The 813,598-nt window shown below is 44.6% G+C and overlaps 30 protein-coding genes and 1 long non-coding RNA gene across 105 annotated transcripts; 15 read left to right on the plus strand and 16 right to left on the minus strand.

Annotated features, from left to right (window-relative positions):
• Positions 1-83,927: 83,927 nt before the first annotated feature.
• Positions 83,928-126,097, minus strand: LOC143352892 (uncharacterized). 2 transcript variants are annotated; one of them, XR_013082012.1, is made up of 9 exons: positions 125,960-126,097; positions 106,285-106,500; positions 104,675-105,341; positions 99,046-99,200; positions 97,141-97,387; positions 92,621-92,842; positions 91,075-91,270; positions 84,928-84,994; positions 84,804-84,857 (listed from the first exon to the last, which is right to left on the minus strand). XR_013082012.1 is itself a non-coding variant. In XM_076785912.1 (8 exons), the coding sequence occupies exons 2-8, from the start codon at positions 106,390-106,392 to the stop codon at positions 84,991-84,993; spliced, it is 1,599 nt and encodes a 532-aa protein (XP_076642027.1). In that variant the 5' UTR covers positions 106,393-106,500; positions 125,960-126,097; the 3' UTR covers positions 83,928-84,990. The 2 variants fall into 2 exon arrangements, 1 of the variants encoding a protein (XP_076642027.1); XM_076785912.1 differs by having other exon boundaries at positions 83,928-84,994.
• Positions 126,098-152,821: 26,724 nt separating this feature from the next.
• Positions 152,822-158,707, minus strand: Ctr9 (RNA polymerase-associated protein Ctr9). Of its 3 annotated transcripts, none has more exons than XM_076785725.1 (15): positions 158,589-158,707; positions 157,954-158,052; positions 157,637-157,876; positions 156,985-157,557; positions 156,790-156,909; positions 156,393-156,703; positions 155,793-156,318; positions 155,524-155,718; positions 155,336-155,452; positions 154,952-155,262; positions 154,550-154,881; positions 154,289-154,463; positions 153,694-154,212; positions 153,595-153,651; positions 152,822-153,314 (listed from the first exon to the last, which is right to left on the minus strand). In XM_076785725.1, exons 1-15 carry the CDS (start codon positions 158,628-158,630, stop codon positions 153,212-153,214), a joined length of 3,720 nt encoding a protein of 1,239 aa, XP_076641840.1. In that variant the 5' UTR covers positions 158,631-158,707; the 3' UTR covers positions 152,822-153,211. The 3 variants fall into 3 exon arrangements, with proteins under 3 accessions (XP_076641840.1, XP_076641839.1, XP_076641838.1); XM_076785724.1 differs by having other exon boundaries at positions 153,595-153,663; XM_076785723.1 differs by having other exon boundaries at positions 153,595-154,212.
• Positions 158,708-161,027: 2,320 nt separating this feature from the next.
• On the minus strand, positions 161,028-220,962 carry Ryr (Ryanodine receptor). Of its 15 annotated transcripts, none has more exons than XM_076785786.1 (60): positions 220,570-220,962; positions 215,935-216,364; positions 196,558-196,662; positions 195,520-195,618; positions 193,163-193,177; positions 192,536-192,613; positions 192,392-192,467; positions 191,851-191,963; positions 191,455-191,654; positions 190,922-191,104; positions 190,666-190,837; positions 189,866-190,035; positions 189,585-189,709; positions 189,123-189,493; positions 188,460-188,791; positions 186,927-188,035; positions 186,434-186,642; positions 185,523-185,622; positions 183,945-184,143; positions 183,278-183,654; positions 182,620-182,848; positions 182,516-182,536; positions 181,671-181,815; positions 181,258-181,553; positions 180,041-180,574; positions 179,636-179,868; positions 179,446-179,548; positions 179,217-179,387; positions 178,925-179,040; positions 177,670-178,215; positions 176,791-177,609; positions 176,557-176,711; positions 176,315-176,483; positions 175,707-175,984; positions 175,427-175,647; positions 174,721-174,811; positions 174,163-174,479; positions 173,778-174,081; positions 173,552-173,705; positions 172,691-173,482; positions 171,604-172,622; positions 170,772-171,143; positions 169,365-169,474; positions 169,187-169,280; positions 168,867-169,112; positions 168,678-168,701; positions 168,391-168,411; positions 167,465-167,876; positions 166,977-167,381; positions 166,689-166,905; positions 165,769-166,627; positions 165,496-165,701; positions 164,600-164,843; positions 163,877-164,173; positions 163,289-163,575; positions 163,159-163,219; positions 162,792-163,070; positions 162,541-162,697; positions 162,286-162,451; positions 161,028-162,064 (listed from the first exon to the last, which is right to left on the minus strand). In XM_076785786.1, exons 2-60 carry the CDS (start codon positions 215,986-215,988, stop codon positions 161,902-161,904), a joined length of 15,420 nt encoding a protein of 5,139 aa, XP_076641901.1. In that variant the 5' UTR covers positions 215,989-216,364; positions 220,570-220,962; the 3' UTR covers positions 161,028-161,901. The 15 variants fall into 15 exon arrangements, with proteins under 15 accessions (XP_076641901.1, XP_076641910.1, XP_076641900.1 ...); XM_076785795.1 differs by lacking the exons at positions 169,365-169,474; positions 185,523-185,622 and adding exons at positions 170,533-170,645; positions 186,090-186,189 and having other exon boundaries at positions 220,570-220,958; XM_076785785.1 differs by lacking the exon at positions 169,365-169,474 and adding an exon at positions 170,533-170,645 and having other exon boundaries at positions 220,570-220,957.
• Positions 220,963-223,469: 2,507 nt separating this feature from the next.
• Sra (RRM_RCAN_like domain containing protein Sra) lies at positions 223,470-225,759 on the plus strand. 7 transcript variants are annotated; one of them, XM_076785928.1, is made up of 6 exons: positions 223,470-223,613; positions 223,709-223,769; positions 224,051-224,441; positions 224,638-224,827; positions 224,932-225,084; positions 225,178-225,759. In XM_076785928.1, the coding sequence occupies exons 3-6, from the start codon at positions 224,184-224,186 to the stop codon at positions 225,303-225,305; spliced, it is 729 nt and encodes a 242-aa protein (XP_076642043.1). In that variant the 5' UTR covers positions 223,470-223,613; positions 223,709-223,769; positions 224,051-224,183; the 3' UTR covers positions 225,306-225,759. The 7 variants fall into 7 exon arrangements, 5 of the variants coding, with proteins under 5 accessions (XP_076642043.1, XP_076642041.1, XP_076642044.1 ...); XM_076785926.1 differs by having other exon boundaries at positions 224,172-224,441; XM_076785929.1 differs by having other exon boundaries at positions 223,481-223,613; positions 223,684-223,769.
• Positions 225,760-226,890: 1,131 nt separating this feature from the next.
• Positions 226,891-231,768, minus strand: Cul5 (cullin 5). Its single transcript, XM_076785869.1, has 11 exons — positions 231,682-231,768; positions 230,901-231,110; positions 230,597-230,776; positions 230,381-230,522; positions 229,992-230,306; positions 229,439-229,911; positions 229,082-229,345; positions 228,846-229,001; positions 228,295-228,575; positions 228,089-228,212; positions 226,891-228,017 (listed from the first exon to the last, which is right to left on the minus strand). Exons 1-11 carry the CDS (start codon positions 231,697-231,699, stop codon positions 227,823-227,825), a joined length of 2,358 nt encoding a protein of 785 aa, XP_076641984.1. The 5' UTR covers positions 231,700-231,768; the 3' UTR covers positions 226,891-227,822.
• Positions 231,769-233,734: 1,966 nt separating this feature from the next.
• Ero1l (endoplasmic reticulum oxidoreductin-1-like protein) lies at positions 233,735-238,150 on the plus strand. Of its 2 annotated transcripts, XM_076785916.1 has the most exons (9): positions 233,735-233,863; positions 234,356-234,629; positions 234,884-235,087; positions 235,155-235,312; positions 235,382-235,567; positions 235,651-235,697; positions 235,778-236,123; positions 236,198-236,491; positions 236,576-238,150. In XM_076785916.1, the coding sequence occupies exons 2-9, from the start codon at positions 234,504-234,506 to the stop codon at positions 236,625-236,627; spliced, it is 1,413 nt and encodes a 470-aa protein (XP_076642031.1). In that variant the 5' UTR covers positions 233,735-233,863; positions 234,356-234,503; the 3' UTR covers positions 236,628-238,150. The 2 variants fall into 2 exon arrangements, with proteins under 2 accessions (XP_076642031.1, XP_076642029.1); XM_076785914.1 differs by lacking the exon at positions 233,735-233,863 and having other exon boundaries at positions 233,896-234,629.
• A 3,129-nt stretch (positions 238,151-241,279) lies between these two features.
• Positions 241,280-244,251, plus strand: LOC143352833 (D-aspartate oxidase-like). The gene is made up of 7 exons (XM_076785732.1): positions 241,280-241,718; positions 242,230-242,442; positions 243,174-243,402; positions 243,577-243,644; positions 243,730-243,847; positions 243,918-244,019; positions 244,102-244,251. Exons 1-7 carry the CDS (start codon positions 241,534-241,536, stop codon positions 244,210-244,212), a joined length of 1,026 nt encoding a protein of 341 aa, XP_076641847.1. The 5' UTR covers positions 241,280-241,533; the 3' UTR covers positions 244,213-244,251.
• A 139-nt stretch (positions 244,252-244,390) lies between these two features.
• Positions 244,391-249,642, plus strand: LOC143352830 (tubulin polyglutamylase TTLL13-like). 3 transcript variants are annotated; one of them, XM_076785727.1, is made up of 12 exons: positions 244,391-245,217; positions 245,344-245,812; positions 245,870-246,026; positions 246,856-246,956; positions 247,025-247,153; positions 247,257-247,482; positions 247,641-247,822; positions 247,898-248,138; positions 248,207-248,398; positions 248,749-249,096; positions 249,313-249,426; positions 249,531-249,642. In XM_076785727.1, exons 1-11 carry the CDS (start codon positions 244,935-244,937, stop codon positions 249,379-249,381), a joined length of 2,397 nt encoding a protein of 798 aa, XP_076641842.1. In that variant the 5' UTR covers positions 244,391-244,934; the 3' UTR covers positions 249,382-249,426; positions 249,531-249,642. The 3 variants fall into 3 exon arrangements, with proteins under 3 accessions (XP_076641842.1, XP_076641843.1, XP_076641841.1); XM_076785728.1 differs by having other exon boundaries at positions 248,749-249,087; positions 249,313-249,532; XM_076785726.1 differs by having other exon boundaries at positions 248,749-249,532.
• Positions 249,643-250,052: 410 nt separating this feature from the next.
• Positions 250,053-257,633, minus strand: Pygo (pygopus family PHD finger). 2 transcript variants are annotated; one of them, XM_076785729.1, is made up of 5 exons: positions 257,338-257,633; positions 256,468-256,764; positions 255,360-256,379; positions 255,125-255,270; positions 250,053-255,025 (listed from the first exon to the last, which is right to left on the minus strand). In XM_076785729.1, exons 2-5 carry the CDS (start codon positions 256,681-256,683, stop codon positions 254,905-254,907), a joined length of 1,503 nt encoding a protein of 500 aa, XP_076641844.1. In that variant the 5' UTR covers positions 256,684-256,764; positions 257,338-257,633; the 3' UTR covers positions 250,053-254,904. The 2 variants fall into 2 exon arrangements, with proteins under 2 accessions (XP_076641844.1, XP_076641845.1); XM_076785730.1 differs by having other exon boundaries at positions 255,114-255,270.
• Positions 257,634-267,509: 9,876 nt separating this feature from the next.
• On the plus strand, positions 267,510-282,472 carry Csp2 (chemosensory protein 2). Its single transcript, XM_076785733.1, has 3 exons — positions 267,510-267,896; positions 279,649-279,838; positions 281,738-282,472. Exons 1-3 carry the CDS (start codon positions 267,879-267,881, stop codon positions 281,881-281,883), a joined length of 354 nt encoding a protein of 117 aa, XP_076641848.1. The 5' UTR covers positions 267,510-267,878; the 3' UTR covers positions 281,884-282,472.
• A 35,441-nt stretch (positions 282,473-317,913) lies between these two features.
• Positions 317,914-377,522, plus strand: LOC143352835 (lachesin). Its single transcript, XM_076785734.1, has 9 exons — positions 317,914-318,098; positions 324,602-324,729; positions 348,101-348,198; positions 368,752-368,998; positions 371,452-371,625; positions 374,592-374,720; positions 375,692-375,827; positions 376,040-376,197; positions 376,696-377,522. The coding sequence occupies exons 2-9, from the start codon at positions 324,603-324,605 to the stop codon at positions 377,034-377,036; spliced, it is 1,410 nt and encodes a 469-aa protein (XP_076641849.1). The 5' UTR covers positions 317,914-318,098; position 324,602; the 3' UTR covers positions 377,037-377,522.
• Positions 377,523-377,542: 20 nt separating this feature from the next.
• On the minus strand, positions 377,543-379,711 carry LOC143352839 (uncharacterized). The gene is made up of 2 exons (XR_013082010.1): positions 379,615-379,711; positions 377,543-379,392 (listed from the first exon to the last, which is right to left on the minus strand). It is a non-coding gene; the product is annotated as an uncharacterized LOC143352839 (long non-coding RNA).
• Positions 379,712-379,743: 32 nt separating this feature from the next.
• Positions 379,744-380,486, minus strand: Ksh (transmembrane protein 167A-like protein ksh). The gene is made up of 3 exons (XM_076785741.1): positions 380,306-380,486; positions 380,051-380,166; positions 379,744-379,955 (listed from the first exon to the last, which is right to left on the minus strand). Exons 1-3 carry the CDS (start codon positions 380,306-380,308, stop codon positions 379,850-379,852), a joined length of 225 nt encoding a protein of 74 aa, XP_076641856.1. The 5' UTR covers positions 380,309-380,486; the 3' UTR covers positions 379,744-379,849.
• Positions 380,487-380,880: 394 nt separating this feature from the next.
• Vap (RAS p21 protein activator vap) lies at positions 380,881-386,480 on the plus strand. Of its 2 annotated transcripts, XM_076785735.1 has the most exons (15): positions 380,884-381,521; positions 381,984-382,165; positions 382,277-382,458; positions 382,549-382,946; positions 383,226-383,371; positions 383,445-383,778; positions 383,934-384,277; positions 384,369-384,560; positions 384,641-384,790; positions 384,877-384,925; positions 385,018-385,236; positions 385,312-385,544; positions 385,625-385,766; positions 385,847-385,987; positions 386,093-386,480. In XM_076785735.1, the coding sequence occupies exons 1-15, from the start codon at positions 381,444-381,446 to the stop codon at positions 386,168-386,170; spliced, it is 2,868 nt and encodes a 955-aa protein (XP_076641850.1). In that variant the 5' UTR covers positions 380,884-381,443; the 3' UTR covers positions 386,171-386,480. The 2 variants fall into 2 exon arrangements, with proteins under 2 accessions (XP_076641851.1, XP_076641850.1); XM_076785736.1 differs by lacking the exons at positions 385,847-385,987; positions 386,093-386,480 and having other exon boundaries at positions 380,881-381,521; positions 385,312-385,549; positions 385,625-385,762.
• A 1,923-nt stretch (positions 386,481-388,403) lies between these two features.
• On the minus strand, positions 388,404-391,079 carry Ras85d (ras-like protein 1). 3 transcript variants are annotated; one of them, XM_076785738.1, is made up of 5 exons: positions 390,750-391,079; positions 389,861-390,051; positions 389,638-389,781; positions 389,257-389,463; positions 388,404-389,141 (listed from the first exon to the last, which is right to left on the minus strand). In XM_076785738.1, exons 2-5 carry the CDS (start codon positions 389,987-389,989, stop codon positions 389,037-389,039), a joined length of 585 nt encoding a protein of 194 aa, XP_076641853.1. In that variant the 5' UTR covers positions 389,990-390,051; positions 390,750-391,079; the 3' UTR covers positions 388,404-389,036. The 3 variants fall into 3 exon arrangements, with proteins under 3 accessions (XP_076641853.1, XP_076641852.1, XP_076641854.1); XM_076785737.1 differs by having other exon boundaries at positions 390,613-391,079; XM_076785739.1 differs by lacking the exon at positions 390,750-391,079 and adding an exon at positions 390,315-390,576.
• Positions 391,080-391,542: 463 nt separating this feature from the next.
• Positions 391,543-402,398, plus strand: LOC143352877 (leucine-rich repeats and immunoglobulin-like domains protein 3). The gene is made up of 14 exons (XM_076785852.1): positions 391,543-392,403; positions 394,258-394,329; positions 394,398-394,541; positions 394,618-394,755; positions 394,840-394,995; positions 395,083-395,370; positions 395,445-395,588; positions 395,666-395,904; positions 396,072-396,218; positions 396,388-396,705; positions 396,793-397,074; positions 397,173-397,448; positions 397,531-397,827; positions 398,401-402,398. Exons 1-14 carry the CDS (start codon positions 392,162-392,164, stop codon positions 398,523-398,525), a joined length of 2,868 nt encoding a protein of 955 aa, XP_076641967.1. The 5' UTR covers positions 391,543-392,161; the 3' UTR covers positions 398,526-402,398.
• A 505-nt stretch (positions 402,399-402,903) lies between these two features.
• Positions 402,904-446,316, minus strand: LOC143352883 (trehalase). 11 transcript variants are annotated; one of them, XM_076785878.1, is made up of 8 exons: positions 445,922-446,316; positions 444,146-444,281; positions 421,623-421,709; positions 413,425-414,207; positions 413,052-413,185; positions 411,765-412,318; positions 411,202-411,455; positions 402,904-407,091 (listed from the first exon to the last, which is right to left on the minus strand). In XM_076785878.1, the coding sequence occupies exons 2-8, from the start codon at positions 444,277-444,279 to the stop codon at positions 406,950-406,952; spliced, it is 2,088 nt and encodes a 695-aa protein (XP_076641993.1). In that variant the 5' UTR covers positions 444,280-444,281; positions 445,922-446,316; the 3' UTR covers positions 402,904-406,949. The 11 variants fall into 11 exon arrangements, with proteins under 11 accessions (XP_076641993.1, XP_076642004.1, XP_076641998.1 ...); XM_076785884.1 differs by lacking the exon at positions 402,904-407,091 and adding an exon at positions 410,008-411,075 and having other exon boundaries at positions 411,197-411,455; XM_076785889.1 differs by lacking the exons at positions 444,146-444,281; positions 445,922-446,316 and adding an exon at positions 441,422-441,907.
• A 146-nt stretch (positions 446,317-446,462) lies between these two features.
• On the minus strand, positions 446,463-452,567 carry LOC143352879 (histone lysine demethylase PHF8). 6 transcript variants are annotated; one of them, XM_076785864.1, is made up of 13 exons: positions 452,336-452,567; positions 451,855-451,940; positions 451,498-451,776; positions 451,286-451,427; positions 450,750-451,199; positions 450,473-450,674; positions 449,641-450,398; positions 449,441-449,491; positions 449,062-449,252; positions 448,741-448,943; positions 448,390-448,437; positions 447,805-447,988; positions 446,463-447,726 (listed from the first exon to the last, which is right to left on the minus strand). In XM_076785864.1, the coding sequence occupies exons 1-13, from the start codon at positions 452,431-452,433 to the stop codon at positions 447,647-447,649; spliced, it is 2,772 nt and encodes a 923-aa protein (XP_076641979.1). In that variant the 5' UTR covers positions 452,434-452,567; the 3' UTR covers positions 446,463-447,646. The 6 variants fall into 6 exon arrangements, with proteins under 6 accessions (XP_076641979.1, XP_076641978.1, XP_076641976.1 ...); XM_076785863.1 differs by having other exon boundaries at positions 449,062-449,261; XM_076785861.1 differs by having other exon boundaries at positions 449,062-449,261; positions 449,629-450,398; positions 452,336-452,566.
• Positions 452,568-453,304: 737 nt separating this feature from the next.
• On the plus strand, positions 453,305-457,686 carry Ova (ovaries absent). 7 transcript variants are annotated; one of them, XM_076785875.1, is made up of 7 exons: positions 453,305-453,327; positions 454,945-455,237; positions 455,350-455,490; positions 455,561-455,758; positions 455,839-456,027; positions 456,092-456,596; positions 456,708-457,686. In XM_076785875.1, the coding sequence occupies exons 2-7, from the start codon at positions 455,034-455,036 to the stop codon at positions 457,388-457,390; spliced, it is 1,920 nt and encodes a 639-aa protein (XP_076641990.1). In that variant the 5' UTR covers positions 453,305-453,327; positions 454,945-455,033; the 3' UTR covers positions 457,391-457,686. The 7 variants fall into 7 exon arrangements, with proteins under 7 accessions (XP_076641990.1, XP_076641989.1, XP_076641986.1 ...); XM_076785874.1 differs by lacking the exon at positions 453,305-453,327 and adding an exon at positions 453,771-454,085 and having other exon boundaries at positions 454,950-455,237; XM_076785871.1 differs by lacking the exon at positions 453,305-453,327 and adding an exon at positions 453,774-454,085.
• A 204-nt stretch (positions 457,687-457,890) lies between these two features.
• Pig-t (phosphatidylinositol glycan anchor biosynthesis class T) lies at positions 457,891-460,396 on the minus strand. The gene is made up of 8 exons (XM_076785904.1): positions 459,957-460,396; positions 459,697-459,874; positions 459,392-459,626; positions 459,154-459,321; positions 458,804-459,098; positions 458,582-458,734; positions 458,244-458,490; positions 457,891-458,165 (listed from the first exon to the last, which is right to left on the minus strand). Exons 1-8 carry the CDS (start codon positions 460,132-460,134, stop codon positions 457,907-457,909), a joined length of 1,713 nt encoding a protein of 570 aa, XP_076642019.1. The 5' UTR covers positions 460,135-460,396; the 3' UTR covers positions 457,891-457,906.
• Positions 460,397-460,697: 301 nt separating this feature from the next.
• Borcs6 (BLOC-1 related complex subunit 6) lies at positions 460,698-462,373 on the plus strand. Of its 3 annotated transcripts, none has more exons than XM_076784600.1 (4): positions 460,698-460,929; positions 461,056-461,586; positions 461,842-462,002; positions 462,199-462,373. In XM_076784600.1, the coding sequence occupies exons 2-4, from the start codon at positions 461,065-461,067 to the stop codon at positions 462,248-462,250; spliced, it is 735 nt and encodes a 244-aa protein (XP_076640715.1). In that variant the 5' UTR covers positions 460,698-460,929; positions 461,056-461,064; the 3' UTR covers positions 462,251-462,373. The 3 variants fall into 3 exon arrangements, with proteins under 3 accessions (XP_076640715.1, XP_076640714.1, XP_076640716.1); XM_076784599.1 differs by having other exon boundaries at positions 460,698-460,924; XM_076784601.1 differs by having other exon boundaries at positions 460,824-460,964.
• Positions 462,374-469,127: 6,754 nt separating this feature from the next.
• Positions 469,128-606,464, plus strand: Slip1 (SLo interacting protein 1). The gene is made up of 7 exons (XM_076785868.1): positions 469,128-470,308; positions 599,466-599,816; positions 602,356-602,526; positions 603,309-603,407; positions 603,503-603,538; positions 604,618-606,000; positions 606,121-606,464. The coding sequence occupies exons 1-7, from the start codon at positions 470,288-470,290 to the stop codon at positions 606,460-606,462; spliced, it is 2,403 nt and encodes an 800-aa protein (XP_076641983.1). The 5' UTR covers positions 469,128-470,287; the 3' UTR covers positions 606,463-606,464.
• A 260-nt stretch (positions 606,465-606,724) lies between these two features.
• Positions 606,725-612,027, minus strand: Ipo9 (Importin 9). Of its 4 annotated transcripts, none has more exons than XM_076785850.1 (15): positions 611,816-612,027; positions 611,427-611,526; positions 610,978-611,350; positions 610,626-610,859; positions 610,197-610,566; positions 609,882-610,126; positions 609,541-609,802; positions 609,148-609,467; positions 608,843-609,062; positions 608,399-608,670; positions 607,750-608,158; positions 607,479-607,627; positions 607,312-607,381; positions 607,033-607,240; positions 606,725-606,932 (listed from the first exon to the last, which is right to left on the minus strand). In XM_076785850.1, exons 3-15 carry the CDS (start codon positions 611,317-611,319, stop codon positions 606,725-606,727), a joined length of 3,309 nt encoding a protein of 1,102 aa, XP_076641965.1. In that variant the 5' UTR covers positions 611,320-611,350; positions 611,427-611,526; positions 611,816-612,027. The 4 variants fall into 4 exon arrangements, with proteins under 4 accessions (XP_076641965.1, XP_076641964.1, XP_076641963.1 ...); XM_076785849.1 differs by having other exon boundaries at positions 611,812-612,027; XM_076785848.1 differs by having other exon boundaries at positions 611,808-612,027.
• Positions 612,028-612,500: 473 nt separating this feature from the next.
• Positions 612,501-617,699, minus strand: LOC143352887 (tetratricopeptide repeat protein 39B). 7 transcript variants are annotated; one of them, XM_076785896.1, is made up of 11 exons: positions 617,410-617,699; positions 615,939-615,984; positions 615,819-615,847; positions 615,539-615,719; positions 615,331-615,463; positions 614,635-614,767; positions 614,448-614,547; positions 614,303-614,368; positions 613,513-614,234; positions 613,200-613,433; positions 612,501-613,114 (listed from the first exon to the last, which is right to left on the minus strand). In XM_076785896.1, exons 2-11 carry the CDS (start codon positions 615,960-615,962, stop codon positions 613,012-613,014), a joined length of 1,725 nt encoding a protein of 574 aa, XP_076642011.1. In that variant the 5' UTR covers positions 615,963-615,984; positions 617,410-617,699; the 3' UTR covers positions 612,501-613,011. The 7 variants fall into 7 exon arrangements, with proteins under 7 accessions (XP_076642011.1, XP_076642015.1, XP_076642013.1 ...); XM_076785900.1 differs by having other exon boundaries at positions 615,939-616,000; XM_076785898.1 differs by having other exon boundaries at positions 617,032-617,699.
• A 1,265-nt stretch (positions 617,700-618,964) lies between these two features.
• Tbc1d22 (TBC1 domain family member 22) lies at positions 618,965-623,915 on the plus strand. 6 transcript variants are annotated; one of them, XM_076785745.1, is made up of 9 exons: positions 618,965-619,390; positions 619,546-619,643; positions 619,854-620,027; positions 620,525-621,078; positions 621,154-621,284; positions 621,380-621,634; positions 621,707-621,956; positions 622,145-622,368; positions 622,552-623,915. In XM_076785745.1, the coding sequence occupies exons 3-9, from the start codon at positions 619,945-619,947 to the stop codon at positions 622,690-622,692; spliced, it is 1,638 nt and encodes a 545-aa protein (XP_076641860.1). In that variant the 5' UTR covers positions 618,965-619,390; positions 619,546-619,643; positions 619,854-619,944; the 3' UTR covers positions 622,693-623,915. The 6 variants fall into 6 exon arrangements, with proteins under 6 accessions (XP_076641860.1, XP_076641861.1, XP_076641862.1 ...); XM_076785746.1 differs by having other exon boundaries at positions 618,965-619,135; positions 619,391-619,643; XM_076785747.1 differs by having other exon boundaries at positions 618,965-619,135.
• Positions 623,916-623,973: 58 nt separating this feature from the next.
• Positions 623,974-641,722, minus strand: Apoltp (Apolipoprotein lipid transfer particle). The gene is made up of 25 exons (XM_076785742.1): positions 641,473-641,722; positions 640,818-641,017; positions 640,514-640,558; positions 639,427-639,973; positions 638,679-639,182; positions 638,035-638,395; positions 636,890-637,199; positions 636,308-636,807; positions 635,945-636,240; positions 635,368-635,872; positions 635,149-635,290; positions 634,906-635,079; positions 634,284-634,829; positions 633,751-634,180; positions 633,158-633,649; positions 630,179-633,077; positions 629,741-630,105; positions 628,232-629,619; positions 627,952-628,136; positions 627,723-627,877; positions 626,491-627,662; positions 626,200-626,411; positions 625,102-626,130; positions 624,413-624,856; positions 623,974-624,289 (listed from the first exon to the last, which is right to left on the minus strand). Exons 2-25 carry the CDS (start codon positions 640,900-640,902, stop codon positions 624,212-624,214), a joined length of 12,864 nt encoding a protein of 4,287 aa, XP_076641857.1. The 5' UTR covers positions 640,903-641,017; positions 641,473-641,722; the 3' UTR covers positions 623,974-624,211.
• Positions 641,723-645,032: 3,310 nt separating this feature from the next.
• Positions 645,033-648,676, plus strand: Rnf11 (Ring finger protein 11). Its single transcript, XM_076785749.1, has 2 exons — positions 645,033-645,737; positions 646,604-648,676. The coding sequence occupies exons 1-2, from the start codon at positions 645,609-645,611 to the stop codon at positions 646,991-646,993; spliced, it is 519 nt and encodes a 172-aa protein (XP_076641864.1). The 5' UTR covers positions 645,033-645,608; the 3' UTR covers positions 646,994-648,676.
• Positions 648,677-648,978: 302 nt separating this feature from the next.
• Positions 648,979-653,428, plus strand: LOC143352844 (OTU domain-containing protein 7B). 2 transcript variants are annotated; one of them, XM_076785750.1, is made up of 8 exons: positions 648,979-649,683; positions 650,086-650,317; positions 650,390-650,805; positions 651,303-651,674; positions 651,746-652,059; positions 652,225-652,383; positions 652,454-652,529; positions 652,592-653,428. In XM_076785750.1, the coding sequence occupies exons 2-8, from the start codon at positions 650,104-650,106 to the stop codon at positions 652,691-652,693; spliced, it is 1,653 nt and encodes a 550-aa protein (XP_076641865.1). In that variant the 5' UTR covers positions 648,979-649,683; positions 650,086-650,103; the 3' UTR covers positions 652,694-653,428. The 2 variants fall into 2 exon arrangements, with proteins under 2 accessions (XP_076641865.1, XP_076641866.1); XM_076785751.1 differs by lacking the exon at positions 648,979-649,683 and adding an exon at positions 649,796-649,928.
• Positions 653,429-654,049: 621 nt separating this feature from the next.
• Gcs2beta (glucosidase 2 subunit beta) lies at positions 654,050-658,165 on the plus strand. The gene is made up of 2 exons (XM_076785895.1): positions 654,050-655,292; positions 655,364-658,165. Exons 1-2 carry the CDS (start codon positions 654,218-654,220, stop codon positions 656,026-656,028), a joined length of 1,740 nt encoding a protein of 579 aa, XP_076642010.1. The 5' UTR covers positions 654,050-654,217; the 3' UTR covers positions 656,029-658,165.
• A 2,430-nt stretch (positions 658,166-660,595) lies between these two features.
• Positions 660,596-806,442, minus strand: LOC143352878 (uncharacterized). Of its 7 annotated transcripts, XM_076785856.1 has the most exons (13): positions 806,097-806,442; positions 789,311-789,470; positions 736,503-736,556; positions 726,079-726,289; positions 714,499-714,727; positions 711,093-711,243; positions 707,573-707,656; positions 705,918-706,004; positions 703,500-703,535; positions 701,241-701,297; positions 663,855-663,915; positions 661,589-662,955; positions 660,596-661,150 (listed from the first exon to the last, which is right to left on the minus strand). In XM_076785856.1, exons 4-13 carry the CDS (start codon positions 726,278-726,280, stop codon positions 660,731-660,733), a joined length of 2,694 nt encoding a protein of 897 aa, XP_076641971.1. In that variant the 5' UTR covers positions 726,281-726,289; positions 736,503-736,556; positions 789,311-789,470; positions 806,097-806,442; the 3' UTR covers positions 660,596-660,730. The 7 variants fall into 7 exon arrangements, with proteins under 7 accessions (XP_076641971.1, XP_076641970.1, XP_076641968.1 ...); XM_076785855.1 differs by lacking the exon at positions 789,311-789,470; XM_076785853.1 differs by lacking the exons at positions 736,503-736,556; positions 789,311-789,470; positions 806,097-806,442 and having other exon boundaries at positions 726,079-727,578.
• Positions 806,443-808,028: 1,586 nt separating this feature from the next.
• On the minus strand, positions 808,029-812,089 carry LOC143352845 (uncharacterized). Its single transcript, XM_076785753.1, has 7 exons — positions 811,330-812,089; positions 810,892-811,020; positions 810,633-810,819; positions 810,265-810,546; positions 809,474-810,190; positions 809,257-809,396; positions 808,029-809,170 (listed from the first exon to the last, which is right to left on the minus strand). Exons 1-7 carry the CDS (start codon positions 811,408-811,410, stop codon positions 808,925-808,927), a joined length of 1,782 nt encoding a protein of 593 aa, XP_076641868.1. The 5' UTR covers positions 811,411-812,089; the 3' UTR covers positions 808,029-808,924.
• Positions 812,090-813,598: the final 1,509 nt, after the last annotated feature.

The following is an 813,598-nucleotide window of genomic DNA, read 5'->3' on the forward strand; positions in this document are numbered from 1 at the left end:
CTCGAATGGCGACTCTAAGGCGCCACTAAAAATTGCCGTATCGCTATTCAAAATATTTTTTACATTATTGCATTTGTTTGTATTTAATAAATTACTGAACACTTCAGTATTGTACGTGTAAATTGCACCATTTTCATATGTATAACATTAAAAAAAGATGTATAGAAGGAAAATATCCTAGGTCGGAAGGAATGTTTCGTTTTGGAGTTAAAATAGCTTCGAGCGCGAAGGGTTAACAAAGTTATACGATTTTTAAAAGCGTCCGAATATTAGTGGGAGCCTCTGTATGTCTCGGGAGACAAAAACCTACGACCATTGCCCAGTCTATCGACGAGCCGAGCAGGATATTACCGGCGACCCCGAGAGAGGGTATCAGAAAATGTTATCCGGGCGTCACGCGGAACGACATCGATACTTTATCACGATCGTCTGGATCAAAATGTCACATTGTGCCTGAAAGGAGCCGTAATTGATGCGGATTCGCGGTGCGCCGGTGAACGGAGATTATAGTACGATAAAAACAAAAAAAAAAAAAAGAAAAGAAAAGAAAAGAAATGCCGGTCGAATGAAAATAGAAAACAGGACGAGGACAAGGTGAAAGACGCGGTGCGAAACGTTGCATCTGCGCGGTCCACTGAAAGGTTTCCTCGGTTTCACGCGTCCTCCGCAAAAATCGGGACGATGCCGGACACTCGAACGCTCGAAGAGTGCGTCGCTTTTACGTGGATTAGGGGAGAGATACGAGGACGCACGCGTATTCGATACAACGCCCTCGATTCTGCATAGATGATCCTACGCAGAAGTGGGGACAGAGAGGGGCCAGTGTACTCCTCGAGAGGCGTGAAATCCTCTGGAAACTCGGTACGTACCGCAGGATCCTTCGAGGATCCGGCGTATCAAATCTTAAATGGGGGACCCACTGTGCTCCCGACAAATCGTTCGGCCCTGACGCGGGAAATCGGCGTGCAATGAGTCTCGAGTCTCGAGACACGGCAGCTGCAGTCAGCCTTTTCGAGCTGTTCTCGAGCGACTTCTTTCACGCTGCGACACCGTGCCGTGTAAATAAGCCGCTCTTTGCCACTCGAGATCACCAGCAGCGTAGTTTGCCAGCGATCAATCCTCGGGACCGTCTTGCACGAAACTTTTCTTCGGCGAAATTGTCGCCTAAGTGCCTGGAATTTGAACAGTTACGGAACATTTTGATTGGCTTCGTTTAACAGTGGAACTACCGACCACCGAACGTGTCCGATGTACAGTGACTCCCACTAATATTCGAACGCTCTTAAAAATCGCATAACTTTGTCAATATTCGACTGTACTACTTGAATTGTTTTGAGAAGTTAGAACAATTGCATCGCTACATAACGTGAGAAAATTGTTTGATTAAAATTGCAATTGGTCGAAATTGCAGAGAAAGTACTAAAAGTTGTATTTTGCGACTTTTTTATGCGGGCTTATATTATAAACGTGTGTTTTATTCACTCGAATAAATTTTGGATCATTCGTTTACGAGTTATAAACGATTATAAGTCGAAAATCGAAAATCGTAAAAAATGGCAATTTTTCTCACTTTTAATCGTTATATTAACGGGTTCAAATATTCATAGACATTTAGTACTACACTGATTTCGACCATTTTGTTGGTGCAAGTGTCTCACTTCCCGTCATTTCACTGTGTAAGCAGGTAATCTGAATATAGAAATTGATAATGATTTATGATTAGATTTTACGCATTTATGACAAAAATGGGTAACCACAATTTAAAGCAGTGGACATATTAAAAAGATTTAGGGATATCAGCGTATTGATTTCAACTTAATAAAATAATCAAAAGAAGAAATAAGGTTTTATTTCACTCTTGCGACTTGCAATCGATGCACATTCTTTATTTTGCATAAAGATCCGCAGTCTATTTATGATTTATGTACAGTTTGTGTCTGTAAAATTCATATGTATCGACTTCTTTATTTTCTACAACTATAAACTGTGCCGCAACTTGAATTCCTTTAAAACACTTTTTCTCTAAAAAAAAAGTCATAAGCACATAGGAACCTGAAACGAGGGAAAAATGTTTAACACTAGGTTTACGGAGCACTAATAGTGACTATTTTACATTACTTTATAAAAATAACATGAATGCATCTATCAAAATTTGTAGCCACTTTTTAAAATGATATATGTCCAATGAAATCAATTTGTTAAATAATTCCTCATGGACGCATCTTTACAATCTCAATATTCGTAAATTAATTCGTAAAATTCGTAAAATTCATTTTGACGGGTCCCGTAAATCTAGTGTTAAAAAAAAATTGTTCGAATTTTACGAATTTTAAGGTTGAAAGATGCTCCCGATGAGTATGATATTTTATCAGCTATAATCGGTGTTGCAGTCTGATCCAGAATCGGTCTCGCAGTGATCCAGCTCACGCCTCGAAGGGTCGTTTCGTGACCTACGGTTCTGGCACGTCAGGCATTCGTCGGTTCGCGTTCAGAATCACGACATTACTGGCATACGAATAATTAAGTAGGTCAGGTCAGCTCCCACATCGATTATGAGAATCGTAAAACCGAAGAAACCAGGCGGACGTAATACCTGCTTTATGGTTCTGCACAGGTGCACCGCCGGCTGGTCGGATTAACTATAGTCAGGCAGAGATTTATTAGTTAACAGGACACCGATGACGTCTCTAGCAAGCTATTTGTTAGGGATCAGTGTAATGTAATGTAATTGCATAAAGGACGGTGAGCATTTGGGTCACGCCCGATGTGCTACTTGTTTCGTATTGTCATAAACACAGTCGAACACTTCGAGAAAAATTAATTCCTGTTATCATGGGCGTAATAGTTTCATCCTGATTGTTAAATAATTCATCCGATCGTAACTCGGATGTGTTCATTCTATTTTTAAAAACGAACTCGTTACGTACTCTCAATGAGCAATGGGAAACTGGTTTCTTATCTCTCGGTCGTTATTCGAAACTATTTATGTTATGTACTACGTAAGACTTGAAATTTCAGCTAATTGTTTCTGCTCACGGAACCGTTTGGCTGTAGACATTACGCGTTTACGTTATGCAGAAATATGGAAAGTAGAACGAAACAAGAAATTTCGCAAGGATGAATGGCTTCTCGCTTGTTTTTCAGTTAATGAAGTGCTTTCATTTCCGAGACACGTTTCCCCGTGATTCGAGCGGCGAAATTTCCATGAATATTGAATATTTATTATCCCGAGAAACGGGAGTTGCGAGACTATACTCTCCTCGGTTCAACGTGACGAGTCGGCGCAGATAAACAAAACACCAGCGCGCGTCCTTGGCTAACCGAGCGTTGTAATTTCGATTCTGTCCCGCCAGTGTCGCACAGATGAGGGGAGGGAGTACGAATTCAGGGGAAAAAAGTTACCCTCTCCGCGACAGTACCGGAGTATGCGTGACGGAGACGGAACGATATATTTTTATTATCGCTATATGGTGGCCGAGGTCAAGACGATTCCAACGACCTGTAATATTATGACCGTCACGTTACCTTGAGTTTGTTATCACCAACGATTCCACACCGTACATTTACACTCCATGGACGCTGGTGTACAACTTGTCGAAGTCATTTCGGGTTTTCAGTGCACCAATAATGCATATTATGTGCATTCGGTTGTCCATGGTTACAAAAAGTAGCTTCGTCAGTAAAGAGAACGTCATAAAAGAAATGCTCATTTCTTTGTATTTGCTGCAATGCCCATGTACAAAAAGCAACAGGATTCTCAAAGTCGTTGCCATGAAGCTCCTGATGTAAGGAAATATGGTACGGATGAAATTTATGACGTTGCAATATTCGGCACACACTTGCTTCGGAAATGGCTAAAGAACGTCCAATTTTTCGACAACTTGTAGTAGGATCAATACTGACTGTAGCCAATACAAAAGTTTCGGCGTCTTATCCAGTAGCAGGCTTTGATCGTTTTCTTTTCAGTGATTTAATACTCCCTGTTTTAGAAAACAATTGAACTCTGCGATCAAAACTTTGTCGAGGATGATTTCTCTTCAGGAAATCTTTCTGCGTAGAGTTGAGATGCTAGTACCGAGTTACTTTTAGCCTCACCATAAACTAAAATCATTTCTACCTTCTCTGCATCACTGTACACCATCGTTTCAGAGAAGTAACGTTATCTTTCACAATCGAATAAATCCCGATGAATTCCTTAAACGTACCGATTAGAGTCACCGAAACGAGAAGAATTTGTATCAGTGTTTACAATTTATTGTAAGCGAGTTTACAGTCATTAGTCAAGGTTCAGGAACATTTCTTGAAACCCTAGGGTGATCATGTCATGTTATTTCACTATTTACATCAAGTGCCCTACTTTTATGAATTTTCCAGACTCAATGTCACGTGAATGTCATAATATTACAGGTCGTTGGATTCGTCTTGACTCGGCCATCATACAGCGATAATAAAAATATATCATTCCATTTAAAAAGAACTTCGATGACCTTGAAATCTCAAGAAATATAACCTTCAACAAATTTGTTTGCCTATCATAGTATTTGCCCATCTGAACCAACTAATGTTTTTCTCTGAAATTTTTTCTATCATAAAAAACAAGCGAGATATTATAGATGAAGGTGAGACACCCTGTATATGTCGCCAAGATCTGGATGATAAACGTCGAGGAACTATCCCCACTACCGCTACCACTACCATGAGGGGCCACGAAGCTCGAGAGGCCTCGGACGCCGAGGAGTGTAAACATAACACTGTGTTGTTGACATATATCGAGAATTCACTGTACTGTAATTACCTTGACGATTCGATTAACGTCTACACTTTGAAGACTGTTAAGGTCGGATTCTCCAAAGTTGGTTTTACGGTCAGTAATTATACTCTTTCAAGGAGTCGGGTGAAACTACTGATCTACTTAATGAAAAAGGGGTGGGGCTGAAGAGGTTCTGCAGTTTACCTGCCCCCCGGTGTCCAGCGGCCAGGTAAATTGCGTCACAGGGACGCGTATCCAGGTATCCACCAGGTGTCACCAGACCCAGCTGGTAGGACCATTAACCATTCGAAGTCCCGTGCTCCTTGGAAACGTCTATCCACCAGTTCGGCCCCCACCACCCCTGTAACTGCGTTGGTGTTCCCGGCTGTGTTTTGCCACAGTGTACCGGCAAAGTTGCACGTTCCCAACAGTCCGTCTTTGTCGGCGGCACGGTGTCTCGTTGGTCTTCTGACAAATTAGGGGGAGACGAGGGTCACCGGTAACAGAGTGAAAACAAATTTGTCTGTGGAATGTCATTGATGAATCGTGACTCGTGGGCCCTTTCCAATTTGCCGCTGGAAACTCGTAATGCGCGGATATCAATTAATCATATCGATTCCGCTCGACGCGCGTCAATTGAACTGCTTTATGTAATTCACTGCGCTGCGTGGACGCAACCTAATCGCAACTCACGATCTTCTCTCTCTCTCTCTGTCGAAGACGTTCGTCGGTATCGATTGGTCTACCGGTATGGTGGTGAGGTAAAAATAAAATGTCATAATCCTAGAAATGTATCACAAACATTTTTTTCTTTTCGTGGGAAATCCGAGATTAGCTCGGCTGCAGAAGTCCGACATAAAAATAGCTGTCCGAGTGGCTCAGGCTAATATGTTTGAAGTTCCGGATTAACGTGACATTCTAGAACGATTGCTAGACTGTGAATTTTATGCATTCATGCCAGAAACGAGTAGGGCAAATTTAATACAGTAAGAAGATTAAAAGAATTTCAGTTCTGACATGATATGCTCGTATTAAATTAATTGCCATCAATTTCGCGCAATGAAATGCAGTGTTTATTACTCGATATACGCCCAAAACACGGGCTTAGTCAGGGGACATATATCGGCCAGGTGATACTAGTCTTTGATCCACGCCGTATGTAGAAAAGGACGGCGTTCGTGGCCCTTCACGGGGTATACCCCGCGGAGTGGGGATAATTTCGCGACGTTTATCATCCAGTCCTTGGCGACATATATAGAGAAATCACTATAAATTCCGTGCAATAAAATATTCCCGGTCGACACGTTCCGCAGGCCACAGGAACTTAAAGTGTCACTCTATACAAAACTGCCTGAACTTTCACGTCCACCCTGTTGTTGCTGAACGCGATCCCGATCGAGTCAAGTGCACCGAAGGGGAAAACAAAAGGGTAAAATTGCCGAGTGTGCTTCGCGCAGCTAATCAACCCCCTTCCGGAATTAGCGATGAGCCGATAAAACGTGAAGTGGTTCGAGCGACTTGAATGAACCCACCGATACCATTCCATTGGGAAAGGTAAGAGGCTCGTAGCGGGACGATAGAATTCGGAAGAATATTAACTGCTAATTTCTCCCGAATTAACCAGCGAAAATCAACTTTCTCGGTAATTTTCTTCGTAGGTCGATTCAATTTTCTAAATTAGCGGCGGCTCGGCGACGCTCCACGCAGCCATTTTAGAGCAGACCCGCTTTGGATTTTCTAGTCACATCGTTTTCGCGGATGATAGTATTTCGATAAGGACTTCCTGACCCCGGTGATAACGCGGAAATTGTCAGGGTCGACCGAGGAAATGGAACCGGCCAATAGAACGTTCTCGTCCACGGTAACCAGCTCGCAACCTTTCCAACGCGTTGCCACAGTATTTCGAGAGATAGGAGATAGTAAAACCAAACCGATAATACAATATATTCTAAATCACAACAAAGTAATTTATCGATTACCACAGTAAGTATTTTTCAGTTTATTTTTCTGCTCCCTCTGAAATTATGATTTTACCTTTAATGATCAACCAACCACCGATCACGATTCTCCGGTCGTCGAACGCTTACGTTAATTAAGAATTTCAAATAAGAACACGACAAAACGGAACTTCGCTCAGCTGTTTGGTTATTGCACATTTTTACATCACCCCGTGCAATATCGATTCGTTCACAGCGTGACAATAAAAACTCATATTTCTCTTGAATGTTCTCCTAGAAAATGGTGAACTCGATACAAAATGACTGTTCCATGACCTAAAATCGGTGTTGCCAACGAACGTTGCCAACGAGTGTCGCCAAAAGTCGTTTATCTCATTTTATAAGATTTTGTATACCAAGTGTGTACATGTGACCACGTAAAATATGTTTATACCAAATTCCCTACGGAAAGATGGATACACGAGAAGTCGCTTCGCATCGATTGCTTAGGAGAAAATACAGCTAGATGTTCTTTTGCCGCTCGAATTTTGAGTTTCGTCCAGTTCCACAGTGTCGTGAATGGCCATTTTAGGTGGAAAAAAGTCATGTCAGAAAATAGATATAACATTCATATATTCTTCTTTCGGAATGTTTACCGAGCCTAATTATACCCATAATAATTCATTTTATAGCGATATAAGTATCGAAAGGAAGGTGTGTTAGATCTACCTTGAACACTAGGTTTACGGGACCCGTCAAAATGAAGGGTTCTAATATTTTTCATTACTCAACAAATTTATTTCTTTGGGTATATATTATTTTAAAAATGGCTAAAAACCTGAATAGACACATTCTTTTTATTTTTATAAAGTAATGTAAAATACTCACTTTTAGTGCTCCGTGAACCTAGTGTTAACAAGAACTTCCGTCTAATCCCATAAGTAACTTAGTTGACAGCGACAGCCATATTAGCGAAGAATTATTTCTACATTGTTATATTTAGATATTATTGTTATACTTATTTAATATTATATTCTTTATTTACTTTTATATTTGTTTCTATAATTTATATAATATTTTTCAATATAAATAATATGTTTAAAGGTTCTATGTTGAATCTCATTTCACGACCTAACAGAAAATTTCAATCGGTTTGAAGGAGCGTGAAACGATCTATGATTTTTTTTCCACCTAGAATGGCCATTCGCGACACTGTGAGTTCGCGCGCTATGGCGATTCGGTTCGCGAGTTACGATTACGCGGAGCTCGTTTCGGATTTACGGACGACGTTCCGCGTTGGACCATGGTCCATCAGCAAACGTTTCGCGACCAGCTTCCTCTCTAATTGTTCCCTTTGAACGCTTCGCTGACACCTTATCGCTGAACCAACAACGAAACAAGGGCTGGTGCTAAGCCGTTAATGGCCCTCGACGAAATAAGTCGAGCGTTGCCGTGCTTAAATTGGAGAAACGGAGCAATTTGAAAAAACCGGTGGAATGTTCGGCACCGCGGCGCCTGTGACATTTTCCACGCGTCTACGTGCGCTCGCAATATGTTTGCCAACGGGAGCCAAATTGCCTTTAAAAATACACTCGTAAAGCAAGGTTTACACTTCGTCTAACGACAACAGCGTACAACTCCTATTCGGATTTTTGCATCAAAATTGGCCGTTATTGGCCCCCGTACGAGATTAATTTTTGTTCCATTATAAAAATAAGAAGACTGAATTTATTTATTTTATTACAATTAGACAAAAATTTAGAAAATTTTAAAAAATTGGAGAAGCGGAAGTTGCATGAAAATGAACAAGTAATAAACATTAAGAGAAATAAGAGAAGCAGAGGTTGCACGAAAATGAACTGTTTCTTTTGCACGTTTCAACGAGTCCGAAATAGCGTAACGATATTTCCAAATTCCTTGAACGTAATCAGTTTTATGTCGCGACAACGAATTTATCGCTGTCATTTATTTCCTCCGTGTGCAGCCATTTCGTTAACCTTCCCGCTTCGTCGCCAAGGCGAGTGATGTAACCCGTCTACAATAAAAATAGCCGGGCTTCGACAGCGAATTTCACTGGGAATCGAAAATGGCACAAAGGAAATTCTCGGCAGCTTCCAGCGGGATATCCCAGCCGTGGTTGACGAGCACCGATACATTTTTGCAGCGTTGACATTCAAACGGCGAGAATGAAGGGAATCCGCCCGACGACAAAGGGATTGGTCTTGGTTTCGCTCGCCGTAGACGAGGAATCGTCGAGTAAATTGATTCGCGAAACCTCGCGGGAAACGGTTCCTCAGGGATTTTCTTGTCGGCCGGAGAGATCGCGGTTTTATGTTTCCTGTCGGGGAATTATTATCTTCCGGGACAGATTAACTGCTGAACGTTCGCTTTGAACGACGACTATGTTGACGACGATACTAAAATTGCATAAACATCCGCAGTTTATTAAGCTAGTTACTGATCTGAGTTTTTTTCATGTTATTCTGGAAACTGTCGTCTATTTTTGGTGACATCTATAAGCTTCCAAAATTTATTACACAAATCTTGTACGATTAATATTGACGACTATACTTTTGAAACTTTCTCTTGAGTTTATGATTCACTGTTATATTTATTACACAAATTTTATACGCATAATATTGATGACTATACTCTTGAAACTTTCTCTTGAGTTCATGAGTCACTGTTACATTCGAGTGTGTTCGAGTATAGAGGAGGTTTCGATAAGATGGTCGTGCTATTTACATGCAAAGTATAACTGTTTTATTCCTTACGCAAATAAGAAATGATTAGCAGAAAAGTCTAATATATTTTAGAAACAAACGTATGTACAACCAAGTATAATTTTGCTGTAATCTTTGGTCTAAAATTAAACGGTAATTTGCTCGCAAATTGGCCATCTTACCTCACTATAGCTTGAGGTGGTTTACGTGCCGTGGCAGGATGATTCTATCGATTTGATGAATATAGTCCAGGCATGTGAATGGGCCAAACTCTGTTTAATGCAATAAGTGCAAAATTGCAATTTCTTCATGTTCCTTTTAAGTACAGTTCGTGAAATATTGTGCTTGAATTAGAGACTAACACTACAATGCTTTTCTCGCATGTATCGCGCAAAATCGTCCGAAAACGACGTAATATATTATTCAAGTGGCACAATTAGAGGAATAACTAGTATAATCTGAATCTCGAAACCAAACTAATTGCCTCTTCTCCTCCAACAACTTTAAAAACAATTTACCATCCCATTGTCCGACTTCCACAAAGCCGAAGACAGTTTCGTATTCGTTGTTTTCCCGCGAATTCGTGCGGACTGATTGTTACAATGGCAACAAATTCTGCACAGAACCGGAGCTCCTCGAACTGCGAAATTCTACGCTGTTCGCCGAACAAATCGACGCGACGCCGCGTCTCGAGCTACTTCAACAATCTATTACTCAATGTCGTTCGAGTCACCGAGCGCGAACTGAAAGGACTTCGGAGCTACATCGCGCGCAATTTTTCACGATAAATATTCCAAGATTCGACCTTCAGCTTATCGATACCGTGCCCCTGTAAGGTAACTTTCTGGTGCAACGACCTTGCTGCAAGTATCGAATACGACGCACCATTTGAGCAAAGTAGAACCGATATTTTCCCCGATCGAGGACGAAACACCAGGAGGGATCGGTCCTTGCAGTTCTCAAGGAGAAAACCGTTCTCAAGGAAAAAATACATGGAAATATACAAACAAATAAGAAGTGGATTTGTTAGCTTACAAAATGCTAGAAAAATTGTAGTTCTTGCTAAAAAGGAAAAGAATATGCAAATCTTATTGTTAGTTTAATAGCGAAGGAAAATATTAAAGCATAAAGTCTATTTCTTCTACAGGAAATGTGAACGTCAACGCTTTGTGATCAAAGAAATGCAGGAGATAAGAGTAGTATTTTAAAAAATAATACATTATTTAATCTTTATATCTTTATTTCCTCAATTACTTCATATTTTATTTTTTAATCGTCTTCATATACAAGGTACCATTGAATTAAATCAGTTAAACTTTTACCGAAGGACAGATGCTATGGAAGGTCAAGGTCCAGTGTTTCCAACAATACAGAGCCAAAAACTTTCATACACGGAAAACATTTTAGCCGGTTTTAAGATGCTATTCGAACGACTATATGTATTATAATCTACTTCTTAAAATCCAGATAACGTCGAAAGTTGAAGAAATCTACAAACTTTTTATACTCTTCTGGCAACTCGTTAGAACCTTTCTGAAAGTTGAAATTTTTTAAACTGTGCGTTATTCGCGCAGTTGCTAATACACTTACGGCATAACTAAAATAATGTTGTGATCCATATTCGGACGATTACTTTTACTTTCAAGTTCATGATCGTGTCTCCAGAATTGTTATGTAACAATAACGTTTTAATTAACGAAACTTTTAAGCGTTTTCGATTTAAAAAAAGGAAAACAATTTTCCGTATTGGGAGAGTTCAGAAATGGCATTCGAGATCATTGTGTAGGTTTATATTTCAGTAAAATGAAAGCAATTTTACGATAAACGCCAGCGCACAAGAATCGATTAGCATTTGCATTAGCATTTGTTGAACTTCGAGTTCCGGTTCGAGTGACCAATTTGCACTCACCAATGTCTGGAACTGTTTTTGAAAAACACAACATCACGGAGGAATCCGGACAAACTCGACGAGAAACTATCAACGTTAATATTCGAGGAGTGCACCGAATCCGATTACCAACTTCCCGAAGTCAATTCGCTCGTACACTTTCCGATGAATTATTCTGTCTCGTTAAGAACTTTCAGATTCTCCGATGATTTTTCGAATTTCCAGACACCGTTGGTTGAGAGACGACAGGCAGCAATTTTAAAAAGGAATTTTCCTCCTTCCCATGGAATTTTTAACACTTTAGAAACTTATTCGTACAATTCTAAATTACGAATTCACAATATTTTCAAAGTCATTCTAATATCAAACTTCAAAGGCGTTTTCAAAAAATATTTGTCTGAAAAATATAGCACAACGTCCACGTAAATAATAAGGAAAAAGGGTTTTAATTTAGTCGACCAGAAATAGTCTAGTTTAGTTTCCAGATTATTAGAGCAGGAATATATAAAAATGGGACTTGAAATTGATGTTGTCTAGGAGCTATAAAATTAGGCACAGGGTCAAGCCGAAAGTGCTGGGCCAATCGATTTGAAACTCCAACTATATCTTAAGGAAGAGTCCTGTTATCTTTCCATCTGCAATCAAATTCGTCACTGTTTTAGATGACCTTGAAATATGCTGTCAAGGGCAACTTTTCCCTTTTCCCTGTTTCCCGCCGCTCGACCTTGCTTTCCGAGGTGTTCGTGAAAAAATGTATTACAGCGAATTCCGCCATTTTAAACGCATAATAATGAATATTTAACTAATATTTATACTCAACGAATACATATATTTATATAAAGTAATATATATATTTATTTATATTTAACGAATATTTTGTACTACAGCCATTTTGAACGAATTTTGGTTAGGTTGCACGTGTCAATTGAAAAGGGCAGAATTTGCTATAGTGGCGAAGAATTTCCGTAGTTTTTTCCAAATATCTTGCAAACTTGTTCAGAACAGTGACCTTGACACCCTTTATTACTACCACATTTTCGTTTTCATAGAAGCGCAAAAAGGGCTCTGCATTTTTCTGGCCTAGTGCCAGAATGTGATCCGCATGTTTCAGAATTTTTTTGTGGACAGCGAGCGAGCGAGGCACACGAAATTAATTTTCCAACGGCTTAATTGTACTTTCGACGATATATCCGTATTTTTTTTATCTCGAGAGAACAGATGATCGGCGGGCTGGACCAGAATATCCGGTTAATGCGCGAGGTCATTTCGGGTTAAGACTGCTGGATATAGAAATTGGATCAACGACCTTCCGTGGCATTCCTTTATCCTTTCGCGTGGCAGCGGAGATTGGCGGATCGATAATGGGATTTCGATCAAAGGCGGCTAGATTGAGGCCAGCGGGGACAGCCGATGATCACGTGGACCGCGTTGAACGAGTTATTTTTCATCGCGCATCAAAATATTCCCTCGACGGCACTCGGATCGCTGACCTCTTGGCTCTTTTTCGAGATGCCACGGCCAGGACGGGATGAAAGCGCCGGTGGAGGGTATTGAATCGAAATAATGCTTTATTCCGGCTCTGATAAGCAGTGATGGGTTCTTCATTTATACGACCCTACGACAATGCCGCCGGGCCTTGGTGGCTGGAGTGGATAGATATCTCGCCCGATGACGTCCGCACACCGTGTATGTACATATTTTTGCGAAATTATCACCTGTACGACGGCTAATACGAAATCGATATTGCATTCCTAGCGTAGAGTTAGAAAACGGTAAGGAGAGAAAGCAGAGAAAGGGGGGAGGGGGAAGGGGGGGGGAGAGGTGAGCGCATTACAGATCCTTCGACGTTCATAGAGGCGAGTTTCCATTGAAAGGCGGAACACGTGTCCGTGGCCTGTAGTCTCCGGTCCAGGTCAGTCGATATGGGGATCTTTCGCAGGGTGCCATAAACCACCATAAAGAAGAGGAGAGCGATGCTTGGTCCGAGGTCTTCGAGGCTCAATGATCCCCGAGAGACCATTATTATTCTCGTAGTAAGTCGGGGCTGACCAGATGCTAACTCCCCCGTTCTATCCTCGACTTCTCCGGTTCGCCGGTATGGATTTCATTCACAAGATCCTTCGGTGGCTTCTCGAGCCGTTTCATTGTGACTCTCGAGTACCTGTAACCTAGAAGAGCCCCGGAGAACCTTCTTTCGTGTCCTCGTCTCGCCCACGTTTCCCCGGAGAAACGTAAAATTCAAATTTCCTGCACGGGGGGTGGCGACGCTCCGAAACTGCCCAGATTCTCATTGAGAAATACTGAAAGTGCACCGGACACAATGGTAAGATGCCGGATGGAACGTGCAAGAGGAGAGAGAACCGAACAGATATCCTTACGCCGGTCATTCATGAGAAACAGCACCGAGGTCTTTACACCCTCTTGAGAATGTTTTCTTGCTGGCGATCCTCTCGCGAAAGCCAACAGCCTCTTCCAGCTTCATTCAGCGATCGCCAGGATGAATGGGAACCGTGCAGTCCACTCGTAGGCGTTCGATGGAGTAATGTCATTCGTGAAGTGCCCGGACTCCGCGGGACGCCAGCCGAAAAAGCCGATTCTCCTTCGGCATGGGGGTGGAACAGACGGGTCAGGTCCTTGGAAGAGCGACGCTCGAGAGCTGAACCCTTCCGTGAAATTAGTAGGCTGCCACGGAATTCCTTTCTTTCGCTAATGAATTGACCATGCAATTTCACAGGGACCATTGCATCGCTCCTAAAAATTTCCTACCCTTACAGATTTCAAGTTTGATGTTATCCTTCCGATCAACCTTCTTCTTCTGGGGATTTTGTGGTAGCTGAAACAAATGACAATTATTTGTCAACGTGTTACCGAAACTGTAAATAATTTAATTTCGGAAGTGTCCGTTTTCAAAATGCCCGTGAAATCGAACGAACTTGAGCTCACGTAATTTTTCTTGGCATTAATTGCGTCGCAGAGAGAATTTTTCATCGTTCCTGTCCGTCGCGATCGATGAATCTTTCGATGGCTGGTCGTCGAGGCGAGGTAATATTCCGGCAAAGAAGTTACTGCGCGCGGCAAGACGATGCTCGCGCCGGAAATAAAGATGGAAAATTAATTTTAGAGTAATTAATACGCCTGTCCATCGCGAAACTTCTCCCGGAAAGCAAACGCCGAGGAAATGGGATCGAGTGACTCGGCGAGAGAAGAGTTCGACGAAGTCGCGCCATACTCGAGGATTTGAAATGAAAAGAAACAAAGTCGGGAGAAACGGTGACGAGGGCGAAGGTGAAGGCAAGGTTAGACGATAACCGGCGACATGGTATCGAGGACTCGGCCGACTCTTTTGCGCCGTGAACTGCCTGTTTCCTTTCAGAAACGGTTTCCTTTTGTGCGCTCGCGTGCGAGTGGTTGTGCCGGGAACTTCCCTCTCTGCGGTGGATCTTTTCACGACCGCGCTATAATTTGAGAAAACCTTTGGCAGCCCATATAAAAACACATTGTACGCAACTTCAGAAAAATCTCAAGGGTTAAGGGGAACGGCGACCTTGCTCGGAACCTCGTTGCGTCGTCCCCGTTCGATTCTTATGTCGTGAGTTAAAAATCCATTAATAATATCGAAAGCAATTCTTCCAACATCCGATAATGACTATCTCCATTTGTCTAATTTAACGTAAAATTAAAAGAACACACAGTGTGTCCCACGAGCTCTGTCCACTTGAATATCTTGGTCATTTCAAACAATACGAGAAAATGTTACTTACAGTAGGGTTTAACACTAGAACGACCGGAGCAGTCAAAATGACTGCTTCCTAATTTTTTCTTTTACAATTACTGAAATTGTAATGTTTCCATCGGAAATTTTTTAATGAACCTCTTCATTGAAGCACATATGATACTAAAAGTTGTATGAAGTCTGAATGGGCACAGTCTTGTCACTGTTACAAAGCAATATATATCAGTCGCATTTATTGCTCGGTCGTTCTAGTGTTAAGAAACTACATAATACGGTATAAATGATATTCTTGCAAGTGGAGGCGTAGAGAAGATATAGAGGTCACCTTTGTTTTTTTAAATGGAATGTCCAATTTTGTATGCTCGATTTTAAGCTCGATATTTGTCCTAAAACTTACCGTTGCTGAGACATTTGACTGTTTACATTCTATTACTTTCATTACCGAACGTATTCAAGGATATGCTCACTACGTCAAATGTAAACATTGGTAGGCGTTCGACGTCTCTCAGTGTCAGTCAGTTTCTCAGTTAGTGAACATAAGATAGTCAATATGAAATGTTCACTCCAAGAACAATTAGAGATGCTTCTAATTTACGAAGAAAGTAAGAGAAACGCAATTGTGGCTCGAAATTTGTACAGTGAAAGATATCCAAACCGCATACGCCCTTCGCGCAAGATTTTTGAAAGATTGTGTAAAAAATTAAAAGAAACTGGAAGTCTCGCTGTTCTGTAGATAAAGACTACAACGTTACATCGCTGCAGATGGCCGACATTTCGAACATTCTTCATGGAAACAGTCAAACATCTCAGCAACGGTAAGTTTTAGAACAAATAGATGGAACGCCATCAAGATACATACCACGAGTGGTGTTTTAGACAGAAATCTCTGCCACTACCTTCCGGTTTAAGATAAGTAGCTCAATTTTTCAGCAAATACTGCTTGAACATGACATAATAAAGTGTACACATTGTTTTTCTCTGTAAAAAGCGTAATATTAAATATTAAAAAAGTTTCTCTTACTTTTCAACTGTTCAAAAGCGTGCAACCCTATAATATTGTAGCTATTTGTACGATTATTATATTTCCAGACGCGATAAAAGAACGTCGCGATAACGAGCGTTAGCACGTATCTCTGGTGATGCGGGAAATGCGTGGGTGCATCGTTATTTTGCACGTGTGACACTGTACCCCTATGATCAAGCCCCGTGAAGGCCGCGCGACGACACCTTGTCACCTTCCACCTTGCACTCGGCGGATCTATCACGCGCACGTCCCAATAAAGATGAGATTTATTTTCATTACCCGGAAAGGAAACAGCAAAAAATCTGAAACATGAATCCGCTGTCTGAAAAAGGGACGCGACGTCAATGAATATTTCTTTGCCGGTGCGGTTCTACGAAACGTCGTACGAAAGTGTACTTACGCCGAGACTTTGTTCTGGCTTTTTGTCCTTTGCATTATGGCTCAAAGGAACCTTCTGCAGGGTAATAAATTCTTTCCGAGCGTCGTGTTTTTAAAAGATACGTTGTAGTCCGCGTTGTTGATGGAAGCACGAAATTTATTACGATGGAAACGATAGCACAGAGACCGGTGAACTGTAGCTATAAGATATTCCATTTCATTAATGAGATTGAGAAAGCTACAGTGCAGAAAGTTATATAGGGTATTTTAGAAATTAATTTGAGTCATAAGTAGACTTTAGAATAGTAAGCACATTAAATTCAGAAGTTAAAAAATCATACCACCTATCGGTAGAAAAACTTACTAATCAGCTTCGTCTACTGACCGTTCGCACGACCATAGCGTGACGATCAACTCCGTCAAGGCCGAACCCAATCCGGCCGGTTTAAAATCATTATCTTCAATAAATTAAAATAATTGAAGAACGAAAGAACTTTCTGTTTGGTTTCTTATTTCTTGCTTAATTGATGCATATTTCCCAGATCCGAAAATAATATAATATTGTCTATTTTTTTTTTTCTAACATTTTTTGAACGTAATATAGACCGAGGAAGTTTCTATTTTCAGTTTGTTAAGCTGTTAATTGCTTTTTGGTTGGGATAATCGGAGCATGGAAATGACGAAACATGCGCGTGGCATTATTAACGCATCCGTTTCCAACTAAATGGTGGGTGTTGACCATGAAATCGAGGTCGTCCAGAATGATCTTCATAATGAGTAGCGACGATGATTAAATGTACAGTCCGAACCGGGCGTATAATGTTGAATGAACTATAAGTGGAAATCGAGTTGTCAAATTTGCAAGCTCGAACGTCAAGCGTTGAGTTTACCCTTGCAACTTTATAGGCCAGCGATCCGTAATCGAGATAATGCGATATCTCGATAGGCTAGCCTGACCTCACTCACGGTATCATCCGCTGCGAAATTTCATTTAAATTATTTCGCCTCAGAGATGCTCGTCGCATGGATTTGAACGGCGCGGACGCTGTTGTGCGAAATTGTAAAATTCCCTGGAAATGAACAGGACAAGGCCTTCGCATTGTAATTGTATTAAACAGCAATCTACACGGTGATCCTCGTAAAGGAAGGATTTCGTGTAACTCGTAAATTATTCACCGTAAAAAAAAAATGTGAGCTTTATAATTCTGTTCAGTAACGTGTACGGGGTTTCTCATCTACGATAATATAGAAGCGTTAAAAGCGTGCGGTCCCGAGATCATTAAATACAAATTTGAGGGGAACAGTTTACGAGGGCTTAATTTTATTAGCAATATAACCGGGACGGTCTTTTGTTAGCCAGACCCGCCGGCACGCTTTCGCAATCGTAAATTTTTATTTGTCAGAAATTCTTAAGCCCTGCGGGTGATACTCTGCCATCCTCTCCCGCAGGTTTCCTTCTATTCGCGAGGCAGAGGTGCGCGCTTCGTTGGTTTCCGGCAACTCGAGATCTTACGAATCTCCTCCAAGCCAAGATCCATGCGGAAGGAGCCGTTTGTCGCTCGCGAACAAAATGTTCTATTCGCCCGCCACTCAGGAACATTTGCATCCTCTCCATTCGTGTCTGGCGCAAACTAAAAATTCGACGGGACCTTATGAATTCTTGAAAGTCGCGGATTTTCAAGTATCACCAAAACGCTTACAGAAAAACTGACGAATTTATGAAAAAAGGAGAGTCCTTTCAAATATGCTAATCACTTTAAATATTTTCATAACAGGATTAAAGAAAATTCCTACGATCTATTCGTACAAGTTGATAAAATTCTACAGGGTATTCATTTGAAAACTTCCCAGCCGAACATCTCGAGAAGTATGAAAGATATTTAAAAAGTGTAAAATACGTGTCCAAGGATTTCGAGAGGGAAAGAGGGCGACAGTATCAGTTTTTTATTTGGGTGACCCTTTCAATGTCGTTTGAAGGTCAACTTTGTTTTTTCAAATAGAGACCTAGAAAGACCAGCCATTTTCGTAGGATATTTTTTTTTATCCGCGCAATAGTTTCGGAGATATTTAAAGAGAGGTAGAGCAAGTCATACTTATACTGCGATCCTGTTTCCTTAAACTTTGCAACTAATTGTAACACTTACGTATGAGAAACATGTGCGTCAGTATGTCTCTCATTAAACGTAACAGCAGTTCGATGAGCACACTAATCAGCTCCATAAATAAAAGTTATTTCTGCTCGTTCTTCTGAAAAATACACCATTTTAATTGTACTACGATACAGTATCTCTTATTACGATGATTCACACTTGACTAAATAGTACAATCTTATATCGAAAGACAGACAACATAAACAAGAGATCGATAGAGGACAATTTTGTTTTCAAACGGTACGTGCTGGTACAACTGGAAAAAAGAATTTTACACAATAATATGCCCCGCTCTACTTCTCTTTAAATGTCTCCGAAACTGGTGTGCGGATAAAGAAAAAGTATCCTACGAAAATTGCTGGTCTTTTTACTTACAATAAGATCCCATAATAAAAAATATAGGTTTCCATTTGAAAACACAAAGTTGACCTTCAAATGACCTTGAAAACGCCACCCAAATAAAAAACTGATTCAAATGAACACCCTGTGTAAGAAAATAATGCTTACTTGTTTCCTACGTCACAAAGAATATTGTATTGCTAAATAATTTTCCTTTGGAAGTTGAAATTGCTTAATAATAAAAAAGTCGTTCCGTAAAGTTCAATCAAGCTCATAAAACCGGAGACTCGGTTTTTATTCCAAGCGTTTCGTCTTTATTTTTAAGGGAAAACTCTCGAGCCATTGCATTGGCCTGACAAAAATAAAAAATTCAGTAGCGAAAAGCCGTCGGCGGCTTATCCCGAAGATTTTCCGAATGCGGCAGTTACATTTCGGATCGACGTGTGTACATATTCATGCGACGCGTAGCGTATCGCGATACTCCCCACGCTGCATCTTATTCGTCTAAATCTTACGGACTTCCCTCTGACCAGCCTGCACACACTCGGAAATGTCAAGACAGATTTTACCGGTCTTAAATTTTTATTTATCAGACTTCCAGAAGCTCGCCAGATGTTCTCTGCTACCGCGTCAGTTCGCACTGGCTGGTGGGAATTCGCGCGAAAGTTCCCAGGCTCGCTGCAATCTCGAGGCACGGTATCGACGTGCTTGGCCTTTGATGTTTCACGTGCCGGCGCTTCTGCAGATCTCCGAGTCCATTCCTGAAGAATTTCAAGCGTCCTCTTTCGGCAGGATTTCATTTTTCTACCGTTCGCGCCGGTGATAACAACGTCCCAGGTGGCCGAAGCGAGTATTGTTATCGGGAAAATCTGCGATTTGTATTTTCACCGAGATAGCTCCGTCCATTCGTTAAAATTTAACGTTCATTCATCATTTCGCCGATTTTTGTTGAATCTAAATACAAGCTAATAACAATTAAATGTTGCTGGAATTACGTTCACGAGCGAGCAGACGATCAAATTCGTGAAAATTTTGTAAAATCGGGGACGGTTGCACCGATGCGCGTAAACGGGCCACAGAGTACAATTGGACCCAGAAGAGGTGCTTACGTTAAGCTTTTTGTTTCCACGTCGAAAACAAGCTGTTCGCGATGAACGCACTTTGCGTGGGCGAAGATGCAGGAAAATTAATCCCTCGCAACATTACGTATTAGTGGGAAAACAATTTTCTCTCTTCCTCCCTGCTGCCACACCTGAGCCTCTTCGGGGGCGAACTGCAACCATTGGCTGATTCCTTTTAGGAAATGACGTTTATTAAATTAGAGCCGGCGGAAGCGGTACGCTGGATGCAATTATCTTCGGTACAGCTAAGACCAAAAACATCGGGAATACGTTACGGGGAATCTTTGCGACCTGGTCGATAAATTCACAACCCCCTGGAATGTCGCAGTTCCGCACTATCGAACCAAACTAGGAGAAAATATTTTCCAAAATGTCTTCGCGATTGATTTAAAGAGGAATCACCGAACCACAGTGAATTCCCGATACAAGTCACTTGCGCGGTTCCGGCGAGTGACATTTAGACGAAATCTGTGCCTCTCGCCGAACGTTGCATTTGAAATACACAGTGCACGCTGAAAATGTACAAGTCACTATCCGTGGTGGTACGGGTAGTCCCAGTGACCTTTAAACGCGAGGCTCGCAGTGACTTGTATCGGGAATTCACTGTAATTACTACACCCAATAATTTTGATTATCATTTGATCCTGAGTTGAATTGTAATAAACAGGTACTGGCGGGAAAATCGGTTATCGGTTCGGATCATGATATTTGGTATCGGTTTCTTGTGGGGAAGTTGCGGACCGAGCCCGGTAGCCGAACTTCGAGGGAGTCGCTTAAAAGGATATTTGAACCGGATTCGATGGGATTCAATGAAACCGGCCGTGCTCTGGTCCTGACCCGAGGAATTAATATCGCATCATCGTAGATTCATTACGCTAAGAAACCGTGGAACCATCGGATAGCGCTGCAGCCGGTCCGCCACCGATATATATATATATGTATGTATGCATTCATCCTGCCTCGAAAACTAATAATTTCACGATCGTTACACGCAGACGTAGACGGCGCGGCCCCAGTTGGTGGCCGCATTAATCTTCCAGTGGAACTTTGCAGCCTTAATAGTTGCGTGATATGACAGTTTCGGCGTTACGGGGCAAATTCATTGTCTGTGCTCCGTCGTGGAGTGTCTCGTTACAGTTTCCCGGGTCTCGTTGAACAGATTCGGGGTCCTTGGTACCACAATTACGAGATCAAACACACCGTTTCGATTCCGAACAGTTCGAACGGCGCTCGTTTGATTATTCAAAGAATTTCAGACCCTACTTCCGGCTATTGGAACACTTTCTTGTTCAGGAACTTGCCGACCTATACAGATTTTCTTGTTCAGTCTTTTCTCGATATATGTCGCAAATACCTGCCTGATAAAAGTCGCAGAACTATCCCCACTACCGCGGGGTATACCCTGTGAGGGGCCTCTAAGCTCGAGAGTCCTTGGACACCGAGGAGTGTAAACATAATACGGGGCGGGTACGACGTTCAGTGGATTAAAGAATAGTATCTCCTGGACCATATATGTCGCTGGCAAGACCCGCCTTGTTGACATATATCGAGAAAACACTGTATTTCTACAACACGGGTCTTGCCAGCGTCGGGTATCGTCCAGGAGACATAACCGAGCCGTGTTATGTTTACACTTTTCGGTGTCGGAGGCCTCACAGGGTGTACTCCGCGGTAGTGGGGATAATTCCGCGACGTATATCATCCAGGTCTTGGCGACATGTATAGAGAAATCACTGTACTGAAATTGTAAAAATGTTTACATCAGACATTTTTTAATTAGCTTCTTCATCGAAGCACATTTTACAATACAAGTGACAATATCAAGGACAATGTTATCGAAATAAGTATGGGAATGATGTAGTCATATGTTTCGTGCAACGTGTCCTGCAACAGTGGAAACGCTTCAAGCACAGAAAATGGAAGCATCGTTCTCCTTTAACGGCATAAAGAGAAGCGCTTGGTGCCTGCAGACATGACGAAACACACATTCTCGCATATGTTTCCTGGAAAGAAGGGAAGAACGAATGAGAAACCGTATTTTCCATTTTGTAATGAGTATTGTCAGATCTCGCTTAACACGTTGACTGCCATATGTGGGTTACGGAATTATTTGTCTTTGTCGTTAATATATTCATTGTACCAAATTTGATTAGGAACTGCAAAATACAAGAAAGTTGAAGGACTATTCAATATCATACATTTAATTTTTTTCAATTTTTATTTTATTAAATAATTTACTTTGATTTTATGGAATTTTTAAGATTCCCAGTTTGGCAGTCAAAGTGTTAAAAAAGGCGTCGATATTTTTTTAATTTAAAAAATCACACGCACACAGGAACGACCACAGCGATTATAACAACGGACTGCGAAAATGATTCCTATAGGTTTCGAGATAGATCTCGGATAGATCTTCGTTCGATCCATGTTGTAAAATATCTGTATTTTCATACAATTCGTGGACGGGTCTACCCTCGTTGAAATGATCACTCTGTCATCGTTTACTGTCATCGATCTGGCACGGTGGTGCATTCATAGGTAAACAGAATCGAGAAGAAAAAAAACAGAAACATGTAATTTCGTTGTAGTTGCGTGCAGCTGACGACGATGATCGGTCGTGTACGAAATCGCGGGTTTTTAAGTAGGCGCACCACGGCTCGTCCGGGTGACGCGTGATATATCATAATTTTGTAACTGGTCCGAGAAAAAAAGAAGAGAGAGAGAGAGAGAAGAAGAGGCAGGGGTGCTCGGTATTGCTGATGGGGGGAAGAAAATTGAATATGTTTCGTGTATTCATAACCCGACAATGGACACTTGAACCTGCCTTGTTAAATGGGAGCGGTGAAGCGAGAAACTGGGTGGACCCCCGGCACCTATAGGTCGTTTCAGGATCCGTTGGGTGTTATTGATGGTCCTGCGAACGAGGGCCACCGAGTTCCTCGTTCCAGGACCAAATCGTTTGACGGATATGTCTCGATAACAAGGTACTTTTGTGGGCAAAAGGATTCGACGACGCCCAGGAGTGCGTCTGCTTGCCGATTCCCTTCGGCGCTAGTTATCCCGAAGGAACAACAATCGCGAGAGACTTTACCTTCGCATTTCAAACTTGGAATAATTCCTTTGGAGATTACAGATAATCGAAATATTAGAACCACGATTACGATAAGTTGAAGATATTACATTAAATGGTCAATTTTTAAACGAAAGCCTACAGACACTGAATTTTTGTAACTTATTGATGTTTGCAAATTACGCAGACAATATTATTCGTCACCTATTGCAAGTTAGAAGAACTTCCATTTTTAAGAATTGCCGTATTTATAACCTTCCTGCGAAACTGTGCTACATTTAACACTAGAACTATCGACTACTAAACACGACTGATATATGTATAGTGAATTCTCGATATATGTCAACAACACGAGTCTTGCCAGCGTCGTATATCGTCCAGGAGACATACTCGAGTTATGTTTACAATCCTCGACGTCCTCAAGTACAGGCGTTGATGACATATATAGAGATCACTGTATATTGTTTTATGATAATAACAAGATTGGATTTATTTGGGTTATGTTTTGAAACACTATTTATGTATTTTCTACGTTCATTTGCTAATAATTTTCCAGAAAATTCGTTTACATACAGAAATTAATAGTATTAATTAATCTAGATCGGCCCCACTTTAATTTCCCGATTTCTCTTTTGATGCTAAAAATATAATTATCTCGTTCCGTTATAATTCAACAGCATTCCAAATTGGCTGCCACGCGTAATCGCAACGCTCGAATGTCTACTCATTTTTGTCGGTTTCGGTAATGGAATATTCCCCGTTTAATATGGGACGGGAGTAATAATTGGTTAAACTCGAATTGAAGCGGACGGATAAAAGCAATTAGTGCAGTTACAATCACGCGAACCTCTGCTTGAATTTTCATCAACGTTATTTCCCGTACAAGAAACTGATATTGAGTAAAGACTTGAACAAAATGCGGATTTTACTTTGTTAGAAAGCATAACAGGGGCAAACTTTATTAACAATCAAGGCAAGTATAATCCTAAAATTCATCACGCATACAGAAAATGTTATTACAGTTACGAATGCGTTTATTTGTATACATAATTAATTGTATACAAGTATTTGTATATATATAAAGTACCTATGCAATGAAAAAATTTAACATTAATTTGAAGAAGGATTCAGTCATCCCCACGTATAGTAAAAATTTCTTTTGGCAATCTCTGTCGCTATTTTCATTGCCTGAAATATTAAAAAGTGTCCAAATATTTTGTATTTTGTACATCGTCAATTTTTCGCCTACTTCTCACGCTTATATTACCGAATATCTGCATAATCTCGGCAGCTCCTGACCAGCGCGCACTAGATTGAACCTTCCTCTTTCGAACGAGCCCTTTCCCAGCGAAAAATATTCTCATATAAGGACGAAAAGTTGAGGCACGTAAAACCATTTTTCGTCTATTTTTGTCGGTAACGTGGTCGCTCTACCTTATCGCGAATCTACGGAGTCTTCACTAGATTCGCGGGACCCGTCTAAATAACAGACTCTACGTGTTAAATTTACAATTATTAAGTGTGCAAGGACGCACTTGCGAAGAACTGTTCAATAGGCTCGTTTCTTTGAGCACTCATTACAATAAAAATGGCTGGAAATCTGATTAACTACAATTTTGTTATTTCTACAACGTAAAATAGTCACTTTTAGTGCTCCGTAAACCTACTGTTAAATAGAACGGCTTCTTTAAAATCCGACCGACCTTCCTGTTTCGAATGAGCCCTTTATCAGCGACAAAATATCCTTATATAAGGACGAAAACTTCAGGCACGTAAAATCATTTTTTAACGGTAACGTGGTCGCTCTACCTTATCGCAAATTTACGAAGACACTTAAACGCGATTATACCGTTCGCTAGATCAGCGGGGTCGAAATCGGTTCCATTCGACGGTTTCCGCTGTCATTTGCCAGGCATCCGGGAAATTAAACGCGGCATCGACTGACGCGGCGTCACCGTCACCCCTGACAGGAATGAATTTAATTCTTAATTAAACTACGGAACGAAAAGTCCGATTCGGCACGGGCCGCGGGTGCGACCCTTCCCGGGTTCTGTGGGACGCACCTGCACGCCCCCGTACACGTGGAATCCGTAGAACATTAAAGCGCATACCGGCCGAAAACAAATACGCGTCACCCCGGGCCCCGAGTCCTCGAACCGTACGCAATATGTGTCCTCGACCCTAAACTGTCGACTTGAAAAAAGATGAGGCGACAAGCTCGATCCGTACACACCTCTTCAACGATGCAACGGCGCCGCATTCGGGGACCCGTGCGTGCGACCCCTGTGCGCACCATAATGCACAACGCACTGTGGCCCGCACAGAGATTTTATACTAGTGAACGAAAGTAGGGGACGGTGGGGCAAGATGGACGGGTGGGGTAAGGGGGAAATCATTGTTTCGCTGAATTTGTAAGATTTGTAATTTTTGTGATTTCTCTATATATGTCGCAAAGACCTGGATGATAAACGTCGCGGAATTATCCCCACTACCGCGGCGTATACCCCGTGAGGAGCCTCGGACGCCGAGAAGTGTAAACATAACACGGCTCGGGTGTTGTTGACACATTTCGAGAATTCACTGTACACCTTGTAGTACTATAATAATTTTACAAAGCCTCTTTTCCATTTCCTTTTTACAAATTAATGAAATATATTACTTTAGTACTTTCTACCTTTTTACCTGTGCCATTAATACAAATTTTAAACAGCTTTTGTACAGCAGGTTTGCATATGTCAAATATAGTACATGTCGAAAATTTCATCGAAATACTAAGGAACATTCAGGCTAATTATATTCGAAGTCGCGAAGAACTGTCTAGAAGAAAATCTAGTTGATTGGCATAAATTTGTAAAATACGAAAACCAGGTTTTGTGAAAAGTGATTAGTCGATTATAAATATTAGAATTGCTATATAAAGATTAATCAGTTGTTTGATTACAAGCATTAACCTTTTGAATTGAAATCACCTTGGGTACAAGCATATAGTGGTAAAATTAATCTTCATGAATCAGGCTAATGTGTGCACATGCAAATCTGCAAACGCATTGTATGCATTATGCTTTGTATGTGGCAGCAGACAGACCACCTGGCCATAATTCATTTTATGTCTCTTGAGATCATTTCCACAAGGAACCATTCTTAATGAAATATAAATTGATAATTTACTTTGTTTTACAGTAAAGTAGATTTCATTTCGTTATATTGTTGTGGTTCCACGACCATGAAATAAATTTGATAAACTGAAGAATTGCACGGATTTTGATTGGTGGTTTGTTTCATTTATTTGTTTTTGGGTAGAATACAGTTTATTTTGTTACACCTAAATAATATTAACTCAAAAGATAAAGGTATGTTAATATTCCCTTTAACTTCGATTTCAAATAATATTTCAAATAATAATATTGCAAGTTAACAATTTCTAGATTTTACACTTTGATAGATTTTTATTTTATTCACAATATTGTAACTGAACTAAATTCGACGAATTTGCTATACATGAAACACATTTTTGAGATACATGATTTTCCAAAAAGTTTCGATAAGGTGAGAGTTCCATAGGCGCCAAGAATGTTATTCCGGTATTGTATCTTAGAAATAGATTTTCAGGAGATCTATTTCGTTTCGAAATTTGTATTTCTTATTTTCCCATATTAAACTCTGAGTATAACAGGTATTTTCAGGTAATTTCAGACATTTTCCGGAAACAGTGGGAAAACATTTTATGCAAGCAATAAATGAAACGGTATTTCCACGAAGTATTTGCATATGGAAATATTTCAGTTTTCAGTGTTGCGTCCCAAATCGTTTGAAATTCTCGCCGGGCAGGCTGTCGAATTTTTTCCCGAATTCTACAGTCCGCTGGAGCAGCGCGTTGCGGCGCCACTGGATGCAGGACACTAAAACGCAGGGTTGTGCTCGCACCCTCTCTACCGGCGCACGTGCACGATCGTAGAATTCGTCGCGGTTCTGGTTTCGAATGTGTCCTACAATAACGCATGTTAATAAGCATTAATGGCCGTTATATATGGGGACACTGTTTATATTGGATATCAGTTATCGGATATTGCTTCGCGCGATGAATAACGAATATCGGGTTAGCTGAATCGACACCCGATCTGTTTGATCTAAATTTTATAAATACAAGTCATGCGCGAACAGTAAATATTCATAGCGTACATGGAATCGAGGGAAACGGGTCGTCGAGTTGAAACAACAAAAAAAAAAAAAAAATAGAAAAATAGAAAAAAAAAATAGGACGAACGAAGGAACGAAAGTGGAGCGCCGATCGAGAGAACAAAATGAAAAATAGCATGACGAGACTGGCTTAAACGATTCCGGGTGTTTGCGTATCGTATCGACGATGATTGCGTACGATACGAAATAATAAAAAAGGGAAAAAAACATGTTTCCACGTAGAGGGGACAGGGCTGCGCGTTCATTGAGCTAAGAAAAAAAAAATTAATGATCCTTCTGTAATTCTTTGGAGGATCGCGTGCCTCTGTCGCGACGGAAATGGAGTCGTCATCGATTGTATCACTGGATACCGACAAATTCGTATTAATGACCAGGCAACTTTCTTTCCGATCAGCTTTTGCATACTCATCCCCGGCACAATATGACATAACAGTTGGGTCCGCAGTCGGCGCGAGTTTCTTTTATTGTCGATTCCGAATCATCATATGTCGGAGAGATCGTTCGTTTCGGGTCTGTCATGCAGATTCCACTGGCAGACGACACGATCGCGGATGCAATGTGCTCGTCTGCCGCTATAATTAATTTACCCACACACCCCTAGGATTATTAGCCGTTTCAACGCGACGAGGGTACACACGAATTTGCATGTTCTTTCTCCGCGGTGAGATCAACGCGACTGTTGGCGTCATTTGCGAGCAAGTACTCGTCGTTTCCGCTTTGATCGACGATCATTGGGAAAGGGTTCGAAAGCCGTGTTCGAATGTGTAAATTTACAAGTCTCAATTAAACAAATCTTTGTCGATGTAGTAACTTCAAAAGGTACTTGAACATTTTCCCGATATTCGCAGATTTTTAAACTGTTCTAACTTCGTAAGAACAAATTTTAAAAATATGAATCTCGACTCATTTCGAAGCTTGAAGCCTTCGCAATCTTTCATAATTTGTAATAACGATTCGATGTTTTTGTATGCTACGAGTTGAGACATTCGTGAAAACGTATTAATATTTTCGAAAATATTTTCGTTACGGAATGTACTACAGAGGATTAAAGCTGCCCTTCTACAACGACTCTTCAAAACTCGAAGTACGATTTTCCAAATGAAAGTTTAAATCTAAAGCCCAAAAAATTCGTATTATAAAGTTGACGTTTCCGACGGAATTGCGACGGCGCAATGTCAAGGATGTTTGCTTCATGCGCCAGGGGGGCGAAAATTTGTTTCCCAATAACATAATGGAAGCTTCAAGTAAATTAACGAGACGGATGTGAATTGTTTTCCGCGTTGAATGGTCCTTCACGTGTTTGAAAATGCTATCCTCGAGGGATTATTTCAGCGTTCCCAACGCGTTTCATGCTGCCAACAATCGATTCCAAATAATCCCGTAAAACAGGATTCACGGAAGGGAGTATCTCGAAAGGTCAAGCGTAAGATAGGGTAAGTTTCTTGTAAATATGTAGTATCCTGGATCCTTTATACCGAACTGGTTGTTGCGTGGAGTATCTCGACAAAAAGAAAAAAAGAAAAAAAAAAACGATGCTGTAATTAATTAACGCACCAATCTCGTCGGATTTCTATTTATGTAAAAAGTTATGGGGACGAACCACATCGTGCGGTGTAACGGATCTTTCTCTTCCAACGTAGATTTCATTTTCAAACAACGCAAAATGGGTGTTGGATCTTATGGGTTTACAATAAAAATGAGTGCACTTAGAAATAGTAAAAAGATTAAAAGAGTTTAAGCATTTCCAGATAGGGCAAGGGACCCAATTACTGTGAGGGTACCAGTTACTGAGCCTATATTAGTTATACATGTTTTTAAGGCATAATGAATATTAAAAAAAAAAGATATTAAAATTTTTCATTCAAATCAGTTAATATTAGACTGCGGATCTTTGCATTAATTACGAGACACGGGAGCGAAATAAAAATTTCTTTCTTCATTTAATTACTTTATTAAGCTGCAACCCTTAAATCTTTTTAATACGTCTACTGCTTTAAATGGTGCTTACCCATTTGTGTAGTGAATGCATAAAATCCGCAGTCTAGTTAATGCATATGTGATATATCTCTTGTTTAATATTCATTATGCTTTAAAAATAAGTATAATTAATGTGGACACAGTAATTGGCTCATTTACCCTAATCGAAGCTATTAGGCAAAGATAGGGAGAAAATGGCACTCGGTTCGAGTCTCGTGCAGTTGATATACAAGAAAATATTTATTTTGCATGAAGATCCTATCGATCAATTTGAACAACCTGCTATCCGTCAGCCCCGCTAATTGCGATAATCGTCCAGCAACCGCACGAAGCATCGTCGCTAGGAAAGAGTCTTTGATATCAATTTAGGTGTACAATCCCTTCGAAACGATCCCCTGTTTGTTTGCTACTCGTTATCTCGCGAGATTCCGGCTTTCGGGGACAGGGACCGGCCATGGATCGGGCGCATCGTCAAATAGGCAAGATTTTTGGCCATGGTTCCCCGTGGGACGATGCGCAAACACGCGCACGCACGCACGCACGCACGCGAACGTGTGCGCGTTCACAATCAATCGTAGGGTCCGGAACACGCAGCCGGTGCACGCGTCTTCGGCTTTGCTGCACAATCAAGTGTCCCTCATTATTGTTAGCGGTTATTTGTCCGGCGAAGTAGTCAATGAGAAGTGATTTAGTAAACAAGTAGCATATTGCCGATGGCCGTCCGCTCAGCCGTGTGATTTAATGTTGCGTGGTGGCCGACTGCGAGCGAATCGATTCTCCTGGCCCGACCGATTATTGCTGGGAACATGGGGAAGCTTTCTGATCTAAGTGCGCAAATGCCAAACGACTCGTCGCATCCACCCACGGCGAGCATGCGAGCCAGAAACTTCGCCAGTTTTGGGACCCGCAATCTGCCTCGCCCAACCGCGCTAATTGAAAACGGAGATAATTAACCGCCGGACGTCTCTCTTTCGCGCGGAACTTCCTCCGCGTTTCGATAGCTAGAACCAAAGCGGAGCTCGAAAACTGTTATGACATCGAACTCGGTTCTTGAAACAGCTACGAAATTTACTCTACGATTTTTATTCTGAACAACCTAAATCTTAGAGTATGCGATCTGCTTCAGTCACGGTTCTTGTATCAGCTTTAAATATAATCATTTCTTTTGTGTTTCACGCGCGTACCATAAATGCATAAAAATCCACAAGGCATAAATGACTGAAAAAGTCGCTCGAATCGCACGAACGATGTTTATTTAACGGCGTTTGTTGGCCTGATGCAAGTTCCGCCACGGTCGGTGGAAATTTAATGAATAATTGAGAAGTACCAGGAATGATAAATGTCCTGAAGATTAACGAGAATTGTTAAATGTAATTGCTGCACTGCCGGATTTCATACGTAAAACAAAAATGGGTCGGTGCGATGTAAAACAGGAGACGAGTTAAAATAATTGTAGAATAATGGTATACTATTAAAATTACTCAAGAAAGAATTAAACGTATAGCTGGCTTCCATCTCTTGAAATCGACGCGGACAATTTTTATCTCGCATAACGACCCGCAAGTCTGGTAATTACAATGCACCGGAATACATGCCCAACCCATATTGATCATCTAATGAGCTTGAAGTGATTGGATTGGGACGGTGAAATTTGGTTAACAACTTCACCACGGGCGCCGGTGAACAAGCCTGTTGTCGCACACTGACACATATAATTGGCAAAGTTAATTCCTCGAAGTGAGAATTAAGTTCGAAGACCTGTTCTGATTTCTACGTGTACGCCTTAGAAGCTCCCGATAAAGTTATTTGGCGATGCGAATTTCAAATTGACGATTCGCGGGGGTGGGAGTGTTCTAGCGTAAACGCGCAATAAAATTATCAGAAATTATTTTAGAGAAAATTATCGAAACTAGTAAGATAACGTTTCGAATGTACGTTTGTATATGTTTCGCGTAATGGCAGAAAATTATGAAACATTTCATCAAAAATTGTACAAGCTACGGCAGACTTTATTAAACCGGCAGAGTGGAAGTGCTAATAAAACTCGCAATATTAAAAATAATAATAAACGTGTCATATTTTGCAATTGTATGAAGTATCGCACGGATAAAATGTTGAACGAAACTACAATCATATTAAATGAACGCGATGAGATGAACACGATTAATAATTTATAGTGACAAATTTTTAAAAAATGTGCAAGCGGCTATCCTAAAGCAATAATTTTGTGGGAAAAGCGAGAAACAAAATGGAGGTATTTACAAGGAGAAACGAGTAAGAAAACTACGTAAAACTGTACCAGAATTGGAGATTATAAAAAAATAGAAGCGACGCTATGGTCATTAACAATAAAACTAAAATGTATTTATTTAGATTTTACTATTTGTTGCAGCTGGAAACTGTTGTTTTCACTTTTGTTGGTTCTGTTCCAATTTGTATAGCTGTACATTACAGTTTAGGGATAAATAACTTCTCCCATAACCATAACACAGATTTATATCGTTTCATGCAGTGTCGAACAGTATTGTACCAGTAGGAGTTCAAATATTCACATCGATTCGCTACCCTTGAATCATAAAGTGTCCCCTCTCGTGGTTTAGTGGACCGTGCAAAGTTTGTTTCTCTAATTCACTCGGTGCGGTTACAATGTTGACCAACTCGGTGAAAACTAAGCGAATTAATAATGCAATAAAGCATCATCGACTACGTCCCCGCGGTCAATTACGCACAATCCAATTTTTAACGACCGCTGGGCTTGATCAATCAAAATTGGATGAACCCCTCTTACGTACAAACAAATACTTCCGATACTATCCGTTTGCAAATACCGAAAACTCAATAATTATAAACCAGAGTTCCAAGTTTTCGAATTTCTGTAATTAAATCAGTGTTAATAAAGTTCCGTGTTATTAAATCCTATATAAATATGAATATTATACTTCACTCGAACACGAATCATTGAAACGAATATATTTGCGACAACATGGAGCACAGAATTGTCAAATATTGTTAAGTGGAAAATTAACGGAAGTAGCGATTATTAAAAGTGATAATTAATATTTTAAGAAATTCTCCAAATTACGAAACGTAAGACCTCTTCTAAAATGACGGTTGGAATTTGTAGGGAAGCGTTTAAAATGGATAAAAAGCCGGAGAAACGTCACAATTTTGCATAAAAATAGTGTTATCTTAATGGGCCTGACGGGTGGAAGGATTATTACCGCGATCTCCGGACAGAAGGAGTAATTACGTGTCATCGAATGGAACCACCATAATGCTTTCATTTCTCAAAAAATTTCTTCATTCCCGATTTTCTAGTTTTGAACCGTAGCAGTTCTCCGACCGCGTTTCTACCATGACTTACGGCCCACCCTGTATACATAATCTAGCAATTTTCCGGGACATTGGCCCTCTACAACTCGGTCTTCGTGGAATTCCTAGGAAGTCAGGTCAGTTTAACACCTATTTGAGAGGTCGATCGGCTCAGACCGATCTATTTCCAAGGCGTCATAGAATATTTTCGTGGATCCTCGATCACTGTGTCCCCGCCCACCGCACGCTCCAAGAACATATGTCAGCCCTTTGTGTACGCTTCCGACGATTTTCTGTCTGGATCTCACACACCGATGACTTTTTCTTCGCTTCCTATGTCCGGGTACCATTGACAGCATTCTCGACGCGATCGAATACCTTATGGTTGATCGCGTTAATGATCCGTGCTCGTGCCAATGATTCCTTTCTGCCTTTAAGCTGAAATCGGCGCCGTTCTTTCTGCTTCAGGAATTAGGGCGATTTTTTAAGAGGATTTTTTCCCATCACTGAATGCGCCGAAGCGGTTCTGCGTAATGTAACTTAATTGATTTCAGTAATTAGAACTTACTGAATCGTCGAGCAATCTCTTTCGCGTAATCAGTCTTCGGTATATACAGGGTGTCCCAGAAATTTTGTACTCCCTTGAAAGGGATAATTCCTGAGATCTTTTGAAGTAACTTTTTCCTTTGCGAAAATATTCTCCGTGACTTTGTTAAGCAGTTATTAACGAAAAACACGGACCAATCAGAGCGCAGCTATAGCGGGCGAGTTGTGTCGCGGTTGGAGGTCTCGCTGAGCGTAGCGTTGCTATTGGCCGAGCCGGAATTCGTCCGCTATAGTCGCGCTCTGATTCGTCCGTGTTTTTCGTTGATAACTCCTTAACAAATCCGCGGAGAAAATTTTCGTAAAGAGAAAAGTTACTTTAAATGGTCTCTAGAACCACCTCTTCCAGGGAAATACAACATTTTTAGGACACTCTGTCTACCTGAAGAATTTGACGTACATATTTAAAAGGAAAGAACAGAAATCACATTTTATGAGCAATAAATAACTTGTCTGTTTAAAAGCAAATAAAAAAGAAATTGATTGCACAGCAAATGGAGGGATGTATTGAAATTTGTGAAACTTTATGCAATTAAGAATTGAATAATAAATTGACAAGGAAAACAAATGAGTAAAATAACTTGTATATTATTTTTGCGAAGTCTAAAAATTGTGATTGTATAAACTGCATAAAAGGATCCACGAAAAGCTGGTTTATCACTGGTTTCTGAATACAGAAAATCTTTGAAATCTTTTGCAGCTACTACGTGAACAACAGAATTCAGTAACGTGAGTTTACCGGGGAAAAAAATGATGCAACGATGGGTTTTAAAGCTTTTAATAAGCTGATGACATTGTGTTCGCGAGATATCAATCCCGTGATAACGAAAGGGTTAATTATATCCTGCTGTCGTACAAGCACTCGGAGTTCCCTCGATGAACTGGTGTCGAGAGGCGACAATTCGGGGCGGCTATAGTCTCGGAAAGTGATGCTTCAATGGAGCCTCGCTTATCCGAACGTGTCGAACAAGGCGGTCTGGATAGTGGACAAGTTCTGATAACGGGAGCTGACATTGGGCGAACTGAATTTGAGCAAACAATTTTCGGGCCGAACATTCGATTGGTTGTGCAAAGCTGTATGAACACCGGTGTTGGTACAACTGAAAACACGAGCGGAGTTAATAGAGACTCTTTATGAATTCGGATATTCGCCGGCGAGCATTAACTTGTTTATAGAAGCGAGACGCGGATAAACAAGGTTTCGCCTCGAAAATTCGGAGAATATCCGAGCTCGTCTAGCTGCGAGATTTCACGGAAAATCCTTTAAAGTTTTCCGCGCGCGATGTCGACCTTCGAGCTTTTCCTTTGTTCCCGCTCATTGTTTTTACGTACTTTTATTCTTGTTTTTTGTGTTTTTTTATTCGCCACCTGAATCGAGTGTTTATCACACGGCGCGCACTCGACGAAATCCCGTGAATTTGAATGAGAATTCGTGGACGCCACCTGTCAGCTCACTTTCACGGGTTTTCCCATGCTTCTACGTGTCGCGCCGGATCGATTGGCATTGCACTCTACGAAACGATACCCGAAGAGCACCTCGATTGTTTCCGCTCTCTGTGTTTTTCCTCACCCCGAACGAAACACCGCTTATGTACGGGTGACATGCTCGTTCCATATTTTTCGAATCTATTCTGAATTCAGATCACGACCAAACAATTTGCAAACATACCGTAATCAGCTCGAACAAAAATATATAGATTTAAATAATAAATTATTACACCGTACGCTTGTGCTTCGACGGCTCCCCATCGTTTCAGAGAAGTAACGTTATCTTTCACAATTGAATAAACCCCGATGAATTTCTGAAACGTACCGATTAGAGTCACCGAAACGAGAAGAATTTGTATCAGTGTTTACAATTTATTATAAGCCTGTTTACAGTCATCAGTCAAGGTTCGAGAACATTTCTTGAAACCCTAGGAGGATCATGTCATCGTTGTTTCACTATTTACATCAAGTGTCCTACTTTTATGAATTTCTCGTACTCAAGGTCATGAATGTCATAATATTACAGATCGTTGGATTCGTTTTGACCTCGGCTATCATATAGCGATAACAAAAATATATCGTTCCATTTAAAAAAAACGTCGATGATCTTGAAATCTCAAAAAATATAACCTCGAACAAATTTTTTTGCCTGTCACAATATTTGCCACTCTCAACCAACTAATGTTTTCCTCTGAAATTTTCTTCCATCATAAAAAACAAGCGAGATATTTTAGATGCTCGAGTTAGGTGAAACACCCTGTATATGTCGCCAAGCTCTGGATGATAAACGTCGCGGAATTATCCCCACTACCGCGAGGTATACCCCGTGAGGGGCCTCGGACGTCGAGGAATGTAAACATAACACAGGTATGTCTCCTGGACGATACACGGCACTGATAAGATCGGTGTTGTTGAAATATATCGAGAATTCATTGTATGATCGATATATCAAATTTTTTGGTAACGCATCGACCTTATCGATATTTATCGATAACAGTATCAGCAGTCGGGGTCTCTACTTCGCGGTAAACAAAAAGCTATTGTTACTGCCCCGGTTAAGGTGGCGCGGTCACTCGGAGTATAAATAGAGTGCGTGGGTCATGAGCACGGCAGCGACATTCAGCAGAATGTAATCTCGGACTGGGGTAAAACTCGCGGCAGATGGGGGTTGAATTAGACGACACGCAAGCCAGAGCAAATCTCGTTGGTATTGTACACTTTGCCGCGCCGCGTTAGGTAACGCTCTGGGAGTTCCACTCATTTCAAGCATTACTCTACATAGATAATCTGATAGCGTTAGTTTACTGGGCGACTCAGCATGAACTCCCAAGTATGCGAGTGCTAATGTGATTGTAAACGCCGCCTAGGAATAGACCCTTTGGGGCAGAGAATGTTGTAAGCACATACTTGATCCTTGCAGTGGATGGTCAATCAGAATCAGAGATCTAGCCTGGTGCAAACGAATTTTTGGGAAACTTGTTTGGACAATTTATTGTGCCAGTTTTTCTGAATCTTTCTAAACTGAAGTAGCTAACAGTATATTTTTTTGTCCACAAAGATCCGTAAATGTAGTAGCGTTGTAGTAGCTTATTAGTTGGTTATCAAAACCTTGTATTTGCTGTACCTACTTATGATAAACACTCAAAATCCAGAAACATTTCTTTAGTTTATGAGTATGTGCCCACGGCATGAGCACATTTGTAGGTTAAGAAATGAAAAATTGAAGAAACACCATTGCTTTCGCCAAAAAATATTTTACATGTAACTGACTCTACTCGAACGGACTAATTGAATAAATACATTTTGATTTTTTGACGCCTTTTTTGCAGTATTATGGTAACCTCGAGTTTTTAAAATTACAATGCTTGCTGTTTTTATACATGACAGAATGACCCTTTAAGTCCTATTAATTATTCATTATATTTATTAATTATCTATTAATTATCCTATTATAGGTACTATTGTATGTATCCATTCAAGCTTACGCAACTACTATAGAAGATATCTCAGACCACTGATATTTATCGCGTTATCAGTAGACTGCGGATCTTTATGCAAAATAAAAAATATTTGCATCGACTGCAAGACACAGGAGCGAAATGAAAACTTCTTTCTTCTTTTAATGATTTCATAAAGCTAAAACCAAGGTGCCCTTAAATCTTTTTAATATGTCCACTGCTTTAAATAGCGTTCACCGATTTTTGTCATAAATGCATAAAATCGTTCTACCTTTGTATGCTAAAATTGTTCTACCTTTTTGTGTTAGTACTAAAGAATTTCAAGCGAACTTCAATGAGAATTTGGGGCACAGACGGTCTATAGTGGTTAATGGTTAACTTTGTTCAGGAATTTGTGTCGCCGAGCGCAACTCTGTGCACCGAATGCTTGGAAACATGCCCAAAAACTGTACTTCAAGTTCGTAGATACAACGCCGGCTCGAACGAAGCCGTGAACTAAGGTGCTCATGTTTTCTGCTTCATTTAGTGTAAATCACCCCGTGCACAGCGCGAGCAAATAACCCGAATGTTTGCCAGCGAGTTTCCCGGGGAACTTCACGAATCCTTCAAGAGGAACGCGAAGATGATACGCGTCGACGAACGATAGCAAACACCTTGGAACCGTCGGGGGTGAGTTCGCTATGTCATAGTTCCAACAGGTTCAAGAGCGTTTCAGTGAAAATTCGTGTTGCGAAAAGGGTGCGCGGTATGTCGGGTCTAATTAATTGTGCGCCAGCTTAATCGACTCGCAACGACTGCCTCAATTATGACGAGCGTTTCCAGATATAGTAAAGTCTTAGTCTGAGCGCAATCGGGTCCGTGACATAGATCGTGTAGGGCTACTACAGTGAATTCCCGATATATGTCAACAAAACGAGTCTTGCGTCATTTATCGTCCAAGAGACAAACCTGAGCCGTGTTATGTTTACATTCCTCGGCGTCCGAGGCCTCAATTAGGTAGAGGGGACAATTCCGCGACGTTTATCACGCAGGCCTTGGCGACATATATAGAGAAAGCACTGTATTTTATTGCGACCGCGTCGACCGCACTACATACCGTCAATTAAACCACTAAATACAGTTCAGATTGTACGGTGTTTAGTGTTAATAAGTTGGTGAAAGTCCCATAAAAAAATAATGAAAAATAAAGAGGTTTTGTGATTGGATTAGTAGTGGTTCACACCGATATACCCGACCCGATATCGGATTACGCGGCATGTTTACATTTTGCCCTCCCTCCCCCCCCCCCTGTGGAGGGGGTAGGCGAAGCGACTAAGATCACGTAGCCTAGTTGAGCTTAGATCAAGGTTTCACCGTACACCTGAAAAGTACATGTATAATAATAGGAAAGAGTTGCACTATTTATATGTATGAACCGGTTATGTTCAGTATCCCTTTTCATTTATTAATAAAGTGCAAGTGGCTTCTTCTCATTTCGGTCACAATTAAATCGTTGAAGGTAGAACATATTTATATTTACAACAGAATGAATTTCTGTTACAACATAATATACGTATGTTGGAATCGTTTTATTTCCTTGCTTGGGAGTTATTGTTTTTTGGCATTATTGTTTGCAGACAAGATTGTACATACCAAAAACGGGAGAACGGAGATTATGCCAACCGGGAACCAAGAAAAGTTCAATCCAAGCGGAATGTAGGACTATGGTTTCCGCAATCGGTATTGGGCGACCCTAGCAAATGGCGGAAGACCGGCAAGTGCCTGGTCCCTACGAAATTCTCTGGCCACGTGTGACAAGGCTTCGGCATCGGACAACGTTAATTGGACAAATAACCTCGTCCCCGTATTACCGGGTCCCGGGCCTTCTCTATCTTCAGGGATTAATCCGAACATTCCCAGGAGCGAATCTCCTTTGTCTGATGAGCGTTGCTCGCACGAATAATCTGCTTTATCTACCCCAGAGAGAAAACTGTATCTTTGACGTCACCGTCGACGAATCTGTAAGAAGCTCAGCATGAAACGTCGCGATGTATAGTTGGTGTATACTTGTATGTATACTTTTGGTGGTATGAGAGATCGGGGTCAAAAGTAATGTTACAGTCGACTCCAGAATATTAAGAAAAACAGAGGAGGAAGGAGAATAGAAAGTTGCCGAAGAAAATGGAAGAATAAGAAAAACAGGCGTAAACAATGGACGCAGAGGATATGGAATATTATTGCATTTTATGGCTCGACTCGTACAATTCTAGCGAACCGAATGAAAAATAGGTGCAATGTATCGAACGATTGGACGCATGAAGAATGCGCACGACGTACAGTGAATTCTCGATATATGTCACCAACACTGGTCGTGTATCGTCCAGGAGACATACTGATGGGGGTACCAATTATTCTGTGCCTATATTAATTATACTTATTGTTAAAGCATAATGAGTATTACAGAAGAGATATATAACATACATATCAACTGAGATTAATAGAAAATATTTAATACCTCTTTTTTGATATTCAATATGCTTTAAAAATAAGTTTAATTAATATAGGCGCAGCAATTGTTACCCCCACAGTAATCGGGTCCCTTACCTTACGTTTACACTTCTCGGCGTCCGAGGCCTCTCACGGGGTATATCGTGCGGTAGTGCGACATTTATCATCCAGGCCTTGGCGACATATATAGAGAAATCACTGTATACGTTTGCCACAACTGCGAATCTCAATGAATCCGAGCAACCTGCAATTACGAAGATTTACTTTTATCTTGTTGACCATTATTGTTATTGTTCACTATTATTTTATTGTCTCAGGAAATTTTTATTTCACATAAAAATCCGCAGTCAGCAGCATGCATCACGATTTAAATTATAACGTCCGCAAACAAATAGAAAGTTCGCAGTAAAGTACATGTAAATCTTTCGTTTTCTCCCTTTTTTCACAAATTGGTTGATCCACCTCGACTTTTAACATTAACATTGCATCTGAAAGTCGAGCCCGTTGAAAATGGTTCGTTTCAACGAATCCTTGACAACAATTGTTCCGGCCAAATGGAATTATCTTACTTACCAGGACTGTTTGCCATTTATGCTGTACGCGATTGTTCCACAACTACATTATTGTGCTCGTGTTCGCTCCGGTTGAATTACGCGCGACATAATTATCCTCGGGTTCTGCTCTTTGATTAAGAATTCATATTGCTTCAAAGGACACCTCCGACGCTGAGATATCGATAAAGAAGTGTGTACCCGTACGCGAAAACGACCGTGCGAAATTGAATCCCGCCTCGCGAATTCAAGAGGCATCCTAACCTTTGTCGTCGTGAAAACTCGAGGATTCGAGGAAGGACAAAACACGCTGTTACCAAGTAACAGGCTGAAAGGTATGCAAATACGACGAGGAGCTCGTTCTTCGCAGTTTTCTTACGTGCCATTCAAGTGCCATAATGGTTTGAAATCTGCATTCGAGACTTCCTTCTCGTCTTCCTGCTCTCCTGAATCACTCGTGTTGTGTATACATTCGCCATCGCTTAGGAGCGACTAAAAATATCGTCTGAACCAATGTTTGGATTGCAAACCAATTTTGTTTATTGCAAGTCAGAAATATTCGTTAGCCTATCCGCGCAAATTGAGGATTCGCGCCCATGCAGTAAATGGCAAACAACGCGTCCTCTGTGAATTTTTAAATTAAAATTGCTAAACTATTTAGTATAAGTCTTCTTGCGAAGGAATGAAAAAAATGTTAGTTGTTAAAATTGTAATGATTCTTTCAGAGGTCCTTTTTAGTGTTTTAGTTTTAATTATTAGTGAAAAGAGAGTTCGTTCATTTTTATTCGTGAAAGTTTATAAAACTTGCAAGAAACACTCCCGAAATTGTTTACTAACCGCGATTCATTTGATTTGAAGATTGCAACACAGGAGTTATCACCATTTACTTTCACCGGAAGAAACCCAAGACCTGAAATGTAATAATTAAATTCTCTATGAAATTCAGGAAAATTAATGGAAACCATTTCCATGCGAAATAAGATTCTGTTTCGTTTTCTGTACGTTTGTTTGTACTATTGTACTTTTAAACAATTCACACAAATATCAGCGTTGAAATGTTAAGAAAGAATAAGGAAAATAAGGAACGAAAGGTTAACCTATCATGAGAAATCACAGTTTGTTGTACACATTTCTTTTAAAAGAAACCTCGTCATTATCCTTTCTTAAAAATGTTTCCGCGTGACGTAAATTACGACTTTCGCCGCGGTGGCACGGAAAGTCGTGACTTTTGTTTTCCGTAAAAACTAGAAAACTCGTTGCCGTGGTGTTATAATTACAATTTTTCTCGTCATACGCTGCGGCTGTTTATTAACGTCTATTGCAAAAAGGTGGCAAAATATTTCCTGAAATGTGGCACCTATTAGGGTAAGGGACCCAATTACTGTGGCGGTACCAATTACTGTGCCTATGTAAATTATACGTATTTTTAAAGCATGATGAATAGACTGCGGATCTTTATGCAAAATAAAATTTTTCTGCCTGAATTGCAACAAACTGGAACGAAGTAGAAAGTTATATTCTTTTTTAATATGTTTAACAGGCTGAAAATAATGTAACAGCATTATTAAAGACATCTAATTTTTTACTGTTTGAAATTACACTCATTTTTGTCATAAATGCATAACATTCGCTGTCTAACGATGAATATTAAAAAAGACATTATATTTTTTTCATTAAAATCAGTTAATGTATTCTGTTATATATCTATTTTTTAACATTCATTATGCTTTAAAAATAAGCACAGTAATTGGGTCCCTTGCCCCATAGACAAACGCGACGAATCTTATTATTTAGCACTGTCCTCCCACGTTCGGCGCTGGCGATAGGAGATCAAGAAATAGCGTCTGTGCACGCTTATCGGCGACATGTCGCCTAACTCGTTCGACCGTGGGACACGTGTACATTTTCCGTTCAGCCGTTCGTCGCCTAACTGGAGCAAGAGCGGAAAAACACGGTAAGCTTTCCTCCGGAAAACTACGAAGCGAGGTCCGCCATTCGGGAAATCGATTAGCACGAGAGCCGGAGTTTTACGATCGTGCTCCGGGGGCCACGATAATTTCTAGCGAGTTTTCGACATGATATACAGTGAATTCTCGTTACGAGTCAGTTCCGCCGTTCTGGTGACTGACTCTTAGACGAAATCGGAGGTTCTCGCCGAGCGTCGCATTTGAAATACACGCGGCACGCTGGAAACCTAAGAGTCACACCCGTCTACAAGTCATAAAAGACCTATGACCACTAAGCGATAGTGACAAGAAGACTGAGAAAATGTCTTTCTCCGATACAATGTTGCTACTAATCCAATTGCAAAACTTCTTTGTTATTAATTATTTTTTTATGAGACTTTCACCAATATATTTGCGGCATTATTCCGATTAGAATGATACCGAACGCGATATAATTCGGATCACGTTTACACTAATTTCCCGTTAAGGTAATTGTTATGAGAAGACTTCCATCGTTCGTTACACAAGTAAATATCATCGGAATTATATCATATTTGGTTTCATTTTAATCAGAAAAATGCCACGAATGTGTCGGTGAAAGTTTCATAAAAATATAAAGGAGAATAAAGAAGTTTTGTAATTGGATTAGTAGTGGTCTCACACCGATATAGCCGACAATGTAGTGACGGCGACGGCTCCCGAGCTTCGGCGTCTCAACGCTGTGGTGTGGGTACTTCCAGTGACTCCAAACTGTAAGGTTGGCACTGACTCGTAATGAGAATTCACTGTAAACGGCACCGGCACCGGTCCTCTCGCGGAATTCTGCCCGTGGGAAGGGGTCGGCGAACAACCACGCGAGAATCCCCAGGAAACATGGAGGAGGGTGGATCTCCTCGAACGGGTCTCGAGTGGTTGGCACGCCGTGAGAAATTGCGGTGCGGTCATCCGAGGCTAGATATCAGAAGTCTCTTCGACGTGGCAATCATCTACGTTTTCCGCCCCTTGTTGCCCCCTCCCCCCACCACTCTGTCCAGCGATATTCCGATCCTGACAACCCGGCCCAAGAAAGGGAACTACTAGCCCAATGATAGCCACCCCCTTCCCTACCCCCCGACAGAGCGCGAGAACGAAATCAATAAAGCCTGGGCAAGTTTTGCCGACGCTCTTTCTCTCCCGGTTCCCGTTTCACGCCGACACGCTGTCTCTCTTTCGCACGCCTTTTGCCATCTTTGCTTCCCTATTTTTCCAGAACCTCGCCTCCCCCCTCCCCGCCCCTCCGGCCACTTACTTCGTCGCTATGTGTTTCCCTCGACGGTGTACGCGCAACGCAGCCCTCGAGTTCAGGTCCAGGGACCTGGGACCAAGAATAACAGTTACCTTGTTTTCATGGAAAAAAAAAATTGCTAACCGAAGCTGGTTTGTTATTCGAGGATAATTTAATTGTACGCGAAACGCGAAGAACAGTTTTTCTTTTTTTTGACGCCGGCAGAATATGGCTTACCGAGTTCCACGGAAATCCGCAATTCTTCGTAATTGTTCGTCGAACTTTTTTTTCTTTTGTTGCAGAGGGGTTTAAACATTTGGATAGAATATCACACGTGGATATTCGTTTACAAGGTATAATATATATGTACAGCAGAGTATTTTCAGGGTTTCTTAACACTGGAACTACCGGATAAGTCAAAATGACTTGCTCCCAAGTTTTTCTTGTAGAAATATTGAAATTATAAATACGTTTTCACGAGAAAATTTGTTTAATAGACTTCTAAATCGAAGAAGACATTTAAACACAATTGGTACGAAATCGAAAGGAATGCAATTTTGTTGTTATTATATGGCAATGTATGCCAGTTGCATCTAGAGCTTGGTAGTTCTAGTGTTAAAGTTCGAAACAACAGATCAGATCTGGGAATGGAGGAGGCATTATTGTCTAAAGGGTGTACGATTGTTATATGCGAAGTATTGTCAGGAGTATTAGAAGATGTACCTATTTTATAGTACGTTAAAAAGTGGTATGACAGCACGACCAATCGTTGGGGCGAACCTGGCAGTAATATTGCTTCGGGCCGGAAAGTCGAATATTTTTGGCCCGTTAATGAGCCATTAATGAAATACGGTTCGCTGATCGAGTGACCAATTATGCCGCACCAAACATTGACATTCCATCGGCGCGGCGTTGCTGGTCGATCTCACGAGGCCAATGGTGATTGTGCCCGGTAGCTCATATTTTTCAAATTTACTTCACCGCGATTTTTAATCGCAGCTTAATCATTCAGAAATTATTTATAAAATTTTACAAAACATTTTATAAAATCCTGTCCGAATTGTTCTTGATGGACTGTAATTGCTATTCTTTCATCAATCACTAAATTCGTTATATCAAAAATGTCTCCCACTATTTGTTTGTTGTGGTTTAAAAAATAACGCACACAAACTAACTCGATAGTTTAGGGTAAATAGAATAGTTCACTAATGTATTGTAAAATAATAATTTCGTGACTAAAGATCGAGATAAAAAATTTTGTAATAAATTACTATGGATTGTGTGACAAATAGGTACTTAGGTATTTGCAATAGATTGTTTAAAAGATACTTTGACTCTGATCTAAATAAATGGCTAATTTGCATGGGTTATGACTAGACTGCGGATTGTATGCATTTATGACAAAAATGAGTAGGCGTAATTTAGAACGGTAACAACATTAGAAAAATTTAAAGATACTGTTATATTAGTTTGAATCTATTAAACATAATCAGGAAGAAGATCCGCAGTCTAGTCATGACCGTTCCAATAGAAATCGCTCGTCTATTTTGTAAACTTTTTGCAATGGCTTATTTAGTTTTTGCGTTCCAAAAATTAATGTAATGATTAAAACACGAGTATGTTTATCTCTATTATTTCACTAGAGGATTCCAAATTTCCGATTGTGGATTCTGTCGAATGTGAGATCGTACAAATGCAATCTTATATTCAGGTTCATGTTCAATAATCCAGACATGCACTCGACAGAAATTCTGAATCTACATAGTGCATACAGATAAATAGAGTTGTACCATATGGGATTGAAAACGCGAAACGGACCGCCATAACGTTAGGAGATTGGAACGTAAGTTTAACATTTCAGTTTATTCTCTGTAAATGCTTCGTTACGATGTAATTACAGCCAGCGTGAACAAATTAATGCGACGCTTCGGATTGTCCTATACTTTTCAAAATAAAAGAGCGTTTCAACGAATTAAAGGGTGGAAATAAATGTAATCGAGCTTTTAATGAAATTCCACGTCCTCTATGATATACGGCTCGACAAATATGCGGGAGTTTGTTTTCACGAGTCTGATGAGCTCAAGTATATAGGCGTGCTTCAAATTTTTATTTCATTGGTTTAATTAAAAATACTTCATGCAGCGAAAAATGCCTTCGTAAGGTCAAAGGTGAAGTAGTGAGAAAGCAAACGGCGAACGCAACAGTATGACACGTATGTGGGAAAAACTCGTTACCGAAACTGTTTTGCATGAAATTTTTCAATATTAATTTAATCTTTGTTGTTCTTCGATTTATATCGAATTTAGATTCGTTTTTATCGGAAAAACACCTCCAATCGGCTGGTAATATTTTCATTAAGATATTTTTAATAATAAGGGAGTTTGGGTCTGGTTGTTCATTATTAGTAGGCAATTTGTTACAATGTTGCTTTTCGTACTTCCTTTATACTATAAACCAAACTTTTTTCTACAGGCAGACACGTTCCTTAAAAAATCTAGTAAAAAAATGGTACGTTTCCTATAGTAAAATGGAGGATACGCTCCCTGTTATCGAAAAACCGTGTACGATGAAATGAAGAACCATATTCAATTCGAAAAACTGTGGAAAAAGGTAATAAAAACTTAACTGTACAAGTTCTCAGATATGCATATATGCATTTGCACAATCAAACTAAAATCAAACTAGTCACACATACATATTTCAAAAAGAATGGGTAAAAAATTTTAAATAAAAATACTGGAAATAAGGTTTAGTAATTTTTCGTCGCCACTTGATGATAAGCGTATAAGTTGATGACGTCACGGACCAAAATCCCTGTCCTCGTTGGGAAGATCTACTTACCGTTTTCGCTGACTATAGGGTGTTGGCGTGCTCGTGTAGAAAAACTGAATCCGTATAAAAAAAGGGAGACGGTTTTTCAGAAAAAGAGAGACCGTGTTGTTTGAAAATTGTGTAGAAAAAGACCGCGAGACAAAAAAGTTAGGTGTATTAATTGATAAAACAGGTACTCGAGGTCGCTAGAAGGTAACAATTTCACAGTAATAATGTCAAATTAAACAACCGTTGAGAAAAATGACACAAACATTAATAAAATATCACTGTATCATTCGCTCCAGATCTTGAATTTTACAAATATATAGCTTCATGAAAACTGTGAGCATGAATATACACATATGTACATACACGTATAAAATATATGTGTTAAAGTAATATTAAACTCTGTTCCACTGACCACATTTATCAAATATACTCTTTACATACATTTTCCTGTTATCTGTAGTCTCAGTAAAATTTAATAAATTTTAACTCACGAATACATTACGGGATGTATTCGGTAAAATTACGTTAAGTAAAGTCCATAAAGATCACCTACAATCATCATTCTGTCAATATAAATCAGCTAACATTCTGTGAAATGTTAACTAATGAACAATTTTCATTCAGTTGTCCACAGTACACAGCTGTAATATTAACATTTAATTACTTAGTAACAACCTTATTCAAGCTTGAAATGTTTGTTTACGTTCTCTTTCTCATAATATTTTTTCAGTATAATAATTACCAGATGTAATTGATATTGAGAGGCAGGTAGATTATTGAAAATTACAGTTGCATGTTTACGCATTTATATTATTTATATTAGGGGTTATTTGAGCGAGAGAATAAACTGAAATTAATCGACATTAATTACTTTTACCTTTTAAAACAGTTTCCCTTCGAGTTTCTCCTTTTCGTTACCTTTTAGAATAGTTATAACACGGAGCGACTATCGTCTCCCATTTTTCACGATCATACTTGAGCAGACGGATGATAAAGCGAGCCGTTAGACAGCCGGCGTGTTTAAAATTCCGTCACTCAAAGGATTCACGGACACTTTTCGTGCGAAAGTTCGCTGCGATCCCGTGCTCCTCGCGTTTCCACAATCCTCTTTAATTCGATCCGCTCCGGACGAGCCAAGGTCGGACTATGGAAACGTTTTATCGGTCAGATTTCGAGTCGGTTGAGGTTACGTGCGAATACTCTAGCCGGTATAAATCCAGGTGAAATAGTAGGACCTTTGGTGTACCTGAATATCTCGTTTAATTAAAACAATGAAATGTCCGGTTTGTACATCCTGCACAGAGTGAACCACGGAACATGATCAGTAGACTGCAGAACTCTGTGCGAAATACAAATTTTCTAGATTATGGGACAGGAGTTGAATAAAATTGTGTTTCCTCTTTTAGTAATTTTAATAAGCTAGGGAACAATATACTTCCTATGCTTATTGTACTCCTATAATCCTCAATACTTTGTACAGTAAAGTCTCGATCTAAGCCGAACGGAGCTACACGATCTTAGTCACTTCGCCTATCCCCTCCCCCTTTACTGTACTTCACTTGTTTATTATTGCAACTCCGCAATCTTCGGGATTCTTCGGGGGTCCCCGGAAGATTACAATGACCTTCCTGGTAGCTTGCCTTCATTACCAAAAAATTGGATGTAACCTTCCGATGACCTCTTCGGAACCCAACTTTTATCGGAAACATTTTTGGAGAAACTGTGTTATTTACAAAATACTGACTTGTCTCAAGGTAAACCGATCTGTATACGGTCTTTTTAAGGAAGGTCTTGATCACGTTGCACGGGGATCCGCGGTGTAATTAAAACAAGTATTAATGGGAATCTGTGCCCGGGCCGATAATAAACCCGCGCATGATAATTCATGGGTGCGTGAACTGCGCTTCTCACGAGCGTGCACGAGCGCTCGCGAATGCAATGGGACAGGCGTTGCATCGGCGCGCGTGCAATCGCGAATATTGTTCTCGGTTATTTGTTCATAGAAGCGCTATTGCTGGCTTCAATACGCCGGAATTAACGTGGTAAGGGGGAGCGCCTCGTTGATCGGAAGAGAAACCTACTTTGCTCCATTCATGCGGTTCCTTTGAAATGCTATTCACGGTTCAACTATTCGCAATATGCATCATTGTGTTACGGCGAGTCAATTTTTTACTAGCGGTCCACGCTCGAACTATCGTTGTAGCCGGGAACTCAAAACAACAATTATCCCACAAGTTCTTGTGGATTCAATCAGCAACACGATTTTGTTTACTATTCCCGTCAACGCACATGCGACCGGCATTCTTTCTTCATTCATCTTCCTTTCTTACGTTCTTTAATATATGTTAAAATTAATATATGTTAATATATGTAATTTGTGAAACACAAAAATGCAATTTATATTACTCACAATTGAAAGCATTTTCAGCGCAAGAAATTCAATGTCTAAAGAATTCACTATGAAATCAGAACGGTGCATAAATGTCCACAGTCTAGTGTTACCATTACGAGGGAATTGTCTATAAGGGAAATTCTGCTTGTTCGATTGCTGTAGTTATGAAATAATGTCACAAAACAGTATTTTTCTCAGTGACACAAGATATCAATTCCAAGCTGAAAATTTGCTTGATCAAAGATCAATATTTCCGAGGATAACTGTCATATGCGATCAGAATACCAAATTTTGATTTTCCATTAAACCACGAAAAGCACTGTAATTTCACAGAACAGTTTCAAGTTCGTATCGCGTTAGCGGATAGCCGACGGGTTTAAAGAATATTCCCGCTGAAGCGTTGAAAAGGGCGAACGCGTTGAATCCTATCGGGTTCGCATAGCAGCTCGTTAGAATCGCACATCCTTGATAGAGCAAAAAACGCCTCGGCAGCCTCGGACATTCATTTACCCCGAGCGTTATACAATCTTTTTTTTTTCTTTCTTCGATTTAATCACTTCAACGCCAATTTCTCAATGCCAAGTCGTGACGCGCGCGCCATGACCATTCGACGAGATCAAGGTTCCCGCACGGAGGGTGACAATACAGAGGGGATTGATTGTTGCGGTCTGAAGGCAAACCCCACGGTAAAAAGTTCCGGTGGCAAACGGGACCCGGTTTTCCGGTTGCGTTGCGAATCGTCCGCGTGCGTGTTCCGTTCACGGTAGGCGTGCCGTGCTCGACAAATCGTCTTTCGATGTATGCCTGAGTGATTTCGAATAGAAGAGACACTCTGTTCGAGAGGGAAGGGACCATCTATGAGACACAGGGGGTTGGGACCATAAATATTGTCTCTCCTCTCGATTGTACGTTGCCTGCGCATTGGTCTGCGAGAATAAAACAGGTTTCTGCCCGTGATACGCGAGCCTCGACATTTATGCGCATAAAGAAGTGGGCTGTGGCACATGATAATTTAGTCCTTAGCGATTTCATGCTCGACAAACGAAGACGATGCGGTGTCTCTTCGGGCAGATGTTTGCGGAGACGTTTTGACTTTCACCAAATCGATTCTGAATTCTTCACACTGAACGTTGTGTCGAGATTTCTGGGTCGAAATGTATGCACAGTGACTACCATTAATATTCGGTCGCTCTTGCCTGCTTTGTAAAAATACTAAGAATATATTTATTCTAAACGTATTAAATAAATTCTTTATAAACTCGACTTTAAAGTCTCAATCATTACAAATTGGAAAAACCTGTCACATAAAACTGAAACGAATGTGCACTCTAATTAATAGACTGCGGATTTTATGTATTTATAAGAAAAATGAAATGGTGGAACTGGAAACACTGAAGAGATTAAGTGGTTTCAAGAACGTGGATAGGTTACTTTTCCATCTGATTTTAATTATTAAAGGAAAAAAGAAATATCTATTTAGCTACGGTTTCTCGCAATCGACGCAGCAAATTTTCTAATGAGTACTTGAATATGTTAGAATAAAATTAGCCACGTAGTACAGTAAATCAAATTTTTAATGTCTCAAGCAGTTATTGTCTGTTCAAACGTCAGCTAATTTTCTTGTTCTCCCAGAAAAAATTTCGTTTCTAGGACATTTATAAAATGCTAAAATTTAAAATGAAAAAGAGAAAATCGATTTTTCGATGACGAGGCGGAGTTAATAACTTCGTGGATCGTTTGCTTGAAAGTCTAAATTCCAATATGTCAGAAAATTCCGATATGTCAGAAAATTGATATTATATTAGAGAATGTACACGTGGTTAAAGGATCAGGTGATTCTCTCCGAAGCTATCTAAAAAGCGAACTGACAAATACCGCGAATTCGATTTCGCCGTTTTATCCTCCGCCTCCTCCGAAGCTCTTTATTGTGCCAACACCTCATTTAAGCACAATACGCACGTGCTGCGCACAAAATTAAATAGGATTCTGTGCATCTCTGTCCTTTCGAAAACAATTTGCCGCGAGAGATAGAATTCACGGGGGGCGAAACGCGTTTATACCATTGACGAACGGCCTTCTAACTGCTATATGACTGTTTTGCCGGTGATCCGACATTGAAAAACTTGCTCGCAGGCGCGAGACGTCCATTCCCGAATTAATTACCGAGTTTGTGAGCTGATTCAATTTACGCTTCCAATATCCAGTGGGACGGGACTGCGTTATACGGTCGGACGCGAAACTTTCATCCGGGTGACAGCGAACAGTCAAGGTGAACATCGTGCAAAACAGTTATCATGCCACGCGTGTATCACACGAGTACGAGCGAGAGAGAGAGAGAGCTGTTTGCGACTCGTATTCCCCTTGAACTCCAAACTAGCTCGACGTTGCGTTGTCATAATTGACCGTCTTTCGAAGTTCGAGCAGCAACTTCGAGTCGGTGCGAGAGCATTCGCAAACGGACGAACTCACCGGTCGAGAACAGCTACGCACGAGGCCCGGAATATACATGTATCCCGGCGGCGTAGATTCCGTTAGCGATGATCGCTTAATCCGCTGCCAGGTGTCTATTCGAAAGCAAAAATCCGACGCGAGCGCGACCGCGCGATCAAATTATTCGCTAACGAACGTTAACGCGCGCGTTAACAAGCGTTCCGCCGTCAAAAGTTGCACTCGACGGACGCCGATTTTCTGCAAACAGCGTGACGAGCAAACTGTCGAGGCCAATCGAACTCGATACACGAGTCCGACGAACCTGGCAATTCATCTCTGCCAACAATAAGTCAGCCATAGCTTGGCGTAACCGCATTTACAATAAACTCTTGCTAACTGATCGACGTCTCTTATCCTTCGACCGGTGAGGAACGACTTTCAATTGATAATAAAATTCCACGACGTTTCTTATGCACACTGAATTCTCGATATACAGTGTGTCCCACGAGCTCTGTCCCCTTGAATATCTTGGTTATTTCAAACAATAGGAGAAAATGTTACTTACAGAAGTTAAAGGGTTTAAGAAACTACATTATCACAGTACTCGTTATATAGTCTTCGTTAAACTTTACTGGTTCTCTCCCATTAACACCTAAAATCCTTTCGAAATGAATACCGTACTAGTCTTATTCGCATTATCACAGTACTCGTTATATAGTCTTCGTTAAACTTTATTTTAAGAAACTACATAATAAGTCAAACATCAAACATCTCAGCAACGGTAAGTTTTAGGACAAACACACTTTGGTACTTTTATACTCAGAATACGCCAATCGGTCGAAATCGAGCATAAAAGATTGGACATTCCATTAAAAAAAAACAAAGGTGACCTCTACATCTTCTCTACGCCTCCACTTGCAAGAATATCATTTACACCGTATTATGTAGTTTCTTAAACCCTACTGTAACTAACATTTTCTCGTATTGTTTGGAATAACCAAGATATTCAAGTGGACAGAGCTCGTGGGACACATTGTATGTCAACAACACGGGTCTTGCTATGAGGGTCATGCGAGCCGTGTTATGTTTACACTCCTCGGCGTCCTAGGCTCCTCACGGTGTATACCCCGCGGTAGTGAGGATAATACCGCGACGATTATCATCCGGGCCTCGGTGACATATACAGAGAAATCACTGTATGTCCAAAAACATTGTGCCACTCTTTCGCTTTCAGTTTTGGTCCTCGATTTCTAAGGAGAAAATTTTCTTATATGATTCCTCGGTGACATGTGTGGTAACGAGAAAACTATCGCGGCCAATGGATTCCGATACGCGGGCCCGATCGAGCAAGCAGTTCATCTGCGCCAACAACAAGCCTGTTCACTGTTGCCGGGGCAACCATAGGCTAGACTATCAGAACAAGCCTGTGCGCATTGTCGATGCCACGGCGCGTTTACCTGTTTTCTTACAATGTGTCTGGGCCCCTTTCAAACTCGATCCATCGACGGTCTCTTTGACAGCTACGGATACCAGGGCCTTCTTTTATCGATGTATCGAAAGAGGTTAAACGGTGGATCACGAAAGCAATCGCGACGCCCCATCTGCAGAGGTCTCGGATGAAAGTGTCGGCGGCGGATCCATCCGGGAACGGCTTAATTCGTTCCGACAACATCGTTTAAACCCTCCGCGTTGCGACCAGCCGAGTTCTCCACCCTGTCTCGGCGACTCTGTAACCGAATTAGAGTGCCCCGCGCTTCGGCAGATGCCTGATCGCGCGATAAGGCGGCACCGCACGGTGGCCGTGGTTCAAATGCCCCGTAAAATCGATTTTTCAAATATTTCGTGCACACGGATTTTCATTACAATTTTGTATCGGGTTGGTTGGGGCATCGCAGTCGAGAAACATTTTCTGTAAGACGCCATTATCGACATACGTCCGATTGCAGGACCGAAATTAGATCTTCGCGGTCCAAAGTTGTTCGACTTTTTTTCGTACCTCGGAACCTCTTTTTCTTCATAATTTTCACTCGATTTTTCTCTGATCTTCGTGACGCGATGGCGAGAACAGGCGGGGGGGGGGGCGTGACTTTTAAAAGAGTCGTGAGAAGTTTCAATTCTTTCGCGACAAGTTTGCCATATCAATTTTAGAGGCTTAACCATTCAATGACAGGAGATTATAAAAAAATCCCGCGAGTTAAATAAAATTTTGCAGGAGAGTCCGCCTATTAGTTCTATTAATCTTGATGCGTTTTGAGTGTTAACTATGAAAAATCAAACTTGTCGACTAATAAAACAGTGAGCGTAAGCTTTGAAGCCAGATTTTGAAATTCATTCTGACATCCTCGAAGAAACCAAATATTAATGGTCTCGGATTTATCAATTGTATGAATTTGATTCTGTACACATCTTTATATTCGACACGTCGATCGGTCAATCTCACCCCGCTAGATAGTATTGTTAATAAGTGGACTCGGTGCATGCTTGCTCGTCTAACCGAAGTTGCAGCTTATTATGGCGAGGAATCGCGTTCGGAGCGGAGGCGAGTACATTAAAACTGAACAAAAGGCGACGGTATCATTGAAAATGTTCAGCCGCTATTCACGGGGCAAACGAGACGCTCGATGGAGGTAGTTAATGGGCCATTAAGTGACCCGTAATAGAAAAACTCTCGATAGAAAGCGGAGCTTTATCTAGAGGTCCCGGGGCACGAGGTCGAATCGGTTGTTGCGCTTCGTCCAATATGGCGGTAACGCGACACCGGGCTGCATTACCTCTTTAATCATACGCTCCAGCGTATGTAATCTCCGACGCTGAAGAGGATATTAACTTTCGGCGATAAGATCGCCCCGTAAATTTTGCGCTGCTCTGCTCGGAGACCATTCGATACTGATTACAGCCTTGCCTTCCCGGCGACCGAAACTTTTCGCGAGCAACTTTCCTCGCGATTATTCACCTCTAATTGCAGGCGAGCCGGCTTCAACAGTTGGTCTACTCGCCGGCGAATCTTGCGAACCTAAGATAAAACGTAATAAGTGGACTGCGGATTTCATGCATTTATCACAAAAATGGGTGAGCACAATTTAAAGCAGTGGACATATTAAAACGATTGAAAGTCACCGGCGCATTGGTTTCAGCTGATAAAATAATCAAGAGAATAAAGAAATGTTTATTTCGCCCCTGTGTCCTGCAATCAATGCAAATTAATCGTTGACCGACACCGACTTTGAATGAATTAATACAACGGTATTAAATAGTATTTTTAAATGCTTCAAATGTTCGCACTGTTTCGCAGTTGATCATACTTCTGTCATGAATGCATGAAATTTGCAGTCTAATAATAAGTCGGATTATTATTCAATGTTTGTACTAAAAATCCGAAGCACTCGGAATTTTTTAAAAGTTCCGTGTTCTCTTTAATCAATGAATGCGATATAATTGAAAATTTTACAACGACGAGATTAACTTGGGAATATTAGGTGAAGGACGTGGTCTTGAAAATTATATTTACACTTTGCCGAGTATATTTCAGGACAAACAACAGGATTAATCGTGCCACGTTCCACGTATATGTTTCCAGGCTATCTATTATATTTGTCAGAATGAAGGGTAATTTCCGCGCCGAGGTACCGAAATTTCTCTAACGCATAATTTACATTTGAACCGTCGCGTTGACAGTGTTTCGAACTTTCGTCGCATCAACCTCTTACCGTAGGAACGTCCTGTGACGACAGCAATCTAGAAGTTGCCTGAGCTTGTAATTGCCCGTAACTCGTACTGTATATCATGTGTTTACGAAGCACGTAGAACGTCTTAGCAACGGAGAAAATCCGAAACTGATACAGTAAATAATCATACGAAAATTAACTGAGTGCGTAACCGCTAGTTGGACAAAATTGACATTAACACTAGGTTTACGGGACCCGTCAAAATGACGGGTTCTAATATTTTTAATTTACGATTATTGAGATTGTGAAGATCCATCTACGTGGAATTACTCAACAAACTTATTTCCTTAGGTATATATTATTTAAAAAATGGCTGAAAACTTGGATAGACACATTCTTCTTCTTTTTATAAAGTAATGTAAAATACTCACTTTTAATGCTCCGTGAACCTAGTGTTAATATTAACGGTACAGAAGAACTTGTACAAGGAGAATTGTACTGGGATATCTTCTGTACAAGGATTTCCAGAAAACCGATAACTGTTTCGTTACTTTCTGGAAACGCTTTGTACGATATATCAACGAAACAGGAAATTTTAAAATAACTGTCCTTCGGTTATTTTCAGGTCGGGGATAGAGCGGTGAATTGTTAGTACACGTGGAACAAGTGAAACAGAGGTGAACCATACAAAATTCCATCTTTCAAATCATAAAAAAGTGGTTTGAAAGGTATCCCTTAATTGCGGAGGCCGTATGTAAGCATTAAAAAAGAAAAAAACGATACGCTGCATACGTATGCACACGATGCACGTTATTGGATTTTTAATTTTTCCGCGGTTGGAATTAAATTGCCGTTTCTAGAAAACATTTTCACCGCAAACATAAAAAGCACGATGGATCACTGTTTCATATTCAGAGAGAAGTATCGGGTAATTTTCTTTTCCGACCCTTCCTCGATTCTTCAGGGTGAAAACATTCAGTGAATAGATATTACCAGTTACCCTGTTTCCCTGTACACTTTTATAGTAGATATAACTGAAATAGATATGAAGACGACGCTGCTAAATTAATACAAATTGTATGCTTGAATAAAACATGTCCTTCGCTGTGAAATATTTTCAACTTTCTGTCACGTGGAAAAATATGTAGAACAAATGGTTCCGAAACTCCCAGAGGAACAATTGCACTCACGCATACATGACGACTGACGAATAAACTGCAGATCTGTAGGCAACGTACAAATTTTTTGCAAAAATGGCAAGGTACCAAAACAGAAGCCATATAGAAAGTTCTTTCTTTCTTTAATCGGTTTAGCAAGTTGAAGATATTGTGCAACATATTTTTAAATTCTTTGAAGTTTAATTGTGTAGTATCCACGATTGTGTAGTATGTTCTGAAGGAATTGAAACCCGATCTAGAAAACACGATTGTCAAAAAGTAAGTGCAAATGGTAATGAAAGCACACATGAGTTAGGGATATCCTTACCGTAAGTAAAATACGAAGCGTTTACGCGGATAATTTTGGGGGATTCTTCTGATCTTGTCCACTGTTATAGGATGAGCAGAACGGATGGGAAAATCGATGGAATTTCCTCGGAATAAAGCGTCGGGATAACAACGCTCCATACCGCCGCGCCGAGCCGCTTGGCGATCGTCGCACGGGGCAGCTAACAATTACGCATCGGAATTACTCGATATCGATTCGAGCCAGTTCCCACAATTTTAATTGGTCGGCCGCAATAACGTACCGGCGGTACGATTAAATGGTTGTCGGGTGTTCGCGCGCGTATGCACACGTAGCGGCCACCTTGTTCGACGACAATTACCGCCGCCTCTTTCACGAATATTCTCCTACCGGACTCCTTTGTGCCCGCTTTGGGCTCGCTCCGTTTTATTTTTTCTTCTTCCCTTTTTCATTTCCCCCGAAGGTCGTGTGTCACCGCGATGAGAGAGTAGAATTGCCCGGTGGTGTTCGGAATCGTCGGCTTCGTCAAATGTCAACCCCAAAACCACTCGAGTTACTCGAAAGGGAAATACGAGTCCGCGGGCCGAACTGCACCGCTGCTCCTGCGTCGCCGTCGCCGTCGGTTCCAACGAATCGTTCGGGCCGCCATTTCTATATTCTTCTTTCGGAATGTTTACCGAGCCTAATTATACCCATAACAATTCATTTAATAGCGATATAAGTATCGAAATCAACACGTGAAAACTCCGAACCGTAATACGGCGAAATCGTACGTTTATATTTGTTCTAAAGAAAATTATGTCAGAGCAACAGATATGAATCTTTAAGCTTCTATGCACGATATTCTATATTAACATGAGTAAATATTTACATTAATGTTCACAAAGTTCGTTAATAAAGACATTTACAATAATTTTTGGAGATTTTTTAAGTACCAGTTTTCTATGCCGGTTAGTTGACTTTAATAGAGCGGAACTAGAAAGTCTCAAGAGATCCCATCTTGAAATTTTTATTGCATTAGGTTCAAACTATATAGAAGGGATTCTGACAAAAATCAACTGCAAATATCTGCTAACCTGCCTGCCACAATTTTTTAAAGTCTTTGTAACACCGTACGGTGGACCGAGTGAGCATTCTAGGAAAGCAGGAGGAAGTGGCTCCACAAATGATGGTAACGCGGCCAGACGTTTCTTCAAAAACTTTACAAAAACTTCGAAAGTAACAGGCATTAATAAGGAACTTGAACGATTTTTTTATATCTTATCTGCTCTTTCTTCAGGACACAACATTAATTTTCTAAATTTCGAGAAGTTTGTTCGCGAAACAAAAGATTTATATTTAAATTTATATCCTTGGTTTTATATGTCCGTTACAGTGCACAAATTATTATTTCATAGCGTAGAAATAAGTAAATCATGCCTATTGCCAATTGGCACGATGTCTGAAGAAGCTCGCAACAAAGACATAAGAAGGGTTAGGATTGGCCACGCAAGGAAGAATTTGCGTGTATCTACAAACTACGACTTAACAGCAATGCTGCTAATTACTTCTGATCCCACCATAAATTATTATATGATGATCATTATACGGTGATAGATCTACTTTTAACAAGAACTTCCGTCTAATCCCATAAGTAACCTAGTTGACAGCGACAGCAATATTAGCGAAGAATTATTTTTATATTGTTACATTTAGATATTATTCTTATACTTATTTAACACGTTGAACGCCACATCAGCCATATGTGGCTGACGGAATTATTTGTGCAGGTTTTAAAATGAATTTCTACGTTGATATATTCATTGTACTAAACTTAATTAGGATCTGTAACATGCAAGAAAGTTGGAGGATTACTCAGTATCGTACATTTAATTTTTTGCAATTTTTATTTCATTAAATAACTTACTTTGATTTTATTGAATTTTTGGGGTTTCTAGTTTGGCGTTCAAAGTGTTAATATTATATTTTTTATATTTTTTTCCATAATTTATATAATATTTTTCAATATAAATGTTATTTTTAAAGGTTCTACATATGTTGAATCTCATTTCACGACCTAACAGAAAATTTCAATCGGTTTGAAGAAGCATGAAACGATCTATGATTTTTTTCCACCTAGAATGGCCATTCGCGACGATTTTGCGAAAAAGGTGGGAGAAGAATCAAAAGATAGAATTAAATAAAGAGAAAAACGGACGAATCGAACTGTACAATAATTTTCAATTTCCAGAATAATTTTTCTATTTCTGCCCCGGTTTTCGCGCTTGTCGGTCACCGTGTGCCGCGGGAGTGTTTGATAGTGTCCAGATTTTCGGCACATGGGAATCGCCTGCAGGAACGGTTGCCGAATCGGGGAGCCGAGGCGATTCGACGGCTGCTCCCCGGGGGGAAGTTGGGAAACGGCGGAACTTCCGAGACTTTCCGAGGCTACAGGTCGAACAAATAAAAATTCAAATTGCGCCGGGAGATGCCGAAGAAACGGGGAGGAACGCGCGACGAGCGTGGAATATGTTCCGCGGGAATGCGCTGACCTTGAATTGCGAAGCCACGTTCGCCGCTGTTTCGCCCCCGAATAATGGACCTGCCAGCCTTGCTGGAAAATGCTTTGGGAATGGAGTGAACACGTCTCGTTTGGTTACTATTAGTTATTGGGCAATGTTCCTCGGTCATGTCTTCCATTTCGCAGGGCACGTGAAATTGCTTCACGTTCGGTTCGAGTCGAATTCTTTATTATGCTGAATTTACCTTTGAAGCATGGTTTCCAAGGTGTGTGTCGTTCATGAATGACATTACTGCGATTGCTTGGCTTTTGTTTCTAAGGGCTTCTTCGGAAGGCTGCCGATATCTCGACTATGCTTTAAAAAGCACAACATAAATGTTGTACACGTTGTTCGGTGTGCAAATTGATTCGCGACTCTCACAATTGATCAATTTAACTTTAAGTTTAAATCTTTTACTCGTCAAATTAAATTTCGCTTCGAAACCTCCATGCGTTTGGAAAGAACATCACTATATATTCCGAAACAAAAATCAAATAAAATTGTATACTTTCTCTTTTAATAATTTTAATAAATTGGAAACAGTGTAATTGTGTTTCGCACTTCATTTAATATGCATTTTTGTGATAAATGCACAAAATTCGCGGTCTATCGACGAAAATCATTACGAATTACAGGTAATTTAATTACAGTGAATTCTCGATGTATGTCAATAAGACGGGTCTTGCCAGCGTCATGCATCGTCCACGAGACATACCCGAGTAGTGGGGATAATTCCGCGACATTTATCATCCAGGTCTTGACGACATATACAGAGAAACACATTGTCACTCTTTCACTTTCAGGTTTGGTCCTCGATTTCTAAGGGAAAAATTTTCTACACGCCTAACGAATGGGGAAATCGTTGAGTGGACTTTATGCCAGTTCCACTACCACGAAAGTTGTTACGCATTCTAACGTTAACGCTTTCGTTCTCAGGAGCCCCGCGATAAGCGGTAAGTTCTTGACTGTGATAACGACGCGTAGTTTGTAACCGATTTTCGCATGCATTTCCCGGCATCCATTGGCATCCGCGCAGGTAATCCTCTTACTCGGCCCAGTAAAACGCGACCAATCTTCGGTTGCTCCCCCCTCCCCCCCCAGAGAAATTTAAGCGTCTTATAATGATTCCGGAAAAGTCCGCCCACGTGGAATTATTTCTTTCCTTCCGGCTATTGCGTTCTCCCGGCGACGAAGCTGAAAAGCGACTGCTTGTGGTCAAAATTATGGCTCACGTGTTGACCGCGGATCTTTATGCAAAATAAAAATCTTCATTCCTAATACAGACTAAAAATATCACAACAACAGCTTCAAATTCTTTTACCATTTTTACCGTTTCGTATTAACTCGTTTCTATCGTAAATGCATAAAATCCGCTGTCTGCTCGTATGATCTGTGTCACCAAAGTATAATAAACAGCACACGAACTGTGTGTATATACACTACCGCTGAAAAGTATCCGGACACTTGCGAAATATGTATTAGCATTGCGTAAAAGTCATTTCAGTGCCTAAAATAGTGACTAAAATCGATTTTTATTAATTTCTTATGAAATATCTAACGTTTTAAATTAAGAGTTACGTGTGTGGAACTTATCAATACTACACTAAAATTAAATACGAGATTCATCGACCTATCCACCGCGGAGTGTCCGGATACTTTTGAGCGTAATGTATATATTATTTTATATATAATTTTACTATTATTCGACATATTGGCTCATGACTCTTTTTATTCATTAGTCTTATTAAAGAACATCAACGTTAATCTCAAAGAAATGGGTTTCAAAATATGAGAAAAAATGGATGCACAAGAATTTTTATGGATTCAGCTTCAAATTGTTAAATTGTCAAAACTGTTTCATTTTTGTAGGAATTTATTTTGTCACGAATCTAAACCACCGTGATCTTTTCATAAAAATATTGAAACTGTGTTTTTGACAGATTGTACGATCTTCGGTATGTATTTCAACGGTATAGTTGAATAGCACGCACACATGAAGCGGCAGTAGTTCGTTTCGAGTAGTTCGGACAACTGGTATGGGAATACACGCGTGAGCACTTGCCGAGGGCTCAGAGTTCGCAAATAATTTTGATTGAAAATCCGCGTTCGCGCGTTTCAGTTCGAAACGAGCTGCATGCCGGCGAATAGGGAAAAACAATGCGTGCACTCTGACATTTGCCACCTACTCGCCTTCGATGGGTATTATTTTCGTGTAGAACGAATTCGAGGAAATTGACTTTCAGCCGGCCAGATACTGGGATTAGCACGACGGAACGTTCTCGCGAGCGTTTAGGTTTTTGCCGACGCTGATTCGCCAGGCAGTTCTTTCTATCGTGGCTGAAGGTTGACGGTAACCGACGGTAACACTGGATACGACGAACTTTCTTCTTCTTCTTCTTCTTCTTCTTCATCTCCTTTGCTTCCGGCTTTCTCGTTTTCCCACGCGAGTGCTTCAGGCAATATTTCCCGGCGCGTATTTACATTTAGATTGAATTCCGCATTTGCGAAAAACAACTATAATATATACGGTATAACGTAGCTCGACTAACTTGATCCCAGGCTCGACGGAAATCATCCATTTTCTCCGTTTCTCGAATTTGCTTTGCCTCCGTTTTTTTTTTTTTTAGCTGATTGCGCGGTGGGAAATTTTTGGGAGCGACGTAGGTAGACGAGCCACGAGGGATTTATAAAATTTCGGTGGCCCTGATTTTAATTGTATGCAGCACGTGTGGGACAGTGCGGCTAGGATCGGTCAGGGGAACAAGCAGATATTTATGTTTATTGCGGCCTCTGGCCCTATTGTACGATTTATTTACCCTGGTAAAATAAAATGAAATAAAGTCTGCGTATCTGTACAAAAATGTGCTTTAATTATTTGGCCGCAACATAAATAAGTTCGGTTATATTTTTATTTTATTTATTGACAAACTACAAAATCATATTCAATCCATTGTACAATCTCTGACTACAAAGGGTTTGTTGTTAATCATAGTTACATGCATTTGAAACGAGTCGTGACAAAGTTTATAGAATTAAAACGTGTTTATTTTACGATTTATAATTTTATACTGGTCGCCAAAATCGAATTATTATCTCGAATAATGATGTATTTTACTGGTCAATAAAATTAGGAATACTAGATTGTAGTATTTTATTTATTTACTATTTGAACTACTTCACGAACGACAAACTAGAAAAGTTAGAAAAGTTAGAGATCTTATCAAAATAATAATATGGTAGTAATAAGTATGAAGATATACTTACCTTTGAGCACCACGAAAATAGCGTGAAGATTAACAATTGAAAAACTTATATTTCGCAAAAATAGCATACTACTGATTGATAAGCATACAATAAAAGAGATAGACAATAGAACCACCGCGTCAAAATTATAGTCTCCTAATTGGAACAGTTCCTCCGCAGAATGGTGGTTCGGTTCATTAGCAAGACGCGCTGCTTGAAAATTTGATGTTCATTTGGTAACTAGAGTGCTTACCCATCAAAGCGATCATTATTTCCGGGCAGTACCTATTGTCTTTAGCATAATTGATCAGCACGATCCTATAATTCGCACACCATCAAGAAAAAAAGAAAAAAAGTTCAATAATCATAAAAATTAAACAAAATAAGTACTTTAGAATTTTTTCAGATTTTCGAAAAACCTGAAATAAGAAATTAAGCCTGGGGATGAAAGGCCCATTACACAGGCATGTTAATCAGCTGACTTATGGTTATAAATAATAATCTTAACAGACTTTGTCTAACCATTCCAATTAAAGTTATTAACATTTTTTCTCCATTATACTATAAGCATTCTTTTGTGCACAAATTCGATTCGAACTGACGATTCAAAAAGTGGTAAAGCTGCTTTCTTTAAACCGGCAAAGGGGTACACATCCGTACACTGAACTCATTAATGCTTTTAATCTCCCGTCTTTGGGAACTAATGGTACGGTTCATTAAATGCTTCAAATCGGCTGTGCAACGGGCCGGCGAGGCTGGAAAATGGACGGTGACAAAGGATCGTATTTTTCTTTCTTTTTTTGGCAAGGGTGGTTGCGGGTCCGGGGCTGAAAGGGATATACTCGGCGTACACCATGTAGACACTTTATTTTCTGTACTCGGTGGTTACGTTACAAATGGGTCACAATATGAGTCCACCACACTCGCTTACAATCATTTCATCTGACTGTTGCGCTCGCACGTAACGCGTACAATTCATAAATCTCCCGTCCTACAAATCGCTCTTTTAAATCTACGACTGCGAGCACGCATAATACCTGAAGAGGCCTATAAACGATCCAGCGAGCTTGTCGACGGTCCAAGATGCTACGCGATTAAATGTGCGTATACACAAAAATATAAATAAATCATCAGCTCTCTTCTGGTGTTCGACTTGTTAGCATAACAAACAACGTTCCCTCCAGACTTCAACGATTTGTTGCCGGGCGAAACAATCGGAACGAAGCGTGCGCGTACAAAAACGTGAACGATCATCGGTCCTCCCATTTTCTCAGCTTATGGTACAAATTTTCACAACCGGTTACCAACTAGGAATCAATGTCTCTCAAGAATTTTTCTCATTTCGAGCAACGCGTGTCCCGAGATGAGAGACTCGTCGCCGCACGTGCTCGCGCGAGAAGCCTACAGATGTTAATTGCAAATTCTCCGTCGACGTGCCATGCTCTAATTATTCCGCAAACAATCGGCACTATTGCGGAACAGGTGCCGGGGCTTCAAGCTCTGTTTCGCGTGTATTCAAGGCGCACGGACAACGGACAATTATGGATTATCAAGCACAGTCGACAAGCGCGATCGAACCTCTATGGGACACTTAACGATGCGTGTAACGGCGCTGCTCGATTGGTTGCGCGTTTCTTCTTCGCCGGTGCTCGTGCAGGATACAAAACATGTCCCGACATTCTTCTCCATTCTACCGCCGCCATTCCCCGCTACCCCTTTCCCGCATTTGTTCGCTTCTAACGGATGGTCGTGTACACAGAAATGCCACGTGCGCTGTTTTTCAATTAATCGAGCTGTTACTGCAATCCAGCCGAGAGACAATCGGCGTTAATTGACTCCCCTAAATTGCGTTTCTTGACTCTTTTACGACAAACCTGAGTCGAATCTTGATGTTCCTTTGGTTCTTTGCACAAACTGCTGGCGAAATGAGACATTTCTAAACCCTTATTTTCGATAAAATCGCCGAGCTAGCTAACCCATATAAATTTAAGCATTCAAGTAAGCGTAGACACGCAATAAATATAAATCTTTGTTTTTCTTCCGCGAGACTATCAGGTCCCGTTAAACAATTTCCAGTCGTTGTGGTGGTAAAGAAACTTGGTACGCCAAGGGGTTAACCCTTTGCACTCGAGTGGTGACTTCGAGGCGCCATTAGAAATTGTTGTGGTATTCCAAAGAAATTACAAAAAATATTACAAAATATTTGTTACATTACAAAATTTGTATCTAACAGATTACTAAACATTTAAATATTATATTATACGTGGAAGTCGGATGGGTTTCGTATAAATAAAATGAAAATATTCGAAGACGGAAGAAAATATCGCCGAGTGCAAAGGGTTAATATATTTAACCGTGAAATAATTTTCTTAAAATGTTCTAGTTTATTGGAAAATGTTCTAGTTTGAATGAAAACTAGGTCAGGCACAAAATATTGTAATTCGAGTCAAAAGAATCTTCATGGAGGATTATTAAAGTGACATCGTGCTTCTGAAACTTTTCGGCGGAGAATAAAGTGCGCAGGTGTGAACGAGATTTACGAGGGCCTTTCGGCTGCAGCAACGACACGATTAATTGCTAGACATTATAAATAGAATGCGCACAAAGCGTCCTATCGCGTTCCCCGTTGATTAGCGGCCAACGCGGATAGCGGCGCTGCATGGGTCCTGCTGGAGAGGAGCGCAACATGGTCCGGAGGTAATTTGATTGAACAAAACACGTCGCTCGATAAAGCGTGTACTGTTGCTATTGTAGCAGCCCTGTGCGGGGCCTGGTTGGCTGGCATGCGCAGATAATGCACGCCGGAATTCGACGGCGAGTTTATTTGAAACATCGAGCAATCGCAGGCACAACACTGACCGCCGCCGGTCATTACGCTGTCGTTCTCTCGCCCTGACATTGAAAACTTGAACGGGAGAGTTTGACACCGTGACGCTGACATTGATAACTTGATACGATTCTCGTCTGAAATGTTGCGCATCGCAAACAGGGACCGTGCTCCGTTCGCGGAAACGATTAAATTTTGATACGATACTGATTCAATTATTTAACGGTGTATCTAATTTTCTAGGCTCCAGGCAACCATCAATTTCAAGTCCCAGGTTCATAAGTTTCTGTTCGAATGTGGTATCAATCACGACTAAATAAAAAGTCACCTGTTATTTGTTGTATTGCTATGCTACCCCGCGAAATTAACCTGTTAACTTAAAAGCACGAGAATGCTCGGGTATTATAGTATAATGTAATACACATTTTTAATGATTATCGAGAAACTGACGATTTTTGAAGAAGTTATCCCTTTGCACTCGAGTGGTGACTCTGAATCGCCACTAGAAATTGTTCTGGTATTATTTCAAAGAAATTACAAGAAATATTACAAAATTTTTTTGCATTACAAAATTTGAATTTAATAGATTACTAAACATTTAAATATTATACGTAGAAATCAGATCAGTTTCGTATGAATAAAATGAAAATATTGTAAGACGGAAGAAAAATTTAGTTTTAGATTGAAACTAGCGCCGAGTGCAAACGGTTAAAATGATCCTAGTCGAGGAGAAAATTGTAAGGGGTTGAAGAGCCAGTTAATGGTCTTCCGGCGAGGACCACCATGATCGCCGGATAACGAATTTTCCGGGAAGGAGGATCGCTAGTAGACAGGGAGTTCACCCTAAATCTTTTCCCCGAATGGGGGTAGCGTTCAGTGTCAATTGTCTGCAGTTGTTTCCTTATCGCTGGCATCAGCCCCAATTACGTTCTGTACTCCTTTCAGCACGCGATACGCCCATAATAATGACATCAAAATAAACCCGCGAGGGGTTTGCATACGCTCGTAGGTGTACTTTACTTGAAAAAAAAAAAAAGAAAGGAAAACTCGCCCCCGATTCCACGATTCCCGACACGAAAGCCCGTGTTGCTCGGACTTAAACGTCGATCGGCGATTATGCAACTGAGGGGGTCAAACGGTCACAGGATTCGCGTTTGTATAACAACAGTTTCTTTGGGCAGCGATAGGACCAGGAATTGTGCGCATCCCGTGCGCGTTGCGCAACCCCAGGACGAACGCTGAACTTCTAGGAACGCGTCTAGTGACGCATCTGCTTCAGAAATGCATCTGCACTTTGTGCCCGAGCTCGGTGCACGTTGTCGCCGCATTCCTCTCGATGCAGGATGTATACTGTTGCGATGGAACACGCGCAGAGCTATGATCGATATACAACTACCACTGAAGCGTTACATTAACGTTACACGAGACGGCGCGGCGCGAGGGTGATCCGGAAAGTTATCGAGCGCTCCCTGGAAATTCTCGCACGGTTTTCCCGCGCTTCTACTCGCTGTGACCACTTCTAAATCTCTCTGAAACACTCCTGAAGATTGATTAGGATACATCGATGCCTAACGAGGTGTCTATAGCAAACGTATATCGCGCGAGGGTCAGCCAAATGTGAAACTTTCTCTACAATTTTCTATTTTTCCGTCATTTTTCAACCCTCGTACGTTCCTCTCCGTGAAAAAAATTACAAAATTGATTTCTGTTTGGATCTCTGAAATGTGACGCCATAAACGAAGCATAATTTTTGCAGATTTAACGCCTCGGTGACCACGTGTGTGCGTCGTACTGACTTTGAGGAATATTTCAAGATTGATTACAGGTCGGATGAGTGGGGGTGTGTAGCTTCGTAGTAACAACCCATCGTCGCGTCGTTCCTGAAGGGTTACAGTGTGAAACAAAAGTAGGTGAAACCCTACCCTACGATCTTTTCTGCAACTATCTCCGAGTATGAGAGTTGTTCCAGTATCTTAGAAAATAGATGATTGGGCCCGAAGTCAACTGCACACGAAGTGACCTTTTCGTTACTATCGAAACGATATCCTCCCGATGTCTATCCGAGCGATCCAAACGCTAATCACGCGATAATCATGCGATACACTTGGACAGTGTACGAGAATAGTCCGATGTAGTCTTCGAATTTTTCCTTGTGCTCAAACGCTTGCTCAACAAGCTCCCAAATGTTTGAAACGATTTGATTACGATTACTTTTGTTCCCCACGAAATCGAATACGAAACATTGCATTTGACCTTCCCCTCCTCAGCAACGACACCCCCAAACCTGGTACGCAATGCTCTCGTCACTTTACTCGCTACATCGTTATATGCTTTTGGACCTTATCGCTCGTAGGGTTACGAAATAATTGTATAAATTTTTTCTGGAAAAGACCGTTCCAAGAGGGTACAAACGTTTTTTTTTTATACAGCTTCTTGTGCCGCGTACCAGGCCCCGGGGTCATCGGCAAGATTACCTATTGTTAAGGACTTCGCAGCATCTACAAAAATAATTCTCGGCTTTAATGTCCTGGACGTATTTCAGTCGTTGCAACGTTACAAAATCCCACATGTCTCGAGCGAGGATCAAGCACGGCCGATGATCGCTCCCTTAAGGCGGTGGCCCCGCCGTGCATCCCCTCCCTAACTCCGTACGCCTACACGAGATTTGCAAGGGCACGGGAGGCCCGCTCTCATTTGTTAACAATGCAAAAATAGTACTGTTCTGTAGTCAAAATCGCTAGATAAAAGTTCAATCTAGGGTGGAAAGGTCCTCAGAAGTCCTACTTTTGCGTTTTTTAGCCGTAATTTAGGAAAGGTCCTACGAACTCCATACGATCTCTGAATCTCTCGATATTTACGATAATGTTACTCGACAAGCAGTATGCTGCTGAATATTGCAAATTACGGCTAAAAAACGCAAAAGTAGGACTTCTGAGGACCTTTCCACCCTAGATTGAACTTTTATCTAGCGATTTTGACTACAGAACAGTACTATTTTTGCATTGTTAACAAATGAGAGCGGGCCTCCCGTACCCTTGCAAATCTCGTGTACGCGTACGGAGTTATGGAGGGGATGCACGGCGGGGCCACCGCCTTAATTAATTCTCTCCGCGCGGGATCGCAGGTACGAAGCTCCCGAGAGTCCCACACGCCAACGCGAATAAACTGCACCGGCTAAATGTCGAACATTGTAAACGCTAGCAAAGATTCTGCAGATTTTCTGTCATGCTGTTTCGGTTTGCTTTGATCGTTGAAATTGCCCCCTGGAAAAATGACGACGTTCCTCGGATTTCGATTTAATTGGAGACGCACGCTACGGTGTGTAAGTATTTGAGACACTTAGTACCAGCTAATTGAGAGCTCTCTATCGTTAGTATGATTATTATTATTATTATTATTAGGGTTATTATATTTATTACGATTATCACTATTAGCGTGGTCAAGGGAGGATTACATTGTTTGAGAAATACGCACAGTCAAATGTTACATATTTAACAATCTATTGTTACTTCAGTAGAATTCTCAATCCCTTTTTTCAATCGCTGTTTCGATAAAAGAAGAACGATCATTTTGTATATTCCTACGCTCGAAATAGAAGAAAGTAGAATATTAATGGATAGAATAAATCAAAATAAATGAAACGGACACATTTCTCGGTTTGTCTATAACTATTGGTACCCTCAGTTAAACAAATTAGAAATCACTGTGTTTGTCAACAGTTGGTAACAAAAGATATACATCGTGTTCCAGAGAGAGTTGATTTGAAGAATGTTTTATATTACTTTTAGCAAAATATGTGATTACGATTGTTATCATGGTGGTCGTGTTATTTGGTTTAATACATCGATGTATTCCCGTACATGAGTCGTCTATATTTTCGTGTAAAAAAATAATCAAGACGTCGTCATTTTTCAGAATTCCGATGAGTTGATCAATGCCCAAAACCTTTGCTTATCGGTGTGAAATGTTTGAAAGTTTGCAGGTGCAAATCGCAAATTCGTCTCGTCACGAATATTCGAGTTGGTTCGTGAGACCGCTTAGGCGATGATGCGTACGGCGTACATTATGAAAAGCAGTGTCTTGTGTTCCGGAGGCGAGAAGAATAGTGTGTCGTCGGTAGTGCGTTAATTATGGAATTGCAAGCGATAATTGGACCCCTGGAAAATGTCGTCGTGGATACAGGTGATTTTGGGACGCGTCCATAACTTGTGTTTCGGTCATCTCGATTTGAAAAAATAGAAATTTACCATTCTGGAAATTGTTAATCAATAAATCGCGAGCAATTTTTTACCTATATTCTGACTCGAATAAATATCGGATAAAAACAACGAGTAAGATGAGTTACCTATGAATAAAGAATGGTTCTTCGTTGAATGAAACGGTGATTTATTGGTTACAAATAAATTCTATGGATTTATTCGTTGTTAGTACACTTGTGGACAAAAGTGTTCGTACGCAATTCGTTGTATTGCACAACCATTTATAAATATTGAAATAATTGCTTATATGAGTGTTTTATATGAATCTTTATCTACAGAATCTCAATTGTTTACACAACTAGCCAAGTAGAAATTTCTGTCTGTTGTTTATAATTTGAATGAGCTGAAAATAATACATAGATGTTCTTAAGCTCTTTGAAACTTTCTAAATGTTAAAATCAACGCATAAAATGCATAAAATTTGCAACATAATCTGTTTGACTGTCAGCTCCAGACGTCGAGGTGCATAATTGAAGCAGATCAAAAGTTAAATTTGTTAGGTATTTCATTTAATAACAGACAGTTTATTGATAATGGATGACGAAGTTGAATTAACGTTCTTTGAAAAGAGTATACATTTTTTCTTAAAAAAAAACTAGAATTTCTAGCTCAAAATATCCTTCGTCCTTCTGCTGAATTAACAAAATGCACGCCTTTTTATTAAATCTTTTAAAAACGCTGCCTGCATGTGGCGTTCAAAGGGGTAATATAAAAAATGAATGCAAGACTGAAGTGAACTAAATATAAATTAAATCCTCTACAATCTATATAATCACCCACTCATTTCCATGAGAAATACATCAAATTCGCAGTCTAGTTTCTATAGCACGCGGAATTATTATACTGTGCCAATATTTATAAGACACGATCCAATTCTCCCGACGTTATTAATAATTTCGGAAACTCGAAAACAACATACAGTTCTAGACTCTCTACAGTTTCAATTTTCACATGCTAATTCTCATTATAAATATTTAAAATCCGCAGTCTAGTGAAAATTTTGTGCACCACTGTATGTTCATTCGTTGAAATCGTCCAAATTTGATCCATAGTACTTCACGTGATTATATATTTTTCTCTAGATAGAACATGTTCGATAATGTTGTAACCCCCCTCCCTCACGGACAAACAATTCTCGGGAGAGGCGATAACCTACGGTTTAGCTACATTTTGAGATTTTGCAATTACAGTGTTTTCTCGATATATGTCAACAACACGGGTCTGGTCGGCGACATATAACGTCCAGGAGATACTATTATTATGTTTACTCTCCTCGGCGTCCGAATCCTCTCGATCTTTGAGGCACCTCACGGGGTATACCCCGCGGTGGTGGGGATACTTCTGCGACTTTTATCAGCCAAATGTTTGCGACATATATCGAGAAAAGACCGTACACCGGGTCGCGTTAAGACCGACGATGCTTACGAGTGCATCAACTGAACGCGGGAACGCGTGCCGTGATTCCGCTCGAACGCTTTCGCGAGTAACACCAGGTCGAAACTAGGGCTCGAAAAGTTATCTAATTAACGCGCCGATGAACCGTAGTGGCGGGAAGTTTGGTATCAGCCACCTGTCCAGGATGGCCCGGCGAAGTTTCGCCATTTCCTGGCCTGTTCGTAAACTCGGATTGTGATTCCGTGCGACAGGCCTCGACGTAAAAGCACTTCTCCTAATTATTTTTCAATTACAGAGCATAAAACGTTCTCGACGTTTCGAAGAAAATATTTCAAAGTTTCCGCCAAGCCACTATTTTTAATTGTTCTACCTTACGAACATTGTTTCCGAAGATTGAGTATTTCATTAAAAAATATCAGAACCCACGACACAACTGAAATCCGTTCGTAACACAGTTTCGGTGAACTAAATTAAATTCGAAAGCTTGCGTCTCGTTTATATATTTTTTGAAGATTTTCGTGCACGAAGCTACGCGTTATAACGGCGGCCGGCGATGCAATGTTTTTAAATTTCAAATTCCACGGAAATAAGAAGAGCAGAATAATATGGGGCGCGGTTGTTTCCACGACGAAGGAAGAATATTTTTAAATACATTTGAAATCGGTTTATGTCTGATATTTTACGAAACTTGCCTCGACTTTCGAACAGTCCGTCGACAACGCGCGCTTAAGTCAATTGCGTAGTGAAATCACGGCTTGAATTCGAATTACCCCGTACGATTCTCGACTGCAATCGAAGCTATACGTTGCAGCTGGAAGAGTTTTCCCTCCCAGCTGCGCGGCGAACCGAAAGGAAGAGGATAAACTGTTCTCCTGTTCTCCAAAGACCAAGAAAAATCAATAGCTGCACTCCGCTGACTAGGAATCGCAGTGTGCTATCGCGGACGCGTTTCCACGTGCAAGCCGAGCTACCTGGAAGTCGGTGTACTGTCGCACAGTGTCGCGAATGGCCGTTTTAGGTGAAATCAACCTAATTGTACCCATAATAATTCATTTAATAGCGATATAAGTATCGAAATCAATACGTGAAAACTCCGAACCGTAATACGGCGAAATCGTACGTTTATATTTGATCTAAAGAAAATTATGTCACAGCAATAAATATGAATCTTTAAGCTTCTATGCACGATATTCTATATTAACATGAGTAAATATTTACATTAATGTTGACAAAGTTCGTTAATAAAGACATTTACAATAATTTTTAGAGATTTTTTAAGTACCAGTTTTCTATGCCGGTTAGTTGACTTTAATAGAACAGAACTAGAAAGTCTCAAAAGATCCCATCTTGAAATTTTTATTGCATTAGGTTCAAACTATATAGAAGGGATTCTGACAAAAATCAACTGCAAATATCTGCTAACCTGCCTGCCACAATTTTTTAAAGTCTTTGTAACACCATACGGTGGACCGAATGAGCGAGAAGAATGATTTCTTCAAAAACTTTACAAAAACTTCGAAAGTAACAGGCATTAATAAGGAACTTCTTGAACGACTTTTTTATATCTGCTCTTTCTTCACGTCACAACATTAATTTTCTAAATTTCGAGAAGTTTGTTCGCGAAACAAAAGATTTATATTTAAATTTATATCCTTGGCTTTATATGGCCGTTACAGTGCACAAATTATTATTTCATAGCGTAGAAATAAGTAAATCATGCCTATTGCTAATTGGCACGGTGTCTGAAGAGGCTCAAGAAGTCGCAACAAAGACATAAGAATGTTCAGAATTAGCCATACAATTAGCTTTCCCTAATTTCGGCTTTGCAATACTTGAATGGTACCAGTCATTGTCTCGACGACCGATAATCGATAGTCCTTGCGATTTTTAATTGGTCATTTACAACATAGTGTGAACCACGTTGACTGCCACAAACTTGAAGATTCATTTTTATTGTAATATCTTAATTAAACTAAAGTTTGTTAGGATCTACAAGGTACAAGAAAGTTTGTCTTTTCCGTTCTTCTATCATTCAATAAATTATACTGATTTTGTGTGACTTTTACGGGCACACGCGTGACAGTTAAAGTGTGCAAAAACATTTCGTCATTGTTCGTAGTACTTTCGTCACATTTTATACGTTCGTAATTTTTCAAACTCTTTCAAGAAATAAGTTTCAAAAACCTATTTCTCCTTCTGCTCCAGTAGAATTTACCGGAGAACGTGCAAAGTATTTCGAAGCAATATTTAGACTGCGAATGTTCATGCATTTGTACCAAGTCTGAACATAATAAATCAGTAAATCTTCGTTCATTTCACCAAGGAAATTTTATTTCTCATACAGATCCCCGTGTATGTGCTGATATTTCGAAGAAAATCTGGTCTACATAGATTCATGCTGTCGCTAAAAAATTTCTAGTACATTTCAAAATGAGTACATATTATGACGCGTTCTTTTTTTTCTCTCTCGTTTTATTACAGTAGCACCGTGCATTTCAGGCTTTTGTGCTTAAAACTTTGAACATGGCGTTATCGCTGAATTTGAAAAATAAATGCTTCTAGTTAGTTAATCGACGCTCGGCAATATCGGTGAAATGTTGACAGTCGGGCTCGAATGGCGTCGGTTAGAGATGCATACCGTGTTTCGCGAATGGGGAACGTCACGGTCCTCCGCGTCCCAAAAGATATCCATTTTGATGTCAATTTCGCGCACAATGCATTACTCGCTTACATTCCGCGCGCACAAGCTATGTACCGGAACGACACGGTGTGCTTGCGACCGTGGTAGAATAGTGCAAACGTTGTAGAAAAATGTAGTCGATGTATGAGATAGGTGTTATCGCCGCCGCAAATATCGCTGGGAACCTGTGCCACCAATCTTCGTAACAATTTGCTCGCCAACAAAACGTTCGGTCATTACGAGAGGCGAAAGCTTCATGCATTCACGTTTGTATCGTTCTATCTGCGAATATTTCCACGAACTGTTCCCGACAGGTGGAATTCAACGAAAGAAAAATTCGTAGAAACATACGGGATAAATTCTTTGTTGGAACGGTTCTATTGCACAAGTTGCGTCAATTCTACAACGAAAATACAAAGAGAAGTTGTTTGTTACAATTCTTTTAGCACTGACACTTGGAAACTATCGTGGTGTATCGCTGTAACCCATTATATTAATTCTATAATTTGTTACGTATTTCGATACGTGCAAAAATCGATTTATGATACCCGGACTGCGGATTTTATGCATTCATGACGAAAATGGGTAGGCGTATTTTAAAACACTAAAAACATTAGAAACATTTTAAAATACGGTCACATTATTTTCAAACTACTGAACATTTTAAGAAACAAAATAAATTTCTATTTCACTCCAGTGTGTTGCAATTCAGGTAGGAAATTTTTATTTTGTATGAAGACCCGACAAAGATCTGATAGTCTGAATGATCGTATTATTTATATGAAATTATTAAGGTGCCCTCGAAGGGCCAGAAAGCGTAAAGATATTTATTACGCTGGATTCCGTATAGTCAAAATCGAGTGGAAATTTTTGCTTGGCCAAAATTGTTGCTCCGCTTTTCGTTCACGATTTCCAGCGTTATTTCCGGCGCGAACGAGGGAAACACACGAACGTGTTCGGAAGGGTGAACGCTACGTTAAAGCCTGGACCACAATTTGCGACATAGCGCGTGCAAATATCCCTAACCGCTACCGGATACGACACGACTAGACGCATTTCACGCTCCCCGGAATTGCTGTCCGAGAAGCGCCGCGCGATACTACTTACGAGACACATACACACGCAGACAAACCCACACACACACTCACACACGCGCGCGCATTTATATGTAAGTGTTACAGTTTCACTATGATGCGTATATACACGTACACGTAGTTAGTTAGCCATAAAACAGCTTGTTAATCGTTTAGAAAATCAACGTCAACTGATCGCGTGGTTTCAATCGTTGAACTGTGAATTAATATGCGAACTATGTTCCGAACAGCTCATTGTCGGCAGAAACACATTTTCCTGTACTTAGAACTCTCTCGACAAATCAATATCGGACTTCCGAAAATTAGACCGTCACGCGTTCCCATAAACGTTCGCAGTCCAGCGATTCCAAAAAGCCTGGAACGAGTCCTGCGGGCAATGATACAAACGGCCGCCGTTCCCGTTGTCGCGTGTTGTTCAATTAAATAGATCGGACTCTATAAAATCATCCAGTATAAAAATAAATAAGCTCTCTATTCTATATAAATCCAACGACACGTTAACATTAGATATATCAACAGAATCGTTAACAACTATAGCGAACGACCGAGAGCTGCTCAAAGGAAATGCCGCGCCTCGTCGACGTTGTCCGACCACGAAACACGGTTTCCCTTTCTCATGGATATTTATCTTTATATATATGAGTTTGTACAGTGATCTCTCTGTATATGTCGCCAAGACCTCGATGATAAATGTCGCGGTATTATCCCCACTACCTAGTATACTCTGTGAGGGGCCACGAAGCTCGAGAGGCCTCGGACGACGTGGAGCGTAAACATAACACGGCTCGGGTACGCCTCAAGGACGTTTCCGACATATATCGAGAATTCACTGTATCCTATATTCGGTTTGTCAGCCGTCGGGGCTCATGGAAACGCGGCCTACGAATATCATCGGTTAATGCAACGCATGAACGAAAATTATTCCCCTTCGCATACTATCGCTCCGATTGAATATTGGACTTCGACTGTCGATTCCAATCGAACGCCCAGATAGGATTCGAATCATTTCTCTTTACTCCTTTGTCGGCTCGGGTACCAGATTTGTTGGAGTTTGAAAGTACAGTGGCAGATGCGTACTTGTGAACATAATGTCGGTAAAATTGTAATGAGAAGTTAACTGGCCCTGGGCAGCACTTCATGCAGGATCAAGCAAAGGATCACAGAAAATTAAGTGAATTAGTAATAAAAATTGCAGAGTTAACGCGTCGAATGCCACGTCACCCATATGTGGGTGACGGAATTATTTGTCCAGGTTTTAAAATGAATTTTTGCGTTGATATATTTCATTGTACCAAGATTAGGATCTGTAACATGCAAGAAAGTTGGAGGACTACCCAGTATCATACATTTAATTTTTTTCAATTTTTATTTCATTAAATAACTTACTTTGATTTTATGGAATTTTTGGGGTTTCTAGTTTGGCGATCGAAGTGTTAAAGCGTCGTAACGGTGATCACTTCTTGAGCATAATCTTTCAAATTATTTAAATCCTAACGAAGTTCGCTTCAAGTATAACTATACTCTGTGAGAAATAAATTTTTAATTTGTTGAATACAGCGGAGTATCCTAACAGGCGTGTATAACATTTAAATGTGAGGGTATCGTGTGAACAGCATGAAGGAATATTAGTAGAATAATCAAACTAACGAGTACCTCAAAATACTAAAAAAATGGAAAATAAAACGAGTGATGTTTTTCTGTTCAAAAATGATAAGTACGCATTTATCGTGTTATTCATAAGTACAAAAAGCAAGTTATCATTGAAACGTACAGTGCATGAAAATTTTAAAACTGTAGCGTATGTCCGCTACTGTAAATAAATGGGTAAAACCAAGAACGATATTCGAGATTTTATAAAATTTTGGAGATCCAATATTTCGACTATTGCGTGGGCAACCTGGTACTCTAATCTATGATTCAGCATACAGTATTGGTTTAGCTGCCACAAACAAAGTCAGCAATCGATGCTCGTAAAACCGCGATGGCAGAAACTGAATGGTGCACAGACGGAGAGTAAAATGTCGTCGTAATGTTAAACCGACCGTAGCGCAAAAATTTAAAATAAAATGTTTTCAAGACTTCGACAGATGTACTTTAACGATATGCAATCATCGTAGCGTTACACAATCTTTTTGTCTTGCAAAAAAATGATCGGAAGTAATCTAAGATGTACATCTCAAAACTAGAAAACCCGTTTTACGAAGACATCAGAAATCTTCATTTTTGAAATACGGTTATGTCAATGTATATTTTCAACATAGAAATAGAAGAAACTTATTTAGACGTCTTTGCTGCCTGTGCCAGGACCAAACATTTTGTAATACTTTTTAGTATTGTACTGCTCCAACTCGGACTTCTTTCTGACACTGAACTACTTTACATTGCATTATGCAAATAATAAGAATACATCAATTTAGATTTTTAATGATTTTTAAAGCGATAGAGTTATTAAATAATTCTCCATAAATCTTTAATGGAGGTATGAACTAATAAATGTGACTTTACATTTTAAAAAATTAACCCTTAACTGTGGACTCAACATTTTTATAACAAGTATAGAAAGGAAAATATTTATATTATAAATTTAAATATTTATATTGTTAATTAATTTGATTTTTGCCGCCGTATACGCGGCATGGACCCAGTAAGTAAAAGTGCCATTGTATGGCGGCATTGGTCCGTTAAGGGTTAAAAAATAATAATTAAAAATTAAGAAATTTTGATCCCGTCATTTCGACGAATCCCGTAGTTTTAGCGTCAAATGCCTTTCCGACGTTATCTTTACTTCGATGTTGATGCTAAATTCCCCGTAGCCAACCTAAAATAGTTTACAAGAGAGATAGAAAGAGAGAGAGAGAGAGAGAGAGAACTGAAACGAGATATATCAGATCGATAGACAACGGAGAAGCTCGTCCTCGAAAGAAGCAACGTTTCCATGGTGTCCGACGGAATTCCGTTCGAAATGAGCCCAGCAGCCCTGGTCGAAATTTCAGCGAGGCTGAAATGTAGCTGTTCGTGTGAACATGCGTTCACGGACACAGGCCGTGAACGGTGAGAATGGCAACCGAAACAGTTAATCGGTACGCAGCGCGGCCGCGTCGAATCCACGAGAAATGGACTGAGCTCTACAAACATAAATGCATGCAGCTAATTAAAGGTAGCTCACCGCTAATGGAATCGCAAGTTTCGTTGATGTTTCGACACGATTATGAGCCGTGAAAGGTCCGACCGGTTGCTGCGTTCAAGCTCGTGATGCATTGCCGTTGGTGACCGCACAACGAAAGCTATGAAACGAGGATCCATGATTTTCTACGTGGGCCGTTCAATAACCACTCGGTATCCCTTTGTCAAATTTTGATCCATCTCGACGACGATAGATTTCTCTATCACACGGTTCTTCCGGAAAATCAAGCATCGTCGTGCTTAACCCATTTGCATCATTAGCGTATATATACGCTTAATTTATTTGTTCTTATAATGCTGAAATATGAAGTTCTTTCACTTTTAGCCATTTTGTACCTAAATATAATTAAAAAAAAAGGTTTGGTGATTGAAGGACTTCTTTTCATATTTCCTTACGATGCAAATGGGTTAATCAAATGGAGTAATAAACTCTACGTCCGTTTCCGTTTTCCGTTTTAAAAAGTATTTAACCCTTCTACCGGAGGGTGAGGGGTTGCTATGCCGGAGTCATTCGTGATCCGTCGCCGGTAGCGGTGAGGATAAGCTTGAGCGCGACCGTCGATGTCTACAGAGAGTTTCCTCTATATATGTCCGAAATGCCTAGCCGATAAAAGTCGCAGAAATATCCCCACTGCCGCGGGATATGAACCGAGGCCTCTAGAGCTTCGCTGTCCTTTTCTAGCGTGGATCAAAGTATCTCCTGGTCGATCTATGTCCCTGGCTAGACCCGTGGTTTGGACATATATCGAGTACACAGTGTACAGTTTTTTTATTCCGATATTACTCGACGCTGTTTATTTCAAAATAAGAAAATCCCTATCCCCTCTTTTGCTTTTGAAGTTGTTCGCTCGACACCGTTCAGTATGAGAAGGTACATATGTCATATTCTATCCTCTTCCAACGAAAGATATTTCCACTGTATAGTTTTCCGCTACATTCGAAATAGGACGAAAGGCGGTCCCGAGGCATCGTCTTATATCGGAACGAAACTGTATTATTGACTCCGGCATAGTCCTCTAGAACTCGCAGGAGTCCGAGGTTTAATAAAATTGTGTCATCGTTGCTTCGTGTTCAATGTACTTGGTGCAGTTCTCTTTTTAATGTTGGTCGAAAGGATGCGTTCGTAAAGTAGAAATCTCAAAACTGGTAGTAAATCCGTCGATAAAAAAGCGCACGTTGTGCATCGAAAGATCGTCGATAATGAATGCAAATTTCATCGGAACGTTCTCGCGGTACCGTTAACAGGATTAATTTCTTGGATCGAAAGGATCGAATGCCCCGTTCGAGGTTTCTCGATGGACATTCGATGATGTCTAGATCAGTCCAGAGTTTGCCGGGGCTCATTGAACAACCCACGTACATCCACCAGCGGGTTGATTCCGCGATACAGCTGCGAGCATTGTTGATGACGAGAATGCGGTGTGAACAAACGTGCTGCGGACAAACGTGAACTCAGTAACCTTCTCGCACGAGTTAGGCGTGCTCAGAAAGGGGCTTTACCGGCATCGTCTTTTGTCGACGATTTACAACGCCGAACCCGGGCGACGCTTAAACGTATCATTCTTAACTCAGGACGTCTCCGAGCACCTCTCACGCAAAATCTCACGTTATCCCTTCTTATCCTAGGAACTCGCTGTCGCAGAATACGCGAGGCTCTCCTGAAAAGTGTTGCCGTGCTCGGGATTTCCAGTTACAACGGTAATTCCCTTGATCAGGTCCCTTTTATCGTTTTCTTTTTTGTGCCCTTTGCGAACGAATTCAATTTTCCCCAGAATCTCCGTCTCCTCGGGCAGAGAACGCGACGCGCGCGACTCGATCCAATTTTTACCGGAAATCGAATTTTTTGCATTCAGAAAACCCTATGTTTACGGAAACGCTCGAAAGTTGTGTCGCAAGAGAAAAGGTACTTCTCGAGGGTCGAATCTTAGACCGGAAGAATCTTTTCATACTGTGTCGTCGACTTAGCGGTTGTACGCGAAATGAATATTAAATTCAGCTCGCTGTTTTTTCTTATACAAGCTGCGATTCGTTGAGCTTTCGGCTTTGCAATTTCCCACAGAGATTCTTTTGCGTTCTCGTCGATTGTCGAAGATGCTTCGACTCGTCCAACAGTTCTAGTGTTAACCGAGGAGTCGCGTTAGCTGTCGCGAAAAATGTCCCTGCTGTTTGTACTAGGTGTCGCACGCGTGACAGTCCCGCGAGTGCGTGCTCGTTGAATCGATTATTATTACTAGACTGCGGATTTGATGCGTTTATGACAAAAACGAGGTGTAATTTAGGACAGTAACCACATTAGAAGAGTTTAAAGATACTATTATTTTATCCTTAATCTATTGAAGATAATCCAAAAGAAATTAAACTTTTATTTCACCCCAGTTTGTTGCAATTCAGATAGAAAGTTTTTATTTTGTATAAAGATCCGCAGTCTAGTTATTACGTTTACCGGTCGCAGAATCGAGGGGAGTACAATGTTCCCCCTCTCCGATGACCACGGTAACACGTGACACGTTGCGCGTGCGCGACGCCACGCGGCACGTCACGTGACCGGTCGTAGTGGGGGACGTTGGAGTGGAATGGGATGGTGGAGGGGGGAAAAGGAGAAGAGGAGAAAGCTACTCGTTTAAGTGGCACTTGGCGACACTGACCGGCCGGTCGACTCCGGACAGTTTCGCGGAGCATCTTTTCGCAGACTTCGGCATCGTTCGAGAACGATTCCTTGAAAAACCATCCTGCAGCGTCCCGACGCCTCGAGACCGTTCTCGCACGCAAACGGACGTCACCTCGGGAAACTCGACGAACGAGATCTGTCGATCTTTCTCGTATAACTCTAATCGAACGCGATCGTCGGAGACTGTTGTTCAGACGAAGACGGTTCACACGCATTTACATCGATAAAATGGACACAATACGAACTGGTTACACTTACTGGAATGGACGATATAATATGGACCCTTCGAATTCACCCGCGCAGTCATGGATGACGGACACGCTGTTGCTCGCAGGAGTCATCCAGCCACTCTAATGATCACTTTTAAGCGGCCTCCTCTCATTCGGTTTCGGCAACCTGCTTCGCAAAAGTCTTGCGAGACTCCTCGGATGACGCGCGTTTCCTCCAGCCCGTCGAGATGAATCAATTAACACCAGGTTTACGGTACCCCTCAAAATGACGGGTTATAATATTTTTAATTTATTCCTTTGCGTGTATATTATTTAAAAAAAAATATAGCCAAAAATTCGGATAAACACATTCCTCTTATTTTCATGAAGTAACGTAAAATTGTCATTTTTAGTGGCACCGTAAAACTAGTGTTAAAGGAGTATTCCGATTTTCGGGGCGGATTTTTCACCAATTTTTAGCAGCTTTCTCAGAAAAACTACACACATTATATTGCACACATATGTCCGAGCAGTTGAAGCACACAAGTTATTTGTTTCAAGTAAAAATAATCAAAATTACTCGGGTTAGATATTGTTTTATGCTTATTCGTAATTAGACCTTGCTCGATCAAATTATCATCTGTTTCTGTTGTTTCAAATTATCGCAAAAATATCGCAAACATTGGAAAAGATGTCGACATATTTTTTCGAGAAGAGATTCGTCAGATGGCTGAAAAAACGATACAATTAATACTCACGTTGGATATATTTCAAATATTTATGAGCTTTCTGTAAATAAACGGTATAATTTTTTCTTTAAGAAGGTACCGAGTTAATTTCTAATCCCAATATACTTTTAGTAATGTTTTTGTTTTTATGAAACGGATTTATTATAATTTCGAACAACGACTACAGCTCTGGATAGATATGAAAGAGTGACGGACGCTTCAAGAATCACTTATGTCTACAAAGCTGAACAAACTTCAATCGCCTAATAATTTTCCGCAAAAGATTCGCATTCTAATCAGTTTATAATGTTTACTTTTCGTTCTATTTTTATTCTATTTCGTTTTCCAAGTCTCTCGCAACGAACGAGTACAAAAATGTCAGCCCCTTGCCGTATAATATTGCGTCAGTCTCGCGACGAATACTTCAAACAATATTAGCTCAGTGTAAAAGTTCTACCCTTTCCTTTTTTTGAAGCAGTAAAGTAAATGTACACACGCAGTAAATATCATTTCTGTTTGCCTCTCCAATGAATAATCAGAGAAGCTCCAATCATTGTAACCGCAAACAAAAATGTGCGGCAAGGGGGGTACGAAAGTATGTGTTGCGGATGCAAAAATTGAAATTCATATTGAGCAAATTCCACGAGGTGAACGGAGGCTCCCACGACCAACACGCGTCGCCCGACCATCCATCTTCCCATGCAAATGTAAATCCCGATTCGATGACCCGCGGCAAGCGAAACTGTCATTTGCCCGACTGCGTTCCGTGCTCCGTGTTATTCGCCGGAATACGTTTGCCGATCCGGTTCTACCCTTGGTCGATTCTTCGTTAACGATTGTTTTCTTTAGATACAAGTATACACTTATCTTATATATTTACACGTAGAATAAATGTTCTCCATTAACGAAGCCGCGGAATATAATCTCTGATGTGTTCGTGTAATTGACGCTGATCTTGCCCTTCCTCCGACGGGCCGGGCCGTCGCTACCCTAAACGCGGACAAGATCTGTTGCCCGCGAAGCGCCGACCCCGGGAAAAATAGTTTTCCAGCCCACCGACTATGATACTCTTATTAATAATAATAATAATAACGCGTTGACAACAAACACGAGCAGAATTACATCGTCTCTCGGTTGCGACACCGGTCACAACTTTGGCTTGGATCATCTCGCCAGCTTGATCCGAAGTGGTGGACACGATATTGACGAAACATGCAAGCGTCGAGGTTCACATTGATCACGAATGACTCGAGTCGGAAGAGGCCGTCAATCAATTTGCTCGGCTCGCCGAGATCGCCCCCGGAGAGCCCGGTGAAATATTCATGGAAAGAATAAACGCGGCCCGGAATAGCCGGTCATCTAGAGCTGTTTGCGCTTGCTTGCCCGTACGTGCATTTCTGTTCACAAGCATCGGGATTACTGCATTCGACGAAAATTACATGCTGCCATAGATCGGCGCGTGTCGCGCCGCTTTTGTTTAACCCCGTTTCGCGGCGTGACTATAGTTCCTTGAGCGTCGAGGTGCCGCGGTTAAACGACTCCCGTCACGACCATCGACGATTTCCCATTCTTATCCCCATTTTCCTTTGGGTCGGTCGTCCTAATACTTATGAACGAGAGAACGCGCGCACGCGCGATAGATTCGCGTTTTCCCATCGAGATGTAAATGGTCCGATAATTTTTTGAGCAACGACGTGTGTAAGTCAATCTTTACATTGTCAAGAGGCAACGCGAGTCGACAGAAATCTACAAAAGATCAGAAGACAGAGAGCGTCAAGTTGGGAGATTGAAGACTGGAACTAGAAGAGACTACAAGCGCCAAACGCTCGAACCGCAAAATATTTATTCGTTCGTTTGCTTGGTCGGATTTCAGAACAGAAACGTTCATCATTTTATCGCGATAACGTGCTGGCGCTGGACGTGTACAGGGACGAGCGAAAGTGTAAACACACTTTGCTGGTTTTACATAAAACGTGATAATACAACCCACTTTTCTAAAGCTTAGGTAATAATATTCATACGATGAATGTCTTAAACAAAACATAACAGTCTATGTTAGGTGATATTAACAATATCTATATTTTACGAAAATAAGGATTTGAAGCAATACAGTTTTGCAAGTTTCATCAGAAACGGTTAAGATAGTACACAAATGCTAGGGAAGTGAAATTGTCAACAAACACTGACAGCCAACTGTAGTAAGACACGTTTCGAGTGGTGTTTACACAATTTTTCACCTATTTGAAAGTTAGTTGACACGAGTAAGTCAAGATGAAACCACTTAGTGCAGATAAAAGAAACAGTATCATTTCATTGTGCGATAAAGGTTTTTCACTACGGCAAATTGCAGTAGAATGTGGTGTAAGTCATACGATGGTTGCAAGAATAAAGAAAACCTATGGTAGCGTGTCAACTTCTTCAAGAAACATGACAATCCACCTTCAGGTGTTCATGAATTGTGGAAAACGACAGAACAAGAATGGTACAACATTGAGCCGGAAATGATTAAAAATTTAATAGATAGTATGCCACGCAGGTTAGAAGCAGTACAAAAAAGGTAGAGGAAAATGGAGAAAATATTAATTTAAAGCTTTATTTCGACGAGCACGATTAAAGTGGAAAACTGTAAAAATTGTCTTCAATCCCTATTTTCGATAAATATTCCGTATATTGTTAATATTAACGAAAATAAACTGTTGTGTTTCGTTTATCCTATTCACTTTCGTAATCATTAGTACCTAACCATTATCATTCAATCGAAAAATAGGTTGTATTATCACGTTTCATGTAACACTAGCGAAGTGTGTTTACACTTTTGCTCGTCACTGTATGTGGAATCGTTAATTTTGACGAAAGTCTATTTTGAATAGATTTTATACGGCCTCGGACGTTTATCTTGGACACCCGCGGCTCTTTTCGCGTCCAGTTTTCAATTGTCCGATATCCCGCCGACAGATTCCAGATTTGACAGAGCATAGTAGGATTGGAAACGATAAATACGAGCTTATGCGACCGTCCTCGGACTGACGATCAGTTAACAGCTAAAGGGTACGCGACGTCACAGCGTTCGCCGGATGCGTATGAGCCGATACTGCAACCCGTACAGCAGACAACATGAATGAAACGCCATAACCACCGGTAAAACATTTATAAAAGGTAGATTGAACAACGAAATACATATCTACGAACGGATCTTTTGCACGTTACAATGAAACATTTCACCCGTTCGGGGGGGAATAGCGAAAAGTTCGATTGGCTTGGACAAAAATGCTGGACAAATGTCTGCACAAATCGCGACCACTTCCGGAAACATCGACAGGAATAACAGAACTGGCTCGCTTACCTTTCCGATCGATCTTTCTCGCTCGAACGAGTACTAACCTCTGCCTCAAACTGTTCCCTTGGATCGTCTACCAGCTGTTCGATCTCGTTCGGATCGCGCTCTGAAAATTTCAAATCTCCCGCGAGATGTGCAGTTTGTCTCCGAAAATTCTCGCCCGTCGTCCTCCCTGCCGTGTGAAGGTGTCGCACCTCCTCAGCGACCTCACGGAAATGGTTCAGCTTTCGTTTTGGGAACGTAGGTCGTGTTTTCCTCTCGCAATCGATGTACCTCCTCAATTCCTCGATGCGTATCCCGTGGGGGATATTCAAAGTTCTGTACTCGAGGGGCGATCAAAGCGATCCTGGAAGGATCACGATCGTAGCCCGCCTCGGCCTGGGTTTGGCTCGCGCTGCGAAATCCTCGGAAAAATTCCCAGAAGAGTGCAACGCGCCGAAAAGCGTCGCTTGCTAATGGAATGCTCGGTGTCAAGGTCCGGATCCACGTGGCGGTATGGATCCGTTGCGTCAACTTCCGTTCGTTCGTTTTCCAGAGAATCGATCGAACCGGTTTGTCGTGCTCGCCGGTAATCTCCCTGTTTTCCCCGGGAAAAACTTCCCTCTGTCTTCGCTTGCTCGCATTTTCCTTGGCAGCGCGGCAAATGGCATGATCCCGAGCCCGGAATACCTTTCGCTGATGTTTTCCGCCATTTTTCCGTCGACGGCTGCCAGAAATCCTTGGACTTGAGCGCATCTGTCCGCGATCAAACGAGAAACGAAACGATTCGTCGCGATTATCCTTCCTCGCTTTCTCCCGAGACACTTCTCTCTCGGTGTCTTCCGGAGAACCGTTTCTTTTTTTTTTTTTTTATCTTCCGTTTTTTGGACGAAAGTCGACCAACGAACTTTCGTTCTCCGTCGAGTCAACATAATTCTCCGTCGACGAGGATACAGAGTCTAAAATTCTTGCACGTGTCTTTTCTTTTGTGTGTGTGTGTGTGTGTGTGTTTTTTTTTTGTCGTTTTTAGAAGTTTTTTTTTTTGTTCGTTCTCTCTAAAAGAATGCTCATCTAGAATCTTCGGAGTAATGCGTGTCTTGTAATAAAATTTTCTTTTCTACCTCACGGTTCTCTTGTTGCTCTTAGCCAATTATCTTCTTCGTTGGTAGGTTAGAACTTCGCGGTTACCTGCGATTGGAAAAGAACGCGATAAAGCCACCGTCGATTATGTGGGACAGGTTGAGAATGAATGAGCACGATTTTTAAAAGAAAAATTGTCTGCATTAATCGATCGTTTTTTCTTTTTTTTTTAATAAGTTGAAAAATCGATTTTTCAAGGTTCTAGACCAGACGACCCCCTTTACCCTCGTCCGTCCCTTCTGCCAATTTCACACATTTTTCACCTAAAGGATGAGATGTTATTCTGCCATTTGTAGAACAATTTTTCTGAAACTTTGCGATTTGTATTTTTATGAGATGAATAGACTGCGGATCTTTACGCAAAATAAAAAATATTTGCATTGATTGCAAGGCACAGGAGGGAAATAAAAATTTCATTCCTCTTTTAATTATTTTATCAAGCTGAAACCAATGGTGACTTGAAATCTTTTTAATATGTCCACTGCTTTAAATTCTGCTTACCCATTTTTGTCCTAAACACATAAAATCCGCAGTCTAAACATGAAACATGCGCGAGCAACATATGGCGTAAATGTTTATTGCTTTATTGTCAGTAAGATAATTAGCAAAGTTAATTGTTCATCGTTTCGTTGAATTTGATGAACATTCGACGCACGAGGGACACATTAACCCTTAGCACTCGAATGGCGACTATAAGGCGCCACTAAAAATTGCTGTATCATTATTCAAAATATTTTTCACATTATTAAATTTATTTGTATTTAATAAATTACTAAACATTTCAGTATTGCACGAGTAAATTGTACCATTTTCGTATGTATAACATGAAAGTAAATATATAGAAGGGAAATATTCTAGGCCGGAAAAAATGTTTCATTTTGTAGTTAAAATAGGTTCGAGTGCAAAGGGTTAAACTGCGAAAATCAGGGACGGATACGGTTAAGCGGGCGCCATAGGTGGACCGATGAACGTTGCGCGTCAAGGACAGGTGTTTTCCTAGTTGGGGTAAGATAAAAACTTGCCCTTTCACCTGGCCAGCTTTCGCTCGCGGCACGAATGTTCGGATAAAACCGACGCGAGCGAAAGCCAGCGAAAACCAGCACACGGTCGATGCTGAAGCTCGCCGATTCGCGAATGCCTCGCGTGCTTTTCTCCCGCGATTCGCGGTCCGGAGGCGATCACGCGAGCCGATTAGGTTATCTCGGAGATAGGTGGAAACGGGAGGAACGGAAAAACCGGACGGTTTCCTACCTGGTGGCACGCGAGATCCAGGGAACGGGATTTCTCCGCCACAGCGTTGAGGGAATGATCGATTTCCCCAGTACAGTAATGCCTCGATACATGTGGAAACATCGAGACCGGAATTTCAAGCGTGTATACCGGAGTTGTGCAACATTCGAGTAAATTTTTATTCGTCATTCGGCAACAGTTTCTCAATCGTTATTCGTGCTACAGTGATTTCTCTATATATGTCGCCAAGGCCTGGATGATAAACGTCGCGTCGCGTCGCGAGGAATTGCAAAGCTCGAGAGGCCTCTGACACGGTTCGGGTATGTCTCCTGGACGATACATGACGCTGGCAAGACCCGTGACATATATCGAAAATTCACTGTATTCGTTTACGGTAGAGGTGCACGAATTCTGTAAATGTCCGAAACTTTAATCGCTTGTTACACGAGTAGTTATGATCGTAATTATATTGTGTTTGGTGTCGTTTTGAACGTAAAAAATGAGACGAATACGACAGTCAAAGATTCAGAAGAAACCAAAAATAAGGAATTTTGATTTTTGAATTTAGAAGGTTCAGCTGGAATCGAATCCTTTGATGTCTGCCGAACGCTCGAACCTCGGTCCCTCTTTCTGTTTCTTTAGGTTCGACACACTACGAAGAATGTAGTAGCTCTTCTAGAACTGTCGCTCGGCAGACCCGAAGATACGACAGTTACGGAGAGAATTCTGTAGTCTGACGATTAGCGACACCGATCGGGACGAAACTGCCGGCGTAGAGGTAATTAAGAAGAAAAAAACATGTGACACATTTGATACCGATTGTTTTAACAAACATATATTATTGAATAAAATTGATACGGTTTTGTTAGTTTTTAGAAGCTACCCATGAGTCGTGTACTAGTTCGCAGTTTTGTATATCGCTGCGTTTTTGAAACGTAACTACAGCGTTACACGAGGGATACCTGGATTTATGATCGCCGTGGCACGCGACTAAATTCGTTGACCTACTATTTTACATATACGCTCGATGAATGCCGGTGAGTACACACGTACACTAACCAGTCACCTGATCTCGCTCAATAGAGAACGTGAACTCTGGTTCAGGTACGAGTTTCTGCGAAACAGATTTAGGCTTTCTGTTCACGACGCGTTGTGTAGGCTGGACATCTTTTCAAACACACAGTCGAAACATCAATTGCACATGCAATATGGTCAAATCATCAAATTGAATTTTTTTCTAATCGTATCTTTAGTCTTACTGTTAGAGAAGTGGTTGTAAATATGTTCTGACAGACTGTACAGAAGGTGCACAATATAGAAATACTTAATTCCAATTTTTATTTCTATGAAACGACAAGCACGAACACTTAATTGCGAAAAATGGTGCAAAGTGCCTATTGTAGTAACGGAAATTCTCTCTGCGTTGGTAGAGAATAACGGATGTAATATCGAGAATCGCATATTGAAGTGGCAACTACCGAGGCTCTAATGTCGAGGCAACTACAGAGGTGATGAGACCAATCTGTAGGTGTAAGCAAATGCTCGCAATAGCCATTACCGTTGGTCCGGTACCATTTACTTTAGACAGAGTGGAATTAGTCGTACAACCATTGTATCTAACGTTACGCTTGGCTCATTTGTTTGCTTTGTCCCGACCCGTTGAATGAACACAGATTCTCTTATTCCGGTGTGACTTACTGTTAACGATACCGTATCTATTTTATTGCCTTTTCGTCGGAAATATTAGGGGTGGAACTTGGAAAAATTTTCGTCCCAGTGCAGACGGAGTAATACACCTGGCCACTATTTCCTAATAATTCGGTAAATAAGTTCCGTAAGGAATTTGGAATTATAATATTTAATATTAGAAACTCCCTATATTACAGTGATATTACGTCAAAAATCGTTTAGAACCGATACGGAAAAAGTGTCCTTTTAGGGGTGGAACTTGGAAAAATTTTCGTCCAAGTGCAGACGGAGTAATACACCTGGTCATTATTTCCTAATAATTCGGTAAATACGTTCCGTAAGGAATTTGGAATTATAATATTTATTATTAGAAACTCCCTATATTACAGCGATATTACGTCGAAAATCGTTTAGAACCGATACGGAAAAAGTGTCCTTTTAGGGGTGGAACTTGGAAAAATTTTCGTCCAAGTGCCGACGGAGTAATACACCTGGCCATTATTTCCTAATAATTCGGTAAATACGTTCCGTAAGGAATTTGGAATTATAATATTTATTATTAGAAACTCCCTATATTACAGTGATATTACGTCGAAAATCGTTTAGAACCGATACGGAAAAAGTGTCCTTTTAGGGGTGGAACTTGGAAAAATTTTCGTCCAAGTGCAGACGGAGTAATACACCTGGCCATTATTTCCTAATAACTCGGTAAATACGCTTCGTAACAAATTTGGAATTACGATATTTATTGTTAGAAACTCTGTACATGTTTAAATATATTATATGTCTTACTATATCTGTTTAAATATATTGTAATAAATCATCCGTTGCCTTTCGCATTTGACTCCATTCGCGACGGTGCCAATGCATGCCGATACCGAGTACTTTACCTTTTGAATACGAATCGAAACGAAAGAAACGAATTGGATCGCTCCCATCGCCACTCTGACGGTGTCTGGATGTCAGTGAACGCGTTATCGACGCGGGCCGTTCGATGACTTATAAACGCGAGCGTGCGTGCACGTTCCGGAGCGGCGGCTAATTGCTTTCTAGGCGCTACAGTGTTCGACGTTCGCGGCCGTTGCAGAATATTCGCGACGATGCGCGGTGACCCAGTACCCTCGCGAGTTCAACGCGTTCCGCACTGCTCCCGATAGCGGGCGAGGGGGAGGGGGGGGAGAGAGGTTCGTTTTTATGTGCCTGACAGACGTGTCGAGCGTCATGCTCGCAAGGAAAGGAGGTTCGTTGACGTCTCGATTATATGTATGTAGGTCGATCCGGTGAAACATTAAAGCGCGCTGGCACATAAACGATTTCGATGAAAACGAACGTTTCTTATGCTAGTTTGATCGAACGGCGCCCGCCGTGCTGCGCTCCTCCCGTTATATAACCCTTACCGTATTTACGACACAAAAATATTTCATTCATAAATGCGAGGCTAAAGAAACGACGAATCGCTATGCTTGGATCAAATTTAAACATTAGGGGGGCCCATAAGTAATCAATCATTTTGAAATCTAAAACAATCTTTGTAGTAAATTCAGTTTTTTATTTATTAATTTATTATATAATCTCCGTCATTATCAAGGACAGTTTGCCATCTTTCCTGGAAATTTTCAATCCCCCTCTTACAGAAATCCAGGGTTCGTGAAGCATAATATCATTATCATTATCGTCACTTCGAGGACAGTCAGAGAGATCATAATCACCAGCAGCAAACCTTCTGAACCAACGTTGACACTTGTTGACCTCCAACACGTCTCCGTAAACATCGCAAGTTTTCCTTGTTGTTACCGTTGCATTGAATCCCGCGTGAAAATGAAAAAGTGTGCAACGACGAATATGATCCTCGGAAGGTACGGACGCCGCCATTTTATAACAGGGTTGTAAAAAAATGATACTTTTTAGAATATTTTCAACAGAAGTTGCTTTAGCGAAAACTGTAAAAGAATACGTGTTTCCTCTTCGATGATCGGCGCAGAACTAAAGGCAAAACAAATTCTTTGCAAATAATCGATTACTTATGGGTACCCCTGATATTTGATGGTACGGCTGTACGCGGACACCGAACGAAAGTGCAATCGCGTGGCACTCGAACGGTCAGCAACTGCCCGTCCTCTGGTAATCGCCATAAAACGTTCTATAAAGTTCGAAGTTCACGAGCCGGGGCAATCCGGCAGGATTTAACCCCGTAATTCGTCTAAACAGTCAATCCGCTGTGCGAAACAAATCATTCGACCGTCCGCTTTTTTTTTACGTAAAAAATTCCACTATTTTTCGATTGGGACGGACTTTCTACTCTATTCTGTCGATAGCATTCGAATATGCGACACCCGAGATTAACCTGTCGAGTGCACGCAGCTCACGCGCGGATTCCCGGAGGCGAATCTGGGACGCCGTCGCCGCGCCGGTTTATCGTGTCGTTAACCACGAATCGCATCGGCCGAATTCCGCAAACTCCTGATCCCGACGGTTCACGACGTGCTCTATATCTCGGACGGGCGGATAGGTGGATAGGATACGGCTCGCGTTAATAGGAGAAGGTAGTAAGACGGTAATCAACGGGATACTGTCCGGTTTGTGATAGCGAGTTACGGGGCACGTTTGTGTTCGAGCTGCGACAAACGATCACGGCGAACCGGTGAAATTGGTTAGGTTGTTGCGTTCGAAATATCCGATTTTTCACTGTCACGTAAAAGAAACTTATCGATCGAAGCAAACACCATTCCGATCCATATACATTCTGTCAACGAATTGCGAATTTTTTGATCGTGTCATACGTAGAATATTTCTGAGCAGCTTTTATCACCGCTCGAACGTAAACGTACCCCCAGAAAATATAATTAGCGAATCGGGTTAAACTTCGCCTTGGCAACCCAGAAATTTTTAACTTTTCGCGATATAATCCTGTACATCTTGACCGGAAAATGCCAAAAATCGAGGTTTTAAGGCGAGGTATTCACTGGTTCAAAAGTTATGAGTGTTTAAAGTCGAACCTCCCCTCCCCCAACGACCTAATCCCAACCATCTTGGATTATACCTTCTCTTTGAGATCCCGTATATGATTCCCCATATTTTAATTACCTTTCGATGATAGCTTGTTTCTATTTTTAGTATTTTCACGAGAAGATGTACAGGATGATATGGTAAAAAGTTAAACATTTCTGGATTGCCAAGATGAAGTTCAGCCGCTCGATTGGACCTCTTACCTTCCCGGTAACCACCAGCCGATGAGTCTTAGAACTGCCATCACTAACATGACGACTATTATTATGAGAAAAGTGATGTATATCACATACAGGTGGACAATCGATAGCATGTACAGCCAATAGTTGCAGTATTTGTCCGGTTCATACCGCTTGTCGTCGAAACTGGGCCACATTATCTCGAGGATCCAAATGTTTCCTGCCACAAACGATCGGAAAAACGCGTTAAAGTGTGATAGCCTCGGATGTTCAGCTGGAAATTGAATCCTTCAAAGAAGAGGTGGTATGATAGCAACATTTCTGTTCGAGACGATGTTCAAAGATCAAGAACATCATCAAAGTATCGAGAACTAAAGATTGATAAAAAAAAAACTGGACTACAAGAAGCTGGACGACATCTAACAGACACAGTGGACGTGCATGAACGAGGCATCGTGATTGTTACAAGACAAAATGAATACATTTAATTCACAAATTTTACCGATAAAATCATTATTCACGAAAACAGCATTTTTTGGTTACTCTTATTATTGATATTGGTAGCTCGTAACCGAAACAAAATTTCAGTGACTTATATTGTTTACTGGTAACCAACGAAATATCGATCATTTGAAACGGTCATTCGTAATCAGAATATTCAAGATTAATATTTTCTAGTTACTTTATTTTTCGGAAAATTTCATCGAGATTTATTGCTGACATTCATTTTAATAAGTATTAAGTTTCACTGAATTACTTTTGCAAAAACATTCTGAAAACTGTTACTTCGGATACCTCTGGTATCAACATGTTTGGAAAGCTTCTGTTAATTTGTTTCCTTTGTGATTTCGCGCTTGCTTGCGCCACCGTCGCGTCGATATCCCGCGTTTCGATAGAGGATTTCGATTATCGAATTTCGAGCGAGCGTCCCCCGATTGATTCGGGCTCTTCCGCCTTCCGAGAGTGGCTGCGATCTCCGGTTTTACGGTTTCCCATTTCAGCATCTTTTTTCATTTCTCCCTCGCCCACGGTGGGCACTTCAACATCGACGGATAACGAATCGCGTAACTCGATTGCCCGAATACCCTATTCACCGGCAGATGAATATGGAAACTCGGCAAGAAACACGAAAATCAGCTGCCACTTTCGTACTCGTAATAAGGACGTCGTTCACCGTGACTGCAGAAGTAAAAATTAGCGGCTGGTTAGCCCGAGAAACCGACGCCATTACGTCCGCGAATACGTGTGGCCGGGCAGCTTGTAACTATGCGCGATCACGAACTAGAATTAGGTTGCATCAAAACAACTTATGGCCCACGTCTGCCAATTACCCGGCTGGCGAAGCGATCGATCGGGTTTTGCACGTCCGAATCGGATTTTCCTAATAAAATCGACTCAGTATTTCTGGATGGGATTACAAGACTAGTTGAAAATGTTAAAACACAGAATGTAGGAGCTGCTTCCGACAGGAAATAAATCCTGACCACCGTCGCGCGGAATGAAGGACATGGGGTCATGGAAGGTCTTGTTTGTGTTGTACACAGCATCTCGAATTTTGCGTCTTACTCACCCATTATGAACCACAGAATTAAGAACCCTGATAGCACTGCTACCACAACTGTCACGAAAGATATTTCCGATGTTGGAGGATGAACGGTCAACAGCTCCAGCCTTCTTGATCGAATCTGGGAGTAGGTGACCAGGAACATGAACAGAGCACCAAAAGCTCCCGCTATGATCATGTACGTGGGAATTTCATCTTTCGCGCGACACTGTCCTGAATATTCCCAGCCTGAAACAGAGGAGAATTCACTGAAATGACTTTCGAGACATGTCTGTTTGTGTATCGTCTTTTACTGCTTCCGATCGACGTTAACCCTTTGCACTATAGAGCATCGAATTAACACTAAATCTACCACGGTCAAAATGATAAACATTCGTTTAGGGAAAATAGAATAAATTTCCCTGTCCAAGCATTTGTTACATTGAAAATTAAGGTCAATCTCAATAAATTTAGGGTTGCCATTTTTATAAGGCAATATTTACCAGATACTGTTAATGCTTGGTAGGTTTAGTGTTAAACTCGTGATGAAGATTTCGATTATAATCCACTAAGTACAGTCAGCCGGAAAAGTATCCGTCCACCCTTTAAAAACGAAGAACTTTTATAATTTATTCGCCAACTTATTTATGGCATTTTTCTGATTACAATGACGCTAAACACGATATAATTTGAACTGTATTCAGTGGTTTAATTGACGGTATGTCAAATGCTGTCCCGTTTTCTACGTTCGGCGCGGTCACAAGAAAACAGCAGCCCTACACGATCTATGTCACAACACGGACCGGAGGATTGTCATTGAATGAATGATTACGCCTCGCATTTTACTTCAGCGGCTCTTGCCTCTAGTCGCTTTAACGATATAATCGATATATCAAAGCACTGGTAGCATACCGATATTTATCGATAACAGTATCGATAGTCACACCTCTATTTCGCGCAGCTTTCGATTCTGGCGGCTGGTATGTTCTTGAATCAACAAACGAATCGACGCAGATCGATATCAATAAGTTCTCGCGCGGTCTCTGTTGAATAATGTAACGCTAATGACGTTGCTTGACTTCCACTGTCTGTGTCACGTCCTATTTCGATATTTAACTAAAGGTGACACAGCATGCGAACCCTTCCATTGTCTGCCCGTCCTCCAATCACGACAAATGGATAAATGATGTGTGGTGAAGAAAAAGCTTATAAAAAGATTCAAGTACAAGAGAGAAGTAAGGGGTTAGACGAAATGGAAAATAACTGAAATATTTCCTACTATATTTCTCACGACAATGAATCAAGACAGAATATAGCTCAATTTGTAGCTGGAGATATTTTCTAGCGCGCGCTGCTCTCGATTTCATCCAGAAAACTCATCCAATGGCGTAAAAATGCTTGGATTCCACGGCATGCACATCGTCAATTTTTGGCGTACTTCTAACGCTTATGTTACCAAATATCTGCATAATCTCGTCAGCTCATGACCAGCGTGCGCTAGATTGAACCTTCCTCTTTCGAACGAGCCCTTTCCCAGCGAAAAATATTCTCATATAGGGACGAAAAGTTGAGGCACGTAAAACTATTTTTCATATATTTTTGTCGGTAACGTGGTCACTCTACCTTATCGCGAATCTACAGAGTCTTCACTAGATTCACGGGACCCGTCTAAATGACGGACTCGACGTTTTAAATTTACAATTATTAAGTGTGCAAGGACCCACTTGCGAAGAATTGTTCAATAGGCTCGTTTCTTTGAGCACTTATTACAATAAAAATGGCTGAAAATCTGAATAATTACAATCATGTTATTTCTACAACGTAAAATAGTCACTTTTAGTGCTCCGTAAACCTACTGTTAAATAGAACGGCTTCTTTAAAATCCGACCGACCTTCCTCTTTCGAATGAGCCCTTTATCAGCGACGAAATATTATATAAGGACGAAAAGTTGAGGCGCGTAAAACCATTTTTCACATATTTTTGTCGGTAACGTGGTCACTCTACCTTATCGCGAATCTACGGAGTCTTGACCGCCGTTACCCCATTCTGTCCTATTGCATGGGCAAACGTAACTTTATGGGAACAATCAGGACCGCCAAACTTCGCTTACTCCGGCCGATCGATTCTGTTGAAATGGTCATGTAAACGTTTCCCGACGGCGTGTCCTATTTCTACGTACTGCACAGTATTCCACGTATATCGATTACGTCGAGTTTAGATTATTCATCTATGGAGCAGCGATAATCTCGTAAAAGTGACGAGCGCTTACATGTACACCGGCAACGCCGGCGGCACAGGGATTGACCTAATTCGAACGATATCCGCAGTTAATTAAGGAGTAATTAAAAAAGGAAATTGAGCTCTCTCTCCCCCCGGTAAAATACACAATTGAGGGCTGCACACATCGGGGAGGATTAAAATAACGTCTACTCGTCCAAAGCGGTCTCAGTGAAATACAACACGCGCGCATCTCATCGGGATAGAGCGAAGTAGCTTTTGACTTTAACATTAATTGCAAAAGAGATTCACATCCATACTGCGTAATATTAACACAAATAAAAAAAAACGACGGGCGTTAGTTTTCAGTAGGACGCATTTGATGTTCACAAACGGAATTTTAACGGAATTGACGTTATAATTATCAAATAGCATGCGCGAGAGTATTCGACGATGATCATTTTCATTAAGTTTCAAATCGTTTTAACCGAAATGTTGTTTTGTTTCGCGAGAGCTCTTCTGTTATCTTTACTGCAGGGACGATTAACGGAGTGCCGTCCATTATTTACGCGTTGTTCAAGACACTTCGTCTAAATGCGAGTTTTATTCATTTCCGATTTACTGGGTACGACCGCGGACGTTTCATAAAAAGCCCTAAACGAAAGTGATCCATCAACGTCGCAGATCCGTTGATAAATGTACTCAAAAACTGTTTTCTTTTTATTACTGTCAACCTCGACAGTGCCTCCATGCAGTTTTCCCAGCACTGTTGCTATCAACCGCGTGCAACTCAATGTGTGAACTATAGTTATGCGCAGAGGATGAACAAAATAGTAAGTGACCAAATAATTCGTTATCATCCAGGCCTTGGCGACATATATAAAGAAATCACTGGACTTTGATTTCTACAATCCTGTGCAATTTCATAAGAACTTATGTCTTCGTGTTTATACATTTTCGATCCTACATACGTACGTGCACACACACACGAACTAATTTATACGCATATTAGTCTAGGTCTAGATCATTAAAACTTGTACCTTAAATGTATTGTGTCGCACCAATTATATTGTACAATCGATAAGCAATACTGGTTCAATCTATGTTTTGCGCTTTGCGAAAAGTAATTTCTGAAGCATAATAAATTATGAAAGATTATTTCATCAATAACGAACCCCACCGTGCGAAAGGTTAAAAGTCAATTTGTAGCTCGCGTACACGTGAAAATGGTAAACCATTGTTTTATACTAGCGCGTGATAAATAACTTCACGTATCGGAGAGCTCGAAGTGGCCAAGACAGTAAGTTTCCTAAGTCATTATAGAGCAAAGATATTTAACTGTGCGAAGCAGAAGCACTTTTTGCGAACTATGAAACTACGTGCCAGATAGAAGCTACAAGGCAGGGAGGAGAAACTCTCGACGGATTTAAACGTTATTATCGTCACGTTAGTTCGCTCCTTCGGGAGTAATGGGGATGGAAGTCAAGACACATGATTAATGTGTCCCGAGCAACGACAGCTCTCTCTCTCTCTCTCTCTCTTACGTTAATTATTGATAATCGGTTAGACGCGAGGTATTGATTTGGTCCATTTTCGTGTCTTAACCAAAATATTACCACCATCGGTTTACATTTTTCTACCAATTGTCTCCTTAGTTCCTCGAGTTTTCCTAAAGTTAAAATAACGATTTGCAACACTAGTCAACTATCGATAAGAACACCGGACGAGTCGAAATTACTTGTCTCTCATTTTGTCTTTTATAACTGTACTGTTTAATGCAAAAACTGTGCGAGCCAAAACAGTTAGTCATTGGATAATGGGAAAATCAGTAACGGTTCTGTAAAGCACATTAATATCGACGGATGTTACGTTTGTTTTGTGCAAACTACGCTAAAATTATATCACAATTATATAATTTAAACTGGCAAATATTGACTAAACTTGGCATATATCATTTTATGAAACACGTAAAAGATATTATATTTCGGAAAATGTATGCATTCCAAAATATTATACCGTATGCAGCAACTGTAGATAACCAATGATGTAAAATTAATGTGATTTTGTTTATTCGAGCACAACATCGTGGTCGTCATACTTGACTGTCAGACATTGACTTTTGTGCCAATAGTGATTCACAGTACGTGAATAAATCATATAGCATGCAAGAATGATTCTAACATTTCTCATATGGTCATCTAATTGAAAAGAAGGAGAAATACTTTAAAGGAGAAAAAGAAGGAGCGTCTAAACTGTTTAATACTACTGAGAATTGAAAACGGCCAAGAAATGTGGATGTGGAAATAATAATTGTCGGAGGGTCACTCACCGACAATTAGCATGAGGCAGGGCAAAAGACTAAGGAGCAGTAAGAACGCAGTGGCGATGCGCGTTTTGAAGACAACTTTCAGTGCCCTGTAAGCGAAATCGATCGTGTTCTTCGCTTCGACGTTCGCGTCCTTCAGTTGGAACACGACGGAACCATAAGTGATCCCTTTATAGTTGTTGGTGTCCGCCTCCACGTCCGGTACTTTGACACCGTTGTTGAAGAGCCGGCGCGACTCGTCACCTGAAAACTAGAAATCAACATAGGCTCCGTGTGATTAATTCAGCGCGCAGCCACGAATTTTACAGCAGGCTGTCTACAAGTTAACGGTTCACCGTCTCCGATGAAATATTCAGTTTGTTACATGTCAACCAGCAAAATTCAATTCCGGCGGAAAGCCCGAGTAAATTGTTAACGTGGTCTAATTCCTCGAAAGATTGTGGCATTACACATTTACGACACGGGAACTCTCGACGCCAAGAAATTATTACTGAAATGACCGTAACGCCCGTAATTGCATTGGGAATTGCAGCATCTCGAGTAACCGAAACGGGTCAATCAACATTTTCCCATAAACGTCGTAGATCGAACAGTACATTAATGCTCGCAGTAGATTAATTATTGGATCAGTGTGAAAAATTCGATGAATTTTGTCATTCCCAAAACCAATACACAGGGTGTCCCAAAAACGTTGTACTTGAAAGGGATAATTCCTGAGAACATTTCAAGTAACTTTTTCCTTCGCGAAAATCTTCTCCGTGGCTCTATTCAGGAGTTATTAACGAAACTCACGGACCAATCAGAGCGCTTCTATAGCGACAGCTCTCGCTGAGCGTGGCGTCGGCATTGGCCGAGTCAGAATTCGCCTGCTGTACCCGCGCTCTGATTGGTCCGTGTTTTTCGTGTATAACTCCTCAACAAAGCCGCGGAGAACGTTTTCGCAAAGGAAAAAGTTACTTCAAATGACCTTAGGAATCACCCTTTTCAAGGAAAGACTTGGGACACCCTGTACCCGCAAACTCCTTTTTGGAAATGAAAAAAGAACTGAACTGTAGGAAAAGTATTCTGCAACGAAGCTCACCGCGCAAATTCCGGGTGTACCGTTCCAATTTTGATCGATTCGGTCTCTTCGGGTTCATTCGGTGGAAAATTAAATGGAAAAGGAAGTAAAACGAATCTGTTTCCAAGGGAACATAAAAAAGAGTGCGCATGGGATTCGCACAGCCAGTTCCACCCGATCGTCTCGTATTTCGCGTTCACGGGTGTAGTATAGTCCGATAATTGCTCGTATATTCGTGGTCGCAGGCAGCCATTTCAGCTCGAACGATGGACCGCAGAGCCTCGGCAATTTTTCACGCGCTTGAACTGTATTCGGGTCTCCGAGGACCCGTCGCATTAATTTCACGCGTATCGCGCGGCCAGTTCGTTACGCGTTTCGGAAATTTCGTGGTGGAACTGGGGACGAAAGATATCAAACAGGATCAATCACGTTGACTAAATGGAAAAAGCGACGGGCAGGTACATTGCGAAGACCGCGGACTGCTATTATTATTACTATGCATATTATGCAAAACAGTATATACTACAAGAACTTTGCTCGAGCTTTAAATATCCGCACGCGGCTGCACCTTGCCCTTACGCAATATTGACTAAATTATGTACCTGCAACGTCTAGGTTCAGTAATTGTCTACTAAGGACGACATAATAACGCTAATAACATAGTGAAAAATAAATTTCATGCTGCAGTAGGCGAGACTCGGTTAGTGGAGCTAAATTTATGAAATTGTTATCATTAAAAGCCATTAAGTTTAACGTCGCTCGACTCGGATCCGTAATCATCGACTATAGTTTTAGAAATTCTCTGACGGAGGAAAGAACATTTCAGGTGAAACTAAGGGGCTTCGTACCTGGGAGACTGAACTGCTTGCTCGCCGAGACTCCTCGAAACTGCTTAATCCGTATCCGTGGGTCATCGTCGTTTGGTGCGCGTTGGCATCTGGTTTCTCGATCTTTTGTTTCGTCTTCTCCCTGTACGGAGAAGAATTTCGTCGAGGTGAGAAACCTGCGCAGAAAAGAAAACATATTTACGTGAAATTTACTTGATCGAACAGCGGTTTGTCGTCGGCGAATAACGGCATAAATGGCATGCGTAAGACAAATTTATTTCCTGGTTACTAGATTTAATTCTGCTGCAATTTTATTAGGTGTGCCCATAAGTAATCAATTATTTGCAAAGAATTTGTTTTCCCTTTAGTTCTGTACCGATCGTTGAAGAGGAAACACGTATTCTTTTACAGTTTTCGGTAAAGCAGCCTGTGTTCAAAATATTCTAAAAAGTATAATTTTCTTTTACAACCCTGTAATAAAATGGCGGCGTCCGTACCTTCCGAGAATCATATTCGTCGTTAACAACAAAGAAAATTTGCGATGTTTATGGAGATGTATTGAAGGTCAACAAGTGTCAACGTTGGTTCAGAAGGTTTCCTGCTGGTGATTATCATCTCTCTGACAGGCCTCGAAGTGATAATAATGATAATGATATTAATGATATTATAATGAAAATTTGCAGGAGAGACGACAAACTGTCCTTGATAATGATGGAGATTATATAATAAATTAAGAAATAAAAACTTGAATTTTCTACGAAGTTTGTTTTAGATTTCAAAATAATTGATTACTTATGGGTCCCTCTAATAGTTGCACTAATTGAACAGATTTTCTTAAATTCTAACGGTAGAATCTTCCTACTGTTTCACGCTCCACCACATTTTTCTCATAAACGAACGAAATCCGCAGTTCGCTAGCGACAATCTCCCAAAATCGATCCGTGAAGAATATAAATTCGCGCGAATACCTGCAGAGCAGGTAGCCGGGCGGAGACTGTGTCTCGGTTCCGTTTGATAATTATTTATCTGATTTCGAGTCGAGCTACAGCCAAAGTAATTGCAGAAAGTATTTGTGAAGCGCGGGACGGAACCTGAAGCGGAGATATCGATAAACAGCGGGCACGAATCAATCTTTTAAAGGGGGACGACGGTGCAGAAAAGAAGTTCCGAATGGCACGGAGTTATTTATTCTCGTCCCGAACCTGTTACTCGGAAAGTGACCCGATGAGCTGAGGGATAACTCGCGCGTAACGCGAAACGGAATTTGGTTACTCGAGCGCGCAGCTTCGGGGGTCAGTGAATTATTATCGGTGCGTTAGGAATCGCCGTGCACTTTGCACCGTCTTGCGTTTCTGGGGTAATCGACTCCTACCTTCCTTCCTTCCCGGTTCGACTCGGAGCACGGTAAATTGAAATCGTAAATTTACCCGCGCGGAAATAACATAGCGTCGGGGAGCCAGCTCATGAGAAAAATGAGCGAGTAGATCTCATACCGCCGGTACCCGTCTTTCAAATGAAACGGGATGACAGCGAACTGCCGGGAATTCTTAGATTACTCCCCGTGATTCATCCACGAAGTAATTAAAACAAATGCGCACAGAATAGTGCTACAGAAAGGGCATGTAATATCGCACATAATACAGTGAATTCTCGATGTATGTCAACGACACGGGTCTTGCCAGCGACGTGTATCGTCCAGGAGACATACCCGAGTCATGTTATGTTTACACTCACGGGGTATACACCGTGGTAGTGGGGATAATTCCGCGACATCTATCATCCAGGCATTGGCGACATATGTAGAGAAATCACTGTATTTTGGAAAAAGAGCGTCGCCAGAGATCGGCGAAATTTTATCGACACCGTTATCCTAGCAGACATTTTGTAACAAATTTCGACAGCGTGAAACACTGAGAGAATCTTTAGAAAACTTGTCGCTGTTGCACGTATAAAAAGGAAATCGACGAATATTGAAATATTTCTGTTTTCTAATTATGCCAAATGAACAGGCCTGAAAAATGAAAATTCGAAATTGAACCTATTGAAAGATTCCACAACTCTTTCGATCTCTGATTAAGAAGCTTAATGCGACACTGATACAATGACTCAATGATCAAGCCTATAGCAGGTCTATCGGCTTCTGGTTGGGTATTCTGAGAAACATTTGGGCAGCGTCCACAGGATACGTGTGCGGAACCGTGCGTCATTGGACGGATATGTAACGAACACGTTCGCGTGATTGGCTTAGTGGAGTTAGTACGGTCGTGTCAATACCGATGAAGCTTTGTGATGTTAACCCGGTTTTACCATTATACGCGGTGCGTTCGGCTATAATAATTCTGATGATCGATCGGGATCATTGGCACGTCAGGTATTCGACCTTCACGGCACAGGACGCGTTCAATACTCCGTCGGTCGTTGCTTCCTTTACTTGGAAAACGTGCCTCTTTCACTCGCTCCAGCTGTATGCTTTACGCACAAAATTCTCTCATTTCGAAAAATCAATTTTTCAAATTACTATTTACGCGTCAATCTAACTACAAAATATGTAGAAAATTATACGACCAGGAGACACGGTGGAGAGTTGACAGTTTTGACAATGATTCAACAATAGTTATAAATTAATCGAACGTTTTTACTGTTTCGTGATTCTCCGGTCCATTGTTGTCATAAACCCGTGAAATCCGATGTCTGATTACGACTAGCAATAATTTGTGAGGTAACGATTCACGGATACTAATTTCGACAAACATACACGGCTTAGGTGTTCATTCCCTGGGCAGGCCACCTTATAAAACATAGCGTTATTGAAAACAGAAATTTTCTAATGTAGGGGAGTACCAATTACTGTTCCTATATTAATTATACTTATTTTTAAAGCACAATGAATATTAAAAGAGAAATATTAATTTTCTTTCTTTAAAATCAGTTAATATATATGTTACACATCTCTTTTGGAGATTCATTACGCTTTAAAAATAAATAGAATTAATATAGGGAGAGTAATTGGTACCCCCACAGTAATTGGGTACCTTACCCTAACAGGTGTATTCGAGATTTCTATTTTCAAAAAATATAAATTTTCTCTCCCTTCCAGGATGTTATTAGAGACATGTTCTAATCATTCCAGCTCGAAGACAATCGTACAGCGACGGGGTTCGAATGGTTTCGAAAATGATTCAATGAAGAGGGGCACCAAAATAACTTTTACACGTAACGCTTTCAACCCTGGCCTCGCCCATTAATTCGGAAGGTTCCGAGGATATCATGAGCGCGGTTTAATTGCGTCTCGTGGTATCAAGAACCTAATGGTAATTCGATGCTTACTACTGGCACAGCTTGATGCGATGTCTCAAAGGAGCCATGAGTGTCGCTCGTTTCATTGAGACATTCTAGTATAGCGATCGTGGCAGCTTCGTTTACGACCCGACTGCCGGGAATTGAACCTGATAATGCGCCGCCTGACAGCTTCGACGTCAGATTATCGCGAGTGACGCGCCTCATTAGGGACCACGGTTTGAAAGCGGTTATATTAAGTGTCGGAAGAGGTTTCCGTCGCAGGTTCTTTTAGCAAATAGACGTTCTTTGTTCGAATAGAAACAATTCGAATTTTCCAACGTTATCTATAACCTTTCCCGACTTTTCACGTAACAATAATAATAATACTAAGTAATTCAATCATGAGATTATTTTTTAAGATCCCATCCAAGCAGTTCCAATTTTTCCTTGTCTGGTTTTGCAATGTATGGCCTAGCACTGTCATACTGAAAAACCACTTTGTCATGTCTTTTTGACTCTGTGAGTAGAATGAAGTAATGCGCAATTCGACATTTTCAATGTAGTGAAAACACCTGCTGTTTATGTCAGACTCAGTTGTCATACATGTTAAAGCTTGTTTATAGTACTATCTCGTACGTGCTGTACCATTTCATTATACAAGTGCTATTAATTCTGACATCTATTATTAAACGGCGGAAACCTGTTCAAGACACTTAATAATATCGGTTTCGGTTCTTAAGACGGTTGTGAAGAACATATTATCAAATATGGATAATATTGGTTCTAACTGAAATCGGTTTCGGTTCTTGACAGCTCGCATTACAGTAAAGTCTTGATTTAAGCCGATCGGAGCTACTCGGTCTTAGTCGGTTCGCCTATCCCCTCCACTGGGAAGTATACTCCGCGAAAGACCATAAAGTTCGAGGCTCGAGCTGCCTCGGTCGCCGAATAGTATATGTAAACATGCCGCTTAATCCGACACCGGGTCGGGTATATCGGTGTGAACCACTACTAATCCAATTGCAAAACTTCTTTATTTTTCATTATTTTTTTATGGGACTCTCGCCAACCTATTTTTGGAATTTTTCTGATTGAAATGACACTAAACACGATATAATTTGAACTGTATTTCTTGTGACCGCGTTCGGCGCGGTCGACGCTGTCACAAGAAAATAGTAGCCCTACACGATCTATGTCACAGCACGGGCCCGAAGATTGATCAAGACTTTACCGTATATATCGGTTCTCAACTGTTTTTGTAACTTCGTGCAAAAAGACCTCACAACTTTCTGCCTGTGTTCATTTAAGAAGGCGGAGTCCCTTCGCGTTCATGCCCTTCAACTTAGTTTTTTCAAGGACCCAACTTTGTAATAAAACAGTGTGAGAAACTGAAGATGCTTTTTTCTTTTTGAAATTCCCCTTTATCACAAACTCTGAAAAGTTAATCTGCGATCTTTTTCCAGTTTTCTCGTATACCTTAAATGGAAACCGTGCTACCAACATAACAAACATATAAAAAATAATGAAACGAGTACCTTGATTCGAACCTTAACCCATTTGCATCATTAGCGTATATATACGCTCAATTTTCCTGGTCACTATCACCGAAGATATCTCAATTTATTTTTTTTTTCTAATGCTGAAATATGAAGTTCTTTTACTTGTAGAAATTTTTCTATTTAAATATAATAAAAAAAAAGGTTTGGTGATAAAGGCCTTATTTCCATATTTCCTTATGATGCAAATGGGTTAAGATACAAATTTCTTGGAAATTAAGTACGGTGTAAAGCTTTGCAAACTAAAGAAAACGAGTCTCGAACGGAGATTGAAAAGGTTCCGACTAGAGGTGTGACTATTGACACTGTTGTCGATAAATATCGACCAATATCGATACGTTACCATCGCTTTCAGAAGCGGCAGAAGCCGATTCCGAGCCACTGTCGTTTCTCGAGACAAAACTGTATTTTATAATCCAGGTAGAACAGGACTGCTCAACTGGTGGCTCGTGAGCCACTTGTGACTCTTTCCCCTACCTTCATCTTTCGAAAAAAAAAACAACACAGTGTACGACAGGCCGGTGTCTTCCCAAAAACTAGGCAGTCACAGGGGAAAGGAGAATCGTAGGTGTATCTCATTTTGCATTTTGAGCTTCGGGGTGTCTCAAGGGGGAGAGGAATGGTGAAAGCGACGTGTGGCTCGCGACGGAAAAGAAGTTAAGCAGCCCTGAATAGAACAATAAACAGCGACAAAAAAAAATATTTAGTTAGTCCAAGTTCCTCTTTTCATTTGTGTTAATGATATTCTCAAGACAAGACATCGAAAATCGGTAGTCACGCCTCTAGTCCTGACTCCTGCAAAAAGAAGTTCTCACCTTGGTCTGCGGAAGCCCGCCTCGGATCCTGCGCCATTAAATTCGGTCTGTTTTTTTCGTCCGGTAGGCCACCCAGACTGCCCCTTTGTACTCTTTCGATGGGTGGTTCGACGTTGTAGGTCACCGTCTTCGCTTCGTTGTCACCGACGCCGATCAATTCTCTGCTACCGTCGTTCATGCCGATGCTTCCGCGCGGCGATCTGTTTACGTTTCTCGGCTGGTGGAACGTCTCGGAGACAACGGACTCTCGCGGACTCCTTTGCGGACTTCGATCCACCAGTTCCATTGTGCTGCCACGCGGGCAACGCGGCGAGTTCGGGACCAGCGAGTGTCGCGGGCTCTTCAGGGCCAGGTTCCCGTTCTCGGACATTAACGACGTCCTTGAGCCGTTCAAATGACTGATGCTCTTTCGAGGGCTCCGGTTGTACGCGACGTCCGGCAATAGTGAGTTTCGTGGGCTGAGCGAGGCGTCGTGAACCGAATGCCTCGAACCGTACAGCATTTCCGAGGATGCTCCGATCCCGGGGACCAGGCTGTTTTTTGGTCTTCGGCCGCCATTGCTCGGAGTCCTGTACAACTCGTCGGTGACCAAGGAGTTTCGCGAGCTCCTGCCCACGTTCAGCAGGTACTGCGACTCATCGGACATCTCTCGGTCCTGACGCACCCTCTGGTTGATAGATCGAAAGGTTAAGTCTCCCGGCACACTTGCAAACGGAATATGGTTTTTGAAAATAAGTTCCGACGATTCGAGCTTTCCTTTTTCTCAGATGTTGTAAGGATTAGTTTACTAGCTGACGTACAAGGGTGTAGTGCTTGACTTTTTCGACGCGATCTATGCGAGATTTCGATGAACTTTGCACGTGGTAATTATGCAATCGGAGTCGGTGACTTATCTTAATTGTCCCAGCTATTCAGATTAGGACGCGTCTACTTGAAGATTCGCAATTAGAGATTTGTCGCTAAATTTTTCAGTAGTAATTGCAATTACAACCACAAAACTCCATCGTCACAGAGAACATCCGTCGCGAATTATTCTTTCGTACAAAGTTATAAATTCTGTAATGAACACTTTGATGATTTTTGGCTCGAATGATTTCGTGCAGTGATTGCAGACTCTCCGATGCGTATGACTTTATTGTGACCAGTACATTCATGAAACAAAACGGTATTTTGTTGATAGTTCTGAAATATTACTTTCTGATGCAGTTGCACATCAGACGAAAGAAAGCTCGATGAACGTACCGAACGAAGCAGTGTTTAAGTAATGTTTATAGAAATTAGATACTATATACAACTGTGCCTCTTATGTTATATTTATCTTGTTTTCGCTGTTTGATTACAGAGCGTTCGCTCTTCCGCGTCGTTGCAAAGGTCACGTGAATATTACCTGTCGCTTTGGAAGGAACATTTCAGCTGTCAGTTTCATAGGATTTTATTGTGATCGATCAACAAACGGGTCCTAAAGTTTCTCGTAACATTTGAACAATTTCAGAAAATCGAGAATTTCTGATCAAGGATTTCCAAAACATGGAGCTGGCGTGAAATGTTCACTGCCCAAGCGAGACGCAATGGGTGCGCGATTGTAAAATTACGCGAGCAAGATTAACAACCTGCTCGAACTCCGTTTTCAAATCGGGAACCATCTCGTTTGTAAAAATCTCCCGCGGCGATCTTTGCCGCTCCATCGTCCCTCTAGGGCTCGTTTGCGGCAAATTCATTGGCCGGTCCGTTGCGACGCTTGCGCGTCGTCCCCTCGAACTTTGCACCGCAGCCGTTCTGCACCGTCTCGACGATGTGCTGCGGTGTAACGAGGCGATGTCTCATCTCTGAAACAAAAAGAAAATCAAATTCCATTCGTCAGTTGCACTCTAAAGATTGTTGGGGATGCGCAAATACGAGGGTCAGTCACACGCAGTCGGGCCTCCTATCACACAGGATTATATAAATAATTTCTCAGTCAGTGATCTCTCAATATATGTCGCCAATGTCTGCATGATAAACGTCGCGGAATTATCCCCACTACCGCGAGGTATGCTCCGTGAGGGGCCGCGAAGCTCGAGAGGCGTCGGACGCCGAGGAGTGTAAACATAACTCGGGTATGTCTCGTGGACCATACATGACGCTGACAAGTCCCGTGTTGTTGACATATATCGAGAATTCACTGTATCGATTCCTCATAGCAAAGTACGAGGGCCAGTCATTTCTGTGAGACATCTTAGACTGTGTGTATACCAAATAATTAATCGTTAAGGAGTGAGAGTATTCGGTTTAATAAGAATTATTTTTCATTTACTGGTTAGAAAGTCTCCGCGACCCTAATCTCTAGGATCGAAAAATCGGAAGAAACGGAAGTTACACGAAAATGTGTTTCTTCCTTTAAAAATTTCAACGGGTCGTAAATAGTGCATATTTGTAAATTCTTTTAATGTAAATGTTTCTTCTCCACTGTGTCGTATTTGAACAATTCAGTTTTGCTACACGCGCTTGCAAATCCGCGATATACCGATTCGAAGTGGCAGATAATGCGTTTCAAATGCGTATTTGTCCTTCCCACGAGAACGAATCAAGGACACGTGTTTCACGACCAAAATTGGAAGCACAAAGGGACAACCGAGGAAAACCAACGCATACCAATGCAGGGACAAGTTGATTGCGTGCCCTGGCCCGTGTCTGTGTAACGCCTTGCAGAAAATTAAGTCCATACGGACAATTATTTCATTCGCCCGAGCACAGTGTTTCGTGCCGATGAACACTTTGCATGCCAGTCGAGTAAAAATATTCCCCGAAATATTATAATGATTCGGAAATTAGACGAAATATATTCGGTTTGGAACTTGGCTGACTAATGGTCCCCGTCGGTACCTGCCATTCGAACGAAGCGACAAAACTGCAATTGTTCGAAACTTTCTTTAAGTCGCTGATTACACATTCTCGTGACATTCAGAAGGAAGCAAATTGTTATTCATAGACTGCCGATCTTTATGCAAGATAAAAATGTTCCAAGTATTCTTTCTCTTTTGTTAATGTTTCAAGGGCTTAACTTCACCTCAGGAAACCAGATATTTTTCAATTTTTCTACGCAATCCTGTAGATTTTGGCGAGAAAATGCCGAAAATCCAAGTTTCGATTCTAGAAGATTACTGGTTCAAAAGTTATACGTGTGTGAAACAAACAATTGTACAAACAGGCGGAAGATTTTAGCCATTATAATTAGAAGTCGTGCATGAACGTCTGAAAATGACCAAAATTTTTGCATACACCCAATAGTTCGACGAATATATATCTGTTACAGCAAAACGATTGTTTGATCGATGGTGCTTTATCATTTATTATTGAAACGGATAAATCATGTTCAGCCGTTCAATTTAAGCATTTACGTTTGCGTTCTACGTATGTATGTATGTATATCTTCTCATGTGAACTTGCAATAGGATAGCTTGTCTAATATGTCTGTCGTTGGTTATACAATGAGAAATCATTTATCACGTTGCGAACGCAAGAATCCTTTCCTCGCTTAACCTTCTAGCTACCGTATGCTACTGTAGTGGCTTTCGTCATCTTACTGAACGGTACGTCACTATAACGGCTTTTATTTAAGTCATCTTATTGAACGTTCCGCCACTACAGTGACTCACTTGTTATATATTTTCTTATAGAGTATGTTTTGCAAAACCTGTATTGGCGGAATTTTACAGCTCAAATTACTGATTTTTCAAATATTTTTCTTCCTTTGTAACATTTAAAAAATACGAGAAAATCGACGGATTTTTAAAAATTTGTATATATTCCTTTATATATATATATATTGTATATAAATTATTAAATATATTCCTTTAAGTATACTAAAAGGCTTCGTTATTTCACTCTTTACATCAAGTGCCCTACTTTTATGAATTTTCCATATTCGAGGTCACGTGAAGGTTATAATATTACAGGTCGTCGAATTCGTCTTGACCTCGGCCATCATATAGCGATAATAAAAATATATCATTCCATTTAAAAAACTTCGATGACCTTGAAGTCTCAAAAAATATAACCTTGAACAAATATGTTTACCTATCATAATATTTGCCCCTCTGAACCAACTATTGCTTTCCTCTGAAATTTTCTTCTATCATAAAAAACAACCCTGTACATTATAACAAAATGGCTAAAAATTTGGTTTGGCACGTGCCTGCTATTTTTATAAAGTAATGGTAGTGAATTTGATAGTGCTCCTTGAACCTAGGCGTATAAGTGCGGTGAACAAAAGCTGTCGAGGAATTTCACGGCTTTATTCGCGTGCCGACCATAAAATTTTGAACAATATCTCGGGCGATTCGACCGGCGGTGGCGGGGTGCTAATTAAGCTGACGATTCTCGGAAGTGCGCGTCGTAAAGCGGCTTTCCAGTGCATAGAACGAAAGCACAACAACGAAGCAAAGGTGTGCACCTCGAGTGAAACTTCGTCGAGATCTTAAATCAAAAGTTTCGCCCGGCCAAGCTGTTGCCTGAAGGGCGATATATAACGTCACCTTGGACGAACGTTATTCGCCGAAGAATCGTATTAATAAATAAATAACTCTCGAAACGCTGCCGGGTGTCGTCGAGTTTTATGAGCACAGCCAAGGCAAGGAAATGAACAGCGCTGTTGGAATTTCGAATTCGCCAAACTTCGCGAAAGCGCCGGATTGAATTTAATAATACAATTCGAGCGGATGGAACACGGGGATTGACAAAAGCGCACCAGTCCCCCTGCTGAATAAACATTCCAGCTTATGATTTTTCAATAAACAGGATCATCCTTTGAAGTACGAAACACCTTTTGATGTGATGGCCTTTTGATGCACCAAAATTGCAATAAATCTGTCATTTTTATTTCAATACAACTCTCTTCTGGAGATCGATACGCAATTGGACGAATTAACGCTCGACTAAAAAAAAAAATGGGCATGGTTAAATATTTTGCAGAGCACCGGTAAATAAAATTCTTAGTCGCTTGAATTTTTTTATGGATATTTTTAAACTGCACACTCTTGTGGAACAATTTCTAGATTTTATCCCTCAAAGTCGGTTTCATCCCCCAAATGGAAAATTTGAAGAACATGTTTCAAATATCACTATTTGCATCAAACAATGTCTTGAAAAACAGCACTTTTATCTTAATTTTTGCAAATAAATGTTAATCCATTTTCTCGAATATTTGTATGTGAGACGTGAATAATTTGAATTTTTTGGAAATTTGTTTTAAACGGTGACGGAAAATATGGATTAATGTATAATAATTGTGTTGAAAGAATCCTCTATTCTTTCAGAGGCAGCATTGTATTCTAAGAGAATAAATTTTGTCGAGCCCTTACGGAGAGTTTACCGTGCAGAGTTTCGCGAATTTAGTTGTTACGAATTGTAACCGTCCGCTGCTTCTATGAATGTACATCACGATCGCTGCACACGCTCCGCGTTGAATGAATTAATATTCACGGACAACGGTCACTCTCTAGTTCATTACGCCATCGGTTGTTGCGAGAGGAATCAATTCACCGGCCATGTCCGAGCGGAATACAGCGTGCGGGAATATACTGGAAAATTTAATCTAACGAAGATAATGATTGCGCAACGATCGATAGGTTGCGGTCGGCGGGTTATGGTCGAGGTCCGTTCGGTTTTACGAGAAATAAAAATCAATCGGACCGGTGCGTTGCGGTGCAGGAATTCTATTTCTTTCACCGGTAAAAACGACGTATTCGTGCCGAACGGCCGCGAACGAAAATCGTTAAGGACCAATCGTTCGATTCCTGCGAGGCAGGGGTGGGTTCTTTCGACCAGCGGTTACCCTAATCGATCGAGTGGACCCGGAGACCCGTATATAGTTCGTTGCCAAACTCTCCTGCTACGGTTTAACTGCTATCCTAAACCAACGACCGCCCACGCGTCAGTCACGTTTTTTCGCCACTTTGTTGCTCGACCGAAGCGGTGACCAATCTTTTTCCTCCGTCACAGTTTTCACGGGGAAGATTCGATTAACCGACGTTGCGTTCGACACAAGGGTTGTCCCTACCCACTCCTTTCTTTCGTTTCCCCTGCCAGACGATTTGACGATGGTTCCTTCTATCATTTTCTCCGAGATCCATTTGTTTCCGTCCGTGGCGGCTCGCCGAGGGCGTGGCGAATTTAACGGGACGAAATTGAGGCCAATTTCACGAAATAGTGTGGTCCCTTGGCTACCTACTCTGCGCAACGACTCCTCTCAATCTCTAAAACAACGGGATTACCCTCCAAGCTGGATCTCCAAGCTCACTGTAGAGGTTCCTCGACTCTGCATCAGGCTCTTGGTGAACTATTATTTTCTATCCCTTTCATAATTCTTAACTTACTCAGATTTTGTTTCATTAAATATACATTATTTGTTAGCTGGGCTAAAGGCTCAATATGAGAAACTGTATGAAAAGACACCAAGCGCTCTGAGAATTAAGTGCTCTCCCGTCTGACCATTGCTCGATTCTTCTACTTGCGTACGTCCTCTAACAAGGTAAATGTATTTCATAATGCCTTATAATGTTGCCTAAGTAGAACTATTATATTCTTGGATTAAAAATTTCTTAATATACATTGTTTGTTAGCTGGGCTAAAGGCTCAATATGAGAAACTGTATCAAAAGACACCAACAAGCGCTCTGAGAATTAAGTGCTCCCTCGTCTGACCATTGCTCGATTCTTCTACTTGCGTACGTCCTCTAACAAGGTAAATGTGTTTCATAATGCCTTATAATTTTGTCCAAGTATTATACTTTTGGATTAAAAGTTTCTCGCACTACGCATTTAATTTATGAAAATGTGATTTGCGACTAAGTGCTTATTCCTATTATTTTCAGACTGTCTTATAATTCCGATTATTAGTGTGCATCAAAGGACGATACCACGCAGCTGTTGCGCTACTGGACATTTACTTGGACAAAAGAGGATATTCGTGAAATCCGCGGTAGTTATGGAGATGGTAATGCGATCTAAGGGGCAGAGGAAATCGATCAAAGCTCTAAGCGCTTCATCCGCTAAACGTTCAAATGCCATTCTCCGTGCGAATGGGAGACCACTAATGACGAAAGCCAAAGCACCTGCACAAAATTTTACACCATCAGTTTTAATCTCCAAGATGGCCGGAGATGTTCATCCAACGCAAACTGCATTCATTTGCCTCATATCGAGAGCTAGATATCATCGTGAAGATGTATTGGATTCTGAAAATATTCATCATTTTGTTTTGTAAGAAAATTCTGTTTTGCAAGAAACTGGGATTAAGTGGGAATTTATTTCTCAGTTTTGTAGTTTTATCAAGTTGTAAACGATATGTGGGGATTGTTCGCTTTTTAAAACTTTTCTACTGTTTCTATTCATAACGAGCAGTCGTCCAATTTTATATTTTATAATTCTGGTAGCAACGTTTTACTGGGTCTCGAAATTAGAGAAACTTTCAATAGCAGGTTTTAGTTACACATTTGCAAACCGTGGTGGATTACAGACAATGAAATATTCTCTTGATCAATATTTGTTCCCTATGGCAACGATTTTTCTTTTCTTGGGCATTTGAAACCGTAACGGAAATTTGCTTCAGCTTACACGAGTACATTACAATTTGTATATGCAGTATGGATTACCTTTGTTTGCTGCAGCACCGAACAGCAAAATAATATTGGATTTCACGTTTCGCCGTGTTTTACGTTTTATTGGGTTATCTCAATTGTACTAGACGTGATATTCAATATCTCGCAGAGTTTGGTATCAAAACTTTTGAAAACATGCACGGTTGCAAGTTATTGTCACTGAAGCATTTTGTATGCACATGATACTGGGGATTTAAAAGACATTATTTGGCTGTTTAACACATTATTAGTTTATGAGTTTATGGCAAAAATGAATGAGCAATTGTACTGTATTTCCTCAAATATATTTCGTTTTGTATTACATTTCATTATAGCTTGCACTATATCAGGTAACATTTAACAAACCCCACCTGAGGAAAACAGAGTTAGCGATTATTTTTCAAATAATTGATTTCGATAATGATCAAAGAATCGGATGAAGCAATACCTGGTAACTTTGAGGTCCAGTCGACCCGAAAATAATGGTTCCCATCATTCCAAGTGTTTTTACGAGCGGGATTCCCCTAAACGTGTCCCTCGGACACAGTCGAGATCCTTTCTCTATTAGAATCACTTTACGTCGACCTCATTAAGATAAATTGCGAGATCCGGCGAAATTTATACGAGCGTCATCCACGTGTACAGTTCGAAAACAAAGCGCGAACGCGAGAATGAAATATCTCCTACGCTCCTATCTTGCGATTTCCATTTTTCGCATTCTCGTTCGAGCGCGCGCGCGCAATGAAACAAAGAATCATCCGTGCAGTCGAAAAGCGATGCGATTTACATTCGGTCAAAGGGTTGCAAAACAAAATGGTAAGCACGTGCCCCGGGACTATTCTGAGAGTTCATTCTCGAAACACGAGCTGCTAATCTGCGCAACACGATCCATGCACCTATGCGCTCGACTTTTGTTTTAACGATTTACAAAATAATCCTGCGTTCCTTTGTCCGTAGCAACCATTGTGCGGAACACATCGCTTAATACGCGCTGAATATTCTTATGGAAATATCGGTATTGTCCAGGTATTGGCGAGGTCCTTCTTAGGCCAATTTCTTTATTTTTCCCAAGTATTATATATATATATAATTTAATTATTTAATGTTTTCCCAAGTATTCCTGCGAGCACAGAAACAGATTACAACTGGCGGTTATAGTAACCCAGTACCTCCATACGAAACTACGCGGAGCTCTGACGTTACTTATTCAATTGTGACAAAACGACAAAGCCTCCGACGGCCGTGTATTAACATTAATATTTATTCGGTTTGTCTTCCTGTTTGGTGAACACTGCATATTTGCAAAAGCAATCGAAATTCGCAACAATCGAATTGCTCGTGCTCGACGTACGATATTTATACGGTTATTATGATTGATTATAACGAATGTACGGCCATTGTCTTGGAGACAAAAGCGCTCTCGCGTTACGCGTGTTTGAACCTTTTTTACACTGATTCAAATCAGGTTACACGTTTTACAACGACACTGCTTGTTCACACGCTCTCGCCTGTCACGTGGACAAACTTTCACACGTATTCGCGAGTATCATCGTATTTCAGTTTTTATTAATTAATCCGTAACAAGCTGTGTCCGCGTTCGGAACCGCAAAATTTATTATGTTACGATATCGTGTATACGTACAAATTGATCGCATTCTACATTCGATGAACAGTGTTTGTCGCGTGTCACACAGCAATTCGCATTCAATTTTCCTGCGGGGCACAGTACAATCGAGACCGAAAGGTATTGTAAAAGATAGGGCTCCTGTAACATGTTGACAGATTCGATCATGTTAATATCGCGCCCGGCTAAACGTGCAATATAATAGCATCACCCGAAACTTGTACCTATCTCCTAGTCGCACGAAGTTTGCATAATAATGCACCTCGGCGGCGCTTGGAATTTCGGGAACGTGTTGCTAACGATAGAAACGTGGATTGCTGGTCGCAGCAGATAACGCGACGTTGTGGATCATCGTGATGAACCGCCGCGTAAAACCGATTATGTGTCCGCAAAAATTTAGCGTTCCACAATTTTCTATAAGAACAACAACCAAGACCTAAGACTATACACTTTACCACAGTAATTGGGTCCCTTACCCTACTTGTTTTATTCATTTCAATGTCTTATCAGAAGTCAATGGTATGTATAAAGAGTTCTTCTTGTACAGTGATTTCGTAAAAAACAATTTTCAAGTCCAACGTTAACCTTTATCCACAAGAAATAAAATTTGTGTATAAACATCTACAGTCAAGGCATTATAATGAGTCCTAGAAATTACATATTTAATTTTCTGTAATACTAAATCTACGAAGCATTAACAGTGACTATTTTGCATTACTTTAATTTTGATCATACGTTCAGAGAAATAACATTGAATCCCGTGAATCTTTCCAGTAACGATTTATGATTTTCCAAGAAACTGCCGACAGAAACACGATTTTTTTCTATACAACAAACAACAGAGAGACGTTTGGTTATATCGCAACTATTGAAATGGAAACCTGATCGTTTCCCCCTTATTTGAAAACAATTACGTTACGGATCTCGCAGTGCAAGCTCGCGCACCGGAATGAATGTCACGTTCGCCTTCTTGCGGTGAATACTGAAGATCCCCATTGATTTCGCCGGGATTAGAAGATACGTTTTCAATTAGTTCCCCTGCCGTGCATGCTTGTAATTTACGAAGTTTCGTTCGAACGAAGAAATGTTTCCGAGCCGTTGCTAATAGCATGGCAATGCCCCTTTAGCAATATTAAGACCGCAGAAAAATTGAAGCAGATATTCGCCAACGTTTTTCCTAACCAATCTACTTTTCAAATACGTCTGCAAGAAAGACTCTGCGCTTATAAATCAGAATTTGGCAATTTTAACTTTGTCTTCACCAGCAATTTCATTGCAATCAATTCGATTTATCTATATTTCGAGGAACACTATATACAGAGCGTTCTAATAACCGTGCTAAGGTCTTTCACGAAAAAGTTCGTCTACAACTTAGGCTACTGTTTTATCATGCGATCGTTCGACCCCAAGATAAGGCAATTTAAAAATCAATTTGGCATGTCCACAGCATGTAACTGACAATTTCTGTCCATTTCACGTTAATCTCTATCAGAATAGCTTGTATATTTAACCCTCGGACTCCTGCGAATTATAGACCTATGCCGGAGTCATTTCTGACCCGCACCACTGTTTCACTACAGTTTTCTTTCGATATAAGGCGACGGCTCGGGACCGCCTTTCGTCGTATTTCGGATGAAGAAGATGGAGAGGGGATAGCGATTTTCTTATTTCGGAATAAAAAGCGTCGCCTTATATCGGAATAAAATTATACATATTGACGGTCGCTTGAGTTTATCCACACCGCACTGTCGAAGTTTTTTTTATTTATACTGTTCACTAGACTGTGCATTTTAATTTCGTTTGTTTCATTTGTGACTTGCTGAAACCAGTAGCAAAGAAAATCAAATTGTATCTGATTTTTGTTTCATTTTTGACTTGCTGAAACCAGTAGCGAAGAAAATCAAATTGTATCTGATTTTCGTTTCATTTTTGACTTGCTGAAACCAATAACAAAGAAAATCAAATTGTATCTGATTTTCGTTTTATTTTTGACGTGCTGAGATCAATAACAAAGAAAGTTAGGCTCGGAACTCTGTGAAAATGTAAATTTTCAGGAAAGAGAAATTTTCTTGATGACTCGATGTCTTGTGTGAATAAAATTTGTTGCACAATTTCGATTTATCTTTTTAGGGGAAATTATCCGTGTGACGATTGTATTGAGATATCTGGGATACCCTGTATAGCTCTCCAACGATGTACAGAGGATTTCAGACACTCGATAAAAAAAGGGCGGTCGTAAAAGCAGCGAGGGGAGAATACAATAGCGCACGAGGGACGATACTGAATGTTTTTGGGACGCTGTATCAAGAGGGTTGGGACTCTGAGTGGTGAAAAAGACATTCGGTCGTTTGTTTCTAGTGTTATCGTTCTCCATACCGGCAAAACTTCACTGGGTATCTTTCCGTAAACACTGACTCGAGGGATTATGCTCAGTTGGGAGGCCAGAAAGAAGTAATTAGTAATTTAAGTAATTTCAAAATTGGGGCTGGTTCAGTTTGTGGTTGGTTCAGCTTGAAACGCGTGCAACATACTGTATTCTCTAGAGCTTCGTTAAAGGACTTTTCAGGACTTTTTATTCAAGCCATACTGACGCATGTTTTAATATGAAGCTGCGATTTTTCATTTAAAACATCGCTCAATTTTAGTGGATGGAAGAAAAATGGTAATTAGACAAATATTACCGAATTGTTAACTTCTTTATGACAGGTCCTTGAGTAGATGGACCAAAATAATAAGTAAATACTTTTGGATAAAAAACAGTTTCAAATGTAAATTTCTTAATAGTGTTCGAATTTTCGCGAAAAAATTCCAAGAATTAATTTTTTTCCTTCTCCAAACTGGACCTTGACGGACAGATAATGATGCGAACCGGACCACAGACTGTATATTTCCAACTCGCAACGAATATCTGCCAAATACTGGTTACCCAAGAAACGAGCCATACGCATGTATACATATGCAAAGTTTAATTGTGGCAAAAGAATTTTCCCTTTGACGTGGAATGTCAGATAATTAATTTGATTTTCTTGTAGCCTGCATGCCTGCGAATCGCAATCACGCTTAATAAATATCCGATAACGGAGTTACATTGGTTCGTTCGTGATAGAAAATTGTCACTCGAAAAAGTCGGAGATTCTGAACTAGCACGAGGTCACGCATGGAACCATTCGATCCATGAACGTAACGCGCACGAGTGTTGCTCATTCTATAAATGAAAATTGGAATATTTCACGGAAATATAATTTGAATAATTTTAAGGAAAAATAAAGTCTGCTCTTAGGCGAAAGAAAGAGTTGTTTAAGCTCACGTGATCATTTTAGACAGTGTTCTAGTTGTCTGAATAGTGCTTGACACTTCTACTTACAGTGGCACTTGACAGTTAATTCTTGGGAATTTTATTTCTATTTTACTTAATGTATATAGCTAATATTCATTTAGAACAGAATTACGGTCTGGTATTCGCTTTTTGTTCAAGTTTATCCGATGAGACGCAATACTGTTTTAATGTCATGCCTATCCATGATTTTTCTACTTACAGCCGAATTTAACTGCATTGGCAATCAGCATGTAACTCTTGTGAATTTAATTACAACTTTATTTAACGTATTATTTTTATTTATTTAGACTAGGATTACAGTACGGTACTTAATTTTTTTTAGAATTTATCCGATGGGGCAGAGCACTATTTCAGTGTCGAAACCATCCTCGATTTTTCTACTTACAGTGTCACTTGACAGCATCGAATGCACATGATTTAGTGCAATGCAGCGTCACGATGTTGAAACACATTTACCTTACGAACAGGCGTGCGCAAGTAGAATAACCGCGCAATGGTCAGACGACGCAAGCGACGGAACACGAAATCCAAGGAGAAACTGACACACTTTTCAAATTATTTCGGGCACTAACAACAAATACGAGATTAAATTTACTCTATATTTAATTCTATTAGAAATTATCAAAACAGAGAGTTCTGTTCCCTGCAAATTGACTTGGAAAGTTCTCAAATTACACAAAGATCCGCAGTCTAATAATAACGATGAATATTTTTTTGTAAACATTTCTCAAAGATGTTTTACTTCGAAATCGGGAAGAATTTATCTCTGAAAAATAAAGTTTATACAGGATGTTCCAATATTGATGGTACAGCGGAGTGTTTCTACACGAGAAGATAAGTGGAATATGAAATAAATTTTTTGTTATTCGACGCCTCGTTTTCGAGAAAATCGAGTTTGAAATTTCGGCGAACGCGCGTGCTGTTGAATAGAAATCGTCTGACGCGTCTGTGCACGACCTACCGGTTCTACTTCCTCAAAACTCTAGGCACGCGAACTTCACGGATTTCCAAAGTCGATTTTCTCCGAAATAAATTGTCAAAGGAAAAAATCTATTCCCTATTCTTGACTAATTTTCTCAAGCAAAATCACGCGCTCCACATTCGCACTATCAATACTGGAACACCCTATATATATATGATTTCTCGCATTTGGGAAACTGAGCGTGTATATCACCGAGAACCAAAATGGTAGCGACTCAAGTGCTATGCTTTTGCCGGGGTACATATCTCGCGGCTCGTAGATCGATGATTTAGTTCCTGCACGTAAAATGAATGCCCGTTGACAGTGCTACTTGTAAGCTCATCCGGTTTGATGAGCCAACGTGCCCGCTTCTGGAATTTACCAATGTTGCCCGACGAAATGAGACAATTTCTAGAACGGGGGTGCATCGGTTCGTGATCGCGTTCGCCGCCTATAAATGCGATACGTGACTGACACTGCGCGACTCTTCGTGTTCCACGATCGATATCGCACAAACAGAAATAGACCTTGGAGCACTTATTTTGTCCAGCCGACCAGATGCAAACAGATGCTATAAAACCGTCGCCGGAAACGCAGTCGCCGCGGTAGTTAAAACGTTCCGCGTGTTGGCCGACGCGACGCGCTCGGAGGCGTGAAGCTAACAAAAGACAACCCTTTCCATTCGGATGTGCAAAGTGTGTTCGAACAGTTCGGGAACATCGCGCGTGGACGTCTGACGTGTACACGAATTTTGTTGATTAACAGAGATTCTTACAGAATCGGAGTAATTGAATTAACGAAAGTGAAACTAGAAATTTTAAATGTATTATAAGCGATGCTGTTTCAACCCTTTTGAATTCTAAAGATCTTAATAAAATTCGGTTTATCTGGATTATGTCACAATAAAAACGAATGTTTAAACCTAGTCAAAAATTCTTGTCAGTCGTATGTGACTGACATGGCAACAAATAATAACAAATAATACCGTACCGTGTATAAACGGCCCCGCAAAATGGCTGAGCTCTTTGCGTAGTTGAAATATCGCTTGCATGCAGGAACGGTGTTTCGCATCCTCGGTGGATTGAAATATTGAGATTGTTTCGAACAGTTTTTGAAAATATTTTTAAGAATTTTCAGATTTGAACGGACTCTGTACTTTTTCCCTGCTTGAAACGTTGAAGGACATTGAAGGACGTTGAAGGGTCGTCGTTTCGCTACGTGGGAGGAAATTATTGACAAATCCATGGAATTGTTAAATACAATTCCAGTGTCCGCGTGCCTGTCGGCTTTTAGAGATTCGGAAAAAATGCTTTCAGAAGTGCGCAGTGTCTATTTAAATAACTTTGGGAGGAAAATAGTAATACACAAAGTTCTAAGTAGCTGTAGACAAAAAGATCTCGAAAACAGCTCGACACGGAACGCGTTAATAAAGATGTCGGAACGTTAATAAAGATATGTCAACGTACAGTAGAATTCCAATAATCCGGCATCGAATAATTCGGCATGCGTGATAATCCGGCACGGGTCGCCTCATCTTTATTTATTTATTTTCTGATATTTATTATCTGAGATATTTTCTGGCGCGAGACTGTCGATGCATTGAATAGAAAAAATAATGAGCCTTCGTGTGCTACGAAGTGATTTTTTCACTAAAAAATTTAACCGTATAAACCGGAGGGTTATGCGAACACAGTTTAAACAAACTTAGATTACATTGTGGATTCAACGCGTGAATTGTCAATAAATTTATAATTGCAATAACTTTTAAAACATTTTCCTCGTTCGGACCTCATTATACGTAGATATATTCTACTGTGAATAATTCTATACAATGGCTTCTCGCAAGAGCACCTATATAATTCCGATAATTCCAAAATAAAAAATTCGAGACCACTCACAGTCCGGCGAGGAGACAAAAGCCGGCAGCGAGCGCCGTTAATCGCCTCTCGGAAATTTATTTTCCAGCACCGAAAACCCTCAGTTATTTCGAAAAAGATTGAAAAGGGGCGAGGTCGGTCGAGCGTACATACGAAGAAAACGTTTCTCAGTTCGTAATCCTAAGTGCCGGCATTGCTTACTAATTGGCTGGGATATTTCGTCGCGCTAATAATTAGAGTGATAAAATAGCAGGTGGCAAGCCGGCCTAGTATGCTCGGTCGAACATAATTAGCGGGCCGCGGGCACGCGTGTTCGAGATCATAAATATTTTTGCGTGTTTCAGATCATAAATTCGTAGCAACTCTCTGAACTAATAGGGGATCGCGCTCGCGAAAAACTAAGAGCTTTCCGGAGTCGAGATTGCGCAAACTTTGATGCGACTCGGGATTTCAGCCACATTATCGTTTGATAAGACCGATAATAACGACCGATCAAATTCGGAAACCTCTCTCGCCAGAAGCAACGCAAACACAGCGCCGCAAATCGAATGGGTCGCATGCACGAAAATAAGTGAATGCATACTGAATATCAGTGGAAGTAGATACCAAATGTCTTATGCATAATCCTTTACTGGTACTAGGTAGTAAATATTGGATGTTTAAAGGAATACTACTAGCTTTTTCTTTTTGTAATGGAGGAACCGTCAAATTTTGCTCTGATCGATAATAGAATTATATTTTATAATTTGAAATAGTATCACGTTCCGCGGACTTCTTAAAAAACATATTGCGAGTCCTTAACGAATAGAATCAATTGAAATTTCTTTTGAAATAGACCTCGATTAAATTTTCAACTTTAAATAGCATTATATGAATGGGAGCCGCCGTTTTGTATCATTTGTCTTCAAAAAACAGGGTGTTTCCGAAATAATGGTACCAGTGACCAGGTATACGTGCAAAAACAAGTCGAAAAGAAGGAGTAACATTTTTTGGTTCGGCGACTTGTTTTCGAGAAAAATGGGTTTGGTGTGAGCGTAGTATTTGCTGCAAGTAGAACAGGTCGGTCATGCACAGACGCATCAGCTTGTCTACTAGCGGGCGTATTCGCAGAATTTTCCAACTCGATTCGGAAATCAAATAAGAAGAAAATAAGTCAAATAAAAATATGTCCTCTTTTTCGACTTGTTTCTGCATGCAGAACCGCTGTCCGGTCGCTTTGTACCATGATTTTGGAACCGCACTGTATACACAGTACTGTTTTTCTTGTTTAATGCATGCCCAAATAATTCGTTGAACTTGATCTTCTGCGGTAGGGTAAGGGACCCAATTACTGCGGGGGTACCAATTACTGTACCTATATTAATTATACTTATTTTTAAAGCGTAATGAATATTTAAAAAGATTTTAATGAAAACAATTTAGTATCTGTTTTTTTAATATTCATTATGCTTTAAAAATAATTAATATAGGTACAGTAATTGGTACGCCCACAGTAAATGGGTCCCTTGCAAGCATTTCCTTCGAAGATCAATAGTGAAAGCTTTTGCGTTGTTCCATACACACATTGTAAAATATTTCGCGAGCTGCGTGGAATCCCATTTACTTTATCCGCGCGAGTGTTTACCGTGTATCGGTCAATTAAATGTAATTACCCTACTCGTCGCGAGCATTTCCGCCCGTTTAATCCAGCCGCGCCGGTGAGATGCAAAAACGTTCCGCCCTTGATCACGGATCGCGTACTCTCGGTGCATAAATTGAATCGACGTCGATTTTTTGAATTCGCCGACGACCGCTCACGAGTTTCCGTTTTTCCGACGAGCGCTGCATCGCACTCGCAAAATCTCAGCGTTACCGGTCGCCTAATTGCCTCTGTTGCTCGGGATATTATCAGGGATCTGCGAGAACCCGAAAATATCGGGAACACGGTGGTCGGGTCGAGTCGGGTTGGGTCGGGTTCCCGAAAATTTCCCGAAAAATCCACAATCTAGTTATCACGATGAGACTATATTGCGAACCTTGAACATGTAGAAAGACATGAACAATGTAAGAAAATGTTTTCGATAAAAGTTCTATGCTGTTTGCGTACGTTAAGAATATTTATAATCAGTGTTTCACAAGAATAAAAATGTCGGTCTTTATGAATTTTGAAAGTCCGTATTTAAGTTCGTTATTAAAAATTTGAGAAACCAGAAAACAGTTTTTTAAGTCAGCATAACCTGTAATAGCTCGCAATCAGATTGTCAACTCGACTTAAAAATTCGCAGCGGGTCATTGTCTTGACATGAACTATCATTCGAGAAAAGTTATAGTTAATTCGAGGGGCCCAAAAATGGCGAAAAAATCCCCCATTTTTGGGTCACTACTTCTGCTTTCAGCTACGTCGCGAGAGCTCGGTCAACGGAAATTAACACAATTGGGGCAAGGCTCTCTCGCAAACGCTTTAAGAACAGGGTCAACGTCCAAGCAGCGCCTTTGTTTACAAACGTCTTTAAAAAAAAAAAAAGGCGAGAAAAAATAGGAACAGGTCATCGCGCATGCGACGCATAATTACACTGCCGCGCGTTTCAGTTTCTTTTTATACTTCGATCGGCTTCAGAACCGCCTTTCAACCCTTTCTCGCGGGACATCGAAGAGGGGCGGTCTGGCTCGAGACGGAGAACTCGAGAGCACCCCGGGGGCTGCTCGACGGGACCGCGTGAAATATTTAACCCCTTCTATTTCGGTTCGCATGTCAATAACATCCCCGCAAAAACAGTACTCGCCGCGATAACTGCCATCGATTCGCCGCTGAACGTTAACACATGTCCCGACCAGCGTGTTCTTTGTTCATCCTTCTTGTCTATTCTTACACTTTTCTATAAATTGTGACTTCATCTTTCGCGAACCCTTCGACCGTTAAAGGCGTAAACATACGCCCTCGTAAGGTTATTAATATATACAAACAGTTTACACCCTCGCTCAAAAATATAACTTCATTTACCATTTCTATGAAGCTTGTGACGTATAATTTATTTTGTTTATTGTTACACGATGCTTGGTGTTAAACCTTGTTGGAATTTATTCTAAATTGTACAATTTCATTACACAAATCTTTTAACTGATTGAAAGTCTGCTGTCTTCTCGGGACTAATGTAAATATAAACTTTTGGAATGAAGTTATGAAGCAGGGAGAAGTGAAGTAGTGAAAAAATTAATAGCCAGGATACCACGATTGGTGAAAAGCGGTATTATTTATTATTATTTTCGAGATATCTAATAAAATACTGTAAAAATATCCCACAATACCAAAGTAGTTTAGTTATTGAAATCGGAAATAAAAAGTTCAAATGGATCATGGTGATTACTAATTTAATTCTTCTGCATGCTACGCACCCTAGCAAAATTTAGTTTAGTATAACACTTCGCATATAACCGCGTGGCAGTCAACGTGTCAACACATTCACTGTCCAATTGTCCAAGCTGAAACATGGAAGCTGACAAGGGCTTTTTCAGAGCCGATGACAACCGGCCATCTCTTGCGTAAATTACTGTGTTATTCTCCAAACTTCAATCAGGCTTTTCGTTAATATTGTTCATATAGCTTATTGCATTCGATTATATATAATTTATGGAATTTACATCTGAAATCTTCATGACCCATATATGTGGGACGAAGGATTGTAAACGTGTCAAGGTTCATGGATTATTTTAATTCATTTCGATTTGAAGATACGATAAATGTTTATGAAATGGGAGCCACCTTCCATCTCGATGATTATTAAAATTATATAACAATACAAAAAACTTTGCATCTAATGCCTCATCTAAATCAAATGTCTTTTTGAAAATAAATGCAGACAAGTAAAAATCAAAATATTTGAAACCCAGGATTAATAATTCTCGATAACATGAATTGTTGAGTTAGGGTTGTGCTAGATTTCAAATCTGACTTAATTTCATGATAAGAATTTTGTAGCATAAAGCCAAATCTCGTAGGCACACCCAACTATGTTTTTGCAAATATTTTAGAAACTAAGGTCGAGTGAGGTTACATTATATGTATGTACATGTGTAGGAAACAATTGTTTAGAATAACGTTCTTGACAACATACCCCTAAAAACATTGCAATCGTTAAGATGGAGCTTTACCACTTTCCCTTATCAATGAGGTTTTAATAAACAAGGATCACCAACCAAAACCTTCACAACACTACTCACTATGATGACCTTTACAGCATACTAAAAAATCCTGAATACTGGAGGTGTAAATATTTACCAAAGAAATCTGGAGTTATTTATATACTACAAGACACACATAACTAATACGACTAACATTTATCACTTGTGAAAACTCTTCACTTTCTTGCATCTGATAGCCCTAACCTTTTAATTGGTTCACTCCATAAACATTGATTTTGTATCTTGCGCAAAATGTCATTAGTGTGTATTACCTCGTGAATACAGATTTTTTAATCAATATTATCTCATAACTTTTAAGGAAGCATTTTTAAAACAAATCGGTAAAACAAAAAATATGAAAATTGTCATCTCACGGCCTCTGTTGACTAATTAAGTTCGAGCATTACACGCAGCAACAATTCATGTCATCCATATGTTGATTTTGTTCGAGAGAAAAATGGGGAAATACTTCCTCATTTATTATTACCACAGAAGTTTTTTGTGAAACACTACGCACCCACAAAACATTGAAGCTCATACGCCACGAAAACGTTCGATCAATTTCACTGTTAAACGCTGCGAAAGTAGTTCAAACATAACCACGATTCAACGGGATTAATAAATCCGTATTCAGTTCTACGTCGAAGCAGACGTTCAATTTCATTTAAACGTATTCAATTGGTCCGTACCCATATTGGCACAAATACATCATATGCCAGTTGCATTGTACCACACGTGCATCTCTTATCAACTTATCTATACCTTGCGAATAATTTACTAAATGCACCACGACACATTAAGATGCACCAAGCATCTTCTAACAGCTTTTTGTGGCTGCTCATTCTTTAAATACCGTTGCAAATCTATCTTTAAAAAGTAAATACTAATGTGAAAAACGAGATATTCAAGCTCTAACACACTTTCGCCGTCCACGCGAGATAAAAACCATAAAAATGCAAGTTGCGGAATGAAAGACCGGGAACACCTTGAACCGCACAGGCTGAACTCGAGGCAGACAGCATCCGTAAATGCTCTCGCGATACAAAAATAGCGAAGCACGTACAATAGCGATCGATAATTTGCTAATTCCAGAAAGAAAACACTTTTACTCAATAACTCGGATTGCTTCGATTCAACGATGAGAACGCAGGTTGGCGAACGAAAGACTGCGAACACCTTGAACCGCGGAGGGTGAGTTCAGAGGAGACAGTATCCAAAAACGTTCTCGCGTTATACTAAACGAAAACAGTGCTCAAACACTGGTGTCAAAAAAGAACGCACAAACTTACTGGACAACTGAAAATCTTTGATAGGTACAATCAATCGATGAGAACGCAGGTTCAAGAACGAAAGAGACCACGAAAGACGAACAAAGAGAAGAGACACAAAAATGAGAATCACATAGAAGATTGTTCAACCATTTCGAGAAACAACATTACACGTTGAACCACAGAGGGTGAGGTCGAGAAAAACATCACAGCCGAGAATATTCTCGCGATACAAGAATAGCAACCCCTCGTACAAAATAGTTCTCGAGGCACTTGATTCCAGAAGGAGGCATAATTATGCTCGATAAACCGAATCGTTGGATGGTTTCCAGCTTGGCCCATTCAGCATTCGATCGTCTCCGATTCGGAACAGCTCGCGCGCGTTGGGCTAACAACGTGCACATCGCGTAAAGGGTCAAAACGGTATTGTTTCTCGCCGACTTACCACCACCGTGTCCATCATAGGATTCGGTTCGGATGATTCGCGCCATTCCATTGGTAACATTTCGTTGAGTAGGGTTTTGCTTGTGTACCGGAGCTATTTCCGATGGCACTGTCGCTCGTCGTGCAACTGGTCGCAACTACGGCTCGAAGCAGACTGAACGCGCCCCCGTCGTTCGGCCGAGAGGATACCGCGACGCGCAGACCGGAGACGCTCGCTCTTATTATACGCCCGTGATTGCGGCCTTGATCGACCTTAGGCGTGATTCGTCGACGATTGCCGGAAAACCTTGTCAAACAGCACACATCTGCCACCTGGACCTACGCACCACCCGTTTTTCCATCGTTTGGACCACGATCTGCATCCCGTGACAATAAAATAGGACCCCCCACCCCTGCGTTTTCCCTTTCCTTGAAACCCAGCAACATCTAGCACGATTTTCCACGTACAGCGAGTTCTCGATATATGTCGACAACACGGGTCTCGCCGGCGTCCTGTATCGTTCAGGAAACATACCCGAGTTATGTTTACGCACCTCGGCGTTCGAGGTATACCCCGCGGTAGTGGGGACAACTCCGCGACGTTTATCATACAGGTCTTTGCGACATATATACAGAAATCACTGTACACACCGGTTCAACAGGATCAGAGTTGTCCAGAATTGAATTACATTGTAATTACTACAAACGGTGACATCTGTACTTTCATACTTTTGAAACTAGCTTTTCAGAAGGCCCTTTTTTTGCGATATAATGAAATTGGAAAACTGAAGTTACTTTTTTCAACAAATTTGTTTTCGCCCTGATGTCAATGTGACCTTATCACATGAAAGTATACCTTTTCTAATGACCTTTACGAAATTGATCTTACATTTTTTGTAGTCAAATTTCCACTGAAAAAATCAAAATGTCAAACTCGGACGAGACACCTTTTATGTAGACAATTTCAATAGTTTTTACATGCGAGGTTCGTTATTTATCATGGTTTCTTGCGACATGCACCTGGCCCTCCTGAATAATTTTTGCGAAGTTCAACGATTTTTAAAATATGGACTGCGCTATTGTTATGCACCGCAGTGTAGCTCGTAACAAGAAGTACGATTTTATCGGTCCGCATTATGTCAAAATCCTTCGTTTTCAGGGATTCTCCCACGCAGCCGGCTTGTACATTTCCATTTTCCCCGCGAAAAGTATGAAATAAAAATCATCTCAAAAATACTATGCACACATACGTGCGGCACAACAATATACTTGATTTAAAAATTTGAAAATCGTTGTGCGTGCAACTTTAGACACAGCCGGTCAAACCGTTCAAACAATCTACGGCTAGACTGCGGAGTTGTATGCAAAATTAAAATGTTCTTAATCTTAAGAAATGTATTTCTTCTTACCCCAATTATAATAAATCAAAAATAATGCATCGACATTCTTAAACTTTGCCTATAGCTTTACAGTTTTGTTTTTCAATCATCCAGTCTTGCCATAGATGCAAAGTATGCAATTCATGCATACTTTATTCGTTTTATTCATGTTACGTATTAAAATCTTCAATAACGGAGAAAATGAACAGCATGTACTGACCTTTTGTTACGTACATAATTAAATGACAGATATGTCGGCAATATCAAAAATTAAATGTCAACATTCGTCCTAGAAGGGTGAAACAAGATAATGGACAGCTTTTCAAACAAAGCATTTTCAATTAAAAGATCAATTAGGTTCGCGTGACCCATGTATTTGCAGGAAGTAGAACCGATCGTTCATGAACAGACGCGTCAGCGAATTCGTGTTCAATAGCACGCGTATTTGCTGAATTTTCGAACCCGATTTACTAGAAAACGGGGCGATAAACCAAAAAAAAATGATACTTCTACTTTGACTTTGGCTTGTACCATGATTTCGAAAATATTCTGTATAATAAAATAATTTAGTTTGACAATTTAAGGAAAGAAAAGATCTGTAAAAATCTGTCATAAATCTGAGAAAATAGTTCGACGCAAAAAATGTCTGTTTATACACCAAATCAGATAAAGAAGTAACAATTGGACGCGAGAAAATGTTTCGACCGAAGGAAAGGTGAACGTTCTATCAGTAGCACAATTTTTTGTGTCCGACATCGTCGTCGCGTGATTTTTGTTGCAGCATAGTGCATCCAAACTGGCTACGGTGAAATCACATCGGCGATGGGCCGATTCATTTTGTTTTATTCGTCCTTTCCGGGCCGTGCACACGCAATCCGTGTGCTCGCATATTTTTCCGTGAAGGAAATCCTGTTTCCCAGGTTAGCTCAAATTCGCCGAGCTGGAAAAAAGTTTCGAATTATTTGAAAGCTCTCCTGGACGAACGAGAACATTTTCGGAGCGGCATGAGCTTTTCATTCGCAATGAATTCCCCGCGGAAGCTGGGCACGTCAAATTTTTCGCGTATTATATACCTCGGACTCAGCTGCAATAAAATATTTTGCGAAATGACTAATAATTCCCGGTGGGTTGGCTCCGAGGCTCCGATGGCTCGTATACGTTATTTATAAATGTATTTGTGAGTATATTCGAATTTTCAACTTTTTAGTAGCTCCCCGAACTTCCGAGAAGTCGGGTAATTTCTACGAAACGAAATGATTTTAAAATGTATGAAATAAATCGCTCCAATTTGAACCCTTGTCTGTTGAAACTGAACTCAAGAATTTTGTATATAGGTGTACCACATTTGAATATTTAATTAAACACAAAGCAATGTAAGAATTGCTTTGAATTATGATATTGTAATTTTGAGTGGTGCCTCAGAGGTGTCAGTAGGATTAATATGCCTCGGGGAAATTAGAAAAAGTACTAGAGAAGGCAATATAAAATTTTAAAAATCTCTTGAAATTTAGAAAATTCCAAACATAATTGGACTATGCTATGCTAAATCATGGCTGATCTCACCCTGACAATTTCGGTCAAATGATCTTATGCATAAGATGCAAATCTGTTGTCTCGCGAACAGAATTTGTGATTATTTTTGTATTTTATCTTAATACTACAAATTCTCATGTACTTACTTTTACAAGTACATTTTCGTATTACAGATACAGATTAACTTTACAATGTGCTAAGTGAACCATTTCCTGATTTACTCTGTACACATGTCAATATATTTTGCACTTTCAAGAATTTAGGATAATTAAAAATGATCAAAAAGAACCCCTTCTTAGTTTCTTCAAGAAATCACGAAAATTACCTTATCTTTATTGCTCTGAATCAAGGTCGCCAGCTGAGACACGTGCAACGATTTTGTGGTTCAAGGTCGTATCTTGATGAAAATGTATAATTACGTCTTGCAACCACAAAATGTCCCCCACTGTGCAGCAGCGATTGGTCCTGCATGACATTAGTTACAGGAGTGCCCGCCACGTGGCTACTGGAGAAACAATTAACAACATCTAACACAATATTATAGTTCAGAATATGGTAGAAGTGTATATTACCAGCTACGAAACAAGCCTGAATACTTAGCACGAGATGAAAGAATATTACGTGTTTAATCATTATTGTTAAACTGCAGAAGACTAAAAATTCCGAAAGAGTCAAAATCACAGACACGAGTTTAAATAATAATAATAATTAGTGGTCGAAAAAGTCTGAATTAACTTGTTACGTAAACAAATAACTGTTTCTCAAATTTTCATGACAAGCATTATTGTTTTCGCTCCCCAGTTTTCGAGATATTTTAAAGAACCTGCTTCGAACCCGAATCTTTAGGGGCTGTTATCGCCTCTTCAACGCAGACGTCGACTGATAAAAAAAATATATGGCGGACATTTTTCAGAGAGCTATCTTAAGTTTCATAAAAATTGGCTCGCGATATATCTCCTGTTTAGGCGATAGAATGTCGCAAACGAATAACAATATTTATGTGCACCGATAAGTATACAAATCTTCGCTGCAATACATATAGAACGTCGATGAACTTTCTGAAATAACTTGACAACGTTAGAAAAACAGCGGAGCGTCGTTTGCAGTTAATGGAGGGACTATTTTTAAGCGACCTCGGTGCGGACATTTCGATAGTGAGTGAAGTCCGATCGATCCGGTTCTGTGAAGTACGCGAGAAAATTACCGTGAAGTTGAACATGCACGAAAGAGGAAGTGAACAGACCCGGCGGGGACGATCGTTAAAATCTAGCCGGGCATAATGCAGAATGTAGATCCTGCCAGAAAGTTCCTCGGTATAATTAAACAGAACACTATTTTTTGCTCCCGCTGTCATTATAGCCCGCCGCAAAGGAACGATGAAACGAACGCTGGTCTTGCTCAGGCGAGCCCCAAACAATGGGATAATTATGCGCCCCTTTACGATAACTTTGCGAACGCCTCTTTTATCGCGGGCCGCTTGAGATCATGGCGTATTCATCGCGGGGTCTTCGCGGCTAGGAAGACGCTAAAAAATTCTCATTGACTGCCGTCTCTCTACGTTCGCGCAAGTATTTCCACCTTTGTGACCCGGCCGACGAGCTAAAAAACATCTCGCTCTTTTTTTCCAGTTAAACCTCGGCTCCAGAATGCACTTTGATGAAGCCACCGTGTATTTTTTATGCGTGCTAACCGCGTTTCCCCCACTCCGCCGCGTTTGCTTAGAAAATTTCGAGTTCCTGAGGTACTTTCTTACACGTTGGTCCCTCATCTGCCGACGAATTATTTACTGTTTTGAATAAATCATGTGAAATTTTCATTTCTCGAGAGAATTTTTAAGGCTTCAAGCTTTAAACCGAGTCCTTGAACGTTCGAATCATTTTTGGACCCACTGTACACGTGAAAAATGTTTTATTTTTTACATGGGAATTATTCTAACGCTGCTTTCAAATTCTCTCAAATAATCGTCGACCAAAAGGAAATTATGAACACTTATTTGCGAACAGCGTCCGTGTTAATTTTATCGAAAATTCGAGTTTGTAGTCGTACAACAAAAATTTTTAACTAATATTCCGGTGCGCGTGGTACGTTGCCAGACCGGGTACCAGGCTAGCCAACTTTCACGATATTTTCCTTTCAGTAAGAAATAGTAAACTCTCCCCCAAAACATCTTGATATCCCCCCTAATCCCTACAAGTGGATCAACTTCCTGCGCAAAGAAAAATCCCCGAATCACAACATTTTCCTGAACTACAGCTGCTTCATAAACCGCACAAAGGTTGAAGCTATATAGAGGGTGAGTTACGTAATATTTAAATCTAACATATTTAATATATCTGATATTTCTATATATATATTTATATCCAATATATATAATATATATTATTTTTAGTGATACTACAGAATATTCAAGGAAAGGAATAGTTGTTTGAGAGGGGGGGGGATTTATTCTTTTTTATTACTTTTTCAAATAGGATGACTTATTTTGTGACTTTGTAGCCAACTCTAAGACAAATTCGACCACGTATAATATTTCGTTCTTCGAGTGCATTATATTCGATATAAGTAATAATCATTTGATGCAGGAGATCTGAATACTTAATTTTTATTTTATAAACATAACATTAATTTTGTTTAATGTTTAATTCGAATGAATAATTTCCAACTGATTGTTTATTTCAGTTTCGCTCAAATAAAATTCTTCAAATAACACCATTTCAATTTTATGTGCAACATTTTCATTTATCGAACTATTAGAAACGGTTCAAACATTGTGAAAATTAATTTCTGCACCACCCTGTAAAATATCTAGGTGATGAAAATGGGTGAATTCTCACCCCAAAGAAATGTACCAGGATTACGCAGAATTTGCAATCCATTTGCATCGTGTTTTATGAAGTTTATATTCAATTGAGTTTTAATAGGGTACGTGTACCTAACAGAATTCTGCGTGCTCTCGTACAGACGATAATACCTTGTTTAATTTCAATTTTACACAAGCGAGAATTCGCATCTCCGTAAAATAGAAATAGTTCTCAATGGGACGACTAAATGGTCGTTATCGTTATTTCGCAACCCGATCCAATTCGGATGAATGCAAAATTTGAAACGTGGCTGCCAACGCACGGTTGAATGGCGAGCAAAGCAGCGCCATAAACTAGGCAGTGATGAACCGACGCATGTTATACTTAATATACTTCGACATCCGTCTAACACTGTACCGTAGTGCATGGTACAAACACATTTGTACTGCATCACCTGAAAATTGCGTATTATCACGTTGTATTACGGGTGGAATTTATATTTATATCACGTCATACATTGCAAACCATTTGTAACGTTTATTTGGCATAAGGATCCTCTTGTCATCAAAACACTTATTAATAGGCTTGATTGTATGTTGACATGAGTTTGATGGTGTGAGCTGAGCTAGTTACGTCACAAAAATGAAAATAAAATTTTAATGAAACCTCTTTTAACCCTTTGCACTAGAAGCCATTTTAACTCCAAACCGAAACATTTCTTCCGACCTAGAATATTTCCCTTCTATATATTTTTGTTTCATGTTATACATACGAAAATGGTGCAATTTACTCGTACAATACTGAAATGTTTAGTAATTTATTAAATACAAACAAGTTTAATAATGTAAAAAATATGTTTAATAATGATACAGCAATTTTTAGTGACGGCTTACAGTCACCATTCGAGTGCTAAGGGTTCAAATTAATTCAGAAGAACACATAGACTCGTTAGAAGATTACTAATTCTATTTACTGAGGTACAACGAAAATGTTATCTTTCGGCAGTGCACACTTCTAGAAACGTGGTGCCACTCGGCAAAAGAGCGTAAATTTTTCGTTTCGTCAATCGTTTCGAGAAGCGACGTTACACCTCTTTCAAAACAAACGTAACGGACAAACGTATGCAAATATGCTTCTATCTAGAGAAACATAAGACGGCGGAGCATGGGCGGGAGTATACGGGTCGCATTTAAAACGCCCATGGAGAGCCCGAGGGGTACGTTTGCTCCCGTGAGGCTGCATAAACACCCCATATATTCCGGCAACACCGGGATATTCCTATCAATGAAGGTTACGATAAGAGAGGCGCATGGCAATTTGCACGTGGCGCCGGTAGATATCGCGAACCGCCATTGAATATTTAAATTCTTTTTGCCCACGCCGCTCAATATAAATATGCATCGGAGCGTTATTCGAAATCCATTTTAATTGAATCGATTGGTCGCTTCGGTGTACCTCTCTGCCGTGACCTTGCGAAGAAAAGAGGGGTACATTACGCGCGACCGCGTGCTCAAACGAATTTATTGTTTCTCCGAAACAAACTTACCGAAACTCTCGCCCACCTTCGTTAGCAACAAAGCCTGTCGCCGCCATGTTTTACTCGCTCTGAAACGCACCGCTAACCGGCTACATTAACACTAGGTTTACGGGTCCCGTCAAAATGACGGGTTCTAATGTTTTTAATTTACGATTATTCAGATCGTGAAGATCCATCTACGTGGAATTACTCAACAAACTTATTACCTTAGGTATATATTATTTAAAAAATGGCTGAAAACTTGGATAGACACATTTTTCTTATTTTTATAAAGTAATGTAAAATACTCACTTTTAATGCTGCGTAAACCTAGTGTTAAAACACAATTCCGTCAATTCTCTCTTCTATGGGCAAGTACAACGTGTTCGAAAATGCGATCAGCAGGAGTCACCCCCACCATGGAGTGTCCTCACCGCGAATAAACAATATAAAAACTGGCCAAGTGTGCAGGTGTCCATCACCCCGCGAGGAAAACCTAAAGTGAGACCCCTGCAAATATAAGAAAAACTCGGAAGACAGCCTAAAGTCGAATCACACATGGCGGAACTTCCCGAAGCTGCGGCAACAGAGGATGTTGTATTGGGCAGAGTTGTGCAGAATTACAATTGAACTACTCCAGGAATTATAATTATAAAGTAATTGAATTACATTGTAATTGAATCATATTGTAATTTATAATTCAGATCTTCGTTCAATTAAATTACGATGTAATTCGTAATTGCGACTGGAGTACAATTATAAAATACTTTGCGATTAAACTACATCAATTACGATGTAATTAAATTAAAATGAAAAATTAAAGATTAATAAAGTAATAGGTAATGAGAGGTTGGAAAATCCATGTGAAGGTTTCAAACAGAAGGAATTTAGCAATTGTGCAATTAAATTACAAGTCCATCACCCCGTGGGAAAAAAAACTCGGAAGACAGCCTAAAATAGAATAACACATGGCGGAACTACCCCAAGTTGTAGCAGTAGAGAATGTTGTATTGGAGAAACGACATCCGGGCTCCCTGGGCCCGGGCTACGGTCCTGTAACTTTTCGTCGCATCACGAAATGCGTTATTATCTAGTTTCTTATTCCCTCTAACGTCCATGTGAGAGCGCTCGCAGCCATTCTTCGCAAATGTCCTGCCAGAGGGCGGTCCGGTCCTTCGTAATTAAATGCTAGAGATTTCTCTCTAAATTTGGTGGGACCGTGGCAATTTTGCCACGTCACACATACCTAAGTGAAATACTTGCTTGTACGTACATCGTTTTACACTGTTTGGCTCGAATGGTACAATTAAGATGTTATTGCTGCGCATGAATTTGTCTTGAAAAATGCAAATTTTGAAAACAGATAGGGAAAAAAGGATAGGATATGTGTTCAAAAAATGGAACATACCCAAAGAATTTACGAAATTTGTTTAATATTCAATATTTCGTAGAGCCTCTTCTATTTTTTATCACGGAAATTATTCGTTTGGACAGAGATTTCTATAAGTACTTAATTGTTTTCTTAATCGGTGTCGTTCGTGTTCAATGCACTGTTTTAATTCGTCAAGGGTTGAATTACCAGAGTAAATACAGGTCACTCGAAACATTCCGGTCTACTAATGCAAAATTAGACCAACAATAGTTTACTGCCAATCGAAACTATCGCAATCGAATACCACGAAACCGCTGAAGGTTCACAGTTCGTGAAGATAGCATTTAGCCAATTTGGTGTTATTGCATCTTGCTTTGAACAAGGATGCAGTTAAATTGTTATCTTCTATCAATAGTTGCACAATGTGATGACCGTAAACCGGGTGTGGGGGGGGTGGCAATTTTGAGCAGCCTTCGACGTTCCGAGTCGGGAGTAAACTATGGATGCATAGTTTCGAGATTACTTGGATCGAAATTGTTAATTGAAATAAGTGAACAATGCACAAGTATGCTTAAACGACACTGCACAATCATTCTATGTAAGAATGATTACGGTTCAAGTAGAAAAAATTCTTCGAATGCAAAATTTGACTTTCTATCAAAATTCAATGTCTTGAAAACTCGCACAGATGAAGAAAACTGATTTTAATAAATAAATCCACTACTGGTTATCGAAACGCAAAATTAATATTGAACAACTGCAATATCACAATAGACATTGAAATATCAAAATTATTATAATAAAAGGTTTTTAAAGTAAGCTCTCATGTTAAATTAAACTGACTCTTTCAGAGAACGATACAGAGCACGGAAATGGACGAACTGCTGGACCAGGTAAAAGGACAGGCAGTATGACCGCAGAAGTGCATTCCGTTAATTCCCGATAATAGTCCAATTAATTAAACACGCTTTCAGCGAAACCAATTTTGCCTGTGATACGTGTTGTAATTTAAAGCTGTTAAACAGCCAATGATTTACAAAGGTACAGCGGTCTCGCGCGGGCTGTGCAACGCTGGTGGAAGTGTCGAGCACGGCCAGCCAATTAACCCGATTGACAATTATTTGAGACTTGAAATTATTTAGGAATTCGCGGTGGCTATATCGTCGCACTTCACAGTATCTTTCAGGGTTTGTTTATGTTCGAGCTGCAATGGAAAATGTAACAGCGTCGGTCAAAACTGCAATGGTCACATGTTACAATAAAAATTGCTAAGAATCTGAATAAATATATTATCCCTGTTACTTTTATAAAACAAAATAAAAGTTCGGATGTAGGACCTACTCTCTCAAACTTCTCGCAGCATGCAGATCCTAATCTTCGACGCTCGAAAATACGTTTTCAAATCTGGGCAGATAATTCACAGCGTTCCGCGAAACGGGAAAAGGGTGACACGCGCAAACATATATCACAGCTCATGTCTTTTGGATTTTGAGGAGGGCTGATCTGCTCGTTATCTCGGAATCACGTAGGCTCCATTCGTTCGAATGGGGAAAACTATACAGATTTCTCTGCGAGTCGTAAGTCCAGGGCTGGGAACGGATATTCAAAATTCATGCTACTTAGGACCCCGGTCACGCGTGGTCGGTAACCTCAGAAATTCGGCGCTGCAAACTGCTTTTCAGATGGGTAATTGAAATTTAGCCGCAACGAATATTGTCGCGGCACGGAAATTCACGTGTCGGGCCTTGAACTGTCCGCAGCAAGTGTTGCCGGGAATTATTATGGCGAAGCCGCCATGGGAAATACGTCGAGATGCTTAGGGGACGATCCTTCCCCGTACCTTTGAACCGTGTACACGCGCGCACAATCAAACGCGTCCCTCGAACAGCCGAGATTCGAGAAAAGCTCAGATAAATTGGGCTGCCAACAGGTATCACGTTTACTATACCGTGCTACCCTTCATTTTACTTAGAAGCTTACGTCCCCCATAGAGTTGTAAGACTCCCTTTATCTTCCTCGCTTAATAATTACTCTATTAGAACTCTTCTTTGATTCTTGAATAATAAACGAAAATTGATATTATTTTTTCCTGAATGTTATTTTACGTACATTTAATTTATTTATACCTACTGTTTCAAATGAGAAAGGAGATCAATTTTCTAAGAAACACGTCGTGAACAGTACTATACTATATAGACTGCTGATCATGATGCAAATTGAAAATTGTTTGCATCAGTTGTGAAAAACAAGAGCCAAACAGAAATCTCCTTGTTTCTTAACAATTCTAATCTTTTTAAATTTCACCTACTGCATTTTGTCGCAAATGCATGAAATCTGCAGTCTAACTATGTATGTGTAATAATGTGTTCTATTTCATAAGTTCCCGGGTTAAAGGATTAAAACTTAAAATTATTAATGATTTTAGTGTCGGCACGTAAACGTGATCAATAAAAGTCACTGTTGGTTGCCTAATCCTTTATCCCACCACTGTTCACATTTTCGTTTTAAGTCGCAGCTTACAGCGTAATCCGCGATGTAAACGTATTACAGACGCTACTTGATTATACGCGACATTTCGCTACTGCCTCGTGAATATTACTTTGAATATTTAGTTTCATGGACGACGAGGGTGTCGTTTATGTCACTCGAACGGAACAACCATGGATCCCATAAATGGACCAAATCGTGTCGGCCTTCGTTATCCCCGCGCTGGATCTGCCGATTGTTTTGCTTTATACTAATTAAACGTAATTAAACTAAGACACTTCAAGGGGTATTCAGAAGTAAGCTGCAAACTCGACGTAACAACGAAACGACCTCGGAAATTTCTAGAGAAATTTCTTAAGGAAACTTTTTAAGGTATCAGAATGTCACTTTCAGCTTTCACTTTCAGATTCGTTTGTTTCAAAATCGTATTTTGTGAACCATCGAGTGCATTGTGTACCTTTCTTATTTATTAGGTTGCTATTTATGGTACCTAATATTAAAATGCACCCTCTATATTTCTTGAAAATAATATATACATTACTTAATTTATGTCTTCACCTTACAATAGATTGTTACTCACAATCAAAACTAATAACGTTTAAATAATTAACGTTAACGTTTATTTATCTTGTTTCCATTAACGTGCCAGTTCAACAAATTTTCTGCTAGCATGCTGTCTGCCAATTCCATTTATACACTTTCTCGTACACTTTGACAAGTAATAACAAAGTGTAAGAATCGTCCTATTTCCTAGTACTCAATTTGTTAATACAAGTAAAGAAACAAGTGTAGAAGATAGAAATATTATAATTTCACATTAGAAAGATGGCGAATAGAGAAAAATGAGCAAAGACGAAGTAAATAAAAAGAATCTATGCAGTGAAGTCCTGATCTAAGTATAATACTGAGGTCCGTGCTGTGACATAGATCGTGAAGGGCTACTATTTTCTTCGACATTTACTGATCGCTGTGCATATCACGTGCACACACACACACAAAAGTGCCCACACACCCATCGGTCGATCGATGTTAATAAGATTGGGAAATCGCGTGAAAACCGGACATTTTGACCTGAACCGTCCACACGACGAAACAAATACAGACACGTGTATCGCGAAAACATTCCCTGTTTGATCCGTACGCTCGAGTTTTTGCGCGCTGTTATTTCAGTTGCTCGCGTTAATTGGCTTCGGGAACTCAAGCAAAAACTCGATCCATCCCGCCAAGAAAATTAGAAAATCAGTCCAGCAAATTCTGAATACCCTATTGTATCCATAATTATTTTTTGGTAGCTTATCAAGTAGAATAAGTTACTTGTTTATACACAAAAGAACTATGTGGACAATATACAGAAAACGTAACAAGTTTTACGACTAGACAAAAGCATTTCAGACATTGTTGAAATTAGTTTATCTGTAAAAATTGATGAAGTTCGTCGTGCTAATCACTTTAATTGATCTTATATCTGTGCAAGAGCTTGTTCAGCTAGCAAATAAAAATAAAAATAAATATTCTAGTTGTTATAACTTACTTACTATATCGGTGTTTATCTGAAAAATGAAAATGTACTTAAACGTCCACAATGGTCTGTTATTATAGATCTACGAGAAGACATAAGATTATGTTTTTGTACGTTGTATAGCTGGGATAATCCATGGGCGACAAATCACCGGGTTTCCAGAGACTCGTCGCATCAAAACGCGAAGGAAGCGACGCAGAAGGAAAACTCTTTTGTGGTCGAGCTACAGCCACGCTATCCGTCATAATAAAATTAATTAAAACTATCTTCGCGCACAGTTTCCCGTTCTTGACGTTTACTGTCTCGCGGAGGCGTCGCGCCGTTCTTGGTTGCTTGGCAACATCTCAATTTCCTCTTACGCGAGAGAACCGGTTTTAAATTTTAAACGGACCATGACGAACAATAACTAAATTACCCGGCGAGCGTCCAAGTTCCGGAAGAATTGTTCTGGATGTCACGAAAACGTGGGCAATTCCGCGAAACGTTGCGTTCCTGCAAATAGGTACGCAATTCCCTCGAAAAACTGGCGACCCTCGCGAATGCTTCCTGTCGAGCTTTAAATTCCTTTTAAATTCGAACCCCTTTTTACCACCTGGTGCGTCCACATTTTTATTTCTACTTTCGGCGGTACTATATTTATCTTCAGCTCGAAATTCCCTTTAATTTGACACCTCACATGATATTCAAGTCGTCGCGATTAAATTTACATTTCTGACGAGGTTTTCTTAAAACTTTATCAGTGAACATAACAGTGCAAGAAATTACAAATTTTCCGAATTAAAAGAAGTTGAAAATTCAGATCCCAAATTAAATGTTATATGTTTGAGTTCGAGCAGCTGTAACCTTCGTGAAAACTCATTTTTTTAAATCGGTTTGGACGGAGAAACGGTTTTGGAGAATAGTTACCACGTCTTTCTGGTTTAAAATATTTAGCTCAATTTTTCTGCAAGTACTGTAATTGTTTGAAGGAACATAATTCCGTATAGAAACAATTGTTAAATATTCAACAACCTCAAATAACCGAAGTTTGTATACCTATACTGGTGATTGGTAGTGGGATTTTAAAAATGGACTTCCGCTGCGCAACAGAAGAAACTATCGTTTCGTCGTTCTCTTTTGCGCTATTTTCGACCACGGAGTTCCATGGATCAGCAGAACGGTTTCTCGTGTTGACCGACAACGACGGAAGCCTCCATGCAGCTCCCGGAACGCTGCCATTCGAAAACATTTTCGGTCGAAGTCCATTGAACTTTCTCCGAGGCTCGTATTACCATACATATTGCAGTTAATGGAAGGCGCGAGAAGCGAGCCAGAAAAATGAATCTTTTGTTACGTCATCGAACAACTCTCGTCCCCGCCGAAACTCGATTTTGAATTCAATCAAACCCGGCCGGTGTCCTCTCGGTTGTCGTGTTTGCCATGAAAATGAGCTCCAAAATTAAATTCCAATCGCCGCGGACGGACAATCAATTTCCAAACCGTATTAATGAACTCCTTGGAAGAACCAATTCAACGCTATTTAACGAGTTGCCGTGCCCGGCTATTCTTTTCGCAGATTGCAACTCCAATAAACAAAGTAAATCACTACTTTGCCGTTCCAATTTTCTGTACCTGAAACTCGAGCAGGTATAGATGTCAACTCGTTCTCTTCTCGAACCGTTCATTTTTTAAATGGAATCTGTAGCAGACGATACTTTTTACATTTTTTTGTTGTTGTTTGATTTTATTCCCCCTACTCTTTCTTCCAATGGCGTACCTATGGTCCGCCAGCAAATGTTTGCAAAGCCAGAATCGCCAGATCAGACATTGTGACCCATGCACGGCAGAGACGAAACGCGTGAAGGTGACCGGGTCATCATGGTGGAAGCGTGGAGGAATGGCGTACGTAAAAGGGAAAGGTAGAGTGGGGGGACAAGTCTTAATCTGGCGACTCTGGGCAAAGTGTTTACGTTCTCACTCTGAACCAGTGACGGCAAACTTGCGGCCCGTGCCCCTACTTCCACGTCCCTTTTGCGGACCACAATATTTACGTTTTCGTTCCTACAATTCTGTTGACTTAAATATTGTGGATAATACTCGGTACATTATACATATTTACATGTCCAAAAATGTTGACATATTAAAATATTAATTTTCTTCAGTTTATGGTACCAAACGAGAAAAAATGTGTGATGTGCTATCTTTTTGTCCCGGAGTGTATTCTTCTGTCTGCCGATTCCCCTATTTACTTTGTGTCACAAAACGATAGCACAGAGTGGGAAATAATTTCCTCGATGGGGGAATCAGCAAAGTGGGAGAGCAGCTCGCGCGACCCACAGCGGAGAAGAGGCTTGTCAATGACACTTGTCACTCTAAATTGTTTAGAGTGAGAACGTAAACTAATAAAATCCCCTCGACGACTATATCGGAGGCTGATCAAATAATTCCTTTCAATGACGTTCGCCGATTTGATTGGCTTCGGATAACAATGAATTCTCTTCGCCGAGTAGGACGTATCGCGGCCATGAATGCAGAGAGCTTTCACGAGGCAGGCGTTTTTTCTGTCGATTTTTCGTCAACACTGCAGTTTCGCTTTGGATCCCGCTTTTTGGGACGGGATGCTCGAGCGATTTTTTGTTTCTCGAGATAACCATAACCGCGAAACCTCATTGTTCTTTCGCGACTCGATAACGTGTTCCGTTCGATGCGTGTCGATGCATGTCATCCGCGACTCGAGAAGATTCGCACGCGGATTAATGGCGCCGCGATATAATCTTTGTTCTCTTGTGATGCACGCGTGCGCGAGCATCTCGCCGATTCCTATGGAGTCAAATGCCAAGGACAGCCATTGTCGATCTCGAAATGTCGCGAATATTGAACAAAAAGGTGGCCTCTTGAACTCCGGTAACGAGTGTCTTATCTACCGGCTAACACACCCGATATCCCTCCGGGAACGAAAGCCATTCCCCCCCCGACCTATTTCCAAAACACATTTCTTCGACTCGCCCGTGAAACAGATCCTGCTGACCTGGCGAGGATCACTTCTCCTTTACTTTCCCATGCAAACGCTGCGCGGATTCTTTATTGAAAAATGCCGAGACGCGCCCAGGGACCCACGAGATTGGAAAGCGAACTATGTTTTTTTTCGGACTGTGACTTAACCCTTAGTCGACGGTCCCGAAGACGGTGCACGGTCCGCGTGGATCCATTGTGCTGGTCAATAGGGCACTTCACGTATACAGAGTGTCCCGTTTGAAAATTCCCACGCAATTATTTCCCAAACTGTGGCTCGTTGTGAAATTATTTCGAATAAATGTTACTCTGTTTCGGAAGAGACATGGTTTTTCCAACAGTGTACTATCTGTAACGTAGAAACGTTTCTCCAACAACGCAACGAAGTGCACAACAGCGAATGCAATGCATAAAAACGAGAAAAAGGAATTTCTTCCGGCTCGGGTTGGAGAACAGCACGAAAACCAGGCGGCATTCCGGAGCTCGAGGAGAATAATACGCGACGGCGCATAACGTATTGCCGTGTCGTAAGTCTGGCTTATTTAAATTTACGAATCACCAATTTCCCGCAGACACACTAACTACTAATTAAGGCGGTCCGAATAATTACCTTCCCTCTCGCCGCGTTTTTTAATGAATTATCATAGTTCACGCGTCGTAGCGTGGGTCTCGATGGATGCAAAACGCGGATAAATGGGACAATGAATTTCGGGGCCCACTGTTTCGGTAATAAACCGAGTCCAATCGCCGATAGTACCTTCAGTAATCCTGAAGCAGGATGCTCTTGTGTCCTAAAGTAAGTTCTAAATAATAGTTACGTTATTAGATGCGTTGCACCGAAAGCCCGTTTATCTCTCACTCGCCGCAGACCACGAGAACAAACAACAATTTAATTAGCTACCGTAGTTAATTGATAAATTGATCGGATTAGTCAGTGGGAGAAGTGCCACTCTGTTGACCATGCCATAAATATTAATGAACGGGACGGCACTCGTTGTATTCGAGCACATTAACTTCCCAACGCTGACGGAAATATGTACACCTATGTAAATCGGAGCGTAAACAATTTCTGAACGCGCATAAATATTCATGCTGTTCAAGAAACTGGGCACGATCCCGCCGAGCCGTGGATATTAGGCCGAGTTACATATACAGTCGGTCTCATAATTGGTGGCACACACTTTCAATCAGAATAACGAAGACGGTTTAGAGAGGCTTATGTGTGCCGTTACTATATCCCCGATTAGCGTACAATATTGGACGAAGTTGTGACTGGAATAAACACCTTTTAGCTTCCCTATCGTAGAAACGGTAATATACGTGTCGAATTGGGTCAACGTGACACCGCATTACATTGGCGTTGTATTATGTAGTACATTCCGACGCAAACTCGTTGACCTGGAAAAAGGTTATGTTTGTTTAACGTTACTGTTAAAAATCGGACATTTCATATGCATTTCATATGTTTATTCCGGTGTACTCTGGTTTATTCTAGTTTATTCTTGTATATTCTGGTATATTTTAGTATATTCTCGTATATTCTGGTATATTTTAGTATATTCTGGTATATTCTGGTGCATTCTGGGTTATTTTAGTATATTCTGGTATACAATACTATATTCTAGGATATTCTAGTATATTCTGGGTCATTCTGGGTTATTTTAGTATATTCTGGTATACAATACTATATTCTAGGATATTCTAGTATATTCTGGTATATCCTAGTATATTCTATCATAATCTAGTATATTCTGGTATATTCTGGTATATTCTAAGTTATTCTAGTATATTCTGGTATATAATACTATATTCTAGGATATTCTAATATATTTTGGTATATTCTAGTATATTCTAGGATATTCTAGTATATTCTGGTACATTCTAGTATATTTTGGTATATTCTGGGTTATTCGAGTATATTCTGGTATATCATACTATATTCTAGGATATTCCAGTATATTCTAGTATATTCTGGTTTGTTTTAGTATATTGTGGTATATAATACTATATTCTAGGATATTCTAGTATATTCCGGTATAGCATGGATTATATATAGTATATCCGGTGCACATATTGTAATATATTCTAGTATACTCCGGTTCTTTTTGTACATACCGTTCAACAAGTGAACGTATGCACGTGACCATTGGAGTACGACAGAATTGAGGTCACGATTCTTTTTTTCAGGTAGTTAACAAAGGAACCACACTGCTGTTTGATCTATCTGCCCCGACTCGTTGGACGAAATTCAGCTTGGAATCGGCAAGTATTTGCTGTAAGTTTAAACCTTTCGTTGTGTACATAGAGGTCGGTGACCTCGAGAAACTGCCACCAGCTGTATCCCATTCCACTGACTATTAGATTGCTCCGAAACTTCCTGGAACCATTCGTTTCTGTTGACAATGAACGACTGTCACTGAGCTTGCGATGCGACGGACACAAAGTTCAGTTGCACAATTAATTTCTCAGACAATTACACCTGGCGCAAGGATCAAGTTAATGGACGCAGCAACCTATACAGTAGCTTAAGCAAGTCTTGCCGAGTGTTGCCGACTTGTCACGCTTCTGTAAAACATAATAGTTTTGAAATGCATAATGCCTACATTTCCATTCTAGAATTCGGCGAAGCGACGCATGCGCAGTTTCAAACGCGGTTTTCACGAGACCTCATTTTTCTCGGGACTATATTTTCCAATTTAGCTGTCATAATTTCTCAATGTAGAATAAACCAAACTCTTAAAAATGTGACATATTTTTTTCATTGTTTAGTACCTATACTAAAAATATGCTTATATCTGTAATAGTTTTTTGTTTATCGTTTGATAAAGTTGTAACTATCGCGATGAAGCAGTTACACCAAAACAGTGTTTGACAGGAAAACATTGTTATTGCGCAACATTTCTTAACTGTAAATCGATCAAACGTTCATGTTTAACAATCGTAACGTATTGTCGCAGAATCGCATTCGATGTGTACGTACATTGCACACGGGGTATGCGCATGGAGACATCAATACCTGCGACTGGTCTGGTGACCGAACAATATTTGGAGTGGTGCTGCAACAGAATGGGCCGCATTGTCCGACTAATAACAGTTTTTACTACTTGCGAACAAGTTCTGAGCTGTATCACTGTAGAGCATCTGCACGCCGCGCCGTTACCACCATAAAGTACGAACGTTGTTATCGGTGCGATCGTACGAATAAAACACTACCGCACGGTTACGCTATAGCAATTTTTATCTGTACCAGTTGATCCACGCAGAGTGTCCGATCGAGTTATCTTTCAATCCGCCCTCCGGATGATTCGCACGAATCGATTGATTGCCAGATAATTCGATGGGTCGCTGTCCATAGATCGCTCGCATCTGCACCGTGTTCGACACACCGGAACTTGTGTCGAATTATAAACATTTAGCAACCACTACCAGGTTGTTGCAAATCAATTAATCTCCATCAACCTCAATGCTCTTCTTCTATCGCGACAAAAGTGAACCAATGCTCTTTTGGAAGAAATCCGGAGAACAAAAAGTAATAATAACTGTTTATGTAGCTGAATTTTTTTATTTACGATGGCAACAGATTTGGTATAAAAACAGTTGCAACTTTTTACATAGAGTGGATCACTTTCTGTTATTTATGGTGTCATGAAAAATATCCCCACTACGAAATTATATTAAGAAGCGCATGCAGGCAGTAAGGTTTTTTCTAAATTATTTTGTGCAAACATTTTTTGGAGATTAGGACCATTTTAAAGTCGTATTATTGTCCTTCGTTTCACATTATGGTTCCGCTGCACACAGAACAATTTTTATGAAGCCATTTTTTCAAATATCGAGCGAGTCGAGTTGAAACGCACGTACATGGAATGGTAATCAAAATGTCGACCTTGCAAGCGTATTTCAGGGCCAGCAAAATCGTCGAGGTATGCCTTAAAGCAAATAATTACCGCAACTAATTATGTTTCGCTTATCCCGCGATTAAATAACGTTGCTGGTCCACGCGGCGGCGTTAAATTCGGTAATCGTTGCTTGATTAATCGCGGCTACGATTTAAACCGAAGCATTCAAATCGAATTAACCCATCCTGTGACTATTTCAGAACCCGTTTCAATCAATAACCGACTGCTCCAATGTGACTAACGTCTATGCGGGCCTCGCCTAATTCACTCGTCCGGTGAATGATAATTTGAAACATTAGCGGTCGACGGTGGCAGACAAAAGACAGTTTAACACTCTACGTACTGGCAATTTTCTCGTAGCTATTTTCAAACCAAAGATCAACCGTTGAAAATTTTTTTCAATAAATTGTTTTTCGAAGCGACAGCGATTTCGTTCATACTTCAACAAATTTTTCGAATCAATGTAACGTGACAACTTCTTCTGAATTTGTTATTGAAAAGTTTCTTTTTCATTTATTTTACATACAACTTTGTCATTGAAAAGCCTACTGGTAGGCTTCCAGCAAGTAAAGTGTTAACAAGCTATACATACAATAGATACTACAATTTTTACGAACTGTTACATATTACAAAATCACGAAAACAAGGAAACTACAAAAACGGATAGAAAATTAATAGTTTAGCTAAAATAATGAAACATTTGAAGAACCGTCTAGTGCCAACAAGACAAGTGACAAGCCGGGCAACTGGCGCGGTGTCGCCAGATCAAGACTTGTTCCCCCACTCTAATTTCCCCTTCTACCGCCCTATTTCCACTTCTTCCACTTCTTCGTCACTTTCTCCCCTCAATTCTTGCTCCCTCCCCTCAACTGGCGACACTGTACTGGTGGAGATAAAGTCAAGCTAAGAGCGGTGCTGAAGAGTGGGAGAATCGTCAAATTAATGGTGGGGGTCGACTATAGATCATGTCCGTGTCTATCATGCTACGAAACCATACGAGCGAGCGGGGTATCAAGATTTCAAGGGAACGGGCGAGTAACGTGAATTGCTTGTCAAGTAAACGGTATCGGTTTCATAAAGTACATCGTGTAATGACGCTGGATCAACCAAGACCTCGGTGACGCGCGCCCGTGCGGCTGAATTATGTCATCGTTACATGATTGCGGAAGTCGAGTCTATTAGGAGCCGGTCAACGAGTAAAGATGAGATTTCTAAAGGCGTCGCGCAGTGGATCGGAATCGCAAAAATACTGGAGAGAATTCAGGTCTTTGTTAATTATACATTACTAATTACTAGACTGCGGATATTTGTGCATTTATGGCTTATAGAAATTTTCAAAACATGCAATAATATAAAGTTCGAGTGAACTTAGTACGATTTTTATTTGTTTTGGATCTACAAAGGCTGTTCCCATTAGGAATACGATTTTATTTCATTCCACTTTCTTAAAATTTGGGTATAAAAAATTCATCCAGGGCTCTCGGTACTGTGCAGTAATTAATTAGATATTTGTTAAAGAAGCGGCTCGGCCCGGCTAGATACGCTCGGGGACGATGGTCAAAGGAAAATACGGTACAATTAAATTTCCGGCCTTTGACGGGCAGAACGGGAATCTCATATTCCGCGTGCAATATCTTCGTAGCTTCGCGAAAGTCGCAATAATTCCGCGGCCTTCGAAGGAAATACATTCTAAATCGTTTTAGGCATCGGTGCACGCGCGGCTTCAATTTAAGTCTCGTTTCTTGCATACACGTTTGATTTTCGCATAATCACGTTCGTGGCTCGTCCGACGGCGAGAGCCACCGTCTCCGCGCGCCAGCCGAAATGGAAACACAAAGTGCTTTTAATCTTGAACTTTCTCGTCGACTTTTCCCCGAGAACGCCGACGGAAATCCTCTTGCGCGAACGTAAGCCGCGTCTCCTTTTTTCCACGACGGTACACCACCCTCACATTTCGCCCGTTTGTCATCCCTTCTATTTTTTTTTTTATTTCACTTCCCGCGAACCCGCTACATGATCGCGTTTTCATATTGCGACCGTGCGCACAGCGTGTAACTGAAACGGTGCCTGAACGACACTCGAATCCTTTATCCTCCGTGGCAATAGTGATCCCGTGTTGGTAGCGTATATCACCCCGTGGCTCGAAGAAGAATCGATAATGAAATGCACGCGTCTTCTGAACAGGGCTAACTTTCAGAAACAAAAGTTTCTCACGGAAAACTTTTACCTTTCGAAGATTGAGCGTTACTTCTCTAAGGCCTTCTCTGTACTAAGCTAATTTTGTAACACTATTTTACAGCCCGGGACGAAAAGAAGCAGCACACTTCTGATTTTTTACATGTAGAACGAATTTACACGTTTAATCCCTTCCACTGCAAGTTCGTTTACGGTTACAGTGATCAGAACTTGTTTGTCGTTCATAATGTTTTAGGAGCAAAAAGAAGTTTATATTTATGCAATAAAATACATCAATATGCGTACTAAATATGACTTAAAAGAAAGGATTAACTCTGCTGACTGGAAATTGTATGACAAGGGGCTACGGAGAGAATGACATTTCCATTTGTGACTATAAGTGACTTGAAGGAAGAATTTAATATATTACATTCCGATCAACAATGTCATGAAAGTTTGTTGAAATTTCCGCCATAGGAATAGTAAGAGGAGGAACGACGCCCTTTCGAAGGTAATCATTGGAAGAAACGCGCATCATTCAAACACCCTACCCTTTGCAAATGGGTCACTAGCGTCTGCATAAGATATTAATGCGTTCGGCATACTATGCACTCGCCTATCGCTCAAGTCTCCCCGTGCAGAAGAAATATTGCATTCCGCATCTTTTTAAAACCGGGTCGAACGTAGGCTTGGAAGTTGCACGAGGTAGAAGATACGAGTGCAGCAGATTTCAAGAATTTATTGTTATCCTGCCGGATATATATATATATATATATATATATATATATATATATATATATATATATATATATATATGTATAATGGAAGCATCGCGCTCCGTGAATAATGGACGCCGTTTCTTTCTTCGCGGAGAATGCTGCATTCGTTCAGAACTCGGTACTGAACCCAATAATATTTTGCTGGAAAATGAAAAAACAACCAGGGGGAATCATGAAGAGGATCTCATGATCTAGAGCGCCATCTTGTAGGTCTTGTTTGGAAGACCTCTTTGTCTTCAGGTTCTGTTTACATATTTCCTATCGTTTGGACTATACAATATAATTTTTCTCAGACAATATACTTAAAATCGTAGGCGTTATGGTTCCTTGAAGAGGAGCATATACAGTTTCTATTTTAAACAGTTCAACAGAAAAATAAAGTAGCATTTTAACTAGTATGAAATAAAACATTTCAATACATTACATTATTTAACAAAATGACGGCAATTTGAATTTCGAATTTTGGGCTTTTCCTTCACATTTGGCATAATTAGAAAATAGAAATATACAACTCCATCTTGAGATGTCAGCCATGTCGGAGAATAGGGTTTCGAGGAAAATACGTTTAACGTTTCGACTATTCGGTACAGTACTGTATTACAGTACTTTATTTAAACAAATCCATTTGCAGACATGTGCATCAAGAAAAAGCAAAAAAGGAACAAATCAATTTGTTCAAGATTTCAGAAAAGAAGACTTAAGGATTACCTGTGTCTACCTTGTTTACACGGCATGCGATTATAATGAAAATTCCGCATGCACGTCTGAACAGGTCCCGGTGAAGGTTACTTGTTCAGAACCAATTGGAAAGTAATCTTTTTTCCGGGGAAAGTTTAGGACGAGCTACGTGTTTACTGTCCAACTTTTTCACAGAGATCATATCGCAAAGATATTATAAGTACAGGAGAAGCTGAAATGCAAATGCACAAGGTTAATCAAAACTCGCAGCCGCGGATCTACTACTACCCTGTTGGCCAGTTTCAAGGCAACCGTGATAGTAAATAATTCTCGCCGAGGAGTTCCGAACTTGTCAAGGCAACCACTAATTCTGGAATATCCGTCATACATTATAAGTTTTTGCGAGAAAATTCTCGGAAACTAATTAAAATTTTTCAACGTGCTTGCTATGCAATACCCTCCGTACAACAATAAAAACTGGCTTTGCAATTGAACTTTCACGGGGAACTCGCGCAGGATGCGCATAATTTGTGCATAGTCATTCGAGAAAAATTGTGTGTAGTGTGGCAAATATGAAATTCGGTCATATATCGACTAGACGAGTCAAAGAAATATTTATCAGTTCGTCCGTGACGTTTGTAAACATAAATTTTGAACATAAGCCTTTCATCCTGACATTTGAACGTCTTTTTATCAATGTTATTGATCCGCCTAAAATGAAGCTCCACCTAGGACGAAGGTTTTTCACAAATCGTAGCCTTTTAAATTTTACCAGATACCAAATTTTATTATTACATGTTAGAAAGACAATTTGTTACGTCGCAGCATTTAAAAATTCATACCAGTCACTGTCCAAGTTACGATCGAATTCTGTTCGAGTTCTGTTCAATAATGTGACTGGGTTTCTTCATTATTACAGGAATTGACGTCAATGGCCAGGTTAATTAAAAGATTATGTAACAATTGGGAGGAAAAGATATTTTCCGCGTTCCTTTCTTTAATGATAATGGCGAGATGATGCTAATTGAGTGGAAAGAGCATTACCCAACATTGAGAAACATATAAAAATAGAACTGCAAAGAATAAGGAAAGTGATAATTTGATTCTTAATTTGGTTCTGATTGCTGAGCGTAATCGTTACATAACGAAAGGAAGTATCACAGATCACCAGAGAGATTGAATTACGTATATTTATAGTAATATTATCTATGTGTATATGGACGAAAACAAAGTAACGAAAAATCTGTGAATAAGCGTTAGAATTTCATCTAATAATATCACGTCATGATCTAGGAAAGACATTAGGGTTCACACCGTAAAAGCAATACATACTACTTTCTCTCACCCACACATGTTGACCTAGTTTTACAAATCTCAACTGTTTTTCTCTATTCTGAACGTTAATTTATGATTACTCGTCGACTGTTTTATCATATGAACTGGCAGACTGGAATATGTTTCTTTATATGTATTTATATATGGTAGAACAAGTAACCATTATATCAAGGAGAACCACCTTGAGGCGCAAAAAATAACTAAATTTTCCGAATTTTTTTCCAGGGATAACTACTAAATGAAAAATTCTCATTTTTTCGAAAATATAAATCACGGTTTCATGGTTCAATTTTTTTAAGTTAAACTGTTTGTTTAATTTAAACAAACGAAGTTACTCGTTTATTTCAAAACGTCGTTTCCTTGAACATTGCAAGCTACCATTATGGCCAAGAGCCGGAACAATTGAAGCAAAAAATTCCAATCAATTTACCAACAGAAAGATACTCGGTAAAACGTAACAAAGATTCTCAAAGGTTCCAATTACTATAAAAAGACCAGAACTTTGACGTGGAAAACCCTGCTTTTACTAGGAAAAAACCAGCTTTTTCTGTTCAAGAAGATTAAATAAATAACATATCGTAAAGATGGTATTATTAACTGAAATCGGATGTGTAATAATTTTTGTGTCAGCTATCCCATAGTTTTATAAAACAAGTTTACATGAAACTTCGAGAAAATGAAGTAAGATAAATGTTTTTAAACATTAAGGTAGTCCACCTTTTCAAAGAGGGGAGGAGAGTCAACATTTGTAAAACTGAACCTGTGTGAAGACTTACCGTGAGAAAGTAGTTCGATTCTTATCATTAACATTCTTCTTAGATTATAATATGCGCGATATCACTGGGTGAAATTCTATCACTTCGCAGACGTATTTTTAGTTGCTTTCTTAAGAATCAGCAGCGTGCCAATACATTGTTGCTTCACTGTATTGCATACACTTTTCGATTCACTGAGTCTTATGCAACATAAAGAACGAAGTAGCTGTAATAAATAAACCAGAGTAGCTGTTGGTTAGGAATTCTGCCAGCAAAATAAAGCGCACCGAATGCCTGTTTCGGTTCGATGAAATTGCTTAACAAGAATTCGATAGTGTGGGAAGGGTCGTTTCACTGGGAATGGCACACGATCTGCCGCGCAAGGAAACTGTATACGCTGGTGTCCCCAAGGGATGAAGCTTTAAACCGCTTCGCGTCCAAAACGTTTCTGCCACTGTATATTATTCTTGTGTCTCCTTCTACAGTTCACAGTCTTGCAGCATAAGTCCTCCCCAGTTCTACAAATAGGTTGCGAATCGATATAGACTGGCATACCAACGGACCGTAGATCTAGCAATGATAAATACCTTTTATCATCGCTAAACTGGCGGACCTTCATTCAAAAAGAAAAAAAAAGAAAAATTTTCTTCCTCGATTGCAACAAACAGGGACCAAACAGAACTTTCTTTAACAAATTCAATAAGTTCAAGACAACGCGTCCCTATTGTTAAATTCTTTTTATCTTCCCCATGGTCTAGATTTCACCTACTCATTTGTGTTATAAAAGTATAAAATCCGGTCCCTGTTCTATTGTCGATGTAATAAAGCAAGTATGCCATTGAAACAGATAAAAATTCTAAATTGTAGAGTATTTCATTTCTTAACAGTTTTAATTAATTTAATGGATGAAGTTGAATCAATCTTCTTTTTTAATTCCTGACAGAAAATTTCCTTCGTCCTTCTACTAAGTTAATAGAATGGGAGTAGCATAAATAGCTCACAGACAATGATTATGGACAACAATTGTATGGGGAAACGCTAGAAGTGATATAAGAATGTATGTGTCGCAGTGTCTGCCGTCTGTTCCCATAAAAACTCCGATAACCAGATAATGTATGGGGGTAGGGGGCCGTGAAAGGTCAGCGTATGCATAGACGCTGGAAAATTGGAGCTAAAAGCAGCATGAACGCGGTTGTCGATGACTGTAGTTGTGTCACTCACCTTAAAAGAGCATCAACAATTTATTTTTACGATCGATACCAGAATATCGGAAAGAGTACGCGATCGGAGAGCGTGCTTAAACAATCTGATAACGATAAAACATTTTGCGAGAGATGACAAACACAAAGACATGGTTTCTACAATACAGACGAAACATTTTGATTTTAATATTCTTTTTATTTAAGACTTTTTGATAGAAAATGATGCTTCGTTGTCGATACAACCTCGATATAGTTTGCTTGCATCACGATGACTGATGCAATCGAAAAGATATCGGTCACTGCATTCTTCTGTTTCACGTTTAATAATCAACTTCAATGTATAATATGGATTAAATCTATCGGTTTATTGTACAAAGTAACAACAGACCACTAAGAAGGAAGAATAACGCTGCTAACAAACGAATTAATCTACATATGAAATCGTTATGGTTTTGCGTAAAAGTACAACTTCATGTTACGTTAAAAAATGGTAGCACGTTTCAAGTAGAGTACCGAAAAATGAAAAGTTGATCAATCCCAACGTTGTCGTCGAAATTAAAATCGAACAAAATCTAAAAGCAGTCATTCAACAAAAGTTACGTTCACGCGCATTTATAAATATATTTTCGTACGCTGAACGATTCCGTAACCGTTTCTGGTCATTCTAAGCGCGCGTGTTTCTGAAGAATCTGAAGACGCGACCGAGTCGTCACCCGTGAAATCTTGCGGGAATTGTATATTTCATATGTAAATTCACTCTTACAAAAAGGTATATATATATATCTATATGCAGTTAACAGTGACAATGTACGTTTCACGTGTGTCGCCAGTTGTCTTCACCTGAGTGTCGCATTCATTCACTTTCACTACCGCCTCCACCACCACGGTCCGAACTCGAATGACGAGAACCAACATCGCTTCCCGACACGGATTTCCTAGATTCTGGAGTTGCGGATCTGAAACGAAAAAAAATCACAATTTTAAGGTTTTTAACAAAATTCGATTACACGTTAACTGAGTTACCAGTATAAGAAGCAAATATTTTAGAAAGAGGATACATTGCATTCGTAAAATTGTTAATATTTTGGACACAAGGGACCGCGACACTAACCCCTTGAGTGATCAGAAACGCAAAAGCTTAAAAACTAAAACCTCTAGAGTTAAGAAGAACTGAGGTGGAGAAAAGTAATGAATTAAAACAAAGAATAAATAAGGAAGGATAGCAAAATATATTACCGTGCCGATCCGCTGGGGCTGCGGCTTCGAGAGCCGGACTTCGACCTTGAACCGGATCGTGATCGTGATCGTGATCGTGATCGTGACCGTGATCGTGACCGTGATCGTGACCGTGATCGTGATCTAGACTTCGAAACAGATTTGGATTTCGATCGACTTCTAGATCTACGTTCATCCGGCGAGCCACTTCTCGACCTTGACCTCGACATCGCTTTCCTAGAGCCGCTGGGTGACCTTGATCTTGATCCGCTACGCCTAGATCCCGACCTCGATCTTGCCGGAGATCCACTTTTCCTTGAACCACTGCGCGATCGCGACCTACTTTTCCTTGAACCAGACCTTGATCTGGAACCTGACCTTGAACGTGATCTGCTCTTCGCCGAGCCTGACCTCGATCTCGACCGGCTCTTTGATCGAGACGGACTCCTAGACTTCGATCCAGACCGAGATCGAGATCGAGATCCGGATCGCGATCGAGATCGTGATCGCGAACTACTTCTGGAACGACTTCTGGATTTTGAACGACTTCTAGAACGAGATCGCGATGCTCGAGAACCTTCGGAGTCTGATGCGATTCTTCTGCTTCCACGTGGGCGACTCTCATTTCCGCTCTCGCCCCTGAAAACCATGTTATTGATGTAATGAATCCATTTCATTTCATCGATCAGATTGCTTCTTTTAGAATCCTTCTTACCCGCTAGCAATCTTAAGACCTCCTGAGTCACTGTCGGATTCGCTCGTCGATATTGTCTCCTTCGATAAGGGCATCTTACCCTTCGTAGTCTCAGCAGTGCTTTTCCGAAACTTATCTTTCCTAACAACGCCCATCTTTCTCCCACGTTTCGGCTTGGGTCGATCACTGTCGGAGCCTGAGCATAAAAGTCAGAAAATTTTCTTGTTTATTAAATGAAAGATTTATTATGTTCAGAATTGTTCGTTCGAGCGAATGTCTTACCAGTTTCGCCGCTACCCTTGCGTCGTCCTTTGCCCTTGCTTTTCTTCTCTTTACGTTCGCCACTGGCTTTCCTTTTCCGCGGTTTCTTTTCTCTCGGAGCTTCTTCCCTTCCTTCTTCTCTTCCAGAACCACTACTATCGCTAACGTACTGGTCAGTGCGTGCTTTCTTCCCTTTCCTACCGGACTTTTCTGATGGCATTTCTCCGAACACCAACACATTTTTCGTCTTTTCGACGTATTCCTGTCGTTTCTGCAGCATCTCTTCTTCTTTCTGTCTGCGCAGCTCTTCGAGCTTCCGTTGCTCTTCCGTTTGGCGCATTTTAAATGCTTGTCTGAAAATATTTTGAAAATTATTATCACGTTCGATATACTACTCGAGAGATTCGACTTCGGTGTTATTACCGTTCTTCTTCTTGCTTTCTCCTCAACATCTTCTCCTCCTCGTCCAACCTTCTAGCCCGAGCAACGTGATACTGTGCTTGAGACAACAGGTCCTGACACCTCCTGGCTTCCGTCTCTGCAAGCTGTTCCATTCTGTCTCCGTGTGTCGACAGATACTGAAAATATTTATGCGAAAGTCCTAATTCGTGAACCGCTTGCAGTACAGTAGTCAAAGTCGATTTTTCATCTTTCAATATCTGCGTTGCCAGGCGCTGAAGTACGAGCGCAATATTGTACAACAAAACTGTATCTTGCGGAGCTACTCGTCGTGCCTAAAATAAGTATGATTTCTTCGTTTATTCTCTAACTAAACGTCTAAAGTACTGAACAATTGTTTTTGCTTACCTTCAACAGTGTCAATTTCGCTTCCTTCAATTTACCTGCTTTGAAGTAAGCTCTGCCGAGGTATTGAAGGACTTCAACGTGATGGTATTTGTAAAATTTACGGAGGCAATTCTCATACTGTAAAATAATATTTATAAAGTAGAAAATTATAGACGGAGCGATATTTAATATGAAACAGATATCGTTACCATTTGAATGGCGCTGACAAATTGTTTTTGCTCGACATAGATGTGCGCGATGTTCAACCAGACATCACAAAAGTCGGCGGTTGCCTCTCGCACCTGAGCAAAAATATCTCTGGCTTCGTTTACACAGCCTTTATGCGCTAATACCGCTCCAATCCCGTTGGCCGCCCAAATATTTTTTGGATCGTTTCGCAAAACCTAGAAATTTCGAATACAAATCGTTACAAGTGTGAAAATCGCGCATAAACATGAAATATTTGCGACATTAATACCTGCTTATACATAGCCAGTGCTCTATCTTGATGACGTTTCTCTCTATCCTTGTCCTTTCCACTTTGATGCAGAGTTTGCAGCCAAATGTTACCCAAAGCAATCAACGAGTAAGCATCTGTACTGGTTGTGGGATTTTTCAAGATTCTTTCGAATTTCTTTTGACCAGGACCCCATTCCATCTTTGCCAAATGCAAATTGCCCAAAAGCGACCACGCGTCTGGATGTTCATTATTGATTCTCAAAGCATCTTTGAACCAATCGGATGCTTCATAAATTTGTCCCTTGTCCCTCGCCATACATCCAAGACGTAAATAACAATCTACATAATTCGGATGCTCCTTCAAAATGTCTTTGTACAACTTCTCCGCTTTGTCGAAGACGCATAAAGCTTCATTCAGTCGTGCTAAATTATACGTTGTTGTAACCGCGATAGAATTATAATACACAGAATCGTGTAAGGCGTCGGCTTTGGAACGCGCCAGTGATTCTTCTAAATTTTTTCTAGCCTCCTCTAAATTTCCAAGCCTGAAGCATAAATAAATATTTTGTATACGAGTGACGTATAAGATACGAAGTTCAGTAAACAATGGGTTACATACCTATAATGTAGAGCTCCAACATTATTGAGAATTTCAGGTGGTATGTCTGCTTGCACCTTCTCTTTTAAAATTCTAGTTGCAGTACCGTATGCATTTAAGGCTGCATTAAGGTCGCTTTGTTCTAATATTTGAGCCAGCTCAATCCATGCTTCCACGTCGTCAGGAAACTGTTCCGTCACTTTGCGAAGATGATTCTTGGCGATGTCGCGTTTCGATTGTGAACTCGAATTTGCATACAGCGATCCAAGGATTTTCATTGTCTCGTAATTGCCTGGTTGTGCTTTCAACACTTTTTCAAAACATTGTGCAGCCTGAAATGTCAACGCAAATTTCCAAGTTTATTCTATCCCTCGTTGAATTCATTAAGGTATAACATAAACTAAAATAGTATACGTACATTTTCTGCATCACCTCGGTAAACATACATCTGACCTAAACCGAAGTGAGGTAAAACGAACACTGGAGGTGCAAATTGTGTGGCTTGATAATAGTATTGAAATGCTTGGTCGTAGTCACCCTAAAACACGGTGATTAACTATTAAGAAAATCGTCAAAAATTATTGGGTTTCATATTATGTTGAATAAAGTTTACCTGAACGTGAAAAGCTCTAGCCAATTGGTAACAACTTTCTGCGCGCATAGCTTCATTCTCTGTGTTGTGGAACGCATGAAGTGCCAAGTGTTGCACTTTATTGTAATCTTTTTTAAAGAAAAAATGATTTGCCAAGTGGTTCAACACCATGGGATTTGTCGAATCAATTGTATAAGCTTTCGATAACATCTGTACTCCAGTTCTGATACTATCAGGCTGTTGTTGATTCAGTTTTAAAACAGACAGTCCAACTAGTGCTCCAACACATTGTCCATCTAATTGTAAAGCTCTTTCAAAGGCCAATCGTGCTTTCTCTTGATTATTTAATTTCATAAAACAATGTCCCATTCCAAGTCTCACAGCAGCTGGACAATTGGGATTTGTCCTCAAGGCTTTCTTATAGAACGCAAGTGCACCACGGTAATCCTTTTTGTTAAATGCTATACATGCTTTACCAAGTAGAGAGGGGATATTATTTGGAGATTGATTGAGTACAAAATTGAACTGTGCATCAGCTTGGTCCATTTTATCCCCTTCCAAGAGGCAAAAGTAAGCTCGGCCAAGTAAATGATTCTTTAACATAAATTATATTCGTATGAGAACTGTAGATATTTCTTTAATAGCTTATAATATCAATAAAAACGATATTTACCTGGTCGTACATAATGATCTTATCAGCAGTTGTATATAGTAATGTAGCTTTCGTAAACAGATCTCTCTTTTTGTCCTTATTTTTCTCTCTGTTGGCTTCTTGGACATAGTATGCCGCCAACATGTCCAACGCACGCATTTGATCTTTTTCATAGTCACGGTAATCAATATTAGCATCAATCCGAGAAGACTCAAGTATTTTAATAAAATCCTCAATTTTCTGTTGCTTATAATATTCAAGCTGTAACAAAAAATAATATGTTTCAAATCTGATGACACTCCTACCATAGCTATTATAACCATATTTTAGATACATACGGCCAAATTGACCCAGATGTTAAGTTGAGCATGTTCTTGTCGTAAAATTCCAAGAACTTCATCTCCATCGGGTAACTGATCAAGGTAGAGTTCTATTACCTAACAAAATGCAATGTCCAAATTAAAAAGAAGACTATACTTCTATGGTAAAGGGTGAAATAACATAATAGCATGTGACAAGGCATTTAACTAGACAGAGAATAGGTAAAAATTCAATTTATTTGAAGAATTTCAATTAACAAACGGCCAACGACCATCATTTTCATTTGTATGTTACAAACAAGACACACAATGAAAATAATTTCAACAAAGTAACGATAGAACAAGATTTTTAAAGATGATGTAAGATTTTCAATTCGATCAAATCAAAGGAAACAATAGTTGTCGAGATATCATATCGTAAAATAAATTTGTATATACACATAATCGAGTAACAATGTGTACAGTTACATCGCATGTACGACGCTTTATTGCACAAAATTCCACGTTGAGGTTAGGTTCACTAAAACATCTTCTGATCACGATTGCCGGAAAAATTTCAAGTTTCACCACACGCAGGTACAACAGAACTTGTATTATTTTCTTCTAGTATCTTAAAAATAGAAAATCTGAGAGTTAGAAACAGTAATATTCACCTCATCTGTGTCACGAAGCGGAATCTCTATAGAACTCGCCATTGCCGCATCGTCACTGATCGTCACTGATTCTCATGAAGCGTGGCCAACAGATGTTCGGTAAACACTAGGGGTGTTCGAGAACCCGAAATATCGAGAGCCCGATGGTCGGACCGAGTCGGGAAGAGGTCGGGTCTGGTCGGGTCTGGTCGGGTTCCCGAAAATTTCGAGATTCCCAAAAGAATCGGGTTTCCCGAAAATTTCGAGAATATAACATATGACATTCTTGAAAATAATTCGTGATGGACAGCATCCCAACTTTTTCGGGAATCCCGACACACTCGAGAATCTCGAAATTTTCGGGTATCCGTCCCGAACCCGAAAAAATCTTCTCGCACACCCCTAGCAAACATATATAAAGCATATTTATTAAGTGTTATAATTTACCACGTGATTAATCGCTAGGGATGAAATTTGCATGATTTTATCCAAGAACATAATAAATTATTGGATTTGTACCTATAACTTACATTTTTCGAAATTGTATATTGTATATAAAAATAAATATTAGGTAAACCGAACAATTTTATGGTTTTTAGTTATTTTAGTTTCTTTCTTTGATTTATGTGATTGTGTATGGGGTTTCTTTTATTTTGTTATACTTTTGTAGTTTCAGATGTATTAAATATATAAATATTTTCTTACTGTTTCTGTTGATATTAACTTATCAATACAGAAATTAACTAGACTATAGTGTAAGGTAAAAAACCTTCATTATCAAGTAGCTAACAATTGCTATTAACAACTTTGATTGCTTCTATAGACGAAATAAATAAAACTTGCGTGAAACACTAAAAAATACTGACATTTCAAAACCACTATTCTTAAAAATCGATTTTTATGTAAATCCTATTAAGGATCAAGTCTGGGTATTTGCTATTATACAAAATATACTAAGACCAAAAAATTGTTTCCTTTGGTCGACGATGGTCTTCGAAACATCCGGCTTTCAAAGAAGTAAACGTGAAGTTTGATTTTGAGGATTTTGGAAACGCGCATCTTCCTGTGATGAGAACATTACAAGGGTGTTATAATGCCAACACGTTGGCATTCATATACCGCATAAAAGAAAATCGCACAAAACAAATCGCACAATAACGAAATCGCATAGAAAAAGACCGCACAAAAACAGGTTTGACTGTATATCATAATATTTTCTATCGTGTAGCGGCCTGCGCAAAGGTACTCTTCATATACCGAATTCTTAGCCATTGCGTTTTTGGAAACGGCACGGTTGCTTACACATGGCTGCGGTTTGGGCCTGTCACCGTACTTGCGTTAATGGTTTTCGGTCCCTTTCTCGAGTCCCAGGATCAATTACCTTTCCCTGCGCGCCCATTGTGAGAGCTTTAAACAAAGTCAATCCTGATTCTCTCGCTTCGCCGCGGCTAGGTAATTAGACCCTGGTGGTTTATGGTTACGACAGGTTGGGTCGTTCAAGGTCAATGCATACCTCACAGGCCAGTCCGGCCGGCTCAACATTACAACCCTGGTTTTGTATCTAGCGTTTAGGAGCCGACAAGCCTGCCAGGCTTTGAAACCGAATTTCTTCTCTGGCCTGCCGGGTCTTTCCCAGATGACCTTTCGAGAGCGCGTTGACAGTTCCCTGCTATGCACGGCACAAAAAAAATGTTTTTAGAGGCTCCACAGCTTGTTAGGTAAACTATCAGTATCTCTCCTTTACAACACCATGGAGATAGGACACGTTCCTGGCACTTGGTGAAACAGCATCATCCTTATATGTATTTTATAATACGTAAATTATACACATCAAATTCTTCTTAAATAATTTATCATGTTATACGCAAATGTAATTTCTTAATTAAAATATATTAGAAACATCTTTGTTCAGCAAATTCTACCACCGGTTAAAGTGTAAAAAAAGTTTTTAAAAATATGGTCATATTCTACGATTCTTCCTGTTTGAAATTCCGTTTTTTAATTCGCGGAGTACCAAAAATTGCAAATATTGGTGCTGCGGGCGTAAACAGGTCGAATAAAATAAAATTTTAATTAAAAAAAGAAAAGAAAACGAACTTTGTTGTTGGTACAAATTAAAAAAAAAAAAAAGAAAACAAACTTTGTGGTTGGTTCCCATTTCTCGCGATCGATGAGGAAAATGTTTATTTCGCATAAAGATCCGCAGTCCATTAACACTAAAGCTACCACGGTCAAATGACCGGTTTGATATTTCGCAATTATTGAAATTATAAAAATTCATTTATGGAAAATAATGGAATAAATTTCCTTGTCCAAGCATTTATTATATGGAAAATTACGGACAATCTCAATAAATTTAGGGTTGCCATTTTTACAAGGCAATATTTACCAGATACTGTTAATGCTTGGTAGGTTTCGTGTTAACAAACGACGGTACCCGATGGGAGATAAAGGCAAAAGTACAGAAGTATGTCTTTCTTTATTCTCAGGTAATCTCTTCGTAGATCGTTATTTACAACGTATTGACATCTTTGATTATATCGCGATTTCAGTCGTCAATGATCGTGTTAAAAAGTTCTCACGTAGAGTTTCCTTGACACATTTTTTTTATATATAAACTTTAAACACGTTCAACTTAAAATAATTATCTTACTGTGTAGATCTCAAACATTACGTAGATGAATTGAATTATCCTTATGCACATAATGTGGTCGGCCGACGTATGAAAAGAAGGCAATCGTAATAACGTTCATGATAATGTAAGATTTGTGCAGTCGGTTCCCATAATCCAATGGCTCAACAAAATGGTCGCAGAATTGCCTATCTAAGGAGGAAACTGTTGGTTATACGATCCAGCCACCCATACAAAGTTGGAAAAATAGGTTGGAAAAATATCTTCACCAGTCTCCTAGGTTCTTGGTTGTCCGCGGGCGCGAACCACGAGCACGCATTCAGTCGGAACAATTCGAAACCGATTCGAAACGTGTGCGACCAGCTCGAATTCCTAGTGGCGACGTGTACAAGCCGCGTTCTTGAAACTTTGATATTTAAGACTTGGAACAATGAGAAACGTCGAATGTAAGAGCGTACACACACACACACGCACGCACACACACGTTCAACGTTCTAGCCTATATCGTCAACGTACGCGCGTTAGAACTATAACCCGATCTTTAGCAAATGTTATCCCCCTTCCATCCCCCTTCCCCGTGTGTAGAAATCGGAGACTACGATTGTTGAAGACGTTTCAGCAAAGTGTATCTTGTTTACGCGGTAACGATCGATTGGTCGTTCGTACAAGTATGTAATACGGTCACACGAGCCACGAAATCTTTTACTTCTTCTTCGCTTCCTCCTCTACCGCCTCGTTTTGCTTGCGGAAACAGTCGCCGACCGGGAAAAAGTCCCAACACCTTTGTTGATACATGTTCCACACGTACGTCTCCTGGCCGGTGTACTCGGTGTCGGGTTTGTTGATCAAGTGCATCAGGAAGAACCTGGAATCACGTGTCATTTTGTTATAGTCTCCTCTTCGAAAGAACATACCTGAAATATACCGCTCCACAGTGTCGGGAATGGCCATTTTAGGTGGAAAAAAGTCATGTCAGAAAATAGATATAACATTCATATACTCTTCTTTTGGAATGTTTACCGAGCCTAATTATACCCATAATAACAATCGAGAATTTGACATTAATCGAGAACGGTAAGTACTCACATGTAATTAGCAAGATTATGTTCCTGTTGAACGTGCGTATCGAAACCATGCGGAACCGTGTCGAAATACTCTTTACCCAACCCGCAAATGAAGCAATTGCTCTCCATGTTCGTCTTCACGTTTTCGAGCTGGTCTCGAAGTTCACCGAACGCGTCGATGATCAAACCTGAAGATAATTTGAATCGAGCAATTAAGTAAATGTCGAATAACTGAGAATCATACGCAGAGAAAAATCCAAAATCTGTTCCGATTTACCCTGAATAATAGCCAACAGAATGACGATAACGAAGAAGAAGAAAGTGATGTCGAACATGATGCGATAGACCTCGTAGTCGTCGCCATCTGGTTCACCGATCTCGTCACCGATTCCACCACCAGCTCTGACGCCCTTGTACAAATGGAACACGAAACACTGTAACATAAAGTAACATCAATATCAGCTTGTTTTCCAAAAGGGAACACGTGTGAAGGTCGTCGGGGACACAAATATTGTTCTTAATTCGCACCGTTAGCATGTCATGGCACTTCTTGTCCACCTCGTCGTCCTCCTCTTGGATGTAGAACTTTCTGAAGAAGTTGAAGGCGATGACAGTGTATATGTACACGACGATTGTTAGCAGCATCACCGTCAACACCAATTGTTTGCCGTTGTGTGTTACAGATTGCAAAATCGTCCGGAGCGTTTTGAAGCCGACCGCGACGTCCAGCAAATGGGCAGCGAAGAAGAAGTTGTTGTAATTCCCGAGAATCGAAAATATGAAGTACCACAAACTGTACAAAAATGCCTGCAATGGAAGTCGAATTAGTAAGTGAAAGTCAGTGTAATCTCATTTGTTATCAATACAATCTTATTCGGAAGTCGAGGTCACTCACGTTGTCGGTGATGGTAACGCCAGCTTTCCAGACTTGGTACCTCCAGTCGATATTCACGATGCTGAAAGAAATTAGAATTCTGTAAAAAAACAGTACCGTTGTAACGAACCTTTAAGATAACTTTACTCACAAGTGAACCAAACCAGACCCTTCTTCTTCTTGCTGGCTGAACGAAGTCTTCTCCATACCAAGCAGGTTGCTGATATAATCGAAATCGTAGGTCTCACTGTACTTTTGTCGGACCTTCTTCTTCACGAACTTATCCCAGTAATTCACGGGGAACGTTTTCGCCGATATCACCATCTTGTCCCAGTGCGCTTTGATGTCGTCCTCTTCCGGTGTCTCGGCAATGTACAATCCGTCGAATTCCACTCGTCGCGCAATCTCTTTTTCCCGTTTGAAAATGGCCAGCGGTACCTGCATTCATTTCCGAGCTTGTCATTAAAAAAGTACAATTTCAACGTAACCGCACTGAGAAAGAGTAGCCAGCTAAAAATCTGCTATCGGCTACTTTTTAAATGCAATTCTAAAAATACACCATGAAAAAGATTGATTTATAGGTGGTGGAGTTGTACCTTTTTTATATTGCCTTGAAACTGTATTGATAAAAGAATAGAATATGTTCTTTCAAACAATTAGTGCTTTGATCACAGGACCCTTTCAGAATCTGTGAGGGTGTGACAGGGACTATCACTATACAGGGATTTTGTTTCTGTACCTTTAAGTGGTAGTAAGCAACCAGCATGGCAAGAGAGACGATCGAATGAAGAGCTGCCATAAGCCTCATAACGTGTGCCATGTAATAGAAATCTTCCGACACCTCGACGTATTCCAAAGCGTAAGCGTCTTCTTCCTCTTCCGATTCGTTCTCCCCGCTGCCACTTCCTAATTCACCACCGCCACCGCCACTGCCACTTCCGGAACCAGACGGACATTCACCAGATATTTCCGCTAACATGTCTGACATTATCTGACCGCTACCCTCCTCGTCCGAGTCCCCAGCCAGCGACGATACCTGAGAAACCGACGATTTACAGTGTACAGTTCAAAAACTATTTTGTTCTTAATCATTTTTTAAACGAAACTTTAATTAACACATTTGTGACATTTCTCTGATTGAAATGACTCCAAACACGACACAATTTGGACCACATTTGCTTGTTTAATCCACGATACTGTAGAATCTCTATTATCCGAACCAATGATATCTGAATTCTGCATTCTTCATTGAACAAGCAAATATGCTGCTTAATTATGTCACGTTTGGTTTTATTTTAATCAGAAAAATTTCACAAATATGTCGATGAAAGTTTAATAAAATAAAAAATTAAAAATATAAATGTATACGTGCACATCTCTGTCAGACATGTCGAGACGTTACCGTATATTGTGACATGAGACGAGAGCCTCTCTCTGCCAAGAGTCTTGGCGCAAACCCTACCTTGTAGAACAGCAGCATGAAATTGATGCAGAACGCGAGAACCAGGGCGACATATTTCAAGTTGTAGAAGTTTCTGGCCAAGAATGAAACGATGCGGTGGGTGTACTCGGAGAAATCGATGCTCGACGACGAGGTTTCCGCCACTGGTTCCTGTTTCGACTCGGCTTCCACTGCGGCCATAGCTGCTTGCTGTGCAGCCGCTGCTTCGGCTGCAGCTGCAGCTTGAGCTCGAGCTTGTTCGCCACTGTTGATAAATGAAAACGTTCCGATAATATGTATACAGAGTGTTTCACCTAACCCGAGCATCTAAAATATCTTGCTTGTTTGTTATGACTGAAAAAAATTGCAGAGGAAAACATTAGTTGGTTCAGAGGGGCAAAAAAATTTGTTCAAGGTTATATTTCTTGAGATTTCAAGGCCATCGAAGTTTTTTTTAATGGAATGATATATTTGTGGGATCCTTGACTCGTGGGTCCTACGAATTGTAGATCGGAGTGCATGTCTATGTTATTGGTATGAATGAAGGCGTGAAGAGTCGTGCGAGAGGTCGAGAAGCGAGTTTAGAGAGAGAGAGAGTGAGTTTTGGAGTGAGAAAGCGATCGAGCGAGTTCATGTTGTTTAATTTTTGTTTTTCATAACCATATATATTCTGTATCATTAAATGTTGTTGCTTTGATTTTCGTCTTTGATCCCTATGCACCAAAGATCCCTACATATTTTTATTATCGCTCTATGATAGCCGAGGTCAAAACGAATCCAACGACCTGTAATATTATGACCTTCACGTGGGTATACCGCGCGGTAGTGGGGATAATTCCGCGACGTTTATCGTCCAGGCCTTGGCGACATATATAGAGAAATCGTAAAAATCGAAGATGAAAGGTGTTTTATCATACCCTAGTATATCAGCGAGGGATACAGGCTGTTCTGCCTCTCCACCTCCACCTTCAGCCCTCGCGCCATCCTCTCCGGTAGCTTCCTCGGGTGTGCTTTCGCCAGTTTCTTCGATACTCGATTGCGGAGTTGAAGTCGCGGATTCGTGAGGTGCTATCTTTATCGGGCCACCTTCCTCTTTCGTTATATCCATTCCAAACGCCTGTACCTGTGTATAAATTAGAGTCGCCGTTAGATTTTACTGCTACAAGGTCAGCTACAGCAACGAGTACAACCTGTAGATTAGATTCGTCCGGCGTCGGTGGCAAAGCGGGCAGATGTCTAGACGGTTTCTCCTCTTCCTCTTTCACCTCCACGACAGGCTCTTCCACGTGCGGCCCCCTCATCAACGTCAGCAACAACTTCATGAAGTAACCGATAACGCAGCCAACACCGAAGCCGGAATAGTAGAACGTGTAGAATATCATCTTGAAGAAACCAACGATGAGCTCGAGTATCGTCATCTGCTGCATCTCGGCGAACTTGGCCTTGATGTTGCTCGGGGAGAAGATGGAGAAGAAGTAGTAGATGCCGTCCTTGAACGTCTGTATGCCTCTGCGTATGGGGTCCTTGTTCCTCTCTTCGTCGTCGTCCGTCATGTACGTGTAAGAAGATTCCCTGGCCTTTCCGATTCCCCCGCTTTCCTCGACCGCCATCAGCGCGCTCGCATGTTGCATTTCAAAGATGGCGTCCTCGCAGAAGTTGATGAACGTCTCCAGCTTCTCCTTCTCGCCGGCTTCGACGACGGTGTTGTAGAAGTACGTCCTCTTGGACTCCTTGATCTGCGGCTTTTCCCACTGTTCGATGTTCGACTCCTTGATCTCGAAGTACACCCGCTCGATCTTCTTGTTCCCACCGAGGATCTCGATCCTGCCGAGGAACGGCTCGAAGTAGTTCAAGACAGAACCGGCTGTCTCGAGGAATCTCGCCAGTCTGGGCTCGTTCGGCATGTGCTCGGACAAGTTCGTCAACAGGACAGCAAGGTTGAAACCGATCTCTTTCGCTGGCTCGTGGAAACGATCCATGAACGCCACGTAATCGATTTTGCCGTCGTGATTCGTCTCGCAACAGGCCAACAGGAACTCGATCTCCTCGCTGGAACGATAATGGTTTCGTGAATCCTTGCGTCTCTCTGCGACCAATGTTCTCTACTTACTTCGTGTAACTCTTCTGCTGCTCCATCTTCTCCTTGAAGTCCTTAGGATACACCCAGCCGTCGCTGTTCAAGTCGACCTCCAAGAAGCTCGGGGACGACACCAGGTCCTTCAGCTTCAAGAACATGTCGAAGTACTTCAAAATCAGCTCCACGTTGCCTGCCGACTCCACCAGGGTGTCGACCATCTGTTTCCCGATCGTTCCGTTCACGACGTTACCTGCAACGACGAAAGTAGTCAGACACGGGTCACAGTGATTCACGCTGTAAGTTTGAACCGAAGAAAATCACCTTCAAGCATGGAAAGCATCATGGTGATCATATCCTTCTGCAGGTTCAGTAATTCCTTCAGGAGGTCGACCTGGCTCGAGTGCTTCGACAGTTTGTCCTGCATGTGGGAGAACAGGAAGAGGAAACCACCGACGGCGTCCCACAATCGGGAGTGCGCCAACGCTTGCTGATTCTGCGCGCAGGGTCCTTGAATGACCTCGGTCAGGGTGTTAAAGACTTGACTGGCGACGCCTATGGCTTTGAAGAAGTTAGCCTTGCCGGCTGGGTCGATCAGCTCCTTGCTGGAGTAGTGCCAGTAGAAGTCCATGATCGACTCCTGGAGTCTCAGCAGGTAATCAACGGTGCAGATGACCACGTTCACCGTTGTCGTGTTACCGGCTTGAGTCCTCAGGTAGTTCTGCCAGTCTGTCGGGAACGAAGACGCTCAACTGTCTTACCTTCTCAAATATTGAGACACAGAATCTTGAGAATAATTCGCAGGTACCTACCAAGATTGTGACCCTCGCAGGTGAGTTGGATGAACCGGAATAGAGCGCACGTGAACTCGGCGTCGTGCATGTTCTTCTCGCCAGCCGCGCCCTCGGAACCAACACCAAGACCTTCGGCTTTCGTGTTCCTCTCGAAAGCGTCCAGGTCTAAGACGCTGCAGGAGTTCATCAAGCCGGCGATCGAGGTGAAGAATCCGACGTCCTTCTTCTCCTTCAGGTGGTTCAGCATTCCTCGCTGGATCTCTATGTTGCCGCCGCGTAGGATGGAGATGCCCAACTCCAAGGTCTTCATGACCATCTCGCTGGGCAAGCCCTTGCAGGCAGATATGTGCAGCAGGACCATCTCCGCCACGCCACGATTCGCGAGGCGAGCTTGGTGGAAGAGCAGCTTCTGCTTCTCCATTTCTTGTTCCTGCGAAAATATTCTGTTATCTCGCTTGCCTCCGTAATTTATAGCTGGAATTTAAATGAACGATAAAACCTAAAAATTTCTACGAGAGAAATTGGAATGACTATGGAAATGGGTAGATCGAATACAAAACAATAAAAAGGTGTACAAAATTTAGGAATACACTGATTTCTCTATACATGTCGGCAAGGCCTGGACGATAAACGTCGCGAAATTATCCCCACTACTGCGGGGCATACCCGTGAGGAGCCCCGAGGAGCGTAAACATAACTCGGGTATGTCTCCTGAACGATACACGTCGCTAGCAGGCCCCGTGTTGCTGACATATATCGAAAATTCACTGTACTGTTGCGTCATTTTTATATGATTGGAATTAGATATTTAATAAAGGAGTAAATGTTATATACAAATTGCAATGATGCAAGAAATTTTTATTTTAAGTCCAAAGTCTAGAAATAACAGGATGGTGTAGGGATGATACCACTATACTTATAATATTTTGTTAAAAAAGTCTTACCATGAGTTTGTGCATTGGCCTCTTTACGAAAGCGTTGGAAAATCATTAGAATGTTAATTAATGACGTCGGGAACGAACACGATTAGGGTGAAGTGAAGTTCGACGAAGACGAGTGTAACGAGACACAGAAAGACGGTGATCGGGGGGCTCGTTGTTACAAAAATATTTACAGAATTGTATGTGTGTCTCTAATATAATATAAATATTAAACAGATAGTACAGTGAGACGATTGAACGAGCGTACGTATGGAAGCAAGTGAGTTACCGCAACGACTACTTATTCTTACCATAAGTAGCTTATGCGCCCGCTTCTACATTGGTTAGTATGTGAGGAAAAGATAGGAAGAAAGTTGTTAATAAGTTTTGAACACACAGAGAAGTTGTCCGTAATTTCTATTTTTCGCTATATAGTTTAGAATAGTCTTTTTTAGAGTTTCAGTAGTACAAATAACAACGAAATTTATGGAAATACTTACATGAATGGAGGCGCCTCCTTCTTCCTCGCCGCCCCCGCCCTCTTCTTCACCTTCCTCTTCTTCTTCGCCGCAGGACTTCGATATGATCTGGGCGTAGCTCATGTACAGCGGATCTTCTTGAAGAGCACCGGACCGTTCTGTCATGGCTCCGCGACAGAACGTTGTCACCAATTGCGTGAGCGGGTCTGGTTTTCCCTCGTCCTCGTCCTTGTCCATCTTCTTCAACTCCGCGTCCTCGAAAGATTGCTTTAAAAGGACAAAGCACGCGTCACAAAGCTGCTACCATTTTTTGCCTGGATTCATTGAAACTCAAATTATACCGTAAGGTCTTCAATCATCACTTCTTGACCCACATTCTCATCCTGCAACCAGAGCTCGTAGTATGTTCGCGCGAATATGTTTATAGCCCGATGCCTGGAACAACAAACGTACCGGTGAACGTTCACCGCTAGCCGAGCAGGATTTAACGATCGATTATACACCAATTTGTTACTTCACCTTCGTAACTTGTAAAGTGGTTCGCTACGCAGACATGCAATTGCTGCTCGCTTTCTGGCTGCACACAATACACGCTTCCATCCATCCCGAGATGGTGGAGGTTTTGTTGCCTTTTAGCAGCATGCACACACAACTATAATCGTTAGATCACTAACAAATAAATAGAAAAAAACGTCGTCGATGATCGTGTACGATTAGTACCGTTCCGCGAACTTCCGTGGAAAACAAAAACGTTGGAGTAACCGAATCACTGGTTAACGAAAACTTAATTTGTGAGCAGAGGTGGGTAAACTTTAATTTAAAAAAGGCACAAAATATTATGGAATATATAACGATAAATAAGAATATAGAAATCATGGTATGTTGATGAACTGAAATTTTAAAACATTCGTCTTCTCCAATTTTGTTAAAGGGAGTAAAATATTTCAAAATAATGTCTCTTCTCAGAAGTCTTCAAATGAAATAATATTTCATGAATTTTAAATATTATAGTTTCAATTCTTTCTGCTTAAGAGCCAAGGGTAGTCAAGTGACTTTTGCAGAGCCAACAGGTCGGTAACTGCTGTATAATTTCCGTCCACAGCCTTCAGACACTGACTTAAGATCCGTCTTGGTCTTGATCCGACGGGTCTTAAGTCTGTAACTAAACTTATCACATTTTTTGCTCTGTATTATCGATTCTATGAATTCTGACGCCAGGAACGTGCTTCAAGTTTCTGGCTTTATTGCGCAGAGAATCAAGACAAAATGTACAATAGCTCAATTTGCTTATATTCCCGAATATCTGTATAATTTCGTCAGCTCGTGACCAGCGCGCGCTAGATTGAACCTTCCTCTTTCGAACGAGCCCTTTCCCTGCGAAAAATATTCTCACATAAGGGCGAAAAGTCGAGGCACGTGAAACCATTTTGCGCCTATTTTTGTCGGTAACGTAGTCACTCTACCTTATCGCGAATCTACGGAGTCTTGGCTCTCAAGTTTCAAGATTTCTTTGTGTCAGTGTTTTACCTATCTCTGATGGTAAGATGAATGGAGTAGTCGATAACGAAACGCAAAGTTCAAGCGGCAAAAACACAGAAATCATACAAACGTATCGGTTTTGTGGCTGGTTAGACCCGAGGCAGACGGAACTCCACAACACAACGGAAATCAAACCAAAAGAGGATACCTGGGCAAGGAATGTAGGGAAGTTTGACGGAAACAAGCGATCACGGCTCGTTTACGTTGTATCGACACCACGGATCGATATTGACCCTTGCTCTGTTGCTGCGGATGATCTATCTACTCGAGAAAACAAAATTGCCAAATGAATCGATGGGGCCCACCGAAGGCGGCGACGGAGCTTCTCGTCTAAGAACTGATGAACGCGAGAAGCAATAGAGATCCGCGTGCAACTGTCCCACTCACCATGTGCAAGCCATAAAGAACTTTAGCCATGTCGGTGATTCTCGCGACCACGTCCTCCAGCTGTTGCGCTTTCACCGGTTCCATGACGTCCTTCTTCTGGCCCAGCTTCGAGTACAGATAGTGCTGCCAGGACATCTCATCGGCAGGGTCGATCTTGTCCGGCAGAGTCAGCTGCGTTTTCGCGAACTCTGCTATGTCGTATTCGGGCATTTTCTTCAGGAACCTGTCCTTGCAGTGCTGCACCAATTCTTGTTCACGACCGGCAAACAGGTTCAGACCAACCGGCAGTAGCCTCTTCAAGCAGGCCACCATCAGGGACGCTTGAACCTCTTTGTCCTTGTCCCTCTTCTTGTCGCGGTGCTTCTTCTTTTTCTGTCGGTCAGAAAATTTAGCTGATCAGAAATATGATTTGAAAATTGAAATTATTACTGTATTGAGGAAGTTCGTAGAATGATTTTCTTACTGCTATCTTCGAAACAAAATATTCTTTACAGTCTTGTCTATGAACAGACTAAGTTTCGGTAAATTTTAAAGGACAACTTTCAAGGAGATTCCATCGACTCGGAAGAGAATTGATTCTGTGAACTTTCTGAAGAGAGTAGTACAGCAAAGTCTTGGTCTAAGCGCAATCCTCAGGTCCGTGCTCCGACATAGATCGTGTAGGGCTATGTGACCGCGTTGACCGCAGAAGAGGACAACGCGTGTAAACAGTCTAGTGTGGGACGTTGGAGTGGAGAGGAAACAGAGACCCAAACGGGTATCACTTGGCGACACTGTCGACACTTGCGCTTGGATCAAGGTTATCAAGGTTTCACCGTATGACGCAACCAACCTTGCCTCCGCCGGACGGCGCAGTTCCGTCGGAAATGGCAGCGGGTCTCCGGGTAGCTGTCGGCATAATCAGCACCATATTGTCAATCTCGTTCGCCGATATGAAGTTCTGTTCCTCTCGCAAAAAGTACTGCGACTTGGACCAAATGTTGAATATCGCGGCCACGTGGTTGTACAGGTCTTCTGCCTCGGGGATGTTGTTCCTCAGCCAGTGGTTCCTCTGCAGATCTACGTACTTGATCAGCAGAGGATAGAACGAGTAGATGTCGCGAACCAACAGCTGCCAATCCTCTTGAATTTGCGCTTCGACCTGCGACGTGTCGTCCGTGGACGACTTGATGAACCCGCGGAGAGATTCTTCCTTGTGGAACATGTTGTCCGTACGTTTCTTGACGCGTTCAGCGAGGGGCAAGAACGGATCCTTCAGCAGCTCCTCCGAAGAGTTGATGATGATCTGTTGGGTGTAGGCTGCGATGCGCGTCATCCAAGGTGCATTCTCGTTGCCGATGTTCTTCTTGATCAGCTTGAGCACGTTCTTGAGAAGCTGATTCATGTGATCGCTGGTGACCATGCTGACGTACGTACCCTCCGTTGGGTTCACGTTGTCTGGTCCCTGAGCCCACCAGAACGGCAGGTACGAGCAGAGCAGAGGCAGAATCACGTCGACCACGTGGGGAAGGTCGTTGTACGTTTTCTCGGACTCGACGAACTGGTCCACCTCGCCTAGGATCGTTTCTAGAGTTGGCATGCTCGACTCCATTTTCGTCATGATGTCCTGCGCCTCCAGAGAATGATCGGCGATACGATTCAAGAGGGAGAACTGATTGTGCTTGTTCAAGTGGGGCTCCAGGAAAGCCACGGGGAAGCAGCTCGAGAAGGCACCTAAACAAGACCCTAAGTTGGGCTTGTGACGTTCGATTTCCGTCTTCAAATACTTCCTGTCGTGCGTCAAGGTCGAGTCCACGCCAAGAGTGTACAGAGACGCCAGCATTTTGTAGGACGCGACCTGAATTTCGTCCACTGTAAAAAGCGGAAGTTAGCACCGGTCATAAAATCCAAGAACGTTGAATCGAAGCGGATTTACTTACGTAGAAGATCGCTGCCATACTCGCAGGCGGCAAGGTGATCGAACATAGCAGTCAGAACCGGCAGGACAACGCTGTTGATGTACGACAAAGAGGTCGACGTTTTCAGATGTGTACCTCGAAGGTGGCTATACTTGCCCTCCTGGAGGTTCAAGATTGTGTGACCCAGATCGTCCGCAGTGTTGTTGAAGAAGGTCAACATGGAGGTTCGGATGAACTCGGGGCAGTTCTTCACCAAGCTCTTCGCGTCGATGCCCTTGACCAGCACTTGAAGACAGCGGACCGTGATCCTGACGTCAGGCCCGAAAGCGGCCAGCCTGGATCTCAACAAGCTCGCCAATTTGCAGAACAGGGCTGCCACCATTTCCTTCTCCTTCAAGGACGCAGCCCCGACGTTGTTGGTCGCCGTGGCCACCGCTATGAAGTAATTCCTGTGCGTGCTGAAGTACTTCTCCATCAACGGCAGCACTACCTTGCTGAAGAACTTGATGTCTCTCGTCGACGTTTTGAAGCTGTTGCGACGGCTGAACGTGTCGGACGGTTTCAGCAGCTTCATGTTGATCGTGGCCTTGTCCAGGTAGGCTATCAGTTTCTCCAGCAAAGAGTAGGCGAATCTTAGCTCCACCGAGGCTCCCGCTGTGGCGACCTCCGACTCTCCGCCCCGGTTCGGTTTGTGGAGCTTGTAACCTTGGTATTGCAGATACTTCAAGAATTCCTGGGAACGTTCGCGGTCCTTTCGTTTCTCCTTGTCAGTCAGAAGGTCGTACGGCACCAGCTGGGGATGGATACCACCTCCTGCAACAACAATTAAACAGGCTGGCTTAGATCAAACGTTCCTGTCGCGAATCCTTCGTTGGTACGAACCGCAGGTGATAAGCTCTTCCTTCTTCTTCTTAGCCCATATGTCGTGCGCATTGTCCGCAAGGCGTTCAGCCATGTTCTGCATTTCCCTGCTGAGCGTTAGATTCGTCATGTCAACCGGATGGGGATTATAGTTGTAAGGATTTGCTGAATCGCCCTGAAACGTTACAACCGTTTAGTTTTAGGTTTACCCGTGTGTACAAAAATATCTGTAGCATAGAGTACGCACTTGACTCTTCGACGATCTCCTCATGGAGCTGCGATTGGTCGAAGGTACGTCGACTTCCGCGTGTTCGACGCTCCACCCTATGGCCAACAAAGCTTTCAAGCTCTCCCTAACAGGCTCCTTGTAACGTTCCCTCTCGTAGTCGTTCAGCATGTTGTACGGTTTCAACCTTGGATGGGTTTTATTCCCGTCGGACCACTGCTCGCCGTAAGTCCAACCGTTCTCCAACTTCCGGCTAGCCCAGGCGTCGTGATAGTGTTCCGAGAACTTTTGTACTATCTGATTGAGGTCGTTGTTCAGCACCACTCTGAGGAAGATCGACAGAAAGAAACGTGTTTGAAAGTTGATCGTTGCTTAGTAACATTTTTCGGATCAGGAAACGCCATACTTGGAGGTGTCGATCGGTTGCGGATTGTAGGGTCCGTCTGGCGACTGTGTGGACGCTGATTTGCTACCGTACCACTCGTCGTCATAGTTCTTCGACAAGGAGTAGTCGGGCGGCAGGGCGCAACCAATAGCCGTCAAGCAGGGCAAAGCTTTTCCGAACAATTCCGGGTCGTAGTCCATTTTGGACAGGGAGTCGAATATGTTGCTGAAGAGAACCATGGTCAATCGCTTCTCTTCGTCGCTCGACGCACCGTACGCGCCTTGCCCTCCGGTTGACCCGTAATATTTGGCGCAACGGTCGTAATGCAGAGTCAGCAGCTGTCACAGAAAATATTGGATCTTATTGACATCAATACGCAAGGTTTAAATTCGATTCTGGTCAGAATGTTAAGTCTATTGTTATTTAGGGGGTCCCTAGTAGTTCCCTTTTAGAACATCAGACCCCCTTTAGATCCGATAGACCTCCTATCATTGCTGAGAGAGTTTCTGACGATATTGATTAATTTTTCCTTATCTTGTTCCTTTATTGACAAAGGAGATTCCAGAGCAACGGACTCACCCTGAGAGCAACGGTGGTATACTCCGACAGCTTGGACACGTCCACTGTCAACTTTCGGAGCAGCTTCAGCAGCATGCTGGGTTGCATTTGGCTAAAAAGAAAAAGGAAAGTTAGGGCAGTGCGATTCACACGAACATCCAACAGCAATATACATACGAAGATGTATGTACATACAGTGTGTCCCACGAGCTCTGTCCACTTGAATATCGTGGTTATTTCGTACAATACGAGAAAATGTTACTCACAGAAGTTGTAGGGTTTAAGAAACTACATAATATAAATGATATTCTTGCAAGTGGAGGTGTAGAGAAGGTATAGAGGTCACCTTTGTTTTCTTAAAAGGAATGTGACCTCTATATTTTCTCTACGCCTCCATTTGCAAGAATATTATTTATACCATATTATGTAGTTTCTTAAACCCTACAACTTCTGTAAGTAACATTTTCTCGAAATAACCAAGATATTCAAGTGGACAGAGTTCGCGGGACACACTGTATGTATTATACGCATATACTCTATGAACGCAATCGCCCTTATAGTACACATCGAACACATCGTTATTTACAACTGTGTTGGGGGCAAGGTAAAGCGGTTTAAGAAATAGTGATAGAACTTACGAGACATTTAACTCGTGGACTTCTCTTGTTAAGCAACAAAACGATTCCGTTAATTAATTTAATCGCGTCTCGACGAAGATTGTGTTTACCTGGTCAACGCCACTAGGAAGTCCGACACAGCCTCTCGTTGGCCCTTCGTCAGCATTCTGTTCTTGCTCAGCCTGTAGACGGTGTGCAGGGTCGCGTCGAGCAAACTGGCGTAATTGTCCGCTTCGTTGTAGAACTTGGAATGCTTGATCAGTAGAGGCAGGATGCTGTTGCCGATGTACCGATTCATTGCCAGCGCCATATCGGATTCGTAGCCGTCGTTCTGAAGTGTCAGAGTTCGTGAAAATGTGGAAAAGGAGTTAGCCTTACTAACTGACTCACCCTGTCCAGCATGGTAGCGGCACGAAGGTCAGGCAAGAAAGCCTCTTCGAGTATCTTGAAGAATAGCTCTTGAGTCTCGATGCCGTAAACCCGCTCCAGAAACAGGACAACGCTCTGCTTGTGTCCCGGGATCAGTCCAGACGGCGTGTCGCTCTTCGGCTTCTCCTCCCCAGCCGCGGGGTTCAGCAACGTGAATCTCAATGACAAAACACCCTGAAGATCGTCGAGAGGCACCAGCGATCGTAAAATAGCTCTCGCTCGCAGAGACTCGTTCTTCCCTGAAATACCATCCGCTCTTCAACACGTAATCCTGAAGAGGACAACATGTTTCGGAAATAATCGTTTGTTTCGTGTATATTACCAACTGATTCTGTAGACGCCTCTGTTGCTCGTTGAAGAAATAAATACACTATCATTAGACGGATCTCTCGTTGCGAGTTTCTGAGAATTTATGAAGAAGCTCGTCCGCATGAAGACAATCAACTCTACCTGCTGCGTCTAGCTTTGATAAGCCTAAGCCGGTGAAGTAGGCGCGATGGCGGCAACATGACGCTTACCGAGGCGGTTCGAAATCGTTTTGGAAGGCGTGCAGCTCAAATTTCACCTACCTTGTTCGATCACGGAAGAATCCGGAGCGCAACGACCCAGCAGGTCCACCAGAGTACAATAGAAGTTCAAGATCGCGGCGCCGGTGTCGATGTAATCCTCGTCCTCGTCCGATTCCGGAAGCGGATGCTCGAACTGCACCACGGACGTGCCTTCCGCTTCGTCGTGTACCTGTTGCCCCCGTTCGATTAATACTTCTTCATCTTTAGAAGGAGACATTGTAGGTTGAACCAGTAGAACTTACCTTTCGCCGATCAGCAATGCGTTCGGACATCTTATTCGCATCGATGATGGCCCTCAGCAGACCTTCACCCTCACCACGAAGTGCCGGACCTAGGCATTCAGGTCTTCTGATCAGCAAACGTATCACCAAGTTCGCGTTTTCCTCCACACTTTCACCTAAAAATGACGATGATAATAATTTCTTTAAAAATTGGATTCCGTGGGTTATTGATTGAAAATTCGACTTTAAACTGACCGTTGACCCAAACGCAGAACCTCAAGAAGTCCAAATACCGTTCACCCTCCACCGGGTCCCATCCGAGGTCAGGATAACCCTTCTCCACCAGTTCGGAATTGGATTGCAAACCGCAACGGGACAGGTAGATAGCAATCTTCTCGAGATAGTGTTCTCGAAGGGCAAGGGCAAGCTCCGTGTTCTCCATGAGCGACGAGTAAGCCACGTCCAGTGGCGTGGACCCTCTCAACGACGGCCTCGAGAGTAGAATGTTGCTGTTCTCCAGTAGGAAGTCAAAGTGATCGAACATGGCCTTCTGGTTCTGTCTGGACGTGCGACAGAAGTAGCAGAGGAATCGACAGCAGGCCACCACCATCTCGTGGGAAGTGTCCTTCTCCTTGGAGGCTGGCTCCCCTTCGGTGGTCTGAGCCTGCGTTTGCGCGTCCGATTGTGCTTGCGCTCGTCTGCCCAGCGTGTTCATCATGATCGCCATGACGTTCTCGTGGATCCTCAACACTCGGATCAAATCGGGGTGCTGGAAGAACGTGTGGTTGTTGACCAGCTTCCACAGCCTCTCTCTCACGAGCTCTTCCTCTTCCTGGGACATCTGTACGGGTAGCAGCGCTCGAATTTGGCTTAGACCGACCCACATCAACGCAGCGTCTTCTCTTGTCTTGCTGTTGGTCACGTAAGTCTTCTCCAGAGCTCTGATCAGTTCGCCCACAGTGTCATACTGACGCACCAGGAGGCTGAACATCTCCCGCACCAACTTCGGCGTCTCTATCTGGGACTCCTCAGCCCAGCTGACGATGGTCGATATGAGGACCTTCCTGAACACCTCTGCAAGAAGTCGGAACAGTTACAATTCGATTCGAAAATCACTGTAGAGGCAATTATTACCTTCCGGAGTTTTCCTCTCGGGTTCAGGCTCCGGCTTGGGCTCGTCCTCCAGCTCCTTCACAGCGTTGATGAAGTTGAACAGCCTCTTCATCGCGCCAGGCTTTTGAATTTCCTCTTCAGGCTCGTTCGCAGCGTTGGCCGCTACCTGAAGGGCGTGCAGGGACACGTAAGACATCAGATTGCTGTGGAACTCGTTCAACCGGTTGATCAGATCCTCTCCGCAGGGAATATTGTCCGGATCCTCGGAGAAGTCCATGTTCTTGAAGCTCAAGATCGCGTTCATCTGTTCTCGGGGCGGACACCTGAACTCTCTCGTCTTCTTCGCTGCCACTGCCGACGGCAGGTCAGACTGTTTGATCTCGATGTAACGGCGGAGCTGGTCGGACTGTAGGTCGCCGATGAAGTCGTGGCTGAAGGCGATGATCGATTCGACGCGATGGCGCAGCTGGATGTCGTTGAGATGATGAAGCAGATAGCACATCTGAAGCTTCGCTCCCTCTGCCATCTTCATGTGCAGCAGACCCTTTTTGTGTTCGTCCTTCCCTTCTGCAATTGATTATCAACGTTTTGTTACGGAGAAATTATAGTAGACAGAGTTAAAATGAAAGTAGATAGTGTTCTTTTAAATAATAATTTCTTACGGAATCGTTCGATTATAATAGTCGTACTAAAGAAGTCTCCACTTGCTACACTTTGAATTTTCAAAAGATTATCGAATAAGACGCGAAGCGTTAAACGTTATGATTTTTTAAAATTCTATATTCATAATTTCAATTAAAATTCTCTCATAAATTTAATTTACTAATAAAATTTATATTCAAATAATTCTTCAAAATTTACCTGGATAATTTTAATTCAAATTATCGAGGTAAATTTAATTTACTAACAGAATTCATACTCAAGTAATTTGTCAAAATTCCATATTCATAATTTCAATTAAAAGTCTCTTATAATTTACTAATAAAATTTTTATTCAAATAATTTTTCAAAATTCATCCCCGTAATTTTGATAAAAATCTTCTTATAAATTTAATTTAATAAATCCCACCCCCTAAAGATTTATCGAAAAAATATTAATTCAAATTAAACCCCCCTAAAATTTGATTTAAAAAATTTTTTTGTTCTTAAAAGAAGCCTCCTCGCCTAATCTTTTTGTTTTGTTACTACTTATTGTCCCTATTACATCACATAAGTTACTATTATAGGTTTTATAAATGTATTATTTTAAATTGATTACGATAAAAAATCGTAGCACCTTTATCGAAGGTTGGATCCCAGGTTTCAGGGTGAATCATGATAAGTAGCTTCATGATGTCCTCGTTTCGGAGCATCCCGACTAGCAGGAGCCTGTCAACGAGTTTCAAGAGCGGCCTGTAAACAGAAATCGCGTGAGTGAAGTGCATACAACATCGTCTGCGTGCAGCTTATAGCGTTAAGCGGCGCTTTTCATCCTGAAAGCATCTTCTTCTTGTCGCGATTTTCGATGACGAAGACTTTAATCATGCAGAATATAGCCCAGCCGTGCACGTATTCACAGTGTTACATACAAGAAGAGATTCTCATTGCTGCCACCGATAGGGTCTCGGTTGTGTACTTGATTGACCTCGACGGCCTCGTTTAGGGCCTCCATCACGTAATCCCGCACAACGTCCAGAGGGAAGTACGGGCTGTAGAGGCTCCTTATGTTCTCGATCGTTTGATCGCTGGAAGGAATGTCCCTTGATGTCGACTATTAGTCACAGGGTCTACGATCAAACTGGGATTGAGTTTACTTACCTGATGTCTGTCATCTTCATCTGCGGACGCACCGACTCCGTCTCCAGGTACCTGAGGCTGTGCCTCATCTCTTCGGATTCGTACAGGTCCTTCAATCCCTGACCTACAGATACACGTGACAATTAGACAGATAATTGTTGATAATTGTTTATCACACCATTTACTATTTCTCGAGGATGCAAGGCCTCACCTAGAGGAATAATGTACTCGTTCTTGCACACTTCCATCGTCGTCGCGTGCGACTCGAGATGCAGAGCGATCAGCAAGTCGTAGAATCCTTGTCGCAGGGGCCCGGACATGTATTCTGCTCGAATGGCGTATAACAATTGTTTCTGGTCGACGTGTTGGCACAGAGCATGAGCTGCTCTGTAGTTCGATTGGTAGCACAGAGCTGCGTAGAGGGTTAACGTGTGCGCGTGGAAGCTGCAAACATAAAACGATCGAACGTCATCGTCGGATTGTGGATCTTTACGCAAAATTGTACTGCATCGATTACAGGAAACAGAGGCTCAATAAAAATATGCTTCTTATTCGTCAATTCTTTCACTTTTCTATATTTCCATCGAAATTCGTCTTATCTCTCTTGAATTCTTACCTGAGCAATTTGTCCATTTCAATGAGCTCCAAGATATCAATGCACCTGTCCTCTTCAGGAATGTGCAGAGCCAGCATCGATATCGCGTCTTCGCACAGCATGGACCAGCCTCTGATGTCGGACAGCTTCAACGCGTGCACTTGAAGGGTCTGATTAGGCACTCTAGCCCACTGATGTGGCTTCAGACATTGAACTTTCAGCCTGGGCGGGAATTGAGGGATAACGTGACGTTCGGAATTCTGCAAAACAGCAGCGGACAGCGGCAGTGTAGTGGACGTTCTTCCGAGCTCGATTTGGAGGATCTCTTTGCTGGTGGCTTCTACGAAAATCGCGGGAAACAATTTGGTGTCCGGCTCCATTTTGAACTTGTGGCTCGTCTCTTTGCCCTCGCAGGTGAACGAGACCCAGCCGGTCGCCGTGTCCACGAAACAACCGACGAACATCCCTTGGGAAGCGCCTTTGCCAGACGCGTCTTGCGTCACCTCGTTGTACAGCTCGTCTGCCCTCACCATGTAGCAGCTTTGTCTGTCCACTCTAATCAAAATATTAATGTATACAGCGTGGAGCATTTGAAACGAGTTGTGAATACAATGAATTCTCGATATATGTCAACAACACGGGTCTTGTCAGAGTCGTGTATCGTCAAGGAGACATAACCGAGCCATCGGTGTACTCCACAGTAGGGGGTATAATTCCGCGACGTTTATCATCCAGGTCTTGGCGACATATATAGAGAAATCACTGTATTTCGCTTGCTGTTGTTGAAACGTGGCCGGTTTCGAAGGGCCTATAACTTGGCGTTACTGACCTCTTTTTATATAAAGTTTGTAAAATTTGATACAGAAAGACAATTCAGAACGATTCCGAGATTTTTTAACAAGAATATCGAAAGGTTATGAACACAACCTCGGTGTGATAATTTATGGACGTAAAGGTTCTTTTAAAGTACCATTATGTGCATTTATGTCTAGCGGTCGTGCCTTTGTTAACTGTCCGAGAAAACGCGTTTTTAGACGTCCTTTTTAGAAAACTCTTCGATTCATGAAAAACGAACAATTTAACGGTTGGAAATCATGTTTATCAATTTTTCCAGAAAGTTCATCTGCTAGACAAAATCGTATACTAACAGGATAATCTGGGTGAATATTTCAAAGTAAAGCGGTATTTTTCAAACTTCATTTTTCAGAATTCCGTGATGAAACAAAATTCGAACATACTGTTCAATGGGTCGGTCATAGTCGTCGGTGATAACCACCGATCCCTTCCTCACGCGAGACAAATTGAAGTCCTTGGTGTGCAGGTGATACTGGGACGTGACCCAGCCAACGTAAACGTGGGTTGGATCCTGTCCAGGAAAAATCCGCACCCCGTAGAAGTATTCGTTCATCAGCTTCAGACAGTCTGCGTCGAATATTTCGTTTCCAATTGCCTCGATGCCAGATCCGCTCAAGACGGACATCGCCTTCGGTGTGGTTCGTTCAGGGATTTGCGGCGGTATCACTTTCAGGTCCATCTGCGGCGGAGAACAATTAATCAAATGGCGTGCTCGCGTCGTAAGCAATGAATTTCTGAAGCGGCATGCTGGGTGGTACGAAAATAAATAAATAAATAAATAAATAAAGGATGTTACATTTGATATGCGAATTTGGGGAGGCCGGCTACTTGCTTTGTTCATCGACAGAGTTCTGGTGCTCATGTCGGAGACGTCGGAGCGAACCGGAGGCTCGGGCGTTTTCGATTTCGCGTCCGGTGACTTCGCTTTGCGGGAGAAGAACCTGTAATTGTTCGTTTCAAACTCATTTTCTATCGTTGTTTCAGGCTACATTGAAAGGCAACAACGAGGACGATTATTATTGCAGTTTTGTGGGTTTTTAGAAGAATTATTATGGTGAAAATTAATTTAGAGAAATTCTTATAATATTTAAATTTGAACTTGAATTTTCAAGTTTAAATTACATTTTAGAAGAATTATTATAGTAAAAACTAATTTAGAGAAATTCTTATAATATTTAAATTTTAACTTGAATTTTCAAGTCTGAATTAAATTTTAGAAGAATTATACCCATCACTTGGATAAACTGATCGTTGCACTTTTCCATAGGGATTCCCAACTATTATTTAAGCTAAAAACAATTTCAAAATTTCGGTAATTTCACTGTAAATCTGATTCTTTAAATCTCATTTCACCGAACACCGCCAAATCAAACAATCGAATTAAACGATGCAATCAGAATGATGCCGTGGCGTAATCCATCAAGAACATACTCTTACTCCTAATTTGAAAAAAAACACATTTCCATGTTAACACAAAGTAAGAGGTAGAATGTGAATTATTTGAACTAGCTATGCAACAAATATTTCCAGTGACGTCGTTTACAAATATTTCCGTTTCGTCTTCAATTCGAATTAGTTCAAGGTGCTATCGTGTAGAGGACATTTTAATTCTGAAGAATAGGGATTGTTAATTTAACTTACTCTCCATCCTCCGTCTCTTTACTATGTTCGCTAGGAAGGTTCACATATCAGAATCGTGGTAAAAGTAATTCGGTAGGAAAATTGATTAAACAGTTGATACTAACCGGAACGGCGAACGCCCGCGTTTCTTTTTGTCGTCTTTCACGTCTCCATTCATGTCGCCGTAGCCGTTCATATCTATCTCTCCAATGTTCTCCATATTTGCAGTTCGTGATCCATAAAGGGAACCTTTCCTGGGAGGTCTGACAGGCTTGTTCCTCTGCATCGGGATCGGTGACTCCTTCATCATCTCGTCTGCTTCCACTGCATCCTCGGAGTAGTTCCTTTGCAACCCTATATTGCAATAAAAATGTCTCCATTACACACCAGTGCATTTTGTTTAGTATCCACCAAATTTGATGAGAAAATTTGTTTCCCCATCATAGCATTTGCTCCTTTAAATTTAATCATGTTCTCCTCGGAAAGAGGAGACTGAAATTCGCAAATAATAATATCACTACGCCAATGGAGTACTGAAATAAAGCGATGGTAAATTTAATATTTTTGGGTCTGATTGTCGCTGTACTGTTTTCAGAAGAAAAAACATACAGAACTGAACGCTCCTTTAATGCGAAGCAAAAATTGCTTAATATTTTAAGCAATAAATTTAATTTAAATTAAATTTAATTGATTTTTATCTGATTTTTACTAACTCCGAGTACGAATTAATCGCGTTATAGGAGGGTTCACTGTATGTGTCCTTATAATAGGGCAAGTTAATACCTTTGATATCGCTCATGCTGAACCCAGACTTCATAATTTGCTCCATTTGCGCCGAGGGCACGGCTTGCTGCGAGGCTTGCTCCACCTGTTCGCATAACAGCCTACTCTGACGCATCTTGATCTCCTGCCACCTTCGGACTTTCTCGTTTTCCGAAATGAACGACGACAGACAGATAACCGGCAGGGACAGTCGAAGGAACTCCCAGTTCGCTTTCTCCATGGTCTCAAACGTGTTGTGGGAGATCTTCAGGCAGGGAGGAGTGTCGGATCCTGCGGGGATCCTGGCTACGTCTATTCTCGTGTCAGCCATGTCGTCTGTGTTCTCGAAGATCGGTTGGTCCTTCGTGTACCAGTAGGTTACCAGCCGGTTCATGTTTCTGTAATGCCGAGCATGAATGTCCGAGGACCAATCGTTCGAAGTACGAAGAAATTTTTTGGCACTACTTGAAAAGGTCCTTTCTCGAGTATCCACACGAATGTACAGCGTGCCCCACGAACTCTGTCCACTTCGGATTTTTCACAACTTCTGTAAGCAACATTTTCTCGTATTGTTTGAAATAACCAAGATATTCAAGTGGACAGAGTTCGTTTACAGATTTTACGCGTTTGCTCCTTCGATCGTAAAAGTCGCACGTATGTTGCCTACGCGTCCCGATGAGATACTTACACGCAAAAGGGTTCGTATCCTTCTTGCAAACCGCAGGTGGTGAAGAACTTCAGCGTGTTCACGTCTTGTCCGAAGGTTAGTTTCGCTTTTTGTCCTACGCCTAGAGTGAAAGCTGGCACGAAACAGTCGCCCTGCACATCGGCGAAAGACGTTTCACCGCCGAGCGCGTCCATCAACAGTTCTCCGTTCAGCGAGAAGCCTGGGACGCCATAATGTCGCATTAGCGGGACCGTTAACGAAATCCCCTCGCGTATAAATAATAGCTAGATTTATAGAAATCAATCTCGGCCATAGAAGACAAACAGTTATCTCATTTAGCGATTGGAGAATTCAATGGCACAGCACTGAAGCGTTAGAGAAATTTGATTAACTGCAACCATAATCGAGCAACGATCGTTAAAACACATACGTACAACACAACTACATAGAACTATGCAAAGCAAGTGCGAGAATTACTCGAGTATAGAATGTAACGTGCATGCAGATAATCGTAGTGTTAAATAATACAAAAAAAATATATATACATAAATAAAACGGTATTATTTGTTGAAACGTTTGGTTCAAAAAAAAAACCAGTGAATAAAATCGACAGGAGAACATACAGTGTGAAGGCGAAAAGGATTAGTACTTCAATTCCGGAGAGATTAACACTTTCAGGATTATTCTAAACGTTTTGTTTGCGAATGATTCGGAATGTATAGCGATTTTAGTTTGGTCTTAGCCTGGGTCGGTGGTTAGCGACTTCTATGAATTACTAAAGCGCTGCTGGCGTTGATCGTACAACACCGAGTAGAATACTGGATACGAATCACAGGCAAGAGAAAAAACGTGATTGCTGATCCGACCGTGTACGATCCGAAGACATACAACGGGTCGTTTGTGCGATGGAAATTCGATGTGTACGACAAGCGTTGCTGCGATGACGTGACAGGATGGAACAACAATTGTTTACAATGAGTACTTGCCCCTCTCAAGCAAGCAACTGCCGGAGTGTATTCATTAATTAGGCGGTCAAGCGAGTAACATTTAATCTCGACTGCACAAAGTGGGAATGGCTAGACAACGTGTTTCCGTTAACCCTTAACAGTACTAATTTCTATTATTGTCTTCTCACTACTGTTCCTGCCTCGCAAGAAGTCCCTCCGCCTATCCTCGCCGTTGACGTCACGCGCTGTATAGTATGTGCGATTACTATAGCTAATATGGCCGCTAGAGTCGAATAAAACGAGGCGTGCCCCTTCCAGTTCACGGGACTTCTTCCGAGGCGCGTACAGTATGTACATTTTGTTTTATCGAAATTTCCAGCGTGTCTTGAGAGATCAGGTATAATATGAAAAACAGTGTTCCAAGTTTTAAAATAATCGTCAAGAGCCAGAATTGTTTTTGGTCGGAAAATTTGAATCGTTCAATGATACGTCGTGTGATCACAGCCTCGTCTGATTCGGTACTTTCGTTGACATGTGTTTGCAATGTTTGCAGCGTCTGTATCCAGTAGTCTATCTCGTTCGATGAAACTGTACGTGTTGGTATATAGCTTATAATGGCAGCTGAAGCTTTCGTTTAAAGATTCCGTCTTACTAATCGTTCGGTCAATTAGATCCAGGAATACCCCGACAACGTCTCCAACCTGCCATTGTTTGCCAAACGTTTCGGCCGTGCCCGAGTATACTTTTTCCTCCTTTAAAATAAAATTTCACCAATTCAACGGCATTACTTTTCGGCTACGGTACGCGGTATCGACGACCCTATCGTGCGTATGCTCGCGGTAACGTGATTCGGACGAAAGGGGTGTTGGGGGGTGGCTGTGGTGGGCGAGGGCAGGTGAGGATGAAACATAGAACAATCGGCGGTAACACTGAATCGGTAAACTGTACAAGTAGAAACGATCTCCACAAGAATTCCTACGACGTCGATATGAAGTTAAGCCACACTGTCGAAAGGAATCCCCAATCGGTTCCGTTCGCCTCGGGGGTGTTGGTACAGAGGATGCGGAGTAACAGAAAGAAAAATAGAAAACCAAGTCAACATGAACGTAAACATATAGAGACAAAGACAACAATAGTGGACGAGAAAACTCCAAAGAAAAAAGAAAAATGTTTGGTGGACCGTCTAGATCGGTTTTGATTGAAATGTTTGTACTCTTACTGATCGTTCTGTCCGCGACGTCAATGAAACATCCAACCACGTCGCCCACTTGATATCTGTGGCCGAACGACTCGTGGCTACCGGCGTGTACTTTAGTCACCTGATGTTCACGATATGGGTATCAATTATTTTAGGCACCAGTTCGAAGGCTTGTGTTACACGTCTTATCGCGATCGCCTGAGAACGTTTTCGATCTACTCGGCTCCGCGAGAACCGCGCGCAACGTTAACACACCGTCAACATTCGATTGTTCGTTTCGCGTGATCGCGTCTAAACGCGACGTCTACTTTCGCCGGGGCTCTGTAATGCGAGTCGATAATGCGGTTCGCAATCCGAGAACTTACGTTGTAACCGTCGAACGCCCAGGTGCTTTCGTCGCTGCCGAGCATGCTGCCGGGCGCGCAATCAGCTTTCGCCCAGCCAACGCGCATTGGACCCGCGGTTAGCACCTCGAACTCGAAGTACCACTTGCCGCTGCTCACCGCGTAATGCTTCTCCACTCGATACGTCCTAAAGTATAATTGTCGCAACCGGCTGGCCTCCAAGAGCAGAGCTGCGCGGACAAAAACGCGTTCATCGTCAAGAACCTATTCTACGTCTCCGCTCAAAAAGATAATGTGCCGTCTTTAATCTCTCAGTGACGATCAGACCGCGGAAATTTCCTTGTGTGTCTAATGACTTTAATAACCTGGAAATAGTACATCAATATTTTTAAATTCTTCTGAATTGCACGAATATCCGCGGTCTAGCGATGATGCACAGTTAGAATATCTCGAAGTTTTATCTTTTTGAGGGGGAACGTGGATCCAAGAATGGAGCAAAAATTATTTTAAAAACCTTCGTGCTGTTCTCCAGTGGGCGGATCAAGCATGTACCCATGGACCAGCAGGGTCCTGACAGTCTCGCTAGCAGTGTCGCGATTGGCCTTCTTGATAGCGTCATCGACCTTCGGATAGGGTACCAGATGCGGGCTCCTGCGCATCTCAGAGTCCTCGTTCAACCCGTAGGTCCAGCCCTGGCTGATCCTCTCCTTGGCCCACAAGTTGTGCGTGTTCTCGGCTAGTTGGTCCACCAGTTCCTCCATTTTCGGCGTAAGCGTGATGGCAGTGAGGTCGAGAGGAGCTGGCTTGTATCCGCTGCTCTGCAGGAACGGCTCGTTCGGCAGCCTGAGAGTCTTTATCCTGGAGAGCGGCTTGTCCATGGTGATGTAGTAGCCCAGAGCCAGGATAGTCTTCAAGGTCTGCACAGCTAGCTGGGTATCGTAACGCTTCTCTGCGGCTGGCAGTCTCTCGAACTGAACGATGCACGGGTGAATCTTCCTCAGATCGTCCCTGTGCTCGCCGTAAGTCCAACCAGCCTCGATCTTGTTCATCGCCCACATCTCGTGGATGTTCTCGGCCAGTTTGTCCTTGATCTGCTCGACGTACGAAGACAGGTTGATCATGGACGTGTCGACCGGGGCTGGGACGAAAGCGGTGTCGTCCTCGACCAACCATGGTCCAGCCAAGACCACTTTGTTCATGTTCCCGAAGTAGAAGCACGGATCGAGGGACAGGATCTGTTGCGGCAGCAGACTCTCCACGAGAGGTGAAAACTCATCCGGGGGCTGGAACTTGAGGCGACCGTGGTCACCGCCTAGGAGGAATCTGCAGGACAGTTTCGAGGAGCAGCTGATCGCGGGGAAGAACATGCCGTCCAGGTTGAAGTTTCGAAACGATCCTAAGATCGGCGCTCCGTTGAAGGTGAACGTGATCACCGGCACGGTGAGGTCAAGGGCGCAACCGATCACGTCGCTTTTCCTGATGTAAGGCTCTGTCGCGTTGTGGACCACCTGGGTTTTCCTGCCACCTGTCCACAAATTGGCGCCGTCGAAACCCATCGAATACAGGTCGTCGCCTACACCATTGCCTCCCCATTTCTCGCCACCACCAGGATACGGCATGTACCTTCAATGAAAACATTGGCACAATCAATTTTTTACAATCACAAATACTTATATTTGGACATGGTGTTATAAGGCTGTCGCACGTCAAATATCTGATTCTAGAATGCAAATATTATGAAGTGTTTTGATCGAGAAGGTTTATTATACAGGGTGTTCGTTTGAGAACTTTCCAGCCGAATATCTCGAAAAGTATGAAAGATATTAAAAAAGTGTAAAACGCGTATCCAAGGATTCCGAGGGGGAAAGAGGGGGACAGTATCAGTTTCTTATTTGGGTGGCGCTTTCAAGGTCATTTGGAGGTCCAACTTGTTTTTTCAAATGGAAACCTATATTTTGTATTATTGTACGTAAAATTTAACTTTTATTTAGACAACTAATTCTACTCCTACATGAAGTTTATCTCAATGTAGATTTAAGAAACATACCCTGCAGTATTCGCCCAGCCGATTCTCAGATGCGGCATCATGTGCGTCGTCTGCTCAATATGGTCGACGGTGACTTCGAAGTACCACTTTTGATAAAGCGCCGAACCCTCGACTCTACCGACGAATATGTTTGGTCTAATGCTGGCTACATGGTCCACCAGCTGCGTTTGCAGCAGAAGATTCTTCCCCGGTAGAAGAAAATCGCAAATATTGTTCTGCGACGAGCGCACCGCGACGCCATTACCGACGCATAGCGAACAGAGGACGTCTAATACTTTAGGGTCCCTTCCGTGCTTCTCTAGCAGCGAGATGATGACTTTGATATGCTCGTCCTGCGAGGAAGAAGATTTTGTATCATTGAAAACCAATTTGTAAATTTTACTGTACTGTCACTCGAAAATACAATTTATACTTTAATTTAAAGTACGTCATTTAGATAATTTACCTACATCAATACTCGTTCGTTAAATTCGAGATTTTGAACATAATTTCACATTACATACAGAGAAAATTAGTATGTACCTCTAACCCATTAGTCAAAGCAACAGAACAGAATCGTAAATTATGACAGAATTTGTGCGCATCACTTTTTGATTTTGCAAGAAACATTCCCAATAGTATGCTACAAGTTTCGACGAAGAAATCAGCGAGTCATTTACTTACTCTCATCATGTTTAAAGCCTCGGGCGAGTCGATGAGAACGCAGTGAAGTACATCCAACATTCCGGTGCCCTCGCTGGAGGCTTGCGAGCCTAATCTGCTGAACAGCCAATTCAGGCGATTGCTGTTGGCGAATTGCGCGCAGTTCGTGTGATTTCCCTTGATGATCGCGGCCAACAGCTGATAAAGGTATCCGGAAATTTGGTCCCAGGCCTGCCCGCTCTCGTCTCCCGAAAGCGCCACGAGAAAACCTTGCGAGGTGATCACGTTGATTTTGTCGATGGCCTCCAGGATCAGATTCAATATGCCTTCCTCTTGGAACAGGTCTTGACGATTTCTCAAGGCACGGAATCTGTTCTGTTTCTCCTCGTGCTCTGCGAACGGTAATCGAAACCCGTGTGCATCAGTAACGACGATCATCGAAAGCAACAAAGCCTGATGGACCATGACAATTGAAATACTCACCCATGTCGTCCTCGGGTTGGGCAAAATAATTGATCAAGTCTTCCAGACACATCACCATTTCGTTCAGATTCACATTTTGGAAGAACATAGACGCTCTTCTATCTACTTGCAGCGTCTCTAGGCCTCTAAAACATATTCGGTCCTTTTAGCGACCTGCCTGCCCACGTAAACTTATCGTTTGGTTTGTTACGGCTCTGTACGGTTCCATCGAAGCCTCTACCATATTCAATTTCAGGTTTCAATGTGAACGAATCCAGTACGCCCGATCGTTAGACACTCACGTGATGAACTGGGTGAACAAGCTGCTGCATTTCCTGATCACGCGAGCCGTACGGGACTCTTCTTCTTGCGAACGGGAGAAGTCCAAACCGTCGTCCATTTTACCTTCCTCGTGCAGCACCGCCTGCTTCTCCTCCACTTTGCCGACGCCCTTCTTCTTCGTCTCGTACGACTGCACATCGAACACGCAACAATCAACGTCTTCTCTAAGAATTTTACTTTCGGTGAGATTCACACTTTCAATGAAATTAAAATAAGTCTCAACTTCGTGCTCTTTTTTCAACCAAGTTCCGATCAAGTTGTAATTTTGTGCGATTTTATCACTTTATCACATATTTTAGCCAAAGACTTTTTTGAAATTAGCAGCAGCTAATCTAGGTTGAAGATAAAAGCTTAAAGGTTTAAAAGTTCACAAATTCATTGTATAATTTTTGTCTATTCGACATTTGAAAATTAGATGCTCTAAAAAAAGTGAAAATGGAGCATGAGTTTGAGTTATCGTCTAGTAGTTCGATTTTTTGTATAGAGGTGCATCGGTGCAGTCGCACAGTGCATTGCAATGCCCAGTTCTTTAAACGAAACGCTACAATTGTTTACATTATTTGATTCTTCTTGTTTTGTGCGTCTTTCGGCACTTATTCTTTTACTTTTTTAACAAATGGAAAGCTAATGAGCTCACGAGAGATATTTATTCAATCACTGTATCAATATCTGCCAATCATTCGATAAAAGAGAATAAATTGATATTTTTTGGACCAATTTCTTGATTGTTGAAGGTCACTTAGGATGACTGGAAAGTTACCTTGTATGAGACCCAGAGACAGGTGGTAGCATGTTGCATGATAACAGTCGAGTCACCATATTTGATAATCGGCATTCCGATGACCTCAAGATCCTTGTCCTCGAGGACGATCTTTTGGTCGTCCTTTTCTTGCCTGAGCCAGAACGTCGACGTTTCAATCGTTCCTTCGTTCCTGTCACGGAAGGCAGATTCGATTAGTATATGCATATTTAAATCAGCTTGTATTGCGACCCTTTTCTAAGTATAGACGGCTCACCTATCGACCAGGTACAATTCGTTGTTTTCTTTTACGCCAAGATATCGGCCGGTTGTCAGGTGTCTGATCCTCATCGGGTGCAGCCAATTGATGAACCCACCCGCCCATTTTGTTCTCGCCAGCTCCAGCCTCCATAAAGATCGCGCTTGGCTCATCACGCTGCCACCCTCGTAGATCACTATACTGTTGGACACGATCAATTACCAGACTGCGGACGTTTATGCAATATCCAATTTTTGCAGACAAATTTCTCAGAAAATGGAATCAAATAAAATCCTATTTTTCATGGGAACAGCCTCTGCAGATCCCGAAACAAATAAAAATCGTACTAAATTCTATCGAATTTTATGTTGTAGCATTTTTTGAAAATTTTCGTAAGCCATCAAATCTATTAGAAACCGATTGACCTCGGCACCTAACTCTCGCTACTTGAACAGAAAATGATGTAGTGTTTGAAAATTATAGAAAGTGGTTCAATTGAAAATTGAGATAATGACAGTTCGTTAGAAATCGAAGCGTAACTGAAGATTTACTTTTGACTCGGCGCCGTGCTCCATGTCGACGGTATAGTGAGACACTCGTCGCCGCCGTGAAAGAACCGCAGGACATCGCCGCCGAACACATAACCGACATACTTCATCCGACTGATTCCGGTGCCGTACGGCTGCACGGACCAATGGGTCACGTGGAACGAGGCGTTCACCACCGACAGGTCGTTCTCTTTGGTGGTGTGCTGAAAGACATTCGAACACATTGATCGGTAGCATGAAATCTCGAGCGCGGCAGGAACTTTGATGGATCATTGGCAAAGTGGTTGCGCGCTCGGGAATCGAGCCAATAAAGTATATAGACTTTTTTTTTGCCACGGAACATCATTGTGAATGAGTTTCATACGGCGTTCACGTGTGGATGAATTTGCGATCGTTTACCAGGTATCTCTCGGTCGCCACGGACACTAGAATCAGATCGTCTCCCACTCGGACCTTCTCACCCTCGGATCTCTGTTTCGAAGCTGGATGAACTGTCCACCAGCAAGCCTCCCCTATAGCAAACGAAATGAGAATATAGGACAGTGATTGCGGAAGGGTTAGCTGACCCTTTTAGTACCTCGGAATCGATATACGGTCGGGGACAAAATTAAGTCGACGCCCCTTACACCTTGCTCACCCCTTTTTAAAATTGGACCAAACGACTTGAGTTTTTATTTTTTTTGAGATGTTAGAAGGATACTGGGTAGTATGTAAAATAATTTTTTTGAAATTGCTGTTGCTCGAAATTTCGAAAGAAGACGTCAAGGTCGCGAAGGTTTACTTTAGACCTCGTCAGAGTCGTCTTTGTGTGTCAGGGGGTTAGCTCGAATAAATATTTATAAAAATACGTGTTTTTCAGGTATTTCAGGTGGGTGCCCGGGGAGCTAAGGCAGCAAGGCGTTAGTGATGGGAATTCCATGTAAATATTTCTTCAGCCAACCTTGAGAATGTTGTTGCAGACCGACATCGAAAGCCAACTTGTCGTTGGACGAGCTGGTCGACAGACAAGCCAAATACTGCAAAGAATAGCAGTGAGTAATTTTGCGGTACAAAATGGTCGTTAACGGTGCGACCAAATTCTTACCATGTCGCTGTTCTGGTGCCTCAATAAGATCGCATTACCGTACAACAAAGTTCTGTGCCCCGACCCGGTGCCTTTTCCCTACGATCACAAAAAGGATCATTCGAGCGTGTCCGTCACGCGGCCAAAAACTAGCCTAAGGTACTGAGATAGATCTAAACTCGGTTAAAATTAACGAGAAAAAAAAAACAAATAAAAATCAAAAGAAATAAGCGTACTGATAAGAGGAGGCCATAAATAACGAACGAGTAAAAAAGATTAATGGCGAAGCTCGTGTGAGAAGTCGAGTGAAACGTAAACAAAAAGAAACGCAACCATAAATGAGCGACAGTGACAGCGGTGACGTGTGTACGTACATACATACATACATATATACATACATACAACAACGTAGAACAATGCGTACGAACCAGCGTTAACGTGGAAAGCACATGATCGCAGTCCGAAACAGAAAAGCCGTAGAACATCAACGAATTAGAAAGAAAATGATACCAGAAACCAGAGAAATGAAAGAAGAAAAAGTCAACAGAAGTGATGTAACAAGGAGAAAAGAAACACAAGCGAAGATGATGTTACCGAAGCGTGAACAGAAACGGTGACCTCTGAAGTGAATACGAAAAGTATACTTACTAAATTTTCTTGCTGCTGCAAAGAGAAACATAAGAGTTGTGAATCTCGCTCGTTGGCAATCGTGAGTGTAGTGATAATGGCGGTCGAGAAGTCGTGGAAAATAATGCCTACAGTGCCGTTCGATAGGTAACAGAATTGATGGTTCTCGCATTGCGGATTGCGGGTTGCATAGACGCTTTCGATCGGCGCAACGAACAAAAATATTGGACAACAAAGTTCGGGTTCTGTGTGGGCGGGACAAAGACAAAATAAAAGGACTACCATACGTCTTCCTCTTTTCAAACAGATGAATATTCGCTTAACCCATTTGCATCATGAGGAAATACGAAAAGAAGGCCTTTATCACCAAATAACAATTTTTCTTTATTATATGTAAGTACAAAAATGACTACAAGTAAAAGAACTTCATATTTCAGCATTATGAGAAAAAATAAATTGAGATATCTTCGGTAACAGTGACCAGGAAAATTGAGCGTATATATACGCTAATGATGCAAATTGGTTAACGCTAGAACTACCGAACTAATTATTTTGTTTACAATTACTGAAACTCTGAAAACGTTTTCGTCAGACATTCTCTATAATATTAACACGTTAACTGCCATGTCAGTCACGTATGACTGACAGTGACTTTTGACTAGGTTTAGACATTCATTTTTATTGTGACAGATAAACCGAATTCTATTAGGATCTTTAGAAATCAAAGGGGCTAAAACAGCATCCCCTATAATACATTTAAAATTTCTAGTTTCGCTTTCATTAATTAAATTACTCTGATTTTGTAAGAATATCTGAGAATGATATTTGGCACTCAACGTGTTAATGTTATAATATTTCTATAATATTACAATATTGTATATAACAATGAAAATTGTACGAAGTCTAAACAGATGCAGCCTTGTCACTATTATTTATTACTTGGCAGTTCTAGCGTCGGAAACGAGCATTTTATGTCCCATTGGAGTATTTTGTTTTTAATCGATATATTTGCAGGTATTTTCTTTGCGAGAGATGTATGGTAATCCTAAAAATACGAATGACGAAAGACAATACGTGACATGACCTTGGTTACACGTTGCTACATGGACGCATGCCACAGTTATGGAATGGTGGGGGTTGTTTTTGGAGCGAGGTGGGCGGGGGGTTGTGCGTGCGGATGCATTCAGAAAATCGTTCCTGTCCTTGTTCGCAAAAAACGCCGCCATCGCGGGGGAAAATATTCCTGTGGACAGGTGACGGGAATCGCGCGTGTCTACTTTCTAAGTGCATCGTTCCGTTTTTCAATTAGTGGACAAAATCGTACATAAAAACGAACAGGACAACAGCGTTGCTGATTAATCTCTCCTGCATTCGACGTGTACTCAAACAGATTTTATGGCCCACTCCTATGCAGATCGTCTACGCGCGACGGCAATATATTTTCGCTTTCCTCGTTTCTTTAACCCTCGATCGATCGCAATCGGAAAAACTGGAGCTTCACCCTTCGCGAAGGGTGCCACAGTTTCGATAAAAAATCGAACAAAACTCGTGTATCTCGAAATCAGAATGAAAAGATTATTGAATTTATCTTCAAATTCTCTTACGACCAATTTAAGGGTTAGAACTACCGGACTCTCGAAAGTGACTATTATTTCATAAATTATCGAAAATTGTTCGGTAAATAAATTTATTTATACAGTCGTCTGAAGTAGAAAATAGATCGTGATTTACTGTAAAAAGTCAAAGTTAGTCACTTCGAATGTACTCCCGGTGTTTTACACGTTGACTGCGGAACAAGAAGTGATAAAAAAATGCCAGAAAATCGAAATAATTGAGGAAACAAAAATTGAAATTTATCGTAGTACCTGTTACACTGTAGCAGTTTGTATAAACTTTCGTTCTTTTCAGATATGAGCTTGCAGAATAATAAATTTAATGAAATTAGATTTTGCAAATTATTGAAAATTCTAAATGCGCTAAATTATCCAGTTACTTAATCGGGTCACCGATACGAGGCGGCCAACGTGTAAAAAAGAGAATGTGAAACGCATGATGCATAGGAGAGTCAAGTCGATCGCGCAGGTCGCGAATGAAAAAACGTGTTGCGATTCATCTTGCATCGTGTCGTTGTGCGGAGGTGCAAAATTGCGCGCAAAAATAGAACACGAACGGTTGCACAGGAAAAAAAGAAACGCATTGCCGGTGGAGTTGCTAGAACTACGAACGGTGAGAGAAAACGAGAGTGTGAAAGAAAGTAAGAGAGAGAGAGAGAGAGAGAGAAAGAGCTACGGATTTCGTTCCGCAGAATTACACCGGCATAGTCAGCGATGTATGATATTCCTCTCATAGTGTTGGGTGATAAAGAAGTGTTACGTTACCGTCTCGGAACCGGCAGCGGTAACCAATTCCTGCAGCGCTCTGACCGAGAGCGCTTGTTCTATTACGAATACGCATTGCGACAGGTCCGGGGGTATGTTCTACAACAACAAAGAAAAACGATAATTATAATCAGCTCCGACTAATGAGTCAGCGGCCACGTTGTGCTACCATGGTGCTGCGGTACGCTGTGAAAGTTTAACGGACGTTTAATGGGTCATGCCTAGTTAACCCCTTGCACCGTGATTTATTTTACGATCGCAGCGAATTTCGCTGGACTTCTCCAGTTTTTACGGCAATCCTCAAATTCTGTTCTAAATCAGCAAGTCTGACTTGAAATTGTAACACAAGGGGTTAATTCTTTGAAAAGAACGTGATTTTTTCAAATCTTTTGCCGAGATAATTCACAGACCTTGTTACAAACGAATATCTTACTTAAAAGTACATGTGTATTTTACAAGATGTCACTAGTCCTTTGTTAATTTTAGAAAACAATTAAAAAGCGTCCGAGTAACAGCTTCGTTCGTGGAGATGCTGTTAATATATAATTTTATCCAGTAGATGAAAGAAAATTTTTTTTGCAAAGAAAACTCTTATTTTAATTCACAAAACAAACGAAAGATATAAACGTTGAGAAATCGCAATTTTTAATTGCCATTGATGAAGATTTTTTAGAATACTAAGATTATTTTCTCTAGATCGTTTATTGAAGTCTTAACTATTGTTAAAGATCTTTATGTTCACGATTAAATTATTTATTTCGAATTGTGGGAAGCAGACGCACAATCCTGGCGTCGTCAGTATACCCGAAGGATTAACAAAGTCTGCATTGATTTTTTATTTCCAATAATGAGCTTTTCGAGAGAAATTTCTAAAAATCACGTACTTTTTCGGATTATCAAGGCACGACCTCTTAAATTAGTTCGGAATTCTCATCAGGATCGATTTCAGAAGGAATTACAGATAAATTTAATTATCTGCACGCTAAGCCTGCTGGCTTTCGTCTTGTTCCGTTCTTGAAATCGATTAACAACGATTACCTTGTCCGCGATGTTCTCGAGGAAGCAGTGTCTGTTACCGAAACCCTCGGCCGCGAGGCAAACCCTTTCGCCGGTCGCTGTGCAGGAGAGACACACCATGTCCTCCTACAAATTTCAATTTCTTAGTTAGTTTCTCGTTCATCCCTTACTTTTGTGCGCCGCTCTAGCTAAGCTCCGTCGGGAGTTTACTCGACGAAGTTCGTGCGAGCGCTGATCCTTTTCAAAACTGTTCCACTGTAACTTCTCGGAGTAAGTGGCTCTCATTACCTTCAGGCATCTCTTGAAAACCGAGTATTCCCATAAAGAAAGTTAAAAGGTTCGTGAATTAATTCGTTAACTTATCGCTTCAAAGCGATGCGTGCCCAATGCCCTGCATTTGCAAAGGTTTGTTAACATGTCCTTATATCTTCCATTGTTTGAGATACCACGGTAACTCATTGCTAGACTGCGGATGTTTATGCAATCTGCAATTTTTGTAGACGAATTTTAAGAAAGTAATATCAAATAGAATCTTATTTTCAGTGGTAGTAGCCTTTGTAAATCTGAAGTAAATAAAAATTGTGCTGAATTCTGTCGAATTTTACATTCTAACATTTTTTGAAAATTTCCGGATGCCATGAATGCATCCGCAGTCTACTCATTGCATACCATATTTTCAAAACTGGGTATATACTTATAATTTGAAAGAGTAGATGTTACTCTTGACCTACTACGATTATTACAGAAAGTTGAATTATTCAAGTTTCGCGCACCAAATGTAGAAAATTTTTCTTTCGCACAAACCTATAAGTAAACTGGCTTCGAGGTGGCACTCGAGTAGCCTTGCCGCAGAGTGTCAGAAAATTGGTGGCTTCGTTCGAAAAATTGTGAAGCCAAGGGGAAACGTTCGGTCGAAAATGTCAAATCAAATTGTCTTGCACCTCGTTTAGCGTTCAGAAAAAATTCTGCTTGAATTTCAGCCAGGTAGCCGTGCTCTGAGCATGGCTAGCGTGTCTGTCTACCGCTTCTACTTACTTCGAGCAAGCACTCTGAACTTGCATTTTTGTCTGGTTTGCTCATGCACCCGGAATAAAACATTTTACTTGATACACGAACTGGAAAATTACAATGAATATTCGTGGCAAAATAAAAGAAAGATTATCCTCAGATTGTAACACCGTTTCATCGAGTCTCTCCGTGATTGCAATTAGTAGTAATACAGAATACCTTGTCGTGGTTTTTGTGATTTTGAAATGGAAAGGATTTTCTCTGACGCCATTTTCTCTGTCCGCCGAATCGTGTTTGGAGTCGTAGCGGGCAGGTGAGATTAGCTGTTGAAAAAAGGATTCATTGATGTGACGGAAATACGAGGAGCATAACGATGACCTTTGCGAAACGGTAAAATATGATGTACCTACGCCAAAGAGCAGATGTTACGCACAGTGCCAGAACCAATTTGGACCGGCTGAGGAATGCACGAATGAGTTTACACAAGCGAACTGGGAAACACTTCTCGCGTGTTTTCGACTGGTTCTGTCTGGGATACTGTTCCGTTGTTTCGAATAAGCAGCTATGTTATTTAAGAAACACCGATGACAATTCTTGCACATAAGAGGCTCCGCTATGAGTCAGACCGGGCTCGAACCGTGACGCGATTTTGTGTTGATACATGTAAATATAATCGTGTAATATAAGCCAATTTGTTATTTATATTATTACTAAAATATATACAAGCCGTTTGCAATATTCAACTGTTGCGAAGCTAATATTGGTAAAATGTACATCGAAATGCACATAATTGACGATTCTGTGAAATTATGTGCATTTCAGATTTGATCGATTGAACCCAAAGTTTACAGTATTTTTAAATTTATCTAACAGTTGGAACTTATTTTACAAAAAATCCTTGAACATACAGGAAAATGTGTAGGTTTTTCTTGTCCAATTTAGTTTGATCTAGTCGTAACACAAAGATCAGCTTTTATAATTATTTTATTTTATTATATTTAGATTATAATATGTATTTGCATGTGTAACACATTTGTTTCAATATTACATGTACATATTAAATTTTGGCTATGATATTTAGCCAATTGTAACTTCAATTCAAGTTCGAATCTCTTATTTGCCACATTGAAATAAACGATATAATTACATTAACATGAAAAGTACACTAAAAATACTACTTGAGCAGGATGTCATCGAACGAGCAACATTCTACGTTACATTCTCTTTGTATTGCAATTGAAATATGTGCTCTTGAGGCGGAAGAAGTCGTTTACTTTGCCCTGAAAGAAAATGCTATGATTTCAATACGTACAGAGTATTTTCAACTCGGTGGTACAGACAGAACAGAAATGATTCTACGGAAAGAAGTAAATTGAAAGTATAGAATGAAAATTTTCTTAAACAAGACTTAACTTCCTGAAAAAATCGTCTACAAAAACTCGCCAAAATGCATTAGTATATACAAGAAGTAGTATAGGCTGATCGTGATCAGACGCGCGAAGTAAATCTTCAAATTCAATTCTCTCGAGGACGAAACCTTGGATAACAAAATTTCATTCCACGTTTTCAACTTAGTTTTGCATTCAGATTTGTTTATTTCCCGGTTGCGCCACCAAACAGGAAGCTGTTTGAAAAGTCAAATTGAATTAAACGTTGCACGAAAATCGCGTCGAAAGGAACTTGTCGGAAATTTGATAAGGAATACTTTTGACTCGTGCTGTCTAGGATATTATTTCCTTGTTTGCACTAAGCAGTTGCGTTATTCAAGAAGCAGCGATGCCAATCCTTGCAGAGTTTCTGCCATGAGTCAGACCGGGCTCGAACCGTCACGCGATTCTGCATTTAAATAAAACGTAAACGTCTAAAGGCGAAGACTGTTGTTCTTGAAAATAGTTTCGATTTGAATAAATAATGGCATGTGCAATACAGCCGGTTCGCATTTACGTCGTGATTTTCCTTATCCTGTTTGTTGGTATCGAATAACTGTATGTCTACTAGAAGAATATTTTTTCACCCTTCGTCAATATGTACAACTTTATTCCGATATAAGACGACCCTTATTACTTCGAAATAAGAAAATCGCTATCCCCTCTTCTTCTGCTTCATCCGAAATACGACGAAAGCCGGAGCGATCGTCTTATATCGGAAGAGACCTGTAGTGAAATATCAGCGTGGGTCAGAAATGACCCCGGCATGGGCCTAGAACTCGCAGGAGTAGGAGTATACTATTTTTAATAATTATATTACGATATAATTCTAATCGAGTCTACTTTACTTTACTATTTAAACGATATAATCGAGTCTACTTTCTTTGACATTTCTATGAACCTAATTTTACACAGTTACTTTCTACAATCCTATAGAGGACATAATCTATTACAATGGATTATCTGTATGCAAATTATTAATATACCTCTCGTCTCGTTTCTTCGAAACCTCGTAATTAGTTTAAATATAGTACCTTTAAATTAATACGAGACGAAACAGATTATGTCTAAAGTTTTATAAATACCGGAAATATATACGCATAATGGTGGAAAGGGAGGAAGCATTTACAGATGAATGATCCTCTTCATCTTGAAGCATAAGTTCCAACAGAATACGCTTTCAACGTAGAAGGATTTGTTCCCGTAGTAGGTATTTCCTTAATATAAAGTATATATATACATATAATATGTGTTCTATGAAACTGGGTCAAGCTATAGCTTTAAAACAGAAGACAGGGTAGAACAAATCTTTTAGTCGGTGTTTCCTGAGGAAGTGGCCATACCTCAAAGATGTAATAGCATTTCCTATTTTTTCAACGAAACTGCATATCTTTTTAATCATCGTTCAATTAAAAAGCGTTTAGAAACTTTCGCAGAAAATTTACTACATTAAAAGTGTTTCAATATTACATCTTCACATGCGTTCTTTTTTTTCATAACAATTGTAAAATGTTAACCAAACATTGAACAAATTTTGGACCTCTTCACTTCAAAATCGTGTAAAAAAAGAGTCGGGTGTACATCGTTCAATACTATTGTTAAGATAAAATAATAATTCGAAATACCCATTTTTCTACCGACAAAGACGCAAAGTCGTGACGTATTAATTCTCAAACTTCCCGAATCGGTCGATGCGATCGTAACAATTAGAGAAAGTGAAGGACGAGCACGGTAAGGTGGTTCACCTCGTTTGAATCCAGCGGGATTATTTTAAAACTGCGACGATTTCGAACCCTAATCCAACCAGCGCAGCGACCCGGTGATACGGATATCCGCTAGCAATTAGCGCTTCACCTGTTAAACGGTTGGCCGGCGCGGCGGCAGCCTGATAACGCGATTAAGCGGCCGCAAATATAATCGCGTGCGGCGGTGAACAGGCCTGAAGGTAACAATGTTGTATGGGCACGTAGGCGCAATTGTAGTGCCGCCTATCGGCTGTCGGAATTTCATGACGTTTCTCGATCACAGTCCCCTTTGCTATGCTGCTGCCGAGGATCGCTATCGTGGGATTCTGTCATGTTAATTATCTTCGCGACGCGCAGAACCGTCTTCAAACGATAAGTAGACTGCGGATTTTTACGCGAAGTAGAAATTGTCGATCGCACGAAACTGTAGCCGTATACAGTAAAGATTTGATCGAAGCCGAACGGAGCTACGTGATCTTAGTCAGTTTTCATGTCCTTTCCACTGAGGGGCATACCCCGCGAGGGGTCGCGAAGCTTGACCCGCCTCCGGTCGCCGAGCAGTGAAAAGTGTAAACATGCCGTATGTAGTACGCCTTCGGCGGCGCGGTCCGTGTTTACACGCGCTGTCCTTTTCTAGAGTCGACGCGGTTACAAAAAAATAGTAGCCATAGTTAACACATCCTATGTCAGAGCACGGACTCGAGGATTGGGCTTAAATCAAGACATTACCGTAAAACTTTCTTTTCTTCTTTAACACTAGGTTCACGGAGCACTAAAAACGATTATTTTACATTACTTTATAAAAGTGACGTGAATGTATCGATCAAGGTTTGTAGCCATTTTTTAAACAATATATACCCAAAGAAATCAATTTGTTAAATAATTGCTCATGGATGCATTTTTACAATCTCAATATTCGCAATTTAAAAATATTAGAATCCGTCATTTTGACGGGTCCCGTAAATCTAGTGTTAACACTGAACCTACCACTACCGGTCAAATTGACCTTTCCAATCTTCTGGGTACAATTTCTTAAAGTATGTATACAATGTATTTTTCACAGTAGTTATTTCTCGTTTTATTTTTCTTTTCCAAGAAATATATATATCTTGTCCTACCTACCGGTCAATTTGACCGCACGAGATAATATGGTATTTACTCTTCTAAACCTAAACAATCAGTATAAAGGAAAGGTATACACGAAGTGTCGGTAGGTTTAGTAGGACCCTGTAATTTTCACTGGTCGCCTGGATCCGTACGATATACGGACGTCACTTTTTTCACACGTAGTCGGGGTCCGTGCGACATACCGACACAGAGTCGCCAGTGACGCGTATCGTCTCTGTCGTGCATACTCCGATACTGGCCGAGAAAGCGTAACTTGTTCCCCTGATCGGACCACGTGGGTTGAGTTTCTTTTGACGCCATTTGTCGCACAGACCCCCCGGCACGGCAACCAGCTTTTCGTTACGCACCTCCCGTCGTTGACGGGGTTAGGGGTCAGGGGTTAACTCTTCGTTGCTCAGGCGAGAAATGTGTGCTTACCAGGAATGTGTAAAATCAAAGCTTCCGTGAACGTTTTCCATCAATAGAATAGATATATTACGCAGAATGATATGAAAACTGTTAGTAATACAAGAGCTGTCTTTAATTTACACATTTCCTTGCAGCTTTCCATCTGACTAACGAAGAGTTAACAATCTTAATAATTTGAAGGCAATTTATTGACGTTCTTAAATGATTTTAATATTTCTACCGTTTCAAATCGTACCGATTCAATTTTTGTTATAGATGCATAAAATCTGTTGTCTAATGATACGGTGCTGTGAATAGTTATAAGTTCAAACACTTTTCTGATTTGTTTATGCGCGTGCGAAAATGGCCAGATCGTGACTACAAATGTTTATAATCGATTGAGGGAAACTGTTGCATGCAAACAATGTTTTGTTTTCCTCGTTGAGTGAATATTTATGTGAATGTTTACTGTAAATATTCATAAATGGTGTTAATTCTGTGAATATTTATAAGCACTGTTTATCCTGTGAATATTTATAAATGTAATTGCTATTCCCGTTTCGTTTGGGTCAGTCGTATGTTTTTATTACACTCGTACAGAGAATTATTACAGCAACAATGTCGGAGAACAATTTTTGCAATGCTTGGTATAGCTTTGTGTTATGCCTACGTGGACCACAACTGAATGAAATTGGAAATTAATTATTACTTAATTGTGAAATGCGATTACTATATCTCAGAATTTTGTTAAAAATTCTTAAAGCTCGGAGTCGACAGTTATGGCAGAAACTGGAGGCCAGGACGACGTGCGGTGAAAACGTAAAACGTGCCTGTTTGAAAAGAAATATCACAAACTGGGACACTTTTTTCCAAAAGTGTGATCGTACAAAAAGTTTATCCCGCAGCATTTCAGCTTTAATTAAACAAAAGTTTCATCGCTGTCTCTCGATTCGATCGAAAATTCTTCGATTTTGTCGCGAAAATGGTCAAACATTTCCAGCGAATGGCGTATCCCAGCGTATAGTTGTTAATCATTGGTTTTCCGCTTGAAAAAATCAATCTGAGCAATTTGCTCTAATAAACATGCGCCGACATCTGGTAGCTATAGGAAAAACTAATGTGTGTTGTATAAACGCAATCACCTGGCCCATATGCATGCATGACCTTTTCTCATCTTTATGAGAAGTAGAATATTCTAACAAAGTTTGATCACCCATTTTGCGGTCACTATGTCCCTGCATTACGCATGCTCAGTCCCATCAGTCATAAGTTGTGAATATAGAAGCTTATTTATAGACTTTTCAATGACTTCGCCTTATAAAGGAGGAACTTAACACGCCAACTACCACGCCACATCTAAGCGAATGTATTATTCATTCGCTTGTATTGTTCAACAGTTATTGAATGGCATAAAAAAGATATATGTTAGAGCACTAGAGCGCACTACTTCATGCGCCAAGGGTTAATGCACTTATCCGCGGTGTCTATACACCAGAAATTTCATTTATTAGTTATGAGTATTTTCACATCGCCTTTATACACAACACCATTCCCATTCCACCAATAACAGGACTGAATTTATTCTGATTTCACACGATTCCTACAGCAGTATGTTCTCGAATAACAAAGTCCAATAAAAAATTTCTCAAAACAGAATACTTCATTTTTCAAATCCGTCATTTTGACGAGCTCGGTAGTCCTAGTGGGGTTCTAGGGGTTCTGGGACCAATGGAAATGGCTTACCACAAGATAACTCGTAATTGGCAAGCAACATGTCAACAACAGATTAACAATGTTCTTTTAACACCGAGGTCAACAACTGGGAACCCGAGTACCCACTTCCAATTTCTTTTTGAAACTTCTTCAATATTTTTATTGACAAACAGCAAGATTATAGCAGATTTTGATGTTCTTGGGTGATCATTAGAATGCGGATCTTTATGCATTTATGACTTCTGAAAAGTTTCTAAAAATGCTAAAATATAAAATTCGACAGAATTTACCATTTCAGATCTACAAAGGTTGCTGCCACTGAAAATAAAATTTTATTTGACTCCACTTTCTTAACAAATTTGCATAAACATCCGCGGTCTAATGATCATAAATTAATTTACATTTGCATAAAGCGCAACACCATAGAATATCATAGAAAATTGGTATAGGGATTAAACAAAAAATCAAACCGATATTCCAAAAGAATTTGATAGATTATTTTAAACAACTCATAGATAGATATTGCTGTTCTTTCCGTTCAGCCGGCAGCGAGCGTTGAGAGACGACTGTAATGAACAGAGATAAGTAAATAAATGAATTACTACATTTATTTTTTAACTTTGATACTGTCGGTCCCCAGGGACCGACGCCGGGCTGAACGTGTTAATTATTGATCGCTCGAGAACTATTAAGCAAAGCTTTGTTAGCTGTGCGAGAAACGTGACAGCGATCCGTGCACCGCTGTACTTTCACGCGAGTAAACGCGTAACGCTCGTTTCCTAAACGCGCCCGGCATTACAAAGTCCGCCGCGTTGCGTTGCATGAATTTACAATGCAAGTCGCAGGGAGGATTAACATAAGCCATGTTATGCGCGATACGACACGCGACTTATCTGGCGAGATTGTACATTTCCGTCGTGCGACACGTGACGCGCCAAAAATTCCCGGAAACTCGTCCGACAAGGCCAGCATGTCGCTGATGACTCTCTTCTGATTCGTTCGACTAGGCTACGATCGGATCAGCCTGCAATTTCCGGTTCACTCGAACGACCGACAACGCGTTCAGCGCATCGACGACCGTTGCAGCAATTTGTCGATCGCTTAGGTGCAACGAACACCTGTTCGGCCGAGGAAAAAGCGGCGAGAGATACGCACGGCGATTCGTGCGATCCGATTATTTCCGTCGTCTGCGGAATCAGGCGCGATCGAAGTTGCAACGTGTTGCAGTATAGGTCAAGGGTGCGACTATATTTCGCCGGCGGATAATCCGGCACAATTTTGTCCCCGCGAACGGTAAACATAAATCATCGCCGGTCTTCGGTATCAGCGAGCATCTGCAATGGCGGACGCACGGTTGTGAACGTTGTTTCGATCTTTTATTGTGTTTTACGCTTCGACGGAATTAGCACAACTTGTCTCCACGGTTCTCGTAAATAACACAACCAGTGTTCCATGTGTAGTTGTTACACCATCCATTGGATATTGATGGATTGCAGATTTTATCCGTTCATGGTAAAAATGAACAAATGATATGCGGAACGGTGAAAACGTCAGGAGGAACGACGAGTATGTTATTTTCATCTGATTAACATCTTTATCGGACAAAGTATATTTTTACTGAAACCCAGAATAATTTTTATTATGATTTTGAGGTATCGTTATAGGTTAAGGTTGAATATTGCTTAACACTAAACCTACCACGGTCAAATGACCGGTTTTCCATTTTACAATTACTGAAATTATAAAAACGTTTTCATAGGCAATTACCGAATTGAATTCTTTATTTAAGCACATATTATAATAAAAATAGTACAAAATTTAACTAAATTCAATACTCTCCCTTCTATAAGACGTTTATCTTTTATATGTTTTGTGCTCGATAGGTTTAGTGTTAATATTGAAATCTCTTTACATAAGTAAAGTCAGCTAGATCCAATCTAATACTTGTGTGGCCATTTTTCTTTTTTAAATATATTTTTCAACCTACTTCTTTGAGATCAACGTTAATTTTATTGGAACTAACATAAAAGAGGGCAAGACTGCAGATTAGGGGACCCACTGATATGTTTTGCATATACGTTTTTAATAAAGAATATTTTCTTGCTCATGTCATTTATGCTTATTGTATGTACTACTGACATTTCACACTGAATTTTTTGGATCAACTTTCTGCGAACGAAATAAAAATATCGTTAGATTCAATTTGATTGGTATCATTCTATAACAGACACGGAAATACGAGAACGTTAGAGAGTGGATTTTGAAACGATATTGAATAATATTTCGGAAGCATTGGAATCTAGAAATATCGGAAAAACATTTGTTCCGAATCGAATGGAATTTTGAAAAAGAATTCCGGACATGCAACGATATAATAAATTGCTAAAATTTTAGGGGGAGAAATTGCTGAGCAACTAGTAGGTAGAAATTAGAGACCGTTATTGGAGTAAAAAATACGCTGCAATTGTACCGTGTACACTCGTGTTATCATTTTTAGCGTACAAATTCGTTTTAAGTGATAAAATTGATCTACTGTGTACTTGATGAAATCTATCAAATTGAGATTTCAGAAGATCTGTACTACATTAAAAGGCATTAAATAAAGGCATATTTTACCGTTGCATTACAGATAAAATAGTTAAAAATCGTGACCTTCACGTTTTTCTTCGCAATTTCGACCGAAAGTAATTTTTAAGTAATTTTCTGTATACATTACCTAGTAAACTAACTCTTCTAACATCGTAAGAAAACTCAAGTCGTTTTGTTGCAATTTTAAAAAAGGTATTAATTTTGCCCTCGACCGTATGTCCGCCACTGTATCACGCGTCCCGCTTTCGCTGAAATTTGATTAAAGGAAGTGCGTCCCGTAACACATGACACTCGCCTCAGACACAGGTTCAGTGTCTCAGAAAGAGTGGCTGCTCTTTAACTTTTGCTAATCTTGAAACTAGGTTAAATAGAACATAAGAGTTCGGCTTATGTATTATTTTAAGCGCTAAAGTGGCCGCGCGGTTTAAAGAACGCTCCAGATAATGACTTTTTAAATGCAGGATAATTCGCTTTCACGATCGTTGGATTACTCCTACGAAACCTAGATTGCTTAAACGGGTATTCCTGGCTTTTCATTTTCAAGAAATCGATTTTTTTCTTTTTTTGATTTTCCTTGAGTACAAGTGCCGCAGAATAGGTGCACGGAAGGATTTGTTTGAATACGTAAAACGAACATAGTTAATTTCATGGTTCAGTCCCGGTGTCTCGAGTTCTGGTTACCTAATTGAAATTTTGAGAGAAGTTTTCAAAATACGAGAAAATTTTTCACATACGTCAATTTCTACTTATTTTTTTTTTCGTGGTACTAACACAAAAATGTCGCCATTTTGTAAATAATCTTGATTTTTTATTTTGGTTCGGACCATAACTACATTCACACTAATTAATAAACAACTTCATTTTTTCGTTTCCGATCAGTAGAAAAACCGGACTCGTCGAAACCGCCGACTCATGTTTTTGGAAAAATACTCTATAGAAAAATATATAACTCGTGCAATTTAGATTATTTTTACTTTAAAAAAATCACACATGTGCATCGTAATGAATACGTATGTAAAATCCCAATGCAAAAGGCTCGATAGTTTTCCCGAAAAGAATTCCTAAAAATCTTAAGGTGTTATTGATTCACGTCTTTGATTGTCGATACTGCGTTACAGCGCATCGGTCGGAATGAAGGCAATTTCTCTGCGAAAAATAATGCTAGTACCGTGACACTCATCGAGAATAGGGGAACGTATTACTTCGCCGCCGCTGCTAATTACCGATCGATATCTCCATTATTTTAGCAGGCTCCTGGCACTCTCAATAATCGTCCCTTTGTTCGGATACTCTGTTGTAAGCATATTGGCCGACACTACGTCCCATGGATGAGTACTTACTTCCGTTCCGATGTCTGGGGACGTAATTTTTGCAAATTTATTTAACAGGACCTATAAGCATTGCGTGCTATGCTGTTTCACATATAGTCTCTTATATTGAAAATTTATAGTTAAAAACTAATATCGAGGTTACGCAGACATTTTTTCTTCCTTTCATAATTTCGTCAAGTTGGAAACAATACGACAGTACTTTTAGATTCAAAAAATGTTTTCACTGTTTTGTATTTGATCGACTCATTTTTTCTTATAAATGCATAAAATATGTCGATCCTCTTAATTTCTTTTAATCTTTCTATTATTTCAAATTCTGCATTAGTATTGCTGCATTTTTTAAACAAAAAAACTAAAAAATGATTTATTTTTATCGTAGACAATCTTGGAGATGTTGGTCATCGTTTATGTGTATTGATTAATTTCCGAGATGTCGTTTCGAGAAAATCGCGTTTAAAGGTTTCCAGGCCGCGGGGCCACATCAGAGGAGCAGCCTGAGAACCTCTTTAGTTCTGAAAAATGTATGAATTTCGCCGGCGATGCTTCACGGACAGGCTCTGGGAGCCAGAAAGTACACTCTAAGAAAGTGCGAAAAAAAAGTAGAACTCGATTTTTCTGACCCGTCAAACAGAAATACTCTCTTATGCAGGTAAGCAGTAAATAATTTGCAGAATTACGCATTTAACAGCGGGAAATGTCCAGCAATCCATTTCCGCTGGAATGCGGACAGATAAAGGGAGACGAAGCTGAAGAATTATAATATAGTTCGTTAGACATCGTTCAAGATGTAATTTTACGAGAATTCATGATTTAGAAAATCGCTTCTGAGAATTCTTCGTTGACACGGTAGTTGTCAAAATAACATTTATTAATTTGTATTTTCAATTAGGCTACCCAGTATTGGGTCGAGTAATAAGTACTTAATTACTGTGAAATCAACTTTACAATTTCGTGAAAAACGTTTCACAAAAATTTAATTAATGTGTATATTTAATGGTTGAAGAAAAAGGGATGGAAAAAGAAAATAAGGAAGGGTACCGGAGCAATAACAAAGAACGGGATAAAGATACTGAAAATAAATAATAACGGGAAAACTGAAGATTATGTTATTTCCGTTTTCATTTTATTCTATTATATTATTCTAAAAAAAAAATATCTATTTAACACTACTCGATTTGTACCTGTTGATTACTGTTTTATTCTCAGTTATAAAGTAAATCAAATAAATAAATCAAATAATAAATGTATGGCCAAATCATACTGATTTATACTCCACTGGGAATTTCTTAGAACTCATTTTAATTTATTTAGCATTTTTCAATCAGTAGATTTCGATATTGAAGAATACATGAAGCGTATCGAACTGAAAACGATTGGTGATTGTACGACGTTGCATTGGTTCGAACAGTTGATAAAAAAAAGAAGGAACTTAACCGAAGTGGAGGAAGAATTACTGAACTGGAGCAGAATGATACTCTTGCAACGGTGCAAACACTCTGGCACGTTCCCGGAAGTTTTTAATCAAGGCATATACCAGTATCCAATTGCACTTCGCGTAATCTTTGAAAACTTTATTTTCATTTTCCTCCTTCACTTCTCTCTTGGTTTCGTTTTAGTCATGGAAAACCAAATGCTTAAAATGGCTTGACAAAATTCTGTTGAAAACAGTATTTTATTTCATCACTTTAACACTAAAGAATATTTCCAAATTTATTTCCAAATTTATTTCAAATTTATTGCAAGCTTAACTGTTTACTTTTCCGAATTATGAAGATATCAAATATCATTGAAAACGATCATAACGTCCAAATCCCCAGCAAATTATGGTAACATCTGTGACATGATGTCCTGTATGCCAGTCTGACACATAATTTTCACGTTTCCTCGAGTCCTTTCACGGATAGTTCATTGTTTTGACAATTACGCATTCATAGCTCTGAATATCAAAAGTTGGCGTGAACTTGAAGAAAAGGCGTTACGTATTCTCTTCGTTCTTCTGTTCGTCGGGGGACAAAGCTGAGCACGATAAGATCGGAACAAAGCGAAGTCGAACAGATGCGAACGAAATCGAGAAATGGGAATATGCGAGCAACATATTGTGCAAGTATTTACTACTTTATTCTGAATAAAAGAATTAGCAAGGTATTATCGCATTTATCGTTTCATTTCATCTGATGTTTCACCATCGGGTCAATTCGACACACGAGGGACACGTTAAGAGCCAAGGATAGTCACGTGACTTTTGCAGAGCCAACAGGTCGGTAATTGCTGTATAATTTCCGTTCACAGCCTTCAGCCACTGACTTCAGATCCGTCTTGGTCTTGATCCGACGGGTCTTAAGTCTGTGACTAAACTTGTCACATTTTTTGTTCTGTATTATCGATATTATGAATTCTGACGGCAGCAACGTGCTTCAAGGTTTTGGCTTTATTTCGCAGAGAATCAAGACAAAATATAGCTCAATTTGTAGCTGGAGATATTTTCTAGCGCGCGCTACTCTCGATTTTGATAAAAATGCTTGGATTCCACGGCATGCACATCGTCAATTTTTGGCCTACTTCTAAAGCTTATATTACCAAATATCTGCATAATCTCGGCAGCTCATGACCAGCGCGCGCTAGATTGAACCTTCCTCTTTCGAATGAGCCCTTTCCCACCGGAAAATATTCTGATATAAGGACAAAAAGTTGAGATACGTAAAACCATTTTTCGCCAATTTTTGTCGGTAACGTGGTCACTCTACCTTATCGCGAATCTACGGAGTCTTCACTAGATTCACGAGACCCGTCTAAATGACGGACTCGATGTTTTAAATTTATAATTATTAAGTGTGCAAGGACGCAATTGCGAAGAATTGTTCAATAGACTCGTTTCTTTGAGCACTCATTACAATAAAAATGGCTGAAAATCTGAATAACTACAATTTTGTTATTTCTACAACGTAAAATAGTCACTTTTAGTGCTCCGTAAACCTACTGTTAAATAGAACGGCTTCTTTAAAATCCGACCGACCTTCCTCTTTCGAACGAGTCCTTTCCCACCGGAAAATATTCTCACATAAGGACGAAAAGTTGAGACACGTAAAACCATTTTTCGCCTATTTTTGTCGGTAACGTGGTCACTCTACCTTATCGCGAATCTACGGAGTCTTGCGGAAATGAGGGTCGGATGAGGGTTAACAAAATTTTGTCTGCACCGCACGGTAGAATTAGGTAGTGTGCAGCATTGAAGGGAACGTCAGTACTGTGCTTTATGTCAGTTGCCCAACATTAACTCCAGTCGAGAACACAATTTTTCAGCGTACGCAGTCCTCGCAACGGTACTCGCGTGGCTACGAAGCTGTCGCTCACCGTGTCACCGTGTTATTACCTCGCGCGGCAGCTTTTCGACGAGGGATCTTTAATGAAAAGGTGTCCGCAACAAGCCGTATTGATCATACGGAACAATGCAACGGCGATCGCTAAAATTAACTGTCGCCACGCTCTTAAAGGAGAGCGGCGCTTCCCGGCGCGTGTGTTGCACAAGGAACGGACGCCTGCGATCCGCCCGTAATTAAGAATTATTTTTAATTGTTCGATCTCCGTTTTGTGCTCGGGCTTGGCCGAGAACCGAGACAGTCGGCACGGGAGCGGCGGGAATCCCGCGGGTATCCGTCCCACGCCAACAGCTGTTGACTTAATTAATGATCATTACCAGGCCGCGAAGTACTCTCGGCGACACAATTCCCGGCAACGTTGTCTCCCCCCACCCCGCGGCGTTTTGTTTACTTCTCATGTGAAATTGTTACCACGCTTACGATTACGCGTCGGAACACGTTCCGAGTGTTTCGCCCCCGTTTTCTTCGACTCGATCGCAGAGTTTCACGGGATCGGGAGAGCCCTTGAAAACCGAGAGCTGCCTGAACAAGAAAAAAAAAATAGTTCGACAATCGAGTCGCCGTATATTTCTGCTTCCCGTTGGAAACAAGAAGAAATTGACCTACGCCCGCTTCCATTCTCGGCTGCTCGTGTGGAGCAAGGTTAACGGAGAATTTTAAAAAAGGGTGTATCGATTTTAATCCGCGTCGGGAGATTGCAGCAGCGTCGTTATTAACTCGTGCACGCCTCCGCGGAGGATGACGTTTTTCATATTCGATTGAAAAACGGGTCGAATGAAAAAGGAAAAGAAAAGAGAATAAAAGAAAGAAAGAAAGAGGATGATCACTATAGGAGAGCCCCAAGCGTGAAGTAGGATCGGCCGGGTGTATCGATGCTCGGCCCGTTCGATTCGCGAGCGAGACCTCGACGAAAACGTCAACTGTTTCTCGGCCATTTGGACATTTCGGATCTCGGACACACACCTTAAATTTTCAAGTAAACAGGCTACACGAAATTTCAGTAACTCAAGCCATGGACCGAATCTACGATTACAAAAGCAACATGGACGAGAGGTGAGGCCACTCGGGCGATCGCAAATACCATCGGGGAGGATGTTGTTTGCTCTCGGAACGGAATGGACCGGCTAGATCGCGTTTTATCGAGCCGCCGGTCCAACCGGAATCGTATTTCTCACGCGATTTCCCTAAATGCCCGATCGATCGACCGGGACAACGATTTTCTGCGGTTCGGTGAAGTCGTGCGCACGGTCAGGATCGGTTAGGATTGCGTGTCGATTGCATTTCCTTCGAACAATCGATGCCGCGAGCCGTTTTCCACGCGAACTTCGAAAACGCTCGTAAAATCCCTTCTCGGCCCGTCGATGTTTATTCCGTGTCGAGGCGAACGTCGCAGAAATTTGGAACCGATCGATAGTATAAGGAAACCAACCACCTTTCACCTCCTCCTCTCCCCCCTCGCACCCTAACATCTGCGGCTCTGTTTCCGCTTCAAGGAACGGGGACTCCTTTAGGGGACTTTGTGACTGACAGGAACGGCGATCGAGTGATGTAGTGTAATTTCATTTCCGCGTGATTTTTCTCGCCGATTTCCACTCGTTGATCGAATCAACCGCGTTACCGACGCGTTCGTGTACCGAGGCGGAGGAGATTACGACCGGTGAAAGGCGATTGTTAAGCGACGTGATTGAACGCGATGCTTTCAGACACTTCGCGCAGCTATTTCTTCGGAGAGCTTTCGAGTCTGAGCACCGCATTCGGAGAAACATGATTTTCTAACGATTTTGAGAGACGTGCCAATCAATTGGGGAACTTTTTTGTCGGAAATGTTTTTGATAGGTTTCTGGTATTAGATTATTGTTGTATGGAGCAATTGTTCAACTGTGGGATTTTCGGTCCGGTCGAAATAGCCCTTCTACTTCACGGTAATGAAAATTGGTGCGAGGTCATTAACCTTTCCAGGCTGAATGGTGCTTTTTTCAAATTGTTTCGGTCGAAAAAGTGTTTAGAATTCATTTAGGACTTGTAATTTTAAAAACAACTCCTCCGAAATTTTCTGAGATGCTGTAGAGTGATGGCAATAATCGGAGATCCCACATTCAAAAAAAAACTAAACAAGGCGGAAGGTACAACTTCGTAGAACGTTTAAAAATATTTTTCATTTTTATACTTGTTGCTTACTACACGGATTTTTGCTTGCAGGAACGTACGTCGTAAAGATGATAACTAGACTCCGAATCTTTATGCAAAACAAAAAGTTTGTGCCCCAATTGCAACGCAGAAGATTAATATAAATTTATATTTTTCGTTAATAATTCTAATGTGGTGAAAATAATATACTACTAATGTTAATCTTAGTCTTTTTAATCTGTTTACTGTTTTAAATTGCACGTACTACTTGTTTTTGTCATAGATGCATAAAATCCGGAGTCTAATTATAACAGATATCTTTACTTGAAATTATATATTATTCGAAGAAGAAAAGATAATATAGTTTAGACCTCGCAAGGTTAAATAAATTTATTTCCTTGTGAAACACCTTTCAAATATTGATATACGAACTGTTGTGATTTCTTTAAAACAAATTATTATTCGATATTCCTAAAGTCAAGCTACTTAGTATCGAATACTCTTTTCTAGTTACTTTTTCAACCTAACTTGTTCCTTGAAGTCGCATCGTTCAATGGAACATTATAAAAATTAACTGAAAAATACATAGTCGAGTTCGAAATAAACACCGATATCCAACGTGTTGAATAAACCGTGTAAGTCCAAACTGTATGAAAACCAAAAGATAACTGCCTCAGGTGAATTCTCGATATATGTCAACAACACGAGTCTCGTATCGTCCAGGAGACAAACCCGAGCCGCGTTATGTTTACACTCCTCAGCGTCCGAGGTCACTCGACCTTCGCGGCCCCTCGCGGGGTACACCCCGCGGTAGTGGGGATAATTCCGCGACATTTACCATCCAGGTCCCGGCGACATATACAGAGAAATCACTGTACTTCGATTCCCAATGCAAACGAATTCAAAGCTCCACTCCGCGTTAAACCTCGATCACTAATCGTCGTCAATGTCCCAATAGAGAAGTGACGCAACCGAACGTCCACGAAGAATCGAGCAATCTGCTGACCGATCAGGTGATCGAGAAAGCTGGTTGCTGTGCCTGCCGTTCCCGTCGACGTTCCCGTCGACGTTCCCGACGACGTTCCCGTCGTCGTGGCTGTAGATCCAGCCGTCGGCGTCGACGTCGACGTAGCAGTTGTCGTCCCCGTCGCTCCCGTCGCTCCCGTCGTTCGAAGAAAAGGAGTTGCTCGTGCAAGGCGCGCGGAAGGAGGCGCAAGAGGAGGCACGGGAGACTGTCCACGAATCCGTTCATCATCTTCTACTTGGAACAGTACTTCAAATGCCCGGGGAAACGGGTGACGGTGGTGGCCCGGGAGGCTGGCAAGAGGTGGTGTGCCATGTCCGAGGACAAGAAGAGAAAGTACATACGGCTGGCGCGTAGATCCAAGCGGAAATGCAGGTAGCCCCGGTGATTCGCGATTCCCTGTCAAGAAGGAAACCCGAGAGGATCGCAGGAGTCGTCGGGGACTCGAACGTGTATGAAACGTGTTCTCCCGTGACAAAGGAAGGTCGGACCGATCCGAGAATTCCGACGGAGAAGGTCAGAGAGCGCGAGCTGTGAAAATTTCGTTTTTATCGTGACATTGATTCTAGACTGATCCCCTCCCCTCCTTTTCCCCATTCCCCCCCACCATCCGGTTTTCATCGGGACCGACTTCTTCTTCGTTCGCAACTTCCGTGCGTCGTGTGCACCGATTGTCACATACGATCTTGTACTCTACTCTGTATGGAACAAATATACATGTTTTTGTTGACGAAGAGACCCGCGTCGAGCGGAGGCAATCGATAGGCGTACGCGTGTCGCGGTTGGTAAACGTTCCGTAAACGGAGCCCCGCGTGCGTAGCGGGAAATGTATTTTTATTAGGGGCGGGTATTAAAGAGTCGAGCATCAGGCGCGTGCAGCTTACGGAAGCTCAAGGCTGCAGTCACCCTCTCTCGGTCACTACGCTACTGCTTGATCCTTGTGGTCGGAACGGGGTCAAGGTCGTTCGCCGGGAGAACTTTAAGTGCTTCCACGATTCATTGAATTTCCCCCCCCCCCCCATCGGTGAGCGCGTGTTTATCCTTTGCCATGGGAGCGGACCGATTTTCCGCAAGACTGCGGCGGGTTTTTGCAAGCCGGTGCCGACGACGATGTACACCGTAAACACGCCGGGGAGCATCGACGGGAGAGGCTAACTTTACCCCCCACCCCCCACGCCCCCTGGTCTAAGAGGATTTGCTTCTTAGCGGGCTGCGTTCTACGTCGGTGCCCGATCAAGTTTGCAACATCATCCGGCCGGCCTTCTATTCGGCCGCGTTCGTTCATCATCGAACGTTATCCTTCTTCGACATCAACGCACGCCAGCCGACCACCCACGTGACCCACTATACGGCATTCTAATCAGTCGTAGAGTTCACCCCCGGAAGCTATCGAGCACATCTTGGCGAGATACAGAGTTTCGTAACTCGGCGTGTTTGACAGATCAGCGCTCGCACGAATGTTTATTAGTTTTTCGAAAATTTCCGTGGAGAGCGTTTAGGGGTGTTGACGGGTTTCAGCGGAGGTAAACAAAGAGCACTCACCGTCCGGAGGAAGGATACGTCATCCTGCTCGGAGCCACCCTCGCTGTCAGCCATCCCGTCGGTACGTTTTCACGTAACCTGGACGAGAGCTCGGCCGAGAGTCCGTGTATCCTCCTAGCTGGTGTCCGCTCCTCTTCGTGGCTCACTGGCTGACCGAGCCCACCTCGTAGTGAATAGGGCGAGGATCGTCACACGCGGCCACGTTTCGACATGTTTTGCCCTCTCCTCGCCACTTCCTCAGCTGGGACTCGCCGATCTCCTGTGCTCGGTCTCGTTCGCACCCCGGTGCAAAACGTATCGTCTCGTCTCGTCAACGACGACGAGCACACCGCGACGTTCTAACCTCTGACGGCGCACCGATGATCAGCTACTACTGGCCAGAGGGTGGCTCGCGCGAACGCCGACTAAACCCTGCGCAAGCGCCCGTTCCCTTCAATCAAATTCCGCATGCTCGAAATTCCGTCGTTACGGTCGTGATACCGCTGCTCACCGATCCCACCACTGCTGTGTTTCTCAAATGCACACATCCACATACATACATCCATGCGCATGCACACATACACACCCGTCTGTTACGTTTGTCTTACGCGATCGCCAGCTTATGCGCGCCAGCCGCGATCATTTCTGGAACAATCACGCCCACGACGCGTAACCCTTTCCGCTGCCGATTGTCTCGATCTTGTTCTTTAGAATTCTCTGTCATTTTAACACTAGAACTACCGAGCCCTAAACCTGACTTAGACTCATCCCTTTGTAATAACAGCAAGATTGAATTTACTCTGGTTTCATACGATTTTTATGGTAACATGCACTCCAAAGAAATGATGTGTTAAAAAATTTCTCGTGAAAACGTTTTCATAGTTTCACTAATCGTGGAAGACAAAATCATCCACCAGTCATTTTGACTGGTTCGGTAGCTCTAGTGTTAACCCTCTAGAAATCCGGGCAACTTTCAACTCGGATATATCAACATTTCGCAGCCGAATTTGTTGATTCTACGTCCAGAAACAAGTCGAAAAGGAATAATAACATTCTGGAAGGAAGGATAACAATTTGGTAAACATGCGCGTTGTCGGACGCGAATCGGCTGACGCGTCTGTTCATGACCTACCGGATCTACTTGCCACGGATACTAGGGCAGGCGACCGATCTTCAACACTAAACGTACCACCACCGGTCAAATGACCGGTTCTAGATTTTTTATTTGACAATTTTTGAAATTATGGAGATGCTTCCATGAGCAACGATTCAATAAATATTTTTAGTACAGCACGCATTGCAATGAGAACCGCGCAAAGTCTAAATAAATTAAATCTTGTCATTTTTATAACGCAACATGTATCTGTTTATTTATAGCTCGGTACGTTTAGTGTCAAACTCGTTTCGCTCGAAAACGAGCAGTCAAATAAAAACATGTTATTCCGTTGTTTTCGCAGTTTCTGTTGATCCGCGATTTTTCGTCGTCAATTTATAGTACTTGAAGTAATCGGTGTCAGCATTAGAACAATTTAAATACGTTACAAGTAGACTGCGGATCTTTATGCAAAATAAAAAATATTTGGATCGATTGCAAGACACAGGAGCGAAATAAAAATTTCTTTCTTTTCCTAATTATTTTATTAACCAGTTGACTGCGGAGTTTAATTTTAAAAATCCCTCACGAGATTAAATTCGAGCCATGACGAATATACGCGTCGAACGCAGGCCAAATGCCGCTATTATAAATTTTGCGAGAAAAGTAAAACAATATGAGAAAGAATTACATTTTTATTCAATAAGAAATTGACAATTAGTTAACGTTAACCGAACCGCAATAGAGTTTTGGATTGACGTGTATACACGTCGAACGCAGGTAACTGATTAAGCTAAAACCAATGGTGCCCTTAAATCTTGTTAATGTGTCCTCTGCTTTAAATTGTGCTTGCCCATTTTTGTCATAAATGCATAAAATCCGCAGTCCAGTTGTAAGGCAGTGAAGACATAATACTCGATCCCGAACACACTTGACACACACGGTTAGTCTCATATACGTTCCATAAACATTGAAAACACGCGCCAAGCACACATTAAACATTCACGCTAGATACAAACAGTAATCACACGCGAAGCACAAGTCTGACGATCGAGTATCTTCGATTGTTCTATTACTGCCGTACGTTTTTCATTTAAAGCATGATAAAACTGCGACGAAAAATCGCGGATCAACTTTTCTCAAGGGGTCACCGCGAAGGGAAAACTTCCCCCCGAAAGGTCACGTGGAAATGAATATGCAAACAAATTACTTGGACCCTGTACACTAGTTGGACTTTGTAAAATTTCGAAAGAGAAAAGCAACATCCCGCAGTTCCATGATAGAAAAAAGGAAACCTTGAAAAAAAGGACGTGAAAGTATGAAAATTTATCCTTTGCAATAAGCACCGGCAGAATAAAATTGTTTAATTTGCAAATTTTTTCACGCGAAGCTACAGAAGTACTGTGAACGACGTGAAAACTATGATTTCAATTTTGTCTGATCGCACCAGTGTGGCTCATTTTCGAGGAAGAACTTTACGAATTGTTTATCTGTACCACGTTTTTTGTTATTTCGTCGATTTGCAAGCAAGGGATAAATTGTATTGTGGAAATGAGGATTAGACGGCTACAGTTGAGGATTATCATTTGGTAATTATTCCATAATCTTTTGAAACTGTTAGAGCTTAGGTAAAGTGGCTCAGAACTGAACGCTCACTTGAACTTCAAATGATCAAAATATGCTAGCCAGACCAACCTTGAAGTGAAAAAAAAATTTAACAATTCTGAGAGAGCATAAAATTTTTAAATGTGCAAGTCCCTTAAAATTTGGCAAAAAGTATTTACAATTCGAGTTTTTCTTTTATGTTATGCAAGAGTTGATTGATTTCGAAACGTCGCACGATGCTTGTTGAAGTTAGAGCTAGCGCATAGGCGACGTTGCTCGCAAACAATTACAAAAGGAAAGCCGGACGTTCGATAAAGAGGACAACAGAAAAGTGTACGACTTCCGTATAGCATCGGGGGTTCGATGCCAGTGGGGAAAGAAGCGTAATGAGCGGGAAAGTTTCGGATCTTGTCATGCTTATTACTAGTTGGACGCCAGTTAGAGACAAGTAATTATGGTGACCCAGAATCGTGACTGCTTCTCGTGCGTTTCGAAACCAGAAACGCGTATATTTATACGCAATTCGATACGGACACTACGACGGAAGTCGTGCATGCTATTTTCGCGATGAACCGTGCCACACAGCCGCTAATCATTTGCTAAAACAACGCCCACGTATATTACATTCATCAACGGCATCCGATCGCTATAATCGAACGTTGCCACCCTTCTAATTATCGTCGACGATTAGGCTGCCGCGCACAAGTGCATCGAAAGCGACTCGGCACATGGAGAGCCCCGTATATTTAGACACGTACAAATCCACCGTCTGATGGGTTCAAGTAAAAATAGTTTTGGAGCGGCCCTGTCGTCCCACACGTTACTTCCGGAGGGATATAACTGCTAATGACATGACTCACCGAACGAGTAACATCCCTGTTGCGTTATAGTCTTCGGGGATTGCGCGGATCGGAAATATCGAAAATCTTCTAGCAACGTTACAAATACGTTCCAGTTTCGTTTCCTTTCGAACCTGAGCGAAAGGACACGAGAGCAAACGAGCGTGGCGTGTGTGTCAATCGCATGCAGTTCGTTTCGATCGAGCTCCGAGAATGAGCGCCGTCGACCCGTGAACCAGCTAATTAAATAATATTATCGACGATGTCAACGCGGCAGCCGCCCAGCCGCGATGGGGACAGACAACGCCGCTTGCCGAGCCTATTTCATTCTCGTGTCTATTTCCAGCAACGAAGCAGAAATAGATGCATTTACCAGCACTCGAGAAATCCACGGACATACGCGCTTGACCGTGTTTCCGCTCGAATTAGAAATGGTAACGCGCCGATCGAAGGTTAAGGATAATTAGGATCGTCCGGGTGAACGCGGTCTCTCGATCGTTCAGGATCCAGGGAGAGAGAGAGGGAGAGAGAGGGAGAGGACGGTCCCGGCCCGGGCCCAGCCCCGATCTACCGATTAATCATTCGCGGGCGAAGCGACTGGCAACGGATCAACGGGGAAATATTGTTCCCGTGCTAAATATTTCGTCGGGCGATCCTCGCAGCCACCAGCGAGAAAATACACTCTTGTCATTGGTGTGCGCAAAGCGTGCCGCGTCAATGTGTTCATCTCGGAATTTCGCAATTCCGAAAACCCGTTGCCAGAACGCACAGGTAGGTACGAGGATCGGGAAGAAGATCGGGCGATCTCGGCGGATTACATAAATTGATAGCGGCCGTGTTGCTCACCCGCGAAAGTAGGTTCCGAAACGAGAGAAGTCTGTTACCTGGTCGGATCCAGAAAAAAAATGCTGCTCGAACGTAATTAAACCATAACTTTTCGAGAAACAGCCCTGCCGCACTCGTACACGAACGCACCCACTCACGCACTCAATCATGCACGCACGCACGCACGCACGCACACGTTCTCAGCCCACGGTATCATAATGCGAATGCATCGAGGTCGATTGGTCTGCCGACCGTCCGCAGTGCAACCGGTAACGCACTTGCAGGCCGCATTACCTTTTCCGAGCCTCGCGTTATCCAAACCACTTTTTCGGATTCACTGGGGGGCCCCCGCGCGAGAAACGATCTACAGTCGTTTCGAACGCCTCGGGAAGATCCAGCTCTCGCGACGGCGAAGGAGGTACTCTTCGAGGAGAAGACACACACTTGAAATCCCCGACGGTCGGGACAATCGATTCTCGAGCCGAGCCAGGGGGTCGTTTCCAGTCGAGTGAAAGTTCGTTCGGGGCGGTTGTTGGATCCTCGGATACTCCCTGTCGGGCCCCGGCGACGAAAATCGTATCGAGGCTCGGGCGGTTCTGCCGGAGCACGGTGCCGAGCGGAATGGAGCGAGCCAGCGGCTCTACCCGGCTATTTTCAGCCTCGAGCCGAGCCCGCGTTGGCTCTCCTCGAGCGACACGTTGCAGATGAAAGGCGACTTTGTACCTCTCGTCGTGTGTCGCCGTCAAACCATCGAGGATGCCGTTTCCCCGTCGCTTTGAACGATTGTCAAGGTATCCTCCTCCGCGGTCCGGCCGACACCCCCTCGGATCCCGATGAACGTTGATCTAGGAGACCGCAACGTTGCGACGCGTTTCGATGCTGATCTGATTTCAGCTGATCGATGTTTTTTACAATACTTGTATAATAGTTATTTTAACGAGTTGAAGGCGTTATGAAGTATTGGCAGTGGAGGCGGAGCGAGCTAGAGAGGCGAGACTAATCATGATGTAGAGGGCTTCGGATGTAACTGCGGTGTGTATAAATTAAACGTTTCGCTCCGTTGCACAGTCTTTGCGATATATTATGGGGGCCTATAAGTAATCAATTATTTTGAAGTCTAAAACAAACTTTGTAGTAAATTCAACTTTTTCTTTCTTAATTTATTATATAATCTCCATCATTGTCAAGGACAACAAATTTGCAATCCCCCTCTTATAGAAATCCAGAGTTCGTGAAGCAAAATATAACTCAAGGCGCCTCCTTATATCTTCTATAGAAGTGAATGTTTTATTTCTTAAATAATGCTCCGGAGATCTGAAATGATGATAGTCAGAGTAAATTCAGACACAATGCAATTAAATACACAAGGTTTTATAACTAGCAAGTCTTAATCGACTAACGCGCTCACCCACGGAACCCTCCCATTCTTCCCGATCTCCTACATACTTTTTGGTCTGGGGTCCTGATCCCACACTCGGCCATCCTGCAACGACATTCGCCCTCGAATGTCCGTCACAGCGTCGTCTCATCGTCTTTTTTGTGCTGTGGCCATACACAGAGCCACCAAACACAACTCGTCGTAACAACTTAGAAACTCACAGCGCCACCTCGTGCGGCGATCGGTGTTCCCCCAATCCCACTTCTGACACCAATTGTAGGATCTCGGGAAAAACGAGGGCACCGCCGCCGGGAATCGAACCCACGACCTCACTGGTGGTAGCCGATCGACTAACGCGCTCACCCACGGAACCCTCCCGTTCTTCCCGATCTCCTACATACTTTTTGGTCTGGGGGTCCTGATCCCACATTATTTTACAATGTTATCGTAAATTGCAAACGAGCAGCTATTAGCTCGATATTATTCTCTATTTGTAAGATACTAGGAGTTCTTACAAATAGAGAATAATACCGATTGCCCTGGTCTCACCGCAAGGAGGTTGCTGCACACGAGACCCGAAAGGAAGCCAGAACGAATTCAATATGATTCCTTCTGACTCCCTTTCTTACAACGACGATTTACAATCTTACAAACTAAATTTAGCAGATCGCTAAATGAGAAAGATCACTTTTCCACAGAAAGAAAAGGTCACTTTACCATTGAGCGTATGTCGAGTAATTATTGCAGGGCAAAAGGTGTGAATCGGAGAAGAAGTCTCCGATCCACGAGGGATCGAGAACGAATCAGGCAGAAGGCTCTGATTCTTTCGAAGAGAGAAACAAAACCGATCCAGAGCAGAAGGCTCTGGTTCAAGGGTGACGCGACGCGATCAAGGGTGAACATATTCTACGCGTGTTTTGCGCATGTTTTGGGCATGTATTGGGAGAAGATTTGCGCATGTATTTGCCATGTTTCTCGCATGTTTTGCGTATGTTTTGGGCATGTGTTGAGCATGTTTTGCCGGTGTTTCGCGCATGATTAGCCAGAGCTCAAGCCCGAGCCCGGGCCCGCTGGCAGCCCGAGCCCGACCGCAGACAAAATTGGAAAAAAATAAAATACGTATCATTACAATTAATTTTATTCTTAATTTATATTAATTAGAGATTTTGTACACAAGATTTACATGTTATTTACATATTTCATATAAAACAATTAAGCTGTACGTTCTAATCCTGGTTAAAAAAATAATGTGCGTTCTGTTTTATGCTAAAAGACGGACCGGTTCTGTTCCAGGAAAGACGACACGGTTCTGTGCCATGCTAAAAGACTGACCGGTTCTGTTCCAGGAAAGACTGACCGGTTCTGTGCCATGCTACAAGACTGACCGGTTCTGTTCCAGGAAAGACTGACCGGTTCTGTGCCATGCTAAGGCTGAGCAGATGTCAGCACTATATCGGGAACGCCGAAAACCCGGGCGTGAGCACTCTCATTCCTCTCTGCTATGATCAGAGAGGATATGAGAGTGCTCACGCCAGGGATTTCGGCGTTCCCACTTTTGTGACATCGCCTTTTTAACATGGAACAGAACCTGGGCAACTTTTAGCATGGAACAGAACCTGAGCAATTTTCTGGGCAACTCCTACATCTCGTCTGTGATATTAGTTCCACAATATTAGTTGCGACCAAGACGGTAGGATGTGACACAGAAATGGTAAGGTAGAGCCCCGCGGAAGTGATACAAAAAAATGCATTGGGTGATTGGTCTACTTCTATACCTCGTCCGTGCATAAGTATTGAGATAGGATTGGATAGGATCCCGTGCAGTGCAAAAAATCGTCTGTACCGGCTTGCTATCTTCCTAGTTACTTCCTGTAGTCGACGATTATGAAAGATTCCGTTAAGATAATAATAAAATAGTAAATACAGAGTAGAGCACCGAAAGTCGTGGAAATGGTTAAGTGTACGTTAATTAATGTGACAATCAATTTTCTGTGTAAATATAAAAACTAATCCGACGATTTTCTATTAAGTAAACAAAAATTATTCCCGATCCAGATAAATATTCGAAACGAAGGAAACAGTTTTGTATTCGATCTAGCCGTTCAAAAAAGATCAGGCAAGTAATATCTGTCTCCATTCAGCTGATTAACCTGTTTTTTCATTAATAAGCTGCATATGTTGTTGCATATGTGTAGTACCGTACGTATATTCGCGATCGTGTGCCAGTGATAGATAGGGCAGTGACAAATAAAATCGCATAACATGTAAATACGGTTCATAGATGTTTCGTAAATCTGCATGGTTTTCTATAATTTATTACGTATATACGTATGTGCAACGAATTACTTTTCATCGAGTTCTCTTATGAAAATGATAAAAGAGGCATGATGTTCTTAGGCAACGAGAATTCAGTGCTAAAATAAATGACATGAAAAGTTGACAAATGCTATGTTCAGTCTGATTGGTGTTGTATAAAAGTGAATCAAAACAATTAGTAACAAGCGTTGGAATTCAACAGCAAATATTAAATATGGAAGAGAAGCACGGTTCGAGTATATTGGAAGATGACGATCTGGAAGAATCAGAAAATATAATAATTAACGAAGTTGACGGTTTACCCAACTTACATCCAAATTACCAACAATTAGAACTGGAATTCAATGTAGGAAAAGGTCATAGCGGGGCTAACACAAGGTCTTTAGAAGATTTAGTGCACGACGAAGATTTACCAATATCGGTTATAGTAACTAATGTGGATCCTCGTGTATTTAACAGCGACGAACTAAAGGTATGCCAAACGAATAATTTTCAGTATTAACGACAAGCTAAGCAGTAAATATATAAATTAATTTCTCTAAATTAATTTTCACCATAATAATTCTTCTAAAATTTAACTTAACCTTGAAAATTCCCTAAAATTCACCATAATAATTCTTCTAGAATATACATAATATTCATTGGAATATCTTTCTTCTTTGTTTCAGCATGAGATAGAAGATCTATTTAAACAATTTGGCGAAGATGCTACTTTTCAGTACTTTAGATCATTTAGAAGAATGAGAGTAAACTACAGTTCCCCAAATGCAGCTGCGAATGCTAGGATACAGCTGCATCAAATGCACTTTGGTGACACCAGTATCAATTGTTATTTTGCACAGCCTGTCACTCCAATAGGTTTGTAAAACTATGGTTTTTACTGCACAACATAGTAGCAACATCGATTTTGCTAATGACAACAGCAACAGCAATAAAAATAACAACTACTATCTATTTCACAGATATGGAAGATCAGCATCTTCATCCACCGGCACTTACTAAACAGTTCCTAATTTCGCCACCCGCTTCCCCGCCTGTTGGTTGGCAGCCTAGAGAGGAAAACGAACCTTTAGTTAATCACGATTTATTAGCGGCTATAGCAAACTTATCTGCAGGTTTGTGAATACCATTCGTTAACACAATACGATTAATATGAAAGAATTTCTTTTCACATTCTCATGCTATTGTACAAATAATTCATTTTATAGGAGGTAGTCATGAATTGCATCCTGGAGGTTCAGGACAGCCAGGAATAGTCGTTCATGTTTGTGAAACAGCAAATCCTATAAAAAATGCTCCACGCATACAACATACACGTTGTCCAGAACATTCATAAGTAGCGTTGTTAGAAATATTGTCCATTTTACGACAATGAATTATTTATCCATCCAAGAAGAAACTAGAGGCATTACATACAATGGCATTCAATACAAAAAAACTTTTTATTGCTATATCGCAAAATTGAGAATTCTTAACTTGTGGCAGTAGGGTCACAGAAAATTATTTGTAAACGCGCTCTGCTAAGGCAAGTACATGCGAGTATTTTACAAGAATTACGAATATGAAATGTAATTATTACTAAAAATTTGTCCTCTTCCAGATATACAATATTATTTTATGCTGAAATTTCACACAAAAATATGTCGTCAAGAATGTTATATCTATAATATTACATTGTTACACATGAAATAATTGATTTTATCGATGATGGATTCAGAAGTGTGTGAAACGGTTCGAACGAGCATACATCCTGTTTTTTTTTTTTCGAGGAATTTCCATTGAAATAAACAACGGAACTGAACCAAATTTAAGCAATTTATCTGCACGTATCACGACTCCAAAAAACATCTTGGGTGAAACTCTAAATTAAATTTTTTTTAATACATTACAGCATACATCGTTTAGTATAGTTTGAAGTAAAATGAAAAAATCGATCATCTCGTGTGTAATAAACTTAACAACCTTATCATAAAGATCATCGAATATTCACTAACGTAAAAATAAATTATTAGAAAGAATGTATGCACACATTATTTTAGGATGACTTCGTAATTATTTTTAACTTCTTAAAGAAAAAAAATGATTTAAGATACTAAAGCTTATTCGCCATCACAGAAACTAATAAAATTAATACTATTAATATATCAACAATAAAGAATATTAAAATTAGTGATACCAGAGTTATATTTCGAGTTATCGGTGTTAATTGTATTGTCACGAAAGATATGTAAAATTTCAAATCTTAGGAAAATATCAGAGAACAAGTAGAAGTAATAATATTTCCTCTAATATAATTATTTGTGAATTCGAGACAACTTTAGCTTGAGAAGTACAAAAGGAATGTGTGTACAATGAGTTTAATAAGAACAATTATAAACATTGATGTATATTTAATGTACATACATGTGATTGCGAGTGTATACCATGTGGACGCATGCAAATTGATATATTACCGATATTAATCTCGAATAAGTTAAAATTAATTTGTACTAAAACTGAGGGCGATAAATAATTTTATTTCTTCGGTAAGAAACTAAGAATATTGAGACACGAGTATTCGGTAAATAAGTTTCGAAAAAGAATTTAACGCAATTAAAACTATACATATTACTTGCGTTGTATCGGTGTTACTGTTTTATTGCAACAGTGATGTGTACGTATGTATATGTATATGTAAATGTATATAATGTTCCCACTCGAATGAAATATATTTCATGTTGGTGTAAAGTTCAAATTAACATAAAGCTGTTGAAAAGTTTATAAATATGTTATAGCAAATTACTTTTCTGTGAATAAATACGTTACCAAAAAATTCTTTTTTTGTGTGTGTGTTGTCTAGTACAAATGTACAGAGTGAGAAGTTGCTGAATTATTACAATTTATCGGGAAGAAATTGCCTAGTAATAAAGTAGCTTAGAAAGTATAAAAAATTCTGTTCTTTAATTCAGAAATTGTTTACTGTTACACTGTCATTAGCTTATTTAATAATATAAAAGCTTTATACATATAGATGTTATTAGTAGTGGTTAGTCAACATGTAATGATTCATGATGCGACTGTGCAAAATTTAGCATAAGGATTATACATTGCATTGCTAGTCTACTAAAATGAATTGCAATTCTTTCAATATGACATTTACACGTAATGGTATAGGCCATTTATTGTATTTTTGTTTCGGATGTATTTTCGTTCATTTCAAATTTTTCCAGTCGAAAATGCATATTTATTTCGTTCAAAATTTACGACACAATTCATACAAAATAGCCTGGAAGGTGTCATATAAAGAAAGTTTCATAATTAGTGTACTTTTTACAATTGAGATAAATTCACAAAATTCAATTGCTCTTGAAAATATGTACATACACACACATATATATGTGTATACACACACATATATATATATACACACACATATATAGTAAATAATAAACATACTCACGCGTCTACGTCATTCGTGTTTCGATTTTTGTGTGATATTCAACAGAAACAATAAAAAGTGTTTGCGACTGTTTTGTTCAAAGTAAATAAAACGATCGATAAAATTTACAGAGATTAGGATTTTGAAACATCATAGTAAAATGTCATTGTTAACCGTGCATACAAAATTAACGGCAGTATCTTACTTAATCATGATTCTCGGAACGATATGATTTTGTGCCCAAACACTAATTATTCATGTTAAGGAGATGTATCTTTCTTTTTTGTGGATGTGTTACAAAAACATTAAATATCTCTCAATTACAGTACGATTCTTTGAGCATACGCTTTTTCATACACAAAAACTGAATTCTTATAAAAATATAATATTAATCATAAGAGTTTGTACACTCTTGTATGCATGTATAATCCCAATTTATGCAACATACACAAAAGTATTAATATCGTCGTCGTGTCTGCGAATATATTTGTGTTCAATGAGCCATTCAATTTGTTCCTTTATCATCTTTTTACTTGGCAAAAACATGTTCTTCAGTATATCGACTAATTCGGTTTGTAACTGAGCATTACTAATCTTCTTCCGCATTTTTAGAATCTTGATAATTGCCTCCTGTAAGAAGATATTCATTACAATGATGTTTACTTATTCGTAAATAAAGATTGATTAGACATAAAATATACCTGAACCCTTAATATTCTAAGTTGTACGATAGATTGGTTGTCCTCCTCTTTACTGCGTTCGGTGGATAATTGAAGCCTTCCTATTAAATTAATTTTCCCTCGCTTTTGTAATTTACCGTTTTTGCTGGAAAATCAGATTAAAGTTAAAAGAAAGATTTTACGTGGTAATCATTTTGTACGTAGTCATTTTCGAATACATTACTAACACAATAGCGAACTCCTGATTCACCCAAAACCTTGTGTCGTTCGCGAAATCTTTGGGACTATGCGCGTGAGGTTCTACCAACAGAAGCTGACGCTTAAGCTTCGGAAAAACGCACAAAGACCATAACGTTCGCCTAAGCTCGGGATCAGGAAGCTCCGTAGCCAATCGTAAATTTTCGTAAGTGATTTTTTCAAACGGCCGCTGATTCCAAGCGAACAGGACTGCCATTTGAAAAGTTGTTACGTCCACATCGAAGCGTCCCACTTGGTTGGAAAATGTTATCTGGAACACCATCCAAATTGGTTGCAAGGTGAAGCTGAAAATTAGAACCGTGATATTGAAAGTTTTGCAAAGTTCTATTCAATACCCTTGTTTACTGCATCAGAAAACGTATAATCTTGTTCTGTTACAACAAATCATTGAAATGTTTCTTCAACAAATTTGATTGTTTGATCGATATGTTTAAAGACCCCACTCAATCCATAAAAATTCTTCGTAAATACATGAAAACACCTCTCCCAATATTCTTTGACAAGACATTTCATTTCTTACCGTGCCATTCGACATATGATGATACCATTGTAATTTTCTTCCGCTATGTTTTTTCTTATAAAATTCTTCTACCTCGGGAATATAATCTTCTAATTGTAACGGTAAACTTACAGTGACGCGTTCACTGCCTCTAGCCCAAGCACCTGCATTTAATATCTGGAAACAGTTGCGTTTAGTCAGAATTTAATCTGGCTGGCTAGTGGATCGAATTCGATTTCATACATTTCGGCCAATACCTTAATATTTATACTATCTGCAATGGCAGCTCTACACTGTTCTTTAAACTGTTGATTGAGATCCTGCGACACTTTAATGTCTTGGAACATTCGGGCTAATTTATTAACATAATCTGCAGGCATTCCGACTTCACGAAGCCATTCTACCATATTCTCTTCTTTCTCAGAATCCGCAGATGTGTCTAGTATTAAGCGGCGTGTTAAATGAGCCTTATGATAGCGCATAAATACATCCTTATTTTGAACATACTTTAACACTAACAACTAAAACGAAATTAATGAAAGATGGATACGAAGTGGCATTTAATATTACTCGTACGAGGAATATATGTACATTCGAAACAAACAAATACTTACTACGTCCCTTAGCTTACTTTCGATTTCGTCAGAAGTTAGTTTTTTACTGAGAGGTGTCTTTCTAAGTAGCATATCACAGTAATTAGCAAGAAGTTCTGGACATTTCGATTCCGGTTGTTTATTGTTGTTGTTATTGGGTTTATTATTTAAAATTGTTGTGCCGATACCAGAACTTTGGCGAGCCGGTAATTCTAACTTGAATACTGTTGCGTCGTTCACGACGAGCTTGTAAGCTTTGTCTCTAGCAGTTAAAAATCTAGGATCGTCGTCAAATGCTTCCTTAACGAGGGTCGAGAATCGCCGGAAAAGATCTAACAGTCTTTCAACATATTTTTCAGAATCGTGGGTAATAACATCTACAGCTGCCATCATATCGGCTAGACCCGCACTTGCAATATGTTCTTCTAAATTTCTTAACATTGGACCAACACCCTCGGGCACTCTATCCATTAATTTCAGCATCAATCTAAGTTCTGCAATTTAACCGACCAATCACGTTAGCGGGTGGATATGCTACCGAAACATTTTCAAATTAACATTAAAATACACTTACGGTCCGTTTGATGATGTTGTATCATTCTCGGACATTCCGCTAATATAGCCGGCTTAAAAGTTGCTACTAATATACGTACACAGCAGTCAGTTAAAAGTTGTACGCTCGCACTGTTTGGTTCTAAATACTTTTGTGCTCTGAGTTCTTCTTCTCTCAGCTTTGCCTCTGCGTAACGCATGTAATTCTCTACACCGTGTAACGATAATTGTTCCGGAGCTTTCACCCAATAAAATGCTTCTGTTGCTTCTATATAGGCTGCTTCAAAATTCTCTCTATATATTTGAAGTTGATCCGTCGTGTTGGAGCACAAATTTACTAGAATTTACGATAGAATTCTCAATTAATACTAGCCTACGGATTGTCCCTTATATCATTCAACAATTCATTACCATAGGATTCCCTAACGCCAATGACAAGTTGCGAATCAAATGCCTCTCCGTTTCGTTCGGCTCTTATTAGTCGCATAGCCGAATCTTGGAGTTTCTGCTTTATTTCTCCAAATATACTTTGATTCCAACTATCCAACATTAACTGTAACAAACGCAGAAAACAATTGCAAGACACTGAGTAAGTAAAGTATTAAAAAGTACACAATTTATTGGTACCTTTCTAACAGTATCGTCTGGTTGATTTCTTTTCTGAACTGTAGAAGTTGTTTTGCCAGCTAGACTTGTTTCTAGTTGCCTAAAAGGTGTCGGAAGGTAAATACACTGAATGAAAAACTTCCTCCATTCAACTATATATGCTTTTAATAGAGCTTGTTCTTCTTGGTGTGCTAAAACTCTCTATAAATAATTAAAACATCTGTATCATTAATTTAGTTTCAGACAATAAAAATAAAAGAACGCAAAGTAGGAGAATTATAAACTATTCTAATATAATATATATTATATACAAAATAATATATACCTGTTGAGCTTGTTTTATAAAATCCATTATGTCTTCTTTAAGCGCATCCCTTAACTTTGGAGCACCTTTCTCATCCCACACACATATCAAATGAACAGAGTAAAATAAATCTTGCCATTCTGCTTGAGTTACGGGTTCTTGTACCAATAGTTTTAAAATAATTGGACGCATACATGGCCATTTATCTTCAAACATGGGCCGGCTTTTGTCCTAATTATGCACATATTGTTAAACAAAATAAGAGGGCATGGATATTTATAACTTAGCTATACATTAATAATAGTTCAATTGTACACATGGGTTACAAAATAATATGAGTAAATATGTAAAAGTGTTGAAAGCGATATGTGTCTTGCAGTGTCAGCACATAAAACAAATATAAGTAGATAACTTAAGAGAATTATTATTCTACTTAATATTTTTAGTAATTTGTAGTTCTTGATTTAACTTAACTCCAAAAAAGTCGTTATTAAAGAGGAACTTATTTTGAAATTTTTAAACAGAATAATAATCGTTTGTACTAATTATTAGAAAATTATTGAAACGATAAACTTATGCAAACGTCTTCAATTAAAATAAAACGTTATACGTGCTTTTAAGTAGGAATATTCAAATCGTTGTTTGACAATCTAAACATTGCATAGGTTATCAACATTTGCATGCTACCGTTGCTAACAAGACGGTATAAAAAAACTTAAAAAATTACATGTATTAGACTGACAAGTGTTGTTTAATATAAATCGACAGTAACTATAAATTTCGTTGTTTAGTGACAACTAACCTTCAACATCGTCGCCATCACAAATTTTTGACATGTCCTATACTCTATACCACAATGCGACTACGCCAGAGCCAGAGTATATGTATATGTAGTTACAAGTATACATATAGTATGACCTCAGAATATTCATATAGAGATGAAACCTCGGCGTTTTTTTGTAACCAATTTTTAGTGCGCATGCGTCCACAAGTAGGTAAATTTTCATTTCAAATATGTGACCGTAATTAATTTCGATTCACTACGTACCTATTATATAGTAATAATCAATTGTTCCAGTTACAATACGAGCCCTCATAAATTAAAAAATATCAATGGGAAAGCATAGAAATATTATTTTTTATTCGAGTCCAAATGATTCTTGCCGTTCCCCTCGTAAGGCACAATTCAAATTCCAGCAAGAATCATTTGCTCTGTTCGAGGGTCCGTACAGCGCCAGTGGATGTTGCGGCAAAACGCTCAAACTGTTAGCCAAACTTCGAGGATACCTCGATCGTGGTTATCGACCTTTAATCACAGACGAGGTATAGGAGTAGACCAATCCCATATGGGGTTTCGTGACACGAAACTAGAAACTCTAGAGTCTAGAGCCCCGCAGACGTGAAACAAAAAAATACATTCGGTGATTGGTCTACTCCTATAAGTCGTCTGTACTTTAATTAACTGTTCCTATACTTTCCCAGTGAAATTTTTTAATTTATGAAGGCTCTTATTACAGCTGAAAAAATGGACTATATAATAGTTAGGTTCAATCTTTAGTCCAATCTAACCGAAACAAATGATTCTACCGAAATTTGCATTGTTCCTAATGGAAAAAGTAGAAGAGTATCGTTCACGCTCGAATAAAAAGTAATATTTTCATGCTTTCCTATTAATATTTTTTCATTCCCAAGGACTCAAATTAAAACTAGAGAAATGCACTCTTTATGGTACGTGGATTATATTTTGAAAATATGATGGTGTTGGACGATAAATAACGAAAAATAACTAATTATTGGTTATTTATTACTACTCAAAATGCTACATTTAAATATGGAAATATCATATTTATTACACGTTTGTCAGGCTTCGCATTTAACTGGCCCAATCCGAGGCTTTCTCGAAGGCTACGCCCCCTTGACCCGGCCGTGCGTCTCGCTCCTCGTGACGGTCCAAGTTCTCGAGCCACCTCAGGCCCGTACCAGAGAGAAAATGAGTGCTGACGCTTGGGGTTTTAGTGTCCCCACTTTTCCTGCATCATCTTTTTAGCCTGGAACAGAACCTGCATCGTCTTTTTAGCCTGGAACAGAACCTGCATGAACTTTTTAGCCTGGACCAGAATCTGCATCATCTTTTAGGCTGGACCAGAGCGTACATAGAAGTGCCTCATTTAACATAGAAGTGGCATCCACTCTAGCATTATTTGGAATCCGCTGCTAATGATGCAGGTAAGATGATGCAGGTTCTGATTCAGGCAAACTATATTGTCGGTGCTAGGGGGCAGCCGGGGACACTAAAATCCCGGGCATGAGCACTCTCTTTCCTCTCTGCCCGTACCATATCAACTGCACAAATGTATCATACAACACAGTGGAATAGGCCTACAGAGGATACCACTGACAGAAAAAACGCATTGGCAATAATACCTCGTGGGGTCATAGGTGATGCAGAAACCTATTGATACGGGTGTCGCATTAATGCGCCACGCGCAGTTGATATGGTACGGGCCTGAGGTGGCTCGAGAACTTGGACCGTCACGTGGTGTGAGACGCGCGGGCGGGTCTAGGGGGCGTAGCCTTCGAGAAAGCCTCAGATCGGGCCAGTTAAATGCCGAGATTGACATATATGTATATATGTACATCGTATCTCTCTATCTCGCATATAAAATTTGAAATATTGAGAATGTATGATTAGGGCCATTTTAATGAATAAGTAATACATTGTTTACGTGACAATATAGAGCGCGAGAGAAACGAATAATTTAACGTAGCAATAATGTATACATTTTTATAGCCAAACAGTTAAATGGATGGGCCTTTTTGGCAGTAAATATTATGACGTTAATTACGTAGACATTCAGCAACAAGTATCATAAGAACACGTGGTGCCAAATTTAAATGTAAACGATTAAGGATAATAGAGGGGAGTCAAAGTTTATACATTACGTGAGATAGAAATTATTTTAGTACTCTTCTGGGACCTCAAAGTGAGTTAACAAAAGATTGTACGATACGTGAACTATTATTGGATTTGAATTAATATTTTAAACGCTTTTAGCTCGATACGTGAATATTAAAAAATTTACATTTCGACCACGTCAATCACATATCATTGTGTTATTGGGAATCTTTTTACGTAATACGACATAGTTCACGATGAAATATTTGCATATTATTATGCGTTTATTACAGCGGTAATAAAAACGTGACTGTAATCACGTCGCTAGGACCCCAATGTCAGATCACCTCTCGCGAATGAAGTAGTAACACATTTCAAGTTTTCATAGTACCGTTACACCTATTGTATTTTATTCTCGTTTCGTATATTCGGCGGTTAGACATATAAATATATTCGGTGAAGCCAACTAATTACATAGTTTGAAAAATATATACGGTTGTAATGTATAATTGTAGCGGTGTTAATCGATTAATGATGTATCAAAGATGAGAAAAATGTCAGCGAAGTTTACTTTCGATAGGAAGCTGAAATACGTTTCTGATGGCACGTACCTAGTCTGGTTTTTGTCGTCAAAGGTGGGAAGTGTGTTAGATCGTCGCGGTAACCCGCGATAATAACTTTATTATCGGCTTGAAGCGTGACCAAAAGACATACCAGTGAACAGAATTATGACAAGCGGACCCAGTGGAAACATGTTCACCGTTCTGATTCTCTGCACCGTGTTTTTACCTTCCGTTTTACACGCCAGTTATTTCGGATTGAACAATGAAAAGAACGACCAGTGTTTCTGCAAGGTATTACTATTTTCCTTGTTTTTTCGTTGTTCAAATTTTCCAGTGAGAAAGACACAAACATAACCCATGAAACAGATGGGAGATGTGAAACAGATTGCTATAATACAAATAGCATTCTTCCGATGGATATCTAATTTTAATACATTCAGAGTTGGATGATTCAACTAAATTTAAATAAATCTGTGTTTTATATATATATATATATGTATATATGTATTTTATTATATCTAATAACACTTGTTGTCAATTTTTAGTTGAAAGGTTCTATAGACGACTGTAGTTGCAATGTGGACACGGTGGATTATTTTAATAATAAGAAAATTTATCCAAGACTTCAGAGTCTCCTAGTCAGAGATTATTTTCGTTTCTACAAAATCAATCTGAAACAGGTGTGTCCTTTTTGGGCAGACGATAGCAAATGCGTTATGCGACATTGCAGCGTGCAACCCTGTCAAGAAGTGAGTGTCTCAGGAATTAAGTTGAAAAAATTGATAAACATAAGGTTAAGCGTTTCTCGGTTTATAGGAAGACATTCCAGATGGACTGAAAGGAGATGCCTTTCGGCACACGCACTTCAATGAAAGTCCTGCAGATAAATACAAAGCCAGTGCTCAATTCGATGATTGCGTGCGCAGTGCTAAAGATCATAACAAAGAGCTTGGTTATTTAAATACGACCATTAGGTAATGAAAGTTTTCATAAGCTTTAGATAGATATTATGTCTGTGCTACGAAACAATAATTTTTCTCTAGTTCAGAAAACTACAAGGATTTCGAGTTGTGGAAGCAATATGATGATGCTCAGGATGATTTTTGCGTGCAGGAGTCTAGTCCTGGGGAATATGTGAATCTTCTGCTTAATCCTGAGAGATATACAGGCTATAAAGGACCCAGTGCACATAGAATATGGCATAGTATTTATATGGAAAATTGCTTTAGGTATGTTCATTCTATTCTTAGAAGAAAGAAAAAAAAATCCCAAAGGTAATAATCGGATTTCATTATTGTACGTTTAATTTCAGACCAGAAAATTCACCTGGTTTTTATATTCAATCTTCAAAAATAAATGGCAAGTTCACTCGATGTTTCTGTATTCTAAACGAAAAAGTCAGTTTATTTTAACACGCGTATGCATACTTTTTGTTTCAGGAATGTGCTTGGAGAAAAGGGTATTTTATCGTGTTATATCGGGTCTTCATGCTAGCATCAACATTCATTTGTGCGCAAAATATTTATTGTCGTCGAAAGATAATCCAATGATAAGCGGTGGTCAGTGGGGCCATAAATTAGAAGAATTTCAAAGAAGATTTTCACCAGACACAACTGGAGGCGAAGGTCCAAATTGGTTGAAAAATTTATACTTCATCTACTTACTGGAGTTAAGAGCTCTGGCTAAAGCTGCACCATACTTGGAACGGGAAGAGTACTATACTGGCAGCAAAGTACAAGATAAAGATACACGCGCGGCGATAAATGATGTTTTAGGCGTGGTCAAGTATGTTACATTTCATTAATTATCGTGTTAATACGGAACTCCGTATACTTATTTAATCGATGTGTATCGTTTAGGTCATTTCCTGAGCATTTTAACGAGAGCGTCATGTTTGCCGGTGGTGCAGAGGCTCAACTGTTGAAAGAACAATTTAGGCAACATTTCCGAAATATTTCTCGCATTATGGATTGCGTGGGATGCGACAAGTGTAAACTTTGGGGAAAACTTCAAATACAAGGGTTAGGTACAGCATTGAAAATTTTATTCTCGGGAAAGTTCGACAGATGGGAGCCAACATTGCATAACTTTAGCAGAAGACAGTTCTATTTAGAAAGAAGCGAGATCGTTGCTCTTATAAATGGTTTTGGAAGGTAAGCATTGTTTGGGAAAACATTGTTACTTATACTCAATTCGATTGTTCACGACCTTTAAATCAACAATATTTTGTTTTACAGACTATCGGAAAGTATCTACGAGTTGGATAGATTTCGAGAGCTGATGAGATAACAGGATTATAGAATTTAATTATGTAATTATTGCGGGAAAAACACATCACACAAATTACTTAATATAATTTAAACTTATATAATAAGTTTATCGAATAATTGATTTGAATCAGTTAGATGTTACTTAAACAGTTTATACCCTTTATTAAAATAGGTAAAAAGTCGCAATGAAAATTGTTGTAATTTACGATGTCGCAACCGGTCTACGTTCGACGCGCAAGAATCATCGTTTCTTTGAAAGTAGAAATTATACTCACATCGAACGTATTGCAATTTTTACGAGATTTTTCTTCCTTGAAATGTTATTGCGATTTTAATAATTGATCATTTTGATTCCATCTGTGATAAACAGTTTATGTATGGGAAACAGTGTTCTCATACCAATTTCGAAAGTAGCTTACGTGCAATTTCAATTCAGAAGAAAGTATATCTGTTAGTGCTACTAGAAATATTCCATGCTTGGGCAACTCTTGCAATTTTCAAATTAGCATTCGTTCCGATCAAAATTTGTCGCAGATGCAGTCGTAGTTACTTTCTTTGGTATAGTTTGAAACTATGTTTGTCGGTAACATTATAAGAATGTATACTGCGATACGTTCCACTCGATAAGGTTTCTATATTCTTGCTATATGGATAGCGATACGAAGTATTATATTATTTTCTGATAAATTTACACATCAAACACAGACCTCTTGCATATTATGTTGGGTCAGTGGGACAATAATCTTGGTTTTGTAAATTCGCAGGTACATCCGCGTACAATTGTGTTATCGTCTTATTTAGTTCATTATGGAATCCCTATGATTTTTTAAATATTTATATATATATATATTTTATTACATTTATATATATATACTGTTATGTAACTTCCGAGAGAGGTGGTAGAATAATTAGATTTTTGCACAAGTAGCTGCATGTACACGTTTTTTAAATTTATACAGACTTATGCTGCTCAATTTATACCAACTTCGAAGTTCAGACAAGGGTCCAGTGTTTTGTAAACGTAGAGCGCTACCATGATGAAATAAATTGATTGTAAATAGCAAAGTGTAAGCCATTTGACACCGTTTACCTAGCATGATCGGAAATCGGAATCCGATTATTTTCCCACCAACTCAATATTTTTATATTTTATAACTTATAAACTATTTCGTACTATTGTATATATACTTCTATGCAGTCTACCACTCGTAAGTCATCGAGCATTCGATCGATCGAAAGATTGTCGATGATAGATGAGATAGAAAAAAAGGATTGAAGAATAGTCTGAAGCAATTGGAAAGCGATACTCCGCTTTGATAATATACATGACGTTTTCATGACACGTGTATTTATCGCACGCGTATTAACGCAAGTGCCCGTAAAACTTATGAGCGATAGCGTGTATACTAATTTATTACGGAATGATCGAATTGTACCGCTTAAAAATTATGAAGTACCTATGTTCTTTTCAATTTCCCAATGAAACGTGTAAATGAATAGTATTTGAGATGAGTATTTCGTATGAAATAAAAACCTATTATACCGAGTCTCGTCGATGTTTCTACGTCAGATAAGCCGATACATTTGATAAGTTATCGTGCATTCATCTCGATTGATCGATACACTTTCTGTCCTTTTGCTTGTCCCAATCTTTTCCTCCCTTTATTTATCCATTATCAAAGTTCGAGGAAATACAGAATATTATTAGTAGTCTGCGGATCTTTATGCAAAATAAAAATTTTCTACCCGAATTGCAACAGACTGGAGTGAAATAGAAATTAATTTTCTTAATATGTTTAACAGGCTGAAAATAATGTAACAGCATTTTCAAATTTTTCTAATGTTTTTACTGTTTTAAAATACAGCTTACCCATTTTTGTCATAAATGCATAAAATCCGCAGTCCAATTATGAGATTCTGGAGATTGTTAGAGCGCCTCTGGGTATGAATTATGCGCTTTTCTGCTGGCCAAGAGAACAAAAAGTTTCCAGACAAAATCTATCACGGTGTCGTACCCGATTAATTTTCAAACGCATTTTTCATGAAAACAATGCCTGACAACACCAACGTGTCGTTTCGATGATATTCTCGAATAACCGACACCGAAGACATCTTGGTATCTGCTATCTGAACCTGTGGAACATGATCACGCTTCTGAATAATCGCCGGCCACCCTGACGGTGATCTCAAAAGGAGATCCGGTGATTCCGATAACGCTATTATTATCTTGCAGTTCGTTATTATAATAATAATGCTATTGGTATTTACAGATAGGATGGTTAATTTGAAAAAATGCTCGACATAAATCGTCTCTTACGATATAGAAACACGATGAAGCCATGTTGAAGCTTTTCGGATTATAATTTTTCCGTGAAACCTCCATCAAAATGAAATGATTACGAATAGACTATTTTGGAAATTTTTCAGGCTTCGTCGGACTTTTGATCTATCCATGAGAATACGCGATCAAAAAAAAAAAAAGAATCGATCTTGAGCGTTCCGAGTCTGAGTGCCCCTCGGAAGAAACGGCGAGCTCCGCGGCCCTCATTTATACCCTTTATCGCATCACTTCCGGGCTGTATGCTGTATTATGTCTAAGGCACTCGTGTGCGTTGTAAACAAACACTCGGTATCGTGAACTGTCATCAGCCATTTCGGTGAAACGCGTTCTGGGAGCGAGACACACGACATACGACGAGGGGGCTTGGCTCAGGGCTCAGGACTCATCGTCAGTCCGTGGATCGCGCGTTCAAACGACCGCATCGAAAACCTCCCTTCTCCGACGAGTCGCTCGCTGCTCGTTGCTCGTCGTCGGTTCGCGTGAAGTGTCATCGGAATCCGCGCGAGAGATAAATTAAACCATTTATTATTTCAAGAATTTCGCACGTGTCGCGCAATCACGAGGACGCCGCGTTGCAGAATTCCTACGAAGCACAGACTGCCGGTGCAAGAACACAGACACCACGGCTCCAATTTTGGTTCGGTAGTGGAAATCTCGTACCTAGGTACGTTCAATTGGCTCAAATTCGGGTTTTCTGTTCGTGGAAACTTACACGCCACGGGCTAACCCTTAGACAACCGAAGATCCCGGCAGTTGTAAAGTCGGCGACGCTTATTAGGTCCAGTCGGTGGGATCCACGATTATCAATCTTTTTAAACATACAGTAGACTCCCTCTTATTTCCCTCTTAACGCGATCGTTGTCGATTCTTACTTTTCTATAGCAATAACGGGCTTCGACATAAGACAATCAACATGATATATTATTATATTATATCTAGATTTTACTTATACATATACAGGTAAAGAATAAATATTCATATGACGCTTGTTTCACTTAAAACTTACATGCACAGTGGATCCAAGAAGTATTTCAAAACTAAATACCCGACTCTCCAAAATTGCTCACATTTCAACCGTGATAATTTTTGCAAAAAATGACCGTGCGACGATAAGTTTCGACTCATTTTCAAGGTAGAAGTCGCTAGTCTCATAATCCCTCGTTCATTTTATTCTAAGATTTTTTTGAAACCACCCCAGATTCGAAGATTGAAGGTTCCTCTTTACAACGACACTTTAAACATTAATGTACGAATTTTTTGGTTGTTTAATCGAGTTTCGAAGGGGAGATGTGCCGTCAACTGTGCAGTAGTATAAGCTACAGTTACACCATGATTTTGACAGTGACACCATTTTTGTTCCATGAATCGGTGAAACAGAAATTTTTTAAGGAGTCGTTGTAATCTACTGTAGTATTTATGTACATACTATTCGAGTCGAAAGTATGGTCCAAGTGTCGAAGACTGTCCTGACTTCGATGACCACATTCATTCAGAAGGGCAGCGTTACGCTTGCCGGGCAACGATTCGAATCGTGGAGAGCAAATTACCGAACATCGACGCGTTTAGCATTATTTTGCGGCGAATACGCAGGGATATGTGTTTATTAGATTTCTGAAATCATGTTTTCCTGTTTCCGAACGGTGACGTGCCGATAAACCTCTCTTCCCCCTCCCCCCATCCCAAGAAGTATGTCGTGGAATCTGTTCTTCGGCAGTTGCGGAGGATCTTGCAGTCACGTGGATTCGGAATCGCGCGTCGCGCCTTCGGTAAGCAGAGTATAAGACCTTTGAGACACGAGATTTAAAGTATTATGCTTCGTTTACCGTCAGCGCGGTGCGGGGCGAGCACCGTTGGATCCGAGGAGTTGGAGATGCAGCGGATGAGGTGGATGCGTCGCATTCTCTTTCCTCGCTGACTTTCGCGATTCCCATATTCTAGTATAATACTGCCGATAGATACGAAGGCATTATGCTAGAAATATGTGAAATCGTGAGTTTATTCGGAGCTTCGATCGCCGACGGGGCAACCGAATTCTAGCGGCTGCTGCTTCGTTCTCTCGATCTTCGGCGGCCGAGTCGAAAAGATGCTAATTGTAATTTAGAGGTTGCACGCTTCTGCGTCTTGAGTCGAGTATCGTGGCTCGCCGAGGTTCTCTAGCGATTGTTAGCGAGGAAGCTCGAGTGTGCGTGTCGTGTGCGTGTACCACACACAACGCTAGATCCGCAAACACGTACACGCGGATTGCAAGGGTTCGGAGGCGGCAAACCATTTCTCGATAATGCAAAGATGAGGCTTTCCGGTGGTCAAAAGCGTTAGATGAAAGATAGGCTATCACACGAGCTTCTTCTAGCGGCCGTTTATAGCGTGGCGAAGGCGATTGCTGTCGCTAGAAAACCTGCTCGCGAAAACTGTCTTCTGGAGCCGAGCTTGTCGATCTCTCGCGGGACCCCGCGAGAAGGTTATCGCTCTCTCGGAGAAAATCTTCGTTTTTTTCTCGGTTCTTTCCCGTCTCTGTACAAGTCGCCGCCGTTGCGCGTTCGCGTACCAATAGAATAGACCTGGAAAGTAACGCGTTTCGACGAAGATGAGAGTGGCGGTGGTCGGCGCTGGCATAATCGGCGTAACGAGCGCGTTCGCAGTGAAAAATGCTTTCCCGCAGTTCGAGGTGTGCGTTTTCGCGGAGGAGTTTTCGCCGGATACCACTGGCGACGGAAGCGCCGGGCTTTGGAGTCCTTACCTTGTCGGCGACACACCTGTCGACCAAATACAGTGAGTACCCGGGCTTACAGTGCCGAATTCTGCTGGAATCCGACGCGTTTTCCTCGTTGATCTGTAGAGTGGGTGGACAAGGTAGTATTCGTACGCATAGTCATTCGGTGATAACTTGAAAAGAATTAAAAATTTAAATTGTTCAAATTGTTTCGAAGTTAGTCTTCCTCGGTACAAGACTATACCGTGAGTCTACTACTTTGCGAACTACAGTCTTCTCTCGGTATATGTCGCAAATGTCTGGCTGATGAAAGTCGCAGAACTATCCCCACTACCGCGGGGTATGAGGGACCACGAAACTTGAGAGGCTCGGGTATGTCTCCTGGACGATATATGTCGCTGGCAAGACCCGTGCTGTTGAGATATATCGAGAAAACACTGTAGTTTCTGCCAACGTAATTGCCTACATGGGAACCGGCAAGACGGAGGTCACGGGGGTTTTTCGTTGCCGATTCAAATCGTTTCGAATGTTCGAGTAACGTACGCGATAATTGACACGGTACCTCTACAGAAAATGGGGTGGTACCACGCATCGATGGTTCGAGGGATTTTGGAGAACCGGCCAGGCGCCGGAAATGGGAATCTCGTTGGTACCGGTTTGTCGCGTCACCAGCGATCCTCGAGGTTACGCTGACCCCAGCTGGACGAAATTGGTCTATGGTGCGCGCAGGCTCAAACCCGAAGACTTGAACAGACTGAACGAGGAGCATGGGTCGAGTTACAAGTAAGTACGTTGTATATAAATGCACAATGATAAAACATAATAAAGTTAAAAGAGGAATGCGTCAGTCGGCAGGATTTGAACACTGGTCGTCCGGCTGAAAACTTGGCACCGCCGCGTCACACCGAATCTTGTAGCCTAGAAAAAATAATGAAACTTTAATCGTCCATATCTCAAAAACTATCGAGTATCTGCCCCTACAATGGCATATATTCGTGAACAGGAGAACGAGATCTACAGGGTGTCTCAGCTGAAGGTGGCCACCTAAATATCTCCTTTATTTTTAATGGCACAAAAAATAGATATGGCATAATTTAAATGGTATCGAAGGAGGAATTCCAGTTGTTTTTTCATAGTTTTTCAAGGTCATCGTTATTTTTTTTTTTATTCCATCTTGTAGCGGCTGAAAAAGTACATTCGAATATGCTTAAGTCATTAAGGTGACCTTGAGTATAAAAAAATGTGATAAAATTGTAGGATAATATTAGGATTACATTTGAAGTTCACTTAAATTATGGAAGAAATATTCTTTGTGCCATTAAAAATAAAGGAGATATTTAGGTGAGACACAGCCTGTATAAGTGTGCGAAGTTTCAACACAATCGGAGACCCGAAGGTCGCGGCCTCTCCTTGTTAGTCTCGATTCCTCCGCCTATAGATTTTGCTTGTCCACGCGAGGAGGGTTAATCGAAAAATGTTTCCGTCGATCGTGGTCTGATTCAAAATGATTTTAGGGACGGATGGATGTTCCTGACGTACGCTGCCGAGCCCGCGAAGCTGTTGCCCTGGTTGATGGAGAAGTTTGTCGCGGCGGGCGGGGAATTTTGCAAGAGGAAAGTCGAAAAGTTGCACGAGCTGATCGACGATGACGGATACGATTTAGTAATAAATTGCAGCGGTCTCGGCGCTCGGCTGCTCGCCGCCGATGACACGGTTACGGCTATCAGAGGTCAAGTCGCCAGGGTGCGTATTTGCGTTCATATACAGTGTTTGCTCGATCTACGTCCACAACACGGGTCCAGCCAGGGACACATATCGGCCAGGATTCTTTGATCCACGCGACCTTGTAGAGTAAACATTGCATATTCGAAAAGAAGAAACTCTATTCTGATTTTCTTGCGTCCCGTTCGATTCAAGGTGACCGCGTCTTGGGCGATGCACGGACACCTCGTCGACGACAACGACACGAACTACGTCATTCCAAAGTAACGAATCGCTACACCGTACGCTGTATCTACGCGCGATAACGTCGAGTCTCCTGTACGAATGTTATTTGTTTTATTTTTCAAGTATCGACACTACGGTGCTGGGCGGCACGCATCAAGAGAACGACTACGATCGCACGCCACGGGAGGAGGACTCGAAGTTCATCTACGAAGGGTGTAGACGAATCTTGCCCTCTCTCGAGGTAACATCGATGATCCGTTGATCTCCTTTAAGGGCGATTTATCGTTATATACATAATACTTTCGTTATAGGGAGTCAAACTGGTAAAAGAGTGGGTGGGACTTCGACCCGGAAGGCCCAGCGTCCGCCTCGAGTCGGAAGTCCTCGAGTCTCCTCGCGGCAAGAAATACACGGTATCGAAAAAAAAAGAAACCAACTATGTCTGTCCGATAAATCGTAAGACTCGATCTATGTAAATACGTAAATTTGTTCCAGGTGATACACAATTACGGGCACGGTGGAAGCGGTGTGACGCTCGGTTGGGGCTGCGCCATGGACGTCGTTGCGATTCTTCGAGCGAATCGGGGATTGAACTCGCATTTGTAACTTCCAAAGGGACAATAAAGATATACACAGGTGTCTGGATGTTCGTGTTCTCACTGTCGCGTCGCTGGCTCGGCGATCCCACCCTCGCGATAAACGCGCGAGCCGTTTAGGAGCGTTCGTGATGTTCTTTGCAACTGCGCGAACTTCGTACATAGAACGTGGGAAGACTGCAATTAAGGGAAACGGAGTCAAAGGTTCGGGTTGCGTTTTGCGTGGACGGTGGCATGCCGCAGTGATATCGACGGAGCTGCGTCGAATCGGGTCGCGTCGCTAGAAAACCGTGGAACGTTTCTGTTTCGGCCGTCGCGTCGCGTCGCGTCCCCTTGAGAAAACGATTCCGTCGACGATCATCCATCCATCCGGTTGTCCTCGAATTCCCGACAGTTCGGCGGCTCCCTTTTGGTCGCGCGATGGTAAAACAATTGATGGAAGCGGCGTCGCGCGAAACGCGACTCGCCACGATTTCGCTAGAGACAGGAATCGGCTTTCGGATCTCGTGTCGCGAGGCAAATTAACCTGATTCCGATCCACCGAAAACCGAACACCGAGAAAGAACGGTTCGTCGCTGCGATCGGGCCTTGCACGGGTTCGGCGATTCGCGTTGTTCCTCGAGAACGAATTGACGGTTCGCGGTAGCGATGCGTCCGGTCCGATCGAATTAAACGACTCGATGCCGCGCGACGACGACGACGTGTCGTTCAAAATAATGAGATACGCCGGTCATGAACGTCGCTGGACACAACCGCAGACGTTTCTCGATGCCGAACCGGGAACGGGAACGGGAACGGGAACACGAGCTCGCCGTTGAGAGAAGCAACACCAGCGATTCCGATTCGAGCGGTGACGCGCGATTCTGCAACGCCGCCGCCCACGGAGATCGGTGCAGGAAGCTCTCCGACGCCTCGTCGAGCATCGTCCCGTTCGTTTCGGATTCGGCTAAGCACGATCGAGAACCGATCGGGAGCTTGCCGCCACCGCCGCCGTCGGACAGAAAAGACGACAAAGGTATCGTTTCTAACCTAGATGCCGCGCGATCGAGGTGACCCGTTTCTCGATTCGATTCTCGAATCTCTTTACCTTCTCGCGCGTGGTTTGCTCGTAAAATGATTTGGAGAGGGGTCGATTTGCCAGCGGATCTTTCGTTCGCGGACACCGACGCGGACTCTCGCAAGGACAAGGACGAATCGAGCAAGTCCAAGAAGAAGAAGAAACGCAGGTATTACGAGCAAGCTGTCGTTGTCGTTGTTGTCGTCGTTGTTCTAGCGATAAGTAGGATTCTCGACTGCCGTGGCGGGTGTTCGTTTCAAAGGTATCTGACGATATGCACGAGCAACTGCAAGTACGAGGTGGTGAGGCGCGTGGCGGCGCGCTTCGGGATGAAAGAGGTCACCGAGGACAGCAGTTGGAACCTCTACTGGACGGACCTGAGCGTGAGCGTCGAGAGGGCCAAAGACATGAAGAGGTACCAGAAGGTGAACCATTTCCCCGGAATGACCGAGATCTGCAGGAAGGATCTGCTCGCGCGGAATCTGAACCGCATGCTCAAGCTCTATCCGAGGGATTACAACTTCTTCCCGAAGACTTGGTGCTTCCCCGCCGAGTAAGCGGAACGCGATCCGTTTGGGGAATATCTTATCCTCGTTTTCCCGTTTTTCAGCCACGGAGAGGCGATGGCGTACGCGAAGCTGAGGCGCTCGAAAACCTTCATCGTGAAGCCCGACACCGGCTGTCAGGGCCGCGGTATCTATCTAACGAGGAACCTGAAGGACGTCAAGCCCGCCGAACGCATGATCTGCCAGGTGTACGTGGCCAGGGTATGCAAGCCTTTCCAAACCTCGACCTTTCCTCGTTCTTATCACTTTACCGACCGGTGCCGGTTAAATATCCTACACGCTTCTTACCGGTCTTTCGACCACAAATACTTCCCTGGCCCGGTTTTCGTAGATTCGCGGTAAGGTAGAGTGACCACGTTACCGACAAAAATTGGCGAAAAATGGTTTTACGTGCCTCAACTTTTTGTCCTTATATGAGAATATTTTCCGCTGGGAAAGGGCCCGTTCGAAAGAGGAAGGTTCAATCTAGCGCGCGCTGCTGATGAGCTGACGAGATTATGCGGATATTTGACATTATAAGCGTTAGAAGTAGGCCAAAAATTGTCGATGTGCATGCCGTGGAATCCAAGCATTTTTATGCGATCGGACGAGTTTTCTGGATGATAGATCCCCAGCTACAAATTGAGCTGTATTTTGTTTTGATTCTCTGCGAAATAAAGCAAAAAACTTGAAGCACGTTTCTGCCGTCAGAATTCGTAATATCGATAATACAGAGCAAAAAATGTAACAAGTTTAGTCACGGACTTAAGACCCGTCAGATCAAAACCAAGACGGATCTTAAGTCCGAAGGCTGTGAATTGAAATTATTAATTAAAAAGTCACGTGACTATCCCGGGCCCTTAAGGGTCAGATTATACTAGGCAGGTCAGACGCTGAAGGTGTATAAACGCCAGATACAAGAACAAGGTAACCACATTCTGTCAGCAGATTTAATAGCGTAACGAACTAATAAACTAATAGGCTACCGTTCGGTAAAGTGTTATCCGAACTCGAACGCGAACGATCACCGGTTTCCGTTCTGTTTCCTCAGCCATTTCTGATCGACGGCTACAAGTTCGATCTTCGGATCTACGCCCTGATCACATCCTGCGACCCACTCAGAGTATACGTGTACAATGACGGCCTGACGAGGTAGGAACGCGTGTCGTTTTCTCTTTCTCGTTTATTGTCCTTCGTTTCGTTTATTTCTTCGTCGTCAGGTTTGCCACAAGCAGATACAAGGAGCCGACCGGACACAACACGTCGAACGTGTTCATGCACTTGACGAACTACGCCGTGAACAAGCACAGTCGAATGTACGTTATCGACGACGAAGTCGGCAGTAAAAGGTCGGTGGGTAATTGTCATATTTTTTTTTTTTTGATTTTTCATATACATTACTATTCACTTAAATCGCATCGACGCGACGATACGAGAGCCGTTCGAACGCAGGAAGATATCCACCTTGAACAAGTGGCTGAAACTGAAGGAGATCGACGTGGACGAACTGTGGCGTAAAATCGACGAGATCATTATCAAAACGATCCTAGCGGCGTATCCGATCTTGAAGCACAGCTATCACACGTGCTTCCCGACGCACGACAAAACGTACGCGTGCTTCGAGCTGCTCGGCTTCGACGTGCTGCTCGATTGGAAATTGAAGCCGTACCTTTTGGAGGTAACGATACCCGTTCCGAACCGACGATCGAACCCCGACGGATTCGATACGTTTGCGACCGAGATGAGATTAACCCTTCGCGGGCAATTTCAGATTTGAAATTGTTCGTTTCGAGCAGCGTGTTTTAATAGGAGACGGTCTCTATGGAAACGCTTCAGGTGAACCACTCGCCGAGCTTCCACACGGACGCGCAGATCGACAAGGATATAAAGGAGGGCCTGCTGATGGACACGTTCGCTATGCTGAACTTGCAGCAATGCGACAAGAAGAAGATCATCGAGGAGGACAGGCGGCGCGTCAGGGACCGATTGCTCCAGGGAATAACCTGCAAGGAGAGCAGGTAAAAGCGGTGACGCGATAGCTCGAGAGATCTCGGGCAAAAGGCTAATTCAGCGACGTTCGCTTCTCGGCGAAGTGTCAACGATTCGACGATGGTGGCTTCGTCGGCGAAGCTCGATAAACAGGAGGAGGATTACCTCGAGCGACAGTTTCAATGGGAGGACGAGCACATGGGGAATTTTCGTCGAATCTATCCGTGCTCGGGTCTCCAGAAGTACGAGCCGTTTTTCAAGCAGAACAGCATCTCCGTGTTCCAGGATACGGTGGCGTCGCGAGCAAGAGAGGAAGCCTCGAGGATCCAGAAGGAGGAGAACGAGGTCGATCATGCGACATATCCTATATTGTACATACATAAAAGATATAAACAAGATCGTTTGGCTTGCAGGCGAAGCTCAAGGGAGCCAAGGAGCAGGAGAGCAAAAAGGTGATCGGTAAATGGAGCGATTCCAAGCTGCACCCGGAGAGCCCGCAGGTGGCCTACGGTCGCAAGTCGACGTCCACCTCTTCGACCACCTCGAGCAACCACGGGAGGAGCAAATCCGCGGTTGCGGTCAAAAAGCAGCCGATTCCACCGAACGTCAGTTTATCGACCACCGCTCTCCTTCAGCGGTTCACACGAACCTTCCTTTGACCTTTGCGACGACAAGGGAGCTGCCGAAGGATCCCAACTGTCCCAAAAGTTACGTACCTCCTACGTGCGATAATTGTCAGCCTGCAGCTGACTATGCGATGTTAACGCGTTCGAACGATTTATACTTGCGGTACGTTAGGAGGTGCGTAATTACATCGACATCTTTGAAACTGAAAGCTATCCGAGTAGCTATCGTTGAACGAAAGCTCGCGAAAATAGAAAGTCGGGACAGTTGGAGTCATTCTCCGCGTGCTCGGTAACCAGAGTCGGAATCCAGTCTGTTTGTCGAATTCCAGGCGAAGAAACAAACCGCGAACACGATTCCAGCAACAGCGAACGCTCTGTACTCGTTCGAGCCGGAGATAATCTGCGAATCCGAGGAGCGGGAGCGCGTGACGTCGTTGGCTCAGCGAGACTTCTTGATCAAGAGCTACGGCGTGCTGGAGCAGATCTACATGGCGATGAAGAGGAACGGCACGCTGCGGGCCATCGACGAGAAGAAGTACGGGCTGTACGGTAGACTCGGTTGCGCGGAGAGCGGGTCCAAGAGCGCGATCCACTGCAGACACAAATGTCACCAGCATCGTCGGCTAACCGCCATGGAGGCCGATTACCCGTTGCAGTACTCTTTGAAAGCAAGTAGTGTGAGAGAACAGATCTGTTCGGCGGAACAGATACGGCGACCCGTGAAAACCATGGCCAACGATAATGGTTCTCGGCGTGGAATTGGAAACCCATAGTTTTCCTTCGGGACACAACCGGTGTCAGTCGCGCGTCTGTTCCACCGATAGAGAGAGATTCCTCGCGGGTTGCTTTCGACCGGGATTAAACATCCGTCCTTTCTTCTTTTATTCCTGCAGGGTAAAGTACCGGCAGATGACATTTCGTTTATGAACGCGGGAAAAGCAATCGCGGACAAAAGGTGTTGAGACCGCTTGCTCGGCTTTTCTTTTCTTTTTCAAAGAACGTACGAGGTGAGACACGAGCCGACTCGACTCGTCGCCGATTCGACTCGGTTCGGGGGGAGGAGGAGCAAACGAGAGATATAAAAACAGAGACTTATATCGACGCGTTACAGATTTCAAAGTGACTTGCAGCGAGGCGCCGGTCCACGTTCGACCGGACATACCGCGGGCATTCTGGGTGGACGAGTCGAATTCGAACGGCCGGAACGGTCGAATCACCAAGGCCCACGTGGCTCGCACACTCTCGAACGTGTTGCGCCTGCACACGCTCGAGAAACGGAAATCTCTCGATCCGACGAACGTTTGACGATTCGGTATGGTTTCCCTTCGCGATCATTCGCGAGGAAGCAGCACGCGTTTCATAGCGAATCTACCATCTCTTCGACGCGCTCAACTTCGGACAATAAAATATTTTTCGTAAATCGTTCCGACTTCTTTTTATGCGGAAGTAAGTAAACGGAGAAGAAGAGTGTCGTGTACTGTCCCGTAAAATCCTATCTTTCTCTGAAAGTTATTGTACATGTATAGTACCCACGATCGATGTGTGTTTACGTCGAAGATTCTATTGTATTCCCGGGTGGGGGGGGGGGGGTGATGATGATGTTTCGCAGGGCGACGTCATAGAAGAGACGATGTAAAAACCAACATGGTATGGATTTGTTATTTCAAGTGCCATATAAATATGTACAATGAGTGAACATGTACACGCCGCAGGAAAACGAGAATGATTCCGCACGCTTGCCTGGAACGCGTGCCGGAATAGCGAGATACGCACGCCGATCTGTAATACGTATAACAATTTTGTTTTATTGCTGACATATACATATACATGCGTGTGTGTATATATATATGTATATATTCAGTATTCACACGATAAAAAATAATGAACAAATTATTCCGTATAGCCGTTTTCTTCTCTTGTTTCTTTTTTCACTTTTCCGTTTGCTCTAAGCGATGACAACGTGTTCGCGCGTTCGTGTGTTCTCTTCGGATGTCGCGTGACGGGTGACTCGAAAACGTTCCACTTCTTTTTCCTCCGGTTACAGTTTTGATTCGGATGGATCGGCGTCTCTCCTGAATTCCGGGAGACGAAGATCGACGTAAGATCTAAACGTAATGGCGTCGCGACGCGTTCGCGCGCTCGTGCAATCACCCGAAGCGATTAAAATTAACAACGAATATAAAGTTGGTTGGCGGTAACGAACATCGATGTCGCAGAAAATAATAATAGAGCCGTGACAATGATAATAACGACGAAGCGACGCAACCAAATCACTCGAGCTTACACGGAGCCTCGATTCGCGACCGGTGCTGGATTTACCGCGAATTTCGTATCTCTCGAAGATTTGCCATCCGGAATCAGCAACTACATCGAGCACCGTTCGCAACAGAGACTATGGTTGGACTCGGCGAAAATGATCATCCAGAGAGGAAGAGGCGCGGATGGAGTCTTCTCGATCGCTTTCGAGTTCGAGGCGGAAAAACCACAGCGGTGCAATTGAACGCTGTCTTTCCGATTCGTCGACCTCTTTCCCGATATTGTTGTAACCACACGTATACAGTCAAAAAACCAGAAACAACTCCGACACACACTCACTCGCACTTGCATGCATACGTACGCGTACACGTACACGCGTGCATAGACAGGCACAAACAGGCATACATGCACGCATTAATGATTCGTGGACGCGATAAAGGGGGTATTTACAGGTCGCGTTATCGCTGCACGCGGGTTTCGTGTCGTTTCGTCAGCACCGTGTCGAGTTTCTTCGAGGATGCAAAAGGCTTTGCGTGTACAGAGCACGAGGAATCGCCGGTGATTCTGCGAAGGGCTCGAAACGCTTCCGGAAAGAACCGTTCGAAATCGTTACATAAAGACTTTGCTCGATTTTGGAATCGAAATAAGAGAATGAAATAGGAACCGTAACCGAAATCGACGATGATTGGACACGTAATATATCCCGGTTCTTCGTCACTGTTCGAAGAATCGAGATCGACGTTGCAACCGTCTTCGAGCCCCGAGCCCACGTCCTCTGACCGACGCTTCGTTCGTTTTTCCTTTTTCGTTTTTAGAAAGTAACTTTCGTCGCGACAGATACGTTCGCGCGAATCGAATTTCGTCGGGATTCGAGGGACCCGAAATGGTCCCGAGTTTTCAGGAACCACCGGAGAGGAGAAGACCGTCTCCCTTCGATCCTCGCGCCCCGAGCAACACGTTTCTTCCGGAAGAAACTATTTCGAGCTTAATCCCTTGCATTCTTGTGTACAGAATCGTCCGCGACAGAGAAAAAGAAAGTAACGTTAATGATTTCCGACGTGACCTCATCCCCCACCTGCCGCGCGACACGACAAGATGCGCAGGGTGTCCCGGTTAAAACGGGATCGCCTAAATATCCGACGAGTTTACCGTTGCGCGACGAAACTTCTTCTCGGCCCAAAGCCTGTCCCCCCCGAGGTCGTTTTCCAACGAGATTTCAACCTGGCCGATACGTTTCCGAACGGAACCTTGTATTTCTTTGATGTGCTTGTGCAGTTGTAATGAAGCATTGTATCCTGCGAAGCTATCAATGAAAAACTTCAAGGTATCGTGTGAAAACGTATCGATGATTTCGGAATCCCATGAAGAAAACGACCGCGACAGAAAACTCTTTGCACCGTTGCACGCGTCTCGTGGAACCGTGTAAGCGTGATCGGAAAAGCGGTTTCGTCAAACAACGGCAAACAAAGGGATGCTCGGGTGGTACCGTTCGGTCGGGACGCTCTGTATAGAAGAAAGATACGCGAGAATGGTACTCTCTCTCTCTCTCTCTCTCTCTCTCTATTCGTTGTAATACTAGTATGAGCATTATGTAGTTATAGGATCCTGTGTTTATGTTACGCGCGTGTAGTATTCGTTAAAAAGGATTACAGTAAAACAAGCTTAAAAGCGTGGATTACACAGAGAGAAACGCCGAGCAAAAGATCGGCCGGAACAACGGGAGCGTCTGCGGTGAGCGGCGAACAGAACGCGGCTTCCGGTTGTTCCGAACGAGTCAGATACCTTTCGAAATTAGTTCTCCGTTTAATACAGGCGTGAAATACGTAAAATGATAAAATTGGCTATATTTCATACATATGTATATATGTATATATATATATATAAAAAAACGAAAAAAAGGAAACTATACAATCCGTGGGACTCGTTTAATTTTCGCGTTAGCTGCCGACGGAATCAAATTTTTCTCTTCCCCTCCCCTCTTTCCCCTCGATTTTCTATACTCTGCTCCGTCGATCGTTCGCGTCGATTATGTTCGGTTATTTCGTTAATGACGCCGAGCCATTCAACGAATAAGACGGTTCGGATGAGACTCGATTAACGGACTGCGGATCTTCGCTGCGAATCCAACGGTCGATCGATCAAAGTCAAAAGGGATTGAATCGGAATACCCTTTTTCCGTCGACTTTGTTGATATCCTCAAGCGGACCCGAAGAACGGACTAAATCAATTTTACTTTGGAGCAGAAGAAACTCGGCGAGACGAGAAAAGTCGCTCGAAATCCAGAGGTAGTTGCATCAACGCGTGTTAAATAAATTATGCAAGTCCCCGGATAGTCCACTCGAGGGTTTAAATTGTTATTATGCTTAATAGAAACGGTTACGACCGCGCAAAGGTTCGCAGTCCATTTATGATAAGAGGCGTGTACGCGCGAGTGTGTGAATGTGTGTGTGTGTGCATAAAAATTTCGTTACTGTAACTAAAAACGACACTCCGTTCGATACATTGACGTAGTATCTTGAGCTTGATTCGTGTTCGCACGAATTCGTTACCGTCGGCTTTCGGGAAAACAAAGTTCTCCGTGCTCTTTGGAGCTTGCATTCGAGAGACTGTTAATTAGGATAACGGTACTGCAAACAACGCTGTACAATAAATTTTCACGTTTTTTTTTTTGCGTTCACACAATCGCGACAGGCGATTCATATTCGTATAAAATGCTCCATTAACGGAACGTAAAATAGATATTGGACAGTGTGGTAATCGATCGAACGAATTCTTGTTGTTGCGTCTTTCCAGAACACACGGAGAACCCACGTAGAAAAGGTTAAAAACGCGTAATTGATGCGCGTCGAATGAATTAACAGCATAAACCATGGCAAGAAAGGATATACGATCTTCGGTGAAACAGAAACTCGTCCCTTTTTCTCCACCGTCCTCTGCTTTCCTCCCTTTCCCTCCTAACGATACAAGCCTTCGATAAATCTCCGCAAACAGATAGAAATATTTTTATACATATACTGTATTAAAACTTCTATTTACAGTCTGGATATACTCTAAACTATAACACTAACATATCTCGAAAGTATATAACTGACCATGGTTTATACGAAAATACTTGAAATATAAAAATACAAGAGTTGCAGCACTTTCATATGTGGTTTTTTGGGCCAGGGGGGGGGGGCAAGAAAACAGCGTTTGCCTATCGGTCTGTTCAAACGCGTTTCTTTGGAGACCCAAAATACTTCGGTAATCATTGAATTATGCGAAAACACTGGATTCAGAATTTTTTCCGACGTCTCAAATACTCCATGGTAGATACGAACATTTACAATAAAATATCGCGTTACGTGAACGATTTTACAATTGTCTCTGTGATATTCACGTAACTCTGTCCTTGAACAGTTCAGTGCGCATTCATCGTTTCTCCCTTTTTGTTTGTTTTCATTTTCAAAAGTACCACTCGGTGTTTTTGGATTTTCTTGAACGACGCGACGAGCATGATGACAAACAGCCATATTCGTTAAGTAATACACGTTGTCGATTTGCAATTTACCAGGAACGTTCATCCGAATTTCAACGTAAGGAGCAAAACATTCGTTTCTTTTTCCATCTGCCAGTGATGCGTGCATATCCAGTGTCCTTTCGTCGCCAATCGCGCGTATATTTCTTTATCATAATATGCACACGATTATCCTTTCAATTTCGAATTAATCGATGAAATCGAACGAAGTCCTTTCAACGTTTTTATACTTTCTTTTTTAACATTACTCTTTCTCTCTCACTTTTTCTTCACAGCTTTCTTTAAAAAATGTGCATGCCTCCTGGACTTTTGTTTTTAATATGCTTTAGGTTTTAACGGTAACAGAAAACAAATCAACCGTCTAGAAAATCCTCTCGAATTCGTGTTATAAATAAACTTTTTGTTAAACGGACGAATCCACTTGTCATGAACAGACTCAAAATTTCATTTAACTTTCGAAGATATGTTGCTCCTCTGCTGTCCTCTGAATCATCGATACCACTCGCAATGATACCCTAATATTTCAACAAGTTAAAGCTAAGATATTAACAAACAGCGCATGTTTATATTATATGCACGATTTCGCTCGTGCACTAGTGTATATCGCATGTGTATACGTGTGTGCAATCGCACGCGCATATGTGCGTGTTACAAGGTGTAAACGCTAACAAAGAGTCACTCGTGCGTCGCATATACGACGTGTCAAGAAGTGTTATGGTTTAAATTTGACCAAAGGTATATTTTTCGACTGCAAACACTTATCACACACCCATTCCGCGTAAACTTCTGCTGTTAGTAATTGATAGGCGGTTTCCGACAATCCTGTGCATCCCCTGGAACGAATTAATCGAATACGTGTGTGTATAGTAAATAGTATAACCGACTAGTTGTTGGTGTGGACGTTATATACAATAGACATACTTGCAGCGTACCTGTGAAACCAGAAATTGCAACCAGACTCGCAAAGAATTGCTTGATCGTTGTCGTGCACTTCTTTGTGACACACTCCGCAAGGATAAATGGGCGGAGCATTGGGGTTCTGTGGGTTAAATACCATTGGTTGGTTTGGAGGGTATATCTGCAACAGTATCAAACACATTATTGTTTTGCTCCGCGAACTTGCTTCGCAAATCGCTATGAGAATCGTTCGAACAACGTTCGACTTACCTTTCCTGCAGAAACTGGCATCGGTTTTGGTCCCATACCTGGTGGGCCTTGAAAACCATGGGGTGGCATAGAACCACCCATGTTAATGGGATGGCCTATCGGTGGACCTCCCCCCATATTACTGGACATAGTGCCCATCGGGCCTCCCATGTGACTCATTTGATTGTGGTGACTGATACTCATATTGGACATATTGTTCATTGGAGGTCCACCCATGTTCATGCTGTTTATTTGATTCGGACCGCTCATGTTCATATTGTTGGTCACCATGGAGCTCATGGTGGTCATAGGTCCGTTCATTGGCCTTCCTAAATTGTTAAGATTATTGGCCATGTGATTCGGATGGGGTTGAGATCCGTTGTGTCCCAATGGACTGTTTACGTTGTTCATAGATGGCCCGTTCAATGGGCTGTTCGGTGGTATATGGCTATTGATATTATTCATGTTCATCGGTCCGTTGGGCATGTGATTGGACCCTCCCATAGTGTTCATAGGAGATCCCAATGGACCGCCCATAGGACTACCCATACTGTGCCCCATGTTATTCATTGGACTACCCATCGGTCCGCTGTTCATATTGTTCATCGGACTACCCATGGGTGGACCGCTGAGTTGAGAATTACCCATGTGACTCATATTCATGTGATTGTTCATGGTATTCATTGGACCAGGTGGCATGTTGGGACCCATATTGTTCATGGGGCTCATACCACCTATTGGCGCATGATTCATGGGAGACATGGCTCCCATATGATTCATATGATTCGTCATGGGTGAGTTCCCCATCGGGCTCATGCTGCCCATGTTATGAGGCATCATAGGGCTCATTCCGCCTATCGAAGTTAACGGGCTCATGCCTCTCATGGGTGGCCCACCGATGTGATGCGGGTGGTGTGGGTGCATGTGGGGCGGTCCACCGTGCATCATCGGAGTTTGCGTGGTTTGCGGTGGCGTATCGTCAAAAGGGTTACTCGCCACTATCGTGTCTCCGTACCCTGTCAACGGTGGAGGTAATAAATCCTGAAAATATATATGTTTGTCGTTAAACGAAATAAAACGTTACACGACAATTTAACAAAGGGAACGTTAGAAGCTGAACCCAGCTTACCTGCACAGATGGAGGTTGCTGCGGAGGTGGCTGAGCGACGTTCGCGTTTGTACGTCTTTTCTTCTTGGGATTGGCACCGGCGGGTGGTGGCGGCGGTGGATGAGGGTGAGCAGAAGATTCAGGATGCGGGGCGCTAGGTCCCATATTCACACCCATACCCATACCCCCCAAAGGCATCCTCGCAAAGGGTGGCATGCCTGCAATATTGTGGCTCATTTCCTTCGCTCTCTTCCCTTATTTTAACATGCCTTATCAGCACCACAATATTTTCGGCAACAAGCGTCTTCCGCTGCTCCACTAATATTTACAGATGAAAAGGAACGCGTCATTACATTGCATCGTCTTGTGATGACTATTCTTAAGAATACTCTAGGAATGTCTAAAATTAGTCTACCACGCGCCGTACGTTCAAATTGCAGTGCAGTTATCGAATAAAGTATTTCACGAATCCGATGAAACTGTTGCTGGTATGAATTTTGAGTCGCACGACTTGTAAAAGTTCGAGATAATCATAAATTTATGACTGCATACAGATAAACGAGTACATGTACGATTGGGAGGTATTATATCTGTGTATGTAAATATAAATAAGGGATACTTTGAAGCGGGTTTACGAAACAACGATCGTTCCAGTGAAAATAATGCGTGTTCTCGAACGACAGTACGTTCGCAGCGATAAAAGTAACGTAAAAAAAATAGGCAACCCCTTGAAAAGAGAGCAAAATAAAATCCGCCGATGCCAGTTTCTCGGACCAACCTAACCTACACATTTTTCCAAATCGTCTACCTGTGCTCGTCGATAGGCAATAAAGCGCGTACGGTTCCGAGATAAACACGAGCCAGAGAAACAAAGCCGATCCGTGTACTTACCAGCGCATTATAATTGACAAGATATCGATGCGTACATGGCTCTCCCGTTTTTTCGGCAGGGACCAAACCATTGAATTGTGTCGTGCGCCTAGCTGGCTTTAACCGTTGGATCGACGCGATTTCTTGTTTCTCGCGTTCGCACTTTACCAGTCACATATTTTACGGTAGCACGAGCCGATTTCACATTCAAGAATCCGCGAAAAGGACACAGTAAACACTGGCGAGATGTCAAAAGTGTACGAAGTAAGGAAACGCACGCCAGCCTTTCAGGTCGCCATTGTCGCGTTACGCGTGTCCCTGTAGTTGTATTGTTCCGCGTGAGGATAATACACGGTGCATCGTAGAGATGTCGCAACCGTCTGCATTCCCGAAGCATTCGGACGTTCGTGTGAGCGGCAAGCGGCAATGCGGAGTACGTAATAACACAACAAGGAAAATCGTACGATATGGACGTGCGTGCGTATACATACATAAATATTTTACAACGAAACAGCATACGATTCCATCGAAGAAATCGGGAACAACAGACGTAACATTTAAATATACATTTCCGTGGTCCGATCGGTCCCATTACCGGAGTTAGTCCAACGTTATCCACAGTACGTATCGAGTAGACATAATCCTTATTACCATTAATTTCAATGAAATTTATTTCTTAAAGTAGAAACTACGATCCAAGGATTGGGCAAGAAACCTACCAGAAGGACATTTAATTCCAAGGAAGTAGAGATGGAACCAGGAAAGAGTGTATAGGGAATTAGGAAGCTAGGGAAGGGACCTGCAGGGTCCTTCAGGATACACCAGATTGATCAATGTCCCCCGGGACCTGTAACAGTCGTTTTCAAGCTTCCGTGTCGAGGCCCCCCAGACGTTTGCGAACGTCAGGGGGTTTGGGGGTCCGTCGAGCCCAGCTGCTCGAGTCTCGAGCTGCGCAGTCCTACATTTATCTACAATACTTGCCCTAACTTGGGTGCACGACGATAAATCGATTTCGCTGCGATCTCAGCATAGCGTAGTGTTTCGCGTTAGCAAATTTTTGCTCGGGGGTTGCGAACAGCATACGAATCGTATCGATATCGACAGGCACAGTCTCTTTGCACGTTCTCGTTCGAATATTAGGAGTATGGAGGAGAGTGGCGGCTATAATCGGTGTTCGCGTCGCTATCGAGTACAGTACGTTTGAATACACAGCAGGAAAAGGCGTCCGCTCGATTCATCTCCATGTAGAATGTTTTTAAGCCAAGGTGAAAGTCGGAGGAGCGAAGTTCGGCCAAGATGGAGCAGTTTAGTTTCGAGCATACGTTACTTAGACAGCACTATTACGCGCGGCTGAAATTCCCGGTTGTTCTCCTTGTCTCTCCTCCGGCGATCCCACGCGTTATACCTTCCATCCGCATTAGGATCCCGGAGTTGTCTCTGTGACCCCAGGAGCGGAGGCTGTACACGTCACTTTAATTATTTGAGTTACATTAGCAAGTTAGCACGGTTTAACAACTGGAAATGGGTTCCGCGAAATATCTACTGCGGACAGTTGGCTCCCAGCTATTCGTAATACAGTTGGCGAAACTGCGATCAACTTGTCTTATCTCCGAGCGGGTTTTATTTCGACGAGGATACCCGGCCAGAACGGGTCGAGAGACAGTTCCGACAGGGACTGGAGGGAACCTCGGAGGAAGAAACGTCCCCCCTTGCGTTTCGTCGCGGGAATCGAGTCCGAACGACGACGACGTTCGCTTCCCGATCGAACGAAAATAAAACTTCGAAGTCGTTCGAAGTCGAAGATTATCTCTGCGCCGCGTTCCGACGAATTTCTCCACGTTTCTCGGGCTCGCTCGATAAGATATAATATTTGAAGAAGCTCTTGAATCCTGGAGAAAAAGGAAATCTCGAGCATCCAGGTCAGACGCTCTCGGCAGGGAGACTGCTACCGGTTCATCGATTCCGTTAATCGCTCGGCCACTTACAGCTTATTTCTATCGAGTGTGCGAGTGGGGGGCCGGCGATAGATTAAACATCTGTAGCGAACGTCTTGGCCTGAAATCATATCTTTCGTATATGCATGTATACGTAGTACGTACGTATACGTATCCAACTCGTACTCGTCGTACGGATACGTAGATCACACGACAGGTAGACATCTATCGAAGTCTCGCGATTAGCGAAGAACACGCGTATACTCGGACCAGACTTGCCATTGAAGTTCATCAGCCCTAGGACAGAAGGGGCATTAGCAGTCGCATTAGCAACTACCACTATCCTGCGCGCTCATCTAAAGTTTGCACATTAAGATGGTTTATTATGACATAGTCGCGGGCTCGTTCCATCCCCAATTCGCGTGGCCTCTGAAACCGTTAAAACCGTAAGAAACAAGGCGCGAGTAGATGTTCTCGTTGTCGAAATTACTTTGATTTCGCGCGGGACAGCACCGAGGTAAGCGAAAGAAACGGCGCGGTGGAATTTTCGATATGCTTTTGTTCAAAATGGAGGAAAGAACGGAAGAGTCGACCCGGCGATCGAAGAACGACGCAAATGGATTTCACAAATAGCGACGCTCGCCGTAGAAATACGGCGCGCCGATCAATCGGTCTTGAGCGCGGCCGTGTTCCGCATAAGAACGACCGGTTTGTACGGATTATCGAAAGACGCTGTTGCTGACGCGTATTTCATTCGGAGAATGCGTCGCGTCGCTCGTCAAAACTTTACCTTCGATTTGGCTCCGTGCGAGTCGTTTAACTTCTCCGAGCGACTTTTCTTGCCCGCGCCGTTGAACGTGCACGGGACCGTGTGGCATCGAGGCGTATGAACGCTACGTCGCGGAACAGCGGCTCGGAGAGCCGATACTTTAATTTTCACGTCAATAGAGGCCATAGTCAAAATTACTTTATTACTTTATTACCTGGTCGCGCTCTGACCTCCAGGTAGCCCGATTCAGGCCCGACCGAGCAGTCCCTCGTCACCTACACCTTAATTTTACCACTGTACCGAGCCCCAAGAATTACGACTCGCTGCACAGTGAAGCGAATGGCCATTTTAGCCAATAACATTCATATATTCTTCTTTCGAAATCAATACGTGAAAACTTCCAAACAGTAATACGGCGAAATCGTACGTTTATATTTGTTCTAAAGAAAATGATGTCAGAGCAATAAATATGAATCTTCAAGCTTCCATGCACGATATACTATATTAACATAAGTAAATGTTTACATTAATGTTCAGAAAGTTCGTAATACAAATACGAAATACAAATTCGCAACCGAAAGGTGTATTAGATCTACTTTTAACAAGAACTTTCGTCTAATCCCATAAGTAACTTAGTTGATAGCGACAGCGATATTAGCGAAGAATTATTTCTATATTTTTGTATTTAGATATTATTGTTATATTTATTTAATATGATATTTTTTATTTTTGTTTTTATATTTGTTTCTATAATTTGTATAATATTTTTCAATATAAATATTATTTTTAAAGGTTCTACGTATGTTGAATCTCATTTCATGACCTAACAGAAAATTTCAATCGGTTTGAAGAAACATGAAACGATCTTTGACTTTTTTCCACCTAGAATGGCCGTTCGCGACACTGCGCGCTGGTTGGTTAAGAGCCGACTGAAAAACTGCACGCATTAGTCTTGATCATACCTGAACGAAACGCCGAGCGTAGATAATCCGGAATCGTGTATTTCGTCAAACGCAAACGAACAGTAACGATAATTAATCTGATTTGTAATTAAAGCCACCTGAAATTGAATACCACTTATTATCAAGGATTTACAACCCTTGTCGACTAGTCACACGGCGAACCACGAGAAAATGGAAACAATGGACACGTACCAAGTCGGAATTACCCTTGACCCGGCACGCGGACCTTGTTCTCAGGACTCGACGGTGCGTCGAGACAGAAGATTTCCATGATACGTTCCTCGGCGACCGAACAAACGAAACGATTCAGCTGCCGCGTACTTACCATAGTTTTCCCAACTTTTTTTGGCTCTCGGCTTCCTCTCTCTCTCTCTCTCTCTCTCTCTCTCTCTCTCTCTCTCTCTCTTTCTCTGGAAGCCTTTTTTCTCTTTGGTGCAGGGACCAAGCGTCTCTATCGTCAAAACTTCCAAGTTAAAAAGTTAGATTGAAAACGAACGGGCTAAAATAACCAGAAACTGAAATTTTAATTCTCTCGAGATTTCACGGAGGCGGCGCGGCTGGGAAAACTATGCCGCAGGTAGATCGTAGATCGTAGATTCTGGTCTCGGTCGTTGCGCAATCGTTTTCGAAATCGGACCGCGCCACCGTGGAAGTAATAGCTATTTCCCGCGAATTAAAATAACCGGAAAATCGCGCTTTCAACGTAGCACGGGCAGGATACAGATCGTTCGATAAAGCGGACGATCGAATCTAGAAATTGCCGCCGCGCAATGAACACGCGTCCAGGGGACACGATTTTAGCGTTCGAGCGCGGTACGAGCGAAACGCTGCAAGCAGTCCCGCGGTGGTGAAACGGGAGCGGCGGCGAACGAAATTACGCCGGGCGATTGTTCAAACTGACAGGAGAAAGGCAACGCAATTTTCACGTGTTCATTGGTCGCGATCGATTGGCGTCGAAAGCGTGGCAAAACGCGACCCGTCCCTCGCTATCGTCGATGAATTCCGGCGCGACTGCCGGGAATCCCACGAGAATCGCAACCAGTTGAATTCACCGATTCGCGCGTCGCGACGCGATCTTACGTGCGCAATCTGACCCCTGCTTTTGTTCCAGGTCCCGGGGGAATCGTTAACGAAACTCTGCGGACGGTGCTTGTCGCGGCAGCCTCCGCGAATTTTCGGTTTGATTGTCCTGAAATGGAAGTCGAATCGACCAGGCGCAGCGTAACTGACCCCTAGGGTCAGAGTATACAAGACGGGGAAGACACCGTGCACGTATGGCCGCTAGATTCGAAATCAGCATGTCGGCATCACTGTATTGCCTTCTTGGACGACGGACGAGCGGTTACGAGCAGCGCCTGGACAACTGTACCTATGCGACCGCCACAGGATTTGATACGATTATGAATTATTACGGAAATTCATTTTAGGGAACTGTTTCTAAAAAAGCGGGCACTTCAAAATTGATGAATATAAAATTGTTTGAAGTGATCGCTGCACTTTGGTACACAGCCTTGCACGCCTGGCGCACGCTAGAAACAGCTTTCGGGAGACTGTTAGGCCGATCGCTGCCTATAGCCTCCCGGATTTAATACCGTTGTGAATTATTAGGGAAATTCATTTTTGGGAATTGTTTGTAAAAAAGCGGGCACTTCAAAATTGATGATAATAAAATTGTTTGAAGTGATCGCTGCACTTTGGTACACAGCCTTGCGCGCCTGGCGCACGCTAGAAACAGCTCCCGGGACACTTTTAGACCGATCGCTGCCTGTAGCCTCTTGGATTTAATACCGTTGTGAATTATTAGGGAAATTCATTTTTGGGAACTGTTTTTAAAAAAGCGGGCACTTCAAAATTGATGAATATAAAATTGTTTGAAGTGAACGCTGCACTTTGGTACCCTCGCACGGCTGGCGCACGCTAGAAGCAGCTCCCGGGAGACTGTTAGGCCGATCGCTGCCTGTAGCCTCCCGGATTTGATACCATTGTGAATCATTAGGGAAATTCATTTTTGGGAACTGTTTTTAAAAAAGCGGGCACTTCAAAATTGATGAAAATAAAATTGTTTGAAGTGAACGCTGCACTTTGGCACCCTCGCACGGCTGGCGCACGCTAGAAGCAGCCTAAGCCTCCCGGGGCGAACGAACGCGAAAATCGTGGAGCGTGCGTTGGACGACTTGTTGCGGTGGCGTAAGCGTTCCCCGAGGCTGTCGCCCGCTCTTTATCGTAGCTTATCCCCGAGGTGAACGGCCGAATGGATCGTTTCCGGGAAACCGGCGGCACTTCGTGTCCATTCAACAACGGTTTCATCCGCCTTTTCCTACTTTCTCCCGTTTGCGCGCGCTCGCGCGTAACGCGGCGTTCCAATGAACTTTCACCTTGGGATTTCCAGTTTCCAGTCTCCGGATGGAGCGGGGCTGGTGCGAGCACGTCGAAAAACGTCGAATCGGCGTGAAGGCTCGCAGGCAACGCTCCCGAATCCTCGCGCCAGCCAATACTCTTCCGCGTTCGAGCCTGATTTCATTAGCTCTCCCGCTCCCGGCTTCGGCTGAACGCGTCAACGATCGAAGACGTATATCGTTAAAGTTTTTCCAACCCGGCCCCGAATCAGCCGACCTGAATTTCCAATTCCGCCGAGCTCCGGGGATTTTATTAACCGGAAGAAGTTGCCGCGTCACCGGCCGACTGTTTCTCCTTCACCGCATCCACAGCTTCCGCAGCCTCCTCCGACGGTTCTTTATCGCGTAATTAGTTTTGAGAACCGGGGGAATCGTCGCGTCGGATGCCGCGCGACCTGAACTTCGAGCTGGTCGATTCCACCGAATCCGCTCGCTGCAAGATCGATCCTCTGCGGTCCGCGTTATTCGGTGATTTCTCTATGTATGTCGCTGAGGCCTGGATGATAAACGTCGCGGAATTATCCCCACTACCGAAGACAAGACTCTTGTTGTTGACGTATATCGAGAATTCACTGTACTCTGGTGTTCGTACCGACAGGATAGTAACGCGTATTTTACCTAAACACGAGTCGAACGAAATTTCAAGCGAGAAACATTCACTGATAAACGTGTCGTCGATACGTAAACGTGGTTTAGACGTTAGGCTTGTCGAAATAAAATCGGGATCTGGGCAGACTGGTCTCATTGGAGCAACTAGGACAAAATGATTGTCCGGTCGCGCCGGACACAGGACCGCAAAGGGTGAAACTCTTCGCGCGGAAAAGCATTCGCGTGGATCTCGCGTTCCGGTTTTATCGTTCAAAAATAAAGGCCGAATCGGCGAGAACCGATAGTCTCGCGAATGGCCGATCGTTCCCGCGGGGAAAAATAAAAGCTCGCGCGCGCGACGGGTCCCGGTCGTAGATTTTGCTCGCGAACGACTTTTCCTCGATTCGCTCGGGAGATGCGAGGCGACGCGAGACGACGCGATGGACGTGCTTGCGAGGAAAGTGGCGATTCGCGAGACGAAACGCGATCGAGCGAAGGTAACAGCGCGCGCGCGGTCCGTAAACTTGGCGCAATTTAATTGAAAGTAACGTAATTGCACCCCGGTCGGGAAGAAGAGGGGCCCCGCTGGGTGCCGAGATTTATGTCCCCGTCCGAGAAAGGAATCGCATTGCGCGGTAAGTTATTCGAATTTTCCCGGAAGAGATTAGCCTTGGTAAAAGGGCTGGAAATAGGAGCGGGCCATCCTTCTCTGGCTCTAATCTAGCGGCGAGCCGGTCCCGTTGATCCACCCGTCGCTGGATTTATTTGCCAGTCGAGGATTTGCATGCGACCGAGTATCGTCGAGTACGCGACCGCCTCGATTTGTATTACGTACTTGTTAGCGGCGAATTACTTCTCAGTGAAATCGAAAGGAGAGAGACCGGCCGTTGCGACCGTTGCCTTACTTTCGCTTTCATTCCGTTGTCAGCCGTGAGTGGGTTTCCACGGTGAGGACACACTGAATTCCCGTTGTAAGTCAGTGCGAGCTTCGCGGTTGAAAGTCATTGGAACTACCTGCACCACCGCACAGTGTCGCAAATGGCCATTTTAGGTGGAAAAAAATCAAAGATCGTTACATGCTTCTTCAAACCGTTTGAAATTTTCTGTTATGTCATGAAATGAGATTCAACATACGTAGAACCTTTAAAAATAATGTTTATATTGAAAAATATTATATAAATTATAGAAACAAATATAAAAATAAATAAAAGATATCATATTAAATAAGTATAACAACAATATCTAAATGTAACAATATAAAAATAATTTTTCGCTAATGTTATATCTATTTTCTGACATGACTTTTTTCCACCTAAAATGGCCATTCGCGACACTGTGCACCGCGGGGTATACGATACATCGAGCGTCGCTGTTCGTTTCTACGTGCAACATTATGTCAGAGAAGGACATTTTCTCAGCCTTCTTGTCACTATCCGTCTCTATGTCATAGGTTTATGACAAGGTGTATTTCAAACGCAACGTTCGGCGAGTACCTGAGATTTCGTCTAAATGTCTCCCGCCAGAACCGCGCAACTGACTTATAGCGAGAATTCGCTGTACAGCTGTGCGTGAGCGCGCACACGAAACGTCGTCCGACGAGACACGATTGTTTTTCCATTTCAAGCTTCTCGGAAAACAGTTGCGCAAACGAGCCTGGAATAATACTCGAACCGTCTCGCGCCGACGAACAAATTAATCTTGGAGGATCTTGGACGGACGAGGGTTAAAGAATCGAGTGGATATCGTTCTTGAAAGATGATGAAAACTTTCCGACGTGCTCGCCCCGGTTTTCCCGGCGAATTTTCGGTCGTCTTGGCTCTCGTCGGACCGATCCTCTCGGTCCGCGTTATCGGTAGGAGGATCGCTCATTACGCCAGGTTTCGAGCGGTCTGGCGGCGTAATCGTCGGATAAACTCGCCGCGGGTAGAAATGACCGGGCGACGAATCGCGCGACGTGACCAACAGGACAATCAGCCATATCAATCCTTTATTCCCTTCCCCCCTTCCCCCTGTTTCCTCTTCCGGCTTCGGCGGGTGAACTCGTTCCGTTCGAACGATCGAACCGCCTCGAAAACGATCGGCTATTCAAACGGCTCTCGAGGACGAATCGGGCTGGTCGAAAAAAAAAAGAGAATAGAAAAAAGAAAACGCGGAACGAAGCCAATGACAGATAGGTAGCTCGGAGATGAAAGGGGAAAAAGAAGAGATAAAGAGCGAAGAAGAAAAGAGAGAGAGAGAGAGGGGGGGTGCAGGGCGTGGGACGATAGGTCAACACATTCGACAAGGAATCCGTCCCATCGATGCCGCAAAAGCTTCGAGTTGCCCGGTCGAAAGTACATCGACGAATCCAGCCCCCTTGTAATCTTTATCGATACAAGGCACGATTTCCCCAGCCTCTCCCGCTGTCTGCCTCTTTCCCTGTCGCTTCCCAGAGTTCACGTGCAGGGACGTACTTTCGATCTCGCTTCGCTCTCCTCGTCCGTTCCATTCGACTCTCCGTGCTGGCCTTCCCTTTTCTTTCTCGGCGGGCGTCTATCCTACGGCGAACAGTTTAATCGTATTTCACGGTGGATCACCTCCCGGGCGTTCGCTTCTCTTGCTCTTTTTTGGTTCACGCCAATTCGACGGCTGTTACCGTCCCGGACAAACGCACGCGTCCGAGCGAGAAAAAAAGAACGCGCGAGATCGTCGACTGCCCATTAAATCCGTGGCTGAATCGCAGTTTTCCTCCGGTCGGTGTTTCTCTTTTCCCTTTTCTTCTTTCTCTCTCTCTCTATCTCTCTCTATCTCTCTTTCATCGAACCGTGGAAAATCGAAAGAAAACTGTTCGGGATTCGGGTGCGTTTTCCGACGCGAGCTCACGACGGAACAGTTTATTTACAGCTCTCGAGCAATCGAGGAGAAATAAGAGCTGGAACGAATCATTCGAAAAGGGACAAACGAAGGAACCGGCAAATGCCTCGGCGGTAAATTATGAGATTAATCGCTCTGGCTCGTTTACTACCACCGCGATCTATACCGGAAACGAACTCTGTGAAGGTGTGCGAGATTTGTTGCGAGTGTGGCGAATACCGTGGCAAATAATCGCCGGTGACGTATCGATCGCGAGGGTCGCCGGTGTACCAGAAAGAAGCAGAAAAAGCGGAAGAAGCGAAGGAGGAGGGAAAAAAGAAAGAAGAAATCCGATTTTCCGCACGAGAACAAAATCGGAAAGAAGCGCTAAGTAGAATTGAAAAAAAGGAGGTTAAATCTCGGGTAAGAAAGCGTCTCGAACGATCTCGTCGTGCGGCGAAACGCAGCACGCTCGTTGTTGGGCAACGAAAGTGCAACGGCGCGAGCAGGAGAGAAGAGAAGAGAAGAGAAGAGAAGAAAAGAGCAGACAAAAGCGAATAGAAGAGAGAGAGAGAGAGAAGGAGAAAGAGGGCGAGAAAGGGCGAAGGGGAGAAAAGTGCTGCGGTGCAGCGGTGCACGGCGCACACTCACGCACCGCATCTGGGTCCCCCCTACCTTCTAACCTTTACGGTGCTCCTCTACGATGTTCCGAGACGGAGTACCGGCTGGTATATATCGTCCCGTCTTTGTCGTCGGCCACCGCACACACTTTCGTATTTATTGGTCGAAGAAGGGGAGGGAAGGCCACGGACGTACCTCGCGGGCCAGTGCGTTCCGAGATTTCGAGGTGAGAGGACACCTAGCAGCCTTTTCCACCTTGGAGGACCCTTGATCCGCTGCTCGCCGTTCGCAACGATTCCGCGCTCGATCCATCAGGGCAGTGGTTCCTCGTTCTTTTTTTTCTTTTTTATTCTACTTTCCGAGGCTGTCGAGGTTGTTCGCGGATCAACGATTCGCCGCGATTTGTCGCCGAGAAGCATCGGGACTCGTCGCTCAGCGCCGCGCACCAAGAGCCCTCGGCATGGCTTCGACGATCAAGGTGAGTGACGAACGTGCAACAGGTAGATGTAGATACACACGCACGCCGTGTACACGTGCGCCGGCTGATTTAAAGTTTCGGAGTATCCGGCGGGGTGGGCACGCCTCGCCCCTCGTTTCTGTGCCTGTCGGGAGCAATTTGCCGATTCGCCGCTCGCGGAGCGGGCTCTTACCTCCCCTTCTCTGGGGGGATGAATGCCACGAAGCACCGACTCTTCTGGTTTCGTCGGCTCCGTTGGCTCTGCTGGCTCTCCGTACACCACCGGCAAATTCGATATCGTGACCGATCGCGGCTCTCTCCCTCTACACTTTGAATATTTAAGAGACAAGCCAGGGAATCGACGGTCCTTCGGGCACGTACCTGTAGCTCTTCCCCGGAAGGGAACGGAACGAAATGCAGGTACGCGCCACGAATCGCGATCGTTGCCGTTCCCTGGTCCGCTTGTTCGTTCCGCGCGAAAATTAGCCCCCTGTCGCGCGGATCTCTTTCACAGTTTCGATAGAACTTCCTTTTTCATTGACAATTCTCTGAAACACAACATTCGTATTCGACGCGTTTGTACACCCGCGCTTTGTTTCCACGTGTACAGGCAACCCTCTTGGAACAGACAACTGCGAAACTATTAGAGGGACCCATAAGGAATCAATTATTTTGAAATTTAAAACAAACTTTGTAGTAAATTCAAGTTTTTATTCCTTAATTTATTATATAATCTCCATCATTATCAAGGACAGTTTGCCATCTTTCCTGCAAATTTTCAGTCCCCCTCTTATCGAAATCCAGGGTTCGTCAAGCAAAATATGACTCAAGGTGCCTCCTAACATCTTCTACAGAATGTTTTATTTCTTAAATAATGCTCCAGAGATCTGAAAAGATCAGAGGGAGCAATATCCGGTGAGTACGGGGGGTGCGGTCAAACTTCTCGTTGCAATTCTTTGATTTTTTCCTGAGTGAGTTTCGCTGTATGGGGCCCGCGGTATTACACCTTTTCTGTGGACTAAAGATGCCCCCTTTTTCAATAGTTCTGAATACAGCCGTTGTAATTGCTGACAATACAACTCAGCGGTAACTGTTTCTCCAGGTTTCGACAACTCAAAGTGAATTATGCCACGACAGTCCCACCAAATGCACAGTAACACATTTCTAAGCGATAAGCTAGGTTTACGGGTCGATATTGCAGAGAGCCATTGCTTGGAACGCTTTATGTTATCAGAAAGAATCCATTTTTCATCTCCGGTAACGATTCTGCTAAGAAATGGATCTCTACGAAATCTGGATAGCAACGAAGTGCAAATTGATCGACGAATATTCTTGTTGATCTCAGATAATTGATGCGGTGCCCATATTCCTTGCCGATATGCCTTTCCCATTTCATGTAGATGCCTTTGTATAGTTGACCATGTGGACCCAAGGCTTCCCGATAATTCTTGTATACTTAATTTTGGATCAGCTTCCACTAGAGATTTTAGGGTGTCGAACAAACGTTCTAAACCAACGTTGACACTTGTTGACCTTCAATACATCTCTATAAATATCGCAAATTTTCTTTGTTGTTACCGTTGCATTAAATCCCGCATGAAAATGAAAAAGTATGCAATGATGGATATGATCCTCGGAAGGTACGGACGCCGCCATTTTATTACAGGGTTGTAAAAAAAAAATATACTTTTTAGAATATTTTGAACACAGGCTGCTTTACCGAAAACTGTAGAAGAATACGTGTTTCCTCTTCAACGATCGGTACAGAACTGAAGGCAAAACAAATTCTTTGCAAATAATTGATTACTTATGGGCACCCATAATATTAACCCTTAACGGTCCGGAAGTATTTCAAATTTACTTCCCACCAGGTGCAAGCTATTTTTCATACGAAGAGAAACTGTGGACTCAACATTTTTATATCAAGTATAGAAAGGAAACTATTCATTAATATATATTCAGAGTAATAGGATAACAAGATGATTTAAATTTGATTTTTGCCATATACGCGGCATTGGACCCAGTAAGTAAAAGCGCCATGCCTATTATATTCGCGAAATAAATATTAGCAGCGAAGATGTCGACAGACTTTGTTTGAAGTTATCGCCTACTCGAGGTTGTACGGTACTGTACGGTCGATTAGTTGCCGGTTGCATGGAGAATCGTCGAAACCAGTGAAAAACTTGCCGCTGAAGACACACGAATGGATTCGGAGACGAAACAACTTTCGCTGGGTACGCGCAACTTCGTGCCGCTACATCGCGCCGAGACGACTACAGATAATTCTTGTATCTTTGGAAACGAGCAAGTTATTCAACTTCGGGCTATCCCAACGATAGGAAAACTTGATAATCGAATCGCGTTCGGCGCGCGAGAATATGGAAAGCGATACGGAATTTGGCGAACATAGCGGCGCTAAACTAGCTGTACGCGAACTATCATACTAAACCGCGCGGAGATTCTCGCTGCCGACGCGGCACGTTCGAGCGCAGATTTTACAACCTTTTTTTCCGTAGTTGTGTGTGGAGCCACGTTCGAATTCGATCGAACATCGGCTCGTCCGAGAGTCGTTTCGTTCCATGAAGACGTAAAAGATCCTCGGTGCCGGCACGCCGCCGCTGTTCGCAATTCTAAAACACTTTCTCCGCTGATCGCGCGGGCCGAATCGTTTCTCGTCGTCGCGGCGTAGAAAATATTTATACCCGGTACATAGAGAATTTTCTCAACGTTCATTGTAAAATTCTCGAAACCTCCTGTTATCAACGGATTAATTACAAAATCGTGATTCACCGGGTTATCTCCGGTTTATGAAGGACTGTCGAGCAACTATCGGTTAAAATTAGCTGGGAGCCCTGTAATTTCATCGGGCGGCACTTCGCAGGCACGGCGAACTGTTTCTTGCGAATCGGCGCGATCGAGGAGTCGAGAGCGCAATAAAAACGAAATGTCGCGACGATAGGTTTATAGACCGTGACGGTTCACCGTTCGAACCGAGACGGAAAACGGGAGACGGAAGACAGGAGAAACGGGAAACGGGAGCGAGCGGTGTAAGCGCTCTCGAGAAGATCTTCGAGGCGCAGCTTCGCGTTCGCCCGCGATTCGTTGAGCACGCGGCTGGGGCTCACCGGTTGAATTCCTTCAGGTATTAAGCGACCAATAAACGTCGAGAGGCAACGAATCTCGCAGTCGTTTCATCGGGACGAAGATATCGGCTCGCGGAATCGTCGACGCTCGAACGAGTATCGGATCTGGCTGGGAGCGTCGCGCGGCGACGAAATTGCGTGCATTCTGCCTCGCGTCGCGTTTATTTTTCGGTTCGCGACGCGACGGGGCAGCGATGAACCGATCGATCCGCTGCGCCGATTTTCTCGCCGGTCGGTCGCCAGAACGAGTTATTAAATTCCGGCACGTAACTCGGCTTCCACTCGCACCGTCGAGACAAAACCTTTATCGAGGGCGTCGCAACGTCGTGACTCATGCGTGCCGCGGCCGAGCGCTTACGTTACCACGGCTGCCGAGGAATAGCAAACCGATTTCCTCGGCGCGGCCGATCCGACGGCCTTCGCGCCGCGCAATCGACGCGTCGAATACCGAAGCTGTTCTCGGCGACCGAATTGCTCAACGTTAACCTAACCAGACACCTAACAGCCTTTTTCGAAACGAAACGTTACGACAATCGAGGATATATTAACCCGTCACTCCTATACTCTATTATTATAATATCGAGCCGGTTATTATTACTACTTTACTATTTCCATATACATATGCATAAAAGAAACCGCACAAAAAAAAATATTCAGAACCTTCACAAGTAGCTATAACAAATAATTTTGTAGAACGTATTAAAGAAAATTTTTTTATGCGGTGGAGAGGGACCGCATTAAAAAAATCTCACTTACAAAATATGTCAAAGATTCACGAAATAGCGAGAAAGTGCTTTCCAAACAAAATATGTAATTGAATTACACATGGAAGCATTTAAGAAAAATTTAATTTCTCATTTTAAACACGGAGAAGTTTTCAAAATGCATGTAATTCAACGCAATCAATTCTTGTGATGAGAACATTACAAGGGTGTTTTAATGCCAACACCGTGGGCATTCGTATACCGCATAAAAAAAATCGCACAAAACAAATCGCATAGAAAAGGACCGCACAAAAACAGGTTTGACTGTACAGTGAGTTCTCATTAGGAGTCAGTGCCAGCCTTACAATTTGCTGTCAGTGCAACTACCCACACCACCGCGGTCGAGATCCGTCTCTCGAGCTACGTGCAACATTGCATCGGAGAAAGACATTTTCTCAGTCTCCTTGTCACTATCGCTTAGTAGTCATAGGCTTTTATGACTTGTAGACGGACATGACTCTTAGGTTTCCAGCGTGCCCTTTGTACTTCAAATGCGACGCTCGGCGGGAACCTCCGATATCGTCTAAGAGTCAGTCACCAGAACGGCGCAACTGACTCGTAACGAGAATTCACTGTACTTCAAGCGATCCTGATAATTTGATTACAGCAAACCTTATAATCACCCCTGAACACATTAAACCCGAATGATATTTTCTTTTTGCGTATAGTAGAAATGGATCGGTGGCGGCAGGAATTTTTGGGTGTAAGGAAAAGATCGGATTAGAAGCGGGGAAGAATAGAAGCAGTTGAACCGGAACGTCCAGTCAAATTCGATGACCGCGGAGAGGGGGCGAGAGTTAACGGTTAATGGGAGTCGTCGGGGGTGTCCGGTTAGCTCTGATCGCGAATAATTCGCGGCCGCGACGCGACGCGACGCGACGCGATGCGACGAGAGCCTCGTTAATACCGAGCGACGCCGATGATCGTTGGTATTTGCGTTGGGTCTCTTCGCGCGTTAAATCGTAATCCATACGCCGCGCGTTGTCGATATCGACCGTGAATCACCGAGCTGTGTAATTATTGTCCATCGGTTGCGAGTCGATAACTAGACGATTGTAAATTAATTTAATAACTACGAACAACACGGCGCGGCCGGCCCGCTGCTCGGCCAGTACACGAACAATAAATTATTGTTTATCGGCCGGTTGTGTGCGCGTGTTCGTGTCGGGTATCCGTGTAGGAGCGCAAGCGCAAGCGAAAGCGGAACGCGGCCGCTGCGGACAATAACTATAACGGAATATTACGGGTGGAAGCGGTGCGAGTTTTCCGTCGCTCGGCGTCCCGTTTAACCGGTGAATTATCATTCATAGACTGTGACGATAATCAACGGGACTGTAGGAAGGACTCGGGCACGCTCGTTGGCGAGAGTGCGAGCGTGGGTACAAGCGCCGGTACGGGGGCACACGGTCGGCAGGAACCGTCAGCGTCTAGCTCGGACGTAATAACCCGGCGAACGTTACGGTTACAGTCGTTCGCAGTCAACGTGACGGCAATAAAATCTATATCATGGCCATTTGCCATTCAGACCGGCCAATAATTCTTATAATCCACGCCGGCTCGCGGAAGTAAGCGGTTTGCGTTCGTGCTAGCTCGAGCCCGAGCCCGACACCGAGCCCGAATCGAGCCCGCATCCCAATCCACAAATCATCCCGGCAACGCGAGCCTACAGGGCCCCGGTGATTTACCGAACCGTACCAATTATTAGCATCCCATGGGGCAAATCGAAACTCGCCGCCTCGCAGCCTCGCAGCCTCGCAGCTGACGAGTCCCCGGGATACGACATAGGGGTCGCGAATCTTCGTTTTCGAAAAAATTTCGCGACATCTCCGCTCGAATTAATTGGAGTCCCACCGCCAGTCGATATAACTTTTCAACGGAAGGTACCGACCGTTACAGTCTGTTCCACAAGAGCGTGGACGCGATATCCGAGTGCAAATAAATCTTTTCTGTAAAAAAGGTTGTATAGGTCGAAGGTGCATTTAAAGAACTAATACGCACTTGCTTAATAATGTGTCCAATCACCACCATTAGCGATTATTGCTTCACAATGTCTGGGCATACTTTCAACCAGCTTTGCTGTCCTGAGACAGGAAGGGCGTCTTCAATTTTAAAATACGCTTTCCTCGGAGCTTGTACTTCATGAGAGACCAAACATTCTCGATTGGATTGGCATAGGGGGACTGAGATGGTCAATCCAACACGTTGACACCATTCGCTGTTTTCCATTCCGTTTACCGTTTTCCCGTCAGCGCATACGGCACCCATCTCGAAATGACTTGAACTTCTCAGTGACACAAATGATACTAAGAGAATTGGGGCTATTGCGTATTAGAGGAGACATTGTATGTTTGGACTGGCACAATCTTTGCTGCATTGGGTGTCAAATTTCACAGATATCGCGTCCACGCTCTTGTGGAACAGACTGTATTAACCCATTTGTATCGTTAGCGTATATATACGCTCAATTTTCCTGGTCACTATCACCGGAGCGTATATATACGCTCAATTTTCCTGGTCACTATCTCCGGACCGTATATATACGCTCAATTTTCCTGGTCACTATCACCGGACCGTATATATACGCTCAATTTTCCTGCTCACTATGACCGGAGCCGTATGCATACGCTCAACTTTGTTGGTCACCATCATTATTCGTTAGCTAAGAAATAGAAGTGGAGGATGTTGGAGATGAAAGTATTGGGTCGTCCCATAAGTTCGTGCCATGGATATGTTTATATAATTCACGATTGAAAAGTATTTTAATGAAAAACCGCAGAAATTTTATAGTGACGGTATGATGTCTTTGCCAAAAAGGTCAGAAGAGGTGGAATGAAAGGGTGATTACATATTTTATTTTTAGAATTTAAATGGTACAAGAGTAAACGGCGCGAACTTATGGGACGACCATAGTAATTCCGATTTTTCATTATAATGCTGAAATATGAAGTTCCTTTACTTGTAGTCATTTTTGTACTTAAATATAATAAAAGAAAAAAAGTTTGGTGATAAAGGCCTTCTTTTCACATTTCCTTATAATGCAAATGCGTTCAATGCCGCCATATAAGCGGCATGGCACTTTTATTTGCTGGGTCCAGTGCCGCGTATACGGCGGCAAAAATCAAATTAATTAATAATATAAATATTTTCCTTTCTATGCTCGATGTAAAAATGTCGAGTCCACAGTTTCTCTTCGTATGAAAAATAGCTTGGACCTGTTGGGAAGTAAACTTGAAATACTTCCGGACCGTTGAGGGTTAATCCGAGATTTGTCACGAAGGATTGTAATAATTGTAACAATTGCAATCATTTCATTGAGGACCACGGAGCTCCGGCAACGGAGAGACTGTTCAAATATAGGTTGCATGCCGACATTGGCTCTGCCGGAATTTCGTTTGGTCGCGACAAAGATTAGCCGATCCGCTTTTCGATATTCACGAGTTTTCCTAGCAATTTTGGCGCGCGGGGGTGGCTGACCGAGTGGCGGGGAGGAGGGAGGAAACGAAGGGTTCCACGGGAAAAATCGAAACAGCGAGCAGAGGACCCGTGTGTCCTGGATCGCGACGCGAGTAATTTAAAAACGAGCACGATCGTTAGAGGCGGCTTCCCCGGTGGAATCGGGAGGTGCAACGCGACGAAAATAAAATTGAACTTTACAGTATCGGTCACGGCGCGGCGTCGTGTCAAAGGAACGAGGAAAAAAAAAGAGTCAGAGAGAGAGAGAGAGAGAGATGGTACGCGCGCAAACGGCCCCCGGACGTTTCGCGGAAAGTATGTTCATCCGTCAAGCGGCGTCGATTTAATTGGAACTATTTCCTGTGCAGCGACACCTTTCCTCGCCTCGCGGACGGGTTTCATACTTTTTTACAGCGACGACATAGCAATCGTACAGAACCGGTCAAGACCGAGATGAAAAAAAAAGAACACAGCAAACAAGCACGATGCGACGAGCTGCGAAACTGCCAATAGCTATGTCCACCACCGGCTATGGTCTATGTAAACGCTGCTGCGATCCAGCTCCTCCGGTAAACTCCAGCTTTCTGCGAAGGCACCTCCGTGAAACAATATTTCGTCTCTCCTCTCCATCGAATCCGTCTAGTTTGCGTTGCGACGTAATCCTCGGGGATAGGGTCAAGTTCAATATACACCTTCCGTATCAATTTCAACGGACCAGCCCTCGTCCCACCGGTTCCTCGACCCGGAGCGAGCTACGACCTCGCGCGCGTTTTTTTTCCATCGATCGCTCTCGTAGTCGTTCGAACGCGAAGACCCAACTGGGAGACAAGCAAAAATTGACTGCGACGAAACTTCCGGCCCGATCAACATAAATATGGGTACAAACCTGTCGAATTGAACTAGTAGGACTCACAGTGAACTGTCCTACAATTTCGATTTGATCAGCTTGTGCGTGCGTAGATGGAAGAGATCAGTAAATGCGACTTTTCTCACGTCTGTCACTCCTGCTTGGTTACTTAGAACCGTGCTAGGTAGTTCTTTTTAAAGGGTGAGGTGTTTCGAGTGGTATGGGAATTGTACAACTTGTTGGTGACAATAACTCTTACTTTAATTATATCGACTGTACAAAAAGATGTGATGACTTTTTTTTTGTTTGTTTTTCACTTGTGTGTGGGGTTGTACAGTACCTGGGGAGAGGATTCCCTTTAACCTGTATTAGACATGGAGGGATGGGGTGTTAAGGGCGGCGTGTTGGATGGGAAGGTCCTTAAATGAGGACTAGCTGAAGACTGAAGACTCGCACGCAGAGATGGGTTTTTAAGGGATGTGAAATTGGTGGTGGAGGTGGGGTAAATAGTACTGGGAGAAAATTGGGGGTTAGTGTTTAGAGGTTGTCCAGACGCTGTCTTAAATTGTTGATGTTATGGTGCCGGAAGGTCGCAGAAAAAGTGGGACGAGTCCCGTCGCTTCAAGAGTCTTCGACTCTTCGGTTAATTTATTGCCTCTAGTCGAAGTGATTGGGACTCGGCGTCAAATTCGAGAGACACTTTTATCAACACAGCTTCTTTCATGAATTTCGACCGGTTTCACTGTGACGCTGCGAAGCGAAAGAATGATTCCGTCCTGTCGAACGGAAAACGAGAAGTTTCGGAAACGCGAGTGACGTTCGAAGAACTTTGTTCAAAGTGAGCTTCCCGTCGAGCCTGGGGTATGATCGGTGAACGTTCGAACCCAGCTGCAAAGTAGGCACTTGCATCGACCACCGCAAGTAATCGTGGTCCATTACCATGACAACAGAAAGGACCGCGCGCGGAACACGTTCCTCTTCACCGCTCCCCCCGGTCTGTTTGATGTTTCTCCGTGGAAGCGGTTGCGGTAGTTTGTTTGCGGCCGCGAACCCTGCCGGGACACCGCGCGGCAGTTTTATTCGCGGTTGATATCATTCGCGGAGAAACCGGTCCGCGTGGGAGTCGTGGCCCGAGTAATTTAAAAGACGACTTCTCGTTAGTCGACGCCGGACGGCTGGCGGATAGCGGATGGTGGATGGCGGACGGCGGCAGAAGGCAGGGGCGGAATGTGCGCGCGTAAAGGTATGCGTGCAACTGCAACGATACACGGAAGCGTGTCGAAGCGGCACACCGGGCCAACAGGGGCAAACAAACGGAGGTCGTAGGTACGCGCATACCGCCGTTACTCACCGTGGTTGTTGCTTGTTTAGTTATGTTAGCTTTGGCGTGCTTTGCTGGTCTTGCGTTTAGCCAGTATCTGCCTTCCGCTCGCTCGTTCGCCGACGCTGTTCGCTCTATTCGCTAGCCATACCCACCGCGTACCCTTTCATCGCGCGCGTGCTCCGATCTTAAACCAGGGACGCGCTTTGCGAGCCGATGCGTCCCTTCGACGACAGTGGTCGTCAAACTTTATCGATTCGCGCGACCCTCGAGATCAGACGTTTGTCGGGCGAAATTCCCCCAATCACCCGGAGAAGAAATAGTCGACGAGTCATCTGAACGATGCTGTTAGCAATTTTTTAATCGAGTTGCTCGCCCCGCATCCCTCGCGAACATACTCTCTTTCCAGACCGCGCGCAGGATAACGCGTAAACGCATAGTCCTGTACATATCCTGCGAAGACCAAACGATGGCTCGTCGACGTCTCTAAATTTTTATCGAGACACGTGAACGCATCTGTTGAAATAAAATGGTGAAATTGTAAGTAGAACTCACATCCAGAAATGTCGGGGCATCGGCGTTGCTTTGGCTGACAATTTAAACAATTTGGAAAAGCTCAGTGGAGTGTGCGTCCAAAGTCGAAATGACAAGAGTGGGGAAGACGTAGGTTTTGAGTCTTTGACGGAAATCGTTGATGTTTTCCAGTTGTAGTAGCACGTACCGCTTGAAAACGAAATTATCCTCTTTTGATCTCTTGTTTATGTTGTCTGTCTTTCAATATAAGATTGTACTGTTTAGTCAAGTATGAATCATCGTAGTAAGAGATACTACGTCGTAGCACTATGTCGTACTTAATTGCATAAAATGGTATATTCTTTAGAAGAACGAAGAGATAATTTTTATTTATGGAGCTGAATGAGAGACATCCTTTCAACATGATCGTGCTCCCCGCATCACACGTTACCAGTTCGCCAGTGGTTAAACAATCGATTCCCACTAAGATGGATCGGTAGAAGAGGTGTTAGCCACCAAGATCACCAGATCTAACTCCGGTCGACTTCTTTTTGTGGGGACACTTAAAGTCTGTTGTTTATAAAACACAACCAGAAAGCGTCAGCGAATGTAGAACTATTCCAACAGATATCTTCAAAAATGTTCGTTCAGAATTTGAGAATCGTCTGTATCGTCTGTAGAAAATCTGTCTGTAGAAAACAACGGAGAACATTTTGAAAATTTGTTATAGTTATAAAGAAATTACAAACTTTCTCGCAGTAGAAGCATGACTCGTTCTACTTCTCTTTAAATATCTCCGAAACTAGTGCGCGGATAAAAAAAAGTATCCTACAAAAATTGCTGGTCTTTATACGTACGATAATATCCCATGATAAAAAATATAGGTTCCCATTTGAAAAAGCATAGTTGACCTTCAAATGACCTTGGAAACGCCTCGATACTGCCCCCTCTTTCCCCCTCGAAATCCTAGGACGCGTGTTCTTTTCGTATCTCTCATACTTTTCGAGATATTCGGCTGGAAAGTTTTCAAATGAACACCCTGTATGTGTACTAAGTTCACCGTTCCAAGTTTTTACATTAAAGTTCCTTCATTCGCTAAGGCTGTGTTTTATGATAAGAACAACTCCACTGCTGAACAGCATCGATAAAGGTGTTTTCCTCGAATGCTTTCGACTCTCGGCGAACGACCGGGTTCGGCGTAAGAAGCACGGATTGAAGACCACTGGCCCGCGACAACGTTCTCGATCCCTTTACCTGTCCCTTCGTTATGTTCGAAAGTTAGGGCGGCGCGGAGCGGCGGCGAGGCAACGCGTGCACCGGTATCGATCAATACGCAAGGTAAACAGACGCGCGCGACCAATCTCCTTTGTAAGATGCGACCAGGATTTTGATCGGGCCGCTTCTGGAAATTCTGGTGCAGGGCGTTCGCTCGGTCGCCGAACGAACCCGAAACCGGCTCCTCCTCCTAGCGGCGCGACCCGACGTCGATAAATCCCGGGATTTCAATTTATAACGTTCCCCCGTGTACCGGATAAGCGTTGTTGACTCCCGTTGACCCCACGAATTTGGTTAATTGCTTTATGTCCCGACTCTCGTTCTACGAAAGACTGTTTCGCGTCCCCTTGTACCATCCTGCTAGCACGCTCGCGCGCGCGCGTCCTCTACACCGAACCATTTACCGAAAGCAGGTAGTACACTTCGGTGCTTAACTCTGCCTCGAACAATGTTTCAGTTGCTGTTTGTCACTTGCACTCTGCTCGTCTGCATGGTCGCGGCAGATTCGGACGAAGGACAGACCGGGAGATCGCGGGTCTCCGACGAGCAGCTCAACATGGCTCTCAGCGACCAGCGTTATCTCAGGAGACAGCTGAAATGCGCCTTGGGAGAGGCGCCCTGCGACCCCGTTGGAAGACGACTGAAAAGTATGCGAGCCCGCGTCACCCGCGCGACTAACTCGTCCGCGTCGCGTGATTTCGCGCTCAGTTTTCCTGAACATTATCCTCGGACGTTTGCGATACTCGCGAATACGTTATCGCGACGAGCGATCCACGCGTCTGTCTCTTAAGGGGGCCGGCATGGTTCGAAACCCATACACGTATGCAAGGGTCAAAATCTAGACAAACTGCCGCTTCGATATTGCAACGAGCCGTTTAGAAGTGGTCAATTGTGTTTCCTAAAAGTCCACTCTACGTCTGCATAGAGCCCAAATTGCGAATTTCTACCTCGTCGTGGAGTAATTTGTAATATTCGGCAGAAAATTCGAATTCTGAAGCAAGTATGACGTCACAAGATGGCTGCCGCTGAAAGATTCTCTTCATTTCGAGAGATTCAGTGTTCGTATCGAAAAAAAGGCTCTACACAGACGTAGCAAAGACATGTACAAACCACGGTGGTATGCATTTTTAATTGATTACTTACTTATTTAACCCTTTTAGTGCCGGGCGAAAAAGAGGCGCCTATGCGAAGATAACCGGCCGAATTTCACGATTTTACTAGGGTTTGGAAAAAGGCTCATAAAAACCTAACGAAAAGCAATATTTACATAATTCAAAAAGCAAGTATATCAAGGACGAAATAGAGAATAAAACAGTAACGCTAATTCTTCTATATTCATTGAAAATTACATAAATAACAAAGGTATAAGTGATCATAAAGAAGAGAAAAATTGAGTTCTCTCTTTCAAAACATAATTGTACATATGGAAAAGTCATCTTTTTATCATAACTTTATATAGACCGTTTATTACAAAGTATATACTTTGCATTTCCAATATATTTTGTAACAAAATAAATAATATTGCACAACAAACATAAAGAATAACTCCAAGGTACATGGTAGTCGCCGGACGGATTATCTCATCCGAAACAAGTAATTGTTATAGGTAACATAACATATAGAATATAAGGGAAAGTTAAACCGAAAAAACTATTTATTTTAATTCTCTCGCAATGATACTAGACCATTTATAACGTATTATAAATTTATTTTGAGATAGTGTTCTCTCGCAATGCGAATAGTAAAGCGCTACAAATTGCGGGCCGATATATCGGCTCTGGCACTAAAAGGGTTAAGACGTAAAATGTCTAGAAAAAAGGCACAGAATAGCATAGCGTGACAGTCAAGGCCAAATGCCTGCCGGTCCCCTTCAGGATTCTGCTCGTTGTTCGCCTTCGATTCCGCGAGTATCGCGACGCGTCATCGCCCGTACGGATTCTGCCTGCAAACACGGGAGTCACCCGAAACAATCATATTCGCTCTGTATCGTACGCGTTTTCTCTCCCGGAAATATTCCGGTACGTCTCGCGATGGTCCCGCGATCGGTTACCGAAGCTGGCTAGGAGCCGCGCGGAGCATTTCGGCATAACGCGGCTACCTAACACAGGCGAATCCCGCGTTCCCGCCCACCGGTATCGATCGTCTTCTCGTTTCCATTCGAAAGGATATCCGATGGCAAAAATTTTCGGGGAGCAAGCGCAATTACCTTGAAAACATAACGCCTGCTCCGGGAACACCGGGAAGAACCGACCCGGCCACCGTAGGAATTGCTATTCTACCCGATTCCGGAAGATAAACCGACCTACGTCGGAGTTAACCCCATTCCGCGGGGGAGAACGCTCGCACGGTGTGATCGTAACCGGCGAGTCATCGAATTGCTTAGATCGGATTTATATCCGTATTTCGAGAGCTCGCCGAGGAGAAGACTTTGCCGATAAATTTCTATAAAGTTACACCCGCACCGGGCGCGAACGCCGGTACGGGTACGGGGGTTGCGGGCGAGGGTGCACCGAAATTCGATCTAACCCCCGTTGTGTGTTATCCAGGCTTGGTGCCGTTGGTACTGAGAGGCTCCTGCCCGCAGTGTAGCCCCGAGGAAACGCGACAGATCAAGAAGGTCCTATCGCACATCCAACGGACCTACCCGAAGGAATGGTCCAAGGTGGTGCAGCAGTACGCCGGAGGCTCCTAACGGGAGACCGCGAGGAAGGCGGCCGATGGATATCTTCTTTTATCCGGGGGATCGACGATATAGCCTAATTGTTACGAGCGTACCAAAGCTTTCCGCCGCGGGAACGCCGGTGACACTCGGTGGCGGATTCACCGTTTTCCCTGGGAAAATTTCGTACGAGTTCTCCCGAAACAATAGCGAAAAAGTCAGATTTCCATTCTAGCGTCGCGTAGACGATCGACGAACGAACGTGAATCTGATTCCGCGATAATTGGAAACTAGAGAATTAGCCGTCGTAATATCTTGAAACGGTTCCGTTCTAAGCTCGTTGAATCGTTAGTCGAACAGTCCGATACGATGGTCCACTTAACGGACAAGCGGACCGCGAACTCTCCGTAGAAACGTAATTTCGTAGGACCGATTTCGCGAATCGGCGAAAATTACGCGGCGAGGTGTTCGCGCACCCACTTTCTGTATCGGTGAATCCGCCATCGACGACACCGGCGCCGGACGCTCGGAGCTCTCGGTGTTTGTTAACCGTAAACATAGTATTTCACACGTTGCTTCGCAGACACAATGATGTTATATTTGCAATAAAGTATGTGTTTCCTATAGAGAGAAGAGAGCAGCTTTACTCGGCGAACCGTGAGCCGGCTCGGTTGTTCGCTCGATTTAAGCCTTCCGTTATAGGCACGCTAGCTCGCTAGCGCGACGCGACGGCGACGGCGTCGGAGAGTATCGCTTTCGCGGCGTGGCTCGATTTTTATTCCCGGAACGAGAGGAGGCACGGAGCCGTGAGCCGTGAGCCGTGAGCCGTGAGCCACGAGCCGTGAGCGGTGTATAAAAATGAAAGGAAGCCGGGGAATAAGCAACGGGGAAACGATCGTCTGCGACTCTCTGACGTCAGAAGCGGGGGACCAGTAATAATGGCGGATGCAAGTAGTGGGAAAGTAATAAGCCGGATTCCTATTTTATATTTTATTCGCCGCGACTCGGCCGGCTTCAATTTCGCTGCATTACAATAGACAGAGCCTTGTTCCCTGTTCCTCGAAACTATACGGACGGAACTTTGTATCGGCGTCGTTTTGTAACGTCTCTCGAAACGCCGCGCCGCGTCGACGATTGATATTCGTCGATGTCGATCCCGGTACAGAGTGCAAGGTACCGAGTACCGAGTACGCTGTTGTGCCGTGGCGGACCGAAGCGGGGACCGTTTAACGACGCGTACACAGTTTCGCTTTCTAGCTACTGTTCCACCGGGTTACGGCTGCGCTGCGGGAACCGTTGCGCAACGATTGCACCATGCATCCTTCGATATCGCGCCGAGCCGCTCCGAGCAGCGCCGCGTGTACGGCATACGGGTAGACGGTATTAGATTCGTTCGAACGCCACTTTCTCGCAGCGTTCAACGATCGATAACTTGCGAGACTTACGAAAGCTTCGACGAATTCGCCCGTTTCATCTCCCGCTTTCTCCTGTGCCTAATCCGTCGCGGAGACCGCCGGGACACGCGCGCGAATCGAAGCGGAAGTCGGCGGATAAAAATTTGTTCCGTCGAGAAACGTTCGGAGTACCTTATAACTTGTTTCGCGTGGAATAAAGCGACGGATAAGCGTCGGTATCGATCGTTTAAGCCTTCTTTTATCCTGCCTTGCCGTTCGCAACAACCGTTTGCGCTGGTTTTATTAGATAATAATTATTGCCGGCAGCGGGGAAGACGCGTTCCGGGTTATTTATCGCGATAAAACGAGACGTTGCCCCGGCCCGGCGAGCGTAGCAGGAAATTCGTGTTTAAGAATGCAGCGGGGATGCGGTGGATTTTAAATTGTTAATATCTTGTAAAGTACGCGATATTACAGACTTGACGAGAACTAGAACCTGCCAAAGGCTCATTAAAAAGTCAGCGTAACACTTGGGGAGAAGAGAGCTCTACCCGTGAGAGACGCGTACACCGAACCGGTATGTTCGCGTTCTCCCAATTAAGCCAGCTACAAACTCCAACGATGCGCGAGTAGTAACGCTTTCCCACAGAGAATATTCCTAACGCTCGAGAGCCCTGGTTAGAATGAACCGTTAAAGGCCGAAGCTTACGATCGTGGAAGCGTATCCCCCGTTTATCGCATATATTTCACCACCTTTATCGAGAACGAACGACAATCAACAAGTTGCTAATTGTTTCGGGCATAATTAACGGTGTATCCGGGGGCCGGCCAATTTACACAAGCCCATAGCGGCCGCCATAATATCGACGGCTCGCCTCGCATCGCCTCGCCTCGCCTCGCCTCGCTTCGCCTCGCCTCGCCTCGCCTCGCTTCGCGTCCCGTTTCCTGTAATGCAAATTCTTTCCTCGGCGTTTTCACCTTTATGCCGCCGGAGCGTATATTTAATTTCGTCCCGCTGTCGATATTCCGAATCGAAATCAATTACGCGCATTCCGACGAGATTGAATTTCCATAGAAAACACCGAACGACGATGCAGCGCGGCGTCCCAATTTTTGTCGCAACGTCCCCTGGGAACCGGCCCCGTTCTCCATCGTTACGGTCATCAAGCTCCACATTTTTTTCTTTCGAATCTTACGGCTGGATCATGTCGGTCCTCTCACGGTCCGATTAAATATAAATTACATACTTTTAAATAGGCGTACCGCTCCGCTCTGGTTGAAACGTTTGATCGGACCGCGAGCGAACAGATAGTCCGTATCGATTCTAAACCTCTCCTTCCGAGCCCGACAAATGCGATCGAATGAGCTCGACAACCGCGGTACCGTGTTCTCGATCGTTCGATCTCTAGATCCTTGCGTCCGGAGATACTTAATGGCCCGCGCCTTGCGGACCTGATCATATCGGGATTAACACTAAACCTACCGAGCCTTAAAAACAACTAACACATGCTGTCTTATAAAAATGACACGATTCAATTTATTTGGATTTTGTGCGATTTTGTACAGGAAGCATCTTTATAATTTCAGTAATTGTAAAAAAATCTAGAACCGGTCATTTTTCCCGACGCACACTGAGCGAAAATGCCATTTTGCCTTGTAACATTTATACCTTGAAATTGCAACAAAAATCAATTTGAGTTTACACGGTGTTTATTAATTACACAGGTTTTAAACGAATTATAGGATAAGTGGAATTAATATACCTGTTCTTCTGCATTAATATTCCTGAAGTAACTCTGTAATTTCTGGTAGATTTGTTGCAAGTTGTCGCAAATGAATTTTTTTGTCTGGTTAACTAATCACAGCTTATCACAGTATAGTCGGTGCAAGGTTCTATTAGGTTCCGGCTGAGATGTGCATGTTTATAGTTCAAATTCCGGTGACAAACTTGTGCTCACTTGAAAAAACTATAATTTTCAAAATCTAACAACAATTACTTGTTTCAAAATCGTTTTAAATCCTAGAAGATGTAAGCTTTCGCATTGTCTAAACCCAACTCAGCTATTTCTAATAGTTTTCTTTTAACACTAAACCTACCGAGCCTTAAAAGTAACTAATATATGTTGTCTTGTCAAAATTACGAAAGCATCATTACAATTTCAGTAATTGTAAAATACAAAATCTGGAACCGGTCATTTTGACCGGCGGCGGTAGGTTAAGTGTTAAATTGCACTTGAATATTGGAAAAATCATGCGAGAGGAGACAATTTCACGTTCTTAATTTTCTCCTCGAACTTTCCCGGCCTCCTGTGCTTGCTCCGGAATGTTCTTAAAACCTCCCGATCGCTCATTTAATTAAAAACAAAAAAGAATTTTTCCATTTTCGCGCGCCGAAATCGCGTTTTCGAGGATACCGAAAGACAAAAACATACTCGAGGAAATATGCACTCCGAACTTGAAGCGGTACAAGTCGGCCCTAAGAAGTTTCTCGACGAGTCGAGCGCGGAGCAGGAGAATCGTCGCGCCGGGACCAGTTGTGTCTCGCCGAAAGTAGAAAGTTATTTCCATAAGCGTCGAGGTCGAACGAGAGAGAAAGGCGAGGTGACGCGTGATCTCTTAATTGGAGGATCGGTGGTCGGCAACGCTCGACGCGCAACGGGACAACGCGGGACGTTTCACTTTGCGCGCGCGGCACGGTGCCGAAACGCGCTTCGACCAGTGGAGAAACACGGGTGTCCCGCGCACAGGTGTCATCGCGCGATGCACACGTATTCTTCGTCGCCAATGGAGCCGTAGATAGGGATCGTTTTCTCTCCGCTCCGGTCGGACGTGTCTCCGCCGTTGTGCATACGCTCCGGCGCGGAGCGGCGCGTTTGTTCTCCTTGATCGACGCGCGATGATACACTTTCCTCGGGGAAACGCAAATATTGAATCGCATCGAAGAGTTTCGCGGATCAATGTTTGCTCTCCGAGCGGCGTGCACAGAGACTTTATTATGTATACACGTCGCCCGGCGAATCCGTCGTTCGTTCCGCAGTCGACTTTACTTGCCTGCCGCTGAATAAGATCGCTACCCGCGTTCGCCGGGAGCGGGGCCGAGCGGCGAATGCAATTTTACGCAACGATACGTACGAATATGATGGATACGCGACATGGCCGTTCCCAGCTTTCTCGCTTTCTCGCTTTCTCGCCCGATGGTCGTGCCACGCCGAGCCGTGCCGAGCCGAAAGCGCGCAACAGCGCGAACGACCGGGAAGCGTCGACGGGTTCTCGTGTAATCCATTTAGCCAAGAAAGTAGGTAGCCGGATCGATTACAAGGCGATAATACCCTGCACTTTATTCGACTCGGCCCGCTCCTCCGAGTGGTTTTGTCCTTTATTTTTGCTAGCGGCCGAACGAGACACGGGCACCAGCACAGACAAGGCCTCCGGCGCTTCCGAGTCTCCTGAACCACGTTGACCTTCCATTCGATCGGCTACCGGTTGCCTTCAGCCAACCAGGACATCGGACACGGTGCAGCAAGGTGCGAGCACCCCTCGCGGATTCGTCGAATCGGCCCAAAAGTTTCGTTCAACTCCCTCCTTTTGTTAACCCTTTGCACTCGGCGCTATTTTCATTCTGAAACTAAATTCTTCTTCCGTCTTGGAATATTTTCATTTTATTCGTACGAAACTGATCCGATTTCCACATAGAATATTTAAATGTTTAGTACTTTATTGAGTACTTTATTTATTTATTGAATATTTTTTGCAATTTCTTTGAAATAATGCCACAACAGTTTCTAGTGGTGCTTCAGGGTCACCGCTCGAGTGCAAAGGGTTAATTTGGTCACCGTTACGTCAAGACCGCGAACACGATTACTGCGAATTTCCTGATGGATCTCGCAATTGTTAATATATTTGATAGAATATACGAGAAATATAACAAAGTGGAGTGTGCAGTTGATTGTCTTCGTGAACGCTAAGGAGTTTTGAACGACGAAGGTTCGGTTCTACAGTGACGGCCTTCAACTTTAACCCTTCGGTTCGGAAGTATTTCAAGTTTACTTCCCACCAGGTCCAAGCTATTTTTCATACGAAGAGAAACTGTGAACTCGACATTTTTATATCAAGTATAGAAAGGAAAATATTTATATTTTTTTTTATTTTTGCCGCCATATACATTGGACCCAGTAAGTAAAAGTGTCGTGCCAGTTATGTGGCGGCATTGGTCCGTTGAGGGTAAAACCTGACTTATTTCTACGGAACTCAGATGGTAGTATCAACAATTTATTTCTAAGAGTGTTGGACACCCTGATGTACGGTGACTCCCACTAATATTCGTACGCTCTTAAAAATCGCATAACTTTGTCAATATTGGACTATACTACTTGAATTTTTTTGAGAAGTTAGAACAATTCGATCACTACATAACGTGAGAAAAATGTTTGATTAAAATTGCAATTGGTCGAAATCACAGAGAAAGTACTAAAAGTTGTATTTTGCAACTTTTTTATGCGGGCTTATATTAAAAAGTTATGCGATTTTTAAGAGCGTCCGAATATTAGTGGGAGTCACTGTAAATATCTGATGTAGAACTTTGACTTAAATAAGTATTTTGTAAATATTTTGTTGCGATCTGTCGGATTTGTAGCGGACAACTATTTACGTACGCTGCTGTATCGCACACAGCTAACCCAAATGTAAACAATATTTTCTAGAATCTGCTGAGCAGTGTTTACAGTTAGACGTATTACAACAGTGCTGTGGTGAGAGAAGGAAGAAATATCACACCAGAATAGCGGCGATTAGTGCAACAGCTTTGGAAGAATGGAATTGTCCTACCAAAAGATTTCCGCAAAATTAGAAATATCCGTTATGGCTTGCCATCGAGATACACAACATATTAAACTTCATGGAACACCAGACAGCGTTCCTCGTAAAGCGAGACCTCTGTGTGCTGCAGTTATCAAAAATAAGGGTCTACATACGAAATATTAATGTATTAGAATTATGAGTTAAAGAAACGTGTGAAAATATAGGTGTTTCGATGTGTACTTAACTATGTGTCCGCAGAAAATTTGACACCAGTATAAAAATATAAAAAGCTTTATAATTATAGTAAATTAAGGGAAGCTATTTTGATATCTTATTACATATATTGTAAACTTATCAAAAATATAATTGATTTTCGTACACTTGTTTAACGTATAAGTGTACAGTAAATAATACTTAATCTTATTAACTGTACGTAAGTATATGACCGCCCCTGTGGTTGTTCTGCGTACAAGACTGAGGTATAGAATTATTTGGCCACCTTGTATAGACATTCGGTGAACCAACAGTGGAACGGAATTAGTCTATTGTCGAAAACTGCGAAAATCGGCGTATCGTCGAACCCGAGTCGCGCTACCTGTGGTCAGATTACGGTCAGGTATCCGGCGCAATAAAACAATTTAACCTTTGGCTCTACCGATGCAAAAAATCAAAGGCAACGGCACTTCGGATGTCTGTGTTTCACCGCGAAATATCTGGCTATTTCAAGACCGGAACGATCACGAGAGAAGTATTTGGAAAAGCTGTTGTATAATGCAACGTTTATTTTCCAGCGAACCAACAAAATATATCGGAATTGCGCGTAAAAACGCGAGTATCATAATTGAACGCGTACAGTGGCTAAAACGAGTACGATTATTTTCGCCGTGGCGTCGGGGGACGAGCGCGGATGGGCGTGTAAATGAAAACGCGAGCGTCCAGCATCGCGCCTGTTTCCATAATAAAGCGATGGAAGGTCGGCCAACGAGAGAATTTTACAAGTGCGTTTCAGGGCATTAGAGAATATTTGCACGCCGGCCGTAAGCGTTCGCATTTTCGGAATAACGATAAACCGAGGTCGGTGTACACGCGGTACACGGGAATCGGGGGATTGGGTAGCCGCGCGATCGTTGGATCGCGACCCCTGGTCCCACAGTTCGTTATAGCGATAGGATCGCAACGATTCCGATGTCCGCCTCTTCTCGTTCTTTCGAGCGGGATCCACCGGGGGTATCGTTAAAACGGTACATCGAGCGCGGCCCTTGACTTTCGTCGATACACAAACGCCACGGCGGATCTCGTCTGTGGAGAATTGTTGCTCCGAGAGATTTCTATGCACCATAGCGCTGCGCCATGCGTCGTCTACACGGGAGGTCGAACAATGGTCTAAAACGCGGAATTTAGTGACATTTTGCCAAAAAATCAACTGTCTCATATTGACTTATGTTGAATGATTATTGCTTTCTAAATATCCATTAACACGTTGAGTGCCACGCGATTTTATAAGGAAATCCCCGTCAGGCCACGCGCGCTGCTTTTAGAAGCGCGCTGGTATCGTGGTACAGCAATGCGAAGCGCACTACTAGCAAATTAGAATTTACTCGATGCAGGTGTTTAAACATATTAGGGCCATTGTTTCTTATCGTTGTGGAAGATATTTACGTTTGGAAGGAAATGTTTATATGTCCATTCATCCAACACGTTATGCGCCTAGTCCTAGACCATTTTTATGTTTATCCTGTTTTAATAAAATCCATTAAAATTTTCTGAAAAAATGTTTAAGTACATTAATAACAGAATCCCGTATTAAATAAAAATTAAGTGGACTTTAAATAAATTTTAGGTAACAACTTAAAACAATGTAAATTTTTTAGTTTTATATCATACTTTACACTGTCAGTCACCGGTGACTGACGCGGCCTGAACGGAAAGTTCAGTGTCAGTCACCGATGACTGACGTAGCACTCAACGTGTTAACCTTGGAAACGAAAAAATGAATGAAATTTAATAAATACGATTACTGTAATAAACGGTCAAAGTTGGAAGTTTTGAAGACAGCCTTTCTCATGGAAAAAATTGCCTTTCTTCTTTGAGATGCCCTGACGATCCTTTTTAATATTTTCCGTCCAATTTTTTTTTTAAATGAAAGGTTTATCTTTAAGCTGTAAATGACCATTGTCGATTAAAAATTACTATTCATAATGTATTAAACATGTTACGCCAAATGCAATGTAGAAAATTTTCAAAATTCTTAAGACTTCGCAAGGAATATCTTCTGTATCATACGAGATCATAGAATTTTACAAAATGGAGTATTTTCAGCATACTTTCTTCTACGCAATCATGTAAGAATTATTTCCCACCTCGTCCCATATCACAAGTTATTATTGTTTAAAGTCGCCCGCGTCCGTGCGGCTATGAGCATAGGTTCTCGGATACCTCAGTATACTTTGTCCATTAGTTCAGTCTATCTTCTAAGACAGAAGAGATCATGGAATTTTACAAAATGGAATATGTTCAGCACACTTTCTTCTATATAGTCGTGCAAGAATTATTTCCAATCTCGTCCAATATCACGCGTTATTGTTGTTTAAAGTCGCCCGTGTCCGTGCGGCTATGCGCATAGGTTCTCGGGTTCTTCGTCAGGACTCTTTGACGACTAAAAAACACTTTAGGCGCTAAACCAAATTTTATTTAACACGTTCACGACGGGGCCGTATTTTGGCCGTTGTATTTGTACCACCGGTGGTACATCCCGTCGTGAACGTGTTGAACAGCGATTTTTCAAAAATTTAGAGGAACAATATATTTACTAAGCTGAATGTGTTTCTAAAAGTTGTTAAATTTGTAAATATATTTAAAAAATAGTAAGAAAAGTTATGAAATAAACAAAAAGTATGGTACATTGTGCACCATTAAGAAAGATTACTTGTTCTACACCCCAAATATCACTTCGATATCTTTAATAGCTTAGAAGTTATACCAAAATGTCATTAAATTTCGCGTTTTAGACCACCGTGGACCGGCTCGATTCGCTGTATCCGAGAAAACGACAGAAAAGGGAACCGCAAAGACGGCCCGGCGTGCTTCTATCGTTGAGAGCTCGGGAGACCGCACGGACAGATGGAAACAAGCCACCTGTATTTTCCTTGTTGGCCGGTACAATAGCTACCGGTCGCACGCATCGTTCACAAAGAAAACCAGGGAATGCCCGGGGGACCGAATTTCGAAAGACGATTGGAACGCTTCGGGACGTTTCTTCTTAGATGCTACGATACACGGTCTCGAACGTCGCGTCGATGCGATAAACGAAACACGAGGAAAACGGTCCGCCGTGGTTTCGGAGCTGCAGCGAAAGGAAAGAACTTTCCAAGCGGAGCAGACTTTCTAGCACGCCGGCGATCGCTTTCGAGGGGGATTCCCGCGCGTAACGAAACATCGTTGCATAGGTCACCGATATTTGCGAAACACGCTTTCCGAATAGCTGTTGACGGTGGGCGCGGACGAGGAGGATCCTTCCGAGAGCTTCGTTCCTGCGCGTATTGGCCTGGTTTCGCGAGGATCGCCGCGAAATCCCTGTTCCTGTTCCGACGCCTCCAGAGATTTAACGAGATAACGAAGCCTTCGATCGGAGAAGAAAGCTTAGAAGCGGATCCCTCGTTGCAACGATATCGGAAGATTCTTCGATAACGCTCGCCTCCTATCGAACCGAATCGTTTGTCTCGCGTATCGGCCTCGCACTCCTCCACGTTAGTCACCGGGATCCTTTTCATTCCTTTGAGCCGGCGATCCTTTCGTTTCGACGATTTCCGAGCCAATCGTTGGTCGCGTTAACGATCATTTGAAGGTTTTGGACAGGTCGTAAACGGGCAAAGATTGAGACTCCTTCGATTCGACTTGGCCCGCGGTCTCTTCAAAAGGTTACAGGACTTTTAATCGTGCAGACGATATCGATGGCAACTCCACTACTCGCCTAGCACTGTGGCATGCAATTCCCGCTATAAGTCAGTCGCGCGGTTCTGGCGAGAGACATTTAGACGAAATCTGAGTCACATCCGTCTATAAGTCATAAGCCTATGACTACTAACCGATAGTGACAAGAAGACTGAGAAAGTGTCTTTCTTCGATACAATGTTGCACGTAGCTCGAGAGACTTGTATGGTAGTTCCACTGACTCCAAATCGTAAGGTCGGCACTGACTCGTAACGAGAATTCACGGTATATCGTATACCCCTCGCTGATGTGGATAGTTCCAATGACTTTTAACCGCGAAGCTTGCACTGACACATAACGGAAATTCACTGTAATCGTACAGAGCGCCGGATAGTTGTGTCTCGTTTACGAAAGCATCGAATCGATCCTTGAAACGCCGTACACGAACATCGATACGATGATCGCGGGAACGCGCGAAGAAGATCGAGGACAGCTTGGTGTCGCGAAGCGTATTTGAATTCCGCGTCAGCAAACGTCGCGCGTTGCGGTGCGGCGCGATACCGAAGAATATTCATTGCTCGAGTATCGAGCGACCGACTATCGCGAGTCAAAGTAGTATTCATCTGGTAATCGGTGTCGGTGTCAGTCACGCAATGCATACGGAAACCTCTTATCGAGATTCCACCAAATCCCATTAGCAAAGAACGACCTCGACCGCGTTGCTAATGGAATCGGAATCGGAATCGGAATCGGAATCGGAATCGGGATAGGAAACGGAATCGCGCTTGGAAGCTCGATGGGAAACAACGACGCTGTATTGGCCGCCAGGCTCGAGAACGCCGACCGGCCAAACGTCCAGTTACCGAGAAGCAAGTGTAAGCCTACTTTGACCAATGCAAAGCCTGTACGACGACGCGACTGTCCGTGCAAGCCTCGTCTCTTCCGCAAATCTTTGTTCGTTGGGTTTGTTGTATCGATTGACAAGTGTACCTGCGTAGGTGGAAAAGATCGGTAAACTCGACTTTTTTCACATCTGTCACTTCTGCTTGGTTAGTTAAGGGTAGTCACGTGACTTTTGCAAAGCCAGCAGGTCAGACAGTGATTTTTTACTAGCTTTAGACATTCATTTTTATTGTGACGTCCAGATGAACCGAATTTCATTAAAATTTTTAGAATTCAAAAGGGTTAAAACAGCATCCCCTATAATACATTTAAAATTTCTAGTTTCGCTTTCACTAATTACTCTGATTTTGTAAGAATTTCTGGGAATGATATGTGACAGTTAACGTGTTAATAAAGGGTGAAGCGTTTTGGTGCAGCTTGTCGGTAACAATAGCTTGTATTTTAATTAGAATGACTGTACAACAGTATAGCTTATGTGAGAATTGGCTGAAGATTGAAAACCAGAACGTAAAGATGCTTCTAAGGGATGTGAAATTTGTGGTGGAGGGTGGTAAAGAATAGTTGGAGAAAATTGGGGGTGAGCTGTAGAAATGGTCCAGACGCTGTCTCAAAATTATTACTGTTATGGCGCCGGAAAGTCGCAGAAAAAATCGTACGAGTCCCGTCGCTTCGGGCTCAAGAGCCTTCGACTCTCAGACTAATTTATTGCCTCTAGTCGGGTGGTCGAAGTCTTTGGGACTTGGTGCCAAATTCTAGAGACACTTTCGCGGATCTTGCATTACGTTGCGTCTCAACAATAAGTAAATGAATTGCTAAATTAAAATGGGCGGCGCGAAATATAAACCAAGTAGAATGTTATTTCTTCACTTGCTGATCATAATTGGTGAGAAACAGTATGTTGACATTTGTAATTTAAAGAATACATACAATTTCAAATTTTATCTACTCAATTTTATTAAAAATGCGTAAACATCCGCAGTCTAGTTGTCAGTGTAAATAATTCGATTAGGAAAAATGGAGCCGATGCATTTGGAAATCGAAAAGCTCCGTGACAGATATACAGTGAATTCTCGTTACGAGTCAGTGCCAACCTTACGATTTGGAGTCAGTAAAACTACCCACACCACCGCGGTGAAGGGCCAAGAGCCGTCTCTCGAGCTACGTGCAACATTGTATCGGATTCTTGTCACTATCGGTTAGTAGTCATAGGCTTATGACTTACAGACGGATATGACTCTTAGGTTTCCAGCGTGCCCTGTGCATTTCAAACGCGACGCTCGGCAAGAACCTCAGATTTCGTCTAAGAGTCAGTCGCCCGAACCGCGCAACTGACTCGTAACGAGAATTTATTGTATTCCGCCTTGCCGCGAAGGGAATGAAGTTACTGAACGGACCACGAAGCGGAAGAACGAGAAGGCGGCCATCGATTAAAAGCACACGGCCCGATAAGGATCGAGGTTTTGGACCTCAGACGCGAAATCGCGTTCGAGCAGCCTCGAGCCAAGACGGGAGGAAGAAGAGAGGCCCCCGGAGCGAAAACAGAGAACGGGATTAAAGGATACGACTAAAGGCTAACGAGGCTCGAATACACGAGGCTTCCCGGCGCATTCAATACGCTTCCGGCAACTCTTGTTGTTCACAATGCCTGAATACAGGCGCACGACTCGCGAATGACCCGAGCTTACCCTCCGATATACAACACACAGGCACACATATACAGACGCGCGCACGCACGTCTATACTCGCGCCCTTGCCCACGCATTTTGTCGCAGGTACAAACACGAACGAGCCACGTCTCTCCTCTACAGGACGCCTAACAAAGAACACTTCTCTTAAAAGTCTTGCGGAGAAAGTCTTTAGCTCCGAGGGGCACGAAGCGCGGCGAACCACGGGGAAAGCGAACAACCAAATCTCAACTATGTACCGGATAACATCTAGGCCCCCGCGTTCGAGCTCAATTTGCTAACAGCGCAGGCAGCGTAGCGCCGTCCGTCGTTCCCGCAAGCAGAAACTCCGCCCTAAAGACCTTTCGGTCGACTTTTTATTCCTTGAACGGGACGAATTCATCAGAATTCGTGAACGGATGAAAAATACGGCACCGGAACGGAATTGAACGAGTTTGACGGTTGATCCATTCGTTCGTAGATCGCGGGATTTTCTCTCTTCCGTTGATCGTTTTCAATAATCAGGAAACGATGTATCGATTTCGAATTTTGTTGTCAACCGTTTCACTCGAAAAGTGGCGCGCAGAATTGTAAACAGAAGAGCGTAACAAGCGAAATTTTACGACATGTGAAAATTTATGAAGTCTACGGAGAAAGTGTTGCATTTAGGGCAGTTTCTCCGTAGAGACGATTCCGTCCGTTCGAGGTTGGATCGTTCCGCTGGATCTGTATCTCGGTTCGGAAAGCATCGATCCATCTTTGAGCGAACCTGTATAACGAGCACCGATTGTGTGGCTCGTTTCGACACGTGGCGAGGGGACTGCGCGACAGAAGCAAAGGGAATTGCGAGCGGGAGAGGAACCGGGATAGGTAGAGAGACGAAGAGCGAGAGAGAAAGAGAGTGAGAGAGAGAGCGTGGATGGAGCAGGAGTCGCAGAGAAAGGAAGACAGTGGCGGCACGGAACGAGGGCCCGGCTCGAAAAGGCTTAATGAAAGTTGCCTGTTGCTCGTACAAATCGTCGTGTCAACGGAGAAAATCTCCATTCCCGGCTCTTTGGCCCGACCCATGGCAAAACGAGTGGCCTTTCACGCGATAGCCGCTCGTAACGTCCGATCAATTCCGCTCCGTACTACTCGGCTCTGCCTCTAGGCCGGCTCGATCCTAATTACGAGATATTTTCGTCGCGGTGGATTTCCAAAGCCGCTCCATTAACGCCGAGTAATTACGCGATTATAAACGGGGAGCGACGACGCACGCGACCGACCCGCAATAACGAGTTTGCCGGACGATGAATGCCCGACCGATTAAAAGTAGGCACAATGCTCGGAAAATTCTCGTTACACCAGTTCGCGAGGAGTCCAAGCGGTTTCCTCCGGTTCGTGGAAATTTTGGTGGATCGGGTTCTCGATCGAAACTCGCCGATATTCTTCGCTGCTCTGGTTGATATTCCTTAATAGCGAGCTCCCGGGCTCGAGGAGACTTTGCGTTGCATTACCGGGTAACGTGACTGCGCCTGCGGTGCAATCCGGTGCAATCCGGTGCTCCCGTTCCTCCTCCGGGATCCCCGGCGAGCAAGTTTCCGCGCGGAGACAGGACTTTGTGGACTTTCGGTGCACGCTGGTGTGTCCCTCCATAACGCGATAATTGTGTATCGCTTCTACTCTCGAGTCTGGTCCGCGCGGCCGACCATCGTTAATCCCCGACCATGGTAATCCGACTGCTTGACGAATCACTTTCGAGGGTCGCTCGACGCGGACCAGGCGCGCATCCCGTCGATTTCGCGTGAAATCGAAAAAACGATATATTTCCGCCCTTTGTTCCTAGATTAATTCCCTTCGCGTCGGACCGCTCGGTGCTCCATGCTCGTTCTTCTCTTTTTTTTTTTCGATCGACGCGAAAAAAGGAAGGGAACAGAGCGGAAGGTAAAATTTTATTTTGTCCTAACAATTTCGTTCCATATTTTATTCCGCTTTTTTTTCGCGGCGGATCGTTTCGTGCGCTGCTCGAAGTTGAATTAAAGTAAACGCTAAACTACGGGAAATTGAAGTACCTCGCATTCACCTTTGATCAAACGGTTTTTCGTTCTCGTGCGCGCGGAACGACCTAATGCATACCGGCAAGTGTTATTCGACCGGAATCAACGTACGCTACGTTCTCCGTAGGCGGGGGGACGACTAGCAGGAAACTGCTTTGAAACGGGAGAGGGAAACCGGTGATTTTTGGCGGAACGTCTGGGGATCGTAAACGATCGATTCGGTGTGTGCGTGGCCGCGCGTGTAGTACAGGATCGCGTCGGCAAACAGCTCGAATTATACCCCGAATCTCGAGATAGCGTCGGGTACCCAGGAATTTGGCAGCGACGCGGTGGATCGCGTACACATACGTGGGACGATCCAACAATGGGATTGCCGTGACGATTATTAGCTGTGAATACCGGGGACAGAGAAATTACACCGAAGGAGATTCCTCTTGTCGCGACGCTCGAAGACGCGCGACACGACGACGCGGCGCGGCGGGGTGGCGGGACCCGGACGCCACACTGTTCTACGCCGAGTAATATGATCCTTTCGACAGAAGCGAGGAAGGAACCTCCAACCTCCTCTGCTTCCTCCTATCTCTCGATCCTTGTAACCTCGTTACCCCCGAACTCTCGGAAGATGGGGGACGAATGTTCTCAGGCGCGACACGTCACGACTGATACGTGACGACGCGGGCGCGGGCGCCTCGTTCTTCCCGATAATTACACCTCAGTTAGTAATTCGCCCGAGGGCGGAAGAGGGGGTTAGTTGTACCGGCTCGATAATGTAATGTACTCGGAATAATGCACACGCGTTTCCCGAGACACCCGGCCGTGCTACCCGCTACTCTCTACCCTCTAGCCTCGACCCTCTCCGCCAGCTACCCATCTCAGGTGTATTCGACCAGGCTTCCGCGTTATCTACGCCCGTTGTAATTACATTTTGACATTTCGGAGACTACGGTAATGGTATAATCTAATACGGTATAATGTTATCAGACGACGCGACGCGACGCGACGCGCCGAGTCGAGCCATGAGTAGCGGCGCCACGCCGCGAACAACGAGCAACCAGCATCGCGACTGGTGCCGATCTTATCGAGGGGAAGCGACGACAACGACGATCGGTTTTTCTCCTATAGCGATAGAAATTCTCCGGTGCTCGTCGGCAAATTAAATGCTTCGAAACAACAACAGCTCGGAAACAAACGGCGCGGCGCGCGCCGTATATTTCGAGCTGTCCGGTAACACGGTCAAACCGGCGTAAACTGGGTTCCTGGACTTAGGCACGCTTACGTACCCTTCGGTGTCCAGGAATCCCAGGACACAGACGTAGGAATTCGTCCCTGAGAAGTTTCCTTTCGTCTCGTCTCGACCGAACGTACGGTACGAGACGGAAAGACAGGAGCCTTTTCCCTATTTCCGAAGCCAAAACGAATCGAGTCACAGTTTTCAAACTTTAAGGAGGCGATCGGAGGTGCGGGAACGTTGCAACTTTCATACCGTTCAAGATATACGCGCGATCACACCGAACGCCGAATTATTCTATTAAAAATTGAACGACTTATACGGGAGAGCGAAGCAGAACGAAACAAATTGACCGCTGCACAGCGTCGCGAATGGCCATACTAGGTGGAAAAAAATCATAGATCGTTCCATGCTTCCTCAAATCGATTGAAACTTTCTGTTAGGTCACGAAAATAAATAAAAATATATGATATTAAATAAGTATAACAACAATATCTAAATATAACAATATAAAAATAATTCTTCGCTGATATCGCTGTTTCTATCAACTAAGTTACTTATGGGATTAGACGGATGTTCTTGTTAAAAGTAGATCTAACACACATTTCGGTAGCGAATTTGTATTTTTTTGCGGTGTCACCCTATAATACTTTATGATGGGAAGTAATTAACAGCATTGCTGTTAAGTCGTAGTTTGTAGATATACGCGAATTCTTCATTGCGTGGCCAATCCTAAACCTTCTTATGTCTTTGTTGCGAGCTTCTTGAGCCTCTTCAGACATCGTGCCAATTGGCAATAGGCGTGATTTACTTATTTCTACACTATGAAATAATAATTTGTCCACTGTAACGGGCATAAATCTTTTGTCTCGGGAACAAACTTCTCGAAATTTAGAAAATTAATGTTGTGACCTGAAGAAAGAGCAGATAAGATATAAAAAAATCGTTCAAGAAGTTACCTATTAATGCCAATTATTTTCCACCTAAAATGGCCATACGTGACACTGTGCGCTGCAAAGACGAGTCGATGGACCGTTCGGAAAAGGAAATGTTTGACGCACTATGCGCGCACTCCGTCGATTAACCCTTAACGGACCAATGCCGCCGTACAAGCGTCATGGCACTTTTACTTACTGGGTCGAATGCCGCGTATATGGCGGCAAAAATCAGTTTATTATTTTTATCACTCTTATTGTTGTCGTATTTACATAATGAACGCGTTAAGCATTGTGACAGGTCACTTCTGTGAATTTGTTTCCGCTTGTTATCTATGTTCCGCTTGGACCTGGTGGGAAGTAAACTTGAAATACTTCCGGACCGTTAAGGGTTAAAGGCAGATGTATGCCGGACCTGACCGGACTTTATTGGGACTCTACAAACAAATGCAGGGTTACCAAAAATCGGTCGACCGACGGTTGGACCGATCCGAGCAGCGCTAATTTTCTTGGTGACCCGTTAGTTTGCGAAAGCACGATACGCTGGGATTTGAAAAATCACAGCTGGCGAAGGGATTGTCGCGTATCGACATTGAGATCGACGTCTCGACGTTGCGAGATCGAGTGTGATGATTTCTGTCTCCGGAAAATGTCCGTCGGTAGATAGCAAATGTGCTGGGGGACCAAGAAAGAGGTTCAGGGTCCGTTCGATGGAACGCGTAATGTATGCCAGATAATGCTCGCCCCTTTGCCGCTCCTTGGCGGTGGCGAATCGAGGTGAGGCGAGGCGAGGCGAGGCGAGGCGAGGCAAGGCGTCTCATCTTGGTCACCCGCTCGCTCTCCTCTCCATCCATTGAACCCTCTGCCAATCGGCCCTGCGTCCTCCGCCCTCCGGTCCTCCGGCTACGTCACTCCGCCCTCTCGCTCCTGTTCGGGTGGTTCTCGGTCGGTCGGCAGTCGCGCATTAATGCGAGCCGAGGACATGCAACGAAGGCTCGACGTAGGCCACCCGAGGATGCTTCTTGCAAGAATAAGAGAACAGGATCGCTGGGGATGTCCCGGGATTCTGTCCTCTATCGATCTCTCGCGTACATAGACACTAACTTGTGCCCTCCGCAAGCCGTGCTATGTATCTGCTGTATACATATACCGATCTCTCCCTCTCTATTCGCTGGCTCGCCTTCCGTCTCGTTCGCACCCCGCCGTGCTCGCCGTCTCTCTCCCTCCCGGTGTCTTTTCTCCTTTGCCCCCCTCCCCCCGCCCCGGTAGTCCCTTCTCTTTCTTTTCGCTTTCTCGTTCTGTTCGGGATTGTCCGTCGCTGTTTAGCCTCCCTTCTCTGCTCGGTCCCTCTCTAGTTTCGCTCTCCATTCCTCCGGAGCCCACGGCATCCCTGTTCATCCGGTTGCCTGCCACCCGATCTCCCTCACCCCCTCTCGCTCTGTCTCTCTCCCTCTCTAACCCCCACGCCACAGGTTTCACGTCTCGCTCTCTCTCTCTCTCTCTCTATCTCTCTCTGTTTCTCTAGCGAGAGCCGGATTCCTGGCATGCATGCACACGTAAACGCACCCACACACCGCGCGCACGCTGCCCCGCGCTGCGCACCAATTCGGCTCTCCTGTCTCTCTGTCCGTTTGCGCCCGAAGATCGAGAGGGGTGGGTCGGACCGCGCGCGTACAACCGCGCTCGCTACCAAAGAATGTGTTATGTATACATAAACGGCGAGCGCGTAGACCGTCTGGGCTGGAATGTCTCTGCGTTTACCGCGTTTATCGAGGAATATGACACGCTTCCTGGCGCGGCGACGCGCGACGGTCCGTCCGCCTCGAGGAACGGTCGTCGTTATCGAGAATCAACGGTCGCGAAAGACGAGATCCGCCATCGGTCGAGGCGGCCCGAGTTCCCATGGTTTTATCCCCGTTGCTCTCACGATTTCGAGCCGCGAACGGCACGCGATCGGTTCGATTTTAGCGCGCCGATCGAACGGAGAGCTCGTCGAAGCAGCGTTATTTCGAATTTCGAACGGAAATATCTGGTAATTGGTGGCGAACGGCGCGAACTAATCCTTCCGTTGTGTTTCGTTTCGGGCCGCCAGCCCTCGGGGAAACGACGACCTCGTTCAACTTTTTATCGCGCTTCCGCGTAACTAAATTTCTCGCAAATGTATTTCACCCCTCGCTTCGCTTTCTCTCTCCCCTCCCTCCCTCGCTCTCGCCTTTGTGCTCGAATTGGAAAAAAAGAGGACAAGAGCATCCGCGCCCTGTAGGTACGGTTGCCCGACGCGAAGGGAATTAATCCTGGAACACACAGGCGGCTGCAGGCGCACGTATCGTTGCCGCTCTCAATTGTACGTATCAGTTTCGTGAAAGCCTATAAATAATACGCGAGCGTAGTCTGATTTGGACGAGCGCTCGAGTTGCTGCCGATCGGCACCATCGATAACCGCCGCAGATACCTAAGTGTGCACTTTCCTTCTCGGAGACACACGGAGTCGCTTGGGTGACGGTCGAATCAATCATTTTCGATGTTCATTAAAGGCTGAACGGCAGATATGTACACCCAGAAGTTTGTTCGACTCCGGAACAAACTCGAAATGGCCGGTAATTTCGGAGCGCGTTCGCAACAATTCACCGACGGTTTTCGGCGTGCAGAAACATCGCGCAAAAGCGGAACAAACTTTCCATTCGACCGGATACATAAGTTTTCTTTCTAGTTTTATACGGTCCCCAAGTTTGCTCCGTGCGAGCGGAAAACAGAAAACAGAAAACAGAAAACAGAAAATGCAGAAAGCAGAAACGCGGAAAGCAGAAAGCAAACGAAATGTTAATATCGCTGTCCCCGATGCGACGAGAGTGGCCGGCGGGCCGGGAGCGGGGGGAGGAAAAACGAATCGTCCTCGTCCGTCGGAGTTAATATAAGAAGGTCGGGATTAAAAGTTGAAGAAATCGAGTAAAACGTTAATAAACGGCGGGGCGTTGAAGGACAGCGGCCGGAGTAAATAAGATGGCGGAGGGATGATAAAGGCACCACTTAATGATATTTGCTTTTGCGTTACAGTTTGTTACGGACTATTGCCGGGGCAGTCCGCTTAAATGCCGTTGAATGGTCGTCGGAGGAACGTCGCGGGTCGTACGGCCACGGCCTTTGCAATTACCGCCACGAAGAAAAAAGAAAGCTGAAAGAGGCGAGCCAGTTAAGGCCTGCCGAGGGCAATCTCGGCAATTTACAAAATTGTTTGAGCGAGTCTCCGGGCCCCTTCGTCTCGGCCCGGCTCGGCCCGACTCGACTCGAACGGAAGAGTAGACGTCGCGCGCTGGGCCTCGCCGCGCGAACCTACGACAATTCGAGGGCCGTGAATTTCCATTTTGTCTGCTCGCTCGGTCGTTACGAGCGCGCCCCGCTCCACCGGCTCTCCGTGCCGGCACAATTACACCGATTGGAGCGCATAAAAATGCATGAAGTCACCGTGGAATTCCTTGAAATTTCGCGGCGCAACGACGTTTCGGAGGATTCCGGCTCGCAGGGAACGCCGCGCCGGTCTAAGCAACTTGCGAACGTACCGGGGCATTTCGGGTAGTCGATGGAATGGTTCTTTCCCTCGGAGAGATTCGATCGCATCGGGGCGAAACGTTTCCCCGGATCTATCGTTTGCCTTCTCGTATACGACCGTCGAGACCGTCGGGACCGTCTTACATATGGAACGGCCAGGCCTCCTCGTTACAACGTTATCGCGACTCGGCCGTTTGATTCCCATACGCGCCAGAAATAATGTAGTTTTCCTCGTAACATGGATTCCCGTCCCGGGTTACGACGCCCGCCAAACATACTGTTCCAACTGCCGCTAAGATCGACGGGTATTTCCGCTCGCCGCCGGTAGCGATGCGGCGAAAATTTATTTATTTATTCGTCGAATAAACCGGCAAAAACCTTCTCCAACGAAAGCGTCCCGCGGTGTTCCGGATCGGGGCGCACGCTGACATTTTTATAGAACTCTAGACATTTGCATGATACTTGCATCGGACTGTACGATTATTCTAATACGCTTTGTATTTTTTTGATTATCCACTCTGGAGCTGCTCGGATATTTCAAGGTATTTTACTTCGCTGGAAATCTTTATTTTCCATTTCCATTGCATAAATGATATTAGAATGTATAGAAAGCGAGTCGCGCAAGATATCTTTAAGCGTTCTCGCGTTTACTAGACGGAGATAAAACGGGAACGCGAAAATGAGTCGCGAGCTTCGAACGATCGTTCTACGTAGAAACCTTTGATTCCCGGTTGCGGAGAATCAAAAGTGCTCGCCGACGAAGCTCGGCGGTACTGTATTAAAAAATCGTTCCCCGATCGGTTCGCGAAAAGATGAGGGAATTACGTTACGTCGTCGTCTGGATGTTCCGATTTCCCATTTCCTACGGTGACACGACCATTCCCGGATGACACCTCCAACATTCCCGTACATTCTCTCCAGTCCTTTGCCGCGACATTTCCGAGTTATACTTGCCAAGTCATTGCACGGGGCGTCGTCGACCTTGTCGGCGACGACTACGACTACGACGACGACGAGGACGACGACATCGGGGCTCGCCTCGACGTACTCGTTCGCTCGGTTCGCAACTGGAGGCAGTGTTAATCTACGGAGCTTTCGGTGGGCGCGTGTGAATTTCATAGATTGTGCTCGGAGAGAGAGCACGATTGCCACACACCGGTACACCGGTACGCCGGTACCTCGGTACACGCGATAAAGTTGCCTACCGGCTGGCAATTGCGAGTCGAAACTTTCCTGAGAAACCGAAGCTGCTTATTGAAAGACTAATACAGTTAGCTCTATTCACCGGCGGACGTTAAGTCGCGATAACTCTGTTATTACGTGTCGGGAAACGCGAAAGGTCCGCGGTTGGAAGAGCACTCGCTTCCTCCACTTGCGCCGCGTTGCGTGCACTTCCGGTTGCGTGACGGATCGTCGATCCTGCTGGGCCCAATCGACCTAAATCTTTTCATTTTCGTTGCGAGGCATCGAATAAAGTTTCCGTCGTGCGACCAGAGATACGTTGTTAATTTCATTTTACGAAGCCCGATAACCGTTCGACCCCTTCACCGTTTTAGAATTACATATTTATTACTTTAGACGCGTGATTAGTGGTTTTCAGGAAAGAGCCGTGTCCAAAAGGAATTTGTTCCCAACGTTATTTAGTTATTAAACGTTATTAAGTTTATTATTAGAATTACATGTTTTGATGTTTCGCGTTAGATATGTGTCCCACGAGCTCTGTCCACTTGAATATCTTGGTTATTTCGAACAATACGAGAAAATGTTACTTACAGAAGTTCTAGGGTTTATGATACTACATAATAAATGATAATCTTGCAAATGGAGGCGTAGAGAAGATATAGAGGTCACCTTTGTTTTTTTTTAATGGAATGTCCAATCTTTTATGCTCGATTTCGATAGGTTGGCGTATTCTGAGTATAAAAGTACTACAGTGTATTTGTCCTAAAACTTACCGTTGCTGAGATATTTGACTGTTTTGATTCTATTACATGCATTATGGAACGTGCTCGCTACATCAAATGTAAACATTGTCAGTCAGTTTCTCAGTCAGCGAACAGAAAATACTCAATACGAAATTTTCATTCGAAGAACAATTAGAGATGCTTCTAATTTATGGGGAAAGTAAGAGAAACGCAATTGTGGCTCGACATTTCAACAAACAAAGGTGACCTCTACATCTTCTCTACGCCTCCACTTGCAAGAATATCATTTATTCTGTAGTTTCTTAAACCGTACAACTTCTGTAAGTAACATTTTCTCGTATTGTTCGAAATAACCAAGATATTCAAGTGGACAGAGCTCGTGGGACACACTGTATTTTCTCAAGGTATGCGCCGTATCTCGGCAAAAACATATTAATCTCGACACAAGGCTCGAGGAGCGTATCAATCGTCGGATGTAACATACCTATCGTTCGTCTCGAATTTTGCACAGCGAGCGCTGCACTGTGCGGCGTGCGGAATGGATCGCGATGCGACGCGGCGCTCGGAGGGGAACCGGGAAAATCCGGCCCGGGGGGAGACCCGGGCGACGTTAATATATGTGATTGAAATTTTTAATTAACAACGCGCGAGCATTGTTGAACGCCGAGGTGAAACCATCGGCGTCGCTGCGAAGGATTTCTCTTCGCGATTGAGAGCGTTTCGCGCAGCGGGGAAACAAACGTTCGGGTCTCCTGTCTCGTGTCTCGTGTCTCGGCGTCCCGCCGGACCTCGTCGGGAGAGAGCTCGCGGAAACATTTCTCTTTCGGTTCGTGGTTGTCGTGTGCAAAGAAATTTGCGTGTACCAATAACCTTGATAGATATCGGGGAAAAAGCGGAACGGATGGTTGGCTGGTTCGCTGGCTGCCTGGTTGGTTGGCTGGCTCGCTGGCTGGTTGGCTGGTTGGCTGGTGGCTGACTGGTGCTAAGAGCTGCTCGAAACAGACCGGGGGTTATGGGTCTCCGAATATTAATCCAGTACCCGTTGGAATGCATTATTCTCTTTTTGCCGGGGATGCGGTGTTGTGCGTTATTTTTATTTTGATTTTTAATAAACATGACCGCCAGAGATTTGCTCGCGAGCTATGATGCGGAGAGACATTTTCTTGATTAAAACCATCGATCTCTCGCCGGGATTACGGACACGTACTTCCGGAAATGAACGCATGCCTACCAACGTCGACACCGACGCCAACCGACGGGTCGGGTTTCCGCGCGCGCGGAACGCTTTCGGGCTCCACCGAACGCGCCTCTTACCGTTTACACGTATTTACATTAATTAGCTGCCTCTATCGATTCGCTATAACGCGAACGTCACGCGACGAACGACGCGACGCGACGTTGCTTCGCCTCGATTCGCGTCGCGACGAATCGGGGAAACGGTTCCCAGACAGGACCTCCTCTTCTTCGAAAGCGAGGCAACGTGTTCGGGAACGAGCTTTCGCTGTTAATCTCGACGGGAACACGTTCGAGAAGCACTTAATCGCGAGACAAGACTGAGCGGCGCGGCGCCGAGGTGTTCCCGGTTGTATCGAATCAACGGGTACGAGAACACCGCGGTTCGGATAGTTCGAACGATGCCGTCAAAATCGTGGAAAAAATATCGGTCTTTGCTCTGTCTTGAAACGAAAGGGACAAGCACGCGACCGAACCAGGTTAACCCTTTGCACTCGAAGCTATTTTAACTCCAAAACAAATCATTTCTTCCGATCTAGAATACTTCCCTTCTATATAATTTTCTTTTACGTTATACATACGAAAATGGTGCAATTTACTCGTACAATACTGACGCGTTTAGCAATTTATTAAGTACAAACAAATTTAGTAATGTAACAAATCTTTTGAATAATGATACAGCAAGTTTTAGTGGCGCCCTACAGTCGCCATTCGAGTGCTAAGGGTTAAATTACCTGGCGCACCGATCCTGGCTGTAATAAACCAGATTCGAATTAAGACTTAATCCAGCCAAAAGAAGCACAGTTGATAGTCATATTTCTCAAACCATCTATACCGTTTACACGTAAAACTTCAACTGTCTATGTATAACCGTCGTACATCCACTCTTCCTAATTTTCTCCACTCCCACTCTGCCCAACGTTTCTCCGTTTCCACCATTTTCCCGACACAACCGGTCAAACTCGAATTCCTTAGGCTACGCCTACAACCGAGTTTTCGTAACGCTTCGCGATTAGATTCGAAGAATTTCGAACGCCAAAGTCGCAAGAGGCGGCGAACGACAAATTGTTGCTTCTCCGCTGGACTTCCGGAACGTTGTCGACCATCTCGCAATTAGACTGGCGATCGGACGATAGCGAGGGGAGGGCATTCTTCGCAACGGAGAGAACGTCGCGTCGGGACGAGACGAGACTGGCCATTACGAGCGGAATTAACGGGAGATTGTATCGCGAGACCGAATGAAAGAGTTTAATTGCTCGCGTTACGCGCGGATCGTCCGGCTCGCCCGTAAGAAGCGCCGGGAACAAAGCTTGTGGGTCGCTCGGCTCGAAACGACCGAGCGAAACGTTCAAATGACAAAGGGTGTATCGTTTTCTTTGATATTTTTCAACGACCGCGGCCCGGCCCGACTCGGCCGCGCTCAGCGGCTGAAACACCGCGCAGTGCCGCGCCGCGCCGCGCCGCGTTGCCCCCGCACACGGTGTCCGGTTTAATATTAATGCCAGCGAAATTGAAATACTAATTAGTATTCCGAACCGGCCGGCGTTCTCCGGCTCGACACCGTGTCGGTGTCGTCGGTCTCTTAAAACGAGACGACGGGAGACGAAGCCGGCAATGTCTCGTGTCTGGAGAAACGCCCGGCTGCCGCGCGCTCGTGCTCGCGGGAAATTACTCGTAAAATGGCTGGTGGTAAACGCGAAGAAACGTCCGTACGTTTTACGGCTTTCGGGGATTCATCCGGCGACATTCGTAAACGTAAACACGTTGGATAGGTCTTTTATCGGGCTCAGGCCCGGCGTTTAATCTCGGACCGGAGTCGATCGAGCGGACGCGTGTCGAGCGTGCAGCGTACACGCTCTCTACACTTCTAGTTCTTTCCACGCAGCCGCGTTGTCCCGATCTCGCGCCGACAATTTTTGTCAACGTTTTTTCCATGTTTTACATTTACATGCCCGCTGCTTTCAACGCTCCGCACCGCTCCGCGTTTTGCGGCTGCACTAAATTCTTTCGCGCTGGATTCCTCCCGCCGCATGCTAATTTATAGCTATCGTTGCGGTGCCGCGCTCGTTGGATTTTTCCTCGTAATCGCGTTGCCGTCGAAAGTCGTTCGTCCCGCGACGTTGAATTCGTCGAAATCAAAGCTCTCAGTCGACGACGTCCCTTCATCGAGAGATTGCGGCGTTTCGAGCGGTTTATTTGGACAGTCGATGGCACGGCCCCGCGTCGCGTTTCGGTTATTCGCGCCTCCAGTGAACATCGAACCTTGCTCGTGAAAGAAACAGAGGGAAACAGTAGCGAAAAGTCGTGGGAGGAGAAGACGAGTCTCGAGAAACTGGGAAAGCGGCGCGGGTGGCCGGGAGCCGCTGGTAAACGACGCGACGCGACGCGAGGCGACGCGACGGCCAGTCCTGTCCAGACGCATTGTCCTTCGTCAGCGTCGCCGACGCGCCCGCGGACGGCTCGTAGACGTTCGAGTTCCAACGGGAGACCAGTACTCGAGACAAGGACACTTTCCCCGCCGGACTTTCCCAAGGAGGAAACAACATCCTGCGGGTCGGCGATCGACCTTCAGATTGCTCGAGACAGCCTCCTGTAAACAGTTCCCCGAGAGCGAGCACGATAAATCGTCGGTCAAAATGTCCAACCGATAAAACGTACACTGCCGGCCGTATACTTACGTACAGTTAATGAAATTAAATATTGTTTCCTGTACACTTATACCTTAAACGAGTATACGAAAATCAATTACACAGGGTGTCCCAGCTAACTTGACCACCTTGAATATCTCGCTTAGTATTAGTAATAGAAAAAAACGTTATAGGACAATATTAACCTAACCGAAGGGGCAATATAGTGATTCGGAAAAATCTTCTTGCAAGGTCATTTTTTTCTAGATATTAAGGTCATCAATTCTTTTTAAATGGAACTATATATTTTTTTATCGCGATGTAATAGTAGGAGTGAAGACCTCTTCAATGACATATTATACAATGACCTTCGTGTGAGCTTGGGTATGAAAAATCCAAAAAGCATTATAGGTATTGTCAGTGATTAATTTACTACACTAATTACAATAGTGTACAATTCATTAGTATTTTTCGGTTTTCGTTTTTTTTTTTTTTTGTATGTTTGTCGACATCAATCCACCGCATCTCGATTGCAAAATATCTACAAAATACTTATTTTCTCGAAATAAGTCAAAGTTCTACTGCGGATATGTACATCGGTCTAACACACTTAAAAATAAATTGTTGATACTACTATTTGAGTTCCGTAGAAATAAGTCAGGTTTTAAAGTTAAAATATAATAAAATTAAAATAATCGTAAGGTTGGCGCTGACTGGTAACGAGAATTCACTGTATACGGCCGCCACTGTAGAAACTAAACTATTTACTTTCTCCTCCTACTTCTATTCGTACCTGTCTCTAGCCTCTTTGAATTGTGTCGTACGAATTCGTTCCAAACATGGTTCTTCATGGAATGTAATTCGAAGCGGAAAACTGAAATATAGCGCGTTCGTTCGGTCTAAACGCGCCATTATGGAGTTAAGTTTGAGTAGACAACGAACGTGCACGGAAATGCATACGAAATACGGAAAGCACGCAAACATTTTAGGTTTGGATTAGACTCGCGCAAGTTTAAAGTTCCCGAGTGGAAACTTTTCTCGAAAGGTAATGCAATCTTCCGTAGAAGTTTCGGAGCGTACGTATCGAGAGATCGACGCGGCGTAGTTCTCGTGACGAAGGGGACGCGCCCGTTTAACGACCGCCTGATAAACGGAGACGCGGATGGTGTTCGCGGAACGCGCTGCGGACCGACTTGTTCGCACAGTGGACAGCGTAACACGTGTGGTGGCAAAGATAAGCCGGCGAAAATACGCGGAGTCACGTATTTTATGAAATATACGCGAGCGTTTCCCTTGGCGCGACCGGGGGACAGGCGCGGCTCGATTCGGCCCGATTCGGCCCGACTCTGCTCGACTCTGCTCGACACGACGCTGTGCGCCGAGCCGTTTCGCGGGTGAGAAGTTTCAACGGCATTAGCGCGTCCGGCGGGCGATAAACGAATTTTCCAGCGAGATACACCGAAGAAACGGCTGAACGGTCCCCGACTCGAAAGGACGCTCCGCCCTTCAAGGGTCGGAACACCTGCGGCCCGTGCGATAACCTTCGCTTATTCAGAGATGCGAGAGGGCCGAGGGGCGCGTCTTCGCGTTTCGGAGCGACCCGGACGAGGCGAGATATTACTTTCCGTAAATACCGATCGAGGTTGCAGCTCTCGCACGGCTTCCGGCGGTGTCGCGTAAGCGAGCAAGCGTGTTACCAAACAATTAAACTGTCGCTTCGGGTTACACGGCAGCGCGTCCGCGAATCGTCCCCGAAGAATGCCTCGTTGGCCGATCGGCGATGCGCGAGTACGGAGAGAGAGAGAAAAAAAAGAAAAGTTGCATCTTTATCCGGACGTTATTAGCTCTTTCATAGTGGCGGGGGTAACGACGAAGTGGCACTAAACTTCGCAGAAATCCCGCGCAACGTAAAACGATATTTATTACACCACAAACAGCCCGCCGCGACTAAGTTTTTAACTAGGTCTATACTTTGCGGTATATACGCTATTACTTTATCGGCGGTCGAACATTTCTATCGGCCATTATTTCCCCGAGTTCGGCCCCGGCCGTGATGCCGACTGCGACTCCGCTACTCTCCGCTAATCCGATATAATTCAAACTCGAATATAATACAGCTTCCAATATATTGTCGACGATTAGGGTATTAAGCGCCGAGGCTTTTGTGACGGGTCAGCGATCCGGCTCGTTTGTCCGACGTTCAGAATGAAAGTGGAACGAGAAGGAAAAAGCGGAGTTGAGAACGCGAGCGCGCGCGCGCGCGCCCTCCGCCAAGAAACGAATCGACCAACGAGCTCATTGTCTCGGTCGGGAAATCAAACGATCACCGGCGAATGGCCCGCGGCTCTCGCAGTTTGCAATCACGAAATTCGCGAAACGTACCAAATATCTCGCTGTGTGATCGCTGGAGCGCTTCTACGTTGAAAATGAAAATTTTACCTTCGATACTCGTGGACCTTGCGGACGCATTCGGACACATTTGCTTCCTATACTACGGTCTATCGTTCTAGTCTAGTTGTTCGAATAATGATATTTGTTGCCGAATCCGTTTGGTTGGACGCGCCGCGAAATATTACCGTAACCGAAATCGCGCCGGGCTAATGACGGGCCTCAAACGGGCGGAACACGGCGCAGACTTTTTGCAAACACTCCAATCGACGATTCGTTAACGCGATACCGAGCGACAGGGGCAACACCTGGCAGTTTTCGGCTCGTGTCTAAAACGAATGGCGCGGGGGCGGGTGCGTAAATTCCCTGTGACGCATTGTGCCGAAACATAATTCGATTTCACCGAAATCCAAAACGAACGTTACATCTCCGAAATCCGAGAGCCGCCGATGGGACGCGCGTCATTCCGCTAATTGTGTAGCTAGAGCGGCAACGGTAAATTATTTAATTGGCCGCGGAGTCCCGTTTTACAGAATCGCGTTTCGGCACCGGCGTCGATTCCTATTTCATTTTTTTCCTTTGTACACCGCGTATGTGTATCGCGAATCCTCGCTCGGAGCGACTCGATCAACGAACAACCCATGGGGCACGACCAACACCACGAACAATGCACTCCGGCGCGGTATCCTCGTGCTCTTGTTTCGTCGTGTTCGGTCCCCGGCTCTCGACCATCCCCTAACGGCGGTTATTTAACTTTTTTACGATACACCGAGAACGCGGGTCCCGACCGCGCGAAACTTCCCGGGCGATCGCCTATTGTTTATCATTATACATCCACGCTTGTAAATAGGCCGTATTGGTAAATGCGAGGCTACGCCCTCCCCGGTTTTGCGGAACGTGAACTGGAACGGGAACGGGAACGGGAACGGGAACCTCTCTCCGGTTAACCCGAAGAGGAATCCAGGGAAAACGAGTTAACTCGTCGTTCGTAGCCAAATTCCCCTAAATCCCGTCTTACGGCTCCTCTTCCAAATCGACGACTCTGCTACGCAGATTGTCGGAGACATCCGAAACCGTCGTCGCTGCTGTGTTACATCGATGCTCGTTGGAATATCGTCGTCGGTTGGCTCGCAAATGTAATACGATACCTCTTCCGACGCTATTGTTTCCGTTTAGCAGCTTTCCCGCGTCGAACGTACAAAGTAATTGTAACTATAACCGGGCGATTTCTTCGATAGAATGCTTTCGAGCCGAAGCAATCGCCCCGATAAACTTTAGCTGAAATCAATTTCACTTTACGGGATTTCTCGGACGATGGTTCGGCGGTCGACGATAAATAAAAATAAATAAATATCGTTTACTTTACGGGAGGGGGAATTATCGCGATTCTATCGTCGCAATTATTCCATGAACGTTGACCGTAACGATTCCGGTTCTCCTCTTCCTCGAACAGCAAAAGTTGCAACGAGATAAGAGTGCTTGTTTCGAACGGCGCGGTTACCTACGTTGACATAATTTTTCGCGTTGCTCCGTTGCACGCGAGTGCTCATTTTCTTATCTATTTAATTGGCCGCGAGTTTCACCGCGATTTTCACCACGTTTCACCGACGCAATCGACGTATCGCATCGCGTCTAAACTGCACGCGTGCTCGCGTCAACCGCGACAGAATCTTTTTGTCGGCGCGACTTTGTACGACGCCGACGAGCACCCGCATAACCGCTCGATCGAAAAATCATCCGGCCGACACAGATTAAAACACAATGTTCACGATTGGCCCGGCAACGATCGATCCCCTCGCGGACGGTCGCGCCGCGTCCTCGGTACGCTGCCAATTAAATGAAACTCGTTCGATTAGTCGGGTCCTATGGGTCTCGCCGGTCGTCCAGCGGGAAGACTCGAATCGCAGCACGGATAATTTCAACGAGGAGTTACCGTATCCCATAGCGCGGCAGCTCGTGACTCTAAATACAATATGTTTCCTCGATAAACGGTGAAAGTTAACGTTGCTCGAACACCAGCGAAAAAGTTTCCCCGGCATTGTTCCCAACGGTTATTCGCGCGTATTTTTCCATCGCTAACCCTCGCCTCGGTCAGCCGACCATCGATCCCGCCGATTCGTCCAGGGAAGTTCCAGAACGGCACTTTATTCGATTAACAAACGAAAACCTTGCTTCGAGATGGAAAAACATAGCAGCGCTCGCGCAAATTAGCCGAGAATTCTCATTTTTCGAAATAACTTGGATTTTCCGCTCGCTCCGAAACGTTGCTCAAACGTGTTTAAATATTCAAGGGACCGGTGTAGTTTACATAATCTACAGAATCGACGGTCGAAGCAATGTTTAAACTGGAAAGTCGTGATTTTCGTTCGAAAATGAAATCTCTCGTAAACCGAGGGAAACGGTTTTCAAATTCGTGCTCGAGGTTTACGAAAATTAGTTATTACCGGAACGCAAAGTGGGCGCAGGCGCGGCCCGGAAGAGAGGTATCGCGACATAATCTGCGAAGCGGTTGCGGGCACGGGCCTCGACAACGCCGAGGGAATTTTTTATGGCTGGAACGACGGGCCGCGGACGAAGACGAAGACGAGGACAAGGACGAGGACGCGTTCTAGGACGGAGAGGGCGTCAGGGTTCTCGCGGCCGCCGCGCCTTCTAAACCTTTTTCATTTATCTTCGCTCGGCGCAGCTTAAGCAGCAATTTTCCACCGCTCTTTGCATCTGCTTGTTTCAGCCGCTCCGAGCAATCCCCTTAATGTATATACTTTTTCTCACTGTCATAATTGAGGAGCCGTCCGAAGCTAGACCACTTCCAAGGAGTGTTCTTCCCTCATAAATTTTCGACTTAGGTTCCGCGAGAAACGTGTTTCTTCGCGCCTCGTTTCGCGGCGAATGCCCGTCAAGTGGCTGCTGCGCGGAACTCCCGAGAATCGTATCCGCTTCTGCTTTCGCGGATCTCTCTGGCATTGTTTCCCACCGATATCGCAACGCAAATTTTCATCTCTGCACGTACACAAAATATCTCGAACAACCGTATTCGTAAAATTTGTCGTTTACAGATATCCTTCGAGCTCATTTTCGTCGGTAGCTGTGTCGCGAATGGTGATTCTAGGTGAAAAACCGATTGAAATTTTGCTGTTAGGTCATGAAATGAGATTCAACATATGTAGAGCCTTCAAAAATAATATTTACATTGAAAAATATTATATAAATTATAGAAACAAATATAAAAATAAATAAAAAATATCATATTAAATAAGTATAACAACAATATCTAAATATAACAATATAAAAATATCGCTAATATCGCTGTCGCTATCAACTAAGTTACTTATGTTCTTGTTAAACGTAGATCTAACACACTTTTCGGTAGCGAATTTGTATTTTTTTCGGTATCACAATATAATAATTTATGATGGGATCAGAAATAATCAACAGCATTGCTACTAAGTCGTAGTTTGTAGATACACGCGAATTCTTCCTTGTGTGCCCAATTCTAAACCTTCTTATGCCTTTGTTGCGAGCTTCTTGAGCTTCTTCAGACATCGTGCCAATTGGCAATAGGCGTGATTTACTTATTTCTACACTATGAAATAATAATTTGTGCACTGTAACGGGCATATAAAACCAAGAATATAAATTTAAATATAAATATTCTCAGTAAACATTCCGAAACGAGAATATATGAATCTTATATCTATTTTCTGACATGACTTTTTCCACCTAAAATGGCCATTCTCGACACCGTGCAACCGCTAAAACAATCAATGTCCAGAAAACCTCGAAAAGCTTTTCTTGCGGATACTGTGGCTGCAACCCGTTCCCCGAGGGAGGGGAGCGGACAGAATTTAACGCGAGAAATCTTGGACGATAGAAATGTAACAGGCTTACGTAGAAATAGTGCGAGACAAAAGCTGCGAAACCGATACTCGAGCAACAGGAAGCGAAGTCGCCAATTTGTTCTGGGGGGGGGGGGGGAAGTTGGAAGAAAATATTCAAATATACGGTACCCGAGAGGCTCTGCGCCACCTCTCGAGAGATCCAAGGGTTAACGACGTTCCGGAGAGGTTGGATGCGCAGCGCCGTCGATCCCTTTTGGTCCCGATCCTCGGCTGTCTCGCAGACGAACAGCGACTTCCGGTAGGAATCGTGGGACGGGGCCAAAAGCGAGCGTTTCCCCCGATACACGGGAAAATGTCGATGGCCGTGATTGCGAGAGCGTTGCTTTTCCGCGCGATTCTCGGAACGCTCGAGTGTTTGCTTTCGCGTGAAACATTCGATGATTCGCAAATACGACGGAACGGTTTTTCCGCATCGCGCATCCCCGTATCGAAAACGTTGAGAACTTTGAAAACGGGACGCCGCACCGGCCCGCGCCGATGCGAAACAATGTTTAACTCTCGGGAACGATTATTATTGCATCGATGTTTGTTCGGCATTAATCGCCTATAAAGAAAACAAATGTTATTCCGCGACGACGACGACGACTATGTCGGCGACCAAACGGAACGAGAAGTCGATTCCTGGCCGGTGCGGTGCGACGAGCCACGCCGGTACACCGTACAAATTTCCGTCGGAAAATTGCGCGGCTCGTCTCGAGTGCGGTATCACTCGTAACGGAGCTCGTTGCGATCTTTCCAAAAGTGGTTTCAACTTTCCGGGAGCGGAAAAGGGGACGCGAACGATATCGTCGATCGGCTCGAACCAGAAACTTCATCTCCCATCGAATTCCATGGTCGGCTCTTGTTGGCTCGCGCCGAGCCGACATCGACAGGACCAACGGTGGATTCCTCGGCCGTGTCGTCGTCTCGATCGTAAACTGTCAATCGCGGCCACCGTGTCTCGAACACGCTGCTACATTTCCACCGTGACGTATCCCATAATCGCATCGCTAAGACAGCAAAGTTCCTCGTTTCGTTCGGCCATCGTCGCGGCGCACAGTGGGCAATTTGGACGAAATCGGATTCAAAATCAAGTTACTTCCGATAGGAACGAGATAGAGCGATGAAATTTTTTTTAAATGAAAGCTGTAACTTCGTAGAATATGGGAAAAACAGAGAGATTATTACCATCCAATCATTTCAACGAAAAAATGATTTCATTCGTTTTTGTCACAAAAATCTATTTGTCGCAAAATCCTGAGGTCGTAGACAAATTTTGACACCAGATTTGAAATCAGCGTGAAAAAATCTCTGGGAAATGATGTATAGCATGTTAAAGAAAAATTTTTTGCGCGCATGGTATTGGGAAAACTAAAGTTTTCTTGAATTTGTGCGCGTTTAACGAATTTTCTCGAGGTTAACAAACGTTCGTACCACAATCTCTCTGTTTTTCCCATATTCTACAAAGTTACAGCTTTCATTTAAAAAAAATTTCATCGCTCTACCTCATTTCGATCGAAAGTTCTTTGATTTTGAATCCGATTTCGTCCAAATTGCCCACTGTGCGGCGTATCGCTCTACGAAATGCTTCTGTTGTGTGCGCGTTTTCTATTGCTTGCTATAGTTAAACTCGCACTTCTATGCTTCCGTGAGTGGACTGTATTCAATGAATGATGGACCGGAGGATCAAGTGTATATTATAGTTTATTACAAGAAACTGTAGGATCGAACTGACTAGATATTTACAAGATTGACCTTGCTTAGTGCCAATGTTACATTAGTCCGGAATCAAGAAAATGACACGAATCCGCCGCTCCGTCTTACTATTTATGCGATGCGCTGGGGCGTTTGCAAAACTGAGATAGGGAAGTTGATTGGTTGGAGGGGGAGGGTGGAGTTAACAAATCGTTGACCAGAATTTTTAGAGTGGGAGCGGGGGTTGTAAAAATAAATGGGAAATCCTGAAATTTCCTAACGGTCGTCCGAAGCGCATCTCCGAATGACTCGCGCAGGTATGATAGTAATTTTTATGGTTAGGGCCTAAGACCCTGTGTTACGTGCTAATCAAAGACTAAATCCTCGGCCGGCAACGGTTCCTCGGACACTATTGATTCTAATAGAATTTTCGGTACGCCACAGCTTCTGTTTATTAATGCAACGGAAAGTTACAATATCGCGTGTACAGTGCTGAAGACATTAATCGTTGTGTACATATGACTGTACAACTAAAGACTGAGCATGGCAATGTGGGTTTTCACTAAATGTGACGACGCGCTCGGTATAACTGCTTCTTTCCGACCGACTCTTTCCGAACGCCCCTTATATTAGGTGGTCCCATAAGTTCGTGCCGTTCACTCTTGTACCATTTAAATTCTAAAAATAAAATATGTAATCACCCTTTCTTCTGACCTTTCAGTATAAAGGTCAGTATAAAATTTCTGCGGTTTTTCATTAATATACTTTTCAATCGTGAATAATATAAACATATTCGCAGCACGAATTTATGGGACGACCCAATACCTAAAGGAAAGTAAACCGCCCTTAAGACTACAGTATTTGGAAGTGGTAACGCCAACAGTTTCCGTAACCAGTAGGAGATTTCTAATTTGTACGAGCCCAACGTCCGAGACGCATCTAATTTACACATCGTGTCGGATTAGATATACTGCTCGGCCGGACTCAAAACGTAATTCACGATCGATCGATACCGGTTGATAAAGCTGCAAGTATTTCCGGAGAGCAGACTATGCCGCGCTCCCCTATTCGAAACGGTTAATTTTATTCGGAATTTTGTGATTTCGCCCTCGGAACCGTTGCGTCCGGCCACGGAATTATTGGAAACGGCAAATACGTTCCGAATGGAAGAAACCTTTTACACGAACATCGATATCAGCTTTAAAGTAAAAAGAAAACCCCGTTCAGACCAGCCCGAACTACATTATTGCTCCGAAACCCCTTGGCATCGACGAATACGCGATACGGACGAATCGTTATTATCACGTTCCTCTTTACGTGGATCGAATACCCTTGCCGAGCGTATCGCGATTGTTTTCGCGGGCATCCGACCGGGAAGGAAAGCGCATCCGAGCAACCGGACCGAGAATCTCGATGGGTCCCGAACGAACGGGAACGAGGAGAGCGAAGCGTTGCCGGCGCTAGGCTTTATTTTCTCGCGGATCATGGTCCTCGGTGCACTCTCGCGTTCCGCTCGGCGCGACGCGGCGCGGCGCGGCGCGGCGCCCGGGCCTCGGCGACGATCCGCATGCATCAAAGCTACATAATAAATTGAATATTATATGCAGCGACGGGGGAAGTAGGGAACCGGGGGTACGCGAGGAAACGCGAAGGAGCCGAGACGGAGAAAGGGAAAGAGAAAGGGGGGAGGGAGAAGGAGGAGAGACAGAGCAAGGAGAAAGAGGATAGAAAAGAGAGGAAAGAGGAAAGAGGAAAGAAGAAGGGACACAGGAGGTCCTGGACCTGCGCCATGCGAGGCGAGCGTCCCGTCACGGAGCGTTCCGACGCTCGACTCGCTCCACGGCTAGCTCGACGCCGCCGTCAGTACACGCGTCTCGACGCCCGGGGATGCGTCCGGTGCCGGAATTCTAGCGGGACGCTCGACGAACCGATTTCGCTCGCCTGCCGACTCGTCCTCGACCGAGAGAGTGTGCCGCGTCGGAAAGTCGGGAACCAAAACACAAGGACACAGTACCACGTATGACGCGCCGTGTGCATTCGCGAGTATAATGCTACACTTTTCTCACGAGGTAATGTCCCCGCACGGTGGGAGTCGTACGACGGGGAGAACCGAACCGTTCGATCCGCGATCGAACCGTGGAATCGCGAGTTTCGCTGGTTTCCCAAAGGATTTCGCGGTGTCCGTCCGCACTATTTCTCTCTCTCTCTGTCTCTCTCTGGCTCTCTCTCTCTCTCTCTCTCTCTCTTTAGCCATCCGATTTCACGGCGGGACGATATATCAACGCGATATTTTCCAGCGAAATTCCCTGCCGAATTCCAAGTGAATTATAAGGGTACCGGGTTCCGAAGGCTCGGAACGCTCCAAAGGCTCCAAAGGCTCCCGGAGATTCGGCGATAACAGTCTGAAAATCCGACGGCCGATAATCCACGTCGGCCAATTGAATTTTCGATATTCGTGGAATTATTGCCGAAAGGGTGGTCCTGACCCACGCGACGCGAATTCTCGTCCTGGGGATCCTTGGTCCTACGACCAGCGACCAGCGAACGGCGAACGACGCTCTCGCATTTTCTCGGTTCTTTCGGAACCGGGCAAAAAGGGACAAGGGACACTGGAATACGAGGGACGGATCCGTTCGTATATGACGCGTTTTTACCGAGACGGCCCGTGGCTAATGGCCTCGCCGGTGACTTTGATAAATCCATCCCTCGAAGGTGATTCATTATATCAGACCCTGTTCCTCCGTGCGTATGAATTTTATTACCGAAACGCTGCGCGATTCCGCGACCGTCATCGGTGCCCTCCGCGCGCGCGTTTCGCTTCGATATGCGACCCGAGCGGTGAAGAATCGTGTTTAACCATACCGGTCCCGACGAGACAACTCGCATCTTCTTCTATCTCTTTGTTCAATACGAAATTAATATTCGTGGAAAATGAAATTCGTTCGTTTATTCGGGGGATCGTTCGCGGATCGACTCTTGGAATTTTGACAAGACGTTGCATACTATCGTAATTAGCCCGAGCTGTAAAGAATCGCGTTTAACGCTGCAACGATACCGGTCCGGAAGAGACAACTCGTATCTTCTTCTATCCCTTTGTTCGATTCGAAATGTTCGTGGAAAAAGAAATTCGACTCTTGGAATTTTGACAAGACGTTGCAAACTATCGTAGTTAGCCCGAGCCGTAAAGAATCGCGTTTAACGCTGCAACGATACCGGTCCGGAAGAGACAACTCGTATCTTCTTCTATCTCTTTGTTCAATTCGAAATTAATATACGTGGAAAATGAAATTCGTTCGTTAATTCGGGGGATCGTTCGCGGATCGACTCTTGGAATTTTTACAAGACTCTGCAAACTATCGTAATTAGCCCGAGCTGTAAAGAATCGCGTTTAACGCTGCAACCATACCGGTCCGGAAGAGATCTTCTATCTTTTTATTCGATTCGAACTTAATATTCGTGGAAAATGAAATTCGTTCGTTTATTCGGGGGGTCGTTTTCACAAGGAGTCGAGGAACGCGTCGACTTTTGGAATTTTGACAAGACGTTGCAAATGATCGTAGTTAGCCCGCGCGGTGAAGAATCGCGATTTAACCCTACAACCACACCAGTCCGGACGAGACAACTCGCATCTACTTCTATCTCTTTGTTCGATTCGAAATTAATATTCGTGGAAAATGAAATTCGCTCGTTTATTCGGGGGATCGTTCGCGGATCGACTCTTGGAATTTTGACAAGACGTAGCAAACTATCGTAGTTAGCCCGACTGGTGAAGAATCGCGTTTAACCACACCGGTCAGGACGAGACAACTCGCATCTACTTCTATCTCTTTGTTCGATTCGAAATTAATATTCGTGGAAAATGAAATTCGCTCGTTTATTCGGGGGATCGTTCGCGGATCGACTCTTGGAATTTTGACAAGACGTAGCAAACTATCGTAGTTAGCCCGACTGGTGAAGAATCGCGTTTAACCACACCGGTCAGGACGAGACAACTCGCATCTACTTCTATCTCTTTGTTCGATTCGAAATTAATATTCGTGGAAAATGAAATTCGCTCGTTTATTCGGGGGATCGTTCGCGGATCGACTCTTGGAATTTTGACAAGACGTAGCAAACTATCGTAGTTAGCCCGACTGGTGAAGAATCGCGTTTAACCACACCGGTCAGGACGAGACAACTCGCATCTACTTCTATCTCTTTGTTCGATTCGAAATTAATATTCGTGGAAAATGAAATTCGCTCGTTTATTCGGGGGATCGTTCGCGGATCGACTCTTGGAATTTTGACAAGACGTAGCAAACTATCGTAGTTAGCCCGACTGGTGAAGAATCGCGTTTAACCACACCGGTCAGGACGAGACAACTCGCATCTACTTCTATCTCTTTGTTCGATTCGAAATTAATATTCGTGGAAAATGAAATTCGCTCGTTTATTCGGGGGATCGTTCGCGGATCGACTCTTGGAATTTTGACAAGGCGTTGCAAACTATCGTAGTTAGGAGCGGTGAAGAATCGCGTTTAACCACACCGGTCCGGACGAGACAACTGGTATCTCCTTCTATCTCTTTGTTCAATTGGAAATTAATATTCGTGGAAAATGAAATTCGTTCGCGTATTCGGGGGGTCGTTTTCGCAGGGAGTCGAGGAACGCGTCGACTCTTGGAATTTTGACAAGACGTTGCAAACTATCGTAGTTACGGCGCTCGGTGCTTGTAACGTTAAACATTAGGTGGGCACGTCGGCACCCTCCGCGAATAAGATTAATCGGTTTCGGGCGACGTTAAGGCCGCGATCCGGGGGGAGAAAGTAGCGAAACGTATCGTCCGGGAATTCGAAACTGGAGCCTCCTTCGAGATTCGGAGCGGGGGACGACTAATTCCCCGTCGAACGTCCGAAGACGCTGCCGACGACGATTATCTTCGAAGTTAAAGAGGGGCAGCATCGTAATCCCCCGGCGTAACGTTTGTAATCGTCCGGCTCGGGTCGGCAAAGTTGTTTCGCAAAAACGGACGCTGGCTTTCTAGCCGGCATCGTAGATAATTAATCTGTTTCCCCGGAGGATGGCCGCCGCCGCGTATTTGCATAGGTACGCGTATGCAAATGGTAAGCGTCCGCCTTCGTTCCAACTCCAACTGAAAATTATTCTTCGGGAGCGACGATCGCGTTCGCCCGAATCTTCCGATGGAACTTTCTACCCTTTCCGGTTCAAAAGAGACGCCACGGTCCACGAGTTTGTAACGTTTCAACGAATACCGTTATACGGCAAACTCGTGTACACTTCGAAATTAATTGCGAAGGTAAAACGAGCTTTCCGTCCGCGAATATTTACCAGAAACTAATGCGACGTGAATATTTCGCGGAGCCACCAGCATTTATTGCACGATACGTTTTGGTTTCGATTCAGAGATAACTTTTTGCCGAATCGAAAGAAACGATCTCTGATTTTCGACATTTTCAAGGTATTACGCGAAATTGGAAACGCGCTATCTTGCCGCACGGTTCGGAGCGGCGTGGCACGGGGCATGGGTCATGGGGCGGCAGCGTAATCGGTTGGGCGCAAGGGAAAACAAAAGGGAGAGATGGATCGCGATACACGGAAACGAGAAACAAATGTTTCGACCGGCCGAGAAATTTCGCGAGACTCGAACGGCATCGATCGGAATCGGAAAAGGGAGGCGAAACGATCGGCGGGCCCGGCTGTTTTGTTCTCGATGATAACAGCCACGGCCTGTGCCGCGAATCTGCGAGTCTGCGAACGCCGCGATGCGAGATCCTGCTGGCTGCCAGTAATTAATGCCTGGCGCGCGTGGTCCTCGGACCGGAGAACGTCCGGGGAAGGTCCGGAAAAATTACGGGTTTGCATTTCCCTTGATTATCCGGAGGCTCCTCGGGAAACGGTATCAGTCGTTAAAATTCCCTGGCTCGCCGAGATTTAAGCCGCGCTTAACGCCGTCTCAGCGTAACGAGGGCAAAACGAGAAATTGCGAATTTTTCTTTTTTCGGGGATTAGTAAATCATCGGACACGGGGACGAGTTCGCCGACGCGCTCTCGATCCACGAGAAGAAGTCCTCCATCGACTCAACAATCGAGATCAACTCATTTCCAGTACAACGACGAACGAGCGGCGGCGCAAGCAGCGAGTTCTCTACTATCTATTCTCCTCTCTCTTCTTCATCTTCTTCTCCCTCGTCTCCTTTCCGTCCCTCGACCAGGGCTTTTAAATCGGTCATAACGTTTGCGCGATTCTTTCCCGAAGAGACAATGTTTGCGAGCAAACAGTTGATCGCGGTAAACACGCGGAAAAGGGTCGGAAATGGAATCTCGGTTCGAAAAGTGGAATCCCTCTCGGCCGGATCCTTCCATTACCAATCTGGCCCCCCGAAGAACAGCCGAACGACGGGAACGAAAATCCGATTTCCTCGTGTCGCTTCGCGGCCCGCAACCGACTAATCGACGAACCAGCATAAACATGCCGCTCCGCTCCGCTCTGCACCGCGCCGCGTCGCGCAATATGTACCGTGCGTGCTGTGTATTTACGACCGACATCGAAAGACCCGAGTCATCGTTTACCCTTTCGAGAATTATTTCCACGGGGTGAAACGACTGCTCGTCCACTTTTACAAAATTTCCAGAGGCCTATGTGCTATTCTGGTATACAGCCATTTCTCGATATATGTCGCAAATACTGTAAAAGTCGCAGGACTATGCCCACTGCCGCGGGGTGTAACCCGTGAGGGGGACGTCGTTCACGTGGATGAAAGAATAATAGCATCTGGACGATATATGTCGCTGGCAAGACCCGTGTTGCTGACATGAAACTCTATCTTGGAACTCGAATACCGGTAGACAACTTTGAAAAGCGTCAATTGGCATTTATAACGCAATTTTGCTGACCTGTAAGACCAATTTATTTTTACGACGAATTCGGCACGAGAATAGCACCAAGTGCCACCTGATGTTATTTGCAATTGCAAACGATGGAATAAGCAAGCTTCGCGAGATCGACCAACCGCGATAGTCGTTACCGCCGCTCGTCCACTGTGTTACCGTTCAAACGAGACACGTGGGTCCCGTCGCACTGCGAAGGGTCGAGCTCGTTTCTCGCGTCATTACATTATCTTCCCGGTTCGCCGGTCGGCGGGGCTGCGTCGAAAGAATTTTAATCATCCCGTTTCGATTCCGATTTTCCGCGTCTCCCGTCTCGCGTCCCGGTAGTCCGGATCCAGATATTTCTTCCCGTTCGATTCCGTTCCGGTGGTCGTCTTTCAGCCCGGAGAAAAGAGGATCCCTTGGCTCCGCTCTGGTCCGACGGTACCATCGATCACGCAACGCCGAGATAAGACAAGGAGCTTATAATCCGTGATCTCGTCGACGGAAATGAAAGAGATTTCACGGGTATACGGGCGTGCAGATATGCGCGTACACGCGTCGACCGATCGCGAAAACCGACGGAAACAAGAGATTCGGCTGTACCAGCGAGTATAGGCGACGGAAATTTTGTGGTAAATACCAGAAGAGCGCAAAATTGACGAACCTTAGGGGCGCGTTTATAGGAAATTATTGTATCGATTCGTTTATCGCGAGCGTCTTATCGCGCTCGCCGGAGCCTAAAAGCCGGGGATAGAATCTCGTTTAAACTCCCCGTGTCGAGACAAACCAGTGATTCCCGAGGAGGAACGCACCTGAGGAGCTTTCGCGATCGGCGAGCGCGTTAGCGATACTCGATTTTTCCATTATCTCTCCGCTGGAACTGGTATTTCGGGGGAAAGGCGGCGGCGGCGGCGGTTCGCGCGTTATCTGAAATGCGAGAGAAAGAAAAAGAGAGATAGAGAGACAGAGAGAGAGAGAGAGAGAGAGAGAGAGACGGTCGACAAGGAGAAGGGACAAAGAGCCGAGGGACTTTCATTTGGCCCTGTCGTAAATAAGAAGGAACAGTTGGTCCGCGTTGCACGCGTACGAGTGCCGCGGTTCCGCGTCCGGCGGCGCCGCTAAATTCCCTCTCCTGCGGAAATCTCTGCTCCTAAATGGCCGAGATAGTTATTTACGAGGGACGGCGTAAAGGATAATTGTCCCGCGTCTCCTTGGACAGCGTAGTTGTCGGAGCTGCGGCAAGTCCGCGGAGGGAGGGGAGGGGGTCGTACGAAGTCCCGATACCCGTTCCCCATTCACGTAGCCCGTAGCCCCGATTCGGCCGCGCGGGCACGTACATTACGCGAAATTGCGCGAACTTCGAGCAGTCGGTTATACGTCGCTTGACAAACGTATCGATTCAGAACGGGGGAGGAACGGGACGAAAGAAATAATAAAAAAGACGAGCGGCTGGTACGAAGAGGACCGTGAAAGGGGTAGGGGGAGAGGGAGGGGGTGGAGGCAGGGAAGAAACAACCAGAAAAGAGAGTTCGGTGAACGGGGGTACAGGGAGGGGGAGGGGGGGTGTATGGGTTCGGTTAAAACCAGCGGGAAGAGAGGATAGGCGGATGGGGGAGACACGGCGTGCCGGAGGGAGAGGAACAGCCAGAGAAAGAGGGAGTCGTTATTATTGTTCAGTTATTTCTTTTTCTTCCACTTTCAGAATGAGGGTGGCACGGCTATTACTGTGCTACGTACTTCTCGAAGACTACAGTACCAATCTCGGCGGGGCTGCAATTACCAGCGACGCCGTGCGCCAGGACGCCTCTGCGACGAATCCCACGCTGAGAGGTACATATACCTACTATCTACGAGTCTATGCACATATATGTATATCTGTATCTCTGTACACGCCTCTATGTCTGTGCCTACGACTATGTCCGCGCCTACGTGGATATTCGCGTATACACCCGGCGAGCACGCGCGTACTACTTACGTGTATCGCGGAACGCATTGTTCCCTTTCGGAAACGCGTGCGAGAGGAATGCAGCCGCGAGCCGAACGGTTTCCGCGTTTTCAGACCGCGAAGTCTCGCGGACGTTCCGCGTCGATCGCGAAACACGTTGCTGGTTGCTGGTTGCTACTCTCGGGAGATCCAGCTACACCGGCTTCTCGAAACCCGTCGAATTTGCTAATCAATCAGCGCGATTCCAACAATGACGTAACGCAAAATTCGCGGTTTCCCAGCAATTGATGCCGGAAAATACATTACTGCTTGTCTGACGGAAGCGAACGCGCGCGTTGCGTTGCTGCAACTTGGAGAACTTGTGATTTCTCTATACAGGGTCATCCGTTTTTAAACGGCCAAACGTCAACCAGCTATAGAGGAACCCAAATGAAACAACTTTCACCCCTAACACTTTTTTTGATTCGGTCTTGATTTTTAGATAATTGCACAAACCCGTCAGTTTTTGCGTTCACTTAAGATTAAATATATTAGGACTGCAATTATGTATCTTGATGATTTTTCCTTTGTTTGGTTTAAAATAAATAGGGGCATCTTTTTTATTCAGTCAACTTTTTTCTATGACCTTTGGATCTTGGTTTTTTTTTTACATGGGGCACGCCGTGGAGACTGAATGAAATAACTTCGAATCAAAAAAAGTGTTAGGGGTGAAAGTTGTTCCATTTGGGGTCCTCTATAGCTGGTTGACGTTTGGCCGTTTAAAATCGGATGACCCTGTATATGTCGTCAAAGCTTGGATGATAAACGTCGCGGAATTATCCCCGGTACCGCGGGGTATACCCGTGAGGGGCCACGAGGAGTGTAAACATAAGGGTCAGATTATACTAGGTAGGTCAGAGGCTGAGGGTCTATAAACGCTGGATACAAAAATCTTTCTTTTTTTGTATCTAGCGTTCATAGACTCCCAGCGTCTGACCTGCCCAGTATAATCTGACCCTAACACGGCTCGGGTATGTCTCCTGAACGAGGCACGACAGTGACAAGACCCGTATCGTTGACATATATCGAGAGTACACTGTATTGCAACCGAAACTCGCAGGAAAATGTACAGCGACGAAGAAAAGCATCGGCACGCGGCCACTTTATCGAATGTTTTGCGCGCAGTCCGTTATGGACGCAACAATTACCTCCTGGGAGAGTATCCCTAACTCAAACGGCAAATTGTTGTAGCAGCGAGGGAGCGATAAGACGTTGAGCGTGGAACGCGTTAACGGGGGCATCATTGTGTCGCGTCCTCGGCTAAGATGTCGTCTAGATCCATTACGACTATGCCGTGTGTAATCGCGAACCGCTTGCGGTAGCCCGTTATCCGATCTCGGACTGTTGCATTCTCCGGGCTAATGAGTAATCAACGGGAACGTCGCGTCGCGTCGCGCGGCTAAACGACGAGGAATGGATGGCGGCAAGCGACCAGGAGCGAGCACCGATTTTGCCCGCGGTTCGCCGCAATCGACGCCCAATGGATGTCGGCGTCGACTCGACTTTCTTGTCGCGCCGAATTCTCCAGGGCCGTCCAATGAATTTCGTTTTGCGCGCTAGACTGTCGTGCACGGGGAACACCTTCCGAGCCGGGCGAAACTTTAGATTAAACGCGGGACGCTGCTCGCCTGGCGTCGAGTCGCGTCGCGTCGCGCGAGATCGCACTCACCGTAGACATATCCGGTTGAAACGTATACGCGAGAGATGATTACCGTTTTAAGTATTCGAAATGAAACGCGAAACGGACGAAAACGTTAGCGTAAAATTGGTTCCTCTTGGAACGGGCTAATGCCACTACCGGCGAACGTATGAGCGGTCTTTTGAAAACGGTCCGTTGTAAGCTGTAAAAATATGTATAATAAATAGACTGCGAATCTTCCTGCAAAATAAGAGACGGTTGCATCGGTTGCAAGACGCGGGAGTCGAATGAAAATTTCTCTCTTCCTTTGAAACTAGTACACTCAGCACTCGAATGGCGACTGTAAGGCGCCACTAAAAATTGCCGTAACATTATTCGAAATATTGTTTACATTATTAACCCTTTGACTGCGTCGCGATCTCGGAGTGATCCAGCAATAGGAACGGCGCCGTTATTCGCGCGTATAGGACGTATATTTACGGCTTTCGTATACAGGGTGAGGCACTTGAAACGGGACATCTGAACAACTTGGTTGCTATTGGTGATAGGGAAATTATTTGGTATCGAGGGGCTGGTTACCCGATGTTACTAGTTTTTTGACAAGTGAAGGCGTCAAGGAGATACGAAGGTCATCTCTGTTTGTTTAAATGGAACCACATATTTTGGAACTCCTACGATTGTAGCCCTTCTCGAGACAATTTCAACGATATAGTCATTCAAGGTCATTCAAGGTCGTAAAGGTTAACAAGGAGGAAGAATATAAATTCACTGTGAATGCTACGTATTGGGATATTTTCTTTATTATTAAAGCAATCGAACCGAGTCAATTCAAAATGTAAACAATGTGCTTCAATCGAAAATAATCTGTTACAACAGACGCGAAAAGACATGCGGGAACGCATAAAAGGAGCCTGTGCTGCTATTGACAATCGCACACTTTAATGCATAATGCAATCATCAGTGGGCGAACCTTCAGACACTGTCTTTCTGTGGCTGGTCATCGTTTTTCAAAAATCTAGTAACATCGGATAATCAGCCCCTCGATACCAAATAATTTTGGCCTGATGCGTTTTTTCCTATCACCAATAGCAACCTAGTTATTCAGGTGGCCGGTTTTAAGTGCCTCACCCTGTATATTGATGGACTTGCGAGGACGTATATATACGCCTTTCGTATATATTGAAAGACTTATGACGGCGTCTATATACGCCTTCCGTAGTCAAAGGGTTTTTGAATTTCACAAATTACTAAATACTTCGGTATTGTACGAGTGAATTGCACCGTTTTCGTATGTACAACATGAGAAAAAAATATATAGAAGGGAAATATTCTAGGTCGGAAGAAACGTTTCCTTTTTTGAGTTAGAATAGCTTCGAGTGCAAAGGGTTAAAATATGTCGACTGCATTAAATTGTACCCAGGTACCCACTTTTACCGGACCAGTCAAAATGACTGGTAAAAATGTTTTCATCGGAAATTTTTTAATGAACCTCTTCATTGAAGCACATATTACACTAAAAGTTGTATGAAGTCCGAATGGGCACAGTCTTGTCACTGTTACAGAGCAATATACGTCAGTCGCATTTATTGCTCGGTAGTTCTAGTGTTAAATGCACAATATATCCGTGTAGCAATGAAGTATACACGGATCGCCGAAAGTCCTAGTAAATCGAGTAATTATGATTACCGTGCGTCTCCTTAGCACCGTTTAACATTCATCTGGGGCATTTTTTCCGACCGGACATAGGCGGGAATGAAATCGACGCACTTTCGGTGTTGCGGGCACGAGCGGCGAGGAGAAGCTGCGAAATAAGGAACCGGGACAAAGTGGTTACCGGAGTAACGTTCTGTCCCTGTTCTTCTCTTGGTTTCTGGGTATCTCGGTGTCTCTCGCGTCTCACCGGCCGTGAATCCGAAAGCCGTCTCTGAAATAGTGCTAAGGCGGAGCGTCTTTATCGGCAAACTTTTCTCGTGAACATTGTCGAGAGGAAGCCGCGTTTACACCGATTCTTGGGAATCTCGCAGAGATCGGAGTTCCCCGGAGCGAGACGACGCGGAGGAACAAATGTTCGATACGATGTATCAAGAAATAAAGGAACAACACCCCCGAGACAAATTGCTGCGACGGTGGTAGCGCTTTCGCGTCGAATCCTAGTGAAAGCTTCTCTCTCTCACTCTCACTCTTTCTCTCTCTATTCCTTTCTTTCTCTCGGCTCTCTTTTTCTTCGAGAGAAATTTTTTCCGGTCGATCGACTCTGGTCTCGCTGGGGATCGCGCGAAACGAGCCTCTTTATCGGGGAAATTATATTCATGGACAGTAACGTTTTTTTTTTCCGCCGCGGTAAAAATCGCGGCACGCTCCGCGGGCTGAATAAACGGATGCGAACGGACAGGTGGTCAGGCAGTCAGGCAGGCAGACAAGCAAAAGCACGGCGGAGGCCGAGGAAAATGCGACGCGATGTAATCGATGCCGTTGCTGATGAAAACTACGATCGGGTTACTCGAGCGAGCAATGTCCGCGCGAAGTCGCCGCGGTAATTAAACTCTTTGTCAGGATCGGACCGGAACGGCGCGGGAAACCGATGCGGCAAATAAAAGAGGCGAACAAAATAGAAGGAAAATCTAGGCTAGCCGGCTGGTCGACGGAGCATGGTGCAAAAATGATCGCAAGCGCGCCCGCGCGTCCTGCTAGCGTAATACGCTCTCCTCTGTTCTACTGTGTTTTCCTCGCTGGGACGCGGGTCAACGGATCCCTAACGGGATCCAACGGGTCGAGCGGGTCGAGCGGGTCGTGGCCGGGCAACAGAGTCGTCGGATTTCGGCGTTTAGCCGAGATTAGTTATCATCGACGCGCACGCGAGCCAAACCCGCGAGACCGTTTGCACGCGCGTCCATTGTCATCTCCCGTCCTCGCGGGCTGGTTTAAAACGCGATTCCATCCAAGCGTCATTATTCCCGCGGTTACTTTTCCAGAACATTCATCCATTTATTTATTACCTAGAACGTTATTTCTATCGATTAGACTCGGCGCATTAGCACGTTAAGTGGAAAGGCTATTAAAAGGCAATTGACACGGCCGGCACTCGTTCGTCGGCCGGACCATGCGAAAACGCTCGAACGTGTTCGGCTAAGATCAAAGACCTGTATGTCGAATTATGATTCAACCGCCGCTTCTTCGAGACCTTCGTCGAAATGAAATCGAAACCAACCGAAGCTGCCGGCGGCGTTCCTCGGCGATCTAATTAGCCGTGACGATTGACACTAGGTTTACGGGACCCGTCAAAATGACGGGTTCTAGTATTTTTAATTTAGAATTATTAAGATTCTAAGGATGCATGTATGAAAAATGACTTAGCAAATTTATTTCTTTGGGTATATATTATCCTAAAAATATTGCTAAAAATGTGGGTAGTACATTCTTGTTATTTTTTATAAAGTCCCGCAAAATAGTCACTTTTAGTGCTCCGTAAACCTGACGTTAACCCTTAGCACTCGAGTGGTGACTCTGAAGCACCACTACAAATTGTTGTGGCAATATTTCAAGGAAATTACAAAAAATATTACAAAATATTTGTTACATTACAAAATTAGTATGTGGACATCGAGTCAGTTTCGTATGAATAAAATGAAAATATTCTAAGACGGAAGAAAAATTTAGTTTTAGAATGAAAATAGCGCCGAGTGCAAAGGGTTAAGCGAAAGCCGGTCCGATTTGATACGCGCGGCGACTACGATACAAATGAAAAGGAGAGCACGAGGCAAACTCGCCGGAATCTCGAGGGGGTGGGAGGTCCGCGGCAATTTTCTTTGTGTCCGCGAGCATTAGAAGTTCTTCGCCGCGTGAAACGTTCTAGAAGAAAAGAAAAAAAAAAATGAATACATCCACCGTAGTCTATTCACACAACTCCTGATCAACGTAAACTGTTGCCGGATCGTAGCATGACTCGCGACTCGCGGCTAGCTGTTCGCCGGACCCGTTGACGCGTGAAACCGTTCGCGTCGAAAGTTTCGGAAAACTGAGGGCAAGTTTGTCTCAAAGAGAAAGAGGGTCGGGGAGATCGAAGGGTGGCGAACGAATAGCAGGAAGGAGGGGAAGGAGGGACCACTCGCGACGAGGTTCGAGCGTCCCGGAAGTTGAAGTGGCTCCACTCCGGCTCCACTCGGCTCGCTCCGCCCCGGCTCGCGTCTTCGGCCGGCTTTCTGGGCCCGAGCCGGTTACTTCGCCAACTTTTTCCTTTGAGGATGGAAGATATTAATTAAACTGTCACAGACACGATATCGGAGAGCCTCTAACTTTATTTCGCCACTTGCAAGTTTACCACTCGAGCGCAGCGCGGCGCGCCTGTGCGCCTGTGCGCCCGTGCGCTTGCGGTTTCTCGAAAACCCGATCGCCTTCGTCGGACCGCTCGTCACCGATCTTATCTCGTAAGCATACCGACGCGTCGTCGTCGACGTCGACGTCGGCTTGGTTATGAATGCGAAGCGACCCCGGGAGACCGGCGTGCAACGCGTGACTAACGCGTTCCTCGTTTCTCCGGATCGGACGTCCGCGCCCGACCGCTCCGGAATGAATCTTCTGAAAACTGAACCACTATATCAGGATCTCGAGCCCCGAGCGTCGAAAGTCCCCCGCCGAGAACGACCCAGGGAATCGGAAGTTTCGCGAGAATGTGGAAGACTGGACGGAACTTGCAACTTTGCTTCCCCACCGCCGAGAGTATGGTACAGGCTTTTTTGTTATCGACAAACTTCGATTTGTTCGTTAACGCTGGTACCGAGCGGGCCCAACGGTTGCGTTCGCTTTCGTCGTATGAATTAACAAACGCGCATTCCTGAGGATTTTAACCGATATCTGTCTTTGTCGAGTAAACTCGCATAACGGCCCTCTCGCGTCTTTAACCCCTCGTTCGTCGGGTGGTTTAGTCTCGTTTTGGAGAGTAATGCCGGTGCTGAGAGGTTATGCGAAAATAATTATACAGTGACTCCCACTAATATTCTGAACGCTTTTAAAAATCGCATAACTCTGTCAATACTGGACTATATTACTTGAATTTTTTTGAGAAGTTAGAACAATTGGCTCGCTACATAACGCGAGAACACTGAAGTCAATTATCGCTGTCGCGGAGCTTTTCTATTTTCAAATGCATCGTCTCCATTTTTCAAGTTTTGCACAACTCGCTGCACTACCTAATCGAATTATTTACACTGATCACTTGTGTCGCAACCTGGGCCCATGACCTGTTGGAAGATTATGTGAGAATAATTATATATTTCTTCCACTGTCTTCATATATAATTATTTTCACATAACCTCTCAACCCCTACCGCTTGGGCCCTGATTTCGTCGAGTTAAATCCTTGTCCTATAACAACGAGTGAGACTCGCGGTAAGATATTCGGCCGAAAAACAATAAGCACGAGCCTGACGCGTGGTACCTCGTTTGGACCAAACGTAAAGAACACGAGTCAGGCTCGTGGCTCGCGATATACATACCGCGTACATGGTGAGTATACTAAACAAGTAAATGGCTCGACGCGTGACCGACCTTCTTGTCTATTGTGGCCCGGGCAATCGGGAGTTAGCGGGTAGGACAAGGGGTTAAATGTCACGGGAAAGGGTTAATAACGTCTTTTCGAGGCTGCGGTGGTTTCAGTCACCGAATTGAGTAACCGCTTCGAATCCCGGCGAGTCATCGTCGCGGCATTTATTATCGGTACCGATAGAGGCGTTACGTACGAGCAAATTTTAACCGGTCGTCGACGTCTCTTAGGATATCGAGCCTCGGATGAAACGAGGGCGAGTCCTCTCGCGAGGAGACGAGGGCTTTCTCCGGTCTCCGGCTGGCAAACGGAAACGTGCCGGTCCGTGGAAAAGATAAATTGTCCGAGATTAACCGATTAAGGAAGCTCGCCGTTGATCCATCGAAACGGCGAGAAAACGGTGTCTCCGGCGATTTCACGGCTACGCGCGGCGACTATCATTTATAACGACTTCCCGGCTCTGCTGACTCGTCGCGGTTTTATTAACTCTTCCAGGCTCGACCGTTAACGGGAGCCAGCAGATATTGCGCGTTCTCCGGTATCCCGAGCCACGGTGGCACCCCGTTCATCCTTATTTTTCCCTTGGCCCGAGATCGATTATCCGTGAAAGTATCGCCACCACCTGTCCATCCACCTGTCAACGTGCAGACTGGATCAAAGGGCCGCTTTACAAATCGCATCAAGCACCGACCTACCTCGGCTCCGTCGAGGTCGAGAGCTGCGAAGCCACGCCTGCTCCGAGCGCGAGAGATCGCGTTCGAAATTCTTAAATCGCTCCGCATCGAATTTCGGATCGATATGCCGATCAGTATGTACTTTGGTTTACGCGAGTCGAACAACTTCCGAGGCACCGAAGTGCGTCGAGACCGAGGCGAACGCGAAAACAGCTATTAGAAAACCGGTGAATCTTTTACGGGATAGGGTAAGGGACCCAATTACTGTGGGGGAACCAGTTACTGTGCCTATATTAACACACCATCGGCGGGTAACACCATGAGCTTGACTCACACGCCTAGCCGGCGAAAACAACCTGAAGGTTGGTTACAAAGAGTTGTGCAGAACAAAATATTCATTACATGAAAAAAAAACATGCATTGGTAAGTGCTTTACTAACACTTAGAGTACGTTCTGCATAAAAGGTATTAATACCCTTCCCGTCGATAGTGTGTTAATTATATGTATTTTTAAAGCATAATGAATATTAAAAAAGAGAGTCATTAACACGTTAACTGCCACATTGTCAGTCACATATGAGTGACAGTGATTTTCAACTGGGTTTAGAAGTTCATTTTTATTATAAGATATCCGGATGAACCGAATTTTATTGGAGTCTTTCGAATTCAAAAGGGTTAAGACAGCATCCCCTGTAATGCACTTCAAATTTCTAGTTTTGGTTTCATTAATTACATTACTCTGATTTTGTAAGAATCTCTGGGCTTGATATTTGGCACTTAACCAGTTAACTGTGGAATTTAATTTTCAAAATCCCTCACGGAATTGAAATCAAGCAATGACGAATATATACGTCGAATGCAGGCCAAATGCCGCTATTATAAATTTTACGAAAAGAGGAAAGCAAAATGAGAAAGAATCGCATTTTTATTCGATAAGAAATTAACAATTCATTAACGTCAACCGCACCGGAATAGAATTTTGGATCACGTGTATACACGTCAAACGCGCTGGTTAACGTGTTAATATACAGGTCATACATCTCTTTTTTAATATTCATTATGCTTCAAAAATAAGTAATTGGTACCCCCGCAGTAGTTGGGTCCTGTACCCTAGAGCATAGCCAAGGACGATGGACACGTAGCCAAGGACATTTCTCGATGTCGAGAGCAGGACGTCCGCAGAAACTAAACAATCGAATTCGTCAACTTTCCACCGACACGATTTGCTCGAGCAAACGTGATTTGGGTTGCGTTGGTCCGAGAGGTCGGAACGCGAGCAAGGGAATTGCAAGGGCGAGGGAGGAGCGGAGATGGGCGTTACAAGGGTAACATACAAGGTAAGGGAGGAAGGAGGAGGAGGGAGAGGAGGTTCGCGTTAATTAGCAGCGAGTAACGCAGACGTAGGTAGAGGTACGTGACCACGCGTGTAAGGTATGCGGGCTGGAACGCGATATTTCCGATCCCATGCTCACGTACCCGGTTGTAATCACCTTGCGCCTTAAGGACACGCGCCACTGCGGCCATACGTGCGCGGCAACGTATTATAGGACGAAGGAGGCGCGTGAGCGGAATCGTGCGACCCGCGACGCGTACACCGAGGACAAGATGCGTCAACGTCGCGTCACCGCCTCTCGACCTCGCCCGAGAGGAAACTTTTAAATGGAATTTCGCGTTTGGGCTCTCGCGTTCTAGCGAATCCGGCGATCTTACATGGCCGCGCCGGATAAAATAGTTTCGGAAGTTCGCCCAGCGGGTTCGAGAGTCTCGACAGACGCGATATACCCTTTGTTATGCCAGAGCTCGCGATCGGGATGTGTTCGAGGTCCTTTGTTCCTTGCACGCGATATCCAAACGCGGCTTGACAACCTCGCGTCAAAGAGCTGCTCGAGACGAGACGACGTTTGAGGCTCGTCTGCCGACGCAAATAATTTCATATATACATACAACAACGGACGAGTTTCCGAGACGCTTGGAGCGTAAAGGAAGCGTTTGTCATTTCGCGGCACCCCTCGCTGTTCTCGAGCCCCCCGATTCCCTTGATTCCCTCGAGTCGGTTAATTACGTAGTCGACGGTGTTATTTTTCGAAACGGACAGATTCTTGGAAAATTGGAAGGACTCGACTCGACTCGGGTCGGCGTTGATTCGACGTTGGCATGCCGCGTGGAATATACAGATATTAGACTTTCGGATGAGCGCGCCCGACTACGCTTTCTACCGTCCCTGCCGCGGCGCGGCACGACGAGGCGCGGCGCGGCGCGGCGCCCATCCGGCCGACACCGTTTTCGTTCTATTCGAAACGATTCAGCGGCTCGGAACGCGCTAATATTTCCCTGGCTCCGATCCCCGCTATAACTAATCCCGGATTTCAATCTGTTGAAGCCGCCTCCCACCTACCGCCCGCCACCTCTGCCGTCTACCGTCTGCCGTCTGCCGTCTGCCGCGAGGACAACAGCCAGAGCGAACGCTCGATCTCGCTCCCGGTCTCGCGCCCTCCCGAAGGAAAGCATTTAGTTGCAAATTCCCGGGGCCGACTTTAATAAACTTTTTTTTCTTTTCTCCGTATAAAGAGAGACCCCGCTAGAGGTACCAAGCCGCGTCGTATCAAGGGACGAGGAAGCGTGAGGCGAATCGCGAGCTCATGCCGTGCACCTTCCTCCACTTTGCTCTCGTTCGCGCGCGTGAGCAGTTTTCCAGTATGCATACAGGGTGCTCCCGAAATACGCCAGCGCGTTCGACGCAACGGTCGAAAGCAAAACTTTTGCGGCTGGTTTGCGGTCGATGGTGCCACGTTCTTTCTTTGCTTTCTTTTCTCCCCGGCGAGAACTCCTAAAAGAATCTCCTCGTCCTCTTTCTCCTCTTTCGCCAATAGCAAAAGCAATCGAATTTTGACCCGTTTTAAACTTTAGCGCGACGCGTCTCTCGCGCTTAATCGAACTATCGTCCGCGTACATAGCTGCGCAACGTGCCGTACGTTTGGACGCACGCGGTCAAATGGGAAATCGCGTTTCGAAAATCCCATCTTGGACCTTATTCGATACGGTCACGGTAGAACCGATGGGGTCCGGTGTCTTTTTGATCGCACCGACCGTTTTCGGTATTCGGTCCACGTAGCTATCGGTTGTCTCGCGAACGACGACTTCGCGGACCGTTTCCAAATGGATTTCCGGTTAGGTTCGAGCACACGCTCTTCGGACACACCCTGTGTACGCGGCGTCACCTTGTGCGTCGTTGTCGTCGCAGGTCCTCGGCGGCGCGTCTCGCGCCACGACCGAGTAGTTATGCAGTCGGGAAACCTCCCGCGTTCCGCATGTGCGATCTTACTAATTTCCGGGATCGAAACCTGTCCCAGGAGGTGGGTGGTGGCTCGGGAAAGGTCGAGGCGAGGCGAGACGAGGCGAGTCGTCGTGGGACCCGGGGACACGGCCGCGAATTCGATTAATTAAAGTTCGAATTCGCACCGGTTCTGGGTTCGTGGAAATGGAATTATCGTGGTGGCAGAGCGGCGGTGGTAGTGGCGGCGAGGCGACTCTGCTCCGTAGCATCGACGTTTCCGCGGGTCCTGCGAGGCTACGTGGTTCGCGCCCCGCCATCACGGGACAACGGGTTCACGGGCTCACGGGGCTCGCAGGGTGGCGGAGAGGTGATCCACCGCTCCGAGAGGGAAAGGGGACAGCTGGGCGTCGCGACGCTAAGCGACGCGAGCTGTAACAGCTTGCGACTTTAAACGCGAGGTACCACCGCGCCTCGTCTCGCCTCGCCTCACCTCGCCTCGCCGCGCCGCACCGGAGAGATGCGACCGAGAGTCGAGGTTATATATTTACGGCTCGTCTCTCCTCTTCTCTCCTCTCCTCCGGGTTTCGCCTTCCTGCTCCGACTCGCCTCGCGAAGAAAAGTTTCGACAGAGATTCGAGCCGTGAGAATTTAAAGTTCCACGAATCTGGGTAGGAACGAGGGACTTTACCTTCGACTTGGAACGCCGCGTTTCGATAATCCGCTTTGGTATCGTCCCAGTTCGACCCGAGCGACGAGCAGCGAACGGCGAACCGCATCCGTCGGACTGCTTTCCGCGAGCGTTTATCGCCCCGCATAATCGCCCCCGCCAGGATTAATCGAACAGTTATTCGGTCCGCGCGCGCGTTGCTTTCGTCGCTCTGTCCCCCTTTTTTCACCGACCCGCGGCATGATGGATGCGCCACCCTTCGGAATTATACGTTCGTTGCCCTCGCAGAAGTGTTCCAACGGTTCTCCAAAAAAAAAAAAAAAAAAATATTAAGCCTTTGCCCTCGACTGTCTCCGCTAAGGGATCGTCGTAAAGCCCGGTCGTCGACTCGGATATTTCGAATCTTCGATTCGTGAAATCAGTATCGATGAAATCGTTTTTACTCGGACATTTGTGGAGTCGATAACGAGACCGACGTTTTGCAGAGAAATCCGCAGTCTACAAAGTAGATTTTTTAGTATCCGACAAAGATCGAACGTCCCCCCGCCAACTTACTTTGACCTCGCTGAAAATCCGTCGACGCTAACAACCGTGATCGAGAACACGCGGATTCGAGTTTCGACCTTTGACGAGTCGTACTTCTTGAAAATCCCGAGGCAAGGGACGACGATACGACGCGACGCGACGCGACGCGACGACGACGCTCGCGCGCGACTATCGCTGCTCGCGGACAACTTTTTACAAGAGACGATTTGTTAGCCGACCTCGAGGCTCGGACGGATAATGCTTGAAGGGTAGCTGGAGGAACGGTCCCTTTTTTCGAGGACTGAACTCGTTATCGGAGTTGGATAACCAGGTGCACATACTGTACATATATACTCGGGTACATGTACATACCGTTTATATATACTATATACCACGTACACTATATGCATATGTATGTACAGTTTATGTATATATGTATATATATGTATGTATGTACGTATATATATATATATGTGTATATGTATATATACAGGGCCTAGCAAAGTGAAATGGAGGCCGAGGGTGGGCGAAGCGGAATGGGGATTTAGCATACGAATGCCCGATTGTGTTTGTGGGCTGGTACGCCGGCCTGATTTACATAGTTATTATGATATTATGCAGACGCAAAAAGATTTTTATCATCGTAGCTGTCTTTGTCGTGAAGAGAAAGAGGAGTCGGTACAACTTGTATGACACGCGCCCTCTTTATTTTTTTTTTTTTTTAATCCAGCGACACCGTCGAACAACCGAGTCGCGACGGAGTTGTTCGATCCCCGCCGCTTCGAAACGACCGTTTCGAGAAAATTAGGCGAGACAAATACGCGGACCGACTTGGTAAAAAAACTGTTCTCTCTTATGCTGCGTTTAGACAAAACGAACGAACGCTCGTTCGGCCCCCGCTTCAACAAATTCGTGCTCGTTGGAACGATGTGTAATTATTAACACGTTGAACGCCACGTCAGTCATACGTGGCCGACAGAATTATTTGTGCAGGTTTTAAAATGAATTTTTACGTTGATATATTCATTGTACTAAACTTAATTAGGATCCGTAACATGCGAGAAAGTTGGAGGATTACTCGGTATCGTACATTTAATTTTGTGCAATTTTTATTTCATTAAATAGCTTACTTTGATTTTATGGAATTTTTGGGGTTTCTAGTTTGGCGTTCAAAGTGTTAATGAATGTGCCGTATTGCCCTATTTCAAAATTCTGTATTTAGCTGAACATTCGGTGATCGTCGCATTTGTTTATATTTGTAAAACCGAGTAATCATTCTTCGGACACTGCGAACGTTCGGCGAACATTTCAACGAGCATAGACGAATGCTCGTTTGAATTGCAATTTTTCCGCATTCGTTCGTTTGGTCGTTGATCATTGATCGATGACGCGACGAAACAGTTCCAACAACGAACTCGCGACGAAAATCGCGTCCGATACGAGCGCGCCGTTATTCGGTCGAATACTTTCCGCCGGAGACAGTGGAAACAGTTTGCTCGAGCGGCGGCTAAGAAAAATTTCGAAAAGCGGACAAAAGCGAGCCAAAAAAGGCTGAGAAACGTTGCTTTAGCCGTCCCTCGAGATGTCGACGTCGCTGGAGAAAGTCTGGCCCTTTGTCTCGATTTTCCGACGTTTCTCGGAGATTCGTCTGGCGAAATCTTTGAGGTCGCGAGCGTTCGAGAGGACTCTTCGTTTCGAAATCAGGACAGAGCACGCGCGGCCGCTTAACGTCACCACGGATTAAAGCGTCGCGACGCGCCGCCGACGACTCGTCGCGAAAGAGATACGCCGGCGAAGATTCCTCTTCGTTTCGCGTGTATACGTGCGGCCGTGTGCCCGCAAAGTTCGCGTCGCGTTGTTTTAGTTTCCGTGTAACCGTAGGTACGTATGTAACGTGTAACCGTAGGTACGTATGTATTTGGTCGAGGACGAGGTCGACGTCGACGTCGAGGCGAGAGAGCCAACCGCGCGACAGCGGCCAACTAAAATTTCAAAGCGAACCGGAAATTAGGTTCACCTTTAATATCGATGTTAATTTCGGCCAGAATGTACTTTCGTTTCGCCGTGAATTTATTTGCGCATCTTCTTAACCACCGTGACCGCACTTTTTTCTCGCGTTTCGGGACGGCAGCGGTTGCAATCTGCCGCACTCCGCGTCGCATCGCGCCACACCGGTGTAACGTTTCATTTAATCTTTTACCCCTCGCGAACGGTCGTCCGGAAATTACGCGCGGTCCGCTGCCTCGAATATTTCAAACGAATTGGAACTCGAAAGAATGTCAATGATTCGTGGAACAGACGGATCGAGGATCGTTGCTACTCGGCCGTTCCTCGCTCAAGATTTCATTTCCGAGGCGAGCTGATTAGCCAAATAACGTTTCTCCCTTCCCGGGGAAAACAGGCAAACAAAAAAGGTGGGCGCAGAGGTTCGCGAAATTCACTTCCCGAGCTAATGTACGGTGGTCCGTAAACCATAATCGGCGGCGATTATCGATCGTCGTTAGACATTTTTGTAGAAACACCGAAGTTTCCGGCGCTCCTCGAAACCTCGCCGAGTTTCGCGCGAGTCGAGCCGTAATAAGATATAAGTAACGACCGGGTATTTCGCACCGGGAAATCGTTACGTATGCGATGATGCCGTTTCTCACTTTCCGGGACGTCGTAAACCTTCGTCGTTTTACCGGTATTCCCGCGGCGAATCCAATTTATTTGCGAAAACTACGTTCCGTCGAATTCGGATCGTAGGGGAACGCGCGCGCCAGCGAGCGGTATTATAAGTTTCGAACGATGGAAACAAGGAAAATGTTTTCGCTGAAATCTCTCGGTTCGGCACGGTTCGAAGAGCGCGCAGCCGCTTTTTCAATGCGACTCGTTACCCCGCGATCGGAAACCTTCGTGCCCGCGTTTGATTCCTTCCCTTCGCAAAAGACGACGCGCCGCTGTTTCTCTTCCGGTAACGATGCATTCGAATCTTCCAGGATCATCGGGCCCTTTGTTCTCGTTTCTATTATACCTACTTTTACCTGTCTTCGACTCCGGCCTCGCGTCGAACCAAAATTCGCCTAGCGCGTACAAATGTTTCTGGTCCGTAAGTAATTAGACACTTAGCGTCCCACGAACTCTGTCCACTTGAATATCTTGGTTATTTCAAACAATGCGAGGACTGAAGTGTTTACGTTGTTTCTATATTCGAATGTTTCCACCAGGTGTCAAGTATCGATGACAACCAAGTGGAATTTTATTTCAGTTTAATAGAACGGCAGAGACGTTTAAACGTTCCGTGGATTTTATATGAAAAATCTTCATCGCGAGCCTGAAAATATTAGAGCCTCGATGTTAGAGAACAACAGGTTAAAGAAAGAGACTTCTACTGTTATCGGGCCGCGAATTTATGCGTTTAAGAGACTCGAGTTCTTTTTACGCACGCTCTATCGTAAAAGGAAACAGCGTCTTATCGTTGCTCCTTTCGGTACAGCGATCCCGTCGAGGAACGAAGACTTTTTTCGCCGTGGCATTCGCATGTAAAAAGGATAGACTTCTTTTTGCGGAAGCAAACAAGTCTGAGAAAAATCGCGAGAACAGTTTCTACAGCGCAACACGATGAAATGCGAAAGAAGCGCGGTGGATTTAGGGTGAGCAAGGATTAAACCTAACCCGTTCTGTCGGCGCGCGACACGCGTTTCATACGTGTTTCAGAAACGATCGAGTTTCGCACAAAGGAACGATCGGACGCGACACAGCGCCGGACCGTTAATGAATTTAATAAGCGTCGTAAACGCGTTGGAACAGCCGCAAACGAGCGTTTAAACGCGATTCGCGGACAGCGGTGTTCTTTTTGCGAAGCCGATGCGGCATTTATTAATTCGTAATGGTCAGATAATTGCGCCTTGCCGAGGCGTAGCCGCGGTAATACCTCTTATTATTCCTTGGCTCGCGTCGACCCATTTTCCGCCACCATTCTTGCATCTCCTTGATCACGCGTTGCCCGCCATCTTTCGCGAGTATTAACGCGCGTTAAATATTATCTGTCGCACGGGCACACAGTGGCGCACCGCATTTAGATACGTGGCTATAGCACGCGTGCGTGTACACACATTCATACGGTACACGGGGCGACGGTGGGTGGGATGAAATTAAATTAATCGAATTTCACGGTGAATTGCGATAAAAGTATCGTTAGTAATACGCGCGCGATCCATTGGACCGATACGCGATTAATTAAAACGGCAACGGTGTGTGCGAGGACTGCTCGCACCTCTCTATCCCCCCCCCCCCTCTCTCTCTCTCTCTCTCTCTCTCTCTCAGTCTCTCCGCGAATATAATTCGCAAATCTTTTATTCGAGCGGAACGCGTCGAGGACCGTCGAGCCGAGCCGAACCGAGCCGAGCGGAGTCGAGCCGCGTCGCTCGGCCTTTCGTTGGCTTTCGGTCGACGTAACTTCCGCGAACGGTAATATCGTTCCTTTAATAAATGAATGGAACCGGCCGGGGCGAGCGGAGTCTTTTTGTTTTGCCCTTCTCTCCCCCCCCCCCTCCCCTAGCTCCGACTACGGCTCCGACTCCAGCCCCGGTCATGACTCCAACACTGACACGGTAATTCGCAGATTTGCTCGTCAAATATGCCAGAGGATTTAATAAATGCACCGTCCCGCAAAACTTTCCCGATGAAACTTAAATATCTCGGAAACGCGGCGAGCTCCGGAAGTCGAGCACCGCCGCTCCGCTCCGCGCCGCGCCGGAGCGGAGAATCGCGGGCGCGGATCGAAATTTCTGTGTTCGGCGTTGTTTCTTTCGCGAATTAATGCGTTCGTCGGGAGAAAAATTTGCTGATCGTTGCGCGAAAAAGGAGCAGGGAAACGTTTGCGCTTTCGAGCCGAAGAAGCAGCGTCGGAAGAATGAAGGACGATGAAGGAGGCAGAAGAAGAAGAAGAACAAGAAGAAGAAGAAGTAGAAGTTTCCCTCCCTCGAAAGTGAGGCTTCCTTCTGTACTCCCCCTTATCTCGAAAGTTCTCTCTCTGTTCTATCGTAATAACATGGAACTTTGTTAAACTCTCGTTTGAGGAAAATCTCTCAGTTGCCGTGGCTCTTCAACGTTAATAGTCGACGGCGGCACGGGCTACCGTTGCCGAGTTAATGCGATACACAGAGACGTACAGTTTTCCATTATCGTTGGAATTACATAGTCGAGGGCCGGCCGTATTGTCGCTCGCGTTAACGAGAGCCTCCGATACTCGATCGTCGCGGCGCGCCGTTTAATTCCGCGAAGAAAAGGGTTTTCGAGACGGGCCCGGAGCGGATAAATGCGGCGAGGAGCGGCCCGGGACGGGGCGGAGCGAGTCTAAACGAAAAGATTCTTTCGCGGCTCGTCGGAGCAGTTCCTCAGCCCGCGGAACGGAACGAAAGGAATTTCGCGATATCGGACGGTATTGCGAGGGTGCTCGCGGCGGGTACTTACCGGCATCGACGAGGCAGCGCTACGCAAACGTCGCGACGCGACGCGAGTAAAGCGGCTTCGCTCCGCGGGGAAGAAAAATGCCGGGTCCCGATCTCCACGCGGAAGAGTTCCTCATATTTTCGTTCCACCGCGCCGGTACCGGCCATTTCTCAGGCTGTCTCCTCACCGGGAAACGATTACGGTGTACCTTCCCCGGGAAAGCGAACCTGCGAGAGCACTCTCGACCCTACTTGGCACGGCTCGGCTCGACTCGGCTCGGCTCCCGATTCGGCGAGGCTGGGACGCGAAATAACAGAGTAATTTGTCGAAGGTGCGGCTCGCGAAAAGTATCGCCGCTTCCTGATATGTATTTTTATGAAACGTGCCAGCCGAGCGAACATCTGCCCCCGGCCCCACGATTCTTTATTCACGTTAGCCGACGTGCCGACGTCCTCGGCGCGTAAAAATCTTCTTTCTCTAGCCGCGCGTCGCTCCGCCACCAATTGCCGTCCGATCCTGTCCGTAAGATCTTCGGGAAATACGACGAGCGATATCTCAGCCCCGTTCCCCCGAGATCCCACGCGATTCGATTCCGTTCGATCTTAAGGAAGTTTTCTGTTCTTGCCAGTTTTGGCCCGTTCCTCGTCGGTTTTGCGAAGTAAACAAATATCGTTTCTCGGGAAACAGATGTACAGGGTGCGAGGAGCGTTCGATCGAACCTATCTACTTATCCTAACGTGACGATTCGTACGTGCGCGTGGCTATCCGAATTTTCGGGAACATTACTTGTCCTCTGTGAGGGCGCAAGGGCACCGTACAGAGGTTTTACTGCTTCCGCATGTCCCAGGGGTACCGCAATAAACCGCCGCTACGGGCCGAATTGGGATAATCCTAAGTTACCGTGAAGGCTTGTAAAAATCATATCTCGGACCGTCCCTAAAACTCTTCCAAGGCCAACACGTGTAAACCGTTTTTTCCTTTACCTGCTGACTATACACCCTCTCCCTTCTCCTTTCCAGTTCTATATATTTTCCTCCACTTTCCTTGAAGAAAGTCAGAAGCACAGTAACCGTCACAATAAAAACATCGCAACTGTATCTCGCTGCTACTATTCAAATACGTTGTTCAACCGACAGCGACCCGTCTCGATTAAGTTTACAGTCCACTTGATATACACCTCGATAGGATTTCAACCGCAGAAATTCCTCCACGTAGTTTAACCCTTTGCACTCGAAGCTATTTTAACTTCGCACGAAACATTTCCTCTGACCTAGAATATTGCCTTCCTATATATATTTTTTCATGTTATACGAAAATGGTGCAATTTACTCATACAATACCAAAATGTTTAGTAATTTATTAGATACAAACAAATTTAATAATGCGAATAATATTTTGAATAATAATACAGCAATTTTTAGTGGCGCCTCAGAGTCGCCACTCGAGTCCTAAGGGTTAATCGTCGCTAAAATAATTTAGTAATTCTCACCGTCCAGGTAAACGTCGTCGTTCCTTCAGATTCTAGATCAAGTCGGAGCAAATCGATTTTCCTAGTCGCGTGAAAATTTCAAGACCGCAAACACATTAAATCACGCGTTCTTCTATTATATTTCTGTAGCGTCGCGTTCCGAAGCGTCACGAGGGGGGAATTTGAAAATTTACGAGAGCACGAAGGGAACCCGGTCTGGGACTATTATCGGCCAACGAGTTCGCCCTCTCGATGTCTCGGTTCGATTCTTTCTTTATCTACGATTATCGCTGCATCGAGTTTCTGTCCAGCGTGGCGCTGCGGCCGCAAAACGTTACACCCGAGCTCGAAAAAAAAATATGAAAATAGCCGCGTGCACGCGGTCGCCCGTATTATCGCTGGAAGCGAATTGTTCGTGCTGGTTTTATTGCGCGTTGCGTTTACGGGCCCGGCTAAAGCGCGCTTCGTCATTCCCGAGATGGTAATAACATCGAGGAAACCGTCGCGGAAAATATTTTCCCGAGAGATCCGGAAGAAGGAGCCGGTTCCCGCAGAATCCGGATCCTCTGCTCCTAATCGTCGTTCTTCGAATCGTATCCGAATCGTCCGCTCGAGGAGAGGCAGCGGACTAACCTGTACACCGGGCGGAGATTGAATTATTTTTCTCTTGGAATAATTTCGCCGTAAAATAAAAGGCGACGTTGGCGTTGCTCGCGCGATGTAGGCGCGCCCAAAACCTCCGCCTCGACCTCCGCCTCCACCCCCCGAATCCGAATCCGAGGGAAACGAAACGATCCGGTGCGCCTCTCACCCCTCTCGGCGTCGTTTCCACCGGTCCCTCGTTTTCCGGGTTCCTCCGGATCCTCTTTTCTCCCTTTTCCACCCCTCGCCTCTCCGGTTCTCTCGTTCTCTGGTTCTCGGCCGTTGGTTGTTCACAGGGGTACTCGTCCCCGGCGCGAGGCGACACGAGCGAGGCGAGGCGAGACGAGGCGAGACGACGCCTGCACACCGGCTTCCTCTCCGCGTTTCCTTATATTACATTCCAGATCCACGGGGCCGCGAGCTGAAAATGCCTTCCCTCTCCTGTTTCTGTCAGTGAATATCTTATCATAATAGCGCGACGACGGCGCTGTTTTCTCGAGGTGCAGAGCGGCGGGGGTCCACCGGGCCCCGAACCTCTCGTCCGCGTCCACGTTCTTCCATAACCTCCGCCCTCTCAACTCTTTCAACCCTCCGAGCCCTTCCTCCGCGCACGAATAACAAATCCCTTCGCCGCGCCAACTGTTCGCGCTCTTCGAGGCTCTTTCGTGCTCTCGTTCGCGCTCGAGGAGCGTTCTCGAGAACCCGAAAGGAGCCTGAGAGAATCGGAGGGAGAACGGTATACACCCGTGCATCAGCACTCGTCGACAGCTGGAAGCTCGGTTTTTTCCCGTTCGGTGCACAGAACCGATCGGATGCAACGTTTTCCGGTCGCGTCCCGGTGTGTCCACGGATCGCGCCATTTCCCCGCGCTCCGTTTCGAAACTTTCACTGGGTAGGCACGTCACGGCACGGCCCGATGTCGATGTCGATGTCGATGCCGATACCGATACAGCGGCGCCATGTGGTCTCGACCCCCCGATTCCGTCGACTTCATTTTCGCCAGCCCCGTCTAGCCGATCGTCCCCTCCCCGTTCCGTTATGATATCGAAGATCATCCTTTTCTTTTTTTCGTTCTGTACTCGTACCACCACTCTCTCTCCATCTCTCCCTCGCATACTGCCGCGAAATATTCCAACTTTTGCCGTACGTTTCGGAGAAAAGTTCGCCCCGGGGAAGTTGCGCGCGGAACTCCCGGACTAAAGGGAACACTTTGGAATTTGCGCGATCGCCTTGACCAAGTTTCACTTATTTTTTCGAGAGTTAACTGCGCCCTGCCGCGCCACCGACATCCCTGTCCACGCGCACGGCAAGCTATAATCGTCGCTCGAGCACAGACCGCGACTAACACTCTGTAAAAACTTTCTCGATACGCCTGCAATTTTTCTACCTCGTAAAGCCACCTTACAACGGACCGAAGCTGATCGATAAATAGCCGCGCGATTATGCAAAAAACGCGACCGTGTATCCAGACACTATCACGTTGTCGTTGTTCACCGTGTCTTGGATTCGTTTCCAGCGTGGTTCTTCCTTCCGGTGTCGGCTATACGAAATCGAGGCTATGCCTCATCGTCGCGTCGCGTCGCGTCGCGTCGATCGCTCGATCGTGCGAAGTCACACGCGAAAGCCAACAAGCTGTTAATCGGTGTCATTGCGCCGTCACGTACGCTTTAACGAGGGCAACGAATCACGCGTATCGAATCCGCGCCCGTTGTAAGCGATGTGAAATATTTTCCGCGCGTCCGGAAAAATATAGGGTGGCGCCAGGCTCCCACGATTTTCCCATATTTCGTTCATAAATCTGCGGTGCGCACGGTGGACGGGTTCGATTTAAATTCTCGAAAGAAGGAACTCGCGACGATCGGTCCCTATCGCCTTGAAAGGAACCGAGGGAGGCGGGCGCGCCGCGTCAGTTCGACAACCGAACTGCAAACCTTTCCATAATTTCTCATCCTCGCTGGCCAATTTATAAACTGGGAAAACTTGGAGCTGAGGCTTCGCGGCTCCGTTGCTCCAAATCCTCGAGAGCTCGACCCCAACGAACACCAAAAATTGAAACGAACTTAGCCATCTCTTTCTCTGCTTTTTCTTTTCTCGAATCGGTCGATTTACCAAATGTGCATCTCTAATATTCGTGTCTGCTTTCGCGACGCTATTGTCCGCGAATGTACGGGTCAACCGAGGACTACAGCATGGTCAACACTTTGACCACCGTTGTTACGTGCACGGGCTCACGAAAGTATTCGAACGATGATATATTCGTAATTGAAAGGGACACAGACTGTACAGTATACAAAATATTTTGAAATTGTCGTATGTATCGTGTATGGGGAATATGCGTGTATATAAATTTCATTGAAATCATGTAACACATGTCCGAGTTAGAAAGACTTTATCAGGCTTAATAACGCATCACAAAAGTATTCGAACTGTAAGGGCAATCGTCGTATTAGTAACATTTCTAAGCACCGCCGAATATAAACAAACATTGCTCAGTTCATACGCAGCTAGTCTAAGAGCAGTACTGTTCAAAACTCGCGTCGCAATTTATTTAAAGTCGAATTCTTGCAAAATGAATCGGAAAAAGTCGGAAACAAGAAAGCCGGAAAGAGAGCTAATAGTAAAGTGGTACAAGGAAGGAAAATCTATGAATGAAATTGCAAAACATAATGAAAGTTCAGTGATGGTGTGGGGTTGCATGGCAGCAAATGGGGTTGAAAATCACATATTCATCTAGATAAAATGTTCTAGATAAAATGAAATACTTGAAAATTTTGCAAGAACATTTAAAAGACAGCGTAAGTAAATTGGGCCTACCAGAAAATTATTGCTTCCAGCAAGACAATGACCCGAAACCGTTCGGCAAAAATTGTTCAAGAATGGTTACTGTACAATACTCCACACACATTGCCCACAATGATTACATCGAAAGAAGAATTGAAACAGAAGATTGTTGAAGTATGGCGGTCTATAGACATAAATGTGACGTCAAAGTTAGTATTTTCCATGGAAAACCGTCTCAGGGCTATAATGACGGCGAAAGGAGGGTCAACTTCATATTAAACGTTTGATTAGTCCAATTAATGTTGCTATTAATTATTGTTCAAGTACAGATCGAATACTTTCGTGAGCCTGCGTATGTGCGATCTCGTCAGCCGATTGTTCTTTTCAATCTGATTTTCTTCTTTCTTCTTCCTGCTTGCTATAATATTTTCAAACAGCGTTACGATGGTAGATCAAAGTCCACGTAGTACAAAAAGTATAATAAAGTGGGCATAGTAGACGGTAGAAATGTTTAACGTTTTGTATTCGTTGTGAATACGGAACCAGCGCTGACCGAGGCAACGTTTGTTATTGCAGATGCACCGAGCTTCGTGAAGCCGATCGGTAATGTGACCGCGGCCATCGGCAAGGAAGCCATTCTACCGTGCACGATTCGGAATCCTGGAAACTACAAGGTAAGGGATTTAAATGTTGGCGCTGAAGAAGCGGCCCGCCGTTAATTACACGATGCCGCCGCGCCGCGCCGCGCCGCTCCGGTGAAACGTTAATTATGCGATGCCGGCCGCGTACAAACGAGTTCACGGATTCACGGGTACGTGGGTCCGCTGGGCTCGCCGAGGCACGCCGATAAGGGGATTCGAGATTTCGCGATTCGGTAATCTCGCGGAAATAAATGGGTCGCGCGGTTGCTCCGGGCAGATGTCGCGCTCCGGTGTCTCGCGTCTTTTTGCACGCGTTTCTTCCGCCTCTGTTTCCATTCCGGGGGAAGCGTCGCGACTCCCTCCGAGTCGACGCCGACACCGAGTACGACACCGGCGACGGGGCTAACTTTCCAACAGTTTTCCATGGCCCGAAAGGCCATCGTATTCATTCACCGGGTGGAAATAAACCGAAACTTTGTCCGTCTGCCGGGAACTCCGTCGGACACGAGAAAGCTTCTCGGAAGTTCGCGACGGAAACACAATTCATTAAGCTTCGCGCGCCGGGTAACGAGACGAAATTAAATGCCATTCTGCCGCGAGTGATTAACTCGTTGCGTGGCGAACAAACGTCGCGCGTGTATTTGTTTACCGGCCGACTCACCCCTCCGCGACGGGGAGGGGGAACTTCCGATTCGCGAGAATGGTTCCTCGCCGGCGACATTCCGTCTTCGTCGAGTTTTAACATCCTCGATTGTTCGACGCGCGGTCAACGTCTTTCCCGTTACCGCGGGAGAGAACGTCACCACGGAGAACCGAGATTAGGGTACGCGAGAATCCCCTTCGGCGGTTAAACGACGACGCTGGCTACCGACCGAACAGCACTGTTGTCGGGTGTGACGGATGAACGCATCGGGTCATCCGGCTATAGTGGAAAGTTGGGAAGGCAAGCAACCCGTTGTGTACCGTCGAGAGTTACCCCCGAGAATAAGGGAATTGCATTCGGAGGATCTCTGTTGGATCGTAACGTCGCTCGCCCCGGACTCTTAAAAGACCGACTGTCGTGGTCTTGCGATCCCAAGATCTCTAACTCGTGTTCTCTCGTGTATCAGCTTATGCTCCGTCGTATCGGCGACTTTTCGCCGGTGATTAACGGGACAGAGAGGTCTCGTCGTCCTCGTCGAAGTCGACTTTGGCAACTCCCTGGGCTGCTGGCTCGTCCCGCTAGCTCTCATCCCCGCCCTGGCCCTCGCTTCCCATCGAGCATCGATGAACCAGAGTATTTTCGGGTATGGAGTCTCTGCCAGGCCGATCGGGGGTGTGGGGACCAGAATAGAGAAGTACACCCGAACGGTAGAGGGGTTGATATTGAGAGAGAGAGAGAGAGAGAGAGAGAGAGAGAGAGAGAGAGAGAGAGAGAGAGAGAGGGGCGGCCGAATCGGTGAACGACGGACTGGTAGGAAGAGATGAGCGGAGAGAAACGAAGAGAGGCAGAGAGACGACGGGGCGACGGGTGTGAGTTGGCCGGAGTGGTGTTTCCCCGGGGTAAGCACGAGCATATACTTGCCCGGGGCTTATTCAGACAAATCGGTGATTGCTGCGGAGGCGAGCGAAAGGGTAGCTCGCCACACCACCGCCACCGCCGCCGACGCCGACGCCGACGCCGAGAGAGCCGACGCCGAGAGAGCCGAGAGAGCCGAGAGAGCCGAGAGAGCCGGGAGCCGCGCACGGCGGCCGCTGCCTTGCCGGAGGAACGAAGACAGGGCTTTTAGCCCGAAATCCGTGATGGAGATGGAGGCGAAAAGAGGACGAGAAAGATGGACGGATATAGATAGGAAGCGGAGACAGGACGAGAACGCCGAGGCGCGGGGAAAAGCAAGTTTTCGGGGAGAACTAGAGAGAGAGAGAGATAAAGGGAGAAGGTGGGAGGGAGGGAGAGTGGAAGGAGGTGGGGACGGACCGAGATCGTCGAGGTTAGAGCGAAGAAGCGCAGGCAGGGGGGAAGGAGAGCGAAGAATGATTGTTTCCATGATTACAATGGAACGGAAGAGGAAGAGGGATGGAGGCCGGCCCAGGAAAAGGGTATGGGGAGCAATCTCTTAGCGCTAACGTAGATTCGTGGCCCAGGGTCTCTCGAAATATTACACTGGAGGGGCACCACCGGCGTACCCACCAGGGAATTTCGTAACTCCGCGGATAATGTGTGTCAGCCGTCGAACCTGTCTCACGGTCTCCCAGAGAAATCTCGCGGTTCGTTTTCCGAGTATAAGGAGCGAGACGTGTCCCGGGTACCGGCGGACCTTCGAGAGGGTCTCCCGCCTCGAGAGTCACCGGCGCACCTTCTTCGCGGATAGAATTTACGTATACCCGTCGAGGTAGACCCGGTAGACACGGTAGACCAACCGCCACCGGAGGCTAGTTTGAATTTCACGCGCGTCTCCCGTGTTCTCCCGCTTGTTTCCGAGCCCGGAACCCTTCCGGCAGGGTAGATAGACGTCGCGACGCGCGAAGCGTACAATCTTCCTCGGAAACAACCTCGGCTGGCGGAACACTTCGGATATCCCGGGTAATCGTACGCTGCCCGAAATTATGCAAAATACAGGGATCCCGGATATCCGATCGGGATTCGGAAGCTTTTTATCGGATAACGGGGTTCGTTCCCGCGGGGTGCCCCCTCCGGCCATTATCCTCGAACAGGATCGAACGAGTCGTTACCTTTGTCGTCGAGATTATGAGTCTGCCGGTAACGTAATAATTTCCGTCTTTGTTCCGCGCGGGACAAACAGTTGGTCTCCAGTGACAAACTGCGTAAGACATTATCGATTGTCCCCGGGGCGCGGCGAACGAAAGAATTCTTCCCTTAGAGTGCGATTATAGTGGAGCGGTGATGATCGAGAGGATAGCAACGAGGTGAACATCGCGGCAAAATCAAACCAATGTAATCAAATGCGACTGTATATAGTGGAGCGGTGACGAGAGCGGTCACCACTCCCTAATTCTGCGTCTTACACAATTTGAAGTTAATATATAGTATTTAGTAAGAATATTGTCGGCCAACATGAGCTTTCGAAGTCTCCGTGACGACATTTCGATGCATACCAAAGAAAAAGTAGATGGTTTGTTTCTCGTTACTAACCGCGTCACTATAATCACGCACTATGCTTTTATCCACTATGCTCGCCTCGCCGCTTCACTATAACCTCGTACTTGGAGTGCGAGTGGACGCAATTCTCCGGATGTCACGATCAGCAACCGGACGCAATTAACACTAAACCTACCACGGCCGGTCAGATTGACCTTTTCAAACTTTTGTGTACAATGTCGTACACACGACACTATCACGTCGCTATTTATCTTTACGAGTTTTCTTCAGAAAGCGAGTTTTCTGCCGAATATTACAGATTACTCCACGATGAGGTAGAAATTCGCAATTTGGGCTCTGGACAGACGTAGATTGGACTTTTAGGAAACACGAGTGACCACTTTTAAACTGCTCATTGCAATATTGAAGCGTGAATTTGTCAAGATTTTGACCCTTGCAAGTTCATATACGTATATTGCAGAGAGATTCTCTTAATTTCGAGAGATTTAGTGTTCGTATCGAAAAAAGGGCTCTGGACAGACGTAGCAAAGACATGTACAAACACGGTGGTATGCATTTTCAATTGACTACTTACTTATTTAAGACGTAAAATGTCTAGAAAAAAAGGCGTAACATAGCGTGACAGTCAAGGCCAAATGCCTGCCGGCCCCCTTAAAGTATATGTAGGGATCTTTTGTGCATAGGGATCAAAGACGAAAATCAAAGCAACAACATTTAATGATACAGAATATATATGGTTATGAAAAACAAAAATTAAACAACATGAACTCGCTCGATCGCTTTCTCACTTCAAAACTCGCTCTCTCTCTCTAAACTCGCTTCTCGACCTCTCGCACGACTCTTCACGCCTTCATTCATACCAATAACATAGACATGTACTCCGATCTACAATTCGTAGGACCCACGAGTCAAGGATCCCACACTCGGCCATCCTGCACGATATCTGTCCCCAGATATGTTTATTTATTCTTCGACTGATGAGATGTCGCTAGCCTCATCAATCCAGGGCTTCATATATTCTGCCGAAGTTGACGTCTGCTGCGGACCCTCGTGCTCGCCTACTTTATGTACAACGAAACGATCGTTCCTTAGAACTTTTGTCACACGATACGGACCTAAATATTTGGGCGCAAACTTCAAGCCCGGGCCGTATTGGGTTCTCTTTATGGCCACCAATTCGCCTTCTTTGTATTGCCGAGCCTTCTTCCTATGTTTATCGTAGCCACGACGATTCTCACGCTGAACTTTTAAAATACATTCCTTAGCTTGATTCCGCTGCTCTTCTCTGTTGCTTTGGAACATATCAATCCATTCCCTCTCTATCAATTCACGAATATCTGCGTTATTCTTCATTCTTGGGTGTGTCCCAAACAATAATCTAAATGGCGTTGTACCGATGCTTCTATGAGGTGTTGCATTTAAAAATTTCTGAGTAATATCCAAATAGCGATACCACTCATCCGGTTTGGGCGCAGACAACTTTGTTACTATTGGTATAAGTGTCCTATTCACACGCTCTACCTGTCCATTAGCTCTTGGCATTCCTGTCGTTATCAGACTGTGTTCTATTGCTTCTGATTTGCAATATTCTCGAAAATCATTTGAAGTAAAAGCAGTGCCACGATCAGAGATAATTTTCCGAGGATTTCCAAAAATCGCTGATTGTTTCTTTAAACGTTCTACTACTTCGGAGGTAGCTGTAGTTTTTGTGGCATACAACCACACAAACTTCGAAAATGCATCCACGACCACGAAAATATGCTTGTAACTCTTTCGTGTGGATGGCAGTGGCCCGAGATGGTCAATGTGATACACATCTAATGGAATATTCCCTTTGTCAATAGAATGTAAAAATCCTTCTTGTCTCCCATGTTTCTTTTCGGCTAGAATGCATGGAACACAATTGCGCACCACTTTCTCAACTTTTGATTTTAAGTCTGTGAACCAATAATCTTTTCTAACTAGAGTCTCTGTTTTTGAACTCCCGAAATGACCATTCTCGTGTACGCGTCGAATAATTTGCGATTGCATACTACGCGGCACTATTAGTTTCACGTCACCCTCAATTTCCTTAAACAACAGTCTATTCCGCAATACGAACCCACTTAATCGTTTTTCATTCACTCCTTCGAAAATCGGTTTCAAAGTCTCATCCTCACACTGCGCTTTACGAATTCTCGCAATTATGCTATCCTCGCATTCGTTCATTAACATACACTCCGGTAACGGATTTCGGCTTAACGCATCTACGTGTCTTAAACTATTTCCCGCACGATGTTCTATTTTATAATTAAATTCCTCTAATCAAAGAGCCCACCTCGCAACTCGAACACATAAATCTCTCTTACGCATCGTTAATGTAAACGCTTGACAATCTGTGATTATCTTAAATGGTATACCCAACAAGTATATTCTAAATTTTCGTAGGGCTTTAACTACTGCCAAAACTTCCAGCTCGTAACTAATATATTTCGATTCTGCTGGTGTCGTTTTTCCACTTGCAAAGTATACCGGATAAAACTTATTATCAATATTATTACGCTGCAAAAGAATTGCACCATAACCATGCATCGAAGCATCCGTATGTAGTTCAGTCTCCGCTTCTAATCTATATAATTTTAAAACTGGACTATTGCTCAATATAGTTTTTAACTTCGCAAATGCAAATTTTTCTTCCTCCCCAAAGTGAAAATTGACGTTCGATTTCAATAAGTTTGTTAACGGTCGTGCGATCACAGAATAGTTTGCGATAAACTTTCGAAAGTAACCAGCCAAACCTAAAAAACTTTGATTTTGCTTGAAATTTTGTGGTTGTGGAAATTTCATAACCGCCTCTGTTTTCCTTTCTGATGGACGAACACTTCCGTCTTCAATTATGTGCCCTAAAAACTCTACTTTAGTCTGCAAGAAGCTGCATTTCTTCCAATTGATCTTTAGACCAAATCCCTCCGCAACACGCACTACCATCTTTAGATTTTCTATACCAGTTTCAAAATCCGTTGAGGGAACAATTAGGTCGTCCATATAAGTCAAAACCTTTTTCTCGTTAATCAAATCTTTAAAAACAGCATTTATAAATTTCTGGAATACTGCGGGTGAATTACATAAACCAAATGGAACATAAGAAAATTCATACTGGCCATCCGGTACTATAAAAGCAGTATACTTCCTACTAACTTTATCTATAGGCACGTGAAAGAATCCATTCTTCAAATCTAACGTAGTAAAAATTCGTGAACCTTGCAAAGCGTCCAATTGGTCATCGATCAACGGTAACGGGTATCGATCTTTAATTATTTTCGTATTCAGTTTTCTATAATCTACACAAAGCCTGGTTGTACCATCTTTCTTTTTAACGAGTACCACTGGGCTAGCGTAATCAGAAAGAGATGGCTGCACGATATCGTCGGAAAGCCACTGCTTTATATGTTTATCTACTTCTCCTTTCTCAAAAGGGGACAAACGTCTAGCCTTCTGATAAACTGGTTCGTCATCTTTAAGTATTATGGACATTTTCACACCCGTTTCCCGTGTTTTAAGTGGTTTATAATCTCTAATCAGATCGTTAATGATGCTTCTATGCTTGGTATTCGAAATTTCTGATAAATCAATCTTGTTTGCTTCGTCTATACAATCAATTTTGTAAATTTCGGGTATATTACCTTGAGACTGGTGTTCTTTTTCAACGCTACGGATAGAAATTACACCCCCTTTGATATTTATCTCCACAGTGTTCAAAAAATCTGTACCAATTATTAAATCATGCTGCATTAATGTATCAGATATTACCCAGATATTGATTGGATATTCACTACCATCGATCTCTATTCGTGCGTTGAACTGTCCTATCGTCTTATTAGCTTGAGATCCAATTCCGCAAAATTTAATTTCTCGTCGTACTAATGCTGGCGACCCTATTCTTACGTACTGTTCTGCACGCATTACCGACAAATCGCTACCGGTATCAACTAATGCCGCTAAACTCTCTCCATTCATCCTTACATTCTTGTAGTATTTTTCGCGCGTATACTCTGAAAAATTACAAATGGCATTCACATCATCTTTCTTCGGACAATTTGCTGCCACGTGGCCAAACATCTGACATTTAAAACACTTCGCGCCGCGATTTTTTAAAGGACAGTTCGTGCTGTAATGATTTTCCATACCGCAATTAAAGCAACGATTGACATTTCTGGGTACTTCCCTTCTCTCGCCTCTCGGTGACGTAAACCTCTCGTTCTCCCTCGGTGGTCGCAACGGTCTCTCTTCCACTCGCATCGGTCCATACGCTCTGTCATCGAATCTGGGTTGACGGTACATCCTTTCTTCTTCCCTCGGTGGTTGAAGCGTCTTCTCCTCCGTCCTCCATGGTCGGAATGTCTTCTCCTCTGCTCTCCGTGGTTGAAACAAATTTTCCTTGGCCCTCGCATATGATGCATACGTCGTCGGCAAGAACTTCCCATACAACGACACCCCCTCGAACGCCTCCAACAATGATGTCTTCGTCTCCAGTTTTTGAGCGCGGGCAATGTTTCTTAATGTGAAATCTGGGATTCCCTCGATAACGTAGTCCACAACGTCTCTGTCACTCATGTTAAGACGATTTGCCATAATCACTTTCTCATGCATATATTGGCTAAATGCTTCCTCTCGTCTCCAAATACGCCGTTCAAACTCCTGCCGCAACCGGATCCTGTTTGGTTCGCGGTAAAACATTTCTCGTAAGCCTTTCAATAGTTCTTCGACTTGCATCGCGATGCATTCCGGTTTTGAGTGAAACCACTCGAACGCTTTTCCTCTTAAACGTGACGAAATAACCAGCCTCATTATTTCATCCGTCACCCGATATGTTGCCTTCAGTAATCGCACCTGTTTTTCCCACATTTCATATGTTTCCACGTTGCCATCGAAATAATTTAACATCTCCGCCACCATTGATGCAGTCACACGCGGTGTTATCTCGTCTTGTATTGTCGGACGAAATATATTAGCTGCCGGCCCATCGCCGCCGATTCTTAGTTGTTGCATATTTTTCAGAAATTCGATCTCTCTGCGTGCCAGGTTAAGTTCGTCTTCCTTCAATCTCTTCTCTCTCCGACAAAGTTCAATTTCTCGCTGCATGTCAGTCCACTCCATCTCACTCACACGATGGGTACCTGCCTCTCCTAACTGCCGATCTTCCTCGCGGCCTGACGATTCGGTTTCACTGTCCTTCGCCCAGTTACCCGATGGATCAGCTTCCATTAGTCGGTGTATTAATTCGGCTTTTACACCCGTTGTACCCAGTCCCATAGCCCGTAGCTTTTCTTTTAACTCTGATACCGTAAAGTCACTGGCAGATCTCATCGGTAAACTCATTGCGCAAACAAAAATAACCCACAATAAATCGCACTAATTAATTATACAAGTCACAAACTCTTATCGTCACAATTACGACTGTCACTCTTGCTTTCAATCCCTATTGAGCACTTTGATCCCTAATAATTGTCACTTTTCACACGAACGAATATCCCAACTCACGGATTTTCGTAGACACGGACGAGCCCCCAAGATTGTAGGGATCTTTTGTGCATAGGGATCAAAGACGAAAATCAAAGCAACAACATTTAATGATACAGAATATATATGGTTATGAAAAACAAAAATTAAACAACATGAACTCGCTCGATCGCTTTCTCACTCCAAAACTCGCTCTCTCTCTCTAAACTCGCTTCTCGACCTCTCGCACGACTCTTCACGCCTTCATTCATACCAATAACATAGACATGTACTCCGATCTACAATTCGTAGGACCCACGAGTCAAGGATCCCACATATACAATGTATTTTTCAGTATTTATTTCTCGTTTTATTTTTCTTTTCCCAAGAAATATATGTATCTTGATCGCACGAAAGTGTGGAAACAGTGAAAAGTTGACGAATTCGATTGTTTACTTTCTGCGCAAGCATGGACGTCCTGCTCTCGACATCGAGAAATGTCCTTGGCTAAATGTCCATCGTCCTCGGCTATTCTATGCTCTAGGGTAAAGTACCGAATTACTGTGGGGGTACCAATCACTGTCTCTATGTTAATTATACGTATTCTTCAATCACAATGAACATTAAAAAAGAGATATATGATCTACATATTAACACGTTAAGTGCCAAATACCAACCCTAGAGATTCTTACAAAATCAGAGTAATTCGATTAATGAAACCAAAACTAGAAATTTCAAATGTATTATAGGGGATGCTGTCTTAACCCTTTTGAACTCGAAAGACAAAATTCGATTTACATATCTGGAAAACATATCATAAACATATCATACATATTTACGTATCTTATAATAAAAATGAATTTCTAAACCCAGTCAAAAATCGCTGTCAGTCATATGTGACTATTAATAACTGTTAATAACTTTTTTAAAGGACCTGTCAATTTAACCACGCACGGTAGGAACAGGTATACAAGAAGTGTCGGTAGGTTTACTGTTTAAAAAAAAACGCATCGAAACGTCGAATGCTCTTTGCGCGCGATAGAAAGTCGCGTCCGACCTAACCGCGTGTTTATGGGTGTCCGAGACAATAGGACGGGACGCGAAAGGACGATCACGCGTTCAAGACGATCCGTTTTCGAGCAGAGTTCAACGAAGGTCGAGCCGGTCGCGTCGAGGCCCCGAATAGGAGACGGCTCGGCGCGATGTCGGCCGTGTATCGTCCTTGTGTCCCGTCGAGTGTTTCCGCGAGCCTAAATGGTGGCTCGCGTCGACCACGCGCATACAGTATACAGTATACGGCATACAGCATGCAACGTACAGCCAACAGACCAGCAGTAATTGCTTTTAGTCGAGAGGCCGAGCCGCAGCCGGTGATGTGTCGTCGCCGCCATTGCTGCAGCCGCCGCCTCCGCCGCCGCCGCCGCAGGAATCAGCCCAACGAAAGGTTCAATTTAACGTCGTATCGCGCGTCCTTTGCCCTGCGGCCACTCCCGCATCTCCTACGCGTTATCTATAACGCTGCACTTGCTAATTAATCCGAAGCGACCGTCGTGCGCCATCCTCCCGCGGCCCCTATGTCCACCTATCCACCCGTATATGCCTCTAGCAGGTCGATCACGTAGATGACGTGGGCGTTCGTCTTCCGACGAAATCGGTGTATCCGTTTTCCACCTAATCGCGGATCGAATCGAGCGACGCCGTTGTCGAGGATGAATCGTTGCCCGTGCATCCTCGAACGATCGACCGTTATCGAGTGTTTCGATGCCCGAAGCATCGCATAACGATCCATAGCTATCGCGAAAGTAGGAGAGGAACTTGTTAAAAATATGCGATCGAGCGAACGAACGCGCGTCCATCTTTGGTTCGGGTCGTAGAGTTTGTCGAGTTTGTCTGGTATAACTTTATTTTCAAACGGGGTGATCGTTCATAGAAAGGTGGTCGATTGTTTATTTCTGCACAGCTAGATGGACGACGGGAACCCAGCAAGATTTTCTAATTGAAACGTCTAGAACGAAGCGGCGCAAAATGGAAAACTTTGGAGGAACGCGGTGGGGGGGGGAGGGGATTGTAACGAGGAATCGGTGCTATTTCGGAATGGCATCGTGACCGTAGCCGCGGAACGGGTTAAAGGCCAAATGGCACGGGCTCGTTTCATCGAAGGGTAGAGCGGTCACGGTTCCAGGACGGTAGTTTCGTAGAATGGATTCGCGTGAATACAAATCTGCGGTTATCGAATATTATTCCCTCGGCTGTGGCGGCGTGTGTCCGTGCGCCCGCGTCAGGGGCGCGGTTAAAAGCTCCGCGGCGCGAAAAATAATATAAAATAACGGCGCGACACGGTGTGATTCGGCGCGGTGCGACGCGGAACTTCGCGGCTACGAATATAAATGCGTTTCAACTCTCAACGAGCGTATTCGATCGTACGTCGACGCGTACACGTCGCATCCGGTCGCGACTCGACTCGTTCCGTCGAGTCGAATCGACTTTAATTTCTAATTGGACGATTGTTTGAACATCGGTTATCTGTCGGATCGATACCGGCCCGGATCGCGGAAAAATCGGTTCGCGACTACGTTTAATATCCTGCGACAACAAACATTTGTCGGACCGGCAGACGTTTGCTTGCACGCGCTCGTGCCCGTGCAAAACAAATTGCGCTCGCGAAACGATCCCGACAAAATCTTTTTGTTTTTTCCGGCCCGGCTCGCTGCAGAGTATTCACCGGGAATGTTTTTAAAGTCCTAAAGGCTTGCCTGCCATTCGTTCGGATTTCCTCGAAACGCGTGTCGCGTTTCGCAACGTAAATTTGAGTCTTCGAGCGGGCAAACAGATATTTTTTGAGCAACTTTTATCGGCTCCCCGGTCGACCGCGCTATCTGCTCTTCCAGCTTCTGTCGCGGATACGCTCGGGCCTCGAGGCGACCAGCCGAATTGGAACTTTGCTAGCGACGAATTCGCGTCTCCTTTACCCGTTCCAGCGACCCGTAAGCGGCTCGTTTTCTCGAGACTGAGACGGATCTACTTCGATACTTGGACGATACTTTTCCGCGACGATTAATTCCCATCGTGGCGCGGCGCGGCGCGGCGCGGAGCGTTTCAAGTTTTCAGTGGATTTTCTCGGTAGACTTGCCGCCGAGCTCCGACTAAATAAACTTTCGAAATTTTCCCGGCGGGTTTTGCCGTTGTTGCCGCGCAAAAAGCGGAAACCGCCGGCAGTCGCGCCGCTCCGTGCCGCAGCCGCGCCTCGGCCGTGCCGCTATCGAAGCAGATAGCTACCGAAAACTTTGCTCTCGAGACCGGTCTTTTTTCCCCGACGAGCCCCGCTCTTCCACGCATCCGTGGCTCCGGGTATTCCTCGAGAGCGGGACGGAATAACAAATCGACGAAATTACGATAGATAGAAACTCGGGTGTAACGCGCTCTCTCCGAAGCGATTCCCTCCGCGGCGAGCGGTGCCCGGCGCACCAGCGAACAGGATCCGATAACGCCGGAAAACTCTGGAGACTCCGCATGCTGACTCGGATCGAAGACCCCGGCGACATGTTTCAAGAACTTTTCACTCGTGAAAGATGTCGCAACGAAAATTCAACTGACAATTCTTTCGAAGTAACAACTGTTGAGGATATGATAGGAATGGTGTTTCTCTTATCATAAAGCACAGCCTTAGTGAATAAGGAACTTTCTTTAACCCCTTAACGCACAGTTTTTTTGGAAAAAACCGGCCAAAAAAATCAATTTTCGATATACCGCGCTTTTGTTCCATGGAAAAAGGCTATATTTTATTCTTGAATAAATAAGTGTTATAGCTTACAATACCATGTAAATGATAAATATCAATAAAACGATTTGTTTTCTTTGCTTTCACATGGTTATTTTCAATTCTCGATTATATTCGAGTGTGAAAAATTATAGCAGCATAAAATACAACGCCGCTCGAATTATCTCGAGTGTGCACAGTTTTGCCTGTTTAGCGCGCTCGAATTATCTCGAGTGTGCACAGTTTGGCCTGTTTAGCGCGCTCGAATTAACCCAAAAAACTTGGAACTGTGAACTTAATATATATACGGGGTATGTCCTGCCTAAACCGACTCTTTTGTCGAACTTATTATATACACCAGGTATGTCCTGCCCAAACCGACTCTTTTGTCGAACTGACTCTTAGGCGGACGTGCAACTAACGTCTTCCCCGCTCTCGTCTCGTGCCGATCGTCATTTTTTCTTCCAATCGTCATTTCGACTTATGACGCACACTCCATTAGCCTTTTTTCAAGTCGTCACATTGTAACAGCCAAAGCGACGCCGCGCCTACGCCCTGACATTCCCGGATTTGAGTTTTACTTACAAAGTGACTACATTATTTCAACAACAACGAATCACGCTCGCGAAGATTTCGAGCGGAATCTGCCAAATACTGGTACTATTCCTTTCCCGTAAATCGGAACTTCTATTTGTTTGCATGTAATAAAGAGTGTCCCAAAGTAAGCGTACATTTTAATTTATTAATAAAACTTTTTTTTAAGTATGAATGTTTTTATTTTATTATAATGTACAAACCTGGATGTATGGAACACAATATCTGACAAATGGCCGCCTCGTCCCTGTTTGCAAACGTTAACTCTTTCGACGAAATTTTCGATTACATTTTGGCATAATTGCGGACTAATTTCTGCAATGCCGCGTCCAATTGCTTCCTTGAGCTGTGGAATGGTCTGTGGATCATTGGCATACACTTTTCCTTTCGGGAAACTCCAAAGAAAAAAGTCCAATGGCGTCGAATCGCACGATCTTGGTGGCCAATTCGCATCGCCGCGGCGCGAGATAACACCACCAGGAAACTTCGTCTGCAGTAACTGCATTGTCTCGCCCGCAGTGTGGCATCTTGTTGGAAGAATATGTCTTCCAAGTCCATGCAGTTCAATCGATTCCATAAAAAGTTGGTTATCGTGTCACGATAACGAACACCAGTGACGGGAACCGCATTTCCAGCAGCGTTCTCAAAAAAGTACGAGCCAATCACTCGTGGTGGATGCATGGGAAGCTGTTGAATCACTTGTGGATTTTCGGTCCCCCAAATTCATCACTCATCGCTGAAAATGATTTTGCGAGATGGTGCGTTACGATGTCCACAATCCGTGCGGACTTTTCGAACCGTCTCTGCAAAGTTTTCGCCATTTTTCTAGTGAATTTTCACAATTTCTATACGTTGCTGGATCGTGTAATTCTCCATGACTAAATCTCAAACCTTCCTGATGCCAGTTGTCAAAGATTAGTACTCTATGTTCGCGACAAAAAAAAAATGGCGCGCAATTTAAAATGTTAGCTCTATTTGGGACACCCAATAAAAATATGTTTTAAGACCGCACTCGAGCTAGAATCTTGCTGCAGTCTCGCGTCGTCGTTGGTTTCTCTGGGATACGTTCAAAGTACATAGATGTCTCAGTATATGTGGTCTAGACGATAAAAGTCGCGGAAGTATCCCCACTACCTCGGGGTATACGCCGAGGACACCGAGAAACGTAAATACAACACGGCTCGGTCTTGTCTTCTGGACGATACATGTCGCTGGCAAGACCCGTGTTGTTGACATATATCGAGAATTCACTGTACTCGCAACGCCCCGAATGCTATCTAAACGTTATCTCGTCGTATTGACGGGTTCGGGAGTCGATAAAAGCGCAAATTGTTGTTATAAAGGCAGTTTGATCTTGGAAGAATTTTCTCCTCGGTTTTTCTACTCGGTGTAAAAGAAAATTTTGGCAAGTTTTTTTTTTCCCCCGTAGGGTTCCCGAAGGAACGAAACGCGGACTGGTGTGCATCGCGGGCGCAGGAAACCGGAACCAGTGTGCGGCTTCAAAGCGATTCCCCCGTGCTCGTCGCTTTGACTCCGACTCTGACTCCGTCTGTAAAAGACGTCTGGCGAAAGTAGAAGATTTATGGCTTCTGAAACTCCATCGGACATGTTTAGACAGAGTTCGCCGTCGCCCGAATTCATTAAGAGATTCGAACGCGTCTCTTTGTATCGGTTCGTCGTCCCTATTGTCACCGTCGTTGTCGTTGTTGTTATCGTTGCAGTTGACGTCGCCGTCGGACAATTGCGTAACATTACACCTGGAATAAACGAGCAGGACGACGCGACATTGGGAGACGCGTCCAGATCGTAAATCGATAACCAGCTGTATACAGCCCTAGCTCGTCGCGTGTCGACAGTATAAATTGGACCGGCGTTCGAGCCAGAGACCAGAGATCCGAGATCCTCGCCTCGATATCTCCCCGTTTGCTTGATTTTTCCTCCGGAACACCGATAGAGGGTGGAAAACGAAAGGGAAATAAAAATGTGTACGTATAGGTGGGGGGTGGGGGGGGGCGGTAGTGTACATAAAAGCGAAAGGTCGAAGGTGGCCGTTTAGACGGGACGATAGTAATCGAAATCGTACTGATACCCTTATTTATAGCCGGTCGAATTTCTCCGTTCCGCTATAGGTTTCTGCATAAAAATCTCGTGAAACCGGACAAATGCGAAACAACGATCGACCTCCTGCCGAAGGAAAGGAGGTTTTATCGCCGTCGGAACGAGCCTGGAAAAAAGGAACGTCGATACCGGGACAAGCGTCGACAAGCATCGACGACGTGTCCGTAAAAAAAGGAAAAAAGGAAAAAAGGAAAACGAACGTCGACTTCTTGTTCGTTTTTACGCGCGAGAGATTACCCGCTATAGCCGACGGTAATTCATCTTCGGAGCTAACGACTCAAGTTTCCAGGAAACATACGAAACGCCCGCGCCCGTTCGATCATCGGGAGACTCGTCGAGAGGTGACGCGATGCGAACGATGCGCGGAAAATAAATTAGCGCGTGAAGCCCGCGCTCTCCTCTCGTCTCTCCTTGTCTCTGCTCATCGTTTCTCGTCGGCGTTGCGTTCGAACCGACGCGACGCGTCGCGACGCAACGAGTCCGGCGTTAACAGGGCGTTTCTAATGACATAGCGTGACGAGGAGCCGGGATGGTACACCCGTTCAATTTCCGTGACGAAACAAGGAACGAGGATTTCGATGACGGTCAATCCTCGGTCAGATTGACGGCGCGTTCACAGTTCGCGCTCTCCGATTCGCAGTTAGCAGTTTTCAGGTTGTATCGAATAAATAATGCTAGGGGGGACGCTGTTCTAAATTTGTACGAATGGCGCGGTTCGTTCTCGACGCTCGGCACTTCGGCACCTCCTTCAGGAACGAGTCCCCTGGAGCACGCGGAAAGTTTAATTGCTGTCGTGACGCGACGCGACGCGGGGAGCGCCGTCGTTCTTTTATTCGATTCGAGTTTCCGCCCGATCGAGAAACGATCCTCTCGGTTCCTTTTCTTCCCCGAGCTACGATTGTATCTTCTCGAACGATTTTCGAGTGTTCCTCTCGACCGCAAACGCGTACATTCCTTGCCGGACAAAATGGCGCCGTGGAGTAAACTCCATAGAGGCGGCTCGAACCGCTTGGTGAATTATTCTATCGAGTGTCGGTATCTCGATACGATGATCGTTTACTATCGCGATCGAGCGTTACGGAAACGCGACGCGCATTCGGAATGTCTTTGTATGTACGTGCGTAGATGGGAAAGATCGGTTAAGTCGACTTTTCTCGCATCTATCACTCCTGCTTGGTTAATTAAAACCGTGCTAGGTAGTTCTTTTTAAAGGGTGAGGTGTTTTGAGCGGTAGAATGAATTGTAGAACTTGTTGGTAACAATAACTCTGAATTTAATGATAACAACTGTACAAAGATGTGGTGTAAATGCGGACTAGCTGAGGACTGACTGAAGACAAACTGAAGACTAACTGCTCGCACGCAGAGATGGGTTTTTAAGGGATGTGAAACTGGTGGTGGAGGTGATAAATAGTAGTGGGAGAAAATTGGGGGTGAGTGTTTAGAGGTTGTCCAGACGCTGTCTTAAATTGAAAATCTGGGACGAGTCTCGTCGCTTGGGGTTCAAGAGCCTTCGACTCTTAGGCTAATTTATTGCCTCTAGTTGGGACTCGGTGTCAAATTGGAGAGTCACTTTCGTGGGTCTCGCATTGCGTTGCGTCCCAACAGTCTTCTTCTCCTCGAAAGGAAGCGAAGTTTATTTAAATCTCGGTTCACCGTGGTCTTTCACGGGAAACGTCACTCCACATTTTTTAAAGGTTGATCCCTCTTCGAGAAAGCCGGTGTAAAGAGGGAAAGAAAGGATTTCGCTCGCTCGAGAAGGTGCGGCGTGTTCTGTAAAAGCTGCCGCGACCACGTCCGAGCTTCATCCGCTCTTCCCGCATGGTCCACGGAAGAACTCTAGGAAAATCGGCCGGAGTTGGTACGAAACAGCGATAAGAAACCGAGGGAACAAAGTCCGGCGAAAAAGCGGACACAGCGCGGAGCGACGGCGACGTCGACGTCGACGGCGACTGGGACGGCGACGCTCTGCGCGGCGGCCAACCGGAAACGGGAGCTTTCCCGTTCCCCGTAGTCACGTTCCACTGATTTTTACTCGAGTTACAGAACGCGAATATAAAATGTCCGGCTGCGGTTCGTTGTTTTTATCATGGCCGATAAACGGAGCCCCGCACGCCGTATTCCCGAGGGAATCTTTCTGGTCGACCTCCGTTCTTTTCAATTTTCTTCTCCGCCGTTCCCGTGCAGCTCTTCCCGAAATTTTCCAAAGCGTAGCCCACGGCGTCGTGAGCTCGCGGAACGGTTAACTCCGATTTTAAAGGCGGAACACCGCGTAGAGGAACGAGCGAAGGGAAGGAGTGGCGAGCGGAAAGAGGGGAACAGAAGGGGAAACGTGCCGCGCGGAAAATAGGGACGCTTTAAATTCGCGTGTGTTAGCACAACAATGGGTCAAAGGAGTTTCGCGCAGCGCGAAATTCCATCTCACCGCGGGGAACGCGCCGACGCGCCAACTTTTGATCAACGACGACGACGCGCCACGCTCGGACCGAGTTACGAGAATTCCCGCAAATTGGATTTCCTAGTCGCGGAGGAGACTAGGAGAACTCGCGCGGAAAGGGAAACCGGCGCGAAAGATTGCCCGCTTTGTCGATCCGAGTCGACGCGACGCGACTCGACGCGACGGGGCGCGTTTGCGTTTGTTCCCAAAAGGGAAACACGCGCGTCTCTGTCCCGCCTGTCGACGCCCCTCCGGAAAAACTAGCAAATTGAAACGATTTCGGAGGATACTTGTGCGATTACGCTCTAGTTTTCGCGTTCTCGCTCTCCGGCTCGAGCTCGGCCGAGGCGAGAGGCGGCAGGCGCGGGATCGGTTCTCGTTTTTCTGTTTTCGAGCGCGAGAAAACAATTCTCTAGATTCCTTTAATTATTTCGTTCCGCGCCGCTGGCGAACCGGCTCCCCGTACAGTTTCGAGTGCAACGGGAAATGCTTGCCGAAATCACGCACCGGAAATCAAACAAAGGCGACCCGTCCGCCGGCTACGAAAACCGAGCCGAGCTCGAATAAAAATTCGCTCGGCCAATGCTTCGATCGCGCTCGTCGACGCTGCTGGGTGCGCGCGGTTTCGTTTGATCGAGCGATACTCGTTATCCTCGCGAGAAGCCCGTTTTCCCGACCCTATGCTATTACTTTCCATAACCCATAACAATTACCATCAAGTTTGCCGCGTTGCATCGAAAATAAGATCGTCGTGCTCGAAACTTCGACTACGAACGCAACCGTCGGTTCAAGTACATACAACATTGTTTCTACGTAACGATCGCTGACAAGCTTACTCGATTTTCCATCGACACAGTGAATTGTACCGCTGATCATAATAGGTGAGAAATAGTATGTTGACATTTGGAATTTAAACAATCTTCCTACAATTTCAAATTTTATCTACTCAGTTTTATCAGAAATGCATAAACATCCGCAGTCTAGTTATCAGTGTAAATAATTCGACTAGGAAAAATGGAAAAATCGATTCATTTGGAAATCGAAAAGCTCCGTGAGAGAGATACAGTGAATTCTCGTTACGAGTCAGTGCCAACCTTACGGTTTGGAGTCAGTGCAACTACCCACACCACCGCGGTGCAGGGCCAAAGCTCGAGAGCCGTTTCTCGAGCTACGTGCAACATTTCTTGCCACTATCGGTTAGTAGTCATAGTCTTATGACTTACAGACGGATGTGACTCTTAGGTGTCCAGCGTGCCCTGTGTGTTTCAAACGCGACGCTCGGCGAGAACCTCAGGTTTCGTCTAAGAGTCAGTCGCCAGAACCGCGCAACTGACTCGTAACGAGAATTCACTGTATAATCTTGAACGATCTCTTTAGCTCGCAGCTGGACGTCCGACGAATTATGCGAGGGAAACCGAAACCTGACAGGGTTAGAGCATGTTTCGTCCATACTATAGTTTTCACCGTCGAAAGATCCAGAGTTTCCAGCTGCTCGAAAGTTCTAAGCTCGAAGCGTGCAGGATTTTTCGAGGAATCGTCGTTTTAAGCCGACAGAGGGCAAACGAAAAATCGTCGCCTTTGCTTCTTGCCGCTTCCAATCGCATCGTTTACCCCAGAAAGGTGAAAACGACCCGGCCGTGGTACGCGGTTCGACTCGGTTTGACTTTTTGAAAAGTTGCGAGCTAGACTTTCCGAGCCATTCGGTGGTGTTACGGGGACCCGCGATAAGCCCGGCGAGAAGTCGTTCGAGAAACGATTCCACGTAGAACCGAGAACAGTGATAGACGCTGTTGCGTTTCCGGTTTCGCTTGTTCCATCGAGTCGCGTCTCTTCGTCTCGTTTCGTCTCGTTTCGCCTAGTCTCGGCAGCTGTTTAATCAAGTCCGCGAGCCGCGTCGCGCCGTTCCGTTTTAGCCCGCGCTCGTCCCGCTGTTACGCGCGTCACACACGGATTAGAACACCGAGATAATTGCCAGGAACGCGGAGGAACGCGAGCGCGCGCGTCGCATCGCGCCACGAAGCGTCCCTGCACAGCGGGGCGTGTGTAACGAGGGTGCGTTGCATTCCGTTGGTTTCGAGGGGAGAATGCGGGTCGTCGACGGGACAAATGGCTGGACGGCCGGTCCGGACAATTGAACACTTTGGGACGGAAGGTCCCGTATGGATCGGTATCGATCGACGCCGATTCTTCAGATTTAACACTAGAACAACCGACGATTGACGCACACTACCGTCCAGAAATATGTGGACACCTTTTCAAGCGGAATAACTTTTTTAAAATTGGTCCAAATGACTTGAATCCTTTTTAGATTTTAGACCAACTAGTTTGCTAGAGAATGACTAAACAAACATTTGTTTAGATTGCAATTGGTTGGAATGATAAAAAAAAAAATGAAGAAATTATGATTTCTCAACTTTTTGATCCGAGCCTATAACGATAATTCAAAAAAAGACCAAGTAGTTTGCTAGAGAACGACTAAACAAACATTTTTTTAGATTGCAATTGGTTGGAATGATAAAAAAAATGAAGAAATTATGATTTCTCAACTTTTTGATCCGAGCCTATAACGATAATTCAAAAAAAGACCAAGTAGTTTGCTAGAGAACGACTAAACAAACATTTTTTTAGATTGCAATTGGTTGGAATGATAAAAAAAATGAAGAAATTATGATTTCTCAACTTTTTGATCTGAGCCTATAACGATAATTCAAAAAATGCGTTTCGTTGATTTCGGCAACTTACATGCATACTGAAAATTTCATCGAAATCGGTCAACGTTGCAATGAGCTACAAACGTTTCAAGATGAGAGTTTGAGGGTGAAAGTCGCAGAGATTTTCGACCTTGCCAGGGAATTTCGCCCTTATGTGATCTTGTTATGACTTGTAGACGGATATGACACTTAGGTTTCCAGCCGTGTATGTATTTCGAATGCGACGCTCGGCGGGAACCTCCGATTTCGTCTAAGAGTCAGTGACCGGAACGGCGGAACTGACTAGTAACGAGAATTCACTGTAATAGCTGGGAAGGCCGTCCCCGAGGCGCGGTTAAGAGATTGCCCGATCGACGAGTAAACATTGGATGGTTTTCTGTTTGGTGTCGCAGGTGGGATGGCTGCGGATGGAGGATCAGACGATATTGTCGATGGGGCAGCAAAAGGTGACCCACTCGCCCCGGTTCCAAGTGACGCTGGAGAGCGCGAAGACGAAGAATCAGAGCCAATCGAGGGACGAGGAGGAGGCCACTTCGCGGCTGCAGATTCGCCAGCTCCGGGAAGCTGACCGAGGCTGCTACATGTGCCAACTGAATACGAAGCCCATGTTGAGCCAGCTGGGATGCGTCGATGTCCTAGGTATGCCTAATTGCGCGTTATCCCGCATTCCGTGGCGGTCGGATAGGAACGGGGCCGCGTGCGTTTGCGGTCGCTCTCAGAGACGTCGCGCACGCATCTGGCACAAGGCACGCGGTACATATACGGCACGCGATACAAGGCACGAAGCACGCGATACGTGGCGGTACGCACCGCTTCCTCGCGGAATTAGCCTCGCCACCAGAAGGGGGTTGGAAAATACGCGTGCCTCGCAGCCGGGATACGTTTCAATGGAAACGCTGCGCCGCGGCGCGCCGACCAGAACCGGCCAATGCAACCAGCTTCCAGGCTACATACATATACAGTATGTTGACGCGTAGCTCGTATACAGGGTAGCTCGCCTAACGCTCCGAGCTGAAACATTTTCGAACCTGTTTGTTGGCCGTGCCGAGAAATCATTCGGACTAAACTCGATTACTTTCGTGCGAGACGCTGTTGTTCGATGTAACTAGCATTTCTACGAGCGACCCTGTCCACAGAATGTTCAACGCTAAACCTACCACAATTATTGAAACTATAAAAACGTTTCCGTAGAGAATTACGGAATTGACTTCTTCATTTAACCAGTTGACTGTGGAATTTAATTTTAATAATCCCTCACGGCGCGGAATTAAAATCAAGCAATGAGGAGTATACACGTCGAACGCAGGCCAAATGCGGCTATTATAAAAGCCAAAGCCCTTGTAAAGCTAAATGAGAAAGAATTACATTTTTATTCGATAAATTAACAATTCATTAACGTTTACCGTACCGCAATAGAGTTTCGGATTGACGTGTGTACACGTCGAACGCGCTTAACTGGTTAAGCACATATTATAATGAAAACCGTACAAAGTTTAAGTAAATTCAATCTTCTTCCTTCTACAAGAGGTTTCATTTTTATATATTTTGTGCTTGGTAGGTTTAGCGTTAAAGATCATGTGTGCTATAGAAAGATCTAATTGCTCCACAAGAAAGGCTCCGCGTTTCACCGGCTACTCGTACATTTCGATGTAATTAACAGTTTCGAGGAAATTTCAACAAATTTCAAAATTTCATTCAGCCTCGAATGGCTCGACTCGCGCACGGGATGTGCGTATAACGTTACATTGCCGGGGCGGGTCGTCTTTTATTCGTTCCGCCGCGTTGTGTGTCCCTCTCGCCTCGATCCTCGATCCCGAATCCTCGGTGCATTATGCGCGCACGCTCCCGCGACCCTCTGCTCCTCTGTACCTGTATGTACTCTGCGCCCCGTGGCCGACACTGATGCCAGCGCGTGCAGCCGCGTGCAACCGCGTGCACGCGATTCATTGTACGGCGCGAGGCGGGGCGCGGACACCAAGGGCGGAAAGGAATTCATTGAGAGCGTTGCGCGCCTATAGTTTACAGTCTGCAGACTACCCTACAACCTACAGGCCTGTAGGCTGTAGGGTAGTCTGCACAGCCTGCCGCCTACCATTGCCTGCCTGCATCCGACTCGAAAGACCGATCGGACCGAATGGAATGAAATTCCTTTGTGGGGTTACGCGGGAAAGGTCTCGTTTCTTCCTTTCCGCGCCGACCCCGACCCCGACCACGAGCACGACCACTACCACGACCCCGACCACGACCCCGACTCCGATCCCGATACCGAAGCCTCCCTCGCCTACCTCGCCGGCTCCACTGTACGGAATATTTGTCCAAGTTTGAACCCGTGTAATTGAAATGGCCTCAGAGCGTCGGCGCTCGTTCAAAAGAAGCGAGATTTCATCCCAAAAATGTGTTCCTTTCCCCCGATAACACGGGCTTGGTAAACGTTGTTTAATTTTCCACGAGAGCGAAACGTTTTAACCTGATTTCGACTCCTCGTCCGAACCCAGCCTAATTTCCATAGCGGCTTCAACGCCGCGCCGACCGCTGAATCCTATCTACCGTATTATATCCTCGTAGCCCGTCAGCCCGTCAGCGATCTTTACGGCCCGCGGTCCGAAAAATTCGAAGGTGAGCGTAACGCTCGCGATAAACTCAGTCGCGACCTTGTAGATGACCGTGTTTAACGACGGCGCATTCGACAAGAACGCCTCGAAACTCCAACTTCAAATTGAATCAGAAAGTTCCGACGGTTTTTGGGACGCGGAATGCGTCCCGCGCTTCTCCAATTTGCACTCGACTTTCGTCCGACGCAACGCGCGATGCTTCGAACGGTGAGCGCCGGATGCGCAAATCCCCGAAACGTCGCGTCGCGTCGGTTGCCGTCGATTAGACAGCGTTTCGTAGTCGGGACGATTGCACTCGAATGTTGTTCTCTTTGCTAATCTTGAAATAGCTGTCCCGCTACAAATAAGAGAATTCCAAGGATTTGAAGTTTAATTTTTGTCGTACTTTTCCAAATCGCCCAGCTTCGATGCTTGATCGTGTAAAGTATAAAATACCGTGACTAACCGCTGAAACGGGCCGAACTGATTTGGTGGTTTCAGTTCCGCCGGATATACTGAGCTCTGGGACGTCGGAGAGCGAGGTCTCCGTTCAGGAAAGCGAGAACGCGACCCTCTCGTGCAATGCTTCTGGAAGGCCGCCACCTCGTGTGCAATGGCGCCGCGAGAAAAGTGGCTCCATACTTATGAGGGGTCCTCACGATTCGCTGATACAGGGTAAGATATTACACTTTTATCTCGGCTCGAGAACTCTCGCGTTTCGTCGCGTCGGTCCGCGTCGGTCCTTGTCGATGACAAACAACGTTCGATTCTTTTCTTTTTATTAATTCTCGACGTCGCGTCGCCGCTCCTACTCGAACGGCCGTTCCGAGTGGTATAGCCGTTGCACAGTGTCGCGAATGGCTATTTTAGGTGGAGAAAAGTCATGTCAGAAAATAGGTATAACATTCATATATACTTCTTTCGGAATGTTTAGTGAGCCTAATTATACCCGTAATAATTCATTTAATAGCGATATAAGTATCGAAATCAGTACGTGAAAACTCCGAACCGTAATACTGCGAAATCATACGTTTATATTTGTTCTAAAGAAAATTATGTGAGGGCAATACATATGAATCTTTAAGCTTCTGTGCACGATATTCTATATTAACATAAGTAAATATTTACATTAATGTTCACAAAGTTCGTTATTAAAGACCTTTATAATAATTGTTAGAGATTTTTTAAGTACCAGTTTTCTGTGCCGGTTGGTTGACTTTAATAGAGTAGAACTAGAAAGTCTCACAAGATCCCATCTTGAAATTTTTATTGCATTCAGTTCAAACTATGTAGAAGGGATTCTGACAAAAATCGGCTGCAAATATCTGCTAACCTGCCTGTCACAATTTTTTAAAATCTTTGTAACACCGTACTCCGAAAGCAGGAGGAAGTGGCTCCACAAATGATGGTAACACGGCTAGACGTTCCTTCAAAAACTTTACAAAAACATCGAGAATAACTGGCATTAATAAGGAACTTCTTGAACGATTTTTTTATACCTGCTCCTTCTTCAGGTCATAACATTAATTTTCTAAATTTCGAGAAATTTGTTCGCGAAACAGAATATTTATATTTAAATTTATATCCTTGGTTTTATATGCCCGTTACAGGGCACAAATTATTATTTCGTAGTGTAGAAATAAGTAAATCACGCCTATTGCCAATTGGCATGATGTCAAAGAGGATCAAGAAGCACGCAACAAAGACATAAGAAGGTTTAGGATTGGCCACACAAGGAAGAATTAGCGTGTATCTACAAACTACGACTTAACAGCAATGCTGTTAATTACTTCCCATTATAAATTATTATAGGGTGATGCCGCAAAAAAATATAAATTCGCTACCGAAAGGTGTGTTAGATCTACTTTTAACAAGAACTTCCGCCTAATCCCATAAATAACTTAAAAATATTATATAAATTATAGAAACAAATATAAAAATAAATAAAAAATATCATATTAAATAAGTATAACAACAATATCTAAATATAACAATATAAAAATAATTCTTCGCTAATATCGCTATCAACTATTTATTTTTATATTTGTTTCTACAATTTATATAATATTTTTCAATATAAATATTATTTTTAAAGGTTCTACATATGTTGAATCTCATTTCAAGACCTAACAGCAAAATTTCAAACGGTTTGAAGAAGCATGAAACGATCTATGATTTTCTTTCCACCTAGAATGGCCATTCGCGACACTGTGCGTTGCAGTGATTTCCTTCTGGAAGATGACAAAAGGCTTTTCTTTAACCTTTTTAACCAAGACTCGCGACCGTTCGGTGCGCGTACACATGTATGGAATTCATAGATTCGAAAACCGAACTGACTCAACAAAAAAGAAAAGAAAGAAAAAAGAGAACCATTTAACGGGAGAAAGTCGGCTTTCTAATTTCGTTTTAATTTTTCGGTAAAACAGCGCGCGATCGGCGAGCCGTCCAGACGGGATTACCGCGATCGGATGGTAATTAAAATTCGAATCGAAGACACGTCGCGCCAGGTTCGAGCAGTTTCGAGAACTAATTATCCAAGGTGTCTGCGCGAGACGATTCGCCATCAGGATCCGCTTAGCGGGACACGAAGACGTCGTAAATTCGCGAATACCGATCGAAAGCAATTACGGTGCCGGAACATGTCCCATCGAATAGAGATTAGTTTGTCCGCGATGACTTTCAATATCTTTCGGCGGTCTCCGCGTATGCTTTGCGCTTGCTCCGTCGGCGTTCGAGCATTTCCGCTCGAGGACCGCGGACGCGCGGATGCACTTTTCGCGCGAGTGCCCGGCAAATTTGTTAATCGGCCAAAATATTCGTCGATGGAACGAATCCTCCGGCCGGCACCGATAAATCGTCGCGCAATATTTTCGACGCGGTCGACGCCTGTAACAAAAGTGTCCGCCGCCGAATAATGAATCTTCCATTTTCGCCGGATCTCATTAGGCCGTGCGAGCAGCCGACGCGTTTTAATCCGAATCGCGAAACGAGCCGATGATTTATGTCGCTCGATCAGCCGATGTTAATGCAATTCATCGCGTTCCATCGATCGCGGAAACGTCGCGGCCACGCGTGTACACTTGAACGATAATACCGTGCATCGGCTAGGACAGAACAGAACGAAACGGAACGGGACGGGACGCGTCGCGACGCTCTTCTACGTCTACGCCGCAATGCTGGTTGGGAGTTTTCCGTTGAGTTTGCGTTCCATTAATTGTTCGTTGGACACGAAATCCTCTTAACGCGTCCACCGCGGTACAACTAAGCAAAATTGTCCCGGTAACAGCACGAAATATTTCACGCGATTTCGTTTAACGTTCAGTTGTTGTATTGTCTGCGATTCCGTCGATCAAAGTCGTAATTCGAAAGAACTTTGAAAGGAAACCGGCGAGACGATGCGTTCCAACGGTCGAACGATTTTTACGAAACGTGCCATCTTTCGACCCGTGGAGTGTGGGAGATTTAGGGTCGCCCCAGAAGCGGACATCGCGGCGCGGTGGCCAGGTTGTACGAACGCGAACCACCTATTTCCCTGTAATTCGGTGTACGCGTAAACGCTGGCACGCTGGCGCGCGGCCAGCGATATGTATACGAGTACGAGAGCTTTCAACAAGATATTCATACGATGCGCGATTTTCTAGTGGACAGCCAGTATGGCGAGAAGCTGGAATTAACCAGGGTAGACAGGAGGCAAATGGGAGCTTATCTTTGCATAGCCAGTAACGAAGTGCCTCCGGGAGTCAGCAAGAGGGTCTACCTAAAGGTTAATTGTGAGTACCTTTGAACAACCGATATCGCTACTCTATACCTCCCTCAACGGATCCGCAAAACTTAAATAGCTGTTCCGGCGCGCAATTAAGCGCCGCTCGACCACGGCCGGTCTCCTCTGTTTATCAATTATTATTTTTCCACGAGGCGTCAATGAAAAAGCGCGCCCACAAGGCCCGTGAGCTCGTCCGCGTCAAAGTCAAAGAATTTGAGGCCGCGCCGCGTCGTTTTATCAACGCGTAATCATATCCTCTTTCTTCTCCACGATCCGCTGTTGCCATCTTTGTAGATTTTTATTAGACACATATCTCTCTAGGAATGTACACTGCCGCTGAAAAGTATGTGGACACTTACCATGCTCATGAAATTTGTGATATATAATGTATATTTTTATTATTAAACAATATTCATTGCTAAATTCTATTACGAATATGTATGTAATGTATTCTAATAGTACTAAAAAATTAACAATTTAGTTATTTAATTTTCCTAAATAAATAAACGTCTATTCGATGGGTGGAAAACTGCATTATATTGCGTTGCGTGTGTACAGTTTGCAAGACTTTTCTCTAACAGTTTACAATGACTGCATCGTTTGAGCGAGGTCTGTTGCCTTCTCAATAGTAACATAAACATTTATAAACATGATTCCATGAGAACGAACCTTAGATAAGAGCGTCGCGATCACTGTGATGCTCTGGCGAGATCAGTTCAGTTTAGATACTTGTGAGAGCACGATGGGCACGGAAAGAACTGAATTAAGTGTAGGAATGCGTTCGCAAATAGTACATACAAGATAATCAAACTTACCAAAGATATCATAACTTTTTTCAGGTAATTATAAGAATAATAAGGTAGTGTCCACGTACTTTTGAGCGGTACGTTCTTTCCCGCAAACTGTATGCAACAGATTCCCTTCATAGTGTTCAGACAGGATCGTTTATCCCGTTATTTATTAATCGTAACGTTTCAGTCATGCCAAGCGCAAAGGTGTCCAACCAGCTGTTGGGTTCTCCCCTGGACACGAACGTCTCGCTGATCTGCTCGATCGAGGCTTATCCAAAGACGATTAACTTGTGGACTAGGAAGGATAAACTTATCACGAATGGGTGCGTACCTGCGCGTTAATAAATCGAATCGAATCGTTTCGGTCTCTCGGCCCACCGCGTTGACTGTTTACGTGGGAGCCCTGTCGTATGTCGTTATCAGATGCGAGGACCGAGTCGAATCGAATCGAATCGGATCGGATCGAATCGATTCCATCTTAAACGGACCAAAGTAGATATTCCGTCGGCTAAAGCTAACCGATCTGTCAACGCAGCGGCAGATACGAGATCAGCGAACGGGCAAACCCGGACGAGGAGTGGAAGACAACGATCGAGCTGAAGATAAAGCGGTTGGAGAAAACGGATTTAGGAGAGTACACGTGTTCTGCGTCCTCGAGCATGGGGAGGGCCGAGGCTACGATTACGGTGTCCGGTGAGTCGTCGAAATCGGAGATTAGTGTAGGCGTAGGGCGTAGGGCGTAGGGCGTAACACGTAGCCGACCGTGTTCGACCAGTTGAACGATTCAACAGTCTGACTAGCTTGTCGAGAGATGTTGCAATGTCTTTTGCATTAGTCAGGAATAAAGCCCATCTTTCAAAAGGATATAAACTGTCTATATCACACATCGAAAATCTTGCAAAGAAATACACCTTAACACTAAACCTACCACAAAACATATAAAAGTAAAACGTCTTGTAGAAGGGAAAAGATTGAGTTTACTATGTGCTCAAATAAGGAAGTCAATTCAGTAATAATTGTGAAATAGAAAACCGGTGGTCATCTTGACCGTGGTAGGTTTAGTGTTAAATTCGTGTCTCGAGAAAATTGGAAGGCTAATCGTGAAGTACACAATTAATTGACTTTCTGGCATCGAATTTTTCAGCGCTATTCTCGATGCTCCGAACGATTCGTTGCGCGATTCTTTTGCAGAGATCGAGCGAGTGACGCCGCCCACGCGGGCCACCTCGGCCAACTGGAAGAAGTCGAACAAGGCCAAGTCAAAGTTACACCCGGCGACCACGATCGACCGGGCTTCCCATCAGATGAGCACGCCGGCGATGCAGAAGAGCACCGCGAGGATAGTCTACAAGCACCACAGTACGACGACGACGACGCCGGACCCCCGTGCCCCGTTCATCAAAGACGAGACGATGTTCAAGAGCCGCGACAAGCCGAACGCGAACTCCAAGAGCCGCGCGAACCTCGCGGGATCGCCGATCGATGCACGGATCTACGCGATCTGCGCCGTGCTCTATCTGAGCCTGCGATAAAACAGCTGGCCGCAGCGTAACGAAACGACGCGCACTCTTCGAAGACCGAGTACCCCCGATTGTTCAGCGAGGGAATCTCGCGTCCGGGACGACCCGAGTCGAATCGAATCGAATCTAATCGAATATTGAGATTCGAACGCGAGGAAAACATCGCGCAACACCGTCTTCCGGCGCGCGGCGGCGTTCCCGAACAAACGATCAGAAGGTGGAATCGCAAACTCGAAAGTTTTAATTGAACTCACCGAGGGCAAGTTTCTTATTGCGATCCGAAGACGATGACGAAGCGCGCGAGCTCCCTCGGCGACGCTCGTCGCAGCGACGACGACGACGACGACAGCGACAGCGACAACGACGACGACGACGAAAACGACGACGACGACGACGATACACCGAGTATAATCGATCTCTCGTCACGGACCAGGGCCGTCACGAAAACTGTTGCAAATTTTAAGAGATAAACGCTTACGAAGGTATTTTTTATGAGCCTTTTATCCTTCATAGAAGGGAGTAGTTCGTGAGCGGAAAGCGCCGTATTCTTCGGTTGGACTGAATGTCGCAACGTTGCCGAATATTTTTTTAAACGACGAACGTGGGGTAAAGTGGGCAGGCCGGGATATCTTCAATTGAAAACTCTGATTTCTCGTTTGTGGGGTTACTAGATGTTACGATGTGATTTTTATAATGTTTAGCGTCGAAAGCCTTACCACATGCAGGGTGTCTATCTCGAGTGGGCCACCAGTGTCATTCACGAGAGAAAATCGTTCGGTAACATGGAAACGTGAGGAAAAAAAACCAGGAAAAGTACCGGGAAACCACGAACATTACGGAGAATCGAGGATAATCAAACGAAACAAAAAAAGCAGAACGAAATAACCGTGAACCGATTACTCGCGCGTTTTCAAATTATTTCAGCAATGGCAGTGGCGATCCAGTTCAAATGAACATCCGGTAATATGTATCTATATCGTTACGCCGTTACGTGATAATTATTGTCAACGATTAATTAAGTATTCTACCGTTTCCCGTAAGGTTCGCGCCGTGCCGCGAATCGATCCACCTCGAGGTGGATAACTCGTGTAACCACTCGGAAAAAATATCGAGTGTGCTTCCGCTATGTCTTCTGATTATGTTTTGGCGTCTCGCTGTTCCGAAATGTCGAAACTGAAAAAAACTCTGAACGACCTATAATGTATGTATCGATCTTGATTTTACCTTGAATCCCAATTTTTGTGAATTGCGAGTACTAGGCCCTCGCGTAGAGCTTCATCGAATTGCTTTGTAAAGTTTCTACGATATATAACACAATAGAATTCCTGCTAAACACGAGTTACCCCCCTCGAGCAAACTATTCGACTACACTCGAACACGCAGACAAATAATTAGCATACTAATTTGTACGTAAGGAATAATAAGATATGTTTGTTCAACGGTACGATGAAGCAAGGGAACCGAGATCGTAATCGTAATCGTAATCGTACTCGTAATCGTAATCGTAATCGGGATCAGGTTCGAGATATCAGGATCGTAAATGGCAACACGATGAATGTAAACGAATCATATCTAAGTCAGATTCATATCCGTAGGGCATATAGTAACGTACTGTATATTTTAGGAGAATACTAGACCCTACTTTCGTTATTTTCTGTATTTTTTTAATTACCCGTAGGCGAATAACGTACCTCATATGCCAATAATTGACACGAGACCACGATGTAAACGTAACCGACGTGGTTGACTGCGAGGAATCCACCAATAGTTCGAGCAGTTCGATTGAGCGAACGATGCGTACATACTTTGTTTCTGTATCGCGGAATCCTTATCGTTATCGAACGCGCGGAATATTGCATTTACCTGAAATAAACGATCATTTTCTAGTTTCAAATCTACGACTCGTGCATTTTAATTCGTTTGCGATATTCATTTGCGATACACGAACGAACGAACGAATACCGCGCAGCGATCGTTCGCATTTGTAGCGATACCATGTACCTATATACTTGTACACCCGGCTATAGTTTGCTTTTAAGGACTCGACAATAAGTGTTCCTAAATAGATTGCGGTTTCTAATGATTTCTCCTTTTAAATGTTCCTCGCAAAACACCGCAAACCATATCTCGCTCTGTAATTCGAATCGGTGTGCGAAATGGTGCTGGTAGGAAAGCTTCGCGATCCTATCGTAACGAATCAGATTTTTACACGGAGGAGAACCAAAGCTTTCCACCGATATTATGCGATTCTCATAAATGTCTTCTATTACAGAGAAGTATAGGTTTTAGTCGCAGTGCGTGGTATATTGTCTTCGGAATAATAGCATATCCGCGAGGTAAACGAACGAATCGCATATGTTGAATATACCTATTTAACAGATAACGTATATCATGAAACACTGCTCAATATAACGACTCTACAATAACTATATTAATTAAAAGAATGTTGTTGTTTATAGAAGAAAAATATATTATGGAAATACGAAGAGAAAATGTGCTCAAATTGGATAATTATATAGCTTTGGAGAAAAGGACGTGTTGACAAATAAAATGTACCATGCAACCAGCACAGATACTAGTTTCTGTTTACCTTCTTTACATATTAACAAGCTTGCTACCTCTAGCAAGAGACCCAGTATTCGCAGACAATAATGTTTTTCCTGGGATTTCATTGGTCTCAAACACATTGCGCTTACTTTTCGCAACTATAAAACGTGGATAGATCGTATCAGTTTTTTTATTGTTCTTGAAACCCATCATCGTTACAACCAACGTAATCAAAACGCAGACTCACTTTTCACAAACCAGTACAGCGCTCGGACATCTCACGTCCAAAAGAGAATGCTAAATGCCATTAGAACGCAACAAACAGCCACGTATGGACTTTTCCTTTCGCCGATCCTAGCACACTTCCAGAATGTACCCTGTACACTGACAAATAAGTATTATTCGTATCTTAACGTTTACGTGTCTCGCGTGTATCCCTTTCTCTTCGGTTCACTATTTACAAATTCTGAAAAACTCACCCAACTCGTTTCATACGATTGTCCATGAAACTCGGTGCGAGTGCTTTGACATAAGTGCAGGTACATATCAGTAACAGAAATACTGACAGCAGACTCTGGAAATTGAACAGGGCAGACTACGCGCCACCCAAAACATACGTTTAGAATGGTTTTAGTCGGTCAACAATTAGGTTATGTTACAATCACCGCTTACTTTTGATTGCGCGCCATTTTATTCGAATTGTAACTTAGAAATGATTAAAATTATGATCTTACCATTACGATTCAAAGACAATGAACGCAAGAGCCTACAAAATGCTTCGGATGATCGAGTCACATGTAAATGTCAGCAAATTTGACGTACGTTGCAGCAGAAGTCAACCGGTTCACGGGCGAATATGCAACAGGCGAAAAAGTTCGAAAAGAAACTAGCATTTCCTTTACATAGAAGCGCACAGAATTTGCATGTACCCTAGAGGCGAAACTCCGGTTTTTGTCAGGAACCAATTTCCAGTGCGCATGCGTAGCGCGAAGTAGACCCAGAACTCTGAATGCGCATGCGTACGCAAGATAGTACACCATGAACATAGCCTCGAAACTATACGCGATAGATTCCTAGCGACTGTATCTATAGATTACAAGCGCGCAAAATTTAAATCGTATCGTATAAAATATTCAATACTCAAATATTGCCGCGCTTTGCAACGTTTTCAATTTTTCATATACGCACTTTGCCTCTTCATTCGTCCCCTATTTCGCCAAATGAGATAGAAATACCAACTGAATGTAATGGCAACATGGTAATAAGTATATGTAGTGTGCCAAGGTCACCGAATTCGTGGAACACGAACGTGGAAGACTTTGACCGAAGTTTCATCTCTGGTATATTTTGCGATAAATGTGCAAGTTTAAACATTTAATGCCGCTTCTTTTGTGTTTTCGATTACATTGATTTCGGACAGTGTTCCCATGCAAACAATGATATCGCTTGGACGTATTATCGGCAACATTCGATAACAACTATTAAGTACAATCATCGTATTGTACGGGTTGCCTGACTTTATACGCGCATTGTTGATGGCGTATTATTTATAAAAGTGTTTAGAAGGAAATAGTGACCGCGTTCAATGCACAGTCGATCCCTGAACCGATGCCGGTGTACAAACGCAGTTCGAAACATGTCGTGAGCTTTTAGTATAATATTAAAAACACTACGCGATATCGAAATAAATCCGTTTCCCGACTATACCGATCACGACCACCGCGTGCAGTAGTAAAATGGCTGCCGAGAAACGTCAATACATTTTATATCAATAACAAGCTGTCGTTGTAAATAATCGCGGACAAGGGAGATTGCAATAAAACGGATGCCATTCAATTAATGTTTCAATTTTCCTATTTTTCATAAACGTGTATGCGTGAAAGAGGTGCGTGTGAACCAAAAATGGCAGAATTTGTGCGTGGAGGCCCGAGCGTGTCGAACAGTGCTAAGGTACGTTCGAGGGTATTATTCATCCTAGATTATTCATCCATGACTACTGTGTCGCCGAAAGAAATTTCGAGCGCCGAATAAATCGAACGGAATTACACGTCTTTATTATGGAACGTACGGATAATCACCGAAGCTTGGGATTTCCACACAGTTTAAATTTTTTTTAAATATTTTTTCGAAAGATGTTTCTGATACGATTCGTCGATTCGTTGGTAATAAATTCAAGCACAAATACTAAACAATTATTTACGAGTAGTATTAGTGTTTTATTGGCAAAAGTATTCATTATTTAGAATATCTTGATAAAAACAACATTGTATGAAAACAAAATCATATCCTTCCCTCTGCCTTGAGTGTACAAACGTACTCTACTATAAAGATTTATTTAACAAATTTGTGTCATAGAATTCGAATGTATATATAATTGTCAAATTGTTTATATTTATGTTGTTATGTCTACAGATGGATCACAACAGTAAAGGAGGATCGCCTAGCACTGGTAGCGAAGATGGGGGACAGAATGAGTCTATGAACGCAGAAAACGAATTTGATCCATTTCTTGAAAATATTCCAGACGATATACAGGACACCGAAGAACCTGATAGCGCCAATGCAATAATATTAACAGCTCCTCCGGAAAATCAGTGAGACAAAAAAAGAATAAGACCATTTAATTATAAATGCAAACATTAGTTCTGACAAGATTCATAAATACACTGTTACATTTTGATACATGTAGAATGGGTATTTTGCAGGTGGTATCACGGTAGACTAGATAGATTTACAGCAGAGGAAAGATTATGGGACGCAAATAAAATGGGTAGTTATCTAGTGCGAGAAAGCGATAGAAAACCTGGGAGCTACGTGTTGTCTTATTTAGGAAGGACTGGCATTAATCATTTTAGAATAACTGCTGTGTGCGGAGATTATTATATCGGTATGATAGACATTATTCAGATTCTGAGAAATATTTTATATTTTAACATGCTTGTTAATCAAAAGTAACAAAACAAATCTGTCTTTATAGGTGGTAGACAATTCAATAGTTTGTCAGACCTTGTCGCATATTATACTCATTGCTCTGATCTTTTGAAGAGAGAAAGACTTATACATCCTACCCCACCTCCTGAACCAGTGAACGATAAGAAACGAATTGTCGCGATACTGCCATACACAAAAATGCCTGACACAGACGAATTAAGCTTTCAAAAGGGTGATATATTTTTCGTCCACAATGATATGGGAGATGGCTGGCTATGGGTTACTGCCCACAGAACCGGAGAACAGGGCTTGATTTTTCGTGAATTGGTGGAAGATTTGGACGATTCGATCGATCCTAATACCGTATTCTCTTGGTTTCATCCTAATGTCACCAAAAGCGAAGCCGTTGATATGTTAGTGAAAGCGGGACCCGGAAGCTTTCTCGTGAGTTCACGGCGCACACACGGTGAAGAAACTTTTAACGACAAAGTTATACTATTTAAATGGACACGTTTGACGATGGTGGAAAAAATTTTGTCACTGATTCATGCCTCCCTTGAAACGTTATAACTTTGTCCAGAAAAGTTTCTTTTTACGACTATAGATAAGTCAGACATGTACTTAGATGATCCCGCTTAGCTGAAACACCTTGTATATAAATCGCAGTTTTATCAACTAAATACTTTGATTCGCTATTGAAATGAAACGAATTTTTGTATACAGGTCAGACCGTCGGACAATAGTCCAGGAGATTATTCACTTTTCTTTCATATAAATAATCAAATTCAAAGATTTAGGATCGAGAAAAAGGGAGTGAGATACCTTATGGGCGGCAGAACTTTCGAGTGTCTCGATGCCGTAATCAATAGGTAGAATATGTTTCTCTTGACACGTTGCATTTCTCGAATGTACATATTGTTGTCACTAAATCGATGTTTAAAGGTATCGAAAGGAGCAAATAGTGGAAGGCCATACGTTGGGTCAAGCATTGGTAACGGAACCCGATGGCAGCGTAAGAGTCAATAGAGAAGTGCAACACGCGGAAAAGATATACGCGACTCTGAGGGAATGTCGCGAGCAATCTGGAGCAAAGAAAAACAAAGGGATAAAAATGCAAGGGTATCTAGAAAAGAAATCTGAGAAAAATAAGAAATGGAAAGCACTGTATTTTGTACTCTTAGTAGACGCTACAGATACGCACTTGTATTTGTATGACAATCCAAAAAGAACCAAACCTAAAGGTCTCATAGACTTAAGCTGTGCTTATTTATACCAGGTACATAAAGCTCTTTAGCCGGATACAGTACACATTGTATATCGTTTAACACGTTTTTCATTACTATCAAAATTAATCGCACCAATGTCGTCTAACGTTTATCGCGTGCATGGCGAATTATCGCAAGATTCGTCACTGAAGCATAGATGTTTTAGGTCCATGAAAGTGTATTCGATCGACCTCATTGCTTTCAATTAGTTGAACGTGCTTTACCATGTTTGGCCACGATAACATACTTGGCAGCTCCAAACTCAGAGAATGCTTTAGATTGGATTAATGCCTTAAAGCCATTATGTGTATCGCAACTGACACGTGCTCCAAAGGTTGCCCGTCTTCGTGAACTGCGTTCGTTACATCTCCATATTTTAGACGCACATAGACTTCCATATAAACTAGTACCAAACCCCTTCATCATAGTGGCTCTAAATAATGTAAAAGTAGCTCGCACCAAGGTTAAGACTGGTTTACATCCGCTCTGGGACGAAGAATTCATTTTGGAGTACGTATACCATTGATTATCATGCAACGATCGTACTGTCATTCCTCGTTAACGATTAAAACAGATGCTTTAACGATTAATTGCCCGATAGGGACGTACCGCCCGATGTTATGTCGTTCTCCTTAACGTTGTACAACAAAGGTAAACGCAGCAAAGACACAGAGGTGGCAGAATTGACCGTCGAACTGGCAAGTCTAACAAACGGCGAAGAGATGGACGAGTGGTACCCACTGTCAGGAGTTACTCCCATAGGAGAATGGGGTGTACTACGTTTACGTATAAGGTACACATTTCAAGTTACAAACGGAACCGTTTTAAAAATAAAATCATTGCTTCCTACACGAAGTAGTTATCAAATTACAGATACCGGCACGATTTGGCGATGCCTCCAGACGAATACAGTCCATTGCAGCAGTTACTACTAGATCCAGAATTACATGTTGTCAGAGCATTAGCGGATGTGTGTCATTTGGATAGAGTACCACTGGCAAATAGTCTACTTAGAATATTTAGGTACATGCGGAACTTTATAGCCAATTAACAGGTATATTATGTACTAATAAATATATGTATATATATATGTGTGTGTGTGTGTTTAGGCACGAAAGAAAAGAAGCTGATCTGTTAAGATCTCTAAACCAGACGGAAGTAAGTGCACCTATGTTGTTTACGCGTGTCTGTTCAGAAGCCATTTGGTCACGCATTCGCTTCCATTGCAATTGTTTCGCTGTTTCGTTTAGGTAGACAAAGAAGATGAAACGCCGACATTGTTTAGAGCTGCCAGTCTTACAACTACTTTAATGGATTTATACATGAAATCAGTTTGTACCTCATTTCTGAAGGCCGCTCTACGTGACACGATAGTGAAATTGATTGAAAGTAAACAAAGCTGTGAATTGAATCCAACCAAAATGGACTCCCCAGAAGACGCATGCAGCAATGCTGAATTTTTGCTGCAGGTATAGATATAATAGAATAGGAATTCAAAAGAAATTCGTTCGAACAGCGATCGCTTTATATCGACGGTATTTCAGGTTCTGGATGAGGTAACATTAAGCATTTTTACGAGTCCCGATGCTTGTCCAAGGACTCTCCGATATATTTGTGGATGCTTGCAAAGAGCAGTCGTTGCCAAATGGCCCCACGAAAGACTAGTCAGAACGCGAGTAGTCAGTGGATTTATATTTTTACGTCTACTCTGCCCTGCCATATTAAATCCTAGGTCATTTAATTTAATAGCCGAACCACCACCTCCAGCCGCTGCAAGGTAGGGTAGGTCTATATTTAACGTAAGATACTTCGATCCTATAGTAATTGTTCTTTATCTTGCCGTTCATAATTTTATAGATCGTTAGTAATGGTTGCGAAATGTTTACAAAATTTGGCAAATTTGGTAGAATTTGGCGGTAAAGAGCCATACATGGAAGTGGTAAATCCATTCATTCTAAAGAACAAGGAACGAATGGTTGTCTTTCTTGATCAGTTATCGGTAAGTACAAATTTGTCAATTTTGACGATCACAAGCGACGATTATTTGACAATTACTTGAACCTGTTTTGTACTGCGAAGAACGTAACCGAGAAACCGGAGTCAGAAGGTGCAGATCCAAGAAACAAGAGTTGCATATCAGACACAGCAAGAGATCTGGCCACGCTGCATCATATTTGTGTTTCACACTTGAAAGAGTTGCAAGTTCTATCAAAGACTCAGGTAGGTGTTAGACGTTTCGCCATTCAAATCCATGAAATACCGTCGTTCAGAATGGCTGTAACAATTAATTGATCATTCAATCGTATATCTGTATATTTCTTTCAGCCAACAATAAAGCAGTTGGTGACTGTGACTGAAATGCTAAGCAAACACAAACAAAAATATATGGAAATGATACGGTAGTGCTAAAGCTATATGCCATGAACAATGCCAAACGTAACAAAACAATTTATAAGATTTGACGACAGATACGCAGTAGTATTTAATAATAATTATTAAGTGATTTAAGTAATTAAACGTACAGACTGACGTGCCATATATATTATTGTATACACACAAGCCTACATTTACCATTTCGTATGTAATTAGAAAATAGCTTATACGTATAGTAAACAGTAACATGACAGTGATATAGTAACATACAGAATCATATAGGCGTATAACGATTTTATATTTACCTAGGTGCTCGAAAATAAATACAAATTAAACCAAATATATTGCGCTACATTTATTGCCTGCAAACAAATGTCTCGTTTATTTCGATTGGGTAAAAAATTGTACGTTCTATACGTATAAATGTTGGTTTATTAATATGAATAATGTTATAAACTATTTCTTACATTTTTATCGTTGCAATGGTTCTATCATGCCATTAAATGACGGATATTATGTTAAATCCTACCGAGTTAATACAAAGACTCTTAGAAAATCTGTTAACAAAAATATACATTAATTTTTCAGTTAAAAAATTAAGAAGCATACGCGTAGTAACATTTTAATACACTGAACTGTATATTACGATGTTGAACAGTGTATAAATTATTCTATTATTTCATGATTATGACGTAAGTTGTTTTAAATAAGAATGATACAGACTTATCTTGTATTGTTTCCAGAAATGAGTACTGTGCAAATCTCATGAGCGTGGAAGTTCGTAAATGTAATTCACAGGAAAAAAATCTTCGCATTACAATTTGTACTTGATGTATAGATTTGTATAATATTTGTATTCTTTCATTTGATAACAACAAGATCGGAATAAAATGATATAAAGTATGCGTGTGGTATTATATGCATCATTTTTCCAATGTAATTTATATATATTTACTAGTAAAACTTTGATGAACAGTAAGGTTGATATTCGAACCTAAATAGATATGACACATAGATTTATAAAATTTGATTTAGAAATGTAATTTTTTTATAATATTTTAGGACCGTTTGATTCGAATAATGTGTCTTTTCTTTTTTATCACGCGAATAACATCGTACGAATAAAATTAATTGAAAATTTGTTGATTGCTTCATCAATGTTATAAAACCAAACAGCATAGATGGCTTACAATGAATATATGTATAAAGACAATCATTCAAAACAGAATGAATATAAAGAACACTTTTTGTACAAAGTTTTATTATGAATTTAAACTACATAACACCTATGCTGTGCAATTTTATATATACACATTTTCAATATTTAAAAAAGCTAGTATTACAATTGTACGCGTTCACATATACGAGAATATTCGCGAATTGTACTATTTAGATCATTCGGCAAAGTATTTAACCCTTGATTGTTCGAAATTTAACGAGGTCCGAGACATGACCGTTTCAGCGGGACGACGATCGTCTCGGAAAGCATATTTGGAACTATTTACTTTATAAAAAACACCGACTTCTTTGCATTTTCTGACAGAGTCATGTCTCGTCCAAATAAAATAACATTATTGTCTGAACAAATGTCGAAAGTATACAATTAGAACGAAATTTCAGTTTACTAGTGATATTTGTAACGTCTTCAAATAACAAACCATATTTCACGTTGCGTATTTTGGAAAAATTAAAATGCGGTGTAAATAGAAAACTGACAGAGAATAGAGTACAAATTAGAAAACAACGATGTCGTTATAAGATATCTATCTTTGTGCAATAATGACAGTACGGTAATCATAAGTATTTAAGGATTCAAATATCAAAGTAAACTTTCACTTCTCTTTTGGCGCGACAGTATTCTTAAATTATATTTTTCATAACAAAGTGAGTTTTCAACTCTACATTGGAGTAACAATAGCGAATGAAAAGAACGCTTAAACTAGTACAATCGGAAAAATAAATTCGTACCTAGTAAATTTCTTTTATGCGAACATATAAAAATATCAATGTAAAAAACTAGTCGATTACTGTGTCATCTTCGTCATATGCAAGAGCTTGTTTCGTTGATACACACAAAGAACACGAAGTATGCTTTTAATTGCACTAAAAATGAAAACACGAGCGAACCTTACCTACCCACCTTTAAACTGGTAAATAGGCGTTTATATAAAAATTGCATACTTAATCACAATAGTACTTCCTAGCTAGCATGGCATGCTTAAGATTATTTAATCACAGCACAAAATGAGTTATCCATACTGTATTTTCTTGAGTTTTTATGGCTTTTATTCTTCTTTTTGTGTAAATGGAATTTTTTAACTATTCAGAATAAGGTATGAAAGTAAACATTAAAAGTATGTTCAATCAATGAATTATAAATGTACAATTACTTCAATAAAGCATGCAATGAATGTATCTATTTTTTACCCACAGTCTTTGAACTATGCAATCATTTTGTGGGATAATACTTTTCGTGTATGTTATATTAAACGTAATTAACGATAAAACGGGCGAATAGTCTTAAAAACTTTTTGACAGTGACTATTCTATGCAATCAAGGGTTAAAATTCTTTTGCAAATGGAATATTAAGAGTTATATGGCAGACTGTGTTGAACAAACAATGTTTTTTATGAAATTGAACTTCAAGAGTAAAAATGTATGCAATATTATACAATGACATTACATACTTTGTTCTCTTTTTCTCTCTCTCTTTCTCTCTCTCTCTCTCTCGCTCTTTCTCTCTTCCAATGTATAGAAAAAATTGTGCTTGGAAATTAGTACAATATTCTATAGAATAAGCTGCAAAAATGTGCGTAAAGTGAACATAATCTAACGCTTTTTACAATTTATTTCGCGTTAACGTTTCGAATGAGAAAAGTTATGGTATTCAGTGATTTAAAACAGACAGCACCGACGTCTCCTATGGCTCGAGTTACCTGCTCTCATACTTTTCTTTTTTGCTTTGCCTCTGTGTTCTTTATCTTTGCGTATTTCTCTGACCTATAATTTAATCATTGCACCTGATCAAAAAATGTGTTACCAACGCACCAAAACAATTCTATGAAAGATTCTATCAAAGGTTCAAAGAACCTCGTTCCTTGTTAAGCATGCTTACCAAAGTATAAAACGCATCGTCTACTCCCATTCTAGTTTTTGCAGAAGTCTCAACAAAAGGCACACCGTATTGACGGGCTACTTCTCTTGCTTGTGACATATTTACTGCCCAAGATTGTTGAAGATCACATTTATTTCCTACCAATACCATTGGTACCTCTTCCGCATCCTTCACTCTTTTTATTTGTTCCCTATATGTGCTTATGTCCTGCAACATTAAACGTATAGGAGCCCATTTGTTAAAGTTCCTTCGAAATTTACTACTAAACGAATACAGCCAAACTTTGGTAACTAGAAATTTCAAGAGAAGTTAGTAAGACTAATTGTTGTCTGGTAGATAATAGTGTTCAATCGATCAAAATTGAACTGTAAAAACACATACCTCAAAACTTTTAGCCGAGTTCACAGCAAACACTAACAAAAATCCTTCGCCTGTCCTCATGTACTGATCCCTCATCGCGCTATATTCCTCTTGACCAGCTGTATCCAATATATCTAAAAGGCATGTCTCCCCATCTATGACTACCTATGTTTAAAATATGTTTTAGAAAAATTGCTCAGAGATAAGCATTTGATTAATAGAGGAAACGAGTATGGAAACATACTTGTTTTCTATAAGAGTCTTCTATCGTGGGATCATATTCGTCTACAAAATGATTTTGTATCAACTGAATCGTAAGAGCAGACTTGCCAACACCTCCAGCACCCACGACGACAAGTTTAAATTCTGTCATTATGTAATTATTATTCCAACACGATCTACAGCTTTTAATGCAAAGCTACAATTGCGTCTTGTCTACAAAGTAAAAGTTCATTTTTTAACCTTAACGAGCGACGAGCCTGAACCGCAATATAATATTATTCAATTGAATAAATAAAGCGAATGGGGTTAACAAGCATTAATTATTCCGAAGTTTCTATCGTTCGTTGCCAAATAAAAGAGCACGAAAGATTGTGTATGTATTTTCAGTAATTACGAGCGACAATTCTTTGTTGAGTCACTCATCAGAGTCGTTTTGACAAATTAACTCCAACTAGATCGTTGCGAACAATACGTACTCTATGGGCAACAATCTGCACCAAGTTCGTACCGACTTTAATACGATCGGTCCTTAAGTCATTTATATTTTTAATTCGCCGATGAACATCGTTAATTCCGGAGCAGAGTACAGTGACTTAACAACTTGAAAACAGAAGGACCATGGCAAGCAAGCACACCCAATAACATTACAGCAGAAGCATGTGGGCAGATGCAATCATCGATTAAAAAGATAATTGTAAAACAACCCAGAGTACGTGTCTTTTAGAATGCAATTCGACTAGAATATATGTAGAACATTTGATGAACCTTTCTTACTTCGAACTCTTCGAAATACCGACGTTAAGCGAGAGGTGTGTTTTCAAGAGTACATCGAACAAACGAGCAACGCTATCGACGTGAAAATAAACGTCGTTCGAGCAGGAGATCTTTCTCGTCTTCATGCATGGCCTTACCAAAGTTCAAAGACACATTTCAGGAACACGCACCGGCTTAAAAACACACTTTTCCAACTCTAACTATTACAAATCAGACACTGGAGAGAAACCATCTGGAAAGAAGCACCAGTGGTGCCAATTGCCAATCTACAAAGATTCGATGACACATCTCGAGGGAGTGGATCCCAAGTTTGCGATAGCACTGTCACCCTATCGAAAACGGTAAACAAATTTAATCGGTCATTACTTCATTCTCGGTACAGATTGAAGTCGCGACATCAAATTTATGGCCGGGCACGTTGAATGTTAAAACGAGACGGGTTGAAAATGTCAACCTGTACACAATGGTCAATAACATAAGAGTGCTCATGCCCGGAGTTTCGGCGTTCTCGATATAGTGCTGCCCTCTACTCATTTTTAGCATGGAACAGAACCTGAGCAACGCACCACGATGATGGTTCTGTTCCATGCTAAAAGTTGTCCAGGTTCTGTTCCATGCTAAAAGCTCGCCCGGTTCTGTTCCATGCTAAAAAGGTGATGTCACAAAAGTGGGAACGCCGAAACCCCGAGCAACGACGAGATACATGTATATATATCTCGTCGGTGCCCCGAGCGTGAGCACTCTCATATCCTCTCTGTAAATAGCAAAACCAGAATCTTTTATGGAACCAATCAAAGGATAGTTTTACATCTGACATTTCGCTCGCGCGACCTCTAGTCACGCATTGTACAAACTTCTGAGTATATTGTGATTACCATCATAGACTTTAAATCTATGTTATCATGCGCGACACCACAGTCATCGACTGTCGGTAACGTTTCTTGTTGAGTGTGCGTTGTGTCACAGTCGAGGTGTATGAGCAGGTCTGTGTACTCCTGTACCTCGTCTGTGGCTGCATCCGTACGAAGATGGCGGACAGTTGATCACACTGATCCAACTGATCACAGTTGATCGAATCTGCAGCTTCAGCTTATTTACGACTTTTAGGATCACGAGATAATCTTTCGATTCGACTGGACTGTATACGTGCGTAGGTCGCAAAGTGTTTCAACGCGTTGAAATCGCGAGTTTCGATAGCGTTTCGTTAGTGTGACGTAAGAAATGTCACTAGCTGTCGTTGCTGTCTAGTAACACAGCGGTCGGGATGTTGCGTGTGAATAGGGAATAGGGAGAGAAAGAATGGTCTCGCGCAATCATCAGTCGGGCAGTCTCGAATCGGTCTGTAGGCGTCATCATGGTGTGTGGGCCGGAGAGTTTTTGAGAGTCGAACGAGTTTGTTTTGAATCGATAAGAAAGCGTGGGCATTTTCGTTCGTACGGTGATGGTTTCGCGAAGGAAACTGTGCTTGTTCTACGGTACCGCTATGGCGAAAATCGTCGCCGATACGCGAAATAAGTATTAAAAGCGGAACGATACGAGGGCGCGTACGATGTCGCGCTCGGAACAAGTTTTCTTCGTACGTCGTCTCGTGTGGATGCGCGAATGGACCACCGTTTTGCTGTTGATATTGTGCGTGATCCCCACGAATGTTACGGGTGCCGACTCGATATTATACGGTGGCAAGGATAATCAGTGTCCTGTGGAGTGTGGCTGTCTCGGGAATGTGGTCGACTGCGGTAGCTTACAATTGATCGGAGCACCCAGCGGTCTACCACCATGGACAGAGATCTTGTGAGTAAATAAGTAGTCGCTCATTATTTCATCGAGAGCCGCAAAGGGTACCAGGCCCCGTCCTTCACGGGCAATCAAACATATCGAAATACGTTCCCACGGTTGGTTAAAATTTTACGATCGTTTGTATCCGTTTTTTTTTCCTTCCCCCCCCCCCCCCCCTGATCGCGTTACGTGCGACAAACCGTTGAGGTTTAAAGTTAAATGCTACGCATATTCGCTGTAACACGATCTAACGTAGATAAGATAGTATACAGGAATTTGTAACAGAAATATTATATTAATACATGAGTGATAACATTATTCGTTCTATCGTACAGAAAATGATCGTAATTTTTTCCAGCTACCAAGCTGCAAGTTTCTCGACTGTCGTTCGTTATGAACTTGAATATTTTCGACGATGTTGTTAAACATGATTTTCTAAGAATTTCGCGTTTTGCGAATGTATTTAAAATTTTTAATTTATATATAGCAATACAAAGGCTATAGCCGGTTTTGAGGGTCAAAGTCGCCCCCGGCCCTATTTTAATCGAGTTTGAGCCATTCGATAGCCTACCAAAAAATATACCTTTCTGCCGAGTTTCAAACAAACACCTCATTTGTAAGGGTAGTGATAGAAGAAAATCGAAAATCCAGTTTTTGGCCCATTTTTCCCATTTAATGACAATTTAAAATTCTGACAAAACTCGAACACATTTCGGATACCAAGCCACATATTAGGAATTGTTTTCAGATTTTTCCGTTGCAAACTCTGGTTGTAAAAAGCGAAAAACACGAAAAATATTTTTCCGAAAACTTATTTAAAAATAGTTTAAACATAGTTAAAAAATGTTTTTACAATGGTGTAACAATAGTCGTACGGTTGGGAATCGAAAAAACATCTGATTAACGAAAAAAAAAAAAAGAAATTGACTTGGGCGGGATTCGAACCTGGTCCAAAAAATTTTCAGCGGTCTGCAGCCAGAGACCATAGCAGATGCACCAACCGGCTCCTCTGAAAGTACCTTCGAAATATTCGTATATACCGTCCATATAATTTTCGTTTTTTTGTACTACGCAATTTTTTAAGTCTGGACGATGTTTCTCTGAACATAGGAATGTTTAATATTACATAATATAATTTTACGATAATTATAACTTCGTTTTTCACGGAAAAACGCTGAAAAAACTGGATTTTCGATTTTCCTCTATCACTACCCTTACAAATGAGGTATTGGTTTGAAACTTGGCAGAAAGGTTTCTTTTATGGTAGACTATCGAAAGGTTCAAACTAGATTACAATAGGGCTTGGGCAAATTTGACCCCCAAAACCAGCTATAGCCTTTATATCTAGTTTGAAAAATTGTGTTTTATTTGTGAACTCTGCGAATTCTTTAATTTTCTTTTCGTTCATTGTAAAACTGAAGAGCATTCGATCACAGATGTGTGTAGGGAGCTTTACTTTCATTCCTTACATGGTTAAAGGATAATGGCAGTCTTGTACTTACATATACATTAGCAGGAGTTCTTGACCATATAAGGGAATATGCACAGGGACAGACTATTGTTGCTTTATACAGCTTAGAGTCAAGGAGAGCAAGATCTAAATGAAGAGAACATTGCCTTTAGCGTCTCTAGCCAACTTGTATCTCCTAAAGTTCTAGATAATAGTGGTTTTATGTACTAAAATGTATAGAAAGTTACACATTAATTTTTGTGTGTGTGTTCAAAATAAAGATGTAGAAAGAGAAGATTATTATTACAAATTGAAAGAAAAAATATTAATAGAGTAACTAGAATCTTGGTGGAAGTGTTGAACAGAAAATTCAAATTATCAAGGTTTGACTATATACATTACATTTTTTACATTTTTAGAGAACTGAAGGAGAATAATATCACTAACTTGGAAGTCGATGCATTATTACATTTATCTAAGCTCAAGGAATTGTAAGTACCAGTGGTCAAATCGTAATTTTCTTGAAATGTGTTCAATTATTTCGTAACTATTTTTACAGGGACCTCAGTGGAAATAAGTTTGGGGACAATTTTACAATTGTGTTGCCCGACAGTATGCAACTACAAGGACTGAAAATAAATAAGAATCAATTGACGAAAGTGCCAGATTTATATTTCGTGAAAACTCTGACGCATCTTGCTTTGTAAGAAAATGACTCTGTTTCTTTGATCAACGATAGAGAGATTAACTTTTTCTGTGAGAGATCAATTTGTTTTCAGAGCTCATAATTCAATTAGCGACATAAATGGAACAGCGTTACTGAGTTTACCACATCTACAGAGCTTGGATCTCAGTGGGAATAAAATAAGTATCGCTAAACATGGATCTTTCCTTGCTCCAAATTCCCTTACACATATGTATGGAGTTTTTATAATCTTCTTTCTATTTACCTATTCTATACTTTCGGTACAGACACTTTTTAATGTAACCTTTCTTTATAGAAATTTAAATATGAATCAAATAAAAGTGATAGAAAATGGAAGCCTGGATAACTTGACATTCTTGGAAGAATTACGTTTGAACAAAAATCACTTGACGCAATTAAAGCTTGACACGAACAAAGATTTATTCACAAATTTGAAAGCATTGCGTATACTGTAAGAAATTATCTCTATTATTTTGATTAAACAAAAGTTCTGCCTGTGTTTATGAACGCAGGAATAAAATGTGTGCTGGTTTTACAGAGAACTAAATCGGAATGAACTGCAAACAATCCTGGGACTCAGTTTTAAAGGTTTAACCAGTTTGAAAGAATTACGCTTGAAGAGAAACAAAATCGAGAATTTGGAACCCGGTGCGTTTTGGCCATTGAAAACCTTAACGATTCTGCAACTCGATTTCAATCTTCTGACTACCGTTAGGAAAGGTAGCATGTTTGGATTAGATGGTTTGCAAAAATTAACGCTCTCGCATAATCGAATAAGAACGATCGAAACGCAAGCTTGGGATTTGTGTCAGGAAATCGTGGAATTGTCAGTAACACTTTTGTTCTTTTCTATTAACGTAAGGAGAACGGTATAAAATACAATTTAAAACCCATTTACAGGGATTTATCGCACAATGAAATAGGTTTCATCGAACAGGATACCTTCGAGTACCTAAAAAAGCTGGAGAAGCTCAAAATAGACCACAATCAAATTACGGAAATCTCAGACGGCGCCTTCAGTTCAACACCAAACTTACAAATACTGTGAGCGAGCACCTTTAGAGAATCGTTTATTCGTGTACGAATCGATCGGTTTTCGATAACAATTATTTCTGCTAAAGGGAACTCAACTTCAACAAAATATCCTACATGGTGGAGGACACCAACAGCGCTTTCGGTTCACTGGGACAATTGCGGAAACTCGGATTAGCGCATAATGGAATAAAGTCGGTGAATAAGAAAGCGTTTACCGGGTTGAGCAGTGTAACCGAATTAGACTTAACTGGGAATAATGTAACAAGCATCCAAGAAAATGCTTTTTCGTCGATGACCAGTTTAAGCAAACTCAGGATGAACTCGAGTACGTATCGAAATTAGGGATTCGAGACTTTCACGGCCCGGCATTATACATCTCTCACTGTTAAGACTTACACCAGAGAGGCTTAACAGCGAGAACTGTATCGAAATTAATTCAAAGAATTTGTATTCATAGTGACGGTAGCTCTTACTTTTTCTCGTTGTGCGCAGGAGTCTTGGTCTGTGATTGCGGTTTACAGTGGTTAAGCATGTGGTTACGAGATCACAGGTACAGCGACACGGAAGTGTACTGTGGATACCCCGATTGGTTGCAGGGCATGGCGTTGACCCAACTTCATCACAAGAATTTCACCTGCGGTTAGTATGCTCGCTTCTAAACGAAACTGTAAAGACCTCGATTGTCGAACCGATGTCTGCATTTCATTGAAATGTTCATTCTCAATAAGACACCGGTTTGGCAATAGAATATTATAGCTAATATTGCGATAGCAACTGATTAATAAAACGCTAACTCGTACCGGGACAGACGAGTACCCTAAACCTAGGATAATCGAGGAACCCAAGAGCCAAATGGGCATCAAAGGGGGCAACGTGACGTTGGTTTGTCGCGCGACCAGCACGGCCAACGCGCCTCTGCAGTTCACTTGGAAGCACGACAATGTCGAGGTAGAAACCGGCAATTTGCAAATAAACACGGACTCCAGGGAAAGCAGCGGTGTCACAGAGGCGTCCTCCATTTTGCACTTGACCAACGTTTCACACGCGAACGCTGGAAAATACCAGTGCATGGTTACAAACACTTACGGGACAACGTACTCCGGGAAAGCGAAACTCAGCATTTTAAGTGAGTCACGTGTTTCTGGTATATCGTAGACAAGGTTACCATAATCTAGAAAAACTCGTGTCAACTTACAACCCGTATTTTTCATAGTTTATCCATCGTTCTCAAAAATTCCACAAGACATTCGCGTAACCGCCGGAAGCACTGCACGGCTGGTGTGTTCCGCGAAAGGGCAGCCATCGCCGCAAATAGCTTGGCAGAAGGACGGAGGCAACGATTTTCCAGCGGCGAGAGAGAGAAGAATGCACATGATGCCGACCGATGATGTGCTATTCATCGTCGACGTGAAAACCGCCGACAGCGGTGTTTATTCTTGCACCGCGCAAAATCTCGCGGGCGTCATCGTGGCTAATGCTACGCTCACTATACTAGGTAAACGTCCTCTTGCCTCCTAAATGTTGTTACGTGTTCGCGTGGCCGGTACGTTAACCATTCGACAGCGTGATTAACATTTATCGTTTGTCGCATAGAAACTCCGTCGTTCGTGAAACCGATGGTGAACAAAGAAATGGTGGTCGGCAGCTCGACCGTGTTGGAATGTATGGCGAGTGGCATGCCCAGACCAAAGTTGTCTTGGCGAAAGAACGGAAATCCATTGCAGGTTACGGAGCGGCACTTCTTCACGGCCGAGGATCAGTTGTTGATCATTGTCAATACTATGGCTAGCGATGCTGGCAACTACGAATGCGAGATGAGCAATTCTTTAGGTAGCGTCGTCGGTGCATCCCGCTTGACGGTGAAACCTGGTGAGTCGGCGGGACAAGTCGATTGAAACGACAAAATTACGGATAAAACTTACCTTTGTTGATGTTTTGTTCGTCGTTGCAGCACCTTCCGCCCCGGTGAATGAAGACGAAATGTTGGGTTTAATAATAATCACAGTGGTATCTTGCGCCGTTGGCACTTCCATCGTATGGGTAATTATAATCTATCAAACTAGACGACGTCTGAACGCCGTCACGCAAGGTGGAAACGCGCAACCGTCAACGACCCAAGTGGTTGCCGCCGCAGTACCGGACACACAGACGCATTTATACCTAGAGACGAGCTCGCAGCACAGCAAAGATAGTGGTATGGGAGACAGTACCAATCCTAGTAGCGATCAGTTACAATTGTGCTTGCCTGGTATGTATGAATATGTTAGACATTTTATTCCGGTTTAAGATCTCTACGGGAGAACGTCGCAAAGATTGCGCGATAAGTGCCGAGCTCTCGTGCACTCTAATTCTCCTTTACAATGCGTTAACAATGTATTCATTTATACTTTAGTACAACTAACTTCGTACCCAATGTGAAAATCGTTTGACAACTTGACGTATTATGGCACGATCGGTCCAGTGGACTAACTAATACTGTTTTTGCCCGAAGTAATTATACATTCTCGTCGTTCGGTTTAATATTCTTCTTTATCGCTCGGAGAACTTGTGTAAATTCAAATAAGACACGCTTTTATGTTCCACAATGACCTCTAGAACTTGAAACGGCAAAATCTCCGAAATATAAATATGTGACTTACAAACACGGATTGAATCGTTGTCGTTCGTTCGTTCGTTCGTCGACGAGGCACAAGAATGGGCCTGACATAGTGTTACTTTGTCATTAGGTCTATTCTCGCGTCTCGACTGTGGCTCGTTTTCCTTTTTGTTCTATGTTTCTTTTTACTGCTTTTCGAGTATCGTAACCGAATTTTACTTCTAGGGGAGGTAGTGACGTGTTCCGTGCACAACGAAGAAGAGACGGCAGCGGTGAACAGTGGTGCTCCGTTGTTGCGGTACACGAATCACGAACGGCATGATACGAAGAACGATGACTGCGCAGTGTGAACGCAGCGACCATTGCGATGTGCCCGAATCGGTTCGACGATTCCGTCGCGTTTCTCGTACGAGTGGACGTGACTTATTTCGAAACGTTCGGGTAAAACGAACGATTTTTACGAACAATCGCAGTATCGCGGTAATCGATCAGGATACCACGAGGATACGCATCGAACGATTCGTCGTCGACGAATACGCGGAGGAAGATGCGTCGCCTGAAACCACACGGTTACCCGATCATTGCGTAGTATAGTATTTATTATCATACTTACGATATATTAACCGCGTACCGCACGGATATTGGTAAGTACATACAAGTGATAAGAGAGGAAGATGCGTGTCACTGTCGTACTTATTGCCGCAACAAGTGTCGCGAGTGCGCAGTGAACATCGAGCACAATCGATTGGACACGTTGGATCTAGACACGATCTAGAATCTAGAGGAATGAGAGGACTGTTGGCTGCACCGGGTCCCTCTGTTTTTGTATCTTTTTCGCACGCCAATATCCACCAAACGACTAAACGAAATGGTTTAAGAAAAAGAAAAGAAATCAACACCTCTCGTCACGCGGAGGAAGTTCGGACAACCGTCCAAAGCGTGTCCTAGGCAATTTGTTGCTTCGCCGTCGGTTGTGCTCGAAAGAGCAACAACTACGTATAGTTTGTAAATATTTAGAGTAAGGAGTCGTCGTAATACGTTGTTGTACATCATCCGGAGAACAAGAGCAACCGAGTACGATGTGACCAGCGGGACATTAAGTTGTAAGTCACGAGAGCCACTTATCGTTATAGACCAGTCCTTTGTGATAGATATTTATTTTAGGTTTACGCGAGACTATTACACGGTTATATTTATAGCGCCCGAACAATGTGACTTTGTCTATAGAAGGAAAAGAAAAATGAAAAGGCAAGAAGAAGGAAAAAAAGAGAAACACATATACGCACGTCCCCCATGCACACCAATACTATATTATTGTACATTTTTTATCGAAGACGAAAATACGTACGTATGTATATACATATATGTATATTTTGACGTATACATGTATGCACGCGGACGTACATTTATTCGCACCAAAGTGCTCGGTCGTAAACGCGTCGCGATAATTAGTCTTCCCCTTTATTTTTTACTCTAGCAACCGGATCATTAATGCCATTTCAAACGAGTGCGCCGGAATAGTTTTTTATTCGTCGCGCGAACGATTGCTCATTTTCGCCGATAGGTACCGACGTCTGCCTACATTCGAGTACGCGCCTAAACACACTGTTGTCATCAGCTTTCGTCGACGATGTTACCTTTAGTATTATGTTTACTAAAGTTTCACAAGTATGTCGCGCTCGGTCTCACAGGGATGTAGCGTATCTGTACTGGCGGTCGATCGATCGAGTAGCGTACTGTAGCGTTTCGATACATTCGTAGGATTCAATCGCAATTAACCCTCGGCGCTCGAAACCGTTTTAAGTGCAAAACCAAGGCATTTCTTCTGACCTAGAATATCTCCATTGTACAAGATTTACTTCTTTTTATGCATATGACGTACTACTGCTAGTCATACTTACGACAGCTAGATTTTTATCAAGTTTTTATATAGAAACGTAATTGTCTTAAGTAATAGTGAGGCAATCTTTAAGGTAATTTGGAGGTATTTTTAAGTTATTTTTGAGGTAATTTTTTTGAAGTTGCCATTCGAGTGCTAAGGGTTAATACTTGTGGGAGAACAGGAGGACATCCTAGCAAGGACACCAAGGATGAATGAGTGTGGGACGAATGTGTGTCCATTAGGCGTAAGCCCCCTTGGATGGGTTGATTAATCCGGGAGTGACCGGGATCGGATTGGTTGCGTTCTCGATCATCTGGGCAGCTTGCCCAGATTTCTCGAGTCGGCCCGAATACGTTCTATTATCGTATCCGATTTGAATCCATCGCAACCGTTGTCCGTCCGTAACGATAGTCCCAGACCCCGAAGAGTCCAATCTGATACTCTGGTCGTCGAATTGCTTGTCCGAAGGTTATCGAATATCCCGAAGCGCTACCGTACTCTGCGGTCCTATGATTTTTGCCTTTCCGGTGATCGGAATTGAAACGGCACGAATCATCGGGACCGCAATTGGTACGTACTACATCGCGACACGTTTTAGCAATTAGAATAAGTTTGATGCGTTCGCGTGTTCAGTATCCTAATGTCATTCGCCAGAGACGGGAATCATTGGAAGGAAAAGCATAGTCTCGTGTCTCGTCCGTGTGTCCGTACTTTTTATCAGTGTATGTACGTATGTGCGAGTAGCGTATGTAACGCGCGGTTACGCTTTAACGGTTAAGCGAGCGATAATTACGCCGATCACTGTGTTGTAAGACTTTTTTTCTCTCTGTTTCTGTGACTTTCGTGATTTCGAATTCATTTGTGATATCTTTTTTTGTTTGCCCCGCCGCGGAAAACATTGAACGGGGGGGAAGCACAAATCTTCGAGCCTGAGAACGTTTCGCTACTCGAGAAATATCGTAACCGGAGGTCCGTAAGGTTTGTCGTTTCGCGTCAGTAAATACCACGAACGAGCGACATTAAATCAAAGAAAAGAAAAGTACACTTTGCGTATATCATCCGTTCAGCTCGAGGTTCGAACGAGACACCAACAATGCCGACACATCCGGTCGCGTGACTGAAACCAAAAAATGCTAGAAATTCTCAATGAATATTCATCTCAGTTGTTACTTTAGCGTAAGACGAGACAATAATCGATCGGAAAGCTTCTTTTAGCGTGCACCGATGTCACGTGGCTTTGTTGCGTTTCTCTCTGATCGCGAGTTAAACCCACGATCAATGCGCATATACATATATATTTTTCTAGATCTTGTATTTCGATGATGTCGAAAAGAGACGGTGGAAAATTCGCGTCGGAACATATATATATATATATATATGTGCAGAAGCAGAGTCTCTTTCGATCGCCGTTCGGAATTCTCTTCGGTACATTTATGGCAAATGGTGACCGTAACGTTTGTAAATTTTGTAAATGCTATCTATTAACGTTGCGATAGAAATCGACGAACATGGTAAAGATAGACGTGCGAAGTATGACAACACGGATCGACTCAATAACCTTGCGTAATAGTTTACTATTGTATATTTTGTATAGCAAAGATTTCTCTTCGGCGTCGTGGGCGGGAAATATGAAAGTCCGACCAGTGAACGCGCGTTAAACGCGTTCGAAACCACATCGTTGCATCAACTGTCATTGGTTCAACGAGATTCTTTCCAAGTGGTTTTATATCGAGCGATGCGAGCGGTCGTTTAACCCGTTATCGTTAATCTTGCAATGGCACCACGCTGTCTCTGATGATTCTGCGAAAGTTTCTTCAAATTACTTCCAGCTAATCGGTATCGTCTCGCGAAACAAGTTCGAAAACGGTCGGTGTTTGCAATTGTATTTTGCAACGCGTCCGCCCGGCTGAAACCCATCGAAGAAATGTAAAGAAAAATTTGGCTGTGGTCCCAGAGTGCCATTGCAGCGTTAACAACGCCATTTTTTGGTTCGTTTGTACCTTGTGCAGTAGTAGATCCATCCTTCGGGGTTCCAGGAGACCGTGCAGCTACGTTGCGAAACGCGGAGGACTCGCGGAGGATCCGCGGACGATTCGCGGAACTCGGAAGAGTTCGCCCGAGCGACGAAATACTTTCAAACGGTTGCCGATCGCGCAACAACTTACCAATGACAAGTATTACATTGTATTGCCAATAAACAGAGGATCTATCGCGAGAACGTTGATCAGCTCGTGCCCATGTGTGATACACCAAATAAGGTATCCCCGTTTAATTCAGTATTTTTCCTTGTTGTTACATGATATTGTAAACAAATATAAAATAATCATTCGATCGGACAAGCATCGTCTACCGTTCGTCGCAGAAACGCGCGGCGCCCAACCATTTTCCCCACGACGTTCCTTTCAGTTTTTCTTTAATCATTTATTTACCAAACGAGAGCATTCTTCGTTAAAATATACAGTTACAGATACATAATTACATAGAAAAAAAGACGGACTCTGTAGATTTTTTTAAAAACTTTCAAATGACACGCCTGCGTATCATACCTTGGTTCTACACTCGTTTTCTGTGTACGCGAGCGCGTCTCAGTGTATGTGTATGTGTGTGTGTGTGTGTATATATATATATTATATACACAATTGCATAAATACAATTACGTATGTGTAATCGGTATCGTTTTATCTACGATTCACTCATCGGTCTACATCGCTAGCTAAAAATTCACCAATCGGTTTATTTGCAACGAGGCTTTCCTAAAAACGTGCGCAATTCACGGCGCTGAACTCGACGGTCGTCGGCGGTCGCTGGAGTTGGGATTGGGAGTGGAGAAGAACAATAAAGTAATGTAATATACAACGGCACGTACGTACCTAGGTACTTATTTCCAAGTATCACAATAATCAAAGTATCATACATTGACAGTGTGTATGAGTTTGTGTTTGTTTGTTTACATGTATGTATGTGTGTCTGCGTATGGATGTTACGTGTATCGTCCACGATCATGCTGTCCAGGCTTTACACGCGGGAAAATTCGGATTCTTCTGTCTTGTCTCGGTCGTCGAGGAAACCAAAACATGTGCTATTGTCTTTTACTACAGCATTTCCTCGTAGCATCGCGTCGCTGTCCGTCTGTCTATCTTCCGCCTGCCTATCGAGAATAACGCAACGATGAAACATGCGCGGCGACATTTCTAATGACGATTCATGACATAAATAAATAAGTAGAGGAACGGGGTTAAATAATATACACGGGCGTCGTTTCCCCAGTTCGCCGTTGCGTAAAAACAGTGTCGTCGGTGAACGGTAAATGCACGACGCGAAAAACAGACTACCCTCGAACGAGCTCAAGCACCTTGTCTCCTTTTTTCAAACTAAATCGACCCGAGGGAAAAGGAGATAATTCGATAGGAGATAGTTCGCTCGCACAGTTTCGCGCGATACGCAAACATTTCTCGATTCGCTATCTGACGCACACGTTTCTACCTTCCCTTCCCTGGCAAACAATATGCAACTATGACAAAAACAAAAGTTCTATATTAACATGTTGACAGTATCCTGCTCCGAGACACAGTTTCGTCTCCGTAGTGTGGCGCGTTGACAATTATACTGTCGTCGTGTCGTTGCCCGAACAGCCAGTTCTTGAACAGATGTCCAAGGAACAAACACAAAACTTGTTTTGTTTGATTTTCATAAAATGTTTCGAGAGTAGACGTGGTTTCGTTGCTCTCGATTTCGACGGAGTCAGGACAGTGCAGTGCCCCGGCAAAGCCATTTTTTGCACGCGTGGATGAATACGAACTACAATGGCGCTCCTTGGTCGCCCTTCTTGTCAAGTCAGCATACTTGATCGCATTCTGTTCCTACCGCTTCTTCCTCCACTTCCAAGCCAATTCTAAACTACAATTTACGCGTACACTTATACTTGGTGGATAAGATATGGAATACTCAATGCTGGCCCATTAACGACCGGCACTGTACGCACGTGTGTCGCGCTTCGCCGAAATTTCAACCTGCCGCTGGGCGAATCGATGACAATAAAATTCGTGAGATATGTAGTGTGAGATGAGTCGGATGTATCGTCAGCGGGTCAAGGACGTCGAGTTGCATAAAGAATTTGATAACACCAAATATCGGATAATTTACTATTTTGCTATTGTTTGAGCCGATTACTTTCTTCTTCTTTTTTTTTATAAACATTTTGCACCGCTATACGCAACAAGGACGACATTCTCGTTGTTATTACGCACTGTCGAGAGTTCTTCCTAGGCACGAACAAGATTCAGCACCGTGCTAAGCCCGAATCGCCGTGTAATCTATTTAAAAAAAATATATATGTACATATACATCTAAGCGCATAACAATGGTCTAGAGAGTTTTGTCGATCGTTGGAGGAAGCCGCGAGCAATTTCCGTCTCTCGAAATCGCGCTGTATATCTTGTCCACCAACTGTGCATACACGCTAAAACAAGGTTTCTATCACTAGTTCAACGAGCTTCCCAATACTCGAAGCAGCCGTTTGAAACGATTACGCGTGTAACGATGATTAGCACCGAGCGAGTCATTTCTATTCTTTCGTAAAATAATATCATTCGTCGTGCGGCAAAGCGTTCCGACGGGCCTAATCAAGAGATCTCTCTCTCTCTCCGCTTCGATTTCCCCTAAAATCGTTTAACAACCAGCTACGGCCTGAATCCCGAATTCCCGATCAACAACCGGAAACAACCCGGCTGGTGCTTCGCGTGTTCCACGAGAATCGGTGCTGGAAGCGAATTGTTCGCGAACGATCGATACGCTTTCCACGATCAAAAACGCGAGGAAACTGCGAAGCATACTTGCGCGCGAGTAATCCTTCGAAAGCACCGTACGCGGTGTATCTATCAAATTTTCCACGGGCCGATTTTCTTGAAATTTTGCACATCGGTCTACGCGTGTATTTTAAATTGGACGATGCTGCGTCGAAGGCTATCGATTTGCAAAATTTCACGGAAAATCCTGCGCAAGTAAGGGATCCCGTAGGTACTTTGCGTATGGTCTTTTCGAACATGCCCCGGTATGCTTACCGGTTTCGTTCGGGGAACTATGGAAAGCATAAGAGAGAAAGGCGTCGCCCACAGTGAAAAACTTCTGCGAGCGAGGATGCGCGAAACTTTTCGAGTCTGTCGCTGAAATGGCACTGGTTACGACTGCGTAGCCGCGATACACGTTTCGCTACGAAACGGGGAGAAGAGCGTATCGATCGCTCGCGGTTTCGACGGTTTGTAGAACGGTCCGAGACGGCAACGCATCGTGCACGGGATCGCGATCAAGGAAAGCTCGATCGGCGACGATCGAACCGTTAAGTAGAATAGCCACGCGGCGGCCGTTCCGCGAGAACAACCGATTTTGCAACGTTCGAAGGAGAGACCGGAGCCGACTAACGCGAGAAGAGGCGACAAATTGTAAACGGTGAACGGTTTAGCAGCGAGGCACGATGCCCATTGCCGTCGTCGAGGACGATTGAACGCGCAGGTGGAACGGATTCCCTTACAAAAGTATCAGCAAAAATACAACGTTTTCATCGTTAATTTGTTCTATAGCATTGTGACTCGATCACACCGTACGATTTTCAAATCTTCTTCGGACATCCTCGTACAGACGTTTCCGACCGATTTTTTCGATTCTCTGTGCTCAGAAAAAACCCCGTCGGAAACCGTTTCTCGAGAAAGAGGAAGTCCGAACGAGCGCATCGATCAGTGTTTTGAATTGTCTAAGCTCGCGACCTCGATTCGCCCCCTGAAACACCGACAATCCCCGCCTTCTCTTCAGCTTACCGTGCGGCGATTATGTTCGACTCGCAGCCGCGAATTTTCCATCGAGCATAGCCTCCGGCGGAGCATCGATTCGATCCTTTTTACGTTGTGGAAATAAAACGGGATATTTCCTTCAAGAGACAGTTTGAACGTAGAGGACGTCAATCGTGACGACGTCAAGCGATCGTCGTCAACACCGCAAAAACGTCGTCGAGCAACGAATTTTTATTTAGGATGTCGCGAGCGCTGGATCGCCAGAGGGAATTGCGTGCACGCGACGCTAACGGCGAGCGCTTTTTTCAAGGACAGAATGGACGCATCCGCGAGGCGCGCACGGTCGAATAACGTGACGCGTAGGAACTTTGTGTCTTCTCGGCCGACTGGATGTCAGGTGCGAATGCGAGCGCGAGCGCGTGCGCGTTGCGACGCCACGCTGATCTCGCCTTATGGTTCCGAGGAGAATCAGCCGGGTGCTCAGCATCTCAGCTAAGACATAGCCCTCTCATCAATTACGGGTTATCCCACCCCCTCTGTACTAAGAGATATTAAGACCAGAGTTTCCCAACGTTTCTTTGGCCAACTTCCGCCCATTACCAAACTCTACCAGCGTCCTTGTGCGTGTATCTTTCGATCGTCAAAAACGAAAAATTCGAAATCAAAGAAATAAAATGACCGGTAACAGAAATTTGAGCGCCCACGTTGGGAAACGATGTTCTAGATTCGACAGGCGACCATTAAACACCCATTGACGGTCTTTTCGAAACCATAGGGCGGCAGGTCTTCGGCGCTACTCCCTTCGATCATCCGGCGACGAGGATCGACGAATCGAAGGAAGCACTCGCCTCGACTCCTTCCAACCTGCGGTCGAATAAATATCGAGACGGGAGAGAGTCGACTATTCGTCACCTTGCACATCATTCACCTTCGGCCACGCCACAGCCACTTGTTCGAACTCGAAGCTGATTTCTTCTTCTTCTTCTTCTGCTCTTCATCCTCCTCCTCCTCGTCCTTCACGCGCTGTGTTCATTGCTCCGGCATTTTTTCTCGGTTTTGCTTGATTGTTCAGTCGGTCAACGAATCGATCCTCTAGGTAACAAGCATCGTCAATCGTTGTTCATGTCCTTTAATTCGGTGTAGGCGATCCTCTTCCGGTAGAGGTTGCTGTTAGGCGATATCACAGTCCTCGTGTTCGGCATCGTCGACGGCCCTGGAACGTAGTACTGCCGTCTCTTGTAAACCACCATCCTGCAAATAGGATAGCATGGTCAGATCGATCGTTTCGAACGCTATCGATTCGTTACGGAAGACGCGGAAATTTTCATAAACTCTCCGATTTTTCTAGGACGCGTCGCTACCTAACAATAATATAAGGCACAACTCTTGGTCCGGTTGTAAAAACACGTCTTTGTCGAGACACGTAAGATTCGTAATGTCCGGAGGAGCCGCGAGGTTTCATTAATTACATTGGTCGAATTTTGTGGGATATTTAGAGAGTTAGCGTTAGAGACGAACGACGGCCATTAAGCGATTGGAAACAGTTTGGAAAATTTACGCGCCTCCGAAGCCGCATCAATAAAAACGGCTTTCCGCGCAACAAATTAACGGACCACCCGAGTTTAACTTTGATAGCTCGATTAGCTCCGTTAATCAAGCCGCGCCGACCCATTAGACGATTGCCTGCGCCACGCAACAGATAGTGCCACGGTTCTTGAAAACCGTGGATATACGATGGCACGTTCAATTACGTTATCTTCGCCGATCGCGGTTCTATCTGTATTTTCTGTATCACGATTCTCCCGTCGACGTAACACCTCGTTCTAATTATTTTTCTACAACGCTGCAAACTGGTCTCTCCCAGCCGAGCGAAGTCTCGGAGCATCGTTAGCCTCGAGGCTAGGCGTGGACCGTGCAACGAACAATTCTTTTTCCCCCGACGAATGATCAACGACAAAGCGATTTTCACGAGGAAGAAATTGCGAAAGGAAATTTCTCGCTGGACGATCGAAAGAAACGAGTCCTCCGGATCGAGGAGCCCTCGTCTCGATCCGCGACGCGCAACGTTCGCGTGGTCTCGCGCCTCGAACAGTAGTGACGTAACTCGTCGTTCTTTCCCGTGGATACGAGAGTGCTCTACTCGGGAATCACGGCCACGGGAAAAGAAGAGCGGTGCATGCTGGTCTCACGCGTAATGACGTCGAGAAACAAGTGCATCCTTGAGATCGACGATGCGGAATTTCGCGTCAAACGGTTGAACGACGTGTTCCTGTCACGCCCATTCGCGTGTTCGCGTGCGCTTGTACACTGCCGTCCAAAAGTTTCGATCCTCTCGCCGATCTCCCGCGGAATGCTCCCCCGCGACAGTTTCGCATCTTCCCCCTACGACACATTCCAAATTACCAATTCGACGATCAACTGTTCGTCCGAGAAATTGTACGAAATTGTACAAGGTGGCAATCGCAGCGGCGCCATGCATGGAGCGTACTATGTCGCTCTGTCTTGTTTTCCAGAATAAATAAAAAAACTACCCGGAAAAGAGACGTTCAGACGATATTGTCCTTCCTTCGATACCAGAAAAATCGTCGAAGAACCTTCCGACTCTGTAAGGGTCCGACGCGCGATACTTCCGGTGGCGCCACTGGCTTTGCTACCTTGTTCTATCCTCGCTGGATCGTCTCCCGTTTGCACGCCATTTGCAATCGGCGCGGATCGGTTCGTCGTGGAACCGTAGACACGTTGCGTGTCCAGTGTCGGGTGTCGAGTGTCGCGTGAAACGAGGCCGTCGAGATTGCTCGTTCTCACGCGACCGAGAGTTCGCCGTTTTCGAGAGATCCGTCGGCGAACCACGCCAGTTCCGCGCGATCTATGGAACATTCCGTTCGATCGCGGCGCGGAGCGGCGTCCCGAAGAGCGTCTCTCGTTTCCGGTCTCTGTCCAGCGATCCGCGTCGGGCTACACCGTGGAAATCCTAGCAGAAGATCCGGGAGATTTCGTCACCTGGTCTAGACTACTCGAGGAAGAAGGATCGGGAGGTTCCCGTCTTCTGGGACAGTTTCAGGAAGGAGACGACAACAAGGAACAAAGTGCCGGTCATTCGGGCACCGTACTTCCCCCAAACCTTGAGTACCGTCTTTCGATGGATGGGACCTCCTGCCGACACCTTCACCTTCCTACCGTCGACGAAATTGACTGCACACCTATTGCGACACCTCGGCGAACGATACCTTTTTTGTTCCTCGAACAGCCTACACGGGAATAACGCGCGAAAACTTGGGGCTGGTCGCATTCGAAGAAAGGAGACCTCGATTCAGAACGGAACGCGATTGCGAATGATCCTGCGGGAATGAATCGCGAGACGATATCCGACATTTAGGGATCAGGTCGGGTAGATGTTTCTGGTTTATTCAGTTTATTTCAAAGTCAGCACACAGACAGGTATACGAACGGAGGGAAGCGTGCGTCGGAAGAGGACGCGATCGAGTCCTGGCATCGATCTTCCCGTCCCGGGAAAAGGATAAACGACCGGCGTGCTAACAAATCGAAGGGTCCACGATCGATCCTGTTCGACTTAGTCCTAAACGACGAGTCTATGTACGCTTTGATAAATACGCAACGAGGAATCGTACTCGGGGGAAGCAGACTTACTCTAACGAAGGATTCGGGGACAACGGAATTGCACCTGACGTCGAAACAATAATTATTATTCACGTAATCTCTTTCTACGTCCAACCTATCTCCACGACTGTCCACGTCCAGCCATTTTCCTCTGAGAAAGCTGTCCGCTCGTGCTCGAGATTGACGCGTTCGCTGCCCGCGTCAGCTTCTGCGAAGCTCTCCTAAGATCGAAGCGATGTTTGTCTAACTTTTCGTTTTCGACCTTGAGTCTAATCGAATTTATTCCGCCGAAACCATTGTGACGCGAAGACGAATCTCGGAGTCCTGACGGGGCAGTCGAGGCGTCGATCGACGAGCAGCAACTTTGGCGGTTCTCGGGGTCTCTGTAGACCGTTCTTTGAAACGCGATGTAAACACATTCAGTGTCTAGATCTGACTAGATAGATCCGCTGCTCGTCTGGATCTCTTTCGAGCGCTGTCGCCCCCCACTCGACAGCGCGGCATCCGACCAAAAACGATTATTTCGCTAGAAGCTCGTTCCTGGATTTCGAATTGTATATTTGTAAAAATTTTATCTTTTGTCGTTACGCGCAAAATGTCTATGAAGTTTTGTTAATTGCGCTGCGTCGGTGTTGGTCCGATGTTCCGCTCTGTCGAAGAAGCGCGAGCAACGCCTAGGACTCCTCTGTGGTCCCTGCTCGTCTCTGTTCTTTGCTCACCCCCGCGCAACCCCTTCACTGTTTTCGTCACACTCGAATATACTCTAGTAATACTAACAACGATTATGGCCAAAACGATCGTGTGCTCGATCGTCCGAGACACGAACGAGAATCTAAGGCTTGGGTCGCCGGCTTCTGTTACACGTATAATTGGTATTTACACATCGTAGGAACGTGTTGCTCGACCAGCGATGAGGTCCCTCAAAAATCACAGAATATCCTTCGCGGTGGATCACGCGTTAATGGAATGGTTAAGTAATTGTATTCTATCGTGAGAACGCAACGCGGTCAACCAGGCGCCCCAGCAACGCAGACTGTCGTAGACGATTCTCTCGTGGTAGGATTCCGCGCCGAGAGTTGCCGCGGAGAGTCGTCTGGAACGCGTCTCCCCGTTCCGCAAACGCCTACCGGCTACTGGAAAAACCTTTCGACACCCTGGACGGTCGGTTCGACCGTGTTTGCCGGTGACACTCGACGATCGGCAAATCGGAGCCGGAACGGGTCTCTAAAGCTCGGTGGATTCTTTATCCTTGGAATCTGGGAGAGGAGTCGGCGGAAAGGAAGAGAAGTAGAGTAGCACACCGACTCCTTAGCAAAGAGGATCTGCTCCGGTTCGCCGAACGATACTAGCTAACAAAGAATAAATCACGAATCGCCAGTGCCCGCACTCGCGATTTCGTTTGGTCCTCCCGTTTTCTCTGGTCCTACGACCGGTCGCCGAGCTAAGCGAGAACAAAGGAAATTCTAAAGGTTGTGCTCGATCGCGGTTGCCTCTGCTCTCTCGGAGACGGAGAGGCAACGACGCGATCTCGCCGATGACACCGATTCTCTACCGATATAAAACGATTTGCTTTCGCAAAAGTTTCCCCATAGACGCGTACGACCAGAAGAAGGATATCTGAAACAGAAAGCCAAGGAAGAATGCGGATTATTATCGTGTCGCAAGTTCCGCGACGCTCGAAACCGTCCGATCCCTTGGGAGCAGAACCGATTTTCCGCGGCGCTACCAAGATACTCACCTCACCCTATAAATCCTGCGGCCAGCGATATTATAAGCGCTAGGATGCCGGTCATCACCTGACCGGCCGTCGAGACGACCACCGCCGGTTGCGACGCCGCGTTCTCCACCACGTCGTAGCTCGTGAAGCAATCCTCGGCCGTCATCCGATCGCCGTACTTGTCCAGCAAGTCCATCACGACCCCGTTCGACCAGCCGAATCCCAGCTGGACCTCGTACTCGCCTCCGCCCCCGTGACCTCCCGACACCGTCGCGTCGTACTGTCGACCGAAATCGGAATAGTTCGTATGTCTGTTCGCTCGTGTCGCAGAATTTCCCCGAAGTCTTACACGCATCGGCCGTGCGCGCCTCGAACCTCGCAAGAATCGATCATCCGTCGATCGTTAGAGGCGAATCGCAATATACGGACTCGGAAAAAAGAAAAAATCAAGGTTCGCGACATTCCGAGTTCGAGGCGTTCGAGCGCCGGGCGTGCTTCAGGAGAAATTCGAGCGTGTTCGGGCTCTTCCTTCGCGGACACGAGCCGTACACGTCCCCCTCGGTTCCTGGGTATCCGCATAGTTAATTACCTTCTCGAACATGCTTTGCGTCTCGTTGAACGCTTTGTAATTGCTGCGTACCCATCGCTGGCTGATCTCGTAGGCGAGTCTCTGGGCCCACGGGTCCCCGGTGTTGTTCAACGACATGACGACGAAGTATTGGAGCGGCGGCCATGCGTTCGGGTAGTCCCACTGTTCACCGGAGTGCTCCAACGTGGACGGTATGCCGCCCAGGTTCAGCATGATCTGATTCTTCTCGAGATACTTGAGCACCTTCGCCACGTAGTCCTCCCGTCTCTTCAGATCGTAGCAGTTGGTCCAGAGCGGTAGAATGTTCGTCGGATAGAAGTAATCCCTCTTGATGTCGTTCATGATGTCGTAGTCGAGCCAGGCGCCGACTTCGTCGTGCCATAGCACGGCCGTCACCGCTCTCTTCCATTCCTCGCCGATTTTCTTGTAGTACTCAGCCTTTGTCTCGTTGCCCAACCTCTGGCTGTACTGCGCCAGCAGCTGGGTATTCCCATAGATTATCGCGTTCAGATCGACGGGGATAATGCATCTCGTTTTCAAGTTCGTCAGGTTACCTAGAGAACAGCTCTATAGAGTCTCCGACTTTGCTCTCTGTACGTCCGTCCGTCGGTCTGTCTGTCTGTCTCGATCGAGAAATCCGTCGTACCTTCTCGATTCTTCCCGAGGACCGCGATCCGCTTTTAACCCTTTCGCGGCGCGGCGACTATAGTCGTCGTCAGGGTCGCCAGAGTCAAGTCTGCACGCTTCCCTCTCCACCATCAGATGGCGGATCTCGCGAAACTCTGGATGAGGCACGTGTCAGTGGCACGAGGGTATAAGTGACGCCGCATTATTCCCACCACCGCTACGCCGCTAGGTACCTGCTAGCCAACCACTGTCGCATGTTCTCCTCGTGCAGAGAGTCGCTAGAGGGGAATCTGATGGCGGAAAAGGAAGTGCAAAGACCGAACGCATCGAAATGGATCGACTGTCCGCGATTTCGGTTCACCGAAAGGATCGCGATGTCGTTTGAATTTTCGCGCCCGACCGACGCGCCGCTTTCACTCGAGAAACAGGACGGACGGGGGGTCCTTGAACGAGCCGCCGATCGTGATATCTCCCCCGAGATACCTCGGATAATACGGAACGCGTGGCACAGTAATTGCCGACACAGTTTCTCGAGACGCGCGCGCGCGCGCGCTGTGCTTTGTTTCGGAACGGTTTGTCAGGAAGCAAAAAGCGGACAGAAAAAAAGAAAGAAATAAAGAAAGAGTCGCGTAAGAAGAAGGAAGGGGACTGCGTTGTTACCTTTGTTCGTGCCATCGAGTATGAACCAACGGGTGGAGAAGTCCCAGCCGGATTCGGCGGCAGTCTTTAGCTCCGAATAGTAATTCTCTTTCTCCTCGGTGGTGCGGAAGCTTTGGCTGGTCAGATAATCCTCTCTGGTTGAGAAAATCGTCGGGTCGTTAAACGATCGAACCGAACCGCGAAGAGAGCAGCATGACTAAAAGTTTTCGCCGAGCGAAATCGAGGATTCCGTAGGGGTATCGGTAGTAACGAGTGGGCGGTTGGTGGGCGGTGCCGGAGCCACCTGCCGTTCCTTCGCTCGCGCATGCGCGCCCGGCAGAATTCACGTTCGCTCGGCAAACCTGTACGAAAATATTTTGGAAACGATTCTTACTTGTAGGACTCCGGTCGCGGTCCCGCGGATTCCTCGTAGTATCTGGCCAAGGTGTACAGGGAGCCGTCCACCTCGACCTCGACCGTCCGATTGGTCATCCAGAACTGAAACTCCTTCTCGAGAATGGGAAAGTTATCTTCGAGCCATTTGTAGTCGTCTGTCACCTTCAAGTACTGGTCGACCATGGGCAACAGAAGGGGCGGATGGGATCTCATGGCGTAATAGATCCGCCCACCGTTCGGTATGAAACCGATCTTGTCGACGATCGAGGCGAAGTTCGTCAGCATCCCCTTGACGGTGGTGTACATCTCCGAGAGGAGGAGCCCCTTGATGATCCAGTACGAGTCCCAGTAATAGAACTCCCGAAATCTGCCGCCGGGTACGATCACCGGGTTCGGCACGTAGATGATCGAGTATCGATCCTCGTTGATCTTGACGTCTTCCTTCATCTGCCGACCGAGCATCTTCCAGATGTGATTCAGGTCGGAGGCGAACTTCCTGAGATCCTTGTCGACGATCTTTTTGAGGAAATTCGGTCGGCTGGTCCAGTCCACCGGGTCCCATTCTTCGAACTCCGAGCCGGCCGGGTCGAACGTTCTGTTGACGAACTGCTCGATCTGGTGCCTGGTCGGCATCTGATCGACGTCCTCCATGAATTTGTGGAACAGCGCCAGCGTTTTGTTCGGCGACTGTTTCATCTTCATGTCGACGAACGTCTTCGAGTCCTTGTAGATCGAGGCCATCTGTATCGTGTGCAGGAGCTCGCCATGGCAGTAAATGTCGCTGCAAAGCCACACAACACACGATCTCTACGGTTTCCATCGATTCCGCAACCTTCTTTCTACCCCATTCCGCTCTTCAGCCTCCGAGACATCCTCTTGGATGTTCGAGCGAAGTTCGATTCCCGGATTTTTCGCTGAGCGAGACAAAGAATCGTGTTTCTCGCCGCCGCGTCGACCATCGTGTTCCACGTCGAATAGGAATTGCTCGCGGGAACGCGAATAATCGAAGAGCGAGTCGCGAACGATGACCTTGAAGACGAAGCACTCGCGAGGCGTATCGAATCGGCGAATCAACAGTCGCGTCGATAGGCGGATCATTAATTTTGCGGCGCGCGCGGCGAGGACGCTTCGAGCCGATAACGCCCGAGGTTCTCTGTCGACTTGACGAGCCAATTTTTTCCCACGACTGTCGATAGACAACGGATCTTTATGCGAATTCCACAATTCAGAAACCAAGGAGAACAAAAAGTTCTTTGATCGCAAAGCGTCGATCGCTCGTTACCGCGTCCGTATACGAAAGATTTCTATCTTCAAGGTCTCGTCGGTCCTGAAGATTCTCGTTGCAAACGCCTGAACATCCGCGCGTCGACAAAAATCGGCGTATCGCGATACGCTGCAAACGGCCCCGCGCGGATCAACATGGTTTGCGGCGCGGAGCGGCGTCTCGTCTCGCGAATAATCGGCAAAGATCTCCGGCGCGCCGATTCCACCGCGATCCGCGATCGGAGCTACCCGGTGAGTTTCACCGATCGCAGGTTCCGCAAGAAAAACGAAAGTTTCGCGCGGTTTTATTGACGCTGATCCCACGGTTGCTTTTCATTTTGGAATCGCGCCGGTCTTCCGATCCTCCGGCGAATCCGAAAAATGCCTCGTGCCGAGATAAAGAAACGAAATATGCGACTGCAAGGTTGTTTTGTTATCGTTGTTAGCGTTCGTGGAATTTGTGATCGACGAGGACTAGGTATCCGGAATTTCGAATTCCGCGAGAAATTCCACGTAGGTCGGAACTTTTTGATATCTCGCGGAGAAGACAGACGTCGCGAAACGCCGAGAAACGTGCCTGTATGCGGACGCACGGCGGAATCTTGTCGCGACACGGTGTCGAACGCGCTCGGATCCCCTTAATCGGTCTAATATTTGTCGCGAGCAATCTAGATATCCATTACAGCGACGGTCTTGCGACGCAGCGTCGCGTTTTAGAGCGGCCGGCACGAGAAAGACGAGACGAACATTGAACATGCGCACAGTGGTCTAAAACGCGAAATTTAGTGACATTTTGCCAAACAATCAACCGTCTTATTGACTTATGTTGAATGCTTATTGTTTTCTAAATACCCATCAACCTTGAAAATGAAAAAATTAATAAAATTTGATAAATACCACTACTGCAATAAACGGTTAAAGTTGGAAGTTTTGAAGACAGCCTTTCTCGTGGAAAAAAATTGCTTTTCTTCTTTGAGATGCCCTGACGATCCTTTTTAATATTTTCCTTCCAATTTTTTTTTAAATGGAAGGTTTATCTTTAAGCTGTAAATTACCATTGTCGGTCAAAAATTACTATTCATAATGTATTAAACATGTTACGCCAAATGCAATGTAGAACATTTTAAAAATTCTTAAGACTTCGCAAGGAATATCTTCTGTGTCATACGAGATCATAGAATTTTACAAAATGGAGTATTTTCAGCATACTTTCTTCTACGCAATCATGTAAGAATTATTTCCCATCCCGACCGATATCACAAGTTATTATTGTTTAAAGTCGTCCGCGTCCGTGCGGCTATGCGCATAGGTCCTCGGACACCTCAGTATACTTAGTCCGTTAGTTCAGTATATCTTCTAAGACAGAAGAGATCATGGAATTTTACAAAATGGAATATGTTCAGCACACTTTCTTCTATATAATCGTACAAGAATTATTTCCAATCTCGTCGTTTCCAATAGCCGTTTCCGAGCGGCTATGCGCATAGGTTCTCGGGTTCTTCGTCGGGACTCTTTGACGACTAAAAAACACTTTGGGCACTAAACCAAATTTTATTTAAAGAGCGATTTTTCAAAAATTTAGAGGAATAATATATTTACTAAGCTGAATGTGTTTCTGAAAGTTGTTAAATTTGTAAATATATTTAAAAAATAGTAAAAAAAGCTATTAAATATTCAAAAAGTATGGTACGTTATGCACCATTAAAAAAGATTACTTGTTTAATATTCTACACCCCAAATATCACTTCGATATCTAGTTTTGAAGTTATACCAAAATGTCACTAAATTTCGCGTTTTAGACCATTGTGATGCGCTTCGCTGTACTCTGTCTCCGATTCCGCAATCGTCGGCGCTACGTTAGGTACTCATTAATTTGGCTTCTGTCTCTCTCTATCCGTGAAATCCTTTTTTTCTTTCCTACGTACTCCATGAGTATGCTCTAATCTAGCTTTCGTCCCGCCGCACGCCGACGTACAGACGTACACTCCCGCTCATAAGTCTTAGGACAGTGATCATTAGACTGCGGATCTTTATGTAAAATAAAATTTGTATACATCAATAGCAATCTATAGGAGGCTAAGTAAAAAATTATTTTCCTCATCCATAATTTTTATACGTTAAAAATAGTACCTCGACATCGTTGAACTTTTCGAATCTTCCCACTGTTTTGAATTACATCTCCTCGTTTTTGTCATAAATGCGTAAAGTCCGCAGTCTAGTGATCATGTATTCGACTCTGTAAAAATGAAATATAATCGTCGAAGCACGTGATCAAATTTTTCCTTATTTAAAGGTTTACATGTCAAGGATGCTGCGCTCATATATCAAATATCTTACCAAGAAGTAAACAAATATTTATATTTCCATTTCATCCAAGAATCCGCCGCGTTTCTTTATTACAGTCTCCACTATTCTTGGCATCCGCGTGATTAACTTTTTCATACTTTCTGTTGTTATATTACTCCATTCTCGTCTCAAAATATTCCATAAATGTGTTTTCAAAGTAGGGCGAAAGTTCCGTAACCTGTCTGCCCGGTTCATCCCATAATTTTTCTATGGGGTTCAAATCTAGCGATTGGGGTGGCCATTATAGTATTGCTAGACTGCGGATCTTTATGCAAAAACGTTCTATTTGAATTGCAACGAACTGAGGTGAAATAAAATTTTGATTTCTATCTTAATGTATTTAACTAATTGGAAATAGTATATATCTTGAAAGTCTAATGTTTTTACCGTTTTCAATTACACCTACTCATTTCTTTGATAAATGCATAAAATCCGCAGTCTAATTATTACATTGAAGTTATTGCTGAACACGTGAGGATATTTGTATTATGTAGTTAATACAGTTGAAGGTTCATAATCGTACACCAGAGTGTTTTACCGAAAACCTGTCCTAAGAGACTTATGAGCGGGAGTGTATGCGGCTATTATACTTTTCGTTCGCATCGTTCGCTCGGCATTTTTGCGCAACGGCAGGAACGTTAATCGAAAGAACGCGTCGTTTGCTCAATTACTTTTTGGCCGGTGAAACGAGCAAGACCGTTGCACGGTTCGGTGACGATCTCGGGAGAGCAGGACGCCGACACTGGCGATCGTTCGAACGCTGCTTCGTTCGCAACAGATAACGCGACTCAGGGTCAATTGGAGTGTAATTGCTGCCGATAATCCCGCGCGGATTGTTTCCGATGCGAGGCGAGACGAGACGAGCAATTATACGCTCGACGGGAAATTAATGTCGGTTTTCTGATAACGCTAATGGGAACGGTTGTTGTCTACCCAATTTGTAGCTCGTTAGTCCACATCTTTTTCTCGAGACGTCCGTCGAATTTCGCGTAATTTTACACCGTTGATAAAAACACGACGTATCTTTTACGCCGCGTCGCCGATCGTTTTCAGCGTTCGAAACGCGTACGGAGACGGAAGATGTTGTTCAAACGAAGATTCGAATCCTGAACAATCGGCGCCGGTCTTCCCCGAAAACGAGGCTCCGAACGAACGAATGTTACTCGTTCTCGTTGTTTCTGCGCGCGGAATAATCTCGTGCCTGGCCGTGCCATCTATCCGCGGGGATTTTCTTTTATAGCTCGTAAAGATCTCCCGGCAAGAGTCCGCATTTTCTTTCGCAGTTCAATCTGCCGGGAACGAGTTATCGTCGAATTTCTTTTGAGACCATTACCCGTAGAAAGTCCAACAAAATTTCTTCGTTACGCGTTCTCGACCCTTCCCAAAACGAACCAGACGAGGCGAGGACGCGTCGCACCGCTAGCAGATAATCCGCGGTGCTATGGCTGCGTTACCCTATTTCGTGTTTGCTCGCGTCTCTTGTTTGCCATACGAAGATAAGAGATTGCGCGACAACGGTCCGGCAACGCTCGTTATCGCGTCATTCCTTGGATCGCGATACCTCGACGCGTGTTCGGATTCGAACGTGTTCTTCTCCGACTTTTCTCTCTCTTTCTCTCTTTCTCTCTCACGCGCGCGCGCGTGTCTCGTCGCGCAAAGGTCACGTTCATCGTACTTACGGAACACGTTAATTTGCAAGACCGGCGAGCGACGCGTGCGACGTTTCGTAGTTCACGGTTAAGGTCATTTCTCCGACTCGGCGACGGTCATCGTGCGACCGAAACTTGCAGCGACTTGTCGATCGAACTCCGGGAGAGTTGATTGTTCCACTGAATCGATTACCATGATTGTATAGCACTTTGACGATTACCGACGAAACGATGCTGATTGTGATAACAACTGTGATGCTCCAAAGATGTCTCGCGGCTTCAGCAAGGATACGCAACAGCCGCGAGTAACGCTCGGCAACAACTTCGCGATATTATCCGTTTTATTACCAGCCGAGAATTCTCGAAGCACTAAACACGCGGTAAATGGTACAATAAAGATGTTCGAGCAGTGCAAACTAACAAAACACCGCGAATAGATAATAAACAAACTGCGGATTGTATGCATTTATGACAAAAACGGATAAGCACAATTTAAAGCAGAGGACATATTAAAAAAATTTAAGGGCACCGGCGTGTTGGTTTCAGCTTACTAAAATAATTGAAAGAATACAGAAATTTTTATTCCGCTCCTGTGACTTGCGATCGATGCAAATACTTTTGCATAAAGATCCGCAGTCTAATAATAAATTAGAACTAGTCCGTTGAATCTTTTCCTTTGATGTTTGCCGAAACGAATGTATCATGAAATATAAAAATTCCTTTTTTCTCTCGATCGGCGATTTATCTTTCATCGAACAAAAGGCTGATGTCTTGGCAATCTTACAATTGAAACGATCAAGCGATCCCCTTGTGTACGTATAAATATAGCTGCGATCATCGTTAATCCCGATACCGATCACGGTGATCGACGAGGTGATTCAGAGGGTCGCGTGTTCGCGGAAAAAAGAAAAACAGTTGTCGGCGATAGATCGCCTTTCTATTTCCGGCCGGTACGCATTTCACGATGACGGATCGGTTCGCGGGGGTCGTCGACTATTTTTGCATAGTATGACGCGACGCGACGCGATACTGTTCGCGTCCCGTGACGGGCGCGCGTGCGACCTATCGGATCAGCTGCTCCGCGACTCGAGAACTCGACGATTCGAGAGCTCGAGACTCCTCGGTTCCCGACCTCACGTGGCATCTCGTGCGCGCTGTTGCTCAAGCTCATTAACGATCGAACAACCTTTTAAATACCCGACGCGCCCCCGCGGCCCGAGAATTTACATTTGCATCGGCAATAGTCATTTTCACTGCAATCGGACTGCAAAGCGTTAAATTCATTTCGATTTTCGCGATTAAACTCTCGCGATTCTAAAACGTATTCGCTCGTTTTTCAAACGATTTCGTCGGATCTCGAATAGAGGCAATGACAAAAACGAGAGTACTATGTACAGTGATTTCTCGATATATGTCAACGGGTCTTGCCAGCGTCGTGTATCGTCCAGGAGACATACCCAGCCGTGTTATGTTTACACTCCTCGACGTCCGAGGCCTCTCGATCTTCGGGGTATACCCCGCGGTAGTGGGGATAATTCCGCGACGTTTATCACCCAGGCCTCGGCGACGTATATATAGAGAAATCACTGTATATCCTTCGACCTTCTTCAAAGCAAAAGGACGTCTCTCCAAGGAAGAACGGCGATACCTTTATCTCTGCCGGTTGGTAGTTGTTTTACGGTTTAATTGTTTCGTTCCGCGATTCATTCGATTACGCAACGCTCGACTATGCAGCGCCACGTGATCCAGCGATCCCAGGACTGGGACAAGTCGCTGCCGCCCCGGATCGATATGTAGCGATCCAAATCGGGAATAAATCCGCGTAGCTCCGATCGCAAATCGAGGGTCAGGGTCGGTGTCGACCCAGTCCTCGACCCTGCGAGGAAGCAGCCGATCAGAAGACATGCCGTGCGTGGAGCACAGGTGTGTGAAAGAGCGAGAGAGAGAGAAGAACAAGCACGGAGATCTCGTGCCTACGCTTTGCATAGCGAACGATTGCGATCAGCCGCGACCACGCTGCATTCGAAGTCCGTTTTTTCGTATCTGTTTAGCGCGAACTCGCGAACACGCGATTCGCTGATAAACGTACGGCGATTAGGAGCAACGTATCGCGCAATAAACGCGCTCGTTGCACGGAGTGTTTGTTTTTTTTTTTCTCGTTGACGATAGGCACCTGTTATGAAGATTACCTGCGTTACGATTTAATTAAGAAACGAGACGGGACGAGACGCCGTGAACCGCGGTGCCGCCTTGACAGCAATGTGTTGATGAGTTTATGGTACTTACCTCTCACAAGGGGGCGGTTTCGCGTGGCTCTTGTCCGCACTAGCGTTAGTTTGTAGAATGACGAGGAACGCGAGGAACGCAGCATTCAGTAGGTAATTCATCGACAAGCAGTGCGTGGAGCTCGATGCCATTTTCTCGTGATTAGCGATCTCCGTTCTCTGACGATCGCTCTCTCACGATTCCTATTCGTTCTCTTTTTTCTTTTTTCTTTCTTTTTTCTATCGTTCCTTGCGCTCGAATGTTCCCGAGTCTCTCCTCTCTCCTTTGAATAAAATCACCAAAAATCGCGCCACGAAACACAGGGTTCCCCGAACCCAAAGTTTCCTTTCTGTTTCTCTGGCTTCTTCTTCGTTCCGTTGGTCCTCGGTCCTCTCTCGATCTCAGTTGATCCGAGACGATCGATCGCCTTCTCTCGGCTTTGTCTCTCCCTCTCGTTCGCTCGCGCTCTTCTCCTCTCTGCGCGCGTTCTATCCCTGTGCCCCACGCACGCACCTCTAGGACTCTCGGTTAAGTCCTATTATCCCAGATCCCTTGTGTTCGAAATTTTTCGTTCTCGGGCTGGTTTTTCGGACTTTTTCCGGACTTTTCGGTTCGCTACAAGCAAGGCGGACAGGACGAGACGCGCGAGACGAATATCGAGGTGTTTCCTTACTTGTTGGTGACCGGTCGAGGTTTCGGACCGTCCGATCTTCGCAGCCTTCGAGGCGGTTTCAGCTCCAGCTGCAGCGCCGCATCTTCCCTGCAACAGACAATCGCGAGACCCGATTAGCACCACTGTCTTCTTCGATTTCATCCCATAAACTGATCGCAAGACAGATCTCGGAAAATTGAGACCGGGGACCAGCCATAATGTACAATCCCGTTCTCCGCGAGCAACTCTTTCGATCGCGTTACAGAGAACTCTATTCTAGTCAGGTTTCCAGAAGAAAATACGAACTTGCTAGCGAATTCGATCGGTTTCCAAAGAAGCTCTGTTTGGTCTCGGGGACGATCTCGATCCTCTCCGTTCTCGCGCGGCCGAACGAGAGACGGGACACGCGTTCGCGGCGACGATCTCGAGCGACTAACAAGCCAACAATTTCTTCTTTCACCTGACGAGGTGTCGAACACCGGGTCTGCCCGCGCAGACGGTCGAGGATCGTCCGAAAATAAGATGCAACACTGTCTCGTGACGATTGTTTGCTCGCTGCGCTAGGCAGCCTAGGAATTCGGCTCGCGCGATTGCGCAATCCGCTTCCGAATCCGGCGGGAATCGAACAATCCGGTGACGGACACTCTTCGTGTGCCGATTTTAATCGAAAATAATTAGTGCCGATTTACCAAAAGCAAGTGGAACCGAGCAATTTGTTAACCTCGCTTGACCTACGACAGGGCATATTTTTACCGATAGCTGGAACACATAGGGACATACTAGGCGGATATAAATTCTCTGTTTCTTGGGAAATGTCACGGACGAGTTTGCTGAATTACGGAAACGGGACCCGGCGGATGGCCGGGCTGGAGCAGCTAGTCGGGAAGACGTACGACGCAAAGTCGCGACCAATCGATAGCGGGAACGCGCGATTTTCCACGAGACACGCCCCGAACGCGATACCAGGTGTGCAACCGAGTAACCGAGCAACCGAGCAACGAGGGAAATTTCCTTCCGCAGCGACCCTGAGAGACGAACGGCCAGAGATTGATGGCAGAACCGTGGCGTCTCGGCGAACGATCGCCGAGGCTCGCGCGATCATTTCTCGAAAACGGCGGAATGCTCCGGCGACCCGGTTCGTAGATGGAAAAATCACCGTGATCCCCCGCGATTGTTCGGCGGTTCGAAAGGAGAGCTACTTCTATCGTCGCTAATTCGCCTCATCGAGAAGAAACATCAAATTGCAGCCGGTACAAGCTCGGCACGCTGGCCACTTCCGGCGTTGAGCGATTCAGCAGCGTGCGCAGCCACGCGGAGGACACGTGTGCCGCGCTTATTCACCTTCCCCAGACGACGATCCCGGTTTCCGCGAGAATCGATCCTAACGACTACTTATCGCAACGCTCAATTCAGTGTGCGAGCCCATGCAATTTAAGCAATGACAGCGAAACTGGAGAGTTGCAATTTATCGCAGCGATCGAGTCCCACCGAACCTGGTTAGCAAACTTTTCTCTCAGCAAACTTTGATTTTCTCGAATACAGACTGGACCAAAAGACGGCCAACGCGACGAAACAGCCTGTCGACGAACAGAGATCGCTCGTGCCACTCGAGGAGAGGAAACTTTCTCGAGATCGTATCGTTCCGCGTGATTTTTCGGTGATTCGGGGACGATAAACTGTCGTGTTTGTTCGCGGTGTGTACATAGCGCGTCGAGGACGATTTCAGCAGAAATTGCGCTCTGAAAAATTCGTCGTATCACGGCGCGAGAGAAGCGATTCGATCGTGACAAGTGTCTTTCGTAAAAGAGGGAAAAGATACTCGCGATCGGTGAGAGACGAAAAGAAGACGGAGTGGGCGAGAGTGTCTTCGTGTTCCTCGATCGAGACAAGAATCTCGAGTTCCACCTCTGCTGGTGCGTGCAGCGAGCTGCGAGCTGTATCGCTTTCAGACACTAGCGAAATCTTCCGATCGACGCGCGGCGAGACCCTGACACGCGATAGCATAAGTAAGACTATACATTTTCGGGGCGAAAGGATCGTCGTTTTGCAACGCGACACCTTTGCACCGTCTTCGTCCATCCGGTCGTAGAGTCGAATAAGCGATTAGATTAACCGTGGATCGTTGATTTCGAAAAAAAAGCTGTCGAATCGTTCCAAAAAGCGAACAATAACGCACGAAATCGCATCTAATAATCCGAACTTCTGCAATCAATTTTGAAATACTTCTCGGAGTCGGTGCGAGGGGTTGAAGCTAATTGTCTTAACTCTTTGGGGCTAGCTGGGTCAAAAACTATCCCACCTTTTGCTTAGCTTTTTATGCACGGTGGGATATGTTTTAACCCTTTGCACTGGAAGCTATTTTAACTCAAAAACAAAACATTCCTTCCAACCTAGAAAATTACCCTTCTTTTTTTTCGTTATGGTGCAATTTATTCGTGCAATACTGAAATGTTTAGTAATTTACTAAATACACACAAATTTAATAATGTCAAAAATATTTTGAATAATGATACAGCAACTTTCAGTGGCGCCTTACAGTCGCCATTCGAGTGCCAAGGGTTAACCCATCTCGAAAAGTTGAAGTTACTCATAGTCGTACAGTTTAATATTTCCTTCGAAGCTTTTCATTGCCAATGCTATGCACCAATGGTAAACGCGTAAATAAGTGAAAAAAAAAAGAAATTTATGCAAATCAAAACGCATCGGTAAGTCGTGCGCGCTGCCGTGATGAAGGTTGGCGCATCGAGTGACGCAGCCAATTCGCAAAATTCTGTGCAACCAAGGTTTTTATCTTCTCGAAAAGCGTGCGCCTCAAAGAGTTCACCGGAATCGGTTCGATCGGCCCGCAAAGAGTTTCGGCAGTCTCGGCGTCCGCGACTTCGATCAGCGTTGCGGTTTCCGCGGGATCGATCAGCGTTGCGATTTCCGCGAGTGTTCAGTACTTACGACGCGACGAGTCAACCTTCTATCCCACCTGAAAGGTTGGCGTCGAGAGGCACGCGCCGAGATCGCGAGACCCGCTCGAGGACGATAGGCTAGCCAGATACCGAGCGGCCGCTTCGATCCTGGATCGAGATCGAAGTGCGACGCGCTCCGACGTCCGTCCTGGTGCGCGCACGGTGCAGCACGGTGTCGCAGCGTGATCCCTCCAGCGAATCGGCTCCTCGACTAGCGATCGTCAAGGCGAGCCGAGCGTATTTCACCGAGAGCGAGAGAGCGAGAGAGCGAGTCGGCAAGCGGACCGGCCGAGAAACAGAGACGGGACACGGGCACGCCGATAGAGAGGGAGAACGAAAGGATAGGTGGGAACAAGAGGGAGGATGCGAGGAAGCGTGGAAGCGAGAAACCGATCTGGCCAGAAACGATGGAAAATCAGGAAAATTTCGTTCGGGACGAACGACGGTGGAAATGGCGGGGATAATTTTGACGGTCGGTTTGATCGATGCGTGGAAAAGGTGGCCGTTGCGCGCACGATGCACGCCAAGAGCTACAGGTTGCTACTAAGTTGGTCGGGACGGCACGCGGTCGCTTTATGAGCGCGATTATCCGCGAGCGAGGAACAACCGAGTCGAGCCCCCGACCACGAGACTCGCCATTGGCTCGAGACCAGCAGGAGCGTCGCCGAACCTCTCCGTTGCGACGCGCGTCGCGATGGTCTCCGCATGACACGCGACACACGACCGCCAATCAAAGATTCGTGGAACTCCTATCCTAATCTCAAGCCGACAGGTTCCTCTGATTTCATCGGCCCACCGGAACCGAAATTCTTGCGTTTCTCTGCTTATCTAACGTCTGACGCAAAAGACGTACCGTACCGGTTGTTCGCAGAAGTCGATTAATCACCTTTTCATGTCCTACGAAGCATGTATGCGACTCGATATTATGCTGCAAAGGGTTCACAATTAGAAAAGAACTTGTAAAACACGAATCTGTGCTATTTCAACGACTGCTATTTATTAGGCGGTTTGGCGAATGAGCGGCTCGCGCGATAATATGGAGAAACGTCCGTTCGAATCGACAAAAATAATTTCGTTCGCGGTTCTGTATGTTCTACGAAAGAAGACGGTTTCGTGTGCAGGCGCTTCGAGCAGAGAAAGGATTCGGTGCTCGAGTGCAAGTAGGTTGGCCGGTAGGTGGTACCAAGGACGAAGGATGGGTTGTCTCGATTTTCTTCGGAATCGAACCTGTTCGGCGAATCAGTTTTCCTTGTCCGAGGAACCTCGATATCTCGAAAAATTGTGGACCGAATGTGACACGCGACAAAACATGTTGCCCGTTACGGCTGAACCGTACAACTCCGCGCGACCGTAGCGCAGCAAAATTATGCAACAGCATTTGTCAACAGGTTCTGCTTTATCCTCGATCCACCGAAAGCATCGACGAGGAAAAAGTAAAGTTTATTCGCGCCGTTATTCGCACCTTGAATAAGCCGGCGAGGAAAAAGAAGTGGCATTTCTTACTGGAGCTAACACGCCTAACGAGCGTCCCAGGCTCGTACTACGGTTACGCGAACGAGGAAACGGAAGCGAGAAGGCTCGGGAACGAAAAACCTTCGCGCGTTGAAAAAGCCCCACGGGCAAAACCGTGGAAGCGATTCGATCGCGTTCGGCGCAGCAGTATCAACGGCTACGTCACCGAGGAACGCTCGATCATCGTCGCCCCCGGTACGCGGCAATAAGTCATCGTGTACCACGTCTTCGTCGTTATCTATTTGCAGAATCCGTGACGCGACGTCCACCCGCGACGCGAACTTTGATCCGGGATCAAATAATCGGAGACGATTTAGCGCGACGCCTCGATCACGCGAAATTTAGTGACATTTTGCGAAACAATCAACGGTGTCATATTGACTCATGTTGAATGCTTAATGCTTTCTAAATATCCATCAACATGATAAATACCACTACTGTAATAAACGGTTAAAGTTGGAAGTTTTGAAGACAGCCTTTCTCGTGGAAAAAAATTGCTTTTCTTCTTTGAGATGCCCTGACGATCCTTTTTAATATTTTCCTTCCAATTCTTTTTTAAATGAAAGGTTTATCTTTAAGTTGTAAATTACCATTGTCGGTTAAAAATTACTATTCATAATGTATTAAACATGTTATGCCAAATGCAATGTAGAACATTTTCAAAATTCTTAAGACTCCGCAAGGAATATCTTCTGCGTCATACGAGATCATAGAATTTTACAAAATGGAGTATTTCCAGCATACCCATATCACATGTTATTATTGTTTGAAGTCACCCGTGTCCGTGCGTGTAAAGAGCTATTTTTCAAAAATTTAGAGGAATAATATATTTACTAAGCTGAATGTGTTTCTAAAAGTTGATAAATTTGTAAATATATTTAAAAAATAGTAAAAGAAGCTATTAAATAAACAAAAAGTTTGGTACATTATGTACCACTGAAAAAGATTACTTGTAAATATTCCATACCCCAAATATCACTTCGATATCTTTAATAGTTTTGAAGTTATACCAAAGTGTCACTAAATTTCACTTCGAGTGCTAAGGTTTAAATTTGTATGTGTACAAATATTAATGTTGCTGTATTGTATTCAACATGAAAAAAAAGTTGAAGTGTCCTCTCCAAGTCTCTTATAAAATTACTTAGCTCACTTATGTAGGTGCAGTCAAGTCTGTTTTTGTGCGATCCTTTTCTATGCGATTTTTCTTTGTGCGATTTTTTTTTACGCGGTATATGAATGCCAATGATGTTGGCATTATAACACCCTTGTAATGGGGATCCCCTGAAGGGATCCAGCTTTGCAACAAATTGGAAAAGCATTTTCTTAAAATAGATAACGATTCCGAAAGGAGTTTGAAATTCCAGAAAAGAGCTTCGATCGTGTATATCTGGCTGTCGTGACGTTTACAAGCAACTGATCAAACGACCGTCGTCGCAAAAACTTATCATTGACTTCATGGTAACAAAAAACAGATCAACTCTAATATCTTCAATTGACGAAAGCGATTATGAACCAGTTCATCACAAGAAGATGCGCGTTTTGGACTACGGCGAGTAGTATTGAATTATGTGCATTTTGAACATTTCTCCATGACTTGCTCCTAATTTTGTCTTTTAGAAATAACGAAATTGTAAATGTGTTTTCATGAGAAAATTTTTTAATAAACTTCTCTATCGAAGTAGATATTTAAGCAAAACTGGTACGAAATCTAACAACTGCATTTTTGTTATTGTTATAAGGCAATATATGCCAGTTACATTTACTGCTTGGTAGTTCTAGTGTTAAAATAAGAAATTTAATTTTTTTTAAACGTTTCCATGTGTAATTTAATTATTTATTTTGTTTGGAAAGCACTTTCTCGCTATTTCGTAAATCTTTGACACTAAACCTACCGAGCCCTAAAAGTAACTAATACGTTGTTTTATAAAAATTACGAGATTGAATTTATCTGGATTCTGTGCGGTTCGTATTATAATACATTCTCTCCTAAATACATTTATTTAATCATTTCCCACCAAAGCACTTTTACAATTTGAGTAATTGTAAAATGAAAAAATCTGGAACGGTCATTTTGACCGGCGGTGCTAGGTTTAGTGTTAATATGTTGTAAACAATTATTTGTTATAGCTATTTATAAAGTTTCCAAATATTTTTTGTTGTACGGTTTCTTTTATGTGGTCCCAATCTACCGCACAAAAACAGGTTTGACTGTACTATTAACACTAAACCTATCAACATTTCACGTATACCTAATCCTACCATAAGCGGTCAAATGACCGCTTCAAAAAACAATATGTGTCTTAATATAGAAAGACATGCTATGAAATTTTTTCGGAAAGTAAACAATAATGAAAGTTGTGAACATTGAAAAATGGGTTGTACGTATATTACAGGAAAAGTCAATAAGTTACATGGCGATACAGTAACGTTGTCTACAAGAAATTCTAAATGAAATTTCAAAAACGGTCATTTGACCGCGCGTGGTAGGTTTAGTGTTAACCCTTAGCACTCGAATGGTGACTGTAAGGCACCACTAAAAATTGCTGTATCATTATTCAAAATATTTTTTACATTATTACATTTGTTTGTACTTAATAAGTTACTGAACATTTCAGTATTGTACAAGTAAGTTGCACCGTTCTTGAATATATAACATGGAAAAAAATATATAGAAGGAAAATATTCTAGGTCCGAAGAAATGTTTTGTTTTGGACTTAAAATAGCTTCGAGTGCAAAGGGTTAATCGTAGATACCAAGGACCCGAATGAACCAAAACCATTGAAGTATCGGGAACCGTACATCGATCGAAAAGGTCCGCTTTCCAGAAGAGAAAAAACGGGAGATCGCGTCGCAATGATCATCGATAGCGATTCGCCGAAGGAGAAGTTCGATGAGGGCGCCCGGCCACGAGTACGAGTCTCACCCGTTTGACTTTGAACACCGAGGAGCAGTCCCCTCCGACCCCGTGTCGCGTTTCGATTTTCGTCTAGCGAGAAGTAGGACACGCGCGTCACGGTCCGCTGAAAGTGCCAGCACGAAAACGTATCTGCTCCAAGGTCCCTCGGTTGACGAAAAGAAAAAAAGAGAGAAAGAAAAACAATCGCGTTGTACAATGTCTGCGTTCGAACCAGTTTCGTTTTTCGATCGTCACGGATGATAAGAAAAAAGGAACGGTAGACGATCGGCTGGGTACGCGTGCCCAGCTGATCGTGGCCGTTTCGCGGATCCACGTTGCTCGCGAAAGCGTTCGAACAATACTCGCGCCAAATCGAGACGGACGCGCGCGCGTGCGTTGTATTAAAATTTTTCAAACAACGCTTCGACCAGGATGAAACGAGAGATTTCAACACCTGCGGAAATCGCATTACCTCGGAAGCTTGAAAATGGCAAACATTCTCCGGGACTCGAGGTTACGCGTTCGCTCCGAGTCATTTCTGCCGCGGGGGTAAAACTTTCGAAACTGTCGAAATCAAAAAGTTCTCAAGTTCTAAGGAAAAATCTGTGTAACTTCCTGATCGGGTTGCCACGCGTGAGCCGTGTTTTTCCGGAAAAGACGGGTCCAAGGCTGACGGCTAACTTCGGCAGATGCCGAGCGACGCGTGATAGCGTATCTACCACATTTTTCAGCAGCTGAGACTACTTTTGCCCGTAATCGGCGCACGCAGGAAGCCCGACGAGACCGTCGTTCTCCTCGAGAAGAGCCGCGTGCCGCTGTGCTGCGGTCAACAAATTACGTAGGCGCGTGCATCGGCACGCGTACATTAACGCGTCAATTAATGCGTGGTAAATTCAGCGTTACGTGAAAACGCGCGGGCCGGCGATAAACGGAGAACGCGCCGATCTCGATCGTGCGTGCGTACGTGCGTGTTGGCGATTGCCGATTCGAGGAAGGGAACACGCGTGTGCATACTTCCACGAGCCGAGGATAGCAGAGCGGAGCGGAGCGGAGCAGAGCAGAGCAGAGCAGAGCAGTGCAGGGGTCGATTTAAATGGCGCGAGGAACGAGAACGGAGGTCGAGCAAGATTCATCGACGCCAATTGCGCGCAAGACACCTCCTTACCGTCTAATCTCGACGCTACACAGGCCCGAATGGACCAGTTGCTTCGGCCACAATCATCCTATTGGCTATTTTTAGTCGGAAATGGGTCGGTGCAGGGGGACCGCGTTATTCAGAGAACACGACACCGTGTTGTGCCTTCTGACGACCGTTTGATACCCCAGCCTCGTGGCTCCAATCCCTTGTCCGAAACCGGAAACCGACTTCTTCGTCGCCTCTTCTGTTCTTCCGCGATCGAGGTCGCGTTCTCTGTGATTTCTGGCGTCGTCGTCGTCGCTCTCGTACACTCCGGGGACAAAAAGATGGCACACCACATGTTTTTTCTCGTTTGATACCATAAACTGAAGAAAATTAATATTTTCATGTATCAACATTTTTGCACATGTGTACAATGTACCGAGTATTATCCACAACATTTACGTCAACAGAATTGTAGGAACGAAAACGTAAATATTGTGGTCCGCGAACGGGACAAAATGATAGCACAAGCTGCAGATTTTCGATTCTCAGTTGTGTATAAGATCCTGAAGTGGATACACGCGTTGTACAACCTAATTGATAAAGTGTATACGTCGTTTATTTGTGCTTATTTGATAAAAACATAGTACAGTGTCAGAAATGGGTCGTGGAAAAAGATTAAATGAACGTGAAATACATACAATATTGAAGTTAAAGGAAGAACAATATTCAGTTACAAAAATATCAAAAGTTGTAAATAGAAATAAGTAATTATAAACTTATTAAAAAATCCTGAAAATTACGGGAAAAAGAAGAGTTCTGGGCGAACACGAAGTTTAACTGCTCGTGAAAAACGTGCGATATTAAGAACAGCATCAAATTCGAGCATGACTGCAATACAAATCGCAGAAAGTGTTTTACAAAAATGCAAGCATTTAATACGGAGGAAATTGCAGAAGAAACCTTAGTTAAAAAAAGGAGCGTAAGCGCTCCGCTTACAATTTGCCAAAAAGCTTATAAAGGGAACAAAGTGGCGAAAAATCATATTTACTGATGAAAAAAGATTTAATTTGGACGGACCAGACGGCCTAGGTTATTTCTATCACGATTTGAGAAAGAAACAGCAATTTTTAAGCCGTCGTCAAATGGTAAGCCGTAGCATAATGATTTGGACCGGTATTGGACACCGTGGTAAAACAGAAATCAAATCTATAAAAGAACGAATGAATAGCGAACTGTATATTGAAATGATACATGAACAATTAAACACATATGCTGTAAGAATTGCTGGAAATAAATACATATTACAACAAGATAATGCCGCAGTCCATACGGCAAAAGTAGTAAAGAAATACTTTTCTTCGAAGAATATTCGTGTTTTAGATTGGCCGGCAAGATCCCCGACCTCAACATTATCGAAAACTGTTGCGGACATCTTGCCAGAGCCGTATACCAAAATGGCAGACAATTTCAAAATATTAGCGATTTTAAACACTGTATTCTGGACGCGTGGGAGAATATTAGCCAAAAAAGTATTTAAAAAATGTACAAATCTTTAAAGGAGGTTCTACAAAATATTGAGGTTTGATTTTGATTAATTAATTGTTTTATATTTCAAGTTTCTCGTTAAGTGTGCTATCATTTTGTCCCGTTTGCGGACCGCAATATTGACGTTTTCGTTCCTAGAATTCTGATGACGTAAATGTTGTGGATGATACTCAGTACACATTATACATATGGACACGTCTAAAAATGTTGACATATTAAAATATTCATTTCCTTCAGTTTGTGGTATCAAACGAGAAGAAATACGTGATGTGCTATCTTTTTGTCCCGAAGTGTTCGCATTGCGCTGACGCGGGTATTATTCTCGAAACGTTGAGCGCAACAAGTCACACCGAGTCGGAAACAAAAATTATTTCGCTATTGTACAACAGAAAGTCAACTGCCTCGCTAAAGCTTCCAGACAGGTACAGACGATCTCGATACAACGGAAAGAAAAGCGTTTCGCTATTGTCACCGATTGTACGATCGTTACTCCCATTTTGTCCTTCAACAATGGACAACAGAGTCGACAAGCTTTTCCACCGACTCGACGAGCACGAAAAAAGAAGAATGAATAAAACGGGGGAAAGGTTGGAATACGCGCGGCTCGGTCTTTTCAGTTGGTGTGCTTTCTCTGTTTCTAAAAAAGGATCCACACAGACGATGAGACGATAAAACGGAACGGCAACGAGTCTCTTAATTGTATGCATCGGCGAATTAATTGTCGGTCGCGTAACGAGCCTGCTATTAGATAATTCAGGAGCGCGTTTTTTTTTTCACGGTGCGTCGCAGCTGCGCACCTGCGCTACTTTGCATGGGAAACCCGATGGAAGACAATTGGGTGACGCGGTGACTGGCTTCTTATTCAACGAGCAGAACGCGTGGTTTTTTTTTTCTCGCGGCTCGAATGGGCTCATGGATCCATCTCCGTCGATGACTCGTCGATTCTAAGAAAACCGGCGAGAGATAGTTGTGCCGTCTCCCAGCAATAAAATTTACTGAAAAAGTCCGTTTACCAAAAGTTCCAGTGAAAATTTACCGAAGCACGTTCGATATATATAGACATTTTCCTCGAACGGTTTCGAGAAAGCGTAGTCGATCGGTTCGGCTTCCGAGCGGCTCGAATCAAGAGGGAATCGCGAACGAGTATATACGCCTCGATATACCGCGAGTACGTGATAACTTGGTGGATTACGCGACTCGAAACGCGCGTTCAAAGTACACCTGTGGCCGGTACTCTGATAACGCCTTACGATCGGCCTGGTCGAGAGAGTCCGGTTCAACGATTGACCTTCCACGGATTCACGCGATGAAAACCAGTTCGACTGCATAACCGATGCGTCGCGTCGATGATACCACCTGGACATACGACTCGACCTTCCGCCGCTTTTCCCGTCAGACATTTCCTAGCGATCGAGGTGAACGGAAACACCGAAATTGTGCAAGTTCGGTCGACGCTAACACAATCGCTCGCCGTCCGAGAAGTCTCGAAACGATTTTGCAACTCGCGAACTCGCTGTGTGCGCTATACGTTGCGAACAACGGAGGCGAATCGAAGCGATTATTATTATTATTATTCGAAAACGGGGACGATAGCACCGCTAAAATTTAGGCAGAATCTTCCGGGAACAAGAAATATATAAACATTCTTGGAAAAGGAAAGCAACGATGTTTTCGGTGATCGATTCTTCAAGCGGACCGGAAGAACTAGCAGAATTGTTCCCGTATAATTTGTTTACATAATCCCAGAATTTCTGAAGCTTGTAACAGCGGCAGCTTTATCGTACGCGTCCGTCAAACTTCCGATCGTATTTCGTTCGACGAAACGGAAGACGGTTTCTCGTTACGTTCAACTATATGTACGTGTCCCAAAGTAGCGACTTCATCCACGGAGGGAAGTACTTTGCCTGTGAAGCATATTGTGTCACGCAACCTTCTAAATTTATCAATTTCAACAAATGTCTATTAGCTTCCAACAGCTGAAATAGTCCACGAAAAAGATAACATGTAAATTTACTCGAAAATCTTTCTATTCCTTGTCGATTAACGGTGGCACGATAAAATTTAAATGTGAAGATAACGTACGCAGATATTCTTCGCGTCGCTGGTATAATCGCTCGTTTATATTGACAATAGGTGGCGGTTTTGTCGCACCGCGGATCGTCGCCAAAGCACGTATCGCCATCTTTTGGCGAAGCGCCGCAACAAGACGTACCGAGGAAACACCGGTCGATAAAGAAGAGCGGTTGTAATTTACAATCGTCGATAATACAGGGATCTACCGCTGGTAACGGGAGGTGGGGAAAAAAAACGTACTCGTCGGGTGACCGGATAACGAGGTGATCGTGGAAGATTTCCCCGAGGCTGTGCCATCAAGGATCCGTAAAAATTGTCGACGAGATCTACAAAAATAGAACGCACGTATCTCGGAAACCGTTTCCAGGTAAAACGAGCTCGGAGCGGACTTCGAACAGAGTCCGTGTCGAACGTGCGATTGAAAAGCAACTTGGCGCGTCTCAGGCTGACGCAACAACTCTCGTCGGTCATGCACTGGACGTTTCTTCGAAAAGCGTCGGGACACGGTGTAAAGGACTAACGGAAATTTCAATCGATCACGTCCGCCGATCTATTTTGAAACGTGCGATTTTCAGTCGCGTTTTTAAATTCACTCGTGTCCTGTCTGGATCTTCGCGCGTCACGATTCGAGACACAGCGACCCAGCATTCGGCGATACGAATCAGAAAAATCTTTCCGCAATTACTACTCGTTCACCGATAATAATAAGGTTTAATCGGAGATGATTCTTCTGATGTACGCCGTGAGCCGATTCGCCGTACCGAGGAAGGAACAAAACAATAAAGCGCAATTGCACGAGCCGCCGATTATTTCATTGACCGGGCTGACGTCGGTGATCGCGAGCGAACCAATCGGAGCGCGTAGACCGGCGAGCCCCCCCTAAGAAAATCGCTCGATTTTCTCTGGCCGTTGTTATCCGGGATTCTAATCCTCATCATGCTGTGACACTCGACTCCGATATCGTTCGACCTCCCGCAATGACGAATGATCCGGATGACGGACGTATCGTTTATTGCTCACGAGATCCTTGCACCGCCGTTTAAACGAATCACAACTTTTCCGCTTCACCGCCCCAAAAGGGATAGAACGCAATCTCGTAAATCGGCGAGGCGGCGAATTAACGCGACAATGCCGTGTCTAATACTAATTTCAAATGAAACGGCGTTTTATCTTGGAAAATTACAATGATTCTCATGTATATTCAGCGGGAAAAGATCGGCCGGTTTTTCTGTTTTGTTCGTTATTGGAAACTCCGTACGCGGATAACGAATTCGGTCGTATCGGGGTTTTACGATCGCGAAGCGAGCACGTGTACCGAACAGGATCGGCAGTCACGCGTCCGTGTACCAGGTATTTTGGATTTTATTAATTGCAGAATCGAAAGAGATCGCGCGATGCTCGTGGAAAATGAGGCACCGTGAAATCGAATCTAGGCCACCGACCAGTGCCAAGTTTTACGCGAATATATCTCTGTCATCCCGTCTCGGTCGAGGTTCTGTTCTTGGTGGCAGTCCGAACAACATGCGAGACGCGTGACAAGCGGCGCGCAGCGCGCAACGCGTGACTCTTTGCACGCGTGCACTCTAACATGCGACTCGGCATTTTTCAACGCCCCTCGATTCGTTACGATTCCCAATACCAATCTTGATTATAGCTTTAGGTACCAAATTATTAACGTTTCGTTCTTTTAATCAACATTTATAGATACGAAGTACTTTTTCACGCGGATGAACGATATTAGGGGTACGCATAAGTAATCAATTATTTGCAAAGAATTTGTTCTGTACCGATCGTTGAAGAGGAAACACGTATTCTGTTACAGTTTTCGGTAGAGCAGCCTGTGTTCAAAATATTCTAAAAAGTATAATTTTTTCTACAATAATAAAATGGCGGCCGTACCTCCCGAGGATCATATTCGTCATTGCATACTTTTTTATTTTCATGCGGGATTTAATGCAACGGTAACAACAACAAAAATTTGCGATGTTTATGGAGATGTATTGAAGGTCAACAAGTGTCAACAGGGCTCGAAGTGGACGACCAGTTGATTTTGATAATGACACCCTAAAATCTCTAGTAGAAGCTGATCCAAAATTAAATATACAAGAATTACCGAGAAGCCTTGGGTCCACATGGTCAACTATACAAAGGCACCTACACGAAATGGGAAAGGCATATAGGCAAGGAATATGGGTACCGCATCAATTATCTGAGACCAACAAGAATATTCCTCGATCATTTTGCGCTTCATTGCTATCCAGATTTCGTAGAGATCCCTTTCTTAGCGGAATCGTTACCAGAGATGAAAAATGGATTCTTTATGATAACATAAAGCGTCCCAAGCAATGGCTTTCTGCAAATCAAACCGCAACATCAACCCCTAAACCTAGTTTATCACTTAGGAAGGTGGTACTGTGCATATGGTGGGACTGTCGTGGCATAATTCACTTTGAGTTGTTGAAACCTGGAGAAACAGTCACTGCTGAGTTGTATTGTCAGGAATTGCAACAACTGTATTCAGAACTATTGAAAAAGAGGGCATCTTTAGTCCAGGGAATAGGTGTAATACTCCAAATTGACAATGCCCGACCCCATACAGCGAAACTCACTCAGGAAAAAATCAATAAATTGCAGTGGGAAGTTTTACCGCACCCCCGTACTCACCGGATATTGCTTCCTCTGACAATCATCTTTTTAGATCTCTGGAGCATTATTTAACCCCTTGACATACAATGACGTCTCGGAGACGTCATTCATTTCATGTGCCATTGTAGACTTTGACGTCTCCGAGACGTCAAGAACTGTCTTCGGCGAACGTAAGTCAAATTAAATGGTATCCTACGGACGCGTCGACGCGCATTTTATTTGTACGTCAAGGAGTTAAGAAATAAAACATTCACTTCTGTAGTAGATGTAAGGAGGCATCTTGAGTCATATTTTGCTTGACGAACCCTGGATTTCTATAAGAATTGAAAATTTGCAGGAAAAATGGCAAACTGTCCTTGATAATGATGGAGATTATATAATAAATTAAGAAATAAAAACTTGAATTTACTACAAAGTTTGTTTCAGATTTCAAAAAAATTGCTTACTTATGGGCCCCCCTAATATATCGTTTTATTAGTGTAAAAGTGAAATCGTACGCCGAACACTTTTACACTATCGACTCTCAGATCCAGATACAGTCGTTCGCTATTCGAACAAAACGCAGAATCTCGACCGTTCAGCATTATATAAGATGCGACGCGGTAGGAATTGTTTCTATTATTATCTTAGTAATTTCACGAAAATTCGTCTTCTGTTTGCTTCGACCGGTCAGAGAACGGGGACGAGGAAACCCGACTCGAACTGGTAGAACATGCGTTCGGGCACGACCCGGACGCTCGACCCCTAACAGCTTTTAGCAAGCAATTCGACTTCCAATTATCCGGAATATATCCATGGAAATGAAAGCGACAGGGTCGTCGTAAAAGGAACAGTGAACCGGTGAACGCGCATTCGGAAATTCTGTTTCAATTCTGTTTCTGAAATCTAATTTCAGCGAGCGACGCCTACGAGCACGGTTCAACGACATTTCAATCGTCCTTCTTCCCTTTGGCCAGCGATACGTAATCAGTACGCTGCAAACGCCCGCGCTCGTGCGAATTTTTTACGTATACGTACCAGCGAACCACCAAAGGGTTCGAATCCTCGTCTATTAACCCTTTGCACTCGAGTGGCGACTCTGAAGCGCCACCAGAAATTGTTGTGGCATTATCTCAAACAAATCACAAGAAATATTACAAAATATTTGTTACATTACAAAATTTGTATTTAATAGATTACTAAACATTCAAATATTATACGTGGAAATCGGATCAGTTTCGTACGAATAGAATGAAAATATTCTAAGACAGAAGAAAAATTTAGTTTTAGAATTAAAATAGTGCCGAGTGCAAAGGGTTAATTAACACAGCACTATGTGTGCGCGCGCGAGGCAAGTAGTCGGCTCCCAAAGGATCGACGCTCGCGTTTCGGATTTCACGGACCGTGACTGATTACGAGGAAAACTGCAACGTCAGACGGAGGCACGGTCTCGTCGTTCGAGCCTGTACAAAGTCTCGCAACGCGACTCTTATTGCGTCACGCACGTTAAAATAGCTGGCACGACGACGCACATGATCGAACGTTTCGACACGGACAAATAGTGGCGGCCGTTGTCGAGACACGCGCGGAATTGGGTAAAAAAAAAAAGCGCTAATTGTTCGGGGATCTTTCAAGAACTCCTAAAGCACGATTCAATGTCGTCGCCAACTTCAACGAGTCGTCCGGACGATTCTATCGATCGCGTCGACGAGGCTCGAAGTTGAAAGCCACGGGTTTCGACGATAACCGATTAGAGTTCAATGTTAACCGCGTCGCGTAACAGTAGAAACACGGTCCGCAGCAATACGAACGTGTCGTGGAACGACGCAATCCGTTCGGAATTCGAGGAATGCGAGTCAGAAGCGAATGAGAACCGCTGACGATCGAGCCCCCTTGGTCGATGACCGGTCGAGCCAATCGCGAGCCGTCCCGCAACCAACGCCTACGAATCCCACCAATCGGAGAACGAGCCTGGCGGAGGCTCGTCGCGCGTATCCGCTTTCTCCGTGTTCCGAGAGTGGCGCATTGTTGACACTTCGCATGGCAATGCGATTGCGTTCGCACCGTACACCGTACCCAGCCTGCGTCGTCTAGCGTCGCGACGTGACGATCGAGGGTCGATACAGGGTGGCGAACGCGAAGAACACCATACCACGACACACGGAAAAACTTGTTGTAAGTCATACCCGTGATAGAGTGCTAGCCAAACGACTCTATTACGTGGTTCGCAGACGCACATTCACAGTTCCTAATATCCGCGTATTGTTTCCCTCTCTCGAGTGTTTCGGATTGAAAAATTGCTGTCTAACAGGTTGACACAACGATAAGGTTAGCCCTGAACAGCTTTCGTACGGCAGCGTCGATTTATTCCAAGAATTATACTAACTCTCTCGGACGGTAAGGGACATACCACACTCCGGCCTCGATTCAAAGACACAGGTTCCATGGCGGAGAAGCGAAGAATATTCGTCAGGGAAAAGATTTTACAACGAGCACCCGAATCTAATAATACCATTCGCGCGACCCTCTAACTCACTTTAAAATCAATCCTGGCACACTCTCAATTGTGACATTGCCATACCAAATCTACCAGACGTTACTTAAGACAAACCGATATCTTGGTCCAATCGATATACACTTGGACCCTATCGAACCATCGATCTCGAGACCGAACACACATCGATATTTGTTACTGCAGAGCCGCGGGAACGTCGCGAAGCTTGCCAAATCAATGGCAAACGTTGTCCGCGATAAAAATAGTCTTTCCAAAATATTCCGCTGCATCGCGAAATGCCGTGCAAACCGAGCGCGCGGAACACGAATTGCCAGATTCAAGGTTACCTTCAGTTTTCCTCTAGCCGAGAACAGATCTCCCGTGAATCACGCGATTATAACGGCGAACCACGTGCGAACCCTTTGTCCCCCAATGCGGTTATTTAAAGCGTGCGACTGCATCGTATAAACAAAAAGAAATTGACAAGGACGGGGACAACATTATGTAAGACCGCCGAACAGGGTACAATCAACCCCCTTCCTGTAACGCTATCAATTCGTTATAAGAAATTCAGTATTGCTATAAATCGGACAGAATTCTATTAAATTTGATAGAAATCAAACCGCCATTTTTGCTCCGTAATAGTTGTACCGCGTCACGGGAGGGTGTACCGTGTCAGAATTGCTGGGCCGCCAATGAGAATCGAGTTCACGTGCGACGAACTATTGCAACACGTGTCTCCGCGTGGATGCTATCGCGAGATACCTCGCGAAATCCGTGGACCGCCGACAGGTTGGAAAAACGTACCTTCGTTGCCGTTAAAGTCAGGCGAACAACACAGGAGAGAAGCTGCCGATCACTAAATTCACTAACACCCCCAGCTCGATGCTTGCCGACGATTTTACGGACGAAATCGTTCTAGCTATTGTTCTATGTTAAAACACGCGCGAAATGAGAACCGACCAACCGAACTGGATACTGCGGGTACTTGCGCGACAATGACGAAACCCGTCTAATCGTTGCGGAGAAACGTAAAACGTGATCACCGTGCCGCGTTACGTATGTGACTGACCGAGAGTATCCTCGAGACCGAGACTCACACTCTCTCCCTCTCTCTCTCTCTCACTCTATGTGTGCATCCCCTCTTCCTTCACCCTACGCCTCTCTTACTTTGTCTCATTTCCCCCTCCCCGCACACTTGCCAAATCTCTCACTCCATCTAGACGTTCCTTCGATAGAGACAGTTGCAGAGACTGCATAGGAAAGATAGCATTCGCGTGAACGCATAAAGATCGGTGTTTCCAACGATCATTGATATAAACAGTTTTATGTCGGGTATTAACCGAGTTATTTTACTTTTACTATTATGTATTAATACCGACTGTATTTCTATTTCAGTGTGCGAAACGAGAAAGCGACGTTTTAGGTGTACCGATTGGATTGTGTTAAAATTGTACGGCGCAGAAAACAGCCTTGATTTTTATTCCATTTTTCCAACTTTCTGGAAATTTTGTACGGTGATGGAGACGACGATCCAGCCCGGGCGAGAACCCAGTATGAACTGGTTCGAATCGACGCGTTTGCGTGCGCCGTGGCAATCAGCCAAACGTCGAATTTACGCGAAGATCGGCGAAAGCTGCCGAAGACGAAGCACGTGCACACGAGACGAATCATTCAAGAACCTCGCTTCGCGAGTTGTCCGCATACTCACTGGCCACGCAATCCAGCAGAATTTTCATTTTTATCGACGCAAGCATTACATTATCCCCGATCCGACACGACAAGGAGACGACGGAGTCGATACCCGACACGACGCAGACTTATCGGCGCAATTTCGAAGAGCGTATCGATGTTGCGCCGTGCACAATACAGTTCGAGCACGTGCAACTCCTATTAGAATAACCAATTAGGAGAGACACATTAAACCCATCGCGACGGAAATAATCGACGCTGGATCAATTCTAATCTATACTCAAATTTGACATCGTCCGATAACATCGATAAATTTATTCAATGACGCTTATTCTAGCGTGTAATTGTTTACGTTAGCGTCATCGCAAACTCGTACAGCTGGAAATTTTCATTTCTCCCAGAATTCAATTTCTGAAGGACTGTCGCGTGAGAAAAACAGTTTTCAAATACAAGTTCGGTAAATAAAAACCTACGAGAAAACCGATCGTCGATTACCGCAACGCGAAATACGTGTTGGACACTGTGCGTGTATGCAATTGACAAATGCATCGTAATGGGCCGATGGCGACCGAGAGGTCACGAAATAAACCGAACGTACCACGTGTCGTTCGACCATATTTTACTATAGCATACAACACGGTGTCCAATAAACGTCCTCCCTCTTCAAACGTGATAGGATAATCGGTGCTTAATAAGGACGTAATTAACCCTATATTTTTAACTAACCAGTCGTGAATGCAACGTTCAGATTCAATTTAGCTGAACGTTCCATTACGTCCTGATATTATATCACGACCAATCGTATCACGGTGTTCGGCGTTTGCAACGGTAACGAGAGAAAGAACAAAAAAAGAATATATAGTGACATCTTCTGAATGACGGTAAAGAGCGTTGCATACGTACCGAGCTCTCGAGCGCCCTTAGATTACTCGTCCTTAACCTCGACACTATTTCACCAAAGAAAAACCATGCCACGATAAACGTCGCATTCGAACCGACGGACGTCTCACTACCGATTCCGATCGATGTCCAGGCGAGCACGCGCCACGCGAAGATCCTTCGATCCGATCGTTGAGCGTGCAACGCGGGAAAGAATCGCGCGCGCAATTCGAATATCCCACCGTTTCCGTACACGTGACTGGTCGACAGCCGCCTGTTGTCAGCAATGCAATTGGAGGTTAGGTACGGCCGTTTCACGGTGTAATCCGTTCGCAGGACAACCCTAACCAAGACGCGCGGAGTCGTTCGACGCGGGACGAGCAGTCGCGATAACTCTCGATAATCGGACGGTACCGGACGATGCGAGAAAACTCCGGAATCGAAACGCGGGCAGACCGTACGGCACTGGTAACGAACTGTAATAGACGCGGCCTTTTAAACAGGCACGAACGTTCCGGTGTCCAATCGTGGACTGACGCACAGCCATGAATCGGACGAACTTTTATGGTCCCTCTATCGACACTTATTGCCGATAATTATGCAGTTGACGCGGCCGATCGCGGTGGGCTCTTTTCTCCCCCTCGAAATTACTTTCAACGTCGTTTAGTCGAGAATCGCAGAAGAACATTTCACTAAAATAGACGTTGTTCTCGAGGCGATGTAAACGCGACGAATACAATATAAAGGTTCCTCGAGGACAACCACAATTGCCGCCTTTGTTCTCACTGCTGTTTCAACACCGTTCAAGCAAAACACGCAGCCATTGCAGTGTCAATTAACGTTGGGTCTTCTAATTGTTTTCTTCGATCGATGGAAACGATCGTACTGACCGAACGAAAATAAATTGGACTCGAACGATAACGCCTTATCGATTCCACGCAGCCGACCGGTCACGCGATTTCTGTATCACGGCAAAAATGTCTCATGCGACTCGAGGTTTTTCGTCGCAGGAGAGAAATCCGTGATATATACCGTACGTGTTTATAGTATTTTCATATATTTTCTATTTGGACGTCGTTTGGACTCGTTAATTATGAAAAAGGAGATAATCGCAAAAGCGACAGGGGAACTAGATAACTGGTTCATTGCCACAACGGTCATTAATAAAGTGATTTCTCAACGTTAGATTCTTTGCGCAGACAGTTGTCCCCTCGGTGAAATTCCAGCTTTATCTTGGGGCAATGTCTGGCGACTTGTTAACGACTCAAAAATGCATATCGCCTCCTTGAATGTTTTCAAGAAAAATCATCGGTGTTTAGGAGGAAATGGAAGTAACAGAATCGAAAACTACGAACGCGTGAATACATGCGTATGTGGTACGTTGTCGGAATGTTGGCGATGCGTGTTCGCAAAGTCGATGATAAATACGTCGTAAATTATCGTACATGTCTGCCCCAATGTTTTCAGTCGCGGCCACGAAAAATTTTTCCACGATTAAACGATTCGATCAATTGGACGGGTCAACGAGAACGGAGGATTACTCGAGCCTCCCCAAGTACGTTGACACAGTGTCGGGAGAGCTCTTTCGCGCGTAAATGGTGGCGCGCGTGTGCGAGTCCGCCGAGAGACGTGTGCAGTGTGCACGCAATACGTGTAAGTAAGCAGTAAGTATAGGTAGACACAGTGTACACTGTCGCTCAAGTGTATCTCAACAATTGCAGTGCTATTTTCGAGTTTCATCTTTTTTTATGCTCTACAAGAATATCAAATATAGCCAGCGAGGAAATGAGAGTGCTCATAATCGGGGTTTTAGTGTCCCCACTTTTCTGCATCATCTTTTTGCCTGGAACAGAAACTGCATCATTTTTTTAGCCTGGAACAGAACCTGCATCAACTTATTAGCCTGGACCAGAACCTGCATCATCTTTTTAGCCTGTACTAGAAGCTGCATCATCTTTTAGGCTGGATCAGAGCCTCTTTTAACATAGAAGTAGCATCCACTCTGGAATTATTAGGAATCCGCTGCTAATGATGCAGGTTCTGGTCCAGGCTAAAAAGATGATGCAGGTTCTAGTCCAGGCTAAAAATTAAAAATCCCGGGCGTGAGCACTCTCATTCCCTCTCTGGTATAGCGTTTCGTTAAAAAAAAGTACCGATGACCTTGTAGACTTGCAGAAAAGCGCCGTTACACACGCCCATTGAAACAATTTCACAAACTTCCGAAAACGTCCACACTCCGAATTGGATGAAATTTTGAATATAGGTAGTTTTTAGACTATAATGATGATTGCGAGAAAGATTCCAGGCGAAAAATTTTCTTTCTGGAAGTAGAGCCTTTGGGTGATACGATTTAGTTGAGACACCCTGTATACGTGCAATACTCCAGTGCGAATTAGTACTAACGCCGCGCCGGCCGGCGACAGATTGATTTAAAGTGCCGCATCTCACGTACATTGAACTCTGTACGAAACGATAACGGTGGCTATTACAACGCTCGGAGATGAGTATAATTTCATTTGACCTCGGTTCACTGGTACACACGGTATTTGTGCGAGTAACATTCGAAGGTTAGATGTAATATCGTGATAGAATCGGCAAATGTTCAATGGAAGGAAAAGATGTTTTGATGCGTCTGGAATGATGACCTACAAAAGGGTTATCTAGGTTATGCTCCGATGGACAAGAACTGTCCTGCCTCTGACTAATGATCGGTTTCTGCACGCACACCAAGATGTGTCATGAACTTACCGGGTTCCAACCAGTTGATATCGATCAAATCTATCGCCGACTGACCCGCGATGACAGCGCAGTTGGTAGCCTTGATTGGTGCGCTGCCCGCTGCTACTCAGGCAACGGCGAGCTCCTTGCCAAACAACCAGCATCACTAGACAATTCAATAAATTACCCTCAGGTTCTTTGTCTCCGATGACCAACTACATATACATGTATCATTCTTTACAGTTCAGGAGAAAATGCAACAGTGTGCGAATTACTTTTCTGTTGCGGTGTACGCGCGATTCAAGTTTTAGCTTAGCAAAGTAGTAAGCTTAGTTAGCTTAGATGTAGTATCTTCGTTCGATTCCCGTTGATCAGCAATAATCGCGAGATAAAGTTCCGAGCATCGCAAATTGAAATCGTAACAAAGTTGAATTTTATTTTTGCGTTTTCATCGGTTACCTAAATTTAAATGGGTGCCGGTTTTCACTTGGCAAAGTCCCCCTCGAGTTCGTCAGAGGAAATTTCATCTCGACCGTCGGTCGAACATTTTTACCGATTGTTGTTTCTATGCCAAGTAATTAACTAGATGTTGCATACATTCTCACGAGTCGTTTCCGTTGACGAATTTACCGGATAGCGTACGCGGTGAATGCCGAGCCGATTAAAATACTTGCCAATTATATCTATAATTCCATTATATTCTTAGATATTTAAGAATACAACGCCGCAATGTCTACTGATTGCATGTTCGTCGTGTCATCAGATAAAGAGCCTTGAACTTTACATAGATCGGGTTACGCGTTTTCGAACGATAATTCTTGACAACTTCTCGAACGCGATTACCTACAAACGGCAAGGATGTTCACTGTGCGATTTGCTGCATTATCTATTCCCAACAATTTTCCACCAGTTTCGTGTTAATTGATTTACGACGAGACCGTGAAAAGGTATCATCTTTTCTTTTCTTTACTGCAATAAAGCTTACGGAACTAGACGATCCAGACATTTCTAGGATATCTTCGGTTATCGCTGCGTGCGTGTGTACGCACAGTATAAGCATATGATTGTGTAACTTGAAAGTTGTATTATTATTATCCACGTTAATGCTATGACGCGCTACAATAGGTAGATTTCGCTTGAAATTTGAAGTAAATATACATCCTCGTAATGAATCTAATTTGAGGTGAAAACTGCACACGCACATATCTATTTAGACCACGGAATAGATGCTGTATATGTGTCTGAAGCGCGTGTCACTGCAGAGCAGTGTCGCCAGATCGAGACTTTTTCCCCCACTCTAATTTCCCCTTCTACCGCGCCATTCCCTAAGTTTCCGACGCGTTTCGTCTCTATCGTGCATACTCTGGTACTGGGCAGAGAGGGGGTAAATTTTCCCCTCAATTCGTCTTCCCTCCCCTCGTCTGGCGACACTGCCGCAGAGGCGGAAGTCGGTGTCGTGTACTTTGTTCTTAGGGTCGATTGCCATTGTTTAAAGATGTGTCAACCAAGCCTCATTATTCGAATATGTTGTATAAGCGAAACTTATTTGTATCCTACGTTTTGGTTCTGACTAATAAAAATGGTAAAAATATCTTCAAGCTATCAAATTTAAATCAGCTTACGTATACCCATTGAAGAAACCGCAATTTTTTCAGATAAAGATAGGTTCAATTAATACACGTAATCGCAAAGATTATTTAGCGAAATATAATCTCATTCCTATATTTATAAGATTGTTCGTGTCGAATGCAAAATACAGCATCCCTCGTTTAATATATGGATTTAAAATGCATGACTTTCATTTACCTTGCAGACGTCAAGTATCTATACACGCGATGGCGTCTTCGATATTCCACGCGGTCGTAGAGAAACAATCAAAATCTCAATCGGTATTATCATGCATCACAATTCCTTCTTGCTTATCGATTCACCACCTCTTCACTATTGCACAATGCACGCGTTTCGGGTATCGCGAGTAAAAATTGGTTGTCGAGTTAAAAACACACGGGTATTTGACGTAACGATTGACGCGTTGACGGTTTTGCGGTCTGAATACGAGCAGAATGATCGTTAAAAAAGTGATGTGTCAAAAAAACGGATGAAACGGTTGACGAACGTTTTCTCGAATACAATACACGGAGAATTAGTAGTGGTTAGTAGCGAGTTTGACACGAACGACGAACGACCAACGACGAACGATCAGCACAAGTCGAGGTACCATCGAGTACTGCCGAGCAACGACGACCAGGCGCATGCGCCTTTACACCCTTGTACCTTGTATCGCCGGGAAGTACAAAGCTTACGTTACAGCCTAAAAGCAGACTTTGACATTAATCGATCGATTAATTGCTAAGGAGCATTTATCAAGATTTATGTTATAATAATAACAACAACATGGATAAGTAAGGATCGTATAATAATTTTGACAATTTATTTTTCTTTAAAAAGTATGCGAACAAATGTACGAATGATATTTTGAATGCGAAAGTTATATCGATACTTAAAGTGTTTATTTGCAAGAAAAATACTTATGTCACAATAATGTCCAAAAATTGTCTAACAATCAGTTATTGTTGGGTAAGTATATAAAAACTAACGGTTATTAATACTATACCAGTCCCACGGTAATTCTCATTTGCAGAGTCAATGACGAATCCTTATACAATAAAAAAAAAAGATGTGAATTCGGTGCATGTTGCGACGTAAAATCGAAGTAACAAAGTCAACGCGTAAGTGCAATTCTTGCATTGTTCTTTTGCATTTGCATGATCGGTTACAATGCTATAGATGAATATAAAAGAATGTTATGTACATTGTTCGTCGAAATAAAAATAAATGAAATCATTATCGTAAAATGGATTATAGTCTCGCTTACGTTTAAATGAATGGAACTTATTTTAAAAGATAAATTAATAAATATTATCATGAATCGCGGTGATATGATAATTTCCTATAATCTCACCATGCGCGTAAGTACGAATCACCGAAATCGCTAGAATGTACAATTAGGTAAAAAATTTGTTAGCAAAGTTTCAGAACCCGAACAACCGGTTCCAACGGTCCGTCAATTGCCACACAATCATTGCGACGTGTGGAATTAATTTTAATTATTAAATATATAATTAAACAAATATTAGTAAACTACAGCCTCTATACATACATAAATCAATAAATTTGTTCTTCCGCCGAGTTCTCTCCATCTGAATCGTTTAAAATCAAATCGCGCGTTTAGGAAAAGCTTCGGCAAACCGCTCATCCGGTCGCGTGACAGCGCCTTGCCGAAGTGGTCAGTATCAAAATGCACTAAATATCCTCTTAAAATTAAATAATTAGATATAATAAATATAAATATATCGTTTAAAAAAAGAAAGCGATCTTAGTCGTTAAAACTAGAATCTTACGGTAAGGAGGCTACCTTAACGAATAAGATATATTTACATAGCAATGTACACCTATTAGATGACTTTTGTACACAAATGAAGAAAATGACGTGATGCTTATTTTGTTCTCGAAACAGATCGCGTTTGCTACCTAGTGCATCATTTTATGAAGCTTTAAAATCTTTCCCAACCGTTGTTTCGCTGTTTTCATCCCTTTTTTCGGTTTTCGTTCTAGAAATTCCATAATATCATTATTTAAACAACTATCCGTATAAAATATAATGCAATAAAATGCGAAAGATACGTTACCGACTGGAACCGGGGCAGCCAATTTCGCTTTAACATCCTTTAGCCTGTTAGGGCTTGTCAGTATCGAGCCGAACCCTGTGGTGGTTTTCATGGAGTCTTCCGAAGAAGAAGTCGACGTTCCACTCGCTGTACTTACAGGCAAAGACTTCGGTTTCTTTTTATTGTACGTCCTCTTAGCTGTGCTCTGTTCCGTCATAGAAAAAAACAACGGGTTAATTTCGGGTCCGTTGTCATACTGTGCGAGAAAAGATTATGAAAGTTGCAACAAATAGAGTTTACAAACAACATTAAGGAGAGTATTTTCAACTGTACAACACGTTTTGATGGAACAAATGTAACGACGATCTTGTCTGTAGAAAAAGAATTAGGCATTGGTTGTTCCTAAATTTCGTCCTTTCGACGATCATAATCCCTTTTGTTGGAGATAGCGCGTTTCGCTACAAGAGTCGCTGTATTTGTTCCACCGATTGTAGACAAGACATGATACTGTAACGGAGAAAATGACAGTAGACGTCCGATGAGAAAGAGAAAGCAATGTATGTGCAACGAAGTGAAGCGTAAAGCCGTATCGTATAATATGCCTACCAATTTTTTCTTGGAACCCTTCTCCATGTTGTTATCCAGATAATCATCCTACGCAACACGGGTATGCAAGAATGAAAGAATCATGGGAATTAGAATGAAGTTGAACATAAATGAATCGATCTGTGTGCTCTTGAACAGGCAACCTACTAGTTATTTACATATAATACAAACACTAATTTATATGCACGTGATTCTGAGAATGCTGAACTGTCGAATTTGCTTGTATTTTGATCAATGACAATGACTGAATTATTCACGTTACTGTTATGTTACGTTATGTTATGATAAATAATATTACAAAAAAAAAAAAAGGAAATGATTCAGGACCGAACCGAAGTACTGTTTACGTACCGACTGTTTGGCTCGTTTCGCCGCTGCCGCCTCCAAACCTTTTTCGACAGACGTTTTTTTAACTCCCTCCCGAGCTGGACGGTTCGTTTTCGGCAACAAAGGACCTACCCTTGCTTTCGGGTTCCACGCTTCGTCTATTTGACTCTTAGATTTCGATTTGAAGATATAATCCTCGTCGTCCGAAGCGTCTAGAGCTGGGTAAACTATACCAACGAAAAAAAAAAAAAGAAGATGAAATAGAATTTGTTGGACAGTGTTATCTTCAACAATGAGACTCGTACTAAAGGAAGAAACAATCTCGTTATCTCTGCATATACGTACTGAAATCGTCATCTTGATGAACTTTATCGATGTTTTCTATCGACTGATCGTCGTCGTCGTCATCGTCGTCGTCTTGCGGCTTCGTTTTAGCAGTTTTCGTGGATTTGGACGTGCTGTCGGACGTGGTAGAGTAGCATTGCTCGCTGAACGACAGCATCCCAGCGATTGCCTCTCGCGTCGATGGTGATGCCCTGCCAGAACTGGTCGTTTTCAATTTATAAATACTAAGACACCAAAAAACGTAAAGAGCAAAGGCACTAAGCTAACCAAAACGAATGCTGTCTTTTTATTACGATAATAAACTATGCTTTACGAGCATGCTTCGAAATGTATTCTTTATCGACGTACTTTCGTATAGAGTTTTGTAATCTAGTCTTACCCTGTAGGAGGAGGTGGCATGGCTTGACTGTACTGTGGAATCACAGTAGATCTGAAACCAGTTGGTTCTATAAGTGTACGATTCGATAAATTTAACGCGTTAACTACCGCAATGCTCGACGTACATATGCATTGTATCAGTTACGCGGTAGTGAACGCGTTAATTTAACCAACGATGAATACACATACGTTACGTCCAACCTTTGAGCACCGTTCCCTAAGGTGTAGGCCGAGGCTTTCAAAAGTTCTTCAATACCATTTTTTGGTACATCGCTCAAGATATCCACGTCGCCGTCGTAATCGCGTTTCACTCGTTTCTGTGCGTTGGTTTTCGGCGTTCTTTTCCGTTTTGGAGATTCGTCCACTGTTAACCGACCGTAATCGCTCTCGTTGCTACCGTCGTGAAAATCGTATATAGAGGTCTGTTTCCATGTCAGATCTTTCGTGGTATCGAGCGGATGGGCCGAAGGTAAATTATTATATACTTTGATCGTGTCGTGAGTACTTCGAACAACCTCGTTGTTTCCCAGTTTGAATCTAATTACAGTCGGGCTTTGTTTTCCCGGCTTCGACGATCGTTTACTGTTCGGAGGACCACTGGGCTTCTCTTCCAACGATGGGCCCTGTGTCTTCAAGTACGGGTACATGATCGGTTTGGGTAAGGTCAACTTTAACGGCGGTCGACCGGACGGCAGTGATTCAACAATTGTGGTTTCAACTTTGTTCGTTTCTTTCAGAGTTGTTTTAAACGGGTTATCTACCATTCTATCGGCTACGTCGTAGTCGACGAAATCTTTGTTCAACGGTTTCTTCTTTTTTCGTTTGCTCTCCCGCTCCGGTTTCGGAGGATTCAAGGATATCAAATACCGTTCTGCATGACGAATCTCCTTGCTAAAATCTTTCAGTAACTTTTGACTGTTTATGGTCTCCGGTATCTGTCCCCTGCTAATCATATTGTACTGAAACAGAGACGAACTATGATCTACGGGGTAAACAACGTAAGAACCTCCAATCGTGGCAAAGACGCGCTTACGTCTTTATCCGTGTTCCATTGTTTGAGAATGCTAAGCAACGCTTTAACACCCTGTAAAAGATACGGCGGGCACTTCTTTCCCTCATTGTTCAATTCTTTCAATTCCTTTAACAATTTCTTTGCTGCGAACCAATTGATTGTCTCGAAACCTGGATATTGAAATTTCGCGGGAGTTTTCATTTTCCTCTCTAGCTCATATATTCTGTGAAGCGTTCAGCGGATTTAGTAGCGGTACGAAACGTAAACGACAGTAGTATCCGGTGACGATAGTACTCACTGTATCTGCATCGGAATGTTGAGACTATGTACAAAATTTCCGCCGAAAACCAACGAATCGACCGGAGTTAGCACAGCGTGTATCCATCCAGTCGGAATCATCATAGTCTGGCCCTGTTTCAAAACGCATCTGTAACACGCGTCCGCCTGGTCTCCGAAAAATGTCTCGCTCTGGGTCGAGCTGCACATCCAGTGCTGATACAATTGTAAATTCGCGGGAGTCGGCCTAATCAGGTAAAACACCTTCTCTCCGCGTAGCACATGGTACCACACGGACGTGCCGCCAAAATCAACATGGAAATCTGTGAAACTGTCTTTGACCCCCATTAGGCAATATTTTTGTACTTCAGGACGTTTTATGTCACTATCCTCGGACCAATCGCGCGGCCAAACAGAATTGACCCAGTCAAGTTTACGCGCGATGTATGGTGCTTCGACCATTGGTGAAAGACTGCAACGTTTATTTGTCAATATATACATGTATTTCCTAGAAACATTTAAAGCCAACATGTGGCAAGGCAATGAATATTGATATACCCAGTGTTTGAAAATTCAAGACTAATCACATTAAGCACCCTTGTCCTGCAAGGGGAATTGTAATACTCGACAAAGTCTCTTAATTTCATTCTTATGTTGCTTTGTCTTGTGACGTCGATCACATCCATCTCTCGGTCACCACCTGTATCAAAAAATGCGTTTATTCGCTGCAACTTCTTTGTATGCCCAAAAAAACACCAATCGATAAGTACCTATGTAACTTTCCACGTCGTAAACGCTAAAGTTCGGAGGAGGTACAACCATATCCAACCCATCCTTTCCATCAATTATAATAGGATTCTCAAATCCATTGGTCTGCAAATATTGAAGCGTTAATTGTTGACCCCTCACGTGTTTAACAATTTCGTCGGCTTTTGGAAAGTGTCTGGACTTTAATTCTCTTATAAATACTGGTGTTCCAGTTTGAACTGGTTTATTATCTGCATCTGTCTCCGAGTAATCGTGTCTATGCCAGTTCAACTTTACTTTCACTGAAATATGATAGTCAATAAGAATAGTTACAACTTTGCGACGTGTATTATTTCATCCGTATTTTTCAAGATACCCACTGAGAGAGGGTCCACACATGGCTTCGCAACGCGAACAGTGATATTTGTCGAGGTCTATGGTCATGTACTCTTTTATGGATACACACCTAACAGAAAACAAAGTAAACAGGTTAACATGCATTGTCGCGTAGAGATGCGTGTGAACGTATACAGTGTTTGTATACGCTATTACAAATCTTATATTGGCACATACGAATTATTTAAATAGTATTGTCACACGAAACGTAAGTATAGCATCCTTCGAGAATAGGTTATGTTAGTAACAACAAAACATATTCTGACTCTTGCGCACGCTATGCTCTAATTATTGTTTATAAACAACGAAATACGGGAAGCTGTTCGCGCGGAAGTAATCGAACAGTCGCAAAATTCCCCGTGAAAAAGCGAGCACAGGAAAATGTTTGTATACCATTTGGCGAAATATAATTCAAGCATAGCGTACAGAGCATCACGTTCCATCGACGAATTTCAAAATTCTTACCCCCCGTGGTACCACTCTTTACAGACGTCACATTGTATCATAAATTGTTCGGAATCATAAGAACGTCCACACAAACAATACGTGACTGGTAACTCCATTTTTCGTGGTTATTAACGTTGAATACAATACGGTGACTCCGTGTCGTTAACATTGGATGGTAACTATAGTAGCCGCGATGCGTCGCTGAAGAATCACTTTCAACGTCCGCCTTCCAGATTGCGTTAAGGCGACGTTTACATCGTTTTCCGCCACGCCATGGCGCCACGAAAGATCCGTACGATGTAAACACGACATGAAGTATGAAGCTTGAACGACGAGTATCGGGAGTATCGTTGACTCCCTAGTTTACTATTTAGTTACTACATACTATCGAATATTTAGTCGATAGTTTTTATTCGACTGAAATTTCGTTTTAGTGGTTACGTCTAGATTGCGGGCTATAGTCTATGCCTACGTATATCACATATATAGTTTATATCGCATAAATAGCAATAAGATTTTAACATCTAATATGAATTAAAGTATTTCGCATAAATAGCAATAAGATTTTAACATCTAATATGAATTAAAGTATTTCGCATAAATAGCAATAAGATTTTAACATCTAATATGAATTAAAGTATTGAAATATCTATTACATATTTCATTACTTGCATATTTGCACGTCCTGTCATAATCATGTATTTCTAACCTTTTCGTTTCATCGTGTGATACTGACATTTGAAATTTCAAGATGGCGACGTGTAAAACAGTCGACTGAAAATAGTAACCCAACCACTACTAAATTCAGTCGATAGTTTAAAAAATTAGTCGACTGAAAATAGTAGTTGGCTACCATCGATTTAGTCGATAGTTTTTAGTCGATGGTGCCCATCACTACGACGACGCCACAAAGGCAATAATGTAAACTTAATTTATCGTTCGCCGCCGATAAAGCCTGTCATTGAATAGGACAATATAAGAAGTATCGATTTTCACAAATGGCTCTCGAAGTAAGTAGAGGGGGGAAAGGTATTCTAATTGCTCCGCGATGATTCCGATCACCGGTTGATAAATAATATTTTTGTTATTTTTCTTCGCAATAATTTCGTATTTTACTCGACTGTTCTAATACATATATGTATTCATAGACTACACACCGACGATAAAAAACTGAAAAAAGAAAAAGAGAAAATTTCATTATTGGCGGGAAAGGCGAGAAACATCTGTATTGCGACGTTGAGGACGAACAGTATATAAGGTTCGTTTTGAAGAAGCGAATCATATAAATATATTAGATTTATTTTTAAGCATCGAGCGAGTGAAAATCGAATATTACGCTACAACGCTAGTCTATTCGTAATGTTCGCGAGTAGGTTGTCCGTTAATCATGATATTTAAACTTCGTTGGTTACGAAATAGTGAGAATCGTCATATATCTTTATTCCGATTTCGTTGGATCGCTCGATAACGTTCTCGATACTTTTAAAAGTGGAGACCTACACGAGAAAATGGTTTGCCACGAGTAGTGCGCATGCGTAACGGCGAGTACTCCGAATTGGCCGGAGCTGGTAAAGAAGAACAGTCAAAGAACAGGGAAATTCTACTGCTTTGAAACCTTTTGAACTTTGTGGTTTGCATCAAAAGTGGTTTTTTTTACGGACTAGAAAACATGCTGCGCGCGAAAGCGCCAATGTCTACGCTAGGGGGACAGGTGGAAAACTGTAGCACGTAACTGGAAATTATACGGGAAGATGTTGCTGCGTCGAAGGTATAGTAGCCTGCGAACGATCGAAAGAGAGCGGGAGTCGAACCGATTCGCACCGCCATCTTGGAATATAACCGTGCTTGATCATTGCCAGACCTTTTGTTCAAGGAGGGAACTGTCAGTGCATGTACACATACATACGTTCGTGTTATATTTTGCGTGTTTTTTCTACTTTGAAACTTCAGTCCAACGAAACTTACGCCAGAGTCTCGATTGTGATTTTCTTATTTTACTATTCGTAACGTATTTGCTTGCGCCTAGTGAATTGACTTTTATAAAAGAATCACGTACCACTGCACGTACAAATTTCTCTATCCGCTACAAGTTACAACCCTTTTTGTCTCACAAACTTTACGAAAGAAATACGAGTTACCACTCTGTTGTGAATACCGCTGTATTATAGAATCTCAATGAATTGTCTGCCATAGTAACTATGTTGTACATTATATTTTATACAAATTGGAGAAAAGAGGGCTCTAAGCAAGTGAAGCGTCTGAAAATAGAGAGCGAAAGAGGTCGTTCGACCGTTTCAAAAGCTATCGAATAAGGTATACGATACTCGCGTACAAGCGTCCTCAGAAAATTTATCTATTTGCCATTTTTTACGTCGATTTTAGACGGGTATACGTTTAGTCTGTCTACTATTCGTATAGAATATAAACGGTCGGTTAATTTACATAACGGTTTTTTCACGCTCGCCTACTCAGCTTTTTTTTTCAAAATTGTTGGCATTATTTCATTTTATTCAATTCTGTAATGTTTCTTAAATTCGAATAAAAAACAAAATACTTTAAAAAAACGATTTTTTATTCTCAAGTTTTGCAATTTTTTCTGTGTATTTTATAAGAATTTTTTTATGCAGAATAGAAACAGAACAAGCAACGAATACTGCAAGGTATCCTGTATCCTAAACTCGAAGTAGTTGCAAATAATGCGGATAGCCTTGAAAATATGAGATTCTTAACATTGGAAGAACAGGAGTACGCGGTAGGCTTACCTAAGAGACCGCTACTTCAAGCCAATCAGACCATGATGACCACTACAGACACCATGGAGATGAAAGAGAATAATGTGTTCGAAGAAGGATCCGTAGTATCCAATCTTCCTCTATTGTTCGCTAATGGGCATCCAACTTCACTGGAAAAAATTACATTAGTATGGATAAGATACTTTACGATGTTTCGTATATTTCAGAAACACTTGTATAGCGGCTGATCTTGGATGGCTGTACAAGAAAATTAGATATAATAAAAATGGTTAATTTCAGGTACAGTTGGAACGTTTTGTAACATTCATGGTTCAGTGTTCGCTAGGACACGACACTACAGATGTGATCACAGAACCACGATGGTGGCCGAAAGAAGTGAAATTTTCGAATCCTTTAACAAGACCTAAAAGAATCAATGAAGTAAGTGGAGCAGTCGTGTTACAGTATGTTCGCGTAAACGAGCGATTAATACATATTTATTGCATTTTAGAACTGGATGGCTAACTTGAAGAAGTTGGTGTTCAGATGTTACACGTACCACAGAAGCGAATATTTATTGCGTTTTTGTTCTTATCTCGCTCGATATCCACACGAAGACTTAGAGTATGTTAACAATTGGGATTCCACCACGAGTCTTTATCACAAAAGTACTGGAAAATTATTAGTCACATTTCGTAATGAGAACATGGTCAGCAGATATAAAAAGAGTTGTCCTTTGATTCGTATAGTTTCATTAGAAATCTGAAAATACTTTTTTCTTGTTCATAGAACTATGACAAAAGATACGAGAGTCCGCGAAAAAAGTTACTCTCGTGCAACGGTGTTGCTAGTTGCAATTCTAATAAATTAAAGTTGCAACAACAACAGCATTCCATTTTAATGGTGGAACCACCAGCAGAAGACATTTACTTGTGCGACAATTGCGATGCCGAGTTTATAGGCCTCGAAAAGATGAAGGTACTAAATAGATTGCGTGAGATAAGCTAAATAACACTGGATACTATATTTTAATATTTTCTAGGAACATGAGCGTATGTGTTGCGAACAGGAACAAACAGGAAATAATTCGCGTTCGACAACGCCGGATGTGTTGGTTACGGAACCCGAGTTAAAACTAGACCAATTTTTGGAGTATTTTCGGTTACGTTCATCGACAGCGAACGCCACAACGACCGAAGTGCACGAAGGCGCGTCCGTGAATAACAATGTCGCCGAACGAGCCTCACGTCGTGTTCGTGGTTCTATTAACTTTGCAAGGTGCTCGAGTATTCCCTTCTCGTCTCCTGCTGGAATGCTATTAGCAAAGAAGTCGAAAGCTATGACCGAAGATACTCAGCAAGAAAGGTTGGAGAGGATAGAGAGACACCTTGTTGCTCCTGTTTTGAGCAGTTCGTGTAGACCGAAATGGTTGGAGTCGGAGTTCGATAACGACAGATGGATTGTAACGTATAAACCGAACAAAGAAAAAGTTGTAGACGACTACGTGCACCAATATCAATTTGTAAATACTGTTAAGAGAAAGCCAAGTGAGTACTCAACCATTAAACGTTTTCTTTATATGATAACGTTGCCGAAACATATGAGTCAGGAACTTGGAATCTGGTAGCACTCTTACAAAGGTTGTTTCTTTCTTTTAGTGTTAAGTATACATTCGCAATTGTTATACCTTGCTTGTCGACCTGTATATGTTCTTCTGACACAGCTGACACAAGAACAAATAAATGAATTCAATGAAAATCCGTTGAAATATAAATGTGTTGACCGAAAGTTGTCGATCGAAGACGTAGAACCGACGCCAAAAGCGGTAGAAAATATTGCGCCGAGCGTATCCTCGAAACGCAAAGCACCAAGCGACGAAAATGATTCGAATTCGATGGAGAAAGATTATGACGAGGTCCTTAGTAACGAGGCAAGTGTAGGAAATTTATCTCTTTCCAGAGTCACAGACTGCTGTGGCGAAAACAACCTAACTGTAGATCAATCAATAAAAGAAACAACTTTCTGCACAAATACACCGAACAGGATTACAGTGATCGACCTTTGTTCATCGGACGACGAAGAAAATTCAATAACATCTGCACTCTCAGATGAAAATAGGAACCCGTTGAAGTTCATCGCCGATGATGATGTGACAAAATCTTTGTTACAGAACCTTTCATCGACGAAGTTTCATTTATCGACTCATTCGACAGAACAGACAAGCGGATGGCCGAATGGTAACATTTTGAACGATGGTAGCGAGACTTGTACAAGCAAATACCGTAGTACAATGTTGAATACGCGTACGAACATTTCCCCAATACTTAGACCGGCACCATAGTTTCTGTAAAGCTCTGGTGCTCGAATATTCACTGTACGCGGTGTTACATTTGTTACAATATTTATTATTTCTATTTTACACGGTAATGAAACATTTAATAATTACGTAATACACGCAACTTTTCTCATTTGCAGTGCATTGTAAAGTTTCATAAGACGAAAACCCTTACTAACGTTTGTAACACGAAATCAATAAAATTTTCGGTATTCCCAGTTGGTATGTGTCTAATCCGACGTTATACAAGAATGAATTGTGTGCACTTTTGATACTTTATGTAACGTTACGAAGAAAAAAGAGAGGAAAACAAGAAAACTAATAAAATTCGAATTCCGAACCGTTCAAGTTTTTCCGTAACCGTGACTGTTCCTGCAATTCGTTACACTCACATCATATTTCGAATTTGTGTTTTGTACTCTTGAGCGAAGTTTTCTGTCTTTAATATTATAACGTTAACTATCTCGCTTATCTTTAAGAACACATTTATATGTAGGAACAAGACAAATAAATCACATATTTTTATTCTTGTTTTTTCTTCTTTAGTTTGACAATCTTTTCCATCAATGATGCGAACATTTTCTCCTTCCAATTCATCTTTACCTTCTTCAACACTAACGTTTTTGTCGAAATATTGTGAAGCGGACCGAATGCGAGAGCGACGGCTGTACATGCCAAGCAGATTACGTTGTACGGCATACTAAAATCAGGCGTGGGTAGACTGATAAGCAACGATTCTGTCCTCAATTGTACCAAGTATCCGTCTCTCGAAGCGTTGAAGCTAAAATTTTCATTGCATCGTTAATCGAACCCAATCGCTATTTAATGTACCTTTTGTATGAAAATATGGATATCCAACCTGGATGTTATAGTACTTCCATCGCGCGGCAGCGCACTGTAATTTCTTGCTATCGGAAGCAACGCGGTAATCACGGCTGAGCCCATATAAAATCCGTGATTGGCATCCGGTGGATATTCTTGCCATTTTAGAAACGAATAATCCATTTCTATGGAGAACTTGGTCACCGATCGTGGCGGTAAGCGCAACACCATTTCAAGATAGTATGGACTTTTCCTTTCTTTTCCAGGCAGATAGCGTTGAGCCACTGAAATACATAAAAATACACAATTAAATGTGATGCGGCGAAAGCAGTAAGGGAATAACGACTGTTTAACGCTTACCGGATTGTTACTTACATGGAACTATACGTCGTCCCTCGCACGTTATTGTAACAGAATGGAAATATACTAGCAAGTACCATGGAATATTTTCTAACAGTACCACGTCGAGTGGTTGCCAGTAATTGTTATAAAGTTTAGTTACCAGACTGCCCCTTTCCTGTCCGTAGCCTGCGAAAGAAACGTTTTCTAGATGTCTTATCTACCCATACTTGCAACTTAGCAGTGTTTTATACATACCGATAATGTATCTGTTTGCAAACAAAATCGATGGATAGTTTAAGCTAACTTTGGGGCGAGTGTTATGAGTAACTGCGATATTAAATATTTCTTTTGCTGTATGCGATCTAACATTGTAAATGGCTATCTCGTTACGTTGACCTCCACGAAGAGTAAATTTAGCGCGTGGAGGCGGTGTTAATCGATAAACCTGGTTTGTATTGTTATTAGTTATGTCTACGTATATATTGCTCATCGTCGCGAGTGGACATGCCCCTTTGATACCCATTCCAAAGAATTTTAGAATCGACCAGTCCTACGAAAAGCATGAAATTAATCGCGAGTCTCGTGAAATTGCAATAAATAATTACCTGGGATGTGTCTACCATGGTGTCATATACTAGCGAAACGGTCAGTCGTAATTCTAACGATGTTTTCGTACAGCTTGCGTTGGAGCATTTTACACGGAAGTGAACACCGATGGAATGATAATTTGTGTTATGAATGTATGCTGAATTTAACAATGTTGCTAGACCTTTCTGTTAAAACAAAACAACATATTAATATTTCCTTTTACGATTAAAGGTTCGTCGTTGTTTGTAATCGTACCTTGGAGTCGCATGGCAATAATTTTTTGAATGGCGTTAAATTCTCTGTACAAACTATTTCCCTCGGCAGGGATGAATAACGTAAATGACTAGAGTTGATACTATTGTTTTCTATAATACCGCTAGGTCGGAATGTGAATTCCGGAGACATACTGTTGGAGGGATTAACAAAATTCAACGAGGCACAAAATAGTCCAGCCAAAGCATTTGTCAAACCTTTCCATTCATTATCGACACTGAGGAATTAGATAAGAGATTAGAGACAATTTTATTTTGCACATGATCTTTTTTGAAGAGGCGTCTTACTTGACAACATCGTTGTTAAACCATGTGGTGATTTCTGCACCAGGACCCGCGTCGTGATAGGGGTATCCCCATTTTTGGTAATTCCATAATCCTTTGGTTAAAGTAAGGTGCAATTCGTCTACACCATGACGACTTATAATTTCTCCAAGTCCTCTTGGAAATAAATGGGAATGTTGTACTGGAACGTGTGCATATAATTGTTAGACATGATACCTGTAATTAACGACAACTTGCGTCTTAACTTGCGTTTCATAACTTACGCGTCTTCGTTTCTTTCGGCGCTTCCCACACAGTAGTAAATTGAAAGTACGCGTAAACATGATTACTCGACAATGGTTTCAACATTAACTCTTCGTCAAAGAAATCATCGTAGGAGAACACGATTTTGATAACACAAAAAAGTGTAGAAAATAATAGCAGTACGTTTAAATGTGACATGTTTCAAACAATTGGAGACTTAACCAATTTGGCGCACCGTGTCGATGTCGTTACAACCGTAAAGTAAATACAATTCTACGTGTGACATTAAAAAAAAGTTGATAACTCAACTCAATAATTATCAGCAAGTCATTTTGCGTTCATGTTTAATTACATTCTACAATTACTTTCAACTCATTCTTGTAATCGTGGAATAGCGACAGAAGGAATGTAAACACGGGAGAGAATAGAGTAGAGGTGGAGAACTATCGATAATACCATCGATGATTATTAATGATCACCGCTATTGAAAACTATCGATAATTGACGCTTCCGCTATCGGAAATTATCGATAGTGCCGGTTATCGATAGTTCTCCATTAACAGTAGATCTAGGGATTTTGTAGAGCATTCTCTGTGGGATGGTAATGCAACCTAGAAGGTTGTTGAACTTGCAAGCAAGAATAGAGGTTATTTCCATGTCAGCGTCAAATGTCAAATCGGATCAAAATATGTACGTCTATTCGCCAACTCGGTGTATTTGTTTGTCAATGGACAATGCGTATCCATGTATGTTGGCGTACGTATGCATACATATATACAAGTGATCGATAGTCGTCGTAGGTTGTTATTCCGCGATTGAAAATGTCAGTGGCACTGGACAGTGTGATCTAGCTGCAGGAAAAAGGAAAAGAAAGAGAAAGAGTTGCAATCACTGGTCAAACATGGACCCGGAGGAGAGTGAACCTCATGCGAAGCCGGGAATAATGCGCAGTGAAAAGAGCACTGTTATCGACTACGATGAAGATAGAGTAAGGTTGGAGTTGCTAGGTTGTGTTTATAGTTTAGCTGGTATTTACTTTTCTGTTCGAAGTCGGTTTGTTTCTAGTCGTACATACGGGCGACAATACGCGGAGGACACTGACTATTTGGATGATTTCAGCTGCACGAGATGACAGCGTCATACTCCGAAATATCGTTCGATTCGCAATCGTCGCCGCCGATGTCCGAATTAAGATCGCTGATCGATTCGCCGGACATTGACGGTACGAGATTCTTGGAGGACAGTTTGGAAAAGATGAACGTGGCCGGCGGTCGTCCCGATCAGCTGAACTTAAGGAACAGAGATGACAATAGTCCCGTCGACGATGAGGAATTGGATCCTCCGAGCTATCACAAAGCCATCGGGTATTTGCAACTGGAAGGGACCGTGATGCAAGACGGGGACATGGTGTTGTTCGTCGCTGAAGATTTAGAAAATAAAATTAAACTGTCGAGTCCGGTGACGAAGAAGGGGGAAACCCCGTCGTTTCCAGGTTCCCGTAGCTCCACTCCCTGTTTGTACAGGCAGGCACTGACCCCTCAACTACCTCTTCTCGATCACAATATTTTAAACGAGCTGGAAATGGAAGCGAGGAAGGTCGCGACTTCGGTCGACGCGTTGACGGAGAACTTGGCCGCGATTCTGCACAGTGTAAACGATTCGTTTTGTTCTTTAAATCGTTATTTTTCGCTAGCGTGAAAGATACGATAGTCACCGGAAACCGGTACTACTACCTTTAACCAGCAGGCGTTCAATTCTTGAACGATAATAGTAAACTTATTCTTCCTGCGATTAATAAGATTGCCAGTACCATAAGCGTACAAATGTATTTCGTCGCGTTAGCGTAAACTAACTGCAAATTTAGTACCGGTAAAAGCAAATAGATCAACGAGTTAATTTTTACAGGCTTCTGCGTTGACGGTCGGATGCTTAGAAACGTACAGAGACGCGGTTTGCAAAACGTGCGACGCGATAGATCACAATATCAAGTCGATGTACCAATTAATGGCAAAGTGCGAGGAGCTATCCAAGTCGATGGGACCAGTGTACAAATTAGCTGAGCAAGTGCGAGTATAAGAACCGTTTTATCCAGACATCCGTTTTCCTACCAAAATATCTTCTTCGTTCGCTTTTATCATTACTATTTCTTTCATGAAAATTACATTTAAATGCTTCTATTATTCGAAGGAGACACTTCGGTGGGAGATCCCGCGTATCAGTTTACTCTCTTCGCTGACGTTTTACTTTCGTTCGCTTTTCCAGCAAGGAGATGAAGAGGATGCTGGAGCTGTTCGAGAACGCTATGAATCTATGAAATCTACACGTTGGGTCGATTTCTATCTCCCTATTGTTTCCCTGTTGTTTCTACGTGTAGCGATAGCGGTTGTTTCTGGAATTGTACAATACATGAAAGAATTAAAAGTTAATCATATAAAAAGGATGCGAGAACGTTTCCTGTCATTCTTCTTCTTTCTACTTAATTATCGGAGAGGCCAGTGACAAAGGGCGGCGGACAGAGGACAGAGGACGGAGGACGGAGGACGGAGCGGTCACCTGAGTGAAAGCAAGATTTTGCGGCGCGGCGGTACGCTGTTTCCGGCGGTGCTCGAACAAATAAGTCGAGTCAGACGCGGAAAGAGCAGAGTCCGGGCGGTTGGGCGGCTCATTCTGCCGCTCTTTCTACCTCTTCTCTCTTTTTCTTTTTTTTTTTTTTATTTTTGTTTGCACGTAGAGACACCTATACGTATCTTTCACGGGGCGATCCCACAATGAACCTGCCGACTCTGTTCCCTTTCAGGCCGCGAGCCTGAAGTAAAGTTTGCCGGGAAAACCCGCGGGCATTATGCTCCCCCCATCCATTCGGAGCCGGGCACAATGTCACCGCGTAATTCGAGCGTATTTGCGCGGTTCGGTGGCCCGTTGTAAACCGGAGCGGTAAATAACATTATCAAAAAGCGACAGGCGTCGCGACGCGCGCCTCATTTAGCGCATTCGGCCGCGTGTAATTATTAAAGACAGGATGATTTTAATCCGGCACACCGGGGAAAAAAGGGGGTAGGGCGGGGGCGATAGCGGACAAACACCTCGTTAATTTATCCCGGTGTGCCCGACGCCCATTCAATGCGCGGCGCGCGCCTGTAGAATCCGCTGCGCCGCGTCACGCACCGTATTGCTCTTTACAAGGGTGTTCGCTCTTCCGCGCGCTATGAATTCCCGTTGTCGGATACCGATTCCCTTCCACCGTGGGGGAGAGACCTTCGTCGGAAGAAGGACACAATCTTCGCATTGTCCCGGTGTCGTTTAAATTACCATTTAAATGAAATGCACGTACGCGCCCTCACCCGCGCAAATCACTAGATTCAGCGGTTGAAACAAATGTAGTTGCGAGGGACGGGGGCCGATTTGTCCTCTAATAAACGCGAGCTGGACGACGCAATTAACGTCTCCCCGGGTGCACGATGCTGTCGGCGACAGGATTTATCGATAGAATGCGGATCTTTATACGAGTTTGAGGGGCCATTTTAAGAGAATCTAATTACGGCTGAAAACATTTGCTGTTAGTCGCAGAGCGCTCGGCTCTCTCGAGCCATCGTTTATAACCCGTCCTGTAAGCTTCGAGGATGACGACATCGTTCCGGTGAAGTGGACAACACGGAAATTGGGAAACGAAGCGTGCCACGCCTCGAGCAACGCACACGCAGCGTCGGAGCGCTTTACGCAAATATCGATGTCTCTCCTCGGTCTGCGTTTCTTTTAGCCGCTGGCCGCGGAGCGGGAGGGGCAACAAACGCTTGAAAGAGGACACCCCCGGACTCATTACCAAAGGAGCACGAACGGATGTTCATAGATACGTGCGCGAGACAGGGTTAAAGACAGGACAAAAGGAGAGAGAGACATCGGTTTCCTGAGATTTCGTCGCAACCAGCTCCCGGTGAAACGAAAGAAAGAAGATTCCGCGTGACGGCAAGTCTTTTAATTAGGCGGTCTGTGATCTACCGAGCATTTTTCGTTTCCCTTTACGCTCCCTGTTCCTTTTTCCTCTTCCCGCGTCTTTCTCCGTCTTCCCTCCCCCTTTTCCTTTCTTTTTTTTTTCCCCGCTTTTCTCGATTCCCGCAACCCCCTCACGCATGAGCACGAGTCGTCGCGGTTCGATCGCGCGTCTTCTACGCTCTCCGTTGAAGAAGATTCGGTTTCCTCAATTCCTCCACGTTTCGGTATCTTCCGACGCGTAATTAGCGCTAGCTGGCTCGCAAAACGAAAAATTTCGAAGTTTATAAACGGTGCTACGATTTCTTTGATAACAACCACTGCTTGGGTCGAATCGCACGATACGAGCAAATTGTTACGGAAAATTTCCAAAAAAGCTTTTACCTTCCCCGTAATCGCGTTCCCTGCCTCTGTCTATTGGAGCTACTGATTAAAACTGAATTACGAAAAGGGGCGTTCCCTATCTCTTCGCGGCGAGGGACGCCGTCGAATCAGTTATCTTTGCGCTCGTATCTACGAAAAATACTACGCGAGAGATAGCACTGCGCCTAGGTACATATCCACACCGTAGATACCGGCGAGGGTTGGTGAACATCCATTACCTACACTGTACACTCTACACCTATACGCTGAGAAAAATAACAACTCTCGCTTCGAAAGGCAGAACATTAGAGGCAACGAAGGGAACGAGATAGGAGACAAGAAAGATTGATGAGTTTGGATAAATAACCGCGTCGAACCTGGTGGATCACGGAGGCAATTACGCTGCTTCCTTACAAGTCTGTTTACTCGCTAATCCATCTATAAGACGGACGCCGGGGTTGGTGGTTGGAGATAGTCGGGGGAACCGCGATTGATCGACTGGGCTCGAGATCGAAGGGTTGCGAAATTTTCGGTTTTACACGCTCGTAACCATGGAAATTTACATAAAGACCCGCAGACCGCTAATACATTTAATCTCCTTCGCCCCGTTTCGACTATAATTTACGTTCCACAATTGTGCAACGGCTGCTCACCGTACAGTACGAAATTGTTCGATCGAGCGACGTCGTTGTTCTTTTCGCTTTTGTTCATCGAACACCGGTTTACGCGCTATTGTAAATCATGACGGAGAAGTTTTAAACATCGACGTCTATTCGAATCAATTGCTTCAATTTATTCGAACGTCGCTGTTCGCGTTAATTATTACATCGAGCATCGAGCAGCAAACCGCACGCACGCGTCCCGTGGAATCGAGTCTCGCGGGTGGAATAGTCGGCTTCGCACGGCGAATTTTCTCCGCCGGAGGTGATCTTCTCGGTGAGGATTCGTTTTCAATGATTTTTACGACGTCCCTTCGCCGCTCGAATCCCTCGAGCATTCGGTTCGAGGGCCGATACGATCGAAATTTTCGATTCTATGCTTGCCTTCTGCTCCTTCTCGCGCATTCTCTCTCTCTCTCTCTCTCTCTCTCTTTCTCTTTCCCTTTCCCTTGCTCTCCCTTTCTCGCGCGAATCGAGACGGCGCGCAACCTTCGTGGGGAATCGCCCTCTCCGCGAAAGACGAAGTTTAAGGAGCCTTCAAGAACCGGCCAATTAAATTGCGATTCGCAAATTAACTTTGGTAATTATGAGTGGGCTTCGAGAGCGGCGCGATGAGGAAGGGTTGAGGGGAGTTGGGATTACAAACGAGACGGCGCGGCGGGGCGGGAACTTGGCAACTTTTCAGTCGCTTTTTATACAACTTTTCTTGTTAAGATCGTGATTATGAATTTTCTGTTTGATTGGCCCCTTCCGCGGGCCCGCAACGCACTGGCTACCATAATCCTGACGCCCGAGTACCCAAGTAGTCACGCAACGCGCTCTCAGCCGAATCGCGTCTAACGTAAAAGTGGTCAGAGTTTCAAATTATAAATGCCCGTCGCGTCAACCTTTCAACCTCCGATTGGCGAGCTACGGTCCTTTTGTTATCTAGAAAGTCACCCCAGTAATTAAGGACCAATGCTATTTCCGGTAGAAACAGCGCACGTCGATTTCACTGGTCCACGAAAGTAAACAAAGAGCGGACACGATTTTTTCAAGCATCGTAAGGCACCATAGGGAATTTCAATATCGTGATCTCATTCCTTCCGAATGGATTACCCGTGAATTCGAATTCAAATTGGAGTTTTCAGGAAGCGAGGTTTTTCCCAGTTAGAATAAAACGACGCGTGACACGCGAGCCAACCGTAAAATCTCCCATCCGGTTTCCACGGCGCGGCGGTCTCGCGCCGAGCAGAGGTAAAAAAGTGTAAAAGTTAATTCTATGGCGAGATTCGTTTGCAAATACGAGAGCCGCGTTGGCGTGAACGCGTCGCGCGTCCAGCGCACAAGCGTCGAGGCTCATCCGATGCAGAAATGCAACCTTGACGCCGACATCCGGTAACGCGATGCGACATCGCGGCTGACCGAAACGCGACGGTAATTGACGACGGTCTGCGGTGTCGGAATGGAAACAAAGGTGAAAGACACGCGTGTATTTGTAACCGGTGAGAGAGAAAGAGCGGGTGCACGCATACGGACGTGTGTGCGTCAGTGCTCGACGCAGAGATTGTGCGCGCGTGTGGGTGGAGGGGAGCGGTTGTCGGCCAGGTAAATAAAAGAAAAGCGAACCCCCCACCGCCTCGCCGTTTCCATCCTATTCTGCTGAAGGTTCCTCGGTCCTCTCGTGTTCCTTCCATCTTCATTTCACTCGCGGCGCGGCGCAACAAACTGCATCGCCTTCGCTCGTCCTTTCGCTGCGCGGATTTTCCACTCGAACCGTACTGCGCTTCCCTGCGCTTCTATCCTCGTTTTTGATTCTCGTCCCGTTTTCGTCCACTCGATGTCAACTCCAGAAACATTACCTAGTTTGTATTTACAATTACTAGCGGTGCGTTTAAGGGCATGAACTACTGTAGCAACCTGAAAAGCAGGACGAGAGCTGTCGTATAATTGGTATCCAAAAACCAACATTTTAATGCCAGTCTCGACGTAGCTGTTTTTTAATTAGTTTCATAATACATACGTTATTTGTACCTTAGCATTTTGCGGAGTAATGAATTGGATGCAAATACCGTGGTGTTTCTGGTTCCCATATCGCGGCATAATTATGATTCCTTCCCTTCTAGCCGTGAGCCCAACGACCATAAGGAGGAAGCGAATTACGTCTAATATTTTATCAGCTAATAAAGTGCTTTGCGATCTATATTACGTCCGGATGTGCGCGAAGAATTTGAAATTAATATTCCTGCATACGAATTCGACATCCTGCTAACGAACACCGATGCCGATAATAACACTTCGTGTCCGTTGTGCACGTTTCCTCCTTCCGGTGTATATTTTCCAATAATGTGAAAAATTTCCTGAGAAAATATTAAACAATCATTAGCCATGTACCTTTTAACTAAATCATCAAATTACCGTTATCGTTTCAATTCGGAAGGAGAAACGTTTCGTCGCGGCGCGTCATTCCAACGAAATCCCACGGAAATTCGTTGAATTTTACCGATCGATCGAGCCCATTCAATCGTTTAATCGCCGTTTTAATCGACGGCCGTGCCGCCGACTGATTTTTCAGTTGCAGTCGGTCGCAGTGAAAATCGTAAGAACCGCTGAATCCGTGTGAAAGGACACGCATTCAAATTTTCCCTCTGTCTGGCGCGCGATTACAAAATTACATTCAAAAAGTTGAAAAAAAAAAAGAGAAACCTTTGATCGCCGATTTCGCTTCGTCAAAGCGATTTTCCCGCCGCAAAAAGAAATCGCACCTGTACGCTTCGCGGTCTGAAAGCCCTATAAAGATCATAAACGTGATAAGTTCGGTTCAATCGATGAAAATAAACAAAAGCAAGCACAACTCGGCTCGCGATTCACCGTTAGCAGCGACGCACAGTGGACGAAAATGCCATTTTGGCGCTCTAAAATAATAAACCATACTTGTAAACCATTAGAGATAATTGAATGAAATTAAATAGGTAAAAAGGTTTCTAGCTTGAAATTGCAACAAAAATAAATTTGAATTTACACGGTGTTTATTAAATACACAGGTTTTAAACAAATTATAGAATAAGTGGTATTAATATACCTGTTCTTCCGCATTAATATTCCTGAAATAAATCTGTAATTTCTGGTAGATTTTCTGCAAGTTGTCGCTAATGAATTTTTTTGCATCGTTTGGTCAACTAATCATAGCTTATCACAGTATAATCGGTGCAAGGTTCTATTAGGTTCCGGCTGAGACGTGCATGTTTATAGTTGAAATTCCGGCGAAAAACTTGTGCTCACTTGAAAAAACTGTAATTTTTAAAATGTAATAACAGTTACTTGTTTCAAAATCGTTTTAAATCCTAGAAGATGTAAAGCTTTCTTACTGTTTTAGATGTAAGCTTTCGTATTTCTAATAGTTTTCTTTTAAATTGCACTTGAATATTGGAAAAATCATGTGAAAGGAGACAATTGCACGTCCTTAATTTTTTCCTCGAACTTTGCCGTCCTCCTGTGGGTCGTGGGGGGAACATTCCCTTGGAATGTTCTCAAAACATCCCGATCACTCATTTATTTAACACTAGGTTTACGAAGCGCTAAAAGCGACTATTTTGCATTACTTCATAAAAATAACAAGAACGTGCTACCCACATTTTTAGTAATATTTTCAAAATAGTATATACCCAAAGAAATAAATTTGCTAAATAATTTCTTATGTATGCATCCTTAGAATCTTAATAATATTTAATTAAAAATATTAGAACCCGTCATTTTGACGGGTCCCGTAAATCTAGTGTTAAAAACAAAAAAATATTTTCCATTTTCGAGCGCCGAAATCGCGTTTTCGCCCACTGTGCGACGCTACCAGTTGCAATTTTCATTGTGGCTGGGCTTCTAGCTGGAATCCGCGAGCACGTCCTCGTCGCGGTGAACAAGCAGACTCGAGCGTTTCCCAACGCGAAACATTCGCCTCGGAACAACCATGGACGAGTTCCCTTTGTTATGGCAAATGGCGGGTCGTGAATCATCTTAAGCTGTCTGCGTCGCCGTGTAAAAATCATTCGACTCGTAAAGAATTGAAAACGCGGAGATGAAATACATGTACGTACACGTCGGTAGAAACAGAAAGAGAAAGAGCGAGAGAGGGCGAAACGTAGAAACGAAGAGGGGAAGACAGAGAGAGAGAGAGAGAGAGAGAGAGAGAGAGAGAGAGAGAGAAAGGGCGAGAAAGAAAGAAAGAAAGAAGAAAGAGGCGATGCGTATCGTGTGCGCGGGTTGGACTTATCGCCGGTGGCGCATACCTGCACTATCACGACGGTAGCGTTGCAAACGGTACTTTCGGATAATCAGCATTTGTGTAACTCTCTTTCGCTCTTTGTGTCATTCGCCTGTCCCCACGAGTCGGTCGAGCTATCTCGTTCCATTCCATTCCGTTCCGTTCAATCCCTGTCGGTCGCGTCTGTTCCTTCTGAATCCATTTCTCCTCTTCGCATCTCTCTCTCTCTCTCTCTCTTTTTCCTTCTCTCTCGACGCGGCTCTCTCGGTTCTCGACTCGCGCTATAGTCGCTATAGTCGCTATAGTCGCAAGGCAGAGCGCGCGGCTGTGGTCTCCGACGGTCGGTCGCTCATCCCTTCGCCTCGTCTCTGTCGCTCTCGGCGAATGCCGTTCTCGGCTATCCTCGTCGCTCTCCGTGGTATCCCCACTTCGGCAGCGTTCGTTTATCTCCGTCTCGTTCCGTCACGCACTCGAGACACGCCTCCCACTCGTGGCGCGCGACCGGCGTCGCACTCAGTCGACGCCGAGCCGCCACGCGTGTTGGCCGCACTGTTCTTCGCGCGTTCGAACGCGTCTGGTCGTGTACGCACGCATCGTACCTTGAACCTCGTGTGTCCAGTTGCCGGTGTCGTTTTATTCTCCTCGCGCGCGCACGTCCTTCGAACACTCGAAACACGAACGAGGAGGAGGTTCGACTCGCTTCGCGTTCGCTTCCGCGAGAAAGCGCAGCAATGCTAGATCATCGGCGCGAGGAAGATCCAGCCGCCTCGTGCCGCGTGTGAGTGCTCGGTCTTGATCTCGGTCTCGGTCTTGGTCTCGTTCTCGTTCCTCGTACCCAAGCGAATAAGTGGAAAAGAAGTGTCGAGTGCCCCCGCGTTTATCGTTACCACAGAGAAATAGAGAACTGCTTTCCTCGTTTCGCTCGAGCTCCGATTCACCCGGCAATATTTTCTTCGGTTTCTTCTCGTTGCTCCGCCTGCGATCGTTCACCTCCACCCCAGCGTTTTTTGGGCTCGTCTCCACCTTCGGGACCTGCGTCCCCGTCGCTACACGCCGCGTAAACGTCATCCACAAGCCTCGACATCCACCACCGGGACTCCGCGACATGGATTTCGTGATACTCAAGGTAAATGTCTCTACTGTCTACCATTGTTGACGTTCGACCTCTCGTGGGGCCCGCGTTCGATCTCTCGTGCATGTCCGCGATCTTGCCCTCGGTCGATACGATTGCCGATACTGATTCGTAACGTGAAGCTCAAGCTAACGATTCTCGTTCACGAATCACGAGAGCTCGATGTTACGATAATTTACGATTAACCATTTGCATCATTAGCGTATCTATACGCTCAATTTTCCTGGTTGAATATAATGAAAAAAAAGTTTGGTGATAAAGGCCTTCTTTTCATGTTTCCTTATGATGCAAATGGGTTAATGTCGATCTGTCGGTGTTTTAATTGTGCTTTTGGAACGATCGGTTTGTTTACGTATACCTAGAATGGAAAACGTTCGGTATGGAAACAGTGGTCTCCCATCATTCTTACGGAAATGTATATGCCCGTAAGTTTTATTAGTCGATAGATCTTATATGTACATATTCGGTGGTTCCACCGGTATAAAAGGAGTTAGGTCTAGAAGTTGCTATCGTCTACGACTTTGGAGAAAATAAGCTAGGAACTTGAACTTTTAATGGAAGGCATGGAAATGGAAATATTTTACCGCACGACTGTTTTACGGCTTAGAATTTCGTGCATTGTTGTTGACAACGATTCGCGGAACCCATAGGCTGTGTATAAATCCCCGTTTAATGACGAGGCTATCGATTCTCGTTCTCGAATCACGAGAGCTCGATGTTACAATAATTGACGATTAATGTCGATCTGTCGGTGTTTTAATTGCGCATTTGAAACGATCGATTTGTTTACGTATACCTAGTATGGAAAACGTTACGTACAGAAACAGTGGTCTCCCATCATTCTTACGGAAATATATATGCCCGTAAGTTTTATTAGTCGATAGATCTCATATGTACATATTCGGTGGTTCCACCGGTATAATAGGGGTTAGCTCTAGAAGTTGCTATTGTCTACGACTTTGGAGAAAATAGGCTAGGAACTTGAACTTTTAATGGAAGGCATGGAAATGGAAATATTTTACCGCACGACTGTTTTACGGCTTAGAATTTCGTGCATTGTTGTCGACAACGATTCGCGGAACCCATGCTCGAGGCTGTGTATAAATCCCCGCTTAATGACGTCACCACCACGTTAGTCGACGTAAACAAATAAAGCACGCCCGGGGAATTCGGTGAATTTTAATGGCTCCGCACGAACTCGGTGGCCAATCTAGCCCCAACAGTTGCGCGTTAATCATAAAAATCTTTCGTTTCTTCAATTTCCTTTTTATGGGGATCGTAAAAAAGATTTTAAACACAAGTTTAAAGTAGGTATCAGGTTACTGACACTAGGGTCGTGGGATGACCTTTTTTACCGACCTGTCGTTACCGGGGCGGTAAAAATGTAAATATTTGAACTGCTCGAACTTTGTGTTACAACAAATTTATTCTAACTCTGCCAATATTGTCCTCGTCGGTAGATTTGGGGTTCTCTTAACAATTTAGATTTTGTCGACATCCTCGTCGCTTGTCTAACTCGATATTATAGACAGCCCGATTTTATGCATTTATGGCCAAAATGAGTAAGTGTAATTAAAACAGTGGAAACATTAGAGGAATTTCAAGGTACTGCTATATCATTTTGGACTCATTAAACGTTAAACTATTTCACCCCAGTTAGTTGCAATTCAGATGGACAATTTTTGGGGATTGAAGATGATTACTAGACTAGACTTTATAATAAAATTAGATAAAATTTGAAATTGTAGGAGAATTTCAAATGTCAATGTACTATTTCTCATGTACTATAATCAGCAAGTGAAGAAATAACATTCTACTTGATTTATATTTCTTGTAATCGATGCAGACAATTTTTATTTTGCATAAAGATCCGCAGTCTAATGATTACATAGTTCGATAAAAAATTATCGGCGAAAGAAAACGTATGTATACGTATGTGGGACCGATGATCGCAGAAAGATCTCGGTCGGAGGGATATTCGAATAATTTGAAGTATTTGGTACAGTTTCAAAGGTCCTGTAGTTCGAAATAGTTGGAATTCCTTGGAGCGCTGGATCGTATTCGATCTACATAGTTCGAACCCTGAAGGGTTCGAGTGTTACTGGAGCGGAGCAAGGATCGAGTAGTTTTTGACCGATCTAGGTATGCATATCGGTAACGGGGAACAAGAGCAGAGCCGAAAAAGGAAAGCGAATCCCGATGTCTATTTCTCCCAAGTTGTTCCAAGCTGTTACGGTTGGTCACAGGTCTCGGGTCTCGGGTCACGGGTCACGGGCACCGAGAAGGAATCGGGGGATGGAGGAACCACTGAAATCGGAGATACTTGCGGCGGGGGGTGGCGTCGGTGCAAAGCGTTCGCATCGGAATAAAGGGTTAACTCTCGCGTAGTCCTATTTATTTCCCCTTTTTTGCCGAGGGTTCTCCGGGGCGTGTTCAAATAAATTGCCGGTGGAACGGCGACCCAGTTATCGCCTTAATTATCGTGCAATCAAGCCTCCCACTGAGGTCGCTTTATTGTCGTTAAGTTACCTGTTCGAATTCTTTTTGTCTCTCGGTAATAATAACGATGGTACTCGTATTTACGGATGAATTCCTGCGGGCACGGTTAGCGCGCGCATTAAGACGGCGACGTTCATTTTCGCCGGATATCGCGGTAATGATTATCCGTCTGAAGTATCCGTTCTCCGCGTTTCCGTTTTCCATTGATTAATCTCTTCTTTTCATTTGGATCGCGAGAGATTTCGGGACGAAGCAATTTTATATGTTCGAAGCGGCGTAGATATAGCAACTTTGAACAAGGCAATCTTTTTGGGATCAATTCGGGACAACAGTTGCGAAATTTCCTTAAAAATATGGTGTACGAGGCAGGAGGTGGGGGACGATGATAATCAGAGAAAAATGTCTTGTGTAGCGTTCGTTGCGCTGCGTTGCGTTCTCGTTTGTGAATCATCGCTAGAATATGTCCCCGTGCGCATTCTCGAACGAGATTTTGTCGTCGTTCATTTTCTAGTTGACACTGGAACAGTTGAAACTGGGGTTCTCGATCAATCCTCTGTACATTCCTACAGCATCCTACGAATTACCATACGGATAACGATAACAATATTTATTTCTCGCTCGGAAGAAAATTCTTGTTCTCCGAGATCTTGGCTGTGAAAGTCGAGGTTGCCGGCGGCGTTAAAAAATGCTTTCAGGGCTAAGGGCCGCTAAACACCGTACACCAAGGACTAAACGACGAGAAAAGGGTCGTAGGATTTTTTAATATTTAAAAGCCTGTTTTCTTTTTCCGAGTTGGCACACCTTTCTCGCTCGGAACGGAGCCTCGCGTAGGTGCTTCACAAAGCCAGATACGCAGCAAACACCGTTATCATTGTCTACGCGTCGGCACTAAAGACTGCAAATGTTGATGGTGCGCAAATATAGATTATTATGAACTAATTTACAGAAACTGCAGCCAAACAGAAACGTGTGTGCTCTGATACGAGTTTCCGTCAGGCTTGGAGAAGAGCGAAGTAAAAATCTCGTTAAACTTCGAGCGACTTTTTACTTCGCCGAGTTTCAGGCGAAATTGTGCATGCCGCCATATTTTTTATCATCGGAACCAAGCGAGAAGACAGTTCCCGCTGCGGTTGCGATAAAATTTTTTACAACCCAACAAACGATGTCCAGCGGTCCGTTTTCTGGTTCGCCGCGGCTGGAAGAACCGAAATTTTTTCGAAAATTCCAGCAAAACATACGGACGTCCAAACGTGAAAAAGACGACAATGGCATTGATAGACGAAGAATCGTATTAGCTTCAAGCGGGGAGTTTTGTGTAAAATGAAATTTTTTTATTTAAAAGCGATAGGACATTTCCCCAGGAATACGATAAAAAAAGTTAGAAAGTGATCAGAGATGTTTTTGTACGTTATTTTCAAAATAAAGTGAACGGTTGTAGTGGGCGGAGCGGCTCGGGTAGTCGGGCTCTCGTCGGAAAGGCTCGTGCTTTTCGAAAAGAAGAAAAAACGCCGGAAGTACTACTTTTTGAGGAAGAGGAAGATCCGTTCTATGGCCCTGGAATCGCAGATTAGCAAAAAACCGCGGTAAGTTAAAAATTAATTAGGCTTTTTTCGCGATTTTTCTGTTACCCAAACTATAAACGCATTTTTCTCGAAACGCAAAATTTCGCATGCAACACAGCTCGAAAACTGATTACTCGATCTTTATGTAACTTGGTATATATATTCCATAAATAATTGTCCACAACATAACGAGCTCCGATTTTTCAATTTTTTATTTAAAACATTGTCATTAACAGAAAATCCGTTTTTGTTTCAAAACTTCGCCATTTTAGCAATGTTGCAAATTTTGATAAAAGAATAATGTCATATTGTGCGTATTTACATAAACTAACGATTCCATTTTGATTTTTTGTTTCAGATCATTTTTGTGCACTGTACGCTGCACGGCGCATTTCCAGGATGCCATTTCCAAGCCGCCATTGCACCATTGATATCAACGATTAAAATTTGTAAAAAATATCTTTGTTTACATTATACCGTTAATAAATGATATCTCAAATTTCAAATCAATCCACGCATTACATTATTAAAAAAAAATTCTTGAAAAACAGGCCTGTTTACACAAGGTTCCTCGTTCGCACGATCGAGGCGCGAACGATTAGAAACCGCGATAAAACGGAAATTCCACGAAACTAATCGCTGCGAATGCTGGGAAATATCCGGGGTCGGAAAGGGTTACAGGGACCGCGTATTGGTCGGCATTTCCGAAACACGGTGTGGACAAATGTTGACGAAACGAGCACGTTAGGGGGGGATTCGAACACGTCGTCGCGCCAGCTGGGTTTGCCGATGATTTTATTCACGCGCAAGTTTGGTCATTAGACCGATCGTTAGCCGAGTTCTCGCAGCATTGTTTCGACGAAATCCAGCGGCTCTTAACGTTTCGACGAACAATCGTCGCTCGCCTGATAAAATACTCCAACTTCGAATAACGACCAAGGGGGGTGGGGCAGCGATGGAGTATTTTAATTTGAGATCGAATCATGTTAAAATATGAAAATCCTTGCCAACGAATAATCGTCGCTCGCGCTCGACGGAACACCTACTTCGAATTCGAGTAACGAGGAAGAAGTGCACGGCGGTGGCAACCAGGGGAGAAAGAACGAAGGGGGAGGGGGAACCCAGGGGCGATTAGTCGCGCGAAGACGAGCACAAATATTAGGGGTACCGATAAGTAATCAATTATTTGCAAAGAATTTCTTTTCCATTTACTTCTGTACCGATCGTTGAAGAGGAAACACGTGTTCTTTTACAGTTTTTGGTAAAGCAGCCTGTGTTCAAAATATTCTGAAAAGTATCATATAATTTTTTTACAACCCTGTAATAAAATGGTGGCGTCCTTACCTTCCGAGGATCATATTCGTCATTTCATATTTTTCCATTTTCATGCGGGATTTAATGCAACGGTAACAACAAAGAAAATTTGCGATGTTTGTGGAGATGTAGCGAAGCGGACGACCAGTTGAATTTGATAATGGCACCCTAAAATCTCTAGTGGTGATCTAGTGGTGAACCCTCTGATCTTTTCAGATCTCTGAAGCATTATTTAAGAAATAAAGCATTCTGTAGAAGATGTTACGAGGCACCTTGAGTCATATTTTGTTTGACGAATCCTGGATTTCTATAAGAGGGGGATTGAAAATTTCCAGGAAAGATGGCAAACTGTTCTTGGCAATGATGGAGATGATATAATAAATAAAGAAATAGAAACTTGAATTTACTACAAAGTTTGTTTTAGATTTCGAAATAATTGATTACTTATGGGTCCCCTTAATATTAATAACGCACCCGAGCGTGGTTGCAACGGGACACGCGATCTTCACCTTGCCTTATCGTTCGAACGGAGCACGTCCATACGTGGACAAACACACCGGCCGATAACAGAGTTTCCCCGAAGTACCCGCGAGGTTCAATGCTCGTTCGCTCTCTTTCTCTTTTTCTCGCGGTGCCTGGTTCACCGCGGGAAGGTGCGGGCCCGTGAACCTTCGTGCCCCGTTGCGTTTCATTTTACCGCTCGCACCCGCGACACAGAGAGAAACCTCGCCGAGTCGATTTTCCCTCTCGTCTCGGACCGTATCGGGGTCTCCCTTGGAGGGGGCCGCGATAAAGTGCTTTCAATTAAATGGCCCGACCACTCGGTTTCTTCCGTAGCGCGCCGGTGGGTCCGTAGAAATTGAAAGTGAAGAATCCCGGCCGATGGTACAGACGGTCGCAAAAATCTCCGCGCGCTGTAGCAGGTTGGTGTAACATGGTGTTTCAAGGTATAGAGGAACAAAGCGTACGAATTTCTGTTGCACGCTTTCAGGCAGTCCGCACTGTTTCCTATCGATTCGAATCCGGTGGATGCCGAGAATGGTACAAAAATTACGGGATCGTTCTTGGGTCGGGTCTATCGCGGTGCTCTTGTTCTTTTTCCGAGCCGGTCCGTTTCGTCGAACGTGCCAGCCGCTATCGGCTGAAAACGAGAAGAAGCTCGCCGGAGCGGAGGTTCGCGGATCAAAGCGATCGAGATGCGGCGAGCGTTTCGAAGAAAAATTTGAACGTCACGCGCAGACGGGTGCCGGGTGAAATTCCGTGTAACCGAGGAATTCGACGCCACGGTTCCTTCCCGGACGCTTATCACCGGTGAAATCGAGCGGCGAGCACTCGACGCGACCGGAGTTCGAACTCGACCGTGGCCGAGCCGCATTTTTCGTTTATCACGGTACATTGATTCGTCGAGATCGACGAACGCGCAGGGCAAAGGGTGCAGAAAAAGTGGACACGCTCTCTCGAGGCCTCGCAGTCGTTTTTCGATCGGACGTTGATCGCTGTTAACGCGTTTGCCAGCAGAACGATCAACCGATTACCGGCAATCGCCCACTTCGCTTGGAATATTTTACCCGTCGCGCCTCGCGTCGCGTCGTCCACTTTTTTCGCGCAACGGGCTCTGATTCCGAGTCGCCCGATTTCCAATTTTCGCGTATCGCGATGGGCATAGATTTCGGTACCGTTTGCAAATCCATTCATCGTTTACTCGTTAGAAAATCCTTCGTATTCCGACAAACGCATCGGGGAAACCGCGCGTCTTTCGTTGAAGCGCGATAGAATATCACAGTAGAAATCAACTTGGGGTTTTCATTTCGATTTGAGCAGAAAGTGGTCATCGAAAAAAATTGAAACCAGCGGGCGTGGAAGAAGTGCATTCGTCCTTTAACCCTTAACGATCCGGAAGTATTTCAAGTTTACTTCCCACCAAGTCCAAGCTATTTTTCATACGAAGAGAAACTGTGGACTCAACATTTTTATATCAAGTATAGAAAGGAAAAGTGCCGTTAAGGGTTAAAATTCGACTAGGTGGACTAGGTAGGCCACCAGGTGTCCCCCGATTTGTTTTCGCGAAGATACGGTAATTAGAAAATCGACAATTTTTCGATCGACGAAAGAGACATGATCTATCAAGTAGGTACACTGTGGGGACGTCGTTTCGACCTCTCCGAGAGTTCGAGTTCGCGCGGGGGTGCGCGATGATCTAGGATAGGCGTCGAACGAGTAACGACCGATCGATGAGATACGAGTGGTGCGGCTGCGAGGAGGAGCTGAAGCCGCAGGTAGCTGCGAAAAGTAGCGCTTAGGTGGGTAAACGCGACTTCCTGGAATAACGGTGCGTCGCTTGTCGTCGAGGAACGCCTCGGGGTGTCGCTAAAATGTCGTCGCGCGTTTTTCGAGCGTACTCGAGCCCTCGTGGATGGTGCCGGAATAGACTCTCGAGCGACAAAAGTAAAAAGCATCCCACCGCGAGATCCGCGTCCCCGGGCCCCGGCCATTACGCGATGGGAAATTACGATGGTAATCTTCGGGACGATAACGGGGAACCTTGACAACGATTCCGTGGCCACTGTGCGTCTCCCTTTCACGCGCTCGTCCACGGTCCCGTTCCCATTCCCATTCGCATTCTCATTCTCATTCCCGTAGCAAATTTTCGCCTCGTTTACCGAATCCTATTCGCGACGCGTTCGCCAACAAACACGTCCGCCACTCGACGGCGGGGGTTAAACCGAACCTGCCGCGCATATTTTATGCAGGGGATAGCTACCGTTGTAAAGGTTCTTTAAAACCCTCAAGAGTATAATCCTCGTCCGAGGATTAATGTTGCAGAGACTAAAAAGAGAACATCTCGGACAGATAGTCTAGCGTAAATTGTACGCCAGCCAGCCACTTGCCGAGCTCGTCCAAAATACTATGTCACGATCCCCCTCCGTGTCGAGCATAGCGCGAGGAGATAGGAGACGCGGCAGTGAACGAGAGAGCGTCGTTATCACCGAGCAATATCTGCGGATATTGACGGATGAAAGCGGCGCGGAACAGAGCGGAACGGAACGGAACGGAACGGAGCGGCGTTTCGTAACGACGAACGGGTCTGGGGTCTCGGGGTCCGAGCCCGCCACCCACTAATTTATTCTCCCGTTTCCGGCGTCGGAGTTATTATTGCGCCGGCGGAATCGGTCGGAGGAGAAAGTTTGGCTAAGAAATCCAATCGATTAGCGCGCCGACACGAGGACCCGACACGACTGTGCAATTAAGCGGTCCCTTCCCTGGCTCCCCCGATAATCGACAAGGCTTTGAAACGCGAACGCGCTTAGAACCGGCGTCGCCGGGCGCACAGTCGGGCTAACGACGCTCGTCGCCCCGATGCCGACGATTTTATCGGCGCCGCGTCGCTCGAGCCCGAGTCCCCGCTCCTTCGGCGACGATCGCGTTCGCTCGCGAACTTCCTCCGCGAAATTACGGCACGCTCTTGTTGTATGTATGCCGCTCGCTCGTTCGCGCATAAGTTATTCGTTGCTCGTCGCCATTATACGCCGAACTAGTACCCATCGAAGCGCGCTCCGTGCGAGCCGATAACGGAGCTCGGAAAATTAGAAGATCACTTTCGCTGAACTAACTTCAAGGTTTTTGACCTCGTCACGTTGATTACCGTGACGGTCACCGGTGATTTATTTGAAAACGATTTTCATCATATCAGGGACAATGGACATCAATTTATTTGACCTCTGATCAACAAACATGCAAAACTTGTGTGGAGCACTCAACACTCATGCGGTAGTCGACGTGTTAACCCTTTGCACTCGAAATTATTTCAACTGCGAAACGAAACATTTCTTCCGACCTACACGTACGAGAATGGTGCAATTTACTCGTAGAATACCGAAGTGTTTAGTAATTTATTACATACAAACAAATTTAACCATTTGCACTCGGCGGTATTTTAATTCTAACGCTAAATTTTTCCTCCGTTTTAGAATATTTTCATTTTATTCATACGAAACTAATCCGATTTCCACGTATAATATTTAAATGTTTAGTAATCTATTAAATAGAAACTTTGTAATGTAACAAATATTTTGTAATGTTTTCTGCAATTTCTTTGAAACAATGCCACAACAATTTTTAGTGTCGCTTCAGGGTCTCCACTCGAGTGCAAAGGGTTAAATGTTAAACCGAAACCCGGTTCGATCGATAACTTGAAAACTCTCCGACCAGAAGATTACTTGCGCCTACCTAACAAATAGATAAACGTTCTCTCGAGAGCCGAAGCAAACAGAGGTGTACTTCGTGGTCGAAGCTACTCCACCGCCGAGGAAAGTTTGTTACAGCGTTCTCTGTAGCGATGTTGCAAACGAGATCATCTAATTGGCTGTGGAACAGAGGTGACAAAGATGCGACCAGTTGGACGAATATGTCTTCCAAGTCCGTGCAGTTCAATTGATTCCATAAAAAGTTGGTTATCACGTCACGATAACGAACACCAGTGACATAAACCGCATTTCCCGCAGCATTCTCAAAAAAGTACGGGCCAATCACTCCTCCAACCCAAAATCCGCAACCAAACGGTGACTCGTGGTGGATGCATGGGAAGCTGTTGAATCACTCGTGGATTTTCGGTCCCCCAAATTCATCACTCATCGCTGAAAATGATTTTGCGAGACGGTGCGTTACGATGACCACAATCCGTGCGGACTTTTCGAACGGTCTCTGCAAAGTTTTCACCATTCTTCTAGTGAATTTTCACCATTTCTATACGTTGCTGTATCGTGTAATTCTCCACAAGTAAACCTCAATCCTTCCTGATGCCAGTTGCCAAAGATCAGTACTCCATGTTCGCCACAAAAAAAAAAGGCGCGCAATTGAAAATGTCAGTTTATGGTACTGAGGTGGCTTCAAAACATATGGGTAATCCTAGAAGAAGAAGAAACTTCGTGTAGTCGATTTATAACGCAGCGTTCGAGCAAGTGTTGCAGCTCATATTTTTTGTACTCACGATGTCGGCAAAGCTGGTTGGTTACGCGAGAGAAAGATTTGTGGGGGTGGAGATAATCCTGGTCCAGCGGTGGCCGTCGGAATTGCTCGTTTCGTGGTGATTCTCGGCGTGGAGACGTAGAGGGAGAGCGAGAGAGAGAGAGAGAGAGAGAGAGAGAGAGAAAAAAGGGTGAGGAGAGAAAGGGAGAAGCGAATCAACGCTCCGGCAGCCGTTTGAGCGACTTGTAAAAACAATTGGAAGCTGCGCCCGCTCGCGTTCCACGACCACATCATACCGTAGCACGCTTGCTTATGCTCCGGCGCGTGCTCGCGCGTTCCGCGTCAAACAAAGAGACGGCCGAAGAAAAAGTCTGGTGAAACAAAACGAGGGAGGAAAGCACGAAGAGAGAGAGAGAGTGAGAGAGAGTGAGAGAGGGGAGGAGAGCGAGCGAGAAGGAGCGCGCGGCCATAAACGATTATCGCGGCCGCGAGCAACGATCCTCGTTTTTCTTTCCTCCCTTTTCTCGCGCAGCTTTTCACTTTCCCCCCTTTCGAAAACGAGGAAAACAACGTCGATGCAAGAAGCTGTCGGTCGATAACTCACCAGCGAAACTTACTTCTGATAATTAAACTACGGGTGTTTATGCGTTTATCGCACTATTGTGCGGAGAGCCCGGTGTGCTAAGAAGTTTAAATAGGGTTTAACGAGATTTTTGCGGTGCTCGTAACCCGATGAAAGCATCGACGAGCGAGCGTCCGTTCAACTTCCGGTTTTTGCGCATTAGCTCGGAAAAGTTTCTGTTCGCATAAACACCGACCGCCTCTCCTCGCGTCGCGTCGCGCGGCGGTTCGACGATCGTATTTTCACACTGTCCAAAATTTCAACTTCGTAAAAAGTTACGACCAATATTTTCCGTGTTGTCCGGCGGCGACTGGTTGTTCGAAGCGCTGTATGTCTTTTATTTCGCCGATCGTCGCCGATTCGTGTATATGTGGAGATTGTCGGGGGAAAGGGGGTGGGGGGTGGGGGGGGGGGGGGTGGATTTCGATCGAAATCGAGCCACGAAGAACGCAGATTGGCCGGGTCGTTCGGCATCCGGGCGATCCTCTCCGCGGTTACATTGTCGAGCGAACGACGCGCTGTGACGCATCGTTTAATCGACTGCACGCGAATTGCCTTTCGAGTAACCAAACGCTTGTTAGCCCACTAACGCGTCGACTGCCTATTCGTTTAATTCGAAACGGCTCCCCCTTTTCTGTTACCCGTCCTCCCTTTGTCTCTCTGCCACGCTGTCTGTTCTTCTCTCGCCAGTGGTCGACACGTCGACGGATCGGTCTCTCTCTCTCTCTCTCTCTCGCTCTCTTTCCCCCGTCGCTCGCCGAAATCACCGGGAGGCTTTGCGCGTCGACGATCCGTCGCCGACGAATCACGCGGACCGCAAAACTCTGATCGCTGTCGCGTGTTTTATTCGAACCGGCGCGTTCATCGGCCAATGAAATTCGCTCAGCCGTGCAATGTCGCGATTCCCGATCGCGGGAGCCGATCATGCTGCGATCGTCGCTCTCTCGCCGTTCGCGCCGATCTTGAAAAGGAGCGAGCGGTAGTCGGGACCATAGACGGACACCGAACAGGATTTATCGACCCGTTAACGCGTCGATTGCCGTGTCGCTTATGTACACGTCTAGCGAAATGATTTTCACGGTAGTAAAAATGACGGAACAAACGAAACGGTGGAACGGAAGAACGATCTTCGGTTAGCCGGGGTTGGCGAGCGTTAAACGAGCGGCGAATCAAAAGACTTATCAAATCGCGAGAATTGTCGAGCGGCGGGGACGCGCGGCGGACATTAATTAATACCGATTTAATTAGCGGCCCGGGTTCAGTCGATGAGTCGCTCGCTCGCTCGCGTCCCGAGGAATAAAGAATCTCCAAATAAAGCCTCGAGCAAATGTTTGCGTATATGTTTGACCGGTCTGCGCGCGAGGTTTTCGACTTATTTTAATTATACGAACGCGTTTACCGGCGCGGCGTGGCGCGGCGCGGCGCGGCGCAGAGTGGCACAGCGTGACGTGACGGCGCGATCGATCCTCCGTGTCGACCACGACGAATATTTCATTGGGTCGCGCGCGTGCATCGCTGATCATTGTCGAAACCGAAACCGAAACCGTGGCGAACGCGGACGCGGACGCTAACGAAGCCTAACGAAGCGTGAGAGCGCGCGTCCCCGCGCCGGACGCCACGCGGAAGGACAGAAAATTCGGATTAATTTTACGCGCTCGCTCAAAGATATCGAAACGCGATCTCGCCACGAGTGGGGAGGGGTCGGGAAAGCGACGAGCGGTCTCTCGCTTCCTTTTGAACCGTTTCAAACGGCGATGCTATCTTCCCGGTTTTTCTCGGGCCGGCCTCCACCATGCCACGAGCCCCCCGCAGCCTCTTCTCGATGAATGCGCCACATTCAACGCACCACCGCCGCCGCCGCTCGCACAGGACAGTCCACGCTTTTCTGCGAGAGCCCCAAACGACCCTCGCTCACCCCCGCGAACCCTACTCTCCACGAGCAACCCTCCGCCGCGGGAAACTCTCGGATCCCACCCAGACACCGTCGTTTTTCCGTTTCTGCTCCGTGGACGCGCCGCGCCGCCAACTTGTCCGAAAATCGGTTCAAAAGTCGAATAGAATTTTACATTTCTTTGTTCGGAGGCAATTAGCCCTCGGCATTTTCTGGAAGATGCCCGAGAGATGAGCATCGTACGTATAAGCACGTATGAGCATCGCGTAAGCATGACAGTTTGTCGCACGGCCGGGGAATTGGGTACTGTTGGAATTCAACGATACCATTGCGTCTTAGGTATAAGAATTTAGGCGTAAGGGGCGGTTCTCCAAAGGACGGAAGAACTCAGGCGGGGTCAGAAAGTCGAGACCGTAGTCCGGTAGAAGCAGCTAGCCTGTGCAGGTCGCAACTTTGTAAAGAGCTTTCACTTATATCGTACTATTTGCACAAGGATTGAACACAGGATACGCGGAACCATTGTGCCGTTATTTAGAGAAACACCTTTATAATACTAATAAAGTATATACGGCATAAAGTGTAGTTTGTTGAGTAACGTACCAATAAAGGACAGTTCCAACAGGTACATTTAATTATGCCGGGTCGAGTGAAAGGGTCCGAGAGTTAATCTCGACGAAGTTGGTTCGAAAATATGTGAACGAATTTAGCTGTCTCGGCGCGGCTCGGCGAACTGCGAACGGATACTCGAGATTTTCTACGCAGTTAAAGCGAGAACCCCTCGAGGTACGGCCCCGTTCCGTCAGGATTCAGATTAGACTTAAAGTCGTTTCGCTAAATTTATTCTATCCGATTATCAAGTTAAATTTCGTGCTATTTAACTCCTTCTGGAAAACTCGCGTTTTCACGGATCCGCGAAACATCGAAACGCACTCGCGGATATTTCCGCGTCGCTATCGCGATCTTGGAAAATTTCATTCGTCAGCTTGCGACGTTGCAGGATCGTCGAGCGTCCTCGAGGATGCTAGGAACCTCGAACGATCACGAATCTTTGACTCGACGGTGGTCGCACGAGAGCGTGGCAAGGTATCGCATACGGCATCCGAGGCTACGCGATGCGACGTCTCGGGCACGGGCAACGTGCACTCTTTGCACTCCGAACTGCCGGTAGGGGCAAAGTTTGGACACGAACTATGCCATAAAAATAGGAAACTTTCGACTTCTGTTCGCTCTCGAATTAGTTCCGAAGATCGAAGAGATTTTCCTCGGAAAAACGAAGACTCGACGCCCCGAGGGGCGTGGTTTCGGAGCTCTTCTTTGTGGAGAGTGTCGTCTCGAGGGAGCGTAGTTATTTTTTGGTTTCTGTGTATCAACTGGCCGATGGATGCGGTTTCTTTGGCTATCTGCGCGTAGTATGGCCCGAAGGGCGTGGTTTCCATGCTCCTCTCGCGTTCCAAGGGAGCGTAGTTTCTTTTCCGTGTGCAGAGCGGTTCGAGGAATAATAGTTTCCTTAGTTATCCGCGCATAGGGTGCTGCCCGGAGGATCGTCGATCGAGCCAAGACGGTGCTTCTTTCGGAATGTTTACCGAGCCTAATTATACCCACAATAATTCATTTAATAGCGATATAAGTATCGACATCAATACGTGAAAACTCCGAACAGTAATACGACGAAATCGTACGTTTATATTTGTTCTAAAGAAAATTATGTCACAGCAATAAATATGAATATTTAAGCTTCTATGCACGATATTCTATATTAACATAAGTGAATATTTACGTTAACAACCACCAGTCACTACCAGAGCAAAACGCGAAACATTTCAAGTATGGATTTGACATCTCTCGATTTTGCATTATCTTACCTTAGCATGAAAAGATCTATGATTTTGTTTCACCTAGAATAGCCATTCGCGGCACTGTGCGGTGGGACGTGGGACAGTTTCCGGCCATGTCGGCTGATAGTCGCGTCCCATGACGCTGTTTGGCGGCCGCGGGCCGGTGTGCGGAAGATCCTCGGAATCGGACCGAGAACGCGGAAACATCGCGGAATACGCGCGGCCCATGAAGACGCGGCACGGTATGGCGTGGTGCGCTACGGAACGTTAACGCGATTACAACGTAATTCGGAAACTATGCCGGCAAAGCTTGCGGCGGCAAGGATCGAAGTACTTTGCGAGTTTCGAGCAGCGACGCGTACTCGAAGCGTCGACACATACCGGGGGCCTTGATCCGATTAGTCGACCTCTTCATCCTCCGGCTGCGCGTCTTCCATCCGCGCGTCTCCGTTTCCCGGCTCCGTCGTTAAACCCCAGTTTCCCCGAGAGCTCCATTTAGGCTTCGCCATTCCCACAGCCCTCGTCTCGTGTCCCCACCTGTCGAGGGAGCCTGCGAGATTCCACGAGATTCTTCGCGTCGCTTATACTTTATAACGCGGCCTTCCCGAGATTTCCGTAGCCTCGAGATCTCTCGCGGAAGGGTTTCCGGACTGAAATCGTTGTCCAGGCCGCGAGGATTCTTTGATTAATTATGTGTATACCGGTGGCTACGCGAGAATCGAGCAAACCAAGTCTAAGAGAGATAAGAGCTAGGGTCAGCCAAGCTTACCCTGGAAATTTGTCGAGTTCCGAAGGATTTGTCGGGGATTAGAGGACGGTACCGGGCTTCCGGGTGGATACGGAGAAGGTGTTCCCGCGGATCGGTGTTCGAGGGTTGCGCGCGTACGCGGGATTCGCGCTCGGGCCCGCGCACGCTGAATATTCGAAAGCACGACGCGGCGCCGTCGACCTCGACTGAATATTCATCTAGCGCGACAGCCTTCCTCGCATCCTTTCTACGTATACTCTTCCGTGGAAAGGGTACATCGTGTCTGGTCTCTCGTGGCTTTGAAACTCTACCCTCAGAATTGATCGATACCGGTTGCGTTTTGGTCGCCCGATCCGGAGATCCATGTCGATTGCAATCCCTTATTCCTTCGACAGGGAAGAGTGTAAGATTCGATCGTTCGGAACACGATCCTGTCTCTGTGTGGATCGCATGTAGAGTTCACTGGTCTCGCAGAAACTAATCGTTTCGCCGCCAAGAAGGAAAATTGATATCGGAGAAATCGAAGAATAAATACTGGAGGAACCGGGTAGTGCACGCCGACGTAAAGCCCTCGAAACTTCCGGCAAGAGGAAGCAACGAAACTCGTAACCGAGAGTCACGTAGCGGGAGATCTATCTATTTTTCCGGACGCGGTATCCCGCGATTCGTTCAATATTTCCGCTTCGAAGCTAAGCCGAAGTCGTAGAAAACAGACGCGCACGGTTCGTTCTCGTTCGAATGCGTCGCACGTTCTACCCGCAGTACGACAGAGTTTACGACAGAACCGTGCCACGGATAAACACGAATAGACAAGCGATTATGGTCCGGACGAACTTGCGCAACCTTTTCTCCGACCAACTGTAACCTAAACGAATGCACCATTTAACCCTCGGTCGGGCTGCCTCCCCGGCACCCCATGAATCTTTTCAAACCGATCGCGACACATTCCCTTGCGAATTTTACCCCTTCCCGTATTTTAACGAGTCCGACTATTTTGATGATTCGATCACGATTTTCGCCCGAACGTAAACATTAGGAGTAGAATTCTCGGACTGGAAATTGGGTCAAACGTAAATATCACGAGGCTGACTCGTGATGAACAGTTTGGCGCAAACGTGAACACCACGAGTCTGACTCGCGGAATGATTTACAATTGACTATAATAATATAATAATATAATAATATTGCTTTATTCAGCCTTATAGCCAAGAATTGGACCCGGTTTACAATATCCTATAATTACAACAAAATAGAACTATCTTATCCACTCATTCTCTCTCTCTCTCTCTCTCTCTCTCTCTCTCTCTCTCTCTCTCTCTCTCTCTCTTATTGCACCATTTTCTACTCTGTTACCTTTGGTTTACGCTTAATTACATTTAAATTTCTGCTCTCTTATCTCTCTTCTTTCTCAACTTTTGAAGCCACGCTTCGACATTTGTATCAATCCTCCCACTCACTATGTCCTCCATCCTGATCCTTCCCTCCATTCCCCTGCATTCTCTTGTTAGATGCTCCAGATTGCCATACCTGTCCCCACGCAGGTCGCATCCTCTTGCTTCGTCTTCCATTTACAATTGACTATATCCTAGGTATTTATATTTCGGCTATCATTGACCTCCACCGATTGTGCCCGGATTTCTAAATGGCACGGGAAGGGGTTAATTGGAACGGTGGCGCATCTTGCGACCCTCGACTCCATGGAAATTTCGTTCCTTTTTCCGTCTAATTTTGCAATTTCGATCGGGTTACCTTTCTCCAGCTAATGCTTCATCAAATCCGAATCTTGAAAAGATGATTCGTCTTGAGACAGGAAGAAGTTTTGGTTCGGTTCGATACTGGCGACCGAGCTTGTTTACAATCCAACACTGAGTCACGAGAGCCGGAAACTATAAATTTACCGCGCGCACCGCTACAAACGCGGATCGGCCGGGCTGTTCGGAGCGGTTCGATCAGATTTCTGAAATGACCCTTCGCCACTCGAGCGGTTAATTCACCCGCTATCCTGCCGGGGATGGAAAGGGAAAGGGAGAGGGAGAGGGAACGAGAGCTCGCGGTACTCGAGAGCTACAGAAAACGGACCTGGAAGCATTAACCGTAGAAAAAAGACGGAGGAGAAACGTTTTGAATGGGCGTTGCGGGTGATTAAAGATCGATGGAAGAAATTTCGCGGAGAATTAACGCGGCATATCCGTGCTCGCTCGGATTCGACCCGGTTTTCATTGACTAGGGCTCGCCTCGAATCTCGAGAGTTTTCGCGCGATGTGTGTCTCTGGTTACGACCACGAAGAGCGAGAAGCCGGAGAGGAGATCGAGCATGAAGCGAGCGGCCCGCCGCGAGGAGTATCTCGCGGTCGGGAAATAGGTCGTCCCGATTACCGTCACCTGGGAACGGGAAACGAGAAACGAGAAACGAGAAACGAGAATAGAAGAAGAAGGAGACGTGTTTCGCCACGGGGCGCTACTTCGCCTCGCCTCGCCTCGCCTCGCCTCGCGTCGCGGATGCATTTATCGTCTTTATTACGAGCCGAGGGAGGCAGGAGGCGGCAGAGACCGCTTATTCAGTAACTATATTCGAACGCGAAATCATTAAATAAAGTGGGCTTAACGAATGCACAAGTGTATAATCGTCGCACGCCTCCCCGTGCCCCGCTTGCGGCGCGCACACACACACATACATACATACACGTACGTACACCTTGCAACCCCCGCGAGCGAACGCGCACCCGTTCTCGCGACACAACCCCGAATCGCGTCAAATTAATTTCGACGAGCCCGGCTCCGTACCTTCCATTATCGCGTGTACTCCCGCGGAACGGGAGAACCCACGAATAATAAGAGGACGCGTGCCGGAAAGCTGTTCCCCGAGTCATTTTCAGTCCTCGATTATCTCTCGCGTCGATGACTCGCGCGCGATCGAGCGCAAGGGATTCCTCGCGGATCCCGCCGACGAACCACCGATAGAAAATCTCGCCACTTTCGCGCACCCTCGATTGGCCAGGTGGTTCACCGTATGCCCTCCTCCATTTTCCGTCTAGGGATCAGTCGTGGACACGGACTGCCCCGTGGGGCACAGCTCCTGGCCCCGTCGAATATCGAGAGCAGCGAAGCCACGCCCACTTGGCAAGTTGCTCGAAAAACCCGCGTTCGCATTAATTCGATTAGGAGTTAATCTCGAGGCTCGCGATTGATCTGTAACGGCAAAACACGGGGATCGCGATATCGGTGAAACGGTTAACGAGGAGACAAACGAACGAACAATCGCCGGGTTCGGGGATCGAACGGATTGCACGGGGCGCGGCGCGGAAAGATTCGAAGCGGATCAAACGACGAAAAAAGAAACGCGGGACGGAATAAACGCGAGCGAGATTTCGCCTGCCGGATTGCTCGTCGACACGGGGGAAAAAGAGGGTGAACCGGCGAGTAAAACCGCCTCCGGGTTACCCCTCTCCGATCTCCCTCTTTCTCTGTTTTTCCGTTTCTCTCCCTGTTCGTCTCGGATACCAAGGTTCCTCTAGACTCGAGAGCAACATCTTACCCCGGAGTTTTATCGGTCCCGCGTTCTCGCGGGGAAAACGTGTTCCAGCTGCAGCCGCTAGCGTGAAACAGGCTTTACAGCTTAACGTCGTCGATATATTTGGGTCATTGGGAGGGGGTCGAGATGATTTTTCATTTCTGTCTCGAGTAGCTGATAATTCGTGTCGCACCGCCCGCTCATTCGCGCGCGCGCGCCGAACAAAAACATCTTGTTTGGTCGTTCACGTCGCCCTTTTTACGGCTGTTTAAATCGTTTCGGTTCGTCTTTCCTCGGTTAATTTGATTTACGACCGGGCCACGCCCTGCTCGTCTACGCTCTAGAGCTATCGAATCCGAAAAGATCGCCGGCGCACAGTGTCGCGAATGGCCATTCTAGGTGGAAAAAAATCATAGATCGTTTCATGCTTCTTCAAACCGATTGAAATTTTCTGTTAGGTCGTGAAATGAGATTCAACATAGAACCTTTAAAAATAATGTTTATATTGAAAAATATTATATGAATTATAGAAACAAATATAAAAGTAAATAAAAAATATAATAGTAAATAAGTATAACAACAATATCTAAATATAACAATATAAAAATAATTCTTCGCTAACATCGCTGTCGCTATCAGAAGTTCTTGTTAAAAGTAGATCTAACACACCTTTCGGTGGCGAATTTGTATTTTTTTTTTTTTTGCGGTATCACCCTATAATAATCTATGATGGGATCAGAAGTAATTAACAGCATTCCTATGAAATTTGTAGATACAAGCGAATTCTTCCTTGCGTGGCCAATCCTGAACCTTCGTATGTCTTTGTTGCGAGCTTCTTGAGCCTCTTCAGACATCATGCCAACCTTTAAAATAACAAGAAATTATGCGGTGCATATTTGACCCAAATCTGAAACATGTTAAATAAAGTCTTGAAGTTCACGTAAAAATGATGGATTTCTTTTTGCCCAACCTAACATTATATAAACGTACGATTTCGTCGTATTACTGTCCGGAGTTTTCACCTATTGATTTCGATACTTATACCGCTATTAAATGAATTATTATGGGCATAATTAGGCTCAGTAAACGTTCCGAAAGAAGAATACATGAATGTTATACCTATTCTCTGACATAACTTTTTCCCACCTAAATAACAGGCGGTGTCTCGTTCCGACGACTACCGTGTAAAAGTTCTCGATCCTCTTTGCGCTCGATGATTTTTTCATAAATTTACTCGTTTGGCCCGTGTGTTGCGACAAAGGCCCGCGGGGATGGAGGAAAATGCGCACCGCCGCCGCGCCGCGCACCGTGCAGCGCAAGGAACTACAAAGCGCGCAGGGTGAATTGATTGTTCGGTGGTTACATTAATATTTAAATACCCCGACACAAAGCGAAGTTACACACGAGATTAGAGAGCACCGCGCAGCCGTAAAATACAACGGTTAATGCATAGCTCGCCACGCAACTGATATCTGAATTTGTTGCGAAACCACTAGCCTCGCGTATCTCATGGGAACTTTAACGCGTTATTCGACTCGAGCGATATTATCGGGCCGGGTCGGGCAAATACCGGGTATTTACCGAACCTTGCACTTTGAAACTTTTTCCGAGGATACCGGTAAGCGCCGCGATTTATTTGACGGGTAGATCGATTAGAATTTCATTGTCGTTCACGATTTCCTCACAAGAAAAGAAAATTGAAAAAATATAGAATTTGATTTTCTCTTCAGGTTTGACATATTTGTCGCGAGCCCGGCTCGACGTTATAGCACTAGGGATTAATAACCACGTCTCGACACCCTGTCCTCCGGCTGCAATTCGATATCCGGCTGCGAGAAACCGCGCGGGGCACGTTGTCGCAACGAGGATCGTGTTGTCCCTCGGTTTTATCACTTTCCCCGGTAACACTAGCACGCGAGCAAGCCGAGACCGTTCGGAAACGGGGTTAAAAGAGTGAGCGTTGCCCCCCGTTGGTTCGCGGAGTCCCTGCGAGCCCACAAATTGTCGTCCGACTCCGCTGGAGCCCGCTCCAAAAATATCCAATTGCAGCCCGCTGCAAACTACATATGTACAAATATCCGAGGAGCAAGGGGAGAGAGAGAGAGCGAGAGAGGGAGCGAGACGGAAGGGAGAAACGTCCGACCAAGGGGGCAACGCGAGCTATAATAAATGTTTCTTCGCGCCGCTCGCATTCGTTACGAAAACGCGATGGATTCGAGGGGGAGAGAAGCACAGCTCGGATCGGTACCTACCGAACACTAAAAACGACTCGGTTGCCTTCTAAAAATCGCTAGCTCCGTATAGGAAATCTAATACGGCAAGGCATAGGTTAGTGGGATGTGTGCAGGTTCGTATTCGCTCCACGATAGCGAAAGATTTAACACGTTGACTGCCATGCCACCCGTATGTGGGTGACGGAATTATTTCTCCTGGTTTTAAAATGAATTTTTATGTTAATATATTCATCGTACCAAATTTGATTAAGATCAGTAAAATGTAAGAAAGTTGGAGGACTACTCAATGTCATGCATTTAATTTTTTTCAATTTTTATCCCAACTTGCTTCGATTTCATGGAATTGTTGAGGTTTCTAATTTGGCAGTCAAAGTGTTGGAAAGAGGGAATCGAAAACTGAGGAAATTCCAACTATGCTCCCTCGACGTAAACGTAACGGTCTAAGTCCTAATGTACCCTAGGAGGGTGCAATGCATTAAAAAAGGAGGAAGGGAGAATAGTCGGAGAAAATTTGGCTGGTGAAACGGGAGACGCGAGAAAGAACCGGCTGGGCAAACGTACGGTCACACGATACGCGCGCCCTACGACTTTTCCTCCTGTTTCTCGGGTAGGACGCGACGCGACGCGATCCGACCCGACGCGACGTGACGTTGATGGTGACGACGATGATGTCGATAGCCAGAGGTCTCGGTTTTGCCAGCTGTTGTACGCCGCTTTCGGGAAACGTCGATGTAACTCGAGAAGCGGAAAGGGGAATCGGTCTGAATCACGGAGCACGCGCATCCCCTGCTCTCGCTCCCTATTCTCTCTTTCTCTCTGTTCTCTCCCGGTTCTCCCCCCGCGCAAGGCCAGTCACTTATTTCGCTATTTACTCGTTTGCTCTCCTAACACCGTGTGCCGCTCTCCTCGGATCCCGTTCTCTCCTCTTCCCGCTTCGAATTCATTCGATTTGATTTATTTATTTGCGCGCGAGATCCGATCTCTTTGTCGGCTGAGAGTAATGGTTACAGCGACGATGCTATCGTTCGCGGATACACGAGGAAAAAGAGGGAAACGCGAGCAACGGGGAGAAATGCGAGAAAGAAACCGAGGTTCAAATTGTGCAAACAAACCGCGATTGGTAATTGGATTCTTGATTTTGATACCGATCTCGGTTCTTTTCCCGTTTCGCGAGGTACGCAGTTTTCCGAAGCGAAGTTTTCCGAGTTTTCGCGCGATCTAACCGAAAGGGTTCGCGGAACGGTGTAAGGGCGAGGTTCGAAGGCTGGCGCTTTAGGAGCGCGGTGGACAGTGAATTCCCGTTATAAGTCAGTGCAAGCTTCGCGGTTGAAAGTCATTGGCACTACCCACACCACCGCCGGGTATATATCCAGCTTCGCTGTCCGTTTCTGCGTGCGACATTGTGTCAGAGATAGACACTTTCTCAGCCTTCTCGTCACTATCGTATCAATGGTTTATGACATGGAGACGGATAGTGACATTTTTACACAGAAGATAGGTTCCTTAGGAAACCGTGTAAATCGGAAACAAACTAAAATGTGCACAATTCAGTCATTTATTTCAACGTGAAATAAAACTGAATATATCTTAAAACACATAAAAATAACGGTCTATTCATAAAATGACAAAAATATAAAGGTATGTGTATGTAACTCATTTTACATATAGAAACAAGAAATATAAATTAAAAAATTTCACCGAAAATTTCATTACTGTTATCACTTTCGTAGACTGTTAAACTTTATACACGCTAGTAAGACTGTCGCTTCAGAATGAATGGAATTGAAAAATGACTAGAAATAGAAGCGCCAACGTTACCAAGCGAACGGAATTAAAAAATTACTGCAGAAATTTTTCGTCTGTTTTTAAAAACCGTGTAAAAGTGAAATCCTGTAAACAAAATAGCGTGAAAATCGGGGGGTAGGTGTATTTCAAAAGCAACGTTCGACGAGCACCTCAGATTTCGTCTGAATGTCTCTCGCCGGAACCGCGCGACTGACTTATAGCGGGAACTCACTGTACCGGGTCAGGTAACGCTATCCGATAAGAGGGAGCACAGGATCTGGCGAGAGAAGCGCGAATGCAAAAGTTTCCAAGTTCGCAGAATCCGAAAATGTTACTTGCCAGCCCCTAGACGGTTTACCTGTTCTCCGGGCTCCTCTCGGTTTTGCCGTTTCACCGCCGGCAGATTTGCGAATCTCCGTCGGTTGCCGTAATTACTAATTATCCCGAAATACGTCGGCGCCTAACTAACTAGTAGACGGATTCTGATTTCTGTTTGAGACGCGGCGCGATGCGCTCTCCGCGTCTCGGTGCTCCGTCTGTATGTCTGCCTGCCTGTCTGTCCGTCCGTCCGTCCGATTCTAAACCGCGCCGGCATCCACGCCTTTATCGCGCTGACGCTTCGAGATCTAATCAACGGCATCGACCTTAGGCACCTCGGTTCGCCGTGCGACAACAGAAACAGACAGACACCGGAGATTCGAACGGATCGATGCGCGCGCAACCCTGTCACGGTCTGGGCTTGTTTCCGCGTCCAGCAACTGGTAGCTTATAAAAATTAATGGGACGTCGCGTTGTCTCTTCCCCCTTGGGACACGGAGTGACAGAGAGAGGGAGAGAGAGGGAGAGAGAGAAAGAGAGAGAGAGAGAGAGAGAGAGAGAGAGAGAAAAGGAGACCGGAGAGCGACCGAAGAGGAGACGGACGAATGGAAGAGATAGCGCAGACAGATTAATAATATAGGGGACACGGGGTCGGCCAAAGCGAGAAGTTAACATGACAAATAAATCAGTTAATTAAATGATAAAATGAGAACGGACCGCGAGAACGTCCTCGATTAACCATCCGGTGGGTCGCGATCGAAGCGCGTAAACAAGCTTCGACGTCCCGAACGTTAGAGATCTTTCGCGAGACGCGTTTCCTCGTGGAACGGCAACATGAAATCGCTATAATTTGGGAAGCCACGCGGCATAATATAAAGCTTTACACTGAATTTACCGACACTTCTTGTATACCTATTCCTACCGTGCGTGGTCAAAATCACCGGTCCTTAAAAAGAGTTTTTGTGAATACAATTAAACGCAGATGATAGTCAATTTGTTGCTGATCTTCATGCAAAACGAGTACTGTCGATACCCAGCAATTGCAAAATACAGTGAACTCTCGTTACGAGTCAGTTGCGCGGTTCTGGCGACTGACTCTTAGACGAAATCTAAGGTTCTCGGCGAGCGTCGCATTTGAAATATACAGGGCACGCTGGAAACCTAAGAGTCACATCCGTCTGTAAGTCATAAGCCTATGACTACTAACCGATAGTGACAAGAAGACTGAGAAAATGTCTTTCTCCGAGAGACGGCTTTCGAGCTTCTCACCGCGGTGGTGTGGGTAGTTATACTGACTCCAAATCTTAAGGTTCTCGTCACGGAGAAGTTACTAATTCGCTGGACATCTTGATACATGTGTCAATTTGATGTAACGCGTGCGCAAAGTTAATTTGATTTTTTTTTTACATGAAATATAAAATTGTATCGTATGTAATTGTCATAATTGTCCTGTATGTAACGCCTGGATTGTCTTAATCCCTTTTTCTAGGCTTCTTCTCGCGCCAATCGGGATTACACACGTAATTAATAGCGATCAGAGGAGAATAGTTGGCTCGTTTCGCGACCGGTTGTTTACAGCTGCGTAATAATCGAGGGTCGATAAATTGATAGGAACGATGCGACGGGTCCCGGCTCGCGTTGTACTCTGATCGATCCGCTCTCTCGGACCCACGGTACCCGTGAAACCCGTGATACCCGCCCACGCCTATAATAACGCCCGGTCCCCGTTCGTCGTAAGTTCGTAGGGACGGTTTAATTAAACGAGCAGCGGCTGCTTCCGGTCGCGAATATTAATCGCGTAATTTCGCGAATCACCGGTGGATATCGCGAATATCGGTGAATAGCCCGCGGCGGCGGCTCTTTTTCGAACGTTTACCACCGGAACCGGTGTCTGTCGACCCCTTCCCCCTCTCGCACCGTTCATTCCCGACATTATTGTAGTAATGTGAACGGTCGAACGGGGCTGCCAGGAAACTTTTCCGGAGAAAACGGAGCGTCGTTAACGCGCTATCCGCTCGAAAATTCGATCTTCCACCGGACCAGTTTCATTTTACCGAGTCGCTGCAGCTTTTAAACCCACGCGTCCGAGGACGCCTATTTTTTCGTACGAACCGATCGGGTTTCTTCGAATTACAGTGATTTCTCTATATAGAGAAATAGAAACATTTCTCTCTAGAGAAATAGAGAAATGGAAATATTTCTCTCTAGAGAAATAGAGAAATAGAAATATTTCTTTCTAGAGAAATAGAGAAATAGAGAAATAGAAATATTTCTCTCTAGAGAAATAGAGAAATGGAAATATTTCTCTCCAAGGAAATAGAGAAATAGAAATATTTCACTCTAGAGAAATATCTAGAGAAATATCTAGAGAAATAGAGAAATAGAAATATTTCTCTCTAGAGAAATAGAGAAATAGAAATATTTCTCTCTAGAGAAATAGAGAAATGGAAATATTTCTCTCTAGAGAAATAGAGAAATAGAAATATTTCTTTCTAGAGAAATAGAGAAATAGAAATATTTCTCTCTAGAGAAATAGAGAAATAGAAATATTTCTCTCTAGAGAAATAGAGAAATGGAAATATTTCTCTCCAAGGAAATAGAGAAATAGAAATATTTCACTCTAGAGAAATATCTAGAGAAATATCTAGAGAAATAGAGAAATAGAAATATTTCTCTCTAGAGAAATAGAGAAATGGAAATATTTCTCTCTAGAGAAATAGAGAAATAGAAATATTTCTTTCTAGAGAAATAGAGAAATAGAAATATTTCTCTCTAGAGAAATAGAGAAATGGAAATATTTCTCTGTAGAGAAATAGAGAAATAGAAATATTTCACTCTAGAGAAATAGAGAAATAGAGAAATAGAAATATTTCTCTCTAGAGAAATAGAGAAATAGAAATATGGTATTTCTCTCTAGAGAAATAGAGAAATAGAAATATTTCACTCTAGAGAAATAGAGAAATAGAGAAATAAGAATATTTCTCTCTAGAGAGATAGAGAAATAGAAATATTTCTCTCTAGAGAAATAGAGAAACAGAAACATTTCTCTCTAGAGAAATAGAGAAATAGGAATATTTCTCTCTATAGGGTACATGTCGCCAAGGCCTGCAGTGTGAACTTCGCAGAGTTACCCCCACTACCGCGGGCCATCACCTCGTGAGGGGCCACGAAGCTCGAGAGGCCTCGGGCCCCGAGGAGTGTAAACATAACACGGCTCGAGTATGTCTCCTGGACGATACACGACGCTGGCAAGACCCGTGTTGTTGACATAAATAGAGAATTCACTGTATTCCGACGAATCGGCGATCGCGGGAAATAGAAGAACCGATTTATTCAGTGGACCGATCTATCGGCGCGGAAATCGATTTTCCTTTCCAGGCGACTCACGTTTTTCCTGGTACGCACCCGACGAATTTTGGAAAGTCGAATCGGGGAAAACGGACCGATGCGACGCGGCACGGATGCTATAGTACCATAGTCTCCGGCATCGACGACATTCTCCGATCGAGGACCGGGAACGGCGTCGCGACGACCGTGTGCACGCTGTCGTCTCGCCTCGCAGGAATTAAAGAAATCCTCGCTAATATCTCTCGACGATCGACAGACGGAGCTGCCGGAGAAAAAGGGAGCCGGAGCGAGAGAAAGAGAGAGAGAGAGAGAAAGCGATAGAGGAGAGAGGTCGTTAACCGACGATCGTAGATCTCTCGACAGCCGGCGAGAAAGGAACGGTGAACGGCTAGAATGAAAGAAAGGAGGAACACGAAAGGGAAGAAAGGAAGGAGAGAGCCGCGAGGAAAGAAAGACCGAACGCGATTCGACGAGAAGGGGAGAAAACACGGCAGGGGGTGCAGAGAGGTGTGTGCGACCAGGAAAGCTGGGGAAAACGAAAGAGAGAGAGAGAGAGAGAGGGAGTGAGCAGGGTGGGGTGGATAGGGAGAAGAAAGGGAAAAAGAGGAAACACCGGTGACGAACAGGAGGGGTGGGTACGAGGAACTCCCGAGATTCCGGCTTTATTGGCGCAAATGGCAATTATCTCGAGTGCGGGGAGCGTTCGGGGAAAAGAATTAAAATATTTCCACCGTTCCTAGCTGTCAAGTAATTTTTGCGATTTCACCGTCTCGCCCTCTCCCCTCGGATCTCTCTCTCTCTCTCTCTCTCTCTCTCTCCCCCTCCGTACTGTCTCCTCCTCTCGGTTCCGTGTTCGCTCCCTAACGAACACTTTACCGCGCGTTTCGCCGACGAACAGCGTCGTTACAAGACGACGCTGCTAGACGCAACTAATTGGAAATCTTCGGGAGGATCGTGGCGCGTTTCCGAGCCGGTGCGAGACGCACCTCGATTTGCGCCTCCTCGTCCGTGTTACCTGTGCTCGGTGTTCGAACGGTGCGAGCCGATTCATGCCCTGCCAACGACTGCGAAACGCGAGTCGCCGATTCGTCAAAGTCGGAGGAGTAGTACACACCGATACACTCGTTACGACAATACGGAAAATGCGAATAGAAATCATTCGTCGGGCCCGGAAAATTAGATGTTTCACGAGAAGCTTGTTAACCGTTGCTCCAGCAGTCGATCGATTACTCGTTAAATTTATTCTCGATAAAATATGAAAGGAGATGATTAAGCTCCTCCTCGATACGGCACGGTCGTCGAGAAACCCGTTAGCCGGTTGCTCTAGCAATTAATCGACGCGAGCGTGCGACACACCGGCACAAAGACACTTCACAGCAAAATCGGGCAACGTGCTGCGCGCTTAGGTAGTGTGCACCTTTTGAGACAGTCAACAATCGGTGTGCGCAGCACGTCCCTCCACCGTAACGGGTTAATTGACTCCCTGCAGGTAAAGTGTTAATCCCCGTCCCGAAAATGTAGGAACGGCGGTTGTCGATCGAAGAGCAATTTGTGCTCGCGTTCCCATTGTTCGGAATTGTCGCATAATAATAACAATACCGTTTTTGCACAGAATACAGTGCACGGAATCGTTAAACCGAGTACGATATTGTACGGCGAAGGGTTAAGGAGCTCGCGAATCGGTGAACGCGCGTTGGGAATATGTATTGCTTTTCCGGCATGACGCGCAGCCGGCACGAGGGTGGACACGCGTGTCGCGTCGCAATCCGTTTGCAAACAACGCCAGGCCGCAAATGAAACGGAGGGATGATTTGACCCTTGGGTCACCCGTCCCCGCGGGTTCTCACGGTCCCGCGGGTTCTCGTTCGGATTAACAGGGCCCCGTCGCTCGAAGAAGTTTCGCGAACGAAGCCGGGATCGTTCTTCGAGCCCTCCGACGCGATCCGAAGTAGTTCGGTCTACACCGAGGGGTTAACTTTCGAAGATAATGGAGGCTGCCGCATTCTATATCGGCCCGACGCCAGACTGTTCGCCTAACTTTGAAAATCCGCGCGCGGAACCCGGATGGAAGGCAGAGAGCCGACCTATCTCCCTGCTCCTGTTTTATTACCGTTATTGTTATCCTTGTTCGTTGCAGCGAACTACCCCGGAGGGAAACAATGCGCGGCTATACACGATGCGATTTATTTATTTTGGAGAAATCCACGAATATTTTCCAGCCTCCGTTTCAGCAGGGAAAAATATTTTAAACATCGGCGAGAATCCGGTGGTCGAACAATGACGATTGAACTCGCGCCCCAGACACGTGGAACAGAATATTCGAGTAATTTCGTCACTGGAAAAAAGTTGAGCTCTACGCGCCGGTAAGGCAGCATCGACGAACGTCGAACAGGCGAAACGAGCGCGATTGTTCGAGATATCGACGAGGTTCGGCAGCACGGCGCGCGATTTTAGTCGAGTCAAATTATTAGGGGTATCCATAAGTAATCAATTATTTCCAAAGAATTTGTTTTCCCTTTAATTCTGTACCGCTCGTTGAACAGGAAACACGTATTCTTTTACAGTTTTCGGTAAAGCAGCCTGTGCTCAAAATATTCTAAAAAGTATTATTTTTTTTACAATAATAAAATGGCGGCCGTACCTTCCGAGGATCATATTCGTCGTTGCATACTTTTTCATTTGCATGCGGGATTTAATGCAACGGGAACAACAAAGAAAATTTGCGATGGTTACGGAGATGTGTTGGAGGTCAGCAAGTGTCAACGTTGGTTCGGAAGGTTTGCTGCTGGTGATTATGATCTCTCTGACAGGCCTCGAACTGGACGACCAGTTCAATTTGATAATGGCACCCTAAAATCTCTAGTGGAAGCTGATCCAAAATTAAGTATACAAGAATTATCGAGAAGCCTACTACAAAGTTTGTATTAGATTTCAAAATAATTGATTACTTGTGGGTGCCCCTAATATATTTGTTACCACTTTCCATGGTGACGACGTTCTACTCGTCCGCTAAAGGCTATAGCCGGTTTTGGGGGTCAAATCTGCCCTGGAAGGGATTTTATTCCAATTTGCGCCATTCGATAGCCTACCAAAAAAGATACCTTTCAACCAAGTTTTAGCCCTATAGCTCATCTGTAAGGGTAGTTATAGAGGAAAAATGAAAATCCAGTTTTTGGCCCATTTTCCCCATTTAATGACAATTTAAAATTCTGAAAAAAATCTGACACATTTCTGACACCAAACCGCATACTTTGAATCGTTTTCAGATTTTTCCGTTGCAAACTTTGTAAATACCTTCGAAATATTGGGATATATCCTGCGTAGTATAATTGTCGTTTTTTGTATTACGCAATTTTTAAAGTCTGGACGATGTTTCTCTGAACTTAGGGATGTTTAATATTACATAATATATTTTTACGATAATTATAACTTAGTTTTTCACGGAAAAAACGCCGAAAAAAGTGGTTTTTATTTTTTCCTACTATGACGCACCAATCGCAGGAATTTGAAAACAATTGAGCATAATACTTAGGACAATATCTCATTGCTAAATTAATTCTGTTCTAGTGTCTCTTCGATTTCCATATGAAATCTGCATTTTTTCGATTTTTTTCGTGTTTTTCGATTTTTACAGCCAAAGTTTGCAACGGAAAAATCTGAAAACGATTCATAGTATGCGGTTTGGTGTCAGAAATGTGTCAGATTTTTTTCAGAATTTTAAATTGTCATTAAATGGGGAAAATGGGCCAAAAACTGGATTTTCGTTTTTCCTCTATAACTACCCTTACAGATGAGCTATAGGGCTAAAACTTGGTTGAAAGGTATCTTTTTTGGTAGGCTATCGAATGGCGCAAATTGGAATAAAATCCCTTCCAGGACAGATTTGACCCCCAAACCGGCTATAGCCTTTTATTTGTAATTATGTTATTGCGAGTATCTTTGATGGAAAGCGAACGCGTTTGGAAGCACTTAATTTTGTTCTTGTTACCCGATTGGAAGTGTACTTTAAAGCAGAGTCTGGCGACGGGGGCGGAACGTGTGCGCCGATTTCAGTCGACGCGCACCGATCACACGGATTCGATTAGTGGAGGAGAGGCGCGCGTGCCGCTTTAATAACGAAGCGTAATTTAAATGCATATCGCGCGACGCACCGCCCCCACCCCCGCCCTCACCCTCGCCCTCGCCAACGCGACACGGATTATCATAGGGCGACGCGCAACGGGTCGCCGGTCGCTGTTCGACCTCCGATCGATCTTTGGAGCCGACTTATTCTTAATAAGATCGCACGCGTTCAACGAGGTCTGCCCTCGCATTCGTAAACATCGAATCGAAACCGAATATTCATCTGCGTGTATTCAACCCCAAGAATCGAATCTTCTTCCAACGCGAGATTATCGGCGAGCGTAAATTTTTCCGACGAACTCGAACGCGCCGACGATATTTCCTAGCATGAAGTAAATTAGCTATTTTGCATGGAATCGTTGAATTTTGTAATGACAATCGGAACCATACAAACCGTTTCTGCTCTTGCCATCGAAGCCAACGAAATAATCGCTGAAATCTCCTGTATTTCCGTGATCACGACTAATGTAACGACAACGCGAACGTCCGCCCCTATTTGCGCATGGATCGCAACATATTTCACTCGCGCAATATGAATAAAATCCGGGATTTCGATTTAACGAGGAACCATGCCCGGAGCAACGCGCCTCGCTGTCGATTCATTATGTACGAATCTGCGTTAACTCGTGTATTATCACCGACTTATTCAAATAATTTCGAGAAGAAACAGATGTTCGTCATTAGACACCGCGGATCCTTACAAACCGGAGGGAAACAGTTTCTTTTCTTTCTTAATATGTTTGATAGGTTGAAAATAATATACCTGTATTTTTTTAAATTCTTCCGAAAGTTTTTACCGTTTTAAATTACACCTACTCATGTTTCGCGTAAACGCTTAAAATCCGCTGTCTATAATCATTTTTCAATGGAATCGTGAAAAATTGTCCGTTCAAACGAATCGCTAATTACTAGACAGTGGATCCTTATGCCAAATAAAAGATATTTGCATTGAATGCAAGACACAGGAGCGAAATAATTTTATTAAGCTAAAACCAGTACGCTGGTGACCTTCAATCTGTTTAGTATGTCCACCGCTATAAATTGTGCTTACCCATATTTGTCGAAAATGCATCAAATCCGCGGTCTACTAATTACAGAGTTGCGATCGGAGAGCATTACTCGAACGAACTCGCTCGAATTCCAAAGAGTTTGGACTCCAGCAAAGCCGCGGTTAACAGGTCCACGGGGTCTGTGGCGCAGGGTTGCAGGGTTGCAGGGGTTGCAGGGTTGCAGAGTTGCAATCGAATTGCACGGGACCCGAAGGACAGTGTCGCGATAGGAGACCGGTGAAGCTCGGGAAACCGGATGGCAGAGGAGGAGAGCGGGTTTCAGAGGCGGCTTGGTGATTGAAAGAGCGCGCGAGCAGGCGATCTGCCGAGCGGAAATCCACCGATGCAGCGCGATGCGGTGCGGTGCGATGGCTGGAGTGCGTTCGGTCGTGTGTGCGTGCGTGCACGCGCGGCCAAAGTCGCAGAAACGCGGAACACGGAACGAAGCGGAGCAGAGCAGAGCGGAGCGGAGCGGAGCGAGGCGGAGCAGAGGCGAGAAGAGGCGAGCCGCTTTGTGGCCGTAGAATGCCGAGGACACCGGGATGCGGTGTATTTTGAACTCGTCCCCGGAGACTGCGGGACTACCGTCGCGCGATACGCGTTCGCAATCAGTGTTAAGTGTCCTCCTCTCGATGCAGCCAGCCACGGTCACGGCCCGCTTGCTTGCCGCTCCGAAACCGAGCCAGCTTCGAGCCAGAGCTTCGAGCCTCGGTTGCATTGCGGAATACGTTCGAACCCGCGAATCTCGGCTCCATTCCCGGCCTATCTCTTCTTCGCGACTCGTTCCATTCCGCTCCGCTCCAGCGAGCGCAGTAAGAAATACTCATGGAATACAATGTCTACACAGGGTGACTCGAAAGCAACGGTCAACCCTCCCTGGGCCGATACTCCTCGCGCAGGACGGACGTTTCTAAAAACCATATGAAATCACTTTCGAACGGAGATTCTCAGCCTTTTATGCTTCGCGCGGTCTCTGCACACGCGCGTAGTTGTTCTTGTAAAAACGGGACACGGTGTGTATTTCAATGTAATCGAGACCGGCGAGCTAGGTACAGTGATTTCTCTATATATGTCGCCGAGGCCTGGATGATAAACGTCGCGGAATTACAGTGAATTCTCGTTACGAGTTGTGCGGTTCTGGTGACTGACTCTTACACGAAATCTGAGGTTCTCGAGCCGAGCGTAGCACTTGAAATACACATGGCACGCTGGAAACCTAAGAGCCACAGACTCGCTGACTCCAAAACGTGAGTTTGGCACTGACTCGTAACGAGAATTCACTGTATTCCCACTACCGCGGGCTATACCGCGTGAGAGGATTTCGAGAGGAATCTAAAGACTATTCCTTTCCCGTAAATCGGAGAAGACGACTTCTATTTGTTTGCATGTAATATAATACGCTTTAAGACCGCACTCGAGCTATAATCTTCCTGCAATCCCTCGTCGTCGGTAGTTTTTCTGGGCTACGCTCAAAGTACAGTCCTCTGTATATGTCGCCGAGGCCTGGATGATAAACGTCGCGGAATTATCCCCACTACCGCGGGGCTAGGAAAAACAAGTAGCCTCGCACGCCGAGGAGTGTAAGCATAACTCGGGTATGTCTCCTGGATAATACAGGACGCTGGCAAGACCCGTGTTGTTGACATATATCGAGAACTCACTGTAGTTTTTAAACTACGCAATCGGGAATTGTTTCGCCGTTGCTCGGAGGGACGGATCGTAATCCGCGCTCGCAAATAAATAATTTAGCGATGCCGGATTGCGCGCGTCGAATCCGAATTCTCGATCGAGCATTTTCCACCGGATAACCGGGCAATCGACGACAGTTTTTCCGCGTAACACGGCGAACAGGAAAACAGGGGAACATGGGAACGGGTCGTGGATAAATCCCGAGTAAAACGTGTTCGCGCGGAAGCGTATATGGGTTCCTAGGCGTGGGAAGGGACGTGGGACACCGTGGAACGGGACGGGACGGGACGGTACGGGACGAGAACGGGGATGGGGACACGGGGGGATGATCCGAGCATCTGTCGGGGCCGCAAATTGCACGGTAGTTTTCGCGAAATGAAATTCATTCCACGCAAATTAGCGGGTATTCATTCGTTCGTTTTCACCGGTCGGATGCACGCGTGCACGAGTCATATATTAACCGCGCGTTCGTGTTTCTTCTTCCGCGCGATTCTCTCTCACCCCCCCCCCCTCCAACAGCAGCCACCCGCCGCACCACGCAATCCCAAGCCCCCGACACCCTTTGCTCGTTATTTTTTCTCGATGCTTCACCCCCTGTAGATTTTTGGGCATCGCGTCAACGTGCTCGATCCTCCACTTTCCCACCGGATCCGAAAGTCGTCGCGTCGTGGGAACGTCGACTCGAGCGTTGAATCATCCTTAGGAATTTATCAAATTATCCCTTCGACTGCGGTAATAATATCTGTAAATAATAATCGTCATTAGGCTGCGGATGTTTATGCAATTTTCAATTTTTATAGGCAAATTTTAAGAAAGCGGAATCAAATGAGATCACATTTTCAACGGGAACAGGCTCTGTAAATCCGAAATAAATAAAAATTTTCTGAAAATTTTCATTAGCCATAAAGATCCGCAGTCTAGTCATCATAATAGACATCTCTAAATATTTTGAACTCGGTCGGTTTAGTTTGACAAAAGAATTAATGTGCTTCAAAAATGATCGAAACTTCTTGAACCGTATTCACACGCCTTTCTGTTGTATACGTATATGTATAGGTCTTCCGGATTCAAAGGGTTAGCCCTTTGCACTCGGCGCTATTTTAATTCTGAAGCTAAATTTTTCTTCCGTCTTAGAACATTTTCATTTTATTCATACGAAACTGATCCGAGTTCCACATATTATATTTAAATGTTTAGCAATCTGTTAAATACAAATTTTGTAATGTAACAAATATTTTGTGACACTTTTTGTAATATCTTTGAAATAAGGCCAGAACAATTTTTAGTGGCGCTTCAGAGTCATCACTCGAGTGCAAAGGGTTAATAATGTAACAGATATTTTTAATAATGCTACAGCAATTTTTAGTGACGCCTTAAAGTCGCAATTTACTCGTACAATACTGAAGTGTTTAGTAATTTATTAAATACAAACAAATTTAATAATGTAAAAAATATTTTGAATACAGCAATCCTTAGTGACGCCTTACAGTCGTTATTCGAGTGCAAAGGGTTAATAATGTAAAAGATGTTTTTAATAATGCTACAGCAATTTTTAGTGACGCCTTAAAGTCGCAATTTACTCGGACAATACTGAAGTGTTTAGTAATTTATTAAATACAAACAAATTTAATAATGTAAAAAATATTTTGAATACAGCAATCCTTAGTGACGCTTTACAGTCGTTATTCGAGTGCAAAGGGTTAATAATGTAAAAGATGTTTTTAATAATGCTACAGCAATTTTTAGTGACGCCTTAAAGTCGCAATTTACTCGTACAATACTGAAGTGTTTAGTAATTCATTAAATACAAACAAATTTAATAATGTAAAAAATATTTTGCATACAGCAATCCTTAGTGACGCCTTACAGTCGTTATTCGAGTGCCAAGGGTTAAACCTTAAACCGAAACGCGGTTCGGTCGATAACTTGAAAACTCTCCGACCAGAAGAATACTTCCGCCTACCTAACAAATAGATAAACGTTCTCTCGAGAGTCGAAGCAAACAGAGGTGTACTTCGTGGTCGAAGCTACACCACCGCCAAGGAAAATTTGTTACAGCGTTCTCTGTAGCGATGTTGCGTACGATTGCAAACGAGATCATGTAATTGGCTGTGGAGCAGAGGCGTTAAAGATGTGTCGCGCGAAGTTGTTGAAGCGATACACGGTAATTGGTTGCGAATCGATCGCTGTGCGACTTCCAACTATGCAGTACCATTCCGAAGAACCTCTATTCCGAACAACTGTTACGAACAATCGAAATTTCCCAACTAAAGAGTCTCCCAAATTGAGCTAACATTTTATTTTATTAATGAAACATATTTTTTCTGAAAAGTATGAATGTTTTTATCTTATTATAACGTACAAACCTGGAGGTTATATGTGGAACACAATATCTGACAAATGGCCGCCTCGTCCCTGTTTGCAGACGTTAACTCTTTCGACCAAATTTTCGATTACATTTTGCCATAATTGCGGACTAATTTCTTGCTTCCTCGAGCTCCGGAATGGTCTGTGGATCATTGGCATACACTTTCCTTTCAGAAAACCCCAAAGTATATAGAGTCACAGATAGAGCCAAAGGGTTCCGACAAAAACTGCGTCTTCCAGCGGTTTCGACGGTCGAACGAGACGGCGCGGAGATTATGGGTAGCGCTTATCGTCAGGGTACATACGGTGCGACACCATACTGGCCCGAGATAATTCGCAAGCTGGCGCACGGTCGTATGAAAACGGTGCTGTGAACAGAGTCGGTTACCGAGTGGCAGCGATTCGCTCGTTTCTCCGCCGCGCGCCGGCATCATTTTCCTCGCGAATAGGCGAGCGAGGGTGGAAGAAGGCATCGCGTCCCGCGTTTCACGTTATCCGAGAAATCGTAGTGCTTTGAACCGGGACACCTTTTGTTTCGGCCACCGGCAGAAAGAAGGTATCGCGCGTCCCTCTCTTCCTCTCTCAATCTCCCTCTCTCTATCGCGTGTCTTGTTCTCGTATCGCGCGGGGGCGCGCAAAAGACGCGACGATTATCCGTCGGCTTGAAAAGCGCGACGTATCCGTCGTTCTACGGGGAATAAGACGACCCCGATGTTCTTTCGCGCGTTTTCTTTGCTGTTCCGAGACGCGTTCGCGATCTTAATGTCGCCGTTCGAGTTTCAGGGAACGCGCGCATGCGACGTTCGCGTGTCCCGTTACCCTTACCCTTACCCGTTGTCGTTTCCGCGAGACGGAACAATAACCGTCTCCGTTCAACCGGAGCGGCGACTCCTCTCTCGGTCGTCGGGAAACTTTTCGACGCGTTCATTTTGAAGAGAGTTCCTCCTCGGACGTCCAACGAGAGAACATCGAACCGAGTATCCGCCGACACGATAGAGGACGTCTTATCGGCTCGCAGCGACAGCTTCGCGACAATGAGAGGTCCCGTTCGGACCGGACGAGGAGAAGTTCGCTGTCTTTCGACCGTTCAACAACTTTTCGATCGTATTCTCAAAGAAACGCTACTCGACGCGATCGGAGGTTCCCTCTGTTCGACTACTGTCTCTTTGCTGGCAGAAATTCTTCGATGGAATCGATTTATTTTGACCTCGAAGCGTGCATTCTCGTTGCGCCGAATACCCGGCGAAATTCGGACGCGCCAAGGGCGTTCGCGGAAGGAATTCCGACGGAGTCGACGGTCAAAGTGTCGCTACGGTCGTCGCGCCAAGGACAAGACGTTGGGAACAATGTAGGAAAGACGGAGCGGAACGGGCACCGGGGCGGCGACCGAGTGGAAAGAGAAGACGCGCGAAACTCTGTTAGAAGGGGCAGGTAAACGCGCGTGGCTGGAGACAATACACGGGAGAGCGGAAAACAAAAGGGAAAATTAGAGGAGAGGAGGAAGAACGGAAAGAAACGAGTTTGTCGGTAGCAAAGAGGCGGGACGAGGCTGCAGCTAAACCGGACGGGGAAAGATAGAGGGCAAGTACACACGGAAAGTGGAGCATATCCCAGCGATGGATGCGTCCATTGTCTCTCGCAGTCGGGGTACCGGGCCCGAGACTCTGTCTCCGCGTCCCGCGTTCCTTCCATTTTCGTGGCGATTCGTCGGTTCCTGCCGATTCATATTTCGCCGATCCCTCGATCCCTCGTCTTCGCCGTTGCTCGCCCGTTCCCTTCCGTTTCCATTTCCTTCGGTTTCTTGGCTCGACGTTTCGCCGCGTTCGTTGCACCTTCGTCGACAACCGACACCGGCAATTTTCGATGTGCTGGACGCGGCGAGTATGCCGGCGATGGCCGTTTCAGATTCCAGCTTCACGGAAAATGTCTGCCGCCGTCGTCGGTGCTCGCGAATCGCCGTGCTCCCTATCTCTCGTGCTATCGAAAAGCCCGGGTGCACGGTCTCTGTAGACCGTGGATTTCTGTGATTTCCCGTCGATCGGGGAAATCCAATAAAATATAATATTAAGTTTGCCGTTCGGTGTTCAATTATTTGATAGACGCAGCAGCAGCGGCAATGGCGGCGGCGGCCATTTATTTTCACGGCGAATTCGGTGGAAAAATAAAAATCGTACACGAGGAGCGAATTCGGTCAATAACCAGACCCGGCCGAGGTATTTCCTTTTCTTTCGATTCGAAGGGGGATGTTTGCCTTCCAGCGGTAGCAAGAAGTGGTAATTTTCTGGCGCTCACGCTTTCGCGAAGCTCTCCGGTTTTTCTGGTATCGTCCCATCGAATCTTCCTCTTCCATCGGAGTTTCCCTTTTCTTTTTTCTTTCTTCGGAGCGGAATCCATCGTGCTCGATTCAGAGGCATCCGTCTCGAGCATTTCCCGCGGCAGTATCCCCCGTTCCCGTCCCGACGACGCGACGATATCAAGATCTCCAAAAACTGACTGGACGGTCCGCCGCGCCGTTCCCTTGGAAGAAAAGGTGGCCTCGATATACAGGGTGTTCCATCGAAAACGCCTAAGACTCGGCTTCTACTGTCAACAAAATTCTAGAGCCCAAAAAATTATATCGGCGCAGGATTGTCGAACGCAGAATATTTTAATTCTCGCTTTAATTAAAGCGTCTTGCAACAGTCGTGTTTCTACAACGAGTGTCCCTTGTTACACACGATGAAATTATGATCTCGCTAATAAATTACCTGGCAAGTTCGTTCGCTTCTACCGAATTGCCAACAATTCAATTGCGAGCCGGTAGAGAACAAATGGGCGGCCGGTTTTAGGTGGGACACCCTGTAGACGTCTCACGCGAGGTCCCTTCGATCGGACGTCCCCGCGACAATGGCGAACGACGTCCTCCCCGGTTGAAAAACATGGACGGCGACCGAGCAGAGAGACGGAGGAAGGCGCGCATAGGTTCGCAGTTTCCGGTTGGTGCGTCTCCGGGAAAAAGTAATATCGCGAACGGGTATCAACGTAGAAGCTTTCGGGGCGTCGCGTCGCACAGCGTCGCGCCTGGTGTTCGCAGTAACCCATATATCCGTGCTCCATCCACTCGGCCTCGTCTCATCACCGCCCCGGGGCTTTCGGTCATTCGCCAGCGACGCGATAGCTAGCAACGTCCGACGAGAAGCAACGGCTGGGGCGTCCAGCGATATTTCTGCCGTTCGAAACTGTTCCCATCCCCGCCGCGCGCGCTAGATTGCAAGCGGGCGACCAAATTTTCTTCGGTCTCGCAAAACCGATTTCAACCATTTGTTGATAGAATCGAATTCCTCCTATGCAATTCATTTTCTAAAAGTAGCGAAACATCGTCTGTCGGATCTTCACGCAAACCGAGAAATGTCGATACCCAGCAATTGCAAAATACAGATGTGTACTTCGTACAACTCTGTTTTCTTCGTTTATCGATCGTAACCCGTAACACGTTGAACAATTTGAATATGTGGCTGACGGAATGATTTGTGCAGGTTTTAAAATGAAAACTTAACTTAACTAAACTTAATTAGGATCTGTAACATGCAAGAAAGTTGCAGGATTACTCAGTATCGTACATTTAATTTTTTGCAATTTTTATTTCATTAAACGACTTAATTTGATTTTATGGAATTTTTGGGGTTTCTAGTTTGGCGCTCAAAGTGTTAACGGTCCGGAAGTATTCCAAGTTTACTTCCCACCGGGTCCAAGCTATTTTTCATACGAAGAGAAACTGCGGACCCAATATTTTTACATCAAGTATAGAGAGAAAAATATTTATATTTTAGTGAAACTTTATTAACGAACTAAAATATAGTAAACTCAACTGTGTAAAATAACTCCGGGAACGCTCACGTTTCCTTGCAAAATCGAAACAAGACTGAATTTGCATGCGAAGAGGACAAAAGTGCACGTAGACAAAAACGGCAAAAGAGAACGGAACATAGATAACGAGCGGAAACAAATTGACAGAAGTGACCTGGCACAATGCTTAACGCGTTCATTATGTAAATATGACATCAATAAGAGTGGCAAAACTAATAAAATGATTTTTATTATTTTTTTTATATTAGGGTGGGAAAAGATACCTATTATATTTCTTGGAAAAAAGAAAACAAATAAAATAAAACTCGTAAAATAAGAGTCGTAAAGATAAATAACGATGGGATAATGTTGTATGTACGAAATTGTACGCAGAAGTTTGGAAAGGTCCATTTGACCGGCCGTGGTAGGTTTTTAGTGTTAATAGCTTCAAGACAATAAAGTCGCTCCATGTTTCTGGCGTTTCGAATGCATGAACTCCGCGGTATAGTGATTAGGAGGGCCTAGTTAACTCGGCTTCCGCGGTGAACCGCAAAACACCATTCAGCGCGATTTGTTTTCGAAAGAGTCTGCCGGTCGTTCGTTATTAGCAGATTAGAAGCGTGAGTGAAAGAGAAAAAGAGAGAGAGAGGGAGAGGGAGAGAGAGAGAGAGAGAGAGAGAGAGAGAGAGAGAGAGAGAGGGAGTAGCGGGTTCGGTTTAGCGGCATTCACCGCCGTCAGTTTCGTTCGACGTTCGTTTCGACGAGGGTAATAAATTGTGATCAGTTCGGGCGGTCGACACGCCACGATTCCACCCCGTCGCCACCCCCACGGCTCTTCGTTCGCGTGGTGTAACACGACTGGCTATTTGCATTTAACGGCGCATTGGAGAAAACAGCCGCGTCGATCGATTCGCGTTCGCGCGAGCACTCGACGCGCGGAGCCCTCTCGATCCTTGTCGGAATCGAGAGATTTTTGCTCGAATTTCGACGGACGCCCGGTTTTTTTCATTTCGTCGAAAAAGAGGAACCGGAAATTGGAAACCGGGCGAGAAGGAGGAGGCCCGGCCGAGAGCAAAGAACCCGGAGTCGTTCCAGCTTGAAACAGAGAGAATCGCTGGGAAACAAGATTAACGCGCCGCCGTTACTGTCGTAGTCGTCGCCGGGTCGCGATTAACTTTGCATGCTCTCTCCTTCGCCGGACACCGGTGCTCTTGCGACATCGACTCCATTTAGGCTCGTCCTGGCTGCTTAGGTTCCTCGGTCCTTTCTGTTCACCGATGGATCCTATTCGATACCAGCCGATCGGTTTCTTGTTGGACCTCTATTTTCAAAATTTTCCAACAAAATATAACAGAGAAAATTTGACGGTGTAAAACGGGTTAGAACGATCGACGCGGGGTGGTCGAGCGCGTCTCGATATCATCGAATTGTTTGCCGTTATAAAATGATTGCGTCGCGAAGAAAGAGCGCGCATAAATTGCACGGTTCCCGCCGAATCGATCGCGGAAGCGTTTGAAGCCATTGAAGACGATCCCGCGTCGGAGCGAGACTAAAGCCAGGCTGAACTTGCAAAAGGCGGTTCTGTTTATGATCTCGCTGAGCTTGCTGGCTGGCTATATCATTAGAATCCGGCGGCATGTATACGGTGTGTTTGTGGTGCACTCCATCAGGACGGGAGCGACAGAAGCGACGGGACCCGAAACCGTGGCGAGGCGAGGCGAGGCGAGGCGAGGCGAGACGAGACGAAGCACGGCCTGCGAGGCGAGGCGAGGCGAGGTGGGGATTCGAAAAAAGAAATACACTTTCTCGTTTTGTTCTGGATCGCGCGGTGGTCGCGCGGCGAGGAGCTCTAGAGCCCGTGACCAGGAAATGCAATTAGGGACGTTCTGGCTTGTATTGAAGCCTAATTTTTCCGTTCCACAGCGGAAAGCAGAAACGAGGAGAGAGAGAGAGAGTGACGGAGGAAACGAAAGAGAGAGAGACAGAAAGTGGTAGGGGGAGTTGGAAAGAGAGAAAGCGGTTAGGCATTCTCTCGTTCCCTACACCCATTGCCGCATTCAGCCCTTGTCCAGTGGCAGCGCACATTGTTCGGGCGATACGGATCCGAGTCTATTGACGTTGCCGTTCGTCGAATTCTCTCCGCGTCTCTCCCTCCCCTTGTCCGTCTGTCTCATTCTTTTTTTCTCCCTTTTTATATCGTTACGCTCCTCTTCCCTGCCTCTTCGGTTTTACGCTCTCTCTCTCTCTCTCTCTCTCTCTCTCTCTCCCTCTCTCTCCTTCCCGCTCTGTCGCGTTCGCGACCGCGTTCCCTTTCGCCATCGTCCTCCCATCTATTTCTCTGTCTTCGTTTCCCGTTGTAACGCAGCGACGAGCAACAGAGCGCGACTTTATTAGAATTTTATTGGATCGCCGCGACCGCTTTCATTAACCTGGACGCGGCTAATTGAGTCGAGGCTTTGCTTCCGCTACTCTTTTTCCGAGTTCGCCACCGAGCTCTCTCCCCGCCGCCGTGTCTCCTCGTCGCGCCGACGAGCCTCGATACAAAGCCCATTCTCTCTGTCTCTCGTCGCGGTTGCTCGCGTTCTCTGTCCCGAGATCCGAGATCGGTCGCGTTCCTCTTTCTCGTTCCCGGCCGCTCCTTATTCTTTCGCGTTCCCTTTCCACGTCGGCACCCTCCCTTCTCTGCCCCCCTCCCCCGTCGACGCCGATTCTGTCGGAACATTCGATCTCCTTCCGTTTTTCTTCGGTTCTCCGACGGCGTTCATCCCCTCGGCCCCATCCCACCGGCACCCCCGCAGAGAACGCGAGCGCGTTTAACCTTCGGGAAAGATGAATGCGTCGGATGGCTGCCGCGGAGCTTACAGAGCGTGCCCTTTATGTCGACGATAATACTCGCGACCGCTTGGTACTTCGCGCCTCGTCTCGCCTCGACCCGCTCAGCCCCGAGTCACCTCGTTCCCCGTTCCGCGTTGTCTCCTCGCATCCATCCCCCTGTTTCCACTCTGTCACCATTACTCCCGGCGTATTCAGAGCAGTTTCTTTTCCGCCGATGCCAGAGAGCGGGGGCGTCCTACCGCGCGTACCCACCTGCTCCTGCGAACTTTCGCCTCCGGAAGAGGCAAAGTCGGCCGCCACTCGACGAGGATTTCTCCTTCTTCGTTTTTCCCCGTTTCCGCGTTTCGCTCGCACCCTCCCTCGCCCTGTCGCGTCAGTATCGCCGACGATACTGTTCTTTTTACGGCGGAACGCGGAAAAGAAACGCGGCACGCGTCACGCTCGCTTCTTAGTTTGCGCCGTGCACCGTGCTCTTTCGGAAAAGATTGCCCTAACGGGGCAACGTCGCGGCTCCGTCGAGATCGGTTCCTTGGCGCTCTCCGCGCAGAAAGAAAGAAAGGGAGAGGGAGAGAGAGAGAAAAAGAAAGAGTGGGAGCCGAAGAGGCAGGGAAGAGGAGCGTAACGATATTAAAAGGGAGAAAAAAAGAAGAGTGAGAGGGAGAAGGGAAGGGAGAGAGAAAAGAATCCACGCCTCTGCGATGTAGCCAGATAGGGGAAATCGAGGGGAATACAGTTACCCCCCCCCCTCTCTCTCTGTATTATCACCGGACTTGTCACGTGACATCGCGACACGTGCGCGACAGATACGCGTCACGGAACCGGTGCTTGTTAGAAGAGGGAGTCGTCGAGGAATATTCGCCGCCGTAGAGTGGGAGAAAAGTCTTGATCTGGCTTAGCCGCGCCTCTAAGGACACTCTGAACAGGGAAACCTTCGAAGCACTCTACGTCGCAGAGGACAAAGAAATCACGCCTCGCGGAGCACAGCACGCAGTGGAAATCGAATCGGTGGGATCCGAGAGACTTCCCTTTCGTCGAGATACGAACGTCGAAACGTTGCCCCCGGTGGCAATTTGCGGCGCTCTCGGGGCAAAGAGCGCTCGCCAGTTTCGACCGGATAGTCCGCAACGGGCCGCGTGGAATCGAACTCGTTCCCTTTGCCGCGGAAACAGCTTTGTCGCCGTTGTAACCGGACGAGCCCCGGCGGCGCATAATTATACGCGTGTCACGCGCCTCCCCGCGTCAAATTGAATTCGTTACGCGGTGAATTATTCCATATCTGGTTTGTTTTCGCGGCGGACGAGATGTTTTCGAATGCGACGCGACGCGACTCTGAAACACGCGTGTTTCAGAGGCGGCACCGTTTTCTAATTTGTCAACGTCGACGGCCCCTACCGTCGTTGTTTCTGCTATAAAAGTTTCCACTTACAGCTTGCAATTACGGGTGTTCGATGGGAAACGGGGCTGTCGGATGTTTCAACGCCGGAACCACCCTTTTTTATCTTGCAACCGCCCGAGCCGACCACCTTGTATATAAATTTATGTATTAAAAACATAATCCGTACATTTCGCTACACGTGTCTACGAAAAAGTACGCGGATTAAAGTACGGGCACTACACCTATACACGTGAAACGTGGAACTCTAATAGATACTTTCGAACCCTGTCAAAGAAACTTACACTAACGAGCAAAACTGAGTCCATACTATTTGAAGCAATATATACAGGCTCAGATAAAAAAGCTGAAAAAAACCAACTTTTACTATTTCTTTTGCGATTCCGACCAATTCAAATTTTTTTCAAAAATTTTTTACACCTCGTCTAATAAACTAATCCTTCTAACTTCTCAATAAAATTCAAGTCATTTGATCTAATTTTTAAAAAGTTATGTTGCTTCAAATAGTGTAGGCTCAGTTTTGCTCGTTAGTGTATATACAGGGTGAGGCACTAACTATTGCCACCTACAATAACTCCGAAAGTATGATAGTAGCAGAAAAGTTTTCGAAACAAATGATGCATGGGACAACAGGGGCCGTAATATGGCGTTAACCTTTTTTCCCTAAGTGGAAGGCTTCTGAGATGTGAAGGTCACCTTTGTTTCTTTAAACTGCTATATTTTGGTACCTGATTTCTGATAGCGGCTATTGAGACGAATCCAACGAGGTGCAACATTAAGGTCTTTGGAGGTCAGCAAAGGTCATTATAATGTACAAACCTGGAGGTTATGTGTGGAGCACAATATCTGACAAATGGCCGTCTCGTCCCTGTTTGCAAACGTTAACTCTTTTGACGAAATCTTCGATTACATTTTGGCATAATTGCGGACTGATTTCTGCAATGCTGCGTCCAATTGCTTCCTTGAGTTCCGGAATGGTCTGTGTATCATTGGCATACACTTTCCCTTTCGGAAAACCCCAAAGAAAAAAGCTCAATGGCGTCGAATCGCACGATCTTGGTGGCCAATTCGCATCGGCGCGGCGCGAGATAACACGACCAGGAAACTTCGTCTGCAGTAACTGCATTGTCTCGCTCGCAGTGTGGCATCTTGTTGGAAGAATATGTCTTCCAAGTCCGTGCAGTTCAATCGATTCCATAAAAAGTTGGTTATCATGTCGCGATAACGCACACCAGTGACGGTAACCGCATTTCCAGCAGCATTTTCAAAAAAGTACGGCTCAATCACTCCTCCAACCCAAAATCCGCACCAAACGGTGACTCGTGGCGGATGCATGGAAAGCTGTTGAATCACTCGTGGATTTTCGGTCCACCAAATTCATCACTCATCGCTGAAAATGATTTTGCGAGACGGTGCGTTACGACGACCACAATCCGTGCGGACTTTTCGAACCGTCTCTGCAAAGTTTTCACCATTTTTCTAGTGAATGTTCACAATGTCTATACGTTACTGTATCGTGTAATTCTCCGTGACTAAACCTCAATCCTTCCTGACGCCAGTTGTCAAAGATTAGTACTCTATGTTCGCGACAAAACAAAATGGCGCGCAATTTAAAACGTCAGCTCTGTTTGGGACACTCTTCATAAAAATACGTGGCACTCGATTCTCGCAAACGAATTTTTTGCGCGAGCTAATGGAAGCGCGGAAGCATTGTTCAGGGTACTTTAGCGGCGCGTAACGAACATCGGGGGGCGGTTGGTAGTGGCGTGGAGCCTCGAAGCGGCGAAGTTTCGCGATAATTCGCCGATTCGAGGCCGCTCGAACGCGCTCGCGGTTCACGGCGGAGGAGTCTCGCGCTCCGCGGAGTCTGCTAGATTAATTATCACGGTTCGCCGGAGAAATCGATCGGCTCGGGCTCGCGAGGAGGCGCGATCGCGTGTGCACGCGTCGACACTCGTCGGGTCTCGCGAGGGAAACACGCCAGCAGTCGTTTAAGAGTCAGACAGCGGTTTTGAGGATCCCAGGAGTGTTCTCGCGAGTCGACCCCGAGCCTAGTCGAGTCGAGTCGAGTCGAGTCGAGTTTTATCGCGTTGTGTTGTTACGCGAGGAAACCCGTGTGTGCCCGTTATTTCGTTACCGTTTCCTACGTCGCCCCGTGCGAACGCGCACACTCCCGTACAACGCACACACTCGCGGGTCAGACAGGCTCGAAACCGTAGGAACCAGTCTAGAACACACCGGCGAATACCGCAGACGTTGATCGCGTCTCGACGCATACACGATACATTGGTCGACGCGCAGCTGAGCGCAGCGCAGCCCGGCGCGCCTCGGCGCGATATTAATAATCCCGGAAAGTCCTGGCGGACTCGGAGCCAGTCGACGTATTCTCCGAGGCCTGGAGAGGACGCTTCACCCTCGGGGAACGACTAATTAATTTATCCGATTACCAACCGGTTCAATCCACCCCTTTAGCGTCTCGATACACCGACGATTTTCAACCCTATCAATCTTTCAACAGCCACCGCCGGTTGTCTCTTGTGTTTGCTATCCGTGGCTTGCTACCCGAATCAATTAACCGAGATGCGCCGATGTCGGAGCCGGAGTCGGTCTCGGCAGCACGCGAGCTGCTCCCGAGAGCGTTTCGCTCTTTTCGAGGAAAACGACGCCGAGAGACTACGGATAGCCCTCTCCCCACCCCCTCGAAATACAGCTATAACCGTATCTTAGTTTAGCAATAAAGATTTAGATTTTTTAGTTGCTCAGGCACACTTGCAAAAGGAGACTACTCGGTCTCCAACGGTGAGAACGTTGGGCCTGAATCGTTGATCCAAACGGCACGAACTTCAGGGACGGGATACAATAGTTTCATGGCGAGACGAGGGAGAGGACACGGGTACACCTAAGCGAGCCAAGTTATAGGGCACGTTATGATCGAGTAACACGGTGGGTGTTGGCCACGGAGGGACAACGGAAACGTCCTGTCTTTGATAAAGATTCCATTTAAGAAGAGCAAGCACTCGGAGAGAGCATTCCCAACCTCGTTTCATCGATAGTGTGTACTCAGGCCTTGGAACGTTCCGGCTCGTGTACCTCAAAGACACTCGAGGGAGAGAGGAGAGAAGGGCTCTGGCATACCTCTGGCATACGGTTATCATGCCAAAGTAGTGGTACTAGTAGTAGTAGTAGTAGCTACAGCAGCAGCAGCAGCAGCAGCAGCGAGCCTCCTTCACGATAAGATCTGCGCGCATCGAATTTAACGATTTCCTTGAACATCGACCGGCAAATATTAGCATAGCTATTATTGCTCCGCGGACGGTGCTTCGTGCAAGATCGAATCGAGTCGAATCGAGTTGAATCGAATTCGAATCGACCCGACGAGACGAGACGCGACGCGACGCGTCAAAGCGTTGCAGTCGCGTAAATGGTCCGTGTTCCAGCGCGATCCGCCGATCCAAGGAGCCTTCGGGCAGTTCTGCTTGGATTATTTTTGCAATTTTATCGACTCCGTATTTTTACGGGCGCCACAAAGGGAACCGTTTTAAAACAAGGTCCTTTATTAACGATGTATTCCGACTCTTTTTATAGGCGGCATCGATTGACTCGCTCGCGATAATAGTTCGCTGTAATAAAACCGCGCGTGAACGCGTCGACATCAAGGTAAATTCGTTATTAATATTCTTTCGCAAGAAACCGCGGACCATTAGCTCGCTTTTTGCGTATTTATAAAACAACCTCGAGAGGAAGAGGGAAAGAGAGCGCAGCGACGACGGGATGCAAAGTGCAGACTTAATTAGGATTTTCTTTCGACGTTGGAGTCCATTAAAGTCGCCGAAAAAAAGAAACGAGATCGTTGGACTTGGTAAATTACGTAGAAGTTTAACCAAACTGCGAGGAGTAAATATTTTGCTAGCGGAGGCAAGTGGCTTGATCTTGTCACCGGTGTAAACAGATCGGCGGTTTTTATCAAGATTTTATCAGGCAATTACAAGAGGAGCACCGCGTCCCCAACGAAACCCCGTTAAGGCGATATCCGATTTTTAATTAAGTCCCAACCGCGATTAAATCTCGAGCCTCGCGCAGGTTTCGCAAGTTTCGAGGAAGTTTGCCACTCTCCCGGCGATATCAGCCCCTCGAGTTCCCTCTCGATTCCCTTTCTCCCTTTCCGTTGTAGAGCTTCTTTCGAAACAATCACGCGACGGAACTTGCGTCGTCGCACCGACGCCGACGCCGACGCCGACGCCGACGCTCGACGCTCGACGACGTGCTTTCTTTCCACCGTGGACAAGGAAATTTGAAATTTAATTCCGCATGCCAACCTCGAACTCTCGAACAGGCGATCCCCCGAAAGAAGAACTCTGTTCTCGGCGCTTCGTTACTTCCGCCGGACTTATTTTCCAACGAGATCGTTATTCTTCTTACGTACTTATTGCTAACTGATTTCGCTAACTTCCAACTAATCCCTTTTCCTCTCTCTCTGCTTCTCCCGTCCCTTTCCTCGCCGGCTTCTCGCTTCCATTATTTTAATCGTGTCGAGGGAAATTTTTCGCCGACGAACTCCTCCACCCGATTATCATTTCATAAGAAAAGAGTTAGCGAACTTTATTCGAGAAGAAGCCATGTTTGCCTAACCTCTCGGGGCCCAGGGGAACGTGTGCGTACGGGTCGTTGAAGTTTAACAAATTCTCATGGAATTCGCCGAATTGTCCCTTGACTTTTGTCGAGTCCGGCTCAAATTTTTGCACTGACCCAATACTACTGTTATATAACTGAAATTTTGACAAAAGTTAACAGACGATTCGCTGAGCTTTCGGAAGTCAATATAATACCAAACCTAATCAATGAAACACGGCCCAATTATTTGTCGCTCTATGATTCCACGCCATGCATTAATAGACCAGCGTCTTTGATGATCAATTTCTTCAAGATTCAAAAATCTTGCGCGAAGGGCATATGCGGTTTGGATATCTTTCAATTCACAATTGCGTTTCTCTCACTTTCTCCATAAATTAGAAGAATCTCGAATTGTACTTCGAATGAAAATTTCATATCGACCATCTTATGTTCACTAACTGAGAAACTGACTGACACTGAGAGACGTCGAAAGCTTACCGATGTTTACATTTGACGTAGTGAGCATATCCTTGAAAGCGTGCCATAATGAAAGTAATAGAATGAAAACAGTCAAATATCTCAGCAATGCTAACTTTTAGGACAAGTACACTTTAGTAGTTTTATACTCGGAATACGCCAATCTATCGAAATCGAGCATAAAGAGTTGGACATTTCATTTAAAAAAAACAAGGATGACCTCTATATCTTCTCTACGCCTCCACTTGCAAGAATATCATTTATTATGTAGTTTCTTCAACCCTACTGTAGGTAACATTTTCTCGTATTGTTTGAAATAACCAAGATATTCAAATGGACAGAGTTATATTCTCGTACCCTTCCAGCAGAATTTTCGAAAAGCCGATTCGACGAAGTTGGAACTGCACTGTCGAAAATCAGACATTTCACGCGTCCCGGCCCGATATCAAATCTGCGCAGCGATCCTCGATGGCTCCCGATAATCGGTAATACCGTGGCGAAGTGGATTTAAAGAGATTCGAGAGATAGAGGAGAGGACCGCGGGAGAGTAGAGAAAGAGTGGAAAGAGGAGAAAATCGAAGATCGGAGATAAATCCGTCGGTTCTGAAATGCGAGTTCGTGTGTAAACGCGGGTTTCGTCTGCTCCCGGAAGGGACGCGGTTTCCCCTCACCACCACCACCGTTGGCGCGGCACGGGGTGGAAATAAAAAAGCGGTGAGAGAGAAAAAGAGGTGGGGGGAGAGGGAGAGGGAGAGGGAGAGGGAGAGAGAGAGAGAGAGAGAGAGAGAGAGAGAGAGAGAGAGAGAGAGAGAGAGAGAGAGAGAGAGAGAGAGAGAGAGAGAGAGAGAGAGAGAGAGAGAGAGAGAGAGAGAGTGAGAGGCAGGGAAAAAAACAGCTGAAAGGAACCGTCGAAGAAGATCGTCGTGGCGAGCGCGGATGGAACCGATCGTAAATTATTCCGCGCGTTTAGGGGGTTAAGCGACTCGCGCCCCTTTCAGCCAGCGGCGCAGCTCAAACCCGAGCGCAACCCGAGCGCAACCCGAACGACCCGAGCAACCCGTCTCTGCGACCCAACGTCCCCGCGTCCTCGCCTACCGTCGAGCCGGCCAGGCCATCCATTCCCGACGAACCTCGCGACAAGATGCGAACGGATGGGGTAAATGGAGGGTGGAAATCTATGGTGCCATTAGCGTGACCTTTCCTTCGTTCCGCCTGGGTCGCGGGCTGCAAACCGAGCCTAGGACCGGGCACGGTTTCTACCCAACCCCCGCCCGCGCCCCGACATTCCTCGCTCGTCGTAACTTAAAGCCCCGCATTTTTGCCAACGGTTTTATTAAAATAGTAAATCGGCCGGGAACGCTCGCGGACAAGCTTTATCCGTTTCATCGACTCTCCCGAGCGCCGCTTAATCCCCGGCAGTCTGTTTCGCCCATCCTCGTTCTCGACCTCATCCCCCTGCTCCTTCTTCTTCCGGGCTCTCCTGCCCCTCTTCATCGACAGGGTTTCAAGTACCATTTTAAATCTTACGAATCCTATCAAGTCGATTTTGCGCGCTAATGAAGGCTCAAGACGGACGGGAAATTTTAAGAACTTCCTCCTACCGCTTTTCTCTCCTTCTCTCTCTTTCTCTCTCTCTCTCTCTCTCTCTCTCTCTCTCTCTCTCTCGGCGATGTACCGTTTCGTTCGAGTATCGTTAAGGGGGCCGGCAGGGTTTGGAATCCATATGCTTATGCATGGATCAAAACCTTTTCAAACTATCGCTTCAATATTGCAATGAGCAGTTTAAAAGTGGTCACTTGTGTTTCCTAAAAGTCCAATTTATGTCTGTATAGAGCCCAAATTTCGAATTTCTACCTCATCGGGGAGTAATTAACAATATTCGGCAGAAAATTCGAATTCTGAAGCAAGTATGACGTCACAAGATGGCTGCCGCTAAGAGATTCTCTTAATTTCGCGAGATTTAGTGTTCGTATCGAAAAAGGGCTCTATACAGACATAGCGAAGACATGTACAAACACGGTGGTATGCATTTTTAATTGATTACTTACTTATTTAAGACGTAAAATGTCTAGAAAAAAGGCACAGGATAACATAGCGTGACAGTCAAGGCCAAATGCCTGCCGGCCCCCTTAACGTCCACGGGAGGTTAATAGTTATTGCTGTTTATTCGTCGTTATTTCTCCGTAAACTGCGCGCAGGTCGAAAAATATCGCGGAAGTAACGACACGCGTGAGATTCATTAGGTTTTCTTCGCCCAAAGTGGAAAGTCGCGCAGAGGAACTTGTGGTCGTCAGCTTTTCCGAGGATTACCGGTCGACTGCCGTCGGGCAAAGTGTTAACAGGCTCCTTTGTGTCTCCATTAGCGTTTGCTCTTTCCCCGATTCTCGAGGACTCCGAGGCAGAAGGTGAGCGAAACCGGAACGTTTAAACACTCTGCCGGTTTCGTTAATTTCTTTGCGCAAGAGAGAGAGAGAGAGAGAGAGAGAGAGAGAGAGAGAGAGAGAGAGAGAAAGAAAAAAAGGAAGAGAGAACGGGGGACGCGCTCGATGCCCGGAGATTTTGTTGGGCGCGTGGCACAGCAGGCCGATTAACGGGCTGAAAAATGTAAACGCCGCTCCGCGCCAGTTTCAGACGGTCGTGTTCTGCGCGGCTGGTGAAACGAGCTCCCTCTCTCCTTCTCTTTCTCTTCCTCCCGAAGTTTTTCTCTCTCTCCCGGGCAGCGCGTCGTCCTCATTCTCCTTCATCTTGCGGAATCGCGGGGACGTAATCGTCGCGTTTGTATCCTTTTCCTCGAGCAATTAGATCCGGTGGACCGCTTTCAGGTAGCTTGCGCGCGTAGTCAGGCAAAAGGCCTGCCTGCGAGAGCTCGAGCCCGTGCCCACGGCCGCGGCTCCATGAAAGCACGGCTAGTAGACGAAGTTGCTTTCATTTCTAACTACTGCTTGAAGACTTTGACTCGGCCGGAGAAGTAGCACCTCATTATCCTACATACCGACTCGTTTATGCTCGACGTTGTCGACCCGCGAGCCTCGTCTCGTCTCGTCTCGTTCCGTCTCGTCTCGTCTCGTCCCGACAAGCGACAAGCGTTCACAGAGAGCTGATCTCTACCTCGAAGAGTGCCTCTGCGTCCGCCTCTGCCTCCGCCACTTTTTGCGCGATTCCCCGACGATTCGGCGACGCCGTGCGTCCTCCTGAAAACAGGCCATCCAACCTCGAAACCGTGTTTCGCCTCATCGCGTTTCACCCCTAAACGCTGCCAGAGCTGACCCGAATCTAACGCGATCACCGGCCTGCAAGCGTTTACGCGTCTCTCTTCTGGTTTTCCGCTCAATTTTTTCCGAGCTCATTATCCCGCGGAAAATGACTTTCTGGAGACTCGATTGACCTAACTCGCGCGAGCCGTCCAATGCAAGACGATCTTTTGCCTGGTCGCTTTAACTGGGACACCACCCTCTACACACGTTGACAGAGACGTTGATGCGTCGATTTAAATGACGCGGGCAGATCCAAAGAACGAATGAAATTTTGATCTCTCCTCAAAATACGATGCTACCTCCATTAACCCTTAGCACTCGAATGGTGACCGCGAGGCGCCACTAAAAATTGCAGTATTATTATTCAAAATATTTTTTACATTAATGTTTGTATTTGAGAAATTACTGCATAAACTTTATTTGATTCCCCTAGGGGTTACAAATCCATACTGCGTCTCCTCCTTCCATCGTCGCTTTCCAATTTTACTTAAGCATAACTTAACACTAACTTATACTTAAAACTTAGACTTAAACTTAACCTAAGCATAATTCTAAATACATAGAGAGAGTATATTCATCGAAAACCTTATATACCTAACCTTGAAATTAATCCTTAAACTACTCCCCCCTCTCCCTTTCCCTCTCCCCTCTTCTAAACTTACCAACTATATATAGATACAGATAAATTATATTTACAGAGACCTTATTGAGAAATTACTGAACATCTTAGTATTGTACGAGTAAATTGCACCATTACCGTGTGTATAACATGAAAAGAAAAATATATAGAAGGGAATTATTCTAGGTCGGAAGAAATGTTCCGTTTTGGAGTAAACGTAGCTTCGAGTGCAAATGGTTAACACTAAACCGACCAAGCACAAAACATATAAAAGTGAAACACGTCTTATAGAAGGGAGAAGACTGAATTTGTTTAAACTCTGTACGATTTTCCTTACAATATGTACGTACACGAAGAATTTAATTCAGTAATTTCCTATGAAAACGTTTTTCTAATTTCAATAATCGTGAAATAGAAAAGCGGTCATTTTGACCGCGGTAGGTTCACTGTTAAAGAGAAGATGTCTTTCGTCGATCCGTTCGCGAGTGTCCTACATTTAATTGCTTCCGATGGTAGCGAGATATTCTCGAAGAACAATTATCCGATGAACTTGAAGCACGAAGAAATTCGCACAGCGGCGTGCGACGAAGAGGGAGACGGCGTTTCCTTGCGCCGGTCCTCACCCCCGCCTCTTCGGATCAGAAGGATCCTCAAAGCCCCCGACGGAGCCGACGACAAAGCAATGCACCAGAAGCAATTTTTCCGAATCCGTTTACCAGTTCTTTGCTACGGTTTCGAAGTCCCGGCGACCGTTGTTCCACTCGGTCTGCCCACCTCCGACGTTAGCTTCTCGCTTTCATTTTGGAAGTCCCTGAGACCTCGAACGAGCACGTCGGGAGAGCCAAGGTCGTCTGTCTGCGACGCGTCGCGTCAGGAAAACGTAAACCGAAGCGTGCGGCATTTCGTCGCATACGTTTCGCGTGGATGGAAGTAGAGGGGAACGAGAACCTGAACGCGTCGGGTCGGGACGGGTTCTCAAAAATTTCAGGAATATTCCTCAGATATATCGGAGGACCCCCACAATTTTCGGGAACCCGTCCCGTTCCCGAATAAAATTCTGGAACGACCCGTCCAATGGGATTCCCGAGTATAGTCGAGGATTTCGCACACCTCCGGACCTGAACGCGTCGGGTCGAAACGGGTTCTAAAAAATTTTGGCAATATTCCTCAGATATATCGGAGAACCCCCACAATTTTCGGGAACCCGTCCCGTTCCCGAATAAAATTCTGGAACGTCCCGACCGTCGAGATTACCGAGCATAGTTGGGGATCTCACACAACTATGGACCTGAATGCGTCGGGTCGGGACGGGTTATGAAAAATTTTGGGAATATTCCCGGGAATCCTGATATACCGGAGAACCTCCACAATTTTCGGGAACCCGTCCCGTTCCCGAATAAAATTCTGGAACGTCCCGACCGTCGAGATTACCGAGCATAGTTGGGGATCTCACACAACTATGGACCTGAATGCGTCGGGTCGGAACGGGTTATAAAAGATTTTGGGAATATTCCCGGGAATCCTGATATACCGGAGAACCCCCACAATTTTCGGGAACCCGTCCCGTTCCCGAATAAAATTCTGGAACGTCCCGACCAACGGGATTCCCGAATATATTCGGGGATCTCACACACCTATGGACCTGAACGCGTCGGGGCGGGACGGGTTCTCAAAAATTTTGGGAATATTCCCGAGAATCCTAATATATCGGAGAACCTCTACAATTTTCGGGAACCCGTCCCGTTCCCGAATAAAATTCTGGAACGTCCCGACTGCTGGGATAACCGAGCATAGTCGAGGATCTCGCACACCTCCGGACCAGAATGTGTCGGGTCGGGACGGGTTCTAAAACATTTCGGGAATATTCCCCCGAATCCTAATATATCGGAGAACCCCCACAATTTTCGGGAACCCGTCCCGTTCCCGAATAAAATTCTGGAACGTCCCGACCGTCGAGATTACCGAGCATAGTTGGGGATCTCACACAACTATGGACCTGAATGCGTCGGGTCGGGACGGGTTATGAAAAATTTTGGGAATATTCCCGGGAATCCTGATATACCGGAGAACCTCCACAATTTTCGGGAACCCGTCCCGTTCCCGAATAAAATTCTGGAACGTCCCGACCGTCGAGATTACCGAGCATAGTTGGGGATCTCACACAACTATGGACCTGAATGCGTCGGGTCGGAACGGGTTATAAAAGATTTTGGGAATATTCCCGGGAATCCTGATATACCGGAGAACCCCCACAATTTTCGGGAACCCGTCCCGTTCCCGAATAAAATTCTGGAACGTCCCGACCAACGGGATTCCCGAATATATTCGGGGATCTCACACACCTATGGACCTGAACGCGTCGGGGCGGGACGGGTTCTCAAAAATTTTGGGAATATTCCCGAGAATCCTAATATATCGGAGAACCTCTACAATTTTCGGGAACCCGTCCCGTTCCCGAATAAAATTCTGGAACGTCCCGACTGCTGGGATAACCGAGCATAGTCGAGGATCTCGCACACCTCCGGACCAGAATGTGTCGGGTCGGGACGGGTTCTAAAACATTTCGGGAATATTCCCCCGAATCCTAATATATCGGAGAACCCTCACAATTTTCGGGAACCCGTCCCGTTCCCGAATAAAATTCTGGAACGTCCCTACCGTCGGAATTCCCGAGCATAGTCGGGTTTCTCGCAACCTCCGGACAGAGGATCTAAATTCGGCGTTCGCGCGACAGCGTTCCTTTCTTATCGCGCGGCTTCCGGTACGAACTTGGAACAACGACGGTTTTCGGCCGGAGCGGTGCGGAGCGGAGCGGAGCGCGACCGGGTTGATTTTGCATGGCGCGACTCGCGATTCCGAGGGAAACTCGAATAATAACCGCAGAGAACGGGGCGAGAGGGAGGTAGGGGAGAGGGCGAGAGACACGTATGGTCGGCGGCGAGTACCGAGAACCACCACCGTAACGAGGAGACTTTAATAATGGCTGTATCACCGCGAACAAAGGTATATCCGTCCGGGTCGCGCGGTGCGACGCTCGTGGAAAATGCGTCATTATCCACTCGTGAAAACGACGAGGGTTTTCGGTGCCTAGGGGATAGAGGCGGGGGCGTCGCGACGGCTACGACGCCTGCGATCGGTTGCGCGACACATTTTGTCTCTCTATTCCTCTTTTTCCCCGCCCTTCGATACCTAATCGAAATCCTATAGTTTTGGAATCAGTTTTCGACCAGTGCGCGAGAACTCGAGGAGGAAAGGGAGCGTTTCCGCCTTGGGTCGCTGGAGACCCTGGACGAGCTGTGGGCGCAAGCTTCCTTGGGGCACGGGTTGGTTTTCTGAAATTTTTTTTTATTACAGAAAATCTCATACGAGATTTATTTCAACATGATGAAGAATACAATACAAAGATTACGAACAAGAGAAAAATTTTTACAGGATAGAGAACCGAGGGTACATAAACATTATCATGAAAACATGAGTACTAGAGACAGTAAAGACCAAACGCCTATACACTAAGCAGCTTTTAACACGTTAAGTGCCAAATATCATTCCCAGAGATTCTTACAAAATCAGAATAATTTAATTAATCAAAGCGAAACTAGTCGAACTATTGAAAAACTAGTGAAAAATTTCTGTCAGTCATATGTGACTGACATGGCAGTTGACGTGTTAAAAAACGACAACACGTAATGATGACAAGCCCTGATATTGGGTTTAGCTATTATCAATGAAACACCCATTGGTAGCTGGAAGTTTTCTGGAACTTGAAGATGGCCAGAGGGAATATAAAAAGACTAAATCATCAAGAGAATATTATAACATTTGTAAAGTCATACAACGACAAGCGATCGTGGTCCCCGAAGGTTTAACCAGTCTGCGTCGCGAGGAAGAACGGGAAACAATGCAGTTGTGGTCGCTCGAAAAAGATTGGTAACAAGGCTTGTAAGAGGACAACACGCTTTGACAATAACGAGGAGAAAAATCGCGCACGTATGCGCGTTAATGATGCAAACGGGCTAAAAAGAAATATGGCAGCGCGTACGTCCGAGGTTTCAGCGGCTCGTCGCGCGCGGGCTCGAGATTTCGCGAGCAACAGTGAGATCGTGTGACGCAAGGCGTTTCGCCGGTGCGTCGCGACGCTTGGCCGCTCTCGTCGCTCGGCGTCTGCTCGGCGTCGCAAGACGAGGCGAGGCGGGACGAAGCTAGTCGCGACGCAACTCGACTGAGCTCTGCTTGCCGTTGCCGGCGTTACACGATTCTGTGCCCCGAACGCACACCAAGCCGGAGCACTTAGGCGTACGGGTTCGGTTGACCTCCTCCCCGCACTGTCTGCGAAAGCTTTTACGGGCGAGCGTCGAGTGGTAAGCTTCCATCGTTTCTGCCGAGGCCCGACACAGAAGTAAATCGTTCCGAGCGGTTCCGAGTTGTTCCGAGCCGTCCCGCGAAACCGATCTCTCCAGTCGTCACCTTTGCCCCCGGCGGACGCGTTCACGTCCCCCGTGACCCGCGAAATCGTTCCACTACCGTCCGAGGGCTGCATCGTACCTGTCGGTTGCATTCTTCCTCCACCGAGCCTCTATTCTCCTTATCTCAGCTCTCGACGCACCTGCCAGCTATTCCGTGGACCCACTTTTATAACCGTGGATTCGACTTCCGTTCAGATTTCCCTTTATTTCTCTTCGCAGGGCTCGAGCATTATCTCGATACGGCGCACCTGGCCGACTATCGCGTAAACCTATGTACCCTTGAAATCTTTTCGTAGACGCTCCCTTTAAGGGGGCCGGCAGGGTTTGAAATCCATATGCTTATGCATGGGTCAAAACCTTTTCAAACTATCGCTTCAATATTGCAATGAGCAGTTTAAAAGTGGTCACTTGTGTTTCCTAAAAGTCCAATTTATGTCTGTATAGAGCCCAAATTTCGAATTTCTACCTCATCGGGGAGTAATTAACGATATTCGGCAGAAAATTCGAATTCTGAAGCAAGTATGACGTCACAAGATGGCTGCCGCTGAGAGATTCTCTTAATTTCGCGAGATTTAGTGTGTTGGGTTCTCGAAAAGAACTCTATCTTCGTATTTAATCGCGGAAATAAATATATCTTTATTCAATTAAATACAAGCGGTTGCCGGCGGAGTTTTTCTTTGGGCAACTAATTCCAGTAGTCGAATGGACGATGTTGTGTTTACAAGTGTGGGTTTAAATTGAAATAGCCTTGTCTCCGACACGAGACGTGCTGTTCGCGAGAACGTTAACAATTTCTTGAAAGACGTTGTAAGTGTCTAGTCAAGCCGTAATATCGATATAGTCTCGGAGAGATCTAAGGACTATCTGCTGCCCCGAGGTCCGCTGTTCTTTTTCGTCACCTCGGTGGTGACGCTATTTTGTGGCCATGGGCCCGTTTTCGGGGGAAGAACCATCCCTATTCGTTAATTTGACTTGAGGGCGGAGGATCTTCTGGAACGGCCCTCACCGGTGGAGGAGGAAGTCCCACCTCAAGTCAAATAAGGAAAAGTTCCCAAAATGCGATTTATGGGACCCCGGAACAGCGCGACGAAGGCCTAAGTGGCCCACGTAAGCCGTGCTAGCCAAGTGGCTAGCAGCTAATTTATTGCCCCTTGGCCGAGGTCCGGTGACGAAGACCAAGGGCTGGAAAAACGTGCGTTTACTGTCTCTGGTTTTCGTCCGTTTGACGAAAACCAGAGACACGGTTATTGGGGTTGTAGCGAAACCCGAGCGTACCTCGCGTCGTGCGGAAGAGGATTTACGACCCCTTGGCCGCCGCGTGTAGTGGGCCATAAGGCCCGCTGTGTCCGAATCCGGAACCCTCAAGTACCTCGCGGACGGTACACGGTGTGAGGGTCGCACGGATTGACTTATGGCCACTTTTCCAATGCCATCAGCTCGAATCCTCAAGCGCCTCGCGTGCGGCAACTCAAGGATTAGCATTCTTCGTGATTAGTCGAAGGACGGACAAAAATCGGAAAAGGGCCTTCAACGACATCTGGAGAACGTGAAATTACGCCGTAAAAATGAAACTACGATATTCTACGGGGGCCGCGGCATGCATCCTCTCGGAACCGTACATAGTGTTCGTATCGAAAAAAGGGCTCTATACAGACATAGCGAAGACATGTACAAACACGGTGGTATGCATTTTTAATTGATTACTTACTTATTTAAGACGTAAAATGTCTAGAAAAAAGGCACAGGATAACATAGCGTGACAGTCAAGGCCAAATGCCTGCCGGCCCCCTTAAGCTGGTCCATCTTAGGGTACCAGTACAACGGAACTGCGATACCAACGAAGAGAGCGAAGCGTCGAGATAGAACGTATACTTTTGTAGTGATAGAGCGTTCGCATTGGAGGAACGAGTACAGTGAATTCCCGCTGTAAGTCAGTTGCGCGGTTCTGGCGAGAGACATTTAGACGAAATCTGAGGTTCTCGATGTTGCGTTTGAAATACACAGTGCACGCTGGTAACGCATATGTCACTATCCGTCCCTATGTCGTAAACCTATGACATACTCGAGAAATACAGTGAATTCTCATTACGAGTCAGTGCCAACCTTGCAACCGTGCAACACTGTATTGGAAAAAGACACTTTCTCAGTCTTCTTGTCACTATCGCTTAGCAGTCATAGGCTTTTATGACTTGTAGACGGATATGACTCTTAGGTTTTCAGCGGGCCCTGTGTATTTCAATCGCGACGCTCATCGACAACCTCAGATTTCGTCTAAGAGTCAGTCACCAGAACGGCGCAACTGACTCGTAACGAGAATTTGCTGTATTTGGCACTTAACGTGTTAAAAGCTGCTTAGTGCATAAGCGTTTGGTCTTTACTGTGTCTGGTATTCATGTTTTCATTATAGTGTTTATGTACCTTTTTCTATTCTGTAAAAATTTTTCTCTTGTTTGCAATCTTTGTATTGTATTCTTCATCATGTTGAAGTAAATCTCATATGAGATTTTCTATAATAATAAAAAACAATTCTAGAAAACGAACAGTAGGGTTTTCTATGTATGTATAATATATAGTACAGAGTGCGCCCCTATCGTGGGTTGGTACGAACGTGCACGGCGCGCGGCAGTCTCTGTCCGAATGTTATTTACATATATCTTTATATAATTAACCTTACGCACATTTATTTAACCAGCCAATACGAACAATAACGCATGAACACGCACCGCAGCTGATTATCCGTGACCCTCTTTAATCGATTTAAAAATATTCCTCGGAGTCGTTACCGATTTCGGGTCCGAGGGGTTAGATCGTCTAGAGGAAACGGAAAAGAGACTCGCCCGCGAAGCATGCGCGACCATAAGTCCGCGTCCACGCGTGCGATCCGAGGAAATCTCGTTTCCGCGTTGACCGGGCCGACTCCGTGAGCAAACCCCGGAAGAGGGAATCGTCCCTTTCTCCGTCGACCTCTAAAAAAAGAGAACAGAAACGAATAAAGCAATACCCACCGAAGTAAGAAAAATTGAAAAAGAAGCGAGAAACTCGTCCGGTTAGCCGGCGGACGTTCCGTACGATCGATTGAGGAAATTTCCGTGGAGCGAGTAGCGCGTACACACAGGGTCAATGCCATCCCCGCTAACGCCGCTCCGCGCCGCGCCACGCCGCGTGCTTTTTATCCAATTCTATTTTGTCGCGATCCAATCTCAATCCCAATCTCGATTCGGAACCTAGTCCCGATCCCACTTTCAGTCCCGATATCATCCTATCCGTGACATGTCTGCCCCTCGAGCGAGGCTTACTCTTTTTCTTCCTCTCGAAGCCGCCCCCGCGCAGCTTTCTTCGTCCTCCGACTGCTCCCCTTCTTTTCTCCTCCCCCACGTTCTTCTCCTTTTTTCTTTCATTCTCGCAGGGAATCCTTGCGGCTGCACGGCGATCCACCTATTCAGCCTCCGTTCGACGACTCGGCGACCCCTCTGTCTCTCTGACCGCGACGTTGCTCTTACCCGAAACGATTAGGTCTGCCGGAAATTCTTGTCCATTCTCCGAAATCGAGGATCAACGCGTTGCGCGGCGAGAAAAGTACGAGGAGAAAGAGAGAGAGAGAGAGAGAGAGAGAGAGAGAGAGAGAAAAAGAGAGAACTACCGTACATTTTGAAACGGTAGACCGTTCCGTTTATCCAGCGTGAACGAGTCGCTCCATCGCTCCAGGCGGTTCGATAAACCCATCGAGAAGCCGGTGATCCGCGGAGCCTCGTTTCCTTCGAATTTAGGTGAATTTTTTCCGGAAACCTGGGCCGACAGTAATTTCGCGGCGGTGCGGCGCGGCGCCGCGGCGTTTCACGACTTGGTAGCGTCTGCACGCGGGATTGGATCTCGCGGATATGAAATACTTGGTGAACTTCCGGTAGACGGGGCATAGCGAACGGGGTCAAAGTTTTCATTAGGCGGGGGCGAAATGAAAAACGAAGACGCGTAACAAACGCGAGCCGGATATCATCGCGATGGAGACCTGCGCGGCGCGGCGAGGGTAACCGGGAAAACATGCGAGCGTGGGCGAGGTACCCGCTACCGGGCTCGTTGCGAAGCGGAGTTACGACGAGGTGCGGCGGGGAGAGGAGAGGAGAGGAATCAGCGGCGTATCGCTACATAATTTAACAAGTTATCCCGACTTAGCGAAGTCAATCTCTCTACCTCTCTCTCTCTCTCTCTCTCTCTCTCTCTCTCTCTCTCTGCCTCTCCGTTCCTCCAGCGGCTATCTCTACTTCTCGGCTGTTAACGAACCACTCTGCCGAGTTCCTCGAGTTTGTAGCCGAGACGTGGCTAGGCGAGGCCGATACCGGCCGCCTTGGCAAAGATACTGCCGCTGATTCCCGATGTATCGTCCAACTCGTCTTTGCTCTGCCGGCTCTCTCTTAGCCGCACGCGAAATCAACGAGGAGACAGCGTTCGCGATCGATCCCCAGTCTCATTGGCTCGACGCGTTTGTTTAATTTCGACTCTGCCGTTCGTGAATCGAACTCCGTGTTCTCGATCGTTGCTATATCATTCGTACTCCTACCCCAGTTAAAGCGACCGAATTATTCGCGAATCGTCGATTGTACGAGGACAAACGTCGTAGAATATCGAGGGGCTCTTGTTCCCTTTAGTTCCTCGAAGTTGGACGCTTGGTATCTTCGGGGGATCGAGATACCAACGATTCGTCGACGAATACACGTTCACCACCGCTCAAAAGTATCCGGACACTCGCGAAATGTACAGCGAGTCCCACTAATATTCGTACGCTCTTAAAAATCGTATAACTTTGTCAATACTCGACTATACTACTTGAATTTGTTTGAGAAGTTAGAAGAATTGGATCGCTACATAACGCGAGGAAAATGTTCGATTAAAATTGCAATTGGTCGAAATTACAGAAAAAGTACTAAAAGTTTTTGCGACTTTTTTTATGCGGGCTTATATTAAAAATTTAAAAAGTACGTTTTGTACATCTGTATCAATTATACATATTCTTATACATGTTGAACGTTTAAACTTAAGGGCGAAAGTCGCAGAATTTTCGCCTTCTCAGGGAATTTCGCCCTTATGTGATCATTTTCGAACATCTGCAGCTCATTGCAACGTTGATCGATTTTGACGAAATTCTCAGAATATGTATAATTCATACAGATCTACGAATCGTACTTTCTAAATTTTCAATGTACGTCCACATAAAAAGGTTGCAAAATACGACTTTTAGTACTTTCTCTGCCATTTTAATCAAACATTTTTCTCACGTTATGCAGCGAACCAATTGTTCTAACTTCTCAAAAAAAATTCAAGAAGATAATTCCAATATCGACAAAGTTATGGGATTTTAAAGAGCGTACGAATATTAGTGGGAGGCACTGTATGTATTAGCATTGCACAAAAGTTATTTCAGTGCCTAAATATCTAACGTAAAGAAATATCTAACGTTTGAAGTGAAAAATTACGAATGTGGAACTTACCAATAGTACACTAAAATTAAGTACGAGATTGATCGACGTATGCACCACGGAGTGTCCAGATACTTTTGAGCCGGTAGTGTAGATCGTAATTCGTTTGTTGGAACTGACCGCTCGAAAACTTCCTAATATAATATGTAATTCAGTTACTTGTTACGACACGCTGCCAAGACGCGACAGCCTCGCGAGAGGGAAGATACTCTCCGTTTCACCGGGCCACCGTTGGAAAAAGCAGCGAGAGAGAAGAGAGCAGAGAGTGTGCACAGCCGGGGAGTGGGTGTCGCTCTCATCGAGATACGACGACGTTCAACCGACTCTTTCAGAGTCGCCCCGCGCGCGTTAACCTCGATCGAGGCTCGCACCAGCCTCTTTTGATCGAGGCATCCGCAGATACGCTCCTGAAAAACCCACGCGCGCCTCTCACCACGAGCCCCGCACCCATTTACGTTTCTCGCGCGACGTACCCTACCCGAAATCCTCCGACAACGCTTCTCGTATCGCGCCACTTTCATTTTATAACAACGCTTTATCGCGGATCCATATGTAACCGGACCACGAGTCTCTTTCCGCGAGTCTGGATACCGCAACTCTTCCCATTCCTGCCCTGGAAAGGATAGTTTGTTCAATTAGAACATCCTTTCGGCATGTATTCTTCGGTGAATGGTGGCAATATATTTTTTACAATATCCAGTTACACGTATCTGTCCACGATTCCAGTTATCCGATGAATAGGACCTGCACCTTTCACTGTGATAGCCCCCTAAACGAGGACCGAGCCATCACCACCATTTATAGTCGTGTTAATACAATTTTTATGAAATTTAATGGGATATGGGTATATATATAAAGAAAGCACACTCTTTTATAGCACACGGAATAGAGATTATATTTCAACAAATTCTCTAATAGCACGTCGTCAGACACGTCTTTACGGTTTGAGAGAAACGTCGCGAATGAAACAAGAAAACGAAACAGAGGAGCAACAGTTCAATATGAACATCAGAGGATCGAGGGTTCCATGCCTGGGACAACATACAATGTATATTAACTGCAGATACAATGTATATCAAAAGCCGATTCATACGATCCTTCCTTCTAAAGAAATAACAGATTCATTTTGTTCTGTTTATGAAATAAATTCCAACAAAATTCTTCTCCTTTGCGACGTCTCACGTACACTTTACCATCAGATCAAAATCGATTAAATTTCGGTTCATCTGTAAAAATCAGATGCTGATCAATCCTAGCCCGACGATTTTTTTCTGAACTGAGCGGTTCCTTTCTGGCAACGCGTCCGCATAATTGAAACTCATTAAGTCTTCGCTGGACAGTTCTAACACTTATTCTTTCATGGAGATCTATTGATATTTCATTGTGGATTGCAACTGCAGTTTTGAATCTGTCCGCTTCAGACAATCGGTGAATCTTGCGATCAGTTCTTTCGTCAGTTCTTCGAGGTCTCGCTTTACGAGGAACGTCGTCTGGTTTTCCATGAAGTTTAATATGTTGTATAGCTTGATGGCAAGCCGTAACGGATATTTCTAATTTTGCGGAAATCTTTCGGCAGGACATTCCATCCTTCCGAAGCTGTTGCACTAATGATACTTCTTCCTTTGCTCATCACAGCACTATTGCAATACGTCTAACTGTAAAACACTGCTCAGCAGATACTAGTAAATATTGTTTACAGTTGGCTTAGCTGTGCGATACAGCAGCGTACGTAAATAGTTGTCCGCTACGAATCCGACAGATCGGAACAAATTATTTACGAAACTCTTATTCCCCCGAAATAAGTCAAAGTTCTACTGCAGACATGCGCATCAGGGTCTAACACTCTTAGAAATAAATTGATGACACTACTATCTGAGTTCCGTAGAAATGAGTCAGGTTTTGAAGTTAGAATATGAAGTGCACGTATATTAGTATATAGCCGCGACTGTGTATCGAGAATTCACTTGTGAATACCTGTGATATAGTCATTTGTAAATCATTCCGACTCGTGATGCTTACGTTTGGGCCAAAATCCTCGTCGCGAGTCAGACTCGTTAACCCGTTAGCGCCCATTGTACTCGCTTGAGTACAGGATAACAAGATTATATTTGTTTGCTTCTAGCGCCATCTAAGATTGACTAGATGTTTAGTCCATCGTTTTCAAGTACTCACTAAACATGTAGAAAGCTGTATTACTAATGGTTATCACTTTTTTACCGACCATAAATGAGATATTCGCACATATTTTGATGCTGCAGTCTGGTATACCGCGAGTCCCTGCACGCTCTGTTGATATCCGTTCAGTACAGTGTAGAAACGATAGTCATATAAGGGTGAGATGGGCATGGATTAAGTGTAAGGTTACATTGTGTACTGAAAGAGACTGTTTCATCCAACACGATTCATAAGCACATTGTACTCGATTGAGCACATATATATATATATCGCTTCCTGTTATTTTTTTTTCTATTACTGTCATATATGGATTCACTTCTAATAAATATCTAAGTACAGTTATGTGTGTTTTATTAATTTTATTAAAAAAAAATTCTTGGGCGTTAATGGGTTAAAGTACGGGAAGGGGTTAAGAAAGAAAGCATCTATTCGGCGTCTGTGCCTCGCAATTGACGCGGACAATTTTTATTTTCCACGAAGATCCGCAGCGTAACAACCACAAAAGCCGACGGTCGAACGATGCAAACGGGTTAAAAGCATCAGTTCGAAACCTCGAGTTTGGCAGAGCGAGCACGAAAAATACCGCGGGGCTGGAAGCAACTCGGAGAGATGGATTTTTGGAAAATGGTTGCGTACCGCAGCTGGAACGTTCCGATGCGGCGCGCGACAGGATACAAATAGATACGCGCGCGGTTTCCATGCTGCGCTTGTGAAATCGAATGCGTCCAATTTACATAAGCCGAACCGATTGCACGCGCGTTTTCGACGCGGCGCGAGCCCACACGCAACCGATCGCGTCGGATATCAAAACGGAGGAAAACATATGATGCGATCCATTGATCGTCCCTGCATGCGTCGCGTTCCGCTCGCATAATATAATACCGTCTGTTCCGCGTCATTCGCGCAACTTATGACACGCAACTCTCGATGGCAACAACGCAACAGTACGATGGTTCCTTCGAATTTCGGCGAAGGTGCGAAACATGAAAAATCGATCTGGTTCGGACGTAATTGGATAATAATAAATCGGATAAATTCCGCGAAGCAATTGGATGATAATCACAGGGAACAGCCGATGTGAAAAATGTATTATCGCCGGGGATGCGATCGCAAAATTGGGTAAATTTGAGAATGGACGTTTTCAGAAATCCGAGACGGTCCGGCAGGTAATTGCAGGGAAACTGATCGTTAGAGACGAAAGCGCAATTCGGTCGCGATTGCTGATATTTTTCGGACACCCTCGGGAATGTTCGGCGCGAGATTCCGAAACGAGATAGAATATTTGTGAGGCGCCGCCGACGCTACGCGCGATGGTGTAGCGTTAAAGCGTAGCGGACGGAAACAGCGCTCGTCTATTCTAGGCCCCTAAGAGCGGTTCCACGCTAACGATTTCCAGGCTTTTTTTCCCCGACAATCGTGATCCTTTTCATCCGACGAGAGAGCGCGGGCGGTCTCTCTGTGTGTTCCGCTGACTGTCGCACGTTTATCGCGAATTTCTCGCGCGACAGAATAATCGGCGGCGTGAAAATGTGTCGCGGACCGAACCGTACCGAACCGAACCGAATGGTTAGGGGAGGGACACGAGTTTTCCGATCTGTCCGAATTCGTCGATCGACGACGACGTAGACGAGAGAGAGAGAGAGAGAGAGAATACGCGCGTCTGGGCATTCTTGATTGCGGCCCGGTCGGTCTGGGGGTAAAAAAAAAAAACAGCTCGTTAATTCGCGCTTTCGACGAACAGGTCATGGCGGGTCACGGCGCTATAGCGAGCGCGCGGGGGCGTGCGACAAATCGAAGGAGATGAAAGCTGGTCGGGGAGAGAGGCCGGTAATATTTCTTAGGGGGTGCGGCGTTAATTGCGCCAATGTCGCGGGATTAATTGCTCGGGAATTGATCGGCTGCGAGAATTTCCTCCGCTCGGTGACGCCTGGTGAAAACTTGATCACGCGAGCCAGCTTTTCCTCTCCGTGCCGCCCGCGATCGTTTGTTGACGATATTGTATTGTTACGGACGCTTCTCCGATTTCGATTTGCGCGGCACAAGAAAAGTCTCGAGTTCCGTCGAAACGAGAAACGAACGTTCTTTGTTTCCGATTTGTTCGAGCACGTAAAAAGACACTCGATCGAAGCGACGGCCGTTGTTGCGGTCGACCAAGGGAGTTAGCGGAGTTTCATTCTCCTCGAAGATATCCGAGAAATTATTGAACGGGATCGCGAACCTGTCGCAACGATTATTTCTTGAAAAACTCTCTACAGACTTCGTCCATTTATTACAAAAGTAAGCACGCGGAATTCAAAACGGCAAATGAACCTAAGAAGAAGAGACGATTTTGTATTCGACACTCTTGCTTCTCGGCGTCTCCGCGGAGAGAGGGAATTTTCGAAAATCTCGGAGTCCGTGATTCTCTCGATTCAAAATTCCTGGGTCGCGGCGATTCTACAGAACGATTTTTCCGAGTTGTCGAGGATTTTTCACCGTTGCTTTTACGAGGACCTCGGATGAACGCGGAGAGGTCGCGATAAGTGGAATGGCGACGTTATTATTATTAGTATTATTAGCATTTTTATCGGTAGCTAACCCAGACCGACCTAGCCCGCCGCTTCCTGCTTGGCTCTCATCCGATTGGTCGGATAGGATCTGCAATCAAAGTTGCGAGATCACCGTGGGGAGAGCCGCGAAGGAAACTCGCTCGCCGAGATAAGTCACAGTTTTCCGGGAATACGTCGTGCTGCGGGGGATCTTGGGTATCCCTTGGCCTTACACGAGGAAAACCTCGAGGCCCTTGCCCTGGCCGATTTCGAAGAAAATCTGATTTTTCTCGACCCAAGATATTCGCGAAACACGCTCAAAACTGTAGATTTTTACAAATCCCGAACTTCCTCCTTGTTGTAGCACATCGTTCGCCATTTTTTACTATCTCAAGCTTCCAGAGATCAGTCATTTAACGCTGAACCTGAAAAGAACGAAAAGTGAGCGATATATACTGCTTTATGAGCAGTAATAATTTATAATATTACTGTATTATATTTGCTACATTATATTTTAATTTAATTATTTTAGTAATTCCCATGAAAGTATTTTTATAAATGTATTAACCCTTTGCACTCGAAGCCATTTTAGCTCTAAAACGAAACATTTCTTCCGACCTAGAATATTTCCCTCCTATATATATTTCTCATTCTATACATAGGAAAATGGTGCAATTTACTCGTAGAGTGCTGAAATGTTTAGTAATTTATTAAATACAAACAAATTTAACACGTTGAACGCCACGTCAGCCATATGTGGCTGACGGAATTATTCGTGCAGGTTTTAAAATGAATTTTTACGTTGATATATTCATTGTACTAAACTTAATTAGGATCTGTAACATGCAAGAATGTCGGAGAATTACTCAGTATCGTACATCTAATTTTTTGCAATTTTTATTTCATTAAATAACTTACTTTGATTTGATGGAATTTTTGGGGTTTCTAGTTTGGCGTTCAAAGTGTTAATAATGTAACAAATATTTTGAATAATGATACAGCAATTTGTAGCGGCTACTTACAGTCGCCATTCGAGTGCTAAGGGTTAATTGTAAAATAAGAAATCGGTCGTTTGACCGTTCTAGGTTCAGCAGAAAACTTCAAAGACGATACAAGCGAAGCTGGTCTTAATTTAATTTCAGAAAAGGGAAAGCTGATCGGAGACGGGGCGGGTGCCTGCGAAAAATCGCAGGACAAATCGCGTCGATGGAAAGAACGCGAAATCGCGAGGGGGCGGCGATCAGAACAGATGGGTTTCGAGGTCGCTACGTACCGACCTTTTGTTCCCGAAGAACTCGCCGGGCCCGGGAACAAAGGCCGTCGAAATTAGTTTATCCCCTGATGGCTTCCGATCGAATTATCAGCTGTATCCGAGGGTTTCGCTTTTGCGGGACGGTCATTTAATTTAATTCCGGCCGCACAAAGGACTGCGGAGCGATACTCTTGGAAGAGGATCGACTCGCGACGCGGGAACGCGCCGCGCACCGCACCGGATCGATCACGCGAGCTAATTTGATCGCGAAGGTGTTCGCTCGCGATCGAACACCTCGATCATCCCAATATGTAGCACGAGCAGATCGACGAACAGGACAACCGTGGCACGCGTTCCAACTAGCAACGTTTCCATGGATTGGATCTCGAACCTGTTGACTGGGCCGACCGGGCATCGGAGCGCGAAACAAATATTTAATCGCTTGTACGATGAATAATCAACTTGCATGTTTCAATGGGAAAAAATGCGAACCGACGCGACGCCCGCGCTTTTGTCTAGCCGAAGTTCACTCGCGAATTTCCCGTCCTCCGCTTTAACCCCGGCGTTTCATACGCGGAAACGCGAATGTACCATTGCAACAATATTAATTTCATTATCTTCATCACTACACACAGGCTTTTCACGATTCCATCTTACGAACAGCGAGACTTCCAGTTTCTTTTAAATTTTTACACAATCTTTCAAAAGTCTTGTGCGAAGGGCATATACGATTTGGATATCTTTCACCGTACAAATTTCTAATTGTTCTTCGAATGAAAATTTCATATTGACTATCTTATGGTCACTAACTGAGAAACTGGCTGAGAGACGTCGAAAGCCTACCAATGTTTACATTTGACGTAGTGAGCATATCCTTGAAAGCGTGCCATAATGAAAGTAATAGAACGAAAACAGTCAAATATCTCAACAACGGTAAGTTTTAGGACAAGTACACTGTAGTACTTTTATACTGAGAATACTCCAATCTATAGAAATCTAGCTCTATATCTTCTCTACGCCTCCACTTGCAAGAATATGATTTATATTATGTAGTTTCTTAAACCCTACAACTTCTGTACGTAACATTTTCTCGTATTGTTTGAAATAACCAAGATATTCAATTGTACAGAGCTCGTGGGACACACTGTGTATGCAAAAATTCGATTTCTCTGTTATCGATGTTTCACGCCACCGGTGGTCCCTTCAGTTTCGCTGCAACCGTGTAAAATAGAATTTTGTTTACAAGATTTTATTTAGAATCTTTCTCCGACGCGATATTGCAGGGAAAAGAATATAGAATATCATTTATACCATATTACGTAGTTTCTTAAACCCTACAACTTCTGTACGTAACATTTTCTCGTATTGTTTGAAATGACCAAGATATTCAATTGTACAGAGCTCGTGGGACACACTGTGTATGCAAAAATTCGATTTCTCTGTTATCGATGTTTCACGCCACCGGTGGTCCCTTCAGTTTCGCTGGAAACGTGTAAAATAGAGCGATTCGGAGCGAAGCAGCGCGTTAAAATAATTTGTACTTTCGCTTGTTTGGCGAGCTTGCAATTTCAAGGGTCCGATCGATAAACTCGAGAGTGCAAGATTGGGACACGCGACGAGGAGAAATTCGAATGAGATTGCTGGCATAGTTCCGAGATAATAAGACGATAACGCGTCGACGGGACACGTTGCTCTCCGGGAAGCAGGGAGAAGAAACGCGTTGTATCGACGCGCGACCGAAGGGACGGACGAGAGGGACCCCTTAACTTGTACGCTCGAGTTAATTCGAGCGCGCTAAACAGGCGAAACTGTGCACACTCGAGATAATTCGAGCGGCGTTGTATTATCTATCGAGAGGCATATGTATCATTGAATTGAAAATAACAATGTGAAAGCAAAGAAAAAAAATCGTTTTATTGATGTTTATCATTCGCATGGGATTGTAAGCTATAACACTTATGTATTCGAGAATAAAATATCCTTTTTCCATGGAACAAAAGCGCAGTATATCAAAATTCTCCACCAAAAATATTTTTTGGCCGGTTTTTCCGAAGTTCCGCGAGCTGGTGAAAGCTCTCTGCGACGGCGATGGCGACGGTGACGGTGACGGCGTCGGCGTCGGTGACGGAGTGTGCAATTGATAAGCGGGTGGAACGGCGGCCGCTTCCGTTCCCGTTTCAAAGAAAGCATCGCGCGAACGTTTGCCTTATATTCTGGAACGCGGAGCGTGGCTGAAACTGTGTGTCGACGATAGCGTCGGCGACGGTGACACGAGGTCGCGCCTCTTGAAAGAGTTCGTCCAACTTCTCTCGCAGGGAAGGAAGTTTCGCGCCACGGTCTCTGAGACGGGGCTAAAACGGTTCGCGAATCTCTCTCTCTCTCTCTCTCTCTCTCTCTCTCTCTCTCTCTGCCGCGATAGTTTAGATCCCCGGAGCGCGATAATATTGTGTGTCGAAGCCAGTATTTGCCAAGGGGGAGAGTCCGCGCGCTCGGTCAACCGTGGTCAGAAGAGTTCTGCGTTCGTTCGCGAACAGAGTCAAGAGAGGCTTTAGAAATACAGAAACTTGTTTCATTCGTGCCCCGGACCGCGTTTATTCTCCTTTTTCCCTGTGCCCGACCGTCGTTCACCTCCCTCCCTCTTCCTCCCTCCTTTCTCCGCCAGCTTTCTTTCGTTTCCACTTTTTCGCTGACTTTTTCTGCCCCCGCCCCCGCCCCGCGCCACGGCTTGTACTTCGCGCGGTGCCGCCACAGCGTTCTCTCCCGGCCCATCCAATTCTCTCGGATTGAGAGAGCCGCGCGACGATGCTCACAATGCTCGAACGCCACGCAAGAAACTTCGAGGACATCCACGGCGAAAGAAAATTCCCAAGGACGCCGTTGCCGTGCTCGAACAACGCAACGGTCTTCCAACTTTCTTCGCCGGCCGAGAAATTTCCTAAAGATTCTTATCTGGGTCTGGTCTTTTCCTCGCCGGTGGTGTCGCGATGTTTCATTTTTCTGCTGGGAAATTGTTGACGCGCGGAATACGTGTCTGGTTTCGTTTTCGAACATTTTGTTATTTTTATCGTTGCGTGTTATGCTCGACGTAAGAAATGGTTACCACGTAATTTCTCCTCGCGTCGAAACGGTGGTGTCGAACGAACTGCTGGAGCCGTCGGAGTAAATTGCGACGCGTGTGTCACGGTAAAAGCGGCACAAATTCGCCGGGCGAAGTCGCAATCGAAGGGTCGAACGATGCCGCAGGCTCGAAACAGAATCAAAGCGACGCGTGTCGCGTCCCGTCGATAATCGTGAACGTCGCGCGCTAGATGGACGATATTATCGTTTATCCATTTGGTTGATTCGTTACGTGAATAGCTCTTTCAGAGGCTGCGCGAATCCGCGAATGGACACGGAAACTGGTCCGCGAATCAATGCGAATCACGGGGAACACCGGGGGGAGAATATTCCGCGCCGCGCCAGTTAAATGCGATCGCGAAACGGTAAATAGAATCAAAGCCGCCCGGCCACGGCCGATATTTCGCCGAATGTCCGATTTTAATTAAAGAACCGCGCGAATAAATATTATACCTCGCAATCAACGGGAGGATAAATAGTCGACCGTGATATAAAAGTGGCCATCGTCGGGCCGGAAACGTTCCGCGTTCCACGTTCCGCGTTCCGAGTTTCACGCAGCCCACGCGAAGCCTCGGAACAACATCGTCGCAGCCCCAGACAAATAACAAGCTCGTTGATCGGCTGTCGGTCGCGACTTCACCTTCGTTTTCGTACCCTTCCGTTTCTCCCCTCCGAGGACCAAACTTATTTTTTATCCGCCCACTCGCCGGACTAATTAGAATTCTCGCTGCACCGTCTGATAGCCTCCTTTCCTCGGCTGCGGAGATCGACGAAACAACGGGAAAGACTACCAGTCAAAACCGAAGACTCAATTAGTTTTTAATTCTCGTCCGACGACACGGAATCCTCCGATTATCGATTCGCAAAGTTTCCAATTTTCCGTAACCAGCGAAATTTCAGCGAAGAGTCGAGCCCGTTGTACCCGCACGACCTCTGAACTGTTACCACGCAGCCGTTCTCCGCTGTAGAAAATAAAAATCCAAAGTGGTCTCGCAGGATTTCTTTTTTTTTTTTTAATGCTCTCGAGTCTAGGAACGAGACTCTCGCGTCTTTGTGCGGGAGAACTCGTGCAAAAATTCGAAGTATGCAGTTTACAAGATACATGTCGTGTCGTGGTGTTGTTAAAGGCCTGTTTTAACACTAAACCTACCACCGCCGCACAGTGTCGCGAATGGCCAGATTCATATTTATTGCTCTGACATCATTTTCTTTAGAACAAATATAAACGTACGATTTCGCCGTATTGCTGTACGAAGTTTTCACGTATTGATTTCGATACTTGTAATTAAATGAATTATTATGAGTATAATTAGGCTCAGTAAACATTCCGAAAGAAGACTGTATGAATGTTATGTGTATTTTCTGACATGACTTTTTTCCACCTAAAATGGCCATTCGCGACACTGTGCGCCGGTCACAATGACCAGTTCCTGATATTTTATTTTACAATTACCGAAATTCTAAGATGCGTTCGTGGGAAATGATTACATAAATATATTTGGTAGATGTATTATAATACGAACCGCACAAAATCAAATTAATTCAATCTTGTTATTTTTATGAGACAACATGATACTCTTAAGGCTCGGTAGGTTTAGTGTTAAAAGCTGGCCTCGAAACGAAGGCCGGAGAAGAGCGAATCTAGAGTATAATCGAGAATAGATAGAAAGAAATGTTTAACATTTATTAAACGGCACCTTACGGCGTGTATTAAAATATGGACGCCCGTGTGAACGGCAAGATTTCCAGCTACCGGAGCATGACGCGAAACGCTTTAAGTTTGGTAAAGTATGGTACAAGCATGGTATAAGTATGGTATAACGGTGGCTCTTTAAGTATGGTATGATTTTACGTCTCTCGATTTTACATTATCCGCAAGATTCTCTTACAATTTATTTCTCGTCCCTGTTTCTGGATCTTGTTCGCCGGATTTGGTTTCGTAGACAATTAGCGGCACAGTTGATTGTCGCGTGAAGAAACGAATTGACCACGGGATCCCGACGGATTTTAATCGAGTTTAACGAGATTGAGTCCAAAGAAGGTTTGGGAAAGGTTGAAGACATAGGTAATTGGCGAGAGGATTTCGCAACAAAGAAATCTCGTTGAACGAGGCAAGCGGCGCGGCAGTCTTTGTGCTAATCTAGCCATGATTCGAGCGACGGGGTCGCCTCCGTCTTCGCGATGCGTCGCGTCGCGTCTCGTTCCCCTTAATTATCCAATAACGGCAGCGGTTTCGGTCTAATCGGGGCCAGTGGTACCGCAATTACGGTCGATTGCTCGTTTCCTTGGCCGGTCCAAGAACGTCTCCGCGTAGACACGGCAATGGTTGCGCAATGGTTCCTCGTCCGTCGACCCCTCCCTTCGTTCCCTTCATTCCTTTCATCCCCTTCATCTCCTTCATCCCTTCATCCCCATCATCCCCCGAGAACCGAGGATCTTTCGAGCGATCGAGACGACGCGCCGACAACATCGCTCCGTTTAACCCTCGCTCCGCTAATCCACCGACTATGTCAATCCTCTGACCGTTTTAACCCTCTCCACGCCAAATTAATTATCACCATCGTCATGGAGCGTCACAAGCTTCCGTCCCGGTTTCCGAATAATTCCGAACACGTTTCTTCACCGGGAAAAACTTTATTCTCGGATTATTCCCGCGTTCCATCTGGTTGTTTAAACCTACCAAGCACAAAACAGTGAAACGTCTTATAGGAGAAGAATTTACTTAAACTTTGTACGATTTCCACTATAATATGTGCTCGAATACAGTAGTCAATTCAGTAATTTCCTATGAAAGCGAAGAGCGCGGTGCGATCGCATTGGCTCGCCGTGTCCTCGTTTAATCGTAATCTTGTAAAACACAGCGTGTTCGCGATTTCAGCGCTGATTCAAAGAAAAATGTGAAAGTAGGTCGGTTCCGTTCGGAGCAAGCGTAATCGAAGGAAGTAACACTTGCCTGTGAATATTGTTTGTTTTGTTTTTCTTTTTTTCGAAAACGCGCAAAGACCGAGCGAGCACGATCGGACTCGTATCATCTGGCGCGATCATTAGCTTGATGGAAATGTTCTGTTCTCCGGCTATTTCCACGAGGCCCCGTTGATTCGTGGATACTTACGTGGAAACACGGGCAAGAGGCATGCGCTTCAAGTACGTCCTTGCGCTTCAATCTCTTAAGGGGCGAATTTTCTGAAGCAATTAGCTTTGCCGGGCAAAGTAAAATTCGATGTGTACGCTCGGAAAATTTATAACCGCCGCCGCGCACCGAACGGCCGAATGCCATAGAAATCCGGCGCGCTCCACCGATGGGAACGTTGTTAGCCGTTGAGAGTTTGACCTAAAAATCTGGTCTTTGACAAGCGCATCTTGAGCGTCGTATTTTGCGCGCGAGCATCAGACCCCGGGCCGCCTGTGAGCCTATGCAACGGAGCCGAGCGAAATGTTCGTATTCGCGTTTTTTTCGGGGCCGGACGCCGTATCCTATCTGCCTATCCATCTATGGGCGCGTTTGTTGCAAAGGTGTTTTGAAAAATCCGGGCCGAAAGGGTTTTAATCTTGATAATGAACGGCGCAGCTGCGAACGAACACCGCGCGCGATCATGTTATTCTAGGCAAATTGGAAACGGAACCGTGTTTAACAACCATCCTCGGCCGCCCCAACAACGAGCACGCAAGCACGTGAAACGCGTTGGTTAACAAACGGCCCGTTCGCGAAAACTGATCACTTTCGTCGACCGAATCAGGTCAGCTCGATCTTCGGCTTCAAATAACAGCGAGCTTCCATTGGCTGTCTTCGAGCCGCGAAGGAGAAATAACGTGCTGGAAATATTTTAGGGAAGGGACCTTAGATAGGGTGAGGGACCCAACTACTGTGGGGGTATCAATTACTGTGCCTATGTTAATTATACTTACTTTAAAAGCTTAATAAGAATTCAAAAAGAGATATAATATATTTACTGATTTTAATGAAAGAAATGTAATATCTCTCTTTTAATATTCCTTCTGCTTTAAAAGTAAGTACAGGTGACCCTCCTATAACACGGTAGATAGGTTCCTAGAAAATGCCGTGTTGTATGAGACCCAGAGCCAGTACAAAAGGGGGGTTACGATCCGAAAACTGATTAAAAACAAATTTTTTTTTTAATTCTACATAAACAACTTAATTTTTATTAAAAATATGTATGTATGTACAATACAAAACAAAAAATATTATTTTAATTTAACGCAACTTTAATTTAATTGTAGCCGTGTTGTAGGAGGGTTCCCGCAATTTATGAATCGTGTTATAGCGAAACCGTGTTACAAGATGCCGTGTTGTAGGAGGGCTACCTGTATAACTAATATAGACGCAGTAATTGGGTTCCTTTTCTCTATAAGGCACGAATGTTGGACAATATTGCTGGACGCGAGAAGCCGGAAGGACTGGTGACATCGATAACCGAGAGAAATGAACGGCCGCGATTAGACGATTCCGCTCGGAGTGCTGTTCGAAACGTTTTTGACGCGAGTGCTCGTCCTCCTCCGAGGAAATACTTTTCTTCGTAGCAACAAAAGGCTCGGGCGGACAGAAGTAACAAAGTGCCGGGAAGAAAACCGGGAACACAGAAACACTTTTTCAGGACGAAAAAACTTGGAACAGGTATTTACTTCCTGCCTCGACGGATTCTCGACGGTCCCGCGACCATTCTCGTCGAGTCCGCGAGAGACGAGGACCCGTTCGCGTGGAAAACCATCTATCCGGTCTATCCGACGACGGAAACTGGGACGAGCGAATGGAGAAGCGAGTTGATAACAGAGACACGGTACAATATTCTACTTCAGTTGGATAGAAACGCGTAACGAACAGATTCCTGACCTCCGACGACCTCGAGTAAAGGAAATGTCGTCGTGGGTGTTTAAAAAATTATGGTGACGCAGCCAAGACTCCGAAGATTCGCGATAAGGTAGAGTGACCGCGTTACCGACAAAAATAGGCGAAAAATGGTTTCACGTTCCACAACGTTTCGTCCTTATATGAGAATATTTTTCGTTGGGAAAGGGCTCGTTCGGAAGAGGAAGGTCGGTCGGATTTTAAAAAAGCCGTTCTATTTAACAGTAGGTTTACGGAGCAGTAAAAGTGACTATTTTACGTTGTAGAAATAACAAAATTGTAGTTATTCAGATTTTCAGCCATTTTTATTGTAATAAGTGCTCAAAGAAACAAGCCTATTGAACAATTCTTCGCAAGTGCGTCCTTGCACAATAATAATTGTAAATTTAAAACGTCGAGTCCGTCATTTAGACGTGTCCCGTGAATCTACTGAAGACTCCGTAGATTCGCGATAAGGTAGAGCGTCCACGTTACCGACAAAAATAGCCGAAAATGGTTTTACGTGCCCCAAATTTTCGTCCTTATATGAGAATATTTATCAGTGGGAAAGGGCTCATTCGAAAGAGGAAGGTTCAATCTAGCGCGCGCTGGTCATGAGCTGACGAGATTATGCGGATATTTGGTAATATAAGCGTTAGAAGTAGGCCAAAAATTGACGATGTGCTTGCCGTGGAATCGAAGCATTTTTACGCCATTGGATGAGTTTTCTGGACGAAATCGAGAGTAGCGCGCGCTACAAAATATCTACAGCTACAAATTGAGCTATATTCTGTCTTGATTCTCTGCGAAATAAAGCCAAAAACTTGAAGCACGTCAGAATTCTTGTTATCAAGTATCAATTCAAGTATCAAGATACTTTGCACAAGTCATGTGGCTACCCTTGGCACGCATTCTTAAAAGCAACAAAGATTAGGAGAGAGTTAGGAGATTCATCCTGTGTAATAGATTTTGTTTAGAATCTTTCTCCGACATTGCAGGGAAAAAGATTAATCCACCGGACGTCGCGCGGGGATGGGCCCCGACGAACCACCACCCGCGCGTCACGTCATACGATACCGGAGCCATTTTTCTTGCATCGAGACCCGCGACAAATTGCGTCCCCTATATCAAGCTTGAAGGTGTATGGGACAGCGAATCATTTTTTCCGGAATTTCCGCGTCCAGACAAATGGCACTTGTTCCATGGTTTTCATAGAGTGCGGCGCATCGGTGGGAAAATGGAGCGTGCCCGCCGCGTTACCTGCGAATACGGAACGTTTCATAATTGATGGCCAGCTGATAAATACGGGAGAAAAAGAATACAAATGACTGTTTTTTTCAGGAGCGAAACGCATCGATCGGCAGGCCTCGTCCGCGCGAACCGGCCAGATTTTGCCTCGTGATATGTATTTGAGCTGTTAGCTGTCCGAAACGATTAACCAGCTTCCGGTTGTTTCGAAATAAACTTCCTTAACAATCGGGCTCGACGCGTCGGAGAAATATTTCAATATTGATCACCAGACTGGCGATTTTCATGCAAAATCAAAAACGTTTACAGTGAATTCTCTATACATGTCGCGCTGGCCTGGATGATAAACGCCGCGGAACTATCCCCACTACCGCGGCGTATACCCCGTGAGGGGCCTCGGACACCGAGGAGTGTAACCATAACACGGTTCAAGTATGTCTCCTGGACGATACACGACGCTCGCAAGGCCCGTGTTGTTGACATATATCGAGAATTCACTGTACTCCCTTTTTTAATCATTTCAATGGACAGGAGACGATGCAATGATATTTTTAAATTCGTTCGCAGATTTTTATTATCCCGTACAAGATCTACTCATTTCCTCACGTGTTCATTTCCCAAGTGTTCTCACGAATTGTTCACTTCCCAGAATTCGAAACCAGCTAGAGGAAATACGATCGACAGATTATTGTAACATCCGTAGAATCGTGTATACAGCGTCGAGCATACAGGAAGCGACCTGACAATCCATCACCGTCGCCGAAGGGGGGTTAATGCGGCTCATTTGCGTAACGTTGTTTAGCCTACGCCCTGCAGCATTGACAGCTGTTGGCGCAGGTTGCGAAGTCATGGAAAGTGTTGCGAAGGGGGTTGGAAAATCTCTGTGAAATCGTTGCCGGGAGAATATCCGCGGGAAAGGGGTTGGCAAATAAGGTTTTCGGTGGACACGCGTGATCGTAATCCGTCGGGTCGCATCGGCCGGGCTATCCGAGCGGGAATTCGCGGTGGCACAGGGGCACGGGCTCGACACGGTCGTATCGGCGATCAATCGCTGGTTAACAGGGGAATGCCTTTCTGCGGGGACGATCGAGGCCGATCTCGTTCCTCGCTAGGGAACCCGGGGGCTGTATCGCGGGGGGGTCGGTGAAAGGGGGCTGCGGTATCGACCGGGCCTTGGCAGGGGTCTCGCGAGACCGCAACGTAACAAGCCGCCAGGCATTCGGAATTACGAGAACCAGTAATTACGCGGCGTCCAGTAATTCCGCTAAATCGCGTTGTCCCTCTATCCCGAGAGCGGCGGGCACACAAGCGCCGCGCGATGACGTCCTGCGCTCTCCTCTCCGCGTCGTCGATCGTCGCGCTCGAAAACGCACGTTCGCCTATGTCGGTCTGGCCGCCGCGCCGTCAGGGGGTAGGGAATAGAATTCGAGCGGATGTTAGAATCGCGGGCTGTATAGGGTGGGCTCGGTGGTCGGACCGCCGAGATAACTGAAAGCAGTGCGGTTACGACGGCGGTTGCGACGAACATAGCACCGGGAGGGGATCCGGTGGGAATCGGGAGAGGAGCGGAGGGACGCGGAACATCGAGAGGGAGAGACGCGTGTACCGGAGGACTCGTCGGAAGACGGGTCAGAGGGTAGCAACTGCTGTCGAGGAGACGGAGGAGAGACCCTAGGATCGATGGGTCGCCGAGATCGCTCCATTATGCAAGGATTTGCTCTCGTGCGACGTTGATGGGATTTCGATGGAGGAGGGTCTCTCGTTCGACCGGCCGATGACACCCAAACGCTACCTATCCGCTAGAACTCGCTTCAACGAACGCGGCCGGTGGCCGGCGCGGATCCAGCGCGGACCACATGAAATTTTCTTGTCGGCTCTCGTCGTGGCTTACCCCCATGATTCCGCACGACGGAGATCCGAGACTAGAAAATAGTCAGGACGGTGTTCGAGCGCGGACACGTAGACCGTACAGCCATCCTCGTTTTCCTTATCGGTCGAACGGTATTTGTCACGATAAAATGGAAGGAATGCATCGGGACTTAGGGACAATAGGGAATCGAGGACCATCTTCAAATTCCGTATACCGCGTTACAAACTCTGTTGGATTCCGCGGTGAAGCGATCGAACACGGGCTAATATCATTCGCGATCAACGGCCGACGAGAATCGCGGGATCAAGTTTTCATCGTCGACGCGAAAAGTATCGAAATGGGAAACTATAAACTCGGAACGTTTTACCGGTGAACGAGATTGACGTCGAATCTGCGGCTCGGGGAGCGTTGTCAGGATCTAGGAGTCGTCATCGAGGCTGCCAACGGCGATGGGACAGGAGGATCGATACGGACACGGTGTTAATTTGCACGCGGGTGCGCGCTTCCGTCCACGATGGAGGACGATGTAGTTTGCTCGAGGCGGAACAGGTCGGAAGTTTCTCTCTCGTCCGGGGTCGAGCTGGCCGAGCGATAATTGACGAAACGGAATCGTCGAGGACGTGCGAGAAAGAGAGGGAGAGAGAGATAGAAAGAAATAGAGGAGAGAATCTCGCGATCGGCCGCGTTAAAGATGAACACGGCCGCGGATTCGACGCGATCAAAGCGGCAACTCGCATAATAAAGAGGCGCACGAGTGGCTTGGTCGTCTCTCTGTCGACGAGCAGTGAACGCTCGAAATATTCGGATCCTTTGAAACGGACACTCTTCCACGGTATCGGGAGCCGGGGCCTAGATATTGCTTTACCCTCGTTCCGGGAAACTCGGAATTAACGCTCGGCCACGGGAAACACCCGAGCCCGTCCCTGTCCGCCTCTCGACGTGGAACGCGGTAAAATTGACGCGACACGGATATACTAATTATTATGCAATTCCGTCCGGGCAGATTGAAATCTTTGTCGGTTGGCTTGTGATCGAAATTTAATAAAGCTCCTTCTGATAGGTCATCCTGTAAATCCTGTCGTTCCTCGTTGCCTCGCCTGCACGCACGTCGATACTTCATTTAGGACACGCTGTCTTCACGGAAACCCTTTTACAGCTACATTATTTATTTGAGCGATTACACCCGCCGATCGAAATATTTGGGGGGCACATAAGTAATCAATTATTTTGAAATCTAAAACAAACTTTGTAGTAAATTGAAGTTTTTATTTCTTAATTTATTATATCATCTCCATCATTATCAAGGACTTCTTTGTTGTTACCGTTGCATTAAATCCCGCATGAAAATGAAAAAGTATGCAATGACGAAAAAGATCGTCGGAATGTACGGACGCCAGAAAATTATACTTTTTAGAATATTTTGAACACAGGCTGCTTTATCGAAAACTGTAAAAGAATACGTGTTCATATTTGCGAGATAAATGGAAAACTTGGTTCGACCGCGTGGGGGCGACAGAGACGGTTTTTCTTTGGTATATTACAAACCTGAGTTTTCGATAAACCGAGATTACGATAGGAAGATGAAATGCGATCCGGGGCAGCGCGACTCTGCTCCACTCGTTGCGTCGATATTTCAACGGAGTTCTTTGTCTCTTTGTATCCGGGAAGATGCACGTAAATTGGGTTGCTGGAAGAAGAGTCGTTATCGTGCAACCCCCCTTAACCTCGGTCACAGCTGCGCCATTCATTGAGATCGACAAGATCGGATCGCAGGATAATATCCTCGACCCGCGAGATCGTTCGATCCTCGTTCGGTCAACGAGCCGGTCCCGTTATTTCGTCGTCGTCGTCGTCGTCGAAGAAGAGGCTCGGCGGCGCGGTTCTTAATTAATGGTCGCAATTTGTATCGAGCACCGCGTATTGGTCGCGTGCCGGCCAACTTCGTTACCGCTTCGGGCTATCTTCGGTAATTAATTTTCAAGATGACGCCTACTCGGCCGATCGTATCGGTGACTCGCGGACACGGGAGAAAAGAGACGAGGAGAGGCGCGGAGATAAGGGAAAAAGAGGAAACAAGACGAGAGGAGAGGAGAAAAAAAACGCCTCCTAAACGATTCCTCGACCCGATTTCGTACCGCTGCACCGGCAACGACCTCTTTGACCCGGCTTCGTTTCCCTCTCGCCATCTGTGTCTTAAATCCCCTTAGAGACGCTTTAAGGATTAACAGATTAACGGGAGAGCCTCCGCCCGGCGTTACCAACGAGCCAGCGAACATGGTCGCCGGAATCGTTCGGATCCGAAGTTCGGAGCCGCTGCGATCCCCGAAACCGTAAAAACGCGAATTGAATCAATGTCGTCGCCGGTTGTACCCTGCTCGTGTTGCCACCCCGCAGATATCTGCGCGCCCGTTGCCTGCACGCGTTTTTCGAAAGCGATCCGATCGAGTTTCGTGCAATTTGTAGCCGTACACCGTTCCCACGGAACATCAAACCGTGCTCGACCAAGGCTTCGACTGTATCGGCAAAAATGGAGAATTTTCCTTTAGGAGGACGATCGACTACCCCCGCGAACCATTTTCAAATTTTCTGTCGCGTGGAGTTCAAACGACCGTCGCTGCGTTATTTCGTACGCGTACATTTTTCATATTTTACCGCGACGCGCGCGTGCTTTTCGAATTATACGGGCGAAGTGAATTTTTGAGCGGCGATAAAAAATCGTTGCTTCGAAATACGCGTCCCGGAATGTGACCAGTAGCCTGCGAACGTTTATTCGAATTGGAATTTTTATCGATGGAGTTAAACGGAGCCGCGTCTTGCTGCTCGAGATCTGTCGAGATTCATTCACTTCGTGAAATATTTCGTGTCCGTGGAGTCTAAAGTAGCCGAGGCGAATATGTATTCGAGGAGGTTGAAAACTTGAATTTAGGTTCCGAGCCACGTTGCGCCGACCGCTCAGCCATCGTCGATTACCTGGCTCGATCGAGATCCGCCCTGGAGCGTGAAAACCGAGGGATTAGCGGGTCCGTCGCGCAACGAGGATCCCGGGTGTCGTTCGCCTCGGGACTCCGCTCAAATTCCCTCGAACCCGAACCCGTACCCTCTCCGTTTCCCTTGCCCGTCCCGGGGCAATTTCCTCGTCCACAATTTCCCTAGAAAAATATTTCCCTTGTAGACAGTGCGGTTCCTCGAGATTCGCCGAGATATTCTTTTCCTCCGGTTCCCTCCGGTTTTTTTTTCCCTCTCCCTCTTTTTAAATAAGAAACGATCCGTCCCCCGTCCCCCGGACCCTCTCGTTGCACGAAAAGTTTCCACAGTTCCGAGGAGGAAACGATTGGACGGAAGAGGGACGTCTTCTTTCTTCGAACAGAGTTGCCGGGGACGACTTGGGAACGAAGTTCCGTGCCGAGCTAATTCACGATCTCTCTTCGGCTAGCTACCTACCCTTTGCCCGCGGTCCTCGATCCAGCCTCTCGAACTTTCCCCCACCCCTTCGCCGCCCTCTCCAACGGGAAAATGATTAGGGGGTCGTTCTCGCGACAAAGTCGTCGATCCTTTCGAAAGCGGCGCACAAGTTGCCGGAAGAGGAACTCCTTCGCCGGGCCGCCGTTCATCGAGCATCGACAATCGTTCGCGTCGTCCTAGAGGAGCCGAGCCGGAGCAGAACCGAGCGGAACGTCCTCCAGGCTCGCTCCAACGCGCCTCGTCGCGAAAGCGGGGGCGCGGCCGGCCGGATCGTTTGCCAAACGAAACGGAACCAGCCACGGCGAGATGCCAGACAGGGATGCTCAATTAGGTTCGCGGCTCTTTGGCTACCCGGCTCTGCAATCCTCCGACTCCGTGACTCTGTCACTGTTCGACTCCTTGCGACGCACAGTGGGCAATTTGGACAAAATCGGATGCAACATCAAGGAACTTTCGATAGAAATGAGGTAGAGCGATGAAATCTTTTTTAAATGAAAGCTGCAACTTTGTAGAATATGGGAAAAATTGAGAGATTGTGGTACGAACGTTATTTAACCTCGAGAAAATTCGTTAAACGCGCACAAATTCAAGAAAATTTTAGTTTTTCCAATACCACGCGCGGGAAAAATTTTTTTTTAACATGCCATACATCATTTCCCATAGATCTTTTCACGCTGATTTCAAATCTGGTCTCAAAATTTGTCTACGACCTAAGGATTTTGCAAAACATAGATTTTTGTGACAAAATCTAACGAAGTCATTTTTTCGTTGAAATGATTGGGTGGTAATAAACTTCCTATTTTTCCCTTATTCTACAAAGTTTCAGCTTTCATTTCAAAAAAATTTCATCGCTCTACCTCATTCCTATTGAAAGTTCTTTGGCTTTGAATCCGATTTCGTCCAAATTGACCACTTGCCGCACAATGGGAATTGGAAAAACTAAAATTTTCTTGAATTTGTGCGCGTTTAACGAATTTTCTCGAGGTTAACAAACATTCGTACCACAATCTGTCTATTTTTCCCATATTCTACAAAGTTGCAGCTTTCATTTAAAAAAGATTTCATCGCTCTACCTCATTCCTATCGAAAGTTCCTTGATTTTGAATCCGATTTTGTCCAAATTGCCCACTGTGCGACGTAGCCCCTCCGCTGAAATTAAGACTCCGTAGATTCGCGATAAGGTAGAGTGACCACGTTACCGACAAAAATAGGCGAAAAATGGTTTCACGTGCCTCAACTTTTCCTCCTTGTATGAGAATATTTTTCGTTGGGAAAGGGCTCGTTCGAAAGGGGAAGGTTCAATCTTGCGCGCGCTAGTCATGAGCTGACGAGATTATGCGGATACTTGGTAATATACAGTGACGAGCAAAATTGTAAACACACTTCGCTACATAAAACGTGATGATACAACCGATTTTTGAAATGAATGATAAAGCTTAGGTAATAATAATTATATGGTGAATGTGAATAAAATATTAATAGTATATATACAATATTTTACAAAAATAAGGATTTGAAGCAGTATTTACAGTTTTGCACGTTTCATCAGGAACGGTTAAGATAGTACACAAATGCTAGGGAAATGAAATTGTAAACAAACACTGATAGCCAACTGTAGTAAGACACGTTTGGACTGGTGTTTACACAGTTTTTCTCCTATTTGAAAGTTAGTTGCCACGCGTAAGTCAAGATGAAACCGCTTAGTGCAGATCAAAAGAACAGTACCGTTTCATTGTGCGATAAAGGTTTTTCACTAAGGCAAACTGCAGTAGAATGTGGTGTAAGTCATACGATGGTTGCAAGAATAAAGTAAACCTATGGTAGTGTGTCAACTTCTTCAAGAAACGGTAGACCGCAACTTGTTTCTGACAGAGCTGCTCGTGAAATGGCACATCGTCTTCGGTCTGAAGGTCATAAAACTCCAAAATCACGGCTCAACACGTTGGAGTAAATGCAAGTGAATGGACCATTCGCCGCTCCTTAAAGAAAATCGGGTTAAAAGCGAGAGAAAAGAAACGCAAAACCAGCTGTTTGAGACAAAAATATTAAACTACGAAAAAAATTTGCTCATACATACAAAGAGTGGACAACAGAAGATTGGAAAAGAGTTATACGGTCCGACGAAACAAAACTTAATAGATTTGAATCCGATGGAAGGTCTTGGTGCTGGACTTCATCCGAAAATAGCAATCAAGCAAGTAGCATAAAACAAACTATGAAGTTCGGGGCTGGCTCAATTATGTGTTGGGGTTGTTTTACTCGTAAGGGTGTTGGTCCCTTAGCTCGGATAGAAGGTATCATGTGCAAAGAGCATTATTTAAATATTTTGCAAAATAATTTACCTTCTGTTGTTAATTCTATTGAATTTGCTGAAGACGAAGTAGTATTTCAACAAGACGGGGACCCTAAGCATACCGCAAAGATAGTAAAAACCTGGCTAGGAAATCAAAAGTTTTCTGTGATGAAGTGGCCAGCACAAATCGAAAATTTGTGGTCAATTGTGAAAAGAAGGCTAGCAAAATATGACAATGCACCTTCAGGTGTTCATGAACTGTGGAAAAGGACGGAACAAGAATGGTACACCATTGACCCGGAAATGATTAAACATTTAATAGATAGTATGCCACACAGGCTAGAAGCAGTACAAAAAAGTAAAGGAAAATGGAGAAAATATTAATTTAAAGCTTCCTCGTGGATATGATCGAACTCTTTTCGTAAAAGCTCCACCGAACCCTAGAGCGACGAAGCACCTTGGGACCCTCTTCGGGGTTGGATTCCGAAGGGATACGTGGCACGGGCTCCGTGTAGGCCGAGAGTATCGCGCGTCGAACGTGCTCGCGGAACAGAAACAAGAATACCGGGTGGAGACAAACGACCGGAAATGGCGGAATTCCAGAGCGATTCCCGAATCGAGAGCACCCTCGCTTCCCGGCCTCTCGGATCGCTGCGCAGGCTAGATCCAGCGATCCACGGGCTCTGGAGGCAGCGTCGAACTCTTTTTTTAGCAGCTTCGGGCGCGGGCGGTTGCACGCTCGCGGGACGACGCGCTTCTCTTCCGCCACGCAGCCTCGATATTAACCGGCCTCGCTATTTCGAGCGAGGTGGAGCGGAGCAACAGAGGAGGAGAGAACAAGCACCGCGGAGCGAACGAGCCTCGCGTGTTTGCGTTTACGCGCCGCGATCGAGCTTTCAACGAGCTGCTCGCCGAGTCAATTTTAAGACCGGTCGCGAGAAAACAGCGTCGGGAGCCTGGAACAGCAGAGTACGCCTCTCCCTCTCTCTCTTCATTCTCCTCTCTCGCTCGCCCTTAACCCGTTGACCCTTTCGCTCGGAAGGCCGTGTATACAGGGTGTTAATTTTAACCCGGCGAGCTTTGATATCTCGTAAACCGTCGGGAAGACGCGAGGGAATTATTTTGATGAGCGTTGTTTGATGTGAAAAGCGACATCGTGCGGTGGTACGCGGTCGCCTAAGTTGCTCGAGTTTGTTGACTCAGCGGGCCGATCTCTGGTTCCATCGATCTCGGGGAACAGTCACGCGACGGCGGCGGCGCATCGTTGCAGCGATACGAGTTTCTCGAAATCACCGCGATGCTGTGCGTGCCGTTCGAGATCCGTTCGAGATCGATTAAACGTATCACGAGGAGGTATCGTCCCGCAAGAAACCGAATGCAATTCCCGCCTCTGAATTACAGTTAACCCTCCTGCAACGCGATTCGTTCGTACCGCGTTCTAAGAAACGCGGAATTAGCACGAACCAGATGAAATGAAATTGGAAAAAAATGAAATCGCAATTTTTGCTCCGCTTTACAGAAGGTTCTACCGTATCGCGTTCTCGGAAGGCAACGCGAGGATAATTCTCGAGTGCGAGCGGTTAACGCGTTGAAGCGAGTAGAGCGTAGAGAGATAACGAGTGAAATAACCGTGGATCTTTCGCGTAATTACTTCCGAGGACCGTATCGAGGTTAATGGAAATATCAGTCGGCGTGAAATTCAGCGTAGAGGAGACACAGGTGTCGCGGGACACGTGGAACAAGCAGAAAAAGAAAAAGGGGGGGTAAAGCTCGCTGAAAGCCGACTGCGAACGACGTAGACGACGGCGAGCCGTGTCTCGCCTTGCCGGTTAACAGGTCAAAAGACGACGCGACGACGTCGACTCGAATTAATCTGATTCCGCGTGGCCGCCTCGAAGAACCACGACGACGCGACGAGGAGTCGCGGGGGTTGGAACGAACGACTCTACTCGATGCAGGAGACGGCCTCGCAGAGTCGGTGAACGCGCTCTAACTTCGTTCCAATTTGCGCCAGGCGTTTAACAGAGAGAGCTCCGCGCAGTGTCGCGCGGGCTGACCATTTAGCTCTCCCTTTGCCACGAAATTCACGCGGCACGCGTTCGCTCCACCGTCTGTGCGCTCGGCTTCGAGCTCCCGGCTCCTGGCGTTTTATCAAATTTCTCCTGTTCCGCCGATGAGAACTCTGCCTCTAGACTAATGAGACCCGCGCCGCTTAATTTCATTGCTGACATTCGGCTATATGGTCCTCGCCCTCGCCCCCGAAGAATTTCGTCAACGATCTAACAGATTTCTGCGCCGCCTCCGAAGCACAACAATAATATTGTTGGAACTCAAGGATACCATAGCGTCATGGGTGTAAGGATTTAGGCGTAAGGGGCGGTTCTCCCAAGGACGGAAGAACTCAGGCGGGGTCATAAAGTCGAGACCGTAGTCCGGTAGAAGCAGCTAGCCTGTGCAGGTCGCAACTTTGTAAAGAGCTTTCACTTATATCATACTATTTGCATAAGGATTGAACACAGGATACGCGGAAAGATTGTGCTGGTATTTAGAGAGACACCTTTATAATACTAATAAAGTATATACGGTGTAAAGTGTAGCTTGTTGAATAACGTACCATTAAAAGACATTTCCAACAAATATCCTTTTTGAGAAACAGCTTGCGATCGTCTTCTACAGCGAGGACCGTTCGATTAATGCGCGTCAAGTAATTCATCCCTTAACCAGTTAACCAGTTAATTCCAAAAGTCTATTGCGGTGCGGTTAACGTTAGTGAATTGTTAATTTCTTTCATCGGATAAAAATGTAATTCTTTCACATTTTGCTTTACTTTTTTCGTAAAATTTAGAATAGCGGCATTTGGCCCGCGTTCGACGTGTACATTCGTCATTGCTTGATTTTAATTCCGCGCCGTGAGGGATCTTTAACACTAGGTTTACGGAGCACCAAAAACGACTATTTTACATTACTTCATAAAAATAACAGGAATGTATGTGTCAAAATTTGTAGCCATGTTTTCAATAATATATACCCAAAGAAATAAATTTGTTAAATAATTCCTCATGGATGCATCTTTATAATTTCAATACTCGTAAATTAAAAATATTGGAATCCGTCATTTTGACGGGTTCCGTAAATCTAGTGTTAAAATTAAACCCCACAGTTAATTGGTTAACACTGAACCTACCTCGGCCAAAATGGCCGGTTTTGTAAGCTAAGATTTAATCCGTCACTGTATATATTGTTCATGCAAACACTCATATGTTCAAATTATTGATAAAACGAACGTCGAAAAACGAAAAACGAACGAGACGATAAAAGGACGAGCAGTCTCGTCAGGTCGGACACCGGAGAAAGACGTGTTGTTAATAAATGATTTAATGTTTTACGTCTGTTTAAATTCCTTACAGTTTTACAATTATCGAAACCATAAAATTCATTTGGGGAAAATCTCAATAAATTTAGGGTTGCCATTTTTACAGGGCAATGTTTACCAGATACTGTTAACGCTTGGTAGGTTTAGTGTTAAAATGGTAAGCAGTTCGTACGATCTCGGGACATCGGATCGCGGCGTCGCGTCGTTACCGTTCGCGCCGGTATCCCCACGTAATCTCCGATCAAAGTTGACCGTCCTCCGGCAAACTAATCGACGGCTAAACGTAACGCAAACCGCACGAGGTCGATGAACGGCGCCAAGACGAACGACGCTTCGCTGTCCACGTAACGGTCGAACAATTAAATTTCGGTCGATTTCGATCGTTTACGCGGGATCGGGGCTGCCGTGCCGCTCGGAGGCTCGGCAATTAGTTGACCGTGCCTTGTTTACACCAATTACGCAAATTAATTCCAGGGGAACGGGTTCGGCGAACCTCCGCTGTTTCCCTGACGCGTCTCTGCCCCCGCTTTTCCTCTATCCGGGTCTCTCTCTCTCTCTCTCTTTCTCTCTCTCTCTCTCTCTCTCTCTTTCTCTGTGAGTTCGCTATAGCTGTCCCTTTCCATCCAATGCTCTTTTCTGCTGCCAAAGATAAACGAATCGGGTCCCGTTCCGTCAGATAGATGCAATGCAATAAAGGCGGGCCAGCCACCGCGTCGATCGTGTTCTCCACCGTGCCCGGTTCGAGAACGATCAAAGCTTATCAGATCATTTTAACATACCGGCCGCGCGAACTCTGCTCCGTCGGGCCGGGCCGGGCCGGGCCGGGCCGCGCCGCGCGCACACGTTGCTCGCCGTGTATTTTTCCTCGGCAACGGGCTTGTGACTTTCGTGGCACTCGCTGTTTGACAATCGCTTGTCCATTTCCGGTAGCATTTTACGCATTCCTAGACGGAGTCAAGGAGGCCCCTCGACCGCACGAATTTAGCGTATTTCACAAAAGTCGAATTAATTCGTCTAATTCGAGCAGAGATTTCAATAATTATTATTAGGTACTTGATAATGAAGTTTGAGTGCTACTCTATTGGATTAAGTAATCTAAAACAAACTTTGTAGTAAATTGAAGTTTTTATTTCTTAGTTTAATATATAATCTCCATCATTATCAAGGACTTCTTTGTTGTCACCGTTGCATTGAATCTCGCATGAACATGAAAAAGTGTGCCATGACGAGTATGATCCTCGGAAGGTACGGACGCCGCGATTTTATTACAGGGTTGTAAAAAAAAATGATACTTTTTAGAATATTTTGAACACACGTAAATAGTACGTGTTTCCTCTTGAACGATCGGTACAGAACTAAAGGTAAAACAAATTCTTTGAAAATAATTGATTACTTAAAGGTACCCCTAATACTTAATGAATTTCAGAATGAGTAAATTGCTATCCGGTGCTACGAATTCGACGACAATCGTTTCCAAACAAATCAGTAGCGTCTGTTTCCAGTGACCACCACGGCAATCAATGCGTTGAACGGAGAGAGAAACGAAACAATTCCTAGATACTCTTTTATTATGCCGACAGTGAAACATAAAATAGTTGAATACCTATAACGATGGGGGCAATGATCCTGCAATCGAAAAGAGCGCTCGCATTTTCCAGTAGAAATCGATCCCTGGATCGTACGCTGACTTTCCACGCCACTGGCAACTGTTCTCCTCTAAATTCATCGTACCTGACCGTAAAGCCACGGCATGGCAGAGCGGTCTTCCGCTTGCAATAATAATAACAGTAATGATAGTTCCAGAAGGCGGAAGCGACGGGAACGTATACCGATCGAACGTTGCGGCGGCGACGACGACGTCCAAGCGTCGCGACATCCCGGAGAACGGTCTCTCGATTTCTTTTCAAGGTTCTCCATTCCCGCACGACGTAATATTTCTCCGATGATAATTGCCGGGCAACGAGAACCGAGCGGGGGAAACGCATAAGTATTCGAGACAAAGCGGCCGCGCGACCATTGTCCCGTTTCGCCGTGTTCCCCGTCCCGGTCTGTCTCTGTTCGTTGATCTTTCTTCGCATCGATCGTCGAAGCGAACCTCTCGCGCACCGGGCCCAGTGTAATTACAATTACCGTCTGGCGCACCCCCCGAGGTATGTCGCATTGCCGAACGATCGAGATCCCGCACGACCGATCCAGAAGATTTGCCGGGGACCGTCTTGGAAGTTTCAAGAATCGCGACGCTCTGCGAACGGCGTGTTCCATTTGAATTGGTTGCAATCGGAAGATCGCTTTCCACTCGGACGTACCAAATTTGCTTGGGTCCTATCGTTAACCCATTGCCCTACAACATCGAGTCATTGCTCGTGATGAAGAACAGAGTCTAATAAATATGTTATCAATTTCCTTCAACATGTTAACTGCCACGTCAGTCGCATTCGACCGACAGTGGTTTTTGACTAGAAATTCCCTTTTATTGTGACGTGATCAGATGAACCAAACTTAGTTAGGATCTTTAGGATCCATTGCTGTTAAGACAGCAATCCCTATAACACATTTTAAAATTCTCATTAACGCTAGGTTTACGGAGCACTAAAAATGACTATTTTACATTACTTTATAAAAATAACATGAATGTATCGGTCAAAGTTTGTAGCCATTTTTTAAATGATATATACCCAAAGAAATCAATTTGTTAAATAATTGCTCATGGATGCATTTTTACAATCTCAATATTCGCAATTTAAAAACATTAGAATCCGTCATTTTCACGGGTCCCGTGAATCTAGTGTCAATTAAATTGCTCTGATTTTGTAAGAATCTCTGGGATTGATATTCGACACTCGACGTGTTCAACCGAAATAAAATTCTATTTTGGCGTTGTCAACGCACAGCTATCGAACAACACATAGGCATACAATGGATATGAATTTTCTCCTCTTTTTTTTTTTTAAAGAAATTACGACTTACAAAAATGTTCTAATCACCGAAACCGTAAAATAAATCTAAATGCAAGTGGTTAAGCAAATGGCTTCGATTTTACACGATTTTCAACTGTGTCTCTCGTTGTTTCAGGTAGGCGGCAACTCTTTAGGCGATAACAGAGGAACGATGGAGCTTGAAGAATTTCGGTGAGTGGCATCGAACAAAGGGTCCCTCGATATCGCGGCAACGTGCACCGCGTGCGGAGTAACAGCCAGGGACCGTTGAGCGATTAACAATTGTCGCGAGGCAGCGGTTATTCCCGTTGCAAAACGGGGCGAAAGACGCGCACAGCCGGCCGCGAGCGAGACGCGTCGCGGTAAATTCTCGCGCGGCGCGTTCCGCTGAAATATTACCCGCATATTGTAGCACGGGTTGCACGGTAATATAAATTAAAATAAGATACATCGGCGCGCGGCGCGGCGCGGCGCACACACCGAACGGCGCGCGAGATAAAGCGGCAGGAGAGCAGCTACGACGCGGGCGGGTCGAGCACAAAGGGAACGCGCGCGCGCGCTCGGGGTTTTTAACGTTTTCGAGGATAAAAGATTGCGCGAAAAAAAGAAAGGGAAGAGCGTGTTTCCCGGCCGCGTCGTACATCACCGAAACGATTCGCGCGTGGAAATCCGGAAACCGTTGTTGCGTGACTCGCCGCGTTTCCACGATCGCGACGAGCGCCCGAGAAGAGGATCGCGCCGAGAAAGAGAGAGAGAGAGAGAGAGAGAGAGAGACAACGGGAGACAACAGAGACGCGGGAGAGAAGAAAAAAGGCAGAGGCATTCTTCGAGCAGGGTGTTCTCGCCGATATTTTCTCATCGCGTAACGAACCGCGAGCGGCAACGCGAGGAGGGGAATGATGTATCGGCGGAGGGAACGAGGGGGTGCGAGTCGGGGGAAGGAGAAGAATTCGTCGTCGGGAGAAGGCTCCTTCGAGTCGTCGGATCAAGCTTACCCCCTCGTGAAAAAAGATTTTTCCCCGGGAAATCCCCCAGTCAATCCCGGTGGCCGGATTACCACCGGCTGTAAGGGAATCGAGGAAGGGCGACGCGATTAAAGTCCCGTCGAGGACGATCCGAGGGCCGAGGATCGAGACGCGCCCAACGACCGGCTGGCTGCCCGAAGAAAACCTTCTTGTAATTATCTCGGATGCATTTTCCGAGGACCAAGACCCCCTTTGTCGCGCGGAGAAAGAGCGTGGATAGTAAAACGGGTCGTGTAAGCGGGGAGAACTGACACTGACATTGAAAGAAAGTGTTCCTCCCCCCTCCTCCGTCGGTGCTCCCGATAAATTCGAGCGAGGCTGCGAGGGGTCGATTCGTCCGGCAGTTTGGAAATAAAGATGTTCCGGTTTCATATCGAAGAAGCAGGAGACACAGATGCAAGTTGATCGCTCTGATTAACGCGTCGACTGCCGGACAATCGTCCACCGAAAATCCCACAAAATCAAAGTTTGACAAATTTAAACACTGAACCTACCACGGTCAAAATGACCGATTTTATAGTTTACAATTTTGGAAACTGTAAAAATTCATTTCTGAAAAATAGTAGAACCTCCTTGTCCAAGCATTGTTTCCTATGTGGCCCAGATATCGAAGGTCTGAAAATTATTTTCGATTTTATTAAGTGTTGTGCAATTAAAATTTAGTTTCATTAAAATGGTGCAACCAAGCTGAAGCTATACAAAGTAGTCTTAAGTTAAGTTAGATTAAGTTAAGCATTAAGCTATTATGTAATATGTTAATATGTTCATGTATATGGTACATAAACCGTACTTGGTTTAAAGCATTATATAAATAATAATAATAAATTTGGGGTTGCCATGTTTATGAGGCAATATTTACCAGATACTGTCAATGTTTCGGAGCTGTAGTGTTAATCATTCTAATCAGTAGACTGCGGATTTTATGCATTTATGATAAAAATGGGTAACAACCACATTTTAAAGCAGTATTAAAAAGATTTAACGGCACCAGCGTATTGGTTTTAGCTTAATAAAATAATTAAAGGCAGAAAGAAATTTTTATTTCGCTCCTGTGTCTTGCAGTCAATGCAAATATTTTTTATTTTGCATACAGATCCGCAGTCTAGTAATCAGAATTGCGTCAAGAGTCAAAGCTTATCACGGGGATTATTCTTGAACCCTTTTTGCTCGTACGGGTCCCAATGACGTGTTCTATTCTCGCAACTGTATTATAACCAAAATTAATTTTTAAAGATACCCGAAGAATTGTCTCACCCGTGTTAATTGTTTGCGCCGTGACCGTCTCCTCGACGTTTTACATTTAACATAAAAATTTTATGGAATCGCAGTCGCTCGTGGTAAGCGATAGACTCGGCCTTGAACGAAGTAGAATCAGCCAACAACGATCAGACGCCGTGGTAATTGTTTGCGCCCTTACCTTTTCCTCGATGTTTTATATAATATTTAACACTAGAACTACCGAACCAGTCAAAATGACTGGTGGATGATTTCGTCTTTCACGATTACCGAAACTATGAAAACGTTTCGACGAGAAATTTTTCAATATATCTCTTCTTTGGAATACATGTTACCATAAAAATCGTATGAAACCTGAGCAAATTCAATCTTGCTGTTACTATAAAGGGATAAGATACGCTTACTGAAACTATGAAAACGTTTCCACGAGAAATTTTTTAATATATCTTTTCTCTGGAGTACATGTTACCATAAAAATCGTATGAAACCTGAGCAAATTCAATCTTGCTGTTACTATAAAGAGATAAGTCTAAGTCGCGTTTAGGGTTCGGTAGTTGTAGTGTTAAGATAAAAATTTGATGGAACAGCCGACGCTCATGGTAACCGATAGACTCGGCCTTGTTCCGCCAGTGGATTTCCGAACGCCGAACGAAGTAGAATCAGCCAACAACGATCAGACGCCGTGGTGCGCCGCGCGTCTGGCAGCCGAAAGTGGTAGACAAAAGCGGAAAGTGGTAGACGAAATCGATGAAAGCGGCGGACACCGCGTGTATGATACGGAGACGATAGTTAGGACGTCGGTGGATCGGTGGACGATCGAACGATCGGACGAACGGATTCGAAGAGCAAGGGCGAAAATCGCGGGATGGGTTCTGGCCGGATCAATGGGTTTTCGAAGCACGCGGACAATGGTCGATAGCGCGAAACGAACGGGCGAACGAACGAATCGGCGCGGCGGGCCCCTCGTATTTCGGCGGAATTGGATCGCGTCTGGATGCTCGACCGACAAAAAGCAAATCGTTTGGTATATCGGCCAGATATACTCGGAAGGGAGAACAGCAGCAGAATCAGAACCGCTGGCATTCGTAAAAAGGATGACTCGCGCGCAAAAGGGACACCCCTTCTGTGTCGTTCCCTCCGCCGATCCTCGTTTTCCCTTTTCCTTTTTGTTCGCCTTTGTATCACCGGCCTCGGAAAAATTCGACGTCCCTACCACGCGATTTCCCGTCGCTTCCGTTCCGCGTCGCGTGCTCGCTCGGTTTTTCCTGGACGCGCTACGGGGTCCCATCGATCCTGACTTTGAAATCAGTCGAACAATCGTTCTCTCGCGGAAATGTAAGTCGGAACCGTGACTTTCCAACTCGGCCAGTTACTCGGCGGGGCGGAGCGGAGCGGTTCCCCGTCGTGATCGTCTTCTCGGTCGCGGCGAGTCGAGAGGATAATTAGGGGAAGATAACGATTCGGTGGTTCGTAGCAGCCGCAAACGGGGGAACCTGCTTAATTATCTCGATATTTCTTTCCACTTCCGACGCGTCGCGGCTATACTTCCTCCCTGCCCTTCCGTTTCGTTTCGTCTTTTCGCTCCGCATGCTCTCCGACTATCTCCGCTCCTCCCCGAGTCGCAGTTCACACTCCGCCTCGACCGATTCCCCTCGACCGTCTGATAAATGGCAGGAAAAGCTAATTTCCTTCGGCGCGCGGATGACGGCTCCTCGCAATCGACCGTCGAACTCGTCGCACCGGCCGGCGAGAAACTCTCTGATCGCGTGACAGTACTGTTTCGCCTAAACGATAACAGAACTTCACCGGGTGAATAAAACGAGTCGACGAGTTCGGTTGTCAAGAGTCTAGTTGCGAGATAATTTCGCTGGGTAGGCGAGTCGAGATTATTTTCCATCGTACTGACTCGACAGTCGAGCCGCCTAGAAAAATATCAATTAACATCTCCGAGCCTAATCGCACCTCCGACCTAGGCGGGAATAAACGGACGCGTATAATTCGCACGAATTTTTATTCCGTCGAGGCTCGGGCCTCGGTGAAACGAGCGCGGCGCCGTCGATGCGGAAAAACAGTTTCGCAAGAAGATTCCCGGCACCCATTGAACACCCTACAACCTCCGACCCACAAGCCCGTAGCCCACAGCCCATAGCCCATAGCGTTTCGCACCCTCCGCCTCCCGGCTCGACGGCACAAGTTTCCCGCGCGAGAGCGTCACACTCGACGAATCTCGATGCGTCGTTTCAGTTTATACACTGGCACGTTTTAAGGGGGTCCGTTCTCCTCTTTCCTTCGTTCTCTCTCTCTCTCTCTCTCTCTCGCCTCGGTTTTTTTAATACGATTACGTTCGCTCCTCGGTCAAAGCCGCGCAAAGCACGAGGCCGCCCTTTGCGAGGCGGGCTTCCACGGGCTTCCACGGGGACAATGCTCCCGTCAAAATTACCCGGTGAATTGCGCAGTTACCGTTGATCCCGGCTTCTTGAATAGCGCCGCTTAAGCCCCGCGGCCGCGGCTTTACAGGGATCGGCCGTTGTGCCGACGTTACCGTGGATCAGCTTTCCGCCGCCAAGACGACTTTTTGCCGAAAGATGTGTCGAAGAGCGACGCTCCTCGAGCAATGATCGGAGGGGATCGATATCGGCCTTCGCGTGGCAGACCATAGGACACCGGGACCGAATTAGCGTTGTTAAAACGAGCTCTGAGTCCCGAACTTCGAAGGCTCGAGTCACGACTCCAGCCGTAATCCCTGGAGCTTTCCAGGTTTTGAATCTTGAGCTGTGACAACTGGAGTCCTCAACGCTTGAGCTTGAAACTCGAAGACTCGAGTCTTCTGTATTTCGATGTAATATGTATACACAGTCTAGACGCGACATATGCGTAGAAGTGTTGTCTATTCTTTTTCCTATTGGAACGCTTAAAAGCTTAAAAGCACGCTTCGAAAGCTTAAGCTTTATATAATTGTAGCATTGGAAACGTAGTCTTTAAGACTGAGCTTTGGAGCTTCGAAGACTCGAGCTTTATACAACACCAGGCCGAAAAAAATTCGCTCGCATAGTACCCCGTTGTAGCGAGAAGGTTAATTCTCTCCGGTTCTTCTTTAAGGGCCACGGGTAGTCACGTGACATTTTTGGCCTACTTCTAACGCTTATATTACCAAATATCTGCATAATCTCGTCAGCTCGTGACCAGCGCGCGCTAGATTCCTCTTTCGAACGAGTCGTTTCCCAGCGAAAAATATTCCCGTATAAGGACGAAAAGTCGAGGCACGTAAAACCATTTTTCGCCTATTTTTGTCGGTAACGTGGTCGTTCTACCTTATCGTGAATTACAGATTCTTGGCTCTTAAGAGGAGGGAATAGAGGAGAGCGAGAAATACAGTGAATTCTCATTAGGAGTCAGTGCCAACCTTACAATTTGGAGTCAGTGGAATTACCCACACCACCGCGGTGAGGTGTCGGAGCTCGAGAGCCGTCTCTGCTGGTCATAGACTTTTATGACTTGTAAACGGACATGACTCTTAGGTTTCCAGCGTGCCCTGTGTATTTCAAATGCGACGCTCGGCGACAACCTCAGATTTCGTCCAAGAGTCAGTCGCCAGAACGGCGCAGCTGACTCGTAACGAGAATTCACAGTAACTCGAATCTTGAACGCAACCAAACGATATATCGCACTGATTGTGAAGAGCTATGCAAGGGATAATAATTGATCGCTAATAATAGAAAACGCTTGTCGAACCCGCTCGCGACTCGCAGCGAACTGGAGTCTCCAAAGGTAACGGGGTCGTTTCCACGAGCGATTCGAATGGAGCGAGTCAAATCATGGAAACGGAGCATTTGATGTTTGTTGTTAGGACGGGCCCGGGTGGGGCGAAGGCTAATCGCCAGGTGTCCCGCGACAGATCGACGAGGAGAGGATCCCGGGGCGAAAAAAGTGGCTCTCTGGTAGCTAACGCGTCCCAGCCGTATCCTCTTTCGCCCGATACGAAAGGACCGCTCGCGATCCTTATCGAGCGAGGTCGTGGGACCTCGGGAGACACGTGCGTGCGTCGAGGACGTTCCGGGGGTTTCGGGGGGCTTCGGGGGACTTTGGGGGAGCTTCGGGGAGCTGCGGTGGGCACAACCGACGGCGAGGAAGGGACACGCTCGCACAAATTCCGACGGAAACGCAACGAACTGGAGTTCTGCCAGCTTGGTTCTCGATTAATTTATTCCGTCTGGAGCACGCGTACTTTCTCTCTCTCTCTCTCTCACTCTTTGCCTCTATCTCTCTTGGTCCGTTCCTCCGCAACGGCAGTCGTTATGCTTTCTCCCCTCCTCTCTCTCTCTCTCTTCCTTTCTCTCTGGATCTCTCTCGGGCGTTCTTCACCACCGGTCGAGACTCCTAACCCACGAAACGTACGCGGCGTGTTCAGACACCGTGACGAGAGGAAAGGACCAACTATATAGGCTGGTACACGTCCGCGATAACCAGATGTAGGCGGGGGCGGGGATCTAACACAGCCGGGACCAGACGACGCGCTATGCCGTGCCACGCCATACCGGATTCTACGGTGACTCCTCGGCTCCACTCTCTCTTTCTCTCTCTCTCTCTCTCTCTCTCTCTCTCTCTCTCTCTTTCTCCTCTACCCTATAAAATACCTCTTCTTTTGTCTCGGAGAAACTATTGTATTTATCCGTCGCGGCCCTCCCTCTTCCATCTTCCGTTCCACGAGTCGCGATTTCGCGTCTTCGACCTTCTCCCCGGGTCCTTCTACCCTCCCACCCTTCGCCCTCCCGCGCGACTAACTTCTTTCGGCGTGGCTCCCTCGGCAAAGCGATTCCGTGCTCGTAATATTTCGTTTCGAGGGAGAGAAGGTGGAATTGAAGTCGAAGGAGATGGAGGCAGGGGGGAAAGGGGGCGCGGCTGGTGTCTGCGGGAGATCGCGGCGCGATTTAATTTCGGTTCGAAGGACCTCCCGGCTCGCGGTAACGCAGTCGCGCGATGTCCGCTCGTGGAATTTTAATTCTCCGTGCGACAGCTTCCGCGCCCGCTTCGACGACAGACGAGGAGCTACCTGGGAATGAATGCTGGAACGGCACCGGCGGAATTGTTTTCTTTTTTTCCTGTTTGTTTGTTTAGCATTCCTCGGTCGTATCGGCGGGGTGTATCGGGAATATTAATCGGTTCCGTTGAGACTCGCGGTGCACCGTTATTTTATCTCGACTTAATTCCCGGTTAACTTTGAACCCCGTGCACCGTTCGAGTCCGCGCGACCTGTGCTTTCGATTGTACTCCCGACATATGCAAATCGATCGAACATCGACGGGACGTTTCTCCTGGTAGCACAGCTTCTTATCGAGTATACACGATTCGAAGTATACGAATAAACGATTACCGCCGGCCGAACGATCTCGTAAATACTCGGGCGAACCGATTTCATCGCGGGGAAAATGAAATTTCTGCAACAGCGACAGAAGGGCAGTGCACCTCGCAACCGAGCGCATTCCACGAAATTACCGTTCGAACGAAACGAAATTTCAGAACGGTGATTGGCAGAGATTTCGAGGCTCCCCGGCCCCCGCGACCGTCGGCAACGGCAGGCTAATGGACCGTAATAGAGGCCCTAATCGCGTTTAACTTCGCGCACGAAATTAGCGGCGTGGCGCGGCGCGGTGCGGAGCGGTGCGGAGCGGTGTACTGTGCAGCTTGATGCAGCACGGCGCGGCGTGCGGTGCGGCCGCGCTCCTCTCGAAACTGCAATCACGGAAACGCGATATCGAACGTTCCCTCGTATCGGATTAGCGTCCGCGTGCCCCCTCGGGCCACGACAAGACGAACTTGACACGGAAATGGCCGATGATATCGTCAGCGATACGCGGACGTTTCCCGCCGCGCTGCCTCCAGGACGCTGTCAAACTTCGTCCGACCGACCGACGTTTTCGATCGCGTCGAACCCGATGGTTTCGCGTGTTCACGAGGACCGACGTCCCGACGCCGCGCCGAGCTAGATAAGCGTTTTGCCGGCTGTGGTTTCCGCCTCGAGCGTACCACACGGAAACCTCGTTTTATTTTACGCTTCCAGGGGAAAGTTGCCAAACGCGAACGGTGACTGATCACCCGAATCGTATTCCCTGCGTTGCCTCGTTATTATTTATTCGATATATTTTTGGTATTTTTGAAATTAATTGGACTGCGTGTTATGTATATGCGTTTACGACAAAAATTATCACGAGACCTCGAGAACGCTGTTACACTATTCTCGACTCGTGAAACTTATCCAAAGAAGAAATACTTTGTCGTTCAGCTTGGGATTCTTGCTGTTGACGCTAAACCTACCTGTACGTGCGTAGATGGAAAAGATCAGTAAATTCGACTTTTTCTCACATCTGTCACTCCTGCTTGGTTACTTGAAACCGTGCTAGGATGTTCTTTTTAACACGTTGACTGCCACGTCACGCATATGTGGGTAACGGAATTATTTGTGCAGGTTTTAAAATGAATTTTTACGTTATTATATTCACCGTAACAAATTTTATTAGTACCTGTAAAATGCAAGAAAGTTGGAGGACTACTCAATACCATACATTTAATATTTTTCAATTCTTTATTTTATTAAATAACTTACTTTGATTTTATGGAATTTTTGAGGTTTCTAGTTTGGCAGTCAAAGTGTTGAAGGGCGAGGTGTTTTGAGTGGTATAGGAGTTGTACAACTTGTTGGTAACAATGACTCTTGCTAAAAGGGAGACGTCTTATAGAAGGGAGAAGATTGAATTTGTTTCAAGTTTGCACTATTTCCATTATAATATGTGCTTGAATGAAGAAGTTTATTCAATAATTTCCTACGAAAATGTTTTTATAATGTCAATAATCGTGAAATAGAAAACCGGTCGTTTCGACCGTGGTGAGTTTAGCGTTAATGTAGACAATTTTTATTTTGCTCAAGTGGTGCGATATTGGCAGCTTCAGCGTGGCTTCGTCGACGATTATTTTCGTGGCGGAGGCTCGATACGCGAGTCCTGCTCGAGCAGCGCGTGTCTTTGGGGGGTAGAGGGGCTCCGGAGAAAAGCTCCGTCGCGGGATTCCCATTCAGAGACATTCAGAATGGCCTTTCCGCCATTCCGGCAGACAGGACTTTAACGAATTGGACGCGCTGGACGTCTCGCCGCACCGCGCCGCGCCGCGCCGAGCAGAGCCGAGCCGAGCCGTGCCGCGCGGCGAACAAAGCCGCCTCTCGTGCCAGCTGGCTGCGCTTTCGCCGCGAATAAAACGGTTACTTGCCGGATAATAAGAACGACGGTTCCAGCCCCTCGATGCCCGGCAACGAAAGAAACTGTTCTCGATGGGGGACAAGAGAACCCGAGGGGGGCGCGGCGATGACCGCGGGAGAAATCGCGAACAACCGCGAACGAACGGTTGCACATTAAATTCCCATTAACGCGCCAAGCCGGCCCCCTCCCCCCCTACTCCAGCCTCCTCTCGTCCCTTTCTTCTCCCTCGTCGAGAAACTCGAGACCCTCCATTCGTCTCCCGATCGTCGACCGTCTTTATCTTTCCCTAATTTCCCGCCGTTGCGTTCCGTTCCGTTCGGATCCCCTCCGTTCCGTCGCGTCGCGTCGCGTCGTGACGTGAATCCTCTCCTCCCAGTGCGTAGAAACGATTTATCGCGACACGAGCTCGACAAGGTCGTTTACGATCCTCTGTTTTCGGGGATGATCGCCACCCGTCGCGTGACCCCTCGCGTTCTCCTCGCCGATACATCACCCCCGAGTAAAGGGTGTGGCAAAATTAACTCCTCTATTATTAGGCTCGTTCACGGTTCCGAAACGAATGAAAGGCTTCCGTCCCTTCGAACGATACGTTTGTTTGGTATTTAAACACGCCTTGCGCGTTGGACCAACTTTTTAACACTTCGCGCTCGACTGCCCCCTCCGAAGCAGATTATAATTCAAAACAATTCCTAAACGTCTTTGTGGCGCGACACGCCCGATTTTATACGAACAAGATCAAAGTAGACTGCGGATCTTTACGCAAAGTATAATTTCTCTGCATCGTTTACACGGCACTGGAACCAAACGAATGTTTGCTTCCTCCTTCAACCCTTTGCGTTGAAGCCGTTTTAACTCCAAGACGAAACATTTCTTCCGACCTAGAATATTTCCCTTCTATATATATTTTTTTTCTTATGTAATACATACGGAAATGGTGCAATTTATTCGTAGAATATTGAAGTGTTTAGTAATTTATTAAATACAAACAAGTAGAAAATATTTTGAATAACGATATAGTAATTTTTAGTGGCGCCTTACAGTCGCCATTCGAGTGCTAAGGGTTGATAATATTAATTGTTGATAATAATGTACCTTTCATATTTCCTTCCATATTTACCTTTCTACAGTTTCATATTTCACATACGCCCTCTGAATGCATAAAATCCGCTAGTCATATGTAACAAAAATACTCTAGATTAACACTTTGACTGCCAAACTAGTAACCTCAAAAATTCCATAAAGTCAAAGTAAGTTATTTAATGAAAGAAAAATTGAAAATAATTAAATGAATGATATTGAGAAGTTTGCTAAAAGTTTTTATGCTTATACAGAGTCATCAAGGCAGCACCGGCCTTGTTAAACAAAACATTCTAATTTTCGAGTTCTAATTCGCGTCGTTCCGTTTTGTAGCTCGCGATTTCACAGTAACTAGATCAGGCAAATCGTGCCGGATTCTACAAAATTGGAAACATGACGTCGAGTCGTCACGCGAGAAGAAGTTACTAAACGTACTGAACGTCCGCCGAGTACTAAACGGACCGAACGTCCGCCGAGTACTAAACTTACTAAACGTACTGCATGTACTGAACGTCCCCAAAGTACTAAACATACAAAACGCCCGCCGAGTACTAAACGTACTAAAGACCCGCCGAGTACTAAACGTAGTAAAGACCCGCCGAGTACTAAACGTAGTAAAGACCCGCCGAGTACTAAACGTCCGCCGAGTACTAAACGTCCGCCGAGTACTAAACGTCCGCCGAGTACTAAACGTAGTAAAGACCCGCCGAGTACTAAACGTACTAAAGACCCGCCGAGTACTAAACGTACTAAAGACCCGCCGAGTACTAAACGTCCGCCGAGTACTAAACGTCCGTCGAGTACTAAACGTAGTAAAGACCCGCCGAGTACTAAACGTACTAAAGACCCACCGAGTACTAAACATACTAAAGACCCGCCGAGTACTAAAAGTAGTAAAGACCCGCCGAGACTAAACGTACTAAAGACCCGCCGAGTACTAAACGTACGAAAGACCCGCCGAGTACTAAACATACAAAACGCCCGCCGAGTACTACACGTACTAAAGACCCGCCGAGTACTAAACGTACTAAAGACCCACCGAGTACTAAACATACTAAAGATCCGCCGAGTACTAAAAGTAGTAAAGACCCGCAGAGACTAAACGTACTAAAGACCCGCCGAGTACTAAACGTACTAAAGACCCACCGAGTACTAAACATACTAAAGATCCGCCGAGTACTAAAAGTAGTAAAGACCCGCCGAGACTAAACGTACTAAAGACCCGCCGAGTACTAAACGTACGAAAGACCCGCCGAGTACTAAACATACAAAACGCCCGCCGAGTACTAAACGTACTAAAGACCCACCGAGTACTAAACATACTAAAGATCCGCCGAGTACTAAAAGTAGTAAAGACCCGCAGAGACTAAACGTACTAAAGACCCGCCGAGTACTAAACGTAGTAAAGACCCGCCGAGTACTGAACGTCCGCCGAGTAGTAAACGGACCGAACATCCGCCGAGTACTAAACACATCGAACGTCCGCCGACTACTAAACGTCCCGAACGTCCCCCGAGTAGTAAACGTATTGAAATCCGGTACGGGACAATCAAATTCACCGCAGGACACCGTGGCGTACATGGAAAAATAATATCGAGTCGGTAGGGGGACAGGGGTTGCAGCTTTTCTAGCTGACGATTTCACGGTAACTAGATCAGGCGAATCGTGCCGGGTTCTACGTCGTGTCGTACACACGGGAAGAAAATCGCATGAGCGCGCGTGCGAAATTGTGTGAAATTACGGTCGACCGATTCGGTGTCCTCCCACGCGAAACCTGCCGTTTCCCGTGGGCAGAACGGTGAACGTTCCGCCGAACCTGGAGCGCGAAGGTTCACAGCGTGCCCGGTCTAGGTCGGCGGGACGCGATCGAGCGATTCGTGTTTCGCGGTCGTACAAGTTTCTCGAGTGGCTGATCGCGCGATTCAGCGAGCGCGGAGTGGAGCGGAGCGGTGCGGCGCAGCGGTTTCTTTGGCCGGTTTTGCGCCAAGCCGCTCCACGCGCCGGTTTACGGACAACGTCGCGTCGTTTATCCGCTCGACCAACCGCCCAGCCGACCGAGCGACGAGCGTGACGCTCGTTGCCTCGGCATTCAACCTCGTCGACTCTGCTCGACTCGGCGCGGCGCGAAGCGCACGCTTCTGCATGGCACACGCAGGTACCATCGTATAGCTGGCTGGCGCACGCGTGAACGAGCAACGCGTTCCGCTCTTCCGAGCGCGAACTGTCTTCGTCGTGTTTACGATGCTCTGCGGGACCAATCTCGATTTCAACGAGGCAAAACACGCGCCGAAAGCGAGTACAGTGCCTCCCAAAACCGGACACTTTCCGCTCGAGTCCGAGCGGATTTCGTAGGGCAGTGGGTTAATATTTGGCGACCGTCGGACGTAACCGAGCAGACCGGAGCGTACGTTCCGAGCGTTTTTCCAGAATTTCCCGTGAACGTATTAAGCTGTTCACGAAGCGTAAGCATACGCTCGCGAGAGGGGACCAAGCGGAGAAAGCGGAGGACCACTTGCCCGGCATAATCCGTCCGTCCTTTGCTGTTCGCCCCATTTCCCTGGAACCACCCTCGTCTCGCGCACGCTTTTCTACCCTAGATCATCGAGCGGCTGCGGATAGTTCGGCCTGGCCCTCGCGTTATTCTCCTGCTCGTCCTCCCGTGAACCAATAACATGCGTGCTGAATATCGACAACCCGTGAAAGCTTTCGCCCAACCCCCCATAGAATTTTTCGCTCGGTCTCCCGTGGAGAGAGGACCCGCGTCTGCAACCGAACCGCGAATCGCCGCCTTAAACTTCCCTTTTCGAAGTTCCCGCACGCCGAATTTTTCTTTGAGGATTCAACAACTTTGTCGAATCACCGCCAAAGTGTTCTCGTCTTTACGGGACTCGCGTCATCGAGGAAAGAAACTTCGAAGCGCGGGGCGTCGCGCGTTTCACGGGAATTTAACACGCGCGCTGCCACCGTCACTTCGGGACTGTCAAGTTCAATGTAGGATACGCGCTGTTGTCTGATCACATAGTACAGTGAATTCCCGTTATAAGTCAGTGCAAGCCTCGCGTTTAAAGGTCGTTGAAACTACCCACACCACCGCGGGGTATACGAATTCAGAGGTTCCACGACTTTCATCTGTTAAACTATTACAACGTTTCGCAAAGGAGGTATGTTGCATTTGATAACACATTTGTAACCATTTGCACTCGAATGGTGACGCTGAAGCGCCACTAAAAATTGTTGTGGCATTGTTTCAAAGAAATTACGAAACATATCACAAAATATTTGTTACATCACAACATTTTTATTCAATAGATTACTAAACATTTGAATATTATATGTGGAAATCGGATCAATTTCGTACGAATAAAATGAAAATATTCTAAGACGGAAGAAAAATTTAGTTTTGGAATTAAAATAGCGCCGAGTGCGAAGGGTTAACAACGAAGGCGAGCAACGAAACGGTTGCCGGTTGCCAACGTTTACACCGTCCGATTAACAGACGAATCCTACCAATGATAATTAGAAGCGTGTCCTCTATTGTGTGGTGTCCGTACTTATCTTGCGACCGTAACTCTGTCGCAGGGAATGCTTCCGTTGCGGCACGCGTTTCGTGAAAACGGTGAAAAAGTTTCGGATCTCGCAGGGTCAGGCACGGCCGCGGAATTAAAGGGGTCGAGCCGATCGCTCTCGCAGCTTTTGCGGGGAAGCGATTGATACCGAGGCTCTCCCCCTGGCAATTAAAAATGCAACGGGAGCCGCTCGTTGCGCCTCCGATCCCCGATCGACGGGACAATTGACCGAGCGCGTTTAATGATCGCCTCCGATCGATTATCGCCGCGCGAACGATTCAGCCTCCTTCCTTCGTTCCTTCCTTCCTTCCTTCTTTGCTTTCGTACGCGGAACCAACGAGGTCGATTTTTAAAAATAATTCCCGTGGCTCGGGAAGCTTGGAAATATTTATTTCGAAGAAAAGCGAGGAAATATTTCGAAGCATCGGCGCACAGTGGGCGAAAACGTGATTTCGGCGCTCGAAAAGGGAAAATTTTGTTTTTGTTTTTAAATAAATGAGTAATGGGGATGTTTTAAGCACATACCAAAGGAAGCAAATTCGAAGGAAAAATTCTTTTATCCCCCTCCACGACCCACAGGAGGAGGCCGGCAAAGTTCGAGGAAAAAATTCAGAACGTGAAATTGTCTCCTTCCCAATATTCAAGTGCAATTTAAAAGAAAACTATTAGAAATAGCTGAATTGGGTTTAGACAGTACGAAAGCTTACATCTTCTAGGATTAAAAACGATGTTCGAACAAGTAATTGTTATTACATTTTGAAAATTATAGTTTTTCCAAGTGAGCACAAGTTTCTCACCTAAATTTGAACTGTAAATATGCATATGTTAGCCGGAACCTAATAGAACCTAGCAACGACTACACTGTGATAAACTATGATCAGTTGACGAAACAATGCAAAAAGATTCATTTGCGACAACTTGCAACAAATCTACCAGAAATTACAGATTTACTTCAGGAATATTAACGCAGAAGAACAGGTATATTAATTCCGCTCATTCTATAATTTGTTTAAAACCTGTGTAATTAATAAACACCGTGTAAATCCAAATTGACTTTTATTACAATTTCAAGCTATAAATGTTACCTGTTAAATTTCATTCAATTATCTCGAATGCCTCAGAAGCTATTATTTTAGAGCGCTAAAATGGCATTTTCGCCCATTGTGCGGCGGTGGGGGGGGGGAGTGGTGTTTGCTCTTAGATTAAGGGGTGGGGGGATCGAATCGACCGAGAGCGCGGGCAAGAAGAAATCGCGCGGTCGTCGATCGCCGCAGACGTTGATCTATCCCTGGGGTCGACGCACGGATTAATAAAGTTTCAACGACCGTGTGTCATCGTCATTGTCATCCTCGGGATGATAGTCGTCGTCGATTCCCCGGTTCGCCGCAGCTCCCCTCCCTCTTTCCCTCTGTCTTTTTCTCCTTCTCTCTCTCTCTCTCTCTCTCTCTCTCTCGTTCCACCGGTCTGCGTTTTCCTCGTTTCAGCCGACGCTTTTTACGAGCGGTACACGCTTATTAGTGCGCGCGGCCAGATGCACGGTTCGGCGAGCTCTCTCGCTCTCGATCGATACGTCGATTCTTCGAACAGAAGAACGACGATAAATCCGGCGAAACCGTCGACGGCTCGCGCCGGGAGGAACAGGGAGAACGAGAGAAGATGAAAATAGCTGTGCGCGCAGCGAAAGACGAGTGAGAAAATTGAACGAACAGGGAAAATACGCTCGTATACGTCGAGAACCATGAAAACGTCGACGGATCGCGCTCATCTATGCACCAAGCCGTGCTCCGACCTCGGATTAACGGAGAAACACCCTCTCCTCGCCCTACCCCCCTCTCTCTTCCTCTCTCTCTCTCTCTCCGTTTCGTTCCCTCGGTACCCTCTTATTCTCCGCGTCTGTGCCTCTTCTTTTCGCGGCGCAGGAAAGGGAAAGGGAAAGGGAAAGGGACAGGGACAGGGAAGGAGGAGAGAGTACAGTTTTCGTTGCTCTTCTCCTTTTCTGTGCTTGGCAAATAATAAGTGCCGGAGCGCAGTTCGGTACGATGCGCTTTACGTCCCTCCCTTTTCGCCGTGACAAGCCGAGTGCCTCTTCTACGGAAGGGCTCGTTACACCGTTCCGTTCGAACCTTAACCGTTTACCGCGTTACCCGGTCCGAGTTCCTCCTGCTTCGTCTCCCGGTCATCATCTTCTCTCTTTTTCTCTGCCTCTCTCTCTCTCTCTCTGTTTCTCTCTGTCTCTCCCTCGTTCGCTCGCCCGTTCCCGATAATCGTCGCTCTCCTCCAATCCGAAGGTATTTCAGGGCCGACGAACGGCTTCGACGTTTATTATTACGATCATTGCCTCTCGCTTTGTTACTCGATATCGCTCGGGAGCGCGTCTCCACGCTCGCGGGGAGCGCGCGCCCAGCTTGATAAGAAAGAAATGTCGTGGAAAGGTTGATCGATCGCGTTGCAACCGCGTTGCCAGCGAGCGTCGCATTCGGTTCTTGCCTGGGAACGGGCAATCTTGTCGAGTGTGCTTGTCAAGAAATGCTTTCATGTCTGCGGAGATGTCATGTCGGTGCTGTTTTAAACGGATGCAACAAGTTCGCGATTCCGCTGGTTTCCTCCGGGCGTTCAGCGCCTCCGAATGTTAATTTTTGCAACAATTTCTCCGTCCCCTGGGTCTTGATACCGAGCATGTTTCAACGGAACATGTTCGCTGCCTCAAATGTGAGTTACCCCGTACGGTAATACACGCTGTATGGTACTTTCGTATTACGGCAAACGAAAGAATCATTTCATCATTTTTATCATTGTTTTTGTGATGTACTCGACATTAAAATCTCTAATGCATAATTTCGCTTCGTACGAAGAACGCTTCTGTTTCGTAACTTCGTTAAGGGTGAAAATGTAATGCAACCGATTCGGTAAATTCCGGCAGAATCTGGCAAATAGCAACTAGGCTTGACCGCGGATATTGTTTAGATTCCAAATGAAAACCGCTGCCGATTTTCCCGATAGTCGGAGCAGCATCTCCGAATGCCTGGCTGGCCTGCGTCCGACCCTCTCCTGCGAGAAAGAGAAAGAGAAAGAGAGTGAAAGCACAGAGACAGAGAGGTTGCTCGTCGATGAAAAATCGTCGAACCGTAGAGTAACGAGGTTCGACGTATTCCCGACGGTTTTCCAACGCGGCGCAGCGTCGGCGTCGGCGAGATTCCTCGCGAGAAGTTCGAATACGCAACCGTTCGACGGCTGGTCGAGTTTATTCGTTCCTCCTCCGACGACCGCCCCCGCGTTCTCTCTTGCACGTCGGACTGCGGGGTGGAAATGCATAAAGCCGGCCGCCGCGAAACGCCCGTCAAACTCTTCTCGCTTCGCGACGCATTCACGCGGCTCTCTCGAGCGGATCGGCGAAAAGGCGGGCCCGATGTTGCCGCTGAAACTTTTAATGTCGACGAGTCGCGGTCAAAGGCCGAATCCCAATGGCTCCGACTGTGCCGTCCCGCATTAATAACGTCGTGTTTTGTAATTAAAGCGAGCCATCCCGCACCCCCCGCGAACACGTGATCGCTCGCGGTAATCGCTGTCTACCGAAATAAAAGACGCCGCGACACGCTACGTATATTTCGTCCGCCAGACACGCGCCGTCAAAAATGTTTCCGACGAATTCCCCGCCATCCCAACAACCGGTTATCTCTAATTCGATTTAGACGTCTCTCACGAATAATTCCGAATGTTTCTGTAACAATGAGATTCAGAATTCACGCTCGTACAAAACTCCGAGCGCTTCGATGAAAAGAAATGGATAGCGCTCGGGAAGGTAATGGTAATACTAGAATAATAGATGAACCTGGAAGAAGAAAAGGAAGTTTGAGGATTCGGAGGATTCGGAGCGCTCAGCTGCGTCCAAGGGTTGAAACCTACCCACGCATATTTGATGAGCGACTCGTAGATCTTCCGCCTTAACTAGATTTTTCGACAAGCGGCCATAGAGAACGGCCCACGCGAAGTAGAGAAAAGAATCGCGGACCGACCGGAGGAGAGCGGAGAGACGGTTCGACTCTCGGAGAGAGACTCGTTCCGGGAAGTTGGTTCGTTTCGCTTCGAGAACGTGGATGGCGACGCGCGACGCGCTCGACGCCCGAACCTGGAACGCGACAAGACAGCGTCGGCTGGCGTTCTGCCATGGAACCGGCTCCTCCGGTTACCGATTTCGGTCACGTTTCCGCGCGTCTCTGCCGGTTTCTTGCAAATTAAAAGTTCCTCCCTATCCTCCGTCCTCGGCGGACGGGCACCGGTAAATGAGAATCGCCGCGGAAAAAGGCTCCGCCGGAGAATAGAGGCTCTGTTGCCCCCGGAAAGTCTGCGAGCCGGCTTATCAACGAACACGCGCTCGCCTCTCGATCGTCGTGCTGAATCCGTGATTCGATCCATGAACAAGCCGCCCTTTTCTTTCGCCGAGTACTAAATGTACCGAACGTACTAAACTCCGCCGAGTACTAAACATACTGTACGTACCAAACATCCGCCGAGTATTAGACGTACCGAGCGTCCGCCAAGTACTAAACATACCGAACGTACTAAACTCCGCCGAGTACTAAACGTACTGAACGTACTAAACTCCGCCGAGTGCTAAAGGTACTGAACGTACTAAACTCCGCCGAGTACTAAACGTACTGTACGCGCTAAACGTCCGCCGAGTACTAATCGTACTGAATACCCGCCGAGTACTAAACGTACTTGCACGTCACAGTTGGACAGTAATTAATTACATCTTCAATTACATGAGCAAAAGTGTACTATAATTCCAATAGGAAAGCGGTTAAATGGTCCAAAACATAAAAATTAGTGGTTTGAAAGAACAATTACACTGAAGTAATTGTTAGACTCAATTACAATTACTACTTGAGGCTAAGTAATTGGAATTACTTGTAGGTTGAATTACCTGTAATTTAAGTCTTAGTAATTTAATTCCCTTGTAATTTTAATCTTTTTAATCAAATCGATTATCCGATTCCAACTTTATAATGAGGGTCATTTTAAAACGTAATGGTAAACGTTTTTGTGAAATATAAAATAATTAGCTACAAATAAATATGTAATAAATAATAACTATTAAACGTACTAAACGCCAGCCGAGTACTGAACGGCCGCCGAGTACTAAACATACTAAACGTCCGCTGAGTAAGGAACGTACTGAATGTCCGCCGAGTACTAAACGTACTGAACATCCGCTGAGTACTGAACGTCCGCCGAGTACTAAATGTACTGAACATCTGCTGAGTACTGAACGGCCGCCGAGTACTAAACGTCCGCTGAGTAAGGAACGTACTGAACGTCCGCCGAGTACTAAACGTACTGAACATCCGCTGAGTACTGAACGTCCGCCGAGTACTAAATGTACTGAACATCCGCTGAGTACTGAACGGCCGCCGAGTACTAAATGTACTGAACATCCGCTGAGTACTGAACGTCCGCCGAGTACTAAATGTACTGAACATCCGCTGAGTACTGAACGGCCGCCGAGTACTAAACGTCCGCTGAGTAAGGAACGTACTGAACGTCCGCCGAGTACTAAACGTACTGAACATCCGCTGAGTACTCAACGTCCGCCGAGTACTAAATGTACTGAACATCCGCTGAGTACTGAATGTCCGCCGAGTACTAAACGGACCGAACGCCCGCCGAGTACTAAACGTACTAAACGTACTGAACGTCCGCTGCGTAAGGAACGTACTGAACGTCCGCCGAGTACTAAACGTACTGAACGTCCGCCGAGTACTAAACGTACTGAACGTCCGCCGAGTACTAAACGTACTGAACGTCCGCTGAGTACTGAACGTCCGCCAAGTACTAAACGGACCGAACGCCCGGCGAGTACTGAACGCCCGCCGAGTACTGAACGCCCGCCGAGTACTAAACGTACTAAACGTACTGAACGACCGCTGCGTAAGGAACGTACTGAACGTCCGCCGAGTACTAAACGTACTGAACGTCCGCCGAGTACTAAACGTACTGAACGTCCGTCGAGTACTAAACGTACTGAACGTCCGCCGAGTACTAAGCGGACCAAACGCCCGACGAGTACTGAACGCCCGCCGAGTACTAAACGTACTAAACGTACTGAACGTCCGCTGCGTAAGGAACGTACTGAACGTCCGCCGAGTACTAAACGTACTGAACGTCCGCTGAGTACTGAACGTCCGCCGAGTACTAAACGTACTGAGCGTCCGTCGAGTACTAATCGTATGGAACGTCCGCCGAGTAAATCGGCAAATAGCGTAAATCGAGTACGGGACAATCAAATTCTAGCCGCTGGGATATCAAAGAGCACCGGCGTTGGCTCCGAAAAAAGATGAATCGAATTTCGTCGACGGACCACTGGAATTCCCTGATCGACGATTACACTTTCACCGCAGGACACGGTGGCGGACGTGGAAATATAATATCGAGTCGGCAGAGGGACAGGTTGCAGCTCGAGAATCGATTTCCGGGCGTCTGGCCGAGTTTGCACAGGACGACGGTCGTGAAGATGTGTAAACTCGGAATCCCGCTCGAATCGAGTCGGCTCGAGATCTCGCTCGGAGTCGAGACCGTGGCGAGTCGAGTCGAGTCGAAAGGTCCCTCTCTTTTTCCTTCCCCGAAATTTCCGGCGCGTTTGCGATATCGCGAAGCGCTACGCTCAGGCTGGTTCCCGTCCCGAGCACCGCCTCGCCTCCGCTTCGCTCCCGTTTCAACCCCGAGGGAATAGCGAGCGTGTTTGAACGCGCCGATTACCAAATACGTTTACGGAGCCGCGTTGGACAAACAACCACCGCCTGGTGGCAATGGGGCCCTCCACCCTCAAGCCCCGGAAACACGCAGAGACGTTTCCGTCGTTACCCTTCCCGCCAAAGGAACCCTCAAGACGAGAACCGTTGCGTTCGAATCAACGATGACTCGCGCAAGGTACTGCCAGCCTGAACACCGTAACCCGATCATCTTGAATATCAGCCTTTGACGAAGGCAGAAAATGCTCAAGGAACACGTTATTGCCAGACTACGGATCTTCCTGCGAAAACGGAGAATTTCCAAGGCAATCGTAGCTCGAAAATGTATTCCCCGTTTGAATCATTTCAATTGACAGTATTCGTAAATTCTTCCGTTAATTTTCTGTGGGAAATTCATAAAACACTCTGTCCAGGAGATGGGTTTTTCCTCTCCTTCGAGGTCGAAGTATAGACGTTCACGTTTCTTGTTAAGCGGAGATGCGGCGAGGAGCGATTTCGAAGCGAGAACGAAAGTAATTAATGTAGGTAAAAAGTAGAGAAGGGAGAGCGACGCGCAAGGGTACCGTACAGCCGTCAACGTAATTAATAATGATAATAACGGCGGTAATGGAAGGGGGGGAACGGTGGCGTTCCCGCTCCGTCTTGTCGATGTTGTCGCCGCGGGATGTCCCGAGTGTATTTCGGTTTGTGTTCGAAATGGGACGCGGACAGTTCCGGAAACGACGGGGAATGGAACGGAAACGGAATCGAGGGTGTTTCGCGGCGGTGCCATGACGCGATAATCGCGATGGGACAGCTCTGACAGCCGTCAGATCCGACGCAGACAGAGACGGATGGCAGGCAATTTAAAATCGCGCTCGGGCCTTATCTCTCGCGCCACGGTCATCCTCCCTCTCCCTCTCTCTCTCTCTCTCTCTCTCTCTCTTTCTCTCTTTATCTTTCCTTCTCCTCTCTTGATCGTTATTTATACCGCCAAGGTTGACGCTTCTTAATCGCGAAATTCCGCAAAGATTACTCTCTCCCTTTGATTTCTTCTTCTGTCGCTCGAGTTTGCACAAGGTCGCTCGGACCACTTCAACGATCTCGATTGGGGCTCTCTCTCACTGCCTGCTGCGTACAAATTGCAACGATGAAAAAATGAACCTTCCGAGCATTTTTCGATGCCACCGGCAGCTCTCCGAGCGATCTCTTCCGCGAGGAGATTCTCCGGCGCCAACGCGTTGTAAATATTAGGGGTACCCATCAATTATTTGCAAAGAATTTGTTTTGCCTTTAGTTCCGTACCGATCGTTGAAGAGGAAACACGTATTCTTTTACAGTGTTTGGTAAATCAGCCTGTGTTCAAAATATTCTAAAAAGTAGAATTTTCCATTGCATACTTTTCCATTTTCGCGCGGGATTTAATGCAACGGTAACAACAAAGAAAATTTGCAATGTTTACGGAGATGTATTGAAGGTCAACAAGTGTCAACGTTGCTGATTACTTATGGGTCCCCCTAATAATTGAACGTCGATTCGATTGTCGCTTGTTTTATCAGGGAATCGTTTCTCTCGCGTTGAACGTGGCGTCGCGTTGTTTGTGACATAGAGTAGCTGGAATTGCGTAACGATACAAGCGAGATACAGCGGGGAAGGACACAGTAGTCGTGGCTCGCGATCGGTAGCCGAGGCATTCGAAGCCCGTGCGGGTCGTGAGGTCGTGGAGGATGGTGCGCGAAGGTACGTTTAGGGTCGCGGTCAAGACGGGAGACGCTGTCTCGATCCGACTGTCGGATCCACGCTCGATCGAGGTCTCCGATCGCGTAATTGAAATTCCCTTTGGGTGAATGCGCATCCGGGCACGACGGGCTGCCGTTTGCGGCCGGTTGCAGGCTACAGGCTGCTGCCAGTCGAAGGGGCAGGTCCGATGCGAATATGTCTCGGTTCATTAGACCACGGGAATCGTGGTTCGCGCGTGCGATAACGCGGCAATTAGGGTCGGCTCGAGAACGCGACGCTGCTCGTTCTCCCCCCCCCCCCCGCGCGGTTTAATTAGGCTACGCGGAAATAATTGCGTTCGAGAGCGAGCCATCGCGGCATAGAATCGCCAGCCAACCGGCTCCCCCGATGATCCGATCGAATTCGAGCCTTTTCTTCGGGCTCTCGCAGCGTTAAGCGCGCCTCCGACGCGGCAATTACCACCACCCGAATCGATATTATTATTATTATTATTATTATTATTGTTATTATTATTATTAGTAGTAGTATTATCGTGATTATTATTTGATTAATTACATGGCAAAACCCTGCGCCGTTCAGCGCCGTGCCGGATCCGGAAAAGAGACTGTTTACAATGGGCGCACGCGCGCTCGGAAATGTTTGATTGCTTACAGCGGGCAGCACGGTTTTATGGAACAGAAATAAAGGACTCGGCTCGGTGTGCATTGTAATGATTATAGCTTCGCAATTTATCTTCGGCTGTGCGCGCCGGTTTTAATTGTATGGAATTTTGAGCCTCGCTTTTCACCGGAAACAACGGGCTCGTTGATCGTACTCGTTGAAACGAGCACGTTTCAAAGCGCGCGGAGCGCAGGAAAATTACGAGGGAATAGAAACTGATGCGCTCTCGCGTAACGGGAAATGATGATTGTTCCTGCGCAAGATTCTTTCTAGAAATTGAACCGTAGGCTTGTACAGTAAACCTACTTAGAACGCGGAACAAAAAGTTGCGATTCGATTTCTGTCAGTTCAATTTGATCTGATTTGCACTTAATCCTAAGTTTCTCGTAACACGTTACGATTTAATCGCGCGATGGGATCGTGGATTGCGCGTACAGCACAGAATCGCTGTAAATAAGTCGTAAAGCGCGAGCGATTGAAAGCGTCATTGATATTTGGTTTGCCCATTTGCCGAATCCGACTCGATCCATCAACTCGGCTGTTTCGAACACGTCGAGAAGCAACGGCGGGGAAAGCCTCGCCTCGTATATTTCCAGCGAGGCTGTCAGAACCGATGGAAAGAATGGCGCAAAACACGCTCGGCGGCACGCTTCTCGTTGGAATCGGTGTTGGCGCGGCCGCTCCCGCTTCCCGCTTCCCGTTCCCGCTCCCGCTCCCGTCAACCGACAAGGCGCGGCGGGATCGCGCAGATAAATTTGCCCGGGGAGTCGCCGAATTTACGACTTAATGCCGATTTTTCGCTTTCGTATGTTGGCGAGTCGTTTGGTTCCCGAGGGGCGTGATCCTTCGAAGAAAACCGGAGCCAGAAGAGAGGCAAGCGGCGAAAGAAAAACGAAGACGGGGAAGAATACGAAGAGGGGTAACGGGCTCGATCGCGGTAGCATCGCGTTCAAATTTATGACGGTTATTAATATTTCCGGAGGCTGGGCCGCTGGTCCATCCCAGCTCGTTAAGCCTCTCCTACCCGATCGGCCGGGCGCGACAACCAGAAGACACTCATCTTCGTCGCGAAGTATGTACCAAGTTTGCTCTCGGCTGATAACTTTGCTGCCAAACCCTCTGGCCCCGTCCCTCTTCCCCGTCCTCCGTTTCGGCTGGCTTATTTTCGGCTCTCTTGTCCGTGGAAGAAGAAAGTCGTCGAGAATCCGAGGGGGGGAGCGTGCCGCGGCGACGGAGCTGCTTCGCGCAGCTCGAGGGATCAGAGGAAGTTCGAGAGGGTCCGGGAGCGGGAGGGGGAAGGTCATCGAGATGTTTCCGGGACTTTGTCGCGGAGGGTTCGCGCGAGCCGCCGCCGCGGGGGCGGCGAATCGAAAGGGTGGATGAGGGGCGAGGGTGTCGGAAGGCGGCGCGATACACAAGTGAAACGTAAACGACGCGTTTTCCGGCAGTCTCACCTACGACGGTAATTACGATCGTCGTCGTCGGAGGCAACGTCGTCGCCGTCGTCGTCATCGTCGTCGTCGTCGCCGTCGTCGTCGTCGTCGTTCGGTAGTCGTCGTCGGTGTTCAAAGCCGGAGCACTTCAGACTTCCGTGTTTACGGAACGCGAGCGACAGCTTGACGGCTCCCTTTTTTCTTCCTTGTACGCGATTCCCTCTTCCCTGCGTTCCCGCCCTCCCCTCCCCTTCGACCCCTCCGACCCCCTTGTCCACGGGCCACCCCCTCGGCTCCGCCACGTTCGCCGCCTGCCTCACAATCCGCGCTTTGCCGGCAAGGCAGAAATGCCTGCAGTAGGCAGCGGGCTCGCCCTTTTCCCTCCCCCGTTGCTTCCACCTTCTCTTATCCCCTTACCTTTGCCCTCTTTATACCTTCTCTCACCCTCTAACCCGACCCACCCGCACACCCTCCGTCCAACCTCCTCTGCTCCTCTCGCCCCTTTTTTTTTTCTTTCTTTCCTTCGCCGCCTCATCCCTTTTCCCATTTCCCTTTTCTCTTCTCGCCGTTTCTCGCCGTTTCTCGCCTGCTAACCGTGCGCCCGCGCGCCCAAACGATTTTTTTAAACTCCGTATGTATCGCGCGATATAAATCCGGCAACCAACGAGAGAACCCGTTTCTCTCTCGGCTTCGAAGAGAGGGACAAATAGAGGTAGAGAGAAAGAGAGACTGGGGCGGTGTGTCACAGCGAACCGAAATATCGGCTTCTGCTAGTCGGCTCGTTTAAACGGCCTGTCGATGAGCCTCGCGAAACGTTCGATCGCGACTGTCGATCCGTTGATTCGCGTTTGTCGCGGCGAATTTTCACCGGGTTGACGGGACGCGAACTGCGAAATTAAAAGACCGCGCCTCGCCAGTCGCAGTGGCGGATTCAGTCTTTGACAAATTGCGAAAACTATCTTATCCACACACTTGGTTCATCCATTCTCTCTCTCTCTCTCTCTCTCTCTCTCTCTCACTCGTTCCTACCCTACCTCACTCCATTATTACACTATTTATCGCACTCTTTCCTATTCTCGAACGTCCGCCGAGTACTAAACGTTCTGACCGTCCGCAGAGTACTAAACGTCCTGAACGTCCGACGAGTACTAAACGTACTGAATATGCGCCGAATACTGAACGTACCGAATATGCGCCGAGTACTAAACACACTGAAGGACGTCCTCCGAGTACTATATACGTACCGAACGTCCGCCGAGTACTAAACGTACTGAACGTCCGACGAGTACTAAACGTACTGAATATGCGCCGAATACTGAACGTACTGAATATGCGCCGAGTACTAAACGTTGTGACCGTCCGCCGAGTACTAAACACACTGAAGGACGTCCTCCGAGTACTATATACGTACCGAACGTCCGCCGAGTACTAAACGTACTGAACGTCCGCCGAGTACTAAACGTACTGAACATCCGACGAGTACTAAACGTACTGAATATGCGCCGAATACTGAACGTACTGAATATGCGCCGAGTACTAAACGTTGTGACCGTCCGCCGAGTACTAAACACACTGAAGGACGTCCTCCGAGTACTATATACGTACCGAACGTCCGCCGAGTACTAAACGTACTGAACGTCCGCCGAGTACTAAACGTACTGAACATCCGACGAGTACTAAACGTACTGAATATGCGCCGAATACTGAACGTACTGAATATGCGCCGAGTACTAAACGTTGTGACCGTCCGCCGAGTACTAAACACACTGAAGGACGTCCTCCGAGTACTATATACGTACCGAACGTCCGCCGAGTACTAAACGTACTGAACGTCCGCCGAGTACTAAACGTACTGAACATCCGACGAGTACTAAACGTACTGAATATGCGCCGAATACTGAACGTACTGAATATGCGCCGAGTACTAAACGTTGTGACCGTCCGCCGAGTACTAAACACACTGAAGGACGTCCTCCGAGTACTATATACGTACCGAACGTCCGCCGAGTACTAAACGTACTGAACGTCCGCCGAGTACTAAACGTACTGAACATCCGACGAGTACTAAACGTACTGAATATGCGCCGAATACTGAACGTACTGAATATGCGCCGAATACTGAACGTACTGAATATGCGCCGAGTACTAAACGTTGTGACCGTCCGCCGAGTACTAAACACACTGAAGGACGTCCTCCGAGTACTATATACGTACCGAACGTCCGCCGAGTACTAAACGTACTGAACGTCCGCCGAGTACTAAACGCCCTGAATGACTGCCGAGTACCAAACGTACTGAAGAACGTCCTCCGAGTACTAAACGTACCGAAGGTCCACCGAGTACTAAACGTACTGAACGTCCACCGAGTACATCTCGAAATAGCGTAGATCGAGTACGGGATAATCGAAATTATAAAACCGCGTCTCGCCAATCGCAGCGGCGGTTTTAACCTTTGGCAAATTGCGTAAACTATCTTATCCACGCATTTGGTGCATCCATTCTCTCTCTCTCTCTCTCTCTCTCTCTCTCACTCGTTCCTACTCTACCTCACTCCATTATTACACTATTTATCGCACTCTTTCCTGTTCTCTTACATTTTTGGTTCCAGTTTGACTAGCTCAGATTCTCTCTGGTGCCTTCAGTTGCGCTCTCTTCTCTCTTCTTCTTTCTCTTCTGAACTTCTCAAGGCACGCTTCGACATTTCCATCTTTCCTCCCGCTCGCTCCACATCCTCAATCCTGATCCTTCTCGATCAGGTTCCTTCAAACCTGTCCCCACAAAGGGTCGCATCCTCCCGCTTCATCTCCCAGCCAATATCTCTTCCAACGGAAAGTTGTCATGTTACTCCTCTGCAAGTGGAACCGTAGAAATAAATAAGACAATCGAACATTCTACGAACGCGCGTTCTATGAAACACTTATTTGTATAAAGCATTTCTCGAACTTAGGACGAGGGAGATGGCGCGACGTCGCGTCGCTCGCTTCTGATCGGCGAATAATTGCCAGAGAAAAGCAGAGAGGAAAAAGAAAGAGGGAAATAGGAGAAAAAGAGAGAGAGAGAGAGAGAGAGAGAGAGAGAGAGAGAGAGAGAGAGAGAGAATGGGCGGGAGAGGTCGGCTCTACCGGCGAACCGAACACAGGGAGAAAGACGTTTTCGACGGAGGAAGCCGGTCTTCGTAATTTTTCGATCGATAATTCGGTTCGTTCATTTGCTCGCTCGCTCGCTCGCTCTCTCAATCTCGTCTTTTCGTTCCATTAGTCGCGGTCGAAGGATGCTTCCGACCGTTTTACGGAGAATACTCGAGGCTCCCTCGCCCGCCCGCTCTTTTTATTCCGCGTCGAAGAAGCGATCGGTTCTCTGCGTTTCCACGAGTCGTTACCGGGCAGCCACGTATTTTCGCAGTGACGGTAATTTTAAACGAGCCGCGCCGATCGATCGGCGACCGTTCCGTTGCGTTCCGTTGCGTCGGATTGCGTCGCGTTCGTCGAATTTCCTGGTGCGTGCACTCCACTTTGCGAATCGGCAAACGACCCTCGGCCCCGCGGAAAACGTCGTCCGGCTCGCGGAAACCAATGGCTCCGCGTCCTTGAAACCTCGGCGACCGGAAACTGCGCGTACGCTTTCTTACATTTCACGAAACAGGGTCCTCGAATTGCCAGATTCCCTTGCACATAGATAGTACTCGTTCGCAATGTTCGATAGAATCGTAGTCGATGCTCGGTATTTTTGAAACCGAGCGCCGAAAGTGGTCGAGCAGCTCTTCGATCAATTATCGCGATGATTCGTGGTCGTTGGAGTTTGCCCCCACCTACCGCTCGATCGAACTGTAGAGGAAATCTCCGGGCCAAGGGTACAAGTGAACAACCGGCTTATTACATTTGTTAGGTACTCGTTAACCAAGAATCCATCGAACTTCGATGCCCGCGAGAGCACCGTCGAAACTAGTTAAAAACAATCGACCCGGTTTCGAGGAAAGTGTAACCTGCGCCAACAACGCTACCTCGATACATTCTCGAAGTCGAAATTCTGCGAATAAATCGACGGCGGAGCGAGTTAGTCGGCTGGCACGGTTTTTTCTCACGCATTTACGGAAAAAGTTTTTAAATACTGGATTCTGTTCGAAAGGTAATTTCATCCCCTTAAGCCGACTCGGGGGCGTCGACAAAAATTAGGCTGGCATTACCGGCGACGCTGTAATTCCACGGGAAGTTTCATAGTTTTCGGAGTCTCCGGGTTTCCCGAGGTTCCTCGCAAGCAATTCGAAAGTTCCGGCTTCCGGGGTAAAGCCTACGTTTAATTGGATCCATTGTGATTATTGTTATTAAATCCGCAAGGGTTGCGACTCGTTAATTTCTACCGTGGGTCTGCCGGTTGGAAGCCTCGCAGAGAGATTTTTCTTCGAGTATTCTCGAAACGTTCGCGCAGAGGGTGCCTTGTAAACGAGATTACGTGGCACCTGAAATATGGCAGTGGGTGCGGGGCGCCGCACCCCATCGGAACCACCCTTCCGCGATGACACGATCCTTCCATCTTCGGCCACTCGAGCTCGTTTCTTTCCGTCTTCTTGCACGCCTCTCTTTCTCCTTCTTCCTTCTCTTAAGAGCAACTCAGATTAATTGTTTCCTCTCGCGCGCCGAGTACGTGACCTTGTCCTTCCGATACTCTTTCCACCCTCCTCGCTCTCGGCATAAATCTCTGCTCCGGTCGCGGGGTCCGCCATCGATCATTTCCTCTAATTGATCGATCGGCGAGATCGTGCGCCTGCCGAGACCCTCCTGCGAAAAATACCGAGTCCTCGCACACCCGAGTCGCAATAGTTTTATTTACTTCATCCCTCGGAAATAAACGCTCTTCGCTCATACTTCCGAAAGCTGTTTTATTCGCCCAATTTACTTTCAATGAATGTACGCTATACAGACTGCGGATTTTATTGACACTAAACCTACCACAGCCGGTCAAAATGACCGTTCCAGACTTTTTATTTTACAATTACTGAAATTGTAAAAGTGCTTCTTTGAGAGAATGTATTGTAATACGATCCGCACAAAATCCAAATAAATTCAATCTTGTCTTTTTTATAAGACAACCTGTATTAGTTGCTTTTAAGGCTCGGTAGGTTTACCGTTAATCTACAGCAGAAATGGGTAGGTGCAATTTAAAACAGTAGAAAGGTTACAACGAGTCCCAATCTATTACTCTCAGCTTGACAAAATTATTAAAGTAAGAACGAACTGTATCTCTATCTGGCTCAAGTCATAAAGATTCGCGCTCCAATGGTATAAATTAATCAAGCAATTAAAATCAAGCAATGACGAATATACACGTCGAACGCGGGCCAAATGCCTCTACTATAAATTTTACGAAAAAAGTGAAGGAAAACGAGGAAGAATTACATTTTTATTCGATAACAAAATTAACAATTCATTAACGTTAACCGCACCGCAATAGAGATGTGGTCCGACGTGTATACACGACAATCGCGCTTAACTAAAGAGTGTTGAAACATAAGTAACCACGTCGCAACTTTGAAATCCGACTTTCGTTCGATTCGGAAAGCATGCGAGCATACGCGCGAGCGAAGCCAAGAGTTTTACCGTGTTTCGGAGCAGAGAAACGCGAAGAAATTTACCGTGGAACCCGATAGCGCTATCGGAGATTCCGGCGCGTATAGTCGAACGCCATCGGGTGTGTTTTTCGCGAGAATCGCGAAGCGCCGCGTTGCTTGTTTTTCCGGTCGCGAAAATTGAAAGCACGCGGCCGCCTGCCCGTGAAAGAATCCGTTGCCACCGGAAAAAGTTCGAGCCGAATAAAATACAGAGTCTCGCGAACCTGTAAATCACGGCACTGGGAACGATCTTGCGTCGCGGCGCGCCAGTCTCGGAAGAATTATCGCGACAACCAGCGCCGGATATCTCTCTTCTCCCTTCCCTAACCTGCGCGCCTACATCTTTTCTCTCTTATTCACGGTTTCCGTTGTTTCCTTCGCCCCCTCCTCCCGCCGTTCCAGACGGGATACGCGACCCGGGGACCGTCGTCCCCTAAGAACTGTTCGCGAAGTCTCCCGAGAATCTTTTCTTCTGTCGCGGTTGTTTCTTTTTTTTTTTTTTGTTTGTTGGTCGCGGTTGCCTGCTCGCCGAGGCGAAATTGGGTTAAACTCGCCGGGTCACGTTCCCTTTAAACGGAAAGGTCAGCCTCGAGTTTCCCACCGGCAATCTTTTCGACTTCTCGATCCATTTCCGCGATTGGCGACTCGGAGTAATACGACGGCCGACTAGAAAGTTAAAGGTCGAACGAATCCAGCCACAGAGTCAATTACAAAAGTCTTCGGTACGGCTGTTACATTAAAAACAGTGGAAAACAAAGGGTTCCGCGACGCGCACACTTTTCTACGCGTTCCGTGATGCCAATGATCGATTGGCACCGCGTACAGAACCGTCCGTGTATTAAGAGGTTTTCCCTGTACAAACAAATAAACAAATACTAAATTGTAAATAAATATTAAACACTGCACCGCAGATTGGACTATTACTCATCCGATGTTCGCACGCTGTTAGCGAGTTAACGGCTAAAACAATAGACTGTTCGCCACTGAAGTGGAGCCACTATAAATTCTGCTTTACAAACTCGTTTATATTAATTACCAGCCACGTATTTTTCATTGTCGGTCACGACAGTCTCTCGGTTATCCAGAAGTTGTCCTACGCGTCTCTTGTACGACGAGATATAGGGTGTCCCAAAATGACCTGACATTTAAATTTATTAATAAAACGTTTTTCTTTTCAGGTATGCATGTTTTTATTTTAATATAACGTACAAACATGGAGGTTATGCGTGGAACACAATATCTGGTAAATGGCCGCCTCGTCCCTATTTGCAAACTTTCACTCTCTTGACGAAATTTTCGATAACAGCAGCATTCTAAAAAAAGTACGGCCCAATCGCTCCTCCAACCCAAAATCCGCAACCAATCAGTGACTCGTGGAGGATGCATGGGAAACTGTTGAATCACTTGTGGATTTTCGGTCCCCCAAATTCGTCATTCGTCGCTGAAAATGATTTTGCGAGACGGTGCGTTACGATGACCAAAATCCGTGCGGACTTTTCGGACCGTCTCTGCAAAGTTTTCACCATTTTTCTAGTCAATTTTCAGAATTTCTATGCGTTGCTCGATCGTGTAATTCTCCATGACTGAACCTCGATACTTCGTTATGCCAGTTGCCAAAGATTAAAACAAAATGACGCGCAATTTAAAATGTCAGGTCATTTTCGAACACCGATTACTTACAATTACAGTGAATTCTCGATATATGTCAACAACACGGGTCCAGGTGACGTATCCCCAGAGCCGTGTTATGTTTACACTCCTCGGCGTCCATACTCCGCAGTAGTGGGGATAGTTCCGCGACGTTGATCATCCAGGCCTTGGCGACATATATAGAGAAATCACTGTACAGGGTGCCAAAAAATTATATGTCACGGCCACCATAGCGTGATTCTACACCTACGATTTGGTGGAAATTGACATAAAAAACTCCCCGCAAAATTGACCTTGACCTTGACAATCAAGGTCAAAAAACAACAATTTTCTTTGCTTAATCGTGTTCTACTGGTCATAACGATCAACTTTGTGAAAGAAACCATGGGTCTTTCAGCTTCTTTCTTTCATTCTGTAGTTAGGGAAATAGGAGTATCATGATTATGATAATTTCATACCCAACGAGATAGCTCACTGGTAGGACCCGCTGTACGATAGTACGCTATTTACTTATATATTGGCGCTGGATGTAAAAAATTTACAAATAAAGAAGCTGCAAAGATTATAAGAAATGCAACATCATTTTTCAAGAGAACGGTTGAGATGCGACCCACGGTTTCTTTCACAAAGTTGATCCTCATGACCAGTAGAACACGATTAAGAAAACAAAAATTTTTGCTTTTTTGACCTTGATCTTCAAGGTCAAGGTCAATTTTGCGGGGAGTTTTTTATGTTAATTTCCACCAAATCGTAGGTGTAGAATCACGCTATGGTGGCCGTGACATATAATTTTTTGACACCCCGTGCGTAAAGATTCGCAGAAAAATTCGCGTTAAAATTCACGTTCCGATCTCTGGCATGTCCATTCGTCTTTGGTAAGAGTTCCATTCGCTTGAACACTGGCAAACTGCTTCGATTCGGCGAGCGCGACGATTCTCGAAGCTGGCGACGGCGGCTGCGGGCGCGACACGCGACGAGGATCCGCGGCGGGCGATTTCCCCACCCCCGCAGCTCGCGACGGTGCGCGGTGATGGAAAGCGGAGATCGAGACGCTGTCGGCGAACAGCTGGCGGTTGCACGCGTATTTGCCGTCGGAGGAAACTTTTCAAAAGGTTTAAAGGCTAGAACCTTTGAAAGGATTGAAAGGGCGGTGTGTAGACGAGAGAGCGCGTTAAAGAGAGAGAGAGAGAGAGAGAGAGAGAGGGGGGGGTCGTGAGTCGTGGATGGCGGAAGGCGAGGGTGGAAGTGCGGCTGCGGCTGCGGCGGCAGTGCGTGTCACAGTTTACGGGAGCGTCGCGGCTCCGATAGAGCGATAGGGCGGCGGGCGGGCACACGGCCTCCGTCTCGTTAATTTTCGCCTTTCGGAGAAAGGCGGCGGCTGCCGTTGCGGGGGTGTTCCGTTCGTTCGTTAGCCGACCGACGCGAATAATGCGGATTCCTATAAACTCGTCACGCACCGCGGCCGGTATCGATAGAAGAATGTCCTTTAATTAATGCTCGCTCGCGGTGCGACGCGAATGCCGGCGCTACCCGCGCCACCCTCTTCCATCCTCCTTCACCCGGCTTCACCCTCCTTCGCCCTCCCAATTCGGTCCTCATCTGCTCCTTTTTTTTTTTTACCCGCGCGTCGCCGACGTCGTTCGAGGGCGCGTTTTTTAGACGATCGCGCGCGCTGCTCCGAACTCTAGAGAGAGAGAGAGAGAGAGAGAGAGAGACTGTTGTTCCACCCTTGAACGGGCTAGAACGACCACCCCCCGCCCGACGGAATCGTCGTTCGATTCCGAGCGAACGAGCACGCCGGGTTACGCGGATTTTTACGAGCCCGCCTACCTCCTGCGAACTTTCTTCTTTCACCCTTCTTCCTCCGGGAAGAGAGATTGCCGATGCTTCCTTTCGGCTGGGAGCTAGCTTACCCTCCGTTACCCTGCGATCCACTGAGTCGCGAAAGTGCCGGAGAATGCGGCGGGCTGCTCTCGATGCTCGATGCGGCGGAGAGAACCACGGAAATGCTAGACACGATCGACAGAAATCGGGAACTCGCCTTGCCAGGAGTAGTTTTATTTAGTCGATTCGGCGAGACTCGGCACGCGCTGGATGGCGTGTTCGAGGAACGATTCGAGTGTCCTCCGAGAGTATTATCTCGGGTCCCCTCCTCGTCGGATTTAACCCTCGACAATGGACAATTTTGCGAGCCCCGAAGACGTTGAAATCCGAGCCCGTTCCAGCGACACAGCAATATCATATTAGGGCCACCCATAAGTAATCAATTATTTGCAAAGAATTCGTTTCGCCTTTAGTTCTGTACCGATCCTTGAAGAGGAAACGCGTATTCTTTTATAGTTTTCGGTCAAGCAGCCTGTGTTCAAAATATTCTAAAAAGTATCATTTTTGCGAAAATGGCGGCGTCCGAAAAAATCAAAGAATCGCAATGGGAAGTTTTACCGCACCCCCCGTACTCACCGGATATTGCTCCCTCCGATCTTTTCAGATCTCTGGAGCATTATTTAAGAAATAAAACATTCTGTAGAAGATGTTAGGAGGCACCTTGAGTCATATTTTGCTTGACGAACCTTGGATTTCTGTAAGAGGGGGATTGAAAATTTACGGTAAAGATGGCAAACTGTCCTTGATAACGATGCAGATTATATAATAAATTAAGAAATAAAGACTTGAATTTACTACAAAGTTTGTTTTAGATTCTTATTGGCCCCCCTAATAATTGTAGGAAGATAAACATCGACGTTTCTTGAAACGACACAATTTCTCCGTCCTCGACCGTGCTCGTTTGTTAACGAGATGACAGGAGAAGCATAGGGCATCGACACTTTCGCCCCGTGGAGCATTCTTCTCCCCTGAAAATCTATTTGCAATAAAATAATTGAGTTCCTCCTTCTTCTTCTTCGTCTCTGTTTGCGATCGTCCGTAACCAGAAGACGTTCTCCGTCGAGGATGGGAAAAAGAGGGCGGCCCTCTACAATGTTGAACCGCGTTGAACCGTAACGAGAGCGAAGAGACCTCTCTTCGGGAAGAGCGCAAAGGAGAATGAGAGAAAGAGCCGGGCTTCGTGTAAAACAGTCGCCGTTTAAAACTGTAAATAGCGTAACGAGGCTCGTCTCGGATCGCGGAGAGAAGGACGCGATGAATATCATTTGTAATTCCGTTAATGGACCACGCAGCGAAATTCGTCCTAGAATCGTCAAAGAGGTCGGGCCCCGCGCGGCAAGCCCGTCTCGCATTTAAACGTCACTCGAGAACCTACTCTCTCTCTCCCTCTCTCTTCCTCCTCTCGACGTTCCTCTTTGCGTTCTCGCCAATTGACCTCGTCTATTAAACCGAGGAAGGCGGACATTTCTGACGGACCGCGCTATGTTGCGACCACTTGGTCCCCCGCGACCCGTCACCCCCTTCTCTTTCGCAAATGTCCCCTTTCGCTCGATAATTTCGTCGTCCAGGATTGCGGAAAGTTCCGGTTTTCGAAATCCTCGACGAAAACATCGGTCGGAATACCGGTCGACGTTCGGACCGTGACTCACGATCGATGAAATCGTAAAAATACCGGCGTAATCCAGAAATTTCGTACGGTTTAATATACCAGCGTTGGCAATTTGGAAGTTCTGGCGGGAAGCTCGGTAGCACCTGGTTCAAAATCAACGGAGACATGTCCCGGGGTTAATACCCGGCGCCGCACGGAAGCGACTCACGCTCCGTTTCCCGCAATAACTGTGTTCCCGCGATCTTTTGTCATTAGCGGCGAGAGCGGCCAGTTCCGCAGAGCTGAGCCGTCTCGCGCCGCGCCGCGCCGCGCCAACCACCGCGCTACCCCGCAACCGGAGGGTGTGTTTGCTCTGCCATTCTGTTCCGTCTCGCTCGCTCCTGCACCCTCGAATCTTCGAGGCCCCCGAGACCGGCGGCAGGCCCCCGAGGGATTTGCCGAGACAGCCGGGTAGGATCGAGGGACCGCCTTATCTCGTCAACAAACGTTGTAACGCTTCAAACGATTACGCACGCAAAGATTCCTCCCGAACGGACGGGACAGCGTGAAAAGAACAGAGAACGGGAGCCGACTGCTCTAATTACCGTACGCTAACGAATCGAGGGGTCCTCCGTTGTTCGCTGCGAGACGGACAGGCTCGTCTTTTCGCCGACAAAGATGGCCCCTGGGCCGTTATCCTCTGCCCGGCGCCGGACTCGAAATTCAAGAGAAAATGAATGTTCTTGTTGGGATGACGAGGTTAGGAGATTAAATGTAACTTTATATTCGAGGTGTTTATTTAAACTCCGCAACGGAATAAACGTTGATCAGTTTGGTTAATGCATATGTTACCGTGAATGACCGAAATTGGAGAATGTCGACTTTCACCGGTGAATGTCAACAGATACCAAATACGTCGGTGAAAGATCGAATATTTTATTACATTGTTGTATATTCGGACCCTGTCCGGTGTATGTCGACAATCACAGATATGCTCTGGTGGAGATCCAAAACAGAAGTGTCAAAAAACAAGCGACTGGCTCTCTCCCGCCAAATCCTTTGTTCTGCTCGGAGTCAATCAACTTTGTCAGTCTTATGCAAGCTTTGGTAATCCTTACCTAATCCCGTAGTTCTACTCGAAAGTCGATTCACCCCCTTCTACCCCCAAGTGATTCCCTAATCCTAACCCTGACCCTAACCCTAACCCTAAACCTTTTTTATGAGGAAATGTAACGTAACGCACATAACCCGAAATTAATCACGACTTGGCGTGACGTTTTATAGCGACTGAATTACGGAGAAGAAAATATAAATCTCCAACATGTTCAACATTCACCATTAGTGCATGGTGAATGTCAACATTTACCGGTGTAAGTCAGAAATAAGGGTATTTAGCAAATATTTCGGACATACTACACCAAGCGACTATGTGAATGTTGACATTCACCGGTGAAAGTCGACATTCTCCAGATTTCGGTGTTTCACTGTAACACGTATAACACAATTTTGTACTTTATTGATACACTGAAAGTATAACTATCGGTAATAGAAATAGAAATGTGGGAGGTGTTACTGGCTCGATAGACTGGCTTGGACCGAGGGTTGCCTTCTTCCTCCTTAGGCCCTTTATACGGAAAAAAAGGCGGCGTTCGAGGTGCAATAAACCGCAGGTCAAAAAGGACTTTCCTCTCCGCATGTTACGTGCATTTCGGTGTATACTCCGACAGTTCTTGTTCCGAAAACGAATGATAAACAGTTTGCAGTCTCGAACTCGAACTCGAACTGATCGATCTTGTTGCTGGTTGCAGGTGAACGGGCAAGACGTTTCGAATTCCAGTCACGAAGATGCGGTGCGTTGCTTTCAGTCGGCTCAGGAGCCGATCATCGTGGAGGTGTTGCGACGGCAGCCGGCGGTCCAAGGACAGCGACCAGCCTGGAAGGATCAGCCCGCGGAGAAGAACGAGGCCGAGGAGAAGGCGACCGATCCGAGCAAAAGGGAGACACCGGCTCCCTTGTCGCCCACTCTGGTGTCCACGGCGGTCCAGACCGACTGGGCCGGCTTCATCGAGGAGGAGGAACTGCTTCCGGTCCCCATCGGCGTCGACGAGCAGACCAACGACAGCTTCGAAGACTTCCTCGCGCACGACATTGACTTCGAGGTACATACACAATGATATACAGGGTGGCCCACATAACTCTGAACAGCTCAATATCTCGAAAACTATGCCATCGATTTTAAAGTTCTTAGCCTTAAATTGCATGGAACCGAAGGGCCTTTCTGACTACATAAACGTGAAGTGGCCTCCCTTCCCCTTTAACGGGGGAGGGGAGGTACCTTTGTAATTTTAAATGGAACCCCCTATAAAATGTTACATATTTAGATTCTACCGGAAAAAACAAGTCAATTTTGTCTGAAACATTTTTTCGACGAAGTTTCGAGTTGTAGGTACTTGAAGCGCTCGGAAATAGCGTTATGGAATTATACGCCCTTCATAATTTAGAAACATTTCATAATTTAGAAAAGCGGCTTGGTAAAGCTGTCACTAATGAAAATAATAGTGCCAGTATTCTTGCTGCAATTACATTAAATCCTCATATTAGTCAACGTACACTTGCACAAACATCACATATTAGTCGTTCATCAATTCAACGAATTTTGAAACGGCAAAAGTATCATCCATATCACATGGTTTTATCACAAGAGCTTTCGATAGCAGATTGCGATCGCCGCGATCACTTCACGTTTATGTAGTCAGAAAGGCCCTTCAGTTCCATGCAATTTAAGACTAAGAACTTTAAAATCGATGGCATAGTTTTCGAGATATTGAGCTGTTCAGAGTTATGTGGGCCACCCTGTATATGATATACGTTGCTTCGCCAAAGTAAGCCCCCGCTATTGAAAAGAATCTCTTCGTTTGTTTCTTAACGCGGTCCGACGTTGACTTTTCTCGAATACAGTAATTTCTCCATACAGAGTGTTTATTTGAAAACTTTCCAACAGAATATTTCGGAAAATATGAAAGATATTAACACTAGTGTTTACGGAGCACTAAAACTGACTATTTTACATTTCCTTATAAAGATAACATGAATATATCTATCAAAATCTGTAGCCATTTCTTTTTAATAATATGTACCTAGAGAAATCAATTTGTTAAATAATTCCTCATGGATCCATGTTTGCAATCTCAATATTCGTGAATTAAAAATATTAGAATCCGTCATTTTGACGGGTCCCGTAGATCTAGTGTTAAACAAAGTGTAAAACATGTGTCCAAGGATTTCGAAGGGAAAAGTGGGGAGAGGGCAGTATCAGTTTTTTATTTGGGTGGCGTTTTCAAGGTCATTTGGAGGTCAACTTTGTTTTCTCAAATGGAAACCTATATTTTTTATTATGGGATCTTATTGTACGTAAAAGGACCAGCAATTTTCGTAGGATACTTTTTTTTATCTGCGCGCTAGTTTCGGAGAGATTTAAAGAGAAGTAGAGCGAGTCATACTTATACTGCGAGAAAGTCACGTCGAAATCGTTTGTTGCCCGGAGCTCTTCACTTACAGTGATTTCTCTATATATGTCGCCAAGGCCTGGATGATAAACGTCGCGGAATTATCCCCACAACCATGGGGTATGCACGAAGCTCGAGGGGCCTCGGACGCCGAGGAGTGTAAACATAACACGGCTCGAGTATGTCTCCTGGACGATACAGGACGCTGACAAGACCCGCGTTTTTGACAAATATCGAGAATTCACAGTAGTTCCTTATTTCTTTGAATCCCATCGCAAGTAGTGTTTCTTAGCTGTCCTAAATAGGGTAACAGAGCTGCAGTGACTCCCAAAAATATTCCAAAAATATGACTCTCAAAAATAATTTAGTTCAAAGTGCTAAAAAAATGAGGTTTAATAATACTTTTAAGTTTTACCAAGCCAACGATCCCAAGCACAAGTCACGTATTGTGCAAGAATTTTTATTATACCGCTGCCCCAAAATTCTTCATTCGCCGCCCCAATCAAAAAACCCCAATTACATCGATAGCTGAATTAAAACAAAGACTTGCAACTGAGTGGTCGAATATAACTGTTGAATATTTTTAAAAAATTACAAACAATATGCCAAACAGGTTAAGACATGTTCTTAAACAAAATGGTTATGCCACGAAGTATTAAACAAATGTTGTAATGCTAAATTACATTATCTAAATTGAAAAATTACTATTGTCCGAATATTTTTGTGAGCCAAAAATGGTACATTATTTCTTTTACTAATTTTTATTATGGAATTTATGTATATTTTTCAAATAAATTATTTACGTTTATCAACATTCATAGATCGTTTATTGCTAGAAACAATTTCCAGGGCGATTGCTTTATCAACAAACGAATTATTAAATCATGAAGTTAGTTATACCTAGTGTCCGAATATTTATGGGAGTCACTGTACCTACGAGAATACAAATAAGCTGTACAACTGTGTAACAAGTTCCAAAGTAGAAGAGAGGAAACACGTTGGATTAAAAAATATCCTTTCGACGGTCGACCTGCTTTCGATATCAAGTCCGATATTGTCGGTCCGGGCAGTTTCCGAGTGCACGTTCTGGACACAACGCGAGCAACATTCGTCCGAATCGACCGGTGCGAAGACTCCGGGTGTAAACGGGAGGCCGCAACGTTTGACGACGCAAACATCGTTGTGTTCGCAGGAAGTGACGCTGCGGAAGGCAGGAAGCGCGGAGAAACTGGGGCTGACGGTCTGCTACAGCTCCGGGTCCGGCAGCGAGGACGCAGACACGGAAGTTTATATCTCGGAAATAGTTCCTGAAAGTCTCGCGGCGCGCGACGGCCGGCTGCGGGAAGGCGACCAAATCCTGAGGGTGAGTTCCCTGTGAATTATTACCGCGAACCCGGCCCGGTCCGGCCAGATATGAGAAACTCGCCGCTGCGGCGGAACAACGCGAAATGAAACTCACCGCCCCGAAACGCCACTAATCTTCCCCCCTGTTTTCCGCCACCACCTCCGTCACCGTAACCATACCCGTGCCCCCGTAAACCCGCGGATATCCTCCCTCCCGGATTATCATTTAGAGCGTAAGAAATTCGGAAGTAGCAGCCGTCATCGACGTCGACGAGAATCGAACTACTGGGCTGATTCGATTACTACGGCCGGGAGCGAACCAACCAGCTCGTCGCGTTTCCTGCACACGATTTCCTTCCGACCTGCTACCCTTCTAATCTCGTTAGGCGGATTGTAATTACGGACAAAGTGGTCGACTTAAGGGAAATCGGATGGAAGAACGAGCGACGACCGCGTCCCCGGGATTTCTTCCCTCGAACCCGTCTTTGCGCCAGTCAACTCCTTCCGGGTGAGGTCTCGGGCCCAACGACCTACCTCGCGCGTGTCCGGATCTGCCTAAGAGCCCTAAGAGCCATAACGAAAATACGACACAGCAAACGCTCCGCGGCTAGAGAAGATAATTTTAACCGTTTTCCGCTGCGACTGTCTGTGTACACCATTTTTTTTTCGTTGACATTTCGTTGAAATTTAGTTGAAATCTTCCGGAGGAAGACTTCTCGAATTCCGTCCGATCGATTGAAAATCCGGCGCACGACGCGACGCTCGGACGAGGTGCATCGATCCTCACTCTGTCCGTTTCAGGTAAACGGGAGAGACGTGGCGAACAAAGAGCAGACCGAGAACCTATTCGCCGAAACGAAGAATGCGGTGACCATTCTCGTCAGCCGATGTCTCTTCCAGGTGAGCTCATTCACTCGGGGCTCTAGCCTCCAGCCTCTAGGCGAGATTATCTCGCTGCGATCCGGACTAAACACGCTGTTCGATTCGTTTTTCAGGAGGACGAGTTCGACGACAGGCACACCTACCGCCAGGTGAGTCTTTGCCCCCTCGAAACGGTTCCCGCGAGGATTCCTAATTTCGAAATTTTCTTTTAACACGTTCACTGCCATGTCACCCATATATGGGTGACGGAATTATTTCTCCAGGTTTTCAAATGAATTTTTACGTTGATATATTCATTGCACCAAATTTGATCAGGATCTGTAAAACACAACAGACTTGGAGGACTACTCAATATTATACATTTAATTTTTTCAATTTTTATTCCATTAAATAACTTACTTTGATTTTATGAAGTCTTGGAGGTTTCTAGTTTGGCAGTCAAAGTGTTAACGCGTTTCGTGTCCCGTGACCCATGTGTTGACCTCCGAACGGGAGGACGTCAGTAAATCGTACCGACTCTGGCGAATATTTCGAAACTGATTTACTTAAAAAGTCTAAATTATCGGGAGATTGTTGTAACACGTGTAACATCGTATAACGTCGATCATACCTCCCCAAAGGGTTAAATAGCAGTTCCAATAGAAAATTATTGTACTATATCGCGTCGGTCGATCTCCGATCCATTTATGCAGTAACGCAATATCCGCAATTATCCTTCGGTCTTCGAGAGATATAAGATTTAATGGACGAACAAAGTAAGAGGACGCGCGAATAAAGAGCGGATGGCGGCGCTTATTAGGATAGCGTAATTGAGTATGGAGCGACTGATAGGCTGATTGAAGCAAAGTGCTGGAAAGTATGGCACCGTGGAACAGGGGGTTGAAAGGGAGACGCAAAGGGAACATAGAGACAGAGATCGCTCCCGCGCAATTAGGGCGCACTTGAAATAGAGAAATTGAAAGACAAGACTTTCGTAAACGAATTAAAACGGCCCGATGGGGGACCGCGCCGCTTTCTTTCCTCAAAATCGAAACCCAGGCTCGAAAACTGTTGTAACATCGATATCGTGACTACTATCTCTCTCGGTTTCCATTTTAAAGAATTCTTTTTGGAACAGGTTTCGAGTCCTGCTTGGAATCTTTCGCGGCCCTTTCTTCTTCCGTTGTGACTCGAATGATTCGTTGCCGAGAGTGTTTAGGGCTCGGTTATCTGTGTGCTCTGTGCTCAGGAGTCGCCGCCGCTGTCCCCGGAGCACCTGCCGTCGTACCAGAACAGCTTGATCGAGCAGCTGATCCGGCAGCAGCAGCAGCAGACGGACGAGCGGACCAAAGAGTCGGAGGAGAGCGTGTCGACGTTGAAAGCACCTCCGCCGATACCCTCGCACACTCCTCAGCAGCAGCAGCAGCAGCAGCAACAACCACAGCAACAGCAACAATCTCAGGCGAGCAGCGTGTTCTCGACAACAACGTCCTCGTCAACGTGTTCGTCGCAGACCTCGCAGAAGTCCGGGCGGAACGCATCATCGCCGGCGCACCTGCCCGAGGACCGGAAGCAGTGGATGCAGGAGACGATGAAGGACTGCGCGAAGAAGATGGAGGGTTTGTGCGTGCGGGGGCAACAGTCCGCGCCGGTCAAGCTGACCGAGGCGTACTCGAGCCACGTGTGGAGCGAGACCGAGCACATCTACGAGACAATACCGGAATCGGACAGCGAGCCGATCTATTCGTCGCCGTACGAGCACCAACATTGGACCCAGAACAATCATGGGACAGCGACCACCTCGACGACCACGGCGACCACGACCACCCAGCAGACCCAGGGTAATCAGACCAGGTGGCACTCCTCGTCGAAGAGCAACAGCTCCGGCGAGGAGAAGGACAGTTCGAGCGCGTACAACACCGGCGAGTCCTGCAACAGCAACCCGCTCACGCTCGAGCTGCACCAGGCCGAAAGAGATCACCACAGAAGCACGCTGGTGCTCTGCCCTCCAAAGACACCGACCGCCATGCAACAGCAACAGCAGCAGCAACAGCAGCAGCAACAGCAACAGCTACAGCAGAGACTCGGCTGCACCTGTCCCGTATCCGCGACGAACAAGCCGACCATCGCCAAGAGCCAGCAGAACAGACGCGGCTCCAGCTCCAGCCACCATCACAGGGACCGGGCGGACCCAACCGTCGCGTCTCTGCCGGCGGACACGATGTACACCAACATGGCGAACCTCCAGCAGACCATGCTCCTCCAACAGCAGCTGTTCAAACAGGCCCTGAACCGACGGAACCTCACCACCACCACCGCTGCCAGCCCCAAAGAGACTAGCGCCGCCACCGCGAAAAAATCCAAGTCCCACGGCAACTTCCAGGCGCCGAATCTGACCCGGTACCAGTTTGTAGGCAGCCAACAGGTCTGCACCTCGACCAGCTGGGTCCCTCCGGAGGACAAGGGCAACAACGACGTGCAGATGGAATGGAAGGTGAAGAGAAGGGCCGACGGGAGCAGGTACATCGCCAGGAGGCCGGTCAGGAATCGGATTCTGAGGAACCGAGCGATCAAGATATCCGAGGAACGTGCCGGACACAGCACGGAAGACGACACCATGTCCGAGATAAAGGTAACCGCCCGGAGCTCATGTTCTCGCAAAACGCTTGCCCCCGCGGTCTGCTATCGTCTTACCGCTCGGCAAGGGTTAGCAAAATCAAAGTGGTGTAACATAATCTCGTTTGATTCGCAGGTAGGCAGATACTGGACGAAAGAGGAGCGCAAGAGACAACTGGAGCGTGCCCGCGAACGAAAACAAAGACAGCAGGAGCTGATGTTGCAGCAGCAGCAACAACAGCAGCTCCAGTTGCAGCAGACCAACGAGCTGCTGAACAGCGAGCACCCGGACGAGAAGACGAAAAAGCCGCTGAACATCCTGGAGCTCAGTCACAAGAAGATGGCCCGCAAGAAGAACACCCTGGACGACTTCACCACCGTGCAGGAAATGCTGGTCCATGGGAACAGAGTGGGAGGTGCGGGTGGACCGGGCGCCGGGGGAAAGCTGATGGGTCTGCTCTCGGTCACCACGGTCTGAGGAAGATACGATCAGAATCGATGCTACTCGCCTGCAGTCTCCTCGATCTTCTAGCGTTTCACTTGCCCGCGCAATCAGGGCGAGTTCTTCTACAGCGCGCGAGCCACGGTAACTTTCTGCAGAGTTCTGTGCTCGACCGTTGCGTCGAGAACGCGATAGAACGAGGTCGAAACGATCGGGAACGACCACGCGCTCCGATCGGTTGTAAATAATTATTCTATAATGACATATGTATACATATGATGAATGTATGTAGATTATTTTACACGAACCAAATCCTTCTCTGTGAATCGACGAATAGAACGAGAGTACGTACGCCTCTGTAGATATGTACAATAAATGTAACGATGTATACATCTCTGTGTAAATACTTCCGACTGTCGGCCGAGGGAGGACGAACGATCCTGGCGAGGAGGAGGAAGCAGTCCAATCGCAGTAACGAATCGTTCGAGAAACACCGAGCAGAAAATCTTGCTCGAGCGTAGAGATCAGTCGTACGAAAAGCTTGCATGTTTTTATTACGAAATTCAAAAATCTGATCTCATCGATATTATCTACCTATCCAATTACATAAACGATGCGTTGATATTTAAACTGCTCAGCACTTTCCGCTCCGGAATGTTCAGGTGCTGAACGTAAGCGGGGAAACAATGATGCGTCGAGAAGTTCAACAGAAAATCCCGCAGGTATTGACCAATATTCAAATGGTAGATCGAGTCTTCGAGCAGCTCCGGATCCTCTTCCCCTTCATCCGCTTCGTTCGCAGCTTCCTCCAACACTGAAAACACATTCGAGTCCTAAAGACCGCGAACCGGGGAACACGCGATAAGGATATGAAACTATACTCACGTAACATGTTTTCATAGCCGGGATCTAGGAAAGTATTGTTGTCTTCACCATCCTCATCGTCGTCGGATTCCTGTGCGTCAAATACACGAACACACACACACATACATTTACCGTCTAAGATTTTCACTTGCTAGTTGTTGTCAAATAAATATGAGATTGTTACTAACGTCCGACTCTTGATTCGCGGTGACCGCTTCCATGTCGTTCGACAGTTCGTTGATAATCAGCTTGAAGATCTTGGCCAACACCGGTATCGTGGTCCACTGATAAGGTTGCGACTCCGCTTTGCTCCTGGTCCTCACGCCTTCCTCGTTCCCTGTAGACGGCCACGAATTTTTACTAGAAATTGCGGGAATCTAACCGTTGCAACGGTGAAAACGGGCAGACGCCGGTGCAGCGTAGTTGCGTAAGTGCTAAACACGCTTTCGGTCTACAAACCTGAAAATATTTGGTCACCCTTGACGGTAATCTCGTTGATCCGACTGTCGTCGTGAGTAACACCGTACTCGAGTATCTTGCACAACGCTACCGTGGCCACCTTTCTGTCGTACCTGCCGAAGAACAAGTGCTGCCTGCTGACCCACTCGGTCAGCACGAACGCGAGAGCGCTCTGTCCTGTGGGGCCGGGCACGATCGACAAAAAGTTTAGGACGGCGTCGAATTCCATGTTTATCAGATGAGCGTATATCATCAGCAAACTCTGCGCCACGGTCAAGGTCTCTGTCCGTTGCATCTTGCTCAGCACGGCCTTCAGCAACAGGTCGAGATTCTCGCCCAGCGTGTCGCCTGCTTTCCTGATCAACGTCGTTACCAACCGACCGACGAAAGTGGCAGTGAACTCGCTCGACTAAAACACACGGCAACTTAGCTGGGTTCATTAAAGAACCTATTAAACACAGTATTTCCTCCGTAACGTCCCTCGTTAAGACAACAAGACTTTCGGGAGCAGAGGAAGCTATTTTGTCACTGTTCTCGTTGGCTGGCGAATCGTTGTTGCCGTTCGATCGCCGGATGCGACGATACAGAGGAAATAGCGTGGAAAGCTACTTTGCTGTCTCTATAACAAACTCGAGAATGACATAACCACCTGTGGATTCAGTAGCTGAGCAATTATCTGCAATATATACTGCAGACCAGTTTGGCCATCGTTGTCGCGATGAACGGTGACTTGTCGTGCCGCGACAGACAGGTAGGTACGTATCACTTCGCCCCCGCTCTGCAAGGTTTCGTTGTCTTCCGAATTAAGAATACAGTGACACGCAGCAGGGAAAGCAGTCTCGACCAGCGCACTGCTCAAAGGTGTCGGCGAGTATTGCACCAGAACTTGCAGTACATCCAAGGCTACGTCTCGACACCTCTCTGGAAATCAGAGGAAGAGAAAAAGAGAGAGAGGGACAAATCGTTAACAACCTCGTTCATATTTTAATTAACCCTGTTACGTTGTTGAGATCATCAATACCAATCTACGTTGTTAGTCTGGTCTTCAGCCTGTTAAACATAGCTGTATATTTTAGAATCTGCGACGGCTTACCGTCTCTCGACTTGTCCATAGACGTCACAGCCATCATGCTTGTCAGAGTGGGTATCAAACGAGTCTGCAACGGTCCTATACAATCCGGGTTCTGCGTGAGACTCTTGAATATATCTTGGCACAGGTCTAGAATCATTGGATCGCTATAGAACTTCAAAAATATGGCGATCGTCAATGGACAGATTTTACTTTCCACCGAAGCGGTGAATGCTTTATCCAGCTGTGAGAAAATATAAAAAGAGACTGTTAGTTTTTGGAACGAAAAGGTTCGGTAGCGCACAGAGATGTGCGTAAAATATTATTACCGAGACTAGGACTTGGAAGGTTTCCATGACCAAAGTCAAAACCTCTGTGGACGGTTGACTGGCTAGATTGAAGAGTCCCTGGAATATTTCTGGCAAATGGGATCGAATAATGTTGACCATCGCTCTGCTAGTTTCCGTGGTCGACGCTTCGCAGAACCAGTAGATTGCTTTCACCGCGCTGATTCGGATGCAGGCGGGTTGATTCTCTTGCAAACCATTAACAGTTGCTTCGAGAAACTGGGAGCTTAGCGCCGATGGCATTATTTCGGCATACTTGCCACCGACGCATAAGCAGCGACCAAGAAGCAACGGCGGTGCTCCTAATAATTACCATACGTGACGGTACAAATTTGCTAGCAGAGAAAAACAGGGAAAAGCGGAAGCTTCGTGTACCTGAATCGTTCAGAGTGGCTAAAACAACCGTTGCTAAGAATTGAATGATATCGAACTGAAGCATCCCGGAGGCATACTTTTCTACGACAGCGGGTTTGACTTTGCTTAAAGCTAAAAACGAAGATTCGCGCAGCTTCCACCAGGACTCGTTGTTTTCGCCACAACCGTTAGCGTTTTGCAGGGCACTGGTTGCTTCGATGTGCCGAGTGATCACTTTGCACAGGGCATTAATGGTCTTTTCTGCGGAATAATTGACGAGAGCCTGTGTGAAAAATCAAGATGAGACGCGACTCAACTTTTTTTTTTTTTACAAAATTCGAACGACTTTCGTGATAACTCACCGTCAGAAGCTCTTGAGCAGAAATACGAACGTTATAGGCAAACGCATCGTCATCTTCTACAAACTGATTTGGACTAGTCGACCATAACTCAATCTGATCTTCAGTTATCTGCATGAAAACGATCAGATAGTACATAATATCTTCCAACGAATTATCTAAATGGTTCGAGAATCTCTTGCGGTCCACAATGAAATTGACATACTCGAATATTGCGATGATCAAATTGTTAAAGTTAATTATCACGCCTGCAAAGAGAGGGAGAACGCAATTAAAACGAATTGAAACTCTGCAAAGCAAAGTTTAACCGAAATTTACCGTCAGAGTCGACTTCTTTATCGTTCTCCTCTCCGTCTCCGTTCACTGTTCTTTCCTGATAAATCTTTGCGCTCTGTGTTAAAGTTTTCCAAATGGGCGGCAGCATCTGTGGCAAGAAACTTGACACGTACTTAGGTAGTTTAGTTACAAGGCAATTTATAGCTTTAATAACGTCGGTCTTCAGGCCACTGTCGCAAGTTGGTCCATCAGGGGCTTGCAAGCATTGAACAAACTTCTCGCAGAACATGGGAATGACTGGTTGCAGGTATTGTTCTGTGAATCCCTTTTGATACAACTCCGTGGCAGCCACCAATGTCGTGATCGTGGTGAATATTTCAACCGCGCGTCCACGAGTTCTAATAGAATATTGCTAAAAATTGAATAAACATTATTACAATGATAACATCAACAATCACGAGGAGAACATACATTTTCACTTTGAAATATCCTATACATTTCTTGAAGAATAACTGGTCCCACATTAGGCAACTGGATATCGGTGAGGTCCGAAGTAAATTCAGTTAAAACTCTCATTGCTCCATGCACAGCATATTCGCTTTCCCCGCTTAAACAACTGACAAGTATATCGAACAAGCCTGGCCAATTTTCGGGCCAATCCCAGTGAGCAATAGCCGATATCGCGTATGCTACTGCTGTACGTACCTGAAACAAATGCATGCAACTTGTACAATCCTTTCTAAATTGCAAGATCTCAAAACACTTAATAAGTTAACCTAGATACCTTGTACATTAGATATAAAAGTAAATTGTACCTACTTACTTTACTAATAGATTCTCTAAGTCCTAACGGCAACAATTCTTTGATTCTCTCTTTCGTTGCAGGCTTTATTTCTGGTGGTCTAAATTTTTCAGCCATAGAACACCAATGAGTTTCCACATACTGTTTCAATAATACGGAAGCTAGCTGTCTGATAGGTAAAAGTCCGTTAGGATTTACCACGAATTCTGTTAAATGAATGCCAAATTCTTCTGTGACTTCTAAAGCTTGAATTCTCTGCTCTGCTGCTTGACGCGTGTCTCGTTCGGGAGACAGAATACCGGTCAACGTTTCATACAAGGCCTCTCTTAGAGAGCCTTGCACATCAGATCCCATTGTACTCATTGCAACAATATTTTATCTCTTTACGTTGCACCTGTTAACATTGAAATGTCTGATTAAAAGACTGATCCATGCTATTCAAGATGTTAGGGTAAAAAATGTTCACTAACCTGTGTACATATCTCTGTCGAGTATTTATCACGATGCTCTACTGAACCACCTATTCGAGGCTGTTACATTACAATGCCTTAATCTCCTAAGTTACGTTCCCTGTGAACATAATAATTAAATCAGAAATCGAAAACAGCGGAGCACGTTGTGATTAAAAACATTCAGCGCCGAGAGACACGTTAGGGGTTATCAAAGATGAGTTATTCGAACCATTAATTTTTACAAATTAACCGCATTAATTACCGTACAATTGCAATTATCCCGTACAGCATGAAATTAAGAATAAAGTGAAACAAATGCGTGATACGTGTTATTTGTTGAATGTTACAATTCGATAAAGCCGGTTTGATAAAAAGACGAAGAAGGTTAAGGTAAAGTACTTACATACATGTGAATCTACAATTACTTCTTTCCCATGGTGCTAGCGACGTGATTTAATTCCTACGTTTCCAATTCAATTTCAATATCTTCATAAACAATATAAAATTTATCGCTGACAATTTTTAATTAAATTCATATTACACTGTATTCTTCGCACACGAAGACGACACGGCACAGAGAATCTTGTACTTATTTACTTACATATGTAATAACGGTAGTAACCAATGGTAGTAACAGTAACAGAGAGGATATGTGAGTGCTCACGCCCGAGGTTTCGGAGTTCCCGATACAGTGCTGCCCCCTACTCTGATTTTTAGCATGGAACAGAACCTGGGCAACTTTTTATCATCTAAAAAATTAAAATACTTGTCATTACAAATAATATTATATTTAATTTATGATAATTAGTAATTTTGTATATTACATTTATATATAAAAAATTGCCCAGGTTCTGTTCCATGCTAAAAGCTGCGCAGGTTCTGTCAGGTTCTGTTATGAGAGGCTAAATGCTCTCTGTCATTTGTTATAGGTATGTGGTCTAAGGTTCTAATGGATCTATATATGTAGTTGCAACATTTTTCGTTCGTCAGAGTAGAGAGCGTAAGAAATCTAGTTGTTGTTAACGATGTCAGTATATCCGATCGTGAGACACGAAACTCGAAATGGTGATTGGTCTACTCCTACATCTCGTCTGTGGTTTCATTTACAATTTATTAAACAGTGTAAATACAACATTGGTGTCAGTATATGTGCAGCATGCACACACAATCGACACATATATCAGATTTCGACTAACACCAATTGAATTGGTGTCTATAAATGTTTATTAATGTTCTCTTATAGGAAAAATAATTTAAATTCAAAAAATAATTTAACCCTATATCTTTCGTTAGACCTTTCGAACTCTTTGTGATGTGTGCTCTAAGTATATGCGTAATAGTTAACAAAATTATGTCAATCGCTAGTCACAGTAGTTTACATACAAAAACATAACAAAAAAAGATACACTATATATACATATATATAGTATACTGTACTACAGGATAGTAATGTATAAAATAAATTAGTCATTCTGAAAGAAATAGTTAAAAACTATATAACAATCTTCTTCGTAAAAATGATTAAGAAAATCATCAGTGCTTGAATCTGCAATAGTGAATCTATTGGCAGTAATAAATTTATTTTAAAAATTTTCGGACGTCGTTATGCTGCGAGATCTTCAACCTTCTTTCCGGACAAGTTCATTAAGTCGGAATGAATTCTAAAATGCAATCTGGATTCGAGAAGATATCCAGTAAAATTTTTTCTGCAATCGTATAAAGTAATTTAAATTAACTATCGACCGGTTACTACAAATTCAGATAATGAATAAGAAATAAAAAGGAACTTACTTAGCATCTTCTAGAAACTCGATAGCAAGTGGAATGTTTCCTTGATCCTTTGCTAACAAAGCTAATTCTACCGTTGCGAAAGGAATTATATAAGTATCTTCTCTAATTGATTTGTCTAATGCAAGAGCACGAGTTAAACAATCCTCGGCCAATAGAGGACGTTTTAATTGGCGTAAACAGGCGCCCTTTAAAAGTAACAGAAGCGCCTCGTTGTCTCCGTGAAATTCAGTTTTTCTGCAAACAAACGTATCGGTTCACATGGATGTCCGATTACGCGTAACAACGGTCGTGCAATGGGTCAAACAAAACTTACGGGGCATTTTTAAGTTCTCTTTCAGCTTCCTCGATTTGTTTAAATATATTTAACATTAAGTCTTGCCGTTTGCCGATCGTTCGGAACAAATTCCACACGTACATAAGTTCGAACACAGGAAGAACTAGTTTATCTTTCTGAGCAAAATAACGTTCCGTTTTTTTAATAACAAACTTCTCCATTGGCCATGATTTTCCTGCTATGCGTTGCTTGAACGTAGGCGCTTGCATCATTAAAACATCGATCAACTGTTTCTTCTCGCTTTTCGACGGTGGTTTTTGCATAAGAAGTATTGCTGCTTTTTGGTATAAATAAACGGTACGCGACCAGTTCGATTCCTTAACTAAACAGTTGGCGAACATCGCAGCTTCTTCCCATTGTTGCAGAGAACAATGCGCCCACATCAACTCCCAGAAGCAAAGATGATGGAACTGAGGCCATAAGTCTTGGCTCTTCCAAGATCTTGTGTACCATTCGATCGCAGTTTCAAAATTTCCTCTTATCAGTTCCAGCCTTCCCTTGAAAAACAAAAACCATACGCCGTTTGGATAAAGACTCAACTCTTCCTCCAACGCTTTTTCACACCACTCTAGGTCGCCGTCTGTGTTGCTTAGGAAAACAGACACTAGTAAATTATAAGATAAGAGGACCATTGCGCACAAAACGTGCCGTAATCCTCTTCTTTCGGTATATCCTGCATCTAACTCCGATAAACCGTATTCCTGTTCATAAAAGAGGTAGATTAGATTATCGTTGCACAAGCTTTTTCACGAAAGTCATTGTTTATTACCTTATCGCCCGAGAAGCCTATAAACTCTAACAGTTTGATAATTCTTGCTGGTAACAATGAGATCATCTAAAAAGAAACGTCAAGAAGCTGTTATGGCCGTCGTGCTACTTAAATAACGTTATCCGACAGAGGTAATGGTATGTACCAAATTAAACGCTCCGATTCCTGTGCGAACACCGCTTTCGAAATGAATTTTGTGGACATCGTTTTCCCATTTACGATTATTCAAAATTGTTAGACATTCCCTAGAAACGGATGACGCGTGTGAGACAACGTGAAAACTTGTCCGTTAAGGAAATTCAGATGGATAATTAGCGATCGGTTTTGTTTACTTATACGACAGAAAGCAGGCACGAATTTTCAATCCAGCTTTGACAAAGCTGACCAAAGTCTCGTCCTCCACAAACGTGAGCATCGACTTTAAAAGGAGTGACTCGGCATAACATAGTTCCGCATGCACTTCCTCTGTAATATTAAGTCTCCATCATTCATGCTTCTAGCTCTCGGCCTGTCTTGTACAGTCAGCATTATACATATTATACTGTCACACGAATTTTTCTTTTTCTTTTTGCATTTCGATAACCATTAGGCGAACCCGAGTCGAGCTCTGCTTCAACGCTCTCCTTAAACATTATTTAAACATGTTTGAATGTTTATAATGTTATAAAGAATATAATGTTCTAGCCTATCGGTTATGGAAACGTCAAATTGATGTTGGACAGTGTTATTACGAGATAGAGGTGGTTCGTTAGAAGCTAAAAATGTTGTAGTAACTTGATTTTGTAAAACACTAAACGAGCTTTTAAGAACAGATATTTTTTACCAACTTTATCAACAAGTAGTATACAACAGGATGGAATGAATAGTCATAAACAAGATATTATTCCTTACATACATTGCTTAGCAGCAAAGTCCTACATGCTTTCGAGAATATTTGATTCACCCGGTCATGCATGTTATAAATAAAGCAATCTGAAGTTCATTAAACATGCTTTATCACGTTAATACATCCGTATCCATATACTTACCAATCGTGTAGGTATCGTAGTTAGTCTTCTTCACAATTTTACCAATATTTTGTGTTAGAGTAATGTGTTTGCGTTGCTTTGAACATAAGCTCATACACTGTTTCACGGCTGCAGCTGCCTTTGCAATGTATTCCTAAACAGTATGTATCACCATGTATTATCGGATAACATATTTTCCATATATCGCAGTTTATTGTTGATGTAGTACTTGTTCGAATGTAAGGATCGCCTCGAGAAACGCGAAAACACTTGTTCCCAAAGAATGATATATGCTGCTGGTTGCCCATGGTTCCATAATTTTTCTTGCTTTGTCGAAATCATTGTTAAAAAAACAATTGATCGCTTTCTTTGCTTCCATTATCGCTGTATCCAAGTCCATGGAAGTAGGTCTACGAACGAAACAGAGATCATTTACTATGTAAATATTAAATTAATTTTTATATAAATATATGTGTGCTCGTTTACACGTGTAATAACTATACACTTACTCCTGAACAGTTTCCTGGGCATCTTGAAACTAAAATATGAATAAAATTAAGATTTAATACAGTTTTAAACAATGTAGATATTTTCATTATTATAATATATTATTATATTAAGGTACACACCTCATCTTCTTCTATGTCTGACATCTTGGACGAATGTTTACATATGCTTAAAAAAGAGAGCACTGTGTATCATTCTACAGTGTATTAACAGTTAGTTTATGCTTAATTCATATCAGATATTCGTAAAAGATGATATCATGGGTGGCAACAGTTGCTCACACACTTTGCACATGCTCTAATCGGATCTTTCCATTTAAAGAATGTTAATCGTTCTAGGTGAAAGTTATTCTTTAACACAGATTTCTCAAGTGTGCTCCTTCAGTTTTAGGTCATTTCTTTTCTCTTCCCACAATGGGAACACACTTCACTCCAGGCTTTCAGCATTTCATTCTATTTATTGTGTCCACCATAAACTCTATTTAGAATCCGATATAAATGTATGGGCAGAGTTCAAAGATTATGAACCAATGATAAATGTGATATGATAAACTCAAGTGTTTCCACTGATAATAAATAGAAAGCATGAAAGATATAACTGCACTCCAGTATGTATATCAAGTTTCAAAGCATAAGTTAATTTTGAATACATAGTCAACTTTAGGAATGCAATGCTGCATTAAATGTAAAAATAACAAAAAATGTTCCACTACACTTCCATACATGAATAGCATGAAGTGTTCATTCGTTATCTATACAGTGAATATAAAATTGTATATATATATATATATACATATAATAAACAAATAATTATTTTACCCTCGTAATTGTTACAAACAATATATCGATCGTTCGTCGAATGGAAACAGTATACATTTACATGTACACGAGGCATATATAGGAAACAAAACAAAAACAAAATAATTCCTACATAGTTGTGCAAGAAATTGAAAACACGAGTGAGTGACGAAAAGAATTAAGAAGTATTCTGAAGTGAAGTGTCACGAAGAAAGCATAATCCAGTAATCCAGTTATAAAAAGACGATATGATAGACCTAGATCTCGCGAGTCCACGATAAAACATAGTAAAAATATTTAAATTGAATTAAACTATTGATTAATTCGATGACAACTGTTTACAAACGAACATGGAACAAAATCCGCGACACTTTCTATGGAACCACTAAAAACTGCTCGTCTCGAAGAAATAACTTACCATAAATCCGTTAAACGTCAAATGTCAGGCGAATCGAAGCGAGTCGGGCAAAAATTGGAAAGGCTAACGCACAGAGTACATTTACGACGATGAAACTCCGGTCTTTTTTCGAAACTAATTTCCAGTGCGCATGCGCACCTAAGTGGTACTACAGTGAATGTAGCTCTACAGAATATCGTAGTATCGATAGCTAAACGGGAGCAATATTTAAAATGATCCTAATACGTGGGAGTACAATTACCTTCGATTTAACGATCTTTTACGTTTAAAATTTGTGATCGGTAGAGGTTATGTTGTGTTCGTTGTGATAATCTTAATCGAGCGTGTATATTATGGTGCGAAATAATAGAGTAAGAATAGTGTCGAATCGTTGCTTACACACATGACAGCGTGAGACGTGGCCGATCGACTGGCGAGCAACCGATTATGCGGTTGTCAATGGATGTATAATACTACTCCACATCGTAGAACATAATACACGCCTATCCCACTTCGACTACCTAAATGTTATGCACTTGGAGCGATTAGAGTGGGATAACCAATTGCCTTCTGTGTATGTAGATACACGTGACACCGTCTTCACGCACAACAGTGATGCTCAATCAATCGGGTCTTACCACACTTGCAAAGCATTTTTAAATCATCAGAAAATTGTTAGACCAATGTAATTAAAATTTTCCTTAGCGAAAATGTTCATCATATCTTTGTTAATGAGGTATTACCAGAAAACGTGGTCCAATTATAGGGTGAGTGCATATTGTGTTTTTAAGGGCTTAATATTTTTGGGCCACCCTGTATATACTCTACGTAGAGTTGCCAGATTAAGACTTGTGTCTCCCACCACACCCTTTCCCTTCTACGACGGTCACGTGACGCGTTTCGTCTCTGTCATGCATGTGTTGCAATGTCACGTGACTAATCTGGTACTCACAGAGAGGGGGTAACTGTATTCCCCTAAATTCGAGTCAATTCCCCTGATCTGACGACACTGACTCTACTTATCCTCAAAGTTTCATAATTTTGTGAATTGCAAAATGTTGTATCTACCCTTGTTGGTGTAATACTTACCACGCTTATCAATGCACTTCGATTGAATCAAAATTCAAGAAAAGTTGTATTATCACAAGTAGAAACGGTAAAAACGTAATACCACAAATAATGATGAGTAACAAGTAATGAGTGTCACTGTTGCTCACGTGTTATTTTCCGGATTTCTGTTATAGATTCTCAACTTGGAACATTATGCAACGGAAAAACGTCTAACAATTCCATCGTTTGTTTATGTTTTTCAAGGTCGAATATGCTTTATTCAACTTTGACCCAAAGGTGAGGAATATGCTGAAAACAAAAAAACATTTTGCAATGTGCATAGTGACTCATTGAACGAATCTATTCATGCAAAAATAAAACTATTATGATTATCTTGGGATAGGATTGAACGGCCGTTCAAGGTAGTCTTTTTTTCCCGTAGTAATTACTACAGACATTTAAATGTCCGATCAAATTTGCATACACCCGCTTTAATCGCGAGGCAGTGCCTCGAGTCTCATCGAAAAAAGTAAGGTGTAATTTCAGCTTAACGAATTGTCCCAAAAACACTATTTTTATAGTTTATATGTCACGATGAAATTGTAGTCGTCATTTTTCAAACATTTGGGAAAGAAACTATATTTGTCATCTTTTCTTCGATTGCCTTGTGAATTTAAAAGAAGCAGTAACAATTGAGGATTATTGGAATTTTATTTTACTGGCCGAATTTTTCTGATATTCGCGGGAAACCATAATAGTGAATCGTTAAAAAGTATCTTTGACCATATGAAAAGTCTGCTTTTTTACAAGTATTATTACATTCAAATCGAACTCGTTGCATTGCAACTATTTTGAAAGTTAAAAATGCACAGAACCTGAATGTTAATACCGCCTATAGAAAAATAACGTACAATTTTCAAAGTGTAATTTAGATACGCAGATCATAGCATACACGGTGCAAATTTAATTTGGCCATTTCTTCGATGGCAGCACCAGTAAATAGCTTGTCATACGTCAAAAACAGTGAACGTTTACCACAGAAGGTTTAGCCGTTGCGTATTGCATTGTAGATTCGGTAAATTTAGAAGCCAACCGTCTTTTAATCGCATAATCACGCTGCATGATCATTTCCTCAACAAAATTGTTGCAGTCTCGATCGCGGAACCAATACTTGTTTCATGTATCCAGTAATCCATAATCCTAAAGGCTGTAGAACGATTTAAATACTTCTGTAGCTTCCTCAACGTTGACGTAATTTTACGATTACGTAAATATTCCTGGTCATAGGAATATTATATCCCGGTTTCTTTTTGTTTATTGTGATATCCAGGTACTTATGACGTGTAACATAACCTACTTAGAACAAACGATACCAAGGTGTACGAGTTCATAGTACCTCCTTCTTTCCCAGTTATTTCCGAGTATATTACGCGGACGTCGATGACGTACGTTTAAGTTTGATCACCGTTCGCTTTTCGTTAAAAGGTACTGTAGTCAAAGATCATTATACATATATGCTCTTATGTAAATATTTGGAAATGCTGGCTCTTTTACCAATGAAGACTGCAAAGACAATTCATGTTGTAAGTTTATTTTTATGTATCGCAAAGCAATATGAGTCAGAAGGACAATCCAGTTATGTAATTGTATTGATAATGCCCACTATTTTAATGACTGTTTGCGATATTGCAATACGATCAGCATAATTTCATGTATTACAAATGCAAAAATACGTTGGGATCCGGATTCTTAGCACTTAATAGCAATGTCAATAACATGGATTCTTTTTTCAGCAATCGTTCACAAGGGAATGAGGAACTCGTATCGCTTCTTCAATTATCTTGGAAAAGTGGCAGGTGCCAGTTAACATAATTTCCAATAATTATGGAAAATCAAAGTCACCATGGCCAAACTTACCAGACCCATCAATCCTTCTGGAAGAAGAATACTCATGCTGTACCAGGCAGGTACGCGTGCTGTAATATTATCATTAGGGATGGTATAAAGTTCAATGTCCAAGTTTCACTTCAGAAGTTTCAAATGCTACTCAAAAGTAATACGATTTTAAGAAATATTCTTGCATTCTACAGATCACACATTTGCAAGGAATAGAGAACTTCGGACTGGAACATGCAGAGTACAACATTTAAACGAGAACATCTAAATATCTTGAAATCCCATAAGAATACCAGTGACCTTGAAATCTTGTGAAACGTGATTTCGACAAGAATTCTTTCTTTGAAACCAAAAGCAAAGAAGATCTTTAGGTGTTCTCATTTAAATGCTACTTGAAAGTATAGCTTCTCGTTTTTGAAGTATGTGCATACTTGTCAAGCGTTTGAAACTAGTCAGATTTGAATCTACTTGTAATATACTTTATCCCATCTCTAATTATCATACGAATTACGAGCATTCTTTCGAGAGCAGTTATGTATTTATACATATGTTAAATGTATATAAAAAGACCAAGTCCAAAACAAGATGGTAAGCATGGTAAAATGGGTGGTACAACGCTCATGTCTGGCAGTTCAACGAACGCAGTGTCCACCAGTGGAGGCATGTCGAGCAGTAGCGGGGGATCTACGTCTTTTCAAGACTTTCAAGAAAGTATCGACGACGCTTGGGATTCGGGGGACGACGAATTCTGCACGGTTTCCGATGTGAAAATATCGAAGCGAGTTAGCCATTCGGCTGCTATCAGTGTGATTAACAGCCATCGGTCAAGAAAGTCCTACTTAGATTCCGGGACAAATTCGAAGCCGTCTCAACGGGTCCAAGAAATAATACCCGAAGAGAAAAAGGCGGAAGCACTCCAAAGATTAGCTGTTCAACCTTTGCATTTGCGAAACGCTAATTTGTCTATGCACTCGCATGTGAACAACACTCAACATTCCACAGACGACGCAGACATTAAATACGGCATTTCCCCGCAACATAGACCAACTCTCCCAGGCAGGCCTCAGCCGTTAAGGCAAACGAATGCCCCTGCCAAATTTTTTATACCTTCTAAGGAACAAGGTGCATATGGAATAATATCTTCTGCTGCCTCTCTCTCTTCGTTTGTGCTCAATTTCGATTTATTGGTACTTGTAGATGGAGAAAGTAAAGTAGATAAATTTCAATCCCTTTTGGAGGCTTCTGTATTAAACTTAGATGAATTGAGGCAGCTATCTTGGTCAGGTGTGCCCGCAAGATTGCGTTCCGTTACATGGAGGTTGTTGTCTGTAAGTAAGAAAGGTAAACCGATACCTTTACTTTTTCGTTGTGCATGAAAATCTCGTTGCAAACGTAAAACTGATCTACTTCCTTCGACGCGTAGGAGTATTTGCCGGCCAATATAGAACGGAGGCAAAGCGTATTAGAACGTAAACGACTCGATTACTGGAATTTAGTGAAACAGTATTATGATACTGAGAGAGACGAAGGATTTCAAGATACATATCGTCAGATTCACATCGACATTCCAAGAATGTCTCCTCTTATTTCGTTATTTCAGCAAACAACGGTACAATTAATCTTTGAGAGAATACTCTACATATGGGCGATTCGTCATCCTGCTTCTGGATACGTCCAAGTATGTGGAAATGATCTGGACATCCTATAGGAAATGCGAATGTAGACCGGACTTAACCGTTTATTTCCCTAGGGGATGAACGATCTAGTGACACCGTTCTTCTTGGTATTTCTGCAAGAAGCGGTTCCGGTGTCCGCGTGGCAAGACTTAGAAAATTACGATGTCGCTTCGTTGCAGAAAGAACAGAGGGACATTATAGAGGCGGATAGCTTTTGGTGCTTGTCCAAGTTTCTCGATGGTATACAGGATAACTATATCTTTGCTCAATTAGGCATTCAGCACAAAGTGATCCAGCTGAAGGAGCTTATACAGAGAATAGACGGTATGAGCATGTTTTGTTAACTCCTCAGCGATGAAGGACCCGCGGCTCTTTATTACACGCGGAACGGAAAATAAACGCGGAGAAAATAAGATAGGCGGAAAAGAGGAAATCCAAGTGGCCGTCGCTGAGGGGTTAAGTACGAGCATTGCTTTCGTCCTGTTTGCTTGATGATCTCCGTGTTCTTTCAGCGCCGTTGCATCAGCATCTTCATAAACACGGTGTAGATTATTTGCAGTTCTCGTTTCGGTGGATGAATAACTTGCTGACCAGGGAGATCCCTCTCCATTGTACGATCCGACTGTGGGACACTTATTTGGCGGAATCCGATCGGTTCGCCTCGTTTCAATTGTACGTTTGCGCCGCGTTTCTTCTTCGCTGGAGGCGTCATCTGCTTTTACAACCCGATTTTCAAGTGAGCATCATAAAACCGGCGTGTCATTTAAATAGAACTGTACTGACAAATATCTCCATTTTTCCCGTACAACGATAACAATGGAGATATTTAAGTATTCCCATTTAAATGCTACACCCTGTATCTCTCAGAGATGTTTCTAAGGGAAAAGTAGAGGAAAGACCGATCGTTTCTTTTGTCCAGGGACTGATGTTAATGCTACAAAACCTGCCTACTCAAAATTGGACAGACTCCGAGATAGGTGTACTGGTCGCGGAAGCGTACAAGTTAAAGTTCACGTTCGCCGACGCCCCGAATCACCTGCAGGCACACGATACCAGGTGACCATTTTGTAACGCGTCCAGATAACGGTATCGCAATAGTGGCCAAATAACTTTGGCACAAACGGTTTTGTGCTGAGTTATCCTCCTGTGTTACGGTCGTCATGTATATTATACGATTACATGTCCCACGACCGGCCTCGGTTGTTCTGAACCCGATTATTTTTTATCATACTCTCTTTGGTCGAAGATAGCTCTATATATTTTCGTTACGTTTTGCGACAACTTTACCAATATTTATAGATTTTATTATTATTATTATTATTATTATTTCTATTTTTTCTTTTTGATTGGTAAGCAGAATTATAGTGAATTATAGCGAATGTTTTTCGCCGTCTTTCGGCTTGCCAAAGACGTAGACGCAAGCTGTGACACGAGAAATGCAACGCGAATCGATTGCCGTACACGATCCGCGTTACGTTTGTATAGTACGTTTCGAATAATTATACACAGATATATAAGCGAAAAAGGTTTTATAAATCAACTGCGACTACATGGTTGTTCTTTTATGCGAACTGTATACAAATCCGGTATGTACTCGAACGGTAAGGTTTTCTTTTCCCAGATCGAGCATCCTTTTTCCATATGATTCAATTTACACACCACGCTGTTTTTCACTGTTACTTTTCTGCTTCGTATAAGTATAATATTTAACATACACAAAGGATAGCGTTTTCGTTTGTATTCATTGCTCGTATTTTAGACTCTCAGAAGGTGTGGTCATCGCGCGTTGTTTAGGAACCGGAATCTCGCGTCGAAACTTTTGACGCAGTGTTTTGCCATGCTTACGCATTGCCATAGTGTATAACGAGGGAAGGAAGAAGGTTCTAAATACCTTTCAGAATATCTGTATGTTAAATATTCTTAGTTATTTTGTAGCCGTCTCGCCGTATGGTTGCGGGACACGATATTTTATTCGTTGTTAAAAGGACTAAAGTATAGCGGTCGGTAATTCACGTTTCGAAGAAGGACCAATCAAATGATGTATAAAAAATAAAAAGGAGCGAAAAATGCGATTCGTAACATAAGTTACTCGTTACGTGTGACGGATTAGATCGATCTGTTGGATGTTGTTATGCTTTTTTTCTGGATAAAAATTCGTTCAGGGAAACGTTTTGTTTTCTCATTTGTCGACTGGAATTGTTTCATTGAAAATTTGTACAAGATTGAAAGAGAAGAACGGGAGGATGCGTCGTTAAGTAATAAAAAGAGACTGGTACTATCTCACCCATGCATGTACACCCGTACTCGTCTCGGATCGTTTTTAAATAAAACTCTAACAGGATACTATTTTACAAGTAATGTAATGTTAACTACATCAAAACTTACAACATATGGCACATTATTCTACGTTACCGATGCGACACTGCGTAAAGATACGTCTCTTAAATACTTATCATCGAAAGGTGAGTGCTCCGTTCCCGTCGATACACATTTTTTGGTATAGTATGTCAAATAAATAGAAAAGAAAAAAGACATGTGTGGCGGCGATTTATAATCTAATTTGTATTCTCGTTGCTGTCTCAGTTGTCGTCGACGTCGATCTGCTCGTAGTCGAAGCTCAGCGGCTCTAATGATGTCAGCGAATCGTTGAACGCATCCTGCCGAGCGGAGAAAAATGATTAACAACGTCTTTGGCTCGTTTAATACTTGGACCGTAGACTCTCGCGAATACAACGGTATATATTTTTAAATAACAACAAAAATATTCGGCGAAAACTTACGTAATCTACGGTGACTGGGGTAGGATAAATGCAGGGTATACACTCCATTCGCGTGACCCCGTTGTTCTCTGCGGTGCATTCGCAATTCTGGCAGGGATTCGGTAGCGCGGTCAGAGCCACCCTCTTCGAGAACACACTGATGAATTTCTTGATCGAGGCCATCTTGTCGAAACGCAGTTTGTCGCCGCTGAATATGGTCCCGTTGTTCTCCAAAGAGAGAGGGGTGCAGTATCCTAGCGCGCTCTTCGAGAGCTTCACCTGCCTCCTCAGGTCAACGTCGCCGGTCAGCGTTCTCGAGTCTTTCTTCGTGTACGACTTGGTCGCGTCCAGTCCGTAGAATATCTTGTTCAGCCTCTCCTTCTCGAACCCGAAGTCGCCGTCCATCAGAATATGCAGAGTGACATCGTGCTCGAGTAGGGCCTCGTGGAGCACCGTGAAGTCCAGCTGAAATTGCTCTTTGTTAGCGACGATCACCGCGAACGCGAAGAAACTCGCCAAGTTAACCCTTTGTACTATAATACCGAGTCAGACTCGTGAAGAAGACTTCGAACAGAATCTGCTAAACATGTATGTGATTCATTTCCTTTTTATCCTACTTAATTGTAAACAAAGTTCTAATAATTGTAATCGCAGAATAAATCATAGTGCAAGGGGTTAAACAGGAAAGTATACTGCCGTGTTCTATTTACCGTTTGGTTCTCCGGCTCGCAGTGCGAGCATGGCATCAGGATGAAAGTCTTCGAGACGCCGGCCCTGAAGACGAGTTTCGTGGCGAACACGATCGCCGCGAAGACGTCGCGGCTGCCGTCGCCGACCGGAACATGGTCGAAGTAGTCGACAAACCTCGCCGCGTTCTTCGTGAAGATCTGACCGTCGAAAACGACGCTTCTCGGCTGGTCGAACACGCCGTCCGCTCCGAAGACGACCAAGGACCAGCGAGTGTCCTCGAGACCTTGGTCGTTCAGCTCCTTGCCCAGCTGAGAAACCAGCTGTTCCATGCTACGGTTCTGCTTGATATCTCGATTGCAGCTCTTCCCTTCGACGATGAAGACCACGTCGGTCGACATGGGCACGTTCTCCCCTTCGAGTCTCTTGAACTGACCTTCCTGCACCTGACTGCCGTTCACCATCTTGCAGCTCGTACACGCGTCCGGTATCCTCAGGAACGTGTTGCGGTACATGCAGTCCTGTATATAACCCAGCGCCACCGTGCAAGCTTCCGTTTTACTCGTGCTGAGGCTGCACGCCTTCAAGTACTCTTCGGGATCTACAACGGCGAAGCAAGTTAGGAACTCGGAGTCTCGGAGTCTGTTGGCTAGCAACTCCTCGCAGAATAGCACGATCTCCCGGTCCTCTTGCCTCTTCGTCGAAGCTCGGTTCGAGCTGCTCCTGCAGACTGGGTCTTCGTCGATCGTCCAGCTTCCAGCAAATGTCGCCACGTCCGATTCGATCACGCCGTTCGAGGCGGTCGTGTCGTCCATAGGCTCGTCGTTCATCGTGCCGAGCAGCCCTGCGGTTTTACCGTGGTACCAGCCGGACAGTTCCAGAGTGCACAGGTCGAACTTCAAATTACACTCGAGACGCAGCTGGTTGTGCTTCCGTTCTACCGTGATGATGTTCTCCGCTTGGTACACGAACGTGGTGCCGTTCTCCAATTCGATGGGAAGCTCGAGGTTGGTCAGCGTGGCTGGCGAACGCTCGGAGACGATTTGGATAGTCTGGAAGGGAAAACGAATCGTCGGATTGCGAACGAATTAACAGCGGCTAATACGAAAACTGGTACTAACGTCGTCGAAGATGTCCAACTCGATGGCGGCCTTCCCGATCAGGATAACGATCTTGTGCGTGACTCGATCAGGCTGCAGGTTGTACTTGATGAGAATGGTAAACGTGTCGTGAACGAAGTCGCGGGCTAACAGGTACGTGCAAGGACCTACAAAGTCCAGGTGTCGACCGTCGAAGGTGACCAAGTGCTGCGAGCCGATGATCATCGCCGTTGCTGGAACAGTCAGCGTAAAATACAATCGATCGCTTACGATACTCTTAGACTATTCGATTAAATTCGAACGAGATGTTACCTCTGAAGGGCGGCAGCCAATTGAGAGGTTCCATGTACGCCTTGTATCGGTAGAGACTCCAGAAGGTCACGTTGGAGGTGATGAAGTACGACCTCATGTCGGAGATGGCTCTGAATTCCGGGATCTCGTGGAACTCCGGGGTCTGGTTGAACGCGTGCCAAGACATGGGCAGCTTCTGCTCGAGACACATCAGTCCCTGGTTCGGATCGAAGATGAACTTGGTTTTGGCCTCTCGGTACTGGCTCTCGGCCTGTAGAGCCGACTGGCTGATGTCCATGAGCTTCGAGTGGATCAGCCGGACGACGTTCTCCAGTTTCGCTCGTACCCCCAGATAGTCGTAGAGGTAATACGCTCTGTCGTACGCCTGTTGCATTTTCTCGATGGCGTAGTGGATGGAGGGCAGCTTCTGGAGCTCCTTTAGCTCGGTGACGATCTCGTCGACGACGTCCTTGAGCTCTTTCCCGAACGGGACGAACGTGAAGTACCTCTCCTTTAGGAACTGCATCACCAGGCCGGTGTATTTTCGCACGTTGGTCACGATGTCGTTGGCCTTGATGTCCCGGTAGACCTTGTCTATGTCCTGCGTGAAGTTGGTGAACCGGTCGAAGTAGGGGGACGAGATCAGGTCGTTACGGCGGTCGTAAAGAAAGTCGAGGACCTCTTTGCTCGCCTTCCACGCCACAGTCTCCAAATAATGTATCGCGCGGATGAAGACAGGCTCGACGAGCAGCAGGAACCGATGCCACTGCTGGGAGATCGTCTGCGAGATATTACCATAAAGGTTCTCCATGTACTTGATGAACGAGACGTGCAAGTCCTTTATGAGCTTGTCGTACTTCTCGAGCAGTTTCTCGATGATGCTGGCTACTTGGGTGATCGAGTCGCCTCTCAAGATGGCAGAGACGATTTCCGAGACCTTGTTCAACGCGTTCTTCGCCGCGTTGATTACCCAGAGCAGCGAGTTCCTTATCGCCTCGCCCGACTCGCCCATTATCGCCCATATCTCGTTCAGGATGTTCGGCAGGGACTCGATGTGGTGTCGCAGAGACAGCTCGTCAATCACGTAAATACCGACTGTGACCACGTCCTTGATGTAGAAATCGTTCGCGTTGTACGAGTCGTTTAGATAGACCTTCAGCTTGTCCAAGTCCTCCTTCAGCACCTTCAGGTCGCTGTTAAACGGTCGAAAGTGAAAAACTGGTACTCTTTCTCCAGGCATTTATTTTACTCACTTCCAGTCGTCGAGGAATTGCTGAAGATCCTCTTGGGCGTCGTACCAAACGTCCGTGATCACGTTCACGGTCTCGCTCTTCACGTATTGCTTCCAGTAATCGACGTCGGCGTTTATACCGTTGTACAGATCCATCACCGAGTTCCTAATGCCATTCTACGATAGAAACAATGCGTAAATAGAAGACTTGTTTTAAAAGAGAACTAGTTACAGAGGTCACAGAAATTTACAATAATGTCGCTCTTCAAATCGGGTCTCCAACGGAGAGTCGAAGTCACCAGTCTGGAGTGGTTCAATTTCAAGTAGAAAGACACGTCGGAGATAGAGAAGTCGTCCTCGTAGGTCCTCCAAATGTTGAAGACCGCGTAGCGAGCGTCGGGGATCTTTCCGTACATCCGCAAACTCTGCACGGCGTCTGTTGAAAGAGGATATTATTCTAATCATTCCCTGTAAAAAACAAAACCTTTGGAAATTTTACAGCAATCCAATTTCCTAATCCTCCAAACGTACCGGGAGTATAATTCACCATCATCTTGATCACCTTCTCGTCGGTATCGAAGAGGAAATCCCCGGTGGCATGAAGATCGGGCGTGTTCTCAGCGCTGCCGTTCACGACGAGCTTCTTCTTGTCCGGATAAACCCGAACATTCAGAAACTTTCTCGCTTCGTTGTAATCCCTGTGGAACAGCACCTCTCTCCGAGCGATGTCCAACCAGGCATTCAACCGTCCAGTTTCCGGGGTCAGATAGCTGCGCACGTAGCTACCGTTGTTGAAGGTCTCGAACAGGACGTTCTCGTGCTTGCGAACGACTCCTTCCAAATTCAAGTCGAACTTGGTGCTGGAATGTTTCCCGATGATTTCGTAAATATACTTTCTGGTGGAGGGCAGGTTGCTCTGGTCGCGGACCAACGCGGACACCGAGAACAATTTCCCCGGATCGTTCGAATAATCGGCGATGATCTCGGCGTTGAACAGATCTCTGGAGTCTCTCTTCTTCAGCTTGCCCTGCACGATCAACGACCTCGGGAAACTGGGATGCACGAGGCCGAACGTGAACTGCTGTTGCGGCTCGGGGATACGAAGGTGCATCAAATCCTGCCAGTTGAAGAGGGCGCCGACGGTCCTTGGCTGTTCCGAGTCCTGGTCCCAGTCGAGCTGCAGGAAGGTCCTCATGTCGTGGCTGCCGATCCAGTAGGAGCCGTTCAGAATGAACTCCCTCTGCGGATAGGACACGGTCAGGATCATGATCTGGTTGCTCATCTCTAACGTAGTTCTGTTCTCGATCTCGATCTGGTACGATATCCAGACATCCTCGGCTAAACTCAGCGAAGAGTTTTGTATGAATTCGCCCGGCAGGATCTCGTAGTCCGTCTTCAGCTCCACGGTCCTGTTCGCGTGTATCGCCTTCAGGTGGATGTCCTGGCCGGTGTGCGTGGTCTTTATTCGGGACTCGCCGGCCACGTTGAACGCTGTCTTGTTGTTAAGCTGGTAGACGTTCACGTGTTTGTACTCGACCGTCGGGTAGTTCGTGCCCTCGTTCCCAGCGCTGTACTCGTATTGGTTCACGTAGACAATGCCGATCGGCTTCAGCGAGTTCTCGATCGATATTTGAATTCGGTCCTTCTCGAACCCGGCCCTCGACTCGCTCTTCGAGTTGTACCCGCCTTGCAACACCTTCTGCCCGTTGTACGTCATCTCCGAGTAACCGGTGGTCACCTGCGGTCGCTTCTGGTAACCGTAGGTCAGTTGAGCCACGTGGCGAGTTTGCAGAGGCACCTCCGCGCGCAACACCCCGTCCAGGTCGGAGTCCAGCTTCTGGCTGCGATACGTGTACTCGGAACTAAAGATGGCGGTGTTCTCCGGCCAGAACGCCTCCAGGTACCTCTTGTTCTGTTGCCTGAAACCGATTCGAATTCGTTAACGGACACGACCGTCCCTCTGAAATGTCATGCCAAAATCCCACTTAAATAGAGTAATTAGTTCCGAACGTGATCTCGTCTTATATTCGATTCGCTTACAAAGTAGTGAATACTATGAATTGACATCCAATCTCCGTGGCGTTCGCCGCGGGTAGAACAGCGGTCAGGGTCCCGTTGACGTTCACCAAGCTTTCGTAGGACACGTTCGCCGAGCCTACGTGCTTGGACGCTGGGAAATACACATCCGCGTGTATCAATCGTATCTCCGAGTCCAAGGTCGCGTCGTACTTGAACACAAACACAAGAGTATCCTGCTGTTGGAACTTTGGAGTATACAGCGCGTATTTCGTCTCGATTTGTTTGTTGTCGAAGGTGATGTTGAAGAGATTGTTCACCGTTTGGTGCGGTAACATTCCCCAGGATCCGTACAGGTGACCTTGGATATTCCGTTTGCTCATGCGAATCTGTAATTTAATGGAGGGTTTACACCGTGGATCCTTGATACACGAAGAACGGGGAATAAAAACGCGTACGAACCTTGCCATCGGACGCGTAATTCGTCTTGGCCTTGACGGTGTTGTATCCGATCACGTAAGAGGTATCCGTGAAGCCCTCGTTCGCATGGTAGCTGACCAGAAACCGATGGTCGTCGCTGTACGGTGGTGGTAGCTGAACGATAAACACCCCATCGATGTTCTCAAAATTACGGAACCCAATGGTAGCGTTCCCCGCGAACCTCCATCGCTCTCGATCGACGTCGACACCGAATCCCGCGTCGATGTTCCTGAACAATTTTCCCGGGTTCTTCAAGTACAGCTTAGCGTCTAAATCCTTGGTAACGCGATCCTGTATGTGATAGCCACCGAGAACTCTGCCGAACATATCCACCATGAAGACCAGCTTCCACTGCAGACTCGCATAAAAGCTATCCCCGTTCAGTTGGTTGCGCGTCGCGATACTCCCGCCGTCGTTCTTCAACAACATGTTCCCGTTCAAGGTCAGATCCCTGAGTTCCTCGATCGGAGTCTCGACGCGAACGTACAACGAGCTGTTCCCCGATATAAAAGTGTTGAAGAATACGTTCGCCTTGTACTGCTCCACCTGTCCCGATTCCTTCGGAAGATCCGCCTGCACTTTGAAGTCCCAACTCTTCCCATTCGGATAAATCAGATCCACGAACCCTTTCGCCTGCTGTCTCTGCCATTCCAGTCCCAGCCCGCGGCCATGCTTCCTCATCTTCACGAGGGCAACCTCGTTCCCGGATTTCGACCGCAGTTTCATATCCATCTCCACTGTGGTCGACAACCTCTTCTTCGTGACGAACGTGGCCGACACCAGAGACGTGTCCTTCGTCTGGGTGTTGATCAGCTCACCGTCCAATTCGTGCATGCCTTCGCCGAGTTTCTTCAAGTTTCCATGGAATAGCATGTGCGGTTCCAACAGTTCCGGCGTGTAGAGTTCACCTTCGACGGAGCCACCGTTGTAATTTCCGGAGAGCCTGTACGTCCGATTATCCAGGTGTCTCACGTTCACCGTCACGTACGCGGTGTCGTTGCTGGAGATCCTGTTCGCATAATCGACGTCCGCCTCGAGGCTCTTCAGCACCTCAAACCAGGTCCTCAGTGCCACCGAAGCTTTGACCTCGTTCTCCGTCACGTACCAGTCCAACTCGGATGAGAACGACTTGGCAACAGGCTCGGCAATGTCCACGCTCAATCGGAAGTACTGGTTCTTCAGGGTGAAGTCTCTCCTGGCGGTGATCGTGGTCTTCGGCAGTGTCAGCATCGGCGTGTCGACCTCGGTCACGAGGACCGTGTATATCATTTCCTGCGTGGTCTCCAAAATGCTTAAGACATCGATCACCGCGTTCGGCGCTCGTAACGCCACCTTGGTCTTGTGGTAACGGCTGTTGGCCTCCAATGTAGTGTTCGTCGTGAGGAACTTGAGGAAGTCCAGCGGTGTCTTGATGTCGAACTGGAGGAAGTGGATCTGATAGTCGTCGGTGTCGCCCTCGCTGTACTCGTAGTAGACACTGGCGCCGTTTTCGTGCCAGGTCGCGTTGCGTCGGACGTTCAAGGCCAGCTGCATGGTATAACTGGGCTTCTCCATGTCCACAACGAACGCGTTCACGCAAACGATCTCGTTGGCGAACGCGAACGGTGTTATCACGTTCAGTTCGTTCCTCAGGTTGAACAGATCCTCTATATAGAAATGATCATCCACGAGGATCTTCTTCCCGAAACACTGCAGGTTTCCAGTGATCTTGTACCACGGTCCCTCGTGGTCGATGTCCAGCTCGGCGGTCACGGGCTCGACGATCGCCAGGTTCATTTCAACCTCGCCGTGCCAGTAGAGAGTATTGTCCTCTTCCTCCTCTTCGTCCAACAAATCGTCTTCCTGGTCCTCTATCTGGGTGGTCGAGTTATTCGCGATGCCGATCGGTGCTTTGATGGGTATGTTAACCGGAGGAGGCTTCGGTCCAGCTTTCGCTCTGACGCCTAGTCTCACCTCCATCAACCTTACCGAGAACTCGGTGTCGAGGTCCAGCTTGTTCTTTTCCGTGGTCGCAGCGATCAGCTTGGCGACCACTCCGATCTCCTCGAAGCCCGGCACCGGACTGAACAGCAGATAGGTGTAGTGGAAGTCGGTGATGTTGCGATAATGCCAGACGCCCTGGAACCCGACGGTCATGTTGTTGTACGCGGCCCTGAAGTCGGCCTCGCGGTTGTTCAGTTTAGCCACCAGCAGCAGCCGCTGCAGCAACTCCAGCGTGGTCGCGAGCGACAGCTTCACGTTGCAGTCGTATTCCGGCGTGAGGAACTGAACCAAAGCTTCGATTCCCACGGGGCCTGACGGCGTCACTATCTCGGCGACCACGTGCCTGTTGCTTTCCGAGAGGCCGAACCTGCCGCGGACGAACGAGAACTTTTCCAGCGGCGTGGTGATATTGAACTGGACCATAGATTCTCGCAGGTGACGCACGTCGCCGATCAGTCTCGTCGTGTAGGTCCTCCTGTCCAAATCCAGACTTCCCATTCCCAAGAACTTCCAGTTCGGCAGGATCTGCAGTTGACACTTCAGGTCCGTCTTTTTGTAACTGGTCACCGGAGACTCGAGGTGTAGGTTCCCGGTCAGATTGAACACGTTGTCGGACTCTTTATCCAAGTACCAGATGCTCCACGCGTCGATCACCTTGTCCGGGTTGTATTTGATCAGCAGGTGAGTATCCACGACCTGCGAGTCGACGATCTTGTGGGTGATGTTCACGGTGGTCCACGCGATCGAATGGATCGAGCTCGTTACGGCGCAGTTCATTCGCCATTCCGTCACCTTCTCCTGCCTCGCGATACTACCGTCGAACTCCGCCGTCAGTAGCTGCGAGTCCTTCCAGTGCGCGCTGCCGCTTAGCTTCAGACTGTTTTGCTCCTGCAGGTATCTGTAATAAACACGGTCACAGCAGTTGAACGGAGTGTCTAGCGAGGATTAGAATAACGAAACAATCGAAAGGGTAATTACTTGGCGCTCAGAGCTGTTTTCCTCCACTTCTCGAACGGTGTGAGAAACTGGCCCTCGACCTTGATCAATCTGGTCGACGCCGCGACGCCGTATTCCGTAGCAACGTACAGCCCGATTCTTTTATCCTCGTTCCAGTCGATCGCGGCGTCCACGATATAGTTGTAGGCTCCTCTGGCGGCGATACGGCAAGATGTGCTGATGAAACGGCCAGGATAAGTGAGGACGAGCACGGTGCTCAAATTTCGTTCCGGAAGTTGGTTCTCCGTCACCGCTGGAACGATCGTTTTATCGAATTCGAACGTCACGGCGATCTTCATCGCAGGATCTCTGTTAGCGTCCCACTTCACTTCCGCCCCGAAATACTTATGGCCCTCCTCGCTGAGGCCGGTCAGCGCCAGGTGAACGTCCCTCCACTTGTCCAAGTGCACCTCCATCCGGATCTCCTTTTCTGGATCGACGCTCGTCATCACCGAGTACACGTTACTCTTGTACCTGTTGGAAACGTTTGGTGAGCCGGAGGTGTTCTATCCTGGCATTGATCTAATATTATATCGAACGCACGAAGCAACGTGAATAAGTCTTAGTTAGCATACCTGCCCTCGATATACGAGACGAAATTATTCGACGGCGACATCACCGAGTGAGTCAGTATGAACCCGTATTTGTCGCGGTCCACCTGTTCCACGAACACGCTGACGTTCAAGTTGTTGTAATTGCGGTACAATTTGCAGTACAAGAGGACATCGCTGACGAACGTCGGCGACTTCAGCATCAGCTTCAGACCGTGGTTGATGACCGTCGAACCCAGCGATCGATCCGAATAGGTACCTCTCGCTGTTACATTGTACCCGGTGAACGAGGTCTCGCTGAAATCGATTTCGTAGATCCGGTCCGACCTCTCCGTAATTCGCACGTCGAGAAGCATCGCCTTGTAGTTCGGGATCGACAGGTTCGCGTGGCCCTCCATCACGAACATCAGACCCCGTGGCCTTAGCAGGTTCACGGTCAGAACGATCTCCTTCCCTAGATTCGCCACAATCGATTATTTTACATTCTTACTAGGCTAAAGAATCTGTAAACGTTGAAATAAGAACAACAAAAGAGAAGAGGACAACGACCGTCTAACCTGGAGCATATCCGATCAGCAAGACGGTCCTCGACTCGGGCCCCATGGCATTGTGCTCGATGCCCAGTTTGATATCCAGGTTCTGTATGGGCTTGGTGATGGCGATCAGCGCGTTGACTTTCGTGTCCTGGTTCTGGAAGTACATTTTCGAGTAGGAGAGGATCAGCTTAGCCGTGAGCTTGTGCCGTTCGTCCATCAGGTGCGGCTTCGAGTTGACTTCGGCGTGCAGCTCCAGGTGACCGAGAGCCTGCTGATACCAGGCGGTCACCATGGTGTTCAATTGAGGGTACGCCGTGGAGTGAAGCTTCATGTCGGCCGTCTTGTGCGTCAAGGTCTTCGAGGAGCGGTTCGCCAGGGATATCTCGAACTGCAGAGTCTCTTTCTTCGGCATCTTCTGCAGCTGATAGTCCAGCTTAAAGTCGCTGTCCAGACTAACGTTCCTCTTGACGACATAGCCCACAAGCTTGCTCCAGACCTTCTTCGTCCGGAAGGTCAGGTCCACGTCGCATTGCAGCACGTCGTTCTTCCACGCGTTCCTTATCGTACCTTCATCGATCGATATTGTAAATTCATCGCGATCGATTCAGATCTTGTCTATACGTATAATGGGATTTTGTTATACCTGAAAGAGCCGCTATTCGTTCGTTATTCACGATCAGGTGCATCTCCGGACTGAAGGTGTAGCCGTAGCTGAACTTCTTGGTCGCGTAACCCAAACTCGCGTCCAGATGTTTGGTACCGTTTATGTCGAAGCCTATATCGATGAACGTCTCGTTCTCCGTGTTCTTGTAGGTGCCTGACGGAAGCAGAAGCAGAATCGTTGAGAACTGGTACAAACAGAATCATGAGATCCAAGCCCCGTTACCTTTTGCTACCAAAGAGTTCCCGGCGGATCGCAGTAGAACGGTTACATAGTCGGATTTCGTGTCGAAAAAGACGGTCGCGCTCAACTCTCTGTTCACCTGCGAACCGGGCGTGTCGAATGCGACCCTGAAGATGTTCTGCTTCTAAAATGATCACCAGTCGGTAAGACGTTGAAATTTAGCAAAGGACATCGACTGGAAAATGAAGAAAGCAACGATACCTCCGTTTTTTCCCACTTGTACTCGAAGAGGTAGTTCTTGGCGGTGGGATCGGATTTGATCAACGAGATCTTGAAGAGCGTGGGTCCGGCCAGGACGAAGTATGGCGCGTCGGGGTCTTTCGTCACGTTCGACAACTGATAATCGACACACAATTTTAATCCTACGAGCCTGTCGAGAGCGGTCCAGGAGCAACTGGTGTTGGCGATCACGTTGCTCGGAACGTTCGTTCGCTTGGAATTGTCGTTCTGGTCGACGATTAAAACGCCCAACGGTGTTTCCTTGTATTTCTCCCCTTTGCCCGATGTCAGGAGGATGTCCGTTCCGACGGAGAACACCTCCATCTTCTTGTTCGGCAGGCCCAGGCTCAGTTGAACCGTGCGCAACCCCTTCACGTTCAAGCGAAGCTGAATCGCACCGGAGGAGTAGACGTTCGATCGTAATTTCACTCCGGCGCTCGTGTAGAACGCATCTACGGCCATGCTGCCGACGACGTTCACGCTCACGCTGTGAAAAGATGAAATAGTCAACACGATTTCGAACGTAGGACGTTCAAAAATGATCTCGAGTGTGCAGTACCTCGGCCCAATGTTGCTGACGATCTCGATGTCGTTGTGGGCGATCCTCTTGCTGTCGAGTAACCCTGACATCGTGAAATTGCAGGCGGCGGACCCGGTGAAATCGAGACGGACCGGCAGACCGGATGCCAGCGGCACCACGTAGGTAGAATCTAAGAACATCGCCGCGTTCTCGAAGTGAATCTGTTTCCCGGACGCCATTTGCTTGAACTTCTCCCACGGGTTCAGCCTCAGCAAGGCTTCTCTGATCTCCTTGTCGCCGTTGAGGACCGAGTAGTCCAGATCGTTCCCAAATATCTAGAAGAACGATACAAGAATGCCGTTATTTAACACATCGAACCCTCCGCGGTTCGTTCTCGCGTACTTTGTAACTGATGCTGATTCTCGGATTCTCGAAGTTGTTGTCGATCACGTTCGGCAGTCGTTTCACGCGTTTCCAGTAGTCCTCCTGTTCCGGCGCCTCTCTGAAGCTTCTCAGCAGAGTCTTGAAGAATCCCGACACTTTCTCGTTGCTGTACGGTCCTTCCGGCCCGAAGAACCTTTCCGCATAGTACTCGAGGCCTTCGAATCTGGTCGTGATCTCGAAGGCGTTCACGGACTCGCTGAACACGTCGAACGTCAGATTAAAGGTCGCCGTACGAGGTATGTACGATTCCGGGGCGAAGATCAGGTTCCCTTGATAGTTCGCGCCCACGTTGTACTCCTCGGAGAAGAACGAACCGTCATAGTTGCGCGAGAACTTTCTTCTATCGATGTTGAACTTGTCTCCTAGGTCCCTGTCGGTCAGCAAACTCTGGATCTCGACGTTCGTCGGCGACGCGGAATTGTAGAGATTCGTCAGATGGCTCCAGACATAGGATCCCACTGTAACAATAAGATTCAATGTTATAAGATCTAGAAGAAAGCTCGGTGAACGCGTTGATGTCACAGGTCAAGATTACGACACCTTGATTCACTTCTTCCATCTTCAAGGTGTGCTTGATGGTTTTGATAACGTTGTAGTCGGGACAACGCATCACCTGCAGATACGACGCGATACGTATCTCCGTGTTCAAGGTGAAGTTCCGGTAGTAGTTCAAGAAGAAGAGATCGCGCGTTTGCTCGCAGGATGGCATCCTGCGATGAGCGTCGACGGCTGCCACGCGTACTTCTTTCGGCACGAATCCGCTCGCGTCGTCTATGCACCGCTTCAGCTTTCCCCGTAAACTTTCCGTTTCCAAGCCCATATTTCCTATCGCCTTCAACGCTTTCATTGTCTGAAATGAAATCGAGAATCGTCGATAACGAATTCATGATACGAACCGCGGACATTTCGTACACTCGCAGGGAACGTATTTACAGTTCGTTAGTTGCTTTTTAATTTGTCAGAGGAGGTACTCTAGGTGCTAGCGTGAAAATTAGAGGTGCGCGAGAACCTGGAAAGTCGGGTCGGGACGGGCTTTCGAAAATTTCAGGGTTCTGGAATACACGGTGTTCGACTGCAGGTGGGAGAAAATTTAAGGGTGGTTCTCCGTGACAATATAAGACGAAAATGAAGCATAACAAAAATTGTGATTTCGGCTTCATTTTTTAGTTATTAACAATTCAACATCCGCCTGAAATGCGGCAACCCTATCAACAGAGGTGTACGTTGCGTACGTTATAGAGGCAGATCTAGGGACAGATCAAGTGCATCACAAAGTCATCAGGAATTCGGCAGAAATGTGGCTGTAAACCGTCCGATTGGGTCATTCCACATGCATTTTCATTTTTTTCACATGTTGAAGTCTAACCATACGAACGAGAACCTCCTTTGGTGCGCACCTTTATGACTTAAGCAACGTACAGCTCTGTTGGTCGGGTTGCCGCATTTCAGGCGGATTTTTAATGGATAATAACTAAAAAATGAAGCCGAAATCGTAATTTCTCTATTCTTCATTTTCTTCTCATATTGTCTTGAAGAATCGCCCCATAAATTTACTCCCACCTGCAGTCAAAAACCTTGTCTATCGGGTACCCGACATTTTCGAGTTCTCGCACATCTCTAGTGAAAATCTGTGTAAAAATCGGCTCGTGTAATATGTTCCCTGGTCACATGCTCGATCCACGTACTTCCGTGATCGTGGAGTCGGAATGTTCCCGGGGCTCGCAGCCAATCTCGATCTTCTGCTCGAGGTGCGAGAGGAACTTGGCCACGGGCTCGGCATTACCGCACTCGGCTCCATGGTTCGCGCAGAAAGTGTGAACGGTCGCCGAGAAGGTCAACATGAACTGGCCATCCGGAATGTGTCGCTGGAAGTATAGGTGCGAGAGAGCCTTGATCGTCTTCAGGTCTGGTCGCGGGATTAGCGCGAACGCGGTCACCCAACTGTCCACGGTGGCCTGATCTACGTGTTTGTGCGTGATCAAATCTATCATCAAGTTCACGGCAGCATTGTTGCCGATGAACGGCAGAGCGTCGATGATGTGCTTCCTGCGAAATCGTCGAGAACACGATAAATAAATAACTTATTGAGAACAAAAGAAAATGAATAGCTAAAGCGTAGACTCGGCAAATTTCGACTTTAAATTGTCCGATGGTTAGTCGCCAGGTACCTGCACCCCGACCGATCAGATACGGCGACTGCAATTGTACCCTAATCGCGGGAAAGCAAGCCGAGGAGTCTCAACAATATATACAATGAATATGCGAGACTCCGTCGACTTCGAACGGTCCCGAATAGATCGTAAATCAATCGATCCCCTTTGAAACTCACTTTCCGGTCTTGCAGTAGGTGTTGGCCCTGCTGAACAATTGCGAGAGCGACGGGTAGTCGTCGAAAACTCGCTGGAAATGAATGAACGCGGCGAACGTCTCGGAGAAACCTTGCTGCGGCTCGTCGGATGCTACCCCCCACTTGCACATCGCCTTCAGGAGACTCCTGGGCGTCCTGAGCTTCCAGTTCGCCCTCTCAGTGGTTCCCATGTAATCGTAGATCAGGGTGGTCCTCTTGACATGGTCCAGCGCACTGTCGGCGTCGTCGTCATCTTCGTTCTCGTTACTCCTGCCGTATTCGTTCGTCTCTTCGTCTCTCGTCTCCTTGACGAGCCGCAACACCGCCGTCGATTCCGTTCTGGCACCCGTATTTCCGCTCGAGAGCGGCTGCAACCGGTGCACGTCCTTGCACACTACCTCCTCGTAGACATTGTGGTCCACGGTCAGCTCGCAGTCGCTGCGCGACTCCAAAAGAGGATGCTTCGAGGGACCGGATCTTGGACTCCTGCAAATAGGAATTCAGGAATTCGGTTCAGTACGTGAGCGTGCGAATACGCTAGCGAGTAACTTGCGACATTTTCGACGGGAGAAACTTGCAGAATCGTGTACCCCTGTTTACAAATACTCTCCACAAATTGCTTCGCTCTCCGAGAGAAACTGTCGCTCTCGCAAAATAATGTTGCAGGTTGTTTGCTAGCGTATTGTCACCTTATTGGCGTTGCAAACAATTTCCGGGGCAATTTGTCTACCTGTAGACGTTCGACTGTAACACGGAGAAGTGTTTCGAGCCGTACAGACAGCTCGACAGGTTCTTCGACTTCTTCACGACGAGGCTGGTGCGTCTGGCCTCGTGTAGACGGTAGGTCGTCTCGCAGATGCCGTTCACGTCCAGCTCGTCCACACGGTGATCAACGTCGAACCGCTGCATGTTGTTCTGCAGCATCGACAAGACCCCCCTCTTCAGGTTCAACGCCCACGCGGGCTCCCCTTCGTGAGGGCACAGCTCGTTGACCTTTCCATCGTCGAACGCGAACCTCAGGTTGTACATAGCCAGGTTCTTGTTGAACTCGTTGTCCGCGACGCTGGTTCTCGCATCGTGCCTCAGCTTCGCGTCGTAAAACTTTATGCTGCCCTCGCAGGGGCTCGTGAATTGCATCACCAGATACGCGTCCAGGAACAAGGTCGACTCCTTCAGGGAACCAGACTCCTCGCCACCCAGATTCGTGCTCACGTTCACCGAATATTTGTACTTGTACAGCACGCCCTCCTCGTACTTGAACTTTCTGCTCACTGGCACTGTGGACACGCGTCGCGTCATAAATGACTCGCAAAATCGTGTTGGACGATTATATTAAATAAGTAGACTGCGGATTTTATGCATTCATGTCGAAAACTATTATACAAAAATTATACTGTTTTCAACCTATTAACGCTTCACCCAACGAAAGACTTATATTAGAATTTTCAATAATTCTGTTGTACCAAAAGGAAGCTCAGAAATCTTTCACATTAGAATCCCAAACGAAATGATTAGATCACGTTGCTGAGGGTGACTTGTTGGTTTACAAGTAATATAGCTATTGTTCAAGGATTTACTGAAAAGTCTTTGGCCGTGAATTATAGACCTTCAACGATTATGAGGTAATCGTCGGTAGGCAATGTGTAACGAAAGTAAATAAATTTTCATATTGTTACAGTTCGTTGCGATCGAGGTAGAGAATTGTTTCGCGTAAAGGCCCGCAGTCTAATAATGCAAGTAACGTTCGTAGCTCTCTAGGAACGAGAAAAGCAAACGAACGGATTTCTAATGAAAGGTCTAAAGGCTCGACCTCTTACCCTTGCATGTCGTCCGGCTGCAGGAAGTCGGGTCCTTGGTGAATTCTGAAACAAGATAAGCGAGGTTGCGCTCAAGGAAACAGAAAAATAGCCGCTTCCGAGAAATCGGTGTTATGAATGGGTGTTACGCGTCGCCGATAGCGAGGCCGATACGCGTGGATTCTGCGCTCGGAGCAGATTCTCGGAAAGGAGCGCGTCGAATAACACGCGCGAGAGATAACCGAGAACCAAGCTGAATGTTGCAAATTTTGGCCGATAACTTGCCAACTAGCTCGCGCAAGTAAACGGCGCAGCGGATCCTCACCTGACTGCACCGAGCCGATCGCGACGCAGATCGCGGCGAGAAAGATCGCCGCGCGTCTCCACGATCCATCTCCGCGCAGATCCATATCTTGTTTCTCTTTCTGTTGATCACCGAGGTCAAGGTCCTTACTGCTGTCCCGATGCACTCTTCATCCCCTCGTGTGCGCGTCACCGCTCTTCCACTATTCCATCGTCGTCGCGCTGCAACGCAAAAGCAAATCGTACACGCAACTCGAGCGACTCTTCGATCACGCAAAGGATGTGCCCGTAATTGACACCGGGGGGAACGGGGGGGAGAGGAGGGAGGGAGTTACTCCAACGAGATTTCAATACGATACAATATCGCTGTACGCGCGAGACAAACTGAATCAACCCTGATGCGTTCTACCCCCATTTTTTGTAACACCGATCGCTAGTAGTTTTATCGGGAACCACAACAGGGTCAAACGAATAAGGAGCGTATTAATCACCGATGACTATCCGAGCGATCGAATCCTCCTCGATTAACAAGTTGAATCAAGAGTGAAATCACTATACCGGAACACCGGGAGGAGCCGTGTGTTTCGCGCACATATGCACACGACAGGGAAAAAAAGGGTGAACACGGCGAAAAATATGATACCGATCACGAGGAGCGTTCGCCGAGTCGCTCGTACCGTTCGTAGAGTGTCCGTAGAAGTGGCCAGCGCCTCGAAGCACAGCTCGGAGATCGCTGTCCGAGCGGAAAGATCGAACTGGTTGGCCAGGCGATTGGGGTGAGAAACAGAAGCGATGCCTACGCGTAAGCGAAAGCGAAACGGTTGGCCCTCTCGGATGGGAAGCGGCCTGTGTACGCGGTGTATCCGTTTAAGTAAGTGCTTCCTGCCGTGACTGAGCTCGCCGACCGAATGGATAACGACACCGAATCAAACGGGAGCGCTCCTCTCCGAAAGGGGGAGAAGATCGGTGGTGCCAAAGGTCTCCGTTGCCTTTTCGTGTTTGCATGGGGTCACGGGTCGTCCGCTGATAAGATAAACACGAAAACGACCCTCCTACAACGATCGCCGATCGTGATTCTTGCACTACATTCAACGAATACCATATTTATTGTTGCTCCGCTGCCCGTGGATCGATTAATTGCCAGCCGAAACTATCCTGATCTTCGATTTCATTTGATTTAAGGATCCTGAACGCCGGAGGTTTCTTCCGACATTTACCGGCTTCTCGTCCGGTCCGGCTTATGTATCACCTGCATCTTTTACCTGCGACTGCAGGTAAACTCGGTTAACAACACCTTTGGGCATTCGGTGCTGAGGGCAGGGCTTGAAACAGCTCGGGGAAGACCGCTTACAACCTTGAAAAATTAGGTGTTCGATTTAATGAAATGACATTAGGATAAGAAATATAATATGTCTTATACTCTTTTGATACGATTCGTTACCGAAATGTATACATATTGGCTTCTTTAAAAGTTTAATTTTTTTTTTAGAACATGAATTAATATTAATAAACTTACATTAGGATAAGAAACATAATATGTCTTACACTCTTTTGATACGATTCGTTACCGAACAGTATATATATTGACTTCTTTAGAAGTTTGTTTAATTTTTTTTCTGAGAACATACGTTAATATTAATGAAATGACATTAGGATGAGAAACATAATATATCTTACACTCTTTTGATACGATTCGTTACCGAACAGTATATATATTGACTTCTTTAGAAGTTTGTTTAATTTTTTTTCTGAGAACATACGTTAATATTAATAAAATGACATTAGAATGAGAAACATAATATGTTTTATACTCTTTTGATACGATTCGTTACCGAAAAGTATACATATTGGCTTCGTTAAAAGTTTAATTTTTTTTTTGAGATCATAAATTAATATTAATAAAATGATATTAGGATAAGAAACATAATATGTCTTATACTCTTTTGATACGATTCGTTACCGAACAGTATATATATTGACTTCTTTAGAAGTTTGTTTAATTTTGTTTTTTGAGAACATATAATTCTGTTAGACTGGTTGCGATTCGTCGAACCATAAATCGCAACGTTTACGGGCTGGTTGAACAACATACTGAAACGGTATTGCGTGGGGTCACTTACACTACGACGCATAAATATTGCTACACCAAGGGAGGACGAGTTAACCTGCTGAATGGGGAAGACGAGGCAACCCATGGTTCGATTCAGTTATTCATCTGCGTCTACCGACCGGCTATATTTTATTGTCGACTGCCTTTTTTGCCTTCGTCTGTCCCTTTCGCTCGAAACCCAATACTAATCTTTATTGTATAGCCGAGATCCGGTTTGGCGAAGCAGTTCAGGCATGCACGAATCTTTCGAGCTAATTAAGAGCCGATTTTGATCGTTGCTAAAGAATCAGTTATAGAGAAATTCAAAATAATAATGAACTTACGACTGATTTTTTGTGTTACAATTACTAAGATCGTCAGACTGTTCTTTCTTCAGGTAATTATTGAATAAGTTATATAAAAATCGATGAAATAATTTAAAGAAATGTTTGACGAGAAAAACTAGGAGTTGGCAATTTGGGCTATATTAGCTCCAATTATAAATCAATTATCGTACCCGATCCAAATATATGCATGTCGAAGAAAAAATCAACATATTTCAAAATGTGCGCGAACTACTGGACAAAGGTCAGAAGCTTGTTTCCACGATGCCCGACGTACGTAAACAAACATTTTTTCGCGCGTGATGTAGCATTCGCACATCCTCTCTAACGAGTTACGTCTTAATTCGAAGATTTATCAAATTTAACAGATTGAATAGAGAAAATATCTGAGAAGAAAAACATACATTTCCGATTCCTTCTCGAGACAATATTCGAACAGTTTCAAGTAGGAGCATTTGTTATCGCTTCTCTATCGATTCCTTCTTCAACTTACAATTAGCATTAGAGTTTAGAGCAATATGCAAATGCAGCAATACCACGCTATCTCTTCGGAAACGATACAGTATACATTAAAAAATGAATCTTTATAATCGTGATTGTTTCTTTAGATAGTAATGGCTAATTCGTCAAGGAAAATGTGCCATTTCAACGTGCTGTTTCACTTAAAATAATGACAAAACGATCAAAGATTTTTGTTCTGTTCTGTCATATGAGGGTACTGTCTAGCAGAGAATGGACCAATAAGAGATACGTCATTTGACCAAATACGCCGCCACAACAATAGCGTCGCAAGAACCGTAGACTTACTTTTACTCCTTGCGCCCTCTGCCTATTTAAAATGAACCTCATTTTGCAGATGGTAATGATTGATAAGTTATCAATGATAACTCGATTCAATGCAAAGTCACAGATGAGGTACAGGAGTAGACCAATCACCCAATGTATTTTTTTGTCTCACGTCCGCGGGGCTCTAGAGCCCCCTTACCATTTTTGTGTCACATCCTACCGTATCGGTCGGAACTAATATTGTGGAACCAATATCACGGACGAGATGTAGGAGTACCCCAGTCACATTATACTGTTTCGTGTCGCATGATATGAAATACCGAGTAATCAGAAATCGAGTATCTTGTATACTTCGAATAATCATGCATAAAAGTTACTTTGACATGCTTTAATAATGGAGCAAACAAAAGGATGTGTTGTCCTTTTAATTATTGCTCTGTGCAATTGTCGACGACAATTACTGAACGTTACCATGTGCGATAACACGGTTACCGAAGCGCAATCCACATTACATGTGAACATATATATTGTGTTTTAACACAATCATTTTATGTAAGAATCAACAATGAATAAATAAAGACAATGTAATTAAAAGACGTATCTGCGTATATAATTATAAAACCCACAACTTTTCTCGAACGATCGATTTGTCGTTGAGTTATACTACTGAATTTCGAAATTTTTTAGAATTTTCGTGCCATCTCTTTTACTACATATCATATTCTCCTAATACAAAATTGGGTAAAGTACCCGATGGCTACTGGCAGTCTTCTTCCCTGGTCTGAGAGCTACTGAACGCAAAAGAATCTTTGTTCGGGACTTGTCGGTAACGTAGATTGTGACATTGTCGATAACGAAGAGAATCTTGGAATATATCGGATATGTACCACTGATCGACCTGCAATACAAAGGATGTTCAAAATCGTTTAAGATTGTTAAGATTTTGGAAACTTTGCTTTACAATTCGTCTACGACATCACGGGCCAATCGTAGGTTGGTTGCCGAGTGTCTTTCGGATGGGACATAGAGATGCGATGCTTTGACAAGCTCTTTGTATCGTTCTTCGGTGATTGGACGATTGGACGTTGGCAAATGCGATACGGTCTCGGCGACGAATCGCGTCGAAGTACCTTTTACGCAGCAGAATGCAAGTGGAGTGGTGTGTATCTACCAAATGTCCGAAGAACGTTGCTCTAATAGTACCAGGGAGATGTGAAAAGTGGTTTTTCTCCTGATCGCGCACACAGCCTGGCCAGTGTACCAATGTAACTGGGCTGTTTTCCTTTTGGTCGCGTCCCGATAGATGCGTGGAGAGTCAGCTGTGGTTACGGATACGTGACGAACAATGCATCGCTGGTGAAGGTCCCTGCGCCACCGTATTTTGACGCGAGAATCACCAACTGTCATCCGTTCGTCCAAGACGGATCCCCGTAACAGGAATCATCACAAAACAACGCGATCTACGATGGGGGCAGGACTTCTAATATCCCAGGTCGAAGCTGTCTCGATTCTTTAATCGACGCTGGGATATATTTACGAGCCGAACGACGCTGCGTGTGGAAAGTTAGACCGGAGCTGACGTTCTCCCATCAAAATGGGAAACTGCTTCAAGCGTTCTGGTGGCAGTCAACAAGACGATACTACGTTGCTGAGCAACAACTCTGATCCTGTGCTGCCCGTTGGTTCGTCGCGGGAGGACCACGGACATTTAATACCTTACAATGTAATTCTCTCGTTTCTTCAATTGCCTTTAATCTCGAACTCTGTCAAGCGTGGACACTGTCTCGCACGTCCCCGATTTCTCTTTGTTTTTACGATAGCGAAAACGATGTCAACACTTTTACGCGTTCATCGTTCCACCGATATTAGCTCTGTCATTCTCAACTGAAAGATATTTTCTATATTAGTAGGATTTATGCATTTCCTAAAGGGAATATTAACCCTTCATAGCTAGAGTCTGTCAAACCATATGAAAAATTTGAAACAAACAATAATCTGGCTATATTTGTTGCAGGTAAAAGTTAGAGAGATGCTGTTTGGTCTCTTTGCATTTATTAAAATATCCAGCTGTTGTTAATTAGGGAGATAGACTGAATTGTGCTGGAAGCTAGTTTGTTAATTGACCCTTTGACCATGTACGATCCGCATCTCATAACATGATACTTGACATAGCGCAGTAGCAAATGGAATTTAGTTCACTGTCACACAATGCGATACACCTAAAGTAGTAGTGGTATCTTCTCAGAAAACTGTGACACTCAACTATTTACGCCTGACCAATCAGACAGTTTCTTTGCAAATTCCTTTAGCATTCCTTCCAACTACCATGTTATGAGACGCGAACAATACAGTGCCTATACGTATTCTTTAGTTTGTATACCTGTCATCTGTAAATCTCATATGATTCTTGCTCAGTATTGTTTATAATATTAACTTACATACTGAACATCTTGATGATCGTTGAATTTGCTATATCACTAGATTAGCACTTTTGTTTGACTATATAGTCAAAGGGTGAATGGTTTAAACCTTTGATCCTTTTGTCTTGCTCTATAAAAGCAAGATTCTCATTGGTTCTGGACATTGTAGGAGTTGGTGAGCTCTTACTATCCACCGGGTGGTCAACTGCAGTCAGTCACCTTAAACATAGGCTATGGAATTGGCATCGGCGTAACAGTGGGACGAACAAACGAGCTTAGTTCGATGAGCCAAGAGGAACTACGAGTACGAATTGAAAAACGTCTTGGACTAATCCAGCATCTGCCTTTGCGCGAATACGATGGAGCCAAGAAGGAGGAATGCGTAATCTGTATGATGGAGTTGCTGACGGGCGAACAAGTGCGTTATATGCCGTGTATGCACACCTATCATGCGGCTTGCATCGACAGTTGGTTACAACGTTCGCTAACGTGCCCATCGTGTATGGAACCATTAGACGCTGCCTTGATTAGCTCTTACTTTGATTATCCGACCACTTAACGCCGTAAAAGTAAGAAATTGGTGTAGCTAATCAGTAATCAAATTATACTATCATGGTAAAGAGTGCAACCGGGAAGAACCGTTAATATTATTATCGCATATAATGGCTTCCAAACTAGTGAAGGGGCCTTCTCTCGTTAATGGCCAATTATATTCGCCATTGTATTCAACGTATCCGCGCACGTGCTGAGTAATAATACCTTGTATCATAAAGAGTTGCAAACGTCTTCTGCGTAGGTCATTCCCTCCTACAGGGTAATGTTCTCCAAGTGGATCATTGCAATAACACATACAGTGTATTTACAGTCGAGAAGCAATCGCCATAGCTTATTAGTTGTTTTTTTTTCTGTGGAATCTAAAATAGTTTTTCGTTCTCCTACAGCTGATAAAATGTTCGATTTCACGCTCGACCGAGTCGAGCTACCGAAAAAAAAGGAATGTAAACGGTGTGTGTCGCTAAGGCTATTTTAAGTTTAAACAGAAGTACAGTACCTCTACTTGACTATCGTGGGTTCATCGAGTAGCGATAGACGATTAAATATATAAACACATGTTGTGAATATCGTGACCGATAACGATGTACTACAAGATATCACACTATCTATATTTTTAACTGTAATTCTAATCATTTCATATTTTCAAATACTAAAAACAAAAAAGATATTTTCAGATTATATCTTTCGACGTACAAAGTTAATCTCATTATTTTCAAATGCCGCATCTCTTGTTTAAACGTAGAGAGAGAGAGAGAGAGAGAGTGCGTGTGTGTGAGAGAGAAAGAGAGATCGTGAAACGCGTGAACTATCATTTCCTCGAGAATTGAATGTAACGCGATTTAAAGAAACTTGGTTAAACCAAAAAACATTGGGAGTTGTTATTTTATATTCCGATTTGTAAACGTGTGTAAACAATGGGCTGCTTGGAATCGTACTTTTATGTTACTACGTATGGGATACCGCCTGTATGTTTTTTTCATAAATGTACACGTATCTGTTACACTGTAACCGTATCACTGAAATGTCTTTATGTTCAATGATTACATTGAACGTGACTCATGCGTAATCTTAGGAAATATAAACCTGTATATCGGGTTGCCAGAGCTTCGAACGGAAGCGTCAAAGTCATTGATTGGTCGAAGAAACGTTTAATTCTTTAACATTGATCGTACGATTAGCAATGCTTAATTGTAAACGAGCGACGAACTTTATTTTTATAGAAATTGTACACAAAAGTCTTTATCTTTAAACTTGTGCATCGTTCGATCCAACCCTGTTATACTTCAACGTGATTTCAATCGTGGAAATGCGTGAAGAAAAATGGAGTTTAAACTTAGGTTGGTTTGCGATTCGATAAAATTCGAATTTGAATTTAACATTTGCGTAAATAATGTATTTAACTTAGAATTCGTGATAACAAGCAATCAGCCAATGTTCACTAAATTTTCTTTTAAGTCTACATTGCGGAATTCGTAGAACAAAAGAAATTAATCGGTAATGGTTTTCGAATATATCATGTACGCGTATGTATATGATCATTTACAAGAATATTTTTCTGTCTTACCGAAGCTTCGCGTGTAATATTGCTGATTTGTTTAAAGAGGAAAATGATGCTGTGACATAGTGATTTATTGACAAAATGCAAATATACGAATAGCGATTTAATACAAATATAAATATTTAGTAAGAGCTGTTGTATTTTCCACAACCTCCTATCCCTTTCTCATAGCGACCATTGTCTCACGATATATAATAAATTATACTACAAATTTTACTGAAAAGTTCACATAAGTACATTAATCAAGAAGTTCTGTCTTACATTTTCCGATTCGTATTACTACCAACAACTTTTACGATCACTGGAAAATTTACAACTAATTGAGTTTTGTAAATATATTTTATTTCAGCAGAAACGACAGAAAATAATTCGAATAATAGTGGAATGTGTTGAGAAGGTTTAAATTTCAGCGCCAATTCAATGGACAGACAACGCCATCAACGGTGGCGAGTTTATGAACTAATTTTCCCTACTGTGTGATCACGGTGTGTTACCAGATTTCCTCTCTGGTATTACACTGTGTGTGAGATCTTTTTGATCACCCTGTATAAGTGCGATACCTATTGATACTTGTCGGTGTAGGCAGGCGGGTAAGGTGTGTAAGTACACGCCTATTGTACGGTTTCAAGGTCAAACATCTCATTTCTAGCAAACATTGGTGTTATGACAGAAACGATTGGGTCAGTTGAGTGTGGTCTCGTAATGTTTTCTTGAATTTCGAAACTGATCGTGCCGCAGCGATCGCGTGAACTGTCTGCTAGTGGACGGGCACGGTACATACTGCGTAAATAAGAATAGTGTACCCGTTGTGCCTCGAGTTGACATGTGACCGGTTTAATGTTTCACGGTGATTTCCGTGTGCAACAATAATAAATCGTTTCTCGCCCTCCTACTCAGCCGCCGCACAGTGTCGAGGCTAGCCAAGCTCTAGGTTATGTTGTGTTTAGATCGCAGCCTGTGCGGAGTGTGGACACATTCTCAGTCGTAGCCGACACAGTCGCGGACAGCCTTCCACGGAGAGGCTTCAAAATATGAGAAAACGTACGAGCTGTTCGCGCGTCGCAAGCCAATTAGACTACCATTTAACGACGTTCCACCGCCGTGTTCTGTCGCTCTAATTCGATATACGGGCCAAGGTTTGCGTTTTTTCAGTAATTGCATCCGACCAGTAGATGCATATACATATAAATGCGTAGATGATACGTACCTACACACATATAGTCGCATACACATATATATAGACACGGTGTGTACATGCAATCGCGCATCCTCTGCTGAATTTAGTCGCTTTCGATATTTCGTAATCTCGAGAATCGAAATGCTTTGCTGCTTGCATTGATCACCTCTACTTGTTGATGTTGACGGTTAAATGCATCGTATAGTACGTAATTTCTCGAGGCTTTTATTCCTTTTTTCCTTTCTCGAATTTTTATCGCTTTTGACCATAAGCTGTTTAACCATACGATATCAATGTTTTCACATTGTTTTCATATTGATGTTATCAGTGTTTTCATACTAAATGAAATGTTGATTTACAGGTATACTAAGGCAGGGTGATGAACCTAGGACTGTCCCCATACGATGGTTTGGAGAAAGCGTCAACTTCCAATAGCGCTTTGGAAAATGGAAGCGGCGCTACCAAGAAATTGGCCAGAGGCATATCCAGAGCCACCGAAAATGCAGCTATTGTTTCCTATGCTCGTTCGCAGATAGGGTCGCTAGATACTCCGGAATTCACTTTCTCTCTTCCAGACCTAACCGTGTATCCCGGTACTTTGCACATGTCAAAATGTTACACGTACATATTTCCGATTACTAATGTAATAAAAAAATTGCTTGTAGATTCTTTTCGTCAATTTTTGGAGAAAGATCTGATCGAAGGTGGATGTTTGACTTCATTGGAAGCCGCTGGTCGCTTGAATTGGTGGTGTGGTGAAAAAAATGAACGCAACAGAGTCCTCTGGCCTTTGGCCACGTCTGGAGATGGCAATTGCCTTCTACACGCAGCCTCTCTAGGCATGTGGGGCTTTCACGATAGACTTCTCACGTTAAGAGAGGCATTGCATAATACTTTAGCCAAAGGAGAATACAGACACGCCTTGCTTAGAAGATGGAAATGGCGGCAAATGGGTTTGAACGCTGCCGCAGGACTATCTTACACGGACGCGGAATGGTTGATCGAATGGCAGACCATCGTAGACATGGCCTCTCCTATTTTTAGAAACCAGACAGCTACATCTTATCAAAGTTTAGAGGAAGTATGTAATGTTTCTTTTTCTCCGATATAGCATTAGGTCTTCCCATAAATTGTGTCTTTTTTTCTTCCTATGCTGTTCAAGATCCTTTCGTACACCTTTGAAGAAGGTATATTCGTAGCATTTAGAACACTAATTTCTAAAACATCGTCAAAGAATGAATGTTAAAACATTCACTTTTAGCTTTCTGTGCTGTATGAATTTAAAAAGGACAATACAATTATACACGTTGTTTAAAAGATTTGCGACGTATACGGAAAACAAGTTTCGATTGCAAGACAGTGACAAAGATGGTTTTCTAAATTTCAAAACGGAGTTTTCGATAAACCAAGATCGGGTCGTCCAACAACGCTTGATATTGGCGGATTTAAAATTCTGTGATTAAAAGTAAATGTACGTATTAAAATTCTACACTTAAAGCATTAGAAAGCGGCACGATTTATGGGATGATCTAATATATTCCGACCGAATGAAAGGCTAACCGCGATGCAATGTTTTAGGTACACGTATTAGCGTTGGCTCATGCTTTGAAAAGGCCTATCATAGTCATAGCGGAGACCATGTTAAAGGACGCAGAGGGTGTGGCTTTAGCTCCGATTCCGTTCGGGGGCGTGTACCTCCCTCTAGAAGTACCTCCATCTCGTTGTCACAGAACTCCGTTGCTGCTAGCCTATCATTCTGCCCACTTTTCTCCCCTTGTGATCGTCGACGGATCGAGCGATTTCGATGATCGTTGCAGCGAAGGCGTCAACATACCTTTAGTCGATCCTGACACGGGACAATTGTTACCTGTCCTTTTCGCGGTAGACCCTGGACCCGATTGGGACTGGCACGGAGGGTCTCGCGACTTGATCGAGTGTCAACCAGATACGGTAGCTTATCTTTATATAGAAAATGTACTTGCATTCGTACAAATATACTCATAGAATCTATTTCCGTTCAGATGGAGATCTTATTACGAGAGTACTTAGACTGTGAATATCAAAATTTTACCTCGGAGGAGATTGAAAGATTAGCCGACACTGATGGTTCATTTTCGAAAACAGCGAAGCAATTGCTGGGTGTTGCGAAACAGTTTGGGTCGATCGGAAAATCCGTTAGCAAGAAATTATGGCCTACCACCAAGAGACCAAAGAGCCCGCCGTCAACAGTTGGTGGACTTCCGACGGAAGGTTTGCTATGTATAAGGATCAGAAGTAGACGTCATCAGTACGTGGATCAGATGCTTCAGAATTATCTTCAATGTGCTCACGCAAGGTTTTACAGTATCTCATTCTAAAGCGACATTAAACCCTCGGACGCCAACGTCTAAGTTCGAGTTAACTTCTCAATTTCTAGTGGCTCATTTAAGATAAAAAGTGTCGGCTTTCCGAGGGTTAAGTTGATGTATGAATTTGGTACTATAAATCGGATATGCTACAGGTACCTGCAGGATCATAAAGTAGACGATACTGGCAGTGAGTTGAATTATGGTGCGGGCAAGTCGAAATTTTATGCTGCCAGCGATCGAGGAAGTCACGCAAGTGTTAGCAAACTGTTGCCCACCAATCCAAACAAGGATCGCACGCTTTATCTTTCAAGGCATGTATGACTGTAGAGTAGATTTCTGTCGATGATTGTGGACACAGTTTTTAACCAGCGTCCTTTGCAGGTCCACTTTTTACAAAGACCAAGCGTCATCCGAAAAATCGGGTCCAGAACGGTGGAACAACAGCAATAGTTTACCGGTATGTGTTGAACGGACGGCTCATTCTAAGTCCGGAGTTGAGTAATTTGAGGATGATTTCAGGCTATTGTCAAAGAATGTCGCAACGAACAATGTCAATTCTTCGGTTCGGCAGAGAATGATTACTACTGTTCACAGTGTTGGGCGAATCGACGATACCGTTGAGGATTTCGACTCAGCGGCGCATGACAATAATGACTTTTTAATATCGATCGTATAAATCATGTATAATCAGACTTAGACTTAACACTAGCCATTTTAAAGCGAAGTTTAAGAGAAATAATCAATTCATTCAGATATTCTTCTTCCTGCTACATCGACTCATATTTTTGTTTCTCGATTGAAATGTTATGTTGATTACTCATTAATATTTGATCTCTTTCAAAAGCATATCAGATGTACAGGGTTCAACTCTCTCTTTGACTAATATACACCCACACACATACACACACTAAATGCCTTTCACGCGTAGCTTATATATCAGATCAGTCCCAAAAGAGATACGTATATTTTCAAGTAACGACGAATCAGTATTTTCACAAAGATATATATGTATATATAATTCATGACGATTTTCTGTACGTGCCTTCTGTCGCGCAGAATTAATACAAATACTGAAAAAGAGGTGAAACTCGATAATACTCGTTCTTCGATGCTGCGACGGGGATATCTGTTTTCCCTCGTGTCTACCTCCACCGCTTTTAATATAACGCTTTGTATGAATTGATCGCGCTTCGCTTGATCACTTGCTTTGTGAAATGGGATTATTTAGAGAAGCGCGATCCTGAGGTGTTAAAGTGATATTCAAATTGTTTAGTACGTATAATCTTGATGCCTGTTGACAGTTAATTGTACATGTAAAGCTGTGTGAAAAATAAAACATATTTTTCTATCTCCTGCGCTATTTTGATTGTCTCTCTTATTTTTACTGATGATCAACAATTATCCCCGCAAAATTTAAAAACAAGAACATTAGAACCTCTACAGGACAGATGACAGTAGCGCTTCTTGTGGCAACACCTCGAAGCTTGTTGTCAACTACCGACTGTCGGTAATTTTTACGCGGAATGGCGCTCCGTACGGAGCGAATGATTCTTGCCGGAATTTGCATTGTGTCTTATGAGGGCAACAGTAAGAATCATTTGCACCCGAATTAATCGTAATATTTCAATGTTGTCCCGCTGAGACTTTTTAATTTACGAGGATTCAAATCAAAGCTAGAGGAATGCACTTCACATCAGAAAGAATGCGATTTGGAAATAATTATGAAAATTGAAATCAAAAAGTTTTGTACCAAGCTACAGTTCAAATATCTCCGCGCTTTCGAATGTTTGCAATTTCTCGCGTGCAGTCTCTTCGTCTTCTTTTCGCAAAAGCAGAGATATCAACTTGTAGAAGCGGCAACACTGTTTGTAGGTAGTCACAGAATACACGTAAGTCCAAAGTTTCGAGGTCACGAATATCAAAGGTTCCGACAGGAGGATTCACCTGTATATGGACGTCCAAATCCAAATAAAAACGTTCAAATCAATGCTATTTTTAATTTTTCCATTTTTACAGAGACAGATAGACACGGCAGGAAATCAACAATAAATTAAACGGATAGAAACGAATCGACGAAAGATGGCAGGTAATTAGGCACCTTTGCCTCCTCCACCGTGCTCCCATCACACCACAGAAGTCTAGTCTATGGACGGTTCTTCAAGTTCATGTGTATATCCGAATGTGTGCGTGCGTGTCCTGGCTCGTGTCTTTCACCGTTTGAACCTCAAAGACTGTTCGGTTTTCATCGGAAGAATTTCGAACGATTCGCGTGCGAACGGATTTTCAGACAGTATCACCGGAGTATCGCACAGAGAAGCGACGATGACCGATCGCAAAGTATACCTGGCAGTTGTTCTGTCGGTCGGTCTGTCGATGCTATTGGGCCACGTAGCCGGCGCGAAGGTGCTGCAGATTCGTGGCATACCTACAACGAAGAGCTCGCTGTTCTCGCCAGACAAGGACTATCAGTGTTTCGACGGTAGCCTGTTGATCCCGTTCGCGTGGGTGAACGATGACTATTGCGATTGTGCGGACGGTAGCGACGAGCCGGGTACGGCTGCCTGCGGCAACGGCATCTTCTACTGCGAGAACACCGGGCACAAAGCCCGCTACATACCCTCGAGCTGGGTGAACGACGGCATTTGCGATTGCTGTGACGCCTCCGATGAGTACAAGTCAGGTAAAGAGTGTCCGAATAACTGTAACGAGCTCGGCAAGGAAGCTAGATTGGAGCAGCAGAAGGCCGAGGAACTGATGAAAGAGGGCAATAAAATAAGGGCAGAGATGGTCTCCAAGGGCAAACAATTGAAGAACGACTACCAGACCAACCTAGTGAAGCTCAGAGCCGACTTCGAAGAGGCGGCTCTATTCAAGAAGGAGATAGAAGCGTTGAAGACCCAAGCGGAGGAACGAGAGACGGCTGCATTGGAAAAGTATCGGGTAGTCGAACCGGAACAGCCTACGGTCGAGGAAGGGGAAGAGGAGAAGGAGTTGCAAGATACAGAGATCGAGGACTACTTCAAATTGTTGGACTCCGATAGTAGCGGCACCATCACCGTCATGGAGTTGAGAACCAGAGTAACCTTTGATAAAGACAGGGATGGAACTGTCAGCGAGGAGGAGGCGCTCTTTTTCTTGAACAACAAGAAGGAGGTGAATCTCCAGGAGTTCATGGACTCTGCTTGGCCTCTCGTCAAGCCCTTCTTAATGTTGGAACAAGGTCGGCCGGCGACGATAAATGTATTTTATTTTTATTCAGAGTCACGCGTTGCAACTCAATTGTTGTTTCAGGTATGTTCAAACCAGACGATCAAGCTGAGGAAGAAGAAGAGGGCCATGAGAGTACGGAGGAGCCATCGGAGCACGACAAAGAAGAAGACGATGACGGAGAGGGAGACGAGGGGGCAGAGGGAGCAGGCGAAGCTCAAGAGAAACAGGAGCCGGCGATCCAGTACGACGAGGAGACTCAAGCTCTCATCGACGAGGCCACGACAGCTCGGGAGTCCTTCCACACGGCAAAGAAAGCGGTGAACGACTTGCAGTCGGAGATCAGGATGCTCGAGGAAAAACTGGATCGCGATTACGGGGTCGAAGAAGAGTTCGCACCTTTGGACGGCCAGTGCTTCGAGTACACGGACTTGGAGTATGTCTACACCTTGTGCATGTTCGGCAATGCGACGCAGAGGTCCAAGTCCGGTGGCAGCGACATCATCCTGGGCCACTGGCACGAATGGGCTGGACCCGATGGCCAGAAGTACTCGAGAATGAAGTACGACAGGGGACTGACTTGCTGGAACGGCCCGGCACGCTCCACCATGGTCACGCTCACCTGTGGCAAGGAGAACAAGCTAATGTCGGTAACGGAACCGATGCGCTGCGAGTACGCCATGGAGTTATCCACACCGGCTCTGTGCAACCCTAGCTCGGAGACTGCCGACACTCACGACGAGTTGTAAATCTCCTGTCGCGACAGACCTGTGCGAGCAAACACGAGATACATAGACGAGACACTGTGAGACGCAACCTCAGAGCGACGTAAAGCGTAACCGATGCAAGGATAGATAACGGCTGCGACAGCCGATCCGTTATCAGACCTGTTGTCTATCACCCCGAGCGCTCGTGTGAAAGTATTTTAACGCTTGTAATCATTTTCATCATTCCGAAGACAAGGTACTCCGATGGTCCTTGCAATCAGGCGCAAGTATCGTCGGGAGCGAATTAGTAGAGAAGTATCTGTGCGAGAATTTTTTTTCGAATCGGCCAACATAAGCCAGACAGTTGCATTTTATAATCGTAATGGCGTATTTCAGGATCCAATCAGTCGGTCCAATCTCCGCGCATTTTATCCATTAGAATTTGCATTTACGCGCGTTCAGATACTTTCATGCGCCAGTTAATTCCACGTTTCAACGAACGATCGAGTTGTTAAATTCCTGAGTGGACATCACAGATGCAAGAAAACACACAAGCGTTAGTTTAACGAGTACCCACGGTCGTGATTAGCACAACGTTTTTTACCGTCAACGATAAGCACAGCTGATAAGCGCTGCTGAGAGCCTAGTCATACCTTGCGCGTTACGTAACAGCAGAGTTCCATCGTATCCGCGAAAATGGTTATTCGTATTTGCACCCTAGAGACCCCTGATCGTGTTGCTCGTTGAGAAACCAGCGTCCATAATTCGCTGGCGACAACGTGTTTCACACTTTCCGGTCCGCTGACGGCCTTATGCCCATTTCTTCGCCAAAGCAATCAACATTCAGCTAAAAATTCAAAACAATTACATCAACAATCTGTTAGTCTACAATCTGTCGTCAATATTTCTAGGTCCTGGATTACTTCGCGGTATCTACTTTCTTGTCTAGTGTTCCTCTAACACAGCTGCCGCGACACTTGCTCCACGAGACGTCTCGCGTACAGACGAGTTAGCTAAGCCTGTCTCCCTGCCGAGGCGGTGCTAATGAATACCAATTACAGGACGGACCCCGGCTCCGCGATGGAGGATGGTACTTCCCCCGTGAACATACTGGCACAGGCTGCGGCCGCCGTAGCTCCAGGGATGATTACTATCACCTTCAGGATTTCCCGATATCCCCACGCATTCTACACAGGGGTGGTACTCCCCTTTTTCGCCGACCCCAATGGGCCCATGGACCCTCGGCCCACTCTACCTCCGTCTGTGTATTCCACCGCCTACGCGAACATATCCACAGGGTCGTACCGCGGGTGGGACTCGTATTTCAGGGCCCAGTTCCCTGCCTGTAGGTCCAGCCTCGTCAGGCCCACATCCGCTCTGCTCAATGAACGATCATCTGTTCTAGCTTTTGTTTATTCCAGTATTTTAAAAGACGGATAAAATATACAGGGACTTACCGTGCAGAGTCGAGTGCTCGCCCGTGGCCATTACAATATTTCATATCGGATATTTGCCCCAGAACCAGTTCACGTTTCAGCCAATAGCGAAACACACGTGTCCGAAATGACCAAACGGATTCTCGTTTGCCCGCCGAGGCATCTTCTCGTTTCTGCAGAGTACATTCAAACGAAAACGAAAACGTTGAACCGAAGCGGACCGAAAAGTGTCGAGCAACGCCGGGCCCCGTGTTTCGATCGTTAAAGTTTGTTGAGAATCGATTTACTATTTCCGTGATACGCGAGAAACCGTTGTTAATCGCAGTCACCGCCAATCTATTGTGTGTCACCGTTGCATACATTCCTGATCTTTTTCTACGAGAAATTTTTGTACCGAGCGCGATTCGCCCCCGAATCAAGCATTGTTTTCCGTGAAACTCCCAACCGCCTACTGTCGTGTGTGTATGTATGCGCGTGTGTGTGAGAGCGTGCGTGTGTGTGTATGTAAACGCGTTCGCGCGTACGTGTACCGTAGAGATGTTGTATTAAAAAAAAAAAAGAAAGAAAGAAAGAAAAAACGAAACGAGAACGCGAAAAGCAAGAAAAAAGAAGGAACGAATACGCGACACCACTTGTACCGTATCATCATCTGCAATCCGAGGTATTTTGTAATTTTTTAAAGGCGCGTCGACACGCGCGCCGAAATATGCGGGTTCAATAAAAAAGGAAAGAAAGTACTGTAATTCACGATGGCAGCTTTATTTACATTAATAACGTGGCGATCTGCTCTTTCTGTATTATGTGTAATATATATATTTATATATATATTCTTCTTCAATTATGCGAGTTCTTGTAACGTTGTAGCAACACTTACGAGGGACACCACTTAGGTGTGACACGCCCCTTTTTAATGTAATTCATGTAGGACACAACAGACGGTAATCTGCATAAATATCATTGAAATCGGGGCGATGCGTTTAAACGATATCCCTTGTTAGTTTGTTCTCTCTCACACAAACACACACACACACACAATCGCGCGGTCTCTTTCTCTCTCTCTCTCTCTCTATTCATATCTCGTTAATCTAAAACCGATCTACAACGGTATCTTTTGGATTCCGACATGTTTACGATTCAACTATATAGACGGCTAACAAAAAATATAAAGAAAAGAAAGGGGCGGCTGATGGGGGGTTGGAGCTGATGAATAGACTGCGGATCTTTGATCTTTGTGTGTTTCTTCTGTTAATTTGGGTGAGTTGAGTAGAGTATAACAGCCTCCACTGCTCTATACATGTTTCATCGGTTTTCTTTTTCTGATAAATGCATAAAATCCGCAGTCGATATTGATGAACGTTTCCACGCGACCTATCCAAGCATGTTCTACGCCCATCCGATTCTTCGGTACTTCGTTAAGGCACTTAAAAGACCGAGGAGACACGCTCCAATGTCTTTTCCTCACCCCACGACGATCCCGCTCCCTCCCGCTCGTGATTCGTTTGATCTGTCCAATTAAAAATCAATATTGAACTTTCGGAAACCGTGTTCTTTTCACGCGAGACGCCCGGTATCCCTAGAATTACTCGAGCGTCTTCCCCCCTTCAAATCCTGTTAATCAAAAGTATTTCCTCATTTACCTCAAAAACGAGTTTCTTACGCGTTACGATATCTCTTATTGTTCTTGAATTTTCAGTACAAACAAAAATGCAAAAATACAAAGATAATTTCACCCCAAGGGATAATAAATTAATACAAATTTTTCCGAGGTTCGGACGAGGGCTAAGCAACATTTTCCTCTTATCTTTCGTAACACCCTGCAGAGCCAACGGACACCGAGTGTTTTCGGAACCAGTAGACTCTACAAACCGATTCTTTTCTTCTTACAAACCATAGTTTCCCAACGTTGCGTGTCGAGAAGATTTTGAGTTATTCAATTTCCACTTGGAAATTTTGAGAACACGCTGGGAAGCTACGGCGTGGACGAACAAATAAACGGTTCGCGATCGTCGCTCGCTCAGAGTTTCTCTGTCGATTTCGCGCGTCGAAAGTTCCTACGTAGAAAGTACCGAATGAAAAGGCAACATTTTCCAAGGATCACCTGACACGTCTCCCGACAGCGTTCTCAACGTACCCTGTGTTCGTTTCGATCAGACATTATCATTCCTCTCGCTCGCGATAATGATGGGGGGGGGGGGGCTTTGGGGGTTGGGCTAGTTTCTTTTTTTGTTTGTTTTGTTCTTTTGTTTAATGGTTCACTTGGTATTATTTACAGAACGGAACGCTACACGACATTTATCTGTGCCTCTAAGCTACTGTACAACAAGATCCACGAAACGCCTAGGCTCCTACGAGCCATTCCACGTCAGACCGCGCACAGATATCTTTGATTCTTGTAATTTTACGCGCGGTTTCACGCGGAATGGTTCCTACGCGAGAAGATCACGGACTCGGTGAGCGCGATCTAATACTGGATCCGGAGAAGACCCGGTAACGTCGCGCCGAACTACGCGACTCTCGTTACACAACGGAAAACAATTGAACAACTTCTCTCGTGGATAATCGCGTTGCGGTGCGCGTAATCCGATCGCTCGATTTCGAACCTCTTTCGAATGCGATCGACGAACATCAACTTTCTACCGCGTGAGAAAAACAAAAAATGGTGGAGAACGTAAGCTCAGCATGCACAATATTCGCTCCGAGAACGTGCCAAAACCTCCGAATCGGAGCATCCCTGTTTCCAAGCATCTTCCAAACGATCTCGACTACAAATAAATGTTGATTAACAATTTTCCGCGTGACCACTCTCGATTCTTTATACAAAATACAATGACCTATTTGTAGAATTTATAAAACGCGAGGGTAAGCGAAAGTTCGAATATTTCAACACCGACCCGCGGATAATATCACAAATATTATCCGTATAATATTTGTTCCATTTCCTTATATATTCGTATTTGGTACAAACGCACGAAGTGCATGTTTCGTGTTACAATAATCTATCCTATTCGATCGCCCGTTTGAATTCACGATTCTCCGAAAGGAACAGCCGGAAATGAAAAAGTTTTGCCCTGGCGTTAGCATCTTTTTTAAGATCTGTGTCGCACACCCGGAGCGAATGCCGCATATACTAACGTATCGTCACGCGCGATCTCTCGACCTGTTCCCGGTCTCCGAGCGAAATCTCCTCAGGATTGGCGACTCTCGGCAGGTCAGAAGAGCGATCGTCCCTCGAATCGATCCGTCCGGAAGCTCGTCGACGACGACCGAGCCAAGGATTGATGTGAACGAGCGCGGCGCATCCCGCCGTCTCATTTTCCCAGCTTCTCGAACATGATCAGCTTCTCCTTGAAGCTCTTCGTGTCGGTGGACACCTCGGATATGTTCCCGTTCAGCATGTTCTGCAGATCCTCGTCGTTCTTGCTGACCAGCAGATTGTCGAAGATCATCTTGTTGTCCTCCTGCTGTTTGGCGACCGGCGAGGTCGGCTGCGAGCCGGTGATCGGCTTCTTCTTCGGGTAGATCACCGAGCTGCGCTGGTTGTTCCCGTTGTCCGCCATTTTGGCCACTATCGTGAAGGCCAGCAGCTGGTGGATGTCGATGTTCTCCTTTGACTCCGACGACTGCCGCCAGTAGAACTTGTCCGTCGAGATCAACGACCTCGAGTCCTCGGCTCCGTTCGCCACCGACATCTCTTCGGGGTCCACGATGTTCTTGTTGCTCCACGAATCCTGTGTACCGACGAAGCAATTTAATTTATTTTATAATAACAAAATGATAATAGGAGAGGGGGCAGACGAACTTCTATCCTAAAATTGAAAAATTACCCCAAAGGGTACAGTTGACTAAGATGGTAGTCTGATAACTAAATCGCCGATTTTAAGTTTCTGGAATTTTCTAAAAATCGATTTTGCGATCAAAAATTCGGAGAAAATTCATAGTCGTGTATGCTGTTAGATAGAATGTTCATGAATTTTTTCGTAATTTTTTGTTGAGTGAAATGGAAGAAAAGGAACACAGTTCATTAAAACCGTGTTTGCTTTAGAACTACCCTTGTGGGTATACAAGGTTTTCATTGGGGGTTCTACCGAAGGGAGTAACCGCAAATCGGGCACCCTTATCGGTCTGCACCCTTTTATCGATATTTCCGCGACCTCGAAGACACTTACGCTCTTTTCGCGTTGCTCCGTGACCGCGTCGGCGGAGTCCTCCTGTTTCCGGTCCTGGTCCAGGTCCCTCTCGAGGCTGTCGAGGGTTTCCGTGCTCTCGGAGGACTTGTTCCTCCTCTCGGAGTCGAGGGTGTCCGTGCTGCCGAGTTCGGAGCTCTCGGAGGACTTTTGAAGCCTCGACGGCTTCCTGACCGGCACCGGTCTCTTCTCCTCCTCCTGCTCGTCCTGCGGCACGATGTCCACGTAGCTGGTGCTCGGTATTCTCTTCGGGGTTCTCCTGATCCTTCTGTTCTCCAGCCTATCCTCCATCTCCAGATTGTCGGAGCTCTCGGAGGACATCCTCTTCGAGGACCTCCTGCACACCTTGCCGAAGCAATTGTCCCGGACGTTCTCCTCCTCCTCGTCCTTGTCCTCGCTGACCTCGATCATCTCGAAGCTCTCCGACGACTTGGAGATGCTCTTGGACAACCGCCTGCCCCTCGCCAGGTTCATGTCCGAGACGCTGCTTCTCTTCTGCAACTCCTGGACCGTGTTCGACTCCGTCTGAAGCGTTTGCTCGAGTATATCGAAGTTCTCCGAGGACTTCGATATGCTCTTCGAGGATCGGCGAGCGCGGAACTCGAAGCTGCTCCTTCTGCGCTCGATCGACTCGTCGCTGGTCAAGGTTTCGATGGCCTCGAGGCTGTCGGAGGACTTGGAGACCCGATCGGTCGACTTCGAGATCGGGTTCAACAGCCTGCGGACCACCGGCTTCGATTCCTCGTACTCCGTCAGCATGTCGAAGCCCTCGGTGGACTTGGAGAACCAGCTGGAGGCCACTTCCAGGCTGTCCGGAGACTTCGACAGCCGGTTCGAGGATCTTCTGCGCGGCAGCTTCGCCTCCAGCTCCTCGAAGATCTCCGTGCCCTTCTGCAACCGAATCGACGGCTTCTTGGCGACCGGCCGCGGCGCTTCCGGTTGCTCCTCGTTCGTGTCGACGCTGGTCCCCGAAGCGCTGATCGCGTCCAAGCTGTCCGGAGACAGCGAGGCCACGCTCGGAGGCTTCCTGGGCAGCTTGGCCTCCAGCTCCTCGAAGATGTCAGAGTTCCGAGACAGCCTGCTCGAGGATTTCCGCGCGACCGACACGGTCTTCGGCTCCGTCGTCGGCGTCGTCGTGGTTGTTGGCGATGACGCGCTGCTGCTGATGCTGGTGTTCACCGGCTGAGGGTCCAGGCTGTCCAACGAGTCCTCCGCGATCGTAGTGATCGTCGACGAAGATGTGTTCGCCGTTTGCGGCGCCGTGCGACGCGGCGGCCTCCGGTTCTTCGGCCGAACGGAAATCCGGTGGTGAGCAGCCGTATGGTTCAAGCTCGCGCTCTCCAACTGCGCTGCTCGACAGACAAATATCGCCATTAGGTCAGTGTGTCGGCTCGTATGTGTAGGAGCTTTAACCAGTTAACTGCGTTCGACGTGTATGCACGTCAATCCAGAACTCTATTGCGGCTAACGTTAATGAACTGTTAATTTCTTATCGAATGAAAATGTAATTCTTTCTCACTTTGCTTTACTTCTTTCGTAACATTTGTAACACCGGCATATTGACGTGTATAGTCGTCATTGCTCGATTTTAATTCCGCGCCCCGTGAGGGATTTTTAAAATTAAACTCCGCAGTTAACTGGTTAACGTGTAATTCAAGAGCCAAGACTCCGTAGATTCGCGATAAGGTAGGGTGACCACGTTACCGACAAAAATAGACGAAAAATGGTTTTACGACCATTACGGGCGACAGCCTTTAATGTGTAAGCTAATTAGCCGATTGCGAGATTGCTGAGACAGTGGCCGTGTCATCCGATTCTATTTCAGAGAGTTCGACGTGGAATTGGCTTTCTTAACAATAGAACAACCAAGCACTATATGCAACTGGCATACATTGCCTTATAATAACAACAAAATTGGATTTGTTTGGATTCGCGTACCAGTTTTGCTTGAATGTCTACTTCGTATATTTGTAATTTCAATATTTCTAAAGGATAAGAATAGAAGCAAGTCGTTTTGACTCATCCGCTAGTTCTAGCGTTAAAGATGGTTTCATTGTTTCGAAATATACAGGAAAATTGCAATCCAAATAAAGAATATCCCGCGGACAAAGGAATACAGACGCGTCGCGTCTATCTTATCTTGTAGATCAAGAGGATTATCGGATGTTGCATCGGACTACGATCTGTACGCAATCACGCGTCTTTGTAAACGTTTTCCAGAAGATTTTGTTCTTTTGGTAATACTTACGCAGGTCTTCTTTGGCCACGGGAGCGATTCGATCGATCGAGTCCCTGGGTGATTTCGGGTTCTACGGAAAGAAATCGGTATTACTATCGATTCGGATCGCTGGATCGAGAACCAGTGGATCGACGTTTGGTTGGCTAACGACTCGTAAAACGATACCGATAGAAAAACAACATATTTCGGCGTTGCGAAAGAATCGTTTCGAAATCGAGTAAAAATGCGATAAATGGAAGCCCATTTTGAAAGTCCAGTGAACTGTAGAAGACTAACATTTTCTAAAAATTAGGACTGAAACAGTATTTGAATCTTGCGACATTGGGTCTCTTTCAAAATTATTAGGGGGATCCATAAGTAATCAATTATTTTGTAATCTAAAACAAACTTTGTAGTAAATTCAAGTTTTTATTTCTTAATTTATTATATAATCTGCATCATTATCAAGGACAGTTTGCCATATTTCCTGCAAATTTTCAATCCCCCTCTTAAAGAAATCCAGGGTTCGTCAAGCAAAATATGACTCAAGGTGCCTCCTAACATCTTCTACAGAATGTTTTATTTCTTAAATAATGCTCCAGAGATCTGAAAAGATCAGATGGAGCAATATCCGGTGAGTACGGGGGTTGCGGTAAAACTTCCCATTGTAATTCTTTGATTTTTTCCTTCGTGAGTTTCGCTGTATGGGACCGGGCATTGTCAATTTGCAGTATTACACCTTTTCTGTGGACTAGAGATGCCCTCTTTTCCAATAGTTCTGAATACAGCCGTTGTAATTGCTGATAATACAACTCAGCAGTAACTGTTTCTCCAGGTTTCAACAACTCAAAGTGAATTACGCCACGACAGGCCCACCAAATGCACAGTAACACCTTTCCAAGTGATAAGCTAGGTTTAGGGGTTGATATTGCGGTTTGATTTGCAGAAAGCCATTGCTTGGACCGCTTTATGCTATCATAAAGAATTCATTTTTCATCTCCGGTAACGATTCCGCTAAGAAATGGATCTCTACGAAATCTGGATAGCAGTGAAGTGCAAATTGATCGACGAATATTCTTGTTGGTCTCGGATAATTGATGCGGTACTCATATTCCTTGCCTTTCCCATTTTGTGTAGGTGCCTTTGTATAGTTGACCATGTGGACCCAAGGCTTCTCGATAATTCTTGTATACTTAATTTTGGATCAGCTTCCACTAGAGATTTTAGGGTGTCATCATCAAATTCAACTGGTCGTCCACTTCGGGGCCTGTCAGAGAGATCATAATCACCAGCAGCAAACCTTCTGAACCAACGTTGACACTTGTTGACCTTCGATACATCTCCATAAACATCGCAAATTCTCTTTGTTGTTACCGTTGCATTAAATCTCGCGTGAAAAATGCAAAAGGCTGCAATGACGAATATAGTACAGTGTTGTAAAAAGAAATTATACTGTTTAGAATATTTTGAAGGCTGCTTTACCGAAAAGTGTTTCCTCTTCAACGATCGGTACAGGACTAAAGGCAAAACAGATTCTTTGCAAATAATTGATTACTTATGGGTACCGCTAATATATTTGTTAATCTGCAAAAATTCGGGGAACGTCGACGTTTCCCATAGATGTGTTAGAAAAATAAGTGTGACCCTATGCACACCGGACTCCGTCGGTAGCGGCCCTAACGGTATTAAACCGCGACCGGAGTTGGGAGCCGGTGCTCAGGGCCTGGGGCCAGTTAACCGCGATCGTTCGGAACCGGTTGCAGGTGCCGGTCGCCTCGAAAGACACTTCTTCGTCTGGGAAAGGTTTCGTTTGTGTTCCCCGCGTGTTCCCAGTGCAACCCGCGACCCGCAACCGGTCCTTATCATCGGTCGCCACGTAATTGCGCACGGCTGTGCCCGTCCGTACAACTGATAAACTTCACTTTCGACGATTTAAAGCTGAAACGCGAGTTTCAACCGACGGTGCCCGTGGCTAGACGGGTTGAATCGGCCGATCAAGATCGGGTCCCGCGATACCCGCCAGTTAATGTCACCGAACCCGGGGCCACCGGGATCCTGAATTCGAAGGAAAGTTGTTTCCCGGTGTTGACCGATACGAATCGCTACTGGTTTATTTCTTGAAAACCCGACGTCGAAGCCTTTTTCAAAACCGGTGGAACCGCGGTTTAAAATCGACTAATTCGTTCATTCGATTAAGCGTTACCGAACAGTGCCGACTGTTGCAACACGCGAAAACCCCAATTATCCTATTCTCCGATTGTTCTATTATTAGTTCTAACAAAATAAAAGGAAACCCTAAAACGCGTAAAATCCAATTAGCCGATCCATTTTTCGAGCGAGTTTCGACAGAATGCGGTTCAACCGCAGCCTGTGCCTATCCGTGACGCAATGTACAGTGAATTCTCGATATATGTCAACAACACGGGTCTCGCCAGCGTCATGTATCGCCCAGGAGACGTATCCGAGACATGTTATGTTTACACTTCTCGACGTCCGAGGCCTCTCGTGCTTCGCGGTAGTGAGGATAATTCCGCGACGTTTATCATCCAAACCTCGGCGACATATATAGAGAAATCACTGTATCATGCTCGTTCCATTTGCGTGTTCGCTGTTCACCGTAACCCTTCCGCTATCGGTAAACGTCAGCCGTGTAGAGTAGAGCCGTGCGAGTATGTTCGACGGGACAATCGTCCGAAAGAGGACGATTCGATTGATCGGTCGATCGATTACCTCGATCGCCTCCTCGATCCGCGGACTCGCTTCCTTGATCACCGGCGGGATCCTCTGTCTCGCTTCCGGCTTCAAGCGTGGTCGATCCTCGATCCTGCACGAAGGCCTAACGGATCCCGTCGAGACGTCCTCCGGTTTGTCCTATCATTGAATGAACACATCGAATCGTGAGGGACTCGTGCACGTTGCGATTCGTCGCGCGACGTGTTGTTACGTCGCGTCGAACCGATACGGTTCGACGATAATGCCGCTTGTCGCGCGTTACCGTACTTTTCAATATCTACCTCCATTATATATTGAACCACCTGGCCGGTCAATCTGCCAGGACTTGGTACCCAGACGTGGGAGATAAAAGTGTTCGTCTCAATATTAATATTAACCTTATTTGTAACAGATAAGTGGGATCTACAAAATGCAAGAACGCTGAAAGAGCACTTTCAGTCTTCGTGCAGCAAATAGACGGTGAGAGAGATGCGTAAAAAATATTTTACAGGGCGAAACTACTGCTTGGACCGGCCGACAATTTTTGTTTATCAAGCTGTATCGTCGAGCAGCTCGATGTCCTACAGAAGCGCATCGGTGCAGCTTTATTCCAGCTGCACTAACGAGCAAAACTGAGTCTACACTATTTGAAGCAACATAACTTTTTAAAAATTAGATCAAATGACTTGAATTTTATTGAGAAGTTAGAAGGATCAGTTTATTAGACGAGGTGTACCAAATTTTTGAAAAAAGTTTGAATTGGTCGGAATCGCAAAAGAAATAGTATAAGTTAGTTTTTTTTAGCTTTTTCATCTGAGCCTGTATTGAAAATTTAAAGAATGTGTTTGATTCGCTTGAATAAATTATATCCATGCTGAAAATTTCACCGGTATTGGTTAATTCGTTTACGAGTTGTAAACGCTGGAAAGTGGAAAAATTGCCGCTTTTCACGATTTTCGACTTAAAATCGCACTTTTAATCGTTTATAACTCGCAAACGAATTAACCCATATCGGTGAAATTTTCAGCATGGATATCAAATCAAATACATTCTTTAAATTTTTAATACAGGCTCAGATAAAAAAGCTGAAAAAACCAACTTTTACTATTTCTTTTGCGATTCCGAACAATGCAAACTTTTGTCAACAATTTTTTACACCTCGTCTAATAAACTAATCCTTCTAACTTCTCAATAAAATTCAAGTCATTTGATCTAATTTTTAAACAGTTATGTTGCTTCAAACAGTGTAGACTCAGTTTTGCTCGTTAGCGTATATTCGATCCAGGGAGGAGCTACAGGGGATCGCGTCTCCGGATAGATCGCGGGGGGTCCGATCGATTACCTCGATCGCGTTCGAGTCAGCCGGCTGCTGAAGCTCCTTCCTGGGCTGAGGGACGGTCCTCCTGCACTCTGGCCTCGGTCGAGGCCGATCCTCCGTTGTGCACGGGAGCCTAATCGATCTCAGTCCCCTGCTGCTCTCCACGGCCTTGTCCTTTCGGCCGGATTCAACGTGATCGTTTTATTGCGCAATCGTCCCAGCCGATTTCCGTGAAATCCGTGAGCATTTCGTTACGAAGTTTGTCTGGTTACGCGGTCTGTTGCGTCAGAAACAGGGGCTTAGCGACGCGCGTCGAAACGCGTCGGATCCAACGAAACTCTAGATCCCCGGTACTCAAGGACTTCCAACGAAGCGATCGGTCGCGCGTACCAGCCTCGTGTCGCGTAACATACTGAACACGGACACGTCGATCTCGGTGAAATTTACGGAAAACAAACCTTCGAGGTTGGGATTTAAATAAGATTTAATTTATATGTCGTTGCGTGGGCGCACTGGTATTTTAGGCATTACTATAACAAAAGAGTCTTCTTGTAGGAAACGTATGCGCTTTAAGGGTGTGCGAGAACCCGAAAATTTCGAGACTCCCGAAAGAATTGGGTTTCCCGGAAATTTCGAGATTCCTGAAAGAATTGGGTTTCCCGGAAATTTCGAGATTCCCGAAAGAATCGATTTTCCCGAAAATTTCGAGATTTCCGAAAGAATCGGGTTTCCCGAAAATTTCGAGATTCCCGAAAGAATAGATTTTCCCGAAAATTTCGAGATTTCCGAAAGAATCGGGTTTCCCGAAAGAATCGGGTTTCCCGATTATTTCGATTTCACTTTAGGGAATCCCGACTTTTTCGGGAATTCCGACACTTTCGAGAATCTCGGAATTTTCGGGTACCCGTCCCGAAACCCGAAAAAATTTCGTGTTCCCGACCCGACCCGATATTTCGCACGCTAATCCTAAAACTAATCCTAATACATCCTAATGCGCTTTATTAATAGTGGAGGAGCACTTATTTTTTTGCGTCCGTCCAAAACGACGCTCCAAGACCACTCGACGTACACTACCGCTCAAAAGTATCCGGATACTTGCGAAATATGTATTAGCGTTGCATAAAACTTAATTCAGTACCTACAATAGTGACTAAAATCGATTTCTATTAGTTTCTTATGAAATATCTAACGTTTCAAATGAAAAATTACGTATCTGGAACTTACCAATCCTACACTAAAATTAAATACGAGATTCGTCGACCTATCCACCGCGAAGTGAACGGATACTTTTCAGCGGTAGTGTGCATATCGATATCTTTCGATTTCTATACTTTTAATAAACAATAGCAATATTTTTACCGTACGTAAATTTCACGAGATATGCGGGTCCGGTATGCTTCCATATCAGTCTTTCATAATACCGAGTTGCCACTGCTAGGCTATAAACGCACGGATGATTCACGGTTATTACAAATTGTTTTGCAACAATCCCGGGTACGCGATAGCTTCTTTTAACAAGCGATCGAACAAAGAATGGCACGAGAACGAATTGCTCACGGATTCGGTTATCTAGCCGAAGAACGCCGACAGAAGTCTGTGACGGTCTGACCGATTACCTCGATCGGCTTGTTGTCATCCGGTTGCGTCTTAACCGTGATCGTCTGCGGTGCTTCCGGTTTTCTCGAGCGATCCTCGAACATCCGTCTGATCGATCCGGGGATCTCGTACTCGACCTTCTCCTTGCACCCGTAGACACCGATGCTGATCTTCGCGCCGGTCTGCGCGCTCGGGAAGCTCTTGCATCGGGACGTGTCCTGTTTCGTCCGATCGATCAGCCGCCGCCTCTCGACCGGGTTCAGGTTCAGTTGCTCGATGATCGCCCGGATGTTCGACGAGATGCTACCCTCTCGGTGCGACACCACCATGGTGGCGCTCGAATGATCCTCGGCTAGCGATTTACCGATCTCCGTTCGCCAGCGCCAGACCGATCGCTCGGGGACAACCGCATAGGGTGGGTGGAGCTCGTGTTCGGAGCTCGCGAACCCTCTGCAACCGGTTCACGAACGGTTCAACGCGCGCGCATTGGTTTCTCGAGCTGGTAACAGTTTTTCGGGATTCTCGAGACACTCGGCAATTCCCGTCGAACGAGTCGTTTTTCAGAAGGTGGCCAACGGGTCTCGGTGTCGCCTACTCGTAAAGCATGGATGCTCGCGTTGATGTAAAATTGTAAGAGAGCTATAAATAACCGAAATACGAAATTCTCTACTTTCTATAATTTTATGATCGGGAGATGTACACGTGGAGTTGCGAATTCATTTCAGTGCTCCTTTATTTCGAAGTCTAAACAATTTCTGGTTGGCGATTCTTCGAGAAATAGGACGGAATGGAGGATAGAAAAATTGCGGTGACAGGTTCGTGGGCGAACAGGTTAAAAATCGGACAAAAGAGAGACTGGAGTGTGAACTTGTCGGCGAAGGAGGAATATTTTTCATCGTAATCGGCTCGGCGGCGGTTGCTTCTCCTCGGAAGTTCTTTCGGAGGTTTCCGCGAGAAACTGACATACTGCGAGAAGAAGATTACACGACGAGTCGAAGCCTCTCGACTCGCAATTCAATTTACCGCGGCGTTCCCTCCGCTCCGGACACTTTCGCGCCGTTAAACGGAGATTAGCCGCCGATCGGCGAAGAAGCAGAAAGGCCCGCTGGCAAAACATTCCCGTCCCTAATTGCGTTAGCGAATCTCGGCCGCGCCGCGTGGCTCGCCTACCTAGTTCACGCAGTTAGCGGTCGGCGATTTCACGCGCGACTTAGGATTTCGCGCGCCACGTCCTCCTTTTGCTCGCCAGGAGGGAGGATCCCGATCGCTTCCCACGCGACCTTTTCACCTCTGCCGTCCGCACGAAAAATTCGATTACTCGATCTCCTGGCCGGATAATAAACGCGATCGCAACGGACAGGACGCGCACAAGCTGCCGCACAGTGCGCGAAAATGCCATTTTGGCGCTCTAAAATAATAATTTCTAAACCATTAGAGATAATTGAATGAAATTTAATAGATAAAAAGGTGACATTTATAGCTTCAAATTGCAATAAAAGTCAATTTGGATTTACTCGGTGTTTACTCATTACACAGGTTTTAAACGAATTATAGGATAAGTGGAATTAATATACCTGTTCTTCTGCATTAATATTCCTGAAGTAAATCTGTAGTTTCTGGTAGATTTGTTGCAAGTTTATCACTAGTTACAAATAAAATAAAAAATATTTGCATTGATTGCAAGACCCAGGAGCGAGATAAAAATTTCTTCATTATTTTAATTATTTTATTAAGCTGAAACCAATAGGCTGGTGGCTTTAAATCTTTTTAATATGTCCACTGCTTTAAATTGTGCTTACCCATTTCTGTCATAAATGCATAAAATTCAAATCATAAAGTTCATAAAGTTCAAATTCCGGCGAAAAACTTGTGCTCACGTGAAAAAACTGTAATAGCAATTACTTGTTTCAAAATCGTTTTAAATCCTAGAAGATGCAAGTCTAAACCGAACTCAGCTATTTCTAATAGTTTTCTTCTAAATTGCACTTGAACTATTGGGAAAATCATGCGAAAGGGGACAACTTGACGTTCTGAATTTTTTCCTCGAACTTTGCCGGCCTCGTGTGAGAAGTGGAGGGAGATAAAAGAATTTTTCCTTCGGATTTGCTTCCTTTGGAATGTTCTTAAAACATGCCCCTGCACTCGTTCATTTAAAAACAAAAACAAAATTTTTCCATTTTTGAGCGCCGATTTCGCATTTTCGCCTACTCTCGCGACGTTCCACAGAAACGCGACAGATAAGATCGTCGGACTCGCGTACATTTTAAATTATAATCCCGCATAAAAAAGTTGCAAAATACAACTGTTAGTACTTTCGCTGCAATTTCGACCAATTGTAATTTTAACCAAACTTCTTTGCACGTTATGTAGCGAACCAATGGTTCAAACTTCTCAAGAAAATTCAAGTAGTACAGTCCAACATTGACAAAGCTATGCGATTTTTAAGAGCACCCGAAAATTAGTAGGAGTCACTGTACGTCAACGTCCAGGAAACCTACCCGAGCCGTGTTATGTTTACACTCCACGGCGTCGGAGGCCTCTCGAGCTTCGAGCTGTAGTGGGGATAATTCCGCGACGTTTATCATCCAGGCCTTGGCGACATATATAGAGAAATCACTGTCTGCGTCAGCGCGAGGGTGGTACGAAGTCGAAGACAGTGTTTAGCGATCAGGCACGTCGTCGTGGACGCTCGGTGCTCGCGGCAAAAAATCTGCGAAAGTCTCGTAGGCAGCAGAACGGGTCAAGCGAGCTACGAAGACCACAGTGTTACGAAAACTGCGGATGAAACCGCCCGCAGCGAGAGTTTCCATATAGGATTCTACGCCATTATCGAGCGGCCAAGGTTTCGGAGTCGGCTGGCACATTCATCCAGAGAACATTATTTCCCAAGCGAGAACCAGGCCAAAGACATGCCCACGTCGATCGCCCACGATGTTTACCCAATCCCCAACAAATCCTCGGCGGTTAACAGTTGCGGCCGTTCCCGCAGCCGCAAATGCGGTTGCTGGGTCACGAACTGGACACGCGGACGTCGCCGAAGAGACACAGCCAACGAAAAGTCGAAGTGCAAAAGCGCGACGCGCAACGCGCAACACCTTCGATGTTATTGCAAAAGCACCGTTGGTTGGCGCGGCACGGTCACACCTATGTACGCCGCGCACACCACCTGTGCACGGTGCACACACCGATCTGTCCGCTTGCATTCCAGCCGGATACGTACGTGGGCACCCGACGGAAATTGCGGAACGTAATAATTTTCCGCGGGAGAGGAGAAAGTGACGTCGATCGCGGCGCACGAGCGAAGAAAAGTCGAACGACTTGCGCAACCGCGCTCGGATCAACAACGGTACCAACCTCGTTCCGCGACGGAAAAACCGCTGTGTTTTTCCCTTTATTTTTTCCCTTTGTTTTCACGTCGGAGAACCTCCGCGATCCGCGCGGCTGACTCCTTCGTCGAAAACTCGACGGTTCTGCCCATTAAACCTGGCACTCCCAAACGGGAGGCTCTCGTCGAACCCACAGGTTGGAAAGCTTTAAAGGACCACTTTTCTTGGGTGAAAAACTCTCAGAAAATTATTTAGCGTCGTTTGTACGTTTAAGTTTAATATCCCGAAGTACCGTTGCTGTGGGAAAAAAATTACAGTGCGTAGAAAGGAAAAACAATGGCATCGCGGCGAAGTACTACTTTTTTTTAAAAAACAATTTCTTTTTAGGGGAAATGAGTGGAAAAGTAGGGTTCGAGGAACCCTCCTTTGGGAGTGCTTGGGGGGTTAACCCTTCGCCGAGACGAGCCTTTCAAACGCAATCCAACAACCACAAATGCGATCCATTTTTCTAAAATCGAGAAACTTCGAGGGAAAATCGATCGGAAAAAGTGTTGATTTATTTTGAAAAGTTCTTTCAATTTGTTACATTCAGGATCGTTAAGTCTAATCCCCAAGGAAATGTATTAGGTCGTCGCATAAGTTCGTGCCGTTTACTCTTGTACCAATTAAATTCTAAAAATAAAATATGTGATCACCCTTTCATTCCACAACCTCTTCTGACCTTTTCGGCAAAGACATCATACCGTCACTATAAAATTTCTGCGGTTTTTCATTAAAATACTTTTCAATGGTGAACAATACAAACATATCCACGGCACGAACTTCTGGGACGACCTAATATTTCACCTGAAACGAGCGAAGTGTCTTTGCGGTGAAATGTTAAAATCGAATCTCCATTAACACTTTGACTGCCAAACTAGAGACCTCAAAAACTTCATAAAATCAAAGTAAGTTGTTTAATGAAGTGAAAAATTGAAAAAATTAAATGTGTGATATCGAGTAGTCCTCCAAGTTTGTTGTGTTTTACAGATCCTAATCGGTACAACGAATATATTAACGTAAAAATCCATTTGAAAACCTGGACAAATAATTCCGTCACCCACGTATGGGTGACATGGCGGTCAACGTGTTAAAGTAACGGGTAAAATCCGCGGTCTATCTACGAGAGATCGATCGATCCTTGAGGACAGTCTGCGCCGTAACCGTAGTGAATCAGCTGACGGAATCAACCGAGGCAGACGCGTTTACCTTTTCTGCCGACCGAGTGAGTCAGTGGGCCCGTTTTCGTGGGCACGTTCACCTGCCACCTTAGAAAGGTGTACGATCAAGGATTCTTTTCCTCGGGAGAGGTCGCGAGCTCGAATATCCTTGCTCGACTTCGCGGATGCCGGTGGATACGGAGACTTTCCTAGGCCAGACTTCGCTCGAACGAGATCGATATACTTTCACGAAAGAGTCTCTCTCGGACAATTTATGCAAAATGAACGGCGGATGTTTGTGCGCGAAACACGGAGCGCCGGTGAAACGTAGATACGTTTCGAAATTTCATTTTTAATTGACCGGAACGACCGACGAAAATCGATGTTTACTCTCCTATGGAAATGCGAATTGCAAATGAGATGGTCTGCGCTCTTCGGAGATTCGAAACGTTGTGGAATCGTGCAAATGCACGGGAGATGATGCTAGAGAGACACTTTACGCGCACAGAACACGCTTTCGCGCGATTCGTTATGGTTGGAAATGGACGCGTTTCGAGTGGCGGTCGCGAACGGACTGGCGCGGGGGAGAGAAACCGCCAGCACCCTAACTCGCTGGACAGCCACTCGATAAATCAGACGTCGCGTCGCGTGCACGGCCACGAAAATTCGTTGCCCTGGTGATGATCGACCTAACGCGCCCCCGCGATTCCCTATTATCGCCCCAGACGATCTCTCGGATGATTCACCCCGGCCAGTCGAAGCGTTCGCGCGCTAATGCCAACGGTCTGCTTGCTTAAAAACTCGTTTCCCATGCCGTTGCCGAGGATCGACTGATTAGTCTCGGGTGACAAGTGCGAGAGAATGTCTCTCGCCGATCGATTCGCTCCTTATCGGGTCGATTTTTAAAGATCCTGCGGTTGGATGCCGGCTCGAGAAATTCTAGGAATACCGCCGAGTAAATCATGCTGCGTGGCTGCTTATCGGGGGGAGAAAAAGACTCCGTAGATTCGCGGTAAGGTAGAGCGACCACGTTACCGACGAAAATAGGCGAAAAATGGTTTCACGCGCTTCGATTTTTCGTCCTTATGTGAGAATATTTTTCGCTGGGAAAGGGCTCGTTCGAAAGAGGAAGGTCGGTCGGATTTTAACCAGTTAGCTGTTGCGACCTCTTTGAAAAATGTGCACCTAAGTTGCATCCCAAAAATTAACCGCCGTTTGAATTATAGCTGTTTTGACGAGTGTACTCGTCATGACACAAAATATTGCCATTTCTTCATGACGAGTATACTCGCCAAACACAGTTAACTGGTTAAAGGAGCCGTTCTGTTTAACAGTAGGTTTACGGTGCACTGAAAGTGACTATTTTACGTTGTAGAAATAACAAAATTGTAGTTATTCAGATTTTCAGCCATTTTTATTGTAATAACTGCTCAAAGGAACGAGCCTATTGAACAATTCTTCGCAAGTGCGTCCTTGCACAATAATAATTGCAAATTTAAAACGTCGAGTCCGTCATTTAGACGGGTCCCGTGAAACTACTGATGACTCCGTAGATTCGCGATAAGGTAGAGCGACCACGTTACCGACAAAATAGCCGAAAAATGGTTTTACGCGCCTCGACTTTTCCTTCTTATTTGAGAACATTTTTCGCTGGGAAAGGGCTCGTTCGAAAGAGGAAGGTTCAACCTAGCGCGCGCTGGTCATGAGTTGACGAGGTTATGCTGATATTTGGTAATATAAGCGTTAGAAGTAGGCCAAAAATTGGCGGTGTGCATGCCGTGGGTTAACGAAATAAAAATTGGAAAAAAATGAGAGTAGTCCTCCAACTTTCTTGCATTTTGCAGATCCTAATAAAATTTGGCACAACGAATATATTAACGTGAAAATTCATTTCAGAACCTGGACAAACGATTCCGTCAGCCACGTATGGGTGACACGGCAGTCAACGTGTTAAGGGGTTAACGAGTTACTCTCGAACAAGACGAAATTCCGTACGAGAGAGAGCCCGCAACGCGATGTCGGGCTGGTGAAAGGTTTTTCAAGTAAATTTGAATGGGACTGCGAGGGTGGCGGATAGAAACGACGTCGACAAAGGAGACGAATGTAGTCCGCAGTGAAATCGCGTTCCCGATCCGTCGCAGTGGATGGATTTTCACGCGACCCGCGGATCATTTTCGCCCCGTCTCTCTCTTCCCGCGTATTTTTTTCCACTGTTCCCGTCCCCTCCGGTGTTTTACGACAATGCCACGGAAACGCGAGCACGCCGCTCGCCGTGGCGTGCCAGATTTCCAACATCCTGCTGACACGTAGCCAGCTAGCTCACCGAGCCGTTCGTTGTTGTTGGAAATTCTATCGCCGCGAAATCCTAGGCGCCCCTATCGTTAGATCGAGCACAAGAAAACCCGCGTATCAACAACAAAAATTCATTGCGACACCGTTCCTCGGAGAAATCTTCCAGCTGATGCAAGAAGCACGTGTCCTTTCGAAACTGTACGAATTAACCACTCGCCGGTTTCATTGTTCCTCACCGAGGAGATCGTTCAGGGCAAAGTGGTCCTGAATCGTTCGAATCGCGAAATAAATTCTGGGGCAAGTGCGAGCAAGCGGCCCGTGGGTCAAGTAATTCGCAGATATCACGGACTTCCGGTGGACGCGAGCGAGATGGACGAGAAACGCGGAGCGATCCGCGACGGAAAGCGAAACCGATCGTTAATGAAACATCGACGGCAATAACATCCGAACGATATCAGTTTCAATTTCTTCTCGGCGCGAGCGCGCGTGCCCGTTCGATTCGTTTTGCTTTCCATTTCCGCAAAGAGACACAGACGCACGCGCTTGCTCCGTGCAGCCGCGAACCAGAACGAATTAGCTCGTCCGGGTGCTTCGCACGCGACACTACGGCCAGAGATTTCTCTGCGTCGCTTGTCGCTTCCCGCTTCAACCGGGAAATGGCCGATCGGCCGATTGCACGCAGGGAAATCATCTTGGAAACGCGGTCGAAAGTCTGTGAACACGCTTCTCAACTGCCGTCTCGTTTATTCCTGATAGCTGTTCTCTGTACCGCTATATTTTCCTTTCCCTGAAATTCTATTGTCATCGTTTTACGTGGTGAATCGCGGATCTTGCGGCAGATTTCCGTTTCGCACAAATGTTCGTCTAGTATTGTTAAAATGAGCACTGAGCCCTGAGCTTTGAAGGCTCGAGTCGCGACTTCAGCCGCAAACGCTGGAGCTCTCCAGGTTTGAACCTTGAGAACTGGAGTCCTCAAAGCTTGAGCTTGAGCTTGAAACTCGAAGACTCGAGTCTTCTGTATTGCCAGGATGTGTTTGCATATTCCGATGTAATGTGTACACAGACATAGAATTGTTATCTGTTTCTTTTTTCTATTGCCGAGCGTTGAGTCTTAAAGCTTCGAAAGCTTAAGCTTTAAATAATTGTAGCATTAGAAACTTAGTCCTTAAGCTTCGAGTCTCTGAGCTTTGGAGCTTCGAAGACTCGAGCTTTGTACAGTACTATGTTCGCCGGGGACCTTAGTCTGTCTCTCGGAAACGTTTTTCTTAATTCGACCGATGATTCTATCGCCGCATTGTTTCGCACATCCTCGTTGTTACGTCGATTCGATTCGATACGCCGCCGGCCACATTCCGGCGAATTGTATTTCCCTCCATGTACGGCGTTCGCTCCTCCGACCAGGAAGTTCCGAGTTAGGAAGCCTCGGGTAACAGGGAAACGTTCGGTTATCGTGCGGATTCGCCTCGCGTGAGCAAAAGTAACGGTGTAGTTGCGAACGCGCTCGCGCGAACGCCGGCGAAGCACCGCTCGGCAATAAAGCAAATTGAGAATGATGGCACAATAAGATACACGCGGCGAATCGACTGGCCGGCTGCCAGGGGAAATAGACGACGGGACGCGGCAGATCGTGAGCAACCTGGAAATCGATCTTGATCGCGTCCAACCGGGGCTCGATCCGATCTTTACGAGGAGACTTCGCAAGTGGAGCGTCCATGCGCCTCTGCAGAAGGATCCGATTGCGGTGAAACCCGGCTCGGTGTCGTTATCCGCTTCGCGGTAACCATAGGGACGCGATACCGACTCCAGTTTTTGCTATACGATCGATCTCGATCCCAAAACTTCAATCTGGAAGCGTAATTCTTCGACACTAAACTAGATACGGTGATTTTAGCTCCGGTGAAATCGAGAGCATCCTAACCACGCCCACTCGGGCCTCTCTGCAGGGCGGGGGCTACGAAACCACGCCCTCCCAGGCATCCCCAAAATAAAGGAGCGAGGAAATCGCATCTCTCAGACACTCTACAATTAGGAATTAATCAGCCTTGGGCCTCTTTACAGGGCGGAAGCACCGAAGCCACGCCCCCAGATACCCTAAAATAAGTTAGCAAAGAAACCACTCTTTATCCGGACATTGTGCGCGCTAATAGCGACGAAAGCGCATCTCTTAGGCACTCTACTTTCAGGAACTAACTAAGTCACGTCCACTCGGGCCTCTCTACAGGGCGTGGTCAACGTAACCACGCCCTCCCAGGCAGCACAAAATAAAATAGCGAGGAAGTCACACCCTCTTAGGACATTTCGCAGGCTAAGAACAACGAAATCGCATCTCTCAGGCACTCTACATTTAGGCATTAATCAGACTACGTCCACTTGTGCCTCTGTACAGGGTGGGGGCACCGAAACCACGCCCTCTCAAGCACCCCAAGGTAAGTGAGCGAGGAAATCATACTCTCTCAGGACATTTCGCGGGCTAAGAAAACGAAATCGCATCTCTCAGGCACTCTACCCACTCTGGCCTCCCTACATGGTAAGAACGACGAAACCACGCCCCTCGGGCACTCTACACACAGAGGAAGCAAAGATTTTTGGAGTTAAACTTTTGGGTGCACACAGAGTCGAAGTTATACGAGGGCGCAGATAGCCCCGTGGAGCACTGACCTAGTTTCACGGAGAGCGGCGCAGCCACGCCCCTTACGGGAACAGTTTGCACAGCAGGAGCAACGAAGCCACGCCTATTCGAGGTATCCTGTTCGACGTCGTTATTCAAGACCAGCCATAAGTGACACCCTGATAAACGAAACGATCGATCTATCTGGCGGATCGAGTAGTCGAAGAAAGATTAGGATCAAGGGTAAAGAATCTCGGTCGACGACGAGGTCCGAATCGCTGGTAGCAGAGAAAGGCCTCGGTAGGCGGAAAGAAATGGGTTAGATTCGCGATTACGTTTCCTTCTGTTTCATCTGCGACCTCGGTCGCGGTGCGCTGCGTCGCGCGTCGGGCTGCGTCGGGCTGGGCGTCGCGCCGCGTCCTCAAGAACTCGTTTCGAGCGAAAGAGAACTCGCTCTCCGCGACGCAAACACGGACAGAGGATACGACTGGTCCGAGCGGTGCGGAGCTGAGTCGAGCCGAGTCGAGCCGAGTCGAGTCGAGGGCTCGCCTAGTTCTCACGGCGAGCGTTTCGTCACATCGCGCTTGCGGCTAATTGCGCGGCCCGGGACCGGATCTCGGCGCGCGCGAGCCACGATGCCGATAAACGCCGCGAACCAGCGCCTCCTTTTCCTCCTTTTCCTTCTTTTCCACCGTTCCCGTTACCTCCTCGAGCTTTTTTCGAGCCGGCACCTCCGCGAGGTCCTGGGAAGAGTCAAGGAAGATCGGCAACGGTCAATTAACCGAGAACCGCCAGGCCAGACGAATCCCCGCCGTTTCCGGCGCGCCGGTCAAACTTGCTCGCCTGATCGATCGTTTAGATATAATAGCGGCAACGTCTCCCTCGCGCCGCGTCGTCACGAATTTTACAAAATATTAACCCACTGGCATCATTAGCGTACATAGCGGGAAATTTCATACACAACAGTATGTACAAGTATATACAAATTACTGAAATATGATAAATTCTCGATATATGTCGACAACACGGGTCTTGGCAGCGACATATATCGACCAGGAGACACTATTCTTTGATCCACGCTGAGTTTACACTCTTCGGCGTTCGAGGCCTATCGAGCTTCGTGGCCCCTCACGGGGTACACCCCGCGGTAGTGGGGATTATCCCGCGACGTTTATCGTCCAGGCCTTCGCGACATATATAGAGAGAAATCACTGTAGTTTCTTGCCGATTAAGAATGATTTTCTTAATATTTTTAAGGGATAAAGCACGGAAACGTACATTGTGTGACGAAACGAAAAGTTTTATAGTAAAAACAAGTAGGAATACATTTTCCATGTCATTACTAGTCTTTTGCGTGCTCATGTCGTTCATTCGGAAGAAAAGCAAAAGTAAAGAAAAGAAGACATAAGTCGAGAAAAGGGAATTTTACAGTAGAGCCATGTGAAAATTACCTAAAATTGCCAATTTTCTTTCAATTGTATATAACCAACTTAGAAATGTAAAATGATTTATTATTTAGATATTGTATATATCGTCATATACATTAGTTATAAACCACACCACAATTTATATACAGTGAATTCTCGATATATGTCAACAATACGGGTCTTGCGAGGGTCATGTATCGTCCAGGAGACATACCCGAGTTATGTTTACACTCCTCGGCGTCCGAGGCCTCTCGAGGCCCCGCGGTAGTGGGGATAGTTCCGCGACGTTTATCATCCAGGCCTTGGCGACATATACAGAGATATCACGATATAATGAAATTTCCTGTTCGAAATTGTTCGGTTTGAGTATAATTGAATAATTGGCGACAAGAGCACCATTCTTTATTCTTCCTTAGTGATGCAAACGGGTCAAAATGCATTGCAGTAAAGATGATCGTCGAAAGGTTGCAGGTTCGCAGGAAACCACTTGCGTTAACGCATTCGGTATTCTTCCCGTCTCTCGTGTTTCCCGTATCGCAGAGATCTGCGGGTGCTATAGATGGGTGAAGATCCACTATTAATTACACGGACATGTTTGTGGTAGTAATTGGATTGCGGTGTTTTATGAGAAACGCAAGCTCTTGTTTGATTAAAATAGACCTTTTTCTGGCCAGAAGAACGATCGAAGAAACACGCAGAACCTTAACAAGGTGGAAGATGAAGAAAGGTGTTCTCGAGTAACAAGAAAAGAGAAGCGATAATAACCAGTTCGGCTCGACTCGAACAGCCTAATTGTATGCGGCGTTCGATAATTTTCGTTTCCGTCGGTGATTAACCCTTCGGGGGACCGAGAATGATTTCTAATACCGTCGTCGCGTCGTTCTAATAACACTTTCACCGTGCACCGTGTAACGCACAATTTTTTCCCTTTTCCCGATTACTTTCGTGTCGAGCAACAACACACTTAGAAAGTATTATTATCGTGTCTGACATTACTGAAAGCCATTGCAATTTGTAATGACGTTCGACTAGCGGGCCACGTCGACCAATCCGCGGGCTGTCAATGCTCGAGAATGCGTGAACTTGTTAACCGGATAGCTCGCGCGCGCGCAACTAACACGGTATCTTGATTTCAATTAAAGACGAGTAACAAGCGTTTATCACGTGTACAGGTTTACGAGGTCCGAGGAGACCTACTACTGCACCGATCAAAATTTAATAGCACTTTCATAGCACTTTCGTTTGATTTTCACACTGTAAGAAATCTTCTCTCGACGAACGAATTTTTTAAAAATTCGAAGAATGAACTAAAAATGACAAAAACGTAGAAATTTGTCGCAGGAATGCCAGGAGCGATTCGTTATCCGCGAGAGATTGATATTATAATACAATTTGCAGGCGAGAGAATCCCGGGGATGCATAGACAGGGAAATCAGGAGTTATTGCAGGACGAGGACTGTTACCTCGTTTCCGGTTCGCAGATAAGGAGGTTCGGCCCGTAGTATGCGATTAGAGGAAAGCACCGATCACGTTGAACTCTCGATTGACTTATTACAGAGTGCGTGCGGCAGGCTGGCGCATTAAACGTCCGGCGTGTGCGCTACGCTAATGTTTGCTTGCGCCTTTGCTTTTGCACGAAAACAGAAAGTCCGTTATGTATTACCGTTCCGCGAAATAGAAACTTGCGCGAAAGGAACGCGATAGTACGTGCCTCTCGTTAGGTTGCGAATCAAAATCCGGTGATAGCCGACCCGCGGAATCGCACGTCGGCAACGAGAATTTCGGAAGCGAGCACGAAGAGAGGAGATCGTATACGACCGCAGTTTGCAACAAAAAAATCTGAAAAAATTCTCAAAAATGTGCCTCAGGAACGAAAATAGGCCACATTTTTTTCAGAATTTTAGGAAGCATCAGAGTGCGGAAAATGCGCGGAAAAGCGCGAAATTCGATTTACCCGGTAACTACCCTCACGGGCAAGCTAGAGGGTTGAAATTTTCAGACGGGTTTTTCTTGGTCAGCTTCCGAATGGTTCAATAGTCATTGAAAAACCTCTAAGGGCAGTTTGATCGCGAAGCTCTCAAAGGTCGAAAAGGTCGGAGTGGCTCGGAGGGATCCCGGCAAGGTCGTAGGGCAGTGATGGCGAACCTTTTCAAGAAGTGGGTAAAATTTTGTTAATTATTTTTGTTAATACTAGCCCGTGGGTCGCTAAGTCACTGGCATTACTTGGAAAGGGTGGTGAAAAGGGTACCAATAATTTGGAAAGAAATTCTTAAAATAAAAAAATTTGAAAACAAAGTTTTTAACAGAAAAACTTGACTCTCTTTTTTGGTTCTCACTTTCAAAATCCTCTAGAAAGTTTTACGTTTCCTTCTTTCTACAACTTTTACTTTTACAAGCGAGCGTCAAAAATAAAGGTCGACGTCAAAACATCGATATCAATGGGGCGATACCATGAGTTACATTGGGTGACGTTGCAATACAAAAGATGCGTGTCTGAGGAAGCTAGATTTTACAACGTTGTCACCTTTAAAAGTGCAATGTTGCAGCATTACGTTCACACAAAAATCACCAATGTTCGCATAGATATATGTAATTTCATTTTTTAATATTTTCGATTATTCTCTATTTTACGATGTACAAAACAAGTTTAGAAAAATCAACGCGTGGGTCATTTAACCGTTAACGAACCAATGCCGCCATATAAGCGGCATAGCACTTTTACTTACTGGGTCCAACGCCGCGTATATGGCGGCGAAAATCATTTTATTATTTTCATCACTCTTATTCTTGTCATGTTTACATAATGAACGCGTTAAGCATTGTGCCAGGTCACTTCTGCGAATTTGTTTCCGCTTGTTATCTATGTTCCGTTATCTTTTGCCGTTTTTGCCTACGTGCACTTTTGTCCTCTTCGCGTGCAAATTCAGTCTTCTTTTGATTTTGCAAGGAAACGTGAGAGTTCCCGGAGTTACTTTACACAGTTGAGTTTATTATATTTTAATTTGTTAATACCACTGTGTGACGGTTGGAACGACATCTATAGTTTATAGATTTCCAAGTTTGCAATAAGAATTACAGTTTAAAATAAAGTTTTACGCACGCATAACTTTTGAACTGCCGATCTCCTAGGATCGAAACCTGGATTCTCGGCATCCCTCCACCAAAATCCACCGGACTACAGAAAAAACAGTTAAAAATTTCTGGTTTCCTCAAGTAAAGTTTAGCCTCAGTTTTTACCACTGTGTTTTAGTTTGTTAAACTCGTATTTTCTCTTCGTATGAAAAATAGCTTGGACCTAGGTGGGAAGTGAACTCGAAATACTTCCGGACCGTTACGGGTTAAAAAGGTCATAGGTTCGCCACCACTGTTGTAGGGTCTGAAACCGATCGAAGATGTCCTGAAAGGCATCCAGAGTGTCCAGAAAGGTCCAAGAGTCCTGGAATCTGTTGTAAGGGTTCGGAGGAAACGTTAGAGAGTCCGAATTTAGGTTCTAGCGATCTAGATTACGACGTAGAGATTTGAGGTTCAACGGGTTTGCCGAGGAAGTGGATCAATGGGGCGTCCGAGAAAAGCGTAAAAAGAGGCCCACGAGCCGGGGTCCGATCTCGAGGAGACAGCAATAAATCGGCGAGGTTCGATTCTTTCCGGAGAGAAATTTCGATCTTTGATCCTCGTCGCGATTCCCCCCTGCCTCGTCGATCCTTTATGGATTGGACGATCAACACTTTCACCGTTTAAATTTATTGATGTCGAGCCGCGGAGACTGTCGTTAGAGGATTACACGCACTTTCACCGAATTCTGCGAGCACCGAACCGGCCCCCTCTGGGGAAGCTGTCGCAGATCGTTCTTCGTCACGCGGAACGGTACACCGAAGGGTCCGTTTACGGTTGTTCGAACGCCCGGAGCTTTCGCGCGAGGAAAATCCGGCCGACGCGACGCGCGACGAATCCGTAGTTCCCGGGGCTTATAAATATTTAAATCGCGCAGGAACGGCTCACGTAGGCCCGATAAAACGGCGGCGGGCACGACGGAGTCAACGACACGGCCGAAACACGACTTTTCGGCCCGATTTCCGCTCGGGCGATCCCTCTCGCGACGAACTTCCTCGCGGAAGCATCGTCGACCAGATTCCGCGACCCGGAATTTCACAGCCGCTCGAACAATAACCAAATTATTAGGGAGCTACGGGATACCGTTCCTAGGGACTCTTTTACTCGAGACGGACGGAAGAAGGTACGTGCTCGGGGATAAAACGTCGTCGCGCGTTCCGCTCTTCCGGTTGAACGAGCTCCGCGGATCATCCGTCACACCCACGTGTCCTAGTATTCAAATGCGCCGCACGCCTGTCCCTTTCCTCGAGCGATAGGATCCGATTGTTGCGTCAAGTCGATGCACCTTAGCATTCAGACGGTTTTAGGCCAATAACACCGTGCATAGTCCGATGCCGACAATACAGAACAATGTTACGTACGTACAGTGAATTCTCGATATATGTCATCGACACGGGTCTTGCCGGCGCAGTGTATCGTCCAGGAGACATACCCGAGCCGTGTTGTGTTTACACTCACGGGGTATACCCCGCGGTAGTGGGGATAATTCCGCGACGTGTATCATCCACGCCTCGACGACATATATAGAGATATCACTGTATTATGAAATTCACTGTTCGAAATTGTTCGGTTTGAGTATAACTGCAAAATTGGCGATAAGAGCACCATTCTTGAGTCCTCCTTACGATGCAAATAAATGAAGATGCGTTACAGTAAAATGATCGTTGGAAAAATACTTGTCAAATATTTCTGACTGAACTACGTGAACAAGTTACATCTGCAGATCTTCGTGCAAAATAAAAATGTTCTTAGTTCATTGTAACCAACAGAAGTACAGATTCCTTCAGTTAATAATTTCTTCTGTTAATATTTCAGTGGTACTGGTTCTGTACAAAGGATTGCATCCTTAACGCTAGGTTTACGCAGCACTAAAAGCGACTATTTTGCATTACTTCATAAAAATAACAAGAACGCGCTACCCACATTTTTAGCAATATTTTTAAAATAATGTATACCCAAAGAAATAAATTTGCTAAATAATCTCTAATGTATGCATCCTTAGAATCTTAATAATATTAAATTAAGAATATTAGAACCCGACATTTTGACGGGTCCCGTAAATCTAGCGTTAATATCGTAACCAATAAATACAGTTTTTCATCCGACTATTGCGAGACGCGATTGATGCCTGTCCTCATCAGGGATGCTGATCAGCCTTTCATATTTAGGAGCCATCAGTTCAACGGAAGTGTGCCGTACTCGGTGATCGGATTATGCATCGCTATGTTGCGTTTATTAGAGTGAATTTATGTATCCAGGCGATGATAAATTTTTTCGAAACCTGCGATGCATTAGGGATTAAGCGATGGTGGATCTGTTGTTGGAACGTCTCGGATCCGAAGGAGGAAGAGAAGGAAGAGCACGGGAGCCGGCCGCGGCCGTTCCAACGAGTGCGCTTGTTTACTGAAGCGGACGAAGAGGAAGTACGAGGGATGGAGGAAGCATGCTAATTTCCATCGTCGGCTCGTGCCGACACCGAGAGTCGTTTATCTATCTTAGAAGCGACCGATCGATCCGGTCTGATTCGCGAACGCGGTGAACCCTTTGCCGCCGGGATTCGCTTCGGGCCAAGGGACGCAGCCATCCGTGCAACTATGCGATTCTTGCATTCGGACGGAACCGTGTTTCCCGAATATCGCTCCCATATTTGGGAACGAAAAGATTTGGGCGCTCGAAAATGGACAAATTTTCTTTTCTTTTTAAATAAATGAGCGGATGGTTTGAGAACATTTCAAAGGAAGCAAATCCGAAGGAAAAATTCTTTTATCCCCCTCCACGACCCACAGGAGGACGGCAAAGTTCGAGGACAAAATGAAGAACGCGAAATTGTCCCCTTTCGCATGATTTTTCCAATATTCATGTGCAATTTAAAAGAAAACTATTCGAAATAGCTGAGTTGGGTTTGGGCAATACGAAAGCTTACATCTTCTAGGATACAAACGATTTTGAAACAAGTAATTGTTATTACATTTTGGAAATTATAGTTTTTCAAGTGAGCACAAGTTTTTCACCTAAATTTGAACTTTAAGTATGCATACGTTAGCCGGAACCTAATAGAACCTAGCAACGTCTACACTGTGATGAACTATGATTTGTTGACTAAACGATGCAGAAAAATTAATTTGCAACAAATTGCAGAAAATATGGTTTTTTTTTCATTTTCATCATAATAGTACCTCCTACCAAAGGCACGTACCATATGCGTGATCCCCACTGAATAGTTCAGTTAGGTTTAGACAATACGAAAGCTTACATCTTCTAGGATACAAACGATTTTGAAACAAGTAATTGTTATTACATTTTGGAAATTATAGTTCTTTCAAGTGAGCACAAGTTTTTCACCTAAATTTGAACTTTAAGCATGCATACGTTAGCCGGAACCTAATAGAACCTAGCAACGACTACACTGTGATGAACTATGATTTGTTGACTAAACGATGCAGAAAAATTAATTTGCAACAAATTGCAGAAAATATGGTTTTTTTTTTCATTTTCATCATAATAGTACCTCCTACCAAAGGCACGTACCATATGCGTGATCCCCACTGAATAGTTCAGTTAGGTTTAGACAATACGAAAGCTTACATCTTCTAGGATACAAACGATTTTGAAACAAGTAATTGTTATTTCATTTTGAAAATTATAGTTCTTTCAAGTGAGCACAAGTTTTTCGCCGGAATTTGAACTACAGACATGCACGACTCAATCGGAACCTAATAGAACCTTGCGCCGACTATACTGTGTTAAACTATGATTAGTTGACCAGACAAAAAAATTAATTTGCGACAACTTGCAACAAATCTACCAGAAATTACACATTTACTTCAGGAATATTAACGCAGAAGAACAGGTATATTGATCCCACTTATTCTATAATTTGCTGAAACCTGTGTAATTAATAAACACCGTGTAAATTGAAATTGATATTTGTTGCAATATCGAGCTGTAAATGTTACCTTTTTACCTATTAAATTTCATTCAATTATCTCTAATGGTTTAGGAGTTATTATTTTAGAGCGACAAAATGGCATTTTCGCCCAGTGTGCGTCGTTTAGAGAGACCGTTCGTCACGGACCGTGTTCCGTGTTCCAGATTTTATTCGGTCCGAGCTATTTGTCTTGTTAACAAGACAGCCAAGTAAACGATTGAAAATTAAGGACGTGCAGGAACGTCGGCAGAAAATCTCCACGTCTTATCGCTCCCCGGTTACCAACTCGAGAAACGCAGATCGACGAAAATATTCCACCACCGTGCAAAAATGTGCCTTCGACGATTATCTGCTCGGTATCGCGTAGGAAAAGTATTTATTCGATGGTGCTAATCGATCGGGCACTCATTATCGGTAAGAAAGGCGTTGTCGGAGATAGTAGAAGTTTCGTTTCGAGGCACTCGAAGCTTTTCAAGTGCATATTATCCACAACCGATCACGAAAGTACGTACCAATCGAAGACACCTAGAGCCTATTAAAAGCGTGATATTTCTTACGTTAATTTGACCCGAAGTTTTAATTGCTCGGAAACAAGGGTAAGTAAAATTGACTCGATGTCGATTACTATACTATGCTATGTCGATCGCATAGTCGTCCGAAAGATCCGCCGTCCGTCGATAGATGTTGGACTGATAGATTTCGATATTTCATAATTATTAAAAAAAGCCCATTGTCCATAGCTAAAGGCTTTTCAACACTAGGTTTACGGAGCACTAAAAGTGGCCAGTTTGGATTATTTTATAAAATTATCGGGAACATATTCAGCCTGGTTTTCAGCAGCTTTTACCATAATATATGTTCCAAGAAACAAATTTCATCATTTTTAAAAGCCCATTGACCACAGCTAAAGGTTTTTCAACACTAGGTTTACGGAGCACTAAAAATGGCCAGTTTGGACTATTTTATAAAATTATCGAGAATACATTCAGCCTGATTTTCAGCAGCTCTTACCATAATATATGTTCCAAGGAACAAATTTCATCATTTTTAAAAGCCCATTGTCCACGGCTAAAGGTTTTTCAACACTAGGTTTACGGAGCACTAAAAGTGGCCAGTTTGGATTATTTTATAAAATTATCAAGAATACATTCAGCCTGATTTTCAGCAGCTCTTGCCATAATATATGCTCCAAGGAATAAATGTGTCAAATAAAGTTCCTCTAAGTGCATTTTTACAATCACAGTAATCTTAAATTAAAGAAAGTAGAACCTGTAATTTTGCCAGTAAATCTAGTGTCAGTGGATCCTTCAACGGCAACAGCAACTTCAATTGCGAACGAACAATTTATTTCCAGTAACGTCACCTAAGACTTTCGTTTCCGATGGTAAAACGAAAGAAAAATTTCTAAGCTTGCTTTTTGGTACAGTACACAACTACCAATAATACTATTATAATTCCGGCATTTATTATAATTTATTATAATTTATTATTTATTATAATTGTCGACAGACTTTCGTGACCAGAAATGATACGGAACCGATCCGACGTATCGATGAAACAAATTTCGAAAAACGCACTCGAATATCGAATAAATACTTTTCGTTGTTCCGGAAGGTTACCCGAAGGTAGCCGAAGAGGAAACTTGCCGATGATGACACTGGTCGAGACGGTTCTCCAGGCGACACGAACCGAATCTCGCAAACACTGTTCACTATTCGTAGGAGACACTTTCGGACCGGAACCGAGCGGAAATTCGCGTGCGAGCCGATCGAAACGCTGGCTTCGACTGAGCCGCCTCGACCTTGATCCGATCCGATCCGATCCGAGTTGGTGATCGATCGTCGAGAACTCGCGGCCGAGGGAAGCCCTTTCGAGCGAAGCCAGGGGAGAACGCCGATAGAACGGAGCGGAACCGAACGGATAAGAGCGAGTCGCGAGAGTGTACCGCGTGTGTCGCGCGCGGAAAACGCGTCGTTCTACTGGCGAGTTGCGAGCAATGTTCCCGCTCCGCGGCTCGGCGGATTGCCGAGGCGGGTAGAAGTGGCAGAGGCCACTGTTGCCCCCCTCGTGCTGGCAGCGCAGGTGACAGGGACTCGGTCGAGAGCCGCCTAGCACGATCCGAGGATCGGATGCGATCCAACAACCGATCGGGGGCCAACCGATGCGAGAGCGAATCCGGGAAACCGGCGATTTCGCGATCGCTTCTATGATTCCGCTTGAAAACGAGGCTGCTGTCGCGTGACCACCGACTTTCCGCGTGCGATTCGGCACGCGGAACGGCTCGCACAGTGCGCGCCATTGTTGTTGCCGCTGCGATCGGCATGAAAGTTCCGCGCCGAATCTCTCTCGGTCAGGTTTTCGATGCTATCGTTTTTTCGCGTCCTCTCGATGTTTCTTAACGCTGAACCTACCAAGCATTAACACGTTCACCGCCATGTCATATGTGGCTGACGGAATTATTTGTCCAGGTTTTAAAATGAATTTTTGCGTTAATGTATTCATTGTAAGAAATTTGATTAGGATCTGTAAAATGCAAGAAAGTTGAAGGACTATTCAATGTCATACGTTTGATTTTTTTCAATTTTTATTTCATTAAATAACTTATTTTGATTTTACGGAATTTTTGAGGTTTCTAGTTTGGCAGTCAAAGTGTTAGCTGTATCTGGTAAATATTGCCTTATAAAGATGGCTACCCTAAATTTATTGGATCTGTAAAATGCAAGAAAGTTGAAGGACTATTCAATGTCATACGTTTGATTTTTTTCAATTTTTATTTCATTAAATAACTTATTTTGATTTTACGGAATTTTTGAGGTTTCTAGTTTGGCAGTCAAAGTGTTAGCTGTATCTGGTAAATATTGCCTTATAAAGATGCCTGCCCTAAATTTATCGAGATTGTCCGTAATTGTCAATACAGCAAATGCTTGGACAGGGACATTTGTTCTACTATTTTCCTTAAGTGAATTTTTATAGTTTGAATCATTGTGAAATGTAAAACTGGTCATTTTGACCGCGGTAGGTTTAGTGTTTTTTTCATTTGCATTAGTGGAGTATATATACTTAACAACGGTATGTATAACAAATATATAGAAATGATTTAAATATCTTAGTGGAGTATATATACTTAACAACGGTATGTTTAACAAATATATAGAAATGATTTAAATATCTTAGTGGAGTATATATACTTAACAACGGTATGTATAACGAATATATAGAAATTATTTAAATATCTTTTTCTTTGTTCCCCATTCTTCCAATATGAACAGTGGGGCTTTACGCAAAATAAAAATTGTTTGTATCGACTGTGATAAACGAGAATCAAACCGACTCTCTTCCTTGAATTATTGCAACAAACTGAAACTAATACTAGTACTAATTTTTATCATAAACGCGTAAAATCCTCTGGCCACAAATCTCGATTAAAACGGACCTGGTACCGGAGTTGTGCTAATTAAATTATATTGTATATAAATGAATTACGTTATATCTCAATTATATAGTAATTCAACTACGCCGTAACTGAATCACATAATTCAAACCTTTCAATGAATTCAATTACTAATTAATTATCAGACACGTAATTGAAATACAGTATATAATTAAAATACAGCTCTCCAAATTATAGCCCAGATCTTTGAAGAAGTGCGATATATTTTTATATGTTTTTCTTTCATATACTTGTTTGCTGTCTATTTGCTGGCGTATTTTCTATTCCTCGTCCTCGTGCATAATACGTAACGCTACTTTATGTAATTTAATCACAAAGTATTTTATAATTGTACTCAAACTGCAACCACGAATTACATTGTAATTTAATTGAATGAAGATCCGAATTATATATTACAATACGACCGAAGTACAATGTAATTCAATCACTTTGTGATTATAATTCCTGGAGTAATTCAATTGTGATTCTGCACGACTTTGCCTGGTACCCGCTATCGGAGGGTTAGGGTCGGATTATGCTAGCCAGGTCCGACGCTAAGGGTCTATAAACGCTAGACACAAAAACAGGGTAAACAAATTCCGTCGGCAGATGTTGGTTTGGCATACGAAAACAGGGTAACCAAATTCTGCCGACAGAAATTGTTTACCCTGTTTTTGCATCTAGCGTTGATGCCTCAGCGTCTGCCTCACCCTCAGCGTCTGACCTGCCTACCATAATCTGACCCTCAATCGTTGGTTCCTGAATCGCCTATGGAATCGTTAGTGATCATTGTCAATTCAGACGAGTGTACAGAATATTCGCACATAGAACAACGATTTTGTCGCTGCGGCGCGTTATTCGGTTGGGACACAGTTTAGGTAACGATCCATCCAGTGCATGATCGAGCGTGAACGCGATACCGGAGAGGATCCGAGCTCTAGGAGGCCTGGTTTTTAGAAAGCAACGCGTTCCGGCGAAAAAGGCCGGCGTTCTGCTACGTTTTCGCGGTGTCGAAACGTTTTGTCAGGGCGAAGTGAATGTCTAGGTAACAGGACAGCCGCGAGGAGAGAGAGAGAGAGAGAGAGTGAGAGAGAGAGAGAGAGATAAAGAGCGATAAAGAGAGAGGGAGGGAGAAACGGGTTGGGGAAACCGTGGTGGGAGAGGGTGAGGGTGCGGGAAAGAGAGAGAGAGAGAGAGAGAGAGAGAGAGGGAGAGAGGGAGAGAGAGAGAGAGAGAAGAGGAGAGGTTTCGAGCGGTGGTGCACGAGCGAACAGCTGGCAAGCACAGCGAGATTGGTAGCACCGTTACCGCGCCGGTTGCTTGTCCGATTCCTCGTAGATCAGTCTCCTCGATCGTACGTCGTCCCTGTTTCTCTGTTGTCAGGGGTCATTAGTCTTCGGCGGCGTATCGGGACAGCGTTCCCTGTTCCTCCGCCGGAACGGCTCTTGGTCAATTCCTTCGATCGTTCGACGCTTCGATCCTTCGGAGCCTTGCCGGACACACTTGCAATCTCGTTGGCCAATTCCCCGGGGCTATAAATACTCGGAACTGGAGCGACTCGATTTCCAAATTGCCCTCGGAACGGGACAACCGTGACGATTTTCGACGATCTAGCGAGCCTTTATCCTTTCAGCGAGATCGGTCCTCCGTCGCGTCGCGTCGCGTCGCTTCGCGTCCCGTCGCGTTGCTTTGCTTTCCGTTTCTGCAATCCTGGCTAGACATACTTGTTATCGTCGAATCGTTGGAACTTGCTTTATTCTTCTTAGTGGACTGAGGATTTTACGCGGTTTATGACAAGAATGAGCAAATGCAAAACTGAAAAGACATTAGAAGAATTTCAGGATTCGGACAATTTTTATTTCGCATAAAGATCGGCAGTCTACTTCTTAGTTTAAAGAATTTGCTTGACACTTTTGTGAGAATGACGTAGAAATCCAGATTGTGGGTCGCGTCTGAGTTAGGGTTGAAATGAGCAAGTCAAATGCAAAATTGAAAAGATATTAGAAGAGTTTGAAGAGTCGGTAAATTTTTATTTCGCATAAACATCCACAGTCTACTTCTTAGTTGAAGAATCTGCTTGACACTTTTGCGAGAATGAACGAGGAATTCCAGATTGTGGGTCGCATCTGCGTTAAGGTTAAATTAGGTTTAAAATGAGCAAGTCAAATGCAAAACTGAAAAGACATTAGCAGAATTTGAGGATTCGGACAATTTTTATACTTTTGTAAGAATTGTGGGTCGCATCTGTGTTAAGTTTAGGTTAGGGTTAAAATGAGCAAATCAAATGCGAAACTGAAGGGACATTAGCAGAATTTGAGGATTTGGACAATTTTTATTTCGCACAAAGATCCGCAGTCTACTTCTTAATGAAAGAATCTGCTTGAATCTGCTTGAATCTGCTTGAATCTGCTTGATATTTTTGTGAGAATGAACGAGGAAATCGAGATTGTGGGTCGCATCTGCGTTAGGGACCTTTCTAACTGGTAGACGAGTTCCAATCCTCGGTCGGAAATTCTAAACGTAGACATCCTCGCGCATTCGTCCTTCGTCCTCGAGGCTTTCCGTTCCCGAGGCACGAAGACCTTCGCGGACCAGTCGTCGGACGACGTTTCGGGTGCCGTAATCGCGGAGATCGCTGGTTTCGGTGAAATCACCGCGAATTTCGGAATATCCTGTCGCAACGGCGAATCGTGACGAGCCTCCGTAAAAATCCAAGGATTCAATTTTCGACGAGGATATCGGCCCTAGCCGCTTTTGTATTCAACCCACTGTCTCCGAACTGTAACCTTTCGCCGACGAAATGCTCAAATATCCTGGCCAACTTCTTTTCTAATTTTAGATAGCCTTTTCTAATCTTTCGAGTATTTTCGTGAATCCTAAAGCATCTCTTCGTGGGTCCCTTGAATAAACTAACGAAAGCGATTAAACGGACTGGCGATAACGATGTATCGGAATACAGTACAGAAAGAGTACAAGAAGAGACAGCAAACGAGAGGATGACTAGGAAAATGGAGAGAAAAGAGTGTCGAGTGAAACTGGTTTCTCGAGGTACGAATGTCGGTGTAGGTGATGAATGAAAAATCACAGTAGCAAGAGTGCCTGTATCGTTATTAAATTTTCCGCACTGACGTTCGACACTGCCTGTCGGATCAAACGGTTCTGTTCAGAGTTGGGCAGTAATTAATTACATGAGTATTTAATTACATCTTCAATTACATGGGCAAATGTACATTAAGGTGCATAATGTACCATACTTTCTGTTTATTTAATAGCTCTTTTTAACTATTTTTTAAATATATTTACAAATTTAACAACTTTTTGTCAAATTCTATGATCCCGTATGATACAGAAGATATTCCTTGCGGAGTCTTAAGAATGTTGAAAATGTTCTACATTGCATTTGGCAGAACATGTTTAATACATTATGAATAGTAATTTTTAATCCACAATGGTAATTTACAGCTTAAAGATAAACCTCTCATTTAAAAAAAAAAATTGGAAGGAAAATATTAAAAGGGATTGTCAGGGCATCTCAAAGAAGAAAAGCATTTTTTCCATGAGAAAAGCTATCTTCAAAACTTCCAACTTTATCCGTTTATTACAGTAATGGTATTTATTAAATTTTATTGATTCTTTCATTTTCAAGGTTGATGGATATTTAGAAAGCAATAAGCATTCGACACGAGTCAATATGAGACAGTTGATTTTTTGGCAAAATGTCACTTTTCGCGTTTTAGACCACTGTGGCCCAGGGAAATTCGAAGGATCCTCGATCCTTGCTCAGAAGCGCGCGTCAACCATACCAATTTATTGGATAAACGGTGGAAGAGGCGGTTTCATTGGTCGCTGTAACGGTACACTACCCCGGCGAGGATTTCTAAGGATTCTCCGGCCTTGCTGGCATCTCGCGACGAAAGCAACGCAGTGCAATAAATGCCAGGCAAATACCAAACTGGCTTACAGACGACGCTCGGTCGCGTCGCGTCGCCTCGGCACATCGGCGAGCAAATGTCAGAAGCCGCGAGAGCAGATAAGCGATGCGCAACCGCTCGCAAATCTTCCGCCAATTAGCTCGCCGATACGAGATCGATTCAATCGGCGATTAATGCCGTGCGCGCAACGTCGCGTCGCTCGAAAGCAGTTTTGTCACACCGGTGGTCTTTCGCCGAGAATCTGAGGTCGGCATTAAGAGAGACATTTTTCGTCCCAATTATCGATACATTAATTACCAGCGTACTTCTGAAGTCAACCGGTCGAGTCACGTGCGTTTCCGAGCATGCTATTTTTATCTGACCCCCGTTCGCCGAGCTAGATTTGTCCCTTGTCGTATCGCAGAAAAGGCAAAAGAAATTAGTTAGTAAAGGTAAAATAAAAATTTTCTACCCGAATTGCAACAGACTGGAGTGAAATAGGAATTCATTTTCTTTCTTAATATGTTTAATAGGTTGAAAACAATGTGACAGCATTTGAAAATTTTTCTAATGTTTCTACTGATTTAAAATATGCCTACCCATTTGTGTCATAAATGCATAAAATCCGTTGTCTACTTGTAACGAAAATGGTGCAGTTTAAAGCGGTCGAAAGGCGAAGAAAGTTGACGCCGACGTACCATTTTCAATTTGTTAAGATTAGGGACCGTCGGAGGCTCCGAGGCGCCACTAAAAATTGCTGTACTATAATTCGATGTAATTAGAAACTATTTGATCAATGTTTCCGTCGATCTGGAGTTAGGTGAAGCGCGGGGAAAAATGTTTGGCCGGCAGTAGAAACGGACGTCGGTAATCAGACGAGCGGCTGCTAAGTCACGCGTCGAAATCTCTCGCGCGGTCGATTGTTGCGTCAACGTTACCATCGATCGTAATACTTTTACAGCGGTCCGTAAAAAGTTTATTGTAAACCCGAGCGTTTTCTAGTTACACAAGCGTTTTCTCGCTCGAACGGACCGGCGAACCCCCGTCTTGTCAGTATTTTTACGTAACGGAAGAAGAAAGTCCTTTGGCACGAGCCACGAATATTCCTTGCGATTTCGAAGACGTGTTCGGTTTCCATTCTCTTCTCCTATCTCCGATATTCTTGCTTCTAATCCGCAAATGTCGCGGACATTTTGCAATCGTTCTGTCTCGCGGAAAATTTGTACTTTCTTCGGCAAAGAGATTTTCTAATAATTATTTTTCGCGTTGATATTAAAAAAACTGAGCAGAGATATTAATCTTCGCAACCAATCGCGGTTGTTGATGATTGACCAGTGATGTTACCGACACTGTTAACAGCAACACCTGAGCACGTTTACGTTCGGTGTCGAGTTACAGACACCTGTACTCTTTCTCTGTTAGTAAACCGTACTCGCAGAGTTGTTTTATCGACACGAGCAGCTACCATTGGTTACCAACTTTCGAAGCTAGTACGAAATAAATAAATAATGGAACACGAGAAGTAAAATAGATCATTGATCGATATAATTTGAATTGCCCACGCCTGTGCTCCACAGGTAAGCTTCACGTCTCTTTGGATAACGTCGTTGTCGACTTGCAGAAGACAGAGCGCTCTGTCGGCGGTGGCTCGTATCGTTCGATGATCGTTACCGACCGAGTTCAGACAAGCTCCCTGGGTAACGCATTCGCTGCATTTTCAATGCAATTTTTATGCAAACGTTTGCACGTTTCTCAATTTTTACATTTTAGCACTAGGTTTCTGAAATTCTGCATATCCGGAGCGACCGTTATGGTGCGTCGCTGGGTCGGTCCCTTAATGGTACCAAGGATGCAGCATTGATCAAACTTGCAACAAGTGGCTATAAACAAGACCTTGTTTCAAGGCTGACAGGAATAACGAGTGAACGGTTTCCAGAGGAATTATTATTAGATGCTGTGCCTTGGTACTTGAGCTGCGCAAGGTGTCCCAGAATTAATTACACAGAAACTGCACGGTGACACAGAACAGCATGACTCTACCGTGTCTGTACATGGCTAGCCAATTCTACTGATCGCGTTTTTGATCTCACGTTTTTGTGAAAACCTCAAATAAATTCAATGAACAACTTATTGCACATCTCGAACTCGTTTCTTCCTAAAGAATCACTTTTCAATTGTTCGGCGATCAGAATTTTTAGAATTTTTTTACTAACAATGCTCGATAGGAGAAAGTTCCTGAGCCAACGAAGTTTCTTCCCGACGTAAAATCTTTGCGACAATAAACAAATTTTTACTTTATTTCATTTTTTATCGATGCATATCAATTAAATATCATTCATTTTGACACAGTCGAGCGTAGCGCCGACTAACCTCCCCTCGAACCTCAACAAAACGATAACGAAAAATCGTACACCAAATTTCGAGCATTCGTTGTAAAAAGAAGACTTCAATCGTCAAATCCACGGCGCTTTCGGTCACGAGAAAAAATTTTCAGACTCCGTAGAGAAGTACGAATCTGAACTTTTCGAAGAAAACAACCCTCTTCTCGTTTCCACCCGTTTCCCAGTGCAGGAGCGTCTTCTGCAAAAGCAGCTCAAGGATATCAAAGTGGAGGCTTCGCCCTGTAAGACGAGCCGAAGCAGATCATCGTTCGATCTTTTTTCGCGAAGCTACAGCGGCTTGAATATCAAGAAAATTGTTCAGTTTCGCGCGTCGGTGTGCGCTCCGAGCGAAAAGAATCCCGCACCGCGAAGAATTTTCAATTCGATTTTCTCTTTGCAAAAGGACGTCTCGCGGTGTCGGCGAGTCGTCCGCAAAACAGCCACGAGGACTCGCGTGTCTGTGAACCGGACCGGGGCTCGATATCGCGGATGGAATCCGCGCGATTACTGCCGCCGATGAAACAATATCCGGGCAACGATACGTGAGAGACGCGTCACGTTTCCACGGTAAAAACGGTCAAAACGCAACGGGAAGAAAATAACGTTACCGGCGGAGCGTCTCTCTCTCTCTCTCTCTCTCTCTCTCTCTCTCTCTCTCTCTCTTTCCCGTTCCCCGATGAACCGAAAGCGAGGCTACCGCCGAGCCTCGAACACCATTCGACGGCTTGATCCCCGGCCGTAAGCAGGCTTCGGGCCAAGTAACGGTAAACTCCATATCGCGCGTCGTTCCTACGGTGTCCTATTCACCGTGCACGAGCGCTCACTCTCGAATCTTTTTTCACAAGTCTACGTTCCGAACGGTTGTTTATTCCGCCTCCGCAATTCCGAGCCCCAGCGAATCCCCTGCAACTTCATTAATCCCGAACACCACTCCTTTCTTCAACCCCACGCGCATTCCTTCGACGAATTCGATTTCTTTCGGCTAAAATCGACGAATCCGAGACCCAGACCCATTTTCTTATATCTCGGTCCCTCTGAAATAGGCTGACCGGTTTGATCTCTTGGCAAGGTCATTCCCAGTAATGTTTGTCGAAAGCAAATGGCGCGAGCGATTACGTGGACTGAGGATCTTTATGTAAAATAAAAATGTTCTGAATTGCAACAAACCGGAGGGAAATAGAAATTTATTTTCTTTCTTAATGTGTATGACGGGTTGAAAATAATGTAACAACATTTTAGAATTTTGCCAATGTTTTTACTGTTTTAAATCCTTGCGCTCGGAGGTGGTTCAACTCAAAAACCAAAAATTTCTTCCGATCTAGAATATTTCTACGTGGTTTTTCCAAAAATTGATACATTACCCCCTATAATATTTAAATTTTTAATCATTTATTAAATACAAACAAATTTAACAATGCAAACAATATTTTGAATAGTGGTACAGCAGTTTTTAGTGGTGCCTCAGACTCGCCATTCGAGTGCTATTAAAACACGCCTATCCATTTTTGTCATTAATGCATAAAATCCGCTGTCTAGTGATTAGCAAGAACCTTAGGAAATAATGAAAGCGAACTGATAATCATGTTGTTTGTACACGCTCCTGGCAATGTTATACTTGCACATTGTAAATGAGACTTTTGCGATTACCTACTACAAATACTGAATAATGCTAGATTACTAGACTGCGGATTTGACGTGCAGATCAGATGCAGAACATTAAAAAGACCCAAACAATTTAAAAATGCTATCGCATTATTTTCACCCGACTAAAATGATTAAAGAAGGAAATGATGGTCTACGTGGCTTCTGTATCTTGCGATTAATTCAAAGAATTTTGATTTTGGGTGTGCGAGAACCCGAAATATGGGGTCGGGTCGGGAGCACGAAATTTTTCGGGTTCGGGACGGGTACCAGAAAATTTCGAGATTCTCGAAATAATCGGGGTTCCCTAAAGGGAAATCGAAATTATTGGGAAACCCGATTCTTCCGGGAATCTCGACATTTTCGGGAGCCCGACCCGACTCGCCCCGACCATCGGTCTTCCCGATATTTCGGGTTCTCGCACACCCCTAATTTTTATTCAGCATAAAAATCCGCAGCCATCGCCAACATTAAGCAGAACGTTGTGTTTCGTATTGGCAGGGAATGCAATGGAACCATCGGAAACGAATGATTCGTTCGATGCAAGAATTTCGCGGAGGCGGGCCGGGACACTTGAGACTGCGCTTGGGTTTTCGCGAGCACTGCTCTATCAGATAAAGCGTAACCCAGTTTTCTGCGCGCGGCGAGGAGCGGCGGAGCGTTCGTCGGAAACGTTTCCCGGCGGCTCGCGCGCGCTCGATTCGCGCACAGAGCCGGAGCATTGTTTGAACGATTGTGTCGTGTGTCGCGGAGCGCGCGCGGCCGGTTACAATAAGAGAGTAGCGAGGATTCGCGACGGAGAACACGGCCGGAAATAATAGCGGCGAAGCGAGGCGAAGTGAAGCGAGCAGAGCTTCGCCTCCGCTTTGCCTCCGCTTTGCCTCGCGCCGAGAAACGGGGCAGATCGGCCGCGGAACGACCGCGACAACGAGAACACGCCCGTAAAAGGGACGTAAACCATTCCGCCGCTCGGGCTTCTGTCCCCGGAACGATTTTACTCGCTTCCAGACCGAGCCAGACACCTCTCCACTCAAATGAAGTCGGCCCTGCGCGGCGACAGCTTCCGCTTCAAGACGATAGTTTCGTTCGTCGTGTCCCTCGAATCTCGGGGAGATTCATTTTTTGATTATTGAAGTCTTCTTCTGAACTGCTTCAGAAGTATTTTGCAATAGTTTCTAATTTATCCGACAGTGATTAATATAGTTCAGTGTGTTTAATATTTTGAGTGTCAACCCGACACTCCCCAAAATTCCATGAAATCAAAGTAATCCGTCCAATGACATCAAAATTAAAATCTCAAGATATATGATGATGGAAGAAATCTTCCAACTCTCCTACGTTTAACCCTTTGACTAGAGAAGGTGAATATATACGCCCTCACAAGTCTTTCAATATTCGTCTTGACCTCGGCTATCATATAGCGATAATAAAAATATATCATTCCGTTTAGAAAAACTTCGATGACCTTGACATCTCAAAAAATATAACCTTGAACAAATTTTTTTGCCTATCATAATATTTGCCCCTCTGAACCAACTAATGTTTTCCTCTGACATTTTCTTCTATTATAAAACACAAGCAAGATATTTTAAATGCTCGAGTTAGGTGAAACATCCTGTATATACGCCTTCACAAGTCCATCAATATATACGAATGGCGTAAATATACGCCCCTTTATTTGCAATTATGATTTTTTAAATCCTGAGAATGGTATTAAATCTCCGGGTACTGTTTTGGTCACTAGTCACTGGACTATATATCCTATATACTATATATATATATTATATGTCCCTATTGATGGATTACTCCGAGATCGCGCCACAGTCAATGGGTTAAAAGACAAATACAGTGAATTCTCGATATAAGTCACCAACACGGGTCTTGTCAGCGTCGTGTATCATCCAGAAGACCTACCCGAGCCGTTTACACTCCTCGGCGTCAGAAGCCTCACAGGGTATACCCCGCAGTAGTATGGATAATTCCGCGACGTTTATCATCCAGGCCTTGGCGACATATATAGAGAAATCACTGTAATTCCATCTCTCACTTCTGGGAGACACGGGACGGAAAGTGTTAAAGTACGCGGTCCTGGAAGATATCCCAGTAACTGAATCGACGTGAATTTCCTTCTAATAAAAAACCAACAGCCTGCGCAATTGGCTTCCGTTTGCCGCTCGTTTTCCGAGCAAACGGGACAGTTGATGTATTGGCAGGGAAGTATTTTTCCCTGGCGCGGCTGTCCGCGAGAGATCAAACGGATCGTTTTTCCGAGTCGTTGCCAACGAAAATGAAACAGTGCGCGCGCACGCGCGCACGCCGCGCCGGTGAAAACCGACGAGAATTAACGAGCCTCCGTCGGTCGCCATTCGCCACCTGTTGCCCGCAGAAATTCGCCGGCTGATACTGATTTACGGTCTGCAATGGGATGGCCATTAGCGACCGCGTTCTGGGACCGTTTGTCCGCTCCGCCCCGCCCCTAATTGTGTTAGGACGAATGGCTAGACCGGCGGAGCTTCGCGAGGATCGCAGGACTCACCTTGACTTGGTTGTCCTCCGAGTTTCTCTCCTGGACATCGTAGCTGACGAATCGGCTCTGAAAAAATTCCGTAAGGTTAACCTCGTTGTCCCGGTTTTGTAATCGATATTTGATTGAACGCTTCAAACCACCGGACGCTGTTAACGCGGTTCCGCGCCGTGTCAGTTGCATACTTAACTCGCGATCGTAAATTATTTGGAAAACCATTAGACAACCGCCGGTAGCCAATGCGTTAATCTGTCTGCTACAGCCAGGTTGCCTAGTTTTATGCAACTGCGCTCGCGAAGCCCGTTAATCTCGTGCCGGCTCGCAATCGTGATGGAAATTTCGAACAGAATCCAATGGAACAGATGGACGCGTAATTCGTTTCTAATCGACCGACATTAAATACCGTTTCTCTGTTATCGATATTAAACGCGTCAAACGCGGCGCTAATTTGGCCAACTTTCCGCTTCATTTGTTACTTAAAATGCAAAAACACGGCCGCGTGTAAGCGAGAAGACTGGGTTACCTAATTCCCGTTTCTATCGAATCTATTAAGACAGCGGCATATTTTTTAATATTATACGAATTATATGTTAGTTTGTAGCACCGTCGGCCCTCCGGTCGGTTGATGAAAATGTGACTAGAATTCAGTCTTTTAATCAATAATGCAAGGGACCCGATTACTGTGCCTATATCAATTATACGTATTTTTAGAGCATAATCAGAATTAAAAAAGAGATATATAACATATATATATTTAGTGATTTAAGTGAAAAAATTTAACATCTCTTTTAAATATTAATTCAATAATATGAATAAAAATGAATATAATATGAATATGAATTCAATAATATGAATAAAAATTAATATGAATATTAATTCAATATGCTTTAAGTGCCAAATATCAACCCCAGAAATTCTTACAAAATCAGAGTAATTTAATTAATACTGAAACTAGAAATTTAAAATATATTATACTGGATGCTATCTTAACCCTTTTGAATTCGAAAGACTCCAATAAAATTCGGTTTATCTGGATATCTCAAATGTCCAAATCCAGTCAAAAGTCACTGTCAGTCATATGTGACTGACGCGGCAGATAACGTGTTAGAAAGGTAAGCATGATTAACACGTTCACGTACAGTAAAAATTTCAGTGAGCTGCAAATATAGACAGGCAATTTTTCTTGAAACTAGTTGTACTATCCGATATCTGATCAGACATAAACAATAATAATAAGTTAACTGTCATTAGTAATGACAGTTGGTCATTACTTTGAAATGTATATTAATTACAAAAACTTCAGGTTGTATAAAATTAAATGAATAAAAATTGGCTTTAGAATGCTATAGCATTCATGTCATTTTGCGTCACTATGAAAATGAATGCTATAGCATTCACGTCCGCGAACGTGTTAATATAGTCACAGTAATTGGTACCCCCGCGGTAATTGGGTCCCTCACCCTAGACGAAAGAAAATCGTGGCCTGGCTGATTGCGAGTCCGGGTCTACTTGCAACAGAGAGTTGACAGGATTGAATGGCGTCGTTGCATCGAGATGCCCGGCCGAAGCTGCAGTTCGAAATCGAACATGTCGCACGCCGACGGAAGGAACGCGAGCGTGAATGCAGGTGTGACGCAACGAATGAAAGTAGTTAATAAACGAGCAGCCGGGCCGATCTTTTCGACTCCCGACAGAGAAAGTCCAGGATACACCGTGCAGCGAGTTCATTCCGTTTTCCTCTTTACCTCCGATCTCCGCCTAAACAATCTCAACGAGGCGGACACCGCGACCAGAACTCTGCGCGCTATAGTCTTCAGCGGTCTCCGATTTTCCTCCTCCCCCGCCATTTTGGTCCCGCAGCCGACGAATAATTCCTCGAATCACATCGGACGCGTTTCACGAATAGGCTTCTCGATCGGCCAGACCGATATTAAATCGGTCCGTTCGATTATCGAGCAGGCTGTCGATCGGTGAGACCGATTTTACGCGAACTTTACCAGAGAGCTGTTTCTTGCCTCAAGAAATTTTGGTTTCGCGCAAAAAAAATCCTCGGCTCACCGGTCAGCATCTCGCGATCGAATTTTGACTTTTAATTCGCGAAGCCCGGCGATTGCGACGAGGAAATCGGAGATCGATAGATCGGGGAAACCGGAGCAACACCGGTTCGACTCGACAAGTGCGCGCCGCGGACACGACTAATCGCACGGATCGCGGAGCTCAACGCGACGACGCTGGTTCTGGGAATAAAAAGTGTTCACCGTGCTATCTTACCTCGGCGGTTTCCTGCTGATAACGTTCACCGACAGCCTGAAACGCAAAAACGAAACGTGTCATCGGATATAATTAAATGACGCCGGGAAAGGGGGCGCGTGGAATTTGAACGTTCGTCCTGGGTCGATTGTTGACCCGTGCGGCGATCTTTGTTTACGGGAAAATGGCCCAAAACAGTCTCAAATAACAACAATCGTGGGACGACCTTCTCATAAATTTTCACTTTTGAGAAGAGAATTTTCAAAATCTTCTTGTACAAACATTGAACACGGAACAGACGGACTGTTAATTTATTGATTTGTTAAAAGCAAGAGCCGAGAGTGCCGTCTGTTGTTTGCAAGAACGTCCGCCGTGAGTCAGGAGAACAGCTGTCACGCGATCTAAACTTTTAGCTGGCGGTGTACGCGATACTGAATAGGAATCGGATAAGGTCCGACTGTCTGTCTATCGCATACCGTTTCTACTCATTCTTGCGCGCCGCGGGAATTGAATTCGTAAAACGATGGTGTCGTTTCTCGAGTGCATCGAATGCTCGAAATAGCACCGGCCGATGCTCTCGTTTAACATTTACAGCCTCCGCCTGTAAAAAATCTAGATAGCGATGTTATCTGCCTCGGCGAGAAATCTACCGTTCGATATCGTTCGCACAATTAGCGACTTATCCGCGGCCTGGTCGATGCATCTATCGTTCAGAACAAATTACTATAAAATAGACGTCCGCGAATATTTCGAGTGCGTCGAAGTTTCGGAAGACACGCTTGAAAAAGCGTAGAACGACAGCGATGATGCAACCGTTTAATACTTCCACGAGCTCGAAGGCTGCGAATCTCCGCGTCACTGGCAACCGCAACATAAGCACGCGCGCTCGTCATGTGCACGAATATTATTCACGTTTTAGTCGGCGACGTTCAGTCGCAATGCCCGGATCGTCACGAATTTCCACGGAGAAGGGACGGAATGGCCGCGCACCATAAAAGTGCACCGCGGTACACGGAAACCGCAGCGCCTAACGTTTCTTTCAACCATTCGTCCCGGACTCCAAGCTTATTTACGTTCTTTCATACGCCTTCCGCCATTTCGTTGTACCGCTTATTTTCACTCTCGCGCCTCGCGTCGAATCTCGACGAGACGAGTATCGTCACGATACGTCACGAAACATTACTGAAGCTTCAGGCCGAACATTATGTAAATAACGGTAATTATTTTCTACGCTACACTATCTCGTGGACGAACGTGACTGCGAAGGGCCAAATTAACCCTTTGCACTCGAACCCATTTTAACTCTGAAACGAAACATTTCTTCCGACCCAGAATATATCCCTTTTTACATATACTTTTAATGGTGAAAATTTGCTCGTACAGTACTGCGAAGGGCCAAATTAACCCTTTCACTCGAACCCATTTTAACTCTGAAACGAAACATTTCTTCCGATCCAGAATATATCCCTTTTACATATATTTTTAATGGTGAAAATTTGCTCGTACAGTACTGCGAAGGGCCAAATTAACCCTTTCACTCGAAGCCATTTTAACTCTGAAACGAAACATTTCTTCCGACCCAGAATATATCCCTTTTACATATACTTTTAATGGTGAAAATTTGCTCGTACAGTACTGCGAAGGGCCAAATTAACCCTTTCACTCGAAGCCATTTTAACTCTGAAACGAAACATTTCTTCCGACCCAGAATATATCCCTTTTACATATATTTTTAATGGTGAAAATTTGCTCGTACAGTACTGCGAAGGGCCAAATTAACCCTTTGCACTCGAAGCCATTTTAACTCTGAAACGAAACATTTCTTCCGACCTAGAATATATCCCTTCTACATATATTTTTAATGGTGCAAATTTACTAGTACACTACTGCAATGTTTAGTAACTTATTAAGCACAAACAAATTTAATAATATAGAAAATATTTTGAATAATGATACAGGAATTTTTAGTGGCGCCTAACAGTCGCCATTCGAGTGTTAAGGGTTAATTTTCGTAATGTTCTTCGTCGGAAGGAATCCTAATTAAAGGGCCGGGTTTACGGGCGGGTCGCGCTGGTCTGGGAAATGTACGTTAACTCGGCTGAAGGGCATTTTTTTCTGGAATTTTCCGAGAGCTTTTACTTAAAGAAAGCGGTTCCAATTTGAAATAGCGGGATCGGCTTTCTCGAGACGAACCACCCTCTTCTTTCCAGGGTTAATACCATTTTAGCGAGTCTGGCTCCTTCTCGCCCGGCGTTCGTTTCGGATCGAGATAAAAGCCCGCGGAAAAATTGGTCTGTCTCGTTGGTGGGAGGTCAACGAACGGGGGGCAAAGTTCGAGTCCCTGGTGTGGACGACGGTCTTTTATTCTCGTCTCGGGCCAAGACCGACGAACGCCGAACGGATGGACGAACGTCTAATTCGAGGTGTCTCGATACTCACGTGCACTGTGCCCGCGGTGTCCGACGAGGTCACCACCGTCGCCAGCTGGTTCCGGTTCTCTATGACCGTCTTTATTTGCTCGAGCACCTGCAAACGAACGAACGAACCGGCGTCTAAGTACACGCTCGGCAATTATCCACAATGCCGAGCCGCTGCCCGTAATTATCGTTTCTGTAAAACCCGGCGTGTCCCAGATTTCAGCGTGGCGATCCCCTCGCCGCTATTAAAACGGTAGTTGGATCGAGACGGCCAGGGAAAAAGAAAAGAAAACGAACGGAGCCGATGCGACGCGTCGCGCCGGGAAATTATGGTCGCGAGTCCCTGGCGAACGCTACCGTCTCGAACGCGGGACAGAGGGACGGGGCAGAGTTTCCTCTGTAAGAGTTGCACGGCCTTTTTCGGTCTCGTTAATGCGATGCGTTTCGACGATAAAATCGTTCGGGGAAAATTTCGCGCGATCGTCGCCATTCGTTAAGCCGAGTTTCCACGATTCCGATTCGCGGTGCGACCCTGTTCGACTTAAACCTCCTCGTATCGGCGTGATTTTCCCGTTTGGGACGCACAGTGGGCCGTTCTAGCGATCTAAATTAACTTTATTGAAATGGGAACTGTTAAAATGTTGCCGAAGATAAAAATTTGTACGGCATAATACAATTTACAGGTTCCACATCACTGATATCGTCAACTTTTTTGCGAATTTCTGTTACGGTTATTTGTAAAGTGCGGTTTAATTGTGCTTTTCTGATTCATTCTTTAACCCTTTACACTCCTTTGTCGAGTGTGACTCGACATTTAACAGGTGCTTACAAAATTCCGGAGTGCAAAGGGTTAAGAGTGAATAACTTTCGTGTTAACAAAAGCTTTTGTGTTAAACCTACCAAGCATTAACCCATTTGCATCATTAGCGTATGTATACGCTCAATTTTCCTAGTCACTATCACCGTAGCGTATATATACGCTCAACGCATGCACACGCTCAACTTTGTTGGTATCATTATTTGTCAGCTAATGAATAGAAATGGAGAGTGTTCTTGGAGATGAAAGTAGTAATTCTGATTTTTTCTTATAATGCTGAAATATGAAGTTCTTCTACTTGTAGTCATTTTTGTGCTTAGATATAATTTTAAAAAAAGTTTGGTGATAAAGGCCAACTTTTCATATTTCCTTATGATGCGAATGGGTTAACAGTATCCGGCAAATATTGCCTTATAAAACTGGCAACCCTAAATTTACTGAGTTTGTCCGTAATTTTCAATACAATAGATGCTTGGACAAAGAGATTTATTCTACTATTTTCCCTAAATGAATTTTCATAGTTTCAATAATTGTAAAATGTGAAACCGGTCATTTTGACCGTGGTAGGTTTAGTGTTGATCAGTATTTTTCAATTTTCGCTTTTCAAATGTCATTGGGAAACTGTCAGAATTGCTACGAAAAGCAAAAAAGTAGTTTTTTAAAAGTGATTAATTTAGTAAATCTAGATTGCTAGAACGGCCTACCGCGGGACACCCGGGTTTCCCCGGCATTAGGCTAACTCCTGAAGTATCGCGAGACTCTTTTGATGCTACAGTTTCATTCTCGGGTTAGTATTCGCAATGCGATCCGCAACTAATGTATTGTAATGCAGGACGACGTCGTGGCATAGGAGACGTTACCCGCAGAGATATCCTGTGCCTCTGTGCAACGTGCTGAGCGTAGTCCTTATGCTCGATCTCGTTGCTGTTTCTCGTTTGTCGTCGCTGTAAAACAAGAGAGAAAAAAAGGAAAATGGAACGGTTCACGACACACGCACGTCCGTGTCACGTGCTTTTCCACGAACGTGAAAACAATTCGAGACTTTCCTCGAGTATCAGAACGGAACGCCGCGCTTTTTTCCCTCGCGAGTAGAAAGGATATCTCTCTCTCTCTCTCTCTCTCTCTTCCTCTCCTCTCTAGTCCCTTGTTTTCGCCGTGTCCCGTGAATCTCGGGGCGAAACGGCTGGTTCGCTTTCGAACGCGATACGAATCTGCCCGCGATACGGATATTCACAGATAGACGAACTTACGCGGTCCGATGCGCGCCGAATAATAACTCGATTCGTTACTTTCGCCGCGCGTTCCATTGACGTTTTTGCTAAATCCATTTCGTGCGCCGTATCTTTTCCTAGATCTCATCTCGACCAGGGATCGCGGTAACGTCTTAATGCCCGTAACTCTTGCCGGTCAGCTTACAATTTCTGGGTCGGCTTCGTTTTACGCGGTTTAGGGTAAATCGCGGTCGAACTTGAACTTGACTCTTTCTCCTTCAGTGACCATATTAACGAACGTATTTACGGCTGTTTCTTTGAATATCCGCACCATTGTTAGCGACACCGATACAACACTGCAAATCGTTATAATAAAAATTATGAGCACATTATTAGGATTGATTGCCATTGCTTAAAGTTACTATACAAGAACTGTTTCTCGCAGCTAGTGTGGATCATTTTTATTTCTCATAAGGATCCACAGTCTAGTTGTGAGTCGATGCGCTAAAAAATATCTCGACGTTCCCAGAAAGAATCCAAATTTTCTCCAGAAAGTTTTCGACTCTCGGCATCAATTACACCGGCATTCGAGCTTCTTCGTAGAACGATCGTAGTCCCCCCCTTTTCGGAAGAAATCGAGAGGGAGTTCGGATAACGAGCACCGAGTAATTACGTGGGATTACGAGGACAGACATCGTTGACGCCCCGAGCGACCCGAGGCGTTCGTCTTCTCGTCGTTCACTGAGGAAATTGGAAGACGAGTCACGAGTCGATCCTCGACACGTGTAACCGCCTTAACTCGATTCACGCGTGCTCAGAATGCCGTGGCGGACATTACGCTCATTGGATAACGAGAACAACGCCTCCGCCGCGCCTCTGTTTACCCTTTCCCACTGGGGATCGCGATTTACATCGATCATCGCCAATTCTCGCCAACAGAATAATTTTACCTACACCGGCTCGCACCGAGACCGAGCGCCATTTGCATTTCAAACGATTCGCATTTAAAGCGGCCCCTTAACTTGCTAAAACAATCGTAGAAAGCGATTCTCGCTCTTGCCTTCGCGATCCCGATCGATTCCCTCAAAATTGCCTTCACTCTATTAAGGTGCGAATACTTTAGCAAGTAACCGACGACATATATCTTCTTGCGAGAGTCACTCGCGGAGACCCAATTACTGTGGGGGTACCAATCACTGTGCCTATATTAATTATATTTAACACTTTGACTGCCAAACCTAAAAAATTCCATAAAATCAAAGTAAGTTGTTCAATGAAATAAAAATTGATAAAAATTAAATGTATGATACTGAATAGTCCTCCAACTTTCTTGCATTTTGCAACATTCTTGTGAAAATTCATTTTAAAACCTGGACAAATAATTTCGTAACCCACATATGGATGACATGGCAGTTACCGTGTTGACAAAATATTCCATTTTTTCATTAAAATCAGTTAATAAATATATACGTTATATATCTCTTTTTAAATATTCTTTATACTTTAAAAATTAATATAGGCACGGTAATTGGTACCTTCACACTAATCGGGTCCTTTACCGTACGCTTGTTTGCAAATACAGTGAATTCTCGATATATGTCAAGGACACGGACACATAGCCGTGCTATGTTTACACTCCTCGGCGTCCGAAGTCACTCGAGGTTAGTGACCTCGCGGTAGTGGGGATAATTCCGCGAAGTTTATGATCCAGGCGACATATATAGAGAAAACACCGTATTCTAAATTGTTTCGTTCTCCTGTTGTCGCAAGCGAGTTGGTCGCTGTCTCAGAGGAGTTTACACGTGAATTTTTACAAAAAAGATGTCACAAGTTGCTCGGCCAAAGTACAGTGACTCCCAAAAATATTCGGACACTAGCTATAACTAACTTTACAACTTGATAATTCCTTTGTTAATAAAGCAATCGTCCCGGGAATTGTTTCTAGCAATAAAAGATCTATTAATGTTGATAAACATAAATAATTTATTTGAAAAATGTACATAAATTCCATAATAAAAATTAGTAAAAGAAATAATGTACCATTTTTGGCTCACAAAAATATTCGGACAATATTAATTTTTCAATTTAGATAATGTAATTTAGCATTACAAAATTTGTTTAATACTTCGTGGCATAACCATTTTGTTTAAGAACATGTCTTAACCTGTTTGGCATATTGTTTGTAATTTTTTAAAAATATTCAACAGTTATATTCGACCACTCAGTTGCAAGTCTTTGTTTTAATTCAGCTATCGATGTAATTGGGGTTTTTCGAATTTTTCTATCCAATTCATCCCATAAATTCTCGATAGGATTAAGGTCCGGTGATAGGAGCGGCGAATGAAGAATTTTGGGGCAGCGGTATAATTTAACATTTTTGGAGCTTTCGCCTAATAGTTCACTAACTAGTTTTGGAGCACTTAAGCGCGGATTTTTTTTCACTTTCCGAATAATTTTGCTTTTCTCCCTCGTACATAAGAGACTTGGTATTCCAGTTTGCGGAATAGAATCAATGCGATTCTCAATATAAAATCGTCGACAGATATCTGCAGAGCAGTACTCTTACTTATACGAAGCATTGCACTAATTTCGCGATAGGCTTTTCCTTTTTCTCGATGAAAAATTACAAGCTGTAGCACATCGAAACTCGTATTCTTTCCTTTGCGACTCATTTTGAACGAATTCACGTTTACTACTGACAGTAGTGAGGTGGCGTGGACATCTAATGGTCCACGAGATTCTGTTTATAAACAAACGTTTTCCCGATCTTCGAATATCGCGTCCCCAGAAGGCGATTGCCAGAGAAATATAATACGTGTCCGAATATTTTTGTGAGCCACAAATGGTCCATTATTTCGTTTAATAATTTTTATTATGAAACGTATGTATATTTTTCAAATAAATTATACATGTTTATCATCCTTAATAAATGTTTTATTGCTAAAAACAATTTCCAGGGCGATTGCTTTATCAACAAACGAATTATTAAATCATAAAGTTAGTTGTACCTAGTATATGGGAGTCACTGTATACTAGTCGAGATATCGAGTAGAGATATCGGCAGCGTCGGTGGGCGACGATTCGCGGGAGGTTTTGAAAAATTCGAGCGGATGTGTTCTCCCGGAGGAATCTCGGCGGCGTTTGGCTCGTGAATAAAGAAGATACTGACCTCGAAGGTGGCCAGGCTGGCCAGCGACGAGAGCGGCCGAGTGTGCGGAACCTCCCCGGGGAAAACGCTGTCATGCGACACGGACAATTTCCCGGCTCCTCCTCGCAGCTTCACGAAGGACTCGTCCGCGCCGGGCCTCCTGAGGAACACGCTGGAAAAATAAAAGGCGCACGTCAGACGAGAGCCGGAGAGGACCAACTACCAGTCTCGTTTGTTTGCTCGAGACGAGAGCAACGAGGTAAAAGAGCCTGCATTCTTAAAGTCCGCGGACCGCGTTTTCTTTAGACGCATCGGCGGCAGAATCTCCGACGAGATATAAACGATCCGTTTTGTATTTGTTTATCGCTGGACTTTACGCATTTATCACAAAAATGGAGCCGAACGCAAACCTGCCGGAGACACTGAAAGAATTGAACGATCTTGGTACATTATTCTCGACTTACTGAAAACTATCAGGACAGAAAATGTATTGGTTTGTCCGGAAAGTTCGTGCCGTCTTTCTGTAGGTGGCATTAGGATAGGTGTCAGAATGATTGAAAACAAATGGTATGTGTATACATAGTCTAAAAGGTGATATTTCAGGCATTTTTCGAAAAAAGTTTGATTAGGACGCATTAACTTTTGTTGGTTTTATACGCTCTTAAATATGGAAGGACACAGAGTGCATTCTAGGCATTTGATGCTTTTTTCTTCCAAAAGCTGTTGGAGCTTACTTGGGACGTGCTACCCCATTCGCCCCATTAACCAATCATTACACCCTCAGATTTTCATCTCTTTAGGTCGATACAAAATTCCCATAATGACAAGAACTTTAACTCTTTGGTCGACATAAAAAATCATATTTAAAAGTTTTTCGCCGAAAAACGCAAATTGCGTGAAAGATAGAGAAAAATTATGGAACAAAATGGCGCTTACAATAATTCAATAAATGTATATCGAAATTTAAGTATACTGCGTTTGAGTTTTCCTTAAAAACCGGCACGAACTTTCCGGACAACCCGATACTTTTATTTCGTTTCCGTTTCGTACAGTTGACTTGGACAATTTCTATTTTAATTACCGCCATTGCCACATCTTGGGAAATTGACTTTGCGAACGGTCGAGCGTTGGGTTTAGCAAGTGCCGCGGACTGAATTGGTAGCTTTTGAAAGAGGAAAAAAAATGGCCAGCGAAAGCGGCAGCGGGCAAACCGAGCAGCGTTGTGCAAGTGGGAAAATAATATCGCGGTTGTCGGACAGCTCGCATAATTTCAGTAGTTCTGGTGTCACAAGAACCGAAACGCGGTTCGCGGGGCTCGAACGCGAACCGGGATCGATCGACTCGGTTCCGTTGGGTCTACCGGGCAACGATTGGTGTAGATTACTCGAGTAATTAAGCTATTGGCTCCGCTATCTTATCTTGCCTTTTCCGTTCGGCTTGACAGCGCCGTGTCACGAGAGATCACGTTTTCTTGCGTGTTCACCCGTCGTCCGTCGTCCGTCGTCCGTCGCTCGGACACATTCGATACCTCGCGCTGTGACCTACTGTCCTTTATTTTCGTAATTCGATTGCGACCATTCGCGAACGAAGTCGGCCGACGCGGATTAATTCGATCTATGCGTCCCGAATGTAATCAACCCCTTTTACTTCTCGTCCGATTATCTGTCGATCCGCCGATTGAAAAAAGAAAGAAAAGAACAAGACAATCGGTCCGATAACCGTCTGCCCCCTTTCGACGCGAGGAAATTTATTATCTTGGTAAAAAGCCGTCGACGAGATAAGACAATGGCCGCTGATTTTCCAGTTAATAATCCCGACGATTCCCATTACGAAACGAAACAATCGCTTTTGTTATTTCCTTAACCGTTTCATTCATTCGTTCGTCGAACTTGCGGCTTATTAGACTTTACTATCGCAATTGTCATAAAATATACTGCGCAATAAAACACCTCGGTAAACGAACAAATTATTTGAAAAGATTCTATACGATCTTATGGCTTATTAGATTTTAGTATCGCAATCGCCATAAACTATGCTGTGCTTTGGATTATGGTCTTCCATTGTATTACGATCTTTTTCAGCAAGCATAGTGTTCAGCGTAAGTTAGTATGAATTTATTCTATTCGCGAGAGCTACTGACAATGTTGACTTCTATCCGTCAAAGGTACGAGGAAACTTTGACGACGCTGCTCCAAAGTTTGCGTAGGAGTTTCATTGCGTTCCTTGGAGTTTCTTACTGTCAACGGAAACAAAGGGCGGGCACGATTCACATATTTCCACGACGAGCAACGAGTTTCCCCCGCGTAGCACAACGTCAACGGATCATTGTTGTTGCTGTCTTTAGGATTTCCATTAATCGAGCCCTTTTAATGCTACACAAATTACTTCGCGAGACCGTCTTAACAAACTTTCAGGCGGACTTCGCAAGTACAACTCAATTTATGCGTTCAATGGAAATCAATTTTGCTTCGCAACATCGGGAGCGTAGCGAGTGAACAAAAGCCCACCTAAATCTTCTAACTATTGCATCGATGCGTGTGAAATAATTATCGGCTTAAAGTTAAACGGGGACGGACCCGATATTTCATTTAACACTAAACCCACCATCACCGCACAGTGTTGCGAATGGCCATTTAATGAAAACAGAAAAAAAGGGAAAAGGGAAAAAGGTCATGTCAGAAAATAGATATAACCGCCTGTCTATAGATAGATATATTCTTCTTTCGGATGTTTACTGAGCCTAATTATACCCATAACAATTCATTTAAATTGGCGGAGAATTATTTTTATACTTCTATATTTAGATATTACTGTTATCCTTATTTAATATTATATTTTCATATTTGTTTCTATAATTCATATAATATTTTTCAATAAAAATATTATTTTTAAAGGTTCTACATATGTTGAATTTCATTTCATGACCTAACAGAAAATTTCAATCGGTTTGAAGAAGCGTGAAACGTCCATGATTTTTTTCTACCTAGAATAGCCATTCCCGACACTGTGCGCCGGTCAAAATGACCGGTTACAGATTTTTTATCTTACAATTACCGAAATTATAAAGGTGCTCTCGTGGGAAATGATTAAATAAATGTATTTAGGAGAGCATGTGTTATACAGTGATTTCTCTATATATGTCGCCGAGATCTGGATGATATCGTGGAATTATCCCCACTACCGGAAGCTCTCCCGGAGTATGTCTCCTGGCCGATATATGACACTGGCAAGACCCGTGTTGTTGACATATATCGAGAATTCACTGTAATACGAACCGCGCAAATTCCAAATAAATTCAATCTCGTCATTTTTATAAGACAACATGCATCGGTTACTTGTAAGGCTCGGTAGGTTTAGTGTTAAAGAACAATAGCATTTTCGCGAAGATGTTCCAAATGAAAAGGCAGGTTCAAACGGAGAGACTGACCTTTCCCGATCGCAGGAATCGGTGAGCAGCTCGCTGGCGCTGCGGCTGCGAGCCTCTTCCGGACGTCCCGCCGGATGTCTGTCGGTGATGTCCTCCCTGGGGAGTCTCGCGATCTCGGGATCCCTGTCCGCATGATTAGAGACGAGCCTGGTGTCCGCTGCGCCGCGACTTTTCCGCCGGAAGATCTTCCTGAGGCCTCTCAACGGATGGAACCGCCTTTTCTTCGGCTCTGCGAACACGAAACACGGAAACGATCTTCAGGATCTTCATTCGCGAGAACCAGACGCTGGGAATAGTATGCATTATCGGGTGTACTCTTTCCCCGGCGTTTCAGTTTCGAGTACACGAACGACTGCAGCGTGACCGCAACAGAGAGCCAGACAATTAGTCGGCCCGATATCTCGCGTGAACTTTCTCTCGCAATTGCGTAACGCAATCGCTCACTCGCTCGCATGTTCGCCGGCGCGATACTTGCGCGCCCGACGACCGCGATATCAATGGGAAGAGAAAATTCGAAACTGTGCGACGCGGACCTTGGAACCACGGGAATTCGGAATGCGTCTACACGATCTCCTAAATGGTAAATTAAACAATTTCGAACCTCAACCACTTGACCAAAGATTTTAGAGAACTGTATTTAGAGAAATGTACAGAGAAATTCCATTTCTCAGAGAATCCTTGAAGAAATATATCTCGAAGAAAGCGAGCCTAATTTTTCAACAGCCAGCAATTTCACTCGCGGAAGCAACAAACTGTCTCGAGTAACATGCTCCAGGAATTTCTTTCGAGACGTTGTCGTCTAGATGAAAGTTGTTAAGCTCCTTTCGGACGCGATACAGTTTGCTAATTTCTCCGACGGACAAGAATTCCGATCGAGAACGGCAGAGGCAGCGAACGCGCGCGATCCCAGATAAAAGGGAGACAACACAAGGCCGGGAATGGCTTCCCGAGCAATTAGCGGCGGTGTCCGATCGAAAGTAAACAGATAATGGGGAGAAGTGGCCCCGCGCATCGATCGCGGAACGACGGATCGTGATCGTCGCGCGCGGATCATCTCGTCCGAAAGAAACTTTGGCCCGGAGTGTCCCAGTTCGAGAGCGAACCTCGGGAGAATTCCGTGGCGCGGACGAGGCCGGGGAAAATCGAATTTCCACGCCGGGAAACGATTTAATTCGCTCGACTGACCCACTTCCCGTCGACGCAATTTCATCCCGCTCGATCAAACTATCCCCCGCGATGGACCTCTCGCCGCGCTGCCTCGCAACCATAATCACGTCCGTATCGCCCGCGCTGACTCGACGCTGCTCGTAACAATTACGGAATATTACTTTTCCTTTAATCCCCCCGGTCTGAAAGTTCCGAAGAAGCTAGGTCCACGTAAACCCGTGCGAGTTTAACCTTGCGCTGCGATTTACAGTGAATTCTCGATATATGTCCAAAACACGGGTCCAGCCACGGACATATATCGAACAGGAGATAATACTCTTTGATCCACGCGACCTTACACTCCTCGGCGAAGTCTCCCGAGGTCCTTGACCCCTTGATCCCCTAGTGGGGATTATTCCGTGACGTTTATAGTCCAGGCCTCGACGACATATATAGAGAAATCACTGTATTTTGCGATTTATAATTTACTAGGGAAAGAGAAGTACATTTCTATGTATCGTATACTCACGTATTCTCTGCAATCACTATGATAAAATAGAGTTTCAATTTAAATTCACAACATTTACCAGATTCTGACTCAATATTATAGTGCAAGAGGCGAAGTCTCGAATGTTTAGCTATTGTTTCGAGCGTTCCGTTTTGCGTCAATTTAGGTTATTTTTAGACATACATTGCTGGCGTTTGAACATCGTATTTTGAAAGCTCGAACAATACAAGCCGATAACAACGAACGTAGGAGGGAATTGCAAGGTATAAATGGCAAAGCGGTTTACGCGTAACATTAGGATTAATCGGTGGGGTCCGCAGCGAGCGCAAAGCGATGCTATCGGGTTATCTAACCCTGAAGAATTATGAAATAACGTGCAATGCATTCTTACGTAATAGGGGTGCCGCGATGTATGTGTGTGTGGACTGTCGGTTACGTGCGGACGATAGCGACGAATGAATGGAAATGGGTGCAGCGACTGGAAACTACAAACTAGACACGGCTATAAATAAATAATATCCTTCGGACATTATCAACAACGGATTGGACTTAGGCCACTTTCGAAGTGGCGGTTTTAATTATGGAACTAACTGCGAAAACTGATGTGTCCAAAATTGTCGTATATACTCCGAGCACACTTAACCGCAAATGTTGTTTATCACAGCTAACTTGAAGTTGTACACGTAATCGCGGGCAACAAAAAATAGACAAAGGGATTTAGACGAAATCTCCTGGACGATATATGTCACTGGCAAGACCCGTACTGTTGACATATATCGAGAAAACACTGTAAAAACACTGAGAAAACACTGTCTAGTCTCACAATTCTTAAGGTTGTAAATTTAACACGTTGATTACCGCGTCAGTTATATGTACGTAGGTAACAATTCTTCGTCTGTCTTTAGAAATTAATTTTTCTCATATTGCAATAGCTTAAATAAATATTCATTAGCAGAATATAATAGAGTTACAGAAGCAATCACTGCAATAAGCTTCAACTCTGCAGTTTTCATTAAAACGGCTAAATGGCTAGTTTTACTTTGTGGAGATTTTTAGGGGATGATTTCTCGGCAAACAATGTCTTGAGGGTGGAGTAAACGGCTTGGTGGTAAAACGCAGCAAAACAACAACCCGAAAGGTGGTTAATCTCGCCGAGGCCCGTGAACGGCCGGTATAATTCCGGAATGAAATGTTTTCGAAGAAGTACGGCGAGTTAAAAGCGACAACGCGAGGTCGTTATCGGTGGAAGGGCGAGGGTTGCGGGATAAGCAAATAACGCGAGCCCTCGAGACCGATCGAGCACTCGTTAACGCACGGATGCCCTTTTAATTGCGGCGTATCGGGGCGGAGGGGTGCGCGACAAAGGGGCGCGAGCTTCGAACACAGAGCACAGAGCGCAGCAGATCAGAGCGGAGCGGAGCAGAGCGGAGCAGAGCAGAGGAGAGCGCGGTTAGGTGAAAGCAGAAAAGCTCGACGCAGCAAAGCAGCAGCGAAGCGACGCCGAGCGACGCTCTCAGTCGTCGAAAAGGCGGCGAAGAATGGCCGCGGAAGTGAAGGGCGAGATTCATAGGGGCAGCAACGCACTCCGCTCGCCCTTAGTCACGATTAAACGCGCGAGAAACCGCCGCGACGTGTCTCTGATCCTCGAGGATGCGGCGAGCTCTAAGGTTTCGGCAAAGGGTTCCTCCCCTTTTCGACACCGTCGCACCCCACTCGATTCTTTTTACCACGGTCACGTAATTCCCTTCGTGAGCGCAACCCCCCTGTCGACTGTTACCTTTCACCCTTCTGCAACGGTTCGGGTTAATTTTCATTTACAGTGCATTCTCATTACGAGTCAGTGCCATCCTTGCAATTTGGAGTCAGTGGAACTACCCCCACCGCGGTGAGATGCCGAAGCTTGAGAGCCGACACTCGAGCTACATACAGTTCAGTATAACAAATGCTTGGACAAGGAAATTTATTTCACTATTTTCCATAAATGAATTTTTATAGTTTCAATAATTGTATAACATAAAACCGATCATTTTGACCGTGGTAGGTTTAGGATTAAACAGAAGACGCGATACTACCAAGTAGACTGCAAACACGAATACAGTTCGACTCTTTTCATTTAGCAAGAAAAATATACCGACTTTTAAACAAACAGGGTTAGAGGTTTTAATTGTCGATTAAAAATCGTGTACTTTAGTGTGTACCGAATAAATCAGTTTAAAGCGAATGTCCTTTATCGTCTCTAATGTATTTCTTAATACTCCGTGGGGCGTATACAGTGAATTCTCATTAGGAGTCAGTGTCAACCTTACAGTTTGGTGTCAGTGAAACTACCCCAACCGCGGTGGGGGGCCGAAGCTCGCAACAGTGCATCGGAGGAAAACATTTTCTGTCTTCTTGTCACTATCGCTTAGTAGTCACAGGCTTTTATGACTTGTAGACGGACATGACTCTCAGGTTTCCAGCGTGCCCTGTGTATATCGTCTAAGAGTCAGTACCCACGTACGCGGCCATCTTAAGAAATAGCACGCCCGCACTTCCTCGGTTGCACTTAAAAATAAGATAGCGTCTCCGAGGGACAACCAACGCCGCCGATCAACTTTCATCGTTTGCGCACTGAATATTAAAACCGGGATCGCACGTTACCGAGAAAATCCTCGAGGTCGAAGACGTTCATCTCTTCCTGGACGAATCCCTCACGCTCGCGACATTGGTGCACTACGTGCAACGGACCGACTCTGCACTGGCCGGCCGATTGTACGGGAACAATAGTCTGATAAGATTACACACGAGCCTGAGATAACCCTTATCGGATCGGCGGAGCCTTATATGGAAGAAATCTAGAGAGTCTGATAATCGGGGGAGATACCGCGTTCGCGCCATTATCTCGAACCCTCTCTATGCACTTTGCTAGAAAATCTCGCAGCTACGCGAGACCGCGAATATTTATCGCAATCGCTCGAATACTTTGTATCGTCTCGATCTCGTTTCGCGCGAACAACAAATCGTCGGGGCGCTAAATAAATTAGTTAATCCTGGACAGACCTGGGCAAAATGTCGAGAAAAAATATTTGAAATATTGTTTTAAATAGTATAATTCAATGTGGTTCAAATAAAATACTACTTTAAATGCAGTCAAACCTGTTTTTGTGCGGTCCTTTTCTATGCGATTTCTTTTTTGTGCGATTTGTTTTGTGCGATTCTTTTATATGCGGTATATAAATGCCAACGGTGTTGTAACGGTGTACATATATACATCGATACAATGTATATGGTATACAATGTATGTACGTATTGCATATGTAATATTATAAATTATAATTTTTAACATAAGAAACTATAATAGTTAACAAAGTATTATGTGCAGCTTAATTACGAATATTTGCATGTAACATGTTGATAAACAGACGGCAATGTCGTAATAACATTACACGCAACAAAATATCAGGAAAGTATAAGTTACTATCGACTATTTGAAATACTATTTTACACAGTCCTACAAAATAAGTCTCACTATTTGCAATCTTTTCCAAATGAAATACTATTTTTAAATAATATTTCAAAAACTTTTTCTTATAAAGGAAATAATTTATTTGCATGATTATAGGTATACTTTAAAAATAAAATAGACTATTTATTATTTCAGTAAAAACTATTTACTATTTTCTATTTCAAATACTATGTTGCCCAGCACTGATCCTGGATAACGAAGTTTTCGTAGAAGTGACGATCGGAACATTCGAATCTTAATAAATTAGGTACCGAATACAAAAACATTTCGCTTCTTCTGTTTCCTTGTTTTTCTTGCTAAACAAAAACCGTTCTATTACATCCGTGTTTCCAATTGGCGTCATTATTTCCATACACTATACAGTGAATTCTCGATGTATGTCAACAAAGCGGGTCTTGCCAGCGTCAAGTATCGTCCAGGAGACGTACCGGAGCCGTGTTATGTTTACACTCCTCTGTGTTCAAGGTCTCTCGAGCTACGTGGCCCCTCACGGAGTATACGCCGCGGTAGTGGGGATAGTTCCGCGACGTTTATCAGCCAGGCATTTGCGACCTATACAGAGAAATCACTGTATAGCTTTTACCGTCGCGTTGACTTGTTTACAGTTACACGACTCGATTGCATCGCGACGGGAAAGTACGAAAATGGCGGAGGCGCGCGAAGAAAGGATTTACCCGAAAAGAATGGCGGCGTCTCGAGAGGTCGTGAAACGGGAATCGCGTATCGTGAATTGCGAATCGAGTCGAATTTCGGTGAGGAGAGGTGGTGCCCACGCGTCGTTGAGCAAGAACACACGGCTATTAACAGAAACTGCGAAACTAGGCCATGGCCAATCGCGGAATGAATGGCCACTCGAACGTGCGCTCGCTCGCGCATAAGCTCGCAGTTCGCGGCTCGCGCCGGGGAATCGCAGGATTTCCAATTACACGATGCAACAAACGAAAACGCGCTGTGAAAGCGTGAAAAAAGGACAACAAGGAATTCGAGTGTCGCGTGTAACAAGAGAGAAACTGGTTGATATTTAACTCTCGATAAAAGAGAGGCTGTCTCCCCCCGCCTCCCTCTCCACCGTCGAGAGTTCCCTCGAGGACGCCGTGGCCCGGCCCGATCGCTAATCGATCGACAAATATTGTAATCGATTCGGAAACACGCGGCTCTTACGAAATTCCGAGGCAAAACGCTCGCCGACCAAACTCGAAGCGTTAGCCGAGGAATGTTGCGCGTTCACAATCTAGAGAACTCGGGAAATTAATGGAATTCAGCGGTCGTTCTGTGCTCAAGGAAATCGAGTCCCATTTGAAATTTATCTATCAATTCCAGAATAGAAATTCGAACGAGGTCTCGCAGTCCAGTGGCGAGTAGATTGCGGATTTTCTAAAATGGTCAGACCTTTAGAAAAATTTCCAATTCACTTGAATTGGTAGAAGTATACCTACGACGCAACGCTGTATTTTCAACGACGAATCAAAATCCCAGATTCACTCATCTGCACTCGACGAACCACGTTTGTTCGAATAAATGCACTGGTTTATCGACTGAAGCCCGTGGTACATCGGGAGGATGGTTTTCTAAACAATTTATTCATCGTTGTCGAACAACTTCATCGTAATCGAAGATTAAGAATAATGCCCCAGCTCCGCACGGCATCCTCCATCGACCGTAAAGCTGTTCAAACATTCCCGCAGCGTTCACTGGCACAGTGCTGGAAGTGGCGTGAGCTGGAAGTGTACCGAGTCAGTGTTTCTCGATCGAAACAGGTTTTCCGTTGCCTGCAGACTGCGACGACGAGCGCGAGGGGATCGGCCGCCATTGAAACGGGACAACGCTGATCCGTGTACCCTCGGATTATCCGGCAAACCGGCCGAACGGAATTAGGCAACTCGAGTGTTACATAAACGTGAACGTTGCTCGCCGGAACGCGGTAACAGATGTTCTGTTATCCCTCGTACCGATCCCGAGCACGGACGATCCGGCGCGTGACGTTACTCTTCATGGTTCGGCCATGTCGTCGGTCGCTGATGCGTGGAAACCGCGCTGGTAGAGTGTCAAGTGCGCGAGACGCGATCGCTGTTCGGTATCTGCGAAAATCGATGGCAAAAGAATTCTTCTGCTCTTATTCGTAACAGTACCATTAACCATACTCCCGTCTCCCGACGAATTACAGTGAATTCTCGTTACGAGTCAGTGGGGCCGTTCTGGTGACTGACTCTTAGACGAAATCCGAGGAATACACAGGGCACGCTGGAGACCTAAGAGTCATGAAAGCCTATGACTAGTAAGCGATAGTGACACGAAGACTGAGAAAATGTCTTTCTCTATTTTCGTCGGTAACGTGGTCACTCTACCTTATCGCGAACCTACGGAGTCTCGGCTCTTAAAATTGAAAAGTTATTAGCGTAGAAATTCATTCATTCAATTCGGATGAATAACTCCGTTTCCCCTTTTGTGGGAGACGCGGCACTCGAGGCGTTAATTTAACGTCGAATCTGGATACAGTCAATAGTTGGCGAGCCAAAGAAATCCTTGAGGAGATTCTCGGATCGATTCTCTTGCGATCCGACTCGAACCGGTCGCGACTCTTCGCGATTGATCTCTCTCGGAATCGTCGGCATTGGTTGATCGGATGAAAAATCTCAGGTGGATTAACGGTAAGAAAGGAAAGCGTAAATCTCGACGGAAATTCCGCGGTATAGGCGGCCGCGGCTCGACAGGGGAAGTGGGCCATTTTGATCGCGAGACTGCCCCGCGCGGAGATGTCTCGAAAAGGTGGTTCAAGTTAATTGCTCATCGCCGGGGCCGATTCAGATATTAACTTACAAGCTAATCTAGCCGGGAGCCTCGTAATCTACCGGCGGCTAATGAAAATAAAGAGAGGTCGTTGGACCCTCTCGGGAGCAAACGGAGTCACGTTCCTCCTCCGACGACGACGACAATGAATAAAAGGGCACTCCGTTGGATTACCCTTTAATAACTCGCTGGAACCACGCGTCCATTACGCTATACATATATATACATATATTGCATGTATATATATATATATATATATATATGCAGCCGCTCTCGTTGCACGGTCGAACGGAACCAGAATCGCGGAGCCGCCTCGCGGAAACTTTCACCTTAATTCTCGACCGTACCGTGACAACGTTTACCTTGTATGTAGACGGTGGTTTGCACGCGATCGACGCTCTCGGCTCGGCAATTACACGAGACCCTGCTTTTTCTGCAAAATTAACCCCTATCTCATGGGTTCTTTATGCAAATTACTGTTCATATAAAAGTTCCTCCCTGTGCTAGAACATTTCTTTCGATTTAACGCTAGAACCGGATGAGTCGCACTGACTTGCTTCCAATTTTTTCTTTGAGATATATTGAAATTATAAATACGATTCCGTGAGAAAATGTTTTAATAAACTTCTCTATCGAAATAGGTATTCAAACAAAATCGGTACGAAATCTAAACAAATGCAATTCTGTTGTTATAAAGCAATTATAAGGCTAGTTGCATTTAGTGCTCGGATGTTCTAGTGCCATCGAGTACGATATATCAGGGTACTCAGCTTCAATGACCTTGGAATAATTATTGTCACTGAATACCTAATGAAAGGGACTATCATTGTAGGTGTTTAAAACAGGGTGGTTCCATTTAAGAAAGTCAAGGTGACCTTGATATCTCTAAAAAAAATGACATAAAAACAAAATTTTTTTTTGCATCATGTCAGCCCCATTGTACCATTCAACTTTGTCCTTACCATATTTTACGTATCTTTAGGAACAACAAAGGTATTTGAGGTGCAAACGTTAGGTGACTCACTCTGTATATTTATCAACCAAACAGTTGGAGAGTTAAGTGGCGACTGATTCGACTTCCCTGAATAATTTTCACGATCGTCGTCGCGAGTAACGCGATTGTGGGGAAGGATTTTCGTTCAAGATGCTCGGGAATTACGGAATCGATAGGATACGCGGACGATCCGCGACGAACGCGAGCCCCGTTTACGTAAATCCGTTTCCCCATAGCACGGCTCGTTTGCCTGCGACGCTGTAATCCAACGGTTGAGACCTTGAGAAACCGATCTCGCCGCGAGACGTCGTTTCCCGACACGCGTCTAGACCGTCTCTCGCCGTCGGCGTGCCATTTTTCGTAATACTTTTCCGCGATAAGAGGCATCGCCGTTCATTTCGCCTCGCCCGGCGAATCAATTTGTAAAAATTGTATCGGGGCCCCTTCCACGAATTCGGTGCTCCGTGCCGCAAGAATAAAGCGTCCCGTACGCCCGTACGAAATTGCCACGAATTATCGTCGATCCTTCTCGATAATGATAGTTCCCCGTCGATGCCCGAGAGATGATCGCGTGGGTTCACCCGAGTAATGCGTTATCGTTGTTAACAATTACAGATAATTGCGATTAACCGGGCCGCAGTGTAAACGAATCGCGACTCGGGGGAACCAGGGATTCGATAAGCCGTCTCTCTTCCTCTCTGTGTGTAATCTGAAAAAGGTGGGCCCGGCCCCGTTGCGCGCGTTCGCGTCTCTGTAATATCGAGGATTGTTACACGCGGAGAGCTGACCTTCCGAGCGATCTTAGATAATGATCGACACGCCGTTCGAACCAATTCCGGCCGTCTCAAGGTTTCCAACACTACTCAATTAGTCATAGTTTTTCGTTGCGCTCTTGTTTCGAAATCTTGAAAGACCTCGGGCCTGCGGTATCTGGCATTCCTACAGAAAGTTCTCGAACTATCGGGATATTGCCCTTTGTTTACGCATTCCCCTGGAACCTTGAAGGGGAACTCTTGTGACTATTCTCCAAACTCTGGAAACTCTTTGTATTCCCAAAGATCCTGAGAATTCTAGCCCTTTTGCATTCCCAAGATCCTCAGAACTCCCTTCGAACTTACAATGACCCTTTTTAAAGACCAACTGTCAATACAAATCAACTGTAAAACACAGGCCTTTGAATATTTAGAAAACCTTGAAAAGGTTCACAATTCGAAATGAATTAATTCTCGAGAAAAATTCCCCGGCCACCCATCCCATCGCGAACCGCAAACCAACGACGCTTAACCCGAATACCGCACGGTTGAACGCATTAGGGGGGACCCATGGAGCCGTCGCGATTACAATGGGCTAACTTTTGATATATTTAATCCGTCACGTCGGACACTCGGTAGCAATTTAATTCAATAGAACGAATCTTCTCAATCAAGGGCCGCGTCTCCGAATGAATCATGTTATTATTGTTCTCCGTGTGTACACACGTGTGCGCGAGCGCGTTCGCTGGTAGTGCTCGAGCGAGCTGAACGGGAGTTCGGAAATATCGCTCGAACGAGTTAATTCACGTTCCATCGATCGACGCTACTATTTTCACGAGATTCCCAGCTTCGATAACGTCGCGATCCATTGACTATCGTTGCACTAAAAATACTGCGAAACGATGGTTCAATGGGATCGCGACAACGTGTGGCGTCACCGCTTTGTTTTCTTCCAGGCGACACGGTATCGAGACTGCGGAGACATTTATGCCAATATGCCACGGGAAAATTTTTCAATACCACATAGAACGTGCGTGGCATCGAGAAAACCGTGTAACGTTTTCATTCTATCTTTGGCACAAAAAGTCCTTCGATCGCCGAGCAAAAATTCTCCTGTATTTTGAAAAATGATCCACGATAATTGGAACTCCTAGAAAAACCTGCGGTCCGATTATTGCCGAAAAGTTTAACCGCAGCTAATTGAGTTATTTATCAAAGGATTAAACGTCATAGATGTGTGACAATCTTGCAGTTTACTTAAAAGTAGTCAAATTAATTGTATACACTTTGACTGCCAAACCTCAAAAATTTTATAAAATCAAAGTTATTTAATGAAATAAAAATTGAAAAAAATTAGATGCATGATATTGAGTAATAACTGTCTCGAATTTTACAGATCCTAATCAAATTTGGTGCAATGAATATATTAACGTAAAAATTCATTTCAAAACCTGGATAAATAATTCCGCCACATACGGGTGACATGGCAGTCGACGTGTTAAAGTCCTAGTGTACAGCATAACATTCAGAGAAACCATAATTTTCTTCTGCTAAATTGTTTTGATATTTCATAAAAGACGTATGTACACTACCGCTCAAAAGTGTCTGGACACTTGCGAAATATGTATTAGCATTGCATAAAAGTTATTTCAGTGACTAAAATCGATTTTCATTAGTTTCTTATGAAACATCTAACGTTTTAAATGAAAAATTACGTATGTGGAGCTTACCAATACCACACTAAAATTAAATACGAGATTCATCGACGTATCCGGATACTTTTGACCGGTAGTGTAGATACGCAGCGAATCGAATGTTTCAACGAAGAAGGCAAGAAAATAAATTATCAAACGTGTCGAAGAGCTAATTATTCGTACGAACAACTCACCTTTCGGAAGCGGATCGACGCTGCTCTGCGCGGAGAACTCGCTGAGACCGAGGTTTCGGTGTTGCTGATGATGGTGGTGGTGGTGATGATGATGATGATTCTGTGGAGGCGGCGATGCCTCCCTGACACAGCCCATCAGCGTCAGAGCGCCCCCGACGCCTCCACCTCCGCCCCCGCCTCCGGTGGCGGTGCTCGTCGACATCCTGCTGGTCTGAAACACCCCGAAGAACCAAGCCGCCACGTAAGACTGTGCGACACGCTGGTACCATGCCGAGAGAAACGAATTCTCCGCTCTTTTCCAGCTGTTCCAGCCATCCATCGTCACCCGTCGACAATGTCCCGTCAAAAAAGAAAAAAGATCCCTCGACACGACAGAATTTGAAAAACACCGGCAGCGAACGGCCCGGTCGAATCACGTCCACGCCGCGCACTGTGTACCGCAAAGAAAACGCGTGGCAGCTAGGCAACTATGCCCAGACAATTCCAAGAGGCGATCGATCCGCGCCAGCTGACCTTAGTCCCCGTTCACACCGACCTTGCACAACGCATCGCTCGGCCGGCTCTTCCGAGAACTATGACCCAGACTGATCGGTACTCTACTCGATCTTCTTGTACTCGCCGTGAACTAGACACAGGATTCACCGTTCGTACGACACAGCGTCCTCAAAATTTTCCTGGATTCACTTCACAAATTCGCAAGCTGCAGCATAGCTAATCTCATTCAGCAGGATTCGGCTTTCACGAGCAACAACATGGTCTCGCATTTCAGGTTTCGGCTTCCACGAGCGACGATATTGTCTCGCGTTCCAGGATCGACCTTTGAAGGCAGACACCGGGTACCCGTGTCCCAGAATTCAGCCTTCTACGACATCGTATCACTCCCACGCGCTGCGGCCTTTACAAACCCAAACACCGGTATCTGGAGGCCAGTATCCAGACTTTACAAGCTACACAACATCGTCCGCGAGCAAGACACAAGGTGACTCCGGAATTCACTTCGCAGGACTCAAGTTTGACGATCCACAGAGGAGCCGTGGCAGGTCCGCTCGATCTCTCGGCTAGTGTGCACTTTCTCCTCGAGATTAGCGGAAGAAGAGTAGCCGAGTTCGGGTAGCCGGAACCGGGGAGGACAGCGTCGGTTTCGGGCACGGTGCAGCGTTCCGTTGTGTAACGCTCTCGGCTGTTCCGTTACGAAACTTCTCCGCGTCCTGCTCCGGCCTCCTGCGCGCGCTCTTCCCTCTGTGCGCGTCTCGCGGAGGGCAAGGTCACTCCAACACACGGCCGAACCACGGTCTACAGTATACACAGAGCAACGGTGTCGGAGATCAAACGAGAAGGTGGAGAGGAGAAAATCAAACGGAGAGCCGACCGGGTATGAATCCTCGCGGAACTCGGTTAGAGGGGGAGGCTCGATCCGCCGGAGGGAGGGACGTGCACTCTCGCGGAAGAGGATGCACACGACGCGTTGTCGCAGAGAGGAGAAGCAGAAGTTTTGTCCGTGTGCGGGTTCCTGTGTCTGCGGCACACGCTCGCGACGAGAGACGGACACCCGATGCACAGCCTCCCTCCGCGTCGCGCGTCGACGGGCTCCGCTCTCTGTAGCAATGGGTCAGGAGATGGTCTCCATGGTAACCGGAGCGTGCGAGGGGTGCACGAGAGAGACAGAGACAGAGAGAGAGAGAGAGAAAGATAGAGTCGTCGTGCATCGATTGCACCCTCGGCTGCCGGACGACCCTGACCTTCGCACAGCTGACGACCATCACAGCTCTGCTCTGTTCCGCTCCGCTCCGCTCTGCTCTGCTACGCGCGCTCCTGCTGCTGCTGCGCCGTTCGATGGACAAGGTTGCTACCGGGATGACGAAATTAACGCTGCCGGTTTTCATTAAGGTATCATCGGCGGCTCGCGTTACGACCACGCCGCGACGGGACACCTTTTTAATCCCTATCCCTCTGCCCCCTGCTCGCTTGCCCCTCGCCACGTGCCCCCGTTCTTCGTTCGAACACGGTGGCGATTCAAGCGGATAGACGGGACCAGATAGTTCTCGAGGCTTTAAGGGTCGATGCATACCTCGCAGGCCAGGCCGCCGGACAAAATATTAGGGGGGCCCATAAGTAATCAATTATTTTGAAATCTAAAACAAACCTTGTAGTAAATTCAAGTTTTTATTTCTTAATTTATAATCTCCATCATTGTCAAGGACAGTTTGCCATCTTTCCTGCAAATTTTCAATCACCCTCTTATAGAAATCCAGGGTTCGTCAAGCAAAATATGACTCAAGGTGCCTCCAAACATCTTCTACAGAATGTTTTATTTCTTAAATAATGCTCCAGAGATCTGAAAAGATCAGAGGGAGCAATATCCAATGAGTACGGGGGTGCGGTAAAACTTTCCATTGCAATTCTTTGATTTTTTCCTGAGTGAGTTTCGCTGTATGGGGCCGGGCATAGTCAATTTGCAGTTTTACACCTTTTCTGTGGACTAAAGATGCCCTCTTTTTTAATAGTTCTGAATACAGCCGTTGTAATTGCTGACGATACAACTCAGCAGTAACTGTTTCTTCAGGTTTCAACAACTCAAAGTGAATTATGCCACTTTCCAAGTGATAAGCTAGGTTTAGGGGTTGACATTGCGGTTTGATTTGCAGAAAGCCATTGCTTGGAACGCTTTATGTTATCATAAAGAATCCATTTTTCATCTCCGGTAACGATTCTGCTAAGAAATGGATCTCTACGAAATCTGGATAGCAATGAAGTGCAAATTGATCGACGAATATTCTCGTTGGTCTCGGATAATTGATGCGGTACCCATATTCCTTGCCTATATGCCTTTCCCATTTCGTGTAGGTGCCTTTGTATAGTTGACCATGTGGACCCAAGGCTTCTCGATAATTCTTGTATACTTAATTTTGGAACAGCTTCCACTAGAGATTTTAGGGTGTCATTATCAAATTGAACTGGTCGTCCACTTCGAGGCCTGTCAGAGAGATCATAATCACCAGCAGCAAACCTTCTGAACCAACGTTGACACTTGTTGACCTTCAATGCATCTCCGTAAACATCGCAAATTTTCTTTGTTGTTACCGTTGCAATAAGGGGGCCGGCATGGTTTGAGATCCATATACGTATGCAACGGTCAAAATCAAGACAAACTGCCGCTTCAATATTGCAATGAGCAGTTTAGAAGTGGTCAATTGTGTTTCCTAGAAGTCCAATCTACGTCTGTATAGAGCCCAAATTGCGAATTTCTACCTCATCGTGGAGTAATTTGTAATATTCGGCAGAAAATTCGAATTCTGAAGCAAAAAAAGATTCTCTTAATTTCGAGAGATTTAGTGTTCGTATCGAAGAAAAGGCTCTATACAGACGTAGCAAAGACATGTATGTACAAACACGGTGGTATGCATTTTTAATTGATTACTTACTTATTTAAGACGTAAAATGTCTAGAAAAAAGGCACAGGGTAACATAGCGTGACAGTCAAGGCCAAATGCCTGCCGGCCCCCTTAAATCCTGCATGGAAATGAAAAAGTATGCAATGACGAATATGATCCTCGAAAGGTACGGACACTGCCATTTTATTACAGGGTTGTAAAAAGAAATGATACTTTTTAGAATATGTTGAACACAGGCTGCTTTACCGAAAAGTGTTTCCTCTTCAACGATCGGTACAGAACTGAAGGCAAAACAAATTTTTTGCAAATAATTGATTACTTATGGGTACCCCTAATATTACAACCCTGTTTTTTGTATCTAGTAGACAAGCCGTCCGCTCTTAAACGCTAGATACACAACCAGGGTTGTAATATTTTGTCCGCGGGGCCTGAATTGTGAGGTACGCATCGACCCTTAGGGGGCTGCTCGCCGAACCGGTTGAAAAAAATCGATTTCTGTTTTCTGTTTCGCTCGGATCGACAGTGGGGCAACGGTGGACTAACACCACGCCTCGTTTCGTGAAATACCTGCAGAGTTTGAGCCTGTGCTTCAGTGGGCCGCGATGATTGAAAAGGATGAAAAACATTGCTTTTTGCTCCTTGAACGAATTCATTCGTCTCGACTCGAGTGCGGTACGTTCTCGGTTTTGTGCATCCGTGAAAACGGAGAATCAGCGGTAACGTTTTCGCCACGTTGCGGTTGCTTTCTCCCCGAGAATGATTGCAGAAGAAATCCTCTGATTCTTTTTTACACTCCGACATAACAAATTATGTTCTAAGCTGTGTATCAGAGGATTGGCGTTCAGACGCTTCAAAAGAAGCACTTGTACTAATAACAATTTCCTTGTACAAGCATGGATTGTATAAACACGGATCGAGAAAGTGCCGAAGAACGCGGCAGAGTTAAATAAACTCAATTCGAGTTCAAATCGAATTTCGAATTAAAATCGAATTTCTCCCCGGCGTGTCCGCGCCAGATTCGAATGCGTCTACGAGGTCAGGAAATTTTTTCTCTCGGCTCAAACCTCCAAGAATGCGAAGATCGAGGTCTCTGCTTTGCAACCAACTCAAAAAATTTCTCGTACGATTTTTTCTCGCCGTTTCGTCGCGCTTGGAGTGAAAAGTATCCCGACAGCATTGGCGTCCTTATCGTCGCAACGTGGTCGCTTGTTTGTTGTTTACAGAGGTGCCGGTGAATATTAATGCGCGTAGATCCTCGGCCGATGAGGATGACCTTTAGGTTACACTAGGGATCATCTATCGACGGTGGTCCTCAGCCGAGGAAGAGAGTAATTCAAGCGTCCTTTAATCAGGCCGCAACTGGAGATGATCACGTTTCTGGTCGGAGAGTATGCTTCTCCGATTGAAACAACACCTGTTCGCACCTTGTATTCGAATGCGATAAGGATGGTGGCTATGTGTTGGATTTACTGAGAGGAAATTCACTATTTTTTATCAAAGACAGCTTGTCCCAGGGGAACCAAAGGTCAAAACTACTTCAACGACACTCTGTTTTGCAACGCCATTAAAAAGACATTAAAACGGCATTAAAACGGCATTAGAAGAATTCAAGAACGTCAACGTATTGTCTTCAGCTTATTAAAATTGTTAATTAAGAATCAGGAAGGTCTGCATGGTCACCGTTTCTTGTAATTGACGCTTACAATTTTTATCTTGCATAAAGATCCACGGTCTATTCGTTACGATCTAGAAGAAGAATCTTCGAAGGCATCGGACTGCAGATTGTCGAAATTATATAATAATTCTGCTGCAGAATTAAATGATTTGGCAGTCATAACTGAAACTGGATTTTTCATGAAAACGCATGTTCCTCCGAAACTTATTTCCTTGGGGTCCACGCGTATATCGCCGCGAGCACAATGGCTTCTCGCAGGATAAGAATAGCGATCCATCCAAGCAAACCTGAAAATCGTCGAACCGAAAATGGATCAGTTCGCGAGCGAGGCGAGCTCACGCGAACGATCAACAGTCCTAGTTGCCCTGCTAACCGAGGACTCGAGTTGCCTAAATTGCAGCATTCCCCGGAATCATCCTCAAATTTGACGTAACGAACGCGAACGTTAATTAGAAGCGCTCCTCGCTCTGTACTCGGCAATCGAGTATCTTGTTCCGCGGAGGAAGCGCTATTCGAGGAACTCGTTAACACCATGATCCTCGGGGATCGAAGGATCCTTCGTCCTCTCGATCGCCCACACCTCGCGGTTCCCCATCGGTGGCCTTTCAAAAATTCCATTTTCCTCGTTTATAAATTGTCCTAAGACGAAGAGATAGCTCGGAGACGGATGCTTCAGGAGACGATTCAGCTCGGGGGCAAAACTATGGCCTGTTCTAAAGATAGCACGCGACATGACACCATTGTAACGGGCTCGAGAGCTGAAAATAGGGTGAAAGTACCCGGCGCGACGCTTTTCTGCGAGCGTTCCCGACGAACGAGCAGCGAACGCGCCGACGCTAATCGAGCTAAGTTCGTTAGATAAAGCGGAGAGATTGCCACGACCTTGACATAGCTGCCACAGGCTATTCCCCGACGGTGGAATGACTTCGTTCGGCGTTAGCGTCTCTCGCTCTAATGGAGGCACAACCCACGCCTCCGAATTCAGGACCTACTCGCGAGAGCCTCTCCGGAAATGCTCGTGTCATCGAACATAAATCCAGCAAACTGCCACGGTTACAAAGGGTGTCCCAAAATGACCTGACATTTTAAATTGCGCGTCATTTTGTTTTGTGGCGAACGTAGGGTACTAATCTTTGACAACTGGCATCAGGAAGTATTGAGGTTCCGTCATGGAGACATGACTAAAATATTAATATTATATTTTTTATTTATTTTTATATTTGTTTCAATATAAATATTATTTTTAAAGGTTCTACGTATGTTGACTCTCATTTCGTGACCTAACACAAAATTTCGGTTTGAAGAAGAGTGAAAGGATCTATGATTTTTTTCCACCTAGAATGGCCACACATGACCTCCATGTTTGTACGTTGTATTAAAATAAACACATTCATACTTTTCAAAAAAAGAAATGCGGTTTATTTTGGGACACCATGTATTTACCACATCAATTTGTTTCACCAATCCACTTTACCTGTTTGTTGTTGAACAAGTATCTAGGCCTTACCCAATTCGTTCGACCTCGGACGAAACGAACGCAAAAGCAACCGAGGAATCCAAAATTGACAAAGTAAACTGGCAAAACTGCGCTGATAAAAGAGATGAATTGGCGAGATTGGTGCAGGAAATCGATGGAACGTGTCTGTAAAATGAATAATCCGTTTCCGAGCCACTTTCGGCAAACTCGATTACAGCCACGCGCTGTTTCTCGAGGCAGAACACACTGTAAAAGCCTTCGGCGCTTTCGAGGATCCGCCTCCGGTCGGACGACGCGTCGTCGCTCCGAGGAATGTTCGCCGATTAATTTTTTATTAACCCCGGCGGAACTTTCACGGCGGCTTATGCGCCCAGGATAGGTCTCCTCGAAGCGTCCATTAAAACGTCACCGGCAATGTCTCGAACACTCTTCCACGGACGACCGGGAGACGCCGAGCAGCGCAATTAACGCCGTTTCGAACGGCGCACGTCCTCCCCCGCGTTACCGGAGAAAGCGCGAGCATGATTCGCGACGTGTCGGGCCTTTAATTGTTTCGTCAAACCCGAAATGCGAGACGCTGCTCTGTTCGCCGTCGACGATTTACCGTTACCAATATCCTCCTCTCGCCGTTTTGCAACGTATCCTTCCTGCGCGGTGAATTTTTCAACGTCCAACGGACATACTCTCCTCCGAGTGCTCGTTCAACCGATCCTATTTCTTCAGGCTCCGTTTTATTTTTCATACGTAGTCCGACTCTCTTTGCTCCTTCCAGACTATTTTCTAGAAATGGAAGCCTTCGATTCGTCGTCCTTAGCAGCACGCTCCTCGGCAGAACGTATTAGGCTGGCAAGAAAGTAATTTCGATATTTTTAGGTGGAATTAAATCCAACTTTTTTATCAGAGCAATGAACTTCAATCAATAAAATATTTTCCATTTTGTTCTATGATCTTTTGCCATCTTTCTGGTAGCTTCATAATTCCGCGCTCATAAAACTTCTGATCCTTTTCGGTGAAAAACTGATCCAAGTGCGATTTCGGACCATCATCATTAGTGAAAGTTTTACCATTCAAAGAGTTTTGTAAACTTCGGAATAAATGATAATCTGATGGTACAATGTCAGGGCTATACGGTGGATGTGACATCACTTCCCAACCATGCTCCAATAACTTTTCACATGTTACCAAAGATGTGTGTGGCCTAGCGTTATCATGGTGGAACACGATTCCTTTGCGATTTGCCAATTCTGGCCGTTTTTCTTTGATTGCTATGTCCAGTTTTGATAGTTGTCGATAATAAACATCTGAATTGATGGTTTGGTTCCTTGGGAGCAGCTCAACGTACGCAATACCTTTGTAATCCCACCGAATTGACAACGTGATCTTCTTTTGGTGCAATTCAGCTTTCGACGTGGTTCGGGCTGATTCGTCACGCTTGGACCATGATCGTTTTCGAGTTGTGTTATTGCAAACAACCCATTTCTCATCACCAGTGATGATTCGCTTCAGAAAAGGGTCGATTTCGTTTCGTTTGAGATGCATATCGCATATGTCGATGCGTTGCGTTAAGTGGATTTCTTTCAATTCGTGTGGAACCCAAATATCGAGCTTCTTAACGATTCCGAGACTTTTTAAACGATATTCTATAGTTGTATGCGAGACATTTAACCTGTCTGTAATCTCTCGGACAGTTATATGACGATCCGATTCAATAATGCCTTTCATTTGGTCATCGTCAACTTCAGATGATCGACCGGAACGTTGGTCGTCTTCAAGTGATAAATTTCCAGAACGGAATTTTTTAAACCAATTCCGGCACGTGCGTTCTGTTAAGCAATCCACGCCATAAACTTCACATATATCTTTGTAAGCCTCGGCAGCTTTTTTACCTCTACGGAAATAAAAAAGCAATATGTGCCTATAATGTTCGTTTTAGCACTCCATGTTCAAATTGACACAGAACTAACAATTTTAATCAAAATTACGTGTAATTTGCTTCAAAAGTAACCTAAAAGATGCAGTTATGAAATGTCAGAAGGAAAAGAAACGCAACGTGAACAGATATCAATGAAACAAAACATAAAGCATATAGTTCTCGTCTCAATAATTTATAGAAATTCACTATGAAACGACACCGGCCCTTACATTTCTCCGAATATTCTATATTTTACACACTAGATGCGTAAATTCTACAGTCCATCGTAATCTCAGTTTTATTCTCGTTTCTTGCAGAACGAAAACGTCGAATCTCACAGTCGATTAAAGATAGAAAGCGTCTTCGATGAAAATTACTGTGTCCCGAGCATTGCTCGGAGTTCTTAAAAGACCATTGTTTCGTGGATCGCTTCGATCGTCCACAGAATTGCGCGGCTGGTTGGGATCGGTGACGATGGAACAGCTGAAAAATTTGCGGATCGGAACGGTGGAAGCGCGGGCCGATTTTTCATCGATCGGCCGGACCGTTGCTCGCTTCCGGTTCCGTCGAACAATTAGAGCCCGCGCGCAACCGTTTATAACGAGGCATCGATTCTCTCGTCGATCTCATATCCAACAACGACGGCTCGATACCGAGGCCTCATCCGCTGCCTCTTCCCGTCCTTGAGAATAATGCACCCGTTATATTGCGCTTTTTCCCCTCCCCGCCGGCGTCCTTTGTCTCGCCGGCGAAAAATTATGTCGGACCACGCGATCGATGCGCCCGTTAATTCGCCGTTTTATTCTCTTAACCTTTTGCCTGCCTTTTTTCGACCTATCTCGATATTTTTAGCAAACATTTTCAAAGAACAGTCCAGCAGGTTCCTTTCTGTATCGTTGTGGAAATTAAAATTGCAGATACGCGGGCGACAAGACAATTCTTTTTGTGTTACAGTCCTTTCGAGAGGTAATTAAAATACGGTAATAAGGTAATTTAACCTTCCATCTGCCTTTTCAAATGTTTACGATGCACGAAAGAGTATTTTAGAATTTTTCAACCGAGTTTAGCTGTAACGACTGCAAACGGAGGAACAATCAGAGATTACAAAAGCAACCGTTGAGAAAACAAATAACGAGTTAGCTCATTTTCCAGGTAATAGGTTAAGAGCCAACAGCTGATGCAATTAATAGCTGTGCAATCACCCGATGGACGTTATCGGCGCTATCTCAGATAAGAATTACACAAAGCTCTCCAGCTCCCCGTTAAAATCGGTAGCTTTTCGGAGTACGTTGTAAAATGTGGATCGCGAGACACAAGTTCGTTCACTTCGTAATATGCAGATAACAAAAGTGAGCCAGCAGGGAGCTCGACATTGTTACTAATTCAAATCAAATATGTTCTCGTTTTCGCGTATTCGTGGAACGAACTTGTTACTCACCACCCCTGCGTTTAACCCTTTGCACTCGAGCGGTGACTCTGAAGCACCGCTAGACATCATTGTGGCATTATTTCAAAGAAATTTTAATTTTACGAAATATTTGTTACATTACAAAATTTGTATTTAACAGATTACTAAACATTCAAATATTATATGTGGAAATCGGATCAGTTTCGTACGAATAGAATGAAAATATTCTTAGACGGAAGAAAACTTTAGTTTTAGGATGAATACAGCGCCGAGTGCAAAGGGTTAACATATGGTTGCGATCGTGGTGCTCGAACGTTTAAATTGTCCAACAGAGAACCGTGTCGTTAAAGTGCGAGCGGTAGCGGGAACGCGTTAAAACGACTAAAGATAGGAACGCTGGGAGCGCTATTGAAGCGAGCGCGGAATCCGCTTCGAGAACGTTGAATAAAACTGAACCGAACCGTGACCGTACACCACAATCGTAGCCGCGGCTCTCCGCGCGAATAAAGCCTCGTTGTGTTTGCATAACCGCGATAAAATCGAAGAGCGTCGCCGCTTACCTTAAATAGGAACCGACATGATAGATACGGTTCGTGTTGCCGTGCCCCGAATATCTGCAAACAGAACGGACGAGGATTAACAGGCGTCCAACAACAAAGAATACTCGGTTCGAAATAATAAATTATCTCCGAACTCTCCGAAAATACGGTACAATTTTTTCACGGTACCGGACGCCGGGAAATTCCGCAATAAAATTAAACCTCCTCTTACAACATCGTGAAATTTTTACACTGCACCGTTCGCTCGGCAATTCTATTTAGACCGAAAAAATAAAATTCGAGGTGCTCTCCAAACACTGTCAAATTTGTTTACGTCACCAAACGTGCAACAACTCGACTAAAAAACACGGTATCGCGAATGGGCATTATAGGTGGGAAAAAATCATAGATCGTTTCACGCTTCTTCAGACCGATTGAAATTTTGTGTTAGGTCGTGAAATGAGATTCAACATATGTAGAACCTTCAAAAATAATATTTATATTGAAAAATATTATGCAAATTATAGAAACAAATATAAAAATAAATGAAAAATATAATATTAACACTAAACCTACCACGCGCGGTCACATAACCGTTTTTGAAATTTCGTTTAGAATTTCTTGTATACAACGTTACTGTATCGCCATGTAACTTATTGACTTTTCCTATAATATACATACAACCCATTTTTCAATATTCACAACTTTCTTTATTGTTTACTTTCCGAAAAAATTTCATAGCATGTCTTTCTATATTAAGATAGATATATTTTTTTTTTGAAGCGGTCATTTGACCGCTCATGGTAGGATTAGGTATACATGAAATGTCGATAGGTATAGTGTTAAATAAGTATAACAATAATATCTAAATATCACAATATAAAAATAATTCTTCGGTAATATCGCTGTCGCTGTCAACTAGGTTACTTACGGGATTAGACGGAAGTTCTTGTTAAAAGTAGATCTAACACACGTTTCGGTAGCGAATTTGTATTTTTTTGCGGTATCACCCTATAATAATTTATGATGGGAATTAATTAACAGCATTGCTGTTAAGTCGTAGTTTGTAGATACACGCGAATTCTTCCTTGCGTGGCCAATCCTGAACCTTCTCATGTCTTTGTTGCGAGCTTCTTAATATACTATAAATAATTTGTGCACTGTAACAGGCATATAAAACCAATTTTTATATAAATTTAAATATAAATCTCTTGTTTCGCGAACAAATTTCTCGAAATTTAGAAAAGTAATGTTATGACCCGAAGAAAGAGCAGATATAAAAAAATCGTTCAAGAAGTTCCTTGTTAATGCCTGTTACTTTCGAAGTTTTTGTAAAGTCACGTTTGTGGAACCACTTCCTCCTGCTTTCCTAGAACGCCCATTCGGTCCACCGTACGGTGTTACAAAGATTTAAAAAAATTGTGACAGACAGGTCAGCAGATATTTGCAACTGATTTTTGTCAGAATCCCTTCTACATAGTTTGAACTGAATGCAATAAAAATTTCAAGATGGGATCTTTTGAGAACTTTCTAGTTCTGCTCTATTAAAGTCAACCAACCGGCATAGAAAACTGGTACTTAAAAAACCCCCAAAAATATTGTAAAGGACATTATTAACAAACTTTGTGAACATTGATGTAAATATTTACTTATGTTAATATAGAATATCGCGCATAGAAGCTTAAAGATTCATATTTATTGCTCTGACATAATTTTCTTTAGAACAAATATAAACGCACGATTTCGCCTTACTATTACCGTTCGGAGTTTTCACGTATTGATTCCGATACTTGTATCGCTATTAAATGAATTATTATAGGTGTAATTAGTAAACATACCGAAAGAAGAATATTATATCTATTTTCCGACATGACTTTTTTCCACCTAAAATGTCCATTCGCGACACTGCGCGTCTCTGAAAAAGCAAAAGAGAAATTCTCTACGAACACCGTCAAATATTTGTTCTCTATCGAACACACGCACAACACCTCGATCGGTCGCGATTCCTACGTACCGAAAACGAGAACGAGAACGGAATTCCGGTCGGATTAGGGGTCTCGGAGAGAATCGCAACACTCTGACGGAAAAGCGTTTCCCCGTTTGTCAGCCGACGTCCAAACAACGAGTCTCCTGATAGCCGGGAACAAAGCTGTTGTCGCCCGTAAAAACCACACTGCTAAAATATCGCGTTCCCCGGACGATAATTCGCGGCCGATTTTTCAGCTCGCGGTGAACCGCGTCCGGAATATTTATAGGCACTCGTGAGAGAGAAAGAGAAAGAGAGCACGAGGGACACCGCGAGAGAGATGCTCCCTTTTTTCCCTTCGCTCGGATTTTTTCCCCGTTAATCCAACATCCCAGAATTAACCGGATCAGCGGCGGTAGGCTCGCGTTCGCGTTTCCCGTTCGCCGGCTGCATCCGCGCGCGTTGCACGCTGCATCCACAGGCTGCATCCGAGCCATTCGTTCGTTCGTTCACGCTTTATAAATAGACGGTTGAAATTCTGTCGCGTCCGGGCGTGGCGGCGCCGGGTCCACGGCCGATGGATCCTAGACGCGGAATAGATCACTCGTCGCGATCCATTCATTAGGGGACGGAGCAGCTAGCGTTTACAGCGACGACGCCTCTTTTCAGAGAAATCGCTTCCTCGAAACGCACGCTCGCTGGAAAAATTACGCTCGGCTTACCCCCGCGCGCGGTTTAATCTTCGCGGAATTCCGGTCTCGCGAAAGGGAAAATTATGGCGACGTTTCGGTCCCGGTGGGCCTGGGATCGTTTAGAGGAAACGTTCAAAGAATTTTTCTTAGATTTTTATTGGATCTAGTGGATCATTCGTTGAAGCTTGTACCAATTAGTTTGGTCCGGTGAAAATTTTAGAGGTGCAATTCTCGCTCATCTATTTGGAAAGTTGTTTGTTGCACGAGGTGTTGTCTATCTCTCCGTTTTTTGAGTATCTGTTGTAGGCTAACTTGAGGTCTATCTATTTTGAGGCCTATCTAACTTGAGAACTATGTAGATCGAGATATATCTATTTCGAGGACTATCCATTTTAAAGTCTGCCTAGCTTGAGATATATCTATCTTGAGGTCTATCCATTTTGAAGTCTACCTAGCTCGGGGTCTACGTAGATCTATCTCGAGATCTAACTAGCTTGAAATCTATCTCTTTTTATCCATTTTAAAGTCTACGTAGCTTGAGGTCTGTGTAGCCTAAGATCTATCTAGCCTAAGATCTATCTAGCTTGAGATTTATGTAGCTCGAGATCTATCTAGCTCGAGATCTATCTAATTCGATATCTATCCAGCTCGAGATCTATCTACTTCGAGGACTATCCAGTTTGAAGTTTACCTAGCTTGAGATGTATCTGGCTTGAGATCTATCTATTTTGAGATCTATTTATTTTAAGATCCATCTAGCTCGAAATCTATCTATTTCACGGACAAATCCATTTCGAAGGTTACCTACCTCAAGGCCTACCATAAAGTTTAACTCGCAGCCTAACTCGAGCTCTACCTTTCAAGTTTCTCGCGTTAAAAGGCTGCTTCCCGTGGACGCAGACAAACGTGCCTCTATCTTCAGGACACCCGGTAGACAGGGTAGTTTCGAGCGAAGCGAACTTTTTGGTTTTCTCGGTGAAGTCACTGGGAAATGTGACGCATGCATCAGCCCGGAAGTGACGGTGCAGAAGAGGATCGCGTGCGTTTCTCTTTCTCGAAGGGAGCGCGCGCACGGCTTATTTAAGAAACGTCTGCTCCGAAACGAGTAGCACCGGGCGTATTTTCGTCCCGCTGTACGGAGACCAGCGTAGAAAATAAGCTGTGGGCTCGCTGTTGCTCAAAGGACCCTTTGATTGGATCGAGTGGGTGCCGTTCAATCTTCCCCGCCCTTTTCTTCCTCGCCCAGTCATCGCGCCCGCCCTGCCGCCTACCACCCCGACGGCTTTAAAAGACCGAGCTGAATCCACCGGGTATCTTTCCACGGAAAATCATCGTCCCGAGGGACCGAGTTTTCCATTCGAAACTCTTCCCAGGCGCTATTCCCGACTCCGAACCGGGGGAATCATCGATTCTTTCACGGAGCCATCGAAGCGATTCAATTATATTCTTCCGATATCATCGACGATATCTCTTCAACCCCTTCTATTCAACATTTATTTTCGTACAGTAGCGGCCATTAAAACGGTACCGTTGCGTCGTCGAATGAAGAAAAATATTTAAATTTCTATATACATTTATTGAATTATTATAAGTGCCATTTCGTTCCATAAACTTTCTCCATCTTCCGGGCAACTTGCGTTTTTCGGCGAAAAACTTTTAAATACTATGTCGACCAAAGAGTTAAAGTTTTGTGTCGTTATGGGAATTTTGTATCGATCTAAAGAGACGAAAATCTGAGGGTTTGAGACAACTTGCAACAAATCCACCAGAAATTACAGATTTACTTCAGGAATATTAATGCAGAAGAACAGGCGTATTAATTCCACTTATTCTACAATTCGTTTAAAACCTGTGTAATTAACAAACACCGTGTAAATTGAAATTGATTGTTGCAATTTCAAGCTAGAAACGTTACCTTTTTACCTACTAAATTTCATTCAATTATCTCCAATGGTTTAGAAGTTATGATTTTAGAGCGCCAAAATGGCATTTTCGCCCATTGTGCGGCGTCCGTGCGGTATACCCCGCGGTAGTGGGGATAATTCCACGACGTTTATCAGCTAGGCCTGGGCGACATATATACTAGAGAGATCACTGTATTTCCAATCCCCGCAGGGGTGCACGGCATTGAGATCGCGGCGACTAGTCGAGCTCGATGAAACGACAATTCTTGAACGAGCACCGAGCCCGGAAATAAACGTCGCTGAGATTTCGAATTGCGAGGAACAATGATCGAGAAGAAGAGATCGAGGCAACGGTTAATCCCGTTCGTGGCAGAGGGTGGGGGGGGGGGACGCATCGGTGGAAAAAATGAGAAAAGTCGCGGTACGAGATGTAGCAAGCATGGTTTTTCCACGGTATTCGTGATTATTCGCCGGAAGGAAACAAAAGGGGCAATACGCCGACGTTCGTCCGGTTGTTTCGTCGCGACGGCCGACGGGAATATTTCTTTCAACGAGCACGAGCGAAACGAAAGAAGTCTAGCCCGTAGAGAGTTCCATTCTTTCTCTATTCCTCTAGCCTGACTGGAGGGCTAGACGCCATCAACCGCCGTTGCCATTGTCCGGACACGGACACGCGTTCCCGGCGATGCGATGCACGCGACAGCGTTCCCTGAAAAGCGGCTTAATTGCGGTCTACGGTTCCCCAAAGCGAAACGAACTCGCTTGATTGGGCGCGCCATCGCGTTTGATCGGTTCGAGCTCGACTGGACAGCGAGGCTGCTTCCGGTTCGATGTTGTTTCTCAAACTGATGCTTCAACGCTGTTTCTCGGTACTCGTGATAAATCTCTGATTACCGGCAGAAGATTCTAGTTAATGGAACATGTTTTACAAAGGGCTCGAAAAGCACTGTAGAAAATCCCGAGGTAGATACATATCGAACTAGATAGATCTCAAGCTAGATAGATCTCAAAATAGATGGATCTCGAGCCAGATACATCTCAAGCTAGGTAGACTTCAAAATGGATAGTCCTCAAAGTAGATAGATCTCGAGCTAGATAGATATCGAACTAGATAGATCTCAAGCTAGATAGATCTTAAGCTAGATAGATCTCAAGCTAGATAGATCTCAAAATAGATGGATCTCGAGCCAGATACATCTCAAGCTAGGTAGACTTCAAAATGGATAGTCCTCAAAGTAGATAGATCTCGAGCTAGATAGATATCGAACTAGATAGATCTCAAGCTAGATAGATCTTAAGCTAGATAGATCTCAAGCTACATAAATCTCAAGCTTGATGGATCTCAAGCTAGGTAGACTTCAAAATGGATAGTCCTCACAATAGATAGATCTCAAGCTAGATAGATGTCAAGCTACATAGATCTCAAGCTAGATACATCTCAAGCTAGGTAGACTTCAAAATGGATAGTCCTCATAATAGATAGATCTCAATCTAGATAGTTCTCAAGCTAGGTAGACTTCAAAATGGATAGTCCTCAAAGTAGATAGATCTCGAGCTAGATAGATATCGAACTAGATAGATCTCAAGCTAGATAGATCTTAAGCTAGATAGATCTCAAGCTACATAAATCTCAGGCTTGATGGATCTCAAGCTAGGTAGACTTCAAAATGGATAGTCCTCACAATAGATAGATCTCAAGCTAGATAGATGTCAAGCTACATAGATCTCAAGCTAGATACATCTCAAGCTAGGTAGACTTAAAAATGGATAGTCCTCATAATAGATAGATCTCAATCTAGATAGTTCTCAAGCTAGGTAGACTTCAAAATGGATAGTCCTCAAAGTAGATAGATCTCGAGCTATATAGTGATCGAACTAGAAAGATCTCAAGCTAGATAGATCTTAAGCTAGATAGATCTCAAGCTACATAAATCTCAAGCTTGATAGATCTCAAGCTAGGTAGACTTCAAAATGGATAGTCCTCAAAATAAATAGGTCTCGAGCTAGATAAATCTCGAGATAGATAGATTTCAAGCTATATAGATCTTAAACTACGTTTAATCGCGTTTGATCGGTTCGAGCTCGACTGGACAGCGGACTCTCGCGAGGCCGCTTCCGGTTCAATGTTGTTTCTCAAACTGCTGCTTCAACGCTGTTTCTCGGAACTCGTGATAAATCTCTGATTACCGGCAGAAGATTCGAGTTAATGGAACATGTTTTACAAAGGGCTCGGAGAGCACTGTAGAAAATCGACCAATTGCTTGCATCATTAGGGATTGTTTCGTAACGTTAGCCAAGGCTCGACCGAGGCAGCAACAATTTTGCACCAACAGGTTATCCTCGGGATACCAATAATTTTCTTTTTTAAAACGTTGAATGCCACGTCACCCATATATGGATTTTTACGTTGATATATTCATTGTACCAAACTTGATTAGGATCTATAATATGCAAGAAAGTTGGAGGACTACTCGGTATCATACATTTAGTTTTTGGCAATTTTTATTTCATTAACACTAGGTTTACGGAGCATTGAAAGTGAGTATTTCACATTACTTTATAAACATAAGAAGAATGTGTCTATCCAAGTTTGCAGTCATTTTTAAAATAATATATACCTACGGAAATAAGTTTGGTGAGTAATTCCACGTAGATGGATCTTCACAATCTCAATAATTGACGGGTCCCGTAAACCTAGTGTTAAATAACTTCCTTTGATTTCATGGAATTTCGGGGGTTTCTAGTTTGGCGATCAAAGTGTTGATTCTTGGGAAAGAAAAATGAAACGGGCAGAACGTGAAACGAAAGAGGGCGGGGTGCGGACCCCTAAAATTCATAGAGAGGTCTTCGAACCCGCGTAAAGGGACACGAAACACCATAGCGAACCCTCGTTCCATTCCACTCAGTTTCCCCGGGATTCCCGCTCGGAAAATGAGTCACCGGTTTCGGGGCAGCTTGCACATTGCGCGCACAGGGTCGAGATAGAATGGAGGAAAATAAAAGAGTCGTTTCGGAAATCGAGCGACAAGGGAGTCGCGTGACGAGAGACGGGAGACGGGACGGGAAGGGACGAGAGGAGGCGAGACGGTCTGGTAACGCGATCCCCCTTGCAGCACCATAGAGAGAACGAGGAGAGGGGGCTGGCGATAAGAGCAAATTAAATTAGAGCCGCTATCGTCTTCGAGCGGGAAGTTATTCGGTGCACTTCGACGGCCGGTGCGTTGACCCCCGATCGAACGCCGGCACGAGAATGCACCGACGAATTATTTTCAGATTACATTGCCCCGCGAGCGGTCCGCACAATCGAGTTGCTCGAAAACGCGAACATTCGTATCTCACATCAATTCGTTAATCATTCGCTACAACCGGATCGGTCTTGGTCTCGTCAAACCGCTCTCGCAACGGTCGCTTCACCCTGAGGGAACAAAACTTTGACTTGGAATTGTAATTGGAACTCCATGTGCGATTGCAATTGTTTACAGAAGCTGGGAGAGCTTCCGATGATCAACTTTACATTGTTTCAGAACGAACAAGAAATTACGGTGGGATAATCCATGTGACAATAACATTGTACGAGTTGGTCATAGAGAACAGTGTTCTCTCGATAAAAGTCGAAAACACGGGTCTAGGACATATATCGGTCAGGAAATACTATTCTCTGATCCACGCGACCTTGCACTCCTCGGTGACCGAGGTGTCTCTTCTTGGCAGTGGGGATAATTCCGCGACGTTTACCGTCCAGGCCTAGGCGACATATATAGAGAAATCACTGTATGCCGTGCGGAAAGCGAACGGAACGAGGCGGCTCGTTCTTCGGGAAACAACGAGCGATGGAATCGGCCGATCGGAATTTATCGACCGATTGTGTCCCTTCGGCAATGGCGTCCGACACACCTCGATCGGAAGTCAACTGAGACGGCCTCGGGACGATTCGAGTCGATTCGCCCACGCAGTCACCGCCATTTTATGGAAATCGAGCAGCCACCCACGAGAGCCCAGCGATTCCTCTGTCGCCCATCTGGACGGTTTCGACTGAAAAATTCGTGTATCCTCGGCTCGCCGCGGCCGCGACATACTCTCGTAATACCGTTTACGAGGCCTCCACGCTGGAACAGCTCGCAACCCAGGCCCGTCCCCGCGTTTATGCGCTCTTCGACCGTGGCGATCCGCTACCGGACGATTCATTTATTCATTCGTTCACCTTGCCAATCGCTCACTTATTTACCGCAGACAATGGATCCTCTTTAATAGATCCTCGACGTTGCAGCCTTCTCCGGTCAGAGAATTATAAATGACTTATTCTCTTTCGGTTGAAAGTTTGCCTCTCGAGTTCCGAGCTTAGAATTCACACGAGTATTACGGCATGAGAATCAATTACGTTATACTGTCTCCGATATAATTCTCTATGAGAAAGGTACGTGACTTCGAGTAAAGAATTACTCTATTTAGCAGCAGGTTTTCGGAGCACTAAAAGTGACTATTTACGAGTTTACTTTCCATCAGGTCCAAGCTATTTTTCATACGAAGAGAAACTGTCGACTCAACATTTTTAGTATAGAAAGGAAAATATTTATATTTTAGTAAAAATTTATTAATATACGAGCCGTTTATTTTGAAAGTAGCCTAAGTCCGCTTAAATTGAGATATTTAAGGGCTTGTGTTTCAGTAAAATTAAAAATATAGGATACCAATGTGTCATGCTGCTTAAGTGTATCTAACAGAGTTAAATTTACAGTTCCTATTAAAATAGTAGCAATTATTAACCGAATAATATATGTTTTCTTACCAAAAATGGAGTTAAGCCACTTTCAAAGTCAACAGCCAGATTCGTTATAAAATTTAAAAGAGCCCGAGTCCATTCGACATCTTTTTAAAATGCTTCAAATTGAAAACACAATGCTCAATTTACTTTGTATATCTTTACAACGCTTCAAAAACAGTTTATGCAATTCAGGACATTTTCGGACATTAATGGATTGGACATAGCCCATTTTCAAAGCGATGGTTTTAATTATTGAACTAACCGCGAAAACTGACGTGTCCAAAATGATCGTATATACTCTGAATACACTTAACCGCAAATGTTGTTTATGTCAGCTAACTTGTACACGTAATTACGGGCTACAACAAATAATTGACAAATGGACTTGGGCCAGTTTTCAAAATTAACGGCTCATGCATCCAAAGAAATAAGTAGATGTCCGCGGTTAAAAAAATTTCTTTGGACAATCCGATCAACGATAATTGCGAGCGAGGCTCTTTTGAAGGAAGGCGGGGGGAGCTTTCGAGAGAAAGAATTCCGCAGAGAACGAGCCCCGAGGCTGAGGTCGAACTAATTAACATAGCCTAGGTCTGCGGAGAGCGTTAACGGATCGCTTCTGAAACGATCCGAGCATAAAGGAAACGAGTGGTCGTCGGCTCCGTGAGTCACGTTTATTGTTCACCGTTTAGCAGCCCACGACGAGACGAAGCGCGACGCCTTTCTCCGACTGAATTAACGCGCGGCTGCCATGGGCTGCTGCTGGTTTTTCGTCGACGAGATCCACGACGATCCAGGACGATCCACGACGATCCACGTCCGCGCGAGACGACCGCATCGTCGCTCCTGTTACGAGGACAGCGTAACACTTTCGCGCCGATGCGTCGAACGCTCGTTTCCTCGGAACGAAGATCGATACGTCGAGATTCATCGTGGCGCGATACCTTTCCACCTTGTCGCGGCTCGAACTGCGACCGAATACGATCCACTCGACATCGATGTCACGGCCGATTCTTCCGAGCTGTCGCGTGGCCTTGATAGAGATCGTTTCTGCCTCTGCCAATTAATCCGCGTGAATGTCCGAATTTTTTTGAAGGCCTTCGACTTCATTGTTCCGACTGCAAAAGACCGTAGTCAGGACTGTGTTAACTGTTTGCGATCTTTTCGTAGATTGTCACGGGGTAGTCAAAATCGTAATGGAAATTTATTCATCGTGTCAGGAATTCTATTACGTTCCAACAAATATAAAAAGTTTACAGTTTCACGGGGCCGGGAATGCTACGAACGGAGAGAATTTACGGTCTAATCATCGTCGAGTGTCTAGCATAATTCCGAGATCGGCGGGTCGGGAAGCTCTGGCTTGCCGGATGGGGAATAATAAAATAATAATATTGCAACTTGGATGGAATTTACGACCGCTTCTCGGGGACCGTTGACGCTCCCGAGGTCTCCGTGACCGCGTCAGAGTTGAGGATAAAATGTCCTCGAGTATGAATTAGGATCCGCAGATGCAGATTTCAAAGTGTGGACGAGGCTCGTGTCGAGTCGCGTCGGCGCATTCCGATTCAATTGAAATAAGAAGGTCAGTGGTCCGCTGGGAAAGTATCCGAGCCCGAATCTCGTCTTGGAAACCTTGGGGAAGACAATAAGGTGAAATTGAATCGCATTAGATGCTCTGATTCTTCATATTATTAGCGCGTGCTATGGATTTTCTCGTTTTCGTCGCTCGGGCTCGACCTACTCGAAAAGTTCGAGCACGGCTTCGCGGGTCGACGGAGATTAGGCTCGGTAACAATTCGTAACAGCGTAACAGACCCTCGAGGCGGTAAAAAGATTAAAAAACCATCGGACCGCGGTATCTCGGGAACGATAAGTGACAAATGACCGCTTGACAGTCCTCGATAAGAGTAATAGTCGGTGCTGGAACCGTTCGGAACGCGCTTGGACGAACTTTACTTCAAAAGAACAACCAAAAATAATTGTACAGCTCCTTTTAGAAGCGGACCGCTTAGAACGAAGACCGATGAAACATTTCTGTGTTCGACATAAATGTAATCGATCAGAGACGTCCGACCTAGAATATTTCTACAATAATTTGTACAATTTTCAATACATCCAGGACATCCGACCTAGAATATTTCTCGCACTTGCAACACAAATATTTTTAGAAATTCCTTCGATACAAACATAAAAATTAACATACAAAATAAAACGTGAAAACTCAAAGCAGTGGATACATTAGAAAATTTCAGGACACCGGTGTGCTTGTTAGTTTCAGTTTAATAAGATAACTGAAAGGAAAAAGATATTTCTATTTGGCTCCTATGTCCTCTGTAATTGATGCAAACATTTCTTATTTTGCATAATGATCCTTAGTCTACGTATGACGATTTTTAGTGGCTCCTTAGAGTCCCCATTTAACTGCAAAAGGTTAACCCTTTGCGCTCGAAGCTGTTTCAATTCCAAAACCAAGACATCCAACCTAGAATATTTCTACAATTTTCAATACATCCAGGACATCCGACCTAGAATATTTCTGCAATACTTTCTTCAATAATTTCTACAATATTTCTAGAATATTTCTCGCACTTGCAACACGAATATTTTTAGAAATTCCTTAGATACAAACATAAAAATTAATATACAAAATAAAACGTGAAAATTCAAAGCAGTGGATACATTAGAAAATTTCACGACACCGGTGTGCTTGTCAGTTTCAGTTTAATAAGATAATTGAAAGGAAAAAGATATTTCTATTTGGCTCCTACGTCTAGCAATCGATGCAAACATTTCTTATTCTATCTCATTTATTCTAAACATTTCTTCTATATTTTTTTATTCGTGTTATACATACGAAAATGGTGCAATTTATTGGTACGATACTGAAATGTTCAGTAACTTATTAAACACAAACAAATTTAATACTGTAAAAAATATTTTGAATAACGAGTACAGCAATATTAATGGCTCCTTAGAGTCCCCACTTAACTGCAAAAGGTCAACACAGTTGCATTCAAGATTGTTCTCTCTCTCCGAGAAGGATTAAGGATTTCTCTTTAAGATTGTTCTCTCTTCGTCAACGATCGAGTTTCGCCAGCGAGATCTGAACTGCCTAAAAAAATCGCTAGATCAACGGAGATCGATTTCCCGATGGTTTCGCATCGACCAGGCTCGTTCTCCACGAGGTACTATCGCTCGTCGGAGCCGGTAACACGGAAAGGAGGTCGTTCACGTAATTTTCGTTGACTCTAGGCCGATCGGGTGACTCGGTGACAATCGAGGAGGAGCGTCTCGAGTTATCGCGGCTCGCTGCCTGTCCTTTGTATCAATCAACGAAAATTAGATTGTCCCGGCCGCGCCGAGCCACCGATATAAAAGAGGCGCAGCCTTTCTCGAGTTAATGACAAAATGGTCGCGGAAATTGGATCGTCGTGCGCGCGGGGAGCCCCAGCCGCCTGACGCGAAATTGTTTCCTCGTGGAACGGGCAGGGAACGTGTAGAACGAGCCCGGTCGACGGGACCCGCTGATTTCATCGAGGACAAGCCGAAAATGTCGCGCGATTCTCTGTCACCCATCGGGGAAAAAACGAACATTCATTTTGTTCTCCTTCGACGTCGCATGACTCGGACGCGTAACTCAATCTTCGCGTCCACTGCCGACAGCCGAGCACCGGTGTATACATTAAATTCATCCTCGAACGAAAGGGAACGTTCCTAATTGGATACACGAGTTTCTATTTCCGAATGTTCGAAACACTTAATACGCTCGGCGCCGCGTCACCCATATTTGGATCACGGAATTATTTGTGCAGCTTTTAAAATGAATATTTACGTTGATATATTCATTGTACTAAACTTGATTAGGATCTGTAACACGCAAGAAAGTTGGAGGATTACTCAGTATCATACATTTAATTTTTTGCGATTTTTATTTCATTAAATAACTTGCTTGGATTTTATGGACTTTTTGGGGTTTCTAGTTGGGCGTTCAAAGTGGTAAAGAATTGGCTCCGGATAATTAACCCTCTCGAGTGACTCTAAACCACTAAAAATTGCCGTAGTAATATTTAAGACGATTTTCACATCGCTGTGTTCGTATCTAAGAAATTGATAAAAATTTACGTGTTGTCAGTACGAGTACTTCTTCGTATATGTCGCAAATGTCTTGGTCTGAAGGTCTCGTGGAAACTCGTGGTATGCGCGAAGAACGTTGTAACGAGGAATGAATGAAACTCGAAGAGATTCTCGAAGCAAGATTGTAAGTAGCTTATGCTTGTCCGGGTCCTGGGATTAAGGTGATGGGGTTTAGAAGGCCTTTAAGAACTCGTGCCTCGCAGCGAACTATACGTGCGCCGTATTGGTAAATTAGCGAGGGCGATTAGAGTCGAGATCGAGGAAAGTGAGGCAACAACAACGATAGACTCGGCGACTCATCGTCGATCATCGACGAGAGGTTCGCGTTCGCAAAAACCGTGCGAGCTGTTCAGCGAAAGTGATGTAACGGTCCGGAGCTTGAGGGAACCGGGTGAAAGAACCGAGCCGAGCTGAGCCGAGCCGAGCTGAGCCGCCACCGATTGTGAACCGCGTCGAGCCTAACGGTGTTTAACCCTTTCGCTACGGCCATCTTTGCGACCCACAGTTCAGGTCAATTTGCTTCTACGCTCTTAGAAAGCTGATCTCTGGTCTATTACCTCTGAACCGCGTTTCGTGCGGCAACGGCACGTGCAACTTTGTGGCCTTAAAGGAAACAGGTATGTCTCGAGTGGGATTCTACATCGCGTTTTGAAAGTGTTGAGCATATGATAGGAATGGAGTTGTTTTTATCCTAAAACACAGCCTTAGTAAACGAAGGAACTTCAATATAAAAACTTGGAACCGCGAACTTGATACGTATATATGTAAAAGAAATACGATAGAAATTATGTAAATTTATCGTATTCCTTTTAAAACTCATTTTGAATTAGATATGTATTGCGCACGTCTGTAGAACAAGATGGCGGATTGACAGTTGATAAGAGTAGAGACACAAAAGAGGGATTAGCGACGCGCATTACAAAATCTAATTGATTAGGATTGTCACTTTCTTACATAAATCTTTGTGGAATAATAGCTTTTAATGTCGTTTCTTGTGTTTACAGGTAAGAGTGTAAACAATGTAAATAATGTAAATAATTGTAAATAGCGAATAAAACTTTAATCTTGTGTTTACAGCGAAACTCGGTTTGGTTATTATTTCCTCAAGATAAATTAAAGAACGAAAGGATAAACTTATTACATATATACCAGGTACAGTGATTTCTCTATATATGTCGCCAACGCCTGGATGATAAACGTCGTGGAATTATCCCCACTACCGCAGGATATGCCCCCCGAAGCTCGAGAGGCCTCGGACGTCGATAACCAAAATGTTCTACGATATTCAATGACTGTATTTATAGTTTCAACGAATGCTTTTCACGGAAACTGAAAATCGTCAGCATCGACAATAAGAATCAGGAGCGGAATAAAATTGTCACTTTATCCGTAATAATTTAATAAAAACTTCGTAAGAGCCAAGACTACGGAGAGTCGCGATAAGGTAGAGTGACTACGTTACCGACAAAAATAGGAGAAAAATGGTTTCACGTGCCTCAAGTTTTCGTCCTTAAATAAGAATATTTTGTCGCTGGTAAAGGGCTCATTCGAAAGAGGAAGGTTCAATCTAATGCTCGCTGGTCACGAGCTGACGAGATTATGCGGATATTTGGTAATATAAGCGTTAGAAGTAGGCCAAAAATTGACGATGCGCACGCCGTGGAGACGGATCTTGAGTCAGTTGCTGAAGACTGTAAACGGAAATTATACTTCAATTACCGACCTGCTGACTCTGCAAAAGTCACGTGACTACCCTTGGCCCTTAAATCTGATCGTGTTTGCCATAAACGGCAATAAAATCCGCAGTGATCATCCAAGAGCATGGAAATCTTTGATCATTTTCTCAAGAAAAATAGTTATTGACGTAAGTGAGCTTCGGGGATACGATTTCACGGGAACACAATCGCATCCAGTTCTGCAGAGATATCGCGGACAACAGAGGGCTAACAAAATTGAATAGCATTGCCTCCGTCTTATTCGGAGGACAAAGAGTGCTCTCTCCTCGATGAAAGAACTTTGCTCCCGATTGTTATAGAACAACCGAGGAAAGTAGGAGCTTGCACAAAGGTCGGCAGTCTAATTATCTGGACATCCGATCCGGTGGGTAACTATAAAAGTTCGTCGCAGTGTCCAGCAGCGACTCCGGCGGTCCGTGGGACCTCGGCCATGGCATCGGAAGGGTTAAACGGTCGGAACGATCGGAAGCTCGAATCGATCGACAAAACGAGAGAGAGAGAGGGGGGGGGGGGAAATAGAGAAATAGAGAGGAAGCTCTCCCCTCGGTCTGGCCCCTGGGGGCCTGGCGACGGCTCACGGGTCTCTCGAGAATCATCGAGGATCCTCGGGGAAGTCACGTCCGTCGGCCGGGAATCGATCGCGGGATGATAAGTCACGCGCAACCCGGAAAACAGTGAAACGTTCGAACGTTGAACAGTGAACTCTCGCTGGACAGGGTGACCCAGGGTTTTTCGCCGCTTGTAACGTGTTGCGCGAAAAACACCAAGAGCCCGGCGACGCTCGGCTCTCTCGAGGAACTCCTGACCTTTCCACCGGGTCGATGACACTCGTTAAAGGGACACCGGGGACACGGTTTCCTCGCTCGGCGACTCCGCTTCAAAACGACAGCGAAAAACTAGCTAATAGCCGCCCACGCGACGCGACCTGTGCCCACGGCAAAAATTTAGAACGATCGCAAAAAAAATTTTCTACGTTCGCCTCGTACCGCGTCGACTGACATTATCAGGAAAGAGTGTCGCGTTTTATCGTGAACTTAAAGTTTGTCCCGTGGGGTGGGGGGACTCTGGACGTTCGACCTTTAGAAACTTGATGCCAGCCATAATTATTTCGTCGCTCGCGTGTGCGAGAACCGGAGAATTGGGATCGAATTGGTTGAAAATCGTTGGGACCTTCCTATTCGAAAATTTCTTTCATCCATTCTACGAGTTTCGTGATCACTAGACTGCATTTGCGGCAAAAATGAATAGGTGTAACAGTAGAAAGGATAAAATGATGGAAGAATGCCAATTTTTTCCAGCTTGTTACGATTATTACAGTAGGAATGAAATGCCTATTTGGCAGCAGCCTCTCGGAATTCACGCAGACGATTTTTATTTTGCATAAAGATCCGCAGTCTGATCGCAGAATGATCGCCGTGCGGGCAATTCCTATTTTCAGTAGTGTTCTCTTATGATGAATCGTTTGATAAATCGCTGACTGAGCAAATGAATGAATCGCCTTGGAAAATGAAGCATTCTAAAAGAAAAATTCTAGAAGACAAGGGATCCATCTCTTGTCTGAAACAGATTGAAGAAGACTTATAAAAAATGAAAATGATTAATCCTCCGACGACGAAGTCTCGGCTTACTTAATCTCGTAGTATTAACGTCGTAATTCGATTACTCGATTTCTAGGAATTAATTGGTGGGTCTACGAAAAAAAGATCCGCTGCACGAGGATTAAAATTGTATACAGTGATTTCTCTATATACGTCGCCAACGCATGGATGCTATACGTCGCGGAATTATCCCCACTACCGCGAGGTATACCCCGTGACCGCGAAGGTCAAGAGGCCGCGGCAAACATAACACGGCTCGGGTATGTTTCCTGGACGATACACGACGCTGGCAAGAACCGTGTTGTTGACAAATATCGGGATTCGCTGTATCGATTTCGAGCGTACAAGGCGAGATAAATAAATTTGTTTTGGTTTTTGCAAACATCCGACACGGCGAAGGAATTCCGCCTTGATCGGACGGGATGAAGCGTTAGGATCGTGGTTCCGCGGCAATTGTGATTCGCGGTTGCTCGTGACTCGCTCTAAAGCACCGTGACGCGGAACGATTGTCACGGTTCGGATCGCGTCGTTGCCATTGACGGGCCGAGAGCCTCCGATCGATCGTGTCCGATCTCGTTCGACGCTCGTCTCCTTTTCTACTCCTGCTCGCGATCGATGAAACCGCGGGTCACCCGGTAGACGGTATGCACCGGTGTGCAACAACTCGTTTCCATCGCGTGGGAATACGAACTCGCCGCATCGCGCTGCACCGCGCTGCGACGCGCTGCACCGGTAGCGATCGCGTCGCGCGTTGCTTTGAAATGCGTTTCTAGCATCCAGTCGAGGGAAAATTAAAAAAGTGAACCCCCTCGAATCATGTTTCCCGAAATATTATATGTCAGTGATCGATCCATTATACTTTCACGAATAACGAGAGATCAATAGTGACAGTTTAGAATTGTATGCAATATACAAGATAAAAATAATGGATCACAAGCTGCTGCAACATTCAGAGACGATACTTTCGTAAACAGTACACGGTGTTCCACCTAGCTCGAGCATCTAAAATGTCAGAGGAAAACATTGGTTGGTTCAGAGGGACAAATATTATGATAGGCAAAAAAATTTGTTCAAGGTTTTTTGAGATTTTAAGGTCACCGAAGTTTTTTTAAATGGAATGATGTATTTTTTTATATTGAAAAATTGAATATTGCAACGTCATAAATTTCATCCATACCATATTTCCTTACATCAGGAGCTTCATGGCAACGACTTTGAAAATCGTGTTGCTTTTTGTACATGGGCATTGCAGCAAATACAAAGAAATGAACATTTCTTTTCTGACGTTCTCTTTACTGACGAAGCCCCTTTTTCTGAACATGGACAACCGAATACATACATAATATGCATTACTGGTGCACTGAAAACCCGAAATGACTTCGACAAGTTGCACACCAGCGTCCATGGTGTGTAAATGTATGGTGTGGAATCGTTGGTGATAACAAACTCAAGGTCACGCGAAGGTCATAATATTACAGCTCGTTGGATTCGTCTCGACCTCGGTCATCATACAGCGATAATAAAAATATATCATTCCATTTAAAAAGAATTCGATGACCTCGAAATCTCAAAAAGTACAACCTCGAACAAATTTTTTCATAATATTTGTCCCTCTGAACCAACTAAATGTTTTCCTCCGACATTTTCTTCTCTCATAAAAAAACAAGCCAGGTATTTTAGATACTCGAGTTAGGTGAAACACCCTGTATATTCGCCGAAGAGAAGCACAATTTTTTGCGAAGGCGGAAAGGGCTGGTTAGGCGAAGAATATTGACTACGCTGTTCGCGCCCAACGATGAAAAGGTTTACCTGGGAACAGGTAAAAAATAAGCGCAAGTACGAAGAGGTAAAAATATGTTTCCCGATTTAGAGATCGCTCGGTGAACGTTGAGCCGCCGCGCCGCGCCGCGCGTCGTGTCTGCTCGAGGCTCTCGCGATCCGACAATCCGCGTCGATGCGCTTTGACGGCGAGCTCTCCGCGGAACGAGGAGACAGAAAAATCGACAGGCAGCGGAGCCGCGGCGAGATACCTCTCGCAATAAAATATTTTAACGGTACTTTCTGGGGCAGCGGCGTCTTCGAGCGACACGGGTACCCACGCGATCGATCCCCGCCCACCGTGGAAACGCTTTTCACAGCCATTTCTTCCCGTCATCGGGGCTCTTACGGTCTGCACACGAGGCCCTGATCCCATGCAGCCCAGACACTGTCAGTCGCCGAGATGCGCTTTCTGCAGCCGATGTGTGTAATCCCCTGCCCGCCGAGACGCCGCGAGCTCGTTACGTCTTCGGCATTCTTCCCGAAAGGTGCGAATCGAGACACGTGGACAACCAACGTTCCGAAAAATCTCCTCTGATACGCTGCACGATCTCGACTATCTTTTCCCCGGGATCGCTTTGTTAGTGCAACGAGGTGGGGAACGAACTTTCCGCGCTGCCTAACAGGTTACGAAGATAGATTTCCATGCAAGATCAAAATTCTCTGTATCGATAAGAATGGTACCGATCGGAAATTTCTTTCTTCCTTCGACAATTTTGTCAAGGTGGAACTAATATTTGTAATCCTGCTTCAAATTGCTCATTTTTAGTCTAAACTTGTAAAATGCGTGGTCCGGTAATAAAGCAAAAAGAGCTTTGGCGAGCAGACAACGGGACTCTAGCTAAACGACTGAGTCAGTTCACGGTGTGCAGGATGAAATAAAATTAAACGAACCGAGAATCTACTATTCGATAATGTCGAAATTAAACCAACTACCCGCGTCACGGTTATGTATAATAGTAGACAATTTCTGGTTGCCTAGGAACAGGCCAGTAATTTTCAGTTTACAATCCAATTACTTCGGTCGGCTTCTAAAAATTGTGACAGTCGCGTAAAATGCTAAATAAATCATTTCCAGTTGCGTAGGATAAGAAGATAAGGAGCTTGGACACGCTGGTCGCAAAGAAACGGTCGTCGTCGTCGGCTACCGGTCAAGGTTGCCAATAAAATGTTTCTTGTGGTCCTTAATTTGCGATCTCTGCGGTTAGGTTATTTCGCTGCGTTGTTTACTGTGGGTTACTTCTATTGAGGATGCGATAGGAGTGGAGTTGTTCTTATCATAAAGCACAGCCTTAGTGAACGAAGGGACTTTAACACGTTGACTGCCACGTCACCCATATGTAGGAATTATTTGTGCAGGTTTTAAAATGAATTTTTACGTTGATGTATTCATTGTACCAAATTTTATTAGGATCTGTAACATACAAGAAAGTTGGAGGACTACTCAGTATCGTACATTTAACTTTTTTCAATTTTTATTTCATTAAATAACTTACTTTGATTTTATGGAATTTTTGGGATTTCTAGTTTGGCGATCAAAGTGTTAATATAAAAACTTGGAACGGTGAACTTGGTATCAAATACCAGGTACAGTAACTTCTCTACATGCGAGTCCACACTATTTGAAACAAGATAACTTTTTTTAAATTAGATCAAATGACTTGAACGTTATTGAGAAGTTAGAAGGATTAGCTTATTAGACGAGGTGTAAAAAATTTTCGAAAAAAATTTGAATTGGTCGGAATCGCAAAAGAAATAGTAAAAGTTGGTTTTTCCAGCTTTTTTTATCTGAGCCAGTATTGAAAATTTAAAGAATGTGAACCACTTTGCTACTTATAAGTCGAGGAAAATACTGTTTTATAAACGTTAAACAGTTCCGTAACATTAATCCGTAAACAACCCGAAGCTCGAGAGGCCTCGGACGTCGAGGAGTGTAAACAGTACACGTCTCGGGTATGTCTCCTGGACGATACAAGTCGCTGGCAGGACCCGTGTTGTTGACATATATCGAGAATTCACTGTACGTCCTGCCTAAATTGACTCTTTTGTCGTGCAACCCACGTCTTCCCCACTCTCGTCTCGTGCCGATCGTCATTTCGACTGAATGATCGTCATTTCGACTTGTGACGCACGCTCCACTGGACTTTCCAAATTGTTACATCGCAACAGCCAAAGCGACGCCGACGCCCCGACATTCCTGGATGTGAGTTTCACTTGTAATTCGACTATTTCATGTCAACATGTTCGACGCGTAGAAACGCGGCTTTAGGAAGCGGAAGAGCGCAGAGGAGACTGTCGAACTCTTTCGAGAGAGAGAGAGAGAGAGAGAGAGAGAGAGAGAGAGAGAGAGAGAGAGAGAGAGAGAGAGAGACGATGTTTGTCTGACCGTAGCGGGTCGATTCCTTGTTAACGTTGCCGGACGGTCGTTCCCCGTAAACGAGCACAGAAAAGCCATTCGCGGGCCCGGGTCTCGCGGACGGAACCGTCGACAGAATAATTTCATGTATTATTTATCGCGCACTCCGCGCGACTCGTTGATCCACCGTTACGTACCGGGTGCCTTGTAATTTACGTCGGTCTCGCGACAAGCTTCTTACAACGCACGAGCGTTACAGTTACGCTGTTAACGCTCGGACACCGTCGAGTCCAGCAGCAAACGTGACTCGCTTTTAATCCCTCGGAGAAAATCGGGGAACTGTGTTTCGAACGCTGGCAAAAATCGAAAATGGTACCGTGGGAACGCCTTTTTACGAAAACCTGCGGCTCGAGTTTTAAACGAATCCTACAAGGGAATTCTATGGCTCTCCCAATCCCTGAAATTCTATTAGATCCATATCAGTAAATACAGTGATTTCTCTATATACGTCGCCAAGGCCTGGACGATAAACGTCGCGGAATTATCCCCACTACCGCGAGGTATACCGCCCGTGAGGGACCACGAAGGTCAAGAGGCCTCCGGACTCTGCGTCCGAGGAGTGTAAACATAACTATGTCTCCTGGACGATACACGTCGCTGGAAAGACCTGTGTCGTTGACATATATCGAGAATTCAGTGTATAGGTATTACAACCATATTGCTTCCCAGTTTTAATCACAAAGTTAGATTAGACAGGCAGACGGATGTAACTGGAAGGTATGCCAGGTAGGAAACGCAGCGGTTGTAATAAATTGAAACAATAATATATATGTATTTATAAAGAATTTATAATCTTAAGGTTGTTTTACACTCTCTACTTTGCGGTGTATGCTTGTATTGGTAGTCATGGCGTCGTTTATTCTTGACCATTAACAATAGGCGACCGCAGAAACGCCTTTGGCTTTTCTAAAGAATTTAGAATCTTAAGATTGTTTTACAATAATATATACGTAGGTAGTGTCCAAGTAAACATGTGAAATTGATAAACGATGCGAAAGAAACTTTCGGCGACGTAGTACGAGAGCCAGGCGAAGATGGTTGAATAAAATCGGGATAATTAATGCGTCCTGTTGCGCAACCAAACGCCTCGAGACCACGAAGAGGAAGAAGAAGCAGCAGCGCTGAAACCGACGCGACGCGACGCTACGCGGCGCGACGACGGTCATTTACAGTAAACTCGAATCTCGGTTAGAAGAGCGGCCAGCGAACGGTTTCCTCTCGATTCACGATCTCTCCGCGAATCGATCTTTATTTTCAATTTTCACCGCGCGTTAAAAGGAAAGTTCTCGGACCTCGCCGGAGTCGATTTCCGAGAAGTTTTTCAGCAGGATCGGGCGAGGAAGGGGAGTGGGGGGCGTCGGAATACTTAAGGAGCAAAGTTAATCGTATAAAATGTGGGTTGAGCGAGCAGTAAGTATCTTCCGAACGAAATGCTCGCCGACCTCGAAACTTTTTCCACGGGCCGGTGCCTCGCCTCGCCTCGCCTCGCCTCGCCTCGCCTCGCCTCGTCTCGCCTCGGCTCGCCTAGCCACGCTTCCAAGTTCAACATATCGCGTTCATTCGCTCGTTTCTCCGCCCACGGAACGCATAAATTCAAAGCGGCACCCCTCACCCCCCCCCCCTTGCTCAACACCTATCGCCATATTCTTCATCGTACCGACGCCCTTAGTTTCTCGGGAAACTTGAAGAGTCGAAATAGATGAGTGGACTTGTGAATTATACGACCGTCCCGCGGCTCAGAAAAACGGCGACGGAAGATAAAGAGAGAATTATGGCGCGAGCGGTAAGATTCGGCGTGAACCATTGTCGCGTTCAAGGTGGAACAGGCGAACGAACCGTCCTTTCAAGGTCTCTTGATATTGCGCGAGTCAGTATTAACTGCGCCACGACGTTAAACTGTACAATATACATCGTCGAGGGAGAAAAACGTCAGAAACAATTATAGAATATTTCATGATCTCCGTGGAATATACACAATTCACGGGACGAACTGTTTAAGAATTTCGTTCGGTCATTTTTACAAAATTTCTATATCCCAGAACATCTTCAGAGTTATCTCGAGACATAGTACATTCAAAATTAATTTCCGGAGCACACCATTCCGATTCCTCAAAGACTCTTCGCCGAGTAAACATTGCTTTGATTAACACTAGGTTTACGGAGCACTAAAAGTTACTATTTTACATTACTATATAAAAATAACATGAATCTATCGATCAAAGTTTGTAGCCATTTTTTAAATAATATATACCCAAAGAAATCAATTTGTTAAATAATTGCTCACAGATGCATTTTTACAATCTCAATATTCGCAATTTAAAAATATTAGAATCCGTCATTCTCACGGGTCCCGTAAATCTAGTGTTAACACACATTTTTCACTTTGCGTTTGCAGTTTGCACAACTGAAACTTCATCAGACTCGCAAAATTCTATTTACAAGTGAAGGAAACATTTAAGCAACACTGAAAATCGTGTCGCGGCAAATACCACTGCGAAACTGATCTCTGGAACTCGACAGAGGTTCGGCGACCCCTAGTTATACTAATTACCCCCGTTCCGAAAACGGCAAAGTCCCGAGCGCGGGACACCCGAGATACCCGAGAGCCAATCACATGGAAAATTGCCATTATGTCACATTCCCGGGCCAGGCCGTTAAATTAGATCCCCGCTCGATAATTTCCATACTTTTGCAAACTGTAATAAATAACTGTTCGTGTTTCAGCTTCAAAAAAGTGAAACGTTTGCGTGGGATCCTGATCGAACGACCAAGGGTCGTAAAGCTACTCAACGCGATCAGGCAGGGACACCGGAAGCAACGCGTTGCCCGGGTTTCCGGCGCGAAACTATGCCGAACACAGCATGCTCGACATTCTGGAAATTAGGCGCGGGAAACGAGCGAAAGAGAGAGAGAGAGAGAGAAGAACCGCTTTCCTGGTTTTCCAGCCAAGCACTCCTCGGCTCTCGTGCGCTCAAACTGCGTCTATGATTTCCGGTCATTAGACTCGGGCTGCGTTGCGGGAAAGGAAAAAAATTTCCTACGAGCGAAAACCGCCTCGAATTTGCGAAATTCCCGCGTATTTCTAATCCTTTGCACTCGACCGTTCACCTCGGAGACCATCGTACATTTAGTCGGTCGCTTTTTTAAGACCACAACAAAAGATTGCGGGCCACTTGCAATGCAACGAATAACACTCCTCTGTCCATGATAATGTCCTGGTAGAAAACTAATTAACGCTTCATCATTAGACTGCGGATCTTCGTACAAAATAAAAATGTTCTACATCATTTTCAAGAAACAAGAGCTAAATAGACCATTTTTTCATTCTTCAATAACTCTAATAAATCAAAAGCAGTATATTGATATTCTTAAATTCATTTAATATGTTCACCGTTTCAAGCTTCACCGTCTCATGTTTGTCATAAATGCATAAAATCCGCAGTCCATTCATTATTGATAAACAGAGCGCAGATTTTATGCATTTACGAGGAAACCGACTAGATGAAATTTAAAGCAGTGGAGAGGTCAAAAGAATCTCTCCTGTCCCCTGGGATCGATGCAAATAATTTTTAATTTTGCACAAAGATCCGCAATCTATCGTTAATAAAAGAATACAGTTTTGTTTCGACTGAAAAGAAACGGCACCATTTTGGTAGAATTAGTTTCGTCGTCACGAGTCCGACCCACTGTTTTGCGGGAAGAGATGGGATTCCTGTTGGAAGGGGGATGGAAATTGGGCAGAAAAATTCTGATGCACCTGATCCCTGCTCCATAAAGGAACGGGTTACCGAGAAACGGCGAACCGGTCCTGCCCGACCGAACCTTGCGAGCCCGGCGGAACCGTTACGCAGCAATGGCCATCCAGAAAACCGGTAGGAGGGTAATCGTCGACCGGTATATCGACTGCGTATCGATCGTATGCCCTCTATACCTTCGCGAGTTTGCCGACACCACCCACGAATCGATCGGACAATTTGTTAGGCGCCGATAAACGACTGCAAACCGGAAACCTACCGGAACGGTTCGTAGAATATTCCACGATTTTTTATGTTCTAACCATAAACGCCACGCAGCTGTCCCTTCCACGAAACGATTGCTACAAACTCTCGGAAATACGGCGGTATATTTTTGTACAACATCGCAAATGCGTCGGAACGTTTAACACGTTGACTGCCATGTCACCCGTACGTGTAGACTGCGGATTTTATGCATTTGTAGCATAACTGAGTGGGTGTCGTTACAAATAACAAAAAGATTTAAGAGTGCCAATACATTTCTTACGACTTAATAAAACTATTAGAAAGAGGAATAGATTCCTAGTTGGCTCCTATGTCTTGCAATCAATGCAAACGATTTTTATTTTCCATAAAGATCCGCAGTCTACATATCTGGCTGGCGGAATTATTTGACCAGGCTTTGAAATTAATTTGTACGTTAATATATTCATCGTACCAAATTTGATTAGGACCTGTAAAATGCAAGGAAGTTGGAGGACTACTTGATATCATACATTTAATTTTTTTACTTTTATTTTATGGGATTTTTGAGGTTTGGCAGTCAAAGTGTTAAACAATGTTTGAAGAGGTCAACGTATCCGTTTCCTCAGTCTATTACTTTAACGACGTGTTGCGCTTTAATTGCGCAAGCTATCCGAATGTTTCTCGCGTGAAGTAGTTCCGCAGAGTATCCCGAACGCAACGGTATGTTTTTTTTAAATAATAAACGTTTAAGCCTGTTCAAACTATAGTCGAAGGGAGTGAAGTGCCGAGGAAGAGCATTCAGAGGGAGACGTCTCGATTGCGAAGATAATTGATACGGAATTTATGCTGCAGGGTCGAATTAGAAGAACAACAAAGTCGAGAGCCGGGATCAAGCAAAACACTCGAGCAGAATTAATTTTCTTCGTGAAATTGTTCTCGTGGAAACGCATTCGAACAGAGCGCAGCGTTGCGCTGCGCTGCGCCGTTTGCTCGAGAATCGAGCACTCGATGCGAGCGAGGTAGAAGTGTGTAGACGAGGATGCGACGAGGTATCTACCCGATGCTTCGATGTCTACTGACCGGAAAAAGTAACGAAGGATACTCAGGAAAGTAGAATAACGTGGAATTAACGATTCCGTCGGAAATCTAGACATTTTCGAGAAAATTAACGAATAATTACAGACCTCGTACGCGATAGAAACTCGCAACCGTATTATACGCGGCGCCCAGTGAAATTCTGAAATTTTCAATAATAACAGACAGGGGTGTGCTCGGCAAATCGTTGATTGACTTTCTAACAGCACCGTGCTCGATCGGCTTTAACGAACGCCGCAATTACCAATGACTCGTAATTATTAACGAAATCGAAAATCGCGATAAAATCTCGTTTTCTTCGTCAATGGATTCGGGAAGAACAATAGGAAACCGCGTTTGAGTTTCAATGAAAACGTACCTGTACCGATCCGCGGCGCGCCGTTAATTTACTAAATTGGAACGAAAGTGGTTTTTAAGGCACGACGGGAATTTCTCGAGGAAATTATGGGCCAGTTAGCTCGAATGCCGAGGGTGAAATATTCGAAACGCGGAAGAAAAAACGATCTTTCGGAGGCGTTGGGTCGAGGGATGCGCGGACCCGCTCGAAACGAGCATCGACGTTGACTTCCTGTGCCGTCGACGCGTTCAATTTCGAATTAATTGCCACAAACGCTTCGGCCCCTCGCTCGACTAATTGCCACGTTAATTGCTCTCGTCGATGCGGATCCCTTCCACCCGCGGTCGCCGCCTCTCTGCCCACTAATGCTGCAGGTAACGCGATCAGGATTACCAGGACGAAAGCCCTTTACTGGGACACGGAAACAGCTGTTCGGCTTCCAGCCTGTCTGACAAGGACCATAACGCCTCTGCTGTTATTATCTTCGCCACCGACGGCCAATATCAACCATCGAACCTGCCATACTCTCCTGACCAATCAAATCCCACCATCCTGACCTAAATACAATTTCTCGAAAGCCTATTGTCTCATGACTAGATTTTTATGCAAAATTACACACAGAAGCAGAGTTGTGCTAATTCAATTACGTTGAGATTCAATTACACCATTGAATTACATTGTATTTCAATTATATAGTAATTCAACTACGTCGTAACTGAATCACAGAGTGCAAACCTCTCAATTAATTCGGTTACTAATTATTTTAATCAGATGTGTAATTGAAACACAATATAATTAAAATACAGCTCTCCATAGTATAGCCCACAACTCTGAAGAAGTGCAATATATTTCTATATGTTTTTCCGTCGTACACTTGTTTGCTGTCTACGCGGCGTATTTTCTGTTCCTCGTCCTCGATCATAATACGTAACGCTATTTTATGTAAATTAGTTACAAAGTATTTCATAATTGTACTCCGATTGCAATTACGAATTACATTGTAAGTTAATTGAATGTAGATCTGAATTATAAATTACAATATGCCTGACAATGTAATTCAATTACTTTGTAATTATAATTCCTGGAGTAATTCGATTCTAATTCTGCACAGCTCTGCACAGGAGTTTTACAACGCGAATTTTATCGCGTTGAAGACAATATACAAGATCCTTCCGTTAAGTTATGTCACCATTTTCTAGACATTTCCGATAGTGCAATTAAAAAATGTTTTAGACAAAAGTTTGGCAGTACTTGACGAGCTACATGTTGGCATATTCTTAAATCTAAAAGAATGCTTTTTACGTAAAAGAGTAAAGGTCACCTTGACCTTTTTAAATGGCACCACATGTTTTGGACATCATAGGATTCCTGCTGACGTCGAGACGAATTCAACAGTGTATTATACTATGACCTTGAAATGACCTCAAACTCGAAAATTTTGCGCGAACGTAACTTTAACGAAAAATGATTTCTTGTAACTCGTAAACGAATTAACCAATATCGATGAAATTTTCAGCATGGATATAATTTATTCGAGCGAATCAAACACATTCTCTAAATTTTCAATACAGGCTCAGATAAAAAAGCTGAAAAAACCAACTTTTACTATTTCTTTTGCGATTCCGAACAATTCAAACTTTTGTCAAAAATTTTTTACACCTCGTCTAATAAACTAATCCTTCTAACTTCTCAATAAAATTCAAGTCATTTGATCTAATTTTAAAAAAGTTATGCTGTTTCAAATAGTGTGGACTCAGTTTTGCTCCTTACTCTATATAGAAGGGAAATATTCTAGGTCGGAAGAAATGTTTCGTTTTAGAGCTAAAATGGCTTCGAGCGCAAAGGGTTAAAAATTACCAATACTACACTAAAGTTAAATACGACGTATCCGCGGCGGAGTGTCCGGATACTTTTGAGCGGTAGTGTGTGTATTTTCTATGTCGTCTATCATTGAAGGTTCAAAATGGTCTGGGACGCTGAAGGGCGATTTCTGTTAGGCGCGAAAACTAACCTAGATAACCCGTCTCGTGTTCGACGAAGGCGGTCCCCGCGAGCACGGTGCCGCGCTCGGAATTTTCTATTCGCGTCGCTGGCCTTAGTGGCACGTTTTCGCGTCGAGACGTCGTCGCCGCGTTGCGCCAATTCCCCGCGGAATTTCGAAACGGGTCTGAGCGGAGCGGCGGCGGCGTTCCATTCCTCGTCTCTGACGGCTTCCTCGAGGTCCAGACGTATTCGTCGCCGGGGACTGGCCCTTTCGGATACCTTCTCTCGAAATAGCTCGTGGGTCACGCGGCACCGTGGAAAAAGGAAGGATACAAAGCCGAGCAAACACCGCGGCTCGTCCCCGTACCCTTGTTCTCGTATCCGGTGTCCAACGTCGGAGCCGTCGGGCCTCTCCTGTCCGAGACCACTCGATTCTCGATCGTCGCCGGAAAGAGCCTAGACGCCTCGTTGAACCGCTGTCAGACGGTTATCGGCTAAAGCACCCGGCGGCTGTCGATAAGTTTTTCCCGTGCTTCGTTGTCGCTTCCCGCGAGAACCTCGAAGCCGGAAGACGCGTCGCGTCGCGTCGTCGTTGTCCCCCTGTTTCTGGATCCGCGATCCATCTACCAACTCGACACGCTTGTCAGGCGCACGCTCGAAACTCCGCGCGCGGAAGCTACGCGATCGAAACGACGCTGCCACCGATTTCGTCCTTGGGATGGGTCGAAGAGCGTTCGAGGAAATTGGGTTTGACCTACGCCACGGGAACACCTTGATGGCCGTCTCGGCCTTCGCTTCGACCATCAGGGAAAACGAATGAACTGGTCCCTCTCTCTCTCTCTCTCTCTCTCTCTCTCTGGATTTAGCTTTCCACTTTTCAGTTTCTCACTTATCTAGCTAATGGTACCGATGGAAGACACCACGCCCACCGATAAATCCCCCGCTTTCACACTCTGTCCAGAGAATGGAATTGGAATCCCCGGGCGAGCAACTGCTCCGCACGGAACCCCGGGAAGTCTGTTGGAATCTTCGATCTACCAGATTTTCCGGAGCTAACGATCAATGGCAGGGCAACAGGAGCACCGACAATTCTTTCATCGCAAATTAAGATAGATCAAACCGTGTCAGAGCGATCCAACCGAAGAGTGGTAATTGACTAATCCTATGTCTTGATGACACTCTTAGCGCTGACAGTCCTGCAGAAGGCTACGCCGGGTCTCCCAGGACCCGGGCTCGTTCACCTCTGCTTGGGTGACCACTTAAAATGAATATACTGCGATTGAAAATAATTACTGAGCACCAATATCCGACGATTCTTTTATCTCAAATTAAGATAGATCAAACCGTGTCAGAGCGATCCAACCGAAGAGTGGTAATTGACTTTAGCTACCCAATAATTCTATGCCTTCCTGACAGTCTTAGCACTGACAGTCCTGCAGAAGGCTATGCCGGGTCTCCCAGGACCCAGGCTCGTTCACCTCTGCTTGGGTGACCACTTAAAATGAATATACTGCGATTGAAAACGATTACTAGACACAAATATATTTAACACGTTAACTGCCATGAAATGACAGTGATTTCTGACTAGGTTTAGACATTCATTTTTATTGTGACATATCCAGATAAACCGAATTTCATTAAGATCTTTCGAATTCAAAAGGGTTAAAACAGCATCCCCTATAATACATTGAAAATTTCTAGTTTCGCTTTCGTTAATTAAATTACTCTGACTTTGTAAGAATCTCTGGGAATGATATGTATCCGTTAACGTGTTAATCATATCGACAAGTGTTTAAGCATGGTACGAGTAAATATACACGATTTCACACCGAGTGCAAAAGATTAAATAAAGTATGCTTGGATCAGAACAGACGGTGGGCGATTCGAATGGAAAAGATAAAATAATGTATGCTTGGATCGGAACTGACCGTGCGCCTTGAATCAATGCGACTAGATCAGTACGTTGTCCTGATGCTTTCCGACTCCTTGATTGTTTAGGCGGGTTGAGGAAGAGAAGAGAAACTTTTAACGTCGGGGTGGTCAGGGTCTACCGATCGAACCGTCGCGTCGGAAACGCGGCCGATTCGTTGGTGCACGCGACGGGAGGATCGGCCGAGATTCGCGTTCCGGTATCGGCAAGCGGGAAAGATTGCGAGAAACGGAGACAACGGGAGGAGCGGGTGGGCGAGTTGGTACAATGATATCGGGCCGAGAGAAAGGGAGAGGCGCGACGGATCGACGGAACGCGACGCGAGAAAGCTTGCTGGAAGAAGAACGGCCGTAGAGAAAGGAACAGATCGCTTCACTAAAGAGAGAGAGAGGGAGGGAGAGAGAAATAGAGAAATCAAGAGCGAGAGAGAGAGATGGAAAGAAGTGGAAACTCCTTCTCGAGGCGTATGAGAGTCGATCTCAGGGCGGATTCCCACCAAAGGATCGGTCACGACTTAGGGTCGCCATAAACGCCATCCGTGAGCACTCCCGACGATTGGATAATACGTGTTTCGCTATCGTCCTCTCGACGTATCCACCCTACACGAGCCGCGATCATTACGGTTCTCCGTGGCAGAACTGCCGGTTGTCTCTCCTCTCTATCTCTTTCTCTCTTGTGCCCGCGCGTTCCGTAACCCAAGCGCAAATCCGCGTTTACGTTGGCCCCTTTATCTTCGCCGTGTACGGAACCGATACGGCTTCAGCCGGGAACGATAACGATTGCCTCGACACGAGTAGCCGTTCATCTTCCTCTTGTTCGGCTCGGAGCTAACCGGCGACGCTTTCGCCTCGTCTCGCCTCGCCTCGCCACGAAAAGCTTAGGCTAGTCGATGCTCGCTCGAGATTTCCGTGGATTAGATTTATGCCGACCGACGCGGATCGAATTGCTCGAAACTTCTTCGGAGTTTCTGTTAGCCGGATTCTGTGCCCTCTCGTCGCTACTTTCAGTGTCTCCTCGAGCCAGACCTGTTCGAAACTCTTTGGCCCTTCGCACCCTTCTTCTTCTCGGTGTCAGTCCCAACATCAAGAATATGTTCAACTTTCATGATACAAAAAGAAACTTTTTACCAATATCAAAGACCACTTTTCTTTACATGCCGCGCTTAACACGGTAAGTGCCAAATAATTAATGAAACCGCAACTAGAAATTTAAAATGTGTTATAGGGGATGCTGTCTTAACCCTTTTGAATTTGGAAGACTCCAATAAAAGGAGGTTCGGTTTATCTGGGTATCTCGTAATAAAAATGCATTTCCAAACCCAGTCAAAAATCACTGTCAGTCATATGTGACTGAGTTAACGTGTTAACCCTTTGCACTTGAAGGCATTTTAGCTCTGAAACGAAACATTTCTTCCGACCTAGAATATTTTCCTTCTATATATATTTTTCGTGTTATACGTACGGGAATGGTGCAATTTACTCCTACAAAACTGAAATGTTCAGTAATTTATTAAATACAAACAAATTTAATAATTTAAAAAATATTTTGAATAATGATACAGCAATTCTTAGTGGTGTCTTACAGTCACTATTCGAGTGCTAAGGGTTAATGATGCTCGTTCTAAACAGCGTTTAGTCTCTACCTTATTGCGGATCTACGGAGTCTTGGCTCTCAAGTTGCGCAAGATTGTTTCGTCTTGTCCGAAATGCAGAATTCACAGGCAGCCCGGTTCCCGGGACCAAAATACGCCTCCGCAATGGGAGCAGGGGAATAATTTTGCGAAAGCTACCGCTCGTCATTGTAAATTTCGTACGGTGCGCCCGGGACTGTTTTATAATTCATCTCTGAACCTCTCTCTCTCTCGCCCTCTCTTTCTGTAAGCACCGAGACACGACTCGCCGTAACATATTCCGCGAGGAAATGCCTCTCCGCTCCCAAAGGGTGAAAGCAATCCAAGTTGGGAACCAATCAACGAAGACCCAGGCATAGCTCGGCGCTCCTTCGCGGTCTCGTCATCGATCCATCCGCAATTTCAATAAACTGCCGTGTATTGTCCCCCCGTTCTGTCAGCGGTGTGTCAGCCGAGTGACGGTCGATCGCGGGAAGGAATAGGCCGATGTTACAACAATGATTCGACGATAAGGATCGCGCTCGATCGGTCCGTCAACCGGGATAGCAACCGTCGACGGAACGTCGGACGTACCAGTAATTCAACAAGACAGGATTACGGTCAAAACGCCTCGCAAACTCGTCCAATAATTGATATCTGACAATAACCACCATCTCTGTCAAGAAAGAGCTTTGCAATCGAGGGCTCTTTGCAAAGGGGAGACTTCGATCGTCCAATCAATTGCAGTTTTAGTCGCAAACATATTTTTGCAAAAATTCGTAGGAGTTAAAGTTAAACTTTCCTCTGCTTTTCCGTCCGCCCTCTGCTACCAAGACATTTTTCACAAAAAGAACGACTTGAAGAAGTCTAAAAGCAGAAGCTTTTCCCTTCGCAATGAATATCGTACGATTTTTCTTCGCGAAGTGACGTCAAGACTCGTCTCTAATTAATTTATCGAGCGGTTCGCGATAGCAATTTATTTTGCTCGGATGATTCACCGGCCAGCGAGCCAACTGTCGTACCCTTATTAGTCACGACGCGTCACAGGAGTCATCATCCGTGCTCCTATCTTTCCTTTTTACTCTGCAAACGATTGCCAGCAGATTTCCAGCTGAATGTCTGCATCGAGTCGGATGATCGAGAATCTGAGAGCTCGAGGAATCGCGGCGCGGCGCGGCGCGGAACAGTCGGCAGAGAGGTGTCTCTATCGCGAAGACAGCTCTCGGGAACGTCTCGCTCGAAATTCCGATCGTTCCCGATCCTCTTAGGCTCTCGCGGGGCGTAAGCCGCACGTGCGCGACGATCCGCGCAACAGCGTAAATACCATAAGGAAGTCATTAATCTGCGTTGACTCGCGGCAGCTATCTTCGGCCCCCGTGCAGAAGGACGTTTACCGTGCTGCATACAACATACAACGACCTGACCGAAAGAGAGAGAGAGAGAGAGAGAGAGAGAGAGAGAGCCAACGACACCCTCCCGGCTATCTCGAAGGACGACATTCCAGCGAGCTGGCTCTACGATGTCCTTGCAGAGCTTCCTGCTCCACAACAAGAGCTGCGAGCGTTTTTCCGCCCCGGGACTTCCTGCAGCCCTTTATCAACCTCGTATCAACGATACCGGAGCTCCAACGATCCTCCGATGCGTCCTTATCTCAGCTAACGGAGGGACAACCCCGTTCCGATAAGCGCAACGATCATCTATACGCCGCGTTTATGGTATCCGAAAGTTTATGAAATGGACACCTGCACAGGGTGAATCTATTGGGTTGTCCGGAAAGTTCGTGCCGATTTTTAAGGAAAACTCAAACGCAGTACGTTCAAATTTCGATGTACATTTATTGAATTATTGTGAGTGCCATTTTGTTCCATAATTTTTCTCCATCTTTCACGCAACTTGCGTTTTTCGGCGAAAAACTTTTAAATATGATTTCTTATGTCGATCAAAGAGTTAAAGTTGTTGTCATTATGGGAATTTTGTATTGACCTAAAGAGATGACAATCTGAGGGTGTAATGATTGGTTAATAGGGTGAAGAAGAGCGTATAAAACCAACAAAAATTAATGTATCCTATTCAAACTTTTTTCTAAAATTGCCTGAAAGATCACCTTTTTAGACTATGTACACATTTGTTTTCAATCATTCTGACATATTCAGACCTATCCTAATGCCACATATAAAAATGGCACGAACTTTCCAGACAACCCAATAGCAACCGAGTCTGAGTATAAGTATGTCTCTGTGGCAGATAGAAGGAAACTGCAAAGTATGCATTGCTATGTACAAGACCGTGGATCTCTTTTAGCACTAGGTTTATGGGACCTGTCAAAATGACGGATTCTAATATTTTTAACTTACGAATATCGAGATTACAAGCATGCATCCATGAGGAATTATTTAACAAATTGATTTCTTTGGGTATATATTATTTAAAAAATGGCTACAAATTTTTGTTGGTGTGCAGCGATTACCACTACCAAAAACTGTAGTCTCTAGTAGAATATTGTCACACTCGGTCTTTAGCTATACAGTCATATATACACAACGATTAATATCTTCGGCACTGTACACGCGATATTGTAACTTTCCACTGCATTAATAAACGCTAACAATTTTGATAGATAGATTCGCGTTATCTGAACCCATTTGCATCATTAGCGTATAGTCGCTCAATTTTCCTGGTCACTATCACCGGGCCGTATATATATACGCTCAATTTATTTTTTCTTACAACACTGAATTATGAAGTTCTTTTACTTGTAGTCATTTTTACACTTAAATATAATAAAAAAACAAAAAAAGGTTTGATGATAAAGGCCTTCTTTTCATATTTACTTACGATGCAAATGTGTTAATCGGTATAATCCCATACTACGACATAGTGAAACGACGTTTACAGACAATTGCTTCTTCGACGCGTCTCCGGTTAATTGTTCGGCAGTGTTCGCGTCGAACGACTATTCGATCGCGGCTGGTCGGATCGTTGCAGTGAAAGTGCAGCGAAGATCGAGGCTCGTCGTCGATGGTGCACGTTGCGCGGCGTGCACGATGCCAGAGGTAATCGCGTTGGCCAGGACGCGAGCGCACCGTGTCCGCGCGTGTTAATCGCGCGGGGATGCCAGGTGCGTGACGTAACTGGGCCACAATTAATGGCGCCACTCGTCGTCGGCAGACAATGGGCGGAAGACGAGCCGAGCCGAGTCGAGCCTCGCGAGGGGGCGAACACAATCGCGTTAAGGAAAAACGCGAGATAGCCGAGCGAAAAGTGCTTCGTCGCGAGCGAGCGAAAGCGATGGAAAGAAAAATGAACGGGTATATCAGCGGCTCCGTTTCCCGGACACTGCACGGCTCGCAGAGTGCGCGCAGTGCAACGCGGTGCAACACGCTGCATAGCACGCCCACATTCCATCCTGTCTGCCGACCCCTTCGCCGTTTTTCCCTCCGTTGTCCTCTCGTCGCGGCCTCCGTGTTTACCGAGTACTCGACGCGTGTGCTTTTTCGTGGGCACGCGCGTGCAAAAGGCTCTCGCCCCCTCTTCGGCCCTCTCGCTCGCGGATAAAGGGCCCCCGGGGAACAATGCGAGAAACAAGTTAAACGTATCCGCGACCCCTCGCCAACCCTCCGAGCATCGCTTTAACCCGCTCTCCTTCAATTCCCCGCCCCGGGTAAACCCATTTCAGCCCCGAACCGGGTTCCTTTAACCCTTTGTGTCCTCGGTTATCTCCTCCTTGCTTTTCTGCTCGATGCTTTGTCCCCGTGGGATTCACCTGCTCGCGTCTGAATCGCTGATGATCCGCGGATCAAACTGTCGGATAACTCTGTCCTCGCGAGTGGATGTCGGATTTTATTCCGTTTTTTAACAAAAATTCGTACTATTTCGAACAGCGAAGCGATCAAAAGAATTTCAGAACGTACCGTTCTCTATTTTCGACGACTGTTCGAGAGAGAAGCTTCCGATACTGTGAGTTGTAGTCGATGTGCGGACAATTTTTATCTCGCACGAAGATCCGCAGTCTACTCGGTTCTGAACGATCTCCTTTGTTTCAGTTTGTTTCGCTCGCTTCTATTGGAATTGCTGATGATCCAGAATGCGAAGCTACATTCGTTCGTCCGCTCGTAGCGCGCAAGCATTCCAACAAATTCTGCACTCCATTGAATTTTATAAAGTCGAATTACCTCCATGAGAAGTCTTATTCATTTCTTCGTGTTTGCCGGCAGGAATGCGAATTTACATAGTCGCGCGGTTCGGAACGACGAAATGCGAACTACGCCGATTCGTGCGCGTCCGCTGTTGTTCTTTCCGGGTAACGATCGACTACGAAAATAGTACGCTGTCTTATCTGCGTAATTAACACTGGAACTACCGGACCGGTCGAAATGACTGGTTCCTAATGTTTTCTTGTACAATTACTGAAATTGTAAAAATGTTTTCATCGGAAATTTTTTAACGAACCTCTTCGTTGAAGCACATATTACAAGAAATGTTGTGCGAAGTCTGAATGGGCACAGTCTTGTCGCTGTTACAAAGCAATATACGCGTCAGTCGCATTTATTGCTCGGTGGTTCTAGTGTGTTAAAACACTAAATTCGACTCGGCCGGTTATCAGGCGCTCGGCGCAGGCCTTCGTGGCAGAAAAATTCGCGGAAAAGCCCGCGCATTATCGACTCCCGTATAACTGGAAAGGACGACGACCTCGAAACACCGGCAGCACGCCGTAGTTCCGAAACGATCGATAGTTGCTACGGTGTCTACCGCTTTCGAAGCACCTGTGTCCACATGTTTCCGGCATACGCGAAGGCTGAAATCATGCTCTCCCGAGGCCAACGCTCTCTCGACGGTCTTCTCTTATCTGTAGCCCACGCGTTCCATCCTGTTTCCCTTTCTTCTCCCAAGTGGAAACCGTATCGGTGTCCCCGTTGATCTTGTCCAGGGACAGCTCGTTTGTTAGTCGCCGGTGTCCGTTTCCCTTCAAACTTCGAGCCGAACGAAAAGTCTCCGGACAGCTGACCGAACTGCGCGCGCCGTAATTTATAGATTCGATAACTATCGATGGATTTACAGGCCTCGATGTCTTATACAATCGGCCAGCTACCTCCGCGACTCCGGTACAGCGAGTTTAACCAGTTAACCGGCCGATTTTCTACAATAACGAACGAGTAAAAATTGACGGAATCGATTCATTCGACGGGGCACTTAAGGTACGCGTGATTTATGGCACCGTTTCAAGATAAATTGATAGAACCAGGCGAAAAATGCGGGAAGATATAGTGATTTCTCCATATATGTCGCCAAGGCCTGGATGATAAACGTCGCGGAATTATCCCCACTACCGCGGGGTATACCCGCCGCGGCGACCGAGGTCTCTCGAGCTTCGTGGACCCTGACGGGGTATCGATAGCGGGGATAATTCAGCGACGTTTATCATCCAGGCCTTGGCGACATGTATAGAGGAATCACTGTATCATGCTTCGTTCGTAACCCTGACTCTTCTGTGACAGAATATTAAACGAAAGAAGCCGATCGTTTTCAACATTTTTGACCTCCTACAATTTCTAAAGATCATTTTAAAAAATCTTCTTTATAAAAAAATCGTTCAAAAAGTTCCTTATTAATGCCTGTTATTTTCGAGGTTTTTTCGGTTCGGAGATTTCACGTATTGATTTCGGTACTTATATCGCTATTAAATGAATTATGATGGGTATAATTAGGCTCAGTAAACATTCCGAAAGAAGTATGACTTTTTTCCCCCTAAAATGGCCACTCACGACAGTGTGCGGTGGCGTGACTATGACAGTTGAGACGATCGCGTCCCCGGATGCTTCACCCGGAAAGAAGTGGGTTAAAATAGACCGGCGCGAGGACGTCTTCCGGGAATCGTTCGCGACCATCGAGAACCGCCTTATGGAATACGTGACTCAACGACGAGAGCCACGAATAAGTCGAATGCAATCCGGAACGAGGCGACGGGACGGTCGAGCACCCGGTGCCTGCGGAAATTCTCTTATTATCGGAACTCTGGCTCGTTGAACTCTGCTCGCGTGAAAAATTGTTACAGCGAAGGGAACGTGCTCCGAGCGAGGCCTTCTTTAAACAGGTTACACGCTAACTGTTACGTAAACGCTCCGTGGGACTTCTCGAATCGCCGACTAGGTTCGTTGCTATCCGGGAAGCTGCGTCCTATTTCGTAACTGCTCTCAACAGAAATTAAGCTTTTACAATTATGCTGACGAGGAAGGGGGGAATCTTCTTCTTGTAGCTTCAAGTATGGAAACTGAAATTTTGTCCTTACCACGTTACCGGCCACGTTTATCACATTTATCACTAGGTTTAGAAATGAATTTTTATTAGGAAATTTATTAGGATTTTCAAAATTCAAACGGGTTAAGACAGCATCCCTTATTTTAAATTTCTAGTTTCAGTTTCATTTATTAAATTACACTGATTTTGTACGCTGATTTTTAACGTGTTAATACTTTGAGTACCACTTCTCCCAGAAATGTCAGACGCAACTATTTCACCAGACTCGTAAATGAATTTTGACGTTATTGTATTGAACATTGCGAATGTTATTAGGACGCAAGATGGAATATTGCGGGAGTACCTTCAGAGTCGCACATCTTAATTTTTCAATTTTTATTTTATGGAATTGTTTAAGCTATTGACCTACCCCTCGCAGTGTTAATATACCACCATAGACTGGCAACCTTCGAAAAAGGAAGCATACGGACACATTATACATTATCCAGACGCATAAATTTCCTAAGCCCTTTGGTAATCCTCTAAAGGTTAAACAATGGACGATTCAGTCTCGCGAGGCTGACGAAATTCGTCTGACGCTTCTCGGACGTAACGTCGCTTATTTCGCGGTGTATGAGGCTAGTGTAGGTATAATAGGCGGCCGAGTAGATATTTCTTTCGCCGAAGACACAGAGAGCGGACCCTAATCAACTAAATTGCTGTTCTCGTCGAATAATAGATTCCCTGGGCCGAGCTCGTCTCGCCTTCTCTCGATTGCTCGCGTGAAGAAAAAAGGGGAACCAGTCGGCCAGCTCTGGCAGCAGTAGCGGTAACAGCAGCGTGGCGGTCCGACGCGACGGGGTGACCCCTTAAATCGTATTGTGTTGCGTATCAGTCGCGACAGGCCCGAAAGGAACGAGCGGAGAAAAAGGGGATCGGTGCTCGAAGGGGGAACGAGCATCGAACAGAGAGACAGGGGGGAGAGGGAGAGAGAGCAACGAACAAGGTTTTGGTTCGAGTTCGTCGGACCGTCTCTTGCGTAATACGGCCCTGAGCCGTAGTCTTACAACGCTAATGGAAGCCTCTGGCAGGCTTCCTCCTACGGGCCAACAAAACCCGTTTCTTCTTACGGCTTAACGATCGCGTACGCGTCAGAATTTATAAGGGACTGCGCGCGCGGAGGAGAGACCTAGCGAGGGGACCGCGATTGCTCCGGCCGAAAAAGAAAACACCGGCGGAGGAAAGAAAAGAGGCGAAACGGAATAAAATCAAATAAATAGGGAACGGAGGACAGACGGTGTCCGTTTGGTTGCGTTAGGTAGCCCGCCGACAGGGCCGGTGGATTCTCGAACGCGGCCAGCTTCCGCATAGGCTCTCCTAGTTTAGAGCGAGAGAGCATCGGTTCTCCGGGGAAATCCGGCCGAGTTGCTCGCCAAGTTCCGGGAAGAGGAACAACGCGCGATCCGCTTAGCCTCCGGACGGGGACAAAATCAGCCGGAAGACCGTGTCGCCCGGGGAAAAAGAAACTTCGGAGTTCTTTTAATGAATGCCACCCCCCGCTCTCTGTCCATGCAACTCGTCGCGCCGGCTCCTGAATATTTTCGGTACGGCTCCGAACTTTCCCCGACCGTTTGACTTCGAGTCCTGTCAGGATGGAGTTTGGTCGAACTTTCTCTCCGGAGGAGAACGAGATCGTAGATGGGGTCGGAATGCCCTGTGGGGCGCGAGCGCGGCTCTGTGAAAATGCGGAGCAGCGAAACCACGCCCCCGAGGTGCCTCATAGCGAGCGACGAAACCACGCCTCAGGAAATTCTCGATACAAAACCACGGTTCTGGGAGCACTCCACAGGGAAAGAACAGCGAAACCACGCCCCCGAGGTACCCATGCTCATAGCGAGCAATGAAACCACGCCCCAGAACATTCTAGATACAAAACCACGCTTCTCGGAGCACTCCACAGGGAAAGAGCAGCGAAACCACGCCCCCGAGTTACCCATGCTCATAGCGAGCAACGAAACCACGCCCCAGAACATTCTAGATACAAAACCACGGTTCTCGGAGCACTCCACAGGGAAAAAGCAGCGAAACCACGCCCCCGAGGTACGTATTCTCGTAGCGAGCAACGAAACCACGCCCCAGGATATTCTCAATACAAAACCTTGCTTCTCGGAGCCCTCCATAGGGAAAGAGCAGCGAAACCACGCCCCCGAGGTACGTATTCTCGTAGCGAGCAACGAAACCACGCCCCAGGATATTCTCAATACAAAACCACGCTTCTCGGAGCACTCCACAGGGAAAGAGCAGCGAGACCACGCCCCCGAGGTACCTATGCTCGTAATGAGCAACGACATCACGCCCCAGGACATTCTGAATACAAAGCCACGCTTTTCAGGGCACTACACAGGGAAAGAGCGATGGGACCACGCACTTGGGACACTCTATCCATATTGAGCATCAAAGCCACGCCTCTCTGGACACTGTAAGCACAGCGAGAAATCAATCTAGTCCGTCGGAATCATCTACGAGTTAATCATGTCCGTCGGAACAGTCTACGCCGAGAGAGCAATGAAACCGCAGCCTCAAAAATACTATACACATAGATATCATCGAAGCCACGCCCCTCGGTACACTCTCTACATAAGGAGCCTTGAGATCACGCCCTTTTGGGAGAATCTCGAGAAGCAACGAAGCCACGCCTCGCAAGGGCTTCTGTATAAAAGAGCAACGAAGCCACGCCTCCAAGGTACTATATTTGTAGGGAGTAATGACAAGACGCCCATTTGAGGTACTCTAAACGCAAAAAGAAAGAAATGCAGGTTCACCTGGACGATCTACACGCAAGGGGCAATGAAGCCACGCCTCCAAGGAACTATATTTGTAAGGATAAATGACGAGACGCCCATTCGGGGTACTCTAAACGCAAAAAGAAAGAAATCCAGGGCCACCAAGATGATTTACACACACGCAAAGGGCAACGAAGCCACGCCTCCAAGGCACTATATTTCTAGGGAGCAATGACGTGACGCCCATTCGGGGTACTCTGAACGCAAAAAGAAAGAAATTCAGGACCACCAGGACGATCTACACTTAAAGGGCAACAAAGCCACGCCTTTCGGAGCACTATATCCAAAAAGTGCCAGAAAGCCACACCTCTTCCGAGTATTCTACGACGAAGAAGGATAAGGTTCTGGGATGCTAAACTTTTAGGTGATGCAGGAACCAAGTCGGGCATGTACACGAATCGCCTGCCGAGTCTTTCGTGGATCAACGACGTACCAGGATCGCCAAAGGGAGAGTTTGAATCGCGAAAGGTGTCTCTGCCGAGCAAACCGACCACTCTTTCACGGGTGTCTCTTACAGGATGTCAAGCCGCCTCGTCAAATTCATCCGTCCAGGGTCTTTCACAACCGGTGCGGTGCTCCCCGCGTTTGTCGCGCGCGAGCGCTCGTGAAAAACGATATCAGGCCGAGATCGAATTTGCGGTGAACCTCGAAACCGCGATTCGTGATCGACGAGAGGACGGTGCTCCAGTTCACGGATGCGACCACCACGGCTCCAGGGAATCGTGACGAAACCCGAATCACTCTGCGACTGTCGGTCTACTTTTTTCTCTTTCCTTTTCCTTTTTTTTTTCATTCGAATCAGCGATTCCCCAGGTTTCTAGGTTGACAACGATGGCACCTTTTTCCGCCGCAGCTTTTTCAGCCTTTGCTTTCACCGTTTCCGAGCCACGATTCCCGAGATAAATATTTCCTTTTTGTTTGGTCGATACTCCCGGTAAAATTGTACCGATCTGCGATTTTATGATGTAACTACTTAACTCTAAGTCGTTCGGCGGTTACAATTCCGTGAACAGGAAGAGTAGAGACTTATCCGAAGATTGCGCCATTTTGTTAGAAACAGACCAGGATTTTTGATCAACGTCACACAGCGTTTCGAATGTACCGGTTCCGACCGATCACCGAAGTCAAGCGACGCTGGGCGCGGTTTAGTGCTTGGATGGGTGACCGCCTGGGAATACTTCTTCTAAACGGAAGCTAGAGAACATTTTTCACAGCCACACTCGAGAGGAAAAGAGTATACTTGCAAACATAATTGTTAAAAGAATCGCCGCGCGACTACGGGCGCAGAGCATATTTCGAGGAGCGCGCACCGTGCTCGAAGAATTCTTCTTCGGCAGCAGAGGGGTATCCGATTCGGTCGGTCACGGAAACGAGTGGTCGTTGCGTTTCGTGCTTAAGAGGGCCGCTCGGAAATGGCGGCGGTGAAGTTATGCGTCGCGGAACAACAACCCCTCCGAATCCTTTCTCTCGGCCACGTGAGAACCGGTAGTGCATCGACGAAAGGATGTGGGCGGTCTCGGGTTACGAGAATCCTCTACACCTCGTGGACGGATATTTGCATTCGTGCTAGATCCACGCCGATGCTCACGATCCTGCGCTACGCTCAAGGACCCTCGGCTCGACGAACGAGACTGTGCGAATCCAGGTAGATGTTCGTTTAACGCGACAAAAGGAAAATTCGCTGGAATATTTCGTAAAAATTAATATCGGACAGGAGTGAGTACGTCTTCGACACTCGAGTGCTTCATGACCGAATTTGGAACATCTTCCAGACGCAGCGAAGATCCAACTTTCGAGAATAATAATATCCGGCTCCGAGGACGTTGTAGCTAGCCCTAGGGCTCCTATCGTTGTGTAGTTAATTCAAGAGCTTCACAACTAACCCAAGGATCCTATAGTTGACCTGATTTTTCGCTCACCGACCAGCGTGCAAATACCGAAATAGTCGAAGCAAACAGCACGGCACGCGAGAGAGTGTCGTTCGCGAGGCAAAGGGTTAAACACCGTCGGCACAGCGTTGCGAAACAGAGCCGGGTAGAGCCGCTCGGAGTCCGGTGTTTATGCAAATAGTATTCGTCATTCGGCAATAATTCGCGGACGAATGTCGGTCCCCGGCAACGAAAGAAAAACCGGTACAATAAGATTACCAGACGACGACACGAGTTATTTTAATCGTGCTCGTGATCGGAAGGGGTGCGGGGGGGAGGCGGAGACATCGCTGGAGGAACGAAAAGAAGAAAACGATCCGCGCCGAGAGAGGGAGAGAGAGAGAAAGAGAGAGAGAGAGAGGCAAAGATGCATCGTAATGAGTCGCGTTCGCAAGGACAAGCAGAGCGTGGCCGAGCGGGCCAGTGCACATTGCATTCGTGTCCGCGATCTCGTCGATGGTTCTTCCTGGCGTCCGTGTGCGCCAGTGTGCAGGTGTGGAGCCGCGCGGCATCGAACAAGGCCAACAAAACGCGGTCGCGTTTATCCGACAAACACCCATCGAGATATCTAGCCAGTATGTAATCACCGCCGCGGATAGCATCGCGAGTAGCTTCGAACCGGCCGGAGAGCTATCTCCGGAAACAAAGGCAACGCTTCTCTCAGCGTTGTTTCAACCATCCGGTCAGCCAAATCGCTCTAATCCCGCTTCCACGCCTGCTAAACGAGCCGTTTTTCGAACGACCCTCCCGGGAACGCTAGGCCGCGATTCACCTCGGACTCTGCACCGCTAGACAAAATTATCATACGCCTCGAAAATCGTCAAGATAAAACAGCTTCATATTCTGTGCGCGTTACGCCCCACAAATTTAACGAATGCAACTCGGGCAAAACTGCAGAGAGGCTGCTATCCGTAGACTGCGGATCTACATGAAAAATAAAAATTTTTGTTGCGAGGAAACTGGAGCTGCATAGATATTCGGTTCTTCTCTTAATAGTATCGATACGTTGCAAATTCGAAAATTGTATTCTTAACCCTTAACGGTCGTAAGTCACGTGAAAACAGTACTTTGTGGTCGCAGCGTCCGATAAGGGTTAAAATCTTTGTGTTTCTCTTCCTATTTTTGTCTAGCTATCATTTCGAATAGACCCCGAAAGATGTTGTTCTCCTCCCTTAAACCGAAATTAAACGCTGTTACGAATAAATGCGGCCATACGTTTTGTTTCTTGTAGGAAATCATTAACGATGAGATTGCAGAGCTAGGTGTTGAAATCACACTTCACTGACCAGTTTCCCCGTCAGCTAGTCGGATTTCCATCTGGATTCGCGATGTACAAGGCGATTGGGATCGCACTAATCGCCGAGCGGGTAATTCGCAAACGATTACCGGGGATTAGATATCAATCGTTCGACAAGGTCCGCTTGCTCGGATTTTCTCACCGTTGGAAAGAGTTCGCGTTAATGACGAGGTCCGTCGACGGCGAGAATTCGCTCGAATCCGAGCGATATTCAAATAGAAATTACGGCTGAGTTTTCGCTGACCGTGAAACGCTCTCGGATATTCGTCAGGGAGGCACGGGGTGGCGGAACAGCAGGAACAGCAGGAACAGAAGGAGGAGGGGGCTCCGGAGCAAATTACAATCGCAGGAGAAAATGAAGGGGAATCCGCGAATCGCTTTCTAAACACCGGCCAACGAGGAGAGATCGTATCGTCGAGCCGAAATCAAACAAACACTCGACGAAGAACCCGACCCCGGTTCGTCGAACGCACCCCCGACCGATTCGATCAACCATTTCGTTGCACAGTGTCGCGAATGGCCATTCTAGGTGGAAAAAAATGTTTCCACGTATGTAGAACCTTTAACAATAATATTTATATTGAAAAATATTATTTACAGAATATTAAACCGTAGAAGCCGATCGTTTTCAACATTTTTAACCTCCTAGCCTTTGTGAAGATGATTTGAACGTTAAATAATATTCCTAAGCGAATGCTATTTTAACCCTTTGCACTCGGCGATATTTTCATTCTAAAACTAAATTTTTCTTCCGTCTTAGAATATTTTCATTTTATTCGTACGAAACTGATCCGATTTCCACGTATGATATTTAAATGTTTAGTAATCTATTGAATACAAATTTTGTAATGGAACAAATATTTTGTAATATTTTTTGTAATTTCTTTGAAATAATGCCACAACAATTTCTAGTGGTGCTTCAGAGTCACCACTCGAGTGCTAAGGGTTAAAATTGTCGACTTGAGAATTCATTTTGGCACTGATACAATGAGCATACCAAATTTTGTTACGGTCTACTAAGCGTGCAGTCGAAGGAGTAATTAATCTCAGAAGTAGTTATCTGATTCTTGTAGCTGCTAAGTATGCTAACACGAGTCTAACAGGAATCAAGTGTCTGTTCGAGTCCCGATTTGATCGGTCGACGCAAGAGATTTTTATTTAGCATAGAGATCGACGATCCGGAAGTAAATTTCATTGATTTGGGACCACTGTGCACAGTGTCGCGAATGGCCATTCTAGGTGGGAAAAAATCATAGATCGTTTCATGCTCCTTCAAACCGATTGAAATTTTCTTACATGAAATGACATTCAACATATGTAGAACCTTTAAAAATAATATTTATATTGAAAAATATTATATAAATTATAGAAACAAATATAAAAATAAATAAAAAATATCATATTAAATAAGTATAACAACAATATCTAAATATAACAATATCTAAATATAACAATATAAAAATATCGCTAATATCGCTGTCGCTATCAACTAAGTTACTGATTAGACGGAAGTTCTTGTTAAAAGTAAATCTAGTACACCTTTCGGTAGCGAATTTGTATATTTTTGCGGTATCACCCTATAATAATTTATAATAGGATCAGAAGTGATTAACAGCATTGCTATTAAGCCGTAGTTTGTAGATACACGCGAATTCTTCCTTGTGTGGCCAATCCTAAACCTTCTTATGTCTTTGTTGCGTGCTTCTTGAGTCTCCTCAGACATCATGCCAATTGGCAATAGACATGATTTACTTATTTCTACACTATGAAATAATAATTTGTGCACTGTAACGGGCATATAAAGCCAAGAATATAAATTTAAATATAAATCTTTTGTTTCGCGAACAAATTTCCCGAAATTTAGAAAATTAATGTTGTGACCTGGGGAAAGAGCAGATATAAAAATATCGTTCAAGAAGTTCCGTATTAATGCCTGTTATTTTCGAAGTTTTTGTAAAGTTTTTGAAGCAACGTCTAGCCGTGTTACCATCATTTGTGGAGCCACTTCCTCCTGCTCTCCTAGAATGCCGATTCGGTCCACCATACGGTGTTACAAAGATTTAAAAAAATTGTGACAGGCAGGTTAGCAGATATTTGCAGCTGATTTTTGTCAGAATCCCTTCTGCATAGTTTGAACGTAATGCAATAAAAATTTCAAGATGGGATCTTTTGAGACTTTCTAGTTCTGCTCTATTAAAGTCAACTAACCGGCACAGAAAACTGGTACTTAAAAAATCTCGAAAAATTATTGTAAAGGACTTTATTAACGAACTTTGTGAACATTAATGTAAATATTTACTTATGTTAATACAGAATATCGTGCATAGAAGCTTAAAGATTCATATTTATTGCTCTGACATAATTTTCTTTGGAACAAATATAAACGTACGATTTCGCCGTATTACGGTTCGGAGATTTCACGAATTGATTTCGATACTTATATCGCTAATAAATGAATTATTACGGGTATAATTAGGCTCAGTAAACATTCCGAAAGAAGAGTATACGACTTCTTTCCACCTAAAATGGCCATTCGCGACACTGTGCACCGGATCCGTGCGCGTTGCTTTCCGCTGCGAAATGATCGATAGCCGCCGCTCGGCTCCTTACGCGAAACGCTGATAACGAGCCGAACTTTGGCCATTTTTTTCCCGAGGCGCTATTCGATGAAACTCTTAGGAACTTCTCGTATATTTTAGGGGATACATCGCCAGGTAAAAAGAAAACGTTCCGCTTCAAAACGGTTCGTGTTTGCGGGACCGTGATAAACGTTTCTCCCAGGACTTGGTCGTTCGGCTCCGCGAACCTAAATTCCGGGCAAACTTATATCCAAAATTAACGAATAAGAATCGAAAGAGTAACTCGCAAGAAATACGCACGACGTCTCGACTTTCGTCGGAGAATGGCACGGCCAGGATATGCAGGTTTTGCATCGCGACCGCAACCACCGATTGCAACGTTATCGGTTATCGGAACGCAGCCCGGGTTTTTGCACGCGACCACGGGTACAGGTGACGTGCGCAGGTGTAAACACCTCGAGCAGGTGTTGGTGGAGTCGCGTAACCCCGTTCCCTCGCCGGCTTCTTAGCCACGTTGTTTTCACCGTGACTCTGGATTTCCCTCTCGCTGGCAAATAGACTGAAGAAACGGAAGAGATAGAGCGAGAAAACATTGCTCGCCGGAGCAAGAACATCTCTCCGTCGGTTTAGCAAATGTTTTTTGATCCGTGATCTCGTGGGCAAAAAAATTGCCCGCGCGGAGGAAAGAATTTTCCGCCATCGTTACGCGGTTTATTCCCAAGCGGTCGCCCAACCCAACGCAGCTTAACCTCTTGCACTGCGATTTATTTTACCGGTAGAATCTCTCCAACTTTTTCTGATAATTATCAAAATTAATCTATTCTCAACTCGACGCTGAAAGAATTTTTGCGGCGCGCTGTACATCGCGGAGAACTGTTAGCCTGTAACTGTCTTCAGCTAATCTACGCCGGTCTAGAAGCAAACTGTTCCTCATTCCTCATTAAAAACTCATTGTTCTCCTACGAGCAGTAGCTGTTAGCTCTACAGCCAGTGAACGTGCTAATAACCACGTGGGAACGCTACGTGCGTTCGGGGGTCAAGCAATAACGCGTATCGCTCGTTATTCTTCCGAGACGTCTTCTCCCGTTAGACTATCAAATCATTCACTATTTACGATTTTTCCTGCCAAAAATATGGTTCCAAATGCTTGCAGCAATGAAGATTCTGCAAAGATATCAGGTGACATAATGCGCGCAGTAATTCCAGGGAGGTCTCGAGGAATAATCATCACCGGGTTTTTGTTATTCTTCCGAGACGCTGACGTCTTCTCCCGTTAGACTATCACGTCATACACTATTTACGATTTTTCCTGTCAAAAATATGGTTCCAAATGCTTGGAGCGATGAAGATTCTGTAAAGATATCAGGTGACATAATAAGCGCCGTAATTCCAGGGAGGTCTCAAGGAATAATCATCACCGGGTTTTTGTTATTCTTCCGAGACGCCGACGTCTTCTCCCGTTAGACTATCAAATCATACACTATTTATGATTTTTCCTGCCAAAAATATGATTTCAAACGCTTGGAGCGATGAAGATTCTGCAAAGATATGAGACGACATAATGCGCGCCGTAATTCCAGGGAGGTCTCGGGGAATAATCAACGGCGGTTTTATCTTGTTAACGGAAAATCACGGTGACAGGAAGATATTCCGTAGCTCGGTGATCCGCGAACGGATACACGGCACGACAAAAAGAAAAACTTGAAAAAAAATGGAACGAGCGCTCGCGCGCCGCTATCAGAGAATGCGAACACAGATTTTCTGGCTCGCACGGATTCCGCGAAGCGTTTCCGCGGCCGTAATTACGAACGAGCCCGGTAACGAGAGACCCTAATTAGCCTAATGAAATCCGCTAATGAAATACACTCGAGCCACGCCGGGACTGGCACGATCGTGGCCGCAGAACCGATCGCGACAACAGAGAGAGACATCCGCGGAAAATATTCGATATCCGCGGCCGGCTGCCGACGTCGCGGTTTCCTCTTTGAGCCGCGGCTGGCTTGTCCAACGATCCACTTGCTCGGCGACCATGCAACGATCGCGGAAGCGGTCGGAATCCTCCGTTGCACCCACCGATTGTTTATCCGTTTGTATCTCCCGCCGGTTTGCTCGTTTATTCCCGCCTACCAACCGAATCCTGGCACAACCTTTTCTACCATTAACCCCTTAAAAGCCCGAGAATACTCGGGTATTATAATATAATACACACTTTTACAAAGTAATTGTTAAGTTAACAGGTTAACCCCTACTAGGATGATACAGTGAATTCTCGATATATGTCAACAACACGGGACTTGCCGGCGTCTTGTATCGTCTAGGAGATAGTGTTCCTTCAGAAGAATTCTTTCTCGAGAATTTTATGATTGATTATTTCTCATTTCTCGAGAAAAATTCCAGTATTTCTCGAGAAATTTAAATTTAGGAAAATTCTTATGAATCTCGTTTATTTTATAACATGTAAATTCTTACATTCTCTTAAATTCTTATTTAAAACTTTAGAAAAATTGAATACTGAATTGAGTAATGAGTTTCCTGTTGTTATTAAAGAAGAAATGTCTAAAAGAAGAGACAAGATTGGTGTATCCTTTATGAAATATCTGCATAATCCAGAATCTCTGCAAAAAGATTCAGAAGATACATTTGTTTATTTAACACCCAAGGCAGATATGTATAAAATGGCGAAACAAATTCTGAGCAGTCTTTTTGGAAAATATAACAATGATTCTTATGAAGATAGTGAAACACTTTCAGATTCTCAGAATGAGGAACTATCACTGGAAGAACAGTTAGAATTAGAAATTGCAGATAACCTTCAAGAACTTAGTGTCAAGAGTTTAGCGGCAGAACAAAATAAATTCCGGATTTTATTAAAAATTCTTGAGAATTCTCGAAAATTATCGAGAAATATAGTCTTATTTCTCATTTCTCGAGAAATGAAAAATGTTGAGAAATCAGGAACACTACCAGGAGATATACCTGAGCCGTGTTATGTTTACATTTTTTCCTGGCCCTCACAGGGTATACCACGCGGTAGTGGGGATAATTCCGCGACGGTTATCATCCAGGCCTTGGCGACATATATAGAGAAATCACTGTGTTTCTACGTTCCTCGATCTGTAGACGCTGTTACATAGATTCGCGTATTCAAAATTGACCAGTTAACTGCGTTCGACGTGTATACACGTCAATTCAAAACTCTATTGCCGCGCGGTTGACGTTAATGAATTGTTAATTTCTTATCGAAGAAAAATACAATTCTTTCTCATTTTGCTTTACTTTTTTCGTAAAATTTATAACAGCGGCATTTGGCCTGCGTTCGACGTGTACACTCGTCATTGCTTGATCTTCATTCCGCGAGGGATCTTTAAAATTAAACTTCGTTAAAAGGAACTTCGTTTTAACTGGTTAAAAGGATAATTCTGGTATCTTCATCGGAAATCTGAAGTCGACGGAGAAATATTTTTACATATTTCAATATCCAACGTGGACAAATGTCATTCTGAAAATTCTCGCTTCCCGATACTGATTTTCTCCCCACCGATATTAAAATAGCAACTTCAAGAGACGTGCTCCGGAATATTTTTGAATCTTTTGAAAGTCTAGAAAAAAATTAAGGCGTCGATAAAAATAAGGTGGCAGACGGAGGACAGCGTCGAACGGTGTTTAGCTTTCGAGAAAAGCAAGAAAATCGGATTGGTCTCGCCAGTTAGATCCCCGGCCATTTTGGATGCGCGCGCCTGGTAAATTGGGCCAACCGCGCGATAATAAATCACGTCGAACGCGTATCAAAGATCTTATCCGACGCGCATTCGCTCGTTTCCCTCTCACGTTCCGATGATAGATTGCCGGACCGTGGTCGCTCAGGGAGCGAAAAGAAAAAACGACGAACACCCGGTGCATTATCATTTAGGCCGATCGACCGGCTCGTCACGGAACCATGGCCACTAAGCCGGCGCACTGAAATATTCTCTTGTTAAACGCAACGATTTCGAGGGACGTCGCGCGCGAATCTTCTACTCCATTCGAATCCCATCCATCGTCCGTAACGATGGCTTCTGGTTGCAGGTTAGGCTTGAACAACAACGGTTCCCAGAGGACCTAACACCCATCCTGGAGACATAATCAGTTCACCGACAAATATCTCCGGATCACCGGAGTACCGATACGAACAGCCGCTGCGACGCCATTTTGTTCGGAATGAGAAATACAAAAATATCATTATGTACCTACAGACACGTACAGTGCAAGGACCTAACCGATTTCCTGTTAACTCGTCGGATTTCTTCGAAAAAATTACGTCAAGAGGGGCTTCGAATTCTCAGATTCGACGATGTTGAGCATACGAGGAAAGCTTATTTGTTCGGATTTGTTTGTGCGCCGCGTTCCGAAAAACGAGGACGCAGCGGAGCGAGCTTGAAAGCTGGTGTACCCTCGTTAGGGGCACTCTGTTCGAACACCGGAACGAGATTGAAAAGAGGCGCGCGTCGCGGAAGCGAAAGTCGGAAGTCGGAAGGCGTATCGCGGGGCATCGGAGGAGCGTCCCTTTGTTTTCCAGGCGGGATCGATGCGACACGTGGAAACGTGTCGCGCCCGTTTCACAGCGCGAAGAACAGCCGCGGCTATTAATACGGAAAACCAATTGAAGCGCTCCGAGGTTCGCGCAAAATAACCGGCTCGGTTCCGCGGAAACGGTTCAATGGGATCTTCGGTTCTCGAAACTCGACAATGGGAAAAGCGGACGAGGAAAACTGGGCCAGCGACGGCGCTAACGACGTTTTCACCGAACACGACTGCCGATTCCGATCGCTAGGCTCTGCGATTCACCAGAAGCGTCCGGAAAATGAGTCTGTTCTCCCTAACGGCGCGCGAATATTTGACGCGAGAACTTATGGCGACCTCTAACGAAAAAGATAGCACGTCACATATTTTTTCTCGTTTCTTACCATAAACTGAAGAAAATTAATATTTTCATATATCAACATTTTTGGACGTATGTATAACGCACTGAGTGTTATCCACAACGTTTACGTCATGAGAATTGTAGGAACGAAAACGTAAATATTGCGGTCCGCGAACGGGACAAAATGATAGCACAAGCTGCAGATTTTCGAGTCTCAGTCGTGTATCAGATCCTGAAGTGGATACGTGCGTTGTACAACCTAATTGATAAAGTGTATACGTCGTTTATTTGTGCTTATTTGAGAAAAAGAACACAGTACAGTGTTATAAATGGGCCAAAATGGCAGACACTTTCAAAATATTAACGATTTGAAACACTGTATTCTGGACGAGTGGGAGAATATTAGCCAAAAAAGTATTTAAAGAATGTATGAATCTTTACCGAATGATTGAAGTCATTAGATGTAAAGGAGGTTCTACAAAATATTGAGGTTCGATTTTTATTAATTAATTGTTTCATATTTCAAGTTTCTCGTTAAGTGTGCTATCATTTTGTCCCGTTTGCGGACCACAATATTTACGTTTTCGTTCCTACAATTCTTATGACGTAAATGTTGTGGATGATACTGAGTACATTACACATATGGTCATGTCCAAAAATGTTGATACATTAAAATATTAATTTTCTTCAGTTTATAGTATCAAACGAGAAAAAACATGTGATGTGCTATCTTTCTGTCCCGAAGTGTAGGTATGTAGTCTCATAAATCGGTTTCAGTATGGTTTTGTATGAGTTAATAGCTGTCCAATTACGGGAAATACAGTGCCTAGCCGATAAAAGTCCCAAATCTATCCCCGCTGCCTCGAGGGACCTCGGTCACCGAGGAGTGTAAGGTCGCGGGGATCAAAGAATAGTATCTCCTGGCCGATATATGTCCGTGGCTGGGCCCCTGTGTTGGACAAATATCGAGTAAACACTGTCGAGCGAAAAATTGTCGAATAAAACTGCGAACTCCTCAGTTTCCGGTTGACCCTCCAGAAAACGAACAGCATAGTGTCCCTTTCTTTCACTTCTTCTACATTATTACTTACTGTCGTATGCGATTCGCTGCCCGTTCATGGCCCATATCGGCAAACATGATCATCTGCGCGTCCATTCGACCATTTTCAGCTGCGATTGCGATCGCCCAGGCATTCGGACTCGGAAGGCCATTTAGTTATCGGGCCCGACTTCCTCGAGGGCACACGTGGCCTATGAAAAACCGCTCGGTCATTAACAAGCGCAATTAAGCGTCGTTAGAACCTAGTGCGTCGCGTCGTGGCTCGTTCGGGATGATCGTTCGGTAATTCGTTCGACCGGAGTGCGCCGCGCGTTTATGCGACTAGTTTCGCGAGGTCCCAGCCATACTTTCCGATATTCGTGGACGTTCCCGTTCGCCTCCGGTTTATCCGAGTGATTAATGCTCTCGTCGTACGCTGGTCGTACGTACGTTCCATTCGGTTCAAAGTGCGTGCACATTGTTGCGCCCGAGGAAGATTGTGTTATCCAAAGCGGTGGCGTTCCTGCCGCCTTGGTAATTGCGCTTTGTCAGCTCCGCGGTGCACAATAGCAGCGCGACGGGAGAGGTTTCGAGGGTTTCGCGGCGCGCACGCCTCCCGGTGAGAACAATTACGATAGCAGCAATAATCTGTTTGTCGCGCCTATTCGAGAGGCTGTAAAACGCACTTGTTCGCGAGCAGCGCGGTGTAACAGCCGGGCGTAGTCCAGTTTCCATTGCGTCTGGATTAAACGCGGTTGCTAGAACGGCCAGCGTAATCTGTTAGTTCACGCGTATAATTCACGAGAGAACGAAGAACAGATAAGAAACAGGGAGGAGTAATTGCGCGTCGGGAGAGAGCGAGCGCGTTACTCGATAAACGCAGTTCGGAGGACAAGATAAATCTCGAGACGGTTTCTAAGGACTCGGAAACACCTGCCGCTTTTTCGTTTTATTTGTCTCCTCCCCTCCCCTCCCATCGATCGCCGCCATCGAGGCTCTCTTCTTCGAGCAAAATGGTTGCTGTCGTCTTATTATCCGAGGCAATTGATATCACGGCGATCTTGTTCCGCGCGCGGGCCGTTCTCCGCTGCGTTTAATACACATCCATTGTCCACCGAAACGCATTTACGTTGCAACCGCAAACAATGACTTCCGCGTCGCAATTGTATCGAGCAACGAATTGAATGAAACCGTCGCGTCGCGTCGTGCGGCTCGCAAGGAAATTTCCCCTCGTTGCGGTACTCTCTGTGACTCGAGGACTCTGAATTTTGCGCTTCCTGCCTGTTGCGCCGACCAAGCGCGGTGCGCGGTGGCATGAAAGTGCGCGATATAAAGATAATAACGCGTCTTTATTGTACGGTCGGGCCGTAAGCCCGAAGAAAGAGAAAGAAAAGGCAGAGGAGACGGTGAACCTGTGCCCGTTCATTTATGTACATGTACATACATAAATAACGACTCAAGGCCATCTGCGAAGATGAACGACGCGATACCGACCTGAACAGCTGCGCCGGGAAAAACGAAGGGAAAAGTTGACGCGGATCGACTATATTCAAAAATCCCGCGAGATCAATGTAACTCGGTGCAACGAAACCAACGAGTTCAGATTGATCACGGTGGTTCTTTAACCCTTTGGCTGCGGCGCACTATCTATATTCGCATATCGGCGCTGCGAGTGGTCCACTGACTACAGCGAGTTCTCGATATATGTCAACAACACGGGTCTTGTCAGCGTCATGTATCGTGCAGGAGACTATCGAGCTTCGTGGCCTCTCACAGACAATTCCGCGACATACATCATCCAGGTCTTGGCGACATACATGAGCCGTTTATTTTGAAAGTGGCCTAAGTCCACTCATAGTTAAATTGAGATATTTAAGGGTTTGTGTTTGAATAAAATTAAAAATATACGTATAGGATACCAATGTGTGTCATGCTGCTTAAGTGTATCTAAAAGAGTTAAATTTACAGTTCCTATTAAAATAATAGCAATTATTAACTGAATAATATGTGCTTCCTTGCCAAAAATGGAGTTAAGCCGCTTTCAAAGTTAACAACCAGATTCGTTATAAAATTTGAAAAGGCCCAAGTCCATTCGACATATATTAAAATGCTTCAAATTGAAAAAACAATACTCAATTTACATTATATATCTTTACAGCACTTCAAAAACACAATTTATGCAATTCAGGACGTTTTCTAACTACATAAATTACATAACAATGTACTGCTCGTCTACATTTTGTGTTTGTTTGAAGAAGTCATAGTGCTCCGGTGGCATGTGTCATAGTAAGTGCATCATGTCCTTGTATATCGCTGCTGTAATTCGTCTTATATTTTTATAAAGTGGTGTCAATACAATATTTTCGAACTTTCTTGGTCTACCTCGACGTGGTAACAAATCCAGGATTTTAAACATTGCATTCTCATCCATTGATATCTTATAGAAAAATTTTATATGGATCATCTCTCAAAAGACGCATCCAGCATATTTTTAACCAATTTACTGTTTCTCCGTTAGAATTCTTTACCCTTTTAAAAATTGCGTCCTCCAAAAATTTTGTTGACATGGAATCCTCTTGTTTCATTTCATTTAGAATAAAGTTATCACCTTTCCGGCACTTTTTGATAATATCCTTCGGACATTAATGGATTGGACTCGGGCCACTTTCAAAGTGATGGTTTTAATTATTGAACTAACTGCGACAACTTATGTGTCCGAAATTATCGTATATACTCCGAATATACTTAACCGCATATGTTGTTTATGACAGCCAACTTCAAGTTCTACACGTAATTGCGGGCAACAAAAAATAATTGACAAATGGACTTAGGCCATTTTCAAAATAAACGGCTCATGTAGAGAAATCAATAATTGAATAATTGAAACAATATTGAAGCCGATATTCAGTTGCTGTTTTACATGGAACGATAAACACCATGTTGAAACAATTGGTAGAACAGTAAAGGTGTTACAGTAAGAAAAATGTGGAGGGCGTATATTTACGTCATTCGTGTATATAGATAGACTTGTGAGGCCGTATATATACGTCTTTCGTAGTCGAAGGGTTAAACTTCTGGCGTTCTACGGATCCGAGTAAAAGTTAATTTCGCGTTAACACGCTCCAATTTCGCGGGGAATCGTGCAACTTTATTGCGCAGACGAGTCCGATCGAGATGGGAATCTCGGTTCCGTTTGACCGTAGACGAGCGGAGGGCTTGTCGAGCGGAGGAAGTGCAATTAAAAAGAATAAACTCTATCGGAGGCATCTCTCGCGACGGCGGATTCTCACAATCGAGGAACGCGGCCGTCTGTCGCTTCCGTTTCGAAAATCTCGACTATTCCACAACCACGAAACTGTCCGTTGTTTCTTCGAACAAAAATTTGGCACACATTGCCCAGTATTTTCTCTAATGGGTAAGCATCGATAACAGGGGAATAGACTGCGGATTTTATGCATTTCTGACAAAAATGGGTAACCGCAATTTCAAGTATTGGACATATTAAAGGGATTTAAGGATATCAGCGTATTGGTTTCAACTGAATAAAACAATTAATAGAAGAAATAAATTTTTATTTCGCTCCTGCGTCCTGCAATCGATGCAGACATTTTTTATTTTGCATAAAGATCCGCTGTCTAGTGAAATAAGCTAATGCCAAAAGTCCGTGGTACGTGATGTAAAAACCAGAATATACAGTTTATTCAAGTGTGAATACAAGAAGAGCTTCTCGCTGAAGCGCTTCGGCTCAACTATGTTCGAAGTTTGTCAAAACGCCGTCATTACTGATAGCCATAACAGATGGCCATAAACGAGTGGGAGGACACACAGGTATAGGGGACAGCAGCAGGGGAGGCTTCCCTTTCGTGCTTACGCAAGTTCTAAAAGCCTAAGTCAACAGGTAGAATTTTATTTCAGTTTCACAGAATAACAGTAACGCGTAATCGTGGACTGGATTTTATCGCGTGTGGCCGAGTTGATGTTACAAGGGTCGAGAACAGGAATCACGGGCAGATTCACCTATGGCGTGTTGTGTTTTCGTTGATTCGTCCTCTCGGGCAGCCGACAGGCGATGTTACGTGTGCACGCGCCACTCGTCGGTTTATTGCGTTAGACAGGAAACCGAGAAGAGAGTTAGTTCTACCGGGTCGACCTGGTTTAGGCGTGCCCTACAGGCGCCTCGTGAATAGCGTATAGATCCAGAGAGAAAGAGAGGAGAGAACGAGGAACGAGAGCCGCTTTCAAATGTCACGGGCCCCAGAGAACGGATACCGAGCGAACGCCATTGCAAACTCCGAGCGATTCGGCTTTTCGCTTTTGACGAGCAGCTGCTGGGAGCGTTGCGCCGCCATGGATTGATTGGGCATTGCTCGTCCGCGTTGCAAAACCATTAACTACACTGCCTTAACGCTAAACCTGCCAAGCGTTATCTGGTAAACATTGCCTCATCAAAATGGCAACCCTAAATTTATCAAGATTGTGATTCTCAATACAATAGATGCTTGGACAAGGAAATTTATTCCACTATTTTCTGTGAATGAATTTTTATAGTTTCAATCATTGGACAATATAAAAACCGGACATTTTGACCGTGGTAGGTTCAGTGTTAACCCTTAGGACTCGAGTGGCGACTCTGAGGCGCCCCTAAAAATTGCTGTATCATTACTCAAAATATTTTTCACATTATTAAATTTGCTTGTATCTAATAAATTACTAAACATTTTGGTATTGCATGAGTAAATTGCACCATTCTCGTATGTATAACATGAAAAAATATATATATAGAAGAGCAATATTCTAGATCATAAGAAATGTTTCGTTTTGAAGTTAAAATAGCTTCGAGTGCAAAGGGTTAACCCTTAACGGACCAATGCCGCTTACATATATGGCGACATAAATCATTTTATTATTTTTATCATTCTTATTGTTGTCATATTTACATAATGGACGCGTTAAGCGTTGTGCCAGGTCACTTCTGTGACTTTGTTTCCGCTTGTTATCTATGTTCCGTTATCTTTTGCCGTTGAAATACTTCCGGAACGTTAAGGGCTAATTACGCACCGATTAATTCCGAGCCGAAGCTTGAAATTTTAAGCTCGAAATTGAACGCGGCAAGGGATAAACGAAGGATATTTGTTCTACGAAGAGGACGGAGGGGTGAAAGTTGAAAGGGCAGGAAGGGAGGGCCGGATGGGCGCAGATCGGTGGTCGATCAAATATTTGCGTACACGTGACCGTTCGCGGAACGTCGGAAGGCGTTGATCGAAGGGCAGCGACGCGACGGGGCGGAACGATTAAGGACGATCGCGTGCTCGGCTGGTCTGAAAAATTGATCGCGGCGCTGCCCACGGACAGGTAGGCAGGACCTAGTCGCAAGCCGGTTGGAACTCCGCAAGTCCGGTGGCGGGCGACATTCTGGAATGCCGCTAATGACCGTCGGGCGACGTTGGTGTTACCTGCGATGCTCGATTCGGCTCGGTTCCGTTCTGACGGTCTTGTTGTCGGCTCGACTCCGAGGAAACTCCCGTTGCTAGGCGAAAACGAGACTGGAAAAACGCGTGGGCGCGGGAATTCCGACGCTCAGAGCCCACAATGTCGCGAATGGCCATTCTAGGTAGAGAAAAAAATCATAGATCGTTTCATGCTTCTTCAAACCGATTGGAATTTTCTGTTAGGTCGTGAAATGAGATACATCGTATGTAGAACCTTTAAAAATAATATTTATATTGAAAAATATTATGTACAGAATATTAAACCGAAGAAGCCGATCGTTTTCAACATTTTTAATATTCCTAAGCGAATGGTATTTTACAATTGTCGACTTGAGAATTTATTTTGGCACTGATACAATGAGCGTACCAAACTTTGTTACGATCTACTGGGCAGAGTCGAAGGAGTAATTAACCTCAGAAATAGTTATCTGGTTCTTGCGGTTGCTAATATGTTAACACGAGTCTAACAGGAATCATGTGTCTGTTCGAGTCCCGATTTGATCGTTTGACGCAAGAGATTTTTATTTAGCGTAGAGATCGACGATCCGCAAGTAAATTTCATTGATTTGGGACCACTGTGCACAGTGTCGTGAATGGCCATTCTAGGTGGGAAAAAATTATAGATCGTTTCATGCTTCTTCAAACCGATTGGAATTTTCTGTTAGGTCGTGAAATGAGATACATCGTATGTAGAACCTTTAAAAATAATATTTATATTGAAAAATTTTATTTACAGGATATTAAACCGAAGAAGCCGATCGTTTTCAACATTTTTAACCTCCTAACCTTTGTGAAGATGATTTGAACGTTAAATAATATTCCTAAGCGAATGCTATTTTAACCCTTTGCACTCGGCGATATTTTCATTCTAAAACTAAATTTTTCTTCCGTCTTAGAATATTTTCATTTTATTCGTACGAAACTGATCCGATTTCCACGTATGATATTTAAATGTTTAGTAATCTATTGAATACAAATTTTGTAATGGAACAAATATTTTGTAATATTTTTTGTAATTTCTTTGAAATAATGCCACAACAATTTCTAGTGGTGCTTCACCACTCGAGTGCAAAGGGTTAAAATTGTCGACTTGAGAATTAATTTTCGCACTGATACAATGAGCATACCAAATTTTGTTACGGTCCACTAAGCGGAGTCGAAGGAGTAATTAATCTCAGAAGTAGTTATCTGCTTCTTGTACCTGCTAAGTATGCTAACACGAGTCTAACAGGGATCAAGTGTCTGTTTAAGTCCCGATTTGATCGTTTGACGCAAGAGATTTTTATTTAGCGTAGAGATCGACGATCCGGAAGTAAATTTCATTGATTTGGCACCACTGTGCACAGTGTCGCGAGTGGCCATTCTAGGTGGGAAAAAATTATAGATCGTTTCATGCTTCTTCAAACCGATTGAAGTATCGATTTCCATACTTATATCACTATTAAATGTAATTATGCTGTGGAGCCGCACGGGATCGTCCGAGGTCGCCGAACCCGAGACCCCGCGCCCCGCAAATTAGTTTTTCGAGGGAAGTTTCGGGAGCGAACGACGATGCCGTGCCTAATCACGTAACCGTGATTCCGCAAAGTTCCGGGTACCGTAACGGGGGCTATTATTGTACGCGGAGACTATTTTCGGGCTGCTAAGCACGCGTACCATTAGGCGGATCGGTTGAAACAATCACAGGATGCTTTGTCTTCTTCGTCGATGCGAAAGCGAGATAGCTCAATTGTAATTCCAATTGTGCGTTACGTAGGATTAAAGACCGATTTACGCTCTCCGCGCGGCCGCGGAATGTGTTCGTTCTGCACCGTTCGCACAATTCTATAACGCATTTGTATGCAATTGTTTATGCTACCGAATCGTATCGGCAGTTCCGTGTTCCCGTTGTAAGTCGGTGCAAGCTTCGCTGTTCAAAGTCATTGGAACTATCCCCACCACTGACTCCAAATTGTAAGGTTGGCACTGACTCGTAACGAGAATTCACTGTATCGACACTTCGCTGTCCGTTCCTACGTGCAACATTGTATCAGAGAACCTCGGATAGCGTCTAAATGTCTCTCGCCAGAACCGCACAACTGACTTATAGCGGGAATTCTCTGTCAATCGACCTTCAGTGTTCCACCTTGGGACCGGATAGTGTTACCGTAGGTTTCATCCCATCGGACCTAGATTGCCGAGCAACGTTTAAAGTTGAAAGTTTTGGATGTTTGCTACGAGTAATCGACGCCTCGGTTTCGAACCAAGAGCAAGACCAATACCGAAATTTAAGCTAACACGTACAAAGTAAGGCACGTCGGCACGCAACGGTACCCCTATTACCGATCACCCACGCAGTCGGCGTGCCCGCCGGCGAAAGAAAGTTGGTAGTCCAGGTGTGTGGTAGCAGACGCTTACGTAGAAGTAGAAGCAGAAGCAGAAGCCGCGGTTGGCAATCGGCGAGAGGCTCTCGGCTCGTTACGAAATCGAGCGAACGAGCAAAGACGCGGAAAAGACGCTCGGCGCGTTCCGTATATAGCGAGGAAGAAGAAGAAGAAGAGGCGCACAGCCTAACCTAACCGGTCGCCGTATACCGCGCGCTCGCGAGCCCCGAGCAAAATAGAGCGTGCACGGTGCGCTCGGAGCGGTTCCATCCAGCATGGAGCCTAGCCGAGCCGATTCGACGATCCGCGAGAGGCAGAGCGTCCTATCCACACGTGCATGACCGGCGCACGGTGCACGAGGTATGGTGCACGGTGCACGGTGCATGGTGCACTGTGTACGGTGCACACGGGGGCCCCCGACGTTCGTCTCCGCGGCCGCGGCGAGTTTTCTCCGATCGAAACTGGTTCGCGGATAAGGTCTTTAACCTTCCTAGCCTCGTCGCTCGATGTCGGGATCGGTCTAGGAAGAACGCCGCCGCAAAAACAAGGTAAACGACCAAGGTAACGAAGCCGTTCCCCGGCAAGCAGACCGAGTGCCCGTGCTTTTGCCACGTTTGTCGTCGCTCGTCATCGGTGTCGTTACCGCTCGCCGTAAAACAATCGCAATCGCGCCCGACAGGCGCCGCGCACCTCCCACTTTCCATCCGAGCCCGAAGAGACTCGCGAATTTCTCGAACGGGACGTTTAAACCGATCGAGAATCGGAAATCCGCAGCTTCGATCGGCTGGCCCTTTGAAAAATCTCATAACGAAGTCATAACGAAAGTCATATTTGAACACGTTCGCTACCGGCATTCGTTCTGTCTTCTTTGTGAAAATATTCAATTAACCTGTTAACTTAAAAGCCCGAGAATACTCGGGTATTGTAATATAATGAAATACACACTTTTACAAAATAATTGTTAGGAGGTTAAATGCAACCTTGTGTATGAAATATTGAAACAATTCGGTACAAGAGATTTAGGGATTGTCTGGATATTACGATGAGTACCATGACTTTGAACGACAAAGCGTATAACGTTGCTTTAACCAGTTAGCTGTTGCGACCTCTTTGAAAAACGTGTACCTAAGTTGCGTCGCAAAAATTAACCGCTGTTTGAATTATAGCTGTTTTGGCGAGTATGCTCGTCATGACACAAAATATTGCTATTTCTTCGTGACGAGTATACTCGTCACACACGTCGAACTAAGTGGAGTGTGAGGTGGTGGGCGCCGGGTATCTGTGACGGTGGTGGCGAACAAGTTAATGACAGAATGGGACGGGAACGATTTGCAAAACTAGACCCGCATAGAGATCGATAGAGGCGTGGTAAATATTAGGGCCACCCATAAGTAATCAATTATTTGCAAAGAATTTGTTTTGCCTTTAGTTCTGTACCGATCGTTCAAGAGGAAACACGTATTATTTTACAGTTTTCGGTAATGCAGCCTGTGTTCAAAATATCCTAAAAAGTATAATTTTTTTTACAACCCCGTAATAAAATGGCGTCGTCTTTTCAGATCTCTGGAGCATTATTTAAGAAATAAAACATTCACTTCTGTAGAAGATATTTTGCTTGACGAACCCTGGATTTCTATAAGAGGAGGATTGAAAATTTGCGGGAAAGATGGCAACCTGTCCTTGATAACGATCAAGATTATATAATAAATTAAGAACTACAAACTTGAATTTACTACAAAGTTTGTTTCAGATTTTAGAAGAATCGATTACTTATGGATCCCCCTAATATGCACCAGAGGTACAAACTTTGTCGGTTTGAGGACCCGCTTTGGAATCTCGTTCCTGAAGAATCCCGGGGACCAGGAAAACCGATATCTGCGTTTTGCTTTTAAAACTTCTGCCAGGGTCTGCCTCGGCCAGCTGACACCTTTGTTCGCCTCGAGCACGAATTAATCAGCGTTTCGCCGGGGCGTATTTAGCGGGTTGCCGCGGCGCGCGGCTCGCTCCGATCGAGAGACAAAGGAGTCTTTCTTCGAGCCTCCACTTCTGTTCGACCGGGAGCTCCGCAGAAAACCGCTGGTGTTTATTCTGTAACGACGCGTAACGGAGCAGCAGCCGTGGGTTTTCCCGTGCGTTCGCGTCGAAAGTGGCACGCGCTTCTGTCGCCGATTGTTCGGATCGGCGCGGCGAACGGGTCTTTCCGCGAAACACGGAAGCGCCGATAATACCGTGAAATTGGAAGAACAATGGGTGCAGAGCGTACGCGATCAGGTTATATGACGAGGCTGACTCGAGTCCGATCGCTCGGCGAGTTTAACCAGTTAAATAAATGAAAAGCCGAGAGCGCAGGGGTCACCAGCCTAGAACGATTCCGCCGCGCCGCTGCCGGTGCCGCAATCGGAGAAAGTTTCCAGCGATAAGTCAGCCGCGCCGGAAACGGCGATCAACGATGCCCGGTTTCGAGAGATCGCGGGTTTCACTGACGGAAGCCTCGGCGACACGCTGGTCCAGCGTACCTCGTGGCGTTCCTGATCGCGATCCAGGTGAAATCGGTGCTAAACGTTACGACACGTCCCGTTTGCCAATCCATCAGCTGGCTCCTTTCGAACCGATTCTGCACGTTTACTGCGCTTCCGATGCTTTAACGCTCTACATGCAAAAATGATCGACACGATCCCCGCACGAATTTCTCGAGAATCCTCCAACGTCCTCGGAATCGATGCGACCGAAACTGGACACGGCAAGGGACCCAATTACTGTGTGTACATTAGTTATACTTCTTTTTAAAGCATATCGAATGTTAAAAAAGAGATATTACATCTTTTCATTAAAATTAGTTAATATGGATGTTATATATCTCTTTATCAATATTCATTATGCTTTAAAAATAAGTGTAGTTAAACCTTAACGGACCAATTCCGCCGTATAAGCGGCATGGCACTTTTACTTACTGGGTCCAACGCCGCGTATATGGCGGCAAAAATAAAATATAAATATATATAAAATAGAATATAAATATTTTCCTTTCTATACTTGACATGAAAATGTTGAGTCCAGAGTTTCTCTTCGTATGAAAAATAGCTTGGACCTGGTGGGAAGTAAACTTGAAATTCCGGACCGTTAAGGGGGCCGGCAGGGTTTGAAATCCATATACGTATGCATGGGTCAAAACCTTTTCAAACTATCGCTTCAATATTGCAATGAGCAGTTTAGAAGTGGTCAATAGTGTTTCCTAAAAGTCCAATCTATGTCTGTATAGAGCCCAAATTGCGAATTTCTACCTCATCATGGAGTAATTTGTAATATTCGGCAGAAAATTCGAATTCTGAAGCAAGTGAGACGTCACAAGATGTCTGCCGCTGAGAGATTCTCTTATTTTCGAGAGATTTAGTGTTCGTATCGAAAAAAAGGCTCTATACAGACGTAGCAAAGACATGTACAAACACGGTGGTATGCATTTTTCATTGATTACTTACTTATTTAAGACGTAAAATGTCTAGAAAAAAGGCATAGCGTAACATAGCGTGACAGTCAAGGCCAAATGCCTGCCGGCCCCCTTAAGGGTTAACTCTTTGCACTCGAAGCTTTTTTAACTCGAAAACGAAGCATTTCTTCCGACCTAGAATATTTCCCTTCTGTATATTTTTTGTCATGTTATACATACAAAAATGGCACATATCTACTCGTACAATAATGCAATGTTTAGTAATGTATTAAATACAACCAAATTGAATAATGTAAAAAATATTTGGAAAAATGATACAGCAACTTTTAGTGGCGCCATACAGTCGCCATTCGAGTGCTAAGGGTTAATATAGGCACAGTAATTGGTACCCCCGCATTTATGAAATTGCGAGCTTTCCGTTGGAGGTCGCCATAAGTCCTAGCGTTGTTTATTCGCGCACCGTGACTCTGCGCGTTCACTGTGCTTTCGATGCTGTGAGCTGCTCGAAAAGATAAACAAAGCTGTCGGTCGCAGCCGAAGAATGCCGACGGTGACTCGGGTCCCGTCGAAGCGCGACCGGAAATTAAGAAATCCCTCTTTCGAGGATGCCACGGAGGTAATGGCGGAGATAAATCCTGGCTTCAGCGTGGGCGACGGTTTTTACGACGAGATGTACCTGCAGCGGTGCAAGATGCGCGCAAACCGGTCCTAAGAAAACGCTCAGCGAGCCCGGCGAGCGACTCGGAAAAGCAAAGAAAGCCTCCAGGATTCTGGGAAAACTGGTCCCGGCGCGGAGCAAGCATGGCGCGTTAGGTGGTCCACAATGTATCGCCCCTTTCCGGATCGGGAATAAAGGCGCGGGACTAACCGCGAAAAAACCTAATCGGTCCTCTGTAAACAGTTCCCGGTACTCCGGGAATCTTTCGAATGGTCAGACTTCCCCGCTTGTGGATATCATTATCTGGATCTGTCAAAGCAAAACACTAGGTTTTTTACTGTATGTACTTTGTGGAGAACCCCACATCCTAGGAATATTGGGAAATACCTGATTCCCCCTCATTTTATGGCGTCCTCCCTTCAGGTATGAAGGTACGTACCGCCGCCCTCGAGTTTGGGCATCAGTTCTAATTGTGCGCCCGCCTTGAAGAGACCTCCGACAACGTCTTCTTATACTCGAATATACAGTCAGTCCCATAAGTATTCGTACGCTCTTAAAAATCGCATAACTTTGTCAATATTGGACTATACTACATGCATCTTTTTGAGAAGTTAGAACAATTGGATCACTACATAAAGTGAACAAAAATTTTTACAAAAATTGCAATTGGTCGAAAGTGCAGAGAAAATATTAAAAGTTGTATTTTGCAACTTTTTTATGTGGACTTACATTGAAAATGTAGAAAGTACGGTTTGTAGATCTGTATGAATTATACATGTCCTGAGAATTTCATCAAAATCGGTCAACGTTGCAATCAGCTACAGATGTTTCAAAATGATTTCGCCCTTAAGTTTTCATCGTTAAACGTTTGTAGCTCGATGCAATGTTGACCGATTTAGATGAAATATTCAGAATATGTATGATTGATACAGATGTACAAAACGTACTTTTTACATTTTTAATATAAGCCCGCATAAAAAAGTTGCAAAATACAACTTTTAGTACTTTCCCTGTAATTTCGACCAGTTGCTATTTTAATCAAACATTTTTCTCGCGTTATGTAGTGATCCAATTGTTCTAACTTCTCAAAAAAATTCAAGTAGTATAGTCCAATATTGACAAAGTTATGCGATTTTTAAGATCGTACGAATACTTATGGGACTGTCTGTATTTCTTCCACCGTCTTCGTACATAATTATTTTCACGGAACCTCTCAACAGGATCCATAACGTGGAATTATTTTGTGTTTGCAACCGGGAATTTCAAACGACTGCAATCGATAGTCGCTGAATAAATATGGACTCGAAGAGGAGTCTATAAAAATGGACCCACAACACTCTGTCGCAGTTTGCTGCATCTTGAATGGTAAGTATGCCGAGTGGAAGGTATTGTCGCAATGTCTGAAAAGATCGGCAGTCTTTCCTGCGCCCGTTCGAGTTTTACGACGAGAAAATTAGTACAAATGCTCGGAAACGTAGATTTCCGAGTGTCGATTAGACTATCAGTCGGTTTACAGGCTTTTGTTCGTCGCAATCGCTTTAAACGCCCGCGACCCGCTTGCAGATTTTCATTTTCCCTCGCTTGAACCGAAGACTTCGGTTCTACGGAAACTTAACTTCAATAGCGTTGAAGGCTCATAGTCGTGTCCTTTCAATCGCGATTCAGATCTCGGTGGTATTCTTCTATTGACAGGAGTTATATTAGGTTCACCGTGCAGTTTGGAAGATAGGTCTCGGCACTGTTTGGCGGAGAGAGTTGTCGTTGGTTGAGAGATAACGTTGGTTTTTTCGTTTCCAGTTGTACGTCTGATTTCTTCGGGGGTCGCGAGGGTCGCGCACAGTCGGTCCCGAACCAGAGGAAGGGTCGGAGAGGTTTTATCGCGAAGTTGGAATGAATTCGGTGCGGACAAAGGGTCCGCCGATCTCTTTATTGCGAGGAGACGCTTCCACCGCAATAATGCAGCGACGGTTTCGTCGGGATTGAAAGAAAACGCTGAACTCTCTGTAAACCGGCGACAAAAGGAAGCCCCGCCGTGGAAACGCGGGCTAACGAGCGACGAGGCGCCTACGGGCCGTCGCGCGGCGAACCCAATGGAAACCGATATCGAAACAAGTTGCCTCCTCGTCGAAAACGAGAGGCGTTGGCCAGTTATCGAACTGCTAATGGGATTCGAGGCAGCCGCCCCTCCGTTATCGACTATCTATTTTCAGGGATTTCTTCATCTTCCATCGATCGAGTTCAAAGAACCCGCGCGCGCGCGCATCTAAAACGGGATCCTTGATCGAACCGCTCCGCCTCGGGCGCGTTATTTTCAAATCAGCTTTGCCGAAGATCAAACGACCAAGATCCCGAAAGATCGAGCCCGCGGGCGCGGTCAACTCATTTTCTAAATGCTTACACGGATCGTGAACACGCTCCGATTAGGTTCAATAACGCCGCGCTCGCATCCTGAATTCTTCTCTCAGATTTTCCACACTGTTGCTCTCATTTGTTTTTGGAACGAACGTTTACTCCAGCTTCTCAGCTTTTACCGTACCCCACGAAATATTCTTCTGAAAAGCAAAGCAGTTTCTTTCAGAAATTGTTCCGCACGGTGAAACGCAAAAATTTCATCTTTCCTCGACATCCTGAAGATCGAGGATCATCCTGAGGAGCTGGGAGGCAGCAAGAAGAGTGATTTTGGAAACAGTTGTCTTACGAAAAAAATGTAGCAAACCTAGCACCGCCGGTCAAAATGACCGGTTCCAGATTTTTCATTTTACAATTACTGAAGTTATAAAGATGATTTTGTGGGAAATGATTAAATGAATATATTCGGGATACCCATAAGTAATCAATTATTTTCCAAGAATTTGTTTTGCCTTCAGTTCTGTACCGATCGTTGAAGAGGAAACACGTATTCTTTTACAGTTTTGTCTTCAAAATATTCTAAAAAGTATAATTTTTTTACAACCCTGTAATAAAATGGCGGCGTTCGTACCTTCCGAGGATCACATTCGTCATGAATATGAAAAACTTGAATTTACTACAGTTTGTTTTAAGCTTCAAAATAATTGATTACTTATGGGTCCACCTAAGTACAGCATGTATTATAACTCGAACCGCACAAAATCCAAATAAATTCAATCTCGTGATTTTTATAAGACAACATGTTACTTTTAAGGCTCGGTAGGTTTAATGCTAATAACGAGGAAGGTGATCGATCCCGGTTCGGACCAACCGAAGTTCAGTTTTTCCATGATGATGTTACGAAAGTCGGTGAAAGAATGCGCGCGTCGTATTATGCTCGGTCGAAGAGCGTTACCGATAATGATCGTTATTGTGCATAAGAATTTCTCACTTGCTCCGGCGTGCTTCGCAATCGCCGCCAATAACGCAACAACAATGTGGATGCATAACGAGCTGGCGTTGCATGCGCAAGGGAAACCGTAAACATTGTTAGACTGACGAAATGCCGACTGACGGTGATGCTCTCTTGAGAAAGACCCGGAGGAAATTCGCCGTTCGTTGACAATTTACAACGGAAACAACCAAAATGGCGGCCGACCAAAGCCCCGGAAACGCGATTTTCGTGCGGTCAACCCCTCTATAACGAGATTAATTCGTACCGTGTTACAGGAATCACAACAAACGTTACAAGAAACTCAAAATTAGTACAAATCGGAATTTTTGTGCTCCGCGTTATGAGACTCGAAATTAGTCAAAATCGTATTAAATTAAATTCAATTTGACTCCGCGTCGCAAGAGGGTTTATTGTATTACACGTTACGCGGATTAAAAGAAAAGCTGACCGTTACTTAGTCGAATAGATAATAATTGTATTCGAGAAACCGCTAGACAGAATGTGTTTTGAAACGCAAGGAATTAAAAACGAAAAAATTGCCTAGCATCGAAGAGATCTCGGCGCTGAAATCGGTGAGGACATTCGGACAAATAACAGGCTGCGAGAAAAAGGGCGAGGAAAGGAATGTCGAGGCTACACCGATTCGGTTAGGTTAGTCGGAAAATCCACAAGTGGTCGAGAAACCTGCTGGCTCACGCTCGGACTGGCTTTTCGTGTGTGGTGGTTTCGTTGAGAAACCGAGGCTCCTAATACCACGCAAACGATGCCACCGAAATGTTGACCTGATCTTTCGTACCTGCGTGACAGTCGAGCGTAACAGGTACGCTGCACATGTTCAGGCAAACGGTTCGGTGGATCTGTGCTTATACAGTGTGTCTCGGATTATTTCGACTTAACGGGGTCAACACATCCTACAAGCGGAAACACAGTATAGAAATGAAATTTGCATTAAAACTGGAAATACCAGCTGCTAACTATTTAAAATATTCAGATCGATTCGTTCATCTCTACATTGCAAAACACAAGAATCTAAAGATTGATTTTCAAGTTCATCTCTAAAAGTCACCAAGGTAAAGAAAACACGTTTCATTCAAATTTACCCGCGCAAATTGAATAGGTTCTATGCCATTTGTCCACATTTGAAAATTCATTTTTATGCTAAATATTGACGGTTCCGGAGTTGGTTATGTCTCACGGAATGTGCAGAAATCAAGATAGAAATGTCTGTAGTGAATCTTGGCTCTTTTGTTTTTGTTTCGACAAACAAATCACATCGAGATTCAGGAAAATGTCAAAGGTTGCTAGGAAATCTTCCAGCGCTCCGTGCACAAACAGATCTCGGAAATACGAGACCAAACACGAAATCGCGTTGCTAGAGTCTGGGATTGTTGGAGTTACGTAGATGTTAAAAGCTAGTCATCGTTCCTCGATCTGCGGAACCCGGAGGCCAACAAGTGGCTGCGGATCCATCATCACGTGGAACACGAGTCCTCTCTCTCTCTGTGTACGCTTTGTGCGTAGAAACTTGGCCGGGGCTTACCTTGAAAGCGAACTTTGAAAAGCCGTCCCGATTATGTTCGATGTTTTCCCGGTTCGTTGGCTCGTATTCGAGTTCCGTGACAAAACGGGCCAACTGCACAAAGCGGACACACTTTTCGTTGAAATGGTCGAAAAGAAAAGGCAAAAAAAAAAGAGAAGAACACAAAATTTCAATGTTTCACAGAATTCAACACAACAAAAAACGAACCACCCAGCAACGTAGTTTCGTGTCAACGGTCTGTACACGACGATGCAACCGTACGGTCCACGGCAAGAGAAAACAATGAACGCGAGTAAACGCGAAAACAAACATCCAACGCACGCTCGACGGTTAGCGAGCGAATGAGATTCTGTTTTCTGTCGGGCCCACCACCAGCTATCAACCAGGCCAATAACCTAGCAGCGTTCCCGCGAACATTCTAACGATCTTCCGATGCGGCCCGGTCGGTAACGTAGAGCTCTCTGTCTTTACCGACCGTCGATAACCCGGACCAAATACATTAAAACTCCAACCACTATATAAGATTTTGTCGCACGTACTAAAATAACAATATTGCTAACTCGGTATGTCTGTTGATTCTGCTTTGAAGATTGATTACGGCTGGTTCTTCCCATAACCGGGTGAAACAATTGTGTTGGTGGGTAAAATTAATGCAATGATATTAATAAATATATTTTGTCTTATTGTAAGACGCAGACTTCAAATCCTCGATCATAGAACAACTTTAGTCTGTTACAAACATTTCCACACACATTTATGTGCTCTATCATCTTCGTGGCGCTGCCAACGGTTATACTATCAATTATATTAGTCGAGTCCCACTGTCAAAGTCATCAGTCTCCCTGGGGCTACCGGGATAGCTATCGGGGTTCTGATAGCTCTAGGGGATGTTTACAGGTCTTTGGTTTTCACCTTCCATTTCATCCCTAATCCCTTGACCCTTCCCATCCTCTAACCATTTCCATCCCTTTCCCTTCTTCTGATCCTTCCTTATACGCTTCCCCACCGCTGAACCTTGCCCTTCTTCTGACCCTCCTCTTGACCCTATCTTTTTCTTGACTCTCCCTTGTCCCTGACCATTCCATTCCGTTGACCCTTCCTCTCCCTTGACTCCTCTCTTCCCTTCCCTCGTTCTTTAAACCCTACCCAAGTCCTTTCCCAATCCATTTCCTACTCCATTGACCTTTCCGTAGTTTCTCGAAGAAAGATGACAATAATAGCTAACTAATGGCGGCAGTAAATAAAGACAGAATTTCTGTGCTTTGAAAAACTCTTATTCCACATATTCTTCGCTAAAACATTAGCAGATTTGTATCAGCTACCGTTTAAAAAATATGAATTTGAGCGATATTCGATAAAACTAAAAAGTTGAGAACACGGAATTGCAGTATACGATACTTAAAAGTTATTTGTATGAAAAGTCAGGTTTATTTAATCGCTCGAGCGATTAAATAATCATTATATATATCATCGCTTCGATCATTGTATTGTATAACACGTTGATAATATAACGTTCGATCGTTGTACAATTAAATCGCTCTAATAGTTAAAGAATTATTTAGACTTAATTTGAACGATATACGAATCTGAAATATAGATATATAATGACGTGTTCTGTGCATTTTTATTTTCTTCACATTCTCAATGATATGACTCACACGTGTGGTACGTTACTATAAATAACATGTATTAACGTGTAAACGTACATACTTTGTTTGCCAAATTTCATACATATATAAAATTATAAGTTACGTTCTGAAACTACTCGATTCAGACTCTTTGTCTTTGATTGTATTACTAATCCAGGACACCTTGATACCCCAGCAATGAAAAAATATTGTAAATATTTCTCCTTTTATCTTATAGAAACGATGAGTGGAACAAGGTTCCAATAATGTATAAATTTCATTGGTAAAGAAATTACAATGCAGCTATTATAAAAATAAAACTGTATACGTAATACCGTTGTATACGTGTACATTCTTTAAATACATAAAATATATTTCTATGTACTTTTAGTGCGTATATATGCGTCTACAGCTAACTATGGCATGCGATGTTGTGTTTCAATAGCCGTTAAAAAAAAATGTGCGTAACTTTCCTCTTCCTTAAAATTTATGGCCAGGATTTCCGTTACCATGAGTTAGTAACTACTGTCAGGGAACACACACAGTCAATAGATAGATATAATTCCGTTCGTGATATGCGATAACAAACAACTCATCCGCCTCGAGAAAACAATAAATTCAGGCACATTGAAAATATATTACATATTATTTGTTCAATACTTAAACTTAGGGTATCTAGACAATTTCAGCGACACCATACACGCTTATTATTTCGTTGCATGGTCGACAATAAAAATGCCTCTTTCTCGTCGTATCTCGTAAAACCTATGTGAAACATTGATTGTATCTAACTTTAATAATACTTACTCGTCTAATTAAAAATTCTTCAACAAATTCCGATGCAACGACTTCTTTCGCGAAAAGCGCACTTCCGTCTCTCTCTCTCTCTCTCTTCGTCATGTTCCCTTACCTATAACGTTACATTTTTGGTCCATTGAATATTGCTATCTCTTCGGTTTCCAACTAGTCGTATATCAGCGACAACGAAGATCCGAAAGCATCTTCGATTTCGTAACAAACATAAAAATTTAAAAAAGCGTCTGAAGAGTCGCTAAGTACTGCGTAAGCGTCGCAGTCATCTCAAGGTCGCCGAGCGTTAGACAAATAGTAACAGTACTAGACACTATGTAAAAAACGTTTCCGACCTTCAATCCTCTATCTTTGTCGCGTTTAAACATTCAACAAAGGCGAAAGCTCGCGTTAAGCAAGCTCGTCCGTACACTGTTTCCTCTCTTCCTCGACTCGCTGCCGAGTGCGATTAAATGCTTCAGTTTTTAAGAAATCCACTGTTTTATACACCGTTGTGTTCGGCGGAGACTGAGCCGGCGGTAAACTCGAGGAGGTGAAGCTCTCCGTCGCTTCCAGATCAAGATCCAGATATTGTAGAACGACGAGACGTCGGTTCGACGCAGGAATGAACGTGTTCTGATCCTGATAGTAATATATCTGAAAGATTAAAGTCTACTGGTATCGATAAAACCGTTTCACCGAACGGACCCGACATATCAACAATATCGACGTACACCACGTACCTCCTCTTTATCGTCGAAAGCGTTGTTATCTTCATCCGATGTTGACTGATGTCTGTTCGAGTGCACATGACTCGGCGGTGTTGGACTAGGGGCAGCTCGAATTCTTCCTCTTCCAGGCGGAGACGCCAGTTGCAAGGGTCCTGAAATATTAATAATTTATTCAATCTGGGACACTCTGTACTTTACTGGGAAAATCAGAGTGAAACCGCGCGCGTACCTTCCACAGGGGATTTATTTAAAGGTGGTTTGAGCTTTCTGTTGATACTCGGCGGTTCTGCGGGCGAGTGTTCGGCGGAGCTGGTTTCCAGGGCGGGTACAGAAGTTGGCCCTGGAGAAGGCTCGTTGCTAATAATTGACGTAGAGTCGCTGGTTTTTCTACCCGGCTTCAGTTCACGATAGACGACCGGCGGTGGCGGGACCGCGGTGATCGACGCAGAATTCTCACGGACAAGAGGACTCGGCAGATTCGAATAGGTAGCGGTCGCAGAGCTCTCAGATCGGGGACTCGACGGTTCCTCTTCTTGGAAGTCGTAGCGGAACACGCGGGTCTCTTCGACGCTGCTAGGCGCGGCGTTGGAGTAAAAATGTTTCGACGATTGATCGATCGTGGCCGGATCAGGCGGTTGCCCAGGCTGGTGAGATCGCGGGAAATCGTAGGACTCGTCGGTGACTATCGCGGTCGCAGGCGTCGACGGCGCTGGGGTAGCCGGTGTTGTGGGTTTTGAGCTTTCCGTAGCACCGTCCAGGTTTAAATAATTATGACCAGGGTTCTCAGGTAACATGTGAGGAGGTTTCGGCGGTCTGGGAGGCGCTGGTAATTTCTCGACAGCGGGAGGCACAGCGGAATCGACGATTCTCAGCTTACCGAATCGTTTCCGTACGCTCCACGATCCAATCTCGGCGTCGCTCGAACCTTGCAGTTGTTTCGACTCACCTGGAACAACGTTTAGTCGGTTAGAGGGTTTTTTGGAGGAAGCAATGTACATTGGTCTAAAAAGGATGAATTACCCGAGGAAGGAAACGTTTCCCAATTAACGCTAGGCACAGGGGTAGTCCACTCATCGTCGGTGAACACACTTTCCGCGTCGGTCGTCGTAGGGGATCTAGGGGGCGAAGGGGCCAGTCGTCTTGGAGCATCGTAATGTTCGGGTCCATGACTAAGAGCCGAACTCAGAGAACTAGTGTCGTTCAGACGACGACCGGAAATGCACTCGCTGATGGGAATGTAAGGGCCAGAGATGGTGCTAGTAGGTGAAATAGGTGGGGATTCTTGCGTTTCGAATTGGAACACTGAAAGCAATACGGCAATCTCAAACAATAATTCAAATACAATGGTTAACGACTCCTCTGTACTTTATAATGGTAAAGGTATATACTTTGACAAGGCTGCTCTTCGTCCTGTGTGTAAGCTTTCAAACCGCATACTTGACATACTGCGTCCACCCACTTGTTCATGTCAGCTTCGCTTTCAGCCACTAAATAATACGTTCTTTTCGGTGTCTTAACATTGAACATGTACTGGTACTTTTGTTTCCTATTCTCAAACCTCAGTCCTGCATCCACCTTACGCACAGATACGAATAACGGTAAACAAAGGGAGCAGACAAAATATAAAGAGCTCGAGGAAGTAGTTACCTGTTCGCACTGGTCAAGATCGATACGACCTTTCAGTTTTCTACACCGTTTGTCCGTAAAGTACTCCAGAAAGTATTGTCCTGGCAACTCTCCGCTATGTCGAAGGGCAAACCACCTTTTCCTCCATCGCTGAAAGTAGATAAACATTGAGAACGATCAAGAATCTTTGTACCTATAGCATGACATCGATGTATTTTTAGCAGATTCGAAGAAAGAGCAACGAGATCTTGTTCTTCGAATTCGAAAATCTCGAGCAGATAATATTATTGTCCGAACGGCCGAGGTAGGCACGCAAGATTCGAGGTTAGAATCCGTAGGATCCCGAACGAAACGTATCTCGGGCACGGTGGTTTTGACAACCGTTCGAGAACGTAAACAATGGAAAGGTTCGGGAACGGACGGGATTCCCAGTTCGCCACGGTTCCATGGGATACTGACCGCTCGCCAAAGTTTCGTGGGTGGCGATTTAATGAGCCACCCTTCGTGCACTATCTCCTGACTGGTTTTGAGCTCCTCCATTCCTGTCCGCGGTCGGCCACGAACCTCTTTTAATAATCGCGCATTGTTACGGAGTGCGTGGAACCACCGACAACAAGGATGGCACGCTGCTGCTCGTTCATTTATCTATTTTTGGACGGCGCAGCAGCGATCCCACAGACACACCGACCGTCCACACAGATCTCGACACACGAATACGATGCGCGAGCACCAACACAACTCAGTCCAGCTCCCATCACTGACTCGGCATCATCAATGACGAGAGAGAACACCCTCCGAGGAGCCAGCGAGGAATTGGAGAGGAACACTGAAGCGAGAGACGGCCGTACGCGAGACAGAGAGAGAAGGCCTGACTACCGTGCCTGCCACCATTACCACCACCATCTTGGCCACGCGTGCCAAGCCATGTCAAGCATCGTCGATGACTGTGGATGACACACGCTTCTCTCTCTCTCTCTCTCTCTCTCTCTCTCTCTCTCTCTCTCTCGAGCTGTGCCCGAACGTTGTTCGCGTTCGGATATGCACTGTTCCGGTAATTTCTTTCTAGGCTAAATCTTCGGAACGAATGAATTTACTGTACCATCCATCTTTGCTGTAATGCAAACAACATTTGATCGTATAAAATTGAAGCTCATATCCCACACATGTGGAGATTCTTTGAGATGGTACAGAGCCTTATTCAATTATAAGACTTCGGACGTTACCTCTGACCCTCTAGGTGGTTTTGTATACATCGCTTTCTAATTCCCCGTTTAGGAATGCTGCTGGATATCCAGCTGCCTAACCTCCCAATTGTTCTCTAGAGCATAAACGAGCATGATTCTAATACTTGACATGTTGACATTCGTGTCACCGGAGCATACCAAGAATTGAACTTGTTATTCTCGTGCGCACACACACGCCATCTGGCTATCTCTCTCTAACAAACCCTAATGGCGTTGAAAATAATAGTTAAAATAAAGGCAAAACTTCGAACTGATTTTTCTGAAATATGAAGACCTACCGAGCGAAACGCCATTAGGATTTTACCATGCTGGATGTGTACTAGAAGATTTAGGTGCTCCTTTGCGAAATTGTGCGGTCTCGTAAGAGCAAGCCAAATGACGCGTCGCCATCCCGTGATCCGAGTGTACAGCGCAACCGCGCGTGCCAGTCGAAAGTGTTCTGATTCGACGCGAACAAAGAAATTCCTGAACAGATCTCGGGGTTCGATGACGAGTGCAATAAACAATAGAATTCTCTGTTCAGCGTGAACGCTCTCCAAAAAAAAAAATAAGAAAAACCTCATTCGTAGAACATCGAACCGATCACCTTCCAAAGAAAAATCGCGAACGTTTCGCAAACGTTGCAGCTTTCAGGGGTCAGATGATTCATCGATAAGTTCACGGGACAGTTGATCTCTATGCAAATATAGACATTCTTACGAAACGAGAGAAATTAGAAAATTGCGCACAGATCGACAAGTTTCCGTCAAATGTTTCAATTGCGAATCATCGAAATGGAACGCTTAAAGGGTTAAACTATAATTTGAAAGCGTATTTTGCTAATACGATTCGTGAAAGCTTCAACAGAGAGAAGCGTAGTATGGATCATAAAAGCTTCGAGTCTCCGAGAAACTTGCGAATCGCCTGTTACAGTATTCAGGTTACAGAATCGCTTGGTATTCGAGATATTTCGATCAGCCAGTGCACTCTGTCGGGGAGAACCGACTACAAGCGTCGCGCTGCACTGTTTCACGGGTCTCCGGAAAATTAGTAATACATACTAACTAGCTCAGTCCAATGCGTCAGCATCCCCTTTTGGGGGCTAATGACTAATAACGCCGTCCAACGCCCACTTCGCGTTCCGGTAACCGACGGACGATTCTTGACAATTTTTATGCGCCCAGCACGATTCTGAAAATCGTTTCTCAAACTCTCATAACTTGCTGTGCGGCAAATGGTTCTTGAATATGATCCTGTAAACCCTCCCAAATTATAAGTCATTGAAAAGGGGGAATTGTCAGCAAAAGCGAGTGCGAAGACAAAGCTCGCGTTTCAGTATCGGTCGAGCTTATTCGCGTCGACGATTATGTACACACTGACAAACCGCGTTGTCTCGTTTCATTATTCTCGGAACGATCATTCGTCCAGCCGGGTGCAATGCCGTTGCGCCGCCAAAGATCGGCCATCACTGTTCAAACTCGAAACCCTGAACAATCGCATGACGA

This window comes from Halictus rubicundus, chromosome 3 (genome assembly GCF_050948215.1).
Source record: "Halictus rubicundus isolate RS-2024b chromosome 3, iyHalRubi1_principal, whole genome shotgun sequence".
Lineage (NCBI taxonomy): Eukaryota > Metazoa > Arthropoda > Insecta > Hymenoptera > Halictidae > Halictus > Halictus rubicundus.

What these genes read in the sequence shown, in the direction of transcription:
- LOC143352892 (XM_076785912.1), bottom strand. Translation starts at nt 106,392, where the DNA reads ATGAATTTGCCGCAAACGAGCCCTAGAGGGACGATGGAGCGGCAAAGA. An exon ending in CAAGCAGTTCAGTCTCCCAG is followed by an intron (nt 97,388 to 99,045) that starts GTACGAAGCCCC and finishes GTTGATTTCTAG; the next exon opens with TTTTCAGGTGACGAGTCGCG. An exon ending in CTGCCTCATGCTAATTGTCG is followed by an intron (nt 92,843 to 97,140) that starts GTGAGTGACCCT and finishes CCTCTGTTTCAG; the next exon opens with GCTGGGAATATTCAGGACAG.
- Ctr9 (XM_076785723.1), bottom strand. Translation starts at nt 158,630, where the DNA reads ATGGCGAGTTCTATAGAGATTCCGCTTCGTGACACAGATGAG. An exon ending in AGATCATTATGTACGACCAG is followed by an intron (nt 157,558 to 157,636) that starts GTAAATATCGTT and finishes TTTATGTTAAAG; the next exon opens with AATCATTTACTTGGCCGAGC. An exon ending in CTAGAGCTTTTCACGTTCAG is followed by an intron (nt 156,910 to 156,984) that starts GTAAACTTTATT and finishes ACCGTGTTTTAG; the next exon opens with GGTGACTACGACCAAGCATT.
- Ryr (XM_076785795.1), bottom strand. Translation starts at nt 215,988, where the DNA reads ATGGCTGACAGCGAGGGTGGCTCCGAGCAGGATGACGTATCCTTCCTC. An exon ending in CGAGAGGAAAACTCCGGAAG is followed by an intron (nt 177,610 to 177,669) that starts GTAATAATTGCC and finishes GACTTCTTGCAG; the next exon opens with AGGTGTTCAGGAAGGTCCTC. An exon ending in CTGCGAGGGTCACAATCTTG is followed by an intron (nt 167,382 to 167,464) that starts GTAGGTACCTGC and finishes CGTTCCCGACAG; the next exon opens with ACTGGCAGAACTACCTGAGG.
- Sra (XM_076785928.1), top strand. Translation starts at nt 224,184, where the DNA reads ATGGAAGAGAAGCACGGTTCGAGTATATTGGAAGATGACGATCTGGAA. An exon ending in TTAACAGCGACGAACTAAAG is followed by an intron (nt 224,442 to 224,637) that starts GTATGCCAAACG and finishes TCTTTGTTTCAG; the next exon opens with CATGAGATAGAAGATCTATT. An exon ending in ACAGCCTGTCACTCCAATAG is followed by an intron (nt 224,828 to 224,931) that starts GTTTGTAAAACT and finishes TCTATTTCACAG; the next exon opens with ATATGGAAGATCAGCATCTT.
- Cul5 (XM_076785869.1), bottom strand. An exon ending in TGGCGTTAGGGAATCCTATG is followed by an intron (nt 230,307 to 230,380) that starts GTAATGAATTGT and finishes CGTAAATTCTAG; the next exon opens with TAAATTTGTGCTCCAACACG. An exon ending in AAAGTAAGCTAAGGGACGTA is followed by an intron (nt 229,346 to 229,438) that starts GTAAGTATTTGT and finishes ATTTCGTTTTAG; the next exon opens with TTGTTAGTGTTAAAGTATGT.
- Ero1l (XM_076785916.1), top strand. Translation starts at nt 234,504, where the DNA reads ATGACAAGCGGACCCAGTGGAAACATGTTCACCGTTCTGATTCTCTGC. An exon ending in TATATGGAAAATTGCTTTAG is followed by an intron (nt 235,568 to 235,650) that starts GTATGTTCATTC and finishes GTTTAATTTCAG; the next exon opens with ACCAGAAAATTCACCTGGTT. An exon ending in GATGTTTTAGGCGTGGTCAA is followed by an intron (nt 236,124 to 236,197) that starts GTATGTTACATT and finishes TGTATCGTTTAG; the next exon opens with GTCATTTCCTGAGCATTTTA.
- LOC143352833 (XM_076785732.1), top strand. Translation starts at nt 241,534, where the DNA reads ATGAGAGTGGCGGTGGTCGGCGCTGGCATAATCGGCGTAACGAGCGCG. An exon ending in ACGAACTACGTCATTCCAAA is followed by an intron (nt 243,645 to 243,729) that starts GTAACGAATCGC and finishes TTATTTTTCAAG; the next exon opens with TATCGACACTACGGTGCTGG. An exon ending in GAATCTTGCCCTCTCTCGAG is followed by an intron (nt 243,848 to 243,917) that starts GTAACATCGATG and finishes CTTTCGTTATAG; the next exon opens with GGAGTCAAACTGGTAAAAGA.
- LOC143352830 (XM_076785726.1), top strand. Translation starts at nt 244,935, where the DNA reads ATGAACGTCGCTGGACACAACCGCAGACGTTTCTCGATGCCGAACCGG. An exon ending in GGACAGAAAAGACGACAAAG is followed by an intron (nt 245,218 to 245,343) that starts GTATCGTTTCTA and finishes TCGATTTGCCAG; the next exon opens with CGGATCTTTCGTTCGCGGAC. An exon ending in ACTTGGTGCTTCCCCGCCGA is followed by an intron (nt 245,813 to 245,869) that starts GTAAGCGGAACG and finishes CCCGTTTTTCAG; the next exon opens with CCACGGAGAGGCGATGGCGT.
- Pygo (XM_076785729.1), bottom strand. Translation starts at nt 256,683, where the DNA reads ATGAGCCACAATATTGCAGGCATGCCACCCTTTGCGAGGATGCCTTTG. An exon ending in AGCAACCTCCATCTGTGCAG is followed by an intron (nt 256,380 to 256,467) that starts GTAAGCTGGGTT and finishes ATATATTTTCAG; the next exon opens with GATTTATTACCTCCACCGTT. An exon ending in TGCAATTTCTGGTTTCACAG is followed by an intron (nt 255,026 to 255,124) that starts GTACGCTGCAAG and finishes AATTCGTTCCAG; the next exon opens with GGGATGCACAGGATTGTCGG.
- Csp2 (XM_076785733.1), top strand. An exon ending in CGTTGGAAGACGACTGAAAA is followed by an intron (nt 279,839 to 281,737) that starts GTATGCGAGCCC and finishes TGTGTTATCCAG; the next exon opens with GCTTGGTGCCGTTGGTACTG.
- LOC143352835 (XM_076785734.1), top strand. Translation starts at nt 324,603, where the DNA reads ATGAGGGTGGCACGGCTATTACTGTGCTACGTACTTCTCGAAGACTAC. An exon ending in GGGATGCGTCGATGTCCTAG is followed by an intron (nt 368,999 to 371,451) that starts GTATGCCTAATT and finishes TGGTGGTTTCAG; the next exon opens with TTCCGCCGGATATACTGAGC. An exon ending in GGTCTACCTAAAGGTTAATT is followed by an intron (nt 374,721 to 375,691) that starts GTGAGTACCTTT and finishes GTAACGTTTCAG; the next exon opens with TCATGCCAAGCGCAAAGGTG.
- Ksh (XM_076785741.1), bottom strand. An exon ending in AATCGTATGAAACGAGTTGG is followed by an intron (nt 379,956 to 380,050) that starts GTGAGTTTTTCA and finishes CTTATTTGTCAG; the next exon opens with TGTACAGGGTACATTCTGGA.
- Vap (XM_076785735.1), top strand. Translation starts at nt 381,444, where the DNA reads ATGCGTGAAAGAGGTGCGTGTGAACCAAAAATGGCAGAATTTGTGCGT. An exon ending in GACGAAGAATTCATTTTGGA is followed by an intron (nt 384,278 to 384,368) that starts GTACGTATACCA and finishes ATTGCCCGATAG; the next exon opens with GGACGTACCGCCCGATGTTA. An exon ending in AAGTTCTATCAAAGACTCAG is followed by an intron (nt 385,988 to 386,092) that starts GTAGGTGTTAGA and finishes TATTTCTTTCAG; the next exon opens with CCAACAATAAAGCAGTTGGT.
- Ras85d (XM_076785738.1), bottom strand. Translation starts at nt 389,989, where the DNA reads ATGACAGAATTTAAACTTGTCGTCGTGGGTGCTGGAGGTGTTGGCAAG. An exon ending in AAGACTCTTATAGAAAACAA is followed by an intron (nt 389,782 to 389,860) that starts GTATGTTTCCAT and finishes TTTTAAACATAG; the next exon opens with GTAGTCATAGATGGGGAGAC. An exon ending in ACGATGCGTTTTATACTTTG is followed by an intron (nt 389,142 to 389,256) that starts GTAAGCATGCTT and finishes ATTAAATTATAG; the next exon opens with GTCAGAGAAATACGCAAAGA.
- LOC143352877 (XM_076785852.1), top strand. Translation starts at nt 392,162, where the DNA reads ATGTCGCGCTCGGAACAAGTTTTCTTCGTACGTCGTCTCGTGTGGATG. An exon ending in CCAAATTCCCTTACACATAT is followed by an intron (nt 394,756 to 394,839) that starts GTATGGAGTTTT and finishes CTTTCTTTATAG; the next exon opens with AAATTTAAATATGAATCAAA. An exon ending in CAAACTCAGGATGAACTCGA is followed by an intron (nt 395,905 to 396,071) that starts GTACGTATCGAA and finishes CGTTGTGCGCAG; the next exon opens with GAGTCTTGGTCTGTGATTGC.
- LOC143352883 (XM_076785878.1), bottom strand. Translation starts at nt 444,279, where the DNA reads ATGCTGGTTGTTTGGCAAGGAGCTCGCCGTTGCCTGAGTAGCAGCGGG. An exon ending in TATCAACTGGTTGGAACCCG is followed by an intron (nt 421,710 to 444,145) that starts GTAAGTTCATGA and finishes TGTCTGTTGCAG; the next exon opens with GGAAGATGCGGCGCTGCAGC. An exon ending in CCTCGACCGGTCACCAACAA is followed by an intron (nt 414,208 to 421,622) that starts GTAAGGAAACAC and finishes GTGGCTTTGCAG; the next exon opens with CGACATTTACTGCCATGGCG.
- LOC143352879 (XM_076785861.1), bottom strand. Translation starts at nt 452,433, where the DNA reads ATGGAGTTACCAGTCACGTATTGTTTGTGTGGACGTTCTTATGATTCC. An exon ending in CATGTGTGGACCCTCTCTCA is followed by an intron (nt 451,777 to 451,854) that starts GTGGGTATCTTG and finishes ATCATATTTCAG; the next exon opens with TGAAAGTAAAGTTGAACTGG. An exon ending in ATGCCACCTCCTCCTACAGG is followed by an intron (nt 449,262 to 449,440) that starts GTAAGACTAGAT and finishes GAAAACGACCAG; the next exon opens with TTCTGGCAGGGCATCACCAT.
- Ova (XM_076785870.1), top strand. Translation starts at nt 454,208, where the DNA reads ATGTACACATACATACGTTCGTGTTATATTTTGCGTGTTTTTTCTACT. An exon ending in CACTGGAAAAAATTACATTA is followed by an intron (nt 455,238 to 455,349) that starts GTATGGATAAGA and finishes GGTTAATTTCAG; the next exon opens with GTACAGTTGGAACGTTTTGT. An exon ending in CATTTCGTAATGAGAACATG is followed by an intron (nt 455,759 to 455,838) that starts GTCAGCAGATAT and finishes TCTTGTTCATAG; the next exon opens with AACTATGACAAAAGATACGA.
- Pig-t (XM_076785904.1), bottom strand. Translation starts at nt 460,134, where the DNA reads ATGTCACATTTAAACGTACTGCTATTATTTTCTACACTTTTTTGTGTT. An exon ending in CCATGGTAGACACATCCCAG is followed by an intron (nt 459,099 to 459,153) that starts GTAATTATTTAT and finishes TGCTTTTCGTAG; the next exon opens with GACTGGTCGATTCTAAAATT. An exon ending in GGGACGACGTATAGTTCCAT is followed by an intron (nt 458,491 to 458,581) that starts GTAAGTAACAAT and finishes TATGTATTTCAG; the next exon opens with TGGCTCAACGCTATCTGCCT.
- Borcs6 (XM_076784599.1), top strand. Translation starts at nt 460,838, where the DNA reads ATGGACCCGGAGGAGAGTGAACCTCATGCGAAGCCGGGAATAATGCGC. An exon ending in TCGACTACGATGAAGATAGA is followed by an intron (nt 460,925 to 461,055) that starts GTAAGGTTGGAG and finishes GGATGATTTCAG; the next exon opens with CTGCACGAGATGACAGCGTC. An exon ending in TACAAATTAGCTGAGCAAGT is followed by an intron (nt 462,003 to 462,198) that starts GCGAGTATAAGA and finishes TCGCTTTTCCAG; the next exon opens with CAAGGAGATGAAGAGGATGC.
- Slip1 (XM_076785868.1), top strand. Translation starts at nt 470,288, where the DNA reads ATGGATTTCGTGATACTCAAG. An exon ending in TGGATTTCGTGATACTCAAG is followed by an intron (nt 470,309 to 599,465) that starts GTAAATGTCTCT and finishes TGCTGGTTGCAG; the next exon opens with GTGAACGGGCAAGACGTTTC. An exon ending in AAGGCGACCAAATCCTGAGG is followed by an intron (nt 602,527 to 603,308) that starts GTGAGTTCCCTG and finishes TGTCCGTTTCAG; the next exon opens with GTAAACGGGAGAGACGTGGC.
- Ipo9 (XM_076785850.1), bottom strand. Translation starts at nt 611,319, where the DNA reads ATGAGTACAATGGGATCTGATGTGCAAGGCTCTCTAAGAGAGGCCTTG. An exon ending in AGCCACTCTGAACGATTCAG is followed by an intron (nt 609,468 to 609,540) that starts GTACACGAAGCT and finishes GGTAATTATTAG; the next exon opens with GAGCACCGCCGTTGCTTCTT. An exon ending in TATGGACAAGTCGAGAGACG is followed by an intron (nt 608,671 to 608,842) that starts GTAAGCCGTCGC and finishes TCTGATTTCCAG; the next exon opens with AGAGGTGTCGAGACGTAGCC.
- LOC143352887 (XM_076785896.1), bottom strand. Translation starts at nt 615,962, where the DNA reads ATGTCAGACATAGAAGAAGATGAG. An exon ending in CTACGATACCTACACGATTG is followed by an intron (nt 614,768 to 615,330) that starts GTAAGTATATGG and finishes TTAATATTACAG; the next exon opens with AGGAAGTGCATGCGGAACTA. An exon ending in AGAGAACTTAAAAATGCCCC is followed by an intron (nt 613,434 to 613,512) that starts GTAAGTTTTGTT and finishes GTTTGTTTGCAG; the next exon opens with AAAAACTGAATTTCACGGAG.
- Tbc1d22 (XM_076785743.1), top strand. Translation starts at nt 619,945, where the DNA reads ATGGAAAATCAAAGTCACCATGGCCAAACTTACCAGACCCATCAATCC. An exon ending in CTGCTTCTGGATACGTCCAA is followed by an intron (nt 621,635 to 621,706) that starts GTATGTGGAAAT and finishes TTATTTCCCTAG; the next exon opens with GGGATGAACGATCTAGTGAC. An exon ending in TTTTACAACCCGATTTTCAA is followed by an intron (nt 622,369 to 622,551) that starts GTGAGCATCATA and finishes TCTTTTGTCCAG; the next exon opens with GGACTGATGTTAATGCTACA.
- Apoltp (XM_076785742.1), bottom strand. Translation starts at nt 640,902, where the DNA reads ATGGATCTGCGCGGAGATGGATCGTGGAGACGCGCGGCGATCTTTCTC. An exon ending in ACGAATAGCGGCTCTTTCAG is followed by an intron (nt 634,830 to 634,905) that starts GTATAACAAAAT and finishes CGATCGATGAAG; the next exon opens with GTACGATAAGGAACGCGTGG. An exon ending in ATTTGAAGAGCGACATTATT is followed by an intron (nt 627,878 to 627,951) that starts GTAAATTTCTGT and finishes TTTCTATCGTAG; the next exon opens with AATGGCATTAGGAACTCGGT.
- Rnf11 (XM_076785749.1), top strand. Translation starts at nt 645,609, where the DNA reads ATGGGAAACTGCTTCAAGCGTTCTGGTGGCAGTCAACAAGACGATACT. An exon ending in GACATTTAATACCTTACAAT is followed by an intron (nt 645,738 to 646,603) that starts GTAATTCTCTCG and finishes TGGACATTGTAG; the next exon opens with GAGTTGGTGAGCTCTTACTA.
- LOC143352844 (XM_076785750.1), top strand. Translation starts at nt 650,104, where the DNA reads ATGAACCTAGGACTGTCCCCATACGATGGTTTGGAGAAAGCGTCAACT. An exon ending in TCGAGTGTCAACCAGATACG is followed by an intron (nt 651,675 to 651,745) that starts GTAGCTTATCTT and finishes ATTTCCGTTCAG; the next exon opens with ATGGAGATCTTATTACGAGA. An exon ending in CGCACGCTTTATCTTTCAAG is followed by an intron (nt 652,384 to 652,453) that starts GCATGTATGACT and finishes CGTCCTTTGCAG; the next exon opens with GTCCACTTTTTACAAAGACC.
- Gcs2beta (XM_076785895.1), top strand. Translation starts at nt 654,218, where the DNA reads ATGGACGGTTCTTCAAGTTCATGTGTATATCCGAATGTGTGCGTGCGT. An exon ending in CTTCTTAATGTTGGAACAAG is followed by an intron (nt 655,293 to 655,363) that starts GTCGGCCGGCGA and finishes TTGTTGTTTCAG; the next exon opens with GTATGTTCAAACCAGACGAT.
- LOC143352878 (XM_076785853.1), bottom strand. Translation starts at nt 726,397, where the DNA reads ATGGATGGCTGGAACAGCTGGAAAAGAGCGGAGAATTCGTTTCTCTCG. An exon ending in ACACCGCGGGCACAGTGCAC is followed by an intron (nt 703,536 to 705,917) that starts GTGAGTATCGAG and finishes TTTGCGTTTCAG; the next exon opens with GCTGTCGGTGAACGTTATCA. An exon ending in CGGAGCAACGCGAAAAGAGC is followed by an intron (nt 661,151 to 661,588) that starts GTAAGTGTCTTC and finishes GTCGGTACACAG; the next exon opens with GATTCGTGGAGCAACAAGAA.
- LOC143352845 (XM_076785753.1), bottom strand. Translation starts at nt 811,410, where the DNA reads ATGGAGGAGCTCAAAACCAGTCAGGAGATAGTGCACGAAGGGTGGCTC. An exon ending in GGAAACGTTTCCTTCCTCGG is followed by an intron (nt 810,191 to 810,264) that starts GTAATTCATCCT and finishes ACGTTGTTCCAG; the next exon opens with GTGAGTCGAAACAACTGCAA. An exon ending in AAATAAATCCCCTGTGGAAG is followed by an intron (nt 809,397 to 809,473) that starts GTACGCGCGCGG and finishes TTAATATTTCAG; the next exon opens with GACCCTTGCAACTGGCGTCT.